This window comes from Thamnophis sirtalis, unplaced genomic scaffold (genome assembly GCF_051295495.1).
Source record: "Thamnophis sirtalis isolate CommonGarterSnake01/CBP01778 unplaced genomic scaffold, rThaSir2_p1.2 scaffold_3, whole genome shotgun sequence".
Lineage (NCBI taxonomy): Eukaryota > Metazoa > Chordata > Lepidosauria > Squamata > Natricidae > Thamnophis > Thamnophis sirtalis.
In genome coordinates, this window is record NW_028261383.1 from 111,680,888 (window position 1) to 112,834,320 (window position 1,153,433).

The window sequence follows — 1,153,433 nt, forward strand, 5'->3', positions numbered from 1 at the left end:
CCTTGCCCAGAGATATAGATGAAGACAGCTACAAGGTGCTGCCTCACCTTCAGCTGTGCGATAAGAACTGCAGCCACATTCCATTCCAGATCAGCTTGTCCTCCTACCAGGGACACTAGGTTGCTCCATATAGCTCCTGGGAGACCTAGCAAGGATCTTGCCTCAATCCTTCAAGTGATAGCAACACCTAGTTAAGAACCCAAGAAGGCAACATAGATAGAAGGAATGTGGTACTCTGGTGCTAGCTACCCTTTATCAGAATCCAGTTTCTATCCTCAGTGATAAATGGCACCTGGGGAGTTTGTCTGCTATAATTTTTTTCTGTTCAATAGACCTTCCTCAAAACTCTGATTCAAATGTCCTTGTACCTATTATATGCCTATTATATTCCCAGTATGCCATTGCTATCCTGACTTGGGATCATAGAGAGGTGTTGTAAAGATAAAATTCCTAAATCAAAATCTAATTTCCCATTTGTTAATACATCTCTATTCTGCCTCTCAGCTTATGAAAGTATTTTCTAGCTAGGCTCTTCTGCATAGCCCTTGCAATCTAGTAAAGTTAAGGCTTTTCAAAGTTGTTCCTAGCAAGTTATTTTACAAGCTTTTCAAAATAACATGGTTTTCTTTAATTTTTTTTCTAGTGAAACTTGTGTTTCACATCATATATAATCAGAAACTATATATACAAATCAAGAACAGTGGCTGCCGGTTCTCCTTTTCCCATCTTCGGTGTTGATACTGTGAGAAATAACCATGTCCTCCCCCAATTCAAAACCACTCTATGTCTCATACATAAAGTTGGTCCTGCCTTTATGAAAACTTCAAGTAATATTTGAAGACAAATTGTCAAAATGAATTTGGCAGTTCCAGACCAGGAAAACCCCAATGCGCATGTCTGTCTTCAGCCAATGCTATTAGATGACTCTAAATGTTCTCTATGGTCCAACATCCCATTTACTTTTTACTGAGTCACACTGACCTTTTGATCTGTGGCTGAATCGTGGACTAGCAATTTTTTTAAGACAAGAAAAGCAGGATACCACATCCTGCTTTTATGAGTAACCTTGTTTTAGCCCACCCAAAACTTCACTTACAAGTCCAGTTGAAAACAGATGCTGGATTTTGAGCATATATGAAATATAGAATGTTTGGTGTTTCATTCCCTAAACTATGGGTGACAAACTTTCAGTGTCACGTTGCCGTCACATGGTTTATCATGACATTTTTCCCCTTCGTGGAGCTGGAGTGGGTGTTGCCTGCACGTGACGCCGCTGTGATGTGAGTTTGACATCCCTGCACTAAGCCCTAATTTCTAGCTTAATGTCCTCTTAACCCAACAAGTGTGATTTGACAAATCATAGTTAAAATAAACTTTGGTTTAGTGTGATGTGTGGATCTAGCCACAGTGTTACTCAAGGCTATCAATCTGATGATACTAAAGAAAAGGATAGACAAAGTGTGTTTACAAATTCACAGTATCCTACCCAACTTTTGGAAGAAGGAACATCAAAGATCCTTCAGATTTTCACACAACAGAATTCAGAGATAATCATGGCTGAAAGGACAGCTACTCTTCAGCATAGTTTGTGCTGCATAGTAAGCCAGAAGTGTAAAGCCAGAAGCATCTACCCAGAGCTTTTGAACATTGTTACTAAATTGTTAATCTTTCATATGATCAGAGGGAAAACTTGACTATACACTAAATAGCCATATTTATTTATTTAAAATTAAATGGAATCAAAATTAGATTTTATTCTGACTGCATCTGCTGTTTTTTGGAGTACAGCACACTCCACTCAAATCAGGAGCAGTCCTAAACTCGGGAAAACTTTGGCATAGCCATGTATTGACCTATAATGGCTAAATTCACATTATGCTACATGCACACACACACACACACACACACACACAGACAAAATGTCTGATAATTTACATGTGAATCACTCAAAGACAGTTAAGCAAGTGATGCAAATATGATACATTTTAAATGGGAAACTAAATTCCTATTTTGTATAGCTCTATTGCTCTTCTTTACCGATGCAGGAGTAAAAATGCACCCTTGAAAGTCGCTTAAGAAAAAAATGTTTGTACATAGCAAAGATGACGTTGATGATCTAAACTTGTTTAGATCTGTCACTAGATTCCCACTATATAAAATTTAATGCTTTTATTAAGCTGCCTCACACTTCTTGTGTCATGTCAGATGCAGTCCCTGAAGTAAAAGGCATCAGGAAGCAAATAGTGTGGCAAAGAAAATGTACAAGGAACATATTCTGGAGCACAGAAAGCAATCTTAATGAGCTCAAATTGTGGATTGTAATTGGCTTCTTTAGCAATTGAGTTAGATTTGCATTGTCTGTCTTGGAGCTCATGGTGAAGTATATAACATTCCCTCCACCTATTTTTCTGTACAACCACAACCCTATGAAAGAGGTTGGGCTGAAAGAGAACAACTTGCCCCAGATCACCAGTGATATCCACAGGATGACTTAAATCTGGATTACCCCAGTGCTACTCGAACCATTGCACTAGGGTGACTCTAAATCTAAAGTTTCCCCCAACTATTATTAGTGAAATAGAGGTCTGAACCATACAGCATATGAATTCATATAGTTTGGTTGACTATGCCTTAGCATGTTGCTTGAGTCCAGCCTATTGTGATTATTCAGATCATGCCTTAACAATTCCTGAAACAAGTCAGAAAAGATTTTGTTCCCCCACCCATTAACCCACCAAACAGTTTGCTTGGTTTCCTTTGTATATGTTGTGTGAAATCAACTACAAGTATGTGTCTAGCCCAGTATGTGAACCCAGTCAGTTTTTTGTTTTTCAACAAGGCATGACTCTCCCTTCCTCCCCCCCCCCCTTTCTCTCGTAAGTACTCCTTAGGAGAGAGCACCAAAATAGAGACAGAGCCTCAACAAAGATGTTTACAAAACTGACACCCAGCAAGAAAAACCTTTTCTTAGATCCTTCACCATATTAGCAAAACAACACTAATGGTAACATAAGAACTTTTTCTGAACAGATTTTCTGGAAGAGGTGCCTTGCTTAGCCAGGGGGTAGGAAAGGGCCTGGTTTAGGATTCTTAGGAGCCAGAATAGCCTCGGGTGTTAGTTCCTCACTCGAGCTCCAGGACTAGGGATAAAACCAGCTGATTACAGGACTGTTTTAGGCCTTGCCTTAGCGTTTTATTTCTGAAGGAAACTCGAGATTAGATACATCCGATCATTTTTGTTTGTGGAAACCCTTTATGCTCTGAATGAGCAAGAGACGACTTCTGAAAGGGAGGGGAGCGTGGCCTGCTCTTTTCCCCGCCAGCACAAACTCCGCGATATTTACGGAGCAATCGCTGGGGCTGACCACGCTGAGATGACCGGCAAGAGACAGCATTACGGGAAAACTAACAAAAGCCGACAATCCACAACCACGACCCATCGACAGTGTGTCATTCCCCCCCCCCCCCGCAGGACAAATGCCTGTGTGAACCAAGCGTTTGTGTTGCCCCCACGGGCTAAGCGCGCTCCACCCAGCCAGGCTCGCTGAAAGTTCGTGGCTTTGCGGTGTCTTGGGACATTCCCAGCCCCAAAAACATCGCCCCCTTCCTTGTTTGGCTGGAAATTGACATAGTCCAGGGGCCTTTGCCTGGCAACGTGGGCGGGGGTTCCCGGAATGGAGCCCGACCGGCAGAAACGTCACCAGGCAGAAACTGCCCAAATATGGGCATCTTCCCCTGCGTCAGCACGAGTCCCCCCCCCCCACTCCCGCTCGGCTCCCAAGGCTCCACCCACTGGAGCTGAAGTCAGAACTTGCGAGATCAAGGAAGTGGAGCTTAGGCGTGTGGGAGGCCAAGCCCTTGGGGCCCTTAGGCGCGCCCCCCCCTCTCTTTCCCGTCCCTGACTCCAACGGGCTATCTAAGCACCGGAGCTTTTTAGCGTGAAAGCTGACAGCTTGACATCAAAAGGAAAAACTTGGAGGGGAAAGGAAAGCGATTCCGAAAACATCGGGAAAATGACGCGCGGGAAGAAGGCGGGGGGATCATCAGAGAAGACGACATCATGCGGGGAGGGTGAGGAAAGGAAAAGAGAGCAAGAGGAAACGCGGTGAATTCCATCGAGCACATGACGGCCGGTCTAATTAGGTTTATACTAACAGGCCCATTAGGAAGAACAAACATCCACCGGAAGGGTTAACGAGCAGGTACTGCCATCGGGCGTTCCAGAAATTAAATCTTCCCCATGTATCTACGTTATCCCGTGATTAAGTAGGTCGTGTCCATGCCTGTACAGAAATCCAAAAATACTTTAAAAACAAAACAGGTAAACATGAAAGAGGCACAGAGATAAAGTAGTTCGAACGTCTTTACTTAAATAATTCATAAAAAGTCAAAACACAGACAAATACAATCATTGGGTGGGGGTGAACTTGAGGACTCAAAAGTATTAAAAACGCTAGTAAACAAACCCGCTTCCCCTTGGCCCTTTTGTCCACGCAATGGCCTCTTGTGGGGGGAAGAGAGAGGCTGAGATTCCATCACTTCCCTGACAAACTCTGTCCTGGTCCCTTTTCTTTTCAGTTATAAATTAAATTAAGTCCATGTCTTTTTCTACTGGCACGAAGGAGACCAAAAGGCCAGTTTTCTGGACTCCGTCTCGAGTACCTCCAGTCCCACTGCACCATCCAGCGATGCAGCCGTACGAGAGCGAGAGAGAAACGCGTTTCTTTTAAATACACACACATACGAAAATCACGCTCACGGACAGCTATAAAAAAATCTTGTACACACTCAGCACAGATCGAAGTTCTGGATCCACCAGACTGAGTCACAGACGTAACTAGGAAACACAGACTTGGGAACGTGAGACGCCTAACGTCAGTCCGGCTCCGTGTAAACTTTTGCGTGACAAGTCCACTTCTCTTTCTCCCGGCGGGAAAAACGTCTTTTGAGATGACGGCGATCGGCCACGGTCCCTCACCGCCTCAGAAAGATTGCTGCATCTTGGTTGTCAAGAGGAGCTGGCAGCCGTTGTTCACGTGGTTCATGACTTTCTGCTTCAGCTGCGCTACCTGGTCTCGGAGCGCGCTGGCCGTGTTAGAGAGTCCCGCGTTCTCGTTCTTTAGGCTCTTCACCTTGTCCTCCAGCCGAGCGATGCGCTCCAGCTTCCTCTTCCTGCATTTTGTGGCGGCCAGGCGGTTGCGAAGCCGTTTCCTCTCCACCTTGATGCGCTCCTGGTCTTCCATGTTAATGGGAGACACGGGCGGGCTTTGCACATCCGGCACCGTCTGGGGCTCCTCTTTGAAACCCCGCGCGGGGTGGGGCAAAGCGAGGCTGTGAGGCTGCGGCATGTAGCTCAGGTTGGCACTGGGGAAGTTTGAGGTGGTACTCAGGGCGCCGGTAGGGTTATAGCTGGTCAAGTTGGTGTAGATAGGAGGAGGCTCCTGAGGGAGGGAGGCACCGTAGCCGCTGCTGGCCGATGAAGCTGCTACCGCGGCCCCGATCGAGACGTTAGGGGGTGGCATGTGGTTCATCTTATGGAGATCGTCCAGCGCCTTGACGAAACCGTCGGCGAAGCCTTCCTGCTCTTCGGTGGCTCCCCGCGGATAGTAGTACTGTCCCGACGGCGTGGGAGTGGTGGTGATCACGCCGTTGCTGTTCTGAACGATGAGGCGCTCCAACTCCGGCGCAGCGAGCTTAAGCGAAGAGCTCGCCGCTTCAGCCGACTGTTGCTGAAGTGAGCTCGGGAAGTAGCCGGCGGAGCTGTCTGCTTGGCCGCGGAGGTGATGGGGAAGCTGGGACTTCAGGCCGCGGAACGGCTCGGCCGACAGGTTCAAAGCCATGCCCGACTTCAGCGCCTTGTAGTCCTGACTGTAGCCGGAGAAAAAGGAGTCAGGGTAGAAAAGCTGCTCCATCTTCGTGCACATCAGCCGCGCGCTGGGAAGAGGGGGTGGATACCCGGGCTAGGACCGTCCGAGATGGCTCGGGGCTCACAGCAAAGGCCTCCTTCTCTATCTGCCTGCCTGGGGCGTGGATCGAGGTCTTCTCCCAACGCGAGGAGAGCGCGCTTCCGCCTCCCTCCCAAGCTTCACTTCCAGATTTCAGAGCGAGACAAGACACAAGAAGGGGGGGGAAGAAAAGCTTGTCTTTCCGGCGGCTTCTCCAACCTCCCCGCCCTGACTAAGCTCCGCTAAGCGAGGATGATTCACGCTTGTCCCCTACAGAAGGCAAAGCTCACAGGACGAGCGTGCCGGCTTCGAGCCCTCCCCGAGAAGCAAAAGGAGCAGGTACCGTACCGGCCAAGGGAGAGAGCGAGCGAGAGTCTCCGAGCGCACTGCTGCCAATTGTGAATTATCTGGGCTGCAGCGTGCGTTTCCCGGCGCCTTTTATTCTGGCGGTGCCCGCGGTGCTGGCGGAAGGGCGCCCTGATTGGCTGCAGAGCGAAGCGCCTCCGCCCACCGGAGCCGCATGCGAAAGGGGAACTGAGCTCATTGCTCGGCAGCTCGTGCTCCAGTAAACAGCCCGCGGGGCGGCGGCGGGGGTTGGAAGGCAGCGCGTCAGAGTAACGGGATGGGCGGGAGAGCGAGGAAACCGGGAGCGAAAGCAGAGAGAAAAAGGGTGCAGCCGCGGCGGCCGTGTGAGCAAAGGCACGCACGAAGCAGAGGCGCGGGAGAGGTGGGCATGACGTCCTTTGCGCTGGGGAACCAGCCTCTCTGCAATTTAGCGCCGCTTATTGCCAAGCAAGCGCCAACCGAGAGGCAATAGGGGCGGAGGGTGGCTTTCTTTTCTTTTTTTGAATACAGTTCCCCAGAGAGCGCCGTGGTCGTGCATTGGCAGCCGGTTAGGTATTAAGTTTGGTTTTAAGCATCTCTATCTATAGGTTTAAGTTGGCTGTGGGTGATCTTTGGCATATCACGCCTTCAACCTAGCCAACCTTATGGATCTATGTATAAAGAGAAAAGTAGAATGACGCTCAAAAGGCAAGGCAGCCTTTCTTGGAAGGAAAGTGACAGGTCGGTACTGGTGGGTTGTCTTTTTTTTTTTAATGTATTCAAAGGCAGATTGATTTCATTCCTTAAGCACCAGAAACCCGATCTGATTTTTTCAGGATTGCAAGAGTTTCCAAGGTTAGTAAATATCAGGGAAGCATTTCTTTGTCAGAGCTGCCTGTGAAGATAACGTGGTTCCTCAATTTTAGAAATGCCTTCTGAGTAAATATTTTGTCATGAAGATACAGGCTTAAATGACAGTTATACCCAACCTCTGATGCTAAAAGTCCTCTTCTCTATGAAAATTTAACTGGACACAAACAGTTCAGTCAGCATACAGAGAAATAAATGTGTACTCCAAGATGTATTCAAACAGGGATGTACAAATGTCATAAAAATATGTAGAAATAATCCTATGTCAGATACACACATTGAAATCAGAAACCACAGACAAATACCACTTGAAGGCATAGCTCAGACATAAGTTACACCCTGCCATATTCAAAATAAACACAGATGAACAACTTAAAGAGAGATCTGCATACCACATTCAGATTCCAGAGAAGGGAAAGAAGAAAACATGCCTAAGATCATAATGTACACACAAAAGCTTTATTTGTTACACGTCCTAAAGTGGTCATTGAGATGAAAATGGCTAGGAATAGATATTAGTACAGTTATCTTAACTGCTTGCAATAGCAGGGAATAAGAATTAAGGTGGTAAGCTAAAACCTCCACCCATACATTTAAGAATTTAGAGGGATACACATACAAGAATCTTTAAAATGCAGACCTGTATCAGTTCTGATCCAATCTAGTTGCTTATAGCCAAATGTACAAAATAGAAAGCCAGAACTGAATCCTGATATCTAAATACTCAGAGAGTGGTCTGTTTCTTCTAATCACAACTATGTACAGGTAGTCCAGTTTGTTTAGTGACTGTTCAAAGTTATAAGCACAGAAAAAAGTGACTTATGACCATTTTTCATACTCACAACTGTTGCAGCATCCCCATGGTAATGTGATCAAAATTTAGACATCTGGCAACTGTAAAATGGGCCAAAATTCACTTAACAACTGTCTCACTGTAACAGAAATTTTGGGCTCAATTATGATCATAAATCAAGGTCTGTCTGTATTACATATATTATCTCTCCTAGCCTTTAACATGCTTACTTTATATATATATATAGACATGTCTGTGTAAGTATGCATGTACTGTACATACACACATAGCCACGTAAAAAGTATTTTGGGGAACCCCATATTAAATATTTCTCCATTAATATAATAACAAATTTGTCTCCAAGGCATCATATATTACATTTAATCTATCTGATGTCTGAAAAGGAAAAATGAGCTTAATAATTATAAATAACATTTGTCCTCAATAACTTTATAACCATGAAACAAGTACATTAACACTGAAAGATAGTCATGGAAAGAGTATTCAGAGAGTTAAGTTTAGAGACATGTGAATAAAACAGGTATATGCAGTGGTGGGATTCAAATAATTTAATAACTGGTTCTTTGCCCTAATGATTTTTTCCCAGAACCAGTTCACCAAACTGCTCAGAAGGTTAACAACGAAGGTTAACAACCACAATCCCACCACTGGGTATATAGAATAAATATAGATATACATGGCAGTCATAATTTCATAGCATTTCCCAAGATAATAACATAGGCACTTTGAAACAAACTTTTCTTATGCTCTGTCCAAGTGACTGCACTCCACCCTAATGGAGTCAAACCTTTAAAAGGACCCCTATTATTGATACTGTTGGTAGAAAGCAACTACTTTGGTGTCTGACCCCAAAACTGATCTTTGTAACAAAAAATGCATTCTCGTGCCCTGCCTTTCTTCTTGTAAGAAAGAAACAATCTAAAAAAAGGTTCTTGTACAGAGTATGATTAAAATATACTTGAACAGAGTAAATTGGATTCAACATCGTCAGATACAAAGACGACAGATGTGGACAAGTGTCCTTGTCTATATGGATACATGGTCCAATAGCAAAAAACAAACGAAAGCTACAGTACAGCATTATGGTTTTTTTTAAACAGTGCTATGAATAGAAAGACAATGACAGATTCAGACAAAATATTAAAGTGCAGAAACAACACATTGATAATAAAGTATTTATTGTCAAGGTTACCTGTGAAATCTGGATCATGTGATAAGTAGAACAAGGAGAAACTGACAACTTTGAATTATGGTTGTGGAGAAAATTGTTGAGAACAACAGTGGACCATAAAGGAGTCATCCAAAATTAGATGAAGATTGCTCACTGGAAGCACTAATAATGAACGTAATGCTTAAATATTTTGGATACATAATGAAGGCAACAGACATTGGAGAAGACCCTGATGCTTGGAAAAATAAAGGCAATAAAAAGAGGCCTCAGAAAGACAGGGAGCTGAGCATTATCACCAATTCACAAATATAAGCTTCACAGAGTCAATCAATCAATCCTTCCAAAATTATGTCTAATTACAAAAAATTAGGGAGGAAAATGAGTGGCTAATAATAATAATTAAAAAAGCAGGGTCAGAGCTAATTATTAGTTGATCAAGAAATTAGAGCTCTATCTCGCCAGAAAATTAGAAAAAGCATGCAGAAAGGATAATCCACTTATGTACTATTTAAAAAGGAAACCACCTCTACATTGTTATCAAGAAAACTCCAGGGGGTATCTATGTAGTCTCCAGGAATTGACTTTAACTCAAGCAAATTTTGACTTGATGTATTTAAAATTCGTGGTGATTGGGATCAAGCATCCTTAAATGAGCTTCATCCCTGCCCATGATATAAAAGTATTAATAATTATTATTCAGTGGTGAATAAAAAGCTCTTTAAATATATATATCAAAACTTTGTCTGGCAAAATTAGAATATATTTAGTGTAGGACAAACATGTGACTAAAGCACTGGCACTTTTTGACTCCCATTGAGTTTAAATCCCCCAAACACAAAAACAAAGAAGCCTAAAGTTAATGTCAGGCATACCAATTTATTTTGGGCCAAAGAACTAATGTATTAACAAACAGGAGAGAGCGAGAAAGGGAAAGGACAGGAAGAGAAAAGATGGATCCACCTACCTGGACTCTGGTTACACCCATTTCTTCCATAGAGCTTTCAACAGATTACACCCATAAGAATGAAGCTCTATGCAGAAAAATGATACTGTGCCATGGCCTAAAAGCAATTTGCTTATGTTGAATAACTCTATTCCTGTCCACAGGAATTCTTTTTGAAGTGACAGTTGAAATATATGCAGGATTATTGAAAAGCTAGAACATACTGTGAAATGTGTAGAACTAAATAGCATGGGGGCAGAATTGAAAGAAAGGGGAAGCGATCTCACAGATCCTATTGCAAAAACACATAAATCATAAGTGATGAAAGGAGGTGTTCCAGATAGACAAACACTGTAGGCTCTATCAGGCTAGAACAAGAGTCAGCCTTAGATTTTGTTCTCGTCCCTAGCACCAGAGCAGGAAGTGCCAGCCTCTGGCGTTGCCATTTAATCGTTACCTTTGTTTGCCTGCTTAACCCAGGCATCAGGCAAGAGGGTGAAGGTTAAGGTGCGGCAGGGTGTGGCAGGGAACACTATCTTCTAAGGCAAGCATCTAAAAGGTACCCAACCTTGCACAATCGGGAGGGGGAGGAAGAGAGAGGGAGGGGTGGGAGGGAGGGAGAGAGAGAAAATATACAAAATAACTATTGCACTGAAGCAACTTAGCAATAAGAGCTGATATATCCAAATGAGTTCTGTAAAGCAGTTCACATTTCTTTCTTTTGCAAAGAAATTGTTATATACTGATTAGCCTTTCAGTATTTGCCATAATTTAGATCATTTATCTAGTTCTGTAGAATTGCGTCTATAATATTTCATGTAGAATACCATGGTGAAGTTTTCAAGCAACCCAAAAATGTGCTGACCAGAGTTACCTTTGGTGAGATGGGCAACTATATAAATTTGATCAGTAAATAAATACAAATGTTAAGTTTGATGAAGCAATTTTTTTAATTATTTGAAATATATAAGAAAAAGCAAGCAGGAATATCAGTTTGTGGATTTTGATTAAACATTATACATATTTACAGAGATCATTTTATTGCTATTCATTCATTCATTCATTCATTCAATCAATTCATTCATTCATTCAATTTCTATAGCCACCAATCCCAATCAATGACACAGAGCAACTTACAATTAAAAAATATACAGGTAGTTTTCAATTTACAGCAACAATTGAGCCCAAATTTTTTGTTGCTAAGTGAGAGTTATTGAGTTTTGCCCCATTTTCGACCTTTCTTGTCACTGTTGTTTAGTGAATCATTGCAGTTGTCAAATTAGTAACATGGTCGTTAAGTAAATCTGCCTTTCCCACTGACTGTGCTTGTCAGAAGGACACCAGATGGTATCACATGACCCAGGAAGTGCAGCTGTCATAAATATGGGTCAGTTGCCAAGCATATGAATTTTGATCATGTGACCATAGAGATGCTGCAATATTCGAACAACAGTTATTACTCTCTTTTTTCAGTGCTGTTGTAACTTCGAATCAACACTAAATGAAGTTGTAAATCAAGGATATCTGTATTACACTTAAAATATTCTAAAACAATAAAAGTACATTGTTTTAGTTGCTATTTATCATTTAAAGCACAAAGCAAAAAATTAGTACAATTTTAGAACAGTGAAGGAAGCAAAATCTTGGATTATGACATATCTATTTTAATTTGGGATATGGATAAGGAAGAAGGCAGAAATCAAAAGTTAAAGTATACAGTTTATTGGTATTACATTTTCTAATGAGTTCATCCACACATTAACTATGCCTATGTGTTTTGTTTGACTTAGTTTGTTTTGTGAACTCAGCCATTTGTGATATGTAAGGTATGATTTGTTTATTTACTACATTTCTATACTAGCATGCTTTAGGCCATTTATGACTTAGTGTACTAGATGAATTCCAATGACTATTTTATTCCATAAACAATGGATTAGCATGTTGTATGAGCCAGCCACTTTTTATATACTACATGGACTGGGAATTTCTTATTCCGTCAGTTAAGGCTGGAATAAAAATAATAAACCAGTAAAAACAGTAGTAAAAACAGAATATAATTATGAGAAAGAAGCTCAGATAGAGGTAGAATTACTAGTCCAATCACATTTTAAGTCAAGAATACAGTCCTATCTATCGAAATATTTAAAAACGCAGAGATAACCAGAATAGTGGAAGATAAGAATTCAGAAAAGCTGGAACCAAAGAAAAACTATATCTTGACTATAGAGCAATAAAAACTTCCTTATGCAATAGGATTAGCTAGTCCACTATGGAGGCCCCTGCCTTGACTCTGCTAGGCCTTGAAGTAGCTTTTATATCCTGAACACTAGCTTCACATATTGTACTCAGCCATGATTTTCCAGTTTAATGAACAAATCAAAATTAATGTGCAAAAAAGAAATAGCTTGCTGTATTGTGAGCCAGACATTAGTATTTGAATGCTCTTCTCTCTAGATCCTAACCTTGGTCCTTGATGCTTCCAGTCCAGACATGAATCTCCTAAGGACCTTTTGAGGTATAAAAGGCAATGGCTGGACCAGGAAAAGTGGTACAATTTTGTCAGCTGCTTTCTTGGTGTTTTTACAATTGAGATATTGAGGAAAGGATGTCAATAAATTATTGACAATTATGATACATCTATGTATATTATGTATTATTGGGTTGTGTTTGCACTGCATAATCATAAACTTTTCTTAGCAAACTCGTGTGTAGCTACATTTTTATTCTACAATGTACAAATCTGGTATTTTAGATTTATTGTGTTATTCAAACCCAAACTATCAGTATCGTGGATTATCTTAACTGTTAATATATCTGGGTTAAAATCCAGAATGGCAATGGTTCTGGATTTGATAGATAACAATGAGCCAGAAACCTAAACTGAAAAAGTATGCATTAGTTGGAGATATTACATGTTTCATACCTTGAAGATTTGCCGCAGTTTTACTTTTCATATATCCAAGTACCACATGAATGTGTTAGAATTGTCTGACTGTGTAATCAATATAGGCAGAAAGCAGCACTATTAAAATGAATAATTGTAGGTGGCTACGAAACAGCTTAGATCTGAGGATATATATTTTGTGGTAGCTTTCCAGGCAACACTGATTGTTGCACTGGCTATGTTTCAGGTTTTCAAGAGCAGAATTCTCAGAAATAATCTCTCTCCCCCCCCGCCACACTCTTTTTCTTTTTCTTTTGTTCTTCACTAGAATTGCAGTGCATGTGTTTGGCCAATAAAAAGTACCAACATTTGGTTTTCTTTATAGGTTTTCTTTTAAAAATCATAATACCCTAATAAAAGCTACTGGCAATCTGTCTGTCTGTCTGATCTTTTAGTGGAGCTGGATAGTATAGTATATGCAAAATAGTAACTGAAGGATTTTCTAGTCAGCTTTTTTGTGCTAATCTCGCCTATTGCTAAAATATTCTTCAATAAGATTTCTATCTAATGTAGTATAGGATATTCACTTCAGTATATGCTAGATGACACTTCAGTCTTATAAACGATGCAAGTGTAATGCAATTAACTGTTTGTTTCAACAAAACTAAGTTCCCACCAGATGAAATGATTTTCACAAACCTCTACTTGATTTTGCTATAATTTATTGAACAATCAAGATAGAGACTGCACAGAAACTTTAAGATGCCTTACTGTTTTGGCTTAAAGAGTGGGTATGATAATTAAATAAATCAATGGAACTACCTATGTGATTATATGGGAATAATAACTATCTGATTGCAAATCCTAGCTCTTGAACTAAGAGTTAAAGGGAGAATTAGGTCACAGATTATTTATCCCTTTTCAGAAACCTGGTCCTGAATTAAGTACATTTACTTCAGTATGGATACCTTATTTGAACTCCAGATTATTTGATTTTTGCCTTGAATGAAATATTGTAATTGTGTGCAATTTGCTAAGAGGCCAGCCCCAATGGCTGAATTTGCATGGGCCACAATGTGTCCTGTGTGAATCCAATCTATGAAAATAGCTCAGTGCAAAACTAGAAATCTGTGTTGAGCAATGTGTTAAGCACATTCATGCATGTTGCATGAATATCAGCACAGTATTCAGATGAAGGTCCCATTAGGTAGCTGCACACAGGACCAGAGCCTTCAGTAGCTTTTTGCATATATATTTAAGGCACGCAAGACTTCTCTGAAAATAAGCATGAAAAGAAAAGGTTTAAAGCAGTTTTTGTTCTATCCTCTGATAAGGGGATGAGACTGTCTAAATTTGGGAGGAGTTTGCTGTCAGGGCTCTGAAGTTCTATTCCTGGGCCTCTTACTGATTCAGCATGTAAAGCTGAATGACTCACTTCCCCACTGTGGCCTCAGGTTCCCCATCTGTGGAAAGCCCTTTGGGATCACTGGATAGGAAGCACTAAATATAATACCCATCTCCACCCCCACTGAATTTTCCCAAAGAGGAAGGGGAAATGGCAGGCTAGGGGCAGCTGTCCTATCTCAAAAGGCAATGGTATAGGAAGGCAATAGGTGGCAAAAGCACACATCATTTTCAGTTTGCAGGATACACCGCTCTGAAATATCACAGTTATTTCCCTTCTAACATTTGGCTTCTAAGGTTTAACAGGTGATACATTTTATATATTTCCTTTGTTACTTATGACATGGCATTTTTATTTAGCATTCTGCTTGTTCGCTTCATGTCCTGCATTTATTTTCTCAGATCTTCTGCAAGGATTCTTTAATATCTGTTATATGACAATGCTTGTCTTTTAAAAGACATACTCCCTAGGAATATGAAGTTTTTGACTCTAAATACAGATAATCCTCGGTGTATGAGCAAATTGAGCCCAAAATTTCTGTTGTTAAATGAGACATTTGTTAAGTGAGTTTTGCCCTAGTTTACGACTTTTCTTGCCACAGTTGTTAAGTGAATCACTGCAGTTGATAAGTTAGGAGCCTGGTTGTTAAGGGAATCTAGCTTCCCCATTGACTTTGCTTGTCAAAAGGTCACAAAGGTTGATCACAGTTCCCTGGGCGACAGCAAAGGTCATAAATATGAACCAGTTGCCAAGCATCTGAATTTTGGTCACATGAACATGGAGATGCTGCACAGGTTGTAACTATGAAAACGGTCATAACATTTTTCAGTGCTGTTGTAAGTCAAAGACTACTGCTGGCCAAATGGCAGCAATACTCTCTACCTGTATGGGTTTATATGTTTGTATGCTGCCTTTTTATTCAGGAGCTCACGGCAGTGCATACGGTTTTCCTTCCTTTTCTCTACAGCCTTCACCCTATAAATAGATAGGGCTGAGAGGGTACGATTGGTCAAAGTCAGTAAGCTTCAGTGGCCTTTCTAATGCAAATCCGTCACCTTAACCACTACACCACACTGGTTTTCTCATATATATTTGATTTTATTGTGACAATAAAACAATAACTAAGCTATTAATAAAGTGACACTCAAAAAAGCAACAGGGGAAAAAAAACCATTGCTTCTGCTATTTACAGATCCTCCCTCCCTCCCTCCCTCCATATAATATATATAAGATTTTTACTTATTTTTATTTATTTATCAGCACAAATAAACACACACACACACACAAAAACACACACACAAAAACACACACACACACACACACACACACACACACACACACACACACACATATATATATATATATATATATATATATATATATATATATATAATAACTGAGTCAGGAACTGTAGGACTTGGCGTAAGACAAGATAACTGGTGAAGATACAACAGAACAAATGTATCTGTTGCTGAAAACCGGTTGGCAGAACATTAAAATATACAAATTATGATAATGAATGGGCTTGTTAGTTTTAGAACTTTACACAATCTCCATAAGTTATGGGACGAAATTCCCCTATGTTGTCAAGGGCAAATAAATATAGGTAGCTATAGTCAAATCTCTCTCTTTTTCTTTCTTTCTTTCTTTCTCTCTCTCTCTCTCTCTCTCTCTCTCTCTCTCTCTCTCTCTCTCTCTCTCTCTCTCTCTCTCTCTCTCTCACACACACACACACACACACACACACACACACACACACACACAAACACACACACATTTCGTTTACTTGGATCCACAATCATTCTGCATTTGTTACTGTGATAAGATCACAACATATAGCAAAAAACAACATGCAATCTCAGCTTCCTAGCATAGCCTATAAACCCTACACTGGAAAGCCATTATTCAGTTAATAGACTATTTCCCGAAAATCTATAATGGGGTTTTCCCTTCCCCTCTCAGAATGAGTGGCTATATAGGATAAGACAACCATTTCACCAAATATAGTTTCAGTTCTTAGAATTTGCCCCTCTCCTTCTTGTGCTGTTATTTGTTTTTCATGTGTATATCTATTGTACAGGTAGTCCTAGACTTAAAACCATTTGTTTAGTGATCATTCAAAGTTACCACAGTGCTGAAAAAGTGACTTATGACCAGGGTTCACATTTACAACCGTCGCAGCACCCAACAGTCACATGATTTGGACGTGTGGCAACCAGCTTGCACTTACAACATTTGCAGCGTCCCACAGTCATGTGACTGCTATTTGTGACCTTCCCCGCCAGCTTCCAACAAGCAAAGTCAATGGGGAAATTGATAGAGAAGATCAAAAGTTGTGGTCAGATGATACCTCAAGGCTGCACAAATGATGAATTTTCCTGTCCCAATTGTGATTGTAAGTTGAGGACTACCTGCAAGTGCCCATTTATATAATGACATGTTAATATACAGTTAAATCCAGTTAGTGAATCATTAAATATTTCAATTATTTTTAAAATTAAGTACAGTAATGGAAGTCAACCCACTTTAGAAAAGTCTGAACATGACCATTGGCAAACAGTTGCAAAGCAGCAGAGAGCAAAAAACTGGTTTCTGAAAGAGACGCACAGGTGCTTTTATCTAAAATGTGGCAAGCATACATAGAATTCCAGCTTGGAATTAAGAAATTATAAACATCGATTGTGACACAGCAAGGAAGTGTGATCTTGTATACGAGAGAGAACTGGCACAAATGAACTCAGTATGTGGTTTCCATTGCCAATCTCAACTGTTTTTCTATTAGTGAATGGTGTTGCCCTTACATTTATGAACGTGCCAATCATTATACTCAAAGGTTACTATTTTTTTCCTATGGCTTATTGCCATTCCCTTTCAGCAAACCACCAAGCTGTGGGGAAAACCTCTAGCTGCAGCAGGAATGGGGTGGATCTCACTTTAGGATTCTTCCCGTCTTGCTCCATGCCTGTTTGTCTGGGCCTTTCCACACACCCATTTTGGGTAGTTCTCAAAGAAAAATAATGTGGAATTTTAAAAAGGGGGCAGACACCAAGGGAAAATAGCCCAACAAAGAAGCAGGATGTACCATAATTGTGCAACTAGCTAAGTTTTTAGAGCAGAAGTGAAACTGACCAAATTCAGGGCAACCCTTCTCCTGGAGAGAATAAATGGAATTGACAGATTTTTTAAAAATGGCAAAAACACAACAAAAGGCAACTTCAGTATCAATTCTTGGAGGCTTTGGGGGTGGGGAAGTTTGGAGACAACAATGAAGAAAAGAGGAGTTGCTGTATCTTAAAACCAAAACAGGTTTTAGAATAGTATTAAAGTGAAATAGAAAAAAATCCTACCCTCTTCTTCTCCAAACAAGATAACTGGAAGCCTGGAGAAAAGTAAGACTAAAAAATAATTGAAGCAGATAAATAATAGAATGGGGAAAAATTAGAAAACAAGATGACCAATGGGGGGCAAAGGGTAGAGAATAGTAGCTACATCAGATATTGGACAAATACCATGTGTGAATATATATCCTAACACTTTTAAACCACCTCCCATCATATCCTCAACAGGGTAACTGAAATTCTCTCCAAAATAATGGGTGTAAGGTACTGCAGATTTTACATACCTTCAAGGTACAGTAAGATAGTATGCAGTTAAAGGGAAATTGATACATTAAGACTAGGGCACTTAATGATGACTTAAGGCTGTTTCACCCATAGTCTTGAGATGAAAGGTCTTTCCACACTTGAAACAAACCATGCCATAAACATACTCTGGCAGCATGGGTTTTTTTCCTACTGTGGCCCCATAATCCTACTAACACTAACCCTAAGGCAGCATTTTGCCCTTAATGCTGACATTGCTCAAGCGCAGTTTCATAATGTATAAATCTGTTAGGCTTTTTCATCCCTTAGTTCGAAGGAAACGTAAGTGACTGAAAACAGAGGCAATGGAAGCAGGAAAGGGTTTGGCAATGGAAGCCAATATCTTTTCTATCAACTTAGAAACAGGTGAGTAACATTTTCAATTGAACTATTTCAAGAAGGGAAACACTTAAAGATAATATTATAGAATCAAGTGGAAGATTGGTATTGCTAGGGCATGACTGTGTTAGTAAACTGGAAACAGGGATGGGTAGATAGGCATTCAATTCTGGATAAATAAATTACAAGGGGTTCAACTGTGCTAATGCAAATCTGGCTGGCTGGCTGGTTGTTTGACTGGCTGACTAGGTAGCTAACTAGCTAATATAGCTAACTAATTTATAGAGCCACCCATCTCACAAACAAATAATTCTGGGCAGTGTACAGCAGAATTAAAACAATAAATATCTAAAATCATTAGCAAATATTAAAAGCATTTAATAGAACTATAGTAACAATGAAATAAGTATAATAGAGGGAGAGAATTTAGAGCCAATAGCCCTGAATTTTCAAAATCAAATGTGCTACATGAAGATCTCAGTGGAACAGTCTCAAATAAGCAAATTGGGCCACTACTAATGTTACAGATGATCATAAAAACATGGTAGGACTCTTTCCATTTGGGACAGGTAATAGAAGACCAGGTAGAAAAGCACAACCTAAATTAGAAAAAAAAACTCCGCAGGCCAATATTGATAGAGAATATGACAATCAGTCCTCTATTTTAGGCTCTCAAGCCATTAGAAAGCATGAGGGATGTACAGGTAAAATTCCAAATGGCTGTCTAGAGCTCTAATGGGGAATGGCAAAGCTTGAACTGAGGCTGAGTAAGAGGCAAAAATGCTGAGATTAGAATATTTCAGAGGCAAAGAAAATAGGAAGCTCTCCCAAAGTCAAACTGAGACTTACTATCCCCTTTCCTCCTTAGAGCTTCATCTTGGTTCCAGTGAGTTGCTGCATAAACTGTAAGATAGAATCCATAGTTAAATTGCAGTCTTAGTTAACAGAATTTAATCTCATCACTTTTTTTCCTGCACATTTATACTTGATGTACTTTTTCTAAAAAATTGTCCAGAAGTGATATTTGTGGGTTTTTAAAAGTATTTCTAAATTTCTACAATTTATTTTCACTAGGAAAATGCTCCATAATAATAACATTGTATACTGTATATTATTCTTAAAGCAGTCTAAAAGATGGGACAATTGCAGTTTTACAGCTCCAGCTGTTTGTTTTCTTCCTGCTATAAAGATGGCAATGGAGCAATCTGCAAAGGCCAATATTGTTCCATATTTGAGCACGTGGCTCCAGGATCATAATCTTCTCCCTACAAGCAGAGGAGGAAGCCTGGTTTAACCTTTTTATTGCTGTCTTGGAAAGGAAAAGTCAGTATGGTGATCACATATTAAACCTGAGCAATATAATGCAGCTCTGACATCTTAGATATCAACCATGACTAGTTGCTTACAAGTATGCATAAAACTATCATAGTGGAGTAGAGATGAAGTAGGTAAACCCGAACACACAGAGAAGCGTAGCAAGAAGCAGAGAAATATTAGAAAGCTGAAAAGAATGAAGCCTTCCCCAATCAGGGGGAAGTTGTGTCAGAAACTGTCATTCTAACTCATTTAGAAAGTAACAAGTGGGAGAAATACAGGCAGTCTTTGACTTATGACTGTAAAAAAGCCTGCCTGTTATAGTTGTAAGTTGTGAGGGTTGTGAGAACAGAGGATCACAGGGCCAAGCCTCACTTTATGTCCTTTTTTGCAGCAATTAAGTGAATGTCACAGCTATAGAATGAATTTTATGTTTTTGCCAAAACTCAGCAGTACATAGCAATAGCGCTTAGACTTATATACCACTTCCCAGCCCTCTCTAAGCAGTTTACAGAGTCAGTATATTACCCCCAATAATCTGGGTCCTCATTTTACCGACCATCAGAAGGATGGAAGGCTTCCTTGAGCCGGAAGGTTGGAAGTCAACCTTGACGTGGTGAGAATTGAACTCCTGGAGTGAACAGTGAGTTAGCCCTGCAGTGCTGCATTCTACCCACTGCGCCACCACAGCTCATGCTATTTTTTGGCAAAAATGTCATAAATTGCAGTTATGTGACAGTAGAATGACTGTAAATGTGAACTGATTGCCAAGTGCCCAAAATGTGGTCACGTGATTGTGAGAAATAAGTACCTTTTGGCTCGTCTGTCATAATTTCAAACAGTTGGTAAGTGTCTTGTTGTAAGTTGAGGACTACCTGTATATATGTGTGGTATATAAATGTTAGTGGAAAATACTATGTATTCTCACATGTGAATTTGGAGTTGGTCCAATGTATTCAGCTTCTTAAGCTGAATTTAAATATTACACTCATTTTACCAACTGCAAGGACCCCACCCTAGGCAAACCAATTAGCAATTTGGTTAAAAGCCAAGCTACATTAAAAAGGGGGGAGTGATGACCTCCCAATAATCAGTGATCCACAAACCAAACTGATTTTAAGCCATACAACATAGTGATAAGCATGAAATAACCTAAAAAAAAATAGTGTAGGTCAAACAGTTGTCAAGGGCAGAGGGAAGAAAATATCGATTCATAGAAAAATCACTCTAGATTCACACATTATTTTAAATTATAATATGGTTAGTTAGTTTTTGGTTTAGGTGTGTTTTCAGTGGTGGGATCCCAAAATTTTTACTACAAGTTCTGTGGCGTAGCTTGGTGGGTGTGGCATGGCTTTGTGGGCATGGCAGGGGAAGGGTACTGTAAAATCTCAATTCCCTCCCCACTCCAGGGGAAGGTTACTGCAAAATCCCCATTTCCTCACAATCAGCTGGGAATGAGGAGGCATAGAATAGATGGGGGCGGGACAGTCAGAGGTGGTATTTATCAGTTCTCCGAATTACTCAAATGTTCCGCTACCGGTTCTTCAAAACTGGTTAGGACCTGCTGAATACCACCTGTGTTGTGAACACAACTACAGTAGTCTCTAAAGGACCATTATGGTTTAGTGCAGATACCATATGAAGAACTTTTACTTTCCCCTGCTCCTTGAGATCATAACTGCTGAAATTCTATAGCAAAGCTGTCAATAGCTGGCTGCTTTAGTTAGGTGTTTTGTTTTTTAAGGTTTCTGAGAAGTTGTAACACTGAGAATTACTACAGTGTGTCATCCAGAAGCCTCCCATTCCTTTTCCTAGCTTTAAAGATGGGAAACTTTTAGACACTCCTAATTATATCACTAATCAAATGGCTTTGTCCCCCCCCCCCCCCCAGGATCTACCATCTTTATTTTGGAGCAATGCTTGAGAGGGCTATATGGAATTCCAAGAACATGAACTTATAAATTCTGGATTCTATGATTTTTAATGATTTTTCTTTGTTTCTTCACATATACCATCTCCTTTATAATTTAAAATGAAAATAACCTCCAACAGAGAGGGCCCTAAGTTGGGGAACCAAGAATTTTAAAATCCACGCCTTAATATGATGTGTGAACCAGGTCAGTTATTTAAACATATGAGGTTATTTTGTTTTGTTCTTACACATTAAAAGAAGGTTGAACTTCAGAAATTCATTTCCAAGCAGCATTATGTAGAGTAGGGGGAGGCAAATTGCTATTGGATTGAAGACCCAAGACCTCCGCTTGTGATATCTGCTGGCAAATCAAACATCATCCCTCTTGGACAGTGTCCCTCAGGGTTGTTGATTAGGGCCAAACAGAACAAGTCATCAGACTTCATTCCCTGGGAGGCTCCTCAGTCTGCAAAGTGCTGAGAGAAGCCACTGGGTATGTCAAACATCTCTGTGGAGGAGGATCCATCTCACCAGAACTCCATCTCAGCCTCACTCTACACAGGCACGTTCCACCCTGGAGAAACCTGCCCCTGCAGGAGCATCTGGGCCAGGGACACCTCCCTGCCAGCCAGGGCTGGGCAGGGTATGGCGCCAGGTTGGCGTCGTCTCCAGACTTTGCTACATTCTGAGGGCTGGCACCCAGACTGGCCATACCAGTGCATCTCAAGGACAGAAACGGCAGTAAAGCTTGAGTCAGCATTTAAAATCCTTTAAATGGCCACACCTGGAGCTTTCCTAAGGCACAAGGATTGGCTAATTACAAAATATCCCTCCAGCCTGAACTGGATTTCAAACAGTGCCGTCTACCCAGTCCTTTCTACTGTTCCCTTCAGCCTTGACTTACAGAGTTTCTTATGCTCTTCTTGCCAGGAGATTCTCCATTGCAATTTGCTATGCCCTCTGAAGGCCCCGTGAACAAGGCTAGTACAGTAGCACCCAGTGAATAACAAAATGTTTCATGTGTCTGTTTAGAAGAAAGTTTCACTGAATTACTTTCAGTTAATTGAATATGGGACTCCAGTTTTAGATAATGAAGTGCTGGAGATATGCCTGGAATTTATTCTCTTTGTGCATATTCTGTCAGAGCATAGAATGAAAAAAGTTGCTGCAATGCAACTGTTTGAATTATTATCAAATCCTCCAAAATAATACTGGATTCCTGCTTCCTGTAACATTTTCAATATGGAATCTAGTTCAACAATGTTGTATATAGATATGTCTCTAAATTCTAACTACAACTGCTTATAATTAGCTTTCTTCATTATGCCTCTCAGTCTCAATAGGGATCATTGAAACATACGTTCTTGAAAATGTCATAGAAGCTCAAGAACTTTATAACTTCTAAGGATCAATCCAAACATCAAGACAAAAAGGAGCTGTAAACCACTGATGACAAGTAATCATTATAATTGATTTCAATAGTCCTCTGACAGAAGTCTACACATGAATGTTATGCAAGGCAGCGAGGCCAGTGAGGTCAGTGAGGTTTGCACAATGCACCCACTGACTGTGATCTAACTCTTAAGACTACATAGATAAGACTTTTGTCAAGATGATCTGTCCCCGGATTGACTATATACAAAATAAATACGGGACCAAGAAATTCCAGTTAGCCTATCCTTAAGATCAGAAATGATTTAAACTGTTTAAAGTTAGTTCAGTAAGAAGAAGCTAAGGTCAATGCAGAATGTCATTAATTTCTTTATTTCTTTTTTCTCAATAGATTTTAGACTGTGTTAGTTAAAAATCCATACTGTGTACGGGTTCTGGGAAGTCAGGGGGGGGGAGGGAAGGAGGGGCATACAAAAAAAATTGTACTTCAATGTTTTAATGATTGACGAATGATGAAATATTTGTGTTTTTTAAAAGAAATAAAACCTTTAGAATGACCAAAAAAAAATTAACTAAAAATAATAATAATAAAAAAACACATGAAAAAAAAAAGATGATCTGTCCCCAATCCACACCTTCAGGTCTTCTAACAATGCGCCCATCACTCTTGTAACCAAGTCCATCCACCTGCGTGTCCTCTTCTCTTTTCTTTCACTTTTTTCAGCATGAACTTCATGTAATGTGTCCAAAATGCAATAGCTTGAGCCGGGTCATTTGTGCTTAAAGTAAGAACACTGAACTGATTTATTTCATGATCTGTTGTTTTCTTGTCTATTGTATTCTCAAGTGTCCTCTTCAAGCAAAGTCTGAAAGCATCGTAATCCATCTTGCGTCTTCAAAGTTCAACTTTCATTTCCAAAGAGTGTCACTGGGAAAAACATTGCCTGCACAATTCTAATCTTTGTAGGTACCCATCATGGCATCTAAGTGTCTTTTCTAGGACCTTTATTGCTGACTTTGAAGTGGTGCTATGTTTCTTGACTTCTGTTTTCCTTTACTCTTGATAGTTGATTGTAGTATCTACCATTTCAGTGTCAATTAAAACTGATTGCTGTAATTCTTGTCATTAGTTTGGTCTTCCTTTTATTTGATCAGTCCCATTTTTAAAAATATGTTCCTTGATTTTCATTACTAGAGCTTGTAAATTGGTCACATTTGATTAATATAATCAGGTTTTATTCAATTAGCCCAGTTTAATGAGCCTCTATAAGCTACTGAACTATAAACTAACTAGACAGGCTGGGGTCCCACAATATGCTACACTAAAATGTGGCTTTATGAACATAGTGTTTGGTTTGCGAACATAGCCATTAATGAATTTAGTCCAGCTACTGAAAATAAAATAAACACAGTTCCTATTGTTGGTTTTTTTTGAACCCCCAGTATATCTTCCAAAGACTCTTCTGCATAACACAGGTATTTTAATATTAAAATTGTTATAATAGTTGAGTAAATACTAGTTATTTTATACTGCAGCTGACATTAGAACACCATTTGTCGGTTGTGACCAGGGGGGCTTTTGCCCAGGTTCGCCTGGTGTACCAGTTGCGGCCCTATCTGGACCGGGAGGCACTTCGAATGGTCACTCACACCCTCGTCACCTCAAGGCTCGATTACTGCAACATGCTCTACATGGGGCTGCACTTGAAGAGTGTTCGGAGACTACAGTTGGTCCAGAATGCAGCCGCGCGAGCGATATCGGGTGTACCTCATTACACCCATGTTACACCTATCCTCCGCGAGCTGCACTGGCTTCCTATTGGTCTCCGGACGCACTACAAGGTGCTGGCTATTACCTTTAAAGCCCTACATGGCCTTGGACCTGGATATCTGAGAGACCGCCTCCTGCTACATACCTCCCAACGGCCGCTAAGAACTCATAGACTGGGCCTCCTCCGGGTGCCGTCGACCGGACAATGCCGGCTGGCGGCCCCTCGGGGGAGAGCCTTCTCTGTAGTTGCTCCGGCCCTGTAGAACGATCTACAAGCAGAGATCCGGACCGTTCCCACTCTCGCGGCCTTCCAAAAAGCCACCTGGCTGTTCCGGCAGGCCTGGGGCTGTTGATCCATGAATGAGGTCCAGCCCCCAGTTAAGTCGAGTGTATGGTGTGTTCTTTTTAAATTGTTCCTGTCTTTCCCCTATTTTTTATTTTGTTTTATCTTGTATTTGTAAGCCGCCGGGAGTCCTACGGGATTGGGCGGCATATAAGATTATTATATTACGAAATTACAAATTACCTCCCTCACCATAGTAGAGTTTGTTTGGAATTTAATGTAAAATGTTAATACAGCTATTTCAGCTTAATATTGTGTTCAATCAGGACATTGTGAAAAGTTCAAGATACCATTTCTTAGTATCCTCAGTATCAGTCTACTTATATTAACTATCCACACTATTTAACAGATGCTAAATGGATGTCATCAAATGTAAATATGTAAATATAATTTTCAGAAATATGTGCCTTATAGTGCAATGAATATAGTTCAATAATTTGAAAACCAGTATCCAGAAATGGTATACAAGTAAATTCAACTTAAAAGTAAATAATTAATTAAGAAGGGTAGAGTTTTGCATGCATTTACAGAATATAATCAATTGTGAGACAAGGAACACAGCTACAAGTAGATTCATGTCACACAAACAATTCCAGGTGTAAATTTTATTTTCTTCCTCTTCCTTTTTTCTTCCCTTACTTAACCACACCCATGACTTTCAAGAACTTTAGGGTCCACCAACTTTTAATGTATATGTATGTATGTACGTACGTACGTATGGTTAAAGTGCTGGGTTTTATACATATGTACTTGCAAAAACCAAATTAACAGCAGGGAGAAAATGAATATCAAAAGCACAGAATGACTGAACTGTCCATTCCCAATCAAATTGCATCCTCCCCCTTACCTTGTATCACATAACTCCAATGGAAGACATTCATCCAAGCCATTTTGGATTTAGCAAATTCTATGCAACATTACTTGTTCTTATATTTAACATACTGCACGTTTTGAGTTTTTCTTCAAATCATGCACTTCAGTAGTATAGCAGTGGAGCCCATTATGTTAGAAATGCTACTATTTTTTTTCCAAACAATGTGGCTAAGAATAAGACATAGAAGACAGCTGTAAGTAACTATGAGAGATGGCTGTTACCTTTGGCAAAACAGTGAAATCATAATTCCTGAGAGAAGATCCTGAAGAGGAAAAATTAGGAATGGAAGAAGTTGATGTTTGATGTGGAGTAGGACTGCTATATTTCTGAATAACATAAATTTCTGTTTTCTGCTAGAAAGATACAAGAAGGCCTGCAATGTCCCCCTTTCATCCTCAAAAAAGCACTGTCATCCTCAGCTATCTTCCAACCTGGTATTCTCCTAATACTTTGAACTTTAACTTAGAGGATTCCCAATCATACCACTTAACAATTTTGCGAGGAACAACATATCTGGGGTAGTTACGCTGGAAAAAAGACATTCAGGAAATAACATGTAAGCAAATTATGAAAATTAAATAGGAATAAAGGGTACATTTTAGTCAGAATAGGACCCTGGAAAGGTACAAGAAAAATGGTTAAGATGTGACAAATTAGAGTGGAAGACTGAGAGGTCAAGAAGACTTAAGGAAACCTAGAAGGATTTAGTCAAATCAGTTCTGCAGAGAAGCTTTTCACTATACATACAAAAATTAAAGCAAACAACCAGAAGTAATAGATTCCTTCAGTAAATTCCTTGTCTTTCTATGAAAATCCAATACCAATATTATTCTATGGTTTGAAGTGTGAGACAGTAATTCTTACTCATTCACCGCAAGAAAAAGTAGTAGAACTAGTCTCATTGATCAAGTTTACCCTAGAATCCTGCCACATTCATAATCCTATTTCTGGGCTGCAGAAATCCAGAGGACCACTAGACAGCAGCAAAAACTATTCAGAAAGTACTAGTTCTTTGCTCCATCTAGTGGTCTTCCAGATGTATGCGATTCAAGATATAGTGATGGTTGGGGTAACCAAACCAAACCAAACCAGTAATTTCTATTGAATTTTTCAACTGACACAATACACAAGCACAAGTAACAATACAATAATAGTTAAAATCAAAATAAATTTCTTTCCTAATAATTATTAAGTTGTCAGACAAATTTAATAAACAAAGTAGATACACTAGTTTAGGCATGGCACTGCTATTGATTCACTACCATTTCTAAGGACAAAACCGGTCACGCCTCTCAAACTTAAACATGTAATGCAAGCACCATACATGAAAAAAAAAATCTAGGGAGTGGCAGGGATTTTCCCAAGGAATCAAGGATGAAGCAAGGATAGAATTCTAACTTCCAATCTTCTAGTTCCTGTTTCTAGGAGGGGGAGAAGAAAAGAAGGGATAAGAGATTTTAGAATGTCTAATAAAACAACATCATAAATAATTCTGAATTTTTGTCTTCCTATGTAGAAGACCAGAGGGAATATGCAACAATACTAAGCCACCATTCTCTTGTTCTGTGCCTGCAAATATATACTGTCTAAAAAAGAATGAGTTGGTACTCAGGAAGTGGTTAAGAGTGAGAGGAAATGTTTCGTGTGAGAGGCAGAGGGCTATTTCCTCAGCACTGCCAACCTCCTCCTATGTTACATGAGAACAAAACAGGAGTTCTGCTAAATCAGGCCACCAGTCCCAACACTGGCTAACTAGATGTCCTTCAGAATTACACAATACTGTAGCTTCTATCCATTGTCATTCTTCATCCATTCGCATCAGAGGTGGTTTCCTACCAGTTTGGCCCGGTTCGGCCGAATAGATAGTAACTCGGCCGGCCATGCCCCTGAACCGGTTCTATCGGCGGCACCATAGGCGGCGCCATATTGGTTTTTTAACCAATATATTTTTTAACCTACAAGCATGCGCGCGCCCGAAGTGTGTCCCTGAGCGAACTGGCACTAGAAGCCAGAACACACCCGATTTGTATGTAATATGTGTTACTTATTATTTAAGAGGTAGTATATACATTCATCAAATCAAACAGCCAATGCCCTTGGCATTAAATAGCAGAGCTTTTAAATGTTCTTAAATTTAAATATTTAAATAAAATATTTTTATTTTAAAGTTCTCCCACTCTGCAACATTTGGTCTTTAAGAAATGGCTGTCAACCATTTGAGAATAACAGATGTGATCAAAGCCCATTCTCCTTTTTAACATGCAACGTATGCATTTTATTCAAGGAAAAAGGGACAGGCTTTCAATTGCTCAGGTTGCATCTGTCATGTTGACATCATTGATAGCCCGTGGATACCTTTCATAGACTGCAGTAAGCCATATTTGTTTTAGCTATGGGTTGATTATACCATCACTGGATGAATTCACGCAATATGCCGATCCATAAACAATTATTAACAACCACAATACAAGTGATTATCTAGCCCAATCTATCTCAGGGAAAACCAGGAGGGAATGCGATGGATGCTGCCTGAACTCCTGAATGAAAGACAAGATACAAATCAAATAATAAAGGCAGCAACAAACAAATATTAGGACAATGTGTCTAACCACAGAATTTGAGGCTTAATCAACAGATGGTCATTTTTTAAAAAGTGGCTTTGTCTGATGCATTGTTTTCCAGTTTGGCCGAGTATCCTATAGAATATCTTTTTTAAAAGAAACACCACAATACTAGATCTAAGCCTATTTCTCCCCATCTCCCTCAAATCCAACTAAGTTATATCCAGGAACTAATCTGAGATCTAGAACGGGCTGGGACTGTCTAGGGTATTGTAAATTCCTTTTCCCATTTTGTACTACTGACAAGCCCTCAGATCTTTAACAGGGTAACCTAACAATATTGTTACTGGTCACATAAGTAAATTATATATTTTCTTGTTCAATTATTGTTATTTTGCAGTCTGGTCAAAAATAAGGATTGTAGTTTATGCATCTTTATCAGTTTGATAAATCCCTTGTTTCAAAGCAAGGATCATCCAGATTTCCACATCTGCTGTTTGTGAGATGTAGGCAGTAGCATTAAAAAAAAAAAGGGGGGGGGGTGTTTGCTATTCTATGGAGGTTTTGTTCATATGGCCCGAACTGCTAGTTGGAGGCAACATAATTCTCTAATTAATACCTAGTAGGTTTTGGGTGTCATGTATGCCACTGAATAGTATATTATTTGAGTAAACCAAAATATGTTCATAAGCATGTGTGTAAATACAGCTATGTCCGCAGTTGCCCATCTTATCAAGCCTACCATTGCCAACCATCCTGGGTGGCACGAGGCAAGGTCAACTGGGAAGAGACTGTGGCTCCAGGGCCTAGCCTGCTCAACGCTACGGAATGAGGTTCCGGGGCCCGCAGGCATCGACCGGCCCAGCGAGTTTAACCTCATTCCCTCAGTCCTGCTCACATCCTGGAGGGGAGGGAAGGGCGAGGAGCACGCAGGGCGAATGAACTTGCTGTCCTTTTTGCGGGGGCAGGAGTTCCGAGCGAGCAGCTCCCAGCGGGCCGGTCGAGGAATAGGAGGCACTCCTGAAGCTCCAGTCAGCAGCCAGGAAGTGCTGAGTCAGCGGCGGGGCGGAAGGGGCAGGAACCGCGGACAGGCCCGTTTGAAAGTTTGGCGATCCCCTAGTCGAGCCCTCCCCCCCCTTCCCAACCCCAAAATCTTTTCCATTCCAAGTAACTGCCGCGGGACATACATACTGCTCTTAGTTCCAGAGTTCCCCACCCCACCCGAAAGGCGGCCTTAAAAGGCTAGGGAGGCAGCCCAAACGGAGAGGGCTCCAAGGCAACTCTTCTCCTCCTCCTTCCCCGACTCCCTTCAAGTATCTGCATTGCTCCTGGCTAGCTTTCGGCTGAGTCACGCGCAGTCTCTATAGCCCCCCTCCCCCAGTCGATCGATTTACACGCAAACCCCGCCACCCAACGACCCCGGCTGTCTAGCCATGGTGGAAAGGCTGTGGGATCCATTAAACGCCTCTTGCCGCTCCCAGTTGAGGTGGCGCAATCGTTTGAAACGGGATGGAGCAGCTTTGTTTTATCATTTATCTACCGCCGGCTACGACGCGTCTCTTCAAAAGCAGCGTTTAACCCCCTGGAACCTGTTTCCTAATCTTTTGTGCGTGTGCAAGAGTGCTTTTACACCCATGGCCTTGGGTTAAATGTGTGCGGCAGAAATCTATAATTTCCATGGAAGAAATTTAGGGGATGTCTGTGTGCCTGCTCTATTCATTCCTATACATCAATCTGTATGCCTGAACTGTAAATTTAATAATGAAGGCAAAGGACCTTGAAGCCAGTTTAACTCATAAAAAGAGAGGACGCATCAAGGAAACAATATATTTGGTGGAGTAGCAGAGCAGTTACTTTCTGATCGCTACACAAATGTGCATACAAAAGGAAACATGGAGAGAAAGGTACTATAGTTGTCAGGTACAGGAAATCTAGAGGCAAGATAGAGTTCAAAAGCACCACTAGTTTATTCCATTTAAAATATGCACAAGAATCTGATCTACTAACAGTCAATGTAAATTGGTGCCAAATAACAATCTGTGGACTTCAAGGAGGACTGGTGTCTTACAAGGTGTATGAGCTGCACCAATGAGGCATTTGACCCAGTCCTCAGACTCATCCTGGTCATCTACAATAGTATTCCAAAACCACACAGTTTTTCTTTACTCTCAAACTGAAATATTTAAATTGACTAAATGCACTTGTGGCAGCCAATAGAGGATAGGTTGAATCTTATTCTGATTGGCCATCTTTTCAATCAATTTATTTTAAAATATTCATATAAATGCTACCATTCTTAAATTTTAACAGTTCACATTCAGAAATCCTAAATCTAAATCCTGTTTCAATAAAGTGTTAAATAGAAAACCCTATGAATGGAATCTATGGTACATTATAACATATACCACATATGTTGTAATTTTTCCTTTTCTTTTATTGCAAAAGTAATCCCCGTGTCTTAAGTTTTATCACCTCAGGCAGTGATTCTGGAGTACTATTTGTGACAGCTCTAGGATTTAGTCTTTATTAAAATGTGGCCTGACCTGCAATGGGGAGACAGCGAGCTGGCAAACATGCCGTATTACAGCAAACCTCTTTACAGCCCATGGAAATCGCCATGAATGTAACGGCTGATCAATGACAATCAAAAGCACAACTATTCATGATTTTGAGGTAGAAAGGTTCAAAAGTCTCCAAATACACCCTTGTCAGTGACTGTTCAAAGTTATGACTGATCTGAAAAAGGGGTCTTAGGAGCCAGATTTAAGTTCTGGTGCTTGGCAATATGGCTGCATTTATTGCTGTTTGCAGCATTCCAGAATCACATGACTGCATTTTGCAGTGGTTTTGTTGTGTGAAAATGCACCCATAGAAAACCACTGGCTGGTTTTACAACTGCCCTGTTCGCTTCACGACCACCACAAAAAATGTAAAACTGTCACAATATACAACCTTAATGTGCAAGCTCTATTATGGACATATGTCAAGGGCTACTGTAAGTATAACATAGTTAAGAAAATAGAAAAACAATGCCTGCAAAACCCAACCTTTACTACTTATGTGATACAGCCCCACCAACTATGTGACCCTTTTCCCAATTATTAAAGGCAGCCTTTGGCTGCCAAAAGATTGCCCCCACTTAGTTATTGAAGGCAACTAATTCATTTAGATTAGCTGGCCTAAATGACTGACAAAAGAATTCCAAAAGAAGCCTAGAACATCTGAATTTTATGTCAGTTCCATAGTTAACATTATTTCAGTCTTGCCTGCTCTGGACATCAAATCCCAATTTCAGTAAGCAACCAGCTGTATTCCTAGTCCCAAATCATAATTAGTTGTGAAAACCTTTTTTAATTTAACCTGAATACACACGGTTCCATATGTGTACAGATGTTAGTGTATTCATATAGCATAGAAAATAGAAAATATATTAAAGCTGAATGAATATTTTAGCTTGATATTTGCTATATAGATAATCTTTGATTTAACATCCATTTGTTTAATGATCTCTTGAGTTTACAATGGCAATGAAAAAAAGGGACTTATGACCCATCCTTACACTCACAATCATCACAGCATCAAAATTTGGGCACTTGGCAACTAGTATGTCATGTGAACACCATTTGCAACTTTTCGAGCCAGCTTCAGACAAAGTCAATGGGAGAAGCTGGATTTGCTTAGCAACCATCTGATTCACTTAACAACTGCAGTGATTGACTTAACTATGGCAAAAAAACATTGTAAAATTGGGCTTGCTTAACAAGAGCCTTGTTTAGCAATGGAAATTATGGTCCAATTTGTGATGATTTAAGGATTACCTGTAGATACATAGAATATAAAAAACTGGTTTGGGGAAAGCTTTTTTATAGGTACACTATAATAATATTGTACACAGTATGGACTTTTATCAACTTGTACAAAATAAAGCCCCATCATTTCAAACAGGAGCATAATGAAAACCAGTAAGAAATAAAGACATCTATTAGCTTGTGAGTTAAGTGACTGTATTACAATACAATAGCAGAGTTGGAAGGGACCTTGGAGGTCTTCTAATCCAACCCCCTGCCTAGGCAGGATACCTATACGGTTCCAGACAAATGGCTATCCAACATTTTCTAAAAGACTTCCAGTGATGGGGCATTCACAACCTCTGGAGGGAAGCTGTTCTACTGATTAATTGTTCTAACTGTCAGGAAATTTCTCCTCATTCTAAGTTGCTTCTCTCCTTGATTAGTTTCCACCCATTGCTTCTTGTTCTACCCTCATGTGCCTTGGAGAATAGTTTGACTCCCTCTTCTTTATGGCAACCCCTGAGATATTGGAACACTGCTATCATGTCTTCCCTAGTCCTTCTTTTCATTAAACTAGACATACCAGTTCCTGCAACCGTTCTTCATATGTTTTAGTCTCCAGTCCCCTAATCATCTTTGTTGCTCCTCTCTGCACTCTTTCTAGAGTCTCCACATCTTTTCTACATCATGGCAACCAAAACTGAATGCAGTATTCCTTTTGTCTGTTTTAGTGTTTTTTTAAATCAATCACGGCTTCCATTGTGCCTGTATTTATATAATATACTAACCCCAAAACTTGAGCATGGAATGTTTCTTTACAACACTGTATTTCTCTGCTGTTTTTCAAACAAGTTTTAAAAAATGACCGGATCATCCATTCTTTGAACAAATATTCACCATTTCCTGCTCAGATTATTAACAGAATATCTAAAACTATGGTTTAAATTCATTGGGCATTTACATATGCATAACATGAACATTCTTTAACCAAGTTATTGACTTGTGCAAACAGAACTGTGATCATCTGTAAATCACTTATAGCTTAGCATATATTGTGAAATCAGCCACTTGCAATTTATTCAATACAATTAAGCTAACTATGGTTTAGCAAGATGTATGAAAGATGAAACCAAGTCTAAGACTCACAATGATCTTTAAGGAGAAAAACAGAGGCCAGGGGTAACTAAGAACGGAAAATAAAGTATTTGAAAGCAATTCTGTTTGAACTCAAATTCGATACTAAAAAGCAGAGTGTTTACTATGCTGTCTGCTACAAAACACTGAATTAAATAATTGTTCCTTGTGCAAAGAGCTGAACACAGTTCTGTTTGGTACAGGCAGCTGTTAATATAAGAAACACCTGCATGAAAATGCAGCTGTCTTTGGGATGGAGAACATTGTGCTCTTTAATTGCCACCCAACAGCCCTTTGGGGCAATTTAGGAATGGAAATTAAGGAGGTGGCTGAAATTATTCAAACTGAATAGTTGCAAATGGCTGCATGTCAGTGTTGTCAAAAGCAGACATCTCCTACTGCAGCCCAGCAAGGTATACCCACATTAGTGGGCTAGTGTAGATAGTGATATAGTGATGGTGATGATGATGATGATAAGAAGGAAAAGGAGAAGGGGGGATAGGAGAAGATACAAGAAGTTGTTTCTCTTGAGCCTGCTCTTACTCAGCATTACCTCCAAAATCACAGCACTTCCTGGCACTGGAATGGCAGGATGGAGGAGGCTCTGATGCTAAAAAGAGTACCCCTACAGCACCTTACACTTTCCTTAGGTCTGTCACTTCCACATTTTCCCCTGATCTGACCTTGCTTAACTTGCAAAATCTACATGGCTTCAAGCCTGAGGCTACACAGCTGCAAAGGGTGGAGGAAGGGCCCTGGCAGGGAAGGACATGCTGAGCCAGATAGGGCGTATAAGGCTGGATCAACTCAGTGGGAATTTCTCCCCTCCTCCCATCCACAATCCATCTGGAAAATCTGCATTCATGCTCAGTAATACTTTTGCATCTTACATGTGCCTACATGAGTGTGTGTGACATGAATAAGAAAAACAATATTTGTATCTAAGAACATTGGCTTAGGTTTTCCGATATGGTACAATGTAGTGGTTACCATGAATATGCTAATATGCAATAAATTAATACGGAAAAAATGTTGAGAATTCAGCTAATTTTGTCAGCCTAATCATTTTCTCCAAAATTTGGTCCTGATTTACCATTTGAAACCCCCTGGCTTACACAAATGAATGCTTAACTGTTTTACCTCAAGGGAATATATCTGTACAAATGCGGTACACAGCAAAATACATACCTGTACTTCACATCACACACTCTCTGATCCACTTTTGTAATCTGGTCACAGTCATTATTAAGAGAAGAAAAAGAAAGAAAAGAAAGAGTCCCTGCCACAATATGTTTTGTACCCTCCTCTCCTCGAACAGGTTTTCATCCCATTCTATTTTAACCTCCCCCCCCCCCACACACAATCCTTTCTTTTTTATCACAACTGTCACATCTATTACATCTATCCCATATTACATGCTAGGTACAAGGTCACAAACTAAACCAATATTAGTTCAGGAGCACTTTTACATAAAATTGTGTATCATTTTTTGATATAGTATATTCTAGAAGTTTGGAAGATACAGGCTAAATGTTCGTTGAGCAATTGGCACCTAATTTATACTATGCCTGATAAGTGAGAATATGGGATGTGTGAAGTTTTCACCACTTTGAGAGCACATGTACTATAGGGTTCCAATAACAAATTTGGTTTCACTGCTGCAAATGGTTTATCTTTGACCTAGTCTCCTCCTCTGCTTTCCCCCCATCCCAATTTCCCTGATCTATACAGTGAAGACATACTGCTGGGCTCCTCATAGGTAGGAGGGTGTCTCTATCCTGTATTAATCACTATAATTTGCCCACAGCACTGGAAGGATGTGCTGCCTCCCCAAAGATTGACACATCCTGTACAGATGCCCAGGGAAGGGTTAATTTAATTTGGGCGGCACTCCAAAGCCTGGGAGCTGCTCCCCACACCCCATCCCTGCGTCAGCTCTACTCCACTCCTTTTCCCAGCAGCTGCACAAGACCAAGCCCAGAAAAGGGAGGGAAGCTGGGGGTGTTCTCAGATATCAAGCCCCACACTGGCATCAAGCCTGCCTCCTGCAGAGAAATGATTTGTAAGGCAGAAGGGATCTGGCTGGATCTAAGGAGCTATCCAGACCAGCAGAGAATCCTAGGCTACATTTATTAGACTGGAAATCAGGCGAGATTATGGCGTGTGTGTATGTGTTATTAACAGAAGAACATTAGTCCAGTATTTATGTAGGGTGGGTGGATGTTGTACTGCTTTGGTCTGACATGTGAGCTAGAGGACTGCTGAACCCAATGCCCTGCAAGTAGGAAAGCCTCAGGTCCCATGCCCCAACAGTCAGTTCTGCCTACTCTTTTTCCATCCCCAGCTAGGATGTGCTTTCCCTTCTCTAACAGGAAGTTCATTGTTGAGGCCTTGGAATCTGCCAGACGATACAGGAAGCAGCTGCTACCATGGTAATGACGTGGGACAGAAGCAAACCTTGCGCCATAATGGGTGTGGGGATATGTCCCAATTCACAGTCTTCTTGCTGTCATGGGAACTGGGATATGTGCTACCAGGCTGTTTTCCTTGATCTCCTCCCATTGCAAGTCTTGACTGCTTCCCTTTGTACTCCACACAGCAGAGGGTGAAGTAAACAAGGTCACCAAGTTCACCACTTGCCTTTACCCATAGTTAAGGTGCATATACCTCGGGCTGCACGACAGCCACAGGCATACATGCACACAAACCACTTCCCAAAAGACACAAGGCATAGAATATGTATGACATAGTGCCCTACAATAAATAAAATAAATATATAATACAAATAATACAATACAATAGCAGAGTTGGAAGGGACCTTGGAGGTCTTCTAGTCCAACCCCCTGCCTAGGCAGGATACCTATACCGTTCCAGACAAATGGCTATCCAACATCTTAAAGACTTTCAGGGTTGGGGCATTCACAACTTCTGGAGGCAAGCTGTTCCACTGATTAATTGTTCTAACTGTCAGTTCTAAGTTGCTTCTCTCCTTTTATTAGTTTCCATCCATTGCTTCTTGTTCTACCCTCAGGTGGTCTTGGATAATAGTTTGACTCCCTGTTCTTTGTGGCAACCCCTGAGTTATTGGAACACTGCTATCATGTCTCCCCTAGTCCTTCTTTTCATTAAACTAGACATACCTAGTTCCTGCAACAGTTGCTCATATGTTTTAGCCTCCAGTCCCCTAATCATCTTTGTTGCTCTTCTCTGCACTCTTTCTAGAGTCTCCACATCTTTCTTACATCGTGGCGACCAAAACTAAATGCAGTATTCCAAGTGTGGCCTTACCAATATAAAATAAGTTCCTCATAGGAAAAACAGACAGCCAAAAGATTTCCATTCAAGCATATAGCATAGAGTTGCAGTAATTTAAGCACTAACAGTAGCCTGGGTATGTATGAGTATATATATGCTAACCAGAGAGAACTCAGCTACCAGTTGTCACATTGCAGGAGGATTAGTGTTGAAGTAATATACAATATATTAGACTTCGGCCTTTCTCATCATTTCTGCCGGTGAGATTATGGAAGTTGTAGGCCAAAACCATCTGGATAGCATCATCCTGGGGAAGATTAGTTTTTACCATACCCACATTCTGTAACAAGTATGCATTTATCACCACATTGCCTGTACAAATAGCACAAACTTATAGACCTTGATTTTTAAAAATGTATCTGTGTTTATGAAAAACTTCTGGCACTACACACGTATACTCCATGACAAATTTCCCTACTATAAAGATAATTGTATTTACTTTTGGGTATATGTGTGTGTGTGAAGAGGGAGGGAGAGGGAGCTTGCATTACTGTGTTGCATTTCCCTCCTTACTGTTATCTGGACTTGTCTTGTGGTGGCTGCGGTCTTGAAAGGAGGGGGTTGCCTCGCCCAGTGTATGAGTCACAGAGAGCAGACTTCCCTTCCCAGCAGGGCCAAGGGCTCAGCCACTTGCCTGCCGGGAAAAGCTCACTCTACTTGCTAGGGTCAAAGCCATGGCTGCTCTGAAGTGGCCACTGGCAAGGGTGGGAAAGAAATCTCTAGAGAAAACAGCTGTTGGCTTAGAAGGGACCATGTGCAAATCAATCTTCCAGTTCACACATCATATTTTCTACAGTCTGAGAGCATAATAGGCTTTCTTTCCCTATATCTATATTCACCAGTAAGCTTCTCCAGCTGATGAGGGCTAAATATCAGAATTTTTGGCTCATTTTTGAACAACTATCGTCCAGTCTCCAACCTCCCATTCGTGGGGAAGGTTATTGAGAAGGTGGTGGCCTTTCAACTCCGACGGACCTTGGATGAAACAGATTATCTGGATCCCTTTCAGTCGGGTTTCAGGCCTGGCTACAGCACCGAAACTGCTTTGGTGGCGCTGACCGATGATCTCTGGCGGGCCAGGGATAGAGGTCATTCCTCTATCCTAGTGCTTCTTGACCTCCCTTCGATACCATCGACCATGGTATCCTTCTGCGACGGTTACGAGAGGTGGGAGTGGGAGGCACCGTCCTACGGTGGTTCTCCTCCTACCTCTCGGACAGGTCGCAGTCGGTGTTGGTTGGGGGACAGAGATCGACCCCTAGGCCCCTCAAATATGGGGTGCCGCAGGGTTCGGTCCTGTCCCCCCTCCTGTTTAATATCTACATGAAGCCGCTGGGTGAGATCATACGCCGGCATGGGATTAAATATCATCAATATGCGGAAGATACACAATTGTATCTGTCCGCCCCATGCCAACTCAGTGAAACAGTTGAAGTGATGTGCCAGTGCCTGGAGGCTGTCAGGGTCTGGATGGGAGCGAACAAGCTTGCACTCAATCCAGACAAGACCGAGTGCCTATTGATGCTGCCTCCCAAGGATGGACCGAGTGGCTATTCCACAGCCTGGGGGGGTGAAATTATCCACCCCTCGGAGAGGGCTCGCAATCTGGGTGTCCTCCTGGACCCACAGCTGACGTTAGAACACCATTTGTCGGCTGTGACCAGGGGGGGCTTTGCCCAGGTTCATCTGGTGCACCAGTTGCGACCCTATCTGGACTGGGAGGCACTTCGAATGGTCACTCACGCCCTCGTCACCTCAAGACTGGATTACTGTAACACGCTCTACATGGGGCTGCCCTTGAAGAGTGTCCGAAGACTACAGCTGGTCCAGAATGCAGCTGCGCGAGCGATAATGGGTGTACCGAGGTACACCCATGTTACACCTATCCTCTCGAGCTGCACTGGCTTCCTATTGGTCTCCGGACCCGCTTCAAGGTGCTAGTCGTTACTTTTAAAGCCCTACATGGTATTGGACCTGGCTGCCTGAGAGACCGCCTCCTGCCATTTACCTCCCAACGACCAATAAGATCACACAGGTTGGGCCTCCTCCGGGTGCCGTCGACTGGACAGTGTCGGTTGGCGGCTCCCCGAGGGAGGGCCTTCTCTGTAGCTGCACTGGCCTTGTGGAACGAGCTACCTGCTGAGATCCGGACCCTCACCACTCTGCCGGCCTTCAGTAAAGCAACCAAGACCTGGCTGTTCCGGCAGGCCTGGGGCTGTTGATTATTCCAGCCCCATTTGATGAAATGGATGTTGTGTCGATTTTAATTCTGTAATTTTTAAATGTTTTAAATGCTTTTATTTGTTGTGAGCCGCCCAGAGTCCCTAGGGAGTGGGCGGCATACAAATTCCATTAAAGTTAAAGTTAAAGTCAGAGAAAATAGCAAATTAGTTAACCATCATTGTCATCCATCCCACAAACATGGTCCTGGAAATCATCCTAGATCAGGGGTGTGAAACTGGCAGCCGGCAGGCGGGATGCATCACACACAGGCCATCTCCACTCCAGCTCCGCAAAGGCAAAAAACATTGTGATACACCATGTGACATGATCAAGTTTGACTCCTGTGTCCTAGATGTATGCCTAGATCATACATGATTGGTTGAAGGGATCTTAACTGTTCAAGGGAAAGACCCTCTTCAGGATGTGTGTCATTCTTAACCTACCCCAGAGATATCAAATGGATCAGACATGCAAAATGCCTATTAAAGGAGTATTTCTGTAATTATCTGTCCTGATCTTTTGGGGCAGCCCCATAGAGCCTGCCTGTCCCTTATTGACAGTTGGGAAATTCCAATAAAGGACAGAAGCAGAAGTCTATATTCATTCAATTGGCTACATCAAAGCAGGCCCCCCAAAGGGATTCAATAATGTGGCTCCCATTTCGGCTTTACATCAAATCTATCTTTTTATTGTTCATGTCCATCCTTCTTAACTGCTACATGTTCTCCTGCCCATAAATATAATTTGGAGTTGTGTGATCTTCTGGACACCAGCACCTGCCTGGTTCCTCCCTAGCCCAAGCTGTAATTACCAGTTATTAAAGGTCATTAACAAACTAGGAGTTAATGACTAGGTAGAAACAATTTGGCCACAGCATTTGGGGTGTTGGCTTCTTTACCTGCCTGTTTACATCTTTGACAAATAGTAGAATACCATCAAAAAGCACAGGCGGATGGCCAGTGCTTCCACTAAGGTGGATGCAAGCAGAGCAGACCCTAGTTTCCTTAGATTCTAGTACAATTATGTAGACCATCGGGAACAGTAGATATTTAATATGAATGAGCACTCATTTTAACTTCCTCATGTAATATATACAAATGTGGAATCATGTTTTTCCTAATCTTATAACCCCAGAATCACCTCTCATCTCCCATGTATTAATTAAATGTTTGACAGAAGCTGGGGAGCAAACCAGAGAATTCTGACCCAATGCCAACTTACTGTTTGCCTAATCACTAAAATTCCCAGGTGGTTCTTCCTGGAATTAATTGTGTCCTGCTTCAGACCTGGGTGTTATCTCCATACTGTTTGATTGGGTAGTACACTTCATTTTAGACACTGCAGGTAATATATTGTATAACTAAATATGCCCAGTCCCTAATTCCTAGTGTTACTGTCACCCCATTCTATATTTTTACCCCAAAATAGAGAAAATCAGCAACAAAATTCTCTTTTCTTGACCTCTCCTTCCCATTCCTAAATATTTTTCCCTTGCCTCCTCTGTTTGCTTTTCTGTGAAATCATCTGTTTTTAACTGTGGGCGGCTTCTCCAACCAGGACGTGCCTAGAGCAGAACAGCTGCCCAACAACCGCACGCCAGAGACAGGGTGTGTACGTGCAACAAGAGGCTGGATATATGTGGTAAAGAGTTTGTGATAGGATACATTGTGCAGAGAATAAATGGGAGTGTGTAGGGATATACAGGATCATGTGAGAGAGGATGATGAAGAGTCCAAATGAGATATTTGTTGGATTGAATCGTGTTGTATGATTTGCTTATATTGTACAGATTTGTGGAGAGCAGAAGCATAGTTCAAGCAAGTGATGTAGAAAGCATTTTAACTGGACAACATATGTGGAAAAGTATGTAAGAATACACTTTTCCATATATGATGTCCAATTAAAATACATTCACACTCTGTAGTAGTATAATATAAAACCCAGCATACTGGAAACTATTACAAAGCATAAATGTTTACATAGTCTAAAAAGAAGTTTTAGATGAAAAGTATAGGCACAATTTTGAGCCTATGTGTGTTTGAGGAGGGAACAATAATACAGTAGTATTTCATGCCAATAAATTCCCATTCACCCTATTGCTTGCAATAAGAATCACTTATAAGAATCCAGTATGGAGTATTTACTGAAATTATTTTTTCTATGCCACAAATCATCTACATTAAGTAACAAGCAACAAGTACGTTGCTTGCGTAGACTTACGAAAATCAAGTACTCTGAAAGAATATCCAATGCTGAAATCCGCCGAAGATGTGATATCAATGAAAATGTATCTGCCATTATAGAACTTAGACGCTGGCGCTGGCTAGGCCATACATTGAGAATGCCAGAAAATCGAATCCCAAAAATTTCCCTGCTTGCAGAGCCTGGTCCGACCTGGAAACGGCCAAAAGGAGGTGTTCGTCTAACCACTCTGCGTCACTTCAAACGGAAAGCCGAAGATATAGTCATGTGCCCATTCAATCTTAGCCGAAAATCATATAATAGCGACTGGCTGCACCACCTGACAACCCTAGCCCAGGACCGAAAACAGTGGCGCCAAATTTCCATGGAAGTCGCCTATACCCACAATGGGTGAAGAGGCGTCAAGTACAAGTACAAGTACAAGTAAGTAACAAATGGGATCATAACACAATCTTTATAGAATAAAATCATTCTAGTATTGTTTGCAAGGCTGAATATATTGCCTTGCAACAGAAATGCCATTCAGTTTCGCTCCTCTGTGTGAAGGAAAAGACTGCCAGAAAACCCATTTAAACACTCTATCTCTACCTTGTTTCAAGGCAGATTTCCTTATCAACAAAAAGTCCTAAAGGTGACAGAGGAAGTCATAATAGTAATATATTCCACATGGTTAGACAAAAGAAATTAGATTACCACCTTTAAAAGATGCCATATTAGAAAGACCAGCTTTTAAAGGCTGATTCTTAAAAACTATATTGGTCAGATAACAATCCTACTGAGAATTAAGGTTATCATCAAATCAAGAAAGAGAAGTCAAAAATTGAATGAAGGACTGCTATGAAAAGATATGTATCTGATAATTATGGTACTTTTCTTGATTATTAAGTGTGCTTCACATACACATTATATGTCACAGATGGAAGGCTAAAAGAACACTAACTAGTAAGTTACTGCCTAATGTTAACAGCTGAAGTGGAAAGTCAATCAGGAGTCCTCTATGCTGTATTCCTAGGTTGCCTTCCAGATGAATTGGTATTGCAATTCCCAGAATTCTCAGCCAACCTAGCCAAAGACAATTCATTACACTATCCAGGAATTATGGGATTTCTAATCCTAACATATCAGGTGGGTAATCAGATTAATCACAGCTGATCTGGAATACCTGATTTATTAGAAATATTAAAAATATCATCAGTATAATAAATAACTGCTCAGCATAATATGCAAAACAGAGGTGGAATAATAGGGGTAACAGTGATGGCAGTGACAGAAAATGACCCCCTAATCAGTAAAAGCACAACAAGAACATACTTTTTTATGTACACATCATTTGGAACAAATTTGAAAAACTAATATATGGGTTAATGCTAGACAGTCCTAGGAAGGGAAGCTGGGAGCAGACAGTGTCTGAGTTGCTCCTGAGTCACAGAGGCCAATAACACGTTTCCACCTAAGGTAGCCAAAATAACCCAGCTGGGAACTTTCCCACATGGAGTTTGTTTTCCATCTCAGTGGTTAAAAGAAGCAGAGGACATGAGAAAATAAAACACATTGCTCTCTGGTGGGATATATATTTGCCAAAAGCTGCTAAGTCGTTAGTGTTGCAGAACAGAGAGTAGGTTGGGCTTAAAGGCAAAAAATCTAGATTTTAATCACTACTCTGAAACCAGAGGTGGTATTCAGCAGGTTCTGACCAGTTCTGAAGAACTGGTAGTGGAAAATTTGAGGAGTTTGGAGAACCGGTAAATACCACCTCTGACTGGCCCCGCCCCCATCTATTCTCTGCCTCCCAAGTCCCAGCTAATCAGGAGGGAATGGGGATTTTGCAATAACCTTCCCCTGCCACACCCACTAAGCCACACCCACCAAGTCAGGACATGTCCACAAAACCACACCACAGAACCGGTAGTAAAATTTTTTGAATCCCCCCACTGTCTGAAACATGATGGGCCATTATGGAAAAGTTACTACCATGAGCTACACCTATGTAACAGTGTCTTTGAGACTAAACATATTTTTGCATACTTTGAAATCTTTCTCTAACTATTTTGGGACCACAACCCTCAGAATTCCCAGAGATACCAGAAACATCTGGTTGAAATCTTAGGAATCATAAATGGAAAGATTCTACATATGTGTCATATATGGGCTTCTCTGGTCTAAGAATGTTCTTTTAAAAGTACCAAATTTAACAGTAACCTAATAAGATTAAAGTTGATAATCTGGCATGCTTGTTATTACTTGAATTATAAGATTTTTGGGTGTCTAGACATGTAAGTTCTACTGTACATGACTTTTGAGAGCCAGTTTGGAGTAATGGTTAAGGTACTGGCCTAGAAACCAGGAGATTCCCAATTGATGCCTCCCTTAGGCATGAAAGCTGGTTGGGTGAGGTTGAGCCAGTCATTCTCTCTCAACCCAACCCACCTTACACGATTGTTTTTGTGGGGGAAAATAGAAGCAAGGAGTATTAGATGCTGTATGTTCACCACATCAAATTATACATAAAAAGATGGGATGAAAATATAATAATGATGTCAACAAAGATCTAGTTATGTTCAATAAGATATTTTGCTAAGTAAATATCTACCACTGCAGCCCTAAATATTCCACTTCTGTGGATTGGAGCTAAAAAGTAGGAGAAAGAATTTCTATAACAGAGTGACATCGTTGGAAAAGTGTGGCTTTGGAAAGCTAAAACAAACATGACTAAAAATCACAGGACTGGGTGGAGGCTAAGGAACGGAGTGAAATGAAGGTAGAAGTTCACATATTGCGCTAAGCCATAGTTTAGTTATTTCATATTTGGTTGGGTTCATATGATTTACAAAAAGATGGTTTACAAGCAGCAATGACTGTGGTCACATGTCATCCTTAAGGCCTTTTGTTCTTAGTTGCTGCCCTGACTTCCCACTACTACACTAATGTGTAACAATTCCAAGTTGATTATAGTTGTTGAGGCTGTCTTTAATGGTTTCACTAAGAGATAAAATATTAAGATATCAGTGTAGTTACTTACTTAAGGTTCTTTCTAGTGAAGGGAGGGGGGTTTGAAATAAATGTACCGTGTGAGCTAGAGATAAAATTGCTATACTCAGTACCTGATTGTGCACTTAAGTAGAAATTCAGCTAAGCCAATAGCAATAGCAATAGCAGTAGACTTATATACCGCTTCATAGGCCTTTCAGGCCTCTCTAAGCGGTTTACAGAGAGTCAGCATATTGCCCCCAACAATCTGGGTCCTCATTTTACCCACCTCGGGAAGGATGGAAGGCTGAGTCAACCCTGAGCCGGTGAGATTTGAACCGCTGACCTGCTGATCTAGCAGTAGCCTGCAGTGCTGCATTTAACCACTGCGCCACCTTGGCTCTAACAAATCACATCATAGCATAGTAACTGGACTTCATTTTTTCCCTTTCGCTTCTCATCCAAGAAGCTTCTTCAGTTCCCCCAAAACACTTTTGGAACAACCATGACGGCTGAGAATCCCCATAGACAACGTAACATGGCATACTCCATTAAGTCTGCAAGAAAATGTGACTGGCCACTTTTTGGTGTTAATTTTCTCTCTTCCAAGTTGTTAATAGTTGGAGTTCAGCAAGTATTTAGACTGAAGAATAAGCAGACTTTCTATTTATTTGCCTGTATCAAATGAAACGCTAGCCGGGACACTGAAGTCATTTCTTAGAGCAGAGGTCTTCAAACTTGGCAACTTTAAGACTTGTGGACTTCAACTCCCAGAATTCTCCAGCTGGCTGGAGAATTCTGGGAGTTGAAGTCCACAAGTCTTAAAGTTGCCAAGTTCGCTTATGTCAAAATCAAATTCGCTCTCATAGTAACCCCAAAACGAGGCATGCTGCTACCCCCTAGTGGGAACTCTCCTGCATGAATCTATCCAACTCCCGCGTCTCCTTTCCAGAGACTTCATTCTGGCGTTTTAACGTATCCCGTGGCGAACCGGTTTATTGCTAAGGCGTTACTGGTGCAGAGCCCCTGGGGGAATCTGTTGAGGGTTTTGATGAGAAGGCTAGACGGCCAAGACATTGAAATCCACAACAACCTTTACCAATGGTTTTCCGTACTACGGGAGCAACACGCGTGAGATAAAATATGCCTCTGGCCATGTATAGAGCCCACCCTTACTACATGTATAGAGCGCATCCCTTACTACGGTACCGCAGACCTGCTTCTCCCATAGGAGGTCTCGCGCGCCCCCGCCCCCACCTCTTACGGTTAGAAAGGAGAGCGAGCCAAACCCCGCCTCCGAGCGCCTTCCTTCTTCGCCGAATGGAATAATAATTTCCTAGAGCGTCTCCAGAGGCGTTTATTTTTTTTCCCCCTCTTCAGTCCCCCCCCCGCGCCTTAATTGCACGCCGGTGACGTCAGGACGGGGCGCGAGGGCCGCTCTAGGAGGCGTGGCGCTTGGAAGACTACTGCTGCTCCTGCGAGCGGCGGAGCCATGGGCGAGATGGGCCTCGGCGAGCGATGCGGGGCGCTTCTCACTTGGGTAAGCCGCCGATGGGACGCGGGAGGAGGTGGGCTCCCAAGGCAGGGCGCTGCTTTCTCCGCATTCCTCGCGCCGCCTCCCGCAGCGCTCGCTCGCGCGACGTTTCCCTCCAAGCCGCCCGCCGCCTTTGCAAGCGGTGTCAACAGGTGTCGTTTTCCTGGGTCTGACTCTGCTCCACACTCGGCGTTTTGCCCCTGGAACCGCCCCGGGAGAGAGAAGGTGGCGGGGGGCCGTTCCTAGCCGTTCCATTCGGAAGGCACCTGCTGCTTTGCACTCTTGCACCTGCTGGCAGTTTCCTGCAATTCCTGGCCTGCTTCGTTCATAAATACGGAGAGGGAAATAATCCGTGTCGGGTGGGGCGGGCTTCCTAAACCGACCTGTTTTGGAGATGGCGAAACGAGCCTGCGTGAGGAGGGAGCAATGCTTGGCTTGGGCGTGCAGGTGCTTGCTTAGACCTCCTGCCGCAGAAGTCTCAACCTTCCTCTTGATTTCTCAACCCCAAACGCCTCTTGGAGGTCTCTCGATGCCCCTAGGCTTCATGTAAGCATCGGTCCCGCTTTTTTTTTTTTTTCTTTTGTAACCTCTGCTTGGCTCACCCTGCTCTGTGGTTAGTTGGCTTTTCACTTTGCCTGCCTTATAAACTCTGAAGTTTTTTGGCCTTTTCGGGATTCTTAATTCTTCCTTTCACATACTATATACATACATATATCCCATCTGCTTTTCTGTGAGGACGATTGATAGTAACAGTCTGTTCAAAGCCAACAGCATATGTGGGGCTAAACTGTGTGTAGCTCTGTATAACACAAGAGACATCTACTTAAACCTGCTTCATTATTCAAGGCCAGATCTAGTGGAATTGAAATCCTGGTGAGACACACCTGTGTATTTTTCTGAACTATATTCTACGGCTTCGACATTGCTTTCTTTTCAGGATGTATTTTTTTTAAACTGGCCTGTAGCATTCCTTAGTTAGAGTCTAGAAAAGATTGGCCAGATACTGCCACCTACTGAGACTTGCATAATAAAGACTTAAATAACATGTCATGGGGTCAGGTTACCAGGTGAATCCATGTTCTGTTAAAGAGCTGATATCTGAGATTACTGGAAGAAGGTCTTGTTGGCTGAACTGTGACCTGCAGACTGTCACCTGGTACTAACAGGCTTCAGGAACAGGCTTGGTTTGTAATGATGCCCAGGCGAGGCCAGCACGTGATGCATCCAGCCCATAGGCTGCTAGTTTGACACCCCTGTTCTAAACGATCACTTAAATTTTATAATTTGTTATATTGTTTCTGATTGCCATGTTATATAATTTAATGATTTGTTTTTGTACACTCGTTCAAATTTTTTTTTGTTATAGTAAGCAGAACTGGTTCAATTTTTTATTTTTATTTTTGGTTATAGTAAGCAGAACATGTTAATGAACTGTTGTAGAACTGCCATCTATCAAGAGAACAGACTTTAAGAGACTGTGAGGGAAGATTTTGTTTTTGATTCTTTAATGCTGTGGATTAGGCAAACAAAAGTTATAATGAAATGATGAATATTTTTAGAGTAATTTTTTTTCTTTTTAATCTTTTCAATATAAAAAAGTTTTCTTTTAACATAAAAAATAATGGTTTTATATTAATCTAAAAATTATAATCATTGTCAATTAATGATTTGTATTTATCACATTTATACATTGTTGCAATCTCAAAGTTTTCTCAGCAGTTCACAGGAATCAAAATAATTAAAATTTAAACATCCACAATTGGATTAAAATTAAAATAGAAAATACAGAAAAAAATGTAAGGACAAAACCCCAATGAGTACTAATCTGTTTCTTTCATGATACCCAGTGGTGAGATAAGTTATGAATCAATATATTTTAAATTAAAAGTTTATACTTTAAAAAAAACATTTTCACTTTGTATATTGTCCAAGTGCTGCTCTCTAGATATGCATCTAGTAGCAGGATTGTTCTCCATTCTTCATCTTATTCTCTATCTTTTAATACATGTCTCACTTATAGTTAATCAGTTTTTGTCACCCATTGAGGTAATTACTTCTCATTTGCTATATTTTATGGCCTCTGAATGGCCAAAAACCAGGCATGTTGTAATTGCTGGAAATGTAGCCTTTGTCAATATAGGGAATATGCACACACATTTTAGTAAGATGCTAACCTCTTAGGGATTGAGGACAAGCAAATAAATTATACTAAATGACATAATAACCCTTAAGTGTAAGGGCAGAGGAAATGCCTTTGAGGGACAGAAGGAACATGGCATTGGTCAGATAAAAGGGCCTGAGGCAGGGCCAAGAAATTAACATGAATAAACATCTTCAACAAGGTCCCTCCCTAGTTCACAAGAAAATAAAAGGAGGAAGCCATTCAGACTTGCAGCAGACTTGGTTCTATTACTACAACTTTATGATATAAATAGTACTGACCTACATGGTTTTGATTTTCTATCCTGATCTTTCTTGAAGTGTTGACATTCCTTAATTTTACTGGATATAATACGGTATAGCAAAAAAAAATTGAGCACTCTCACATGCTCATTCGAATCCCTCCAAGCAACTAATCAAGAAGCTTCTGGACTCGTCTGGTTTTAAACTGGGTCACCTCACTGCTCTTTCCATGTCCAAAGCCAGATTCCTTTGTTCTGTCTTTGGTTGCTTGTTCTGTGTACAGCACTGGATTTTTTCCCATCGGATCTTGTCAGGCCTAGTTCTGTTGTAATATTATGTACTCTTAACTCCTGTAATTGTCCAATGCGTTGTCTGTCTATTATTATTATTAATATTAATATTATTCCAAATATTATACTTGGAAGTGCTGTTGTTATGGGAGGTAATGCAACCAAAAATCCTACTATAAACATATATGCCTGGAGTTTTTAAAATATGTATTTGGGGAGGGGATTCTTTGGTATTCATGGCTACTGTTAGAAGCGCCACTGGAAACCATGGTAAAGAGAACTTTTGACCATCTTAGACTATTGTGCCAATTGTAATCTGTTCTGGTGACAGTGATTTGTGCCATTATTACCACATGTTTGGATTGCTGTAATATAATGTGTCTAGCCACCTTTGAAGGCAATCCAGAATTAAAATTGTACCAAATATATCAGCCAGGTTGTTAGGTAAACTAATGTTGCATATTTTGGTTGCTACTCTGTTTATCATTATCTTTGTGAGACCATTTAAATGTACTTCTTTAGCCTATAAAACCTTACATAGTGCAGCACCGAAGTATCTAGGAGCCGTCTTCTAAAATTCTATCTCCAGGAAAGGAGATATTGCGTAGGATCCTTAAGTGGAAAAACTATTCACTTAAATTAGAAGCCAAAGCAATTAGAGATAGATGGTAACAAAGTATATTAGAATCCATTATGGTGATCACTTGTCTTCTTGGCAGGCAGCAAATGAGAAATCCCCTTGGTGAGGTGAGGCTATTATGATTCCGAAGGTATTTCTTCTCTTCCTCCTCCACATCACACTCCTGGAAGTTCACCTGGCCATCTTATTATCTATCTTATGTAAAATGATTATTTGGTTTAGGCAGGATTTAATTGGTGATTATTATTTGTGATTTTCATCAATATGGATTTTAATAATGACATGGCACATAATTTTCTGCTTCAATTGGTTTTTCTGAGTTTATCAATTTAAAAAAAAATCAATTTTGATTTAATGGTGTTCATCTTTATAAATCACCCAGACACTTGAAAAGAATCTTGAAATGGAGTGATACATAAATGAGTACGTACATTTAAAAAATACTCATTTAAGAACTTGATATGATTTCTGGCCCTTAAGAATAATTGCACTATTTAATAAATAGTCATTTATTAAATTGGATTACTCAATCTTCTGCCCTTTGGTTCTATATAGGTAGTCCTCACTTAGCAATCCTAATTGGGATGGAATTTGCTAAGCAAAATGGACATTAGGAAAAGCATCATGATATGGCCACACAGTTTAACATTAGTCCTGGCTACAGTCATTAGGCCAAGGCCTCATGCTTCTGTCCTGCTGTGCTGCCTCTGCTTCAGCTCTCCCACCTGTATATCTACCCCTCATCTCTGCCTCTTGGAGATCCTGCATTCTGCCCCTCCTGCTCTTGACAAGGTGGACCCAGCCCGGCCCTTCACAAGGTAGCTGCTGGCCTTGCAAGACCTTCCTAACGGCAGCAGGGGCAGCAGAGGAGTCAAAAGGGCAGAGCTGGGAGGGAGAATAGGTGGGTGAAGGGAGTCGATAGGCTGGTGGACAGAATTGAAACATAAATTGAGGGTGGGGAGAGCTGGCAAAGGCCTGAATTTTGATCATGTAACCATGGGGACACTTTAATGGGCATAACTTTGAAGACTGGTCATAAATACTGCTTGTTCATTGTCATTGTAACTTCAAACAGTTGCTAAACAAATGTTCCTTAGCAAGATCTGTACTAAAATTCATCTAAGCTGCTTTCTACCTTGACTTTTGACTTCTCGCTGGTGTTCCCGTTGAGTTTCTTTATAGGAAGCTGGCAAGGGGCATTGGAAATGGGTCACATGACCACAGCTGACTATGGCAGGGCAGTGGCCTAGCAGCACTGAAGCAACCACAACTATCAAATTTCAATCCCACGGGAGTCATGGGGTCCTGGATTTTGGATGCATTCTTTACGTTAGCTCATTTGATAGTTTTGTTGCCCTAGGATGCATTATTTGCCCAGCTGAAGGTTATAAGCAATCAAACGGACATGAAAGTTTTAATAGTATACATTGTGAAATAAACTTAAAATACTATTTTATCTTAAAATCTGTATTGTTACATTTCAAGGATAAGTATGTTGTGTGCATAAAATTTCAAGATACAATTTTGCTGGCTGAGCAATTCCCAAATTGGCATTTTCAGAATGGCTGCCCAGCATAATTGCCTTGTTATCTTTTTATCTTTAATAAGCAGTACAGTAGTTGCAAACGTTGGTCATCTTGTGCAAATACCATTTCCTTTATCTTGTTATGCATCTTTTCTAAAATGCCAGCTGTTAGGCTTATCCCAGGAAAGAAAATATTACAGTTATTTGTTGCTAGATTTGGATTGAAAGCTGCATTATAAGGAAGGGCAGCTTTTTTTCCCACTGCAACAATGAGAAACAAGAGGCTGCATTTGCCAAACATATTTTTTGCAAATGTATTAAAGGCACAGAGTTCATCTTCTATACAAATCTGGCAGATCCAAAGCTGTTGGAAGCTTCCCACTTATAAGAAATAATATTTTTATATGAAACCCAGATAGTAATTAGTTGCAAAATGACTAATGCTTCTGCCACATTCAGACTGGAATGGTCACCAACATAGTGTTTACATCAAGAACCAGCCATCTTTTATATGAAAAGGTTGGAAGTGATTGCCATATTATTAATGAAAGAAAAAGCAGCTGTCTATATCCTGTTACATTATTAGCAAGATTGATTGGGAGCTCTCAATACATAGTAAACCACTAGTTTCAGCTAACAAATTTAGTTATCCTATTCCTAAACTTAAGGAGATCCCAGCAGTCTGATGTCAAAGGCTGTAAAACCTACAGGGCATTAGAGAATGCCATTTGGTCTAGTGGTTAAGGCACCAGCCTAGAATCCAGGAGATTGTGAATTCTGGTCCTTCCTTAGGTATGACAACTGCCTGGGTGCCTTGAGCCAGTCATGGTTTTTCAGCCCATGATGACATGCTTGGTGACAAACGACTTGTCAGTTTCTATGGCAGGGGTAGTCAACCTTTTTATACTTACCACCCAGTTTTGTATCTCTGTTAGTAGTAAAATTTTCTAATCGCCCACCGGTTCCACAGTAATGGTGATTTATAAAGTAGGAAAGTAACTTTACTTTATAAAATTTATAAAGCAGTTACAGCAAACCCCTACCGCCCACCATGAAAGCTGGAACGCCCACTAGTGGGCGGTAGGGACCAGGTTGACTACCACTGTTCTATGGCAAGCAATGGATCTACACTCAGTAGAACTGGAAAAAAAATCAGAACTCTGGATTTGTGGCAGGGAAGATAAAAAAATCGATGATTTAAAAAAAATAAGATTTTTAAATTTTAAATTGTTTTTTTATTTAAATTGGATTTTTTTATTTTCATCAAATTTAGTTTTATAAAATGCTTTTGGAGTAAAATTTTTATCTAAAAATAGTTTTCTATTTAAGATACATTAATAATTTAGTTTATTGTGCATGAAATGGAGCTTAGTTATGTAGCATGAGGCTATATATTCTGCAATATTGGGACTGTTGGTGAGACAACAGCGGGTCAGAGGTGCCGCTGCGGAACAGAAATGACAGTTGCTCTTTAAAAATTATGATTTAAATCAACTTGATTTAAATCAAATCCATCCTGATTTGTAGGAAAACATTGGGGGGGGGAAGGATTTCTATGAAATATACTTTTGTTGAGACATTACACCTTATAATTCCATGCATGTCTCATCAATTTAATTTTTAATATAGTGTGCAGAGATGGCTAAATTGACTGTTTTAATCAAAGAAAAGAATATAAGTACTTTTGTTGCTACATGGAGACCACTTCTGGATTTTGTGCTTGAGGTGGAAAAGAATGAGACTAGAAATGGCTAGTTTATAATATTAGGGAAAAGTTAAAAGTTGAGGTTTGTTGTTAATGCCTTATTCTACTGCAACAGAGGGAGTCGGAAGTCAACACTTTTTTTCTCTCCTTCGCCTCCTTACTTTTCTTTCCCCCTTCCCCTCCCCATGTGTCCTATTTGCTTTTGTATTTTTGTATTTTATTCTATAATCTAATAAAATGTTTTAAACGCAAAGCAGTGTTGGAGCAAAGCAGTCTTGGAGTCATCCATAATTTTTAAAAGTAGGAAGGAACCCTGAAAGCAAAATGTGTAAGAAACAGTCTAAATAAGATAAAATATTTAGAAAGTGGGGATATATAAAAATGGCATTCTGGGATGTAGGAATACTTGCATTTTCCTCATTGTATATGCTGTTGCCTTGCTGCCCATTGATCTTATGTTCTGACCCCCCTCATCCCACACCAACACACACTCCGAGCCAAAGATAAGTTACGGCATTTAATTAACAGACAGGTCCTTGGCAGCAAACCGGCACAGACAAGCTTGGGCAGCAATCCAGCACAGATAAGGCTTGGTAGCAATCCAGCCTGCCAAGCTCACAGTAATGTTCTCCGACATTCATTCCTGCATTGACTTCTGCAAGAGGGGCGTGTGCACAAGCAGTCTTTTTATAGTCTGGAGAGGAGCCTAATGACCACCAGCTGAGTGCAATTACCTCCTGTAACTGTGCAACTGTCTGGCTCACTCTTCCTTGTCTCCTCCCCACTGGTCCAAGGCTCAGATGCCTCCTGGTGGCCAACCAGCCTCTCTGTGCCCTGTTCGGAGTCAGAACCCTGTCCAGGGTCCTCCACATCCTCCAGAGCCAACTCATAGGGCCTCTCACTGTTGGAGTCTGGTGACAGCTCCAACGGCTCCTGCTGGGCCACAACAGATCTATAGGCATAGATTTTAAGATCTGTAAAGGGATTTGAGAAAATGTAAAATATTTTATATTGGTCTTAAGCAGCTCATTGGTCATAAGTGCATCTATTTCTCCGTAACAGTTTTCTCCAACAAGAATATTTTTGCTTTATGGACATCAGTTCTCATAATTCTCATCAGCAATCCTGGGCTGAGAATTCCTGTCACACTTTTTATCTCCTTATAAAATGGAAATTATAAGAAAATGATAAAATATTTTCTACAGTCACCATATCTAATAGAATCATGTTGGGTCACTTAATGATGATGTATAGTCCAAGGGAATGGTTTCTGTTTTAGAATAGACTATCCCTTTTCTAACTAAAGGAAATTGTCTTTTGTCTGTACTTAACAAGTGATTTTATTTTTTCCAGATGCAAACTTTCCATGTTCCATCACCATGTATCAAGATGGAAGATTTGACCAGTGGGGTAACAATTGCCCAGGTGCTACACAAGATGTGAGTTTCATGAAGAACCTAGTGGAAGAGGGAAGTGTCTTAAAGCGATTCTCACAAAACCAATGTTGGGGAAGTCTAATAGACAATCCTCAACTAGCCCCTCAATCTCTATTCTCTGTTCCTATGTCTTGCAAACTGCCAACCTGAAAGCACTCAATGAGAGCTCTGAATGCCAATACCAAATTACTTTATTTTGATTATTGACTAGCCTTAAGAAACATCAATAGGTAAAGGTTTCCCTGACCAATCATGTCCAACTCTAGGGGGCGGTGCTCATCTCCATTTCTTAACCAAGGGAGCCAGCATTGTCCAAAAACACTGCTATGATCATGTGGCCAACATGACTATACACTGAACTGCAGGGTGTATATAACAGAAATAAAATATGATAAAAGATAAATCAAAATGAAATAAAAAAATAAACTGAGCATGGCCAGTAAGGTATAACTTTCTTAATAAAGATAAATCACTTTAAACCTTGATATTATTAACTCATTTCAGTGGGGGGGACAGGACTCTTTGTACATATAGCTAGAAGTGGATAAACCAGATTAAGAGAATGTGTAAACAATAACAGATTTGTTACTAAATGTAGAGCAGGTCAAACTGTTCATAGTCAAATCTTATTTGTTAAACTTTGATGATTTAAGAAACAACTCTGGTTAAGTAAAAGATAATTGTGATTAAAAAGAGGCAGTATGACCTAGGTATTGAGCTAATGGAGGTGTGATAAATGATTCACTTATCTTAGAATTGATAGTAAAAAAAGCCTCTTGTATTAGAGTGTCAATGGTGTTCATTATCTGAAATCTCCCTTTGAGAACCACAATTTGCCTTTATTATAACATAAGAGTGTCATAGTTCTTTGATATATTGGTATGATTATCAGATACAAATACGGTAACAAATTATGATTTATAATCTGGTTGCTATATATCAAATTCAATATTTGTTGTCTGAGGTTTTTCCCAGCGAGACATAACCCATTATTATTTGTACATGAGAAAAGAAGTCATAATAAGACAGCTTCTGTTCCAACCCATTTTTCCACATTGAGATAAAGGAGTCAGCTAAGATACTTGAGACTGTCTTCCCAAAAATTAAACACTCTTAATACATATTTCCTTTTGCACAGTGTATAGCTGGACAGTTTACTGCTAGGTTAGATCTGATCAGACATAAAGCCAACAGCTTGGAAAACAAACGTTCCCATGGTAATGATCTTCTTTGTCATGATGGGATAATGAGGGGAATGTCCTGTTTTTTGGGTGAAAGGCAGGCAGAGCATACGTCTAAGTAACTGCTATAAAACCTGTCATCTGGATTTTCTATTGCTTCTGGGTCACTGAATACTTGTGAACTGCTGTAAAGAGTTTACTTCCTATCCCATATAAACACAAAACCTTTGCATTTTTCTTTCCCAGAGATCCATCTTGGTTCAATGAAACATGGCTCCTACGGATTAAGGATGACACTGGTGACAATTGGAGACTGAAGGTATATATTGTTATTCAGTAAATTGATGTCCCAAAAGCATTCTTGTCTCAGATATTCTTACCCAGATATTCGGTGTTTGCATTATTTCTAACTATTTATCAGTATTCGGTACATTCTGCAGTTCTTGAACATGACTAATAAAGAGGTTTAACATAAATTTAAGCATAAATATATAACAAGGAAATTATCCATTACTCAACCCTGGATTTATTTTGCTGTGGTATGCTTTTTTCTGGTAAAGCAAGTTTCAAGTCAGCATTGTTAAACCAAATACAGAGAGCTAAGTGCATATAATTTGGATTGTTAAATTCATGAAGTCCAGTGTCCTTAAATGCTCAGAGAGAAATGGGATGGGGGGAAGTAGAGAAGAAAACATTTATTTGAAGATCATTACGTGGCAATGAGGTTTCCAGAAATGAGTTGATAGTATGATTATGCAATATAGTTTCAGCCTTATAGAAAGTGGAGACAAGGAAGAAATGCACTGGGACCGGAAGAGTGGAAGGGTACTGTAGAAAGATCATCATCCACCTTCCTTTTTAAGCCAGTCTGCATTTAGAAGAAAGGAACAGTGATTAACTGTGTGTTTGAGTATCAGTTGGAAACCTCGAACTCAGAAGCAGAAATGAGAACTTCAGAAGAAAATTCAACAGCCAGCAGCTACAAATTGGGAGGTTTCAGTGTTCTAAACCAGTTATATACCGGCTTCATAAAGCATTTGAGATACTAAAGAGGAGCCTGCTCTAAAATGCACAGGATTCTTGAGTCTGATTATCCTAAAAGTGGAGTTCAAGTTGCTAGGTTGCAGTATATATTGGATACTGTCATTTACTTTTCTATACTCTCAGTACTGCCAGCTCAAGACATGCACTTTGAATCTAACAAGAAGAAATCTGTGTTTATAATTTTTTAGGAGAGCCTGCATCTACTGAATAACAAATAAGACTGCTCCCTTATCTGTGCCAATAATGATTGAGATGTTAGCAAAAAATGTCAGCTTGATTGCCTTGACTTATCACTTTAGCTTCACAAAGTTCCTAGGTGCTTTTTAAGGAGTACATGAAATGGACAGCCAAACCTTGGTCTCCAAACAAAGTCAGCTGTTTGGATTGAAAATGAAGGTGGCATTTAGCGGTGAGCCATCTTCAGCAAGCAATGGCAATTGACCTGGCTTGTATCATGCTCTCTTTCCCACTTAAACCATCACAACTCTTCTTCCTATCAAGGTAGCATTGAAGCTTGTAAAAGTAGCATGATTGCACATCTCATTACTAGGAATAATGGGTTCTAATTTTATGGCTTCTTGAAGATGAAAACAGGAATACTCAAGCAAATCTACACATATATTGTCATCTTTGCCCATTTTTCCCCAGGTGAGCAACCTGAAGAAGGTCCTGCAAAGTGTGGTTGAGTACTCCCAAGATGTGAGTATAACCTGTAGGCTGAGTTTGCTGGTAGAGTGACAATGTAATTGTTAATATTGCTGAGACATTAAATGAGCAAGCCTATGATTTCAAATGAGGACTCTCAGGTTATCTCTTTCAGTCACATTAAAGGCAATGTTAAAAAGTAGCGGTTTGTAACTTCAGTCTGCCTGGTTTTGTATCCATAGATTTTGTTATTTAGCATTACTTCAGATATGTTGAATATGATCTTTCACTTTCTATGGATGTACAGGTTTGTTTTGTTTGCTTCCAATTTCCTACTCTGTTGGACTCGGGATGGGCTTAAGGTAGTGAGACCTGGGTTCAAATCCTCCTTTAGCATGATCTAGGATCATTTGATGTAGAGCAGGGGTGTCAAACTCTTGCCCCACGGGCCAAACGCATCACACAGTGGCCATGCCCACCCCTGATTTAGCAAAGGGGGGAAAAGTCACGATACATCATGTGACCCCCTGACGTGGAGGGTTTATACAGGAATGAAAGTGGGAGGGATTGGGGGATAGATCACATATGAGTTGTCATTGCTTGCAATACTTATTGGGCAAGTGGCTTTTTAAAAAAAAAATCAATGTTCTTAAAATGTAATTTTCCAACTTCTGCATACATTGCCCTACCTTCAGTTCTGTTTGACAATAATTGTGCTTCTAGCAGGTAAACCAAGTTAAATAGATAGTGATAGCAGTAATGCTAGAATGCCCATGGGTGGCTAGGAGGTATTTTTACTTCTGTCTACATATCCCTAAGGTGCTGGGTCACCAAGTCCCAGAGCAGCTGTTGCCTGATGTAGCCTTGGTTGGAGAGCTGTCTGATCCGGCCGAGCTTGCGAAATTGCTACAGTTGGTACTAGGCTGTGCCATCAGCTGTGAGAAGAAGCAAGGTATGTGAGTGCAATTTGATAGTACAAGGGAGGGGACAATAAGGCTGCATAGACATTTATGTAGGAGAACATCTTAGCAGTGATACTTAAAATGCTGGTATGGAGAGGCTAGCAAGCAGCTGTCCAAAATATGGTGTTGCTTTCCTATTTACAGTAAATTCTTAAGTTGCTTGGAATTTCATTAGCACTAAGTTTAGAAGTTAGAGAATCTGCTGATCCCTCTCCTCTCTTCTTCTTTTAGTTTTCTTTTTCCCTTTCTTCCCCCTCTGATTCCATAGGGAGGTCTTCTGCTTCAAATTGAGGCAAACTCTTTTGGCTAATTTCTGATATTCTGCCCTACCCCCTACCCTGTCTTGCCCTGTTCTCTAATGTAATGCTGTTCAACTGCCATGGCATCATGATTCAAATAAAAGGATGGTCTGGAGAGTTGAGTAAAGAAAGGAACTAACAAATTAGATCTTATGTTGACCCCCCTAATTTAATCTATTTGTAGATTACATCCAGCAAATCATGACCTTGGAAGAATCCGTCCAGCATGTCGTTATGACAGCTATTCAGGAGGTAAATATGGTTTTGGACTGCCATCTGGCATGAAAATAATTCAGTCTGGAACTGGAAGCCTTCTTTTGACTCCCCTTTATTGTCAAACCACTATCACGCGACTTCCCAACCAGTGATTTCACTATAGTTTTAATTAAAATGAATAGTGCCCAGATGTCAGAATAGTTTTGGTCTTCTCCAGAATAACCTTACAAAATTTCTTAACTTTAATTTATGTCTGTTTAAAAATAATGTGTATATGTATGCGTAAGTAGATTCTACACTGATGCTCTTTTCTCTTGTAGCTGTTGACCAAAGATTCATCGGACACATTAAGTTCAGAGACATACGGGAACTTCGACAGTCAGGTATCCCAATGAATTATATAACTGGGCAAACTAATGCATATCACTTACTCGGGAACGGAGAGCTCTGCCTTTTTCTCCGTAATGAGCTAGAAGATGCAACACATGCATTGGACTGAGTTTCTTGAGTGTGTTTATGATCATGCAGTTCTTCCCTGATTCATTCCTCTGCCTTGATTTGCAGTCCCGAAAGTATTACTTCCTCAGTGATGACCTAGAGGAGACAGATGACATGCGCCAACATTATCATGACTTGGAGCATCAGGTGGGTTCCTTTTGGAGGCCAGGGATGTTATTAGATAAAACTTACATTTCTACTTTTGCTTTCCAGATATAATTCCAAAATGCGCATCAGGTGCTTACAGTGAGGTGCCATTGATCTTTTGTAAATTGAGTAGTTCTCAGTCTGACAGAAAATCTTGAGGGCTTGCAGGGTATGCTTATTTAGCAGACCTTGTTCATACTTGGTGCATTGTGGGAATGATTTACTGATGGCTTGGAAAAGTTTTGATTAATATATCCCTAAACATGAGTTTTGGCACCACCACCCTTGCTCTGGGGACTTGAGTGATTGGTTCTGCCTTGGAGAAAGTAAAATGCCTCTCCCCACCCCAATCCCCAGCTATGATCCTACATCTTGGGGGGGTTGAGGTGCAAATGTTTTGTTAATCGTGTGGCTTGCTAAGCTGCATGGAACCAACTGGGTGTGGCTGCAGTGTGGTGGTATATCCCTCCTCCTACCCTTCCCTCTCAGTGTTCAGCTGTTCTCTTTCTCCACTCTTCATATAGAGAGCAAATCCAGCATGGAAGCTTTGAGGCTACCCTGAGTCTGGTAACTTTTGTCAGGTGACCTGTAACCCAGGTTTGTTACTATGTAACTGAATTCATACATCACATTAAACCATAGTTTGTTTAACAAGCCGATGTGACCCATTTCATTCAAAATGCCAGTCTATAGACCATGGTAAGAGCCGTGGTAGTGCAGTGGTTAGAACACAGCCCAAATCCTGATCGGCTCAAGGTTGACTCAGCCTTCCAAGGTTGGTAAAATTAGGAACTTTCTTGTTGAGGGCATTATGATGACTCTGTAAATCACCCAGAGAGTGTTGCAAAGCACTATGGGGCAGTATATATGTCTGCTATTGCTATACAATCCAGAATGACTGGGTTTATAAAAACAAACTACGTTTTGGCCCAGCGCAGTCTGTGACCACAGCCTGTACCTTTTGCACTCCTCCAATAGCAGAAATAAATTCATCTTCTATAGAACTACACTGTAACACTTGCTGTAATTGAGAAGATATTTGGATTATGCAGTCATGGAGCATAGTAATGGGTGGTGAGGGATCTGAAAAAGGATAGGTTGATCTCTCTCCCTTAAACCCCCTCCCACTTTACTCCTCCAAGGTGCTAAAGTGCCCCTGGGGATGCAGTCCCTTTCCAGAAGGTAAGTGCCCTCCCTTTCCCCAAGCTCTTGCTTATGATAATTGAACAGCAAAGCCCCATGCCTGGTGGGCCTGCCTAACCTCCTTGCATGAGCATGTACAATGCTGACTAGTTAACAGCTGCTTGGGATTGGCTTGGGAGGCATACAGAATCTGGGGTGTGTGTGTGGCAGAGTAGATGTTTGTGACCTCATAACAATTTAGTTTTGACCACACAATTATTTCTTTAAGTTTCAAACTTGCCTCTAAAGATTCTTGACATACTTCAGTTGAGGGAAAGTAACAATTGCAGCCTCTTCAGTCGGTAGTATTTAATCTTTGTAAAAGCCAAAGATTGTTGTCACAGGTAAATGACTAGTTTCCTACGGCTTTTGTTTAAACAAAGGAAATACAACCTTTCATAAGATTTCACTAGATTTTCTGAAGGAGAAAATGCCCCTTCTTGCTTGCCTTGTACTATATTACTTACAATCTAGAACTTCTAGCGTGAATAATGGAAGTCTGCCCAGAAGGTAGTGCAAGAGGATTTGTGTTCTTTTGGGGGTAGGAGATCTTGTGCATAGCACAGTTGTCTTTTGATCCTGTTTTATTATCAGCTGTGGACTTTCCCAGTGCACACAATCCAAGAATGCAGAAGCAAGTAACTATCTATAGCTTCATGTATGGGTGTGACTAAGGAGAAGTTTGGCTTTTCCATTTTTGAGCCTGGGCAGAGAGGCTCAAAAACCCTGCCTGCCTCTTTGTTTACTAGTGCCCTTATAGGAAGAGCTTAAACCGCTCAGACTTTGAGGGTTTTAAATCCCTTTGGAGTTTAGCTGTAAACTTCGATGGCCACAGTATTAGACCTTTGAGGCCTCGTGGATCCAAGTTGGTTGACATTTGCTCTCTTCCCTGTCTTTAGATCTCCATTTTAATGGAGGAAAAAAACTTACTGGCGCTGGAGAACAAGACCCTTCGGGAGCAAAAGTGCTCTCTGGAGTCAGATGCTGCTGGACTCACTGGCAAAAAGTTGCTTTTACTTCAGTCACAGATAGAACAGCTGCAAGAGGAGAACTTCCGGTAGGGCAGGTACTTGTGGGGAGGGATGGGAAGGGGAGTTGGTACTCTCTGCTAAACTACTAGGGCCCAGGAAACTAGGTTTGTTTAACTAGGTGTCTTTGGGCCAGGCTGGAAAATGGTAGAGATGATTTTCGAGTTCGCTGCGAAGATCTGGAGAAGGAGGTGCAGGAGCTGCAACACCGTAACGAGGAGCTGACTAGCCTGGCAGAGGAAGCACAATCCCTCAAAGATGAAATGGATGTCCTTCGGTGAGTCTTTTGATACCTTGGCTATAAGACAGAAAAATGTAATTTCTGTAGATGTATTTGCGGTCTGGGAAACAAGCCATGCTCTGGGGTAGGTTGTAGATTAAACCTGCACGTACGTATTGGGGTCTACATATTTCTAGGATTTTCTGATTTTGGAGAATAAAAACAGCTTGTTAATTTAAAAGGGGTTTTGGAATTGTGTAAGAAATATATTGCAAACAAAAATCCAGATGCTTTGTGACCTATATGTGCCCACAAACTGACAATGGCACTCGAAGCTCTGGAATAGACGGTAGCAGTTTGGATTAGGTGCAACTTGAATTTTAAGGAATTGCATATGGGAATATGGAATAAGCTTCTTCTATAGAATCCAGGTTGGGCTGACATGTTAAGGTATTTCTGTCAGCATTTATTGTGGCTGTATACTTTTCTAGGCTCTCTTCTCCCATGTTTGAATTTTAACTTGGCACAAAGTACCGTATGTCATAAAATACCTGTTGCAAATCTTGTGTTCCAAATTCTAGAAGCCAAGTTCATTTTTTAAGCTAGGTTTTTAGATGACCTTGTGTAGACATTTTTGGGTTTTCCTTTAATTCTTAAAATACAGCATAGAGATATTGTTTTTTCGGAGATTGTACATAAAGTACATTTTTGTTAAATGCTAACTTTTGATCCATTCAGATTTTGATTCCTATGCCTATAAAGCATTGGTTGGGTGCCCTTTCAGCATTCAAGGCAAATTGGGAGCCAGAACATAAAAAAACATTAGGAATAATATGAATGAGACAATTGTTTGCTATTATTGTTTCAGTCTGCAGTACATACTAACCTTGTGCAACAATATCATTGCTTTACACTGATGCTTCCAATAGCCAAGAGTTACTTTTCGGGATAAAAAGCAGGCAGTTAGATGAGAACTGAAACTGATTTGGTACTAAAATATGTGAAAAGTGTTACACTGCCTTTTTTTTTTTTTTTTTTTTTTTTTTTTTTTTGCTACAGCCATTCGTCAGACAGGGTGGGACGGCTGGAGGCCATGGTAGATTCTTACAAAAAGAAACTGGAAGACTTGGGGGACCTGCGTCGGCAGGTCCGTCTGCTAGAAGAACGAAACACAGTTTATATGCAGCGCACCTGTGAGCTGGAGGAAGAGCTGCGGCGGGCCAATGCTGTGCGTGCCCAACTAGAAGCCCATAAAAGACAGGTATGGTGGAAGATGGTCCTGTTTGATCAGCTGGAAGCCTTGCATTGGTAAGGCCAGCAAGCTGCTATGGCAGGGTTGTTGAGAAGCGAAAATGGTGTGTGTGTGTGTGTGTGTGTGTGTGTGTGTTTGCAGAGAAGTCATTTGACTAGAACTAAACCAATTACTGTATCTGTAAATAACTGTATATTTGCTACTGCATTGAGGACAGAACAGTTGTCACAATTGCAGCTTTATGACCACTACAATTTTTGGCATATGAAAGCATTTAACGCAGACATACCCACGATTGGGAAGAACGGGCTGATCTCTGCAAAAAACAGAAAAGAAAGAGGGCGAAGCAGAAGAGACGCCAAGCAGATCTCCCTTCTTCTCCTATTCAGGTGCAAGAGCTCCACAGTAAACATGGAGAGGAATCCTTGAAGGCAGAGAAGTGGCAATTTGAATATAAAAATCTGAAGGAGAAGTTTGAGGCACTGGTAAAAGAAAAGGAGGTAATGCAGAATTGGTATTCAGGCTGGGTATTCCTCCCCTTGGCAGGGTGGCAGGGATAGAGAAGTCCAGAGGGAAGAGGTGCCTCGGCAGGCTGGTTCTGTTGCTTCTACTTAATGGGCTGATATTTTAAGTAGTTTTGAGGGAAGTGTGATGTTAAGAGTATTTCCACAGAGACTGATCGAAGAGCGGGAGGCCCTTCGGGAGGCTAATGAGGAACTGCGATGTGCTCAGGTGCAGCAGAAATTCCTAAACCAAGCAGGTGAGTTGGGAGTTGGTTTAGCATGTATGATTCAACTGGTAATGGTTCAGTCAGTAAATTTAGTGAAGTGTAATCTATTTACTACGTCACTCAAGTATTCAAAAAAATCATCCTATTGTATCTGCAGTGATATTTACGCTAGGAGGTGTCTTGAGAATGAGATTTCCCCATCTCATGACATTAATATTTAGGGGCATTTAGGGAAGTATGACCACGTATGCTCGATCTGGTTACTGAATTAAGCCATTTTTTTCTGGATATATACAATATTGTAGCATCAATTAAGAGCCGTGGTGGTGTAGTTGTTAGAATGCAGTACTGCAGGCTACTTCTGCTGACTGCTGGCTGCCTGCAATTTAGCACTTCGAATCTCACCAAGCTCAAGGTTGACTCAGCCTTCCATCCTTCCAAGGTCGGTAAAATGAGGAGCCAGATTGTTGGGGACAATATGCTGACTCTGTAAACCACTTAGAGTGGGCTGTAAAGCACTGTGAAGCGGTATATAAGTCTAAGTGCTATCGCTATAAAACAACCAAACAAAAGGCTGAATTCACTAAACACCAAAAACAAGCTAGCTAACCAAATTTTGCTAACATGCAAATGTGGCAATTTAGTTGTTTGCATGTTGCATTGGATGACCAATTTAGTCATCTAAACTTAAGTAAACCTTTTCCCAACTTGTATTTCCTCCTCCTTGCCCATTCTGAGAAATATTATCTCCTACATTAGAGCAGTCTTGGCATTGCTGTGCCATGTAATTGCACCTATATAGATGTAGTGTATGTTGGTCAAGTGTATATGGTTGATTTTTTACCTGGTAATTGACAATCCCCCTCCCCAATACTCCTTTTTTAAAAAAAAATAAAAATAACTAATGTTTGTTCCCTTCCTTATTGCAGATGCTATATTGGAAGACATTTCTTCTCCAATGGATAATTTAGCAGCTGAAATCATGCCAGCAGAATTAAAGTAAATACTGTTTTTTGATTATGTAAAATGTGTTTGTGTGTGTGTGAAAGAGAGACAGAATGATTATTTAGTCCATCCTGGTATCTTTTGATGGTGATGGTTTTAATAATAGTTATTAATAAGGATAAAATAAACTTTATCAAATTGGGGAGCTTTTCTTTGAAATAAGGGGAAACGCCTCCAGTTCCTAGTGAGGATTAGAGGTTTAACATTATTAATTCATTATAAATGGCTTTTTCCATCAGCCAGAGGTATATTACCGGTGCTGGAAGATTTACAATGGGATGTATGCCAGATGAATTGAATTTATTCTTCCTGGTGCAGTGAATGAGGAGCAGATGCTCTCTAGCTTGCTTACCAACCTAGTAGGTAGTCTTTGTCTAACAACCACAATTGAAACCAGCAACTTTGTTGTTAAGTGAAGTAGTCACTAAGTGAAATTCCTATTATGGTTTCTTTTACTTTACAGACCTGGCAGGTTGTAAATGCAAGTATTGGTTGTAAAATTACTTTCTCACCATGGCTGTAAAAGACCCCTAAACAAGACAGTCACAAAGTGAAGACTATGGTACCTGTTGACCCCAAGGACATCATTCATTCCTTGGTTGTCATTCATGTCCATCTGTCACAGTGTGAATTTTTGCTAATTCCTCATGCACTTAAATGCATTTTAGAAGCAGTACAGTAATCTATTTCATTTTCTGCTGTCATCAGGTCATGAGGAATTGAAAGCAGGTGAATCCTTGAAAGCAATAATCTGGAATACGAGGGTTGAACAAGGATTATACTGAAACAATTTTCCCCTCATAGGCCAGAATTCCAGATAAATCTGGTCTTCCTTCTTCAGTAATCCTGAAATTGGGTTTTTTTGTCCCCAGGGAGACCATCGTACGGCTACAGCACGAGAATAAGATGTTATGTGCTCAGGAGGTATCATACCGACAGGAACAGGCTGAATTGCAAGGACTCCTGGAAGAATCAAACCGCAGTAAAAACCAGTTAGAGGCACAGCAAAGGTATGCAGGAGAGCTGGAAAGTTTCTCATTTCCTGCAAGGAAATCTAATTTTTCTTATTTAATCCTAGACAGAGATTGAATAAATTTTCATACTTTATTATTGGAAGAGAAGTCATCATGCCATGTAGGGCAGGGGTGCGGTGTCATATGACATATTGTGATTTCCCCCCTCCGCTAAACCGGGCATGGGTGTGGCCAGCATGTGATGCATCCGGCCCACCGGCCACGAGTTTGACAGCCCTGATATAGGGGGGTTCCATTGGGTATGTTAAGCTTCTCAAATTGGCAGTTTTAACATAGTGTTTGATGTTACTTTGTCCTGGTTAGTGTTTTGAAGCTCATTGATGTTGGCCTATTAGTTGAACCTTGTAGAGCAACATTTCAGCTTTTATATTTAAATAAGGGTTGGGTGGTCTTGAGCTCAAGCATCCTGTTCCTGATGCAGTATGAAGATAATGTTAGTGAATTACCTTATACTACTTACATTTTTAAATAGCAATGGCGATTTTATCTGTTTGCATTGGAGTCAGAAAAGAAAAACAGCCTTGACTATTTGTTTCTTTCATTCACCCCACTCCCATCCATATTCCACAAACTCAAAAAGAATATGCAGCCAGGAATTACAGAGAATTATAAGGCCTTATAATTCATGATTTCAAAAGATTTCTCCTAAGCAATGGAGCAGTGTTTTTGTAATTTAAGAATATGAATGTTTATGATTACAGACTAGACTGCAGAGAAACTATAGTCCAGAGTTGCACAGGGCTGCTTTGGTAGATTTCTGCAGCTGGGAGAAGACTTGATAAGGTCTTAGTTTCAGAAACAGCCAGGGATCATGAAAGTTTGAATGATTCACTATTATATGATAGTAAATTCTTCCTGGATAAAAGTGGCTCAGACAATCTTCTGGTTGCACAAAACTGCCATTTTTAGGATTGGGAATTGGATGGAGTTCTTTTTCAAGTTTAACATTTTAATTAATTATCGGATCATTTGGGGTTCAATCATCTTCCCATGATTTGTTTGGTTTGAGCCTACTATATTGTACAAAGCGATTTATTCAATATGGTATGATTAAATGAACCATGGCTTAAGATTTCATCTGAATTTGATAAAAGTTACCTTGCCTTTGGGAATGCAATCATGGTTAGAAATAAGGCCTGGTGTATGCAAGAAGGCTTTTTTTCTGGGAAAGTGAGCACAGAACCAAAAACTTAAAATGTAAAATAGATAGTTTTGAACAATCTGCTTTTACATTACTGGGCTTTCCGATATCTTGATATCTTGATTTCTCTGTCTAGGCTGAGCCAACAACAGATCTCTGAGCTTAAGGCTCAAGTGGACGAGCTCCAGCGTACCCTCCAAGAGCAAGGAAGCAAAGCAGAAGATGTGAGTTTCTCTGAAAATGGGCTTAGAACATGCTAAGTGGGCCTGGCAGAAGGCTGTTCAAGAAAAGTTTCATAGAAGCTGATACCCCACTCCTTGCTTTAGTGCTGAATTCCTTACAAAAATAGCAGTAATGGGATTGGCATCATCCACCTACCAGCTGTGTGGAGCTTAAAAAAATGTGACCCATAATCCACCATCTAATTCTGGGTTGAATTTTGAATATAAGTTTGGGGCAATTGTATATTTCCCGTTTATCTCTGCCAGTTGCTTCAGAACAAATGGAAATCTAAATCTTAAAATTGTGGGTGTTTTCCATGTGTGTTTTTTTTAATGGATGGCATAGTGTTTTTTTTCCTCCTAATTACATACTGCCACGATAAGTGACATATACAAGGCTGACTTATAAAATTTTGAAGTTATTTAAACTATAGTTTGAAGTGGCCATGTTGGACAAAGAGTGCTATTTAGCTAGAATGATACTTGCCTGGATATTGTGTTGATATCCTTAATGTCCTATTCCCATGTCTTGTCTTGAAATCCAGCATGATTCCTTAGGCAGGTCTCTGTTTTTCGCCTGGGTCCCCACATACCCAAACCACTTTACTAATAGCCCTCTCTTTCTTCCCTCTGACTTGCTGGCTCTCCTGCTTAGGCCATTGTAAGTACTTGCATATTCCATATTTGCTCCCATAATCTGTGCTTCGTTCCTAAAATGCACTGTTGTTTTTCTTCTACCAGAGGGGTTTTGTTTTTTTGTTTTTTGTGTCTCAACAAGTGGTAGTTATTTGGAGTTCCATACCAAGCACTTACACAGTCTGCTTAGAGTTATTAATGGCTTAATGTTTGGAATGGGATTAGAAAGATATTTGGCTTGTTTGCTCCTTTGAACTCAGCCTAGTTTTACTACACAATCATGGCATTATGGAGATGAAAGGAGGCTCCAATAAGGGCTACCTTGGGCTTCCAAAAGAAAGACAAATTCTAAAAGTGCTGATCAATAAATATAAATTAGTTATTCCAGTTTACAGCCGGATAATGTAAAAAATAACAATATATTAAAACACACACACACACACACACACACACACACACCACACACAAAATATCTCTGAGGAGTAGCAACTTCCCTTACCCAGTCAGTAACTGTTTCAGATACATACAGGATTCTGTGTTGAACAATAGACAGACCATATTTGCTCAATTACATTACAAATTCTGCCTGTTGGCTTTTATACTGCTCCTTAGGGGATCTAGTATCTATGGAACTGAGTGGAACTCCTCAGCTGTGTCTTCAGTAACATAATTGAATTCAGGAGCATTCCATCCTATCTTTTCTAGTTTGGATCACAAATCTCTACTTACACCTAGTCTCATCAACATCCGAGTCAAAGTAAAACTTTCAAAGTCAGTGAATATATATTCAACAGGTTTCCAGGACTTTTAAGTGCTGAACGCTATGGAAGTACAGTACATAGATTTTAACATCTGATGCTATATATACTGAGCATAGCACTACTCCTTCTGATAGGCAACGGGGAAAATGGCAAATTGGCTTTCTCAGCATGAACACAAATCTGAGCACTCATTTCTTTTTTTTCTCTTTAGTCTTCCCTATTGAAGAAGAAACTGGAAGAGCACCTGTAAGTGATTCTATTCAGTGTTTTAAGGTGTGGTTGGAAAAGAATTCTATATAAAGCTTAAGAGACTTGCTGTAGTATATAGAAGGATTGTATTTGTCAGCCTGTTAAAGCCTCAAGCAAGACTGTTTGAGTCAGATTGGTTGTAATACATTTCTAAACCAGAGTCTTTGACTGGCTGTTATTCTCAAAACCTGTTGTGTAACAAACTTCCATTTGTTTCATCTTCTAACCAGAGAGAAATTGCATGAGGCTCATGCAGAGCTTCAGAAGAAGAAGGAATGCCTTGATGAGCTGGAACCCAAAGTAGACAGCAGCAGTAAGTGATTGACAGTTGGTACTATTGTTTTAAAGACAGAAAAGATTAGCTTAACCTTTCTTGTCTGTGGAATGAGAAAGAGGTACTCTGTAACAAGGATGAAATTCTCAACTGAGACTCTGAGGTCTCAGGGATTATGAAGAGCCTGAGATTTGGAACAAAATTTCTTTCTTCCCTACCTCACCTCAAATTTCCAAACTGGAAATTGTAGATAATCGTGTCTCTCGTTTTCCAACAGCTGCCAGGAAAATTGATGAACTTCAGCAGACATTGAAGAAAAAAGATGAAGATATGAGAGCTATGGAGGAGCGGTATAAACGCTACATGGATAAAGCCTGCACAGTAAGCAAGGTCTTTGAACTTGCACTGCTACATACAAACACACTAAACACTGTGTTTATTAAATCTCGTGGACTTGCTGGCTTCATCTCTCAAGATATACGTATTTCAGTTAAGATTTGTTGAAGTCATAAGAGGCTGTCTTTTAGTTAAACAAAGTAGTTATGAATTGTCTAATTCTTGGTTTGTTTATCTCCTGTTTCTTCTGTCATTGTCTTAGTGTGGTATCCCCAATATCCTAAGAGCAGTAACACCATTTACTCTGTAGAGGGTTTTTTGAAGACGCTTGAGAGTTTTTATCTCTTCTACCTGTGTGCATTTTTCTGAGGGGGAAATGAGATTTCTCCATTTGTCTTGTACTCATTAAAGAGTTAGGGAGAATTATATGATTGCTAGGGATAGGAAGGAAAAAGTAAGAAAATGCAGTAGGTGCTCTATTTTCAGGCTGAGCCGAGGTGGCGCAGTGGTTAAATGCAGCACTGCAGGCTACTTCAGCTGACTGCAGTTCTGCAGTTCGGCTGTTCAAATCTCACCGGCTCAGGGTTGACTCAGCCTTCCATCCTTCCGAGGTGGGTAAAATGAGGACCCGGATTGTTGTTGGGGGCAATATGTTGACTCTGTAAACCGCTTAGAGAGGGCTGAAAGCCCTATGAAGCGGTATATAAGTCTAACTGCTATTGCTATTGCTATTGCTCTGATCTTGCATGTCCATGAGGTAGAAAAAAGCTTGGGCAAGTAGTATATAACAGGATTCTAAGTAAAACAAAAACAAAAAAACCCTACTAATCATGATTTAGCACATATGTGAACCAAGCCAATAACTTTGTGAATGTGCTGTTTGGTAATGAGGGTGATTCAAATCAAGAATATTGTTTCTGAGTTTTTCTAGCTTCTAGTAGTCCATGTTCTCAGAGGCTTAGTTCTGATGGCAGAGCCTTCACTTCTTCCACAGGTCATCAAGAAGCTAGACCCCAAGCAACAGCCTCACGTAGTTCCTTTGGAGATTCAGGCTTTGAAGAACCAGCTGCAAGAAAAAGATAAGAAAATAAGCCACCTAGAGGTGAGGCCCTCTTCCTTTGTTAAGGACAGGGTAAGCAACTTTTCCTTGGCTGGGGCCCTATTTAAATACTTTGGGATGGGTGGTGTGATGGATGATATAAAATCAAAGGGACCAGGACTACTGGGATTGTTTCCTAAATTTGAGAGAAAGTTAGGGAGGAGTCTTTAATTTTTTCAAGCTACACCATACTTACTGATATGTAGTTCAGTGGTATGAAGTAGTTCACACTACTTTTTACTGATTTTTCTTCAAATTGGAAGCCGGCTATAGAACTAGTTTTCTGGAAGTGTGGTAAATGGTTGCCACAAATATCACAAAGGAAGGACTTGAGGGCTTGTGCCTTCTGGCCTTAGGTTGCCAGCCCTGATTAAGGACAATAATTGCAGTAATAATTACCCATACACCTTGTAGCCGTGCAGTATAATACTTGAGCTTTCCATACATGAAGTTGTTTTGTCCCTCCCATTTGACTCCCTCTGGGCATGTGTATAGCACACAGTGATTTCTTTGTGCCCTCTTAACTTCCCTGAAGCAGTGAGCCTGATGTGACTAATAAAACTAGCAAAGGTCTATTGCAGTTTCCTTACCAGGCTGTTAATTCTTTCAAATCTGTGTGACCTGAGTCTCTGTCTTCTTTGCAGTTCATGAAACTGCTTTTTCTGGCAAACTTCTTTTTTAATTGGCAGACTAGGAATCTGCAGTAAAACTGAAGAAATGCACTTTCCATCTCATCCATTGTTTACGGTGGTGTTAAAATGCCAGCGACAGTTATACTTTTATGTCTTAGTGTAGCAACAGAGTAGTATATATGGCTAAATAGTAAGGACCTCTTTAGAAACTAGTTGGATCAGGCCAAATAGCACTGTCTGGAATGATCAAGCCGTTCTGATGAAGACTTTTTAAAATGCAGGCAAGGATCTGATGAAAACTCTGCTAACATTCTGTTGGTAAATCAGGATTTGGTTTAGTTTTTTTTACTGTAGCTATTCGCTTTTTCAAATTTAATTGTGCTCAGGAATAAATTTAGGTTGATCAGAGTTTTTGATCGATGGGATTTTTGGAAAACATCCTGAACAGCCCACATTCCTTGAGGCAATCTCCAATCACAAATGTTGGGACTGCCTCCTCCCCCTCCCACCAACACACACACACACACACACACACACACACACACACACACACACACACACACACACACACACACACTGGTGATCAGCAGCGCATGTGGAGCATATAATCCCTTCTCAGTCTGCTTTGGTGGTTCTTTTGTTTTTTCTCTGTTTCTCATGGGCTTTCCCACCCCTCCTCCCTAACCTGCTCTTTTCAGAGGCCCACTTTGTATTATAGGCATCCTTCTGTTGCCTTGGTATAGTCTTTCCCAATCATCTTCAGCATTTTTATGGCATCGAGGGATCGTTTTTCCTCCCTTCCTGAATTGGGCTTGGTAGAATATTGTGAGAGAAAGCAACGACTGAAACTGAAGGGCCAAAGGGGTGCTTTAAAGCAGGATTTTTCAAACTATCTTCCTTTGGAACCCTAAGCTTCTGCAAAAAATTGAGGGTTCCATGAGAGACTAAGGGCAAAAAGAAAGTCATTTGGATGCAGTCAATTTTCTGTCATTTTCCTTTTGATCAGGGATTTGGGGCATTGTTTTTTAACTGATTAAAGAATAAGCTTGAAAACCCTGCTTTGAAGGGAGCCTTCTTAAAATTGAAGATCTAATGGAATTGAATCCCTCTGCAGTTGCTGAAGGAAGAGAGGTATGTCGGTGCCCTTCATCCTGTGAGTCTCACTTGGTTGTACCAGAGAGTTAAAAGAGTTTCCATCCGTTTAGGGCGCACGGTTTGGGAAAGTGTTTCATAACATTTGAAGGATTTTTTTTAAGCTTATCTATATATGTTCCCAGCTGCCCTGACATTCTTTGGTATGGAAGGGATTGTATTCTATTCTCTCTCTCTCTCATTCGATTAGTCTGATTTTGAGAAGACAAAATCTCAGCAGGAGCAAGAAGAAAAACTCATCATCACTGCCTGGTATAATATGGTGAGTTTGACCTGGGTTTGAGAAACAGCAAGAGCCTGAATGGTATCTACTAGCAGCAACAGACACAAAACAGTCACTGTATAGAAGCAGTTTATCCTAACTATAGATGGAAGCTCATGTTTTCATTGATACCCAGTTTACTATCCCAGAATTTTTAGTGATTTTCTGGCCAATCCAGAGTTTGCTCTTGATGAAAAATGTAAAAGAACAGATCCTTTTGACGCTTGGGGGTGAGGGGAGGCATACAGGACATTATTTACTTGAAAGAGAACGATACATTTAGTAAGATCAAGAGTTCTCCTAACCTCTTGACATTTCTAATAATGCAAATTCTATGGTATATTTGTAGCAGGGCGAGGGGGGGGGGAGAAAGGGAGCAAAAATGACAGTGTTTAGTTGCAAGCAACAGGCAATTCTGAGAGACAAATCTTAAAATCACAGGGAACTTCTATGATAGTCCATATTGGGGGTTTGAGTTTATGTGAAAATAAGTTTGTTTTTCTTGGTGTAAAATGAGGATCCAGATTGCTGGGGGGCAATCTGCTGACTCTGTAAACTGCTTAGAGAGAACTGCAAAGCACTGTGAAGCGGTATTTAAATCTAAGTATTATCACTATTGCTATTTAACATAGATGCCATGAGAACACCTAACATTTAATCAGCCCTTCTGCAGTGTAAGGGGTTTAGACATAGTTATATGCTGATTCAGGTCTAGCTTTCAGCAGCACTGAATATTATTAAATACCTGGGCTATTTAATGTAATTAACATTTTCTTCAATTCAAAGGGATATTAGACAATTGTTATCCAGGTGCCTGACAGTTCAAGTCAATTCTTTTCCCCTGTTACAGGGTCTAACACTGCACCAACGAGCTACAGAAAAGCGATCGTCCAATCCTCCAACAGTCCAGTCCTTCTTGGCCCAGCAAAGATTGGCCACCAATACTCGTCGGGGTCACCTGAACCGAACTCAGCCCTTGTTGCTTTGATACAGAGGAGTCGTCTTACGGATTGTGATCTGGAAAAACTGTTTAGTGCATGTGTGCTTTGAGTTTAGCCAAAAGGGAGGGTTCAGTTTGAGCTCTTACTCTGTGCAGTGGTGTTTGTTTGGGAATTCCAGCCTCCGTCCGTATTGCTGAAAGTAATTTCCTGCTGCTCAAAAGTCCTCCTTCACTGAGCTTTTGCCTCTAAAACCAGATGATTGTGGCATGGGGCAGCCAAAGATTGGCTTTTCCCCAGCAAACCTAAACTTACCTGACTGTTCTTTCACTACACACTGCTGGGAGCTGTTGTAAAACAAGTCCCCAAGACAAGTGCTCTTCACTACTACTTGGTCATCACTCCTCTTGCATTTTACACGACGCGTGGCATTTCTATAGCCTTTTAAGTGTGCCATGTTAAAAGCTTATTTCATGCTGCAGGGAGGATATTTTAATTTTCTGATAGATTGGCTCTCTTTTGTTACAATGAGAATACAAGCCCATCTTGAGAAGTGAATGTACAAGGGTGAGGTGATAGCTCTGAATGTGGACTTTTGATTAAGGCTTGAGTCCTATGACAACTAGTAACTGCTTCCCCTTCCATTGCGGCAGCACCTAAAGCTCATCAGACATAGCTTTGCTTAATGGTTACCTTCCAAGAAGGGATTAGTGCAGAAAAAACACAAGTTGAACCTCTATAAATACTACCTAGGTACAAAATTAAAGAAAAGGGAAAGCTTGCAGTCCTGCCCATGAACCATTTGAGTGAATTCCTATAACTATATTGTTTTCACAGCAATATTTAGAGTCTGGTGCTTTTTCTTAACAAAAAAATACTCTTGTTTTATTCTGTTAGTATGCCTTGTCTAATTATGGGTCACCCTTCCATCCTGGAAGTTGTAAGAAGCTGTTTCCTTTTAAAATCTGTTCTTCAAACTTTGTTTTTATTTTTTTTTAGTAAATATAGGTTTACTGCTGTAAATTATACATTTTGTAAAGCGATTTGTTCATGTAGGCAGGTCTCTGCCTCTTTATTTTTCTATTGGAAACCTGGCATGCAGTGATGCGGGAATGCGGGGGGGAGAATATGTCTGTAGAATCTTTTCATTACAAATAAAGGCTGTAATATGTTCTTTGTCATATTATTCCTCTAGTAGTGCTGACATTCCAAAGGCTAACTTCTTATATCGGTGGCATGGTGGTTACAGTGCAGTACTGCAGGTTACTTCTGCTGACTGCTGGCTGCCTGCAATTTGGTAGTTCAAATCTCACCAGGCTCAAGATTGACTCAGCCTTCCATCCTTCCAAGGTCGGTAAAATGAGGACCCAGATTGTTGGGGGCAGTATGCTGATTGTAAACAACTTAGAGAGGACTGTGAAGTGGCATATAAGTCTAAGCAGAGGTGGGTTCCTACCGGTTTGGCTGAACTGGTAGTGGGTTGGTGGCCTGGATCACTGGAACTGGCAGCGACTCACGCCTGCCATGCCCCCGAACCGGTTCTGCTATGACGCCGCCATCTTGATTTTCGATTCTGCACATATGCAGAACAATTGTAATTGCCCAAATGTAATTTTATTTCTTTTTTTTAACATTTTCTGCATGCACAGACCTATTTTTGTGCAAATGCACATGTGCGCAGAGCAAAAGTTTTGTGTGTACCGAACTGGGAGCAACCCACCCCTGAGTCTAAGTACTAGTGCTAAGTGCTATCATGCCTTAGGCATTATTTTAAAATTAAACATTTGTCTTCCTATGTAAAATAAACAAATGGTATATATTCCTTTGGTCTGCAAAGGGCATCTTTGGGGTAGGGGAATCTGAATTTTAGGATCTAAGATCATGTATTAACATCAAATACCTTCCAGGATAGGATCCTTTTTTTTCTTTTTATTGCCATTTACACAACCATTATTATTGCCACATAGTCACTAGTAATTTTTTGTTCTGAGCATAGTATTTTCAACTGAGAAGCACCCAGAAAAATCCCTTAAAGAACTTTATGAATTATTTTTAAGGCATCCAGTGTTAGGAAAACCCTTCTGTTAACATTAACGCTTAGTTAAGAGAATATTAATTCTCTTGATAAGGATAATTGCCATAAAATCAAATACAGTAGTACTGCCTACTGCAGAATATTTGACTTAAATGTTGGATAGAGCAGAGTTATCCAAACTTTCCAGCTTTGCCGCCCAGCGCCAGAGAGGGACAGTTCAGAGTGAATGATGGGCAAGCTCACACACAGCTCCATTTGCATGAGCAGTGAACATGCACACCCATTGCTTGCACAACTGAGGATGGGCACTCACCCACCACTGGTTCCAAATAGCTCAAGTGCCACTAGTGGGCCGCTACCTGGGGTTTGAGGACCCCTATGATAGAGTACTGAATATTTTGAGAGGTTTTCTGAAATTATGTAAAAATGTTTCAATATAGTAAATTATTGACGTAATAAGGAAAATGAGAATTCTTTCTGCCTTTCAAACAGAATTTAAATGAAGACGTCTGTCTGCTTTAAAGCAAACTGTCCTGAATAATTCTATCTTCTCTAGAACATTGCAGCTCTTTCAGCCATGCCATTCAAATATTTCCAGTGATATATCAAATTTGAAATGTTTTGCTTAGCAGTAGTTAATACAAAGTGGCTAGAGGTATAGTACATGGCGTAAGATTAATATAGTGCTTTCATTTCTTTCTTTTCTATCATGAAACTAACAGTCCTATATACAAGGTTCCAGTATGCTTTCCTGGTTGGTTTCGGCAAGGTTACTGAATGATATCCAGTGGTGGGTTCCTACTGGTTTAGACTGGTTCAGCTAAAGTGGTAGTGGTTTGGCGGCCTGGGCTGTTGGAACTGGCAGCAACCCAGGACTACCACGCCCCCTAACTGGCTCTCCTGGCAGGGCCATCTTGTTTTGGACTTCTTTTGGCATGTGCAGAAGCATTTTTATAGTACTGCGAATGCACACACATCGCACATTAAGCGTGCTGCACAACCACGCATAGCAAATCAGTGTGTTTTTGCTGTTGTTTGCACCAATACAAATGAAGTCCGTTTTTCCATTTTTAGGTTTGTGCTAAATTAGGCTATCCCTATTTGCGTAGATTTTCTTAAATGAAATTAATCACCACAATGCTCTATTATTAAAAGTGTTCAGGTTCAGTGTTCATATGCCATAGCTCAGGAACCCCAACTGCTGGTCCACAGACTGGCACAGGCAGGGGTGGAATTCTACTGGTTTGGGTGAACAGCTCCGACACTCAGCTGGGAGCGAACCAGTTCGCTCTAACTTTCAGCTGGGCCCACCCACCCCTGCACTCTACTCACCTATATTCCCTTTTCTGAAGCCCAACTGATAGGCACAACAGAGCAGATTGCCGCACCTCAGATGTTTTGCACCGGGGCTGTAGTAGAAGGTAAGTTGCAAACTCACTGTGCACTCTCTCAACAAGCCAGTTGTTACACCAGTTGAATCCCACCACAGGTCCACAGCCTGTTGGGAACCAGGCTGCACAAGCGGTGGACAAGCTCACACGAAACCATCCTCTCTCCCCATTGCCAATGCTTGTCTGCGGAGTCGAAAAGGTTGGGGACCGCTGCTATAGCTGATTTGGATATAAATGACATACTCTAGTATGAGGATATAGTTTCAAAATTCATGGGTTCTTAAAATCAGTTTTTATTTTATTTGCTATTAGGCATGATCAAACTGTGTATTTAATTCAACATTTATCTCTTCAAGAAACAATGCTAAATCTGTGAAAATAGAAAAAAGCACCTAAGCGTGATGAGTATTCTTATACTTGTGAATAAGGCCTCTGTTGACAATTGTATTGCCCCAGGACTATTAGAGCAGCAACTGGGCTGCACAAACAAGTGACGCCCCATTCACGGGATGCAGGCAGGATACAAAACCACATACCCATCCAGTCCGTGGAAAAACCTTTCTCCACGGAACCGAGTCCCTGGGCCACTGTACTAGAGGTTTATAATGAGACCCTTTAAAGTCTAGTTTTCCCTGCCTCCTTCAGTAAGTTTTATGTAAACCTTCTAAAGGCTAGTAGAGACCCTGCTAATTATGCAGGTTATATTACCTGATGCTAAAGTAATGAAAGTGCCTCTGGCATGAACCATGCAAACGCTACATCCCTGCCATTCTTCCTGCGTTTTCCAGAGGCCAGAATAACATTTAAAAACAACAAACTTTTGGCAGAATCAAGTTACTACTTCATTAAAGGTGCAAAGAACTACTGTAAGATTTAAAGTATTCAAAAGTCTCAATGTTTTACAAACAAACATTTAATAGAACATAAACGCACACACTTTAAATCACTTGGCTCTCTAGGGTTGCGAAAGAAAAAGGTGCTATACAATTCATGTACACCTCTTGGCTTTTTCCTTAGTTTATCTTGATGAGAAAAAAAACATTTCAACACTGCAAGCAGTACGATACTCGTATCTACGCTATGTTCGTATGTAGTCTGTTAAGTAAAAAGCAAGGTTTAAAACTAGCATGTTCTTTGGTAGGAACAGAGTATTTGCTAATGAAATTAAGAGTGCACAACATCTCTTAAAATTCCCCCGAGTCCCTGCTACAAAGGTGTTTTTTATAATGGTGTGTTAAGTTCTGCTGGTCCTCCTTTCAGAGCCTTCTTCCAATAAGTTCACCATAACAAGATGTCCCAGGGAGTAACTCAATCTCACCTGTGGATACCCAATAACTGGCTCATACCATATTTTCCTCTTCAATGGGGCTCTGCAGCCATGGGGGATAGCTGACCCCCTTGCTGGGCACGTCCTTTGGGTTGTGAGGAAAGGAAGTGTCTGAAGAGTCATGTTCTAGCAGAGGCCAGGACAAAACATTTGTATTAACTGATGTATCCACAAGGGGCTCTGGATCTTGGGGGGCAGCTGTAACATTCTCCTGGACCGAAGCACTCTGAGGAAGTTCACCCAGCTCAACAATGTGAGACTCAGGAAGAAGGCTGTGGGCTTCCTTTCCTGGGCTGCTGGTATCATGGCCAGAGTCTCCTGCCCCTTCAGGGATGAAAGGAATGCTGTTACTGCGCATCTGCTGATTGCCATGTGGGGTACATGTGCAGTCAATGGTCTGCATGTCCTGACAAAGGCAGCTGTAGGTGGTTGATGGCTCTGAAACACAGCTGTTCTTGCGCTTCAGGAGAGAGAGACGGCGCCCAAAACCGCCTGAGGTAGGAGCTGTAGACAGCAGTCGGTTAAAGAGGTGGGCAGGCACATGGTGGCTCTGTTCAAGGTCCTCGGCAATCTCCTCCAGAGGCTGGAACTGCATATCCTCTTTGGCTAGTCTGGAAAATGAGGACAAGTGGTTGAAGAAATTTGCTCCACCATTTTGCACTATCCATAGATACTTCCATTACTAGAAAGTAACAGGGCTTCCCTCAAGTGGGAAATGCACTGTTATCATGCTTGTACAATTACAGTCTCACCAATGGGGAGCTTCACACTTGGAAAAGATTGTGTGTGTGTGTATATACAAATGGCTGTGTGTGTTTGTGTTTGTGTTCCAGCATAACTCTGGAACACCTCAAGCAATTTCAAACAAACTTGGTACGCAGATGATTTACTCCCTGAAGAAAAATACTGTGGGGGTAAGATACCCCTAACACCCCTTGAGGTGTGTGTTACATCCTGTCGTGCCGTACTGCTGTACTGGCTTCTACTGTACAGTGCAGTGGAGTTGCCATGGTAACAGCTTCACAGAACTCCACAAGGGGGCTCCCTCTATTAAGGGGGGAAATCCAACATTAGAAATTACATTTGGTCCGGATATTTCGTGCCTATAAATAATTACCCAGGCAACGCTGGATTAACAGCTAGTCCCAAATAAGAAAACCCCCAAAGGTTCATTCCCTTGTGATCCCCCTTGTCCCTTTATCAGTTAATCAGTTATTATTCTTACTAATTTTTGCACGCTGCACCAAGAATAAAGAAATCCTTACCTCACATCAAAAGTGGAGCCTTGGAATGAGGGCTGCTGCAGCAGAAAAACTGTAGCTGCCGTATAGGGGGCTCGTGGGTTTGAGGCATCCCAATATCTATCCTTCTCCAGGAGAGGCAGATCCCCATACATTTCATCCACAGCCATCATGGAGACCTTCGGAAGAAAACCGAACATGAAGAATTCCTTTTGCAGGCAGACAGTACTGGTGTTTGCCTGTCTGTTTGTCAATATGTATGTAGGATATCTATGTATTGGGGTAGGGAGGGATGAGAATCTCAGCTGTATCGCAGGGGACGGGTTTACAACTATTGGATCATGGGAAAATTTATCTTCACTGGACACTGCCAATCCTTAGCAGAAGAGGAGAAGTTGGGGGTTACCTGAAAGTTCCTGTCAATCAATAAATTGGTTTCAAAGTCATCATCGTCCTCTCCAAAAGGGTTGATGAGTTGCTCAGCCACCTGCAAAGATCCACAATGAGGAAAGATTGCCCCTTTGACAGTCTCTGTTTCTAACCTTGTTCAGAGCCTCCCAATCTTCTGCCAAGTATACAAATAGATGGAGGAAGGAAGCTAAATCTCTTTTTCCTCCACCCCGAATCGGATTCCCTGGCCTAGCCCCGAGCAATTCTTTACGGCAGCTTTCCAAGCTAAGGGATTCCAGTCATTCAGTCCTAAGATTACCATTAGTCATATTGGCTCTCAATCAGAGGTGGGATGCTAACTTTTTTACTATTGGTTCGGGAGCACGCAGAAGCATCTGGGTGGGTGGGCGGAGCCTCCTGCCACTGCTACTATTGGTTTACCCGATCCTGGCCGAACCGGCAGCAACCCACCACTGCTCTCAAGACAGTAATTAATAGTGAAAGGTTGGCAGTCACAGTAGTTGGAGATAATGCAACCTTTTGTCCCAGAGGAGCTTTTTCCAAAAGGCAACTGGACTTTCTTTCTTTCTTTCCCTTTCACTTCTCATCCAAGAATTGAAGAAGCTTCTTGGATAAGAAACAAAATGTTTCCCCCCCAAAAAAACCCCAAGAAAGTCCAATTGCCTTTAGGAAAAAGCACCTTTGGGACAACTATGACCTGGATGATTGAGAATCTCCTTCAACAAGAACTCCCATTTGACACAAGATCTGCTTGAGGAAAGTGATGTAGGAAATGCTCCAGCAACCACTGCAAATTAACCAGCTCCATTCTGCCCTACCTTGAGCCATCCAAAGTAGAAGAAAAACTGAAGCAGGGTGAAAACAGGAATCCACAGGTCTAGGTCATGTCCTTCATAACCTTGGGCTGGATCGAGGAATTGCCTTCCAATTAGACAAGAAAAGAAGAAGCTGTATACAGCTATGGTAACCACCTATCAGAGCAAAGAGAAAAGGTGGAGAGCTTCTTTGCTCAGATTAAAGGGTTTTTTTTATTACAACAATTACTTAGGATGCAATTTAGAGTACAGCTTAATCCTTGCTTAATCATCTTTCATTCAGAGAATTAGAACTACTAAGAAACAGAACATATTTTCAGTCTCTTTTTAGGTCAATGTTAATAGAAAAAATTATGATGATTCTAATTTTCATATTATTTAATTCCATGATAATTTAAAAACCCTAAGATAATTTACCATTTCCTATTTAGTTACCAGTGGAAATTAGGTCTATATCTCATGTAACACTGAAAAATAGAACAGTAAAAGTTTTTTTCCCACTTGTTATTCACCAATAATGTATGCAGAAAGGCACTGATAACTAATTTAAGTATCATTAATATAGCAATAGCACTTAGAGCTCTGTAAAGTGGCATATAAATTTATTAAACATTAAACATATACCACTTTACAGAGCTCTACAACCCTCTCTAAGCGGTTTACAGAGTCAGCATATTGCCTCCAACAAGCTGGGTCCTCACTTTACCCATCTCGGAAGGATGGAAGATTGAGTCAACCTTGAGCTTGGTGTGATTTGAACTGCCAAATTTCAGGCAGCCAGCAGTCAGCAGAAGTAGCCTGCAGTACTGCACTCTAACCACTGTGCCACCATGACTCTTTAATTGCTTTTATATCACCCTGAGTACATTTTTTAAGGCAGGAATTGCAAATAAACAGTTAAAGTACGGTTATTCTAGAGTAAGCTAAATATCCTGGATTACTAGGTTATAAAGGACACATTGTAACTCTGTAGATAAGATGTTAGGTTTCTGGGTGCAATTAACCAGTAGGCAGACCAAAATTAACTGTCCTGATAAACATATCAGAGAGAGAATTCTCAGCCCTAGGGGAACCTCTGCTCTGTTGGAGTTATTATGCACCCAAATAATCTGACAGAGTATATATTATCCATAGAATTCATGGCATGCTTGTTGTTTCACATCTTAAAGTACGAGGATTTTAAAGTGTTCTAAATGTACCAACTCTGCTCTATGGCCAATTTTAGCGGTGGCTTTAGTGGCTTGCTGGTTTTAGACTTTGTACACTAACTTTCAAGGCAAAAGAATACTAAGACAGTTACATCATATAAAATAAAATAATATACTACATTACATATGCAATCATTGTTTCAATAACCCACAATTCAAAAAAGACTGAACTTAAAACGTTCAATATTTAAAATAACAGCAATATACTAATTATGCTTGAAATAATGGTAATGATTTTGGTTACCCAAGAATAAGCTATTTGAACTAATAAAATCAAAGTCAGAATTGAAAAATTGTCAAAATGATTCAAAGTGCAGGTTGTACAAAGAAGGAGAAACAGTGGATCATACACTCAGCTCATACAAGATTACACAAATTGATTATAAACACAACATAACACATTCATGAAAATGATTCATGGAGCTTCTATGAAAATTATCATGTACCAATAATGAAAAATTGGTGGGAACATAGAGTTGAAAATGTAGTAAAAATGAGCAGGTTAAAATATTGTGGGATTTCCAAATACAGAATCTCTGCTCATAACACACCAGATATAACTATCGTTGAAAAGAAGAAAAGAATATGTGGATAAATGATGAGGCAATATCAGGGGATAGTAGAATAAAGAAAAAGAATTGGAGAAGATCACAAAGAAACAAGATCTGAAAATTAAAAATTGAAACCAACTTTGATGGTCCCAGGTGGATAGCATATCTTGGACAGCACTTAGAGCAGTGTTTTTCAACCACTGTGCCGCGGCACACTAGTGTGCCGTGACATAGTGTAAGGTGTGCCGTGGGAAAAACACTTTATATATAGTCAATATAGGCACAGAGTTAATTTTTTTTAACATTTTCTAATGGTGGTGTGCCTCGTGATTTTTTTCATGAAAAAAGTGTGCCTTTGCACAAAAAAGGTTGAAAAACACTGACTTAGAGAATATGTGTGTTGACAACATTTCCATTAGTCAATTGAAAAAAAAAAACCACTGCTTGGATCCATGTGTATATTACACAATATGTTACAAGATCCTAGATTTTGGGGGAAACCTCAATGCATATGAAAGCCAACAAAGCTAAAGAACCAGTAGCTGTGATTTAACATTGATGCAAACATAAACAGATAATAATATATTAAACAATAATAATATCAGCATAGGATGTATTGTATGTGTTAAAAGGGTCCTTGCAGGTCATTCATTCATCCCTCTATTGCAACTAAGAAGTTCTCCCCCAAACATTCTCCCCATTCATTCATTCCTCTGTTCCAACCAGGATTTCCTTAATTCTCCTCTCTCAAGCTCCCCTTGAGCTTCTCTTTTACAAGTTCACTATTCCTGGCTCCAATAACTGTTGTTCATGGGACTTGCTTTCTAGACATTTTATCGTCCAGGTAACTTTCCTATGAATATGCTCCAGCTTATCCATATCCCTTTTAAAGTACAGTATCAGCTCTTAACACAGAACTCCAAATGCAGTCTAAGCAGCACAGGGTACCTGTGAACTGTTATTTCCTATGATTTGGGCATAGCAGAATGTTTTTTTAGCTGCTACATAAAAGTTACCTGGTCATGATCAAACATTGGGATACTCTTATAGCTAAATTCTTCTTTTGTGCACTGCTGTCAATTTGAGTTTCCCCCCATCTTATGTCCATGATAGAGTTTTCATTACCCTAGTTAACACAGTTGTACATCACCCTGTTGAGGTCATTTTTGTGATTTTTATTGCATAGGGTACAGATGATTTTTGTACTCTAAGATATTAGCCAATTGTTTTAGCTTGGTGTCATTTGCAAAATTTATAAGCATCCTTCCCATTCTACTCTTCAGATTATGTTTTTGAATAGAACTGAGCTGATGACAAGAGTTCTGGGGATGCCACTTAATACTTCCCTTCAGAATGATACAGAATCATTCACAAACTACTATTTGGTATAGCTGTCAGTCACTTAAACCTCAATGATGTGTACAAAATATATTTGTGTGGAACGGAATTCTATAGAGGTTCCATCTCTGTTGTTCATTAATCTGATAGTAAGCTTTGATAGTATACATTGCTGAAGAAAGTCTGATGCTGTTTTCCCAGATATAGACTACAACTCCCAGAATTCCCAATCAATGACCATATATATTGGGAATTCTTAACATCCTGGTCCCAATATATCATGAGAGCATTAGGAAAGAGGGAGTAGAAGATAAGCTTAATTATTTTTCTGCCATCTACTGATTTTCTCGTAAAAATGCAACCCCTGGCATTTATAAGAATGTTCTTTCCAACTGCTCTCTGAAACCTGGACAAATAATTTATTGCATAGGGTACAGATGTGTGATAGTCAAGAAAGCCACAAACCAGAATTGTTCGATGTAAGAGGTGATAAACCTTCCCATCACCAGTTTTCTCTTAAATCTGGTCATAATCCTTTAATCTGTCTAAACAAGAGAAAAGGGATACAAAACCAGAAAAGCCAACAATAGGATGTGCTTAAACATTCACCAGTGAAATAACATTTGTGTTCTCAGAGTCTGACGGCTTACCTGAGTGTATACTAATGGTACACTGATCCAGTCATAGTGGTAAAGCATGCTGCAGTTGCCACGAAAATGATTCAGTTCCTGGAGGGAGAATTCAATCATCACTGCTTGTGTGAGGCGTGAGAACTTTCTACAACTACATACCGCTTTCCACAATGCCTTCAGCTATATGAATAGCTTTACTCAAATCAATAAGTTAAAGTGACTTTTTCTGGATTGAGGCAGAGAAATGTGATTCTGCTGATTCTCCTGGACTTCTCAGTGACTTCTGATAAAAATTGGCCATATATAGCATCTTCCAACTTGGACATTTGGCACTTCAGTAATTGCATCACCTAGCTCTGGAAAGTAGTGTTAAGCTACTGTTCAGTTGTCTCATGATAGTTACATTATAGATGTTGGGAAATTGCAAGCTAGGCTGGAAGGAGGGGTCAAAAGAGGGCCTAGCTTTGAGTCCTTAATCAAATGCTTATTTGGATATTTATATGGATATAAATGAATTATACCCATAACACTATCACAATCCAATAAAAAAGCTGTAATAAGATTAAATCTTACAGGAGTAACTTTAACAAATCCATAATTTCTGCTGATTAGCACTTTGTTTTCAAGGTTCTTACATAATTACCTTTTTATAATCCACTCTATAGTTTTCCCAAGTACTAAAATTATATAGCCTTGGCATTTACAGTAAATAACTTTCCTAGCTTTTGGTTAATTAAAAAAAACTAATTGGAACTGGATACAAAATCGAATATTTGTCCCACGGGAACCTTTATATTTTACTTTGGGTATCACTCTTCCCATCTGAGACAAACAAATGATGGCTAGGATGAGAGGTAGTGATGATGGCTCAATGATGGATATTAATGCATCTCAAAGAAAAGGTCTCATCACCCTGTTTTGCAACACTAAATCTATAGAACCGAAGCAGACAGAGCCTGATGCTCCCTAAATGTTTTTGGCCTACAATTCCAACAATTTCTTGCTGCTGGCCATCTTGAAAGGAACTTATACGATTTTTCTAAAATGCCAGGTCTCTACTGTCATAAAAGAATTCTAAGCATTATGGATGGCTGAGAAAGTGCTTAGAAATGTTGGAACACCAGAAACTAGAAGTTTCTGGGAAGTGAAAATGACTATTAAACTAGTTTAAGTTCATAATTCGAATGCTAGGATTCCCAACCTCACCTCCATGAGCAACTTGAAAGCACAGTTGTCACGTATGCGGCCTTCTTTACGTGCCTGTGCAGCTAAGTTGGTAAACCAAATGCAGGGGACCCAGTATCGATTGTAGGAAGTGTTGAGATTTTCAAATTTCTTGCGTTCCTCACGAGTCATGAATCCTTGAAGAAGATGCAAAGAAACAGGTTATTTATATATACAATGCCACTCAAGCAATTGGTGGAATTCATTAGGAGACGCAATGGCACATTCTCATGCAGACTCCCATAGCCTAAGGCAGTGTTTCTCAACCTTGGCAACTTGAAGATGTCCGGACTTCAACTCCCAGAATTCCCCAGCCAGCATTCGCTGGCTGGGGAATTCTGGGAGTTGAAGTCCGGACATCTTCAAGTTGCCAAGGTTGAGAAACACTGGCCTAAGGTATTCAGAATGTGTTGGCCTATAATATTATTGTCTCCATTGCTCTACCGATTATGGTTAATGGCCATGTAGACCAATATATCTGGATGGGACCAGACTGGGTAAAGCTGAAAACAATGCATTACAAGAGCATTTACAGACAGCACCTTCCAAATTAAAGGATGTCCTAAAATGGTGCTTACTTTGACTTCCTACATTTTTTTTAGAATGTTCCCACGTAATCCAACAAGAAGATGGGCCTCTAGTGCTACACTTACCTGCTTCCACCACATGGTCCATGGTGGGAAAGCGCTTGAACACAGCAATGCTGACTGAGCGCAAGATCAAGACTGCTGACAGACTGCAATAGCGCATGAGTGTCCGTCGATAAAGCCGTCCCTTCTCATCTACACCATGGACGTTTCCAGAGATGGCACACATCAAGCGATCTGGCTTTGGCATGCTGGTGTACTGGCTCCACCACCGGTTTACTACCAGCGTTACATAGAAGCCTGAGTGAATCCAAGAGAGAGAAAGTTATTTATTCATTTATTAAAACTATATTCTGACTTTCTTCCCAAATTACATTACAGTATGACTTTTACAATGCAAATCTCATTGTGAGGGGGGGATTATTTTATTATAAAACCCAAAACAGGTTCTGAAAGCCAAAACTCAGCCATGCAAACATGTAAATAACTAATTATAACAAATGTGTTATAACAAAATTCTGTGAAGTGTTTTTAATTCAGTTTTTTTAGCCACTGCATTTTGTTTGTATTCCACGTTGCAACATTGAAAACAAGAGAGTTGGGGAAATTGATATGTAAAAAAAAAAATCATTGGATTTTGCCTATTATCCCTGAGGGCAGATGAGGAGTAGGGAAAGGATTGGAATGGAAATAGCAAGAGGGGGAGGTTGGGAAATCAAGCATCTCACCCAAAACAAAGGAGATAGGGATGAGATTGGCATACTTGTTGCAATAAATGACCACCTTTTCGAAAATTCGTTTCTGATCTTCTTTTAAGACAAACCTAGAAATAGAAAGAAGAAAGATTTTAAAAAAATATATATAATTTGGCAGTGGCTGGCTTCCATAGGCTTGGATTGAAAATTGGTATAATTGAAGGAACCATGCATCCACCGTAAGATGTCATGAGAGGCTGCCTTCACTCGTTTCTTAATTATCTACATTTGGCTTATTCACGTTTCAACCTCAACACAGATCAGCCAGGAAGAGAAATATAGACATATCCACCCAGTGTCTCAAACAGGAGAAAGTGAAATCTCTTTTGCTTAAATAGGCTATAACTGACACAAGTAATTTCATGAACCAGGTTAATTACACTGTTGTTGAAAAGGGGCAAGACCTTGTTTACATGTAGCCTCATCACTTATTTTATGTTACAACTAGGCCAGGAACTGAGCCAAGGTTGTACAGCAGAGTTATAATTATTTTAACAGTATACATCAGTGTTTCTCAACCTTAGCCTACCTGAAGATACGTGGACTTCAACTTCCAGAATCCCCCAGCCAGCAGAGCATCTTCAGGTAGGCCAAGGTTGAGAAACACTGGTATACATTCTCGTGCCAAAATACACTTTCCAGAATGAACAATGTCCTTGGAAATTTAGTATGGTAAAGATGGTCCTCGACTTACAACAGTTCATTTAGTGACTGTTTGAAGTTACAACAGAACTGAAAAAGGTGACTTAGGGCTGTTTTTAATACTTACAACCACTGCAGCATCCCTTATGGTCACCTGATTTACATTTGGACGCTTGACAAGTGGTTCATATTTATGACTGTTGCAGAGTTCCGGGGTCCTGTGATCCCCTTTTGTGACCTTCGGACAAGCAAACTCAATGGGGCAGCCAGATTCACTTGACACTTAACAACCAGGTTACTAACTTAAAAGGCTGCAATGATCCACTTAACAACCATGACAAGAAAAGTCGTAAAATAGGGCAAAACTCACTTAACAAATGTCTCACTTAGCAACTTAAATTTTGGACTCAATTTTAATCGTAAGGTGCGGACCACCTGTAGTAATTCTTCAAATTAGAAAAGGAATTTCATAAAACCTGAGCGTGCAGGTGGAATATTAATGACAGCCCAAAGTTCTTGGGCTGTTCTGAAAAAACAGGAGGGAAAGGATGCCAACTGATACCCTGATTTACCGATAAGTAAGGCTTAGTCCCAAATAGGAAACCGAGAAGACCAGGAACTCCTTGTACAGCAGCTTATAGATGCTCCCACGCCATAGGCTCAGCAGCTTGTAGAAGCCCCCAAAGCGGGCATTGGCCACCCGAGCTGTATATGTAACAGTCATGCTAAACAGAAAGAGGCTCCGTGCACCTGCAATTGAAGGAAACACAGAATTAGACCTTAGTTAGTACATGCATGCAAACTTCTCATGCAGATCACCTTCTCTGCTTCTCACAACAGGACTTACAGCAAAGAAGAAAATGTTAGGCCCTTTCAGAGCCTTTCCTTCCTTTTGGCCAGAGCAGCAGTCTCACCTTTCAGAAGTTATGTTGCCTTCCCCAACCTGACGCCCTCCAGATTGGTTCTTTTTGCTTCAGCACTTCCCCACAGCAAGGAGGAAACCTGTGGGAATTCCTTGCAAGTCCTACTGAAAAACTCTGAGGATCCTCTGGCGAGATGACTCCCTTGACTTTCAAGTGGGTGTGTTTGTAAAAGAGCTTTTCTTGCCTCAGCCCCTGTCAAAAGTGTTTTTCCTTGGGGGAGGGGGGAAGTGATAGTTATGAACAGGGAGTAGCATCACTGAGGAGGAGTTATTACAACATCCAAACTGCTAATTGTCATGGAAGGAAGAATGCTTTTTACAATGGGGAGACTTTTTTAAAAAGCCCTCCCTTTTACAAAACTGCTGATTTTAACTGGGTCAGAGAGTCAGGCCCTCAAGCCATTTTTCCATGGTAATTCAGCTATCAGCAATCAGATGAAATGAATAGCCCCGATTTGCATATTCCTTTCTTCTTTTATGTTCTCTACAATGGCACAGAGAAATCAGTTTCCCCCTTGCAACCAAGAGTGTTCCTAGGACAATAGCTAGCAAATCAAAAGACAAGGAAAGGATTCTATTTTTTCCCTTTTACAATAAGACTAAACATTAATAATGGCAGGAAAAAACAAGATTGCAAGAGGAAGATAACATTATCTGAACACTGAAATGATAATGTAAGAGTTGTACCAGCATTTGCAGGTTATATAATACCTGGTACATAGAACACCTTAGGCTAAGATATAGATGGCTACTTTATGATTCAGGGTTAATTCATTAAATTGCAGTTTGGATTAGCCCCTTATGTGAGCACATCCTAGAAAATGTCCTCTGGAATCACAGTTATTCCTTACAGCAGACAGACAAAAGCAGGAAAGGCTTTATGTTCATCTTAAAGATTTAAAAAATATATATTTACAAATTTATATTCAAAAAGCCGTTGATCAAATTTTGCTGTATGTAAAGTTGGAGTTAATAATGTTACTAAGATTATATGTTCAGGTTGGTATCACTTAACAAGTACAACTAGGACAGGCAACAACATATTCACATGTACATCATGGGGGAATGAAAAGGTTTTAAATAAAATTGAAGGTAGAATTGTGAAAGAAAGAAAGCAGTGCTTCCTTGCCAACTTAAATTACTCACTTCTACCAGCGTTTCACATTTAGTATGAGTTACAATAATGTAAATAAACACCTGATGATAGATGGTGGTACCTTTTGACCTACTAAAGATTCTACAAAGAACAGCAGGCAACATCAGTCCTGCTCTACCAGTTTAATGCTGGAATGGCTGCTGCTTTGAATTTAAACAATCCTCACTGAAATAGCTTAGAAGATTTCAACAGCAGAGATTACTGTTAAAAGTAAGCATGGAATATCTAATAAAGTATTATTCATTTTCTATGCATCAAATGTGGATCTGACTTTTTGTTAAAGTTTGCATGATTATTCTAAGCTTGATAGTTTTTTTTATGCCTTAGTTAAATAGCACATATCTAAGCCTTTTGGGTGAAATTGTCAACAATCTTATATTGCTGAATAACACGCCACGTTCTCCTACATATTCTTTGTGGTTTTCCCTGTATCGAATACTGCATGATGTGCTTCCCGAGGCAGAAGCACATCTTCTTATACCACCATGCATATTGCTGGCACTACACACATCATAAATCATCATACTATAAAAAAGATGTTGAGACTCTGAAAAAGAGCAGAAAAGAGCAACAAAGATGGTTGGGGGTCTGGAGGCTAAAACATAAAAAGAACAGTTGCAGGAATTGTCTAGTCTAGTGAAAAGAAGGACTAGGGATGACAAGCTAGCAGTGTTTCAATATTTCAGGGCTGACACAAAGAAGACCTATTTTCCAAAGGACCAGAAGGGAAGACAAGAAGCAATGGATGGAAACTAATCAAGGAGAGAAGCAACCTAGAACTAAGGAGGAATTGAACAGTGAGAACGATTAACCAGTGGAACAAATTGCCTTCGGAAGTTGTGGATGCTCCATCACTTGAAGTTTTTAAGAAGAGACCGGCAGCCACTTGTCTGAAACGGTATAGGGTCTCCTGCTTGAGGAAGGGCTTGGACTAGAAGGTCAGACTAGAAGACTTCCAAGTTCCCTTCCAAATCTGTCATTCTGTTATAAACCTAATTCTGGAAAAATAGCTGTGTGCCCATTTGAATATGATGTTACCCTATTTATGGTAATTTGAAATCAAATGATGCTATGAGGGATTACTTTCTGCACTGTCCTTGTGTTGGAATAGGTTGTCTTATCTATTTCATTTTAAACATTCCTTTACCTGTGGTGATTACCTCTTTACCCCATTTTCTTCCTAACCATCCTATGAAGCAGGCAAGTTAGGCTGAGAAACAGTGACTGACCCAATGGCCATCACTTCTTGAATCTGGTTCCAAATTTCTGCAGTGCTAAGCTTGGCCCTCCCACAACTGAACAGCATTCTCTCTTTACAGGTATTGTTAGCCTAGCATTTCCTATTGGCATCCTTCTTGTGTGCAAGAGAAAGGAGGGCTGCCATTCCCCAAAGAAAATTTTGGGATAATGGACAAATGTGATCAGAGTCAAATACAATCATTTTAACAAGTATTATAATCAAATCACAGTCTAATAAAGGTCCCGTGATGGAAAAGAATATGCCGTTTTCTCACAAGTAATACATAACTATTCAAAAGAATAAAAAGCAATCCTTTGCAATTTATAGACTTTATAGCAAGTAGAGAATTAACAGCAACAATAACAATTATAGATAGATAATTATATAATAAATAATATAATAATATAATTATTTATGATATAATAAATAATATATATTATATAATAATAAATAACAAACAACAGAATGGTCAATGTCTGGAACGCACTATCTGACTCTTTGGTTTCATCCCCAAATCCCCATAACTTTAACCTTAAACTGTCTACTGTTGAATGTCACCACATTCCTAAGAGGTCTGTAAGGGGTGTGCATTAGCACACCAACATGCCTACTGTCCCTGTCCTATTGTTTCCCTTATTCGTATCCATTTCCTGTATCCATAATCATGTTTATACTTATATCTGTTATCTTATACATGCTTGATAAATATAAATAAATAATAAATAAACAAACAAACAAACAAACAAAACAAAACAAAACATGCAAGGTTTCCCATAACACTCCTTTCTTGGACTGGGGTAATCTTAACAATACTTCAGCTTTTTGTTTAGAGCAGTTTGATTTGCAGGTGGTAGATCAAAGTACCACCAAAGATACCTACTAAGGAACTTTGTACCAAATACTCCTAGTCCTTCCAAGCCCAACCAAACTCCAAGGCTGTTGTAGGAGGAAAAACAGGATATAAGATTGCAGGATATGCCACTTTATGCTCCTCAAGGAAATACAGGCTACAAATCTAGAAGATGATCTTCCATCATAGTACAGCAATTCAGCTGGACTATTGAAATTTTTATTGGTAGTTCTGCATTTGGCAAAATATGTAGCATTCATCAGAATATCTTCTCTTGCAAAACTTTGAGGCACAGCTGTAGCCCTTTCCCTTTTCCCTTTTTATCTTGAGTTAAATTAGTTAGGTATTCCTTCAAGCCAATAGAACAAATCCTTGAATTCTAAGCAAGACCTCTAACTATACTTTGAAGGGGGTCTGATTTAACCTTTAACACGCACAACCTTACCTTGTCCAGATCTAGCAATCCTCTCTCAACTGGTACATTCTTTTCAGAAATTTCCCCTCCCCACTTGCTATTCCAAGAAGAATTGAAAACTCAGATGCTGTCCCCTGGGGGGACAACAATCAAACCTTCTTGGATTAAGAGTGGAAGGTAAAAAGCCTTTGAAGGAGGGCAACTTCCCAGACTATCTAAATGAGTTCTTCATTAATGAGTAAATGCTGAGCCAATTTTTCCCTCCTTAACTAAAGTCTGGCTGTCGTACAACTGACCACTGACTGAGATTCAACCCATAAACAAATACCAAAAGGCCCTGAGTGTTCTTCCTTCCTTCCTTTATTTTATTTTCTTCCTTCTTTTCCCCAGAAGCAGTTGGGGGATGGAAGAAAAAAAAAGTATGAATGAGAGAAGACTGATCTTCAAACCAAAACATTGCTGTTGGATGAGATGAGTCTTAATGTCTTGCAAATGGAGATAATGCGATAAGCATCCTGGTTAACAAGTTTGATCTGCATGCAACTATGCTAGAGCCTATACAGCACTTGCAGAAAGTTCTTTCTCAGAATCAGAAAGTCTAGATGATCCTAATGTCTGGAATCAAACAGGTCACCTTAGGCACAGGTAGGTTGTCCACATGCTGCATCAATTAATGGGAGAACTCAGCAAATAGAAAGGAGTTCATTCCTTTAAGATTTATATTGTCTAAGTGCCCACATGAAATCACCAAGATCCTCATGGTAGTTGATAGACCACAGGATATAGCATAATATTTACTGAACCTGCTATAATGTAGCTCTCCCTTGGAAAGTGGCCACAAGAGAAACACTCAACACAGGTTCTACCAATTCCTGAAAACAATTCAGGGAATAAGTACCCTCATTAGCCTATCATTGCAAATGCAGCACCAGACTCTGAAGGTGACATTAAAGGACTGCAAAAATAATTTTACAATGAGCTTGTCTATTGTCGTGCTAAATATGTATAGATTAGATTACAAATAGTCTGATTTCATTCATACTTACTGTTCAGCAATGAAATACACAGCATATAATACAGCACATTGCTTAAAGCCTACCTTATTTTTAGAATGGGTATCAATATTCAATACATTTCCTATAATATTCAAACTTTCAAGGTCTCAGCAGTCTCAAACACTGGGCTAAAGCAGTGTTTCTCTTTCTTGGCAAGCATAATGAATGACTGGAGGATACTGGGAACTGACTTCTGTCCCTCTTCAAAGTTGCCAAGGTTGAAAAACGCTGAACTACAGAAATGTAATAACTCCAAGCTAATTTACAATAAAGAAGAGACGGAATTTCCCACCAGATTTCAGCCCAAAATCCAATACTGGAATAAATATACTAAATGCCTCCAAGGAGAAGTCTTTCTAAGTTTATCACTCTGATCCTCCTCCTGATGAAGGAGGAGAAGGCAAACATTTAAACTTTACCTCCTACAATCCCAAACCACATGCAGGCCAACTAGAAACACCCGTAACTAAATTTTATTAATTATCTCAGCATGGAATAATTTTTAAAGAAGCCATAAGCTTGTAACAACATTCACAGGATTCAAATTTTTACAAAGCAAAGAAAAAGAACCAGCTCCTTGAAGGAACAGGGAACCCTAAACAAACCTTTTTAACACTAACCTGTGCAAAATGTTTTTTGCTGTCTTGCAGTTGCCTTCAACCAGGATACCTGCAGGAGCAGACTGGTTTGCAAAGCTCTCTGACAATGGTTTTCAGATCCAAGCTTGGGATGCAAGTGTTAGAGATAAGGTGCTAAAACTGGGAACAGCTCAGGCAGCCGCCCCTACAGGTTTTTAAATACTTACATATCTATCTAAGCCTTTGAAATCTGAACTGACCTTTTACAACCCACCCACAGGTAAACTCTTTGATTGCTGGGCATCTGAATCTGGATTGAGAGGGGAGAGGTAAGCAACTGAACTGAAAGGCTGCAAGAATTGTTGCAGGCACAAAAAGGTAGGTTATTTTTGAGTCAATTTTACGAGGAAGTGGGGAAGAACTTCAGAATGGCTGAAGCTTTTGGAAGAGAGAAAGACCATTCTTAGGAAACTATATAGGTATTATAGTGTGTAATGTGAAATATATTTGATGGATTTAAATCAGTGTAAAAATACAGACCTGAACAGCAAAATAATAATAATGCATTTGTAGTACAGTGTACCAAGCAGTATACAGTAAAACCAAACAAGCTATAAAGAATATCTGTTTCAGTCAAAATCTCAGTATGACACGCACAAAAATAATACACACAAACACTTCAAAGGTAAAAAGCCAAGTCCCAAGAAAACGAATTTCAGAACCTGCACTGCTATTTAAGAAGTATTGGTTGCAACTTTAAAGACAGCTACAGGATGGGTACATTTATAAACTGAAAGACCAACTCTTAAATATCCTGAACCCATCCCCAGTACATGTAATTTCTCACACACTGCTCAGAAATAAATGTTATAGTAGTCTCTGGGGAAAAAAGAGTTTAGTTGGCGGAAGGAAAAACGTGACATGACTTTGAATCCTTACCATTGAGCTTTCTAACCTCAGTATTTTAAATTGATTTTCTGCATTGATGATTTAGTTGGGAATGATCTGTATATGGGAGTTGGATCTTTATATACTATCTCAGGCTGTTCTAAAGCCAGCCAATAATAGGCTTGTGAAATAATTTATAATCCTTTTTTTTCTGCTTGAAACCTGATGGAATCATTCTCCCCTTTGGGCCTTTTCTCCTTCAGTGTTTAACAAGTCAATACCTTCAGGGTTTGGTTTGTAGAACAAAGATGAACCAAGCAAACAGCTATATTGCTGTGGAAACTATGACAGAAAAATAAAGAGGAGAGGCAAAATAATTGCTTTCTCACAAGAACATTTAAGTGCTTGCATTTACATGTACAGAAGTATAACACTCCCATCTCTTTTGCATTTTTTCGATCTTTAGAGATAGGACTTAAATATTGAGTAGGAAGATGGAAATTATCATTCCTGTGTTCTCTCAAAACATTTCTAGTTATAGAGCTGTAAGCCAGCTGTAGTGATTCTGCTATCTCCTTCATGATTGAAGTTACTATACGAATCATAAGAAATATGAATCATATTTCTTATATATGTGGCTGGCTTTTCCTGATACTATTGAATAACTGATTACAGGTTGTTGAGTTTATTTACTAGAGTCATACTAGGCTTTTCTTCCAGGAAAAACATTGATAGAAGAATCTTCCTTAATTTCATCATCACAACTTATCTATGAAATAAGCGAGGCTGAGACTCAGTGATGAATCAAAGTCAGCAAGTCAGGTTTAATAGCTGAGTAGACTTGAGCCTGGTTCTCCCAAGTCCTAGTCTTACCCTAATCACCAAAACATACTGGCTCACTTAGGTAGTCCTTTGGAGAAGCAGATTGCCATAGACATATGGTTTGTGACTCTGATAAAAGAATGCCTACACCACAAAACCAGTGTGACCTAGATTTGTTTCTTGGAGGACATGCCAATTATAGATTAAGTCTTTAAAAATATCATTAGAGTCTAGATGTGACTGTTCTCAGTATTTTATAGCAAAATAGATGGCATTTTAGTCAACCAAGAAACATTACTCATAGAATTTGCATAATACATTAGGCTGAAGTATGATGTAGTACGTCATTCAATATATTGTGCCAGCCCAACCAGTATCGCTTGTTTAATAGTTCAGTATATTGTGAGAACCAGACAATTGAGTTAATTCAAAAAGACATGTTTCCGTTAAATATAAGTTTAAAGCTATAAGACTGTTGGTTTTTAATTAGCTGAACAACTAATCCAACTACATTTTCTTGGCTTGTTACAGATTGATTTTATCATCTCCAAATTCAGGAATAAATTTTAATGTAAATTCATAAGAAACACAACAGTAGAAGTACTTTAAGTTCTATGTAAGGAGAGTAAGAAGTAAAATCATATACACAATTATATATTAAAAAAATAAAGTAAAGCTTTTCCTATCCAGTCGTGTCTGACTCTAACTAATAATTGAAATATTAATCTCTCAAACCTTAACCTTGAATCACAATTCATTCTATGTTATAAATGTGGAACTGAGTTTTCAAAGAAATAATTTCTAAACTCTGTTACTGAGGTAGAAGTTGTGTTATATATCCCAAACAAAGCATTTTTGGTCAAGTATCAATTACATGAATTGTTTTTCTAGAAATGACACAAACTCTCTTCTTATAGCTACTGTTTTGTTCTAGAAAGCTTTTTCCCCAGTGATGCCCACTAGATACATTAGACTTCAGGATTCTACTGCTTGAGAGTTAGAGAAGTCAAAAGGTCAACACATCTGAACTGATCTAAATAAACCAATGTACAGGAAAAAAAATAGCATTCTCTACCCAACAACGAGACAAAAAGGAGAAGCAAGCCCTGCTTTGCCAGCCATTCACAGTCTATGGCCTAATCCGTGCCCAACGCCCATTACAAACCTTACAGAAATTTCCAGCGATGCATCATCTGCATTCAACAGCTCCTGTGTTCAATGTGGTATGGGAAGCCTAGCTAGTTGTAAAATAAAGTGGGCAGGTACCTGCTAAAGCCCAACCCTTGCAATTGAATGGATGCAATCTCCAGATAAATACTCTTAAACTAGCATGGCAACCTCTAATTTCAAAGCCGCACACTAGGATATGAGGCACATAAGGTAGGAATATGTAATATGTTCTGTGATTATGATAATCCATCACATCATTTACTGCAAAAAAATGTTCTTTCTCATAGCAAGATAGAATTTTGACTGAAGCCACCTAATAAAGAAATTGTGGGTTGAATAAAATTTAGAAGTTGGGAAAGAAGGAGATGAGTAACATCCAATTATGTAATCCAGACAACTTATTTTTCTTATCTAGTGTATCACTGATAATATCTGGAATATAATTGATTTAGCTTGTTCAAGGGAAATTAGGCTGCACTGCTTAACATTTTACCTGGGGCATACAGGCCTTACCAGTAAAACAACAGCACTTTTCATAAGGATTGTGCCAAATTCTAAGATTGGCTTTGAATCGGAGCAATCTCTAAATGTCTGTTAGGAGGGCTGAATCAAATTATTTGATTCATTGGAACTTCAGCAAAGCTATTTTATTTTGGCATACTGTGATTTTGCAGACCTGATCAGTCCATTTTTCCATTGGCAGGAATATTTGCTTCATCCTTCCTTCCACATACTGGATTCTTTCTCCAAACACAAGTTTGCCTGTCTGCATTGCTGTTATTTTTCTATTTCTTCCCAATTGCTGCAGCGATATGCAAACATGGCCACAGTGATTAAGAAAAGCACTGGATTGCAAATTGCCAAATGTTTGAATTATTGTATCTTTCCAATTCAGGAATTTACAAATGCAACAAATAAAATCTTTGGGAGATTTTACATATGTTTTTTATACTCCACTATCTCCTCTACAGGAGGAGTATGGTATTTCAGGTGACTGGAAACAGATTGTGCAATATTTGTTCCACCCTCCTATTGGGCATATATATACTGTATGTTCTGACCTAGGCTTCCCCAAAAAGCACGAAGTAGATTTCTGGTCCCAACAAAATCCCTTTTATTAAATGAATGTGAGTTCCTCTCACTCACATTCAGCAAGGCCTGGCAAACAAAGGAATATTCATGACTGCAGACCTTATCTATCTTGGAAAGCTGCCATGTAAATATTTTCCAAGTGAGATGCTATGCAAGGAAAGACTGGGCACAGTGTCTCTGAGATTCACGGACAGATCTTCACACTCCTGAAACGAATCTAACGACCAACCGAACAAATTGTTTCCTGCAAAAACCCACTCCCCTTTTGCTCCTCTTCTATTTCCTATGGGAGGGACCAATCATCCTCCACCTGTGACTTTATTCCCAAGTCTACCTTGATTTCTGAGTTGTTGTTTTTTCTTCTGGCAGCTCTGTGCATGCGCACACTGGGAACAATCTCTACTGTTCCCCTGCCTCACTGCTGTCTAGCTCTGTAGGCACCTGATCACTGCCAGATGGCCTCGGCCCCATCTCTGCCTCCAACGCAAAGCCTTTGTCCAAGACTTTCTCAGCCTCCAGGACTGGCCCATGCTCCTCCCCAACCTCCTCACTGTCTGATTCTGGCCACTGGCGGGTCACAACAATGTGATCATGATCAGGTTGCTTGGCAGCTGGATTGTATTTATGACTGTTGCAGCATATATTGATCATTGAGTTGCCATTTGTGACCTTCCCTGCCAGCTTCCCACAAGCAAAGACAATGGGAAAGCTACAGGAGGTTGCAAATCACTCCCAAGGCTTTTTTGTACCTGCCACTCTGCAGATCGTGACATCTGTTCATGGTGCCCACCTGCTTGTCTGAGACTCTCACCTCTTCCTACATCACTGTCAGGTGAGGTCCTTGCTAAACCAGTCATGCAGTTCTGGGATTACAATGGAAACTGGGAGTGCTGGGACTGCTATTGGTAAACAATGTGGTCCTGTGACATCACATTTCAAGATGCTTTGCTCAGCGACAGTAATTCCAGTCCCAATTACTTGTAACTGAGCATTACATGTATCAATGCGTGATGGAATCAACTCTTAAACCTTATTTAATTTGTATTGAACCTGGGGGAGGCTTCACACATTGCAGCAAGTCATAATGGGCCTTATTTACTATTGGCTTAACGTGGGGTGAAAATAACCACTTTCATTATAAATCATAGTTTATACTCATCATATCAAATTATGTTACTAACAAATTATGTTAATATGTTATATATTTATATATACTACAAAAACATATATATATATATGTTTTATGCATATATGCATACCTACACCTGTAAAACTCTACAAATGTGTGTGTGTGTGTGTGTGTGTGTGTGTGTGAGCGTTCCAAATATCATGCAGAATTAAATCAGAGTCCAAGGCAGAGCTATCCTTAAAGTTCCAATTTAATAAGTCAGACATGTTGACACATCTGTGGAAAATCCCAATTCTGAAAACTTCCTGGGATTCCACCCAGTTGAAAGTTTATGATCTTATCCCCACATCCATAAATACATCACATGGTCCAATCTTCTTCAGCCTCTCCACCCAGCTGGTTCCGGTGAGGTGTAGAGGTGCGGAGACAAAAGATGACTTTGGCTTCTAGAAAGGAATGACAACAATACATTCCACAATTCTACTCCTTTCTATTCCCCCCTCCCAATTACTACACTAATGAAACAGCATAGTGAAATAATAGAAAGTGTGGCAGGCCAAAGATCCTAAAAGGAACATACCTACAGGCCTGACAGTACACACACACACACACACACACACACACATACACAGAGAGCGAGGGGGGGGGAGAAAGAGAGAGATTGTCCTGGCAATGTTTCAGCGAGGACTCACTCGCCATCTTCAGGTTGGGTTTTGAGCTTAAAGGGTGATCAGAGCTGCCGTCTTTCTGTAAATCTTGGTGGGAGTATGGAGTGCTAGCTTTGTTTCAGTAAGTGGAATGATTGGTTGTGTGGTTGTATCATGATTGGTAGATTGGTGCTGATTGGTGCTGGCCATTTATATATATATATATATATATATATATATATATATATATATATATATATATATATATATATATATATATATATATATATATATGTATGTATATATATATATGTATATATATATATATGTGTATATATATATATATATATGTATATATATATATATATATATATATATGATTTTTACAACCCCTGGTAAGCCCCAATTATGGGAGGAAGCTAACTGCTTCCATCATCTGTCAATCGGCTTGTCACAAGAGTCCATCACGACAGAAACCCAATATTTTTACTGTTGCCTTTGTTATATTTGTGTTTTTTTATTTGTGCTGATAAATAAATAAAGGGAGACTAGTATAGATCTATTTCAAGCTATTTAGCTCTCATCAGCTAGTTCAAATCCCAGTAAGGGTATGGCTAGCTGATGAGAGCTAAATAGCTTGAAATAGATCTATACTAGTCTCCCTTTATTTATTTATCAGCACAAATAAACACACACACACACACACACACACATATATATATGTATATATATATGGAGAATGGAAGTAGTGATCTTCCTCCCATATTTGGGCATACCGGGGGTTGTAACTCTAAATAGATACCTTTCACCCTGGCTTGGCTGATAAGGAGTCGAACTCTGTAGCTTAGTGGTTAACACATCTGCCTAAGATGCAATACAGCACAGATTCGATTCCCAGTAAGGGTATGGCTAGCTGATGAGAGCTAAATAGCTTGAAATAGATCTATACTAGTCTCCCTTTATTTATTTATCAGCACAAATACAACAAATGTAACAAAAAAAGGCAACAGTAAAAATATTGGGTTTCTGTCTGAATGGTCTCTTGTGATGAGCCGAAGGACAGAGAATGGAAGTAACGATCTTCCTCCCATATTTGGGCATACCGGGGATTGTAACTCTAAATAGATACCTTTCACCCTGACTTGGCTGATAAGGAGTCAAATTCTGTAGCTTAGTGGTTAACACATCTGCCTACGATGCAATACAGCACAGGTTCGATTCCCAGTAGCAACATACACACACACACACACACACACTTTGTTAGCTAGGCGTTTGGTTCTGGAGATGAAGGTCTTGGCTACAGAGTTGATCTATGCAGGATGGTGATGGGATTGTGCGTTTAAGTAGTGGTTGGTGTGTGTTTTTTTCTGGTATATGATGTGTCCTAGGGAGCCATTGGATTTTTTGAAGATTAGGACGTCCAGAAAGGGAAGTTGGTTGTTTGCTTCTATTTCCATAGTGAATTGTATTTTGGGGTGTAGGCTGTTGAGATATGTGAGAAAGTTGTCCAGTTTCTCTTGCCCATGTGGCCAAATCATGAAAGTGTCATCAACATATCTAAGCCAAAGTTTGGGTTTGGGTTCAGATTTAACTAAGGCATTAGTTTCAAAATGTTCCATGTACAAGTTTGCGCTGACAGGTGAGAGGGGTGATCCCATGGCTGCTCCTTCTATCTGTTTGTATCTTTGTCCATTATGGATGGATGGATGTGTGTACGTACACACACACACACACACACACACACACACACACACACACACCTATTATATTTTTAAATATATATCAGAGGTGGGCTCCTACCAGTTCGCACCTATTTGATAGAACCGGTTTGTCAAATCTACCGAACTGGTTAGAAGAGGTTCCATCAGTGGACCCAGAAAGCAGGCCACACCTACAGAAGAGGTTCCAAAATTTTATGAAACCCACCACTGGTCCTTGGGTATGATTATTCTACACTATCATGCTATATTTATAAAACTCAGTGCCTCTGTGAAAGGTAAGGATGACTACTGCGTTTGTGGTGCAATCAGAACATTGCGTGTGTTGAAGTTGTTTTAACGCAAACCAAAGATGCCTTTTAAAAAACAAGTTTACATCATATTCTCATGCTGTGTGTGAGGTAATTTAAGGTGGTTCTGACAAGTGTCATTGGCATCTTCATATCCGGTCACATGGGCGGCAAGCCACTCCCATCCAGTCACATGGGTGGCAAGCCACTCCCACAAAGGTGGCCACACCCACAGAGTAGGTTCGAACAATTTTTGAAACCCACCACTGTTATATATGTACACATACATACATACATACATACACACATACACACATATACATATATACATGCATACACACATATACATGCATGCATACATACACACACACACAAATACAGAGAGATACATATAAAATGCTATATATGCTGGTCAAATTTTATAAAATTCTGGCTGTGCTAGCGTAGTGGCTAGACCTTTCTTGCTCCATTGGGTGTTTTCTAGATATTTTGGACAGGTAGGAATTCTGGAGCTCATAGTCTTTTTGAATTGGGGAATGTTAGTTAGGATGAATGGATGAGAGAGGACTCAGGCTTCAGTGATAAACAACAGCTCTTTATTAAACAATTATTTACAAATCCAGCACTGGCCTGTCTGACAGCTAGCCCTTTTATAGGGAGCTGTCAGACAGCTCAGCCAATCGGCTTTGAATATTTTCCCACCGGAATGGAGGACCTTGGTGGAGCCTATTGCTCCAGTCTCAATATGTAACAGGGAAGGTTGGTTAACAACTCTAATCCATCCTTAATATTGTTTTTCATACAATGTCTGCCTTTGGCCTCTGCTTATGTAAGCTTTTATGCCCACTGTTCTGCAGCAAACATTACTTGGATTCTGTGCCAGAACTTTCTGTTTCACAATATGATGCTATAATCTGTCATTATTAGCTCCACTTGAATCCTTTTGTGATTTGTACTTTGGCTCAAAGCTAGGCAACAACATAAAATATTAACAAGGAATATTTGTTTGTAGTAATATGACTGAGCATATGTGGAAATGTCCATGGGTGTGTATGTTTCTAAGGAGTGCTGTTGTTGAATACAAAATATCCAGAACAGTAAAAAGCAAAGATAGATGATTGAATAAAAAGAACCTTTGATAAATCAACTTCTCATGCCTAGTAATTTACATTGTTTCAGAATCTTGGATAAAACTGAAAAAATTAAGATCTTATGTTAATAGAATATTTATATTTTCAGAATGTTAATTTGATATTATAATTTGACTGATTTTCTGAATGAATGTTGATTTTTTTTTCTTATGTTAAAATGGCGTTTACATGCACAAATGCAGTTCATATACCCTGGCCCTTATTGTTTTGTATGTTATACTGAAATTTGCATTCCATCCTGTATGTGGGTTCTTATCTATTATATTTTAGGTACCTGGACAGAATAATGGGAGAGAATAATGGGAGAATAATTATGTTCTTGCAACCATGCATAAAGATACACTTTCCTCATCCTTTTGCTTTAAAAGTATAAACTTAGTAAAAGTCTGCTGATAATTAAATGTCTATGGAGTTTTTCAGTCATCCAGATCATGGTTATCCCAAAGGTGCTTTTTCAAGAGGCAACTGGACTTCTTCAGAACTGAAGAAGCTTCTTGGATGAGAAGTGAGACATCTTCAAAGAGAAACCAGAAAGTCCAGTTGCCTCTTTAAAAAGCACCTATAGGATGATGACAATTAAAGGTGGCTGAAGCTCGGGAGGGAAGTGATGAGACAAGAGATCTTCAACCAGGGTTACAGACTTGAGACTCAATTTTTTTTTACTACTGGTTCTGTGGGCGTGGCTTGGTGGGCATGGCAAGGGAAGGTTACTTCAAAATCCCCATTCCCTCCCAATTAGCTGGGATTCTGGAGGCAGAGAATAGATGGGGGGGGGCAGTCAGAGGTGGTATTTACCGGTTCTCCGTATTACTCAAAATTTCCGCTACCGGTTCTCCAGAATTCCCGTTACTTGTCCCAGCTTCTGACAACCTAGCAGTTCGAAAACATGTAAAAATGCAAGCAGAAAAATAGGAACCACCTTTGGTGGGAAGGTAACAGCATTCTGAGTGCTGTTTAGTCATGGCGGCCACATGACCACGGAGACGTCTTTGGACAGCGCTGGCTCTTCGGCTTTGAAACAGAGATGAGCACCGCCGCCTAGAGTAGGGAACGACTAGCACATATGTGCAAGGGGAACCTTTACCTTTTAGAGATAATTAATGAAAGCAACAATGAATGAATAGACTTGTGTTTGTTTGCATTTGGGATTACTTGACTCCAATGGATTCAGCCACTGAATTTAGCTGACCCTGTGAGATCCCAGAGGCTCAGAACTGCTTTCACCACTCATGTTGAAATGCCCAGACATACCACTATGAGCATACATCAAACCAATATGTAAAAGGTACACTGTATATTGCTGTCGTTCCAAATCTACTTTTTGTTAAAACTATGCCTCTAATATGTTCTAGGAACATTATCAAGCATGTTTCAAGTTCTAAAGTTTTTTCAAGCTCATAATCTAGTGTGTGTTTTGTACAGTACAGGCACATTTTTGGTAGCAAAACATATATTTATAAGAAATTGACTGTAAACCTTCAGAAAGAAAGTTTCAAAGAAACAGGTAGGATTACAATGGTCATTCTTCAAGCAGTGACCCCAGATTGGTGGGAGAGGGGGATTTCAGAATTAATGCTAAATGATTCTCCAGAATGCATGAAAATCACAACTGAGATTTGTGTCTTTTGCCACTTTTCACTTTCCTTCAGATGCAAATCAGAGGTGGGTTGCAAATCCTGGCGCTACCGGTTCTCTCATGCTCATGTGTAGAAGCATCCAGGCAGTTAGGCGGAGTCTTCCCCTGCCGCCACTACTGGTTTGCCCAATCCGGCCGAACCAGGAGCAACTCATCTCTGATGCAAATCTTCTGAATCTGGACTTTAAAAACAGTATCTCTAGATAACATTAAACATTCAGTGGTGATTCTATAGGTCAACAGAGGACTTATAATTGAATGACCAAGGAAGCCCAGCACCATACAAGAGGGATTAGGTCAGAGGCCAAACTGGTAGTGGCGGCAGCGGGAGGCTCCACCCACTCACTCAGATGCCTCTGTGCATGCGCAGAAGCATTATGAGCGCGATCAAACAGGTAGTGCCAGGATTTGAAACCCACCTCTGGATTAGATACAATAACTGTTACATATTTACATACGTATGTCGCAAAGGTGCTTTTTCAAGAGGCAAGTGGACTTTCTAATTTTTCTTTGAAGCCTTTTCGCTTCTCACCCAAGAAGCTTCTTCAGCTCTCAATATATCATTTACGTATGACATATTCTAATATGTGTTCTAAACTTTTTCCATTCGGTTTAGGATGACTTCCATTTTCTCTTAGAGTGAACATTGGTAGAAGTTTGAGCTGAATTAGTTTTCCCACAACAGTGCACTTGACTTCACAGCTAAGGAAGTATCCATGCTAACATTTCCACTATCTGAGTCTAATATAATTGAGCTCATCACCAGCAGAGACCTTGAAGGTGTCTTTACTTTAAAGGCCAGAGAAACAGTTCTACCTTTTGGCAATTTTGAAGGTGCAGAAACCTACCCATATTACTCTACAAGGTTTTTCACCTGTACTATATACAGATAGTCCTAGACTTACAGCAGTTTGCTTAGTGACTGTTCGAACCTACAACGGCACTGAAAAAAGTAACTTATGACCATTTTTCACACTTATGACCGTTGCAGCAGTCCCATGTTCATGTGATATACATTCGGATGCTTGACAACCGATTCACATTTATGACGGTTGCAGTGTCCTGGGGGGGGGTGTATCATGTGATCACCTTTTGCAGCCTTCTGACAAGCAAAGTCAATGGGGGAACCAGATTCATTTAACAACCCTGTTACTAATTTAACTACTGCAGTGATTCACTTAGTAAAAGTGGCAAGAAAAAGTTGTAAAATGGGGCAAAATTTCTCAGCAACATGTTGGGCTCAATTGCGGTCGTACGTCAAGGCCTACCTGTGTTAAAAACAACGTTCCTCTCAGTAAAGCATTATTTATAGTTACGCTATTTACAGTTCGGTGGAAGCTTCCATATAATCATCACATTGCATGAGAACATTTTTGAAGAGGCAGCTGCAGGATTAGGAGGACATGTTTGGACCACAGAAGCCAAAAACTTTCTCACACAAAAACACACACACACCCCAACTTTGTTCTTATTAAACCTCTGGAGCTGCTGTAGCGTGCAGATGCAGTCATGCCGAACTGGTTTCAGATGCTTGGCTGAGCGGCTGCTAATGAGTTCAGCAGCCTCTGGTTGAGGCAGACTGTTCCAGACATCGCCTGGGCCCACTTACATAACAGCGCAGCTGCTGCTGCTGCTGCCACCACCCCAGGCACCTGTCTGAGCCGAACAACAGACAAGGCAGCCACAACACCCACAGGATGCTGTTTCATAACCTTGTGGCTTATGTGCTAGGGACAGTTTTGGGAGAAAAAGGCCTAAGCTGGCATTCTGCATAGAAGGGCAACAAGAAATGAAGTGGTAGCCGGACACTAACCGTATTTTTTGGAGTATAAGATGCATCTTTCCCCCTCTAAAAGAGCGTGGAAATATTGGTGCATCTTATACACTGAATATAACCATTTTTTGGCCTCCATAAGCCTTGCCCCTGCACCCCATGTTTGCGAAAAACGGACATTTTCACCTTACCCAAGCCCCCAGAAGCACTCTGCAGGCTTCAGCAGGGCTGAGGGAAGGCAGAAATCCTCTCGTTTTTGCAAAAAATGGTCCATTTTTGGCAAAAATGGGGGGGTTGCCTTCCCCCAGCCCTGCTGAAGCCTGCAGAGTGATCCTGGGGGCCAGGGAGGCCCAAAACTTTTTTTTTTTGTTACTTATCTCTTTGAAATCTTAATGCATCTTATGCACTGGTGCATCTTATAGTCCGAAAAATACAGTAAACTACCCGTGAAGAGAGGGAAGTTTCCCTCTTGACAGGAAGCCTGAAAAACAACCCTTAAAATCCGTTCACCAAGCAAGAATAAAATATAAGCAAAGTTGGCTTAACAAATGTAAGCAAAAAAACAAATGTAAATAAAAGCATTTATTTGCCAAGGAATCAAATTCTCATTAAACACCTTTCTCTTCCCAGTTATCTGTTTTTAAGATTCCCCTCTGTAAGTAGTGAAATTTTTCAACATTAAGGGGGGGGGGGGCTTCCTCTATATAGTTTTAAAATTTGCTAGATGCCATTTAGCAGATTTGAAGAGAATCCATCAGAATTGAATATACAGTCCAGCTTAAGCCCTCATTATGTCATTATGTGTTTGAGGTAGAACGGTGGTTTTTTTCCCCCCAGTCCAACAGCGTCCCTACAAAGAAATTATAAAGTGAAATTTTTGCACTGTTTTGAATGGGAATGTAAATGCTGTATGTAGCACAATGTCATCTTCTAGCATTTTGGGATGTGTTTACAAAATGAATTGGAATACCTGAGGCTTTTCAGCCATTTCTCTAATCAGGTCCTAAAAGCACAGCATTCAAATAAAAGAAGAGCAACATTGCACCTTCACGCAAACTCCATCTGTAAACTTCAAAAAGACTAACCCTGTTTGAGAGACGACCTGCAGTCTGAGGTTCCCAGTCAATATTCTTCACTCCCATTCAATATTTTAATTTCTCCTAAAAATCTATAAAATTGTTGGTCAAACTTTTTGGATCATTTGGAACAAGAGTGATTAATCAGGATTGTTGATTCTCATTCACAATACTGTGATGAAAATGGGACGTGTCTGTTCACCAAAAGGCTGCAGTGTTGGTGTGGTCTTTCTAGAAAGCAAATGTCAAGAAAAAGATTATCTAAAATCTCACTATAATGCAAAGAATATGGATCTAAGCCTCCGATATCATACTAAATCACATTTGCCCCTTGAACCATAACATTATGGTCATGGAAATTAAGTGGGTAATGATACTCAGAGCAATAAAGAATAAAGAAGTGACAGTAACAAAGCATATACCACAAGTGGGTTAGGAATTGGCCAAGCAAGAGGTATTCCACAGAGGAAGTTAATTTAAAAATCAAGATGTGGCACCATATGAGGCACACACAAAACAGGAATAAACTTCAGCTGCATGGATGTGATCACCGTGAATTTTTGTCTCCTCTAGAGACAACCTTGCTGGCAAACTTCAGAGTTGTCTACAGACACAGAAGTACTGAAAGATCCACTATCAGAGATCTGGTATTAGGTTCTAAGTCTTCTGCCTGCTGCTATTTCAACAGAAAAATAGACTCAACTATTAATATTGTGTGGAGAAACTATCTTGACAGGTGCTCTAAAATTCCCATAGATTCAAAACAGAAAGCAGCAACAAAACACATAAAAAAGAAGAAGTTGTATTGTTTTAGATCAATGTCCTATAGATTTTTCATTAATTACATTTGAGCTTTAAGTGGGGTATTGGACTCGACATTCCAAGACGTATTAAAGAAAATAACTAAAATGAGACTTTGGTGATAGATTTAATTATTTCTGATAGCCGTCACACTAAAAATTACAGAATTGTTCACCCTAACAAAACACAGGTTTTGTTTAAAGCATCAAACAGAAATCCACCCAGGAATAACTACTCACAACAAAAATTTTGATAAGCAAGTTACAGGCAGGGCATTCCATTTTTTTTTTTTTTGCTTAATATGTTGAAACTCAGACTAAGGATTTGAAGGGCTGTGCTTCTAAAGAATCTTACCTGCAACTAAACAAGCTGGCTGGCCTTTCATATGTTTCAGGTGTCTTCACTATAAATTACATCCTATTTTATTCTTTCTTGGTCAGAATGCACAGCATAGAAACCAATCAATAGCTATTTGATAACATTCTTAATGATTACTTAGGGATAAGCAAATCAAAGTAATTCAGTCTGAATACTCCATAATGAAAATCAACTGAATTAGCTTCACATCCTAATATTTTTTTATTGCTAAAACATTTTTAAAAATCTTATTTTCTGATATAAGTGAATTTGTACTGTTTAAATACCCTGCAATAAGAAGTCCTAGCTGCAATGACATATTTTACTACTAAGATGTATTACTTTGTTAAATAAGGAAAAATACCATGGAAGTTTATTGGTGGTGAGAGAAAATCTGTGAATCATTTAGAAATATTCATGATCTTATATACTAGGATTTACATTATGATCAGAGCTTCATCCAAAGAGATTTTTCTTAAACGATCATCATCCAAAATCTTTTAATGTTTCATATCTTTATTCATGAAGTTAGGTTCTGCAGATTACTTAACAAAATAACACACTCAATATCAAAGCATTCACAATAACCATAGTTTAAATTAGGAAAAAGTAACAACAACATTAAATAACAACCAACCACTGGCAAACACAACCTTAAAATCGATTAACAACATTAAAAATTAGATGCAATCCTCAGTGAACAAATGTTCTTTGGAGGAGCTTTTTTTTTCAGCAGCAACTGAAATGAAACCAAAGAAAGAAGAAGCAAGATCTCAAGAGCACTTTGAATTGTGCCTGAAAGTTTAGAGTTAGCCAATGCAAAGCTTGTATCAAAGATTTAACATGCTTTTGACATTTAGACGTCTCTTTCTTGGCTAGCGCTTCCCCATCAAGAGACAAAGGGGCCAACAGAGAATCTCAATGCACAAACAGCAACTCCATCTTCCTTGGGTTCACATTAAGTCTGTTTTGTCTCATCCAGACTTACAGCTTCCAATAAACAGAGCAAAGCCTCAACTGTATCTGTAGCACAACGTGGTATGTGTGTGTGTGCGCACGCGCTATAAAGCTAAATATCATCAGCATAATGAAGGTATCCTGCCCTGATGAGCTTTCCCAGCAGCTACATATAAAATATTTGAGGCAAGCAGACTGAATCCAGAAGAGTCCCCAAATGAAATGAATACCAAGTTGACCTCTTTTTCCTCCTACAGAACTGACTGGGTTGCTACCTAAAGAAGTAATGAAACTAATTAACACTGCTTCCAACCTCCAACCTTTGTAGATAGTCTAGAATACTATGTTTGATGATATACTGGGAGGTATAAAAGGACTAGGAAGGGCATGCTTCTCCAACGGAAGACCGAACAAAGATAATCCATTAGAGTAACCAGTTGTCATCTCTATCCCAGGTCTGAACTCTGATGAAAATGGGTCAAGATAATCTGCTTCTTCATGGGAACAATGTAGTTGTCTTCTGATAATTATGTCACAATAACTTTGCTCCAAAAGGGAAACAATATTATTGTTCAAAACAACTGGATTCATAGTGGGCTTCTTCATTCACAAGACCACCAGAACTTCTTTCAAGGCTGTACTACCATACTCTCTCAAAGTGTGGTGCTGATGGGTTCCCAGATTGCACTGAGCATGCCCCCATCAGCTCCGCTAAAAGTACTACGAAAGGCATGGAAGAAGCCTGTGAAGAATAGAACTCATTCAAGAGAGCACCCTATTTATATTTCACTGAGGTTCACTGATCAAAAGACATCTCTGGATGATAATATGCAGACATTACCACAATCACATCACTTTGCCCATGAAGTAATCTCTGGAAAATCTGAGTGATGTGATCAGCAAAATCCTGGGCAAAGTAGTCACCATGGGCAAGCAGATCTACATGTTATTCTTTTGCTAAATTGGAATCTCCCATTCTTATTAGAAAGCTGGAAAACATCTTGCTCATTCAATGAAAAGAATTGAAGAAACTTTGACTCCCTTGTTCCCACAGTGTTGGCCTGAATTTTGTTTGTATTTGTGCCTAGTCAGATTCATTTCATACCAGTACTCCAGGCAGTACTCAATTTTTTTTACTACCGGTTCTGTGGGCATGGCTTGGTGGGCGTGGCAGGGGAAAATCCCAGTTCTCTCCCCACTCCTGAAAAAAGGGTACTTCAAACTCTCTATTCCCTCCCCACCCCTGGGGGAATGGTATTATAAAATCTCCATTCCCACCCCACTCTGGGGCCAGAGGTGGCATTTGCCGGTTCTCTGAACTACTCAAAATTTCTGCTACCGGTTCTCCAGAACCTGCTGAATTTCACCCTTGACTCCAGGGATTTTTACTGTCACTTTCTTCAGCAGCCCCTAAGCAAAGGTGTCTTCCAAGATCAGCTAATAGAAAAAGACTGGTTGAGAGCAATTAAAGGAAACCTCTTACTACTGGTGGCCAAACAGACAAGATAAAATTGCTCAGCAGACGACTGAGAGGCTGTGCAAGCATCTGCTAAAAACATTTGGATCCATTAGTCATCAGAGTATCCGAATGGGATCTTTCGTCTTAGAGTTGGGTCACAATCAATTGGCCCAGGAAGTAATATGACTATGGAAAGGGCTAATACCCTCCACATGCCTTTCATGAAACTGCTCCAAAGGAAATAGGAAGTCTAACATGTGTATTCCTGTGTGACAAACCTGAGACTGACCTATGGTCTTTATGCAGGTCATGAATTTTTGAGCTCTCCTAGCCAATAGTGCATGTAGACTGAAACCTCCCAGCACAATAGGTGAGAAAAACCCAACACCAACTCAGACCCCAAGCCCAGCAAGGCAGGTAGAACCTTTGTTGGGCAGGATGGTTAAACCAGCAAGTTTCCTGCCTTGTCCTTATGGCCCAAGCATTCATACTCCATCATTTCAGAAGCAAAGTCCCCAGTCAAGCTGAAGTATCTTTAACGATCAATAGCATTTCCACTCCAGCCCCACTTGATCTTTACTTTGACACTTTGAAACTCTGAGAATATTTCTACCTCTGCCCATCCAAGATTTGCCAGTGGGTATCATGTCTGCCTATTTGTCCACGAAACGCTCAGAAAATGACCAAAATCTATAGCAAATGAATGTTTGTGATCAGCAATTTGAGGCCAAGGTCACTAGAGTGAAAATGAGATCATCAATGAAATGGTTTCATTTGTTCTGAAATGAACTGTATGGTGCTCCTCTCAACTCTATCTCAATCTAACACAAAGAACAACAGGTTTCCTTTGTATTCCTGTAGCTCCAGGCCCCTTCCATCATTAACTCATCATAACTTCCTCCCAATTTCCCCACCATCCAGCCAAGGTCAGCTAGCAGAGCCACTCAAGATAACTAACATCACCTTCTATTACAATCAACACCCCTCCTATATAACCTGTGAAACTTTCATAGCAATGAGCATCCTCCCTCTGTTGCTCTAAAACCAGCCCTCACTCCCAACTTTCTCACTGAAAATGGCCCTCCCACTTTGGCTGATCTCTAAAATGATTGATCACAAATAGCCCAGCAGCTGGAATCTCTTCTGGACTTCCCAACCCCACTGAGTCAGCAACATTGATGACCGCTAAACATCTCAGTTTAACCTATGACAGGATAGGAGGTTGTAACTGGCTGGCTTTATACCTCAGCTGGGTATAAAAAAGAATAGGTTGTAAAAAGAAATGGGTTGAGCTACTGCCATGTGGATATGCAGGACTGGTCAAGAGGCACCAGAAACATTTATTAGAAGCTACTAATGGTAAATGGGATGTCATAAATTATTATCTAAAGCTTCACATACCATCCCCAACAAAAGGTGAATGGTCCCAAAAAGCATGACACATGACAGGTTTGTGTATTATTTTACCAGAACCTCTTTATCTACTAACAGAGATTAGATGAAGCTCAAATCACTCATAGGCCACAATATTGCAGGGTTATGGATACTTTCAAAGGTTTCACAAACTTTTGACAGATTCAGAAACTTTCACCACTGCATTTTGCCATTAATTGGGGGAATATAGAACCCTGAAATATTAAAAAAAAAAGCACAAGTATGACAGACTAAATCTCTTCAGTGGAATTCCTGGCAAATTGCCGTCCATGGCTTCCATTGGTGAGATTCATGTAGCTATTTCAGACTGTAGAACTGAGCACTGAGTTACTCCACATCCAGCAATGTGTGTAGCATTTAACATTAGGCTTATTTGAACTTTAGATACCATGTTTAGAGGCTCAGCCTCGCTTTTTGATATACGTGTACAATGTTTAGTATCTATATTGGCAAAAATATGTAAACTGTGTTTTGGGGGGAAATGTGGGAATTTAAATCCATTAGTTCCAAAATTATCTGTATGTAGATGAAAAAATAAATGAGCTAAAAGTCTGGCTTGCCTTAGCCCAAGCCAGACTTTCAGCTCATTGGAATGAAAACTATCAACTTCCATTTGACAAGGTCTCAAGAGGTCTTTCATTCACCATCTACTTAATTCTTCTAAGTAGGAATGCTGCGGAGAGAATTTTGGAACTTCAAAGCTTTGGTTCACCCCCAAAGAAAACCTCCGAATTTTGGTCCACGAAAAAGCAATTATTTCCTCCCATCAGAAAAATGTTTATATACAACAAATTGCAGTTGACACACTTCTGGCAATGCTTTTCACAGCTGCATTAACTCTACAAAACCTTTCTGATGCAGATTTGAGCGCACACATTGCTCAAGATTCACTTTCATAATAACATAAAAAGGAGAGAGAAAAGAAAGATTTATTAAGAAGGCTTTCAAAATTACAGTAGTTTGATCTGTCTCTACCTATTAACTGAAGTTAGTAATGTTATTCTACAGATATCTTCTCCTGAAGAACTACTTATCCGTCCATTTGTTTTACCACGTTTTATATACATTTAAAGCCTGAAACTTAAAAATAAAAGAACCATCACATTTGTTTCTGCCACAGAAAATGAAGGGGATCCAGTCTTTTTCAGTGAGAAAATTCAGACTTTTGCCACACACATTTTCACATTAATTCACCCATTCTTCTTTAAAAAGCCAGAAAAGGATTCCACAACTCCTTGCTTTCAAAAGGTGAAGCCTCTTATCAAAGAAAATACCACATACTTAAAGATCTGATCTAAGTTTGTAAATTCCATCTTTTGAAAATCAGCGTACTGTGGGAGCAAACACACACGCTCCTTTGTCTACAAATGAACGAAGTCTTCAAAAGAACCTACTTTATTTTACAAAAGGAAATTTCCGTAGGATTCAGAGTTGCAAAGTACAAGTAGTCCTTGACTTATGACAATTGAGCCCAGAATGTATGTTGCTAATTCAAAGATTTGTTAAAGAGAATTTTGAGCCATTTTATGACTTTTCTTGCTGCATTTAAGTGAATCACTGCAGTTGTTAAATTAGTAACAGTTAAATGAATCTTGCTTCCCCATTGACTTTGTCAGAAAGTCGCAAAACATGACCATATGACCCTGGGACACTGCAACTGTCATAAATATGAACCAGATGTCCAGCAGCCAAATGTAAATCACGTGACCATGGGGATACTGCCACAGTCATAAGTGTGGGAAAAGATCATATCACTTATCAGTGCCATTGTAACTTTGAATGGTCACTAAATGCACTGTTGTAAGTTGAGGACTATCTATACTGGCAACTCATCATCATCATCAAGACCACATCCCTAATGTCCAGGTGAAGGGATATGCTTTTCAAAGTATTAAAATAGCTGGTTAAAGCTATGAACTAATAATATCTAGCTCTCTCTTCTTCCCCCATCTCAGTTTTACATTGTACCCAGTGAAAGATTCAAAAGTGACGTGGTAGTTTCCCTTCTAATTTTCTTAGAATTAAATTACTTCATAAATACATTAGAACACTTCTGAACTCTGGAAGGGCTCAATTATAACTAATAGCAATAAGTCCAGCTCTACCATGAACTGCTTTATTCCAATTTACACTCTCTTTCCTTTTATATTTCAGCACACAAACACATATGAACTTCATAAATAGTGCATACACTGACATTTTAATACCAAGAGTTTTCTTTGAGTGAGGGAACTGGGGACTAGAAAATGATCTGTACATATACCCAAATATTTTAAACACCTATAATTTGTTAAATTCCAAACCCCTCTATTCCCTTCCCCATTTTAAATCATTTTCCACACTTATGATTTCCAGCATCAGAAAGCCAATAAAACCACCTCATCATTAATACTTTTGTTAACATTAAGGAAACAAATAATTTAAGCTCAGTGGCTTTATACTCCCCTAAAATAAGCATCCCCTTCTCAAATAGCTTCCATGTTTTGCCTTGTTCTTCTGACACTACCCAATGAAAATCAGAGTTTTGAGTGATAAGAAGCACTGAAATTATTTCCCTTACAATTTATTTACAAACTTCCCATCAGCACTGGTGTTCCTGATGTTGTAAATGAACTGACAGCTTCTGTATCATCAACATAACACCTGACTGGCACCTCAATCAGAACATCATTAATCCCAAGAGATATGATCCAGAAAGAAACCAAGTGACAGAGAAATAAACAAAAAACTGACACACATTTAACTTAGGTAGTTGGTCCAGGAAGGGAATGGATTCAACATTGTAGTTGGCTTTGAGATGTCTCAAGGAGTTACATAATCAGTTATTAGAACAAAAGTTACATGAGTGCCAATTCTGCTTCTTCTAGCTTCACCGCAAAACTATCAGTCGTAGGATTTCAACAGATGAGAAGACAATGGAAAAGATGGGATTCCCTCAGGAAAAGAATAGGGAAGAGCAGGCATGGAAGGCTAGAGGGAGCAATTAGGGGGAGTCAGTCCATAGGGGTTCATTTTGCACTGGGTGGTTTATAGGGCTCCAGTAGAAGACTTGAAAAGGTATTGACTTTATCAGCTCCTCGCACTTCATGGGGTAAAAGTGGCAACTTTACAATATGAAAGTCTTCATAAAGGTCTTCCATCTGGATAAAAGAAAAAAAATGGAAGTCAAACAATCCTAAAAACCTAAGAATCAGGATTAAGATTTACAGAATTTTCTATTTCAATTTATCCTTTTAGGTTAGAAAGTTTTCTATGTTTATTCTTTATAACCCTTCTCATACCGTCTTAATTCAATGGTAGATTTAAATTCTAAATATAATTTGCATTTCAATACATTAAGTATGCTAAATTTGAGGTTTGCTACATTTTTTAATAGCAGATAAAAAAAAATTGCACAAGTTTTCCTGTAAAACTAAAGTTGTATCTTAGTGCAATTTCACTTATACAATTACCTCACCAGATGATCCATTGTATTATTGCTATCTGTTCACAATAATGTGAAGTCACAGCTGCTATTTATTTTGTTAGTTAGGCCTTCATACATACTGAGTTCTTCCCAATAACCTATGATATCATAATTATTACTGTAATATATATATATGTGGATCCAAACATTGTGACATTTTGGAATTGACTGATGGAAATTCTGCCAATGCACAACTTTCCTAAGTGTTGTCCAATATGTTTTGGTATCATCCACTGGGCCATACCACTGGGGCTACACCAAAGCCATTTTATGCCATAAACACTTGAAAGGAAAGTGGATTGGGACTAAAAAAGAGATAGAAAACATTCCTTGAAAGCTAGGAAGAAATTAAAGAATAAAAGGGGAAATTACAGAATCCTGATGCTAAGTTTAGAAAGACAGGCAGAAAGGTTGAGAACTTTAAAAGAAAAAACAAAAGCGAAAGCAAGGAAAATATTTTTAAAAAGGAAACAGCAGAAAAAAGAATAGAAATAGGTAAGCAGTTTGACAAACATAGGCAACTAGACCCTAACTTATTATTTAAATATGGCAAAAATCTACCATCAAAATTAATTATATACATCTTTTATATTATCTAAAATATTTATAATCATAAGGAGTTACAGAAAAGAAAAATTTGCACACCCCGCAGGCAGATAAAAACAAGACAAGAGCATGACATCCTAAAGAACAAATCCAGAAAAACAGCTGAAACATTTTCTGCCCTCGTCAGTTACTTGTGATCAGTCAAATTTTAAGTGCTAATGAGCAATGTTCAACTGGATTTTACGTACCTTCAGAAAGTCTAAACATTCACTGCGAAACAAATGCTGAGGATATTCAAAAGCACGATATTTAAGCCTTAAAGGCTGAAATAGAATTGCTAACTTCTGGCTATTCAATATTTCCTAATATAAAGCAAACTCTGCTTTATCTGTATCTGTTATACAGATCAGGCCTGTGCAACTTGTAGTGGGAAAGGGCTACATTGACATATTAAAAATCACTGCAGGCTGCACAGAGATACACTATATTGCCAAAAGTATTCGCTCACAACTGATTCTGATTATGTAGATGGGTGAACGAACACTTTTGGCAATATAGTGTACCTTGAGTTCCACAGCTCCTCAAGCAGCAGCATCACTAGAAGTGATGCTGGCCTAGAAAAACTGAGGTGCTTGGCAGTGTCTTTTGGCACAGAGACAGCAAATTTACTATCACACAAGGCTGCTTGGAAGACTATGCAGGCCTAATATGGATTAATATGTTCCCAGCTTATCAGGGAATTCACAGTGCTTCTAATCATACCTGGTCAAGATATTTAGACTGGATTTTATGCCGAGCCTCACACATCTTGCAAGGCTTGTCAGGGTCAGGGAAGACCAATTGATTGACTATGATATTGTGGGTGTCAATTTTACATTTGGCCAACTCCTGGATAAGCCGTTCTGTTTCATACAGTGATAGGAACTCCGCAATGCAAACACAGATGAAAGTGGTTTGTTCCTGTAACACAGATAAGATGTAATTAGTTCAATGATGTGAATAGAAGTGCATAGTATAGCTTTCTTGCATTCGCTCTCCCCAGAACCCATCATCAATGCATCTGCCTCTTTCTCCATTCCCTTTTCTCATATTTTAGAAAACAAGATAGAGCCAGAAATCAAATCTGAGGAACAGAAACAGAAAAAACTTCCCCTAAGCACCTTAAGTGTTACTGAACTTTTAATAGAGGAAAAACTAAATTCAGAAGGTACAGAAGAAAAATAAAATACGAATAAAAAACATTTGTCCCCATAACCTAATTGTCATCTTTTCAACATTGTTTTAGCAAAAAGTTCATTAGGAGTAGTGAGACATATTGAACAAGTAATTTATCCCTGATCAAATGGTTCAACTTTATCGTTCTTTTTGCTCTTCACAATCTTATTGTTTAAGTCATTAAACAATATTGAAAGATTTGATCTTTCAATAATCTCCTGACATTCAAGAAGAGTCTTTAAATCTTTCATCAGCTTTAGTCAACTTTATAAATCCCATAAAGAGACATTATCCAGAATTTGTCACAGCTATTCCATGTCTAGATCTTTTTTCTTGATTTATCTTCTGTATTCTCATGTTGATTATCTCAATGTTGTCTTCCACGCCTTCAAACTCTACTTTTTCTCATCATCTTCTAAAAAATTATCCACTGACATCTGTATCCTTTTTGAGACACTATTAATACTTCAATATAATTATTTAAAAAACTCTTCAAGATAAGATTATAGCTTGCTTAGCCAGTTTAACTCTTTTCTCTCTAGTCCTTTACTTCCCTCTAGTGTCCATTTGCAATCTTCAAGCCTCAGTTCCTAATATGAGTTCAGTTCCATTTCAGTCATTCTCAATTAGTATATTATTTAATTATATTATGTTTTCAAATCTTATAGCAAATTAACCAATATGTCAAATATCTTTATTCTTCCCTTCCAGATAAACACTATTAGTATAGTAAGCATGAAAGCCAAGCCACAAAATTTGTACAATGTACAATCTCAGATAATGTCTGGAAAAGACAGCTTGTGGAATAGTTGTTAGTCATTTTTGATCTATCTCTAATAATCCATTTTTTTAAAAAATCCTGCTTGAGGACTCTTGTTGGCAACATAGCAAATTGATATTTTAATTGGAATATTCTGTCTTCAAGTTTGTTCAGCTACAATTGGAAAGATCAAATAAATTACTCAAATGATACATATGAAAAACAGATTAATTACATTTACTTGTAACTGACTAATTAATGTTTCTCCCTATTAGAGGGATGGGGAGGGAGCATCTACAACTTTTTTGAAAAGCAGAGTGGGACTATAACCATATAAACTAGACTTGATGGCTAAACACAAGTACTTTTGCTCAATTTATATGCTGTACAACCCGCATGCATTCTATGCATGATTTTTAATAACTTTTATTATGTTTTTATATAGATAAAAGACAAACACAAAAATACATAGAGAAAAAATGGTGCAGAAAAAAAGTGATTTTCACCCTTCTTCACAGAATTACCACATCTATCCCTCCTCCCACAACATTACAATAATCCCCTCAAATCCAGAGGTCACTATTTCCTTTTTTCTAATTTGAGCAAAAAGTCTATAAGCTTTCCAATCTTTACATTCTATAGAAATGTGACTCCAGTCCTATATACATTAATGACACCAGTTGTAACTGATGCCTTGTAATTTTACCTACATTATTTACATGGAACTGTGCCTGAAAACTACACAAAAACTTGAAGCAATAGGAGTGTTCCTGGGAGAGCATACAAATCACATAACTCTTTGTATCACTTGTAGTTGCAGGTCTATTTTCAAATGCATTTTAGGATGCTGGCTATCACTCTTGGGTGGATTAGGACTTGGCATGCTTCCTTGCATGTCAGCTCCTGTCCCTCCTGCATGAATTCAATAACATGGTAACAACATGATATTGTTATATGATAGTAGTGGCATGTCCATGTGTGGAATTAAGAAAAGATTGGACAATCATTTGTCTAGAATGGTATAGAGCAGGGGTGTCAAACTCGCAGCCCGTGGGCCAGATGCGTCACACGCTGGCCACCCCCACCCTCAGTTTAGTGAAGGGGGAAAAAGTCACATGTCACGTGACAACAACATGACGTTGCAAGTTTGACATCCCTGGTACAGAGTCTCCTGCTTGAGCAGGGGGATTGAACTAGAGGACCTCCAAGGTCCCTCCCAACTCTGGTATTCTGCATTCTCTATTTAACTTAGTGAAACATTTGTGAATAAAAATGGTTCTAGTTTAAATAACAATTATTCTCTAAGAATCTAGATGCAGGAAGAATCATCCACCTTCCCTTACTACCACTAAAATGAATGTGTTTCTCCAGTTTCTAGGAAGAAGTGGATCTCTTTCAAATCTGCTTATGCCTAGAGATTATATCCTCATTAATCCCTCTGCTTTTGCCATATACTTACTGGATCTTTGAACTGTTCACTGACAGAACGGATGACAGGAAGTGTTTCTTCCAGTTTGGAAGCCAGCTGGTCAGCATTCATGTCTCCTAGGCCAAGCATGTTACACATCTAGTGAAAAGCAAAAAGTTGCAATGAACATCCAACAGAGGGCAAATCATAATTGTAGTATAAGACAAGTAAAAGAGAAACTAAAATAGGCTAACCAACTCAGGGCAGAATAATTAAGCACAGCAATATACTTCAATGCTACTGCTATTAAACAATATTTTCATTTCTACTCTATCTAGAAGCCATGTCACATACCAGAGCTGATAATTATACACTGCTCCCTAAGGCTATATTGGAAGAATAATACTGGAGTTCAGGCAGGAACACAGAACAGGTAGCATTCAAGTCAGATGCTAGCGTAATATTTTTAACAATAAAGTCTTATGCTTTTATGTTGCTGATAATTCTCCTCCTTTACCTGGGATATGAAGGGACTGATTTGGTTCTTTATTTGCATCAGTCGACCTAGCCCCCGCTCCACGATTGTGGGGAAATTAAGCAGCCGTAATGTGTGTCCCGTGGGTGCTGTGTCGAAAACCACCACGGAAAAATTCATTCCTTTCACCAACCTGTTCCGGCCAGAGAGAGAACACTATCAGAATATTCCAAAACAGTATTATTTCCAGATTGCTAATTTCTACTGTTGTAGCCACCAATTAAAATATACCACAAATCTCTTTCCCACCAATCAAATGCAATCCATAAATATGAATTTTGGTTTTGCATTCCATCAATGTGAAATGGAGAATCTTGGCAATTTGAGTTCTGGTCACTAGACAAACACAAGATACATACAAGAATCTTATGAGAGAATTGTACATTCACAGCAGGCCATGAGTCTGTAACATAAATGAAATCAGCATCACAAATGAGAAGTCCACATCCACATCACATTGGACTTACTGCTAGAGAAAACTGTATTACATGTTACATTACTGAATGCAGGCGAAAAAGTTTACGCTATTATATATTTAAAACTTCACTTTGGAAGCAAGTTCCAAAGTGAAGTTTTAAATACATAATAGTGTAAACGATGACCTGATACTTCCGTTCACAAATCTCACCTCATCACTTCAGCGTAACTCATTGCTTCATCGATACCAGGAAAGGCGCTCATTGCTTCTTGCATCATTTTCTTGCCCATACTTAGCATATTATCTTCCTCAAAAAATTCATCGGGAAGCTCAGCCACACCCAAGCTAGGATCAATCTCCTAATAATAAATTATGAACAGAATAATTGAACACCACCATGTAGAAGCTGCATTATTAAGCCACTCAATATGAATGCTTTGAATGAAACAACAAAATTTATGGTATGAAAATAATCTACATGTAGTCCTCAACTTTGTTAAATTTTGCCACATTTACAACTTTTCTTGCCACAGTTTTTTTAGTGACTCACTGAAACTGTTACATTAGTAACATGGTTGTTAGGTAAATCTGGTTTTCCTGTTGACTTTGCTTGTCAGAAGATCACAAAATATGATCACATAACTCAGGGACATTAAAACCATCATGAATATATATGCCTCAAGCACTCTCTGGTACAATGAAGAATTCACACTGGATTTGATGATAGTCAAACTCTGATGCAGCAAAGCAGCCCCAAACCATAACATTTCCACAATCATGCTTTACAGCTGATATCAGGTTATTCTGTTGAAATGCTATCTGTGGTTTTTGCCAAATATGTCCCTTGGTATTGTGGACAAATAACTATCTTTGTCCTCTTTGAGCACAATGTTGCAGAAGTCTCTGTCTTTGTCTACAGTGTCTGAAGTAAAATTTGCCCTAATATTCTTTCTAGCAAGCAAAGGTTTCCCCTTGGCAAACCTGTCATAAAGATCTAATCTGTGCAGCTTCTTCCTAATGATATCCACACTTTCACATATGTCGTGGCAACATCTACCTGTAGGTCATGTGAAAAAAACCTTTGGGTATTTAAGAGACTTTTTCAGCAACTTGCATTGTGCTTTCAGGCTGAATTTTTAGGCTGGCCTGGCCAGAACAAGCTGGCAATTATTTGAAATCTTTTCCACTTGCAAATTATCTTCTTGAACAGATGATTGATAGTTTAATCATTTGCAGTGGATTCTCATTTTAGGTACTGAGGTGGCAATAAATGAAGATGTACACTCATTTTTTTCCATATGATAAATTTGCCTATTTAAATTACAGAATGTACTACAAAATGTAAGCAGTACATCACACGTGTTAGATTCCCTTTATCAATATTATTGAAAGATGAAATATGTTTCAAAAGTCAAAAATTTCAATGGGGTACACTTACTGTTTCATATGACTGAATAGGAGTCATATATCAATTGTTGAGATTGGTGGTACTTATTTCTCTCTCTGAGATTTGTATATATTTCAATTTTAATATTTATTTTTAAAAATTATATTTATATTTTACTGCTTATTGTACACTGTCCAGAGTAATGTTTTGATTAATAAAATAATTGCAATAGGACAGTTTATTTTTTTAAAAGAATGCCCAAATATTTACAAAACTTTTAGGAGGAAAAGCTGATAACTGATAAGGAGACAAATTAACTGGAATAGCATTTTCTTCAAATAATTTCTGAGTATTACTGTACTACTTAAGATAAAACTAAAATAAATTTGATCCAGATGCATTAACAAATGAAAACATGTTAGTTATTTATCTCCTCAGAAGTACACTCACCATCGCAAAAAGATTATCATAACCCTTTACTTTGGTGGGAACCTTGGAAAATTTCTGGTCAAATGCATCTGAGATGTTATGAGCAGGATCAGTAGAGATGATGAGGACACTCTCACGTACCTTGGAGAGTTGTACAGCTAAGCTACAACTGGACCACAAAAGAGAAGCAAGAAGCAGTTATTAATACAAGTGCTCAAACTATAAATAGGACAAGCTCCTAAAATTCAGATCTGCTTGTACTGAAGGACTTATATACAGAACTTTTAAGACGTATCCAAACTATTTGGTAAATACAAATATAAACTAACAAATTGCAAGTGATTACTGCATTCTTTTTTAATAAAGAAAATAATCTGAAGGAAAAAAGTAACACTGTAATAGATATTATGCTTGTGAATTATTGTATTTAGGAGTAAAATAGTTGAGATTTTGAACTAGGCAATTTATAAACATAGGATTATATATTAGAAAAAATCTGAGACATTTTACTATGCTTCATATACGTTTGTATTTAAGCTTTTTTTCTGCTACAAAAGACAGCTGTTGGTGTTTCTATATAATACAGTACTATAGTTCAGAACATAAATATTAAATGATATGGTCTCAAGCGGAGTCATGCAACCAGACCTGATTTTATGACCATTTTACCCCAATCATTAAGCAAATCACATGATCATTAAATAAATCCAACTTGCCCAGTTGATTTTCTTGTCAGAAGCCAGCTGAAAGGAAGGCTAGCCCATTTGGATAGTTAAGAAACATTCCATTTTGGATTCCACAGATCGGAGGAGGAAGCATATGAGGTCAGACACTAAGGTATATTTCTGGCTTTTCCAGGAGAAAACAGGCAGTCTGGCATGATTCTTATGTACAATTGTGTCAACAATAAAGAAACCTAAGCTTCAGAGCATTTTGGTTGTTTACACCTGACAGCTAGAAAGGTCAGAAATCCTGATCATATGACAACACAACCGTCATGTGAAGCGGCTGCAAAGTGCCCAAATTATAATCACGTGACTGTGGATGTTGTGCACTGGTCATAACTTCAAGGATGGGTCATAAGTCACAGTTTCCAAGGACATCGTAATTTTGAATCAACACTAAGTCAAAGACTACCTGTTCTGTAATTGTGAAACATCTTTTTATTTATCTTTGATGACACTTTGACTTCAATAATAAATTATTATCCTATGGACACTTCTTTTATACTTTAAAAAAATCTTACATTAAGTCAAAACAGTGCTTTGGCAAATTCATTGGAAAACTGTCAGTGTTGAAAGAATGCAACTTTAGTCATTTTAGATAAGAACAGCCCTCTTAAATTCACTTCTAAACATCACATATATAGTACTACAGCTTTCTCCTATCACATCCCTATTTCAGGATAAACTGCATTTTTTTTAATGAAGAAAATAATCTGAAGGAAAAAGATCATGAGAAACCATTTGATAATTCATTATAAGCCATGCAGTACATAATTTTATTTATGTGCAGCACATAATTATAAATTATAAATTACCACCGTAAAGTTAGACTAATTAAAAAACCATGTTTAAATCTAACACTACTGGTACTGCCTTTCAATGTTTCTATCATAAATTCTGTTTTATGATTCCAAGAAAAGTTGGAACAGAAATAGTGCACAATAGCAAATCTACCACATATCTGAAAGTACTAAAAGTACAAAAACTCTGTTGATAGAGATCAACAAATGGGATGGGAAAGGGAATCAAGGAGAATGCCAGATCATAATTTCATTAATCCGGATTTTTTTTTAAAAAAAAATAGGGCATTTTCTAACTTACGGTTTGAAAATGTCAGAAAATATTTTCAACCCTCTCTATCACAAGACGCAAAACATTCAAGGCCATTGAGGAAGGAAACCCAGAGCTACAGAGACCTAAGCAAGTATAGTTTAAACCTTGATTTTAAAAAGAAATTTCAATCCCTAATTTTATTTCAGATTTCAAATGCAGCCAATGATCCTTTGGGAGGAAATGACGCCAACCCCGCGACCCGGCATACATTAGCAAGCCTCTTGTTTTCCTACCCCTTCGGTTTCTGCACAATAATTTGACATTTTCATTTACTGCAAGGTCCCTCCACTCACCGCCGTCCGGCTTCCTCTGCCTGCTAAATACGAGGCAGCAATTCCAGAAGTGGGTTGTCAGCAGCAAGGAGCGCAGAAGCCCTCCCCCCTCCCCTCATCTTGACCCTTCAACAACTCACGAAAGCCAGAAAACAGCCGCCAACATCCTCCCGGTAAAAAAGAGAAAAGCGGCGCCCGCCATCACGCTCCTCCTTGACACCGGCCGACTCACCTGCAAGTGGTTTTGCCCACGCCGCCCTTCCCGCCCACGAAAATCCACTTCAGGCTCCGTTGCTCGATAATGTTGCTCAGCGTCGGCTCCAGCGGCTCCACATCAGGCGCGTCCTCGAACTCGTCCGCTTCAGCCGACAGCCCAGACGCCACCATCGCTGCCATCTTGGAACAAAATCACGTGACAAGATGCTCGGCTACACCATTTTAATGCGGGGCTCTAACGTTAACGCGTCAACATTTAACAGGGAGAGAAAACGGCACGTCGCCCTCCCCTTGTGGCCTCCTCTTGGGCTTAAATCCTTAACGTCATCACGTCAAATCACCGCGTCACAAACAGATCTGACGCCGGAACAAACTCCCTCCACACACCCACCTCTGAATGGCTGGTATAGTCCTGTCTAAATTTTTTAACCGGATTGGTCGCTTGGGTACCTTTCCCGATTGGCCTCGGCATAGCGGAAGGAGTCTCAAATACCTGCCCCTCCTTTTCTCTGATTGGCAAAAGCGAGTTCATCTTAAGCGGCGATTTAATCTCTTGTGATTGGTCGGAAGAGCTGTCGATTCCTGGGCCATCGGAGCGCCGCAGTCCGCAATTTTTTTTCACTTCGAGACGTGCGCGTGGCCCGACCTTTTAACGACAGAGGCTTTCCCGGGATGCTTTGCGTCGGGCAGGCGTCGTAATCGTTTCCCGTCATCCTGAGGACGCGCTCAGGCTGGGCCCAGAGAAGGGCTGGAGAGATGGCCGGGGTGCCAGGCGGGGAAGGCCCGGCCTCTGAGGCGGCAGGACCGGGCGGTGTCAACGTGTTCGCCAACGACGGTTCTTTCCTCGAACTATTCAAGCGGCGCATGGAGGAAGCCTCTGCGTCGGGAGGGAAGGGTGGACGAGAAACGGCGATGGCCGGAGCCGAGAAGCGGAAAGAGACCGAACCGCGGCCAGAGCCGCCCGGGGACCAAGAGCCACCGGGAAAGAAGCGGAGCGGGAGCGCCCTCAGCTTCGTAAGGGATCTGGGCACTGACCTTTTCTCTTCTTCCCCTTGTTTCTCCCCCCCCCTTGGCCTTCCCCGAAGGACCGAGGCGCAAAACCCTTTTGTTCATTTGTTTTCTCTCAAAAGTAGGATGTCTTTAATAAACACAGGCAATAATTCTCCAGGTGCCGCCTCTCTGTTGGCTTCCTCCCACCACCCTCTAGTATTTGCATCCCTGCTCCCCTGTAAAAGAGATTACTTTTTATTAAAGCAATATGATGTTAGCAGGAGCAATGTTACATTTTCTTCTTCCTTCTGGACTCTTCCTCCCTTCCCCCTCCCCTATCTGTTTTGAAAGGCATCATATTGGACCCATCTTTCTAAGCACGTTTTGGAGTACTTGTGGCTATTTAGTACATTTCCCCCCCCACCTCACTGTATTAGTCTTCCCCCCCTCAAAAAAAATACGAGTAGAAAATGAACTGATCCACAGTTGTTTACAAGACTGTGATGCTCCATGCTCAACACCATTCATTTGTGGGCAGGTTTATATGGGTTTCATAATTGCTGGGCTTCATAATATTGGCTGGATAATTACTCTCATGCCATAACTCTTGATTTGATAAGAATCTGTGGTGACAGATGTCCCAACTTCGAGTTTTCCTTTTGTGAATGTGTAGCTGCCACACGACATGCATATAATGTAGATTTTTTTTTTAATGGAAGCAATAGAGATGGAAACACTTTGATTTGTTGGTACGTAATGCAATGTGCTTTGTTTTTAGTTGTCTTTTGGAAAACTTCATTTTAGGCTGATGCAGCCTTTATTAAGGCACAAGTAAATTAAGTGGAATGCATTAAAAGTTGTATCAAAAGGTTTTTGAAATGAAATTGCTTCCCCTTTCTCTACACATTTGTTACTAGTGAATAGTAACAAATGTTTCTTAGCACATTGTGTTTTTTTTTTGTATTCACAGTTTTAAAGTCATCAGTGTGTCTCTTCGGTCCCAAATGAAATCTTTTTGTTCTTGTTAATGTGATACAATAAGTCTGAAATATACTGAACCATTTTTATTTGCACTGGCTAGGGAAAATCCGAAGTATGACTTTATTCATCCTACATAAAGCATTAATTATAAATTTGAACATGAGGAATAAAGTCTGTTCTGCATTACAATGAAATATATTCCTGGCCATATTTATTGACCTGTAATTCTAATTGACCTGTAATTCTAATTGAGTTCAATGGAATTTACTCCTAGGTAAATTCTGTAGGCATTATAGCCTAAATATTACAAACAAAGATGTTTTATTTCCAGTCTTTAAAATGTTGGGTGGAAGTTTTTAATTATAAAGTGTTTTCCAACATGTATGTTTCCATCACCATCTATAAAACAATTTGTACTTGCAATGCATTTGGCATTGCTCCAGAAATGGATTGGGGAGGGAGTGCTGTACTATCTAAAAGTGATAATTGGAATCCCTGTTTTGTTTATTGCTAACTGAAATTGACATTTTCTATTTTAAATTGTCCTCTTCAACTGAAGATCAAAAATTATGTTTTTCAACATAAAAACTGAATCACATACATGGTATTGTAAATACCATTTTTAAATGTATGCAGAAGGCCTTTGCATTTGTATCTAAAATTATATTAGCATACACCACACTTCCCAAGACCATCAAAAAAGAAAATTATTTTGAATTAATGTTGTATTGATTCTGCTAACTTTATTGCTTTCATGATTTTGAGCAAATAAAAGTTCTTCATATAATGTATTCCAGATTGTTATATTGTAGGGAAATAAAAGTAAAAATAGAATGGTGTTCCTATTTCCCACCAGGCAGCAAACCTGAACAGAAATTGGAATACTTCCATTTCTTGTTACTTGTTAATGTCTTTTAATGTTTGGGCTTAACTGTACAGATGTATTGGTGAACACTGCTAAGGTGCCCTTTTACCCTCCTAGCACAGCGGTGTAGGTAACGCTCGGCAGCTCTGTACAGACTGACAGGTGTGATGGCGAGCTAAGATGATCTAATTGAAGGACTCCCTATACCGTTATATAGTGGGCAACATTCCCCTTGCAGCTCCCTGGCTCGTATAACGGTTGCAGTCTTCTATCCCTTCACCCAGGTGGGCAAGCGGAGAGGGGGCAGCAAGCTAGCCCTGAAGACAGGAGTGGTAGCCAAGAAACAAAAGACAGAGGAGGAGGTAAGCTGGGACACATCAGAAATAATACATTGAGATAGAAGTTTAAAACCCTAGTTTAAAATTGGCAGCTGGGTCTGTCCTTATGGGCTTGGGAAAATAGTGATTTGTTTTTTGGTCATTTGTAATAACATTTTTTATTCATTTCCTAAATCTGTTTTAAGTGAGATTTTGTGTCCATTTTTGGTGTATAAATTGAATTTAGCTCCAAAAAGATCAGAGCAGCAATGTATATCCTGTTGCTCTAGCTGCACCTTATGTAGCAGATTAGAATGAGACAGGGTAATCAGAAGTCCATGCAGTAGTATCATGGCTGACTTCTCCAGTAAAATTACAATCTCTGCTTCAATTGAATGGCTTCCCTAGATTTATATGTAGGCAGATGTTCATGAGAACTGGTACCCTAAGAATATTTTTAAGTTCAGTTGTTTAAATGTGTATTCTGTAACTGGCTCCCTTTTTTCTGTTGTAGGTTTTGACAAATAAAGGAGATGCATGGGCGAAATATATGGCTGAAGTGAAAAAATACAAAGCCCACCAGTGCAGTGATGATGATAAAACCCGGCCTTTAGTGAAATAACTTTTCTCTCCAGCCTGGACTGTCTGTGATGTACATAATTATTTAAAATATCAAAGGATTAGTGCTGCCCCACAAGACTGAATGCTGCCATGGCAGCAGGAGACTTGCCATACTTTTATATTTGAAAATTTAGAGCCTCCTTCACTGATCCATTTATTGTTTTCCCCTTCTTCTGAGAGCTAAGAACTTTGACTTAGTTGCCAGAATTTTAATTTGTAACACCCTCTCTCCAAATAGTGGAATTGGTCTGACATTTCTTTCCCAAAATCATCAGGCAACATATCTTTGCTGATAAACCTTCAGCTTTGAGCCTTTGCTTAACATTTTCTGTACCCCTGAACTTTCTACTATAGGACATGCTAAGAAGCACTCTTTATCAAATTCAGTACATCTTACTGCTGAAGATAAATTTAAAATATGGTTACAAATAGTCAGTCAGTACTGCAGACTGTAATAATTCCAGAGTTTGAAGTAATCTCTCTCTCTTCACTATGAAAGACAAATGAATCTGGATCCCTTGATATGTTTAATGTCTGACTGTTCTGTAGTTGCATTTATGCCCGTGTTGTTCTCTCCCTACTCCAATTTCACTGCATATTGCAGTGAATTATGGAGTTTTGTATTTAATTCCAGCTGCTGCTTAAGCTTTTTCCCAGCCTTTTCCTATGCATGCTCCAATCTAATACTGGGGGATATCCTGTGCCTGTTTACTAAGAAGCAAAACACTTGGTCTGTTTTTGTACCAAGTATTACATATTTGAAAAAAAAATCACTAAAATTACCTTAGGTGCTCTCTGCAGTGAATTCTAGATACTATAATTTTAACCTTTGACTGCTCCTGTGCCCCACTCCTAGGTGTTTTGAGCAGAGGTCCTTGGTTCGAAAGCAAGAACTTGGGACTATAGCCATTGTATTGATAATGGGTTTTTGCATGCATGGGACCTATGCTCTTTCATCATTTGTTTATGTATACCAAGTTTGGTTTCTTATACTTTCCATAAAATACTGTTGAAATGGAAAGCACCTGATGTGCATTTGGACACTGAAACTGGGCATGACAATTTCATATAAGGGCTTCTGGTACAATCCCAGCAATTGATTTCAAGTCAGGAAACACTAATGAGATCTTCTGTTTTCTGGTTGGCATAGAGAAGCTATTTTTTGTTGTGCTGGAATTGGGTTTCACTTCTAAATGTTATCCAGTTTGTGCTATTTTCTCTTAATAGATTGGGCTGATTTTTGAGCTGCACTATTAATGTGATATTCACAAAGATGGATTTGTATTCTAGAGAAAAACAAACAGGTTTGATGTCGCTGTTCGGGTCTATTTTTTTTCTTCAATCATCACTGTTCATCACTGGACCAGATCTATTAAATACATTTCTGCTATGAAAAGGCCATTGGTTTCCACATTCAGTATATCTTGGGCCTTTGTGTAATGCATTTGAAGAACAATGCTTTCTTTATATCAGGGTTCTTCAAGCATTTTTGCTGGAATTACTCATAAAACATCTGAGTGTTCTTTAGTGTAAATAAGAACTCTGATTACATAACAGGTTTTACATGCACAACAAGCCTATAGGAACTATATCTGAATATGGTAAGGGAGTGGTTAGATGAAACAAAAAAAATGTTTTTGCCTCTCGTAATATCATGAGAGATTGCTGTTAAAACACCAGGAAAAAGAATAAAGGTTTGGTATTTTATTTTCAGCTTCCTGTAAAGTGATGCCAATTTTCTTCTTTATTATACACTCGATCAGGCTTGCGACTATTGCTTTTGACCTCCACAGCCCAGATTAGAGTACTAATCATCCTTAATACAATAATATTTTTAACTAATAGAATTTTGTTGTGGATATTTGTTGGTATATGTTTTCCATATTTTTTTTTCTAGATGGCATTATTTAAACATGGAAAGTCATTAAAACTGTTTACTGAAGGTATAACCAGCATCCAGATTTTCCTTTGCTTATGTGGTAATGAATCTTTAAAATCTTTATCAGAAGGTTGAAAGCTAAATGAATAGTTGATCTGCACTTAAAATGATTAGAATTGTTTTCCATAAATATGCAATACAAAGTTAGAGAAAATGGATTCATTTTCTTATTGTAATAGTGCAGCCAAGAAGTTTATTTCTAAACTGTCATGGTTTGCACATGCATTGTGCTAAGCCCAAATGAGACAACTCATGTTAAAGCTTACCATATTGCATAAACATAGCTATAATTACATAATGGGAAAAAACTTCTGTCTATAAATTAGTGAAAAGTTGTATTTTGCTTTCAGTTACAATGAAAAAAACAAGATGCATGTGCCCTTTTCTGTGTTATATTTACCATGTTTTTGAAAAACAAATAGCAGTTAATGGAACAGGTAAAAACCACAGTAAGTAGAGCATGAAACAGTTCCTTTCAAAGTAGACAAGCAGTTGCTCATATTTTCCAGAGGTTCTTTGACTATTGCATATACTTTGTATTGTCTTTTACTAAATGTTGGTCACTGCTATTCATAAGTAATTTCATTTCTGCCCAAGCTATTTTCACATCACATCAGAGCTACAATTTTGGGTTATATTATTAGGTTTAATCAGTTGTATTAGCAGCATGAAATTGACCCTCTTTTGTGTGGATTTTATCTTTTTATGAGTTAAATAGAGCAATGATCTTACCAAGTGATTCTTTGGGATAGAAAAAAAAGAAGTAATTGGTACCACTTCTTCAGTGATAGTCCCTTATAGTAGGCCCTCATCTTCCTGTAAAGAAAAAAACTTTCTTTTGTAAAGAAAAAAAAGTCTTGTTTTTTCTCCCCCTTTTTCTTATTGATTTTCCAAACCAGTAAAGGTAGGGGCTTACATGCAGCATTGGAGATAGTGATCCCATGTCTTGAAAGAAGCTATGGCACTTTTAAAGTTACTTATATATTGCCTGCTTCAATGTTCTGAGTGGCTTAAGAGAATTCATAGATGAAGTGAAATGTTTGGCATAATATTGTACCCTTTAGGAAACTGCTTGGCATGAAAGATATATGCCATGTTATTTTCCTCAGTATTATGATTCACTAAATACAGATTTTGATGGCCTGCATGAAGCAATCCTAATATTTTCCCATATCTCTAAACAGCAATGAGATACTAATACACAACAGAGCATGCTGGCTAGAGCATACTAGTAATTTAAATAGTGGGCTCCATCTTTACTTCTGCCACTTTTTTCGTGGTGAACTTCAAAATGAAGATACAAGCAATACCAAGGGATGAGATACCATGGGACAAGGACTTTCAAAAAATGTACTTTAAAATGGGTCCCCAACCCCTAGTCTGCAGACCACTACCAATTCGTAGCTTATTGGCAATCAGACCATGGAAGCAGCAGTCAAATGAGTGCGAAACCATTGCCCTACCCGCCGCTGGTCCACGGAGCTGGAAAGGTTGGAGTCCTTCACTGTGTTTCATTGGGGTGGGGTGGGGATTTAATGGCTGTGTGAATGAGAAAACAGAATAAAAGGGAAGGATAAGATATTGCTGACAAGGAGCCCCTTAGTTCCGTCATCTAAAGAAATTAATTTTGCCTTAAACTGATATCTAGTCATTTTCCTATTTGTTTCTTAAATTTTTAAATGTATTGTCTTCTCATGGCCAAATCATCGTTTGACGCATTGAGATGTTGCAAATAAAAGATTATTTGTAGTATGGTTTAGAAAACATATGACTTCATTCCCAAACCCAATATGACTTTCTTGTGGCCAAATTGCAATTTCCAAGAATCCTTACAATATTGTAGGTCTGTTGGGAGTTCCCTTCAGAAGGGCCATACAAGAGTAAGATCAGTTCCTACTACTGTATAGAATCAAGCTTCATTGCAACAATGGCAACTAATTTCTAATTGTATTAAAGGTAAAAGAGAAAACTGAATCACGTCAAATTAATTCAGAGTACCACATTCTCTGGTTCTACTCACCTTCACTAGAATAGAAAAGTTTTCTACAGTCACCTTGGGCAACGTATGTACTTTAGAAGGCATTGCTGATAATCTATTTATTTTCCATTTCAATGCAATGTACATCCGGTTTTTTTAAATCTTTCAAGCACTAGACCTTTGTTATGGACAATACATAATCAGAAAAGCACTTTCACATTTCTGTACTTGCAGGGCAATAAACAATATGATTTAGGAAAGCCTTTTCACATATTGGCTTTGCTGCATCATAGTAACAGCCTGCCTTAACAGGTTCTTATGGGACAAAATCTTCTCTTATGTAAGACAAATAGTAGATTGCCTACAAATAAACATTTCTTCACTCTTCAGAATATATGGATGTTTTAACTCACAACCAGCATCTGAAAGGATCTTACCAAACTGAATTGTAAACTTTCCATAAAAATATTTCTCACTTTAAACACGCTGTATATATATATATTTAAATGTCAACACTTTTTTCATATAGTAGAAAGGCAGAAATTTCACATTGTGACAAATAATCTGCACTAAGACCATCCTTGCTCCTTCCAGTGAACTTCACCCAAATGAAGATTGAGCGAAACAAACTATTGCTTTCAAAGTCTGTTAATCCGTGTGACTTTCTCCTAGTCTGGTGAATAAGTATTAGATAGAGAACCTGCTTGCCCTACAGGGGTTTGAGAAGAGGCACCATATACTTCTTCAAAATAGATAAAACTATTTGATGGAGAAAAAAAGAGCAAGGAAATGGTATCCTTTTCTCTTAACTAAATTATATATATATATCAAAAGAAGCACTTCCAAAAGCAACAAGAACAGGTTCAGTCTCCTTCCCTAGCAAATATTACAGCTTCACGCTACCCTAGGCAGGTAGCTAACTAGCTTCTAAGGCTTGTTTTCTGCATTGTGTACTTGTATTGATATATGCATTTTCAATAGTGGCCCAAACATAAAATTCCTGGGGTTTTTTCTACATTAAATTCTTTTCCCCTGTGAACTGACCCAAGTTGGTATAGTAGCCTTAGAATTTCTCATGAATTGACCCGAGCTTGTATAATAGCCTTAGAATTTCTCTTAATTTGTAAAATCTTAAGAGATCTTCAGCATCAGCTTTAAACAGCTTTCTCTTTCATTATAAGTTAGAATTCCACTACAGTTTCCTACAACTGTACTCAGTAGTTTAACGGACTTGTAAAGGTATGAGGGTAGATAATTGGGTCAAAGAACAATCTTGATTTTCTACAAAACTAAATTGTGAGTAGAGTGGAAGAAAAGTTTTAGTTCTGCCATTCCCTGTTTCCTTCCAAACACCCCCCCTCCCCTTACACTAGATGCAACACTCAAAATATGGCACAAATCATCCTTTAGTACAGCCAGCATGGCTGCATGTGTCCGTAGGGGCTGGGACCGGTTTCTTTGGTGTACCCCAGAATTGTGCAAATAATGTCCCACATCCCAGGCCCCCAATATATCCACAGCCTGGAAGCATGAACGAGAGCAGGGCTCAAAGCCACCTCAGTTAGTCTCGTAGGAGGAGAGCAGAGCAGCATCAACTGGCTCCATGCAAGAAGGACATGTGAATGATCGCATCAGCCAGTCATCAATGCAGTTTACATGGTAGATGTGTAGACAAGGCAGGAATCGGATGGGATCTCCATATACAAAATCCAGCATACAGATTACACACCTGGAAAAGTAAAAAGAGAAACTGCTAATACAAAGGTTGCAAGATGGTTACCAGGCCAACTTGCTTCTATTTTCTGCTGCAAAATAGAAACTGCAAAATGCTAGTTGCTATATTGTTTTGCCATACACTGAGCTTTTAAAAGTATATCAGCCTCCTGCACTGAATTTATGATATTTGAAAGTTTCCCTGTGTTATTTTTTCCAAGTGGAAACTTGCAAGAATTGTGTTCTTCCATGGATAAGTCACATGTTCTAGACTCGAAAAAAATTGAACACAAAGAATGAAGATTTTTAGCATGTTATTAGGATTCCTGATCTCTAGTTTATTCTGTTAGTCAGGAGATCAGAATATCACTGGTTTAATCCACTCCCATCTCATTCTTGATATCAATGTCACAATAACCACAAATTCCTATCCAAAACAGCAATTAACTCATAATTTAAACTCTGTGTTTGGAACTCTGTGTTTGGAACTCATAATTTAAACTCTGTGTTTGCGCAATTTTAATCGGGTATGTTGAGTGTATGGGATTGAATGTGTTAGTATGAAAGACCCACTTTTAGTATTATTACTGCTGTATTCTTTTTGTGTTTTAATTATACTGTGGGGACTGTTTGTGTGAGTGTCTGAGTATGTCTGATTCGGAGGACCTGGCGGGGCATGCGGGGGTCATTGGGGTGGTTGGGGGAATTATACCCACGGGAGAGAGTCGGAGCATTGCGGTCATAACAGGGAGAGGCAGATACGGCGGGGACTTTAGGGCTGGCCATTACCGGGGAAGGAGGGTTCGCTATATCGCAGAGATCCCTCCTTCCGGCCCTATGAGTCCCACTCCAAGGTCAGATGGCGTGAGCAATCAGGACCCTGGTCTCAGGCTGCTGTCGCTAAATGCCAGGTCTGTTATTCATAAGGCTCCCCTCGTCCGGGACTTGATTGTTGACGAGGGGGCAGACCTGGCATGTATTACTGAGACATGGCTGGGCACGGAGGGAGGAGTCCCCCTCGTAGAGATGTGCCCAGACGGGTTTCAGGTGCTTCATCAGCCGAGAGCCCAGGGAAGGGGTGGCGGTGTGGCTATTGTAGTCCGGGAGTCTTTAGCTCCTCGTAGGATCCCTGCTCCGGAGCTTGCCGGGTGTGAGTCCCTACTAGTGAAGTTGGACCTCAAGGGTCAAGTGGGTTTGCTGCTAACGTACCTGCCTCCCAACTGCGTTGCAGCAGCCCTCCCCTCGCTCCTCGAGTCAGTAGCCGAGCTAGCAATTGAGTTCCCTAGGCTAATGGTTCTGGGGGACTTCAATCTGCCTTCGCTCGGTGAACACTCTGATGGAGCGCAGGAGTTCATGGCTTCCATGACAGCCATGGGCTTGACCCAGGTAATCCGAGGCCCTACCCACTCAGCGGGGCACACACTCGACCTCGTATTCCTCTCGGAGCAGTGGAGTTATGATCTTGGTCTGAGGGGAAATGAGATCATTCCCCTGTCGTGGTCAGACCACTACCTACTGAGGCTAGACTTCCGGAGGCCAAACCCCCACCGTGGGGAGGAGGAACCGACCAGGTGGTTCCGCCCCAGGCGACTGATGGACCCTGTTAGGTTCCAGACGGAGCTTGGGGTTATTCCAGATGCTCTCGCCCACAGTTCGGCGGAGACTCTTGCTGCGGCCTGGCACTCGGCAGCATCAGGGTCTCTGGACCGGATTGCGCCACTACGGCCCCTCCGGGTCAGCGGCTCGCGGAGGCCTCCTTGGTTCACCGAGGAGCTCCGCGAGATAAAGCGCCGGAGGAGACGCCTAGAGCACCTGTGGAGGTCCGATAGGTCCGTGTCGAACCGAGCACTGTTGACAGCTTGCACCAAGGAGTATATTCGGGCATTGAGAACTGCCAAAAGATCACACATTGCCTCCTTGGTAGCGTCCGCCGAGTCCCGCCCAGCCGCCCTGTTTAGGATAACCCGCTCCCTCCTAAATAGGAGGGAGACGGGGAACCCCCTGCAGGGTAAGGCTGAGGAGTATGTTCAGTTCTTGGCGGACAAAGTTGCTCGGTTTTGATCGGAACTGGACTCCACTCTTGCAGATCCAGCCGAGACACAAGGGAATGACTTGGCAGACCATCTCTGGGTTGAGTTTCAGGATGTTGCCTCCGGGGATGTGGACAAGGCTATGCGAGCTGTGAGCGCCTCCACCTGTATACTGGACCCGTGTCCCTCTTGGCTGGTTGCCAACAGCAGAGAGGTGACACGAGGCTGGATCCAGGCGGTTGTTACCGCCTCTCTTCGGGAGGGGCACCTCCCCACCGCGCTTAAGGCGGCGGTGGTGAGGCCCCTCCTGAAGAAACCGTCCTTGGATCCAGCAGTTCTTAATAACTACCGTCCAGTCTCCAACCTCCCCTTTGTGGGGAAGGTTGTTGAGAAGGTGGTGGCCTTGCAGCTTCAGCGTACCTTGGAGGAAACTAACTATCTTGACCCCTTCCAGTCTGGCTTCAGGCCCGGTTACAGCACAGAAACCGCTTTGGTCGCATTGACCGATGATCTCTGGAGAGCCAGAGATGGAGGCCATGCGTCCATCCTGGTTCTCCTTGACCTCTCAGCGGCTTTCGATACCATCGACCATGGTATCCTTCTGCGACGACTGCGGGAGGTGGGGGTGGGCGGCACTGTTCTACAGTGGTTCTCCTCCTACGTCTCGGACAGGTCGCAGTCGGTGTTGGTGGGGAGGGAGAGATCGTCCCCGAGGCCCCTAACCTATGGGGTGCCGCAGGGCTCGGTCTTGTCCCCCCTGCTATTCAACATATACATGAAACCGCTGGGCGAGATCATTCGGAGGCACGGGATTAAGTACCACCAATATGCGGACGATACACAGCTGTATCTGTCCGCCCCGTGTCAACTCAATGAAGCGGTGGACATGATGAACCGGGGCCTTGAAGCTGTTAAAGACTGGATGAGAGCTAACAAACTGGTGCTCAACCCGGAAAAGACCGAGTGGCTGTTGTGTTTTCCTCCCAAAAATTCGGCTAACGTTCCATCAATCAGGCTGGGGGGGCAAAATTTATACCCCTCAGACAGGGTCCGCAACTTGGGAGTCCTCCTGGACCCACAGCTGAGTTTTGACCATCATTTGTCAGCTGTGACCAGGGGGGCATTTGCCCAGGTTCGCCTGGTGCGCCAGTTGCGGCCCTACCTGAACCGGGAGGCCCTCACAACAGTCACTCGAGCCCTTGTGATCTCTAGGCTGGAATACTGCAATGTGCTCTACATGGGGCTGCCCTTGAGGAGCATCCGGCGACTTCAGCTAGTCCAGAACGCGGCCGCGCGAGTGATCATGGGCGCACCACGGTTCGCCCACATAACACCGATCCTCCGTGAGCTGCGATGGCTACCTGTTGATCGTCGGGTGCACTTCAAGGTCCTACTTACCACCTATAAAGCGCTCCATGGTAGTGGATCTGGCTATCTGAGAGACCGCCTTCTGCCAATTACCTCCCTGCGTCCCATCAGATCGCACAGGGTAGGCCTCCTCCGAATTCCATCCGCCAGTCAGTGCCGACTGGCGACTACGCGGAGGAGAGCCTTCTCAGTTGCAGCTCCGACGCTATGGAACAACCTCCCCATGGAGATCCGTACCCTCACCACAGTCCAGGCCTTCCGCACAGCCCTCAAGATCTGGCTATCCCGTCAGGCCTGGGGATAGGATTTACTCTCACCCCGCCCGAATGTTGAGTGAATGTTGTGTTTTATGGTTAATTTTTTACTCACGTTTTTCTTTTATGTCTTGTCTTGCACTCCCTTCCCCCATTGTTGTAAGCCGCCCTGAGTCCCCTCAGGGAAAAGGGCGGCCTATAAATGTTCAATAAATCTACAAATCTAAATCTTAACACTGTTGAGTATTTACCAGATAGATAGATAGATATCACCCAACAGATTGTGCTGTGATGCCAGAATGGACTGACTTCTTGCTGGCTATAAATGCCTGAGCAATGTACTCTACTAGCTGATGGATGATGGACTGTTTAACTTGTCTCTCCAGAATTCCTACTTTATAGGAAGCAAATTGTCTATTGATCTATATTAGTAAAGTAAGTTTGAGTTATACTTTTAGTGCTCTTCCCTGCACACAGCTACTTTGTGTTGTGTTGCTGAGTTTGGTTGTTTACTTGCAAATATTTTGCTATCCTACTAGATAACATCATCAGTGCTAGCAAGTGTAGGGTTTGCCTTATTTACCCTATATACAATAGCTTGTTCTGCTAGTATTGTTGGGGGTGTGGTTTTCTCCATGGTAATTCCTCAATTTGGATATTATTTTCTGCTTGTTTGGTGTTAATCTCTGCTTTTTTGGGTAGTGGTTGCTGGAGAGGATGTTTTCTAGTCTTTTTGTTTCCTTATCTTTTTAATGCCTCTTTTGTTTGCTGTGTAAAAGTAGTTTATCTCTATATGTCTACTGATGGCTGATTTGTCTGAATATCAAGCTTCCAGGAATTCCTTAGTGTTTTTGATCTAGAATGCTCAGTTTCTCAATTGAAGCTCTGCTTGAGTTTGGTAATATGTTGTGACATTTTCATTGTGTCTTCTGACTGCTATTTGGTGTTCATGGATGTGCTCTATTAGTCTTTTGCTTGTCTGTCCTACCTACCATTTCACCCCCCATCAACATTGGCAGGGCAAGCTACTATATATATGAAGAGGAGTAAATCCCAGTCTCACTAGCACTGATGTTACCTAGTCAGGTAATGAAATGTCTGCAAGCAAACAATCGAGATGAGAGATCATCAAGGACCCCACAGTTCTAGCCTGAGGTACATGTATTTTCTTTGTTGATATTTTAGTTTAGGGATATTTTAGTTTAATTTAGTTAGTTAAGAGTAGAAAGGTCTGGGCAGAAAAATTTGGGGTACAGTTTTTTTGTGCCTGTTGAAAGTTGGAACTGACTTTAGGCGTGAAACAGGAACCCAGTCTTAGCACATCTTGGATTAACAGAGTACATGAAGAACCCCTCTGGGTCACCTTTGTATGAATTTCAATAGTTCTGGGATTTGTGCTGTTAGGACAACCATTTTATGCCACTAGTTTAAAGCATACCAGATAAATTGACAGATTAAATTTCTTGAAGCTAAATTGTAGCCAGTCTGTGACTAGGTAATCAGCTTCAAATGCTAGCGTGTTTTCAAGAGATGCCATATGCAATCATTACTCGCCCCCTTTTGGGTAAGAACTGCATTTCCTGGGCCATAATGGAATAAACATTACCCAATTCCTTGTGTATATTCACCTTAAATATCACTCTGGATAGTTTTGGGTCAGTATCAATCAAACATACTGTAGACAGGCTTTCTGATCATGAAGCCACTAGAACCCTGAGTCTCTGCTCTATTTTCTGAAAATTGGGAGAATATTTCATTTGTCTTTTCTTCACTGTTGTGAACAGGTCACTTGAGAGAGATCTTCATCTAAACTGTAGTAAAACATGTCAGTATAGGATCCACTCTCCTTAATTCAAGCGCTGATGACTCACCCTGTTTACTAATCTCTGCTGATATGGAGCATAGATATTTGTCGACATCATTCCAGTAGTTGTACACCTTCCTCTGAAGGCCCACTATTTCTATCCACCCTACCTGATTACATAGAATTTGGTCATAACATTGTCCATATGACAACAATTTAGTGTGAAAATGCCTTCAGAAGCGTTGCTACAATCTTAATCCCAGTTTGTTAGTAGACAATACTAAACTATGATAGAACTATAATCTCTGCATTAACCTGTTTGGGAATTAGGCTCCCCACCTTATTAGGATAGCTTCTATTGGTTATTTGATCAGAAAGACAAATGGTTTATTTATGATAAGCTGCCAATGCAATGATTGGGTTACCTTGCTTGGCATTGTCTTATGCAGATAGGACTGGATGTAGGCTGGAAAGAACTACTGGAGTGATCTGGAATGGAATTGGGCCTATAGTGCTGAATCAAGAGTTGTATTATTATCCTATTAATCTTGCCAGCGTCTTGAGGGCTGCCTTCTAGAGGCTAAAGTCTCCCTTACACTTTTCAAACCTTAACAGTATTGTCCTGAGACAAGAAATATTTTCTCTCTCTCCTGCTGATTGTAATTCCCAGGGGCAGGTTGCTTTAATAATATGAATATGCTCTTGGTGAAATTCACCATGAGATCATGCTCTGTGAGGTATCAAAGCATCAATATTAGGCTGTTAATTGCTTTCACCACAGAAGGCATTCTGATAAACAATTCATTCTAAGATAAAATGAGGAACCACCATTATCATCTCTATCTGGTAAATACTCTGGATGCTAAAAGTCCAAAAAATAGTGCTTTGAACTTGAATTTGTTCTTCCTGTATGTAATTTGAGGCATTTATAGTGGGTTAGCCTGACTAGGAAGTGTAAGTAATGCTACAAGAGGTGTTTCACATATTAGGAAATTGTCGAGCATAAAATAACCAACCTTTGGGGTTGGCAACTCAGTCATTAAATGTTGTCACTAAGTGAAACCACACTTCTGCTTATGACCTTGCTTTACTGACCTGCAAAGCCTGTAAATGTGAGGATTGGTCATTATTTTTTATCATTGTGTAACCATGAATGGTCGCTAAATGAGGCAGTCACTAAGTGATAACTATCTGCATTGCCTATGCTATAGGCAGCATCTTCAGCAACCAAGAACATAACTTATTGTTGTATAGGTAATCTTCATTAAATAACCACTCATTTAGTGAGCGTTCAAAGATATGACTTTGCTGAACCAAAGGGATTTTACAACACAGCCTCATAATTGCAGCCATTGCCTTGTCCCCCTGGTCATGTGATCTCACGTCAAGCAAAGTCAATGGGAAAGTTGGCAGGAGATCACAAATGGTGTTCCCACAACCACAAGAATCTGTGATATGCTTGACAGGGGCAATTGGGATTGCTGCAACTGTTGTTAAGTCACATGAAGTCATCCTTTATGATGTCATTTAGCAATGGAGTTGCCAGTCCTTATTACTGTAGTTAATATATTCTACCTTAAAAAAAAACCTAATTTACTGTATACTCATATCTAAGAAATAAAAGCTAATGCATATATAAAAGTAGCAATTATTTTTTCCCCACTTCAAATATACCATTATAAAAATTTTCTTCATGCTCTCAGTAATACTGAGATTCTGAAATAAATGTTCTGCTGGTCCAGTGCAAAGAAGCACAGTTCAAATTTCTAGATCATTTTGACTATCCATGATGAGAATTATAACAGAGGAAGGGTGCTCTATGTCCTTTCTACAGAGAAAGTTCAGAAACATGCAGCTCATTACAGGTATTTCTCACTTACTTTATCTGCCTTCTTTAGTCATCATTGTAAAAATAGCTTTTTGAGCAATCCTTGTATTTATGACTCTCAAATGGACATGATCACCACTGGGGCACTTCCTAATCGGCATGCATTATTGACCATTACAATGTACAGCAATCATATGATCACCACTCACTTGTTTCATAACTGGCTTCTCACAAGTAGTGTTAATAGAGAATATGGAAGTAAAATTGAAGTTGCAGTTATGTGATGTCTTGCTTAACGACTGGTATGATTTCTTTAATGACCAATAAAAAGTAATGTTAAGTCTGTCATAGTCACATGATTTTACACTTAGCGACCACATGCTTACTGATGGAATTGCCATTCCCAATTGTGGTCACAAAGTGAGAACTACCTGTAATTATTTTACTTTACTTACTTTAGCACAATAACCTATAATAAAGCCCTGCTGTGTTGATGACTTTGGGAATAGATTCAAGAGTACAATTTCTTGCAAAATGCACAATTCATCATATCCTATGTTATCTAGCAAAATCCCTATATTGTGCAGTAATGTTTTTTTTAAACAAACAAATAAACAAACAAAGCAAGTAAAAGTGTAAGCTTCCCAAAGTCACTTGTGGTGAGATGGACAGCTATACAAATATTATAAATAAATAAAAACAAAGCATGCATATTCCTGTTGCATTTTGGAGGGCCATTTCTGCATACCCTCAACAACTACTAAAAACATTTTTGTATTCATTAGTAATTAATCACTATAATACTTTCAAGATTTGTTCTGACTTTACAAAATACATTTAAAACATTGTGCATGGAAACATACTCTTTGATTTTCTTTTCTGATGGCTCTGAGCCAGGATCAAATATTCCTTTAGGAAGGTGCTGAATTAGTCCAATCCTTTGAGCTATCCGGATTTGTTCCTCTTCTGTTAGCTGTGTGGCAAGACGTGCCTGGCTAGGCGTTGGGTGGTACACTGGAATTGGAGTGTGATCCTAGAAAGTCAGACAACAGTGTGGCTGAACATTTACTATTTTAATAAGTAGCTTGTTACATGAATTCATAATTATACATAATACAAGCAACAATTCCCTTTTCTCTCAGATTTCTAGAAAAATTAAAATACTCGCCCTTTTAACATGCCCTCACTGTAACAAATTAAAATAATCCAGAGAAATCTGATACTGACACATATAGCTATTTATCATTTTGACACACAGAGGGCTGAACTGTAAGATAATATTGTGGTATGGCAGATGGGCTAAAATAAGTTTTCTAATGAGTGTCCAAAGCTTTTCTACAGGATCAGACAGCTGTTACTTTCACATGTCACAGAAGCCCCCTTTTTTCTATACACACATCTGTTATGAATCATGCAGGCCATTAATTCACTACTAACGAGTGGATCCCCTACTTGTTTTCTAACTAGTCTAACACATATTTTGATTTGCAATATGTTAGCATGCAAAGATAATTTCCCAATTTATTTCAGGCATTTCTCCTGAATCATTTTATTCTGAACTAAGGAGGCAAATTAGATAACAAGCATGCACAAAATTTTCTGTATTGTACACAGAAATCCTAAATAGCACTGCTCCATTCAGAATTTCAGGAGGACTGTTTGAAGTCAACATTCAGCTTAATTTTGTAGTTTGTCCAATGATCACTAATTAAAATTTAAAGAGCAAGAGTATCAGAAATAATACACAAATAATACACTAATAATACACTAGCTGTCAACATCTGGTACATGTATTACCCTTTTCCAATTTGATGCCTACTTGACATGTTGGAACACAACTTCCACAAATACTAGCCAGCATGGCTTGAAGAATAATGGGAGACACAGCCTAATAATTATGGAAGATAATAAGCTGGAAACAACTGACACACTATGAACGCTTGGGATTATAAAATGCATTTATCCTTTTTTAAAAGTAATCTATGCTGCAGAGTTATGCAGTAATTAATTCCACAGAGCTGGCTTGGTTTTGGTCTTTTTAAACATCAGTCTTTATTCATCTCTGTCTATTCATTTCAGATGAATGTTGAAGTGTCCTTGTAAATCCTTACTCATATGTACAGTCTCTTTTCAAATATCCACTATGAACAATATAAAGGGAATTATTGCTTTATTCCATTCCCTGCTACTTACTGCACAAATTGTTCATGCCTAACTTAAAAGTGGATGGTTAGTTTTTGGCACTGAATGTTATATGACCACGGTCATAATTAAATGCACGGTTCAGTGTATTGTATGAATCCAGGCAAATGAGCAAGCTGTGACTCATCTAACCATGAATCAGCATATCCTGTAACAATAGTTCTCAACCTGTGGTCCGCAGACCCCTGGGAGGACCATGATGTCATCACAGAGGAGGTCCACGAAAGCTTCAAAAATGTTATGATTTAAATCTTGAGTTAAGTCTTGGTGGTCCGGGGACACAAAAGGTATTTAAAGGGAGTCTGTGGTGAAGAAAAGGTGGAGAATCCTGTTGTAACAAATTTCAGCCAGGTCTGTAGTAACATATAAAACTATTCTCTATTTCTCAGCCTTGTCTCTTCTTCCTTTGTAGAACAGCAACTTCACTTTGGAAAAAAAGTAGCCTGTATGTGTGACAGCTTGTGAAAACATAAAAGAAAAATATAATTGCTCTCAAATATCTTGTGCTCTCAGACACAAGTAATAGCAATCAGAGGCAGCTGAGCCAACTATTCAAAGAATGACACCAAACAATGTGTGCTAGGTAATTTATCTCTGGAAAGAGATAATGGCACATGAAATCAAAAGAATTTGTTTTCTAAGCATTCACAAGGAACAAAGTATGCATATTTAACAAAAATAGGCTGGGAGCTTAACACACGCGTCAGATCTTTATTTGCTTTAGCAAACAATCCCTGATTGATAGCATTTTTGTAGCATGAGTTAAATTCCAGTTCCCCTTTACCCAATTTCACTTGCAATTCAAACTTGATAGAGATCTTTATCAAAAGCTCTTGGGTAAATTTAGCAATAATGAGATGAGATGACTTCCTAACAGTGAGGACAATTAACAGTGGGAATGGCTTGCCTTCAGAAGTTGTAGGAGGTTCTTAAGAAAAGACTGGGCCGTTGTCTGTCTCAAATGGTATAGGGCTCCAGCTTGAGCAGTGGTTTGGACTAGAAGGCCCCCAAGGTCCCTTCCAGCTTTATTCTGACTTCCAAAGGACAGAAATAAAAAAGTAGATCCCCCAAAGGCCTGGTAGTTTTAAACTTGTTCATAAATCATCATTACTTAGAGCAGTGTTTTTCAACCTTTTTTGTGCAAAGGCACACTTTTTTCATGAAAAAAATCACGAGGCACACCACCATTAGAAAATGTTTAAAAAAATTAACTCTGTGCCTATATTGACTATATATAAGGTGTTTTTCCCACGGCACACCTTACACTATGTCACGGCACACTAGTGTGCCGCGGCACAGTGGTTGAAAAACACTGACTTAGAGGATAGGAAATGATGCAGAAGTATTCGGGGCACTAAAAACCAAAAGGGATTATGAATTCAGGGTTTGAACCTATGAAGAAGGTAAACTTAATGCTAGGGATCATTATGAAATGGGCTGAAAATAAAACTGCCAACATTGTTATACAAATCTACTTCTGGCACTCCATGAACAGTTATGGTCTGATATTTTGAGATGTACATACTAAAACTAGAAAAAATACTCGACTTACAACTACAATTGAGACCAGAATACCAGGCACAATTCATTTATGATAGTAAGTTGAGGCATCCTCATAACTTAGATCTGATTTTACAACATTTTGTGTGGTGGCTGTTAAGTGGACACAGTGACAGTAAGTGCAAACCCATTCTCCAAAATGGGTGTTTTTTATCAGAAATCTGCAAAAACTGCCAGAAACCAGGAATAATCATTGCAAATCAGTCATATGACCATGGGAAGCTGCAAGCAATTGTAATGGCAAGCCAGCTGCCAAGCACCTGAAATGTGTTTATGTGACCATGGGGTTGTGGTGGGATGCCACATTTTACAATAGCCAGAACTATCATGGATCACAAGGCACCCATCCCAGGCCCATCATCATTTCAAATGGTTGTTAACCGGTGATAAGTTAATGACTATCTAATCAGAAACTAAGTTCACGTGGAGGATATTGGGTCAGACATTCTCAACTCAACAATCAACTCACAGGATTGCGATTGTATAATAATAAATTGAAGCCTTATGTATGCTGCCTATATGAAAAGCAATGTAGCAATGAACTTAATTTTTACAAATGTGGAGGACCTCTGACATCTTCCTTGCAAAAAAAAAAAAGGGGGCTAGATCTTTAGGGAATAGAAAAAGAAGCAACTGAAGACATGACTGAAGCGAATGAAATCACAAATGGTAAACAGAAAAAGTGATTGACAGAAAACCCCCCAGAAAAAAGATTGGCTAAATTCATGGAAGACAGTTTTTATGAAAACTCAACATTACATCTGGGTCAGGGGATCATGCCTGCAAATACCATGTATAAGAGAATAATGGTAACAGAAAGGGGTGTAGCATAGCAATAGCACTTAGACTTATATACCGCTTCATAGTGCTTTTACAGCCCTCTTTAAGCAGTTTACAGAGTCAGCATATTGTCCCCAACAATCTGGGTCCTCATTTTACCCACCTCGGAAGGATGGAAGGCTGAGTCAACCTTGAGCGATGAGATTTGAACTGCCAAAATGCAGTTAGCAATCAGCTGAAGTAGCCTGCAGTACTGCATTCTAACCACTGTGCCACCTCAGCTCTTATTGAGTATCTTAATTTGAATGAAATGCAGGACCAAAATGAACCTTGACCTAATCTAGCAGGGTTACTATATTCTCATTCTTTCTCATACTCTGGACACATACATTTCTACATATAGTTTTAAATGAAAAGCTGTCCCTCCATAGATGAAAAAGATTAAATACGTTTATTCAACCAGACAGTAAGAGTTGTAAGTAAGTAGCTGTTCCTTTACTTCCCTACTTCCTTCCAAGGCAGAGTTTTTATGGTGTTTTGTATGTCTAGACTATCCCTTTCAGCCCATAATCAGCTAGCATGTTGAGTATGTTATGCTGATTATGCGTCTTTTCAGTGCAGACAATTTGATATGTTAACCTAGATTTGCCTGCAATGTACGTAAACTGTAAAGAGCTTAGTTTGTAGAGCCTCCCAGGTCTAAAAAAAACCTTCATGAACCAAACTGTTCATTTGATTTTTGGTTTTCTCCTACAGAATGTTGCTAAAGGCACATTTGTTGTCTTTCTTCCTATCTCATTTCATGATGTTACAGGAAATCCAATAATAGCTTCCTTTTGTAACTTTCTTGTGTTTTGTCTACAGAGTTCTCAGTCATCAAGGTCATAGTTGTCCCAAAGGTACTTTTTAAAAAGGCAACAACTGGACGTTGTTTTTCCTTGAAGACATTTTGCTTCTCTCCAAAGCTGAAAAAACTGAAGAAGCTTCTTGGCTGAGAAGGGAAACATTCTTCAAAGAAAATAAAGTCCAGTTCCTTTTGAAAAAGCACCTTTGGGTTTTCTGTGTTTTCTACTTCCTTTTTTCTTACCACATACAATATATTAAAAAATAAAAGAATGTTTGCACAATTTCTTTGCTTCATAGTACTAGCCTTTGTTTGGAAGCCCCCACCGCAAAAATAAATTGCATTCTCTAATAAACTACCCCAACAGCCTTCCATTTACCATGTCTTGTAATAAGTTAATGTTTTTCCATAGCTGAATGGCTGTTCCTAGTTCTTTGTTTAGAATATTGATCATGACTTAGCTTAATTCCATTAATTTATGTCTCATATTTTTTCTGATTGGGGAAAGTAATTACAGCAGTCCAAATGTAGACTTGCCTACACTCACAGCAGCCCAAGTAGTTTTCTCTTCGACCAAGGGAGCTTCCAGACTGATGGTTGGTAGCACAAAAACAGCACTGTGCAGCTGATATTTCATATTTTTCTCCTTAAAAGGTATTTGGTAATAAGAGGGGGGAAAACAGGAAGTAATGAGAAAACACAGGAAGGTTACAGTGAGCAGATGTCACTTTCTGGAGTCTAAATTTTCACAAACGAGTTAGAACAACAGCTGCAATAATAAAAGCCTCCTCTAAACCCACCCCAAGTTTAAAAACATGTTTCCAATCCATGGGCAACAATACTGTGCAACAGAGCCGGTCGCCGCTAAATGAATTCATCCTTGTAGAAATCTGCGGAAGAAGTGGGGGGGGGGCGTCAACACTGCAGCAACATCTGCCCTTATCTCCTAGGGTTCACGGTGTGGACCGAGTCAAGTTCTCCATTATGGCTCCGGCCCATGATGGAGAACTCGCGTTACTTGCCCCCGAGTCGCGACATTCCCCAATGCCACCCGAATTTCTCCCTCTCGTCTGCACGCTAGCCCCTCGCGGGCTACTCAAAGCGGACCCCAACTGGCGAGGGCATGGGAGCATCATCAGCCCCAGGGTTTCGGGGCTCCCTTCCCCACCCCACGCGGTACCTGGTAGGGGGGCGGTGGGGCAGGGAGGGGGAGCGGGTCTCCTGGCCCAAGACTCGCCCCATCGCCGGTAGAATCGTTGAGTAGCGACAGGTCATCAGCTGCCTGCGAGGACAGGCAGCCCCCCATGCCCGCCCGCTCCGGGCCGCTGCCGGGACCGGCCCGGCCAACCTCCGTCTACCAGCTCTAGAGGGAGGGGGGAGTGACGGCTGAGAAAGAGGGCCTCGCCTAGCATGACGGGACTTGTAGTTCTCGGCTCCAAGAGCCTTGCGCAATAAAGAACTCGTTCTCAGGGTGGAGAGGAGACGGGTGAGGCATAGTGCTGTTCGGTACTTCGCTTTCAGCCTCCTTTCCTTTCAAGCTGATGCTGAATAAGGGAGGCACCACCATGCAGTAAACAATCTGCTTTAAAACAATTATGTAATTTTAGGCGTAGTAGTGATAAAGCTACTAAACAGCCCCCATCCCCCTAATATTTGAGATGTTTTACAATACCAAATCAACCGTGTTATTCTGGCGATATTTTACTTACATTACAAATTTTTGCTAGAAACATTTTCATTCCTGAGGTTTAAATAATGCTTCAAATGGGTAACATTTGATATAGTGGCTAACTAAAAAAATGTAGAGCACCTTTATACATTCCACACTTCATGAAACCATCAACTCAGGTAAATGTCTTGCATGAGTTATTTTCCTGTTTTCTATAACTCTCCTCTCATCCAACAGGCAACCTTGGGATCTTGACTGAACTTTGTTTACTTGTTGTGAAAGGCTAATCTCTGTAACAGTCAATGACGGAAGAGGTTTTTGTTGATATTTTGTCAGGAGAAGCTTCTTCTACCTGTCTATTTAAATAATTACAAGATTGTAGGTTTTTACGTTAAGATTCTTTAAAAGGGAAGACTCTATCCCTCATTGTGCATTTCTTTCCTATAAATTGTGTGCTTTTGCCTTCTTGAAGAAGCGTTATGGATTTGATGTCATTTCATATATATACCACAGAGAGAGGGGGAACAGTATGCATTCTTCCTGTTTTGTTTAATATGGTTTTGATGAGCTTTGGAGAATTCTAGAGACATTTGCAGTGATTTTTGGACCAAAACTTTCTGACCCAATTTTGTTTTCTTATCTGTTCTCATTTTGTAGAGGTTTGTTCTTTGAAAATAAATATGATTTTAACTTCCATGTTCAAGTTTATTTCCTAAGAAAGCAAAACCAAATAGTCATGATCCCTAGGCAAAATTAAAATGTTAACTTCCAGGATTGCCTATGCACTTTTGCTTTATAACTTTTAAAGCTCCATATGTTAATCACTGCAAAGGCAATACACTCCTAATGTAATAGGTTGTAATCTAGGTTACATATAAATATTGTCCAAATTTTATAATTTCAGTTATTTGTTTCCTAGTCCTATAGGAAGATAGTACTTTTATCAGCATTTGTGCATTTCCTGAATTTGAGCAACAGGTTAGATTAAAATTGGGTTGCTTTGAATGTGTTGTGTGAACCCATGAAACTAAATTAATTCACCATAGTTTGATTACAGTCATTATTTATAAAGTGTTCTATCCCTGAGTCATTAACAGAATAAAATATTTAAACATGAATCACTATCTGTTCACACAGTTAAAAACTGCAGTTGCAGCAACTCAGAATACATTATTTGGTTAAAACAAGGAGTTGTAGCAATTAAAATGCTGAACAAAATAATTTCTTTGTAAAAGTTCCACTACCTGCCCAGAAAATAGTTGTTGGATACTCTCACCAAACTATTTCAAATGTGAGATCATTGTAGTCAGTACACATATAGGTGACAGATAAAAGAGATGTAAGGATAATATACTTGCAAATATAAAGTGAGAGTTCAACTTCAGATAGATAATACTGTAGGGATTCTATCAACTAAAGACATCCATTATGTCTCTCCAGACTATTCCCATATATTTTTTTTGTTCCCAATTCTTTAACCTTTTGATCAATTGCAGATGTTCCATAATATATATTAAATGCTTCTTTTCCATAGAAATGCACATGCTGTTAAATTAATACAGAATCAGAAACATGAAAACAAGCTGCTTTACTTTATAGAAGACTATCTCATTCCTTTGGTTTTCCCAATGGGACCGCAGATCTAGACTGCAATATATAATAGTATTAATAGGAAGTACTTGGGTACAATCTTCCACAGCTTTGTAACCTTTCTTATGATGAGATTCTGAAAGTCTTGTTATCATAACTTGCTATCAAGCACAGAGCATTATGTGATGAAATGGTGCCCATAGCCCGCTGAACCAAAAACTACAAAAAGTACTAACAAACAGATTAAATTCTCACAATATTCTAGATCAGAGGTCTCCAACTTTTATGGCTTGGTGGCCCGGAGAAGCTGTGGCCTGTTTGGAACTGTAGGAAGTTAGCACCCACCCCTCTCCTAGAAAAATGAAATATCTTAGGAAATATTAAGAAGGCAGAATATTATATTTCCCTAGATCAGAAATGGAGAAACATGTTTTTAAAGACAAAGTAGCTCCCTGCAGCTTCCTCCCCCTCCTCAACGAACCACTAAAGCCTGAGCTAGTCTACTTTACATAATAAAAGTAGGATCAGCCTTCCACAGAAACTCACCACATGGCATCTGGAAACCCAATCAAGCTTGGGACTCAAAACACAGCCTAGAGAGTTGCCCCTGCATGGCCCCATGAGAGTATGACAACCAATCAGAATCCATTTCTTACACAGGAACAGGAAACGGACAGATGGTGCCAGAGTATAAAAAACCCAGCAAGCCCCTTCTTGGCCCTCTTCTCTTATTCACCCAACATCTGGAAGCATGTGACCCCCCCCCTTTTCTGTTCAGGAACTCAAGCCATGTGATCCTGTTCACCATTAAACCATCTTTCCAAGCAGCCTCCATGTCTCCAATGTCTTTTTCCCCACTTGGAGCTGAATCCTGAAGGACATTTCTTCCAACAGAATCGAGCTGCATGAGTGTGAGGCTGTGAGCACATAGCTCAACTAGCACAAGCAATGGGCCAGCATACGTGTGTGCAGCTCAAATAGTGAAAATGGTGGGATGTTGAGCTGCTCTTGTGCGCATTAGCTGCACAAATGCACCAGTCTGCCACTCACACGGATTGGTTCCAAACAGGCCATGGACTGGTAGCTGGCCGCGGCCTGGGGATCCCTATTCTTGATTGTTTTTGTGAGAATTCAGATCGCTGTATTTGTCAGGCAGAATTCCTTCTGCTCCTTATATGAAGTTCTGAGAAGCATAATGTTGATGCTTGTTTGAGGGACTGAATAAGCAAAAAACTTGTTAACATAACAAAGATTTTCTTGTTGCATTGTCTTCAATATGCTATAAAACTGTTGAATTTTGTTTCCATCCAGTTAAACTGTTTGCATGACAATCCATTGTTAACCAAGCCACTATTTCATACCTTAATCAAATGGCTTCGTTTCACAATCTAAATTTTGGATTTGAAAAACCTTTTGCCTAAAATGGGCTAATTTGCAACTCAGTGGTTGTCTCTGAAGCAGACTTTTCATTCAATCCAGTTGCTTCGGTGTACCTTAAAGATAAAGTAACAAATGCACGAATATGCGTTGTACAGTACTTCAGTCTATTTTTATTGGCTACTTGTGGATTAAGGTGCTGTGCAGATGGAGGAAACTAGAATGAAGCATGGATCCGTTAATCATGGGCTAGCATTCTACGTGAAGGCAGGGGCTATCTTCCCCTGTACAAGGAAAACAGACTGCTTGCTCGTTATTTTTGGGAAGCCATTCGAAAGCAACATTCACTCCACTTCAGCGCCATTCCCCGCAAGGTAAGGTTGTGCCACGTGACCGCTAGTATCCAGACTCCAGAAGACGAGGCGTGGCTACCGCCCTTTCTTGAGCGGCTACATGATGCACTTTCTTCCTCCGACATGCGTAAGCGGTTCGGCTTCCTCTCGCGTTTGCGCCGGGACACGTGACAGGCAGAGACGGCGGCCGGCCCGGCTCACAGCCCGCGTGTAGCGTTCGCTTCTGGCTTGCCGCCCCCTTCCTTCGTTCTTTCTCTCTCTCCTTCGGAGCTGACGCCGCGGCCTCAGCCTGGGCACGCGGGGAGAGCACAGGTACCTCGCCCGGGGGTGGTAGTGATGGTCGGCGGAGGGTCAGGAGCCGCCGGTACGAGGCGGATGGCGCGAGTTTCGGCCTAGGCAGGAGGAGTTGGGTGAGGGGGAGCCTTTCAGGAGTTCGGCCAAAGCTGACCCGAAGGTGCTGCGGCCGGATGGCGCGAGGAGGGCCGGTGGCAGAGCGGAGCCTCTTGATTGTCTGAGGAGACGCCGGCCATGCTTGAGCGGGGTGGGTCGGTGGGCGCGACGCCGCCGGCTGAGCTCCTCGGCGTGGCGGCTGGCGTGGGGAGCGACCCCGAAGCTTCAGTTGCGGCTGGTGGGGGCCCTCCGGTCTCGGGAGGGACAAGTGGCTTTTCGGGGAAGGGGGCTCTGGTGCCCCGCCGTGGCGGCTGCTTACCGTGGTGCGCCTCTGTGTAGGAGGTGATGCTGCGGAACCCGGGCGGGCGGGCGGAGACAGAAAAGCCAGCGCGTTGGGGAAATGTGCGGAAATGTGCTTCAGACATGCAAGACAAAAGCCTTGGGCTGATCGAGAGAGCCCGCCGGTTCCCTTAGCCCGGTATCTGCTTTACCCCCCAACAACTGCCCCACACGCTTTCGAAAAGCCCGGAAAGGGCAAGAAAGTCCTGCTTTCTTTTTCTTAATGCGATTGTCTCTTGGGCCCTCCCTCCTCCCGGTACGTGGAGGTAATCATCTTTAACATGGAGGCCCCGTTGAATTGTGGCTGATGGTTGCCTGGAGGGATCATGGAATAAAAGGATTTCCTGGGTTCTGCCCGGCGTGGACTGAGTTTTTCAGTGGATTTAGTCCGTCCGTCCCGTCCCCCCCCCTTCAAAATAACTGTTACAGAATGGTAGAATAGCTTTATTTTTCGGTCTATGGTCTCCTTTCAAGCATTTATGCTTGATTTTATAAGAGCTTACATTAGAAGGAATGCAACCTAAATTTAAAATTATTGGCATTTTTTTGCCAGTCGACGAGTACAAATGTCTGCTGTTAGCATCTCTTGATTCTTCTATATATTTCTTCACAATTGAAGGTTCCATATACTGATTTTTTCATAGCAATGCTTGCCTTGTATTTTCTGTTCTTAGGGCTTTATAAATAGCTTATTCTTGAGTGCCTGTTTCCAATAATACCCTGGGTTTTATTGTAATTCTTTTAACCCTCTTTTGGAACAGTATAGTGCTATTCAATCCAAAAGTAATAAAAAATTTCCTGCATTAGGTCATGGTAATATTTTTTTTAAAAAAAATAGGTATTTTGGAACATATGACATAAAAAGCTTACAAAACAATAGAAGAGGGGGAGGGCTTTTAAAGGAGGAAGAGCAGGTCCCATGGATTAATTTTTATAATAAAAACATTCAATCTTGGTTGAAATGTAAAGAGAAATACAAACATATCTAGAAGTTATAGTTTTGTTTGGTCCTCTATCATAGAATATTGAGTATATTTATAAATCCCACAAATACGTATAACTAAACATCATGGAATATTTTTCCCCCCTGAGATACAAAATATCACAGCTTGGAAATAATTGGACCACTTTATGAGAGATTGCCAGCAACAAATGAGCATTTGACATGTATGAGTTCATGTGCTCAAACAGACTGAAAGATTTGAAAAATCTTGTTACATTTCATGGCAAAGGTGGTCATATAAGTATATTGGGATGAGGAATCAGTTCTACCAAGAGTTTTTAGGTGAAGATCTGAAAGTGGAGTGGGAGGAGTCAAATAAGTTGCTGAGTTTGAAGAATTTACAGCTTTTTAATCTTTAATTTACCATTTTTGAAAGATGGTAAATTAAGGCATCTGGCTTCTTGTCTTCTTCCCATATCATCCTCTGCATTAATTTCCTTTGCTGTCTTCATGTAATTTATTTTTCAATTTATTTCAGTATAAATCCTCCTTCCCTACCAGACATCTCTAACATGGAAGCAAATTGTTCTCTATACCCTCTGCCCCACCATGACTAAATGTGTGCATAAGTAGAGTTTCACTCTGGTGCCTCATATTTTTCTAGTAGCCTCTAATTGTTTTTTCTTTGAAAAACGTATTGTCTTAGATATTGTAGATAAAAGTTCCTACTAGATTTCATTTAATCTGTTTTCATAGGAAACCATAGCAATTTTATTTATAAAGTTCATTTAGGGTATTATATTGCACAAAAGTATGGTACTTTGTTGTTGAAATATGAAACCACTCCATCTGAGAAACTCTTTGGCTGATCTTCCACATATCCTACACCACAGAAATATGGAATTCAATTATTACCTTTCTTTATTAAAACAATGTATTTTAAGCCCTCATAAGCAAAATCTTGGATTTACATTTCATCCTTTCTTTTCTGAATATAAGCTAGGCTGGAATGAAGTAAAGTTTGTGTTGATTTCCTGTCTGGTTTATAAAGCAATGATATCAAATGTGTGTAGCCATATAATTTTGCATGTAGATTAATTTCCAGGTTGCATTCTTAAGGAATTTTGCTGTTAGCTTTGCTTGTATGTGTATTACTACTTTTAATTTATGTTTTAATACTTTTTCTAACTACAGATAGGCAGTTCTCCATCATGGACTGGCAGCCAGATGAACAGGGCCTCCAACAAGTTCTTCAGTTACTCAAAGATTCCCAGTCTCCAAACACAGCAACCCAGCGTATTGTGCAAGATGTATCCTTGAAATAATTAGCATTGCTACACCATTGCTTGAGATTTAAAAAGAGAACAAAATGCAGTTCTCATTTGCAATGAACTTAAAGAATAGAGGGGAAAATGATGTGTTACAGGTAATCCTTGACTTATCACCATTCGTTTAGTGACTGTTCAAAGTTACAATGGCACTGAAAAAAGTGATCTATGACCATTTTTCACACTTACAACCATTATAGCATGCCCATGATCATGTGATCAAAACTTGGCCACTTGGCAACTGGCATGTGTTTATGACAGTTCCACTATCCTGGGGTCATGTTATCAACATTTGTGACCTTCCAGGTTGGCTTCTGACAAGCAGCTGCATAATTCACTTAACTGCAGTGATTTGCTTAACAATTGTGGCAAAAAAGGTAATAAAATGGAGCAAAACTCACTTAATAACTGCCTTGGTTAGCAATGGAAATTTGGGGCTCAGTTGTGGTTTTAAGTCAAGGACTACCTGTAATTACTAATAAATAGTTTATTAACAACTTTCCCAACATACAACTTTTTCCAGATACTTGGGGCTGCAATTCCCGTATTTCTGGACCAGTGTTAATATTGATTGGATTTACAAGCTAGGTCATGGGGGGGATATCACAAACACTTAATCTAAAACAGTGCTAGCTGAAAAAAACAGTGCTAGCTGAAAGCAGTTCTTCTGGCAGTGTCTTATTCTTGTTGTAGCCTTTTGTAATGGGCTGGCTAGGGGATTATGGATCTTGCATTCCAGCATATCTGGCAAACTCCAGATGGCCAAAAGCTCCTGTCATAGGGCAATATGGAAACAAAGGGCTTTTGGAGACTTTTTGTTAGAACATATTATATTAAGAATGAATTCTTAACTAATGCTACAGAAACTGAAACAGCTCAACCAGTTCCCTGATTTCAATAACTATTTGATATTTGTTCTGACACGACTGAAATCTGAGGGTATGTCTGTCTATTAAATCTACTACAACACAATTTTTTTTAAAAAACTTATCTTTGTAGTATTGGGACACAACATCTAATTTATAATGTCTGCTTAAATTAATGGGCCATTAGAATATTGGGAAAAATAGATTTTGACTTAAATGACACAGCATATTTAGCTTCTGATTAATGTTGGAAAACTGCCTGATTTAACAGCTTAAAGGAGATTTTCCTTTTGATGCGTGACTGATAATTTGGTGCTCTATATCACTTAGAAAGCAAAGGAGGAGTTCAGGAATCAAAAACTCTAGCTTCTTTTGTTTTGTTTAATGCTGCTCTATTGGAGCTATGCTCCCCCTTCAAAATGGTAGAGCAAGGGTTAATAGACTGAGCTTTTGGAAGAGCTCCAATGAAATAATCGCAAATAAGGTAAGAAGAAGACAAGCCCATTGTAAACACATAAATTAACTTGCAAGTGATCCTATAGATAAAGATGTTCTGTGACTAATGACCAAAGGTCTGTAGTGTTCTCATTTTAAGTATACCAAAAGGATTGAAGTTGTTTGGATCTTTATAATAATTTGTAATAAGCCAATATTTATACTAGAAACTAGTGATACTCCTGAGTGAAATAACAATAATTATATTTTTACCTTTTTCCTCCCCTTAAAGCTTTTGGCAGTTTTGTTGGATGACTTAGGAACAAATAATCATTTAATTCTACACACAAGATTTATTGATATATTAAAATGCTCTCATATATTTTGTGAAAGCTAGGGTTCATAGAGCCCTTATGGTCACCCAACCGTACAATCTTTTTAAACAAAATTTAATCTACTAAATGGTTAATATTATTAACCATTTAAGTTTTCATTTTTGTATCGAGGCAGTAGTGTTTACCCCATCAGTTATAATATTTTGGTACACTGAAACAAAAAAAAATACTGTTGAATAATCCATGCATCTTGTTTTTTTTTTAATTTTAATTGAAATACTATGATCTTTAGCACTGCTCTGAATTATAGGATAATAAATATAGCATGAAAAACATGAATAGAAATTGATATAATCTAGCTCAGTACATTTACAATGGTACTGTCAAATTTCTTAAAATCTGAAAGTGTATATATCACATAAGACTAAAGGAAGTACATGAATGCTAAGTTACATTGTAGAGCCAAAATACAATCATGCTGCTAAATTTGTTGGCTGAATGGGAGATCAGACTGTGACCTTTTTCAACACAGCTTGGTTTATGAACTTTCTCCAGTTATAGCAGGATCAGATGTTAGAGTCCAAACAGTTTTGCAGTCCAAAGTATAAGAAAATTAGAGATGTATAATCTTATGGATGTATTTAAAATATGCATATATAGGCTGCATTACTTTTTTGGTGTACATAACTTCGTTGCATGGCAATCAACCAATTTTTGAATCCAGTTTTTTCAGTATCTTTATTCACATCACTTTTACTTCTGGTTTTTTAATGTTATTATATAAAAAGTGTCTGTAATTTTATGTTACACCTCATAAAATTTAGTTCTAATCCAACTGATCTCTTTAAAACAGATGAACCTACCCGTTCTCTGAGTGGCTTGATCCTGAAGAACAATGTGAAAGCTCACTACCAGAGTTTTCCCCAGCCTGTTGCTGAATTCATTAAGCAAGAGTGTCTTAATAACATAGGGGATGCTTCTTCTCTTATAAGAGCTACAATTGGTGAGTAGCGGTAAGAAGCTGAGGATGAATTACTAACTACAATTAATCTGTGCAGTGTTTTGGCTCTGAAATGAGCTCTGGAACATATTGGGATGTGAAAATAAGTGCTGTTTTAACCTGTAATTGTCAGCTAACTGCAAATTGGAACTTGTTTACTTCTCTCTGTGTATAGGAAGACTTGTAAAAAGTAGGTGACAGGGTTTATCAGACATGAATCAAGCGGACTGTGTAAACTGGATTTGTTGGTATAGACCTTTGTCATAGTATAGAGTATCTCTTTGCGGGCAAAAATATATAACGTAAACTGTAAAATTTCATTTATTTCCAATTGTGGCTCTCCAAAAACACGTAGCATAAAGGATTTGCACATTTTGTTTTCATTACCTATAAATAATAGTTATGCTTCCTAGTATGTGTCAGTGGCGTTAAGAGTCTTAGCATGTTTTCTGTTAGATTAGTTGGGGAATCAACAGCTCTTGGCTCTAGTAAACAATAGGTAACGAGCATGTTGGATCTTAAGTAGAAAATCCATTTTTATAGCAAACATTATAAAATCAAAGTTCTTATATGAGAAATTGGCTTGTGAGGTGATCTTATAGTTTGTTGTTTCTTTTGGCAGGTATTCTTATAACAACAATTGCTTCCAAAGGAGAATTGCAGATGTGGCCAGAGCTTCTGCCCCAACTCTGCAATTTACTTAATTCTGAAGATTACAACACATGTGAAGTGAGTCTGGCAACTGCATAGAATTATTTGATGGCTTGAGCCAGCAAGATGGTCTTAACTGCGGCTATAGAGTGTATAGATTTGGCATTGAAATTTTCCTAAGAAAGCTAGTGTAAGTGATGCCAGAGGCCATATTTTATTTAGTGTGTTAAGGATTTTTCAGTTATTTCTAGGTATAGTATATTAATATATTGAACTTATAATTTATTAGTCACTTCCTGTTCATTGGAATCCTATGTCTTCTCAGTAATCAGCTATTGTGAGTTTACTCTTTCTAATCAGTAAACATCAGAGTCCCTCTGTGAGGGACATGACAGTTTTAAAATGACAGACATATAGACAAAGTTTCCCCTCCCAGTCGTGTCCAACGCTAGGGGGCGGTGCTCATCTAATTCACAGCCAAAGAGCCAATGTTGCGCGAAGACATTTCCATGGTCACGTGGCCAGTATAACTATATGCTCAAAGTGCACACATCATTGTTACTTTCCCACCAAAATGGTAACTATTTATCTACTTGCATTTGCATGCTTTTAAACTGTTAGGTTAGCAGGAGCTGGGGCCAGTAACAGAAGTTCTTGAATGCCAACCTTGCTGCCCACAAGCCCAGTATCTTAATTGGTTGGTGCTTTTGCTCCTCTAATATAGATAACATAGGATAAAATAAAATATTGATGTTTTCAGGATTTATGAAGTTAATTGAATATAAAAGCCTAGCTGGTATTAGATAGTGTTCACATTTTTTTGAAGATGTAATGTCATATTTCAGAAATGTGTTCTTGCTGTACACAATGTGATGCAGGTAGTACAGGTAGTCCTTGACTTATAACCAGTTCAATAAACCTATCCTCAAAGTTATGACAGCTGCCTCACCCCCTACCCCACATCATGTAATTGCATTTTGGGAGCTTGGCAACTGACCTGCATGTACAACTGGTTGCAGCACCTTGCAGTCACATGACTGCATTTTTTTCTCTTTCTAGCAAAACCCTCACCCATTCAGAAGAATAGATTGACTTAATGACAACACAATTCACTTTATGACCATCCTAAAAAGAGTTGTAAAAGTCACATCTGCCTTGGCTTACTATCTGAATGATTTATGACTGAAATTCAGAGCTCCATTGTGGCTGTAATTTGAGGACTACCTGTACTTTTGTTGTACTGTGCAATTTTTCATCGCAAAACTTCATAGTTAAAATGGGAGGGGTGTAAAAAGAGAGAGTTGGGCAGTATCAGGTCCAACTGTTACCCTAAAAAAATTCAGGTTAAACATTTTGCATCTTGGAAATATGGGTATTCTAAGAATATATCCAAGTGCTCCCTGTTTTTACTGCTAAAAAAGTTTTTTTTAAAAAATAACAATCCAATTGGTATTCCTGCTGCAATCTTTTTAGCAATTTAGCCACTAGAATGGCACATAACCAGGTTGTTGCGTAGGAAGTCTGGCTCTGAGTAAGAGGACAGCACGTTCCTTCAAATTGGCAGCTTGTCTTTTCTCTGGCACAGACTGAATACCGCTCATGTTAGAAAAGCAATTTGAGGAGCCGAGCCAAGCTGCATTCAAATGAATTTTAGATGCTCTTTGCCTGTTTTTCATTTCCATATATTTATTACTAAATGTTACAATGCTCTATAGGGGGCATTTGGTGCCTTACAGAAGATCTGTGAAGATTCTGCTGAGCTCTTGGACAGCGATGCTCTCAACCGGCCTCTTAATGTCATGATCCCAAAATTCCTTCAGTTCTTCAAGCATTGCAGCCCCAAAATTAGGCATGTATCTGTTCTAACATCAATGAAACGTTTAGTGGAATGTGCCATTTCTGATTAAAATTAAAGTAATTAAAGCTTTTTGTAATATATTTACTGCTTTTTGATTGAATAAACTAAAATCCTATTGCTATCTAATTTCAAATATTTTTTCTGTCACAAAATTAGTAGTTGGTTTGGCAAGCAGCTCAGGTATCTAAACTAGTCTTACTGATCTTTGGAGTCTCTGATTGGGTTGATTTCCAATTCTCAGTTTTCTTAGCAATCTGGAGAGTGCTGACAGTCAAGGTACACCCATTACAATAATTAACCGCAGTACTTGTGACTAATTCAACTACAATTGTCTAAGTTCACGTGATGTTAATCCATTAACAATGGTTTTGCAAAGTAAAGTGATCAAGTCATATTAAAAAGAAAAGTCAAAACATCTCATAGTTTAGTGTAATAGGTGATTCTAGACAGAAGCTTCATAAGCTGATGAAACTAAGCCAAAATTTCTGGTTGAAATAAATGAGTAGCATAAATGGAAGCACTCCCTCCTTCATTATGGGATTTTTCTTTCTTTCTTTCTTTCTTTACAAGTAATGGAACTAAAAAGAAACCATTAACTATAGGTGTCTACACATAACAGGTGATAGAGTAAATTGTTAGTAAACAATAATAGATATGTGACCATTGAGTTTTGCATCCTGAATTGCTTGGAATACCGTTTTCAATTTAAGAAAATGTTTGTAATGGCAGTTTTTTGATTAGGGCCCTTGATTACATAAACAGAAAAGCGAAGTTGGTAGAAAGTGCTGCTTGTCATATCCAGGCTTCCATAAGCAAGATTCTTCTCTGAATGTTCCCTTCAGAGTGCCAAGTGTGAAGAAGAACATTTATTGTTATATAGTGACATATTTTAATCTTTAGAACTATCCTTGTAACATAGTTACCATTTTAATAATGTAAAAATATTTCTATCCTGTTAGGCTTTAATAGAATCAATCAAATTACTGTTTTTATCATCAGTTTTACTGTTAATTATTTTCATAGTATATTTACTATTATTAAAATAGTATATTTGATATATATTAAAATAGTGTATTAATAAAATAATTTAAAAAATAAAATATAGTTACAAACCAATCCTTAATTCTTAGGATTACATTACAAATAAGCACTATACTATAGTTTCCTTCTACTCACCTTGGTGTTTTTTTTCACGGAATGCAGTGGGCATTGACAAGCATGGTTCCTTCCTCTGAAGGTGACTGCTGGGAAACAAGCATCCATTGTTGTAAAATTATACGATCATAGTTTTGCACATCATGCTTCAAAATTGTTTAAACATATTATATTGAATAAATCAAAACCAATGTTATATACAAAGCAAAAATTAAATAAATTGCATGAGGACTTTGTGCAATAAGCAAACTCAGTTGTGTCCGGCGTCATTTGGACATAGAAATTTAATACTTAGCGAATGTTCAGATCTTAACAGAATTTCGCTACGTTTCTTAAAGTTAGATCTGTTTCTTATTTCACATTGTACAAGAGCAGCAAAATTAGGAAACCGTTTTATTTAAGACGGAATATTTTCTTTTAAAAACCTCCCAACATTCATTATGATTATACTGCTATTATTCGATGGTTTGTAAAATTAATTTGTAGAATTAAGAGTTGTACTTGAAGGAATATTAGTTTGTAAGTTTTAATTTTGAAGGCTTTTGGGGGAAAGAAAACAAAAATTGGAAGTAAATAATTTCATTTTTGAATAGAAAATACAGGTAGTCCCCAACTTGCAACATTTCATTTAGTGACTGATTGAAGTTATAACGGCATTGAAAAAAGTGCCTTATGACTTTTTCACACTTATGACTTTGCAGCATCCCAGTGTCATGATCAAAACGGTCACATAATCACTTTTTGCCAACTTCTGACAAGCAAAGTCAATGGGGAAGCCATATTCACTTAACAACTGTGTTACCTAACAACTGCAGTGATTTACTTTATAACTGACAAGGTTGTAAAATGGGGCAAAAGTCATTTAACAAATGTCTCGTTTAGCAACGGAAAAGTTGGACTCAATTTTGGCCATAAGTTGAGAACTACTTGTAGAAATAAGTAAAGATAATTAATTTGTTAAGTCTGATCTATTTTTAGAACAAATTATTGGTCGTCCAGAACTTGAGATTATACCATGTTGTTACTAAATTACTGAAGTCAATAGCAAAGGCTAAACCAAATATTTTTAAAGCTGTTGTTTTCTGTTCCTTAGGTCGCATGCTATTGCTTGTGTCAACCAGTTCATCATGGAGAGGGCCCAGGCCTTGATGGATAACATAGATACATTTATCGAGGTAAGAGGAATTATCCTAGGCAACAGTTGTTTTGAAGGTTGAGGTTTTATAGTCCACTTATATATTAGGTGTTCTATGGACTCTTTAGTATTATAATTTTAAAGTACAGTTGGGTAATTTCCAAATCCCTTTTCTCCAACTCCCAGATTCCTTCCAATTTGCAGCACTTCCTGTGTAACTTTGGTGAGCAACTATAATAAACTGATAAATTTCTGATAGACTTTACGGACTTCTAAAAATTAAAAATGCATCCTTAAAATTAAGGCAAAAGTCTCATTGAAATATCATTATAACATAACACTTTATAGATGGGAGGGGAAACCTGCAGCTCCTGACTTCCTGAGCTTTTCCAAATCCAGGTAAATTCTCTAATTAAGGATAAATCACTTCATCTTAAATAAAAAGAAGTCTGTGAACATCTTCCAGAGGTTTTCTTTCTGATTATTATAGTTTTTGGGTCAAGTATCCTGAAACTGGAAACATACCAAATGTTTCTGTATCTGAACAATGATGGGGAGAAGCTGTGGAATTATTTTTTGGAAATTTATTTACTGGCTAATGTGTAGCTGAGGAGGCCTCAAAATTTTAAGAAATGCCAATGGATTTCAGAGCAAAGTTTGTCAGTGGATCAGATTTTGTTCTGTGATTGTTATATTTGTCATCTACTATAACTATAGGGAGTATCAGGTCTTTTTTTTTGTCTAGTGCTTAATATTATTTCTTAAAGGAAGATAAGGATTTCAACATTTGCATCTTTAGCTTTCTACTTTTTAGTAATTTTACTGCAGTTAGGTACATATCTATAGTCAGAAGCAACCGTAGAAAACTGCAGTACAAAGAGAAAGGTATTTGGTTCTTAATACCAACATATTCCTTTCCCTAAATTTAGATAAATATAATATGGCCTCAACAATGTGTACTGAGGTCACTGTTTTGCTGTCTTGTGCTACCTCTGTATTTGAAAATATGCAGACAGTGTCTGAAAAACTTTTAATATTCATAGAGTGTACAACCAACTGTAAGCTTGAAACTTTTCTGTTTTCTTTCTGTATACACTTGTTTTTGCTTTACTAACTTCATTGTCACCATGTGTTCACTTGTTAGAAATACTACTTGCACTTGGCTTGAGTTGCATGTGAAATAAATGCATTTCTGTATGAATGACAAAGAACACAAATTGTAATGCTTTTCTGGATAGGAGGGAAGATTTTCTCTCTAGGCTACAACAGTTCTTGGAGATCCAAGTATTTACCCAGTTGTTGAAGTTCGCATTGGATTCATGACTTAAAATAATTTTTCCTCATTCTTGGCAGCACTTATTTGCCTTGGCAGTAGATGAAGATCCTGAGGTTCGAAAGAATGTTTGTAGAGCATTAGTAATGCTGCTAGAAGTGCGAATTGACCGACTGATCCCTCACATGCATAGTATCATCCAAGTAAGTACTCTTGCTTTGAACAGGTCCCTGTAAACCAATGATCGCAAACCTACCACATGCATGTCAGAAGTGACATGCTACAACATTTTGAGTGTCATGTAGCATTTATCGATACCTGACAACTATTCACCCTGTTGATGTTTATCAAATATAAAGTTTACGATGATTACCAACAAAACTGAATGAACAAAAATACAAAAAACGTGACCCTGCACCATCCAGTCCAACATTTTGTCTGCTTGTATAGCTCCACTGAAAGGTTCGTTCTCACTTACTTATACTACTTACGTGATAAGTCACAAGCAAATACATATCAGGTCACTACCAAATACAGGTAGTCCTCAACTTACAACCATAATTGAGCCCAAAAGTTCTACTGCTAAGTAAGCCATTTGTTAAGTGAGTATTTCCCCATTTACAACCTTTCTTGCCACAATTGTTAAGTGGACCACTACAGCTGTTAATTTAGTACACGGTTGTTAAGTGAATCTGGCTTCCCCATTGACTTTGCTTGTCGGAAGATTGCAAAAGGTGATCACATGACCCCAAAACACTCATAAATATGAGTCAGCTGCCAAGGGTCTGAATTTTGGTCACGTGACCATGGGGATGCTGCAACAGTTGTAAGTGTGAAAAACAGTCATAAGACACTTTTTAAAGTGCGGTTGTAACTTCAAACAGTTACTAAATGACATGTTGCAAGTTGCGGACTACCTGTATTCTCTATTCAAAAATGAAAATTATTTACTTCCAATCTTTGCTTTTTTTCTTCTCCAAAAGCCTTCAAAATTTAAACCCACAAACTAATATTCCTTCAAGTACAATTCTTAATTCTACAATAGGAGAAATTAATCAATTTTACAAGTCATTGAATAATAGTAATATAATCATAATGAATGTTGGAGAGTTTTTAAAAGAAAATATTTCAGAATGGTCTAAATGAGATGTCGAGTATGTGCACTGCGTTTTGCGGAAAAGACAAAGCAAAAAGCTGTTTTCTTGAATCAAAGCTTTTATGTCACGTGGTTTTGTCTGTTACAGTATATGCTTGAGAGGACTCAGGACAGTGATGAAAATGTGGCATTGGAAGCATGTGAATTCTGGCTGACATTGGCTGAGCAACCCATCTGCAAAGAGGTGTTGTCTTCACCTCTAGTACAGTGAGTAATTTAATAGCGGCAGTAGTGACGGTCTACTTTTGATCCATGAACTTTGTTTTCATGGAGTAAGTGATTGATATTTACATTGTGAAAATGTGCAGATGATTCCACTATTGTATCCTTTCTTAATAGAAGCTTTGTGCAAGAAAGGAGGCAGAATAAGACTTAGTTGCACTAAGCTAATTTTGCTTATCTCAGTTTCAACTACCTTAGGCTGACTAGTTTATATTAAAACTATATATTAAACAATATATATATATATATAGTCTTAATGTATATGTTTGTGAGCTTTCTTAAGAGAAACTAATACAATAAAATAACAGAATATAGAAATGAAAATAGTTAATATATATCCCTTTGGTTATAAGAAATATTCCGCAACTATTTTATTCCAGATGGATAGTATCTCTCACCATAAACTAAACTTTAGACTTCACCAAGCCAACTGTCACTGTACTAGTTATTAATTAGAAAGATGGGACAAGATGGTTGGCCACTCTTTTCTAAGCAAATCTATCTTCATATTTCAGCAAGTGAAATTGCATGTCTTGGCATGTCATTTAGATTGCTTCTTATAGGACTGAGCATAAGATTTTATTACTCTTTCCAGAACTGGAAAGAAGAAAAATATTTTAAAATTGCCCATCAATTGCTATTGCCCACCTATTACCAATTGCCACTGGTAGACTATTGCCCATCAATTACTATGTATACTTGTTATATTCCTATCTCACATATTAATATGAATTTATTGTAGATGTATAGAATTATAGAATTAGAAAGACAATCCCCTGTTCAGTGCCGAATACACTACAACATTTCTGATTGGCCTCTTTATGAAAGATAAATCACCACATAACGTGATGGCCTATTATCTGATTAATAGCTCTTACAGTTATAAAGTATTTCTGATTTCTGGCTTGAACCACCTTTGTAGCTTTAACCCGCTAGATCTGATCTTGCCCTAGGGCAGTGGTTCTCAACCTGTGGTCTGCAGACCCTGGGGGTCTGTGATGTCATCACTGGGGGTCCACAAAATCTTGAAGAAATGTTATTTAAATCTTGAGTTAAGCCTTGGGGATCCACAGCCATGGTCCGTGGTCAGAAAAGGTATTTAAAATGGTCCCTGGTGAAGAAATGGTTGAGAACCAGTGCCCTAGAATGTCTATCATCTTTTTTTAATCACAACCCAAGTCTGAATGGACTTTATAATTTACTATTACATACTGTAGTTGCTTGCCTAACAACAGAGGCCATGATATCTTTAGAAAAAGTTCAAATGTTTTTGAACTCTCAGATGCTATTGAAATGCAAATCATACATTTTCATTCCTGTTTGTCACAGCTGCTGTTATCTGTATTGTTCTGGGTCAAATTTTCACCTGATAAACTAATCTATCTCATTTTCTTTTAACAGATTGATTCCTATTTTGGTGAAGGGCATGAAATATTCAGAAATTGACATCATATTGTTGAAGGTATTACTTCGACCATCCAAACAATTTAGGAATACTATGCTGCTTAGTTTCTTGATACTTTTTCTTTTCTGACTTTTTATCACTATTCATAGTTCTTTACTAAGCCAAGTTAATTAAAATGGTATTATTCTGTGTTGTATAGTAGCTTCAATACTGCTTCATTGTTTTTTATGCCATTGTTACTGCTTGAACATCCATCCTGGTGTAGTGGAAAAAAGATAGTAGACATTTCTATGAAACTGAAAAAGTACATTATCAGTTGCCAAAAATGTAATACACACATACACTGTATACACATACTGATCCCTTCATATCAGTTTTGACTCCTGGGCTAATCCTTGTAGTTTTTTTGGCAAGTTTTTCCCAGAAGTGGTTTGCCATTGAAAAAGTGACACCCAGGGTCATCCAGCTGGCTTTTTATCTAAGGCAGGATTAGAACTCCTGGTCTAGCCTTGTGTTAGAACTTCTAGCCTTGTGCCTTAACTACTACACCAAACTGGTAGTCGTAGTTTATATATCAGGTAACAAAAAAGAAGTTATCAGCAATAAGTCAGATGGTATAGATTTTTGCCTCTTAAAGAAAGTTATAACATACACTATATTGCCAAAAGTATTCATTAACAACTGAGTCTGATTACGTGGATAGGTGAGCGAATACTTTTGATAATGTAGTGTATTTGTAAGTACAAGAAAAAGGCTGAGAAAATGCATTTATGGAAATGATGCATGACCTTTGACCTGACACCAGTGATGGGTTGTTATATTCGTACTGTCTGATCCATAGAAGCATTGTCTGAAGCCTCTTGAGAAACTTGTAGTTCACTTCATTCTATCAGATGTTTGTCAGCATTTTGAAGTATATCCATGGTCTTTGTTGGTTTCTTATCTGAATCTATTCTATACAGAGAGTAATTGGGTTTCAGAGAATAATTCAGGTCTTTCATTGAAGGACCAGTGGGATACTATACAGTGTTTTGCTTTCCTAGCAAGAGAGATTCCCTATCAAATGGAATTCTATAGGTTCTTTCCTTTCACTTACAGGGTGATGTGGAGGAGGATGAAGCTATCCCAGATAGTGAACAAGATATCAAACCTCGCTTTCATAAATCACGCACAGTTACTCTGCAGCACGAAGAGGAGCGGTTGCAGGATGAGGAAGATGGAGAGGATGAGGATGATGACGATGACACACTGTCTGACTGGAATCTGAGTGCGTAGAGGAATTAGTATTAAACGGTGCTCTAGGGATCGAGAGGAGTAAAATGTCAGGGATGTAGATTCTGGGATGTAGTGCACATGGGTCAAATGGAGAAGTGCTATACTACGACCATTTTTGAACTTGAGCCCTGTGTAGGGGAAACTGTTAGTGTGTTTTCTACTTTGCTGTTATATGGAATTGGATGATAATTAGATGTAGAAAACAAGTTTTACTGGAAACCAATTGTTACTCTTTTTTGTGGCTGCCTCTTTTTTAACTCTAATTTTACATCATCTTGGCAGGGACTTGAGAGAAGAGCATATACTTAATTTTCCAATATATACTGTTGAACTTATAAATGAGTTTCTAGCAGGGTTTAGCACAGAAGCTCTTTGTATTGATTGATGTGAAAAGTTTTTCTCCTTTCAGAATTTGTGTCATTTATGTCACATGGCCCATTTCTTTTGCAGGGAAGTGTTCGGCTGCTGCCCTTGATGTGTTGGCCAATGTCTTTCGAGATGAGCTCCTCCCGCATCTGCTTCCACTACTCAAGGGGCTGCTTTTCCATCCTGAGTGGGTCATCAAAGAGTCTGGAATCCTTGTCTTAGGGGCAATTGCTGAAGGTGAATCTTGAAGTTATTAACTTAAACTAGAATTTATTTCTATTGAGAGACATTAGTGATCACATTAAAAGCATGGAATTCACAATTTTAATAAGTTTACCTGAGTACGTCTAGATCATGTACTAAAAAACATGTTTTACATTTCTAGGCTGCATGCAGGGTATGGTTCCTTATCTTCCTGAGCTGATTCCTCACTTGATCCAATGTTTGTCTGACAAGAAGGCCCTGGTGCGTTCCATTGCCTGCTGGACCCTGAGCCGCTATGCACATTGGGTTGTAAGCCAACCCCCAGACATGTATCTCAAGCCTCTGATGACAGAGTTGCTCAAAAGGATTCTTGACAGTAATAAAAGAGTGCAGGAGGCTGCTTGCAGGTAATCTGCTCCTGGAATGCTTCAGTTATCTGTGAAGGACAGCATTGGAGAACTGAATTTTTTTTTCTTTATCGGCACAAATATGCTTTCTTATTTATTTACTTATTTTCTATTTCTTGTGTTTCTTTCAATTTGTAATCAAAGTGGCTAATAATTTAAATACAAATAAAACATTGATGATCCTTTAAAACCCATGGTTCCCTCTGCTTAAATATAGAAATGTCTTTGTAGAGTCCCAGCTGATTATTGTTATCTCCTAGGCTTAGTAGAAAGCTTAGAAATGCTTAAGAAAGGTATCTGGAAACCTTGAGCTTCCATCTGTAGCCTTGAATAAAACTAGGATCTGTAGCATGAATGGATTTTTGGGAAACATAAATGCTGCATACGGTATTACATATTCTAACGCCCTTTAGTTTGGCTTGAGATCACGACTTCTATTTGCCATTGTGCAAGTAAGCAGTTTGACATTGGGTTCTTGGAAGAGCGTAGCCTCATTTTGCCTACCTATTACAATCCTGAGAGAGAAACACTGGGAGAACAATAATTATTACATTGCCAGCCTGAATCCAGAATATATGGTTTCTGTGGGGTGGCCACCCATATTCTGAAGCATGTCTTTGCTTCAGAATTACTCTCCTTTTAAGGCTTTCTACTGTTACCTTGAGGCTTTCTTTGGATATGATGAAGAATTTGATGATTGAGCTCTAACACATGATGAGTCATGCATTCGTACTGTCTGATCCAGAGAAATGCCCTTACATTTCAGATCAAAAATACTAATTAGGCTAGCATAATAAAACTAATTTTTATTATCCAAACTGAAACAAGTGTTGGGTTGACTTTTCATTTCTATCTGTCTGTTTCCTGGTTATTCTTTGGGTTTGTATTCACTTCTTATTGTCTTCTCTTTTTTTAGTGCTTTTGCCACCCTTGAGGAAGAAGCTTGCACAGAATTGGTCCCATATCTCAGTTTCATTCTGGATACTTTGGTTTTTGCTTTTGGAAAATACCAGCACAAGAATTTGCTGATCCTGTATGATGCAATTGGCACTCTGGCTGATTCTGTTGGACACCACCTCAACCAGCCGGTTAGTACATTTTTTCCTATTGGCAGCAGTGTCAGCAGAAACCGCTAGCATTCAATGACTGTGATTAGTTGAACTGTCTCCCTATTTCTTCCCACTTGAATACAATGCTATTAGTGCCAGGATTTTTAAATATAGGCAAATCCAGATTTTGAATTCTTTTGGGTTTTCTACTCAATAGGATAACATTAGGGGGAAAGGGATCTGCTACTTATATCTGTTTTCTTTAAAACAAAAATCCCTAAATTAAATGTTCTTCCATAATAAAATTTGAAGGTAGTAGATATAGATAGGAATCGGACTCCAACAAAAGAGTGTAAGCCATAGTGGGGTGCCTCTTTTACAGTTCTTGGATTTCCACCAAACCTGTTTCCTTAATGCTAATGTCCCACAGATGGGATTTCTGGAAAAGAAAAGCAGATAAGTATTCAGTTCATGACTGTTGACGCTCTTGATACTAGGAGATTTCCTAGTGACTAGAAGAACTTGATGGAAAGGGTTAGCTCAATGGAAGAGCTGTTAACCTGTGTGCAGAAAATCCCACACTTGGTCTTTACATCTTCAGTGAAAGGATCTTAAGGTGTAGTTCAGGTTCTAAGGTAGAATAGACCAGGATTATGCAGTTTTTGAGGTAACAGAGATAAATATTTAGAAAAACAAATCCCCCCTTGAATCAGAGAATCTTTTGGGGGCCCTGGATAGAATGAATTTCAGAGTTCTTCCACATCAAAACAAAAACAGAAAACAAACTCCCCATAATAATTAGATTCTTTATAGTTATGTTGAGTTTAGAGCAAGAAAAGAACAATGTTATTGCCAATACTAAATATGTGGAAGTTGGAAATTATTACTGTCTGTTGCAAATCATTCAAAGTTTACTTTTAGCCCATTCTGAAAAACAGGTAGCCTTCAGATTTCAGTTGGGACTGGAATTTCCATTGTTAAGCGATGAGATTGTAATATGCGACTGCATCATTTAGGGATAGCACCCCTGCACTCTCAGTTGGCGCAGTTAACTGAAGCCCGTAGTCATTAGGTGAGGCAATTTCCTGCCACCTTTCCACAGTCAAGCACAACAGGGAAGCTAGCAGGAAGTGGCAATTCCCAGGCAGGCAGGTAAGTGGTTGCTAACAGATGAAGGAAGGACCCAGGATGTATGGAGGAGTGTTGGGGAGAGTACACAAGATTGCAGAGAGGGTTGGGGAGACAGTGCATGAGGGACACAGGATGGGGAAATTATATGAGGATGTGAGAGGATGCATAAGAGGTGAAATGTGGGTTGAGGAGGGTATGTGAAGGTGCACAAAGAGATGTGTAAGCAGTGTGGTTTGAATGGTGCAGAGGAGTGCAGGTGTTGCAACACAAGTTGGAGAGAGTGCACAATTCGGTGCCTGAATGGTGCATGTCAGGGAGGTGCTGGTTGCTGCAGATGCTGGTTGCTGCAGATGTACAAGTAATAGGTGCTGGTTGCTGCAGATGTACAAGTAATACCAGCATGGCATAAGTACAGAGGGCTGAGGAAGGGTTTGCAGGTCAGGGAAACTTATTCCAGAGATCTATGACCTTCCCTCCCAGCTTCCCGATTAACTTTATGGGGAAGCAAGCAGGGAAGGTTACAAATGATGATCACATGATTGCAATGTGTTACAACTAGTTGTAAGTGTGAACTAGTTGCCAAGTGGTGAGGTTGCAATCATGTGACCATGGCAGTGCTGGGAATAGCCAACTCCAAGAACCAGTCATAGCCATCATTCATTTCATGCCATTGCAACTTCAAAAAATAGCTGAATGACTCGTAGGTTGAGATCTACCTGTAGACTGTATTGAACATCTGGTTATCTGCCTTTATATCTAGTGCATCAGGAAACTGGTCTTCCAGACGTTACTGAACTGCAGTTCAAAACAGTTATCAATAATGATAGGTATATGTGTGGTTTACTGTTTTTAGAAACAAGCAAGGTGCTGCAGGTTCCTACTTCAGTTATACATAATGAAAGATTAATGGCAACATTCAGTTGCTTGGCTCCTTCCTGGGCAGCTGCTTAATCACTTCTCTTAATTTACTTATTATAATCAAAATCTTAAAAGTCAGATCTTATGAGTAAGAACTGAAATTTCTCCAGATCATGTTTTCTCCGTCTGCTACTTGTGCTTTTAAAAGATATCTCTATCAATGCAATTGTTAGCATTTGCAAATCTGGTAAATATTACTCAATTAATTTGAGTTCTAGCAGAAATCCTAATGCCAGAAACATACATGACAAATTAAAATTGAGACTGACTGAATCCATAATGGAGTTCTAAAGCTTCTGCACTGTGATACTTACAATGGTTACAACTGAAATGTGGTTGTAAGTTGCCTTATTTTTCCCAGGAATATATCCAAAAGTTAATGCCTCCACTGATCCAGAAATGGAATGAGCTGAAGGATGAGGATAAGGATCTTTTTCCCCTCCTAGAAGTAAGTAGCCAATCACCTACTAATTATTTGGATGGATTTTAATCAAATGTTTTGATTAATGTCCTTGTGCCTGAAAAATTGACCTATGTAGTGCTCTGTTTAAAGATAAATGTCTTACCTTTGTCTGTAGGCTCAGTTCTCTGTAGGGCTACACCTTAGTGTGTCATTTTAGTAATTGGAGAGAAAACTGATATTTATGTTCATGTTTCATCTCAAATTCCTGATCTCAGTATTTAAGTACAGAAATGTACATGCAACATGATATTTCATGCACTATCCATTCACTTCCACAGTGTTTGTCATCTGTAGCGACTGCTCTACAAAGTGGCTTCCTGCCATACTGTGAACCGGTCTATCAGCGCTGCGTAACACTTGTGCAGAAAACCTTGGCTCAAGCAATGGTATGGCAGTATTTTCTCAGCAGTACCTGAGAAATTTGTTCTAAATTCCCAAAACATGTTTCTGTTTTGTCATCATGGCTTGCTAATGGATAAGAAGTAAGGGAGCAGATTAATTCATCATAAAATAATATTTGATCCATTAGTTGCCTGAATCTTAATTTGCCAGTCTATTGTTTTAATGTGTGGGTGTATAGTTTTTCAATCCAAGAGTTATATTTGGTTTAGAGCTTGATGGTGTAGAACAATGTAGAACGATGTGAAAATTCAAATATGAGTATGTTTAGATTTAATTGAAATACACTGAATAATTATTGTATTTTTAATTTTTTATTTGCAATGTCCAAAATTACAATTCAGTGGAAATTTCTGGAGGGTTCCTGGGAGCTGCATATGATTGCAAACTGTCTATCTCCTATAGTAGCAGAATTACTCTTTTCAATCTGCTCAAGAAAACTAGAAGTCTAGTCACATTACATTTTTTTTTGCAATAAATTATTTCTTCCCCAACACAGATGTACAGTCAACACCCTGATCAGTATGAAGCACCTGATAAAGACTTCATGATAGTTGCTCTTGATCTGCTAAGTGGTTTAGCTGAAGGTCTTGGATGTCATGTTGAGCAGCTTGTGGCCCGTAGCAATATAATGACTCTACTGTTCCAGTGCATGCAAGTGAGTGAACGTTTTACATGTTTGGCTGATTAGCCCAGAAATAGTTCTTCAGGGCTCAAAAAAAAATCACAAGGCTTGAATATTTCTTAAAATTCACACATTCGGTTTATGCATCATATTAGATCTTGTACTTATATAGTTTTGTTAACTTACTGTAAACAAAATACTGTAATTAAAATAATAAATAGAACTTTTTTCCCTCATACTTCTCCTGCTTATAGGACACTATGCCAGAGGTTCGGCAAAGCTCCTTTGCACTCCTGGGAGATCTTACCAAAGCCTGTTTTATGCACGTCAAGCCATGCATAGGTAAGTACCCTTTTCCTGAAGTCTGCAAGTATTTATTATGATGGTAACAGTCTCAGTATTGATGCTTTTTAAAATCCCAGGTAAGAAAAGCAAGAAATGTACATTGGTGGGAGAGGTCAGAAGGACATTATGTTAATTGCTAACATTGACTTGTATCTGGTTTATGTTCCTATGCTCCTGATAAAAGATGATTTGTGGCATTTTCTTTGCCCATTCTAATTCATAGTTGTTGGGACATTTTGAAAAGTACTGATTCCAGATATTTTCCTTTCTATTCCATTTAAAAGAAGCTCCCGTTAGATAAAAGAAAGTTTCATTGAATGCAGGATGTTAACAACTAGTTCTTAACTAGAAAAAACATTAAAAAGAAAGTGATAACTGTCCCAGCTGGTTTTGTGTGGGCTGAGGACTCAAAAATGGCAGATACACAACTGATCTCTATTCTGGGTTTTGTGTTGCTAACACACACAAGTAGATTAACAGATTAAAGAAAGGGATGATTTGATCAGCTCAGTCATATTAGCTTTTAACAAGTACTGTAATACTGAAGGAAGGAGGGAGATATAATCAGATCAGTGGCTAAAACTTTGATAAAGATGATGCTGAAGTTATTACACATTTGAGACTTTGAACAGAAATGTTAAAGACAGTTGTTGTTTAGGCTAAAATGGAGCCTTCTATACCAACTCCATTTATTGGAGTTTTACATAAATTATATTTAAAATTTACTGCTTCCAGATGAGCGCTAGAAAATCAGTGATCCAAATATTATAAATGCTACTTCTAATGTTGTAGTTGAATATAGTAGGAGTTCAAAGATATGTATTCTGTACTAATATTTTAGAACTAAGGCTAGATTTTCTTAAAATAAAAGACAAATTAGTGGGACATCTGAATTTTGCCAGTCCAGATCCAGAGCTACCTTACTAAACTAAGATTGAAAGACCTAAAACAGTGATGAGATTGTCAATTCTTTCTGTATAGAACCTTTAATAATGGTTAGTTGCAGTCTGAGTGTTCTTTATTGTATTGATAATCAATGCTGAGTAAACGTATTTTCTCTTTAGCTGAATTCATGCCTATCTTAGGGACCAACCTGAATCCAGAATTCATTTCTGTGTGCAACAATGCTACTTGGGCAATTGGAGAAATATGCATGCAAATGGGTGAGTATAAAAAGTGCCCCCACAAATATGGGTGCATAGACTACTATAGCACTTTGGAGTTGTATTCTTTTCTGGTTTTTATATGAGAACAATGTTTCTTTGGCATTTTAGGGTGATAGGCTTCTTGTTGCTTAGGTGATGTATTTCTTCATGAAAGCTATTGAAGTTGTGCTTTTTGATGTTTAATTTTGTTACTCCCCCAATGACATTTTCACTCTCACAGTCTTGAGCCATTGATGCAACTGTTGTTAATGATGGCTGTGATATATTTTGATATTTTGATAATATAATTTGTTGAGGTGTTGTCCCAATGCATGGAGACTTTGTGAGCCTCAGTGGGAAGAAACTATTGTAAAGTAGTCCCCTTCGGGGGAAAAGGGCAGCATATAAATATAATAAAATCAAATTCAATGCCACAAAGACCAAATGGCTGTAGATGTTGGAACCATCTAGATATGGGAACCGTACATTCATGGGTGGAATTGCGTTTGTCCGTTCAAGAGTAATGAAGCTCTTCTTGGACTTAAGAAACCGAAAAGGCCTTTGCAGAGCTCCATCTGGAGTATCAGTTACATCCTTTCCTGGTTTGGGAGGGCCTGCCTGTGAAGGCCATTCAGAAATTTTTCTTCTTCGTGAGCTGTGATGATTGCCAGTGTACTCCAGGTACAATTCAAGGAGGTGGTGATGGCCTAAAAATCCCTAAATGGCATAGGGCTTGATTAATTATGAAACCATCTCTCTCCCGTGGTTTCTTCCCATTTAGTAAAAACTGACAAAATGGGCATTCTCTGGGTCCCCTTAATAAACAGTGCCAGTTGTCAGGAAGCATGCCTTTCTGTGTCTTGATGCCTGCCATCTGAAATGGTGTCCCCCCCCCCCCCCCTGAGATCTGAGTGGCTCCCACCCTATTGGCATTCTGGAAGCCCTTAAATATCAGGGTGTTCTCCCATGCTTGGGTTAGCTTGGATTGAACCCCTTGCTAGCTGTGCTTGCATGTTTTTGATGGTGCACATCCAAATTCCCCATGTTCATTTGTTTGAATTTAACATTGTGAGTCAGCCTAGAATTGGATGATGCCAAAATCAAATAAATACATAAATAATAGCATCAATTTCTACTTTATTTATAGTTGTGGCCCACGCCTCATTGTAATAGGATCTCTTTTCGTATATTTGAATAATATATGGTGTTCTTAAGACTGATACCAGCTTTTCTGATTAATGAATCAAAATCATTTTGCTTCACGCATGAAGAAGCAGCAAGATGTTAAATTGGAAGACATTCAAATATGGAATCTAGATTTCTACAGTAAGGCATGACTCAGTTCACTAATTTCTTTTTATCAGGGGCTGAAATGCAACCATATGTTCAGATGGTACTGAATAATCTTGTGGAGATCATCAACAGACCAAATACTCCTAAAACTCTTCTGGAAAACACAGGTGGGTGGGCTTTCTGATTCTTGTATTAAATGCATTTTCTGTCGTAGTGATAGCTATGATTGCTTACTAACTCAGAAATACAAATGTATTAATATTGATTAGACTTCATGGATAATCCTTTAATATGACCATCATTCAAGATTATGCTTTAACCACCAATTGAGAAGAAAATGAAGTTGATAATCTTTACAATCAAATCCAATTGGAAAAAAAAAAACTTAAAAGCAATATGTGTTGCTTGTGATTGGAGACTAGAATGCCAGTATTGAAACACAAAGAAAATATTAAAAAAATATGGCTTAGGAAACTGAAATGAAACAGGGAACCAACTTACCAATATCTCTGTTCTAATTATTTCATGGCTGTCTTCAAACAATGGAAATAATGCCTCTATAGATGGATAGTGGTATGGGGAAAAAAACTCCTGAAAATACTACTCACAGCCAGTAAAACAAACTGATGGATCATTGAACAAATCAACTCAAAAGTTCTCTCTCAACCAGACTCAAATTATCTTACTTCAGACACATTATGCGAACACCTAGCTCTCTAATGCTGAGAAAGGTGGAAGGAAGGAAGAAGAGAAGGACAACTAGCAGCAAGGGGGATGAAAATCAGTTATGGTGGTAATGGATGCACCATTGGGAGATTGAAAGCACAGGTTAGGGATAGATCATCATGAAGGGAATCTGTAAGAACTTCAAAATGACTTGATGACACATAATCATAATCAAATACAGGCTTTGTGTTTTCATGCAGGTATTTTGAAAATAGGATTGATTTAATTATAAAGGGAGCAGATAATTATCAGATGGAAATGTGTTTAAATCTTGAACTTCTATAGCTGTTTCTTCATTAAAATTCCAATAATTTAAAACAATTTGACTTGCTAAAGGTTTAATGGAATTAAAAAGCTGTATGCATTTATCAAATAGGGTTTTTTTTCAATGGCAGGTAACTAATTTGATAACATGTACTTGGGTGGAACCATCTTTATATTATGTGCTTCAGTATAGTAAAGCTAAAGTGGTATACCACCATGTACCTCCATTGATTCTGTCCACCCAATTCTTCTTACTACAAATTGATAAGACACTGCTTTGCTTTTGTAACAGATTTGTTTCTTTGTATTTTCTAGCCATCACAATTGGTCGCTTGGGCTATGTCTGTCCTCAGGAAGTAGCACCGATGTTGCAGCAGTTTATCAGACCCTGGTTAGTGTTTATGAAAAGGCATAGAACAGACTTTGGGGCTTGCTTTTCAGGGGTTAAATCAGATTGGAGACATCTCAAATTGTCAAGTATTTGATCCTCTAGAATTTCCATTCAGTTGTTTCTTTCCCTCAGTTGTGGTATTCCTGCAAAAAAGCCTTTCTGAACATTGCATACAATACTTTATACATGGAAAATATCACATAGTTAACACATTCTTTGCCATTGTAATTGCACAAGGCAGATATGCAATTCCAGTCTGATGGAATCTCTTGTCTGATGCAGCAAAACTTTTGCCATTCATCTTGCTAGCCCTCCTCTTCCGTGACTGGTACCTTGCAGTTTTTAAATGGCTAGATTATTTGGTATTATTTTTAAAATCTACAGTTGAAATATATTTAATGTCACAGGTTTTTTTTATTGGATATGTAAAGGAAAGATCCTAAAATTAGCAGTATTTAGAATTTTTTTTTTTGCTTGTGATCTCTAATGATTAGAGTTTAAATTTAATTACATTATTGTAATTGTATTGATATATGGTTACCGTATTTTTTGAACGCACCATGATTTTGAAAAAGTAAATTTAAAAAAAAACATTTTTGCACTCTGCAGACCTCCCAAATCCTCTGCATGCCTCATTTTTTGCCAAAAAAAAGGACATGCAGAGGCTTTGGGAGGCTTTTAGAGTGCTGCTGGGGCGCTGGGGGGAGCAAAAACAAGCAAAAATGGTCCATTTTCTTGTTGTTTTTGTCCTCCCCAGGAGCACTCCCAAACCCTCTGCACGACCTCTCAAACCCTCTGCATGTCCATTTTTGCAAAGGGGGTAGGATTTTGGTAGGCCAAAAATGCTGTATTTAGTGTATGAGATGCACCCAGATTTTCACCCTCTTTTTCTGGGGGGAAATGGTGCATCTTATACTCCAAAAATGTGGTATATTATTAATAGTATTGTGATGAATATTATAACAAATATGTGAATTTTGATTGTCTAAAACCCAGATACCACACTGTTCTGTGGAAATGGAAAGCAGTATAAATCAAATAAAACATGAAAAAATGATCAGAGTTTAAAGCCCTGTATAAATAAGGACGCTAAGTGAATATTTGTATGTAAATATATTAATGGAAGAATGTATACTTGGCAGAAACTGTGTAAGAAATCTGTTTTGTGACTCTAATAAATCTGATAATTGTAGCTGCCAAAAATATCAAGGTTGATCTTCCATATGGGCTCAATCTTAGTGTATAGTTTGGGAATTGTTTCTGATCTTCCCTTTCTTAATATATGGAAGATGTATTCTTGTTCATAGGTGTACATCTTTGAGGAACATTCGTGATAATGAAGAGAAGGACTCTGCTTTCCGTGGCATCTGTATGATGATTGGAGTAAACCCCGGTGGAGTTGTACAAGTAAATAAGATTTAAAGATTAAATTATTGTGCCTTGTTATATATGCTATCCCAGGCTGAATAAGAAGGTAGATCTTGCTCTATTGGTAAATCTACTGTTAAACTAATTAAGGCCATAGTAGTAATCAATTATGAAATAGATTTTTATATGAGACAATTTTTAAATTTTACATGGGTTTCCTTTGCTGGACTTCAAATACAGATGTTTTTCTAGTTTTTCTAAAAAGATTAATCCTATTGTCTTGAACTCTGCCAGCCTAATTCAGATATTTACTCGGTCCTGTGTAACTTTCCATTTGTTATGATTCTTCATTGCTCATTAATTGATGTTAGAGTTGGCTGTTCCTTTTCTATAGTATTTTCAGATGCTTATTAATATGTAGAAAACTAGTCAAAAACATCAAGTATATTACATATTGTAGTTCCACAATATCTTTCTTAGCTTAAGGTGGGCTTGCCAGGTTTCTTAGCTCCCTACTGGTTAGATTGTTGATTTCATACCCTATCCTTTTGTAGAATGATAAATTTGAGTTTGTTGTCTTGAGCTATAATCTGTAGTGAATGTTTTCTAAAGAATTCTCTTATTTTTGTAGGATTTTATTTTCTTTTGTGACGCTGTTGCTTCATGGGTGAGTCCAAAGGATGACCTGAGAGATATGTTTTATAAGGTAGGTCATCATCATAGGAAGATGTTTGCTTGGCAGTATATTTAGTACTCTTTATTTTAGAATTTGCTTTATTTTAGTAAGTTGATATTATTTGTTTACATACTCATGTTGTTTCCTAACTTATATCTCTGAATTTTCTTTCCGAGTTTTTTGGAGGCTGAAGATTTTAGTAGTTCTGGTAGTTCAATAATTCTAGTAGTTTTATGTGAAAGATAGGGTTGTACTGATAAAGGTGTGGCTGTAATGGTGTGCCTTTTTCCTCTCCACCAATGTGTGATAATGATTTTTTTTCCAGATTCTCCATGGTTTCAAAGATCAAGTTGGGGAAGATAACTGGCAGCAGTTCTCAGAGCAGTTTCCTCCACTTCTGAAAGAGAGGCTTGCTGCATTCTATGGTGTTTAGGCGAAGCAGCAAAACCATACTTGGTGAGTCCCAAGAATGTTGAGTGAGATTATATCCCCACAATTGAAAGGAGACTGGGTAACTAAAAGGGGGTGGATCTTGTCTCAAGGATGAGAAATTGAGAAAAAGGGATGAATAGTCCAGCTTTAATCTTTAATCCATCCTGATTTTGAAGATCCAGCCTTTTCGTTTTACTTTATGCATTTGGATTAGGAAATATACCAAAAAAACTTTAATGTCTGCCATAACCAGTGGTTGATTTTTATTGCTCCTGAATTGTGGCTAGTTTTCACTTCTGATTGTGGCTGTATTAATTTAATTAGTCTGCATGATGAAAGTTAGGTAACTTTGATAAAATGAGTTTTGGAAATGGGTCAGTCTTGTGAATTCGGTGTGTGTTATTGGCTACTTCTTTTTAATTCCAATACTCTTTTTCTTTCCTCAGGTTCCTGTGTGCGCTGGGAGGGATACTGGGAACTCGTCCATAACCCAGTGTTGCAGATCCCTGTTAATGGGGGGTTAGGGAGAACGGGAAGAGCATTGTGGGACATAAAATGACCGCTCCCCATCTCCTGAAATTTACAAAGTTGGGGGGGGAGGGTGGGCCTCCATAACCAATTGAAACAAAAACCAGGGTATCTCAGTGGCAGAAGGAAAGGCCTCTTTATTCAGAGGCCATCATAGATGGAATGGGGTGGGGTGGGACTCGGCCCAGCGCTGAGAAATGGAGCAAACTTAAAACTGCAACACTCTTGAGAAGGGGATCTAACTAGGGGCCATCATAAAGAACTAGCTAATAATAATAAAGAATAGGTTTAAGATGTTAAAAAGGATTTAAAAGCTACAGTGGTTTAAAGCCAGCTTATGAAGAGGGAAGGGTTAAAATGTAATCCAAGGGGGTTATACTACTGTATATTTCCAGTCACTGGGATTCAAGAGATCAGCTATTCTTCACCTTTTCAAGACTGCATGGTGACCAAGAAGTAGATTAGCAAATCTGTGAGTAGCCCATAATGACTAAGTGTAAGCATTTTCATCTAGGAACCTTAAAGCAACCCACAAAATATTTTGCCATAATAATTGCCATGGCACTATGTGCTAGAAGTGATGCTCAGTGCAAAGGCAGCCTATGACCTTGCAGGGACCTGCTAGCCATCTAGGGAGCAGTCTTTTTCATAAGAAATACTGTTGGAGAAGCATGTCTTCATTTTTTTAAGATGCCACAGTGCAATGAGTCTTTTACCCTGTTGTTCAGCTGTTACTTTGTGACACTGCTATTACATTGCTTCAGTTGCAGGAGGCAGGAAGGAACAAGGAGGGAAACTGAATTTCACCTGGGAATGACTACACAGGACAAACATAGGCAGAAAACAATGCATTTTTAAATGGCTCATGGCATACAATGTCCTGCACTCTTGATCAAAGTGGTATTTTACATGATGGTATTCACCATTCTGGCTTACAAAAGAAATAGTAAACATAACAAAGTACAGAAGAATGATTAAATAGGGAACCCTCCATGATCAGTGAAAGCTTGTAGCTTTCGCTGCATACTTAATGGAGTTGCTGTCTTAAGAAATTGTTATCAGATCCAATTACATTATTCTCTGACAATAGGGGATTACTGAATGCTTTTAACATAGTTAAAGCCATAGATTTTTAATACAAAATGAACATGTTGAAGTAGAAGCCCATTTTCCCAAAGGCAGCTAGGATGTGGGGGAAAGGGAATACTGCTTCACTTAATGAAACACACTTTTTGGAAAAATGAGGAAAGCTTGAGGAGAGGTAATACTCAAAAGGAACATTCTGCAGAATAAACAAAGACAAGATTTGTGCAAAACAGTGTTTGCCTACAGACAGCTTGGTAACAAGGAACAAGTGAGCTGAGCCACATTTCCAGCTTTCTTAGCAGATCCCAATGGAACTTCAGCAACATCAGGATTAATAGCCAGGCAACTAGGTTGAACTGTGCCTTGTGTCCTGCATTGCTTCTGAGGGTGGTAAACAAAAGTGGTGAGACTACTTAGAAGATTTATGTGACAAAAAGGACATCTCTTTCGGGTTAAAGTTATACTTTCTGACAGTAACTGATGGTGACACTCTCAGTACTGTGTATGGATTTTTAAAAGTGTATTTGTGAGATTGCCCAGTAACTTAAGCTTCACTGATACACCTATTTACATTTTTCTTTTTATCTCTGGCCTCTGTTTCATATGTTAATAATGCTTGCAGTTCTTGGAATATGACATAGAACTTGCTGGGGCATTACCATTAAGGCCTTTGTGCCAGAAAATCATTTCATTTTGGAGATGGCACATACCTAGGTGAAAGCTGCTATTCTCATTTTCGGATCTGATTGTTAGGAGGTGGGGCATGCCCTTGCATCCCCGCATCTCCTCAAAAAAGGTCAACGAAACAATAGTAAAATTGCAGATAGCAAACTTCCTGAATTCATCTTTTTAATAGCATCAAACTTGAGCAGGTCTCTGAAAGCAATCGGCTAGTTCTTTGCATTTTAATTGTTTTATTACAAGTGTTCCTCCTTGTGCTGTATTCTCCTTGTCCTGGGGGGAGGGGGAGCAGAGATTCTATTGGTTTTTAAATGCATGGGAAAGAAATATGCATATGTGGAGGTGGAATCCTGGCTTGTGCTTTGAAACCAAGTTTCCAGGAATATGAAAAGAAGGCTGTGAACTCTACCATCCAGTGAAGTTTAAGCTACTTGGCCTGACTGCCTCATGAAATGGAATTTGTCTTTTGTACAAGTGCTTCTAGTATTGCCTCCTGTTTGTTAATCCTGGATTTGTATATTTGTAAATGTGCCGTAATGTTTCCAATGGTGGAACTGCAGTGTACCTAGTGTTGAAGCAGCTGCTTGCACCTTGCTCAAATGAGATTTTTCTCATTTTTATGTATAATTTTTTGTCAACTAAAAAAAATTCCTGTGACTCCAGCTTCCTTGTTTCTGACACTTATTTTGTCTTAACTTAAATGTTTTTCATTGTATTTTCCAATGTAATGATTTGGTGTCGTTCGTCCCCCCCAGCCCTCCCAAATTCTAATGCTCAACTTTTATTAATTTTTCCCTTGAACTGTCTTGTTGAAGATAATATTTCTGTGGAGGATGAGAAACTATTTTTTAAAGTAACTTCAGTTTGTTGGTAAAAATATTTGCATTTTCAAGTTATAATACAATTTATGGTAGAATGAAACACTTTTTGGAAAGAAGCACTTGAGTAATGTGGAATTAGAACTATACACAAACTCAAGATTATTTCCTTTCTAATACAGCTGTATGTGTTAGTGAAGCTGCTGGAGCCCTTTGATAACCATTGTTTTGCAATGAGCTCAGAAGATAACGATTTATGCAAATTCTCAGGCTTTCAGAAAAGAGGAAAATTAAGAGGTCACAATAACTATCTTGTGCTGTATTCTTAAAACGAGACAGCTGTAAACTTTCCTGCCACTTGGACTTGAGGTATTAAATGTACCTAGCCTGGCTAATACAATATACACCAGAACTTTAGCCACTAGCCAATTTTCTGACAAGATTTTGTGTTTCATCATCTATATTATAGATTTGTTACTACACAAGTCAACTGTACTACACAATGTACTTACTATTTTATCTTTCTGGACAAGGTTGTCCTTTAAACTAGATGATAATCATACATGTGTAATGTTTAGTTACCAAAACACATTTCAGTTACATAATTCATTTAAACAAAAGTAAAAGGATTGTATATTTTATGCATGCATTTGCAGAACATAACAATACGAAATACCTGAACATGCACATAACTTCATACATTTGTGTTCATACATATATTCTAAAAACCTTACAAAGCAATCCTATCCTGCTGAATTCAATTGTCTTAATCCTCGTCGACAAGTTAAACAGTCGTTTTGTTAATAGAAAATGTAAAATAATGTTTTTAAAACATTGCCATAAGCCAGATAATAAAACAGCCAGATTTCTCTAACGGTATGGTTGAGGCTGCCGAAACGCAGCTGCTACCTGTGGGGCCATTGTTTAAAGAAAAAGCTGCGGCCTAGAAGTTCTTGTGCGCACGCTCCGTACTTGGAACCCAGAAAATCGGAGGCTTGTGGAAGCGCCTCTCCTAAAAGGTTGCTTTGCGTCATCAATTGCCGCCGGAAGCGGTTGCTCCTTAGAGACGAGACGCGCGAAGGCGGCGCGACCTGTCAAGACGAAGCTTTCTTAAATCGATGGTGCCGATTCTGAGGCAGGTTGCCGTGAGGATTAGGATCCTGGCTCACTGCTGAGGCCGGGAAACAAAACTCGACGTTTGGATTAATCTTTTAAGTGTGTGGAGCTCTGCACCTGCAGAACGGGGCTCTTCCTACGGCGTTAAGGCGGGCGTGACCGCTCTTCGTATGCCATGTCTGCCTGAACGGAGGAGTTGTCTTCGGCAACAAGAGCTGGATTGTTCACTTGATGCACTTTCCCGGCTAGGTACATGATAAGCGTGCGCGGAGGAAGGAAGCGAGAGGAGGAAAAGAACAAAAGAGTAGCCCTTTTTAGAATCGGCTCTGGGCTGTGTGCGCGGGGAAGAGGAAGATGAGGTTCGTTTCTAAAAATGTGTTTGGTAAAATAATGATTAAAAAATGTGAGAGAAGCAGTTGCTTTTGTGAGATTTGGACTCTGCCTCTCTATGGTATCAAAGGATAAGCTGTCTTTCCGGAACCTGTTCTAAGAACCTGTGAGCATATTTCTGGGTTGGTCATTAGGAAAAATGACAGCCATTTCAGAACACAATTTCCCCTTCCTGAACTATGCTTTGCCCATAGGATGTGCATGAATTGAACATTCCGGATGTAGCTGGCAACCAACAGTTTTATTAACAAACAAGATTATTTCTACATTTATCTTTCAGAAGTTGTCTTCTTGTTAATTATGTAGGAATTTTTTTTGGAATGTCCAATAGATAATTTCTTTTTACATCTTGCACCTTGAGCATCATTTTAAAATTGTCAGGCTTAAGTGTACCTATAATTCATGCTCTCAAAACATCCCTTTTGTTGCATAAAACTTTTGTATTATTAATTGAAATATTGTATTAATTGAAATATCAATTTCTAATAAAATAATATAACTTTGGTTTTTATCATCCCTTACCTGAATTGTTTGCTTCTTGCCTTCCTGCAGCAATGGAAACTGTCCCAAGTTCTTCTGTTGAACAGCAAGGCTCTGACAATGATTGTGACCCAGAAAGCAAAATAGATCCAGATACCCAAGCCCTAGAGTATGTGGAGCGTGTTCTTGGAACTTCAAATCAGTCCAGGCAAGCAATCCAGTGTCTGCCTCTAGAGTCTCTCTCAATAGGTGGTAAAGTCCGAACATCAGACCTCAAATCACCTCTAGAACTGAAAAAATCTTCTGTTGAAGAAACTGCTTCAGGACTATTATCTCTTCCTCTAGAGTTGATTTTAGAAATCTGTTCCTATCTGCAAGCCAGGTTTGTTTTGCATGTCCTTCCTTTAGTTTGCAGGACACTGAGGGACATTGTGCAAGATGAAGTCACTTGGAGAATTCGAGTTTTAAGAAGAATTGGCAATTGCTATCCAGTTGTAGAAGGTAGGTGGGTTTTCTTTCTACCTATTGGTGACCTATATTTTAGCTTTTCACAAGCAGCTTCTTGAATGATTAACTTGATTTTAGGGGAAGGTGGAACTGGTGTTTTAAATGTAGATGATATTGGGAGGGGGAAAAAAAGCTAAAAGGAGTTTTCCTTTTTGTCTGAAAAGTAAAAGGGTTATCACTAAAAATGAGTAGTAATTTCACTCGAGCTACTTTTCAAATGCTGTAATTTGTAAATATTGTAATACTCTGGGTAGAACAACAATAAATATTTCCTAGCCTGCTTCTCTTTCATTTTTGGAGTGTTGCAGGTCAGCTCAATAATATTGTCTCTGAACTGGTAGTACCAAGTCCTTTATTATTTAAAGATAATGTCTTTAACGTGTTAGTTCCCAAACTGAAATATTAGAATTTGTCATAAGACACTTTTGCAGTGTTGCAACTCTGGCTCCATTATGTAAAACTCCTGTGTTTTAGTATCTATCATTTTTTGGTGTTTAAATTCTGTAAACATGTTAACCTTTTATGTAAAACCACTTTATAAACATAAATAAGACACATAGCTTAATTTTTTTACACCAAACAAAGAAAATCTCTCTCTTTATATGTTTTTTTTTGGCAGGTAATGATCTTAACTGGCCAACAGCTTGCATTGAACTAGAGGAACACCTCCAACAATGGACAGAGAATGGCAAAAACACAGAGTATTTTTCCCTTACTGAAGGGCACTTTGCTTCTGTTGATTCTGTACTGCTCCTTCAGGTAAAAACCTGTTTCTCTTTGCTGATTTTAATGATGCAGCATTTTAATGTTCCAAACAGTATATCCTTCAACATTCAAAGTTTAGTTGAAAGGAACATGTTGAACAATGTTCTGCATTTTCATTTTTCTGTCAAAAAATAACTAACAAAATTCATCTGACCAAACATCTTTCCTCTGTGTTATGCTCCATTATAAGCATAAGTATCTCATAGTAAGAACTGGTTATGTATTTGTTAACATTTTATATGAAATTATTCTTTAGACCTAAATGCTGAGTACAGGATTAACTATGGCCACTTCCTTTAAAATAGCAATAGCAATAGCAGTTAGACTTATATACCGCTTCATAGGGCTTTCAGCCCTCTCTAAGCAGTTTACAGAGTAAGCATATTGCCCCCACAGTCTGGGTCCTCATTTCACCCACCTCAGAAGGATGAAAGGCTGAGTCAACCTTGAGCCGGGTGAGATTTGAACCGCTGAACTCCAGATAGCAGTCAGCTGAAGTGGCCTGCAGTACTGCACTCTAACCACTGCGCCACCTCGGCTCTCAACTCTCATTTGTTTATCACTTAATCTAAAAAGTATTCCTTCTTTGCTACTATTGTTTCCCCTTCATTCTTATTCTTGATTAATTACTGCTAAAGTACTCTATTTGTCAAACCATTCTGATATTGTCTTTATAATGGGCTTTTAGTTTTATGTTTATTTCCATTTATATAGCAGCCTATCTTACTTGTGGGACTCTGGGTGGGTTATATGTAAAAAGAACAGAAAAATGAACTTGCATGAATTAAAACTATTAAAACAATAGTTCACAAAAATAAAATAAGATAAGATAAGACCGAGTGGCTGTTGTGTTTCCCTCCCACTAATTCAGCAAGTATTCCATCTCTCAGGCTGGGGGGTCAAACACTACGCCCCTCAGACAGGGTCCGCAACTTGGGAGTCCTCCTGGACCCACAGCTGACTTTTGAACACCATTTGTCAGCTGTGACCAGGGGGGCATTTGCCCAGGTTCGCCTGGTGCACCAGTTGCGCCCCTACCTGAACCGGGAGGCTCTCACAACAGTCACTCGTGCCCTTGTGACCTCTAGGCTGGAGTACTGCAATGTGCTCTACATGGGGCTGCCCTTGAAGAGTATCCGGCGACTTCAGCTAGTCCAGAATGCGGCCGCGCGAGCGATTGTGGGTGCACCTCGCTTCACCCACATAACACCTATCCTCCGCGAACTGCACTGGCTACCTGACGATCTCCGGGTGCGCTTCAAGGTGCTACTTGTCACCCATAAAGCCCTTCATGGTAGTGGATCTGGGTACTTGAGAGACCGCCTACTGCCAATCACCTCCACTCGACCTATTAGATCCCATAGATTAGGCCTCCTCCGAGTCCCATCTGCCGGTCAATGTTGACTGGCAACCACGCGGAGGAGAGCCTTCTCAGTGGCAGCTCCGACCCTATGGAACGATCTCCCCGTGGAGATTTGCACCCTCACCACCCTCCAGACCTTCCGCACAGCCCTCAAAATCTGGCTATCCCGTCAGGCCTGGGGCTAAAGACTGTAACCCACCCGAATGGTATGAATGTTGTGTTTTTAATGACGTACTGTCCTACGTGTTAAATGTTTGTTTCCCCCCCCCCCTTTTTCGAGTTGTAAGCCGCCCTAAGTCCCCCCAGGGAAAAGGGCGGCATATAAATAAACTTCTCAAATCAAATCTCAAATCTCAAAAATGCAGGAGAATATCAGCTAATGCTCCTAAGCAATGCAGCCCTCTTGCGGGCTCCCCACATCCACTGGGGATTTGACTTCAGGGACTTCCTAAAGTCCAAGATTGGACACAACCTGACCTATGGTCAGAGCCAAGGTGGCTCAGTGGTTAAATGCAGCACTGCAGGCTACTGCTAGATCAGCAGGTCAGCGGTTCAAATCTCACCGGCTCAGGGTTGACTCAGCCTTCCATCCTTCCGAGGTGGGTAAAATGAGGACCCAGATTGTTGGGGGCAATATGCTGACTCTCTGTAAACCACTTAGAGAGGCCTGAAAGGCCTATGAAGCGGTATATAAGTCTACTGCTATTGCTATTGCTATGGTGACAATCTTCCAGAGAGTGGATGATAGCAGAAAGGGCTCTCCTCCTCTTGGGACCTGTTAGATAGAACTTCTTCATGCAAGGGACCCACAATATGTCCTTTCTGCTGGATCTGATGGAATGGGTAAAAGTAATCAGGGGAAGGCAGTCCTTCAAACAACCAAGCCACGTGCCTAATAGGGATTTGTAGGTCATTACTAGCACCTTGAATTGAACCTGGAAGCAAATTGGCAACCAATGCAGCTCAGAGAACAGAGGTGTAATGCGCATCTATCTTGGATGGACATAACTGCTGACATTTTATTTTATTTTCAAATTTAGAAACTACCCATTTCCCTCACAGAGGGACTCTGGGCAGCATACATATAAAATATTGTCATGTTTTGCACCAGCTGTAGCTTCTGAATATTTTTTAAGGGCAGGTCTATGTAGAACATGTTACAGGAATCCACTTGGGAAATGACCAGGGTTGTGAGTGATAGATATTATACATAATTTGCACTGAAGTAAAGTTGGAAGTCTGCTCACTGTCCTTGTGATACTACTCTGCAATATGAGGGACACTAACGTGTATCATAAATTAGCATTTATTTTTATTATCTTATCCAGGGTGGGGATCTGTGTATTTCTGGCTCTCGAGACCGAAATGTCATTTTGTGGGATCTAAGGCAGCTGGGCAAAGCACCAGAAAAAGTTCTAGTGAAAACGCTGGGGACAGAGCCCAATGGAACACACAAGGTAACTCTAGATTCTGAAGCAGATCAATGCATTAAACGTAAATATTAAGTAGTATTACAGAAATTTTGTATCATCAACCCCCAAATTTCCATCTGATAGTCCCATTCCATTGTTTAAACCAGAAAATAAAGTGCAGCGAGTTTCTGTGTGTGTGAGGTGTATACAGGTAGCCCTTGAGTTACTATTGTAACTGAGCCTTTGATTATAGTCATAAGTAATGATAGTGATATAGCAGGTCATCACATGACCAGAACCAGTTTTATGACCTGTTTTGCAACAGTCATTAATCAAATGCAGCCATCATAAAGTGAATACTGTGGTCATTATGCAAACCCTTTGCTTGCTATGAGGCAGTTTTGCCAGAAATCAGAAGTAAATGCTGGCTTCCTGCAAAATTGTGATTCATGATTATGTGCTTGCAGGGTGCTGCAGATGACTGTAAATATGGGCCGGTTGCTGAGAGCCCAAAATATGGTCACATTGGGGGAAGCAGACATCAGAATTTCAGAACCTGCCCATAACTATGTTCTGGGGGACCCATCATAACTTCAAACAGTTGTTAAGTGACTGGTTGTAAGGCAAGGACCATCTATATGTATATGACATCACTCATGATTTGGAACTTTTGTAATTAATGGCTGTATATCACTGTCTCCCTCTTTTGAACATTAAACCTTCCATTTTTACAAGCTTCTTTGTTGTTTACTGTAAAAAAAATTAAAATGGTCCATGCTTTTTTATGGCTAGTTACAAAGAAAAGTGTAGGTATATACATGAGTACCGTATATGCTATCCTGGCAGAAATATGGCCTGTTGCTGCCAGGAAACAGATGACATTTAGAAAATCTTTCAGTCCTCTCTAACCTCTGAGCAGGGAGTGACCATTCCTAGTGAAAAGGAAGGGAATGCTTCAGCACTTGACTATAGTGATGTATCAGTGCAATAGGTCTGTGTCCAATCTTGGACTTGAAGTCCCTGAAGTCAAATCCCCAGTGGATGTGGGGAGCCCGCAAGAGGGCTGCATTGCTTAGGAGCGTTGGCTGATATTCTCCTGCATTTTTATTTTCTTCTGCGGTGAATAGAGAAAGTCCACGCACCTGTTAAAATGCCAGGTTGTTGAGATGTAAAAAAGTCAGACCAGGATAAATCACTTCAGAATTCTTTCCACCTCTAACATATAAATTGTACAATTCAACTGAAAAACAAATTGAAATCTTTTATGTGGGGAGGGGGGGATAATAAAATTGCAATAACGTAGTTGCATAAAGATGCACACCCGTAAACTAATTCTTTGTTCAAGCACCTTCTGACAACATTCAGTCTTTTGTGGTAGGAACCTATCAGCAGGCCACATCTTGCCTTGGGAAGTTTTGCCCACTCTTCCTTGCAAAAACATTCCCAGTCTGTCAGGTTGCAAGGGCATCTCCTGTGCCTAACCCTCTTCAGATCATCCCACAGATTCGCAACTGGATTCAGGTCTGGGCTCTGACTGGCCATTCCAAAACTTTGATCTTCTTCTGGTGAACCATTATTTTGTTGATTTGGAGGTATGCTTTGGGTTATTGTCATGTTAAAAGGGGGAAATCCTCTTCATCTTTGGGATTTTAGCAGAGGTTTTCTGCCCAAATTGACTGATATTTGGAACATTTCATGATTCCTTTCACCTTGAAGAAAAGCAGTCCCAGTGCATAATGCTGCAACCACCATGCTTCACTGTGGGCAGGTTGTAACTTTTGATGATGCACAGTGTTGTTCTTGCGCCAAATCTACTTCTAGAAATCATGGCCAAAATATTCATCCTTGGTCTCATCAGACCATAATACATTTTCCCCATATGCTTTTGTCATTCTTGATGTAAGTTTTTGCAAAATGTAGCCAGGCTTGGATGCTTTCCTTTATAAGAAAAGGCTTCCATCTTGCCACTCTATCCCACAGCCCAGATACATGAAGAATGTGGGAGATTGTTATCACATGTAGTACAAAACCAGAACTTGCTAGTCATTTCTGCGGCTCCTTTAATGTTACTATAGGCCTCTTAGCAGTTTCCAACCAGTTCTTGGTTATGTCACTATCGTGCCATATTTTCTCCACTTGTTCACTCCATGGTATATCCAATGGAAATGTTTTAGTGTCCTTCTCTTGTCCTTCTCCTCACTGATAACTTCCAACTTTGATGCTTCGTAAGCTTTTTGTGAACCATGATTTCTGCTGTTGGAGGCAATAGAGTAAATATCAGAAAAATCCTACTAGAACAGCTGAACTTTATATAGGCCTGATCAGGTTCACTTTAATTAATGGCAGGTGTGTATTGAATACTATTTAATATAATTTTGAATGTGATTGGTTAATTTTGAACACAACCCGACTTATAAGATGCTGTGAACATTTATGAAGCCACATTACTTTAGGGTTGTTGTTTTTTTTGGTAATCTCACCCCCCCTCCTCCTCTTAAAAGATTTCAGTTTGTTTTTCAGTTGAATTGTACAGATACTGAAGCAATTTATCTTGGTTTGATTTTTTTTTTACACTTGAAAAACCTAGCATTTTAACAAGTACATATTTACCACTGTACATATTTACCACTGTACGTAAAAAAATTATGATACTAAATTGAAACTGAGTTTGTGTTCTACAATGATGTATATTTATTAAGCTGCTGTATCTTATTTCATACTAGCTGATAACCGGGTGTAGCCCGGATATGTATTTATCCCAATCCTGTATTACAGGGAGCCCCCTTGTGGAGTATTGCAAAGCTGTTACCATGGCAACTCCACTGGGCTGTACAGTAGAAGCCATTTTAAGGCACAACAGACTGTATCTTAACAGAACTTGAATCCATAAGGCACACAATCACTACAAAAGTACTGTGACTTGACACTATAAATATAATTCAGTCCTTTTCATTTCAGTGGCCCAGGTGTTCTGGAGTTATGCTGGAGCATACACAAACCCACAGAGCCATAGATAGATAGATAGGTAGGCAGGCAGGCAGGCAGGCAGGCAGGCAGGCAGGCAGGCAGGCAGGCAGGCAGACAGACAGACAGACAGATACAACAGGAGATTGGTTGTCTTCAGAGAATGAAAGCTCAGAGTTTGCCGTGTATAACAATATGAAGAAAAAGCAGAAGGAGATAGAAAAGAAATATTTCTGTAGTTCACCTGGAAAAGTTAATTGACCTAACTGTAAGCATTTGTTGTAATTTTGTTATTGTTATTGCAAAGATTAGCTGAAGTTGTCATGTATATTTTGTCCCTCCTCCCCCCATTTTTTCCCCCTCCCACACTGCCTAGGGATGGGTTTGGTCTCTGGCTTCACGTGATAACTGTGTATGTTCAGGCTCCTGGGACAGCACAGTGAAGTTATGGGATATAGCTGCTGATGGAAAACAGTTTGGCGAAATCAGGTACTGTTGCTGCTTATCCTCTTACACTATATTTATTTGGAAGAGTAAATGGAAGGAAAGGAAAACTAGATTCAAAGAAACAGTATTAATAATGACCAGAGAATAAAGATATTGGCTTCAGTCTTTAATCAAAGTAGGATGTTAAATCAAAGAGATTTAACATCCTACTTCCCAAAATCAAATCATGACAAAAGGCATAAAATAATACAAATATCCAGTCTTGAGTTATAATACATGTCAGATAATTTTGTCTGTTTTTTCTTTTTGTATTTCCCAAGGATTTATTTAGAAAGACAGGATTAATGTACAATTACTATTGTATCAACATAAAAGGTGGGGGCAGAAAGACTAGACAAAGTGTTGTTGTGAAGGAGCATTGGAGAGTGAATAAGGACAAAAACTGATGCAGACCTACCCAGAGCCAAAATATCAACTGAAATGTACAATAAGCCTTCTCATCTTTCATCTTGACCTTGTATACCTTATCTCTCTGATATGCATATGTAGCAGCTTGTAGTCCTTCTAGAAAGTTTAGATTTTTTTTCTCCCTATCTTTGGGTTCATCCCCTTGTATTCGGCTGTGAGATATTTCAGGAAAAAAATATTTAACTTGTATAGGTACAAGTCTACAAGGAGAATTCCAGCTCACTTACATAGTTGCTCACCCTATCTCAGGGAGGGAGGTTATTCTACATAAATGTATTGTAGGTATAAGAACAGTGCAACCTTTTTCTAGTCTTACATTTCTAGAATTTCCAAACTGATATGCTGGTTTTGGATCCAGAGAGCTGGAGGTTGCAAATTTAATGAAAACTAATATAGTGGACTATTAGAATACACTTCCAGATTTATCAGACCTTAGTGCCATGATGGTGAACCTATGGCACATGAGTTGTTAGCTTCAGCATGCATCCGTGCGCCGGCCGCTGATTTTGGGACTTCCAGAGGGTCGAGGAAAACAGTTTTCACCCTCCCCAGGCTCCAGCCTACTTCCAGCCCTCCCAGGCTCCAGAGGCTTTCCTGAAGCCTGGGGAGGATGAAAACGGCTCTCCGCAATCCCTCCGGAAGCTGGAAACTGATAATTTCCAAAATTCTGGTTGGCCCATTGGGCCCATTTTTTGCCCTCCCCAGGCTCTTGCTCTGGACACTTTCCTAATGCCTGTGGACACATGCACCGGGGGGTTGCATGCACATGCGTAGGTGGGCGGGCGCATTGCATTGTGGGCGTGGGACACACACATGCGCTATCGCGCACACACACACAATTTTGGCACACATTTACAAAAAAGTTCACCATCACTGCCTTAGTGTACTGGATGTTTCGTATAATAAACTAATTTCTGTGATGGCTTACTTCATGAAGCAGATGGTGGCGATTGCATCATCTACATTAATTTATGGTGTTTGAGTGGAGTCATTATGCAAATGCCAAAAATCACCAAAATAATATTAAAAGTTCACATTTAATGATTTCCTATCATCCATCCATCCATCCAACCAACCAACCAACCAACCAACCAACCAACCAACCAACCAACCATCCATCCATCCATCCATCCATCCATCCATCCATCCATCCATCCATCCATCCATCCATCCATCCATCCATCCATCCATCTATCTATCTAATCAGTTTTTATGAATTGCTTTTCTCAATACATTAAAATTAACATTCTCTATAATTTAGCATGTAAATAAGTCCTATAGTGACTCTTCTGATTTTCAGTGAAAGAGAATGAAGTTAGGCCCATGATAGCGAACCTATGGCACTCGTGCCACAGGTGGCACACAGAGCCATTTTTAGGGCACATGAGGCGTTGCCTTGTCAGCCTCTGAAGAGCAAAAAAAAATGGTTTGTGCATTGAGCTGTTTTTTGCTTTCTAGAGGGCAAAAATCAGGCCTTCCGGTCCAACTGGAAGTTGGAAAACGGGCCGTTTTCGGCCTCTGAGGGGCCTCTGGGGGGATGGGAAAGACCTTTTTCGGCCTCCCCAAGCTCCTAGAAAGAGTCTGGAGCCTGGGGAGGGCAAAAAATGGATCCACCATGCCATCATGTGTCAAAAGTGGGGGGAGATTGTGGGGGAGGTGTAGGGTGGGGGGGTCATGCACACATGCACAGGGGGAGGGCGCATAGAATTATGGGTATGGGCACACACGTACACAACCCCCCCCCCGCTCCTCCCATTTTTGGCACACAATGGCAAAAAGGTTAGCCATCATTGAGTTAGGCAGGCAGAATTTTGTTAGTTGATGCTGCAGCAGTGGTTTTTCTTTCTATTGCTTTTCCACCAATCAGTTGCAGTAAATGATGCTAAATAGACAGTCACTGCAAGCAGCAAAATGGGAACTAGCTAATTTATGTTGCAAATAGTGTAGTCTAGAAATAATGGAAAGCCCAAGGCTGAGCAAAGATTTACTGACTTGAATGTGTGACCGTAAAATATGCTTCTTGACACATTGCCTGATCCTTTCCTTTTGGATTCTAGAGGGAAAGCAGCTGTATTGTGCCTTTCTTATTTGCCTGACATTCTGGTCACAGGAACATATGACAAGAAAGTGTCAGTCTATGATCCACGAGGTTAGTACCAGTTGTTACTTTACATTCTTGATACATAAAACACCACTTCCTGCTTTCAAACAATTATTGTCACCACAGTTAAGGCATAGGGGATCACACGATGGCATTTCAGGTACTTGATAACTGGCTGGCATTTATGAGTGGTTGCAGCGTTCTCCAGTCGTGTGATTAAGTTTTGTTTTGTTTTGTTTTTGCCATTTTTCAGCAAAAAATGCCCATAGGTTAAGTTGGAATCAGACTTACAACTATGTGTTTCACTTAATGACTATGTGGTTAACTTGATGTTGCAGTGATGTGCTTAAGAACCATTGCAAAAACAATCATATAATTGAGTCCGGTCACATAATGACTCAACTTACAACCTCAATAACATAATCAAACTTTGGACTTGATTATGGTCGTAAGTCATAGATTACTATATGTCAGGGTCTTCTTATCTTAGTGGACCAAGAACAGCCAGAAAAGAAAGGATTATTCCATCTATCTAGACATTAGATGTCTTCTGTGCCAGATTTGTGCATATTGTGGATGCTCCCAAATAATTACTACCATGTAGAAGGTTTGCCCATTCACAAAATGTCTATGAACCACTCACAAAACACTCAGTTATCAGAAAGCAAACTATTGAGGTTATTCCTATCATTTTCACTAGCCACCAAAGATGCTTTCTACTTACAGTTTTCTTTTTCTAGAAAAGAAGGTCCATTTCTGAACATGGTTGCAGTTATCTACCATTTTTATTTTCCCTGTGGCCAATGCAAAGCCTGGAAGTACAATATTCTTGAAAATAACTCTGTTTTGCAGCATACCAATTTCTCATTTATTTATGTTTAAATCAATATAATTTTGTTTAAAAAAATAAATTAGGTGGGGGTAGGGAATTAACTGGCATCAAGAGGCATATTGGTAGCTTAGAGTACGTTGCCACCCTACAGCTACAATTAATTTCTGAAGACTGCCATCTCAAGCAGAAAGCTTGCTGCAAGAAAATTATAATTGCCCACTCTGATTGTTTGGGTATAAATTCTTGATGGGTAATACATACTAATTTTCTGTATGTAATCGAAACACCCTCCCCCCCAAAAAAATTTCATCAGGAATGGGGAGCCGGCAAGAGAATTCCTAAAGGAAGTTCTGCTTTCTCTCCTGCTTGCAGTTACCTTGATAATTAAATGGCAAACTTCAATTGAAGAAACAATTTGTATGTGATTATAGTTGAGCAAGCCACAAATTTTATAAGATTTATCTTGTGCAGGTGACTGGGCTCTTGTGATGCATCTCTTGGCCCTCTCTCACAGCTGCTTATGCCCCAGTGATGAGCCGCAGGCTTCACTCCAGTGCAGTCCTATCCCTTGCAGCTGACGAACACTTCATTATCTCTGGCAGTGAGGATCGGACGCTGGTATGTTTTGACAGGCGGACCAATAGTGTACTTCAAAGGCTTCAGGTGAGCTATTCAGCTTCAATCTCTTTTTCATGATTTCAAAACTAACCAACAGTTATAGGGGTGGGTGGGGGGAACCCAAGAAAAATCTAATCCTTCACTATTCCATACAATTGTTCATATTTTCCTTTAGATTTAAATTGAACAGATCTGAGAGAAATTAGATACATATTAGAGTACAGCAATACAGTAAGAATACAGGAAGTTAGATAAGAATAAGATAGTGTTAAGGGACAAATCTAGATTATATTAGTAAGATAATAGCTAATGCAAAGCTAATAGTACAAGGAAGTAGAAGATGAGATTAAGTAGGAGATGGAATGGATTTCCAATAAGCACCATGGTAAAGTTAGACATCCTTGCTGAAGGGGAGTAGTGTTTATGGTGATTGAATATTAGCTGCAGACAAGCAAATTCTCTCTGTAGGAAAAAAAGATCATGTGATTGTCATTCACACACACTCACATAAGTAGATTACAAGAACTGAGGCTTTATGATTGGCTTGTGAGTCAAATGGCTACAAGTTGAGTGATACCATCTAAGCTCACAGTTGTAACACAGCCTGTTATGTACAAAATGCTCTACTGAGCCTTATTTCTTAATCATGTTTGGAATTATTGTTTACTGCTTGGAAATATTAACAGAAAGTTTTTAAGGTATTCACTGAGTGAGTCTCTTTCTAATTGAGAAAATAAGTTTTAAATGTGATTTTAGGGATTTGGGAAAATACTGAGTTTTTTGAATAAGAAGCAATTGGGTGTTGATTTTAGAAAACTAAAAAACAGATATTTGGAATAAAAATTTAAAACTAATTATAAAAATCCTTTTTGCTTGAGTTCATTGGGGAAAAATGATATCATGGGATTTTGAAAATTGGACACTAGGGGGAACTAAAAGAAAATAAGTATTACAGCTAAATAAGAAGTATACTTAAATTTGAGCTGTTAACAAAAAATGGAACAAAATAATTTAACTATATTTTGAAGGACATTTTGAACAATAGACACAGAAATTGTGTCTTAATTTTAAGAATGTTTGATACCATAGATAGATTATATCTATGTCACAGAAGAAGAACAAGCTATACCGGATAAGGCTGAAATTGATTTGATTGTGGATTTAAATATAAGAAGTTACAAGGACAACATGGAACAAGATAATTCAGTGGCCATAAAAATGAAACTGGTTGATGTCTTGATATTTAAAGGGGACATACAAGTATTGAATCAGAAGAGTGAATTCGATAACATTTTCTTACTGGATGTTCAAAAGAGATATGTTAAAGGCTTGAAGGACTTTTTGAGACAGGATAAAAAAATGAAAAAATAAATCAAATTCTAGGACATTATTTGAAGGGACTCAAAAACTAAGATTGTTAAATTATGGAGAAGAAATCTATAGCTGGGTTATTTGATCAAGTTGGTATTTATTTCTGGTAATTTAATGAACTTTTGCTGATAAGAAATAAATTATGAGGATAATGAAATAAAGGGGTTAAACAATAAGAAATAGGATAGAATTAAATGTATCATATATTTTTCTAATAACAATAAGGAAGAAAATAGAGGAATTTAATATTTACCTGAGACAAAATGTATATAAGACTTTACTTTTGTATATAGGTTTTATAATAACCTACTGACCATGGGGATTGTGTTATTTCATACTTATGTCTGCTGTCATGCAGAACTGAGCCTATGGCACTGATATTTAACTTTTCCCACAGCTGGACACATACCTATTTTCCATGTCATACCAGGGTTCTCAACTATGGGCTGGAGACAATCATGGAATGCTGTATGTCTTTGAGAACAATGGAGGGCATTTCCGGCACATTCGGGTATGGTACTGATAGTAGATCATGGAGGGACAGAGAAATATGGTTCTTCTCTAATTTCCACACATAAAACAATTCTCTTTCATTTGACGTCTCACTGCTTTTTCTTTTGTCAGTATTTTGATGTAGGTCATCTCTCTCAGATCACTGGAGTCCAGTACTCATTGGGTGCCCTGTATACAACTTCTACTGACAAGACGCTCCGTGTAAGAATTGTGATGGTATCTAAGTACTTTATTAGGCATGAACAGTTAATTTGCCAATAGCAAAATCGCTTAGGCATATACCACTTTATAGTACTTTACAGAAGACTCTGAGTGGTTTACAATGTCAGCATATTGTCCCCAACAATCATTTTGTCAACCTCAGAAGGATGGAAGGCTTAGTCAACCTTGAGCTGCTCAGGATTGAATTCCTGGCAGTGGAATGCAGAATTAGCCTGCAATACTGCATTCTAACCACTGCTCCACCACGACTCATAAATTTTCAATCTATGTCTGTTTCATTATGGGTTCATCAAAAAGTAAATTCTCTTCTATTTCTGCAGTGGTTTATTTTTTAATCTGCACAAGAAGTTGCATGAATTATATTTTAAAATGTGTATTTTCTTACCGTACTTTTTGGAATATAAGATGCACCTTCCCCCAGACTTTTTTGCCTTCCTTCAGCCCCCCAGCAGGACTCTGCAGGATTCAGCAGGGCTGGGACAAGGCAAAAATCCCCGTTTTTGTGATAAACTGGCTGTTTTTCACAAAAGCTGAGGCTTATTTTCCCTCCCTCAGCCCCCAGGAACCCTCTGTAGGCTTCAGCAGGGCTGGGGCAAGGTAAAAATGCCCCCGTTTTTCACAAAAACAGAGGCTTTTTGTCTTTCCTCAGTCCTCTGCAGGCTTCAGTGGGGCTGGGGCAAGGCAAAAAAGGGAGAGTTTTTGCCTTGTCCCGGCCCTGCTGAAGCCTGCAGAGGGCTGCTGGGGGCTGAAGGAAGGCAAAACCTTTTTTTTTTCTTACTGACCACTTCGAAATTTTGGTGCATCTTATACACCTGTGCGTCTTATAGTCCGAAAAATATGGTAGTCCTTAACATGCTTTATATATTTGGTGGGTGCTCTCTTTGGACTGAAAAATCAAATCAAACCTAAAGAATAACTGAATTATTTGTGGCCTGGAAAAATAGTTCTGGTAGTATTATGACTGAGGAGAAAAATAAAACAGAACAAAAAAATAATCACATCACTGTAGCTTCGATCAGTGGAAGCAAATCAATTCTGTCCACTATCATTTTTAAATATTTGACTGAAAAATAAAGCAGGAATGAGACCCTGGTTGCCATAAACTTTTAGTTATAAACCAAAACATTGGATTATCTCACCAGCTTTAGGGTAGCTTCAGATAAAGATGATGAAATATGGTGAAGGCTATCTCATAGTTTTTCACATATTGCTTCCATATCACTATATTCAGATAAGCTCCTTCACTGCATACTGCCAGGCTTTATCAGATTCTTAGACCAATATTTTGGAGAATAGCTTATACCAGATAATTGCATTGGCACAAATGTTTTGGGACTCTAGACTTTACCTATAGTAAAGTAAAATAGGAGTATTTTTTCAATTTGTTACATCCTCTTATCATTTTTAGACTTAAACCTGTTGGATTTTTCTTTCAGATCCATGTTCCTACAGATCCACCAAAGGTCATCTGCTCACAGACCCACAGCTGTGTGCTAAATGGGGTAAGGACATCAGGATGGAGATGCTAGTAGATATTATTCCAGGAAAGCTATGAAAGGGAGGAATCCATTCATTAGCATCATCACTGTTTTGAGTCTAATGGAATTTTATTGTGGACTTATTGCAGTTAGCTCTGCTTAGCATCATTTTTATTTTTATTTTTTTCAGATCTGTGCTGAAGGAAATGTGGCAGTAGCTGCCTCAGGTGGTTTATCCTTGGAGGTTTGGAAACTCAGTATTTGATGACAAGTCACATAGTGATCCTTCCTCTCAAGTTCAGGATCATCAAGTATTGAATTATTTCTTCATAGGTCCCAGACTCCTGGTGTCTGCTGAATTGTTGTTGTTGTTGTTTAATATGTTCTTTGGGGCTGAATAATCAAATGTTGAAACCTCAGTCTTGCTTGTCCCAGTAGGGGGTAACACAGAGGCTTGTATGGAGACTATCTGATTCACACTTGAACCTTAACCTTAATCCTTTCTTGCTGGCCATCTCTCTCATTTCATCTTGTGTGACCAAAACACATTTGTGTGTACTCTTTCCATCCTCTTGACCCTTCAAGGTCTGCCCCACTCAACATCTAGGGGCAGTATCTTCTCTATGGTTTCATGGCCAAGAAGCTATTAGCTTACCAGGTAAGTAAGCACAGGTCTAAGCACTGAAAGGGTGAATTATGGGCAGAGGGGAGGGTGATGATTAGAGAGACTACCCAGCTAACCTTAGGCCTGGTAAATGTTTACATTTAATTAAAATATTCTGCCATAATGGCAAATCAAGAGTTATATTGCCTTTTCCCTCCCTTGTGGTAAGCAAAGCATGACTTTTTAAGGGATTTGGTTTAGAATTAAGAAATGGAATCCACTAAATAAGATTATATAGCAAATTTTGACTGTAAAACCATTTTCTCAATTTTGTTGTTATTAAATTATAACAAAAACAAGTTTTGAACAAGATGAACTGTTTCTTCAATGGCATATGGCAAGGTTCACATCTTGTGCTTAGCCATATAGTTTGGTTGGTTTTGTTTTAATATTATGTATGAATCATATCACAATATTTTATAAAGCATGGTTTGTAGTCTAGCATTATTGAATTAGTCTTGAGGCTTGTTCAGTAAATCATGATTAAAGTAAACCATGGGTTAGCATATTGTGAAAATCCAAAATAAAGACTGGAGTGCAACACAAAATGTCAATGTTGCATTATCATTTATGTTTTATTTATTTGTAAGTCCTTTGTCATTTTATAAGCAAGAATTTAAGGACTTTGAATGCATTTGGATATGTGTACATAAACTGGCTTTTGAATTATCCAACAAAAGCAAATTGATAAGCTAAAATCTTTCCATCTTCTTCTTGTTATCTCTGAGAATTAGAAATGTTACTAACTCTGAGCTGGATGATGTCATTCTTTTCCTTCTATGTAAAAGGGGTATTATAAATACTCCAGAATAAATAGCAGGAATACTTGGAGTAACAAATATACAAAAACAGTAACATATAATGCCATAAAAAAGCATTTTGGCTTCTTATCAGCATCTTAGACACATCAGTTTCTACCTTTTTAATCAAAACTCAAAACTTAATTTCCAGTTTGTTGATTTTTTGAAGCAGGAGTGGATATTAGAATGAATAGTCAGAAAACAATTCAAAAGGCTTAGTCCTTCAGTAATATGTATTGGATATGATATGATCTGCATTATTTATAAGGCTAAAGCTGAAGTTATTGAAAGCTTATTATTCAATAAACAGATTGAAAAGCACACTATCTGAATCTCACCTCCCACAAGAACCACCTGGACTTGATGTGGTAATAATAAACACTCCCTTCCCCTCATACGTACAATATCAGTTTGGAGTCAGGCAGCACAAAAATTGATGCAAATAATAAAAATAAGATAAAGATCAGACTTCAGTCTAGAAAGCAACCCATAGACTTCTTTAATAGTTTGTCTATGACATTTAACCAGTTCTTGATTTCTGAGTGAGGAATGGTAAATTATCACATCTCCGAGTATAAACAATGACTGCATAAAGACTGAAGGACTGGCAAGTAGGCCAATCCCAAAAAAACATCTCTGGATGAGGAGAGGACAGGAAGTCACCCACTTTTGCTCCAAACTGTAGCTCCTTGTGAGGACACTGCAAGACAGTGGTTTCCCATCAGTTTGAGAACTGGGAGACAAAGGGAATCATCATACTCTCAGTTGAAGTAAAGCCTTTTAAAGGACACTGAGTTCACTAATCTTACTTCTATTCACTTTTGGAAATCTCTGATTTAATTACCGTATATTAAGAATATTAGAGATCTTCAAAACAAGTTTGAAAAGCCACTTAGTAAATTTACCTTTGTTCTTGAACAAAAGAAAAAGTAACTGTAAGGTTAATAAATAGAAACAAATGGCAAAAGCTAAATAAGAATTTAAGAAAGATAAATGCCAAATCATTTCAAGATACTTGAAGAATGGACCTATTGTAGCTGCAATGTCAGAAATGTTTGCTTATGTGAATGTATAATTTAGAAAAGAAGAAAGGAAAGACGTAAAGAAAATGCTTTGAAAGACCTACATGATGAAGACCTGAAAAAGCGTAGGCAGATTTACTAGAAAATAAAGAAATACAAGATAGAGACCTCAGTTAATATGGAAATACAAATGATAAACCAAGATAATGTTCTGAATAACAACTTCTTGATGAATTAACAAAAGAGGCTTGTTAAAGCCTTGAAGGAACTTTAGAGATGGAAAAAAGAAAGGAAGATCAAAATCTAAAACAGCATTTCAATGAATCAAAATCGACCATTGTTAGAATTTAAAACCAATTTGTTTTACTATGGTTAAATCAAAATAATTTGATAAATGGACTGAAAAAGTTAATAATTTCTGGATTTGCAAATGGATAAGTGATGAGCTGTGGGAAGAGCGCAGTCGTGAGATTCAAAAGTTTTTACTACCAGTTCTGTGGGTGTGGCTTTGTGGGTGTGGCTTTGTGGGTGTGGCAGAGGAAGGATACTGCAAAATCCCCATTCCCTCCCCACTCTCAAAATTTCCACTACCAGTTCTTCAGAACTGGCTGAATACCACCTCTGGAAGAGAGATATGCATGCAAGGGGGAAGAAACATTACGCTTCTACTTGTGATAAAGATTAGTCACTTCTTTAACTATTTTTTAAAAAAAATTCTTTTATTACTTCTTTGTATTCTTTCTCTTTTCATTTACTCTCTCCCTTCTGAATTTGGTTTGTATTTATTTTTAAAACTGCAAAAAATTACTTTAAAAAATTAATTATTCTATCAAAAAGATTTGAGAGGGAAGGGAGTGTCTGTGAAATATATGTTAGATCCAAAGAGAATGTTAATTATTTATTTGTGACATTATATTGCTTCTTAGAATATAATCTTTAAAATAATATTTGCAGAAAACCTTGGCTATGTTCATAAGCATACAGAATTTCCCCAAATGATTGAAAAACTACAAAATGGGTAGATGGGTAGGATAGAACTGGGAATTTAGATTCTAGACAATAAACAACAAATATAATGTAAATTGGCAGATTCTAATAATTTCTTGAAAGGGATCTGGCTGAAAGTATATAAAATGTTTAATATGTTTGACATTAATAATATGTAAAACATATTAAATAAATAAAGGTTGAAATAGATTTCTAATAGCTAGCCATTTTCTGCCCTATGCTAACAATATGGCTGGGCTGAGGAATTCTGGGAGTTGAAGTCCACAGGACAAAGTTGCAAAGGTTGGACGCTCCCATTCTAAACTAAAACTACCACTATTTAAATGTTTGCTTCTACTCTGTTGTCTTCATCTCTTCAATGATGTTAGATTCTTTTGAATGCTTTTAGCATGTACATATCAAAATAACTGCCTGGAAATAGCATTTACTGGGTGTAATCAGAAGATCTATCTCCCCATAATTAACTCTACTTTTTTTGCTCTTGATTACTTCATCTTTCTGGCTTTAAATGAAGAGTCAAGTTATAGGACCCGAATAAGGTGTGATTTCCTATTCTCCACAAAATCTTAGACTGATACCAGTTTCCATGTTACAGGACTCTTGGTCAAATTGACTTCAAACCACCAATTGCTCCTCAGTGCACTTGCCATTATATTATTATTATTGTATTGTATTATTATTATATTATTGAGCCATAGTGCAACACTAGGCGGCCAAAACACCAAGATAAGCTGAATTCAAGCATTCCAGATGATACTGATTATTAGTTATATCACTGTTCTGTGCCATTTTCTTGACTGAATGCAATGATTTAACCTGATTTCTTTGCTTAATCCGACTATTTCGAGACACCAAAACAAACCGCATAGAAGTTTTGCCACCATGACTATGCAGTGGATGGAATAATTTCAAATTAATTGAATGCCTGGTGTCCCTGCCACACCTATTACTATCTTGTGTTCCAACTAATCCTTTGTGTATCATGCACTAACTCAGCAACAGAGAGTTTTGGTTTCCAAACCGGTAAAGTCAGTTTAAACAATATGGGAGAACACATGATCCCACAGGATATGATGCAATGACTAAGATGAGAAAATCTTATTTCATGCCATCCCTTTGTTCAGCTGTCTACCAGGATTCATAAGAACCAATCTGTGGCACTAACTGTAGAAATTAAGTAGAATAAGAGCAACCCAGAGATGGTTCCTTATATAACCATGAAGCTTATTTAAGCAAGTAACCTTTTTTTTTTTAAATATAGAGTTGGAAAAGATGTTCCATATAAAAAATGTCAAGAGAACAGGTTTAGAGGGCATTTAATATTTTCTACACGGTAATCTGATTTTTATGAGAGCCAGTTTGGTGTAGTGATTAAGGTATCTGTCTAGAACTCAAGAGACTATGAGTTCTAGTCCTGTCTTAGACACAAAGGCAGCTGAGTGACCTTAGGCTAGTTACTTTCATTCAAGCCTAGGAAAGAAGCAGTGTCAAACCTTCCCAAAAAAATGCAGGGATTTCTTCAGGCAGTCTCCAAGTCTTGGACATGATTGAACAGAAGAAGAAAAATCTTATTTATAAAAGAAGACAACCACAATTTTCTTTCTCTCCCAGAACCACAGTTGATTGCTGCATTTTGTACAGCATTTTATCAGGAGTAAAGGGTATAAATTTTATTTAGCATTAAGGTATCTAGATGTAGTAGTGTTGCAATGTTGATATAATGCATACTTTTGCACTTTGCAGTTTTTTTTCTATTGGCTTTCCTCAACTGGTGCCTTTCAGATTAGTCATGCTATCTGGGGATGGTAACGGTTGTAAAATCCAATGGATTTTAAAAGCATGAAATTAAAGAAGACTGGATGTTTAATACTTGAAGTCTTTTTTATTACAGCAACTGCAATAACTGAAACAGAAATACTTTACTGACCTTAAGTTGCTGGACTGATTTCTTTAAAATCAGTTTTTTTCTAATTACTTTTCGAGCAGCAGAGAGTGGCATGAATATTGAACACTTCAATAAGAACACATCTATTTCTTATAATTTCATGTTTATTTATATAGAAAAGCATTTTATTTATGCAGAAAAGCAGGAAAACCCCATTCAATTTATTTTAATGCCTTAAAATACTTAGGGAAAGAGATCTGTCTTCTCAAAGGCACATTGAATATATAATAATAGAATTAAGCAGCTGAGTAGACCGCTAAAACATACTTTTAAATCCAAGTAGCCACAGGAATAGATACCCACAATAAAAAAAATATGTTTCTACTTATTTATATATAACTGGTGCAAATCTTAAAATGTAGTAATTCTGGGAGGAGAATTTTAATTTATTTAGCACCTATATAATTCTGGCTTCAGTTGTTTGAAATCAAAGGCAGTAAATATACTCCCAAGAAAATAGTAACTTGATCTGTTCATACCATTCTCTTCCATTTCCAGGGTTCAGCCTGAATTCCACACCAACACACAGCATATAACCTTTTTAATTTTGAACTCAAATCATCCAATTTTAAAAATACTATATTTCTATCAAAGGAGATTGAGCTCCCTAGAAAAGTTCAAGTTAACATTTGAACTTTCCTGGAGCCTTCTAAAAACATTTTCTTCAATATCTGTCATTAACAATCTGTAACATTAAGGATTTTTCTATTCAGATGCAAAATTAAAGACATGCATGTAGCAGATGACTAACCAAGCAGATGTGACCAACAAGATCTGAGCATTTCTTAACCTCAGCAATCAAAATATTTTTCATGTCATTTTAAACAAGTAAAGAGCTAAGAGTAAGAAACTTATATTTTATTTTCAAGATTACTTTATTTTTTACAGTGACAATTTCAATTAATGTATCTGTCCAAGTGAAGAATCAGGACCAGTGTTTATATAGTTTAAGCATCTCAGCCATGATAACTTACAATAAAACAATGCTCACATACCATTTAAACTGTATTTACTTCCAATCCAGAAATATCCAATTTTTAAAAATAAACTGATTACTTGACTAATGTCTGTAATACATAGGCTGAATTTAAAAATACTGTCACTTAAAGCAAGGAAACATTTGAACCATGAAAGCTCAAGGGCAGCTTTCAGTCAAGCTGTCTCTACAGAAGAAGCACAGTCCAAATTATGCTCCATCCTTCCTCCTGAAAGCAAAGTACATATAACTGTACTCAGAATAGAATTGTAAGAGAAATGCACCAGAGAGATCCATCATCCTGTATCTGCAGTCTTGCTCAGTGCAGTCACAAAGGCAATGTTAGTCATGTAGGCACACCTTCCTCAGCTGTGTAAGATTCTTCTCTCCAACACTGAACAAGACCCCCTGCAGCAGTGAGTAGGCAGATTTCAACTGGATGGAAGGACAATGACTGGACAGCAGTATTGCACACAGGCAAGGCCAGAACAAGGGAGCCCTATGGGAGAGAAAAGGACAAAATGTAGCTACTTCATTCACAAAACCTACAGAGGACAGAGATTACCTACGGATATATTATTTGCACAACTATTATCACCACATAGCCTGGTACAAGGAAAATCTGACTTGCAGGACTACTTGTGACAATGTCCTCTTATTAACCAGCATGATCTTAGAGAAGAAAATTGGGCAAGGGATTAGGACAGGTAAACCACTAGCAAGGCCAGTTATTTCATAGGAATAATATTAAGAAGAAATTGTCCACATTTGATAATCTGAATTGAAAAAAATGCTACCTAACTCAAGAATAGAAATAAACAGTGTTCACCTTTTACAAATATAAGCCAGGCACAGCTTCAAACCAAATAAACTTGCATAGAAATGCTTGATTCATGAACTTTAAACATATAATACCTGGATCACTTATATCAAGTGTCATTTACCTCTTAGATTAAAAACCTTCATTGATACTGCTGTCTTTATTATATTGTAATTAGGTCCATTTAAACTACTAAGTAAGACCAAATGAAACAAACCAATAAAAACAACTATTTCAGTTCCCAATTTACATGTCTGTTTCCTACTGATCATTAGTGGGTGCTAACGAAAAAGGGTGTGGCTTTCCAACACCCGTCCAACCAAGTAGAATTTTGGTTACACCCATGATTGGCTAACTATAAAGTCAAATGATTACCTCAAAGAAAAGCCCTTGATTTTCCCAGCTAATCCTATTTACCTCAACCAGATCCCAGAAATAGACTTTTCCATCTTCTGAACAGCTCCCAATATGTGTGTCTCTTTCACTTAGACAGCAATCCATCTTGTATGTTACATTCTTGTGGCCGGTGTAGCTGGAGATACAATTGGGAGAAAAAGGAGATTATTCCTGACCATCTTGGAAGATGTTTCCCCATCAAGCCTCCTGAAGCTGCTACCAATTCTTGGGTGAATAGGAAGTTAATTAAAAAAGGACACCATTACAAAATTTGACACAAACTTATTCATAGCCACAGAAGATCTTTACTATATACATTAAAGTCTATTACATAAATACATTTTTCCTTAACTCAATAATTAGGGGAAATGTCTAAATGTGTATAAAATATTTACCGTATGTGTATTTAAAGAATTGGATCTTGGTCTTCAGCATGTGCTCATACTTCTGTACTGGAATAGAGTCAACCTTAGTCTAAGTGCTAAAGCAGGGGTGTCAAACTCGCATCATTATGGCAGTGTCATGTGATATATTGTGACTTTCCCCCTCTTCGCTAAACTGGGCATGGGGCGGGGCCAGAGCATGTCGCATCTGGCCTGTGAGTTTGACAGCCCTGTGCTAAAGGAAGTGTTACAATTAACAATGAAAAGTGTTTGCTTACTCTCCTAGTAGCTCGCCTGTATCCTTGTCCAGCAACCGCAGTGTAGAATCCAAGCTAGCAGCTAGTGTGCATTGCCCATCCTTGCTGAAACATACACAGGTAATGGGACCTATAATGAAAACATGGCAATGTTGGATGTTATTGCTTCATGCAGTGGATACAAGGGTCTATGTGCATGAAGAAGAAAGAACCTGTTCAAAAAGAAGTAAGGTATAGTGGCTTGCAGGTATTACGCCAAGTACTGCTAAGAATATATGGATATACTGTATCATGGAGAAAATCAATGAGTCAACAGTGACAATGATTATATGAATTGATAGTGCATAATCATTAAATGTGGATGCAAGCCTGAAGATACAATTGATGTCCTTGCAGACACTTTTCAGTTTGAAGCTGATAGGAGTCTACCAAACAGAAAATGAAAAAAAACTAGTTATTTATCCAGCACAAGACAACTAAAGGTACCATATCCCACAACAAAGTGATATCTTCAAAAATATAGTTCTCCCTTCAGTAGGTTATTGGATATTCCATATACGAAACTTACTTCCAATGTAGTCTGCGCAGAGTTCTCCAGCACGGAGGTCATAACGTCGGACGCGTCCATCCACAGAACTGGAAAACAACAGAGAAAATACTTTGATCCTGAAGTTGAAAACTATGCACTTCAAAAATATCTGTTCTCAAACCAAAACATATATGTCCTTGTACCCTATGACTTGTTATAAGTGAGTTTGGATTATGGAATTATGAAAATTTCCAGTACAGTTGTACACATGTTCGTTCATCTTCTCACATTTTAGCAAAAATTGATACATGGTTTTAGATTCTGTTCCAAAAGGGGGAAACGTTACTTGTTTTAAATGAAAACAGACATGGAAAAGTTGATAATACTTGGAATGTTTGGAATGTTTATTATAATTTATAGGCCGCCCTTTTCCCTGAGGGGACTCAGGGCGGCTTACAAAACACGGGAAAGGGGGTACAAAGACAAAAAACATAAAACAATACATAATATTAAAAAATAGAACACAACAATCATTCATCATTCGGGAGGGGACAAACTAAGATTTTTTATCCCCAGGCCTGACGGGATAGCCAGATCTTAAGGGCCGTGCGGAAGGCCTGGGCGGTGGTGAGGGTGCGGATCTCCACGGGGAGATTGTTCCATAGCGTCGGAGCTGCAACTGAGAAGGCTCTCCTCCGCGTAGTCGCCAGTCGGCACTGACTGGCGGATGGAATTCGGAGGAGGCCTACCCTGTGCGATCTGATGGGACGCAGGGAGGTAATTGGCAGAAGGCGGTCTCTCAAATAGCCAGATCCACTACCATGGAGCGCTTTATGAGTGGTAAGTAGGACCTTGAAGTGCACCCGGAGATCAACAGGTAGCCAGCGCAGCTCACGGAGGATCGGTGTTATGTGGGCGAACCGTGGTGCGCCCACGATCACTCGCACGGCCGCATTCTAGACTAGCTGAAGTCGCCGGATGCTCTTCAAGGGCAGCCCCATGTAGAGCACGTTGCAGTATTCCAGCCTAGAGATCTTAACATCTTCTCTAAAATAATCTATTCTGGATTTAGCAAAGCACCAAATTTGCCTTTTCCAGTTCAAACTTCATCCTATCCTCCTTTACCCTGTAAGAATTTCATAGTCTGAGACTTTCAGACTGGAGATGCCATCTTTGGCTTCATCCAAGATTTGGACTGGATCTGGTCTGCGAGAACGACAGTCCCAACAACGGACACTGGAGTCAATGGAACCTGCAGGAAAGTAAAGATCCATGCTAAATAAAGGCTAGGATGAACAATCTAAAAGCAACATAGAAGGCAAGCAAATTTTTTACCTGAAAGAATTACAGTGCCCTCCTCATTGAACTGGACACAATTCACCTTCTGTTCAGTTGAAAAAAAGGGAATATAAAAAGATTAGAACTTGCTATTGTTCTCAACTTATATTTAACTTCCCATTTTTGGGAGCTGAGCTTGAGGAGTGTGTACAAGTCTGCATTATTTTCCCATTCCCTTGCCCTTCAATACTTGAACTGTTGCAAACTTTATTAGTAGCTGGAATTCCGTACATTTATCTCCTTTATTATTTCATCAATAGCTGTGCAAAGTATTTGAAGGTAAAATGTATTAGCATGAGTGAAACATTCTTTCTCAAACTGCTGAGGCAACCATATCCACTAGGAAACTCACCATGACTGCTTAAGCATATTTTCTTGGTTGTCACTGCTATTTTGTTTTGCCAACAGACCCAGTAGAATTTTGTCTGTTGTGCTCGGAAACAATTTCAAGGAGAGATGCCTTATTCACATCTATGTTCTTTGCAACACATCCTTCAAATGTTTGTACAGCCATACTTCTATCCCTCACCACAGCTAGTCAAACTTAGTAGTTTCATAACTACTAGGCATTATACCTTTCCTTAAATACTCTCATCAGTACCACGGTACAATTTTTTATCACTCCTACTTATTGCCACCCACTATAATCCTCAGCCAGAGACCTTAGTATCAGGTGTGCATAGGTATATTTATTGGGTTTACATTTTTCCAATAAGATGCAAACACAAGCATACTGAGCAAAAATTAAAATATTCCATTTAACTACGCTCATGAAAAGAACAATAAGCTGTCATAATAATTCTCCCAACTCAGAATACTACAACAGGCTAAATACTTCTGGAGGCACATGGTAAAAACAACATCTGTGCGCCTCATAGCAAATGTGCTGCTGAACTCACAATTCCTTACTTAAAACCTCAACTTCCCCTCAAAAAATGTAAGATCACTGAATCTACTTGTGAAAAAATTTCATGTTGACACTGCCTCCTATAGACCATGCTGAGGCTTGTACTTTACAGTATTGGCTCACTGTATGGCAGCCCATATAAGTACAAACAGTTACATAACTGCTGAACAAGCAAACAATGGCATTTTAGAAAGGTTCCTCTTTTTTGTAAAGTTTCTTTGGAAGAAGAATGTTGAAATGCGGAAGCTATTGGGGCAGATATATTCTAAGAAAATTCACTATGAGACACAGAGTCTTCCTCTTCCATTTCTTATGTACAAAACCAATAATTCCTTATTTAGCAAATCAACTAGTGTCTTGCATTTTTTTTATCTGAGAATTACAATTCCGTTTTTATAATTTTGTTTTCCTTATCCATGTCTCCGGTAACATTTGACTTATTCCAGCCAATTCTGAGTTCCACCCAGCTTTTTAATCTCCATTTACAAACATTTTATATTATATTTCACATGGGCTTCTGCCAACCAGGAAAAAAAAATCAGGGATTCCAAGGCTCTCAGAAGCAGAACACATAATTGTTATCCTCTAAGGTAGAAACTCAGAAGAATTCATATTTCAAAAAGACATAAATCTTCTCATTTTCCAAGCATCTCAAAAGACAAAATACATCTTACCCCTGCATGGCCACGGAATTTGCGAATTACTTGGCCTGTGGCAACATCCCACAGTACAACTGTTTTGTCTGCTCCACATGAACAAAGTTGGCTGTTATCAAATGACCTAAGGAAAACACAGATAAAGAGGGGAATAGAAAAAGCAAGAGAAATAATTTTCCTTAGTATCTAAATAAAGAGTATTTTTTTCTTTTTAAAAGCTGTATATGCACATTTTCCATTGTAATGTGTAAGTGTAGAATATATACTGAGCTTCTCAGTTTTTTTAAATGTAAGAGTCATTTTAACAGCAAAAAAAGGTTTAAATGAATGGACAAGATTTAAAATATGAACATGAGTAGAATTTCCTGGACATTTACTATATCATTTTTTTCCTTACTTAAACTTTATAGAAACACACTTTTACATAAGAGTAATATTTACATTTTTAGTGTTATAGTAATTTTTCAGACAGTTTTGTTACGTTCATTATAGTTATGTCAATATTTTCATTTATTTTTATTTCATTATATATTCATTATTCCATATTTGTATTTTTCAAAATAATATTTTTGTAAAGTTCTTTCCCCATCATCTAATTCAGTTATTTTAAACTTTCTTAAAGTATTTCAGTATTTTCAAAATAGTTGGATTTTTTTTAAAATAAAGTGGATCCACTTCCCCTAGTTCCTACCCTGCAGCATCTAGGACTTCATAGCCATGGCCACAATATGTCTTGAGGAGAGTCCCTTTGTGTGGGTTCCAAAGCTTGAGTGATTTGTCACTGCCACAGGTGAGACAGTAATTTCCATCCACTGAGAAAAAGAAAAGTCTCATTTAATGTTAACTAGTTGAGTAAATTCAGGGAATCCCTGGAAGACTGTCAGTTTCATTTCGCTTAGAATGATGCAAATTCCACTATTCATTTTGCAATTTCAAACTTTTTGACCCAACAAGCAAGACACACCTCTCACTAGCTATCTTTTCATAATCCTTACAACTGTTTCCTTGATCCACTCACAAGTTACTAAAAGCTTACAGTTATACACTATTAATTCTACATAAATATGCTTCTGAGTTTTCTCTAGTTTTAATAACTGAAAACTGGTATTCTATTCTATTTTATGCAATCAGAAATACACTCACCATTGAATCTCACTGCTCTTATAGCTCCTTGTTTACATTCTAATGTACCAAGCAATTTTTGGGGAAGCTCGGGTTTCTTGGGTTTGGGTTCTGGAAAGGCCATCACATAGATGTAGCTTGATTGCTAAATTAAATCCACATGTATAATACTGAACCTCCACAGCAAAATCTCTAGAATCAGGAATATCCCAAGGCAGACTAATGCATTAGGCCTATGTTGCTTCTGGGTACTTGTTGCCTCCCGAATTGCATTACCTTATTGCAAAATAGAAGACACACAGAAAACATTTGTCAGTTGCAATCTCTTTGAGCAATCAATTTTGTTTCAAAAATAACATATCAAAATAGATTACTTCAGTCAATGGCTACTTACTAAACCAAGTCAAACATGTACTCTACATTTGCTCTGCTGAAGCAACATAAATATCCCCCGGTATTGAATGTAAAACATCTATTTGGGAAGCTGCTGAATAACAATATGCGAGTCTTCTTGAGGCTGTCAGCATCCTCCGATTTCACACCACTTATCTTTACAAGTCTAGCTTGCTTAAGCATACATAGGGCACTTTAAACTTTCAGAAAGGTCTGCTGAGCATGCTCTTCCTTCAAAACCTTTCAGCTTTACTTCTCTAGGCATTAAAGTAACACTTAATTGTTCTTTATGGTATCTTTCTAACATGGCAGCTGTAAAAGTAGTTCCCGACTTACAACCATAATTGAGCTCAAATTTATGTTGCTCAGTGAGACATTTGTTAAGTGAGTTTTGCCCAATTTCACAACTTTGCTTACCACAGTTCTTAAGTGAATCATTGGTTGTTAAATTAATAATCCAGTTGTTAAGTGGATCTGGATTCCCCATTGACTTTGTTTATCAGAAGGTTCAAAAGGTGTTCACATGATCTGGGGGATACTGCAACTGTCATAAACATGAACCAGTTGCCAAGCATCCAAATCTTGGTCACGTGACCATGAGGATGCTGCAATGGCCATAAATGTGAAAAATGGTCATAAGTCACTTTTTTCAGTGATATTGTAACTTAAAAAGGTAACTAAATGAACTGTTGTAAGTTGAGAATTACCTGTATTGGACTAGGGGAGGTAAGGACTGAAACCATTTTTATTAGACCAATTGAAGATTCACAAAACCACAAGTATTTTAATGCTCAAAAAGTATCAGGCAAAATGACCAAGCATTCAGGATAAGCAGGCAAGGAAAGAAACATTGGGGATGGTATTTGATTAGGGTTACAAATAACCGGACAACCACTAGTTGGCAGCAATGATCTAGCTAAATTTCCTTTTTTGTTTCCATCAAATGTCTATGGAGATTCTCAGTCATCCAGGTCATGGTTGTCCCAAAGGTGCCCCCCCCCCCCCGCCAGAGCTGAAGAAGCTTCTTGGATGAGAAGCGAAACGTCTTCAAAGAAAAACAAGAAAGTCCAGTTGAAAAAAAGCACCTTTGGGTTTCCGTCGTAGTAGACGATGCTACTAGATGGGAAAATCTCCAGGTAGTCAAATGGAGTTTTTTTATCAGGCAGATGATTGGGGGGGGGGGGAGGTAGGCTTTACCAGGGATCCTTTCAAAGGACAAATTTTGTATATGTATAAGAAGCCAGTTATTGAAAGTAAACCTCTGTCCTACCAACCCGCCTCTTCGTCTTCGAATCATGGAACTATGCATGTTGGGAAATCGTTCACATTTCTTAGTAACCTCTTGCAGATTTTACTTACGAAATAGCAAGAAGGAAGAAATGCAGGCGTCGACTCGTCCATTCACACCTCCAACCTAGTTTCATTGGTTCCACCCCCTCTCGGCATACTTTCTTCAAGCGAGAAGGGAAGGGCTACAACATTCCTCCTCCTTCTCATCCTCCTCCAGAAATTTCAGTTTCAAGGCCTTTCCAGTGTCAACATAAGCGTGGCCGGAACAAAATCGCCTAAACTCGGGGGTGTTACACTCTTAGTCACCCTCCCTGCGGCACTGAAAGGAAGCGGAAGTTGCTGCAGCCTCGAAAGGAGGTCGTTCTCGGCACAGTACTGTAGCCCGCGGCACAGTGGGATGTCTAGCAACAGTATGGCAGATCCGCGGCGTCCCAACCGCGTTCTCAGGTCAGGCTGCAGTGTGGGATGGGAGTTGGCATGGTAACGTCACGACTTGGGTCCGGAGTCGCTGTAGCACGGAAGGAGACGGAACGGACAAGTCACGCACGATGGCACGTGACTTGCCTGGGGTCACTATGGCAACATCGGAGCGAATGGAGGGGGGATCTGGCTACTGTCGTTTTAGGGACAGTTGTGGGGAGGGAATCACATAAGGGGGAAAAGAAAAGCTTACATAATGGCACGATCAGAATCTCCCTCGGTAGTTTCCTGGGTACTGTTCAAAAGTTAGTGATGCTATAATTTGCATAATGGTATTAAACACGGTACTTAATATCCACAACTCCATGCCAATGAAAGACTGGAACTTTTCCTGAAAAATGGAATGCTTTGAAGTGTAATAGTATTATTTACTTTCAAGAGCTATGATATATATACACCCTGTGGTAAATGAGCAGCTAACTTAAAACTCCCAGTTCCAGATACAAAATACACAACTATGAAATGATAACGAGAGCTAAAGGTTTTTCTTCTTCTTTGTAGCCCAGTTCCTTTAACTCTAGCCTAACTACTTTTAGCAGTTGTACTAATTGGTTATTATGTAGAAAGGCCCAAGGATACTTAATATTACAACTTCAAAGAGAGGATAAATTGATACCTGATTAAAACCTCTGAAAGCATAACATAGTTTGACACTGCTAATTTCAGACTAAAGCTTCAGTTCAGAGAAAAATGCATTGGTGTATTGAAATAAGATAGGCATGGCTCACGTCCTTTTATTTTAAGAGTGCCTTATTAAATTATGAGTAACTTTATGTTTGGTTGAGGTTTGACTATATTACTTGAATGTACAGGAGGGAAGAGGCAATATACCTTAGATAAAATTTTGGACATATTTTTTTGTGCATTATAGAATACATGTAGTGAAGTTTAATAAAACCAAAAACTAGTAATTATGGTTTGAATTTCAGGAAGTAAATTGGAAAACTGAATGAAGAAATACAATGGAGTGGTTGCTTGTGTATGAATCTCTACGTAGAATTATTGAACTGTCAAATGCATTTTTATGATTACATTTAAAAATCCATTATAAATGCATATCAAGAAGGATATGAAAGAAGTTGGGGGAGGGTCATCTAATCCTTTGCTCATCACAGAGTTTGAGATTCCCAGTGAGAATGCAGCAATTGTTATTATTACAAAAACACTCCCAATGTTCAAGTGAAATTTAGTCTCATGACTTCAACTATCAGATCTGATCCTGATAATAATTTTGGTCTTATCTGAAATTAAGATAATGTACTTAAAGAAGTCTGATAATAGTTGGATTTTTTCCCCAGTAGTTTTTCTGGGTATTATTTTTGTTTAATCTCAACATTTAACAAATAACTAAGAGTAGATGGTGGTAACTAATACAGTAATGCCAAGTGGAGCAGTAGAAACACACCCACATTTAAATCTTGTTAAACTACGTAGTCAAATTAGGCTACTAAAAATCAGATTGTAGAATCCTATATATGGTAATTTATGGATATACCAATTGAGTTTAGAAGGATTTATATCCAAGTAAGTGTACAGCAAGTTGCAATTTTTTACCTGATTTGCAATCTCTCTGCATTGAGATGTTTTATGATTAAGGAATAATTTACACTGCTGCTTTTACTCTTTACTGTTGAGCAAACTTTTGAACCACCCATGGGATGTCCAGGGCATACAACAAACTAAATAGGCCAATATAGTAAGAAGAAAGAATAGAAAAGAGCCCTATATCTTTTGCATGTTTTTTGCTTAAGGAAGCCCCTTTTGTCAAAGGAATCCAATAAAAAGAGATAATTCATCTTGATTTCTGGCCTTTAATGTTAGTTTTGCCTACATAGATAGTCTTTGGCTTATGTCATTCACTCAATGACCATTCAGAATTGCAGCAGTACTGAAAAACTACACCACAAACTTACAACCAACCCTTGAAGTTCCAGCTGTTAGCTTTGCCTACACAGATAGTACTTGGCTTACATTCATATGTTCATTAACCATTCAAAGATACAGTGGTGCTGAACCCACTGAAACTGACTTACAATCAGCCCTTGAAGTTCCAGCTGTTGCAGGATCCTATAGTTGTCTGATAATAATCTGGGAGCTTGGGTGCCCAACTCACAATTATGACATCACAGCAAGGCACATCCTGTGATTGCCATTTGCAGGCTATCATGCAAATTTTGTGTTAACAATCAATGAAAAGCTGGCAGGGAAGGTTGCAAGTCACTCCAGTAAGTCATTTTTTTCTGCCCCCCCCCCCCCCATAAGAGCTCATTATGGACTATGAGATCCCAGAGATCTCATATTCTATAGTATACCCCAGACCCCCGCCTCACTGTAAATCAAGCCTGTTGCAGCACCTTTGCTGGCCCTCCTCAGCCTCTGACCTACCCCCCTCCTAGTGCTTGCAGCGCCCCCTGTGGCACCTGTGCAATTCCTCCTTACTTGGGAGACCTACCTCTTGCCACTCCAGGGATTACAACAGAAACCAGGGCTGCCAGTATTGCCATCATTAAACAGTGCAATCTGGTGATATCATGTTTTACATCCACAACACTTAATGAAGGCAATTTTGTCCTAATTGCTGCCTTAATCTAAGTGCTACCTGTGTGAGCCTTACATATCGAACAGTTAACCAGTAATTCATAATATAGTTTTTATTATTCTATTTAATATGCTAGATTACACTTTAGCTACCAGAACTGGAGCAAGCAAGTCTATCATTAACAGAAGTGTTCACTAAGTGAAACTGCAACTATGTTTATATTCTTACTCCAGCTTTCCCCTATTTACAGACCTGTTGAGGGTCATAAATGTGAGGATTTGTAAAGTTACTTTTTCATCATGTCATAACTATGATGGTTACTAAATAAGGCAATTGCTAAATAAGAATTTCTTTTCCTCCCTTTCCATTCAATCATGTTTGATTCTCGGTGATTGCCTGGAAAAGTTCCTACAGTTTTCTTGGCAAGGATTTTCAGAAGTGGTTTACCATTGCCTCCTTCATAGGGTTAAGAAAAATGTCTAGACCAAGGTCACTCAGCTGGCTTTATAGCCGGATGCCTTAATCACTACACCAAACTGGCTTTCAAGCAAAGACTACCTGTACACAATTTTTATAGATTTAATTTACAGAGTTTAACTCATAATCCTGCTTTTCATTTTTTGTCCATATTAAAACAAGACTGTTCTCCCATTGTTCGGTCTTTATTATTTGAAGTGGTTGAAACAGAATACCCTTCATGAAAATTTAGAGTATGCTGAAGTATCACTTGGGGGAAAATACTAAATATTGATACCATTTCTTTTTCAAGCTTTTGACTTTGACCTTGTATGAAAGTTTTATTTTTTGCAGGGAAAGTAGCGTTTATGTTTTCCTCATCAGTTCAGAATTGTTGCTAGAAATATTTGTTTTGGATTTAATACAATGTAATACTTTTGCTTTTCCTTATAATGAATTTTTATTTGCAGATACAAGCCTCCAACTACAGAAAACAATCCTACTTTAGAAGATCCTACACCAGATTATATGAATTTGCTAGGGATGATTTTCAGCATGTGTGGCTTAATGTTAAAAGTAAGTATTAGAATACCCAGGTTTTGACCGAAAGACATCAAGAGCACTAACTGAACAAATCAAGTAAACTCTTTTACTGCTTACATATTATAATACAATTACTGAATTGCTATTGGATAGTATAGTTCTAGTATTTTGCAATAAAATCTGGATTATTCTTTGTAACTCCAGTTTTCTTTCTTCCCAGAGTTGAATTGGATTCATTAGACAATATTTTTCAGAAATTTTTCTGCGAACTTTCAAATGCTGACTAGTTACTATTTAACTTTCAGCAATAAATTAATAACTTAATGTTTCAATTTATATTAATTTGGAATTTATTTTTAACAGTTTTAACTAAATTTACATAGGCTATTTAAGATGTATTAGTGTAAATTATTCTAGAAGAAATCAAAACTGACTTTAAAATCTGTATAAGCATTGTGGAGCATTATAGATAATAGAATGGTTAAAATGAAATTCCTTTCATTAGAGGAATGCTTTGCTATGTATCCATGCTACAGGATATACATAAAGATATATCCTGTGCAAGGGCTCTTTTCATTAACTTCAGTTTGAGTCTCCCTAAGGGATCTGAATTGTGCCTAGAGGATAACGTGTTTTCTGTGTAAAAGTGATAATACCAATTAGCCATAGTACCATCATATATAAATGTTTTTGAAAATATGTCAATTACTTTACAACTCATTCAGATCTCAATTCTAGATTAAAATATCTTAAGAGTTTAATTATATCAGATCACTTCTTAGCATTAAGAGACACATTAATAGTAATTCAACTGTATGCTTTGAATGGATGGCCTGTATGAAATAGCAATTATGGTTATGCAATCGAGAAGCCATCATCAGGTTAATATATATAGATATTCAGTTTAATTATGAGATGAATGTTAGTCTTAGTGTCATTTATTTGATTCTCAATCATCAGCATCTTTCTTTTTACAGATGGCCAAAGCATTATTAACATATCAATAATCCATACCTGTAATATGAAATCTTTTGACTACTGCTAAAATAATCTTAAGAGAGAGGGGGAGGGAGAGAGAGAGAGAGCTTTGCATGAATTTATATTTGAGGTGACACTATACAAAGTTTAGGAAAAATCCATAAAAACCTACATTGTAATAATTGTGTATTGAAATCTGTATTGTGCTTTTCAGAAATAATAAAATCTCTATCTGAATGTATGTAAAGATTCTCAGTCATCCAGGTCATGGTTGTTCCAAAGTTCTTTGGGATCTCTTTCTGAATGTATTAATAAAATGTTTTATAAATAAAATTGATACAAAGACATTGATGTATTTTTCTACTCTTCCTTAGAAGTTCTGTGGTACTAATTCTCAGTATATATATTTTTCTTGTTAAGATTATTAAACCACACAACTTCATGTCAAATATATTTCTTTTGAAATTAGAATTTTCAGTTTATATTTCTCATTGATAATGACATTTAATTCAGTAGAACCAACTGAAAAAGTATGTTCATTAATATATGACTTTATTTTTGTCATATGTATTTTATAAGTAACTTTGTCATTATGCTTTATCAATATTTATTAATTTTTTAAACTGAAGGTTCCTGAGCTCGTAGGAAAAATGAAGTGGAATATTTATAATATTGTTAAACTTTAATAACTCTGATGTATCTGTGACCCCATGAGGTTCTCATCATATTTTTCCATGGTGTTTGCAGTTAAAATGGTGTGCTTGGATTGCTGTCTACTGCTCATTTATCAGTTTTGCCAACTCTAGGAGCTCAGAAGACACCAAACAGATGATGAGCAGTTTCATGTAAGCTGTGTTTTTACTTCTTTCAGACTTTTGCCAAGGTCTTCATTTCTGAATACATAGGTCTTGCTCTGGAAATACTTTCTCAGGAATGCTAATTACAAAGTTCTCAAAATTCCAAATATGCCTACTAGCCCCAAAAGCTTACTGATTCTTGTTTTTCTTTTGATTTGAGTAGCTTTCTCTCTGATAGTGAGTCATTTTATAATACTTATCTTCAAAGTAAAGACTGTTTTGCTTCTCATCAAAGTGTAGCATTGATGCTTTATGGTAGATTGATAATTGAAGCTGCCTTTTCTTCCTCCTTTCTGCTGATTATACTCCTTTAACAACAGTGGAATACATCACCCACCGATAAGAAAAATGGCCAAATAATGAAATCTGGAAGACTAGCTTTTATGGTAAACCTTTATTAACTTCTGTTGCCTGAGCATCTCCATTTTGCCTCTTTTCCTCTAACATGTATGTGAGGGATTCAGACAAATTTGCCTCATTGTTCATCTTTCTAAAGGATTCTTTCATTAGAATTGAGATGGATGTTATATTTATGGACTAGATGCTACTTTAAAAACTACACTATTGAAAGGAAGTAGCAAATTTTACCTGATTGTAAAAAAGGTTTCTAGAAAAATGGATCTGGAGTTCATCCATGGAGAGAAAGCAATAATAGCATATTCCTTTGCCTCACTAGACATTCAAATTCTATTGGAAAACAATAGCCTAAGATTAAAAATCACCACAAGCTCCAGATCACCTCAGTGATCTGATTTCCAGACATTTTCATGTTTACATCTACAGTGAGGAAATGCCTGAAATATCAATGCCTTTGAAAATCAGATCAATTGGGAGACTCAACTTGCTTATTGAATTTAAACTCTTTGTGAAGTCTTAACAGAGCTGCTTTTTATTTTTCCCCTGCTTAATAAGTTCTTATTTTATCCTTATTCAGTTTCCTTCAATCTTTTTTCTTCTCTTCCCTTCACAGTGCAACTACCACCTACTTGTATTTCCATTTTTCTTTTTCTTTTGCTATTTTATTGAAAAAAATGTCTGTACTCCTATTTTTGTATGAGGAAGTTTTCTGTGTATAAGTATGGTATGTTTATGAATGTGCAGATAGGAATCAATTATTATAAAGTGTGACCGGTAATTTTAATCAGTAATTACTATATTTTTGTTGTTTTCTTCTTTTATGGAATAATATGTTTCTACATAATACACAAGCTAATTCATGCACAAATGTATTGAGAGAAGTAAATCTCCAGGACTGGTTGGCAGTCTTGGGTTTACAACACTATGAAATTGGGTAGTACATGGGATTGTTTATTTACCCTATTTTTCGGAGTATAAGACAAACCTTTTTCACTCAAAAAACAGGCTGAAAATCTGGGTGCGTCTTATACATCAAATACAGTATTTTTTTGCCTCCCAAAGCCCCGCCCTTCACAAAAATGGCCGTGCATAGCCTTATGAAGGCTTTCAGAGAGCTCCTGGGGGCTGTGGAGGGCAGAAATGAGCAAAAAATGGACTGTTTTTGCCCCCCCCCAGCAGCTATAAGCCTCCATAAGACCATATGCATGCCATTTTTTTCACAAAAAAATGGGCCTTTTTTTGCCCCCACCCCACCCCCCAGGAGCACTCTGCAAGCCCCCCCAAGGCTATTCATGCCTTTTATTTGAAAAAAACCGGGCTCATTTTTGTGAAAAACAGGCCATTTTGGGGAGGTTTGCAAAGTGCAAAAACTTTTTTTTCCCCTTTCGGAATGCTCTTTAGTTAGAATTACATTGATGAGAATTACATTGATCAAGTGCTGTGCCAGCAGAAACAAGTCTGCAGGTGCTGCAGGTTGTCAGATTTCCTTCTCCAGCACATGGATAAATATACCTGGAAACATCTATCTACATACCTTCTTACCTACCTACCTACCAACTCCCTCTCTCTCTCCCTACCTACCTACAGTATTTCTCTCTCTCTCTCTCTCTCCCTCTATCTACCTACCTATCTACCTATTCTCTCTCTCTCGCCCTACCTATCTACTGTATTTCTCTCCCTTTCTCTCTCTATCCCTCTATCTACCTATCTACTCTCTCCCTACCTACCTACTGTATTTCTCTCTCTCTCCCTCCTTCCCTCCCTCCCCCCTCTATCTCTCTCCCTCTATCTACCTACCTACTTTTTTTAAAATTTGCCTCTTCAAAACCTTGGTGCATCTTATACTCTGAAAAATATGGTATGGAGTTTTCCCTCTCTTTAACTCTTTCTTTTTTGAGGAGGAAGTGGGATTGCCTTTAATTGAAGATCATTCATAAGAGTTTCGTAATATCCTTTTCAGAATATTACAATGCAACCCTATGGCTTAAATACATCTGTCTGATATCACAATTACAAAGGGCAGGTATTGCCTCATGTCACTGCAGTCATATTATTTTCATTATTGGAGCTATCAGCAGATGCCTACGTGATCATCTTCCTTTCCAATAAATATGGTGTTTATCTCAGATTTTTATATTGTGGAAGCAACTCTCTGTTACAGTTTTCAAACTCTCTGGGGTTTCAATGAATGTGGAAATGCTAGATTTTTATCCTAGATTCCCTCTTTCTCTATTTGTGTCAACAGATTAAGTAATAAACTAACATTCTCCTTTTTTAGTTTGTCTTCTTGCCCATTGACCTTCTCTTTTTAAGGCTCTTTTGTTCCTTTTAGGATTATAATGCTCTAACAAGAAAATATTTGTAGATTCATGTTATTCTTTTCTCATAAAAACTCTTATTTTCTTGATTCTAAAGTTTCAGTTCTTTTTGCCAACAAAAATCATACAGTTACTTTCAGTAACAACTAATGATTCTAAATTAAATCACTTCTTGATAATTTGGAAAGGTATTTGTTTTGTGAGCCACTACTATTAGGCAAATAGTTGAGGCTTTGGGGACAAGAAATGTTCATTTAGTTTCTCAATTGCTAATTATTGCTGAGGAAAATACTTGCAATAAATAAATTTAGACTGGTGTCAAATGCATATTCCTGAGCAAATATTTTTTTGATTACTTATTTTGGAAAGCTGGGATAACTGTAATTAATTTTGATATTACTGTGGATAAAATGTTAAGGATTCTACATTAATTCTGTCACTATTTTTTTTCAGGTTGTCTATTTCTGCTGTAGTGATGTCTTATCTTCAAAATCCTCAGCCCATGTCTCCTCCTTGGTGAAAAAAATAACCCTTTTCTTTAAAACGTATCTTCCCAAGTAGTTAGATTATCCTGTTCAGAGTAGAAGGTTTTCTTATACAAGATAAATTTAATTGCACAGGTATACCATTGCAACATATTGGAAATGTTTACTTTGCTATATCAATAAAATAATTATTGTTAAATATGCATTGGCTACTTTGCCAAAATTTCTTAACATGTTAAGAATACATCTTATTTGATTGCCAGTATAACTCTGGGCCAAGCCAATGTAAACAAAGAATTCTCAGTGTATTCTCTGGACTATTAGGAGGGTCTGCTCCATAGAAAAAAGAATCAGCATTGTCCAGGAATAAGTTTATTGTCAATAAATATATTTTAAAAATTGTTACTTGTAGCTAATTAGCATACAACAAAAATATCTTGTGAAATATAAAGCTTTTTGTACCTATAGAAGTAGGCAGCTTTTTTCATAGCTTTTAATCAAAATAGCATGTTGTAGAGGCATGTAATACTTTTTGATTTCTAGCATTATTATCTATGAAGTATATGAGACAAGGATCTCCCCAAGTACAATTTTAAAAAGATACCCTCACGTATATCAAGAATTGGATGAATCCACAGAGAATTGTATTCATTCTTTTTTGTAGGGACATTGAATCTGTGTACTACAGTTTAACAGCATTGTCCTCATTGATATGCTTTGTATAAAAGGGTTCAAATTTGTATTAGAGAACAGGCATAGAAAGGGGAGGCCACAACATTCTTAATTTCTGAAAAATTAATTAGAAGCACCTTTAGTCATGGACTCAAGAGTATCTTTATCTTTTTTTTTTACTCAAACAAGAATGAACAATTAATAAGAGTGACAGCTTTAGGCTTTTTGGTTGCTTCAAAGCAGTGTTCTTTGGCTAACTTCCAAAGACTGGATTGCATCTGGTGATTCATGAGTGCTCCCATCTCTCTTTTTCCCCTTCCCACTCCCTGCCGGCAGCTTTCCTACTTTCAGACAATGCTAAATAGCCTGAAGAAATGGTACAGCTGGGATATTGAGGAAAGAGGTACATATCAGGATGGAGAGTACATGGTCTGGCATCTAATAGGAAGGAAGCCTGGCCTGAATTTGTGGGGAACAGAGAGGACTCTCTGTTATTTATTGATGTACCCTATAAATTGATAACACATCACAAGGGACAAAATTAGATTATATTGAGCACATCTGCAAAAGATTTTCTGAGAATTTAAGTTCAGTTAGATACTGTGTGCTTTCTTCTTTCTTGAGGATTTTTATTCAGATCCATTTTAATACAGATTCATTCTGGAATGCTAACTGACTGCAGCCAGTCACCGCATTGTCACAAATGCAGATTGCCTCTGTCTCTTGGGAAATCAGCATTTCCTCCTTTCAGACTACTAAATGTGTCTCAGTAAGAAGAAAAGGAGGTAAAATCTTTAGAGCTCTATTATGCTCATTCAGTTCTCAGGGACAACTGAGCATATTTTTTCAACTTTGTGAGGCTTGTTTATGGGTGGGGTGGTGATAATTCTCACAGCATGCATTGTGTTGACAGAGCTAGGAACTGGCATTCCGTTCCAAAGAAAAGCCATGTGATGCATTGTTTTTCTTTCTGTACCGCCAGAGGCCACCTACAGTCTTGTCCTAAATTGCTCCCATGCAGTGTAATGTTTTGAATGGGCTAATGAAGGGGGGGGGAACTATGTTACGAGGCAAGATGGTTTGTAATGGCTATGTGGAGGGGTGGGGGAGGCAGGGGGAGAAGCAAAGAGAAACCATGTCCCTGCCTGAACACTCACCCATCTGTTTTCAATAAATTTATTTCCTTTCTGGACTATGGATAATCCTGGGCCTTTAAGAGAAAAGCGCCCACCCACCCCTTCTTCCCATCCCCAATCTATTTTGGCTTGCTGCTGTTTTCATTTCCGCTTTCCTGTTCCGCATCTGGTGCCAGGAAATTCCCCACTTCCGCACTTGCTGGCCAGGAGACGGGGGTGGATCGAAGGCTGCCGCGTAGTCAGTGCGGAATGCAGCCGGAGGGGGTATCAGCATCTCCTTTTAATCACTCACCACCCAGACGGCTTAATGAAGCTGAGTTGGAGTGCATTCATCCATCCTGACATAGATTTCCTCAGCTTCGTAGCTAGGTTGTGGTGCAGGTGGCCGAACAGCTAGATTTAGGCGTTTAATTGTGTTGATGCGGAAGGAGCCAGGAAAAAGCTCTTCAGCCTTTGCGCATACATATCTGTGTTTGCTTAAATAAATCTCAGCTCCTGTTCATACATCACACTGGGAGGCTAATCTGTAGCACAGCAACAAAGGCGCTGCTATGGCACATAAACATTACGCCATAGAAGCTGAGGGCTAAGTTTAAATGACATGGCAAATTGTTATCATATTCAAGAACTTAAATCAAGCTGAAGTATTGGGAATTTTAATTCTGTCTGGTAACTTTCCCTTCTATGCTTTAATCTCACATGTTTAGCTGGTAAAGAAGAATCCACATTTGCAGTGACATCGGTCGATGCTATTTTGAGGCGTGGGTTAAAATCTTGATGTTAAAACTACAGATATTGGTCTTTCTTAGAGGGGCTAAATGAGCTAGGTGGTTCTTCTGCCCAATCCTTGTTGAAAGAAAGCCTCAAGAATGGCCCTGAAATAAACTGGGGGCAGGTATTTAATATACTATATATATATTAAGTATAAGGATTTTTCTGTTTGATTTTAGGGAGAGAACTGGGTCTAATATACGTAATTCAAGGAAGCAGAGAAATTTCTGGCTTCCACTCTAGATGAATCCCTTCCCTTCCGCTTCCCTTTCCCCTTCCTCTTCCCCTCCCTCAAATAGAGCAGTGCATCCTGTTTGATAACTGCAGTCTGAACTTTAGTACAGATGGGAGTTCTTTGCCCAGCAGGATTTGCTAAACAAAGTTATGTTCTCATCTAAAGCACCAAAATTTGGAGGTGGATTACTAACCTGTCAATCAAGAAGGCCTAGTGTGACTGGTTAGCTAATTAATTATTTAATCAATTATATCTAGCCTTTCATCCAGGAACTTAATAGTCTCTCTCTTGCTTCCCCCCCTCCCCATAACTTTAACAATAATCCCAAGAGATAGGTTGGGCTGTGAGAAAGCATTTGCCCCAAGTCATCCTGTAATCTTACATGACTGATATTTTGACCCTGCCACTACTGCCTCCACATAGTATTTTCACTGATGCTATTAATATGCTACTTGATGTGAAATGCTGCTGTTGAATTTAGGAAAGTATGCCAGATAAACAGAGTACTGTTACAATAATGAAAGCCAATTTGGAGTAGTGCTTAAGGCAACACTATAAACCAGAAGATTGTGAGTTCTAATTCTGCCATAGATACAAAGCCAGCTGGGGGACTTTAGGCCAGTCCCTCTCTCTCAGCCCTAAGAAGCAATGGCAAACTTCTGAAATTTTGCCAAGAAAGCTGCAGGAATTTACTCAGTCAGTCACCATGACTCAAAAACTGATGTGAAGGCACACACATTAAAATAATACCTCTGTATTATAGTTCAAGGGGCATGGGAAAATATTTTAGGAGGGAGCAATCATTATTAAGACCTGCCATTGTTCTCTTAATTTCCCAGTTACCTAACAGTAAAAGAGTAGCCATAGGTCTATGCAACCTAGGCCCGCACAAGGAAAGAAAAGAGGCAGCTTTTGAGATCCAGGCACAAAGATCTTTTATGCATGAAGGATGGCATCTTCTTTCCTGTAAAGGTCATTAGCTGACAAAATGGAAGTTATCAGTTTTACTGATTTGCATGCACCAATACACTGATTATTAGAGCTCCTTCAGCACTTCTGAAGTCACAAAGGGAAATTAAAGCAAGCAAATCTGAGACATTGCACACCCCTACTTTCGTATATGCATAATTTCACATTCTATACAACAGACTTCTCTATATACACATAGTACATCAGCTTCTCTGCTTCATATAAATTCCATATATTTGAATTAAGTATGTTTTTGCTTTAGAAATACTGAAACAATATGTTTGGTGAGCAACTACTGTAGTTATGCTAAAGATCCACCTTGAGAAGGAATGGGGTTGAGACCACAGTTTTATTCCTTGATCCTAGTTATATATTTTGCTATTCAAGTTTTTTATCTCTTGCTTTGAATTGAAGATTTTTCGTAAGTTTCTCGGTTAAAAAAGTGTTGGTGTTTGAAATAAACCTAGAAATATGCCACACAATTAGTGGCAAATACACATAAAGATATATAGGTTAATTTATATTATTTTGAGAGGCAAAAATGGCATGGGCTTTACATTCTATGAACGTGGAGAAGAAGGTAAATTATTTTTGTGTGATTCCTTTGGATAGGAAAAACATCTGGTGACGAGGGGTATGACAAAGCCCTGCAGATTCTATTGCTTTCATAAAAGTCAGCAGCTCCTGGATAATGATAGAATAAGATAAAATATTGCTTGGCTGTTCATAGCAGGCAGATTTACTAAAGTTTCTAGAATAGGATAGAGTTTGTAAGGAAATGAACACTAAATATGCTCTGAGGGGACACCAGACAAAGACAGCTCAAGCACTGATGATCATATTTATTTATCAGTGGTTTTGACCAAGATGTTCCTTTTTCTTCAAAACCTACACTGCCTTGCAGATCTCACTAAAGTTTTCAGTAGTAATCAAGGATAAGATTTTGCCAGCCATCCTTTTGTTATTTCAACCCGACCAGCATGCCACGGGAAAATTTGCAAAGGCCACCCTGCTGAAATGAGGTATAAGGAGTTGCCAAAGTGTTCCAAAGACTCCTCCCTAAGACTGCACCCATGAGATCCAGCATGTGCAGTCAGACAGTGGGAGGAACAAAAGATGAATCTGTAGGAGGATAAATGGTCTCAGAAGTCCTGAGGCAACAGGAGCATCACCTAAGGTAGAAAAGAGAGCCCAGTCTAATCAAACTACTTTATACTATTCTTACACTCTAGAGAAATCATAGAGTTCCATGGAATCAGGAACAATATTTGGGCAAGAAGTAATTAAGAACCCTTTCACCTCACATAGTTTTAGTGCATAATTTTTTCCCATGTAACGCTTAAGTCTGACTGTGTCAGCAGGCATCACATTCTGACAAAAAGGCCCCTGTAATACTATTAATTCAAGATTGGACTACCTTCAAAAAAGGAGGCAACCTATTCATCCTTGTTTCTTTTCTTTGGCTTTCAATATTTTGTTCAACTCTTTCTACCCCAACATCTCAGCCTGCTTATAATACTTTATCCCAGCACAGTATGACAAGGGGCCCAAGGCTAGAATGCCATACATCTGTTAAAAATATGAGATATAGACAGAGCAATACCATGTTGAACTCATCTATTTTCTAAAAAGAAGATCCAGAAAGAAGAAGGTGAAATTCCTTTCTTATTTTTAAACCAAAGTAAAGTGAAATCCTTTCTGTTCCCAAAGGCTAGTTCCCTCAAGGACTGGTTCTCTCATTAATTTGAAATCAGTTTCAAAAGAGTCTGGTTCCAAATCAAATACTGAAGACTTGTAAACAAGCTTTGAGTGCAGAATATCAATCATTTCAGCCTGGATTTTTTTTTAAAGGACAATTTTCTACTTTACTTAAAGGTGGCTTAAACTGTTACAAATTGTTACTAATTGGTTGCCTCAACAATAAATATCAAAACTGCATAAATTACAAACACTGGAATTACTGCATAAGGAAGCAAGAAACATGCAGGAGTATATGAACTTTCCCTCATTCTACTGGATGCTTCATGATTTGATAACTTTGCTAGATACAAAAAAAATATTTAGAAGTCATAGAAAATATTACCATGATGTGGCAATGCTGAAGTGGTATTGCTTTGCTTTTGTTTTGCTTCAGCTTTACAACATTAGGACTTACTTGGTAAGTTTAACTCTGCATGTCTACCAGTTATTACCGTAAAGGCTGAACTAAAGCTCATGGACAACAGGTATCACCTATATTCTTAAACTACAGTCCGAAACCAAGCTCCTTCTCTACTCTCACCATCTAGTTTTTGTTGCTTTCTTTTTGGAAGGCGGGTGGGAAGATGACAACATCAGGAATCCAAGCTTCTAGCATAACCTGCTCTAGCTGTTAGCTTATGCAGCCTGTCTACCAAGCAGTTTCCCATGGGTACTAATTATTCTGAGGTGGGGCCCATAATTGCCTTGGTTGGAGCAATTTAATGAGGCTGTCTGGCTGCTCCCTGCCCATGATCATATTCAATAGAAATTCCACATGCTAAGGAGTGTTGTAATTGTAGGATCCTTGTCTTCTCCAACAGTAAGGCAGTGCACAAGCAGAATGATAAAGGCGTACCTGCTCTGCTTAAGGGAGGCTGGCTAAACAAAAGCAATTCCAATGAGCAGCATGCCTTTTATGCAACTTTCCAACTCTACTGGTGTAGGTGTCATAAGAAGTAAGGATTGAGGGATAAAGAGAGAGACATAGCCTGTGCTCAGAATAAAGGATTCTAAAGATAAGGGGAGGGGGGGAACTGCAACTTATTTAGGCTGAGATTTGTTGGTTAAAATGGATGGAAAGAAGGAAATTAATGAAGGATTTCAGCCTCCAGGCAAAGTGTGGGCGGACTACTTAGTGCTAGAACTTGTGTTCATTGCCAACTTTGTAACCAGAACACACCTCTTTCTTTACATCCATTAAAATAATCCAATAATTTTGAAACAGCTGGTACTGATATAAACCTACTGTGTGTGTGTGTGTGTGTGTGTGTGTGTGTGATTCTCTGTGTGTATGTGTGCGTGCATGCAGAGAGACCTATGCCCCAATTTGTATGTCCAGTTAATGCATATGAAAGTATTTCCTTTATGCCTGACTGAGAATTGCTGCAAACTGTTTCTTTCCTTCTATTTTGATTTTTTCTCTGAGTTACATTGACATTTTTACACTAGAGAGTGCTGGGCATTCTTTCTCTTATCGCTATTTTATAACATCTCAGGAAATTCAGTGAAAAGAGGAAAGTAAAATTTCACATCAGTTGATGTGCGCTGTTTAACCAGAATTATCTGGTCCAAGAAGCGAGTAGTTATCAGACTCCAAATATTATCCTATATAAGGTATATGTGTTTATGGGGGTTCTCCCTTCCCACATTCCATGAGAACATAGGAACTTCAGGTGCCGGATGCAGCCTGGCTGGTGGCAAGGCAGAACAAGCCATCCGCTCCAGTATCCTGTCTCCAATAGTAGCTGGTGCACAGGAAACCACCCTGATTGCATTTAGCATGCCAAACTTTCCTCACTGTGCAGCAGCCCCACATCCTCACTTAAAAGTGGGAGGGGGCAGACAGGGAGAGAGAGAAATGGAGGGGGTTCCTGTCCTGTGCCTTAAGAGGCTGGAGCCTGTGCCTTAAGAGGCTGGAGGGAATTCAGATTCCTGGCAGAGTCATACTGTGTGTGTGGGAGCTTTTAGTTCTTCTGCCTTTGTTCTGCTGGAGATATGCTTGGGGCATTTTCAAAGACCTCTCTATCTATTCACAGAGGGAGTGTCTTGGACAGGCAATGGCATGACAGAGCTTCTAGGTGCAATGCAGAATTGTCTAGGCTGTCAGGATTTCCCTCAAACATAAAGGAGCTAGGAATGCAAAAATGCCCGTATTCACAGTAATCTTAATAATAAATGCAAACTACAATTATATTGCACACTAGGAAAAAGAGAGAAATATGTTGTTTCTAAAGCTCCAGTTCTTTGCATTCTAACAAAAGCAAGACTAGACAAACATTCTACTCAGATTACGTGACAGACAGTGACATGGCAAAGGGCCCACTGCTGGGACACAGGATATTTTGGGTTTTGAGCTTGGAGGGAGCAACTTTCTGCTGAAAAAAACAACATCCCATGGTGCGGACTGGCATTTACTCTTCAAGATGCCAGACAGGGAGAGGTCTTTCCTCATATTTCTAGGGTTCATACATATGAAATAATGCTAAGTTGCATATGCATTTGGGGACCCCTATGGCTGTGCCTTAATTTTCAGAAGAACATAATCATATATGCTTTAGTCATTCTAATAAAATAATATATAAAGATTACAAGAGTGCATATTTCAATCACTTAAAAAATCCCCTCTCCACCACAAAGGAAAATTCAAGGCACTATTGGAAGATAAGCATAGAAAAATATTTATTATCTACACTCAAAACAGAAAGCTTACAACTTTTTAACAAACAACAAAAACTACATGTTAGAAAGCATGCCTGATCTTGACCGTGAGAAAGAATTTCATGCACTCTTTTCTCCTTATTCATTGAAGTTGTTAACAATGAGTCCTGGACCTGCGTGGCACGACAAAACCACGCTACGCAAAATAGCGGAGATTAAATCGCGTCACTAAAGTCGCGACGTCATCATAGCGCGTCATCACCGCGGGGACAACAGCGCGGCGACAGAAGGGCGTTCTACATACTTCGTTCTTTGCCTCCAAAGGTAGCCCTCCTCCTCCAGCTGACAGCGGCTGCAGGCACGGGGCAAAGCGGGCTGCCCAGCAGCAGCAGCCCGCGGGAAGGGTCCAGCTCAGCCGCGGGGGGCAGCAGGAAGCCCGCGGGGGGCCCGAGCAGGGCCGCCGACGCTGGCGACGGAGGAGGACGCAGCAGCGGCACCAGCTGAGGCTCTCCCGGGGCCGGCGAAGTGGGCTTGCCCGGCAGAGGCAGGCCGCCCTCTTCTTCCTCAACAACATCTCCTTGGATGGGCGGCCGCTGCCACCGGGCAAGCCCGCTTCGCCGGCCCGGGAGAGCCTCAGCCACCGCCGCTGCCGTGTCCTCCTCCGCTTCCTGCTGCCCCCCGCGGCTGAGCTGGACCCTTCCCGCGGGCTGCTGCTGCTGGGCAGCCCGCTTTGCCCCGTGCCCGCTGCCGCTGTCAGTTGGAGGAGGAGGGCTACCTTTGGAGGCAAAGAACGAAGCATGTAGAATGCCCTTCTGTCACCGCGCTGTTGTCGCGGCGGTAGGGTCGTTTTTTTCTTAGCGCTTCGGACGCCGCGGATTTGCCTCCGCACTTATGTCGGCGCGGATAAGGTCATCGCGGTTTTGTGGTGGAACCCTGGACCTGGCACGACAAGTGCTAAAAAGACTAGTGTGGTAGGTGTCTATGGAGATTCTCAGTCATCTAGGTCATGGTTGTTCCAAAGTTGCTTTTTCAAAGGGCAACTGGTCTTTGATTTTTCTTGAAGACATTTCACTTCTCATTTAAGAAGCTTCTTCAGTTTAGTTGGATGAGAAGCGAAACGTCTTCAAGGAGAAACAAAGTCCAGTTGCATTTTGAAAAAGCAACTTTGGGATTAGTGTGATAGATAATATCATGGGAATTCCGTCATTGGTATAAAAAAAAAGGCCAAGGAATCAGATGCAACATTCTTTCATTGATCCATATGTTTGTGTGATTGAAATTACTGTATGATTTTTTTTTAAAGTATTGAGACGCTAGAAAGAGAGCAGAGAAGAACAACAAAGATGATTTTGTCTGGAGGCCAAAACACATGGTGAACAGTTGCAGGAACTGGGTATGTCTAGTTTAATGAAGAGAAGGACTGGGGGCGGATGTGTGTGACATGGCAGCAGTCTTTTAATATTTCAGAGGTATTCCCAAAGAAGAGGGCAAAACAAGAGAGGTATTCTTAAAAACACCTGAGGGCAAAACAAGAAATAACAGAAAGAAAACTCAGAGATGCAACCTAGAACTAAGAAGAAAGTTCTTGACACTGAGAACAATTATTTAGTGAAATGGATTGCCTTCAGAAGTTGTGGGTGGTCCACCATTGCAGATTTTTAAGAAGAGATTGAATAGCCATTTGTCTGGAATGGTATAGGGTTTCCTACTTGAGCAGGGGGTTGAACTAGAAGACCTCTAAGATCCCTTCCAACTCTTGTTATTCTGTAAATTAGACTTTAAGTTTGAGACTTATGGTCAAGTACATCTGCTCATTCATGCAGTCATGCAGGTTACTGAGTGGTACTCAGTAGGCTTATATTTCAGCAGATCAGCATCTCATCTTGAAATACTTAGCAATTCCTTTTAAAAATATAAAACCTGAAAGAGCTCACAAAATCATATTTTTAGCATTTTGCTATATCTGAATGTCTATAAAATAGCAATAACATGTAATCTTTAAACCAGCTTTGTTTTGCTTCTCAATTCTTTTTCAATTACCTATCCTTTTGTGCTGTTCAACAGAGTGCTGTTCAACAGAAAGACTTGTGTGAATTCAGATCCTTAATTATAGGACAATGTTCTTCAAGTTGTCTTCTACAAATTTCTATGCTATTAAAGTTTAATAAGAACTATAGTCCACCAGCTGAAGGCATCTGACTGAAGAAAGTTGCTTGTTTTCCTGTCTAAAATTATCTCCTACTTGTATGAGTAGCTCAGAGTAACAATCAATATGGGAGAATGTAAAGTATTTTATAAGCATGTCTGACTAAGAGTAGCAGAAATAGTAGAGATCTATGTGTGTGATTCTGGTTTTTGATCCTAGTCATTCTTCTTAGGTTATGTTGGGCACCTTGAAGTGTGTGTGTGTGTGTGTGTGCGCGCGCGCTCATGGGAGGGAAGGAAGGAGGGAGAGGCCTGTAAACAGAAGATCAATGGTATACTTCAAATTAAATAAACAAAGGTGTGGAAATTTTGTTATCATTGCAACATCCAGGAATCTCAGGTAGCATGACCAATGGTAAAAGGATGCCAAGAGCTGGTTTCAACATCTGGAAGGCCACAGGTTTGCAGCTTGCTTTATGTATGCATTCAATGTTTAGCAGTCTTACAAAAGTAGGTCAAAGTCCATCATCTTACTAATGCCAAACCACTTCTTTGTTTTTGGACCCACAGTTAAAGCAGCCAAGCTGTGACAGAGAGTGACTTTTGGACTACTGACTCATCAATAGGCGTGTCAGTTTTTGTGGGAAGATGTAGGGTTGGTCTTAACTTGAAATCTCTCCCTCTTACTAACCCATAGAAGGAATGACACATTGTACTAAATCATCATTTTGTTAACCCCTTCTGTGATCCCGGCCAATTATGTCTTATATAAATCTGGTTTAGTAGAATATTTGAGCCCAATCATAGTTTTCTGTGTACTGGGGTTTGTGTACAGTGGGAGGAATTTGGTCATGCCGGATTTCTGAAGCAGAAATGATAGTGTTTAAGCATCCATAAAAATTTGACTTGAAATTCTTGCTTCCAGCTTCTTGCAATTTCTTAATTCTCAAAAAAAGCAAACAAAGAAACTAAGCTACTTTGTAACACTCATTTGCATTTCAAAAACCTCAAGTACCTGAGGAATTAATTCTATAGGCTAAAGACAATCACCAGATTGTTATGGAGGAAAATTACCAGGTTGTGGTCTCTCAACTGGAAGCAGCTCAGATTACAGGGAGTAAATTCCTGAGCACTGAATCACAGCAGAGTTCCTTTAGCCCTTGGGGCCCCATCATCATTAATCTCACCTCACCTGCTTGCTCAGCTATTTCATGACATAGCCACTCAAACCAGAGAATCCAGAGGAAAATGCTTTAAAATCTAAAGGGGGATTTTAGATGTTAGCATTTCTTAAATACTTAGCAGTTGATTTGTGGTTTGCAAATATAGCATGAAGCTCACTTGTAGTAGGCTACTTAATATTAACACCAGCTAAATTCACTGTGTCTAAATAGACATTCATGTTCCAAGTCTTCTCACTGAACTATCAGACTACCAAGCAATTTGCTGATAAAAACTCAGCATTCATCTGGCTGCGCCACGCAAGCTATGGCTTGTTTAGAGGTTTTCATTGAAGGAAAAGATTTTCCTGGTTGTTTGCAGTATGTTCAATGCCCATGGGAGCCAATTGGCAACTTGTGTTGGACCACTAAATCATTTCGAAAGGGTTCAGATACATGATCCAGGTACCACAGATGCTATCGAGATTACATCAAGATACTACAACTTGCAAATATTTTGTAAAGCACATCCAAGGTCTTGTCTGCCAATCCTGTCCAGCTGGCCACTGGCCCATATTTATGGAAAAGTTATTTTTGTTCATCATAAACAAGTTTACAAGCTTCAGTTCCTGGAGCTCCAAATATAATCTTCCCATGCGGTCAGTCATCTTGAAACTATGGGTAGGTACTGTTATGCAACCTGGGCTACCTGAGATTGGGAGAGGCAAAATGCAATCCCATCTGTTTTTTTTAAAGGCCTGTGCAGGAATTTTCAATTCTTGGAAACAAATGTAGGTTGATTTCTAAACTGACCTTTTTAGAAAAATTGATTCAATATGTTCTACTTTAAGCATTAAACTAACCAACTTGCACATGAGCCTGAAATACTTTTGCTTCTGAGAGATTAAAACATTTTGCTTTGGATTTGCAATTCTATTAATTTCACCTGCATTTTATTATCTTATATTTTGTGCTTTTTAATAACATGAAATCTATTGTCTATTTCATGGTGAAGCTTACAAAATGACAATTTCCCCTCCCACACCCTGCTCTATTATAACCCTGCATGGTGGTGGTTGTTTTTTTTAAGCAAAATAGTACAGAATTTTTTTTTAAAAAAATCTTTATTTTACTAATCAAAATATTAATTACCAAGAATGGTAAGAAACAAAACCTTGTGGTTTTTTGCCATCTTCAAGGCAAAAGAAAAGTGTAAGATACATACATGTAACATAAAGTACCATAACAGTGAACAATCTACAGCTAGTTTTATGAAACTAGCACTTCAGGAACACATAACATTTTATGTTCCAAACTGTACAGCTAGATTGCATACACATATATACCTCATAACACATTAACTCTGGTACAATGAGAACTGCTTCAAAATTTGTGCAAACAAAGCAGCAGTTCTTGAACAAAAGAAAACGTGGTATGGAATTCCACAGAATGACTTGATTTTTGTTTTAAGAAAAAAGACCTTACAAAACACTTCAACATAAGGATCATAGTACAGTACAGGTTTCACTGCTCCTTTTTAGGTATGAAATAATCCAAGATGGATAACAAGGAAAAACATGTTTTATGAATATCACATTATTCCTCATCACTGTCCCAAACAAGTCAACAGTGCCAGTCACCTAGGAAAACCACCAGCAAGTTTGAGATGACATCTTACAAAAAATGCCAATCTTCTTCCTCTCCCTCTGATCATGAGCTCCACCCACACATTAAAAAAAAAACACATAGCAGCCACAAACACACTCACACATATACTGCTAAGGCAACATGAACAGGAAATCCCCTGCACTCCTGGACCCAGAGTAATGCAAATGCTCATCATATGAGAGATGTGTCATACTAGTATGACTGGTCCGTTTCCCCTCTCTCCTTCCTGCTGCTCTCGCCATGGATGCTTCGGCAAGACTAATCAGGTTTAGAGAGCGTTTCTGGCACAAAGAAACAGGCCACTCGATCACCCTTAATTACTAGGTGGGGGGAAAGGGATGGCCCTGAGCAAAAGAATGCTGGGTAGTCCCCCCCCCTCCCCAATATCTAAGGAGTGGAGCTGACAAAAGCTGCTTTTCTTCAAAAGCTCTCAGCAGGGCTATTTAACCCTTGAGGGAACAAGCCCCGGCTACCTAAGAAAGCCTTTTTTCAGAAAAGAGGAGGGGGAATCCTCAACCAAGAACTGGCAATTTAAGTTAACGCAAAGCGTTTTCGAAAATAAACGCAGCATTATTCTCGAACTAGCACCAAAAGTTTAAAAAAAAAAGTGCACGCAGCAGATAGTGGTTGCTTTCCACCCAGATCAGGATTTGAAAGGCCTGACGGGTTTTTGTAAGTCTTTCCCCTTTTCTTGGAAACGACTTCATTCCCCCCACCCCCACACCCCACGTTCTCAGCCTCTTCTCTTCCAGGAGCAGCGACGTTCGCGCTGGCGTGACCAGTTCCTCTTTCGGCGCGCAGCCACCGCGTCCCAGTTCCAGGGAGCGCCCTCCGTGGCCAGCCATCGCTCGGCCTTTTGTCTCGCCTTCTTTCCGAGTCACCAGAGCGTCTCTCGCCTAAACTCGCAGGGGGAGGAGGACGGGGGGGGGTGTAAAAGGCCTCACTCGGGCTCCCCGCGCCACCATCAGCCTCCCGCCAAAGTCCCGCCACCGAGGAGACAGGCGGTACTGAGCTCCTCTGCCCAGAGAGGGGCTTCCGCAGGCTCCGCTTCTCCGCGGGGAGTAGTTTTCAGCTACGAGTCCCCGGCGGGGGCGCTTTAAAAGGCTACCACGGCCCTCACCATTATGCTCAGCACTCCGTCGCCTTGTCTGCAGTTCGCTTTAGGCTCCTCGGCGCCTTTGGCCGGCGGAGGCTGGAGGATCAAGCTAGAGAACCGGTCCTGCAGGATTCGGGCCAAGCTCGGAAAGGGCCCTTCTTGCCTCTGGGGCTGCCGCTCGCCTTCCTCCTCCGCCAACTTGGCCTTCTTGCTAGGCACCAGGCCGGCTTCGGCGGCGCCAATCTTGTCTAGGCTGCTGCTGCGGCGCTTGCGGCTCGGCTTCCTGCTGACTGGCAGAGGCCCCGAGGCGCCCCGGCTCCAAGCCGTCTGGGTCAAGGAATGCGCGGGCAAGCTGCTACCGGGCTCTTCCTGGGTCTCCATGGGTTCCGGATCCAGGCTGCCGCAGGGCTGTGGCGTGGGTGGAGGCGCCTCCTGTTGGGCTGGGGGAAAGAGGATTGCCGGAGGACCCTCCAGATGCTGCGGGCTGGGCGCCGTCCCTTGTAGGTCTAAGTCCGGCTGCCGCCCAGGAAAATTTTCCACGCTTCCTCCACCCATCTCGTCCTCTTCCTCCAGCTTGGCCGAGAGGTAGAGGTCGCGGGCGTTCCTCATCACGAGGGAGAGCTGCAGGCTGCGGTGGAGTCGGAGGCCTCCGCGCTGCATGCGCGAGTGATACATCTTCCACACCGACATCGTCATAATACGCTGCGCTTCTTTCTGCACCTCCATGTTGGCGGGCGCTCTTCGGGCTTCCCTTTGGACCCTTCTGAAGCTCGAGTCGGAAGAGAAACGCCTGGTCTTCCTTCCCCCTCCTCCAAAAGCGAAAGTGGCGCGCCTCCGGCTGTTTCTTCCCAGCAAACACCTCCCCGACAGCCCGTACAGAGACGTCCGTTCCGACTAAGCGGGGCCGCGCCCAGCGCGCTGCATTTTATACTCCTGGTGATCTCAGCGCCAGGGCCGCCTCCGCCCACTCTGCGAGCCGCATCCGGCCTTGTAACTGCGCGCCACTAGCCGCCCTTCCCGAAAGGGGGAAGGGCAGGCGGAAATGTCAGGGCGGGAGAAGAGAAAGAGCCAAATGGAGGTGTCGCCGGGAGACGAGGCTCGCGGGTGGCGGGCTTTTTCCTGCTAAGCAAAGAACTGGAAGTCGGGTTCCACGCTGAAATGGCGTGATAGGATTCAGAAAAAATGAGCAGCTGGTTGTGTAAGCTGTGTGGACAAGCAGTGGCCAGCTGTCGATTCCTTAGCTAATTGGCTTCAGAATAAATTTGTTTCCTTGGAAGTGGAGTACACTCTGCGAATTCTGAATGAGATATGGTGGGAGTGCAAGATTTACTCTTGAGAAACTACGGAGGTTGTTGAACTCTTACCGACCTCAGACATCATCAGCAAAGTTAAAGAATTTGGGAAGTTGTAGTTCACTGCCTGAAGGCCACGTGCCCCCACTCGTTGGGAAATAGTTAAATAAATAAGATTCATTCCGTGCACGTTTTAAGGCTGGGGAAGGCTTCTGCACATTGTTCTTGGGTTAGATTCAGTCATTGGCAATTGATAAGGTTGCCAAGAGGCAGAGCAGCAAATAATACTATTCAATGGAGCCAAAACACAGCCAGTTATTTTGGCATAAAAGACAACCCATGTTATGACAGTTGATCTTTGCCTTAGCATGTTGTGAAAATGCAATGGTGGCATTTTCAATGAAGCAAGGATTAGGAAGATTTGGAAACAGATGCTCTTACTGATTAAGTCAGGTTTGATTCCAACCTACTTGAAATAAGTGACATAAAACTTACAACTATTCAGAAGCTCACTGTGCAGACAGTTATCATTATGGCAACACATGAATTAAAACTATTGAGACTACCATATCTGACCTGCAAAAATCCAATTGTCCAGTAGATGTCACAGATGATACCAAAACAATTTAACTTCTTTCCATTTAGTGTTTTCCAAACAAGTTGCACCAGTATAGCTAGTTTGGTTTGTTAGTACAATTCTGGCTATATCCTTTATAATAATATATGTTGGTACCTCAACATTCTATAGGGTACAGCAAAAGGCAAATGATTGGCTTACTGAGTTTTAATTTACAGAGGTGTTACATCAAATAAAAATTTTGCACTGTGGTTTCATGTTGGTACTTGCAATCTTCATATTTTGCATACTGATTTAAGCCTCCAGGCTGTAGTCATGACAAGATGTTGAATAGGAAGGGTATTCAGTTTTTGTACTATCAGCAAAATTAAAGGAAACTAGAATTTTAAAAAATCTGTAATTTCAGGACCAAAGCAATGCAAATACTTTTTAAAAATACACTCTGGGCAAATTGTGAGAAATCTCAAGTTTGTACCCCATGTAAAACTATATATAGAAAATCAATGCAAGAAATGTTAGGTTTGCCCTTAAGATACAGTATTTTGAACTCCAAATCGTGTTCTAACTCAACCATAACAATTGTTTTGCTAATTATAAGGAAAGATTGTCACCCAAAGTTTTGAAATCCTCTTGTCATCAACCAAACCTATACAACAAACCTGACTCGGGAGTAAACTCCCTTGCAGCGTTATTCGGCCTGGCAATTCTGGCCAACGTGGGCCAGCATTCCCTCATTTCCAATGGAACCAAAGGGAGGCCAGTTCAAGCAAAGCCTTCAATGGAGCTTCGCCTCAATTTGCATATTTATATTCTCTTTCATTCATCCGCATTTGTGGCTGTCTGCTTCTTAATTGCCCTGTTTTACTACAGATGGGGAGGGTTGGGGTGTGTGTAGAGAGAATATTCCCATATTCACGTAAATGTTTTACTGGTCGGGAAAACACATTGTCTTCTAACCAGCCTCCACAATCAACACAACGGAAGGCACGCTCGTCCCTAACTCCCTATTCATTTTACAGTATTCCCAGAGCTGGGCTCCTCCCTCTATTTAGGTCACCCCTCCCTCTCGCCTCCGTGGTTACTGCATGTATTATTGGAGCCTGACGACAAGGCATGGGGAGGAGCCGAGGCTTCGTTCCCAAAGCGCTTACGTTTGTAGTAGCAGCCCTGCTTCCTGTGCCCATAAATGGGTAACGCGACGAAAGGCTCAACTGAGCTTCCGGCCCTTCACCAAGGGAGCCATCTGCCTTGTCAGCCAATCCGCTTACGTATAACGGGCTGCGGGGTAACACAATACTCTGCTTGGGTGGCGCATGTCCTCCTAAATCCTGCCACTTTCAGAGACTACATTTACAGCTCACGTCGTATACTCTCAGTTTGTAAGCAATTTATGTAACTTCCAAGTATGGATATCGTACCTTCCAAAGCAAGCCTAAGCCATTTTTTTTTCCTTTTAGTCTTCCGAATTCCTGCCTCCTTTCCAATACTGTAATTTCATCTGATCGGGTGTGGCTGTGTAAATCCTTATCACAAAACTCACATGCGGTCTAAATGTATTACTTTCCTGTTTCACGGAGGCTCAAAGTACACCAGGAAGTTATTTTACACCGAAACGTATATGGTAGTTTGCATGTAGGTCACATTTTTGTCTTGATCCAAAAAGGGGGTAAAATAAAATTCGGCTGACGTAACACCTTGTAAGCTTTTAAGTTTATTAAATTTATATCACCCCCCCGCCCCCATATCGCTATTAGAGCGACTCTGGGGGGCTTTCCTAAATGATTAAAAAAGGGCGAAAATTGGAGGAAAAAGTGATCAGACGTTCCTATACGATAGTATGTTATGGCTAGATAGACTACTAGAGTTTTCAGACGTGTAAACTGGATTTTATTGGCTACGCAGCAATGTTTATCTTGGGATCAGGGTTGCCCAAAACGGTGGGGAGAAATGAGCAAGAAAACGTTTACAAATTTTCAGCGTCTGAAAATATAAACATTCATGAACGTGAAATAAAACAAATCTGGAGCAAATTATTAGACAACCCAACACAGACTTGGGCTTAAGGAGCTTTTGGCACTTATGTACGAAATAAGTAATTTCTGGTTTTGGCCAGACCGCTTTCTCGTCTGGCAAGGATCTGCCTGTGCCTCCTTATTGCGTCATCTCCAATCTCGGCCCACGAGGTCTTTATACTCTCCTCTCCCTCTTGGGTCCCTTCCAGGGCACGAGCATTCGCCATGCCAACTATTTATTTAAATCAGTGGTTCCCAACCTTTTTTTTTTTTGGCCTAAACAACTTTAGGTTGTCCTACCTAAACAACTCTAAAATCCTGATCAACCCCCCCCCCCAACATATAATTCTTACTTTACTCAAAAAGTGAAATCTGCTCACGCAGAGGAAGCCTAAAAGGCCAGTAACTTGGTTTAAACAAGGTTCAAAATTGCCCCCATTAAAAAGCAAATTGCCTCCCTGTGGGGCTTAAGCCCCACATTGGGAGCCACTGATTTAAACGGTGGTGAAATTTAAAAATACGAAGCCCCGTATCTTCTATGCTCCTTTATCCTGCAGTTAAGATACGGTCTTGCTGTCTTTTTTCTTTAGCACGGAATGATCAATAACGAGTTCCCTCTCAAATGGTAAAAATAAAACATTACTAAAAAAAACAAAAAACGCAGTCCGCTTTGAAGCCATTTTCGGTCATTTTGCCAGGCGACTAAGGGCTATCAGAGAAACGTTTGCGAGTTGGGGTGGAAAACTTGAAAAGGCGAAGCCTTCAAACGAGAGGCGGCTAAAAGAAATTAATGTGTGCAAGCAAAGCCGCCAAGGCCAGGTCTTCCTTCTTTAGGAAATTGGGGAATGGAAAGAAAGGCAAGTAGAAACACCCCTCCCCCTCAAAAAAAAAAGACCGCACGGAAGCTAGGAAATTCCAGGGGAGATTTCTTTTTCTTTTTTTCAACCCGCCTACTAACTTCTCTTCCCTATTTTGACTCCTCCCTAGAAAAGGCGTGTCCCCTTTCCGCATTTAAAAGAAAAAAGAAAAAGAAAAAAAAACCCGAGGGAATTATAGGGTTGTGAAAGAGGGACCCGTAATAAACATGGCTGCCTTGATGGCTTCAGTTCAGTGAGCGGGAATGAAGAGGGAACATTTTCCTCCATTAGATGTCCATGTCCATGGTTTCAAAGCCCATACGCGTTTCTATTGGTCGGCTGGGCTTCTTGAAGGCGACTTGAACGGTCAAGGATGTCTCTGGAGGACCCCTTCTTCGTGGTGAAAGGGTGAGTGGCAGTCCCCGGAGGGGATACTTTGAAACAAAGAAGGGGGAGGAGAAAACCTCTTCCCTCTGGAAAGAGCCGGTTGAAACCACGCGGGGTGTGGAGAGTGTGGAAAGATCGGGGAATCCGAGAATCTAAAGGCGGAGAGAGAGAGAGAAATTTCCCCACCTCTGATGGGAAATCCCGTTCAAATAGTAAAACAACCACCGGAACGTCGTCTTCTTCGAAAGAACCTTCCCCACAGAGATCAAAGGAGCCTGCTGCGTGGCTGTGGGCTTGAAAAAGAAGCCCAACTTTCAGAAATAGCGGCCCTCGCGGGCTGTTCCCAAATGCTCCGATTTGGGATGTTAGAAGGAAGCAAAAACGTTGGTGGACGAAGTCTGAGCACCGTTTCTCTCATGCAGAAAAGCGGCCAAGATCGGTCGACTACTGAATTTCTGCACAGTACAAAATAGGCAACAAGGAGAGTTACTTTGTATAAATCAGCAATTTCGTTATTTTGTTCTTCGCGGTGTCAGATCGTAGCATTCTTTGGGTTTTAGTTATGCTAAAGAATATGCTTAGATCTGTATTTTAATGTATTAACAGTCTGAACGCACGTGGTCGGAGTAAAGCTATGAATACTCTGTTCCTTTTGTGTTGGGGATCTGCCAAAGGCTAAAATTGGCTGTGGAGTGCACAGTGCATGCTCCAGTTCTGTTTTCTCTCACACCTACATGGGAAGAGGAAGATCCCCCTGGTCGTTTTTCACCCTCCCTTCAGATCTAGATTATGACTCCCTTTATATCTCCCTTTATGTCATCCAGCTAGATCTTTTTTTCATTTATGGTCATGTTTTCTTAGGGGACAATTGGTTTCACGGAACTCCTGGCAAAGAAACAGCACCTTCTTCTAGTGCAACTGCCTTGATCTCTTACAAGTATCAGTTGATCCAAATAAATTGGATGCTGACATATACTGCTGTTTCTTTGAGGAGCTCCCGTGCCTTTTCTGCTATAAGAAGTTTGTTTATGCTGAAATGGCCTGCCTTGCTTCAGAGAGGTAGTGGTTATCTCAAAGGAACAAAATCGGTCTTGGGTGAACTGCATTAGTGATGCATTTTGCCTCCATATGACCTGTCAATCAAGTCCTCCTACCAAGAGTTCATTCGTGGCATGACAAAACCGCGCTCAACTAAAGCGCGCCCGATTAAACCGCGTCGCTGACGTCATCAACAGGGCGACAACAGCGAGCGCGGAGAAAGAAGGGCGCTTTAAATAGCGCTTTGAAAGCAAGCCGATTCAAGTTAAGGGTTAGGTTTAGGGTTAGGTTTAGGGTTAGGTTTAGATTTAGCGTTAGGTTAAGGGTTAGGGTTAGGGTTAGGGTTAGGTTAAGGGTTAGGATTAGGTTTAGCGTTAGGTTAAGGGTTAGGGTTAGGTTTAGCGTTAGGTTAAGGGTTAGGTTTAGGGTTAGGTTTAGGGTTAGGTTTAGGATTAGGTTTAGGGGGGGTAGGTTTAGGTTTAGGAGTTAATTTTAGGTTTAGCGTTTACAGCGTGCTTTTTTCTCCGCGCTGTTGTCGCGCTGTGATGACGTCAGCTACGCGGTTTCATCGAGCGCCCTTTAGTCGAATGCGGTTTTGTGGTGGAAGTTCATTTCCTCGACTTGTCGCCAGCAGTGCAAAATCAAAGGCATTGTGACTTACCCTGCCAGGTCACCTTAGGAAGGGGCTAGTGGGGGTTGTGAACTTGAAGGTGGGAAACAGCTCCTCCTTCTGGTGCCAGATGCCTTGTGTTACTTCCTCCATCCCTTACAACTTATGTCTTTCCTTTGGCTCTGCAGAGAAGTTCAGAAAGCAGTGAATGCAGCCCAAGGCCTTTATCAACGTTGGGGCCAGCTGCTCCAGGAGACCCAGATTGTGAACAAGGAGGAACTGAACTGGACTACCAATGAATTACGCAACACCTTGCGCAGCATTGAGTGGGACTTGGAGGATTTGGAAGAAACAATTTATATCCTTTTGAGGCTGAGAGTGAAATTAGGTTGGGATAACCTCCCTCAGTGATGCTATTATATCCTTTAAAAACAACAACTTCCTGCCTGCTTGTAAGACAGCCGTAGCAGCATTTTGCTTCTGCATTTCTGATGTAAATCTGTTTCCCCAACCTGGTAGAGGAACAAGCAAGAGAAATTGAACTTCTGGTGACTGAACATCAGAGTAAGACCCACGTATTGGAATCCAGCCCTGTCTAATTTTTAAACTTACAACCTCCAAGTCCTTTGCCCTTAACCCATAATCACGCATTGTGGAATCAAACCCACAAAAGTTTACCATTGCACCATCTGAGGTTGCAGCACGACGTTCTTTTGTCACAGAGATGCGGGAGTCGGTCAAGGTGAGACTTCCTGAAGCATATACCCGATTCTGCATCCGGGGAGCACAGGATGTGATGAATAAATATCTTAATTGTTGCTATTGAATAGCCACTTTGGATGTAAATTCTTAGTTTTTGATTGATTCTGAGCAAAATTTAATGTTATGGAATTCATTTTCTATCAAAGAATTATGATAGAATTATGACAAATTGAAAAGGCCACAAATTCTGGATATTATCAGGCCTCTTGGTGGCCTTATGTTTCTTTATAGATTTGGTTAAGTTCAAAAATTTGAGTGATGCGGTGGCTCAGTGGCTAAGACGCTGAGCTTGTCAATCAGAAAGGTTGGCAGTCAGTAGTTTGAATCCCTAGCGCTACATAACAGCTCCTGTTACTTGTCCCAGCTTCTGCCAACCTAGCAGTTCAAAAGCACATAACAAATGCAAGTAAAAAAATAGGGACCACCTTTGTGGGAAGGTAACAATGTTCTGTGCACCTATGGCATTTAGTTATGCCAGCCACATGACCATGGATACATCTTCGGACAGCGCTGACTCTTCGGCTTTGAAACGGAAATGAGCACCAACCCTTAGAGTCGGAACAAGTAGCAAGGGAAATCTTTATCTTTAAGGTCAAAATTAGGGAGATTATCATGTCATTGCATATGCGATGCAAGTATGTGATTTGCATCAGTTTTGTGGCATAACGGCATCTATAGCAAATATTTACTTAACAACTGTGGTGATTTGCTTAAGAACTGCTGCAAAAAGGATTGTAAAATTGGGTCAGTCATGTGACTAACTCATTTTACAACCATCATGAGTTACAAGCACGATGGGTAGGCTCCATTACAGTAATAACTTGAGGACTATCTTTGGTTAAATAGGAATCTATTTACCTGGAGCCCTATAGAAATAAAAACCACCATTCTTTCTACTAATACACTCTTAGTGGACACCATCTTTATTGCTTCTTTTCTGTTTTCTGTAGGAAATGCAGGATCACATGTCTGACCCAGCAGCCCAGTCCTTTGTGGAAAGGAACAACCGAGAGGTAGGGTCTTCTGCTCCCTCCACTTTGCTTGGAATTTCCTTTGGGATGGAAGAGTCATAATATGACAGTGGCTATTTTAGCCTCTGCCACAAAGGATTTTCTAACCCAAAGATCTCCTGGCAAGTTTTTGCTTGAATTCTCTGGTTTCTTCTTATCTCTTTCCCTGCAACATAACTTATGAATTCTTTCTCTAGAAACATGGCACCGTTTAATTAGGGCTCTGACTTACTGCATTGGTTTCCCCTATTTGGAAGCCACCGTGAAAACAATTTGTTTTTAAAAGAGATTAAAAAATCAGAAGTGAAGTATCCTACAATGGCTTTGGGTGTGTCAAGCTCGGGACCTGATGTTTTTGTCATCTGTGGTTCTGGATGAAGTTGCACTTCCCCATAAAGACCCAGTTTGTTAACTAGGCAGTCCTCCTGGACTCGTGTTTCCACTTAAAAAGAGCAGGTGGTAGGTGTGATTGGGAGCTTTTGCACAACTCGAGTTTGTTCACCAGCTGCAACCTTTCCTGGATCTTGACTCCCTGTGTTCAATTATTCAAGCTCTAATCGTCTCCCCTCTGCACTACTGCAATGCGCTCCACACAGGGCTACCCGTGACATCCATTTGGAAGCTTCAACTGGTGGAAAGTGTGGCATCGGAAGAAAACTTTGGAGCACCTAGGATGTAATACATCTCTACTCCTCAAGTTACACTGGCTACTGGTCTGCTTCCAAGCCAAGGTGTTGATTATGACCTTTAAAGCGCTTAATGGCGTAGGTCCAGGCTAGATGAATTGTCTTATCCCACTAAGATTAGCTTGTTCTACTTGGGCTGGCATGGAGGGCTTTCTGTGGATTGTATCCGTCAAAGAACTCCAGCTGTCAGAGTCCAGAAGAAGTCCAGAAGAAGAGCCCTCTCTGCTACATAACCTGCCCTTTGGAACATCCTGGCCCGTGACCCGTCAAAACCGCGCTCAACTAAGCCACGCCCAATTAAACCGCGTCGCTGACGTCATCAACAGGGCGACAACAGCCAGCCAGAAAGAAGGGCACTTTAAATAGCGCTTTGAAAGCAAGCCAATTCAACTTAAGGTAAGGGTTAGGTTTAGGGTTAGCTTAAGGGTTAGGTTTAGGGTTAGCTTAAGGGTTAGGTTTAGGGTTAGGTTAAGGGTTAGGTTTAGGTTTAGGGTTAGGTTAAGGTTTAGAGTTAGGTTTAGGGTTAGGTTAAGGGTTAGGTTTAGGATTAGGTTTAGGGGTTTAGGTTTAGGGGTTAATTTTAGGTTTAGCGTTTACAGTGTGCTTTGTCTCCGCACTGTTGTCGCCCTCTTGATGACGTCAGCTATGCGATTTCATCGAACGCGGTTTTGTGGTGGAACCTCCTGGCCAACCAGGGAAGATCGGCCCCCAACATCCTATCTTTCCTAACAGCCTAAAGAACTTAGCCGAAATGGCCAAAATCTCAGCATATCTCAAAGAACATTCAAACGAGAGATATAAACGAGACTGGAAAAAATGGATTGATTACATAAAAAGTAAATATGGGACTAAGAAACTCCAGATAGCTTATGCTTAGTATCAGTAATAATTTAAATTGTTTAAAATTTGGGTAACAGTAAGAAGCTGAGTTCAATGTAGAGATATTTTAGACTGTGATTGTTCAAAAGTTATACCACGTATGGTCTTTGGGAAGTCGGGGGGAGGGAAGGGAGGTGGGGATTTAGGGGGAGGGGGGAGGGGGAAAATACAATATGTGTTAAATTCCATGATTGTATTTGTATACTGTGGCTTTTCAATGTTAGTGCGAAAATAGAACAAACCGAATATACTGGAAGGTAATAGATACCGAAGGAAAGAGTCGAGTGAAAGAAGAAGGAGGGTGGAGAGGGTGAGAGAGAGGAGGAGGAGAAGGGAGGGAGGGAATGGAGAGGGAGTGATAGGGTTAAGGTTAGAAAGAAGGGGAGGGGAAGTAGGCGTAGAGGGGTGTGTGAGAAGGAAGAATGAAAGTTGGAGGGGGTTGAAAGAGGGTGTATGGCGGGCCAAGGTGGTATACTGGGTTTGTATTGTAGAGGGCATTTTCTATATAAGTGAGGGCCGTGTTTATTATTCAATGTTATATGCCCTGATTAAGCACAGTGAATATGTGATTGTATAGAATGAAAACATAATAAAATATATATATATAAAAAAAATAAGACCTGGATCTGCAAATCGACCTGGGAACCCAATGGGGGAGTTCTGCTCTGAAGGTGGCTGCTCGATTGATAGCAGATGCCACCTTACCTCCCCTCTCCCAACTCCCCACTCGTCCATCTTTTTAAACTAACCCTATCCATGTATTTTCTTTGCTTTCTTTTTCTTTGTTTACTGCTCTATTATTTTACTTTTTTCAAACTTCCTTTTTATTTGTTCATTTTTTTTATTGTTGTGAGCCACCTAAAGTAGCCACAAATAAAATTAAGAATAATAATAATATAGCAATTGAAAAGGAAGCCCTAATCTATGCATGGTTAATATTATGTTGATTATAATATAATTTAAGTTTTATATTGTAAGACCAGCAAAACAGTCTTGAAAGACTTTTACAGTATTTTTCGGAGTATAAGACGCACCTTTCCTCCCCCCAAAAAGAGAGTGAAAATCTGGGTGCATCTTATACACTGAATAGAGTTGTTTTGGTTTACTGAAACCCCACCCTCTTTGTAAAAATGGACGTGCAGAAAGTTTGGGAGGCTTGTAATTTGCTCCTGGGGGCTGGGGAGGGCAAAAAGTAGCAAAAAATAGGCCTCAGGAGCACTCTACAAGCGTCCCAAAGCCTCTGCATGCCCCCCCTCTATTTTTGCAAAAAAAACAAGGCATGCAGAGGGTTTTTTAAAGTTTATTTACCTCTTCAAAATCATGGTGTGTTTTATACTCTGGTGGGTCTTATAGTCCAAAAATACAGTAATAACTACATTATATAAGTGTTAAAATTTTATTACCTGTAGCTGATTTTTAATTCAGGAAATGTTCTTTTCTACAGAAGTATAACTTAGTCAGTTTGTTCTCCCACTCCATTTTAATTCATCATTGCCACTTAGATGTTGCATGGTTTTCCTTGAAACAGTTAGAATCTTGTCTTGCTCAGAGTTTTCCCTTTTCTTTTCTCCTCTTTCTGTGTGGAAGCTGGTGGATGACAGGGACCGCTGTGGGCTGTTGAGTACGGAGAAGGTGTCAGCAGCTGATTCACATATTTTGGAAGAGCAGCAGTTGCACCAGAAGGTGAGAAGATGAGCACCATCCCAATCAAGCTAATGATTTTCACAAATCAGCTCCATTTCTTCAGAGACTAAAGGGGACTTTTTTATATTTTGGGGGGTAAAAATATAGCACAGATGTGTAGAAGTATAAGCTCTAACATAAACAATGCTTGTTGGCCTTAAACATCTGTGCCATTCTGATTGATTGCATCTCTTGATATTATTTTTCTCTTCCTGTCAAACCACTAATAGGAAAGCTCCTTGAATGGAAGTAATGATAATTTGCACTCTTTTAAAAAAAATTGGAATTCTAGGTTCCAGCCCTGGGTTATGAGCATGTTCAGAATATCAATTCCCCATCAGTAGAACAGGAATAGTAATGGCCAGCTTAATAAAAGCGAAGTAAGATACTGATGCACACTTGTACTTTTGAATTTGCCCCATCAATGTAAAAAAAGAAAGTCATGTTTCAGAATTAGCTGCTTGTCTGCTTTCTTTATTTTTCTTCCAAACTGCTGTTTTAACTTATTGAACAAATAGCAAGAGCCCAGTCTTGTGATTGAATTGAGAAAGGCTTGTATATGTACCCATTTTTTTCAATAGCCCTTTGTAAAAGAAATGCAGTGGTTCAAACTGTTGAGTGAAGTACTATTGTAAACACTTAATTCCTTTCCTTTTTTTCCTGAATTTTCTTTATAAATTTTTTTGCCCAAAAGGATACAAAGATTCTTATGGTGTTGGGTGCATCACACAGTTGCATTTTTGACAGAAGATCTCTCTATTATTTGAGACTTCTGTAAATCTCTTGTTTCCTGTGCATGTTGCTGCTGTCCCCCCCCCTGCAAAAAATGCTCTGATGCCTTCTTTTCTCCATGATAGTTGATCATTGAGGAACAGGATGAACAGTTGGAGCTGGTCTCTGGCAGCATTTCTGTGCTGAAGCACATGTCGGGGCGGGTTGGAGAGGAACTTGATGAACAAACTATGTGAGTCCAGGTAGCAAAGGTGGGGTGGTGGTGGAATTGATTGGATTTGCTTGGATCTGTTTTTCATGTGATATTGTCCAGCAATGCTGGGACATTTGAAACAATTCATTCAGAACTACAGAAAGCCCCTGTCTTAGTGAGTATGATGGCAACAGACGAGCTTCATACTCTTAAACAGATCAGAGATCAGATTAATGATTGCTAATCTAGAATGAAGAATTCTTTTCAATTCAACAATAGCTGAAGGTCCAACAATATCAGTCGTGGGTTGCTAATACCGTTCCAACCGGTTCGGTTGGAACGGGGGCGGTGGCGTCCTCATGCACGCGCGCAGTTCACGCATGCGTCTTAGCGCCTGCGCGATGCTCCAGCTGCTCACGGAGAATCGTGCAGGCGCTGTATGTGCCATGCGCCTGCGTGGAAGTGCAGAAGCCTTCAAAGACCGGTAAGGAGCGCGGGTGGGCGGGTGGGCTCTTCGCCGTTCCCGGAAGTTACTTACTTCCAGGTTCGCTGACCAACCGGTTCGCGGGGACCACCGTGAACCGGTTGAAACCCACCCCTGAACAATATGCAATCCTGGCGAATCCCATAATGTAAGCAAGATTAAGGCAAAAACTGCTATCCTCTCTCTTACCATCTTTTATCAAAATGTTCAGCTGGTGTTCTTCAACTTAAAATTCTGCATCTCATCTCATACACAAAAATTAGCAGATCAACCCTGATTGATATTCATACTGACAGTTAAAAATAATTCTAGTCTCTTAATTCTATTGGAGACAAATCAATTTGGGCCACTACTTCCCTAATGTAGAATGTGTATTTTGGAGTACAGTTCCATCTCTTAGATCCCAAATTGTATTAGTAATGAGAATGAGGTGGCTGGATGGAGTCACTGAAGCAGTGGGCGTGAATTTAAATGGACTCCAGAGGATGGTAGAGGACAGGAAGCCTGGAGGAACGTTGTCCATGGGGTCATGATGGGTCGGATTTGACTTCGCAACTAACAATAAATATTTTGAAAATTCCCTGCAACAGGGCGAATTATTGTTAGCTGCTAACTTCATGCCTTGTGACCAAGTGGGAGGGGAATAAGGTTCTCAAGCTTTAAATATGGGGTTGCTGCTTTAGAAATTACTGCCATGTGATGATGCATTTGCTGACTTTCTAGAATGCTAGAAGACTTTGCTCACGAGATGGACAGCACTCAGAGCGGCATAGATGGGGTGTTCAAAAAGATGGGCAGAGTCTCCCACATGACCCGTGGTAAGAGGCGGGGCTTTATGGTTTATCTTGACCTGTCCATTTGCATGGAATAAAATTGCTCCCACCTTATTCCAATTCTCTGGGCTTCCTTTTCATTGTAGAACTGTTTAAGGAGCTGCTGAATCTTACCCCGTCTGGCATTACTAGATGCCCAGTTTTCCTACTGTTTTCCTTTAGACAATTTGTTGTATTCCACATGTTTTGAATAATTAATTCCAGTCAGTGTGAACAAAGGCCAGTGAATGTGTTACTCGCTGGACTGCAGATTGCCTAGAAGACCTTGTTTGTTTAGTTTGAGCAGATGTAGGCTTTAAAAGTTTATAGAGATACTGGCCTTCATAAATTCACAGCTGTTTAAGTACACTGACAAACATTGATTGATTGGTTTGATTTATATCCTAAGTTTTGATCAGAAACTCAAGGTAAGGCAGAGAGTCTTCTTCCAATAATTCCATGAATAGGTTGGGCTGTGACTGTTCCAAGGTCAGATCCCCTCCCTCCCTTGATTCAGCAGATGAGCCAGTGATCATAACCTGGAATGATCATTCATTTTGAGATCATATTTTTTATGACCTTAGGCTTCAAAGGAACAGCTGCAAGAAAAATGGATCATTATTTGGATTCAAGAACAGAAAAAAATAAGGGACTACAGGAGCATAATTTCATAAACTTGTTCCTCTTAGGCTAGTATTGCACCTTGATTTGTGCTGAACAGTCTCTTAATCTCAGTTCAAATCCAGAATCAGTCACGAGTAGCGTTTATTTATTTTTATTTTGTACAAATTGGAATTAAATTAATAATAGCAATTAGGGCATGCTGTAAAATACTGTATATACACAATCTTTGAGCTTGTATCCCTCTATATCTACAAAAACATATGTCCAGTAATGTCCCTGATAGTCTTGCTATCTATGATAAACTTAGTTGCAGGTTAGCTCACCTGTCCCCCACTACATATGTCAATCAAGTAACCAAATTCCTATGAATAGGATCATTTCTGGAGTTTAATGCCAGGATACTAGTGTTCTCTCTTCTCATATTGATTTCTGTTCAGTCATGTTTGATTGTCAGAGACTGGACAAATTCTTGCAGTTTTCTTGGCAAGGTGGTTTGCCTTGCCTCCTTCCTACAACTGAGAGAAAATGACAGGCTCAATGTTGATCAGTTGGCTTTACCTGCGGGTTTCTAACCTGATGCTTTAACCACTACAACCACTTCATTTTCTTTATTACGTGCCTAATAACTAAGGACCAGAAAAATTGCTAATGCATTAAAATCCTTTCTTTCAATGGGATTGTGTTCAGTACTGAATTAGGGTCAAAGAATGTGTAGGCATTTGTATACATAACCCATTAACATTTGTTTGTAAGGTTTGGCATGAATGCAGCTTCCCCTATATTATAAATTCATTCCCCAGTTTTGTGCTTAGTTCCAAACATTAGTTCCTCGTGTTCCCCTGGTGGTGGATTATAACTTTCCAGTTGAGTTGGCCTTCCTGCACTTAGACCATCTCTCTTTGTTTCTCCATCAGAAAGACGTCAGTGGTGCATCATCTGCCTATTGGTCATCACTGGTGTGGTGATACTGATCCTTCTTTTTGCTCTGTGGCCAACTGACAGATGAACATAGGGAAAATGGAAAAGATGCCACCAACCCTGTTCCTTTCATGTGGAAAGCCTGAAGCCACCATGGCTTTATGTCCTACATGGGGTGAGGGCTAGTGAAGACATAGTAGGACAATGACAAGAATGTTGGATTCTCACTGGGCTTCCCTCCCTTGTATTCACATTGTTCTCCCCTAACTATTAGGAGCTACAGGTTTGTGACAAGGGAGGACCTGCTTGTTGGTACTTATCAACTCATCAAGGTAGTCCAGACCAGGAAACCAAAATAATGAATGCTAATACTATTTTTATTGTAAGGTTACATTAATAGACTCTTGCAAGTCTGAAAGCACTTCTCCTTTCCCACCTGTTCCCTGCCTTCACTTTCCAGAGAACTAGGGAGAATTCTGAAGAAATTACACTTCTGTTTTGGGCTCAGATTTCCTTTATCAGACCATTATGTAAACTGCAGCTCTTCCTTGTGCCTCATAAAGCTCTTCTTACAGCCCATTCCTGTACTTTAGGATGGGAATTTGTATACTGCCTTTTTTTTTTTGCCATACTTGGGAAATATTGGATTTGCCTACCCGTGTTTCTTAATTGTGATCATGCTCTACCCTCTCTTTGGGTCACCAGCTTAGAAAAAATAAGCAGAAGTATTTATTTTCTGTTTTTAGTCTTAAATATCCAATTCCTTTATACCAACTCTGCATCTGTGTAACTTATCTCTGCATTGAATGTATCTGATGAAGCACAATTGACTTAAAGGGCTACCTATTTTTCAGTTGAACCAATCAAAAACGGTGGAAGAATTAGATAGGATAACAGTATGTTCTGTTTGTTGAGTTGGTGAAATACTTGGTAAAATTATAAGGGTTGAAGATGATCTAAAACTGTATTTCTATTCTATTTAAATGCTTAATGAAACCAAACACTACCTCTCGATTCCCCATCCTTCTGGTTAGCTGTTTTCTAAAAATTGGGAGATAAAACATTTGTCATTATGTAAATGTACATTACAGCATTGTGCATCAGGATGCAACTGATGGTGATGCTTCTGGGCTAGGCAAAACAAAGCTGACTTATCAATCAATGTACCTGCTCTCTTTTCAACTTAAGCCTGGTAAAACATGGTGGGCAGATCATCTCAGCATTGGCAAAGTGGATTCTGCCCTGAAAATAAAACACTGGCTATTTCCAGGGGTGTCCAAGTGACTCAGTTTTCCATAAGCAATATCTCTATGGGATATTTTGTTGTTACAGACACTTGACCATATATATGATTATAGAGCAGGCATTGGCAGACATCAGATGTAAGATCTTTATTATCTAAAAACCTGAAGTTTACCAATCTGCTTGGCGCAAAGAATGCCGAACCTTGGAATTTAGAAAGATACTTACAAGGGCTATGGTCAGGAGAAAAACTGTTTCTTGTTAGATCAAGCTTTATATGGGTGAAGGGAAAGTTTTGGTTGCTGCTATTCTGAATTCTTGTGCTGCTGAAACTATACAAATTATTGGATCTATCTTCTGCCTATCCCCTTTTAGAAAAATGTTAAAACATTTTTTTTAAATAAACATTTTATACTTGTACGTAAAGCACCTGTTTTGGACTATTTTATTGACGTGGGAAGGAATCGGCAGGATCCCTACACCTCTAAGAGAATGAATATTGAATGGCTTTGTCTCAATGGTGCAATTCAGCCGGCTCTATCTGGTTTGGGTGATCTGGCAGCGGTGGTGATGGGAGGCTCCGCCAACCCACCCGGACATCATGATGTCCATTTTTGATGCTCTGTGCATGTGTGGTAGGTTGTGCGCATGTGCGCGCTCACATTTGCGAACTGGTAGCGAAGGTAAGTGAATACCACCCCTGCTTTTTCTGATATAATCAGTTTCACCTTGTTTTCAGCTTTATCTACAGATGCAGGATACAGAAGTGGTAAGAAAATGTTGACAAAAACACAATTGACTATGGAGACCCCAATATATGTAGATCCTGATGCTTTATTGTTATATAGACCATTCTGTAAGTTCATGTTAATGTCATATGCCTTGAGTCTCCACCATTTACTGTAAGCCACCTAGAGAGGTTCAGCTATTGGGTGCTTAAATTTTTTAAATAAATAAATACATTAGTAGCTACTCTGCTAGACCTCAGCGAACAAAAGAGAGTATATTAAAGAATGTTTCCATTTAATCCCTAGCACTTGCAGAGAGAGTGGGTAACCTGTGACTCTTCAGGTGTTGCTTAAACTTAACCTGCAGTGCCCCTTAGTGTTGGCTATGCAACTGGAAGATGCAGTTGGGCAGACACTAATGGGACACATGTTGACACCACAATTCATAGCGACACAAACTTTTTGAATATTTGCTTCTCATAGTCAAATGTAGGATTTTTTTCTCACAACAGTGAGCCAAAACATGTACCATATTTTTCAGGGTATAAGATGCACTGTAGTATAAGACGCACCGACGTTTTGAAGAGGCATTTTTAAAAAAAAGTATATAGGTAGGTAGAGAGAGAGACAGGGAGATGGTAGGTAGGGAGAGTGAATAGTTAGGCAGTTAGGTAGATAAAGGGATAGAGAGAGAAATAGAGAGAAAAATACAGTAGGTGGGTAGGGAGAGAAAGAGAGAGAAGGTAGGTGGGTAGATAGGTAGAGGAATAGAGAGAGGTAGAGAAATACTGGAAGAAATACAGTAGATAGGTAGGGAGAGAGATAGTAGGTAGGTACGTAGCTAGATAGAGGGAAAGAGAAATACCGTAGGTAGGGAGAAAAAGTAGGTAGGTAGATAGAGGAGTAGACAGAGAGGTAGGTAGGTAGGAAGATGTTTCCAGGTGTATTTATCCATGTGCTGGAGAAGGAAATCACTGACAATCTGCAGCACCCGAGTTTATTTCTGCTGGCATAGCATTTGATCAATGTAATTCTCATCAACCACTCTAGCTTTCCTAAAGGAAAAAAGTGTTTGCACTCTGCAAACCTCCCAAAAACGGCCCGTTTTTCGTCAAACAAAAGGCATGAATAGCCTTTAGGGGGCTTGCAGAGTGCTCGGGGGGAGGGGGAGCAAAAAAGGCCCGTTTTTGGTCAAAAGATATGCATGCATAGCCTTTAGGAAGCTTATAGAATGCTGCTGGGAGGGGGGGGGGGCAAAAAGCAGACCGTTTTTCATTCATTTCTGCCTTCTACAGCCCCCAGGACCTCTCTGAAAACGTCCATAAGGCTAGGCAAGGCCATTTTGATGAAGGGGCAGGGCTTCAGGAGGCAAAAAATGCTGTATTGTGTGTATAAGACGCACCCAGATTTTCAGCTTCTTTTTTGAGGCAAAAAGATGCATCTTATACTCCAAAAATACGGTATATACTTGTAAATATATGACAATTTTTCAGTGTTCCTTTCCATCAACTACATGGCAGCCCTTAGTCTCACTGTGGTGGTCAGTTAGTACCAGCTACATAAACAAGGATTACAACCCAACATCTGTGTCCTGCGGTCTTTGTTGTTCATCCGGAACCTGGACACTACGTGCAAAACTGTAGATTTAGTTCCCATTTTCAGCAGAGTAAGCATACCAAAGCAATCAGAATAACCAGGAAGAACTAGTTTGATGTCTTAAAATAAATATTAAAATATCAGGCTAGAAACTAGGGAACCTTAAGTTCCGGTCCTGCCTTAGTTACAAAGCCAGATGAGTGACTTTGAACCAGCCATTCTCTTCAGTCCTAGGAAGGAGGCAAAGGCAAACCACTTCCCAAAGAAGTGGCCAGGAAAACTGCAGGGAGCAGTTCAGGCAGTTGCCAGAAGTGAGAAACTTGACTTGAAGGTCTGCATGTGCAAAATAAAACAAAATGTTAAAAAGTGATGATATTTATGTAGTTATTTACCAAGCACATCTAAATTATATTAACCAAAAAATCTTTACAATCCTCAAGGCATGTCACAACTTTTGAGCACCCCTAATGTTTGGTAATTGAAAGTTGAAAAATTTGACACGCCCTCGTTGCGTGTATACACACATATACACCATGCATCACATTTTGCAAAACTTAAGTTTGTAGGCAAGAAGTGTTCCTGAAGACATACTTCTAGAGATTTTTCTCAGGATATTGGCAGAGCAGATGGCTGGAGGGCACCTTCCCGTACCGTACCGTATCAAAGAACCTTCCAGGTAGGGGTTAGGGAAAAGCGGATGCTAAAAATTGTTTCTTCGTTCCCCATTTTACATTTCCACTGGATCACCACATCCATTTTAGCAGATGTTGAACTTTTGATATAGAATTTGAAGAATCGTTCATTAACGATTAACGTATTGTGTTAACTTTATTACGTAAGAGTTACGGTGCTCAGAAATAGGATGCTTCACGGCTTAAATTCATTATTAAATAAATCCAGTTTGTAAGTTTGGGCAAAGCTATCCCAGAACATCTCAGAGTAATAAATGAAGTTAATGAAATAGCCAGGGACACCAGTGTTACAAACTTTTTTTTTTATTAACATTTCTGAATTCCTCTTTTTTTTTTAATCTTTACAGTAGTTAATGTGCAATTCTTGATACTCTCAGGTCACAGGGATGAGGAGTCACAAAATTTTTCTTGGCACTTATAACACAGAACAAATACTGGCATCATCCGGGGGGAGAGGGGAGGGCAAAGGGGAAAGTTCAGAGGTAAAAGCGTGGGGTGCTGAGGGACCTGGGATGGGCTTATGGGTGGGAAAAGGGAGGTTTTGCCATTGTTATTTTGTATTTTAAAGGATCGATTCTCCTCTCTGAAAGGATTTTACAAGGGGCAGGGAAGGGAGAGGTACTGATATATTGGAGTAGCTGCTTGCATTAACCCAAAGCGCCTGGAAGGGGAAGAAAAGAGTCCATGCTGCATCTGCACAGAGGTTAAATAATCAGGCTTTGTTAGTGCTTTCTGTATACATTTTTGTCCTTTTAAAAAAAGATTTGTTTGCTTTAGTTAAGGAAAGAAATGACAAATCAAATGTCTATTACGGTCCTAGACCAGCATATAAATGTCAAAAGGAAAATAAAAGATGACAAAAATGGATACAACAAAAGTCAGGCCTCCCATCCCCTCCGCAATATGTTCTTTCAATTGTTTAGAGAAAGCATATCCAAGATGCAAATATGCCCACTAGAAGAAGTTTTTAAGTAGGTTGGAAAAAGACTTAACAAAGAGGAGTCCAGCTGAATATTCTGACATCCTCTGGGATTTAAATGTGGGCATCAGATTTTTTTCCCAAGAATGCCAAGTGGGTGAAGGTATTTCCCTGTTTCAGAAAGTAGGTGCTGAATGTCCTCCTGGCTACCACCTCAGCTACCACCCATGAGAACAGACAGCGAATATGAATTGCAACAAAGTGGATCTCTGCGGATTACAAACTACAGTCCCAAAGGTCTCTGCCCAGACTTCAGAATTCCTCTCCCCTGTAACTTGCCGTTTTAAAAATTGAGCTCTGGCAGCTCCGTCTTGGAAGACAGACCAGCTTACTACATCTGCAACAGCAACTCTTCTAAGGCAGTCAAGCCTCCTGATGAGGAAAGCAAGCAATGTACAACTTTTTCCCCCTTTTCTCCTAGAAGGTTCGAAAATGTCTATTATCGAGTTGCCAGGGATCACACCTGCTGACAATAAAATAAAAGTCCTTCACATGTGAAACATACATGCAAGATGCTATTCAAATTGTCTTCCAGTGTAAATAGAATTACTAGCTTATGTTCCACCAGAATTATTTCACCAGTTTATATGCACCCCCTTGGCACCTATTCAAAGGCTCTAATAGACTCTGAAGTACGTAAACAGTAAAGGAATAGTGTATGCTCTTCTTTTTCCCACTTAAAATCAGTGCTTTTCTTCTTTTAGCGTATGCTCTTCTTTTTTCACTTAAAATTGGTGCCTTTTATTTTCTTAGAATAAGTCAGGCATCCCAAGAATCACAGCAAGAAATGGTTGCCTTTCCCTCAGTAGGTGCCACTAATATTGCACAATCCCCTCCCCCCTCGCTCCCCGCATCAAAAACAAAAAACCAAAAACCCTGGTCTTCGCTCCCAAGATTGAAAAAAATACCAAAGCTTATGTGCAATCTACACTTCTCTTGCTCTCTCAATCTCTGAGCTCAAAGCAGAAGATTTCAGAGTTCTCCCAAAGTATAATGGTGAAAGTCAGTGCAAAATTTGTTGGTCAAAAGGGGTGGGATAGAAGAGATTGACTTACCGTATAATTCATTTTGTCATGACACTTCCTCAAAAGTGTCATCTTCCTAAAGCAGATTCTGCCTTAACTCTCTTTATCAGTCTCAAAGGCGGGGCCCCACACCTATTTATTTATTTCATTTACAAGGCCACCCAACTCAGTAAGGTGACTAAAGATAGAGACATAAATAGCTGCCTCCTGATTCACATCTTGAGTTCACCTTGCCCAGAACTGTCTTTTCCAATTCAAAGTGGAAAGTACCAAGGACTACAAAATGTTTAACCAGTGAGTGATACGGTGATGCACATGATACTACAAAACGTTAACAGCAGCTCTATCTTGGGTAAAAGAATAAGAAGCAAGCATTCTAGATAAAGTAAATTCAACTGAACATTAAATTCTGGATGCCTCTGAATATGTATTAGTTATAATTGCCCTGCATTGACAGATGTATGGATGCAATTTTATTTCCAATTATGGATTGCTCTGACCTTAGAGGCTCCATAAGCTTTTATGTTCTGTTGAAAAGAGGCCAATATAATTGGGGGATGGAGTGGATATAGATCTAGGTCTCCTGTTCTTATTTTTCCCCCAGAACTGGTTTCTTCCCAGAGCAAATTATTCTTAGTTTTCATAATCTAAATGTTACTTTCCGCTTGGAGCCATGACAGATCAGATAATTATGATCTACTAAACACTTTTCTTGTCCAAACCTTATTAACTCTTTCTTTTTGGCCTTTCCCAACATCATAGTTATTTTGGTGGCTGAGAAAAGAGGGAGGAAGCTACAGATAATAGAACCTCTTTCAGAAGAAGGTATCCAATGAATATGGATAAAATTGTATTCTTCCTAAATTTCTTCATTTCTTTAGTGTAAGATGAACATCTAAAAGCCCTGCCTCCTTTTCCTGCTTGTTAGTTGATTAATCTGATCAGTTGGCTCGCAGGAAACAGCTGGTTTCTTGTCACTGTTAGTAGCAAGAAATCCACTGTCTACATACAGGGTTACTGAGAAAAGCCAATTGTTGAAAGGGGATTAATCTTCCCACTGTAAAAACTGAAGACTAATAATGTTACTACTTATATCCAAGTAACTCTGCTCAAGATTACTGAGGAGGGGATGAACGCATGATACACATTTATGTTATAGGAGCTCTTAGTTGACACTCAGCTGAACAAGTAATGATAACCCAAGAAAGCTTTTCACATCTTGAGCAGTGGCTAGATAAGAGTTCAATGGAGATTAGAGAAGACCAATCTAACATACTTTTATAAGGAAAAACTCTTAATGATTAGGGAGAATAAATTCTGTTCTGAGTCACACAGTGAAATACTGTTGTCACTGCAGTATTTTTTGCTGTAAAAACCAATGTAGGGGGAAGGAATTTGGATGTTATTTCGCTTTTTTATAGTATTTTGTCCACTGAAGGCAAGATGTTGTGGTAAAGTTATATTGACTGGTTCAACTACAGGTATCCCCAACTCAGAGTGGAATTTAAAGAATAAGTCTTCCAATTTAGTTTGGAGGTCAAGATGGTAGAAAGAAGTATTAACTTCTGTGCATTTTTATGTAAAAAAAAGTCTATGCCATTTCAATCTCCTAATTCCTCTGCATTTTCAGGGAAGGGAAAAGAGAACCTACCAGAAATACTGTGCTAAGGAGAACAGTAGAAAAAAGGGACAAAGGCATAGAATTTTAAGAGTCTACTGTGCAGCTGGATTGGAGCATATAAACCAGAATTCAGGAATTGGGAGTGGTACTAGCCGAAAATGGCAAGACTGGGATTAATGCAGATTGAGGAAAAAGCTGGCATGGTTTTTGTCTGGGGAAAAGTGTTTACTACTACCGCTACCACAGCTGTTTTCTCTTAAGAGTCTGTTCATTAGAATCACATTCATGTTCATGAAAGAATAGCTCGTAAATATAATTGGTCAACCTCTATATTACATGCAACAACATGGGTGGCAGCATGGGTGAGAGATAAGACACAAGCATTAGGATGATAATAGGAACTCATGTGCATGCAACTGTTCTATATTAGTTGTTGCTATAAAAACTGTGACCTGGATATGTATCTCTATTCATACTGCAACATTCATCCTTATAATTCCATGTATGACTTAGAGAGGTGATGCAGGTGGGCATTCTCAACAATGCACATGCACTCTTGATTAGATACCTAGTTTTCTTTTTCTTGCAATCCAGCTAAATATGCAACCTTTGTTCAATGCTCCTATTCTTTCCATTGTTTAAACAAGGCCAGATTTCAAAAGTGACAGCTGATTAATTTTTCTCCTAAAACCATTTGAGAAGTCAGGCGGAGACTATTATTATAATTCTCTCACGCACACATATACCAACCATACCAATAAAATTTTGTATCGTTTACCTCCCTTTTAAACACCATCCATTACATACTTTTTAAAAACTAGAATATGATTAAAGACTATTGTAGTGTAAGAAAATAATGAGCTATACCCCTATTTGGTTTCTAGAAAATGTATATGATTTTAAAAAAGTTAACTTCTGTCTCTTCCATTTTCCAGGAAAACTACTAATCAGATGTGAAGTGAGTGGGGTTTGTTATATAATATAACTGACTATAGTACCATAGAAGCACTGTGTAAATCGTGTCCTAGGTAACAAATAAGCCTCTCCTGCATAAAATAAACTAGTAGAAAAGAGAAAAGAGGAACTGGAAGAAAGAGAAAGCAGTGAAGTGTGAATTGGAGTTAATGTTAATAATTAACTTTCGAGATCTTGGAAGAGCCATTTCTTTATAGTAAAGCAAATGCTCATAGTATCACTGGGCAGGGCATGCAGTGGGATGCCACAAAGTTTGTGCCCTTCATCATGGATTTCTAAAAATAGCAGCACCTGGATTATAATTCTGAGAAAAACAGACAAAACAAAACTACCTGCAAATTCACAAAAACTCTAATTTCTGGATTCCTTAGTGGAATTATAGGAAGGAAATCAGTAAAAGAAGGAAATCAATATAATACCTTAGGTTTCTAAGGCAGATTTACCTACATTTAAACGGGGACAATAACTTTTCTGAAAACATCTCCAATCAATTGCAGTCTCCTGGATCAGCACTCAAGTAATCAGGTCCTCTGCACTTGGCCTGGCTGCTGTTTCAGCTCAAAATCTTACAATGATATCCTTGCAATTCGAACATGACTTTATACCTCTTTAGATTCTGTACTTGTCTTTCGCTTTGCCTTTTAGAAAATGCCCTGGACTTACCAAAGTCAGTAATGAACAAGATTGCCTATTCTAACCAAAGAAAACCAGCAACATGCCTTGAAGTACAAAGCAGCTATTTTCTGAGCAAAGTAGGACATGCACATGGAAGTATATTAAAAGGGGGAGGGGGTGGAATCCACCCACATGACTTCTCAGGCAAGACTGGTACATTCACATTCACACAGTTGGTGGGCGAATGTTCCATCAAGGTATGCAAAAAAGGTCTCATTGTGTGCTCAGTCAGCAGTACTATTCACACTTATTCCCAGCTAAGTGGGCTCGGTGTGGCATTCTTAGTGTTCTATCTAGAGAGTAGGAATATATATATCAACACAGTGAAGTTCACCTAGACCTGTATCAACTCATAAAATGATTTAGAAATGTGCTCCCCCACAGTTACAAATATAAATGTACCAAGGGATTCTCTGGAACTAGATAGTGGCATGAAAATTGTCTCCCCTTGTCAACCAGGACCTGAATGTGTATCTCTGTGTGTATCTCTGAAACAAGATCTGGGCTGATTTTGAGCTCTTTCTAGATAAAGAACATACATACATATGTACAAATTATGTATGCAAACTAAATGTACATCCCCTTAGCTAAGACTGGTTGAATCTAAAATTTGCAACCCCCGCTGAAATACAACCAGTGTAGTTAGGTGCTTTAATTGTTTTTTTTAAAAAAGTTTTACACCAGACTTGCTTTTCTTTATAAACAGACAATAACTGAGACTCAGCTATAACTATTGAGCTTTCTTTGGAAAAGGAAAAAAATTTCCAGGCGAGTTTTGGTTCAGTTGATAGATAAATTCATGTAAGAGACATTATTGACACCGATTAATGCTTTCATGTGATACTAGTGAAACTGTCATCCCATCTTATTTGGAAGAATTCTAAACTGTGGGAATGATTTTTAAAATGCTCCAGATTTTGTAATCTTTTTTGGAGAAAGATGTAACATTATTCATGCCCTGAATTTGTCTTCATGGAGAGACAAATCCTTCAAGATTTCCAGTTTTAAGTTCCTTTATTAAATAATTTCTCTCCCTTCCCCCCTACGCCTTTCCCAGTTGTGGAGAATGGTCTTGTGTTCAAAGGATGGCTTAGAAAAGTGTCAGGCAACAACCATCATGAACGCACAAAGGATTGTTTGGAACACCTGTCTTACTGGGAAAAATAGAAGCCCAACTGCTATCAAGCATAACTACTTCAGTATCCCAGGATTTCCAAAGAAGAGAGGAACTCTTTCAGTATGACTGACTCCCTTAATCCTGTCAACAGAAATACAAAAAGGCAGGAGAGAAGGTTTCCTAAAATTCCTGGTTTGCCCACTTACTTATTTATTTTCCATTTCAAGATGGAATCCAACCAGCAGTCCTTTTTTCTGGGTCAAACATCACTTGGGAGCCATATTAATATAAAATTGGCCTTTAGTGGGGAAAAAACAAAAGGTAAGGTTTCATATTGTAATTAAGTACTTTTTTGGAGATTTTCAACCATTCAGTAAAGGTTCTTTCCAACTATCTGGAGGTTTGAAATATCCACACAGGCTGGTGTGAACATGTAGCACTGGTTGGATTAAGGAAGTGATGCTTTCTTCCTTGGCTTTGTCTCGTCCATCAAAAACTGTTTTGTAAACTTCATGTTTGCCTTTGGCAAACTACCTGAAGTGGGAGAAAGAGTTGAATAAGAATTTCTTATTCTGCTCTCTAATCCACAAACATGGAGGGGAGGGGAATGATTTCCAGTTATGGCAGCAGTAAGACAGGTAAATATACCTGTTAACTATTAGCTCCTAGAGAAAGATCCCTATGTAGACTGCATGGATATATGTCCGATATTGCAAACTGCCTGAAAACTGAGAAACCTGCAAACACATTTTGTGTTAAAAGAAACCACTTCAGGGAAGAAGCTGGCATAGAAGAAATGAAGACTATGTTAAAGGATAGTAATAATCTCAGCTCTAAGTTCAGTGTTTTCTGTACTGGCTCTGAGCCAATAAAAAGGCAACAAGTATAGTGTCCTACATGATACATTAATTCAGGAGGTTAGAGTGGTCTGAATGACAGGACAGATCGGTGTGTGTCACAGCCGGAGAAAGTGCATAGGTTCAGAGGCGTGAAAGCAGACATTAGTGTGTATGCATGCAAGTATATTTAAGTTGTGACGATACCAAGAATGAAAGGAAAGGAACTGTCTCCTTGCCTAAAACCTAAGTGTACCTAAGCAAGAGTGGAAGGGGAGGGGCAGAACTGGAACTGAGAGGAGCAAAGGTGACAGCCCAAGAATGTTAGGATCAGTCCCTTTCCTGCTCATGTTTCCCATTCTCTAGAAAGGAAAGACTTAGTAATGGTCAGTCCAAGTTACAGCCCTAAACTGGCGGCAACAAACATAGGATGGAGGAAACATGTAGTGTTCTGGACATTACTTCCTTTAGTGTGTTTGCAAGTGGATTTGGTTGTTTTTCCTCCCACTAAAATATTTTTTTTTTATCAAAACAGTCATAAAAGAAGGGGCTGGGAGAGGAGAAATGCCAGTCGGAACTGCCAGTGCAGTAGCAACAGCAGCAGCAGGGTTCAAACTACTTGTAGTGCCTGAGGAAGAAAGGTCAAAATTTAAGCATCTTTGTTTCAAAAAAGGAGATAGCACAATGCTTTCTTTCCCCTCTGCCAAAACAAAAAAACAAAACAAAAAAACAAACCAACAATAATAAAAAGAAAATGAGAAAATGTGGAAAACGATTCTACAAAAAAAAAAAAAAAAAATCAAATTAGGAAATTAAAAACCATCGCCTGGAAAAAGAGGTGGGCACACTTCACTGGAGGCCCTCGGCTGAGGTGCCTGCATCCCCATCATGGCTGCTGGTCTCAAAGTTGTGCTCCACACCCATGATGTCTGGCTCCATTTTGCCACTGTCATTGATGAAGGTTGTGTAGGCGTCGCCTTCAGCCATCAGTAGTTTCAGTTTAGGCATCCAGCTCTTACGGACAACACGTCGTGCATTTGTGCACATATCAGCAGCAATTGCATTCATCTCGCTCTCCTTGAAGTTTGGGGCAAAGTTCTGGCAATAAACTGAAGGAAGAAAACAAAGGCCACCTTAATCACGGTTACTATAGCAGCAATTGGGAATGTTCCTGTGACTCTTAGCCTCTGTTTCTAGCCCCAAGACCTACTCACGCTTGCAAAGACTCAGGGCCAAGTTTAAAACTTCAGCAGGAACTGGGAGAAAGGACCGATTTCAAACTTTTAAATCTGGCACTACATTTATCTGTGTGGTATATAAACATTATAGATTTTGATAACTCAAAGAGATTACATGCTAGCTAGATTTCCTAGGTATCCCCTTTCTTTCAAGTGGGAAGTACTACTTTGCTCCTATATTTTATTCACTCTCCCATATAAATATTTTGAAAAGACACTCACACTTCACAGCATGCAGCACTCGGCTGTCAAGAGGTTTCCGGCTGGGGTCATTGGTGGAGGAACGGATTCCAGTGCCACAACTGTTGGCAAGGGTGTTCCTAGCAATGGTAAGAAGGCAGTTAAAATGTTACGAAACACTGTGTCTTACTGGTGCTCTTCCTCTAAAGCAGTGATTCTCAACCTTCCCAATGCCGCAACCCTTTAATACAGTTCCTCATGTTGTGGTGACCCCCAACCATAAAATTGGTGTCTCGGTTCCTAAGACCATCCGAAATATGTGTTTTCCGATGGTCTTAGGCAACCCCTGTGAAAGGGTCGTTCAACCCCCAAAGGGGTCCCGACCCACAGGTTGAGAACCACTGCTCTAAAGGCTAATTCTGTCCACTTGAATACTATTCAGATGAGCCACGGTGGCATAGAGGTTAGAATGCAGTACTGTAGGCTACTTTGCTGCTTGCCGGCTGCCTGCAGTTTGCCAGTTCAAATCTCACCAGGCTCAAGGTTGACTCAGCTTTCCATCCTTCCGAGATGGGTAAAATGAGGACCCAGATTGTTGGGGACAATATGCTGACTCTGTAAACTGCTTAGAGAAGGCTGTAAAGCACTGTAATGTGGTATATAAGTCTAAGTGCTATTGCTATCTGTCTTTAGCTGAGTCTCAGTTCCTGTCTTGTTCCTTGAGCCTAGGACTACATCGCCAGAGCAGAAAAGAACACTGGGATGAGAAGGAGTAAACATACAAGAAGAGACACCCACACCCCCATACTTATTTCTCCATAGCACAGATCATCATTTACTCACCGGTCAAAAAAGGATGCTAGTAGCCGCCTGAGAAGCACTTTGTGCCGTGTCCCAGCACTAACATGGCAATTCATCAACTGTGCCCGAGTGATGTACACATTAGTACCTGAACAGAAACAAAGCCTGTTGTGTACATTCAAACTGTATACAGGCCAATATAGAATCTTATCAAGCACCATGTTGTCAAAAGCTTTAGGTACTAGACAAAAGATAACACGGTTAAGGTAAGATTCATCCAATTTCTTTCTGCTTCCGATATTGTGATGCCACCCACTGGTTTGGCAAACAGACCACTTCATTTGATAGCTTTGATCCAACCATGTCAGTTACACAAATGACTTCTGAAATACAGCACATGATCTGTTTTGGAGTCATCTCTGTGGCTAGGAATTTTAGTGGCTTATGGATATTCAGAGGGCAAAGTCAAACCCAAGCAAGAGTTTTGAAATTCTAAACATAGAATTGCTTGCAAAAATTAATTGAGAGTGGTAGTGTCCTGGGGTATTGATGGGCCTTGTGGATTACAGATACTAGTTATTGAGAGAAGAAGAAGAAAGAAAATAATTATCCGCAAATAAGTATTCTACATTACTATAGGATTAATTTTTGGACTGATCTGGTGGATTATAAAAATTATAAGATTGTGATACTGGTGTGAAATTGAAAGAGAAAAAAGTGTTCTTTCCTTGGTTTAAAATAGGGGGTTAGAAGTTGGTTGGGGGCTAGGAGATTATTGTGGTGTATTTTACTAAATTAAGGTCCCAATTAACCTAGTTAATAGACATAAGTAGATACAAGCAGAAATGGCAAGAAATCCAAATTTAAGCAATTTAGGAAAGAAAACAACATCTGCACCATCATCTGCAGCATCAAGTCCATCAAGTCCAAGGTCAATAGAGAGCATGTTACAAGCAGAGAAATCAAATTCATTTCAAAAAGATGTGATGATGATGTTCCAATTTTTACAGAAGGCGATAACAAAGAATCATAATGAGGTGAAGAGTGAGTTGGGAGAAGTGAAAGAAATGATACATGATATGAATGAAAAAATAGATGATAGAAAAAATGGAAGATATGAACCAAAGGCTTACACAGTAAAATAAAGAGTTGGAGGAAAATGTGATTTCATTGCAAATGGAAAAGGCCGCTTACTTTCTGAGATTCCAAAACACAGAAGAGGAAAAAGGAGAAGTCATGTTTAACTGATGCCATTGAGGATGAAATATTGACATGCTTTGGACAAGCTATCCTCACAACTAATTGGACTCCAAATCCAATATTCACATGTACAGTTACACCCATTTCAGTGGAAAAAGACATGCATAATTTTAACTTACCGTATTTTTTGGCGTATAAGACACTCTGGAGTATAAAACACACATTCTTTTTTGAAGAAAAAAAATCTGCCTCTGCCTACCAGCATCCAATGGTATTCATCTGGTTAGCATCCTTGCAGCAAACATCAAACAGCCTGGTCAGCTTCAGCACATTATCGCAGCCAGATTCAACATGAACAGCTGATTGGTAGTTGGATTGGCCTCCCAGAATACCACCAATCAGCTGTTCCAGGGTGCGGGAATTGCTATAGCCCATTGGTGCCTCCGCACATCACATTTTTGGCCTCCGTGCATCATATTTTTGGCTTCCGCATGCTGTGTTTTAGACCCGTTCCAGGCTGCTGGAATCGCCATAGCAGATCGCCGCTGACTGCAACCTCTGCATATCAAATTTTCAGCCTCTGCATGTCACGTTTCCGAACGCCCCATTTGGCCCCAAACGCAATGCGCGGAGACCAAAAACGGGGCATGTGGAGGCCAAAAACGCAACGTGCAGAGGTGGCGATCGGCAGCAATGTGCTGTGGTGATCTCTGCAGCCTGGAACAAGTCTAAAATGGAGCATGCAGAGGGTGAAAACGCAATGTGCGGAGGCCAAAAATGGCCAATTTGTGGGGGCCGGTGCTTCAGCAACATTCACTATATAAGATGCACAGACATTTCCATCCAATTTTTTGGGGGGAGGGGAGTGCTTCTTATACTCCGAAAAATATGGTATTCATTTTTCTTGGTTCTCTTTTCCATGGCTCAGTATTCTGACATGTACAAAGTGCCATAACAGGTAATGTTAATACAGGTAGTCTTCAACTTACAACAGTTCATTTAGTGACCATTTAAAGTTACAATGTCACTGAAAAAATGACTTATGACTGTTTTCAGTTACAAACTGTCCAGCATCTCCATGATCATGTGATAAAATTCAGATACTTGGCAATTGCTTCATATTTATGACTGTTGCTGTGTCCCAAGATCATGTGATCTCCTTTTGCGACCTTCTGACAAGCAAAGTCAATGAGAAAGACGGATTCACTTAACAACCAGGTTACTAACTTAGTAACTGCAGTGATTCACTTTAACAACTCAGGCAATAAATTGTAAAATGGGGCAAAACTCACTTAACAAATATCTCACTTAACAACATAAAATTTGAGCTCAATTGTGGTCGCAGGTCAAGGACTACGGGCACTTGTTCCTTTCTTTAATTTGGGGGATTAAAGGCATTTTTAAATAATGCTAGCTCAAATTTTGACTCTATTGTAACATAATTATCAGGACTCCTTTTCGTTTAGACAAAAAAACAATCCCCCAAAGTATAGAGTGAATTATATGTGAGAGGTAAGAAAGGTTTTTCCTATGTACTGAAACCAGTTTCAACTCTAAGGAGTCCTACCTATCACAAGTTCCAGTTTCTCAGCCGGGTCACCCTCGTCATATAGCTTCGGATGGCATCGGTTTCCAATCTGGTTGATGAGCTCTGCAGGCAGTGAAGCTAGGTCCTGCCGCACTCGTATCCGGTTGCGAGACTCTGACTGCACCTGATCTGGCAGTGCTTCTACTTTTTCTGCTGAAAAAGGAGGGGGGGGGAGAAAGGGACAGGAGGAAAATTAGAGAAAGCGGTGAGCAGATATGAAATGAAGGTACCAAGGCTATTCTTCTCTTTGAAATGTTTAAACTCTGCAACTACATTTGCAACTCGCTCTTGCAGAGTATTCTTAAGCAAGTCATTCAAAGAGCTAAGAAATTACTGCATCCTTTAAAAAAATGGAATCACCACTACTCCTTCCTCTTCCAGGAACAGGATGTCTTTTAAGAGCTTATGTTTCAATCCCCTTTCCATAAAATAATGTAGTCTGGCTGTATTCTCTCATTAAAACAAGGAAGGCAAATATGTGCAATGCTGGCAGGTGGAGAAAATTCACTACCATTGGATTTGTTTATTCATCTTAAGCAGAGATTGCTATTCATCCTCCTTGTCCATATTTATAGGGCAAATACTGAAAATATTTCACAACCTCTTCAGTACCAGGGAATGCATGCTGAAGACCCGGAAGCAATCAGGGAGGCTGAAAGTTGCAGCTTTTCTATGGTGATTAGATCATCAGTGGATATTTTATTCTTTATTTTTTAAAAACAAGCCATAACACTATTTTTTCAGCAAAGATATGATACAATGCAATAATTTAAAGCTACCTACAAAAACAAATTAATGAAAAATAAAGGATATATGGTGCAGCAGCTGTGAAGCAAAAACAACTTGACAAAGACTGAAAAAAAGAAAGTCCTCAGTTGCCTCTTACAAAGATCACGTGGAGTGCTTAAAGCACCTCTGATAAGACGCAACCCCAAAATATTAAAATAGAAAAGACTTACTGGTTGTACAGAACAAACTGGCCCAATCTCAGTAAGGTTCCTTCAGTTAACACCCGAAATTGGGCTATTGGATTATTGAACCTTTTAGTTAAAAAAGAGAATGGCTTGGATTTGGGTTGAAAAAAAACAAGCAAGTTGTGGATGGCCCAAATATATATATATATATATATATATATATATAGTCAGGCCTGCAGCCAGTTCCTTCTGGGATCTTTCACCTGTCACACTAATATTCTATTCTACTATGCTTTTTCATTAGTAGGGAATTGGGAGGGGGAATAGTAAGGAGTAGAATGTGATGTCAAAATAAAATTCCTTTTTAAAATTCCTAGAATCCAAGGTCATCCTTTGTCTCTACACCTCTGCACCTGACTGGAACTGGATGGGTGGAACTGCCAACATGGCAGTGGAAGATTGGACCATGTGATGGACTTGTGGGTATGGGGGCAAGATCATGAACTCTCAACTGGGTGGGGAAAACCCAGGAAGCTCAGATTCGGGTTTTCCCAGATGTGCCAACATGACTCTCTTAATAAATTGGAACTTTGAGCAATACTTTGCCTTGGACTCTGATTTAATTTTGGATGTTATTTGGAACCCTGACATATATTATAGAAAAACACTAGCTCAGGCCTGTCAATAAGTGACAAGAATATTCTGTATACACTATTTCCGGTATTTCTGAATTTTCTTTGAGGGTAGCACTGCTAGTTCTGTTTATAAGTCCCCAAGGCAGAAATGACAACTCTTAACTTTGCGAAGCTTAAACGTGTTGTTATGATTTCACTTTCCAATATACATTTTTATTACTTGTATTTCAGAAGATCTCCCAATCCCTGAGCAGAGAAAGCATGAAAATGTCCAGAAGAAACAAGTTCCCATCATCACTATCGAAGCATTCTGGTTTGATATTCAATATTGCAGTTGCCCCTACCCGTTACTTGATGTGTTCAGATGGAGGCTGACAGCCCTTGGTTATGGATACTGGCTTCCTGCATTAAGCAGGGAGTTCACCTTGATGACTTACCTTGTGCTCTCCTATTTTAATTCTATGAACAGGAGAACAAAAGTCACCTGTAAAAAAAAAATTATCTACCGTGTTTTCCCGAAAACAAGACAGGATCTTATTTTCTTTTGACTCCTGAAATAAGCACAGCCTTATTTTCAGGGAGGTCTTGTTATTTTTGAGGTGCAGGAGGCGGTGAATGTGGTCACCCCATGGCTGCTTCTGTGTTGCAATATTTTCAGGGAGGGCTTATTTTAGCACATACGCTCAAAAGTCTGATTGGGCTTATTATCCGGAGAGGTCTTATTTTTGGGGAAACAGGGTAACAAAATGTAGCCCATGTAACTTGGTCTGCAAGTTGGCATCAGAGTATGGACTCAAAGCCTTGGTTAGTCTGTTACTTTCAAATATACTACCACTTCACAATTATTATTCATACCATATCTCTAGGCTGACATTATTAATAATATTTGGAGATTTAGTTCTAATTATTCCTAGTTTAAAATCCTTCTCAGGTCTGCTTCACACTTCTTTCACTTCTCTCTCTCTCTCTGTCACATACATAAAAACAAACCCACAGACCAACACATACAAAATGTATCGGAACACATTCATTTGTTTCATATTGGTCAATTGCAATATGCACAAACATCCCTCACATCAGGAATTAGAAACAGCTGTGCCCGCCCTCCTTTTGTCCTACTGTGTCCTATTCTTGGAAATCGCCTGGACAAGTCCTTGCAGTTTCCTTGGCAAACTTTTTCAGAAGTGGTTTGCCATTCCTTTCTTCCTAGGGCTAAGAGAAAGTGACTGGCCCAAAATCCACCCAGCTGGTTTTGAGCCTAAGGCAGGATTAGAACTCATATTCTCCCAATTTCTAGCCTGGCACCTTAAACACTACACCAAATTAGCTCTCAAGGTGGTTAGCTAGTGAACGTTTCTGCTGCCCATATGAATCAGAGCATAGCCATGCCTCACTTTTTAAACAATAGAAGTAAACATATGCAACATGTATCAGCTTTGGCAATAAATGTAAAGTTAAGTAGACAATATGCAAAGCTGAGATTCAAAGATTCTGTTGTCATCCAACTTTACTATCCAGCCTACAAGATCTCCCTTGCATCTCATCTCTGTGAATATTCTGATCAAAACAGGAGTAGAGTGCAATACACTCCCTTGCCTTTGTTTAAAGAAAACAGTGACAGCCCTTTTTAACAGTCCACATGGGATACTTACCCGTCTGCCCTACATTCATCATGCTGTACATTGTGTACATGTTGCAGATTTGTCGGTACTGCTCATCGGAGCCTTCCTCGGGTGCATCTTCCTCTTCATCTTCTTCATTATGATAGGAACTGGGGCTGTCACTGGTGTAAGCACTGGAGGTGCCAGGGCTTGTCTGGTCTGAGGTACTGGGGCCGCTGACCACGCCTGCCCCTCCACCTCCCCCCGTTAGTGCTGCCTGCTGTTGTTGCTGCTGCTGAACCTGTTGCTGTTGTTGCTGCTGGACCTGTTGTTGTTGTTGTTGCACTTGCTGCTGAACCTGCCGGTTTCCCCCGCTCAACTCCTGCTGGGAGGAGATCTTGGCCATTTTGCGGCTGCCATTACTGCCGCCACTATTCCCTTCCTTCTGGTTGTTTTCCCAGAGCCGCTTAACCACAAATGTGCATTGGACAGAGTCTGAGTCCTGTTGCTCTGTCTTTACACGAGAGACCAGGGGTAAGGGCGTATTGCCGGAAGGCCAGGTGGATGTCTGTGCCACAGGGCTCTGTGGCTCAGAAGAAGGTGCCTCCTCGGTGTGCAGGCCTTGCGAGTCACAGCTGGGTGAGCTGACCTTCAGGAAGAACTCAGTCCCCTTTTCCATAATCTCCTGGATCTGCAGGAACCCTGCTGTGTACATGAGCAGAAACTGATCACCCACATTCATGCTTAGGCGACCAGTGTAGCAGAAACTAAGGATCTGCTGAAAGGATTGAGGTTGCACCGCAGCAGGAAGCTCCACCACAGTGCTCTTGCTGTTGTTGAAAAGGTCCCGGAAGTAGCAGCTGCTTGCAGCCAGCACAGCTCGGTGTGCCTTGAAAGCATGGCCTTTCACCACCACTGAGACATCACAATACAGCCCCTGTAACCGCTGCTCGTTCAGGCATTCCAAGATGCTATTACCAAAGTTGGGGATCTCCATCTGGAGAAATTGAGCCATCCTCCTCTTCTTCTCCTCCTCACCCAGATGGGTACGCTGGAAAAAAAGAATAAGGAGCCAGAGAAGTTAAATGTTGAATGGACATGGAAAAAGAGCAAAGGAGGGAGACTGGGCCAAAGAGAGAGAGATCAGCCAGAAGTGGGCAATGTTTTGGCAGCCTCGGGCTACCCTTTGTAAAAAAAAAAAAAGCTGAGGACTACAGTGGACAAGGCCTTGAAGTGGTGAGGTCATGCAAACAGAAGAAGTAGGGTTTGATAGAGCATTTTTAAAAGGTGCTTTTAAATGTTTAAATCAATCTGACAGCTTATACCTCTTTCTTTGGTTTTCTGTTCTTCTTTCTTTCCATCTCCACAATTTGATACTTAGCTGCCAAATTTTGATAGTGTGATCTCCAGGGCCTCTGTAGACCACAAAAAAAGGGGTTCATAGGGCATATGAACCCTAGGACCACACCTTCCATTAGGGAGGTAGCAGAAATGAAGTAGTCCATGCAATCAACCATTTTATATGCCCACTCTGGAAATGGAAGTGTCAGCTTAAGGTCTTAGTTCTTCCTCCAGTTTTCAATCATCAAAAGCACTAATTCATTCATTTAAAGACTTTGAGTATCATATAAACCCAAACCTTTGTCAAAATGTAATTAGGCTTTGCTTTAACTAAACTTGTACCCAAGGTTGGCATCCATTTACTTACCTTGTTCATATCCATAGCAGAGTTAATTTGAGATTAGCCTGTATTCCTAGCCATCAGCAAAGAGATGGGAAGTCTAGAGCAACTGTAAAATGAAGCTGTTATATCTGTATCATAGCTCCTCCACCTGGCCTTCTGAATAAGCATGGCTGGATGGTGATGAAACGGGGAAGAGAAGAGAAATGGGGGAAGACCACGACACATTTTCCCTTCTTACTGTAAGAAGCAAACAAACCAGAAGGTGATAGGATGTCAGCCAGCACAAAATGAGCCAAGATGCTCTGAAAAGATGGCTGCAAACTATATAGTTAAGGCAACTATCCATTGGTCATCTGGGGCCAAAGCACTAAGTAAACCATTTGGCCTAATGAGTGCCAGACTGAGTGAGGAACATTGAACAAAGATGGCCAAAATAATTTCACCTCCAATTATACACAGACACATACACACACAATCTCCTTTATAAACTATTTAAATTGTAGCTTTCTCCCCCTTTTAGGACCCTGTAATCCCCTGCTTCAGAGTGGGGTCGAGGTGACTGACTGGTGCTGAGCGTTTACTGGCTGGGTGCCCTTCCTGATGCCTAAGTGGAATTCACAGCAGATATTTTCTCTTTGTGGCCTGAGAAACAAACATCTGTTACTGCCTAGGATTGAACTCTCAACCTTCCGAGTAGGCGAGCGTCTTCACCTCTATGACACCATGCTGCTCTGCTTTATTAGTAGCTTTTATTTTGACCTTAGGGAATTATTTAACAAATATTATAAATAAATTAATGCATAAATAATAAAAGAACTACACTGGATTTATCTGAAAGCATAAAATTTAAAATGGTTCCAATATCTGCCATACTGTGGGCAAATTTTAGACTTCCATGGCAATTAAAGCAACTAGAAATAAATAGTATTTGTAATCCATTCTTATTATATGATTTCCCTCTTTTTATTGTATTCTGGCCATTTAAACAGAGAGCAGCATATGAAACTTAACAGCTCAAGTTCCTTCTTTTGATATTAATGAACACTGCAGGAGTTATGGAAAATGGAAAGATTTAAGTGTAGCTTCTTATTAATCTTGGTTAAAAACAATCCAATGTGACAGCACTAGGATTTTGCTGAAATAAATATGGTAGCGTTGCCACTGTAAAATAGCCACGCATAATAAACAGGTTGTAATCCAGCAGCAATGGTGATCTGCAAACCCAGTGAAGCTTTCTACCTATTACCTCCAGAAAGGAACAGGCTCTTATGAGCATATCGATCTTCCCTGATAATAGCTCAGGAAATTCTAAATCATGGCACTGTCTTTTTAGGGCAAACAATATGTGTGTCAGAGATAAGATACACCATGAATGTAAATGAAAGCTTGGGCTAAAACAGACAAAATGGTTTATTCCCACACACCACTTGCAACTGGAGGGCAGATTAATGCTGGGTGGAATATTAAATATCAAAAAAATTAATGGTGGTTGTTCTTGTCCATTATTCTTTTACTAGAGAGACACTATGACCCAAAGGTTTCCTGCTGCAAATCACACAGAAGAGAGAAATTATTCTGTAAGGAATGACAATGCAGCTGAGGACACAGAATAGGTACACAATGGGCTGTTGCTTTTAAAAATTCCCAATTCTACAAAAGGCTTGGGTGTGAAACAGTGCTTTACAGTTATTTGGAGATGGTTGGAGCAGAACAATACAACAAGATAATCCTCCCTACAGAGTGTTTATTCAGAACGTTGGCACTGGAAGTGACTAAGATTTCTGCTCCATGTTCAGATAGCATCAGGTAAATGCCTCCCTCCTTCCCCCAAAGCTTTAAAACCGCTAGCAATTTTTGGAGGAAGATATAAAGAGGGAGAAAATAAAAACCGTTTATACAGCTTCTTACAAAGCAGTATTGAAAGATCCTCAATATGAATTTGTAATGGAATAGACTTTCAGCTCTTTTCAATGGAACATTTATCAGAATGAGACAAAACATTCACACATTTTGAATGCTGAGCATTCCATTTTTTAAAAATTCAATTTTAATTTAGTGTAGTAAAAGTTTCTGAGATGACAATTTGCTGAGAATTTCAGCATCTTTTTAAGAAAATGCAGGACACCCACCAGAAGCATAAGCATATTCTGCAAATAGAAGATCCTGACAACCATTTGGTAAACTTCTGGTCTTTATCCTTTTTTTTTTTAACCTAATCAAGCACAGATACAAATATCTAATAATAAACAAAGATGTGTATAAAGGCTGAGGACTACATATGAGATGAAAGGCAAGACTGCCATTCCGAAAGTATCTTTGTGCTGTTTCTAAGATAGGAGAAAAATCTCAGTGGGAAGGAGAGAAATTGAGGGTGATTTGCAGCATTAAGTCAATCTTTACTTGGGCACCATAATTGGAAGTGTGTCACTGTCTTAGAAGCCTTCCACTGTGAAAAGGCAACCGTGAATCCTGATTATTATTACATTACAAACGATCCTTATTTACACCTATGTTAATCATGACAGCATTTGTTGAAGTACTAATAATATTAGTGTATTGTTAACCTGATTTTTATATAGAGTTTTAAAAATTATTTTATCTTGAATGTTTGATTTTCAATTACCAAACAGCATGAACATGTTCTTCTTTTAATACTATCATTAAAGAGAATATCCACAAAAGGACACAGAAACTATGGAGTACTTTCGTTAAGGAATCTCTTTACAGCTTGAACACTGAATACTTCAATCAAAGCTGACAAACTAGACTGTTTATTCTTAACTAGACACAATGAATTGGGTGACCAAAATTCACATCTTGGTCAGAGATCTGACACTGTGCCATTTTTTACCACTTTCCATTGCACAAGTTCTAAGGAAAAATGTTTAAGGAGCCCAATGGAAAAAAGTATAGGCACACAGCAATTTTGTTACCTGAGTATTATATACTAGTTTATTTAATGGGCTATAGACTTATATGAAAAGACAGTATAGCCTGTCCGACAAAATTTTCTTGCTAAAGATGACTGTTCTGCTGAGACAAATATAATTACAACGGAAACAGCTGGGTGATAGAACCAAACCATTAAATAAAACAAAGATTCTGGGGTTTTTTTCGAGGGTGGAGGGTGGCAGAGATCCCTTCCAACCTGAGACATTGTTTTCTCATCATTGTAAAATGAAGCCAAGTAGTTAAGTGTTTCATCTTTCCTGCATCTGTTTTTATTAAGTTTAAACAGCATTTTCACTATGGAGGACAATTAGTGCCAAGTCAAAATAATATGCACACGGAAGGTGGCAAAACAGATTATATGTTATAAATTATTTTCTTGATCCTTGTTCCCTAATCCTGATCTTGTAAATCCACTGCTCTCTCAGAGTCCAACTAAATCAGTAAATATTTTGCTGTCTAAGAAGCTATACAGATAAAGTCTTTGGCTTAAAAACAATGCCTCAAGTTTCTACCCTAGACTGCTTGAAGTCTGAAGAAAAATAACTCTGTTTCTCCATGAATCATATGCACAGCCATGTAAATAATTACATATATGGGAATACATGGAGTAAACAGCCATGAATTGCATAACATTAGATTTGAGATATTATTTAAAATTATGGGTATTGAAAACACTTCAAATGCAAAATGTCCCATTTTGAATTCCAACACTTTCAACTGAAAGAAGCTATTATTCTGAATTGAATACAATCACATTAGGCTTAAAATGGGGTGCTTTGAATTCAATTCACAATTCAAAAAACTTTGGGTGCCACTATTTTCCAAATGACATACAGGTAAGAAAAACAGGTTTTTCAACTAAAGTATGACAAGAGCTTTTGCTGCCATTATCAAAGATGCATTTTTTTTAAAAAAAAAATCTAGAGTACTTTCTTTGGGGATCACCCCCAAATTACAGAATTTTCTAAGGGAAGCAGTAGTTTCTTTTTCCATTTTTTTCATCCATTTCAGAAGAAACTATTTTAGAGAAGAAAGATATCAAGAGGGCAAAGAATAACTCTTTGCCAACAGTTGACTAGGTGGTTTAGTGGCTACGACACTGAGCTTGTCGATCAGAAAGGTTGGCAGGTTCGACGGTTCGAATACCTAGTACAGGTCTCCTGCGTGAGCAAGGGGTTTGATTAGATGATCTCCAAGATCCCTTCCAACACTGTTAGTTAAATTAAAAAACTACGAGCTGAAAGATTGCCCAAAAGATCTTTTTCAAAAAGAACTGGACTTTCTTTGTTTTTTCTTGAAGAAAGGTTAAATGGCATCAAATATCACTTCTCTAGAAGACAGGACCACAGTATTGTATACAGTATTATTTCAGATGTAGTCCTGTCACTATTCTGCAGAGGTCATCTACTTGTCTTCACCTCAAAATATTACTAATTCTAAAATTATTTAAAGTTTAGCAATAATGTAATTTAATTGAGTGTGGCTTAAAACAGTTGGGCAAACACAGACATATGATTTGTATCCTATAATTTAGCATTACATATTTATGCAGCCACTGCATCTTATTCAAGAAATGAATAACATGATTCAGACAAATTGTAACAGTGCACCGTGTAAGGTCAGTCAGTAAAAGATAAAGGATTTAAGGAGGATTTAAATTATTTGGCATTAGGGTTATGTAGTACTTGCATATAATTTTCAAAAAGTATTTGATATTACCAGAAACAAATATAGGACCTCATGCAGCACCTTAGGGCAGCTGGGTCTTTTCCTAGAATCATTGAAATACTTTTGGTGATCAAATCCAAATCACTGCACAGCTATATATTGTTATGGTATGTAGAATTTTAATCTACAAAACACTGGGACTTTATTCAAGGTAGCAGGAATAATGACATGTTCTACATATCAGTCAATTTTGGCACAAAACCTTCACGCCTCTGCTAAAATGCTGAAGATGGAAAGGAATTTCAGCTTTCAACACGGCAACAACCCAAAGCATACTTCCAAATGAACAAAAGAATGGCTTCACCAGAAGATCTAAGTTTTGGAATGACCCCAAAACAAAATTCATAGTCTGGGCCTGAATCCAATTGAAAAATATGTGGGGTGACCTGAAGAGAGCTGTGGGCAGGAGATGCAATCTGACAGATTTGGGAGTGCTTTTGCAAGGAACAGTGGACAAAGATTGCCAAGGCAAGATGTGCCCAGCTGGCAGGCTCCTACTCCAAAAGACCCCAGAAGATCTTTAAGTCTTGCTCTTCTTAGGCAGAATGATTGAATGATTGCCTATATTTTTTAAAACAAGGATTATAGACTGCATTAGTTAACTAAAGTTATTGTTTGTAAGACACCCAGAGTTGCCTCTGGATGAAATGGGTGGCATACAAATCCAATAAATAATAAATAAAGTAATAAATCAAAACCATGAATCATGCCATCTTAGTAATGTGACCTGTTTTTGCTTGGGATGTTGTGGGAACAAACAGGTAGGGCTTCTTACTTATTGTTTACATGTTATATGAACATTGTACAATATTATTTTACTAATATGGGAACCTGCCATTCTTGTGCACGATTTATTATAAGACATAAATGCACCCACTGTGGCTTATTCAACAAACCATGATTAAATCAATCCATGGATTAACAATATTAAATCCAGTCAGCATGATAAATATTCCGAATAATAATAATAATACTAGGACAAGTGCATATTTCATTGCTTCCATTTCAACTGAAGGGTGAGAATTCTTCTATTAGTGCTTGATCAACAGCTGTCAAGTAGTCCCAATTACAAATAATCCAGAATAGCCTATCAATATAAGAAAACTATTTCCTCCCTTCCTTTGTTCTACTGTCACTCAGAAAGCCTCTGCTCTTTTGTACCTTTCATGCCAGTCACCTGGCTCAGACATTTGATACTACCCATTTTTCAGAAAGAAAGTTATAACAAAACCAGGGAACCAAGGACAATTTATGTATTTGAGCAAAGCCAATCCAAAATACAGTAGAATAGATCATCCCAAAACAAAATGATTCTCTATGTTTCTTCTTATTCCAATATACGACCAGTCTAGCAGACTTATGATATTACGCTGGTTTGCAAGAACATTGCCACCAAACTTTGCAGGTTATTTCATTAGCCAAAAATGATAATGAAAAAATTCATAATGAAAGTTAAAATTTGCCTCATAAGAAAAGCTGAGGCACAAGATAATACAACAGAAATAACTAAGAATAGGGAGCAGCCTGGAAATTGTATGTATTTATTTGATTCATACACCAGCTTTCTACTCTGGAGGTATTTAAAACAGCTTACAAAATTTAAGAGCATGCAAAGAAAAAATTACTAGATTATGTCCTTGCATAATCTATATGCCAAAATGTTGGATTGGTCTTTTCTGAATTTACACAAAGCAGCTATTTTCTGGATATACAGTATTATGTTTCCATGTTTCCTTCCTTTCTTCTTCCCTCCCAGTTTTGTTAATGTGAGTCCACTTTCTTCCCTGTTCTTATCTGAACAGCCTGCTGAGAGGTTAACTGATATTTAGCAAGTGATCAAGATCAAGTCAGTTTTGTTGCACAATGTGCCCAACATGAAACATCTTAGCTGTTGGTACATTGGTTCAACATACAAATCCTGTTTAGGATAGAGTATTCACCTTGTCTCGTTTCACTAGTGACAAACTGAAAAATTAGAGAAATATATGTATATAATACTCCTAATTATAAGAAATTGGGTTTAAAAAATGGCAGACCTGAATTGATTTCAGAGAGTGAAGGAAATTTTTTATCAATTTAAAATTCCATCTTGTATTTATATCAACATGCTGCATATACCAACTGTGGTTTTAGGGCAACAGTATGTTGGCTTGCAAAATAGTCTTTAGATTAGAGACCCTATCTTGCACTGAATCATATGAGTATGCCAGGATAAAATTAGACTTTCGATGTGTTTTGGGCACAATGGACGAAAACTGACTGCTGTTGTCTTTGTTAGAAAATGTTGCATGTGGCATGAGATGACTAAGGCTGGTAATCGAACATACATTTTCTACACTACCAAAGAAGATTATGTGGAAGATTTAACTAGTCAGTATGTTGGAAGACAATATGGATAGAACCATCTACTAATGATTCCAACTATGGAAGATTGGTACATGCAATTTAAGAGCAAATGATTAACAACAAGATTTAACAAAAGGAATGGAAGGGGGTGGAAAGAGATCCAGTTTGGTCTAGTGGTTAAGGTATTAAGGCTAGAAACCAAGAGGCTGTGAGGTCTGATTCCATGTTAGACATGAAAGCTGGCTGGGTATCTTGAGGCCAGTCATTCTCTTTCAGACCATAATGTCAGGCTCTTTCTGTCTCAGGCAATAAGCTGGTCAATGAGTATCTGTTGCAAGCAAGGGATCAATACATGACTGATTCTCCTCCCCCTCCTGCCAAAGAGGAGCAGACCCTGAACTTGCAGGAAAATACTATGTGAAAAAAATGGAATGAAAAAATGTGATGTGTATGCAATTAAGACAAAGGGAAAGGAAATGTATCAAAAATATGATTGATTTGGATGCTTATGTTGAAAGATTGAAATAATTACTGAATGATAAAAGGATAGAGAGATTCTGAATGTAAGAGACAATACTTTTAGTGCAATTTGAAAACAACGGGCATAGAAGTACTAACAGTGAAAGTAAAATAACAGAAGAAAGACAAAGTACAAGTCTTGGAAGAAAAATGTTACACTATAGACAGAATGAATGAAATCAAACGTAAGAAAAGACATGGAAGCTGATTAGAAAAGGGCAAAATGAATGTCTGCATGTTACAAAGTGTACATGGAGCTACACTAATGGGAAATATGAAAAAAAAGATGTCTGGTAGAATAAAATTAAGGATATGGATGAGGAAAATACTTATAAAGAATAACTGCTACTCAAAACAAAGAAACTGTTTAATGGCTATACAGCAAAAAGGGCAGCTTTAAATATGTAACTGAGAGCCAGTCTGATATAGTGGTTAAGACACCAGACAAGAAATCTGAAGACCGCGAGTTCAAATCCAGTCTTAAACATGAAGTTATCTGAATGACTTTGAGCCAATCATTCCCTCTCAGCTCTAAGAAGCAAGCAATGGCAATCACTTCTGAAATCTTGCCAAGAAAATTGTAGGGACCTGTCCAGGTAGTCTCCAAGAGTTAACACTAACTTGAAGGCTTCCCTTCCCTCCCACAAAAAAGAAGTAATTAAATAAAGGAACAGTTGAGGTTAAAAGAGGCAAAGAAATAAAAATGATTTTGATAGAAATAAGAGTTCTGGAATTGGGTGACAAGGGCTAAATAAGGAGTGTCCAACACAGTGAATTCAATTAAAAGCAATGAAATAAATTTGCATGAAATGGAAGTAAGAGAATGTTGGAAAGAGTATTTCAGAGGTCTGCATAGAAATTGCAGTGATATTATAGCCATAAGAAATTGAAATGAATGCTATAAATATTAGTATTTGAGAAAAAAATGATGAAAGGAAATCATAAAATACTGAGAAAACACTAAATAATAAAGCTGTAGTACAAATGGTGTCACTGGAGAAATGTAAAAAAAATTGATTTGCTAAGGGGGTGGCTGTGCAACACACTTAACATATATTTGGAAGATGGTATTAAAGAATGCCATTATTGTTCCCTTGTACATATGGAAAGATAAGAGTATATGCAAAAACTATATAATTTTGGCAGAATTCTGATGGAAAGGATGTGAGAGATGACAATGAGCAATATTTGGAAAGTGTGGTATGGCATTCTGGGTCATTGAGAAATGCATGAATGTGAAATGTGATGTATGACTGATTTATAGAAATCATATAAAACCAATATGAAACATTTGCACAAATATAAGACTAGTTACTGAATGTAGAAATAGTGGTATATGATAGAAGCAAAAAAGCATGAAAATAAAGAGAATGCTTTGGGAAAGGTTCAACATTAAGTACAGAGCAAGACAAAAATATGTTTGGCTAATTTATGTATTTATGGATAAATATATGTAATGACATATGAGGTATTTTGGATGGGAACACAAATATGAACATGTGTTATTTTTTATGGAGGTCATACAACATTGTTGGCCGGGAACTAAAAGATTTGTGGTAAATGTTAGATAGTTTGCAACGAAGAATACAGATCTTAAAATTAATGTTTCAAATACAAAATAGTTATCTAAGTATTTCTTAGTCACTTTGCAACATTACAAAACTTACTGTGGCTGTTGGTCTCATAGATTCTAACAATCAAAGAGCAGAATATCAGGTGACACAATTTCTCTATTCTTTATGCATCCATAAATTAGGACCATCAAGGATTATAGTTACAACCAGCCTTTCAGAGAAATGCTATCTAATTTACTATGAATAAAAAGCCTGATTAGCCTGCAACCATATACCTAAATGGTTTGAGTAACAAGTTTGGCCAGTTGGGTCTCAGAAAAGGACTCTGAACTTTGTCATTTTCAGGCAGAGCAATTCTTTCAATAATTAAAGCTAATAATAAGCCTGAACTGGGAATGTAAAATCAAAAATCACAATCCCATGGAGAACTGTACTCAAACTTAAAAGTGAATGCGATCCCCATTTCCTATTTATGCTTAGCTCCGAATATAGAAAGACTATTATCTCTTACAAATGTTGTAAGAAAATATTAGGGACTATCTTCTCAACCATGTTCTTGCCTGTATGTTTTGCATGGAAAACTTGGTCTCTGAAAGTTGGCATTCATTTCTTGTCTAATCTAACGAGAATATAATGTAATTCAGTGGAGTTTACTTCTGAGTAAACAAAGAACTAACCAGAGCTAACTTTAATCACAAGGAGAACATTACATGTTGATTACATTTTTGTTTGGAAAAAAATATCTTCAGTCCTATATTGTCAAAGGTTCTTCAGATTCTTTCAACATATATAGTTGAGGATTATACATTTCCTGAAATCTGAATTTCCTCTCTTATGCAATCAGCCTCAATAGTGTAAAGTTGGAAATTTGTTGTGCTGTGATTCTATGGCAACAACAACCTTAGCAAAACCCAAAAGGAAGAGAAAATGACTATTTCTTCCAAGATTCAGAAGCTATTAAAGTATGTAGTTCATTTCCTTGTAACCAACATTAAGCAGAGAATAGATGGTCCAGGAAAAGGAGAGGGTTGGTGGTTAATTTTGTAATATGAGAGCTCCAGCCTTCATCCTTATAACACTGTCTCCACCCAAGACTGGGAAACTAATTTAGCCATTAATAAAGCCGAGCTTCCTGTTTCAAGTTTTGTAAGTACAACTCAGGTCTATCCCAGCAGAAAAATGATATCTCCCTTTTGTATGAAGACAATACAATGACCCACTGTTTCACAAACTAAAACATTTTCTGCTTCTATTTTTTCCTTGCAGTCTGTAGGAATTAATTAGTGGGCCTTTGTTATTTCCTTTTATATTTGGATGAAGAGAGGAATCAACAAATCAGTTGGACAAAAACAGAATCAGAAAAAGATAATCAACCAGCAGACCTTGAGGCTCCAAATTTATTAATTTGGAGCACTTATATTGCAACTACTAGCAGATTTCAGATATTCTTCTGAATTTCCTGATAATAAAGGAAATGCCTGTTACATTCACCAGACATTAATCTTATATAAGGCATTTTTTTTCTAAAATACCACTATTGCTTTTCTTTTCTTTTTTTCTTTTGAGCTCAATAGTACATGGAAAAGGTAGAGAGGGAGCAAGGCATTTATAAGCCTCTTCCAGCCCTCAGAAATTTTAATTATTACCAACCATTTTCTCACCTTATTCATACAGCAGAGACAATCCTGTCCAATGATTCACCTTGAATTCTTACTGACACAATAAGAACTGATTGAACTGAGAACTAATATGCAGTCTCTTGTCTCTGTGAAATATAAAAATACATAGTAACTAATGCTAAAAAGTCTATCAAATACACTACTTCTCCAGCATTGTGGTTTTTTTGCTGTTTATGAAGGAAATCTTCCTCCTGTCTCCCACTCATTCATCCACACAGAATTCTATTAATTTATTTTCTTGAAAACTTTTTGTCTGATGACCAGAGAAATAAAAACACTGTTTTTTCACATGCAATTTTGACATTCCTCCTGTCTCAAAATATGTATCGCAGAACTATCAGAATACAAATCTACTACACAAAGCAATCTCAGTTAATGTATTAATAGGGAACTATTTCCTGTTCCCTTTTGCAGTTTCCAGTAATTTTAGAATGAGAAGCACTTTTAGCAAAATATCTAAACATTTATCCTAGTAATCTTAGTCAATATGTTGATATTTCTGTCATTTATAAAACTGCCTGAGTCTTCTTTTAACTTATTTATACAGTGTTGGTCATCCCTTTCTTAGCGTCAAGCAAAATCAACTGCAAAATGTACTGTGTGAAAAAAGGTGTTAATTTGAATCAGTAAAGCATTATTTCTAATGTAAGATTAAAGAGTACCCTCACCCATTTTCATGATGACTATACAATACTTATATATTTAATTAAGTTTTAATTATTCCTTCTAAGTTACAATTGTTATCAATAATTTTGCTTCCTTCTTATATGACCTGATCTTCCCAAAACAAAGAATAACTTTCTTCAGAGCCAGATTTAACATTCTTCCTTCAGCACTCCTCCAGGGCAGGTATAAGAGAACATCTATTGCAGAACGGGTTTGTATATGTGGTAAAGGAGAAGTGGAAGATAATTCACATGTTCTATTACACTGTGAACTATACAGAGCTTGTAAGTCTGCCCATATTCTCCCCTTATTAGACAGATTGCCAGGGAGGGCAGACAGTTTTTATCTAGGCTTTCTCCTCTAGGACACTAACCCGGTTACCACGTATGCAGTGGCAAAGTTCTGTGCGGCTGCAATGTCCATAAGAAAAAAATTGGTTACAGAAGTATAGTTGTCATCTGGTACAAATTATCTGGATATATCTCAAACAATGTTTGGACCATTGTATTTACTCCTATACTTAACAGCGTTGCACCCAGGTAAACCAGGGAGTGACCTGAACAATCTGAGAACATGTATGTTATTTTCTACTTTTAACGTCAATTCTTTTTAATTATATCTTAATGTCAGTACTTTTTAACATATTGTAAAAACTAATGTGTATTGCTGGTCTTTGACAGTAATAAAAATTTACTTACTTACTTACAATTGTTATCAATAATTTTGCTTCCTTCTTATATGAAAGACCCAACCCCACTTCTTTCAGTTCTATGATATTGAGTTTACAGTGTTGAATACTATAGTCAGCTACAATATGCTTCAGTAAATGTTTTCATTATACACATTTCCACACCCACATTCTCTGACAATTAATGTTAAAAACAGTAAGCTAAGACTTAAGTATCAGACCATTTAAATATCAGTACAGATGCTAGTTGAAGTTGAAAAGTAAAAGTTTATTGACTTGGTGAATGAAATTAGATACTAACCAAACTTTCATTGACTTCTTCTAAAGAAAATATGTAAATTCCCACAATTTAGGAAATTAATTAATGAATAATGGCAGATAATGTGGTGACTGAGATTTGCCATAATCTGGATTAATCATGAATAAATGAAATTGATAACTTGGAAGGAATTATGTATGAGAAAGATAAGTCTATACTGGAGGGAGGCTAGAAACTATTGTTTTAAAGCTGCAATCATAAATGGAGTGTGAAAATAAATAGTGTGATAGAGGTAGCAACTTTCTAAGCTACAGGGTGCAAAATGCTTCCCCATGCCTGAATGGCTCCTGTATTTCCAAAGTTGCTAAAAGTGTTTCCAGGTTTATAATAACTCAATAAGAATTCTGCAGTTCTTCAATATTTTAATTTTGAAGTAGATGCTTCCACAGGAAAAGTTTTAGAGATATGCAACTTAGGGGAGCGAAAAGGAGCACAAGAACTGAAAATTCTTAAGAAATCTCTTTCTCACTACATAGCTTACATTTTTAAAATTAAATCACTATTCCATACTAATTCTGCATTCTTTGAACTTTTCCTACCTTCTCATTGTACCACATATTACAATAAGTAAGTTTTATGTGGTTCAGTTTTACCAAAGGAGAAATGGAATAATGATTAGGCTTCCACACTTTTATTTATTTATTTTGGATGGTGAACTACTTAAGTGTTTCTAGGTTTATCATTCCAAATATTAACTTTCCTGAATAAACAATGTAAAGGATTCAAATATACAAAGTATATTCTTCTAACATTGCAGAAAATGACTTGGCCTTTCAAACTCCACAAAGCGACTTTCTACAGAAATACTAGTATTTGAGTACATGGGATCAGCACTGCAATCCTGACATGCTTGCTTCCAAATCCCACATCTTAATAGGATTTATTATTCATGCATTCTATTATCCGATCATTTTCAACAGAACTAGGTTTGGGTTCTGGCGTCACAATATAATGAGCACTGCTGGCTCTAATATGTAACTACAAGTGCCTGATAAGAAACTTTTTGGAGCAGACTTTGATATCTATCCAAGCACTGATTCATTTTCCAATATCCCTCCAATTTATGTAGCACATTTAGTGTAATCTAAGTACAGACTATTTTTTAGAGACACAATGAGAAAATTGAAGAATTTTGACAGAATAATTTTCTCACTGCAAAATCCAAATTGCCACGTTATTTTCATAGACTTTCCTTTCATTCAAAAAGTAATCCTAGGATTACTTACAAGGCAGAATTGTACGGTATGGCAATAAAGTTGGTAGATAGAGCAAACTGGAGTTAAAGCAAGGAAAGGACATGAACATGATGACAGCATCGCAGGAAATCATTGTTTAATGCTATTTGGGACACTTACTGTTCCATCTCCACAAGCTTCAACTTAAATGGTATTGTCTGTCCATTCCACCATTCGTGGAACTATATAAACCAAATAACCCTCATCCCATCTCCAGCCAAAAAATAACCCTTGGAGGAAGTAATCTTTCTCCAAATGCGGTTTTTAATCTCCCATAATCACCATTGCAAAGTGTTGTGAGAAACTGCAAAGGGAGGCTTCAACTTCAGACCGGCTTGTTTAAAAAGAGTAAATCTTATGAATCCCAGTTTGAGGGGTTTTTTTGGGGGGGGGGGAGAAACAACAACGCCAACGAGGAGTGCCACCGCTCCGGTCTTTTCGGGTCGGCATCAAACTTAGCTTCACCCCCAACTTTCCAGCCCTTCGATGAAAACTTCCCAAGTCTTCCTTTCTCTTGCGCCTCTCCCCCTTTTTCACTAATGAGGATTTTAAACACCGAAAGCTCCCCGCTGAAAGGAGGCAAGGGGGGGGGGGCTTCACGCTGGGAAGAGGGGTAAGGAGGCAAACCTCCCCCCGTTTATTTCGGCGCCCCTTCCTAAGACGGAGCCGAAGCATCCCCGTCCCCCCGCCCCCCCTCAAGCCCTCGAATCTCTCCCCTCCCCCCCGCCGGTTTCCAGGCCAACCTGCCGGCCGGGCCTTCCTGGAGAAAAGCCAAGCGGGCTCCACCGAAAGTTTTCCTTTCGCTCGGCTCCCTTCGCACCCCTTCAGCCGGCGGCTGCGAAGGGTACGAGCAGGAAGGAGGACAAAGCCCTCCTAGGGAAAGCCGGGGGATTTCGGACGGGCCTACTTGGGAGGGGAAGCCCAGTTCAGGCCGGCGGAGAGAACCGCGGGAGGAGGGGGAATTTAGCTTCCACCGCGTTACGGGGCTCCGCGTGAGGCCGGGAACGAAACGCGCCCCTTCTTTTAGAAGAGGTGGGAGGTGGGAGGAGGTCGAGGCTAACCAGGCGGCCTAGAGCCCCGGCAAGCAACGGCGGCGGCGCAGAACTCCGGCCGGCCGGCCGGCCTGCTCCCCGCGCCCGCATCCCATCTCCTCCTCGGCGTGGCGGGGAAGAAGGAAGGGGCTGCTCCTGGCCCTTCTCAAGGGAGGGCAGAGAAAAGAGGGCGAAGGAGGGAGCGAGCAAGCAAGCGGTGGCCTCTTCCCAAGCGGGAAAATGGGCGCCGGGAGCAGCTGTTACGGCCGGGATAGGGCTCCCTCGGCCTCCGGCAGAGGACCGGCCAGTTCGGGGGACTGTTTCGGAGGGAGGGAAAAAAGTTTAAAGACCCGGAATAATGGGGGAGGGTCCCTGCGTTTGGAGGAGGGGGACCAGACCGGGAGGGCTCCGCGCTGCGAGCGGCGGGGAGTTAGGGGACCTTTCGGAAGGGGGGAGGGGGGGCGCCCGGAGGCCTCACCTGTGCAAAAGTAGGGCGGGGGGGGGAGGAGGGAAGATCTGGCTCAACGGAGGGGCTCTGCTCCCCTCGCCCTCCGAGCAGCACTAGCAGCAGCCATTCATTGTCAGCCTAGGCAAGCTCAGCGGAGAGCAGCGCACTCGATCGAGCCGGGGGAGCGCAGCGCGCCGCCAAGCCGAGCCTCCAGCGCTCTCTGCTCCCGAAGGCCTGGCTAGTGGAGCTCCGAACCGGCTGCTGACTCGCTCGTTTTCCCTTCTCCGGCCGTCGGGCACCTACTGTTCTCTCGAACCCTAAGGGACTGTTTGCTTTTGAACTCGCCAGCCCGCCTAGGCCGATGTCCTTATATCAGACTTGGAAACAAGTTTCCATGCCGGAGGGTGGGGAGATAGGAGAGGGGGGGGGGAAGTCTCATCTGGACGATCTGCGACTATGGAATATCGGAACATTTAAGTTAATGCAAATGACGTCTTAAGTTTTCCCTAATTTGTTCCTATATCTATTAGATTGACAGTGTTGAATCCTTCCTCCCCAATAAAAGAACAAAAGGTTTTCCACTCCTCCAGAACTAATTCTCCACTAGACGGTACAGTAGCCTGACGATACAGAAGTTTCTATAAATCCAAGGCTAAATCAGAGTTTCTCTTGAATAAAATTAAACAGCTGTCCTTTACAAATCCATAACCTGGTACTTAAGTTTACCGAAGTCAGAGGTGGGAAGTGATGACAGCTTGGGCTTTTTTTAAATATTAGAATTGGGCAATAAATATTCAGAGTGCTTAGCAACCTCAAAACTTGGATGTACTGTGTTGAACTCCAGGCCCGGGTATCTACCAATGCCAAATTTAGTTAGAAATTATAGTAGGTTAATATGCAGAATCTATTTGATCAGAAATAGTTTTTTCTGATTTCAGGGGAGCATATTACCAAGCAAGAAAATAAAGCACAACCCTGATGTGGCCCTCAATGAAGTCGAGTTTGACACCCCTGCATTAGACTATTCTAGACAAGTGTTTGTAGAATGAGGGAAGAAATATTAATCATTATTTCTTTAGCTGAAGTTGCAATTTAGTGTTCCCGCTAATAATGAAAAAGTTAGGCACATATCTAAATTGTTAATTTTTTTGCGTTCTGATGCTCTACAGGTGTTGTAATATAGTTCCTTGTGTAGGTGTGTGTCCCCCATGGCCCAGTTCATACCAGGGCTTGCAGAGTCACGCTGAACCACACAGGAGAAAACAAACTCCTAAAACGCCATAACATCCTGATAGTGCATAACATAACATTCTGAGATGTGCCCTACCATTGACGTCCAGGATTTGACCATATATAGACTGAGCAGTAGATTAGAAATTGTACTTTTACAGGCTGTTTTTACTCACATGCTATTGCTCCTCCTGCCTTTGTCCTATCTCAATAAAAGGGGCTCTCAGACCCCAATCTGGGTCGCTCCATCCCGAGAAAGGTTGTGTCTTGTCTTTTCTCAACATTGGCCTCATGGGCGAACTACGGGAACGTTACATACAGGTCAATTTACAACCATTTGTTTAGTGACTGAAGTTACAATGGCACTGAAAAATGACTTCTTTTTCACATTTACAGCAGTGGTCATGTGATCAAAATTCAGGCGCTTGGCAACTAGCATGTACTTATGAACATTGCAGACTCCTGGGGTCATATGACCTGACAACCAAAGTCAATGGGGATGCCAGATTTATTTAGCAACCATGTTATTAACATCAACTGCAATGATTCACTTAACAATTGTAGCAAGAAAGGTAAAAAATAGGGCAAAATTCACTTAACAACTGTCTTGCCTAGGAATACAAATTTTGGGCTCAGCTGTGGTCGTAAAATGAGGACTATTTGTAACCTGGCTGTAATTTTGCTTCAGTAATAAAAACCTATAAAACATATATAAGGGTCTGAATGAGAAAAATAGCTAATAAAATGTTTCACAGTTTTAGATGTATGTAAAAAGGGCCTTTCGCAGATTGTGACTGCAGTTTGTTCTGTTCTGAAAATTAAAGATTGGTGGTTATCAGTTTCAAATTTGCATTTTGCAATTCCTCTAATCTCAACCATATTTGAAATGAAATTGAGAATCCCATTTGAAAATGAGATTTCATGAGATTAGACTCATCTATTGTGACACCCTCCTGTCTTGCCTTAAGTAAAGGTGGATTTGGGGGTTAAAAATTTATCTTTGCTAATGTTAGAGCATTGTGAATGTTGATTAAGTTACGTATATTAGGAGTAACAATATCATTTAGGTTCAAAAAGAAGCAAACCTTCTGAAATATTTGGGTTTTCCAAGCTATATATTTAAAATGATGTACACAACACTTTATTTTTCAATTTCAATTTTTAAATTTTAGCTCTTCTAGGCTTGTAGCCAAAAAATGGAGAAGGGCAATTATAACTTTATGAGCCATCTGTTAACAGGTGGATTCACATATTGCACTAACCCCAAACTAAAAAAAGTATGTTTAGTATATTAAAAACTGAATGATGTCACTAAAGTTGCCAAAACAGAATGTTTCTTTCTCTGATTCTGATTTTAAAAGGCAGCTTAAACTTCAGACCTTTCTTAAGATGCAGCATTATTATTATTAACATTATCTTCTGTTAACCAATTACCAACTAAAAAAATGCCTTGACCTTAGCTTGAAATCCAAAATGTGGTCATTACATTCTTCATGCCTGGAGCACTTTAGAAAATGGAGACAATAAACATACAATAAATGAATGAGTGCAACATAATTGTTTAGGTTCCTATATGTTTAATAAAAGTGGAATTCTATGAGGTAACTTTTTTCACCCCTTTGAAAAATTCCATGCAACCATAATCTTTTTTAGAGATGCAGGAAATTCTGTTGCTTTTCAGCTTAATTTAACCCATTTAATATATATTTGCACACTTTGAAACCATTTAAAATTAATAATAAATGACTTGATTATCCACAGGTATTTAAATGGCATTTATTTTGCTGTAAGACCAGAATTCTTAGTGGTCCAGTAAGTGAATACATGCTTATTTGAAATACTGCTCACCATAAGGCAGTAATACTTTTAGATCTTTTCCTAAAGGCAGTTACTTAATTTATTCACCATTATGTTAAATCACAATGTGCTCTGTCTGGTTTTGGCTTAATATATGTGTACCAAGAACTGTCTGTAGTGACCTAGACATGACTCTGAGAAAATGTAGATACAGACACAATTTGGCCTTGCTAAATTGCTATCTTTTACCAAGGCTGGTGAAAGTTGAGGGACATGGATTATCAATTTCTGTATTAAATACTACACTATTATTGCTGGTGATTTGTGCACCACTGTATTCATATAAGAAAAGATCTATTACATTAATTTTTTTCAACGTGAGGCTAAAAGACTAAAATTAAAAGGAAGATTGCAGTTATAAAAAATGCAGGCTTTATAAAATGTTTCTTGTTAAAAATGTTACTTTATAAAAGTGGATACTTCTCCTTTTTAGTTTCATGATAAGACACATACCCCCCTAAGCAGGGGTGGGTTCCTGCCAGTTCTAACCTCTTCTGTAGAAGAGGTTCCACAAATCTACAGTGCCATTTAGAACCGGTTCCAGCTCCCTCCCCCTGCCTGTCCGCACATCATCAAGATGAAGAGTGAGAGGAGGAATTCTGGGAGTTGAAGTCCACAAGTCTTAAAGCTGTCAAGTTTGAACACCCCTGGGTTTTTTTTTTCTAAAGGATTAGGGGTGCAAGGGTCTTGTAACTTGACAGCTTTAAAACTTGCATGCTTCAAATGCAGAGTTTCTGAGCCAACTTTTGGGTTGCTAAGCGATAATGTTGTTAAGTGAGTTCCAGTCACGACTGCCAAGCCACTCCCACTTGGTCACATGGCCAGCAAGCCACTCCCACAAAGCAGGCCACACCTACAGAAGAAGTTCTAAAAAAAATTGAAACCCACCACTGCCCCTAAGCCTGTTTGCACCTGTTAAGCAGATATTCTTTATGAGCTTAAATGGCCAAATAACTTCTATTGATAGGCCAGAGAGAAGTTCTTCCTTTATAAGAGTATGAAGAATAATTCTGTAGTATAATCAGCGTACTGTTTTTAGTATGCTGGTATTTTAGCTGATAGACATTTTGTGATACCTTTAAGAAATACATGATGTTATTTATCAAAAAGGTATCAAGCTTGAAATTAAGATTTTAAATTTTGTTAGGCTTTTGAATCATGCTTTTAAGTCTGCTGGGACAAATTTGTTTTTGACAATGTTTTTCACATTGGATTTATGTTTCACTTCTCAAATGATATAGTTGTGCAGAACCAAAACATAATTTCACTAGGTCCATTTCAAAATATTAATGTGCTTTGATCCTTTTAAAAGTGATGAGAATAGTTTTTCTATTTTGAAAAACTAAGAGATTTCAAAGTAACACTCTTAATGATGAAAAGAATCCCAAACTTTCTAAATTTTCAAAAACATCCTTGTTAATTTCTCTGTATCCTCTCTTCTAGTAATGAAGCATATTTCTATAACATATGCAATGGAGCATACATGGAATAACAAATAGAATCATGTCCATATTAATGCATACAGCTTTTATTCTGATGTTGAAACGAATACATGAATATCTGGGGGTGGGAAGAATGGAATGTGGCTAAATATTGTATCTCTGCTCTTTTACAATACATGTAAATAGTCTGTGCAAATATATTGCATAAAAAGTTACATTAATTACCATACATACAGGTATATTCTCAAATACCTTTTAGGCAAAGTTCCCATTCATGGAATCTTTTTATGCACATTTCATGAGGATCAGAAGTCTAAACCATTCACCTATACTTTTGAGCCACTGTTTTCTATCAGAACATTGGCTTTCATTGCCTGAAGGACATTCCATGAATTTTGTTGTGCTTTTCTTGTTCACATGCCTCCCACCTCAGCTGTGTATACGATATGGCTGCAGGGTGTAAGAAATTCTCATTTTGTAATTGCTGAGAAAGATGTTTGTATGGTCTACATGCATTTTGGAAATCTGCAATTTTAAAGTAGTTAGGTCAGAGTTATGAAAGCTCATTTATGTTTACTGTGTTTGCAAGATAGTCTTGTTTATGGTTTAGTGAACATAGTTTATGTAACCATTGTTCTGAGGTTATACCATGCACTGAGCTATCAACTAACCACACTGGGTTGCACAACATGCTAAACTATAATATTGTTGAGAAGTTTATGGTTCAGAATGTTATGTAAATACAGCCTATTACAATGTTATCTTTTCTGTGTTCAAGAGAAAAAGCTATCTTGAATATTGATTGTTTTCTAGGAATAGAGAAATCAGCTGAGTTTGTACAACACATTAAGCCATAAATCATGACATAAAAAAAAACATTTAGCCTCATACAATATGCTAACAAAATGGCAAGAGTTATTTTGGCTGAGTGTGATTCATAAGATTTATTCTGGCAAGAGCCGAGGTGGCGCAGTGGTTAGGGTGCAGTACTGCAGGCCACTTCAGCTGACTGTTATCTGCAGTTTGGAGGTTCAAATCTCACCGGCTCAAGGTTGACTCAGCCTTCCATCCTTCCGAGGTGGGTGAAATGAGGACCCAGACTGTGGGGGCGATATGCTGACTCTGTAAACTGCTTAGAGAGGGCTGAAAGCCCTATGAAGCGATATATAAGTCTAACTGCTATTGCTATAATCCAACCACTAAATCACAAAAATGGTCCATCTAGCTCTGTGATGACGAACCTATGGCATGTGTGCCAGAGGCGGCATGCAGTGCCCTTTCTCTGGGCACATGATCCGTTGCCCCAGTTCAGCTGCGCTGCGCATGCACACGGGCCTCCCATCAGCCAGCTGGTCTTTGGATTTCTGCCACGCATGCATGGAGTAGAGGCTGCATGCAGGGGGCCCACATATGCATGCGGGGAGCATGTGTGTGGGGGAGCATATGCATGCGGGGGGGCGCATGTGGGGGGCCATGCGCACATTGCATTTTGGGGGTTCAGGAGCTTTGGGCACTTGGTCCGTAAAAGGTTAACCATCACTGATATAGCTGAATGTTACCTGTGTTCACATGACATATTTACCTATATTCATGTTTTAATCATGTTCTATTCAGTTTTATGGATTTGTAAAACATGTTGAACCACAGACAAATCATAACTTCATCAAATGTTTTATGATGAAAAGTAGTTGTCCAGTTTATGGCACACACACAGTAGTGGCTGAGTTCTGAGGAGGAAACTTGTCTCCCCCCCCCACCGCAAAGCATGTTCAGTTACTAATATAGTATTGACTCCTACAAATTTCATGTTAGTCAGATATAATAAGTGACTGAAAACATATTGTTAGTTTGAAACATGCATTCAATACTTATATAGAACAGTAGAACACAATGTAAATCAGTATAGACAGGAAAAAAGAACGGCATGGTGCCCTAGTGGTGAAGAAGCTTGCTGTCAGCTTGGAAGGTTGAGAGTTCAGTTCTAGGTAACAGCAGATGTTTCTCTGCTAGGATGCAAAGAAAAAATATCTGCTGCAAACTCAGTACGTATCAAGAAGGGCATCTGGGCAGTAAATGCTCAGGTCCATCCAGGTGACCCAACTCTATGCTGAATAGGGACTAGAGTCGTAAAAAGGGAGTAAAGATAGGAAAAACATTTTCATAAACATCTTCAAATATGAATTACACACAATTATTATATTGTAAATTTTACAGAGATATAATATCTGCTTATATTTTCCCTCTAATATGTAAATTTCCAGGAAGGCAATTTTGATGTGAGCCATCTTTGAGAAGATTCTAAATCTTGTGCATTTGGGCACCCAAATTCTGTGTTGCCTCAATGCAAATAACTGGTCACAGAAATAATCACCTCTGTATTATTCATCAGTTTAGGTTTAATACATTATAGCTATCTCATTTGAGGTGAAAGATAGATATATAATTAACACACCATTATAGTATACTACACTTCTATATGTTATTTTATCTTTGTTGTGGTATTATGCTACAGCGTTAGCTCATCTATCTGATTTTTCAAATTTTGTTGGTCATTGATCAAACAAGCGTTTAGATTTTGCAATATACATATACACTATATTGCCAAAAGTATTCCAAATAATCAGAATCAGTTGTGAGCGAATACTTTTGGCAATATAGTGTATTTTCTTGGGCTCATTTGACTTAATGATTGATCCAGTACCCAAATTGAAATGAGAAGAACAACATTTGGCAATCATAGAGATATTTTCCAGATAATCAGAATTATTGGAAAATATATAGATCAGAAAGCTGTTAGGTCTTATTGCTTTTTATATAACTTGCTGCAAGAGTTTCACAGAGATGATACGCTGAATTATTTCAAACTGAGTGCATGTATATTCAGAGGTTGCATTTACTTAAGAAAATGTGATGCCGAAAGGAAAAGGGCTTGTTTTTGAATCGACATGTACAGGAAATTCCAATAAATAAATTTTATTCTCTGCAATGAAGAATCGTGCATAACTTCAATGTACTTGAATATTAATCATAATCATACCGCTGTTTATCGCCATTTGCCGCAACTGTTTCTAGGCATAAAGCAGTTAACTGCAATGGGCTCGTAGACCCGATTCAAAGCGACGTTTTGAAACAATTTGGAGAACACTGGACTTTTCTTACCTGCTTCGTTAGCAAAAAGTGACACTTTTTTGACTCTCTAGGCGACCCGTTCATTACCCCGGTTCTATTGGCTAGCAGAAGATCAGCTGATCTTTTCCCAGTCACTTTCAACATGGCGTCGGGGGTTTAAGCTGGAACGTGGACATTCGTTCTGGTTGGTTGTGCTACCCATAGGGGAGCCCATATCGTGGGACTTTCTTTAATTCCACCCCCGATTCCTTGGGATATATTTTATAATTCAACTCCGATTCCTTTGCCTGGCGCTTGGCCTGATCCAGATAATAGCAAAGACAGAAACGTTCGAGGTCGGTGTTACCTCCCTTCGAGAACCCCGGTTTCAGTCCTCCAGCTGCCTCACCTCCACGTATATTTGCAGTTGCATGCGAAGATTTGTGGAGGAATATAATGTTAGTCTACAGGTTATTGAAACTTACAGATTGCCTGTAAAGTAAGTGTAAAATTAATAGAGCTAAAAGCATTTCAATTCTCTTATTTGTATGCTATTCCGGTTACAATTAAGAAGATTCTTGGTATCAAGATAAACTTTCTCAAAAGGTAGCAGTTAAATGCCCAGGCCCACATCTCTGACATGTGGTGGTGGTGGTGTGCCTCCAGTAATTTTCGATTGGTCATTGCTGCTTCTAATACCAAATACTGATAGTATTTATCTAAATTGTAATTAAGCAATAGTATTGCAAAACTAAGTTTAAGATTATTTATCTGCAAAAGAAGAGGTACAAACAAAACATGCTCTTATTTTGTATGAAACTCATAAAGTTCAATGAGAAAGTTTGCCACTGTACACTCATTTTCTCACCCCTCACCTCCCACCCCCTCAATCTGTATATCAGGCCATAGAATTAAATTCAAGAGGCAAATTAATGATGTTATGAACACAAAATCCCTTGGAGATCACAACTCCATGCGTGCACCCCAACACATGTGCGGGTGACCCCCCTGCATGAGCCCCACCCTGTGCATGCGCACATAACCTCACACACACACCCCGCACATGCGTGCATCTCCCACATGCAGTCCACTGCGCATGTGTGGCAGAGACCCGAAAACCAGCTGACGTCAGGAGGCCCTAACGCATGTGCGGTGGAACTGAGATGGGATGATGGCTTACATGTCTGCAGAGAGGCCATCATGGGTCTAGATTAAAATTATGGTTTGGTGTGTCATGCAAACCTAGAAAATTCATTTGATTAAACTGTTAAATCACACTTCACTGGAATAGGTGCTACTAGGTGAATATAATATGAGATACTCTGTCTTTGGGAGCTGTATCTAAATACAGAGCAGGAGTGCTGAATTATAAATGTTTGGAAATTCAGAGTATATGCAGTAAAATTATATTTCTTTTCTTTTTAGAGAATACTTTAAAGAAACTGATGACAAATAAATGTGTCTGAGGATTTGGTTGAGGCTTACCTTGCTTTCATATAGGAATGAAGCAACTTTAACTGCAATTTCAGTGAGAAATCAATCTTTCAACAAAAGCATGGAGGGTAATCAGAATCAAGACATGGCAACAGATAGCTGTAATCTAGAGCAAAATATGGCTCAATCACCTACAGTGAGTACAAGTGGTGACAATGAGTCAACAGACAATGGTGAGAAAATAATCACAGAAGGAAAAGCAAAAGTGATTTTTCCAAATGCCAATGAAGTGTTCTATAACCCTGTCCAAGAATTCAACAGAGACCTTACGTAAGTAGAGAATAGGGTGGCTTCACAAACTATTGGATGAATGAATGAAGTTGGAATGAAGTAATAATGGAAGAGTATTCCTTTGTTTTTTGGGGGAAGGGAAGAGGATAGTTGGAGTAGCAAGTTGGAATTAATTTGGAATTGGATTTATACTGAAAATATTATCTGTACCTGAGAAAAAAAGGATATTCTCCTATGATTAGCTTCAGAAGGTATATTTCTTTGAGTTCTATCTTCCTTGTCTTAAGATCTTTTTCATCAGCAAAGGGGTTCTGTCTACCTTTCACTTTCTAAAAACTCTTGGGAGGAACTGCTACCTATTGCCACAGGCATCCTCAAGGGGACTACCTGTGTATTAGAGCATATCTACAACTTTTCCCTACTTAAAGATCTGATTTAGGAATCCTTAATGTTCACTTTTCTTTTTCTTTGTATTTTTTTTAAAGGAGTGCTCCAATTGCTATCAAATAGTAAAATGTGTTTGCTTAGATATTGTCATAATGCATAGGTTTAGCAAGTTGCAATTACAATTTTGTTTTTCACTTTTCAATGCAATTTTTATTAATATGACAGTCTGTAATCGTAATGTAAAAGGAACCATATGGGAAAATGTTCGTTTAGTAAGGGTTAGGGTTAGGATTCTGAATTTCTGAAATGATAGTTTAGGACGCTGAACTTTATAATGATCTTTTGTAAAAGTCATGCATTCTTGAAAGGACTGTATGCATGTACAATAGAAAGATAATTCTTTGTATATTGTGGCACATTAAACTTTGTAATATGTGCTGTTTTTTTCACTTTTAGGTGTGCAGTTATTACTGAATTTGCTCGTCTGCAGCTTGCATCCAAAGGAATTAGGCGTGAGTGGCAATGCTTTCATCACTATTCCATCTAAGGTCCATCAGGTGAAAACGGAGATATATAAGAAGCAAAATGTAGATACCCACTTTTATTGTTTTGTAGTAATTCAGGTGGTGGGATTTATTTTCCTGCCTGCAAAGAAAGAATGTGTACACACTTAATAAACGTAATTAGGACTTAACAAAGCAGTATTTTGATTTCCTTCCTCAGGTTATTAGAAAAGGGGCTTTTTTAGTGTCTGTGAAGTGAAATAAGCAGACCCACTTTTAATTTTCAGGAACTGTCCCTAGAATAATAATATAGAATGTTTTAATCTTCTGTAATTTGTTATTGTTGATTTTTAGCTCTTTTATAGTTTAAAAAAGAACAACTGCAATTTACTTATATAATTGAAATTATTAGTAGATTTTTGACAGTGTAATTCTCCATACACCAGTAAGCATGTTCAGGTTTTCAGTAGTGGCAAAATTAAACAAGAGGGGCATGGCAGTTATATTTATAGTACAGTGATGGCGAACCTATGGCACACGTGCCAAAGAGGCACGTGGAGCCATTTGTCAGTACACGCGAGGCATTGCCCTGTCACATGCGCACGCTGACCAGCTGAGTTCATCCTTTTTTAAAGCCACTTTTTGCCCTTCCCAGGCTCCAGAGGCTTTATAGGAGCCTGGGGAGGGCGAAAAGAACCTCCCCCCTCCCCCTGAGGCCCTCCGGAGGCTTCATGAGCTTCTGTGAAGCCTCCAGACCGCAAAAATCCGGCCCTATGGGAAAACTGGAAGTTCGGGAATGGACTTCCAGTTTGCTCAGAGGGTCATTTTGACTGCTCCGGAGGCTTCAGAGAAGCCTCCTGAAGGTCCCTGAAGCCTCCAGAGGGCATCGGGGGGCGGCGGGGGAGGCCTGTTTTCGCCCTTCCCAGGCTCCTATCAAACCTCTGGAGCCTGGGGAGGGCGAAAAAAGCATGCAAAAAATGGGGGGTTGCGCCTGGTAGTGCGTATATGCGCACTGGGGGGTATCGCGCATTGCATTATGGGTGCGGTATGCCTGCACACGACCCCCCTGCGCTCCCCCCACTTATGGCACGTAAACCAAAAAAGATTCGCCATCGCTGATATAGTAGGTTACTCTGATCAGGAGAAAACACCATTTCAAGGATTTGATAATTATATAAAAAGATTTAAGGACTAAACATTTGTTCAGACAAGATACCAAGGGTGTATTCATCTCAAAAATTTTCATTCATCTTTTTTCTCCAGTTGCAGTTCCTGGGGAGGAAAATACCTCTAAAGTGATTGTTGATCTTTCTGAAATGGGAAAAGATAACTTGGAACAACTGAATTATAGAGACACTACAGATGAGGAGACTACTACAGTTGCAGAAGTGGAAGAAGTATGCCAGGTATTGTATCTATGTTTTCACATTTGGGTTTTGAGGGTGAATTGATTGAACTGCTCCATTGACCATTACCAGCCTGTTGTTGTCCAGATATATTTGACCTAAAGTTTCTATCATTGGCACAGTAGTTAGAATGCAGTATTGCAGGCAAACTATGCCCATTGTCAGGAGTTTGATCCTGGCCAGTTTATGATTGACTTAGCCTTCCATCCTTTCAAAGTTGGTGAAATGAGGCCCCAGATTGTGGGAGGCAATATGCTGACATTGTAAACTGCTGAAAGAGTGCTGTAAAGGACTGTGGAGTAGTATATAAGTGCTATTGCTATCATTCACAGCTATCATAATCTTTGTCTGTTCTTGGTGTGAGATTGCTTGCTTGCTCATTCATTCATTCATTCATTCATTCATTCATTCATTCATTCATTATTTATACTTCTATCTTCCCACAATTCAGAGTCTCTCAACAGAATACATGAAATATAAAACCAAATAAACTATCACTGCAATAATAAAACAACCCAACCCACATTTTTGACCCTTAGCAACTATTTAAACTAGTCTCTGCAGTTTTCTTGGCAAGTTTTTTTGAAGTGGTTTTCGCAGTACCAAAGGAGTATTGAAGTTGTTTGCATAGCTTGCCTGCAGCTCTCAGTTCCAACAGCCAATTTTGATGTGTAGATGAGCAGATAGCTTACTCTCTGCAATCCTCTCCTCTCCAATCTCTATTGCAAGGAGACTAAAAAAGAAAAAAAAATAACAGGTCAAGCACAGAAGAATGCATATTGATGGTAAATGGCAATTACATGACTAAGGAGTGTTGAAAAGGTTGTAAATTGGCTATACATTTTTAAAATTTATATAAAAAATATATTTTCAGCGTAATCGTAACTTTGAAAATTTTATGAAGTAGTCAGTAAACTAGGACTACCTGTATTACATAGTAAAGATATGATCTATCTTTTCTCTGTAAGAGCTTACGAAGGCATACAGTTTCCCCTTAAATGGAACACAAGAAGGATATAACAAAATGAAAGACATTTATAAAAAATGTTTCCAAAATCTCTCACAAAGACATTAGCACTTCTGATGAGATTTCATATGAAAACATTACATTCTAACATGATTTAGTTTACTCATGATTATATGACCATTTAATTTGGCTTGAAAAAACAATTAGAAGATTTTGCAGTTGTCATTTAGTTGAACCTCCCTACACAGTGCTGACTATCAAGCTTTAATTTCAAGCTCTATGTTTTATTATATTTGTATCCTATAATTCAATATTACCCTAATGAATATGTGCATTTTAAAATATAAAAATAAAAACAGTACAGTTAACAATCGGGATAATTCATATTGCCTGAGCTAACAATTAAAAACATGATGTAAATAATGGGTTTTTGGCCGTTTTCCTGAATCCTACAAGAGTGTCTTACCGCTTCTCCCTGAGAGTTGCTTTGATAGCCTGGGAACCATACAAGAAGAGGCCTTTCCTTCATGGCTGTACTGGGATCTTCAGAGCAGCTATTTGAGGCAGTGACCTATCTCTGTCTACTGAGTAATATAATATAAGTCTGGTCTGTATCAGAGGCCTTCTTCACTATCATGGCATATTGTTGCAGCATATGTTATATAAACATGAATGAAATAACCTATTCTTTACAACTTCTGGGATTTGACTGAATACCCTTTGTGGGGCTTTAAACATTCTTTTGAAGTAAAGAATTTAGGACTTTGGATTAGTTGCTCATTTCAGCAGAGGTTGAAGCATTCAGAGGGTCCGCTTTAAGATATGATGCAAACTTCTGTATTGTTTTGAGCATGCAAAGTGCTCCAACACCACAAAACACTTAGGAAAGACACATTCTGAGCATGTCTATTTGACATTCTTGAAACTGCCAGGGCCACTTTGGAAGTTGAAGCAGGGGTGATCCCCATAGTTTCAAGTCAAATGTTGAACTTTTTAAAGTTAGTTCCAAAATTTATTTCAGTTTTTCTTTAACATTTTTTCCCCTGCCTTTTTACAGGAGGGACTCCAAATCCTGGAAGCTCTGGCTGCTTCTGGACTGCGTTCCATCCGGTTTGCAAAGGAAGTGCCTGGCATTCACAGTGTGGTAGCTAATGATAATTCCTCTAAGGCTGTTGAGTTTATCACCCAAAACATTAAGCTCAATGGCGTGGAACACTTGGTGACTCCAAGCTTGTCAGATGCTCGGTTAGTAAACTTCTATACAAGAGAGGGATTTCTTTCTTTTTTTAATTCGCTTGACCATTTAACATTCTGAAACATAGCTCATAAACTCTTCCTCTGCAAGGAAAATAGAAGTTTTGTTTTTAATAATAACAATGGGAGTTAAAGAAAGACAAACAACTTAAATTTCACTTAGCCACTTTGTAATATTTGGCTGACATTTTTTAAAATATAGAATAGTATTATTCAGTGAGTCTTGGGGAATGATAATAATACAGGGTGGGTAAAAATTGGTGATTTTTTAAATCAGATTTTTTTAAATTTAAATCAATTTTTTATTTAAATTGTTTTTTATTTTTATCAAATTTATTTTAATAAAATGTCTTTGTAGTAAAAATCTATCTAAATCTAGTTTCCTATTTAAGATACATTAATAATTTAGTTTATTCAGCATGAAATGGAACTTAGTTATATAGCATGTTCTGCAATATTAAGACTGTTGATGAGTCAACGGCGGGTCAGAGAAAGAGCCAGGGAGCGGGGCAGAGATGACAATTGCTCTTTAAAAAATATGATTTAAATCGACTTGATTTAAATCAAGCCGTTTTACTAGTGATTTGAAATGGGCTGCAGTGCCCATTTGAAGCAGAACCGCTCATCTTTCTCTCTGGTGCAAAGCCAGCTCGCCCTCCTGTGGCACACCTTGGAAAGCGCACAAGCATCTCCTATAACAGGGCTGGTACCTTGGCAAGCCAACTACTATTATTCTATATAGTACACTATTGCAATAGGATTGTGGTCTCCTGGCTACTGCAACGATATGATATGGTAATAATGATAGGTATATGCTACTCTTAAAATCAGGAAGATTGTATGACTTGATGCAGAATTGCCACTTGTGTAATCTGGGAAGACAGCTGAATCACTGGTGATATACAGGTCCTGTACTTCAACTGCATTTCTAATTATCCCATTCTTTAGTTCAGTCATCAGGGCACAATGTCTATGTATCAGTTAAAAAATAAGAATACACAAAGGACTTAATTTTCCAGATTTTCCACCTCTTTCTGATCTTGTGCCAGTGCACTACAGCTGAAAACAGCCTTCCCTTATTGAGCAAATTATCCCTCTACTCCCCTCTTCTTCTATGGAATTAAGCATCTCTGACTTGCATTAGATATGTATTTGTTGACCTAACCTTTTAGTGATGTGGAATCATATGATGGGCATGCCACGTAGTGAAAACAATCTCTATATGAACAGCCAGCCAGCTAAGGAAAATAGCGGACCCTCCATTTTAGGTACAGTTTTCTGTGTATGCCAAATGCTTAAGCATAGAGAAGGATTAACTGAGCTTCCTTTTCAACAAAAGTCCACATCTATGGTTTCTTAGAATTTCCTGCTTTCTCCTTTCTAGCTATCAGAGGTACCACACCTAATCACTGTCTGCCAACCTCTCTCTCTCTCTCTCTCTCTTTTGGGCAGGATGCTGCTATATCGCAAAAAGGCAGCTAAAGAATTCTTTGATGTTATTGACCTGGATCCGTACGGCAGCCCTTCCGGTTTCTTGGATGCCGTGGTGCAGTGCGTGAGGGATGGAGGTTGGTGGCTTCTTTCAGCTCTAGGCATTGTTATTAATAATCAAAAAGGGGCTGCTCAGGATACTGGCTCCCCCCCCCCCCCGAGAATTTTCTCCACTTTTTTTAAACTGCAAATTGAAATAAGAACATGGATTTCACATTGTAACATTTTTTTTCTAAAATGGGGTATTTCTGTAGCCATATCCTGCTCAGTAAGAAATAGTGATGTTTCAAAGGTTATAAACTATTCCAAGAATGATTGAGACACATGTTTATTTATTTATTTTTTATCCCATCTTTTTTACTTTATAAATAACTCAAGGCAGCAAGCATACACAATACTACTCCTTCCTCCTATTTCCACACAACCACCACCATATGAGGGGAGTTGGGCTGAAAGTGACTACTCTACTGTCACCAAGGGAGCTTTCGTGGCCAAGGCAGGACTAGAACTCAATCTCCTGGGACTAGCCTAGTGCTTTAACCACTAGGTCCGTGATGGCAAACCTATGGCATGTGTGCCAGAGGTGGCACACAGAGCTTTCTATGTGAGCATGCATGCCATTGCCAGGTGCTCTGCTGGTTTCCGGTGCGCACATGCGCACTGGACAGCTGGTCTTTGTGGGTGCCAGAGCGCTGGAAAACGGGCCATTTGGGGAGCATTTCTAGGCTGTTTTTGGGCTGGTTTTTTGCCTGAAAAAATGCCCTCCAAATGGCCCCAAAACCAGCCTGAAACAGCCCAGAAAATGGCTTGAAAGCGTTCTGAAAAAAGGCACACAAAATGGGCTAAAAACAGGCCTGCGCACACTGGCCAGCTGCTCTTCAGATTTCCGGTGCTCTGGTGTGTGGCGTGCACACATGCACCTGCGTTCCGGTTTGGGCACTCGGTGCCGAAAAGGTTCGACATCACTGCATTAGACCAAACAAGCTCTCAGAGTGAACATTACATAGTGAAAAGAAAAATAACCCCATAGTCTCAAGTCTGGAATTGGGCTCGAGGCTTTTCCTAATGGCAAATAATGCTGCTGTCAGATATGTCCCTCTTAATGTAAGAGCCTGTAAGGCAAACTGGCTAATTCTATTTGTGTTCCCTTTTTATGCCTGATACTGTAGGAAGAGTAGCCCCTTTTTAGAGAGAAGGAAGTAGAATTGCACTGGCTCAGCCGTGGGCAGGTCTAGAGTGAAGCCTTCAGCACACACTCATTGATTCTTCCTGTCCGTTCCTCCTTAGCGCCTTGGGTATGTTTGGGAGAAGTGTTGGTTTGCATTTTTTTCTACAATTTGCCTCCCAACAGGTCTGCTGTGTGTTACATGCACTGACATGGCTGTATTGGCTGGGAAATTGGGTGAAACATGTTACAGCAAATACGGAGGGGTGTCAATCGGCACCACCTGCTGTCATGAGATGGTGAGTAGGAGGGAGTGCCAGGCAATGAGATGCTTACCTTCTATTGCCATCTTTTTTCTCCTTGTTATTCTGCTTCAAAGGAAATTAACATTTCCCAAATTAGCAAGGACAGCTAGTAGTAACTTGTAAGTTCTTATAAGTACCGCAGTACTGGGGTGGAGGAAAAATGGAATGGGAACACCACGTGCTGTGAAAGATATACAAAGGTCTTAGGTACCTTCTGTAAAGTTAGCCATATTGTGCCACATTGTGCCAGCACCCAAAGGAACCCCTGCTGCCCTGTCCTTTTCCTTTCAGGCCCTACGAATTATCCTGCACAGCCTGGATCTTCGTGCCAACTGCTACCAGCGCTATATTGTTCCCCTGTTGTCTGTCAGTGTGGACTTTTACATCCGTGTGTTTGTTCGAGTCTTCAGTGGACCATCCAAGGTCAAAGCTTCTGCTAGGTGAGAACCTGCTCAAGATGGCATTTTGCTTTTCCTGCTGTGTTTTCCCTGCAGAGGAAAAGAATTTTGCTTGCTTTCTAACTGTTCCCCATTTGTTGCATTCAGAAGGAGGAAGTCCGATATAGCCGGCGTGACTCAAGACCGACACCTGGACATTTCCTTCTTTGTTTGCCCTTTCTCTGGTCTCTCTAGCAACTCTTCTTTTCTTTCTCTTGGCAGCAAACAGGCCTTGGTTTATAACTGTGTGGGCTGTGGATCATTTCATATCCAGAGACTTGGCAAGATGGTCAGCGATGGGAAAAAGTAAGAGTTCTTTTTTATAGTTTGGATAGCCTAGTGGCAGTTTCCTTCATTCTGCGACCTAAATCACTTTTGGAGTATACAGGTTTTTTTTCCTGCTAGATATTTTCTCCTGCACTGATCATAGTGAAACACTAATTTCCCTTTTTAATAAGTATTGCTTTTTAAATTGAAACTGCTAGTTTCTCCTCACTTTTCTTTTCCCTTTGAATTTTAAAATAAAATAAAAAAAATTATCTCCACACATCTTATCAGAAACTCATGAGCTGGGAAATTAAAAAATATGAAAACGTACACAGAAAGAGATATCTGTTTATTGGAAGCTCAAAAACTATTAAGTACTTTATTTGTCCAAGAGGAAGAAGATCTCATATTTAATCCTACAAAGAGAGGGAGGGAGGGAGAGAGAGAGAGAGAGAGAGAATTACATAAACAAACATTCTCACTGGAAAATATGGCTTCGCATTTCCTGCCTCTCAGCATTAGAAATTGCCTTCTCTTTTCTCCAGTCGAACATTGCTGCTGAGGATTCAGAGGTTTAACTCTGAGCAGATGTTGTCTGTCTATCTCTGATGCTTGATCTATATTCTGCTAGAGAAGAGATACCTATGGGGCCATTGGCCTTGGACTTTTAGACAACCTGTGCTTGTAACATAAAGAAATCTTTGATAAACAGGGGGGAAGCAAACCCATCTGTTATTTTGATCTGGTTTCTCTTCTGCATAACCCCACAGTTTCAACTATAAGGCTGCTTGTGGCCCCCCTGTAGGTCCATCCTGTGAACATTGCCATCAGCACCACCAGGTGAGCCGGGACAATATGTAGCCTCATGACTTGCCTTACATCGGGGTGTCAAACTCACTGCCCATGGGCCGGATGCATCATGCACTGGCCACGCCCACCCCATTTAGCGAAGGGGACAAAAGTCGCAATAAATCACGTGACGCCAATGTGGCAATGCAAGTTTGATACCCCTGCCTTACATGCCCTTGGAGAAGTGATTTTTCCCAAGCCTGATATTTCTTCCTCCTTCTCCTCTTCCTCCTCCTCCTCCTTCAGCTGGCTGGCCCCATGTGGGCAGCACCGCTTCATGATTTGGGTTTTGTCCAGCGAGTTTTGTCAGCAGTTGAGAGTAACCCAGGGCGCTTTCAGACAAATCAACGGCTACAGGGCATCCTGAGCATGGTGATGGAGGTGAGTATTGATGGCTGTTGGCAGAGTGAATAGGGTGATTCTCTTTTCAGATCAAACCCTCCCCCCCCCCCGAATGTGTCAGCAAGTAGTAAAGTACTGGAGAGCTAGCCAGCTGATCATCATGTTTTGCAGGCAGCATTGCTCCGTTCAGCCTTAAGACAGCCTTTTCCATTGCAAGGCACTAATGTTCAAGCCATTCAAGTCTGGGTCCTTGCAAGGCTATTGACATCTTTTTTTATGAGACAATTGTAATAGTGAATAAGCTTTTCTAAAAGGAAACCTCTTATAGCAGGCTTAAAAAGTGCCTTAGGAATGGATCATTTCTTGAAAGCAGAAGATGACTAAAACATGGTTGCAGTAATAGATAGGCTGTCAAGATTCCAAAGTTGCTGAAGCTCCAAAATGGCTTCGGTCAGGTCTGCTTCAGGGTTGACATATGACTCTTCTCTAATCTAACTAGAATAACTTCCCTGTATAATCGGAATCTCCTTTCCTCTGTATGTAGGAACTACCTGATGTCCCTCTCTATTATACCCTTGATAAACTCAGTAAAACGATCCACTCTAACAGTCCTTCACTACTACAGTTCAGGTAAGATGAACTTACTAGTTTGCACCAAGATCTTGTATTTAACTTTAAAAAGGAATATCCCAAGATAGGTTGTGAATATGGTGATAGACAGGATTTCCTTGCAATTGCTAGCAAAGTCAAAGTTTGAATGCCATTGTGATATTGAGGAGATAATGAGTTTTTTTTTCTGGTAGTCCTACCAATAGTGATGCATTCATCAGGAGCTTGCTAAGAGACTGGGTTTTTTTGTAAGTTATCTGGTCTTGTGAATCTCTGAATCTTTTCAAACATAAGCAGAATAGTCATCACATGCAGATGGCTCAGGCCCTATTGCCTGAGAAACATGCTGTTTAAAAGATTCCTTCTCCAAGACTTTGGTTGACTCAAGGATAAATTTTGATTTGGCTGATTTGAATTATGAGCCCTGGTGATGCAGTGGTTAGAATGCAGGCTACTTCTGCTGACTGCCAACTGCCAGGAGTTCGATCCTGACCAGCTCAAGGTTGATTCTGCCTTCCAACATTCCAAGGTCGGTAAAATAAGGACCCAGATTGTTAGGGGCAGTATGCTGACTTTGTAAACCTCTTAGAGAGGGCTGTAAAAGCACTATGAAGTGATATATAAGTCTGTTGTGGCCCAGCAGGAGCCGTTGGAGCTGCCACCAGATTCCGACAGCAAGGGGCCCTATGAGTCAGCTCTGGAGGATGTGGAGGACCCTGGACAGGGTTCCGACTCCGAGCAGGGCGCAGAGAGGCTGGTTGGCCACCAGGAGGCGCCTGAGTCTTGGACCAGTGGGGAGGAGACAAGGGAGAGTGAACCTGAGGTCAGCAGTGAGTTGTTCCTGGATGCCTGGCTCCGAAGAGCTAGTAGGCGTGAGGAATAGTTGCGCAAGTACAGGAGGTAATTGCACTCAGCTGGTGGTCATTAGGCTCCTCTCCAGACTATAAAAAGACTGCTTGTGCACACGCCCCTCTTGCAGAAGTCAATGCAAGAACGAATGTCGGAGAACATTTTTGTGAGCTTGGCAGGCTGGATTGCTGCCAAGCCTTATCTGTGCTGGATTGCTGCCCAAGCTTGTCTGTGCCGGTTTGCTGTCAAGGACCTGTCTGTCTGTTAATTAAATGCTGTAACTTACCTTTGGTTCGGAATGTGTGTTGGTGTGGGACGAGGGGGGTCAGAACATAAGTCTAAGTGTTATTGCTATTGCTATTGCAAACACAGCTGCTCAGGGTCTGCAGAGTGATATGTCATGTGATTTTAAGGCTATCCAAAAAACACATTTCATAGGAAAGTAGAGAAGAAGTTGTAAAAAAAAAAGCTACAGCATTTAAATATACAGTATAGAAAAAATAGATTTGACCAAATTGGAGTCTCATGTTTAGATGCTTGTACCAATTTTCCTACTGACTCAAACAGAATGTTGATCTGTCCCAATGGATGTTGGGGGCTCTGCTAATCTTTTTCCATAGGGAAGTTAGGGCATGTTTTAATATAAGCCTTCTCTGGATTCTTTTTCAGATCAGCTCTCCTTCACGCTGGCTACCAAGTGTCGCTTTCTCATGCCTGTAAGAATGCTATCAAAACAGATGCACCATCATCTGTGCTTTGGGACATTATGCGCTGCTGGGTGAGCAATGGCCTTAACTTTCATGTAAGGGAGATTTCTTTTTGGCTTTTGACACTATATAACAACTATGGAGGCCTCTTTAAGGCTATTCCAGGCATCAAGATTCTCACAGAGGTAATTTCTGGTTTCTCCTCTTCCCTAGTTTTTAGGCAAAGCCAATTGGCTTAAACTTTCTTTCTTTCTGCAAATTTTAATAAAGGTTCAGTGTGAGGAAGCCCTAAAAGATTTGAAAAAAACACAACAACAACCCGAGACATCCATTCTACAGTTGGTTGCCTTTGCTCTTGGTCTAAACTCTTCCTCTAGGTCAGGGCTATAAATTCCCGGCCTGTGGGCTGGATTCGTCACACGCTGGCCACGCCCATGCACTTTTAGCAAAGGGGGAAAAAGTGACATGTCACGTGACCCCGCGGTGGTGATGCGAGTTTGACACCCCCGTTCTAGTCTCTTTTTTTAGATTAAACGGCTGTTCCTTCTCTTCCTTCTGCCCATGCCCACTTGCAGGAGCGGCTCAACCCTGTGAAACGAGAGCGTCTTTCAGAGCACAGCCCGGCTGCTCACATCCTTTCCATGGAACCCAAGTAGGTGATGGTCACATGGTAGAAACACAGTTCTTGAGGTGCAGGGCATTAAAAACCTGGATGTTTTGAAGGCAGAAATCTAAAGTTTCTGAAGGCAAAAAGGAAGCAAACAAAAAAGAGCCTCTCTTTGAAGGAGATGGCTGATTAAAAAGTTTGCTAAATAAAAATAAAATAATAAAATAAAAAAAAATAACATTAAAAAGACACATACATACATACAGGGAGGATGGCAGTAGAGGGAGGAGAATCTCCAAGAGTGTTATTTTGAAGCGGTTTCTTTGCAGAGAAAAATGTAAGATACTGAATGCTCTTACCAGTGGCAGAACCTACTAAAAAGGTTCCTATGGGTTAGAATTCAATCACACATTCTAATCTGCCCCTTATTCTGACTTTCTATAAATTGTATACAGGTTGCAGGCATCCTTTACTGTCCGAGCAGATGCTAATCCTAAATCACGAAAACAGAAACTCCGGCGGTTCCAGATGAATCCAGAGCCCTTCTGGGGGCCCAAAGCAAGAGCAAAAGCCGGGTAAAGGGATTTAAAAGGACTCATGGGGTGCTGGGAGGAAATCAGAACATCCAGATATAAAACTCTGGGATTACATCTAGGATATTTGAAGAGGAAGAAAAAGAGTTCTGTGTCTTCATTGTAAAACTGATGCCGGATATATTGTTTGGGCTGCGAATTGTAGTCTTGTTAATAGAACTTTTGTCTCGGAAGATTGGGTGGCAAAGGACAGGGCATAGCTAGTATCTTCCTCTGCATCTTGACTCCCTTCTCAGAAAATAAAAAAGCTTATGCACATCCCATAGCTGCAGCTCAGGCCCTTGGCTGATGGTACCATTACCTCTCCTTGTTGGGTGCAACCTAATCATAGCAGGAATTGTAGGCGGGTCGAGTCCTCTTGGGTGCAGAAGCAGGTGGATGCCTTGCCACTCACCGCTCAATTTTTTTATAGGGTTTGCTGCAGTTTTCCATTATGAGCCTTTTTGGTGCCTCATTAAAACCAAAGGGCAGCTGCCTTGGTTCATGCCTAATTATTTTTCTGGGTTAGGGGTGGGATTTCCTCTTGTCTGCAGGAAAAGAGAAAGTTACATCAGAACAAGAGGAAAGTGTGTGCAGAAGGGAATGACGATTCTCACCTAAAAAACTTTCCATGCAAAAGGTTCCGACAGGTAAGTGGCCCGAATTACTCTGTGTGGTAAGAAACTAATTAAAGACCCATGAAAGGAAATGGGCAGCATTTTTTTGAATTCAGTTTATTGTGAAAGCACAGGTCCAGGAAGAAATGCAATTGGCATGTGATAGAAAAGGATTGTGACACAAAAATCTCATTGAAGACCTATTTTTGATTTCTATATGTAAAAATACTGAAGATAACATAGTGAAGATAGCATAGTCTATTTCCGAGAGCTGCTGAGTGCTTTATCTAGGCAGGTGTTTTGGTTTTTTTTTAATCAATCAGCCACTTATGTAAAAAATATAGGCTGGGTTAAGTGCAAGAATATAAAATGTCTTCAATAAGTTGTTTCCAATGAATGCCATTTTCCTTCCCAGGGTGACTGTACCTTAGGGGACAAATGCTGCTACTCTCACGAGACACAGAAAGAGTGAAGCACCATAACAGTAGTGTGACATGAGTCCTGAATGCCTGGTGGGATTTTTATTTTTGCATTTATAGGCAATCTTTATATTTTAATGACTGTCAAAATGTGCATGCAAATTAAATACAATTCTCTTTTGATGATGTTTGGATTTGTGATTGTTTAATACTGATTAGAGTGTCCTTTTGATTCATTAGCATTTTCGTAGGGCACGGATTAACAATATCTAAGAACCAGTTCAGCTTCAAGTAGAACAGCAGAGAACAAATTTACACATGGTCGTCTTTCTACTTAAAAAAACCCCACTTCTATCTGCACCAGCCTGCATGCAGAAAACCCCAGGGCTTAGGCATATTTATGTGAAACTAATCTTGGCAGGCAAGATTAGTAATACTAGTTAAGATTGAGCAATGATACCCTTGGTGTAAGGCAGCTTCCTGTGATTGGCAAAAATATACTTCAGGCTATATGGTTTTCTTTCATCACACATATAGTTCTGGCCAAAATGTGAGGGTAGGAGTCTCACAATCGCCCCTCTCCCCCGTTTATATGACCCTATTCACTGCTCTTTTCAAACTGACAATACGTCTCCCAATAAAGCTACAACGAAGTAGCAAGTTAAATGTCCTTGGTGCTCTCTGAATTTGGTTATCTTCTTACAGACATTTCATTAGCCCAAACCAGGTAACACCATCTGACTAGCACTGTTTATGTTACCAAGTTTAGGTAACAAATGTCTGCAAGAAAACAACCGAGCTCAGAGCACCAAGACACTTCATTTCAACCCTGAGCTACAATTATTATTTATAAGTAACAAATTTCCTAGATAAAAGTGCTTTCAAAATATCTACATATGCATTTTTCTGAAAATTGGTGCAAGCAGTTTAATGCAAGTCTCAGCTTAATACTGAGATGTCACTGATGTGAACCAAAGTTGAATAAGACATTATAAAACAAACCTGTTAGTGATTTATCAAAGATAGGCTTATTTTCCAGACTATACAACTTATTTCATAGTAAAACATATTGTCCATGCTAATGGAACCTGATGAGCTCTGCAAGATCTTGAGTTTGTTGGCTTATTTATTATCCCGCCTGTATTATTTTTATAAATAATGCAAGGCAACAAACATCTAATATTCCTTCTTCCTATATATCCATAACAACAACCCTGTGAGGAAGGTGGACAGTGGGACTGACTGACCCAAAATCACTTAGCTTTCATTCATGCCCAAGCTGAAGCTAGGACTCACAGTCACCTGGCTTCTAGTTTGGTGCCTTAATTGCTTTCCAACTTTTAACAGGAAGAAATACAGAAGCAATATGCAAAATAGTTATATGTATTTAAGAGATTTATTAGAAAGATGATAGTACTTAAGGCAGTCCAAATATTGTAGCACTTTCAAAACCCTCTGTAAGGACGGTCAATTCTTGTTTCTTATGGATGTGCTTTGAGGACATGAAGGCTGGACCGGTGTGGTCTTTTAACAGTGATCTCGTTTTTCATTTGTAAAAAAAAAATCAGGACAATTTCTGAAGATAGTCCTACTACCCATACCATCTGGCATCAAAAGCAGCTGAAGGGCATCCTCTGTTCGCAGAACAAGACAATGCCTGCTTAGAGAGGAACCACTTCCTCTCTCTTGTGCAGGTTCCTGGGGGAAGGGGAGGGGGGAAGGCTCCAGTGTCCTGCTGTTCCTTGAGACAATACTTCTCGGACCAAAAGGCAGGCTAAATTCTTCCTTACATCTCTTGCCTTGGCCTGCCTTAGTACCTGATCTGTACCAGGAAGGTTCGGATCTGCATGGGAAATAATTCAATGTGTGCTGGGTCTAGGCCAGTCCCTGATCGTCGTTCCGCTGCCATCCCTATGGATAGGAGGAGGATGAGAAACAGTGATAGAATATCATTGTGACATTTAGAAGGAACAAGAGAGGCAACAGTTATTGAGAGACAATGGGATTTACAGTATTCCAAGAGCTGTAATTGTGGGAATTAGCTGATAGTTAATGGCCAACTCTTTCCCAGTCATACAAAATGCAGGCTTTGTGGGTAGGCTAGGGAGGCCACTTGGGCTCTGGAAAAGCTGCCAGACATAAATTTTGAAGCAAGGTAGCCTATGTAAGACTAATTGCAGGTTATAGAAAGATATCTTAGAGCAGGTCCCTTGGAGTAGCTTTCAGTGCAATTCAATTATGCTTATTACATTATGACAAAAAATGAATGAAAGTACCAGTTTCCTTGATGCAATAGAGCAGGATATATATCAAACTGGCAGCCTCTGGGCCGTTGCGTCACGTCACGAAACGTCACAAGACGGCAACATGACGTGGTGAGTTTGACACCCCTACAATAGAGACTACTGTAGGGACAGATCTGCAATTCCGCTTCAACCCTCACCTTGAGTTGATTGCCAGGTGAGTCTGCTCACATTCTCCCGCTTCTGGTTTGCCGACAAGTTCACCTCTTGCACAGAGACGATGTTGAAGGAAGAGAACAAATTCTGACCAAGTGGAAAAAACAGACTAAGAATCTAGATTGGGATGTTGGTTCCAGTTGACACTCAATGCTAGACTCATTCTGATCAGGTTCTCTTCATCCTCCTGACACACCCAACTAAATCCTGTTTTTCAGTTCTGCTCTTCAACTAGCATAATCTCAAACTTCTCTCCTGTATATATCCTGCGTGCCCCATAAATCTAATAAAAAAGTGAGATACTAGCAAGGAAAACTGGGCGATGGAAACCACAAGCAATTGTGACTATTATTTGCAGGATGGAGATACTAATGCTTCCCTACCTGATAGGTTTGGTGAAATTCAGTTAAAAAGCTAAGTACAGGATACTGAAGTTTAAGAAATTACCCACTTTGATGGTAGTTTAGTCCAGCTAAATGATAGAGAACAGTTCATGGCTTTACTGATTTGATTCTCTCTAATAAGAAACCTACCAGCAAGTTAATGGCAACAGGCAAGGAACCATTGACTGCCTCCCCATATTCAAACTGGTGCTCTAGACGGATGAGAACAGCATCAGGCTCCCACTGGGCCAATGTCAGCAAGTGTACATTCAAAGGAAGGGCATGCCGGAGAGCAGAGAACTGAGGATTGAGAGAGAAAGTATTGGACTAACAAACCTATTGTCTGATTACTATCCCTGAAAAGCCACAATGTTGGATAATGTAACTGACCTATAAAATATAAACATTCAACACAAAAGGAATGCCATTGGATACTAAACAACCTGCAAATTATGAAAAGCAAGAGAGGATAATCGGTTTAAAAAGTTAAACTTACATTTAAAAACTAATGGAGCTTTGGAATTTGGAAGGATGCAGGGAGCACCTGTCCAAAATTCTTTAAAACAGCCATGTATTTGCCTTAGATTGTGCAACCATACATGGCAGCTGCCGCATAAGCCCTGGAAAAGGTGCCACTACTTTTAAACCATTGCAGAAAAGTGCTAAGCTCAAATGTCCTCCTTGGAATGCTTTGCACTCCAAACCTCGCAAAATTAAAATAATCTTAGAAATACCATCCGTCATTTGTTTCAAAAATATTTTGACTACTAATAAAGACGACTTGGGGATATTTGAATACTGCTTGTCTTTTTTCTTTCCCTCACCTCTTTGACAATGTCATGACTATCTGGTGTCAGCACCACCTGTGGCGCCATGTACTCTTGCTGGGCCCACAGACGGTGCTTCTCGGCTGATGATTCCACTGTGTCTAAGAATACAAGGTGACGACCTCGCACCACTAGTCCATTGTGATATTCACCAAATTCCAGTAATGGCTCTTGTACACCCCGGTTGTCATCATGTAGCAGCCTTCGGTGTACCTGAAAGCAACACACACACACGAAAGTGGAAAGCAGAAGAATGACAAGACAAGTACTAGAATTCAATTTGTTAATGCCTTAAAATGCCTGGTGCTGTGGGAGGGATACAGTATGTCTTTTGAAGATGCCGAAGAACAAGTAATTCCTAAAACGTAAGTAACTGACTACATCGACTCTTTTAACCACTAGTCTTGCTACAATTTCACATACAGGTTTTTCTTCTGGTTGAAGACTTCTCACTACTTTGGCTGCTGATTTCCTTTACCTCGATTTCCTAGTCTTATGTTCTTTAATGTATTGTAGGGGTATCAAATTTGATATCATTGAGGGCCACATCAGGGTTGTGTTTGACCTTGTTTGGGGGGGGGGGGGGCTCGATGTTACTCATGTCAGGGGTGCCTGTGGTGGCCCAAGTGCTCTGCCAGTGAAAATGACACCCGAGCTCCGTTTTTGGCAGCAATGGCTTCCTGCAACCAAACAGACCTCGGGAGGGCCTTACGTGGCCCTCCTGAGCTCCGTTTTCGCTGACAGAGACACTGGGCCTGTCCTTTGCTGTTTCTAGGGTGGCCCTGTGGGCCAGATCTAAGCACCACATGGGATGGCCTTGAATTTGACACCCCTGATCTATTGAAATGGATTCTTCTGCTTTTGGGACTAACATTTTAGATGAGGTGCTCAGCTCAAGTATCAAGGAGAGAAGTTGGCTCCCACAGTTGTAACTGGAAGCAATTACAGAAAGTACTTGTTCTCTCTGTTGTTCTACCAACTTACTATGCTTACCATAAGTTCAAGAGAGCCGTCAGCAAGGCTACTGCCACCCTGTGAGCGATCTGTCAGCACTGTTAGCTGGGTCTTTTGGTCCTGAAACGGGGGGAAAAGGCAAAAAGGTTGCATGGTTCCATGCATGGACAAACCCCACTCTACAGAGATGCTGCAGAATTACAGGTGATCCCATCACTGAAGGATTCAACTTACATAAGACAAAAACCTACCCATATTATTCCATTATTATGCTTGTGTGGTCAGATAGTCCTATAGGGAGACCAAGAACAAGCAACGCTGCCAGGAACCATGGGATATTATTACCTTGATGTAGATACGAGTATTCACAGGGTAGTAGTTGCCTGCCACTGGCTCCGTCTGGCTCAGATTCCATGTGGCCCTGTAATCACGCCTTCTCGGGGAATGAAAGAGAGCAAATTAACTTCCCGATTTCCTTCATCTGGCTGAACTTTGCAAAAATCAAGGTGCACCCCCCTCCCCAGCTTTTATGAATGGAAGTGAGAGACAGTGAGGAAGATCACAGCAAAATGAACAAAAAGGGGGCTTAATGAGGCCATGATTGGTATTTTAGCTCCTACAAATTATCTTTGCAATTTTAGTTTGGCTTGTTGGATACATTCAGCCATTGTTATGAGCCTTGCCCGGCCTAGGTGCTCTCCCCACCCATGGATTTCAACTTGTATAGGGTCATTGCTGAGAATTGGGAGAGTTGAAGTCCAGAGACCCAAAGGGTATCCAGAATGGAAAGCTACATTGCTCATACAGGATTGGACAGTAAATAAAGAAACAGTGATTTATAATATTTTGCTTAGGGTTACTGAATATGTTGTGGCCAAGCATTTCAAAACCAGAAATGTCTAGGTAACAGTTTACACAATAAGTCACTGTATAGCTCTGGCTGCAGGTCAAAGAACTGATGAATCTTCCAGTTCCTAACCCCATACCTTCTCTCCAGGATCTCACGCCCATTGGAGTCTGTGTAAAAATGGCCTCCAGTCTGCAGATTTGTCTCAAAGTGGCTGATTATCTCCTTGCCATACCTATCCCTAGGGCAAAGCATGGAAGCCAGAATCTTGTGGTAAAGGTCAACAAAGCTCTCCACCCTCCCAACCATGTTCTGATGCTTACTGTATAGGAATGGGTCCCACTGTCCATTCCAGTTCAACATATGGCTGCCCAGCATAGAGGCGCACCACTTGGGAACACCAATTAGAGAAGTTCTGATACAGCTCTTGCACCACTTGAGTCTGCCAAAGAGAGACATAAGACTGCTATGATTCCCACTTGGCTTCAAAAGTATGGCTTCCCTTTTGGCAGTAGAAAGGCCCAAATGAGTTGAGAGCAGCTTCACACACAAAGAAATACTAGGCTTATTAAAGAGTGCTTACGGTTCCTTTAAACTCAAAGGCTTCAAATCATACAACAGATGCCACCTTCTGGCAATGAGAGGAGCTTTAAGAAAATATTTTAATAAGAAATCAGATTACTACTGTTAGACGCCTCAGCTCCTGAAAAATGAAAATTCTCCTTTCCGACTAATTAAAAAACAAAAGCTGGTTTTATATTAAGCTTTGGTGAACTCAATTCCTCCAGCAGAGGTGGCATTTGTTGGAAATGATAAAAGCATCAAAGGCCAAAAGCTCCCTCTGTGAGGGAGATGAGCAGTTCTTAAATATGAAAAAGAAATAAAAAATAAAAGCAATTCCCACAAGACTCCACTCATAAAAATGGACCCAGGCACAGCAAAAATTTAACCTCTCTTTTTTAAAACCCATAATATCGGGGCTAGCAACCCTTTGCCTGCCAAAAAGTACATTCTTTCAAGTGAAAACTGTTGAGAGCCCCACTCTGTCAAGAGGGGCAAATGAGACATCGGCCATTTTCCTTCTGGCATCCCCTTTTTCTCTTCTTAACATCTTGAGGTAGGACCGCACTGAGCGCTGATCAGATTAGACTGCAGATGGTGCAAAAATCAACAAAAGGCTCTCTAATGTAAATAAGCATACATCTGTGTTCAAATCCCTCCAAATTACAGTATTGCAGTATTGGCAAATTATAGTATTGCCCTGCCTATAAAATGTTTCTGCCATCCCTTCAGTCTACGACAAATATTACTTTAGATTCTCAAACAAGGTAGCTTTTGCAGGAGCAACGGTACGGCAATCCTTGCAAAGCTTTAGCATGAAGAAGCCAAGTTTTGCTTACAGAATTATGATGCCTACCGGTTTATGTTGTGTTATTTAGCTTATTAGGAACTCAGGTTAGCAAATTGATTTAGCTGCCTATCTCCTAGAATCTGGCTTATGGAATCTGGCTTTATGGAATATGGTTTGAAAATACAAATAATCCATTGGAGGCTATATGTTGAGAGTTATAAGTCTTTTATGACTGCCATCCCTGCTCTTCAGGGATGGGGAATCGAATTTATCTGGAGAAGTTGTTCTAGTAATTGTGCTCTTTCCACTAAGCAAGTAACTAGGTAACTTTGTTTTTTTTATGTTGCTCCATTGCAACTGGCTTTGAGTGGCAAGCACTAAAAAATGCAATAATGGTACAACCCATTGAGGGCAAGTCTGAATTTATCACTCCCCAACCAATCCATAAATCTTTATTACAGTCACAGACCAGCTCCAATATTCTATCAGAGCTACATTTCTATAGTTCTACAGAAACTCAGTAGAGGCAGCTACTTCACAGCAGTGGTTGATGGTAGCTCCTATGATAAATACCAACCACAGAATCAATGCAGGTCAAAACTCTTGGGGATGGGATCCTCAGCAGGACTTAACCTCCTGGATCACTGGGCACACAGATCAATTTGAAGCAGATGACTCTGAATGTTTCCTACCTTTATTTGATATACACCAACTTTCTGGGCAATGGGGAAAGCCTTGGAGGTGTCAGGACGGAAGATATAGGCTCCAGACGCCTGTGAATATGCTGCATCTCCAACACTGGCATTATACCTGGAGAAGTCAGCCAAGAGAAGGACATGAAGACCAAGAACTCATTAACTAATCCCAGCAGAGGATAAGGAATGCCAAGCCATCCTAAAAATGCATCTACCACTAGCCACCATAGGAAGCAAAGCAGACATTCACTTGTCCAAGCACAAAGTAATCCGACCCACCAGAGGAAGCTTTGGAAAAGCGGTAAGGAGATGTTCTTGTCCAAATTTCGTATCTCCTTCATCAGTCCTGTGTTGGGGTCAAATAGAACTTGCAGATGCTGGAGCAGAAACATACCAAAAATACTATATCAGAGGCACCATCAAGAACAGCTGTTTGGATTTTTAGTCTGAATGGCAACAAATGAGGATCCAGGAAGTTCATTTTCAAAAACTTTTTTTTTTGCCACTTTCTTATCTCTAGAATAGGAACATTTTGAGCATCTCTTTTTATTCACTATCTAATATTTGACAAGATAATTTTTGGTATCTCTCTTGATTTTACTTTAAGAACTGTTTCAGCCTCACTTCCCTAGTGCAGGAAAAACACACTAACCAAATGAAAAAGGGAAGATCAGCCTGTACCTCATTCTCAATCAACGGTGTAAAATGGGCTCCAGCCTGCTGAGGACGCAGTCTTTTCAGCAGCCTGGGACGTGCTGAATCCCTGCCAGACAACCGGGAAATAGAATAGGTTCTGTAGCCTAATGGTGGGAGAGATGCCTGGAATACCAGTTCATTGATGGCATTGCCTCGGTTATGCCGCACGGCACGGGTGAAACTTGATACAGGGATAATCTGGCAAGGAAAAAGTAATATTGGGTTTTTTATAAGATAAATTGATAAGAAATTGATTATCAACAATTCAGGGTTAACCCAGAATAAACCCTCCCACTCACCCCAACCTTGTTCAGAGCAGAATAATTTGGCATGCATTTCCTTTCACTCCCTGGAGCAACAGGAGCCTGGATCTCTCAAGGATATTACAGGACTTTCTCCAAGGCTTTAATTTACACAAAGATAGATTAACACTTTAACCAGCAGAGAAGAGTATGCAGGCAAGACTTTGTCTAACCCATAAAAATTAATATTCTCAATTGATCAGTTGGTTTTGTAGGCGCTTCTAACACAAATATAGCACTCTGCGCAATTGCAATATCAGCGCATTGTCCCCAATAATCTGACTCCTCATTTTACTGACCTTGGAAGGATGAAAGACTGAATCAACCTTGAGGCGATCAGAATCGAATTCCTGCCAGTGGGCAGAGTTTGCCTGTAATACTGCATTCTAACCACTGCGCCACCAGGGCTTGTTGATAAACATTTTAACAAATCAGGGCTAGTTGTGTAACCATTTTAACAGATAAATGACTAAGACACTAAAGACACTGTGATGATGAGCAAGCCGTTGGCTCATAAATACTTTCTTGTGGAGCCTTAAAGAGTTCCACTAATTGACCTTTGTTAGTGGCTTCCATGCAACACCTGGGGATTAGGAGGATGGCCCACTGTTCACAGTAATGCCTAAAGCTCTCCAAACCAACACTTCTTACCTCATTCAAAATATTCTGACCGTCAGGAGCTACAACCGAATAATGGCTTCCGTTTACAGGCAGTCGGACATTCCAATCCACAGAACGGGCCAGAGGATTATAGATGATCACTCTGAACTGCAAAGATAGTGAAGAAATATGTTGAGCAAAGGAAGACATAACAGCAGATGCTAAGAAGCCTGGTTATTTATTTATTATTTATTTATTTAACAGAACATATATATCATTATATAACTTATATACCATCCCAATTTATCAACTCCATGCTCTCTAGAACCCAAGCAGAGTCCTTAAGGCTGAGGAGTGACCTGGGAGGCTCCAGATTTCAAGTCTTGCACAAAATGAAAGATGAGAAAATGGATGGTCCCTTACAGCTGGGGTAGCTTCAGTTAGTGGGCAGGCACTGATGTTGAGGTAGGTGCAATAGATGAAGTTTTCTGTGCTGCCAAGAAGATTGGCAAGGGCATTATTCATCACAATCTGCCAAGTCAGGGGAAAAAAAAACAGAAGTTAAGTTCTCTACTCCTGCCAGAAAGTTGTGAGTGTATAAGAAGCACCACTGGGGCAGAATCAGTGAAGGTCTTATGCAAAGTCTTGGATTCAAAGCCACTTCAAGAGTAAAGCAAACATTGACAAGAAGAAAACTAAAAGTGGCTTTCGCATTTCCCTCTAAGTCATCATGGGCAAAGTTAGGCAACAAAAACCAAGTAAATGTCCACTGCCAAAAATAGCTCTGATATCTCAGAAATATGCCCCCTTTGGAATCAATTGCATATAGGAAGATCCCATGGCAAGATTACAGGATAGACGAACATGAAGAAAAGAGGAAGACTCCTTTAAGCAACATTCGGTGGCTATCACAATAAAGGGAATGCAGTCTGGCTATGTATATATGCCCCAAATCAGTCAAAGGATCTCAGCCCTTGCTGTTACGACATGTGAAAATCAAGAAACATTTTTACAGCCGGAGAAAGTGCTTTTACTTCTTTTTGTATCATGTTGTCCAAGAGCTGCAGTGATGCTTGTGCCCATACATACGTGGTGGGAGAGAAATAGGGGGGGGGGGGGATGTTGCTGGTTCATGCACAAACCTGGCAGGTATCCCAACCAATAGACAACTGTTTGGCATAGTCATTGGTCACATGCTGCTTTGCTGTGCCACTCACTGCATCATGATGCTGAGCGACTGCCATAGCTTGGCCTATAAGAAAAAGACCACAGGTATCACATAGTAAAACAATGGGGTCCCTAGAGGCTATAGACATGGTGGCTCAGTGGCTAAGACGCTGAGCATGTCGATTAGAAAGGTTGGCAGTTCGAATCCTTAGCTCCGCATAACAGAGTGAACTCCTGTTACTTGTCCCAGCTTCTGCCAACCTAGTACGTGAAAAATGCAAGTAGAAAAATAGGAACTACCTTTGGTGAGAAGGTAACAGCACTCTGTGCACTTTTGGCATTAAGTCATGCCGACCACATGACCATGGAGATGTCTTCGGTCAGAGCTGGCTCTTCAGCTTTGAAATGGAGATGGGCACCGCCCCCTAGAGTTGGGAATGACTAGCACATACAGTATGTGCAAGGGGAACCTTTACCTTTACCTTTAGAGACTATGGTGCTGTCTGAATGGCCATTGTTTTTATTCTTGGCTTCTACCTCTAACCAAGGTGCCATTGGCCAGAACATCTCTTCCTAATTGATCTGATGGTTCTCATGGCAACTGCCACCATAGTCACTCTCTTAATAAAATCTCAAGGTGAAAGCCCCAGTCAACTCTCAAGGAGCACACATACGTACGCAGCACAGAACTATTAGCGTTGCCGTAAGGCCCGAAATTTGCTTTTGTGCCAACTAGCACTTCCAACTGGTTGCAGATCTGCAAACAAAACAAAACAAAACAAAACCACTGAATCAGAGAACCACAAAACACCAGGATACATTTTATTTAGAAAACATGAAGGCTACCAACTTGAAGGAAGTTGTTACTGAGGCGTTCATAGCGTTTAAAAGCGGGTCGGCTGGTGAAGTAGCCTGTCCAGAACTGATGGGGACCATCGGCATATGGGAAGAAGTCATCATATTTTATAGACCTGTTCAAAATAAGATCAGTTAACCAAAATCCATTTTTGGATGTGGAATGTCAACCTTCTCCTAGTTTCAAAATGATGTACAATGACAATAAAGGCCATACTATACTAAACAAGCAGCAATATCACCTGAGTGAAATCCATCTTCACTGATGTTTTTTTTTATCTTGATACTTAAGTCAAAAAAAAGTTTGAAAGACATAATGTGTTTCTTAGTATTATTTTTCCCTTTTGTGATATGGAAATTAATAATTATTAGGATGACATTGGATGGGTAAATAAAATTATATGGATGTAGAAACTGATTTTACTCTCTTTCAAGTGTACACTGTGGAACTAGAAGGATTTTTTAAAAACCAAGCCAAAGATATGCAGATTAACCCAGATCTAGAGTAAAGGTAGGCAACTTTTACCTTTCAAATATTTTAAGATTTCAATTATTATTCCCCAAATCCAAAAGCATTGCCATTAGCAGAAGCTACTTTGGTAAACTGTGATCCTAAATCAAAGGGAGATTATGCTACCTGTCCTTAATCTAACTTCTAGATCTGTAGGGAAGATTCAATCTGTGACAAAGGATTTCCACTTCTTGATTATTTCATGATAGTTGCAGGAAAATGAGTCTTTCTTCAACCCCCACTCCCTTGTAAATGCCTGAAGTAGGGACAAACCAAGAGTTTGCCTTCAAGGGGACTACTAAACTTTCCTGCTGTTTTGTCAGAAGTGCTATGATTTCACAGTTCCAACATGGCCAAGGCAAAGAGGAAGCATAATAGATCAGGAGATGGATAGATCAAGCATGACAGTTCACAAGAAACAAAGGAGGTTGAATGAAACTAAGCAGAAATGCCTCTCAGATGCTAAGGCTGCCTGCTGGGCCCATCAAACATCTGCTTTTACCACTTAGCAATCCCAGGTTCTTTTGCTAACATTGAGAGGATAGCTTAAAGGAAGGATCCAAATTAAGCACCTGCTCAGGCAAGAGAGTGGCAAAGACAGCACCTCTGAAAACAATCCTACTGCAATGAACAGCTCTGAATACTAGCCAGCCTACTAGCCAGCCTGTCTCAGTCCTCTCACCATGTCATGTTGGCTTTGTTCAGCTCCCAAAGATAGCAGCTTGGAGTTGAGTAGAATACATTGACATGGCTGCCCTTCAGTTGCTGGAAGATCATATTCCAAGGAAAGAAACATGTTTATTTGCATTTCCTCTTGGCAAATTTATCAAACCCCCCCCTTCAAAAATTCCAGGCATCTTTTTGTATGCCTCTCTGTGAACTACATCAACCAGAGACAGAAACTAGTGTAGTTCCAACTTGTGCTTCACAATCCCTCAGAAGGCCTGACTCTCCTGTATTCCTTCCCATCTAAATTAGTGGAGGCCTCAAACTCTGAGGCCTCGTGTTGGGTAAAGTATCTCTTTCCAAAAAGATAGGCCGATATCCCACCCCAGGGTACCTGTGCATTAACATGATAGATCAACTTGTCCATGTTCTTGTACCACAGCAGGGCGTTCTCATACTGGAAATCAGATCCCATTGTCATGACAATATGGTTTGTGCGATAGTGTTTGGCCTGAAGAGAACATTGAAAAGTAGTAAGCAGGTCTATTTGTCACATAGCCGCTCCCCTCCTATCCCCAGGAATATTGTTAGTAACATATGCAACAAGCAGAGGGATGCTCAAACGCCTCTAGTGCCTAAGAATCTAGGGGGAAAATTCATTATTGCAGATGAAATGAGGAGGAAACAAGGAACGGCAGATAGCTTAAGGTTTCCTAGTGAGCTTATAGTAGTCATTTGATCTAGTGGAAATACTTTGATTCAGCATTCAGTACTTTGCTATAATATATGGCCACTTCTCAATTAATAACATCTTTAGAAATGATCAAGAGTTCACATGTAGCTTAGTTTTACTCCCAAATATGGATATCTTCCCTGATATCACCCCTTGTTTTTACCTGGACAGCTGCAGTTCCCAGAAAATAGGCCACTATATTTTCCACATTGTTCTCATCACTGTCATCGTCCACGATAGGATTGTCAGAGCAGATCTGATCCCAGCAGAGAGACATAGGGGGGTTATAACCATTTGGCAGGATACCTATCAAGAGACAGGAGAAATGAGAGGGGAAAGTTACATTCCAGGAATCAATTTCCATGCCCCAATTGTTAAAAACACAATAACGAGGCAGCAAAGGACCAATATTCTATACCAACTTGATTTCCTTCAGATGAGTGAGACTGTACTGCTATAAGCCCGTGACCCGTCAAAACCGCGGTCGACAAAACCGCGCTCGACGAAAGCTCGTACCTGACGTCATCAGCAGCGCGACGAAAAAAATTAAAAAATAAATAAAATGAAAATTAAAATAAAATTAAAGCAAGCCGATTCACATAAAGGTAAGGGTTAGGTTTAGGGTTAGGGTTAGGTTAAGGGTTAGGGTTAGGTTACGTTAAGCGTTAGGGTTAGGTTTAGCGTTAGGTTAAGGGTTACCGTTAGGTTTAGGGTTAGGTTAAGGGTTAGGTTTAGGGTTAGGTTTGGGGGGGTTAGGGTAAGGTTTTCGCTTTAATTTTAAATTTACCGCTCACAGCGCAATGTTTTTGTCGTGCTGTGATGACGTCACGTACACGCTTTTGTCGAGCGTGCAATTGTCTACCGCGGTTTTGTGGTGGAACCCTATAAGCCTAGGCCAGCATGACCCACAATCAGTGGTTACAGCTGATGCAGTCCCATGCTTTTGATGAACTCCTCTTCCATCTACCAACAGTTGGAAAAGAAATCAGATCCTATGGGAAAATTTCAACACAGCACATCTGGAATGCTTCAGATTGGTGAATACAGCTATCATGTGCGGGATGTGAAAAAGTAAGTACATCTCCATTTTTTTCAACATAGTTCAACATAAATATATTTGAACTTCATTTCACCAAGACTGATATATAAAGGGAATGTAAAATAACGAATATGTACTACAATATTTATGCGTTGTAGTCCATTTTGTAATAAACATAATTTCGAATGTGGAAAAAATAAGTACGCCCATACTCCAAATTTCTAAACTTAGAACCATATCCATCAGATGAGGTGCAAATGATCAGAGCATTGTTAGAGAGGATCTGGGAGGAACCTGCTTTATTTAAACCTCAGATATTTAGACTGATTTGCTCTTTGCTGTTGAAGTGCATGATCCAACTAGATTTTGAGCAAAACACCACTCAGAGGCCTTTGGAAAAAAGATTAGAGATGCCTATAAGGGATTTTAAAAGATCACCAACCAATTGAACATCTACCATTCCGTTATCCAGAAGATCATCAAGAAGTGAAGACTGCCTACAATTGTCCACTTGCTGAGGTCCTAGTTCTTCAGATGGTTTAGCGCAAGAGCAGAATGAAAGGCACAGATAGAAGTTAAGAACCCCAGAAGTTTATCACATGACCAACAGACCAGAACCTCTGGTCAAACAAGATAAAAGTTTTGGCCATATAATCAGAAGATATATTTGGTAAAAAAACCAAAGACAGCAGTTCAGCATGGGGCATATACTTATATGTCTTACTTTTTCACATGTCTATATGCATTTCTTCCATATAGATGATCTGCCCTTCAAAAACTGATGCAACCCAGGCAATAATACAGACGTAGGAGTCATGCTAACCTATGCTCAGGTCCATTAGGACATATATAAAATTGACACTGTCAATTCACATACAGTTCTGTTACTTGGGCCACTGAAATTAATGTATGTGCCCTGGTAGGCAACCAAGTCCTCGGCCAAAATTTAAGGCCAATTCCCAAATGCCCATCAATTGTTGCCTTGTGAGCAAAAATATCTGCAGAGCACCAGGTTGTTGATGGTATTAGTCATCATTTGCTGTTTCTTAATTGAATGGGCAGCTAATTACATTGGCAAGATTGCAAGTTAAGTCTTCTACATTTCCAGATCTCTTCCAGGTCAACCGTGCTCACCAGTGAAGAGATCAGCCGCAGGTGGATCCAAGTTTCTGCTTGCACGCCACAACTGCTCCATTTCACGCAGTGACTCCCGGTGGGATTTATCCTGGTAATCAATACGGCCCAAGAAGAAACCATCATAGCCCATCTGAGGAAAATGGCAAGTGAGGGAATATAAATAACCTGAACTTGGAGAAGGGGATATTAAATGAACTGGGAGATCCCAACACATAGGATAATTGATAATTTACAGAGGTCTTACATATCCACACACTTGGAATGAAAGGGGAGTGGATAAGAGTTAAAAATTCTGGCAACTGTAGAAGTTTGCAAGACCTGAGCAAAGAGAGAAGCCTGTTCCCGACTGTGCCCAAAAGGATCAATGTGCCAGGCTACGCGGGGTCTGGCACATTCTCCAAACGTCTCTTTCAGGAACTGGAGCCCGAGACTCATCTGATCAATGACAGCACTGTAATGCACTGATGCCTCATCGTTCATGCACCAACCACCGTTCACGAACTCCAGGCGGCCTATCAAGGAGTGAGAAACACAGAAAGAAAAACAGAAATGATCAAAATATGGCAGAACTAGAAACCTACACTGCAAAGCAGCAGAAACTTTCAGCTTGTCATTGTATCGGTATAATCCCCAGGGGTGGGGTGGGGATCCTCTGCTGTTCCCTTGAGTTCCCTGCTTCTGCCCAAGACATCCTTCTCGTGATATATGGGCCCATGTCACAGGTGACTCAGGGAAGTGAACAATTGATCGAACAAGTGCTGAGTCCCTCTTGCTCACCTTCTGCAACCAGCTGCCGCACAGCCTGGCGCATGGCTTCTGTTTGCAGCCCCCACCAGCGAGCAAAGAATACCACTTCCACATAGATGAACCGCTTGCTGGGGTCAGCCAGCAGTTGAGGAATGACAGAGTCAAGGATGTACTGCACCCCGGCATGTTGGATGTCATTGCGTACTGCAAGGCAAGAAGCAGAGGAAGGCTGGGTCTTCACTTGTCATAATCACAGGTCTACAGTATTTACCATTTCTGAAAGAAAGCCTGGCTTCATTGCACCTGAACCCACCATCAGCCACAAAGCCACCTTCCTGGCCTTGTGCTCCTTTGCCGTCCCAATCAACGCAATAACTGGCCTTGCTGGCTGGCAATGAGAATTTCATGAAAATACAAAGACATGACCTTCAGAAAAGCTGCTAAATATTCCCACCTGGGACTTTGTACATTACCACTACCTGTGACTAAAGGACAATATGTGTCATTGGAAACTTTCTGTTTCCATGACTCTGTTCTTGCCTTGGAAGGCAGAGTGAAAAGCTCACCCACACAGGATGCTGCAGTCTGGAGGAGCCAAGGCCTCAGTGATTTTGCTGAAAGATAATGCGTGTCAAGGAAAGGGAAATTGGGAAATAGAGCTGGGCAGGAGACTGCAGCAGAGAGCCAGCGGCCCTGGCTGCCCTTATAGCTAAAAGCAGAAGGCTCTCCTGGTTAAAAAATGCCCCTCAATCATGAATTCTCCACATAGTCTTGGAGATGCTCCTGATTTTTGAACCTTGGTCTCCCGATGTCTATTGAGAAAAGAGTGCTGTAAAAGATTAAATAGAAAACAGTATATAAAACAGTGAGAGTTTCTATCTGCTAGGAATTACTTTTATTTTTTAAGGCAGCTGATAAAACAAGACAGGTTTTGCTTCTTTCATACCAGTATTTTCTTCAAACACAGAATTAAGACATCTCATAATGTCTACTACCTTTTACAGCAGCTCACGAATAGGAGCTGAAGACCAAAATATCTGAAGATCTTCAGTTCCTTTAGGATCATTTGCTTACTTTAAACAGGGAAGGCAATTTGAAGATGCAATTTTTACTGGATTTGATCAGCAGTTACAACTTCAGCACCAAATTCCAAGGCACAGCAGGAAAGGCTGGCACTAATTTAAACCACAAAACCTTCTTTTCCTTTCCAGGGCTTTGCTGGATCTTGCTACAAGGCTCCTCCTGCTAGTTCATATGGCAGCTTCAACTCACCTCCAAAGAAGTACTGGTCCACTGTCTTCAGCCAACCCACATCGTCATGCGTGTGAGGGATAAGGTGAACATTGAGCATGTCAGGTTTCGTCACTGGGCAGGACTAATAAGAGGAAGGGAAAAACAAGAAACATTTGATCTGAAAGGAGGATGTGAAACCCTGCAAGACCGTGGCCCTCCCCAAGGAAGCAGTCATAAAAACTAAATAGTAAAGATGCATTTGAGTTGAGCTCAATTCCTGGTCACTGCATCCATAAGGTTCCTGTGGCAAAAGGAAAGAAGTAATTGATCACTGCCATATTTTATGATGCTCTTTGGACTTCCCAACCTAGGCAACAGTTCTAGTATTCCCAAGGGAGGGGGAGGCCCACCCAAGAATGAATCAGGACCTTTGGAGGTCCAGTCGGTTGCCTGGAGTTGAAGTATTTTCAGTATACTGCTGAAGTTCAGTCTGTATAGCGGTAGAATAAAATCATCACTTGCTGGAAGAACCACTACCAAATTTAGGGCTGAGGGAAATATTACAGTTTGCTAAGTATGTTTGACCACCTACCAATAGCAGGCTAAATATTCCAATAAAATATAAAAGGCTGGCTCACAATTGCTGGGACCAGGGCACTTTGCTGGGTGTTTCTAAGCCTAATTCAAAATATTTCCAGACAAGGAAAAACAAGAACTAATGTTATCATCTATTGTTTCAGCACAAGACTTTCATAATAATTAACAATACAGTAGTTACAAAGTAGATAGAGGATGCAGTGGGAAAAAACTGATAACATTTTCAAAATCATTAAATAACTCAGCAAACCTGAAACATTGTGTCTTCAAATTTTTTTTAAAGTACTGTACAGTACTCCTGAATGTACCCTGTTTCCCTGAAAACCTCCCTGCATAATAAGCCCAATCAGGCTTTTGAGTGCATGCGCTAAAATAAGCCCTCCCCTGAAAATAAACCCTCCCCCTAAAATTTTGCAACACTGCAGCATCCATGAGGTGACCACGCTCGCTGCGTCCTGCACCACAAAAATAATAAGACCTCCCCGAAGATAAGGCCAAGTGCTTTTTTCGGGGTTCAAAAGAAAATAAAACCTTGTCTTATTTTCGGGAAAACACACTTGAATGCAAAGTTTGGAGAGCAGGAGAGATTTTAGGAGAATCTAGACCTGACACATCCAAATCCCAACTTCCACCTGCCCCAGATAGCAAATGGGGTTTGGGGGAAGAAGTTGCTTGGGGATAGAGGCAGGGGTGGGTTTCAACCGGTTCGCGGCGGTCCCTGCGATCCGGTTGGTCGCCAAACCCGGAAGTAAGTAACTTCCGGGAACGGCGAAGGCCCCCGCCCGCGCGCCCGCTCCTTACCCGGTTTTGCCGAATTCTGCGCTTCCACGCATGCGCAGGACGCATACAGCGCCTGCGCGATCCTCCAGGAGCAGCTGGAGCATCGCACAGACGCTAGTACGCACGCACGCGCCGCGCCCGTGCGCGAGGACGCCGCCGGCCTCGTTCCAACCGAACCGGTTGGAACGGGGCGAGAAACCCACCCCTGGATAGAGGGTACATATGGGAACAAAAAATACAAATATCCTAAAGAGCAAAATGCTTCATACCCATTAACACCCCCTCCCCCAGCTCGAAGAAGATGTAGGATAATAAAAGCAGAAGCTACTTTCTAAGTGGCTACAGAAACAAGATCCGAGTTCTCATTCTGCTATTATAATTTCAAACTTCTCCAGGTGGACTTGCCCAGCAGGCTTTATTAACCTATAAACAGGATTGGACACTTTGTGGTTTACTGTATAGCAACCCAGCCCCTCTAAACTATGGAATTTGTTTCTGACTTAAGTTATGCTCTTATTGTCCTAAATGGGAAATCATTTACTATTATTTTGGCTATTGTATTATGGCAAACTGTGGTGAGATTGGAAGATGAGACAAAGGAGAGTTGGTAGAGAAAGAAATTGGGATTTGGACAGAAAGAGTTGGGGTGGGGAGAGGAGATTCAACTGGACAGGCAGAAGACAGAGGAGAAAGCAGACGAAACCTGTAGAAGTTATACCTCATCAGGGGAGTTGCTTCCTGGAGAGACTGCAAGTTGAGGGTTATGTGCCCTATGCAGGATGTCAATTGTTAAATCTTTCTCCATCCAGCTGTCTGCAGTAAAGATTTACTGAGGAGGGGTGGAGATGAGATGGCAACAGCAGGTGACAGAATAGATATTAGGATTCTCTGGTTAAAAGGAGAAAGATGAGGCAGGTAACGGGAAGAAAAAAAAACAGAAATAAGCAGGCACCGAAAACAAAAAGGAATAAAGAGAAAGAAAGAAGCAGGGTTGAAGAAATGGAAATTTATAAATGGTACCAACCATAGAAGACACAAAGTGAGTTTCCCAGAGGAAGACTGCTTTCATTCCGACTTTGTCCTGGAGGTATTTGTAAAGCTCTAGAGGAATGGAAGAGTTCCTGGAAAAGAGGTGAGAAAGAAGGAAGACTGGTCCTCCTCTGTGAGGGAAAGGCAGAGAGTAGAGAAGTGGTGGCAGAAAAGAGTTTGCAGCCAGGTGCTGGAAATTAAGAGGAAACAAGGACACAGTAAACTAGATGTGGGCACATTGAAAGGATGATATGTTGATTGGAAGAAGTCAATCAAAAGTTGTACAAGTGTTGGTATGAAGTTGGAAGAGTGAAGTGTGACTAAACATGTGGTATATTGCTGACACATCTAGGCTGGCTGGGAGAGGAGAGCTAAGGGGAACTTACATAGAGGAAAGGATAATTATAGGCAGGAGGAAGTGTGGTGGGAGAGAAGGCATAAAGCATTCAAAAGGAAAGGAGATTGAAATGTATTGCCAATTTTTACTTAAGACCATTCAGTCCTAACTGATGTATAGGGCATCTGGACTGCTGGTGGCATTAGGCTTAAGCTGATCCTTCTGAATCTGAACCTGATTTTTACACCTGTGCTTCCCCCTACCTTGTACAACCAGATGAGGGATGGGGCTTAAGCAGGGCTTATTTTTGGGTGGGGCTTATTTTAGGCACAGGCGTGAAATTGGACTAGGGTAGGTTGTATTTTCAGGACACACGGTAACATACTAGAGATCATCAGACGGGAAAGTCTAGTTTATGACATCCTGTGCAGATGGTAGCAAAAGACTCAGGATGTGTCAAGGGCAGGAACATTAAAAATAGACAATCAGATGCAGGTGAACTCTAAGCCAGAATGCAGTAAATGAGCCAGGTGACCTTCAATAAAGCAGTTTCTCAGAACCTGGAGATTAGAAGGATTTGTTGCCTAGAATGAAATTGCCAGATCTACAGATTAAGAGAAGCATATGGAAACAGAAAAACAAAGCAGCAAAGTACTGGCCAGTTTTATTGAAAAGCTGACTGCCTCTCCTTTTCTAAGGGATATCATCAGGGGTGATATTCAGCAGGTTCTGACAGGTTCTGGAGAACCGGTAGCAGAATTTTTGAGTAGTTCAGAGAACCAGCAAATACCACCTCTGGTTCTCCCCAGAGTGGGGTGGGAATGGAGATTTTGCAGTATCCTTCCCCTGCCATGCCCACCAAGCCACGCCCACAGAACCAGTAGTAAAAAAATAATAATTTCACCACTGGATTATCATTCTTTGGTCCACTGAAATTTGCAACTCCTTCCACAAGTCACTGTGGTATAGCTATAGGGCAGTGTTTTTCAACCACTGTGCCGTGGCACACTAGTGTGCCGCGGCACAGTGTGAGGTGTGCCGTGGGAAAAACACTCGCCCCCCTCCCCCAAAAAATCATTTTTAAAATGCACTTTCTGAACTCGGCCTCTGTTGTCTTGGGAGCCTTCGGGGCGAATTCGCTTAATCTCCTGCTGCCATCGTCCCTTTCACCCGAACCAGAGCTAGGGCAAGCCCCGTGGCCGTTGCACACGTGCACGATCCTATTTTCTCCAGGGGACGACGAGCCCGAGGAAGAGGGAGCCGCGCAAGGGTGGGGCTTGTCATTGCAGGCTCTGGGCTGACCCTGCCTGAGAGCAGCTGCAGCTGCAAGCCAAGAGAAATTGAGAGAGAGGGAATGTGCACGTTGCGCTCTCCAGAAGGGCTAGGGACTGACAGCCGCGGCGAAAGCAGCCCCCGCCGGCCGGCCCTTGCTTTTCTCTGCTGGGTAGTGAAGGCGGCGGAGGAGGAGGAAGCAGCCCGGCGTCGCTGCTCGCCTTTCCCGCTCTGTGCGTGGGAGAATGTGTGTGTGTGTGTGTGTGAGAGAGAGAGAGAGAGAGAGGTAATTCATAAAATCCCTTCCCCCTCCAGCCATTCTTCCCCTTTCCTACAACTGACATTGGTTTTTTAAAAAAAAAAATTGTGGCGGAGGCTATTGCAAGTAGATTCGGTGTGTGTGTGTCAGGGTGGAAGGAAAATTGAAGTAAGATTATAAGCACAGTTGTAGTTTTAGTAGTTTTATTTAGAGGCAAATAAACGTGGCTTGCCTCGTCTTTTGGGGCGGGAGGAGGGCTCTGCCATAATTCCACATTAGCCAACAGTTTTTCCATGCTAGAGCTAGAAGTGTTGTGTAAGCCCAATCTATATGAGAACCAATATTAACATTTTCTAATGGTGGTGTGCCTCGTGATTTTTTTCATGAAAAAAGTGTGCCTTTGCACAAAAAAGGTTGAAAAACACTGCTATAGGGATCCTTAATCATCTAGACAATTTACATAATAAGGAAAGAATAAAGAGGTTAGCAGATTTCATCAGAAAAATTCTGGAAATAGAATTGGGAGACAATATCACGTTGCCACTTCTTTTTAGTCATGGCTGCCTGCATGCATATCCCCTCCCCCCAATCTCATTATTTACTGCCACAAAATATGACAATAGCTTCCAACCTATATGGCACTGAAACGCAAACTTGTGGTGAAACTATGGGCTTTCCCTGTTTGCACCTATCTATAGACATGTGCCAAAGATTTTTTTTAATGCCACATCTCCATAATCTTGCTTTCTCTTCATCTCCTTTAGGAAACCTTGTCTCCCTTAGCTGAATGTGTAAAATCATTATCTTGGAGGGATGTTAGGTAACTATAGTCATTTGAATAAAGGAAAAAAAGGTGGAATAGGGATCGGCAATGAGATAGCCAATTTCAGGCCAGTATAGTTTTTATGTGACGTCAAGGCTGGATGGAGAGCACTTCAGTTCTTTTTTGAGGAAAAGCTCTATATTCAAGAAAGGCACTGAATATTCAGAGATACCTTGCTGGAACGTTCAAGCTTTATTGAGGTAGGCTTTGTTGGGGACAGTTCCAAAAGGACAATTTGACAGCCAATCTGAACCACGCACTTCTGTCTACTTGAGAAAGAAAACAAACTTTTGATATTCTCAATGAATTGTTATGCAAAAGGAAAGAACCCTAATGTTTTGAGCCATGGTAGCGCAATGGTTAGAGTGCAGTACTGCAGGCTACTTCTGCTGATCACTGTGCTTATGAGTCATTCTGGCCCTATGGAGTTACCCGTATATCTTGCTTAAGCTTTAAGCTGACCTTTGACAAGACAAACACAGACTTCAACAAAAACAAGACAAACACAGACTTCAACAAAAACAAGACAAACACAGACTTCAACGGATAATTAGAACTGCAGAAAAAACAATTGCTATCAAACTGCCTTCCATTGAGGACCTGTATACTGCATGAATAAAAAAAAGGGCTGTGAAAATATCTATAGACCCCTCACATCCTGGACATAAATTGTTTCAACTTCTGCCCTCAAAATAACACTATAGGGCGCTGCACACCAGAACAACTAGACACAAGGACAGTTTTTCCCCAAATGCCATCACTCTGCTTAACAACCAATTCCCACAGCACTGTCAAATAATTTACTAAGACTATATTACTATTCTTCCTCTCTTCCTTACTAGTATCTATCTCTTCCAACTTATTACTATAACCATATTGCTTGTATCTTTCAATTTATTTTGTTTTTATTTGTTTCCTAATACGATTTGATAGCTTATTAGTAACTTTGACTATCACTGTTGTATTTTTTTATTCTTGATGAATGTATTTTATTCTCCTTATGTACACTGAGAGCATATACATCAAAGACAAATTCCTTGTGTGTCCAATCATACTTGGCCAATAAAGAATTCAATACAATGCAATTCTATTATTCTATTCTTTGTCACTGTTTGGGGTTTCTACTGCTTGACTTCTTGTTGCCAAATCTTGTAATTTCCTATTACATGTTATTACATGTTTCTTCATCTCCCACACGTTGCACTGATGCATTCTTTCAAATTGTTATTCCTTCCTAATATGGGGGTGTATTATAAAGCTCTAATATGCAGGTCCTTAACTTTGAATTAATTCTTCTGTTGTGTCCTGCGGAACATTACCGACTATTTCTCCCATCTTTTTATTCTAAATTATACCGAACCTTATCTATGCAGCTACCCACTATCCCACCCATTATTTATCAGCTCAGACTTTTGACAACAGACTTTTAACCGATTTCCCCTCAGTTTCCACTGAATCTTTACCTGATAGCCGCATCTGACCGCAGATCCCCCCAGCACCGCTCCCCCAAGGAAAAACACCAAAGCTACGTGAAACCCCATCGTCCCGACTCCTTTCCAACAGCTCATCCTGATTGCGATGATCATATGACCAGAGCTCACGTGACATGCGGCTCAGTGCTTCCTATATGTCTCGCGGGTGGGGTGTGTGGCTAAAACTGAAACCAAAAGAAACCGCTTGGGGCGGGACTCCTTTGCCAGTTAGAATTTGCGTGCCATACGGGACTCGCCTGCCGGTTTTAATTGGCTGACGGACGCTAGGGGCGTCCGCTATTGTAACAGACAGCGCCGCTAGCCTATAAGCGTCAAGAAGGTGGAATGGGCGGATAGAAATTATCCTTTTTATGTAGGGAGGCGGGGAGATTCAAAAGGGGTCTCTGTCGTCGGCTCTGCGGGGCTTGTGAGGAGCTGGGAGGGCCGTACCTCAGCGCTCAAGTGGTTCCTTGAGCGGAATTGGCGGCCTTGGCCTTCGGAGCTCCGCTTTCAGATTCTCCTTTTCGGGCCCACCATTCCGGGACCTAGGAGCCGGTCTTGGCTGGGCCTACCTTGCTATGAAAATTCTTCCCCTCACACGCACACATATGCCTTGCGCCCTTCTCTGTCCCCCGGGCACTCGCCAATTCGTTTTTAATAACCAGAAGGCCTGAGAGGGAGAAGGCTCTTCGTGGCTTTTTTCCCAGCCAGCCAGTCAGTTGAAGAAGCTCGGCTGCTATTTTGCTTCCCCCCTCCCCCATTCTTAGGGCAGGGGTCTCCAACCTTGGCCTCTTCAAGACTTGCGGACTTCAACTCCCAGAATTCCTCAGCCAGCAAACCTTTGCCAGTTAGAATTTGCGTGCCGTATGGGATTACGGCAAAGCTGGCTGAGGAATTCTGGGAGTTGGAAGTTCACAAGTTTTCAAGTGGTCAAGGTTGGAGACCTCTGCTTTAGGGCTCTTGTTTTGCTTACCGACCTCTTCGCGACTGGATGGAAGGGCCTCTTCAGGCTCTAGCTCTTGCCTTTGAGAGGCCTGCTTGTTCCTGTGAAAGAGGTCCCGGCCACCGGTTAGTTATTCACTGCGTTTTAGGATTCCCACCCAACAATGGGAGAATTCAGAAAGTTGTGGTTCAACTGAACATGAGCTTCAGCTTCTGGGCAGGCACAGACTTCTCATAAATTTGAGAGAAAATCCGCTAAACCTGAATTTGATTGCATTTATGAGAGAAAAACGTATTTGTTGTGCAAGATGTGAGCTTAGAACTTGGCTCAGAGGAACTCAGAAGTGAACATCGTTTGCTGTCCCGATGATCAGGCCAGAATCGTCATGTGATAGACTTATGTCTGGCTAATGTCATTGGTTTCTTTGCCAAAATTAAGAAATCAATTAATACCCCAAACTGCCTTCATCCATGAGACCAGTGCCACATGATGAGAGTCTGCTAGTACCAAAGCCATCACAGAAATGGAGCCTAAACAAAAACAGATGAAAAAGTTGCAATGTACCAGCAGGCAGTGACAATGACACAGATTTTGAACTGTGTATGTCTGATGAACCTCATAACAATCAGAATTAAATTACCTGTTCATGGACTTAGGTTTGTCAAAAATCAAAAGCATAATTACTGTGTTCAAGATTGCAAGGATGGTGTTTCCTATTGCCAGACTTTTCATACATTGAGAGAAAATGCTTGAAACCTGATTGATTGCATTTATGTGGAAGAAAATTGCATTCTGAATTTACAGAAAGATGGCTAGCAGAGGATATTGCCTTAAGAGTGGGAGAATATTGATATTAGATCTGCTGCATGAGGCAGAAAAGTATTGGTTTTGCGATGAATATAAAGAAATAGCATTGAACTTCTAAAAGATGAATCGTGTGGTCAATGTTATGGCTGCCCTTTGACTTGCCATCACAGGAAATGGGGAATGTTTGGGGACATTTGAAAACTACTTTTGTAATAGCTTTTTTATTAACTGGCTTTTCATATCAATAATCAAAATTAAAAGTATCTTCTAGAAGTTCAATAATTTATTTACAAAGTATAATATATTCTTTGCATTGGCAGAATCTTAAAGGAAAAAAAACTTCAATGAAACATTTTTCTTTGAGCAGAGCACTAGACTGATGGCTATAACTTTAAACAAATGTTTTCCTGTTTTGCACAATTTTGGGGGGCTGTGCTTAGAGACTGTTTTACTGATAAACACTTTAAAGATGTCTTGGCAGGTGGCAATGTCAGGTTCTGGGGAAATCAGGAGATTCAGGCAGTTCAAATGAGTATAAAGATTTATTGCAAGCTTAAGCTCTAGAAGAATCTGACCAAGTAATGGTCAAAGAAAACTGAGCGGGAGATAAAGGCATTCATGGTGGGCTGGACTTGGATCTCTTGCTGGTGCGCACTTGTAGGGCGTGTCAAATTTTTCAGCTTTCAATTTCCAAACATTAGGGGTGCTCAAAGGTTATGACATGCCTTAGGGATTGTAAAGATATTTTGGTTACTTTAATATAATTTGGATGTGTCTGGTAAGTAATTACATAAATATAACATTTTAACATTTTGTTTATTTCAGGGACTCGTGACTTATGATGTATTTGACCCCTCCCTCAGGCTCAGCTTGGTCATCTCCTACATCAGCAGAGTAATCCTACTTACTATCTGGATAGGAGATTTCTAGATAATTACATAACTAGGCTAGAAATTTAAATTCCAGGACTAGAAATTTAAAGAAACCTAAAAAAGTATAATGACAAAGTATTGTTTTCAAGAAAATTATATGAAAAGTCCACAAAATCCAAAGGAGTTCAGCTTTACTTGACCAGAGATTAACTGGTTATGATTTCTGCTCTCGGAGAACCCATTTCACAGGTCCTTGTTTAGAATATTCCCTCTATCTGAGTACAGCATTTAGTGCTGTAAATGAAACAGTTATTTCTGTCATGTTCCATATTGATGGATATACTTTCGTTACTCTCATTTTATAGTAACTAATTTGTATAATTAATTCAGAGCAATTTAGGTCAGTAACCTACATAATTTAAAGAATAGCAGGACATGTTTTTATATATCTAATCCACTTAATATCTAATTACATTTACATCATGAAACTACAAGTGACACCGGATACACTTTACTACAGGTATTTACAACCAGCTAGTTTTTGTTGTTCCTCATTTTTCACTATATAAAGTACATGAAAATAAGCTGCAATTCTATAGCTTATTGGATGAAAATCAAGATAGAATAATAGTTGAGAAGCAAACAAAAAAGTTTATCTTTCTAAATGTTAATGTTATGAAAATGAAAACATACAGGTTTCTTACTAAATTTACCCAAATGCATGGATCTAAAATTTAATACAATTCCTTGCCCCCCAACCTCCTCCATCTGATAGAAAAAAATTCTTTTTTTCCTATTCCCAGTTAATCTAAGATGACTCAAAGGAAATTATCTGGGGGAAATTCTTCCTTATTAACAATACTTCCTCATTAAGAGTATCTTATTAACACCTTAATAAATTGATAGGATACAAACAGTAATCCATAACTTAAAAACATTAAAATCATGCTCCTAAGTGGGCATTTATGTCTAGGAAAAAAAACCCAATAATGCAAGACTTGTGGACTACAGTCCCAGAATTCCCCAGCTAGCTTGGGAGTTGAAGTCCACAAGTCTTAAAAATGGCCAAGGTTGGAGACCCCTGTTTTACAGTACTCAAATACATGATCAAGGTTGTCTGCTAAGGTCATTGGGCTTAGGTGGACATAAGATTATGGTGATTTGCATCTGCACTAATTCCAAGACATTTTTCATATTTTCAATATATGATTTATTTAAAAAATAATTGTATAGCATTTAAGAGGTATCCATTTGGAAGTTGGTTTTTTTATAGAAGAGTCTGATAACTCATGCCCGTGCCTTATCTTCTGGAGACAACAGGTGTGTACTTTCCAGCCAAGTTCGCTTACTCATTTTTGATTTGTAGCACTGACCTTGATGCGGAGTTATGATATAATACAGCTTTCTTTACATCAGTTTTGACATCCGTTTTGATAGTGAGGTGGTTGTTAATGATATTATTTTCAATTGAGCAATTTTGGAATATTGACAAATGCATTAATAATTTTGGAAATGGATTTGCTCTTGTTTCAACATGTGTACAGATTGCAACTCATGTTTAGACAGATATTCCAGAATCGGTAAGCATTACAGTGATTTACAAGATAGGAATGTGCTGAAGAATTATGTGGTTGCCATAACAGCATCTTAATTGTATGTGACCTGAAAGTCTTAAAAGATAGTTCAGAACTCTATAGCTATCGTACCAAGTTACTGGTTCTATTTTTCTTCCATGTGCCATGTAAAACCATTCCTGTTTTTTATTTAACAGTGATATAGATAGTAATGCATACACTGCATTTATTTTCAACTCAGTGTAGTTGGGACTCCTGAGATACATCCCTCTTGTTAGATTACAAAAGTATTGCATAAAAAGGTTTTTTTTTAAAATTTAAAATACTGACATGCTAGAGGCTAGATTGTCTTTTAGTCTTGTTGGGAGTTGATCTTTAGTTGTAATTCTGACCACAATGATAACATCCCTTAATTCCAATGCTTGCTGTATTGGTAATTTTGTAGTTCCACTTGATGTTCCCTAGTTTACATCAACTGTTGTTTCAACGCCATTAACATTTCTTGTCATTGAGGTGCGATTCTTGTAAAAGTATTTAAGACTAGCAATACACTGTGCCATACTGTGACAATTGCCTCATAATCAGGAACTGCAGTATATATGTAAATAAGTGCAATGCTTATATGTGAACCATACTGGTTTGAAGTAGGTATGTGGGGATGTGTATTCAAAAGGAAAAATGAGTGGGAATGCATGTGAATGCTTATGTCACATCTTATGGAACATTTTAAAGAAAAAAATTTTTCCCTAGGTTCCTACACAAGCACATTAATCATTTCTCCTTCAAGATCATTGTGCAATCCTACAAATAAACATACCACAAAATCATGATAGGCCTTGATTTGCATATATACATGTGTACACATATTCACACTATAGTAAATATCCATTGGCCACCACATACCATGTAAAATAAAACTGTTGACATACGATAAATGGGATTGTATTAGATTTTGATTTTTTGTAGACTAATGTTGATCAATCCTAATGTAAAAATATTGGTTTGATACAACAATTAGAGCCATGTGAGTACTCTCTGATTATATGTTTAGTAGTGAATTTCATTCATCTATCCTTGCCTATATACCTAGTCATTCTCTGAACCTTCAAACAATAATCTGGATGCTGATACTGATTCTAAAGGCTTCAGGGAGGGAATAAAAATATACAGTGAAATCTCGATTTACTGAACCAAGGTGAGGCCCATGCAGGAGACTTCACATGCAGCAAACCAAATTTCCTTAGTGATTTAGGTAATTTGCTTGATATCATCGTGCAAGTGGCATTATATTTGTAATATAACTTAATTAGATTATCTGTTGGACCAGTCAGTATATATTTCCATTTGTTAAAAAATATTTTGTCCATTTTTATGTACTTTAAAGAACATTGCAATAAAAAGTCATGCAAACGATATAAAATGACACAAATTACATCATTTCTTATTTAATGGGCATTCATAAATGAGGGCACCCCTCAGCTAAAACGAGGTTTCACTGTATTTAGGAGTCTGCCAGAGTTTGGCAGGATAAAGTTGATACCCAAACTTGTTGTGGGTAAGTGTTAATATATAGACAAATGAGGGAATTGTTATATATAGATATTTTAAAAAGAGTATCTAATTCAAGGATTTTCATTGACCAACTTCTGCTTAACAACTTGATCATACTTTTTCATCTTAGAAAGCAGCAAAAGAACAATGATTATCAATCATGCATTCCAATACATATCCTTTCATACAGCAGTAGATCATCATAAGAAGGGGTGAGAGGAGGAATGAGAATCAAGTATGGGGAAATTAACAATAAAGCACATTTCAATCAAAAATTCATTTTTAATATTTTTGTTTTTTTTTAAAGGATTTTAGAGATTTTTTTCATTTGTCTTTTTACTTTGTTTCATGCAATATTTCACAGTCCCAATCCCACAGGTTTTTTTCAACTTTTTTTTCCAAACAAGTAGGAAAAAAGAAATAAAGAAGCTGAGGAATTATTATTTTGATGTCATTTCTTTGTCAAGCAGGACCAAAATATCAGAAGAAAATGCTTAATTTTTATCAATTATTTTTGTCCTTTTTTGTTTTTTTGTTGTATTTCTTTTTTTATTATCTCTGCAGGCAGTAATATTAGGGTTTGGTATAACCAGCAAGCACTCCTCTCTCTCTCTCACTCTGTGTGTGTGTGATATATGTGTGTGTTGGGGATGTGTATTTGTGTGCATATCACCCTCTTAAAATATCAGGTCACAAACTTTTTTTTAAAACATTAAGTTAATCAGGTAAATTGAGATGATAAAACTCATCAATAGAAGCCCAGGGTTGTCTTTTTGTTTACTTTTGCATCTTTTTAAAAGGTTTCTTTTTGTTTCTTAAACATTTCCAGAATGTCTTTGCTGACAGACTCTTCCTGCCTCTCCATCTGCCTCAGGGAAAAGCAGCTTCTGGTTTTGCTTCGCAGAGGCAGAGTTAGGTGAAGCCCGGGGCTTTCGGGCGGCCCCAATCTCCCCCCACACCTGAGTGCGTTTTCTTTTGTAAATTTTGAGTGACGCCCCTCCCTCCCACCCTCAAATCACTCACCACACACAACTTGATCTGTAAAAGATAAGCATGCTCTGATCTCCCAGACCCCTCGCTTCCCTAGCCTCCCCCCCAATCCCCAGACCCTTGCTCCCTCCCGACCCCAGATTCCCCCAACAAAAGATAAAAAGTTTCCCTCCCTCCCCCCCCCCCCTCCACAATTGCAGGGTTCTCCTCCGGGATACCTTCCGCAATCGGCTTGGCAGTTCGTTTTGCTTTTCCGTCTTCCTCTCGCCTTCCCCCCCAACCTGGGGAAATCTCCCTTCGGGGTATGTGTGTGGAGTGCGTGTGTGGCGCGTGCGCGCACGTGTAAGGTGAAGCCATTTGTAGGTTAGCAGCAGTCGTCCTCGTCAGTTTCGCTGTAAGGTTCGTGCAGTCCTTTGCGTGACCCTGTCCCGCGCGACTTGGCTGGTCCGTGTGAATGATAGTATCCATTGGGGAGCCGTCGCCCGTGTCTATAAGGGGAGAGAGAGGACGAGCCGCCGCCACCGCCGCCCACCCGGGAAGTTCTGGGCGAACGTCCTGAGCTGCTCCCCTGCGGCGGCGGCTGCTGCTGCTGCTGCATGGCCTCGTAAGGAAAGACTTCCTCGCCGGAGGGGCTGCCGTAGTCCCGACTCCGGTGGTAACCGCTGCCGTGGCGAGGCCCCGGCGGGGGCTCAGAAACTTGTGGCGCCGACCACCGGCTGCTGGCATGGCGGTAGCCGCGAGGCGAATCATTTCGCGGCGGGACAGTGTGTCGCTCTATAGCCGGAGACCTGCTGCGCCGCTCGGAGACGTGGTGCTCGGCAGGCAGCGAGGGATAGCGCCGAGGGGCTGGGCTGGCTATTCGGCTGGGGTGCACCGACGGTGGTTGCTGCTGGCCCCCTGTGTTGATGGCCTTACGGACCACGGGGGAGTAGGAGATATGTGGCCGGGGTGTAGAAGGGGTCTGTGGGAGCTGGCGGCGTCCTCGCCTCGGAGTGCTGGTGCCAGACGTTGAGAGGACTGGACTCCCACTTACGGAACTACTGCCCTACACGAAAATTGAAACAAAGGAAATCAAAAAGAAAAAATATACAAGGAAAATCAACCAAGAAGAGACAGGAGGAAAAGGGGGCCGGATTGAAAATGGGTCGGGGTGAGGTTTGGGTGACACAGAGACAAGGGAGGGAGGGGGGAGGGAGGCAAGGAATAAAAATAAATGAATGGGAAAGTAATTAAAGCAACAGCCACATCAGGGTGGATTAGAGGGTAGGAAGGCAAGGGAAACACAAAGGACAATAATAATTATTTATAATTAAAAAAAATTCAAAGGAAACCAAAAGCAAAAAAGAGAAATGGAATTTTTGTAAGTTCCAAGGATTTAAAAGTAGTAAAAAACTTTTAATTTTATCTGTGTTCTTCCAAAAGAATGAAAGAAAGAAGGCATGGGGGAAGCAATTTATTAAATACAAAAGAAACAAAATATTTGTAGGAGAAAGGCGAGGTAGGATGTATTTGCAAAGCATGTTAGCAAAAACTGAATAGCAGGGAAAAAACTTAAAAGAGAAAAGATTTGAAGTTGGAAAAGGAGGTGATAAATTGGGAAAAATAGGGACAGGATTTGGGAAATGATAGGAAGTGGGGGAGAGGATTTAACAGGAAAGATGAGGGAAATCTGGAATCATTAGTAACAGCCAAACTCTTGAAAGAGACTCTGGAGTGTTGATGTACCTGAAATACCTTTGATCATCAATCTTCTGCTCATGTTGCTTACATGCTAATGATAAGATCATGCATTATTTTCACTTCATACACACTACTTCAATCCTTCATAAAGCCCCACCACAGATTTTCTAAAAGGCAATGAAGTCCATGAGGGAAAAACAGTTCTGTTATATAGCTAGTCTTTGCTAAATAACTAGAGTAGTACTGTAATAGCAAAAGTATGGCTGTCCAGGGAGCAAAGCTCTGGGTAATGTGGATCATGGCTAGCTGTCAAAACACTTGTGATGCATTAGGGACCACCATCAAGAGCCATCACACTCACTTTTCTGACTCATCAAGAGTGTGTGTGAAGTAAATTAATAGTCTATTCATGGTAAAGCCTTTGAGTAAGCCATGTTCTCATTGATATAATAGAGCCCTGAGGTCAGAGCCAACTAACAATCCATCTTCAGCAGCAATTCCCAGTTAACTACATTTTGGTGTACAGAGTTTCCTCCAAATAAGATAAATTTCTATCCCGCTCTTCACAGTATCCCTGAAAATAAGGTATGTTGCAAGAAACATCAATTCCCAGAAATGTTTAAGACAGAGATTATTAGACTTATGGATCTCAACTTTATCAATACATATGTAGCAATTATTTGACTGGAGTTTTCAAAGTAAGGGCTTGTGTATGCTTTCATGATTTGTGTGCTACACTTGCAGCCACTCTAATTCCCCATCCTTTATGCTTCAATAACTCTTGATGTCACAGAGACATTTAAGACATTTACTTGAGATTTTCTCCTGCTATATGAATGTTAATATAAATGAACCCAAAAATTAAATATGCACTCTAAGCAAGATACATTTTACAATTATAAACAATAATCTACAATTAGCTGACACTTTTGACATATTTCATGTCAAACAATCTTTCACCAACAAATTCCAAGTCTTTGAACTAAATAAGTAGGCCTTACAACAGGCGCTCACAGCACCTGCCATGGTTTTAGAAGTACAGACTAATAGGATACTTGATCCCAATAATTTGTTGGCATGGCAGATGCCCTGCTACAATGTGGAAAATCTCAGTTATCCTTTTCATTGTATCCATAGAAATGATAGTATGAGAAGATCAATTTCTGCAAGAATCTTTAATATCCTGTGATAAGACACTGGAAGACACGGAAAAGCCAAGCTGTGCTAAACCATCCTGTACAGCTTGGGCCATCATCAGCAGGCAAGCCCTGGGCCATCATGCCAAATAAACCAAATATTATTTTGTGTTTTATACTAGATAAATAAATATTTATAATGCTAGGAGCCTCCTGAAGAGAAAATAGTGTTGCCTATATGTGAATCTATACATGACTTCTTTATGCATAAAAATAGATGCATATGATATCAAAATTTTTTACTTTGGGCCCAATGTATGAGGAAATATACTTTTCTAGAGACAACATAATTCATCCTAGTCTAAAGCCCATACTTTCATTACAATCTAGCCAAGCACAAGAGGCCTTTTGTACTTATATTATCATTAAATAATATCTGCTCTCTGTTTTGACAAACAAAGATTCCCTGGATCAAGTAATTGTGTATTCCAAGGATCACATATTTTAGATTAAAAATTGCTGCTGATCCTGATCTTTCACAGAATTCTGGCAGTGAGTTGCCCAAATGCCACTTACTCATCAAACATATAAACTATAAAAATACCTGCCAAGACAATAGGAGCTTAGTAGCTAGAATTTCTATTACTACTAGTATTCTATCTTTGTTTCTAATATATGCACATAAGAAAGCTCGGATAAGTTATTTTTCTCCTACAGCCAACACTTGGTGAGTTTGTTGAGCTGAAGAAAATGACTAGTCCTTACTTACCCAGTGAGCTTCATGGCTGAACGTGGTGTAGAATTTGAACCACCACACTCCAATCTTTTAACTATTAATCACACTGGCCTATATTTACTGCCATATTTTAGATATTTTTGGGATATACACCTACAGAATTTTGAAAAAGGATGTTCACAGGTATAAAAAGACAAATCACTATAGTTCCCTTACATGACAGTATTTTTAAAAATGCCTCAGTTATGTGTATATAATGTATGTGAGCCCTGATGATTGCTCATGTACCATCAGGCTTGTGTTGACTCTTAGCAATCAGACAAAATAGAATTTTTCTAGGTGGATCTGCCCTCAGCTTTGTCCTTTAGGTTTTCCAATTGTGAATTGGTTGCCATTGCACTTCAGTCCATCCACCTCGTTTGTCAGTCATTATAGACTTTTCCAGAGAGCTAGATCTTCGTGTCATGTGTGCATATTGTGATAATTTGAACCTGCTCATTGGTACCTCAAGTGAGAACTTTAGGAAGATTTGCACAATGGTACTTTTATTTATTTGCTTGGGTATCCATGATATTCTCAGGACTTTCTTCCAATACCACATTATTATCCTGCTTTGTTAAAAGTCCAATTCTCACTTCCATAGAGCATCACAGGGAAAACTCATTGCCTCTGTGATTATAATCTGTGTAGGTACAGACACATCCCTATACTGCATAGCTTTTCCAAGGCCTTCATTGTTACTCTACAAGTGCTAGTCTGCAGCATATTCACGTTGATAATTGACCCTAAAATATAGAAGCTACACTTCAGTATCTTCTCTCTCAATTCCAAGACTGGTTACTGTGTCTGTTGTTCTTAGTATGGTCTACTTCAGATTTAACTTTAGCCTTATTTTTTCCATTGTTCTCCTTGACTTTCATTACTAGAGCTTGAAGATAATTTGTATTTTTAGCTATAGTGTAGTGTCATGAACACAGCGGAGATTATTATAGTTTATAGTTTATAGTTTATTGGAATTTGTAGGCCGCCCTTTTCCCTGAGGGGACTCAGGGCGGCTCACATAAACTAGGAGGGGGGGGGATACAGACAACAAAATAGAGACAAATACTAAAATGGTAAGCAACATACATTCATCATTCGGGAGGGGTCACTATCCTTATCCCCAGGCCTGGCGGGCGAGCCAGTTCTTCAGGGCTGTGCGGAAGGCTTGGACGGTGGAGAGGGTGCGGATCTCTACAGGGAGCTCGTTCCAAAGGGCCGGGGCTACTGCTGAGAAGGCCCTCCTCCTTGTAGTTGCCAGCCGACACTGGCTGGCCGATGGAATACGGAGGAGGCCTAACCTATGAGATCTTATTGGTCGCAGGGATGTAATTGGCAGAAGGCGGTCTCTCAAGTATCCAGATCCACTGCCATGAAGGGCTTTATGGGTGATTAATAGCACCTTGAAGCGCATCCGGAGATCGACAGGTAGCCAGCGCAGCTCGCGGAGGATAGGTGTTATGCGGGTGAATCGCGGAGCACCCGCAATCACTCGCGCGGCTGCGTTCTGCACTAGCTGAAGTCGCCGGATGCTCTTCAAGGGCAGCCCCATGTAGAGCACATTGCAGTATTCCAGCCTAGAGATCACTAGGGCCCGAGTGACTGTTGTGAGAGCCTCCCGATTCAGGAAGGGTCGCAACTGGCGCACCAGGCGAACCTGGGCGAATGCCCCCCTGGTCACAGCCGTTAGGTGGTGGTCAAATGACAGCTGCGGATCCAGGAGGACTCCCAAGTTGCGAACCCTCTCTGAGGGGTATAGAATTTGACCCCCCAGCCTGAGTGATGGTATATTAGTCAAATCTTTGGGAGGAAAACACAACAGCCACTCGGTCTTTTCCGGGTTGAGCACAAGCTTGTTAACCCTCATCCAGTCCATAACGGCCTCAAGACCCCGGCTCACCACATCCACCGCTTCATTGAGTTGGCACGGGGCGGACAGATACAATTGAGTATCGTCCGCATATTGATGGTATCTGATCCCGTGCCTGCGGATGATCTCTCCCAGCGGTTTCATGTAGATGTTGAATAGTAGGGGGGATAAGACCGACCCCTGAGGCACCCCATAATTTAGGGGCCTAGGGGACGATCTCTGCCCCCCCACTAACACCGACTGCGACCTGTCCGAGAGGTAGGAGGAGAACCACCGTAACACGGTGCCTCCCACTCCCACCTCCCGCAGTCGTCGCAGAAGGATACCATGGTCGACGGTATCGAAAGCCGCTGAGAGGTCAAGGAGGACCAGGATGGAGGGATGTCCTTCATCTCTGGCTCTCCAAAGATCATCCATCAATGCGACCAAAGCGGTTTCTGTGCTGTAGCCGGGTCTGAAGCCTGACTGGAAGGGGTCTAGGTAGTTTGCTTCCTCCAAGGACCGTTGGAGCTGAAAGGCCACCACCTTCTCGACAACCTTTCCCAGAAAGGGAAGGTTGGAGACAGGGCGATAACTATTAAGGACAGCCGGATCCAAGGATGGTTTCTTCAGGAGGGGTCTCACCACCGCCGCTTTCAGTGCGGCGGGGAAGTTCCCCTCCCGAAGGGAGGCGGTCACAACCGCCTGGATCCAGCCTCGTGTCACCTCACTGCAGTCCCTGACCAGCCATGAGGGACACGGATCCAAAGCACAGGTGGAGGTACTTACAGCTCTCATGGCCTTGTCCACATCCCCGGGGGTAACATCCTGAAACTCAACCCAGAGCTGTTCTACTTGGTCCCCCAGTGTCTCGGCTGGAACTGCGGGAATGGAGTCCAAGTCCGACCGAAACCGAGCAATTTTGTCCGCTAGAAATTGGGCATATTCTTCGGCTCTGCCCTGCAAGGGTTCCCCCGCCTCCCTTTTGTTCAGTAGGGAGCGGGTTACCCTAAACAGGGCGGCCGGACGGGACTCAGCGGATGCAACCAGGGTGGCTATGTGTGATCTTTTTGCTGCCCTGAGTGCCCTGGTGTATTCCCTGGTGCAGGTGGTTACCATTGCTCGGTTCGATTCGGACTTATCGGACCTCCAACGGTGCTCTAGGCATCTCCTCCGGCGCTTCATCTCCCGGAGCTCCTCGGTAAACCAAGGAGGTCTCCGGGATCCGCTGTCTCGGAGGGGCCGCAGTGGCGCAATCCGGTCGAGGGCCTCCGACGCTGCCGAGTGCCACGCAGCAGTCAGAGTCTCCGCCGGACTGTGGGCGAGAGTGTCAGGAATAACCCCAAGCTCTGTCTGGAACCTTAGCGGCTCCATAAGACGCCTGGGGCGGAACCACCTGGTCGGTTCCTCCTCCCTACAGTGGGGGTTTGGCCTCCGGAAGTCGAGCCTCAGTAGGCAGTGGTCTGACCACGACAGGGGTATGATGTCACTCCCCCTCAGACCAAGATCACAAATCCACTGCTCCGAGAGAAATACGAGGTCAAGCATGTGTCCCGCTGAATGGGTTGGGCCTCGAATTACTTGGGTCAAGCCCATGGCTGTCATGGAAGCCATGAACTCCTGCGCCCCGTCAGAGCTTTCACCGAGCGACGGCAAATTGAAGTCCCCCAGGACCATCAGCCTAGGGAACTCAATTGCCAGCTCGGCTACCGACTCGAGGAGCGAGGGGAGGGCTGCTGCAACGCTGTTGGGAGGCAGGTACGTTAGCAGCAGACCCACTTGACCCTTGAGGTCCAACTTTAACAGCAAAGACTCACACCCGACAATCTCCGGAGCAGGGACCCTACGAGGAACTAACGACTCCCGGATAACGGCGGCCACACCTCCACCCCTTCCCTGGGCTCTAGGCTGATGCAGCACCTGAAATCCTTCTGGGCACAGTTCTACAAGGGGGACTCCTCCCTCTGGGCCCAGCCAGGTCTCAGTAATACATGCCAGGTCTGCCCTCTCGTCTAAAATTAAGTCCCGGACGAGAGGAGCTTTATGGACAACAGACCTGGCATTTAGCGACAACAGCCTGAGACCAGGGTCCTGACTACTCACGCCATCTGGTCTTGGAGTGGGACTCCTAGGGCCGGAAGGAGGGATCTCTGCAATGTAGCGAACCCTCCTTCCCCGGTAATGGCCTGCCCTAAAGTCCCCGCCGTATCTGCCCCTCCCTGTTACGACCGCAATACCCCGACCCTCTCCTGTGTCGCTGGTCCCCTCAACCACCCCCATCGCCCCCGCCACTCCCGGCAGGCCCTCCGAATCATACATACTCAAACACTCTCCCAAACAATTCCCACGTAAGTTAAAAAACATAAAAATACAACAATAATGGCAATAAAAGTGGGATCATTCATTCAATTACATACATACCACTAACATATCCCATACAAAGTAAGAAAAGAAGAGATAGAGAAAAGAAAGAAAAAGTGGATTGCGCAGTTGATTAGGGTGCGAGTCCAGGCAGAGCCAATTGGCTCTCGATAATAATTAGCGTCCAGTTCTGGTCCAGAGAGGGTATACAGGGGCGTAACTCACGTCCCCCTTTTTTACAGGTCTGAATAGGTCCAAAAAGTCCAAAAAGTCCGGAACAATTGGGGAAAACAGGGGGTCTTCTTCCACAAGCGATGCCCCAGATATAGTCCCAGAGATGGTAACAGGTGGTCGTGTTAATAATGTTTAAAGCCAGATGGAACTGAGCTAGCGGGGCTGAAAATCCAAAGTCTGTGACCAAAGGTGGGCAAGGGTTAAAATGCCACAGTAGGGGGGCGTCAGATGGTAGATGGAAGACGCAGGGAAAGGCCTCACCGCAACCAGGGAGGGCAAAGAGTAAAATGCGTCCAGAGGGCCACTTGACCGAGCAGGGGCAAGGGAGGGAGGAGGCGATGCTGGAAGGAAAGTGAGGCTGGATAGTAAGGGCAGCTGTCCGGAGGGGCCGATGCAACATCAAAAGAGAAAATCGCCCATCCAATCTGCTCAGACCCCACATTAGTTCAATTCGTCCTCTCTCCCTCCAGAGCAATAATGGTCTTACAAAGCCCCAGTGAGGCAGCTCAATAGGCACGATGAAATCGCCTAGATCGCCGAAAAACGCTGCCGTTGTAGCAAACGTGGCGCCGCCCCCCCCACCGAGTAATGCAAGCAGCTCACGGCTTTCAGACCACCAAAGTTGTGCAGTCCGGGGTCGCCCAGAAGCAGCGACCCCCGCAAAGGTCTGGGCTGGTTCAGCTGGTTCAGTTTGAGCTGGTTCTCTCTCCCTTTCAGGCCCGATGAAATCGGTTAGGGCGCTGGGAGACGCCGACATAACGCCGCCGCCCCCCACCGCCGAATAACGCAGGCCGCTCCCAGCAGACAAAACAGCAGGTAAAACAGACCTCCGAAGTTGTGCAGTCCGGGGTCGCCCAGAGATTTCCCTAGATTTATTGATGATCCTTCTTTCAACTTAAAAGCACGCTCACCTTCCAATTAAGCTTCCCTCTGTATATATTCCACATATAAATTGGATAAATAAGGGAGAGCAAACAATCTTTCTTTGTCTCCTTTGTTGACCAAGAGCCAACTTGTTCTGCTATGATCTATCCTTGCTGTGGCCTCCTAACCTATATATAAGTTTCAAATGGGGTCAATGTGATATTTTAGGATTTCCATTTTTCTGAGCTTGTTCCATAGCTTGACATGACTGACCCAATCCAAGGTCCTTTTATAATCAATGAAGCTTTTTGGGGGGGCTTTCTCAATTATCCAGCATACATCAGCAATAATGCCTCATGTTTCTTGGCCTTTCCTAAAGCTAGATTGAATATCAGGCATCACCCTTTCCATGCAGGGCTGTAATCTGCATTATATGATCCTAGATATTAGTTTGCTAATGTGACATTAAGTGTATAGTGTTCAGTGGTGGGTTGCAGGCGGTATGACTCGGTATAGGCATACCAGTGCCTGTCCGGAGCACTGGGTACCGTTCCGGTATGGTGCTCCGGAGGGCCCACCCGCCTGCCCGAACTCCTTACCTGTATTGGAGGTCTTCGGCGCTTCTCTGCACAGAGCGCATGGCACCTGCGCGATGCTCCGCCGAGCAGCTGGAACATCACGGAGGCGTCGCAAAGACGCATGCGCACGCTGCGTGCATTCATGTGGATGCCGGGCCCAGTTGCACCGTACCGCTTAGAACAGGATCTGGAACCCACCACTGATAGTGTTGTAATTTGCACAGTCTCCTTTTTTTACTGTTATGCAGACTGACCCATTTGGCCACTAGATTGTTCCCTAGATTTGTTGGCATACTTGGTTATAACCTTTACTGATGCTTCTTCTCTTGCTTATCATATTTTTGTAGGCATTTCCTCAATTCCTGTAGTCGTTTGGCTTGATAAAGGCTAGAATGCTGATCTAACTTCATGTCTAATACTAGAGATTCTTGTAAATAAGGAATATTTTCTAAGGTATCATAGATGTTAACACTTTGGCTGTACAGTATTTCAGTATACCATACTCCTTCATCTTTGTTTTATCTTCTTTAAATCAGTTTCTCCTTGTCCATTGACATTATTTAGCATATCAGTTTGAGGTTGGAATTTCTTCTGAGTTTCAGAGATCTCTTGGAAGATCTTTCTTTTCCCATGGCTCCTTCCATCTTTAGCATCTTTACAGTTGCTGTTGCAATACTGCTTGTTGTCTCTTTTAACAATTTTCTGAATTTTTTTGTTAAGTTTCTTCAGAATATTGCCTTTATTGTCTTTGGCTTCTGATCTCTTCATAGTAATTTCCAGTTTGCTCTGACATCCACTTTGCTTTTTTTCTGTTTCTTGAATCTTTGCAGTCTCTTTTCAGATTCATCCTTAATAGTTTCTTTAAATTCATTCCTAATTGACGAGATTCAGCATTTCAGAGAGTATTCATGGTGATGCCTTAAGAAATTGTGCATATATGCACAATATCACAGTGTGGAAGATGGTTGGCTTCTACCACTTTACCTTAACTTGGAACTTATTTATTTGGCAGATTTATATAACCAACCATGTAAAACTCACCAGCTTTCTCTTCTTTTGCATCAGTGGTTGGAGCATCCCCTTGAATAACTGCCATATTAAAATGTTGACCACAAAGACTAATTGTTATTATTTGATCAATACTTGGTATGGCTAAGGATTGTTCTTGCTATACCCTTCCTAACGATGAAAGCAATGCCATTTCTTCTTTGTCTTAAATATCCGGAAATTATAAGCAGAGATCTTTTAAATTAAATTTTCCAAATTTATTCCATCCCATCTCAATACTCTGATGGCTTCGATGTCAAATGTTAATTCATTTCACCTTTCATTTTGTTGAACTTTCTCATATTCATGCTCCTTACATTTCCTGTTCTCATTGTAATTCTTTCTTTGCAGCTTCAGATATTGTTTTCTTGCCTGGCAACATCAACAACTAAATATTCTGAAGGCTTTAATTTAGACATGTCACAAACACTGTTAGCACTGTGAAAGATCTTCAGTTCTTCCTCACTCCTGCTGAGTGCCATCTGACCTAAGGGGCTAATAATGTGGCATATATTGTCAGTCATTTTATTCTTTCTATCCATGTGATTTTCTTGGTATAATAGAGGAATGATTTATCATTGTCCTATGCAATATGAAATAATGCATTTGCTGATAAGTGATTTAGTGCAATTTAGTTTTGATATTTTAGCAATTTTCTTTCTCTATCATATTCTATATCGCTTCTGCCCAACATTGATGCCCACTAGCTTTAGCTGGCAGCTGGGATGATCTTCACACCTTGCGTGATCCTGTTAGAATTATATCCTCTTGGCATAAACTCCTGGCTTTCTTTAGTTATCCCTCACAGGAATCTTCCAGGAATGAAGCAGCCCAGCAGGGCTTTGTCAATAAAGTTCATCTAATTAAAAATTAACATGTTAACAGCTCAGATTATAAATTCCACCATATAGGAAAAAGTGAACATTCCTTGACTCAACTTGAGACAAAAAAAAAACTTGAGGCAAATAAACTTAAATTCAGATATGCCTTGGAAGCTTGGCAAAAGGCAGCTTGACTCTAGCATATGGTCACAGCTTCTGTGTAGTACAAGCAGGTGTGGTGGTCTGATTAAGGTGTTAACTTAGAATTGGAGAGGTCAATATCACAAGATACGTCTGTCGTTCAGCCCTGCACCCCAGATACTCTGCGTGTGTGAAAAAATGGAATAAGTCCACTAATTGTTGATAGCATGAGCCTGAGCATGGGGAAGTAGAATTTCCTGAAACACCACAAATCATGGAGAATTAGGTTGTATGGACTGTAGCAAGAAAAAAAAGCTTCTTAAAATTTACCATTAAAATGAGATTCTGAAGGTCACAGATACCCAATATAGCATATTTAAAAATTGCTTAAGGGACAAAATTGCCAGTTTTCTAGCACCGCTGACAGGGTGTTTAGAACCTCAGTTTCCAGCATAGGTACCAATTCTGTTTGGCCAGGAACCTGCAGCTGCTCTTGAATTGTGCGTGGTTCTTTCCCCATAGTCCATCATCACTAAGTCCTAATAAGGTATTAAGTGAACTGCCTTATGCTCCATCATGGGATCAGTTTCATCTTTTGAAGACAAATGTTGTAGATAAGATACTTTAAATGTTTCATCCAACAATAAAACCTCTCAATCTCTTCTATGATTCAATTTAGTTGAAAAGAATTGAATGAATCCCAAGTTTGTGTAAACATTCAACTTTATCCAGTATCTATAGGTGAATGTCATTAGGAGTTTTGGAGTAAGGTATCTTCAATATACTAATGTAATCAACTTCTATAGCTCAATCTTGTCTTAGTCAAGAAAGATTGGGTACATGTTTAAGCAGCACTGGATAATATAGTGGCTGTTAGGTAAGAGCCAACAAGATAAATGACAACAAAATGAAGCCACTGTGAATATAATATTCCCTTATATAGGAATTAGAAGTGTTGTAGCAATAGCAATAGCACTTAGACTTATATACCGCTTTACAGTGCTTTATAGCCCCCTCTAAGCAGTTTACAGAGTAAGCATATTGCCCCCAACAATTTTGCTTCTCATTTTACCCATCTCGGAAGGATGAAAGGCTGAGTCAACCTTGAACCTGGTGAGATTTGAACTGCCAAATTGCAGGCAGCTGGCAGTCAGCAGAAGTAGCCTGCAGTACTGCATTCTAACCATTGCGCCACCGAGGCTCATTGTAAGTTCTTAACAAGGTTATACTTCTTTCTAAAGAAGAATACACATAATATGCAAGTGCTCCTAGAGCCATAAATGATTTATGTAACAAGGAATGCCTTTTCTACTTTCAGTAGATTCATCAGATACAACCATTCCTTTACTTTCAATGAGCCTTTGGGAAAGGGAGGGGTTTTTTGGAACCTGAATTTTTTTCCAACCAATAAAGGATCAATGTAGGGGAAACTAGTTATTTATATTCATCTCTCTCACAGACAACTCCCACCCAGTGTCTACTTCTGTCAAATTAATGTATGGAGCATCATGGGATCTTTTATGAGTCAGCACTATAAATTCTAGAAAGAAAAATGTCTGATATAATATTATTACTCAGCCATATACTGTCTTTCCTTAAGACGTTCAAGGCAGCATACATACTTTTTCCTTCTCCAATATTAAATTAAAACAACAACCAAGTAAGGCTCAGAGATAGTCCTTAGTTTAAGTTATTCCCCACGCCCCAACCTCTGTAGACTATTTCAAAGCTTGTAGTGTCTATGAACCATAACCTCAGCAGAAGGTAGCAAAGTTCTAGTGGCCAATAACTCCTACTCCTGCTACTACGTATAACAGCTTCTTATAAAAATAAAATAATATTTGGTTTTGTTCCACTCTATTATTTTACTAGATATCTTCTCTGATTGTTTCATAGGAGGAATAATAGAGTTCAGTGTCACCAGCATACTTATGTCACCCCACTTCAAATGCTATTTACATCTCCTGCCATGAAGCCAATCACAATCTGGCTGATTTAATCAGCCAGGGGGAGTATGAGTTGAACAGACAAGTGGCAGTTCTTTTTTTCACATTCTTTTCCACATTCTTTGAGATCTACAAGTTGAAAACAGTGCATATGAACCTGATATATATTAGCGTGAGTACCTCCCTATGAACTGTTGCAGAATTGAAGTGAACTAAGTTGACTTTGAAAAAAAACAATGAAAATTGCTCACAGCGTGTCTCCTTAAATCTGAAAGTTGCAATACTGGCTAAGGATAGTTATAATTTGTTATATAATTGTTGATGTGAATTCTAGAAATATTTATATTTTAAAGGTAGCCCAAACTGATTTTCTCAATCAATGGAGTCAATCATAGTGTATTTATTTATTTGGTAAGATTAGGCAAGGGAATCTCACTGATTCTATCTGTTCTGTCGAGGGCCAATCATGTTTTTTGTTGTTTCAAAAATAAAACTGATTCTGAGCAAAAATTAAATATGTAGACCCACAATTTGAATAATTCTCAAGCCATCTCATAAATGTAACAAATGCCTAAGTGTTTACCCTTGGAGATACAGGCCATTTGGATAGATATTTGGCAGTTGGGATATCACAAGCTCTATCATACAAATTAAATAGGAGGACAAATTAATTGAGTATTTTTAGTTTAAGAAAAGCAAAAACAGAAAACAAAGATGAATACTATATCTGAAGGATATAAATCTGTAGGCTGAAGAAGCACAAAGATGATCCAAGTTCATATCTATCCAGAATTATAAGCTATGAAGATAGAGAAATGGAAATCTGGTGCTGGTTAAGAAGAAAGACAAAATAATGGTCTTGCTCTCATTTTATGTACAGAAATTCAGTAAACCTACAGATTGTTTTATTTTAAAACTGGCAATGGAATTGGGATCTGCAAGTGAGCCTAAGGAGTGCAGGCAGTCAGGCAGTGTATCTCACAGAGATCTTATATGCCAATACCTTGTTATCTATTTCTATCTAGATGGAAATAGGGACCTTGTAGGTCATATAGTCCAGTCCCCCCCCCCAATCAAGAGACCCTACATCCATTATTCCTTGTCTGGCCTTCAGGAGCTTTGGAAAATAGATTGCCTCCCTCCTCTCTGTGGCAGCCCCTCAAATACTGAAACACTGCTATCATGTCTCCCTTGGTCCTTCTTTTCACTAAACTAGCCATACCAAGTACTTGCAACAGTTCATCCTATTTTATTTATTTATTTATTTATTTATTTATTTATTTATTTATTTATTTATTTATTTATTTATTTATTTATTTATTTATTTATTTATTTATTTATTTATTTATTTATTTATTTATTTATTAAAACTTGTATGCCACCCACTCTCGGAAGACTCAGGGTGGTTTTAGCCTACAGTCCCCTAATCATCTTGGTTGCTCTTCTCTGCACTCTTTCTAGAGTCTCAACATCTTTTTTATAGTGTGGTGACCAAAACTGGATGCAGTATTCTGTGTGCGGTCTTACTAAGGCTTTATAGAGTGGTATTAGTACCTCACTTGATCTTGATTGTATCTCTCTGTTAATGCAATTTAGGATTGCATTGGCTTTTTTGGCTGCTGCTGCACACTATTGGCTCATATTTAATTGGTTGTCCACTAACTCCCAGATCCCTCTCATAGTTATTGCTATTAAGCCTGGTTTCACCCAGTCTATATGTGTACTTTTGGTTTTTCTTGTCTAAGTGTAAGACTTTACTTTTCTCCACATTGAATTTCATTTTGTTAGATAGGACCCAGTGTTAGATAGGACCCACCTCTGCTTCTACCATTGAGAAAATAACATGAATTTATCTTACGGTAAAACTGGCCTATTTCCATATCCTGCAAACATACTCTGATGCTGTAGAGGAGAAATGGCAGAGATAGTTATAATTGCAAAAAGTAGCTGTGGTCTTTCAGAAACAACTGATTGGCTGAAAATTAAATATGTAATCCTGCAAGACAATTTTCATACTGAACCAAGGTTGTAAAACAATGCAGACTAATCATCATTGGCATGTTTACACAAGTAGATAGATAACTGGAGTTTGACACTCTTGAAGGAAATAGACATTTTTTAATACTAAAGGACTAACTTGTTTTAGTTCTTAGAAGCGCAATATGGAATGGAAAGCCATACCAACCTGCCTATGAGGCACATGTTCTCGGCCTTCACTGGGTGAACGGGACCATCGTCGATCTCTGGATCGAGGCCGGCTATATTCATGCCTCTCTTGTGAATATCGCTCCTTGTCAGAAGATGTGTGATGGTGGTGATGGTGGTGGTGATGGTGGTGGTGCTTCCGATCCTTAGGCCTGCCTCGCTCTTGATCCCTTTCCTTGGGAGGTAGGTCAGCTGACTGTGTAGTCAGACTGAGGTCTGTACCCAGACCTGCCAGTGAGAAAAACAAAACAATTTAAAATCCAATGCATTTGTTTTAAATGAATGATATGGAGGATATTACGATCACCTGTTAATGCTCTGCATAACAGACCAGCAAAAAAAGGGAGGAAAGTATGACGAAATGCTAAAACACTGAAGGCACATTTTACTTGACTACTTGGATAGTCAAAGGTGATCATTATATACTTTGGTGTCCAAGATTTAAGACTCCAAAGTATATATTACATTCTACAGAATAAATTGCTTTTCTGGGCTATCTTCACCCAAGTGAGCATTTAGATCAAACAAAACTGAATAAGGAGAATAATTTAATACATTGGTGTAATGTCTGAACTTGGACCTCCATGCAGCCAAATTAAGATTGCTTTTCAGTGAACTCCCTACTCAGATGCTTAGCTGATGAAATATTTGAAAGATGCTTGTAAGCTATATGAATATTCACTGGCTAACTTCATACGGTAGACTAATACTAAATTGGGATTAACAAATCATATCTCTGTTTGCATAATATTTATTTATTTTATTGGAGTACCTGACTCCCAGGAACGCTGGCTAGTTTACACTTCTAACAACAGGAAACAGAAAAAGAGAGGAAAAAGTATGTCCTATGCTATGTCCAAACAAATGAGACATATCGTAGTTCAGCATGATGGCCTGATTCACACATTGTCAAATAATGGCTTCTAACAAAATGCTGAACTCCAACTTCCTTTCTCTCAATTTTAACCATTTTAGTGGTTTAACAGTCTTATGTGACCCGGGCTCTAAGTTAGTGTTTGGGGAAGACTAATTTCCCCTCCCAGAACAAGGAATACGGGTAGTGTTGTTTGTTCAACAACGGTGTGGGTCTGGAAATCTGGAACGATGATGGCCTCAGAAAAGCTGCTTTATGGCCCGTAAGACACTTCTGACCATTGCAAAACATTGCAATACCACTTCTGCAGTCACATGATTGTGATTTGGTGCATAGCAACCTGTTCACCAGTTGCCAAGTGCCCTGCATTAATGTGATTGTCATTTACAAACTTCTCTGCCAGAAAGTCAATGGAGAAGATAGCTGGAGAAGTTGCAAACTGTGGCTGCCTGTCAAGAGGGACTCCATCCGATCTCTGGGGTTGTCTGAAAGAGCTATTTGCTGAAGGGAGTTGAATTCCTTTGGTGGGATGCAGAAATGAACATGCAATCTTTTAGATTTCAGCTCCCTTCAAACACCCTGTCAAAGGAGTTCCCTTCTGTGCACAGAGGATAGCTAAGCTCCTTCAGCAGAGTGCAAAAACAAAGCTAAACTCCTGTGCCCCATCAAAGCAGTTATTTGTGCATGGGGAGGAACTGAAATCCTTTGGCAGGCATCTCTTTTGGCCAGCCCGAGATGAGAGGGAGTTGAAAGCAGACAGTGGAGAAGCAATGTAGTGAAGTAAGGAGTGCAGAGTGTCTCAGATGGGCGGGTGAGTGGCTGCGATGCCTTACACAGGCTGTGTACTTAGTGCCTCTTCATTTAAAGGCTGAAACTTCTGTTGATTTTGGTAGGGAGGATTTTCAGCTCCTGAGCAGAACCTCCTAAGGTCTCCCACAACCTCAAAACACACCACTCTCCTTACCTGAGACTTCATTTGCTTAACAACCAGAACTGGAAATACTGGAATTATAGTCATTAAGCAAATCAGTCACATGGACATCTCATTTAACTGTAGTTTTACTCCATGACTGAGATTCCCATCTCAATTGTGGTTTTAAGTCGAGGATTATCTGTGAAGACTCTTGAGGAATCATTTCTGTCATTGAACTTTCAGACGTCTTAGATGGAGTTACTTAACAAGAGAAGGGAAGCCAGTATATTCAAAACAAATAATTATTTTCAAGCATTTTTTTCCTTTCCAAAATTATCAGTAAACCCTGTCTGTTCCTCATAGGCTTTCTTAGAAAATAAAAACTGGGGGAGGCTGGCACCCAGTGTTTTCTTTGAAATTATGTCCACCTGAGATGAAATGAGAAATAACTTCCTGGAACACCACAGGCTTCCCATTCCCTTCCCCAGAATAAGCTTCCATTTGCCTTGAATTGTTTTTACCTGTGTCCACATCAGTGTATCGACTCAGTGAACGTTCTGATGTACGGTGGGTCCGCTCCCGTCGGCGGTGATGTCTCTGGCCGTCCTCTGGAATTACTCTTTCTAGAGAGTAATCATCCAAGCGTGTACCTTTGGAGCGTGAGTGGCCTAACATGGAGGCAGAGCGTTTCATGGGACTTGTATCGGGAATGGTCTGGAGAGAGATAGAAACCCAGTATAACAACATTAGGGGAGCCTTACAAGAAAGCAAAAGCCAATAGGTTTTGTAAAGTGTGGGATAAAATTACAGAAACAGGCTACTATTCAGCTAAATGTACTCCAGCCAGAGAAATAGAATTATATCCCATCAGACTGGTTATCCAGTGCATCTTTCTATTCTCTAACACTTACAAAACTATAGGATATATAAACTGTTGATACATATACCAGTCTCTCCTGTCATTGTTCTATGCCTAAATTATGGATTAGGACATCTTGTTACATCCAACTGAGAATCCCTCCTTTTCCAATGAACTCAGGAATACATTACAAATGTAGCTAAGAAGAACATAACTGCCATAATGCATTCCTCTCTTGAATGAGCTAGAAAAGAAGGCACATTTTATATGAGCAGCAACTCAGCAGAAGTTTTTTTGGTTATGAATGCTCTTAACTGGAGATGAAAGCATAAATTACTTTCTCTGGCCAATGTCATGAAAAAACTTTGGCCAAAGGAAATATATATGAAGAGATTGCCTATTGCAAAAGAAAGAAAAAAATATTCACATCCTTAAATTAAACAAATTAAATAGTATTCCATACACTCTATAACTAGTTCAAGCATCCACAGATAGAAATGTTGGGGGAAGAGTAGCAATGAAATGAACTTTGTACCAATGCAACTGAAGCTCTGTGTCTTTTGTACATGTGTTGTCTGCGTTGTGATGCTGCAATGTTTCATCACTGATGAAACCATCAGATTCTCTGATGCTTCTGGCCATAGACTGCCCTTCTTTTGCTTTCTGCATGTTTTTTCTTTGCCTCTATAATTTCTTTGTGTCATATATCACATCATCTATTATTTCATGAATCTGGGTAGAACCTTAAGCACAGTGAGGAAAATTAGATTTAAACAATCTTAACTAATCTTCCTGAAGTCTCTTTTTAGATAAGTATACTTATATTCTGGATGCCAATATATTCAGATATTGTGCTACTAACTGCTGCTTAAGAAGTTACTTAAAGCTAGTAAATCTGTCACATGGTTTGTTGAATTCTAGCTATTGTTACTTTGTTCCAGGATTTGTAAACAATTTATTTCAAATGTCATAGCACTTTAAGATTGGAACCAGCATCAATCAGGTAGATGTTTTTTCTTCCCTCTTCCCTATTTCTAACTGCTGACTTTCAATTTGTTTCAGAAATATGAAAACAGAAAGTCTAGTTTTTAGGCTATTTTCCCTGCTCCACCTAACCATTAAAGAAATGTTCTGCCAACATTTCTTTTTCTGCCTTGATGTTGACTTCACCTCCTCCTCCATCCCTGAATGAGACTGGCTTAAGTCATCCTTAATTGTATCCATGTAACTGGTTCCATTCTCTGATGGTTTCTGTTAGTTTACTTTACCTCCACATTTTTTCTTGAATTATGGGCACATTTTTAAACAATACACTATGTTTGATTACTCACCATTTTAACGTCAACGGGGCCTACATAGAACTCAGAGGCATTTTTTGAAATAAAGATTATACTGGAGACCGATGCTTCTCAGCTTGTAAATTTCTTAAGTAATTTTTTTCCATTAAAAGTATAAGGAAAAAAATAGATAGAGCTGGAAGTTTGGCAAGTTTTAAGCCGGGAGAACGTTCCCAGAAACATATGTCAAAGGATGATCTTGTAACCCAAAAACATTAAATGCAAGACAATAATTTAATAGAAACATGGAAAATTGTATGCTGCACAGGGGAAACATCCAGTCACATACACATAGCCACCTTGTCTCTTATTTATATTTACTGCTCTTCATGACACATATATCAATTTCAAAAACTGTCAGATTTGGCTAGGCCTGACCCTTTGATACATTTACTCTCAAAGAAGCAGTTCATTATGCTCTAGAACTGCTCAGCGAGAAACACACTCAAAAAGTTTACGCAAAAGTAAGCCTTAGCAAAGGAAAGGAGAGAGCCAGACCTTGTAATCACTGTAGGATTTATGATCTTTTTCTATTCATGAAAGGCTTTTGCCATTGCTGCAGCTTTGGAGAATGGGAGAAAAATGATTTTGCAAATTCCTTTTTTTAAAATTCCACATTTCCCAGCCTTCTGGGGAAGATTTAGGAGGAAGGCACAAGGAAAATGCCATCCTTCTTTCCAGACACAGAAACCTCTACAAGATGATGAAAGAGCCTTTTCTAAATAAAGTATGTACAAGATCTGCAGCATATTATGATATTTTAAATTATCATAATGGGAAAAGCATTGAATTCCACTAACGTGACTCAGCTTTAACTTTAAATTACATTTAGAAATTACAAAACTTTATAGATAAAATGCAACACGCATTATTCATTGGTAGGTTAATAAAGATAAAAGCAATATAGTAAGTATATACTGTATTTCTCATCTACACTGAGTTGATATTATAAACCTAAAATTGACCAAATAATATTTGCATATAGTAATACATAGCATTGTTTATGTAAAGTTTTACAATATACAAATAAGGTTAGGCAATTTGAAGGTTGAATAATCTAATATGGTCACATTGTCACAAAATAGCTGCAGTTTGGAAGCTTACTTGTTAATGAGAAGATTGACAAGATATATATGATAACTCCTAAACCTTTATTTAGCCAACGACAAAATGACAAGATTGGCTCTCATCATCTTTCTAATCGTCCCTCTCCCACCCATCCCTGTTATCACTTCAATTTATCTTTTCCCCCCATTTCTGAGCAAGAGGCATACTTTCAAGTCAAGGACCGTCTTGCATTGTTCATGTTTAAGAAAAAAAATATACATCTAACAATGCCTAGGACAGTGTTTCTCAACCTTGGCAACTTAAAGATGTCCGGACTTCAACTCCCAGAATTCCCCAGCCAGCGAATGCTGGCTGGGGAATTCTGGGAGTTGAAGTCCAGACATCTTCAAATTGCCAAGGTTGAGAAACACTGGCCTAGGAAGTCCTTGTGGTACATAAGGCTGATGGTGGCAGCTGATGTTTCTTGAATGATGGGCACATTTTAAAATAACACACTGTGTTTGATTACTCACCATTTTAATGTCAATGGGGCCTACATAGAACTGTTGGATTAACCACTCCAACCCCTCAATTTTGTGGGATATATTCAAATAATCCTGTGAGGTAAAGAACCGGTGACTGCTGAAGAAAATAATCTTAGCCACATTGCCTTCCCTATATTATGAATTTATATACAGTTGTTTCAATGTTTTGTTTCTCTAAATGTGTCCATTGTGTTTCAAGCAGGAAGTACATTTAGATTTTACTATCTAGTTAAAATTAAGACTTGCAAGTCTCAGCCTAATATGGTTCCACCACAAAACCGCGGACGACAAAATTGCGCTCAACGAAAGCGCGTACGTGACATCATCACAGCGCGACGAAAACATCGCGCTGTGATCGATAAATGTAAAAATAAAGTGAAAACCTTACCCTAACCCCCCCAAACCTAACCCTAAACCTAAACCTAAACCTTAACCTAACCCTAAATCTAACCCTAAACCTAACCCTTAACCTAACGCTAAACCTAATGCTAACCCTTAACCTAATGCTAAACGTAACCCTAATACTCTAAACCTAAACCTAAACCTAACCCTAACCCTAACCCTAACCCTTACCTTTATGTGAATCGGCTTGCTTTAATTTTATTTTTATTTCAATTTGTAATTTTTTTCGTCGCGCTGTGATGACGTCAAATGCGCGCTTTCGTCGAGCGCGCTTTTGTGGACCGCGGTTTTGACGGGTCACGGCCTAATATAATATTTTCCTTAAAAATCAGTTTGTTTGAGATTGCAGAATGTAGAAAAGGAATGAAATAGAAAACTAAAAGTTGAATCTTGGAAGTCTTGAATTTAAAAAAAAGTTTAATGTAATTTGTTTGTTGGGAGACATCTTGAGTCATTGAGAGTTGGGCAGCATACAAGTTTAAAAAAAATATTGTGGTATCATTCATGGATATTACCTCAAGCATGGAGGTAAATCTGTAGAATCAGAATAACATTTAGTGATACTTTTAAGTTGCTTCAATACTTTCTGCTCCTAGAAAAGGAGTTGAAAATTTTCTCCTTACTCATAATTGATTTGTTTGAATTATTAACCATGGTTTTGACTATTTTTATTATTTACATGTAATTAGGGTGCAGCTGTTTGCGGTCCCAAACCGTATTTTTATCATTACCTATCCTGACCGTTCTGTGGACAGAAATATTGATGCCAATTGCAATATCATCATCCTTATTCCCGTTGCCTTACCTGCATATCTTTTGTATTATCTGCTATATTATGAATACAGCTGAACCAGAACCAACGTATTATAATAAGATTTTCTATACTGTCTTAAACAGTGTGACATGTAGCTTAACCACATTCCTTCTAGAGAGGAATGTCAGATACAAAACAGGCCAGATTCCTTTCCCCAGTTCCTTCCTACATATATGCTCTGGACCCTGAGACTTTATTCGAGTAGTGGCTTAGAGATTGAGGGCTACAATAGAGGGGCAAGCTATAGTGGACCTACTTTCCTCTGCAGAAGTCACACATAAGAAAGGAAGAAAACAATCAGGCTCCCCTGTCTTCTGCAAGGCTATTATGAAAGGACTGATTCTGAATAAGAGCCAGAGAGGAATTGGGAATGGGTGAATGAGGGGAGCTCCTACTGGATGGTGAGAATGGCAGGAGAGGGTGGCTGTGAGTATGTGAGATAGGGTGAATGAGGGTGAGTAAGAGTTCTGTGTGAATGTGTTGTAGTGTATGTGAGTTTATGACAGTGTGTAGGAAGATGGTGGCTGGTGAAGGCACTGAGAACTGGTGAAGCTATAGTGTCTCCAGGTGCCCAGCTACCCCTCCTGGGGATGGTTGCTGAGGACAATGGGAGGTTCCCAGTCTCTGATTTTGGGGGCTTTGGTTTGGGGGATGGTGCTGTCATTGGGGGGGAATGGAGGTGCTTTTTTGGTAGCAATGGAGCTTGCAAATGTATGATGGGAGACAGGGAGCGAGCTACCTTTGGGGAACATGGAATTGTTGCCATATATCAGTTTTCTGTTCAAGTTTCTTGGTCTCTACCAGTGGTGGGATTCAGCCAGTTCGCACCTATGTGGGAGAACCGGTTGGTAACTTTCTAAGCAGTTCAGAACCGGTTGTTGGAAGAAATCTCATTTTGGTTTTTTTTCCACTTTACAGGGCTAATCCTATAAGGAAGGCAGGAAGGAAACATTCTGGTGTTGTTTCTAGCCTAATCTTTATTGTCCTGCTTACAGAAACTGCCTCTCTGCTTAATCCTTATTACATTGTAACAGCTAAGGTGAAGCGCCCATCAACGTGAATGATGTTGAGTTGGCCATGCCCATCCAGTAACATGACCACCAAGCCCCACCTACCCTGCTGGTCATTAGGGCAGATAACCGGTTGTTAAATTATTTGAATCCCACCACTGGTCTCTACCCAGTACCCTGTTAGCAGACCTTCAGTAGCCCTGGCCTCTAATGCCAGTTTAGTCTGCAATAAGGCATCCCTCCTCCGTGATTTAAATGTTGATAATAGTGCCACTCTAGTATGCACCACTGAAATCTAGCTGGCTCTGGAAAGGGGTGGTCCTTTTGGAAATATTCCAAGCAGGAGTTGGGTGTTGCATCAGCTGAGACTCTGAGGCAGGAGAGTGACGTTGTACCACAGATCATTGGATGTAAGATCTTATTCCTTAAATTGGGCTCTGGGGATCAGATGGGATTGTTGCTGTTGTGCCAGCCTCCCTGCTGCATAATTAATTTCCTTTCTGGAGCTCGATTCCATTCTGGATTGCACCATGATGGCCATGGGCCAATCTCAGGTAATTCAGAGCCCATCATGGGACAATGGTTATGCTCCATATCTGATGTTTCTGTTGGAGCAGTGGCTGTGTGATCTGAAACTGGGGGAGTTCTTGTTCTCTCCTCATGCTTAGCCATGGGTTTTTCTAGTGCCATTACACACTATAGGAAGATGGATCCATTAAATCATCTTCTAGACTATGTTGTGCAAACATGGTGAGCAATCTGGGGCTCCTCCTAGACTCACAACTCCATTCCTGAGCAGGTGGCAGTCACGTCAGGAGGGCCTTTGCATAGCTTTGTGTTGTGTGCCTGTTGCACCATTTCCTGGATTGGAAGGATCTTCCTCACAGTTATTTATGGTCTAGTTATCTTCATATTGGACAATTATAACATACTTTACATAGGGCTACTTTTGAGGGAGTTTCCATGAGTTTCAACTGGTGCAGAATGCAGCAGTGCAGATAATTATGTGTGCTCTGCAAATTGCACTGGCTGCCAATCTGCTTCAAGGTCCTATTTAAGGTGCTGGTTTGAACCTTTAAAATCATTGACGGCATGTAACCAGGTTGTCTGCAGGACTGTCTCCCTCCAATTACATCAGCCCATTCTTAAAAACCTCTAGTTAAGGAGCACTCACAATTTCTGGAGCAAGCCATTCACTGATTAATACTTCTCAAATATACAAGGCTGGCTTTACTATGCCTGTTGCTATATTTCTGTTGTTTTAAGTTTTCAGCATAGTCTTGCTAAATTTTTAGGGAAAGAGAATATTCTATTCACAAGTAATCAACAATGTGTCTTAATCTCACAATGTATTTCTTATAGTGTATTTCAACTTTCATCATTATGTTTGTGCAGAACAAAGATCAACTGGACAAGCAATCATCATCCTGGAAAAACTAACAGTACTTCCCTATATGATATAGTGGAAGATTTTGTTTAGATCTATTTGTCCTTGAAATACCAGAAAAATCAATTTCCTGATTCCTTACACTGTTTTGAACAAGTAATACCAGGCTTGGAAATAGAATCTTGAACTTCTAGGAGCAGGTCTTCCTGAAAACCCAAAATCCCAGCCTTCTTACTATTCAGCTATTTCTGATCCACAGAGGAAAAGAAAAAGAAAGAGAAATTACTCACTTGTAACTGTTGTACTTTCTGATGTCTTTCCCCTTTTCCCACCTAGAGGGACAGATGCATATGCAACCAGAAGCCTCTTCCCAACAGAAAACTGTTGTGGTTGTCTCCTAAACACGGGACTGGTGTGCATGGTGACCCACAATTGTAAATAATCAAACAAAGATTGCAGAGTTGCTAAAACGTCCTTTGTAAACTTAGAATCAGGTTTTTGGGGGGATACTTTTCTGAGACCGATGGAAAGACATGACAATGAATGTCTGGGGAAAGGGCTGAGAATGGATTGAGATTATCTCAAAGAACATCAGCTACAAGTGAACAAGCTTTTCTTTTTCAAGATGTCCTGTCCATTCCTAATGGGATGCAGGAAATGAGAACAGCAATTTCTCTTCCAAAATGGCAATTTCATGGGTAAACTTAATGAAAAAGACAGCATATGAGAGAATTTTGCAACTATATTAAAAATGTAATACAGAATGGTAGGATAAGTTAATAAAGTAAAGGCAGAAGATAGAGATTATTGCATTATCAATAACTAATCTGTTCTATATTGCATTTCAGTCTTTCAGTGGCACATCCTAAAATAAAAATATTGACTTCTTTACAACAAAGGACTAAGATTTCTATAGCTGAGAAGGGATTGTCATCTCCAGAGGTTTTTGTTGCATTGCTTGTTTGTTTGGGAAATTGTTCTAGGGTAATAGATTTATAATTCTTTCATAAATGTTAGTAAGCATGTAATACAAAGTCATAACTACTTCTTTTTCACAGCTGAACTTTGCAACCCAACATTTAATTTCATTCTGTTTTATGTTAGGACCGCTAAAATATTAACTATAATTTTCTGTGCAGAATTAATTTAACACCCATATCGGTAAATCTAAATTATTTTTTCCTGAGATATTCAACATTGTGTCAGAAAAAACTGTTAACTAGTATAAGTTCACACTTCTTTTTAAACTTACATGCCAGTCTTTTTAATATTCATGTTATCATATATCTTCAACATGAGATTATCACTCTAAAGCTATACTTTTATAATGGATTATTCTTTTTTGCAGTTACTTATAGTATAGTTTATGATTCTTGAATTAGAATAGGTATACTATCCATCCTAAACTTACCTGAAGAAAATGTTCAAATAACATAAGTCTTGTGTCTGTTAGAGTGACATTTGGTACTTATATGTTAGGAATTCTGAAGCATTTTCTTTGTATTTAAGTCATAGTAATAAGGAAGTTAATTAGTTGAAAGAACTCCCATCTATAGATTCACTGCACAGAATTATTTTGGGGGCTGATGTTTAGTGGCCATGTCATATCTATTATGCTATCAATTCACCAAGTGAAGGCAATGTAAGCCGAGTCTTAACTGCAGAGTTTACAACTACAATAGAGGGATCAAAACCTCAAGGCTGCATCTTCATTTTCTTTGGCAGTTCGGTCTTCCATGTCCTAAACTTATTATAGAAACCAAGGAAAACTTTCATTATATCTAAATGCTCTCACTTCTGCCTCTAGAGCAGGGCTGTCAAACTCACGACTCGTGGGGCGGATGCATCATGCGCTGGCCACACTCACACCCAGTCTAGCAAAGGGGGAAAAAGTCCCAATACGTCACGTGACAATGCATGTTTGACACCCCTGCTCTAGAGTTATTGCGGTGAAGGAAAAAACCAGTAGATGGAGTACAGTAAAGGGTTGTGAAAGCCTGGCTAAATGTACTTCTGATCCTCAACTACAAATGCACAACTAATCATCTTGCATAAGAAAGAAAGGCAAATGTTCTAGGATTCAGGATTTATTGTAAACATGTGATAAGAGAGAATGGTTTTTGTTTCAGGTATTAAGTTTTTCATCTCCAAATTAAAATATAGAAAATGGTAAGAACTGATGGGGGCATCTAATGGACAAAAATAAACAAACGATCTCATGCCATCTTAAAATTGAAGATATATATATATAGTAAAATCATATGGATATCCACTGAAAAAGAATTTCCAATGGAATTAATGGCGTAATTTTTGAAAAGTGAATTTAGCACTCTGTATCACTGTCCAGATTTGTGATTGTGATACTACTGACAACTGTGTTTAAGATTGTATGGTGAAGTGGATTTTGGACTACAAAATCTTTTAAGATGCCACAGATTGGTCACTAGTGAAGTTATTCATAAGGGGAGGAAAATCTGGCTGGTGCAATTACTGGTTTCTTCATGCCTTCTAAGGTAGAATGTTGAAGGAGGAATAGAACCTTGGTTAGAATACCTGAAGTTTTGTGGGATGAAATGGAGCTATGCAAATTAGGCTCAATAAACAAAATAAAAAACTGATCTAGCTTAGAAGCTGCCTTTCCCAACAGCAACTTTCCATTAAACTATGGTAGTCACAGAAAAATCATTTGCCATTAAGCTAGGGGGTTTAGAGAACTATTTAGTGACTACTGAAACTAGCACCACAGAGGCAGGAATTGAATAATGAGCATGGTTAAAAGCAGAGATAATGGAAGAGGGAAGAAACAGAGAAAAAAAGAGTAATTGATGAGAAAGCCTAATGTAGACATAAGGACAACAGAATCATGGACTGGAGAGAAAGATGTGCCCGTATAGCACAATGTAGCAATGAGGAAAGTCACCATGTGGGCTTCAGGTTGAAAGAGTAGAAAGGAAATGTGTGTGTAAGACTAGATGGACACATAAAATTGGCAGCTTGCTACTTTGAGGAGCCCAGGGGGAGGGAACTGGAGGCAGCGAGCGCATAGAACCAGGAGTCCAGGCTGCAGTACATACACTGAGATTATTCCCTCGCGGTCGCGCCTTCCTCCTCTGTCGCAGCCATACAAGACGGTGCACACAGAAACGGGAAAGAAAGAGAGAGAAGGAAATAAATATAAAAGCATAGGGAGGTATAGGACCAAGGGGAAGGGAGGAGAAACTAGAATATAGTACTGTAAAGGGGTGGAGGGGGGGAGTGTAAGGAAAGAATAGTCAAGTTAATGTCATATTTATGCATAAAACCAGTCTAGCCCAGTGCCAAAAAGCTCATCTCCTCCTTTGATTACTTCAACCAAACTGACAAAGTTAGACAACACCACAAAGGGACAGGCAGTCTCAGAGGGTTGAGTTGAGTAATGCTGAGCTGAGCAGAGCAGCAGAAATAACAGCAAGGCCCCATATCTTCCCCCAAACATGCCACAACAAGCCCCAGCCATTGGAACCGTCAGCCACTGTTTAAAGCTGCAACATTATGCACAAACCAAACACGGACAAATACTCCAATAACCCATCATTTTTGAATTTTCCCATTTCTTCTATTTCAGGGTTTCCAGTCCAACCCAAGAGAAGCAGATTCTTACTTCAGAAACTACAGAAAATCTGTAAGTAGGCTTGATCAGTGGGGAAAAAAAGAACATTTATAAAACCAGAAACAGAAAGATGTTGAAAAATTAAAGACAGAAAAATCCATTGCTTATATAATGTTTGTTTGGATTTGAAATATCATTTATATCCTGTCAAAATATTGATAGATTGATGAAAGAGCTACTGTTTGGTGGAAGGAACGAATAAGTTAAAATATGAATGATTATACTGCCTGGTTTATCTAGTAGGCAAGGTTGGCAGAGTCTACTTCCAGGGGTGTTTTTTGGGTGATCCAATTCTTGAATTGTCTCTAACCAACAGAAAGGCTTTTTTATTTGTTAGAACTGTATAAATAACCATTTTCTTTTGAAAGGTTATATAAAGTAGCACCTGCATAACTCCCCCTCTAAAAAGGAGAAATAAAGATACGTATACATTTGCATGAATACATGGATAAGTGTATAGATGCAGATGTGAATACTATTAGGTATAGCATAATTTGAAAAAAAAAGACTTGTCATGGTAGACTGTGACCAAGTGATCTAGTGATTCCTGAACATGCTGTTTTGATCAAAACAGTCTTTCACTGTACAAGCATGAGGATGGTGATATAAAATAGGAAGTTAAGAAAGAGACTTCTTCCATAGGGTCACAAACTGAGAAAATGGCAAATATATGCTTTTATTTTCTTCATTGGTAACTGCATTTTAATTAAATCACCCCTATTTTTTCTGTCGCTATTATTTGACCAGTAGTAGTACTTTCACAAATATCCCCACTAAGTGCTTTATTTGAATATCTAGAGTGGTAAAATAGAAGATTTCAGGGAGATGAATTAAACCTCCCTGAGCTGAAAACTGTTATACTGAATGTAGGAAGGCTTGAAGCTCATTTTAAACTTTATGGTGACTACAGCTGTCTGTCTGTCTGTCTGTCTGTCTGCTTGCCTGCCTGCCTGCCTGCCTGCCTGCCTGCCTATCTATCTATCGTTCATCTACACTGCCCATATCATCTGTATGGCTCTGGGCAATTCTTAAAAGAAATATCTCTGTTGTAAAACTTCCTAATATAGTTTTAATTATTTCAAAGTCCTAAAAAAAGTGAAGTGATGAAGAACATATGTAAGAGCTTGAGTTTTCCGGTCTCTACTATTTTTCCGAGATAGAAATAGTAAAAAAAATATTTGGAAAGTATCTCCTTGTCTTTGGATTGTGTTTCAGAGGGGACTGAAGTAAGTCCAACTGCAAACTGTATACAACGTGTTTAGTATCTTCTGTGGACCATTTCAAAAGCTACTCTATTTGGAACAGAAAGATAATGTAGAACTATTCATGCCTTTCTCTGAGGAGAATTTGTAAATGCAGTCACTAAAATTACTCCCTGGGGTAAAGGATAAAGTAAATGATTTAAATAAGATAATAGAATATTCATTTGATTAGCATCAGCCCTTTCAAGATAGTTTTTGTATGGGCATTGTTTACAAAGTATCAATTCAGCAGAACTACGTGATGAGTCAACCCTCAATTATATGTTGGATAAGTATTTACCAGCAGTAACTATTTAAGTATTCCTTTAATTCTTACTAAAAAAACCACACCCAAAGAACAATAGCAACAACAAAAATTCTATAGCAATGTCCAGGACTTGTTTCAGCCACAGAAAAAATAGGGCTGTCATGGAGTTCTTATGGTTTCTTGAAGCCACGACGTAAGAGTAAAGGCAACACCACCAAATGATCAAGAATTCTAATGAGCAAGGAAAATTCTAATTGGGCAAGGAAAAAAGGAACATGCATGTGTAATTAAGGAAACAGAATTACCAAACTTGAGAAGATCAAATATAGGCAGTGTGGTGGTGTGGTAGTTATCACAGAGTATTACATTTGCTTAGAAATACTATGACCTGTCTGAGAGATGTCTTGGCTGAGCCTTACTTTGAGCTGTCACTGAGAAACATTTAACATTCACCTTCTGTCCCCTTAATGCTCTCTGTCTTGAAGATTTGGTGATTTGAAGCAAAACTCATTGAAAAGGGCAAAGGAGAATCAATACCACTTGCTGCCTCCCCTACAAACAGGACCCATTGTTTTGCACCGTAGTTCCTATGATTAGGCTGTGTAGAACGCAACACTTTCCTCTAGAAGCTGGTTAGATTACTGTTGGATCAGACTACATTGCAGGCGCTATTAATCCAGTACTAGTACTGAATCAAAGTGTTAAGATTTTCTCCTATATTTTCTTAATATGCAGTATTACGGTATTATTGATGAGGTACCCTCTGCTGAGAATACTGAAAATCAAATGCTATTCTAAATTAAAATGCAGTTTGTCCAAGATAGCTTTCTTTTGTCAAGAGATCAACATGGTGGGAACCTTTACCAGTCTAGTACAAATCAAAGGCAACTTCTGGAGTGGGTAAACAAGGAAACAAGTGCATGTCATTGTGACACAAACTCCCTTCCTTTAGAATCGGTGTTGTGATGTCACAAGCACATATGTAAGGAGAGGAGCTTGCACAGCAACATCGTGACACTCATTTTGTCATGTTGAAGATTGCTGAATTCTATCAACACTTTGATACATATCAAATGGATTTGGCAGTGATTCCTATTCATCCAGTATCAATGACTACTATATGATGACTAGAGATTGCATGAACTGTAGTCCAGATTCCAACGTATCTTATCAAGTTGGGAAAGACTGTTAATATGATCATTATGTCTGCACTATAAGGGCAATGCCACGGTTTTGTAGTTAGGTTGCCATAGCTGAGGTTTTCACCAAATTATGACTCTTTGAGATACTTGCAAATTAAGATGTAGTCCCTCCTGCAGGAAGCAAGAAGTATAGTTGTGCAAGAAATGTTGCAGATGGTACACTTACTTTGAGCAATTTCTTCAAATAACAGTATGCCCAAGCTCTCACTTGCACACATATACACAGAAACATAAAGATGCTTAGCCTATTGGTATAACAGTAAATGCTTCTACATAGCAGAGCATGCTAAGAGCGACTGCTGCTTGGCACATGCTTAGCAAAAGAGCCCCCACACTCAAGCTCATTGTTTCACCCTCCCCACCCTGATGCTGAGATTGCATCAGAACCTATAAAGTTTGCTAATGTAACACATGCTGCATGCCAGATCAGGAAGAGAACATTGTTAGCTGGACAATAGTTGCTGAAAGTCAGAGCCTTTACTCTGATAGAAGCTGTGCTGTGACAGGCCATATCCAGGTAGCTTCTCAAACTTGATAGCTTTTTGACAGCTTTAGCTTCTTCCTCCACTCACCATTAAAGATGCAGAGAGAGGGGACATGACTAGCATAACAAAACAACCCTCTACAAACCAATAGAATAAAATAAATTTCTAGTTTGCTAACAGTACCATTAGAGTAGAATTTGTGCATCCAATCAAGGATGCCAAAGGCTACAAAAATGATTATTATTGAGGCATTAAATCTGGGTGAAACCATCATAGGACAGCAGCGGAGCAGGTATATGAGCCAAGGGAAATATAATTTGCAGTCTCCAGGTATTGTAGGATGCTCCATTGGACATTACATAAAAGTAAAAGAAGGCAGCCCACAAGGGTGCTTGTGAGAGAATTGGAGAAATGAGTACTGTGAATGCTGTCTTGGCTCCTGAATGGAAGGCAGGAGATAAGTCTAATAAATAAATAAATAAATAATTATCTAAAGTCCTTTATTCTTCTTACGACAGAAATTTGGCATTCTTTTCACCTTGGATCACACTCATTATCTCTTTAAGTAAGATTTGTTTATTTATTTTGTTAAGTTTTTTAAAAAAATATTTCTTAAGAAACACAGCTCGTCCCCATCTTTTACTGTTTTAATTCTTGCTTACAATATGAGCTTAGTTTGTTACTAGAAAACTTACATATGTGGTTTGGAGTGAATGCTACCAATTATTGGGCACTAGTTATTGATGCAAATTGAAAGCAATGTGTACCAATTTCTCAATGGTTGCAGACTGTTAATGCATCCTAGCGTTAGTTGAACAGTAGCTTTGGAATGTAGGCAGGGCAAGGTGTCTGCAGATCTATACCTCTCATCATGCCCTTCTGTTTGCCAAGACTGAGAATGCACATTCATTTCTGTCTCTGCTGGATCTTCTAGGTTGCTTGGTCCTTTTACATTGATCACCAGCTTAAGAATAGAAGGCTGTAAAAGAATCCAACAACTTCCCTGCTTAAGGTGAAGTCTTGGTATATTGGGAGAGGAATACTGTAGAGTTTCAGGCAGTGGTAGCAAGGAATGCTGACTTTGTGATATTAATAGGAGTTATATTAGTTCTCCCATCATCTGTGAATAAATACATCAGGATAGAGTTAACTTCAGATACAAGTAAAGCACACTTGCAATAATATCTTTTAGAGGAGTTTATATTTATGCATCAATATCACACATCTCCTAGCTTAGGAGAAATAAGCATCTTCCATGCATTTAATGAGATCAAAATGAGAGGTAGAGTCCAAGAGGTACAGTCAAGAGGAAGAAGCATTGATATATGGACATCTTCAGCCACAGATGGGAAAAAAACAACCTATACCTGCCCCTCAACCTTGTCAGCATGCTGCCCATGACTAAGTGGGATGGGAGAGTCCTAAAAGATAATAGATGCTGTGATGTGCAATGGGCAGCGTATTTCATGTATCCCTTTCTAAATGGATAAATGTATTATTATAAAAAATCTGAAGAAATATCTTTTAATTTTCATTTATGTTACGACATCATCTCTTTTTCAAGTGTAATTTAAATGAAATATCACATTGAAAAGTAACCCTGCTCTTTCTGGGTATTAGTTACAAATGATCATGATTGACTTTTGGGAAACAGTTGTTTGGCCCATAGCTAGAAATGTGTCTTCATTTCATTTCTGATGTAAGAGCAAAGCATTCACAGCATGATGATAATTCCTGGAAAGATTGTGTGCAGTCCTTATCTGAAGAACAGGACTGGAGGGTTGGGAAACATTCTTTCATTTTGCATCAGTATAGGCCCTAGCATCACTGTCTCCTTAAATGAATCAATACTTGTCAAAGACAATGTCAATCTTAGAAACAAGAGGATGCTTAGACGAGGAAGTTATAATAATTCTCAAGCTCAAACAGGGCACAAATTTAAAAAAGAAAACCCTCACCTGGTTTTCAGCAGGCAATCGTGGCATGGAGGCAGCTCTTCCGTGACCCTCCATGGGTAAATACTGATCACTATCTGAGTAGCCATCTTTTGCCATCTCCCGCATCTCTACAGACTAAATTGGACAAGGAGGATATTAGGATCAGAAGTCATAAGAAACAAATAGAAGAAATGCTATTCTTTTCAACAGCTGGGAAATTGGAAGAAACAGAAATAATAAACTGCAAAGTAAAGATTAGTTTATTAAAGAGATACTGCAAAATTTAAAAATTACTTAATATTTTAAGTGCTTTTTCCAGCAGAGCAGATTTCATTATTCTCTAGCTCTTCAAAGGTTTTCTACCCATGGTGAGAAGGAATGAATATTTGTTTCCAATACATGCATCTCTATGTCCCAAGGAACTTTAAAGACAAAAAGAAAACACTGAGATATTCTTAGAGCTCCCAAAATACAGCACCATCTTATAGATACAAGAAAACTTATCTCCAAAGTTCTTCAGCAAAGGAACATATATAATCAATACAGGTACTCTTGCTATCTTCTATTGATATGATGACATCTGGAAAAGCCCCAGGGGTGGGTTTCAACCGGTTCGCGGCGGTCCCCGCGAACCGGTTGGTCAGCGAACCCGGAAGTAAGTAACTTCCGGGAACGGCGAAGGGCCCACCCGCCCGCCCACGTTGCTTACCTGGTTTTGATGAGTTCTGCGCTTCCACGCATGCGGAGGATGCATACAGCGCCTGCGCGATCCTCGAGGAGCAGCTGGAGCATCGCACAGACGCTAGTACGCATGCGTGCGCTGCGCGCGTGCACGAGGATGACGCCGGCCCCGTTCCAACCGAACCGGTTGGAACGGGGCGAGAAACCCACCGCTGAAAAGCCCTTAGACTAGATGGGATAATCATAGACTGGTATAAAAAAAATTAAGCAGGTTCTATACATCTGGGGATATTTTAGTTTTATTCCTCTCAAAAATAAACTTCTGCCAGTTTTATATATATTAAGCTTACATCACTGAAATTATGAAGTCAGTTATGGGTCCTACCAACATACTTCATTTGATATCTATGTCAAAAGTTGTTGCTAAGATTTTGCAGCTACATTTGTGAGATTTCAGTACTTATTACCTGCATATATGGTATATATGACCTATTTGATTTAATAGTTTTGTATGCAGATAAGATTCATCTACATATGCTGCTAGCTTCGTTGGATGTGAAAAAGCTTTTCATGTGGGTTTAATCAAACTTATGTCTAAGTTTAGATTTCCTATATAATTTATTTCTTTTATTATAATTAATTATCTTAATCTATCCACTCATATTAACTGGCATGTGGTTATTTTAGTAGTGATTAAATTGCACCAGTGAATTTGTTAGAAATGTTCTAATAAAGGAGAATATCTGTAGCTGAGGGTTGAAATGAGGGGTCCTTGCTGCTCTCTGAGCTTTGTTGTTTTTAGGACTAGAACTGAGGATGTTACCTAGTTTAGCTAATGAAACGCCTGCAAGAAAACAACGTATACTTATTGTATTGTGCTATTAAAGTTTTATAAAGTAGTTAGAATGGTGATACAATAAACTGTGGTTATTATATCACTCAATATTGTGTCACTCAAATAAATACCTAATCCATATTGGCTTAATCGATTTCTATCTTTTGGTCCTATGATCTGATGGCATATAGAACTTCTCACTGTAAACAATTTTTTTCTGAAAAATTCTGCTATACAGCTGGCATGACAGGCAGGGACAAGAAAAAGAAAACGTAGAGATAGATAACTGCCAGGTCAAACATCCTGCTGGCATACAAACCACCTGGGAATTGGTCCGGCTATTGGGTATTTCCTCTAACCGCCCTCGCTCTGGGCTCCAGGTTCCTGTCTTCTGGAACATCTCCTGTGCTCTTTGCGTGACCCATGACTCACTTTCCTTCATTCCTCCGTCCTGTATACTCCTGGAAATAGATAGAAAAAGTCATATTCCAGCCATACATCTTTCAAACTGTAATGAATCTATGTGCACAATCATAATCTGTTTATCTGTCCATCCCCCAAGCATTTATAACTCTGTGTTGATATATCTGTGTTGATATTCCAGCAATATAAGTGGCTCAGTGGTGGGTTCCGGATCCTGTTGCAACTAGTCTGGTGCAATGGGGCCTGGCTTCCACCACATGAACGTGCGCAGCGTGCACACACATGTGCATTCTTACCTCTTGTGATGCCTCCGCAAGCCTCTGCGATGCTCCAGCTGCTTGGCGGAGCATCATGCAGGCGCTGTGTGCTCTGTGTGCGTGTGCAGAAGCGCTAAAGAGCTCAAATACAGGTAAGGAACTCGGGCGGGTGGGTAGGCCCTCTGGAGAACCATACCGGAATAGTACCCAGTGCTCCGGGCAGGCACCGGTACAGGGCATATCGCCTGCAACCCACCACTGAAGTGGCTCTATTTATACTGCTAGTCTAGAAGATGAAGAGTGGCCATTGTGTTCTCCAGTGTATTGTACTATCATATCATCTTCACAAAAATTGCTGAAAGACTGGGGAAAGGCATAGCAAGTCTTCCTTGGAATGGGAAACTGTCTGTCTTTATTGAGTACAAAAGTGCATCTCATGAGCTTCTTGATGTTAATAGTAATGTCATTGTGGTGATAACATTGTGTCAGTTACCATGCCATATGTGGCTTTTGAAGGCTAAGTAATATTGCAAAATGAAAATGTATATCTCAGTTACAAAAGAGCTTCCAGTCTCTGGCCTACAGTGATTGATAATGTCTCTACAGAATTTCATATTGTCATCTGTCAAGTCCTTTTTGTAGATGTCATTGATGGAATGTTTTGTCCTCAAAGTAGGCCACAGGTTTACTGACTATGATCCTGTTTCCAATGACAGAGAATTAACCATTCATTGACTTTCTAATGCACTAGTAGTAGCAATGGTTCAGTAAATGTCTCGTCTGAAGTACTTGTTTCTGTATGGATGGAACTGTCCTATATAAACGAGAACTCACATTCCACCTCCTTGATCCAATTGAGAGGAAGGAAGGGCATTTTGTCCTTGACCACCTTCTTGGGTTGGAGAAGGTGGTTCCATGCGCTGGAACATAAGTGGTGTCCGATTCTAAAGGGAACAGGATGATACAAATATTAAAAAGACCTTGGAGATATTTTCTAATCTAGACATCATCAGATTACCTTTATTTCCTTCAGTAAATTTCCGATCACTTGAAAAACTTTTAGAACAAATGATTTACTGTTTGCCTTCCAACTTTGAGAATATGAAAATAATAGTTCTAAGCAGATATTATTCATAAATTGCAAAAAGGAAATCACAATTATTATTATGTCATAACTTCAAACAGTCACTAGAAAGAAGAACTTTAAATTATTTTTATATTGTGCATCTCTGTTGGTGGAGTTTCTTGGCTCTCTAAAACATTTAATTATAGGTGGATATAAAATTATATGGATTTGTGCGCGCGCACACACACACACACACACACACACACACACACACTCATGCATATACACAAGTGTTGGAATTTCCTAGCCAGGCTGTAGCACTTTGTGAAATGTATTTTAGTCCACTGTGAATCTGTCCAAGATTTGTTGTACTCCAGAAATGCTCAATTACTTGCATTTAATGGGTTGAATTTGTAACCTAACATATGTAACAAGAATTAATTAGGAGTAATCACTGAATAAAAACATCACCTTTTTAAAATCTTAAGTTTTTTTTAAACTACACATGATTTGCTGTAAATAGAAAGCATAAAAAAACCATTCAGCAACATTTTCAGATTTGGGAACGGTGGCATATTTATTTTTACATTTACATTTTTCACATACCTGCTCCTCCCGTATGGCCTGCAGCTTCTTAGCCTTACTCTGGCGATAATACTCCATGATCATCATGGCTGCATAGATTTTTCCCACTGTCAAGTCAGTAGCTGCAAAATAGAAACAAAACAAAACAAAACAAAAAACATCACCCTCCAGATTAGTGCTACAAATTGGCAATTCTCCAGTCTTTAGACTCAAAATATTTGACCAGTGGCATTTTCTCAACTAGTTCTATGTAGGGATATTGCACTAGTTGTCCCAATGACTACTTGGAAGGGAAAGGAAAGTCCAGTTATTTAGACTTCAAATATAAATCATCACATAATGAGGTGCAGTACAATATAGCCTTGAATAATAAATCTAATAGGAATATTTTATGAAACAGTAAACTGCAGGGATTTATTCCTGCAAGTCACGAAGATGAAGTGGGGGAGGATGAGAAGGAAGAAGACTTTATATTCTGATCTGTTATAATTTTATGCTTTGCAACAACATACAAAGTCCTGTTTTTCTTCCAGAGTAATGTTTCTACCCTCAAAATGATACTATAGGGCAGTGGTCTCAACCTTCCCAATGCCACGACCCTTTAATACAGTTCCTCATGTTGTGGTGACCCCCAACCATAAAACTGATGTCTCGGTTCCTAAGACCATCGAAAATATGTGTTTTCTGGTGGCCTTAAGTGATCCCTGTGAAAGGGTCGTTCGACCGCCAAAGGGGTCCTGACCCACAGGTTGAGAACCACTGCTATAGGGCACTGCACACCAGACCAACTAGACATGATGACAGTTTTCCACGAATGCCATCACTCTGCTAAACAACTAATCCCATAACACTGTTATTTACTAAGACTCTATTACTGTTATTCTTCTCATCCTTCCTATTACCTATCTCCTTCCATTTATAACTATAACCATGTTGCTTGTATCTCTATGATTTATATTGTTTTGTTTATTTCCTAGTATGATTTGATTGTTTATTTAGTAACCTATGACTATCACTAAGTGTTGTATCTTATGATTCTTGATGAATGTATTTTTTTCTTTTATGTACACTGAGAGCATATGCACCAAATTCCTTGTGTATCCAACCACACTTAGCAAATAAAGAATTCTATTCTATTCTATTCTATTCTATTCTATTCTATTCTATTCTATTCTATTCTAAATCTGCAAGAAGCAAATCAGTGACTAAGCACCCAGAAAATTCCTGCATTTTAGAGTAGTTTTCTGTTCTACCCCTCTCATATTACAATCTAATCAGGGGTGAAATGTAGTCTAAGTGATGACATTTCAGAAGGTTTTATATTCAATATTGTTAATCATCCTAAGGGAAGTGGAAAAGGTATGTCAATCTAAGTTGATGAGTAGTACAGGCTTGTCAAACCGACGCCCCCGGGCCACGCGTCATGCACAGGCCACGCCCACCCCAGCTCCACAAAGGCAAAAAATATTGTGATACGTCATGAAACATCACATGACGTGGTCAGGTTTGACACCCGTGACTTAGGATATAGGATTTCTCCATAAATACATAGGAAAATTGCGTGAGCTATTGAAATACCTAGTGAATATTTCAATCAGAAGATAGTGATCTGTGCCATCCAGAATAGGAAAATTAGACGCACACCCCACCCCCTTTCTAGGATTGCACATATCTGGCGTAGAATGAAAAGGAGAAAACAGTGCCTTAGAACAATACACTAGATTGAAAGAGGTTAGGGAAATCTTATTGGATTTTGGAAAAAGGAAATAAATATTTGTGTAGTTATCAGTTATAACCACAAAGCTGAAATAAGTTACAATGAATTTCAAGAAAAGGAATCCAAAAGCTGATACTGGTAGTTAAAAATAGTTTTTAACACAATATTATTTTTAATGCTAAAATGGGTTTTAAATAGAGCGAGGATAAAAATGTAGATATGAAACTATACCTATGTTCTCTCAGGAAAGATTATAATAATTAAAGTAAAGTACTGAAGTAGAAATTTGTTTTTAAATATTTCTTTCATAAGCTTTCTGAAAAGTTATTTTTTGCTCAAAATAATTTTCTCATGTTTTTATTTATAATGGTAGGATTATAAAGTAGTATTTGCACACTGAGAAAATAACAGAAAGGTAGAAATAGGTAGCGTTGTCATAGATAAGGCTGAATCTGAAAGTAATGATTAAAAAGTTCTTACATTTATGAGGGGTGACCAGAAGATCTAGAGTTTTCTGGGATAGGTTGGGCCAGATTGCCATCATCTCTTTTCTCAATTCAGCATCCATCTGCTGTTTGTCAGCTCCGCCTAGAAGATTTAAACCAGGAATGAGAAGAAAAAACAAATGGCTAGACATCCCAACTCTACCTCTTCCCATTGAAATGTTAAACATTTACTTTTTAGCAGTGTCAACATTATCAGTAATTTTGCTTTTAAAAATGCTATTACAGTTTATATTCAAATTTGATAAAAGTATTCTTTAAAAATGTTTAGTTATTTAACAATAACAATTCAAATTAGAGGTGAAAAATAGCATTTCTGTTTGTCTCTGATCTGTAAATATTTCTATAATCATCTGGCAAGTCAAGAGAGGTGGATTCTAGCACCATTTTCTGTCTCATGTTTCTAATTTTCTAAATAAAGAGAGAAATGTATTGAGGTGTATGAATGCACTGTGTCAAAAGAAGAAAAAAACTGAAGCAGATTCCTACAACAAAGTCTCAACAGAACTATAAACTAGGAATTATTAATTAATCAATGCATTAATAATGCACATGTGAAAGTATTTTTTTTTAATCCTGATGCTCTCTTGCCTTCCTGAAGCTGTCAACACTGCAGAGTACTTATTCTGCATCATTTCCCCTATTTGTATAAGGCATTGCCACAAGCAGCATTTGTATTCAACATTACCTCATTATTAGTATTAGTATCTGAAAATGTGCTTTATTTAGTCTCATTTTCCACAGTACTTTCATTTGCTCGCAAAATAGCTGGATCTATGGAAATGGCACTTGCCTTTGGCAATCTTGATGTCAAGGGCAGTCCTGATCAATGCCATAAGAGTAGAATTGAAATGGACCGTGTTGTCGTCTGCCACAGGTAAATCCATTCGTAGTAATCTCTGGAGAAATTCAAGCAGAAATGTGTGAATCTAGGACCGCTTTCACTTTCCAGTTTGTCATGCACAGGGGAATATAAGAGCCTTGAGGAGAACTCCGAGCTCAGAGACTTTTTCCTGTGTTGTCTCTATTATTCAGATTATCCATACTAATGAACTGCTGTTCTACTTCATTTTTCTTTCAACCAACATTTTCTATGCACAGATGCTATGGATTTTCCATCAGCAGTGTGGAAATTTGGTTACAAATAATTGTACATAATAATTACATAAAAGTCCAATTGACTACAAAGTATGCGGCTGGAAAGTTTATTGCATAACAATCTTGGAATCTATTCTCACATTAATGTAGCTAGGATTGTCAGACTATAAAATCTTTGAAAGAAAACAATGCTTACTTTTGTCTAAAATGTATTTTGTTGTTTTTAGCAGTTGAAATTGTTTTTAGACTCCTGTTTCAACCCTTAGATTCTGCCGCTCTATAGATTACAATACGCAGAGCTCTGCTTCTAGACTTTCTCCACAATTGCTGATAAAATTCAGGAATACTTTTCAGGGTCCTCATTAGAATTCACATGGTGCTTTACTACCATTCCCAAATGAATTCCATCTTCTAACTCCCACAGAGTTCTCCCCTCAGAGCTCAGGTTGTGTCTGTATTTTAAAGTAAAAATTGTAAAGTAACACAAAATCCCATCTTTTTCAAGATAGCAGCAGACAGCAGCAGTAAAGGGATGGGTTCAAGGAGAATGCATTCAACCATTGACCAAGAGCAAATTTTGTCAAATGTGCAAGATTAGAAGCATGCAAAAGGAGCATGCAGCATGCAGCATGCATCACAGCACTGCACAGTGTAAAGGCATCCACAGAATACATATTGAGACTCATTCATAGCTCTGATATAGATTGATCTATAGGGAGAGATCCGGACTGTGGGTTCTTGGTGCAAAAAATGGGTGCATCCTTAACACAAAAAAGAAAGAAATGAAACTGGAAGATCATAGGCCATGTGCCATTCCTCTGAGCCAAGGCTATGGGCTGGAGATCACACAAGATGCTCAGGGTGGGGCTCGATTAGCTAGTGCATTAGCTGAGATAGGCTGCGGACTAATGGATATGGGGGTTAGACAGTAACGGGTTTGGGAGTTTGTTAAGTAAATGTCACTGAACAGAGGTGCACAGGATGATAGGTAAGATCAAAACAGGGAAGAAAGAAAGCAAGAGAGAAAGTGGGAGGCACACATACAAGTGATGATGACACATTCAGCAGAAGATCCCTCAGGAACCTCATGTCCAGAAAACCTCTAGATCTTGAAGACTAGCCTGCACTGGAGGCCTACTGAAAAAAAGCTTACCCACGGTTTGTGCTTCTGCATTCAGCATTCCCTCTTTGGTAATTTGTTAAGAATGCTGCCTGTTCCCTTACATTCTTTTGTATTTTTCAACTGTTCATCAACAGGCTACAAGCTGGTATGTAAACTCCAGTTCTGTCATATAATTCAATCCAATTTGTCAGAGATAATCCTTTGCTTCTGGCCACATACAAAGTCTTGTGTGGAGGCGAATGGTGAGTCACTTTCTAGATAGGATGAGGTAATATTGTTCCCACCCCATCATTTAGACCATTCCTTTGTATTGCATTTTGAAAATTAATCCACTGAGGATTGTGGGATGGCACTTCAGATATTTTGGCAGTTCATCTAGAATAGTTGTAGAAATTATAATTTTATTGTGCAGCCAAAATCAAATAACTACACAAATAGGAGGATTCAGCTATTATTACTCATTAGTTGCAGTCTCCAAGATTAACAAGACTTACTCCTGCAACTGCTGTATAATATGTCCCCATAATAGTAATGCTTTAATTTGAGGACCAGCAGTACTTTCCTGGATCGCATGTAAGCTTTCACTCAAACCTTATCACATTAAAGCATTCCCATTCTACCATAAAAACTGCACGGATAAAGTCTTGGTGTAGCATTAAGTTGTAAATTGTTTTTTCTTGCTTCTGTTCCAATTAAACAATTTTTTTCCAACTTCGTTCTTGCCCTTTTTGTTCAATCAAAGAAACATCCCAAAGATGTTTTTATACTGGCCAAAGTAATCTCAAGACCTATTAAAGCATAACCTCCTTCACCAGATTGGGTGTACTTGTACTTTACATAATTTCACTCATAGTTTTCATCCTTACTGAATTTGAATTTTCTTGTGACTTATTATTTTTGTAGTACAGAATGCCCAAGGACAATAGCTTATATTTTCATGCATTGGAGAAAGATGGTTTAAGCAAGTTAAGGGAGATGAAAGCGTCACATTGAGTTAGCCAGAGTGTGCAGACTATTGAATATGAGAATGTCAGGTTATGTGTAGACTTCAGTTCTGTAGGGGACTGAGCCTTTAAGATTGTTATTTGATACAGAAGGAAGTTTGTATACTAAGGAATAATCGTAGCAGAAAAGAATGGGGAATGATGGATGGTACAGGCAGCAATTCTTCCATTAGGTCAGATAAGGCAATCAGAAACTCTCATTCCTTCCCCCATAGTCATGGATTTGTAGAATCGTTCCCTCTCTTAGTAGTTTTCTGGACAGCCAGTGGCATATATAAGTTGACCTAGGGATGCATAATGATAACTAATTATAAGGGGATGAAAGTATAAACAGAAGGATTAATCAACTGGGGGGGGGGGATTATTGTAGGGTGTTACACCTAGGAAATCTTTTTTACTCAGATAGTACAAGTAGGAAAGATCCACTGCATCTTGATATTGAAGCCTTGACCCAAAGCTTATTTATCTTAAGTTTCACATATCATGTTAATCTAGTATTCCCCAAATAAATTAGTTTACACTAAGTAACAAAACCTATGGATTGAAACCAATGGCTCTACTTGCCAGGAATATATAGGCTGTTCTGTGGTCTTCTTTAGTCTCCTTGTACAAAGACGTCAGTCTTGTTTACTGATCTATTTATGCAATTCTAGTCTTGTAAGTCCAACTTTATTTGAAAACTACTTTAATGCTTCAAGCTCTATAAAAAGTTAAGTTTGTATTCAGTCTGGGCTTTGAGAACACAACTCTTTTACAGATGGAGGAACAAGCTGCAGTGTGATTTGAGTTCGTATCCTCTTCTGAACCTTTACAATTTGGGTTTAGAGCTCATTATTTGATAACAGAACATAAACGTAGCATTTTGAAAACATGGCTGTATGTGCCTCCTCTTTGAAGCACTGCTCAGTTGAAAGAGCAGGTTTTCTGTAGCAGCTTTTATCTTCAAAAGCAACTGAATTTTCCATTTTTGATCGGTATCTTCTTAAGATGAATAGCTATTACTGTGATAGAAAATAATATCTTCTTCAGTGTCTTTTTCTGTTCATAATGTGCATTGCTTTGAGTATCCATACAGAGAAATGTAACAAGCAGTTACATGGAAGTGGGTTGGTTTCCAATGCAGTAGTAGTTTACAACAAAGGTGCTTCCTTACATTGCTAGCTTTTTAGCACCATCAATGTTTCATCTTCTCAGTTATTTAATCTTCCTATGTCAGTCTCTATAGTATGTTAAGAATTTTATCATTCATACAGTAGTCTTTAAAGTGTCTGTTTTTAACAAATATTTTAGCTCGTTTGTGTATTGCTGTATTTTGTATAAATTGATGATTTTACTATGCATCACCCACAGAACTTTTAAACAGAGATAAGTAAATAAGAATTAAAAAAAATATAAACAAAAGTTATTTCTCTATAGAAACACTATAGCTTAATATTAAAATAAACCCTTGCACATGGAAGATTTTGACTTCAGTCATGTCCCTTTAGAACCTGACAAACGGTTCATAGTTGGAAAACAATTTGGATATGAGTGAATAAAGTAACATTTCTTGGCTTAAGGCAATTTTATATACTCATTTGGCAGTTCACATGATTGTTACCGTTAATTTCAGTGAAGTTGGAGCACTTCTTACAGTTCTACAATCCACAAGCAAATAAAGGCATGTAGTTTGATCCTCTTCTTTTGCTCAAGCCTCATATTGCTGTTTCCTCTTTTCTATCTTAAATTTATTCACAAAAGCTATCCTTAGGTATTGATTGTATGAAAACTTTTAATTAATATTCATCCTTTCCCCTTGTATTATATTTAAATGGTAGGAGTCCTTCAATATAGAAGGTTCCTAGTATTATCAGTCAAAAGGCATCAAAGACCTATTCCATCTTTGCCTCCTTAAGAATTTTCTCTGGAGAAAATGACAGAAGAAATGGTGAGAAAGGACTAAGCATTATGAATGGAAGATGTAGACAGTATGCATTATAAAAAGTGATTATTTTCAAAGCAAGTGATGGAGTACTTAAGTTTCCAAATGTGCATGAATAATTAGCATTTGGTGTTATGATCACCAAAATACTTGTTGCTTAAGTTGTAACGTATCCTTGTCTTAGTAAGGTCATGGTCATTGCAAGATAAATGGGAATGTTTACTTTAAATGCTTATTCTCTGAGTCCAATAGAGCACGGGTGTCAAACTTGCGCCGTCATGTTGCCACCATATCACGTACCGTGATGTTTTTCTCCTTTGTGGAGCTGAGGTGGGCGTGGCCTGCACATGACGCATCTGGCTTGTGGGCCGCCAGTTTTGACACCCCTGCAATAGAGGATATTTTCTACCTCAGGATGTTTTATCTCCTGGAGCTAGTAGGCAGGGTCCACAATTAAACTTGTCTTTCCAGAGCGTGAGAAGCCATATTGCCTCCCAGATTGTCTTAGAGAAATAAGACTAGTTCTTCACAGTGTAACTAACATAACAGGAAAAAAAAATCTATACTTTAAGTACATTTATTTCAATTTCATAAAAAAAAAGGCAATCTACTACATTACAATCCAATGTTGCAATAGTAGTGGATTCCTGTATTGGGCAGTGGCCTGAATTAGATGTTCTCCAGGACTCTTACAATCCTTATATTTCATGACCCAAAGGGTCAGACAGAAGGAAATCCCCAGTGAGTACTGCCTACCAACCCCCCTATATGTTGAAAGAGAAACATTAATAGGATTATGCTTATCAGTTTTCTGAATTAGAGATATTTGAATGTCCTCCAGAGGTTTCAAAGAATAAATAATTTATGGTCAGAATTCTCATTTTCTTCTAAACCCCATCGAAGGCATTATCAACCTTGGGATGTATCAGAGCATTTATGGAAGGAATTCTGACTTTAGCAAATAATCAACTCAACATGACATGTCTTTTCAAAGCTCTGAGGCACATATATCTATTTTGTACTGGTTAGAAAATTTATATGCAGAGGCCCATGTATAACCTACATCTTTCTCATAAAAAAATTGTCATGGAAAGTTACAGTCATGGTTACATATTAATTCTCCTGAGCAAGTAAGCTATTACATTCCCTGGCATTTTTCTTTCTACTATACATTGTGAAGTCAATACAAATGAATGAATTTATTAACTTGTTCCTTGTTTATCTAGTATAGAAGGCTAAAGTAATTTCCAATTTTTGAAACTCTAAATTTCTGCAAAACTAAGACAGGTGCATACATTTAATTTAGGCCATGCAATGCATACTCCTTAGAATATAATCACATCAGAAAGAATAACTAGAGGACCTTTTATTGCAACCAAGAAATTAATATTAGAACAAGTGTAGAATTTGTGTAAAAATAAATTAGAATTATCTGATTTTGAAACTTATGAGCTGATAACTATCAAGAAATTTATTTTAAGAGACAGCAGCGTAAACAATCATAAAGCCATGGGCTTAAAGGGAACTTTGTAAATTCTTTCACTCTGTAAATATTCAATGAACTTCTATGAGAGAAATCTACAGAATATTTATTAATTGGACCATCCTTTAAAATGCTACGCAGCTGTAATTGAATGTTATTGAAAAAACCTCACAACTGAGCTTTGACAAAAAGTCCTGGCTATAAAGCAAGATATGTTAGCATTTTGGTAAAGCTGAAGCTAATCATGAGAATGGAAGAGGGGCAGCTACCATTGTCTTTGTTAGTATGTGAAAGTAAGCACCATTGCAATCCAATGTCACAAACCAACTTCCCAAATGAAGTAGTTGAACCATGCTTACTGTTATGACTATGCACAATTTCTTAATGCTGATTTTTAAAAAAGTTGGGATCATATAGAAGAGGCACAATCTCAGACTAAGCAAAATGAGAATAAGCATTCTTTTTTACATAGAAGATGTGGTATTGGTTCTATTATCTCTTTTGCAAATGAGTAAGCTACTTTTGGGTGAGAGGGTACAGGTAGCACGCTAGGCACTTGAGAGGGATTAATGTCAAGCTGCATAACATAGACTTTTGTGATGAAAAGATGTGATACATTCCACTAGTCCAATATGATCTGCCAAACTAGTTGGTAAAAACAGTCTGTCTACAAGCTGCATAGTATAGTTTGGAACTGACGTCTGCAAATCACTTGCGTTGGAATGGTTAATACCTCTGTATTTCCAAGAAACACTTTTGAAAATATTTTGCCACAGTATGGAATTCAGAGTAAAACTTGTAATTGCATTTTGAGAAGGAGATCTGATCCCATCCTTGGTAATACAAGTTCGAGAGATGCCGAAGAGCTAAAGCATGGAGTATTTTTCTCATATACTTAAATTAGCTCAAATACGATTGATTTTGAGGACAAAGTTCTCTACATGGGATTCCGCCTTTGAAGTCCTGAGGATCTCACAAGCCTCCCTAAGGAAATAGCACTTGTCACAGATTTTGATGTAGTTCACATTAGGCCACAAAATGTTGCTCTGTTGCTTTGGCAGTTCTTCTGTCTCAATACGTACTGAAAAACTCCCCAAAGGGGGAAAAATATAGTTGCCCACAGAAGCATGGAAGTTGGTAATTCTGAAGTCCAAAGTTGCTGTGAAGTAAAAACTGTGACCAAAACCATCATAGTTATGGCTTTTCTTACTGGTAGGAGATACCTTTATGATGAAATACGATGATGTGTATTTGAAAAGTGCATTTCTTCTCCTGAACCCTGTAGATTTTCTCCAGTCTTTTAAAAGTTGGAAGAATGGATGAGAATTTAGGAAATAAAGTTCCTTAGCATCATATAGTATTGTAATATTAATATAGCTGAAGGTACTGGAAGAGTCATTTTGAATAACAAAACACTGGATTAAGAGACTTAAAATGTCTAGTTCTAAAGTTTGCTCTGCACAAAGGCTATAGGTAAAATGGGAGTGGGCGTGATTGCAGCACCTATCATCATTGGATCTGATGAGGTGGTAGAAGGGTATACTGATAATGTAAATTCAATTGTATGTGTTCAATTCAAGACTGCTGAAGGAGCAGGAGGTGCCAATGGAATATTTCAGGATATAGTACTGAGGTTTAAATGGTTGCAAGCTAATAACTGTTCTGGAGATATCGTGGCAATAAATCTCTATCCCAAGAACCTCAATCCTGTATTCAGATACCAGCAAAGTTTTGATACGGCAGAAGTAGGAAACAGGTATCAATATAGAAACAAAGTAATCAAATAATTCTTGCCTATCCAATGAGCCCAGTGAAAATGAATTCTGTTATCATTGGGGGGAGGGGATTTCCATTTTTGGAAGGATTATAGTCATCTAACCTTTCTCCGGTTTGTAGAATCTTGGATTTTACCTTCTCAGAATAACAGCCTACTATCAGAGGTAACATAGCATCCAACATCAAAGTTGGCACTAGTAAAATCAGTTTTGGGATTGAAAAAAAAAAAAATCAAAGTTGACACTTTGATTGTCATTATTATAGAATTGTGTGAAATGGATGGTAACAGTGCCATCAATGAAACTAGGTTTTGCAAAGGTTGAGCCCAATTTCGTACTGCTCCTTTTCTGAAGGGATAGTTGCCTGAAGAGTTTGCTCTGTTATTCACAGTAAAAAAAAATGCAGCCACAGAAAATAATAATAATAAAAAAGAAATCTTCAGCTAGGGCATTTTTCAGAACATCTTTTTGTATAGGTGCTAACTCATACATGTGGCTCACAAATACCATGAAGTCTACTTACAGGTATCTTCAGTGCTCTTTTCTGATGAGTACATGAAGACAGATCTTTGACAACTTGACAGGAAATATAAAATCCTGTTGGTTGCTAGATGTTTGGATGAATTTAAAAGCTTCCAATCATGATGTGTTTTTTTGCTGAGATAGTTATTTAAGGCACAAGATGACTTTATTATTTCATTCTTTTGGCAGATTATAAAATTCAAATCTAGAGAGATGTACTATGGCTCTGTTCTGAAATGAATAAATGAATAAGAAGTGGCCTTAATATAATTCTTGTGTTCATGGGACTCTTTAATTGTAAGGAAGGAATAAATCTATTTTCTTGAAGTTCTATGATCCAACAGATCAGTCACAACTTGTAACTAGTGCATTGGCCAAGTCCAGAAGGCAATCATAGGTTTTCTATCAGCAGATTGGCGGTTCTTGAGAATTTGGAAGATACATGGTTAGAATGAGACTCGGTATGAATTCTTAGATATTTGGTTCCATTAATGTAATTAGTAGGCAATATTTTTGCAGCAGGAAAAACTTTTATTTTTGAAAAAGGGGGTTGATCCCCAAGGTCCACAAAGAGCATGAGTAAAATGTGAAATTGCTAGAGTAGATAAAGCTGAAATTTTCAACATTATTATTTTTTCATTTGAGAGGGAAATTCTATGTGGACTCAATCTCAAATCAATGATTGGTTAGATTAGCTAGAGGGACTGTATTGCTTAATTTTCACAGCACAATCTTAGGAGTTTTTCAAAAATTGTAAAATGGAGATATGGATATTTGTGGATTAATGAATTATTCAGCTTTGATTTATCTTAGTTCTTTGGAAGGTTTAAACATAATTAGATAAAATGAAATGGTTGGTTAGCTTTGGACCTATGTTCATTTCCTCCTGGCTAGTGAAAAAGCTTTCTTTTCATCCTTGTCACCTTTATGGTATTCTAAGATTCTGGAAGAAGAAAAAGGAACCAATTAAATCAATCTAAGAGCACCGATTCTTATCTTAGTTTCTTAACTATTGCATGTGTTTTCTTGCAGCAAAATATAGGTCAAATCTCTGAAATGGATAGTATCCATAGTTGAGTAATCTGAAAGGGCTCATGTGGATGAAAATTTCTGTAAGCCATTCTTCGCTGGTCTGGGATGAAACCAAAGATGTCATCTTTTATGTTGTTTTTATATTGGCAGAAACTCCAAATGCTACTATAGTGTTTTTATGTACATCTCAATCTTTTCTCATAGGGGAGATTAGGACTATATCTCACAATAGGAAATGAATGCTGCAACAGAGGTATCAATAATAGGAAATTTGAGCAGTTCTGAAACTTGAGTGGGAAATGCTTAGCGTTTATTCACTAATTCAAAGTCTGTTTCTGGTGGCATGGGCCAATCTACTTTTCCAAGGTAGTTTGAAGACAATAACTACATACATGGTAAAAAAGAAAATGGCTTAGGGGAAGCAAATATTCAGGTTCACTGAACATAAGAGAATTATAGAACACTAATGTATTAGCTAATAAGTTGTGAAAAGTTCAGCTTGGAATAAACAGGTCCCTGTAGAGGGAGGCTAAAGCTTTCCTGAAAGGACAGCTTACAATTTCAAAATAGAATCCAGACATTTCCAAGAAGCTTCAAGATAGCAAGGAGGAAATACTAATGGATACCTTTTCATCGCCTTTGAAATTTCCTCACTTTTAAAGAGTATTTCTTTAAACTTTGAGAATAAATTATCAGCCTTAGGTGGGAAAGAGATGAAGGAAAGGTGAAACAATGTTCTGATAATTCTGAGTCCCAATGTGATAAATAGGATGTCTCCTTATGGGGACAGATTCTTTTGATAGTCCAAAAGCACTCATTTGTACCAACCAACCAAATATCATTGAGCCTATGTTTAGAAGCAGCTTGGTGATGTTAAAGAGTGATTTCCACCTCTTAAACCCCCAAACTCCCCTTCAAAATAGGTCTAAAAGTTATCTCTAGTGGGAAGAGGGAGGCGTCATGATAAATCCAAATGAATTGTTGGAGGCCATAACTGGCCCAAAGATTTCCACTCTTGAATTAGGAAGAATCTAGATCTGTCCCTTAGCTCTAATGTCTTGGGTTTCTTCCCTGGATAACTGAGCTGGAGCAAATGGGAGATTTATTACTCACCCCCACCTCAGACATCCACCCAGAAGGTCTTGGAGCCAAAATGGAAAGCTGCCCTGAGGGATGGAATGTTGGCCTTCTTCCAAGCTGTTGCCCTCAGAAGCCTCCATTCGTTGAGTTCGAAGAAATGGGCTCGGTGACTGTGTCCCCGCCCTGCCCTGTAGAAAAGTGGAGGGCAACGGGATGGAACTCAGCACTTAGGAATGGAAGAGATTGCATCTTGTGGGTCTTTGGTGGTTATGGAACCTAATGGCTGGTACAAGTGCTGTGGTCTCTAATGATACTGAGAAATGCCAGGAATACATAGATATACCTTCTGGTTCCTGGTTCCCTGTTTCTAGGCTGGTGGTAGAATAGCAAGAGTGCAGAAAATATACCACCCAATCCCATTGCCTTTTCATTTACCCCACCTTTTAGCTAGGCAAGTAGTTATAGGAGGTGGAAAGGGGAAAGGAGATGCTGGGTAGGTATAAAGAAAAATAAAAAACAACATTTTCTAAATATTATATATACTGAATGGACTATTAAAGAATTCTGTCAGAACAATCACTCTACTCTCTAGGCATGACCACAGGTAGAGGCAAATTTACTTGTGAACCCTATTAGCTCCAGGAAGTTGTGCCATCCTGAGGTGGATGATGCCCTCTATACAGTGGTGGGATTCAAATAATTTAATAATCGGTTCTCTGCCCTAATGATTTCTTCCAACAACCAGTTCACCAAACTGTTCAGAAAGTTAACAACTGGTTCTCCCAAAGTGGTGCAAACTGGCTGAATCCCACCACTGCCTCTATAGGACACACGGGAAGAGTAATAATCTTTTATTTCTTAACTCAAACCAATCATAGGAAAATGAATCTACCAAGAGGCGGAAAGATGTGGCATGTTTACTTCAATAGCAAGAGGCAGTTAAAGGTAGTTTTACATTTCTATTATGGCTTCCACGTAGTAATTCATAAATGTAGAAACCATATGGGAGATATGCAATTGCATCTGAAGGACTGTATAACTATTAGCAACCAAATCGCCCTAGCATAATTGGACAGAATAATTTTTCCTGCATGACTCCTTCCTTGATAAAACAACTAGACAACCAACAATTTTGCCCCCCACCTACCCTCAACTCTCAGATTATGTCAGAAACTTTCAAGTGTAGGGATTGACACAATAATTCACTTTTTATTACTACTTGAATGAGAATCCTTGGATACATAGACCAACATTAAAAACTGCTACAGTTCATCTGAAGAACCTCATTCACAGATTTTGACTCTACTTAAGTATCATTTTGAAGCATTTCATAATTTAGTGAATTATGTTAGTGTTCTTGCTTGAATTCATGTGATCTCCTGTGTCATTCCATCATACAGTGGCATATTTGATACATAATTTTCATAGTCTCGGATTGCATTGCACCTCAATCAACTCATTGTAACTCTGGCTAAGAAAGGTAGAAAAAAGCCCTTTCCATTCAAGTGAGAGTGAACATTTCAATAGCTAGGCCATGAATCAGTAACAGAAATCCAATGGATGAGGTGAAGGAAAGATCTTTCTCTCTGTCTCATTCACACACATGGAAAATGTCACAAGAACTCTGGTTGCTGAATTGGGAATTGGGAGAGAAAAAAAGACACACTTTGGATCAGTTACTGAATTGTGCACAGGATTAGGGTTAGACTATGGAAATACTGAGGGACAGAAGGAAAAAATTCTGACAGAACTGTATTGACAGAGGAAGAGGCATGAAAGCAGAGAAAGGGGGGCAGAAAAAGGAGTATTTGCTTCTTGTTAACAGTGAGCACCTTCTCATAAGGTTATGTTTTTGTAGACAGAAAATTTCTCAGGTCAAGCAAATTAATACCTGAAATTCATCTGACATGGTGCCAATTTCCTTGTTAATCCTCAATTATACATCGATGAACTAACAAGGAGAATGCTTGGGAGGTTCTCCAGATGGGTGGACATAAGTTTCCAGGATTCTAAAGGTGATGCTAGTTGCAGAATTTTTGCAGATTGTCCAAACATCTGGAGATTGCCAAGTTTGGGGAAGTTGCTCTAAGTGAGGGTTTGAAGGGATATTGTTGTACATAATTTTTCAAAATTTTATTGCCCTTTTGTCCCTAGTGTTCTTTCTTACATTATTGTTTATCTCTTCAATTGTACAGCCAGCTTGTGCCATCTGGATACTTGAAGTGATTTTTGCCTAACTTATTGTTCTACAGTGTGGTGTAGTTTAAAGTAGAGAAAAATTACCCATATAAGTCTTTTTTACTATGGAACTTGACGATAAAAACATGCAAACTGGCTTGGATTCTAACTGCATATTGATTAAAGACACTTCAATGTTAAATGTTCAGAATAGGCATTTATTAAACATGCCAGGGTCAAACTGGATGGTGTTCTTCATATTTTTAACTGAGGGATATATTTCTGTATGTATTGCTGGGGAGGAGCATAATAGCAACTTTTCTTCTAATGCAAATGGCAAGAGTAGGAGATTAATCCTGGCTGGAATTATGCCACATATATACCCTGATTTTGAAATGACATAGCCTGATAGTACTTCTTTCATCTAATCATATCCTGCAATTGAGACAGATTATTTATTTTTAGCTACTCTAGTTTTACAGTAGAATTTTTCCTTTTCTCCTGACACCATTATTTTATTGGGGCTATGAACCAGCATTCTTTTAACAAGCCTGTAATCCCTTGCTTAAGGGTGGAGTCAGGGTGACCAAATGAAGCTGAGTGTTTACTGGTCGGATGCCCTTCTTGACATCTATGTAGGGTTCGCAGCAGATGTCTTCTCTTTGCACCATGGTAGAGAAACATCTGCTGCTATCAAGGATTGAACTCTCAACCTTCTGAGTGGGAGGTGGGTATCTTCACCTCTAGGCCACTGCACTGCTTGGGCCATGAACTGGCATAATCCTCCCTTCTGGGTAATTCTGCCACAGGCTGCAGAAAAATCTGGTTCATTCAACTGAGCTATCCACTATGTTTCTGGTTATTTTCTTGCTTGGAGAACTGCATCAGACAAAACAGAAGCTGAGCAGCAGGGAAGTGAGGGGTACTGCATTGAGAAATAGAAAAAAATAGCAATAGCAATAGGATTTAGATTTATATACCGCTTCATAGTGCTTTACAGCTCTAAACTGTTTACAGAATTAGCATATTGTCCCCAACAATCTGAGTCTTCATTTTACCAACCTTGGAAGGATGGAAGGCTGAGTCAACCTTAAGAAATATATATTTCTCCTGCCGCTTCAGAATACAACCTTCCTGAAAGCTATTCATATGAAATGTATTAATATTTACTTATCAGGGGTTTGTTTACAGGAGAATCTGGAAGAGGCAGCTTATTACTTTACAAATCACTGGTTAAAGGGACCAGCTTTGTCAGAGACCAGTCAGATAAAATCTGGCTTCTCCCTCTGTCTGCTTCTTCTGCAATTGCAGCTCTGGAAGATAAAGAACTGACTATCCATTTCGGTCAATTTGCCTGAAAAACAGATGAAAGGAGCTACAATGTCTACACAAGACATGTCACCCTTTTTTTTGTTTTACATTGAAACGACAGTTTAGCAGTCTGTCAGAAATGTGCTAAACTCAAAGTTAAGACAGCTGACAGACAAGAGTGGCAGTTGCAAAACAACATGGGAAGCTCTCCTACTACACCGAGGACACACTCTGCTAGAGAGAAGTTCCCTGAAGATGGGCTCCACCACAACTCCGAAAGCTCAGACGACAAAACCTCTGGTCCTGGTGACCGACCCAAATTGGATCCTGCAATTTTATCCTGGGACATGTATATTTACCTTCATTTATGAGGAACTACTCCCCACTGTCAGCTGTTATCTCAGCTATTTTTAACTGCAAAGAGTACTAAACCCATTGCCATATTTATCAATCTTTCCCTGGACCCATGTCTAGCAGTAAATTTGTTTAATTTAAAAATAGCCTTCCCAGCACCTGATCTGTTAGCTGTTTCCTGACAAGCTTTTTTCTACTCCTATTTGTTCCAGATTTTCAGTCTAGGCTAAGGAAAGGTTTGGAACAGTCTGTCCTTTCTCCATCTTCAGTAAGCAGCTGATTTCAGACAGAGGGTTGCCCAGGCACTGCACTAAAGTAGTAAAGCCACATTTTGGCAAAAAACTAAAATAGTGGCTAGCTAATTATCAAAATTCTTCCCCTTCCCCTAGTTCATCGGGGATAGTTGTTTTTCCAGCCAGCAAGTTGTTTTCCTTAAATGTGTCTCTTGTCATTCCTCCAGTAAGGAAAGAGCCACTCACCAATTTTTTTTACTGAAGCAGAATAAGGCTTGGCAGTAAATGTAGGAAATTAATGTCTGCATACTTTTCTGCTTAGTTTAAGAGCTGTGGCATTTCACATTACCACCAGCCATGAGGAAATAAACAATTAAAATGTGTAGTTTTATCACCTGACAGGAAACAATCAATAAGGAGAATCACCTTCTTGCTCCTTTATTTGCATTTTCTTGCTGTTTTCAAACATAGTGAAGATTAAAAATCATGAAAACCCATGATGTATATGCGGCTATGCTAGGTGCCTTGGAGAGGCAATTGAATTTTTTACTCCTAATTGGAATATGCATCCATACTTACTAAATTCTAATGTGTTTGTATGGGTGGCGTGGCAGCTGGTTGGGAAACAAATCTATTCTGATATTGATCCAAACTAGTTTCAGATCTGCAATAGAATTTGTCCAGAGGACTTTCCTGAAGTTTCTCTGAACTTTAAGAAAGTAAATCCAGACTCAGTTTCTGGATCCAGTTCAAATTTTTCAGTCTTAATGTAAGAAAAATATATTATCAGTGTACTGTAGAGCATAGTGTACCAAGCACCTAATTTTGCTTTTGTCATACTAATGTGGCCGTCTCTGCCACCGTATAATTAATGTACTGTACTGGAAATGGGTTGTAACTAATGCTGTGGCGTTTATTTAGACAGAAATAAAATCTAAATATTGTTGCATATATATTCTGCATCCAGAGAAGATGGGAATTACAGAAGCATAATTTTATATGGGGGAACCTGATGTAGAGTAAAGTTTTATTTATAGGTTACAAATGGTTAGTTTTCATATGGATATGTTCTATGAAGATATGTCACCGGATGAATATTTACCTTCAAAATTTCTTATTTGGACATCAAAGATATTTTAGGTTATTTGGAGTGCTCTAAGGGAATGATAAACAATTTCTGCTAGATGGCACTTCAATGAATTATTTGAGTAGGAGCATGCACCTCAGATTTGTTTCTTTTAAACCCACCCCTTATTTATTGGCCATAATGGAGTCTCTGAAACATGAAACACTAACAGAACCGAATGTACACGCTGTCATTGTTCAAGAAACTGGAATGAGGAAGGGGAAGAAATTACAAAAAATATAGGCTTGTTTCTGCTCAATCAAAATAATTAAAAATGAAGCTGACTTGAAATATTTATTTTTTCGTTTTAAAAAAATAATATACACACAGACACATATATATATTCTACCTTATAAGCAACACGGGCAGGGCATTTCTTCCCTAACCCCAGGGGTGGAGACATATGTCTCAGCATCTCATACATGTCCATGAAAGTCATCCGGCCCCTGGGAGCAAAAAATAAAAAAATAGCCAATAATAACCAATAATAATTTTGAAAAAGGAAAATGAATGGAAAAATAGAGAGAAAGAATTGCAAAAAAAAAAAAAAAAAATTAAAAATCAATTAGAAAAGAGAAAAAAAGATAAAAATGAAAAGATTACTGTGCTGCTGGTCAGCAAGGAGTATAAATATGCTTGATCTTCATGGATGATTTTTAGTAGAAAAATTGTTTGTAATCAAATTGTGGTCCACCAAATATTGGACGACACGTTCGAAGTTTGTGTCCTTGTCACAAGAGTTCAGATTTCACTTAAGCATGTGTCATCATCTGCCTTGCTCACTATGAGGTTAATGCAGATCACAATCCTTATGTTCTTAGCAGATCAAAAAGTACAGAGAGTCAGATTTTCTTAGAAAAAGAGAAGGAGAAAGAGAGAGAGATAAGAAAGCCCCTTTTTGCCAATATAGGAGAAGGGAAAACTACAGGAAGAAAAGGTGTTGGAGGAAAAAAAGGCTGGAAAGAATTGGGGAGAGAGGGGGGGGGAGGGAGAAATGGTAGAGTGTTGATGGAGTCTCTGTCCTCCCCAGATGGAAGTATTAGTATGCAGAAAGTGGCAGTGGTGGGTACAGAGAGACTCATAAAACCTTCCAGGCCTAGCTCCAGCTAACAGCAAGCAAAGATGGTTCAAGGTAATTGATATGCTCCATGCGTTACTGGTCTGGGTGGCAGCATCATTTCACGCATTCTGTTGGCTAATTACATTACTAAATTACTTTTGAAAGTGCAATATGTAGATAGATATGTGTACGGATATATATATATGCACAGGCATATATATATAAAAGATATATATTAAAAAAAACCATAAGCAACATTCATTCCGTTGATGCTAGCAGGTTTTAGTGTAAGTCAAACCTTGCAAGCAACCCTATGAGGGCATTTCTTGCCTAAGCCCAGGGGGGGAGATATTACACGTAATAAACTGTACATATCCTTATAATGAATTCGGCCACTGCAAGAAGAATACACGGGGGTTAGTGCAGACGCTACAGGGCAAAATAAACACATACACTGTTATGTACACACAGAACATAGCAGAACTAATGGCTAGAGACCTTCACTTCAGTCAAGTAATACCATTTCCCTCTGTTTATACGAAGAAGCTGAACTTTCCCATTGGCTGCAGTAGGAAGAAAGGGGCTTCTTAGAGCCATAGCACATCAGTTTTTTTTACTGATGCCTTCCCATCAACTTTGTGAGAAGGGAAGGGAGCCAATATATAAATTATAATAGGAATGGGCAATCTGTGGCCCTCCAGATGTTGGCCAGTAACTTCCATAATCCTTTACTATGGCCATGCAAGCTAGGGCTTATGGAGTCTGGACTTCAAGAACAGCTGGAGGGTGACATGTTAGCCCTCTTTGGTTTACATTCATATATTAAGTAGCTGAGAAGTAATAGAAGTCTTAGACAATAAGAGGTAATGTAGGTGAAATTTATATCATATCAGAACTTATCTGATTCTTGGGTACCAATTCACTTATCTTTTATGGAACATAGCTGTCTTTTCAGAATTCAAAATGAACATGTTAAAATCAATCACTATCGCCAAGGGCTTTTATTTCAATATTTTATTTTATTTTCACTGGTTTTATTAATAACTATAGGGTGACTTAACTCAGATGGGGGAGAACTAGATTTTCAGATAATAAATAATATATAGATAATGCTAGGTGGGTCTTCTGTTAGCTGCCAATTATTACAACTTTATTAACCACGCCTACTTATAGCAACCTGGTGGCTAGCTCCTCTCCAGCAAACTATAGACAAATTTACAAGAACAATTGCACAATAGAAGGGAAGGCCAGGCCCTGTCAGAAAAACATACATACGCATATACACAAAGTCATTTTTATAGATTGAAATAATAAGAGTGTGTCATTTCTTGCTAACAGAGCTACTAAGCATCCTTCCTTGACTGATCAACAGTATGTAGTATCTTTGAGTTTTCAGCCGGATGCAAAACTAGTAGCTCAACAATTTTATTTGGTTTACATGTTATAAAATGGGCAGAAAAATTAAACATAGCCACCAACAGGGATTTAATTCAGGCTAAGTCTTTGGCTCAAATGTTGCTAGCATGGTACCCAGGTACCCTATGGAAAGACTATTAAGCCCACAATTCAAATTAAAGGAATGGCATGGGTATGTCCCTGGCCACAAAGGGACATATATCATGTTTTTTTGAACATTATGGGTTAAAGTGAAGGTGTGTGTGTGTGGACTTGACAGAATCCAGCTGCAAAAACCTAAAATTAAAAAAGGAAACGTTAAACAGTGATTAACTCCCACATCTGTTTCTTTCAGTCAGTTATTTATAGTAAGACCCAGAGAAATTAGCCAACAGGAATGGAAATGGGAATGGCAGAAGGGCAGGGCTACAGCTCCATGGTGACTGGAACTCTGCTAGAATGTGTGACTCATAATGGAGCGCATGCAAACAGAGGCAGTAGCTCCACTTCTGTCTCAGTTAATATCTTTCTCTCAAAACACAGTAATTAATGCTGGTAACCTATCAAGACCTATCCTAGTTCAACTCTGCTACAATGAGCCCCGATAAAATTCTAGCCTTCCTTGTGAGCAGAATTCTGTTCTTCTTTTCACCACCTTGCTCAGTTGGTCTGCCTTCCATTTTGGAATGAGAGTCCAAAAGTTTCTACCAGCCAAAAGCCCCTCCTGTGTAAAGGTTATAAAATAATCTTAACTGGACTGGCTTTCGCTTCTTTACTATTTTCAACTATAGCTCTCACTTTTCTAATGGAATTGAGATATTGGGTTCCTGCCTTTCTGTTCACATTGAACCTCTCCCTCCCCCTGCTTTGCTTCTCCTTGTTGAGGAGTCTATCCCAAATCATGAATCAATCAAACCCACTTCCTTAAACACTTGCTTCAGATGGACTTTGGGTCTGGGTTTCATACTGGAAGCGGTAAGATAGATGTGTCCTTACCAGGCAGCAGGGTCATACTCAGCCCACACACGAACATACTCATCCAGATGGTGGGGCCCCAAAATGGAGGAGTCGCGGGTCAGATATTCAAAATTATCCATGATGACAGCCACGAAAAGGTTCAACATCTGCAACATCAAAATTGTAGTGAAAAATAACCAGAAATTCCAGGGGAAAAAGATGCTTCACATTAAGGCATGGCAAGAACTTAAAAACCTGCTCAATGATCTAACGAGAAGAGACAATATAGTATTAAACAAAATGTTTTACACCCTTTCTTACACACAAGGCTACACATTTTTAGATAGACAGGTATAAACAATCTTAGATGAAAGCAAGAAAAAAAATTCTCAGTAAGGACAAAGGTGGATATGGATTGCTGGTAGAATTTTAGGCCAATCACAGGTAAAGCAAATAGAATACGCTTTCTTGGAAGATAACACAATGTGGAATCCAGTACAGAATCACTGCACACTTAAGTACGTTACCAAAAATAAGTTCTTAATTTGTACAAAGATAGTGGGTTAGACAAGTGGTCTCCAACCTTGGCAACTTTAAGACCCGTGGACTTCAACTCTGGGAGTTGAAGTCCACAGGTCTTAAAGTTGCCAAGGTTGGAGACCACTGGGTTAGACCATGTTGCTCCAGATGCTCACAAAGCCTCTCCTATTAGTTCCTGGAATAAAATAAGGAGACAGAAGGAACTAATACCAAAGGCATCTTCCAAATTGGGCTTAACAACCATAAAGAGAAACTAGGCAGTTGCCTGAGGTGTAAAAATTTTCTGGACACTTGTCTCAATTATGTAAATGTTTTAGAAATAGAGGCATTGCTTCAGATGCAAGTGGGCAGTCCAAAATTAATATGGCCTCCAGATTATTGGGCTATCATTAATCGTTAACCAGTGGAGATAATGGCAGCTGGGAAAGTGTCACTAAAATTAACACCTTTTCAGGTATAACTCATTAGTTTCCCTTTGCATTTAAAAGCTGAGGAAGTGATTAAATGGTAGACATCAGAAATGAAAAAAAAGAAAGAAAAGAAACATGTGACTAGTACGGTATCTTAAACATGTTTACTTTTCTGGTACTTATTTTCTCTCTGCAGTTTTTAAAAATTTGAGCGCTATTGTTGAATTGACACCACAATTATTCCTCTTAACATCAAGAATGGAAAGCCACAACTCAATAAACAATATGTTTGTCATGCTAGTTTTCCATACTGGTTTTCCATATTTTATCATAGAGAACATGCATTTTTTCACTTCTCATGTTTGCAACAGCAAAAACATTCCACTTTCTTTGAGATCATATAATGTGGGGAGAAGAGGAAAATATGTTCCTTCGTACACTCTGAATTTTTACAATACTACTTGGAACTATTCCTTCCAAGTAGTATGATATTTAAAATGTTTTTGAAAACATCTGTTTGCTTTGCAGTAACCAACATATAGAACAGACATTCCCAAACTGTGGGCCATAGCCCACTAGTGAGCGATGAAGGGTTTGCAACTGAAATAGCCGGCAAGCACATGCATACACACATTCTCATCTGCATGAGCAGCGGGCGAGCAAGTGCATGCGCACGCTGCTGATGGAAATGGAGCTGTGCGCATTTGCCCCCGCCCTTCCCCCTGGTCACAAGGCCGGAAATGTTGGGGAACTCTGATATAGAAGATTTACCTTTCCCTCCCTTATTTCTTTTAATTGTATATTGATAATAATTTGAAATATGTGACTTTTAAAAACTATTATGAAACATAATGTTGGATAAAGACTCCTACAACTGTTTGTTAAATCATTTTTGAAATGCTATCTTAGAAGGATAGTGCACTGACATTTTAACCTGTAATATTCATAGTCACATATACCCCAAATACATGCCGTATCTACCTATTTAGTACTCTGTGTATCCTTTACTCACCAGGAAAGAACACAGGAAAATGAAGGAAACAAAATAGAAGTATGCAAACTCATTGCCACACTGATATCCTTTGAGATCTGCTTTTTCATCACAGAGTTTTCCACTTAGACAAGAGAGCATGATCTCATGCCAAGCCTCACCTGTGGCACTTCTGGGAAAGGGAGATGAAATAAGAACAGATAGTGAGCACTGGAAACTCAGCATTGAGGGAGCAGTCATATCACCATCTGAGGACAAGCGTGATACTAGTAATCAGAAGTCAGAAACTTGTGGGCTCAGACAGTATTAAATGATTGCTAGAACAGAATATAAACTATGTTAATTACAAAATTAACATTGAGGGATGAATTGTGATAATAAAGTAATTGTTTTTTCTTTTACAGAACTAAGTCAGTTACTTTTTTGTAGAACTAAGAAATGATTTCCATTACATTGTCTTTTGAGCTACCAGTACAGTGTACAATTAATTTAGGTAAGCTTTATGTAGCAGAATAAATTAATTTTTGCATTAAATGTAGGCTTGATAAGCCTACGAACTTATGAGGGCTCTTGGTATCATAGCACTTTAACATGGTTTCCCTAGTGAAGAATTATTGCGGAGCCTCACCTAAAAAGAAGCATCAAAGCTTGAAAGAATGTGCGAAAATTATTGTGCTCAGTGATGGCAGGCAAGTCATCCTCAGATATATCCTCATCATGTTTAATGCTAATATTGCCAAAAACCTGAAGAAACAAAGATATACACAGATTAAAAAACTTCCAATTATCAAATGCAATTGAACACTTTGGGAAAAGTAGGCACCATTGTCTTACAGAAAAATTAGTGATTGAATACTGATAAAAGCCCGGAGTGCTCCTTCAGCAAGAGTTTGCAATGAGCTATGGAAAATCAGCAACCAAGTTATTGCTCCAAGGGAAACACTTTATGGATCTTTGCCAGCTGCAATAGAGCCAGAATGGCTTCTTTTGCCATTGATTAAAAGTAGTAGTGGAGGAATACCTGTTTGAACTCCAGGTGTTTCTTGGGATGAGTTCACTGAGTCAAAGGAAAGGATAAAAACAGATTTCTCAAGTAGAAAGAATGAGGGTAATCCTACTTTTTGAACTTTCCCTATGTAGGAAACTCTGGCAGATGTTTCCTACAGAGGTTCTCTTTCAGTCCTTCCCAGAGGTGGATTGCTCCCAGTTCAGCCGAACCAGTAGTGGCGGTGGTGGGAGGTTCCACCTACCCCAGGACACTTCTGTACATGCGCAGAAGCATTATGCACATAAGCATGTGTGTGAGCACGAGCGAACCAATAGTAAACTGCTTAGCAATCCACTACTGGTCCTTCACATCCTTCCTCCCTAATAGAAAAGGATTGGAGCGGGTTCTAAATCCAGAGCCACGCTAGTCCAAGGATAGTCCAATGAAACCCTGAAATCATATGATTAGGCTAAAAGTTTTAGGTTAAATGTGGAATCAAGCTATTTCATACCACTATTTAAACATTGATTTAAAATGTGAAAGATACTACATTAAGCATCTTCAGACTGTACTAGAATATATGGAGCAAGCACTAACGTTGCAAAGGAGATGATTGTAGCAATAATGTTATTGATTAATAATGTCACAAAATTATGGGTTTGTCAAAAATGGATTATGCCAGACAAACCTTACTGCATTCTTTCACAAAGTGACTAAATGAGTGGACCAGCAAAATGCTTGGACGTTATATATTTTCATATAGTATACTTTCTTTAGTAAGTCATTTGACAAAGTAGACCACTACCTACTTCTTGGTAAGAGAGACAAATGTGGGATAGACAACACCACCACTATATGGATTCATAACTGGTTGACAAACTACACTCAACATGGAACCACATCTCCATGGAGGGAAGCATGCAGTGGGATATTCCAAGGCTCTGTCTTAGGCCCAGATGACATCAAGCTTTGGGGAATAGCCAACACTTCAGAAACACTTAAGATCCAGAAAGATCTTGACAGACTTAAACATTGGGCCCTAACCATCAAAATGCAATTCAGTAGTGAGAAAAATAAAGTCTTACACTTAGGCAAGAAAAACCCAATGTATAGTACAGGATAGACAGTATGTAGTTCAAAAGCAGTAATTGTGAGAGGGCTCCAGGAGACCTAATGGATAACCACTTCCCAAAAAGCAAATGTAGTCCTAGGCTGCATTAACAGAAGGATAGTATCAAGGTCAGATGAAGGGTTAGCACCGCTTTATACAGTTTTGGTAAGACCATACTTGGAATACTGCATTCAGTTTTGGTCACCATGAAACAAAAAGATATTGGGACTCTAGAAAAAGTGTAAAGTAGAGCAATAAAGATGAACAGAGGGCTGGAGGCTAAATCATATGATTAACGGTTGCAGGAACTCGGTATGTTTAGTCTAATCAAGAGAATGACTAGGGGTGATGTGATAGCAGCCTTCCGGTATTTGAGGGGCTGTTACAGAGAAATAGGGGTCAATCATTTTCCAAAGCACCTGAGGGCAGAACAAGAAGTAAGTGATGGAAACTTATTAAGGAGAGATTCAACTTATAATTAAAGATAAATTTCTGGACAGTGAGAATAATTAACCAGTTGACTAAAAGACTGCCAAAGTCCCTTCCAAGTCTGTTATTCTGTATTCTTCAGGGTTTTCCACACTTGCCCAAGGCAGCACAGCCTCCCATTGGGTGAGGTCTCTCAAATTCTAAAGGCCTAAAATAAAACCAATAGGACTACCAATCCCAAACCATCACACTGCTCCTATAGCAAGCATAACAATACTCCACATGAGATAGTTGCTTACCTGCATTCCTATAATGGCGTAGATAAAAAACAGCATTGCAATCAGCAAACACACATATGGAAGGGCCTAGTAGAATGAAATAAAAGCATATTTTTTCTAAATTTTTTTTTTTAAACAATCACACTGGTTTTACTGGGAATATAGCACTTTGCTTCTTACAAACGTTAGTTGTTCTCAAAGGCTCACTGCTGTTTGTTGTTCAATGTGGTAATAATTACCGGTAACTATATTATTCTTTTTACTAATTCTTGTTGCATACTACTATGACTACAAAAATTATGCTATGACTGCTTTTATGTACAAACACGAACTCTTAGAAAAATATTCATGAGATACAATCCCACTGGCACCATAATGAAAATCATGTTTCAAAGTTACAGTTAATAGCTAGAGATTGAATAGAAATGAAAGCGGCAGAGCTATAAAGATGCTAGGTCTGATTCCTTAGCTTTTACATCTTTGTATTTTTATTCTCTGTACCAAACACTTTAAATTAGCAATTCAGTACCTTTGATCATTACCTTAAAAGATTGGACAAAGGTCCAGAGCAGAATGCGGATGGTATAGCCTTGTCGGAGCAACTTAATGAGACGGGCAGCTCGAAACAGCCTAAGAAAACTCAGGTTGATGAAGTTGTTCTGGGGAGATGAAGGAAAAATACACAAGCAAGATCAGAATGGCGTGCAGAAACTAAAGATCCAGGAACTGGTTAAGAAAACAAATTCAAACCAACACTGCACTGGTTAGTAAAATTAATAAGGGTAATTAAATAGCAAAGAAAGGAAGAGAGTAATCCATAGGTTAGTTATTAACATTGTGATTGATTCTGATTGGGTATTTTTATTGTTTTAAATCTTATTTTACCAGATTTTTTTAGCAACTAAAGATCCTCGGACTGAAGTGAAATATAAAGGAAAGGAATAGAAAAGAGGCTCATCTCCAAACCCCAAATAATCTAACTGGAAAATCAGTGATAGTTCATCAATACAAGTATGCATCTTACGAAATTATCTAAGACCAAATGCTGTGATTTCTATTTTTTTTTAAATACAAGTAGGTAGAGTTTTTGGCAAAGTAGAAAAAAGAATATACAGCTCTGGGTTTACCAGGATGCATTTTTACATGTTTTACTTGACCCAAAACCACTGAAAGCTGTAAATATTCAAAGAATATGAAAGTTAAGTTCAAGAAGCTATGTTTTAGATCCACTAGAGATGGTTAAATATTTGAATCATATCTTTACTTGATGCATCATGGACCCTTGCTGGCTTACAAATAAATCATATAGGAAGTAATTTTGCTGCATTAGATACAAAGAAATATATAATTTAGCTTCAGTGATTATGATCATGGTTGAAAATCCTGCTGATTCTAGTAGATCAAAAGACTTCTATGATGTTGCCTCATCATGTGATATTGTTGTATGTACCTCTGGGTTTCTATGAAATATACATCCCAAGACTAAATGTAACTTTATAATAGGTGCTTCAGAGCCCATTATTACACAAACAAACTTCCAATAAAACTGTACACACACAAAAAGACTCAAACACTACATATGTGATGTGGATGTTCAATATATATCTGACTTCGACTTCAAACAAAAAGAGTTGCCATGCAAGTTACATGGTAGACATTCTAAGACATCTAGTATTTCAGCTGAAAATTTCTATGTAGGCAAGCTTTACTACTTCTCAAGAATCTACTTCATGTGGCCTTCATGTGGAAGAAATGAGAGGTAGGCAGAGTAAGTGCCATACATGTTTATTGAGGAAAATGGAGGTTCACTCTGCTCATGAATCTTAAGACATTCCAGGTTATATGATAGCTACAGTCACTATTCAATAAGAACATTACAATGGACAGGGCATACTCATTCCTTCTAACACTCCCACTGCTAGTTTCACTCTCTCTTACACACAATATTTTTCCTTATCTCCAAGTTAGTACTGCCAAAATCTGATTTTATATATTTGAACCTACGGTAGGATGTCAGTTTAAGGGGAGAATACTACATTTAAAACAACAGAGCTGATGACTTAACACTTTCTCTTTATTATGTGGAGACATGAGAAAAGTGGGACCATGGGCTATAATTTAAAAAAATTACTTTTAGAAAGCAGCTGAATGCAAACAGCAACAGACAAACTGAATCATAAATCACATCTGAATATTACTATATTAAATTATTTCTTCACTGTAGGAATAATTTTAATAATTTTAGTTACACTTGCATTAAATATTAGAAAATTAATTAAATCAATGCTTAATTTAAAATAAAGTGCCGTGTAACTTGCATGGCACTTAAGCAAATTTGCTTGAATTCCTTAGAATATCTCCCTCTTTTAGTGAAATCCACTTGGAAGCCCATACTGTATCTTCTCCCCTAAGATAGATTCAGAAGCTTAAATAACACTTCATCTGATTCCGAACGGTGGAGTTTGCATTTCTTGGACTTTGACACATTACGTGCAGCAAGAATATCTCAAATTACAATTACTAACCCTTGCAAAGTATGCATGTTTGTGTTAGATTTATAAACTGTTTCACTCCAGAGGGCCTCAGCAAGACACAAATTGATGAATGAGGAAGAGATTAGGTTTTGTCTTGCTACACATTTTGCTTCTAAATGCTGCATTAAGGCATGGTTATTATGATCTTTCTCAGATATTAGAGTTAACATATCATGTAAGTACAATATTTAAAGCCACCCAGAGGCTTTGATTAGAGCAGCAAGTAAATCTGGTAAAGAAAGAGTCAAACAATTTGTACATAGACTTTGTTTTGGACAGGTGTCCATTTGGCATACAGCAGACTTGTTAACATCCCTATCTTATGCAGGGAATAATGCACACTCTCCAAATCAGGTTTATCTAAATACTTAGATAAGTATCTAAGAGATCGGCTTCTTTGAAATTTTTATAGTGTAGGCTTTTAATTGGTCACTATCCACTTCATCATAAGTGTGAAAGGCAATTCTAAAAGGCAAGCACATGCACACAGAAGGAACACATATAGATTAGGGATCTTCCTGTCATCAACCGGAGGAAATGCTGTTCGATGTCTGAAAAAGCAAAGATGACCTACATGATAATACAATTGCACAGATATGAAAGGAAACAAAGGCAACAAAAATACTCCCCCAATTGGTCATTGTGCTGACAGTGAAGTCTCCCCTTTGAGAACCTCTAGATTATAAAAGATAGTGGGAAGGTACCTTGGCTCCTTAACAAGAGGAAAGTTGAGAACTCCTCAGGAGCTGGAATTAGTCAAGAATTTATCAACGGTTCAAAGGAAATGTTGCAAACATAATTTTGCAGCACTTTCTTTGGAGCCTAAGCTGAGCTAACAGTTAAGTGGTTCAAATTACCCAATCACCACAGTTCTACCAAAAAGTCTTACCTGTTTTGATCAGCTAGGATAAATAAAAATAATTGTTCTTGTGGTTGACCTATGTATAGTACAAACCAGAGGGGGAACATTTCTGGGAGATCTTTCAAAAGATCAGAAAGACAGAACACAGCACACCTCTGAGTTAGCTGACTGGGACAAGATTTGGCAATACTCTTTAGTTCCAGACATACAATACATAAACTTTATATGACCGTACTATAAACTATTTTCTCTTTAGCCATATGGCTAGTAGTCACAATGTTTTATTCAATAGCCTTTATGTAATGGCTTTAGGCATGGCTCAGATACTCCAGTTGGTTTGTCATCAGTATGTGGATGATAGCTAGCTATTTTTGATAGTTATATTGTCAACTGGAATCTATGTCTGACTTTGAAAAATGCAAGGCAAGGTGTCCTTTAAGTTATGGGAATGGTGTGAGGAAATGACAGATTAAAACTGCCATGAGCACAGAAAGGAATTGTACTTTTACATCCACAGGTGTGATATCCTAATATTCAACAGATTCTAATTTAACCATTCCATGTGAAGTATCTGCCAATTTTAAGTCAGGGATTCTTATAATGAGGGTCAATGCTCCGACACCCAGTTTTCCTCCTGCATGGTTGAGCAGTGGTAGAGGATTTTGATGCTTTCCACACATATTATTAATTGGAATGCTTCTTTCAATGTTTAATACAACTTATTATAATGTGTGTTTTATGAGCTACTTTTGAAAATACCTTGGAAACTATGTCCGGCACAGAATATTGCAGCCAGATTGTTGTTCAGAACTTTGGTACAAACTGTCCTTTCATTGCTCTTTATTCACTTCAGAATCTCTGTTTCTGATCATAGGTCAGGGGCCTGGCAACAATAGAAGGGTCTCTCAGGCATCTAACCTGAGATTTCATGAAAAACTATCAGCTTGTATGCAAATTAATTTATTAGAATATTTTCCTCTAATGTAGGAGATATACCTACAGAACCTTCTAATCATGTAACAAAATAACCAGCTGTGATTAATATGCATGCTGCTCACTATTGGTCTGGATAGTATTCCATATTTCAGCTCAGTCAGAAATGCCTTGGCTGGCTTTAAACCAAGAGAATATATGAGCTTGCCTATGGTGAAAATATCAGTTTTAAACATACTATTGCCATTTCAATTGCTGTCAATACAAGGTACTCCTTAACAGAGGTGAATATGTTGTGGAACTTTCTTTGTAGGGAACCATTTGGCTCTCATTTTGATACTTTAAAATATGCTGCTTTGAAAGCCTTTTTGGCCAGAAATGAACAATAAATAAATATTATTTCAGGTATTATTTCAGGTTACATTCACTATTATAACTTTAGGCTGAATAGTGTGCAATGTAATAAAGTAAATTTATTTGAATTTTACTTTGTAAAAATCAGCTAAATTTCTAGAAAGGTCAGAGTGTCATCAAAATCTGAAGACAATTGATGTTCGGCTTTTCATTAGCTTTCAATATAAGATAATAATGCTTTAATTAATTCTAAGAAGTATTATTGTATACAAATCACATTCTGTTGTAAAGATTTATTTTATTCTGGTACTAACTCTAAGAGAAAATGGATTTTACAAAATGTTATTAAAAGTGTTTAGAGAAATACATTTTATAAGGTTATTAAATCCTTGGGAATTTGATTTGGCTGATAACTTTTTCAAGACCAACAATTTCTGCAATTTCTTACAGCATTCTGAATTCATAGATTAACTAAAGCAGTACTTTCATCTGTAATCTCTTCCTTCTTTTGCAAAGTGTGTTTAAATAACCCTTTCAATGCTAAAGAAATGAATCATATCAAGCTGCAAAATCTAGATTACACTTTAAATTTTTTTAAAAATAATATTGTTCCTATTAGTATAGCTGTTTCCTTACCCCTGCTAATCTGGGCACATTCATTATTTATAGAATAACGAACAAAATAAAACCCTATAAATGCTCAGGTATGTGTATGCCTTCACACACACACACACAGTTTAATGAAACAGAGGTAGTCAACCACATACACAAAGTTTTCAATTTTCCTAATCCTGAGCCTCATCTTTGTTGTGCTCTATATTTTGTAAAAGCTATTCAGAACCCAATTCCTCAGTTTCTCTGCAGACAATATGAATATAATGCTGATTACTAGCCCATGTTGGAAGTTGCATTTTAATGCATTTTAATCCTTGAATAGCAAGGTCAGTTTCATCATCCTAAAACCGTGACTACTTTGGGGCTTTGTTGCACTGTATCAACTTTCTCCAACCTGGTACCCCTCCAGTGTGTAGGAATTCACATCCCCCTCCATATGATAGAATATGTCCTGGATTTGGTGAATATAATAATGTACTGTCTCAGAATTTATAATCAACCCCTCCTTGCCCAATTCTTGTAACCATGCAGAAAAAGATCTGTTATTGATTTTTCCAGCATCTTTTTCTTCACTACAAGACTATTAAGAGAAGCTGTCTGATTGTGAAACAGCATGGGGAAGAAATTGTGAAGGAGAAGTTCTATCTTGATTGAAATAATAACACAGCCTAGCTCAGGAAAAGAAAGGATATGAATATATTTTTCCTTTTGTTTTTTCCATGGGGTGAACAGGGAAAGGTCTGGAGATTGAATAGGAAAATGAGAAAACTTCTTACTCCTACTGTTGATTTCAAAGAAAAAGTTATAGGAAGATATGGATATCTGTACCTCTACACCTTGGATTAATGGAATGACCCAACCACATCTAATATAGGCATCTAATAAAGCAATACCAAAACAGTCCTATTAATGAAGGTTGCGTTAATCAGCTTCATCTATTGAGTATTATGGATTCCTAGGAAATTTAACTTCTAGCGCTACACTAATAGTTCTGGTCTGGTCTGTTAGGATGTCCTACTTGACAGACTTAAATCCTAATTGCTCCTGAATATGTATATATCTCTTTTGGAAAGTGCAAGTTAATCCTAACCCTAATCTGCTCTTTGATTTCAACTGATGGCAAATTGCATACTAAAAAAGACTTAACAATGGATAATAATCACATTAAGGACTCAGATTAAGATTGGTATAAGCACCTTTCTAGAGGGACATTGGCATCTTTATTCCAACGTAAACTGTCTCGTTTGAGCTCTTCTGATTTGCTGCCAAAATAAATGCCTTTAATAAAATGAGTACTCCTAAAGTTCACAAATATTAGGGTCAACCTATATATTAACCCTTTAATGAAGAACTAAAAATGTAGAATTGATTGTTGACATCTTAAATTTGTTTGTGGAGGAGGGGAAAAACTATTAACGGAGGAATAAATAAGTCTCACAAGACTATCCTTGTACTATTCCTATTTTGATTTTTATGATTTCTCTCCTGTTAAGAGTTTAAGATGGTGGATTTCTTGTGTGTCAATTTTTATTCCCCACTCCTTGCAGAATGCCTCCCTCCCCCAGAATGTCATGCTCACCAGTTTTGAACTTACCCCAAACTCTGTCACTAAGATGTCTGTGATGCTACCCAGAACTGTGACAAAATCAAAGATATTCCAGGCATCACGGAAATAATTCTATAAAGAAAGAACAAAACAAAGGACGAAAAGGAACAGCCACACAGCAGCAAACAGGTGACAACATTTAGTCACGACGGAAGCAACAATAACAAGAACAGAGAAATTTCCACTCTAGCTACCTTATCCCCTAATACACTCTGGGTTATCTTTTTAGTATACTCCAATTCTTACTATTCAAATTACAAAGGAACTTCCATTACCAAGGATTCTTTGTTTACATCATCCTTTTTTTCTGAAATAGTGGCAGTAGAGCATGTGTCATGTACCGAGGTTACATGCCCAGAAACCTATGGTATCTACCTATAGTATTGGTCATAAATATGACTGCAACATATGAAAGTAGGGGAAAGCTTACAAAATATGCTGGGTAAGCACCTGAAGCAACCCAGTGAAGCCAAGATACCTATCCTGCAAGCAACCAGCAACTATGTACAACTTTCCTTAATTCCACTACATTTATCTGTAGGACAGTCACATGAACGTCTATAAAATAAATACAACACACATGAGCTTAATAATATGATTTTTGCACCTGGGCAGCATTCCATTAAAGAAAAAAAAAGCTAAAGGTTTCTAAAGTCTGACTAAGTAATGGCAAAGCTGTTGATAAGTATAATTTAGCTCATTAGAAAAGCAAATAGAAAGATGTTAGGATGAGTAAGATCTTAAACCAAGTAATTTTACTGGGGAGAATAACCTCAACAGAAATATAAAACATAGCAGTGAGGAGTTGGAAGGTTATTTTCTAACCATCAAAAATGTAGTACTGTTGTCATTGCTTAATATACTATTTATTTTGAAGCTCTGTTGCCTGAAGAGCTGGCAATCAAGAAGGTAAAGAGTGGGGAAAGACTAAAGATTCAGAATTATCACACATTGATCCTTATGCAGCAAGGAATACTTTGTGAACTGACAGCCTAAGCGTGTATTTTTATTTGTTTAAAGGTAGGTTGGTCTTGTGGAGTCTTATTTCCCTTACGTGATTCTCACAATATCGATTGTAACAAATTATTGTTCCTATAAAATTATGGTGGTTTTTATTTTCCTTTTATATGTCCACAGACACAAATGACATTTTTGGTTCAAGATTTGTCTGGGTATATATATATATATTTTCCAATTGAGAGCCAAGATCTTTTACCATGGACTCAACATTGAAACTATTTTTCTCAAGTGGAAGGCTCAAAACTTTCATCAAGAATAAGCTAACAAACAACTAATATCTGCACATAATGTTTTCAGTTTTCAGGTGACTATTATTTCTGAGGAGTTGTCCAGAAATCAATTAGTAATAACTATTTTTGAGATATGGAGCTACTTCTGTCAAATAAATCTTATATTACAGCTGATAATTTTAAATACCCATATTTTTCAGAGTATAAGATGCACCAGAGTATAAGACGTGCCAAGATTTTGAAGAGGCAAATTAATTTTTTTTAAAAAAGTATTTGCACTCTGCAGACTTCCCAAAAACGCCAGTTTTTCGTGAAAACGGGCCCTATTTTTTTTTAAAAAAGGGCATGAATAGCCTTTAGGAGTCTTGTAGAGTGCTCTGGGGGGGGCATAAATGAGCAAAAAACGGTCCATTTTTTGCTCATTTCTGCCCTCCCCATCCCCCAGGAGCACTCTGGAAGCCTCCTAAAGGCTGTGCATGGCCATTTTGGTGAAGGAGACGGGGTTTGGGGAGGCAAAAAATGCTCTATTCAGTCTATCTAACACACCCAGATTTTCAGCCTCTCTTTTGAGGGAAAAAGGTGCATCTTATACTCCGAAAAATACAGTATATATTTATTTTAAATTAAAAATGTTAATTGTAATTAAAAGTTTAAAAGCTAGAATATTAACTTGGATATATGAAATATATATGATTACTTCTACTGCAAGGGAAGTCAATCACTAGTCTGTTTTTCTATACTCCTAGTAAATTACAGACTATTCTAATGACCTTCAAGGGCCAATTTCTGGCATTCTTGTAGCATTATATAGAAGACAATAACTGAGAATCCTAAAAACCTATAATGGGGTAGATGTTTTAAATAGTTACTTTAAAAAAAAAAGTGTAATGTATTTTTCCCTATTTCTTATGGTAGCAGTATGGTTCTTATATTTTACAGTGGAATTTGTAAATTCTAGCAAGAGTGATACTTACCAGCACTCCAAAGGCAATGATTTTCAGAATACATTCCAAGGAGAACAGGGCAGTGAAGACAATGTTGAACATCCTTAATAAATTATCGTAAAGATTTGTTGCATTGTAGAACTACCAAAGAGGAGGTATGAGGGAGAGACAAGAGAGAAAGAATGTACAATCATGAATTAAACTAGCGTGATCTGAACAATGATCTAACACAGTGTTTTTCAACCCTTTTTGTGCAAAGGCACACTTTTTTCATGAAAAAAATCACGAGGCACACCACCATTAGAAAATGTTAAATTTTTTTAACTCTGTGCCTATATTGATTATATAGCGGGTGTTTTTCCCATGGCACACCTTACACTATGTCACGGCACACTAGTGTGCCGCGGCACAGTGGTTGAAAAACACTGATCTAACAGTCTAGGACCAAAGTAAGATTTATACTATTAAGGCTCAGGTTAGACATAGTTCAGGAATTAGTCAGCAGAGCCAGTCAGCAAAATTAAGGAGAGATCAATCGGGTAAGATTAACAGGAGCTCAAATAATTATATAGGGGGGTGTGTGTGCGCGTGCATCTTTGTGCATGTGTATAAAGTATGTATGATATATGGACAAGTCAAGATACATGTGATATATATTCAGTGTAGGTAGTACCAAGTCATAGCAATTTCTACTTACTTTCATCATTAAGACAATGGTGTTTAGGGCAATCATGGCCATAATGGTGTATTCAAAAGGAGGGGAAACCACAAACTGCCACATACGGTACTGAAAGCTCTGCTTGTTTTGAGGCATGTGTCGGGTTAGTGGCTTGGCGCTGATAGCAAAATCAATGCAGGCTCGCTATGAAAAAAAGGAAGAAACAACAATCAGGGATCTACAGCATTCGCCTCCTTCAAGCAAAAAAAAAAAGCAAAAAAAAAAGCTAAGGAAAGTCCCAGGGTGTATGTTACACAGAAAGCTTTTGTTGCAGCTGCAAGTACATTGCCTAATTGTATTGCCAAATTATGTTAATGATTTAGTTTGTATTTCCCCCAGTGCCTGCCCTCATATTGTTGTCTTAAATGAATCATTTTTGAGCATGGCCTTTGGCATATCTTCACATGTGCCAGCCATTCTAGGCAAAAAAGGATGTACACATCCCTATTTTAAATATGGGGAGGGGGGAGCTTAAATGATTTCTATCCTAGATAAATGTAACTCTAAATCAATTCTATTAAAGTCTGTGTGGCAAAAAAAAAAAAAAAAACCCTGCTTACCTTCTTGCTCCTCACTCTTAACGAAAAAATGCTTTTCATCAGAATGGATAGAAATATGTACAAGTAATGTAAGACCTTTCCTCATGACTATATAAATGTGCTTTCCTTTAGGTTCTCAGATGACACACAGCTTTTGCTACCATACTTTTTGCTCCCTTCATTGTTAAGCCTGGTTCTGCCTCAGCAGTGAAATAGCACCTGGTGGTTTTCCCCACAGATTTAATGTAGAACAAATTAAGAAGAGAGATTAGTGAATATCTTGGCAGTAGGAGAAACAGTGACAACACTTCCTCATTAAAGATGGAGGCAAATTTCAGAAGATAGCTAGGCCATATGCCCAAAACTTATCTTAACTAGCTGGTCTGCAGACAATGGAGCATACCTGCTTTACTAGATAGAGACACCACTATCCCTTGCACACGTACCATGTGCGTCATCTTGAATCCTCCCCTGAGCCTTTGAGGGGGTGACAGTTCTGTCTAATACACAAATGATGCTCTCCTGCATTACTGAGTAGTACCCTCCCTTGCATGTTAAGTTTATGGTCCAATCCATGTGATGTAGTGCCGCCCTGTAAAATATTTAATCCACAGGCAATATTGGAAACTTTATAGACAAAGCTCACCATCCTTTCGCTGCTTCTCCTGCCATTCTTGCAAGTCCTGTCAGGACTAGCAATATATATAGTGTGTATGAATGTATGTACATACATACATACGTACATACGTACATACAGTGGGACCTTAGGTCACAAACAGTTCTCACCATGACCAAATCGGGCTGACCAAAAAAATCCTCTAAATGTTTCACTCTGTTCATGAACACGTCGTTGGGTGGCAATCAAACACACCCGCAGTGATTTCCCCTTCCGCGCCTTTTGTGTGTGTGTGTGTGTGTGTGTGTGTGTGTGTGTGTGTGTGCGCGTGTGTGTGCATGAGCAGTCAGCCTTGTTTCTGGTCACAACCAAATCAGGTTCCGACCGAAGTCCTGGAACGGATTATGGTCGTGACCGGAGGTCCCACTGTACATACATACATACAGAATACACACACACACACACACACACACACACACACACACACACACACACACGGGTGGCACTATAGACATTAATCCCATAGATCACTTCTGGGACCAGAAAACTGGCACCTACAGAATTGCTTCCCCCTTAAAGCCTTTTGACCCAGATCTCTGTTTAAAAGTAGCTTTATCCACTTCTCCTACTAGCTGGAGAAAAAAAGTGCCAGTCCAAGGATGGGGAAAATCATAGGAAGGAGACGGGGGGAAGTGACAGGCAAAATGGTGGAAGGACTTAAATTGTTCCCTCTTCATCTGTTACCTATTTTTCAGAGCAGATGTTAAATATTGCGGTCTTGAGTACATCAGGTAGATTTAAAATAGCATTCCTCTCTTTTTCTAGCCTGAAAAGTGGGTATGGTGCTATTTATAAAAAACAATTCACTCCTGCAGTCTGAGCCAAAATGCCCATGGAGGGCAATGCAACATGATCAGAGGGGATGCACAAGCCAACAGCAGCCTAAAATGCCCAATGGGAACTGGACAGATCTCAATATCCCTAGTATCATGAAGGAATAATTTATCATTTAGGAAGATTTGTGTCTGAAGAGAAAAAAAATCTCTAACCACCTGAATATATTTCAGCAGCCTCTCTGTTAGGCTAGAAATGACAAGATATATCATGAAGATATGATGGTTAACAATGGTTGTGCCACAGGCAGTGGAACCTTGAACAGCTCTATATTACACCTGGGGACAATGCACCATTATGTCTGTGGAGATGCTCAGTTATCCAGGTCATGGTTGTCTCAAAGGTGCTTTTTCAAAAGGCAACTAGACTTTCTTAATTCTTTTCTTTAAAAATGTTCGAACTGAAGAAGCTATTTATTCATTCATTCATTCATTCATTCATTCATTCATTCATTCATTTATTTAGTGGATTTATAGGCCGCCCAATCCCGAAGGACTCCGGGCGGCTTACAAAACGAAAAGAAGAATAATTAATTAAAAAAAGGAGAACAATTAAAAAAAAAACATCACCCATGCACCCAATCTGATTGGGGCTGGACCTCAGAAATGAGGTCAACAGCCCCAGGCCTGCCGGAATAGCCAGGTTTTAACAGCTTTTCGGAAGGCCATGAGAGTGGGCAAGGTCCGGATCTCTGGGGGTAGTTCAGTCCAAAGGGTTGGAGCAGCCACAGAGAAGGCCTCCTCTGGAGAGCTGCCAGCCGGCACTGTCTGGCTGACGGCATCTGAAGGAGGCCCACTCTGTGGGATCTCACCGGCCGTTGGGAGGTATGTGGCAGTAGGCGGTCTCGCAGGTACCCTGGTCCTGAGCCATGTAGGGCTTTAAAGGTAATAACCAGCACCTTGAATTGCGTCCGGAGACCAATAGGAAGCCAGTGCAGTTCGCGGAGGATAGGTGTAACGTGGGTGTATCTTGGTACACCCAATATCACTCGTGCGACTGCGTTCTGGACTAGTTGCAGTCTCCGAACGCTTTTTAGGGGCAGCCCCATGTAGAGCGCATTATAGTACTCCAGTCTTGAGGTGACAAGGGCGTGAGTGACCGTTTGAAGTGCCTCACGATCCAAATAGGGCCGCAACTGATGCACCAGGTGAACCTGGGCAAAGGCACCCCTGGTCACAGCCGACAGATGGTGTTCCAATGTCAGCTGTGGATCCAGGAGGACTCCCAAGTTGCGAGCCCTCTCTGAGGGGTGTAAATTCTCACCCCCCAGGATTAAGGATGGACTATCTGAACTGTCCTTCGGGGGCAGCATCCACAGCCACTCAGTCTTGTCAGGATTGAGTGCAAGTTTGTTCACTCCCATCCAGATCCTGACAGCTTCCAGGCATCGGCACATCACGTCCGCCGCTACACTGAGCTGGCACGGGGTGGAGAGATACAACTGCGTAACATCTGCATATTGATGGTATTTAACCCCGTGCTGTCAAATGAGCTCACCCAGCGGCTTCATGTAGATGTTAAATAGGAGGGGGGACAAGACCGAACCCTGCAGCACACCACATTTAAGGGGCCTAGGGGTCGACCTTTGCCCCCCGACCAACACCAACTGCGACCTGTCAGAGAGGTAAGAAGAGAACCACCGTAAAACGGTGCCTCCCACTCCCACCTCTTCCAGCCGTCGCAGAAGGATACCACGGTCGATGGTATCGAAGGCCGCTGAGAGGTCAAGGAGCACTAGGATAGAGGAGTGTCCCCTATCCCTGGCCCGCCAGAGATCATCAGTCAGTGCGACCAAAGCGGTTTCAGTGCTGTACCGAGGCCTGAAACCAGACTGAAAGGAATCTAGGTAATCTGCTTCATTCAAGGTTCGTCGGAGTTGAAGTGCTACCACCTTCTCGACAACCTTCCCCAAAAAAGGAAGGTTGGAGACAGGACGGTAGTTCTTAAGAATAGCTGGGTCCAGAGAAGGCTTCTTAAGGAGGGGTCTTACCACCGCTTCCTTCAAAGGTTGCGGGAAAGATCCCTCCTGTAAAGACGTGTTCGTAATCATCTGGAGCCAGCCTCATGTTACCTCCCTGCTGGTCGGGTCCAGTGAACAGGTGGAGGCACTCATCGCTCCCATTGCCTTGTCCACTTCCTCAGAAGTGACAAGCTCGAACTCATTCCAGGAAATCTGATCAAGACTCTCCCTCGGCATCTCCGCTGGTACTGCCCAAGTGGAGTCCAGGTCTGCCCGAATCTGAGGGATTTTTTCTGACAGAAACTGAACAAACTCCTCAGCCCTTCTCTGTAGGGGTCCCCCCGCATCCTCACCTTTCAAGAGGGAGCGGGTTACCCTAAACAGGGCAGCTGGGCGAGATTCTGTGGACGCAATAAGAGCGGAAAAATGTGCACATTTTGCCGCCCATATTGCCACTAAATAAGTCCTAATAAAGGTCAGATTCGGAGTTACTGGCTCTCCAGCGTCGCTCTAGGTGTCTCTTTTGATGCTTCATCTCCCGGAGTTCCTCGGTGAACCAAGGTGCCCTCCTGGATCCACTGCCGCGGAAATGCCGCAAAGGCGCAATCCGATCCAGTGCCTCAGCCGCCGCAGCATTCCAAACAGCGACCAAGGACTCTGTCGGATTGTGGACAAGGGAGTCAGGTATCTCTCCAAGCTCCTTCTGAAATCCCAACAGGTCCATCAGGGGCCTGGGGCGGAACCACTTAATCGGCTCCACCTCCCTGCAATGGGGGAGAGGCATCCCAAAGTCAAGCTCAGCAAGGAGTGATCTGACCATGACAAGGGCGAAATCTCTATTCCCCTTAATTCAAGATCACGTCTCCACTGCCCCGAGAGAAATACAAGGTCTTGGATGAGAAGCAAAATATTTTCCAGGAAAAACACCCAGAAATTCTAGTTGTCTTTTGAAACTTCATCTTAAGGGCATTTATTTGCATTATTTTTTAAAGACATGAATACCACAATGGAGAGTAAGCAAGAATAAATGGCAATTAGTTCTTAGTTCTGGTATCATCTTAGCTGTAACTCATTACATAGTTGGGGCTTTGGCCATGGTAATATATATTATAGGTTGTAAAGGAGACAGTAATTAGAAAGCCTGAATAAAAATAAATTTCAGAAAATCAGTTTGTAATAAACATTATCAAGAAGATAAAGTCTGATATTTTAGACATCGGTCCAAAAGTCCAGAGCCTTGTCCAAAAATCAAACCTGTTTTTCAGTCCACAGAATAGAAGCATAGGAAACTTTGTGTAATGGGATGCAGGTCAATAAGTGGAAGAGTTGTTTCCAGCAATGAAAGAGGCCTGAGGGATGCTCATTTATAGCAAGGGTTACTGTCCTTGACTAGTAGAGCTGGTTGAGCTAACTAGCATCAAATAAAGTACCTTGTCCTGGCCCAAAGTCATTGTCTCCATTTGCATCTAACTATGGCACAAATATGCCCTGGCACAATCCTTTGTTCTGTTCTCCCCCTCCCCTCCTTCCCCCATTTTGTTTTTCATCCATGAATGCATCACATTTAAGTTGTCCTTAGCTATACTGTTATTAAAACAGTATTTTCCCTCTTGAACTGGCAGCATCCGAAGACAGTATCAGGCTTTTCTTTTCAAACACTGTTAAACTAGGATGGCACAGGCAGAAAATTAATAAGGCAGATCTATAATAAGTAGGGCTATTGCATAAAGTAATGTAGACATAAGGAAACAACTCATGAAATTGCTTTGTGTCAAATGAAAGTCCCATTTACAGTAAAATCAAAGTTCAAATTCTTGTGCCTCTTTTCTCTGAGGCTTGAAGATTCTGTGTTGTGAGCAGAAACATGGCTTCCTTTAATTTCTGTTGTTATAGAAATTGACAGGTTTTGAATTATTTGCCTCTCATCTATCCAGAACTAGTTTTTATGCTACTTTACCTTTCAGCTTCTCCTTTCCCCACCCCATTCCTGGAAGAGCTTGGTGCTTCTCCCTTCCTTTTCTCTAGCATGAGTGACCCAGGAAGGACACAGGGCTTTTCTACTGCTTCATGGACTGGTTGCTGAAGCTGAATAATTCCTCTCCACCCCCACCCCCCACCTCAATTCAGAAAGTTAGGGGATAAGGAATTTGTCTCGTCTTTCTGAGGAAACTTGAAGGAGACAATAGGCAGAGAGAAAAATCCAACATTGTAACCTCCTGTTTAGGTACTTTTCTGTGTTCAGAAATCACCCACCCCCTAAGAAGGAGATGTCCAAAATATGCTGACAACCAACAAGTGATGGAGAAGTAATTCCAGTGTCATGTATCTTAACTCCAGTAAAATGTTCCAGTCCAGAACTTGTTGTTCCAGAGATAAGAAATGGAAAAGTGTCAATCCCATCCTGCGGATCAGAGGTGGGTAGGACAGAAATGGCTTTTACAGATTTGTCTATTATTCAGAAATCTGCTGGTGGATGTAGATGCAGTTCAGGTTCTCTCTTGGCAAAAATCCCTTCCCTGTTCCTCAAATCTGCTCCCTCCTCCTCAGAATTCAAGTTGATAGGTGTTGTAACCAGATTGCAAGGGCAGAGAAAATTGAATTTACACGCAATTTCCAGTAGCAATGTGTAATGGTGGTCAGCAGTTTGCAGTAGGAAGCCCTGGCAAAATATAGTGGCGTTTCAAGGAGCTGGTATACTACCTGAAGTTCTTGTAGAAAGTACATGACCCCAGGCTGGGAGAAAGTGAGCTATATGAGGAAAGAGAACTGCACAGAATCCTTGAAACAAAGAAATGTAAACAGAAGAACAAACCAAGTTGTTCCATATGAACACAGCAACAGGCAAGAGTGTAGATAAATTGTTTTGCTGGTAGCTGATAGCTTACATAGCAATGATGGCATTGCTCTAAAGTGCCATTTGTCCTCTGTCTCTCATAAGTGCATTGTAGGTGATGCATTGAAGAAAAAATAAGTTTAAAATCTAATATTGGAAAAGAGCATCCGGAAATAGCCTGTGAATAGAACACTTCTGTTAAAAATGAGATGACTAGGAACGCTTCAATGTCAGAATATGCAATAGAGAATCAGTCTCTGAAGACTTGCCAGATGGAAGGAACCATCTTGGAAAACATTGATGGCATGTTCATGCCCTATAGGTGGTTAATCAGTTGTAATAATCTATGTAAACTGTGACTTGAGGCTCCTTTGGAAAGGGGAGGCAATTCAACAGGACAGCTAGTTTGTAGATAAAGTCCAGGCATGGCAACAGCTGAGACAAGAAGATCCATAGGCATCCACTTGGACAAGAAAAATACTGGAGCAGAAAGTGTGTGGCGTTAAGTAGTCCCAAAATGCTCTAATGACTAAATTGCAAGGAACAAGGAAATGTATAATTAGCCACTGTGATGCAATTCTACCCATTCCCATGAAAAGGAAAGGTGAAGTGGAGGTCTCTCTGAAGATCATGTGCCCAAGCCCATAGATATGGGACCTGTCATTCTGATGTGTAAATTTGTCTGATGAAATGAAGAGCAGGTCATTAGCTCTCAGAGGCTTAGACTGAGGCTACTATTGGAAGTGGGAACACAAAATGTTCAGACTGGAGAACAGAACCGCGAGATTGGGGTGGGTAGGTGACATGTGGAATAAACTATTCAGGCGTGTGTGAAAAAGTATCAGCCTGTGGTATGAAAATTAAATTGGGAGAATTGTGCCCACCTGAGTGTGTGAAAAGACTGTAGATGCTCCAAGATCTTGTGGTCTGTTTGGACTTCAGTGGGGTGTGAAGCTTCTTACAAGAGGTGTGCCAGTGTTGAAAAGCATCTCTGATCACTAAGAATTTCTTGTTCAAAACATCACAGTTCCTTTCTGGCTTCAGTAGCTGTCTAGAATAAAAGGTGCAAGGCAAAAGTCTTTGTTCAAAATCCTCAGATGTCTGCCCTTAAATCAAAATCAGAAGCATCTGTTTGAACAACAAAGGCACATGATGGTAGAGGATAGGACAGGGAAGCAAAAGTCTGTTTGAATGAGGAACAAGCATGTTGAGCATCTAGATTCCACTTGAAAGTATGCATGATGCTTGAAAATCCCATTCTAAGCAAGATGGGTGAAAGCTTTTATATATGCTTCAAAATCATGGATCAATTGGTAATAAAATTTAAGAATCTTCCAAATTGTTGCATCCCCTTGACATTGTGGGTGGGTGCACATACTCAAAGAGAGAACTGAATTCATTTTGATGAGATCCATTGTGATTCCCCCAGCAAAGTTGTGGTACCGTCGATAATCCGAGAGACACAGATCAATTTCTCTATTTTAGGACATACATTGTGTAGGTGGAACTGGCAAGGACTATGGACCTTTTTAGTGTGAGTAGTTGATCTTCAGAATAAATTAACAGGTCATCAAATAAACTTCAATACAGCAGTCCAGTGTCTCATGAAAAATGTGGGATTTATAAACTTATTGATGGACATAAACTGAACTATATGTCTGTCTGAATTTTTCATATTGCATGGGAAAACAAGCTAAATATAGGTACTTCACCTGCATATAAATTAAACTACATTCCCTTCTGAGAGCTAAACTGACAAAATGCAGTTTTTAAAAGTTCAGAAATGAGAGAGTTATTGATGCTTAATGATGATAGAATTCACAACTAATCATGACATTCAAACAATTGTTTTTTCTTTTTAATGGAATGATGACTGAGAATGCCAAGGGATAAATAAATCCCAACCTTCAACTTGACATCAAGGTTTCCATTTCTTTAATGACATGGGCAAGCAGATAATTTCTGTAGCTGCTTCCTTTTTGGAAGAGGCTCAGTATTAGGTTTGGGATTTTGAAGAGTCAAAGGCAGTATTTTCTTGCTCTCAAGAATATGTAGGTTATAGATTTGAAGCAGGTGTATCCCCAATGCTACCAAGGTAGGTATAGAATAAGCTTAAATGAAAAGAATTTCAAAAGTTTTAAAAAATGATGGTCCTGAGTGCAGGCATTTGCCATCAATGATTTCCATCTTCATTAATGGATCTACTGCCTAAATAGCTAGGTATATTTGTATTCAATTGCAGTCTACAAAACTGCCCTAGCTTTAAAATCTACCAGGCTCTGAAGGTTTATGACAGAGTCAATTTTTTGTGTGAGGCGAAGGAGATACTATGAGTATTATACATCCTATTCCAACTTTCCTCTCTCAAGCTCCTAGAATTTGGTTAGTTGATTCCTCATAAGCCAAGCTTAGAACATTTAGGGTATTTGCTTGCAAAATGTTTCCCATTTCTGTCAAAATGCACCCAAATCCTACAACATAAATGAACTTTCTGCGTACATTAATATTACTTTTTTGCAGCCAACAATGGAGCTGTGATGGCTCCCAAATGCATGCATTTAACATTTGAAGATTAGAGAGGGGGGTATTTGAAAGAAAGGAAAGGAAGAGTAATTTCATCACTTCTTCCTGCCCATATTCTGCTGCTCTTTCACAAGTCTGACATTTGTAACAACACAACATTGGATTAACACTTCCAAGGTGCTTGGAGTGCTTTCTCCAATAAGTTTATTCTATAATTCATCAGGCAGGCGCTCTTTAAATTGGTTGATCAAAGGTAGCTGATTCAAGCCATGTCCAGAACAAAAATATTGAAAGTTAGCCACATATGTGCACACTTGATCTTCACTTTGTCAGCATCACATCTCATCATTGTCTGTAGCCTATCTCGTGGAATCCTCAAAGGCAGCTCTCAGCATGGTCATTAAATTTGTATAATTGTCTGGATCAGAAATGTTATGTTTCAGGGCGTGGGGTGCCCATTATTCTGTTTCTCTGATCAAAAGACCAATTATGAGTCAGGATGATATGTGTCTCCTGTTCTCAAGAAATAGTATAATTTTAATTGAATGATAAAGATCATAAGTATCTTGAGATTCTATTGTCAAGCAAAAGATTGGGGGACTGTAGCAGCATGGCTGTAAAAGATACTATTGCAATCAGTGGTACTTGATCAGACCCATGTGTTATTCTAATCTAGTCAGTTCATTGTCTAGTTCTAATGGTTCGTCTGGGTCATCATGTAATTCTAATACTTTGCCACTCAGGTCTGAAACATGAGAAAGGTGCAGGAAACTTAGTCACTGCTTAATGATATTGGAAGAATTTTGGCCAACTCAAAGTGATTGTTTTCTTCTATAAGAAAGGGATTTAAGGGAATGCCGCAATTGCTGTTAGGCTTCTATAATCAAATACTAGAATTGGAATCAATGTAGGCAGACATTTAACCATACATATTCCTGATAATTCTATTGTAAATTATAAATACAATGATTGTTATATATCAAATGCAAGCACTATTTACTGTGAAATCTTATGCGTCTCCTTTGAGATAAAATGAGCTTGAGGCTTTTATTTTTGGGACATTTCACTCGTCCCATGTTATGGTAAGAGACTGTTCTGATTTTAGGCTTCTTTTGACCTTGCCAAAAGAAGCTCCTTCTCACAGCCAATAGTAAAAACTGTTATTACATTTCATCAACAAAAATGTTGGAGGCAAAGTCATAAGACCAGTTGTGGGGGAGATCAGAACATTTGTTGATTCAGACTGTTGACTATGCTCTCTTCCCTCTCATCTCTAGCCAGACTAAACTCCTGCTGTCTGTAAAGAGCTGACATAGCAATGCTATTATTCCCTCATCCCCCATCAGAATAATGCATCAACACTAGACTGCTCAGCTTTCAAGTCTTTTACTTGTCATTTTAGTAAAATCTGAAATAACACAACTATGGAATGACAGGTCTACCCTCATTCCGCAACTGATATAAAGGAATATAGAAGTTGGAATATGTTGTCTATTTAGAAAAGATGGGGGAGAGAAATCCCCATTAAAACTATTTTTAATGATTCAGCTCCTTCATCTAATCTAATTTTTAAAATTTTTATTCAACTAAATTTACAATAGAACATGGTATAGAAAGAAAGGCACAGGAAAAAGCCTAGATTTGATGGACAAAGTCCTACAACCAGGAATACCACATTCCTATTACACTACAGTGACTAGTGGATGTTTTTCCTTTTGGTTGAGAGGGAAGAAGCAAAAATAAGGGAATTTATGTCTTTGCTAATCAAGTGTTACATAGACATATTAGAACAGCATCATTTAGCAGTGAATCACGAAGGAGACAATGGAGGCAGAAAATTTTATGCTGGTAGTGTTTTCTGCTGACTCAGAGAAGGATGGGTAGCATTAATTCAGCAGTGGGGAAAGGCTGTGGCCCTCAGATTAGTTTCCAAAGCTCTTTATGACTTCAAACTTTGCAAGACTGATTTATTATTATTCTGCTAGCCTATGGGAAAAGAGGAAAAGCGGGAAATGGTAGGAGAAAGACAAATGAGAGAAAAAGGGGACCAGGCTTGTCCAATAACAGATTAACATAAGAGAATATACCCCTTAATAGGAAAAAAAAATCAATATTTTTAAATTTAAAAGTAATTTCCCCCATAGGCAGATATTGGAGGGAGTGGGGGGAGAGGGAGGGAGGGAGGGAGAGCAGTCCTGTCTGCTAGTACCTTTGAGAGAATGTGGCTTGTAATAGAAAAAAGATCCTACTCTTTGAATTTTAAGCCATTTTCCCATGGGCAGCTAATTAATGGAAGTTATGACTATTTGTAGAGAAATGAAACAAAGAGGATTATTAGTGTGCCATAGAATAAGGACCAGACTCTTTTTCTCTTTCATAAGGAAGAACAGCCTAATGCAAGAAGCGTAGCAGCAATAATCTCAATTCTATACTACCTAAAATGCCAATAGTAGATGATACTAATATACCTACAAGAAGTTGATAGACAATATATATTGATCAAAATAGTATTATTTAGGTCAGCTTTTCTCCACAATTAGCAATATTTGCTGGAAATAATGTGAATTGTATTTCTGTATAGCTAGAAGGTAACCGGTACCTATTGCTGTCTTATAAAATGTTGTAATCTTCTCTATAAATAAACCTTGTTCCCTGCTTTTGTTATTATTTAATATATTCTACAGATCTATAGCATATTAATTTTTGTCCTTATGTATTCTAAATATTTTAATTTTCCAGACTATCATGATGAGAACATGATGCAGCTTCTTGTTAGTTTTCTATGAGAATCTGCCTTTGCAGTATTTCTGGTATAAAACTTCCTTTGCTACCAGTCACAGACTCAGTAAAATCAGATTTTCAGTTCCTCCTTACACCTTGCAAAATATTTTTGTACCAAGCTGAAGTCTTTGAACTGTTAAAGATTTGAGAGAGAAAGAGAGAAGTGAATGTTTATTTTTTAAATAACATTCTCACTGTCAAAACAACATTTTCTCACTGGATTTTCCAATGTATGCCATACCTCATTCTTCTCCAGACTGTATTCCTCCATCATCTTGTCCCCTTGCTCTTGGAAAGTGATGATGATTAAGGCCACAAAAATGTTGACGAAAAAAAATGGGAAGACCACAAAATAAACCACATAGAAGATGGACATCTCCATGCGATAACCTGGGCTGGGCCCCTGATTCTCATATGTAGCATCCACTGAGTGCTTAAGAACACTGTAAAAAAAAAGTATTAGTTTTTGTTTTTTATAAATTGTTTCTATTTTATGTTAGTGTATTATTACTTTGGTATTTCATTACATCTGTTTTAAACTGCTTAGAGTCTAGTTAGATTGAGATGGTACTGTATATAAGCAAATAAAGAAAATTCTAAATTCTAATTCTAGTATTATATTTCCAATATATAATATTATATAATAATATAATACTATTCAGGCTTATATCAGATTGTATAATACAGTGCACATTAATATAACAGTCATCTTTTTCTTGCAACTAATAAATAAACCATTTGATATCTTTAAAAGTGCTGCTTGGGGTGTAGAAGTATCAGTGGTGGGTTCCTACCAGTTTGGCCAAACTAGTACTGGTATGGCAGCCTGGGTTGCTGGAACTGGCAGCGACCCAGGCCTGCCAAGCCCCTGAACTGGTTTCCCGGCCGCCATCTTGTTTTTTAGTTCTGTGCATGTGCAGAACAATTTTAATTGAACTGTGCATGCATGCCCAATGCGCATCCAGTGCATGCGCATGAGCGAATCAGTCGTAAAGCTGGACAGAACCCATCTCTGAGAAGGATGCTATTACTAACATGGAGTCTTTCCAACACAATATTCTTCAGATTTCTTGAACTTTATTTCCTACAATTCTCAGCAAACATGCTAAAATTAGACAACTGGTGAGTAGCCTTAAAACTCCAGTCAACTTCATAGTAAAATATGCCAGAACTGAATAATTATTGGTTACAAAATGGAAATAGTATTTCTGGATCAGTTGTACTTGTGATTTTTTTTCTTCAGTATCCCAAAATCAATATTTAAGGCCCAGCGTAATAATTAAAGTACTGATAATAATGAGAACTGAAATTTAAATTAACACCTTCCCATGGTAGGCATAAAAAAGCTTAAGAAAATTTCTTATGCCAGTTCTTCCATTTTGAGGCGCTAGAAGCTCTGAATTCCCAGCTTATATTGTTAATTTTATAAGAAATCCACTTTTCCTCATAACCTCTTTCATAATAACAATCTCAGATTTGTTTGACCAGAATGATACATTATAAAACAAAATACATCAATTTCCCTATATATTGCAAAATGTTGTTTTATAAATTTAGGAATTTAATCCAATGCCGGAGTATGTGTCTTTTTGCTGCTTGTTATCTGTTCTATGTATTTTGTTTTTTCATGTTGGTAGGTCAAGTTTTGAATGTTCTGTGCCATTGTAAATGAACAATCTATCCAACTGAGGTGGTATTTTCATATGATAAGAGTAAACATATTAGACAAGCCTTAAAAAAAGTAGCATAATGACCTCATCTGCATAATTTATGTAATTCAGATCAAGGATTATCTTAGTCCAACACTCTTATTTAATGATAGCCCATTAGATGCTGAAGATCCATGTCATTTTAAAACATCCTTATTTTCATCAATAACTTACTCTGGCCAACCTTCTCCTGTAGACACAGTAAAAAGGGTAAGCAGTGCCCATAGTACATTGTCATAATGGAAATCATATTTCCTCCACTCTCGTCTCTCAGCCTTCACTTCATTGTTCTTCTCGTAGACTAAATATTCTCCTCTAAGGAAGATCAACAAAAATGTACAGAGACAAGTTTACACAATGGAGTTTAACAGTCTAATAAGAATCTTCTAAGATTCAATTCAATTCAATTTATTACATTTATATGCCGCCCTTTCCCCCCGAAGGGGACTCAGGGCGGCTCACAACTCAAACCAGGGACGGGGAATACAGACAAAAATTTAAAAAACAAAGCGTAACAATACATAATTTAAAAACACACAACAGTCATACCATTCGAGACGGGGGCAACAGCTCTTTAGCCCCAGGCCTGTTGGAACAGCCAGGTTTTAAGGGCTTTGCGGAAGGCCTGGAGGGTGGTGAGGGTCCGAATCTCCACAGGGAGTTCGTTCCAGAGGGTCGGAGCAGCCACAGAGAAGGCTCTCCTCCGAGTGGTCGCCAGTCGACACTGGCCGGCGGATGGAATTCGGAGGAGGCCTAATCTGTGGGATCTAATCGGTCTAGTGGAGGTAATTGGCAGCAGGCGGTCTCTCAAGTACCCAGGTCCAATACCATGAAGGGCTTTATAAGTGACGACTAGCACCTTGAAGCGTATCCGGAGACCAATAGGCAGCCAGTGCAGCTCGCGGAGGATAGGTGTTACGTGGGTGAACCGAGGTACACCCACGATCGCTAACGCGGCTGCATTCTGGACAAGCTGAAGTCTCCGAATACTCTTCAAGGGCTGCCCCATGTAGAGCACGTTGCAGTAGTCCATGTACATTAAATGGTCTCTTTGACAACATTAACATTCAAAGGAGATTGTGAAAAGAGGTGTTTATTATTTATTCAGGTCTCAAGATTGACTGAAAGATTAATCAAGCAAATGTCACTACTGTATAGCTACTAATCTGATGTTTGTCTCCCCAGATAAAAGGTAATTATGGGAAGATCAATTAATATACATAGTTACTTTATTTAAACTTTGAAACTATATTATTTAACTGGGAATGAAGCTGAATACATTCATTAGGATAATTTTCAATACAATAATTTTGCATTATTTTCAGTTGCTCCATATATTTCCCCCCAATAAAGTTGCCAGGTTGCAAACCAATTCTTAGCAATTTGAAGAATCTAAAGCCTCTGGTTTTTACAGTGCTGAAAATGTAGACTGGATTGTTTTAAAATGTTTTTCTCATACAAAATTCTGAAAAAATAACTAAACACGTCTGCAATATCTTTGCCTAATTTAGATTTTTGAGTAGTAGTAGGTTTTCAGTACAGCAATAAATTGATTCCCTCCCAGATAAGTGTATGAGGACTTTATGGTTGCCATGGCAACAATAGGTTTGTTATTCCTCTATAAAGATGGTGCAATTAAAATGACTAGCAGTGATGGATTCCTTAGGGGATTTGGGTATGCCTTGTCTGTGGTCAGATCAAAATGTTTTGAACAGCAAAGGGCTGATTTATGCCCTTGCTTTAAAAAAATACCCAAATAGCTCTTCCCTAAACAGAGCTTGTTTGGCTCGCTGATATACTCAGGTTTAGAGAACAGAAACAGATGGAATGGCACCTTGAACACAAATGGGGCAAAAACTCAGGTCAAAATTAATCAACACAAGTGAGAATGCCTCAGATATTATTCTCTGGTAGTGATGATGACGAAGAAACAATCGCTATCTCAGTTATGTCTTTGAAGCGCTAGAATCTAGAGGAATGATTCAACTTCAATGCTTTGAGTTATTGTCTAATTACATCCATAAATTAAGGGATCCTTCTAGTCCATAGTTACCTATTTCCTCAGATGTTTTAAGACAAATTGTATTGATTCAATTCAATAAATGAACCTATTGAGAACATATTTATTGATAGTTTAGTAGCAAAAGGACCAGGAATATTGATTGGGAAACAAAAGAAACTAAACTATCTAAATTGTAGTAAATGATTTAAATTATCCATGTCTGTAAATATTGCAGAGACTGTAGGAATGTCAAGGCAAATTATCCTTTACATAACATAGCCACTAGAGGGATGTTAAACCTGGGAGTAAGATGAGTTGTGTACTCTGATTTAAAAATGAATATAGTTGTGTGTTTTCCTTCCCTTTAAATACAGTTCATTACCGATTAATGAATCTATCACAGAATTAAGAAATTCTAGTATTTCATCTATGCTTTCTATAGCCTCTCTTGGGGAGGGGATTGACACTTGACCTCTTTTAAATATATTCCATCTCCTGAATTATCTCCTTTTACTAGCATTTGCTGTTCTGTACAGAAATGCAATTTTATCACTACACACTTGTAGTAAATTATGATGACTTCAAGAGAATAGAAATTTATAAACTGCAAGTATTTCCATTTATTCACTTTTTTATGGTTATGTACTTTTACTACAAAAACATTGGCTAGTTCAATTTACAATATAGTTCACTGCTACCAAGTTCTTGTAGTAATGTTTTCCCGTGAACCTTTAAAACCATGAAAATCATACATTTAAAATCACAACACAATAACCACTAGATCAGAAGTAATCATTAAAGAAAAAAAGGCCAGAACACCAACTCCTCATATTGTCTTAACTTGTATCCAGCAACTTAAAATGGACAGCATAATAGAGATAAACGTAAGAATGGAAGACTTTTTAAAGTATCTTGTACTTTATTGAATTAGATTATAATTTCAGGAAATTATTTGTTTTGTTGATATAGAAAACTGATGCAATGTATTTTGATACAGGCAAGCTATAAAACCTATATTATTAATTTGGGGGGACGACCCTAATCAGGACATTACTCAATAACTCAATGCGATGGACATATCTAATACATCTTCCTACTACTTTCCCCACAACAAACCTGACAGGTGAGCTGGGCTGAGAGACAGTGAATGGCCCCAAGTTACCCAGCAGCTATTCATGCCTAAGGCGGAACTGGAACTCACCATACCTTGATTTCTAGCTGTTCTTTATTTTGTTTTAATGAGCAGCTAGCAATTCAGAGACACATCTGCAAGATGAGCAACTATATAAATTAATTAAATAAATATCAGAAAATTATGCATTGGGAGCCAGTGGCTTGCCCTGAATGCAATGGCAATGTGATACAGGGAATTATGAAGGTTATATAACTTTATGAGTCACACAGCTTCTTATAAGTTACAGGCCTGGCCACACAGGGGAAAAGAATTGAATAAAAAAACTGAATGGGAGGAGGCTATGTACCTGCAGTCCTTTTCAAACTCCTTGGATTCATCAGTGCAGTAGAAGAACCTGCCCTTAAAGAGCTGGACAGCAACCACAGCGAAGATGAACATGAAGAGCATGTATACAATGAGAATATTGAGGACATTTTTGAGTGAGTTCACCACACAGTCAAAGACAGCCTGTGGAAAACAGATACACTGGTAAGATTTGACTAGGTTATGTTTATCTGTATCTTAATTTTCTATCAAACTATCGCTCCTGCTTAAGAAATATGTTTGTGTGTGAGAGAAATACCATCATAGAAACAATCAAAATAAAATTTAGGCAACATGGATCCCTAAAATACCACTACTGAAAAGTAAATGAAAACAGCTTAAAATAGGCAACAGCAAATTTTCTTAACATAAAAATTTCAAACTTATTAAAGATTTAAAATGTATTTAAAAGCCATACTAACACAGTGAAAATGTCCACTGAATTCCATAATATATTCTGCAATCCTGCTGTCACCACCAATAAGATTATCCATTTAAACTCACTTAACAAAAGGGACAGTGCACAGTTTCTGATACCTGTCACAAGAGTCTGGAAAATTAATGTTGAAACTGTTCTTCAAGTAAATTGGTCCTAAGGAGGGCAACTTTTTTTAAAAAAAAATCTTCACTGCTACCCAAATATCTTGCATAGATTTAGAGTTCCTTGACCAGAGTAGTAATTTGTCTTTCCAAAACAGAAATTATTTTTCAGCTGTATCCAGTTTACTAGTCACTGGATTTGTTGCAGCCAAACCAATAGTCTAACACCATGATAATGTTTAAAAAAAATAACTTCAGTGGGCAGGTAAACACATCTATGGATGTGGAGGAAATATTTCTTTAAAAAAAAATGTAGAATGAGAAAGATATGAAAACAAGAATATATTGTCTATACCAATTAATTTACAGTTAGGAAAATATAATATTCATACAATGGTAATTCATAAAAAAAACATTTCCTAAACTAGAGATCATTAGCTGCATGGAGATTAAAGTCAGCAGATTTCCATCCATCGCAGGCACCCAGGATGACAAGCTATGATAATACTTGTTCCAGGGTACCATAATGCAAAACTCGCCCTTTTGTATTTGTATTGCAATGTCAGATGGAAGTACATAATTCTTATGGTTTCTCTGTGATATTTGTTTTGTTATTCCCCTGCCTATGTTCACAAGGTGAAAAAAAAATTGTGGATAGAAGCTTATGTTATACAGTAATAAATGCTCTTAGTCCTTTAAATGCTGCAAAATACTTTAATGATTCTTTAGCTGTATGATGAACTAAAACAAGTAAATTTATCCTACTGTGGAGATTGGGGAATTGTTTAATTTTCGATTATCCAAAACACAAGAATTATTCGAAGAAAATTAAGTGCTATTATACTATCTCCTCTTTAGATGATAGTATGCATCAAATAAGTATGTGAAAGCTAATAAAGGAACCTAAGTTAATGCATTTTCATGAAATAGTGTGAAGCTTAAGCCTTCTTGCTTTATCTTTTTTTCAACTTACTATAGAATGTGTGTGTGTGTGTGTGTGTGTGTGTGTAATATACATACACAAACAATATAAAGATTCCAGGGTGAGTTTTTTGTTTGCTTGTTTTTTACACTTCTATCCCAAACATACCTTGAGCTTTGGCAACCGCTTGATAGTTTTGAGGGGTCTGAGGACACGAAGGACACGTAAGGATTTAATGGTGTTGATGTCTTTTCCTTTACTGCCTCTGTAGAAAGATGTTGGATGGGGACAAAAAGCAGGAAAAAATGAAGTTGGATCTCTACAATAATCCTGACAGTGTGTTTCCAAATACAGAGATACAATCTATTTTATAACCAAGATGCTAGTAACATTGTATGAACGCTACCCCTTTTGGCCATCCACACACTTTTCAACAATTGTTTCTTAAATAAAATGTTCCCCTAAAAATTGTTTACCAGTTATATCACGTCTGTTTCAGACATCAATTCATTCCCTCCGTTCTTCTAGTATGCTTTTGATTTCATCTATTTCTTTATCTATTAGAGTGCTCTTTCAATATCTCTCCATCAACCTTTTTTACAATCACTCCTTTAAGAACTGCTTTAACCTGCTTTAATCTAAGGATTTAGTACCCCTGTGGGAATTAGAGCAAGTGTACAAATACTTCAATGGAATGCATCCTTCATAATAGAAAAAAAATAGTTGTGTCTAATTGTGAGTTCTCATAGAAAATTTTGACTTTGAATCCAGCTCCTGCAGACTTCATTGATATACAGTATCTGTGTAATTTCCTCAGTAACTGCTGGAAGAAATTTGTCACTGCCTTCTTTCATTCTTCCAGGATGATTCCTCCTGATTTTTCAGCCTGCCATAGAATTTCCTGATAGTTGTCCAGCCAAGGGCAAAGCAGGGCTGAACCCAGAGTAAATCAGTCAGGTACTAATGCTATAACCTAGTAAAGATTTTGCTTTATAGCTCCTTTGATTTTTTTTTAAGTTGTCTAACAGGAGATCCACATCCTACTGGATATAATTGCACCAGGATATAAAAAGTAATGTGCCTCTATTTTGGGTATTCATTAATAGTAGCTGATAAACAGGCTCAAAAAATTCCATTTCTACCAAACTCCCAAGTCTTCCCAAGATTCACAAATTTTGCAGCTGTGATGATGTGCAGCCTATCTTTCTATGTTGCATTGCATTACCTTCTGTGCTGATAGGTTCACTTCACAGACTCACCATGATTTGAAATATATGCATAAACACACACAGCCTCATTTTTACGCCACTTTTTTTTTTTAAAAAAAACCCTGTTATTTTCATTTGGTTGTACATCTGAGCGTATTGACACATCAAAACAAAAATGATTCTTTTTTCAGTTTATTGTGCGTTTTCCGACATTAAGCATAAAGAATAAGAAGAGCTTGCACTCTGGCAATGCTTGAAAATATTTGGTAATATTTCTGCAGAGAAATCTATACCTCATTGTAACGGAATATTCTGCTACTTGGAGGGATATATTCTAGGATTTAAGAGTCCAGTTTTGCAGATAACGTACACACTTACACATTACGATGAAAACAGCAGTATAAATCTTATTTTCAGATGTATTACACAAAGAGAAAAAGCAACTATATGCTTAAAGCTTCATTTTCTTCCCCTCTATCATGTCAACATGTTCAAAGAGGGGAAATGTGGCAGAAATTATTGTTTTCTGGGTCAAAATTTAGTTGCATGCGAAAATGAATATATATCTAACCTATTTTGCTGCATGACCAGAAAAGCCTTTGCATTGGAGAGAATTCATAGCTCATTCTGCAGTGGTCTGGTTTTTAGATGACTGCAGTATTTGCTTTTTTTAAAATAAATGATTCTTTAAGGCCCATTTAGGAAAAGTATTTGGGTCAGTGGAGAGGGTGTGCTAGCGGTAAGCTATTGTGCAAACGTACCGAGTCTCCAATTATCTTTGTGGTTTCTAGTTTTAGTCTCAAACAAAACTAAACAAATTTCCCAGTCAATAATACACTTATGATGTATAAAGTGCTTGCCTAGGGGGTTAACTGTCCCTCCTGATGTCTGTGACTGAATTACCAGAGGCTTATGAAAACAGGCCCACTTGGGGCATTGGCTCTCTGGGTTGCTTCAATATGCATTTTTTCACAGCCACACAGGAAACTAAAGGCCAAAAAGGTGGACAGTGCGAACTGTCCCACTTGCCTTCCTCATGGAAGTGCCAACTCAATCATGTCCCCATATATTTTGAATTGATGGGCAGAGGAAAATGAAATTCTCCCAATTTCCTCAGCAGCAGTTGTGGGGATTGTACCCATGGTTATTGGTGAACAAGTCATACCAGGTGACGTGCTATAGGCTGACAAATATGAGCAACACCTGACTGGGACTGGGTTGATTGTGTTGTGCAAATGGCCCTTGCAGAACCTTCTCTCCCGGGCTGAGCTTTATGAGGAAATTCCAGGAAGCTCATCTGAGCACAGCTTGCAGGCCAATAAGTTTCACACATAAAATACATGGACCCAATTAATAAAAGACCAAAAGGACAATGTATTTAGATGCAGTCAAATTGCCTTGATTCCATCCAGTGGTCAATTTTACTCCAAGGTTGGAGAAACTAGTCTCCTTTTCTTTAATAGCCGATAAACTCAATAAATTAACTACATCTTCCAAATAAAGCTTCTGAAAAGCTAGCAAAAATTGGCTGAGGAATGATAGAATAAATTTATCAATTACTCATTACTATTGGAAAAACACATACAAAAAATATGAACCAATAATAGTTTTATGGAGATACTTGGCTCATTTTCATTCATTTTAGACATGAGTCCTGAGAGGCATCAGGCTAATTAGTTGCTTCCTCACTCAAATACCACTTTAGACCCCAGCTTTCAACAAATTGTACTTGAATTGCTTTGGATGGCCATGTTATTTTTTGTATTTCCCTATGAACAGGGCTGACATATAAAGCCTTTATAGAACTTTTTTGAATGTTCCTAAAATCCCTAAGTTCTGACTCTTGTAGGCATAATGGCTTTGGTAAGTATCACAACATTTCAAAGCCATCTCAACATTGATGCTTAAAGATGTGGGACATTTATTTAAAGGACACTGACATTCCTTCTGATGTCCAATAGGTTGGCAAGTATTCAAGAATCTGGTTTCTATATGTAATGGAGCAGCTTTTAAAACCTCATAGAATAAAGATACATTTAAAGCCAGCAACTCAGTTTTTCTAGTACTGGATTGACTTGAGAAATAAAAAATAACTACATTATAAATATAGATTAAGAAAATCTATATGGCCAGAGACACTGGTTGAGGGGGGTGGCTATAGAAATCAGATTAATAAATAAAATATCCAAGTATCATAACCAGACAGATAGCTATTATGACTGTAATTATTTCTCTGACCCTTTATCTAACTTACATTGTTGAATAGTGATGATGATGACAATGATGAAGATTTTACATTAATGTCAACCCAGAAAAGCAGTCTGGTAATACAAAGTATCTGGTTCTCAAAAAAAAAAACCTATTTTTAGGATGGAAATATGTTTTTGACATTTGATTAAACACATATTTAACCATACTGTAAGATATTGTGATGCCTAGCAATAACATATTCCAGTCTGTTCCTTTTAGCAGCCTTGCAACATAATCTTCTCTTCAACATTGTTCTTCTCCTGCATAAATATTTAGTAGCTATTAAAAATAAGTGTTCAGAACAGAGAATGAAATATTTGATCGCAGAACAAAGGACTACCTCTGCCACAATTCCTAGCAATCGGAATTTTTTGACCAGACCCAACAATGTTCCAGTCACAATTGCTCGTGCTGAGGAGGTACTCTGGAATGTTTTTTTTCAGTGGCCCAACAAGGCAAAAACCGACTACTGTATACCTAGTTCAAGGTCACTACAACAAAAGTGATTCCTAGAAAGTGTAACCTGACAGGAAGGCACACAAATCCTAACTCATGTGAGATGGAACAGAATCAATGAAATGTCTGATGTTTGGAGAGAGATAAAAAGAGCTCCAATTTGTTTTGCTTTCCAATCGTATTAGTTACATACAGTGATGCATAACCAGATTCACATAAATAAATAGCATGTATACCAGAGAGTGTTTGGGAGAGAAAGTGATAGAGGCAGACAGACAGAAAGACTTTACCGTGAGCTGCTCCTGTTGTGAAGTGGCAGTGAAAGGAAGAGACAAAGAAAGTGAGTAACAATCAGAAAGAGAACACAGAACATAAAATCTAATGATACCATACTATGTAATGCCTTTTACAGACAGGACATTAATTTGCTCTTCAGCTACTGCCTTGAAGAAGATGGAAGGAGTTTACTTCAGTAAATTATCTACACATGTATAGGTTAGTAAGATGAGTCTTCTACTATTGAGACAACTCTCCACTTGCATAGCGCCCAGCATCACTGATGTTTTTCATGTCCTACATCAAGGACAAACCTATTTATCTCTAAAATTTCTGATTAAAAATAAAATGGTGGCAAAAGGCAGCAACCATATATATACTGTTTAACCCTTAGCTAATATTTACATTGATTTTTATTTGAAATATTACCTTAAATCCTTTTCTTGAAAATTTTCACTAAATGGAGGGCAATTTCATAATTCCTTCATCACTAACCAGAAAATAAATCTTGATTGAGGAATGGTGTTCAATGGAAAGACTCTAAACTCCTAAGCATACTTAACAGAATAACCTTTACCAACTTGATATATTCCAAATGTATTGGATTATTATACAAGTCCCAGAAAGACTTTCCCATTTGCATTTAATTGTGTTACAAATATGTTGTGCCAACATTGTTCTCTGCCATGTTCCCATGCACGGGGATTTCAGATATGGAGTTCTTAGTAGCACAAGTATTAAAGTAGTGTTCCCCCTCCCCCAATTCCAATACTGTTTAAAGGGAGAATCAAGGTATATAAAAGCTTTCTTACTCATTACCTTGTAGGGAATTGAGATGGCATGAAATGGGTCACCAGGCAATAGAAGCAAAGTTGGATTTAATGATGGGAACAATAAGTTTCATACTGGCATAGCTTTTGGCTAATTTAATGATAGGCAGAAAAAGCATCAATTAGCAAACGAGCCCTACATTCTAGAGGCAGCATGGCTGATTCAAGATTGTGAGAATTATACATGCACTGGGAAGGCAATAGGCTGGGGAAAGGTATACTTGAGATTGTCAAAACATAGTAAGTCTTATTTCCAACAGAAATGATAGAATCATAGGGATTTTGGAGGTCTTCAAGTTTTACAAATGGTTGTCCAGTCTGTTTTTAAAAACCTCCAGTGATGAAGCACAATCCCAGGAGACAAATGATTTCATTCTCATTGTTAATTTTTTTTCTCTTGCTTCTGGATTTGCTCTCTCTTTAGCAAGCTTCTACCCATTATTTCTTGCCCTGTTACCCAGTGTTTTAGAGAATAAGTTAATCTCCTCTTTATTGTGATAGCCCTTCAAATACTGGTAGATAGCTATTGTGTCCCTCCTAATTCTTCTCTTTGATAGGTTAAACATACCTAGCTCCCTCAAGCATTTGTCATACAATTTAGCCTCCAAGCCCTTTATTGTCTTTGGTGTTCTTCATTTCACATTTTCCAGAATCTCAACTTGTTTTTATATTTTGGTAATCAGAACTGAATGCAATATTCTAAGTGTGGTCTCACCAGCGGGGAGCAGTCAACAGAGGGATAGCATTACAACAACAAGAAATGGTAGTGCTTCTTGTTGTCTTGATGCTATTCCTCTGTTGATACAGTCTAGTACAGCATTGGCTTATTTGGCAGCTGAAGCACACAGCTGATTCATACTTAAGTGGGGTCCACTAGGACACCTTCATCCCTCTCACAATTACTACTGTGAGATAAATATGGAATTATAAATATAAACAATAAACAATGAATATAAACAATAAATATGGTGATATGCTTCGTGTTTTGTGTAGAATTATAGCTCAAGTACTTTTGTGAAATACAAGTTTTTCATGGAGCTTTAACTTTCTCTATCAAAATAATGTTTTCCCCCAAAACAGATTGTGATAGCATCATAGTTACAGGGTGAGGTTTTAAACTTTTAGTAGCACAACTGAGGTTTATTGAGATTCTTAGCTCAAACCTGGAAAATAGCCATGAATAGTGCCTTATATTCCAGAATAACACCATTGAGGGATGGACAATAATATGAAGTACGACACAGTACAAAACACAATAGTATATAGAATCATATAGAGTCAGGGTAGCAACACAGCAGATAATAGTATAGATGCTCTTTCAGTTAACTGAAATGGACTGATTGACTAAAAAAAGAGCTATTTCTCACAATTGATAAACTCTGATGAAGTTGGTGAGAGTTAAGACAGAAAAATAACCATATCCACAATGATCAAGGGAGCATGAAGGAAAAGATGTTAAAAAAAGGTAAGATAAGGAAAGGTAATTTATTCTTTCAAATTTAACCATATTTGACCAGTCTTCAAAGTTTGCAGATCTTAGAAGATAACATGAGAATAAGATCTATTTCCATTTATATGTTGTTGAGCCTCACATTACTGATCAACCAATTCCATTTCTGTCATCTCCAACTGTACACACTGTGCAGCTGATTCACTTCTGCTGCTTTTGAAATTGAAACATTGCAGATTACCAAAAGAAATACAAATTTCTTGCAGACTGGATTCATAGCTCACCTTCTTTTATCCAGAAAATATTAGGCGTCAAGTTTTACTATGCTAAGAGCAAAATGTTTCAAAATAATAATCATAGTGCTTATGATTCAAAAGAAATCATGAATCTATTCCACCTTATTAATTTCATAATAAGAAAAGATAGAAGAAGCAGTGGAAAAACATGGAGGAATAAAAATACCAGTTGCCAGTTTTACTCACTCCATGAATGACAAAGTGATTATAGAATAACAACTTACTTGGAAGTACCTTAAATTCAGAAGAAGGAATATTTATGGGAGTTTATTAGAACCAACTGAATTCTCACCACACATAACATTAAATAGGTAACTGCAAGAGCATTCATCCCCTTACAAACTTACTGGAGCTTGCTCATTACACAAACTTTGGACAGCATCTGACTCACAATTCTTCCTCTTAGGGCTGTTCTACAGCTGAGCCAACAGATATGCTAATTGGAGAATGTTCTGTTCCAAGTGCCTTCTGCTGCATCTCTTTTAATTCATCATGAAGCAATCAGAACCTAAAATTTGTCATAGGGACTACACATCTAGGGAAGCCTTGCTTAGAAGATGTGATCAACGTCAGCATTTCAGAAAATCACAACTTTTTCCATCTTACCATTTATTGCCATTCCATTTTTAGACAATTCTCTGCACCTTTTTGAATTGAAATTCCATTTCTACTGTATTATAAATTAACCACCACTCAATGTTATTCTTTCTTAAAAACAATAGGCTTATTTTGGATTAATCTATAGAAACTCTGAAATAGTATAGGTCAAGCTGTCTGTTAAATGGGTGTCAATTGTTTCTTATGAAAATAGAACAGCAAAAGGAGTTCCATTCAAAAGCCTTAGTTCGTTTCTCCCAGGTGACTTTGGTGCTTCTATTTATATTTGGATCAGGTTTACAAGTAGCACAGCTTGCTTTTTTGTCTAGTTAGTTACCCTTTGAATACCTTTGGCAAGTGTGGGTAAAACAGTTGTCTTCCTTGCCCTGGCAATGCCATTGGCTTAGTAGGATAAAAAATTTAGCTATATTTTACCATATTTCAGTTTGGTGTAAAATTTTAACCCATCTACTATGATTTAGCAATAATGTTAGCTTGAATCATATTGAAATAATGTACCCAAGTATGTTTGACTTTCTAAAGTTAGTGCTACTATGAGGTAAATGGAATGCCCTCTAGTGCCCACACTGAATAGCAGCCCTAGATATCTTCTAGTGCCAGGGTACTTATAAAAACTTCATGGAGGAAAAACAATATCTTCTGATCAAATCCATCACCTTCCTTCACCAGCTCTGATAGATTGTGATAGCACATTGGACAACAGTGAAGAGATCCCACACACTAAAAACTGCATTACACTAGCTCCAATTACAGCCATCAGTGAGACATATTTTATCATTTATCCAAATCTCCCTAGTAGGAGATTTTGCTCCTACTAGGGAGAGATGTCATGTGAGTGTATAAGAGTACAAGACTGGCTGCCTCATTGTAGGAGAAGTCTATGTGGGCTGCATGCCTGACAACATGCATGTCCACAAAACAAGGATGCTAGAGAATGGCTGGATTGCTTACTTCCAAGCCACAAGTACATGCTATGAAAGAGTATGTAATCAGATCTGTCTTAATATCAGACCATAGATCATTCCTTAAGCTTCACAGAGAACATCAACAAGAAGTCAGAATTCAGGTTCTTATAAGTAGTAGCCAAACATATCTACTGAGCAAAATCTTCTCAGCATCTGCTAGACAATACTAGATAATGCCTCTTGTAGCACAAATGCAACAAACTACTCTGCCAAAGGAAACAGCCTAGGCAAAGTAGGTGATCTTGCAAATATGTCATTTGATCTCCCCCCCTCTCTCCCACACACTCACAAACACCACACATACCCCACACGTATGACATTTACTCAAATATGAAAGTGCTTGAAAATGAACTAGAACAATCAGGTAAAAAAGTAAGACAAATATTTCAGTCAAAATACTGACTATATCAATCCAGTCAATTTTTGGACTTCTGGTTCATATTTTACTGTTATGATATGCTGTTAAAAAGGAAAATAAATAGGAATAAACAGATATGTATGTATTTTATCTTCTAAGGTACTGTAAAAACTTGGAGAACAATTAATCAATACTAAAAAAAGGAAAATCAAACCCTGGGTAAAAAATCTTTCTTTCTAAATACTGCAATGAAGAAAGTGATACATATAGCCCTTTACCTGATGAGATAATCTTATTCCAACCTTACTGCATTTCCCTCCTATTTTCTTGCCTTTTCTATCTTTCATGGTCATTAAAGTGCAAACTCTAAACTACTCAACAATTGTATGTTTAAAATGACATTTATCTCTAAAGATCTACTTTCTGATTTTACAATTTGGTTCAGATGCATTAACACCTTAATCTCCTGGATTACTATCAACAGTGAAATGTTTTTATTATTATAGATCTATAGTATTGAATAATACTACAATTCATGATAGTTCCTTCAAATAATTTTATATTTTATGCTGGAAGGATAATATGTTAGAGGAGACAGTAAAGCATATGATGCATGTTTTCCACCATTGTTCTCTTTTAGTTTACCATCTAGCATAATTTGTTGTTATATAATGCTGGTTAAAGTATTATGATGTAAATATAGCTTATTCTAAATCATACACCAACATTTTGGAATTGATCAATACTGTGTGTAAAAAGCAATGAATTCATTGGACATGGAGCTTAGGAAAACAGTTACAGTTTTAGATTGATGACATATGTTCTCGGTCTGCTTATGAATTGGTTTTTTAATGATGCAATAGAAAGACTGATCAATAAATTTTAACATGGCCATGTAATATTTTATTTCAAAATTGAAATAGAATATGTGTAATTTTTTTAGTATCTTTAAAAAATATTGGGTTTTTCTTTTAAATATTTAAAGCTATTTTCTTTTTTAAAAAATACCATGTACTTTGATAATAATGAGTAAAAAACTGTTAGACCAGCTTTCCCCAACTTGGTATTTTTAAAGTCAGTACAGTTTGTAGGCCTTCCTGGCCAACACATGTTCAGGGCATGAGACTGGGGACAATTGTGTGAGATAATTCTTTCAATTTCTATTTTAAATTGGTCCAAGTTTCTCAAAATTACTTCTATAGAGGAAAGAAAATGGTGCTAATTTGTCCTCTAGAATTAGTCACTAAGGGAGCAATTACAGATTCAGTTAATGTCAAAGATATACCTTCAGAACCAGCAGTATAATTTATATGCAGCATTTTCCATCTCTAGTGTTCATATTTGCCATAGTGCCCTTGCATATTTTTCTCTTTGGCTCCCATTGTTTGGCAAAATAAATAAGGAACTAGGGCCAGGTTATATAGCTTCTAATGAACTTGTGGTAATGCAGAGAAAATAATAGGCTTGCTGAAACTGTTACCTGTTTAATTTTTTAATTTCTGTCATGGTATTCTGTAAACTATTTTTTCTTATTACCAGAAGATTCTTGGTTATAATCCATGATATCTCTATTTATTGGAAAACTTTATAGACTAAATCTTCTATACCTAAAGTATAATGCCCAGTTTTAAGACAAACCCTGTAATCTGATGAAATAAGTTAAATATCAAATGAAAACTTCCTAGCTGCTTTCATGGAACCTAGAATAACCTGAATTTTGTAATAAACTTTAACTATTGTATTTACTGAAAAGGCGCAATAGCTCAGGGCGATGGCTCAGTTGACAGCCTGTGTTCAGGACCAGAATACTGCACAATAGGGTGAGCTCCTGTTCCTGCCCCATCTCCTGCCTAACTAGTACTTTGAAAGCACTCAAATGTGAGTAGACAAATAGGACCTATGTCAGTGGTAAGGTAACAGCATTTTGTGTGCCTTTGGCATATAGTCATGCTGGCCACATCACCACCAAAAATGTTTTTGGCTAACACTGCCTCCCACAGTCAAGAAAAAGAGATGAGCACCACTCCCTTGAATCGGACATGACTGGACAAGGAAACCTTTATTTACCTTTATTGTATTTACTAGCTAGTAGTTAAGGTTAATGAGATTGATGGTGCTGACTGGATTTTCCCCCCCAAATTCACTGATATACCAAGAGCAGACTACATTGATAATCATCATTTTCTTGATGATTATTACAATGAAGACAATTACAATCATTGTTGTTATTAGTTGATGATGGACTGTGATAAATCATGAGAAAACAAATACATCCTAAATGTAACATTCAGAAATACATGTTGATTCTGTATTTGATAAACAATTTCCACTGATCTGAAAAGAAAGTAGCAGAACTCTTTCTATAAATAGACCGACTCTTAGTTTTCACTCTGGATATCTATCTTGTGAATTTTTGGCACTGTAATCACAGAAAGCAGTATCACAACATATTTACTGAACAGAATATAGGAACTTATTGTGACAGCTAGGTTGCCTCAAACATTTGCAGAGTCAACTATTTTGCTAACAGTCCATCAGGAAAAAGTTCCACATGCAAGGACTATCCCAAGCCAAATGGGAAGGGGATTCAAAGCTGAGTATTCATGCTCTATATAGCTTAAGCTGGTATTGGAAGAGGGAACGTGATGAGGAAAAACAAGTCATATAAATGTTGAAAATTATAAACAATCCATCATGCATCAAACTTCAACAAGAAACTCTTCTAGTTGAAGGAGAAGCAGCTATGCATGTTAAGAAAATCAGAAGAAGAAAGCAAGCACTATAACCCTAGAGAGCTAAGAAACTTACGTGAAGGCAAATGCCACCAATGCTCCACTGACCACAATGAAATCCAGGATGTTCCACAGATCCCGAAAATAAGCGCCCCGATGAAGTATCAGTCCTAAGTCAATCATCTGCAAAAACCAAACAAAGTAAACGAATGCAGGCTTCTAAATCAGTACAAATGAGTTTGATTAACTGCAGCCCTGAAATGTTCATTCTGAACATTAATCCAACAGGACCCACTTTGCAAAAGAGGAGGTGAAGGGCCAAAAATGAACTTTTTCGCAAGAAAATAAATACTAAGGATAAATTACAATACGTATGCACAGGACAAATAATAACAATATCTAGTTCAGAGATCAAAGGTCGACTTAAAGGCTTTTGTAATACATGAATTGGTATACTTGAGAATTGGTATGCTAGAATATGAGTTTAATTACTAATGTTGTTTTCCTGGATACTTACTGTTCACAGGCATAATATTCCCTCCCATGTATTTTATGAAGTTGGTGCTTCAAAATGGCATTTGAAGAGAAATGAATCTGTCTAGGATTTATGATTACTTCTCTTAACTTCTGTCACCTAGGAGCTATTACCCCACATTACGATCAGAATCAATATCGTGCTATGAAAATATTCTTGAAGAGCTGTGCTCATTTTTGTGCTGCTAAATGTATCACTATAATAATATGGAAAATAGCCTTTAAATCCAGACGTATTTCAAAGACTATTATAAAAAAAAATACTGGTACATTACTTCATGATATATTGACTCTCCCCTTTTTATTATAATGGAAATGTTCTGTCACATGATAATAATTTAACATGCACTGGAAAAAAAAAAAGTTTACTAACCTTAACAACCATTTCAAAGGTGAAGACACCTGTGAAGACATAATCAAAGTAACGAAGAACCTATAGGAAGGAGAAAAAATAATAAAAATATACAGTTCAAGACTTGCTAACTCCTTTGAAATAAATGAGCCTAACTGATCTTGCAATCAAACCAGTGTGAAGTGAGCAAGTCTTGAGGAGACATTCAAAAGTTTCAGGCAGCAAAGGAAAGACCCCCCCACACACATAATCAGAATCTCTGAATCAACAAATCAGTTTAGCTGTACTTTGGTCAGGAAGAATTCGTTTCTTTGTACAATATGAACTAATCTCTGCAATCATGGTGAAAAATATGAAGATGGTGAATGGGGAAAAGGGGTTTTAAAATAAGAACTTTCCAACATGGCTTCTAGCTCCAAATACATGTAAACAGTACATTCACACCTTTGAGGGGCACTCAGCAGCGATCCTCAGCTTTCCCTTCTTGAATTGGCTAGTGTATCCTTCAGCTGGAGGGAATACTAACAATATTTTTTTTTGTAAAGTCAATTGTATTTGGGGAGCAGTAAAGCCCCGCCTCAGAATCAGTGCAGAGGAATTAGGTGTGAATGTGGCAAAGGGTAACAGTGCTAGGCTATCTGGCAGAAGGGGAGAAACTGCATGAGGTGAGAACTAGTCTACTCTCGCAGCTCCAGAGGAAACACTGCAAATTGTTTTCACGACATTCTCCTAGGAATAGGAGTCAAGCTGATAGTTGTTAGTCTCATGTGAGCTCACAATATTATGGAGACATAGGGAGGAGGAGTGAGTGACCTGAGATAACTGCCATTTCCACATGTGGAAAAGTTCTTAGGTTTAATCAGAGTTTAGATCGAGAATGTTGGGAGGGATCATCTTTAAAGAAAAAAAGAATAATTCTCTATTGATAAAAATAAACAAACTAGTAAATAATAGTAAAATAATAATAAAAATTAAGAAAAGAACCTTTCCTTATAAATTGGTGATACCCACATTGTAAGAAATAACATTGCTTTTCCTGTAAGAAACCAGACAAATGAACTGAATTTTTATTAGTCACATGGGGCAACATATTACATTGAAAATAAATGTCCTTTGTTTTATTGAAGAGCAGCATGTGTATATGTATGTGCGTGCATGTGTACATATGCACATATGTGTACACACACACACACACACACACACACACACCTCTTTCTACAGTTGTCCTACATTATTATAGCGATTTGAATTAATTTTTCAATTAACGTGAATTGAAGTTATGTTGTAAGGAAAAGTGCTAATCCTATCATACATACTAAAAAAAAGTGAAAGCAGCACATTATTGATATATGTCTTCAAAGCCTGTGCTTTTCCTTATGAAAGTATTAAAATTTATACTATATTTTGATTTGACAGTTGTTTTTCCTTACATTAGTGCTGAATTTTACACTGTATGTTGATTTAATATTTCAGGAGACATGGTGGCGCTGTAGTTAGAATGCAGTATTGCAAGCTAACTCTTTTCACAACCAGGACATCCATACTGTCTGGTTCAAAGCTGACTCAGCCTTCCATCCTTCCGAGATCATTAAAATGAGGACTCAGAATATTGAGGGGCAATATGTTGACATTGTAAACTGCTCAGAGAGTGCTATAAAGGACATAACATCTATTGCTATCCCTTGATTTTTGAAGTTCCTAGGAAAAAGATTAATCTGGGGGGGGGGGGAAGCAAGGTGATCTGTACATGTGAAACTGATTTTAAATAAATCAACATTTATTGAGAAGGTTTGCAAAACAACAGCATAAAGCGTATCAAATAAAGCATATAAAAAACATTTCAATATCAAATAAGGGCATGATAATCTTTAAGCTGAAGTTAAAACTAACACAAACAGGCTGCTCCCACAACAAACAGCATCTTTAATTTTGCAAAACTGAAAGTTAATCTGCTTTTTAGTATAACTAAAATCTCTTGCAGTCATTTTTAAGTTCACTCTGAGTCTTGAACTGAGGCTTGATACTATTTCTTAAGGTTACAAGAATGTTTATGCAACACTGATAATTGATTACATACCCACACACCTGCAAAGAGTGAAAGGAGAGACTTGAAAAAGAGAGGCAACTAGAGGCAGGAATATTTCTTTCCCCCTATGGAAGGGAGCAGCAATTATCAGCAGCAATTGGGACATTTTAAGGATGAGAAGGAAACAGGAATTGTATGACATTGGCAGGAAAAGGTCTGCAAGGATTTAAAAATCTCGCTGGAACCAGTTCCAAAGGAGACGCATCAGGCTGAGCTACAGATAAGCAAACAGCTCAGCCAATCAAAATACAAACATTCAAAATTGACACTGAATGTAAGATTATAATACTTATTGTCCAATATTTTTAAAAACATGTTTTCAAAATTAAATTATTTTACGTTATTTAAAACATCAACAGTACAAATTGATTGATTGATTGATTGATTGAGAGTTTATTTATATGCCGCCCTTTTCCCTGGGGGGACTCAGGGAATTTGTTTAGGGTAATGTTTTCATTTAACCAATGGCTAAGTACCATATTATACTGAATACATAGCGAGTATGTTAGACTATTATTTAAATTCCAAGCTTAAGGACTATTAAGCAAGAAAGCTTGGGCATAGAGTTATCCATTTGGTAGCAGTGGCAAAAAGGGCTGGGTTAGTTGCTTTGTTTACTTGTTCTCTCTGTCAAAATCGCAGCCACTTTTCTGCTTTGGATGTGCAATTACACTATACCATTGCCCTTTTCTGTCACCCAGAACCTTCTAATCTAGAGAGGGCTTAACTTTCCTAGGAGATGAATAACCTCTATTGTGTAATAATGTCACTGCTGCTTAGACTCCATCTGGTTACCCTTGTTTTTAGTTGGCGTATGGTGCCTGGGTGTTTGAGTTGCTTTTTCCACATGCCAACATAAAGATTTCTTATTGCTGCCTAATGCAGAAAGTCTGCTTCCTACCCATCCCCCTACTGAGATGCTGTGCTAATTATTTCATTACTATTTCCTTAGGGATAGCTCATAAGACCTGTTCAGAAGTTCTTGAAAAAGAAAGTGCAGTGTAAGATGCTCAGAAGCCAGCCTCTGATTTATTGCTTTCTCTCCCTTTCTATCCATTGTCTCCTCTTTAGTCTATTTAAATAGAAGCATGACTTTTGAGCAAGAGAAATAAGAAAAGAATTCAAGCTTTTACAGAATACAGTCTAACAAGTATAGATTTAAACAATTTCAGCCTAATTTGCATTCAAGGAATACTCTCAAAAATCTAAGATATACATTGGGCATTTAAATATATCCCTGTCTGAAGTAAGTTTTAGTAAATACATAAGAAAGAACCAAAAGGACCTATTGTAAAAAGAAACAATGTTAAATTCAAAAGGACTTGAGAAAATTGTATTTTAACACTGATATAAATTACACTGGCAAGTTATTCTATCAATTTTATTTTGCTAGAAATTTGCACAGATGTAGATAGAAAAGAACATGTGATATGATTTTCAGTTGTAGCTGTAATTAACACATTTGAACCCTACCTCTGAGTGATCAAGAATTATCTTGCACAGTGAAGTTATTACAAAGCCAAAATAATAATCTCGGATCTGTGATCTATGTAGAAGATACCAGAATCCAAGTCAATTGGTCACAGGCATTTGATCTTAATAAGCTCCTATGTGTGATCATGATTCTTATCTACAAGGAGCAATTGCTTGGTTGCATATTATGTGATAAACATGACTTCACAAAACGAAGTATTGCTCTATCATGCAGAAATGAAGTTGATTCCCCCCTCCCCAAAGGAATAAACTAAGAAATTAAAAGCCCTCTCTCTCAACCCAACATCTTGTTTGCTTCTTTGGTAAAACTCCTATGCAGGAAGATGTCTTACTGGGATACTGTCCAACTTCACTCTGGGTCAGTATCAGCAAACACAAATTTGAAATAAACGGCCGATGGTCCATCAGTATTGAGGAAAGACTAAACAAATACATTTAATGGCTTAAGAATATTTAGTTTGGGTGGAGATTGCTGAAAATATTTAAAAATATACTTTGTTCCCTCTCATGTGCTGCACATTTTAGGACTACTAATACTCTATTAGTTTTAGTATTCCATGATTCATTTTCATGGCTCAAAAATAGGAGAACAGGAGCTGCAATTTATGTATGCTGCACCAAAAGAGATAAAGGAGGACTTACATTGTTACGAGGAGCACTCGGCTGTACAGGATCTTCAGCAGCCAATGCAATGCTGCTCATGGCAATCACCATCAGAATGCAGATCTCAAAGTAGCGCAGATTGACAATGTAATGACAGAGGCGCCGAAAACTAGCACAAATAGGCAAAGATGCATTAGGGAGCATCATGCATGAAGCAGATATGTAGTTTTCTCTCACTGTGTCAGATAAAAAGACTGGGGCCATCAACACCACACACTAAATTTGGAAATCAATCAGGGTAGCGTATAAATGTTTGTTAATTACTGTCTAAACCACTAAACTAAACCACTGTATGCTTTTAAAACCGATTTTAGATTATTCACATAAACTGAGTCTCATTCTCAATCCAAGCTAACAACCTTGAACCCAACTCGCATTCTGACAACCTAATCTATATCAGAATTATTTTTAAAAAATCAAATCAACACATAGCCTGTTGAATCAAGTATTCCACATAGACAATTTTAATCAAATGGCATCAGGGTTGAACCACCCACTTCTCTGAGATTCATCAATTCTGAGATAACTTGCCTGTTGGTGAACCATAACTACAGTGACAATATGTTCTTTTATTATAAAAGACAATATTTTATTTCAGAAAGTTGTCTTTCACATTTATTTCATTTTTAATTTCCTTGGTTTTGTTCTTGACTTTTATTTTGTAAAGCAAAGTTTTAAACATAATTACTTTTTTTTATCCTTATGAAGGGGAAAACCTCTTTCAGGTTTTCCCCTTTTCAGATCTGCCCTTTATTTTTTCCCAGAAAATATAACCATAACCAAAATTAAGTCACAATAAAGCAGTTTTTTTCCTTTCTCCACTAGCCCTCTTGGAAACAGCGGTGGGTGGGTATTGAAGGGCAAATCCTCATCCCACCCTGGCTCTGGCTAAATAAAACCAAATCACAAATTTTGGAGTCAATAACTCAACCCTGCTAAGGCAGGTGATAGAACGCAACCAGTTAATTTCAGGATCAAAACAAAAAATAAACTTGATTAACTATACCCAAATAAAATAAGTTTATATTCATACAGTTTAAATTCTAACTATAACACAATATATTTCTACCTTGTCTGAGGTGACTCCCTTATCCAGGATCTCTGTCAACACTCAAAACAAAAGAACTCCAAACTCTTCACCTGGAGCCTTGATAGAACCCCTTTCTTTTCTTTCATTGGCCCTCAGGGGTCAGGCAATTACCTCTAGGCACTCTCTGGGCATAAGGCGGGCTCATGATTTAAATGCCCAGCTGTTCAGCACTGCAACAATGCTATCAGTTTTCTAGATACCTGTTCTTGATTTAGAAAATCCATTTGCTATCAATTCAGTGTAGTAACTTACGGATTAGTGGTTGAGAGGATGAACATAGAACTGTATGGTGGCATAGGCTTGGGCCCATCTTCACCTCCCTCATCATCATCTTCCTCTTTTTTCTCTTCCTCTTTCTTTGGCAGAGGCTCTGGATTGGCATTCTTATTGACTGGTAACAAAACCAAATAGAACATGCAAAGTACAACACAGAGTTGTGGATATGCAACTAAAAAACAATGTAGTGATCACCCTATATACTGGAATATCCATTCAAATATGTAATTGAGAAACATAAAGGGGTACTGCCTCCTATCATTCAGTCAAAAATACAAAGACATCTTTACTAGTACCCTAAGTTATAGTATTATTAATAGATATTCACTGTGCTTTTAATACACTTCCTCTTTTATACCCACACTGAATTGTTCCCATACGGTCTCTTAATTTACAGGATCAAATGCATATGAGTCTCTGCCTGATGTCCATGTCACCTGGTTTTAAGTCTACTGATCAAGTACACTTAGTGCTCACCTTGCATTATAGCATTATTGATTGGAGGTGGGAAGGCAGGTGGAATCTCCACTGCTGTGTATTCTGATTTCTTGGCAGTTTTGGGTGGATTGTTTTGGGTTGTGGGATTAGTGACAATAAGGCTGTTCTCTGGATTTTTAGGAGCTCCAGGACTGGCTGGATTGGCAGGGTTACTGGGGGTTTGGCGACTGGTAGAATTCTGAGAGTTGAGAAATGGTTGGTCCAAAGGAATAGGTTGATTTTGGGATGTGCAGTGTGGTGTGGAATTTGAGTGGTTTCCTCCTTTGATAGGATCATTCTGAGAATGACTGATGAGATGTTGGTTTGAGGTTTCATTGGTTGCCAATTTATTATTCTTCATGTTGTCAATATCCTCAGATACTGGAGGTTCTAAACGTCCCATATCTTGCTGAATTGGCCTTGTGGTAGATAGGTTTGGTCCTGGTGGATGACCAGATCCTTGGTTTTCTCTGTAGCATATTAAGAAAAAAGTAAAAAGTTAGCAACATATTATTTCTTAAATGTCATAGAATAGAACCAATTTCATTGTATTTAAGTACAATGACAATAAAGATTATACTTATATTTAAATACAACTAATATGGTAACATAGAATATTTTAAACCATCAGGTTGCTATTAGTCTCACCATACTCCAAATCAATACCTGGAAGAAGCATTACACAAACACTTTCTATTGCTAAACCTACATTTTAGGACCCAGATTGTTGGGGACAATTTGCAAATAATGCTTCTACATTGTAAACCACCCAGAGAGTGCTGTAAAGCACTATGGCATGGTAATAAGCTTAAATGTCTTTGCTATTTTCTTCATCCATGGTCCATTTTCCAATCCCTCTTAAACACTTTGAACAGGCATATATCCATAAAATGAACTCATATTAGCAAAAGGTGACTCCCACCTTTATAGATTCATGGGAATCCTGCATGCATGTATGAAATACTGGCTGTACAATAATTCAACTGTATGTAAACTAAAGGGCAATTGTTGGAATAGTACCATGCATGCATTTGTGTGTAAATTATACATACTCTTATTGCAAAATCAGATGTTTTGACTCAGGGGTTCTCAATCGCCAGGCTGCAGCCCAGTAATGGGCTGTGGCCTGTTGGAAACTGACCCATGCAAGTGGTTTCTGTGCATGCAAAACCATCCCCTCTACCCCCTTGCCAATGATGCTACTGGTCCACGGACTCGGAAAGGTCGAGGACCACTGTTTTAACCAGTAATCCATTTATCACCAAAGAAGCTTTATCTCTTTGAGATTCTGATCAGTTCTCATGTAGGAAATTTGACCAACTAATCTCATTCAAATAAAAACTTCTCCCTAAATCTCAAAATAATTATTTAACCTTTTATAAGAACTTGAGTTGGTATTCTAAAGTAATTGTAAGGAAATTATTTGGCATGATTGCAGAAGCCCCCAAATGAGGGCATCACCCTCCTGTTCTTACTCACTTCCTGCGTCGGTGTCGGCGTTCCTTGCCATCGACTTCATAAGTGGACTGTCCAGCATGCCGGTGCCGTCGGCGCCTTTCTCCATCAGGATGTTCCCCACCCATGTCAGTTCGTACAGGTCTGCTCCCCTCACGATGCCGAGGGCGACGTTCAACTCTGCCACTCTGTTCACCATTTCCATCATCTGGTGTTCGGCGGTGTGTTCTATGCCGCCGGTGCTCCCGTTCACCATCTACCGTACGAGGTGATCCACTCTGACTTTCTTTGCTACCTTGGCGCCAGCGATGGGGATCTATATTTTTGATGCGCTCTGAGGCACAGTCACCATGATAACCCTGCTCTGGAATGACACTACGCTCCTGGCTGGGATAATCAATATCATGACATCTACTTTCTTGATTAAAGTCAATTTCCTTGCTATTGCTCCTTGGGTGTCGAGGCTCCAAGCTTCCTGAGTCGGGACGCTCATACAGGTGGGGTTCTCGTGAATGTGCATGGTAACGGGGTGGTTTTCGTAGGAATTCCACAGACCGTTGTTGCCCAAAGTGGGGATTCAAGGGTGGCTCATTGGGACGTGTCTTATTGGTGTTGTTATTCCGATTTTCTTGAGGATCTACCACCAGTGGTCTGTCTAAGTGAGTTTTCATGTCTGGACGCATTTGCCGGGCATATGCAACTTTCCAATGATCCTCAGGATCCATCTCATTGTATAGGGCTTCTCTACTTGCCAGCAAATTCTGCTTCCGCATTTCAGTTGTCCGCTGTTCCCAAACAGATTTGTTGCCTTTTTGATTCTTTTGCTGCTCTTTCCTATGGGGAAAAAAGGATAGATTTTTAAAAATGTTCTCTGTGCAATAACAGCTCTGCCTAAACCCAGTATTTCCTACCTTAAGTCACTTTGGAGGTGTGGACTTTATTCCTAGAATTGTACAATTAGCATCGCTATGGTTAAGGAGTGAGAGGTTAAATCAGTACAATTGAAGGGCTTTCAGTATCAGATTCTCAAGGAGGTCTAATATTCTTGTTGGGGTACTACACTATACTGTGTCATCTGTACCCAATCAATATTTTTCCCCAGAACATCTAGTTTATACCTTCTTAGAAACAATGTAAGCCAGAAGAAAATGGAATATGTAACCATCTGTGAATTAGGCTTTTATGACCAAATATATTTCAGCAATTGTACCCTTTTTTGGTCTGCTGCTGAGTTTTTGTAAACTTGATAAAGTAGTGGGAAAAAGTGGGCAGATGAAAGCAATTTATGCAAAAATGGTAAGAATTTTCTAAATAAATGATTTTTACTTTGAGACACAATTTGTTTTGCTTTTTCCTGCACACATTTAAACTCTAAAACGACATAAATGCAATTCTTGGTCCCAAAAGGTTGCACATCCATAAATACCAATGTTGGTGATTGTAATTTCAATTAAAGTTGGTAACAGTGTCAATGAGATGTTTAGATTGGACTTGGCATTTTTTTCATTTTTACTGATACTAAGCTGATCATCAAAGTCTGATGTTCCAGAAGATAAGTGACACAACTTTTCAGCTGGATGTTTTATTGACATGACTTGAAGCAACATGCAAGGGCAGAGAAAATACTTGGTTTATGAATTGCTCCTGACCTGCCAGGAAAACTGCTCATGAATCCAGATACGTACAACCATGTTCAATATTATACTAATTTGAGTTGCAATAGAGAATCTTTCTGTCTAGGTTTAAGAAACTAATAAATAGTCATGTGTCTTGATTCTTACTTTGTACTGCCTGCCGTTATGGGATGATAAATAGAAATAATTTGGGCTTCAGCATACTTTCCTGCCTCAATTCTCCCTATGTACCCCACACTTCTACATATATTATGAAAGACCAAGATTAGGAATGATATTCCTCTATAATCTGTCCCCCCTTTTTAACAGAACCTCAAGTACATATATTGTCTCGCGAGACCATTCACTAAGATCCAGAAATGAGCATTAATCTGCCTTCCTTTGCAGAAAACGTAAAGTAACATTGGACAGAGCACTTACATTGCTATTGACATGTTGGTTGCAGAAAGAGGACTCACTTCTGCTACCTCCTTCGCCTTCTGGAGGGCAAGTTTCTGGTTAGCTGCTTCTTCTTCTTCTTGTTCATCCTGCGAAGGCCATATATTAGAGAGAATCTGCTAGTGTCCTTATCCTTCCTACTGAAGCCAAGAGCCATTCTTCTGTTTCATGGTGTATCTATTGCTTTGAATATGTGGCTACATGCTATTCAGAAAATAATGTATTTCTTAATAATGAGCCCTCTTAATAATGTACTTTTACAATTCAATGAAGTAACTGCATTTCTTCTATGATCACCAGTATATGCTATAGAAATAGTAGGACAGATGCAAAATGAGAACAAATCGAAGTATTTATAAAAGAGAGAGACAGAAGCACAAAACCTTTCTGGCATTAACAAATATAAAGTGTAAATGTAAAGTTTGAATTTGTCTTCATGTCTTGCTTACTGCAGCACAAAAATGGCTTGCTTATTATTTTTCAGGAATATCTCCTCATGACATCACCTGTATTTCACTGCTAGCCTGCTGTGGAGGCAGCCAGATATTGTTTGCTGTTGAAGAGGGTTCCCTCCCCCCCCCACTTCTTCTCCAGTAATTGCCGCTTTGAAACTGTCCCACATTAAATTTGTAAGAACAGCACAGCTTCCCAGCCTCGTGGCTGAGGCACAGTAAAGCTTACATTGTGTTGACCTATTTTTGGGCTAAAAGAATGGAAGGAACTCATGTGTAGCTTTAGATATTTTTTTTCAGAGCAGCATATTCAGACAAGAGCTAAACCTTCACTACTGTGAAGCTAAACAGAAAGTGAGAACTTAGAACTTCATAAAACACAATCACCTAGCACAAAGATTTGATAATTTGTGTCATATAATTTATGCCAGAGTTTAGCAATAAAAAATCCCACGTGCCAGGTCATCTTTCACTAAGTAATCTTTAAATTAAAATTATATTTTAAAAAATAGCAGAAACCCATGAGATTATTAAGACCTGGAAGGTTTAAGCAATTTTTCATCACTGAATGAGAGTATGCCGAAATTTTGCATAAAATTCCACAAGGTTTTAGCATTCTTACATGAGACTTTGTAAGACCTTGTGGGTCTTGAGTGATAACAAGGGTGGGGAGGTACCATCATTTGCTCTGAAAAAAATAGCAATCTTTGGACAGCAGCAATTAATATTGGATTGTAAAATCCATGTCCCTCTTGAAGAGTGTGGATGTCAATCCAGCAGCCCTACAATTCCATGCATATAGCAATACACATGTGGTTCATGGAGAACAATCAGACAGAGATTAAATATGATTGGACGTAAATGTGTATGCACTACTGGGTGTCATCATCCAACATGACAATGCTAGCTTTGAATGGAAAGCCACTGATTTATAGCTGGGTTCAATGGATGGATTAATAATTCTTTCTTCCACTTCAATAATCATATTTAGTAAATAAGCATTCCACAATCTCCTGTCCATTGCTAGAGAAGTAGTCTTACCTTGGTGAGCTCTTGTGCATTGGCCAAATTATCCACCGCAATAGCCAAGAACACATTGAGCAAAGTGTCTAAATGTTGAGAGTTAAGGTAATAGTAGAACTGTTCATGATCTAATTTTAGTTTATTTTAGAAAATAAATTCAACACCTTCAATTTGCTTGTAGGCCTCCCCCCCAAGGATTGCCCAGAGTTCATTGAATTTAATTACTCAAAATGAATTGTTATTTAACTGTCAGATTCCCCACCTCACCCCCAAAGCTCTCCAAGAGTGCGCTGAATGACTTAGAAATCAGGTTTTAGTAACAGTGCTTGACTGCTTGTGATGGCCTTTCTTTGTCACAAATTAAATGAAATGAATAACTAGCTGAACTCCTATCTTGGAATCTTGAGCATTGATGATATGTTTAAAAAGAAGTTGCATTCCCTTAGTTGCACTACTTAAAAAGGAGCAGAATTCTCTCATTGATTTGAAGAAAGAATATTTCTCTAGCTGTGCAACACATCATCAAGATGGAAGAATCACCTATCGTATTTTTTGAAGTATAAGATGCCCTGGAGTATAAGACGCACCAAGATTTTGAAGAGACAAATTTTAAAAAAAGTTTTTGCACTCTGTAGACCTCCCCAAAATGACCCATTTTTCACGAAAACGGGCCCGTTTCCCCCCCCCCAAAAAAGGGCATGAATAACCTTTAGGAGGTTTGTAGAGTGCTCCTGGAGGGGGGCAAAAAATGAGCAAAACACAGCCCGTTTTTTGCAGAAATGGGCGCATTTTTGTCAAAAAAGGAGCATGAATAGCCTTTAGGAGGCTTATAGAGTGTTCCTGGGGGCTGGGGCAAAATTGAGCAAAAACATTTTTCGCTCATTTCTGCCCTCCTGAGCCTCCAGGAGCACTCAGAAAGCCTCCTAAAGACTATGCACAGCCATTTTGGTGAAGGGGGGTGTGTGTTCAGGAGGCAAAACAATGCTGCATTCAGTGTATAAGACGCACCCAGATTTTCAGCTTCTTTTTTGAGAGAAAAAGGTGCGTCTTATATTGTGAAAAATACGGTACTTTGTACTGTAGCAATCACTGGTAAGTGCTTTCCATGCCTAATTCACAACATAATCTCTAAAATAAGATAATATATTTCTTGTAAAAGGATACAGTTACCAAACAAGGTCAGGACTATGAAATAGATTGAAAACATCATTCCTTTATCAACACCGCCCTGAGATTGGATACCATGATACATCACTTCATTCCAGTCTTCACCAGTCAGAATCTGAAAAATTCAATTAATTATGCCAACCCCAAACAAATTTTATAGCATTTATAAAATTGCAAAGTGGAATGAATATTAATCAATTGGGGAATTCAATAGACAGCATGATTATTACATGTGAAGAAGGCCATAATTTAAATGTAATATTGTATTTGGCAATACTAGACAAATTCCACCCTATCTCTATTCTTCCATTTCAGAGGAAGGGTTAAGATGAAGCTATAAGGTTCTAGTAACTGGATTTTCTGAACCTTTGCTATAACTCAGGCATCAAGCAAAAGCATAAGTAGGTAGTTCCAGTCAAGGATGATGGGAGAAAATACCTCAAACTCCTGAATATTTAGTTTTCTCACATTTCTCACCCATCTTATTTAACAGTTATGTGAAACTTCTGGAAAATGCCATCTGCTGATATTGATAAGATATCATCAGTATTCTGATATACCTGAACTGAATAGGAAGATGCTGTACTGTAGCCATCCTGCCTTAGATTCTGGAACTTGCAAGAGACTGGTTAGGTTGAAAGAGGTTCAAGTTGCAAATCTGCAAAACACAGTGGCTAATTCTTCACAAATAATTTGGCTTCTTATAGAAGCTCCAGCTTTGGCTCTGGCTCTTGAAGGAGCGAGTCCATGATCCAGAGATTTTCATGGACGCCTGGCTCCTATTGGAACAACGTAGAGATCATGGCAAGGAAAACATTTGCCCAGCCTTGATTAGTGCACCAGGTTTTTGGAGCCTTGTGCTCAGCTACAGAAACTATGCCCTCATCACCATATACCTGGCTATCAGTGGTGAACCTCTTCTGTAGGTGTGGCCTGCTTTGTGGGATTGGCTTGCCACCATGTGACCAGGTGGGAGTGGCTTGCCACCATGTGACCAGGTGGGAGTGCCTTGCCAGCCCTGTGCCTGGGTGGGTGTGGCCAACTTGTAAAATGTGGTAAACTCACTTAACAACGCTCTTGCTTAGCAACCAAAATGTTGGCTCAGAAACTCTGGCATTTGAAGCACACAAGTTTTAAAGCTGTCAAGTTACAAGACCCTTGCACCCCTAACCCTTTAGAAAAAAAACCCCAGAGGTGTTCAAACTTGACAGCTTTAATACTTGTGGACTTCAACTCCCAGAATTCCTCCTCCAGTCATGTTGGCTCATGAACTCTGGCATTGAAGTGTGCAAGTCTTAAAGCTGTCAAGTTACAAGACCCTTGTACCCCTAACCCTTTAGAAAAAAACCCAGAGGTGTTCATACTTGACAGCTTTAAGATTTGTGGACTTCAACTCCCAGAATTCCTCCTCTCACTCTTCATCTTGATGATGTGCTGATGGGCGGGGGGGAGGTAGCTGGAACCGGTTCTAAACGGCACTGTAGGTTTGTGGAACCTCTTCTATAGAAGAGGTTAGAACTGGCAGGAACCCACCCCTGTTGCTATTGCAAAGCACTCTACTTTGGGTTGCCTTTGAAGAATTCTTTGGTCAGTTCAAACAGACTAGCTGATGAGAGGGAAACTAACCTCTCCTTTGGTTGCTACGCTACTTCCGCATACAACTCAAAGTGTTATCACCAATACATCCTATGCAGTACAGGTTCTGATTATCTGTGGGATTACTTGCTCCAAGTAGCATCTGTGTATTCTCCCAGGCCTTGGAATCAGGTGGCTGGGAACCCCCTGTTTGTAGTGTTTTTATTTTGGTGAGCTGCCCAGAGTTGGTTGGAAATCACACTGCATCTAACTGAATAACTAATATTAACAAATGATAATACATGTCCTGCATGTTTGAGCTGTGAATATATGCTGCTTATTTTAAGTCCCTGGGAGATTTGCCTTCTCTGTGGCTGCCTCAACTTTGATTCTAATGTAAAAAAATTGTGGTGGTTATTGACATAGTTAGCAGCTAATCCCCCCCCCCCCTTTTATTCTTTTATGATTTGTAATGCTATGCTTTATATAATACAGTATGTGCAAAGTCCTATGATTGGGATAGCATAAAGATCCTAGAAATCAGGCTGCATACGGCCCATGCAGGCCATACCTACCCTGGCTCCACAAAGGCAAAAAACATCCTGATACTTCATGATACAGCTTATGATCATGATGTGATCGGATTTAACACCCCTGCTATAAATCATATTTATTTTAGCCCAGCCACTATATTTTTGAATGTTATTACCAAAATGCATTTCAATTTCCTTTATTATAATGCCAATTCTTTATTTATGTTGCAATATTTAGAACATTTCCCAATCCTAAACAAGCTCTGAGCAGGAATCAGGGCTTGATGTCATTTTTGTCTCCTTTTTTATCTACGGTATAGAACACTCTCTTCCACAGTCTTAAGGAAATTAAACCAATCCAGCCATAAAGTATACAGCTCAAGAGATACTGTACAAACTAAAATGAATATAATAAAGAACACTTTATAATAATTTATTAAATGTATATGCCATCTGCTTCCCAGCAACTCTGAACGGTTTACAAATTGTTAAAAAATATTTAAAACAAGAAAACAACACAAAACAAAAAAGAGCAAAGAGGTTGGTAGAGATAACCCAGATAAGAACAAAGGGAAAAAAAGGAAAAAGGCATTTCAATCACACCAGCCAAAGTCCTAGGTGAAGAGCCAAGTCTTCAAGACATTTTGAAACACTAGTAGGATAGGAGCCATTTGAATCTCAGAGGTGACCTCATTCCAGAAGGGGCTGGGGGCGGGGAAGGGAATGCTGCTACAGAGAAGGCGCACTTCTATAATCCAGAGACATAGTATAGCTTAACTGAAGGAATCCAGAGCATGCCAAACCATGCAGGGACGAATGGGTTGGGCAGATTATAGGAATCAGAAGTCAAAAACCAAGAAAGACACATTGAGTTCTCTAATTGTCTCTTTATTGTTCCTCACTTATAGAAAGAAATCTTGCCAAATGAAAGCAGGCTACTTGCACTATGAAATATGTACTCTGAGAACTATTAGGGAGGGGCCCTCTAAGCTTCCCTGTTTTTTTGCTCCTCTGGAATACACACTCACCCTTCCGGGGAATCTGGGCTACATTCCAAAACAATATGGAAGGCAGACAGTCCCTTATGTGCAGTAACTAAGCCCCATGTAGGGCTTTATCAAGTAGCACCCAACACCCCGAATTGCACCTGGAAGCAAACTAGAAACCAGTGCAACTCACAAAGCAGTGAGTATGAGCATACAGAGGCATGCCCATCATTGCCCATGATTCTCCCTGGAAGTTAAGATGGCAAATGCAATGGCTAAAGAACAATGTTTGTGTCATAATAAAGGTCAAGTTTAAAACAGTTTTTCTGACATACAGTAAATGTGTGTGATATATTACCCTAAGCGTACTGTCCACTGTTTTCCATATCTATCTATCAAAGCACGAGAGGTAATTAGAACAGGCAGGAGTGACAACACATACCATTTTTTTCAGAACTATTAGCCCAGTTCTATGGGGTTAGTTTAGTTACAGTATGCAACTACAATGCAAAAGATAAAAAGCAAGGTATAATAATAAAACACTGCACCAGCAGCAGCTGCTGATCTCCTCCCCCAAGCAGCAGTCACTCCAAAATCTAGCTGCCAGTTTTGTGAGTAATGTTTCTGCTTCTCCATATCTTTAGCTCATTTAAATCAGAGGAGAATCTGTGGAAACTACAGGGAAAGGAAAGGAAAAAACCACTATCTGAACTTCTGTGGAGTAGATTTGCCTCATGTGTAAGATTTGTATCAAAAAACAAAACAAAACACCAACAAGTCAGAGAAACAGCTTTCCCATTCCCCTTCTTACCTGAAATACTGTCATTATTGCTGCTGGAAAAGTGTCAAAATTGGTTGGTGGGGTTCCATCATCAAAATTGAACCTGTACAGTATAAGTATAATCTTTACTGTCACTGTACTTAAATACAATGAAATTGGTTGGGGGATTAATGTGATAAAAACAAATTATAATCACATATATTACATTATTTTTATTCTTCTGTTCTTAGACCACTCTATATCTGATACCTTGAGTGGTATCCATCCGCCAGTGCAAATAGATATATGGAGATGGGGTGTAGGAAAGCCCAGGTTATCGTAAGATAGAATTAGGAACTTTCTCAAGCAACTGATTTGGGATATTATAACACGGTACAAGTTAGACAAAGAATGTATTGTGCTTTTACTACTAGGGAGGAGGAAAAATGCTTGTGGCATTTTTCTGCTTTGGATATCATGTTTTTTTTTGTTTAAGAGGATGCCACTACAGTTAAATTTATTCCACATTCTATGCATTCATCTGTATTACTGCATGTCTGTAGGGAAAGGTGAGAAAAAAAGGAAAGTGATTATATCCAATTAAAATATCATTATAAACATGGATAGTAAGTATAGGTTTAAGCATTGGGGTGGGGGCAGAAAAATTGAGATAAACAAGCATTTGTTGTTTTTGCATGCAATGTCTGTAGCATAAAAGGTCTTGAGCAAAATAATTTTAGGAAGCAGGCTAAGATCCTAGCTATCTCATGTTTGTAAAAATACCACTTTCCTCTACATTAGAAAATCTTTTGCTCACACTTAGGTACTTCCAGGGTGTAAAGATACTTAATCATAGATTATTGGGATATTAAAAAGCCTTATGTGTTGGTGGTCCCATCTCTCCCTTTATGGACTCAGCTCCAATCTTTATTAAATTAGTTCCTAAGAAATATGATACAGAAAATTGTGTTTGGAATAGTACTTGGAAAGCAGAGTATGTAATCAAATTTTTTGGTTTAGACTTCATGGGAAGCAGTCAACAATTCACCACAAACCAGGACAAATGGAAGAGAAAAGGCCAAGGCGACGTCCATTAGCAGAGTTACTTTTTTTCCCACCTGATAAACTTATGGAAATGATGGCAAAAATATGATGTGACATTTGAACCTGGCTCAGATATTCACACAAAAGATACATCAGGGAAGGTCCCCACCTCCCCACAATTTCCCATTACTCACTGGCCCCCAAAGAGTTGCATTCCCAAAAGGGCAAAAACGACTATGAAGAGGAAAAGGAGGAAAAGAAGGCTGATGATGGACTTCATGGAGTTCAGCAGAGATACAACTAGGTTTCGTAGGGAAGCCCAGTACCTGCAAAAAAAATTCCACATATGAACTATGTATGTTAATCAGAGTCACACCCCAAAAATTGGAAATCTCTTTCAGGCCTATAATTTAAGTGGATGCAAACAATACTGATAATCCACTGAATAATAAAATATTTTCTTGGTATCATGTATATAAACTGATATTTGTATATTTCTAAATGCATTTTATCAATTCACTTCCTAAGTTTTTAAAAAGAAAGTTACATTTCTTTTCTAATAAATCATCAGCACAACTTGTTTTAAATGTTGCCGAACTATATATTTACTATAGCTTTATTTCTTTCTATTAGCTCCGAGATATTTGTAGTATAAGGTTTTCTCTTATTATTACATCTTCACAACATCCTGCTGAAAACTGAAACATTGTCTTAAGATCTGTCTCAGTGGCACCTTGACAGGAAGATGCATATTGATTCAAGAGCATTTATGCAGATTTATTCCTGGGTTTCCCTCTTCTCGTCTAGTCTAACAATTGATCCACTAAATAAAGTCTTTTCTCTGCAAAACATGCTAATTGAATATTAATTCTCAAATTATTTTTATTTGATAAAACTGTTATTAACTTTAGCCTATGTTGTCATCCTTGCTTTAACTCTATAGTTAACAAACACACTCACAGACTAACCCATTTTATTATTGACTTAAAGCCCACTTACTTTGTGACTTTGAAAATACGCAGTAACCTGAGAGCTCGTAAGACGCTTATCCCAAAGGAGGTGCCAGGCTTTATTGCAGCCCAAATGACCTCGAAGATGCTCCCAATGATAACCTGCCAAAAATCAAGGCAAGTCAACAAGTTTTGGAACTTGCATTATGTAACTATACAAGATATGCAGAGGTATAATTAGACATAAGCTTGAAAACAAAAACAGCAAGAGATCATAATTCAGTAAGAGACCACAAGCTGAGACCATTCCTTAGGAACTCTAATTGAGTTATACGGTACCGCAGGTCACAGTTGTTAGTATTGGGTTAGATGGCCAAGCAGACTGATGTAAAATAAGACAACTTCTTATGTTTTGAAAAAACATTTGAAAGCTAAAGGAACCATGCTATGGTTTCCTAATATATAGTTATACCATAGAAAACGATGATTTGTTTACATTGACTTTCTGTCCTTGTTTTCGTCAAAAGCATTCCTTAGCCTTAATTAAGCTTTTAGAGAGGATTTGTATTCATATTCTTTTGAACTATATGGTTATGAAATGGAAATTGATGGCTGGAGAATTCAAATGGCTTTTCTGCAACATCTAATGATTAAGAGGCTAGTTTTATGCTTTCTTATTGTTAAGATAAATTATCTAAGGCCTCAGTTCTCTGTGGATTGAAGAGGTGGTATTATATGCAACCTATGAATGAGCTGCTTACAGATATAGATTTATGGATGATTAAACCAAAATATAGTAATTTGTATTGAAACTATTGCATAAAATAATCTGTACTTAGAAACATAGATAAGAGGCCCATATTTATCCTTTCTGTCTATCCATCTATCCATCCACACAAGATGGATACAAAAATTAAAATTGTATCATTACAAAAGTATGATGCATTATTATAAAATGTTAAATGTTAAGTAAATATTATTTACTCCCCCCCGCCTTTATTTCACTTGTCATGTTTTATATATATGTTTTGTTTAATAAAATAAAAGCACCTCCCCCGTTAGTCTTTCTTGACCTTGGACAGGTCATTCTGGAGTGTGTGGGCAACATGTATTCCCTTTTTAAGGAGGAACTTGGGAGACTGGGTACTTGGGAGACCGCCTCCTGCCGATTACCTCCTCGAGACCGATTAGATCTCATAGATTAGGCCTCCTCCGAGTGCCATCTGCCAGCCAGTGCCGGCTGGCTACTACGCGGAGGAGGGCCTTTTCAGTGGCAGCCCCGACCCTCTGGAACGATCTCCCCGTGGAGATTCGTACCCTCACCACCCTTCAGACCTTCTGCGCAGCCCTCAAGAACTGGCTATCCTGCCAGGCCTGGGGGTAAAGATCTGATCTGCCCCCACCCGAATGTTGGATGAATGTTGCTTACTTTTTAATTACGTGTTATGTTATATGTTACTGTCTGTATCCCCCTCCCTATAAGTTGTTAGCCGCCCTGAGTCCCCTCAGGGAAAAGGGCGGCCTATAAATAAAAACAAACAAAACAAAACAAAACAAAAAAAACTACCCAACTTTCCTGACTGTATTGGAGTATTAACACATCCTAAAACCAATGAAGCAACAAAGAAAACTTAACTATGCCCACTTATTGCTTGTCGCAACAGGCAGAATCCCTAAGGGAATTTACTACCTATCCAAGGATACCCTTTGCGATCCACAAGCAGGATGGAGGAACAGAAATGCATGGTAAGGAAATGTTTGTTTTTGCTTCTTGTTCACAGTGAAACCACAAGAAAATTATTTTAGTTGCTTAAGAATGAAATGATAGAAACAAAGAGATGAAATGCCTCTTCAAAAGCAGCAGGAAAGTCCTCTCCTAAGCCATTTTAGAGGTTCCTGGAATTCAACAGTCCTTAATCTGAAAAATTCCATCTCATTTTGGTGACAGAGACTTGATTACACTTTCTCAACTGTTGAGAATGCTGTTCTAATGGTTTCACTGTGGGAACAAGAAGCTTTTTCATTGTCAAAAGCTATACCAATGGAAGCTTCTTTATTCCATAGCACTCCCCCTCCTTTCTACTGGAAAACTGCTGGGGGACCACAGTACTTTTATATGGGTTCTGAAACTTTATGCAGGAAATCTCTTTGTTTTTTATCTTCTTTTTTATTTTCAAGTATAGGATCAATTTCTTCCTTTCTTTATTGATAGCTAAAGGAAGCATACATTAAATCTGGCCATTCCTACTGTTTTGATGGTGGATATAGGGGCTGTTATCTATGCGTCCAACATAACTTCCAAGCAGGGGCAACTGTGGCACTGATGAACAAAACTTCATGTCCAAGCTCCATTTCTCTACAAGGAATAGGGATTTGATTGTACAATGCCCCCGTTATCTCCTCCCTCTCCGGTTAGGAAATCCTTAGCTTCCAGTTAAAATAGCACATGAATAGGAGCAAGTTAAGCCCCAGTTTATAATGAGCTTGACACTCAGCAGACAAGTCAAGGTTGTTTGGATGTTCTGAAGTAATTGCTTTTGGAGAGGGAATAGATCAAATGTAATGGAGACAACAACTCTGCATCCTGAGAAGTATTATAAGACTTTGGTAAGGAATTTGATCCTGGGAATGATTATTAGGGCTAGGGTCAACTTCTGACAACCTGATGGAAATCATGAATTTCTGTAGTCGGCAAGGTTTAAATAACGAATATAAAGTTTCTACCCTGAAATGTATTATAGCAATGTTCCTGTTGACCTACCCATATTTTTTGGAGTATAAGACGCACCAAGGTTTTGAAGAGACAAATAAAAAAAGAGAAGTTTTTGCATTCTGCAGATCTCCCCGAAACGGCCTGGGGTGTTTTTTTTGGGGGGGTGGGGTCATAAAAGGGCATGAATAGCCTTTAGGAGGCTTGTAGAGTGCTCCTGAGGGGGTGGGGGGTGGGGCCAAAACCAAGCAAAAAATGGCCCATTTTTCACCAAAACAGGCCCATTTTTTGTCAAAAAAAAGGGGGGGCATGAATAGCCTTTAGGAGGCTTATAGAATGCTCCTGGGGGCTGGGGGGGGGGCAAAATTGAGCAAACAATGGTCCGTTTTTCGCTCATTTCTGCCCCACCCCCATCCCCAGGAGCATTCTGAAAGCCTCCTAAAGGCTATGCATGGCCATTTTGGTGAAGGGGCAGGGTTTCGGGAGGCAAAAATGCTGTATTCAGTTTATAAGACACCCCCAAATTTTCAGCCTCTTTTTTGAGGGAAATAAGTGGGTCTTATACTCTAAAAAATACAGTATTTCACCCGTTCTTTGGAATAGTAAGAAAAAATCCAAGAGAATCCAATACCTGCTAATCTCAAAACTCTTAACACATAAATACTGCAAATATTTGGGACAGTATTAGGAAGTAGCATTGGATTTTCTTTCTTCAGAATTACATTGAGAAAAGTTCAAAACTTAACTTAGAGTGCTGCAATTATAACATTAGAAGTCAGTACTGCATATACTTTTGAAACGTGTTTTTTTGCTCTATTTGCTTTCAAAGGCTTGCATTTTCAAAAAGAAACAAACCTGGCTACCATGTAATACATATCCAATATGTTGCCATACCATAATTGCATGATACAAACTCCTGTCAGACTAAGAAACATAAGATACATCAGTGAGTGAATTATAAATATATTTCTATAGTACAAGTAGCAGATTGATTGGGGAGAAAATTACAAAGCACGTGTTTTTGCTTATGCGGTCTAACAGGAGTTTATTTCCTGGTCTTTTGTTATATAGTAAGTTAGGTTTGGACCTTCCGCGGAAATGAAATTTATACTCTAAAATTATTCACATTGCAGTGCTAGCTAATTATAGAGCTAGTGTATCGTCACTGTAAGCAGGCAGAATATACACCAAATTATCTACCAGAATAGTTGCAGTCTGATAGTTGTACATGCAATAGCAAAAATGCTAATGTTCTGAAAAAACTTACAGCACAATCAAAGCAGTTGAAAGATGAATGAAAGTAAGGCCGCGTTCCAAGCCCATACATTTTTATAAACATTTCGGACATAAAGAGCCCTAAGAAAATGAATTCTGCATAGTCTGAAACAAACAGAGGAGGAAGAGGAGGGAAAAGTCAGTTATACTTTTCTATCCACAAAACTATCTCTTCTTTCTACCTATCAAAAAATCCTTATTTCTGACTACATAGCAATTTCAATCTTCCTACATTAGAACAGATTCTTCTTAGCCTTCTCTAACTTAAACATGTCAATATATCATATTACCTTTGTAGATTCAAGAAAGTAAACTACAAGACAACGTCTCCCAGAGAACAAAGATGGTTAACTGATACCGTGAAAAATCTCTCAGATTATTGTTTTACTACATCATAGTAATTTTGGATTTCTTTTCTGTATTTATATTTTTTAAAAATATTTGCTGATATGCCCTTTTAATACTGTTTTGTATTACTTTTCACAATCAGCTGGAAGCAGAATTAAAACTGAAGCTCTCTCTAAGGTAGTCAATTAGTCCAAGATCCATTTGTAATACTAATAAGTTTCAATATGTCAAAACCTTCTCTTGCCATTCCAATCCGTTTTATTTCTCCTTAATAAAAGTAGCTAAACTATTACGGATGAATTGCATCTTAATAATTTTTATTTAATAATTAGGTTCTTTGCCTTTTTTTCAAAAAAAGATGTAATTCTTCAAGAAAGTCATTATTAAAATCCTTTTCTCTTTAGAATATAGGGATCTTTTCAGCCTCTCTAAATACACAGATATACAAGGAGGAGTTTTAATTAAAAGCATCAACTAATATAATTATATGGAAGAAATGTTTAACTGCAATACCAGCCAATCCACCTAGCAGTATTGCAGTCATATTATACTGGCATTTTAGAAATGAGGTCTGAAAATTAATTTAGAAAACAGCATGAAATTCCAAGTTTTTGTGTGTGAGAGAGACAATGTTTTCCAGTATAGGATTCCCTAAGCAGAGTTTCCAACCTCAATTGGAACCAGAGTAAATTCTCTTCAGTAGCTTCAAAATGATCTATTAGAAGTCTATATCATTGTTACATTTCTTGGATTGTTTTAATACTGTGGTTTCCTGCAACAAATTTTTGGAATTGTAATTTGATGCAACCACTACCAGTAACTCTTAGAAAAGGCAACAACGTCAAAGAATTCCATATTATACGTTATTTTTTCTCCCTGTTTAGATGGCACAGTACATGAATTAAAATTCCTAAATTCACTTCCTGTAATCTACCCTATATATTCAGTTTAAGTTCACTTATTCCCAGTAAATTTAATTCTGACTACTTTTAAATGTAAATCTCAAGTAATCATAGAATGTAATAAGGGGAAGAGTTCATTTTTGCTGTCTTACCAAATGAAAATGCTATCCTGATTTCTATTAAGCAAAAATGACAAAGCCTAAATTATTGCAAGCCACCACCGGCTAATAAATCCGTTCCATAAAGAAGGACATGGCTCTGCTACTTACAGAGGAAGTCAGATAGCCAATCTGGCTGGTTGTAATGTACTATAGCAACACACAAAGTGTTGAGAGCTACCAGACTGAGGACTGTCCAGTAAAAGGCCTGAGTTTTGACAATACGACGGATATAGAAACGCAACCTCCGCTCTTTTTTGTGAAAGAAAGTAGCATTTTCCAGCGTGACACTTTTGATGCTGGCTCGAGCAAAAGGTGAACCTGTCAGGAAGAAATAAAAGTTAGCAGCATAAGAGAAACCACTTATTTGAAACAATCTGCCTATGGGGTGAAAATTAATGAACTTGTTTATTTGGTATGATTGAGGTAGATAATTTTGAACCTGCTTTTTCTTCTGTGATTTTTAAGCAAATACTAGCAAATCTCTCTGAAGATATCTTCTCTGTAATACACCATGGATAAGAAGGAAGATGATAGAAAGATAGCAATAGCACTGAGCAATAGCATTTACTTATATACCGCTTCACAATGCTTTACAACCCTCTATAAGCGGTTCAAGAGTCAGCCTATTGCTCCCAACATTCTGTGTTCTCATTTTACCGACCTCGGAAGGATGGAAGGCTGAGTCAGCCTTGACCTGGCCAGGATTGAACTCCTAGAAAGAGCAGCGAGTTAGCCTTACAGTACTGCGTTCTAACCACTGTGCCGCCTATCACCAGATAGGTAATTGTTCACTGCTAAGGGTCCTAGCAATTACCATTCTGGACTAGCAAATTCTAGTATGCTTGTTGTAGGATGGGTCTGAGGGGCTGATATTACATTTTGCCATTATTTGGTCTATCCCTGTCTGTTCATCTTCGGAGCAAGAATAAGAGTGAATGCAACAGCTGGTCCCTTCATAAAAAGTAGTACTGAAACTGCAACATTTGAATATATATGCCCACAAAAACAGCATAGTTTGCTAACACTGATTTCAAATGATGACATTTCAGGAGATAAGCTTTAGCCATAGTTGAACAGCAATGTATGATGGCAATATATTAACACGTCACAAAATATATAATTAAACATAAATGGATGCTCAAATGCATCTTAGGATAAAATGTGGGTCCAAAATTTGATCAGGTTTTCCAGATTTGAAAAGATTAAAGACCATAAGTGGTCCTTGTATTACCACCACAATTGAGCCCAAAATTTCGGTTGTTAGGCGAAACAGCTGTTAAGTGACTTTTGCTCCATTCTACAATTTTTCTTGCCCTAGTCGCTAAACAAATCACTGCAGTTATTAAGCTAGTATAAAATACAGTTGTTAAGTGACTCTGGCTTCCCCATTAGTTTTACTTGTCAGAAGGTCACAAAAAAGACCCTGGAACACTGCAAACATCATAAATATGAACCAATTGCTAAGCATCTGAATTTTGGTCATATGGCTATAGGGATGCTGCAATGGCTATGTGAAAAATGTCGTAAGTCACTTTTTTCAGTATCATTGTAACTCTGAATGGTCACAAACGAATAGCTATAAGTCAAGGACTCCCTGACTTTTTGACCAACCTACCTACTGAAGAGATGTCTGCCAGTGGGTCATCAGCTTCCTCTGGGTTCAGCAAGTCTGTTTTGCTTTTCTTGATGGTGGCCCTCCGAAGAGCTCCAACAATAGGAACATGACAAGAAAAACAGACATTATCCTCAAGGTCCTTTATCAGATTCGCTAGAACTTTTTTTAATCATTTACCATATTGCTACCGTCCCCAATTTACATTCCAGACCACAATTCCAGAAGACCTTTGGAATGTAATTGCTGTAGTTATTAAATACCAGGCATACATGATGATAATGAGGTTGCTGTTGCTATTGATATATGAATTCTGTTTCAATTTTATATACTTAAAGTATTATTGCGTATTACATTGACTTTCTCTTTGGTCCTGCGTTGATAGCTTCTAAAGTACTTATCATTGAACTGGTCCATTCCAGCCTTTCTTCATTAATTCATAAATAATCATCATCATGTAATTTACATTCTCCTGAGCTGGGAGGAAATGGAAGTAAAACATCTATTTGTTCTTCATCTTACAGGAGCTAGCCTAAGATCATTTTTTTGTATTGCACTTTTATTATTATTATTTAAAATAAATAACTCAAGGCAGCAAATATACCTAATATTCCTTCCGTCTCCTATTTCCCCAACAACCCTGTGACATGCAGGGCTGAGAGAGAGAGTGACTGGCCCAAATGACCCAGCTGACGTTAATGCATAAGGCAGGACAAGAACTCACATTTTCTACCTTGGAACCTTAACCACTAGACCAAACTGGCTTTCATTGCAAAATAGTTCAGATGAAGTTATTCTTTGAAACCTTCAAGATCTTTGACAATAGGAAAAACAGCTTTGAGAGGGAGTGGCTTAAAGATAAGGCAAATGTTTTTTCTTTGCACACCTTTTTTCAAATTCTAAACTGCCCTCTTCTTAAACAAAGGTAGTTTTTCCCTCCTTCACATTCCAGATGGGCCTCTGTGTGGACAAACAAGCATCTAGAGGCCTGTGAGATGAAAAGGATTTGTAAATGCTTTGAAATGCAAAAATGGTACGGGCAGGTAAACTGTGCCTTCATCAAACTGCATTTTTATAAACAAAATTGCTGCTCTGCTGGCTTGTATGAAAACTGGGAATTTGTCCCAGGTTGCTTTCTTGCTGCATACTTAATGCTATTCACCTACTTTGAGCTAGCAGGAAACTATACTGACAAAATATACTGACCTATCCATGTTAGCAATCCCTGGCCAGCCACAGGGTTATTATCCTGGCCTTCCCATCCACTTCCCACTAAATGATAAAAATAATCTACCAATCGCTTTCAATGTGGACTAAGACTAGACAGTTCATTTCTCAGAATTCAGCTGGGTTTTGCACAAGCCTTTTGCATGGATGCGTTGAAAGGAACTTGATATCAGCTAATATCTGCAGATAATTGGACCCCTTTTGGACAAGTATTTAGCCTTCTTCTTGAAGAATACTACAACTATCTTCAAAAGGAGCACAAACAATAGCTGTCAGGCAGGGGAAGATTTGTACCATGAGGCAGCAAGCTCGTTCTTTCTGCTTTGGCCTATTGCCTCACTGGCACTGCTGGTGTTCAGGGTTGGCAATAGTGGGAAGATATTGGTTCAGAAGGATGAGACTGTACCATGACCAAATCAAAATGCCTCTAGAATGTGTGTGCAGAGACCAGGGGGGAGAGACATGCTTAGCCCAGTCTAGAATGGCCCATAAGTACTTACTTCAAACCTTAGTGATCAAATGACATGCCACCAATAGAATAGTCAATAAATCATATCACTTGGTATCTATGGAAAAATCTATGACATGAAAAAGTTCCCAGATATGTTGGTGTCACAGTTAGATGCAAGCAAGGAAAGGACTTATGGACAGTGAGAACCAGTTTCCAGTGAGTAAGTGCTAGCACTGATTATTGGCTAATAGAACAAGTATGACCCTGAACTTCTATGAACACACTTATTCCAGCAAGGGCTACAATTAATCTTTGGGATGCAGGTTGTCTTTCTATCCTTCTTGGAAGAGCCTTGGTTTTGTATAACTAGTAACTATTACAGTTAATCACCATGAAATACCTATTGATTAAAAAGAATATGCCTTATTAGAGAAGTGAAGTGTTCAGAACTTCGGTAAGCAAAGGTGATTAAGACCAGGTACCAGCATTTTTACGTTATCTATCTGCAGTTTCTTAAAGGAGCTGTGCTGTTCTTGAGTTTGCACAGTAGCAGCAAGGTTTCAGGAAATTACTTGTGTTTCAGTTAAAGAGGAGTTAAAAAGGGGGCAGCTGTATAGCTTCACATTCTTACATTGCTTTGCTGGCCCTGTGATGCAACTTCATCAAATGAGCATTTTTGTGAACTTATGCGTGAGTCAAGAATAGCTCTTTTAGGTACCGTGAACAGGTTTTATTTATTTATTTATTTATTTATTTATTTATTTATTTATTTATTTATTTATTTATTTACTTTCTTTTCTTTCTTTCTTTCTTTCTTTCTTTCTTTCTTTCTTTCTTTCTTTCTTTCTTTCTTTCTTACTTACTTACTTACTTACTTATTTAATTTATTTATTTAGTGCCCATCTCGTTTCGAAGTGACTCTGGGCAGCTTACAGCACTATTTCTAATACAATTAAATGGAAATATCAAAGTAAAAGAAGCAACTCTGGACGGCTTGTGGCACTATTTCTAATAAAATTAAATGGAAATATCAAAGTAAAATCATAGTTACAAGATGGGGGAAAAGGGAGCTGGAAAGGAAAACGTGGATTGACTGTTCATTAATCAACCACCCTAATGTGAAACTCCCCTATTGGGGCCCCAAGTCATCTGGCGGAGCCAAGTCATAAGGCTCTTATGGAAGATCAGAAGGGTGGGAGCTGATCTCACCTCAGGGGTTGAGGTATAATGAGAATGCAATTGTTTCAGATTTATTACTGACTGTATACTGTATTGGGACCTATAGTTATAAAACGACACAATCATAAAGCATGATATCATGTGACATCACTAATTCATGACAGCAGTTGCAGTAGTTCTATCTGCCATTGTGAACCAAACCTTACATGGTCATTAGGCACAACATTCACGTGGGCAACGTTTGTAACCCTCCACCAGTTTCTTTTGTTTGCTCTTCACTGGTAGTGAAGGTCACAAATGGTGATCGCATGACTGCATGACACCCCAACCATCATAACTGCGAACTGACTGCCAGGTGCCTGAATCATGACCATGCCTCCAAGAACTGGCCATAATTGCTCTCATTCAGCACTTTCATAACTTCGACTAACAAATGGTCATTAAATGAGGAGCACTTCAACCTCTGTTTCTTACACAATTTTTGTTAAATTAGGTTGACATACAGATAAAGTTGTGACTTTACTATCTCAGAAATCTTTCACAGAACATTTTGTGGAATATGATGGCTTACCATCGAAGGGATGACGAGGCTCTCCTTCTATGTCATCTTCAGCCAGGATGACTTCTTCTAAATGAAATGACTGAAATTAGGCTAAGAAGGCAAAGGTAATTTGCCAACTGTAGAAAGATGCCAAATTCCCACCCCCACCCCCAAAATGAGGAGGTTAGCTATAGATGACATACTTTAGCAAATAGTTTCCTGAAAACAACCATTTGAAAGAGAAGATGAAGTAGCCTTAGCTAGGTAAGAGCCTGATGAAAAGAAACACAACTTATTGATCCCATTTTATGGGTATTTTTGTGTATTCATGGCTATGTTCCAGAAAAAATTATGTTAGAAAATGACTTTGGTTCAGACAATTTCATTATGACATTTTAATATCAATCATGAAAATATGGAGATATAGGATGGAGAGACAAACACAAAATGGTAAAATTATTTATCACTTGCTTGCTTGTGTTTAATTTTATCCCCTTGGGATTAATAATAGCTTGCCAATGTATTTAGTTCAGCAATATTTATGATTAAATTAGCCATATAAAGGTAAATATTTTAAAAATAAAGGAAAAGTCTAGATTTGCTTTGTGATAATCAAAGTTGTGTAGGTAACACAGGAAAATTAAAAAATATTCTCAGTGAGATATTCTTATGCTAAAATATTTGTACTGCTTATCCTTGTAAGATGAGCGCAATGTTTTGCAAATTAAAAACGAAGCAATTTTTTCAGAACAAAAAATATCCCAAACAACTGTTCGGTTGTTAAACAACTTTAATTAAATTGAATCCCAATAGCAAAATCATAATATGTTAGTTAAAGTCTGAACATTATAAAAGTAATGTGCAATATGTACCACTTCCCCATCGAGAACAGCTGCCTACCCTTTTGTAAGGTTCCGGAAGACCATTAAAACCTGGATGTTCAGGGACACCTTTAAGGAAGGGAGATAGACTGAATATTCTCCTCAATTAGTAGTATATGTTTGTGTGAGTGTCTGTGTTTAACAAAGTCTGGAAATTGAGTCATGGCAACTGACTTCTCTCTTGTGGGTTCAAAATGTTTTGTTACTTATCCAAGTAGCTTATTCAGCCTGGTTAAGGGGACCCCATGTACTTATGTCCTCCAGAGAAGTTTCAATTCTTACTGGATAGGCAAGTGGTCTTAAAGTGGTCTTAATCTTCCTATTAAGGTTCATGCATCTTCACAGGTTCACAAGGGAGGCCACACTTAATGACTCACCTTGAGTAAAGGGTTTAGGAGCTGGAACATTTACATCTCATTGACTGTCTGCCTACTTACCTAACCAGCTTATCCAGATTATTAAGAAATGAAATCTCCCAGGAGTCTGAGCAATTTTAACCAAATTGCTCAGACTGAAGAAGCTACTGTATTTGGATAAGCAGTGAAACATTTTGAATCAATTAGAAAAGAGGTGCAGTTGCCATGATTTAACTTCCAGACAACTCTACCTGGATGACTGAGAATCTTCATCAAGATATTGTGTTTAACAAACTTACTGTAATGGAAAATACTTGTCATCCAGAATAAGACCGACTGGAGCCACATATAAGCCTAAATAAATAAATCAGTGTGTTCTGTTATTGTATTAACTTATTTCCGTGCACTATCTTAGAGGCCTATTTTGTGAATGATAGTAGTATGTTAAAACATTAAAATATATAATAACACCAGAGTTTTACTATAAGAAAAACTTTATCCCTGGAAATAAAGAAATATATCTACTCTGTCCAAGTGACTAGTAACAATAATTGGTGTGAAACACTTTTTGATAAACATTCTATTCCAGTTCAGAATCCAGCTAAATACAAAACAAAAAAATACAAGAAGAACCAATTGGACAGCCATTTGCCCAGAATGGCAGAGGATTTCCTGCTTGACCAAGGGATTGGAGTAGAAAACCTCCAAGGTCCCTTTCGACTCTGTTATTCTGTATTATATTGTCTATTGTCTACTGTTGACCTCACCCCATTCCTAAGAGGTCTGTAAGGGGCATGTATAAGCGCACTAGCGTGCCTACCGTCCCTGTCCTACTGTCTCCATTTATTCGTACCCATTTACTGTGTTCATATTTCTGTTTATATTTATACCTGTTATTTTTTACATGTTTGACAAACTAAAATAAATAAATAAAAATAAAAATATTATTCAGGAAAGTCACCAATATTGAATATCAACCTATGAATTCCCTCCCTCACCATACAAGTGGGTAGCCAGCAAGCTTCTACTTAAAACCTCTACAAAATTAACTTGAAATGTTAAGCTCTTGTCAATTTGAATCTTAATTCTAGGTTTATAGCTCACACAGTAGTGTTTTTTTAATAAGAAATATCTTTTGTGATTAGGAAAAATATGTTACTCATCTCCAATTGCTGACAGTCCAAGCAAAATATCCTATCATCAGGAGGAAATGAGTTAAAAACCAACCCAAAATAATAGAGATAATGCTGCAGGAGTGAATTTCCTTCTAAAAGGTTCAGTTTACCATTATTACTTAGTCCACCCCCTGCCATCTCAACTGAAGTATCATGAGACACTAAAGTGGGTTAGTCTAAATTAAGCCTTGGTTTCAGAATAGTTACAACTTTATTTCAGGCTGAAGGCAGACTGCATCTAACTATAAAATGGCTATCTGTACTTGTAAGAATAAAGCTAGAAAAGAGCGGCCAAATGATCAAGAAACTGAAGAGGTTTTCTCTAATTAAATGTTACAATGTCTGAAGTTGTTAGCTTAGGGGGAAATGATGAAAAAAAACCAGGGAAACATAAAAGGGGAAGAAAAAAATGATATATAGAACACAGGTTATGAATAGAAATGTTTTTCCCCTTTTTCAGAGTACTAGAACTTGGGGTCATCCAAGGAAGCCATGTGACTGAAAATAGAGAAAACTGATTCCTGTTTGGGGGAACGTAAAAGGCGTTATTGTCCTAAGTCATCATTCACTGTGGGAATAAAATGCTGGACCAGATAAGCCTAGCATATCTCTTATTATTATTTTAGCTGATATTTTACTACAGATTTATTTAATTTATAATCTGTTTAATAAAATCTCAAGCCCTACTGGTATCTTTTATATGTACTGTAGTAAACTCGTCTCAAATCTATGAGTCCAGCTTTCCCTACATATGGCATATAGAATTTTACATTGATCTCTGCTGCGATTTATTTTAACTTGGCTGAATTTCTGAATCTGATTTCCAATCCAGAACATCCTCAGTTTGATACTGTTTACAAATCTGATGACTATTTTTCATTCTATGAAAAAGTACGAATGTTTTGAACCAAACCAAGTCTAGAACAGAACCCTGCTACACTTTTGTACTGAATGTACAATCAACAAAAGAAAGGTACAGAAGACACAAAACCTAGAGGGTAAATGGTCTTTTGCTTCATAGTCTTTAATTCCAACGTTTAATGGATAGGCTTAGGATTTGTCAGTTTTTTGTTTTATTTTAGATTTACTTTGCATCTGCTTTAGTGGATTTTAGTTAAAAGGCAGTATAAAAGTTTGGCTACAATACACTAATATTTTATAAACTTTAAATTCAGTTTATTAAAAATAATAAAGAATAAAAGACCCATAGGACTTGCCTGCTTTGGAGATCCACTCCATATAGCCATTGAGCTCCCGTTCAATTTGCTGTTGTCTTCTCAGCTTCAGAAATGCACGCCGATTTTCTACTCGCTCCCTTTCTTTGGCAAACTCCCTGTAGTCAGAGATAGAATAGCAATGCTGAATGGTCTCTGTTACAGCACTTAATTTGCAGGAAGGCATCACAGAAGAAATACAAAGGCAGAAATAACCCAGGATTTGGGGGTGTACAATTGCCAGTAAACTGCATTTTCTTTACAGGACTGAAAAAAGCTACCATAAGCAATAATACATTTCCTCTATGGCAGATGTACTAGATACTTACCCAGAAAGCACCCCTAGCACAAGGTTGAGCATAAAAAAGGATCCAATGATGATGAGAGGGATGAAGTATAGCCAGTTCCAAGCACTCCCTGAGGCATCATTGCTCTGGAGGAAAAAAGAGGATGAAGTCATTGGATACTGAAGTCATGGAGTAGATTTTTCATCAAAGTCATTAACTCATTCAGGGTATATTTTAAAGGATAGGAACAGTCTATGGGCTGATGTGATATCAAATCAGACTATCGTCACAAGCACAAACAGATTACAAACATACAAACTTAATAACTTGTCAACCTCCCATCAATTAGCCAGTTAGTTTCCCAACTAGCCATATTCAGTTACAAAACTACAACAGTGCAACACTGTCTAGATCAGTGTTTTTCAACCTTTTTTGTGCAAAGGCACACTTTTTTCATGAAAAAAATCACGAGGCACACCACCATTAGAAAATGTTAAAAATTTTTAACTCTGTGCCTATATTGACTATATATAAAGTAATTTTCCCACGGCACACCTTACACTATGTCACGGCACACTAGTGTGCCACGGCACAGTGGTTGAAAAACACTGGTCTAGATACATTTTAGTTTTCTAGTTGTCTCACACTCTTCCATTCTAGTTCTCTTCCACAGTTCTTCCATGAGTTCTTTGCTCACTGATACCAACCTAATAGCCCCTTCCTCTCCTACAGAAATATTTAAAATAAATTAACCCCTAATCTCAGGTTCTCTTATCAGCCGTCTGACAAAAGCACTTGACTGGGTATCAGTATGGATACCCACCAGGAAGCTATAACAAAGATATTGGAGTGAACATTTTGAAAGGAATATTGGGAAGATGGTCAAATTAAGCAGGTACTATTTACTATCTAATGAATCAGAAGATGGAAGATGGAACACAAACCACTTCGTACCATTCCTAGTTTAGAACATGAACATAAGGTACAAGATAGCAGGGAATGACAGCACAGTGAAATAATTTGAGAGAATTGATTAATTTACTATTATAGAATTTTGGAATTCATAGCCCGTAAACTCACAATAGACTATTTCTCTTATAAACTGATCAGAGTTTGCATATACAGGTAGCCCTCGATTTATGATAATTGAACCCAGAATTTCTGTTGCTAGGCGAGGAAGTTGTTAACTGAATTTTGACCCATTTTATGATCTTTCTTGCCACTTTCTTGTTAGGTGAGTCACCATAGTTATTAACTTAGTAATACAGTTATTAAGTGAATCTGGCTTCCCTATTGATTTTACTTGTCAGGAGGTTGCAAAATGGGATTGCGTGATGCTGGGACACTGCGTCTGTTATAAATGAAAGTCAGTTGCCAAGCATCTAAATTTTGATCACGTGACCATGGGGAAAACAGGCATAAGTCAAAAAGAGCCGAGGTGGCGCAGTGGTTAGGGTGCAGTACTGCAGGCCACTTCAGCTGACTGTTATCTGCAGTTCAGCGGTTCTAATCTCACCGGCTCAAGGTTGACTCAACCTTCCATCCTTCCGAGGTGGGTGAAATGAGAACCCAGACTGTGGGGGCGATATGCTGACTCTAAACCGCTTAGAGAGGGCTGAAAGCCCTATGAAGTGGTATATAAGTCTAACTGCTATTGCTATTGCTATAAGTCACTTTTTTCAGTGCTGTTGTAACTTTGAACAGTTACTTAATGAACTATTGTAAGTTGAGGACTACACCAGTATTCAGATTCTATTTGCTCTTCTATCTGTAGCCCTAACATATAAGACTCACATAGATGCCACAGTTTGGTATTTCTCAGCTGCCTTGAGCCTCTGAATGAATGACGAGATGGTTTAAGGTTTAAGGTTTAAGGTTTATTGGGATTTATATGCCGCCCTTTTCCCTGTGGGGACTCAGGGCGGCTTACAACCACAGGGGAGGGGGGGTGCAAGGTCAAAACAAAACAATATGTGAACAAAAGAAAAAATAATAAAACACAACTTTCATTCAGCAATCAAACACTCGGGCGGGTAATTGGAAACCTATCCCCAGGCCTGCTGGGAGAGCCAGATCTTGAGGGCTGCGCGGAAGGTCTGGATAGTGGTGAGGGTACGGATCTCCATGGGGAGCTCGTTCCACAGGGTCGGGGCAGCAACAGAAAAGGCCCTCCTCCGTGTGGTCGCCAGTCGGCAGTGACTGGCAGATGGAATTCGGAGGAGGCCCAGTCTGTGCGATCTGATTGGTCGATTTAGGGAGGTAATCGGCAGAAGGTGGTCTCTCAAGTACCCAGATCCACTACCATGGAGTGCTTTAAAGGTGGTCATCAATATCCTGAAGCGCACCCGGAGACCAACAGGTAGCCAGTGCAGCTCGCGGAGGACAGATGTAACATGGGCGAACCGCGGTGCGCCCACTATCACTCGCGCGGCTGCATTTTGGACTAGCTGTAGTCGCCAGATGCACTTCAAGGGCAACCCCATGTAGAGCCCATTGCAGTATTCCAGTCTAGAGATCACAAGGGCTCGAGTGACTGTTGTGAGAGCCCCCCGGTCTAGGTAGGGCCGCAACTGGCGGACCAGGCGAACCTGGGCAAATGCCCCCCTGGTCACAGCTGACAGCTGGTGATCAAAAGTCAGCTGTGGATCCAGGAGGACTCCTAAGTTGCGGACCCTATCTGAGGGGTATAAAATTTGACCCCCCAGCCTAAGCGTTGGTGTATTAGCCAAATTATTGGGGGGGAAGCACAACAGCCACTCGGTCTTATCCGGGTTGAGTACCAGTTTGTTAGCACTCATCCAGTTCTTAACGGCCTCCAGACCCTGGTTCATCACGTCCACCGCTTCATTGAGTTGGCACGGGGCGGACAGATACAATTGCGTATCGTCCGCATATTGGTGGTATTTTATCCCGTGCCTCCGAATGATCTCACCCAGCGGTTTCATGTAGATGTTAAATAGTAGGGGGGATAGGACCGAACCCTGAGGTACCCCACATGTTAGGGGCCTCAGGGACGATCTCTGCCCCCCGACCAACACCGACTGCGACCTGTCCGAGAGGTAGGAGGAGAACCACCGCAGAACTGTGCCTCCCACTCCCACCTCCCGCAGTCGTCGCAGAAGGATACCATGGTCGATGGTATCGAAAGCCGCTGAGAGGTCAAGGAGAACCAGGATGGACGCATAGCCTCCATCTCTGGCCCTCCAGAGATCATCGGTCAATGCGACCAAAGCGGTTTCTGTGCTGTAACCAGGTCTGAAGCCGGACTGGAAGGGGTCAAGATAGCTAGCTTCCTCCAAGGCCCGTTGGAGCTGAAAGGCCACCACCTTCTCAACAACCTTCCCGATAAAGGGAAGGTTGGAGACAGGACGAAAGTTGTTTAGGATGGCTGGATCTAACGATGGCTTCTTCAGGAGGGGTCTCACCACCGCCGTTTTAAGTACGGCGGGGAAGTGCCCCTCCCGAAGGGAGGCGGTGACAACCGCCTGGATCCAGCCATGTGTCACCTCCCTGCTGTTAGCCACCAGCCAGGAGGGACACGGGTCCAGAATACAAGTGGAGGCACTTACAGCTCGAATGGCCTTGTCCACATCCCCAGAGGCAACTTCCTGGAACTCAACCCAGAGCTGATGTGGCAAATAATCCTCCTGTGTCTCAGCTGGGTCTACTGCGGTGGAGTCCAAGTCCGATCGAAACCGAGCTACTTTGTCCGCCAAGAATTGAGCATAATCCTCAGCCCTACCCTGCAAGGGGTCTCCCGCATCCCTCCTATTGAGGAGGGAGCGGGTTATCCTAAACAGGGCGGCTGGGCGCGACTCGGCGGACGCAACCAAGGCAGAAATATGTGATCTTTTTGCAGTTCTTAATGCTCGGACATAGTCCTTGGTGCAGGTAGTTAAGAGTGCTCGGTTTGCCTCGGACCTATCGGACCTCCACTGGTGCTCTAGGCGTCTCCTCCGGCGTTTCTTCTCCCGGAGTTCCTCGGTAAACCAGGGAACTCTCCGGGATCCACTGACCCGGAGGGGCCGTAGTGGCGCAATCCGGTCGAGAGACTCCGACGCCGCCGAGTACCAGGCGGCAGCCAGAGTCTCCGCCGAACTGTGGGCGAGAGTATCAGGAATAACCCCAAGCTCCGTCTGGAACCTCAAAGGGTCCATAAGTCGCCTGGGGCGGAACCACCTGGTCGGTTCCTCCTCCCCACGGTGGGGGTTTGGCCTCCGGAAGTCAAGCCTCAGTAGGCAATGGTCTGACCACGACAGGGGTATGATCTCATTACCCCTCAGACCAAGATCACACATCCACTGCTCCGAGAGAAATACGAGGTCGAGCATGTGACCCGCTGCATGGGTTGGGCCCCGGATTACTTGGGTCAAGCCCATGGCTGTCATGGAAGCCATGAACTCCTGCGCCCCGTCAGAGCGTTCACCGAGCGATGGCAAGTTGAAATCCCCCAGAACTATAAGCCTGGGGAACTCAACCGCCAGCTCGGCTACTGACTCGAGGAGCGAGGGGAGGGATGCTGCAACGCAGTTGGGAGGCAGGTACGTTAGCAGCAAACCCACTTGACCCTTGAGGTCCAACTTTATCAGCAGAGACTCACACCCGACAAGCTCCGGAGCAGGGACCCTACGAGGTAACAGAGACTCCCGGATTACGATGGCCACACCGCCACCCCTTCCCTGGGCTCTCGGCTGATGAAGCACCTGAAATCCCTCTGGGCACATCTCTACAAGGGGGACTCCTCCTTCTGTGCCCAGCCAGGTTTCAGTAATACATGCCAGGTCTGCCCTCTCGTCAACAATTAAGTCCCGGACGAGGGGAGCTTTGTGAACAACAGACCTGGCATTTAGCGACAACAGCCTGAGACCAGGGTCCTGACTACTCGCGCCATCTGGTCTTGGAGTGGGACTCCCAGGGCCGGAAGGAGGGATCTCTGTAATGTAGCGAACCCTCCTTCCCCGGTAATGGCCAGCCCTAAGGTCCCCGCCGTATCTGCCTCTCCCTGTCACGACCGCTATGCTCCGACCCACTCCCATGTCCATGGTCCCCCCAACCACCCCGGTACCTCCCGCCTTCCCCAGCAGGTCCTCCGAGTCAAACATTCTCATTTATCCACACTAACAGTTCCCACGTAGAAATTTAAAACATATAAAATACAGAGGTAACAATTACTAAAAGTGGGCCATTCATTCAATTCCAGTCAACTCCCATACACTCAACATTCTGTTTAAAATTGCGCAGTTATAATATATAGAGATAAAAATCTAATCCATAAATAAACCAAGTCATTTAAAAACCTAGCGGTTTCATGAATACAACACACCAAGCTAAGTTAATGTTAACATTGGGGAGAGTTTGGGATTTTTTTTGGGTGTGGGGGACAAGAGTTGACTGGATATGGCATGCAAACCCTGACCATTTACTTAATATATTTCAAAGTATGAGGTAAACCCAGAAACTGGGTTAATTCATCAACCAGGTTAAGAATGTTGTATGAGTGCAGCCATGTCATTTCAGATAAGAACACTGAAGTTTGCCGTATCCCATAATTCCTAAAGTAAGTTAAAAAAACTGGGCACTATTTTTACTCTGCCTGTTATCATTTAAACTTATCATGTTTTCTCAGCAGCCATTTCTATTATGAAAGAAATTAAATTCAAGCTATTCAAGCAATCAGACACTGTTTCCCCAAAATTGGAATGCTTTTTATTTCTCATGTCTAAACCTCACATCACCCAATTTTATTTCCCTGATGTCTTCTAGAAGTGTGATTCCTGTTGTGTGGACAATTAATCCAAAGATGCAAGAGATCAAACCAGATTCTGATCTTGTACTCTCTTCCACCCCCATTCTCTGCCCCTTGAACAGAAAGCAACCACCTCCTACCTATCACCATTCCATCCAAGATGCTGGAGCCTTTATGTTGCACTTGATTGTTGCCCAAAGATTGTGGGAATTGATCATAAGACAATCAGTTGGGGAAATATGGTTTCATGGACTCCCCACTTATTGCTATTTCCCATGGGTGTTCTTACTAACTTTGGGGGAGAATTTTGGAAAAGGCAGGAAAGCATCATCCTGGTTGTCAAGAACCACTTGTTGTTTCCAGCTTGCAATGTTAGTCTGGTTTCAGATTGTCTTTTGTGAAAAAATGGGGGCGCAGACAAAGTGGGATGAAGAGGACTCCTTCTCACTCCCATTCAGTTTTTTCTTATTTGGGATAGGCAAAGAATGAGTCCTTCAGTACAAAAGATGCGCCCAATTTTCAGCAGAAGCTCTTGGCCAGCTCAAGAGTTTCAAACTTCTTCCAGCTCAAATTCCCAGGAGAAGAGTCCATGAAACTGGTGACATGAAGAAACCATTCCATGAGCTATGGTGGCACAGTGGTTAGAATGCAGTACTGCAGGCTAACCCACTGCTCACTCCAGCAGTTCGATTTCCACTGGCTCAAGGTTGACTCAGCCATCCATCCTTCTGAGGTCAGTAAAATGAGAAGCCAGATTGTTGTGGGAAATATGTTGACTCTGTAAACCACTTAGAGAGGCTGTATGAAGCAGTATATAAGTCTAAGTGCTCTTGCTCTTGCTGTCCCAGATAGCAGGCAGAACTTCAAGCTCTGCCCTCATCCTCACAGTTGCACTTCCAAAGCAAGAGTGTTTGAATCACTTGATCAGTTTGATCCTTAAGAATACTTCCTTTAGAAATGGTTTACAAAGCTACCTTTCTGAGAAATTTGGACTTAAAGCCCTGGGTCCTGACAGACACAGAACAAGGTTCCTGACAAAATCAGTTGTCTTTTATTAGCTTTTTACTAACTCAGGATCACATCAGATCACAAGTTCCTGAAGGTTAGGGGGCAAAGTGGAGATGGGAAGTGCTTTGTTCTATGAAGCAATGACAGGATCACAGCGTGGTTCTAAAGATGCTCTATTAACTAACTCTGGTAACAGAACAACTGACAGGAGGTGCTTGACAGCTATTTATATGGAGGCTGTCAGGCGAGCAATCAATCAAAAGGCTGTGATTCTCCTGCCTGAAAATAGGTGTGCCGCAGCCAATGGGAACAGTTCTGGAAGTCTTAAACTTGCACTGGTCGTAAGTTCGAGGACTTGATACTCCTTCCCCCTGGAGCGCGCATGCATAGTCTGCTAAATAGGTGGGGTGACGGCGCACCCGCCCAGACCTCTTCAGTTCCTGAGTGGTTGTCGCAGGAGGAGGAGTGTCACCATTAACCGGCGGCTGAATCAACTCTGGTGAATCAACATCAACTGGAAACTCTGACCCCGAGGCCAAAGCTGCCTGTCCAGGTAAGTTCTCCCCCGAGATCATCTTGGGTGTTGGTGTCGGCATGTCTGGAACTGGGGAAGCGGTAGGCGGCGTCAGGAATTACTTCGGCATCAGTTCTGGTCAGAAAACTCTGGCCTTCGTCTGGCAGGTGGTGGTGCAAATGGTTTGCATGGCGCCGCCATAGTCATCTGTCATCAAGCTGGATCCTATAAGAACAGGGTCCGGTTATTTGAGTCACTCGCCCCAGCATCCCCTTAGGGTTTCTTGTAAAGCTCTGAACAAATACCCGGTCCCCAATCTGGAAAGACCTAACTAGGCCGGTCCCACTCTGGGGGTCCACTGGCACATATGAAGGATGTAATCTGTCCAATGTGGTGCACAACCAGCGGCCCATGAGGATCTCTGCCGGGCTTTTCCCCATGGCCTGGCATGGGGTGGTATGCTGCGCTAAAAGGTAGGAAGCTAATTTAGATTGCAGATTTCCTTTGTCTAAATGGCCTATAGCCTCTTTCACTGAATGGACAGCCTGCTTGGCAAGGCCGTTCCCTGCAGGATGATAGGGAGCCACCATGCATGCCTGATGCCCAGGGTGGCAAGAAAAGTTTGGAACATGGCAGAAGCGAATTGAGGCCCATTATCGGATACTACCATATCCAGTAGATGATGTGTGAAAACAAAGTTGAGGGAACCTGAATAGTGGCGTCGGCAGTGGTAGAGATCATAGGGAACACTTCAATCCGTTTAGGTAGGGCATCTACAACTACAACCAAGGTGTGTCCCGCTATAGGACCCGCAAAATCCATATGGATTCACGACCAAGGGCTCCTGGGTAAATCCCAATCTCTTGCAGGGGCTGTTGGAGGGGCTGGATGGGACTGTTGGCACGGTCGGCACCGCTGTACCCAAGCACCTATGTCCCCATCCATGTTATAAGCCAATAATAGGAATTGGGTTGCCCCGATAGTCCTTAAGACGGCAAGGGCAGGTGGACAATTGATTTTGATTGATGGAACGTAAGATTTTGCGGTGCGTGTCCCAGGAAACGATGGACTTGGCTGATCCTCTGTCCAATTCAATTCGACAGTGCTGCCCTTCAATAGTCACGTTGAGGTGAATTTTAGACCTGTTATGGTGGCTGGTCGTGGCCAAGCTGATAGATCAGTCACTGAAAACAGTCTCCGTCAGAAATGGCGAGGCAGTCTTTGTGAGGCTTGTAGGTGCCATCACGGTGGCGGCCACTGGTTTTATCGTTGGCGGGAGCCTGGAATGGCAGAGGTGTGTGGCACACTTGGGCTAAATGTCCTTTTTTGCTGCAGCACCGACAGACCACGGACTTAAATTTGTTTTCCTCCGCAGCTCAGGCAACCTTTCCCTGGGGCGGTAGAATAGCTGCCTTGGTTGTTAGCCATTCTGAGGTGACTGATTTTGTCACTCCCCTCAGAGTCCTGGTAGTCTTCCCCCATCTTGATGATGAACAGAGGAAGGGGCCGAAAAGAGGCGGTATTTTGTTGGTACTTTTGAAGCACTGATGTGGTGTTCTCTGTCATCTCAGTAGCCCGAGCCTCATCTACAGTTCAAGTTGAGGGAAAGTTCTGACCGGGCTAACAGCCTCTCATATCATGGACTCCATAGATGAACTGCTCCAACAACGCCTCTTCTAGGTCAGGGAATTTGCAATTTGCAATTCACCGCAGAGATGCGACATATTGGTTAATAGTCTAGTCCTCCCTCGGCGTGCATTGGTGGAAGGAATGCCTGCAGGCAAAACGGGATGGTGCGGGGGTGTAGTGCCCTTTAAGCTTTGCCAACAATATGTCCCACTGTATGGCATGAACAGGGGTTGGTGCTACCAGAACTCGAGCCGTAACGAACATCCCATTTCTTTCTTTGGCACCAATTGCTGGTCCCCCTACCCCTTTACATTCTTTAGAGTCTATGGTTTCTAAAGAAGCAGAGGCTGGAAGTGGGAATTGTCTCACTTGCTATGATCGCTTTTTATTTTACATACTGTACATAAAAGATACTATCATTAGGGGTATCATAGTCTAAGAATGGAAAAGATTTGTACCAGAATGACCATTCCTAATCCAGATAAATCAATAATTTGCTTTACTATATAACAGCTTACCGTATTTAGCAAAAAACCAAAAATAGGCAAAGGGGATTGGTTGCCAAGCCCATCAGTCTACAGTATTTCTTTAGATCACTGGAAATTATATTTTATGACAACTTATATGATAACTTTGCCGTAATAAAAAGGGAACAACTAGTGAAGACACATGAAACAACATCTTGAAAGGAATAACCTTGACAAGGAAAGAAGAAAAGAACAACATGCTATCCTTCCTGGAAATTCTCATCAGCAAAGGAAACAATGGGAAAAGTCTATTGAAAAATAACTTACACAAACCAAGTACATTACTAAAATAACAACCCAACTCTCACAAGTGGAGCTGTGCAAAATTCAATTACTCAGATTAGCACCAAATGTACTGCAGTAACTTAGAACACCAGAAACAGGAAATAGACCACCCATCCAAGATCTTCCAGAAAAATGAATATCTGTGCAACTTTATCATAAAGTGTCTGACCACAATTCACTATAAGCAAATTGGCACAAGTTATGAAAAGGGTAACACTATATCAAAATACATTTTAAAAAAAATCTCAGAAATAACCAACAGACTATTACAACCAAATGCTAATATTGTAGACTCAACCAACTAAAGCTCTCCAAAACATCTGAAAGAAACAAAAACACCATAGTCCAAGAAGAAAAACCAAGAGTCATTTAAAACATACAGTGTAAGGACTATAACACCACAATGTAGGACAGACAGGCAGATGACTAGCAGAATGCATCTATGAACACTAACTAGCAGTGAGACGACACAATGAAAACTTAATTTCACAACACATGGACAGATGGACAGACTCAATCCGTTTCAACTGAGGAACTGTTAGCATTTTAGATGAAGCCAAATCCAAAATTGTTAGGAAATATCTGGAAACTTCACATTCAGATTAATCAGCCATCAATAGACATATAGAGATAAACCATATTTATAACCATTCAAGAGACCTAAGAAGGAAACAAAAAGACCAGAACTCTTCAGCAGCCAACATCCAGATAAAAGGGGTTTAACATGATAAAGTAATTAAGCAGAAAACAACACTGTAGTCAAGGAACTACCAAGGAGAAAAACCATACCATCACCAAACTGGTAAGGCAAACACATAAAAACAGAAAGAAAAATGCATACTCACACGTATTGATGTTATCTAGGTGGGTAATGAAATATCTGTAAGCAAACAATCACTCTCAGAGAGCAGAGACTCTCAGAGACTCCACATGTCAACAACCTTTGTGAAACAATTGTTCAGCATTCACAGACATATTCAAAAAATCGGTTTATAAGTCCCACTGGAAATTACCTATCCAAACCCTGGCATATTCAACCAGATAGTGGGGTACTGTAATCCAATCAAAGTGATCAAAAGCTTTTTTCTCTGATACCAATCTTCCTGCCGAGTCTTTTCTCTGAGGAGGGCCAAAGTTTGTTTGTTTGTTTGTTTATTATTCATTCATTCATTCATTCATTCATTCATTCATTCATTCATTCATTCATTCAATTTGTATGGTTGCCCACCTCAACAAGTGACTGGATGGTAAATCATAGATTAAAATCAAAATTCCATCTTAATACAAAAGTCAAAATGCACACAGCAGCCAAAGAGAATGTTGCTTGGCTTTAGATGGTGATAAGGAGGGATATGCATGGAATATTATATTCAGGTATTAATACATATAGTATTTTATTTTGTGAACCTGTGTGTGAGAGGTGTTTTAATTTTTATACTGAAGCTAAAGGAAAACCTGTGCCCATCTGATCTGATGAGATGTGAGAGATTGTGCCTTTTGAATGTCTTCTAATTCTTTTGTACCTCTACTTGATGGATTGTTCCTTCTAAATGCCTCTTTTACTGGAAAGCTGGTATTACCACAAGCAACTCTTTTAATGAAAATGTCATTGTTTCTTTCAGCTGGGAGAAGCAATCTGGAATGGAACACACATGGCATGATATCTTTATCTCCTTCTTTCCATGACTGAAGGAGAATGATGCCTCATGCAATATCTGAGGCATCTGTTTGCACTTTGAAGGGATGGGGTGGATTTGGATGTCTAAGAAGCAGCTGGAAAACTGATTTTCGGTTCCTAAATTGCAGGTTGCTCTTAGGTAGACCATTCTAACATATCTTTTTTTTTTTTAGGAGTTATGGCAGACATCTTGAGCATTCTGCAAAATTAGGAAAGAACTTTCCACAAAAAATTGCAATGACCTGAATATCCTTCATATTTCTAGATGTCTGTCATGATTGTGCAGATTGAATTTATATAGGATTATTTGTATTCCTTCTGTAAGAGTTTCTATAGCCCAAATAATCCAATTGAGGGGAATCAAACACACATTTTTACTTTTTTATCAAATAGTTTTGTGCACAGCGCCCAAGATATCTTTAAGATGAGTCTCCTGCAAAGATGAGTCTTTCAGTATGTCATCCAAATATATATTTTACATATTTATTCAAAATATCAAAAGATATTTCAATAATCTGGAGAAGACCATGTCATAATTAACCAATTATGCCAAATTTAACCAATTCAACGAAAACACATCACTGTGTCTACAACCTTACCATATCTAGTATTAAAGGTAATTAAGTATTCAGGACCCTTTTTCATTTCAATTAATTCTATTGCCTCTCAAGTCCAATTTTTTGAAAATGTATGCCATTTGAAGGCGGTCCAGTACATGTGAAAAGCCAGGGGGTAATGATTCTTAACGGTTACACTGTTCAGGAGTGTATAGACATATGCATAAATATCCCTGTAAGGATGAAAAATGTGGATAGAGATGCTGGAGGCAAATATAACTTTCTTCAGATTCAGAAACTCCTCTAAGTAGTAGTATTCTTAACTGTGAGCTGAATTCAAGTTGATGTAGTCCTGATTTTAAATTGATAGTACAATCACACATTTGAGAAGGTAATGCAGGTGCTCCTTCCACCCCCAAGACATCAGCAAACTGCATACTTTTCTGGCAAAAAGGGGGTTCATAGAGCTAAACAGAAGAGGTGGAAGGACGAGAGTGGGAAGCTTGAGGTGGAAAAGAACAGTGAACATCTGGATTGTGTGCTGTACCTAATCATTTCCCAGCACAGTGGGGACATATAAGGAATCTATAATATAGAGTGCCAAGACTTTTGTATGATCATTTATTGCCATTTGTCCTGTGCACTGCAAAACAGAACCAATTTGAAATGTTTGCCTGTTAATTGTTTCCACAAGCATAGATTTCTAATAACTAAGTGGCCAAGTGTTGCACTGCAGTCTCAACTAAGAAAGTCCAGAAGAGATGGAGGTTGTATTTCAGAACTTAAGGCTGACCAGAGAGTAACAAGGATAACAAAGTTTGGCTGTTGCTGACAATCTAAGTTCTTCTTAATTGTTTGAGGACCCACTTGCCAAGCACTTGGGAGAAGAGCAGGGAAGGTTCCTGAAGATGAATCTTTGGAATGATTGAGATCTCTGCTATGTGATCAGCAGTTCTACTGATCTGGCATTTAGCTGTTAACCAGAAGTCTATACTTTAACAATGCAAATCTTGGCTAGATGCCCTGGGGCTTCATAACAGAAAGAAAGCAAGGTCTCTCCTTCTGTGTTTCTCTGTTGAGATCAGATATCTTATTACTGTTCTTATTTGTAGTTCTCCACTGCAGACATCTTAGGAGGTCACAGAGAGAGGGGAGGGCGAAGACAGGATGTAAGATATCCACACCTTACTATTTATTCTATGTGTCAACTCATCATCCATCTATTAGCATGCAGTGTTGGAGCAGTTATTCCAAATTGTCTCATTAACTCTTCTCTCAGTTCATCAGCAAAACTGGTCTTAAAATTGGTCAGGGCAAAATCATTCCTTCCTATGTTTCCATCAAATAATTGGAATTTTGCTACATACTCATGAATCTCCCTGGTTGCTTTGTTTTAGTTTGTGAATTACTCAGTTTGCCATTGCTCTCCTAGCTGAATCTTCAAATGCAGCTCTAAATCTTTGCATGAAGTTCTGGTAATTGTATAGTAATGGATCATTGCCTTCGATTTGGCTGTTGCTTCTTTCAGCAAGCTTAGAACAAATGTCACCTTGGAGTGATCTGTAGGAAATTCTGGTGACCCTCATAAACAATTCAAACTGAGTCATAAACGTCATAAATTGGTGTTGGGGTTGTCCAAACCTCTCTGACAAACTTCCATGGTAGTGATATTGAAGAAAAATTGACTAGGCTGCAGACTCCTGCTGAGGCAAGCTTTGTCTCAACTGCTGTGTTAATTGTGCAATGGCATTGTCCAAGGTTTGTTATTTGTATATCCACTTCCTGCTGATGTCATAACTATGTTTGAACAAGTTGTTCTATGGCATGATGGCTAACCTGCCAAAACTGGAGCGTGCACGTGTGCCTGAACACCGGAACCTGGAAGAGAGCAGCTGCTCTTCCGGGTTCCGTCATGTGCATGCGCGCCAGACAGCTGGTCTTCACTCGAAGACCAGGTAGCCAGTACACATGTGCGCACCAGAACCCAGAAGAGTAGCTGCCTGCAGTCATGTGTGCAACGGAACCCGGTAGAGCAGCTAGCAATGGCGAGTGTGCCCATAGAGAGGGTTCTGTATGCCACCTATGGCTCGTGTGCCATAGGTTCGCCATCACGGTTCTATGGCAATGAGTGACCTACAGATCTGAGGACATCTCCATGATCAAAGGGAAGATTCAAAGCATCTCTGATCAGGCAGCAGTGAAGCTTTCAAGATTGGTGTTGGGGCTTCAAGGTGTGCTAGGTCAGGAAATAAGTTCTACAACAATGCTATAGTTGCAGGGTGTAATAACAGAATATTGATAGCTTGACAGATTCTATTCCCCATATCTTGTACAAAGAAAATAAAGGTGGGATATTCTTAAGTTTCTCTCTTTCAGAGCTAATTGGTGTTTATAGCTGTTGAATAACTTCAAGGCCATCTCCAGTGTCCTTTACAGCAATGGGCAAATAATGATGCAGGCAGTTTTAAATTATCTTTCCTATTGTCAAGCTTCTACAAGCCTCATGTTCCCACAAAGAAGAAGAAAAAAGGTTTACAAACAAATATTGCAATATTTCCATGGGTTTCACAAATAATTGGAAATGCCTTCAAGACTCATTGTCTTCTAGCATAATCAGGATCTATTGTAGGAAGCTAGATTATACCAGATGTTTTGACATTGTAAAGATACAGTGAATGGGGGGATGTCCAGACACTGAAAGGGATAAAAGAAAATTAGAACAGTTAATAGAATCCAGAAAAAAGCTTGTATGTTCAAGATTATAATTTAGAAATTGGTTAGCTTTCTTTTTCCATTTGATTTGGAATTTGCATTTGGCTAGTTTGTGATCTGTTCTACCGTCAGCTCCTGGCCATGTCTTTGATGCTATAATTGAGCTCATCCAGTTTCTTTTAGAAATTATATGGTCAATTTGATATTTAATGATGTTCCTCTATATAAGCATTAGTTTGTTTGTTTGAAGACTGTGTTAGCCATGAAAAAATCATTGGAGTGGCAGAAATTGATAAGCTGATCTCTTACTTCATTTTGTTCTCCTAAGCCATGCAATCGAACTACATTTTCCAATGTTTCAACTTTGGCATTCCATTTTCCAATCACAAGTTGCAAATCTTTTTATCAAAGATTCTTTTATTACATTTTCATTTTCCTTTATACAATCACTCAAATACTGTGCAGTTAAAAAAAAAAGAAACAATAAACAACTCATAACACTTCTATCCTACATACACCCTTCCTTCTACCCCTCCAACTTTCATTTCCCCCTTCCAACAATCCCCTCTTCTACTTCCCTTCCCCCTCAGCCATTCCTTTCTCCCCTTCCCACCATCTCACCCTCCTTACATTCCCTTCTCACTCCCTCTTAATTCCCCCCTCTTCTTTCCCTCTACACCTCGCTTCGGTGTATTTCTAGTATTCATTGGTCTATTTGTTTTATACTAAAACAAAAGAAAAATAAAAGGAAAAGAAGGACGAAAAGAAAAAAAAGGAAAAAAAAGCAACAGTATCCAAGTGCATTCATTGTTCTGAAAATTGAGTCTATATTTCCACCCTCCCCCACCCCCACCCCCTGAACCCCCCTACCTGACCCCCTTCCGACTTCCCAGGTCCCATTCCCGGCATCGTTCTTTATCAAGCAAAGTCTGGAGTATATTGAAACCAAATAGATTAGAAGTTACAAAATAAAAAAAAATAAAAAAAAATAAAGAACAAAAAAGAAAAGAATAATAAAAAGAAAAAAAAGGGGGGGAAACCCCCCCCCCAAGAAAGAGAAGTCAATATACTCTCTAACATTAACCTCAACTTCTCATTATTTTTAAAATCTTAAACAATATCTTTACCTGCTTCCGCATATAAATTCTATACCTCCCATCCTGCCTTTACCCATGTCCGCATATATATTTTATCCTCATCCATTGCTCCTCTCATATTTACTCCACCCTCGTGTAGACTCTCCAGATAATCTTTCTTAACCTTGTATTAAAATAACAATTTATACAAAAATCAGCTTACATTCTGGATCAAGATAATCTAATTGAACTTTCACTACCCTTCCATCTACCCCACGCCACCCGACTCCATTCATCCCAAACCACAATCCAAAAAAACTACGATCTCCGCTCTCCTCGCCCCAAAGAATAGTTTAAATTAAGATTCAAACAAGTCTTATATAAGTCCCATACATATTTGTCCAAATTCAGCACCGCTTCTTTCAGTCTCAATATCTCTTCATCGGTATACAGCTTTGTCATTTTATACCAGACAGGAGTCCTGAAATTTTATTCAAATTAAAAATTTAAGAAGTATTTTAAAGGCATAGCTGGATCTTTATTCTTTACTCTTCTGCCCTTCCGGAAGGGGAAAGCAACACCCTCCGCCTTGTAGCCACATGTCCCGCTACTTATCTTCTCCTTCTCCTTGTCTTTCACCAAGTCCGGGTGAGTCAGGAAGTCCCGCCTTCAGAGTTTTGTTGTAAAAATCTCGGGCTTCGCAAACAGAATTGAGACGATATTTTGGGTTCTCAAATGTGACTGTGATACCAGATGCCACTTCCCATTTATATTGTATCTGAGAATCTCTGAGTTTTTCAGTTAAGAAAGTGTAGTCTCTCCTTGCTCTTAATATTTGAGATGGTATTTCTTTAAAAACAATCAAGTCCTGTCCATCGATTCGCAGCCTGTTATTGTAGAACTTCTGTATTATCGCATTTCTGGATTCTCTTGTGGTGAAATATATAATTATGTCCCTTGGAAGCTGTCGTTGTTTTGCTACACACGAGTTCTGGCGATAAATTTTTTGAATCTGCCAATCAAAGTTAAATCCCGGACTTCCCACCGAACGTCTGAAAGCCTCAAAAAAGGTCTGTTTCAAGTTCTCCTGTTCCTTTTCACGCAATCCTCTGACTCTTATTGCAAACGCAGTCTTGTTGTAATTTATCATAACGAGTTGTTTTTGAGCATTTTCAACTTCCTGTTGTAACGTTTGAATTTTAGATGTCAAATTAGAATTAGTTTTTTCCAAAAGTTCCAATTTGTCCTCCATTTCAGAAACATAATCTGTCATAACAGTCATAACTCTGATCGTATCTTCCCTTGTTTGAGCAATCTTGGCATCCAGTTTATCATATAAGTCCGATGAAAGTTGTTTAATTTCCTGTCTGAACTCTTTAAGGGTTTCAAAAAGAAATTCTTGCGTTAAGAGATCTCCAGTAGAGGGCGTGGGAGGCAAGGGCAGCGATTTTGTAACAATTTCTTGAGATGTATTATTAAGGAAACGCTTAGACTGCTTCAATTTGGGAGCCATTATAAAAAACGCACAAACAAACAAAGTCTCTGCTCCCCTCGGTTTTAAATGGGATACTATTTATAGACTTTTAACAGTTAATAAGGAGAAGTCTTCAGGAGAATAGAGCTGATTGAGTGTGTCATATATCAAACGCAGAAGCTATAAAATCGGCATCTTGTAACGCAGCTGGATAAGAAAGCCTTTTACAAAATTGAAGCTGGTATTTTGAATAGTAATAAGAAAAAAATTTACAACTTCAAGTTAATATTTGGTTTTAAAGCCATTTCAAAATTTATCTGCCTGCAGTTAATAAAACTCTATTGCCTGAATATGCAGCTTTAAATAAAGAGGCTTTTATTTTGAAGTTTAAGGCTTGGCAGAACTTTCAGTGAGTAAACATTGTAACAAGACCGTTCAGCAGATTCATCACCATTTAACTTCCAGATAAGCAAAGTTAATGAAGGAGTAGAAATGAAACTAATTAAAAAGCTTCTGCTGGCCTATTGTGAAACCAAAACATATGATAAGCAATCTCTTTTGTTTTGAATTCTTGTGAATTCTTGTGAGGATTAACAAAAAGTGTTCATTATTACCGGAGAAACCAGCCTGCTCGGCGCCATTTTAAAAGCCTCTAAGTAAATAATTTTTCGGAGGAGAAAAAGAAAAGAAGCTAAAATGTTGATAAACAATTATTGTCCACGGAAATGGATTCAGCTCGTGATAAGATTAAATCAAACAAAACTTGGAACTGAGTGGGGGAGACCTACTTTGTCCTGCACAAGGCAGTTTGAAATTCCCAGCACGGACAGCCGTTCTGCCTTGGGCTAGCCCCCCTTTCCCTGCAAGCACAAAAGCTGCAAAAATCGAAGAGCATTTGCCAGCAAAACAATTTCTTCTTTCCTTCTTGCCTGAAGGATAAGAAAACCTGATAAGACGTCAGATGGAAGATCCTCTAAACAGGTACGTAGCCAGGAATTCGGAGGCAGCTGATTTTTTTGCTGCCACCACCAGCAGGCTCCTCCCAGGAAGTCGTCCACAAGTTGCAAATCTTGCTTGCATGTTCTGTCAATTTCAATCTGATCACGAAACTCACCAACCGCCTTTTCTTTTGCATCAGTGATTGGAGCATAAACTTGAATGATCATCATATCTTTAATAGTATGTCTGTGAAGTCTAATCAATATTATTTGGTCACTGATTGCATTATAGCCAAGTACTTTTCTTGCCATGCCCTTCCTAATTATAAAAGCAACATTGTTTATTTTTCATTTTTCATCTTTAGTAATAAATGGTGTGATCTTCTAACTGAAAATGTTCACTCTCAATCCATCTCAATTCACTGATGCCTAAAATGTTTATTTGTAGTCATTTCATTTTATTTTTCACTGTGCTGAGCTTTCCTGTAATTATGCTTCTTATGTTTCCTGTTTCTACTGTAATTCTATCTTTGCAGCTTTGGGTTTTCTTTTCCTGGGTAGCAACTTCAGCAAGTAAATGTCCTGAAGGCTTTAATCTAGCCATGTCATAAACATTAACCATGGAAACTAGTGATATATTTATTATATTTGTGCTTGTATATGACTTAGTAAGCAATAAAACTTAATAGGCGCTGTACAAAAAATAACTCATAGGCTTGCTTTCATTCATACTCTGATCCATAAAGACATAGGAAAAAATCCACTTTTCCTACAATCAACTTTAGCAAGCATCAACTAAACAGTTGAAAACAGATTTCTGTTTCCTTACTTCACATTTACTAATATCAAAAACGGGTACATAGATGCCAGCCTTACTCTCCAACAGCTATGGTCATCCATATGCTCCTTCCCAATCAAATATATACACCATATAGTAAAAAAAAGAATCAGAAAAAGAACAAACTAAAAAACATAATCCTGCAAACATTTCAGAATCAGAAATAGGAAAAATCTAGTCCTTTTCTTCTAACATCTCAGCATCTAATGACATTAGGCTTTTAAAAAAAAATGTATATCACTTTTATTTCTAACAGGATGCAAAGGTATTATTGAATTATGAGCAATACCTCAGTGCTGTTAATCAGTGTTCTAAGTAAACTCAGTTCTTATTCGATTCTTTAGCTGCTATTAAATCTACAGATGAGATTCAGAATGATCTGAAATTTAGCCAGGGGAAATTTTGCAGGACACAATTTTAAAACATGAGGCAGTTCCAACGAATTGAGATCATGGCAAATGTGCCAAATGTTACATATTTTTTACCTAGTCACTTTAATAAGAAAAATAAAATTTCCATGGAGCTAATAGTTCTTTCAAACAAAGAGCTGTTATGAGATAGGAAGAAACGAGGGGCAGTGTGTACCAATGGATCTAATATTGTAGACCTTGATATTTCAACTTTTATCCCAATAAAATGATGTATACTGTATACAATTTCCACTATATTGATATTTGCTATCAAACTGAATTCAGGTCATTCGGAGCAAAGGACTACGCTTTTTCTGAATTTATTCCTCCAGATGGGAATAATCATAGATCTTTAAAATGTAACATGTATATAGTGTATAGAGTTTAAATACACACACACACACACACACAATATAATCACAGTTCTGAGGGCAGGTGAAGGGAACGATTCAGAATAAGCAACCCTCTAAGTGTTAAAAATGAGAATGTGATACACCAGTCAGTAAGAACATCTTCTTTGTAGCATAGGAATCTCTTGAAGAGAAATGCTTTTATCTAATGCTGGGTAAGTACAGATGTGCAAAATTTTCCACGTACAAACAGTTCTGTTCATGGAGCAGCTGGTTTAGGATGGTGTTTTCTTGAATCAAGCATGTATTCGGCATAATTTGGTCTGCATATGAGAGGTAACTGGGATTTTGTTACAGATATGAAATAGCTGAAGATGAACTATCATTATTCCAGGCAGAAGGGATTCAGGTGGTTAGGGATACAAAAGAACCAAAGTACAGGAATTTCTTAATGAAGACACATCTGGATATAATTATCTGATGTTTCATGGGAGGCAGGAAAGGAGGGAGAGAAGTGAAAATGAAGGGAGGTTTGGAGGGTGGGTGGATTAGCTATGCTAGGAGCAATGTGTTATGACGCAGATGGTCACAGCAAGGCAGGCCTCTAAAGAGTTCTTTATTTCTCTTAATAAATGTTTCAGGCAAAGGCCCTCCAACAACTGGCAAGGCTCCACCCCTACCTACCCTGCAGGCAGCCCCTCTCAAACTCCCAAACTCAGCCCTAGTAGTACAAGCCAAGCCCACAGAGTAGAAGCACGCTCACAGGGCTAAGTCCAGGTTTCCAAGTCCAATCCACCAAGCGAAGCCCAGGCACAATACAAAGGCAGTCCTCGGGACAAGAAACAGGACACAGAAAAGAAGCTGTTCCAAAGCCCCAATAAAGCAGAGGCCAAATACAGGCCACAAGAGAAGGACTAGGTCTAAGCCAAAATGCAAAGAGCAATCTTCCAAGCAAGGCAAGGGAAACGGCAAATAGGCATGAGTCAAAGGTGGGGAAGTGTAAGCCAAAGCAAACAATTGTTTCCTGGCAAAGACTAACTCCTCATGACTTCTCCTTAAGTTACACTCCACAGTTACTTCCCTTAAGTTAGTAAGGATGAGGTGACCTTCTCCCCAGTAGACTTCTCTGGGCTTGCCTATGTTCCACTTTCCTGGTCCTTCGACCGAGTGGAGTAGACAGTGTTTCTTATCAGAGGAGATTAGCTTTCTATCAGCACCACTGCCGGTCAGCAGCCGATCCTCCCCTGTGTCTGTGCAGGCGGGCAACTCTACGTCTGGTCAACGACCTCCCCAATACCTGAGGGTCCTGGGACAGCATTGTCCTCAGTCCTTGGCATGGCTTCCCCTTCGGACAGTCCCAGTTCTAACAACTCCTCCTCTGAACCAGTCTCTGAGTTGGCCATGACACAATGTTCTTTACTGCTAAGAGCAACATGGAAAGGAACAAGATCTTTGTAAGTGAAGTTCTTCCACAGGAGCCATGAAAACGGCCAGCCCTCGAATTCCAATTCCCAATCTTGCCTTATTTGCTCTGCCCATGAAACTACTACTATAGAATTACCCCCGACTCAGGATACTAGCTACCCTAATTGGCCGTAGGAGGTTTGCTCTCCATCTTCCTCCTCAGTCACCAACTTGCTCAACCCAAGTGTTGCTCCTTTTAAATTACCCAGAGAAATCATCTCGAGAGAACCAGCAAATTAACAACCACATCCTGCTAATGATCTCTCCATTCTCTTTTTAAACATAGCTGTTAGGCCCCAAACAAGCAAACCCAGATTTTCTTGGATTCCTCTCCAGATCTGATTTATATATGTATATGTATATGTATATGTATATGTATATGTATATGTGTATATATATATATGTGTATATATATATATATATATATATATATATATATATATATATATATATATATATATATATATATGTGTATGTATGTATGTATGTATGTATGTATGTATGTATGTATGTATATATATATATGTATATGTCTATGTCTATGTCTATGTCTATATCTATATCTATATCTATATCTATATCTATATCTATCTATCTATCTATCTATCTATCTATCTATCTATCTATCTATCTATCTATCTATCTATCTATCTATCTATCTATATTTGAAGAAACATGGATGTTGAGGAATTCTCAATCCCCAAGTATTTTCCTCTACTAGCTTCTGCACAGAGGTGGCAAACCAAAGGAGGTGGGGGCTTGGCGTGTTTATAGTTTCCAACTTAAGTGTTCAAAATGTAAAACAATCACCTCTGTTTGAGAATGTATATCAGCTTTGTTAGTCTTTGACAATTTTTTTTTAATGTGTATTAATTTATACTTTCCTACTCAACAGTTCCTCTTACAGATAATCCAAACCCAAACCAAGTTGATACCTTCCTTAATCTTAGCCTGAATGATGTCAGTGATTTCCTGGTGCATATATTCTTATAGGTGGCATTTCAATTCAAGAGCCGGTTGTAATGATGGACAGGCTTCAATACCTGTCTTCCTGAAGAAGTAACTGAGTCACCATTTATGTCTAGATCCTTCAAAGATACAAAACATAACCTAACTGGCTTTTGGCTGCCGCATCTCATATATGGGCTTAACCTACAAATATTAAATAGATTACCTGGGTGATTTTGTTCATTCACAAGTCATCCAACAAAGTTTATATATAATTTTTAGAAATCTGATTCCTTGCCTTAATCATTTTGCCATAGTCCTCAAGACTGAAAGTGACTATTTCTCCTAGCTGCAAATTAGGCAAGATCTAATTAGGAATCCACATAAGATCCATTTAAAATGCCTGGCCAGAGGTGGTTCTTACAGATGGAATGGCCCCATTGAAGATAAGATAGCCCGTTAGTTTTACTCAGAGGAAGGAACAGCATACTTCTCAACCCTCTAAAATTTAGGGGCATACGCAGACCCAACCATATCACAAAATAGCAGAATACTTGATATATATTCTGATCTCATAGTTCAGCTGCAACCTTTAGTAACAAAGGTGAAAGCCAATCCGATCAGAAGGGAATGGAACTCTAAGAATTGGTTTGATAAATCTTGCATCACTGCCAAAGCAGCATTAGTGGAATCCTCACTGTCAAAGCTGCATTACTCAAGGCCAACTTATCAGATTGCTCCCAAATTTTAAAAGAGCAGAAAATACAACATAAGACCCTACTTGGAAAAATACTTATGATCATAAGAAAGAACAGTCATAGCTAATCAAAACCACCAAGTTCAAAAAACCCTTCCTATTTTGGCATACTATAACAAACTGTTCACTTAACCACATAAAAAAAATTCAATTGTAGTATCCCCTCAAGTATCTGGGTACACCACTTCTAAGTACTTTATTATGATCTGCATACTAACACCTATGTGAGATTATTCTCACTACTGCTGTGGTCCCCAGTCACATGCAACTCCTTAGTCAACAGTCTCATTAACCATTTTAAGAGTGGTAAAGTCCCCAAGTGTGACTGTATCCACTTGAGGTAATTAAATCCAATTCAAATTGGTATGCCTTTGTACTGGCCTCTTAATTTTCGTACCTTAACCACACAACTAATATTCCAAAGCACTGGGAGGGGGCAGTCATAACTGTTCTCTTATACAAAAAGGCTGATAAGAATGATCTGGCTAATTATAGGTCAATTAATCTATTGAACATCGTTAGCAAATCATATGCCAGATAGTTACTTATTAAACTCTAAACCTGGGTAATAAAGGACGGAATAACTGACCCAGAGCAAACAGGTTTTCAATTGGGACTATAGACCATTGTCTAGCACTTCAAAATTTAGGAGACAAATGCACAAACCACTCTGACTTTAATCTATATGTACCCTTTATAGATTTCATAGCAGTTTATGATAATTATCTCAAAGATAAGACTTTGGAACATTCTGAGCAGATCCTCTATAGACAGAAAATTCTCACTCCTAATTTATAAACAATATAATAAAATTGGCCTTAGAGTAGGATGTAATCGGAGAGGGGACCTTTCCAACTTTATGTCAAGAGAATGAAAGTAGGATGTTTTCTAACACCACTGCTTTTTAATATACACATCAACTCTCTGATTAAAACCTTCAGAGAGTTGATATCAATGGACCTAAACTAGCCGATAGACACATCCTAATTTTATTTTATGATGAAGATGCAGTTCTTTTCTCCTTGACTTTTGTAAGCATAAAGCAGGCACTGAGAACCCTGGCATCCTACTATATGAGGAACAATTAATAATCATTGATCACATTTTAGTTTTTTTCTATCAAAAGACAAAAGCATAAGTAGACAATTGATTCCCATAATTACAAAAGGTCAAATTGGGACCAGATTGATAAATTTTATGCTGATTGCTTTTTAAGGGATGCTAACCCCACACTCAGCTATCAGATAACCAAATATCTTCACTGAGTTATACAACTCTGCAAACCATTGATCAGATATGTCATTTTATTGTCTTATTTTTTTCTTTTTCCCAATAATAAATTGTTGTGTCAAACTATTTCTCTTTTTACTGCAAAAGCTATTCAAACACTGCAATAAAGTTTTTTTTTGTCCTAAAATGGGTTTATTCATGGGAGTCATTCATTCTCCATCCAGATTTAGTTAGCCTTCCCTTGTCCCCATTCCCTGGTTCTTAAAACTTATATATAATATTGATTAGCTTGTTTTGCTGTATTCTGAAAGATTTCCCCATTAATGCCAGAATTCTCAGACAATTCAAATTATTTAGACTTTATTTAGAATTGGCTGCTGTATAGGTGCTTGTTGGTATTATATAACAAAATGTGCCCATGACCCTATGCTCTGCAGTCTATGCTTTGCAGTAGAAAATATTTTATGTTCAGAATTCAAGTGACTTTATTTTCTAATAAGAGCCCTATTTTATCAACTATACTGATGTTCATATATTCTTACAACTTTGCTCATAAGCATGTATGTTTATATTATCTAAAAGATCTGGAGAAAGCCTGTTTGGAATAACAGCAAGTAATGCTACGTTTAGAGTTAGTAAGGAACTTGAGGAAAAGAGATACATGTATGTCAATTTACTATATAGTTCACAGATGTAGAATAAGATTCTTTCACATCATGACTTGCAAGATATTAAAAATGCCTTCTCTCTATATCAAAACATGATAATTCTTCACCAATTTACCATAAGTCAATGTATCCATTATTTTCTCCAGAACTTCTCACTTTCTGAATTATAGCACCATTATGCAGCTTCTTTTACTAACCCTTAATATAGAGCAGTGGTAGTCAACCTGGTCCCTACCGCCCACTAGTGGGCGTTCCAGCTTTCATGGTGGGCGGTAGGGGTTTGCTTGTAACTCTGCTTCATAAATTTTATAAAGTAAAGTTACTTCCCTACTTTATAAATCACCATTACTGTGGAACCGGTGGGCGGTTAGAAAATTTTACTACTAACAGAGATACAAAAGTGGGCGGTAGGTATAAAAAGGTTGACTACCCCTGATATAGAGTATAACTTTCCAGTTCATGGCAAAAAAACTTTAGATAAAGCATAGTGCTAAACTCACATAATAGAGGAGGTTAGTCCACCCTTCCATGGTGATACACTGGAAGACAGTCAGCACAGCGAAGAGGATGTTATCAAACTGTGTGATCCCGTAGTTGGGTCCTTGCCAGTATTCTTTACACTCAGTCCCATTAGGGCAGAGGCGTGACGGTGATTCCTTCCCACATGGAGCTTCTTGCATGATTTCATCTGGGGAGGGAAGAAAAAGAGGGCCTCTAGTAGACTAGGGCAAGCAGATAAGCAACTGCAGGAGGCAGAAAAAATGGTGGTATCACTTGCCTTGTAACAGCACCGGCTGTTCTTCAAGAAGTCCCTTCCTCCAAAATTATGGCTCAGGGTACTCATACAGACACATTTTCCCCTCCATGCAGTGCTTTTTCAGATGCTGTACAGCCATATAGAAAAGCAGAAACCAGCATGGTTTGGATTTTAATTCTTTGCTCCTCCAAGGAAAGCACAGGGACTGCCCAGATGTGTTTTTCCAATGATACAGGCTACTTGCCTCCACAACTTAACACTGTTTCCCCCCTCAAGTCCGATGCTTCCTGACTTCTGATGGGCTACCCACCTTTGTTTTGCAGGCTGATGTAGTTAAGAAGCTTACTTGACTTGAAAAAAAAAAATCCTCTGTATTTAGGTAGTGGAGAGAAAGCAAGAGTGTTTTGTGAAACTTGCCTATAGGTGATCTGCAAATCTATTCTGCTTGGCACACTGGTAGTTATTAAGAACATAGGAAGCTGCCTTATATCAAACTCTGTACTATCTATTCTGATGGGCAGCAATTCTACAGATCAGGAAAAAATTGTGTCACAAGTTCCTTCCTTAGTATTTAATTTTGCCTTTTTTAATGCGATGGTAGTACAATATATATGTATCCTCAATTACAACTTAGTTGTTAATGTATATCAATCAATTTTTTTCAGTCCACAGTATATTCAAAGTTCATTAGGACTGTACAATACACACTTTGTGGTTTGATTCCAAAAAGTTACTTGAGAGTCTACAGAGGTTTAGATGAAGAACTCAAAGGATTTGTTGTGACACTATGCAGATCTAAGGTTCATTACTGTTAATAACAAAAATTGATTAAATATATACAGAATGCAAAGAGAAGTAACATAGAAATTGTCAAGAAATATTTAGTCCCAAAGGTGCTTTTTCAAAAGACAACTGGACTGTTGAGAACAAGCAAAGTCCAGTTGCTTTTTGAAAAAGCACCTTTGGGACAACCATGATCAGAGTGACTGAAAATCTCCAGACAAGAGATACTTAGATTCAATTTATAAAAGAAAGTATAGATTTATGGATTTGAATTGTATGCAGGGAGGAGCTCCCCTCTTTATTTGTTGCTGTGGCAACATGTAGATTAGGGTGCTTCTCCATAATATGGAGTGAATAATGTACCAAGTGTAAATAGACTATGGAAGCAAAGTTCAAGCTTCTCTTAGTTGCTCTAACCAACAAAACAATAGTAGGGATCAGTCTTTCTTAAAATGAGTTCACATGAAGAAAGTTTGAGATGCCCTGTTGTATGTTTCATTCATAATGCGATTTTTTCCTCTCTTAGCATGTTTTATGAATCCATCAGTTTTCTGGGATTAGTTTATACAGAAACAGAACTATGTTTTTCTAAAGCTAACTCTTTAGGGAATATTGTGTATAAATATACAAAGTGATTAACCACCCGGCCTATCTTTTGACTTACATTCCTCTTATGTAGCTTACATTTCAGAGTAAATATAACTGGTATATATTTCAACAAATATATTATTTGTTTTAACCATGATATGTTAAACAATCCATCATGGATGGATCCATCATATAGGCAAAAATCATGGTTTATAGTTGGCATCAAAAATTGTACTAAGCCAAAACCAAACAATTTGCATTATATCTTAGTACAACTTTATATTAACAGTTCATTTACATTTTAACAAAGATAACATTTGTCAATAGTTACCTTTTTCCATTTTTTAAAAAAAAATCAGCTCTACTAACTTTTTTGAATTGGGTAGCTGGTAGGAGAATAGAATGCTTTTTACGTACCTGTATGAATATCCTTGCAGGCGGTGTGAAATTTCCCCAAATAAAATTCTAACCCTATGATTGCAAAAATAAGGATTGCAAAAAATAGGAGGAGGCCAATTTGTAGCAGAGGTATCATGGCCTTCATTATGGATTTAAGGACAACTTGTAAACCTGCAACAAAAGACAAGAGCATCATCAGAGAATAGATTTAAAGCACACCCAGCAGCTAACGTTATTGGAGTTTTAACAGGATATAGAGAGAATTACACACTGCTCTCTACTTTGTTTATATTCTTTATCTTTCTTAACATGGCATGTGAGGCCTATAAACCTTAAAGCAGAAGAAAAAGGAAAGCTTTTCCATGTATAACCTGGAGTTATTGTCTCAATTCTTTTATTGATGAATGGTCAAGACTAATAATTTAAGATTTTAACAAAAGACCATAACAAGTAAGTAGCAGGCAGAAGTGTCAAAGCTTCCTATATTTCTAAATGTATTAGGACCTATTAAAGTCCATTTTGATAAGTATTTTATACTGGGATAATTTCTATCCATGCCCTTATTTCTAAGAGGCCACATTTCTAAGAGGTCACATCCATGCTTAGCCCCCTTATTTCCAAGAGGTCAGGGCTCCAAAGGCTAAGTAAAGTCAAGTATAGTGGACAGGAGTCCCCCAGCAAGTTCCAGGGCTGTTGGATAAACTGTGAAATAAAATAAAAAGACATTCTGGAAGAAAGGACTATCCATATTGTTGCCAAGTAAAACTCAAAACAAGGGTGTTTTTACCTTTATCAAGGAAATAGATTGGAGAATCAACACATTTTAGACACTTCTCTAACTATAGATAAATATAAATATATATGATTCAATGGCTTGAAAAGAAATGGAAATGAGTACTGCAGAATAATACTGCAGGGATTCCTTCACCTTTTTTACCTTTATAATTATATATTAATATATATAAAGTTTGGAGATATTACATACTTATATATACATAATGAACACTTTCGTCTGTATTCTGTTTTTTTCATATGGAGGAAAATGAGTATAGTGATAATACACTATTTTGTGCCTTCTAATCCTACTGTGTTTAATTGGGCTTGCTCTCAAAAAGAGGATTATTGCCTGAGACTCATAAAGACAGCACAGATACTTTGATTAGATAATGGATTCCATGCAAAGAGTTAACAAAGTAAAATATGGGCTTTCCAGTGGATGGTAAAAGAAGTAAGTAATCAAAAAGTTAAAAGACAAAATATAAGCTGTCTAAGTACTAATCTACATGAAATGGTAAACTGATTGTGTCAGAGCATGGTAATCCAAGATAGTTGCTGTTTAGTTGAAAGATATTAATTAAAAGCTACTCACTTGGGATTCCTGACACTAACTTTAGCGGCCGGAGTACACGAACTGCCCGCAAAGTTCGCAAGTCAAATTCAGTACCAACTGTTGACAAGATGCTGTAACATTTAAAAAAAGAGAAAAATGTTGATGCTGGAAATGTGAGCTATTTCCACAAACCAGACCAGGAAGAAATGTGGATTTTCCTATGATGATATCCATTATTTGCTTAGAAAGGATCCATGACGATCCAAAGTATGTTGAGATTTTCACATTCCCCATCGTTCTTCAAATTACTGATTTTGCTGTGGAAATCATTAATTTGTTAAGACTACTGTTCCTTGATTCTGTAATCTCAATGAAAAAGGATATTAACTTCTTCACTCCAGGACAGTATACATTTTCAAAATTTTACTTCCAATAAAATGGACTGTCTTATTCCAAATTTCTAGGGCATTGTTTCTCAAAACCGGAGTGGATACTGGAATGCTTGCCTTGGTTGCTTCCAGATGGACTTCTTCTAGGATGGCACTTACAAAAAAACCCTTAGTGGATGATCAAAGTTCTTGGTTTACAACATATAGGAAGAAGTAATTCCTTCTGATAAGCAAGACTCAAGGCATGGAGGAATTTATATTCTAGTCTTAGTATCCTGAAATTGTAAAGTCAGTGCCACTTTGCTGGAGAAATCTATTAGAAAATATAAGGCAGAAGCCAGGTCACCATGTTCTGTATCTCTGCAATTTCTGAGTTTTCTTCAGAGATGACTCTAGAAAAGAGTCTATTACCATGGTCTACTTGGAAAGTAACCAACAGATGGATAATGGTGGCCCAGTCAAATCTGTGGATAGGAATTTATTTATCATCATCATCATCATCACCACCACCACCATCAATTCTTGCAATAACACCAGCAGAACTGCAAAAAACAGAAGATATTTGGATATTGGATATTTAAGAAAATATTTGGTTGATACCTAGGGTGCTGGCAGCAACTGTATCAACCATCAGCGCCAGTCAGTGATATTTGTGACACATTTTTAAATGTTCAGTTGACTGAGTTTCATGTTTAATGAATAAAAGTTATAACAATTCCAATAAATAATTTTAATATCAATAATTGTTTCAGTATGGAGCTCTTGAACATAATGGCATTTACTATATTTAGTAAAACATAGCTTCACTGGGCCAATTAAAAAAAAACTTAGTGACCCTAAACTCAATTGTATTATACTAGACCAAACAAAAATAGTTCAATATTAAGTTTCCTCCCTGTCTAGGAAAATTCTCTTTTGTAAAAAGTAAGTGCCTATTCAAATATTGGCCACACTGAAAAGAATGCACAATTACTGGCAGTCCTGAGCATGCTTGGGGCTGGGAGCTGCAAGTTTGTTAGGCAAACAGCCAATGTATTCTCTGTTATGTGCCTGCTAACTCTCCTGTAGTCCCTTCCTCTCCAATCTCTCTCACGCACAATGGGGAATACACTGACTATTTGCCTAGCACACTTGAAGCTCCCATGCTGGTATTCACTGTGTATTTCCCATTGTGTGCCAACTTACTCTCTTGTAATCTCATCCTCTCCAATAATTATAAATGCAAACATTAATTCTCTTCTTGCTAATTATCCCAGAACCAGGGCAAACATTTCAAATCATAAGCACAGTTACAGTTTTGTGATTTCCCAGTTAGTGACTGAGATGCTGGTCCCAATTGTGACTGCTAAATGAGGACTATCTGCACATCTGTAGATTGCATTTTTTCACTATTTTTTAAAAGAGCAAACTGAAGCCAAGACATGTGTCCACAATGTTCTTCATTTAATCTTTTAACCCGTTTGAACATCTGGCCTCTCTTTTTCGATATAAGGTTCTAATCAGTGTTGGATGAAACTAGGTCCTTTTTTCCCCAGCCTATGAATTTATCCTATGAAATTAAGAATACTGTACAATGGTTTGCACATCCCCCTCAAAAAAATTAATCTGGGAAAGTAAAATATTCTTCTCTGACACCTGAAGTTTCATAAATGTTCCAAATAGTAACCTCCAAAGACATCAATATTATACCTGAAAGGTATAACCACTCACAAACTTTATTGATTTTAGCATCTAAGATTCATATTTATTAGTAAAAGCTAGCATATAATTTACAATATATAATCTACTTTATAATTTTGTCTGTATAGGATCTAAATTTCAGTATTCAGTAATCATTCATGCTAAACACAATAAGAGAAAGAAGAAGCTGGGTTTTCCATGCCTCTTAAATAAAAAGGGATCAGTAACACACAGTGATCACTTTGCTTTTAGGGAAGAATAAATTATTCTAATCCATGTTTTTAAATCCTACAGAAAAGAAAATGTTGAAACAATAAAAATAAATACTATAGTGTCAATACATTTTTCAAATATTTCTCCACAGAAAAACTGAATTCACCTTAACATTTTATACTGATAACATTTACTAATAATCTCAAATTCTCATATAATACTAATAAGTCTGCTTGATCAAATCTACCAAATTATATTTTGGACTTGGTCAGCAAGAGTGCAACATAATATTTTAACATCTGTATCAGTGGTGGATTCAAATTTTTTTACTACCAGTTCTGTGGGTATAGCTTGGTGGGTGCAGTGTGGCTTGGTGGCAATAGCTTGGTGGGCGTGGCAGGGGAAAGTTACTGCAAAATCCCCATTCCCTCCCAATCAGCTGGGACTCAAGAGGCAGAGAATAGATGTGGGTGGGGGCCAGTCAGAGGTGGTATTTACCAGTTCTCCGAGTGACTCAAAATTTCCACTACTGGTTCTCCAGAACTGGTCAGAACCTGCTGAATACCATCTCTGATCTGTATTAATTTATGATACAATCAATATAATTAATTCAATAAAATATTATTTCATGGCAATTGGACTTTTCCATTCTTTTAGAAAGAATTTACCTACTCACTAGAGACATGGTGCTCAAAGTTCAACATTGGTTATATGAAATAGTGAAACGTTATGCTGACTCTTTTTGATAGAAGCCATTTCATGTAATTATTATATTCTAGAAGACATTGTTTTTTTGTAGAAGCTTCTTTTTAAAATTATATACCATCAATTTGGAAAATAAGAGGAGGATTTCAGAAATGGGTATAGTAAAAAGACCTCCATAACCCCAGCATTAGACATTCGGCATCCCTTTAAAAACATATTTTTTTCTCTATTTGAACAATTTTATCATGAGACATCTCAATTGAAAGGTAATCAGAATTGTATCCTGCATTTCAGAGATGGGTGGCCAATATTTTTACTATTGGTTCGGGTGCATTCCCACGCTTCGACGTGACACTGCGCATGCACCGAAGCATCTGGGTGAGTGGGCGGAGCCTCCCACGGCCACTACTATCGCTTCAGCTGAACCAGGAGCAACCCCCAACTGCTGTATTTATTAAGCTGTATTTATTAATTTATATAGTAAATTCATTTTTCTTATTATTTAAAATAAAATGACCATATAATATGACATTTAAGTCTAGTCTTTATTAAACTAAAAGAAAAATTGTTTTCTTTCCTCTTGCAGCATCTTCACTGTATTTCAGATCTCAAAATGTCAGAGTGGGATGCCTTCTCTCATTAAAAATTTATTCCTTCATTGGTTATTTTGCTCCACCTATGGCCTACATTATTTAATGTTGTTTTTTTAACATTTTCTGAACCCATGACATATTCTGTTTTTCACACCATGCAGGTTTTTCTTTTACTAACCTTATTATTGTAAACTAATATTTACTAAATATTTTAGTTATACCAACCACCTTTACTCTCAATAGAAGCAATAGATTAACAAACCATTTTTGGAACTATTGGAGTACTCTAACCCATAAAAACTATTACTGTAGAACATCTTTAACTGTACACAACTTGTCCTCTTCAGAATCTTCTCTGATGCTGTGTTACTCCATCTCTAATGTCAGCATAGCATATGATCTGAAGACCAACCTACTTGCTGCTCTTTCTCCTCCTATGACAGCATTTCTGGGAATCTAAACTAATCTCTACTTTCATTTCTTATTAACAATACAAGTACAAACAGATTTGTTTGGCATCTGCATGGATAAATAATAGGTGAAGAGCCAGCAAAATGCTATGGTAGAGAGCAGTCTCATAACAGATAGCAAATATTACAACACTAGCGAAAGGTATACATATTAGAATAATCACATGCATATTTGCTCATTGTGTGAAGGCACAGCTATCTTTTTAAAAACGTAATTTCACTGTTGTTGTTTTTTTGTTAAACAATCTCACCTATTTTATCTCTTCCTCTTAAAATGGTTGCATATTAGAGGATAATGTTTAGGTTGAAATGAGGTCCTTAATTCTGAAAATAGAAAATATTGTTGATTGTTCCTAGGGTAATTAAAAGCTGACTCAGAAGGGCTCAACAAACAACTTCAGTTAAGGAATATTTATTCACTCTAGTCATGTGAATCACTAGAACTAACAGTCTTCTCCAACAAACAGGAAGTGTGAGAGATGGTGCTCGTGAGAAGGAGCTGGAGTGATGGACTCTAGTGAAGAAGCCATTTCCCAGATAGGAGGGAGAACATTCCAGAAAGAGGAGGGAGACAAGAGGCAACACAGCCTGGCGCTGGATAGAAGACAGAAGAAGAGGGTAAGAATAGCTACTCCCTAGAATCTCCGAGGGTATATCCATTGGAAGTAATAAGACTTTAGTCTAGCAAGATTCTGTCTGCTACCGTGATTCCTCAAAAATAAGAGAGAGTCTTATTTTCTTTTAACCCCAGAAATAAGCACTTGGCCTTATTATTTTTGAGGTGCAGGAGGTGGCGAGTGTGGGTGTTCACCTCATGGATGTTGCTGTGTTGCAATAAGGGCTTATTTTCAGGGGAGGGTTTATTTTAGTGCATGCTCTCAAAAGCCCAATTGGGCTTATTAACTGGGGAGGTCTTACTTTCGGGGAAACAGGGTACGTGTAAGAAAACAAAGGACTGAATTTGGGATGAACTGTATTCCACATCATTCTTGAGCCTAATAGGAAGGCAGAACATTCTCTATTTATGAAATAGATAAATGTTTCTATAATAAAATAGCACTTATGCTGAAATATCTATCACATTCTTTTATCATAAATGGAATGGAATTGGGTGGGAATTAGTTGCTAGTCCTAATCTGAAATGAATTCTTAGATTACACAATTTTGACCTTTCCCACTTTTCTGCCATAATGGGTAATGTAAAACGTCCAATCTAACTTAGTATAAGATCCATGATTTACATGGGTATTTTGGGGCTCATATATCAGGGATTTAAAAGCTGTACAATACATCTCAAAGTTGTTGCATATGACACAATACGTTTTTTTTATCTTCCTATGTTTATCTGTAGAGCAATATTCACCCTACAACAATATGTGGATGATACCCAGTCCAGGGTGCAGTGGGTGATGTGTGAACATTCTTTTGTAGTGCCTGGAGGCTGTGGAGACCTAAATGGGGAACAACAGACTTCAGCTGGATCCTGGTAAGAAGGAATGGCTATGGATAGGGGGGCCCTCTGCATTTGGGAATTTATCATCTTTGGCCTTGGAAGAGGTTGAGCTACTCCAGACAGACTCAATGTGTAATCAGTCGGTCCTCCTGGCCTCTCCTCCAAAAGTGGTAGCTGTGTCTAGTAGGACCTTTGGTCAACTTTATGTCATGTGCCAGTTACACACCTTCCTGGATAGGGAGGTCTTTCGCTCAATCATTCATACTCTAGTCATCTTTTGTTTGGACTATTGTAGTGCACTCTACACAGGGCTACATTTAAAAAGTATCTGGAAGTTTCAGTTGGTACTGAATGCAGCCATGAGAGCAATCTTGAGTGCCTAATTTCATAACCTTTTAAAAAAGTGATTCCATATAATTCTATATGCCAGTATTTAAAAACCAGATCAAAAATGTTGTTGATGAAAGGGCTATTATTTATAGTTTGGCAGATTGAAATTATGCAGTTCTCCTAATTATCTGAGATTTCTCCACTAATGACTTACAGAATCTTTCCAGATCATTCAATCCTTATGGTGTCAAAATAACACAAATAATGATAGATTTTCATAACTGCAGTAAGTACTGAAAGATGTTTTAAGCACACTTTAAGTTCCTAGTGGGAAAGTGGCTGAAACAATAACACATATTGTTCTCTCTCTCTCCCTGATTATTCATAAAATGTGTCTTTTCATGCAATATATAAGAACTATAAAGAATCATTGTTACTGACTTAGATGATTTTAAATGAATTAGGCAAATTAATAGAAGATATAACTGACTGTGAAGGAAACTTTTATGTGCCAAATGCTTCTTTGAATGCTAGGTGAAAAAGAGCTGGAGGAGATTTCTGCCTCAAGCCCTACTTGTGGCTTAAACATGGGCTTATGCAATACAATAGCAGAGTTGGAAGGGACCTTGAAGATCTTCTAGTCCAACCCATGCCTAGACAGGAAACCCTATACTGTTTCAGACAAATGGCTATCCAACATCTTCTTAAAGACTTCCAATGTTGGGGCATTCACAACTTCTGGAGGCAAGCTGTTCCACTGATTAATTGTTCTAACTATCAGGAACTTTTTCCTCAGTTCTAAGTTAGTTCTCTCCTTGATTAGTTTCCACCCATTGCTTCTTGTTCTACCCTCAGGTGCCTTGGAGAATAGTTTGACTCCCTCTTCTTTGTGGCAACCCCTGAGATATTGGAACACTGCTATCATGTCACTCCTAGTCCTTCTTTCTATTAAACTAGACATACCCAGTTCCTGCAACCGTTCTTCATTTGTTTTAGCCTCCAGTACCCGAATCATCTTTGTTGCTCTTCTCTGCACTCTTTCTAGAGTCTCCACATCTTTTTTACATCGTGGCGATCAAAACTGAATGCAGTATAAAAATTGGCCTTAACAAGGCATTATAAAGTGGCATTAACACTTCATGTGATCTTGATTCTATCTCTCTGTTTATGTAGCCTAGAACTGTGTGGGCTTTTTTGGCAGCTGCTGCACACTGCTGGCTCATATTTAAATGGTTGTCCACTAGGATTCCAAGATCCCTCTCACAGTTACTACTATTGAGCAAGGTACCACCTATACTGTACCTGTGCATTTCGTTTTTCTTGCCTAAATGTAGAACCTTACTCTTTTCACCATTGAATTTCATTTTATTAGATAGTGCCCAATGTTCAAGTTTGTCAAGATCCTTCTGTATTTTAAGCCTATCTTCTGGAGTATTGGCTATTCCTGCCAGCTTGGTGTCATCTGCAAATTTGATGAGTTCCCCATTTATTCCCTCATCCAAATCATTGATGAAGATGGGAACCACATCAACTCTTTTCCAGTCCTCTGGTAGTTCCCTGTGCTCCAGGATCTATGAAAGATATAGTTCAGTGGTTCTGAGATCTCGTCTGCCAGTTCCTTCAGAACCCTGGGGTATAATACATCCGGTCCTGGTGATTTGAACTTGTCTAGGGTAGACAGGTGTTCACTTACCATTTTCTTCCCTATTTCAACTTGTGTTCCTAATCTGATTTTTGTGGTGCTGTTTTTGATAGGTTGGACTGTTTTTTCCCTTTGTGTAAAGACAGATGCAAAAAATGAGTCCAAGACTCTAGTTTGACTTTGTTCTACTACTTGGGTTTGCATAATGTTGAATTCCAATATTGCATGGTCACTTGCCCCTAGGGTTCCTGTGGCTTCAACACCTTCTATCATTTCCTCTCTGTTAGTGAGAATTAAGTCCAATATGGCTGATCCACTTGTTCCCTTCTCTACTTTTTGGGGAAACAAAGTTGTCTGCAAGGTTTGTTAGGAATCTGTTGGATCTTCCACTTGGTGCAGAGTTTGTTTCCCAGTTGATGTCAGGGTAGTTAAAATCCCCCATTACTATTGTGGTGTGCTTCCTACATACCTTAGTTAGCTGACTAGCAAAAAGTTCAGCTACTTCCTCTGCTTGGTTGGGTGGCCTGTAGTATAGACCTATGGCAATGTCATCCCCCCCCCTTAATATTGACCCAAATGCATTCAAGATAGTTCTCATTGTTGTGCTCTATTTCTGTAGAGATGTAGTTATTTCTTATATATAGTGCAACTCCACCTCCTCTTTTATTTGGTCTATTTCTTTTAAATAATTTAAATCCTTCTAGCTGTATGTTCCATTTGTGGATTTCATACCACCAGGTTTCTGAAATGGCAACAATATCTTATCTGCCCTCATTTACTTGAATTTCTCATTCACCCAGTTTATTCCTCATACTCTGTGCATTGGTGTTTTTAATTGACCCTGTGTTTACTGTCTACATAACCTGTGTTATGCCTGACTGTCCCTATTTTCTTGCCACTCGTATGATTCATGCACATGGTATGGTCTCACTATTAAATGCTTGGTTTTGCTTGACAGCAGGAGTGATAATCTTACTCGCACAAACATCTATGTTACATGCACTGATAACTCTATGAGTTTTAGATTGCTGGGGACAGAAATGTTCTGTATCAATTAATTCTCTGTCCCCGTTGTTCAGTTTAAATGTTTATCCAGAAAATCTTTGAATTTAATGCCAAGTAACTCAGTCTCTTTCTTGGATGGGTGCAAACCATCTCTTTTGTACAGTTTTTCATTGGATCAGCTGCAGACATCATGATTAATAAAACCAAAGCTTTCCCTTTTACACCACTCCTTAATCGACGCATTAAACTCTGCTAAACGTTGGCTCTTCCCTTTTTGTTCCTTATATACTGGTAAAACCTCTGAAAACATAAGCCTACAACCTATACTACTAAGTTCATACCCCAAACTCTGGAAATCATTCTGCACAGAAAGTACATTTTTTTGGGACAGATCATTTGTGCCAAGATGTATAATAGCATCAACGTCACAATCCTTACTTGCATTCTTGACTATCTTAAGAATACGCCTCTTGTCTCTGCTGGCAGTAGCACCTGGCAGACACCTGACCTCTTTTAAAACCTCCATATCCTTTCCTAAATGTACATCCCTTATGATTGAATCACCAACTAGAAGGTGACTTCTCTTTTTGGATACCTTGCTCTTCTTGGGCGACTGATGTGCAATACCTGGTTCCCCATTTCGCCTTTCCGAAGTAAGTTCTTCATTTTGGACCATGATCCCCTGCTTATTTGAGTCATCATTATCACAACTATCTTGACCTGTCTCCTTAGTGTCCCCATTAAGGTCAGCAAGGGCACTATATCTGTTATGCTGGGTCACAGCAAAAGCTTTGTGTTTATGGTTCACAGCTCTCACCCTGCCAGATCCCATGGTTGTCCAGACTGCTCTTCTCCTGCGGGATCTTTGGGGTAGAGGGGGATGATAGCGTGGCATCTCCATAGAGTGGAATGGCCAAATTGGACACCTAATTTCTGCTTGGAGAGCACACATTAGAGATTCTGGATAGGTAATCTGTCTATGTAGACTAGTAATTTGTTTACAAAGGGGATAGTATCCAAATTGGAAAAGAGTACTGTGAAAGACGGGTGCAAAACAGCTACTACATTGAACTAAGCCAGTCATTTTGAAATAAAATAAAATCACAATCTCAAGCGCACTAACCTAGAATGTATTATTACTATTTTGATTTATAGCTTTTTCAAAGATATATTAATTTTCATTGTAGGAATCAGAAGATTAGATGAACTTTGGCTCTAAGCTTCCTTTATGTACTCAGGTTATCAGTATTTTGGGAATGCATGCTATTTGTGCATTACTGCATATTTCCTTCAATTTTTATGTTTTCTGAACGGCAATTTCCTGTCTTTCTGTTTCTTCTTATTTTTTCTATGGCAACATTTAAAACTCCAGAGTAATAATGCTGCAATCATTCCTCAAACTTTGTATGGACTGAATTGCCAGGTTCTTGCCTGTAATTCCAGCATACAAAATGAGTACCATAGAGTACTTGGGGGAAAAAAAGACATTTAATAGTCAGCTATTTGGCATGGATCTGGAGGAAAAGGGGGAAACTGATTTTGTACTTCAATTCTTTTATCCCTTTCCAATCAGTGAACAGCAGTCTTTTTTAAAAATAGGATGTAATTATTGCATAGGGGAAGAGAATTGCAATATAACACCCAATCAGTGACAGATCAATATATAAGAAAAATGTTTATTGTGCTTCCAAGTATAAGTATTCTATATGCTTGAAGAAGTGGGGCTGGATGCAGTCTCTATTGCCACTCTGGATACATTATTTTTCCACTAGTTTGACTCACTGATTATGTAGCATCAAGTTATTTTTGTCTGCTAGCGACCACAAAGCTAGATTTTTTTTTCTTGATAATCTGTCCCTAACCTGGTTTTTCAGGTCTTCCAACATTGCCCCTTTGCCAATGTAACAGTCCATCTACCTTGCTGCTGGTCATTTTCTTTTCCTCTTTCCTTCCACCTTTCCCTGGATTAGAGTCTTTTCCAGAGAGTTAAATATTTGTATGATGTGCCCAAAATAAGATAATTTGAGTCTGGTCCTTTGAGCCTCAAGTGAGAACTCTGGATTGATTTGCTAAATGATACATCAAGTTGCTTTCTTGGCCATTCATGTTATTCTGAAGCATCTTCTCTAACACCGAAGTTCAAACTCTTCCTAGCTTGCTTCTTAAGTCCAACTTGTGCTTACATAGAATGTCACAGATAATATAGCGGTTTGCACCATTTTGATCTTGGGTTGTCACAGTATTTGAATCTTTCCCAAGGACCATAGCTGCTTTACCAAGTGCTCATCTGTGGCATATTTCTTGACTGCATGTGGATGGTTGATCTTAAAAGACAGAAATTATCCACCACTTTGATATCTTGACTGCTAGTTGTTTTACCCAGTGTGATTAGTTTGGTTTTCTTTATATTTAAGTTTAGTCCTATTTTTACTTTTCTCCTTCATTTTTATTACTAGAGTTTGCAAATTCTTTGCATTTTCATCTGCCAGGGTAATGTTATCAGCACAGAGCAGGTTATTGACGTTTCTTCCTCCAATTTTAAAACCACATTAATCCTCTTGCAATCCAGGTTTCCCCCATATATATTCAGGATGTAATTCAAACAAATAAGGGGAGAATAGATAGTCTTGTCACACTCCTTTGCCAATCTGGAGCCAGCTTCTTTCACCATGTTCTGTCTGTTCTATGGCTTTCTGACCTGTATATATATATATTTCTGAGCTTATTCCACAGCTTAATGTGATCAACCCAATCAAAGGCCTTTCTATGGTCAATGACGCACACTGTGATTTCTTTAGTTATTCTTTGGCTTTGTCAATAATCCAGTGTGTATCAACAATAATTTGTTCCTCAGACTTTCCTATAGCCAGCTTGAATGTCTGGAACATCATTTTCCACACAGAGCTCTAATCTGCATTGGATGATTGGAAACACTGTTTCATTAGTATGTGAAATTAAAGATATTGTATGATAGATTGTACATTCTGTTGTACAGTCTCCTGATTTTGGAATTATAATGTAGACTGACATTTTCCAATCTGTTGGCCACTGTGCCATTCTCCAGATTTGCTGGCATAGCTTGGTTAAAACCTTTACTGCTGATTCTACTTCTTTTGCTTGCCATGTTTCAAATAGATATTGATAGTTCCTATAGCTTTCCAACTTGGTAATAACTACAGTACTGATTGATCTTCTAAAACTAGAGGTTTTTGTAAGTATGGAATATTTGCTAAGGTACCTTGGATGTTGACCTTTGTACTGCACAATATTCTCACCCCTTTTCTCTCATCTAATAAGGCCAATGAATTTATCCAAGAACAATAGTCCCTAACTTAACATTTCTCCCATATTTTGATTACAACTCCTGTTGTTATGAACACACATCTGAAAGGTACTTATTGAAGATGGAAGAATGTGTACAAGGTGTCAAGGAACAGGTGGACAGATTAAGGAATGGGTAAAAGAAAGGTAGTTGCATTCTTAGTGCAGCTTTTTTGTTGCTGATATTGATGTTGCTGTATTGTGATAAATGTGGCATTTCATGGAAACTAAACTAAACCAAAACAACCAATCTTTGATTTGAAAAGTTTCTCAACTAGGCATTGTCAAAGACATAGAAAGAAAAAAGAGAAAAGAAATGGAGATGAGATATAAATACGAGCAGCTGCAGTGACAAACACTGAGTATTTTGATACTTAATATAAATTTCTGTTTTTGGATTCAACAGGTGATGGGAGGCCAACACATTCCATACTGTCCTGAAAAGTTGTAGGAACACATGAAGGAAATACTATGTCTCAAAATATGAACGTTCCAAGTTTTTGAATCTGTTCTATCCAAATATTTTGAGTGGTATATTGGTACATTTGAATGGACAAAGCAGCTGTAAGTACTTCTTTCTTCTTTAATATTATAAAGTTAGTATCAGTAGCTCCTTCTGAAGTGAGAGGATTGCGAAAACTGGGAGTCAAAATCCCAAACTGAGAGAGAAAACCTCAATTGATAAGTACCAGATACTCCATTCATTCATTGTTGCCTTACGCCACAATTTCATGTTTTTCAGCAACATAACTTAACAGCTACTTTGCACAGAATTCTGTTACAACTGCTTAATCTAAGCAGTAAATATTGCATATATACAGAAATATATACACATACCCATTCTGGGATGCACTGCACCCCAAGCTACTCCTATTTTTCTGGCACATTGATAAATAATTCTAGCCCTGGTAGTATAAATGCAAATTAAACAGCAGTTTATTTGCTACTCAAGTCACCTATCTCATTCTAGTTAAAGGTTAAGCTGGTCCTGTTCCCAAGAAATGGTTACATTTGTCAATGGTAATCTAAAATATTCCCAAGAAAACTGCTGGGACTAGGCTCTTGTCAGAAAGCAGAGTCAGGAGAAAACCCATTTACTATGCATAGAGAGATATAAAAGATTATATAGTAGTGCCTATCTGTATTATTCTGCATACAAACTTTGCCCACTGAGAAAAAAGTTAGGCTAGTAATATGATATATATATATATATATATATATATATATATATATATATATATATATATATATATATATATATATATATATATATATATATATATATATATATATATATATATATATATATATATATGAGATTCATAAATCAAGGTGTCATTCTCTGCAGTCCTGACTTTTTATTTATTTTTAATGACACATTTATCAACAACATGGAAGCTATAGATACTTTTAAATATTATCATCAAGAGTATATTTATAGTAAGAATGGTGTTAAACAGCCTGGCCTGAAAAAAACGTGGGTGTGATAACTGTCACCTTCCTTTTAACAAGAAGCAAAAAGGTGGCAAGCATAATTCCTTTAATGGATATCCATACCAAAGCAGCACTGGCTTACTGTATATTGAAGCAGAGTAGCAGACTAAACATATACACAAAGTCACATACAGAAATATATGACACATACCCATTCTGGGGTGCACTGCACCCCAAGCTAGTCCTATTTTTCTGGCACATTGACAGATAATTCAAGCCCTGGTAGTACAAATGCAAATTAAATAACAGTTTATTTGCTACTCAAAGCACTTATTTCATTCTAGTTAAAGGTTAGGCTGATCCTGTTCCCAAGAAATTGTTGTATTTCTCAATAGTAATCATAGCTTTTCATCCCAAAGACTTTATACACACACAAAGCAAACACAAAGTGATAATATATTTAATGTTATTGCATATTGCAAGTACTGTTACTGATAAAACTGCATTGGAGATACATCATCGTCAAAATAAAACATTCTTAGCATAATAAGCAGAAAAGATCATCAGATCTTTTTCAGGAGAATAGTCGTAAATATACAGAATAATCCTAAGTCCTAAATACACTTACCTGGAATTAATGTATCACTGAAACTAATAGGAACAGAACATGGATATGAGAGTCTCACGCCCGATTGCAAGCCTGGTGAAAGGTAAAAATTCCTTGCTCTCACAATTCTCCTAGAGCTACATATATAAAATCTGGGGCATTTGAAATAGAGGATCATATTTGCAAAGGAAAGATACAACATGTAAGTCTGAGGTGATTTTCCTACCTCCAGCACTTGATTATTTAGCATTTAGGTCAACCCTGATCTTTGATCATCAATATGAGCTTGTTGCTTAAGAACTGGTTCTTTATAAATCAGTGGTGGGTTTCAAATTTTTTTAGAACCTCTTCTGTAGGTGTGGCCTGCTTTGTGGGAGTGGTTTGCTGGCCATGTGACTGGGTGGGAATGGCTTGCCAGCCATGTGACTGGGTGGGCATGGCCAACTTGTAAAATGTGGTGAAACTCACTTAACAACACTCTTGCTTAGCAACCAAAATGTTGGCTCAGAAACTCTGGCATTTGAAGCACTTGAGTCTTAAAGCTGTCAAGTTACAAGACTCTTGCACCCCTAACCCTTTAGAAAAAAAAACCCAGGGGTGTTAAAACTTGACAGCTTTAAGACTTGTGGACTTCAACTCCCAGAATTTCTCCTCCAGTCATGTTGGCTCAGGAACTCCGGCATTGAAATGTGCAAGTCTTAAAGCTGTCAAGTTACAAGACCCTTGCACCCCTAACCCTTTAGAAAAAAGCACTAGGGCTGTTCAAACTTGACAGCTTTAAGACTTGTGGACTTCAACTCCCAGAATTCCTCCTCTCATTCTTCATCTTGATAATGTGCAGATGGGCAGGGGGAGGGAGCTGGAACCGGTTCTAAATGGCACTGTAGATTTGTGGAACCTCTTCTATAGAAGAAGTTAGAACTTGCAGGAACCCCCCCCCCCCCGTTATAAATGCAACAGAAAAAAAACTACTGTTATCTTGTTGCTCAAGTTTTGATATTTTTAAAAATGGGAGTAAGTGTATGTGTATGTTGTGGGGGGGGGGGAGAGGTCCTTTAAGTCCTTCCAGTCTTAAAACAAAACTGATGCAGATGATCACAACCCCTCTCAAACTCTCTTGGTCATCTGATCCATTCCATCATACAAGCTCTCAGTTTTGCCAGCCATTGTAGAAAATAATTTAAGCAAATCAAGATTATCATTTTTTGTTCCTTCCTCTTAAAAGGTGAATAGAAGGACACTTCGATCCTCACAATGGAAGAATGGCTGCAAAAATTGATGGAGTTAGCAGAGATGACTAAACTGACTGTTTTGATAAAAGAAAAAATATATATAAGTACTTTTGTTTCTACTTGGAAACCGCTTCTGGACTTTGTGCTTGAGGTGGAAAAAAATAAAACTTTGATTTTGGGTTTTATTGATTAGATAGATTTGTTGATATAGAAATGGCTAGTTTATACTACTATATAAAAGTTGATGGCTAGTTTATACTACTATATAAAAGTTGATGTTGGATATTACTATCTTATTATACTACTCCAAAGGGAATTAGAAGTCAGTGCCTTTTCTTTCTTTTTCCCTTCTTTTCTGCACTCTTCCCTTCCTCTTTCCCTACAATATTTTTCTTATTTGTTTTTGTATTTTATTTTTGTGTTCATGCCCAGTCTATATGAAATGAAATAAAAACAAGGAAATGAGCTTTTGGAATTTTTTCCAAACCCTTAATTGTAATGTTACCCTGAGTAAAATACAATAGAATAGAACAGAACAGAACAGAATTCTTTATTAGTCAAGTCTGATTGGACACACCAGGTATTTGTCTTTGGTGCATATGCTCGCAGTGTACATAAAAGGGAAAAAAGGAAAAAGAAAAAAATATATTCTTCAAGAATCTTAAGATACAACACTTAGTGATAGTCATAAGTTACTAATAAGCAATCACATCATACTAGGAAACAAACAGAACAATATAAATCGTAAAAATAGAAGCAACATGGTTATAGTCATAAGTGGGAGGAGATAGTTAATAGGAAGGCTGAGAAGAATAATAGTAATACAGTCTTAGTAAATAGTTTTGACAGTGTTGTGAGAATTAGTTGTTTAGCAGAGTGATGGCATGTCCTTGTGTCTAGTTGTTCTGGTGTGCAGTGCCTATAGAGTTGTTTTGAGGGTAGAGGTTGAAACAATTTATGTCCAAGATGTGAGGGGTCAGCCCTGTTTTTACAGGTACTCAATGGAAGGCAGGTTGGTAGCAATTGTTTTTTCTGCAGTTCTAATTATCTGTCTGTGTCTGTCTTGTTTGGTTGCAGAGCCAAACCGGACAATTATAGAGGTGCCGATGAGAGACTCAATAATTCCTCTGTAGAACTGAATCAGCAGCTCCTTGGGCAGTTTGAGCTTCCTTAGTGGCGCAGAAAGAATATTCTTTGTTGTGTTTTTTTTATGACAATTTTGATGTTAGGTGTCCATTTAAAGTCTGGAAATATGATAGAACCTGGAAACTTGAAGGTCTCTGCTGTTCATACTGTGTTGTCTAGTATTATAAGAGGTAGTAACATAGGAGGGTTTCTCCTAAAATCTACCACCATTTCTATGTTTTTGAGTGTGTTTAGTTCAAGATTGTTCCACAAGGCTAGTTGTTCAGCCTCCCATCTGTATGCAGATTCGTTGTTGTCTCGAATGAGACCAATCACTGTTGTATCATCTGTAAACTTTAATACTTTAACAGAGGGATCTTTTGAGATGGAGTCATTGTGTACAAAGAGAAGTGGAGACAGCACACAGCCCTGGGGGCCCCCCTGTGCTAATTGTACAGGTATCTGATGTGATTTTGCCCAGCTTCACCTCTTACTTCCTGTCTGTTAGGAAGCTTATGATTCATTTACAAGTGTGGTCAGGTACAGCTAGTTGATCTAGTTTAATTAGAATATCTGGAATGATGGTATTGAATGCTGAGCTGAAGTCTATAAGGACCACCCTTGCATAGGTCTTTGGAGATTTAAGATGTTGTAGGATGTAGTGCACAGTCATATTAACAGCATCATCTGTCAATCTATTTGCTTAGTAGGCAAATTGCAAGGGGTCTAACAGCAGATCCGTGATGGTTTTCTGGTGGGCCAGCACTAACCTTTCAAAGGTTTTGATAACTACAGATGTTAGAGGGACCGGTCTGAAGTCATTCATTTCCTTGATGGAGGGTTTCTTTGGCATTGGGATGATAGTAGAGCATTTGAAGCAAGAAGGAACATAGTACATCTCTAGTGATTCATTAAAGATGCGGGTGAAGGTGGGGGCCAGTTGGTCAGCACAGGCTTTTAAGCAAGAAGGAGTTATCTTGTCTGGGCCTGGTGCTTTTCCTGCCTTTTGCCTGTGAAATAGATCTTGCACCTTGTTTTCTGTAATCACCAGAGGTACAATGGGATGGGGTTAATTGTAGGTGGCTTGGCTGTTGTTGGTGTGTCTGAGACGGGGATTGTGGAGATAGGTGGCAGTAGTTTTCTCTCAAACCTACAGTAAAACACATTCAGGTCATCTGCCAGTTGTTGATTTCTTTCAGCATGGGAAGGAGGTTTGATTTAACTGGTTTTCCACATGTTTGCTGGTTCATTTGTTGAGAACTGACTCCTTAGCTTTCCAGAGTAGCTACTTTTTGCTGCTCTGATTTCCCTTGTTAATACGTTTCTGGCCTGATTGTACAGCATTCTATTGCCTTTTCTGTAGGCTTTGTCTTTCGTACGACATAGCTGCTTAGGATTAGCTGTGAACCAATGTTTATTGTTACTGTATATTCACAGGTTTCTGGTTGACACACATCAGGGGTGGGTTCTGGCAGCTACTACTGCCGGTTTGCTCATGGGCGCTTCGTGCAGGCGTGCTTGATGCGCACTGTGTGTGCATGCACAGTACAATAAAAAATGTTCTGCGCATGTGCAGAAGCCAAAAATAAGCCAGGAGAACTGGTTCGGGGGCATGGCAGGCCTGGGCCACTGTTGGTTCCAGTACCCAGACCGCTAGACCAGTACGGTTCAGCCGAACCAGTCCGAACCGGTAGGAACCCACTACTGGCACACGTAGGTCTTCATAAAAATTGACATATGATGTTACAGTATCTCCAGAGGTATCTTCAAAAACATTCCAATCAGTGCAGTCTATGCAAGCCTGTAGCTTTAGCTTTGCCTCCTCAGTCCAAGTCCTCACTGATTTAATTGTTGGTTTCATGGTTTTAAGTCTTTGTCTGTAAACAGGTACAAGGTGAATCAAGCAATGATCAGAGCATCCCACAGCTGCTTGTGGTAAACACGGATAACCATTTTTTAATGTTGTGCCAGAAAAAAAGGTGGGTTTAAGAATGGATGTATAGTAGAGGAGTGGGTTCCTGCCAGTTCTAACCTCTTCTATAGAAGAGGTTCCACAAATCTACAGTGCCGTTTAGAAACAGTTCCAGCTCTCTCCCCCTGCCCGACTGCACATTATCAAGATGAAGAGCGAGAGGAGGAATTCTGGGAGTTGACATCCACAAATCTTAAAGCTGTCAAGTTTGACCACCCCTGTTTTTTTTTTTTTTTGTAAAGGGTTAGGGGTGTAAGAGTCTTGTAACTTGATAGCTTTAAGACTTGTGTGCTTCAAATGCCAGTTTCTGAGCCAACATTTTGGTTGCTAAGCAAGAGCGTTGTTAAGTGAGTTTCACCACATTTTACAAGTTGGCCACGCCCACCATCACATGGCTGGCAAACCACTCCTACCCAGTCACATGGCTGGCAAGCCACTCCCACAAAGCAGGCCACACCTACAGAAGAGGTTCTAAAAAATTTTGAAACCCACCACTGGTATAGTATTTTTACCCACTCTTCTGCTACCACCCATTACCCAGAGATGCACTAGGAGAATGTTTTTCCAAGTATTTTATCTGCAGGTCCTGGCCAAACCAGGTTTTTCAGTTGGCTTTTTGTGGTTTTTTTGCTAGCTTCTCCTATCACACCAAATTTAGTCACATTATTCAGAGAAATGACCTGCTGAAATTATATAGTTTCTTCTAACATTCTGTTAAGTTGGAAAAAATAAAATCAATCTCTCTCCCTCCCTCCCTCCCCCCTTCTACACACACAAACACACACACACACACACACACACAAAAGTATATATATTATAATTAATTTGAGCATGATTTATTGAGGGATTCTCAAACTTTGTGATGTGACAAAGATAATGATAGAATCTTGAAACTTAAAATAAAATAAAAAATAAAATAAAAATAAAACAATGGAAATAAGTCAATCAAATTTAAAATATTTTATAAGGGAAGATAGACTTGCTTAGTTTTATATAATCCCTGAAAGCTGGCTTTATTTTTGAGAAAGTTACTGTAATTTCTCAATTTATCTTTAATTTAAATCAATATTTCCTCTTTATAGCATCAAGTATAGAAAACTGTCCTCCATACAAATAGGATGTTGAAAATAGAATTTGAAGGCTTGTAGCTTTATTTAATTTTTTTCATTTATTTTATCCAAAATTCAGAGGGAAATTTGATTGGGAATTTTATTTTTGAATGTTTAAAAGGAAAAAAAATCAATGAATTACTCTTCCTTGTGAGTATGCAACTATCATTTTAACATCTAATGTGTTCCTTAACTTGTCAAATTTTCCTATTTCCATATCTCAGTAATAGTTCTGAATAAGTAATTTTAGAGAAGAAAGGTGATATAAAATATCTTCAAATCTTCATTAATGTTATTCCCTTCAAATTGTTCTGCAGTAGAAGTATGTCTAAATTTGCATTTTCCACTTTACGATTCCACATTCATGTTTCCTAATAAAGTATGTTAATTGGTTGCTGAACTGAAGATTATTACCATCTTGAAGTGAATTATTAAGAAAGTTTCGTTTAGCACTTCACTTAAAACTGTATTTGGAATTATAGTCAATAAATGTGCACAATACTAAAGTATGCCTTTCCCGAGTTACATATTTAATATCTGATTTCTCTGTTTGAAAATATGTGTCAAACATTTTCCAGAGATAGCCATATTGAATCACAATAAACATAGTTTTTTTTTCAACTTCCATCTCTTCAAAAGCTCTGGCAAACCTTTCTAACTTTACAGGCATACTTTCTATATGGAAATACACAATATTTAAAAACTGTAGAACCATCTTAACTGCTGGGCTTAAATCTTTGGAAGCAAGAGCTTGTCTATGAATCATACAGTATATCTAAACAGCAACATATGAATTTAATAGAAATTTGAAATTTTCTATGCTTCATCAGTGTAGATCTCCACACTAGTTGATTACTCAAAGAGATTTGCATTCATAAAACTGTCAATAATATTGAAATACTCCTCAGTTTTATTTCTCTGCAATTTATTTAGAGAGAAAGAAACACTATCTCATCAATGAATTTAATACATTTTATTACATAATAATCTTTAGGTCTATCCACTGTCACGTTTATTGGAAAATGGTATTTTTCATAGCTATTCTGCTAGTTGATCAATTAAATTAACTGCTGTATCTGTGATTTGGTAGGAAATAGTGTTATTGGAGAAAAGGATACTTGAAAGTTGTTGGCACTAGATTTGCCAACATATTGCACAGTACCAATATTAATAGCTGCTGAAAGAATCATTTTTCCAGCCCCATGAATCTTTTTACATTGCACAATTTTGTGTTCAACTTAATAACTGGGAAGTGATTTTAAAGGGACAGTCCATATTTCCTTAGATGCATATTTTGTTTTAATATTTTCTTCAACTAAAATATACTAAACTGTTAGCCATGCCTATTTCTTTTATTTCTAAATATTTTTTGACTTTATCTCTCAATGAGCAAAAATCAAAATATTTGTACTGATAAATAACACACTGGCAATATTCTCCTAGCAACATAAGCATTTGTGAAGCAAGAAGATTTTTCTTTCTTCCATTCAATCGTGTCCGATTCTCAAGGACTGCTTGGACTAGTCCCTGCAGCTTTTTTGGCAGTTTTCCGGAAGTGGTTTGCCATCATCTCCTTCTTGGGTCTGAGAGAAAGTAACTGGCTCATGGTTATCTAACTGGATTTGTGCTAAGTAGGATTAGAATTGATAGTCTCTTGATTTCTAGCGTGTTGCTTTAACCAACTATATGAAATGTATACCTTTTATTATATTTCATTGATTTTAGTAATATCAGCATTACTACCGTAATAAATTGAGGGTCTTCAGTTTTTCACTTACACTAACACTGCTTTAAATTCACATATATGAAACTTCACTTCCATAGACATTCCAAAGCAAATGCCTGCAGACACCACACTGAAGTCACTGTCAGCAGGAAACTGCTCTCCACTCATAGTGTTGCTGTCATTTTCAAGGTAGCTGAGCCCATGGGTTTACTTATCTCTCAAATTCCATGCAGGCTTTGCTGCTTGCTTTCCTGGACAAGTCCAGACAAAGCAGTTTTGACAATATTACAACTCCGTGTACAGAAAAAGCCAGAGTCCTATGAGAACTCATTTCTTGTCGAGGCAGAGTGGGGAGTGGGTTCTGACAGTGATTCACCTTTCGGTTTACAACCCATGTTTTATGCCTAAAGCTGGTGCCTTGCCAAAATTTACTTGAGCTTTGTGAAAAGTAGCTAAGGATTGATTTATCTGGTGTGTGAATTCTGACAACAGTGGTGTCTAGTGTGTTACCCCCCCCCCCAAGACACATTGACTCTCCTCAGATTGCTCATCAGCCCTGACTACACAATCCATGCCTCATTGGTTCACAATTTCAGAGAGATTTCCTTATGTAAACAAAGAAACAGAATGAACAAGGGAAAAAAAGCAGAGGAAGTTGGACCAACTTCCAACCACCAGCCGGCTTCCCCACTGACTTTCCTTGTGGGAAGCTGGCAGGGAGCGTTGGAAATGACATCATATAACTGTGTCTGACTATTGCAGCCCATTAGGTCATCATTTCAAAGACATTTCCTTTCCTAAATAGAGTTTGTGTGAAAATCAGGGGCCTTCATTTTTTAATTACTCTTTTTCATTAAAAAAAAGCATGCTTAACATTAGCATTTTTGTACTTTTGAATTTTTTCAATGAAAAAATGTATTCAACCTATCTAAACTAAGTAATTCAGTTTTAAACTTACTATAGTATTGTAGTTTTGGTTAACTAGTGCATATCTAAAATATTTCACATTCAGCACATTTTATTTTCTCTTCTACTGCACATACAGAGATGCAAAGTGGTAAGAGTATATGAAATGAATTCATCAAGGCCCCTCAATTCAGAATATTTCATCAAGCAAAACTTTAAATATATTATTGAAGTGCAGGAACCGGTAGTAAAACCCACCACTGCCTTCAACCTTTCATCATTGAAAGGCAGAACCACTTAATAGGAAGAAGGACTGACTTTCTCTTTGGTGCATATCCTTTCCCCCACGCACTTTTTTTTCTTGTTTTTTCTTGGAAATTAGGTTTTTTGAGTTTAGCAAGGGAATTCCTCATTAAGTTTCCAATGTTTGCAGACTTTTTGTATGTGTGTGTGTTTCAGGACTGGAGCAAGATGAGTTCAATACTTTTGTATTTGGGTATGAATATCCACAGAGCCTTCCTAGACTTAAGCTGGAGGAAAATGTTCTTGGTAGAAGGTGTAAGAATCTCTCAGTTAAAAGAAAAAGATCAACAAATTAGGACAGTATTGGCAAACCGTTTTGGCACCGAGTGCCGAAATGGGAGAGCGCGTAAGGGGGAGCACTGGAAACTGCAAGAGCAGCTCTCCAGAGCACAAGCGCTGGAAACCAGAAGCTCAGCTTCCTGGTGGGCACATGGGTACCAGGGAACTGCTCGTTCACTTTCTGGTGCTCTCCCGTGTGCAAAGCCCAGCTGGCTGCCATGTATGTGCATGCTATTTATTTATTATTAAAATTTATATGCCGCCCAATCCCGAAGGACTCCGGGCAGCTTACAAAAAGAAGGAAAAAAAGAAAGAAAAAGAAAAAAAAAGACAGTTTAAAATCATAAAACCACATGCATTCATTCTAATTGGGGCTGGACCTCAACAATGAGGTCAACAGCCCCAGGCCTGCCGGAACAGCCAGGTTTTAACAGCTTTCCTGAAGGCCATGAGAGTGGGTATGGTCCGGATCTCTGGGGGTAGCTGATTCCAAAGAGTCGGAGCAGCCACAGAGAAGGCTCTCCTCCGGGGGCCCACCAGCCGACACTGTCTGACTGACGGCATCTGAAGGAGGCCCAATCTGTGGGATCTTACAGGCCGCTGGGAGGTATGTGGCAGTAGGTGGTCTCAAAGGTAGGCTGGCCCTAAGCCATGTAGGGCTTTAAAGGTAATAACCAACACTTTGAATTGCGTCCGGAGACCAATTGGTAGCCAGTGTAGCTCGCGGAGGATAGGTGTAACGTGGGTGTACCTCGGTATACCCAATATCGCTCGCGCGGCCGCATTCTGGACTAGCTGCAGTCTCCAAACGCTTTTCAGGGGTAGCCATGTAGAGCGCATTGCAATAATCCAGGCTTGAGATGACAAGGGCGTGAGTGACCATTTGAAGTGCCTCCCGATCCAAATAGGGCTGCAATTGGTGCACCAGGCAAACCTGAGCAAAGGCCCCCCCTGGTCACAGCCGACATGCTAGAACCCAGAAGGCCAACAGGCAACGGCTGGTATGTCCGGAGAGATGGCTCTGTGTGCCACTTCCGGCACACGTGCCACAGGTTTGCCATCACAGAACTAGGATGTCAAGGATGGTCAGCCAGAGGTAGGTTTCAAATAACTTATGATGCTATTTTCTCATCTTAGGAATAAAACATTTCCAAAAATGCAGGAAAAAAGAATAGATGACAATTTTGTGATATTTAATGGACATTATCTCCATTAAATCATGACAGTAAGAAAAAAGTTAATAGCAAAATCTCACCTTAATGTACTCATTACATTAAGATTCACAGACTGTCCCAAGGGAAGCACAGCGTGTGAGAATATACAGCAGAATTTCAAATGCATGTTAAGGATATTGGCCAAAACATGTGGGCCATTTCCAGTTTCCAAAATTCTGTAACCTAACTCCTTGCTCATTGCAATAAACCTGTCCAATCTGAATCTTCAACATTTTGCATTCTTGATTGTGGTATCTCTGAAGTGTTTTACAAACCTGGAAACCCATTATTCCCTTATAAGAGAGACTGCTTAGTTTCATGCTCTTGTCTTAGACATCGACTGGTTCCTTGGAGCACCTCTGAAACCAGAACAGTCAACAAAACTTTATCTCAACACCAGCAATAGGTGAGTGTGTAGATTAACAGCTTGAATAATGTTGTTACTCAAATGGCATAGCAAATGGGTCAAATGCTACAACTAGCTGTGTCTGCCAGGTTGCACCTTCTGCTGTTCCTGTTCCTCTGCCCATGTCACTTCCTTTCTAGTATCATTATCAGGCAAATGCAATGAAGTTCAAGATAAGTTCATGTCATTCATCATTCAATATGACCTGTACATTGATGGGAGATCATCTGAATTCCCTACAGATAATACTCATGTGGCCTTCTTTTCTTGGACTCCTGCCAACTGAACTTGCCAAATGGGCAATTTCTCTCATAGATAACAATGATCCCACAATTGTTATAAAGAGATTTAGAGCTGCCTTTGATAACTCTGCCAGAAGAGCTACTGTTAATCAGAAGATTCACAGACTGTACCAAGGTAAGCACAAAGTGTGAAAAAATATAGCAGAATTTCAAATGTATGTTGGGTATATTGGCCAGAACAATTTAATTTTAACAGATTAATTTTGGGAAGGTCTATCTAATGAATGGAAAGAGTGAACTAATTTGTCAGGATCTGTCAGACAATCTGAAGGAGCTGTTTCAATATTGCATGATTGTAGATGAAAAGCTAGAAGAGTTGACATACATTAGGAATGGAGAGGAAAAGAAAAGTACACGTATGTTTACTTTTCCCCTGTGCCTTCAAATGTTTTGGCAGAGAAACTATACAATTTATCAGAACCTCATGTCAATTACAAAATCAGAACCCGCATGTCAGAACAAGGCAGATGTGCTATCAATTTATGTCTTTATTGTGGTATCTCTTCTCATTTTGCACTTGCCTGCCTTGCTAAACTTTCTCACCCTGACTCAACTGTGAAATGCTGTCCTTATAACATTAAAGGACATGTTGCCAGTAAGTGTCAACTCAGAGAATTTGGGAAATGAAACATGTCACTATTTCAGGAGCTCATATGGGGAATATCCAGCAACCAAAAGAGCTCAGATATCTGACATAAAAAGCAGTACTTTATCTTCCCAGTCTATCTAAGTTGACTTATTCCTCAAGCATCTAAATGTATACATTTTATTTCTGCTTTGGCAGTTTTAGGTTCTCCTTGGTTTACACTTTCCATATGCAATGTTGCAAGTATATATTTTACAGTACTTGTAAAATGAGAACTCATTCAAAAGTGGTACCATCAATGATTAGATCTCATAGAAGCTTTGACCTGGCCACATTATCATCTGTAGATCTACTTGTGCAAATTCTCCATCTTTCCCCAGCAATTAGAAAAGTACTTTTTAACTTAATTTGCACCAAAACGTATCCAAAATTGCAATAGCTTTGCAGTTTTCTTGGCACGAATGCAAAAGTATTTTGCCACTGGCTTCCTGTTTGCTTCTGACATTTTTATCCTTAGTGGATTGGCTTTTCTCACACTTGCAGAACCATTCGTACCCTTACCTCTGTTGTAGATTTCTTTTAAATTTATCAATCCATTTTGACTCTACAAGGAATTTATACGCCTAGCTATGACATCTCAGAGTTTTACTGGGAATATTGAACTATTCTACCAAATTAAAATAATAATTTTCTGACACATCATTGCATAATTCAGGATTATTAACCCATAATCTATTCTTGAATTTTTCGTTATTTCCTAGTCCTTCTTTTTATTTCATTAACATACGTACTGGATTTACATGCTATCTTATCACATAGGCAGGCTCATGTCAGCTTACAAGATCCAGAATTACAATGACAGTAATAATAGTAATACCAGCATCCACAATAACAAACATCCATAAAGACAATTAAATGACCAATGACCATAGCAACAAGTCCATAATTACTGTAAGCAATAAAATGTACATTGTAACAATAAATAATATACACCATGATGGCAAAATAGTATAAAGAATAATCGATAACCCTAGTTATCCTTCCCCTTTCTTATCTTGTTCTTTCAACTGAGTATTATTCAACCCCATATTTCTTGGCCCAACAGCAATAACTGTGAGAGGGATCTTGAAGTCCAAGTGGACAGTCACTTAAATGTGAGCCTTGAGTGTGTGTTTCAGCCATCAAAAAAGTCAATGCAGTCCTAGGCTGCATTAACAGAGGGATACTCAAGATCATCTGAAGTGTTAGAACTGCTTTATAAGGTCTTCGTAAGACCACATTTGCAATACTGCATCCAGTTTTGGTCACCACAATATCAAAAAATGTTGAGACTCTGGAAAGAGTGCAGAGAAGAGCAACAAAGAGATTATGTGGCTGGGGGCTAAAATATATGAACAACAGTTGCAGGAATTGAGTATGTCTTGTCTATTGAAAATGGACTGGACGTAACATGATAGCAGTACTCCGATATTTGAGTACACAAAGAAGAGGGAGTCAACCTATTTTCCAAAGCACAAGAAGGCAAGACAAGAAGCAATGGATGGAAACTAATCAAGGAGAGAAGCAACCTAGAACCTAGGGAGAAATTTCCTGACAGTGAAAATAATAGACCAGTGGAACACCTTGCCTTCGTCACCGGAGGCTTTTAAAAAGAGGCTGGACAGCCATTTGTCTGAAATAGCACAGGGTCTATTTGAGCAAGGGGTTAGACTAAAAGACCTCCAAGGTCCCTTCCAACTCTATTATTGGATTGTTGTTGTTGTTGTTGTTGTTGCAGCTATTTTCTAAACCAATCCTACATTTGAAACAATATCAAGCCAAAATTTGACCATCACATCTTTATTTCAGATTCTTCTGGCTATAAGACCACATAATGATTTGGATTTAAAGTTAAAAATGTACTTGAAATAAGTGGAGATACAAACATAGCATTAGGACTGGAACAATTGTTTCCTGAGACACCTATACAGCTTTTATTGAGTGTTATAATTTTAAGAAAAAAAGTATTTTCACTAGGCCAAATAGAAAAGAGACTTGAAGTATTCTGACATAACACACTTGAATGAATAACGCTCAATAAACCAGATTTCTCGGAATAATATATGGTGAACTCAAAGGGAAAATATTTATCCTCATATATCTCGGAACAATTTCCCAGAGAGTATGCAATTGAAAGCCATAGATTGAGATCACTGGACTATTTAACGCAGTACTGTCAACACTCATCAACCAGATCCCTCTTATGTTCAGGTAGTTTTTTTCAATCTTCTCTAAAAGTCTCAGAGATTAAACTCAGAACCTTTTCAATGCAGTGTGTTCAACCACTGAATCATTAGATTTTGGAATAGTACAATTTCTGCATTAAATTCAGGTCATGCCAAGTTTATTGAAAGCAAAGGATGGACACAGAGGTAGAACTTTTAAAAGTGTTTTGCATCAATTCTTATTCATTTATATCAAATAGCTCCTCAGGCTACCACTTTACATAATATGTATTTCAACACTTTTTATGTGATGGCCAATGTGGCCCGAAGCCTACTGTTGATATCTGCTTTTTGGAATTAGAATCCCGGAACAAATAGCAGAAGTATAAACTGACCTACAGTTTATACACATTCCTCCCACAAAGGGGCATAATTGGGTTGCAAGTATTGCTCAGAAAAAACAGTAGCTGCAGTGCAGTTGATGAAGCCATATATAACTTAATATTTTACAGAAACTCCTGACATGAAGAGGCCAAGCTGTATAAAAATGCATTTAAAATCTCCAAGTTGCAAATTTCATTATTTATATCCTGCTCATCTTTCTCCCTATGAGAATCCTAGCAGGGTGCAAGAACAACTAAATTTAATCCAAGAATTCACTTTATCTTTTAAGGGGAGTGGGGGGGGGGCAGGGGACTAAAGGCAGCATCACACCAGAAGCTTCCAGGGGTTGTGGAGATCCACCGAACACGATCTGCAACCCCCCCCCCCACTGCAAACAGCAGAGATGAAACAATAATCCCATAGATAAAAGGGGAGCTGAAGGATCTTCTACATCTGAAGCAATTACAAGATGGGGAGACTTTTGTTCAAGGTTACCATTCTGTGTACTATAGGAACACTGACCATCCAAAATACTGTGGGTATCCTCTTATATTTAGCTGATAAGAATCTTTTGAAAACAAAACAAAAATGAGTTGGAAGTATAAATCAGAATCTAGATGGAAAAGATTAGCTTAAAGATTATGTTGCTTGCATGGAGCTGTTCTGATATCGAACAATATTTATTTCTGTACAGTCTAAACAGGCCTTCTCTTTTTATTTTATTTTCATCATTTCATCTCCATCTTGTTTTGTTCTTCCCTTACTTGTATAATTATCCCTTCTCTTGGTCCCACATCTCCATATTTATTACTAGAAAGAGGGAATAATTCTATTAAATTTAATAAACAAACAAATAAAAATTATGTGTGCATGTTTATGCCTATATGTAAAAATGGCTTATGTTATGATGTGTATATGATAGAATGCGGGATCATTTTATTTTATAAATACATATCTTATTTTAGCAGACATTAAATTCTTGTATTTTTTGTCCAGCCATTTCTCTTATTTTCAAAACATGGTTCCTAGGAGATACATTGTATATTCACACATATTCTAACACAGAGATACATTATTGGAGAGGCAAATTATTTAGGAATGGTTTCAATTAGAACTACTAAATCAAAAGATGAGAAAATGGGCATTGCATGGGATTGTGTTTTGTGTGCATCTATTTATTATTTCTATGGGGAGGTGTTATGTTCTTGAATTTAGGATCAGCTCTTTCAGATAAATATGCCATTCCTTGCTTTTACTTACTTACTTAATCATATTTGTTTTTTCTATTTCTAGCCATCCATCTCCCTCAGATTAGATTCACTGTGCTATGCCAGAACTCACTTTAGTCATTATTTTGTGACTAAATTGGCTGCAAAGCCAAATATTTTTTTAATCCACTGTGACATAGGATAGGTTCCATGAAGCTTGCGTGGTGAGGGAAAAAATAGTTTATCATGTCCTATTTCTTTTTATGATTAACTAGTATAACCTCTGAGTTTCCATTTGCACAATCCAGCAAGGATTGCAGAAGTAGTTTCCAAAAATCACACCAGTGGTGGGTTTCAAAAATTTTTAGAACCTCTTCTGTAGGTGTGGCCTGCTTTGTGGGAGTGGCTTGCCGGCCATGTGACTGTGTGGGAGTGGCTTGCCAGCCATGTGACTGGATGGGTGTGGCCAACTTGTAAAATGTGGTGAAACTCACTTAACAACGCTCTTGCTTAGCAACCAAAATGTTGGCTCAGAAACTCTGGCATTTGAAGCATGCAAGTCTTAAAGCTGTCAAGTTACAAGACCCTTGCACTCCTAACCCTTTAGGGAAAAAAAAGTCCCAGGAGTGTTCAAACTTGACAGCTTTAAGACTTGTGGACTTCAACTCCCAGAATTCCTCCTCTCGCTCTTCATCTTGATGATGTATGGACGGGTGCGGGGTGGGAGGAAGCTGGAACCGGTTCTAAACGGCACTGTAGATTTGTGGAACCTCTTCTATAGAAGAGGTTAGAACTGGCAGGAACCCACCCCTGCATCACACTAATCCATTGATTAAAGCTACAAACTGGAGAAATGAGGCTCTGTTGGAGTAGTCAAAAAAGAAATTAATGTTATTGAGGATTCTCAGACCTATCAAGTAGGCTGCATTATGAAAAGTTTAGAATTCATTTCCCAGAAATGAACAATACAAATGTAAATTGTCTTGGCTGAAAAATAAGGAATATGCAGTAGCAACTGTTAAAAATATTGTTAAATCTTGCCAGAGAAGCTGATAAACCCTGGATCTGAGAAAGATAAATAGAACCAAATACCTTGAGGCTTATATGCACTGTTAAGTTGGCTACAGATCAGTGCCAGCTCAGGGGACTGCAATGCATATATGATTTGCTGAGTGTGGTGTGCTGTGCCTGCACTGTTTCATGTATCCATTCAAAGATGTCTAGGTGAATTCCTACAGCAATTAGTGTAGGCATGCTATAGTCCATAATTACATTGCTACAGACAAACCTTTACAAAAGGAGAATATTTTCATGCTTCTTTTTTTTCCTACTCCAGGAAAGGTATTTGCATTATAATTACATGAATCAAGCAACTTTTCACCCAGTTGAAAACAAGAGAGGCTTCCCCCCCCCTTCCTTTTTCAGGAGGAACTGAAATAATGCCCAAATTCAGCCCAAACAATAATTACTGGGAACAATTACAAGAAGCAGACATTATGGCATATTGTGCAACAGCAATTCAGTTTTAAAAACCCTTGCTCTTAATTCCCATAATTGCACATATGTAATGCAAATACCCTCTGTGAAGTGACAAATAAATACAAAGAAGGGAAATACATAGCCATAGGTAGTGGCAGACAAATCTGGAGGAAAAGGCTGAAGCTGCTGAGCATAAGATAAAATAACAACTCCCACTTTCCTTTCTCAGAAATCAATGACTCAGACAGTGGGGGCTAGAGTTGAGTTGAATCATCTCCAATTTTGATGGAGCCAAGCAATTAAAAAAAAAACCTCTGGCCTTGTAAATATTTCCATCTCTTTTAATTGTATGTGCTATTTTTCTTCACTATCTTTGTTTTCATACCTATACCATATTTATTTTCTTAAATGAACCATTGTATTTTTCTTTGAGTGCTTATAATATTGTCATATCATTCTGATATTGCTGACAGCAAGGCACCACTACAGCCAATAAGACTAATCAGCAAAGGATGTCTGGATCAGTAAAGGCAAATAAGGCCAAAATGGCACTGAGAAAAGCAATATTAGAGCCCTGAGACTATGTCTACAGTGAGTAATCAAAAAAGGATGAAAGAGAAGGGACCTTTCAGCACTCATGGATAATAGAGACAGCATGACTTAAATAGTTGGAATCAATTCGGGAGGTGACTGGAAACATATGCATCTGATTCTGTAAATGTGTCTGCACATTTGACAAATATTGCAGTCATTTTTCTCAAGTTACACACTTCTGGTGGTTGTCTTGTCCCTATAAATACTCAAGGGTCTCTGTTGAGTATACCACTGTTGAGCTCAGTCCTTTCACCCTAAGTGATTCAACTCTAAGTCACTTCCCCATCAGTTGAAGTGTGAGAAACATCCCTGCCTGCTGATGAATTTGCTTACACCAGAGGGGCTCTTCCCATTTACAGGGTCTCCATAGCAACTGGCCATTTTCCATTCACTGTCTCCACAGTTGCTTTCTTATGCTCATTCATGTTGGTTGCTTTAGCAACAGAACTCATCTCTTTGATATAATCTGCCAGCTGCCTGTCTGTGTACCCACCATTCCCATTTACAATACGTGTATATATTGTATGGGTGTACCTGAGGGAGGGTACATGTGAGCAACAGTTTGAGGAAATGGAACAAATATTTCGTTTTATATCCCAAGAAAGGAGGGCAACAATATATTTTACTAACAGGAATTCATTCAGATTTTTAAATATGTATAATGACTAATATAATTACGTATGCAACTAAGGACATTTCCTATGACACTTAGTGTAATAAGCTACTTTGAATATAAAGGCCAGATCATTGTTTGGCTGCTGACTCTGATTTTTGCCTCCCTTCCTTACTACTACATATTTGAACATTTCCTTCACTTTCTGATTCAAATTATGGTTGCTCATATGCCCAAATTAAACAAACAGTAGTTGGCACTATTTTTTCTATCTCCAGACAACACTGATGATAATGGATTTTCCTACGGTAGAATCAAGGTACCTACTACATTGGTACCTCTTTCTCACTTGCCTTGGAGGCAGGTATTAGAACTTATTCGATGTTGCTTCTTGTGGAAGGGGTAATTCAATCCCCAGTTATGGCTCTGTCTTGATCTGGAGAGGGAGTAAGCACTGGCTTCATCAAAGACTCCCTCAATCTAGAAAACTTCCTTCTGCTCCACTATCACCACCACTGCCTCTTCTTCCTCCTTTTGGTGTTTTCCTTCCCTAAAAATCAGAACCCGAAATATGTTGTAGCTTCCAAGTACTGACTACAGCTGAATGGCACAGCTATTGGAGGACCCATCAACATTTCTCAGGGAACTGGATGGCCTGAGAATGAGAGTGAATAAAAGCTGCTGGTGGAGGGAACCAAAGATGGGTTCCTACCTATTTGGTCCGGTTCGCGAGAATTGGTAGTAAAAGTCTGGCGTACCTTTCCGAACCGGTAGTAATGGCAGCCTGGTTTGCTCAGTCGCCACTGCCGTTGCTGGCATATTTTTTGGCTGGAAAAGGAGGCAGGGAGAAATAGTCCTGTTGCCAAGGTACACAACAGGGGGGAAAAGAAATTCTAACTTCAGCCTCCTGGTGCGGCGTGAGGCTTTGGGTGAAGGTGGGAAGGAGGTTGAGCAGCAGGTTGAATGAGGGGTGGGTAATGACATTTTTCCCTTCTCCCAGCCTCCAGAAGCACTCTGCAGGCTTCAGCAGGATTGGGGGAAGGGAAAAAAGCCCCCATTTTTGCAAAAACAGGGGTGTTTCCCCCTTCTCTCAGCCATGCTGAAGCCTGCAGAATGTTCCTGAGGGCTGGGGAGGACGAAAACTCTATTTTCTTACTGGGTAGTTTGCAGGTGCTCCCTTAGCCCCACCCCCCGTCAAAACTTTTTCCCACCATTTTGGTGGGCATGGCTTGGTGAGTGATGTCAAATTGGCGACACCCACTCAATCACCTAACCGGTAGTAAAAAAAATTGAAACCCACCTCTGGTGGGAACCTTATTCTTTGCCAAGAGAACAGTGGTCTGCAATTTGCTCAACTGGCTTTGCCAGTAAATAACCCCTCAACATTTCATACTCCAGACAACCGGGGGATCTTAATGGTCTGGAAGACAGGCTTTTCTTTCCATATCCACTTGCTGTGATTTTGTAGTATAGCCTTTATTGTCATTGTACAAAATAAGTACAACAAAATTGGTTTTTGATCCTATGGTCCAGACATCTATTCCAAATCATTCTACCAGATTATAGAAATCTCACACAAGCTATGAGCAAGCTACCACCACCTATTCCCTTCATGGCAAATACCAACCTGGATAACATCAGTTTTGAACCATCATGAAGGAACAGAATGTGGACCCTTGTTCCAGGTTTCTTCAAGGCTAGCAAACTGTTTGGAGAGAACCTAGATGGCTTCAAATTCAAAATGAAGACAAAGATTGTCTCTAAGGCTTCAAAATAAAAAGGGCAAGAGTAGCAGGCTACTCCATCCATTTTTCCCCTGTTGCACCCAAAGCAGTTCTCTGGACTATAGACACAGATTTTGAGGGAATGAGCAAGAACCCTAAAACAATCCAGGGGTAACATCTTCCCCCAGTAGCAAGAGGTGTGGTACCAACACCAATTACTCTCATAGCCTCTCTCATAGCCTGTCTCTCTATAGACAAGAGGCTAACAATATTGATTCATTTAGGAATTCAGATAATATCAGACACATGAATCCAAAGCCAATCTTCCATATACTCCATAGAATTCACTTTGGCAAGATGACTTTGATCCATCCCAGATCATACAAGCTAGCAATAAATCAAAAAGGCCATAAACCACTTTCTGAGTGTGAATGAAGCTGAACAGGTTGCATAATGCAAAAGTGTATATAGATCATATTCCATGTTGCTCATTATTACATAAAAAAACCCAAACCATTTTTTTAAACTGAAACAAATGAATTACCATATGAAATATTTAAAAATCTGCCTGAAAACTCTGAGATCGATCATGAAGTGGTTCCAGAAAAAAGGTACCCTGGCCTCAATGGGCTTAACAGGACATCGATCTATGCATCTCAATCTACCCATCCCATAGGAAATTCCTGAGACTAAAAACCAGGGTTCCCGATGTTGGGTTCTACCATTTGGTTGTCTTTTATCTTATTCTTATTTTTTTTTAATAACATAATATTTTTTATTTCCATTTCATTCTATACAATCACATGTTTACTGTGGATAACCGGAGCATATAACATTGAGTAATAAACACAGCCCTCACTTATATAGAAAATGCCCCCTAAAATACAAACCCAATATATCACCTTGACCCACCATACACCCTCTTTCAACCCCCTCCAACTTTCATTCTTCCTTCTCACATACCCCTCTACACCTACTTCCCCTCCCCCCCTATCTAACCCTAACCCTATCACTCCCTCTCTTAATCCATTCCCTCCCTTCCTTCTCCTCCTCCTCTCTCTCCCCCTCTCCACCCTCCTTCTTCTTTCACTCAGCTCCTCCCTTCGGTATACTTCTATTACCTTCCAATATATTCGGTTTGTTCTGTTTTAACACTAACATTAAAAACCACAGTATACAAGTGCAGTCATTTGGTTGTCAACTTCCATAATACAAGTCAAAATAGGCAAGAAAATGGTAAGACAATATCTGTCCTCCACTGCTTCGCCAGGGGATTGGACAAAAGACCTCCAAGGTCCCTTGCAACACTTTATTCTGTACAGGCAGTCCTCAATTTAAAATCACAACTGAGCCCCAAATTTCTGTTTCTAAGCAAGACAGTTGTTAAGTGAGTTTTACCCCATTTTACCACCTTTCTTGCCACAGTTGTTAAGTGAATCACTGCAGCTATGAAGTTAATAACACAGCTGTTAAGCGAATCTAGCTTCCCCATTGACTTTGCTTATCAGAAGGTCGCAAACGTGATCCCATGACCCCGGGACTCTGAAACCATCATAAGTACGAGGCAGTTACCAAGTCCGAATTTTGATCACGTGACTGTTGGGATGGTGCAACAGCCAAAAGTATGAAAAAGAGTAATAAATCACTTTTTCCAGTGTTGTTGTAACTTCAAGCAATCACTAAATGAATGGTTGTCAAGGACTACCTGTATTCTGTATTTCGAGGGCAACTCAGATCACAGGGAATATACGAATACGCCTATCTAGGCAACCTACGTACAATATTTGATCTGCATTGACTGAACCAGAAAAAAGAACATCCAAAGCACAATGCAGACCCTTAGGGACCTGGATGTAGAGGGCACAGAGAACGACCTTGAAGGATAGTGGGAAAGCAGCAAATAAGCATGCTTAAGCCTATTTTAAGAAGCAAACTTAAGAAAATATCTCAAACAGGGCCCTGCCTAATAATATGAGAGAGGAGGGGAACATATTTAGTCTTGCAGGATTCTGTAACTATAGCTGTTCTACTAAAATTAGTTTCAGACCCCTATTAGATTTGTTTCTTACTCTGGTCTACCTGTATCCAGATCAACAAAGAGAAGAACGCATTCAGCCACCATGGTGTCTATGACACAATAGGCACTATTTTAAATGCTAAAATGGCCTGCTCTCTCTGTCAAAGGAGAGAAAGGAGATTATCTAGCAGCTATTAATTCTCTGAACCAGCTGTCCAGAATTCCTATCTGAAATGGGACATGCGGTCTTCTCACCAGGTCCAATACTCCACCTCAAGGGAAGTAGGTAAAGGTTATACACTGCCAAGATTGAGTAGCCTAGGAATCTAGACAAAGAAGAAAATCCAACTCCACATGCATTTCCTGACATAACATAGCAATAAATCAAGGTAACTAATAAAAATGTATATCAATATCTTGGCAAAATATGTCTAGAAAATCAAAAACGCAGGAGAAAGGGGGGTTCAGATGCTGAAATCTGGATCCTGAAAAGGAATGAGGTGAAATACCCATAGCTCTTGATCTTGAAGAGAGTTGTGCTTGAACCTGCTGCTTCCCATGCAGACCCCCAGAAAATATTGGGACTGGGGCACACCTTGACAGCATCAATTGTCCAGAGTTGAGATTTACAGCATGATAATGATACTTGACCCCAAACCAGGAGCGGACCTCACCTGGAAGTTTGCTGGGAAGCAGCCAGCTTGGCGGGGAGGAGGGCTCAAGTGCAAAGTTAATCTGGAGTCACTGTGTAACTACAAAAGAGCTAGAACCCCCATCCCAAGTTCCTTGGAGCCTTTTTCTTTGGTCCCAAGAGAAAGCTGCCAGTCTGGGGAGATTCCTGTAGAAAATAATAAAGTACTTAGCTCGAACCCTTCATGGGTAAGTCTCTGTTACATAGTCAAGGTGACTGTGTGAGCACTGAGGCACCCTACATGTCATTCAATTACAGCAGTGATGAGTGTACAATTAGAAGACCCAAAGGACCATGTTAGAAATAAATCTTCCTGGAGAAAATCCATCTATCTGGCCAGTGTTAATGCCAATCTGACAACACATAATCAATTAATCAGTTACACGCAGAATATTGCTTTGGGAAAACTAAAATTGGCCAGTAAAATTCTTAAGTAAACCCAAAGCTAAAGGGAAAAAAGTGTACGAGAAGGATGAGAAAACAGGATACAGATAGTCCTCGACTTACAACCACAATTGAGCCCAAAATTTCTGTTGTTAAGTGAGATATTTGTTAAACGAGTTTTGCTCCATTTTACATTTCTTGTTACAATTGTTAAGTAAATCATGTGGTTGTAAAGTTAAAAACCCAGTTGTTAAGTGAGTCTGGCTTCCCCATTGACTTTGCTTGTCAAAAGGTTGCAAAAGGTGACCTTGGGAGTCTGCAACCATCATACAGTAAATATGAACCAGGTGCCAAACATCTGAATTTTGATCACATGATTATGAGGATGTTGCAAAGGTCATAACTGTGAAAAACGGTCACAAGTCACTTTTTTCAGTGATGTTGTAACTTTGAACAGTCACTAAGTGAACTTTTTAAAGTTGATGATTACCTGTTCTATGGACCCAGTTGGTAGCAAGTATCAGACCCAATTCTTTCCCAAATTAAGGGCATCTTGTTACCCGTGTTTCCCCCAAAATAAGTCCTGGTCTTATTTTTATTTTGGGTGCCAAAATAAGGGCTTATTTTTAGGCGTGTATTATTTTTCCCCATGTATGGGAGGCCTACTTATGCTTGCTCACAGTCGGGCAGGAGGCCACATGGTGTGCCAGCGCCACCGCAAGGCAGGGGAAAATGGAGCTGCCCCACATGCCCTGCACCGGATACCTCAAGTCCCCACAGCCAGGCTACCCACACCACAACACCTGCCTCGCCTCATGGCCATGGCACCAGCAGCCCCAACCAGTAGGACTCCGCATGGCCATCAGCCCACTTCTTCTGCTTGTGGCCACAACAGAGCAGGAGGATGAACAAGGTAACAGTGCTGCAACCACGAGGCAAGGTGGGTGGAGTTGCCCCACATACCAGCTTACCTCAGGGCCACCACAACCAGGCCATCCATGCCTCAACACTTGCCTTGCTTCACAACTACGGCACTAGCACACCACTCGGCCTCCAGCATCATTGCGGCCATCAGTAAGCAGAAGAAGTAGGCATGTGGGCTCCTGCTGCTGGTTGCTAGTGCTACTGCTGTGAGGCAGATGTTGGGGCATGGATGGCCTTGCTGCAGGGGTCCTAAAGTGAACCAGTATGGGGCATGAGGGACAGCTCTACCACCATCCCACCTTGTGGCTGCGCACTGCAAGCAACCAGATGGAATGGGTGGGTCGCCAGTTATGCAGGCTCTTAAGTAGGACTTGTTTTGGGGGTAAGGCTTATATTAGGCACACATGTAAAAAACATGCTAGGGCTTATTTTTGGGTTAGGTCTTATTTTCAGGGAAACAGGATATATCATTATATTTTTATGCTTAACTGGCAAGCAATTTACCCATCTCCTTGCCTTTTTTTTCTCCAAAGTACTTTCTTGTGATTTTCAGATTTATTTATTATAGATCCTATTTTTAAAATCAGGGTTCCCCTTTCTTTGGAGCAAAAACAGAACAGTATTATATTCAATAAAAACTTAGAAATATTAGCTGCATCTAAGATCTTAATTTATTATCAGTTTTATGCTTTTTAAAATAAACACTAAAATATGTTTGGAGTCTGTAAACCTAAGTGTTTTTTAACTAAACAGTTAAAGAATATTGCTGAGTTATTTGTATTTTAATTATTTGTAACAACTTTGAAATCAACAAATATGGGACATTCTAATTAAAAAAGTATCTAAAAGATGGTATCTCTTCCAGGACTTGGAAGAGGGACCATCTTTACTTATGCTTTGTCTACAGCTGAATGTTCTGTCCTTATGGGCAGCCAAAATATTTTTTTATGAATTGAGGTGTTTTTTTTTCATCTTTAAATTTTCCAGAACCATCAAGGAGTGATGGCTTTGAAAATGAATGAATGAGGTCTTAAATAACAGCAAATCTGTATTTTATTGTGAGATTAACTCAACAAAAGATTTTTCGTATTTACCAGACATCCAGATAAGAGGATTGTTGACTTCAGGATGCTAATAAAGTGCCACTAACACATACAATATGGACAATTGTATCCTTTTGTTCAATGTTCATAAATGTATTGATATATTTTTAGAATAAGAGTAATATAAATATAAGAAACAAGATCTTAAATTATGTACAACTAGCCCTCACTTAATAAGTTATTGTTTAGTGACATTTAAAGTTACAACAGATTTCTTCATAACTTCATTTCTTCTTATGACCCAGTTCCAAAGTTCTGACAGCCATACCATTACCACTAGACACGTGACTGAATTTTGGGCACTTGGAAACCAACTTGCATTTGTGGCCATTTGCAGTATCCCACAATTATGTGACCCCATTTGTTGTTGTTGGTTTCTGGTGTTTACTTCCAGTTTCTAGTAAATCACCACCACCCCGAATACAATGGGTTCACTTAGTGGCCTAACAACTATTGCAAAAAGATCATAAAATTGGACACAGACACATAATGACCCATTTAATGACTGCCACAATTGATGAGCATAATTATCAGCTTAATTATGGTTGTAAGTAGAGGTCAACCTGTACTGAAATCTTCAAATTTCTCCTTATACAAAGAAGTTATTGGGTATGGTGTATAGCAGAAAGATAAAGGGGGCTTTTTAGAAGGAAAGATAAGGGGCCCCTGAATTTTTCAGTCAGTCTTAGACTGATTATATGCACTCATTCTCTGCTCAAGAATTGCCTCTGTATTAATGTAAACAATGATGAATGTTATTCCATGTGATCAAAGTTTAATGCTATGATTAAAAGCTAAATTGGTATTTTTGCTTTCTCTTCTTTTTTCTTTCCTGAAGCAATAGAAATAAAAAAGCAGAGCCAGTTTTGTCTAGTAATTAAAGCACCAGGCTAAAAGCTAGGATACTGTGAATTCTAGTCCTGATCTAGGCGGGATAAAAAAATAACAAAAAAGAAAAAGAGCAAGTATTAGACCCAAATGCTCAAACATAATAAATATTTCATTTGTTTACCTCCCTGATTATTCAAAACATTTAACATTCCTAGGAATGGAAAACTCATTTTTAAGTATCAATAAAGGAATAAATATTTGTAGTTTAGGGTTGAAATGAGGGTTTCTTGCATTGATGGTGTTACCTAGTTAGGGTTATGAAACATCTGCAAGAAAATAGGCAAGCTCAGAGAGCACCAAGAACCCCACATTTTTAAGTTACTTATCACCAGTGGCTGCACATATGAATTGTGCTTCCTCACTGCTTGCATTTTGTAGGCTGAACACTATTTTAGAGAATAGTTACATACAAGTGAGAATAAGGGCAACTATGAATTTGGTTTTTACTAACATCTTCCTGAATGGGATGAGCTATCAGATCTAATTCACGTATTTTCTTCTTTTTTAACTTTCAGTAGTTCTAAGTTAATTTGTTTGGATCAGGTTTTGACAATGGAATTTTTATGAGATTCTGTTTCTATTGATTATTGCTGTACTATTTTGAAAGAGTGTTTTATATTAGCATTGTTATATTATTACTTTGTAATATTTCTTTTTGTTTTGTTTGGAGATTTTTCTTACATTCTTTCAAAAGTATGCTTTTTTAATATATTTTATTCCACCAGTTCATCCACCCCTAGCATGTGGTCATTTCTTGTTTGAAGCTAATTCCATTTAATTTCCATTACCCGTTTGTTGGTAGTACTAATTCTCTGTAGCTTAATAATTGATAGTTATTATAATAGAGCTACAAGCAGATATAAGGTCTCTGTCATCCAGTTTATTCAACTACGAAATTAATTTATTTTATTGTTTTACAAAGCAGGAATGCTTCCTAAGAATATCAATAATGCCTTTTTTCTTTGACATTTTACCTCTTCCTGTGACAAATCCTAAAATAATAATTTACTCATACAGGAGCCAAAAAATTCCTTTCAACTACAAAGATACAGAAATCCTCTGCGGCCTTTAGGGCAACATTTCTTATCAAGCACTTTTGATATTGCTTTATGTCTTCTATTCGTTGAGGTAGAATAGATTCAGATAGCTTGTGAAGTAGAACCCTGATGTACTGGCTTAAATTCTGAAACTTGATCCGTGTGTAGGGCTGTCATCTAAATATATTATAAAGGTTGTTAAAATCACCGAGTTTAATGTTTAAGAATTTATAATATTCTACTTCAATATTCTATGAATAGCCTGAACAGCAGATAGGTAAACATCTAAGGCATGACCTTCAGACTCATATTTAATCCAGGTTTTTCCTCTACTGTTTTAATCTCTGCGTCTTTTTGTTTTTGCTCCTTGCTCTACTTTTTCTAATCAGTGGTTGCTAGAATACAATACAAAAGTGTCGTAACATTTATACTTGGCAAGTGATTCAATGGTGGGTCATGGACTATTGGTTGAAAATCTACAATATGAAGCAGAGTAGACAGAACTGCACCTAAAGGAGTTACATTCAACCTTCAGACTTCTTGGAAGAATTGTTTTTCCTTTCCTACACAATATTAATACTGATTTCCGCCGCCCCCCTGGAAATAACAAACAAATGGGGACAAGAAATAAGTGGGGAAAGAGAAAAGAAAGTTAAGGGACCTGGCCGTACTACAGCTGTTGGTAGATTTCTCTACATGGCAATGCTTTCCTCAGTAAAAATATTCCCAATTTTATTCTGAGGTACCAGTATGTCATCAAAAAGAGAGCATCAAAGACAGAGGCAAAAAAAAATCTTAAAAGACTGATACTAAAGCAACCACTCCATACTCATATTAGTTCAATAGAAGAGAAGCTATCTTAATCAGTTTGAAATAGAAATAAAATCTAAGATTAAAAAGAACTAAAAAATATGTTGGAAACTTGTGTAATTATCTTGGTTGTCTGCAGTCACAGGTTGGAAGGGACCTTGGAAGCCTTCTCTTCTTTAGGCTAAAAATTCCCTGCTTCTTTAGCTGTTCTTCATAGGATTTAGTCTTCACACCTTTCACCATCTTTGTTGTCCTTCACTACACCCTTTCAACATCCCTGCTGTATTGTGACAACCAAACCCGAACAAAGGATTGCAAATGCAGTATAGAACTATTTTATCCGTTCTCCCTTATAATTCTGACCTCGAATGACAGAACGCTGCAGGCTTTAGAACAGTGAATAAAATAAACAGTTGTTTATTTTTAATTGGTATCTTCAGCTTCATATTTTCTGAGTTCAGGGACATGGTTTCTCTTAAAAGGTTAATTTATAAATTGCACCGAGGGCATGAAATATTGACGCATGTCTCACCAGCTTTGACCTAATCTGTAAGGAAGATCTTCACAGAAGAACAGACTCCCACAGAAGTAGTTGATGCCTTACGGTTATTTAATAAAGACTATAAGATCTCTGGATTTAGATGATTGCTATGATCCAGTAAGTGTTTAACTGTACAGAGGGCAGGCTGGTTTAAAGAATGCAGCAATGAATGGGAATACAGTTGGAATTGTTACTAAAAGGTTCTAGATTTTTTTGCATTTCTTTTAAATATTGAGTTTCAGATTCTTACCCTGAATCAAATCCATTTTCCAGATCTATGAGCATTTATGCCGCAATAACGCTGTGCCACAAACAAGAAGGGAGAGTTTCTTTATACTAATATAGTTAAATCAAATTGGAGTAAAAGAAGTATATAATTTACATATATTGGAATCTGTGAGAGTAACTGCTGGGTTATATAAAAATTGAACTAAAATAATTAATTTTGAGAGAGGAACGGAAGACTTAATTTTTTTACATTAAATTTACTATTTTGACATGCTAGTGATAACTAGAGAAGAATAAATTGTTTTTTCCCCCAAGAACCAGTTATTACAATTTGTCTTCAAACCCGAGGTCTGCTAGTGTGCTTGTCCAGCTACTTCCCAGAATAAAAGGAAACCTCTTTCTCTTTTCACTATTCAGGCTGTGTAGAAAGGCTGCCTGGCATTCCGGACACGTATAGAAACTAGAAAGCTCCTTTAAGTAATAATGCAGGGAAGACTCCCTAATCAAGAAAAAATATGGCCTGGCATACTAAGAAGCTGCATCCTGTGAGGAATGCAGCAGGCAGTGGCATTTTAAGTAGATGGCAACGGTGGCGATCAAGTAATATTGAAACACTTGATCATCCTAACTTGCATTTGAACTGGCTTAGTTCAAGAAATCTTGAACTAAACAGATAGAGCATGTCTAAAGTCTAAAAGACACATAGCTCATTTCTAGAACATTGCAATAGGGCGGTAATATATTTGCATTAACACATCCTAATAACCATGAAGTTTATTTAAGGAAAATATTCAGAGGACTGCTGCATTTTTTATCCTTAAAGGCACACATGGAATAACTTTTCAGCAAAACAAAACACAAAACATGAAGATTTAGGGCTCAGATTACATTTGAATACCTCTGCAGTGTTCAGATGTAATCTTAAATCATCTTGTTAAGGCATTGTGGTAAATTGCTTAACACTATAGTCTTCTGTTTCGTGATGCTAATCATGAAGGAGTTTATGGTTTCTATATGTATTTATTTATTGGTCTCTTTTATTCTTTAGTATATATAAATAAATCAAAAGATAAATACTTTCATATAAATGAAGTTACCAGAAAACTGCTATCAACTGTATAATCACTAATACAAACATTCTCCCTTCAAGGTCCGATTCTAATCTTTAATGGAAAAAGACTAAAATATTATATTCATTTTACCTCTGTTGTACAAAGTGCCATATTGCCATAACTTCCTTTATGGAAATCTACCATTTCAGTATGCAATTTTCAAGAGCATATACTGTAAAGAGCATATACTGCACCTTCCTAAACCATCATGGTCCAAGATACAACAACATTCCAAATATTATTCAAAATGAAATTCTAGAATTCAAGAACATGTCTTAAAAAGAATATACAAATTAACATGTAGGAAAAATGAGTAAATAGATTTCACAAGATTTGCTTAACAAGATTTCCTTAAGGACATCAATCTGAGGAGGAAAAAAATATTTTGAAACTCTTGCTTCTGAAAGCTTTCTGGTATACTGTAAATTACAAATCTGCAAACACTATGAAGAAGAAAGAAAAAACATCTGGAGAAAGAATAAACTCAGAGCAGAAAGAGAATTCCACATAGTAGAAAACTTGCCTTGAGTATGTCTTCCAAAAATTAGAACTTATGACATTATTACGTACCTTTGTTATACTAGCATTTGTGTTAAATGGCATTATTAATTTTATTTTTTTTAATCTCAAATATTTAGGGACTTAGTTGATGATGTATAATTTTCTCAAAACTAAATATTCTATCAGTTTCCTAATTGAAATGACATTTGGACTTGATTTCCCTTGATCAAAGTTAGTGTTACTTTTGTTTCAGAAGAAAGAAAACATTTCTATTTTTTCTTCTAATATAACGCAACCTAACTAGGAATATATTTTTTTAAGTTAGACTATCCCTGCAGTCAAACCACTAATTATATATAGCAAGCTACTAGGCAGGAATGTTCAGAGAAAATAGTAAAAAAAAAAAAAAAGTCACAAGAGGATGGTCATCTTCATCATGACAGCTTCTTGACTTTTTTGACCATACCCTGAGATACCCCCCCCACCCCCCCCACCAGATGAAACTCTAGAAGTAAAATACATTACTACTGTAACAAAACATGATGGAAATGAATAGGCAGCAGCAGCAAAGCACAGTCATTCTAAATTGCAAGTTGTTTAATATGTATGCTCATCTCTGCAGAATATGTGTTCATCTCAAGAATGCTCAGTAAACGAAGGTCTTTGCTCAGAGAAAGGACTTTTTGTTCTCAAGAAATTGCTAGCAGGCTGTGAAGCACCATAACACAAGTCCTGCTGCAAACTAGCAAAGTGAGAAGACGTTGCACTACAGACATAATGTACCTGTTACACATATAGATTCAGAATGCCATGTTCATGCACCATTCTCAAAGTTATACTATTAAAAACAGCACAATGCGCAAACATTTCATATATAAAAATTGGCACGTGAAAAAGGCAAGGCAACACCAGCTTGGTATGTTTTAAGGGAAAGTTCTATTACAAACAGAATACAAATAGCCAAAAAAGGAATACATAGACTATTTATACTACATAAATACCAGTTATAGGAGGTACTTAACTGGTTATTATTGGTTGGCTATATGCATCTCCCATTTCCAGAACATATTCTGTAACTATTTTTAACAGGTCTACAAATGTGTGATATACAAGCAGCGACACATAGTAAGGCACACTGAGACTAAATTGTAATTTACTGAGTTAAGTAATGATTTTATATAAATCATATATTCAATTTTTGTGTGGTGATGCTAGTAGTAAATAATAACTTGGCCAAAACAGCTGAGTCAGCATTCAGCATACTGAAACCATGTTAACTGGTTGTAATCAGCATAGATACATTAAAAATTCTATGATTTATATATTACATAAATTTAAATCAGAAGATTAAGGCGAAGTAATCTCTGTTTTTCAGACTAGATATTCCTCTTCTGCTGCAACAAAGCCAATGATTTTCAGATCTTCTTCCTGGTCTAGTCATTGGTCAGTGACTATTAATGAGAACTAGCATGCAAATATTAAGAACAGATAGCAATTAAGAAATCAGCTACTCACCCTGTGAGAACCACCACAAAATCCATCACATTCCACCCATTCCTTAGGTAGGATCCCTTGTGGAAAGCAAATCCTAAGGCAATAATTTTAATTCCAGCCTCAAAACAAAATATTCCAATGAAGTATGGTTCAGTGTCATCCTAGAAAAGATTATGTAAAAAATATTAGTGACTACATTTTACTCCATATTTGCTTCAAAGACCAATTCCCACCCCATATTATTTTCATTAAGCCCAAAACAGAGGTGTGTTTTTGTGTGTGTTTGTGTGTGTGTGTGTGTGTATGTGTGTGTGTGTGTGTGTGTGTGTATGTGAGAGTTATAGCTTGATTTCTCCCTCTCCCCTACCACCTGTGGACATCCTTGCTATTGTTTACTGTAACTGGGACTGAAGAGTCCAAAATATCTAAAGGACACTAGAGAATTAATTTTGGGGCCCAACTGGTAATATGACTGGCATACAATTACCAAGGAAACCATAGTGAGAATGGCTTACCAGGATCTTACTTTCTGTTTACACCTAGCTGGGCATGAAAATATTCTAAACATTTTTATCCTACTTTGCAAACATGGGTAGGCCGGTCTTTCAAATCCGTTTAAAATCAATCAATTACATTAACATAGGCTTCTATTGAAAATTATGTTTATAAAAGATTGGCACCATTTACCATAGTGGGGATTAAAAGACCATTGGGAGAAAAATAATCATATCACATGATCATATATGTATTTCTTCACTCACTACAAGTAGTCCTCGACTTATGACCACAATTAAGACTGGAATCTTAGTCCTAAAGCAAAGCAGTTGTTAAGTGAGAAGCTCACACGACTGCTTTGCTGAACAATCACAATCTCTCCATTCACAGTATCCCAAGGGATTGGGGAAGACCCTGGGAGGGTTCTCTTTGGAGCTAAAATCCAAGCAAGATTTTTCAGACATTGAGTGGAGAGACACTTGTGTGTAGCCTGCACCATGCCTCCCCCCCCCCCATGCACCCCAGGCATTCAGTGTTCCTTTTCTTACTATGCTGCCTCTCTGCTCAGGAGTTGAAACTCTCCTAGCTGAAATCCAGTTCTGATCTTCAGTTCCTGTGCAAAGAGACACACAAATGCAGCCTACTCGGGGCCTCCCCCACCTGCTTGAATTACCCCATACTCCTTACCTTGCTTGGATTTTAGTTTCCTCTCATCTCTAGGGACTGGCTGAAAGAGTTGCCTGCTGAAGGATCTTAGCTTCCCTCCTCCATGCACAGAAAGAGTACTCCTTCGGCAGGATGCGGAAATGAAACTGGAATCTTCACAATTTGGGCTCCATTAATGCACCCCATGGAAGAAGCTCACTGGCCTCCATGCACAAGGGCAAACTCCTTCTGTACAGTGCAGGAATGAAGCTGAAATTTTCAGGATTTTGTCTATTTCTGCATCCTTAGAAGGCATTCAGTTCCTCTCAGCAAACAGCTCTTCCAGGCAAGCCCCAGAGAGAGAGGGAGTTCCTTAGGCAGGTTGTAGCACTTGCAACCTCCCCTGCCAGTTTCCACACTGACATTCTGTGGAAGTTGGCAAATAAGATTGCAAATAATAATCATATGATTGGTGGCAGGGCATTTGGCAACCAATCATAAGTGTGAACAGGTTGCCAAATACTCAGATCGCAATCACGTGATTCTAGGAGGTGGTGCTGCAAGATTTTGCAATGCGGAAAGGCCATAAAGCACACTGAGGCCAACATGTTTTCAGGCAGTTGTAAACAAAGGGCCATAAATTGATGCTTGTCAATAGATTAGTACAATGAAAGTGGACCAAAATCTCCTCGAAACTTTTGCTTGAAAATTGGTACATTTTCACTTCATGGACAATTCTTATGTAGACTTCATTAGGCAGTACTATACTTTGACATTGGAAAGCAAGCAACTACTGCATTTCGGTTTGGCTCTATTCCTAACTATATACCAGAAATTTTTAGTTGGCAACTCTGGTTCCACATGATGGATGATGTTCATGAAGAAAGATAATTTCATCAAAAGATAGGGCAATTTTACTGAACCTGATGAAAAGGGGGAAGACCTTGACATAGGGCCAGAGCTGATGAAAAGAGGCTGCAGTGTACACAGCTGTGTTCAGACCCAGAAAACTAGGGCACTCCTAAGCAGAGATGCCAACTGAAGAAGGCTACGCAGCTGAATAAGAGCACAAAAATGAAGAGACTAAGGCTTCTTGTCTCCACTGCTATGCTCTGAGTGATCCAAGCCTGTCTTGGGTTGATGGGGCTTTCAAATGGCAGGTCCAATCATAGACTGAACCAGCTCCGTTGATTGGGGCCAACAGGGCCTTTCTTGTACACAGCATATTACTCCTGGCTGGGTGACTTTGCACCTAACATTTATATGTTCTGTTCTGTTCCTTCCCCTTCTATTTTATTCCCGCCACAATCATACAACTCTTGGTGGTATGTAAAAGATAACAACACACACTAAATACAAAACGTGCATTCAAGAGTAAAAGTAAAAATAATGAAATACCAAATAGGGGCATAGCATTTCTATTGCATTATCTAATTATTTAATAAAATTATTGGAAAGCATTCCATATGAGCTGCTTCTGAAGATCAAAAGAGGTGGACCAAGCCTTCTTTCCTAGATAACTTTTTCTAAATATGAAGCTCATGACAGAAAAACACTTCCTTTAGGGCTCCACATCCTCCCCACTTTCCTGTAAAACTACTGGGAAATTGAACTACTCCAAAAAACAACAACACTAGACTGCCACAATGTATTGGCCCAGAGATTACTGAGGCAAATGCATGATCATTATGGGGGCCATGAACCCCCAACTTCTTCCAAACCCAAATCCTGATTTATGAAGGTGGAAATCATCTAACTCAAACAAGTAAAAAAGAGCCAATACCAAGATTAGATCTAGGAATTTAGAATGGATTACTGCAGACAAAGAGTAGCCAATTTACCAAGGATCCCTAGCTCATCTCTATAGCATACCTGGCAATGTCAGGAATAGAAAATCCTGGATCTAGAGAAAAATATCTAAAGAACACTGCATCTCCCTTTTCCCAACCTTAGCAATAAACTTAATATAAGTTCCTCAAACATTCTGGACACATCTTTAATCTTAAATTCAATTCCTCCATGTATTCCATTTTGAATATGTAATTGTATCATTTATTTTGTAGGAATCCATCCATAATGTCACGTTAAAGCTGTAAATGGGGATCTCAAATCACATGTTGTAGAGCTTCAAACTACTGAAAATGACCCTCCAGAGAGCCAGAAAATTTTGCTTTCTACAGTAGAGTTTAAGAAGATAAGAATTATACTCACCAATCGTTCTGACATTGGTGTCTTGTCTCCATCAGGTAGATGTTGCTCCAGAGCAAGGACAATGCAGTTTGCTATGATAGTTGCTAAAATCATGTATTCAAAAGGAGTAAGGCAGGGTTAAGGAAAGACTGATAGACAAGTGGATTTTTAGGCATGATCAAAAAAGGAGTATTCTCAGTATCACCCACTTCTTATGCCAATATATTATATTATGAATTCCATACCTATCAATGGATTCTAAAAATGTAGCTTAGCATTTAGCATTTAGCTTAGAGGTTTAATATCAAAAAGACCCATTTTAAAATCAAATTTCTGACTTTCTGAATGTGTCTGGATATGTATTTCATTGTGCTATCATCATAATTCATTTAGAGACTTTTATTAGGGCACCTGATCATATCATTTCCCACTTTTGATCCTCATATGTTTTCCCATGCTTGATTTTTTTCCCCTTACACATAAAATCCGTTAAGAATAATATAGAAGAATTGCATATTGATTTTTTATCTGTAGCACTGTGTGGGAAGCATGGTCATATCATATTTTCCTCTTGATTTACTGACATGGAAAAGTATTGTATAAGAACAGCCTAATGGACATTAAGCTTGGTGAACTAAAGTCACTACATCCAACTACGAAGAAATACTACTACCTGTTCCAACACACAAATTCTGAGAAAGCTGCACTTAGCTTCCTGCAGAAATTGCTATGGAATAATTACAGCTTAAGGTCATTGCACATTATTATATAGCAACAAACTGAAAATTGCCCTGAATCTTTTAATGTGCTGTAGCTAATACTGTGCGATACCTGATCTCTTCCTTACAGTCACATTTTATATTATTTTTATGTACAGCTAAAAAAGCACCAGGTGAAACAACCCTTTAAAACTTATTAGATCTTGCTTTTCTGGAGATCATTGCCCTTTACCCAAGCATTAACAGGTAATGATAGCAGAAGAGGGGGAGGAAAGGAGGGATGGAGGGAGAGAACTAGCATAATTATCTACTCCAAATTATAATTTGGCTTGAAGTCAATTTATAGAGAATATGAAGATATAGAAATAATCTATACTCTATTTGAATATCCTAGATATCACTGTAGGAATAACAGTAATGTCTTCTCATGCCTTCTTCTTTATGTAGATACCAATGCATATTTTAAAAAGTAGACTTCTCATATTAGAAATTCTTTATTAACAGTAATCGAGAGAAAGCTTAAGGGACTAGCAAATGATTTGTCTTCACAATTGCAGTACTAAATGTTGAAGCTGATCTAGATTATTTGTATTTATCCTCAATCTCTTTTGACAGCATTTAGATGATCAGAAGAATCTGTCTCACTATTACTGTTTTAGAGAGAATAAATATCATAGCAGGTAGCCCAGTACTCCCAATAAGGTTAGAAAAGGGATTCGTAAACTCCTATTCCTGCTATGATTTCATTTCCTATGTATATGGGTATATGTATGTTCTTATATATGTTCATACACAGGGGTGATACTTACTTATCTTCCCTACCGGTTCGCAAATGTGAGCGTGTGTGTATGCTCCACCTTCCGCGCATGCATTTTGCCTTAAAAAGGGCCTAAATGGGATGCCCTAGAGCCACCCGCCATTTCCACTACTGTTCGGGTTAACCGGTCAGAACTGGTAGAATACCACCTCTGTTCATACCTAAGAAATGGCTTCTTGATCATTCATATATATACAGTGTGTATGTGTGTATGAAATCATTTCTTTATATATTCTTTTTTTATATTTTTAAGAGAATTAAATTTTTTTTAATTAATTCCAAAATCTGATTTCAAATCCATCAGGATCTTAGTCTAACTTTTCAAAATCAAAGTTCTGATTACATTTTTTCTGTTTTTTTAATTAAAAAATATGCTTAAACTTGTATTTAAAACGTCTTTCTCCAAGAATTGAAGGGAACTCATTTGGTATGTTCAGACTGGTTGGTCCAAAGGTTCCTAAAAGCTAAAAAGTAGCTAAGAAGCAATTTCAAAAAGTGATTAGAAAAAAAAAGTGTGTGAACTTAGTGGTCTTTCAAATGTGCTGAATGCAGTTTGGGAAAGACGGCTATTCCCTCATCTCCCAGAGCTCTAACTATGCAGAGACTGGCAATCTCTTTGTGAGGAGCAATGGTCTGGAGTAGGGCTGTCAAACTCCCAGCACATGGGCCAGATGCGTCACGTGCTGGCCCCGCCCACACCCGGCTTAGCAAAGGGGGGGGAGGTCCCGATATGTCATGTGACAATGCCATGATGATGTGAGTTTGACACCCCTGGTCTAGAGTATTTGTGGCGATCTTAAGTCTTCTCCTTGCCTGGAGAGAACTTATTGAGGAGCATATCTATTCACTAGCTCTTTATAACATTGCAGTCATCAGTTCTGCTTGTTGTTGAACTGTTTTCCATCTGCCATTTCTTCCCCTGAAGTCCCTATTGTGAGTTCATCCCCTTTCCATGTTTCACAGATACGGAAACAGGAGCTTGAATTTTTGTGGAACTAGATGTAATGAAACTGGCATATTTGTATGTGTGTGAGAACAGAAAACATGTTTTAAAAAACTCATTTAATTATTTAAAACATAGTATAAGAGTAATTCAATCATTTTTAGCACATACCCGGCAACTGTATGAGCTGGAAAATGTGTGTCCACTAAGTGTATTGGAAATATGCTTCTCCTATTTATTCCCTGTGGTTCTAACTAAGAGATACTGGTATTATACCTGTTAAATACATTATGGAAGTGAAGGTCAGTATAACCTTTGTATAGCTATGCAACCACTCTAAAAGCAGTTTCCTGTGATGAATTCTGTTCTGCAGCTTTTTTCTCCTGAGTGATTAATTTATTTAACAGACAGCTGCAGACAGCACTATTTCCCTACCACATGTGGCATTAAATATTTAATATAGCCATTTTTATCTCATCTTTAAGATACAAATCCTTCCAATGTGGGTCATAATAAGACCTGAAACAACAGCAGAATAAAATTTAAAACATGAACCAAGATATTAAGATATGGTAGAATCAAGATCAAGAGAAAATGTTCGTAAGTATTATGGAAGAGTATGATTGGGCAAATATTGGTCGTGCTCCTGGTGAATAAACGTCATAGCTACCATTAATGTTATTCTACTTTTTAGAAAGTACTAAGTAAACAGTAATGCAGCATTTAAGCTTTTTGTACTACAACTGATGTGGAGGCACAGCACTTACATCAGTTAAACTATTTTTTTTAAAGACTTAGGAGTGGAAATGGTGTTAACTGCATCTCACCAAACTATTAGGTATTACATGACATCCTGTATGTCACTTCTGTGATAGCGAAAATTTGCTACTTCTGTGGGATTCTAAGTAGAGGATATACTTAATTTTTTAAAGTCCTGATCAGATGCCACCTTGAAATGTATTTCAATAGTGTTGCTTACAGATTTAGAACTAGATCAGCTACTTATTGGACTATAATCTTAATATAAATACATCTGAATGTACACCATCTTTTTTAAATATAAATTCTGGGATGGAAAGAAAGGGCAGAAAAGCTGCATTATTTGCATGTAATTGTTAAATGGATCTAAGCAGGTGGCAGCATTGGTCAGCCTTGTCTGGACTGAGAAGCTAAGTCATATTGGGATGGTTTAGATAGGAATCTTCCAGTCTCTCAGAGATGTAGACTAAATGGGAGATTGAAAATATGCCAGACAAGAAAAATACCAACAATTTATTAACCCCAATAAAACTGCATGGCTAATCTAGGAAATACAATTATGACAGAACCAAAGGAGATTCAAGGCACACTATTTCTTTTATAAAAAAAGTTGATAATATACTAGTTCAGCCTGTCCCTGCCTCCCCCATATTGGATGGTTCACTCAAAGAACATGTGCTCAGAACAGGGAACCTATGAGAAATGAGCAACAAATAAAAATCCAATAGTTTAAATTTTCTTTACGAGTTTCATATTTATGATTGGAGAATCATGCACCTGTTGTTTTTGCTTACCACTTAACTTTTTACAGCACTGGTTTAACTGAAATTAGGAGGGGTCACATTTGCTGACTGCTGAGTTTTTTCAAAACCTCAGCTGACCTTTTTATTCTCTGTTTGTTTTCAATACTACATTTGACTTATAGACAGAGTGCTTGGAGCCTATCCTAGGGCTATTTGTTTTGCCAGGGTTTTCTTTCAGAGGAGAAATATTATCTAGAGTGTACATTTATTGTGTCCCAATATATGATTTATGACTGTGGCGTTTGCTATCTAAGTGTGTTGCTAGGACCTGTTGTGTGGGAAACAACAAAAGTATCTGAGCGGTATAATATCACTTGTCAAATTTGAATAATGATTTTTCTGTGAGGATTACCTTGTCATTGCAGCTACTGAGCTGAGATTCTTGTCAGTGTTTCTACATAGGGCAGGGAGGCTACACAAAGTCTGACATTTCATGCATTAAGCAGTTGCCTTTTTTCTTTGTTAAGGTCACACGCTTTGTCCATTCAACATGTTGCTCAACATTACAATGTTTAATTATTATCATAGTATTTAATGTCTGACTGGGAGCCAAGATAATCAGTCCTTAGTATTTTCTTGTCACAGCTGGTACACTTGTAGTTGAAGTATGCAGAAATTATAGGATTTTAGGGGTTGCTAGAAAGTTCTGAACCCCCTCCAAAGAGGCCTTGTGTTCTTAGCTTAGCTGTAGCCTGATATAGTAAGAACTTGACTTCATGCTGTGCCAGCATAATAACAGGAAGGGCAGCTGCTGCATTAGTACTACCTAAGGACAACCAGCTCAGGGGAGCACCAATTAGAGAGAAAAAAGGAGCAATTGTCTCTCTTTTGTTTCAGACCAAACACTGATCAAGCAAACACGCACTTTTCTATTATTTTCAAATATAAGAATCACAGAAGTTTTCAAAATACAGTAATATGTTTCCTGTAATTGAATATATCAAAGAGCAGCCTGGGGAGCTTGCTGGATATCATGGCCTACAAAAAGAAATCCTCCCTTTCCTTCTTTTACAATTAAAGTGTCAGCTCTGGGCATATGAGAAGTGAGTTATTTGAGCATCCAGAGTGGTACTTTTTTAAAGGAATATGAATAAATAAGGTTTAGAAATGCTAAAATAAATGGCAGAGGTGTTTATAAAGCATTGATCCTAACAGTCTACAGGAAGAGATGAAAATGGCCTAGATTTCAAAGGAATCAAAGTTTAAATTATTGAAGAAAATTGAAAAATACCACAAGTGTATCATTGTTATTTGTTCCCAGAAACTGCATTATACCCTTCAACTACTTTCCCCTAGAACTAGAGTTAATTTCTCTCTTCCCAGGTCAAACTTCTCCAGGAGGCTAATCCTGCATCTGAACATAAGACAGCATTTTTCAAGGAACCTCAGGGTTTGCTGTCACATGTAGGTCAGGGAGCTGTCAGATAGGTCAAGGACTGGCATTCAAAGCAATTTGAATCCCATTACAGTACTCGCTTTTCGTTTAAAATCTGCCTAGCTCCTAACCAAAAAAAAAACCCGCGTTGGAGCTTTGAATCACATCATCTGCCCTAGAGACTCTCTTCTTCCTCTGTTAAGCTCCCGCGCTCCCTGCTTTTTCAATTCTTGCCTGTTTCTGGAGGCAACCGCCGCCACTTAACGATGGCGAGGAAGGGGTGAAAATTGCTCTTAGCTAGCAGCAGGCCGCCCGCCAGCTCGCTCTCGAAAGTGGAGCAGCGGAGGCAGGCGCTGAAACGTGCCGCTGGGACCAGCCCAGTTCTTGGGGGTTGGGCTGGAGGAGCGGAGACTGCAATGCGCGTCGCCTGACTCCCAACAGTACAGCACCGTCAGCGCTGAGCCACGGAGCTTCGCTGCAGGCCCTTCCTGCCCATTGATTGGCTTACGCGGAAAGAGCCTGAATCAGCGGATCTGGCGGCGGGGAGACGGAGAGCAACTGGGGACGCGGGGGAAATGGACGCCAGAGTCAGGTCCCTCAGCGGGAAGGCGGAATGGACGAGGAGGAGGACTCGGGTTCAAACGCACTTGGCCCCTCACACTCTCCCTCCCAGCCTTCCAGGTGGTCCCGAGGGGAGGGAAACTATCTTGTGCTCGTGGAAAGTCATAAAAAGAGGCGGGCGGGGAATTGGGTGTGTGTGTGTGAATCTGAAATGAAAGGAGTAAGGGAAGAGGGCATTCATTCCTGAAACCTTTTATATCCAGTTATAGCAGCGGTTTGAGCTTTCATGGAGTAACATGATCCGCATCCTTGATAGAATACCACCCCTTTTCTTACTTTTGAGTCTTTTCTTATTCCCTTGCTGTCCACAGAGGCTTTCACACAGAAGTCTAGTCTTGAAAACTGGTCTCTACAGTTCATTCCACAAAGAAATGGCCAGCAGATTAAAAAAAACTCTGCTTTATCATCTGCCCTCCCACTCTTGTCAAGGCTGGTAAGAAACCCAAGAATGTTTTTTAGTTTTCAAACTTCAAAACCTGAAGCTCTAGAAGGTAATGCCCCTTTGTTCACTCACAGTTTGTGACTAATCACCTTCATGTAAGAAAATAATATAAATATACTTAAGCACGGATTAATCTTAACAAAAAAACACATTAGCTGGATTGAAATGCAATGCAGAGAAATTACTGGAAAGTTTTAATGCAGCCATATGTGTTCTGATATGGATATAATGCAGTTGTACATCTCAGGGAATGGGAACTAACCATACATTCATCTTGAGATGTGTAATATTGCCATAGCAGACAGAAAGGCCTGGTATCCAAATGATTGGGGGTAGATTTATGAGTGCACATAAAGAGGAATTGGGAGAGGAGTGGATATGTCCATTTAGCACATCTGTTCCCAAAACCTCTAGATTCAGACCACATCAGTCTTCTGACCACAATGCAATCCATTAAGGCAACAGCACGGTTGACCCAGAAAATGTCATTTATGTGATCGCTTAAGTGATGCTGTTGCAAGATTATTTGTGCAGCTCTCTTGATTTTAGCAGTTTTCCATATTTCAGATTTTGCATAATAGCCCTCTGGGGAAGGGAGGAAATCTAGAGATTGTATTAAGTTTATTGTTTAGTGATCTTGTATTCTCCAAATTAGGAGATAAACAACTGATCTTTTTTGCTGGCACATCTGTTCAATAAAGACAATTTCTGTATTATCCACCTAAAGAACAAGGAATCCTAATAAAAGGAGCTGTAAAGCCAAGCAAAAACATAACAGGTGGAAAAGTTTAGAAACGCTTGTATAGCAAAATCAGTTATTAGGTACCTAACCTATTTTCAACACATTGGCAGAAACTTCAACAAGTCACTCCCATTTGCTTAGCCTGCTTAGCTTGTGATAAAGCTTGGATTTCAAAATTGGGTTTGTAGTTATGTTTGTAGGCCGATCTAAAGGATTACCCTTTACTCACAGCTGCAGGGAGAGTACCAGAGAGAGAAGCTAGACTGACCTTAAGTTAATATTACAAACCGTGTTGATTGGTAAAAGAAACTATCACACCACAACAAACCACATTAATAATAGTTAAGATTTTTAAATGTGCAAGCAGATCTCCATTACATTCATAATCTGCAAGTTGTAACAAAATTAATGGTAAATTTATTGATTTCACCTACCATTTCTGGCAAGCTACTTTTGTTTATATAACCCATTTAGTGAACACATGTTTTGCCTTTTCATATTCATCTTCACTTAACTATCTAAGGCAGGATGTTGTTATTTCTATTTTACAAGGGCAGTGTAATCAATCTAAAGTAAGTCATATTAAACTGAACCAAGATTTCCCAAAATTTAAAAAACAAACCATAACACTATTTAGCAGGGTAGAATGGCCCAAAACATGATCTTGCAAAGTAAAAAAATGCTCAGTTGAAATTTCCCTTTAGCTATGAATTAACTATATAGCCTTAAGGAAGCGACTGAATCTGTGTTTTTCCTTGACAATATGTGAAAAAGAATCCCTTTCATAAAGTTGAAAGAAGTACTAAAACAGTGTGAAAAACCCAGAATATTCTCATATAATAGCACCGTAGGCCAGGTATTTTCCTAGATATGTATTCATTATGGTGGATGTATGAGTTATAACTTTTTATTCAAATTAATTGCCTTTATTGCTATTTCTTCTTTTTTCCTTTCTTATGTGCTAGTGCTTCTGAATTAGAAAAGAAACAAATCTTAAATTCTAGCATGGGTCCTATTAATAATTCACTGGAGGTGGGAAGCTTCAAATGTTAATGGCAATTGTTGTATAAGAAATAACTCATGTTAGTACCATGAATGGATTGTACATTAATCTTATGGATTAAGTCTCTGGTAATGATCGCAGGTTAAGATTAGTGGAGTTAGATGGACAAATGTTTAGATTATTGCCACAGCAGAAGTGATCTGACTGATAGCTGAATATAATGTCCATTTTAAAAAAAAATTAGAAATGGAACAATAGGTAAGGGATAATGTTTTTAAATGATATTGGGAAAGAGAGTTTAACCTTTTCCCTGTCGATTTCAAAAATCAATCAAAAATGATTAAAACACATATTACTGATAAAACATGTAAACAATTGCATGATATTTATATGCCTTGTTGACAGGATCAATAGCAGTGCCAAAAGTGATTTTTCATTAGAAAAAAAAGAGAATAATGCAAGAATCAGTATCTTGTCCTAGTACCATAGACTCTGATCTGAATTTCCTGTTCCTATGATTGCTAATATTTTAAAAAAGATTTATCTCTGTATCTTGATTTTTAGAAATGGGCATACATCATGAAGAAGGGCAGAATTTCAGTAGTATGACCCAATTCGTGTTTCAAGAGCTGAATTGGGATTCTGTTAATCCAGGCAAAAATGAGAAAGAGGCATGTCTGCTAATCCCAGCTATACCATATTAAACTAGATTTATGTATGAGAATTAGTATTTCTAGAAGTTCTTCCGGATACTAAAACTCTTAGAAATCATCATCTCACCCATTCTTTAATTATTTAAATAAGAATATAATTGGAATAAAATAAATTCATATCATTTGTGTGACAGTGAATTCATCAGGTAGAAAGTGACAAACACTGAATAGCCCTTGAGCAGCAAAACATAGCAAAAAACTCCTTTGTCACATCAGAAAAAACAGATCAGATTCCAAGAGACTCAACCCAGCACAGAGCAAAATTCAAATGTTCCTCAATTTCATAAGTTATTTCCAACAATTTTTTGAATATCCAACGAAAAAAAACCCAAGAAAAATAATTAACACAGAAATTCCAACCAGGACTGCATGATTATGTTAGACAATGTAATCTTGTTAGTAACATTTTACCTTGATCATACAGTATATAGTAAGGGAAGTATCATTTAAACTGGTTTGGAACTTAAATTCTACTAAATGTCATGCTTAAATACCATTATTTTGGTAAAAATAGGGTTAAACCCCTTAAGAGCAAGTTGAACAAAACAATTTCCAAAAATATGCTGAAAATGCAGAAACAAATGCCAATTCAACAGTATTCAGAACACTGGGAGGAAGAGATCGAAGTTAGCAAACTGCATTGTACTGATCCTAATACAAGTTTATTTCATCCATTCTTAACTGTAGATTTACCTGAGAAGTCCTTTCTATATGATAGGCAACACTTGCGTAGTACCCTGGCCTGTTCTTCTGACTGAAATTTGACCCTTTTTCTATTCCATCCATTGCTCTACCACTTGGCTATTTAATTTTGGGGGCATTTAACAGTATGACTGTTTTTGCTGATACAGCTATTCCAGATTCTTAAATCCCAATTAACCCTTATCTCTGGCAAGGTACATAGGAAGCGTCACTTGTCTGTAAGTTTTATCATTTAAAAATTTCCAATATTTTATGTCTCTAGCAAAGAGAAGCTTTTACTTTTGCAAACTGTATTGATTTAATCCTAGAGGCAACTGGCAGTAGTCCCAGGAGCTTAATCAATATAGCAGAATTCTACAGCATCTTGCAGCAAACAGCTTTCTCCCTCCCTTCTGAAATGCTTCTTAGTCTAAGAATATGTCTTTAAAAGACTGGATAACAGAGTCATACTGTTACATGAGCAAATGGCCCCTGAAACCCAATTGGCACAAACAAATGACACAAGAAAGATGCCAAAAATATGACAAATCCTTAGAGATGTGTTTTATCAGTTGCTGTTAATCATGATAACTCAAATGGTGATTAATGACAACTGATAAAACCCATTTCCATGGATATATCTGAAGGTTCTTCTACCTTTAGAGGAACTATGCCTGAAACTGGAAAAGAAACCAGCAACAGGAAAGACTTGTTTAATGCCCATTTGACTAGTCAGTAGTAAAAATGAAACAAACTACATGATGGAACTTTGGATTCACCAAGCAAATTGCAATGTTCACATTGTAGAAGTATTTTAACTGGTGTGGAATCTGGACACAGAGGAATAAGTAAGTGGCCAGAAATAAAAACCACATACATTCTCTTTAAAAAGATTAAACCAGCCCTTTCTCTTCTGGAGAAAACAACAGGAGTATCTATATTTCTGCTTAATTAATTGTATACATATATTTCTAGTCCAGACAGATTGGACTGCAAATAGCTGGAAATTATGTCTGTTGTAGACCAACACTTCTGGATGGAACCAGATTGGGTGGAACTGCAAACTAAACATAAACACATTTATGAAGAATATTAGTGATTATTGAGCAACAATTTTAGAGAAAGTACTATTCTATTCAGGCTACCTTTAAAACCAAATTTTGCTGGAAGGGAAAATGTAGACAATGGTATGTTCCATCAACATGGTTTTGTAACAGATTTTCTCTTTATAGTGTACAATAGTATTATTGTTGCTGCTGAGAGACCAATGATTCAAATTTATTTTGCTTTGGAGCACTGCTAAACTAAACATATGGCTAAACCCATGAGTTCCAAATGATGACACACAACACAAGCCTCTTTCCCGGAGGAAATCTTGACAGATCCCTGAGTTCTCCAGTGCCGGCTGTCTCCTTTCCACTCTCTCAATGAAGAAAGCAGAGTGGAGAAATGTCCATTGCTAGCTCTGATTTTCTCTCTCCCCTCTTGATATAAATTCTGCTGAAATGGAACTTCTAGCCTCATGACAGCAATATGGCAAGGATTCAATTTCCTGTCGAGGCATTTCTTTCAGAGTTGTTCTAAGAGCTATAGCAGCTCACATCTTTTATGCCATTTCTTTCAGTGCTTCTTACATATTTCACACCTCATTCTACCTGAAAAAACGTCAGACTTTTCAAAATATACAAAGCAAAAATCTGGTCAGTATATACAGCTAACCATGCTAAGTACTGTTAATTATAGGCCAGCCTTGATTTTAGTGGCAACCCACATTCAAAGAATCATCACCGTGGCATGTTTTTAATTAATCTATATTTTATGCCTTCCTGTCCTACTTTTGAATCATTTTAGCTTATAATAAAATGTTTCAAGCAATGAAGTAATGGAATGAATTAAATGTATTAAAAGCAGCAGTGGACTAAATTATCAGGCATAATCATAAAATCAAGAAAAGCTTAGGTAGCAACATAGTAAAGAATTAGAGTTTCTTCAATACTATATAAAAAAAAAGATTCAGGGCTCTTGTTCACTTATATATAGTCCCTCCCTTCACTTTTCAGGATGGAAAAAAGACCCAAGTCCTGGCAAGAGAAGAAGAATGCTTAATGGGTTATTAGATTGTTCGTAAACTGAACACAATGTCTGCAAAGTAACTAGGTCTTGCCATAGGTTTCTTGCCTCATAAGTAAGGAGTAAGGAGAAAGCACTCTTCATGGCTTCCCTAAACACTCCCTCTATACATCTTAACCTTCCAATGAAATTCAGCACCACTTACATTGGAGCCAGTATTAATGGTAGAGAGAAATAGATGTCTATTGGATGGAAACAAACATATACAAACCCATAAAATTCGGCACATGCACTATCCCTTAGCAATTGGAGCAGTATGTCTATGGAGATTGTCAATCATCCAGGTCATGCTTGTCCCAAAGGTGTTTTTCAAAAGGCAACTGGAATTGCTTGGATTTTTCCTTGAAAATGTTTTGCTTCTCATCCAAGAAGCTTCTTCAGTTCTGAAGAACTGAACAATTGCAGCAATAATTTAGATTTGATGGGATGAAAGTTCCTTAAATTTGAGTTATCAACATGCCTCTAAGGAAGCTAATGCGATTCTATAAAATGCTTAATTAGGATCTAAAAACATCAAAGAAACCATACGGAAATTGAAAGAATGTCAGGAAAAAGACCAATAACTTATAATTGCAGAGTTGGTATTAGGAAACGCAAAGCTCAGAACAAACTGAGATTAGCAAAGGAAGCTAAAATTAACAAAAAAAGGCTTCTTTAAATAGGTTTGAAGTAATATGTTCAAAATAAATAAAAGTAAAAGAACATAATTATTATGCTAGTTGCTCAATGGAGAGAGCAAAAGACTAACAAGTAATAAGGAAAAAGTATATTCAATGTTTACTTAGGTTCAATCTGCTCCATCAAAAAAGATTTTGTCTCAAAAGGTACCGTAATTGTGAAGAGTAGTGTATGATTAGTTTTGGACAAGAAACATGATCAGGAAATATTTCTTTAGATCAATTGAATTTAAATTTTCATGACCAGATTAATTACATCTTAGGGCACTGAAAAAAACAATTGATGCTCTGACGAAACCTTTATTTATCATCTTTGAGAAATCCTGGGAAATGGCAGTTGATTGTAGGAAAGCAGATGTTCCTTTTTTTTTTAAAGGGGAGAGGGAGTAATCCAAGATTCTAGAGCATGATGGCGGAAATATCACGCACACACGCTCACTGGGCCACACTCTGGAAAGGCTGAACCTCTGGGTTCTAGCGTGCATGTGCGCCTGGCAATCAGCTGCCTGGCGCACAGGTGAAGGCTGGTTTTTGACACTGCTGCCCCTGCAAAGAGATAGCGCTCCAGAAAAGCTGAACGTCTGGATTCTGGCGCGCATGCATACCCGACAATCAGCTAGTTGGCACGCATGTGCACAACGGTTTTTGGCATTGCTGCATGTGCGAAGGACAGATGAGGATCATGCATGTATGCATGCTACAAACCTAGAAGACAAATAGGCAAGGTCACGCATGCCAGGTGACATGGCTTCTCGTGCCACTTTGAACACGCATGACATAAGTTCGCCATTATGGTGCTTGAGTCATTGTTATCTGGAAGATCCTAAAGCACATCATGGTTAGGCTACAAAGTATGGAACTTGAAAACAATCTGATAATTACCCAAAAATTGGCATGGATTTAACAGGAACAGATTTCCCCAAACACAATATCTCATTTTCATATTTTATATTTATGACTTATGTAAGGAGATGTAATCAAATTTGCTTAACAATGATACAAAATCAGGTCATTGTAGATGACACAAAGTTGGGTTGAATAAAATTCAAAATAATTTTGACAAGATAAAATGGATGAAGATAATGAAGTAAAATATAACAGGGAAAATGAATACGTTTTTTATTTACAGAATTAAATCCTAATACACAGATATAGAAAAAAATGGCTTAGTAATAACACTAATGAAAAGTATATTGGAATAGTAATTGATTGCAAAACAACATGAGCCAGGAAACTAATGTCATGGTAAATAAGGCAAATATAATTTCATACTGGATCAATAATATAATTTTCAAATCCCAGGAAGTAATCATATTTTCACTACATGATACAAGTATTTTATCCAGTTTAAGCAACGTATTATCAAGGATGCAGAAGCATTTTAATTTTTAATTAAATAAAGAGAAATGTAGGTCAACAATTTAATTAGAAATCTACAAACATAGATTGGAAGAGCTGGATGTTTAGTCTTCAGAACAGACTATGATATAAGGAGCATAAGAGGGCATATGATAGCACAAATAGCACCTCATTGTTTTTGCTCCAGAATACAGATTTTGATTGAATGCAAGGGGGGGGGGGCGATGACCCTGACAGTGAAAACAGTTCAGCAGTGGAACCACTTATTCAAAATGATAATAATCTTTATTCAATAGATGTAATGACCAGTGGTGCTTTAATTTTGACTTCTGCACTGAGCGTATAATTGGGCTTAAGGACTCCTTCCAAATTTGATTCGAAACTTTATTTTATGAATAGGCAAGATTGAAATTGTTGGAGCACCAGATGCTTTTTCTGAGTTTCTGATCCTAACCTTCACAGGAATATATTCATATACATAAAAATCAGAGTAATCTGAAACTCATTTGTTCGTTCACTCTAACCTTTCCTTTTCTGAGCTTTCATTACCTTCTAAGGGAAAGCAGCATGTGCACTATATACCACATAAGCAAGCAGAGCTGAACATGGCAGATGCACTATTCTAACCAAAGCATTGCAGCAATTGGAACAGCTTGAGGCAGAAGATTGATTCAGCAACAATTGCAGCAACACAGCTCTAAAAGTACAGAACTTATCAGAAAGAAGCACTTGGTATCCAGAAGATCCCCTTTCAGTCATTGACTCCTTTCTGAAATTCAGATTGGAGTTCATTCTAAACCTTCCTTACCTGGTTTTGTACTTTTTACCCCTCCGTTGTTGCTTACATTGCTGTTGCTCCTTTCCCCCTTCTCCCCATTGAAGATTGTCTCTCAAATTCTTCTACACTCCAACCTGAAACAACTCAGGTTGCAAAGTAAAACCCAAATCCTAGATTCTAAAGCAGCTTACCATCTTCCTCACAGTTTATATACCTTTTATTTAAGGTATTTATTCCCAGATGGAGGAAGAAACAATACAGTGGTCCAAACTCCCATCTATTTTGTTCTCATTTTCAGTCTAGGAAGTCTTTAGCCTAGGTTGGGAATGACTGATATTGCTTCACTGATTTTTGCCTTATGGTAAGGTCCAGTTGGGTCTAACTCTAGGGGGTGGTGCTCATCTCCATTTCTTAGCCAAGGAAGCCAACATTGTTCAAAGTCATTTCCATGGTCAAATGGTGGGCATAACTACATGCAAAGCCACATGGAATGCTGTTACCTTCCCACTGAAATGGTACCAATTTATCTACTTGCATTTGGATACTTTCAAACTGCTTGGTGGGCAGGAAATTGGGCAGGTAATGGGAGCTCACCCTGTTGTGTGGTGCTCGGGTTTCAAACCTGGGCTGTCACCTTTTCAGCTGAAAAACCCACTGTCTTAACCATTGAGCTGTCATGTCCTGCTTTACCATATAATAACTTTATTTAAGGGTGGTTCATTGAGCATATTGGCCTGTTGTGTTAATACAGCTACTATGATTTGTAAACCATGACTGATAGTAAAGTGTATTACTATCCAGTCAATTGTGTTTTATTCAATAAACTACATAAACCAAAGTAATACATGTAAAATACATTATCTAGCAACTGTATTTCCTTGATGCTTTTGATCTATTTTTCTACATAGCTCTGGTTATGGGTATAAAATTCAAATATTAAGTCTAACTTTCGCTTCCCCTCTCCCACTTTATCTTTGTGTGTTTTGGCTTTTGGAAATGAAGATTACAGGAATCACTCTGCACTTTTGCTAAAATTAAGCCTTTTGCCCTGTCTTGGTTAATAGTCATAAGAAAGAGAAAGCAATTTGTATCCTGCTTGCAAATTATATCCAAGTGGTTTTAAGACTCATAGTTCATGTTGTTATAATGATTCATATTATGTAAAAAGCTCTTGCCAGTGAGGTGCTGGCATTTTTATTTATAGCATATCAGACTAAAAGCTCTACTGAATTGGGAGAATCAAGAATCATTGATTGGTCACCATGATTCAAATGGAGTTATAGTAACTTATGCAACAATGCTGTTCAAACCAGTAATTAATGCAAGGTATATTCACAAGTGATGAATAAGAATATTTACTCTCTGAATATTGGGACTAAGGAGTAGGCTTTGAAAAAAATGTTTTAAATTCAAATGTACATTTTAATATCACCCTGAAATGTAAAGCTACGATGCAAAAGAATGAAATCTCTGAGTTAAACATTGTGTTTCCAAAACAGCCAAAGGTTCCTGTCTGTGGTAAAAAAGCCATTGCCTAATCCACAAAAATATAAGCCAGAAATCGAAGGCATGACTTTTCATCCAGAAGAAAATGGAACCCATACTCCCTAAAAGCCTACTATTCCATTCATTATTCTCTTCTAAATATCTAGCAAATCTTATAAGCATATAATAAAGACATATACCAGTTAGGAGTAATGTTGATTATTCTTCCATAAAAATCAAATAGGCCCCATAAGGTGTGCTTAGTCCCAAAACAAAATGGAAGACTGGAGCAAAAAACCACTACTATAGTATACCTTATATATGCTGAGTTTTATTACAATCCACAAACTGTAGAAGCAACAAAGAAGTAAGCTTATGAAGATGAAGGGCTGCCTGGGGTGAAAGAAGAAGAAAGGGCTCACTTTCCCAGAGTAGGATAAAAAAAGAAAATTAAATCATGAGAGAAAGTATGTAGGAGAAAGTGGAACTGACTGAAGGAACTAAGGCTGTTCATTCTTGCATTCAAAAGAGAAGACAAAGAGGATATATAATACTATTTTCAAATACATTCAGTAATTTAATATGCTAGACTTTCAGGAGACATGGAAGCAGATTAGAAGAAAACATATTCTAATTGAATATTAGAACAAAACTTCATAACAGAATGAGAACAGCTAAGAATATTAATCAGAGAAGTAGTGGACTGTCTTTTAGCAGATGTGTGCAAGTGGGGACTAGAAAATTACTGTCAAGTATCATTTGAATTTCTAGCAGGCAGTTCAGTTCAATGGCTTATGTGGTTTCTTCCAACTTTACAAGATAGGAACTAAACAAGGAAGAGGGGAAAAAATCAAAGAACAGCAAAGAGGAAATCATGAGAAGGAGAAGTGCTTAGCTGAGGATGCAGCTCCTGCTGTTCACACATGCCACCTACAAATCTCTCCTCCTCTCATTAATTTTACTATCACATGAACTGCAGCCTAGATTTCTCCATGATGAAATATTCAGCTCAGAGGAGTCCAGCTGAGTTTAAAGCTCTAGTTTACAGCATGACCCTGGGAGACCTATACAATCTCTACTGCTGGGATTTACCAGATGATGTGCACCTCTACTGTGCTGTGACAAGAAACCCACAGTGCCACTAAAAGGTGGGGGTCTGGGGGTGGGGGAAATGCAGAGAGCCTTACTTTCCTCAATATTCAAAATGGTTGGAAGTTTAGGTTAGGAGAATGCAAGTAAGGCTCATATTAATATCCTTAAGTATTATTCAGGTGGAGATACATTGCAATAGGACCAATAATTAGCAGACAGGGGACTGATGGATCCTGGAGTTTGAAGCAGCACAATAAGGAAAGAAGAGTCAAGAAATATAAGCAGATTATTTTCCAGAAAAGGTTCATACTACACCAAGAACAAAGAAACTGGTTGATGAAAAAATACTCCACTGTAGCAAGTTCAGAGGGAGTTGATTTCATTTTGTAATGAAATCCTTACTCATATAATTCAGAGATGCAAGAAATTATTCTGTATCTCCTTGTTGTCTGCTTTCCATAGGAAAACAGTTAAAATAGTGAGGAAAAGTATAATAATTTTAGAAGAAATAATGGTTTTTGTTATTTTCTGTGCACAGCAGCCATTTTTGGAATGAGATAGTACTTAATAAAAAGAAATGCTTCATAGACCTTGGCTTTGTGAAAAAAACACTGGTTTGGGACCAAATCATTGCACCCAAACCCAAGAATGAGTCATTAATTATTAATAAAATGGTGTCTTTCCAGCATTTGTATTTGTCATCAAGTGTAAGGGGACACTGGATAAACACTCATGAATGACTGGATGATTCTCAAAAACCTATTTTATAGGTGGAAAACTGAAGCAATGGCATCTGGAAGGAATTGGATTTTTTCTAATCATAAAGTGTCTTAAGGCAAAAGATTAGGAGAAAGAACAACTACTGTAAAATTGTACCATTCACAGCTCACACAAATCTGTAACAAAGGACAGAAAACATAATATGCAGTTCAGTAGTGGGATTCAAATTTTTTTACTACCGGTTCTGTGGGCGTGGCTTGGTGGGCCAGAGGAAGGATACTGTAAAATCTCCATTCCCTCCCCACTCCAGGGGGAAATTACTGCAAAATCCTCATTTCCTCCCGATCAGATGGGACTATGGAGGCAGAGAATAGATGTGGGTGGGGCCAGTCAGAGGTGGTAATTACCGGTTCTCCGAACTACTCAAAACTTCCGCTAATGGTTCTCCAGAAGTGGTCAGAACCTGCTGAATACCACCTCTGATGCAGTTGTCTTATTTGCGTCCTAGACCCACTAAAAAACAACAAAAGCCTTGTCGGAATACATTTGATCTTAACATTTTGACCCAGTTTATACAGTATGCTTAACTGGAGAGACTGTCAGTGCTGGGAGTTTAGGGTATTTAATTTAATAAATTAATTTTCACCCCAAATAAAGATAAATAAACTTTCCTGTATGAGCTGTGTCCTTAAAATAAGATAAAAGCAATGCTGTATTGCTAAATGTTTAAGAACCAGTTCTGCATTGCCACTGTCATACCAAGCCTTTAGATATGGAACAGCTGATTGGTATGCTAGGCATTGAGACTCACCTGTGGTGTCAACCAGCTCAGAAAATTTAACATCTGGCTCTTTTGAGTCAGTATGAGCTGCCTCTAGCACATCACTGGACAAGGAGGGTTAACTCTGTCTTCTCTTTTCATGGCAAAGACAAAGTTCTAGTGCAGCTCAGCAAAAATGTGGCATCTCTAGGAATTTCACAGGTTTATATTCACACCTCCAAGCCTCCCCTAGAAAGTATACAATCAGAAGAAATGGATAATCTTCTCCCAATTCCATCCACAGTGGCCCTGATCCAAATTAGGGTGTTTCCTTTCCTTTTTTATGTTAGAAGCTTCAGCAACATTCAATAGCAGCTAGGAAACAGTCTGAACAGAAATTTATATAGGTGCCAAAAGTGCATAAGTGGAAATGCAGATGGTCCTTAATATAGCAGTTTTCCAGAAAACATATAGGGATTCTTGCACATGAAAAAGTTTTCTTTGCATCATTCAGTTCAAGAAAAAAGTATCAAAGAGGTATTGAAAGCTTCATTAATGTTATGATATAATTAAGCTTCAGCAGGAAAGAAAGAATATAGATGCATACGGATGGAATGTTTAATTATTATTAAGAATATATCCATTTTAGGATTGATACAGATATCATACATGTTTATTCAATATCTGCTTGTTTGGACACAAGACAAAAAAAGAAATTGAATTCCAAAGTGACATGCTTGTAAGGAACACAACTGAAGCCCAATATCCTCTTCTAAAATAGTATATTGCCATCTCTTCTACTTGTGACATGTTAACTAGACAAAAATGCAGAGCAAACAAAGATGATTGCAAATTATTTCCTGTCTCCTTCATATCAGTGTTTGAACGGCTTTGAGAATTACGGATTGTACATTTATGATGCAGCTCACATAGGAAATGGGAACATTAAATGGGTGTAGCATTAAAATTACAATACCACAAAATATTGTATTAAAATTTCTCCGCCCTGAGTCTTCCGGAAATAGGGCATCATACAAGCCAAATAAATAAATAAATAAATCTAATCTAGTACTGCAACACCCATCTCCAGATTTGAACGGCATAGAACAAAAATGCATGCAGTGAATACAAAACAGGGATTCTATTATTTCTTATCTAGTCTTTGTTTTTATTAATCTCAGAAAGACTGATAGAGAAGGAGTAATACCCATACAAAAGTCAAATTAGACATAAAAAAGGTATTTCTGGCACCTTGCTCAAAGTCTGCTGAGAGAGCAAAAACAAGGGTTGAGCATCTAGGATGTAACATTTGATTCCAGGTGATGTTATATGCTGGTGACCTTTGTTGACAACATCATTGAGAAAAAAAATATGCTTGTAGCTTTAGAGTCTGATAATTCTATCCTTCACTGGGCTTGGTGAAAAAAGAGTAGCAGTTCACCATTTAACTTTTCTAAACAAGTAGCATTGACTAGGCACAACCGTTACAATACTATCAGAAGCCATTCTGTGTCCTGCATGTTATTCTGATCTGATACTGATATGCAGAGGATCAAAACCAGATTCTATACATATTTTAAGTGTATTCATACAGAGAAATTCTGAATCACATTAACATAATTTAAATACTGTGGGGGAATGTCAGTGCTGCTGAGTACACTTGGAATTTTAAGAACATCTCACATAATTATCAGGAGAGGTGCAATTCCCTTTTAACAAAACCAGCTTATTTTTACTCTTTTCTGGGCACTGGGCACATATCCAAGCAAAGCACTGGGTTACAGCTACCCACTTTTATTTCATAGAATGGATATGGAATCAGAAATAAAAAATGCTATGAACCAACCTTCCTTCCTTCCTTCCTTCCTTCCTTCCTTCCTTCCTTCCTTCCTTCCTTCCTTCCTTCCTTCCTTCCTTCCTTTTCTTCCCTTTACATATTTAAACAATTAATTAGAAAATTTGGCAGTGGCTATAAGCACCACTTTGTGAAATACTGATCTACACAGTTTCCTGGAACAATCCCCCATACCTTTATTATTAATTTAATCTACACATTATTATTTTTCTTTTCCTCTCTGGACCAATGTAATGAAATCTAAGAATACTTTTCTTACCTGTAACCATGATTCTCCAAGTAGTTATATGTGAAGACATATAAATCATTTCATATACTGGTACAATATGTTTTTTGATTATTCTACCTTAATTATTTTTGATATGCAATACCCTTTCCCTCTGCTCAGAACAGTATCTCTTGAATTATCTTCATTTTTTGAGCTAATGCAGGAAGTCTCTGTACACAGAGAGGGGAGGAAGGATGGGTTACTGAATGAATAGTTGCTCACTTTAAGAACCAAGTTTCAGTACAGGTAAACAATCATTGTGCATCACACAAATGGTTGACTAGCAGGCAGGAAACCAGTGAAGCATGCAAAATAGTCCTGCTTGTCTGCAAGCTATCTATGCTCTTAATCTGATGGGTTTGGAATGGCAAATGAAAGTTGATGGCTGTGACTAGGTGGCAAAGAAATCATACAAACAACTTCGGTAGAAAAAAAAACTCCACAGCGCTGGTTGAAGGAGAACAAGTCTATTGTAGAATAGGATAAAATAGGATATGGTTTTTGCTGCATAATAACATGTACTAGAATGATACTGAATACTACATTAAGAATTACAGAATAAGGAAAAAAGAATTCTATACAGACAAAAAAGTGCTTTATAGATATCAACGGATAACAGTAAGTTGTCTGTTGATATTCAACAGTAAGTTAATCAAAGAGATGGTTTCTCTATGAACTTCAAGGAAAACATACAGTATCTGTAGACTACTCTGAAAGTTGTAGGAACTGGGTATGTCTAGTCTAACAAAGAAAAGACTACAGTGACATAATGTCTTCCAATGTTTATGGGGCTGTCACAGAGAAAAGAGGTCAACTTATTTTCCAAAGCACTAGAAGGCAGGACAAGAAGCAAAGGATAGAAACTTATCAAGGAGAGAAGCAACCTAGAAATAAGAAGAAATTTCCAGTAAGAACAATTAATCAAAGGAAAGACTCCCCTGCAGAAGTCATGGATCCTCCATCACTGGAGGCTTTCAAGGAGAGATTGAGACACTATTCAGAATGGTATAGGACCCTGATGATGAACCGATGGCACGCGTGCCAGAGGTGGCGCACAGAGCCCTTTCTGTGGGCACATGTGCCGTCACCAGCTGCTCTTCTGGTTTAAAAAACAGTCTTTTTCAGGCCATTTTTTGTCTGTTTTCAGGCCAAAAAACAGCCTGAAAATGGCCCAGAAAAAACAACAACCTAAAAACAGTCCAAAACAGCCTGAAAATGGACTGAAAAATGCCTTGAAAACATCCCCAAAATGACCTGAAAACGGCCCGAAAAACAGCCAAAAAACAGGCATGCGCGCACTGGCCAGCTGGTCTTTGTGTTTTTGCCACATTTTTGGTGCATGCATGTGTGTTCTGTTTTGGGCACTCAGTGCCAAAAAGGTTTGCCATCACTGGTATTGGGTCTCGTGCTTGAGCAGGGGGTTGGACTAGAAGACCTCCAAGGTCCCTTCAAACTGTTATTCTGTTAGACAGTAAGAAAGTTTCAGTGCAAAGGAAAGTAGTGGAAAGAAAGTAGAATAATATCTTGCTTAACATGAAATGAAACATACCTTTACATAGTAAATAAATGTCTTTACAAAGACTTTGTCCTTAAGAAACTTTAAAATGATGAATCTCACTGTAAAGCTACAGATGTACCTGTTCTTCTGATTGAAGGAAAGCTAACTTCAGCAAGAAAACATGCAGCAGGACAATAGCCAGAGGCTCAAATGGTTGCTTACTTAGAGTGAAGGCTACTATGGAGAGACTTCAGTGAAAAATGTTGTGGGTTGAACAGAGCTGTTTTGTGAAAGTAGAAAGCAATTGTAAGATTGTAACAATATGAGAAAACTGAAACCAAATTTGTGGCAGATGCTATGGAATTACCAGTTTAGTATTTTAACTGGCCATTTTCAAACATTGTCAGTCACTTGCAGAATGAATAGAACCTGACAACCCGTGACCCATTGGGTCATTGTTTCAGAGGTATTTCCTTCCCTAAACAGAGAAACAGGAGGACCAAGGGCAAAAAAGCACTAGGAGTGAGAGCAACTTCTGATTTCCTGCCAGTTTGACTGCAGTTGACCACAGTTGATGGTGGAACCAGTCTTACATGGCCTCCAAAGAGCTAGGGTAGGACTCGTCTACCAGTTTTGGAAAGTTGGCCATATCTATCTAGCCTTTTGAAGGCTGGGAAGGGGGGGAAATTGATCTAAATTTCCCAGCCACAGCATGGTTAAGTGGCCTGCTTGTTCATTTCTGACAGACATGCTATATTTAAGGAGACTTTTTTTTCCTCTCGAAGAAATAGCTAATAATGTCCGCTGCACACTGGCAGGTTGCCATTCTAAAGGATGAATCCTTGAGAGAATATATTTTCCTGCCTACTGCATCGAAGCAATGACTTTCATGGTCCATGTGAAGCATAGGCATATTTCACAGGCAATCCATCCTGGGCTACTTCCATAATAAAGAATCTGGTTGCAGTTGGCAAGTAACAATTTAATAGCCTTTCCCATGGATCTGATAAAGGCATTCAGTAATCTAAGGCTTCTTCCAGGACCCATTAACTAATATCAGCAATGGTGAAAGTATTAGAATGGAATCAAGTACCAATGGACTCAATATTAGTATGAAGTATCTGCATCACCCTTCTGGGACTGCCTGTCAGACCTCACATCCTGTAAAGTTACTTTTCTTCATCATTATAGGAACGTTAAGACCTCAGTGGAAAAATGTAACCAGGGAAGACATGGGTTTTCACTTCTGATCTCACTTAAGACAACTAAATGTCTTGGAGCAAAAAAGTTTTGTTCTTAAAACACCAACATATACTGTACATTGGCTTTACTGCCTTACAGTCTTCCTGCTAGTTTTCATGTGGCCTCCCAGAACCCCAAACAATACTTTACCCTAGTTTTAATGATAAGGGAAGCTGGGAGTCTACTTTAATTTTCAGAAGAAACTTTCCTACAGGAGAAAGAAAAATGCTGGGTTGGCATTAGAAGTGAGGTCATTATAATACTAAATTCTGGACGGGAGACCTGGAAGCTAAACTAAGATAATGGAGGGAATAAATAGTAATTTAAGTTGAACCTAAGCAATGATGGGTGATAAATATCTAAGTTTTAATAAAGAACATTGTGGGTTGTCAAACCTGAGCAGGACTTCATGAAATCTTGTTTTGATGGAGAGGGACCCAAAGTGTAAGAAATAGAGAACATCAACAAAGATGATTAGGGAACTGGAGACTAAAACATATGAAAAATGGCTGCAGGAACTGGGTTATGTCTAGTTTAATGAAAAGAAGGACTAGGGGTGACATAATAGCAGTGTTCCAATATCTCAGGGATTGCCACAAAGAAGAGGGAGTCAACTATTCTCCAAGGCACCCGAGGGTAGAACAAGAAGTAATGAGTGGAAACTAATCAAGGAGAGAAGCAACTTAGAACTGAGGAGAAATTTCCTGACAGTTAGAACAATTAATCAGTGGAACAGCTTGCCTCCAGAAATTGTGAATGCCCCAATACTGGAAGTCTTTAAGAAGATGTTGGATAGCGATTTGTCTGATATGGTATAGGGTTTCCTACCTAGGCAGGGGGTTGGATTAGAAGACGTCCAAGTCCCTTCCAACTCTGTTGTTCTATTCTATTCTAAGTCAAATCAGGGCAAAATCTAGATATGTATGCTGAAGTATAAGATACCTAGGGACCTGTTTCCCCATGCAGATGGTCCTGGTCTGGGCGAAATGATGATGAAAGATTAAATGTTTTATTACTCAGAGAAATACCAACTGCTAGCCCAACTCAGAGGGAAAACTGCCTTAAGTATCTATAAGTCCTTCCTTAATTCTAGATTGGAAAAGTTGGTAGAATTATCAGGGAATTGCACAGCGGGTGTCCAAATGGAGTTAGAGATGCTGACACAAACTTGTACTTTTATATAAATAAATATATATTTACATCTATATATACAATAAACAAAATAGTCAGGCATATCATGAGGTATCATGAGGTACATCACAGAGCACAGAGGGCACAGAAGAAAAAGACAGGGAAAACTCTCTGTCCACACCCAGAGCAACCAATCACAGTACAGATTGCCTCACGCAGAAGTCAGCACTCTCCAACCAATCAACTATAACTGTGTGTTCTGGCTCATTGTACATCCCCACTGTTCCAGCTACTAAATTTAAATAAACAAGATTGTAGAAATAGAATCAAATATATATTAAACTAATATTATAGACTATGTGCATTTGAAGGTATAAATCACTAATACTGCAAAGTATTAAGTAGAGAAAAATGTTCAGTTATTCTAAGTTTTATAATCTCGAGCAATTGCTTTTAGCAGAAAAAAGAGTACGAGCAGAGAGAAATAATAGACTGCAGTGTTCTGCTTGTAAAATATATCTGCAATCTTGGGTAAAAAATTGAACCTAAATGCTATTTGCTTAGTAAAAGTAAATAATTCTGAGTGTTTGCATCAAATTTCTGTCAAATCCTGAGAACCTACAAGAAGCCCCTAGTGATGAATTTAAAAACAATTCTTCCCTAAGTGAAGGATGAATGTACAAGTGGAATGTTCTGGTGCACTTTTCCCATTCTCAAGGAAATGGACAGAAAACATAAGGAGAATTTCTTGGAATATCATCTATTCCAAGCCCATGCAAACAAATCTTACTGCCATTTCTTCAAGGAATCTCTTCAAGTCAGGAATGTCTTTTCCTTCCCCCAAAGTTTCAGGAGTTGACTTTAGAAGGGAGAAGGATAAAATCCTTTAGTTTCATAATTTTGGCTAGAATATTCAACTTTCAGGAAATGACATTACCTGTTCTGTTCTGTGAGCTAGGGTTGTTTTTCCTTGAAAAAGCACTTTTGAACAAGTACTTTTGGGACAAGGTAAAATACGTTTTTATAGTAATCCGTAACCTGAAATAGAATAATAATTTCCACAACAAAATCAGAAGCATCCATTTACGCATTAAAAAGCAAGTTGTGTGTGGATGACACCACAGTGAACCTAAAAGATAATTTCTGATCTTGCAAGGCTTTCTGTGTCATTGAATCCTCCTAAATCATCCAAGGAATCCTTTTTTGTGAGCAGTCTCAGGACTCTCGATGGAGGGGGCTCGATGGATGAAGGTATGTTTGTGTTTGGGGACCTGCAAGGGGTGTGGGGAGGGGGCACAGTGTTTATTTGTTAACGGCAAAGTGTTTGGGGCGGGAGTGTCCGGGTGGAAGGTTGGCTGTGAGGAGGGAAAGCAGCAGCGGGTAAGGAGTGGGCGAAGTGCCTGAAAAAGGCAGTAAAGAAGCCACAGTAGCCACGCTGCCAGCTGAGCCTTTGAAGCCTCTCCGCGAGAATGGTGGTTCTTGGCCATTTTTAACTCGTTTCTCCTGCAGCTCCTTGGCCAACATTCTCTGGTACTTTTGACAAAAACTCATCTGATTATTCAGTAATACGTGTACAAAAATATGCTTAGGACAATATTATCTCCCAGGAAACAAAGAAAGGTGCTTATTTGATCAAATTAATACTTAAATTAAAAGAATAAAGTGGCAATTCTATAGGCAACATTGAGAAATAATATTGTGAAACTATGCTGAGGTCATCTCCTATACCATATATCTGCTTTGAAGGTAATCTTTTCTTTTCGTTACTTTTTAATAAAATGTCACCATATAACATTTGATTCAGAATGCTAAGGATGTTTTTGAAGAACTGAAATGGCTATCAATACAAATGAAAAGAACATCATATCTTTATAGAATCTATTGAAATATAAATAGCTTATTCCTTTATTGGTTCCTCAATCAGTGTTTACATATGGAAATCTTTCATGTGTTCTCACATGGAAGCATCCATGTTCATCCTTATTAGGTTTTAAAATTATTATTAATCTTGAAACTGTAAAATGACACTTAATGCAAATATGTGCACTTCTTCTGAGGGAGTAATAATTTACCCTATGATTCATACTGACAATCTGAAATCTTATTCTGATAATACATTATGAACAAATTTCACTTCATTTGTAGACTCACTTCACATGTTATTACGGGAGTGATTTCCATGTTATCTGGCCTCATACTACATATATGTCATCTGTAAAGAACTATGCAGCTCATCTGATATAGAGAAAGACAATGGTTGAGAATTAATAGCATAAAACTGGGTTATGTGCCACTGCAGATATCAGGAAGAATAAAAAAAGAATTCAGGATGGTGCTCATATGCTTACTTCCTCATTACCATTTTAACACTTTAGTTTACACTTTCCTTTTAATGGAAGAGTTAATAAGAGGGCAGCTTCTTCTTTTAAAAATAGAATCCTCAGACCTAGAAATAGAGAAAACTGCATTTTAACCCATTTTAAAACTTAACCTATTTTAAAATTCTAAGGAGCCTGTTTCTTCTTTGATTCTAACACTGTCATTGCCCAGAGTTTGTTATTTTTTTCTTTTAGAGCAGATAATCATCAGTTCTCATTATTTCACCATGCACCCCCATAAATTACTGTTTATTTTTGTCTACCATACCTTAATCAAAATGACCAAAACCCATCATAGCACATATAGTATCACTCATTTAGTAAATTGTCCATGAGCAGTCAGTGCAGTGGAGATCAAAATAATGGTACAGCTTTCTCAGGTATTCCCATGTAATGATTGGCATGATATTATTAAAATGCATGTATAATCAGACCTTGGGATGGGGAGTTGCAGATGGGGGAAATGATCAATAAAATGGCTGTAGATTTAGTCATACATTTTGTGTGTGTGAAAAGCATGCAAAGATCTGCTTTGTAAATCGAGTATATAATAAGAGCACTCATTCATGAATAACTTCCACAGAAGTGCAAATAGCTTTTATTTTTGAACAAGGGTTTGTCATACTGAAGATGTTGCTTTCAAAAATATGGCAAAATTCAGGATGTAGGATTGAAATGCCATTAATATAAAATTGTAAAATGACATGCTAACAAAAATGTGAGGAGCCTGGGACTTCCAGGAAAGAAATGGCAAAATGAAGATGGCTCCACTAAAAGCAGACCCACAATCACAATTGGAAAGAAAACCTGGTGAGTAGTCAAGATTTTCATAATTCCTTTCTGGTCAAGATGACTTGAGATTTCCCACAAGTGCTCCAGATAATTGCTTTTCACAAGAAAACACCAATTTAGAGCTCTTGGAGAAGAAAGAAAAGCTATGTTGTTCAAACCACTGTTTTGCATTTAAGAACACTGGGTTGGATGCTTTCTTTTGCAATCAGTTGCAGAACTTGCATGGTAACTTTTTTTCAGCTGTTAGGAACCTTTGGATGGACAAGACTGAAAACACCAGGTGTGTTTCCTTCAATCTTTAGTGAAAGAAAGAAGTTATAAATACAAGCTTAAGGATAAAAAAAATAAACAGCAAAAGGTTGATTAGAACTTTGACTTTGGAAAGTTAAAAACAGACTACTGTGAGAGACCAGATTGATTTGGAATAAGATTTTGGAATTAATTAAATAATCCATCCTACAGACAATTTTTTTTTGTTTTAAATTCTCTTAAATAAAAAAAACATGATAAAATGATATTTTGAAGACATTATGTGAAGGGACTAAAGATCAAGATTGTGAAAAGAAGGAAAGGAATTTAAAATTGCTTTATTTGATCAAGGTTAAAATAGATATGTTGTTTCGTGATCTTTTGCTGATCAGGAATGAAACAATGAGACTTTAATGATTTGTTCATAAAGAGATGGGATAAGGGAAGAAGAAATCATTTGTTATATTTTAAGAGAAGGTAATAGATTATTAAAAATTGTTATACAGTTATACTAGTGATGAAGGGGGAAGTCATTTTATACGTTTTTCTCCTTTACTATATTCTTATTTTTTATTTTTTATTTTTTTCTACATTTTTATTTTTATTCTTTTCTTTTTAATTTTTTAAAAAAAGTTTTTAACCTTTGTAATTGTAATTTTTAATAAAATTACTATAAAAATGAAATGTGAGGAGTCTGTAGAAGCTTTTTTTCTTTAACCTGACTGCAAGAATCAGTTAATCAGCTGGGAAGACCGTCAAAGTATATAACAGGAACAATCAATGATATGGTACAGAAAAAAAAGTTACATATAGTAGTTAGCAAAATTAACAGTGACACTATGTGTTTGCTAATTAAAAGCTTTTTACATTCTCCAATCTCATACAAAACATTCTGCAAACATACCTTTATCTATTTTTCTTATTGATTCAAACAGAAGAAATCTCAACATCATCACTAAGGCATTGTTTTGAACTATACCTTAAAATTTAACAGAAATGAGAGTGCAGTTACTTATTACAAATGTTAGCAGGATATAGTATTTTTCCTCATTTCTCACCCACCCCCAATCATCAGAACTTTTGAACCCATGATAACAAATTTGAAATTTGTAATGGAAAATAGGGAAATATTTTAAAATGGGATAGAAACTAAAAGATATGACTAGGAATTCCAAACAATAATTTAAATGTACTGACCATAGCATAAGTTTATATTTTAAGAAGCTGTGATCATATTCATGTCATTTCTGTGACAAACAAGACACAGTAAAATAATGATACATTAGGTGAATGGATACTTAATGTGGATACATTATTAGAAAACCTAGAATTTTCTAATTTATCCCCATCTAATTTAAACCCATTTATCATATAAAACTTACACACAGGACAGGAAACCACAGTTTGGAACAAAGTCACCAAGTCAGCAAAGAAGTGAGGTAAGACTGTATACTCTCCTCTTATTCATTCAGACTATATGATGAATATATATTTACAATCTAGATGGAAAGAAGATCAGCATAGTTTTAAGACTGGAGGAAGAAATATCAATAACCTGCACTGTCTTGATGGCACTACTCTGATCGGTAAAATGCAAATGAACTGCAAGCTCTAGTAAGGAAAGTCAAAGAAATGACTTGTGAAAATCAATGGCACTAAGATTAAATATAGACCAATCTAATGAGAGCAGGCACAGTTGACAATGAAGATCCCAAACTGGTGGATAGCTTCTGCCTTTAGCATCAACCATCAACCAGCAGTCAAGTAACATGCCATAGGATACAAATTAAGGAAAAGATATTCAGATGCCAAGATGGGTTAACAAAGATCATTGCATAGGCAATGGTTTTCCTTACGACATTCTCTGAGAAGGGAAGCTGGATTTGTGAAGAAGCAAGATGGAAAGAGTATTGATGTTTTTGAATATTTGTATTGGGAAAATTCATGAGGATATCATGAATAGCCTAGAAAGCAAACATGTCTGTCACAGAACCAACCAATCCACTTTTCTCACTAAAAGCATAAAGTAACTCTGGGTGTCTTACAATGCAATAAAATATAAGAACAATTATAAATATAAAAATGATTTAAAAGTTATAACTATTTTTTTAGTTAAATTAAAATAAATTAAAGACAGAATTCAAGTGGAATGGGTGTTTTCTATGTCATTGTACCAACTCTCTCTAATCTAGATCATCTCCCTTAGGCTCCAAGCCAATCAGCAGAGCTAGGTTTACAGCCCTTCTGGAAGATCAGAAGGGTGGGAGAAGATCTCATCTCTGAGAGCAAGATGTTCCAAAGGACATGGCAGAAAAGTTTTTCCTCCTAGATGCTGCCAACCAAAATTCCTTGGCCTAAAAATCCCCTGCTGCCAGAATGAGTGGGGCAGGTCAATTCCATTGGGGCAAGACAATGCCTCATATATCCTGGACCCACGTCATAAAGACTTTTAAAGGGGATAACCAGAGGTAGGTTGCTCCCAGTTTGACCTGGATCCCAGCAGCAGTGGGAGGCATCACTCATCTGCCTGGATGCTTCCGTGCATGTGCAGAAGCGTCACAAGAACAAAAGAATGCAAGAGCAAATCGATAATAAAAAATTTGGAAATCCAACACTGGGATAACTAGTAATTTGGAGCTAGAAGCAGATTCATATCTAGTGCAGCTCATGTAATAATAGTACTGGTATTACATGTGCCATGTATTGTCCACACGTCTTGAACAAATTATAGCTTTCTAATACTCTTCAAGAGTAGTGCCATGTAGTTCCATTGGATAAAGATGAAGGAAAGAATAGAACGATTCGTAATAAGGTGAATTGTATTAATTCGAGGGATAATGGCATACCATTAGAAGATTTAGTGAGGTTGGGGACAGATCATCTTGGAGAAGGTCTATTTATGTAGTTGCTAAAAGCTGACAATGATTTGCATAATCTGCATAATCAAACCAATCTACAGTATTTTTAAATGATAAATTCATTTATCAAAGGAAACTTAAACAGATTCAGATTGGAAATCTGAGCTAACTAACGATAACTGAATGATTAATTGAAGGCATTTAATTTTTTAGGTTTAATTTTTTAGACATGCATAGTCTGCTTTTATTTTCCTGGGTATGAACATGTACTTTTATAGGCTTTTAGGATTATTTCTATCTTGGAAAATTATTGAAAGCATTTGTAAATTATATAGAATATTTTTCCAGAATGAATTCTCTGTACTTTTTCTAAGTATTTTTACTTCAAGTTTTATTTTTAATATATGAAATCCAGGGGTGGGTTCTGGCAGGTACTACTGTCTGTTTGCTCATGGCCGTTGCATGCGCATGCACAGCTCAATAAAAATTGTGCAGAAGCCAAAAACCAGATGGGGGCGCCTATGGTGCTGCTGGGAAAACTGCTTCGGGGCCGTGGCTGGAACCGGCAGCAACCCAGGCCACCAAACCACTACCGGTTCGGCTGAACCAGTCTGAACTGGTGGAAACCCACCACTGATGAAATCCCACCCGTTAAGTATCACTTGGCCTATAATACTTGTTTGTTACTATCCAAAATAGCTCCCTGTAAGGAAATCTATCATTAAAGACACCATGAGATTAAGTTCTGATGAATGGCACACTACTAGCTCAATTCCAATGCTGAAATCTGTAGGTCCTTTAATAAAAAGCAGAAAAAAATAGTACAGGCGTGCAAGAGCAGGTTTGTGTGATTTCATACACAAAAGCATGCACTAATGGGAATCATGAGTGCCAGAAAAAAATAAAGATGTCTACTTGCTCAAATTCTCATTTGACTTGCTTGAGTTATTTTTTAGACTGTTAACCATTTTATGCTGACTCTATACAATATATTGTTTTTAGATTAGTGCTCATGAAAAGGTGATGTGTTCCATGGCCTCAGGAAAAAAAAATATAGATTATGGTCCCAGTGTGAATCTAAAATATACCTCAAACTTATTTTACATTTCCTTTCAATTTCAAAATAAAATCACATCATTTTTAGTGGACTTATACTTCCTTCTAACTGGTTTAAAGCTCCAGATTCAATTTATCCTCCATAATTTATAGATATTTCACTTACTACTAACAGAATACAGAATTAGAAGTGACTTTGGACATTTTCTAGTCCAACCTCCTGCTCAAGCAGAAAACTCTAAAACAGTGATGGTGAACCTTTTAGACACTGAGTGCCGAAACTGTGTGCGCACATGCCTGAACTGAAAGGCATGTGCTGGACATGCGCACATGCGCAGCAGAGATCCGAAGACCAGTTGGCCGCCGGCGGCGGGGCATCGCAACACTGGCAGCACTGCAAGAGATAAGATATTTTTCTTTCGTGAGCTTCTGTTTTGTCGTTTGCAGGGAAACAGAATCTCACAAAAGAAACGCCATGGAGATCTGCCAGCAGAGAGGGCTCTGTGTGCCACCACTGGCAGGCGTGCCATAGGTTCGCCATCACAGTCTTACACCATTTCAGACAAATGGTCATCCAGCCAATTTCCTCGAAAGCCTCCAGTAACGGAGCACACACAACTTCTGGAGGCAAGTCATTCCACTGATTAATTGTTCCAACTCATCCTACTGTATAGCAATTCTGTACTTTTCTGCAGTTAAAAGATGCAAACTGCTGTATATGCTTACTCTCAGATTCTGATCTATAGTCAGTGAAACTTTTAATTATGCAGAGTGCAGCATGTTGAGGAGGCCTAGTCAAGGACTATTTAGCACTCATTACAAGTGACAGATCATGCCTGGAAACCTCTGAGTCAAAGCTAATAGGAAGGACAGTTACTGCTTGGTTTGCAAAAAGAACTAGATTGAGTCACAGAAAGGGTCAACTTTCCAAAATGAGATCAGGCACATCACTAAATATTCTAGATTATTTTGAGTCCCCACTTGCTGTTTCTTTTTTTTTAAAGGTATATACAATAAAATATGACTGAAATAAAAAAAAAGACTCATATGATGAAAATTAAGAATGAAATTTTAGATGAAAACAAAAAGAGCTTTAAAAATGAAGATAACTGTGGGCAAATCCTGTATCAGGTAAGAAAATATAGCCATATAAACAGGAAAAAACAACAACAATTGCATTCTATGTGTTATATGGATACATAAACAACTATGTACATCAAACAAGGCAAGGTCAATTATTATTAGCTGAAGCCAAAGGGGAAAATGCCAGTTTCCTAAACAATAATGAGGTAGACAGAGCCATGTTCACCTTCACTGCTATGAAACTGGCAAAATTCTAACCAGAACCTATACTATACTTTGTAACAAGGACAAATTCTAAAAAACATTTATCGACTTTTTGTTCATTCATAGATAATCATCAGAGGAGCCGAAACATTGAACAGTATTGATTTTATGCACTTGGCCTGGGCTCTAGTACAGAAAGCAAACCAACATTTTCAAACACCATTTAGCAACCTCATGCCATAATACACACTTTTACAACCATGGCCTAGAAACAACTCATATACACACTGATTAAACAGATAACAGTTCATCTGTGGACATTTGTCTATAAAATTATACAGCACATATTATACCCATTGCATTAGGGTATTTAACGTCTATTAGTACACTAGAAGCAAATTTTAACTATGCTGTATAAACCAAATTCTTAGAAACATTTCTTCATCATACCAATATTAAATACTGCTTTACATTTGTTAAATATGAGATTACATTTATTGGAAAGCTATTCATAAAAGTTCTTTGGAATCAAAGAGGATTTTTACTTGAGCCCAGTAAATTTTGAACAGAGAAAAAAATGTTTAGAGTCTGAGTATAAGAGCAATAAATAAGGGCATGGGATTAAATATGGGGCTTCTACTCATGACATTAAAGGGAGTATGAATAAATTTCATTTGTTTTACTAGTAAGTGTTAAGTTTATAAAAGAGGCAGGCATACATTTAGCTTCTACTGTGGTCAGCAACTTATGACTCTAAGAACATATGTCTCTCTTGACCTAATTGCATATATTTGGTGATCTAATTTCAAATGCACTTTGGAAGCAATAAATTCAGAATGCTTACACCTTTCTTTCCATTCAAGAATCATAGAATTGGAATGGACCACAGAAGAAATTCAATCCCATCTACTGCTCAGTGCAGCATCTATGACAAGTCAGCATCCAGAACTAGTGAAGGAGAATTTACTACATAATGAAGGAGCCTATTCTGATATTCAGGTAGCTTCTGTATTGAAGCTCACAGCTCATACAATCAGGAAGTTTTTAGCCTTGAGCTCCTTGTTGTTCTAACCCATTGGTTCTGGTCTTGTGGTTTGGGGCAATGTAGAGAAGTATATTCTCTCTTTAAAGACTGGTTCCCTTTGGTCATATTTTTTTATAGGATAAACTTACCCAGATACTTTAAACATTCCTGCTAGAGTTTGATTTCCGGACTCTTCACCATCTTGGTAGTCCACCTCTGAACTTGCTCCAATTTGTAATTCTCCTTTTTGGACTGTGGTGACCTGAACTGAACAATGGTACTCCAAACAGATGGATCAATTACTACCTCAGCAACTTTGGGGACAAGAGGAAAAAACAAGAGAAAGGAGTGTGGAAAGATTCAATTTTGGTTTGGGGCTACCCACCACTTGTTCCAGTTTTGCCTGCTTCAATATTGTCATGTGGTCTGAACAGATTCTTTTGAGGAAATGCACCTCTTGAAAGAAAAAGTTACAAGGGAAGTTGTTTTGGAGTTGGGTAAGACTTACATGCATCTCTTCTTTTTTAGAAACTAAGAAAGAACAACAAGATATAGTTATACCCACCTTCTTACAGCTTCTTCCTCTAAAATATCCAAACTGCACCCCACTTCTACCCTTAAAGTAGTATAAATCACACATTGCTACTAGTTGCCAAGTTTATGAAGGGTCTTAGAAAAACTCCCCAGGAGTCAAAAAAAATTCCATGGTTTTTTGGCTTCAGAAAACAGCAAGAGCATTCATTTTGTACAGCATAAAACATAGTTAATGGAGATGTAATATCTTCATAGGCTTTTGTAAAGAGGCAATCGTTAAACACAAACATCATGTAAAACAAAATGTGGCTTATCTGGTTTGGTCTAAGCTCACTGTGAGTATCTAATAATTGTTATTCAACAAGCCTTGGTTAAGAAACATGTTATGACAAAAACCTAGCATTGTGGTTTGTAAACTATTGCTGATGACTTGGCCTAGCAGATGGATCCAGCTAATGTTTTATTCAATGAGCTACAATTAAGAAAACCATGATTTATCACAATGTGTGAACTACCGTAATCCAGTATGTGGTTTGTAAAAAGGATGGGAGCAACCAGAAGTCATAGATTTAACTCATTTTCTATCTGGTAATAATGGCAAAAGAACTAAAATTCTTATCACTCTTTTTCTCCTTTATGAGTGGAATATCCTAACTTAAAATATGTGGCACAAAAAAGACTTTTGTCCCATTTGCTACTCTTACTTCACTTGCATCTGCTGATGCAATACTGTATTTTCCCCCCTAAATTTGGAGAATTTCTGTAATGGAATACTAACCAATGTGCCTAAGCCGTTATCAGAATGACAGATATTCATATTATCAAACCAATCAGAGTCTGCTGGATGAGGATGAAGAAAGCTATGAATTGAGTTATCTGGATGACATAAAACTGTAGAATGCTAAACCCACCTAACATAAAACATGCAAAAATTCAGGATAGAATGTTGGTTCATATAGTGCAAAAAATCACATATAGAGTACTGACAAGGCAGAACACAGAATAAACAAGCTTGGCAGGTTACAGACAACTATTTTTGCACTTCTAATCTGTCTTCCCATCTCCTCCATTAACAACTTTTACTCCCTGTTGGAATATAAAATTCAAAAGCTACATATGAGTCCATGTCTCTGTGATTAGTAATTAGATGAAGATCATCAGTTAGGAGCTGGGGACATAAGGGAGAATTCAATACTTGCTTCAGTCATGGTTATTAAACGCCTACAGTTTTTTATCCTCCTCCTACCATCCTTAAACTAGAAAAGGACGTATTTTCCAAACCTGGTTTCAATCTATTTCTTTTAACTGCACATAATTTCCCCAAGTTTACATCCATACTAAATTTCAAACATAACACTTAGTCCATATGATTTGTTTTATTTTGGTTCAGTACAAACCCAGTCACTGTGATTGATTGATTTATTAAATTATAGTTAAACGAACATTGGTTTACTGTGTTGTGTGACTTTTGGGAGGAAGAGAAAGAACAATATTTTTCAACACAAGGAGTCATGCAGTACTTGGGCAGGTTCAACATTCCTCAGATATTATTTCCATATTACTTACTATCTTATTGCTTCCTATAGAAATGAATATGTTTTTAATGTCCGAGGCTACATTTACATCTATTGGTCTGACTCCTCAAATATATGTAAGGTATACTTTATTTAAATTGTTCTAAGAATATATTGAAAATCATTCAGATATAAAACAGCAAACCTATATTTCACACTTTATTTGCATAGCCTTCTTCTAACTCTTTTCTAGCCATTTTGGAGTACTATTGCAACTAGTTTTACTGGATAATTACTCTGAGAAGGGAACTGGGACAAGTTAAATGGCCAATTTACTCAATCTCAAAGGCCAAGTGACATTGCTACAAATAGTCAGTCATATAGGTTATGTCTTTTTTTACCCTTTGATTAGAAATGGAGAGAAGCCTACATTTCTGGTGGATTGTATCTGGCATTCATGTTTGACCTCTCTGTTAAAGATAATGAAATGTGGTGAAGGTATGTAAGAAAATAACACTGAAATATTGGCGTAACACTGGAAAAGAGGACGGTCAGGAGAATGCTGGGAATTGAAGCATTTTATACATTTAAACTCTGTGAAATCCATCTGCCCACCAAGATTTAACATGGCCACTGACTCTAGCATTTTATTGTATGAGCAGCATTATAAATCTTTGAGTCATTTATTATTGTTGAACTATTGCAGAAATTTCATTTTTGGCATCTATAGGTGAAATAGAAAAAAAATACCTTGAAATCTTATTATTTACAGTCAGTATTAACACTACTTTGCTAAACTGACTATCTAGCATTATGACAGTTTCTTATATTCCTATTATTATTGTTGTTGTTGTTGTTGTTGTTGTTATTATTATTATAATACAATTGTATCACAGTGTCCAGTTGTTTCGCCAGATTTGGCACTGGTTACTAGTCGGGCTCCACCCAAGGGCCTAGGACGTCGTAACGTATTTTCGTAATATGCGTGCAGATCCAAGCAGTGCGGCTTTTTGCATTTGACTGATGGTGATGTTGTCAATTTTTAATTGTTTTAAATGTAATTCCAGTGCTTTTGGAATAGCACCCAGTGTGCCAATTACCACTGGAATTACCACTGCTGGTTTGTGCCATAGTCGTTGAATTTCAATTTTTAAGTCCTGGTATTTTGCGATTTTTTCATGTTCCTTCTCGGCGATCCTGCTATCACCTGGTATTGCGATGTCTATGATTGTAACCTTATTTTTCTCAACCAGTGTAATAATAATAATATTATTATTATTATTATTATTATTATTATTATTATTATTATTATTGCATGGTTAATCTTCGGTGAGATTCACAGCCTTTGGGGCTGGTTGGTAGCTCAACAGCTCGAGTCCTAACCAAGAACCTAGGAACTGTTAAGGTAACATTGAAGGATATAAACTGTTCCAAGTAAGGTGGTTTTTTGTAGAATCAGAATGTTCAAGTCTGATAAATTTAAAATTTCCAAATAGCAAGGTAGCCCTTTGGGTATTGCTCCAAGGGCTCCAATTACAATTGGGACAACAAACAATTTCTTTTTCCACAGTCGCTCAACTTCAATTTGCAAGTCCCGGTACTTTGTGATTTTTTCTTGCTGTTTATCTTCAATTCGTGCATCTCCAGGTATTGCAATGTCAATGAACCATACTTTTTTCTTTTCAACTATTGTTATATCAGGTGTGTTGTGGGCCAAGTGCCTGTCAGTCTGGATTCTGAAGTCCCACAAGATCTTGACTTTCTCATTTTCTAAAACCTTCTGAACCTGATGGTCCCAGTGGTTTTTGCTGTACTCAAATCCAAACTTTTGGCACAATTTCCAGCGAATGATCTTAGCAACGCGGTCATGGCGTTGTAGGTAGTCAGTTTGTGAAATTTTGCTGCACCCACTGATCAAGTGGTCGACTGTCTCGTCTTTCTCATTACAGAGGCGACATTTGCTGTTGGTGGTAACGTTGAATTTTTGCCTTCATGCAGTTTGTGGCTAAGGCTTGTTCTTGAGCTGCCAAAATAAAGCCTTCTGTTTCTTTTTTCAGTGCTCCTGATCTTAACCAGTTCCAAGTTACTTTTGGTCAGCTTTGCCTTCAATACTTTTCAAGTATTGGCTATGCATAGCTTTGTTTTTCCAATTTTCAGCTCACTTCTCAATTACCTCCTTCTTATATTCAGCTTTTGACTTAGGTGTCTTTAAAGGCCTCCTTTATTTACTTCCTTAATCATTGGTTCTTCACTTTTCTGGATGTAATCATTCAAGCTGGGTTGTTGTTGTTGTTATTATTAGTCATTAATCTTTGGTGAGATTCACAGCCTTTGGGGCTGGTTGGTACCTCAACCGCTCGAGTCCTAACCAAGGGCCTAGGAACTGTTAAGGTAATGTCAGAGGATATAAGCTGTTCCAAGTAGGGTGGTTTGTTTATTATTATTATTGTTGTTGTTGTTGTTGTTATTATTATTATTATTATTATTATTATTATTATTTACTTTATTCATTAAACATGAAACTCAGCCAACTGAACATTCAAAAATGCATTACAAATACCAGTGACTGGTGCTAATGGTTGATACGGTTTGCTGCCAGCGTCCTAAGTTGTTGTTGTTATTATTGTTATTGTTGTTGTTGTTGTTATTATTATTATTATTATTTCCATTTTAAATTTAGAAAGAAAAATCTAATTATATAACTTGTGACTGAACTGAGATTACAACTTGTGTAAATCCCAGCACTCCATTCACAGGATCAACCTGATTGTGATTACTTCCCATCTCTCAAATTTTATTGCCTCATCTTACCAAAACATAAAAATAATTTTGTACATCCATGAGAAACAATACACACAAATAACTTGAATCTTCAAAAGATTATTAGGTTTTATGAATAATTACAATGAATGAAATTTAATAGATTTTCCATCCATCTGCATATATTTCTATCTCAATCAGCATTTGTAGCATCTATTTTATTAACTTTAAAGACATGTTCAATAATATCTTTTTTTCTGAGGTGATGAGCTAACTCAACCATGTGCATTTTTAAAAAAATATATACAAAAGCTTTTATACTATTAACAAATAAAATCTGATTATTATTATACTTTTATGTATTTACACCATTAATTTTAGAGATGTGTTCTAGTGTCACCTTTCTGTAAACAAAATATACTCTTTCCTCAAACTGACAACAAAACTGCACATAATCCTTTCATTAAAATTACAAAATAAGCTGTAGCAAACACAAAAATATTTTTTTCCACAGACATGCAACATTGCTATATCATTATATGGTATCTTCCTAAAATTAGTGCCTTACATTTCAATCGGCACTGAAAAATACTGTTAATATTGCATCAGAGAATAAAAACAATATTTTACACCTAAGCATTAATAGACATGAAGGGTTTTTTCATCAGAATAAACTAGGTTTGAAGTACATGCAAACCTGGAGAATATCCACAAAAATAGCATAATTTATATATTACAAACGCACATTGTTCTTTGTCAACATACAAAATAGTTATAGGAATTAAAGAAAATAAAGTATTTACATACCGACTTGGAGTGATGAATCTGGCTTTTTCTTCCATATCAGAGGAAACAAATAGTCTGAAAACACCCCCTCCCGCAATTAGCAATGCTCATCAATCTCTCCCCACCTACAAAAATATTAATTATCTTCTTGTATCTCAAGTGCTCAGTCTCCTGCTCCTGGATTACATGCATATTAATAACATGGGACACTTCTTGGCAGCCCTGCAGAACAGTTGGGGGAGGGTGGAACCCATTTAGCTACTCATTTCTCACCACGTGTCTCTTCTAAAGATTGTTAGACTAATTCCTGATCCATACTATTTGACAATTTTCTGTGCAATAAACTAGAAATAGTGCTGAGGAGTCCTACTCCCCATAGCATAACATATATTTGGCAACCATACTAACTACTGATTGCCCATGAAGGTCTTAGGCCTACAAAGTCCTTTTATCCTAAGAAGGGGAAACTGGGGCAGCCTCTAAAACTCCAAACTATGGATAAGAAATAAAAGATAATGCTACCTGTCCGGTCTCCCCCACCCCCACTGCACCATCTCCACCCTTTGCACGATAAAGAAAGAACTATTTTGCAGTAGTAGTTTTTAACAGGTTTCAGAGGTAAAGCAGGGAGAGAAGGAAATAAAGTATCCAATGCTTGGGTTAGTGAGAAGCTCAGAATCTCTTCATAGGGAGAGATTCCAGGAGAAACAGATAGATAAACCAAAGTACACATTAAAGAGTGATATTGCGAGGAGAAAGACATGTGGACAAAAGAAAAAAGCATCTCCCAATAAAGCCTTACACCTCCTGGGAACAGAAAAGGGATGCATTCAGCAACAGAGCTGACAGTATCAGTTAAATAAATCTGGTTGAAAGGAGAGAGAAAAAAGAGCCTTGGCAGAAACAGGTTGATGAGGGAGGAAATGAACCCAGAAGTGATACCGATGTGAGAAATGGATGATATGGACATGCAGGGGTTGAACAGGAATGCTTGGGGTGGAGGATGTGCTAGTGGGACTTCATGCAGAGGCAAGATCAAGCATGCAGGACAGTCTTAGCTATTGCCCTTTCTCAAGTGTAAGTAATTACTGCGGCCTAAGTATTGGTACTGAACAGTTTCTCCCCCTCCCCCATAGAAAGGATATGGCCATTCGGTGATCTTTTTGGCGTATTTCCTCACCACGTTGTCTTCGCTGAAGAGGAAGAGGGAGCGGTTGAGAGTCAGACAGTTCTGCCGAACAGGAATGGGGTTGTAGAGTGCCATGGTACGGGCTCGCTGGGCCATCGACTGTTTATATATCCTCTGGGCCCCTGGGGGACCACCTTGCCGAACGCCCCCAGCACCCCGGCCACCTCCGCCGCCTGCTGTTCCAGCACCAGCTGCCCCTGAACCTCCTGCCCCATAGCGGGCTGGCACCTCATCTCCAAACCGAGCCATCCTGCAAAGAGCAAAGGGCCGGGGGTTATGCTGCTGAGGATGTTGCTGGAGAGAAGAAGCTCATCGCATCCCATCGGCTGCCGTCGATGCTGCTGGGGAGCTTGCAGCAGAGGGAGGGGGCACTCAGGCAGGAGCACAGCCAAGGAAAGCAGCAGAGGTCCTGGACATGGTCACTCGCACCTCCCTATGTAGGATGGAAATGGTGTACAAATTCTCTCCACCTCTACCTAAATGACTGCAACTGGGGAGGGGGGGGACACACCCCAAGAAAAAGAAAAAAATAACTCCAAATAGTAGATTGCAGTTAACAGGGAAAAATGCAGCAAACTGCTCCTAAAACAAATTGCAATGAAAAAGATTCAATGCACCATCAATTAAAAATATTTCCATTAAAAAAAGACATTGCTTTTGGGAGGTGAAAAGAGGGGGGGGGGGATGACAAATTAAATTAGTGACAACAGTACCTCTATCCTACCAAGGAAGGAAAAATACAATTAAAGAAAATGAATGCACCAATTCCTCACTCCTACTTCTATATTCAAAGCCCGAAGGGAAATAAATTGAAATAAAAATAAAAAGACACCATCAAAATTAGCCTCACATAGACTCAGTACTTCAGTTCAATTTAATGAGAAAAATGCAGGCTTCCTTTATACTGAGCAGATTGGCAAATATCTGTGCTCACAAAAAAGGCAAAAAAAGATATAAAATATTTCTGTCAGATTTACGATATCACTGTACTTGCCTTTCCATCTCACAAAACAATGCACTGTAAAAAAACAATAATTGTTCAAAAAAAGAAAGGCAAAAATAACTTACAAATATGCACACCAAAACAAAAATCAAAACAAAACAAAAATCCCAAAACCAAAATAAAAGCACCCCCCCACCCCAAGGTTTGTTTTCACTTTAGCTCCATCCTGCTATCTTCAGCACTGTCCAAGATCTGAAGGTGAAAAGGGTTTGGGCTCCCTTTAAGCTGCTGAAGCTGTAGGATATTCCTCCCCCCTTGCTATCCAGCGGTCTCTGCTTTCTCTTTTCTTCACCCGGTGTGACTGCGTGTATAATTTTCTCTGTGTGTCAGTTTTGCTTCATCTTGGAGCTGAATGCAGCAAAGAAATCCTGTAAAATCCAAAAAATGAAAGAGACAAGAGAAGTAGTTTCCATCCACCATCTACTCATAAGGATTCCCTGGTTGCTGCAATGTCTAGTATTTTTTTTTCTGCCTGTATTCTTCTTCTCCTTCTTCCTCTTCCTCCTCCTCCTCTTCCTCCTCCTCCTCCTCCTCCTCGATAAGCTAAAATAAGACTGGTGCTACGGAGGCAGGCAGGCAAGCAGGCAGGCAGGCAGAGAAATGAAAAAAAAAAGGAAAGGTCTGATTCACTGGCAGGTTCAGCTCTAATGTGCAGCAGTGGATCGATTTAATGCAAGCACAGAGCATCCCAAAGCCTCAGCCAGGCTTGGCACATGATGGCCTGGAACCAATAGCAGGGGCTATAGCCAAACCAAACCCATCTCAATTTATACAAGGAGAGAAACACACACACACACACACACACACACACACACACACACACACACACACATGAACAGCCTGCATACAAATGATATTTCTCGACAATCTATACCATAGCATATTAGATTGATGTCAGCTCAATTTTTCTATTGGAATGTAGATACCTGAATACTGCATGTACCCCTTTCCCCAAAGATAGGCTTGTTTTATATTTTAAAAGGTCAAAATGGGATTGTCTTGATTTATACCAGATTTGTGTAGTTATTGTTTATGCACGTTTGTAAGGCAAATAAAGTTAGCAAGAGGAGAGAGAGGAGAATGCTACAATTGTAGTGTTCCAGGACAATATTGGAGACTATACAAGCTGTGATCTGTTGGGTCATCATTTCAGAAATATTTGCCTACTTAAACTGAGAAGAGAATGACCACAGGCAGGCAAAACAGCGGTGGGAATAGGAGACACCTCTGACTTCCTGCTAGCTTCCCCACTGATATTTCTTGGAGGAACTTGGCAGGGAACACTGCAAATGACAACCACATGACTGCAGCTACACTGAAGCAGCCACAACTTTGCCAAATTACAATCCCACAGGAGTAATGGTCCTGGAATTTTGATGCATTCTTTAAGTAAACCCATTTGAGGTAAGTTGATTAAAAAATTGTTGCCCTATGATGCATCATTTTGCTCGATTGAAGGTTACAAACAGATGAACATTGAGAGTTTTAGTCGTGTGTGTGTGTGTATTCATACACACATACACACAATATGCTAATAGAGCGACAATCTGCAAGCTAGTATAATTTTTAGGAGTCTAAATATCCTTACAAAAGTGAATGTACACCAAAAAAAGATGGGCACCTCCTAAGGCGAAAGCATGGGAATATATATTGATTATACGTGCAACAGATTTCATAAACTGTAGTGGACAAAAAGTGAGATGCCCAAGCAAATAACCGACATGACCACCACCATCAGCAGCAGTATCAGCAGCATCTAAGTGTTTTCCCCACAGATGCAGAGTCCACTTTTCAGGTCAACAAGAGCTATTTTGCATAATCAAATGCAACATCCAGGTCCAGCTGGGCATTTTTCATGTCCACATTTATTGTATCTTGCCATCTTTGCTTCGGCCTTCCACACGGGTGCTTGCCATCTAAATTAAATTGGAAGTGATGTAGATAACGGTGTAGGGTGCTGCTCATAGAACACATCTATACCACTGTAGGCATTTCTGCCCAATTTTCTTTGATAGTGGCACAGTGTCCATTTGCTTCTGAACTGTGTTATTGCTGATATAGTCAAGGAGAGAAACACCTAATGACCAATGAGGCATGCGCATCTGCATGGTGTGTAAAGTGTGCTCAATACTTTTGATGACTGGCCAGCACTCAGCACTATATAGAGCTGCTGGGCACACCATTGTTTTACACATCTTCGATTTTAGATGGACGCACCAGTCATCTCCCACTGTAACCATACTTGGTTCACTCTTGCATGCACTTCGTCTTTCATGCTGACATTACTTTCTAGACAGAGATGTGGCAATCAATTTATTAAAATTGGTGTTCCATCATCTTTTATACCAAAATAAAAATACAAATTAATTCTACCTGCTAGATTCTGAGTCCGGTTCTCTGTGTGTATAAATCATCATCATCATCATCACTATTGTGGACTCCATGTTTGATTATACCCGAAATGATCTTACTAAATTACATTACACGGGTAGCAAATGAATAAATTCAGCAAATCTGAATTCATAAACACGTTGCCTTAAATATCAGGGTATCATCTATATGTCATCACAAGTTTTCCTTCACAGATATGTGATATTAAGAAAAAAGCCTATGGAGTTGAACCACAGCACTCATATAACTCAATACTTGGCCTTAGTTTTCACAGGGAATAATTTAATGGTGTTTATTCAATAGATAGTTCCATTATTACCTTTAACATGTAGCTATTTTTTAAGCAGTCTGCTCAATGCCTGCTTTCACCACTCTCTTACTAATTTATTACATCAATATGTTTCATCATATGATTTGGTCTTCTATAGCACATTTTTCTGGTAGCTACAACAGCACAATCCTGTTATAGCATGGCAAAGACATCACCCAGAATTTTTATATCAGTAGTCCCATAAGAAAAAGATTTTAATTAAAATATCATCAAGGAAGGTTTTTGTAGAAATGCTGAGCATCCTTATTACTGTATACAGTGATGGGGCCACCAGATTTTCTGACTGCATAAAGCTGAGCAAAGCGAGATCTACAGTGTTAAAGTGCTGTCTGCCATGTGTTGTGGACTGTGACAGAATCAAAGGTACTAGGTATCACAATTGTAATTATGTCTCAAACCACACCCCCTCTCACTGTCCCCTCTCCCTCTTTCTTCCTTCTCCATCTCCATTTATCATATTGAGGAAGCAACAAAATAGACAAGGTGTCTTGACAAGAAAAACCAAGTAAAGAGGAAGGAAAGATGGAAGGAAGGGAGAGAGGAAGGGATTCCAGTATACCAAACTAGCCAAAGAAACCTTATGGGCAGTGAGTATACGATAAGGATTCTGAGCTTCTTTTTACAACCCATCTTTATAGGGTTGTAGAATTTATAGGGTAAGTAGAATTCACACTGCAAAATCCCTGATCATAGATAAAAATATGATCAAAAGATCAATGCCAGTTAATTTCTAGAGCAATGCCTTTGAAACTATTGAAGAACCCAAAACCAGAATGGCATATCTCAGAGAGGGTGATAGCCAACCAGATTTTTTTTTAATCAGGTCCATATTTCATCCACTACCAAATTTTGGAAAGACCAGCCCTTATAAACATACCTGGCTTCTATCATCAATTTCTCCAGGCCACAATCACCTTACAAACTTTATTGCTGGCAAAGCAAAATGTTAGTTGTTAACACCATGCTTATTTACAAGAATGTTCTGGGCAATAACGTTATTCCTTATACCAGGGCTGTCAAATTCGTGGTCTGCGGGCCAAATGTGTCACGTGCAGGCCACGCCCACACCTGGTTTAGTGAAGGGGGAAAAGTCATGATGTCTCACGTGACACTGTCATGACGATGTGAGTTTGACACCCCTTGCCTTATACCGTAGATGAAATTGTAACATTTTACAAAAGGGTAGATTATCTTGGGAAAGTAGAATAGTAATATATTCCATTTTTCTTTTATACCCTAGCTCAGTGATGGCAAACCTTCTTTGGTTCACGTGCCAAAAGTGGGGGGAGCGCAGAGGGGTCATGCACAGGCGTGCCACACCCATAATGCTTCATGCACGACTCCAGTGCACATGTGAGCATGACTAGCGCTCCTCCTCATTTTTGGCATGCTTTTTTCGCTCTCCCCAGGCTCCAGAGGCTTTATAAAAGCCTGGGGAAGGCAAAAAGAGCCTTCCCCCCACTGGAGGCTCTCTGGAGGCTTCAGGAGCTTTCCTGAAGCCCCCAGAGTGTGAAAAACCAGCCCTATGGGCAAACTGGAAGTTCGGGAACGGAAGTCCAGTTTGCTCGTAGAGCCGGTTTTAGCCCTCCGGAGCCTTCAGGGGCCTTCAAGAGGCTTCCCTGAAGGCTCCAGAGGGCAAAAAACAACCCTATGAGCAAACCAGAAGTCACTTCCTAGTTGCTTGAAGGACTGGAGGGCGTTTGCTCAGTGTCGTTCCCAAACTTCCGGTTTGCCCATAGGCTGGTTTTTCACGCTCCAGAGGTTTCAGGGAAGCTCCTGAAGCCTCCGGAGGGCAAAAAATGGCCTCAAAAGAAGGTCAGCTGGCCAGCACGCACATGCACGCTAGCCAGCTGACAGGGCAAGCCTCACGTGCCCTGACTAATGGCTCTGCGTGCCACCTGTGGCACACATGCCATAGGTTCGGCATCACAGCCCAAGCTTCTTTTGGGATGTACTCCAGAAGACTAAAAGTTTACTTCATTCTCAATCATACTGTTGCAATTCTCAGTTGTACCTTTTCTATAAACTTCACACTATCTCACACTATAGCCATAGCTTTTCCACAAGTCCAATTAAAACAATACCATATTCTGCTTTCACAACTAACTTACACTGTATTAAGATGCCTTCTTATTTCAATAATCCATGTAGCACTGATCAGTATTACCAGAATTACCAGAGTTATGGCCTTCATTGCCATCCCCCACCTACTGCTTTATCACACTACAACAAAGCTAATTGTCTCCCATGCATAAATCAGCTCGAAATGAAATGGCCTAAAGAAACCTTTTTCCATATTTCAACCTCTTCATTTTTGGCAGTGGTGATGAATTAATATTCTCTGTTTGGATCATATTTACTAGATTCCTTGATGGGTGAATTCCTATTTTTAATAGGAGGAGAAAAAAGAAAAGAAGGGAAGGAAGGGAGAAAAAAAGAGGGGGAGTAGAAAGAAACTCCATTTTTTTCTCTATTTAATCAGTGAACTTGTTAAAATTTAAAGTTTTTCATCTTCTATGGTTAACTTGTACAAAATGGCCATGGAGGAGAGCAATTAGTAGCCAGAAGAGATGGGCTGTTCCTGCCACAGGGCAGTGTAACTAATTGAAGTAGAACTGTTTTTCACTACTATGAAACTCCAACAGGTGAACCAGGCAATATTGTTTAAGAGGCACAAGACAGAAAATACTACTTTTGATAAAGAGCAGAAAAACATAAATGGAAGTTGACTTCCTGATAGAATCTGTGCGGGGTAGAGGAGGCCAATATGTACTTGTGTCTTTAATGTAGTTAATGTCCATACATTCCAGATGGCTTTTGGTTACCTATATAGAGTTAGAGTTAGATACTGTAGCAGAACACCAGGCTGAGCCCGAGAGTGAGATCAAATGCATCATCAGTTTGGAGTACTTATGCCTCCATAAGAAACATACGTCCAGCCACCACCACCCCGCCGTGATGGCTGTTGACTCCTACCTGGAGCCAATTCCCCTGGACCATTAGTAGTTCAGATTCTTGCATATACTGTGGGTAGCATGAAAAAAATTGTAGTACTTTTGAACTCTGTCCTGGTTCCTGATTTCTTGCATCTGACAGATACCCTAGTTTGAGTTTGATAATTTTAAAATGCTGGGTAGAATGCCATAGAGAAGCTAAGTGGAGAGTGAGGTTTCTAGTTTTCCCAGCAGCATCTAAGTACAGTAGTCTAAAATCTTCTTGCAGTCAGAGGAGTCTGAGAAATTGAAATAGAGAGCTATTTGCTTCAGGGGATCTATTTCTATAGAAACAAGTAAATATGAATACCCAATAAATTGTGCTAGGTTTTTGATTACTGTTTTCAGATTTGTACTAAATGTCATTTTTTAAATCACTTTGAATGAACAAGGTATGGAATTGGGTATTTAATTTCAACCTTCATTCAGAATTAAATCTACGTCCGTGAAAATACTGTATAATATGCTTTCATACTTTTTGGGAATTACAAGGTTTTGAACTTTCTTTTGATGATCTATAATATTTGGGCAGAAAATTCTTCATTTGTAGCAGATTAGTACCATATTGTAATCTGAACAGCATATTGTATTTTCTTCTGAAATTTTTTCTATTTAACTGATTTTCGAGTTACCATATTACCATAATCTGGGCATCTCTATAATTGCCTTTTTCATACAGAATGTCTACATGTTAATACTTAGAATTACAGTGTGGTTATTTTTAATAATAAGGTTGTAAAAGGTTATGCAGATCAAAAGGCTCTTGGGAGAAAAGATTTAGGACCTCTAGACTTTTATCCTGTGAATCTCACCATCTGTTGCTACTGCTGTATAGTCTCAAAATGCATTCCACTGACAAACAGAAAACTCAAATGTATTGTAAATTGTTTTACCTATTATGTTACCCTTTCACTTTTGCTTCATCTGACACTTTTAATAAACATAACAGAATAACAGAGTTGGAAGGGACCTTAGAGGTCTTCTAGTTTAACCCCTGCCTAGGCAGGAAGGCCTACACCACTTCAGACAAATGGTTATCCAATATCTTCTTAAAAACTTCCAGTGGAGGCAAATTGTTCCACTGATTAATTGTTCTGTCAGGAAATTTCTCCTTAGTTCTTAGTTGCTTTTCTTCTTTATTAGTTTCCACCCATTGCTTCTTGTCCTACCTTCAGGTCCTTTGGAGAATAGTTTGATTCTCTCTTCTTTGTGGCAGTCCCTGAGATACTGGAACACTGCTATCATATTTCCCCTAGTCCTTCTTTCTATTAAACTAGACATACCCAGTTCCTGCAACCGTTCTTCATATGTTTTAGTCTCCAGTCCCATAATTATCTTTGTTGCTCTTCTCTGCACTCTTTCTAGAGTCTCCACATCTTTTTTTACATCGTGGCAACCAAAACTGAATGCAGTATTCCAAGTATGTCCTTACCAAAGCATTATAAAGTGGTATTAACACTTCACGTGATCTTGATTCTATCCCTCTCTTTATGCAGCCTATAACTGTGTTGACAACTGCTGCACACTGCTGGTTCATATTTAAATGGTTGTCCACTAGGACTCCAAGATCTCTCTCAGAGTTACTACTATTGAGCAAGGTACCACATGTACCATGCCTGTGCATTTTGTTTTTCTTACCTAAATGTAGAACCTTACTTTTTAAATTCTTACTTTAAAAATACATAATTTATCACTTGTTGAGATTAAAAATATGTGAAAAATCTGGCTAAAATCTGGCTGAGGGTCTTCCTTTCCTTTATCTTTGGCTTAATTAATGTAAGGAAAAACTGAGTAAGACCAGCAAATATAAGTTTACATAAAGACAACACAACTTCAAAAAAACAAAAACAAAACACCAGCATTTCACCTTCCCACTTTGATAAGCTAGAATGCTATGATTACATTGCATTGAGAATGACATTATATAGAATTTCTTTTTTTTTTAAACAGGGAAGAAACAAAAGATGACATTTTTTAAAAAAATACCCAAGGCAATTAAAGGCAATGGACTTTCTGATTTTTTCTTTAAGATGTTCACTTCTCATCCATGAAGCTTCTTCAGTTTGAAGAAGAAGAAAAAACAACTTTGGGATAACCATTACCTGGGTGACTGAGAACCTCCATAGATGTTGTCATAAAAATTTCCCTGTATAAAAAAAAAGGGAAACCACAAGCAACTACAGGCAATAAATATTACTTTAAGATCAGAGGTTTATTGTTTCATGAACAATTTTGAACATGAATAGCAAACATAGCATTATTTAGATTAGCAACTTATTACAATAAGCTTCCACTAGCATAGCTGAATCCAGCAAGGATTAGCTACGGCCAGTGGTGGGTTTCAAAATTTTTTGGAACCTCTTCTGTAGGTGTGGCCTGCTTTGTGGCTGTGGCTTGCCAGCCATGTAACTGGGTGGGAGTGGCTTGTCGGCCATGTAACCGGGCGGGAGTGGCTTGCCGACCATATGACTGGGTGGGAGTGGCTTTGCAGTCATGTGACCGGATGGCAGTGGCTTGGCAATCATGTGACCGGTGGGAGTGGCCAAGCCAATGTCACTGAATTCTTTGCCCCAATGGATGATCTACAAAAAGATATAAAAAAGGAAATTTATTATTTTGTGTATTTACTACTTAAATAAGATTAGAATAAGTATACAAAACAATAAAAAGGCTACTTACAGAAGGAAGATGACTGTCCTTGCCAGTCTTCAATATCACTGATTCCAATGAATGGCCTGCACAAAGAAGAGACACAGAAATGAACTCTTTCATTGCATGCACTGCATTAGGATGAAACCAGCATACAAAATAATAGAAAAGGAAGATTACTGTCCTTTTGTGTGTTGAAGTCACCCACTGACCACCTTGCTCCAATGAATGGCCTGCACAAAGAGATACAGAAAGCAAAACTTTAATTGCTTGCACTACTATATTAAGGATGAAACAAGCACACAAAGCAATAAAACAGCTACTTTACATAGGAAAGATGACTGTCCTAGCCGTCATACTCTGTTGCCTCTTCATCCTGTTAAATAATATGAACTGCATAAGAAATAAAACAATATTGTGGTTGTAAGCTGAGGACCACACTACAGGTAATAGAAGGGACCTCTGTTTTCACCCAACAATGTACAGTCTTTTCAGGAAGGATGTCCCCCAACAAACAGGAAAGATAAATTTTCATCTAAGAAGTTAGATCAAGAATGAATGTCATAGGTAGATTCACAGAGCAATACAGATTTCTTTTTCTGAAATTTATTCCTCAGTTCAAAAAACAGAAATATATGAATTAGGTTCAGTACTTAGGACAGACCAAGTAGCTATTGAAGAGTTAGTGGTGTCATAGTTAGAAGCAATGGTAAAGCAAGATATGGATTTAAAACCAGTAATATTTGGTTGGGTATTTCAAAGGGAATACAATACATATTTAATTTTACACATGTTAACAGCTGCTGGAATTGTTTTGCACAACAGTGGAAAAACAAAGATATGAAAATGAATAAATATTAGAATGTGCGGGAATGAATAAATTGACAATTAAAATCAAGAAGGCTTTGAATACTTTTTCACGTGAGATTTGTTTTATCAATTGCTAACTAACAGAAATAGAAATTAGAAATCTAAAAGTATGAAAGAAAACACCAATTATGTAAGGAAAGGTCCTAAAATGTATAAGAAAATATTATTAGTACTTGATCATTATTAATGTGTAGATAACTGCAGGACATTGCACACCTACACACACAAACTATGACAGTGCCAGAAAAACACCAAAAAATAACAATTTCCCCCCAAAAGACTGCAGACGAAACCAGTTTTTTTCCCTAACCCTAAGGACAGGTAAGACAAAGCCATTGGAATAAAAACCATCAAGGCATTGTGGGAAATTATAAAGGACAGTGCCAGGAAGCTCACAGAACCAGCAACCACCTCACAATTACCTAAACAACCAGGTATCATACAGAAACACACAAAATCTGGCAAAGCTACCTTGCACCAACCTGGCCTGCCCATAGAAAAGCAGCCACTTTGAGATACATAAACCATGCACCAACCTGCACACCTAAAAGCAACATATTGCATCACAAATAAAACATTTGCAAAAAGGAATAACATTTTTTGTAATAAACATATTCTATAAACAATAAATAAATAAAATTTCCGTAAAATATTTTTAAAAAAGATATTCTATAAATAATTAAAAAATCCTTAAAAACCATTTAAAAATATTCCATACACAATAATTTAAAATAAAACCAGTTAAAAGTATTCCACACACAATAATTTAAAATAAACCATTTTAAAAAATTCTATACTCAATACTTTTAAATAAAATGATTTTTTTAAAAATTATACACAATAAATAAAATATTCTTTAAAAAACATTAAAAGCATTAAAGAAAAAAAAAACGGGTCACTTACCAGCAGGCAGAATAAGCAGCTCTCCAATGCGATGGATGCAGCAGGGAGCAGGCAGGTGACGAGGAAGCAGGTAAGCTGGACTGAAGGGACAAGGGACAACTGGGTAAGATAGGCCCACCACCTGAAGGCCTTCCCTCACAAAAGCCGCGAGCTGGCGTATGCTAGCCTCCCCCCCCCCCACACTTAGTTGCTTACCTGAGGGAAGCAGCAAGCTGCTGGAAGGCAAAGTGAAGCAAAGTGAGGACCTGGTCAGCAAGCACGATGTGACAGCTGCTCGAGATTTTGGCCTTTGGCGCCATGCTTTTAAACAGGTGTTAGAGGCCGACGGGTCGACTCCAGCCTGCTCACTGATTGGCTGGACTCCAGTGAGCGACGGGCTGGCCTAGTTTAGAGTTGACGGGCGGGGGAGTGAGCGAGCTGCGACAGAACGGGTGAGGTGAGCGAGTGACAGGGCCGGGGCAGGCATTCCGGAACTTACTTCCGGGTCCATGGGTGGAACCTCTTCTAACCAGTATGGTAGATTTGATGAACCTCTTCTACCGAACCGGTTAGAACCAGCAGGAACCCACCTCTGCCCTGAACTCTTCCAAAAACATTCTTTTTATACTTTTCTGCACATTTCACAACTTACTTCCTTGTTCTGTTTTACTGACTGTCACTGATTGTCACTCTCTGCAAACACCGGTGTACATTTGAAGTTCTCAGATACTTGTTACTTTCAGTTCCTCATTTCCCACCATCTCATTCTTCCTGCTCTAAATATATCCATATCAAGTAAAACTTTGCAGAAAATGCAGACCAAAATCAGTTTCCAATGAATATTTTCTCCCCTCACAATGTCCAAAGAAAAGAGTTACCTTAGAAGCAAGCAATGAATGTCACATTTGGAGAATATACAGTGAGATCTGAAAGAGATGTGCTGTAAAAAAAAATCAAGCCTGCATACATATTGAAGTACCCATTATGCTCCTGTCTTTTGGACAGGCATCATATAAAACATGTATAAAGAATAGTAAACAGTAAATAATAAATGATAGAAAATAAAAATAAATCTAGTTTGTACTATTATATCTCTCTATATTTTTCAATTCATAGAAACCTATCTGTGCTCTACTACATCCATAATGATTCATATATTGTATTTTGCTTCTTTAAATTCTCACATCTCTCTTTTTTCAAGATCTCATTAATCCCATCCAATCACAAATTTCTCAGTTTTCCCATTTCTCCAAAGCCATTAACTCTCCCCCAATTTATTTTGCAATTTAAATGTAGTTCATCCTCTCTCTATAAACTTGTATTCCACTGATATTTGGTCAGCAACAGTTCATTCTTAACCATGCTATTCTTATTTGGTGGCAGGTTTAGCATGGCTAAAATGAACAAGTCAGCACTACCTTTTTAGAATAGGTTGTGGCATATTGATTTATTTCCAGGCTAAGTTTTGTTGGCAAATTTAAAATGGTCGAAGCAGTGAATGTTGGGTGAAACTGAGACAGGACTCATCAAAGTGTTCAAATACACCACTTGGGGAAGAGGAATACTGATGGGCCCCAGCAGGATAAGAACATGTATCTGGATTCTAAGGATTCCAAGGCCATAGTGAAAAAGGATGGAAGATCAGAAAAAATATACATTTTTGCCTACCAGAGAATTTGGTCATTTATTGCCTCTTCAGCTTGAGAATGGATAGAACAATACAAATTAATTATATGAACTGTTTTTAGATATAGAGGTGTAAATAGGAGTAGGACCTATGTATGTAATGAACATGCATATTTTAGGCACAGAGAAATTGTGCAAAGAATCCCTTATTTGGAGTGCTCTGGGGAACATACAGTACATAAGTCAATCAGTTCCTGAAGTCATGCTTATGCATTCCTAGTGCAGTCAGACATGTTCTTGATTCATATATGCATGCTATCCATCACAATGTCAGCTATCCCACAATCCACTACTTTTGACATGAACTTTCTTACATGGTGTTGCAAGGCTGAGGGAAAACCTTCTCTCCTAGAGAACTTTTTATCTTTGCTTATGGATAACCACTTGTAGTTCCTGCTGTCCACCACTTATGCATTGGGGGATTATTTCAATAATGTCATCTCTTGGTTGTATAGTATAAAGGCAGCCCATCCTTGATGTTGTAAGAGATAAAACAATCTCACAGGAGAGAAACAAAATAAACTTTATTTTAAATTAAAATAAAATATAGAAGCTTCTTTTAAATGTTGAATACTAAAATACAAATATTAAGTACTGATAAAGATAAGATACCGAACTGTTAAAATCATAACATCTGAATTGTAAGTTGCTCAGAGCTATTGACTGAGATGGGCAGCTGTTGAAATTAAATAAGGAAGCAAGACCTGGTAAATGCATTAAAAAGGCACTGGCTTAATACAAATAAATAGATCAATGTAGAAGATTTAGATCACAAAGAGAAAAAACAAAATAGTCTTTATTGTCATTGTACAAAATAAATACAACAAAATTGGTTTATATGTTATAAATGTTATAAACCATAAAAAGATTCTAATGAAAAATAAATCTTTATAGCCTAAATGTGGACTGAGAGTGAAATTTAACAACTCAATTTCTTGCACAGGGAGATAACAAAAAAAGGTCTTAGCATAACAGAGAAAATAGAGGTTGGAACCAATGGTGGGATACAACCGGTACGCTCCAGTAGCAATAGCAATAGCAGTTAGACTTATATACCGCTTCATAGGGCTTTCAGCCCTCTCTAAGCGGTTTACAGAGTCAGCATATCGCCCCCACAGTCTGGGTCCTCATTTCACCCACCTCGGAAGGATGGAAGGCTGAGTCAACCTTGAGCCGGTGAGATTTGAACAGCCGAACTGCAGAACTGCAGTCAGCTGAAGTAGCCTGCAGTGCTGCATTTAACCACTGCGCCACCTCGGCATACTGATGCCTGCTGGGAGCACAAGGTAATGTTCCAGTATGGTGCTCTGGAAGGCCCGCCCACCCACACACCTTACCTGTATTTGAGCTGTTCGGGCTTTTCCACGCATGCGCACGGAGTGTATGGTGCCTGCGCAACGCTCCACTGAGCAGCTGGAGCATCACAGAGGCGTCGCGGAGCATTGTGGGTGGTAAGTACACATGCGTGCGCTGCACATGTTCATGTGGTGGACACCTGGCCCCGTTGCACCTTACCAGTTGCAATGGGATCCGGAACCCACCAATGGTTGGAAATTGTAAATTCCTGGAAATTTGCATTTATCACTTTTTACTGTACAGAAATACATTTTCCAATGCAAATACCACTCTACTTCAATTTCTTGTATTTGTCCAACTTCAGTAAGATTCAAGTCTAGTTGTTCCTACATGTCTTGCCATCAAACCTCTCTTTAGTATAATCTTAATTAGATACCTCCACTAAAAATCATCGAAATGAATACAAGTGAAAAATGGAAACAATAGAATAAAACTTTGGGAATGGAGGATTTATTGTAACAATGTACAACAAAAAGGTTCTTCACACCTCCCATGGACTCTGCCTACACCTCCCCAAAGGGAAATCCTGTCAGGGAAACCCTGTTCTATGGTAATCAGAACCTGCTGAAAAAGATGGAAATCTCATTCTTCACCTAGCCTTGGGCTTCTACCCTGTCTTTTAAGAAGATTAAAGCTTTTATCCAGCAAAGGGAGAATTTGGGGTAGCTGACATTGTGTATGTGACAGGAATCGTATTCACTCATACAGGAATATATTGTGGGTCTGTAATCTACAGTCTACAGTCTGGCATTTAGACTATAGTTAGAACAGAAGGGCTGACCAATCATATAGAAAATATGTTTATGATCTCAAACATTTCTGGAGAAAGATTTAACATTAAAAATGGGAGGGAGAGGGGGAGAAAGGAAGGAAGGAAGACACACCATCTTTTTCCAGATGATATGTGTGCATGTGACATTCATTCATTCATTAAAATGGTGAAAAGTAGGAACAGGTCTTTTATTCAAAATGAGTAAAATAGTGGTGATACATTTTAGCATTTGCCTTCATAATTTTTCTAAAGGAAAATTGATAATATGTGCAATAGGGCTTATTTGAAACAATATTGTCTGGGCAGATACCCATATCCACACATTTCAGATGAAACTGATAATGTTACCTAGTTTGGGTAATGAAATATCTGCAAGAAAACAAGCAAGCTCTCAGAGCATCATTCATTTCAATCTGAGTGGTAAATATTCTGCTTTATCAGAGACTGACTCCTCCCAAACTGTATCTGAGGTACAACCTCATTCTTAAAGTTTAAAAAAATCAGGTCTGGGACAAATTTTCTGCCAATAAAATGGTATTAAATGCTCCATATACACCACACTGCCTTACATCATTAACTTAAAGCACTTTGTACTGGGCAAAGAGCTGGATGAACAATTTGATCTGACAAGTACCTACCTACATAGAAGCATCCATGGCTCTTAAGAAGAAAAAAAAACATTTGTGTTTAAAACACATATAATTCTGTTTAATTATTTTAATATCATATAAAATCCAAAATAAGTTGGCCAGCTGCAGCTCAAAAAACTAGCACTCTGTACACAAGGAGTAATGGTTTGTTTTGTTTAAGTCCCTAACCTATTTTCCATTCTTTCTTTTCATTCCCACTAGCCTTGACGTCAGCAGGTTCTTTGTTTGCGTGTAATGCTTTTGTCCCATGCTAGCAGATCTGAGGCTGTCTAAATATAGTCCTTAGGCACCAGGGTCTTAAGAAATCATCTCAAGTGCAACTAAAAGGCTCTGGAATGGAAGAAAGAAGCAGCACTATCGGTCGTTTTTTACATAGTTGCCCATGGGCCTTTCCTAGCAATGGACATGGGGTGATAACAAGGTTACAAAGGAATTCCTGTTACTAAATATCATTAGATATAGCAAAACATGAATCTACCATAGTTGTTTATAAGAGAAACTGGTTTGTGCTATCCCCAGCAGCCAAAAGGGGAGGAACAATGGCACATTTTTTCTCTATCCAGGCAATATTATAACATAGCAAACAAGCACAAAAGGTAGATTAACTTCTGATCGCTCTCAATCAATGTGAGGCAACATTTTTGACTCTCTTATAGTGAGATCATATATCATCTTCCATATCAGAACTGTTGCATACTCCAAATGTTTGTTTCCATTTGAAAGATATCCACACATGGTGCAGAAATGATAGCATGCCACAGTTTTTTTGCAAAGTTAAAATATTCTACCAAGTACTCATAGGGAAACCAACCCTTATCTGGAGACTGTCTAATCTGGATTGGGATGAATGGGTTCAGGTTCAATTCTGACAAGACTGAGTGACTTGGGTTCCCTGGATAAGGATATTTTTCCTCTTTGGTCTTAGATGATAGAAGATGTATATAGAAGGGCATTTGTAACGTAAGTCTATCTAGTTGCACCCATTCTTAGATTGGGGGGGGGGTGTCTTCTGATAGTCATTCCTACCACCTATCACCTATGCAGAATGGACTATTGTAATACACTGTATATGGAGTTGCCCTAGAAGACTACTTGGAATCTATACCTGGTTCAGAATGCAAAGGCACTGGTGGATATGCTATGATATAGCCATGTGACACTTCTACTCTGCAAGCTGCATTAGTTGCCAGTAAACTTCTGGACATAATTCAAGGTGGCTGCTTATTTACAATAATTTCTGTCAGACCAATACATTTAGATAGAGTAGACACACTCTAGATCTCTTCAATTAAACAATGTCTTATATCAGGACCTAAGAAAGTGTGTTCATCCTCTGGAAAATTATTCCCCTGGAAATCCATATGGTTCTTACCCTACAGTTGTTCCAAAGTCCTTGAACATCTGGCTTTGTTCCTAGGCCTGGGATTATAATGACGGTAAAGTCCTATTATTTCCTCCCCCCCCCTCGGCCCAAGTGTGTTGGGTTTATTTTCTCTGGACATCCTTATTTTTCCTTTATCTTTTATTGTTTCTTACTTTTCAAATGCATGCTAGCCAAAGTCATCTGGAAGTTGAATCTATAAGTTAAATTAAATAAACATATTTAACATATTTTTCATTAAGTGAATTGCACCTGATTTTACAACCTGTTTGCCATGGTCATTAAGCAAATCATACTGTAATTATGCGAATCCAGCTTCCCCCATTGACTTTGCTTGTCAGAAGTATGAAACAGTGCTCCATGATGTCATGCTGGCCACATGACCATGGAAATGTCTTTGGACAGCACTGCTTAATGATCTTGAGAAAGATGAGCACATACACACACCCATAATAGGCAAACAGAGGAATAAAATCCTCAGGGACTACTTTACCTTTACTTTTACTCATTTTTTTAAATTAGTCTACATTAACTTGCCAGCTAAACATATGGTTTAGGTTTCTCCTTATCAGTGACATGCGGTGGAGTTTATGGCTGGTGAGGCACTGACACAGGGGTTTCAAATTTTTTTAGACTTGTGGACTTCAACTCCCAGAATTCCACAGCCAGGCATGCTCAGTTCCGATTTAAAGCGACAGCATTTGCTTTTCTCCTTTGCAAAAGTTTCCTTCATTCTTTTTCTTCTCCCTCTCCCTCCTCCCTCCCTCCCTCCCCCCTCTCTCAAACAGACACACACACACACACAGAGAGAAGTTGGATTGGACTATCTCCTTCCCTCTCTCACTCACTCTCTCTCAAACAAACACAAACACAGAAGTTGGATTGGAGCCAATCCAGCCTTTGATTGCAGGCGCAGCCATGTTGCCTTTTCAAACTTGTAATCAGTGAAGTTGGGCTTATATAGTTTTATTCAGCTCTGTGTGTGTGTGTGTGTGTGTGTGTGTGTGTGTGTGTTTGAAAAGGCAACGTGGCTCTGCATGCAATCAAACTACACTTGGGGAGGGATCTACACTTGAGGATGAAGTTTGAATTCCTCCCCCTCCCTCCGACCCACATGTACCTTTTCCAGCTGTTTCAGAGAGGATTTCAACTCTGCTCTTGCCTGCCATCATGAAAAGGAAAAAAAATGTAAAAGGAAAAAGGCAAGAGCTGAGGTCAGGCTGAGCTAGTTGCTGCCAGAGTCACCATGGATGTCTCTGCTTAGTGCTTAACTATTTTAAAAAGCCTCTAAAAAAGTGCCCTCTACAGGAGGAGGCAGGAGAACGACGTGCCTCATCTACGTCAGGAATTTTTTGGCTTTTAACCCTTACTTAACTCTGCTCGAGTGATCATAAAACGCCAGACTAGATGAGGCACGTTATTCTCCTGCCTCCTCCTAATGACTAGGGAGTGGTAGGAGCCAGAGGGATTTTTAAAAATACACTTATATAACTATCATGGTTTTTTAACCTACCATATTTTGTACAAACAAAAGACTTAGACTTTTGTCTAAGTCCCACATTTCATTATACTTATTGATATAAAGTCTATGTCTATAGGCAATCCACTCACAAATAGCAAGAGTAATCAGATTTTCAATCCATCAGGTAAATGGGGACATGTTTATGTTTCCAATACTGCAATATCAGTCTTTTAGCTATAACAAGGGCAGAAACCAATTTACATTGTTCCATTATCAAATTCCACATATTACATATGTAGTTCAAGAGAATATTAGCTTTTTTCAGTCATATTTATATAGTCCAGTACTTCCCCTCAATAGCAATAGCGCTTAGATTTATATACTGCTTCATAGTCCTTTACAGCCCTTTCTAGGTGGTTTACTGAATCAGCATATTTCCCTCAACAATCTGGATCCTCATCTCCAGTAAAATGCTGCCATAGTCAATCCTTTTCTGTGCAGATATAATGGAGATTAATAAATTGTAAATATTATTTTGTTGTTTAAGTCATAATTTGAGGTCCATTGACACTCTTGCTAGAGAAGTTAAAACACTCTCCCATTGTCGAAGCAATGTAGGACCTCTAATTCTTTATTTTACACACCTCTTAAAAACTGCATATCAGGTATGCTATTAATAACAAATATCTATAAAAATGAATAGTAGGATTTTCAGTTTTAAATGGTTTAGCCAATTATTTTATTATCTCAGGTGTCTCAGAAGCTGAAGATGCTACTTGTCCAAACTATGTTGTTAACAAATATTGCAGATGTATATATTGCCAATGAATTATATGTAATAGATTTCTGTATGTTTATCTCTTACAGCTTATGCCAAAAATTTATCTTCATCTATCAATTGGTCCAATGTCAATATCCTTACTGTAATTCATTTTTTTATATCACTATCTTCTTCCAATTTTTAATATTTGGTTTGCTAAATAAATTCATTTTTAATCATAAGTTTTCTTCATAAATTCCTTTCTTATTTGGACAAAAAAAAAACAGATCCAGGAAATTACAGACCATCAGCCTGACCTCAATATCTGGGAAGATTTTGGGAAATAAAACAAAAAATATGCAAACAAATCTGTGAATACTTACAAGCAAACAAAGTTATAACCAGTAGCCAACATAGGTTCATCAAAAAATAGAGCATGCCAAACAAATCTAAAGTCATTCTTCGATGAAGTGATTAAATTAATGGATCTGCACTTAGATTTCAATAAGATTTTTTTCAAAGCAATTATTCATCAGTTGGCATTCTCATTCATTATTTGATTTTTAATGGTAATTTTTGTGGATTTATAAATTTAATTGTCTTGATTTAAAGTTGCAATAGTAGTAAAATCCCCTTCCAGATTAGGGAAGGAAGGAAGGACATGGTTGGAGATTTGTATGGGCTTTTTAAATAAATTTTTATTTATTTCCAAAGTTAAAGTACATAAAAAAGGGGAAAAAATATATAAAACAAAAACAGAAAGAAGAAAAGTGTATAGACAAAATATGAAAAATATACATACAATGCCCCCCCTTTAAATGCTGAAAAATACATTTCAGAAATAATAATCCCACCCTCTCCTTTCAAAACAGACCCGCAATTTATAAACCTTTACATCTACATTTGCAAAATTGTTATATAACATTAAAAAAATCACAAATATAGAGAGCTATTATCAATTTGACCTGCCTTCTATCTACTTATAAAAAAACAGTTAACACATAATCCCAAAAACAAATCTTAATTTCAAAGCCCTTCGTTAATAATCTATTTTAGTATTTGACTTGCAAAAAGTCCACAAGTGGCTTCTACTCTCTCATAAACCCACTGCAACCGTGGTTTCTGATCTGCCCAGGATGAAATACCACTGACTGATTCTTGACAATAAAAACAAATCCTTCCAGTTTATCATCTTTACTTTTCTTTAAAATTAAAAGTGGAATCTTTCCAAACAACTGCTTCTCATTCCCAATAAATATAGGTCTCCAATGAGAACAGCTCCATAGAACTTGTTGTTCAGAAACCTTTTCTGTAGATTATAACACAATGTCTCTTGACAGCTCTCTAGTAGTTGAGCATGATGGCTCTATTCCGCAGGACTCCATCAACTTTCCTTAAAAGGTTCAGTTTGTTAATGCCCCCTTTAGCCTCCTCTAGCAAGTTTTCAAACAAAACTTCTCTTTCAAACAATTTATTTTAATACTAGTTTGCTCGTGCACACACACAACGCTTCTGCGCATGCCTCTGTGCATGCCTCCTGCCACCGCCAGTACCAGTTCGCCCGATCTGGGGCGAACCAGCAGAAACCCACCTCTGCTTTCAAATCTGTTAACAGAGAATTTATTTCCAGTCCATCCAATTGCATAGCTGATTTAACTACTGCTGACTATATCTGGATGTTTTCTTTAGGATGATTTGAAATTTTGACAAATTCACCAAATTCACCTCTAATCTCATTTTTCATTTAAAGTGTGTAAATTGGTAAACATTGTTTTCAAAGTTTCCAAAGCTTTAATACATTAAAGCAATCTGAATTTCATATTTGGTATCTCTTTGGGGGGGCATTGTAGAACATATGTAATCTATAATATTCAAATAATTTAATTTATTGTTAAGGTAAAGGTAAAGTTTCCCCTCGCATATATGCTCATCTCTGTTTCAAAGCCAAAGAGCCAGCACTGTCCAAAGACGTCTCCGTGGTCATGTGGTCAGCATGACTAAAAGCTGAAGGTGCACAGAACACTATTACCTTCCCACCAAAGGTGGCTCCTATTTTTCTACTTGCATTTTTACATGCTTTCAAACTGCTAGGTTGGCAGAAACTGGGACAAGTACCATGTTTCCCCGAAAATAAGACAGGGTCTTCTTTTCTTTTGACCCCTGAAATAAGCACTTGGCTTTCTTTTCGGGAAGATCTTATTATTTTTGAGGTGCAAGAGGCAATGAGTGTGGTCACCTCATGGCTGCTACTGTGTTGCAATATTTTCAGGGAGGGCTTATTTTCGGGGAAAAGGGTAACAGGAGCTCATTCCATTACGCGGCACTAGGGACTCAAACTGTTGAACTGCCAACCTTTCTGATTGACAAGCTCAGTTCTTAGCCACTGAGCCATGGCATCTCTTCAATTTATTGTTACTTTGTCTTTAATATAATCTAAATACCTCATATAACCAAACTTTCGCAGCAGAGTGTAGATAGTGCTTTTTGAGGGACAAAGAGAGTAGATTTCTGTAACAATGTAACCATAGAAGAAGTTGAAATGAAAATTAGAAAGGTTCCTGACTTAAAAACAGCAACCACCAAAGATATTTTCAAAAATAAAAATAAAGGACTATTCTTACAAAAAAAATTAATAAATTATAAAATCCTTAGAGTAAAAATTTAGTATAAATCAGATTGAATCGCTATTATTGCAAAGAAAAAAAGCCCTCATACCATTGACTTCCTTGCGGCGAAAGAGAAAGCATTTTAATACTCCGAAATAAGATGATAAAAGTTTACATTTCTAATTAAGCAAAAGTATCAGCACTCAACCGAGCTATTAACAATTAAGGTTCAAAAACAGAGGTATGTCTAAAAATACAAGCAGTGGCAGGAAAAGATGGGGATCTAATCCTCCAGAATTGCAATCCTCTTCCCAGGCAATATACCAGTGGTGGGTTTCCAAATTTTTTACTACCGCTCGCACAACACTTTTGCGCATGCGCAGAAGCGTCCAGGCAAGTGGGCAGAGCCGCCTGCTGCTGCTATTACCAGTTTGCACGAACCGGGAGCAACCCACCTCTGAAGTACACAGTTGTACGAGGTTAATCATGGGTCATTCCCTGATCAAATCTTGGGAGCATGCTGTAAAAGAACTGCTTTGGCAGCAGAGTCAGCTGTTTGTTGGCAAAGAGGGGAAAAAAATCACCCTACTGTTCAGCCTGCTGTTTTCTGAGGTGGGTCCAGGTATGTTTTATGCATTCTCTCTCAACTCATCCTTTCTTATCCAGACTGTAATGCATTTTTGTGGCATCCCAAAAACAGAGATTTAGGGATAGACTTCTCCCCTGCTACCAGCAATGACTAGAACAAGTCTCAAAGGAGAATAACCACTGAAGAACTATGCCATCATTCCCAACTCCTTCAACCAGTCCAGAAAAACACCATGATCAATTGTATCATAAGCCACTGAGAAATGAAGCAGTGCCAGAACCAATACACCGACCTATCCTAAGCCTATCAAAGATTATGCACAGTGGCATAGCTGTGATCAGCAGCGTATTTGTGCTGTATCCCAGCCTGAGGCCTGGCTGAAATGAGTCTAAATAATCTACCTCCTTTAAAACATTTTGGATTTGCAAGGCTATCACTTTCTCAAGATTAGACATTGTATAAAAATTGCCCAATACCTACACTTTATGTTCCATGAATATATTCACCAATTCTACTCCATAAAATCAGAATACTTTAATTCAGCTATATTATTTATCTTTTTATTCTTTTTTTATTCTTTTTTATTATTCAGATATATTACTACATACATACATACATACATACATACATACATACATACATACATACATACATATCAGAGGTGGGTTCCGACTAGTTTGGACTGGTTTGGCCAAGTAGATAGTAACTCGGCCACCCATGCACCTGAACCATTTCTATTGGCAGCGTGGTAGGCGGTCCCATTTTGTTTGCTTCTGCACATGTGCTGAAGTAATTTTTTTACTAATGCGCATGCACCCACAGCCTGCATCAAGCACGTGCCCGAAGTGCATCCCTGAGTGAACTAGCAGTAAAAGAAGCCGGAACCCACCCCTGATACATACATACATATTTCCTCCCACCCATTATTTTATACATTTTAATATGTACCCCTCTTGTATTCCAAGTTGCCATAGTTTGGCACATGAATATTTACTAACATGGCTTTGGTCAAATAGGCCTCACATAATGCTTTTTAAAAATAAGTTAAGACTAGGTTAATAATTTTAGTTATAGCCATGTTACAAGTAGCATTCACAGCTAACAATAATAATGCAAAACCAGCCATTTGGGGACATTTTGGCCAATATATTACAAATACAAATAACCAAAGCCACGTTTTACCACAAGGTTACTCATAAAGTTGTGTTCAAGGTAGGATTTCTAATCTACAGAGTCCAAATAGGCCAACTACTGTTGTCAACAACCCATCACTTAGGAGATATATGCTTAGGAGATATATGTTGACAAATATCTAGAAAAAAATCTGCAGGGTTTTAACTGGTTGGAGTTTTCCAAAATTCTGTTTCACACACTCCCCCACAAAGAACTAAATTCAATGTGTCTAGAAAAGTATCTTGGACAAGCTTACTTTGGCCGCTATAATCAAGACTTGGAATTTAGAAATTAGGGAAGGGGCATTGCATAATCATGGAGTACTATATATCTTTTGTATACAGAAATTCTTTTACAGTTGGAAAAGCTCCTCCTAGAATTTAGAGAACCATTCACACTCAGGATAATTAACAATTAGGTGGACCAATATATCTGATTTGGCATAATATACTTTCCTGTAACCATATGGCACTTTAAACCTACAATTTGGATAAAACTTCTTTAGCTAGTCATTTAACTTTAAACAGGACTTGCAGCGTACGCAGTTTTCAGTATAGGTTTCAGAATTGTTTTGTCAGATATGCATAAATGACTCTAGCAATGTTTTAAATAGATCCATTCCAGGCAGAGTGCCCAATAGTTTTATCCTAGTGCCTGGAAGCTATGGTGGTGAAGATGGGGAAGATTACACTTCAGTCAAGCCTACCAAAACTAAGTGGCTATGGATTTTGGGGCCTCCAGTCCTAGAACCTGAAGAATTTCCAGCCTTTACTTTGGCTACATGGCATTGACTCACGTGTGTAATCAAGGGTCCTTTAAGACCAGGATTGGGCAATTAATTTTCCCAAGGAGCCACTGGGACTGGGCCAAACCAGTAGGCTGAACTTACTTCTGCTCTATTGTGTGCATAGTGTACATAATTATTTAGCTTTGATTTCTAATTCCGATTGACCTCAGGTGGGCTGGAGAGGACAGCCAAAGGGCTGGATGTGGCCAGGGGTAGTAATATACTCAGGTCTGTCCTAGATTCACTTGTGGCGAGAAGTGGAAGCTGTTTTTGCACAACTTCTGTTCTAATTGCATTCCTTCCTGGACTGATAGACCTTGCTCATGATCATTCCCAATACGATTGCTATCTCTAAATGAGGCTGCTCTTGAAGACTAGAAGCTACAATTGGTCAAGAATGCAGCATTCCTTATGCTAGACTTTTGGATTATGCACATTTGGGAATATTTTCATAGTTGCCAAGGAAGTGTTTTTAAAGGGAGGCACTCTCAATTTGATAGTATTGCCCAAGGAGCCCTTCAGTATCAAATAGGACTAATGCTTGTAGTGTCATTATATTTATTAGTGAGCCTGCTTTAAATGGGAATTTTCTTCTAAATAAGTATATCAGCCTTCTTCCAGATTTTAAACCAAATATAACCTGACAGATTCCATGCCTACAATTAATGTTATTTTATGCTCTGACCCAGTTGCAAAAATTAACATGCAAGTGTTTCTCTATAGCCATTTATTCTATTAATAGTTGTGCTTGAAATATATGACCAGAGAAATAATTCATAAATTTGCAATACATATTTTAAAATACCTGATGTGGGCCACTAATGGAAATAAGTTGCTTACCTCTATATATCATTTTATTTATTAGAAACATTTTACCATAATTTTTGCATTCAATATTGCATATACTGTAGGTAATTTAAAAACAACATATTTCTTTTAAGGGAACTTTTCAGATTTCATCCTGCAATCAGCACTGCAGTCAACTTATTTGTACATGTTTGTTCAACGTCATAAAAGGGGAATATTCATTGAAGCTAATGATTGCTTGCTCCTTTTTTGCTAATCCCATTAAAACTTCTTTTTGAGTAGGAGTACATTTCATAATCACTGTAATTTTAAATGTTACTTCTTCAATATACATTTTATGGTTATGTACTTGTTAAGAAACACTAAAAGTGCTTCAAACATATTAACCTTAACCCAAACCATTAAAAATTGTGTTTCCCATATGGATGCAAGGTGTTGCTTTACTAATGAATATATAGTATAGTATATATTATATATGCCTAAGATGTAATACAGCACAGGTTCAAATCCCAGTAAGGATATGGCTAGCTGATGAGAGCTAAATAGCTTGAAATAGGCTCCCTTTATTTATTTATCAGCACAAATACATACATACATACATACATACATACATACATACATACATACATACATACATATATATATATATATTATTTGTGCTGATAAATAAATAAAGGGAGACTAGTATAGATCAATTTCAAGAAATATGTTGTTTTTAAGTTACCTACAGTATATGCAATATATATATATATATATATATATATATATATATATATATATATATATATATATATATATATATATATATATATATATATACATACACACACATACAAACACACACACACACACACACACACACACACACACACACCATTGTATGGTATGGTATGGCATGGCATGGCATAGCATAGCATAGCGTAGCATGAGATATAGTATGTAGTATATAGTGTACCTATATAAACTATAATCAGTCCAATAATGTATTAATAAGAGTAATCAGGGTAGCAAAGAGAAACTATTCTGAAAAGCTGAGAAATTATTTTTCAGCTAATAAATCTGCAACTGTGTGGAGAAGCCTAAGGAACATCATTGGCTACAGAAGACCTCCCTCCCTTACTGAAGAGAATCATCAATTGGCAGATGACCAGAATGTGTTCTACTATAAGTTTGAGAGTTCACTGTCATCTACCGCTACCTTCCCCACCTCAAATGCACCAACAGCAGCCCAAACTCCTACATCTATCTCCAGCCCTCTGAGAGGTCTCTTTCATAGACAAAAGATTGGAAAAGCACCAGGCTCAAATGGAGTGACTCACTGCTTGAAAACCTGTGCTAAATAACTGGCCCCCATCTTCACCCACATATTTAATAAATCACTGTAGATATGTTATGTGCCTTCTTGCTTCAAACGCTCTACCATTATCCTGGTTGCTAACAAACCCTCATCAGTGAGATAAATGACCACAGACCAGTTGCTCTGACAACTATAGTTATCAAAGGGGGCATTGGTCTTACCAGATACGTCTCTTCTCATAAGGTGGAGATAGCATCCAGGAATGGGCTGACCTCATCGGCTTGCTGATTGGACTGGGTCTGTCAGAACTGTTAGGACACTCCCCTTTTCTAGGGCTTCCCAGCTTTTGATGAAGACAAAGAGACAGACCCGACGTGTCTTGCTGTGTAGTTCTTCTCTCCCAGATCAATGACCAGACAGTCTGTAGGGCAGGGCTGGATGCTATCTCCACTTTCTGAGAAGAGGCATATCAGGTAAGACCAACGCCCCTTCTCCATCTTGGTGGAAATAGCATCCAGGAATGCGACATACCAAAGCTGGCTTGTCCTCACAGGTGGGCCGCTGTCTGGTCTGAAGACTCCTGCCCAGTGTGAACACTCTGCAATTCGGGCAAATGCTACCTCGGCTGCGGCAAAGTTGTCCAGCTTAGAGTTTTTGATAAAGGGGGAAGGAGAGGACAATGTGCCCACAGGACAGACCTCTTCTAAGGATGCCTGTGTAGCCCATGCCACAGTCATGGCCGTGCTTCTGGTGGAATGTGCTGTGATGCCACCAGATAACGGCAAAGCTTGTAGCTCATAAGCTTTGGCAATACATGCCTGAAGCCAGCATCCTATTGTAGAAGACATCACTTTCCTGCCTAAATACGCAGGCTGAAATGACAGAAAGAGACTCTGATTTCCTAAAGGATGATGTCATCTTTATATATATATTGAGAGCCCTTCTGATGTCCAAGGTGTGCCACCTCTTCTCCAGAGTGTGAGAAGGGGCCAGGCAGTAGTTTGGCAGGATCAGTTTCTGGCCCTGTGGAACCAGGTGAAACACCTTGGGAATGAAGGAGGGATCTAGACGTAACACTACCCTGTCAGGGTGGAAAATACAGAGGTCCTCCCTCACAGAGAGGTTCTGCAGTTCTGAAATCCTTCTGACTGATGTGATTGCCACTAGGAATGCCACCTTAAGGGTAAAGAAATGTAAGGTGGCAGTCTGCAATGACTCAAAGGGGAATCAGATGAGTGAGTTTAAAATGTTGGACAGGTCCCAGATAGGGTACCTGTGCACCACCGGTGGTCTCAGGAAAGATGCTTCCTTTAGGAAGCGGCATACTATGGGAAGCTGTGTCAGGGACTATAGCTTCCCACATCTTGATCATGTTTGGTAGCCCCTTTGGGCTACTGTCACCTCTGTGGGAGAAAGATCCGTTCTGTCACACCATGCACAAAAGGTCTGCCAGGTGGTTGCCTTGCACAGAGGGCAGTGTCCCTATGTCAGGACGAAGGCAAGCTGCAGTGGGAGTAAAGGTGCTTCCGGAATAGCCCTGGTCCTCTCACTGTTCAGCTTAGAAGATACTGCATGGTTATGCAGATCAGTTATTGGGTCCCAAAGTCCTGCATTGTTGCTAGATAGAGCAGTGGGGAAAATCCTACTCTCTAGGTCTATCTCTGGTGATAGCTGAATTGCATCTAGTGGGATTGGCTGGCTTGGCTCTCCTCGTACCTCTGACAGAAGTGGCTGCCTGAGCTCAGCTCTAGTGCAGATTCTCTCCAGAGCTCTCTGCCTCCTACTTTCATCTTTTTGGGCCACTTTGGAGCTCTTGTGGGGCTGTCCAGCCCTTTTATTTGGAGCTGCGCTTTGAGAGGGAGCTGGTGGGTCGTGTCTTTTCAGGCACCATAGAGGACGTTAGGGCAGCCAGTTGTGTCTCAGCCTACCTCTCTACGCTTTCTGCCCCTACCACTCCAGCCACAGTTTCTGCCATGCTGCTGGTGCCCTCAGGGTCCATTCCTAGCTGGGTGGCTCTATTAGTGACAGTAAACCAACGGGTGCACAGTTTTCTGACCTGCACGCTGACCGCAGCTTGTGAGGCAGTGGCGACGTGTGCCATGGAACTGATAGCCCCACCACAGCTGTCAATCTGCAGGCTCAGGCAGCCAAAGCTTCCCACAAGTTTTCACTTTTAAAGTCGGCAACGGAAGTGCTACCTCGGGATAGTGGTGCAGAGCCATGTTCGCGACCGCTATCCTCTCTGATCCTTGGAACTTCAAAAGAGTGTAAAAGCTCTTAAAATGGCTGCTGCTATTTCAAATGAATGTTGAGCAAGATACTGATTGACGGGGAAATCCAATAACCCGGCTGCAGCTTGTAGGGAGCCCAGGGAAGTCTCAATGTTTCTACTGTGACTAGCTATAGGCTGAGATGGAGCGAAAGCTCCTGCCGCAGTGAAGCTTTCTGTGGTCTTAAAGGAGCTGTCAAGCTGAGCACGAAGCTCTGCAGGCTAGCAATGGCCGTTGTTGTCAAATCTAAACTGAGGGATGTCCCTCAGGGCTTTAGCCAAAGCTTTGCCACCGAGGGAAAACTAGTGACTACCTGGGAGAGGGAGTCAGTTGGTAGTACTCACAGAGGTGATTAATAGTCCAATTTCTTGCTATATACATATATCTACTATATCTCCGTTATTCCAGGAATATAATTTGGAGAAGGTTTGACACATCTGTCCATGCTGAGGGACTGAGTTGAAAGCTGGGAAACCCTAGCAGCAAAAGGGTGTCCTAACAGTTCTGACAGACTCTGTCCAATCAGCAAGCAGGTGAGGTCAACCCATTCCTGGATGCTATCTCCATCAAGATGGAGAACCTTTGAGAGGTTAGTGCTGGCCCACCTGAAAACCATCATGGATCTACTCTAAGACTCCTTGGATATCAAGGATATAATCAGATGATGATGCTGTCAACATGGCACTGCACTACGTCTTACAACCTCTTGAATCCCTGGCGACCTATGAATGGGTTCATTTGTACCATGTTTCCCCAAAAATAAGACAGGGTCTTATTTTCTTTTGACCTCAGAAAAAGGCATTTGGCCTTATTTTTGGGGAGGTCTTATTGTTTTTGAGGTGATTTGATTGATTTGATTGATTTGATTTGATTTGATTTGATTTATATGCCGCCCTTTTCCCCAAAGGGGACTCAGGGCGGCTCACAATTCAAATCAGGGAATGGGGGTACAGACAGAAAATAAAAAAGACAAAACATAGCAATACATAATTTAAAAAACACACAACAGTCATACCATTTGAGACGGGGGGCAACAGCTCTTTAGCCCCAGGCCTGTCGGAACAGCCAGGTTTTAAGGGCTTTGCGGAAGGCCTGGAGGGTGGTGAGGGTTCGAATCTCCACGGGGAGCTCGTTCTAGAGGGTCGGAGCAGCCACAGAGAAGGCTCTCCTCCGGGTAGTCGCCAGTCGGCATTGGCCGGCGGATGGAATTCGGAGGAGGCCTAATCTGTGGGATCTAATCGGTCTATTGGAGGTAATTGGCAGCAGGCGGTCTCTCAAGTACCCAGGTCCAATACCATGAAGGGCTTTATAAGGTGCAGGAGGCGGCGAGTGTGGTGACCTCATGGCTGCTGCTGTGTTGCAATGTTTTTGGGGAGGGCTTACTTTTGGGGAGGGCTTATTTTAGCACATGCGCTCAAAAGCCCAATTGGGCTTATTTTCCAGGAGGCCTTATTTTCAGGGAAACAGGATAGACTTCTGCTTGGCATTCAATATCAACATTCCAAAAATTCTTCACTCCACACTGATTCAGCTAGTTGTGCTTGTACATATTTGTAGGTAGATTATTAGCTTTCTGACAGATAGGAAACAGGTAAGCTAGAAAAAAAATGTATTTAATACCAGGCTATTAGCGCAGTTGCCCCTCAGGAGTGTGATTTATCTCCATTGCTCTTCTCTCTAATAATGACTGCAATAACTGCATCTCTAGGGATTCCTCTGTTAAAGTACTGATGTTGGAACAAGCATTGGTCTCATTCGAGATGGTGATTAGTCTGCATATAGACCAGAGGATGAACAATAGAATCTTTCTATTCTACCACCTCTTACTATATTGCACAGTATCATCAGTAGAATCCATCAAGTGTTTGTGCTCAAATCTCCAGGATTTGAAATGGACACCTAACATTAGAACTATTATTTAAAAAGCACAACAAAGAATCTTCTTCCTGCTTCAACTCAGGAAGTTCAGACAGCCCCATGAGCTGTTGATACAGTTTTATAGGGGAATTATTGAATCTGTCATTGTACTTCTATAACTATCTTTTACAGCAGCCGAACAGGACAGGTACAGACTCCAGCTGATAGTTAGAACTGCAGAAAGAACAATTACAACCAGGCTGCCTTCCACAGAAAGCTGTAGATGGTGCAGGTCAGGAGGAGGGCTGAAAAAATATCTATAGACACTTCACATGCTGAACATAAACTGTTTCAACTCCTCCCCTCGGGATACCGCTATAAGACATTGCATGACAAAACAACTAGACACAGGGGCAGTTTCTTCCCTCGGGCTGTCACTCTGCTGAACATCTAATTCTCATAGTACCAATGTCTATGTACATTTACCCATGTTGTTTGACTATAGATTATTACCTTGTTTTCTATCCCCTCTTATTGTATTATTATTGTGATTATGATGATGATGATGATGATTACTCTGTTGCTTTGCATGTACACTGAGAGCTTCTCTACTGGAGACAAATTCTTTGTGTGCTTAATCACAGCCAAAAAATGTATTCTGCTCTACTCTACTCTATTGTAGTCCTGGGTTATTGCTGTAGGTAACAGATAACAACTCTGTCACAACTCTAAACATATTTTCTAGAAGTGAAATGCTAGGAAGATTGTCCCATTGCCATGATAAATTATAATCAAATATACAAATGGTATTGATGTTATGATATGTTAATGGGAATGGGAAGAATCATTCCAAGACAAGACACACAAGGATCTTCTATCTATCTTATTCAAAGAATGTCCTTCATCTAATGGCCATGAATTATTCATGACATCTCTATGCAATCTTCCCATCTCAGTGTGGAACATTTGGGGTTTTGGTAACTTGGTCAGCTGGAGGCCATTGATCACTATATTCTTTGCATGCCAATAAAGAAACTTGGTTGCAGGTTTCAGACTTTTAGTTCTTTAAAGATGGGTATATAATTTTACCACAACATGATGCATAATCAAGAAAAATAATGATTGCTAACAGGAGGCTGTATGCAGTCAAAATATTCAGACAAAGGTCAATTCTCTTTAAAGGAACATAAAACCAGCATATAATGATATGCAAAATGGAAATAGATTGTTTAAATATTGTTCTAGATGCTTTGGGACAAAATACAATTTCTATAGTTCAGAAAATAGCAATCCATTTAGAAAGGAGCAGATAAAATTCTAAGAAAGAAAGTTGTTTAAATAGTTTAGATTCTCCCTAGAAGGAGTTGACCAAGAACAAGGGCATTTTTTTGGAAAAAAAATATTCCTGAAAACTGTAAAAATGTCATCAAGCAGAGAGATAATATAAAAATAATTCTAACATATAGGACTCATACTGATAATATTGATCATGAAACTACTGTATTTGCATGAAAGCTAGATAGAAATCTATACAAGAAAGATTTTGCTTACCATAGGAAAATAGGGGAGAGCCCCAGATATATGCAAACAACCTTCCTTGTGGTCAGTTTGAAAACAGATTCCAAAGATATCAAAATCATTCATTGTCTTCCAACTGCTTGATGCTAGATGGTTCTTCTCCATTGTCTCCCCTAACCTTACAAATGAAGTCCCCATTCTTCTTTCATCTCATTCTTGAATACCTATATGCTAAGCAAACAATATACTAAAGAGAATGGGAATTCATCATTAGTCAAGATTTCTCCTTTTTCTCAAGTATTTACCCAGCATGAGAGTAGCAACCGAAGCTACTGTTACATTTCAATCCTATATAAATAATTGGAAGTCTCTCATTCTATTTAGTGAAATTTACTTTCACATAACCTGGTGGTACTTGATTTTGACTTACAGGGATTCAGTTTTTTTTTAATTAACATAATGATTTAGAGATTGGATTATATGGATGCATTTGATTTATAATTGGCACAAGATCTGAGACCAGAAAAAGTGATGTTTGTAACTTGGGGAAAGGGCCAATCTCCCAAAGCACTACCTAGAGCTTTCTAAAATTATTTGTGGCCTGCTATATCCAGTTTATGCATTTTCAATTGCTCATCCAAATTTGAATCTTTAGCTGTATCTCCTGAATTTGCAAATGCTTGTTTCAAAAGTAAAAGAATGAGGGACAAAACCAAAAACAGAAAGCAGGAAGTATTACTAAGTACATAAAAATGAATCTCTCTTTTAGCCATATGCTTCAATTACATTTTTTTTCTTGTCTAAGTTCATTAAAATTGGCAGTTTGGCAGACCTTGACAAGTCAACAATGAAACAGACTTATTGTAGACATAAGATTAAAACAGCACTAATTGTAGAGTATTCTTACAAGTAGGCTGGCTCTATATATCTATTATACGCAAGACATATGTAGAACAAAATAATAGAGTTGGAAGGGACCTTGGAGGTCTTCTAGTCCAACCCCTGCTCAAGCAGAAAACCCTATAACTTCTTTCTGAATATAATTTCTATATACCAAAGATATCAGGATGCATGTACATATGTATGTATGTATCTACTATCAAAACAAAATGGATTTGCAGTTTGCCATAAAAATAATCAGTAGTACCATCATAATAAGAGATGCACAACCAGCAATAAGTTTTAAAATAAGAATAGTAAAATAATTCCAACATTAAATATCTGAATTTGTGCTAGCATCTAGAATTCTTAGAGGTGATTTTATTATACATATTATAATATGTATGTATGTATATTGAAAAGTACTTTTTTCAACTTCATTTATGAAACATAGATTTGCTGACTAACAAACCTCTTTCTAATAATTTTTCACCTTTAGATGATTTTCCTGATCTTCCTGCTAAAAGGGGTGGATGCTAAAATTGTTATTTGATCACAAAGTCTAAGAAATACCATAGAAGGGAAGAAGTATTTCTGAAAATGCCAGAGCTGCTTAAAATAAGCTCTTTAAATAGTAACTGTTAAAAAATCTTATTTGCCTAAAACCAGTTTCTGAAGTATACTTTATTGTTGTATTGTTAACTGCTACTGGCTGGAATGTCAGGAGAATATAGATTGGTCATCTAATCAATCAATCAATCCAATCAAGATCCTTTGTTGATTTTTTTTTACAAGAATGAAAGTGGAGTAATTACTGACATTGGGGATGTGAAAAATAATAATTATGTAAGCATGGAATGGGCAGATGTCTCCAATTCTCAAGGCCAAAAAATAAATAGCCAAAAGTCCATTGACTCAAAAGGATATGAAGCAAAGATTTAGATTTAAATTCTGGGGCTGATACACACTCACACTTATACACAAAATCCACTGCATGTTGAAGGCCTTTTCATTGAAAAAGTATAGACTGTAAGCCCCCATACTGTGGGATTGATGTTTTCAATTTCCCCATCTAGGGTTGTAAAAGACCAACTGGTTCCATGTCACCCAGCCAGCTTCTGTTCATAAAGGAGGATTAGAATGTAGATCTCTCCACTTCTAATCTTTCTTTCTTGATGTTAATGTTCTTTAAGAGCAGATCAAAATTTCTGTATATACTGTATGTGTGTATGTATATGCACGTACACACGCACACATTCAAGCATCTTACCTAGTAATGTCAATTCTCGGTTCCTACTTTAATTCTTCAGGAAATGGTGATTTTACTCACTTCAAAGGATTTGCACTAAATAAGGCACTTGCAAACGCCGGATGTCACATTTAAAAACAATATTTTGAATCACTGTACTGCAAACAGAACATTGTGCTTCTCAAAATAAAATTCTCTCTAAGGTTCTAATGAACCTAATGAGCCTGATTTGCTTAGTTGGAATTGTTCAAGAAAAGAACACTTTTCTTGTAGTTGTCTACAACTAAGTATGCCTTTTGCCTTCTTCCTAATCTGAGTTGGCCCTTACCCAGGTAGAATTTCTATCCATTATGGAATGTTAGGGTTTCTTCCAAGAAAACTGGGAACAATATTTTTTATATAATTTCCCAAAATGTTAAAAAGATAAGCAAAGGGTTAATCAAGCTGAACTTAAGAAGTTTCATGAGATTCTAATTTTATTTATTTATGTATGTCCCACCTTTATTATTTTATAAATAATTCAAGGAAGCAAACATACCTAGTATTCCTTCCTCCTCCTATTTTCCCAATAACAGCCCTGTCAGATATTGAGCTGAGAAAGAATTATTGGCCCAAAGTTACCCAATGCCAATGCAAGTAGTACTCAAATTAGAATCACAACTGAGCTCAAAATTGCTAAGTGAGACAGTTGTTAAGTGAGTTTAGTCCCATTTTATGACCTTTCTTGCCATATTTGTGAAGTGAACTGTTGTAGTTGCTAATAAATTTTTATTTCTTATAATAATGTGTTTAATTTGTTTGCTATTTCACTTAATGTGCCAATAACTATAGGGAAAATATAAGATATTTTCTATAACCTAAGCATTTCAATTGTTAGATCACTATATTTTGTATTGTGTTCTTATTCTTTTTTCTCAGTGAAGCAGGGTTTGATTTTTTGCAGAATATCACTTCAGGAACATCTCTCCTAAGGGTCCAACAGCAGCCGATCAGGATACTGGACTTTACTTGCACTGGTACTTTTCCATTTTTGAAATATCCTGGTAAAATGGTTCACCATCCTTGCAGTGAATGTGCCTGTGTTGTCAGGGGAAAGATCCATGTCAGAGTCCATGAAATCATTGTTTTATAGCATCGTACAACTTCAGATCAGTCATTATTCCATGATAGTTTCTTGCTTTATAATTTTCAAAAGGATTTGCAGATGTTTTTGAATGATTGCCATGCAGCTTTTTCAATTCCACTTAACGCCACATCAAATTTCAACAAGAATAAAAGAATCTTTTATCGTTTCTTTTTCTGAGAACCTGCAAAAATACTTTCTTTAATCTTTGCATCATTAATCCTGAGAAATTTATGTCTCAACTACATGAATCCAGTTTCTGTTTTATCCATCACTTTATTGAAGCTTTTATAAGTTCAAGTTTGATTTGCAGAGGAAGGAGGAGGAACATTTCAGGGTCTATAAGGGAACTGATTACCACAATTGTTTTTCCTGGAACAACTGAGGTATGTTTGGCTAATTTTTCTGAACATAATGGCTTCTCCTGTACCTACTGTTCCACTCACACAGAAAACAACCGTACTTTGTATATTTGAGCTGCAGGCCAAGCCGAAGTGCAATAACCTTCAGTTCTCTGCACATTTTCATTTATATTTTTCATACTGAATGTTTTCTAAAAGTAATTTTATGTTCTCATATGATTCTTTCATGTTAGCAACATGGGCTAATGGTATAGATGTAATTTATTTCCATTATGAAAAAGGAAAGCTTTCAAATTGTTTTTCAAGAGCCAGTGACCAAGCACCACTCATTTATAAATGGCTAAGATTCTCCAGAACAGAAAAACAGATAAAGTAGAAGAATGTGGGTTGGACAGCATCACCACCAGATAGATTCGTAACTGGCTGACCAACCGCACTCAACGTGTAGTCTTCAACGGAACTGCATCTTCATGGAGGGAAGTATGCAATGGAGTACCCCAAGGCTCTGTTTTGGGCCCAGTACTCTTCAACATCTTCATCAATGATTTGGATGAGGGAATAAATGGGGAACTCATAAAATTTGCAGATGACACCAAGCTGGCAGGAATAGCCAACACTCCAGAAGATAGGCTTAAAATACAGAAGGATCTTGACAAACTTGAACATTGGGCATTATCCAATAAAATGAAATTCAATGGTGAAAAGAGTAAGGTTCTACATTTAGGCAAGAAAAACGAAATGCACAGGTACAGTATAGCTGGTACCTTCCTCAATAGTAGTAACTGTGGGGGGGAGCTTGGAGTCCTAGTGGACAACCATTTAAATATGAGCCAGCAGTGTGCAGCAGCTGCCAAAAAAGCCAACACAATTCTAGCCTGCATAAATAGAGGGATAGAATCAAGATCACGTGAAGTGTTAATACCACTTAATAATGCCTTGGTGAGGCCACACTTGGAATACTGCATTCAGTTTTGGTCGCCACGATGTAAAAAAGATGTGGAGACTCTAGAAAGAGTGCAGAGAAGAGCAACAAAGATGATTAGGGGACTGGAGACTAAAACATATGAAGAACGGTTGCAGGAACTGGGTATGTCTAGTTTAATGAAAAGACGGACTAGGGGAGACATGATAGCAGTGTTCTAATATCTCAGGGGTTGCCACAAAGAAGAGGGAGTCAAACTATTCTCCAAGGCACCTGAGGGTAGAACAAGAAGCAATGGGAAACTAATCAAGGAGAGCAGCAACTTAGAACTGAGGAGAGATTTTCTGACAGTTAGAACAATTAATCAGTGGAACAGTTTGCCTCCAGAAGTTGTGAATGCCCCAACACTGGGAAGTCTTTAAAAAAATGTTGGATAGCCATTTGTCTGGAACAGTGCCTAGGCAGGGGGTTAGACTAGAAGACCTCCAAGGTGCCTTCCAACTCTGCTATTGTATTTGTATTTATAAAGTACATCTTTATAAAGTACAGCTCATCTTCTTGGAAGAAGAAACTGATTAAATTCATCGTCATTGTGCTGGTTAGGCAGAAACACTAACAATCTGATGAATAGTCATTTGGCTTTTTCCAAACCACAGAAATGGCAAACGAAAACGAATACAATATAAACCCTTTAATCATCCTGTTAAAAGTCACAGTGTGACAAATGTCAATGTCACATACTAAATGTGAGTGGTCCAATTCTTATTTTAGTTATTCACTTTGCAACCAAAATAAATTCCATAGAATTTCTTGACAGATGAAGTGAGGTTTCATTCTTGAAACATAGATATTAACTGACCAAATACATAAAAGAGCATGTCAGGATGGTTTAAGTTCTGTAACATGAAAACAGAATGTAGATAAGCACAACAATGTTAAAACCAACCTAATACTTAACCTGGGAACATATAGAATATCCATTTAAACAATTTACAATCTTCTCTGGCACCAGACAACCAAAAACCACTCGCCAGGTAGAGTCTGGGCTCATGTCTATAGACAGGTCCAAATAGGACTAGACCTGCACATTATACTGTTGTGTGCTAGCTGCCATGGTTTCTACTCTTGGCTTGTAGTTATTTATGCTTTCCTTTTTCTTCTGTTCAATCATGTCCAATTCTTGGAGAGTGCTTGGAAAAGTCCATGCAGTTTCCTCTTCCAGGTTTTTTTTCCCAGACGTGGTTGGCCATTGCTTCCTTCCGAGGGCAGAGAGAAAGTGACTGGCCCAAGGTCACCCAGCTGGCTCCAAGAAGGGGCAAAAGCTCATGGTTTCCTGATTTTTATCCTGGTGCCTTAGCCATACTGGCTCTCTTATTTATTTATTATTTATGCTAGAGAACAATAATAACTATTCATTTTGTTTAATGATCATTACATATATACAAGTATACCAGTGTTATTGCTATACTAGTGTTATTGTTATACCTGGTATATTGTGTTCTTAAACTACTTGACCCAATTACTATTCTCCAAAGCACTGACGGCAGGACAAGAAGCAATGGGTGGAAACTAATCAAGGAAAGAACCTAGTACTAAAGAGAAATTTCCTGACAGTTAAAACAATTAATCAGTGAATCAGCTTGCCTCCAGAAGCTGTGAGCATTCTAACACAGGAGGTTTTAAAGAAGAGATTGGACAATTATTTGTCTGAAATGGTACAGGGTTTCCTGCTTGAGCAAGGGGTTGGACTATGTAATGGTTTACCTCTCCTTTCAACCATTCATTTTATTTATTCATACATGCATTCATCCTATTTATGATTGCCCGTCTCACTAAACGTGACAGTGATATACAAAACAATTTGAAAAAGTAATACCCTATTATGATTAAGAGGCAAGGAGAGAGTAAGAGATATCAACAACAATGGAACCAGCTCAGCAACTCACCACTCCCTTGGGCCCGATGACGTAAGCAGGTTTTGAGGGACTTATAGAGAGATAATGGGAATGGAACCAACCTCATCTTAGTAGTCATTTTTGCTTCTGCTACTTTCAGGATGTTTTCTTTGCAAACTTCAACCAGCATTATCTCTTTGCTTGACTGGATGCAATCATTTAATCCATGTTTTTTTTTTCTTTTTCAACTATCTGAGCTGAAACCACAGGGATTCCAGGAATGCTACTCAGTGTGCATTATTGAGGCCTGGCGAGGTCCCAGGGTGTATGTGTTTCTCTCTCAGAAACATGCATAGCTGTGTTTTTAGTGTAACAGCAGCTGAGATTCTGGGGTTGAAGTGGGGTTTGATCATTGTCACTGAGACTCCATGACAGACTCTATGACAGCACTACTACAAAGCACACCTGACCTAACTAAATTGATCAAGATTCAAATACTCAGAATCATGGATCTTATCAACTTGTGCCTAACCATATATTTTTAGTTTGACATACAAATATATCAACAAATCAAAGGAATTCCTATGGGGTCACCACTTTCAGGACTAAGAGCAGAGACCATAATGCAATGCCTAGAATCTGTAGCACTTCCCTGCATACAAGTCAAAGTATTCCATCTTCAAAGGAATGCAATTTACTAGGGAAGAAGAAAACAACTTGCTAACCTTCATGGATATCCTCATCAGCAGAGGCAGTGATGGCAAATTAGAAACATAAGTCCATTGTAAAATTATCCACACCAACTACGGTAAGTTCTCCACTACAAAGTAGCAATCCAACCTCCATAAGGGAAGCTATGTAAGAACTCTATTTAGATGAGCACAAGCATACTGCAGCAACCCTGAACATCAGAAAAAGGAAAGAGATCATTTGTACATTTTCCAACAAAATGGATATCCACAGAACTTCATCAAAAAGTTCCTGACCATTCAACCCAATATAGCATAACCAGCACAAGCTGTGAAAAGATAACACTGTCATAGGTCAAAAACATCACAGAAACCATCAACAGATTATTACAACCACATGGCGTCACCATAACACACAAGTCCAACTAAAGCCCTTCAGAACATCCTAAGTAAACCCAAAAACCCAGCAGCCCCAGAAGAAGAAAAAAAACAGGGGTCATCTACAACATATAGCGTAACAACTGCAACAACCCCTATATAGAACAAAAAAGCAGATGATTAGCAGAGTGCATCCATGAACATCAGCTAGTAACAGAAGACATGATGAAAACACCTTAATTTCACAATTTACGGACAGATTTAACCGTACTTTCAACTAGGAAACTTAGACCAAGCCAAGTCCAAAACCTTGGTTTGGATCATGTCTATGCATGTGAATCATGTGCATCTTTTATTGCATGTGCATCTTTTGTTGCAGCAGCTCCAGGAAATGAAGCTGCACAAGAGTGCCACTCGAGGAAGACAAACAGTGGGTCTGATCAAGCCCAGCTAAAAAATTATAATAAGGATTACCTTGTGACAATAGCAGCAAAATGCATCTATTTTTCCATTCTTATTGCATTTATAAAAAGCCACCATCCACATTTAGGCTGACTCAATACCTCATAGGTAGGACAGGCCTAAGGATATCTTTCTAGACAGCTAGATAGGATTCAACTAAAATTAGACTCTGACTGTGCGGGTCCCATGGAGTTTCTTGCTTGTTTTGGAAATGTTTCCGCCTGTTAATCCGGAGGAAATGGACAGGATCTTTGGATACAAGATCTGGTTTTTTTTTGTTTTAGATTCATGTTCTACCTGGCCTCCTAGAAAATAAACTATGGTTAGAGCCAGGCAATAGTAAACACTTCTCTTAGGGAAGGGATGCTTCCACCTTCTTTGAAAATGGTGGTGGTTCATCCTGTCCTGCAGAGGATCACTGGATTGAGCAAATTTGGACAATTTTCTTATGGTCTCCAACCTTCCCTTCTTGGGAAAAGATATTGAGTGGTATACTTGCAGCTCCAAAATTCCATTTAGGAAGTAAATTAACTATATCACTTTTAGTTGCGTATCAGGCCATGTTACAGTACTAGGACAATATTGATTTACATTGTGGATGACTTCTGGTGAGCACAGCACAGGAGTAGTGCATCCCACTTGGTCCACTTTGATTTCTAAATGGCTTTTGATTATGATATCCTTCTGGACCAGTTTACAGTGTTAGAGTAGTGGTTTTTATCCTTCCTTTGGTTTCAGTATTATTGGCAGAAAGGGAGAGGTTCAGCACTAGGCCCCTTGCATTGCCGGGTGCCTTACAGAATGACTTTTCTCACTCTTATTTAACTTCCACGGGAAGCTGCTGGGCAAACTCACTTGTTGGCAAAGGATTAAGTGTCATGTGTACACTGCTGTAGTGATACTCAGCTGTACATTTCTGCCCTGGCCTATGATGCTGTCATGGTGCTTTCCCAATGCCTGGAGGTCTATCATATAAACACTTATCCCCAAGCCAAAAACTCAAAATCAAAATCAATCTAAGAACACAAGACCTGCTCTTTAAAAGTTGCTATCATGAACTGATGTTTTGCTGTTCTCTGCCCTTTTAACATATGGATATGAATGGAGACTGAACCTTTATGCTCATAAGCAAAAAAAGGTATTCTTAATAGCAATCACCTCTTCCCTCAACAACTTTGTGCCTGATTCTATATGCAGTACTAATTATGTGATTTTTCTTATTTTGGTTTACTGTGATATGTGACCCTAGCTCTATATAAGCACATTGTGTGAACCTAGCAAGGTGATAGATGTTAAAATAAAAAAAATGTGTTTTTTTCCCCCTCAAGCAGTATTTGAGGTCAATTTGTGCTCAGCCCCAGAAACCTTTTTTGAAATGATGCACAGATGGTATTTAATGTTTAGATAGCTCCAGATGTTGCCTGCCCTCTTTTCTGAATGTTGGAAAGAATATGAGGAAGTCTGTATGTGTAAACAATTTATGATATATTTTAATAAATACCACCTTAAATTGATAATTTTTCAATTTACCCTGAAGTAACTACTTTATTATGTATAGCCAAACTTCCAGATTTTTCAGCTTATATGTTTTTTATATGTATGAAGGCTGTTGCAGATATATTGTACATAGTTGGAGTAGATGCACTTAAAGTACCCTTCTTACAAAGTCATGAGTTACCTACCATTCTCAGTAGGACTTTGAACAGTAGGATCAAAGTCTCTCTTTATTGAAATATACAATCCTTCCCCTTTTCTGTCAGTTTCATGCTAATGAGAATACATTGTATAAAGAACATGGAAATCTACCACTTGGGGTTGCTCTTAAAATTTATTAGCATCAAATAATATTTGTCTTATGGTATACTGTAAAGTGTTTCTTTGCTGTGGAAGAATAATCAGTCTTAAGATACAATTCTACATATTTACCTAGGAAAAGGACCTACTAAATATGGTATGATTTAATTCTAAATAAGCATGTAAGGCAGCAAAAGAATATTGCATCCTTCAATATATGTATATACATAAATTGTGCGCGAGTGTGTGTGTGTGTGTGTGTGTACATTCACACATATGAATGAATTTCAGGGATCTCTAGCTAAATATAACTGTCTGTCAGTTACATACAAGTAGCCTCAACCTATGACCACAATTGAGCCCAAAATTTCCGTTGCTAAGCAAAACAGTTAATTTTGCTCCATTTTACAATCTTTCTTGCCACAGTTGTTAAGGAAATCACTTCAGTTGTTAAGTTATTAACATGGTTGACTTTGCCTGTCAGAAGGTCACAAAATATTATCATCTGACGCCAGGACACTGCAAATGTCATAAATATGAGTCACTGCCAAGTGTCTGAATTTTGATCAAGTAACCATGGGGATCCTGCAATGGTTGTAAGTGTGAAAAACAGTCATAACTCACTTTTTAGTGACACTGTAACTTCAAAGGGACACTAATAAATAAAAATGTAATGCCCGTGAAATTATGCAAGAGTATTTTCATGTTATTTTCTTTTCTAGTTGCAAGCTAAAAAGGAGTTGTGATTCTGTAATACAAAATAGATTGTAATAAGAGTATTAATAATTATAATGTTAAATCATACTCTTGTTAAACAATATCTATAGAATTAGAACTAGATCCAAAAAAATGTTATCTTCAATGCAGTTCCTCAAAGCCATTAGTTCTAATTCATTCTGCCAAACAGATGAGGATCCTAACTGCTCTGATGCATCCTGTTAATCTTATTTGTTTAGTTCCTGGCATCTTAGCTTCTAGACACATAGAGTATTTCATTATGAGCAATTCAACCCTTGTCCTGCTCACCTGCAGAAATGAGTCTAATTTCTGGGAAGACTAAATGTTCATTCACACCCACTAAGGCAAAGCTTTCATTGAAATTACTTTGGAATGCTCATTCAGGTGTCTTTTGGTTTCTATACTTGTCCCTCCTTGAGCCAAAAAAAGAAGCAAAATTGCTAGTTGCCGGTGTAATCTTTGAACAGCATTTGTCCTTTCCAGCAAGAAGTGAATTTCAGAAACAAGAATTACGTGGAATATATTTGACCCAAGTTATACCAAAATTTTATTAATGGGAAGTCACTTTTTGCTTTGTTCTGATCAAAATATGCTTATTCATTATGAATTGTTTGTGAAAACAACACAATGAGAAGAAACCATTTTATGTATTTCAGACATGGAACTCAGTTTGGAAGGTCTGTGTACTCACCACTGTGGCTTCTTTTTTTAACTAAACAATCCTAGGGATCCAATGTCTATAAATACAATTCAGACCAGTGGATCATAAAGAGATCAGGTGTGACTATCAGACACCAAAGAAAAGGTTTTCAAAATACTAAAGAAGAGATGTGTATAAAGGTTCTCAATCATCCAAGTCATGGTTCTCTCAAAGGTGTTTTTCAAAAAGCAACTGAACTTCCTTGTTTTTTTCTTTGAAAACATTTTGATTCTCATTCAAGACGAAGAGGAGGAGGAGGAGGAGAAGAACGGGAAGAAGAAGAAGAGGAAGAAGAAGAAGAATTAATTTAAACATATTGCTTGTTTAGCAATCTATAATAAAATCCTTAGTTTAGTGCAATCTTTAAACAGATCATTGCCTACATCTGCTTTTGGATATACACATTTATTCCTTTTTCATAGTAAAATTACATCTTCATGGTGTTTAAAATGGTCAAGCAATCCATTAATGCTTGACTAATACAACTATTTGTCCTACCTTTTAAAATAAAATGCGGTAGTTTTTAGATTTGTTATGGTTCATTTTTCCCAAAAGGTAAAATTAGAAGCTTCAGTGGGGAAGATAACTGAGATGTTTCAGTGTTACTTGTGGGATTCTCATTAGTGCTAAAGACTCTTGCGTCCTAAAACTCAATAAATAATTACAGAGTCAGCAGAAATCATACAAGTTTGTTCACTTTTTCTGAAATAAAGAACTCTTTCTGTCAGAATAGAAGAATCTGTGGGTCAGCTATGATGAGATTGAATGATTAAACTGTTTCATACCCATGTTTATTGTACATTTCTGTAGGGAGAAATCTGAATATTTATTATTATAATGTCAAGACTCCACAGTAACTCTGGGTGGCTCATAATTAAAAAATTAAAGGCCACTTCACAATGATTATAACCATCCTTTACCAATTCAAGCTGAAAACTGTACATTGATTTTGTTTGGTCTTAGTGATGTCATATGACCAAAATCTGACTATGTGGTACCATAACATTATTGCATTCTCTACATTATTTCTGAATGGCTGGTGGAGAACAAAGACTGGCTCAAAAATAAAATTAAAAATTGTTTTATTTCTATTGCCCAGTGTAGCTTACAACAATAGAATCTGGCAAGTTGGCAATCAGCAGTTCCTAAGTTAGAGAGAACCGTTTCATCATCAACATACTATAGCTAACTCTGAAGACAGTCAAGAGTGGTCAATTATGTATTAAGCTAGAAAGCAGGAGGAAAAAGCCGAGTGTTTAAACCAAGACCTACGTACAGACCTATGTATTTGAACTGGAGATGACAAATCATCTGCTGCGTATAATGCTTTATTTTTATCTATAGCAATATAGCAATAGCAGTAGACTTATATACCGCTTCATAGGCCTTTCAGGCCTCTCTAAGCGGTTTACAGAGAGTCAGCATATTGCCCACAACAACAATCTGGGTCCTCATTTTACCCACCTCGGAAGGATGGAAGGCTGAGTCAACCCTGAGCCGGTGAGATTTGAACCGCTGACCTGCTGATCTAGCAGTAGCCTGCAGTGCTGCATTTAACCACTGCGCCACCTTGGCTCTTAAACACGGTGCTGCTAATCTAGATGAGATATATCTGAGAATCTGTTCAATTTGCTGCCATGTTCTGATGAGAAGCTTGGCATACCTCCTTAGGATGTAACAACTGGTCTCCCTTCCTATTCAACCTTCACTATTTATGGAAAGTAGAATAAATTATAAATTTAACCTAGTAAGCTTCAGAGTCACGTATGTGACCTGGCGGTTATATAAATCAAACAAACAAACAAAATGTTTACTGCTTCACCATTAAAAAAGAAAGCCTGATTTCATGAATTTATGCTAATAAATTATTAGCATGCAACATGATAGTGGTTTTCAATGATCTGTAGGCCTGTCATATGGAAACTGCAACAGCACAGATTTCAACTAAGTGTAAAAAGAACTGATCAGCAAAGGACATTTCTAAGGTTATAATTTGTTGCCAGAGATACTGCATTTAATTAAGAATGGACAGTCTAGTTTGACTAGTTTATATGCATGGCTATTTCACTCTCTCTGATGATAATAGTTCTCACATTGTATTAAGCCATACTTTTAATTATGGTTAAAACTTATTGACTTAGTAGAATTTGCTGAATTTGTTCAAATTTTTCACATACTACTGTCTGTAAACTATACTTTAAGTCACAAACTATGATTAGGGGATAATGCTGGGCTTCACAGAACAGCAAAAAACTTGTTTTATTATGTTATTCAAATCTAGCCTAAGAAATTATGTACGAACCATTAGAGCCACTTACATGAATGTGCAATCAGAGCTGGGTTGTTAATTTTTTTACTACCAGTTTGGACGTGTTTGCGACGCTTCTGCACATGCACAGAAACATCCGGGTGGGTAGGCGGAGCCTCCCACCACCGCTACTACCAGTTCGCCTGATCCAGGCCGAACCGGCAGCAACCCACCTCTGAGTGCAATGCAGATGAAAGTTGTGAAAACTCATGATATTAACATGCTACTTGACTGGATACTATAACTTTTGTAATTATTCCATTTCTAAGAACTTCCAACAACTAAATTCTATTTGAACCAGGATATAGTAGTGAGAAAATGTCAATATCGTAAGTGACAGAAGCATTCAAATGTGTTATTACACAGAATTTTAAGCAAAAATCGGTAACAACAGAGTAATGATATGCTGCCTTTTTCAAGTTTATCTTTTCACCTTCCTAGTGTAGCCCACAGACCTCAGACTTCTTGGTAGATTCTTACCTACGGTAAATATGAATGGGGTTCAATCATGCTTAGTATTGTTGTTGTTGCTGGGAGACGGAGGGAGATCTGTCAAATTGGTTTAGTACTACCACCTACTGCAGGAATTCAAACTCAAGGCCCGCTGGCCGGATTCAGCTTGCGGCCTGGAAATAGCAAAGGATCAGCCCACAGTGCCTCCGCTAGCCTAGGTCAATAATTTATAATTCTAGTCTTCCTATGGAGTCAGTTTCTTGATATGGTCTCTCTCTCTCTCTCCCTCCCTCCCTCCCTCCCACCCTCCCTCCCTCTCTCTCTCTCAAAAGATGATCAAGTAGATCAAATAAGTAATAAAAAAAAAAATCATAGAAATGTATGCCTCTCTATTTTTTTAAGTGTATAAAACCATGTGCCTGGAGGTGTAGTTGTGTGTCACACCCACCATGGCCACACCCAGCCCCCCGGCCCTCTGAGGTCAAACACAACCCTGATGCAGCCCTCAATAAAATTGAGTTTGATACCCCTGCTTTAGAGTAATGTTTTTGAAATATTGATTTTTTTAAAGATAATTCTTTCCAGATTTACTAACTTGAAAAGACCAATCTATAGACCTACTGCAGAACATACTGGCCCTTATACTAACACACAACATTCCCAGAAAGAATTGAGCAAAATTATTGCTAATACTGTCCTATTTTATCTGAATGTGAAAATGAAAATGTCCTTCTTACTGTATGTTGCTGTAGCTGCAGATTGCAGGACACTATCAGTAAAAAAATAGAAAGTGGATTTCAAAGAAGCTTATTTCTTTCTATTAAATGATGGGCTTGAAACATCACATTAAGTGTTTGTGAGGTTTATTCACTTTTAGTTTAATCGGTTATGGCTTAGCATGTTAATCACTGTGGCTCAGTTTGGTCACATTGTTCAGTAACCTCACAACAAAAATGGAAAGTTACAGACAATATCTGGGAGGAAAGGCTAGTAAATTGTCGCACAAACTCAGGGATTTAAAATATTTCCATTCATGCCTTTGATGTAGCATTGTTTTATATTGCGTCTGCCTGCCTGCCTGCCTGCCTGCCTGCCTGCCTGCCTGCCTGCCTACCTACCTACCTACCTACCTACCTATCTCATATCGTCTATCACCATCATCACCTTCTTCATCATCAGTATTCTTCACTATATGAAGACTGTAAACTCTTTAGTCTATAAAAAAACCATTCAACTTTAACTATAGGAGTTTGAAACATCAAGTTCATATACCCTTAACTAAAAACAACTTAAAGGATTGTCCAGTGGGCTATGTTGCTGACATCAGCAATTTAAAATTCCAAAGTATTATTTTGCTACTTTCCTTGGGCTACAAAGGGATCTAAGCTGCTGAATGCATGCAACAAACACAGCTTTTTAAATTCTGCACTTAGATATTCAGAAGGGCTGAGGCTGGAAAGTATGACTTTTAAAATAGAAAAACATAGAATAAAGTAGTACTAACTGGCAATTATATATCTGAAAAGATAAATAAATTCTTCTTATAGTTTCATACAATGCTGACTTAGTCTGCACCAGGCTTTCTTTCATTGAGTGTTGTCGTCAGCCATTCGGTTATGTCTGACCCTCAGCCAGTCTATGGATCAGCACTCTCTGTGCCCTTCTGTCTCCCACTGCATCCATCAGATCCACCATGGTTATTTCAGTGTCATCGTTGATAGTGTCTAGCTAGTGAGTGCTAGGGCAATCCTTTCTCCATTTTCTGCTGATCATTCACAGCATAATTGACTTTTCAAGTGAGTGAGCTCTCATGACATGACGGAAGCAGGACAACCTCTGTTTGGCTTCAAGTGATATTTTAGGTGAGGTTTGGTCTAGGACAGGCCTGTCAAACTGACGGCCCACAGGCCAGATGCATTCCAGGCCATGCCTACCCCAGCTCCCCAGAGGCAAAAAACATCGGAATTTGTCAAGATATGTCACGTGACACGAATGACTTTGACACCGGTCTAGGACTTCTTTGTTATTTTTGCAGTCCATGTGATGTGCAATAGTCACTCCTAGCATCACAGTTCAAAGGCATCCTCTCTTCTCAATCTGTCTTTTTCTGAGTCCATGTTTATAGGCCCTTAGAATCCAATAAGTGCAGCTAGTTCAATATTATTTCATAACTTATCTTCCAATAAAGTAGTTGTGGTCTATTCCATAAATTATGGTTAAATAAAGCATGGCTTAGCATACATGATCACTGTTTATACTTTGAAAGTGCAACTATTATTGGCATGTATTGTTGCATCAAATGTCTGCACATGACTATCCATGCAGTAAATAATTCTAGATCAGTTATGACCAATTCTGTAGAAAATGTTGTGGCTACACATCATCTCCTTCTGGAATTTGCATCTGGCATTTGGTTAAAATATCTTTTAGAAAAACTGTCATATAATGTAATGGCAATAATAGGTAGAATTTCAATTTTGCAGCAGATACCCAAATTTGAATCAGTGCACAAAGAACTCAAGCAAACTGGGTCACCACTCAGTGGCTGGGCCCGTACATTACATTAAGTCAAAATGTAGCAAAATGTTTTTACATTTACAAAATGTAAAAAACAAAATTTATTTAGTTTGCAATGTGTGAGAAAAGCCATTCCCACATTATCATTAACACAAACATAATCATATAAACATATGTTTGGACCCAGATCCCCCCATCTTCTACAGACATACATTGCAGGCTTTACAACAGCTCTTAAATTTCAGTTCTCCAGACACCAAATCCCTCATTTAGTATTTGCCTTGACTACTGAAAACTCTCAGACATCACTTCTCTTGCTGTAAATAAGAACACAGTAAAGTCTTAAACAATAGTTAATTGTCCATTGGAATACAAAAAAAAATTGCACACATGCGTATATAGTCACACTCACCCACTAACGCACACAAATGCATACTATGCACACAACCAGATTTAAAAGTCCTAACTTTTTCCTCTTGTCTCTCAGAGTTGCTGGATAGCCAGTCTCTTAATAGCTTTCGGGGGCATCTGAAAAATGTTTTATGTAACAGTTTTCTCCAACCTGGAAACTATTGGCTTTTTCTTCATTAGCCTCAACAATTACATACTGGAGAACAGAAAGACAAATATGATGTATCTGTCAAGCTATTTAGGAATATTACTGGGAATTTTAACCAGAAGATGTCAATTGTGCAATAAAAAAACCTTAAAGTGTTTTCTTTTGCCCCATTTTAAGCAGCAATACTCATGCTTTTTTCATTCATGAATTCTTAAGTATTGAGTCTAAGTTCTACTGTGAAAGGTAAACCTTGTTTAACATTAAAAAGATCCAAGGAGTTCAGAGATCAGCTGTAGATTTTGTGTTTTGTGTTCAATCCAAGTTTCTCCAGATAGAAAAGGTCAAGTAGTGTGTGTTTAAAAAGACAATACATTTCAAATGATCATTTGGGAATCATAGACCTAGGGAATTACAGGCCTGGTTTATAGTACACAGACTTTAGAAATAATTAAATTTCTTTTGAACGATAATGATAATGTGTCATGTACTTGAAATTATCACATTATGGTTCAAAGGGAAGCCCAATTCTGGCACATTGCCTAGGCAATAGGAGTTGCCTCAGGCCACAAGTTTAGCAAACTTCAGTACTACAATTAATTTATGAAATCCTAGCTCTTAGATAAAGGATCTTCAGAACTGATAAGATTTTAAGTAAAAAATGACTCACTGAAAAACTGTCAGCTGAACAAGGGTATTCTCTCTTCTCTCTATGCCTTAATTTTTTATTAGCTATACTGTTTAGGTTAATTAAGAATTACCATAAAAAAGTATGAGCTTTACATTTTTGTTTCATAAAAGTTGCTTAACTGTGTTCTCTTTTTTTTTTACCCCAAGATCAACAGAAGTATTTTGTTTTGTCTTCCTTGAAAATTTAACAATCCTAAACCTTAACCACAGTGTAGAAAAGGCACTAGACATATATTTTGTAAAGAAAAAGAAATTTTATTTTGAAAATGATCCTTGTGGGCACCCCGTGCAGGCGATAAATGTGTTTCACAAACATTTTTGCTAATTTCTTTGCAGACGGCAATTCTGAGCAAGCGATAAAATGCGCCTGCTTGGAAAACAAATCAATAACTGTCCAGTTTACCCTATTCCCGCTGCTGTCTGGGAGCTCGACGATGAAGTCCTTTGTGATCTCTTCCCATGGTCATCTAGGGCTGGCCACTCGGTGTAGTAGTCCAGGGGGCTTTGTTGTTGTGCAAGTAGCACAGCTTTTTACGTAATCTTCCACCTCTAATTTAATTTTAGATATTATTGGAACCTGACAATTGTCTTGATATCAGTTATCCCAGATCAGTTATATTTCCAGTAAATTAACAATTTTTTCAACCTAATAAAATCCATCACATAATTAATGAGGATACACTTAAACAGAAACATAATTTAACTAACATAAAAAGAAGAAAATAGCAAAACACAAAATAAAGGTGTATTCTGGGGTAAAATAACCATTCAAACGACCTATTTTAACATTTTAAAGGGACGCAGTGGCTCAGTGGCAAAGATGCTGAGCTGGTCAATCAGAAAAGTCCGCAGTTCAGCGGTTCGAATCCCTAGTGTTGCATAATGAAGTGAGCTCCTGTTACTTGTCCCAGCTCCTGCCAACCTAGCAGTTTGAAAGCATGTAAAAATGCAAGTAGAAAACTTAGGAACAGCTTTGGTGGGAAGGTAATAGCGTTCTGTGCCTTCAGCGCTTAGTCGGTGCCACATGACCACGGAGACATCTTTGGACAACGCTGGCTCTTCGGTTTTGAAACGGAGATGAGCACTGTCCCCTAGAGTCGGGAACAACTAGCACATATGTGCGAGGGGAACCTGGTTTGGTTGGTTGGTTGGTTGGTTGAACCTTTACCTATTTTAATATTTATTCCTAGGCTAATTTATTACGATGATGATTTTATCCATTCAATTGTGTCTGACTCTTGGTGATTCTATGGGAAAACTCTCCACAGCTTCTGACCTTGCAATGCTTCTTTCTGTTTTTCTATGATCTGGTTGGTATCAGGTTTGATGATGCCAATTCATTAACGTAAGCCATAATCCGGATTGTTTGGTTTTCAGGCAGTGTCTTGTATAGATCTAGTGATTGTGGTTGTGAACTGTGATTTTTTTTTCTTAGTAAAGTCTTCCCCAATCAGGGCGTACCCCAAGTAAAGGAATCCAGGCTTCCAGCATTCTCAGCAAGGGCCATGTTGGGCTGGAAAATAATGGACGTCATAGCACACATAGGTGAAGAATACTCAAGATATGGAAGATTGGGTACTATTGGGTACATTAACCGCCATAGTTGTTGTCATGACAACTTCAATCCCAGTTGCACCACAAAATTCTGCCTTCACCTGCTGACTACTTCCTTCTCCCAGGGTCATCAGAATAGATTTTTCATCTTCTTGAGGCTTATCCACATGCTTTTCTGAACCGAAGCACCTGTTCTCTCCTGAACATACTTATGGAGATATCCTCCGTACAAATTATCAACTCCATTTTCATTACATCCCACTGGAAATAAACATTATCACAAAATATTGCAAAGATGAAACATCATTAATGTTTTATAATCCATTTATATATAAAAAGAGGGTGATGAATGAGGCAGTGTATAATAAATTGACTTATATCTGCCTTGAAAACTATGTAATTCTCTCTGTATTATAAGATTTTGTTTCTTTGTATTATAGAGAACAATTATCATGTTTATATTGAGATGAAATTGTAAAAAGAAAAGTTCTTAATACCATACTCAACAAACTAAAAAACAACCTATTAGGCTTCTTTCAGGAAAGCCAAAACTTGTACACTATAATATTTTAATGGCTTTCTGTATAAACTGAAAAATTCCGTTTTATAAATCAGTTTGTGGAGAGGATATGAGTGCCATCCAGTGGATTTACAAGAAATTGTCCTAAAACAAGATGAAAGTGAAAAAGAAAATAGAAAAATTCTAAGCAGGACTTTCATAATCTAGAGTCTAGATGTTTTGAATCTATCACCGATCAACATGAAATTTATTCAGACTGGCTGAGAATCCTGGGTGTTGTAGTCCAATGCATCTGGAAAGCATTGGACTTGGGGATGGTCTAATCATGTTTACTTTATTTATCAAAGTTATATGGTTGTCCATATTATACAAACCAATTCTGGTTTGAGTAAAGAAACAACCAAGTTCAGAGAGCACCAAGGACCCCTTAGCTTGGATTAGAACCTGGACATGAGCTTGGTAGCAAGCGGAAGAGGAGCAACTATGAGAAAACAGTCCTTAATCCCAACAAGTGTAAGCATTTTGGAGGAAGGCAAAGTATGTATGCTACTTTATGAACTTTGAGACTTTTGTTTTAAGGACTGAGCATTAAACACTTTACACTGCTACATCAATTTGCAAAATGTAGAAGGATAAAATGAACCTGAAACAGCTGTACATTTGTCTTCTAGGCTATAGTGTGTCCAGTTCTTGGAAAACAGAGTGGAGATTTAAAGCTGGATATCATCAACATATTGGTGATACCTCACTCCACGCTATTCACCCAGTGGCCTCATGTAGATGTTAAACAGGAAGAGGATAATGGACCAAGAAGAGGCTGTGTCCTGGACCTCTCCCTTCTATCAACACAAATTGAGACTAACCCTAGAGGAAGCAGGAGAACCAACACACTATCAAGCTGCCCAATCCCAGCTCCAGAGCTGCTCCAGAAGGATACTATGAAGAGCAACAAAGATTATTAGGGGACTGGAGACTAAAACATATGAAGAATGGTTGCAGGAACTGGGTATGTCTAGTTTAATAGAAAGAAGGACTAGGAGAGACATGCTAGCAGTGTTCCAATATCTCAGGGGTTGCCACAAAGAAGAGGGAGTCAACTATTCTCCAAGGCACCCGAGGGTAGAACAAGAAGCAATGGGTGGAAACTAATCAAGGAGAGAAGCAACTTAGAACTGAGGAGAAATTTCCTAACAGTTAGAACAATTAATCAGTGGAACAGCTTGCCTCCAGAAATTGTGAATGACCCAACACTGGAAGTCTTTAAAAAGATGTTGGATAGCCATTTGTCTGAAATGGTATAGGGTTTCCTGTCTAGGCAGGGAGTTGGACTAGAAGACTTCCAAGATCCCTTCCAACTCTGCTATTGTATTGTATTGTAAGTACGGAAAGTCACTGAGAGGTTAAAAAGAGCAAGGCTGAACATGCCACCCTTATTGTGCTCCCACCAGAGATCATCCAAGATGTGACAATGCCATCTCTGTCCCATATTCCAGCCTGAATGTTAACTTCCATTATTCCTGATTACAAGATTTGTTCTGATCAGACATAATAGGATGTATAGCTCAACGTTTCAGAGGGTGCTGCAGAGGGAACACAGTCCAAAAATATTGCCTGTTAATATCATAAGAACATTAAGAGCTATAGACCCTTTAGACTTCCTTTTTAGGAAAAAAAAACGTAGAATCATAGTTGCTTCTGATTTTGATAATCCTTCTGAGCTTTGACTAGGAGAAACAAGCTTCTGTTGGACTTCCAGTTGGCAATTCTTGACAGGCAAACAAAATGGGTCTAGAATTGCCATTATAAACTGGATCTGAATCATTAGCCTAGTCCTGTCCCCTCATATCACATCAACACTCTTACCAAACTCAAATAAAAATCTGATCAGAAAAGGACATTAAAAAAAAAATTAGTGAACCTAGAAGATATTTCCAGATGAAAACCAATGGATATGTCAATTCCTTCTTGGGAATGTCTTGGGCTTTAGTGTAATCAATTTCACTAAGAATAAAATTGCAGTTTTATAAAACTACTGAATCTAGTAAGTAACACAATGTAACATGCACATACATATTATCTTGCCATTTTACTTTTTGCTTAATTATCAACTGACATTTTACAATATGTTTCTTTGATATTTAAGTGGCATTATGTACTAAACATTTTAGACTATATAAATTTCTCATAACAAATTCATAAATTGTTTGTTACCAAAGGCAAAGTTACGTGATCTCAGGGTTCAGCAATGGTGTATGGAGATAGTCCCCTTCCTCCTAGATTATATCTCATTCTAACATTTTAATTGATGAATGTCCCTACTGATTTGCATTTGTCTTTTTGGAACATTTGTAGAAAAAGAAATTGGATACGCCACGTTCTCCCAGGCATAACATGCTCCGACACTGGTTTATTAAATACATTACATAAGCATACCTCATTTCTATCTGCACACATTAAAAAAGTGCTAAGGCAACTGTTGATCTGCAATTTCAAAACCACCATTAATTTTAGATTTGTGCGAGACAAAGCGTAGGGAATCTCCACAGAGAGGCACTGCAGAGAAAAAAGCATTCTCTTCACTAAATTTTCATTCATGATCTCTGTGAATTCCCTTTCACATATGGAAGTCACTTCCGTGCAGTAGCTGCAAAATGCCAACAACATCACGATTGTTTTCATAGCAGCTTTCTGCAGGGCCAGCTGAATCTGTTAATGCAAAAAGGGGGGGAAACAGTCTTCTTCCCAATGTATGAGGAGTGCCCTTTTTTCAATCCTAAATCTGCCTATCCTCAACAAAGCAGTTGAGCCCTCAATAAAAGCAACAGCCTTTGCTACAGATATCACTGTTTCCAAGGCAACAAGCTGCAATTTCTTAGAGGCAGCAAAAAAGGAAATGACTTGGAAAGAAAATGAGGAAGAGTGGGGGTGTTGGGAAGTACCAGCATCAATATTAACTTGGGGCTTTTAGCTGACATGGGGAGATTGCTGTACAATTGATTCCTAAGATCTAAACTGCAAGAGTGGGTTCCTAGCCCTCTACTTTAGATATTGATCAATAGCAAATCAGTCAGAGAAATCTCCCTCTTTTAGAAAAAGTCAGTTACACTTTTCCAGACACTAATCATTCATGCACACTTTTCTGCAAAAATGCAAGTATGTATTCATATGTATGTGATTTATATCCTCCTTTCTATACAGAACATACTCCAGTTGCCTTACTTCCTGCACAGCCCTTATTTGTTTCTTAACCTCTGGTTATAGTTAACTACATCTGATGGTAAGGTGGTAAAAGAATTCAGAAAGGAGCAATTTTCAGCAAAACTCTGGAAAATAGCCTGAATGTTATGTTTAGCTCCTTAAGGCTCTATAGATAGTAAGAAATTGGGGATCTTTTTAAAATATTCAGGCTTTAGAGAACAGTAAGCTTTCATAACATTGGCAAGCACTGATCTGTCTCAACTTTGAGACTGCAGCAAGATTATGGGGGTTGGGGTGGGGAAGCAAAGACACTACTTTAATACTCCAGACAGATATCTGTGTGTGTGTGTGTGTGTGTGTGTGTGTGCGCGTGTGTGTGTGTGTGTGTGTGTGTGTACCTGCGTGCGTGTGCACACGCTCTATATATTTACCAATAGTTTTCCTAAAGTCTCATCCTTTTAAAGGATCTTAGACCTAACAACTGTTTATCCTCCTGAGATGAACTACTATCAGATGCAAAGTAGAGGTGGTGTCATTAAAAGTGTATGTCTTTCCAGGGGACATTCTGGCACCAACAGTGGGAAATTTAACTTTTATTACTTCAAATGGTGGGTCAGGATTCAGAATTGTATTAAATTAACCAAAATACTGTGTCCCTGTGCTTTCACTGCTCTCCTAATATCTCACTCTAAGAAAAGTCAGTTTAGGGGAAATTTCTAATATAGGTCTTTAATAACTCCCTTGGAGAATCACCTAGGCTTCCTACCACTTTCCAGTTACCTGGGCACCAGAAATTTATATGTGACTATTTTTGTATGTTGTCCTCACAGACATGGGATGATGCAATGATCTCAAGGTTAGAGGGTTTTTTTCCCCAGGGGTGTGTGTTAAAAATCAGGCTTAGTATCACATAATTATAGAGAAACATATTAATTTTAATTTTACTTTATTGTCATTGCATCTCGTACAATGAAATTAAATACCATCTTCATATAAAGACCTGCCTTATAGCTGTAACTATATAAAAGGGCAGAAGCATTAAATAATGATGAAGGAGATTGTTGAACATTTCTAGAATTATTTTTGTATGACATAGAGCAGTGATACTTCATGTATCAAGGAAGAGGAAACTGTAGTTGGAGAGTAAACAGGACGCAAAGCAGCAATATGCTGACTGGTGGAAAGGACTGAAGTTTTTGGAGAACAGACCATAGGTCAGCAAGGGCAACTTGACAAAAGGTGCTGGGATCCAAGAAAGCCAGAAAATACTTATTTCTCCCTCTTTTGTTCTCTTCCCTTAGAATAGAAGCAAGTCCAGAAGTGAAAGCACAGAAAGAAGCTGTACATATGAGAGAGGAGTGAAAAACTAAAAATCCCCACTTGAAATTGTTGGTAAAGAACTGTATTTAATTATATAATTTATTAAGCTAAGGTAAGGTGACCAGACGTCCCGCATTTGGCGGGACAGGCACGCTTTCTCATAATTTTTCCCGCGTCCCGGGCAATTCCCAAAAGATCCCGCTTAATTTTGGCGCCTTCTTCGATCGCTCGCTCCCCCGCCTATCCGCTGCCGCTCGCATGGGCGGGGTAGCGTAGCGAGTGAGCGGGCGGATGGCGGTGGGATCGCCGCCCGGGAGCCGCCAGAAGCCTTCCTGCCCACCACCGGCTGCACTGCAGCTGACTCGCCCCGGGCAGGCTGGGAGGCTTTGGGCGTCCGGGTGGGAAGAGCCGCGAGTGGATGGTGGTGGGATCGCCGCCCGGGAGCCGCCAGAAGCCGCTCCCGGCCGCAGACCCCTGCCCTGCCGTATCCAGCGTGTCTTCAACAGCAAGCGGGTTACCTGCCCAACTCGCTGCCACTGCCCCTCCCTGGCTGGGTCATCCCAAACGTGCACGACTCGGAGCTCCCCGCGCCTAGCTGCATGGCACACACGCGCGGGCATTCACACGTGCGGTGCGGGGGAGCTCCGCTTGGGATGATCCGGCTATGCCCTCCATAGCCGGGTCATCCCCAGCGGAGCCCGCCTAGCTGCGTTGTGCACACGTGTGGGCATTCAAGGAATCCGGCCGGGTCTAGGCGGGGGGAGCTCCGCTTGGGATGCCAGGTCATGCTGATGAAAACGCGCTGGACGCGGCAGGGCAGGGGCCTGCGGCCAGGAGCAGAGCCAGCCACTGCTGCAGGGATCGGGTGCCGCAGCAGCAGTAGTTCCCAGTCCCCTTAACGTAGCAACCCAGCATTGCTCGTAATCTTGAGGCTCCACGCGAACGGGCCGAACGCGGAGGAAAGGAAGGCACGTCGGGCATCCAGATCGCAGCGAGGAGAAGGAGGAGGAAGGTATTTATTATACTTGTATTTATTATACTGTGGATTTGGTCTGCATCAACCTGCCACCTCCCCTCACCAGGCAAATCGTGGTAAAAACTCTGGGTAAGAGTTTTATTTTTTGGCCCTAAAAATATTGTCACTGAGGATGACAGAAATTTTTTCATCATTGCTATTGGCCTCAAGTAGCAAATAATTAAACATGGTTTTTAGTGTACTTAGTTAGCCATCTGCTTTTTAACATTACATGGTACCATTTTCACACTTAGCGACTGTTGCAGCATCCTCATGGTCACGCGATCAAAATTTTGATGTTTGGCAACAGATTCATATTTATGATGGTTTCAGTGTCCTGGGGTCATGTAATTGCTTTTTGTGACCTTTTGACAAAGTCAAATGGGGAAACCAGATTCACTTATGTTACTAACTTATCAGCTGCAGTTATTCACTTAAGAACTGTGGCAAGAAAGGTGGTATAATGGGCTTAGTGACCAAAGTTACAATGGCATTGAAAAAAGTGACTGATGACCATTTTTCACACTTAGCGACCATTTTCACACTTAGCGACCGTTGCAGCATTCTCATGGTCACGTGATCAAAATTTTGATGTTTGCCAACAGTTACAATTTATATTTGTAAATTGTAGTTATGTTGAAATAAGAAAAATATTACAATACTATTTTTGCATTGTATGAAAATTTTTGTTGCTCTGTATAAATTTTTTAATCAAGCCCCCCACCCCCCGGTCAAAGGTGTCCCTCTTTACCAATCCTAAAATCTGGTCACCTTAAGCTAAGGCCAAGGTGTATATTAAATATCACTATAAATAAAGAAATATGTTTCTGTCCGTTCCCTCCCCCACAAATAGGAGTTTCTCTATAGTTTAATGCATTGTTCTACATGTATTTATCAGATGGGTTTATTGTATTTTTATGTTTGGTAAGTAAACATAAAATAAGATAAAAAGGTTAAAAAAAAAACTAAAATATTATATATTAAATAAACAGTTGACCTGTAAAACAAACTTATAGCTGTGACCTTTCTAAATATTCAGGCTCCTTGGGAGAATAGCAGTCTGTGCTGAACTGGTATGCAAGAACAACCTAAAACAGAATAAATTTGTAATCTTGATTACATTTGTTAGAATAAAATGTGGACCAACATTGTCCTGCAAAATGCCCTATACACAAATCACTTACTTCCAATCCGAAAATTATGTTCAAGTGTATATTAAATGTTTTTTGTATTTCTGTTCAGTTTTTCTAATCCAAAGAGATAAACTTATTTCTTTCTTTGAAGAACATATTACATCAATTGTCTGTCTTTTGCCACATTCTTTTGTGTGTATCTCTCTTACGTTCTTATGGTTTTCTCTAATCTGTGAATGAACACAGATGGAAAGCCTCATTCTTGGGGCCTATTATAAACTGATTTATTTTGGCAATTGGTACAGCAGAATTTCCTATTACCTTGTTAATTATTGAAATGCTTCTTCAGAAACCCCGAGAACCATGAACTATTTAAACTTGAGTTATAAGTAAGAGAATAAATATGTATTTGAACTAGTAGAAATAGATTTGATGTATTGCAGGAAAACATACACAATTTCAGTGACACTTATTCCTGCTTTCTTGTGGGTCAACACAGTGGAAATGAATAGAACTGAAAGTATATGACGGCACTTTTTGCTAGCAGCTCGTGAGAGTACAGAAACTATATAATATAGTGAAGTTGCAGCTTGATTTTTTCCCTTTAAAACTATAAGATGATTTTCCTCAACATAGCACCATGTAATACCCACAACACACAGAAGACAGAGCAGTTTGTTCATTTTTCAGGATAAGGTCAGTTAGACAAAAAAGAACTCTCCAATTACTGTTGCGCATCTATTTCAGTTGACAGAAGTTTCTTGTTTCTTTATAATTGCTGTCAAAGATCAAAACTATATAAACACAACATTGCAAAGACTATGAGACACAGTGAAAATATTAACAGTAAACAGTCCTCTCAATACAGATTCTTTGGGCAATATATTAAAAGACAGTTAGAGATTTCATCACCTGTAGTGTTGATAGGGAATCATACTACAGTGCTTGTAATTCAACTAAAGAAAGATGAAACGGTGGAGGGATATAAAGGATGTCAAGACAATTAAACTGAATGGGAGGTTATAACTTTGGAGAGAGAAATAAAATGCCTGAAGAAGAGTGGTCAGTGGGGCACTTGCATTTACTTCTGCATACCCCTTTTTTTGCCGACTCATAGATTCCCCACCCAACTGATTCAATTTCATTCAAAGGTTTCATTAGTTTTTTAAAGAACAGCTTGCCTTTTTTATAAAAATGCCTAAGTCCATATAGACGCCATAGACCTTTCTTGAAAATAAATATGATTAGTGACTGCTTAAAAAAAAACAAAAAAAACCCCTCACTTTGTAAAGAGCATCTTCAGAGGCAGAGAGGTTGATGCAGAATAATCTTTTCATTTTCCTTTCCAATCCAGAATAATTGGATATTTGATTATTGCCCATGTGGAACATGGCAGCCCATTTATAGAAGCAGTTTTATGCTCTCAAAATTTCAAATATGCCCCCCAGTCACATACATGTTTGTTTAACCTCGAGCTGTAAATTGTTTAGGGACAGAGGGAAGGAGATAATAAAATTCCTGCTGTATGGCTTTGACCTATAATGGAAAAGCCCAGTGACAGATGGAAATGAAATAATGAAATATATCCATACTCACTCCCACTCCTTCCGCTTTGCCTGTGGTGTGTTTTGGATTTTGTGGGCCTGATGGGCCATGATGACATCACGTTGATCCACAATGCCGCCACGTCGCTTGTATGAAAGAGGTTCCTGACCCATATAGTGGTACCAGCCACTAAAGAAAGGATACTCAGGACTTGTAGGTCCACGTCCATCATGTACTGCTTCATAGTAACTGGGAGGGGACAGCAGGGATGAACGGATCACAGAACGCCTCGCCATCCATGGAACTTGAACAGAAACCACAAAATCCTGCCTGGCTGGTTGCCTTTATCTGTAAAGATAAAACACAACGGGAAATGATAAAGTAAATTACACTGATCTATCTGTATATCGTGGCACAAAATTATGTTGCCTGTTTAGAATAGTTCACCCAGAACAATCCCTTCAAGACTTCAGCTGCTTTAAAGCTAAGGTACAATATTACTCAGGCTCCACTTTTAGGGCAATTTGAGTACATCCTAAAGGTTGTCTTGGCTAAACATGGGAGTGGGTTGCCATTATCTTTTTACAGGATGCTTTTTCAATTTCCCCATTGATCTTTCTTCCAAGTATGCACCACACTGAACCCTTCCAAAACTGCTTTAAAATGTCCATAATTTTTTAAGAGCCAAAATGACCCGCTTCTACATATGTCAGTAAATAATATAAGGCAGTTTTTATGTCACAGTAAATAATAATATTGTTTTTACTAAGCAGAACATTGTTTGCATCTCTAAATAGCATTATCTTGGCTTTTAGTAAGTTAATTTTTGAATAGAAGGTCAAATAACTCTTAGGCCCTGGACAGGGTGTATAGATGGGAAAGAAGAGAGAAATGAGGACAGAAGAAAAGGACTAAGGATAATCTCACTTTTGTTATCGGAGCTGATGGCATGGTGTTTTCATTCTTCTCCTACTTTATTCATATCCCCGGAAATATTTTGTACAGTAGCTAAAATTAAATACAATATAGCAATAGCATTTAGACATATATGCTTCATAGTGCTTGAATTCTTTAAGATATTATGTACCATAGCTGCATAAACCCAACATTGGACCCTAAACTTAAAGTTTAAGCGCATTTACACATCTTTGCTGGGTACAGTGCCTGCAACACAACTCTCTGAATAGATATTGCCACCAGAGGATCCCTATCAATAAGTAATAAAATACTGGTAGCAGAAGAAAAGAGAAGAAAATCAACTTTTAAGAAGAAAAATCAACTTAGTTTAGAATGATGGTCATCCCTAGTTAGTTCTAAATCACACATATTTTTCATTACATGAAAAATATTGGATTATTTAAGGATACAGATTTATTTTTTTAGGAAACCTCTACAAAAAATTTTGATTTTGAAAGTTTGGAGCTGCTTATTTTAATATTATACTTTATACATTTGAAAAAAATACCATTACCAGAAAATAGTAGGACATAGTGTCAGAACATTCTATTTATAAATCTCATGAATTTCACTTTCCTATTTCTTTCTTTACTCTCCCATTCTGCCTGAATCCCATCCTGAAACATTATTTAAAGAGAAGTGGAACCTGTAACTCAGCAAAGTAAACATCTCATCTAAATGGCAGCACCTAGCTGGCTCATTAAACATTAGCCACAACTAGATCCGGCTTGTATTTTTATAGAAGATCTCCATGAAACCAAGATTGGAAAGCACAATGGCAAATAATGTTTGTTACTAAAAAAAAATTATCTACATGGATGTGCCCATGAAATTACCAAGGATTCCCCCCCCCTCCCGGAATTCATTAATCTGGAAACTATAATATCTTATTTATAGCCAAGTTAAAGTACTATTCACCAGTTCTTGAACCAGGAGAAAACTATGCCTGTATAACATTTGCTACTCCTAGGGCAAATCTTTAACCTGTCACATGCTTGATGTCAACAAATGGTGTGATCTCTATTTACAGTGTGCAGGATATATCAAGGATCGGATTGACGGGTTCTTCTGGCTTTGTTTCTCTCCTGTCCCTCATATATCCTTAACTGGAGAAAAACATCCTCTTCCTTTTCTTTAGCATGGGATGGGCCTGAGCAGGAGGTGAGTTCTGACAGATGGCAAGATCAGAGGATTTAGCCATCTGTCAAAATTTGTTCTAGTGTTTCAAGTGAATATGCTGAAAGGGAGCTTTGTTATCACCTGAGAGGTAGACTGTATTTGGACAGGAATTTAGCACTATTCAAAAAAAAAAAACCAAACCCCCCCCCCCCACTATTCTGGAGCAATGTGAAACATGCATTCAAAAGTAGCTAACAAATATGAGTCTCAATCTCTCTATGTAGAACCGCCATTGCTACCATCAGTTAGCTGCCATTCAGATTGATTATGGCATCCAAACATGGATGGGGAGAAATTTTAATTTAAAGAACTTAACTCCCCCATTGCCTTAAGCAGAATGTCCTTAGAAAACTGAACAGGAGAGAAGGGGAATGCAGGCTTTAAGCAGCCAATAAGTAATCAACCAGACTGATCACAAATGCACACCTAGAGGTTATATATCTTTAATAGCAACTGAATGGTTGATGATGTGCATCAGAGTGTTCACATGGTAAAATTGCCATGGCTGCTTTATGATGAAACTATGGGAGGTTGAAGCATTATGTTTGCGCATGTAAGTGTTCCTGACAACAAGGATCAGACCAAGGCAGATTTGTGAAGTTTTATAACAAAAAGAAAATACAAGCGTATAAATACATTGTAGGAATAGGCAAAGTCTAGCAATTAGCTAACAACATATCAGGATAAGTGTCAAAGAGCATATGCTCTGCATGTGCCTCGAAAGGAAACCAGAAGGAAGTAATCTGAGAATAGAAATCTCTGACACCATGTTTTTCAAACTTTGGCAACTTTAAGATAGGTGGGCTTCAACTGCCAGAATTCCATATCTTCTGAATCTGTGATATGTAATCAATGGGTCTTGAGTTACTAAAGAATTAGGTAATACTGGATTTACAATATATTGTTGTGGTCCGCCAGCGGCCTGCGGAGCTGGCAACAGAGTCAATCAGACAGTGAGGAGGTTGGGGAGGAACATGGCCCAGTTCTGGAGTCTGGGGAAGGCTCGAATGAGGGCTCTGTGTCGGAGGCAAAGAGGGGGACAAGGCCATTTGGTAGTTATATGCTGCCTCTGGAGTCTGACAGCAGAAGAATAGTGGGAGCCTGTTCCCAGTGTGCGCATGCGCAGAGCTGTCAGAAGGCAAGAACAATTAAGAAACAGGGTTGACTCGGGAATAAGGCTTGGAGATGATTGGCCCCTCCCATAAGACATAAAAGAAGGTAATCTGAAGGTCAAAATTCACATTCTACAGAAATATATCCCGAACTCACAGTCCTATAACTGTTATTACTGCCTTAAACAATACTACTACTATACTAAACTATTCTACTACTACTAAACATTTATAAATTGATTCCAAATTATATGTCAAAGCAATCCAGTATCCATATTATTATTATTTATTATTTATTATTATTACAGCTGTTAAGGTTGTCGAGTACATTGACTATTTGGTGTTCATTCAAGTAGGCAGTTTCATATACCATTATTCACCTTTCTTTGATAATACAAGTAGTCCTTGTTTAGCAACCATAATTGGGATCAGCAACTCAATCATTAAGCAAAGTAGTGGCTAAGTGAAACATAATGATTTTAGTATTTTCCTTAAGCCAAGAGTAGAACCCATGAGGGAAACTTTATTTCAGACTGAGATTTCAGACTGCCAGAAAAAAGAAAAAATAAGCCATCCACAAAAGAGAAGGCAAAGAAGAATGCTAGGATAAGTTTTGAGGAACAGTAGAAAAATTGCATTGTCTGAATTCTTGGGCGAAAGTGGAACATTTATCTGGTTAGTATGGCAGCATTGCATCATGAAATAATTCTAAGTTTTAATGTGCCACTCTGTGAGTAATGATTCCTGACAGCCCAATACAGCAGGCTGTTGGAAGAAGAAATACAGTGTAGCTGCATTAAACAACAGAGCCCAAGTTGAATAGTTTCAAAAGCAAAAGCAAGATTTCAGAAAAGATTGAGAAAACACAGATATTGGATACAATCCAATATTTCATTTTCTATAGCTACTGTTGAAAACTATCCAGTCTACATTAGTCACTGTAGGATCTCCAGCTGCCAGCCAGTTCCTTCATTACAAATAGTCCTCGAGATATGAACATGATGAAGCCTGCCCATTATGGTTGCATATCGCAGCAATTGTTACATGAAACATAACAATCCTCCCATCCTTGCTCTCTCCAATGAAATGTAAAACAAACAGCCAGGTCGTTAAGTGGAGTGTGGGGGTGCATCCAGGTGGGGGAGGACTTTGAGGGTCTAATACAGGCCCAGGCCTGGCTGTCTGCCCTGGCCCTCCCAAGTCCTCCCCTACCCCTGAGACCCCATGCTCCACTTTCCATGTCTTGGAATGTCTTTCGAACAGGCCTTTTCCCACTCCTATGAGCTCCTCCTGGGCCTTAGGCCTGATTTCCACCCCACCATGCCAAACATGTTCTGGCTAGGAGAAAGCCGGGTGGACAGACTGAGGCAAGCCAGGTCTTTCAAATGCTTTAATGCTTAACAGGTTGCCAAACGCAGCAATTCACAACAAGCGCGTCTCAGGTAACTGGCAACAGCTGAGCCCTGTTTGACAGCTCTTTATATATACCGGCTTTCAAACAGGTAGCCAATCAGGAGCGAGAACAACGCCCCCTAGGCAGACGGACTGGAGGGAGAACTACTGCACATAGCAAAACATCCTTCTCTTCATTTACCTTTTGAAGAGCTTAGAGGCCCTCCAGAGGACTTGAATGGCTTCATTCTTTGTGCAGCCTCATGATACAGTTCCCCAAACCACCACCATTTTGTCTCACCCACAAAATGGCAGCCACATTTGGGTCACCACCTCATGGCCTGGCGACAAACTGCTTCATTTTGCTGCCTCAACATGTTACAGAAGCTGGTGTGTACCAAGACCCGTGGGTAGCCAAAGGACTGAGGCAGAGACAGGAATAAAAGGCTAACAAGTTTATTCCCTTAAGTACAGGCTAACAGTTTCAGAACCGGCTTAGAAAGAAATGCGCGCTGCTCGTTTGGACAGCTCCCTATTTATACAGGAGCTGTCAAACGATCAGCCAATCAGCTGTCAAGCGCTTTCCCGCTCAAACCTCTAGTCAGCGCACGCTCAGAACACAACACTCCTCCCCCCTTACATTCGCGCAGGCGTAGTCCTGTAAGTAAGCTGGACGCCGCCTGATGCGGCCTGATGCCCTAGGCCCTTCTGCTTCGCTTGGAGGTTCTGGCTGTTCGACCGAGGACTCTGCATCGGAGGACGGCGATCGCCTGGGCCGCCGGAGAACACAGGATGGTGCTGGCCCACCAAGTAAGTTGCCGCTTCGGTTTGGGACTGTGGCTGCTTGTTCCCTGCTGGCCTCTTCGTTTCCGTGCCCGGCGTCGGTCGTCGTGTCCGTCGGTGTTGGCAGGTCGGTTGACAGCTGCTGACTGATGGGAGATTGGTGCCTGCTCCGCAACTGGTCGCAGTGGCGTTTCCAGACTCTGCCGTTGAGGAGCCTGACCCTGTAGGAGCAGGGCCCGGTTTGGTCAATTATTATGCCCGGCAGCCACAAGGGATGTCCTACATAATTCCGGGCATACACTGCCTCCCCCTGGACGAAGGAACGGGACCCTCCCCGGGAATCCAAAGGGGTGGGCACGGAATAATTAGGGTGCAAACGGTCTAAAGTTGTCCTCAACCGTCGTCCCATGAGGAGCTCGGCTGGGCTAGTGTTTGTCTCTGGCGATGGAGTAGTATGTTGGGCCAGCAAGAAAGCGTCAATACGTTCCTGCCAGGGAAGGTGGTCTAGTTTGGAAAGAGCCTCTTTGACGGAGCGAACAGCGCGCTCCGCCAAGCCATTGCTAGCAGGATGGAAAGGGGAGGTGAGGGCATGTCGGATGCCCTGTGAAGCAAGGAAAGCTTCAAACTTGGTGGCTGTCAGTTGCGGTCCATTGTCGGACACCAACACATCGGGCAGGCTGTGGGTGGCAAACAAGCGGCGCAGGGTCGCGATTAGCGCGTCTGCAGTGGTGGAGGACATGTGGACGACCTCGACCCATTTCGAGAAGGCATCCACAGCGACAAAGAGCATGCGGCCGTGAATAGGGCCTGCAAAATCAACGTGAATGCGGGACCATGGGGTGGAAGGGGTTTCCCACGTTCGCGGCTCAGCTTTCGGTGGCAGCGCCTGGGCACCCTGGCATTGCGGGCAGTCGGCGACATGGGTGGCGATGTCATGGTCGAGCTTAGGCCACCAGACATAGCTCCTACCTAAGGCTTTCATTCTGACAATTCCCGGGTGAGCGTGATGTAGCTGTCGCAGGACGGTAGTCCTCAGTGAGGCAGGCACGACAACCCTATGGCCCCACAGCAAACAGCCGCGCTGAATGGAGAGCTCCGCCAGGCGTGACTTAAAGGGCAGGTACGCGATGTCAATGGGGTCTTTTGGCCACCCTCGCTTAACCCAGTCTAGTACCCGGGAAATTACCTGATCCCTTGCGGACTCCCGGACGATGTCGGCGGCAGAGCGGAAGGTTGAGGTCGTCTATTAGGAAGACAGGTGCAGCAGCAGCAGGGTCTTCCAAGGCTTCTGGCAGGGGGCAACGGCTGAGGGCGTCGGCGTGGGCGATCTGCTTCCCCGGCCTGTGTTTCAGCTGATATTCGTAGGCAGCAAGGAAGACAAACCAGCGGGTCATGCGTGGGGAGAGAACCTGCGGGGCAGGGCGATCTCCGGCCAGCAACGCGAGCAGGGGCTTGTGATCGGTGACAATTTGGAATGGCCGGCCGTACAAGTAATGGTGGAACCGGCGCACCCCGGCCACAATGGCAAGGGCCTCCTTATCAATTTGGGCACAGTTACGTTCAGCGGCAGAGAGCGTGCGGGAAAAATAGGCAACTGGCACCTCTGCTCCGCTGGGTAACTGGTGGCAAAGGACGGCGCCCACCCCATAGGGTGAAGCGTCACAAGCGAGCACAAGGGGCAAGTGTTCGCTGTACTGCACTAGCACATCGTTGGAAATTAGTAGGTGTTTGACCGCTAAGAACGCGGAGGCCTCCCGGCGGCCCCACACCCAAGGGGTGCCCGAGTCGAGGAGGCGATGTAGTGGCTCAGCGACTGTCGCCTTGTGGGGAAGGAAGACAGCGTAAAAATTAAGTAGGCCTAAAAAGGCCTGTAATTCAGCTCTATTCTTTGGAGCAGGGGCCTCAACGATGGCTTTGGTTTTGGCAGCCGTGGGGTGGATGCCACTGCCATCGATAAGGAACCCTAAGAATTCTATCTGGGATACCGCAACTTGGCATTTATCTCTCTTAACCTTCAGGCCCACTGTTTTGAATTTTTGGAGAACCATGCGCAACCGGGCCATGAGTTCATCCATGGAGGTGGCTGACACAAGGACGTCGTCAAAGTAGGGGACGACGCCTTGGAGTCCTTGGAGAAGCCGCTCCATTAAGCTCTGGAACAGTCCTGGGGCAATGCTGACCCCAAACTGCAGTCTGCGGCAACGGAATGCACCCCGGTGCGTGACAATAGTCTGTGCTTCAGCTGCTTCATCGTCCACGACCAGCTGTTGATAGGCTTGGGCGAGGTCGAGCTTCGCGAACACAGTCCCCTCGCCCAAGGTGTGCAGCAAATGTTGAACCACCGGTACTGGGTATGCGTGGGAAGGCAAGGCACGGTTGATTGAGCAGCGGTAGTCAGCGCAAATTCTCACGCTGCCATCTGGCTTGATGGGTAACACAATGGGTGTTTCCCATCTGGCATGGTCCACTGGCTCCAAAACGCCCTGAGCCACTAGTTTGTCCAATTCAGCGTCTACTTTTGGTTTGAGGGCGATGGGCACCCGGCGAGGCTTCATCCGTACCGGCTGTACGGACGGGTCGAGGTTAAAGGAAACCGGCGTGCCCGTGTACTTGCCTAATTTGCCATCAAAAACTTCGGGGAACTCGTTGACCAGGCAGTCGAGTGCATTTGAGCTGAGGTGGTGAATTCCGCTGATCTGTAGACCCAGGGACTGGAACCAGTCGAGGCCGAGAAGGCTGGGCAGCCGTCCATCGACTACGATGAGGGGTAGGCGGCCGTCAAACCCCTTGAACTGCACTCTGACCTTGCGGGTGCCAATTATTGGAATCAGGTTGCCCTGATAGTCTCTCAACGTGAGATGGCAATCGTTCAGCTGGCGTTTAGAAAGCTGCGGCACAATGCGTTTGATGGTGCTCCACGACACTATAGATGTTGCGGAACCGGTGTCGAGCTCCATCTCGCAGGGCTTCCCTTCAACCATGACCGTCAGTTGAATTTTCCTTTGCAGTTGGTTGCACGAGAGTCCACGGTGAGAGTTACGGAGAATGGAATGGCAGTCCACTCTTGCTTTCTTAGGGCCCTCTGTTCTGGGTCTATATGGCCGTGACCGCTCGGTCTGTGACTCGGAAGAGGACATGGGCTGTGCTGCTCGGCATACTCGAGCGATGTGACCCTTTCTGCCACAGCGCTGGCAGAGGGCTTGCCTGAATCTGCATTCAGCTCTTTCGTGGCTACCTCCGCAACCACTACATGCAGATTTAGGTTTGCCCTTCTGCCGTTGCCAGCTCTTCCTGTTCGCCTCATCAAGGCGGTTGATGTCCTCGTTATAGGTTTCAGCATCGGAATCTTCGCTTTCCGAGTCTGGCTGACTGGTCACTGTGTTAAAGGCATTGGCAGGCTGCGCGGCATTGGTGGCCCGGGCCTTCGCGATGGTGGCTAGGGAAGCAGCAGCTATTTCAGATGCCCGCACTTCGTCGAAGGCTTTCTGGAACGACAAATCTGATTTCGTTAGTAGCCTCTTCTGTAGCTTGAGGTCGCGGAGGCCACACACCAGGCGGTCGAGAAGAGCTTCATCCAAGTCCCGGAACTCGCAGTGCAGGGCGGCGGATCGTAGGGCAGCAACGTAGGCACTCACGGACTCCCCCTCAGCTTGGCTGCGCTGATGGAATGCGTGCCGGCTGGCTATTTTGGACGGGGACGGAGCATAATGGCTCGTCAGCTTTGCCATTAGCTCAGGCCACGGGACGGCCTTTATAGGTTCAGGAGCTGTCAGAGACCTGGCTGTGTGGAAAACGTCTGAGCCACACACGGACAAGAAAAACGCACATTTCCTCTCATCGGTCAGCTCGGTAAGGTCGTGTGCGACCAGGAAGCATTCAAATCGAGCCGTGTACGACTCCCAGGTCTCAGCTCCATAGTTGAATGGCGCGAAATTCAACGTGGCCATTCCTGTCAGAACCAACGACGTTTCGTCGCGGTAGAATTAAGCGCGGTTCTAGTGACTCAGCGAGTGACTTCAGCTGTAAGTGACTTCAGCTTCTCGTACCTCAGTTTGGCGATCCCACCCTCGTCGCCAGTGGTGTGTACCAAGACCCGTGGGTAGCCAAAGGACTGAGGCAGAGACAGGAATAAAAGGCTAACAAGTTTATTCCCTTAAGTACAGGCTAACAGTTTCAGAACCGGCTTAGAAAGAAACGCGCGCTGCTCGTTTGGACAGCTCCCTATTTATACAGGAGCTGTCAAACGATCAGCCAATCAGCTGTCGAGCGCTTTCCCGCTCAAACCTCTAGTCAGCGCACGCTCAGAACACAACAGAAGCCCCTCTCAGACAGCAAAACGAAGCACCTTGTCTGGTGGTTGACATTTTGCTCCCGCCTGTTTGTGGATGGAGGCAAAATGGCAGCCACATTCAAGTCACTGCCTCACAGCCCAGAGACAAACTTGATTTTGCTGCCTTAACAAGCTCTGCGTGATGCTGCAGAAGCTTTCTGTAGTATTCAAAACATCCTGCAGCACTGTGCAGACCTATCTAAGAATCTAAAAAGGTTAAATCATGGCAACTGGACCTTTTAATCTTTTAAAATACTTTTGGCCTGGATGATAGAGTCTTCATTTACAAGACCTCTCTAAGACAGAAATATGAAGCAATTTCTCAGATGGCTGCCATTTTGTTCCAATCACAAACAGGGGGGGGGGGACAAAATGGTTGCCACATTTGGATCACTGCCATGCGGCCTGGGGATACTTTGCCTGCCCTTCTTCCACAACATGAGGTGGCTAAAGCTTCGCAAGGTAAGTGTGGAGCATAATGGGCTTGTGGGGAGGAGATCCAAGCACTGCAGGATTCCAGCAGAATGGGATAGGAGGGAGGAGAGGTGGGATGGCACTGCAGAGACTTTTTGGTGGGTTATACGAGCAAACGATGGCAGACCCTCTGCAATCGCCATAATTTTGAAATTATGGGTCATATATAGCTTTTTTGGAGGGGGGGTATCTGTGATAATCTCAAACATTTGTTAAATGACTTGTCATACATCAAAGAGTACCTGCACTTAGCTTTGCATACAGCAAATCTTCTCTGGTTTCAACATAAATGTCTTGAAGTCTCCCCCTTTTGCCAATACTTCATATACTTTTCTTTCTCCTATGACCACTATGACCTCTGGGAAGCAAGGTTTTCAATCCGCAAAGCGAAGTCCAAAAGTAGAGAAGAATTCATGGGTTGCTATCCCTCTTCTCAAAATGCACTCCAGAATTCACTCAAATGCAGAAATCCATGACAGAAAGCACCAAAGTATGGCTGACTTATCACATGCTGGTTCATCACCGGCAATTTCCTGATAATGTAATAAAACCTTATTTAAACATAAGAATTCAGGGCTTATTTTTGTGACCATACAAGCCCTAAAGTTGTTAGTTACATGAACATTCCAGAGTTTGTACTAAAAGCAGTGAATTTTCATCAATTGAAGTTATCCCTATAGAGATTTATTGTCTACAGTGAAATTATCTGAATTTTATCAATTAAGGAGAAATTCAGTCTACTGGTAGATAGTAAGACTACCAAGTCTGTATTTCCTATCATTTTCACTATCAGAAGAAAATGCCTTTTAGAATCAGTTGTTAAGAAACATGCAGGGGAAATTATCCTGTTTTGGGAAAGCTGTGGACAGCTTTGCTGGCTTTTCAAAGGACCAGAATATTCAACTTTGCCTTGAACCACTATGTCTCTTATGTTGAATCCCCGCAGTTAAGACCACTGGGAGATGGACGGCTACTGACGGACTCTGATTGGTCGAGAGACAGTAAGCTCCAGCGGGAGAAAGCGCGGTTGTTGATTGGTTGCCCGTTTGACAGCTATCATATAAATAGCTGTCAAATGGGCTCTGCGTTGTTCGGTTCTAGTAGAAGTTGTTGGAAAAAGTTTTATTTATTTATTTATTTATTTATTTATTTATTTATTTATTTATTTATTTATTTATTTATTTATTTATTTAAAAATTTTATATGCCGCCCAATCCCAAAGGACTCCGGGCGGCTTACAAAAAAAATATAAAAAATGTAACAACAATACAATTTAAAACAACAGTCATCCCTCATGAATTCATTCTAGTCGGGGCTGGACCTCAACAGTGAGGTCAACAGCCCCAGGCCTGCCGGAACAGCCAAGTTTTTACGGCTTTCCTGAAGGCCATCAGAGTGGGTATGGTCCGGATTTCCAGGGAGGAGCTGGTTCCAAAGAGTCGGAGCAGCCACCGAGAAGGCTCTCCTCCGAGGGCCCGCCAGCTGACATTGTTTGGCCGACAGCACCCGAAGGAGGCCCAATCTATGGGATCTTACTGGTCACTGGGAGGTATGTGTCAGCAGGCGGTCTCGAAGGTATTCTGGCCCTAAGCCATGTAGGGCTTTAAAGGTGATAACCAACACCTTGAATTGAGTCTGGAGACCAATAGGTAGCCAGTGCAGCTCACGGAGGATAGGTGTAACGTGGGTGTACCTCGGCACACCCACTATCACCCATGCGGCCGCATTCTGAACTAACTGCAGTCTATGAACGCTTTTCAAGGGTAGCCCCATGTAGAGCGCGTTACAATAATCCAGCCTCGAGGTGACAAGGGCATGAGTGACCGTTAGAAGCGCATCCCGATCCAAATAGGGCCGCAATTGGTACACCAGACGAACTTGGGCAAAAGCCCCCCTGGTCACAGCCGACAGATGATGTTCCAATTTCAGCTGCGAATCCAGGAGGACTCCCAAATTGCGAGCCCTCTCTGAGGGGCGTAAATTTTCTCCCCCCAGGGTTAAAAGTTGAGTTGTATTGCACTCATCGCCTCAGTTATTTTGTGTATTAGAAACTGCTACAATACACTACATCTTATATTTTAATTTCATTTAAATTAATTCACCTTTACCTTTTAGAATTAATGTTAAACTGCTTTGGAAATACATGTTTTGAATTAAATCAACATATTTAACTCTTATGAACAATAATTTAACTTAAGCTAGTTAAATAAAAACTTAATCATCCTGATGTTAACAAACTTCAATTCCCAAAAGCTCTAGCTAGCTTGGGATGCTGAAAGTTGTACTGTAGTTTGATAGCATTTAAATGGCACTGCTTACTTATCTTTGGAAAAGATAATACTATTTCCTTTAACAAAATAATCAGCTAAATTTAACAATATTTTACTGATGTGTTTTAAAGAAATGTTATGAATAAAAATGAATTCATATATGTATTGTTAATGTCCCTAGAAAGCTTTTTACCAAATATTAGAAGCACATTAACAAAATGGTTTGAAGAAGTATACAAAATGTTCCTTATTGCTGAGTGAACTGATTTACTTAGGTGAAATAAACAATAAGTTTATCAAATGTTTGTTTGAAAAGAAATGCTTAAATAATCTCACTTTCACAAATGGACTTTTATTTGAATTATAATTCTTGTCTTCATTCTTTAGTTTGAATTCCAGACATTGCTGGTTTGAAATTAAATGTTCTTATACTATTGTTACTATGAATTCAACTTTAAATTGTTTTAGGATTTTATTTGTGAACTATCTTGAAATGGCATTTTATTCTCAAGGAGTATAAAAAGGGTAAATTCAATTTACCTGATAAAATTTGTATTTTCATATCTGTCTTATTTATGTGATTAACATGTTTCTCTCTTCCATATCTTATCATTCATCTATTCAAAATGAAACCCTGACTATAAGGAAAGGCCTTAGTCCACTCTTTGCTCCCCAGAATCAGATTAATCTTGATCTTCTCTATTTGATTTGCAAACATGTTTATATTTAAAGGAAAGATGAAAAAGTCATGAACAGCAACAGCAAAGAAATAACTGGAGGGAGGGGCAGGAAATAGATTTGAGATCATGAAAATAGAGTAACTATGAATAACACCTAAGCAAACACTGCTATCTGGAGTTCCAGCTGTAGCATAAGGTAAAAGTACTTGGCACATGCTGAAACAAACCCTCAACAGTTTGTATGCCGTTTGTGTGTCTGTGTGTGTGTGTGTGTGTGTGTGTGTGTGTGTGTGTTTATGAAATACATTACTAGGAGGGAGCAAAACAGCATTGGAGAGAAGAAAGGAAAGGAATAGCTTTTGAAAAAGGATTGTGCAGAAGACTGAAAGAATTAGATACAGCAATACAGAAAAGCTTGGTGTTGAAAATGAAATATTTTTGTTATTATTACTTTGCACAGAGCAATTAAGATGCATCTTTATAATATTGATAATACATAACACTGGATAAAACATTCTGGGTTACATAGAATTTGCCCAAAATTTATGTGACTGGTATTCCTAAAGCATAAAAAGGCAAAAATGTCCACAGAGCTTTTTTTATTAGCTCCTAACTTATTATAGCTCAAAAGCATATTTTGAGTACTATTTATAATTTATGTATTTATATAAATTGCCATTGCTATACATAGTATGCTCTAAACTATGAAGACATATAAACTCAATATGAGCTTCATTTCTTTTACCAGAAAATAAACTTTAAAAAAATAATTTACATTAATTTTCTTTGAACTACAGAGGAACATAAATTCAAACAAAATACAATTCAATACAAGTTTTAAAAAATATAAAAAATCTAAATAAAGCAAAGATGAAAAAAGGAAATAGATGAAGTTTTCTTCTATTATAGTACAGATATGATTACATCTGTATTAAAATTATTACAACTCAAATTTAAAACAACAAATTGAACCTTGTTTTGGAACCAGTAATAAAGAAATATGGTTCAGATTAGAACTTTGTCATTTTTTAAGGATATTTGTTACATTTTTCCTACCTATTTGTTGTATTTAAATTGTCTCTTTATACTATTACGCCTTGTGTGCTCATAATCATTTCTGAAACAGCTGCAGGAGGTTTTACTTTCTGTTGTTTATGCTATTTCACTACAACTTACTCTACATGGGGCTGTCCTTAAAGACTCTTCAGAACCTTCAGTTGGTCCAGGATGCAGCAACTTTAGACATTAAGCTTAACACTTAAGTTTGCTTGTATAATACAAATGCAGAAGTGGCATTGACTGCCACTTAGGTTTCAAGCACAACATAATATGCTGTTTATTAGAAGGAATATGGGGAATAATGATTTGTTCCTCACAAGATACTAATTTCATTTTTGTTCTAGCTCACAGTTCAGACCACGTGGTTATTAATGAACGCAATCAATTCACTTGTTTTGTTGTGGCATCCTCATAAACCAATAGCTCCGAATGTTAGAAGCGAAAGTGAATGCCTATGCAGCAATCATGGCATCTTAGAGATTCACTTTGAGCATTAAGAAAACCAAACTCTTGATAGCTCATTAAAAGAAAAATATATATTATTGTACAGTCAAATCACCAAGAGTCAACAGAGAGCTAGAAAGTCAATTGCAGCATTGCTCAGCAGCCATTAAAGAATAGTGCCTTCTTTGGTGTTAGCTGTGTAGAGTGACAGCCTAAAAATAAAAATGAATGTTCTAAGGGCATGACCAGAACTGAAGTTGACAGGTAATGCAGAAGGCCAATGGCAATGCTTTCAACAAATATTTCTATCATATGTGCAATTGGCCACAACAAAGAAGACACATAGAGAAAATAGCATTCTTCCTAGCTGGATGCCCTGAATAATAAGCTACATTAGTAGATGAAGAAGACATCTTTAAAGTCTTGTTTCAGAACTTTAAAACCTTGTTGGAGATATTTGAGGCCTATTGTGTACTGCAAAAAATGTAACTTCTGATGGATTTCTCTTCAAATACTATCTATAAAAAGATATTAACAGTGACAATTGAAGAATTTATAGCAGATCTGTTAAGATTTTATCTTGAACTTTAGTATGTTGACTGAAACTTTGATCAGTAATTAAATTGTTTTAGGGTCTTCCAATAAACTCACCACAGCAAAGACCAAGGAATTGGTGAGTAGATCAGTTCCTTGGCACCTGTGTGGATAAGAAGAGAACAGGAGATTGTCCATTTGTGCTCTGGACAATTGCTCCTCAGGAGAAGACTACTGTTTTTCACAAGTTTGAATGCCAGGAGATGACAGGATTAGTTATCATAAAAGACCTGGCTTTTCTCCAAAGTGTTGGAAGAAGATTAAATGATTACATATTAAAATTGTTTTGGCAACAGATTTCTGTTGTTTTTATTGCATTAATTGGTTGAGTTTTATAACTTATAATTATTTCATATGCCTTTTAATTTTTGATTGGGAGCCACCCAATTTGGTTGGAAAATGGGTGGCTGTATAAATGTTTTAAATAAATAAAAGAAATCTTGCTCGCAACCATGATGGAGGATTTTAAAGGATATTAAATTCAATAGCAGTAGATTTATATACCGCTTCATAGGCCTTTCAGGCCTCTCTAAGCGGTTTACAGAGAGTCAGCATATTGCCCCCAACAATCTGGGTCCTCATTTTACCCACCTCGGAAGGATGGAAGGCTGAGTCAACCCTGAGCCGGTGAGATTTGAACCGCTGACCTGCTGATCTAGCAGTAGCCTGCAGTGCTGCATTTAACCACTGCGCCACCTTGGCTCTTAAATTCACAAACTTCACTTTCTAATCTCTTTCAGAAATTGCTTGTTAATTACTTCTAAGCTGTGAGAGACTTTCGCAATGACAAAACTGAAAATGTCAGAGTTTGCCTTCAATCCTGGATTTTAATCCTAAACTTAAGAATTTAAAGAATCTGATTTAAACAGCAAAAAGCTACATGGGGTTTTGATCTTAGAAAGTTATAAATGGACTAAAGGTCCATATAAAATTGGAATGAAACTTCCAATACAATTTTGGAATTAATTATAAACTACAAACAGCCTATATTTCACCCCTGGTTGTTCCATGAGCTCTACAGGATCTCATTTGGCTTCCAAGTGCAATTCAGGGTACTATTTATCATCTATAAAACCAAACATGACATGGGACCAAGTCATTTGTAGAAATATCTGTCTCTGTTTCTGCCAATCCCATTAGATCCAGCAGTGGGAGCATGCTCTGGATTCTGTCTATTAAATAGTCCTTGCCACAACACTGCCCTCTAGAATACAATACTTCCTGAGGTTCATAGAACTCTGCACTTCTGAGGTTTCAGAAGTCTTTGAAGAAGGCTGTTCCCTTGAGCAGGAGGTTGGAATATTAAGTGAGCACATCACAATGAGTTTGCTTTTCTTATTCTTGGAATTAAGTTTTTCCTTGACTGTCGTTACTTTTCTTACTAATAGATTTGGTCTAATTTATCCGATATGTGTCAACTAGAGTCACAACTGTGAAATGAGAAGTTATGCAAGTTGATGCAATAAATAAAATATTAGTAAAATGCATTTCTAGGCATTTAATAGAGTCTAAATTACTAAGTATAAATCACTTGCTAATGAACAATTAGAAATCCTATTATGATGATACAAAAATCAGATGACTACTAACTGGCATAAAGAGTGGTTTTCTCTACTTCTTTACTGCCATCTATAGTATTGGTTACCCAGATCTTTGAGTCCAGATCTGATCACTCTGTTCCTATTTTCTAACATAAAATGAAGAGTTTAATCAAAGCACAAATAACAATATACCATATTTTTTGGACTATAAGACTCACTGGACCATAAGATGCACCTAAATTTACAGGAGGAAAAAAAAAGAAAAAATAGTTTTTGGCCTCCCTGGTTGCCAGAAGCACTCTGCAGTGCTCCACACACTCCATTTTTGCCAAAAACAGGCCTGTTTTTGCCAAAAATGGGCCCGTTTTTGGCATGCAGAGTTCTTCTGGGGTCCTGGGAGGATTAAAATGCGATACACCAAGGTCTTGGGAACCCAAAAATGGGCCTGTTTTTGGCAAAAATGGGGTGTGCGGAGCACTGCAGAGTGCTTCTAAGGTCCAAGGAGGGCAAAAACATGATGCACAGAGAGTTCAGGAGGCCAAAAACGCTTGTATGTGGTCTATAAGAAGCATCTAAATTTCTACCCACTTTTTGGGGGGAGGGGGAGTTACATCTTATAAAATACAGTAGTTGAGTGTTGTATGTATGTGTAAGACCAGCTTGTCAAGGGCTCTTTAACAGAAACAGATTGTTACAGCATAGGCCTCTAAAGAAAAAGTTATTCAGTGTTTGAGAATACATGGCTATAAATAATATTCTGGCAGTGGCAGCAACAATACACAACAATCTTCAAGGGTTATTCTCCCACGCTTACTCCTATTATGTGGCATATTATGTATTATATGCCTATAGCTTAACATTCTATTTTATATACAATTTCATTTTTCAAACAACTGAAACTTCAAGTAGCTACTTTAGACACATTAATGACATACTGTTTGTGACATTAAGTAAACCATGGTTGAAGAAGTAAAAAACCATTGTTGCTCTAAACTGCAAATAGATCCAATCACAGAAATAGTAGCTCATTCTTCCTCCTCTACAGAGGCCAAATATTTCAATTTTTCCAACAGTTGGCACTTCTGAGCCTTAAATGACTATATATAAAGTAAAAGATGGCCTACTGACTTAGACACATTTTTCCCCAAATCAAATTTCTGTTCAGGAAAAGTAAATGTGTGATCCACATGTACATGTGAAAAACAAAGAAACCAAGAACAGCAGAGATGATGTTGCAGAAGTAAATTCACTGGTGGTCAAACCTATTTCTTATCAAGAAATTTCTTATTATTTTCCAAACCAGTAGTTATTTAATGACAATTTAATCATTAGTCTGACCCTGGATTATCAGATCATAGCTAAAATAAGCCCACATTCAAAATGTTATAAGTACCAGCTATAATTAAAGAATTAATGTTAACATAATTTGATTCATGATTTAGATACCATATTAAAAGCAACCACAATAATTATGGTTTAGTATGCCATATAGAAGAGATCTAGCATAAAAACAACAGAGAGATAGTAACCTGTTTACAACATTTAATCACTGTATGACAACCAATTGATCAGATTAGATTAATATCAGAATACTGTGAACTGCTTTGGATATAAAGATTTATCAAAGAATGCTTAAAGGAAAAGAAGCAGGTCATCATGTTTATAAATTGTTTCAGTAATATTCCCCAAGGAATACATGTACAAAAGAAATCTAAACTATATCCCATAACTTCATAGAAAATAAAGCAAAATATTGCTAAGATTATCATTCCGTTACAAGTGACTGTCTAGAAAAACAGTGTTAAGTTTCCTCTCCTTCCTAGACTTTGTATTTCTAAAGTAACCTCAGAACCTTTTTCCCCCCTGCAAGAGTACAGAAGCTACTCTTTCAGCAGTAGACTAAGCCTAGAGTATGGGCTCATGGGCCAGATCATAATTATTAATTATACCTGTGGGGGGAGTAGTTGTCACTACATAATCTGAAGGTTTGCCCAATTAGCATTCTTCTCCTGCATTCCATTCCATTAAAAGAAAATGCTGACATCTTCCCTGTTGGCTCTCTCAGCAGATGTGCCATAAAGAACTCCCCTGGGCTTTTCCAACAACCTCATGTTTTGCTTCACAATCCAATTCTCCACAGAAAAGTATCCTTGTGTGCATGTCCAGTCATATTTTGATATAAGTACATAAAATGTATCTATTGTTTCTCAAGAGACAGAAGAGTCAGATGTATAATCTGGCAGAATGTACAAATCAAAGAGAACTAAAACAGGTATTTGGGCTGCATTCTTGGGTAGTGAGATTGGTGGCATAGAAATTCAATAAAAACAAGACAAGTCTTATAAAGAGGGGAAAATTTCCGGATAGTCTTCTTCTCTATCAGACCATCCCTAGCTTTTTTCCAAATGTTTCCTCAAAGTTTGGCTTTCACAGCATCCTGAAATATTCCTAAAGTATAATTTTATACTAAAATAATTTTTCAGATATGTAGAATATGTATAATATTTTATAAAGAAAAAGAAAATACTCTGGCAGTGTTAAAGGACAGAATTTATCCTGTGAGCAATACAGCATTTTCCCCAAACTTAGTGCCTCTCAGATATGTTGAAACCCCTATACCCAGCTGGAAGGTAGGAAAAGAGAAAGGATGCTCTTCTTCCCACCCCACATAATGTTGATGAGATTGGGAGTCATCCTTTCCTACCATCATTAGTACAATAATCTGATTGGGATACCTTAGATTTCTATTTTTCACATGAACAAAATACTCAATGTGTAAATAATCTTTATATTAGTCTTGTATATTAGGCTAGAAACTATATCCCATATTGTTGTAGACTAGAGTAGGATGCTATGAAGAAATGGAATCTATGGCTTGTCTTGTCCGTTGCCAACTATGGAGTTTATAACTGATGCAATATTGGAAGTAGGGACTTTATAAGTTCATTTTTATGAAGCATGACTCTATGAGTATTTAGAAATGTCCTGCTGAAATTATACATTGTCTCTATAAAATGTTCCTGGAACTGCAATCTTACTTAAAATGATTTCTCCTTATAGCAAACTTTATTAGCTGTTTGGGGATGATCTTGAAAAGCTAAGCAGAACTGGGCTTGGTTAATAGCTAAATAGAGATCATTAGCTCAATACAACTAAATACACATTTTTCTGCTAAGGCATGATGTGGCTTGTTTAATTTAGCATATTGTGTGGACCAAATCATTGTAATTGTAAGCCAGGTTTATGGTTTAATGTCAGACTCAGTCAATTGTGTTTTATTTAATATCATGGTTAGGGTTAGGGTCTAAATTTTTCCAAAGAGGCAACTTACAAATATATGCTCTTCAAATCTCAGAATTCTCAATAATGACCAGGCTGAGGTGTGTGTGTGTGTGTGTGTATCTGAAAGTTGCATAACATTAATTTTAATCCCTAGCCAATATTATTTCCAATGCCAAAAATAAACCATCCACCAATTCTCTACCATTGCTTCCATTTGCTAGAGTTGGCCTTTATCAAGAGCACAATCATGGAAATCGGAAAGTAAGGAAGGGAAGACCTCTTCAGAGATAATGAATAAAACTGAAAGGTAAAAAGCAAGCACTGGGAAGATAAAAGCATCAAACATCTTGCCATAGTGCCATTCTTATATTTCTTGCTCTAATGTCACAATTATACTGGTCTATGTAAAATTGCCTGCTACTCTTGCCATTATAGACTAGCCAATCTCCCAATATCAAAGGCCAAGAGATATAAGCTGGAGACTCTGAGCTGGCAGTTTCCTGACTTTCTGGCTACACAGAAACAAAACACCCAAGGGATAGTTGGAAATGACATATACTGTGCCTGCCGAAGGCATCTATTTCTTGGAGCAGACAGAGTAATAGAAATACCAAATTATTTTTATCTGCAGACCATGATTTCCTAAAAGCAGAACAACAAATATGTCAGGCAGAGAGGTAGGCAAAATAAAAGGCAATGGAGAGATCCGACTTATTTTCTAACTTTGAGGGAAGAGATGGTAGATTTGGGATTCATCCCAGCAGCCTTGTACCCCCATCTGCTTCACTGCTTGTCACTAAACATACAAGGTATATATACAGAGATAGTGGGAGAACCAACAAGGCAGGTTTGGACAGCAATTCAAAGAACAGAAAGCAATGTTGGAGGTCGTCCCATGTTTTTGAGTCTCCGTTCCAACATGATTCAGGAAGACAGTCCTTCCCAGGGTTAAGTGACATGATTCCCCTAGGGGACAGGAATTACTGCTTGAAATATTTGCCAAAATAGATTCAAGGGAGAGCAGCTAAACTAAAAATAAATATTAGAATGCAATGAAAGTATTGAGACTTCATTTAGATCTCCATCTAATCAAAACATAGAAGGTAGTTAAAATCATCTCCTTACTCTTCATGCCCATTGTTTGACCATAGGGAAGCCTCTAGCACAGCATTCTTCTCTCAGGCATTCCCCCCAACACACACACACACACACACACACACACACACACACACACACACACACACACACACAGAGAGACACCAGACATTGCCCCCTCCCCTGCACCGAGGTGCTATGTTCCTTGTTAGGTTGCTGGGGGGAGTAAACCTCACCCAGGTAACATTTCCTTCCTAGAAGCATGGAGTTACAGAGCATTCTTCTTCCCAAGTCCCAACCTAGCCACTTCCATTCTGTTAAGGTGCCAGGGGTGCCTCACACTCACCTGTATTTCTTCAGATACTCGTGTTGACCAGCAAGTGAAGAGTTAACGCTGCCAGCTTTGGCTGGCCTCGTTCCCTGCAAGGTGTCCTGCCAAGAAATCGGGAAGCATACTTAATCCGTTACACCAGGAGGAGGAGGAGGAGGAGGCAATAGGATGGAAAAAGGTTGCGCGGCGAGACTTCGCCTAAAGCCGACCCGGGGCACGGCGGTACCCTGGATGCCCGTGTGACACGGAATCAGCCTAGAGAGGGAAGAGGGAAGAGCAGTTCTCAGGGAGACTCCGACGTGAGAAGGAAAGGAAATGGGAAGGCGAGGGCCAACCTGTGCCCATCCACGTTTGGGGGTGCAATCACCCAAGCCGTCCCTTGCGATTCTGGCTCCCACCTGCCAACCAGCCGGCGCCAACTCCACGCCCCGCCGCTCGCTCTTTGCCGGGGCAGGCAGAAAAAGCTCGGAGGGGGCAGCCGCTCAGAGAACGACACAGACCCTCCGCCAGCCCGTCCGTCTTCCCTCCTTTTTGGTTGCGCCGCCAATTCCTCCTCCCCCTTCGCACGTGGTCATTCACGCTTTCTTCCTCCGGATTCCTGACAGGAGGAGCCCGCCCGCAATTATTTATACCGTCAACAAATCCCCCCGAAGAGTAATCTTCACCTGCCGCAGCTGGCGGGCCCCAGGCAGGGCTGGATCCATTGGGCGAGAAAAGGGCGATGGATGAGCGGAGTTCTCCTCAACATCCGCGGGAGGGCGGAGGAAATGGTTCTCTTTATTTCTCCCCAAATGCCGCGGAAAAGGGTAAGAGACACAAATGACCATGTGCCACGGCGGCGGCGGTTGCAGTGGAAGTGTACCGCTGCACCCTATAGGCGCCCCCCCCCCGCGCGCTTTGTCGCCTTCTCCTTTGGAAAAAGGGAACGAGGCTCGTCCAAAAGGAGGATGTGCTACGTGTGCCGTTTGTGTTTTGCTTGTGGCATCAACCTGTGAGGGTGGTTGGAAACAGCTGGACTTGTTGCATGCGGTGGAGCTGACTGCCAGGGATGATTCTCGGGGGCACCGTTGCAGGGAGCTGCGGTGTTTAGGCATAAACCCAGACGCAGCTCCTGGTAAGCAGGTCCCGCTGAAATTAAAAGAGGTTTCCTCTGGAACACGCAACCAACCCATGTGCACAGTTTGTTTCTGTGGGGGTTGGGAGAAGGGGAAAGGTTATTTTGGAGTGAATCACAAACAAGTGGAAAACTCTGGTCATGGGTACAATCGTGGACCGTTACCCTAGAACATTTTTTCCCAGTAATATTTGCAATCAAGACTAGCACCAAAGTAAGGCCAAATGAAAAGATTTAAAATATCTGGAGAGGGAGAAAGGCTTGTGCAAAAATTCATCCATAATAATATCTGTTATGTAATGCAATATAGAAGTCCTTTTTGAGGGTTGGATTTTTCCACTTTCAGCTTCAGAATGGCAGAGTTAAAACTGGCAAAAGGAATTGGCATTCTCCCCAAATCTGCAATATAGATTGGTTATAATTGTAATCAGATCTTGATTATCCTTTCATCAATCGAGGACTGTGAACAGATATGAATAGATAGAATGATTAGATTTGTTGTAAAACTAATTCCAGTATTAGTTTTTATACATTAAGGTGTTAGTTAAATTCATTAGAGTAGCTCTCCTTGTAGAGCTTCAGAGAGAGCTATGTAATCTGAAAGTCCTCTGGATGCTATGGTATGTTCTGAGCCCAATATGTTTTGCTCAGTAAAAGAATACATGGGAAATGATAAGTATTAAAAATGTTTTATTTTTTTATTTCAATAATGTATACATATAAGAAACAGCATTTTTTCTTGGTGGATATTTCCTGAAATAATTGCATTCTTTACCTCTTTTGTTATTTTAGTATGTATTTTTATTGCTTCTCAAACTCATTTTTTTGTGATATTCAATAACAGGCAGTCAGCTACGTTGTAGGTGGGTGAAATCACAATTAGATTTTCAAAAGTGACTTTACCTTTTAAGCAGTTAGGTAATACTGTCAATTTTGGGATTTATGCCTTTTCCATGCAAGGCTACCCAAACAGACTTTCCTTGACTTAATGCCCTTCAGATAATGCCCTTCAAGTCCCAAATTTTCCATTTTGGTAATCCACCATACCTAGAAAGATGCTATCCTAAGATAATATCCCTACAAACTTCTTTTATATACTTAATCAACTCCAAATCCGTCTTTAGGGAGAAAATGGCGTGTTGTTGAAAAGGTAAAGGTTCCCCTCACACATATGTGCTAGTCGTTCCCGACTCTAGGGGATGGTGCTCATTTCCATTTCAAAGGTGAAGAGCCAGCGCTGTTCAAAGATGTCTCTGTGGTCATGTGAGCGGCATGACTAAATGCCAAAGACACACAGAATGCTGTTACCTTCCCACCAAAGGTGGTTCCTATTTTTCTAGTTGCATTTTTACATGATTTCAAACTGCTAGATTGGCAGAAGCTGGGACAAGTAATGGGAGCTCACTCCGTTACATGGCGCTAGGGATTCAAACTGCTGAACTGCCAACCTTTCTGATTGACAAGATCAGCATTTTAGCCACTGAGCCACTGCGTCCCTGATGTGTTGTTACCAAAGTCCTACTTGTGTCAATTTGGAGCACTCCTGGATAATTGAACCAAATCTATTGAAAAATTGTGGATTTTCTGTAGCACAATTATTCAATTTTTCCATATATTTGTTATTCAATTGTTCCAAATAAAATATGGGTATTAGACTTCTGTTTGGTTGAAATGCCTATAACATCACTGTCCTATTCCCAAAGCAACAAATATTTCAGCCCCACCATCATATCCAACTGTGACCCTTGAAAGTGCAGAAGTACTTTTTAAAAAGTCCCTGTCTACAAAAAGATCACACTCCCTACAGAAAACTCTTGAAATAGAATCCAGAGAGGGGAAAAAAGAAAAAAGAAAAATAGTGAAACCTTCTACTTTATTGACACATTATTTTGGAACAAATTTCATAGCAAATAAATTATAATTTGGAATTTTCCTATCTTTGCATAGACTCCTTTTTCTGGTGTTAATATTTCCACACATAAAGGCTAATATCCTTCTCATAGAATATTTCACTGTGATTCTACATGCTGCTATCAACTTAGACATCTGTCGAAAGACATTTTTATGCTATCCGATCACAAACCTTGGCCATCATGGGATTTTTAGCAGTTTTCACTGCAGGGGAATTGACCTGTTTTTGCTATCACCCACACAGGTTAGATTAAGTATGAAATACTGGGTTGAAAAAGCAGGCCTTGTGCAGCTAGATTGCTTCTGAGCTACAGGTAGCCAACCAGAGTACATATATCTACGGTCCTATTCAGGTTTTCATCAGGTTTCAGTCTTTTTTACAACATAGCCTGGCAATCTTACAGTCTCAAATTGCAAGTTGATTTTATCCATTTTCAAAATATTTCTAAGTTGTTCCTCTTCATAATAATTTATTATTGGATATTCGGTATTAAGGTTTTGTTCCACTGAAGTTCATTGGAATGAAAAATACCCTAGGACAAAATGGAGCCCATCTCTAATGATTATCAGCATATTTTGGAGATCTTACTTGACCTATAAATTTACCTTTAGTAATACATAACTAAGAAATTATTGTGTAAGGTGAAAGTGCATTGGTGGTTGAAATCTTATTCCTAATATGCTGAGGTCCACCTAATTTCTCCCCTGAAATATTTTCCTCATTACTTTCCTGAGATAAGTCTTCATATCAGTTTTAAGTAATTACAGTACTTTAATTTTCTGGACTTTTCACTTTTTAAGAAAGGTGCGTTTACTGTAGAGGTAAAGAGGAAAACACTTTTGGCAGATTGTCCCATTCTAATCAATAGTATTAATATTGCAATCAAACTATTGGGAGTTTAGGATGCAGAGAGAGTGAATGGAAACAAAACAGAAATATAAAGCAAAACATAAGATATCCATAACTGAACCATTGATCTTAGATTGATAATGCAGTGAGTTGCCCTAATTCAAATATCTAGACTCAACATCTTTAAAATAAATTACAATAAATCAGAATCACTAGAACTGTTCCCCAAAATTATAAAGTAATTTAATTAAAAGCGGTTTTAGTGCTGTGTTATCCCATTCCTCATTTCAGAGGTTTGGGGATGCAATTCATATAAGGGTTAAATTCCTTTTGGAAGAAGGTCATTGGAAGGTCATTGATATGCTGAAATATTTCATCTTATTAAAAATATATGAGCAATTGCTACCTTGAATGCACTGATTGTTACGGTTCTGACACCCTAGGAAAACCATGCCATTAGCAATCACACCCCACAAAAAAATTGAATTCCCCCCCCCACTTCTGAATATGGTGCTTTACTTAGTTTTGTGATCTATGGAACCATCTCGCCTGCAATGGACTTCCAGGGAAGAAATTGTGAACTGAATGATGATGGAGTGAAAAGCTGGGGAATAGATCAGCTCTTCGTAATCCCTTTCTGGACAAGGAAAGGACTAAGATTGCCCACAAGTGCTCCAAAGAAGTGCTTCTCACAAGAAGACCACAAGACAGAAATCTCTGGCGCATTTAGAACTCTGAGAGACTCTGGAATAACCATCTTACTTGAACCATGATTGGTGCCTTAAAAGGATACTGGGTTTGCATACATCTTTTTTCCAATCATTTTTGGAATAATTTATTGTTAACTTCTTTTCAGCTATTAGGAACCTGTGAAGACATTATGTAAGTTTTCTTCAATTCTTAGCAAAAGGAATTTTAAGTTCTGGAATGGACTTCTGGATTGCTCATAGGGCTGTTTTTTGCCCTCCAGGGGCTTCAGGGAAGCCTCCTGAAGCCTCCAAAAGGCCTCTGGGGAGGGTGGGATGGCATTTTCGCCCTCCCCAGGCTCCTAGAAAGCCTCTGGAGCCTGGGGAGGGCAAAAAATGGATCCATCACACACCAAAAGTGGGGGGAGGGCAGGGGTAGCGTGTGCATGCGCATCATTTTCTGAACCTTCTGTTTCTCTTTGTCTTTTAGCTTGCTTTAAATTTTTATAATTGTGATTGCAATTTTTAATAAAATTACAATTAAAAATCTCTAATCTACTTATATCAGTCAATCTTTATTATAGTCACAGAACAGAATAAAAGTTAAACATTGGCACAAAAGAAATCGGTACAGAGTAGAACTGGACAGGACACAGTAATGTATTACAACTGATGGTGAAATCAATAGTTTACCTATATGAATGGGACAGCTTGAGCCTAGTGGCCAGAAAAATTAAATATTATACAATAACAGATGGTCATATTTGCTGTCTGACATAAGATTGCTTGAGAAAGATATTTCCTTTCTTCTTAGCTGTAAAGTCTCAAAAACCTAGCAATAACTGTCTCATTTAAAAACTTTCATTTATTCTGTATCCCCTTTCCAGATACATAGACAAATATACACATTAGAAAGTGAGATCAAGGAACATTCTTGGCATAATATACAGCTAGCCCTTGACTCATGACCATAATTGAGTCCAAAATTTCTGTTGCTAAGTTGTTACATGAATTTTACCTATTTTATCACCTTTCCTGCCACAGATTTTAAGTGAATTATTGCAGTGGTTAAATTAGTAACATGGTCACTAATTAGGCTTTTCCATTTACTTGGTTTGTCAGAAAGTTGCAAAAGGTGATTACATGACTCCAGGGCACTTCATAAATATGAAACAGTTGCCAGGTGTCTGAATTTTGATCACGTGACCATAGGGTTGTTACAATATATGTTGCAAGCCAGTCGTGTTTCCACATATAGGCACTTTTCTTACCTAACGTTTTTCAAATTATTTTAGTTAATATATAATATATAACAATATAAGACTGAGGTGACACAGTAGTTAAGAGTGCAGTACTGCAGGCTACTTCAGCTGACTGCTAAGTGCAGTTTGGCAGTTCAGATCTCACCATCTCAAGGTTGACTCAGCCTTCGATCCCTCCAAGGTGAGTAAAATGGGGACCCAGATTGTTGGGGGAAATATTCTTACTCTGTAAACCGCTTAGAGAAGACAGTAAAAGCACTATGAAGCGGTATATAAGTCTAATTGCTATTTCTATTGCTAATGATCAATGGCAAGCTGACGTACTGGTGCAGCAAAGCACCAGTTTCTAGTTTCAGCTTTATAAGAATGCCGTAGGACAGGGGTCCCCAATCCCTGGGCCATGGCCCACTATTGAGCCTTCAGCCATTCAGAACCAGGCTGTGGAAGTACCAGGCAAGTGCACACCCACGTGCTCCATTTGTGCAAGGGGTGGGTGCCCACACCCACCGCTCATGCAAATTGCACTTACCTGCCATTCACATAAAACCATCCCCTCTCTCCCACACTACCAATCTGCAAAGCCAGAAAGGTTGGGGAAATTTGCCATAGGGCTCAAAAGTAGAAGTATTTTGTGATCAGACCACATGTGACATAGTCTTAAAAAACAAATTATTTCCACCAGCTTAAAAACATTGATTATTGCTACAGTACAGGGAACACAAACTCTGGCCTACTTATTCAAAAATGTGTCCTTATTAATCTCAAGTAAACTTGCAGCCTAAATGCACCATAGAAACAGAGAGGGAGGGAATTTTTTGTGCAGTTGTTTAGAACATGAGAAACTTAGAGATTAACAGCATTTTATGATATGGTCACAAAATAAATCCAGTTTCCTTTAAGGATGCTAAAATCATTTTAAGGAAGGTTGAAACAGTATTTATCTCTAACAATATTTCCTGTGATTGCAGTTAGTACCTAATTCATAGAACCATAGAGTTGGAAGGGACCTTGGGTGTCTTCTAGTCCAATGCCATGCCCCAGGCAAGGAGTCCATCCAGGACAATTGGTTGTTTAATCCTTTCTTGAAAACTTCCAGCGATGAAACACCCACAACTCTAGAAGGCAAGTTGTTCTTCAAATATCCATTATAAAAACTCTGGCCAGTTAATAGTAAATATTGAGGATTAGTCATAAGTAAGATCAGAAATCCCCAAACATTTGGCAACTCTGTACATTTTGAGAATCATCTGATACCTTCATTCATCTCAAGCACTGAAAATTTCCATAAAATCCCAAGTATTATATATATATAGTTTACATAAGACTTGGAGTGTCTGACATTTTGTATTTTTAGTACTGTAGTCTATCAAAATATAAAGTACAAATAAAAATGAAAATAATGGGAAAATAAGTGAGGAAAAGGGGAAGAAGAGAAAGTGTGGGATAAAAGGGGAAAATAAAAAGGAAAGTATTGACTTCTGATTCTTTTTGGCAGAGTAGAATAAGATAATAACATATAACCTCAACTTTTTATTTTTATATAATAATAAATATTAGACGTTTCTATAACAAACCTACCTAATCAGCAAAACCCAAAATCACATTTCATTTTTTCCATCGCAAGCACAAAATCCAAAAGTGGTTTCCAAGTAGAAACAAAATTAATTGTATTTTCTTTAATCAGAGCAGGGAATTTCACCATCTGTGCTAACTCTATCAACTTTTGGAGCCATTTGTCTATTGTGGAATTCAAGGTATTCTTCACTTTTATGCATAAAATATTCTAGCTGTTGTCAACATATATAACATTCCATTTTTTTCCAAATTCTTTATTTCATTAGGCCTAAAAGAAAAGCATCTGGTTTTACCTTTAAATTCACTTTAAGAATGTTCTGTATTAAAATGTGAATTCTACTCCAATATTTCAATGCTTTGTTACCATTAATGATAAAAAGTTCCTTCTTTACATTTGCATTTCCAACATTCATTTGAAGTACCGTTATACAATTTTTGATCACAGACCTTGAGTGTCATATATTAGGCTGTCTCACACTCCCAGAGGAAAAAGAAATTGAAGGTAAACTCGGGTATTGCAGAGATGTAATTTTCAGCATGACAGCCACTCATTTATAACAATGGATACTGCATGAATGTGACACAGAAAAAAAAAGTAGACTACAAAATAATCAATTTGGTTAATTCAATCAACACATCAATTGCTAACCACTGACATCAGAAATACAAATATGCAATAGGTAGAGTGCCTTTAGGGACTTAGCATAGTATCTACACAGGAATCAGCAGTAATAATCTTGCTAATATCCATAACAGGTGTGATTGTTTGCTTCTGACAATAACTTTTCCCATGCCTATTCACATTGCATTGAATAAATGTTAATTACTTAATGGTTCAGGTGGTTGAAACTGGACCACAGACAATTCTTAAATATTATTTATACATCTGTTTGATAGCCTTTATTAGGTGTTTTTCAAATATCCAGAAGGTCAAAACAAATCTAAAAAATTTTCAGAGGAATTTGTTTAAAAAACAAATTTAAAACCAGCAGAAAAACAATGAAAACACATTTTATGAAACAAATATTAAAACTTAGATAATACAATATGAACTATATTACTTGATATTACTTGATATCATCATCTCAGACTCAGCACTAAAAAAATTTAAGTAGAGAATAAAAATGTATTTGTAACTTTAACTTATAAATGGAGTCTAAGTTATATTTGACAGCAGTTGTCATGATTTTTCTTGCAAAGTTTGTATTCTAACTATCACTCCATGTGCTTCATCGTCCTCAGCTCACATGTATACCATGGTGCTGCTCGGGCTCTATGAACAGGAAGAGGCCACTTAGGAACAATTGTTAATTACAAGAGTGAGTCAAGTTATTCTCCAAAGCACCTGATGGTAGGGCAAGAAGCAATAGGTGGAAACTAATCAAGGAAAGAAGCAATTTAGCACTAAGGAGAAATTTCCTGACAGAACAATTAACAGTGGAACAACTTGCTCCAGAAGTGGTAAATGCTCCAACACTGGAAGTTTTTAAGATGTTGGAGAACCATTTGTCTGAAGTGGTGTAGGGTTTCCTGCCTAAGCAAGGGGTTGGACTAGAAGACCTCCAAGGTCCCTTCCAACTCTGTTATTCTATATTCTACCTAGGATAACTCAGTCCCACCCAACAATGAGGATATTGACAGGAGCAGCAACCAAATTTTCCAAGAGTCCTCTGGAATCTAGAAGAATCTATTGGTGCTCAAAGGTGGACATTCATAATATATTTTCCACTTCACTGGAGGGAAAACTTCTGACAGTATAAATTTCACCAAGAAATGTTCTGAACATGACAGAGAGGTAACTGTTGGTTCAGATTAGCTTTCTCCTGATTGCAGGGATTGGCTAAGGGGACTGAGATAAGATTCTTATATGATGAGATTTCCAACCTGCAAGGCCAAAGACCCAATATATCTCAGAGGGACATGCTTAGAAAAAGGTGAACTACAGAATTTTAAGAGAACTACCTGAAGAAGAGACTTCATTGATGAAATTTAACACAATGGTATGCTACAAGTTTGTCATATGCATATGTACATCTACCTGCTTCTTATGATTTTCTAGAGCTACAAACACCAGGAAAGAAAGGAAAATTTGTAATGGAATTTCAAATGAACCAAAAGAAATGCTAAAATGATGAATTGACTATTGGTTTCTATTTTTGCCATTCTTCTGGTGAAATAGAAACTGAAATATTTCCCATAACCAATGTAATTTTGCCAGTATATGAAAAAATTGCAACTATATTTTTTTGCTGCCATAATCAATTTCTATGAGAGATCTGGAAATATCCCAAGACTTCTTCTTGGCAGAAACTACTTGAACATTTTCTTGCCCAAATTTACCATCATGGTGTGTGGTTGTTCTAGTTATGTGTCCTCCTTCCTGCTTACTTTTGCATCTATAACAGTATCCAGTTACTATAGAGTCAAAACAGCTATTAACATCTTGTCCCACACCTTCTTGCAAGTCAGCCTCTTATGGTACTTCTTAAATCATGATCTCCAATCTTAGTAGAATATGTACTAGAGCCCCTTTTGGTATGTGAGATCTCACTATGACAGAATCAACCCTTTGTTTCTTAGTTAGATTTATATCCCATCTTTCCACAAGAAATTCAAAGGGACATGCATATCACTCTCCTTCAAGAACTTGAACCAATCCTAGTTCTTAACTTTAATCACTACCCTTTACAGGTAATCCTTGACTTAAAACAATTCATTTAGTGAATGTTTGAAGTTACAATGGCATTGAAAAATTTGAGTTATGACCATTTTTCACAGTTACAACCTTTGCAGCATCCCCATGATCATGTAATCACAGAGCCAAGGTGGCACAGTGGTTAAATGCAGCACTGCAGGCTACTGCTAGATCAGCAGGTCAGCGGTTCAAATCTCACTGGCTCAGGGTTGACTCAGCCTTCCATCCTTCCGAGGTGGGTAAAATGAGGACCCGGATTGTTGGGGGCAATATGCTGACTCTCTGTAAACCGCTTAGAGAGGCCTGAAAGGCCTATGAAGCGGTATATAAGTCTACTGCTATTGCTATTGCTATAATCAAAATTCAGATGCTCGGCAACTGGTTCATATTTATGATGGTTGCAATGTCCTGGAGTCATGTGATCACCATTTGCAACCTTCTGACAAGCAAAGTCAATGGGGAACCCAGATTCACTTCACAACCATCTTACTAACTTAACAAATGCAATGCTGCACTTAACAACTGTGGCAAGAAAAGTCATAAAATGGGGCAAACTCACTTAACAAATGTTCCACATACCAACAGAAATTTTGGGCTCAATTGTGGCTGTAACTCAAGAACGGCCTGTACTACAATGGCACTGTAATACTGCTACTCAATGTTCACAGTATTAATGGTGGTTAAAACCTGTGAACAAAGAAGGTGGAGTGCTGGACAAATGCTATGCTGGCATGGAATTTGGGGGGTTCTAGTTCAAAAATTCTGATAGGCATAAAGCGGGGAAAGCTGGATTTAGGTAGTAGCTAATTTTTGTTTTAAAATGTAAGCAGCTAGATGGCAGCATGACTGCATTTCCTGGTGGTTATGCAACTTCATTGCCCTCAGGTTATTTCATTATTACTTCTCTCTAGACTTCATACATCAGCCAGTTTTCTATTGAGAGAAAGCAAGAGTCAGTTAAGCAAGCATGCGAGACAGACCAGCAATCAAGAAAAACACGATGAGCAAATGAAAATGATTGAGAGTTCAATACAGCAAAAGCTTAATACAGTAATGAATGAGAAATGCAAGTAAGTGGGAGAAAGATTAGATAGATAGATAGATAGATAGATAGATAGATAGATAGATAGATAGATAGATAGATAGATAGATAGATAGATAGATAGATAGATAGGTAGATGTTGTTTGGTTGTGAAATCGTGTCTGACCCATCGCAACCCCATGGACAATGTTCCTCCAGACCTTCCTGTCCTCTAACATCCTCTGGAGTCCATTTAAGCTCACACCTACTGCTTCGATGACTCCATCAAGCCACCTCATTCTCTGTCATCCCGTTCTTCTTTTGCCCTCAATCTTTCCCAGCATTAGGCTCTTCTCCAGTGAATCCTTCCTTCTCATTAGGTGGCTAAAGTATTTGAGTTTCATCTTCAGGATCTGGCCTTTTAAAGAGCAGTCAGGGTTGATCTCCTCTAGGACTGACCAGTTTGATCGCCTTGCAGTCCAAGGGACTTTCAGGAATCTTCTCCAGCACCATAGTTCAAAGACCTCAATTCTTTGGTGCTCAGTCTTTCTTATGGTCCAACATTCGCAGCCATACATTGCAACTGGGAAAACCATAGCCTTGACTATACGAACTTTTGTTGGCAGGGTGATGTCTCTGCTTTTTAGCATGTTGTTTAGATTTGCCATAGCTTTCCTCCCCAGGAGCAAGCATCCTTTAATTTCTTGGCTGCAGTCCCCATCTGCAGTGATCTTGGAGCCCAGAAAGATAAAACCTGTCTCTACCTCCATTTCTTCCCCATCTATCTGCCAGGAATTGAGAGGGCCAGATGTCATGATCTTGGTTTTCTTAATGTTGAGTTTCAAGCCAACTTTTGCGCACTGATAGATAGATAGATAGATAGATAGATAGATAGATAGATAGATAGATAGATAGGATAGATATATAGATAGATAGACAGACAGACAGACAGACAGACAGACAGAGACAGACAGACAGACAGACAGACAGAACGAACATATAGAATGAAATAGACGTGAGCAAGATAACAAAGATAAGCAAGTGAGAGTGAATATTGGAAGGGAAAGAGTGAAAAAGCAAGTGACTGAGATAGTCTGCCAGTTATCCTTGGGATCAGTGGTTGCTTCTTGGTAAAATAGAAGAGATTTGTTGAGAAGAATTTGTTCCATAGTTGGAGTAATGAAAACCACACTTTTTGTTTGGAGTAAAATCTTATTTTATTAAATGTACAGTGTTGGAGGCAAGCAACAACTCAACCTACCTAGTTGAAAATGAAAGCTTCACGTGCATACATAGTCAGGTTGCAAATTCATGATATATGAAGGAAAGTTTTACAAAGGTTGAGTGTTGTACAAAGGCTGATATAATTCATTTTACTTGCTTATCACTAATTCTTACTTCTATCCATTGTCTAATTAGCTTATCCCACACCCTTGTTTGTTCCCAGCTCAAGCAACTGCAACTGAACTTGCTCAGGCTAAATATAACCATTCTTCCTTCATGTTTTTTACTATGCTTTACAGGTATGCCTCCACTTACCACAACCATGGGCCTAGCCACCTATGAAAATCCACCTCTTATTCCATTTATCCCAAAATAGGGAGAACAATGGGGGAATATTGTCAACCTGGCAGAAAATTTACCACTCACCAGGATGTCACACAAGACCCTCATTACCAAGGGTACAGTAGGGATTGACTATTAAGACAGAGCAAATTATGTTGGCATTGATCTGTGCAGTTCAGAGGCTAGAAGGAATTATATTAAACCGCACAACTTGATGTGCCCAGAGACTGGTGCAGCTTTTAGCTCTAGTAGGTTACAAGATATTTAAACATATCAAATTATTGTTCATGATACCTGATTTATCTAGAGTTCGGTAATAGATAATGGAGCTATTACCAAGTTGGTTTCTTGGAGTGCTTCCTGGAGATACCTGTTTTTTAATTAAGGATATTAATCTAGAGAACCTCTTTAGAGTAGGAAAGTTATAAAAGTGCATTCCAGGGATATGGTTGTGGAACCAACCAGAATGGTTTTGATTAACTAATATGCATGTTCTTATGTGGTGAATCCCTATATTCTGATCCAGATCAGGAGAGAACTTAGAACAAACTTAGAATAAATCCATCCTGTGCCTGGAAGTGCCAACTTTTATATTTTGTTCAATATATGTTCAAAGATTAAATACTTCTATATGCTATGCTATGGTTACAGTGCTTATTTAGGTTATATGGAATATAAATGCAATTAACTAAAATCTTCATGTTCCATAAAACTGGAATGGAACTTTGGGGAGCATAATTATATTGTTCTATGACAGAGCTGTTAAACACTCTAGTTTTATAGCACAGTCTCTCCCAATACTGCTTATTTCCAAATAAATAGAACACTTTTACTTATGAGATAGCTCTATTGAACTAAGATTTAGTTCTAAGTAAATATACGTTCATTGATTTGGCATGAACCTTTGTTACATAAAGATAATACTCCTTAAATCAACTCACAGATTAGTTGATTGTCCTTTTTTGTCAAATGTGAAGTAAAAATTAAAAGATACATTTAAAAATACTACCAAAGAATATCAAAGAATGAACCACTCTATTAAACTATTGAGAAATAAATAGTTTAAGAATATGCATAGAAAAGCATAAGGAGAGCAAACCCTGACTATGCAAAAAATCAAGTGACTTGCATATTTCCCATGCAAAATTATGAAAACATTCATACAGTGGGGATTTTGAAAGTAAATGTTTTTTCCCCTCAAAACCAACAGCAATGTATCTTACTGCTCAGATGCTGTCTATGCAGAGAGAAAAAAACATAATAGCATGTTTAAACTAAAATAATTACTCCCTTTCAATATTATTATTGTTTTGTTTTGCATTGTTTTCTACAGACCTCCTAAAAAAAGAATAGACTAATAATTACAGGCATTTGAGAGTAGAGTAGAGCAGAGAGTAACAAGTTTAGTATGTACAATCTCCTTTTGGGGGGGGTTGCCTTTACATCAACCTTCCCCCAAAGTCTGTCGTTTCTTGAATTCCCCAGTCTGTAAGACCACTGCAGAGAATTTTGGAAGCTAAAGTCTACAGATCTTCAAGAGGCCCAAGTTGCAGTATCGCTGCTTCTTTTTCTGTCTTGAGAATATATTTAAACACATGCCTCCAAAAAATTGCATCTTGCATTCCCCACTCCACTTTCCACTACCACCTTGCAATTTAGCCTGAGAAGCAGCTTAATGAGTGCTTGTGCAAGTGAGGTGGAAGAAGAGGGATATGCAGATGGTAGGGGAATGCTAGGGCAGTTCTCAAGAATAGAACATGTGTGTGACTCTAGAGGCTAAAACTTCTATAATTAAGGAAGTGGGGGACACCTGCACTTCTTAAAATCTTCAGTATTTCACACACAACTAAAACTCAAGCTTGAAGTACAAGCTGATGAGTGGCTTTTGGGGCAGCGTGACCATTTCAAGATCTAAAAGTGTTCTCCTAGTTTTTATACAAGGAATCATAATTTCTGAGTATTAACTATGAGTGTTTTGTTTGGGGAATATTCCTGAAACTAATGTGTTCATTGCCTTGACTATTGTCATGTGACATTCATGAATAATTAGGATTGTAGCTGCACCATTTTAAAAACACTGGGTATAGGCTCTCAGTCAGAGTGCCCCATTACTATAGGCCACTGGAGAGCAGGAATTGACAATGTCTCTATGGACCAAAGCACCTACTATATTAATACATGAATTTAACATGTCTAATTTTTGTTATTTATGAAGGAACTAGAGCAGTGGGTCTCAACCTTCCTAATGCCGTGACCCTTTAATACAGTTCCTCATGTTGTGGTGACCCCCAACCATAAAATTATTTTATGTTTTCCATATTCTTTTGAAAATATGTGTTTTCCGATGGTCTTGGGCCACCCCTGTGAAAGGGTTGTTCGACCTCCAAAGGGGTCCCGACCCACAGGTTGAGAACCACTGAACTAGAGGAAAGTATACCTGTTGCTCTGCCTTAAGTTTTATATGGATAATTATGCGAACTATGAGAAAAGTGGATCAGCTGCAGAGAAGGAAATATTTCATCATACAATTTATTATCTATACATTTTGATATGGGCCAATATGGAATTGTGCTTCACAATATAAATGATAACAATATGCTAACTTCTAATGTTTGATTACTAAGCATCTTCAGTACATAACTGATTATATAAATCCTGTATCAGGAGCACACAACTAAAAGAATTGTTTCAGCAGATCAATTCCTTTTTGCAAATCCACCTATTGTGATCAGAACACACAGCAGATGCCCATGTCCCATTGGGATGCATGAGCCCACAGTCCTTGTTCGCATCCTTGCTTGGCTGTCCTCGATCCCAAAAACTAGAAAGAACAGAGTATTTAATATTAACATGTAATCATCTATATTTTTATGAATTTGCTATATTATTCATGCATTCTACCTTGAGATTATGACCCAGGGTTTTCCATCTTCATCTTAAAATAATTATTAGCATGGTATTAATGACACATGGAATAGAATATAAGTGGTATCTTCTATATGGATGAGTTTGCTAATCGTGTGGCCAGAGTCCCTCTTTCTGCTCTGCAGTTCTGGGGAGGAGAGGGGATATCCAGCAACTAAGAAGTATTGCCACTTTTAGCAATAGCAGTTAGACTTATATACCGCTTCATAGGGCTTTCAGCCCTCTCTAAGCGGTTTACAGAGTCAGCATATTACCCCCACAGTCTGGGTCCTCATTTTACCCACCTCGGAAGGATGGAAGGCTGAGTCAACCTTGAGCCGGTGAGATTAGAACCACCGAACTGCAGTTAGCAGTCAGCTGAAGTGGCCTGCAGTACTGCACTCTAACCACTGCGCCACCTCGGCTCACTTATCTCTGAAGAGTCAAGGTGACAGAAGAGAGGTATAGACAGGCACCTGGAATTTACAAATTTTGGCCTGGTTTCTAAAATCAAGCAAAAATGGTCAATACCATGAGAAATTGGGTGAATGTGATGTACACAAACTTCATCTAACTGACAGATAGGGTTTATTTTACTGGGGGGGGATGGATTTTATCAAATATGGGAAATGATGAGGGCATCCTAGACCAAGTCAATAAATACATAGAAATAAAGACACATTATAAAGCTAAAAAGGAAAAAAAGGAGTGCAAACATATCCACTCCAGCAACCAACATCCACAAAAGCATGGATTAACACTGACAAACAGGCAGAAAACAATACCCTAATCAACCACACCCCCACCAACACTGATACACACACACAAACACACACACACAGACACGGAACAAATCTCATTAGCACTGGGTGATGTTACCTAGTTAGTTAATGAAATCTCTGCAAGCAAATAATCAAACTCAGAGAGCACTAATGGGTTCACCGTGTTTGATCGGCAGTCATTTAGCAGTTTCCTTTTACTCTAGGATTTTTCAAACACACTAGAGATGATGATGCTCATTTGAACCCAGAGATATGAATGAGAAACTCATTCAAAGGAAACAGATATTTTGGTAGTCCCATTCCATTCCAGGCAGTCTCAATCTTTCACCTTGACTTGTTGTTTTGACTTCACTGTTTCCTGGTGGAACACATCTTCTCTGGGTCAAGAAGGCTATACCAAATAGCTACTCTGTTTCCCAGAAAATAAAACCTCCCTGTATAATAAGCCCAATCGGGCTTTTGAGCACATGCGCTAAAAACAACACTAAGCCCTCCCCTGAAAATAAGGCCTCCCCAAAAATATTTAAACACATGCGCAGCTGGTCCACACCATTTCCCCTGGTTGCTTGCTGCACAAAAAACACAAGGTGAGGAGGCGAGGCCGTAAGGGAGGGGGGTAACATGCCCCACGCACCCCACACGCCCTTACCTAATGGCTGCTCCTGCAAGTCTGGCCACCGTGCCCATTCTGCCATGTTAACGGCCACCGCAAAAAGAGTGGCACGCGGAGCAGCGCAACACAGCAGCAGCCATGACATGACCATGCTCGCTGCCTCCTGCACCTCAAAAATAATATGATCTCTCCAAAAATAGGGCCAAGCACTTATTTCAGAAAAACACGATATGTCATCTTGTTGGTACCTGCGGGCATTTCAATATCTTTAATTAATTATTTTCCTATTGTTTTGAATATTTCTAAAGGCACACTTATTATAATTCTGGGCACTTTTCACCAACCAGGACTCATTCTGAGCGTTAGCATTCACAAACTATCTCTGCAGTTCCACATCACTTATATTCTCCCTTCCATCCCCTTTATAAATCCTTTTTTTTAAAAACTGTGTAGCCCCAAGTTTCCTGCGGTCCTACATTTTTTCCTCATAGGGATTGTGTGCAAATATATTTTTAAGTTTTCTTTTTTTAGAAGCTCCCACATATTTTGAGCTCCTTTCCCCCCATAAATTTCCAATTCTGTGGAATCTTACTATTTTTTTTCCTGAGCTTATTAAAATTTGTTTTCTGAAACATGGGGCTTAAAAAAGAAAACAAAGAAAAACATCCAAAATATACTCACCTTGTTTCGACCACCATACCACTTTCTTTCCACTTCCACGGTCCTTCTAAATCACTCATACCCAACCAATAGTCAACTTCATTGAGGTTATTTTTCAAAAAACCCTGAAATAAAAACAATCAGCTTGACATAAATACTTGGGAAAATTCTGGAATTTGTGAGCATCTAAATGAACAAGGTGATTACTATAAGCCAACATACATTTGTCAAAAACAGATTATGCCAGAGGAACCTTATATCCCTCTTTGATAAAGTGACTAAATATGTGGACAGAGTAAGGCATTTGACAAAGCAGAACACAAGATTATTTCTTGATAAGCAATAGCAGTAGACTTATATACCGCTTCATAGGCCTTTCAGGCCTCTCTAAGCGGTTTACAGAGAGTCAGCATATTGCCCCCAACAATCTGGGTCCTCATTTTACCCACCTCGGAAGGATGGAAGGCTGAGTCAACCCTGAGCCGGTGAGATTTGAACCGCTGACCTGCTGATCTAGCAGTAGCCTGCAGTGCTGCATTTAACCACTGCGCCACCTTGGAAGAATGGAAAGGTGGAAGAATATGGGATAGACAGCCCCCCCCCCCGATGTATTTACAATTGGCTGACCAACCACATCCAGCATTCCTTAATGGAATTACATCAACATGAAAGGAAGGATACAGTGGGGTACATCAAGTTTCTGTTTTGGGCTCAATGCTCTTTAACATCTTCATAAATGATCTGGACAGGGGGATAGAAGGAACCTCATCAGATTTGCAAATGCCACCAAGCTGGGGGGAATTGCTAACACTTTGGAAGACAGACTCAAGATTCAGAAGGATCTTGACAGACTTGAGCATCCAACAAGACACAGTTCAGTGGTGAGAAAAGTAAGTTCTGCACTTAGGCAGAAAAAACACCTGCCAAAAAGCCAATCCAATCCTGGGCTGCATCAACAGAGGGATAATACGTATCAAGATCACCAGAAGTGATAATGCTGCTTTATACTGCAAGGGGGGGTTGCAGTATAGGGGATTGACTCCAAAGCACCAAAGGGCAGACAAGAAGTAATGGATGGAAGCTTTTTAAAGAGAAGTAAGGGGACATTTTCTAACAGTGAGAACAATTAATGAATGGAATAGGTTGCCTCCTGAGTTCTGGATGCTCTAGAATTTTCAATGGAGTTTTCAAAACAGACTGGACAACCATTTGATTGTGATGGTATAATCAGGGAGTTGCACCAGAAGAGTTCTGAAGTCCTTTCCAGCCCTATGATTCATTGTTTTATGTTCTATTATTATACTGACCAAATAACAACAAAAAATTCCTAAGATTACTAAAATAAAAGAGACCTTGAAACAGAACAAAGCCAGCAACAGAATAATACTAATGTAAAACTGGTAGCAGTAATATGAAGAACTTTAAAGGGGAGGGGGAAGGTTTTTCAGTTTCTATTAAAATGACTACAAATAGGTGCCAAACATGACTCTTTGGATATCACCTTTGTGAAAGCCTACTAAGAATTCACTCAGAGCTTAAATGGATGCTTCTCAAAATAAATAGCAAGTATAGGTGTTCTTATTAAAGATATGTGGGAGATAACAAACAAAACAACCTCAGAACATGTAACTTTTCAATAGTTAACATCAGTACTTGAACCAGGTCAGGAAATGGACTAGATAGCAATACATATGGCAAAAATCAATGCTATCATATTAATCACATTTAACAATCTTGCTAAAACTAGACTTATTGAAGTATCTGGGTTGTTTTCCAATGAGCCACTTTAAAGTAATCTGTAAGAGTGTTTAATAGAATTCAATATAATGCCTAATTCTTCCAAACAATGAAAATTAAAAATGGTTCCATAGTGTATACTCAAAAATATCTTCCCACTTTCATTGACCTTTTACAAACAGTAATAAGGTCAATGAAAGTGGGAAGATATTTTTGAGTATACACTATGGAACCATTTTTAAACAATTGAAACAACCTCAGAACATTTAATGTTTTAAGAGAGACTGAAAAGACATTTCTGGCTGAAGAGAAAATCAAGATTTTTAAAGAAAAGTAATTCCAGCTTTTTATTTTAAAAAAAAATTAAATATTTCTGTTATGGCCTTCAAATTAATACCAGTAGTACTATTCAGAAGTATCTATAACTGTATAAATGGGCTGCTGGAACAAACCATACATGGATGAGAAAAGAGAACCTGGAATTGATGGAATGCTACTAAAGTAGCAGACCTAATGAGAGAGGATATATGAAATATAGCAGAGAAGGACAACAGGATGTGCAGCCAACAGCTGAAGCTGGAACATCACTACAACCCTCTCTATTACAGAATCACAGAAGCTGGAGAAATACCAGGGCCTTAAGAAGGAACTAGAGAGGATGTGGTAGTTAGTTGTAGTTTATTCAATTTGTATGCCGCCCTATTCCCAAGGGACTCAGGGCGGCTAACAACCAAGGGGGAAAGGGGATACAAATAGGACAAAAGACAGACATATTAAAAACAACAACAGTCGCAACATTTCAAGTGGGGCTGGAAATTCATCAGCCCCAGGCCTGCCGGAACAACCAGGTCTTAGTGGCTTTGCGGAAAGCCTGGAGGGTGGTGAGGGTCCGGATCTCCAGGGGGAGATTGTTCCAGAGGGCCGGAGCAGCCACAGAGAAGGCCCTCCCCCGGGGAGTTGCTAGTTGGCACTGGCTGGCAGATGGAATTCGGAGGAGGCCTAATCTATGGGATCTGATCGGTCTTAGGGAGGTAATGGGCAGGAGGCGGTGGAAAGTAAAAACCGATGTGGCCCCAATGTAATAGGAATGCTTGGGGCTGTGACTTCTAAATTCGGAGAATGGCTCCAGAACCCAGGAACATCAGAGCTCCCCATCCAGAAAAGTTCACTGTTAGGAACTGCTAAAAATTTTTTTTAATCTGATTTCTTACTAGAATCAGCTATACAGGAGTACTTACCTGTTCTTCATCAGATGAAATGCTAACCAGATATGCCTTATTATTAATACAATTCAACAAGGCATTAATCCAGTTTGTCTTTTCAGCTGAAAAGTAATAACAGTATTTGCTTTGATGCTTCCAACCGAAGGGGCATGAAGAAAGCATTGTGGAGTTTCCTTGACTGCAAACAGATTCTACAAGCAAATATGATAGAAGCCTCTGTTAGTCTGCAATAGTGTTTAGAAATTGCTGAGATCACATAGGGGTATGACATTTAACAGTTTAAGTGGGCAGAGCACATACAGTCCTGTGCAAAAGTCTTAGGCTACTACCCATTTTGTCTTTTTAGGAAAGTTGTAATGACCATCCATGATTATTTTTCGGTCTTGAATATCACATCTTTAACATCCCACTTATTGGTTGATTTCCCTTTGAGAGTGGCCTTGCTGATGCAAAAGTCTGCTTTTATGTCTGTCAAATTCTGTGATCTTTGATATTTTGACTGGAATGATGTAGTTGAAAGTGGGTCTTATTAGCAAGCTTCCAATGAATTACACTTGTACATCATGTGTCTGTCCTGTATGTAATGCTCAAGCATGTGTTGCACAAACCTGGTATAATAGAACTTTTTACACAGCAGTCATTTTGGCATGAAATACTGTAGTAGGGCACATACTGGTGTTAGAAATAACAGTACTTCGGGTTTAATTACATTTAAGTTAATGGGAGTCAGGTGAGTGCTGTTCTTCAAATGTAAGGGGGTCACACTAAATCAGTGTTTCTCAACCTTGTCAACTTGAAGATGTCTGGACTTCAACTCCCAGAATTCCCCAGCCAGCGAATTCTGGGAGTTGAAGTCCAGACATCTTCAAGTTGACAAGGTTGAGAAACACTGCACTAAATACTTGCCACTGTAGTCTATGGAAGCTGTTTTTTCCTGCTTTTTCCTGTTTTTGAATACTGAATACAAATTTCCTGCATTTTCTGGTTGTTTTTTTAATAAGGAGGCTGAGACACATACATCTTTTTACAGCTTTGAAATACATCATGCACAGCATCATGTGGAAGCTTCAGCTGCCTGAAAGAACCCCCCACCCACAAAGGACCTACAAATAATGTATGAAAAGAGTAGTGCTATCCTACTCTGTTCTCCATATTCCTAAAAGCCTTCTAGGCATCTTCACTTTCTCTAAGTGTAAATTGAAATTAATGCTTACCTAATAGATTTCAGATGTTCAGAATAGAACCTGGGCAGGATGGTTCTTTCCCAATACAATGTTAAACAGCAACAGAAACTGTGGCTGAATATATATTTGTCATATGCATTTTCCTTGCCTTCCTGACTATTTCTGATATTCACATTTTCCAACCAGGATGATCCTCTTCCCATTTAGAAGAATCCAGATCTAAAACATTTTTAGAGGTGTCTTACCTAAAATGTTACCCTAAAATTGATCTTTGGTCTCCTTTACAAGGTAATTAAAGATGTAAATATTAAAAAGGCACAGTGAGCTACCTTTCATGGACTTCTTTGAGTAGTTTGTTTTGGTTCTATAGTTCCTCTAAAATTGCTAAGTCTGATAAAGGAAGTTGAGACAAAATATGGAATAATATCAATTATATTTTGTAGGCAACCTTTTATTATGATGGCCATCCAAATTTATGGTCCAAACACCGATGCAATAGAGGAAGTTGATTAGTTTTCTGGTCAAATTCAATTTGAAATTGACAAGGTGTATTGCTTATGAGTTGCACTGGAATGCCAAATTTGGAAATACTAAGATGAAAAATATAATTGAATTGTGTGGTCTGAGAAACAAATGAAGGAGAAGAGCCACTTATCCATGTTTGCCAATCCAATGCTTTCTTCAATGCTAGCACAGTTTTATTATCAACTGAAATGATGCCGATATACATGGATATCACCAGATGGAAAACTCAAAACTCAAATTGACTATATTATTAATAAAAGAAAGTAGAAGAGCTTAATTACAACAACAAATATATACAGTCCTGGGAACAGATCGTGAACTGCTCTTGAGCAAGTTCCAATTCAAATTAAAGCAAAAGAACAAAGTCAATCAATTTCCCCTATATGATATGTAGCATATTCCCACCATTTTCTAAGCGATCATCAGGAATCACTCATTAATAAGGTCCTTAACTTAATATGAAAGCAGAGTAAGTATGGAACGAAGTCAAAGATGTTGTTAAAGATGCACATGAAAGGTCACAAAACAAAACAAACTGAATGTCAGAACAAACAATAAAATTTGCCAAGAAGAAAAGAGAAGCCAAAAGAGAAGTCACTTGAGAGACCACCTCCTGCCAATTACCTCCCTATGACCTATTAGATCACACAGATTAGGCCTCCTCCGAGTTCCATCCGCCAGTCAGTGCCGACTGGCAACTACGTGGAGGAGAGCCTTTTCAGTAGTAGCTCCGACCCTTTGGAACAATCTCCCCATGGAGATTCGCACCCTCACCACCGTCCAGACCTTCCGCACAGCCCTCAAGGCCTGGCTATCCCGTCAGGCCTGGGGATAAAGATTCTAATCCGTCCCCACCCGAATGATGAATGAATGTTGTGTTCTATTTTTACTTATGTATTTTCTCATGTCTTGTCTTGTATTCCCCTCCCCACAAATTGTAAGCCGCCCAGAGTCCCCTCAGGGAAAAGGGCGGCCTATAAATAATAAACAAATCTAAATCTAAATCTAAACCCCAAAAACTGCAAAGATCTCAGGAGTGATCTATAAAGTCACCAAAGGTGTAGAAAGACATGGAGAAACAAGCAAACTTGTCCCCCCAAAATCTACAAATTCAGGAGGAGGTTGTGATTTCAAATTGGTATGTTAAAAGAATATCATTGGACACAGAGTAACTAATTTAAAGATCAAACAAAGAAGGGAGGATTATACTGCATAGTAGGTTATGCTGTAAGTATCCAAGATATTTTAGTTTAGAAGACATTTCCTACTTTAAAAAAAAATTCTAGGACTAGAACAGAAAGGTAGATCAGTAATTAACAATAGCAGTTAGACTTATATACCGCTTCATAGGGCTTCCAGCCCTCTCTAAGCGGTTTATAAAGTCATCATATCGCCCCCACAGTCTGGGTCCTCATTTCACCCACCTCGGAAGGATGAAAGGCTGAGTCAACCTTGAGCCGGTGAGATTAGAACCGTTGAACTGCAGATAACAGTCAGCTCAAGTGGCCTGCAGTACTGCACCCTAACCACTGCGCCACCTCGGTTTTTATGCTGGATTATGCACACAAACAGCAACCACGGCAGAAAGAAGTTGAATATACTTATAGACCAAGAGTGATTATGGCCCTTAGCAGTTTGGGGCCTGCAGTAGATGAGATCCATTAGCAATTTCATATTAAAAGTGCCATTTAGTTGGTTTTTTGTGCCATTCGCAAGATAGTTAAAGACATACAGTATAAATATTTAAAGGCAAAGTGCTTACTATTTGCAATCTTCTCTGAGTAGTTGGGACTTAGATTTAAGATTCTCTGAGATTCTGTTAGATTCTGTATCTTCTCTGAAATTTCTGAGTCTGGAGAAGAAAATGAGGCAAAATGTGGCATTTTTGTTTTTTACTGCAATCCAAACTAATCTTTGTTTAGAAATTGTACAGCATTAAAATTATTATTATAGATGTTAAGCTAAACCATGCAATCCTATGAAAAACCACAGTTCCTTTTGAAACCTGCAGACAGGTGCCATATTCATAGCCTTACATGCACCAAAACACCATTTTGGATCTGAAACTAAAGCACCTCCCAATTTTATTTAATACTAACAATATAAAACTTATTATAAATATAACAGATTTGTTTAATAACATAAAAATTAGGTAATTTCAGTACTTTAACTCTTAAAATCTTTGTTGTTCAGAATTCCTTTTAAATCCCTTTCAGCGGCTCATTAAATTTTTAACATCAGATAATTCATTCTATGAACATTTACATTTCATAAACTTTACTTTTCCTATATTGTATTGATAGATATATTATAACCTTTGGTTGTAATGTTGTATTGTTCAATTTTTGAGACCTATCTAATTCCTCATGACCCATTAACCAGAACTGTCTGTGAGTAATTGAGTTCTTGTAAGCTCATGTTTATGTCATCTGTAATAATTTTCAACCACCTTGTCTTCTGTTAGTTTATTTTCCTATGGCATTCAATTTTTCTAAGCCTCGAGCTCTACTTCAATTACTTAGGCTGTGCACGTCCAAATTAGGCTGTAGAATTTCCAATGAGCACTCTGATTTTACTTCATCTAATATTAAATGATTTGTTCTTTTTGTGTTACAAAGTGTTGTCAGCAATTTTCTCCATCGCCACAATTCAAAGGCAGTTACTTTTCTTTGTTCAGCTTTCAGAACCATAAATTCACCTGGAAAATCAAGGCCTTGAGAATCTGAATCTTATTTGTCTAATTCTCTCCTGCAAACCAATGAACCATTTTGAAAATCTACATTTTCAATCAAGTATTTTAAAAACAACTGAGAGAGTTAAAGCTGGGGAATGAGCAGGTTAGTCAATAATCAGTCACTAGTAGCAGTTTCAAGGAACAAACCTGGTTAAGAGACCACCTGGCTCTTTTTATTTTATATCTCTTCCTATTGAGGAGATCCAAAGGTCAGTGCACAGAGAAATGAAAACATAAATTTATGGTAGCTCACTGTTCAAGGAATTCTTCACTGTTATAAGTTCTCATTTTTCATCCTTGGAATTCCTAACAATACTATTGATACTGGGAATCACTTACATTGCTTCAGGACCAAGAAAAAGAAAATAACCCATGTTGCAAAACTGATTGCTACTAGGAGATAAAGAATGAGTATGTGAAGCTTTCTAGAGTTATTCTCTTTTGCAGGTTTACAGATAGAAGGATCTGTGGAAGAGAAGATTAATAGCAAGGTTTACTTTACACCAATTGATTTTGCGGAGCACAAACATGCAAATTTATATAGACAAGCTTGTGCTGGTCACAAAAAATGAGACATGTTTCTTGAACTAAATAAAAGGTTGACTTTCCTAAGTAGAAGCAAAATATTTTTTAAAATGTTTTACATTTGAAACTGACTCATAAAGGGATAAAGACAAAATAGGCATTGCTTTAAAAACCTATTTCAACCATGTGTTGGTGACGGGCTCTGTTTCTTTCTATAGCTTCTGAGAATGCAATTCACTATCTTTCATCCTAATCATCTACACAATCTTGTTATTATGAGAAGAAAATGAGGACAATTTCCACAATGCACCACTTTAAGCTCTTAGGCAAATAATGGAAGATACATGCACTAATACAAATAAATAAATTTAATTACTGTAATTAATCCAACTACAAACATTCCTCCTTTTTAATAGCCCATGATTTCAAAATTAAGTAAATTCTACTTTGACCCCAAACAGACTACAAAAGAAACCTATAAGGTTTTCCAGAAAGTCATAAAACTTGAGACTTAGGTAGAGCAGCACAAAGCTATAGAAGCTAGAGTAGTAATTGTCTGGTTTTTATATAGGAGCTAGTTAAAAGAGAGAGAGAGAGAGAGAGATTCTTGGGATTTTTAATAATCATGAAAATTCTGGAAGATGGTAACATGGATTAGAATTCTTCTTCTGAAAAATTGTATTTGTTACAAGCCTCAGTACTCCTCCAAATTACCTTTCTCTTCAAATCATAAGTCTTATTCAGGCCTAAAAAGAATTGGTATGATGTCTAAACCATTCTGGAAACTTTACAATCTCTAATGTCACCTCTAAAGCTTACTAAATAAAACCCTCCTTTCTTTATATTACTAGGGCTGCACTAAATGATACAATACCTTCTTTCTTTTCCAGTTCTTTTAGTGGTAAAGATATTGTTACAGCCCTACCATCATCATAATCATCATCATCATCATCCAAATGTTTGGGTGAACCTAAACAGAAAAAAGAGTTGATTAACTCTTAATCTTTCTAAGTACAATACAGAGCAATCCACAGCCAATCCACTATGGTTTCATTGATCGTAAGTGCATTAGAAAAGCTTAATCACCTTTAATTCAGTTTCTTGTTATTTTAATTAGCAGGTTCTATTGAAATTTGCAGTCTAATTTTATTTAGTTGAAAAGACGTATTAATGGTAGATACTTGTTTCATTGCTTTGTGTTATTTTCATCTCATTGGCGATACTGCTACTTTGGGAATACAAACTGATGTCGCCTCAATGATGTCACCTCAATGTTGTCTCCTCCTTGACCACCTAGAATCTTTCTATGTTTTCCGATTTTCAACTTTCCCATCCATTTCTCCCCACAATTATACTGTATGCAGTTTTCTGGCTCAGTCTTCTATCTTCTACAAAATTTCATTCTTGTTCTAAAATGCTTACATTATCTTTAAGTTATGATCCATGAATATAAATGCTACAGTAAATATCTGTAATTGAAGATATAAATCAGATAGTTGCGCAAACACTAACATAGTAGAGTATGTAACCAGAGAAACCAGAGTAGTTGGATGAAGCTTTATCATTGAATTTTCGATTTGGAGAAGAAAAGAATACAATTAGCTAGGCATGCTACAATATTTCCATATTCAATGCAAAGTAAATTTACGACCCTTCCACTGCTGTATTGGGGGTGGGGGGGGAGTATCACATGTAGCCATTTTAGATTACTGTGGAAGAAGACTGGTAGATGGGGGTGGAATGTAATTTGGATTTCCAGGAGAGAGGGAGCATTCCAGAGGACCAAGGTACAGTGAAGATTAGATAGTTTGTTTGAGAGAAAGAGGTTCAAGACAGCTCCTCCCTAGAACTTCCCAAAGTATATTTTCGTGAGCAAGCACTGTATTTTTCGGAGTATAAGATGCACCAAGGTTTTGAAGAGGCAAATTGAAAAAAAAAGTTTTTGCACTTTGCAAATCTCCCCAAAACAGCCCATTTTTCACGAAAACAGGTCCATTTTTGTCAAAAAAAATTGCATGCATAGCCTTTAGGAGGCTTATAGAGTACTCGTTGGGGTTGGGTGGGGCACAAATGAGCAAAAAAATGGCCCATTTTTCACTCATTTCTGCCTTTCCCAGCCCCCAGGAGCTCTCTGAAAGCCTTCTACAGGCTCTGCACAGCCATTTTGGTGAAGGGAGCGGGGTTTTGGGAGGCAAAAATTCAGTATATAAGATGCACCCAGATTTTCACCCTCTTTTTTGAGGGGAAAAAGGTGTGTCTTATAACCTGAAAAATACGGTAGTTGCTTTAGTTTGGCAAGGTTTCTATCTGTAGGTGAGGAATAATAAAGGAAACTGCTTATAAGTAACTCTGAGTGTCTCTCTTGGGTTTTGGGGTCTGTCAACACATTGAGATTTGATCAGCAGTAATCCTCACAAGTTTCTGGCACAGTAATTAACCAGGCCCGGTTTATACATCTGCTAAGATATCAATTAGGACTCAGCAAATATTGAGATAGTGCTATATATAGCCACTGTTCCAAGTTCTTCCTCAGTGTGAGATCTAATACTTCTGCCGTCTATTCTTTATCCTTTTTGAATGATAGAAAAAAAATTAAAAATATCCTGCAAAACTAGAGCTGTTTTTTTGCTGAGGTTCTTGCCCTCCTAATAACCATTGCATAAAGATATCCTGCTGTTGGGATGGGATAAGGCCATATTCTCATGGCCTTATCCCATCCCACTTCAAAGGTAGTTTTAATTTGTATGTATCCTGGCATTCCAAAATAGTGTTTCAGCTCTTCTCTTGATACATTTTGCTGTCCAAATTATCTACTAGCTTTCATTAAGCCTCTGGTACATACAACCTTCCAGGGCCCTTCTATGTTGTGAGGAGCCTGGTTCTTTCAAACCTTGTTCACCAGGTTCCCAATCTTATGGGTCAATTCATGAAGCCAGAGACCTGCTAAATAAAGAACTGGATCTCTCAATCTTATCTTGCCCTCTTGCCCAGTCTTGGCAGTCTTAGATACCAGTACTGAACAAGGAAGCAAATCAAGCAGAGGGGAATTACTTGCCAGACTCATGGAACAGAGACCTGGAACCTAAAGAATTTGCTCATCTCCTACTTCCCTTGCACACCTTGTCTGGCTGACAGCTGATTACCTGGCTGGACAAAGTTGATGGAAACTTCTCGCTAGGCTGAAAGGAGGGGTCAGTCTGGCACTAAGCTTGGATTCATTGCACAGTAAGTGACATGAGCTTGATCTCCTGCAAGATCTGTGGTGGGATTCAAATAATTCAACAACGGGTTCTCTGCTTTAATGATTTCTTCCAACAACCAGTTCACCAAACTGCTCAGAAAGTTAACAACTGGTTCTCCCAAAGTGGTGCAAACTGGCTGAATCCCACCATTGTGCAAGATCCATGATCTGGTCTTTCCCAGGGGAATGCAAGCAGTCTGGTGACAAAGGTAGAAAACAATAAAGTTGTTTATCTTAGCTATTTGCAAGGGGTTGCTCACGTCTGAGAAATAAGCTTTTAAATACAGATTTAACTGCTCAGATCAAAAGTGCCTAAATAGCAGAAAGGCAGGGGGATAGTGTAATCAAGCAGAAGGAATTCCAGTAGGGTATAGGACAACTTACCACCACCAACACACAACAGCCAACTAGCTGCAGCCAGTTCACCAAAGAACAATTCACCATGGCCAACTCATCACAGGACAACTCACTACAGGACAAGAGTTACACTAAGACTGAAAAATAGTGGAATAGAATCATTAAAGAAAGGATGCCAAAGGAGGGGCAAAATGAAGTGTGAATAACACAAATTAAAATAATGTTTAACAATTTTAAATAATTCCATTCAATTGTTGAATTGTCCTATAGCGAGTTGTCTTGTGGCGATTTGTTTGAGGCAAGTTGTCTCATCCCAATTTCAGTAGGCTAAACAGTAGTTATTTTCCAGACTACTTTTAATTTTGGGTTTAAGAGTCTTTCAAAACAGCTCCAAACCTATCTTTAAAAATTGCTAAAAAAAACAACTGACAGTGGGGAGATGTAGCAACTTGAACATTGTTCAAGGTGTGTGACAGTCAAAGTTGCTGCTGAAATGAGGAAATGAATTGCTGATATTGGTGGCATGGCAATTAGAAGGGACTACATTAAACTTAAATCACTCCCTCCCAGTTACCCTCATAGTCAATTAGAATTAAGATGGATTTTCATGGCTTTGATATTTGAAATTGAAAGAAAGTCTTAATCTAATTTTTGAAAATGTATTTTTTCCTTCATATATAATGCTTAAATGATTCCTAAAGTTTGTAAAATATGATTGAAAGTGTGTTTGAAAATATCTATATTAAGAGAAAGTTAAAGAAAAAGATGTATTTTCTTAAATAAAAATCTAGAGCTTTAAAAAGGATGTATACAACAAGAAGAAAAATTATTCTATGAGGGTAACTGGGAGGGAGTGATTTAAATTTAATGAGTTAATTGGACTTAGTTGGAATTTTATTGGTCTGAAAGTGAACTTTAAAGTATGCATGCTAAGAGAAAGTTTTTAAAAAGATGTATTAGAATGTTTTACTTTTAGAAATGTTTTTAAAGAAAAGATTAATGTTTTAAAATGAATGAAAAAATATTTTCCCTTTAAGAATCTGAATACAGTTAATGTTGTTACTATAAATGGTAATAGTTTATAAAGATTATTAAGTGCAAATTGATCTGTTCAAAGAGGAGAATGTATTTATGATTTTAATTGGATATCACTTCTGGATTTTGTTCCTGTGATGAAAAAAAAATGAATTTTGACTTTGGTTTTGCCAATTACGGTATATAGATTTGATGTTACAGAAATGACTACTTATACTACTGTGTAAAAGTAAAAAGTTGAAGTTGAGTTTGTATTGTACTGAAAAGAGTTGGAAGTCAATGCCTTTTTCTTTCTTTCCTGGTCCTCATGTTTTCTTTCACTCTTTTTTCTTCCCTTAATTTCCTTTTTTTTGTATTTTATAGATTGATAAAGCAATAAAAGTTATAGACAATTTGAAGGGACTGTATTTTCCTGCAACCAGCTGCCAAAGTCATGGTAGCTTGGATGGAGAGTGGATTAAAATTGATCTGTTAATCAGAAGGAAGAGGAAACAAAGTTGAACTAATTAGCATATTCTCCAAAAAAAGAGAAGTCAAAATAATGATATTAACTCAATAGATTTTAGACTGTGTTTGTTAAAAATCTATACCGTGTACGGGTTCTGGGAAGTCGGGGGGGGGAGGAGGAGGGGGGAGGGGGGGAGGAAGGGAGGGATATATATTAGGCTAGACACGATGTGTTAGATCTCAATGCAATGTGACTTCACATGTATACTGTTTTTCTCTAATTTTTCTTTAAAAATAGGATAACCCAAATACATTAACATATAGTGGAAATACACCGAGGGGAGGAGGAGTAGGAAAGAAGAAAGTTGGGTAGAGAGGGATGGGAGAGAGGGTGGGGGGGAGATGAAAAGGAAGGGGGGAGTGGATCTGGAGAGAGGAATGGGAGAGGGTGAGGGGAAGTAGGGTAGAGGGGGAGGATGGAGGGAAGATAGAAAGTTGGAGGGTGGTGGAAGAAAGAGGTGTATGGAGAATGGAAGAGGTATATTGGGCTTTTATTTTCTGGAGCATTGTCGACAAGAGGAATTAATGCAATTATTGTTTAATACTGTATGGTGTATACATGTGAGTATATGAAAATGAAAATAAAATATACTAAATAATCATATTAACTCACCTTTTGGGGGAACAGGAAATGATGCCAGTGTTCCAGCAGACATATAAATCCCTATTGACACAAAGAAAAAAAATTCTATTTAATATTTCTTATTCTCTGGTGTATGTGCCATGACACCACAGTATAATCAGCATATAGGTATGTCTGTGTGGCTATGCATGATTTTTAAAAAAAATATTGAATAGAGAGTAAAATGCTCTGAGGAAAATGAGAGCTATGCCCGAAGTTCAACAGCAGGGATGGGTGCCTGTACTGGTTGGTACCGGTTCGCTTTACTTGCTCATTCCCACCGCGCATTGCTCGCGCATTTGCAGTAGACTGTAAATTGTTCTGTGCATGCACAGAGACATGCTGGCAATGGCAGAAGAGACCAGGGAACCAGTTCGGGGGTGTGGCCAGACTGGGTTGCTGCCAGTTCTGCAACCCAGGCCAAATCACCACTACTAGTTGAGCCAAACCAGCCAAACCAGGCCAAACTGGGAGCAACCCACCTCTGCTGGACAGGTATCAACAGAAGAGCCAGACAAAGAGCGCCTTTCCCATACACAATATGGTGAGACATAATTTACAGAAACCCATATTTGTTTGGTCATCACCTGGATCAACATGGACCACAGTTAAGTGTTGGAGTTTCTGAACAACTGGTGACAAATAGGCTACCGGTCTCAGGAATGCTGGCTAAGCAATCAGGCCTAGCAGCTGCAGGACTACTGGAAAAAAATGTTTACCCGTTGCAAGTATACAAAGATTGAAAACAAAGAAATAATGATCTGTTGTTAGAAATCAGTGTCAATGAGAAGAGGGTATCTTGAGAAGAATATACCAGTTCTGGAAAGAATAAGATCCAGAATTAAAAGGAAGGATTTAGAAAGAATGGAACAGAGGCTAGTAGATCAATGATGATTATAATATGAAATAAAGGATTCAAAGAACCAAAATTGCAGAGAACAGCAAAGATCTACCCAGGGCAAAGAAATTAAAGCCTTGTTAGAAGTAGTTCAGGGTCTAGAGGCAAACTGGGTTCTTGGTGGAACACAATTTTCTACTTTCATTCCCAAATATGACATTTCTCAGAAATAACAAAGTCATCTTCTAACAAAAAAACAAGAGGAACTGAAACAAAGAATAACTGGGCATCTCAAACAATAGAAAAATAACAGAATAAGATTGCTTGCATTGGTGCTTGCGCCAAAGAAACAGCTATTACAAGTACTAATAATACCAATACTGTTATATCAGATAAAAGCACCAGCTCACTGCATGTAACAAATCAACCAATCTAAAGCACAGTTGCAGTTATAACTCAATACCTTGGACTGATTTTGAACGTAAAATCAACAAAGGGGGGGGGCAACAGTGCACTACCAGAATGGGAGATCAGATTAGAAAACAAGATAAGCATGCTAAGATTAGAAGCAAGCAAGCTTGAACAAATGAAAGGAAGTTGAAGAACTTGAAGGTCAAAGAATGCTTAATCAAGAAATATCAGCTGAAAACCAGGAAGATCAAGGAAGCACTGACAATAATAAAGCAGCGAACAATAACTAATAACTAAAATAATAGCTAATAATAACTGGAAATTGAATAATGTAACCAAGGAGATTGGCAGATATGAAACCTGAACTGCACACAGTAGTCAGAATCTCTAGCTTCAGTCAGATCAGTAATGTTTCTACCAGTCCATCAATTGAGAGATTCCAATGAATTAGTCAGCACCAAACAAAGAAGAAACAGTGTAGTTCTGCATGTAGCTGCCAGACAGCCCAAAAAAATACAATAAGAATGCAGAGAGAATAAAAAAAGAAGCTGAAATGAAAGAACTTGTAATAACAACAGAAATGATAAAGAAAAGTGCAAGGAAGATGAAGTATTTGTCAACCTCAAGTAAACCACATGGTTTTTTAAATACCTGACTGTCGTCCACCCACTCACTGCCAAGCAATTTAGCAGCATACTGCAAGAAGGTGAAATTGAAGATTGGTCTGATAATGAAAGATCCAGCAAAAGGTCAATTAACTTCCTTTTTAATCATTTTCAAACTGCTAACTGATGTTGTACCTGATGCAGTCCAACAGCATCTACCGGTAATTGAAAAAAAGTTATTTGTACCTGAACAGAAAAGAAACTGCCCAAACAACAAAAGAACAAAACATCACTTCCTAATTGACAAAATGATTTTGGAAAACTGCAAGAGAAGGATGACCAGCTTGAATGTGGCTTGGATTGATTACAAGAAGGCATTCAAGCTTTCTGCCACATGATTGGATGATCAAGTATTTAGAAATACCAAGTATCAGTAGAAACATCTGATCTGCTTTACTTTGGACAAGGACTTACAGTCCTGTCTCTTCTTTGTGCCCATCTATTTGTAAATAAGTCCTTGTTTATTTCACATATTTCCCCATCACAATTCAGCAAGACTCTTCATGGCTAGCATAGAATAGGTCATACAGTTAAAACATCCACAATGCAATCTAAAAATCAGAGTCATAAATAAGAGACAAAAACAATAAATAACGTAAGCAAAATCTCACTAATACCAGAAAAATAGAAAATAAAAAAGGTAAATGTGTTAGACCCCAGTATTTTCTCTTTGCAAATCTTAGCAAGTGATGACCTTGGGACATCTGACCATTTGTAAACTTGGAGGAGGGGGTATTTAACCCCTTTGCAATATAACTTTTGAGTCAATGCAGTCCTTGTTCTCTTAAAAGTTCTACTCCTGTAAGATACACCGGTGTAGTTACATCTAAGGATATATCCAAATATATTCATAGGGATCTGTCACAAACTGTGGTCTTGTTTCAATTACATATTTACATAATTTTTTGGCTGGTGTTCATCTTACATGAAGGGAGGAACTACGAATGTTAGTCATAAAAGCAAGAGCTAGAAACTTGATCACTTACCTTATTGAGTGAAAAAATAATAATTTCTTTGGAGAAAGACAAAGATAAACTACTTCATCAGATAAGAAACAAAAGCGCAATTTGGAAATTTCACAAATATTTTGCTTAGTTCTGCAATATGCCTGGCATTCCCCTTATTCAGCTCAACGTTGCTTCCAATGGTAAACCAAGTTCTTCCTCTTTGCAAATGATCATTAATGAGCTTTTAACACTGAGCGTCCTTGGGGTTAAGGGAAGAAAGAGTGAAGTAAAGCAGTCATGAGGCAGGCTGCCTTTTTTATGCCCATGGAGTGCTACTTCTTGTGTAACATTGTAGTTTCCCAAGCAACCGAGCAAATTCTTAGGAAAAATATGTCAGTGTTGTAACTGCTACTGAGATTACGGTGCCCCTACCTGGTAGTGGGAAACATGAGAAAGAAGTCTTGCTGGTTGGGGACTTGGTATCTGTGACTGAAACAATATCAATATCCTTCAGATAGGACACAGTTCTCTGAGGGAAATTGAAACATGCTTTTGAGACACATATAACTAACCATTCTCAGTATTAGGTCTAGTGACGTGCCACACCCATGCAACACTAACGCAACTATCTTCTCAGGAAAGAAAAGTCATCTCGAATAAAAGCACATCAGAGCAAAAAGAGAAGAGAAGAGAAGAATTAGATACGTATTTGCTTCCTGAAACCAGAATGGATATTTCCTCTGTTAGAAAAGGCACTGAGCAACTTTTTTGTGGAACTTGAAGGATAGAAAATGATAAACAAATATATAGGTTGGGTTCATATACAAGGGTTGGTTTGGTGTAGTGATAAAGATGCTGCCTAGAAATTGGAGATTGTGAGTTTTAGTTCTGCCTTCAGTTTGAAAGGCAGTTTGAAATTGACTTTGGGTCAATTGCTGTCCGTCCAACCCACCTCCGAGGAATGCACCAGAGATGGTATTCAGCAAGTTCTGACAAATTTTGAGTAGTTCGGAGAACCGGCAAATAGGCTGGCCCCACCCCCATGCCTCCTAGCCTCCCAGCTGATCTTCTTTTGTTGTTCTGAACAGGAGAAAGCAGGTTAGTGGGATGGGGAGGAAATGGGGATTTTGCAGTATCCTTCCCCTGCCATGCCAACAAAGCCATGCCCACAGAACCAGTAGTAAAAAAAAAGTTGAACCCCACCACTGGAATGCATTACTCCTTGCTTTCCCTTCCAGTCCTATCAGGTCCTACCTGTTGTCTGTGATGCTATATTTGGCAGTGGAGGTACCGGCCTTTTTCCAAGTTGACTGTTTCTATCCATTCCTCCTGGCTGTGTGAATTTTGGAAACCTGTTTCGAAATCTTCTAGTTGCATTAAGTATTCTACTACTGTATCTTAGTGCTTACAGCTTCTCTAAGGTTGAGTAATCCTTACTTTGTTATTTCGTTTCAGCAAAGCTATTTTGAGTACCACTATGCAAATACTGTCAGATGTTTGAATATTTGGTAGTGTTAACAAGATGCTTCTTATTAACTTTGCAATTTTGCTATTTTACAAAAGTTAACCTGCAGTAATACCGCAAAATATGGAAATATGGTAAATCAGAGTTTACAAACCACAATAGCTAGTTTATGCAGCATGCTAATTCAAAGACAAAGAAACGATATTTTAACTTAGCATGATATATGAACCATAATTTTGACATTAATCTAGACAGATCAATTGTAGCTTTTGAATAATGAAACTGGATTATTAAATTGCATACATTGACTGCAGCATAATGTTTATACAATCATATCAGTCAACAGAAAAGAGCAAGGACTGCTTCCATCAAGCGTATCACAGAACTAGTGTGGAGAACGATGAGGCACAGTCAGATACACATCCTTAATTTGGCTATAAAATTTGCAGGGAGGCCAAGAACAAGTTCCTATCTTATTGTCCAACCCATTTTAGAGCATAAAATAGGAATCAGGCAGGAAGCCTGAATTCTTAAACATAGGATATAAATGTGATAAATATATGTGTGCGTTAATAAATAGATTCCCGCTCTCAAATTCCTGCCAGAAAACACACATCAATCATTAACTATTAAAGCCACTCCACCAAAGTTCTAAGCCAAAAATGCTTCCCTATTATCCTTCCTTCTAAGTATTGTTCAACAAGAATGTATAATGGGACATTGTAACAAGTATCTCTAATTCTTTGCCCTTGTTACATCTGCTGAGTCTTATTTCAGGTGACTTGGTCCCTCCTTGAAGTTCATCTGAACAGTTGCTGTGAGGAATATACTGCACATTTGGCAGACAAAGCCCACATTTGCTCTACATTGGACTCCAGCCTTAAAACAGAATCTGTGGAGGTGGTGGGGGCTATGTCCAATAAGGTGACCTGAGAAGAGTTTGAGCCATGGAACAAGCTCTTCTCAGCTGCTAGTTCGGCCACTCGTGTATTAAATCCATGCCCTTCCTGGCTTATTAAAGTTGTGCAGGAAGGGACACAGGATTTGATCTCGATGTAGTTAATTCCTACTTGAACGATAGTGTGGTCCCACCAGTTCTTAAAGAGGTGGTGGTGCACCCCTTCCTCAAAGGACAATTGCTCAAGCTAACTGGATAGTTTTTGCCCAGTTTCTAATCTTCCCTTCTTAGGGAAGTTTGCCGAGAAAGTGTGGCAGCTGCAAAGAATCCTGGATGAAGTTGATTATCTAGACCCCTTTCAGTTGGGGTTCAAGCCAGGGTCTGGGACTAAAACAACATTTGATCATATTATGGATGATGTCTGATGGGAGCAGAATGGAGATACTGGTTTTTCTTGCCTCTCGGTGGCATAGGCTAGCTCCAGGAATTGGGATGAGTGGCATTGTGTTGTGGCTAAGAGAGCCTTTAAGCATCTTTCAGTAATGTGGCAGTTGCACCCATTCCTAGATTAGGAAGTCTTGCTCACCATCACTCATGCCCTTTTAACCTCTCACTTGGATTATTGCAAATAATCATGGGGCTGTCCTTGAAGAGCGTTCAAAAACTTTAACTGGTACAAAGTGATGCTGCATGGATAATAAATGGCGACAGCTACATGGCACATGTAACACTGCTACTCTGTGAGCTACACGGGCTGCCACTGTGTTTCCAGATGCAACTCAAGGTGCTAGTTGTCATCTTTAAAGCCCTACATGGCTTGGGACCAGGTTGCCTGAGGAAGCATCTTTTTCCAAGAGTTTCTACCCATCCAACTCATTCCAACAGATAGTGCAAGCTGCAGATCCCATCAGCCAAAGAGGGTCAACTGGTGGGGTATAAAAGATGGGCTTTCTCTTCAGTAGCCTTGACCTTACGGAATAATCTCTCCTTAGAGATTAGAATGGTCTCAACCCTGTTGGCCTTTCACAAGGCTTTAAAAACTTGACCCTGTATCGGAATGGGTTAAGGATAATGTGGCTTTACTATTAGAGGATTAATAATCACAACTGTGGTTTGTACTTATTTATTTTGTGGGTACTTTTATTGTTTTAAGGTTTTTTAAATTGCTTTATAATTTAGAATTATAAGATGCCCAGAGATAGGTTGCTATAGCAATTGAATAAATAAATAGGTGGGAAGATGGGTCACTATAGAAATTGAATAAATAAATAAAAGAGTAGGTTGAATTGTTATTATTATTAAGACTTCTGTTAAGTACAAGTTTCATCTATCACAAACTGGATTTATATTGGCTAATATAGTTAACGTAACATTTATATTTTAATAAAAATTAAATATGATTGCCAAACATTGTATTTGGTCAAATGTTTAATGCTTCCTTCTTGAGATAAAGTCTGCCATTCATTCATTCATTCATTCATTCATTCATTCATTCATTCATTCATTAATGATTTTTCACCAACATGAATTCTCTGTTTTGATTTATTGGTTTATACCCTTGTACATATTTTCTGAGTTAAAAAAAAAATCCGAGGAGAGAATTGCCTGTGAAACTTGTTTGAGCATAATTGAGAACAAGCACAGTTTCGGCAGCTAATTGTCAAGATATTTGATTTGCAACTATTGTGGATAAATATTGACTAAAAATTGTTTTTCTTGAATGAAGCTGCTACTTAACTGCAGCAGAGGCTGAGGTGGGAAGCAGAGAAAAGAGACATGCAATCTTTAGGAATAAGAGTTTTCTGTGGTTTTACCTCCAATGGCTTATTTTTCTCCACCTGTTACTGCATCAGGATGAAAGCAACACTGCTCACATATATGTGGAGGAAGGAAGTCTTAGCGCCCTACCACCCCTGGATAACAAAATCATAATAACATAAAAACATATTCCAACTTTTCATGTTAAGTAACAAATATCGGTCATGTGCAAGCAATGCATTCAATTCCCTTGGGACACCGTAGCAAGCATGATCACAGATGCAGTTTAAATAAAGCTCCAGCAAGTAACAGTTGCTCCCTTACTTTGAAGGAAGGAAGACCTGTTTGCATGCAGTTGTTTCTCTATGACTCAGTGTGAACCCCACTGTGTGAAGAGAAAAACAAAAGATGCAATCAATATTCAAGATTGAGAGGGCACAAAAGCTAGGGAAGGAGAGAGGGGGAGGAGGATGAAGAGGATGAAGGCCTTCGCTACTGCATTTTTTAAAAGGGTTATATGAACATGATTCTGGAGGCTTCCAGGATAATATAATAGCAGTTCTTTCAAGCTTGCAAAGGGCTACTGCGGACAGGAGCATGGCTAGCATTTCTTTTCACAGATCCAGTATTGGTTTCCAGAGCAGGCGACATCATTCCATTTCCCAGTGATGCGCAGGGTAGCACAGTCCTCATTTGATCCAGCGTTATTGGGTTCACCATTCCCCCAAAAGCTAATGGTGGGAGCAAAAAAGGTTATTGGTCAGAAACCAATCAGCATATGTCATTGTGTAAACTACATTCGGAATTGTGTGCAGAGTCCTGATTGCTCCAAATCAACCATGATATGTAGGGCAATCAACCCAAGAGTCTCCAGATGGGCTGCAACTACAATATAATCAGAGTCCTCAAAGTTCTCAAAAAGGCAAAGAGAGAAGTTAACAAAGAGGAACTGCTTTTATTTCCAGGCACACACATTTATTACTTTGTATAATATATCTAACTTAGGCTCCAGTAACTTTGAGGAGGAAATGAAAATAAAAAAGAAAAGAGGATAAAAAGCAAAATATGCTTCCGTCTGCAAAAAAAAACAAAAAAACCCCTTGATGTCAGTTTCTCAAAAAAAAAAAATCATGCTGACATCAAAACAATTTTTTTCGCAAGAATTTATCATTGTTGAATATGTTTTTCTCCATAAAGTGAAAAATATGCTTACAAATGAGTTTCATGTCAACCCCTTGGGTAGTATTCAATCTCTTCGCCTTTTTGTAAACATTAGTCCTTAAATTTTGAATTATAATAATATATTTTTAACAGGATATACCTAACACAATAGCACAAAAACCAATATATGTCTTGGTTTAAATATGCACGGCAGTCCCTTTTTAATTTCTCTCTCCCCTTTTGGCCTTCAGAGGGCTTAGAAGGCTCAGAAAAGATCTACTATATACTAAAATGTTTATGAAAGCATGGTGGAATAGGAGAGGTTTTTTCGAAAGGATGTGTGTGCCTTCAAGTCCATTTTGACTTCTGGTGATTGCCTGGACAAATCTATGTACTTTTCTTGGCAAGATTTTCAGAAGTACTGTAGTTTACCTTCCTCCTGGAGCTGAGAGACAGAGAGCGTCACTTTGCTCAAAGTAACTCTATATGGCAGAGTGAGTGCCAGTAAGCAAAACAACTGGAGATCAGGTACTTATGGGAACAATCCGGGCAGGATGGGTACCCACAAACATTTACCATGGGATGCCTCCACAACATGCAGGGAGATAAGGAAAAAAAGAAGGTACAAGACAGTGGTGGGTTGCCAATTTTGTTACTACTGGTTTGGGTGTGCTCCCATGTGTGCTTATGATGCACAGAAGCGTCTGAGCAGATGGACAGAGCTTCCCACCACCGCTACTACTGGTTTGGCTGATATGGGACGAACCGGGAGCAACCCACCTATGGTACAAGACCAGTGGTGGGATTCAGCCAGTTCGCACCTATTCGGGAGAACCGGTTGGTAACTTTCTAAGTAGTTCGGAGAACCGATTGTTGGAAGAAATCTCCTTTTGTTTTTTCCCACTTTACAGGGCTAATCCTGTAAGGAAGGCAGGAAGGAAACATTCTAGTGTTGTTTCTAGCCTAATCTTTATTGACCTGCTTACAGAAACTGCTTCTCCGGTTAACCCTTATTATATAGTAACAGCTAAGGCGAAGCACTCATCGACCTGAGTGACCTTGAGTTGGCCAAGTCCACCCAGTCACATGACCACCGAGCCCCACCTACCCAGATGGTCATTAGGGCAGAGAACCGGTTGTTAAATTATTTGAATCCCACCACTGTACAAGACCAACTATATGGCATACCCTGCCATACATTTTGGACACTCCTGGTGTAAGGTATAAGGAACCGTATCATTTGTTGCTGCAGAATGCACCAATGGACAGTTGCGCTATTTTATGGAAGTATAGATACTTCTAGTCTGGAATCTACAAATCTCAGTTTCCAAGATATATTCTCTTCAGATTATCTATGCAAAACACTTTACCACTAAGTGGATTAGAATTAAATTTACTTACGACAAAGATAAAGTTGTATTATCCACCCAGATCCACTGGTTTTCCTTGTGAGCATCACTCAAGCCTATCCAAAACACCTGCTCATGGCCCATATGTTTTACCAAAAAGTTCTACCAGAAGGGGAAGAGAAAAAGGTTATGGCATTGTTTATAAAAAAAAGTAGGACTATGTTCATCATGTACTAGAAGCTTTGATTTATACACATAATCAGGGCATATAGAAAATAAATGTGAATCATTACATTTAGCACCTGTAAAATTTGTAACATTTGTAGCAGCACCTAGTTAGGAATTCCTTTGCCTATGCTCTGGTCTATCAGTGAGACCATTTAGATAGGCAATAAAAGCATGTCTATTCCACATATGTAATGCAAGGTTTTAACTCAGTTCCTTCTGATCTTAAGTTTTAGCAGTTTTGCTACTTTATAGATTTTACTTGGTTTTGCTCTTTGAGGTCCAGAATGGGGAACTGTGACTGTAGGTCACAGGATTGCTCCAGCATACTGCTTACAGCCTCAAAATATGTGAGTACCCCTGCTAGAGCTTCACCAGGCTATTTTTGTGTTTTGGGGAAGGAGGGAAAATAAAGGTAGAAAAAGTGCGTTTTAAGGTCTGCAAAACTTAAAGCACTAATTTTACCCATTAATATTTTTTCCCATTCCCCAAAGCACATCCCAAAAAGCCAAACATTTCAGCTCCACCCACTCTGGTAATAGCATAACATCATTAATCATACCCCTTGTGGTTCTCAGGCTGGGTGGACAAACCATAGTGGATTCGCCCAAGCAAAAAATAAAAAATTCTCACTTCTCTTTTATAGGGTTGCTTATGAGAACTGAAAAACTACATTTAAAAGGTTTAATAAATCAATCATGAAAAATATCACGTAAGCTGAATTGAATTTGAAATGAAAGCTACTTTCAGTATTTAAATAAGAACTGGGCATCTTTGATCAGGTTAACAGCTAGAGTTCTGTAGATATGAATTATATTGTTCAAATATCGCCTTTGGGAACTCAGAACCCCCTCCAATATCTCCCCTTGTTTTGATAAAATCAAAATCAATATGTACCTGTTCTAGCCCACTGTTCAAAATAACCAGGTGAGAATCTTCATTTTCACAAGACTGCTGAGCTATCTTCCAGGGGTTCTTTGCGAAAGAAAACAAGTAGCAGCTGTTTTGATAGGGCAGCCAGTGAGCTGGACAGGTTGTACAGTGTACCTCTGAAATAATCCAAAATTGGGTAGAGGGAGGAGAGCAGAATCAGAGAAAACAGGAGTGCTTTGTAGGACTTCATATCCATCTCAATATGTTAGGTTATGGCTCCAATTGACCCTGGCTAACCTGGAACTATAGGATGGACACAGTGGTGGGTTGCCAATTTTTTTACTACTGGTTCAGGCGATGGAGAGCGAAGGAGACTCCGCTCATCCAGATGGGTGACTGGAGTCTCCTGCCGCTGCTACAACTGGCTTGCCAGATCCGGGCTGAACCGGGAGCAACCTATCTCTGAATGGAGAGCAGAAGAGTTTTTAATCTTAAAGATGGGAAGGCACCATGTTAAAGTATATTTGGTGAAATTTTATTCACTGTATTCTCAGAAAGGAATTCTTTGGATTCATCCATATCTTAACATTTGTTATTGCGAAGATAAACGACAAACTGGAAAACTGGAACATGTGGAAATATTTTTATATGGGGCTTCTCTAGGTCAAGTTTGAAAGTTTCCTTATGCTGCTTGAGTATTTAATTAATTTCATCTGTCCTCTGTTGAAATGACATGTATAAAACTTACAGAAGATGCTAACTTATTATTTCACGGCTACAATGTGTGTTACTACATCTGTGTCTATACAGGTAGTCCTTGATTTATGACCACAATTGACCCCAAAATTTCAGTTGTTAAGCAAGGCAGTTGTTAAGTGAATTTTATCCCTATTTTATGACCTTTCTTGCCACATTTGTTAAATGAATTACTGTAATTGTTAAATTAGTAACCTAGTTGTTAAGTGAGTCTAGCTCCTCCATTGATTTTACTTGTCAGAAAGGTGCAAAAAATGACCCCGGGACACTGCAACCATCATAAATATGAGTTAGTTGCCAAGCATCTGAATGTTGATCACATGATCATGGGGATTCTGCAATTTTGAGTGGTCACTAAACAAATTGTTGCAAATCAAGGACTACTTGTAATACAAAGCAATCCATACATAGCAACTCCTACACTTTGCTATAGATTTGCAATAAAGCGATGTTATATAATCTTTATTACCTAAAATGGAAGAAGAACTTAATGAATAAATTCATAAAACGACTCATGAGAGTTCACTAGAATTAGTATTGAGCAATTTACAAAAAGACACGTCATTCCTTCTTGGCTTGCCCTTTACTTTTTTCAGCACTATTAGGAGATAGGCATCTTTAACTATTCTCTTTTCGCCATCAAAAACATCTCAATTTTGAAAGTGTAGAAATGTGAAAGTAATGGATAAAAACACTGAATTTCACTATTGTATCGGCAGATGATTGAAAGAATGTGGAGGTTGTATTACTACTTATAAGGTTGAAGTCATCAGTTGTTAGCACAAAGCATCTGCTTGGGATGATTTTGTAATTGGGATGTAATTGGGATATTTTTATAGATACTAGATCCATGATTTTAACCACCATTCACAAGTTACTCTAAATTTGCCCCTGCTTTGCCTGGTCAAAGCTATTGTGGGCTTGTCCAAGCAAAACAGGTATGAGTTGTGACAACCCTTTAATTTTTTCTAGACAAGTCTGATCAGATTATTATTACCCTGCTTTGTTGCACAGTCAGTCAAATGTTTAGACTGGAAAACAGTGATATTTTCATATCTGTGATATGGAAGGGAGAGAAAGAATGATATGTGCTTTGGAGCTCTGTGGCCATAGGTGTCACAAGGAACAAACAGAAGTCAAACACCCAGCAGGAAAAGCCAAAATCCTGCTAAAGAAGAGGCCATGGAAAAAGAGGCAGCATCTGGGAAAATAAGGTGACACTTGGATGAGGCTTCCTTAGATGAGCTTTTCACGCAATCCAGCAGTGGTACGTACTGGTATGGGTGTACCGGTGCCTGCGGGGAGCACCAGGTACCGTTCCAGTACGGTGCTCCAGAGGGTCCACCCGCCCGCCCCCTGTCTTTACCTGTATTTGACCCAACTGAGCCATTTGCGCATGTGTAGGGAGCATACGGTGCCTGCACGACACTCCGCTGAGCAGCTGGAGAGTCACGAGCGATAGGTATGCACACATGCACAGCGTGCGTGCACGTGGTGGATGCCCAGCCCCATCACAGCGTACTGGTTGCATCGGGATCCGGAACCCACCACTGCAATGCCGTGACCCGACAAAAGCGCGAATGTCATAAGCGCGCCGACAACACCGCGTCGCTAAAACCGCGATGTCAAAAGCGCGCCGACAGAAGCGCGATTTAATTTAAGGTAAGGTTTAGGGTTAGGTTTAGGGTTAGGTTTAGGGTTAGGTTTAGGGTTAGGTTTAGGGTTAGGTTTAGGGTTAGGTTTAGGGTTAGGTTTAGGGTTAGGTTTAGGGTTAGGTTTAGGGTTAGGTTTAGGGTTAGGTTTAGGGTTAGGTTTAGGGTTACGTTACAGCGCGCTTCTGTCGGCGCGCTTTTTTCGGCACGCTTTAGGGCTCATTTGTCGCTCATTCGTCGTGCGGTTTTGTCACCGCACTTTAGTCACCGCGGTTTAGTCAGGCGCGCTTTTGTTGTGCGCGCATTTGTGGTGGAACCCTGCAATGCAGCTCTCACCATCATCTCTGAGAGAGTCACAGAAAAATGTAGCCTGGGATTTCTACTTAGTTCTCAACACTACAAAGTCTTCTTTCCATTAATCTGATTAATTTCTTTTAAACAAAATCAGCCAATAGCCATCACTATATCCATATCCTATATTAATAAAATGTGAAACGGTAAAATTAAAGGGCTGATAAGGAGCAACACTAGTACTAGAACATATATTTCTTCTTTTTTTTTCAAACTGGGAGAAAAGAAGAGTGGGATAGAAGTGCAATACAATCATAGTTGTAGTTGAAGAGAGCCACAAAGATTACCTTGCAGAAACTGCTATGAACATTAGCAAAAACATTTTTAAGCCCAGGAAATGAAGAAAACATAAAAAATATCTCAAATTTAACTCCTGGGGTTTAAGAGGGAGGGACGAAAAAGCCCAGCCAAGCTTTCAAGATATTAACTCACTCACTGGTTTTAGTTTAACAACTAAAAGGAAGAGCCCTTTGGGAAGTCTCTTCTCTCCTTATCTGATTTAGTCTCTGTGGATTAAAAATGTTTTTGAACAGCTATTGACAGCTAGCTGTGGGATTGCATTGCGATTTGGAGAGAGCCATTTACCTGTGAGCAGAAAAGACTACACTGGCTAGTGAAGAAATAATAATAATAACAACAATAATAACAGAGGGAAATCCTTCTCCTTATTTTATTTTTATTTTTTGTGGATTTAAAACACTTTGAAAGAAAAAAAAGGGGAGGAGTGAGAGTTACAGCCGCAGTGTGACCTTGGATTCTCTTCCACAGATGTAGATAGTTGCAGTCAAAATAATATTGCAAAGGCTGTGGGAGCTGCCTTTGCAATATTGTTTTGACTGCAACTATCCTATCTACAGCTGTGGAAGAGAAAAACGTGGACTGGACTGGATTAATTTTAAAATTGAGTAACAGAATTTGGAAGACCCTAACTTTGCCACTAAATGTGGTATAACCCCAAAATTTGAAAATCTGTTAAAATAATTAAACTTGCAAAATGGAGATGTGGATGTATGATGAATTATTTGTGATGTTGAAAAGCACACGTGAAACATTAAGTGGTAAAGTAAAGCTAGGAACTGAAAGGGGATATACAGAAGAACAAATAGGAGAAGAGGGGGTAAAAATAGGAGAAGATAAGGTGGAAAAAAGACGAATTGAAAATAAAATGCAGATATAAGATTTCACTGGGATTTACAGTCACAAAGGTGCAGTGCAGTACCCGTAAAGGTGCTGTACATAAAGTGGGAGATCGCCCAAAAAAGAAACCACAAAATAGTAAGGAAAGGAGGGGAACAGGAAAAACCCTGGGGGAAATTACTAGAATAATAAAAGTAAATATGCTGAAGAAAAGATACAATTACCACAAAAATAGGGGAAAGAAAAAGAAGAAATTAGGGGAAAGGGGGGAAGAAAGAAAAAAATTAAAACTGGGATTTTAGGGATCCCAAGAGAAAATGGTTAAAAGAGAAAGAAAGGGAAAAAGAGTTATATTAGTAGACTAAAGAGAATAGTAGTAAGATTGTTATTGTTATGTAATTAATTAAGAAATAAAGAAATGATTGTATATAGTTAGTGGTAGAAAAAAATTGCAAGAAATGCTCTCTATGCTTAAATTGAATTAGAGGATGTATGATATTTATAGCAAAATATACCAATGGAGAAAATAAGAAATGAACATTTGGTGTAACGTTGAAGGGGCAAGTGAAGATATTGTTTACGTATTAAGAAAAAATAACTATAAAGTTGAAAAATAATGGAAGAGAATAATTTGGCTGAAAGCGAAAACAAAACTATGATGTAAAAAAGACTGTGTAATTGAGAGGAAGTAAAAGAAAAGACCCAGACAACTCTTTGTTCCTATAATATGTATAATTTGTATTAAAAAATAAAAAACCTTGAACGGGGGGAAAAAAGATATTCACTCATTCATTCATTCAAATTTCTATAGTCGCCCTTCTCAGTCAATGACTCTGGGCACCTTGCATTTCAAAGATTATTTTGCTATAGTCTATCAATAGAGCAGAGTTCCAGTTATTCTTGTAGAACCTGTTTCCTGTCTTGGTTTTCCTTAAAGGGCTGACAGCAGCCCGCAAACCCATTCTGTGGCTATAAACCACTCACCCGTGAAGTTACGTACTGCGTCCAGGATCTGCATCACATCTTCTGCAATTCTAGCATTGTCTCTTTTGAGCTCTTCCAGTGTTTCTAACACAGGACTCAAATGGCAGTTCTTTGCCAAATCAGCTATGAGAAGCAGAGAAGACCCCCAGATGTAGCAAATAAATGTGACAGTGACACCCTAGAAAATGCTTCCTCCACATATTCCTATGTTTTTCTGGTTTGCACCTTTGTTAAAAAGAACAATTTGTTGGAACAGATTAAATGTCCAGAGACTCTAGCCCAATATTCTGTTTTCACACTGGTTAGCCAGATGCATATAGGGAACATGGCATGAGGATAACACACTCTTCATATTATAGTATATGTTGCAAGGCTTGATGTAGCATATCTAGCACTATACCACAATACTGTTTTGATTACTAGTTCAGAGTCTGTACATAAGCATATACACCAACACAGAAACACACACACACACACACACAATCTACAGTTGATCTTATTTAATGTATCTGTTATAAGCTTTATTATTTTTATGTAATTCCAGGAATTTCCACCCATTTCCTGGAATCACATAAAAATAATATCCAATATAATAATATCACATAAAATAAAGACAGCTCACAAAATGCTAAAGACAAATAATGGATGATAAAACTGATGAGTAAACTAAGAAAAAAAGTTCCTTGTAATATGTATTTAGGATCCTGTTCAAAGTGCTTGAAAGAATAATGGCTATTCATATACTTCTGGTCTGAATTCACGATGTTAGTGATACTTTTGAAGTCTAAATGGTTTTGTACCTAATAAATTAGTTGGCTGAATAGCTATAGTGTTTGTTAATGGCTCTATCTCAGTTTGTAAGGAAGAATTGAATGCCATGTCACAGGACTCTCTCCAGGCTCCTGGACATTTTTATATTGCAACAATATGGTTGAAATAGTTGAGGGATCATTTGCTCATTCATTCATTCATTCATTCATTCATTCATTCATTCATTCGATAGTTGCCCATCTTATTAATTGTGATTCTGAATGGTATATATAAGATTTAAACCATCAGAAACAACAACAAAAAACAAAAAATGGCAATAATAGAGTAATAACATATTAATGCCCAAGGACAATCTTACAGATCTCTTAGGAGGTATCTGATTTTGATTAAAAGTCTGCATACATATGGCAGAGATGTCAGCATGCGAATCCCTTTAAGTAAATGCTCAAGAATAGCATGCAAATACAATGCATAATATGAGAGTGTATCTAAGAGGTCATTTACCTCAATCCCCAGCCCCATAAGAATGATACCACTTACCTTTGAAAGTGCTTACATTTCCACACACTTGTCTGATATCGTTAGCAATTTCTGTTTTGAATTCATCCAATTTCCCAGAGTCTGAAATTCAGTTTTGTCATTACAAGTAAGAAGTAAAAGATGCCACTCTAATCAACAATGAATTTTATTATAACAGTTCAGAACATCCTTTCAAATAGCTAAGCCTGCCACTCTGTTTAAGCTTCAAGGGTTGCTTGTACATTTTAGTACAAAATTTCATGTCCTGAACTATCTTGTAAAGTGCATTAAAAAAACTAAAGCCAAACATTCTGGGAAATAAGATTAAATGAGATTTAGAAAATACTGCTAAAACAAAGCTGAGGAAGCCAATGAAATATTAGAAACCCTATTTAAAATATTACAATCTTAACACATAACTTGAAGTTTGAAAGCAAGTATGGAAAATGCAGCAATGGCCAAGTGGGTGGAAAAGACTGGTTTTTATTCCAGAATCAAAAAAACTGTAATACAAAAGATTGCTAACAATATCTTACTTAATGAAAAAAATTGAATCTAAGCTCATGACTTTGTCTACTAATAAACAATGGTAAACAGTGATGTTTTCATGCTTGTCACAACCAAATGCCACTTGTTGTGTCCAACAACTCTACATTTTGTTATTTGTTTCCACATTACAGACTGTAAGGCAGGGCTTTCTGAGAAAGGCTAATGATTCCTTCCTACATCCTTTCAGGAATGAAGCAAGATTTGAATGAGGAACCTCCCAATTAGTAGCTCAGCATTTAGCAAGATCTTCACTGATACATATGGCGTTATTCACTAACACTGGGGCTGTAGCAAATGTGATTTGTTACTGTAATATTAACCACCCACAATGTCTGGGTGGCTCTAGAAAATGCTACAAGTCATAAATGGGGGGATGGCTTGGGTCACTCCAGTACATAAGAACTTGTTTTTTTTGTCTACTTCCCCTTCATTTTCATGCAACTGCAAACTAAATTCACATAATTAGAGGAACCGTAGAAATGCTGTTCAGCTCAGACTATGATTCAGAAAAGGACTTGCTCCCCTGACTGAGATCTATATGGAGTATCCACATCTACCGTAACTTTATATATTCCAAATTATATGGGAATCAATAAAAAGGGGGCAACATATAGCAATAGCACTTAGGCTTATATACCGCTTCACAGTGCTTTACAGCCCTCTCTAAGCGGTTTACAGAGTGAGCGTATTTCCTGAAACAAGCTGAGTCCTCATTTTACTAACCTCAGAAGGATGGAAGGCTGAGTCAACTTTGAACCTCCAGAGATTCAATCTGCCAAACTGCTGGCAGCTGGTGATCAGCAGATGTAGTCTGCAGTACTGCAGTCTAACCACTGCGCCACTGCAGCTCATATATAATTGTGGATTGCTAATCCCTGCAGATAAAAGGTCTCCATCTTGTAAACCTTTCAATCTTCATGCTTGCTGTTTTCTGGTGTTTTTTTCAAAATGCAGTTAACTTTATTTATATATGTATTTTGAAATGTAATACAGTACTACAGGATTCTTCACAACAAAAAAGGGAAAGGGAATTGGGTCAAACAATTTGTTCAAGTGGTATAAGAGAATGACTTACTGTTACATAATAATGATAATTCTCTGTTCTGTTTGTTGATATCTTTGGAGGCTTCTGAATCTAGACAGAAGGAAAATCTATTAGTTTGAATATTGAGCGTTTTCTCTGCTTTGCACACTTCTAGCAAGGGTACTCAAATGTAGCCATAAAAATGGCCTTAAAATGAAATGAATGAGCCATCACTGATTACTCCACATTCTTCAACAATTTCTTCCAAAAGGAAGATTTGTTTCTCAATTTTGAGAGGGAGCTTTCAAATGAACAAATAACAAAATAAACAAATATGACTGAACGTTTTTAATGACAAAAAAGGTTTTTTTCAGCCTTCTACCTTAGAGATCTTTCATAATAGAGATCACAGCTGATGGGTTTTTTGAAACACCTGTCTTTGGAAATGTGCATTCAGCATCATAGACAATTTTGGGAAATAAAGAAAACTGTTTATTTAAAACAATTGGGACAAGATTGTGCAAGAAACTCGTGTTTTGGCTTCACTTTGTAATTCAGATCAGTAAGGATTTGGTATACTGAGTAAACAAACTCATATGTAATTTTGATGCAATTACAGGACTGTCTAACTATTGGAGTGCAAATCACACAGAACCAGATTTACAAGTCGTGTATTTTTTCCATTAGTAGTCAGAATGAGAAAGCCATGATCTTTACTTTATGTATCAAGCTATGCAGTCTTGTGTCTGTTTACACACTCTCAGAGACAGTTTCTTTTCTGGCAATAGCTTCTAGGGTCTGTATTGAGCTTTACAGTATGCTCTGATAGCTGTCTGAATTAAAAATATTTATCAGTTTCATACTACTGGCTGGAAAAGCAAGGAATTTCTGTTCTAGATCCAGGAGATTAACAGTCTTGTCTGAATCTTGGTCATCCATTCATTTATGAATAGCTAGATGAATAAATGAAATATTTAATCCTTCATGTACAGCAAATCTCAAGCTCTTGTATATTTGATTGATTACATAATATCATAAATAAAAATGACATAAAGACTAATTAATTGGAACAAAACTGCAAACATATATCAGTCAACTTTTTTTTATGTATCAACAGAAGAAACGTTGGCATTAAGAACAAAGCAACTGCTAATTCTATTATTTAATTTCTTGTTAACAAAAGTTACCAAATTGTTTTAAAGATGGCCAAAATTAAAATAGCATCAAAATAATTAAAATATACGGTATAGGGGTATGTGATACAAAATAAATCATGACAAGTTATTCTTGGTCTCTTTTGCTTTCCAATTAAATAATGAGAGCAATTAGTGACTCTCATAAGCATTTTGTATGAAGGCAAAAATAAGGATAGCTCAGTCTTTTATCTTAACATACACACAGCAACATATTTTAACATAAACTAATTATGCAATTAAAGGCCAAAATTAAAATAGCATCAAAATAATTAAAATATACAGTAAAGGAGTATGTGATACAAAATAAATCGTGAGAAGTTATTCTTGGTCTCTTTTGCTCTCCAATTAAATAATAAGAACAATTAGTTACTCTCATAAGCATTTTGTATGAAGGCAAAGATAAGGGATAGCTCAGTCTTTTATCTTAACATACATACACCAACATATTTTAACATAAACTAATTATGTAATTACTATTATGTGAATATAACTCCCTATCCACAATCAGTATCAATTTCCAGAAGGAATAACTGTGTTAAATGGTTGCAGCAAAAATAACATTTTGTGACATCTTGAATACTTACTAAAGCCAGAGACATAAATGTTTCAATAAGGGAGAATATCAGTAGCTCAGAATTGAAATGAGGGGTTCTTGGTGCTGTCTGAGCTTGGTTGTTTCTTACAGGTAAAACTAGGTAAAATCATCACCAAGCTCAGAGAGCACCTCACATAAATATTTATTGACATAATATGTGGTAGTTTTTAAGATGCTCACATTGTCTTGAGATACACTTTACACATTTAAATAGAAGTTTCTCACATCAATATCCTATTTTCTGTTGTTGCTATCTCTAATCCCAGGATATGCCAAATTGATAATATCTTCCCATGGAAAATTGCTTCTTTCTTATCAAACTTACCATTTCTGAGGCTCTGGAAGGAAAGAGCTAGGAGTAGCACAAAGGCAATGCCCATCGTGACCCATAATAGAATATGCTTCCTATTCCTGAACCAAACAGTATGATCTAAGAAATAATCAATTCGAAAAAGATGAGAATTAGTAATAGACAAAGTTGATCAAAAGGAGAAATAGGGAAAAGGCAGCCATGGCTATCAAAAATTTAATCTGTTCTAATCTAAAGATTTGAGTGTTTATTCAGATAAAACTATTTGGTTTGTTCAAAAGTTGACCATGAGTTACACTTAACTTTAGTATCTATTAACTATGTAGACTTTATACAATGTTATTTCTCTTGGATTGAAAACTCAATCTAAATAGCCATCAAATTAGAAACTTTCCAAACAAATATATATATATATTTCCCTTCCCCAAACGTGCAGCAGTTTCTTAAAACATATAGATCTTAGCATTTAATGACCATACACACAAAGATAAAAAAAACAAATTTCTATGATTCTAAGAAACAAAAAATTAAATAATACTTCTCAAATCAAATGAACAAAGATAGGTCTGATTATGGGAATTGTTTAATTTTTTTCTTCCTCAGTTGGCTCAGAATCAATTATCAAAATACTGTACTTCCTATAACACCAGCCTAAATGGCCTTCATCTTTTTTTACTAATTATGTTAGAATTAATTGCAATAGAGGCTAAACAAAAAATAATTAATCTCTTCCAAAGATATTTTCTTCCCCTTCATACCTCTTCTTCTAGGTGTCTGAAGTTCTTCCTCCATTATTAATCTTCTTGTCCCGAATGAGTGACAAGAAATTTCCTCTTTTTTGTTTCTGCAAGAAATTGCTCTAATATGTTGCATTGTTGCATAAACCTCTTCTAGAAGTGTTTCTAAGAAAGCAGTGCTCATCATCTAAGCATATTTACCATGCCCTGCTTTGTAAGGCAAAGTGTCAAAGTTGGTCATTTCACAGGACAGTAGCCTACAGTAGCCATTTTAGGCAGCTGATTTTGGGTGCAATGAAAGGGCAAATAAATATGACTTATTTCTTTTCATAAAAATGGAGGTTAATTTTGAAGGATGAGTAATGAAAGACTTCTTTGGAAAAACACCTGGAACTTTCTGAAGTAAAAGATATTTGTTTGTTTGTTTATTGAGGGAGGTCTGCTACATGTGAAAAAACTATTATGAAACAGACAAAATAGAGAGGGCAGAGAGGCATCACATTAAAAATAAAGGTACATATTGTCAAATTGTGGCCTAGAGCTACAAAAGTTAGACCATGAGAAAAGCTGAAAATTGATGCTTTTCAATTATGTTGGATAATATGTTTGAAAACATCTTGAACTGCAAGAACAAATTAATTTAGTACCAGATGAAATAAAATCCAATTGCTTGCTGGAAGCACATGGTTAAAACTTCACTGGAAAGGACCTTGATGCTTGGAAAAATTTAAGGCAATTAAAAAAGAAGTCACCAAGGCATAAGGTGATTCATTATTCTCACTGTTGATACAAGTATGTGCTTACAAGCATTCATGAAGCAATTATTTAAAAGACTGTAACCTAGAGAGGACTAAATTTTTAGGTAGAAAAAAGATTAACAAACCTGGCAAACAGCAAACCTGTTAGAACTTTCACAAAATTCTAACAGTGAAAATACTGAAGAAGACTTTTGAAGAATGGAATCAAAAAATATTACCCACAGTAACAACTATATCAGTAATGGCATCTCTTTCTATAGATAGACTATGTCCAAAAGATGTTATTGACGTAATAATGTAGAACAATTTTTCACTGACAAGATAGAGATGACATTGAAAGTGGATTTATAACTACAGTAGAATCTCTTGTCATGAATGCTTCTGATGACCAAATCAGGTTCCAACCAAAAAAATCACAGTATTTTTTTTCATGGCCGATTTTTTTATAAGTGCCAAATTTTCAAAATTAGGTTCAGGTCACAACCAAATTGGTTTGCGACCAAAGTTATGGAACTAATTATGGTTGTGACCAGAAGTTCTACTGTAACAGGTCAAGGGAATAGTTTGAAAAAAGGTTGCTTTACTGGACCTAGAAAAGAAATTGATTAAGGTTTTACGATTAAAAAAAAATGTAACTGACTAACCAGTGTGTGATCTGGATAATTTGTCCTACTGTTGTTAAACTTGTTAAACTCATGAAGAATTCTATGTGATGGGATAAAGAAGAAGAGATGAAGACAAATCATATCTTACAGTAATATTTGAATGAACTGAAGTTTAAGATTGTTAGAAACAAAAGGGAGGCATATAACATTGATCTTTTAAATCAAGATTAAACAAGATATTTAGTTACCTCTAGCAACCCTTACAGACTTTCTTCTGACATTAGGACTGAAAAGGTGATGTTTTATGGGTTTGTTTATTGATACAGATGGGTTATGGGATGAAGAGATAAATGTTTGTAACCTTAGAGGGGAATAAAGAATAACTGAATTTGTTTATACTTGTGATGAAGATTGGAAATGATCTCTAGATGTATTTATTTTCTATGTCATTATATTCCTACTCTCTTTTTCTTCTCCCTTTCTCTCTCTCCCTTTCTCTTTCTCCTTGCATGTTTTACCTCTTTCTATTCTCTTTTCCTTAAGCTTAGTTTGCGTTTGATTTTGTTATTACAATCAAAATTCTTATATATGTATGTATGTCCTGAAGAATTCTGAGTAATGAATGATTGGAATATCTGCATTAAGAAATTATTTTTACTGGGAAAAATTTGACTTTAAAATAATCAATAAATATACCTATATTAATGTTTCCCTTGGAAGTAGCCTTAGGCTGCATGGAATATTTTAATATCTGTTTTTAATTTTTATATGTTCCCCCTTCCTGCCTTTACCTGTAAGCCGCCCTGAGTCTCTCGAGAGTGGGCGGCATACAAATCCTAATAAACAGAAACAGAAACAGAAACAGAATATTCCTTTTCATATTAAAATATAAAAGAGTCACCACCCATTCTGGGAAATGTAATTGGTAAAGGATGCTTTTAGTGAAAAATTAAAGAGACACTTTAAAGTGTTTAAATTTAAATACATTTAATCCTTCATGGCCAATGAACTAATTATAAATAAGATTCAATGAGTAGGAAATATTCTACTGGAAAAGTTCAGAGTGTTGGTTTCAAGCACGATGTGTTACTAGCCTTGATCAACCTATTGCCCATTTCTCTCTTAAATTCTCTGTGTTTGACATTAGATTTTGTTTAGACTGTGATTCCATTGAACATATAGAATTTTATTTTCATGTGGGCAGGAGTATGAAGCTAGAGTCATATTACTACTACAGATCATGTTTACTTGCCCCTCCTATCTGTCCAAACCAAGGCATTCCACTAGAAAAGAGAATAACAAAGGCTGCAACTGTTTCCAGGGGGAAATCTTGTTTTCTTTCCAGGGGTGGGTTCCTATCTGTGTTGGTACCGGTTCACTGTGCACACGTGTCAGACACACGCTGCACACGTGTGCACAGTTCACTGTAAATTGTTCTGCGCATGCGCAAAGATCATGAAAAACTAATAGAAAACATGCTGGAACTGGCAGCAGAGATCAGGGAACCGGTTCAGGGGCTGTCGGTTCTGCGACCCAGGCCAAATTACACTATCGGTTCACCTGAACCGGTGCGAATCGGTAGAAATCCACCTCCGCTTCTTTCTCATCAGAATTTCTTGATGCAATGAATGCAAAAAAAAAAAAAAAAAATTAAGCAACAATAAAACAAACATTCCAGAGGACAACAAATGGGTACAGATTCAATTTCATAACAGCAACCTTTGTTTTCTGCAGAAGACAGAAGAAGCATAGCTAAAGGATTAAGGAACTCTGTATTAAGGTCAATATTCCTCCTTCCCAAGCCTTTTCTGCTACTTGTATTCATCTGCTTGCTTAGCTATACCACTTCTTCTTTAGTATCACTGTATAGTGCGGAAGAGGTGATTGGAATCATCCTCATTATTATATTTCCCCAGAGAGGAAAATATATTTTCTGTCTCAAGTACAAAAGTAACTTGGGTCAGTCAGCAAAATTTCTTGGATTGGTTCTCACCAGCTAGAGGTTTCTGTGCTTATTACACAAGAAAGATTCTGCAGAATCATTGAAATGGTATATTAATAGATACACCAAAGGTGTATGAAAAAGGGATAGAAATCCTTATAGCTATGAAAGAGAGAACAGAAAACAATTGTTTAATAACTTTTGGCTCATTTGGTTTAGTAAAGGAGTATCATCTCATTGAAATGTTTCAACAGACTATGATTTGACATTTGATAACTCTTGAAATAAAATTAGAATAGTGGGGTTTGGATTCCTTGCTCTGAGCAAGGTAAAGGTAAAGGTAACACATATGTGCTAGTCATTCCCGACTGTAGGGGGCGGTGCTCATCTCCGTTTCAAAGCCAAAGAGCCAGCACTGTCCGAAGATGTCTCCGTGGTCATGTGGCCAGCATGACAAAATGGCAAAGGTGCATGGAATGCTGTTACCTTCCCATCAAAGGTGGCCCCTATTTTTCTACTTGCATTTTTGCATGCTTTCAAACTTCTAGGTTGGCAGAATCTGGGACAAGTAATGGAAGCTCACTCCATTATGTGGCACCAGGGATTAGAACTGCTGAATTGCCAACTTTTCTGATTGACAAGATCAGGGTCTTAGCCACTGAGCCACCACAAATCTTGCTCTGAGCAAAGCAAACAGTAAAAGAAGAGACTTTCTTCCTGTTTTCCCTAAGCTGGTGCCAGCCAGAGGTATCAGTATTAAGTCCCGTAATTTCTAGCCAACTTGCAAGTTGACACTGAATGAAATTTGAGGAAACTTTTCTAATCGTCAGAATGCTCTGCTTTGTGAGCTTTTTTTCTGAAGTATGTTTTTAATCACTAATAGTTGATTTCAAATTTTAATTAGATGCTATAATTACTATTTTCATGAAGCAGAAGGAGAGGAACAATGATATATTTTGGATATTTTTAACTGATACAGCCTCTTTTGCAGAATACAATTTGGTGCAGTAACAAGACCACCTAAGAGATTAAGTCTCTTTCCCATTCACATCTTTATTGTCCTGTATGTATATTTGTTATTCTTCATTCTTATTTATAATTATAAATTATGCTGGCATAATTCCAATGATGAAATGGATCTACAGCACTAATGTATCTTAATGCTCATCTTAGGATATATTGCAAAGTCATTTTCAGAATCTTGAGCCACTCCCACCAACACAAATTTCAAAATAGTGTCATATTTGGAGTCTATTCCTGGAATGACTATTTTCACAGATGAAAAAATAAGTTTATAAATAAGAGTAAATAAAATACAAACTATGCCCAAGGCTATGGCTTACTCCCAAGAATACTATAGCCTGGTTTTAAAGAAGATAGATATACCAGTATTGAGTTTTTAATGTCAGTTGTGAATGTAACATCCATAGTTACTGCTGTGCAGAAAGAGATGGCAAAACCCATCTGCCGTGCAACTTCATAGTATGCAGAATACACTACAATAGCGATTGAGCAATACACACTGCTCAAAACTTACAGGAAACGGAAACTTAAAGGGGAGACATCCCAAACATGCTTTTTCAAGGACAACTGGACTTTCTTGTTTTTCTTTGAAGACATTTCACTTCTCATCCAAGAAGCTTATTCAGCCCTGGCTGGTTTTAGTGGGGAATGGAAGGGTGTATATTCCTTGCAGACAGCTTGGTCATTTGCATTCTTTCAGAGAACTGTTGAGGCCACTTGGAGGTTTATCGGTGTCCTCGGGGTCAGCTGAGTGGTGCAAATGGGTCTGACTCTGGAGGCTTCTTGGAACTGCTGAAAGGATGGTGCTATAGACTGGAGATAGATGATGTTGTAATCAACCCCCCTTTGTTGAGAGAGATTTGTTCAATTTTGATATAGATGGCCTCTTTGATCCCTCTTTCAAACCAGTGGTTCTGTCAATCCAAACCAGCAGTCCATCTGTGTTTAAAAAACAAAGGCCATTCTTTCGAAGATAGCAAAGTTTACATTTTAGACAGAGAGGACCACCTCTCTCCCAACAGAGGGGGAGGGATAGGATATCATCTATATCCAGCCTACAACACAAATCTTTCAGCAGTTCCAAAAAGGTTCCATACTCATTTTTACTACTCAGGTGATCCTGAGGATAAAGATAAACCTCTAAGTTTACAAACCGAAGCCAAAAGATGCAAATGACCAGCTGTCTGCAAGGAATATACACCCTTCCATTCCCCACTAACCAGCCAGAGTTGAAGAAGCTTCTTGGATGAGAAGAGAAATGTCTTCAAAGAAAAACAAGAAAGTCCAGTTGCCTCTTGAAAAACAACTTTAGGACAACCATGACCTGGAGAATCTTTATAGACATTAAAGGGGAAACAGAGGTTGTGAGTCAAAATATCTATGCAAATCTGTTGATAACAACTTTTATATGCTAAGCAAACCATTTAGCATTTGTACTGTTTTAGCACTAATGATAAAGAGGAAGTCTACAAGTTATTAAAATACAAAAGGACCAGCAAGATTTTTTGTTATTTTATTTTAAAGCTAGCTGTTGTGCTGGCATATATGTGTACTTCAGTGCTTGAACTTTGCATATATAATTTTAACTTTATTTGTATAGATATATTCTTATACCAAGAATGTATAAAGATTGATGTCAGTCCCACTAAGCAGACTTGACCAGGAAATCAATTGCATAAGAAGCTAAAACTACTTTTCTTGGGATTGGCTATAATAACAGAATTTTGAAAGATGAAACATGCTGTATCTCCTCCTCCTTCCTATAGTTCAGCAAATTTGGAAAATGTCTGCCTTAGCCACTTCCAAATGTTACCTTGTTGCTCTACCAGTTTTTTAAAATATTTTGCCTGGATAATGTTTCTTGCATATTTCTATGAAGATTGTATTTCTTATTTTCGACAGTATGTATATCTCTATCTATAAACTAATAAATGATGGAATTGTGTTGATTGGGATTAGTGAATATCTTGTAAAAAAAATCAACATTACACATGAATGTACAAATCTGCTACAATGAAATTGATGAAGACATCAAAGAATGCCATGGCAAACTGTAAAATGAACTAGATGCCACATCAAGAAGAAAAAGTTATTTGGAAAAACAGAAATTGAAGCAAAGATGGAAACTAGAATGATAGCAAGATTTGGATTGGATAAACATAGTCATGAAGAAGAAAAGCAAACTATTTGTTCATTGGCTACATTTCTTCAATATAAACTACAGATTCAGTACATAGGCATCATCTGATAACAGAATCAAGCAAACTACACAAACTCTTATTGTTTGAGTTCTGACTTTCCTATAAGTGGTTTATATGTTGGCAGCTATATGCTGGAATTGGATGTTGACTTATTCCTTATTATATGGTCTGTCGTGATAATATGTCTGGATACTCACTGGGGTAGAGAAGCTGTTTTATTGAAATCAATGGGAAGAAAACTCTTACAGCTTGGCTCTGAATTAAAGGAGTATAAATGATGTCATAAGTATGTTCTATTCTCTGTGTCCCTGTTTCAGCTCCATTGTGGGCACACATAAGGTAGACATTCCCCTCGCGCATACATGCTACTCATTCCCGATTCTAGGGGGCGGTGCTCATCTCCATTTCAAAGCTGAAGAGCCAGGGCTGTCCAAAGACGTCTCCATGGTCATGTGGATGGCATGACTAAATGTTGAAGGCACATGGAACACTGTTATCGTCCCACCAAAGGTGATTCCTATTTTTTTACTTGCATTTTTACATGATTTTGAACTGCTAGGTTGGCAGAAGCTGGGACAAGTAATGGGAGCTCACTCCGTTACACAGCGCTAGGGATTCGAATCGCCAAACTGCTGACCTTTCTGATTGACAAGCCCAGCATCTTAGCTACTGAGCCACCGCATCCCCAGGCACACATAGTGAGTCCCTAAAAAGAAGATGAGATGTGAATGGATAATTGAATGAAAGAAAAGGATTTTGCATGACTCTCAGCCATGTCTCAAATATGGAACAGCACTTTTACTTAGAAATCATAGCTGAGACAGGATACGCAACACTGACTTGAAATATTTCCCAGGGTCATTCAAGTATAGTTGTGCTGAAATCAGAATATGGATTCAAGGCTTTGCAATGCTTCAACAATGGATGGGTAATGCTAAGAAGTTTCTAGTGGAGATTCTGCCAAAGTCATTGTTGCCTAACAGGGGAATGTAGTAAATGTCTTTGAAAGTTTATAGGGCTTTTATAGAAAGGAAATAACAAAACTTATGGGTAGATTGCTCTATCTGATATTGAAACAGTTAAATTATTGCTTATAAAAGTAATGATAGTACATGCAAAGAAGGTAATAAAAAGGTTCTCCTTTATGCACTGTAAATATGAAAGCAAAAAGAGTTAAACTGATTTGGGAAAAGGGTTGTAGTCCCTAGTATCTGTAAACAGCTTGCTAAAATTATTAGTATTTCTCTGATTTGAGACAGAGTAAGAATTTGCTTAAAGCCTCACAATGAATCCATGCCAAAGATAGGAGTCAAGCAAGAATCTTCAAGTCCAACTTGGTTCTAATTGGTTTGGCAGAGATTAGATACCAGAAGAGCTGAACTACATTTCTCTGAGCTACAGCTATTAGGAAGTGTGGTGCACCATCTACAGGGTACTGATAGCTAACTACATTTGAGTGACTTGATTCTGATAAAATTCTTTGATGGTATCATATTAGTTTATTTTAATTTCCCACAAGTCTCTTGTATACAGACATTACTAAGGGTAGCAATTGAGAAGATGCTCAATTGTTGTCTCTCCTAACAGCTGTCATTTCACAGCTGCCCATTGTTAAGTGCAAGAATGTGATTGGGCAGCTCAATTCCGTAGTACTTCATGAATGCCTCCATAGGAAACAAATATTGTGACTCAACGGTGTTGAATCAGAAAAGCCATTGCTTGAATAGTATCCAAAGTAGATATTTATGTTCTGCCAAATGGCTTTTTCTTCTACCTAGTAAAGATGCATTAATTTCTATGTCTATGTTTAAATTTGGTTCTCTTCCAGAAGTAAAAGAAGACTAGCTTCCAACTTTCAAAAGCAAGTTGTACTTGGTGAAGAACCTTCAATCGATAGCTGACTGTTGTGGCCCAGCAGGATCCAGTTGAGCTGCTGATGGACTCAGATAGCGAGGAACCATATGAGTTTGCCATGGAAGATATGGAGGACCCTGGGTAGGGTTCAGACTCAGAGCAGGAACCAGAGAGACTGGTAGGCCAGCAGGAGGCGCCTGAGGCATGGAGCAATGGGGAAGATGAGAGAGAGTTTGTCTCTGATGCTAGAGTGCATCAAGCTGAGAAACGGAAGCAGCAACTCCATAGGCAGTCTCATAGATGATAATTACGCACAGGTGGTTGTACCTGGGCCCCTCCCAAGAGGGTTTATAAGGAAGGGCGTTGGGAGGGGACATTTGTAGGAAAAAAATGTTCGAACTACTCTTGAAGAAATCTGATTTCTAGTCGTGTCTTGTGGAATTATCTGCATTGCTTTCTTGGAGCTTCTGGGTTGCTGCCAACCAATTATCTTGAATGTGAGTTTGCCTGGGCCTTCAGCCAAAGGACTGGTTATCGCATTCATTAAATAGTGACAAACAGTGAAGCCTGTGTTCTGGTTTATTCACAGGCCGTGGTGGTGGTCAGAACAGTTTGTTTCCTGCCCTAAAACAAAAGCTGTAAATATAATCACCATGGAGCAGCTACATGCCGAAAACGCCCAACTTGCACAGCAGTTGGCCTTGCTGGCTGGCCAGATAGCTCAGCTTCAAGAGCATGCTACCCCCCCCCCACCCCCACCTCGGAGGAAATGTCCTGTTGCTGTGCTGGATAAGTTTGACGGCAACCAAACCAGTTTCCCGCTTTCTTGGGACAATGCCAGCTCTTTATCAGTCTGAGAGTGGAGGACTTTCCCACTAACCGGGCTAAAGTGGGGTTTATCATCAGCTTACTCTCAGACTCTGAAGCTTGTTGGGCTATTCCTTTGTTGACCCAGGCTAGCCCTTTGCTGGACGATTTCAGGGGGTTTTGTGATCACTTCAGACTCATGTATGAGGACCCCATTAAGGAGAAAACAGCCACAAGATGTCTCAAGACACTGCAGCAGGGCTGGGGCTCCTTGCAGTACTATGTCAGTGAATTCCGGCTTCTTAGCCAAGATTCAGCCTGGAATGAGGCAGCCCTCATGGACACTTTTCGGGCCTGCACTTCCCTGTGGTTCTGGGCTTTGCCTGGCTGTGAGCGCATGACCCCCAAATTTATTGGTCCCAGAACCTGGTCATGTTCCCGTCCCTGCAATGTGTCCACCACGCCCGTCACATCTGTGCAGGCCAAGTGCTACGTTCACCCAGGGTGTCCTTGCCACCGGACTTAGCGGAGTTCGCAGACGTCTTCAGTGAACAGAAGGCAGACCAATTGCCACCACACTGGCCTTATGACTGCCCCATTGACTTGGTACTGGACGCAAAATTCCCTATGGGTCACCTCTACTGTATAGAGGTGATGATTCCAATCACCTCTATACAGTATCACTGTATAGTGCGGAAGAGGTGATTGGAATCATCCTCATTATTATATTTCCCCAGAGAGGAAAATATATTTTCTGTATCAAGTACAAAAGTAACTTGGGTCAGTCAGCAAAATTTCTTGGATTGGTTCTCACCAGCTAGAGGTTTCTGTGCTTATTACACAAGAAAGATTCTGCAGAATCATTGAAATGGTATATTAATAGATACACCAAAGGTGTATGAAAAAGGGATAGAAATCCTTATAGCTATGAAAGAGAGAACAGAAAACAATTGTTTAATAACTTTTGGCTCATTTGGTTTAGTAAAGGAGTATCATCTCATTGGAATGTTTCAATATTCTATGATTTGACATTTCATAACTCTTGAAATAAAATTAGAATAGTGGTGTTTGGATTCCATATCATGCTCTGAGCAAGGTAAAGGTAAAGGTAACACATATGTGCTAGTCATTCCCGACTGTAGGGGGCGGTGCTCATCTCCGTTTCAAAGCCAAAGAGCCAGCACTGTCCGAAGATGTCTCCGTGGTCATGTGGCCAGCATGACAAAATGGCAAAGGTGCATGGAACGCTGTTACCTTCCCATCAAAGGTGGCCCCTATTTTTCTACTTGCATTTTTGCATGCTTTCAAACTTCTAGGTTGGCAGAATCTGGGACAAGTAATGGAAGCTCACTCCATTATGTGGCACCAGGGATTAGAACTGCTGAATTGCCAACTTTTCTGATTGACAAGATCAGGGTCTTAGCCACTGAGCCACCACAAATCTTGCTCTGAGCAAAGCAAACAGTAAAAGAAGAGACTTTCTTCCTGTTTTCCCTAAGCTGGTGCCAGCCAGAGGTATCAGTATTAAGTCCCGTAATTTCTAGCCAACTTGCAAGTTGACACTGAATGAAATTTGAGGAAACTTTTCTAATCGTCAGAATGCTCTGCTTTGTGAGCTTTTTTTCTGAAGTATGTTTTTAATCACTAATAGTTGATTTCAAATTTTAATTAGATGCTATAATTACTATTTTCATGAAGCAGAAGGAGAGGAACAATGATATATTTTGGATATTTTTAACTGATACAGCCTCTTTTGCAGAATACAATTTGGTGCAGTAACAAGACCACCTAAGAGATTAAGTCTCTTTCCCATTCACATCTTTATTGTCCTGTATGTATATTTGTTATTCTTCATTCTTATTTATAATTATAAATTATGCTGGCATAATTCCAATGATGAAATTGATCTACAGCACTAATGTATCTTAATGCTCATCTTAGGATATATTGCAAAGTCATTTTCAGAATCTTGAGCCACTCCCACCAACACAAATTTCAAAATAGTGTCATATTTGGAGTCTATTCCTGGAATGACTATTTTCACAGATGAAAAAATAAGTTTATAAATAAGAGTAAATAAAATACAAACTATGCCCAAGGCTATGGCTTACTCCCAAAAATACTATAGCCTGGTTTTAAAGAAGATAGATATACCAGTATTGAGTTGTTAATGTAAGTTGTGAATGTAACATCCATAGTTACTGCTGTGCAGAAAGAGATGGCAAAACCCATCTGCCGTGCAACTTCATAGTATGCAGAATACACTACAATAGCGATTGAGCAATACACACTGCTCAAAACTTACAGGAAATGGAAACTTAAAGGGGAGACATCCCAAACATGCTTTTTCAAGGACAACTGGACTTTCTTGTTTTTCTTTGAAGACATTTCACTTCTCATCCAAGAAGCTTATTCAGCCCTGGCTGGTTTTAGTGGGGAATGGAAGGGTGTATATTCCTTGCAGATAGCTTGGTCAATTGCATTCTTTCAGAGAGCTGTTGAGGCCACTTGGAGGTTTATCTGTGTCCTCGGGGTCAGCTGAGTGGTGCAAATGGGTCTGACTCTGGAGCAGGGACGTGCAGTCACTAGAGGCAAGGGAGGCGGAGCCTCACCAGTCTCCTCAGGAAAAAGAAATAAATTTAAATATTTTTTTAAAATAATTAAAGCCAAGATAGTTGTTACCAGATTCCAGGTCACAGTGGCTTGGTATCTGCTTAGCAGGAGGCGAGAGAACTTGGGGCCTCCTTTCCATAAGGAATTTTTCGCCTTCGAAAAGTTAAGAAAGAGTTAAAAGGCAAAAAAGTTCAGATGCAAAAGAGGCACTAATTCTCCCGCCTCCTGATCTGGAAGCAGCGAATCATGTCTTCTTGAGCATGCTTACGTTGGGCGGGTTATTTCGGAGGGCGTGCTTCAGAGGAGAGAGGAGTGGGGGAGAAGGAGGAGGTTCGCTCTTTGCTGCAGACCTGGGCGCTTGGCGGCTCCCGTGATGCAAAGTGCCCTGCCGCCCGCCCACCTGCCCGCCTGCTGCCCCGGCCTGCTTCTCCAGGCTCCGCCGCTGGAAGTCCCGGATCGCCTCTGGGGGAAGGCTGGGTGAGAAGTGGAGCGAAGCTTCTCCGTGCACTACACAGAGGCTCTCACAGGAGCGTGTGCCAGCGGCCGGCGGCCCGGAGCGGCCCCGGCTGCGAGACAAGCGGCAGCGGCTGCTTTAAGTACTGCCTTGTCTCGCAGCCGGGGCCGCTCCGGGCCGGCGGCCGCTGGCACGCGCTCCTGTGAGAGCCTCTGTGTAGTGCCGGGAGGCCGCGGAGAAGCTTCGCTCCGCTTCTCACCCAGCCTTCCCCCAGAGGCGATCCGGGACTTCCAGCGGCGGAGCTTGGAGAAGCAGCGGCTGCAGGCCGGGGCAGCGGGTGGGCGGCGGCATCGGGGGGCAGGGCACTTTGCATCGCGGGAGCCACCAAGTGCCTTCTGCTGCAGACCCGGGCGCTTGGCTGCTCCCGCGATGCAAATTCCCCCCCCCTGCCGAGGCTGACCGCTGCCCTGCTTCGCTGCTTCGCTGCTTCGCAAAAGGATGCCCAGCTGAGCCTCACCAGGTATAAACCTCACCGCACGTCACTGCTCTGGAGGCTTCTTGGAACTGCTGAAAGGATGGTGCTATAGACTGGAGATAGATGATGTCGTAACCCCCCCCCCCTTTGTTGAGAGAGATTTGTTCAATTTTGATATAGATAGCCTCTTTGATCCCTCTTTCAAACCAGCGGTTCTGTCAATCCAAACCAGCAGTCCATCTGTGTTTAAAAAACACAGGCCATTCTTTTGAAGATAGCAAAGTTTACATTTTAGACAGAGAGGACCACCTCTCTCCCAACAGAGGGGGAGGGATAGGATATCATCTATATCCAGTCTACAACACATATCTTTCAGCAGTTCCAAAAAGGTTCCATACCCATTTTCACTACTCAGGTGATCCTGAGGATAAAGATAAACCTCTAAGTTTACAAACCGAAGCCAAAATATGCAAATGACCAGCTGTCTGCAAGGAATATACACCCTTCCATTCCCCACTAACCAGCCAGAGCTGAAGAAGCTTCTTGGATGAGAAGAGAAATGTCTTCAAAGAAAAACAAGAAAGTCCAGTTGCCTCTTGAAAAACAACTTTGGGACAACCATGACCTGGAGAATCTTTATAGACATTAAAGGGGAAACAGGTTGTGAGTCAAAATATCTATGCAAATCTGTTGATAACAACTTTTATATGCTAAGCAAACCATTTAGCATTTGTACTGTTTTAGCACTAATGATAAAGAGGAAGTCTACAAGTTATTAAAATACAAAAGGACCAGCAAGATTTTTTGTTATTTTATTTTAAAGCTAGCTGTTGTGCTGGCATATATGTGTACTTCAGTGCTTGAACTTTGCATATATAATTTTAACTTTATTTGTATAGATATATTCTTATACCAAGAATGTATAAAGATTGATGTCAGTCCCACTAAGCAGACTTGACCAGGAAATCAATTGCATAAGAAGCTAAAACTACTTTTCTTGGGATTGGCTATAATAACAGAATTTTGAAAGATGAAACATGCTGTATCTCCTCCTCCTTCCTATAGTTCAGCAAATTTGGAAAATGTCTGCCTTAGCCACTTCCAAATGTTACCTTGTTGCTCTACCAGTTTTTAAAAATATTTTGCCTGGATAATGTTTCTTGCATATTTCTATGAAGATTGTATTTCTTATTTTCGACAGTATGTATATCTCTATCTATAAACTAATAAATGATGGAATTGTGTTGATTGGGATTAGTGAATATCTTGTAAAAAAATCAACATTACACATCAATGTACAAATCTGCTACAATGAAATTGATGAAGACATCAAAGAATGCCATGGCAAACTGTAAAATGAACTAGATGCCACATCAAGAAGAAAAAGTTATTTGGAAAAACAGAAATTGAAGCAAAGATGGAAACTAGAATGATAGCAAGATTTGGATTGGATAAACATAGTCATGAAGAAGAAAAGCAAACTATTTGTTCATTGGCTACATTTCTTCAATATAAACTACAGATTCAGTACATAGGCATCATCTGATAACAGAATCAAGCAAACTACACAAACTCTTATTGTTTGAGTTCTGACTTTCCTATAAGCGGTTTATATGTTGGCAGCTATATGCTGGAATTGGATGTTGACTTATTCCTTATTATATGGTCTGTCGTGATAATATGTCTGGATACTCACTGGGGTAGAGAAGCTGTTTTATTGAAATCAATGGGAAGAAAACTCTTACAGCTTGGCTCTGAATTAAAGGAGTATAAATGATGTCATAAGTATGTTCTATTCTCTGTGTCCCTGTTTCAGCTCCATTGTGGGCACACATAAGGTAGACATTCCCCTCGCGCATACATGCTACTCATTCCCGATTCTAGGGGGCGGTGCTCATCTCCATTTCAAAGCTGAAGAGCCAGGGCTGTCCAAAGACGTCTCCATGGTCATGTGGATGGCATGACTAAATGTTGAAGGCACACGGAACACTGTTATCGTCCCACCAAAGGTGATTCCTATTTTTTTACTTGCATTTTTACATGCTTTTGAACTGCTAGGTTGGCAGAAGCTGGGACAAGTAATGGGAGCTCACTCCGTTACACAGCGCTAGGGATTCGAATCGCCAAACTGCTGACCTTTCTGATTGACAAGCCCAGCATCTTAGCTACTGAGCCACCGCATCCCCAGGCACACATAGTGAGTCCCTAAAAAGAAGATGAGATGTGAATGGATAATTGAATGAAAGAAAAGGATTTTGCATGACTCTCAGCCATGTCTCAAATATGGAACAGCACTTTTACTTAGAAATCATAGCTGAGACAGGATACGCAACACTGACTTGAAATATTTCCCAGGGTCATTCAAGTATAGTTGTGCTGAAATCAGAATACGGATTCAAGGCTTTGCAATGCTTCAACAATGGATGGGTAATGCTAAGAAGTTTCTAGTGGAGATTCTGCCAAAGTCATTGTTGCCTAACAGGGGAATGTAGTAAATGTCTTTGAAAGTTTATAGGGCTTTTATAGAAAGGAAATAACAAAACTTATGGGTAGATTGCTCTATCTGATATTGAAACAGTTAAATTATTGCTTATAAAAGTAATGATAGTACATGCAAAGAAGGTAATAAAAAAGGTTCTCCTTTATGCACTGTAAATATGAAAGCAAAAAGAGTTAAACTGATTTGGGAAAAGGGTTGTAGTCCCTAGTATCTGTAAACAGCTTGCTAAAATTATTAGTATTTCTCTGATTTGAGACAGAGTAAGAATTTGCTTAAAGCCTCACAATGAATCCATGCCAAAGATAGGAGTCAAGCAAGAATCTTCAAGTCCAACTTGGTTCTAATTGGTTTGGCAGAGATTAGATACCAGAAGAGCTGAACTACATTTCTCTGAGCTACAGCTATTAGGAAGTGTGGTGCACCATCTACAGGGTACTGATAGCTAACTACATTTGAGTGACTTGATTCTGATAAAATTCTTTGATGGTATCATATTAGTTTATTTTAATTTCCCACAAGTCTCTTGTATACAGACATTACTAAGGGTAGCAATTGAGAAGATGCTCAATTGTTGTCTCTCCTAACAGCTGTCATTTCACAGCTGCCCATTGTTAAGTGCAAGAATGTGATTGGGCAGCTCTATTCCATAGTACTTCATGAATGCCTCCATAGGAAACAAATATTGTGACTTAACGGCGTTGAATCAGAAAAGCCATTGCTTGAATAGTATCCAAAGTAGATATTTATGTTCTGCCAAATGGCTTTTTCTTCTACCTAGTAAAGATGCATTAATTTCTATATCTATGTTTAAATTTGGTTCTCTTCCAGAAGTAAAAAAAGACTAGCTTCCAACAGTGGGCACAAGGGAGCTCTTTCAAAAGCAAGTTGTACTTGGTGAAGAACCTTCAATCGATAGCTGACTGTTGTGGTCCAGCAGGATCCAGTTGAGCTGCTGATGGACTCGGATAGCGAGCAACCATATGAGTTCGCCATGGAAGATGTGGAGGACCCTGGGTAGGGTTCAGACTCAGAGCAGGCACCAGAGAGACTGGTAGGCCAGCAGGAGGCGCCTGAGGCATGGAGCAGTGGGGAAGATCAGAGAGAGTTTGTCTCTGATGCTAGAGTACATCAAGCTGAGAAACGGAAGCAGCAACTCCATAGGCAGTCTCATAGATGATAATTACGTACAGGTGGTTGTACCTGGGCCCCTCCCAAGAGGGTTTATAAGGAAGGGCGTTGGGAGGGGACATTTGCAGGAAAAAACTGTTCGAACTACTCTTGAAGAAATCTGATTTCTAGTCGTGTCTTGTGGAATTATCTGCATTGCTTTCTTGGAGCTTCTAGGTTGCTGCCAACCAATTATCTTGAATGTGAGTTTGCCTGGGCCTTCAGCCAAAGGACTGGTTATCGCATTCATTAAATAGTGGCAAACAGTGAAGCCTGTGTTCTGGTTTATTCACAGGCCATGGTGGTGGTGGTGGTCAGAACAGTTTGTTTCCTGCCCTAAAACAAAAGCTGTAAATATCATCACCATGGAGCAGCTACATGCCGAAAACGCCCAACTTGCACAGCAGTTGGCCTTGCTGGCTGGCCAGATAGCTCAGCTTCAAGAGCATGCTACCCCCCCCCCACCTCAGAGGAAATGTCCTGTTGCTGTGCCGGATAAGTTTGACGGCAACCAAACCAGTTTCCCGCTTTCTTGGGACAATGCCAGCTCTTTATCAGTCTGAGAGTGGAGGACTTTCCCACTAACCGGGCTAAAGTGGGGTTTATCATCAGCTTACTCTCAGGTTCTGAAGCTTGTTGGGCTATTCCTTTGTTGACCCAGGCTAGCCCTTTGCTGGACGATTTCAGGGGGTTTTGTGATCACCTCAGACTCATGTATGAGGACCCCATTAAGGAGAAAACAGCCACAAGACGTCTCAAGACACTGCAGCAGGGCTGGGGCTCCTTGCAGTACTATGTCAGTGAATTCCGGCTTCTTAGCCAAGATTCAGCCTGGAATGAGGCAGCCCTCATGGACACTTTTTGGGCCTGCACTTCCCCGTGGTTCTTGGCTTCGCCTGGCTGTGAGCGCACGACCCCCAAATTTATTGGTCCCAGAACCTAGTCATGTTCCCATCCCTGCAATGTGTCCACCATGCCCGTCACATCTGTGCAGGCCAGGTGCTACGTTCACCCAGGGTGTCCTTGCCACCGGACTTAGCGGAGTTCGCAGACGTCTTCAGTGAACAGAAGGCAGACCAATTGCCACCACACTGGCCTTATGACTGCCCCATTGACTTGGTACCGGACGCAAAATTCCCTATGGGTCTCCTCTACTCCATGTCCGAGCCGGAGTTGGCCACATTGTGGGACTTTCTGGACAAGAACCTCGCCCGGGGTTTTATCCGGCCCTCGTCTTCGCCACTGTCTGCCTCGGTCTTGTTTGTCAAGAAGAAGACCGGGGATCTGAGACTCTGCTGTGATTACCGTCACTTGAATGCGATCATGGTGTGCAACTGTTACCCTCTGCCTCTGATTCCTGAGTTGCTGGAGCGGCTTCGGAAGGAAACGGTGTTCACAAAACTGGACTTGCGTGGCACCTATAATCTGGTCCGAATCCGGCCAGGGGACAAATGGAAGACGGCCTTCGGCACTCAGTACAGACATTTTGAGTACACAGTCATGCCATTTGGATTGACCAATGCCCCGGCCGTCTTCCAGCATTTTATGAATGATATCTTCCGGGACCTTTTGGACCAGTTTGTCATCATCTACCTGGGTGACATTTTGATTTACTCGGCTTCTCAGGAGGATCATCGGCAGCACCTACGTCTGGTCCTGCAACGACTTCGGGAGCATCGTCTGTAAGCGAAGCTGGAGAAGTGTCAGTTCTAGCAGACTACCATCGAGTTCCTGGGGCACCATATCTCCCCTGAAGGAATTGTGATGGAGCCAGGCAAGGTAGAGTCTTTGCGCAGTTGGCACCTTCCTCGGCGAGTGAAGGATGTCCAACGACTCCTCAGGTTTGCCAACTATTACTGGACCTTCATCCCCAGCTTCATTTCCCTGACCACACCCCTCAGTTGGCTCCTGCAGAAGAAAGTACCATTTTGCTGGGGGCCTACGGAGCAACACGCGTTCGAGGCCCTGAGGCACGCCTTCATGAAGGAGCCGATCTTGAAACACCCTGATCCCCATCGTTCACTTGTGGTGGAGGCAGATGCGTCAGATATCGCGGTGGGCGCGGTGTTACTGCAGGCTCACGCCCCTGGTGGCACCCTTTTCCCTTGCGCTTTCTTTTTGCGGAAACTCAATCCTTTCGAGTGCAATTACACCATCTGGGAGAAGGTGTTGCTGACCATTAAGGTGGCATTTGAGGCCTGGAGGCCTCACCTGGAGGGGGCCAGGCATCGTCGAGGTCCGGACAGACCATAGGAATCTAGAGTTCCTGAAAACAGCGCACAAGTTGAACCAGTGCCAGATCTGGTGGTCCCTGTTCTTTGCCCAGTTCAACTTCAGAGTAACCTACATCCCGAGTGCGTGCAACCAAAGGGCAGATGCCCTATCCCGGAAACCTGAATACTCTTCCACTGCAGACCCGCTTCCACCCCGGACACTTTTGCCTGTCGAATCCTTTGCTGCAGAGTTCATGAGCCTGTGGATTTACGGCCTCAGATACAGGACGTGCAGCGGCACGATGAGTGGGTGGAGCAACGGAAGGCAGAGGTAGGGCTGGCCTCCCTGTGGACTTTCTATGATGACCTCTTGAGTTACCAGGACAGGCTCTATGTGCCCCTGGGCCCCCTCCAGGGCCTTATTCTCTCCCAGTTCCATGACAATCCAGCGGCGGGACATTTTGGCCTTTTCAAGACTTTGAACCTGATCTCCCGTACCTTCTGGTGGCCCCGCTTACGACACGACATACAGACGTATGTCTCCTCTTGTGTACAGTGTTGGGAGGCCAAGTCAGCAACAGGAGCTCCTCCAGGCCTGCTTCAGCCATTGCTGACCCTGGACAGATCCTGGGGACCTGTGTCCATGGACTTTCTGACAGAATTACCTCTGTCTTCAGGGTTTACCACGGTCCTCGTGGTGGTGGACATGCTTACGAAAATGGCACATTACATTCCGTGTCGGAGATTGCCGACAGCCCACGCCACTGCCCGCATGTTCATCCAGCATGTCTTCCGGCTGCACCGCCCACCTGATCGCGTTGTGTCGGACCATGGGACGCAATTCATGGCCCAGTTCTGGAAAGGGCTGATGGAGGCTCTGGGCGTCCAGGTTTGTTTGTCCTTGACGCACCATCCTGAAACTGACGGGGAATGGAGAAGGTGATAGGGATCTTGGAGCAGTACCTGCACTGCTTCGTGAATCAGCAGCAAAACAACTGGGCAGACTACCTGGCCGTGGCGGAGTTTACATTTAACAACTCGCAACACACCTCACGTGGATGACGCCCCTCCTGGCTAACGTTGGGTATCATCCTCACTTCTTTCCTCTTACTCCAGTCGACTCCCCGGTCCCCACAGTGCAGGACTTCCTCTCAGAGCTCCAGGCGGCACACCAGATGGTGCACTGCTATCTGACTCAAGCCAAAGAGGACTACAAGAGGGTGGGGGATAGGCCTCGGCATGCGGTGCCGGAGTAAGCTGTGAGAGATTGCATTTGGCTGTCCACGCGGCACCTTCTGTCCCACCCTCCAGCTAAGAAGTTGGACCACTGGTACCTTGGGCCATTCCTGGCGGAGGCCGTTATCAACCCAGTGGCCTATCACCTCACCCTGCCACGTTCGATGCGAGTGCACCCAGTGTTCCATTGCTCACTCCTGGTCCCTGAGTGGTCGGCTTGTCCTCTCCGCCCACTGTCTTTACCCCAGCCATCACTGCATGAGGTGGAGAAGCAGTTGACACATGAAATGGCCCAGATCCAGGACTCGAGATGGCTAAAGGGATGATGCCAGTACTTGGTGGACTGGAAGGACGAGGGGCCGGACGGGGGGACTTGGGCCAATGCGACGGATGTGCACGCCCCCGTTTTAGTGCGAGCCTACCATGTACAATATCCCTCAAGGCCGCACCCCAAGCATGAGACCCAGGGGAAGGGCCCTGCGGTGAGGGATAGTGTTGTGGCCCAGCAGGATCCGGTTGAGCTGCTGATGGACTCGGATAGCGAGCAACCATATGAGTCTGCCATGGAAGATGTGGAGGACCCTGGACAGGGTTCAGACTCAGAGCAGGCACCAGAGAGACTGGTAGGCCATCAGGAGGCGCCTGAGGCATGGAGCAGTGGGGAAGATCAGAGAGAGTTTGTCTCTGATGCTACAGTGGCGTCGAGCTGAGAAACGGAAGCAGCAACTCTGTAGGCAGTCTCATAGACGATAATTACACATAGGTGGTTGTGCCTGGGCCCCTCCCAAGAGGGTTTATAAGGAAGGGCATTGGGAGGGGACATTTGCAGGAAAAAACTGTTCGAATTACTCTTGAAGAAATCTGTATTCTAGTCGTGTCTTGTGGAATTATCTGCGTTGCTTTCTTGGAGCTTCTGGGTTGCTGCCAACCAATTATCTTGAATGTGAGTTTGCCTGGGCCTTCAGCCAAAGGACTGGTTATCGCATTCATTAAACAGTGGCAAGCAGCCAAGCCTGTGTTCTGGTTTATTCACAGGCCGGGGGGGGGGGGTCAGAACAGCTGACTAACAGGCCATCTTCTTTTGCAGACATAATCGCTAGCATCTTCAGATAAGATGATCAGTTGATGGAGAAAATTATTCCATCTGAGATCCTAGATTGCAAGTGCCCATTGCAGAAAACAATATTAGCCATGGGAACAAAAAACTTTACTGTGGCAGCTTCTTATGTTCCATAACTTTGATTGGAACTATAACCATTTTGCTGGTATGGAATGTATCAGAAGTAGGCATAACTACTCCTGATTATCTTTTGTCACTGGTGCAATCTCATATGCATGTTCTTTGTTTTAGATCTGTGCTTTATATTCACATTTCTTGAAAATCCCTTAGGCTTTTCTCTGAATCCCCACTGACTTATTTTCAGCCTTTCTTAAAATGTGATAGCAATATGAGAGGTGGGTTCCTACCATGTCACACCAGTTCGGTGGAACTGGTAGTGAAAATGGTGACTGGGTCATCGAACCGGTAGGGATGGCATGCTCGCCACACCCCCAAACCAGTTCCCCGGTCGCCATGATATCTTTTTTTCATCTTAATAGCTCTTATAGGCAACTGCGCATGCATGCAGAGCGCACACCAGGGGTACGAGCAAAGCAAGCGCATGCACGCAAAATTGCATGCGCACCAAACTGGCAGTAATACCGGAAGAAACCCACCCCTGAGCCATATGTGAATATATTACTTAATTTAACAATATTTTGCAGGACTTAAAAAATACATTCATACCTCTCCCTTTTGGAATCCTAATGACACCTTTTCTGTTATTCCTGTATGTGGAGAAAAGGCATCCTATTTTGTCATACAGACACAAATACTTTTGCTTGGAGCCTTTGCTAGACTTTTAAAGTGTTTAAAAAGTGAGGTTTGATAAACCTGGTGTTGATAGAGGCTCTGCTGCAATTGGGAGCTTAATGACTTTCCTTGTCTCCTAGGTCTCCTTGCAAGGAGCAGATATATGGAGCAGAAGCAGCTGATCTCTCAAACTGTGCAAGTTCACCACCAGTTCATCAGTTTTGGCTGAAGTACATTTCTCCTTCAAAGATGTGTCATTTCACCATTCCTTACCTGGAAGTCAATATTTTAGTACTGAGAATTCCTCTCTCTCTCTGAGATGCATAGTTCAAAAATATGTAAAAAAAGTAAATAAATACTAACATTTGGCTCCAACTTTCATCATGGCAATGTTTTCATCCCTACACATCTATACTCACAACCTTGCAGAAATGCTTGATAACATCAACATTTACATTAGTGCCTTATGTAACCCAATTAATTATCCTGCTAAAAGCTGTTCTGATAAAATCTGTTCAGGTAACTGACAATGTCTCAGTTCTGAAGCATGTAACTTTCTTGCATTTAGCAAAACAAACAGAGTGTAGCCAGATAGTTTGGAATGAGCTGTTCTACAATTTTCCCAACCTGGTGATCTCCAGATGGGTTGAGTATCACTCCACCATCCTCAACCAACATAGCTGCTGGTTGCACGGCCTGGGGAGAATGAAGTCGTAGTCCAGTTGAGCTGGAAAGCAGAAAACTGGAGAACCTGTTTTGGATTGCTACTCTGGTAATCTGGCTGGGCATATATTTGTAAATAAACCAGATTGTGGCACCCAAGTGTGTGTCAACACACTGTATATACCAGCTTACCCAAAAAAGTGAGTATGTTGGAGATAAAGCTGCTGTAGTTGAGCCTGTGCAGTGGCATATTGGGCAAAGTGTGCTAAAAACAGATATACAATCTTTATCAGGAAATGTTGCATGCAACACAAGACAGATTGGTAACTAAATTTACACAGTTTTTAGATTAAAAAATATAAGAAAATCTCAACTGATTCATGCTCAGAGCCTTACAGATCCCTTGCATCCTGGACATAAATTGTTTCAACTCCTACCCTCAAAACGATGCTATAGAGCATTGCACACCAAGAAAACTAGACACAGGAACAGTTTTCCCCAACCACCATCACTCTGCTAAGCAAATAATTCCCTCACCACTGTCGAACTATTCACTAAGGCTGCCTTACTAGTACTATTAGTCTTCTCATTCTTCCTATCACCCATCTCCTTCCACTTATGACTGTAGGACTGTAATGTTGTTGCTTGTATCATTACAATTTATATTGATATTGTTTCCTAATTGCTTATTTGTACTCTATGACAATCATTAAGTGATAGTCACTTAACCTTATGATTCTTGATCAATGTATCTTGTCTTTTTATATACACTGAGAGTAAATGCACCAAAGGCAATTTCCTTGTGTGTCCAATGACACTTGGCCAATAAAGAATTCCATTCTTACAAATGTAAAGAATTCTATTCTTACAAATGTAATTAAAAGAAATAAAACATAATCAAACAAAAACCATCAAATCAAACTTTTGAGAGATGTATTTTTATTAAGAAGCTGAGATATTTTTTAATATACCAAATAAATAAAATATTTCAAAAACGCTCAAGAAGAAAAAGTGTTCGTTTGGTGTCTGAACTAGTCATTGACTTTTGGAGCTAAAATACATAAGTGTGGCAATTGAGAAGAGTCTTGTGGAAATTTATAGAAAATGGTATTTTAGTATCTTGAACTAGGCACAGAAGTCTGATCCCAGAAGAGAGAAAAATCTGCAGTCTCCTTGCTAGAGACACCAAAGCATTGGGCTTTTTAAAAGCAATTGCGCCTAGTCCATCGACAACCTGGGGGCAGCAGTGGGCCGCAGCTCTGCCAACCTCTTTCCAAAGAGGCTTAGAGCAGCGTTAGAGAACATCCTTCGCCCGTGCAGAAGGTCCTCGTTTCCGTCCCAGCATCATATACAATGCATATATTATACTGGTCAGAGAAGTGTGTGTGTTGGGGGGGGGGGAACTACGCTGGAATTACCCCATCTATTCTACAAAAACCGGAAGGACCGTTAAAGGGCAGCAGATACAGAAAGCAGCTCCTTGCCGTCACTAAAATATCGTTTACGTTTGTGCAGATGTATTACTACAATATATCGCAGGGCTATTATTTATTATTCCACTAGAATATTAATGTATTCTAGTGCATTGCTATAGGAAGGCATTTGCTCCCCCTTCCTTCTTAAGGGTTAATAATCGGTGTATTTCGATATTAATGGAAATGTTTGTTTTTTTTAAATCTCCTGCAAGGAGCGCCCGCACATGAGACTCGACGCAGAGAGAAGGGCGGGGTAATTCTGCAATTTTAGACGTTGGTTTCCTGAAGAAGCGCCCGTTATTAAATCTCATTGGCTGGTCGCTTGTCATTCCCGTAAATTCTTGCAGACGCTGGTAAATCTCCCAGCTGAACTCTCGGGAAACGGGAGTATTTTCCTGCCATCCCACGTCTCGTCCCGGGAATGCTCTCTCCTTTATATTTCGAAATCTGTATCATCCGACTTTTCAAAGATCCCCCTCTTTCTCCCTCAACCCCCCTTTATTTTTTTCCTCAAGGCCGATAGGTTCTGGCTTTATATCCTCTTTCAGTCGCTCCACGTTCCCGCGCCCGTTATTATTTCTGAGCTCAGGGGGGCTAATAACTTTCCCCCGCCCCATTTGCCTTACAAAACCAAGATAGGTGGGAAAAATTGTCTATTGCTGCTTCCCGAGGCCCTATTGGTGGAAGTCGTAAGAGGTGGGGTTAATATTCCCGCCCCTTTTCAGGTTTTCCTTCCTTAATCGCCGCGCCTGGAGCCGCGGGTGGCTTCATGTCCCTTCGCTTTGCTCTGTGAACAGCGGCATCTAAAGGGGCGGGACCAGGATCCGGTGCCTTGGCGAAAGCTGAATCCTTATTGGAGAATGTGGCCAGGTAGGAGGGAACCGAGAGCCCGGGGCCCGGATCCTAATTGGCCAGCCAGAGCAAAGGATGTGGAGCAGAGGGCGGAGTTCGCTGCCCATCAATCGGGGAGTGAATTGGGATTGCCGCGGGAGGCGGCGGCGGCGGTTCCGGTGGTTGGTCGTTTTTTCCGCCGCTGTCCGCAGCAGCTCCGGCTTCTCCATGGCCGCTGCGGTCGCTGGCGCGGTTCTCCCTGCCGGGCCGGCAGTGGGGAAGGCGGTGGCCATGGAGGCCAGGCTCGGAGGCTTAGGACCCCCGCCTCCTTGCGGGGAAGTAGCCGAAATGGCAACGCCGGCCGCGCAGGTAGGAAGGCGAGGACGCCCGGCTTCCCCCTCCCCTTTTTTCCTCTCCCCCCCCCCCCGCGACTTCTGCTGGCTGCAGAGGAATCCCTTTGCTGCAAAGGGGGCGAAAGGCTTCCCTTCTTCCGCCGCCGCTTGCTCTCCATCCCTTCCCTCCCCGTGGAGAAGCCGCTTCTCCTTCTGCCCCTTCACTCTTGTCCTCCGTTCATGCCCGAGGCTAAGGCCTCCGTTTGTCTCCGAGATGCTGGGGCGGGGGGTACTCGGCCTGCCCGGATTGAGACCTCCCGGTTTTGTCTGTAGGCTTCCACGCCTTGCTTGGGAGGTTTCCTTGGGGAAGGGAGAAAGGCCAGGCTTTTCTCCCAGTATATTCATTTTCTTACTCCGAAGGAGGACAAGCAAGCCGCGTTCTACTGAACCCAGTCATTCCCCTGGTCCTCGAAAGGGGGGCATCAGCCTAAAAGGAGGGGTTTCTCATTTCCTGCCCTCTGCCAACTCGGGAATGAGAGCCTTTTTTCCGCTAGTTAGGTCAGTAATTATGATAATCATCAAGCACTTTGGATGTAAAGGGTGTTGCTCCTCCACTGTGTTCAGTTACTTCGTTGCATATATCGTGAAAGCTCTTTTCTAAATGAACATTGGGGCTAAGAAAACGTTGGAGGGTGGCTAAAGTGGGCCCTGTTGATCTGAGGTTTCAGCCTGTTTGCTGGAAAATAAGGTTATCTTAGTAGGTTACCTCTAATATTGGAAAGAATAGGTCCTTCAATACCACTTGTTAGGAAGCATAAGCAAAAATTATGCTCATATCCTGCTTGGGATATACCATTGGTCTCTAAATAACCTTTGTTTGAATCTAACATGAAAGGGTTTTTTTAACAATCCTCCATGAATAACCCGTATGGATCAACACAGGTTCAATTGCATTTAGAATCCCTTTAAAAAAAAAAAATTAAAATGTTAGCACTCCTCCTGTCACTGATATACTTTGGACAAGAATGCAATTGGCATTTACAATTCCTTTATATTTAATATTTCTATTTTAGTTCCTTTTGTTTTCCTTTGAAATGAGTCTTCTCTCCTGTCCAAGAATAGTTAAACCTATCTTCTTTATTATTAAGATTTTCTTGAAAACTTAGGAAATGTTATTGGGTTAATGTGGGTAATGTTTAGACTTTCTATTAAATTCAGTCTCAAAGATTTTGCAAACACTAATTTTAGATTGGTGTTCAGTACATTTTTTCATGGTCTAATTGGCTGTTCAACACCCAAAGTAGATGCTTACATTTTCTAATTGTTAATATTCAGATTGTTTTTACTTTTGTAAACATTTCTGACATTTGTTCTCTTGATACAACTTTTGCACATGTTACCAACTGCTTTTGTTGAAATATTACCACACATATTTGGCTTTAGTGTTAATGTCAATAATTTGTGCAAAATGATCAATACAGAGAAGTTTATTTGCTATAATTATTTCTTTTCAAAGGAGAAATCATAGTTTGAAAAACTATGATTGAACCCTTTTACAGGACGGTTAGAAATTGGTTCAGGAATTGGCAGTATGTTATTGAACTTGGTTGTTGAAAGGATTGGCCTGTTTAAATATTTGAAAGGGATTTGTAGTAGGCTAAGATGTTTAAAAAAAAACACACACAAAAAAAAAAACCAGAGATGAAGGCTCAACGTTTCTATTGGTTTGACATAAGACTTCACAAAACGTCTGTAATATGTCAAACTGTAGCCACATTTCATTGTTGAGTATGCCTTTGATTCTGGAGAGCTTCATTTGGGAATAATAATAGCACAAGAGGACCAAATTTAAACATAAAACAATTCTACTTTATATTTTACTGCTGTTAGTTCTTGCTATATAGCTAATTTACAGTTAAGCATTTGTCCAAACACAGAAGTACTAAGTCTGGCCATTTTTAACCATGGTATGTTGTGATGTCCTCTGCATTTTGTAATGGTTGAAAGCAGTATTTATAAATCATGCCGTTTCATGTTTTACTAAGTGAAGATGATTGGTAATATATCTTAATAAGTTAATTTATTTAAAAAGTTCAACTTCAGTTGAAATAAATGGTGTTGTACATGCAAGGTCTAATATATGAATATTCATTTAAATAGAGATACTTGTGAAAATGAAACCTATTACATTGTATCTAAATACTAGCAATTGATTTTGGAAATGTTAAATTGTAATATCTTCTATTCAGTCTTGGTATAAACATTCAAGCAGTCTGCCTGGCTGAAAATAGGATGGTTACAGCATCATTTGGTTGTGGCTTACATTGTTATTGCACTAGTTCATTCCTCAGATAGCCTTTATCCACAACCAGATCTATTGAATATTTGTAGCTTTAGATGGAAAATCATAAACAAGTTGTAAACTGAACTTGAAAAGAAAAGAGCAAACCACTCTTACATTAAAAACATAAGCATGCCGAGAGAGTTACAGAAGTTGAGTGTAAACTGAAGGTTACTTAAACCTTGAACAGAAATTGAACCCTATATACCATCAAGGACCAGTGGAAATCTTTCTAATATTACTAGACATTTGATTTTAGCTAGTTAAAGCTCAATGTTTTAGCTTAAACAAAGGAGAATTGTTTCCAAGCAATGTCTGTCAAAAGAAAGAAGAATTAATCTATTCATGGGTATTGACTTTTGTTCAGTGGCATACACTGAAAAAACAACTATTGGAAAGAATTGTAATTCTGGTTGCTGGACATGGTTAACTAATTGTAAAAATCTTTGTCAGATGGCTACCAATATAGTGGATGATTATTGAAAATAATCCTAGATCAGGATGTCTTCTTCAGCTCTATTTTATTTAGAAATCCTTAGCTTGATTTTTTTTTAAATGGTAGAATTGTCTTATATCTGAGCTAGTTATGATGTAAACCAGAGTTTCTTAATCCTTCTATGTTCACAATCCTGAGAATCTAATGAAATTTGTGGGGACACACATCTTCAGGAAAATATAAATAAATTTATATGCACAATTTATGTTAAACTGTAAATAAATGGAATTTCCTTGCATTCGTAACATCAAGTGCCTATAAGTTAAATATATTAATTGGGCATTTAAAAAATCAAAGAGCTTTCAAAAAATTTACAGTTTAACTTTGACATTCACATTGACTTGATTGAGTAACAAATGTTCTTAATGGCCAGGTACTTTTCTTTAACTTTTATCAACAGGTAAGAGCTTGAGACATCATAACATGGCAGTGATAATTATATATCTAGTAAAGGGGTATCAAACTTGCATCGACACAGCGTTTGTCACATGACATATCGGGACTTTCCCCCCTTTGCTAAACCGGGTGTGGGCGTGGCCAGCACATGACACATCCGGACCAGAGGCAGGAGTTCGATAGCTCTGATCTAGTATATTCTATATTTTGGAGTAAAACAATGCATTAATAATTTAATTAGATATAAATACAAAATTTCCCCAAATATGTTTTTCAAAGTAATAGGAAAGACATTGAATAAATAATGAATTGTTGTTTTTTTTCTTGCTGTTGTTTTGTGTCCGGTTCATAACCTCTCTGAGGATCATTCGTGGTTTCCCAATAGTCCATGTACCAAATTTAAGAACTGCTGGTGTAAAAAAACATTGCTTTCTAGCCTCTGCTAACACTAATGAATTGTAACAGAGGCTAGAAAGATAAGAGTGAATGATTACTTGGAATCTGTCTTCAGATATACTTAAATTTTAATGATTAACCTGTTTATTACGGAGTTTTAGAATCATGGCTCAAGTTGAACTGAAAATGGCATCAAAGATCTTTTATGAAGTATAATTTGTCTCTGGTAAACAAGCATTTTACAGGAAAAAATCAAATAACACAATATAAAATGTGAGGTTTTATTTCCAGAATTGGTCATATGCTTCCTATATTGTCGTTCATGTTTTCTGCTACTTGTATGAAGTCTCATTAATTTAAAAACATAAGCTAAATAGAAATTGGTTCCAATTCATCTCTATAATATTATTAGAACTTTATCCCACCTTTTTATATATAGCCCAACATAACGAACATACTAAATACTCCTGCATCTTGTTTCCCTATAGAAACAACATTTTGAGGTAGGTTGGGCTGAGAGAGAGTGACTGGTCCAAAGTCACCCAGCTGACTTCATGGGCTTTATGAATTAAGAAGAAAATGCTTGCTTTTCAATAATTTTTAGATAAATGTTTTATATGGTGATCCACCATAGTCACAATTGTTATATGACTATAGTTAAATAGTATTAATATTTGAATTGGAGTGCCTTCTCTTATAAAATAACTAATATTATAGCTTTGGGATATGATTATGCAGTCTATTGCAACAAAATTAATATTATTTAATACTATTATTTAAATTATACTTAATTGGAACATAAATCAAATTCCCACATATTCTAATTGCTTAATAATGGCAAAAGAAAAACCAAACCCACAGGCTCAAAACCCACATTCAGAATCCACTGTGTAATATTGTAGACCTTGTTTATGATTCTCAAGTGCGTCACTGAAGTCTGTTGAAGATAGGGTTATAAGAGGATGAGATCTTATGCATATGAAATTTGTCTTTCCCAATCTTGGCACCTTCATGCTATTTCTTTTTCATCCTGCATTTTTTCATGGACTTGCTCTTAATTGAGCAGTACAGTTGAGCAAACTATTGGATCTTGGATTTGCTTTATAAATTTTACTTTCTGGATTTCACACAAATACCGTGACAAACAGCAAACAGTTTTGTTGTGTCATCATTAGATCAGAAAGGCCTGACTAATGTTAATGAAATTTTTCTCTATTAGTCAGACTTCTTGTCTGGCCACAAATGATTTCACTGCTTGGGAGCCAGCAAGCCCATTCTGATTTCTCCTGGATGCTCCAAGAAAACGTAGATGTATATTAAAGATTGAAATATAATAAAAGGGGGAATGCAGTAGAAGCCTGATAAGGATATTTTTCCTTATTTCTCTAATGAAAGGCAATCAAACTCTGCTCTAGGATTAATAATACACAAAAATTAAGTATACAAATGCTTCTAAGAGCACCCGCCCTCACATACTTTACTTTTTACTTCCCTGATGTTATAAAAAAGAGCCTCTCTACCTAGGAGACAGTTTCAAAGAATATAAACATTCACTCACTAAAGCACGTATAGAGAGATAATATATACATTTCTTGGTTTTAACACAAGGAGACCCTTGAACAGAATGTTCCAAAATGGAGCTCTTATAGTCAGGCTTTTATATATTGGAACAATGGTAAGGTTTTTTGGCATTTGATCTGTCAGCCGATCATTTATTTTTCAAGTGCAGGGTTTGTTTTGGAGGGGATCAACCAAATATTCATTCATTGGTTGCAACAGGATAGTTGCCCAAGACTGATGTCATAGGCTGAATGAAAGTGACTGGCCCAAAGTCACCCTGCCAGCTTTCATGCTGAAGGCATGACTTGAACTCAATCTCCTGGTTTCTAGCCTTAATTACTAGACTAAACTAGCTCTCTAGATTATAAATTATATTAAATTAAAACGTACATATTACCAACATTAAAATGGAGATTCAGTTAAATAAATTCAATCAAGTATATAGAAGATGAAAAGAATGCTTAAAGGTACAAGAGTAAGCTTTGAAATGGAAAATGAGAATGGAGTTGGAAAATTGATAATCATGAAGTTAAATCTAAACATGGAAGCATACTTTTGTAGCACCTCTAACATTATTTGTGACCTAATATCCAAGTTTCAGAGACAGACTTCTCACCTTAAATCTAAGATATTTAACACAAAAGGTTTCTACATGGGTATTTTGTAAGAAAGAGGTGTTGTGAGAAAATTTGGGGGTCCTTGTACACATGCCATTGGCTCTACAAATCAAGAAAAACATGGACATGTCTCATAGGACCCTATCAAATTTACCTTGCATAATTACAGAGGGTAAGACATTCAAACAGATTAAAGAAAAGTCACTTTGGTGCCTTGAGAACAAATCACTAAAAATAGGATGGGATGAAAATTTTAGTTGAATTTCTGATTGCACAACAAGAGTTCTGCTAATGTAATTGTTTATCAATATCCTGCGGACATGTTTTATAAAGTCTGATTTTTGTATATGTAACAGATGTCATAAGAAATTAAAAAGGCTGCAACCTTTGATTTTGATTCCAGGAAAATTGTATGCCTGAAGTGATGTTGATCAAATAGAGCTAAGGGGGCTAGACCTTATGGACAATATATCACCTTAAGTCAATCAGGCAATCTGCTTTAGAGCCGAGGTGGCGCAGTGGTTAAATGCAGCACTGCAGGCTACTTCAACTGACTGCAGTTCTGCAGTTCGGCTGTTCAAATCTCACCGGCTCAGGGTTGACTCAGCCTTCCATCCTTCCGAGGTGGGTAAAATGAGGACCCAGATTGTTGTTGGGGGCAATATGCTGACTCTGTAAACCGCTTAGAGAGGGCTGAAAGCCCTATGAAGCGGTATATAAGTCTAACTGCTATTGCTATTGCTATTGCTTTGTAAGATTGTAACTTCTAGAGAAGAAAAAACTTTATAATCTTTCAGTCATTTATTTTCAGAGATTTTTGTGTCAAATATCCTTGGGTATTTCAACCGACTTTAAGAAAACTGTTTTTGTGTAGTTTTCATATCTGAAAATAAAACCTTTGATTTAGGACTGAAATGTCTAGCTTTTTCCAAAGTCTGTCATTTGGGATACACTCAAAGACAAATTCAAGATCAATAAAAGCAGCATGAAGAGCCCCATAAAGGTTGCCACAGTATTTTTCTGCCAGCTGTTGAAATTCAGGCATTGGTCAGTTTTAGACTTGCCAGTTCTAGCACTAGCCTATCTGGGTTTTTCTTAGACCTCCCCCCCTACCAATTGCAAAACAAAAAATTATTGAATATAATTTGTGGTTACATGCAGCAGATTAATGGAATGATCATTGCTAAGTCTTCACAGAAACCGTTCTTATACATGGGAACTGGGAATTGTAATTGTGGGTCTTTTGAAATGATAGCAGGGAATCAATGGCAAAAGAAAAGGGCTGCTGAAATTTGTGCCCATCAGTGAATATTAATTTTGAAAAGTTCTACAGGGATAACATCCCATCCCATAGCTTTGTCTAATTAATCTGTGTTTCTAATTCAGGGGTGTCAAACTCAGATCAGGTGATTAGATATGACCCTTGGGGCCACCCTGGAAACAGTGAAGGACCAGCTCGCAGTGCCTCTGCCAGCAAAAACAGAGCTTATGAGAGCTGCGGGCCGCCCTCCCAAGCTCTGTTTTCACTGGCAGAGGTTGCAGGAGGCTGTCGCAGGCAAAAATGGAGCTTGGGACCTGTTTTCACTGGCGAAGTGCTCAGACCACCACAGGCACCCCCAGTACAAGTAATGTTGAGCTGGCCACACCCACCCTGGGGCCCCCTGGTCAAACACAACTCTGATGCAGCCCTCAATGAAATCGAGTTTGACACCTCTGCTACAATTTCTTAAAATTCTATCATTATAATGCAGGCCAAATGCTGATTAAGGAGTACAAGGTTCTAGGGTGAGACGTACTTCTGAAACTAAAAGGGTTTGAAACTGCAATTGCCAATTCACTGGAGGAAAATGATAGATTTAACCAAGGAGCTTTGTTTTTTGTCTTTTTGCTACAGTCTGCCAACAATTAACTGCATTTATCAGTTGTCTCTGTCCTTCATTTACATGATCTGTACCCTATGCCTTTGCCCCTAAACATTCTTTATAGTAAAAACAGAACAAAATAAGACAGGACAGTGGAATTAGGTTGTTCTGACATACCTTATAAAAGTGTAAGTACTGCAGAAATGCAGATTAATGAGATCCTATAAACTCTATACAGCAGCTTAGCAGCCAATAAAAATTTGACTCTATATTTTAAAATTATTTGAAATTTTTCCTCAAGCATTTGCCTTGTACCACAATTAACTGAGTTTAGTAATGCAAAATTTCACTATATATCGATTCATTGTATAAATTACAAAGGAAAAGATCATAACGAACAATCTAAACTAATAAACATCGAAAATAACAAGCCAATAAACAATTCTCTAGTCTAGTTTCACATATATCTTCTATGTTTTCAGTTTTCCTCCAGACCATAGTAATTTTACCTACGGTATATCTCTGTACTGGCAAGACCATATCTCAAGTTGTTAATATTCAGAAATCTGTGCTCAATAGCAATATGAATCACAGGACAACAATTCTCTGTTTGGGATCCACAATATATATTTTTTCAAAGGAGTTTTAATGACTGCCTGTCTCAAAACACCTAGCATCATGATACAGGAGATTTACATTTAATCAGTTTTTTGTTTGACCTCAACATTGTTTATCTGTTCTTGTACGCCCCCCCCCCCATTATGCAATAATATCAATTGTATGAGAAAACACTTGGCTACTGTATTTCTTTGACAGCTTTTAGAATAAATGTGTTGTTGAAATTATAATTTATAAAAATCAAGAGATAATAGAAGGTTCAGGGGTACAAAATTAGAGAGAGATTACTGTTAATGATTTAAGCAGGATTCAAATAGATGTTTTAATTCAATTCAATTCATTAGATTTATAGGCCGCCCTTTTAAGTATAAACTAATTAATGTTTATTAAAATAATGCTTCTCTAAACATCAGAACACAAGTCTTGAGAGCCAGTGTGGTGTAATGGTTCAGGTATTAAGCTATGACTGGGAGACCAGCACCATGAGACCTTTAGACCATAAAGATTCACTATGAATTTTGGGTAACCTGCTGCACAGGATAGTTATCAAAAATTATTGGAGGTGCGAGAATTATTTATACCAACTTGGAGGAAAGGCAGAATATTAATCAATATTCAAAAATACTACTGTAAGGGTTTACTTTTTTCGCATATCCTCTCAATCAAATGTTTGTTTAAATTTGTTTTAAAAAATAGAAAAATAAAAGGTAGGTCTTCTTTTGTCTTATACCGTATTGGAACAATTGATAGTTGTTCCAAATAACTAGATTTATGGGCTAAGTACCTATGGGACTAAGAACTTACTGGAGTTATGAAGTAGATGTTTCCTGCATTTATGTGTCACAAAACATAACACACCAGCTAGCTGGCCACGTTAGTTCTTCAAGTCCCCTTGCTTCTTTCTTTGTACTTATTTGGTGGAGCAGTATGCTTGCAGGTACAAAACAGTGGCTCAATATCAGCATGGTGATACTAGACTAAAGTAGAATAATTTTGCATGAAACATAACAAAATCCACCAAATGACCAAGCAGTTCAACAAAACAAATAAGGTAAACACCAAGTAAAATTATTTACAAGGCTGGAATAAATCAAATCAAAAAGTCTGAAAGTGTATTCACTTATTTATTTAGCATATGTATATAGCTGTCTACCCAGAAAAGTCTGGTTGATGAACAGAAAAAGAAGAATCAAATGGTAGAAATCTATGAAAAAGAAACTGAGTCAAACCCCCCCCCCCAAAAAAAAGGATCACATCCATATCAAATGTACGGTAACTACAGCCATGGCAGTACTCCATTAACATTCTGACCATAAGGCCTAGGGAGAAAAATGTCAGATCTTCACAGCCCTTTGGAAGACCCACAGGGTTGAGATTATCTGTATCTCATTAGGAGGCTGGTCATGAAGAAGGCATCCTGACAGAGAAGGCATGCTTCCTGAGGTCCACCAGGTGACACTGCTTCCCCAGGGGGATCTGGTGAATCTGTCGGGCACGCATTTGTCGGTGAACCAATATCTAGTCTACCCTATCTGATAGGATGAGCAGAAACCATCTGGGAGAAATGGTTCCACAAATTAGTGCTTGGCAGATTTCTTGACAAGCTTTCTGCATCAAAACTACTCAGTGTAAGTTTTTTCCAGTCTGATTAAAGTCAGGAGAGAATGAAACAGAGCTGTGAAAGAGAAATGTAATCTACATTTATGATGAGGTACTTTAGCTGTCTTAGTTCCAAGCAGCAGCAGCACTTCTAAACTACTCCAGTAGTTTTTGCATAATTTTCAAATTAATTATATTGATCTACGGTAGTATCGGTGGGATTCAATTTTTTTACTACCGGTTCTGTGGGTGGGGCTTGGTGGGAGTGGCAGGGGAAAGATACTCTACAATTTTCATTCCCACCCCACTCCAGGGGAAGAATACTGCAAAATCCCCATTTCCTCCTGATCAGCTGGGACTCAGGAGGCAGAGAATAGATCGGGACAGGGCCAGTCAGAGGTGGTATTTATCGGTTCTCCGAACTACTTAAAATTTCTGCTATGGGTTCTCCAGAACTGGTCTGAACCTGCTAAATACCACTTCTGGGTTGTATGGATTATATTGACTTAGTTACTCTCTAAGAGAAACCAGTTTTTACTTGTGTTATTTTTTTTTTAGTTTAATGCTACAAGCAGAAAGTGACTATGTGGATGTTTTTTTGAAGAAGGTTTAGAATATTCATAATATTAATTCTGTAAACTACAATGAGTTGTCCTGAAGGATAAAATTTGTGACTTACATTCAAATTATAGTGGCTTGTCTTTGGAAAAGCAATTCACATTCTCTGAGTATTTTACAATTTTTGCAGTCAAATGTTCCTAAGGATTATTGGGGAAATCCAAATGATTAGCTGAAAAGAAATGCTTCTTCACAAAATAAATATAAAAAGAAATAACCCTTGGTTATTTGTTACACAGTTTCTTTCTTATTTGGTCTGTAGTAGCAATTTAGTCTTGAACTAGAACAATTATGTTCCAATCTTGTGAACAGCTTATTTTGGCATCAATTATAAAGAATGGAGAAAACTATTGCTGTTTTAAGTACTATGTTGTCTTTTACAGGTGATTCCTTAACTTTCCTGATCACTGTCTCCAAATACTTTCTAAATGAACATTCCTGTTACTCTCAAATTGCTGGAGATGGCAAGTCCAGCCATCAGCCCTGACTCTTCTTCCCATGAAGCACTTTCTTCTGTCAACTCTATGCCTGCATGTTCCCCTACTTCTGATTCTGAGAACCTGAGCCCAGATGAGTTGGAGCTGTTAGCCAAGTTGGAAGAACAAAACAGGTAGGACATTCTGAAGATCCAGTACCTCTCTGATACTGACTGAAAGCCAGAGGATATAAATAGTTTAATGTTTAAACATTTGTCAAATGTTCCAGTTAAGTAAGGCCACACTTGGAATACTGCATTCATTTTTTGTCTCCACAATGTAAAAAAGATGCTGAGACTCTAGAAAGTGTGCAGAGAACAGCAACAAAGATGATTAGGGGACTCGAGGCTAAAACATATGAAGAATGTTTGCAGGAACTGGGTATGTCTAGTTTAATGAAAAGAACAACTAGGGGAGACATGATAGCAGTGTTCCAATATCTCAGGGGCTGCCACAAAGAAGAGGGAGTCAAACTATTCTCCAAAGCACCTGAGGGCAGAACAAGAAGCAATGGGTGGAAACTAATCAAGGAGAGAAGCAACTTAGAACTAAGGAGAAATTTCCTGACAGTCAGAACAATTAATCAGTGGAACAACTTGCCTCCAGAAGTTGTGAAAGCTCCAACACTGGAAGTTTTTAAGAAGATGTTGGATAATCATTTGTCTGAAGTGGTGTAGGATGGATTGGACTAGAAGACCCCTAGGACTTCTCCAGCCAGAGTTCACCTCTAAGCAAATTTGAGTAACTTGATCTGTCAGATGTCTAGAATAATCCTCAAGTGATCTTACAAGGGCCTCCTCCTTACCAATAAGGGAACTAGTTATCTAAAAGTGCTGCTGCACAGCTCTCTACAGATTCAATAAGAGCAAAGAAGTAAAAATTTCCCACTTTTAATAGTATAAGGTAAACCATGTTCTCATCTACTTGGTTTGGATCACACTTAATTTTCTTCTAGTGGTGCTCGAAGTATATCTTGTGTCCTTTCAGCCCCTGGGGTACTTGTGAAAACCAAGGTCCAGAATCACAAGGTCTGCCCAGATGTGATCCAATTTAAGTTTGTAGTTGCTTATTCACTTTAGGCTACATCTAAGGCCATGCAACCAAGCTTCAACAAAACCATGAAGTTCCCTCTAGAATGTTTTCATGTTAATTAGTTGCCTGGAACAGATCAAGTCAAATCAGGCCCTCCTTTTGCACAATGGTAAATAGCTGCAGAGAATCCCCAAGGCTGAAGGAGAGTTGTAGATAGTAAGGAAGATGACCTTGATGAAGGTATGCAGAAATCATTAGCTAGGCAAAATGGGCTGAAACATTTTAAGTTCAGAGCAACAAGATAGTATTTGGAAGTGGCTAAGGCAGACATTTTCCTAATTTAGGGGACATCACATTCAGACTTGGACAATGTTCCCTCTAATTTTTTTTCGGTGTGAGCAGAAAAGTATAGTGTTTGAGCGGCATATTTTCATGCCTGAGCACCTGAATTTTTTTCACAGATGTCACCTAAGACAACAACAAAATCAGTATTATTTGAAACTCAAAGTTATGTTTATTCAAGGTACCCGCTTAATTAAAAGTGTTATATAATATTAGTATCACTTAACAACGCTCCTGCTTAGCAACCAAAATGTTGGCTCAGAAAGTCTGGCATTTGAAGCACGCAAGTCTTAAAGCTGTTGTTACAAGACCCTTGCACCCCTAACCCTTTAGGGGAAAAAAATCCCCAGGGGTCTTCAAACGTGACAGCTTTAAGACTTGTGGACTTCAACTCCCAGAATTCCTCCCTGAGGGGAATTATATATTTGGACTGTTTCATAGTTACATTAGAGAACTACATTGTTAGAACTTAGCACAAAAGATACCTTTTATCTGAAAATCCAAATAGAGTAAACCTGCTATTATCCCACAGCATTAATTTCATTTGTCCCAAGCTGTTTTACGAGTCTGTATTAAAATAGATAGAAATATTTTCACTAAATTTTATAGATCTATATTTCAGGAACCTATCAGAAGTTAGGGCAAGATAAGAGTGGAAGAATGAATTTTGTTGCAGGTCATGGGGATTTTTTTCAGCATCTTAAAAGTGGAGTGCATGTGCATTGAACTAGCAATACCCATTTAATAACAAAAGGAAATGGCTGAATTAAATTTGGTAAAGTTGCAAGCAAGCTGTAAAAAGCTTGTGGTTTTTAAAATCATAGAATCAGAAGGGATACTGGAGGTCTTCTAGTCCAGCCCCTTGTCCAAGGCAGGAGTCTATATCATCTGAGACAAATGGCCGTCCAGTCTTTTGAAAACCTGTAGCAAATGAATTAAGATTCCATTGATTTTAATTTTTCTTACTGTCAGATTTCTCCTTATTTCCAGCTTGAGTCTCCTTCTGACAAGTTTCCATTGCTTCTTGTCCTGTCCTCAGGTGCTATTGCTGCCACCTCCTCCTCCTCCAACAGCACCAACACATTTGCTGCCCAGCGCTGCGGCTGAGGTGAAACCGCCAAAACTCCCGCTGGCGCCCCCTCAGCGTTGGGTGGAAATCCGGCAGTGCTGTTGGAGGAGGAGGAGGTGAACCAGCCTGCCACCGCCAGCCCCGCCACTCTTCCCGCCCCCTTCCCAGCCCCACAGTCCAGCGGTCGCAGCAGAAGCAGCCCCGGGTCTCCGCTGCCGCTCCCTGCATTTTCTGGACGGGGGAAGGAAGGAATCCCTCTTTGAAGAGCCGTGCTCTTCAAAACAAGTCTGGGGAGGTCCTTTGCAGGTGGCCAGTTGTAGCCACCTGTAAAGGACTTCCCCACGTTTGCTTTACAGAAATCTCTGCGCGGCAGTTAGAAACTGCTGTGCGGGGGTTTCTTTCTATGTGCGCGGCCGCGCAGCCGCGCACCTTAGAGGGAACAGTGGACTTGGAAGGTTCTATTATTATAGCCAGTCTCAATAATAGTTCTAGCCTTCCCAGGGAGTTGTTTTCTTAGTCTGGGCTAATTAGTGGGGCTGACAGGAGTGATCTATCCATGATCCTGATAACATCATATCACAATAGCAGATCACATAACCACTGCTATGGAACAAAAACTGGACTTCGTTTGTATGCTGCCAGAGATTTAATAGCTGTGCCTCAATAGCTGTGCCTATCTCTGGAATCATAGTTGGTGCTATACCTGCAACCTAGAATGACATATTTTGGAGAGGGAACTCACCCACCCACTGACGTTCAGCTAAGTTTTGGTAACATATATCAGGTCAGCCCTCCCATTTATAACCAGCAGTTTCATTTCGTGATTAACTTTAATCATATTAAACAATCTCTGTAGAGAATGAACACTCTTATTAATGATTAAAAGTCATTTTATAGTCTCCTTGAGCTTTCTATCGTGTTCAGCTTCAATTCCTCCAGACTATCAAAAGATAGCCAGAGGTGCAATTTGGTAATATTTTAGTTAGGATTGACTACTTCTCATTCACAAAATCAAATGATACTTGTTCCAAAGAAATTAAATGTTTTTCCTTGTATTAATTATTGTATTTCCCATGAGATAGATGTTAAAGCATAAATGTTAAATCAGACATGGAAGGAGTGGGGATGGATGAATGACTACCTATTTATTAATATTTTATTTTATATATTATATTAGTGTTGCTCAAGCTCCATCCAAACTAAACAGTAAAATAATAAAAAATATCCAAAAATAAATACATACCACAGCCAAGATAGTTAATCAACTAACAATAAAGCAAAAAAGTGGGACTCTTAATTTTCTTGTTTTGTCACAGAATACTGTTTCCATTCATCTTAGACTAGTAAAGCCAGAATGCAGTCTAAAGATAGAAATGTTTTTCTATAGCTTTGATTTTAAATATATATTAAAATTCTTTTATAACTAAGAAGTATGCCATGTTCTGTCATATTCTTTATCCTGCTCCTCAAAGAGAATAATTTGCATAAATTACAAATTTATGCATGTATCCTTCCATTCCTCTTCAGAGATGGAAGAGTTTCTGATGAATATTCAACATTACAAGAGAATTTTCAACACGTTGATTGGCAATCCTAATCTCTACAAGTGTCATAATGCCTCTTAGTTGAAATGTTTGAAGAAGCTTGTTTACGTGGAAGTTTCATTATGCTCTAGAGCATTTGTTGCATTCTAACCTAGTTATGTAACTGGTAAAGTGACAACTAATATTTATTTTACATTTTTCAAGGCTTTTGGAAGCTGATTCAAAGTCATTACGCTCTATGAATGGCTCACGAAGGAATAGTGGGTCATCTTTGGTATCCAGTTCTTCTGCATCATCCAATCTGAGCCATCTTGAAGAAGATACCTGGATCTTATGGGGAAGGATTGTCAATGAATGGGAAGAATGGCGGAAAAGAAAAGAGAAGTTACTCAAGGTGAGGAAAGAAATTGCCTTTCTAGTGATAGACATATTTTATAAGACTTGTAAGTCATAGACATGTTTATATTTGTTATATGTGATATACTTGCATCTTATCCAATCATTCCTTTTTTTATTCTGTATTTCTGAATTATATTTATGGACTTGGACAAACAAAATTCTTTATATGTAAGAATAAACTATTACATGAATACTAGCTCTTTGCAACAAATGCATGTAAAATGGTGATGCAAGAACTTTGTAAAGTTGAGGGTAGGAACTAGAGGAAAAAGAAATTGTTTTCTAAAACCCAGCTGGCTAAGGTATTGAATGTTTATTTTATGGATTCAGATATTCCAGAAGAACCTCAGGATAAGTATGAAGACCTTAATTTAGAGACTCTTCATTAAGATAACTTCTTGATGTGTTGTAATTTTGGATGCAGTGACAGCATTGTACCCAGGATTCTTCTTAGTTTATGATAGGGGTTTTAAATTGACCATATCCCTTTATAGAAATATGGAAAATACATGAAGTGTGAACCAGCTTTGTGTGATATCACTTAGAGTATCTTTTAGTCTTTTTTTTTCTCCATTGCTTAGGAACTCATAAGGAAAGGAATCCCTCACCATTTCCGAGCAATTGTTTGGCAGCTTTTGTGCAGTGCCACAGACATGCCAGTGAAGAATCAATATTCAGAGTTGCTGAAAATGTCTTCTCCTTGTGAAAAGTTAATCAGAAGAGACATTGCTAGAACATACCCTGAACATGAGTTCTTCAAGGGACAAGACAGTCTGGGCCAGGAGGTTCTCTTCAATGTTATGAAGGCAAGTTTAAGACAATACCTTTTTTTGTCAGAATTACTGTGTTTCCTTAACAGTGTCTTATTTTCTTTTGACCCCCTGAAATAAGCACTGGCCTTATTTTCGGGGAGGTCTAATTAGTTTTGAGGTGCAGGAGGTAGCGAGTGTGGTCACCTAATGGCTGCTGCTGTGTTGCAATATTTGGGGGGGAGGGCTTATTTTAGCGCATGTGCTCAAAAGCCCAATTGGACTTATTATCCGGGGAGGTATTATTTTCCAGGAAACAGGATACGTACACTTTATATGGAATAGAGGTCTATTTTGTGAAATTAACATCACATCTCAACTTAAAATCAAACAGGTGATTGCTTTAAACATCCTTGATTGATGTTTATAATGTATTTCTAGATCGATAATTATCCTTGCAGATCATACTAAAACTGCTTTGCATGTTAGTTGTATTGGAATTTAATTGGAAAAATAGTCTTATTCTAATAAATTATTTTTCCTTGTAAGATTGTATATCCAGCGAGGATCAGATGCAGAGATTGATTTAGAAAATGAATTGTTGTATAATAGCTACAAATGAGGCAGATTCGTCTATTTGATATTTCTTTTGCAGCCTCTAACATATTATAAAGTTAGTCTTTTCAAAAGTAGGGCCCTCCATGAGTGCTGGAATTTAAATTCCCAGAACCCTCTTTCAGTGTGTCCTTGGCTTCTTTTTAAACTAATAAGTCTGATGAAAATTACTGAAGGCCTATCACTCTCCCATTTCATTTTGGTTTTATATATATTCACAATTACATAATTAGTGAGTTGATTAGTTTCTATAGATGAAATAGCTCACTCTTCTCTGATTTTTCATAAGAGCTCTGCGAGGTAGTCTGGACTAAGAGAGTGCAGGTGGCCCAAAATCACCCATTGGCCTTCTGTGGTGGGAGACACATACACACAAACTGTCCTATTTGTTTTAGTAAAACTCTCTGTATGGTCTCTGTTTCCTTTTTAACAATTCCCTTTCTCCCATGTGATTCTTGAATTTTCATAACAATATTTCATTTACACCTCAGTGTATAACTAATTCTATGTGGTTCAACAACATTCACACTGTATAATTGGTGTTAGGTACCATGGAGGATTAAGTCACCTCCCCTTTGATTACAGTTATTTAGAACATCCAGAGTTTTCCTTCTTTGTTGTGACTAATATAGGCATATATCCAATCTATCTATCAATATTTACAGTCTCCTGTATTGCCAGGTATTTTTTCTTTTGCTCTTCTCTTTATCATTGCCTCTCATGAGCAATAGTACTATTGTAGGGTTTTTGTGCTAAATCAATATTGATAGTCTTGGAAATACTTTTTACGTAATAAATATATACTTGGAAGAGAGGAGTCTTTATTTTTTAAATGATATACAATAGTACTAAAAGGTTTTTTAAAAAACAAAAGACAATATAAACTAAACTCAGAAAGGAAAAGAAAGCATAGAAAGTACAAGAAAAGAGGGGGAAAGAAGAAGAAAAGAGGAAAAGAAATGACTTCTGATATTCATCACAATACAGATTTTGTAATTCTTCATCCCCTATAAAACTACATGCAAATTTCTCATCTTCCTAGAAACCATCCCTTATACATATGAAAATCCACAAATTGTTAACATTCCAGTCCTGGTGTCAGCAAAATTCCATAAAGGGTTCCCAGAATTTTATAAGAATCCTAATGGCTCAGTGATTAGAATGAAGTATTGCAGGCAAACTTTGCAATTCTATCCTGATGAGGTTCAAGGTTGACTCAGCCTTCTGTCCTTCCAAGGTCCGTAAAATGAGGGCCTAGATTATTGGGATCAATATGCTGACATTATAAACCACCAGAGAGTGCTATAAAGCACTGTGGGGGTGGTAAATAACTGTAAATGTTATTGCTATTATAGAAATGTGTCTGTAATTAGAGCAGTGGAACATGTACAAGAAAATTAAGATATCACATTCTGTATTTATCATCATTACTGTTAGTTCCATTTAAAAAGTGGTTTTCTGAATTATAGTGGAAGACTGGCACTTAGACAAATTGGCCATCAACAGGAATATAGACATAAACAGCATCTACATACCATTCAAAAGACACAATCGAACAGCCAAAAAGGAAATAAAAAGATCAAAACACCTGCTTAGCAGCAATAACACCCAGATGAGCAGAGATTAACTCCAAGATTAAGATTAGACCAACAATCAAGAAACAAACAAACAGTAACACAATCAAGGAACTGTCAGAACAAGCTAACAGTAAGCAGCCCAATCAAGGAACCATCAAGATCACTCCACCAACACTGACAGGGCAGGCCTCTAGTATATAAAATGAGAGCAAACTCTATTCCCTTCTAGGACTGATGATATTATCTAGTCTGAAAATGAAATGTCTGCAAGAAAACAACCAAGCTCAGAGAGCACCAAACATGCCACAGTTCAACCCTGAACCACAGATATTCTCTTCTTTTGGATATATCTTAGATTTCAAGAATGAAATGGGAAACATCCTGAGACTCAATAACAAAGGGCACGATAAAGACATAAGAAAAATAAATTCAAGTTGAGAAACTAATTGCTGTTAAACCCTATAAAATCAAAACATTTTAAAACTTTTTCATCTTTTATTACAATTTTGACAATGTAGTCTTGTTCCTTATACATCCTATTCATGTGGTCACAGAAGGCAAGACTGATTCAAATGCACAGAAACAGCTACTTTGTATTGCATAATTTCTCAGAGTGTCTCAGATTCAAAGATCACATACATTCTTAAATTCCCCAAGAATTGCCTGAAATGCATCCCTTGGTTAATATATGTGGCACTTTTTTCAATTAAACCTGCTACTTAATTCCACAATATTTTGCATTTGTTATTATCTTTGTTTTCTAAAATATTGATCTTAATTCCTCCCTACCATATCGCCACTCATCTGTCTTCATATTATATCAAATTTCCAAGATAATCAAGTTCCAGATTCATTACTTTCCCATAGTTAATATCTGAAAAGTTGTCATGGTGAGAAAAATTATATGGCTAAGTTTATACATCTTATAAAAAGAACTGTGATTCATGAAGCCTTGTTCAATAATACATTGACTAAACTTCATGACATCAAAAAAATCTATGGATATTTTAAAATATGTTTCTGTACATCTTGTTTTATTCAGGTAAATTAATGGCTAAATTGTGAGCTGTAAAATTTTTCTGCCTTAAAATTCTTATCTTTCAGGCTTATTCTCTAGTAGACCGTGAGGTTGGGTACTGCCAAGGTAGTGCATTCATCGTGGGACTGCTACTCATGCAGGTTTGTGCTACTTAACATTAGAAATCTCAAGGAGCAGGTGGCAGTCATGGTGAGGAGGCTCCTTGTGTCACTGCAAATTGTGCCCCAGTTATGCCAATTCCTGGACCAATGTGTCCTCTTCACCCATGCTCTCATCATCTCCAGTTTGTGCTACTGTAATGTGCTCTATATGGAGCTGCCCTTGAAGAGTCTATGGAAACTCTGATTGGTTCAAAATGCAGCGACCTGTATATGTTGGCACAAGTCAAGACTTACACATTTGTCACATCTTTCATGGGAACTACATTGGTTACTTATTTTCCTCTGGGTACAATTCATGGTGCTGGTTGTCACCTTTAACGAGGGCGAGGTTATTGGTAGGACTGCTTCCTCAGCTACATCTATCCAGCCCATCAACAACTATATTGGGGTTCCCAACTATTGGGAAAGTTATATCTAGTGAGACAGGGGAAAGGGCCTTCTCTATGATGTCCCTCTCCCATTTCCCTCAATATAAGATTGGCTGTTACTTTAATTTTTCTGGAAATTAGTTCTGTTTGTCAGCCTGAGCCCCCCCAGGTCAATACAGTCAAGGTGGCTATGTGATTGTGTGATTGATACTGCTGGGGATGGAGAGGGATTTATGGGTTGTAAAATTTTAATGTTGTAAGCCACCCAGAGTCGCCTTAGATGAGTTGGGGAGGTAGGAAGGAAGACTTTAGGAATGTTTAGATCAGTTTATTATGTCATAAAATGTTACAGGTCTGTAGTCTGTAATTTATTTTTATGCATTTTTAAATTAATCTCACATTTCTTTCAGAAACTCGGAGCAGAATACCTAATCACACGCTCCTCTAATTAGTCCCCAAAACAACTACCTTGCAAAGGCTGCAGAGTAACTGGCCCAATATCACCTGCTCAGTTTCCGTGGCTAAAAGTGGATGATTTGGGTTCTCATCTAGTTTTTCAAACTATAATATTAGCATGAATTTATTATTTAAAAATAGGGACCAAGCTTAATTCTTGTTTTATATAGAAATAATTTTTTGTCAGTATAAACTTACTTAAAAGCTTTTAATTATTTAAAAAGTTTGCTTAGAAGCAGGTCCCTAAGTACTCTGTTTTTCAGGGAATTTAAATAGTCAATCTCTATAGATCATATTCTGCTTACATTGCACATTTAATATATGCTATTTTAATAAACTGTTGAGGCCAAGCTGGTTCAATTTTATATGTGTGTTTCACACTTATTTTTACTGGCTTGAAATGAAATAGGGAAGCAGCTTATTCTAACCTTTAGGAGAAGTTGCTTGGTTTGTTCTGCAGCCTTGTTTTGAAAGGAAGGCTTTAGACCAGTGGTTCCCAAACCTTTTCAGTCCACCGCCCCCTTGGTGCTACAGACTGATCTTCAGTGCCCCCCACCAAGTGATGGAATTCAAATTCTTTACTACCGGTTCTGTGGACATGGCTTGGTGGGCGTGGCTGGGGGTCATGTGACTGGGTGGTTTGCACGACAGAAGGAAGATAGTAACAGTAAAATTCAACACTGTAACAATTAATTGCACATTTATTCAAAATCCAATTTAAAAACCTTTTTAGTTAATGTTAATTCAACAAAATTGCTGAACATGATCCAGTCATTTATCAAGAACCTTAGTAACTAGTAATGTAGTAAACTCAGTAAAATTTAGTAACTACTTCACTATTCCATAAATTCTGTGTAATACAGTACATGCCTGATCATTCACACACAGACTGCTGCCTTTTGTTTTTTTCAAAATAACAGGGTGTGGTAGGGGTAGAGAAGGAAGAAGACTTTGTTCTGTGGTATCTGCCATTTCAGAAATGCTCATTAGACTGCCCCACGTGATCAGTCTTTCCGTATTCCTCAATATATTGGTGCCCAGCAGCTGGTCAAAACCCTAGTAGTACTTATGGAGCTTTAGATGATACTATGGCAAAATACAAGCCTTGCAGCTCATGTATATTCACACAACATAAGAGTGATGCCATTATCCAGGCTTATCTGTGACAAAGGTCTCACTGTGTATAAATATCAAGATAGGAAGGGCACTTTATTAAAAAAAAACTGCAGTTTTGACTCCATTTGGTTATAAAACATCTTGTTTGGCATACTGGGAACATTTCGACAGCATTTTCTTCCAATATGGGACGTTGTTCTATCATAATTTTGTTTTGCTTTGCTTTGCTTTGCTTTTTCCTGTATGTGACAATATCCAACTTTAGACAGTAATTAGACCACTTTTTAATTTACTTTTTTAAAAACAGTATATGTTGGAAATGCTTATCCCTTTTCCACAATCTCTCTTATATTTCAGCCTTCAATGAGATTACATTGCAACTCAGTTTGAGAAACCACCCTAAGTGTCCTTCCTCTTCCTCTGCCACCTCCCTTGCCTCTTAGCGCCCCTTCTGCCGCTCCCCTTGCCTCTTAGCAACCCCCTAAGTCATCCCACCGCTCCCCGGAGTGCGGTACCGCCCACTTTGGGAATCACTGCTTTAGACCTTTCCTCAAAGTGAAATGCCATTTTGAAGATTACAGATAGTTAGTTTGTGGTAGGTGGCACCTATTTTTTTAGCAGGCCATACTAGAAAAAGTATAACATAGAATTAATTGTAATATAATTGCCAGCATTTATTTTGAAATTAGTGGATTAATGGAAATTAGTGGTTTAGGAGCTGGACTTTCAGTGCATCTTATCAATAAATTGGGAACTACAAAAACTTCCCTGATAAAGGCAGTGGGAAGACATTTTACTATTGTTGCCAAGAAACTGTGTGCTTATGTATTCATGTAGTCATCAAGCAAGAGCGGTTAGATGCTCAAAACTAAGGAAAAAAAGCCAAGTGCCCTTGTAGAAAATTATTCTGCTATGTTTTGGGTGTGTATCTTTTTCAAGGACAGCGTGAAAAAAAAGACATAAAACCACAATATATGGTGTAAACATTGCAGTGTTGTATATGCAATAAATAGGTCAAATCAGTCGCTTGATTTTAATACAATGGTTTAAAAGCATTGCATTGATTGCAATGAGTTATTATTACATTATTATATAACCTGAATGTAGCATTAATAAAAATATTACAAAAACAGTCACATATATTGCTTCCTTAATCTCCATCCTATTTAAGATGTTGTGTTCCTTAAGTTCCAATGTATATTTATGCTTATTATTTTAAAAACCATTCATATTAAATAATCAAATTGCTTTAAAAAAAGTTTTCTTGGGTTATTATATATTGGAGCTGAACAATGGAAGCAACCGTTTTGTTAGTCCCCAACCTTTGTGACTTGGCAGTCCAGTTTGGAGGGGGAAAGGGGAACTGGGCCATGCAAGTGCACAAACAGCCCTTGCACGAGTGGTGGGCCAGCATGCACATGCGCAGCTCAACTTGTACAAGCAGCGGGCCAGCATGCTTTGTGCAAGTGCCTGCCAGCTAGCCATATGCGCTCCATCCAGCCATTCAGGCCTAATTCCAAATAGGCCAAGGCCGGTAGTAGGCCACACAGCCCAGGGGTTGGGAACCACTGTTTCAAAGGACATAGCACAGACCCAGTTAAAGAACCCTTATGTGAAAAACATCTGTTTTATTATTAATTATTTTTTTGAGAATTTGAGTTATCAAAGTTGTTTCCTTGTGTTTTATTTGGTCTTTTATTTACTTCCCTTTTTAAAAATGGAATTCATAATTAGTAAGACAAAATCTAGGCTTTGAGTGCTGCATACTGAACAGAATGTTTTTGTCCTTCATTAAGTTTGACAGAGACTCATGCACATGCACTGTCTGCTTCTAGATGCCGGAAGAGGAGGCCTTCTGTGTATTTGTACGGCTGATGCAAGAGTATAGACTACGGGAATTATTCAAACCCACTATGGCCGAGTTAGGACTTTGTATCTATCAGTTTGAATACATGCTGCAGGTAAAGAAATTTCCAAATACTGGATTTTAAATATGCACTACTTTATTTTAGATGAATTCCTAAAACCCATCAGAAGTCTGAAGTACCAGAGCTTACTAGCTTAGCAAATAATTAGGAATGTTTGCTGCTGTTTCTGTTACTTTAATTTTGAGGATTCTGCTGAGTAATCTCTTAATGTCTGTGTAGTAATTAATGTTAACTGGAGTTTCTCATAATTTAAGACTTAAGTTTTATGTTTCTGTCAGGAACAACTACCTGAGCTGAATATCCACTTCCGCTCCCAAAGCTTTCTCACCTCTATGTATGCATCATCTTGGTTTCTTACACTCTTCCTCACTACTTTTCCTCTACCTGTGGCCACACGAGTATTTGACATCTTCATGTATGAGGTAAAATCTGCAATTAAAAATACAGAAGGGGAAGAAATTGAGTGGTCTGCATAACTGATTTGATAGTTAAAATTTTCACAGTAAAAATAGGATATGAGGGCAACAGCTTTCTTCTCTTGCTGTACGCTGGCAATAAAACTCTATTTTTACTTCTAGGGGGGGGCAGACAATCATAGGTAGTAGTCATTGCTATTCATATTGTCCATGGATCCATCTATTTCCAAAATTTATATTTGAATAAATAGTTCAGGTTGATTTGTCACAGAATGTTCTAGCAATATTGTGAGTTCTAGTTGTGCCTTATGTATGAAACCAGCTTGGTGAGATATAAATAAATAAATATTTGCTTCTGTAAATTTATTTTAGAATTCTTGTTATAACTTGTTAAAGAAGAAATGGGACATTTTAAATGGTGTATAGTTAAGTGGATAGTTGAATGTGGGGGGGGGGGCTAAAACATTACATTCCCTTCACATAGGAAGGACTGTTTGACTTTTATTGTAAACCAAAGGAAATTCAATTACAGGTGGAGTCTATCTAAATTCTGTAACGTCTTTTAGGGATTGGAAATAATTTTCCGTGTAGGAATGGCTCTTCTGCAATTCAACCAAGCTGAACTCATGCAACTGGACATGGAAGGGATGTCGCAGGTCAGTTCTATCATGCATTGTGGGACTAGAAGAAAGATTGTTCAGTATTGATACAACAAACTTTCAGATGTCCGCAATTCCATATTTAGGCGTGTACGAATGAAGAGATTTACAGGATTGAGGATAGTTTGAGATAAAAAAACCGATTCCAATAATATACTAAATGTAAGCCTTTTAGAATCATGGTTCCAAAGCGTAAAAACTCAATTCAGTTTTCAGAGAAGAAAAACTTAAAAGACCCAAGACCTGCCTGTTTTCTGAACTGTTGTTCAATGTTGTTGCATGTGATGAGGCAGAATTAGCTGTTTTAATCTCTGGCTACAAAGAGCTAGAAAGTAGTTTCAGAACTACAGCCTGAGACATCCAGAATGACCAGAGCAAGAGAGATGAAGAAGCAATGACTCATCTGCCCTCTGCCTGTTTGTTTTGTCCTTCCTTCTATTTAGAAAAAGTCTCTTATGTCTTTTCCATCTTTTTGTGGCAGTATATCAATATGCCAAATATTGAGAACATCCATTAACTGCCTAAAAGCCTGTAATCTTTGATTTAGGGGTACAGTTAGGACTGGAATTTCTGTCATAAGTTGTGGTGATCATAAAATGAGTCACTATGCAATCAAACCTGATTTCCCAATTGATATTTTTTTGTCAGAAACCAGCTAGGAAGGTCGCAAATCACAATAATTTGATAGCAGGATGATGTAACTGGTTGTAAATGTGAGCCACGGCCAAATGCCCAAATTCCAATCACATGACCATGGAGGTGGTGTGATGATTGTAAGTATGAGGACAGGTTGTAAATCAGTTTTTTTTCCTGAGGCCATCATAACTTTGAACATTCATTAAATGAACAATTACAAGTCAAGGATTATCTATTCTACCATGTTTCCCTGAAAATAAAACAGGATCTTATTTTCTTTATCGGGAGGAGGCTTGTTGTTTTTGGGATTGCAGGAGGTAGCGATCGTGGGCTCCGGTGGCTTGACAACCTCGGGATACTGCTGGGTCGGTGAATGGCGCTCTGCCTGGCTTGAGGGGGGAGGGTTGTCCAATGGGCTTATTTTTGCGGGAGGGCTATATTTTTGCTCACCCCAAAAATCTGGCATGGCCTTATTTTACGGACATGTCATATTTTCAGGGAAACATGGTAGATACCAGGCAGCGATTCCTGAGAATCATATGAATTTAGATCCACTGAGTTGAAGATAGGGAGAGAGCTACGAGTTCTCTCCTTTTGATGGTTTCAACATTAGTTATCAAATATAGTGTTTCTCCATTGCCTTTCGTATGCTGACATGAGAGCTTAGCCCATGCACTGTGCCAAGCCATAATTCAATTTGTGTGGCTTTAACCTAGTCTTTTTTCAAAATTCAGTCACATCTTTCACCAATCAGTTAAAACAAGCCATGGCTTAGAATGAAGTATGTTTATAATCTCCCTGTAGTAGTACTCTTGCTACAACAACAAAAACGTATCTTGGCTACATTAGGAGTCCATGGGAGCGGAATGTGGTCAAGGTATCTTTCAAAGATCCATACACTCCATCTGCTAAGAGCAGCTTCACAGGATTCCTGGCTCCTGACTACTTTTTGCTGCCCAGCGATGATCTACTGGTTAGTGAAGAGCATGAGACTCTCTAATACTCAGTGGGCAGATCCAAGCCTCTGGTGAACGAAATCAAGTATGGGAAGGAATATTCCAACAAAATACATGTATTTGTTTTTCAGACACACACTGCATCCTCTCATTTATATCCCACTGTAATCATATATAAGTTCTTGGTAACTCATAATAATAATTAAAAGAACAGTAACAAATCACAATGAATATATAAAAAGCCCAATAGCTCAAATAAACAAGCCTACATTTCACAAAACATCTGGTGTCACCCCTTAAATGCACTTCTCATGGGAGGCCATCCAGAAACATTGTTCAACTAGAGAACATGTCTCTTCCCCACCCACCCACCAACCTCGCCATAACCTCCCCAAAATGGTGGGATGACAAACTGCCTCTCCTAATGTGATCAAAGGGTTTAGGAGGATTCCAGTGGGATTACACATATTCCATATGTGTATGTAAAAAAATAGATGTAAGAGTGATTGTATAGTGAATATGCTGTCATTCTGATAATATAAACAGATATTGTGTCTACATCCTTTAAAATAGTTCTAAAGAATTGCCAGAATATTTGAAATACATGTAAGTATTTCCTTTTCTTGAAATGAAACCAGAGATGTGTTTCTCCAGCTATTAAAAAAAAACAGCTCACTACTTGGGTGGAAAGTATTTGAGAGTAAGGTGAGAGGTTACTTAGTGGCAAGTATTATGGGCTGGCTTTTGCATATGTACCGTATTTTTCAGAATATAAGATGCACCTTAGTTTATGGGGAGGAAAATAGGGGGGGATTCTGCCTACCAGGTATTCATCTGACTACCATCCTTAGTCTGGTCAGCTTCAGCACATAAGTTTGCTTGTTGGGGATAAAAACAGTTTTTAAAGCATAGCTGATCATTGGAGATAGAACAATGAGAAAAGCAGGCAAAGCATGGAAGATCGCTTCACTCATTAGGACTGAAAAAAGCTTCGAAAAAGCTACATTTGGAGTATAAGACGCACCCAAATTTTCAGCCTCTTTTGGGGGGGGGGAGAAGTGTGTCTTATACTCTGAAAAATATGGTATTTCCCTATTCACCTAAGCCGCCAATCTTTTTGGGACCAGGGACCAGCTTCATAAAAGACAATTTTTCCACAACCCTTGCGGGTGGGAGGGGAGAGTGTGCAATCTAGCTCCCTCAGGTGTTCAATTTACAGCAGGATTTGCTATAAACTGATTCTCCTATGAGAATCTAATTCCTAATTATCTGAGGGTGGAGCTGAATGGTGATGCTAGTGCTGGGGCTGCAAATACAGATGAAGCTTTGCTTGCTTGCCTGCTGCTCACCTCCAGCAGTGCAGCCTGGTTCCTAACAGACCATGAACCAGTAACAATCTGTCCCCAGGAATTGGGGATCCCTGAGCTAGATGACTGGTAACTTACAAAGTTGAACAAGTACATTTCAAAACTCCAGGCCCATAACTGCAAAACATTTCCATTTGTGATATTGCCACGTGGGTTTGTTTCAGTGATGGGTTTCCATATTTTAATTACCAGTTCATTCATGTGCGCTCAACACTTCTGCACATGCGCAGAAGCATCCGGACGGGTGGGGGGAGCCTCCCGCTGCTACCACTACTGGTTTGATCCGGGCCTAGCCGGCAGAAACCCACCTCTGGTTTGTTTGTGCTTAACAGGTGAATACTTTGAGCTAAATCTAGTCTGTATGTATCAGATTGAATATGGGAAAGCTTTTCTTCAAAAATATCGAATTACTTCAAACAAGTATAATACTTCTAAGATACCTTCCTTCCCTTCCTACAATATTGTATATTTATTTTTTAATTATACAACTCAATAAACTGGCTGTGAAAAAAAATGTTTTATTCATTGCAACATAGAATTAGAGAATGAAGAAAAAACTGAAATCTAATTAAGCTATTTCTCCCTAATTTATGAAATTGGAATATTGAAAATTTCTACATTGTATGAAGAATTATTTAGGCAAAGAAAAGATTTATGTTTTATATTGCTTTAATATAAATAATTTATTTATATAAATAAATTATAATTTGTATGATTAAAAACACTGCTTTCTATCAGGGTCTGACTGCATAAGCTAATGCACACCATATATTAGCCAAGACGTGTTCTATCCAGGTATTAGCAATATACTAGATGTTTTCCTTGAAGCTGGGAGTTATCCTATAGGCATGATTTAAGATTGTAATTGGTAAAAAGCTTTGTTCTGAAATGTCTTGTTCACTGTGCGTGTTTGCTCATGTAAGCATCCGGATTTAGAGTATTTTAATGAGCTATAATAAATGTGGTCAGTAATACCTCTATACCTATTCTATTCTAAAAACTGTCCTATCATAGTGTTAGACTTTAATTTTAATTCACATTCATTAAATATTTGAATTCAGTGCATTCAATTTTAGTTTAATGCAAATGGGCCATGTTGGGAAGAATATTTTCACAAGAAGCATTCCAGAGATTAACCATCCCTCTGTTGTCCAATGTAATCAACTGAGAAAGATCCTGTAATCCTGGATTTACAACCACAATTGAGCCCAAAATTTATTTTGCCAAGCAAAGCAGTTGCTTCATTTTATGACCTTTCTTGCCACAATTATTAAGCAATTATTAGTGAATCATGTAATTATTAAGTGAATTTGGCTTCCCTCACTGACTTTGCTTGTAGGAAGTTGGCTGGGAAAGTTACAAATGATGATTACATGACCCCAGAACAGTGCAACTGTCATAAGTACATGTCAGTTGCTAAGATTCCAAATTTTGTTCACCGACTGCAGCAGTTGTAAGTGTGAAAATGGGTCATAAGAGATGTTGTAACTTCTTTATTAAATGAATGGGTTGTAAGTTGAGGATTACCTGTCCAATAAAAATGTCAGAAATTACATTTGATGATAAGACCGTACGATCTCGATGCATATTCATTTGAGAATTGTCTACTTCAGTATTTTCAGAAGGTGATTCCTCATCAGTTTGATAGCTGTCCTGATAAGCTGATCTTAAAGGCCTATCAAGTCAAATACAACCCTAAGAAAATGAAACGGTATGTTTTCAATTTTTATTCCTCACACGTAGCTTAAATATTAAAGAATACAGGATTTAGACAAAACCCATGTGGTTGACCAGTACACAATGCTCATGTTCCAGGTCAATATATACAAGAGAACATAGTTATCCTTTCTATCTTGACGCGTTTCCCTGAACAAAAACTGAACATCAAATGTGTTAGGAAAAAATATGCTGAATCTGTAGTTTTTGTGATGACTTTCTAAATAAAAGTGATAATCTTAAAATGGAGGTTATTAGAAAATGGGCATTTTTCTACTCATTACCATACTTTTTCTGTCACCATATTATGTTTGATGCAGAATGAACCCTATTCTCTTGTTTTCTAGACTGGAGAAAGAGTATACTGCAATCAAAAACCGGGAAATGGAAGAACAGATTGAAATCAAGGTAAGACCCCTCTTATCTATGTCTTGAGATACTGTAATCAAAATGAAGGGTTGGTGTAATGTGTAATACTCAGTGTTATCAGAAAAATAATCTTTCTTAAATAATTCTCAGGTCACATTATTTCCTCTTCATATCATCCTGGACATCTTGATTAGTAGCTTTGTTATTTATAGTGGGCATGTATTTTAAACATTCAACTTATTTCTGTTGGGGTAATATGTGTGAAATTAAAGAATTCCCTTTTTTGAACTTTAGATCCATCAATCTGGATGTGCCGTGACTTTTCCTCTTCTAGTTATTTATGACGCTTGGCTTTAGTTCAGGAGTCAAGATTTCAGCATAACATTTTGATATGCTGGTTTTCACTTGACAAAAGCTCATGCTCACACACAGAGCACATGCTGATTCTAATCTTGCTTGCAGAGGCTCCGTACTGAGAATCGCCTTCTGAAACAGCGAATTGAAACCCTGGAGAAGGTGAGAAGTGTACCCAGCCGCATGAGAATCCACTTCCTCCGCTTCCAGACTAGCTTGGCCACCAAAAATGAGGCCTTACACAGCTCTCTGTCTCAATTGACTGTAGACAATACACAGAATGCCAGCCATTAGTCTTTGTGCATCCTCTCAGGGACTACCCTGCACATGTATTTCTGGAATCATTCTTAATGTAAGCACCCAAGAGAGTATTTCTCACCCTATCACTACTGGAAATAATTAAAAAGTGATGATCTGCCAGGATTCCTTAAGATTAAAAAAAAAAACAACCCTAATATGTAAAGTTGTTAGATGTAGTTTCTCTGCCAATCTAAAAAACTTTGATCAAAATGGTGAAATGGACCCAAAGTAATTTATTTCTCTTGTGGTTGATAATGACTGTTTTTCAGCCGTCTTGTGCTATATTCTTACACTGATCTTGTTTTTGTTTAAATATTAAACACTTTCATGAAAAATGTAAAAACTCCTTGGAAGTCTTTTATTGTAGCATAAATACTTTTAATAGTTAATTTGAGGACATCTTGGTTAATTGCCCAACAAAGACATAACCACCTAAATGTGTCCTTGTTACTGAGGCTTCTTTGAATTTCTGGACAAAGGAAGTGTGACTTCTGAAATGCAATGAGATCCTTGTCCATTGGTGAAGTAGGCAAATTATGAATCCTGATAGTTCTTGCAGTGTTGAGGAAAAATTAATATGTGAAGCTGCTTCTGAGAGTTATCTGTCATTCCTTATGCACATGAACATGCTTTTGATCTGCATGATGGAAATGACATGATGGAAATTTAAGACAATTCTGGAAGTTCCTTTTCTTGGGGTCTTTTGGGCTCTTTATCTTTTTTTTCCTCTGTGCTTGTGTGACCCTGCTGTTGTATCTTTTTTTCTTTTCTTCATCTTTCCTTCCTTGGATCTCCCTCTTCTGGGTCTGTAGGAGAGTGCTGCCTTGGCAGATAGATTGATCCAGGTACAGTAAAATATTTTTTTTTAATTTCCAACTCTCCTTTTAGTTTTTCCATTTCATTTCACTTGAAAAATAGTGTCTGCAACATTTAATGTTATTGGTAACTTGCATTTAATAAAATTCAGACTAACAATTCTATTTGGGTTGTTTAATTTTCTGCAATATTATGCAACTGTTTTTTATACAAAACAGCTAATTTTGAAATGTTGACTTACACATCACTGTATATTTTAGCATAAGGCTAATTAATTATGCTGCTTATATACCAGCCAATATTTTTGGCTCAGGGCAGTTTAAATATTTTATACTGGCAAATTATGGCAAACCTATTTGGTGAAATATTTGTTTTAGTATTAAATGTTATAGACAGTTCAAATCTCTGAATTGTCCTGCTCCCTGAATTATAATTGGGGATTACAGATACATACATATGCAGGAAGAAAACTGCCACTGGGTACTTTTCCCTGTGAAAATCACTATAGAAAGAGGGGGGGGGATCATTCTTAGGTTTGCCTCTAAACAAGTCTAATTTCTTATACTGGCGCTTCCACATTTTTACATCGGTTCTACCACTAGAAACTCATTGTACATCATCAGTATGAATGTCATCCTTTTAATTCAGCATGGACCAGCAAGGAAAACCAAGGCACTATTAAAACTGTGTAGTTATATCATGGGAATTATTGGAAGATGTCAAAGTGTCCCAGTGGGGCTGAAAACTCTAATCTTCAATGTTTGTTTTATATTCTAAGCATGAATTTTCTTTTAAAACACTGCAAATAACTATAAACATTTCTTAAATTTTATGCGGGAGATTGCACCCTTTATGGAAGATTGCAAAAAGTAAGACTGATACATAATAATCCTTCCTTCTCCTATTTTCCCTCACAACAACCCTTTGAGATTAGTTGGGCTGAGAGAGCGATTGGCTCAAAATCACCCAAATGACTTTTATGCTTAAAACAGGACTAGAACTCATAGCCTCCTGATTTCTAGGCCTGCAGTTTAATCACTACACCAAATTGATATTTATGCTTAAAAAGTAGTTTTTTATGGAAAAAATATATTGTGGGAATGACCTTGGCAATTTACTAAAAGACCTGTGACTTTCTGGTGCCATCCAATGCTTGCAACCACCACTTTTCTTAAAAAGGTACTGCAACAATAACAAGTAGGAAGATGAAGGCATAGTCCTTCCCATCAGTCTCAATTGCCTGGAAGTTCTGCCGCAATCTGAGATTACATTAGAATGGGGAAAAGGAATTTGCCACTGGGAATTTCATGTGATACTTATATACACTGATTACATGGCTCCTGTGTGTAGGATAGATCATGGTGAACAATAACATTAACTTGGCTTTCAGCTTGGCTTTCAAGCAACCTAATTTGTGTTCTGTGTTGCTTCAGATTCTGTAAGCAGAGAAGTAGTGCATGAATTCTGTTGAAAGCTCCTGCTTATTATTAAAATGAAGAAGTGTGAAGCTTATTTTTTGTCCCAAATATAGGAAGCATCCTTACAGAATGTAATATTGCAGCCATGGTCTGGCAGCTGATGAAAGTTAAAATAGCATAACAACCAAATGAACATAATGTTTAAGGTCATCCATAAAAAAACTTTGAATTGAGCATTTGTTGTTTGAAAAAGCTAAAATATCCCAAAGAATGAATTTGCATAAGGTTGTTATGTAGGCAGATGCTACATTCACAGTGTGTTTCATAGTGCTTTTTTGGAGACTGGATGCATGAATATATTGCATAGATCTAATATTTACATTCTCTCTTACACAAATATGAAGCAAGCATAGATTTTAAACTTTGAATATAGAAGCACCAGGGGAATTAGACATTTTATTTATCAATCAAGGCATATAAACATGAGGATTATCAAAGATTATCTTATCAGAATCTACAAATATGGCTGAATTTACTAATAAAGTATTGGTATTTAGTAGCCTTTTCTCAAATCTCTCTGAGCACTTAATCCTGTTTAGGCATGTGATAAGTAAATTGCTGCATTTTAAGTAGGTCTTTCATTACAGTAATTATTGTTTTTCACCTAACAATCATGATTAAATTACCTTTTTGTTTGCCTTTTCCTATGTTCTCTGACAATTCAAAAAGGAATGTACTGAGTAGCTTAAGTCTGAAACATTGAATAATGGGATCAAAATATCCATTTGCAGACATCTTATTGCAATTACCTGTCTGTAAGAAGAACATTTTATCTCTAGTTCCTCTTCTCATGCAATCCTGTGTGCAAGTAAATAAAGAGTGTCTGAAGTGTATAAGTGTCTGAAAAACACCACAGTGTTCCCTTGAGAAATGAGCATAAAAACAGTTCTAAAAGGGGGAGAAATTGCCATGCCACTGTGGTCAGACCTTGCTGTTTCCAATTATTTGTGTATATACAATGCTAAGAGGATGCTAAGTGGGCAGATATTTTGAAAGAGAAAAACTATTCCCCTCATTTCACATCCTGTGGTGAGGTTTACTAAATCAAAATCTTTCTGTATTGGATGAGATATGTCATAGCAAGCAACTTTTATGAAGCTGGAGGCCGTTCTTTGAATTTATTGTGGGTAGCAAAGGGGTGGGGTGGAGGGGTGTAAAATTGCCAGAGAAGTAGGCAAAGCTTTTACTGGTCTGACTGTCTGAGAACACTTTGTGAGAAGGGTTTTAAGTATGCTAAGCCCTTGAGTATTTCATTTATCTGTAATGCTGGTTAATTTAGATATGTGTATTGTATGAATCCAGTTAGCTATGACTTATTCAATACCTCAGGGTTAAATTCGTTGCATGAATACAGCCATAGTAAAAATAAGGTTGTGAATAAAAGAAGGCTTATTAACTGAACGGTAAAATTACACAGTTTGGGAACACTTACTCTTGTGTTTAGAGTTGGTTGATAATTTAATTACTGTCGAAAGATAGCAGCTGACTTACAATTGCAAGACAAAACCTAGGCATTTTCAGATTGTATGTATTTCGGTGAACAGAAGTTGATATAATTTTATAAAGTTAAAAATGATATTTTCTGCAAATCTGTATGCATAATATTTAAATATGCTTATTTACAGATTCAGATATTTGAGGTGTAAAATTGTGGACCCTTTCAATTCATTCAGTACTAGTTACTTTTTTAACATTTACATAGCTTTATTGGTTTTCAAAAAAAATTACAAAGATAAAAAATAAACAAAAAAGATTTTTTAAAAACCAAAGGCTTGAAGAAGAATAAAGAAAAGTGCACAAAAGGCAGGAAAAAGAAAATAGAAAAAGAATGACTTCTGACTTTTTTTGGTATAAAATATAAATAAAAAATACATCAAACTAAGATTAGCATTTGACTGCTTTATTTCTATAATTCCATATAAGATCCCAAAATAAACTTTTCATTTCTTTTACTTTCTTGCAGAAAGCCTAAAAATGGTTTCAAAGAAAAAATAAAATTTGTCGAAGTCTTTTCTTTTTGTCAAGGCTGTCATTTCTGCTAATTCTACTAGCTTTACCATTCTTCCATTATAGGTATTTGCTTTAACATTAAAGTTTTTAGGATTATGGCTTTGTTAGGCTTGCATTTAACAAATTGAACAAATATTCTAACCCTTCTAACATCTCAGATTATTATAATTGTTCTGTGTTCTTCACCAATCCTTTGACTCCTCTAAACAGCTTTTGAAAATGAAAATAATTCTTACAAAGCAGGAAAAGGATATTTTTAAAATCTGTGAATTCTTCCAACTAGGAATTTCAATACAATTCAAAGTTTCATGAAACTGCTGATGATAGTAGGAATATCTAGAAGAAAAAAATGTCTGTTAGAATTGTCCAAACACTGGTACAATATGTGAAGCAGAACTCACAGTTTATTCAAAATGGTCTACTAAAAAATTTAACTGACACTGGAGTAGTTATCCACAGGTGTGCAATATATGTTATGTATACTGCAGTGGTCTGTATAGGCAAGATGCAGCTTGAAATCTTTTCTCTGACATAATCCCCAAATACTAAAATATACAAAATAAGATATTGATAAGTCAGAAAACATTTTGGAACAAAGTAGTTTGGACTAATGAAATCAAAACTGAACTGTATGGCTATTTGGAGATAAAAGGGTAAAGCATTGGGGGGGGGGGAATACTTTAGCAACTATTAACAGGAAATATCCTTTCAGATTTTGTGGAAGACAGTTGCACAGGCAATAAATATTGTGCAAATGGAAGGAAGAAAGGATTCAACATTATCTAGCACTGAATGTCCCGTAGTCAATAAAGAAACTGCAGCTGAAAAAAGCTTGTTGTCTTGCAGAAATATCCAATCTGAAACATAAACCCCAAATCCATGATAAAATACTCAAAAGAAAAGTAAAGGTCATCTCTTTCATCATCGTAAAACTGAATATTACTGAAAATCTGCAGGAGATCTCACACTTGCAAAAAAAAATATCGCTAAATCAGAAATGAGAGAGTTCTGAAAGGAAGAGAGGAAAGTTTTTTGAAATCAAGATTAGGAAAACTGTTAACAAGATAGAGGAAACTTTTGGAAGCTGTCATTTCTGCCAGAGGGGACACTGAAATGATGCCCAAACTTCTGCACCTGCTATAATGTAGTTACTGTTTCTGTAATCTGTAAAAAAAACAAACCTCACATTAATTATGTATTCAAGTTTGTTAAACATTACTGTGTTAATATAGCTGAATCAATTTTTGCTTATTTGAGGATTCATTGAAACATGCATGCCATAGCCTTTTGCAAGTTCTCCAAATTTGACTTAAGTCCCAACACATCAGATACTACTCCATTTTTTTTCTCTTTTAATTCAGCAAGCAAACACAAGCATCTAGTTTCAATCTGAGGCACTATTTCTTTCTCCTCCCTCTCCTGTTACCTTTACTGATTAGCCAATGAGAAATGGTTGTAGAGTCATAAAGCACAGTAAAATTAGTAGAGACTTATTAATAAATGAATAAATTGTTTCTAAACCAAGAACTTCTTTATCAATTAGTAGTTTCCTGTTCCTGGCAAGCTTCATCTTGTTATGTGTGTAGTTAGAGGGTTATCTCTCTATTGAATACTACGGTACTATTTCCGTATTCCTACTTCCCACTAGGGGGTGCAGTGGCTCAGTGGTTAAAGACGTCAAGCTTGTCCACTGGAAAGCTAACAGCCTGGGTTCAAGACTTGAGCGCTGCGTGATGGGGTGAGCTCCCATCATTTGCCTCAGCTCCTGCCCACTTAGCAGTTTGAAAGCCTGCAAATGCAAGTAGATAAATAAATATCACTTTGGTGGGAAGCATTCTGTGCACATAGGCATATAGGCATGATGGCCACCTGATCATGGAAATGTCTTTGGACAACGCTGGCTCTCTCGGTTAAGAAACTGAGATGAGCACCATCCCCTAGAGAGGGACGTGATTGGACAAGAGAAAACTTTACCTACTCCTAATTACAGGGAAATTATGCTACGTGACATTGTTTCCTTCAGTTTAAAATTTACATTCTGAATTCTGTTAGGGTATGACTCCCCTTCCACATCTTCCTCAGTTTCCCACCATTTTTAGAATTATCCCACAAAGATTCCTCCTGTTCTTCAGATTACACCCTGTTCCACCTCTAAGAATCTTAGCCCAACCTGTCTTTGAATTAACAGCCCTTCTGTAGCCAATACTGTATAGATCCATCTTGTTTCTGCCAAACCTTACAGCTCCATCTCCTTTCCCTTCTTTCCAGTGTTCCTTTTGTTTTTAAGGCTTTACCTTTCTCTTCCCTCTGCTACCCTAGCAGAAACATACACACACACATTACTGACTACAAAGAATAACAGTTGCACGTGGATGCATATGTAACAAGATGTTATAGAACCACAGGCAATTGCAGACTGCCATAATTCAACTTGATCAAGATAAATTTTGCATGCCACTTAATTATTTAAGGGGATTAAGGGACAGGAGGCTAAAACATACAATGAACTGTTGCAATACTCAGCATGGCAAGTCTAGTGAAGAAAAGGACCAGGGGAGACATGATAGCAATGTTCCAATACTTGAAGGGCTTCCACAGAGAGGAGGGGGTCAAACTATTTTCCAAAGCACCTGAAAGCCAGACAAGGAATAATGGATGGAAACTGAGCAAGGAGAGATTCAACCTAGATATAAGAAAAAAAATTCTGACAGTGAGAACAATCAATCAATGGAACAGAAGTTGCCCGGATGTTGTGGGAGCTTCATCACTGGAGGTTTTCAAGAAGAGACTGGACTGCCATTTGTCAGAAATTATATAGTGTCTTCTGTTTGGGCAGGGTTTGAACTAGAATACCTACAAGGTCCCTTCCAACTCTGTTAATGGTGATTAAGAGAGATCTAAAGAATCTGTTATTAAATCTGTATAGTTTGAGATCAAAACTGATTAAAAATGAATCTAGCATGATGCAGTTCAGTAAATTTATGCAGTGTACAGAATATTCCTACCCAGCTGTGGAGCAGATGTCCTTTTTAAATAAAACTCTTTGTTACTTCAAATGTGATGAATTAACCCTATTCCACAGAAAAATCCATTCCTCCATTCCTCAGATGGGAAATGGTACAGTTGTAACAAAAAGAGACCTCCGTCCACAACATTCCACTGAGTGTTCTTTGGAGGAATAATCATTTTAAATTCCCAATTCTCTTTTTAGCATTGTTTCTATGCTTAATGTCTATAGTAACAAAATTATTTTCATTTCTTGATGCCTTGTTCAATCTTCTATTATAAAATTAAAGGTATTAAGAGGTATCAGCTAGAAGGAAGATAAACTCCTGGTTTTAGTTCAGCTAAAGATCAATGAGGATCTTCTTAACATACTAGAATTGATTCTTAGCTGGGCAGTTATTTTGAGGAGCCACAACCAAGCCACTTTGATGCTGAATAAATGATATAGATGATGGAAGGATAATGGGGTGTGAAAATAGGTCTTGCTAACAATTCATGCAAATGCCTACACAAACTTTTTTTTTAGTTTTGCAATGGAAATCTTCTGGAATGTTTGATTCTGGAGTGGAGCTTTTTGGTTGAAGGCTAGTTCTGAAAAAGGAGGAGGAATCACTGCACATGGCAACTGCTGTGAGTTAATGCACAGTAAATTGTTGGTTTTAATGTGATGAAAGAATGCCATCCCCTCATTGAAGTTTGTTGCAGTTAGGCCATATGCCCAGGACCAAGCCTGAATTAAGCCTGTTGCCTTTTAAGGCTAATGTCCCAGATCAGTATCACCAACTGGTGGTAAGTGGACCACTGGTGGTCCGCGACAAAATTTGGGTGGTCCGCAGAAAAATTATTTGCATTTTTTATATTGCACTAAATCAGGGGTCATCAAAGTATGCCCCCTGGACCATATAAGTGCAATTAACATTTGCTGCACAGAGTCTCTGCAACATTGCTGCAGAGTTTCCCACTTTGGGGTCTTTTTGTGTTGGTCGAAGGGGGGGAAGAAATTTTGACGAGGTCTGCTTCAGCCTTCTGGTGTGGGGCTTTGGGCAAAGGCTGGAGGAAAGTGCTGCTAGTGGCAAAGAGCTGGAGGGCCTCGTTCCAATGGGACTGCATCATGGCCTGGAACTGGCTGACCAACTCAGCCTGCTGAGCCTCCAAGGGTTGGTACCTGGCATTGCACTCCCGCAGGTCTTCCCTCTGCTTGGAAAGCCGTTCATACTCCTCAGTAAGGTGCTTCTGCTGAGCTGCCTCCTTGGTCAGATCCAATTTGAACTGAGCCAGCTGTTTGCCAACTCTTTCTCATGGTGGCTGCTTAGCTCCAGCAACTGCTTCCTGTTGGGGCCCTAAGGAGCCTGGGCGGGCAGGCAAGAAGTGGCTGGGAGGGGAGGGGGGAGGAGAGGCTGGTGACATGCCCCTTGATGTGAGCGACATTGAGTTGGCCATGCCCACCCAGCCAGTCATTAGGCAGATCATATTAGTGGTCCGCGGGATTTAAAATTATGAATTTAATTATCCCTGAAGTCAGAAAGGTTGGTGACCCCTGTCCCAGATGATAGTAGTGCAGAGAGAGTTAATCACCAATCAATATGTAAGAAATTTTGCACTTTCTGCTGTAAATGAAGAATATGTGTTGTTAGTATATCTCAAAAATGGCATTGGAAACAGGGCTACAAACTTTTAAAATATCCAAATAATGTATTATTTCAGTCATGTTTTGATGATTAAAAATATACCAAGCCATATTCAAAATCCATGCATGATATCCACCGTTGTTTCTCCTGAATGTGAAGTGGCAGGTCTCATGTATTTAGGTTTTACAAAGTATTTGGTAATGCTTGTACAAAATGCCTTCCAATGTTGAAATGACGGCACTGTGGCAAATCACCATTGTTTACTAAAATTGATCTACTTTAAACTTTTCCTTTAAATGTGGTGTAGAAGTGAACTAGGATCATTACAAGTTATATTACCAAGTCACTGGGTGCCTTGGGTGAATTAAGTTAGGCTGAAATATTCTCAAGTATTATGGCTATAAGCCTAAATTTTTGTTTTCAGTGCATTGGAAAAATAACAGTGTAATATATTTAAAGATCTACATATGAAAATTTAATATCCAGTACATTTGAATAAGGAATAAGATATGCTTCTAGGAGACCCAGATCTTTCATGCATTCACTACAGTATTTTTTTTTCAAAAATAACCTCCTTTTTATTCATCAATCCCTCAAGTGGCACAATTTAACTATCTCTTTAGACATTTCACTTAGCAAAGTCCTTAACAATTTTGCCATGTTACTCTGAAATGTTTGTGATGTGTGAAGAAAATATAGCACCTTTTTCCCTTTGATTTCATTTCTTTGAAAGGCAGAGATTAGAGAGCTTGTTACCATCACTTCCAACTATAAATAAAGCCTAGGATGTGTTAACATCTCTATAAATCTATTGCATGGGGGGAGGGGTTCTTGCAGAAATAAATCTGCACATGAAGATCGAGTTACTAGGAGCAGATTATTAGTCTTAAAGCTGAGTATTGCTTTAACACAGCTTTCCTCAGTCTGAATGCCCTCCAGATCAGTCATAAATCCCAGAATTATTCTGCCAGCAACTTGACGGGATGGCTCCCCTATTATTACAATAACCAACCCAAACATGATTGGTTATCTGCTGTACTACTGAATCTATTTGGCTTTTTGCAAATTACTTTTGTAATCCAGACAACAGGTCTGAGAATAAGTTCTATTTACAAGGCTCTTTGTAAAAAAGAATATCTTGAATAATATTTTCATACTTAACTTAAAAGAGAGAAGTGCTGAATGGTAGCCTCTGATATCTTTCACAATTAGCCATGCTTGCTGGAGCAACAGGAACAACAAAAGGGCAACAGGTTTCCTGTCCTTTAGAAAATATATGACTTTATTTGAAGAACACTAGTATCTACATGAATTTGTAAGAATTGAAGCATGCTAGTATGAATTACTATTTAAACTGATACAAGTTACTTAATACTTCAAATTAATGTGGGAGACTCTTCAGATCTTGATTATTTGTCCTTGTTTTGTTCTTTGATCCTTGTCATGCAAACGAACTCTGTTTCTCCAAAGCTAGAGCAAGGTTTTTCAAGCTAGGTTCCTTGACCACTAGGGTCCAATGGAAACTCAATGTTTTGTGAGAGCAAGGAAAAAATGTCAACTGACTTTAATGCATGAATAAACTAATAATTACAAATGCATGCTTTGGCTCATTGCCAGTTTTCTAATCTCTAAAACTTTGTCTCTTGATCAAGGGAATCTTGAGATTTATTTTAACTAACAGATTTTATGGCTGAAAAATAACCTGTGGTAGAATCTTAAATTTCAAGAATCTGTAGCATATTAAATTCTTGTTGAGCTTGTGGGCTGGGAGTTGTACTTATTGGGAATTTGCAAATTTGGGGATGCTAGGGATGGTGCAGAAATCAAGCCAAAGATAGATGATACGGGCTTCCAGTTATCATAGAAGAGAATGGCTCAGGCAGGAGAGCAGTCCCAATGCCCTCTATATAATCTTCTCACCCTTCACTTTTCACAGTGAAGCTTCTTCAGCAGATTGAAAAGCTAGTCTCCCTTTTTAAGGCATTGTTTTGCCTTAACAGTGATGGCTTAGGATACTTTCAAATGAATAGTATTGATCATGTTGAGCTCAGGCCACTTTCAGATTGCTCAGAACAGCTTTGGGAAAAATTTTCTTCAAGCCCAAGCAGGGTGTTTTGAATTCAGATATTTTGAATTTGAAACCCTTTGAGCACATATCAGCAATAATCACTCTTACCTGCTTTATGATATGGTTCTGATTTTGAACATAACTCATTGCTCATTCCAAAAAGTCTTTGAGTCAAACGTCAAGATGTAAAACTATTTCAAGATGTATGAGCAGTGGAAATGTCTTCTTGCATTATACTAGAGCAATATTGCATTATACTTCTTGCAATATACTAGAGCTAATGTTCAGAATACCGAACATTAGTAAGCGAAAGTTTTATTTTAAATCTAATTGTATTTATCTTACTATTATCAAACATATGCTTCCTTTGTTTTGCTGTTCATAAAGAAATCCCATATGGATGTCACTTTCTTGAAAGAAAAAAACAGCTTTGAGTCTTCCCTTCTTTAGGGCCAAGTTACCCGTGCACAGGAGGCTGAAGAGAATTACATTATCAAGCGGGAGCTGGCAGTTGTGAAGCAACAATACTGCTCTGCCACAGAGAATTTGCAGAAGGCACGAAGCACCATTCAGCAACTTCAGGACCAACAAGTAACTATATAAGAGTGGAAGATACAAGAGTGAAAGGGGATGTATGATGTATGACGAAAGGGGATACATAGAGGTGAAATTACATGCAAGTGCCCAGTTGGTTAAACCACAAGGTTTTAAAACTCATGTGACTTGTTTTGTGGGGGACGCCTGGAACGGACAAGTCTAGAGATTATCATTCCCATGGCAATTTGTTAGAACAGGCTTTACAAAGCTATATATGTTATTGGGATGATTCTGACAGTTTTTTTTCCTCTTGAGATCAATCATGCCAGTGCAGGGCTTTCTTTTGCTCTTTTCTCAGTATTAGATTTAGGGAAGATTGTATCTACTCCTAGTCTTGCTTGAATATCTACCCTACTTTAGCCTTTTCCTTAACCTGGTGCATCTGAACGTGTTGAAAATAAACTCCTAACCCCAGCTTTTATGCCCATTAGTGATCTTGACTGCTAATGTGACTTATTGTATGGAACATCCCGAGAGCACCAAATTGAGGAAGTCGCTTCTAGAAAAAGAATTATGCCTGGCTATTCCTAAGAATGATAACCTATGATTGAAGGCCAAATTTGAGAGTTCTATGCATAAGTCTCCTGAAATGGAAAAAGGGAACAACTGAACTGTAATTCACAAGGAGGCCATGGCTTTTATAGAGCAGAGTAATTTTATCCTCTTTTTCTATAGACTATAATTTAGTTTGCAGTCAAAGTCATCCCTCCTGCACTGCTTTTTTCTTTCAAAAAGATAAAGGCAGGGATATAGTTTGTTTAGAAGCTTTCAGAAAAAGCCTTAAGCATCTCTTTCCTTTGCTCTCCTTATTGGCAACCCTTTAAAATAACCCATTCAGAATATTTATGTTACCTACCTTCCAACTTATGTGTTTCTGGCTTCTAGTTGTAGAAATTAGAGTTAATTGATTACAATTAAAACTATAGGAACGTTAAGAGACAGCACGCATTCATTCATGGTTTCCGTTGATTTACTAACATTTCTTTTACTCTGTAGGGAAATCCCCGCTACTCTGAGGAATTTGTGAGCCACCTGGAAACAGAACTGGAGCAATCCCGCTTGAGGGAATCTGAGACTCTGAGTGCCCTTAAAGAGATGCAGGATAAAGTTCTGGACATGGAAAAGGTATCTTTTCTTTCAAAGACTGATACAGAAGCACACAAGTCTTAGAAAGTAACCACGGCAGGATCCCAGATAGCAGTATTTGAAGTTTTAAGAATAGATGCTTTGATAGAGTCTTCTCTGCATCATGAATTTTGATGAAGGTTGCAACAAAATCTCAGATTTATTCGTTCCAACAAGTGAAAGTTCCAGCACTGCTTTTTCCTTCCTCACTGTTATATTAGGACAGGGCTGTCAAACACATGGCATCACGCACTGGCCACGCCTGGTTTAGCCAAGGGGGGGGAAAGTCCCGATATGTCACATGACAATGCGAGTTTGACACCCCTATATTAAGAGTATCCCCTTTTATTCTTTGTCCTTTGGTAGAATGCCTAGAAACATTTTCAACCATTCAATGCTACTGGATAGTAGCATCTTGGGGCGAAAGCAGCAACACTGCTGGGAGTAAATATGAGGGAAGGAGGGGCAGATTTTCTTGAGGTGCCAAGAGCTGCATAGGGAGACCTAACAGGCCAAAGGTGCTTCTTCTGTCTGTGCTGTGGCATACCTAAATATAAATGTATATAGTGTTAATACTAAATCATCTCCTTTGCAGAAAAACAGCTTGCTTCCAGATGAAAACAATGTGGCCCGTCTGCAGGAAGAACTGAAGGCTATGAAGTTGCGGGAGTCCGAGGCAATGAAATCCTTCAGAGAGCTGCAATATCAAGTGAAGGAACTCAATGACAATTGGCAGGTATGCTATAGTTGAAGAATGCTACACCTGACCACACCTCATTTGTTAGGCCTAAATCTAAATTTAATCTAAATCTTTGTATAGAAGGCTACAAGGACTGATCCTGCAAGTCCTTGGATCTTTAGCAGTTAATAAGAAGTACTTTTGGGGTTGCAAATGTTTATATAACCACTGGATGGCAATAAGTGACTAGAAATTCTTGTATCTCCTTGCTACCATCTACTGGTCATCGGGATTTTGTAGCCTAGATTTGGGAGCTCCAGGAGCTTAATAAAATCTGATTTGATGCATAAATCACTTTAAGGAACAAGATCCTAAATGTTTGATAAAGCAGCAATGTGTTTATCATTACAGGCGAGAGAACCTGATATAGCACATAATCTTTTATCTAGATTGTCACTAATTTCTTCATATAGAATTGAAAAAAAGTCTCTCTGAGATCTTGGAAGTAAATGGCTTGTCACTGTACATGGTGGATCAACAGATATTAAGCATGTGTTGAGGAAACTGGTACCTTGGAACCCCTGGATCCCATATTCCTGTGCCTAGATTTGCAGATAATTGTTTGACTCCCCTTTACTTTAGGCCCATCTGAGCCGGACCGGTGGGCGGTGGAAGGACTCTCCACGAAAGAACACAATAAATGATCTCCAAGATGAACTGATGAGTCTCCGTCTGCGTGAGACACAGGCTCAGGGCGAGGTCCGGGAGTTGCGTCAAAGAGTGGTAGAGCTTGAAACCCAGGTGAGCGTGTGACAGTTGTGTAAGGGCATTTCTAAGATCTTTATAAGATCGTTCTATCTGTAATTTCTTTCTTTCCTAACTATATCATAGTTATAGCAATCCTTCCAGTTTTATATTGAATGTGAAAGTGCAAAGTTTTTCACGCATAAGGAATTACCTATGTGTGTCTATATAAGTGTGCACGCATATCGGGCAACAAATTCAATAATGTAGTTATTTATTTGAGCTTGATCACGCCTTTATTGCTTTATAAGTAACTCAAGGCAGCAAACATAAAAAAATATTCCCTTCTCCTTCTATTTTCTCAAGACCAGTAACCCTCGGGGGATTGGGCTGAGAGAGAGTAACTGGCCCAGCCAGCTTTCATGGCTAAGGTGGAACTAAAACTCACACTTTCCTAGTTTCTAAGCCAGCACTTTTAACCATTACCCCAAACTGGCTCAATAAGTGTCAGAGTATTAACGGCCCCTAATTCTCCTTTTCTAGGATCAGATTCACAGCAATCTCCTCAATCGGATGGAACAGGAGTGTTCTGGGCTGCACGAAAAGGTGCAGTATCTCACCGCCCAAAACAAAGGGTTGCATACACAGTTGAGTGAGACCAAGCGCAAGCATGCTGAATCTGAATGCAAGGTGAGTTTGCCCATTCAATGGTACCAAGGGACGTGACTTTCCCACAGAAAATGAGTCAAGCTTGCTCGGTTCCTTCTCAAAGGTACGGAGCTTCAAAATTGTAAAACTAAGCTTGTTTTTAGCTTTGGGATGTTGGAATTACCCGGCACCAGTGTACCACGGTGTGGAAACCTTCTTACTGTCAAAATGACCCAACTCCTGACTTTCAGATAATTTAGTGACCCAGCGTGGGTTTAAATGGCATCTATAGCTGCCACAAGAAATTCTAGGAAGTCAGCCTTTTTTTTTTTTTTGTTCTGTGTGTCATGCAGGTTTCAATCTGATGGTCTTCTGCCACTGGTTTGTATTCTCTGTTACAGAGCAAAGAAGAAGTTATGGCTGTCCGTCTGAGAGAAGCTGATAGCATGGCTGCTGTTGCAGAGATGCGGCAGAGGGTTGCTGAACTGGAAATCCAGGTTCGGGAAGAGTAACCAGCGGGTGTCCTTTTCAGCCACAAGTGAAACAAGGGCCAACAGCGATTTCCATCTGAAAAGAAAAAGCAGATGGTCTTGCACTAAGCTAGGGAATGACCCCCTGAACTAACCTCTCTGTGTAACTATTGAAAGGTCTAATAATATAGCAATAGCAGTAGACTTATATACCGCTTCATAGGCCTTTCAGACCTCTCTAAGCGGTTTACAGAGAGTCAGCATATTGCCCCCAACAATCTGGGTCCTCATTTTACCCACCTCGGAAGGATGGAAGGCTGAGTCAACCCTGAGCCGGTGAGATTTGAACCGCTGACCTGCTGATCTAGCAGTAGCCTGCAGTGCTGCATTTAACCACTGCGCCACCTTGGCTCTTAATAATAATAATAATAAGTTTAGAGGTATCAGATACCTGAAGAGTTATCACACAATGGTTGGGTTTTTTTTGCTAGAGTTCTTCAAACTCATTGGCTGGAAAGTAATCTCCCACATTGCCCTAGTGCATGGGTGTCAAACTTGTGGCGTCACATTGTTGTCATGTGATGTTTCACAACGTATTTTCCCTTTGTGGAACTGGGGTGGCCGTGGCCTATGTGTGACTCTTCCGGCCTGTGGGCCGTCAGTTTGATATCCGCTGCTCTAGTGGATCCTGCACTGGGAAGCAGGAAAAACAGCACTAGATGGTCTCTAAAATCCCTTCAGCAATGGTTTAGTTATTTATGCAGGTTGTGAAATAATATATGGGCTGGGCTAAAGTCTGAAGCACTTGTGTCCTCTCCTCCAAGCAATTATCATTTTTATCCCTCTCTTTTCACATGCAGAGAGAAGAAGGAATGATCCAAGGTGAACTCAACAATTCTGATGCCTCGCAATACATCCGTGAACTCAAGGAGCAGATTGATGAACTCAAGGCAGAGGTAAGCCCAACCTAGTGGGAGAAAGCAGACAAAACCATGGAGGAGTTTCAGACCCCTTATCATCAGGGGTGAAATGCTCTGAAGTCTGCTACCTGTTCGCTTTGCTACTGGTTCGTTTTCCGTGCGCATGAGCAACACAGGCTCTACTGCGCAGTGCTGAAAAAAGGATTAAGAAGCCTTTTCTGAGTCTGCAAAGGTAAGTAGAACAGCAAGAGGGGAAAGCAGGATTTCCTGCTTTCTAGCAAATATAAATCACGCAGCACAGCTGATTGTCACACAATGCTGAACCGGTAGTTTCGGCGATCAGCTGTGCGACAATCAGCTGGTGGCGGCACAGATCAGTTTTCTATTGAAAAAGAAACCCCATAAACCCCTTCTTTCACTTGTGGCTGAAAATGTCATGTTAGAAGACACAAAGTTCCAAGGCCCCATATCATGCCATTTCAACATCTGTTCTGATTTAAGAATGTATCTCTTTAGGTTTGTAAAATAACCTAGAGAGAAATGAAGTAGGTTGCTACTGTTACCCTTTTATGCTTGTAGTGCCTTGCCAGTCCAAGGAAAAAGAGAATATCACACTTCTAGTAAGTCTTAAGCCAGAGCATCACTTCTGTTATTTCCTAGCAGGAATTTTTCTTTTGTCCATTGTAGATTATTGTTTTCTAAATCCAAGCTATTCCAGGCCTTAAGTGGGTTACATAGTGCTGAATGCCAAGCCATCGTGGCTGCCACAGTGTCTTCTCTTTCTCTCTCTTGCAGATTCGGCTATCGAAAGGACAGAAGCCTTTTGAGGACTCTATGGGTTTTGATGGTATACATATTGTGAGTCATCTGGCAGTGGACGATGACTCGCTGCATTCTTCAGATGAGGAATTGCTGACCAGCCCTATGGTAGTGGGTGCCCTGCAGGATGTTTTGTATCCACTGTCTCCTCACAACGCACACTTTCTGCATGGGGCTGAAAGCTCTGGTAAGGAGAGCGATGGCACCACAGATAGCGATCCAGATGACCCTACCTCTGCTACGGAGGCCAATGGTGAGATCATCTTTGCAGAGGCCTTGGGCAAATGAGGAGTGATGCTGCCATCCCAACTCAGTCAGTTGATCCACCGGCCATGTTGTACTGAGAAGTCAGGGATCAGATGTAACTGAGTCTTCGGCCCAGGGAGTGTCCCGGCTCAGATGCGGCATGGAGTGCCCCACACGAACAGAACGGATTGTTATCAGCACTGCCTTTTTTTTCAGCTTTGCCACTGGGAGTTAAAATCCAAATCCAGGTATTGGCCTCATCCACGTCCTGCTTTCCACACATTTTTTTTCCTTCTCTACACAAAGATTTGCACAGATGAGGACTGTGAAGGGGCAGCAGAAGCAATCAATCCACTGATTCCCTAAAATGCAGCCTAGCTGTGTTCCATCTCTGTCTCCTTGCTGTGCTTGGAGAAGGGAAAGGGGTTGGTCTTCCCTTTATTTATATTTGTCTCCTAGCATGCTACTCTGCATCCAGAGGAGAAAATGGAGTGCCTGCATACTTGTTTGTAATTTTCGGACAAGGAGAAAAATGAGCTTCTGAAGAGGTGATTTGTTCTAGTGAGGGAGATAATATTTTTGTTCCTGTTTATTATTTATTTTTAGAGTGCAATTACTAATCCAGCTCTTTGAAAAGTTCGATGATTTTGAGGGCTTTTATATGGAGGAGCCAAAACTACTTCTGTACGTAATCATACAATATTTTCTATTTAATTATGTAAAGGGATATGCTTTACTAACTCCACTTTTATATCATATTTTCAAACTCTGTTTTTTGCAGCATTCTGGCTCAGTGCCTAATTGGCTCAGATAGAAAAACAGTCCATCAATGCACGTGCACATGTGTGCATACACACACACTTATATATATATATATTTGCGGGGGAGAAGATGTGTTAGTAAGCTGCTACTTGATTCATGAAATCAGTATTAATTGCTAAACTATCAGGCAGCTGAGAATTCAACAAAGTTACTGTGTGGGAAGAGTCGAATACTGTGGAATGTCTAGATAGCTGATTCTGCCAAGATAACAAAAATGAAGGCCCTTGAAGGCTCAAATTTGAATTACATATCAAGTAAATATGAGTTTCCTAATGCTATGTTTGCTTCCAAACATTGTTAGAGTAGGAATAGCAAGGAAGAACCAGCAGGAAAGTTATGTTTAACCCTTGTGCGTTTACTGATGATTCTGATTCTGATGATGCAAATGCTCCTTGGTTCCATTAAGCATTGGAGCATTGGGTTGTATGAAATGTAGTTCTGCTCCAAGGAGCAATTCCTTGCAGAAACAAGCCTTCTCTTGGAGGGTGTGTGTGTGTGTGTGTGTGTGTTTGTGGGGGAGGTTGGGGGCAAGGCAAGGCAGGGTAGAGAAAAGAGCATGTTTTCTTAACAGAATTAGCTTCTAAGAACGAAAGGATTGCTGGTCGCCCACTTAATGACAGTTGGCAAAGAAAGAACCCATAATTTATGCGGGGATTCTGATGAAGAAGGCTTTGAATAAAACTGTAAAGTGATGTGTACTTCTTCAGTTGGAAATACTACAGTCATTGCAATGCTATTTGTAATTCAGTTCATACTCAGTTTGCTGCAAAAAGGTTTGTTTTTCACAAAAGGGAATGGGGCGGGGTGGGGCATCAGTAGTTTAAAAACATCAGTGAAGTATTACTTAGGAGCACTGCATGTTTTTTGAGGCTACAAATAATGCTGCAGTTGGGACCACTTCTTCACTTTTGAAGTATAGAACTAAAGACGGTAGTTTAATTTTGTCCCCTTTCTTTAACAGAGTCCATGTTTAAGAGTATTAATGCTACTGTGCCACAGCATGATTTTGGGGTATTGGTGTAGCGTCCAGACATCACTGCAAGTAAGATTCCAGGCTCTACCTCTACCTCCCCTCCCCCCCCAAAAAAGTTAGGGCAATGCAGAAAATGCCTTTGAAAGATATGCAGCACTGTTTCTTCCCAATTAAATTAAGAAGTTGTGCAGGTTTTGAAATACTTAGCATTGCAAGGTATCTGAATAAAGGTATTACTGCCACTGATGATGTTGCAGCTGAAAGTAAAGATCACCTGACACTAGAAGATGGAAAGGGTTTCACAGAAGGTCTATGAAAGAGGATGGGCAAGTGCAGAATGTGGAAGATGTGAGGCTTTGACCCTGCCAAGAAGGTAGGCTAGGCCAGTGTTTCCCAACCTTGGCAACTTGAAGATGTCCGGACTTTAACTCCCAGAATTCCCCAGCCAGCGAATGCTGGCTGGGGAATTCTGGGAGTTGAAGTCCGGACATCTTCAAGTTGCCAAGGTTGGGAAACACTGGGCTAGGCGATGTTGTTAAGCAAGATCTCTGGTTGTGGATGGCCATCGACTAACAGGTTTGTGGAATTGGGGAATGAAATATTCCGCCTCTCAGGGAAGGGGGCCATTTCTTGCTACGGATGTGTTTTCTTCATCCTCGGCTCAGTTTTCTTTCCTTTCTCATCTGTAGTGAACCAATCTGCCACTTAAGTTTACCTAAACTTGTAAAGCTTGCAACTTTATTAATAACCGACCATGTTCTGTATCAGACACATAGGCCTCTCTTTTTGGAAGAATTCTCCATGACCCCTTCCTTGGCATGGGTTTGGAAGGGATTGGTAAGGGAGAAGCTGCTGGCATTTTCCAAGGGCTTTTTTAGCTCCAAATCAATGAAGGCAAACCAGCATTTGTGAAACGGGAAACAAACCTGCAACTGCCTACCCACTTATCATGTGGCTGGCCCTGAACTAGTGAACAGAAATAAACACACACACATATACACACACATGTACAGATAAGTATTTATATAGTATGCCTAGTGAAAGGCACCAGTTTGGCATAATCTTGCGTATTTTATATGTACAATTTACACACACACCGATACATTCACACTACGCTGTAATACTAAAATTTTGTAATTTATCCTTTCATTGTTCAGTCTCACATAGAGATAATTGGAATAATACATGGTCCGGATGAGTTCAGTTTTCATTGTTGTTTTGATCTGCTTGCATCGGTCTGAAGCTCCCCTTCCCTCTGCTAGCAGTGGGGCACATGTTTGCAATGTTGGATGGCTTGTGAAACTGTTTGCCAGTTGTGCTTAATACCTAGCAGTTGTGGATATTTGTTTTGTGTAGTGCTATCTGAATGCTTACTGCCTCCAAAATTACAAGTTAGGAAGACCTTTAACTGATGTTATTATTTTTTTAAATATGAAGTAAATCCATTGACTTTAGTGTTTTGCAATTGCACTGGAGTAAACAAAAGGAGATGGTTCAAACCATATCCAATTTTGTTTTCAATCTTGAAATAACAAATTTTCAAAATTGTTATTGTTAAATTTAGACTTGATTAATTTGGCTGATTTGTCCTTTAAACTTCATTATGGCACAACCTTGATTAAAGTAAAGACTGCTGACCTATTCTATACAAATTATTCACAGTACTGCAGCTTTTTTCCAGGGTTTAGATCACAGCTGTGGAGCCTTATAATACAGTTGATTAAATGATGCCACAAATGCCAACTTCCCACTATTTACTGCTTTTACTGTATAAAAGCTTGAAGAAAATGATAACTTTCTTTTTCTTCCATGCTGGTAAATACCAGGAACCACAGGATATATTAGGATTATTAGGACTAATTTCTCAGAGACCATGCAACATCAGAGGATAGGAGTTGAATCTTCCTTTTGCATAGGAAGATTATACTATACCAGGAAATAGCATGCTATCCTTTGGGAGCTCTGGATAATAAACATAAAACCATGTGATAAATATTATTATATCAAATAACTTGCAATGAAACCTGTAGAAAATTAATAAAATAAGTATTAGGAGCAAGAGATGGGAGATCTAATTTCATCACAGCAAAGTGCAGGAAACTCACTTGTTCAAGTTGAATAATGTGTTGTTTTTGGTTGAGTTTGGTGAGACACCAAATATCATGAATAAACCACAGTGTAGTGAATTACATTAAGTCATGAAAAACCGCCTCGATTTTAAAAGAGTGAGCTTGATTTACCAAGTGAACTATGTGTCTAGTTCTTCATAAAGAATCCATTTATATCAAGCTATCCACAACCCTCAGCCCACCACATTCCTCTGCTGGCTATGAATTGTAAAATCTCCAAGGAATTTTATTTTTTTCTTTTTCAAAGTACAGGCCTATTAAAAACCATCAATCCATAGAATACATAGCAAGCCCATGAGAAGAAAAGTGTACCCAGCCAATATTGGTAACCAAGAATCAAACACATCTGTATTTTCCAGCAAAAGTATCTGCCTAATTGGAGGAAGGGAGGGCTACTGTATTTGTAGGAACTATTTTGAACATAGTTGTGAGTTTCCAAGCCAAGCTATTTGTGAGTCGGTCATTTGCTTCTTTTAAAACTTTCTATTTCCCTTAACAAGAAGTATTACAAACAAAATTTAAAGGATGAAGCCAGTTTTTAATGCATTGGTTCTTGTGTGATTTTTCTCCCTTGCATTTCCTTTTGTGGCTATTTTTTGGGCCTTTATTATTTTTTTCCAGTGAAGGTGCCAAACCAACTCAGTCCTTTGGCCAACGAGGCAGCCATATATACCGGTAGATATATATTTATATAAAATAAATAAATTTTCAGCAGAACTTCAGCGAGGGAAGAAGCGAAACACCACTTTGAGGTGCAGTTTTGTTTCTGTCATGAGTTTCCACAGGTATCTCTTCTCTTACCATATCTTCCATGGCCTACCCCGAAATATTTGAACACAATATCATGAGGAATCTTGTGATAAGCCTCACATTCATTAGCTGAGAAAGAGGACCTATCTATAAAGTAGTTTAACACACCTAGTATCTTAAAGCAGACTGTTACACTGCCCCAGCAGATTATTTTGGACAGGTGAGGCTGAAGATGGTGCTTGTGGTAGCTACCAGCATACTTCAATTTGCACTTTCGTGGCGGTTTTCTTTATATTTCCTTCTACACAGAAGGAATACAACATGGTGCTTTGTTAGGACTGGGATTGGGATTATAACTTCTGTTCTCCCCCCAGGATTGACTCTAGAATTTGAGTTACAGGCATTCCTCGACTTACAACCACAATTGAGCCAAAAATGTATGTTGTTAAGTGAAACATTTATTAAGTCAGGTTTGCCCCATTTTATGACCTTTCTTGCCACAATTGTTAAGTGAATCATTGCAGTTGTTTAGTTAGTAACTCAGTTGTTCAGTGAATCTGGCTTCCCCATTGACTTTGATTGTTGGAAGGTCACAAAAGGGGATCATATGACCCCAGGACACTGCAACCGTCATAACTATGAACCAAGTGGCCAGGCATTGTGTCACTAAATGAACTGTTGTAAGTCGAGAACTACCTGTACTCGCTTGAATGCATCCTGTTTGGGTGCCATTTGCCCCATCCTGTTTAAGCAGGATGCATTGAACTTACCTAGCTTGTAACTTTCCTAACTTTGGACGACATATTGTAAATTACACTAAAGAGGTACCTTTCTTCCCCACTCTTATCCTGGGCTGCAATGCAACCTAAAAGAACAATGTGTTTTAGGGAACTGGGTGGAATTAAAATGAGAGAAAGGGGAAACTGGTCTGTATTTCCAAGGTCCTAGTTTATTTAGCCTTTGATCATAGAAACCACATCATTTTAAGAGTAGTGGAGCCAAATTGAGGGCATGGTGCTTTCTACCAAGAAAAGGTACATTTCCTATCCTGGACTAAATTCTGTGAATCTACTCTGGTTATTTGAGTCGTGTACTGGTTAGCATCTGTGAAATTGCCAGCACACACGGTTAAAAATAATGTTTTGTTTTTTTAATGGGCAAAAGTAAGAGTGTGAATGCTCTTGTTCTGTACTGTTGATAATTAATTTTATGTAACAGGTCAAAATCTCACTATGAATACCTGTAAAATGTTTTGTTAGTCTTTACCTCAAATTGTTAAACACTACTGTTAAAAGATATAAGAATTTTTTTTTTCACTACATTCATTTTTTTTTAATTTTCTTAAGAAAATATAATGAGGAAAACCATCTAATCCCTGTGGGATTTGTTTCCCCCAAAATGGTTTATTATTCTGTTGGGATACATTGTCCTCCTCTCTGTATTTCTCCTCACATGCAAACACACTTTTATATTGTGAAGAGAGAATTTTTAAACGGTACCAAAATTAAGCTTGATCAGAATGACTTTGCAACAGATTTCAATAAAGCAAGAGCTTTGGGTTATTAAAATGTACTGTATGTTCAGGCAACATAATGATAGAAAGGAAGGAATAATAATAACCTAAGATGATAGCCCAGATTAAGAATTTTATTTAATCGGGAGATCATGTTTTAGATTGGGAATAATCTGGCACCAAATGCATTTTGATTATGCAAATTGCTTAAGCAGATTTGATATTGATGTGGTGAGGAAAAAGACAGCTTCTCTCTTTGGCTATGATATTATTGCCTAGAGAATCCTGAGGAACCATTGTTTTGAAGGACATGTTCTGCCATGTGTATGTAAAAATACTCTTGCTATGTGTGTGGTAGTTTCTGAAATGCACAAAATTCGAATGGGATCAGCTTGCCTGCTGCTATAAATGAAATTGGCCACATTGCATTGAAGTTAGCAATGCAAATTCATATCTTTGTTGTGTTTCTTGTTCTCATGTTTTAAAGTGGAAGAGCTAGTGAAGCCAATGACATGCTCTATCTTACTGGGGCTATCCCATGCACAGTGCTCTTCCCTGCCCACATTTTATCTTCATATACTGACTTTCTCCTATCCTGTACAGCTAGACCACTGAACGCTAGCAAGCTGCTGAATGTCCAGAAGCAGCCTGCCCGTAACAGTGTGTGCTTGCTTTCCAGTTAGAATGTATTGTTCTCTCATATTCCTCCCACCAAACAGTTCCAAAAATCATGTGTTTAGTGTAAGTACGTACCAGTGTCCCTTCTCTGCTACTCAGAATATAACTTCCATTTTTCCAGCCCATTCCCATTTTAAAACAAATATTGTTGTACAAAGTACCTGTACTAAAAAAATAATAATAAACTATTTACACGGTCTTTAACTTTGTGTCTCAGCCCTTTTTGGACTACAGTACTCATCATTGGGAAAAAGTACTGGCTGTACCTAGGGGGTGTCAACATCTGCATTACAATTGTTCCAAAATTGGGAAGTTTTTAGCTTTTTCAAGAAAATATTGTGGGTTGTAATCACAACTGGAAGGCCTATCTTACCATTCTTACTACTCATAAACGTCCCACACCAAATCCCAAGTTCTGCTAGGCAAACTAGGATAGGCCAGAAAAGAAATATGTGGTCCTTTATTCAGAATACCTGACAGCTTCTGGAAAACTTAATTGCTGTGACATGAATGTTGAGAACCTGCCAGCATTAGCTCCCATCAAGCAGGGATGCTCTACAATGCCATGTTATTGTTTGTGTATACATTGAAGAATGAGCCCACTTTATCTTGTCTCCCAAGATTTGGCCAATAATGAAGGTTAAATTAGAAGCTGTTAACAAACAACGTTTGGGCCAGTCATTCTCTCTCATCCCAACACACCTCCCAGGGCTATCGTGGGAAAATTAGCAGTTGGAATGTGTGTTGGATATGTTCACCACCTTGAGTTGTATGTAAAAATATTAAAGGTGCAATTTAAATAATGTATTCATAAATAATCACATAAACAAACAAATACAACAGATATTTCCAATTGTATATTCCCCTTTTTGGTGACCCAAGTGAGGGTGTGGTAGCCGTTTTGCGATGCTTGGAGGCTGTGGAGTCCTAGTTGGGGGACAACAGGCTTCAACTGAATCCTGGCAAAACCGAATGGGTTTGGGTTCCGGACTGGGCTCCAGGATCTTGGACTTTGTCATCTTTGACTCTTGATGGGGTGGCACTTCCTCAGAAAGACCCAGTTCGCAAATTTGAGGTTCTCCTGGACTCATGACTTCTATTTAAGGAACAGGTGGCAGTCAAGGCTAGGAGAGCCTTTGCAAAACTTCATTTTGTGCGCCAGTTGCAGCCTTTCCTGGACCAGGATTCCCTGCACTCAATTGTTCAACCCCATGTCATCTCATGATTGGACTATTGTAAGATATGTTGCAACTATATGGGGCTACCCTTGAAGAACATTTGGATGCTGCAGCTGGTCCAGAGTGCAACATAGTAGTTTTGGGGCCCCAAAAAATGGCCCCTGTAACACCACAGCTCTGCCAGTTGCATTGGTTACCAGAGCCGTGGTGGCGCAGTAGTTAGAATGCAGCATTGCAGGCTAATTTTGATGACTGCCAACTGCCAGCATTTCAGCAGTTTGATTCTCACCAGGCTCAAGGTTGACTCAGCTTTCCGTCCTTCTGAGGTTGGTAAAATGAGGACCCAGAGTGTTGGGGGCATTATGTTGACTCTGTAAACCATTTAAAGAAGACTGTAAAGCATTGTGAAGCGGTATGTAAGCTTAAGTGCTATTGCTAGTCTGCTTCTGAGTGCAATTCAAAGTGTTGGTAATCACCTTTAAAACTCTTCATGCCATGGGTCCAGGTTACTTGAGGGACAATCTCACCCCACTGGGATTGGCCCAGTGCTGGCAGAGGAGGCATGCTGCTGGTCCTGTCAGTCTTACTATTCTGTCTGTCAGGGTCCAGGAGGATGCCCTTCTCAGTTGTTGCTCCTTGTCCCTCAATGTGAGGCAGGCCTCGACCTATATTTTCGTAAGGACCTAAAGATATGGCTGTGCCAGTCGGCTTAAGGGCCCAGTGGGGAACAGCACAATGGAGGTGGCTGATTGAGTAATAACAGATTCCAGTGCCCCCCACCCTTCTCATGTGTCTTTGGTTTTCATGTTTGATTTTAACTTTTTATTTTAACCGAAATGTAACTATAAACTGTCCAGAATTACCTTATGGTAAGATGGGCAGCCAATACATTTTTAAATAAATAAATATTAATCAACTTACCCTTCATTTAGGGGCCAAAGTTACAATGACACTGAAAAAAAGAGACAACTGGTCCTCACACTTATAACTTGCACAGCATCGCCATGGTCATGTGCTCAAAATTTGAGCATTTGGCAACCAGCATATATTGTGCAATGGTTGAAATATCCTGGGGTCACATGATTGCCATTTTCATCCTTCCCAGCCAACTTCCAACAAGCAAAGTCAATGGGGGAAACCAACTTGCTTAAAAAACATGCCCTTCACTTAACAACTAAAATGATTTGCTTAACAATTGTGGCAAAAAAATAGCAAAACTCACGAACCACCCCTTTGCTTGGCAATGGAAATTCTGGTTCCAGATGAGGTGGCAAGTCAACAGCTGCCTCTGTTAATTACTTGACCACTAAATAAGAGTTTGCAAACAAAGCATGTGTTATGTTATCAAATGAGTGGCATTTGCAAATAATAGCATAAAGTGGGAAGACTACTGTTGCTGCTAAAGAGTCACAGTGCTTTTTTTGCTAGTCTGCAGAAGCAGACTGCTGGATTTAATAGGAAACTGTATCATTTGCGTTGTCACTAACAAAATTCCCTTGTTATGACAAAAGTAATCTCAACATTTTCTAACTTTGAACTTTTTGCTACTTCTTCTTTAAAAACATTTGGAGCTGATTTAGTTTATATTTTATAATATAGTTAAGATATATTATAAATTTGTAATATAAATATAATATAATATGGATATTTTATAATATACTTTAATAAAGAAATGGTGTAAGATTCTGGGCTATGATTGTGGGGAGGCAGTAGTTTAACATACTGTAGAAATTCAGCCTTTTTTAGTACACTTGATTAATGGATCAATACATTAAGATATAAAATAGTTTATTTGCTGGATACGGCATGTCATGTAAATATATCAGTTACAAAGTATTAGCACTATTGGACAGGAAAACACAGCCAGATAACACTCAGTAGGAATTATTAAACGTTCCCTGATCTATCTTTTCTCCCAGTGTGTTTAATTGACAATTTCCCCACCTATAACAGCATCAGCACATCTAGCACAGTAGAGGAATGTAGATATTTCAGCACAGACTCAAACAGGACAGTTCCCTTTGTTGATGGCCCAATAAGAGAGAAGAGGCACACTTCAACGAAGAGGCACGGCTATCTAGTCTTCCACCTTGTACCATAATGAAAAACCTTCCTGCTGCTCATTTACTTACTGAAGCTAGACCATCAAGCACCAATTCAAGGATAGTAAAAAGATATTGAAGCTTCCACTTGTAATAAAGGGAGAAGGCTAGTAGGTTTATAGATGCTTGGAAATTCATCTCAGAATCTGTTAAGAGATTTAAAAAAAAGTGGATAGAAAAATGGTTTTTGCACTTCTAACCACCCTGTTACAATTCTCATGTTCTTCTCTGCAGTTGTTTTTTTTTTTTTTTTTGCATGTCCTTTAACCCAGTATTACAAAAGCAACAATTTTATACAATTCACTGGGATCAATTTTACAACTGCTATGTAGCTCCTTTCTGTCTCTTTCCATACAGGTAGTCCTCGAGTTACGACCACAATTGAGCCCCAAGTTTGCTAAGTGAAACATTTAAGTTTTACCTAGCAAACATGTTAAGTGAGTTGGCCCCATTTTACGACTTTTCTTCCCACATTTGTTAAGTGAATCATTGCATTTGTTAAGTTAGTAACACAGCTGTTAAGTGAATCTGGATCCCCCACTGACTTTGCTTGTCAGAAGGTCGCAAAAGGGGATCACATGACCCCGGGACATTGCAACCGTCATAAGTATGAACCAGTTGCCAAGCATCTGAATTTTGATCACGTGACCATGGGGAAATGCTGCAAGGGTCATAAGTGTGAAAAATGATCATAAGTCACTTTTTCCAGTACCGTAACTTTGAACAGTCACTAAATGAACTGTTATAAGTTGAGGACTACCTGTAATTGGTGAAGTGGCTGGCTTGCAGGTTAACATACTAATCAACCTTACTTTCCACTGTTTCTTTAGCCATAATCTCTCACAGACTGTGGTAGGACTGCATTTTGCAACAGGTGGAAATAGTGCTTGTAGTGCAAGCTGCTCTATATTCACCAGCTATATTCACTGTGAAACGTGTTTGAATATTAATAGCTTGGGTTGGTAGTTAGACTGTTGGTTTGAGCTCTGAGCATGGCAATTTGGTTGCAAACATTTCTTGCGCACTGACAATGTCTCCTTGAATGGTGACGAAACGTTTGCAACCAAATTGCCAAGCTCGGAGCTCAAAACAACAACCTGTGTTCACTATTTTTGAGATATACTACTATAAAGCAGTCACAAAACCAACATACAATATGTCTTAGCGGTTTCAGTTCTGTTCAGATTAAAGGGATTGTACCTACCGTTAGTCCAGGTTTGGTCGTGCACAGGGCTGTCCATTTTAGTTCAGTGGCACAGGAAATTGACCCTAGTATGCCATACAGTTTGGAAATGCTAGATCAGTGGTTCTCAACCTTCCCAATGCCACGACCCTTTATTATAATTCCTCATGTTGTGGTGACCCCCAATCATAAAATTGATGTCTTGGTTTCTAAGACCATTTAAAATATGTGTTTTCCGGTGGTCTTAGGCGACCCCTGTGAAAGGGTCGTTTAACCCCCAAAGGGGTCCCGACTCACAGGTTGAGAACCACTGTGCTAGATTGTTATGGCACTCACCCAATTTTTTTTAAATAAAAGTTTCAGGCAATGAAAAGTAGATGACCAGTCACTTGTGAGTTACTTCATTGTCAGTCTAACACTTGCTCAAGAGTTCTTCATTCTCAACCAAATCCATGGAATGAGTAATAGTTCATTGAAAATGAAAGACAGTCCCACATATGTATCATCTGACAGTAGTTTTGGCCTTCATTGTTTTTGTCACTATTGGAATCCCAGTCATATTTTCCCACAAACATTCACAAATTCAGCTACCTGTGTTTCAGGAGAGGCTTCTAGGGCACGAAATTATCTGCAGGACTGTTAACATTCACAGCTGAGGAAATATCCTGAGTGCTGGAAACAGCTGTTTCTTCAGGAGCTGGTAGGTGAAATGCAATAAAATATAAACGTGTCATTCTTTTTCTTTCTCCAGCAACCCTTTCTGCTTGCTTACTTTCAATGTAGGATTATTGCCTCTTCCACAAATGGGCAAACTCGCCTTCTACTATTTGTTCTGGGTTTATTTATGAGCATCTATGTGTAACTCTGGCTTCTTACATATGAGGTCAAACAAAACTAGCTGAAATGTGCAACAGTCCTGATTTGGCTCAGAGCAGGAGCATTTGCACCAAGTAATTTACTGAAATATTTGAAGAGCACTTGGGTAGAGAAAGCTGCATTTTGGGGTGTTCAAGCCAAACTAGGGATTCCTGTGGAAGAGTGAACAAGAGCATATTTTGTATTAGGGGAGAGAAGCTAGGGATCTGTGCATCCTTACTGCATTATAACTCCCATAATACTTTGGGGAAAACACTCCAGGGAAATATAAAGCCAATAAAATTGACTAGGTTGGCTTCCTTCACATGCAGAGCTCAATTATTTTTTGAAACTAGGAATCAAGTACCAATAAATACAATTACCAAGGCTGACTACCTTACCTTTCTCATTTGCAAGCTGGGCCTTCTTCCTGGCAGCCATCTTACCTAAGAATTCAAGGACAGTGATAACATATGAAACTCTTAATTTTTAGAACTAATTTTATTTCCTAGGGGGAAAAAAGCCCAGGATATACAGTATCTGCTAAAGATTTTGAAGAAAGAAAAGGGACATGGATTTCACTATCCCATAGATTTAATTCTTCTGTCTGAACTCTACTTTGTGTCAGTTTAGTTGTCTTTTCTTCATGGTGAGAACTGAGTTTGAAAATTACACTTATGCACAGAAAGCATTGTGACATATGGTCTGCTTATTCTAAAGTAACATTCTGTAGTACATTTCTTATAGGAGTAAAAATGAAATGTGGCAGAACCACAAGGCTGAGTAATTTTAACTGTAGACCCTCACCTAAATGCCATGTTCCCTTTCCATCATCTGTCCATTAATAAAACAGTAATTATTTGTTCTCCATTTTAACACCTTAATTCATTACTCTTACTATACCTAAGCCTAAGTACATAATTTGGTTTCTTTCCCCACCACTTTCTGTGTTGAATCTCAGGCCTTCTTAAAGAATCATGAACAATAATCGTACAGCCAATATAAGAAAGACAAAGTGATGGGAAATTTAATTGGATCAGATATTTCTAGAAGGGTTGGAGAAGTGGGGGGAGTTCAAACCCATGATAATGGAAATCCACCTAAATTATCACATGTATATCCCACATTTATTTTATACAGTTCAAAGCAGCGTACATAATCCTCCCACCTTCTATTTTCCCTAAAGCAGTCCTATGAGGTAGTTTGGGCTGAGAGAGTGACTGGCCCAAAGTCACCCCGCTGGCTTTTATGCCTAAGGAAGGACTAGTATTCACAGCAACCTGGTTTCTAGATCAACGCCTTCAGCACTGCACAAATTTGGTTATTACTATATTGTCCCAAAAGAGGTCAGTAGAGCATAGGTATCAAGCATGGTTAAGGAGACTTTTCAGGGAAAAAAGGCTCCTGTTTGAAAATACCATATTTTTTGGACTATAAGACGCACCGGTGTATAAGACGCACCAAGATTTCAAAGAGGTAAATAAGAAAAAAAAAGTTTTTGTCCTCCCCAGTCTTTAGGAGCACTCTGTAGGCTTCAGCAGGGCTGGGGGAAGGCAAAAGCACCCCTGTTTTTGCGAAAAATGGGTGAAAAACAGGACAATTTTTTGCAAAAATGGAGACTTTTTTGCCTTCTCCCAGCCCTGCTGAAGACTGCAGAGTGCTACTGAGAGCTGAGGGAAGGCAAAAATGCCTTAGTTTTTGCGAAAAATGGCCCGTTTTTTGCAAAAATGGGATGCGAGGGCAGGGCTTCAAGAGGCCAGAAATGTCTGTATTTGGTGTATAAAATGCACCAACATTTCCACGCTCTTGGGGGGGAGGGAGGTGCGTCTTATACTCTGAAAAATACGGTAGATGTTTGTCAAAACAAGGATTACCAAAATGGACACAAATTTATCAGGGTGGGTGAGTGGGAGTGGGAGGAAGAGAAGGAGGAGGATCATGCAAGAAAGTAACAGTTTCTAAAAATGATTTTTCAAAAGCTTATTGCTAATAACATCAAGACTTCAGTGCATTAAAAGAAGGATGTTGAACAGCAATTTGTGATTGAAGTTATATTTTTCAGGAAGGCAAGTAGTTCTCACAGGAGATAACAATGAGCCTTGGTGGCAAAGTGAATGCAGGCTAATTGGTCCCACAGTCAGGAGGAATTCTATCTTGACATGCGCAAGATCTTCCATCCTTCCATGGATGGTAAAAGAGGACCCAGATTGTTGGGGGCAATAGGCTGACATTATAACCTGCCTGGAGAGTGCTATAAAGGACTATGGGGTGATATATAAACTTCCCATGCTCTGTCTAACAACTTTCATAGTCGTTGGCCAAAATAGGGAGATATGACTGTAATGGGCAGGCTCCATTACAGTCATAAGTCAAGGACTATTTGCATATAGCTACCCATCTCACAAACGTGACTTTGGGCGGCATAAACCACCACAACAGCTAAAAACTCCCTAGCAATCTAAAATCAGTTACAACTGAAATAAATAGATAAAATCCTAGAAAGTGAGAGAACAAACCACACTCAATCTCATTCAACCACCCAGGATCCTCAAGGCTGGTGAAAAAAAGGGGATGGAGTTTAAGGGACTTCTGGAAGTCTATCAGAGATGGAGACGATATTCCAGGGGATGTGGGCCACAGCAGAAAAGGCACAGTGCCTTGGCCCTGCCAAATGGAGCTGTTTTGGAGATGGCACCCACCGCATATCCCTCCTGCCCTTACAATGGTGCCTTTTGCTCCAGCTGAAGCTTCCAGAATACTCTTCAAGAGTAACCCCAGGAAGAGCTCATTTCAGTAATCCAAATGGAAGGTGACAAAGGCATAAGTGACAGTGAGTAAGGCCTCCCAATCCAGGAACAGGTGCAATCGACACATCACACAAAGCTTTACAAAGAGTCTCTTGGCCACAGTGCAACCTACTATTTGAGGAAGACACAATCAACACAGCCCCAAATCTAGGCACAATGGACAGTGCAACTTTCCCTAGAACAAAAGATAAAAGGTCACTGGAACTTGGAGATCCTACAACCCCAAAAACATTTGATCTTACATGATTGAGTCAAAGCCTGTTTTTCCCCATCCAGATCCCAGAGCACCAAGACAGGAACCCCCATGGCATCCCTCGGGCAGCCATTGCATCACACATGACATGACACTCTGCAGTATCACTCCATGGCATCACTCAGCCCAGGTATACATAGCTGCATATCGTCAGCACACTAATGTCGCTTCAGTCCAACCAACAGATGACTATGGCTTCATACACAGTAGCTGTTAAACAGGAAATGAGAGAGGACTGAATCCCATGGCAAAGCCAGCTGGGTGGCCTTGGGTCATTCACTCTCCCTCAGCTCTAGGAGAAGGTAAGGGCAAACCACTTCTGAAAGGCATGGGAAAACTGCTGGGACCAGTAGTTTATAATCCAGTGATTATTGCATGAACTCCATCACAGCTTTCCTGTTCTATCCTGAAAACTGGTCAAAGTCATTTTCTGCTGCTTTGAGACAAAAATGTTGCAAAATTTGTGTAATAGTAGTGGGACAAGAAATATTACAATCTTACAATCATTCATTTAGTGATTGAAGTTACAGCAGCACTGAAAAAAGTGGCTTATGACCATTTTTCACACAACCATTGCAGCATCCCCCTGTCATGAGATCAAAATTTGGATCCTTGGCAGCGGATTCATATTTATGTCAGTGGCAGTGTCCCGAGATAATTCTTTGTGACTTTCTGACAAACAAAGTCATTGGGGAAGCCAGACTGATTTAACAACCATGTTACTAGGTTAACTGCAGTGATTCTGTGGCAAGAAAAGTCGCAAAATGGGGCAAAACTCAACTGTCTTGCTTAGCAACATAAATTCTGGGCTCAATTGTGGTCATACATCAAGAACTATCTGTAACATCTAAGCTACCTCTGTAAACTGGCCAATTGACTGCTTGTCAGTTACAATTTAATTTTTATCTTGAATGTCTTGGAGTGGTTTTAGGTTGCTATGCATGGGAATAGTTATAGATGAAGCATTCTTTAATCCTTTAATGACATTACTGCAATTGTCTGTATTGTTTTATTGTTTAGTATTGATAAGCATTTAATCTGTCTGGTTTCTGGTTATAATAAAGTATCTTTTTCTACATTACAGTAAAACTGTTATAGGATTATAATGGATTTCTACTTAGTTTTAGATAAATAGTTTAACAATATTTTACCATTTTTATACTGAACGATACTTAATTTATTCAGTTCTTTCTGATCCAATGGATCAGGTGCTTTCAAAAAGCATTTGAAAATATGTCTCATTAGAGCTTCTTGAGGAATTTGTCTAGATTGATATTGAGGATACACCAGGAGACAAATGTTGGAGCCTCATAATCAGGGTTATAAATTTATTGCAATTCCAGGACACCTTTCCTAGTCTGTCATGTCAGTTCTAAAGAGCTTGAAACATTAATTCATATCAGAGGTGGGTTCCTACCGGTTTGAACCAGTAGTAACTTGGCGGCCTGGGTCGCTGGAACTGGCATGCGCAGAAGCAATTTTTTAGTACTGTACAGGGCGGGGCATAACCTTTTCCTAGGGGGGTCACAGCAACACTTGTAATAACAACACAAATAATTCATACACCATTCGAAAGCCCATCAAAAACTGAGTTTATTGACACGATTTAATAGTCAGTATGACCACCATTAGCCCTTCGAACAGCATTCAAACGAGGTGCCTCTCGAAAGGCAATGCATTTTATTCTGTCAATGATCCTTTGTTCTTCCGAATCGAATTTTCCAGCCATTCTTAAAGCAAATTTAACATTTAATAGCTCATTCAATTCAGTTTTTTATGGGCTTTAAAATGAGGTGTCGCGGAAGTTGTAAACTGCTGTCGATCTTGCTGTGACCCCCTAGGAAAAGGTTATGCCCCACCCTAGAATTGCAAAATAATGACTGTTTAAAGATTTGTTGTGTTCTTATCCACCTCGTTTGAATGCTGTTCGAAGGGCTAATGGTGGTCATACTGACTATTAAATCGTGTCAATAAACTCAGTTTTTGATGGGCTTTCGAATGGTGTATGAATTATTTGTGTTGTTATTACAAGTGTTGCTGTGACCCCCTAGGAAAAGGTTATGCCCCGCCCTGTATGCACGTGTGCTGTGCAACCACGAGCGAACTGGCAATAGCAGCTGCTGGAACCCACCTCTGATTCATATGCAGTAGCCATAAAAATATGAAATCTATGTTGGGATTCATTTATTTGTTTCTATAAAGCTAGAATACAATTACATTTAGACCACTGTCTAAAGTTCTGATAAATACATCACCCAAAAAGTTTCAAGAGCTGGAGCTATTTCTACAGAGAAAATGTTTATCTTTTGGCTTTTCAACAGTAGTAATAGTAAAGAGATAATAGAGTTGTATAAAATTATATGGAGAAACTAGGCAATGGGTCTCCTATATTTATAATACTATTCTGCTCATAAAAGTTATTGTCTGGAAGTTCCCATCAAAGGGGTACAGATGCAATAGTGCTCATTTAAACTTAACCCTTAATGGGTCTTCATTGTCCTCTGGTTGACCATTCTGGGAAAAACCAGGTTGAACTAAATGGCCCTTCATCTGGTCTACTGTGATACTTTTTTTCGCAGACATTAGCAGCAGCCAGAAGGAACATGGAATAATGTTATAGCAATAGCATTGAAAACTGTCCTTCTACATACGCGTCTGAGAATGAATGAACCAGAGGCCACCAGTGAGGGAGATGCCAATGATGAATGCTGAAAAGGCTATGCCAATGACAGCTGGAAACTCCAGAACTGGGGGAGGAGTAACTGCAGAAAAGTTGGAAATACATGGAATTGAGAAGTCTTGTTCCCTTTGCCCAATAAAACCAGTTGCAACATATGAAACAAGTCCCAAAAATTAAAGATTGCAAGAGAGAGAAAAAAAAACCTAAAATCAAGGTTCCATTCATTTTAGTTCATTTATTGAAACAAAGAGGAAGATTGTTCTAACTCTTGCAAAAGAATCTTCTTATTTCAAACTCATTATATCAAAATTGGGCAGATTTCAGAGTTGTGGGAGGTATGTTATTTTGGGAAACCTGGCAAATAGCACATACTTTGAATGTAAAGAATTATAAGCCAGTTATTATTTTCCAGTTTAATAATTAAGGGTATACAAGACCTATTTGTATATGTTCTGGAGAACTTTGGAATATCTGGTTCTTCCCCTGATGCTATTCCAGATATTTTAGAATGGCAACAAACTAGGCTATGCGTGCAATTCAACTAGTGAAACAGCTACATTTATTAATAGGCTATTTACAAATTAAATAGATGTCTTGTTGTTTGTAACTGCCAGAAATGCTGTTTATAGTGAATTTATATTTCAAAATTCTCTTTATTTTACCGTTGCCCCTGTTATTTTTGCAATTTTGCTTTTTCTTAAATATTATGAGCCCTGGTGGCACAGTGGTTAGAATGCAGTATTGCAGGCTAACTATGCCCACGGCCAGGAGTTCGACCCTGACCGGCTTAAGGTTGACTCAGCCCTCCATCCTTCTGAGGTTAGTAAAAGGAGGACCCAGATTGGTGGGAGCAATTTGCTGACTCTGAAAATAGCTCAGAGCGTGCTGTAAAGCACTATGGAGCAGTATAAATCTATTGCTATTGTATTTCCTTCACTGCTTATCTCTTAAGTTCTTCCTTTCATTTTCTCCCTCATTAATGGATCTTATTTTGTTTATATTTATTTCCTTCTTCCTTGTGTGGAGAGTTATTTTAACTTTCAGATAGCTAGACAGATTTTAAACAATTCCCTTCCTCCTCCCTGCCCTGGGTAACTCCTTGTAACATTGAAGAGTTGACTTATAGATAACATTGTAGAGATGAAGAGTTGCCAGCTGTTTTATCTTCTGTTATTCTCTGCTCTCTTCTTTCCTTCTCTCTGGGATCTTAAGCTCATAACTCACCCTCCCTCTCACTGCCTCTGTCCCCTGGAATCCCAATCATCAAATGTCTTTGAAGTGTCCTTTGAACTCCACTGTTTTCTGTCACCTAGATGTATCATAACTTCTCCTGTGATGGACAGTACTTCCATGTTCTTGTCAGTCTTTGCCTTTCACCTCTCCCCCAAACAACAGCTAAATTTCTAATAACAACTTCTTTTAGACTCCCCGTCTCTGCTTATGTGTGTGATTCATGCAACTCGGGTCAACATGACAAGAACAAATTTGATAACCTTGGACATTCTGTCACAGGAGATGCCCAGAGTGTGATCAGGAGGAGATTCAGTACATTCTGTTCCTGAATCGGCATGTTTCGCACATCCCTAATGAGAAGTAACTGGAATCATATTGTTAAACAAGTGGAAGCTTTCCTCTCTTTTTCTGGCACTTCTAGGGGAATAGAGCCAAATGTACACCTTGAAGAACTAGAAAAACATTGTAGAAGGAGTCATCGATCTGGCCATATTTGAGCCTTTCCATGATACTGATGTGCCACCATTCCTCCTCTCCTTGCTTCTTTTGTTATATTCACAAGACATCTGCCTTCACTTTGTGCCCAACCCATACCTCGGGCTGCTTAAAGTCATCCTTAGATGTTGTGACGCTAAAGCAGTGTTTTGCCCTGTGAGCAGCAAAAACACCATGACAACCGTGGGTACAATCATGTGTTTGGTTGTCCATCTTATTGGTAGACCTATCAGGTGAGCCACAGGAGGGAAGGGTCAATCCGCTGTCTTTTCTTTATTAATTCTTAATCCTCAACTCAGAGACCTGAATCTGCCTGAGTTGTACTTGCTCAGCAGTGATGGGGAGTTGCAAGATGAAATGTACGAGAGAGGTTTTTCCCTTTCTCTACTGCTTCACAGCACAGCGCCTAACAGTGCATGGTACAATAGCAAAACAAACAACAGCTATAGGTCTGTTATAAGTCTAACACACTGAGTTGTGTTAGAATCAGCTTGCACAACTGACGTTCTACATCTGCCTGTAGTTTGCTTGATCTAGGCCTGAAGACTGACTAGGAGAAACAGCAGATAAACAGCCCCCTCGTCCCAATCACCTTGCTTGGGCAGCTGATCTCCACTCTGGGAGAGGCAGCAAATGAAAAGAAAAGCAAGCTCCAGCACATAGTTAAACCTGCAGTGCAGCCATTTGTCAAAATAATTGCCAGTTGCGATTGGCAAATGCTTTTCCTGTCAGCTGGTGACACTGAGAAAGTGTGAGAAGGGTGGCCTTCTTTGTCCCGGGGCTTATCTGCTGGTTCACGGATGGGAGTAGAGCACTTGAACTGAGCTACGGGAAAAGCCCCGGGTCTTCTTCTAGGAGAGGAGATGGAATTCAGATTCAGAACTGGCTCTATTCTCCATATCCCAGGATACATGCTTAAAGAAGACATCAGCACATACTCACTCGGAACTTGCTGTGCCTTCTGCAACTTCCTGACATCCTTTGCTTTTCCTTGCTGGTTAGAATTATCTATGGTAAAGGAGGGAGAGACTGACAAAAACATAAATCTTGTATACGGCTTCCATAAAACAAGTGCATATTTTTGAGTTTCATTGGCCCACCCAAACACTGCTATATGTTGCCTATAACTAGATGAGAGGAGATGCACAAAAAAGTGTCATATATCTCTGGATTTTCATTCATATCCTGGAAAGGGGCTGTGCGGACTGTCTTTCCCAAATGCAGGCACTGAAATCTCTCTGGTGTGAGGGATGCCATTTTCCTGAGCCAATAACCAAGCACCTACCTGGCATCAGACTAGGAGAAGCTGGTCTGTGTGGAGCTTCCATGGTCACCATGATGGGCTTTGTGATGGTACGCTGGAAGTCCCTGCTGGCTGGCTCTTCTCTCCTGCAGCCTTTGTTCTCAAACTGGCACTGAAACAAAAATCTGTCTCAAAGACTATCTCTTTGCAAGGGGGAAAAAGTCTGGACCAAATACTACTATCTTTTCCAATAAGATCACGCATCTAATTTTTAAAATAAGTTGCATTAAGCAATTCTGTGCAGAAACTCATTTGAGATAAATTAAGAAGCTTCCCTTTTGCCTTGCCCCCGGGTTCTTAAGCACTACTTTTGTACGCTTTGGACAAAACGTATGCCATAGCTCAGTGATCAAGCACCTGATTTGCATACAAAAACACCAAGACGGGTGGAAGAAACGTGGGTGTCTGATACCTTCCCTATCCAAATGGCCAACCCAAAGCTTGGCGAGTAGTAAGACATCTTATGTCAGGACAGCATCAGAGACAGAAAGTGAATATTTGCACAGAGCTCCTGGACAACTGTTAAAAGCTCATTTCCCTGCTCTCAAAGGCTATAGAGACCTTGGGGATTGAACCGCTAGTTTTGCTGGAGTCATGAGGTCCCCTGCTGCAGAGTGTCAGGTGGCAATGTAAGAAATGAATGGAGTGATTGGAGCGAGGCTGGAGCACAAAACTTAGCCGTTGGCGTTGGTGGTATCTTGGGCGTGATGCCTGGTCCTGAACTGTCTGTTGAGGTGCTAACAGGTTGACCTGGGAATCAGCTGCACAGCCGTGCTGGATAAGCAGGTACGAAGATATCACTGAAGAATCCGAAGAGGCAGAGATGAAGCATTGTTGGATGGTGAAGCCAAGACAGAAGTGAAATGTGACCAAAGATGCCTGAAGGACAAAACAAAAACCCAAAGACCCACCATAGAATTAGCAAACCCAAATACTTGATCTTGAAAGGATGGAGTAAGGAACAAAGAAAGCATCATGAGGCTCTACCTGAAGGGGCTGTAGCCCAAATATATACAATCATATCAGTGGTGGGATTCAAATAATTTAACAACCGGTTCTCTGCCCTAAGGACCATCTGGGTAGGTGGGGCTCGGTGGTCATGTGACTGGGTGGGAGTGGCCAACTCAAGGTCACTCAGGTCGATGGGTGCTTCGCCTTAGCTGTTACAATGTAATAAGGGTTAACCGGAGAGGCAGTTTCTGTAAGCAGGTCAATAAAGATTAGGCTAGAAACAACACCAGAATGTTTCCTTCCTGCCTTCCTTACAGGATTAGCCCTGTAAAGTGGAAAAAAACCAAAAGGAGATTTCTTCCAACAATCGGTTCTCTGAACTACTTAGAAAGTTACCAACCGGTTCTCCCGAATAGGTGCGAACTGGCTGAATCCCACCACTGAATCATATGGATTTTTCTTGATGGTTATCATAAATATGGCTGTAGTTGCTTTTTTAAAAAAACTCTCCCAAAAATGCTGACTGGCCAACTAACAGTTTATACTATTTCCTTGTAAAAACTGGGCAATCCCAACAACCATATTTGGCAAAATGAAGGCCCTTTTTACTGAAGGCTTCCCAATAAAGGAAAACTCACTTTTTCTTCCATAATTGCTACCAAAAAAAGAAAAAGAATATTCACTCAAGTGACCAATCCTTGGAGTTGCCTAGAAATAGCCTCTAATTAACAGAGTCTTTGAGATCTTCTTTCCCCAAGTTTTGGGGAAAAGAGCAAAAGGCTCCAAAGCCGACACCCTCCAGATATGTAAGATTTTGAAACCCATCATCTCAAGTAGTATCTAAATTGGTACTTTAAAAGAAATCATCAGACTCTGCCCTAGTTAAGATGAGAGATGGTGGGACTCCGGGCCAAAACCCCTGAAATAAAACCACTTGGAAATGTGAAGTGACCTTGCACTATTTAAGGGACAAGAAATTAAATTTTTTGCACAAGAAGTCAATTTTTTTTCAAACGGAATATTAGTATTACTTCCACAAAGACCCGGCTGTTGGCAGCGACGATACAAAATCCTGGTTGGTTGACAAAAACCTCAGAACTGGACACTTCTAGGCTGAGCTGGACCTGGTGGAAAGGACGGTCGTTTTTGTCTCCTGAAGAAAATGCCTGGGTTGAAGAGGAAGAAAAGACAAGGGAAACTTTAGGAGACAAAGAGGTTTATATTTGGCACGAGAGTTTAATTGTAAGGATCACAGACCAACTGCATAATTTTTGCCCATATAAAGCCTGAATCTAAGCATGCCTTATGAGCTTTTCTTCTAAATCTCAGATAAGTAGTACACTGGATAACCAGTCCGTTTGCTACCTGTTTGTGCCATTGGCATACCAAGAATTAGTTACCCTAATAGCTCATCTGAGAAGGCCAATGAAGCCTGAAAGGGAAATGAAATGATGCTGTAACTTTTTCCAAAGCAAGTTCCGCAGTGGACAACTAGTTCTGTCTGTCAGTCTCTCTGTCTTCCTTTCTTCCTTCTTTCCTTCCTTCCTTCCTTGGATTTGATTTTTAAAAATCTGCCAGTTTCCCATCTAACCCAAGTAACAGGAAGAACAGCAAAGCATCCACCATTAGATACAAGAGAGACGAAGATGCCTATTGATGGAGTCCGTGGAGGAGGGTCATACAAAAAGTCTTTCAATGAAAGCAACATGTTCCTAAGGGCCTCCTATGACAAGGAAACTGATTGGCACTTGTTTTCCTGGCCCAGAGGGATAAAGCATCGGGTGGACAGCAATCAGGCACTGTGGTAACTGCCATTGAGACAAAACACTTGGCCAGTATTGTTGTCAAAGCTAAAGAACAAATTGAAATAGTTACAGCAATTTCTCATCATTTCCAGCTGGATTCAGCAGTGGAGGTAAGTAACATGGAAGAGCCCTAGAACTGATTGTATCTGATGCTGTGGAATTCACTGGTGGAATTCAGCCTCCAAATGATAGAATTACGGGGTGGAGTAGGTGTCTCCATTTAAAACAGTGGCCCCAAACCTTATGGCCACTAGGGACCAGTTCTGGGGAGAAAGGTTTTTTCCACAGCCCAGAAGGGACGTGGTTTCGCATGCTGCCTGCATCCTGCAGAGGGGGCTCTTCTCATTTGTGCGACCCAGTTTCTGGCATGCTGTGGCCCGGGGCCGGTCCATGGATTGGGGACCCCTGATTTAAAATCGATTTAATAAATAAAAGACTCTCGGGTGACAAACCTATACAATACAATACAATACAATATAATACAATACAATAGCAAAGTTAGAAGGGACCTTGGAGGTCTTCTAATCCAACCCCCTGCCTAGGCAGGAAACCCTATACCATTTCAGACAAATGGCTATCCAACATCTTCTTAAAGACTTCCAGTGTTGGGGCATTCACAACTTCTGGAGGCAAGCTGTTCCACTGATTAATTATTCTAACTGTCAGGAAATTTTTCCTCAGTTCTAAGTTGCTTCTCTCCTTGATTAGTTTCCACCCATTGCTTCTTGTTCTACCCTCAGGTGCCTTGGAAAATAGTTTGACTCCCTCTTCTTTGTGGCAACCCCTGAGATATTGGAACACTGCTATCATGTCTCCCCTAGTCCTTCTTTTCATTAAACTAGACATACCCAGTTCCTGCAACCGTTCTTCATATGTTTTAGTCTCCAGTCCCCTAATCATCTTTGTTGCTCTTCTCTGCACTCTTTCTAGAGTCTCCACATCTTTTCTACATCGTGGTGACCAAAACTGAATGCAGTATTCCAAGTGTGGCCTTACCAAGGCATTATAAAGTGGTATTAACACTTCATGTGATCTTGATTCTACCCCTCTGTTTATGCAGCCTAGAACTGTGTTGGCTTTTTTGGCAGCTGCTGCACACTGCTAGCTCATATTTAAATGGTTGTCCACTAGGACTCCAAGATCCCTTTCACTGTTACTACTGTTGAGCAAGGTACCCCCTATACTGTATTTGTGCATTTCGTTTTTGTTGCCTAAATGTAGAACCTTACTCTTTTCACCATTGAATTTCATTTTATTAGATAGTGCCCAATGTTCAAGTTTGTCAAGATCCTTTTGTATCTTTAGCCTGTCTTCTGGAGTGTTGGCTATTCCTGCCAGCTTGGTGTCATCTGCAAGTTTGATGAGTTCTCCATTTATTCGCTCATCCAAATCATTGATGAAGATGTTGAAGAGTACTGGGCCCAAACAGAGCCTTGGGGTATTCCACTGCATACTTCCCTCCATGAAGATGCAGTTGGTCAGCCAGTTACAAATCCATCTGGTGGTAATGCATATACTTAACTGCTATTGTCAAGCAAGGCAAGGAGTATTGCTGGAACAGAAAATCACCAAGCATGCAAGCTAAGGCTTAAAAGATTTCATGTGAAGTGTCCTTTAGCAACCAGACCAGAAATGTACTGAGGTGGATGCTAAGATTACTTTTGGCTTGTTGTTCAGTGACTTTGTTTCAGCAAAGAGCTGACACTTTCTCTGTAAAGTAGCTGTTTACTCATTCTACTCAGCTATTCCTACCAGGATGACCAGTTGCATCACTCTTTGAAGTAGCTTCCTATGTTCATGCAATCTCTTACAAATTGTGTTCTCGGTGGCACCTGAAGGTCTGCCCATCCACCCTTCCACATGAAATCATATTCTAGGACAGGGGTCTCCAACCTTGGCAACTTTAAGCATGGTGGTCTTTTCTTTGCTGGCTGGGAAATTTTGGGAGTTGAAGTCTGCCAGGCTTAAAGTTGCCAAGGTTGGAGACTGAGGTAGGCTTCTGCTGGATCAGGCAAACCGGTAGTGGCGGCGGCGGGAGGCTCTGCCCACCCACCCGGACTCTTCTGTGCATGCGCAGAAGCAGCGTGCACGAGCGAACCGGTAGTAAAATAAATTGAAACTCACCACTGGTTGGAGACCCCTGTTCTAGGAGACCTATTCTCTCTCCAAGTCTGGAACCATCTCAGCTAGTTTACTTACTTTCTTTATATCCTCCTTTTCCTGCATGGGTTTTTGGATCCCATAGCATAAATCAGATTCAACTTTCTCTGTTTCAGCAGCAGGCAAAGTAGAGAGCACAGAACTGTCCTCTTCCTTCTTCTTCTTTTCCCACCCTACGGTGACAGCCTCTGGAAAGTGCTGTCTCTCAACAGCAACTTTGGAGGGAGGAAAGAACAGGGGGCCAAGGAGTTCATGACTCTCTGGAGGAGCAGTTATGGCCTCTGCAAAGAGAGAGAGAGAGAGAAACAAATGTGAGATACAGACAGCAGCTTCTTGTTAGTAAGTGAACTCTTTCATGTATTACTGAAGTCATAGAGCCATGATGGAGAAACTATGGCACTATGGAAGTGGCAGGTAGAGCCACTTCTCCGGGCACTCAAGCTGTCACCTGTTGCTCTTCTGAGTTCCGGTACACCATCCAGCTGGCCTTCATGTGCGCAGGAGTGCTGGAAACTGGAAGAGCAGCCGTCCAGTGCGCATGCAAGCACACCAGCCACCAGGTCTACCTGTTTCCAGCATGCATGCACACATGAAGACCAGCTGGCCAATGTACATGCGCATGCAGGAAACCAGAAGATTATATTCCTGGCCCGTGCATGCGCACCGGGTGGCTGCTCTTCCGGTTTATGGCCCACACATGCACACCCGCCAGCTGGTCTTTGCATGTGCATGCGCGCTGGAGACTGCTCTTCCAGTTTTCGGCACGCAGTTGCGTGCACTCCTGTTTCGGCACTTGATTCTCTCCTCTATAGATTCAGTATGCTCAGTGGAACAAAGAGGTGGAATGATCTCTATATAGTGAAATCAGGCAGTCATTAAGTTGTGAGTGTCATGAAATATTTTATACATTCAGCAAAAAATGTAGAGGTACATTCAGGGGTGAGCTGTCTATACATAGTGCCAGGACAATTAAATTAATATAATGTGTCATGTTACCCTCACTGCACCCTCACTGCAGTATGTAATTTATCTGCAAACTCTTTTATCTGGCATGCTAGCAGCGCCCTCTAGAGAGTCATGGCTCCAATACCATTAACCTGAAGAGTAACTAACCCCTCCCCCCTTTCTTTTTTAATCTAAACTAAGTACAGCACTAATGGGTTTACTAGACAATCTACATTAGAAAATTAATTTTAATCACAATTGTTCCAAACAGCAATCTCTTTCCACCAAAGGGATGTCTGGCTTTAAATCCCCCAAAATATAATTAGCTTTTCAGTGGATCTTCCAGCAAAGATTTCTGCACATGTTATGAAAAGAAAACCACAAGCCACTAGTTAAGTTAGTTGAATGGGCTTTTAAAAAATTTTATGCAAATCTGAGTTGTAACAATTGTTTCCCATACTTTTTATCTCTTTCTACTTTTCCCAAAGAAACTCTTTTATAAAGCATGGATATTCCTCTGCAAAAAAATTAAAAAAAATAATTTCTTACTAGTTCAAACATCTATTTGATTAGATGTTAAGCCTGTCCCACGTCCTCTTAAATATTTCACAAATTTGTAATTCACATTGGTGGCCCTTTGAATATTGGAAAAGTAAATATAAAACTGCAAAGTTAGGCATTTGTAGAGATTGGCTGAGAACAACCATCCTTGCATTGAAGCTCTCTGAGTTTCAGGTCAGCCTAGGATGCGTCAGAAGGTTCATCCATATATATATATATATATATATATATATATATATATATATATATATATATATATATATATATATATATATATATATATATATATATATATATATATATATATATATATATATATATATATATATATATATATATTTCAAATTGTTAGAATTATTGTTTTATGTAATAATTTAATAGATGAATATCAAATAAAACCTGAGCCACGTGGTGACAATTTTTGACCCCTTTGCAATCTGTGATACATATTGCAAAACAGGTTTTCTTAGGCCCATGATGGCGAACCTATGGCACGCATGCTGGAAGTGGCATACAGAGCCATCTCTTTGAGCACACAAGCTGTCGCCTGTTCCAGGTTCTGATGCGCCAGCCAGTAGGTCTTCACATGCCCGACAGCACTGGAAACCGGAAGATCAGCTGTGGGGTGCACATTCATGCGCCAGGCAACTGCTCTTCCAGTTTAGCATTCCGGCCATGTGGTCTTCCAGTTTCTGGTATACTCACCATATAGTGTGGCCTATCAGAAGAGGTTTGGTTATAGCAAAAAGTCTGAATAGACAATTAGTCATAGTCAATAATTTAAAAATATTTATGATGGGAAGATAAGACACTTCAAAAATCCCCAAAATTGTAAAATTTGGCAGGGGGGAAGTGCTTTCAAGTCAGTCTTGACTCCTGATTACTAAAGTAGCAGTTAATAGCAGTTAGACTTATATACCGCTTCATAGGGCTTTCAGCCCTCTCTAAGCGGTTTACAGAGTCAGCATATCGCCGCCACAGTCTGGGTCCTCATTTCACCCACCTCGGAAGGATGGAAGGCTGAGTCAACCTTGACCCGGTATGATTTGAACCGCTGAACTGCAGATCAGCTGTAGTGGCCTTCAGTACTGCACCCTAACCACTGCGCCACCTTGGCTCTTAAAGTACATGGAAGATCTCCCTCCAGGGACATGCAGTCCCTAGAGGCAGGGGAGGCGGGGCCTCACCAGTCTCCTCAGGAAAAGGAAAGAATTTTAAAGATTTTTTTTAAAAAAATTAAAGCCAAGGCAGTTGCTACCAGATTCCAAGTCACAGTGGCTTGGAATCTGCTTAGTGTTAACTATAGGAGGAGGCGAGAGAACTCGGTGCCTCCTTTGCATAAGGAATTTTTCGCCTTTTAAGAGTTAACCAAGGGTTAAAAAGCGAAGAATTCCGTACGCGAATGAGGCACGTGATTCTCCCGCCTCCTCCTGCAGAGGGCACTTTGTTTAGAGGCTTTATTAAAACGTTTAAGCAGAGTCATCCACTGCCTGGCCCTGGCTAGACCAAATCTTGCATTTTTGACACAGCTGGAAGGTATGTGGGTCAGAGGGAGGGGGCAGGGGGAGGAATTCAATTTATTTGTAATGTAAGTAATTGTAATTTGTTTTTATTATGTGTGGTGTGTGTGTGTGTGTGTGTGTGTGTGTTTTTACCCGCCTCTGCTGGTGCGTGGGCTGGGACATTTATTTTTATTTTTTATTTTTCATTTTTTATATATTTTTTTATTTTTTAAAGCCATGCCGGCTCGGCCGTCATTCAGCAAAACATGTCCTGGTTTGTGGCCGGGTGGCAAACATGCCGCCAGGCCACAAATCAGGACACATTTCACTGAATGGCGTCCGAGCCGGATTACATCCCGGAGCACCCAAGCCCCAGGGAAGGACCCCATCCTCGTGGGAATGGTTTCCGCCGGACCTGTGGCTTGCCAAGCGCTGGAAGGCTCACGTACTGCAGAGGGTGGCAGAGATAAGGGCGGGTGACAAGAAGGGGTGGGTGCGGTGGAGCAGAGTAGAAAGCGCCAACAAAAGGCATCTCCGGAGTCTGAGACTTCCCGCCCTTCCACCTGTGGAGCCGCTCCAGCCATATCGCAGGGAAATGGGCGGCTGTCCCTGCGGGTGGCAGCTGCTGCTCCCGGCTCTGCTGCTCCTCAGCGGCACCCAGGGTCAGCTCTGAGGTTAGCGCTCCATTCTGACGAGGGTATGGGGAATCCCGAAGGGTTGAATCCCGGGCCTCTGCCCAACCGCCGTGTCCAGAGTGGCGCCAGTCGAGCCCTTTGCCCTGGTCACCTAATCCGTGAGGATGGGTCCGCGTCTTAAGGACTGCAGTCCGGGAATTCCTCTCCTCAATCCCCCAACCCGCGCCCTTAAGTCAGAGACCCGCATGCCTGGTTCGTCCGGACGCGCAAGGCGAGGGTGCGGGGAAACGGAGCTAAAGGGGAGGGAGGTCAGCACGCCCAGGTCAGCGGGGCGCGATGCTCCGGCGGCGGAGGAGAAACACCTTCAATTTCTTCGTGTGGTTTTTCCCCCCCAGCTGAGTCGGGGAAGGTGGAAAAGTTCCCGGAGTCCTTGCTCCGCTGGTAGCACATGTAGGGTTGCAATTGTGGATTTCCACACGCCTTTCTCCGTAGAAAGTCAGACACTGACTTTCAGTGGCCCAAGTCTTTCGGAAAGTCCTGCGGCGGGGACAGAGGAGGCAGGGGGGGCAAGGCGGCAGAGCGCGGCAGCAGCAAGAAGCAACATCCCTGCCACTGTGTCCGACAGGCATCTCGCGTTTATGTCCACCATAAACAGGCGGGGACGTTGCTTCTCACCGCTGCTGCACTCTTGCCTCACCAACGGTAACCCTCACCGCACGTCACTGTCTTTCTCTATCTCTTTCTGGTCATCTTGGTGCTGTAAGATAGAGTTGCACCAGTCTTTTTGCAGAAAGAATTAAAAACAGAATGCAGAAGCTATTGCAAGATGAATTTCCAGAATAGAAGTCTAACAATGCCCCTGTCCCTCATGACCACTGCTGATATGTTTCCAAACTATTTGGTGAATGAGGGGCCCTTCGTGCTCTCTGACCTTGCTTGTTTTCTTGCAGAAGTTTCATTACCCAAATAAAGGTAACATCAACAGTGCTAGTAAGGAGTGCAATTTGCTGTGCCGCACTCCTTAGTAGCACTGATGGTGTTACCTAGTTTGGACAATGAAACGTCCGCAAGAAAACAGGCAAGCTCAGAGAGCACCAAGGACCCCTCATTATAATCCTGGGCTTCAAATATTCCCCTTTATTGGTCTTTGAGTACTTTTTCCACCTCAGCCCTTTCAAGAACTACCTACCATTCAGTCCAGCAATCAGAAGAAACCTGTTCACCCGCTCAGCTTCGGTGTAAGAGGTGAATGCCGGCAGCTTCTGCTCTGCTGCATATTGTAAAGGATCTCTAGCATTAGCCAGCTCAGGAGATGTCTGCTGAATCACAGTGAGAGGCTGCTTCTTTTCTGGGTTGCTGATGGTGACTTTGTGTGAAGCCTGGAATGCAAACAGGCCAGATGGATACATTGAGAACACTGAAGAGCAACAGCCAACTCAAAGGGGAGGCGGGCCTGGGAAATCAAACAGAACACTAGTGCTTAGAAAGGCTCCTAGATAGAAAAGCATCTTCTCCCTTTCACCAATAAGGAATAACGTGGAGTGACATCCAGCCAAAGAAATAATGCTTGATGTCAGGGAGAATAATGGTACAGACCAGCATACAGAAAAAGATGGGTGAGACTGCCTAATTCTGCAAATATTTGTATTTCCATTTGCAGATGAGGAGACAGGTACCGTATCTACCAATAGCATTTTTTTGCTGAGAAGAGAGCACCAAGAAACCCAAAGTGTGCCATACGAGATCCTGCCCGTACCAGTACATGCAGCTGTCCAGTGAAACAGTGGACACGAACTATCCATTGGGCAGCTCCTTCACTCTTCAGGATCAAGAGGAGGCCCTGGAGTGGAGATCTTCCAACCGCATGAAGCTCCACAGTCAGATGGGCCAGGCTGGGCCTAGAAGAGAGCAGACTGCCACCTCCACCTTTAGTATCAGCCCATTAAGATAAAAATTATGGAATCAGGTCTGTGCTTTCACAAATTGCTAGGATTCCTTGAATATCACACACACACACACACACACACACACACACACACCATTTTCACAACATCCAAAGTGAATTACATTTGCAAGCCACTTCCCAATATTTGTGCTTTTTATTTCATTTTTAGATACTTTGAGATAAGCCATTTTGATGCAGTTTATCATAGGCCTGTTTATTCCGCATCCTTTTCCATTCCCCATCCAACTCCAAAGAACAACGTCAGCTTTCCATAAGAGTCCAGCCTCTTCTAAATATAAATGGCTTTGCTGTGTTATTTCCAGCCACCCATCAATGTTAGACTCTCTGGGCAAGGTGCGAGTGTGTACCTGGGGGCAACCCCTTTGGAAAGGACAATGTGAACTTCAAGATCTTGAGGAGGGTCAGGATTCTGGCAGATTCTTAGGGGCTGCAGCTGGCGCTCAGAGGCAAAGTGCTTGGGCGTTAGGAAGTTCCTACGCAATTTGCAAGTTGCCTGGGCAGTCCCACCTATTGAGGGGTGAAGCAAGAAGATAATTAAGAATGCGTATAACCATTGAGATAGGGTCTTGCTAAGGAAAAAACATTTGGCTGTTTTCACTGATTTAATATCAAAGACCCTTTCAGTCAACTCTTTTAGTTGGCAATGGGTTTTCACTTGACATTGTTGAATTCACAAGGTCCCTGTCTTTATTTCACTGACATTCAATCTTGTATAGGCCTGATAGGATCCACCTAAATACAAACCAAATTCTAACCCGTATATTTTTAGCATAATTATTCATTTAATAATAATTTAATTTAATAATAGATTATTCTTTTAACACAATTATGGATTCATACTTGTATTTGATTCAGGTTAGAAGCCTGATTTTCCTCCTTCCTGAAGCCCTTCTTTTTAGCTCTAAACTCAAAGGCTCCTTTCTACCTCCCCCTCTGTACGCGCACAACATACTCACACCCGTTTCACTGCTACTCTTATTACACTGCTAAACCCCACAATTTCTACCACCTGCATTAAGGCCTTTCAGAATGCATCCCATCCACCCACAGAAAGAGCAGGTAATTCTGAAGCCAGCTCAGCTTCCGTGTGGCCCATACCAGACCCCAGGCGTGTGTAGATTGTATTAACTCCACGATACTCAGCCAATGAAGTGACCCCTCCATGTTTCCTACGTGCCCACTTAAGCAGGCCTTTTGCAGTATTTGGAAAGTTGGTCTCTGCAGATACCACCAACTGAGAGGCTGAGAGGCTGGAGCCCAGAGAGACCTGGAGACAAGGGAAAGATAAGGCGAAAGATTTTTGGTCTTAAATTACTTTGATTCCATCAAGCATATCTCAGATTTACTTTAATCTGGGAGAGAGTGACAAGAACTACACCTCAGCCATAGACTTACAGGCCCACTCAAACCTAGAGTATCTGAACAGGCAACGAAGGGTACAGACAATTGGAAAGGACAAAAGGGGGACACACTCTTCAATGTTTTTGAAGAGCCGGGGCCTTGAGGCCGTCATGGACTGGATGAGGGTTAACAAGCTTGTGCTCAACCCAGAAAAGACCGAGTGGCTGTTGTGTTTTCCTCCCAAAGATTTGACTAATATTCCAACACTCAGGCTGGGGGGTCAAATTTTATACCCCTCAGAGAGGGTTCGCAACTTGGGAGTCCTCCTGGATCCACAGCTGTCATTCGACCACCACTTAACGGCTGTGACCAGGGGGGCATTCGCCCAGGTTCGCCTGGTGCGCCAGTTGCGACCCTACCTGAATCGGGAGGCTCTCACAACAGTCACTCGGGCCCTTGTGACCTCTAGGCTGGAATACTGCAATGTGCTCTACATGGGGCTGCCCTTGAGGAGCATCCGGCGACTTCAGCTAGTGCAGAACGCAGCCGCGCGAGTGATTGCGGGTGCACCTCGATTCACCCGCATTACACCTATCCTCCGCGAGCTGCGCTGGCTACCTGTCGATCTCCGGATGCGCTTCAAGGTGCTATTAATCACCCATAAAGCCCTACATGGCAGTGGATCTGGATACTTGAGAGACCGCCTTCTGCCAATTACTTCCCTGCGACCTATAAGATCCCATAGACTAGGCCTCCTCCGCATTCCATCGGCCAGCCAGTGTCGGCTGGCAACTACAAGGAGGAGGGCCTTCTCAGCAGTAGCCCCGACCCTTTGGAACGAGCTCCCCGTGGAGATTCGTACCCTCTCCACCGTCCAAGCCTTCCGCACAGCCTTGAAGAACTGGCTCGCCCGTCAGGCCTGGGGATAAGGATAGTTACCCCGCCCGAATGATGAATGTATGTTGTCTATTATTTTACTATATGTTGTCATCTTAATGTTTGTATTCCCCCTTCCCGGTTTTGTGTGAGCCGCCCTGAGTCCCCTCAGGGAAAAGGGCGGCCTACAAATGCTAATAAACCTAAACCTAAACCTAAACCTAATGTTTTTGACATTTGTGACAAATTTTACAGTGAAAAATCACAAAAGAAAAAGAAAAAAATGTACCCAGGTCTACAAGCATATGAAATTATTTTTTCCAGCATCAGAAAGAATTCTGATTTTTCAGCTGCAGGAATGTGTTAAAGCTGGTTGGGAGGGTCAAGAAGTATCTTGTAAATCAGGCACGTCCAGCCTGTAGCCAACAGGCCCCTTGTGGCCCTGAACAGCTAGTGATGTGACCCCCCCCAGATCATAATAACAAATATAAAATAAATAAATAAAAGAAGTTGGTTATGTATATACGCATTAACTATTTTATATGCAGTCCAAGACAATTCCTCTTCACTTAATGTGGCTCAGGCAAACCAAAAGGGTGGACATCCTTGTTGTAGAAATTCAAAAAGCTGGACTATATTTGAATTTAAAGCTATGTCTGCCTGCCAAATGGAAGATAGCAGGACAGGTCCTCCTGTTGCCACATGTCTGAAAGTCTTATTGAAACCTCACTAACTCAATTCTCCCATATACTGTATATGGTAAAACAATAAAAAAAAATTGTACTTTCTGTGAAGAATGATTTCCAGAGCTTGGGGTATGAACTTAGTAGTGTAGGTTATCGGCTTATCTTTTCAAAGATTTTACCAGTAAATAAGGAACAAAAAGGGAAGGGCCAGCGTTTAGCAGAGTTTAATGTGTGGATTAAGGAGTGGTGTAAAAAGAAAGGCTTTGGTTTTATTAGTCATGATGTCTGCAGCTGGTCCAATGAAAAACTGTACAAAAGAGATGGTTTGCACCCATCCAAGAAATGGACTGAGTTACTTGGCATTAAATTCACAGATTTTCTGGATAAACATTTAAACTGAACAGTGGTGACAGAGAATTAATTGATACAGAACATTTCGGTCCCCAGCAATCTAAAACTCATAGGGTTATCAGTGCATGTAACATAGATGTTTGTGTGGGTAAGATTATCACGCCTGCTGTCAAGCAAAACCAAGCATTTAATAGTGAGACCACACCATGTGCATGAATCATACAAGTGGCAAGAAAATAGGGGCAGTCCGGCATAACACAGGTTATGTAGACAGTAAACACAGGGTCAATTAAAATTGACTCAAATGTCTATACACCAATGCACAGAGTATGAGGAATAAACAGGGTGAATTAGAAATTCAAGTAAATGAGGGCGGATACGATATTGTTGCCATTACAGAAACTTGGTGAGATGAAACCCACAAATGGAACATATAGCTAGAAGGATTTAAATTATTTAAAAGAAATAGACCAAATAAAAGAGGAGGTGGAGTTGCAGTATATATAAGAAATAACTACATCTCTACAGAAATAGAGCACAACAATGATGAGAACTATCTTAAATGCATTTGGGTCAATATTAAAAGTTTGGGGGGAAATGACATTGCCATAGGTCTATACTACAGGCCACCCAACCAAGCAGAGGAAGTAGATGAACTTTTTGCTAGTCAGCTAATTAAGGTATGTAGGAAGCACACCACAATAGTAATGGGGGATTTTAACTTCTCTGACATCAACTGGGAAACAAACTCTGCACCAAGTGGAAGATCCAACAGGTTCCTAATGAACCTAGCAGACAACTTTGTTTTCCAAAAAGTAGAGAAGGGAACAAGGGGGTCGGCCATATTAGATTTAATTCTCACTAACAGAGAGGAAATGATAGAAGGTGTTGAAGCCACAGGAACCCTGGGAGCAAGTGACCATGCAATATTGGAATTCAACATTATGCAAGCCCAAGTAGTAGAACAAAGTCAAACTAGAGTCTTGGATTTTAAGAGAGCTAATTTCAATAAACCTAGAGAGAGCTTGGGAAGAATTGCATGGATGAGAATCCTCAAGGGGAAAACAACTCAAGAAGCTTGGGAAATTTTGAAAAATGAGATTACAAAAGCTCAGTCTAGCACAATACCAATGAAGAAGAAAAATAACAGCTCCCAAAAGAAACTAGCATGACTGCATAAAGAATTCTGACAAATTGAAAGACAAAAAAGTTAAGTATAAAAAGTGGAAAGAGGGGGACATAACTAATGCAGAATATCAGCAAATACCCAAGCCTGCAAAGATGAAGTGAGGAAAGCTAAGGCTCACAATGAAGAAAGGCTTGCCACAAAAGTAAAAAATAACAAAAAAAAGCTTCTTCCAACATGTTAAAACAAGAAAAAGGTTAAGGAAACAATTGGTCCATTGCTGGCAGAAAGTGGCAAGAAGGTGACAAGCAACAGGGAGCAAGCAGAACTATGTAACTCATTTTTTGTATCTGTCTTTACACAAAGGGATAAAACAGTCCAACCTATCAAAAACAGCACCACAAAAATCAGTTTAGGAACACAAATTGAAATAGGGAAGTAAGTAAGTAAGACGTTTATTACGGTCAAAGACCAGCAATATACATTTGTCTTTACACTATATTAAAAATACTAACATTAAAATATAATTAAAAGTATTTACATTAAAAGTGGATAATAACATTATGGTCCAAAGATTGTTAAAGGTATGTCCAGATAATTGGTACAAGATGGTACTATACTGTAGCCAATTTTACTTACTTACTTACTTACTTACTTACTTACTTACTTACTACCTAAAAAAAAAAAAGAAATAGGGAAGAAAATGGTAAGTGAGCACCTGTCTACCCTAGACGAGTTCAAATCATAAGGACCGGACAGATTACACCCTAGGTTTCTGAAGAAACTGTCAGATGAGATCTCAGAACCACTGAACTATATCTTTCAGAGATCCTGGAGCACTGGGGAACTGCCAGAGGACTGGAAAAGAGCTGATGTGGTTCCCATCTTCAAAAAAGAAAAAAAAATAGATCCAGGAAACTATAGACCTATCAGCCTGACCTCAATACCAGGAAAGATTCTGGAAAAGATAATCAAGCAATGAATTAGCGAGCACCTAGAAGTAAACAAAGTAATAGCCAAAAGTCAACATGGGTTTGTCAAAAACAGATCATGCCAGACAAATCTTATTGCATTCTTTGACAAAGTGACAAAATTAGTGGACCAGAGGAATGCTGTCGATATAGTTTACTTGAACTTTAATAAGGCATTTGATTAAGGTAGACCATAACCTACTACTAGATAAAGTAGAAGAATGTGGGTTGGACAGCATCATCACCAGATGGATTTGTAACTGGCTGACCAACCGCACCAATGTGTAGTCCTCAATGGAACTGCATCTCCATGGAGGGAAGTATGCAATGGAGTACCCCAAGGTTCTGTTTTGGGCCCAGTACTCTTCAACATCTTCATCAATGATTTGAATGAGGGAATAAATGGGAAACTCATAAAATTTGCAGATGACACCAAGCTGGCAGGAATAGCCAACACTCCAGAAGATAGGCTTAAGAAGTAGAAGGATCTTGACAAACTTGAACATTGAACACCATCTAATAAAATGAAATTCAATGGTGAAAAGAGTAAGGTTCTACATTTAGGCAAGAAAAACGAAATGCACAGGTACAGTATAGGTGGTACCTTGCTCAATAGTAGTAAGAGTGAGAGGGATCTTGGAGTCCTAGTGGACAACCATTTAAATACGAGCCAGCACTGTGCAGCAGCTGCCAAAAAAGCCAACACAGTTCTAGGCTACATAAACAGAGGGATAGACTCAAGATCACTGAAGTGTTAATACCACTTTATAATGCCTTGGTGAGGCCACACTTGGAATACTGCATTCAGTTTTGGTCGCCACGATGTAGAAAAGATGTGGAGACTCTATAAAGACTGCAGAGAAGAGCAACAAAGATGATTAGGGGACTGGAAACTAAAACATATGAAGAACGGTTGCAGGAACTAGGTATGTCTAGTTTAATGAAAAGAAGGACTAGGGGAGACATGATAGCAGTGTTCCAATATCTCAGGGGTTGCCACAAAGAAGAGGGAGTCAAACTATTCTCCAAGGCACCTGAGAGTAGAACAAGAATCAATGGGTAGAAACTAATCAAGGAGAGAAGCAACTTGGAACTGAGGAGAAATTTCCTGACAGTTAGAACAATTAATCAGTGGAACAGCTTGCCTCCAGAAGTTGTGAATGCCCCAACACTGGAAGTCTTTAAGAAGATGTTGGATAGCGATTTGTCTGAAACGGTATAGGGTTTCCTGCCTAGGCAGAGGGTTGGATTAGAAGACCTCCAATGTCCCTTCCAACTCTGCTATTGTATTGTATTGTAATAATAAGTTATTATACTAGATGATCCTGACCTCAAACAAATATAGATGATCGTGACATGATTTAAAGCACTATTAAAAACTGATTTTCTTCCAATCTATCCTTTATGCTAAGATTTTGTTCATCATCTTTATTTGCTCAGAGAAAAATCACCTCCCCTTCAAAGGTTCCAAATGTAATATCCCCCACCTTTGTCCTGTAGAATGTTTGGTCCAAATTCTGTTCTCACCTGGAAGGTCCAATTTTTCCCAGGAGAAGATGACAACATCCATTGCACTGGCTGCTGGGAATGCAATACAAAGATGGGGGCCCCGCTCAGAAGGTTCGGAGCCAACATAAGAGTTACCTGAAACAGGGTCAAACAGATAAAATCTCTTCGGCACAGATTGTCAGTTTAGATTATGTTCTGTGTATATCGTTATAAAATGGTACTTAGAATACCTTCATCTGTTAAACTTAAATTTATCTTCAATTTTGGCGAAATGAAGCAAAATCTACAAGAGATGGCCTAGAATTCTTGAGGATATCTGAAGTATGACAAGTGTGATTAAAATTACATTAATAGCTTGCCTTATGGAACAGTATCTGGCCAGAAGCCCGTGCCCTGGTAGATGTTTGTAAGCCTCTAAAGACCTGGCTTTTCCTCCAGATACTTGGCCCTGGCAGTTAGGCGAGTTTTGTGGTGATGTTCTTTTCTTTTGGCAGTTACTGTTTAACCAGGACATAATTAGTTGATACTGTTATGATTGTTTTAATCTTGGTATGCTGCCCAGAATCACAGCTGTGAAAGGGGAGGGGCATATAAATTATTTAACCAAACAAGCAAACAAATTTCAAAGCTGATCTATATTTGATGAGGTCTTCCTTTTTTTTATTTCTTCATATCATTTTAAGCAAATAATGTATAAGCTACAAAATCATTTTTACTATTAGGATTGCCCTTCAAAAGTTTTACTGCATAAATTACCACATGATGAGAGAAGAAGAATTCATTTTCCAGACTTGCAGGACTGTAATTGAGCATTTATTGAGCTTTCTATTTTAAGTTGGAATTCAGTGAGCAATAGCAACAGCACCTAGACTTATATACTGCTTTACAGCTCTCTCTCAGCAGTTTACAGAGTCAGCATATTGCCTCCAACAATCTGGGTCCTCATTTTACCGACCTCGGAAGGATGGAAGGCTGAGTCAACCTTGAGCCAGTGAGATTTGAACTGCTTCTCCTCTGTGGAGAGGAGGGGAGGATGTTCTGAGGGCAGGGGCAGAGAAGGGCCTCTTCCTGGACCCACCAATTGAAATTCTTTAACTGAGGGATGCACAGCATAACTTCCCTGCATGCCCAGATTAGCCGCCCAGAGTCCCTAGGGAGTGGGAGGCATACAAATCTTATTAAAGTTGCAAAGTTGCAAAGGACAGGCTGATGTGATGGGGATAAGACAATTCCTCAGATCACCTGCCCCCTAACATGTAGGGCTTATCCAGGGGAGAAATTCAGCAGGTTCTGACAGGTTCTGGAGAACAGGTAGTGGAAATTTTGAATAGTTCAGAGAACCACCAAATACCACCTCTGACTGGCCCCAGAGTGGGTGGGAATGGGGATTTTGCAGTATTCTTTTTCCAGGAGTGGGGAGGGAATGGGGATTTTGCAGTATCCTTCCCCTGCCATGCCCACCAAGCCCACAGAACCATAGTACAAAAAATTGAATTTTACCACTGGGCTTATCTGAGTTCTTATCAGATTCCATGACAGAAGATTTTGTGGGAATCACACTTCTCTCAATCCAAGCCAGTTTCAAGGAGGGGGCTGTGTCAGAAGCAGCCAGACCACGCAGAGCATTATCCAGTGTTGCCCCCTCAACCCAATTGCTCTGTACCTGAGCGTTGGCAGACCCTCCCTTGCGCAGGCTGATGATGTGCACTTCTTGACCCGTGGAGGAGAGTCCCCGGCTGGTACATCCTTTGCCTCTTCGCAAGACCTCCCGAAAGCCCAGGATAGGATAGGAGGTGGTGGCAGACTCAGGCAGACAAGTGAGATGGTGCCAGGCAACTGCAGAGCAAAACAGAGATTGTGCCTCTGGTGCCAAAGCTGCCTTCACTCTGTTTCTCCTCATTCCCAAATACAGAATCTATGCCAAAACAGTCAGAAGTTTGAAGTTGGGATTTGTTTACTTCTTTATGACATCTATTCCATGCTCCCATGTGAAGAATCTGAAACATCTGACCATGAATGAGGACAGAGGGCAAGAAAAGCAAGGAGTGGAGCAAATGCTGGGGAGAAAGGGTCATCGGGGGCAGGGTTCACACAGGGTCTCTCAATTGTTCAAGTGCTGCTGCTGATCTCTGAGGATTCGGCTACTGGATCATGCAAAAACACCTGGATTATCTCCCCCACCCTCTTCAGGGGATGCTGTTAATTATATCCAGCTCCAGACATTCAGTTAAATTGTTTGGCTCTGCAACCAAACAAGACAGACACAGACTTCAATGGATAATTAGAACTGCAGGAAAAACAATTGCTACCAATCTGCCTTCCATTGAGGATCTGTATACTACACAAGTCAAAAAGAGGGCTGAAAAAGAGACCCCTCAAATCCTGGACATGAATTGTTTCAACTTCTACCCTCAAAATGACCCTACAGGCACTGCACACCGGAAGAACTAGATGCAAGCTCAGTTTTTCCCCGAATGCCATCACTCTGCTAAACAACTTATCCCCACAACACTGCCAAATTATCTACTAAGACTGCATTGCTATTATTCTTTTCTTTCTTCCTAGTACCTATCTCTTTCCACTTATGACTAACCGTTACTTGTATCTTTAAATTTTATATTGCTTTGTTTCCTAGTATAATTTGATTGCTTATTAGTAACCTATGACTATCACTAAGTGTTGTATCTTATGATTCTTGATGAATGTATTCTATTTTCTTTTTCTTTTATGTACACTGAGAGCATATGCACCAAAGACAAATTCCTTGTGTGTTCTATACTATTCTATACCCAGACCAGATATATGCTGAAGGGCTTCAAGCAAATTGGTGTCCCTTTTTTCCTAGATTCTCTTTCCTAATGGATCCTGGGCGTGCTCTGCCCTCATCAGGTATATTTGTGGTGGGAATGCCTCTCAAAAAGCTCCCCTATTTTGCCTTCTGCGATTATGTATGATTATGTTTTGTATGCTTTTTTTGGAGAGAAAGAAAATTTGAACAAAATATTCTGGATTTTTTTTTCCTACTGTTAACAATTTGGAAGCAGACTTAATCATTTAACTTGGTACATCTCAATTAATTGGCTCTATTGCATTTAACTTGGTACATCTCAATTGATTGGCTCTATTGCTTTTCCCAGCCAAATGGAAAGAACACATGTCATTCATCATTGCACTATCAATAGAGCAGTAACTAAGGTTTGAAATTGCTAGAGTGATGTCTGGATGACGCTGGGTGTGCAGCACTTCAGAGTGGAAAGGGAAATATTTTGGAACAAGTATTGCATTGCACTCCTTTGTGCCTCCTTAAAGAAGCTGTGTCTTTTCCTGGTCTTGAGTATATAATCATGTGACACTTTCAGCACATTTGTTTAGACTTTGACAGCCAACATCTGTTGGGCTTCAGGACTTAATGACTGCGGTCTAGACAGATATCCTGATGTTTCCCCAGCAACTGTGGCTGGCATCATTAGAAGGGCCTTGAAACCCAACACTGGGCAAGCTTTCAGCAGGTTTATACCATTTATACAATATGTTTTCAATATTTATACAGTTCTTGGAAATGTGAGGAAAAGAGCCATTGAGATCACAGCCTCCTCCATCAGTTCTCTCTCTCTCTCTCTCTCTCTCTCTCTCTCTCTCTCTCTCTCTCTCTCTCTCTCTCTCTCTCTCTCTCTCTCTCTCTCTCTCGTTCAAATATGTCTTTAATCTGCTCCATCCACATCTATGCTTTTCAATCTTTTGCTTATAAAAAGCAAAAGAAAGGAACTCCCTTCACAAAACACCATAATGCCTTACTTCTGCAAACGTTCTGCCAGCCCATTGCATTTGGGCAAAGTAGATATAATCTGGGTCCCCTCACTCAAGCATTACCATTTTATGGAACTTCTCTGTTGCTTGCCCAGCCCACTGCAATAGCATCCACCACCCCAAGATATATATGGCACTCACTTTCCTGGGCTTCGGGAAGACTCTTAAGACCAGACCTTATTAGGGTGTCAGTGAAATCTCTGAGCTTTTAAAAACTATTCTGGCTTTATTATTATTATTCTTTAATTTTTATCTGTTTCAATTATATATTTTGATGTGATCCACCCAGTGTCTTTTGAAATGAGCAGCTATAATACATCTTACTCTCCTTCTCCGTTATTCCACCAGAAGACTCACTATGACTAATTCCAGATTCAAATCTGGTGTAACACAAATTGTCCAGTTCCCTTTTGCAAAGGGACACCAGCTTTTGATGGCTATTCTGCTAATGAGAGTGGTGGAGAAGACAAGTTACAATGTGAGGGCTGGCTGGCAGGAGGAGTGGAGACTTTACCTTCTAGCCCCCTTATTGTCACAATGCCCCATCAGGGATTAGAAAGGCGAATAAATGGTCAGAAAGAAGCAGAGAATATTGTGGTTGAGTGGGAGGGAGTTTTCCGGTAAAGCAGGAATCAGAGCATGCCAGATTTAAAAGGGACCTTGAAGATAATCCACAGCTGCAGATGCTGACAGATGGCCAGCCACCCGGCCTCTCTTGAAATATCTCTCCTGCTCCTCTACTCCACCTACGCAAGTTAGATGCAATCTCTAGGTTAATAGAGACTCTGCTCCCCAGAAAAGCAAAATAACAGATTTCTGGGAGACAGCTTAAGCATGGCTTAAGAGCAAAGTATAAGATCCATTCTTCACTTTCCTCAGCTTGTCCCAGGTTGATATTGTAAAAAGGGCCGCACTTGCTGACTTCACAATTTTGCCCTGCCTCATTGCCTGGAGGAAAGCACATTAAAGAAGCTGCCTGGGGAAGCCCATGACATCTAGGAGCCCACCTTCTCTTCAACAATTACCCTTGAAGTCTTAAATTGTGTTCCCCTGCTGGAGTCAGTGGTAATTAATGGCAATATTGTAGGACATCCTCCAGCAGGAAATGTCATCGAAGGCTCTTCAGCTGCATTACTTCCCAGACTCTTAGAATCAGCATCCAAAGCCCACTCAGACTTGTTGAAAACTTGTGTTAATGTTAGAAAAACAGAAAATTATTAAACCAGCACAATGCGGTCATTTATAACGTACTGTAGGAAGTTATCACCCAGCCCTCTCCCAGAAAAATGAAATATCCTAGGAAATATTGAAAAGGCAGAATATTTCTCTGGATGTGAAAAGAAAGAAACATGTTTTAAAAGACAGTATAGCTGTCTGTAGCTTCCTGCCCATCCCCACTTTGTCAATGGGCCATTAAGAAGGCCAAGCTAGTCCACTTTACATAATAAAGACTTCTCCACTTCAGCTCCAGGGGGGATGGGATAATATTGGCCTGAACTGATCACATGGCATCTGAGAACTCAACCAAACCTGGATTCAAAACACAGCCTAGAGAGTTGCCCCTGCATGGGCCCATCTGAGTCTGACAACCAATCAGAATACATTTCTTACACAGGAACAGGAAACAGAAAGGTGGGACTGAACAGGTTATAAAAAGCCTAGCAAGCCCCTCCCTCAGCCCTTCTCTTCTTCTCCACCAACATTGAAGCATGTGATCACCTTTTCTGTTCAGGGCTCAAGCCATGTGGTCCTGTCCACAATAAACCCTCTTTCCAAGCAGCCTCCATGTCTCCAGTGTCTTTTTCCTCACTTGGAGCCGAACCCAGAATGACATTTCTTTCATCAGTACTATTTCATATTTTGGGGGAAACCAAGTGGAAAAGAGGCCTTCTGTACATATTTATTTTTAAAATGGATATGCCACCCTTCAGAACAAAGTTTCTAGCACAGCTTTCAAATGCTGAAATCATGAGTTAGAACAGCATTCAAAATACCTAACATAAAATCAGTAAAACAGCAGAAAGGTAATAATGATGCTGCAATTTAAATTAAATTACTAAATTTAATAAAATAAACATTAAGATATTAAGAGACCAACAAAATGTCCTTTTTTAATACTGGAAAAGGACATTCCTATCACTGAGCAAAGAATTGGATTTAAGGAAGGGTCCCTAGACCTTTCCCTCTTTAAATCGACAGTCCGTGCTTGACTAATCTGAGAACCTGACAAGGAGAAGTACCTTAAGATGCAGAGGCTTTCCACTGGCATTACTTTAAAAAACAAAGTGAAAATTACCAGCCTGGCATATATTTTCAGAAATCTATTATAGTAAAGTTTGAAGAACAAGTCAAAGGATTGGAACAATGAGTGGCCACAGTTGAGGAGAAAACACCATTCCTTTAAAAGGAACCTAAATAGTAGAAAGGGGGGAAGCATTGGGCTGGCAGGGGTGGGCTGCTACAGGTTCACCTGGGTTTGAGAAAACCTGTAGCTAACATTATGGCCGGTTCAGAGAACCTCCAAATCCTATCCCTCCCACCTATCCTCCCAGGAGTCTCCATACAGCCTGTTTTGGACGCGAGGTAAGTGCAGGGCCCATGTGGAGCTCAGGGAGGGGAAATAACAGGCCTCCTGGAAGTTATGGAGGGCCGGAAACAGGCCCATTTCTGACCTCCGAAAGGCCTCCGGAGTCTGGGAGAAGCAGTTTTTGCCCTCCCAGAGGCCTCAGGAAAGCCTCCGGAGCCTGGGGAAGGAGAAAATGCCACACACACACACCCATGGTGCAGGAGGCCAATTAGGCCATGCCCACCATGGCTACGTCCAGACAGAGAAGCAGTTGCTGAAATTTTTGAAGCCCACCCCTGGCTGATTGCTCAAAGTATCCATACCTCCCAAGAAATCTATAAGAGTGAACTCGGGGATATTGTAGAGAGCATCTAGGTTAAAATAAGTGGAGGAATTAATGTGCACAGTGCTACTATTGGAGCCCACTTTCACCTGCCCAGATAAAAAGGAAAGATGGTCGTTGCTTTTTAAAAGCAAACTCCAAATCTATCAAAGAGCCATGACGTATCGTAATAAAAGACTTCAATCACCCTAACAAAATCGGTGTTGGTCGGGGGGCAGAGATCGTCCCTGAGGCCCCTAACATACGGGGTGCCACAGGGTTCGGTCTTATCCCCCCTACTATTTAACATATACATGAAACCGCTGGGCGAGATCATTCGGAGGCACGGGATAAAATACCACCAATACGCGGATGATACGCAACTGTATCTGTCCGCCCCGTGCCAACTCAATGAAGCGGTGGACGTGATGAACCAGGGTCTTGAGGCCGTTAAGAACTGGATGAGCGCTAACAAACTGGTACTCAACCCGGACAAGACTGAGTGGCTGTTGTGTTTCCCTCCCAACAATTTGGCCAATGTTCCAACACTCAGGCTGGGGGGTCAAATTTTATACCCCTCAGATAGGGTCCATAACCTAGGAGTCCTCCTGGATCCACAGCTGACTTTTGACCATCAGTTGTCAGCTGTGACCAGGGGGGCATTTGCTCAGGTTCGCCTGGTCCGTCAGTTGCGGCCCTACCTGAACCGGGAGGCTCTCGCAACAGTCACTCGAGCCCTTGTGATCTCTAGGCTGGAATACTGCAATGGGCTCTACATGGGGTTGCCCTTGAAGTGCATCCGGCAACTGCAGTTAGTTCAGAATGCAGCCGCGCGAGTGATAGTGGGCGCACCGCGGTTCGCCCACATTACACCCATCCTCTGCGAGCTGCACTGGCTACCTGTCGATCTCCGGGTGCGCTTCAGGGTACTGATGACCACCTTTAAAGCACTCCATGGTAGTGGATCTGGGTACTTGAGAGACCGCCTTCTGCCGATTACCTCCCTCCGACCGATAAGATCGCACAGACTGGGCCTCCTCCGAATCCCATCTGCCAGTCAATGTCGACTGGCGACTACACGGAGGAGAGCCTTTTCTGTTGCAGCTCCGACCCTGTGGAACGACCTCCCCGTCGAGATCCGTACCCTCACCACCATCCAGATCTTCCGCACAGCCCTTAAGACCTGGCTCTCCCATCAGGCCTGGGGATAGGTTCCCAATTTACCCGCCCGAGTGTTGACTGTTGAATGCAAGTTGTGTTTTATTATTTTATTCTGTTCACATATTGTTTGTCTTTTGGTATTGCACCCCCTTCCCTGCGATTGTAAGCCGCCCTGAGTCCCCTCAGGGAAAAGGGCGGCCTATAAATCCTAATAAAATGTCTAAAAAAAAAAAAATTGTAGGAGACAAAAATCTGTCAATTATTTTCAGGAAGTCCTTAACATTTGTCCCTGATGTTTCTCTATCAAGAAGAGGAACCAGAAGAACCACTATTTTAATCATCTCTATTGATTAAGTTCAAATTAATGTGGTGGAACTTCTTGTTAATTTAAACTTAATCAGTAGAGAAGATGTAACTGAGGAAATGGAAGTAAGAGGAACTTTAAGAACAATACTAACAAGATATTGAATTCTTGATGTCAGAATTCTATTTTATTTGTTAGATTTATATACTAATTAAAGGTGGATGTTAGTGAAACACAGTTGCAAAGCATTCCAAAGAGAACCATGTTTCTGTACAGAAAAATCTTAAGGAAAAAGTCAAAACAGCAGTGATGATAGCAATAAAAAGAAGGTAGAAAATGTCACTATTAAAAAAATGCAGTCAAGTACTTATCAATGCATTTGTGTCGCTACACAAGTAGCCAGGAAGGGTGAAAACAGTGACAAAAATCCTTAACTGAGTTGAGATTGGCAGAGGATTCTACGAACAATAAGGCTCCTTTAAATTCATTTGAAATAAAACATTCAATGGGAAAACCACCAATTACCAATTGCAAAATGACAAGATATTAATAACCAAGAAAAGGCAGAAATGTGCACTTTTATTTTAATTTTTTTCCCCACAAGAGGGTGTGGCATTGCTGAATTGTGAAGTTTGAAAATGCTACAAACACACTCAGGGAATAATGGCATACTTTGAATGCAGTTCCATTACAAGACTAGATAAATTAAATCTTAGGGTACTGAAAGAATTTGGTGACAATCTAGACACATTTTTTGTATTGTTTTTGAGAAATCTTGTAGCATTGATGAAGAGCCGAATGATTGGAGAAGATAAAATAGTGTTCCTCTGAAAAGAAAATAATTAACCTGACATGGGGTCCCAAACATAATAATGATCAGAAATCAGCATGAATCTGACAAAAAGTCTTAACAAACTATCTCACTTTTAAAAAAATCACTTTTATAATTCTTGTTTAGTTTTTTTTAATCAGGTAGTTTTCTTAATAGATTGTAAGAATCATGGAGTTACAATATATCATGATTTCAGCAAAGCTAGCTCAAAAATAATATCCCAAATCCTCATCAATGATTCTTTGTCAAATTGGAGAGGTTCTAAATAAGTTCTGGGCCTCACATCTTCCATATTTTATCAACACTTTGGTAGAGAAAATGTCAATTCAATTTTCAGATCATGCAAAATTGGATGGAGTAGACAACAGTTCAGAAGACAAAAATAATGAATATATAAATAAAAATTCAAAATTATCTTGATAGGTTAAAGAAATTGACTGAAAGTAATGGAATTAAATTTAGCAGGGACAAAGGCAAGTTCTTCATTTATTAAACAGACATTGAATGCACAAGCATAGGATGCGACATATCTGATTTGGTATATAGTGCTTGTAAAGAGGGATGAGCCGTTGATTGCAAAATGAATTTGAGTCAATGGCTTCCAAAAACAGAAGCGTACTTTTAGGTTGCAACTGTGTGAAAAGTACACTTCCCAAATCATGGGAGTAACAACTCCCATCAGTCTTCATTGATCAGATCTCATCTTTAGTATTGTGTTAGGTTCTGAGCATAAGAATGATTTAGAACAATTAATATAAGTTCAGAATAAAGCCATGCCGATGGTCACTGAATTGGAAATGAAGTCCCATAAAGAATGCTTGAAAGCTCCGAGAATGTTTGGCTTTAAGAAGAGGAGACTAAAAGAGCATTTGGAAATCATCTTCAGGGACAGAAGAATAAAACCCAGAGATAATCTGGAATGCTCCAGTGGGCAGAACATGAAGTAATTAATATAAGTTCCAAGTAGATGGATACTTAACAATGAAAGCAGTTCAAAAGTGGAACCCTTTACCCAAAGAGATGGTGGCTCTGTCCAGTTGGTGTGTTTAAGCAGAAACCAGGCAGCCATTCATTGGGGATAATTTCTGCCTTTAATGCTTGATGTCCCAATATCTCTTTCAACCCTATATAAACAGTTGGAAGGGAATACTTGGGAAAAAGAACTCTCTCAGCTATTTTGAACATGAATCTTGAATAAGTGTTTTGCAGCATAACCACAGCCTCCCAATTTCAGTTCGCACTGTTATTAGCTTAAATTGTAACAGGTGAAAATTTGAGAATAACTCCATATATACGGTACCTTGTTGAAGAAATTATGGCAAACAAATATGCAATATTTTGATTATGCATGCACCTACAAATACTTCAGTGTTCTGTACTTAAGAGTTTGAAAGGTTTTATGCCTCCTGCATGCCTAGCTGCTACTACATGGTCCATTTAGTTTTTAATAACTGTGGTCAGAAATGGTTTGAGCTCACAAACTGCTCAGGGATTCAAGTGAGACAAAAATCACATGATAGACATGATTGGGAAAAGAAAAATTGCATTGAATTAAATACTTTGGCCAGGTGTGATCAGACACATAACAAATGTGTCCCTTGTGCAGAAGCTCTCATTGTACATGCAAAGTAACAGAATAATGATAATCATCATCATAATACTGATAAGAGATGAGAGTAAAGAGGGTAATAAGAAGGATAAATAATACTACGGCCATACTACATTGGTAAATACATGGGATATTACACTCCCCACCTCTACTCCCCTTTTGGATAGAGTGCATCAGCTCTAACAAATCACTCATTGTGGATTAAAAGTTGGGACAGTTGGATTTTAGCAACCTCATTTTTACCTGTTCCAGAGCAAATCCAAAGGACAAACAATAAGTACCATCTCCATCGACAACTGGCTGGTTGGTAACTGCCACACATCATTTGCACTTGTAGATTTTTACTAGTCACAACCTATGTAGAAAAACAAGATCAAAGAAAGCATGAGGGCCAAAGGAAAATATGTTTCATAACCTCCAAGCTTTTCAAAATTCCTAATTTCACGGTCGGCTTTGAAGCCAGGACACCAAGCACTTACCTTTCTACTTCTCTTCCCACTACCTGAGATACAATGTATAAATAACTAGAAACACACACCGTCAAAAGCTCTTCATTTACTCCATACAATCCTCTTACCAGCCTGTTGCATGCAGGATATCCATAAACCAAGTTCATCTTTTTATTGTGTGCATCCAGCATATTTATTGATCTCTGAACCTTAAGTCCTGGCCAAGGCCTTGGCTAGTTCAAATACCAGGATTAACTTGCAGACGTCCCCCACCACTGGCCTTGATCTTCCTGTGTAGCCATATCAACACGCCTCTGTTCTACGTCTCCATGGAGGAGAAGGTTATATTACCACCACCACCACCACCTGGAGAAAAAGTCTCCTCTGCCTTTAGTTTCATGGATGCATGCAAAAGCTCTACCACTAATAAGGAGCCAAGGCCAGGCATTATGGGAGAAAAGAGTCCCAGGTTAAATATCCTCTACCTGGCTCCCAACAACCTGCTATTTCTTAGATAGGTCTATGGCTTGAGTTCAGAATACACTACCCCAAATTGTCCTTAAAACTTCAGTCTAAACAGTCTCAAATGGAAGTCACTTACAGGTACTCCTCGACTCACAACAGTTCATTTTGTGACCTTTAAAAGTTACAACAGCACTGAAAAAAAGCGACAGGACCATTTTTCACACTTATGACCATTGCAACATCCTCATGTCACGTGATCAAAATTCAGATGCTTGGCAACTGACTCGTGACAGTTGCAGTGTCCCTGGGATATGTGATCACTTTTTGCAACTTTCCGATGAGCAAACTCAATGGGGAAGCCAGATTTACTCAACAACCGCGTTACTAACTTACCAGCTGCAGTGATTCACTTAACAACTGTGGCAAGAAAGGTTGTAAAATGGGGCAGAATTCACTGAACTATCTGACCTACCAACATAAATTTTGGGCTCCATTGTAGTCGTAAGTCGAGGACTACCTGTAGTTCCTAACCTTAAGCGTACTCCCTAGATGCTGTAGCCACACCAAACCTGAATGTACTGAGTGTCTTACTAAAGACAAAATAGATTCTAGGCTCACTTATTTTTTTAGGGCTTTATATAAGAAATGTGTGTTTGGATTACACTTCTCCATACAACATCCCACAAATCATTGACTCTTTGAGGAGCAAAAGCTGGCTCCTTTCAACAGCTCACTGGTCCATTTAATCTTTAGTATCCCCTCCAGCTGATTTCCCAGGGGCCCATCTTGAGCAGGTGCTTTGCTCACAATGCGAGGGGACATTTCACATGCCCCAAATGTGCCCCCCACCTTTTCTCCCACCTTTGGTCAAAATCTTCTTCCTTTTGACACTATCTCCTCCAAACTCCTTCACTTACCACTCCCGCCTTTCAAAGCTGCTTTGGGAGCAAAGCAGAAGACGGGCTGCTGCGCTTTGGAATAAACTTGCCTCAAGATTGCACGCTTGGGGATTCCAGGAGAAAAGGGAGGTTCTACACTCTCCAGATGGCAAAGCAAGTAAGACCCTGGAGAGACCCCCCACCCTCCCCCCCAAAAAACCCTCTTACCTTCCTCAGCAGAGCAGCCTCAGGGTCCTTGGAGCCAGGTGATGTTTAGGAAAGCTGAAGAAGGGCAATTGCCACCTGAACTGAAGAGGAGGAAAGACGTGGGAGGGTGCCACCTGCTTCAGGAGATGCAGAAATCATGGATACGTCCTTGCCTCTTCTCCCCAGGGCGGCATGATTTAACAATAATGAAAATTATGTGGTCAATGTAAAGTTAAAAATAACTGTAGGGCTCTGGGAGGGTCAAATTACAACTGAGGAGGGGAGGGTGCATGGAGAGGGTGGCAGCTGTTCATTTGTAAAGGAATTCAGCGGTGGAGGAAAGGTGCTCCCGAGACAAGGAGTGGGCACTGCCAACCGAAGCATCCAGATTCCCGTTTCCCTCTCTCCCACTTTGTCCCTCTTTGCACTGGCTCCTCCACAGAAGGGCATGAGCAGCATCTGAGAGATACTAACTCAGCAAGCTTCCCCTGATGATGCCTCACAAAATAAGGAGCATAAAAGCTAAGCTCCAAGTGGGCATTACTAAAGAGATAGCTGGATTTAACGCAGGCATGCAAAGGAAGAAACTTCCTGAGCATCATTCACAAGTTTCTTGATCCCCCCTGAAGTGATGCACTCTGGGTCAGTCTCACATGTTGCCTCCCCCCCCCACACACACACTTATAAGATTGGGCTTGGAAGGAGACGTTGCAGGTAATCAAGTTGCTTCAACCTGCGAGATGGGAGGCAAATAAATTTGATAAAAATAATTAATAATAATAATTGATCTGGCTTCAGAAGATCACTAGTTGGAGTCAAAGAGCATCAAGGAATTTTTGAGAAGCAGCAAAGAGACGAGGCTCTGAGTGTGTTTGTGGGTGGGTTTGGGGGGGTGTCAGACAGAAACTAAGTAAATAATCTGGCGTTTTCCACTATATTATATATTTTTGAAGCCTCAGGGGCAGAATCCAAGGTCACTCGAAAGATCAATCTGCAAGGCAATTGATCCATGACCACACAGCAAGGTGCAACTCACAGCACCTGCAAGCAAGGGTGGGGAATACAATATTGCTGCACTACAATTTCTATTATACCTAGTCATTGGCCAGACTGGGAACGTCCAATGAGAAAGGGAGTCTTACAACATCAGGACAGTAGCACAAATTCTCTAGTCCTGTGATGGCGAACCTATGGCATGCATGCTGGAAGTGGCACGCAGAACCATCTCTCCAGGCACGCCAGCCCGTTGCTCTTCTGGGTTCCAGTGTGCACATGCGTGCTGGTCAGCTTGTCTTCACGGACGCGGGGGTGCTGGAAACTGGAAGAGCAGGTCCCTGGTGTACATGCGCGCACCTGGAAGCTGAGCTTCCAGTTTCTGGTTCGTGCATGTGCGCTAGCCAGCTTGTCTTTGTGCATGCATGTGTTCCAGAAACCGGAAGACCAGGTTACCAGTGTGCATGCACAAACTGGAAGCTCAGCTTTCGGTTTCCAGTGCTCCCCTGTGCACGCTTGCTCCCATTTCGGCACTCAGTGCCAAAGGTTTCGCCAATGCTGCTCTATTCCTATCATTGGTTATATCATAGAATGGTGTATATTTAAGAAACCTGCACATGTAGATTTAATGGTTACATTGTTAGGCTCCACAACACTGGCTAAGGAAATGGGAATATTACTCAGCTGTATCCCCACTATATATAGTCCATTTGCAGCTCAGTTTCTGGCCATCCCATATTTAAACACAGCACCAATGTGCTTTTCCTCCTTCACCTGTGTTTCTAGTTTTGTTTCCACTGGACTTTAATAATATTCAACTTTCTCTCCAGGAAAATATTCCAGGTGATTGTTCTCTGAATGCAGAATCTTCAAAGTCGTGAAAGAATTTGGAAATGGGGAAGAAGCACCATAACTATATGTATGCATTTCCAGTATTTCTATTACTTGTCTCTCCTATCTTTCATAAATTTTTACGAACTGAACTTATATCAAACGCATTTTATTATTGAATGGAGTAGACTACAAATATTCTTGGAGAATGTTACTAGGTAGGCCAAGGTTTCTCCTGCTGTAATAAACTATCCTTGAACATTTTATTTAGTACAATAAAAGTCACAGCACATTTTATTTTGCAGCATGCAGTGATTAGCCATTTACTCCCTCTAGCTAATCCTTTCTGGAAAACACTCTGCCCCAAATTCAGTTTTTGATTTGGACACTGATGGGGTACTTCAATGACCTCGAAATGTTTTAGCCAATGAGCAGATTTTGCCATTTCTCCCCTCCCTTATCATCACAAAATGAATGTGAAATGTACTTAGGTCTTTTCCAGTTCCCTAATCCCGTAATGGCGAACCTATGGCACACAGCACCCTCTCTGTGGGCACATGAGCCATTGTCCCAGTTCAGCTCCGCTGCGCTTGCACACTCCTACCAGCCAGCTGATCTTTGGGTCCCTACCACATATGCACGGAGTGCAGGGGGCATGTGGGGTGCATGTATCACTGCAATTGGGGGGGGGTCTGGGAACGCGCACATTCACACTCAAACACGCGCATTTTGGGCACTCGGTCTGGAAAAACCATCACTGCCCTAACCTCTCATTTGTATGGAAGAAATACAAATGTCATGTTATATGGTTGGGTTATAACAATGATTAATTCATGGTTATTCCTGCACCACTTAAGCTTTGGTTTGCCCCCTCCTCAAGAAGCCGTTGCTGGAGCCCACATTGGACAATTTGCTTCCCGTATCTAATCTCCTTTTCTTAAGAAAGGTCATGGCAAAAGTAGTTACGCAGCAGCTTCAGCAGATCCTAGGTGAAGAGGATTATTTGAACCCATTTCAGTTAGGATTCAGGCCTGGGAAAGGGACAGAAACAGCATTGGGTGATCCCCAGCAGGAGCAAAGCAGGGATAATACATCAGTCTTTTGTCTCGACCTTTCGACAGCCTTCGATGGCATCACCAATGGCATCCTTCTGGTCTAGCTCTGTGGGTTGGAAGCGGGCATTGTTTTAATTGTAAGCCGCAGAGTACACCACCGAGAGTCACATTCAGTGAGATGGGTGGCCATATAAATTTGTTGAATAAACACTTGAGTTTTAAAGAACCTCTAATGAAAAGGAAGATGATGACACAGCTCAAGCACTCTCAAAAGTATTGCAAGTTCAACTCCTGCTTTTACAGGATTGTTGTTCTTAGCAAAAGTTCTTTGCCATTTTCTTTTTCAGACATTTTCCATGGGGTTCCAGAACTGGAAGGGGGCATACAACCCCCAGCTCTGTACAACTCCAATTACATCAGCCAAGAAAGATTTCTAATTTGTGCTTGTACATATTCAGTAAAAGGAAGCCCACTATCTGTCTGAATGAGTGGTTTTTCTGTCAAACCATTTATTTGAACATTAAATTAAAATCTGCCTTTCTATAATTTCCCACTGTGTCTGATGTCCCTGGTATTTTATAGTGGTCTTCCACCTTAGTACTAATGTAGTCTGATCTTCACTTTCTGAATGCAGAGAAGACTACCCAGGGTCTATTATCTGCTAAAGCATCAAGTACCTTAATGGGCACTAAAGAAGACTGGCATTATAATATACACGGAAGGCATATGGATTAGGGAACATCATCCATACTGTACCTAAATCTGGCCACAAATTAAATGGTAATGGGCATTAAAGGGCAGTGTTGCAAAGTAAATCTCAAAATTGATCATCTTTGTGCAGGATAAAATGCTAAGAATAAGGCACAGATACTGCAGACTTACAAGCTGTCCAATAATTATTGGACAGCTTTTTAGGTAATCCCCTTCAAGGGCACTCCTGCCTTGCAGCTGCCAGCCCAAGTGGAAAAACTCTGTGATCTTGATACCTGATCATCTGTTGCCAGGACAAAAGCCATCTTCCTGGTGTTGCTTGACGATGATGTGGGCGACTTGGATACTGAACACAGGAACACTGTTTAGGTTGCCTGAAAACATGCATTATGGAATACAGACCGTATGTAGGAACTTTGGACTTGTTTTGCACTCCAACACATGGAAGATCTAATACTGCTTGCATCTCTTGTGTTTTAAGGGAAGTATAGAGACTGCCCCACTGTGTTCCTATTAAAACTAAAAGCTAAATATGAAGCATTAATGAAGTATCCAAGTTCCAAGCAGCTCCATTCGAAAAGATGTTGAGAGATCTTCTGTAGTTGCTTCATGAATGACACTTAAGAGACACACTCAAAAGTAATACAGAAAACAGGGTCAGAAGCCAGTTTCTTGTGATCAAAGCTCATGGCACATCATGGAGGCAGGTATCCCCACCTCAAGAGATACGTGGGATGCAATCTTTGCCAGGCTTTCTCCACGACAGGCTGCATTCTGTGGAACATCCTCCCACAGATGGTCCCTAACTATTGACATTTTGAAAACTAGTTACAGCAATGCAATTTTAGCAGATATTTAAGCCATGAGATTTTTTTATTAATTATTTAGGACCACTTTGTTCTATCCAGAGTCCTTGCTGAATAGTGTAAATACCATTAATGTGTAAATGAATAGTTGTTTTTTTTTCAATCCCAAGAACATGATGTTCTATTGCTTGCAGTACACTATCTTAATCCAGTATCTTCTAGATGTTATTACTATAAATCTCGTTTCCCAGGCACTATGGCAAATTATTAGGTTGACCAGGAATTAAGAGTCAGGGGTTGAAGTCCACTTCATGTGGTGAGCCTCAGATTCAAGTGGCTGACAGAAATATGATTTGGGGAATAACATCTTTGGAAACAAGAGATGAAACTTGTAAAATGAACACAGACTTTTAGGGAAAGAACATTTTATTTTGTTTTTAAGCTTCTATGAGGGTTTGTACAAACAGTAAAAAAAAGCTTTTCAAAAGTAATGAAGAATGTTCTTTACACTATTGTTGATGTATTTTTAAATCCCAAAGTTCCACTCAAATGGACCAGACTGACCTCACTACCTGGAGGCAGACAATACTTCAGGCAAATTTGTTTGGACTACTGTATAGATAGAACAAGGATGATGACTACTGTGTAAGAAAATTCTTGTTCTAAGACTTTGCACATGCCAAGTAATAAGACAATGGGATTCAGGACAGTGAGCCCAACCTGAGAAATGTCTAACAAACAAATAAGATGGAATAGGTGATCAGAACTGCCATACATAGCTTTACTGAACCTACAGGATGGTTCACTTATAACAGAGGGACACAAAATGGTGTTTTATCTGAAACTCCTCTTCAACAATCTTTTAAAATCTAAGACACAATTATTACTTAAATGAAAAACCAGTTTTCTGATATTTTTTTCAGTCTGTAGGAAAACCCATAAGCTCAACTAACCACACCAGCTGTTCAGTGGGCCCAAGGTCATGTGTGTGTTATCCAAGTCTTAGAAGAGCAAACCATAATTCAAGACTTCCTGTTTTTGCAGGTGAATTGTAATGTTCACTCTAAGAAGACTACATGCTTATTGCCCTGTGGAAATACTCTACATTTGATTGCTGCAGCCATCAGCCTTTTCAGGGCAAGCACCAATGTGGGATTTTTGTGCAATACTACAACAGGTAGCAATGTTTTTGAATGGCCCAAACCACATGAATTATTATGCAAGCACACAGATTTTGTAGAATTTATTTATCTCATGAGATTTTAACAGTTTGCAATTGAAACAAAAATTCAAAATCAATGGGTACCATTTAGGGAAGTTGTTGTCAATCCCACCATATTATAAAAACATCAAATTGTACAGTTGGCACTTGAGTTTTCATGTTTGTAATAATGCCCCTAGAAATATAGATTGCTAATGGGAAATTTCTTCAGCAAAGTCAAGAAGGCATATATGCAAAATTCCATGAAACATTAGATGGGAGTGAAGACTGCTGGCATATTCAAGTGGCGTGGTTGGGATAAGTCATAGATTCATGTGATTTAAGGAAATTATTGTTGACTTTTGGAAATGGTTTTCAGCCTTCATCACAGCCCAAATAAATAACTCTAGTACTTTCGTACAAGCACTGTTACCTTACTTTAAAAAAATGGTTTGTTCAACACCAATATGGAACTAGAATCAAACCATTAAAAAAGAAAATAAAAATAAAACATGAATGGAAAAATATATACTGTGGTGTTTGGTTTTGTTTTTAAAAAAAGCCCAAGAAGGATCGGTGGAAAAGGTGCTTCTTCAAAGTGATTTTAAAGTTTTGAGAGGAAATAGTTTCTCCAAACTTCTCTGAAGAATAACACAGAATCTACAACTAAGTATGTATTGTCAGAAATAATAATGGAAAACATCATTCCTAAAATAAAGACATGGGGAAATACTCTGCATCTCTGCCCCAATAAGTTTAGCTTCCATAACATTTTAAAGAATGTTTACCCTATAATATTTTAATGATTATTCTTTCATCTTTCTTAATCACCTTACCTTACCCATTAGCTTACAGTTATCACACATGTCTTTCTCTCTCCCACAAAACTATACAGATTTCTGTTTTTCTTTGTAATTTTTTTGAGCTAGGCTTTTGGGAGATCATCTGTACTAGGAATATATATATATATATTCTTAAAAGCTTTGTTGGTAACAATACACTGTATTTATTCTATTCTAGAAGTCTAAAAGCAAGTAGGCAAATATATTCAACATCAGCTTAAATTATGGGTGCAAAACAACATCCCCTGATTCAATATAGTTTGGTAATTCTACATAATTATGAGCATCCAATTTCCAATCTCCCAATACTGCCTATAAATAATTTCATCCATCTGTCAGCCAATCTTTTTAAAAGGTTTTCTACTTCCCTATCCTTTTGCTGAGGATCTGCTTTCTTTTGGATCCCTTCAACAGAGAGAAGATGGGACAGTGAACCCTAGGGGTTTCAAAGTTACATGATTCCAGAACCTGTCATGTCCGAGTACAGTTCAAATACTACAAGTCTGTTGAAAAAAGGATCAGTGCTGGGATTTATCAGAGCAAAATTCTAAAAACTGCAGTATATGTCCCATATTTCCACTTTGACAGTTAATTATTTAGTGAATGCTATCAATAAAAAATACATTTTCTGTACGAAGTGAAAGAAAGGGAAGTTTTAAAAAATAAATTAAAACAACACACAGTTCCCTGTGGGCAATAAATAAATGTGTACAAATGTAGCCTTAATTATTGGAAGTAACAACATAGCAAACGGTTGAACAAACAAAGCCAAACTGAAATCTTTTGACCTTCCTAAGAGTATAACATTGAGCAGGTGCCTTCAGTGGTGAAGTGTCCTCCAATACTTTTGTCATGTAGGTTCCAGCAGAAAAGGCCAGCAAAGAAGAAACACATACTCTCTGGGGAAATGTCCATTGACCATAATTTTTGTGCTGGCTGCACACTCAAGTTGCTCTGCTCTCAACACGTTCTATGAAACTTTGGATAAATCATGCCCTTTTAATGAAACGGTGGTAAAATGAAGACTTAGTTGCTACCAAAAACAAAAACGAACAAAATCAAACAGAAGGTGTTCAGACAATCCTGAATCAAGACAGGTGACCAAATTTACAAGGAATCCAAGTTAAAAATTGCTTGCTGTATAGGATAGATTACTTCTATTTACTTTAACATGCAAATTTATAATATATGATATATAGAGAATATAGTGAACTGCTAATGCCTAGAATATAACCATCTATCCAGCTAATCTCTGCCTTAACTTTGGCATGATTTTTTTTTTTACAGTTTTGTTTTAAAATCCCCATTTGAATTGCATGCATCACACGCTGCACACAGGTGCCCCTCCCAACCCCAATGTCCCCACACACTTTAAGAGCAGATGTCAGGCAGGCGATTGTAAACATTGAGCCACCCAGATTAAAAATAACATTAACAAAGATTTGTTCTAAATCAATACATTAAAAAAATAATTCTAAAAATGCAATAAAACTGCATTTTTCTCTTTTTCTTCTTCGTGTTTAAAATCATCCCATATTTTGAACAATTGAAAAAAGCCTTTAACACTTCCTAAACCTACTACTGCCCCAAGTCCTTCCCACCAAAGAATCTATATTTTAACTGCTTTGAGATGGAAGAAAGGATCCTTCCATGCTTGAAAGGTAGACAAACTCCTTGTAAGAGACTATTCTTGCTTTCTCTTGAAACCAAAAGGAGGAAGAAATATGCTTTACTAGAGGCCAACATTTTTAGGATAATCCGTGATATCTTGAAATTTCAAATCCAAAAGGGAACAGACCAATAAACCCATCCTAATTTCTTATGAGGAATAAAAAACAGCACCTTTCTTGTACAAAGATTTCTAATAAACTCCTTAAAACTTATTACAGTAAAAACTATCTTGAATTCTTGATAATATGCCTTTAAGAACTGAATCAATTCATTTCCCCACAATTCTCTATACTTCTTCCTTATATCTGAAAAAGGATATAGTTTGAATTTAAGAAAACTATTTTCTTGTGTAAAAACTTTAATCCTAATTGATGTTGCCTTTCATAACAGAAGAATTATTCTGTTCTAGAATTGTACAAAACAGCAACACCATCTTTCATCTATTATCCACTTACAAATACTTCAGTCCCATCTTGGGAAGGGAGTCTAATTCCCTAAAGGCTCTGCAATGACCAATTTTTTTTGCTGTGGAAAAGGAAGGATGACAAAATCATGAGATTGACTATACCCTTTTCTTTCCCTGCTTCCGTTCACATAATAAAAGAATCTCACTAGATACATTTTTAATCATTTTGGCTAATTATGACTTTCTAGAAGCAGTTGTTCTAGGCCTTGGAAGACTTGTGGCACTCAGTAGGAGTTGGAAACTGCGACCCTCTGAACTACAAATTCTACAGATCCCCTCTGGTCAAAGAGATGAAAACAGATGTAGCCCCAAAACATCTGGAAAGCTTCAGAGCGTTCATGTGGATTTTAAAGCCAAAGGATAGAGACTACAAACTCCCAGTAGAAAAGGTAAGCTGAACATAGTCAATGCTCTTAAAACTACTGATTGTTTTAAGCATTTTGCAAAAAAAAAAATATGGATCTTTTTTCTTAGCAATTCTATTCTATTAGCAATCACAAAAAGTGATGTAAGAAACAATCATCAGTAACTTAAATACTGTTACTTTAAAAAATGCAAATGACAGTATTTTTGGCAGGGAGGGAATAGAAGGCACTTATTCATAGGAATCTATAGGCCCCCATTTGTCCCAAGAAGCAGCAAATAAATACTATAAAATTCTTAAAAGAATTTGAAAGAAACATAAAAGTTTTTTTTTACAAAACCTAGTTCAAGAGCACAAACTCCGATTCATGATTAGACCTACTTTTGATCAAGAAGATGATCCAGTTATTTAACAACATCATTGCCCCGTAATTCATTCTTTGAGTAAGATTTCCAGGAGACTGGTTCAGCTTTAACCAATTCATGCTGGGAACTGCTTTTAAAACAGTTACAAATATCTGGAGTTTTAAAAACTTTGAAAGATTCTCTGTGGTCAGAATGCAGATTCACTGTTAGCTTCAGGGTGAAGATCCCCCGGAGGGGTGAAAATGCCAGCTGTCATATTATATATCACTTGTGCTCTACCAACTACTATGATTACTTTGCTTAAGTATAAATAATCTAGCAAGATGGAAAACAAGCAACAAAGCCAGAATGAGGTTACATGAAGTTGTTAGGACAAGGCTATTCAACTGCTTATATGACAATACTTCTGTTAACCATCCAGAGCCTTTCTGCTTAACTTTCTATATATTCCTTTATTCCAGCACACAGTTCTGTACATTCTTCTTTTTTTCTATGTAGCCAGTGCCACTGTCCACTTGCAATGCTGTTCTTCAACCTAGAATTGGAAACCCACTTTTCACTCCTATATATCTCTATGCTCTGAACCTTCTCCAACATTCTTAATCCAGTGTATCATATGCCCAAGCTTTAGTAGCTTTCCAATCTGCCATTTATTTTTCAAGATCAATTCCTCTAGTAAATGAGCAAAAATGCTGCACAACAGTAGCAGAAAAATCAGTGCTTGTCACTAAGATAAAAACTAAGTTTGATCTAATACACATGACATGAGAATTCTACTGCAACTGTCCTGATGCAGTTTCATTAATCAATTATCATGATTTTTACACTATACCTTTTAGCCAATAGACCTGGTGGAAACAGATGTCTAAGGGCTGTTTGTGTTCTGCACCTGTTTTATTCTTGCTTTTAAGCATTTCAGGCTTTGCTTGATTCTCAAATTTTGCCATAAAAATTACAAACTTTTATCATTACTTTCCAAAGTGGTTTTAGAAAACACACTTTATTCTTCTCCAACCTTCTTTATTAAGTTTATATGCCACCCTATCTTTTAATTCTTGGCAATTCACAATTAAAAATACAGTAAAATGACATTTTTCTAATATTCTGACAAATGTTCGTGTTTATATTTGTATCTTCATAGAATTAATAAATTTGAATCTGAAGACCTAAATGATTCCCAAGTGAAGCTTATTTATGTTTCCCACATTAACTGGGCCTCAAAGAAAATGGATGTTAATATTTGGTTGATAGTCATATAGAACATACCATGCATATTACTTAAACATGGAAAACCAAAATTAACTGTGACCAACAAATCTTGAAAACCAAAGACATATTTTATAAAATCAAGAATAAATACTGGGTCTAAATGTCCTCACTTATTTCACTGGTAGGCCAATTTAATTTATCTTAGCTTTCTATCCCTATTAGGTTTGATCTAGAGGGATTTTTTAAAAAAAGAATGATGTTTTTCTAATCAGGAGCCAATATTTGTTTCTGGATCTCCTGACTGATTTAACAGGATATATTTTGCCAAAATTATTATGACCCAATTTGGACATAGGATACATTTCCAAATTGGTTCAAGGTATCTTTCATAGAATGTTTTTGAATTGAAAGAGATTTTCAGAAGTTACCTTAGTGAGTAAAATAAAAAATTCACCACTGAAATGAATCTAAATAAACTTGTTAAAGGAATTCATCTTGAAAGCTAAGCATCTTTAAGTATCCCTAATGAGCTATTCCTCGTTTCTTTTCACACATCCTTCTTCTGGTTTCACCTACTGCATTTCTATAAAACCTTCTAATAAACATTCCTTATTGCCAACTTGTTTCTTAAGCCATAAATTCTCTTTCAGCTCACTGCCTTATTCTTGCTAGCTCTTCACCTCTCCCTTCCTTCCTTCACTTCCTATCTTCTCTCATATGTTTCCATATAACACATCCAAAACAGTATTCTTCCTTGCATAAATCCTATGCCTTGTAAGGTGTGTAAGTCAAATTGACTTTTTTCAATTTCTGAAAAATACCTTAATAGTCATAATTAAAGCTGGTGGAATATTAGTGTGCTATACAATGCAGTAACCATAAGCCAGTCATCTGAACAGAGGATCTACATCTTGTACAAACAATTCTCTTTCCTGAATGAAGACAAATATATGTGTCCCAGAGGCTCCGGCACTAGTCCAAAAGCTCTGAAGACAAAACCTCTGGTCCCGATGACTGATCCAAATTGGATCCTGCAATTCTGTTTTCCCTCCTACTTCTTTGACACTTTGCAAATGGTCAGGATTTATTTTGAAAAGCACTGCATTTGTATAACATATGCATATATTTTCCAGCAAGCTTTGTATGTTCATTTTCATTGAGAAAACCTCAGCAAGGCCCATCTGATTTCATTTCAACCTGTCTCTAACAACCAAGACCTCCACACGCCAAATTTGAACATATGGCTCTACTAAAGCTTCTTCTTCCTCCACTGGTTCTGCCCCTGGCTCCTTCAGTCCTTCCAATGCAATGGCTTCTTTCACAAAATGGTCAGGATGTAATGAATGTGGAACATATTATCTCAGGGTGATACCAGGCTGGATGTATCTGGAATAGCAATAATTAGCAATGCACTTTCTTTCCAGCACTACACAACTAAAGCCTGCTAATGAGGATAAAACTGTGTGGGGCCTTTTCTGGCCTCTCCTTTGCCACAATATCCAAGCTTTTGCTAGTAGGAGAAAGCAGGAAGAAGTCATCTTCTGGACAACATTTAGAGGTTCAAGTTGCATATCAGCCCCAGAACCTTGGAAAAGATACAAATTGGAACTGCCTGAAAATAACTTCCTGACTCACTTTCAAAACACTCGGGCCAACTTTTCATTTCCAAAGTTTCCGATGGCTCCGACTGCCTGCTAATTACAAAACAACATTAGTGACTGAGACACCTTGGTTCCTCTGGCATGCCTCCATCCACTTGTTAGTGTTGGCCCGTTTAAAAGGTGCCTTTGGATTTTAAACTACTGGAATCCTGTCTCTCCTTTCTTTTATCCTGTGGAAAGCGTTACAAAAGAAGCTCAATTGTGAAATAAAAGGGAATGGTACTTCCTCCATTTACTGCACCTCCTTGTTTAGGACCACATTTATGCTTGCAGATTGAGCATCCATACAGATGCTGCTGTTCAAAGTCTGTGATCTCACGGAGCAAACTGAGTTGCTCCTCAACTCAGTTGCTACTAGTTGAGACGCTAAACCAATCCGTCCCCAACAGATCAGAGGCAATAAATTAGTGGCTGTCAAATTTTGTGGGGTTTTTTTTTTTTTTGAAGAATCTCTTATGTTAGAGATAATTTGGGATGACTCTATTTTTAATGGCTTTATTGATGCCAGGATTATCTTTAAGTTCTGCTTTTCCTTTTCTTAAATACTGGAAGAAAATGAAGAAGCATTTATCCTAGCACCAAACATGCACTTTGGTAATAAAACACCAATGACAAAACTTTGTTCACACTCAAAAGAGGAACCCTGAGATCAAAAAGAACCAAAGAGGGAGAATTTTTTTTTACTTTAACTGAGTAACTCTTGGGCAAGAATCTAGCACACATTTCCTTTCCAGGGAAGAAACCCCACCCGCAAGCCCTAAGAACAAACAAAACCAAGACGACTGCAACTGCTAAGCTCAGCATTTAAAGCAGCAGCCAATTACTCTATCCCAGCCCCCATTTTTCTTTAGCAAATACAAATCCAAAAACACAGAGGAAAAAAAAAATCAAACAAATAAAGGACATGTAATAACGCAGAGACTGGTGAACCGGGGCAGCAGGCAGCCCACAGCACCAGAAGTCCAAACTTAATAAATAACTTGTAAAAAAAATATCTTTTCTATTTTCCTTTTTGTGTTTTGTGTCTGTTCACAGTGCGTGAGCAAGCGTCACTGTTGCATATCCTCAAGTCTCTGGTCAGAGTAGAGAGAGACTAGCAGGGAGCAACGCTGTCACTGGTGGCAACCCCGATGGCGGATGCTCAAATCCCAGAAACATACAAGCACAGGCTGAAGAAGTACTTTCTCATCCAAAGCGTTGTACATCTGGGCTGTCTGGTGCGGTGCCTGGAATGCCAAAGGCCCTGAAACTTAACCACATTCCAGGAAGACCAGACCTAGGACCCATCTCTTCCTGGCAATACTGAAGAAGACAAAATGGTCACGGGTGACTGAGCAGGTGAAGCAAATAATGCATGCCACTGGAGAGTTGTTCTAGTGAAGGCTGGTGCTTGTTGTGGTGCTCCCTCTTTTAAGATCTGGCAGCCAAGGACCCCTTCTCTGATACAGCAGCCACACTACATGGCTACCTGGTGAAGAAGGGCAGGTGATGCTGGCTGAGGATGCTGCTCGTGCGGGGTGACTCTGTCTTAGCCATGACATCTTTGAACCAGGATGCCACATCCACTTCCAGTGTCTCGTAACGCTTGATGAAGTTGTGTTCCTGTAAACAAGGAAACAGAATGTAGTTTTTTCCCCTTCTGTTCCTAAAAGCCTGGGAGAGCAACTCTAAATGGGACTTTGAAGGGGCAGGGAACCACCTTGGTACCATGTCCAAGAATTTTACAAGATACATCAACAAATTGCAGCTTCCTGCAATAACACCAGCAGAACTGCAAAAAACTGCACTATTCGGAACATCGTATATTTTAAGAAGGTACTTGGTTGATACCTAGAATGCTGGTAGCAAACCATATCAACCATTAGCACCAGTCACTGGTATTTGTGATGCATTTTTGAATGTTCAGTTGACTGAGTTTCATGTTTAATTAATAAAGTATAATAATAATAACAATGATACACACCCACACACACACAATTCTGCAACAAGTTCAAATTGTTTTAAGATTAAAGTTGACCGAGTGCCCACCCACCCCAGCTATTATATAACCATTCATATTCACACAAAGTGTTGTATACTCACAAGTAGCTTGTTGTACTTTGGTCTCTTTCTGTGATCTTTAGTAAGGCTAGAAGAATAAAAACACACATTCAAACCACATTTTCCAACTGAATTTTGCTTAACAATAGTTAAAGAGCACCAATATTTCTTATTTATATAAGTTATTCCCCTCTAAATTTGCTACTTAAGATAATTAAATCCATCATTATCCTGGCACAACTGAAGCCCAATTTCCACATCTACCCTCTAGTAGTTGTTTTCAGCTCAATGAAGGAGTCCCTTCTTATTCTGCAATTAGCCAAGACCCTGGCCGAGGGGAAAAAAGAGCAGGAGCCATGAACAGGTTGAGAAGAGAGAGCAGAAACTTGCGGAAAGGCCCAAAATTTGTGCAAAATGAGCTGGAAGGCTGAGATGAGATTTAATTTTATGGAACAATGATAAAGATGCTTGAGTTCACCTTTTCACAAAAGCACATCACCAGACTGACCAAATAAAACCGTGTCAGTGATTTATTGATTTATTATATATAATTAAGTTTGCCATATTCCAAACAATTCTTGGTGATGTACAACAAGCAAGAAACAATAAAAATTAACATAGATGTCCAGAAGAGAAAAACATGCATAATGACAAAAAAGAATCTACAGGGGCTCAAACACCACCCAACCACATGGCCTGGGAGCAGAGCCAGGTCTTCAAGGACTTTTAGAATATCACCAGGATGCGAATCATTCAGATCTCTGTGGGGTTACTATTCCAAAGGACAGTGCTATGACAGAGAATGTAAACTTCCTGGGTCCTGATAGGGCTGGAGTGGGCCCATTTTCTACATATTATTAATTCTAATCGTTGCCTCCAGAAATTATTGACTACTCACAGTAAGTTGTTTAAGTTTTTGAGACAATCTACTCACCAGTCTTTTACAAAGGACTGGAAATCCACGGAAAATCCCGTGTTATTTGGGAGAAGAGGAGGATCTTCCTGCAAAACCTTGGTGAGGACCTCAAAATCTGTTTTGCAGTTCTTGTAGGGAAACTGCCCTGTAGCTAACTCAACCTGAATTGGAATGTGATGTGAAAAGAAATGCCAAGTATTAAAAGTTAAAACAAGTTAGCAAAAATATCACCCTCTCTTGCAGTTTCATTTAATAGGATCAGTTTTAGTACACTATGTCATAAGGTATTTTAAAAAAAAAATCATTTGCTGTTTCACTGGGATATCGTATATCGTCTTCACATGACGACTAAGGCCTCTCCTCTATCCAACTGGCTGAAATCCCACAATATCACTGAATCTCATAATACTATCACAACCATCCTAAGTCACAAAAGTGTTATGTAATGTTAGTCTTAAGTTCAGCTTTCTTCTAAGATACTTTTAACTTCGCTTTTGCATTCTTTATTTTAGAAAGAGAAAATAAAGCACTCTAAAAACTGCTACCATCTACTAAATAATAATAACTGCGCACGTCAAAAAATTATTTAAGCATGTTGAGAATCTAGCAAGGCTTAATTAAAGAGCTTTGGCATCTAAATGGGCTACAGAGAAGATCTTTGAGGAATGTGGGCAGCCTGCAAGCTATCGATTGCCCATTTGCCATATCAAAAAACAGTCAAGAGTGTTCAACTTACCAGGGAAATGCCCAGGCTCCACACATCTGCACGGATATCATAATCGGGTTTTGAGGGATCAGGAGGATCTATTCTTTCAGGCTAAGAACAATAAAAAAGCCATTAAAACAACTGATTGCATATTTCTCACCTGCACTTAGGAAATAACCCTCAATTATAGAAACAAAATAAACACTGAAACTACAATTGCATAATAGTACAGTACATTTTCAAAATCTTAGGCCATATTCTAATGGCAACTCTATATAGATATCCTGTGAATCACACACCAGATGTGTGATTCTGATTCCAAAGGGACATCCTCAGGCAGAGATATACTGATATAATCTAAACGGGCCTGGCCCAGAATACTGTTGGAAAAAAAAGCCCATTAAGAATTGATATGGCAAACAAATTGGGCACATTGTATTAAGATTACAAAATTACAGCAAGATCTCTGAAGATATTTCCTAAACACTTCTCTAATTCTTACCGCCATATATGCTGCACAACCAGCACTCCGGGTTTTGGCTTTTGAATCTACCAGCCTCCCACTGATCCCAAAGTCACACAACTTGATTTGCCCCCTGTCATCCAACAAAATATTGGAAGGCTTCACATCTCTATGAATGACACCATGCTTCTCTTTCAAATAATAGAGGGCTTTCACAATCTAGGGAGAAGAAAAAGAATCAAAAATCAGTGCCGAAGAAATGACTCACTGTAAGAAAAGTAATGTTTGCATTTGTTTAGGATTAGCAAAACTCAATATCTATGAAGATATTTGCTATTTGGAAAGCAAAGGTTAGTCACTCACTTGGAAGATTATGTCATTATGTAGAATACAGTGTTTCCCTTTCATAACTTAATACACTGAAATTTATTATAGCATAATCTTTTATCCAGATACATCACAAAACAAATGTCAAAGTTATTATTAAAAAGAGGTGTGATACATATGTGAAACTGTACCTTTAGTATTTCTCCTTGGTAGGAGAGATGAACAATCTCCGTACACTGATTTTATTCAGTTTTATTCTGATTAAATAATCTCATTCAAATTGACAACTGTAGCCTGAACATTGAAGCTGACTTAATTGTCGTAAACCAGTTTTTTCCCCCTCAATGTTAGGTTGACTTTTTAAGTTGTCAACTTCCATATTGCCACTCATTAATTGGCACTTCCTCTAAGCTGCTCATAGAGCCTTCATGGGGTGCGTGGGTGTCCCCGGACATGCACACATGCGCCAAGGAATATTTTAAATTCCAAAGGAAAATGTATCAGGATCATTAGGAGGCACAAAACAGTTTTAACAATATTAAAATCTAGAGACCTGTAAATATTTTTCCCCAAATCCCTGCACTTATGTTTACAAGCAGCATACATTTTAATTTTTTTACCAGAGGTTATCGACACTCACCGCCACAGTCATCTTTCCCAAGATCCTCTCAGGGATGGGTCCTTGAATGCGTTTCTTCAGCTTCTCTGCACATGTGCCCATTAGCTCCATGGCTATAAAAACATCCGTCTAGGGACAAAAAAGGGGAGAAATGAAGGGAGATATTGATCAAGTTAATCATATTGCATTTTTAAAATGGGGTAGACGGAAGCACTGGGTTCACTTACATTTGTGATGAAAGTCCCAAAGCACTGAACAATATAGGGACAGTCATGACTCTTCAGCACCACATCCAGATCCATTAGGATACGTTTGTTCTCTTCTTTGTTACCAGAACGACGCATTTGCTAAGGAGAGGAAAAAAGGATGGGGCACACCTGAGCATGGAGGGTAGATAAAACTTTTTTTTTTAAAAAAAAAGATGTGCTGTAAATGCCATCCCTCATGGTGAGCGCTTCTGTTATTTATCCAATGATCATCACCATTTTCTATCTAAAAACGATGTTTATTGTAAATCTCTTCAACCTATCTCTCCTTTCTCAAAAATAAACAAATCATACAAGCTATATTCAAAGTGAGTAAATTCCTGCCATTTCAATCCTGACCTCTTATTCTTTTAAGAGTTTTGTGTTCCAAGAGTTTTGAGTTTCCAAACTCAAGTGTATCTACCTCACCTTCACAGCTATAATGTGTCCTGTCTTCTTGAAGCGCATTTTCCACACTTGTCCACACGTCCCACTACCAATCTCACCAAGGTTTTCTAGGTCATGGATTTCAGCTTGATATCTCTGTGAGAAATGAGGACATATAACTTAGACACAAGCAAGTATTAATATAGGGAAGATTGAAAAAGAAAAGACTGTTTTATGGCAACTTTTAGTGCAGTCAACTGTTATGTTGTCCAGGCACAAAGTATTTTAATCTACTGTATCTCTTATCTCTTCCTATAAAATATCCTTTATAAAGCCACATTAACTTGCCGATCCAAAGTGGAAATTCACAGCAAAACTTTGAAATGCCTGTCTGAAAGCTAAATATTAACTTGATAAATATAACTTGCATGAAAACAAAAAGAATAAGATGGGCAGCCACAAATCCTATATCCAAGAATGCAGGTTGTGTCACATAAGATCAGACTATGAAGTTCCTTATCACGATTTTCCAACCCCAAATGTGATCAGCTTTAATCAGTTACTGGGCTGGAATACTTTGTCTAGAGCAGGGTAGATGAATTCAACCTACCTGACCTCCAATGGTCAAATAACCGGTTTGCTTCATGATCTCCTGCAGTTTTTGATCAATCTCTATGCTAGGAAGGGAAAGAAAGAAAAGCTAAAGAGCTTATGGCAGCTTGTATCCTTGACATGGGACTTATCAACACACACTCTCTGCAGGAACAAATACTACAAAGAAGACTATACAAAGTCCTAATATGAAGCTCCCATGCTCAGCAACAGTATCTGAATAATTATGTAAAGAAGGAAAATTCTATAAAAAATCAGAAGTAGTTTTGCATTCAACCCTCTTGACAAAATCAGCCAGTTCTACAACAAGCACTCTAAATCATTCCCAGCTGTAAAGAAGAATGCAGATGGTCATGAATGTTTACTTAATAAGCAGCAGGCCCAGTTAATAAACTGACACACCCTTTCAGGGACAGATGCTTTTAAACATCTTGGGGCCTAATGCAAATATTACACCAAATACAATAAGCTGCATTTCAATGCATAGGAAAAATACTACATTTACTGAAAACATCTTAAGATGAATTTGAAAGATCTGCTTTTTACTTTCTGTCAAACGTAAGTCCTTACAGTACACATTGCCCACTATGATGGCATTCTGACTATGGCAAAAAATTACGTTTTGTAATGACTTGTTTGGTTCTAATCTCATTTATGAGTGGTGAATATGTAAGACACAGGGAGTCAGCAATGGCTGCAGCAACATATAAAATAAATTACTTTCAACCCTAGGAAGAGGACAACAAAAAATATTACCAAAGAAACATGGATTTGTCCACATACAATAGTTACCAGGAGTCAAGAGTGACTCAGGGGCAATCAAATCAAATCATCAGCAATGAAGCAATAAGCAACAATGCTGAAATATATAATGAATGGTCAGCCCCCACTCCAATATGCTGTTACTGAACATCATAATAGCACATGATTGCAAATTCTTCTGGTATGGTATAGTTAGACCATCTGCATACTGCCATACTTGTTACATACATTTCCATTTCATTAGACATTAAAGCAATATAAAAGCTGTGCTGTTTCAAAAATAAAAAAAATCTTTATATATATATAAATAAACCTGTGCTATAAACAGCTTCCCCACCCCCACCCCTTCTTAGTAAATTGCCCTCCTCTAGTTTGAATATAAGCCTAGAAACTGTGTGGCAAAAGTTCTTAAAAACATGGAAAAAATTAAGTGAGTGTTCTACTACCATTTGGCTACTTTACTCCAACTGTGCTTACCTCTCCATGCTCCTGTGCATGAGGAATGGCGGCTGAGGAGAAAGGCCCAGGATATTTCGAGGACGTGATGGATGTGTGTGATGTTGGGGTGAGTTTTCCAAAGAGGGGGAACGGCTGCTACCATCGTTGGCTAAGGGAAGCTGCAATGCTGAGAAAGAAGAAGAAAGTTAGACAAAGAGTTAGTAGCTCACTAGGAATTCCTAGGCTGGATCATTTTGCCATGTTAAGATGCAATGGGTGTGAATTCCTAGAAGTGTATTATTATCTTGACTTCTCACTTATCAGGTTAACATTGTCATTTCTAAATATCAAATGCTATTGCTCCTTCTGCCCAGTAAAACCCGTGTGTGCAAGCTGGAGGTTTCAACTACATCATCGTGAAAAGGGCTCTATCTTAGTCAAGATTTTCTTCTATGCTGCTGCACAAATCAGGCAGACCAAATATTAATTGCAAATAATTGTAAACAATGAATGCATTCCTGTTATATTATCTGCTTCTAGATTTTGTTTTTCCTTTGAAGCAAAGGGATGATTGTTCAAAATTTAATTCTAAAAACTTCTGCTTAAGTCTCTGCATATTGGGATTTTGTAGTGGTTTGAGGGAGGGGCATTTTTTTTCCATACTGTATGCTGTACCAGGTCTCACTAGTTTAATAATAACAATAGCCTCGTTGGCGCAGTGGTTAGAGTGCAGTACTGCAGGCTATGTCAGCTGCAGTTCGGAAGTTCAAATCTCAGTGGCTCAAGGTTGACTCAGTCTTTCATCCTTCCAAGGTGGGTAAAATGTGGACCCAGATTGTTGGGGGCAATAGGCAGACCCTGTAAACTGCTGAGAGAGCTGTAAAGCACTGTAAAGCGTATATAAGTCTAAGTGCTATTGCTTTTAGATATGGTAAGGGTAGATATTGTAAGGATTTAATGATATGTTTTTAGACACACACACGCACACACAGTATTCGTTTATGTCTATAAAGCTGTCCATTCAATATTCTGGGAGGAGAGAAAAAAACAACAACCAATATATATGTAACCAGCAGCCATGGTCATCTGAACCATTCACATAACCATTCAACAGACGCTGTCCCAAATTCTGACTCCATGTGCAGTGGCATAATCTGGTCTTCAAATCTGTATAAAAAGCAACCAGGTTTGGGACTAATCTAATCCCCAGGAAATGTACAAAGAGTGAGTACAATGACAGAAAAAGGCCTCTTCTGAATTCCACCTAATGACATTCTTTAATAATGTCTTGCTGGATCTGATGGGCTGGACAGACACAATCAGGGAGAGAAAATCCCTTGAATTACTCAAACTAATCACACTCAGGGCTTTATAAGTAATTACCATCACCCAAAATGAACTCAGAAGCACACTCGTAACTAATGCGTTGAGTAGAGATGAAATAAGCATCAATCAAGAAGCTGACATAATGAGCTCACATGACCTGCCTTGAGGAAAGATGGACAAACAAATGTAACTAGACCAGGGGTATCAAACTGGTGGCCTGTGGGCCAGCTACATCACACGCAGGCCACAGCTATCCCAGCTTCATGAAAGGAAAAAAACATTACGAAACATCACGTGACAGCAATGTGCAGTCGCGAGTTTGACACCCATGGCCTAGACCAGTGGTTCTCAACCTTCCTAATGCCATGACCCTTTAATATAGTTCCTCATGTTGTGGTGACCCCCAACCATAATTTTTTTTGTTGCTACTCTATAACTATACTTTTGCTACTGTTATGAATTGTAATGTAAATATCTGATATGCAGGATGTATTTTTATTGCTATAAATTGAACATAATTAAAGCATAGTGATTAATCACAAAAACAATATGTAATTATATATTATGAAATATTTATTTCTAATTACAAATAAATGAAATTTTGTCTTGAAGCATGGTGTAGCATAGGTAACAGTCTTAATATAACAACAGTAAACTACATTGCTACATTTTGCGACAGTATGCATAAAAAGCCAACGTTCAGTGCAAAGGTTGAGATTGCCTTTTTCTCACCAGGTCAGAAATTCTCGGGGCAGCCTTTGCAAGAGCACAACAAAGATCATCTTCCACAACAAGTCTACTTCTATATTTAGACTTGATAACCAACAAGCTGGAAAACCCTGTTTCACAAAGATATGTTGTTGGAAATGGAAGGAGGTGGCGTAACACAATCTCAGAAAGAACAGGATATGACTGCAAACACTTGATCCAGAATTTTGTAACTGGCATTGTAGAGAAATCAGAAATCAGTTCTCGCTGCATCACTGTTAATAAGGTTAATTAACTCCTCTTGTGCTGTCTCAGGAATATCTTCAACCTTGACTGTGAATGGGCTTCTGGCAAGTGCAAATGGGGTGTTAGGTAGATTTGGAAAGTACAATGAAATTTTGTCCGCAAGGATGTGCAAGTGTTCTTTCACAGAAATTATCATCCTAATCCTTTTGTCTGATTCAATGTCATGTTCCTCAAAGAAAGCAGATAGGGCAGGCAACATGTAAATTTTTATTTTCATCCCATTTTTTTTTTTTTTGGCCAAAACTGAAGTTTCATTTGGAATGATTGAATCTTTTCAGACAAATCGAGGCATGTTCATTTGGTCCTTGCAGTGATAAATTTAACTCATCCAAGATGGCAAAGATGTCAACCAAGTAAGCTATTTTCTGCAGTTCACTTTCATCACTGAAAAGTGCTTCGAACTGCGGTCTTGCTTTTGATCAAAAAACATTTTGAGTTTATCACGAAGCTCGACAACCATCTCACTTCAGTGTGAGATAGCAGAGCATTTTTGGCGCATCCAACTCGTTGCACAGCTGCGAAAACAGTTGACTGTTTAAACTGCTCGCCTTTACAAAATTGACACAACTTATGACATTTTTCATTACTTCTTGTAACTCTTGTGGCAGCGTCTTCGTTGCTAATATTTGTCAATGAATCATACAGTGAGTTCCGATGACTTTTGGTGACTCATTCAATACCAAACGTTGAAATCCAAATCGACATCCTAGCATAGCTGGAGCACCATCTATGCAAACACCACAAACCTTTTCCCCAAGAGATCTTATGCTCTTTTAGAAATGAACCAACTGTGTCAGACACATCACGTGCAGTAGTTGTTGTTTCAAGAGGTTTGCAAAAAAGGAACTCATCTTTAAAGTCGCCATCATTAATATACCTCACGTAAACCAGTAACTGTGAACAGTTTGCAACGTCTGTAGATTCATCAAGCTGGATACTAAATATTAGAAGTGGAGCAGATTTAATTTCCTGGATTACCTGATCAAGAATATCAGCAGACATGTAATCTATTCTTCTGTGGACAGTGTCGTTAGATAAGGAAATTGCACTCAATTTCGTAACAAATTTGTCTCCGATCATAACTCAAACAATGTCTTTGGCCACTGGCAACAGCAAATCCTCAGCAATGGTGTGAGGTTTCATAGCTCTGGTGATTCTTTGTGCCACCAAATATGAAGCTTCAACAGCTGCTACATTTTGTTTATGGTGCTTGCCACCAGTGTCAAGTCTGGCTTTCTTGAGTCCATCAGCTTTGCTTCTAAAATAGTTGGTATCCTTGCTGGCAAAGCTCGGATGCTTGCTATCAAAATGGCATTTTCATTTGTTCGGCTTCATAGATTCGGCTGATAGAACTTCACAACAAATAACACATTGCGGTTTCTCAATTGTATTTATTGAGGTAAAACCATACTGTAAAAAATCCTCACTACATTTTCTTTTCCTAACGTTTTTCTCTACACACGATCCACTGTCATGGGATGGTTTGCTAATGAAAATAATATATAACAATAGCTTTAATAATACAAAGATGATACATGGCATAGTTCAGTCAATACAGTTGATTAAAGTTTCCTATGATTTACCATTCTCTGTGTTGTTGTTTTTTACATACCTGTTGCTATCACAAGGGGGCAGTATTCACATCAATCATAACTGAATATAAAAAGACCAAATATAAAAAGACTGACCCTCAACTTTGCCAGTCAGTCGTCCCCCGTTACTTAAGGCACGACTCCCTCTGGGAAGTTTAAGAGCAGGCTTCTGGCTCTAAGTGGAAAGAGTGCCTTTCTTTTTAAAAGAAAAAAAGGAAAGAAAAAATGAAACAGCCGCCAATTTTTCCTTTCTCTTTCTCTCTTTCCCTCTCTCTGTCTCTCCCTCCCTCCCTCCTCCATCTCTCTCACTCTGTGTGTGTGTGTCTGTCTGTCTGTCTGTCTCTCACTCACTCACTCACTCACTCACTCTGGTATAGAGTGGTGTTAGTACCTCCCTTCATCTTGATTGTATCCCTCTGTTAATGCAGTTTAGTATTGCATTGGCTTTTTTGGCTGCCACTGCACATTGCTGGTTTGACCCAGTCTATATTTTTACTTTTGTTTTTTCTTGCCTAAATGTTAAGACTTTACTTCTACTCCCCTCTTCTGTGGGGCAGCCCCTCAGATATTGGAAGACTGCTATCATATCACCCTTAAGTCCTTCTTTTCATTCAACCAGACATACCCAGTTCATGCAACTGTTCTTCATATGTTTGAGCGTCCAGTCCCCTAATCCTCTTGGTTACTCTTCTTTGCAATTTTTCTAGACTAGAATCTCCACATCTATTTTATAGAGGCAGCTCCTAAATTTTGGGTCTGAAAAGAATCACATCCTGGAGGCTGGACAACCTCGGCTGCTATACAATCATACACACACATACACAGAGACACACAGTGGCTTTATTCCCACAGCCTCCTTAACTAAGTTGCCTGCAGCTGCATTCACAAACTTGCTTACCCTGCCTGGATGGATCTTCAACCTGGTTTGAGGGTGTTTGCAGGAGTGCTCTTAACCTTGGTGGTGGTGGTAAGCTTAACCTTAATTTATTGGGCAAACATCATGCATTGTTTATTTTTAATTTTTTTTAAAAAAGTTTTTTTTCTCTTTCAGGTTTATTCACAAATATACACTCTTATAATTACCATTAATTATATCATTATCATTAATCATTTATCATTATTTCCTTACAAATATATAGAATACAATTTGGGTCATTTTCTTGCCACTCCATTTTATTTTGCAACAACCTTGCTCCTTCTATCTTCTCTGCCTTCTTCTTTCCTTCTCTCCTTCCTCCCTTCTTCTTCCCCTCTTTCCTCTCCTCCTCCTTCTTACCCTCTCCTACTCTTACTTCCCCTCCTTTGCTTCCACTGCTTTACCCTTTCTTTTCCCTCCTCCTCCTTCCTCCCTTCTTCTTCCCCTTTCCTCCTCTCCTCCTCTCTTCTCCTCCCTCTTTCCCTCTCTCCTACTCATTTTTTATAAGAATTTTTTTATTTTTGAATAAACAGAGAAAAACAAAACACAAAAAACACCACAAAACCATCTTCCATTACAAATTGTAGAAGGTGTGTCAAATTGGTTACAAAAAACTTTCGTGCATCCCTTCCACAGTCATCACCTATAATTCATATCAAGTTATATATTTGAAATCAAATATATTTATATATATATTACTATCATCATACTTCATTTGACTATAATTGTTTTAACATCCTTTTATATAAAATATTCCAAAATTTAAAGAAAAACCACATAATGGCATTCCATTAACTGTTTCCATTATCATCCGGTAACATTACATCTTTATGACATGTTCTAAATTAAAAAATGGTTATATTTTATAACAAAGTTTCTAGACCTCCTTTCTTAATCATTGTTTACAATTTATATCCAATTTCCTTTTATCAAACCAGTACATATATACACATTATTTTTAACTAAAATTGACTTTTTTATTATAAGCTTTCATACATAACAGAATTTCTAAATTTCCTAGTAGTACTCACTACTAGTAGTCACCATTTGCAATTTATATCCAATTTCCTCTTATCAAGCCAATACATATGTATACATTGTTATCATTATCAATTACGTATCTAACTATATCCATTATCACTTAATTTTTTACATAATGCTCTAAATTTAACAAATTTGACTAATTTTTATTATAAGCTTTCATATATCAAGCTGTGTCTTTCCAGTAATAATGCAATCTTATGTCTTTTGCCATTTGTGGGAATAGTCTTCTGGATGTTTCCTTAATAAGATTTGTATGGACTTCTCTTGGCAACTTGTTGCTTGTCGCATCTTATATAATCTTGAAACCCTCCATTTGCTTCCTTAATCAGCTTATCTTTGGTTATCAATAGTGCTTCTGACAAAATTTCTTTCTTAGATCCATCACTTCTTCTCTTTTTTCTTACCTTGAAATCTGGGGTAGAGCTCCTGTCCATCTATCTCCCCTTTCTGTATTCCACTCTTTCAATTTCCAACCACGCTCAGTTCACTGTTGGTATCAACAATTATCTTGTCTCTTTGTTCATTTTTCCCTTCAGTTTTTAGGACTCTAGCCTCCACTTTTTCCATTTGATGAACATCTTCTATTTTTCCATCATTTTTTAGTGTTTTACAATCTATGTTTTCCAATCGCTTCTCAATTTCCTCTGTTACTTCTAATAATTTTTGAATTTTAATCATAATCTTTTGCAATGTTAAGGTTTCTTTTTGATGTTGTGCCATTCTTCCAACTGGTAAACACTGCCACTCTAGCATTCAAAAACTTTTTATTAGATGTGACACAAGTTCATTTATAATCTTACAAAACAAGGCTTTGTTTTCACATCTCTCCAGCTGCCAATGAAGCTCCCAAAGTGCACCTGTATAAACAACCCATGCTCTTCTCCTTATCACTCTCTATAAACAAGCTGAAGAACCTTGAAGTGCAAAGTCAAAATGATCAAAGCGGGGGAAAAAAGGGCAATGTTTCCAGGACTCAAGCCTCCAGCCTCCAAGTGGCAGTGTTACTTCCTTTCCCTCTGATATTACAACCCTCTTTGTATTCCTTTTATATCTTCTTTATATTCCAGGCTTAAAAGAAACAAATTCTTAAGTGAAGCAAAATAGAAAAAAACCCCACCCAAACCAGTATTATAAAAATAAAGAGAAGGATTTTAATCCATATGTAAAAAAAGAAGAAGAAAAACTAAACCATTCACTTTAAAAAAATAGGAAATATTTGCAAAAATTCCATCCATAAAAGAAAATTAAAAAAGGATAACACACTATCCAATGTAGCTTAATTTCGCCGCTTATTTTCTTCTGTTTCCAAATTTAATTTAGCTTTAATTTTTTGGGGGGCAGTCTCTTTTATAACAATAAGATTTCCTCACCAAATGGACACACTTTCTCTTTCCGCTTTCCTCCCATTCCGGAGCTGTCCCAACTTCAGCAGCTTCTGTCGCCAGCAAGAAGAGATTCTCTTGGTTCAATCAGGGACTTTGCGATGTCCCTGAGATTAGCAAGACATACTCTTCTCTGTCACCATCTCTTCGGAACGGTTTAGGTCCAAAAGGACCGTCCAGCGGAGCTCCAAGATCGCACATCGTGTCATTGCAATGTCACCTCCTGTCCCCCCCTCTCCCCTACTCTTAATTTCCCTTCCTTACTTCCTCTGCTTTTACCCTTTCTTCCTTTCCCTCCTCCTTCTTCCTCCCTCCTTCTTCCCCTCTCTTTCCTCCCCTTCTCCTCTATTTTCCTCCTTCTTACCCTCTCTCCTACTCTTGATTCCCCTCCTTTACTCCCTCTGCTTTACCCTTTATTCCTTTCCCTCCTCATCTTTCCTCCTTTCCATTGTTGCCCTTGCTTATTTACTTTCTCTGATGGGTTCTCAGGGTGGCATTTCAGGAAACCCAACTTTATATTTTCATACATATCATTTTCTCTGTTACATTTTATTTCTAATAATAATTCTATTTGTATCATTTTTCAAATTGTTTACTTGCATTGCATTTTTTTTTTTGCTCTTTTCCTTAGTGCATGGTTTATGGTACTTTTAGCAAACAGGTTTTCATTGCGTGAATGGGACCAATTCGGGCTCCTGAGCTTGGCTCTTGATGACAGGTCTAGTTGTGGATTTAGATATAGTTAAAAGTACCTGGCAGCGGCGTGGAAAACATAGCCGCACGCATTCCCCGCACAATTACAGCCCAGAGCAGGACCTAAGCCCCTTCCACCCTCGCAGGAACACTTTTCCTCCATTATGAAGTCTCCGAGGCTAATTGTACGCTAATTGTGCGCGCACACTTATGTTTTTTACGGTGTGGAGCTGTGGTGACACTCTGCGCGGCCACTCCAGAGCCCATCCGCGGGGATTTCAAGGAATGCGAGGTGGAGTCTAAACTTTTGAGTGCATAAGTGTTTCAAAAAGCTAATAAATTAGGACAAAATAACTGAGGAATTACCATTCAATTTCAATTAACTCCAGAAAGAAATCTTCCCTGGCTAAAATAGCTAAAACATTTAGAGCAGGACTGACAAACTCCCGGACCACAGGCTGGATGCACCATGCCCTGGCCACACCCAGGCTCAGGTTAGCAAAGGGGGAAAGTCCTGATACATCACGTGATGCCACTGTGACGATGTATGACTTTAGAGAAAGTTCCTTATATCTGGAAAACAAATAAATACATCTACGTTCAATATTACCACCAGTTTGATATAGAAATTAAGACGTCGTAGAAACCAAGAGACTGTGAGTTCTAGTCCTGACTTAGGCACAAAGCCAGTTGGGAGGCCAGTCACTTCCTCTCAGCCGTAGGAAGAAAGCAATCTTGTCAAAAAAAAACTGCAGGAACTTGTCCATTGGCTCAATATGCAATATACAAAAACTCTTAACAGACCTAAATGTATCTCTATCAATGAAGAAGAGGAATTAATTCAACCTGAAATTTAAAAAGTCTATATAAAGGAAATAAACGAATGGAACAGAATGCTACTAAGATTCAAGAGACAATTTTTATTTTAACATCAGAAAAATAAAAATGAAAAGATAAATGCCAAAGGATAAGCATATTAAAATCTTGCTCTTGGCGTGCCCCTTTCTGACCTTCTTAGTTAGCTAGCTTTTTATTTGCCATCTGCTTATTACTTAAATTTCCACTTTCTTCATGTGAACATTCAAACTCCTATTCATATTCAATGAAAATGATACTGCCAATGTAGTGTTAGTCCAGTGGTGGGTTTCAAATCCCGTTCCAACCGGTACGGTTGGAATGGGCCCGGCGGCGTCCTCATAGACGCGTGCAGCGCATGCGCATTCACCTTATCTCAGCAATGCTCCAGCTGCTCTGCGGAGCATCACACAGGCGCTGTATGCGCCATGCACATGTGCGGAAGCCCAGAAGCCTTAAAACACAGGTAAGGCGCTTGGGCCCTCCAGAGCACCGTACCAGAACGGTATCCAGTGCTCCGGGCTAGCTCCGGTACGCTTGTACCAGGGCGTACCACCTGCAACCAACCACTGTGATAGTCCAATATGACTTTAAAATGTGAGCACATTGGAAGTTCCAGTCACCACACCTCAAAAAGAACAGAGTTGAGAAAAAATTAGGAAAGAGAAGACCCCATTCAGGACATTGTAGAGACATTGATTTTTTTTTTAGCTCTAAAGAAAGATAAGTATCTATAGCCATGATGGTAAACCTATGGCAGGCGTGCCAGAGGTGGCACGCAGAACCCACTCTGTGAGCATGTGCGCTATTGCCAGGTGCTCTTCTGGTTTCTGGCACATGCATGCATGCTGGTCAGCTGGTCTTCGCGCATGCTGGAGCACCAGAAACTGGAAAACCAGGTGGCAAGCACCCACCAGCCACCTGGTCTTCAGGTTCCCGGTGCACATGAAGGCCAGCAGGCCGGTGAGCATGCGCACACCAGAACCAAAAGATCAGGTGTGTGGCAGCACTTGCACACCAGCCAGCTGGTCTTCAGGTTTCTGGTGTTTCAGGCACGCACAGATGCGCACATGCACGGGTTCCAGTTTGGTCACTCGGTGCCGACATTGTTCGCCATCACTGACCTATAGCCTTTATATTACTGAACTATAAACCACAGCACATAAAATTTTACAACAGTCACTCGAGCCCTTGTGATCTCTAGGCTGGAATACTGCAATGGGCTCTACATGGGGTTGCCCTTGAAGTACATCCGGCGACTACAGCTAGTCCAGATTGCAGCCGCGCGAGTGATAGTGGGCGCACCGCGGTTCGCCCACGTTACACCCGTCCTCTGCGAGCTGCACTGGCTACCTGTTGGTCTCCGGGTGCGCTTCAGGGTACTGATGACCACCTTTAAAGCACTCCATGGTAGTGGATCTGGGTACTTGAGAGACCGCCTTCTGCCGATCACCTCCCTACGACCAATTAGATCGCACAGACTGGGCCTCCTCCGAATCCCATCTGCCAGTCAATGCCGACTGGCGACCACACGGAGGAGAGCCTTTTCTGTTGCAGCTCCGACCCTGTGGAACGATCTCCCCGTTGAGATCCGTACCCTCACCACCATCCAGACCTTCCGCGCAGCCCTCAAGATCTGGCTCTCCCAGCAGGCCTGGGGATAGGTTTCCAATTCACCCGCCCGAGTGTTTGATTGCTGAACGAAAGTTGTGTTTTTACTATTTTTCTTTGTTCACATTTTGTTTTGTTTTTTTGACACTGCACCCCCCTCCCTTGTGGTTGTAAGCCGCCCTGAGTCCCCTCAGGGAAAAGGGCGGCCTATAAATCCCAATAAACTCAAACTCAAACTCAAACTCAAACTTTACAGAGATTATTTTTGTTTTCTTTTTTGTAATCTATGTCTTGTGGGGTTTATTGAAAGAAATTGAAAGAAATTGAAAAATCCTGTTGAAAACTTATAAAAAGAATGTGGTGGAGACAATATTACCCATCCTGCCCACTCAAGAAGATCAATGCTTTGGAAAGTCATCTCTTCCTTGATTCCCTTTCACATATTTTCAATAACATAAGGAACTGGCAACTTAGCTGGTACCTATAATTAAGAAGCAACAATTTCCTTCTTAAGCAATTATTTGTTGTCCATGAATGTCTAACATGGGGGTAAAACCAATTAGATGGTGTTAACTACACTAAAAATGAAATTATAGTAGAAATGTAACTGACCTTCACTACTTCTATCTTTTTAACATAAAAAATGGTTCATAGAACCAAGATCAGACCTTGAAATGGAAAAGAATATAAGTAACAATTTATAATTTAGCCTCTCCATTCAAAAGACAATTAAATGTTGCTATAAGTTCAAGATATATGTAACAAAGTGTGGGTTTTTTTCAGTTAAAGTGTGTTTTCTTACATGCCTTATTTTTGAAACATTACTTTTTGGTTCACATAGCACAATGAGTCACAATCTTAGCCCAGCATATAATGTGAATCCAGTTCATAAAGTTATTATTCAATGCACAATATCAATCCAGAAAACTATGTTGAATAAACCTGAGATAATCATGACTAAGCCTTTCTAGCAAATACAATCCATATGAGGAAGTTTCAACTGAATTATCTTGACTGAAACCCTCTGGGACGCAACAGAAGGTTTGCCTCTTGTCCTGTTCATCAGATAGCACGATCATAGTAAAAGCAAAAGGCTGTTAAGCATAATGTACAGATCACGGGGAGGAAAATATAATTAGACCCTCACTGAAGATATTCTGAATGTTAATTCATAAAATCTAGAAATTTTTAATGTCTGTGGAAAAGGGCATTGGTACTTACCTGATACGCCTCTTCTCATAGTGGGGGAAGGAGTATCCAGAATGGGTTGACTTTGTCCTCTCATGATTGGATGAGTCAGATAAGCTCTTTGGGAAACGCCCCCTGGCCAGCAGGACTACCCATTATTTTGACGAAGAGCTCCATCTGACTCGTTGCACCATTCACTGCAGACTCTTAATTCAATTCTTAGCTTTTATCATCTTCAACATCAATATTTATATAACCTCATAAAACAATGAACATAAAACTTAGTCGTACAAACATAGTCAGGGAGGGACTGGATACTCCTCCCCCCACTATGAGAAGAGGCATATCAGGTAAGTACCAACGCCCTTTCTCCATAGTGAGGGGGGAGGAGTATCCAGAATGGGACGTACCAAAGCCTGCACGTCCCTAGGGAAGGAGACCCCACAGGCCCCATGTCCCCCGCTCATGCCAATTGAGGCGTGGGCCCCGCCCTGTGAACCGCCTGCAACGCCCTGCGTCCAAAGAGGCTTCTGCTGGGGCAAAAGAGTCCAGTTTATAGTTCCTAGCAAAGGGAGAGGGGGAAGCCCACGTGGCTGCCCTGCAGATTCCGGCCAGGGCTGTCTGCGTGGCCCAGGCCCTGGACGTGGCTGCGCTCCGCGTGAAGTGAGCTGTGATATGATTGGTGTCTGTAAGGCCTGCGATTGGTAAGCAGTGGCAACGCAGGTTCGCAACCACCTACCTATTGTGGTGGAAGTCACCCTGTTACCCAGGCCCCTATTTGGAAGGAGACAAACAGAGCTTCGGATTTCCTGTCTGGCCTGGTTCTCCTGAGGTAATCCTCAGAGCCCGCCTTACCCCCAGAGTGAGCCACTTCTTTCCCAACGGGTGGGAAGTGTCTGGACAGAAGTTGGGCAAATCAGTTCCTGGGTTTGATGGAAGCAGGAGCCCACCTTGGGGATGAAGGACGTAACCCCACTCTGTCTTGGTGGGAGAAGCAGAGATCCTCCCCGGTGTAGAGCTTGCAGTTCGTATATCTGCCTGGCGGAGGAGATGGCCACCAGAAAGGCCACCGTGAGAATCAGGAACTTAAGGGAAGCTGTTCGTAAAGGCTCAGATGGAGCGCCTATTGGAGCGTCCCCTACCCTGTGTTAGTCCCAGGAATGATACCTGAACGCTGTGTGCGGTTTGGGGTTGGAAACCACCTTGAGGAATTGCCTGACCATAGGATGGTGAGTCAAGCTCTGGTTCCTGCCATGCAGGAGAACTGGCGAGATGGCTGAAACCTGTCTCCTAATTGTGTTAGAAGCTAACCCTCTGTCCCGGCCTGCCTGGAAGAGATCCAGAATCTGAGGCACTGAGGCCTGGCTAGGATTGTGCCCCAGGGGATTACACCATGAGGCAGAGGCCCGCCACATGGAGCCATAGATACGCTCTGTGGAGGGTGTGCGGGCAGTCTGGATAGTCTGCATCACCCTGGGGGGAAAGGGTCTTTCCCCAGGATGCTCCGTTCCCAGAGCTAAGCGGTCAGCTGGAGCCATTGACGGTCTGGGTGCTCCAGCGACCCCTGGTTAAGGGATATCCCCTCCTGGGGGATTCTCCATGGCCTCTCCGCTGAAAGCGACTGGAGATCTGCAACCACAGTCTCCGGGGCCAGTGGGGCGCCAACAGAACCCCTTCCGCCCCCTCCCGAAGGGTTTCCCATATGACCCTGGGGATCAGGGGTAAGGGCGGAAGGCATACCAACAACCCCTGGTCCAGGGGCTTCGCAGATCGTCCACCCCTTCTGCCCCCCCCATGTCTGGTACCTGGAGAAGACCCTCAGGAGCTGAGCGTTGATGGGCGTGGCAAATAAGTCGATCTCCGGGTGTCCGAAGCACTCTGCCAGCTCCTTGAAGATTGCTGGCTGCAGCTTCCGCTCCAAATTGTCCCCTTGGTCCGGTTGAGCCAGTCGGCTCTGATGTACCCCACCCCTGCTATATGTTCTGCCCTCAGCGAATGTTGTCTAAATTCATAGGCTATCTGGGGTGCTTCTGCGATCTCTCATAGTCGGGCATCCCATTCTGAGTTTGTGGTGGGTTCTGGCATGGGGACCAGCCTGTCTGACCCTTTTTCCCCCCGGCCATAAGGGTGCTATGATTCTATGGCTAGGATTAGCGCAGAGATATTCTGAATGTAAACGCAGACGGAGTTTAATGGGCGGCCACCAGAGTGTGTGTAAAGATGAAGTGAGGGAAGCTAAGGCTCACAATAAAGGCCTGCCACAAAGGTAAAATAATAATAATAACAACAAGAACCACAACAACAATAACAATAATAAAATAAAATACAAAAGGGGGCATCTTCCCGCCTGATAAAACCAAGAAAGATTAAGGAAACGATTGGTCCCTTGCTGGGAGAAAGTGGCCCGAAGGTGACAAGCAGCAGGGGTAAAGCCGAACTATTTAACTCGTGCTTGGCATCTGTCTTTACCCGAAGGGATAAACAATCCAACCTATCAAGAACAGCACCCCAAATTCAGATTAGGAGCCCAAGATGAGATAGGGAAGAAATGGTAGCCTGTCTATCTTAGGCAAGGTCCAATTCCCAGGACCGGGTGGGTTACACCCCAGGGATCTGAAGGAGCTGGCGGACGAGATCTCCAAACAACTGAAACTATATCTATCAGAGATCCTGGAGTACCGGAGAACCACTATAGAATTGCTGGTGTGATTCCCCCCCTTCAGAAAGGGAGAAAAACCAGCTCGAGAGCCCAAAGCCAACATGGGTTTGTCAAAAACAGATCACACCAGACTAGCCATATTGCCTTCTTAGATACGGTGACAACCCTAGTGGGCCATAGGAATGCCATTGATATAGTTAACTTGGACTTCAGCAAGTCCTGATAAGGTAGACCATAACCTACTACTAGATAAAGTAGAAGAATGTGGGTTAGACATAGTCACACCAGGTGGCTTGGTAACTGGTTGACCAACCGCACACACCTGTACTGCCTCTTCATGGAGGGAAGAGTGCAGTGAGTCCCCCAAGGCTCAGTGTTGAGCCCAGTACTCTTCAACATCTTCATCAGTGATTTGAATGAGGGTGTTAGGTGTGTAAGCTAACATTTGGGTTAGCAAAATATATGCCATGATAGTAGTACTGTTTCTTTAAGAACTGCTGTTATCTCAAGCGGTCATAAGGAGCCAGAATGACTGTTAGCTCTCTGTTTGTTAAATGCTGATCGGTGGGGGGGGGGGGTGTCATCAGGTTAGCAGATGACCCCAAGCTGGCAGGAATAGCCAACACTTCAGAATACAGGCTAAAAATACAGAAGGATCTTGATACCCTTGAACATTGGGCACTACCTAGGAAAATGGGATTCAATGAAGTAAAGTTCTACCTTTAGGCAACGAAGGTGAAGTGCACAGGTACAGAATACCTTGCTCCACAGTAGTAACTGTGAAGGGGATCTTGGAGTCCTAGTGGACCACCCTTTAATATGAGCCAGCAGTGTGCAATAGCTGCCAAAAAACCTAACACAGTTTTTGGCTGCATAAACAGAAGAATAGAATCAAGCTCCCATGAAGGGTTCATCCCACTTTATAAGGCCTTGGAAAGGCCACAATTGGAATTCTGCATTGTTTGGTCACCATGATGTAGAAAGGATGTGGAGGCTCTAGGGACAGTGCAGAGAAGAGCAACAGAGGGGATCAGAGGACTGGAGGCTAAAGCCTATGAAGAACAGTTGCAGGAATTGGGTAGGTCTAGTTTACTGAAAGGAAGGACTAGGGGAGACGTGAGAGCAGTGTTCCAATATCTCAGGGGTTGCCATAGGGAAGAGGCTGCCTGATTATCCTCCAAGGCACCTGAGTGCAGAACTAGAAGCAATGGGTGGAAACTAATCAAGGAGAGAAGCAACTTAGAACTGAGGAGAAATTTCCTGACAGTTAGAACAATTAATCAGTGGAACAACCTGCCTCCAGAAGTTGTGAATGCCCCAACAGTGGAAGTTTTTAAGCAGCTGTTGGATGGTAATAGCAATAGCAGTTAGATTTATATACTGCTTCATAGGGCTTTCAGCCCTCTCTAAGTGGTTTACAGAGTCAGCATAATCAACTATAGTAATGATAGCCATTTGTCTGAAATGGTGTAGGAATTTCTGCTTAGGCAGGGGGTTGGGCTAGAAGACCTGCAAGGTCCCTTCCCCCTCTGCTATTGTATTGCATAGTATTGTATTGCATTGCATTTGCTCTTTGCCTAGTCACCCCCACCCTTGGAAAGCCTTGGGGGAGGGGGGTAATCTCTAACCTGATTGGAGGTTCTTCTGTCTCTCCCTGGGGGCTGCAGCCTCTAGCAGGCGGGCTGAATACTCTTCCCCCCCCCTCTGTGTTTTCCAGGCTGCCGCGGCTGCCGGCTTGGGCCACGTGGGGCCCCTCCCCCCTTCTTTCCAAATGGTTTTGCAAGGCAATTGCCATAGCCCCGCCCTCAAAACTTAGCCGCAAAAAAACAGCTTTTGCTAAGGGGCCGGCCTCCTTCTCAGGGACTTCCTGCCCCTCCCCCCTCCTTCTCCTACTCAAAGGAGAATGCTCTTAAGGGGGAAGCAAGACTTAGCCCCCCCAAAAAAACGCAGTTCTTGCTGGAAGCCTTTTTCTGATGGCCTTCTCGCCCCCAAGTCTCTTTCTCCTACTTAAAGGAGAGTGTCCTTAAGGGGGGAGCCTTCTCCTGTTACTATGCAGTTAGAAAGGGACAGAACGGGCTTTTAGGCAGGATTTCTGAAACACCGAAGCCGAAGGGGATCCTCCCCTGGGAGGGGAGGAGTTCTCAGGTTGGGGGGGAGGGTTCTTCGTGCAGTCTTGTGGCAGCTGCCTCTGTGATTCATCTAGGAGGTAGGCTTGGGGGGGGATCCACCGCCTGCCTCTAACCTCCTTAAAAAGCCTCCTTTTGGCCCTTTGCTGCGTCCCCCGCCCTTGGCTAATGCCTCTGCGATGGTTTCTCACCTTTCAAGGGCTCCACAAGCCTCCGGTTGTGGCTGGAGGGCTGAGAGTTGAGGCTTCTGCCTGCCTCCTCTGAGCTGCTGGGGGCCGCCATCTTGGACCACGTGGTTTCAAGATGGCCCCCGGCTCCAAATTCAAATGGCTCCTCTTTGCTGGAGCACATGGAAATGGCTTTTGCCTTTGCAGGCTTGCCATGCGGCTGCAGCTCACCTCCCCCTGTCTCCCGCAGCTCTTTCTAAGCCTTTCTGGCTCTCACCTTGTCCACTGGTGATAGCTGCCAGCACAGGTTTTCTAGGGTATTTTAACAACCCTCGTGGCTCAACCCCTGAGGGGAGCAGAGGAGCGCTTCTGCTCCTGATTAGCCTCTGCATCAAGGGCTGCCTCTAGGAAGCATATATGCCCTCTCTTCCTGCCTGCCCGGCAAGGGTCCTCCCTGAGTGACTCCATCTCACTCAGTGGCCAGGGCAGCGTGCCGCCCCAGGGGGCTTGTGGCAATCCAGTCCTTGCAGGAGGAGGCTGTGTGCGATGAAGGGAGGCAGGATTCGCCGGGTCCAAGTTTATTTTCCTTAATCCTTTGTAAATTACTGGAGGTCCAGAATGGTGCATCCTTTCCTGAGGATGAGTCAGAATAATGGATAGTCCTGCTGGCCAGGGGGCGTTTCCCAAAGAGCTTATCTGACTCATCCAATCATGAGAGGACAAAGTCAACCCATTCTGGATACTCCTCCCCCCTCACTATGAGAAGAGGCGTATCAGGTAAGTACCAACGCCCTTTTCCACAGACATTAAAAATTTCTAGATTTTATGAATTAACATTCAGAATATCTTCAGTGAGGGTCTAATTATATTTTCCTCCCCGTGATCTGTACATTATGCTTAACAGCCTTTTGCTTTTACTATGATCGTGCTATCTGATGAACAGGACAAGAGGCAAACCTTCTGTTGCGTCCCAGAGGGTTTCAGTCAAGATAATTCAGTTGAAACTTCCTCATAATCAAACAAATCTAACTGGTATTTTCCATGTCGTTCTATTATTATTCACTTCCCTTTGCATTCAGGTAAACATTATAAAGGTCCGAAAACTACAAACCCTTTCTTATACCACACTACACTCACAGTCTCAATCCAAGAAGCATGCTGTTCAAAGTTTGATCATGCAAACAGATCTGTCAAAACAAAATCCACGGCAAAGGAGAAAAACATGCTGAAGAAAAGGTCATTCATTCACTGCAGTATATTTCAAGAAAAGATTACCAATGGTGAGGGAGGATAGAACACAACATAAACAAACAAACACATGCAAAAAGAGAAGGGAAGTTACATTGATGGGCATAAGCAGATATAATACGGAGAGTGGAAGCACAGCAAAGCAAGCATCCAAGCAAGCACTGGGGACTCAGATACAGGGCATGCATCAAAAACATTTTAATTGGCATAGCTAGTCACAATTGACCCAATTCGAATGGCCTTTTTAGACCTGCCCTACTTTGAATTATCATGGTCAGATCACATACAACGACAGCAGATGTACTGCCCATTTCACATTTTTCACAAATCAGTTAAGATTATTGTCATCATAGTTGACTTTCTGTAAACAAAGGGGCTACTGAGATTTTAAATAAGTGTTAGCTCAAAAAATGACAGTGCCAAAACTAGCCAGGAAAGGAAAATTAAATCCATGCCATTCCCAGATGACAGATTAAAAGCCAGTTTTTCTGTCTGATGAAACATCTATATCACAAAAATAATCACATTGTTAGAATAAAATGTCTTTCAAAAGTAGAAGCAGGTAATAAAATAAGAAACCTGTGAGGTTCAACTTCTTGCAAATGTAATTCTTTATATATCTATCCAAAGGTAATCCTGATAAATTCAGGAAGATATACATTTAAGTAAGTATGCTTAGGATTGCAACAATACAAGTCACAGAAATCCAAGGCCATTGATTACTGTTTGCCAAAAGAATTTAAGTCTCAACATGCCTATTCCATTCATGTCATTTGCCCTAATTTGCCATTCTTTGTGCGACTATTGAGAGGCAACAAACAGAAATTGCTCACCCCTGTGCTGAGTAGATTTGTTTTTAAAAAACACATAAAAATAATTTGCTATATTTGAAAGGGTAAATTTCAACATTAGAAATTAAGACATACCATTAGGATAATGGGACATAGCTACTTTAAGTTAACTTAATATAAAAATATGACAAAATATAAAGGTTTTGAGTCATATGGAAACAGATCACTCCAAAGCCATTGTGGGGAATTTTGGTGGTGATCAGCGCACTCCCCGTGGCTCACACTTTTCAGCAGGAAATAGCAAACCGCCTCACGAAGTATTCCCCAACCAGTATAGGTAGGGACTATGAAGCCGCAGGGCTAAGCCCGGTAGTTCAGTCGTTCCGGCAGACTGGGGGGACCAGAGCACTCACCTGTGGCTAAAATCTCGAGGAGCCCTCAAGGAATTGGAGCCTAGCTCCCTTGAAAGCCATGCAGAAGACAAGTTCCTTGCTGTTCGCGAGCCCACTGAGAGTGACCAATGGAAGAATCCAAGACTGGAAGAACTTCTGGCCCGTTAAGAACCAGAGGCAAAGTTTTTCATCTCTTTAGGGCAGTGTTTTTCAACCTTGGCAACTTGAAGATGTCTGGACTTCAACTCCCAGAATTCCCCAGCCAGCGAATGCTGGCTGGGGAATTCTGGGAGTTGAAGTCCAGACATCTTCAAGTTGCCAAGGTTGAAAAACACTGCTTTAGGGCAAGACTGAGTTGAAAAACTGGACCTCGGACAAGCAGAGGAGTCATGGCTAAAACTTTTCAACACAGTCTTGGGCAGAAAGGTAGAAATCAACGGATACTTGGATTCTTCAGTTGGCACTCTGGACAACAGGTATTTCTGAAATACCATATAAGGTCACATTAAAGGTATCCTGAGTGACATGTATGCACCCAAAAGGGGGAGGGGAATCAATATTAACGTTGAGACTAGTTAACAAAATAAATTTGAGTGAGAAATCTATGGGTTTTCAATGTTTTGCAATACAGTAACATAGTTCCTATATCATTTTTACCATATCATCATCTTCATCACCATCATCATCATTATTAAAACTATTATTCATCACTCATGGGATAAATGCTCTTGAAGTTTTTTAATATTTCTGAAGATGATGCTTTAAGACATTGTCTTAAAGTTAGGGGCTCACTTAAAATTATACTTATGCCTGAGACTGATCGCCATCAAATTACCTAAATGAATTTGCAATGACCAACTACCACTGGCATATTTGGCATCCATGGTACTTCTGAACATTTAGAATTAAATAAAAATAAGCTCCACAAACTGTGCCTATTGCTACATTTAGAGACAAAGATTTTCACCTGGTCTTTCCTGGTACTTAAGATTTGTTTGGTGGTTGGTTGGTTTATAAAATTTATTGGCCATCCATCTTACCTTAAGGTAACTCTGGGCAGCTTACAATCATAGTGTTTCATTGCAGAACCAAGCTCTGACTACAAAATTAAATGCTCTAAAAAAAGCATATCTGATGAAGAGAAAAGACTAATCACTTACATAAGAGAATATAAATTGATAACTTTTCAAAATGAGGAAGGCTGCGGAATTATCTGCCTTCCTAGAGTTTGTAGGCATTCCTATGTAGAAATAATTATTCTTATCATAAGTTGAAAAAGGGCGTTGGTACTTACCTGATACGCCTCTTCTCATAGTGGGGGGAGGAGTATCCAGGATGGGTTTGACCTTATCCTCTCGTGATTGGTTTGAGTCAGATAAGCTCTTTGGGCTCCGCCCCCTGGAGGTGAGCCTGCCCAGTTTTATGACGAAAAGCTCTCTCTGACTCGTTGCATCATTCACTCCAGGCTCTTGATTCAGGTGTTTTTTTTTTTTTTTTTTTTTTTTTTTTTTTGTCTTCAACATCAATAATTAAATAACAATATAACAATGAACATAACACTTAGTTGTACAAACCTAGTCAGGGAGGGACTGGATACTCCTCCCCCCACTATGAGAAGAGGCGTATCAGGTAAGTACCAACGCCCTTTCTCCATAGTGAGGGGGGAGGAGTATCCAGGATGGGACGTACCAAAGCCTGCACGTCCCTAGGGAGGGAGATCCCTGAGACCATATGTCCCCCACTCAGGCCTGTTGAGGCATGGGTCCAGCCCTGTGAACCGCCTGCAACACCCTGCGGCCGAACGAGGCCTCTGCCGAGGCAAAGGAGTCTAACTTATAGTTCCTAACAAAGGGAGAGGGGGAAGCCCACGTGGCTGCCCTGCAGATTTCGGCCAGGGATGCTTGTGTGGCCCAGGCCGTGGATGTGGCTGCACTCCGTGTGGAGTGGGCTGTGATATGATTTGGTGTCCGTAACCCCTGCGATTGGTAAGCAGTGGCAATGCAGGTTCGCAGCCACCTGCCGATAGTGGTGGAAGTTACCTTATTACCCAGGGATCCTGGTTGGAAGGAGACAAACAGGGCTTCGGATTTCCTGTTTGGCCTGGTTCTCCTGAGGAAAATCCTCAGAGCCCTCCTAACGTCCAGAGTGTGCCACTTCCTCTCCAATGGGTGAGAAGGATCTGGACTGAAGTTGGGCAAAATCAGTTCCCGGGCTCGATGGAAGCAGGAGCACACCTTGGGAATGAAGGATGGATCCAGCCGTAACACCGCCCTATCTTGGTGGAAGACACAGAGATCCTCCCTGGTGGACAGCGCCTGCAGTTCGGATATCCGCCTGGCGGAAGTGATGGCCACCAGGAAAGCCACCTTCAGGGTCAGGAACTTAAGGGAAACTGCTTGTAATGGCTCAAATGGGGCACCCGTTAGAGCGTCCAATACCCTGTGTAAATCCCAGGAAGGGTACCTGTGTACCGTAGGTGGTCTGAGGTTGGAGGCCCCCTTAAGGAATTGCCTGACCATGGGATGGTGTGTCAGGCACTGATTTCTGCCACACGGGAGAACTGATGAGATGGCTGAGACCTGTCTCCTAATTGTGTTAGGAGCTACCCCTCTATCCAGGCCCGCCTGGAGGAAGTCCAGAGCCTGAGGCACCGTAGCCTGGATGGGGTTGGACCCCCGGGAGTTGCACCAAGAGTCAAAGGCCCGTCACGTGGAGCCATAGATGCGCTCTGTGGAGGGCCTGCGGGCGGCCTGGATAGTCCTTATCACCCTGGGGGGGAAGAGGTCTTTCCTCAGGATGCTCCGCTCCACCGCCAAGCGGTCAACTGGCTGCAGCTTCCGCTCCAAGTTGTCCCCTTGGTCCGGTTGAGCCAGCCGGCTCTGATGAACCCACCCCTGCTGTATGTTCTGCCCTCAGCGAATGTTGTCTAAATTCATAGGCTATCTGAGGTGCTTCTGCGATCTCTCATAGTCGGGCATCCCATTCTGAGTTTGTGGTGGGTTCTGGCATGGGGACCAGCCTGTCTGACCCTTTTTCTCCCCCCCCCCCAGCCATAAGGGTGCTATGATTCTATGGCTAGGATTAGCGCAGAGATATTCAGAATGTAAACACAGACGGAGTTTAATGGGTGGCCACTAGAGTGTAAAGATGGAGTGAGGGGAGCTAAGGCTCACAATAAAGGCCTGCCACAAAGGTAAATTAATAATAATAACAACAAGAACCACAACCACAATAATAATAATGAAATAGAATAAAATACAAAAGGGGGCATCTTCCCGCCTGATAAAACCAAAAAAGATTAAGGAAACGATTGGTCCCTTGCTGGGAGAAGGGGCCCGAAGGTGACAAGCAGCAGGGGTAAGCCGAACTATTTAACTCGTGCTTGGCATCTGTCTTTACCCGAAGGGATAAACAATCCAACCTATCAAAAACAGCATCCCAAATTCAGATTAGGAACCCAAGATGAGATAGGGAAGAATGGCAGCCTGTCTATCTTAGGCAAGGTCCAATTCCCAGGACCGGGTGGGTTACACCCAGGGGTCTGAAGGAGCTGGCGGACAAATTCTCCAAACAACTGAAACTATATCTATCAGAGATCCTGGAGTGCTGGAGAACCACTATAGAATTGCTGATGTGATTTCCCCCCCCCTTCAGAAAGGAAGAAAAAACCGTCTCGAGAGCCCAAGGCCCACATGGGTTTGTCAAAAACACATCATACCAGACTGGCCATATTAGATTACGGTGGCAACCCTAGTGGACCATAGGAATGCCATTGATATAGTTAACTTGGACTTCAGCAAGTCCTGATAAGGTAGACCATAACCTACTATTAGGTAAGTAGAAGAATGTGGGTTAGACCTAGTCACCCCAGGTGCCTTGGTAACTGGTGTACCCACCTGTACTCCTCAGTGGAACTGCCTCTTCATGGAGGGAAGAGTGCAGGGAGTCTCCCAAGGTCCAGTGTTGAGCCCAGTACTCTTCAACATCTTCATCAGTGATTTGAATGAGGGTGTTAGGTGTGTAAGCTAACATTTGGGATAGCAAAATATATGCCATGATAGTAGTACTGTTCCTTTAAGAACTGCTGTTATCTCAAGCGGTCATAAGAAGGAGCCGGAATGACTGTTAGCTCTTTGTTTGTTAACGGCTGATGAGGGGGGGGGGGGGTCATCAGGTTAGCAGATGAACCCCCGGCTGGCCGGAATAGCCAACACTTCAGAATACAGGCTAAAGCTACAGAAGGATCTTGGTACCCTTGAACATTGGGCACTACCTAGGAAAATGGGATTCAAGGAAGTAATGTTCTACCTTTAGGCAATGAAGGTGAAGTGCACAGGTACAGGATACCTTGCTCCACAGTAGTAACTGTGAAAGGGATCTTGGGAGTCCTAGTGGACAACCCCTTTAATGTGGGTCAGCAGTGTGCAACCGCTGCCAGGAGAGCAACACAGTTTTTGGCTTCATAAACAGAGGACTAGAATCAATCTCCCGTGAAGTGTTAATCCCACTTTTTAAGGTCTTGGGAGGCCACACTTGGAATTCTGCACTCAGTTTGGTCCCCATGATGTAGAAGAGATGTGGAGACTCTTAAGGAGAGTGCAGAGAAGGCAACAGGGGATCAGGGTACTGGAGACTAAAGCCTATGAAGAACGGTTGCAGGAACTGGGTAGGTCTAGTCTACTGGAAGGAAGGACTAGGGGAGACGTGATAGCAGTGTTCCAATATCTCTGGGGTTGCCACAGAGAGGAGGCTGCCTGACTATCCTCTAAGGCACTTGAGTGCAGAACAAGAAGCAATGGGTGGAAACTAAACAAGGAGAGAAGCAACCTAGAGCTGAGGAGAAATTTCATGACAGTTAGAACAATTAATCAGTGGAACAGCCTGCCTCCAGACATTGTGAGAGCCCCAACAGTTTTTAAGAGGCTGTTGGGTGGCAATGACAATAGCAATAGCAGTTAGATTTATATACCGCTTCATAGGGCTTTCAGCCCTCTCTAGGTGGTTTACAGAGTCAGCCTAATCAACCATAGGAAGCCATTTGTCTGAGATGGTATAGGATATCCTGCCTGGGCAGGGGATTGAGCTAGAAAGCCTGCAGGTTCCTTCCCATTCTGCTATTGTATTGCATAGTATTGTATTGTATTGCATTAGCCGTTTGCCTAGTCACCCCCACCCTTGGAAGGTCTTCAGTAACCTGATTGGGGGCTCCATTGGGAGCTGCACTTTAGCAGCTGGGCTGAATATTCTCCCCCCCCCCCCTGCGTTTTTCCAGGCTGCAGCGGGCTGCCGGCTTGGGATTAACAAAACAAAACACAGTTTTTGCTACTGGGGCCAGTAAGCCTCTCGCCTCTCCCGTTCTGTCTCCTAATTAAGGGAGAGTTTTCTTAAGGGGGAATCAAGAAATAGCCATGACAAACAGAGCTTGCTGGATGCCGGTCAGCCTCTCGCCCCCCCCCCTCTGTCTCCTAATTAAAGGAGAGTTTCCTTAAGGGGGAATCAAGAAATAGCCATGACAAACAGAGCTTGCTGGATGCCGGTCAGCCTCTCGCCCCCCCCCCTCTGTCTCCTAATTAAAGGAGAGTTTTCTTAAGGGGGAATCAAGAAATAGCCATGACAAACAGAGCTTGCTGGATGCCGGTCAGCCTCTCGCCCCCCCCCCCTCTGTCTCCTAATTAAAGGGGAGTTTTCTTAAGGGGGAATCAAGAAATAGCCGTGACAAACCCAGCTTGCTAGGGATGTCGATCAGCCTCCTAATTAAAGGAGAATGTTCTTATGGAGGAAGCCTTCTCCTGTTACTTGGCAGCCAGAAAGGTAGGGGGGGGGGTTGGTTCTTCCGGCTTGGGGGGGGGGGGGGGTTGATCCACCACCTGCCTCTTTAACTCCTTTTTGCCCTTTGCTGCCTCCCTCGCTCTTGGCTAATGCCTCTGCGATCGGCTCTCACCTTTGTAGGTCTCCTCAAGTGGTGGTTGTTGTCCTGCCGGCCTCCTGAGCTGCTGGGGGCCGCCATCTTGGCCACGTGGCTTCAAGATGGCCCCCGGCTCCAAATTCAAAAGGCTCCTCTTTGCTGGAGCACATGGGAATGGCTTTTGCCTTTTCAAGCTTGCCATGCGGTTGCCGCTCATCTCCCGCAGCTGTTTTAGAGCCTTTCCGGCTCTCACCTTGTCCACTGGTGATAGCTGCCAGCACAGGTTTTCCTTTTTTTAAAAAAAAAACCTCGTGGCTGAGGGGAGCGGAGGAGCGCTTCTGCTCCTGAGAAGCCTCTCATCAAGGGCTGCCTCTAGGAGGCATGTGTGCCCGGTTCTCCTGCTTGCCCGGCAACGGTCCTCACAGAGTGACTCCACCTCACTCAATGGCCAGGGCAGCGTGCCGCCCCAGAGGGCTTGTGGCAATCCGGTCGTTGCAGGAGGAGGCTGCGATGAAGGGAGGCAGGGTTCGCCGGGTCCAAGTTTATTTTCTTTAATCCTTTGAAAATTACTGGAGGTCTGGAGAGGTGCAACCTTTCCCTTGATTGGGGTGAGTCAAATCTCCAGCTCTTACAAGCCTCAGCTGTTGGGGCTGCCTGCTAGAGGCTTTTGCCCGTCCTCCTGGTTAGGGCTACCTGCTAGAGGCTTTTGCCCTTCCTTCTGCTGCCTGGCCAAGCTCCTCACTGAGAGTCTTCGGATGTCCTCAGTGTCCAGGGCAGCCTGCCGCCCCAGGGGGCTAGTGGCAGACCCAATCCTGCAGGAGGAGTGAAGCAGGGAGGCAAAACTCGACGGGTCCAAATGAATTTTCCTTTAGATCCTAGTAAATTCCTGGAGCTCTCGAATGAGCAACATCTCACGATCGTTTTGAGTCAGAAAACTGGGCAGGCTCACCTCCAGGGGGCGGAGCCCAAAGAGCTTATCTGACTCAAACCAATCACGAGAGGATAAGGTCAAACCCATCCTGGATACTCCTCCCCCCTCACTATGGAGAAATTCCTCTTCCTCTTGCCAGTTTGTTGCATAGTTCATTATCCTACCATCAATATTTATTTAAAATAAATATAAGGCTTCAGGAAATATTAAGCATAGGGTTAATTTTATTCTCACCTCTAGCCAAAATTGTGATCTGTTACTTCCCTCAACATTTGCATTTCAAGGACACTGTGATGGGAGAATTTTTATAAGGACCAGCTGTTATCCTTTGTAGGAACAGTGAACTATAAATGTAGTGATAAAAATGAAGAAATTCTGAAAATCAGGACAATATAAATTAATTATTGTTGTATACTTTCCATTTCCTTGTTGGTTTCTGCAAAGATAAAACATTTTATTGTTCACTGAGTATTACAGGGAAAATAGGTTACTAGTAGAAAACAAGAAAAGCCGGGCCCTTCCATGAAAAATATGCTCTGAAGTGTATAATGTTGAATTCCTCAAGCAAATTGGTCAATAACTCATGACTGCACTGAATTTGCTCCTGTGACCCAGGGCATGCTTTCAGGTGGCACACTTTCTAATGCCATTTTATTATTGAAAATCTTGATAAAACTTGACAAATTTTAAGACATCACTATACAAAAAACCAGAAATGGAAAACATCCAGTATCTTAGAAGGATGTTGAACTTGGAATTTACTCTGCAATTACTTTTGTATGGATTTATATGAGCTGAATTAGATAAATATTATAATATATTTTTCAAATATAATTTTGGAAACAGCTTATGACTCTGTTATAGATTATTTAAAATTATAGAATTAGTCAGTGTCATGATCTAAATGTCTCTCTAAGCAAAAATCAAATAGCATCTGAATAAAGGTGCAATATGAAAAGTAGCCCCGTATTTGAATGATAATGAAACTGTTAACAGCCAAAATTACAAAACAAAACAACTTTATAAACGTTTGTACCTCTACTACATCTTGTTTCTTCACTTTTATCCCCAAATTCCTAAAACACCGTACTTTTCCTGCTGTCTTCCCTAAATGCGAATTCTGTCTGTTCTTCTAAAAGATGGGAACAAACTACTTACTGCAGATAACAAAAATGTGTACAGGTAGTCCTTGACTTACAACCATTTATTTAACAACTGTTCAAATTTACAAAACACTGAAAAAAGTTATTTATGACTAATCCTTACACTTACAACTGTCACAACATCCCATAGTCACATGATCAAAGTTTGGGTACTTGCCAACCAGTAAGTGCTTAAAACAACTGCAGTGTCATGGGGTCACATGATTGTCATTTTTTTTACCTTCCCAGGGATTTCCAACAAGCAAAGTCAATGGGGGAAGCCAGATTTGCTTAACCACCACATAATTCACTTAGCAACCATGCCAATTCACTTAACCACCACGGCAAAAATCTCCTAAAATCAGAACAAGTCACTTAAATGAACACATCACTTAGCAACAGAAGTTCTGTCTCAACTGTGGCCACAAGTCTAGGACTAGACTACACATACGATCTTTCTGAAGAACATTACAGAGGTCTAACAAACCTTCTATTTATGCCTCTTTACATTTCTAAAAAGCAATTTTGCTAAGCAAAAGTAGCCTTCCTTCCTTTACGCTAATACCACAGTTTTCCTGCCCTATTCTTTTTTGGAATGCATGTATCGAATGCAATTAACAATCAGCAATTGCTATTTGATAAAATAAATGAAAGTAGTCACAGATAAAAAGATGTATGACTATTAATATTTTAATATATCATTTTGTAGTTCAAAGAACAATAACTCTATATCAAAATGTTATATTTGTCTGCAGATAACTAAAATCCATACAGGTAATCCTTAACTTACATCCATTCATTTAACAACTGTTTGAAGTTACAACAGCACTGAAAAAATGACTTATAATCAGTCCTCACATTTATGATCATCACAGCATCTCCATGGTCACTTGATCCTAATACAGGTGTGGCTGGTAACCAGGTTGCATTTACAGCAGTTGCAATGTCCCGTAATCAGGTGATCACCGGCTTCCAACAAGCAAAGTCACTGGAGAAGCCAGTAGAGAAGGTCACAAACTGTTGCAACTGTAGGTGGTATCTCAATTAACAAGCATGATGATTTGCTTAACAACCATGGCAAAAAAAGATCGTAAAATTTGATGCAGTCACATGATACTTCACTTACCAACCACACTGTTTTAACAATGAACTTACCAATTCGAATTATGGTCATAAGTTAAGAACTATCTTTATTCCATTACTAATTTACAGCATTGGCAATACCATCAGAATATTGGCGGTACCACCAGAACAGCTTGGACGAAGATCTTATTTTAGACTTTTAAGAACCAGTATTTTAAAAAAATGACTACTGAAAAAAATGTCTGACATCAACTGATGTGTATCAGCAATAGAGAAAATGCACATTTTTAATCCACAAAAAATTGCTATTCATCATTGAACTTATTGATTCCTTTGGTATTCAGGTAACAATATTCTGCATAAATAAACTTAAAACCTTCTTTGAATGAAACTCAGCTCTTGGTGAGACTACACATTTCTCACAATATAGTTTTCTCGACAATAAAGTGCAGCAGCCTACTACCATTTCTCAATTATCTTCCATCTGAGTGCTAACTAGGTGTAATCCTGTTTAACTTTTCATAGTTGGCCAAATTTGCCCCAAATGAATTTCTATAAAAGTAGGCATAGAATAATATAATAAAAGGATCCAAAGAAATGTTTTCTTGTACCTGTTTCATTACAATGTATTTATCCAAAGCAGAAGTAATCCAATCAAGCCTCAAAAACCTAATATCTTTATAAATAGGAAATACAGTTTGCTCCATTCAATCCTCTATTAGGAAAGGCTAATTTTTAGAACTATGCTATTTCAAGTATGATTTCCTATATATGATAGTCCAGGTTCAAATGTAAAGATAATGATTAGCAATATACTTGAGATAAAATGAATGTGATTCTGCCAGTTCCACCTAGTGGTATAAGCAAGATTTCCTTCCCTACCAATATGCTTGCAAATTAATTCACTGACAAGATACTCTTTGCCTTTACTTTGGGGTGGTGGTGGTGTAGAACAGGCCATTACATTTTCAACATTTTTCTGCAATAACAAGTTGTTGTATTTTTTAATGAAGTCTCTCCACCCACCCATATTTAGGAAAAATTGGAAATCAAGTATTTCAATAAATAAAATAATAAATGATTAAAATAAAAGGAGTTCAAAACCTGAAACTAACAATGAATTTGGGTTTTACCTGACCTGGGGTGAAGCTTCAAGTTAGAAGAACCTACCTTGCTATAAGCTGCTCAACTAGTACAATTAGGCTTAGGCAGAACTTAATCGCCTGAGTACATCTATTTTAGATAACCACAATGTTTCTAAGCCAATCAAGTGCACATGTAAACTTATATATGTAGAGAGGGGGTCAAAGGGTCAAAAGTGTTTGGTTCATGAACATACATTCATATCACATTTCTACGGCTTTAAAAATACAATTCAACAAAACCATCCTTTATGGACATGAACTTGTACAGGTAGGAAGAATTTGGATTCAACTAATTGTTGGAGATGGGGTGATTAAAAGATGCATTTCACACTCACATATATATTAATGGCTTTGAAATAAAAAGGATGATAAAAGAAATGAGCATGACATTTTTTTTTGTAATGAAACAAAGTTGAAATTACGAAGTTTGAAGGCCACTCATTCTCTTTCAATGGTGTAGAGAACTCTAGAACTTCTCTTTTTACATTTGGGAAAGAATTTTACAACCAGGAATCCTGTTTGGAAACTAATCTGAACAAAGAAATTTGAACTATGCAAACTAATTTATATGTTTATTATTCCATTTTTTCCTACTGTTACATAATATTATTTAAATGTTAAAAATTTAATTGTACACCATGACATCAATATGTAAGGCTAGCTTTGTATTGTGTTTAAGAAATATTACCTTTTTTCTCTTATTCTGCATTAATACTTTTTAAAAAATATACTCCTACAGAAAAATAGTTAATATATTATCTATTTTACAATTCAAAGAGTTTTAAAAATTTGCTGGATTATATCTGCAAAGAGCAGCTGGCAAAGCAAAAAAGAAAAGGCATAGGTAAGAGCTTCTGAAAAGAAAGATTGAGACGGCCTGGATGATAATCTGTTTAAACACATTCCCAGCCTGATGGGCTTCCAAGCATTAGTAAGCAAGCTTCCCCAAGACAAAACATGCTAGTCTTTCTGTATTTTCAGCACTGCAAGACTGCTACATTTCAGGTAGGAAAAACTACAGTAATTAAGTCACAATTCATAGCTACAGTAACTCAAGGGAGACAATGAAGAAGTTCTTTTACATACACCAAAGAGAATATTTGGCAAGACTAGTTGAATCAAGATGAATAGCTGAACATTTACAATGTAATTTCCCAAAGTATGTCCTTTAGACATAAGAGAATGCAGGAACAAGTAAACTCAGGACTTTCAATAAAAGGTACCACAACTGTAACATTGTTAAAAGTACAGTGCCAATCTGAAAACAAAACAAATAAGGGTAGTTCTTTGGTAGAACAGGGGTGTCAAATTTGCAGCATCACAATGTCGTCAAGTGACATATTGCGTCTTTCCCTTCGCTAAACTGGAGGTGGGCATGAACAGTGTGACACATGTGGCCCACAGGCCACGAGTTTGGCACCCCTGGTGTAGAACATTCTACCAACATACAAAACCACAGAAAGCCTATGAATAAAAACTGGAATTTAATTTCTGCTTCAGGACAACTACTAATTTCTGCTGTAGTTATGTAAGTACGGCATGAAATCTTCAGTTTCATTAACTCTTTTAAAAAGTTCTTTGCCAATAAAATAGTTTCATCTTTTGAAATTCTGAAATATTGTTTGTGCAGGTAGCATTACATGCATGCCTGATTTCTAGAGGTGTTGTTTTTGTTAAGCGAGGATCATTTCCACTTAAAACCTCCCATCCCAACTTCTATCTTTATCCAGATGTATTAGACTGCAAATTTCATAATTCTTAACCTGACACTTGAATTCAGAACCACCTGGAAAGCATTGGACTGGGGAAGGCAAGTCCAAAGAGTGTTCTCAAAATTCTTGGGTCTCTCAGAGCAAAATGTTGGGGATCAAGGAATATTTGGACAGGAATCAATCTGGGAAACTAGTTGTAGTTGTTGCCACAGGTTGTGAGAAAGACAGTCCTTCAAAGATAATGCAAATGGCAATACCAAAAGCACAACTCATTCATATATTGCTATAGATGCTGCCTACCGTTCAGCTCAGATTTCTTCAACTTGTCCTAGAAATCTTAAAGCAATTTATATTCTGCCAAGTTCCAAGGTTGGCGTACTCTGCTCCGATTTTAAATCTTGGCTAGAGTTGTGGTTAATTAAAAATACAATCTTGATTTTCTGCCCTTAAGCAAACTCAGCAGCAATGGCAGTTTGCTACTATGTTCTCCCTTTGAGACAATTGCACTTACACTAGAAAAGTCTTACTTAGTTTTCCTATAGGTAGTGGCTTTTTCTACCCCAAATATTAACATACACTGTATCTGTATTTCTGCTGTTTTCCATCAGAGACATTTGGCAAGGATTAAGAAAGAAGGTTGGTAAGACATGATCCAAAATGCACATAATTTAAATATTACCTGTTTTCATAAATTGCTTTGACATAATCAGTAAAGGAAGGTGCTAAGCAACTAAATGCAGCTGTGGACAATCAAACACGTTTTCATGCATGGCTTGATGCATCACTTTGTCTAGCCAGTCAGGATGATGTTAGGGCTAGATAAAAGGTAGTAAAGGAAAAATACCACAGTGGGAAAGAAGCAGGATCAGACACACATTTGGAACGGAAGCAGAAAAGTGGCAATTCTATGCAGTTGAAAGAAGCATTAGATAAATGATGCAAGAAATCCAAGCTGCGATGATAAAAAGTTCTGGTACCTGCACGTTGGGATGGAGCGGGAGCAGGGCTTAGAGTGATCACAATAACTGGATTGGGAAAAGGAAGAAAAAAACACGATAAATCACAACAGAAACAGTCAAATCATCAAAATGAAAATAATTCATGTTCAAATCAATTTCAGGACAAGGAATTCAAGAAATTCAGGTAGGGAGAAATCAACAAAGGGGACAGAAAGATGAAAATGAGATGTATCAAACAAGTGAAGAATCTGCCCTACAATTTAATCAAACACGTGCAGGATCAATTTCTTCATGGTATTTATGAGTACTGTTCCATTAAGCTCTGTGGATTTCGGCTCCCTACGCAGTAACATTCCTTTAATGGTCTTATTTCCTTCCCAGGCAGAACCTATTTATTAGAACTTCATCAACAACATGTTCTACCACTTCACTAGGATATGAAAAAAATACTTATCCCCTTCTGGATTTTTGCACCTCTTTTCTTCAAAATATTACCTGGGCTTCTTATGGTCCTACTGCTATGTAAAGGAGGATGGAGTGAGCTACAAATAACACTAACATTTTGTTTTTGTTTCATAAATTTCACAAATCATGAATCAAACAATGAAAAAGTAATCACTTCCTTGGATTCAATTAAATGCTTCCTGTAATTAGTGATAAGCCTCTCACATTGCTGGTTCAAAAGTTTCTTTAATCATTCTCTTATAGATCTGTATATTCGAAATCATTCGGGTTTATTTTTGAGGAAACATGATTTCAGGGTGATCAGCCCGGATGGGAGCCCCCGCCCCCCAGCGCCCCCACAAGAGCTGGCAAGTGCACAGGGACTTCTGGTATCAGCAGCAGCAGCAGCCTGCCAGTTCCTTAGTCGGCGCAAAAATTGGAAGGCGTAGAGCAGAAGGCAAGCACTCCTGGTGCACAATGTGGGCTCCAGGCAAACTAAGAGACACGAAGATGAGCCTCCTGCAGCTGCCTGTCACTCCATCCCACCACCGCTCAGCTTTCCCATGGCCTATGTGTCCAGATCGCCTGCCTCCCTCCCATGCCTTTGCCTGCTACCAGTATCACTGTGCAAAATGATCCTCCCATGGCTGGCCGCTGCTCCGGCCCACTGCCACTTGGCTTTCCCAAGGCCTGAGTGGCTAGATGGCCTGCCTCCCACCCGCATCTCTGTATCTGCCTGCTGCCAGTGTTGCTGCTTGAAGATGAGCCTCCCATGGCTGCCTGATGCTCCAGCCCACTGCCATTTAGCTTTCCCACAGCGCATCTGGATCACCTGCCTCCCCCCAACCTGTCTCGGTCTGCAGCTGCTATCACCATGCAAAGACGAGCCTCCCCAGCCAGCCACTGCTCCTGTCCACCACCTCTTGGCTTTCCTGCTGCCCGTGCAGTGCGTTCCAATTGCCTGCTTCCCCCCCCCACACCTCTGCCTGCTGCTTGCACAGGTACTCAACTCACCTGTGCTGCGCGGGCTGTGGCTGCTGTCAGACAGCGTTGGCCCACATGCACTGGCTGCCTCCTATGCTGGACACATCCAATTTACTTTTGCCGGAGGGCTTATATTAGGCACGTGCATATAAAACAGGCTGGTGCTTATTTTGGGGGTAGGTAATACCCTGTTTCACCAAAAATAAGACCATCCCAGATAATAAGCCCAATCGGGCTTTGGGGCGCATGCACACAAATAAGCCCTCCCCCGAAAATAAGCCCTCCCCGAAAATATTGCAACACAGCAGCAGCCATGAGGTGACCACACTCGCCGGCTCCTGCACCTCCTCAAAAATAAGAATAATAATGAGCCTCCCCAAAAATAATGTCAAGCACTTATTTCGGGGGTCAAAAGAAAATAAGACCGTCTTATTTTCGGGGAAACAGTTTTTTTCAGGAAAACACAATACAAGCAATTTATTACCAGGTTTTAAAAGGAGTAGCAGTATCATCCACATTTACAAATACAGTGCGTGACTGACAACAAATAATAAACAAAATTCGGAATGCAACATTCTCTACTGAAAACTAAAGAATATGGAAAATCATCAAGTAAATAATGGCTTCATTTTGCTTTTGCAGATCTAAACAAACAAGTCTGACAGAACTAAAACCAGAAGAAAGAAAATTCCCAACGAATCCAGTTTATTCTACATACTGAGAACCATTACTCCAAAGAAATTTCAAACTAGGATGTTCATATTTCTGTAACTATCTGTAGTTATTAGGGAAATGAATTACTTCAGACTGAAATTGAAAATGTGCTTCAAAGCATGTGAAGTAGATGCCATACGATACCATAAAATGATGTGGCAGAAATGCATACACAGTTAGTATCCTCAATATAAAACACCTCATAAATATTATTTGTCAATAAAGTCTGTTCTCACTTCAAAAGATAATGGAGTAGGGCTAAGGAAACCCAGGTTCCTGACCAATTTTAATAGTAAAAATTCCTTGGGTGACTTTCAGCCAATCATTCTCTCATAAATAATTCCTTCACAGGTTTGTGGGGGTAAAACGAAATAAAATCCCTGTGTAAGTAAATGCAACCCTATGGAAATAATTCAAACTATAAATCTAATAAACAAACTTATAATTAAGATACTTCTTGTCTTATTTTATTTGAGAAAACCTAGGTGCACCTATTATTGCTTATATTCTACAAGGATTCTTCCTTCTCTAGGTTTTCAGTGAATTAACTAAGGCTGGACAATCCACATGTAATCTTCCGCACCTAGAGGCTGGGCCACTAGAATTTTGTTCAGAAACTTGACTTTTCTATGTTATTTTTCGAAATATCTGAGCTGCTGGCCTTAAATAAATAACCTAAATTTTGTCCTTGAATCTCAGTAGCTCCATTTTCAATCATTTTGGAAATATGAACTTTGGACTTTAAAAGTAGAAATGTGAGTTGTTCCCAGATATTTCCTGCTCCTATACCCGTCCTTAAGCTGCCCAACCTAAGCAAAAAGTTTGTCCCATCCTTTTTTGTACACAATGCATTCAGAAAGTATTCAAACCCCTTTACTTTTGTCCATTTTGTTATGCTACAGCCTGATTCTACAGTTATTGAAATTCATTTTTTTCTCATTAATCTATACTCAGTATCCCATAATGACTGAGTGAAAACAGAATTTTAGAAATGTCTGTAAATTTATTAGAGAGAAAAAAAAAACTGAAATATCACATTGGCATAAATATTCAGATCCTTCACTCAGTACTCTGTTGAAGTACTGTTGACAGCAATTACAGCCTCAAGACTTTTTTGGGTATGACACAAAAATTTGCACACCTAGATTGGGAGATTTTCTGCCAGTCGTCCTTGCAAATCCTCTCAAGCTCAGCCAGGTCGGATGGCAACTGTCAATGGACAGCCATTTTCAGATCACTCCAGAGATGTTCAGTAAGGTTCAAGTCAGGGCTCTGGTTGGGCCACTCTAGGACATTCACAGAGTTGTCTCTAATCCACTCCTGTGTTATCTTGGCTGTGTGCTTAGGATCGTTGTCATGTTGGAAAATGAACATTTGGCTCACTCTGAGGTCCTGAGTGTTGTGGAACAGGTTTTCATTGAGGATATCCCTGTACTTTGTTCTATTCAGCTTTTTCTCAACTCTGACCAATATCCCAGTCCCTGCTGCTGAAATACACTCCTATAGCATGATGCTACCACCATCATGCTTCACTGTTGGGATGGTATTGGGTAGGTGATGAATGGTGCCTGGTTTCCTCCAGACATGATGTTTAGAATTGAGGCCAAAAAGTTCAATCTTAGTTCATCATAGCAGAGAAATCTTGTTCCTCACTGTCTGAGAATCCTTCACGTGTTTTTTTGCAAACACCAAGCAGACTTTCATGTGTTTTGCACTGAGGAGAGAGGCTACAGTCCAGCCACTCTGCCATAAAGCCCAGATCAGTGGAAGGCTGCAGTGGTGGCTGTCCTTCTGGAACTCTGTCCCATCTCCACACAGGAGCGCTGGAGCTCAGTCAAAATAACCACTGGGTTCTTGGTCACCTCTCTTACTAAGGCCCTTCTCTCAATTGCTCAGTTTGACTGGGCGACCAGCTCTTGGAAGAGTCTTGGTTGTGCCAAACTTTATCCATTTGATAATTATGGATGCCATTGTGCTCTTAGGAACTTCAATGCAGCCAAAATTTTATTGTAGCTTTCTCCACAGCTGTGCCTTGCAATAATCCTATCTCTTGAGTTTTGCAGGCAGTTCCTTTGACCTCATGGCTTTCTCTCTGCTAAAATATGCATTGTCAGCTGTGAGGCTTTCTATAGAGAGATGTGTGCCTTTCCAAATCATGCCCAATCAATTTACCACATATTGACTCCAATCAAGGTATAGAAACATGTGAGCAATGATCAAGAGAAATGGGAGGCACCAAACTAAATTTCATGTGTTGTTGCAAAGATCTGAATACTTACGTATACCAATGTGATATATCTGTTTATTTGTTTTTAATAAATGTATAAACATTTCTAAAATTATGTTTTCATTATTGGGTATTGAGTGTAGATTAATGAGGAACAAAATTAAATTCAACAAGTATAGAATCAGGCTGTAGCATAACAAAACTGACAAAAACGAAGGGGGTCTGAATACTTTTTGAATGCACTGTAATTGCCATCATTCCAATAATAACCCACAGAGCCCCTGCTGATCAGGAGAATGATTTTGCAGCTCCATCCCAGGGAAACATGTTAAATATTAGTGCAGCAATGGGCAAAGAAGAAGATCACCTAATCTTTTAGCCTGGTAGGAGACCAAGCTATTCATAATACCATTAGCTATGTTACATTATATTACAATACAATTATAATAAAACTCACAGTAGAAGAGGAGCCATAATTTGTTTCTCTGTTCCAATTTTGGAAGTATTATTAGGGCATTGTTGAAGACACCTATCAACACAAGCTATCACAAATGATAACCATACAAGATTCTAGAATGTTAGAAGCAAACCTAAACAGGAATAAACTAAGCATTCGGTCAATCTGTAACTAAAACTGATATCCAAAAGCAAAATTCCTATTCCAAGATTCCTATGGGATTTTCTTAGGTATGTGGGATAGCCATGGATATATATTTCATGTAACTGCCATTCATATGGCAGTCATATATATAGATAGATTTTATTTGCACAACAAACTGTATGAACATAGTATCCTTCCACACAAGATTGGTCCAACCATCATCTTTCTCATAGGATCCTCAATTAGTATGGCTAATGAAGAAAAATCTGTGATTTTAGTTTACCTACTGAATCAGTTTCACCACTTCTGCTCTCAGGATACTCAATTCCATCTCATTTCTCTGTATACTCAATTCTCCTGTTCTCTCTGAACAGGTTTTAGGTGGATTTACCTCAAATGAGCCTCAAAACTGAACATGGCACTGTGTAATTTGCCATTGTTAAGCCATTTTGGCCCACTTCAAACATATTAGGGATTTGTAACCAATCTTATAAGATCTGAAGCTTTTCAAATCAGAAACAGAACATGATGGACATGTTTAAATGCAACATGAGAAAAAGTAGAAAAGCAATTTAGAGTTTATAGGCCTTTCTGTAGGCATCTGGGCTGGCTGGCCAAATGCAAATACTGTAGAGCAGTCATGTAATTGTGTATAATTCTTCTAATATTCTGAGTCAGTTCTATCATTAGCAGGTGTGTGGATACTATATTTAACAGCATTGCCCACAAAGAATTAGGCAAGGAAAGGACAATATGTCAAAAAGAAATGGAGAATGTCCAGCCATTGGAAATGAATAAAAATACAGATAAATCTGAATGTATATGAAACAACCTTTCAGTTTTAACTTAAATGAACAAGCCCTGAATATCATACTTAATCTGATTACTGTCTGGATTCAATCAAAATGTTTATCCTACTTAATAAACTCATCTATTTTCTGTGATGCAACGAATCACCATTTCAACTCAGAACCAAACCAACATGAAATTTTGAGGAAAACAATATCCAAGGTTTGTGAGTACGCAGTATAAGAGCTAAGGCTTTAACTGACTTGTTACTTGTAAGCAAGTAATACAAAACATCCTATATTTAGCCTGGAACTTGGATATCACTCTTTTCAGACATACACAGGCACCAATCTTGCAGAGACACTCTAAATATTTTTAAGCACACAATTGAGCTTTGAAAGCATTCTCAGTCCAGTGCTTTCATTCCTCTACATTAAAAGACCGTTCAGCCTTAGTGTGATTCTTTCAAAGTCCTTTTTAAATAATAATCATCATCACCATCCATCACCACCACCACCACCATCATCATCATCCATTCATCTGCACATCTCTAGGTTCTCCCTTTGCCCCAACTGATGTTTTACAGATTGTGAACGCAGCCTGTATCCGTGTGTTCGCCAACTATAGACAACCAATTAGACAACCATGTTGTTGTTAGTTGCGAAGTCATGTCCAACCCATCACAACCACATGGACCACGTTCCTCCATGCCTTCCTGTCCTCTACCATCCTCTGGAGTCAATTTAAGCTCAGGCCTACTGCTTCAGTGACTCCATGCAGCCATCTCATTCTTTGTCATCCCCTCCTTCTTTTGCCCTCAATCTTTCCCAGCATTAGGCTCTTCTCCAGTGAGATAACCATAAACCACCCCAATGTGTCCCATTTAGCTCGTGTATTGCAAATACGGCTTTGCAACACCCACTAAACAACTTGGTGGATGTGTCCATGCTGATACCCCCTTCAGCCAGTCCTTTACCTTTACCTCGTATTTAGGGTTAACTGTGAACAACTCTGACATTGGGCTTCAAGGACCCCCCTAATCCAGGACATGCCCACCTTAGGGGCTTCCACTCACCCTACGCATCTCTTCCTACCAAACTCCTCCTTCCCCTTCCACTCTTTTCCCTTATTTTCCTTCCCAACTCGAGGCGCAGTTCCTGGGCTTCCCTTTTCCCAGCTTCCTTCCTTCCTTCCTTCCTTCCAGGCTCAGGGAAACAGGCCTTGGGGCTTCAGCTCTTTCCCTTCTGTCCCGTCCCTCCCGCACCCTCTTGGCGGCATCTCCCTTCCCCACCCCACCCCCCGCAACCCGTTCAGTTTCCAAGCTGGGCCTGCCATAGCCAAGCAGGGCCCCTCTTCCCCTCCCTTACTAGGCCGAGCCCGGGCCGGACTGATCTCCAGGTTGAGGTCGATGCGCCGGCGGGCTTCCCGGTTCTCCTGTTTCAGCTTGGCCTCCAAGCGGGACAGCTTCTGCTCCAACGAGGACGCTGCCATCTTCCCCCCCCCTCCCCCGGAGCCGCCGCCGCGCAGCCAGAATGCACAAACACCGCAACGCGCAGCCGCGGTGCGAACCAACCAGGCCACCGTAACTCCAACCTCCTCCTCCTCCTCCTCCTTCCTCCTCCGGCCCCGGTTTGCCCTGCGCTTGTTTTGCCTCGCAGGAAGGACTCGCGCGCATGCGCAAGGCTGAAACCGGCTTCCCTTTCCCTGTGCCTGTCCCGGCACCCACGGGGAGTCTTGACAGCGTCTGGCGGGTGGCGCCCCTTGCTGATCTCGGTGAACTTTTGCCAAGCGATCCTGCCGAGAGCTTGATCGAACCGCCCATCTGTCTTCGGGTTTCTTATCGCGGCCATCCGAGGCTTCAAAGCTGCGTTTTCATATTCGACTAAGCCAAATTGTGGCTCGCTTATCCACTTGTATGTTGTGGCTCACGTAGCAAGTTCATCTAGTTAACGGGGTTTCCTGTAATTATGGGGCTTGTTGTGGATGAGTGAACCATGGTTTAACACAGATGTCCAGGGACGTCTTAAAGTTAATGTGACAAGGAAAGGTTATTAAACCAATAGAGAATGATTATAAATATATTTAAATTAAATTCAAAAGAAAAACCAAAATGCATCATTTGTTTGTCATATATCGCTCTTAACACCTTAAGATCCTGTATTGCCTATTTAAAGATTTTTCTCGTTGGATTAGCAATTTTTCCCAAGATAATCATCTCCCAGTTGATCCCTTTAGTGCTAAAAAATAAGTCAGAATGGTCACTATTTCTGAGCGTATAGGCAGGATGTAAAGGAAGGGATAAATCAAAGAGTTTAGTGTAACTATGCATCCATCATTCCAAACAGGAATTGAACTGATTTATGTACTCTTAATCTGCCAATGAAAACCATCCATGAGTTGCATTATAGAGCTGTAAAAGACCATTAGATATGTAATGATCCCTGACCATAGTTGGCTTGGTTGCTGCTTTCGGTGAAGTCTTCTTCAATCAGGAGACTGGAAAAGACCATAACAATACAAGAACTGGAAAAGGACATGTTTACAGTAATGCAGACTAAAGAAATATTGCTTAATTGTGAGCAGTATTTAGATTCAGCACCTGCCAGCTATTGGGAGGTAGCTGGCTGGGGGACTGAGGAGTGCCTTCAACTCAGTATTTACTGTGGGGGACTGCAATTAGCTCATCAGAAGGTATTCAGGAGAGGGTGCAAAGTAGGGCCAAAACCATAAGCTGCCCATGGGCTTTCCTATTCCTGGCATATGGCTTCTGATTTCAAATGGCTTCAACTATGATCTTTATAATATAATATACTGATGATGTCACCTAGTCCTGACAATGATACATCTGAAAGTAAATAACAAACTCAAAGAACACAAAGGATCTCTCCTTTCAAACCTGAACTACAGATATTCTCCTTTATATAACTTTGCAATAATTAAACAGAACTGCCAGAACTGAAGAAGCTTCTTGGATGAGAAGCAAAACCTCATCAAGGAAAAATAAAGAAAGCCCAATTGCCTCTTGAAAAAGCACCTTTGGGACAATTAAACAGAGAATATACATACTGGTCTCAGACCAGACAGGGAGCCATATTTCTGTTTCTAAAACTAACAGGAAAGAGCTGCTGGAATGGTGGCAGAAGGAGAGCAGATGCCCAGAGTGTGACTCCATTGGACAGAGCTTTGCCCAGATTTTGACTGCATTGGAAGGAAAGCACCACAAAGGGGGTCAGGTTTGAGGGCAATGACCTGGGGCTAAGGTAGGAGTGAGGGGTACGTGGAGTGCCACATCTTTCAACAGGGCTCCTCCATTGAGCCAGTGACTGCACTACTCCCAGCTACTCTGCACATAAGAGCCACAACCCCATGCCCAGCTCCAACATTCATGTCAGCCTCAACCAGCACTGTCCCTAGAACCTAAGTAGCCAAAGAGAAATGACAAAAAAGTTGCAGCTTTGCAGGAACTTTTTTTAATTGAATAAATGTAGGTAAAATGGCACACCATGATCCATTTTTCCCCTCCCATTTTTGACTGACAAGATACTTTTCTATCAATGCACAAAAATACTTCAGGGTTGTGGGCCTCAAAGTGCTCTGAGATTGCTGCTTCCTTGTGTTCTGCTCAAATACATCCAGGGAAGGTGAAGGAAAAGGAGAATCCATCTCCTCTGGGTGATGAGGTTTGAGCTATTACTATTAGCAACTGGCAGCCTTCCCCCTCCTCCGTGTCCTGCTCAGTTTCCACTAAACTTTTTGTAGCTAGCGTCATCTTAGCTTCTGCAGCTATCCTCCATTCTTTTTGTCTTTTGAGTAGGGTGAATCTCATTTTATATAATAGCATTGCATCGGTTTTGAGTGTTTTCCCCCTGCCATGACATCCCATTGAATATTCATCTACAGTATTAAAATCAATCCTTTTACAGTCCAAGATGTATCTTGACTAAACTCGTTTTTGGTTACCCTTAACATTAAGAATTCTCGCAATTATGTGATTATCTTTCTTGCTACTTTTACTTCCTCAACAAAGCTTTTTTATTACTTAGGATCAGGCCAAGGATAGCTGATCCTCTGCCCCCTCTCCCCCAATGGAGAATATTGTGAGCAACACAAATTTCCTACTTTTGGTATATATTGATTCTCTCTCAAAAAACGTTGGGGTGAAACAAACACATACGTAGAAACACATAGTTTCTAACGAACCTTTATTAGTGTCTTTTCAGCAGGCGATATGTAGCTCTTCTCAGCAAGGAACAGACAATGAAGCAAGAATTACATAGACTTCTGTAAAGTGTGTTTAATGTTAGGACTGAAGGTAAATTGGAGAATCTTGGAAATAGCAGCAAATTCCCAGTCTTCTTACATTAGTTGGTTAAGATTTATGTGTCTTTGAACCATCAATTTCTTCTTCCTAGGCCTTTTGCAGCCTGGGCTTAGCTGTTGTTTATTACCAAATTCTTTCTTATCTCTTGATGCTTTATATCCAATGTTGCTTCCATGACTTTCCCACTTCCCATAATCTCTCATAATAATCATGTTAGTAATTAAAAATAAAACCAGATCCTATGGTAAGAGTTATTCATTTAAATTCCTCTGATATATATTTATCACTTGTTCTTCATTTTACTGACAAATCTCGAATGCTTAAAAGGAAAGGGGGGAAAATGCTTTTCCAATGTTGGTTTTTTAGTCAGAGAAATTGACCCTTTTGTTGTAGTCCATCCAGTTTCTGTAACAGTATTGGTTGCAATGAAATGTGCTCTAGATTTAGCCTGAATTTTGTTCAGTGTGTTTCTCTTCACTTATTGCCTATGGAAGACCAGGATTGGCATTCCTCTACTTCCTCCTCTTCCATTTCCTGTTTTCAATTTATAGAGGATGCTCCTTTTTATGTTTGTAAAATAAGAAGCATTGATATCTTTTTTTTTTTAAGCTGAGGGACTTGGCCATAAGTTAACCACTGTCAGACTAGGTCTTTTATTTTATACTCGAAGCCCACTATAGTCAATGTATGACCTGGTGATTTATCTACTTACCAATTCCTAAACTTATTTTTTCTTGGGATAAATGTTTCCTTCTAGGTATATTATCATATGACTTGCTTCCAAAATAACTTTCTCTTCTTGTAAGGCATAACGTTTAGCAAGGAGTAAAATAGAATGCTTATTCACTTACATACAAGAATATCTGTTTTATTTTGATGATAGGGGAGGATACTGGGAACCAGCCTTATCTTTTGTTCCCAATTTACCACTGGAGACTGCATCCAGCATGTCATTCTTGTGCATGGCTGACAAGAAATTAGCAAGCCGCCATGAATAGAGTTGATTACACTGGTCAGCCATGTGTAGCAAAAAAGCAAAATCATTCTGTCCATCTGGGATATCAAAGACACGACAGTCTTCATGTGCTTGCTTAAAAGAATATTTCTGCAGTGGTTGCCACAAAAGCCATAGGAATGAATAAACCCCCACAATTCCATACAGGAATACTAAAAAAATATAAGTAGCTATCAATTTCTGCAGAATGAAAGCCAGGCTATGGGTACAGATGAATGAAGAGTAGCCAATGACGTTTTGTACGTCGGCCAGGCAAAGATGCTTGAAGGAAATGGATCCTACACAGTTGAAAGTATAACCTAGCACAGTTAGAACCTTTGCAGTTTTGAAGATGGTTTGTCCCAAATAGATTCTATAAATCATCCTGCCACCTTCAGTGTGTGCCCTGAATCTACGGATCTTCTCAAAAAGGGCCTGGCCAAGTTCCCGATCTTTTGAATCTAGGATGGGAGAAGGGGAAGGAGACTTGAATTGTCCTAGATACCCCATCTTAACATTATTTGTGCGCGTAGCTAGGAAGTTCTGGCAACCTATTTCAGAGAGAGCCTTGATGGTCCAAGGTGACTCAAAACATTTTATCAGAATGGACAAAAAGTGTTCAATCTTTGATGAAGTCTTAGGATATCGGAACCAGAAGTTGTTGCTTGCCATTAAGAACAGTGAATTGACAAGTGCAAAGTAAGGGAAATACTTCAAAAACCAGGGCAGAACTTTCTGATAACAGATATAGCTGATGTATAGATACTGTTGGTAGTCCAGCTTGATTGAGCGATGACTGTTTGCCACAGGAAGCTCTTCACTGATGATTTGATCCACATCTCGAAGCTTGGATACAACTGCTGAAGTCTCATTTAGCTTATTATTCAGAGGAAGGCAAGTCATTTTATCAACAGAGATTAATAGAGTCCCTGAGAGAAGAGAAATCATCAGCATTGCTAGTACCAAATAGTCCATCAGAACATCCCACCAAGGCTTTAAAGACTGGAACTGGGCAAGGCTGTCATTGAAGAAAGTGACTTCTAACAGGGTAAACATCACTAGAAAAAACAATTAATAGGAATATGAGTAATTTGTTTGGCTTTTGCACTAAGACGGGTGCCGAACCTGTGGGTCAGATGCGTCATGCGCAGGCCATGCCCACCCCCAGCTCCATGAAGAGGGAAAACGTTGCAAAACATCACATGACAGCAACTTGACACCACAAGTTTGACACCCGTGCACTAAAACAAGCGAAGATTTTAGAGCATTTGTTGTCCTAACTTCAGTTTATGTGCGTGTCTGGGTCTGTCTATATGTCTGTCTCTGTCTGTCCGTCCATCCATCTATCTCTTTGGAAGTAAGTCTCACTGACTGGGTTTACACATTGTGCCCACTAAGGTATTTTGACTTTTGCTAATTATATTGTGCAGAAGTGGTTTATTTACTGAAAAATGGTTGAAATGCAAATTAGGCTACAACAAAATTGAATTGAAATACATTTTCCCATCTACTGTAGAGAGAAGTGTAGGTAATCCTCCACTCACGACTACAATTGGGATCATAATTTTAGTCATAAGTTGTGATAATTGTAAATTGAGGCACTCACATGCTCAGACTTAATTTTATGGCAGCCATGAAGCGAATCAGGTGATCATAACTCTGAATCATAAATCACTGAACAAATCACATGGCCGTAAGGGCAAACCCATTCTCTTAAATGAATGGGTTTTTTTTGCTGGAAACCAGCAAAAAACATTTCAAATCAATCACAGGACTGCAAGACACTGCGACCAGTCATAAATGTGAACTGGTTGCCAAGCACCCGAAATACTGTCATGTCACCGTGGGGAAGGTGAACAGCATGAGATTTTGCAACAACCAGAAGTGCTTTATGGGCTCTAAAGCATCCTTTCCAAGGCTATTGTAACTCTGAATGGCTGTTAAATGGCTAATTGTAAATCGACAACTATCTGCAGTATAATATTCAACCTATATTATCAGAGAAGCAAAAGATCAAATATATTTCAAATGATTATCTTTTACTGAATGTAAAATCTTAATAAATAAATACAATAAAAATGCTATTGGTGGTCTCCTGAGTGGATGACCCTGTGTGCTGTTTTTCCCAAGTAAGCCTTGGGGGGGGGAACCCTTGCAGTATTAATTCAAGTGAGGTTTCTTACAGTTTAAGTCATTTTATTACAATTACGTTTTATAAACTGCCTTAAGACCAATGGCAGCTGCTAGTCTATTAAGTTTTTAGACAAAGTATGTCATTCACTAGCTGAGTTGGTCTTTTGTTTTAGAGTGTTATACAGCCTGATTGATGTGATTGTAAACTTTAATTTATAGTTCAGTGTGCCATGTGGCAAAACAAATACCTCCCATCTGTTTGCTCACATTAACCACTACAGACCACAAGCCCCATGAATCTGCCTTCTCTCCCTTATTCTTTCGCTTCCTCTGTCCAGCATCAGCTTCTCACCTGCAGGAAGCCGGTCCTTTCTGCAGACAATCTTCTCTTCCTTTTTTCCTATCCAGGAGGATACCCGTTCCCAAATCTTCTCTCCTTTATCCTGTGATTGCCTATGATTTCTCAGGGCAACCCTCCACAGCACAAGAGGTTTTATTTCATCTCCATGGCAGCTGAATGCGGGGAGGAAAGGACTGGAAGGGGAGGGGGGTGTAAGAACAAAGCTAGTGTGACCTAGCCAGAAGGACTCATTTGCTTTCAGCATGATTGCCCTCTCTTGAAATGCAAACAGCAGAACACGAAGGAGAAAAAGAAAATTTAAAAACTGCAAAAATCACTAAACATGTTAAATCACAGATTAAGAGAATTAATTTTTTTAAAAAAATACGTATTCTTCCAGCAACGCCAAATAAGGCCAGCTGACGCCTACACACAGTTTAATATGATGTCCCACTATTGAAATTACAGAGGCCAAACTCTCACACCAGGAGATGGAAACTATCTGACGTCTTTAATCCAAACTTTTAAACTTCACCATGCCAAAGAAAACTTGTTTTTAACAATGCAGATTAAAGTGGAACACAGCAGATAAGGACAATTGCCAAAGGGGGGGTGGGGGGTGGACTAAAGTTGAATACAGGTAGTCCTCAACTTACAGCCACAATTGAGCCCAAACTTTATGTTGTTAAATGAGAAATTTGTTAACTGAGCTTTGTCCCATTTTGCAATTTTTTTTTGCTGCATTTGTTAAGCAAATTGCTGCGGTTGTTAAATTACTAGCACAGTTGTTAAGTGAATCTGGTTTCCCCACTGACTTCAGAAAGTTGCAGAAGGGGATCACGTGACTCCGGGACCCTGCAACCATCATAAATGTCAGTCAACTGTCAAGCATCCAAATATCAATCACGTGACCATGGGGGGGGAGGGATGCGAATCATAAGTGTGAAAAATGGTCATGTCACTTTTTCAGTGTTGTTGTAACTTCGAACATTAAACGAACATTTGTAAGTCGAAGACTCCCTGTATGGCAGTGAAAGGGATGATAGGTGTGCATGTCAGTGGTGGCACTCAGCAGGTTCTGACCAGTTCTGGAGAACCGGTAGCAGAAATTTTGGGTAGTTCGGTGAACTGGTAAATACTCTCATTGGCCGTCCCCATCTATTCTCTGCCTCCCGAGTCCCAGCTGATCAGGAGGAAATGGGGATTTTGCAATAACTTTCCCCTGCCACACCCACCAAGCCATGCGCACAGAACCAGTAGTAAAAAAAATTTAATCCCACCACTGGTGTGCATGCGTGTGTGAAGAACTCTATGGTGTCCCATTCCCTCGATGCTTTAAATTTCCTATTCAGAAATTTAAGGAAGCATTGGTGGCTCTTCCATATTTTAATTCTCATGACAATCTTGGGTAGAAACATACTGGAATTGCGCTTAGGTTTGAAGAAAGCGTCCACAAAGTGTTCTTGGTTGCTGGTCTCTATACTCTAGCCATTTGCCCTGGAAGTTTCAGGTTTCCCATCTAAATATTATCTAAGGGGCCTTAGAGTCTGCTTAGAGTCAGAGAGCTCCAAGGGCAGCTCACTGTTGCCATCTGCAGAGGCAATAATGAGCTTGATCTGGGAGATCTGGAGAGATTTTCAGTCATCCAAGTCATGGTTGGCCCAAAGGTGCTTTTTCAGGAGGCAACTGGACTTTGTTTTTTCTTTTGAAGACATTTCACTTCTCATCCACGAAGCTTCTTCAGCTCTGACAGGATAGTGGGGAACCATCTGGTAGACTACTAAAAATACCTAGAAATTGCCCAAGGAGCTTTAAATGGGAAGAGTGTCTCTTCTGTTTAATATATATTTTTATATATTGGGTAATCTGTCTGGAAAAACTAGATGGCTATCCATAAAAAAGTGCAATACCCACAACCATCTTGGTTTGCTTGCACATTCTCTACTCTTTGGAGTTGTGCAGCACAGAAGGCTGTCTATAAAGCATTTGTCTCTTAGCCAGTTTTAAAGTGATGTGTGATTAGAGCCCTGTGCTTTTGTTTAGAAATGTGCCCCACTAATTAGGAAAAACCATCACTCAAAAGATAAAGTGGAATAATAGAAATCATTAGAGGGAATAAAGATTTGGGGAACTATTTCATCACCTTGTCTCTTGGTGCATGTTTTATGGCTAGTTCTGGCATCTGTTTTGCAAACAGACAACACCTTCCCAAGGAGGCCGTTTTATGACAAAGCCTATGACATGCTCTTAAAAAACCATGGGCATCCACAGCTCAAATATTTTACTCCCAGGCTTGTAGCTAAGTGGGATGTATAGGGACTAGCTCCCAACTTTTTCTGCTGGCCTTAATTTCACTTTGTCCTAAAAAATTTGAGATAAATGTACTTTACATTTTTAGGCTTTCTGAAGGCTTACCACATACCTACCATAATCTAAATTATTTAACACTAGGACTCAGTAACATTTTGGCTTCAAAGCCAAAAAAAATGTTGGGGAGGAGAGCACAAAAAGTTACACACACAGGTAGTCTTTGTTTATAAACTTCCATTTAGCAATTATGCAATTTCTCCAAAACAGATGCGTCCACTCCTAACATTGTGTGGCTGTAGATGATACCTATATCATAATTCCAGGAAAACAGGTTGGGTTTGAATTAGGGTTGTCTTGCTAGTACTCCTGATGTCCACTAGATGACAGCAAAGAGGCTCTCCCCTCTCAATTTAGGTTCATTTGAAAATGAGTGGCTAGAATTTCCATCTAGGCTACCATCACAATCATAACTCCATCTTATTCTGCCACCAGCACTCAAATGAACAGCATGCTTAAATGTAGTGTAATGAATTTATTTCAGATATTTTGGACTCTGTTTTAATATTCTTAAGAGGAGGGAAATTTTGTTCATGTAAATGTGCACATTTTCCTTGTTTTGTAATAGAGTAAAACAGCCTAAAAGTCTCTGTTCATTCTGCTAAGTGAGGCCTTCAATTTCTGTTCCAATGTGCTGATGTGCTGATTGACAGCTATCTTAAAAGATAAAGATTTCTTACAATAAAGCTCAATTTCTGATGACTTCAGGGACACATGTATGGATCTTTCTTGGCAACAATACAGAAATTGCATGCTATTCACTTTTTGGAATTTTTTTCAACTTTTCTAGCCCTAACAATCCATATTACCACATCTGTCTATTCTTTCAGACCTGCAACCATGTTAAGTGAAAGCCTCATTTATTGATTTGCTTAGCATACATTTAAGGTTGCAGTTTTACTCTATGCAATACAAGAACAAATCACTTCAAAAAAACAGCTCTATGCACCTGGCACATAGCAATAGATGAGGTTGCTTGTCATTGGAAAGCTATGAAAAAAATTCCAGAAAGGTTGACTTCTCATACAAAGGCAGTCTGTTTCTTGACTGGGTTTTCAAGATATAACATGCTGCGTTCCTTTCCTAAAGATAGCTCACAACAAATTGGTAACATGCAGAATTAAAGCTTCATCTGTGCATATTTTCCAGTGAGGTCTAACTAATTAGTTATCTGCCTTACCTTTAAAAAAAACATGGTTAGGATATTGTGAACCTTCACATTTTATCTTAGATAAAGGAAGGAAATTAGGTTTTTCCCCCCTGGCGTTCCTTAATTAACATCAACCACTAGGTGGCAACAAGATGTAACAGACTGTTTCTAAATGGCTCTTGACTCTATTTTATTGACAAAAATATAACTCTTGACACTGGTTGTAATTGCAAACAGCATACATACATACATACATACATACATACATACATACATACATACATACATGCATACATACATACATACTGTATATACATACATACATACATACATACTGTATATACATACATATTGTACATACATACATACTGTATATACATACATGCATGCATGCATGCATGCATGCATACATACATACATACATACATACATACATATAATGTTGGTACTTAGGGCTGGTGTCAAATCTAAAAATACAAGAAAAACATTAGGCTTAGAGTCCCTCATGAATTAGACCTTTATACCAAATCGCTTCTATCACCAGCTATTCATTCTTTCAACTGGAGGTGAACCTGATACACCATGTATAGAATGCTAGTGGTTTACCATTAAATAAATTGCCATATCAATCAACTAACCAGTTAAATTACTGGTAAATGTTGACCATTCATACTAAATGAAGATAAATAATAATGATTGGGTCTTCACAGATCTTTTACAGTTACTTTTGAAATCTCTTTATACATGTTTCTCATTTGCACTGTTGTCTTTAACTGTTTAAGCACTGTTTTAGCATATTATTACAAAATAATGAAAATCCCATTGGAGATGAGTGGCACTGATATCCACAATCTAGAAAAACGAGATTGTTTCTTATCTAAGAATCTTTTGAAGCCTTCCCAGTTATAACCTAATATTCCCACCAAAGCATTTGCTTGATGCTACCTCAATGGAATGCCATTTGCTCTAATTAGAAGCAAGGCACTTGTCAGAGGTACAAACAGGACAGGAACCTAAGGCAGAAATCTAATGCTTTCTTCAAATAAATCAACAGAAAAACCCTCAATTGTAGATTCCTGAAAACCCTGCATTTCAAGAAGTGATAGTTTATATCAACGTAAGTTTTCTGTCTGCATGGGACATATTACTACTTCATGTTCTCTTACTGATTTATTACTTACTAATTACTAAGAGAGCCTGTTTTTAATCTCATGACTGCAGCAGTTTGTTCAAGACTCTTTTTTGAAGGTCTTTGTCAAAAGTCTTTAAGAGTGCATGACAACAATTATGATTTCCATTCTATAGACAGAAGATAGTAGCATTGAAAGTTCAGTCATCCTTTAAGACTCCTCCAATGGGTATTCATCTAAGGGTATACAGTCACATTAATAAGATGTAAGATTTACATCACCTATATTTCTCATCCAATAGACTTAGGAAGAAATTTAGGAGAATCACCCCAATATTTCCCAGCACTTGCTATGCATGGAAGTTACTTCCAGTCTGTCAAGTACATGGACAACCTCCATGAGAGAAACTGCACTGCAGAGATGCGCCCATTTGCAGAATGCTGGATAGGATTTAGGCTAACTGACATAGAAAAATTAGAAGTTACATTACATGATGAATTCTTATTGATCAAAGCAAATGCTTTGTGGTTTGGCTCTTCAACAATTCAGAACACAATTCTTAATCTAACAAAGAACAGAATAAAGAGAGCTAAGTCATCTTGATAATTATGCAAGATTCCTAGTCCCTAACTAATTCTCACCTATTGCAATAAATAGGCATAGCATCACCCAAAATCACTTTTGATAAAATTAGGCAATGTCTCCCAAACATGGCAACAAATAGCTGCAGCTTAAGAGTAGACAAATGAATCCACTTGAAGAGTAGCTAGCAAAGTGTCAGAGCAGTTCAAAAATATGTACATAAATAGACACAAAAAATTAAATACAATGATTCTTTGGTCTGATACAGTCCTTTTTCTTATAAATTATTTGTTCTACTTAACTGTTCTGAAAATTGGTGTTTTTCAGAAAAACAAAAATGAAACAAAAATGAAATGTCACTTTCTACTTCTTTTTGCTGGGTCTTCCCATTCCCACCCCTCTTTGTAGGGTTGATGCTGTCAGCTCCTTCCTGATTTCATCCTGAGATACAGATTTGCTAAACTAAGACTTATCACATCCATTCCATGGTGACATGGAAAAAAGGTTGGGACTTACTGGGAGAGCATCTGGGATGAATAGAGCCAGACTCTTACGTATTCTGGTTCTATGCCTACACAGTTGGCACTTGAGAAATTACACTGTCCTTGCTACTGTTCACATCCATCATTCGTCCTCCATTTTTACCCTTATTTCTAAAGGCAATGTCTCATAAAGATTGCTCTCCACCACCAGACCACTACGCTTGAGGAATTTGCACTGACCAATCTCCAAGGGTAGGGCTTCAAGCTGGTTCCCTTTCAGCTCTATCCTGGACAGCAAAGGAAGCCAGCTTATGCGCTCTGAGATGCGCCGGAGTTTGTTGTGTTCTGCTTTGAGAATTTTGAGTTTCTTGCAGAAGTAAATTTCATTAGGCAATGTCTCTAAGTAATTGTGCGAAACAGAGAAATATTGAAGGCTTTGTAGAACTCCCATCCCAGAAGGGATGATCTGAATGTTATTATAGGAAAGATCCAAATAATGTAGCCTGGTGCACATGAAGAGTTGGGAAGGGAGAGTTTCGATGTGATTATGGCTGAGGTCAAGTTGCTCCAAGGTCTTGAGTTTGCGGATATGTTCAGGGATAGTGACAATCTGGTTGTGCCAAAGTTTGAGACATATCAACTTTCGGCAATGCTGGAAACTAATGACTTCCTCTATGGAAATCAACCTATTATTCTTCAAATCCAACTCTTGCAAGTTCACAAGGCTAAAGATAGCATGGGGGATCCGTTCCAGGTTACAGTTTATCAGTTTTAGCTCCTGCACCGAGAAGAGCTTCTTGAGATAGTTAAGGGCTACCAACTTAGTCCCATCATTATGTATCCTGAGTTTTTGCAGGTGAGTGGCCAGATCAGCCACACTGGGTGGCAGTTTTGAGATGTTGCTGTGCAGTGTCAAAACCTTTAGGTTCTTTAGCTCACGTAAGCTTTCTAGAGTTCCTGTCCGGCCCATCTCATGGTTGAAAAATCCTGAGATGTACAACTCTTCCAAAGCTCTCAAGTTATAGATCCACACAGGTATATCTTTTATGTCATCAAAATTGACCATCATCACCTTCAGCTGTTCACGGAAGAACTTAAGGGAGGTAAAGGACAGCTTAGCAGGACAGTTGATCAGCACTAGCTCTTGGAGATTGATCAGTTGAGTTACTGAGACCGGGAAAGTGACGTCTTGGAGCAATTCCAGTTTTAGAGCTTCCAATTCAATCATCTCAAAAGTAGTGTCAGGCAACCCAGGCAGCATGAAGAGATGGAGTTCTAGGCGCCCACTAGGGTTTGTCTGCAGTTTCTGCTGCAACTTATCATGTGTCCACTCATGATTGAGGTTGAGCTGTTTAAGTTTGAACTCACTGTCCTCAGAGAGGAATATAGCAAAGCGCTTGGAGTAAAGGGAGTCATACTGGTCTATGAGATGGAGCATGAAAGCAAAATCATTTTTAACATCAGGGATGTCCTTGATGCCAGTATCCTCACGGGCAACGCGAAATGAGTACTCTTTAAGTGGCCGGTGAAAGAGCCAATAAAGTGTATAGAGGCAGGTCAGACCATACACTCCAAGGAAACAGAGGTAGCACATAGCCAGCTTAAAAAAGAGACAGGCTTTGGTATGATTGCAACAGAAATGGTCATAACCTGTCATGTCCTCCATTTTAACACTACAGGGCACTACGAACTTAATATTGTGAACAAGGACCGCATTGTAGACAATAATAACTAGAAATTTGCAAACTTTGAGAATAGTTTGGCGGATGTACATTGTGTAAAGGATGTCTCCTTTTTCGACATGGAGTCGGAATTTTTTCACCTTTTCAAACAAAGCCTTGGCTTCCTCACCTTCCTTTTTGCCCAACATGCTACTGGAAGGGGACTCTGCAACTTTCTTTCCTGAAACAGAGCCTCCTGTAGGAGAAAGTTCAATCAGTTCACTGGGAACATTACTTTTCCTGATCCGATTCACCTTTCCTGAGCTTGTATTCTCCTCTTCAGAAACCTCTGAGATGGTTCGAGTAGTCCAAGGCGAGTCAAAACATTTGCTCATAATGGAGATAAAATGTTCAATCTTTGAACTGGTACCAGGAAATTTGAACCAGAAAGAGGTACACACCATGAACATCAGTGTATGGATAACAACAAGATAAGGAAAGTACTTAGCATACCAATGAAGGGCTGTCTCATAGCACATCTGATTGATGTAGCTGTATTGTTGGAGGTCTAAGTTGTTCCGTAATCCACTCATTTCCTGGCGGACAGAAGACTTGATTGGTTCAGAGTTATTGATTGTCTTCTTGGTGAAATCTTCACAAGTTAAATCAGTAATAGCTGTACCACTGGGAACATGATTTGGAAGGCAGATAATCTTGTCATGTATCACCTGCCACAACATATAAGTGAGGAAAAGAAACAGGATATATTAGAGTCCATATGATACAACAGTTTACATCACATAATAATGATCTGGTAGATTCCCAGAGGAGTTGATTGGAGTTGACCATTTCAAGGTCCAAGCACTACAATTTCCTTTTAATATATTTTTTAAAAAATCCTACAATGAGAAAAATAGCGCAACAGTGAATAAGCTAGTCTAGATCTTTAGTGATGGGCATTTCTCCAAATGTTATTTGCTCTGAAATACTGTCACAGTAATTATTCTATCCTTCTGGACATGTAGCCGAAACAGGCCTAAAATGTATTATCAGATTTTTTTATTTTTTTAATCTCCTGGGATGGGATGAATCCTGCAGTAATCTGGGACTGGAACTCCCTGTGCAGCAAATGAGCATCCATAGCTCTTTGGCCCGCATGTGTGACTTTATGCCAGTAGTGTTTTAATAACCAATTGTGATTTGATGAATTCTAGAAATATTTTACTAGGTCCCTTAATCCTTTAAGGGGGGCATCTTTCCAATGGACTTTTTTAGTAGAATGCAAGTGTCAGCCTCTGCTTTGCTGCTGCTTCGGCTGCCATTGAAACGGGGAGGAGGGGGCATGGTATTTGGGAGGGGAATCATGATGTGCTGGAGGAAGATTCTAGACGCTGACCTGACCATCTTACTGCGCATGTGGAGGAAGGGAGTTTCCTGCCAAAGTTAACTGTCCAGCATTCCATCCTGGTGATGTCTTTTGAAGTTATCTCCCACCTGGCAGTTGGGTGCATTATAATTGAACTATGGACTGGGGTGCCAAGGGGAGGGGATTGAATTATACATGATATTATTCGCTTTTGCGTCTAATTAACAAGATTCAGCTTAGCTTTGCTACTGTTCGTTTATAATTAGTAAAAGTACACTTGATTTCAAACAAATGGAGTTGAGTGGTTTCTTTCCTGATTACTAAATGAAGTCGCAGCTGACAGCAAGTTGAGTAGATTATATACGATAGAGGGATACAAAAGTCCCTTCATTGTGTCTGTTGCATCACCCAGTATATGCTGTTTTTCTATATGCCTTTTTACTATACCAGCTCTCACCTTTTCTATAGTGCTGAATTAGTTCAGTCAGGGGTGAAATCCAGAGAACTGGTAGTGGAAATTTTGAGTAGTTCAGAGAAATGGCAAATGCCACCCCTGGCTGGCCCCAGAGTGGGGTGGGAATGGAGGTTTCGCAGTATCCTTCCCCTGGAGTGGGGTGGGAATGGAGATTTTGCAGTATCCTTCCCCTGCCACGCCCACCAAGCCACACCACGCCCACCAAGCCACACCCACACAACTGGTAGTAAAAAAAATGAATTTTACCACTGAGTTCAGTGTATCCAACTTAACACCATCTCTGATTTTCATACAGGTGACACATCTGTCAGTAAGGTATTGACTGATTGTGTGCCATTTAGTTGGTGTTATCTCTTAACCATATTGCTAGACCAGCTCCACAATGCACCCAAATGCCACTGTAACTGAGCCCATTCCTGTTACTGCCAGTGGTCTTTTTTCTCTTTTCTTTCACCTTCCTCACCATTATTGTATAGACTTCTCAAAGAGAATTAAGTCTTTCCATAATGTGTCCAAAACCATAATTTCAGCCTGGCTTTTTTACATTTTGACTGAGAACTTTGCATTCATTTGTTCTTTAAACTACTTGTTTGTTTTGATCAAGATCACGAGGGGAAGGGAGAGGAGTTAGATATGTTTGACTCATTTGTTATATGTAAATAATTCATGAGAGTGTGTATGCGTATGCATGTAGGCTTCTAATCCTGTTGCAATATAAGAAGTCACTAGGGAAGAAAAGATTGCCCAACATGTTTCTACATGATTTCTAATCTCCCTAGGCTGAAAATTGTTTTACCCTTTCTCAGGATCAAAACATAAACCCATCCCAGTATATGTAATCAACTTCCAAAGCCCTTTCTGTCATGAGTATTCCGTTCTGCAATTTCAGTCAGCGACTCCATGATCTTGTTCTGCAATTGTATAGTCTACTTCCATACTCACTCACTTGCAGAGTGCAGCCGAAAACGCCTATCATCAGCATGACTATGGTGATGTACTCAGCTAACACATCCCACCAAGGCTTGAGAACTTTGAAAGCAGGTTGCTGGTCTGTGAAATGCTTGAATTCAGCCACCGGAATCATACTGCCTGCCATAAAAAAAAAGACAAGAAGGTAGAATAGTCTCCGTTTCAGGAATGCTAAATTGAATCTGAAGTTTAATTCAAGGCTCGATGCAGGAGCTATAATCATCTCTTCTTGTACACCTGAGGCATGTCTGGAACATAAAAATTATCTGTGGATTTAAGGCTGTTACTCAAGCATACACAAAAAGGAAGGTGCTCTAAATCTTTTTCCTATCTACTGTTAATCTGGATATAAAAACAAGCCAATGAAAGATCTCTCATTTGACACTTAGCCATTATTCGCACAAGCATTTATTCCTATTAAAAGTCCTAATAAAGTTTCAATGCACATGATCCTCACATCTCGGAATGAGCAGTGCAGCCTTCGTCAATCTGCTATCTTAGGCCATTCTGACTAAAGTTCAGCACTTTTGGAAGCCTTGTTTGGAGATCGTGGCGGAATACGATGCAAAGCTTCAAAAGAGCAGGAAAGCCCTAGCTTTCAACTACCATTAGAGCACAGTTCCTTATAGATATTTGCCAGTTTTAACATATTTTATATTTTAAAATATTTCAATGTATTTTATATAACATATTTTAATATATTTTAATGTTTTGAAATGCTTCATATTTTAACTTTTTTTTAATACGTTGAATGATCAAATAGAGGAAACCAAATATTACTTATTTCGATTCCTAATTCTGAAGTTAACACTAAATGAAAAAACTCCTTGAGTGATGCTACAGCTAATCACATCTAGATTTGGTTAATACCTTGGTGAGCAGGGGTGGGTTCTGGCAGTGACTACTGCCGGTTCACTTGTGGCTGTGCCATGCACGTGTGCGCAGTACAATAAAAATTGTGCTGCGCATGCACAGAAGCAAAAAATAAGATGGCGTGCCTACTGCGCCACCCGGAGAACCAATTCAGGGCATGGCAGGCCTGGGTTGCTGCTGGTTCCAGCCACTCAGGCTGCCAAACTACTACCGGTTCAGCCGAACCTGTTGGTGAGCTGCTTTGGGACCTTGTATACATAGCCTTGAGTTCCATAGTGGGGAAAAAGGCAGGATATACAGTAAATAAAATCATTTTTAAAAATTCAGCATTCCCTGTCAACCCTGAAAATCTCAGAATGGTAATTAGGTTTCAGAAAATTCTCAATGCCAGGCAATGATCAAATGTTTTGTGGGGTTTGAGGATATCTTTGTACATCCAGGATCACATTTCGGGGTGGAATTGTCAGCTGAGCCAGGGAAATAGGTACCTATAAAGGAGGAGAACTTTGTGGCTTAGTGGTTAACACAACTGCTTAATATGTAATACAGCACAGGTTCAAATCCCAGTAAGGATATGGCTAGCTGATGAGAGCTAAATAGCTTGAAATAGATCTATACTAGTCTCCCTTTATTTATTTATCAGCTCAAATACAACACAAAGGTAACAAAGGTAACAGTAAAAATATTGGCTTTCTGTCTGGATGGTCTCTTGTGATGAGCCGATAGACAGAGAAAGGATACAGTATGCCTCCTCCCTGTTTGGGCATACCAGGGGTTGTGACACTAAATACACACACACACACACATGTATATGTATATGTATATCAATGATCGCTATAGCTACTTTTGACACTGCCTCAGCTGATCCAAGGTTTACTACAGCTAAATGTGTACATTCCAACCTTCTTTACTTGGTAACAAAAGGACTAGTCACTTATCCAACTATAATAGTAGACATAGTCATCAGCTGAAAATTTAGCCCTTGGATAAATTATTGCAGAAATGATTTTATTTCTTATAACCCTATGCCAGGTTCTGTCATCGTCTTTCTCATTAGCTTAAGATGGAAAAGCAGTAAGACCAAGTCAGGTCTTATATGGATATCTGGACAACAGTCCAAAAGAATTATACATGTAACCTTTCAGCTACATTCTTGCCTGTAGGGTATCTTCTGTCAATATAGAATGGGGTGTTTTTTTCAGATTCTGGTTGCTATAGTAACTATGTTCCCATTACACCGGCCTGGTCAGTGATGTCCCAAATAATATGTATGCAACAGGTTATTCAGGAATATGAGACTTAATATCATCATAAGGTCATGCTCGTGTGCATTAGTTGACACCCAAAATGCTGAAGTACTGAGACAATTCCCACACAGATGTGTGTCCGGATCAAATAGAAAAGCACATTGCAGTGTGTAAGAGAGAAGAGTGATACTGATATAAACTCAAACGCTGTGGCTTCATCCTATGGACTATTTTTTTTAATGACAAATTGGGGCTTAGTCTAATCAAAAGTGATGGAGAAACACACAAAAATAGATTGATTGTGATAGATACTTTAAAATCCCTTCAGCCTTTTCTCTTATTATATAGGTTTTTCCATTAGCCTCTTCTGTTTTTCAAGAATAATAGAATTTGCTTCGTCGGTTAGTTACTAGCTACAGTAAGTGAGGGTTACCTAAAGGTACTGCCCACTACAGAGAGTATAGATTACTTGTGTTAGTCTCCTGGAAAATTTCCTTTCCTATTGTGTTGAAATAGCACCTTTCCATTTCAGAAGACTTTCAGAAAACTTAGCTATCAACCTTTCTCCTCTGGATCTCCTAATACATAGGGGGAAAGAAATTTAAAATATTAACGCTATCAGAATCTTCTTACTGGAGCAACCTAAGAGAGAAGCAACTTAGAACTGAGGAGAAATTTCGTGACAGTTAGAACAATTAATCAGTGGAACAACCTGCCTCCAGAAGTTGTGAATGCTCCAACACTGGAAGGTTTTAAGAAGAGATTGGACAGCCATTTGTCTGAAATGTATCGGGTTCCCTGCCTAAACAGGGGGTTGGACTAGAACCCTAGAAGATCTCTAACTGTTATTCTATTCTATTCCTATGCTATTCTATTCAATTCTATCGCAAGGGGGCAAATAAATTCGTAAATGAATATAAAGATTTTTCTATTCTAATTTGCTTTGCTTTCTCTTAAAGATATGGAAATCAAGAATCCTATCTACCATCTCATACTTCTGAATGACATCCACTTAGTTCCCAGAGAGGCCTTATTTCCTTTTCACTTTTTTTAATGTAACCTCTTTGACATAAAAGCACATCTGACTTTTGGAGGTAGCAAGAAGATAAATGAAAATATAGGCAAACAAAATGACATCTTTCGGTTTCTTCTTCACTAAAACACATTGTTTTTATTCTTTTGAACAGTGGGTGGATTATTGTTATAGAAACACTTAATAGCATTTGCTACACTGTAATTTTCCAAGAGAACTTCAATTACTGTACAGTATTTTATTTATTTAGGAAATTTATATGGACGCTTACATGCTCATAGTGAATCTAGATCAGTGGTTCTCAACCTGTGGGTCGGGACCCCTTTGGGGGTCGAACGACCCTTTCACAGGGGTCACCTAAGACCATTGGAAAACACATATTTTCAAAAAAATATGATAACATGAAATAATTTTATGGTTGGGGGTCACCACAACAAGGGGAACTGTATTAAAGGGTCGCGGCATTAGTAAGGTTGAGACCCACTGATCTAGATGGATTACAACACTTTTGGACTGATTAGAATATAATAAATATTTTAATTCCAAGCGAAGATGAAATAATAAGAAAGGTTATGGACCAGGGGTAGGTTTCTCGCCCCGTTTCAACCGGTTCGGTTGGAACGGGGCCGGCGGCGTCCTCGTGCACGCGTGCGATGCACGCATGCGTACTAGCGTCTGCGCGATGCTCCAGCTGCTCCTGGACGATCGCGCAGGCGCTGTATGCGTCCTGCGCATGCGTGGAAGCGCAGAACTCTTCAAAACCGGGTAAGGACCGCGGGCAGGCGGGCGCACCCTTCGCCGTTCCCGGAAGTTACTTACTTCTGGGTTCAGCAACCAACCGCAGGGACCGCCGCGAACCGGTTGAAACCCACCCCTGTTATGGACTGTGCTGAAATGGACAAATTAACAAAAGAAATCCAGGGAAAAGAAGAAACAGAATGCTACCAGATAAGGGATAAATGGTATAGGTGGATGGAGGAAAGAAACAAGGATTGATGAAGGAAGACAACAAAGCCCAAAAATAATAGTTAAGGAGAATTAACACATATATATGTATCCAAGTGGTTTAAGCTTACTAGAGGTAATCAGCCAATATAGCAGACAGAGGAATAAGATAAGACGGTTAAGAATGGTGAAATGCAAATGAAATATAATAGAAGGGGAAACAATATAAGGTAAGCTATATCAATTGGCAATTGCTATTAGAAAGAACAGGAAGCTCCTGTTCTTATCGTATCGTGTAAATGTGGTGTATGTCTAAGTTTTGTGTGTGTATATTTTACATGTTTATAAATAAATTTTAATTTTTTTAAAAAAATATATAGAATGTGTTAAAAAATAAATCATTAGCTACCACAAAATTTTCTCCCAAGCAAGTTTTGCCCATCAAATCCAAAAGTGTATTTTGAGATTCAGAAGAATTTAATGAGGTTTGGGGGGGAGGGGAGATCTCTTGCTCCACTTGGCTTTTGAAACCACAATCCATAAATGATTTATAAAGCAGCTTTATAAAAATGCTTTATAAATCTAAAGTATTGTGGCCTCCAGTTTCTCCTTTCTGTAGAGAGGTTCCTGTTGATATCTGAAAGTCAAGTTTATTTCAAACAGAACTGGACTTCTGGTGCATACAAGTGCTGATAATCTAGGTTGAATAAGCAAGCTCAGTTTCTTATTTGTGAAAGGTGGGGGGAGAGTGGAAAGCCCTGCCCTCTTTCCCTAAATCTCCATTTTTGCCAGAATGGATGGGTCTCCAAAAGTACAAAGATTCCACCACAATTCAGGTAACACCTTAATAAGAGACCAGATCATGCAAATTCCTATTGGAAGAAATGTCCATTCAGTTCCAAGTGGGGAGAAAGGCACTGGAAACATGGAGGCTGTTTGGAAAGGTGGTTTTAATGGTGGACAGGACCAAATGGTTTGAGATCCTCGGGGGAAAAGGAGGGATCACATGCCTTGAGGATCTTGAAGAAGGAAAAAGGAAAGAGATGCTGAGAGAGCCTGAGTTTTATACCCTCTCTTGGGCCCGCCTTGGAGCTTCCTGTTCCTGTGTAAGAAACGTATTCTGATTGGTGGTCAGACTCCCAGGGGGCCAGGAACTATAGGCTGGCTGTCTCCCAGTCTTGCTGGATGATGTAATCTTCCCAGGTGCCAAGTAATGCAATGGGCAATTCCTACTATGGCTCTGCCTGAAGGAGGTAGATCTTTGTTATGTAGAATAGACTGGCTTAATGGCCCATTGACAAAGGTGGGGGGATGAGTTTCTGCCTCCCTTTTAGGGGAAATATTCTTCCCTTTTAATATTTCCTAAAATATCTCATTTTTCTAGGAGAGGGGTGGGTTCCAACTTCCTACAGTCCCATAGATTCTCTGGTAGAAAGTATATTATGAAGCCGGAACCTAAAAACATTTTGCACTTTATTCAGCATCCTCCTGGTATGTAGAAAAAGCTTTTGCAACGATGGTCCCTGGAGAAATATTACAATCAGAGAATTGTTCCTGTAGGAAAACAATGTGTTTAAAAATAAAACTCCCTAAAAAATCATTGTTTCTAAAGTGTAACATCCTGTAGCACATGGCTAATTATGTTCCATGAGGATAGGTTCTACAATTTTATCTTACATTTAAGAATGCATCATTACCATACCTAACTAGAGACTATACTACAACCTGCTAAAGACATTTTACAGCAATCTGCAGGCATGGTGAGGTGAAGGTAACTACACAAAACCAGTAACCACAAAATTTGGTTTTGCACAGTGACCCTGGACTTAGACCAAAGAGCCAAGGTGGCGCAGTGGTTAAATGCAGCACTGCAGGCTACTGCTAGATCAGCAGGTCAGCGGTTCAAATCTCACCGGCTCAGGGTTGACTCAGCCTTCCATCCTTCCGAGGTGGGTAAAATGAGGACCCAGATTGTTGGGGGCAATATGCTGACTCTCTGTAAACCGCTTAGAGAGGCCTGAAAGGCCTATGAAGCGGTATATAAGTCTACTGCTATTGCTATATTGCTATAGACGTGGGCCATGAATTATTGATGCCAAACAAGGTGTTAAAATCAAACAAAAATTGGGAAGATTGTCAATATTGTGCGAATAGGTTTGAAAATGGCAAATAGGGTTCATAAAGACAAATGCAACTGCAGTTCAGTGTAAAATGATGGATAAATATATTTTTTTAAAAAGCCCAAACGCTATCTGTGTATTAATGGGATTTCAGTGGGCAAATGACTAACCAGGCATGGGACTTTATAAGCACAAAGATAATTAAGGGTGCAGGTTCAATAAAAAGTCTATTCCATATTTGAAGTCATCAGAAAGAACAATTGAACAATGTATTTTTATAACCCGTTGCAAGACTGTACTTGGAATATTTGTATAATTCTGCTCACACCTTAAAAAAGGATATTAAAGAGCTACAGAGAATGCAGAAAAGAGCTACCAACATGGTTCGAAGGCTGGAACAGCATCCTTCCAAACAACACTATAGCAGTTCGGCTCCTTACAAAGGGCAGATATACCCGGTAGTGGAGAAAATAAACCTAACAAACAAAATGGACAGTGCACCCTTTTTTTGTCTGTCTTTTAGATGGAGTCAGGGTCAAACTAAGTTCCTTTCTTTGTCTGGCCCTAATCCTATCAAAACCAGATTGGCCCAAGGGCAGCCTTTATAAGGAAATTGCAACAGAGAAAAAGGCTAGTCTTCCATCCTCAATCAGTCTGATTACATCAACATTCCACCTCCTTTAAACAATGGGCTTTCTCAGCTCAGGTTGCCACCCCTGAAAGGCCCATTCTGCCTAAATAATGGAAGTAATCCCAAGTAAACTGACAAGGACCTGCCTAATTTAGCCAAACTGGCCAGCAAATCAGATCCCTAGATATTCTGCTTTGTAATCTTCAACTTCTATTTAAAAAAACAAACAAACTGCTATTTTGCATTACAATTCGGGGTCAATAAAAGGAAATTTCTTCACGGGGCTTAAGAAATCTGTGGAATTTGCTGCTAACAGGTGTGGTCAGAGCAGCCAACTTGGGTGGTTTTCAAAAGGACTTGACAGGTTTATGAAGAATCAAGCTAACAATAACTTCTAGTTTTTACCACCCCCTGAATCACAGGCAGCAGGTCTTAGATACAGGCTGCTGGGATACACCAAAAGAAGAGCTCTATTACCCTTCAGTTAAGACTTGTGACTTTCCTCTATGCGTCTAGATGCCCATGGTGGGTAAGTGTCCCTATGCTGGTCAATCCTATTCTATTGAGTTTACTCAGGCTGGAAATCACATTTCCTAAAACATTGTTTCTCAATATTGGCAACTTTTAAGTTGTGTGGCCTTCAAGTCTCAGAATACCTCAGTCAGCATGGTGGCTGGGGAATTTGCAAATTGAAATCCACCCATTTTAAACTTATCACCTTGAGAGACACTGACCTACGATAATTTCCAGATAAGTGGTAGCTGTTGTAACCCCAGCATAGCTAAATACATTCCCTTTTCTCCCGACTGGAGAATTTCAGGGTTTGTAATAGTTCTGAAACTTCCTGGATGGACAGAGAGTAGCAGAAGTACATGTTGGCCAGGGAATTCTGGCAGATGAAGTCCATACAACTGAAAAGGCACCATCATTGAAAAACAGTGGCTTAGGGTACACCGATTCCAGCCTGCTTAAACTGAAGAGAGAACATATTACTGGGAGAGCAACTCAGCCAGCTGGCTTACAAGTAATTGAAAGCAGCATGCATTCTCAAGTTCCATTTAATTGGATTCTCTACCTTCCTCCCTCCTCCCTCCCCCCAACTTAATTGAACAGGGTCCCTTGGCCTGGGCTGCTTTTTGGAACCATTTATCTACTAAAGTTCACTAGGCCTATTTTATCCATAGCCAGGGTCAGCAGCACAACTCCTTATACCAGTGTTTCCCAACCTTGGCAACTTGAAGATGTCTGGACTTCAACTCCCAAAATTCCCCAGCCAGCATTCGCTGGCTGGGGAATTCTGGGAGTTAAAGTCCGGACATCTTCAAATTGCCAAGGTTGGGAAACACTGCCTTATACCACCTTTCCAAGCACGAGCATGCTGAGTCCTCCCAGCCAGTGGTGTATTAACCATTAAGCAGACTAAGGACGTGCTTAGGGCACCAGGCCCAGGGAGGCACCACAAAGTTGAGAAAGAAAAAACAAAACCAATGAAGATTTGTACAGTATGTACAAAGGAGGGGGGGGCACCAAGATTTGTCAGTGCTCAGCGCACCAGTGAGCTTTAATCCGCCATTGCTCCCATCAGAACTCAGGAACTTTGGACCCCAAAAGGGCTTTTCATACTGTGGGGAGACTGGAGGCTGTTGTTGGCCTCACTTGCCCTCACCGGGGTGGGGCCACTACCTCGAACCCCGAGGTGCCCGAAACGGATCAGGAGCGGCTCCTGCCTTTGCTTTACGGAAAGTAGAGGCCTTCAGCAGTTTTGTCCCCCGAAACTGAAGGCGCCAGAAGTCTCTCGCCTTCCACCCCAGCCCTCCTCCGACAAGACAGACGTGGTCGCCTGTGGGGAGAGGTGGTCTCTGACCAAGGGGATTCGAGGACACTTCAGGAGTCTCCAGGGCTGAAATAAACCCATTCCGCTTTGGAAGGGGCGGGGATGCCTTTCTGCTTCGTACGCTTTTCCCACCACGGCCGGATGTTTTGGGGAACGAACTGGCAAAGAAGCGGGGAGCCACTTGGCGCGGGACGACTTTGGTCCAACTTAGCCAACTTTCCTGGGTCGATCCTCCCCTTTGCCGCCTCCCTCACTCGGACGAGGGAATCGGACGCGCCGGGTTACGCTTTTTTCTAACCGCCTTTACTCCTTCCCGTGCCCCTTTTTCCCATATTCGTGCCGTCCCTTATCTTCTCTCTCTCCCCCCCTCCATCAGGCCCCTCGACGCCAACCTTCCTTCTCCGAGTCGCTGCTGCCCTTCGGCCGTTCGAGGTTAGCACTTGCATCGCTCCCAGCCGGCGCGGCCACAGACGTGAGAGCGGTGTAAGAGGGCGCCCTGCTGGGGGGATTATGGCACGCGGGATCCCAGCCACTTGCCTGAGGTCGGTGGTCTCTGGTCCTGGTAGGACGGGGAATCCTGATCCGGCTCTCCCGCTGTGGCCACCTGCTCTGGGCAGCCGTTCCTCCCTTTAGCTGCTTTCCCCGGCTGCAGAGTCGCCCTGTGCAAGCCGCCGCCGCCGCCTCCTCTACGCCCGCCTCCAGTGGGGCGCCTCTTCCTCCCCAGGCGCTTGGCGATCCCGCCTCTCTCCCCATTGCTCTAAAGTGACTTTAGGGAGGGAGGCGACCTACTGTAGGGCGCTGCCGCCGAGGAGCAACTGGGAGGAAGCCGCCCGACAACCCACGCAAGTAACGAGGAACTACCTGAGACGGGCTGCCAGCCGGGAACCACCCTAGGGAAGGGCCTCTCCAGGCCACGCCAGGCTGGAACTCTTTTCCGCGGCACTTGGTGGCAAAGGAGCTGCTGAAGGAGGAGGGTGGAGTCCTTTGCCTTGTGCACCAAGCGCAAGGGCCAGTAAATCCGAACATGAGGGAGAAGCCTTCCATCTCTTTTACTGTCTAAGCCAGTGGTTCCCAACCTCTTTTTGGCCATCACCTAAGCATCTCTAAAATCCTGATTCTCCCCCCCCCTCCACACACACACATATAATTCTTACTTTACTCAAAAAGTGAACTCTACTCACTGGTCTAAGCAGAAGCAGCATCCCCACCCCTGGGAGCAGGCTGGAGCAGAGCCCTGTTTGCGTATTGTGGCCCCAGATCCTAAGGAGTCTGGTAACATCATCTTTTCCAACTAACAAATTAAGGTAGTTGAACCTGTCTTAACAGTCAGTCATAGCTGGTGAAAAAAGGTATATACACCTTTATATAAATGTGATAGTCATCAGAAACAAGGCTGCCACACTCCTTCGGATTTTTTTGGGTGCTAATGATGCAAAGGTGTCAAAACATCGTATGCTGCTTAAAACCTCAGAGGCATCCTAAGAAGGTGGGGTGAGTTAGCTGGAAGCTCTGCAGTTGGTTCTTGGGCATTGTTCTCGGGACGGCTTTGTGGTTGGTAAAAAATAACCTGAAAGCTGTAAACCCAAGCACACACACTATGCTTATCCAGATGTAATAACACTGTGAAGTAAATATGCAGAATTCCTCTGCTCACACAAGCATGTAAGGTGCTCTAACTGGGTGACTAGTTCTGGGTTATGTAAAGGGCAAGTTTACAATTGCCACAAAAAGTATTATGTCTGGAATTATTTTAAACTTGCACTTCTTGACATTTGGTCTTTGGGAAATGATTGGACATATTGTATAGAGGTGATCCATGACTTGACGCTTAGATACCAGACAATAAACTTCCCCTGGATTCTTCTCTGATTATTGGAACTACTGGTAGATTTATAATTATTTAACAGTGTCTTTATATGAGCTGAATCCAATAAAATAGAGGAGGTTCATAGAATCTTATGTAGCTCTCAAAACTCCCTTTCAGCTGGGAAGCAAAAGAAAACAGTAGCTTTAATTTATCATTGCTAAAAAGAAAAGGAAACTAGCTCATACTTAGTCATGCTTGCATTTCTAATTAGCTCCTTCTCTTTGCACTCTCAACCTCCTCCCAGTCTTAAATGCAGCCTTGGTCTCCTGCGTTGGCAGTAGAAAATTAAATAGGTGCATACTTAGCTTTACCAGCTACAATCACTAACTTATGTAACCTGCAATAATGATTTTTTTTAAAAAAACAACAGAACTTATTGGACTTTTTCTAACATGTTTCATTTCATGTAGTCCTTAATGTGAAATATTAACATGGGTGCTGTTGAGAAATAAACTTGCTTAAATTGGAAGTTAAGCCCATTGACCCAAAGGCTTTCAATTCCAAATATATATGATTGGACTCACATTACTCAGAGGTGATAAAGCCCAGTTAGCTGAAATATTCATGGCAGGGAAATCCCCGTATAGTCCTTGTCATTTTAGGATAGTCCCAAATTTAAGCATCCTATGAATGATGGATAAAATATTCGTAGTAATGTTTATACTGTGCATGTGTCACCTCAAGGTGAGCTGAGCAGCAAAAAGTTAATAAATAATTATATGTGTTTGCATATGTTCTACCTTCACTAAGCTTTCACAAGTTCTAATATGGATCTGTTACAGGAATAAAGACTGACTGTGCCGAATGGGGCACTTCTGGAAGTTTACATATTAAGTCTGTTATAAATGCAACAAGCTGGTAGATGAACAAATATATGATCTCTCCTTCATGCACAGATACATTTTACATCAAAATAAAAAACAAAAAGAATAACTCAAAAGAATAAATTAAAAGAAAACAAAAAAAAAAACAAAGGGCAAACTCGATGGACCATTAGGTCTTTTTCTGCTGTCAGTTTTCTATGTTTCTATAAGAAAAAAAAATCCCAAATGCAAAGTTGTCACCACTTGTATAACTGCCAACCAGAATGTTACAAAAGCATGCGGGCTTTCAGGTGATATCTTTATGCATAATGAGTGTGACACAAAGACCTTTTTTTAAGTTAGGAGATTTTGCTATGGAGAACACCTTTGCCATGCAAATGTGGACATTATCCAGCAAAAGTGTTGCTGTGCATTCTGGTGCCAGGCTAAGACAAGCTTTGCTTATCTCAGTGATTCAGGTGTAACCAAACAGGCATTGCTGGCATGCAACTAAGGGGGGGGGGAGATCAAGGGCACTTTCTGTTAGAGAGTGGTACATTTTTCAGCACATAGAACAGATAGCCATCACCGGTGCCACGTCTGTAAGCCTTGTCAAGATTGTTTACCTTTTAAAGCCAACCTCCTGAAATCTTTCTAGAGCAGGGATATTAAACTTGATTTCATTGAGGGCCATACAAGGGTTGTGTTTAACCTTGGGGGGCTGGGGTGGGTGTGGCTAGGGTAAGCCTGGCCACCTCAATGTCACTCGTGGCAGCGGTGCCTGTGGCAGCCTGAGCGCTCTGCCAGTGAAAACGGCCTCCAAGCTTCGTTTCCAGCTGCGACAGTCTCCTGCAACCCTCTGCCACCGGGCGGAGGCACCACAGGCTGGTCCCTTGCTATTTCCAGGGTGGCCCCACAGGGCAGATCTAAGCACCCTGTGGGCCGGATCCAGCCCCTGGGCCTTGACACCCCTGTTCTAGAGTTTTGATTTCCAGCTGGAGGACTTACAGACATTTCTGTTTCAAGACAAATCCCATTTCCCCCATGGCCAGCCGTGGTGTAGGCTCACAGTCTTTCAGTGTCACTGTACAAAGACACTAAGCAGCATTAATCAGAACTGAGGCTCCTTTGGGAGGCTGCTTGTGACTCTGGCTACCCAGATACCATTTAGTGCTGCTGAAAAGCAGCTGCCACTGGGATGAGGTATTGAGCAACCTCCTTGCAGACCTGGGGCAAAAGCAAGTTAAAATAACCCCCTCTCTACAGCCATTATACAAAATGTTTGTTGCATGCTTGCATAGGCGAATCCTGGGCTAAACTCTGCACTGGGTGACTGAAGGCAAGTGACCTATAAAAAGCCCTTATTATGTTCTCAAGAAAACCGATCATTAGTTCTCTGAACGGCCTCAAAGCCTTTCATTGACTTGGTGAAATTCAACCGACCCAGACTTGCTTCTCTAAACAAACATGCTCAGGTTGTCCATGGTGTTTTTTGCAGTTTTCCGGTCGAAACAGACCATTTCTTCTTGTCAGCAATATGCGTGTGGGCCTGGGACCAGGGCTTGGTGACGTTGCCAATTCCCCCCCCCCCAGGACTGAAACAGTACAGCTGTGTGTTGTGGCCCATGACACAGAATCTGGAAGCAACCAAGGAATGAAAATAAGCTGACCTGATATCCAAACTCTAGATGGCTGATAAATGTAAAAATTTGCTACTGGTTCCTTGTTTCTTTTATAACCTTTGTGTGGCTTAAGTATTACTTTACCTGGCGTTTCATGATGACAATTTTCCCACAGTGGAGCTGAAATACACAACCTGATACTCCATGTTTACTCAAATTCAAGTCCCGATTATGTCCCTGCACATTTACTCAGAAGTTGGTCTCAGACGCGGTGGCTCAGTGGCGAAGATGCTGAGCTTGTCAGTCAGAGAGGTCGGCAGTTCGGTGGTTAGAATCCCTAGCACCACATAACAGAATGAGCTCCCCGTTATTTGTTCCAGCTTCTGCCAACGTAGCAGTTCGAAAGCACGTAAAAATGCAAGTAGAAAAATAAGAACCACCTTTGGTGGGAAGGTAACAGTGTTCTATGCACCGTCGGCGCTTAATCATGCCGGCGACATGACCACAGAGACTTGTCTTTGGACAGCACTGGCTTTGAAATGGAGATGAAGACCGCCCCCTAGAGTCAGGAACGACTAGTACATATGTGCAAGGGGAACCTTTACCTTTAGGTCTCATTAGTTTTAAGTGGAGTTTACTCCTGTGTAAATGTTCATAGGTTTGCAGCCTGAGCTCACTGTTTGTTTATTATTCACTCAATCAACAGCAGATGAAGGAAACCAGATTTAAGGTTTAAGAATGCAGTTCTGTGCAAGTATAAGATGCCCCTGTGTTTCTATATGGACGATGAGAAGGCCCTCTCCCCACCCTGAATATTGACAAATTGGTTGCATGTATAGCTAAGCTTTTCTTCTCCAAAGTGCCTCTCAAACATTCTTCCTGGTTCATAGTAGCAACTTCCTCATGTAGGAAGTTAGCACCTACCCCTCTCCTAGGAAAATGAGATATTTTAGGAAATATTAAAAAGGAAGAATATTTCCCCTAAAAAGAGAAGTAGAAACTCAGAGAGGCAGAAACTCAGCCCCCACCCCACCTTTGTTAGGTTCACAGACAAAAGGGCGAATGACAAAAGCGCGCCTGACTAAAACACGGTGACAAAACCGCGAGTTCTAAAGCGCTCCGACGAATGAGCGCTGAACCGCGGCGATAGAAGCGCGCTGTAAACCTCAACCTAACCCTAAACCTAACCCTAAACTTAACCCTAAACCTAACCCTTACCTTAACTTAAATCGACGCGCTGTTGTAAATCGCCCTTCTGTCACCGCATTGTTGTTGCCACGCTGTTAGCGCGTTGATGATGTCGCGGTTTTAGCAACGCACTTTTGTCAGCGCGCTTTTGTCGTGCGCGCTTTTGTCAGGTCATGCTTTTGTTAATGGGTCATTAAGGCCTGGGCCAGTTTATTCTACATAACAAAGGTCTATCCCCTTCAGGCAGAGCCATTTGATTGCCCTTCGTTGTACCACCCACCAAGTTTCAACCAAACTTAGCACACAGACAACCTACAGAGCCAGCTATGACCTCTGACAGCAACCAATCAGGATACTCTTCCTGTGCCCCAGGAAGTTGAAAGCCCAGAGAGGGCATAAAACCCAGGGACTCTCAGCATCTCTGCCCTCTTTTCTTCAGGATCTTCAAGGCATGTGACTCCTTTTTCCCCCAGGACCTCAAAACATGTGGTCCTGTCCACTATTTAAAAAAAAAAAAAAACATCTTTGCAAACAGCCACCATGTTTCCAGTGTCTTTTCCCCCCACTTGGAACTGAACCCAGAAGGACCTTTCTTCCAGCATTCAGAAATACTTATAATCGGTGGTTTCAGTGATGCTTCTTCGTTTAGAAAGTAAGTTTTTGAATTGGAGCCTTTTCCTTAATTTCAAGTGAAACTGGCATTCCTTCAACAGAAAGTGCAACAGGTAGAAAACAGCGGTATTCCTCAGATCAGCCCTTCTAAGAGGCCTGGGGCAGAATGTTAATTTGAGACATGCCCAAATTCCTTCATACTTCTGTTGCCATTTTTGAAATGAATTGAAGTCAGTGGTCCTGCAAACAGAAGTCCTAAAGATTGCAAATGCAAAGATTGCAAATGCAAAGATTGCAAATGCAGAATACTGAAATAACTCCTGAGAGGCTATGTTTTAGCTGCCCTGAATGAAAAGTATTGATCCATCTAGCCACATTGAATAAGGAGCAATGCAGTGGTGGGTTTCAAAAATTGTTCGAACCTACTCTGTGGGTGTGGCCTCCTTTGTGGGAGTGGCTTGCCGCCCATGTGACCAGATGGGAATGGCTTGCCGCCCATGTGACCGGACATGAAGATGCCGACGACACTTGTCAGAACCACCTTAAATTACCTCACACACAGCACTGGCATGCATAAGAATATGATGTAAACTTGTTTTTTAAAAGGCATCTTTGGTTTGCGTCAAAACAACTTCAACACATGCAATGTTCTGATTGCACCACAAACACAGTAGTCATCCTTACCTTTCACAGAGGCACTGAGTTTTATAAATATGAGCATGATAGTGTAGAATAATCATATCCAAGGACCAGTGGTGGGTTTCAAAAATTTTTGGAACCTCTTCTGTAGGTGTGGCCTGCTTTCCGGGTCCACTGGTGGAACCTCTCCTAACCAGTTCGGTAGATTTGACGAACCGGTTCTACCGAATAGGTGCGAACTGGTAGGAACCCACCTCTGGAGCAATGGTGGCACCTCCACATATCGATTCTAGGGCAATTGTCCCCATCACTGCCCCAACCTATTCCAGGGTAAAATCTGAGTGCAGCTGACAACATCCTCCCCATACAGGACAAGATTAAAGGGCAGCCTTGGAGTCCCCCTTTCTGACCAGGATTAAGCAGAGTTGTCACAAAGGTGCTTTTTCAAAAGGCAACTGGATTTTCTTGTTGTTTTGACTTGAAGACGTTTCACTTCTCATCCAAGAAGCTCCTTCGGTTCTGTGTATGACTGAGAATCTCCACGGACATTTAAAGCAGAGAAAAGTAACTTCAGCTTGCAAGTTATATCTGGACCATCAGGTTTTGTATCTGCTCCTCTTCTACTGGGGTTCATTTCCTCCACCATTCTGAAAGAAAAGATGAAAGAGAGGAAAACCCCCAAAGAAATGCTTTTTGGAGGATCTTGAAGAAGCAACAGCAACATTTGCCTTCTTCCCACTTTCCCTAAGAGGTGAGGGGTGGATGCAGCCAGCAGCTCCTGGGAGATTCAATCAAGGATTTCCTGGAATCATTACTTTCTCGTGTGTTATTCCTCCGAAAGGAAGGGAGGGTGTTGAAAGTGTTCCAAGTGCTGGAGAGCAACTTCCTAAAGAAGTGTTGACATCAGGGAAGAATCTTCATGGAAGGGGTTTCCCACCTCCTGCTACTACCCATCCCCTCCAGCCAAGTGCTTTTCCCCACCTCTGTTTTTGGTTGTCATGTTTCATCCTTCTGATGCTTATTCCTCCTTTTCTGATTGCCCTCCTCCCCGCTTGCGATGGCCTAAAGCCAAGGCTTTTTTACTTTATACTTTCACATCATTCAGTGCAATGTGAGTGTCATGGAAACCAATGAGAGAAGGTATAAGTGACGCAGCATCGTAATTAGTCACATAACTAATGAAGATGTAATCGCAACCAACCTTGTTGCCATACTCCCAAGACAATATGGATGAAAATGGAGAGGGGCATCAAGCAGGCACATAGTTACCCAGATGTGATGTTTTGGAGTACATTCGTGAACCAGAAGAACAAAAACTTGCCAAGATGTCGTATATCACCAGTAATTATTCTGTTAGAGCTGGTAGAAGAGCAAAGTAATCTGCTAGGCTTATGTACCTAATTATGCGTGGATTTGCACTGTGGGCCCTAATTACTACATCTTATTTTCTTGAAAATAATAAGGTAATAACAGATAGCAAAACAGAAAGAGCATTGGAAAAAAGTTACATGAATATGAAATAGCAAAGCGAGAAGAAAAAGAAGAAGGCACACAGAAGGCCAAACAGAGAAGCAGGGGGGAGACGTTGTCAGTGTTCTTCTAAAGATTAGAGAAAAGCAATTACAATTTTTTTAGGAGACTGAAGACCCAATCTGTAGTCCCCTAAGGGTGATACTGGACACTTTGGGAGTCACTCACCTCTCACTATCCCTTGTTCTCACTCTACAGATAAGCCGTAGCGAAACAGTGGTAAAGCACTTTCCATACATGCAAAAGATTTTGGTGAAGAAAGACCACACCCCTGTCTTAACCTCTGAAAAGTTGTGGTTGTCAGTAATATTAAGCTAAATATAGGCTAATATTCTGGACAAAAGAAGGGGACAACAGAGAATGAGGTGGCTGGATGGAGTCACTGAAGCAGTAGGCCTGAGCTTAAATGACTCCAGGAAGGCCTGGAGGAACGTTGTCCATGGGGTTGTGATAGGTCGGACATGACTTCGCAACTAACAACAAATTCTCGGTAAAAACTAGGACTGTTATATACTAAAGTCTCTTCCTTGGACCTTGTGGGCAAAGGAAAGTCCATCTGTTGGGCGACTAGTAGAATTCCTTGGACAATTAGTTGTTCTCTGTGAGAACATACTGCTGGGCCAGATGGGCCAGAGGTCTGATCTAGCAGAACCTGTGGTGGGTTCCGGCTGGTATGCCCTGGTACGGGTGTACCGGTGGCCGCTGGGAGCAGCAGCCACCGTACTGGAACGGTGTTTTTGGAGGCCCACCTGCCTGCCCATGTCCCTTACCTGTATTTAAGCCAACCGGGTGATTTGCACACACATACACACACAGTGTGCATCGCCTGCGTGATGCTCCACCGAGCAGCTGGAGCATTGCAGGGCAGTGGGTGTGCATGCATGTGCAATGCGTGTGCCTGTGGTGGACGCCCAGCCCATGAAAACCAGCTGGGGGGCCTTGGGCCAGTCGTTCTTTCTCAGCCCAACTCAAGGATTTTTTATTATGGGGGAAATAAGAGGAAGATGTATTGGATATGTTTGGCACCTTGGCTGGTTTGTAAATATAATAAAGGAGGGATACAAATCAGTAGTGGTATTCAATTTTTTTTTACTACCGGTTCCGTGGGCGTGATTTTGTGGGTGTGACTTAGTTTGGTTGCATGGTTTGGTTGGCGTGGCAGGGGAGGGATACTGTAAAATCTCCATTCCCATCCCACTCCAGGGGAAGGTTGCTGCAAAATCCCCATTCCCTCCCAGGAGGCAGAGAATAGAAGGGGGCCGGGCCAGTCCGAGGTGGTATTTGCCGGTTCTCTGAACTACTCAAAATTTCCGATACCGGTTCTCCAGAACTGGTCAGAACCTGCTGAATATTACCTCTGATACAAATAAATAAAACTTGTAAGTTTCTCTGTAATATCTTTGATCTTAAAAAGCTTCCCTTTCCTCCTTTCTTTTTATATTTCACTAGAATATTGTAGACATTATTGACTAAGATATTTATCATTGTCTCTTTTTGCTTAATGGAAGAAGTTTGCATTCATATAATGTTCTTACATAATACATACTCTTGTTACTTAAAGCCTTCCATCCTCCATCTTTTCCTAGTTATTATGATAGTTTGTTCTGAAAGCAACCTACATAATTTCTTCTTTGAAATATGAGGATGTTTCTTTACATTATATTGTGACACATGTACTACAAATGATATCTATAATGGAGCCCATTTAGCTGCAAGATAAAAGAGGATGATTTTTTTTACCTTTTAAATATCTAATTTTCTTGGTCTGGGATTTTGAAAGAGGAAATTGAATGGAAACTTCAGACAGATTTGTTTAGTTAAGATCAGAAGAGGAAAAGAAAAAAATGATTTGTTTTTTTCATTATATATTTCTAAAACTCTCGCTGTCAATACCTTTTAACTAGGCAACATACAGCAACAATTTTTGAACTAAGGTACTACAATTGGGCTAACACAGAATGTGGGCAAAATCTGGGACACCTTAGGAAATGAAATTTGGGGAACTTTTGGCCACATCACCTATTGGTTGTGCTGGGCTGCTGCTTCAGTCACATGATCTTCAATTTCTATGTTGTGTGACAGTTTCCCAGGCAGTCTTGCAATCCCTTGCTCCCTCCCCCAACCAGCAGCAGTCACTTACCTATCTGCTGGGAAGGGAAAGAAAGGGAAGGGAAGGAAAGGAAATACAATTGGGCTAACTTACAGAATGTGGCCAAAATCTGGATCACAACTACTTAAGAAATTAAATTTGGGGAATTTTTGGCCATCTCACCTATTGGTTGTGCTAGGCTACTGCTGCAGTCATATGATCTTCATTTTCAATGTTGTGTGACAGTTTCCCAGGCAGTCTTACAATCCCTTGCTCCCTCCCCCAACCACCAGCAGCTGCTTACCTGTCTCCTGGGAAGGGAAGGGAAGAGAAAGGAAAGGAAAGTTCCAATACACCCTGCCAGATTATCACAAGGAAACTCAATGGGGAAACTGGCAGGAGGTTTATCCTGCTCCCACTGTTTTTTTTTTGGTCTTGGTCATTCTGTTTCTTTGTTTAGATAGAAAAATATTTCTGAAACGATGATTCAATGGGGCATGAGCTGACTAGTATTTACTATTTTTGTATTTGTTTTTGTTGGAAATGGGGTGAGGAGGTTTATACTGCACTTTTGGCATTTCCATTCTGGGAATCTTATGTTTTTCTAGTTGCTTTACTTTCTCCTCTTTTATTTTTATTGGTTTCCTTTTTTTTTCTGGTTATTTTTTTTTTAATATATTTTTTCAAGTTTGCTCTAAAAATACTTTCTACAACTCCTTCTTTCTTTTTATTCTATTTGGGAATTTTAATTGTATGGGTGGGTGTGTTCATGTCTAATGTGGCCTCAGTCGTATAAACATTACTTTTTTACTTCAGTCTTGACTCAGTTTTATATTATGTCATTTTTAGTGGTTTCCTGGACTGCTAAAAGCCATAGGTGTCTTTCCAAGAGTAAACACATTTTTAGTAAACTAAGTCATTTAAAACCCAAAGCTGCATTTTTACAAGAAATGGGGCAAAACTCACTTAACAAATGTCTCAGTTAATTGTGATTGCAAATCGAGAACTATCTGTAAAGCGTACCACAATCTATGTGGAATACACGTTGGTCCAGAAGGATGCCTGAGTTAAAGGAGATTTACTCGTCAAGTAAATATACAGGATGCTTGATTTTAAAAATCCCATTATTTCAGGCAATTTCGCCTTCTGTTACAGCAGTGTTTTTCAACCACTGTGCCACGGCACACTAGTGTGCCGTGACATAGTGTAAGGTGTGCCGTGGGAAAAACACTTTATATATAGTCAATATAGGCACAGAGTTAATTTTTTTTAACATTTTCTAATGGTGGTGTGCCTCGTGATTTTTTTCATGAAAAAAGTGTGCCTTTGCACAAAAAAGGTTGAAAAACACTGTGTTACAGAATGGAGATGGCAAACACTGTCTTCTAACCTCCAGGTAATCCCACAGGGAGAAAAACTGTACCTGTAGTACCATTAACCAGACACTGAGCTTATCGATCAGAAAGGTTGGCAGTTCAGCGGTTCGAATCCCTAGTGCCGCATAACGGAGTGAGCTCCCGTTACTTTCCTGGCTTCTGCCAACCTAGCAGTTCGAAAGCATGTAAAAATGCAAGTAGAAAAATAGGAATCACCTTTGGTGGGAAGGTAACAGCGTTCCATGCTCCTTCGGTGTTTAGTCATGTCGGCCATATGACCATGGAGACGCCTTCAGACAACGCTGGCTCTTCAGCTTTGAAACGGAGATGAGCACTGCCCCCTAGAGTCGGGAATGATTAGCACATAAGTGCGAGGTGAACCTTTACCTTTACCTTTGGTACCAGTAATAACCTGAGGCTGGAAAAGACCCAGAGAAGGGATTTACACCCAAGGTCTTCAATAAGGAGAGGAGGTTGTAATGGGCCAAGGAACGGAAAGGAAGTTAGTAGTCTTGAAACTGGACAATGTAGAAGAGGAAAAACAGATAGAAGGCAAACACTGAATTAGGCGATCTCGGATTGCCAAAAGATGCAGGATACAGAATGATTCAAGACCACCGAAGCAGAATTCCTATGTCAGAGAGAGAAGGAATCAGCAGAGAATCTGTCTACCTAGCACTGATACCCAGAGAGATGCAAGAACCCAAAGGCATGGGGGGGGGGGAGAGATCAATGTGTCATAAATGTAATAGATGATTTAAGTTTAAATCATCCTTGACTGGTTTTCTGGAGAATTTAATAATATCCATATTTTTAGCAATAGCTTAGTATAGGCACACTGCCATATTGGCAGAAGCAAGCAGGGAGATAGTTAACCTTGAAGTAGTAGAGCAATTAAGCCATTAAGTAATTCACTGCATTCCATTCTCCTTGGAAAGCAGATGCCAAAAGGGGGAGAGGGAACTGAAATCTGGTATGGTTTGACTAAATCCACTTGCATTCAATTATGTGACCAACAGAATCGTAGAGAAACCAATGTCTTCCTATCCCTGATATGCTACACATAAGGATTCACAAGAAAGACCCCATGTGCTGCGAAGCTCTGATCAATCCGGAGAATCTATATAACACTTACCATCAAATGTAATTCTGCATTCAAATTGTATTTCAAACTCTGCAGCGCGCACATTTGTCAGAGAATTCATTGGCGAAGTCTATTGAATTGATTTGATTTTGAGTAGATATGCCTAGTAGCTTTCCCAAGTTGGTTGTCTCGTGTGTTAAATTAAAACTCCTGCAACATCTAACAGACCAGTTAATATTTATTTATTCATTCATTTATTTATAAATACAGAAATAATAGCTTCTAAGTAGAAGTTAATCCCATAAATATTTTCACTAAAGGCCTATACTATGCTCTAGAATCTTCTCCTAGTAGTACTTTTAAACTTCAAATGTCATCTTTCTTTTAACTTTTTTTTGTGCTTCTATTTTGCCTTCAGTTGCATTTTTATTGCTAAATAAAAATAGCCACAAGGTGGAGACAAGGAGACGCGATCCAGTTAAGTGCTCCCCCCTCCTGTGTGTCTCTGTGTGTGTGTGTTTGTGTGTGTGTGTGTGTGTGTTTTCCCCCTTAGGAAAGTTCTTTTCCCCAGGCTAAAAAAAATATTCTTCGCTTTTTCTGATCCTATGTAGCATGCAGAGAAGTAAATCCTCTTCCTCACCAAAGGCTGCATAGATAGCACAGAATTAAGTGGATGCAAATCACAGTGGCTGATTACAGTGCCCCATATATTTTTTTACAGAAGAGCAATGTCTCTTGCAAGTCCCTGATGGAGAGACTGACAGATCTCCAAATCTGAGCACATAAAAAACTAGTAACAATTGAAAATCAGATGGATTGAGATCCAAGATCTCGATAAGAGAAAAGTGTTGGGAGCCAACACTATTAAAAAATGTTTGCCACACTGTTATTAATAGGCAGCGTGTTTATCAGTCTCGCTTTCGCAGGTATAGGGAGCTGGTGATCTGGCTCTGCCGTTGGGCCACTTAATCCCAAGGGGTTTATAATGGGAGCCTTAGCCTAAATTTTCCATATGCTCCATTTTTATCCTGTTTGTAGGAAATCTCCACACACACAAACCCTTTGTTTACAATAGTTATTGAAACCCAAGCTGGGGGGAGGGAAAAATAGAAATTGGCAAAGGGCCATGTTTACAAGCTCTGTTAAGAATGTCGCTAAGGGAGCAATCCTATTCCTATTTATCTGAAGCAAGCCCCCTGACTTCAGCGGATCTTCTTTTAGAACAGCCACCCGTATGATTGCCATTTTTCTGGATTGTTGCCTATGACTGATCCGCAGCTCGAAACCTCACCCAGTTCCTGGTCCTTAAACTGTTTCGGTAGCCGGAATGAGAGCTCAGATGAAAGGGAAAAAAATAGTGCCATCCCATTTCATAGAGTTTCTAGCTCTGGCTGTGTAATAGCTTTCGCCCTGTTGTCCCATTCCGTGGCAGCCTCCTGTTGCGGTACACAAACCACCAGTCCAAGATCTGCACCTAGGAATGCACAACCCGCCTCTCAGATGTTTATGCTGATTTCCATCTGTTGCACTCCCCCAAAGCGAACATCCACGGGTTTTGCTATGGTTTCCCGAGTGACAATCCAACACTCTGAGCGACAACACACCACCTTTCCACTCTTCAGAATTCTGGGGGTGCACATGTATGGTACGTGCACCTGGACCCTTCCACAGTGTGTGTCTGTGTGTCTGTGTGTGTGTGAAGGAACTGCAGGGCAAATGCAGAGAGAGCTGCTTGCACACAGGATTCTTTGTCCTACAAGGAGGTTTGCCAAAAGGAAACTGCCTGAAGGTTCCACAAGCATGCCCGGAATCTACAGAGCACACAGGCTGATGGATGCATGGATAGGTAAGCAGCAAGAAGGAAGGTTAGGGTGGCCTCCGTGTGTGTGTGTGTGTGTGTGTGTGTCTGTGTCTGTGTGTGTATCTATCTATCTATCTATCTATCTATCTATCTATCTATCTATCTATCTATCTATCTATCATCTATCTATCTATCTATCTATCTATCTATCTATCTATCTTCATTTTTTCAGACAGGATCACACCATTCCACAGAATGCAGATCCAGGTTAGATATAGGTGTCTGTTCTCCAGGTGAGAAGCATACAGCCTAGCTGTAGCAATCGTGGCATGGGGTGGAGGGACTTGTGGGTCAGGGGTGTTTCCCTGAGAGCTTCTATTTGCACACAGGATATACATTGGCAGAGGGATGCGGTCGCTCAGTGGGCTTGTTGATCAGAAAGGTTGGCAGTTCGAATCCATAGCGCTGCATAATGGAGTGAGCTCCCAGTATTTGTCCCAGCTTCTGCCAACCTAGCAGTTTGAAAGCACGTAAAAAATGCAAGTAGAAAAACAGGGAAGGTATTGGTGGGAAGGTAACAGCGTTTCGTGCACCTTTGGAGTTTAGTTATGCCGGCCACATGACCACGGAGAAGTCTTCGGACAGTGCTTTGGCTTAGAAACAGAGATGAGCACCGCCCCCTAGAGTTGGGAACGACTAGCACATATGTGGGAGGGGAACCTTTATACATTGGCAAGACAATTCTAGCTTTATCTGCTCTCAGCAGTTCCAAATCATTCTCCCCATTTCCCAGTCTCTCCCTGCTCCACCCCCTACAACATTTTTTGACTTGCTCACTTTTTAGAGATAGATCACCCAACATTTCCTTGTTCCTTAAAGTTCAGCATACCATAGCAACAGCCAACAACTTACTGGAAACAGTAAACAGAACAATTGGTAAGGCCAGTGTTTTCTCAACCTTTGCAACTTTAAGATGTGTGAATGTCAAGTTGCGAAGCATACGTTCTTTGAGTTTGGGTGGTCATGGTAGAGTAAGGTTTTAAAGAAGTTAAGGAACTGTACTCAAGTAAATCACAAGATGTATTTGTAGTATAATGTTCTGGGCATATCCAGGAAGTTCTATGCTCGGGGATGGACTATTTCATCATAACTGAGTGGTGTGTGCCCAATTCCAAGGCAAATATTATGATGTATAAGAAAGAAAACTGACATATGGAGTGATCTGTGGAGGCCCAATGTCTCTGGGATGGCAATGAGAAAGTAGGAAACGGCAGATCATAACTTGAATTATTCTGTCAACTCTATGTCTCTCTGATGAGTTTTAATAAATGTAAAGTTTTAGACATGGACACCTTCCTTTTTACCCTCACACTCACTAAACTCAAAGTGTAGGCTAATATATAGAACTGAGAGCAATATAATTACAATAGTAATAGCAGTAGCACTTAGATTTATGTACCACTTTACAGTGCTTTACAGCCCTCTCTAAGCGGTTTACAGAGTCAGCATATTGACCCCAACAATCTGGATCCTCATTTTACCCACCTCAGAAGGCTAGAAGGCTGAGTCAGCCTTCAGCCTGGTGAGATTCAATCTGCCAAATTGCAGGCAGATGACAGTCAGCAGAAATAGCCTGCAGTACTGCACTCTAACCACTGCGCCACTGTGACAATTTTATTAGCAGAAGGCTCTTTATCTCTTGGAGACATATTATAAAATAAAGAAGTTTAAAAAATAGACCTCTTTTATCCCAAAAATGTAGGAAGAAGGCATATCTTTGATAAAAGAAGGTCCAGTCTTCAAAGCCATGTTCAAAGGCTGGGAGATTTGAGAAAAGCAGAAACAAACCAGAATATCCTGGGGTGAAATCAAAGTTGTTGGGAAAGGAAGGGTATTTGAGAGGATAAATTGGAGGCCAAAAAATAGCACTTGTGAAAGCTCAGGAAGGCCTCCCTGGATATCTGGCTGCCTAGGCATGTGCTCCATAGAATTGCTTTGGACGAAGAACTTTGAGTGGATGTGGAGTAATTCCATGAAATCAGAATAGCCAGAAAGAAATATCTGAAAACAGAAAATGATATAAGCCTTAGAACTGTAGACAAAAAAAGGAAGGTATACATTTATTTTAGCTTGAAATGCCTTTTGCAGTGAGAGACGGGGGAGGGGGGGAAAGAGAGAGATTATGAAACAGAATCTCTTCAGAATTTAGAAACCATTTTGGTCCCATAGACCAGTGTTTTTCAACCACTGTGCCGCGGCACACTAGTGTGCCGTGACATAGTGTAAGGTGTGCCGTGGGAAAAACACCTGCCTATAGTCAATATAGGCACAGAGTTAATTTTTTTAAACATTTTCTAATGGTGGTGTGCCTCGTGATTTTTTTCATGAAAAAAGTGTGCCTTTGCACAAAAAAGGTTGAAAAACACTGCCATAGACATGGTACACGCCCAGAGTCTATCCCAGGGGTCAGCAACCTTAAACTCTCAAAGAGCCATTTTGACCCATTTCCCACAGAAAAGAAAACACAGGGAGCCACAAAACCCTTCCGGTGCCTGACTATTTCTGGAGTGGCCACAAAACTAGCATATGTAGTTGAATTAAATGTTCTGTTTTCGTCTGAAACTTTTATTTTCTTGGATTTATCCATGGTTGGCCTACCGAGAGTTGAAAAGCTCAGTAAATCGCATGCCGGCAGGTGTTACACATTGGCGGTTGTGACATATATGTTGAGTGACAGGGAGCCGCAACAGAGGGATGAAAGAGCTACCTGTGGCTCCGGAACTGTGGGTTGCTGACCCCTGGTCTATCCACTCTCAGTACCCAGGCATGGCAGCTGGGAGGAGCTGTCCAAACTAGTTGGTGCTGGATTCCTGATGGGCTCTTCTTATCTTCTCAGGTGCATGTTATAATAGCCTCTTGTTTTCCTTGGGAAGCTATAAAGCAGCATGAGCCAAGATGAAAGAGTCTAGCTTCATGTTATTTTGTTTGCAGTGCTGTGCAAGCAACTTGCAAGTGTTGTGAGATGTTGATTTGGCATGTTTCAGAAGACTAGGCAACAGCTGCTGAGCTGAGCATAGATTATAAGAAGGAAGATTATAAGAGAAGGACACAATACGCATAAGTCACCAAACACTGGTTGCAAGGTGACAAAAATATGCTCCTTAGTGCAAGTAAACTAATACATTTCCTTATTCATCAAGTGTTAAGTAATTCTAAATCCATGTTTAAAACCTGTCCCAAAGCTTCAGTAAAAAGTGACAGGTTGGACTCACTTCACAGAATCATAGAATGGGAAGGAGCCATCAAGCAAGTCCCTTGCTAAAAGCAAGGAACTAAATTAAAACCACTCAATGGCTGTGCAGCTTTTACTTGTGGTGATGGGAGGGGGAAGACTTCTTTTACTTCTCTGGCTAATTGCCTCCCCTGTTAAACTGCTCTTAAATTAGGAAGCTTTTTCTAACATCCAGTTGGATTCTCTCTTCCTGCAACTTAACTTAAGGCCGTTATTCCATGTCTTATGTTATGGAATGATGAATCAGAGATCCTGACCTTATTTGTGACACTATTTCAGCTATTAAAAGAATGCTCTCATATGCAGCCTCCATCTAACATTTGGTTAACATAGAAGCTGGCACAGTCATGATTATTGGAAGCCAGATACTCATCTTTGGTTGAGAAAAGTCTAAACCTGGCTCACAAAAGAACAAAATTAAGATCCACTCGACCCAGGCCTCTGCTGGACTCAGTTGAGGTCCCGAGGGCAGGCACTTTTGTCATTCTAATTCTAGTCTGCCCTTTGCAAAGATATTAATGGATACCCATTTCTGGGTATGTGGAAAAATAGGTCAACATGCGGGGATGCATGGGGAAAATTGTATTTTGAGAGGATCGAAGCTAGGAATAACCCCCAGGACTGTGCCAATTGTTCACCCAGGCAACTACTCTGTTTAGCCAATAAAATCTAAGTTTGTTATCTTGAAGTTTTTTAAACATTTGCAGATAATGGAATGTGCTGTGTTTTATTTTCTTCTGAGAAATTGTTGTAGCAAAATCATTCTACATTTTATGGAAGTGGCAAAGGTTGTTTTTAAATTAGTTTATGATTTTATTTCCTTAGTTTAGAGATTTATTATCTTACAATCCAAAGTTATGCAATATAAGAGCTATATATATATATATATACACACACACTCCAATATAACGAAGAACAAAGCCATCCTGCTTGTGGTTAAAACAGCAAAGAACATATTTCATAATTCCAAAGGTGGGCCTATTGAAAGGCCCTTCATCCCTCAGCATGAGATGTATCTGCATGAAACAGGACCGCAAAGATTGCCATATGGCTTCATAAAAAATGAAAGTTAATAAATTGAACCACAGTATGCAGGTAACCCTAGGAATTGTTTTTCTCCCTCCGAGGAGTTGAGAGCAGAATAGATGCCAGTCTTCTCTGCTTCATAATTGTGTTTAGCCCTCATTCTTTCTGGTGCTGTCTATGTGCATTTAAAATTAAATCAGATTCATTGGTATAAATTCAGCCTGATCTGACACTTATGCATTCTCCCAAAACTGCACAGAACATCTCCCAGGCACCATTCCATTCAGATTATCCATAGGCATTTCAGGCATCTGATGTTCCCGATTCCTAGAGCCTTTGAATCTACCTGAGAATCAGATCAGAGATTTGCTCTGCGAAAGGCAGCGTTGGCCTCCTTCCGTTTATTTTTTCTTCTTCCATGATGTTTTCCTTCTGCCCAATTTGTTTTTTTGCAGGTCAGGAATGTTTGTGGCTACTCCTCACACTGGATTGCCTATGCGGCGTGATGTGCCCCATGGGAGCAAGAACCTTAATTCAACAGTTTGCATAAAAAGTGCTTCTCTGCTAGCGGAACAGCTTGGCCCGCGCGAGACTAAATGCACATCGCCTCGGAATGCACTGGCTTTCTAATTTTATGAATGACTCTATTCATGCGGCCCCTCCTACCTTTCCCAAGTCCCACCCCTGGAATGTTTGGAAGTGCGCCACCGTTGCTATTGGCTGACAGGAGGTTCCTATTGGCCCTCAGCCCGGTAGGTGGGAGGGCCTGGGGAAAATATAAATACAGAAAGAACGGAATTGCACTGTAGGTACTGAAAGTAGCATAAAAGGGGGTGTGCCAGGGTCCAGAGACTTTATAGAGGCAAGGGGCTGGGAGACAATTTTGCATCAGCTCTCAATTCTGGCTCATCCCGATCCTTCATCCTTCAGGAGTTCGCTTCCCTGGTGCTTTTGCTTCTCTCCTTCAGCAATAGTCACCCTCCTCCTGGCCGCCTTTTCTCATCGAACAGGAATGAGAGCGGCTGCCCTGACTCTCGTGGCTTTCCTGCTGGGTTTCTCTCCGGTGAGTAATCAGCTAGACTAGCCCTTTCCCCTCTACTTCGATAACTGAATTGGGGGTGCCACGTTATTGTCAATATGATAGTAAACAATGACTAGCTGTCAAACAGCGGAAATCATAATGGGTTTGGATCAAATAGCAATAACACTTGTATACCGCTTCACAGTGCTTTACACTCCCATCTAAGCGGTTTACAACAATCTGGGTCCTCATTTTACCCACCTCGGAAGGGTGGAAATTCTCATTAAATGCCCAGTAGCAGCTTCTAGCTTGCTTAGCCCCTAACGCCCACCTTCCCGGCCGGGAAATTTGCCTGACTCGGATCATACCAGGTGACGGGTTGGGTGTACTTCCATTCGTGTTCCGGCTTCATCTGGCCACCGAATTCGGCTTGACAGAGTAACAGAACGACCGAATTGGAAGGGACTTTGGAGGTCGTCTAGTCCAACCCCAAGCTCAGGCAGGAAGCTCCACTACACCATTTGACGTCCGAGCGCTTGCTGAGGGTGTTCCGCAACGCCCCAGGAGGGGATCCGGCCAAACGTCACCGCTTGCTTAAATCCGGCAGCTCCACGCCGGGCGAGATCGGGAATAGCAGCAGCCCGTCGAGGGTGCGCAGCGCTTTTGTTTTCCGCCTCCGCCGAGTTCCAGAGGTGCGGGTCGCATGGCCTCCGCTTGTCACTATGGCCGGATGCTTTCATTTGTCTCCAGAACGACATCCCCGCGAGGTCGACGGGATGGAGACCTCGGCGCGGTTGGTGGAGGGGGCTGGGGAGGGCGAGGGGAGAATGCCGGGATTGCGCGGCACGCAGCGCCCTCTAGGAAACGGTTTCGGTGTCGCCTTTAAGAGGGGTGGGTGGATAGGTGGGTGGAAGCAATGAGTGGGAAGGCGAAAGTCTTCGCTCCTGAAGAGCCAAAGGTACGAAGGGGCTTCGTGGTTTCCTTCCCAGCTTGGAGGCTGCTGGGAGTCGTTTAGTTGAATGTTTTCCTCCCGCGGCTGCCGAAAGAAGTCGCCTTTCCCGGCCGCTCTCGCTCTTTTGCAGGTCGCGGGCCGCTGCCCTTTCCCATGCCGCTGCGCGCCGCGTCCCCTTCGCTGCCGTCCGGGTGTCAGCTCGGTTGTCGACGACTGTGGCTGCTGCCAAGTATGCGCCCGCCAGCTCAACGAGGACTGCGATAAGCTGTCGCCCTGCGATCCTCATAAAGGCCTGGAGTGCAATTTTGGGGCCGACCCCTTTGCGAACAGGGGCATCTGTTGGGGTAAGAGGGGCACGATAGCCTTAGCTCAGCATATGACCTGGAGCTGGAGGAGGCGTTGCTAATTGGGTGCTTCTAGATGAGGTGGGTGGCAGCTTCCTCCATTCCCAGCGATCATAGACGGTGCCATGCTGGAAGAGGGGTCAGCAGATTAACAGAGTTGGAAGGGACCTTGCAGGACATCTAGTCCATCCCCCTGCCCAAGCAGGAGACCCTACATCTGCCTCTACCTAAGATCGAACTCACAACCTCCCCATTGAGAGCTCCACCTCTAGGTCAGAGCAGCCCAGAAGTGGCCCTCTGAATGGCAGAAGGTTGGAGTTCCAAGATGGAGTTGTATGTCTAAAAATCTACTGCTGGGAGAGAAGTATCAGTGGATTATTTTTAGCAAACTTTTAAAAAGTCATATAAAACAATTGTGTAAGCTTTTATACTGGGATTTCTGCATGTTTGTCCTATTAGAATACCCTGTGTTAATAATTAATAATTTGCAGTGAAGTTTTAAATGGTTCTGGCTCATAATAGACAGTGTCCACCCCAATGAAGTTTCTAGGAGATTAATGCTTGACTGAAAAATGCTTGAGATAGTGAACAACAGATTAGTTACCCTGAGTTTCACAAGAAGCAGCATTTTATTTGGGTAGCAGGGAATGGACCCAAATCCATCTGTTTTAGAAAGCTGCTTTCATTCATTGCTTTGTGGCTGATTTGATAGGCCACAATCTTTGCAAACCAAAGGTCACAATATGCTGGATGACTGGTGGCAGGCTTATAGCACCACTGCTCATCAATGTTTGTAGACAGATTTGGCTGAATGGACCAATGGTTTAACAGAAGGCAAGTCTGTCTGTTCAGGCTATTTGGCATATAAATGGGAGCTGCCCAGTGATATGTTAGGTGAATTATTGGAAATAGGGAGATCATTCAGAGGTAATGAAGATAACTTGTGTAAGTGCGATGGAATGTACACCTGGAGGAGCAATTGGGGGGGGGGGTTGGCAACAAAGAGCTTTCCCAGAAAGAGGCCCAGATTAAGAGACTGCACAGTCGTGAGCTGGATGCGGAAAGGGGAAAGTGGTTCAGGATAATCACACCCTAGAATCTCTCAGGATACATCTATTAGCTTAGAAAGTTACAGCTTTAGTTTGGCAAGAGCCTGTCCATTAGGTGCAAGCAAATAAAGCATTGGACTTGATTGGATATCAGTGTCTTGTCTCTGGGTTTCGACCTTACAGTAAGTTTCCAAAGTACTGTGTCTTATCCCAGCTTCCTCTAGATTGCTGGCAAATAAGATCACTCTGTAGTACCTTGTAACTTCTGTACTCAATAGTAGAGTAGTATAGAAAGAGATCGGGGCAGTGATATAAATCCAGAGATTTGAGAAAAGAGACATTTATGCCGAAGTGAAAGTAGAAAGAATGCACATAGAAAGCCAGATTGCATAACCGAAGGAGGTTTGCTTCTTAGTAAGCAGAGCAGCTGAAACTTTTTATTTCCATAGGTAAGACTTCCAGGATGTACATACATGAGCAGACTTGCTTTAAAAACTGACGTCCAGATGATCTAGCCCAGGGATGTCAAACTCGATTTCATTGAGGGCTGCATCAGAGTTTGACCTCGGGGCGGCAGGAGGCTGGGGCGGCATGGCCGAGGTGGGTGTGGCCATCTCGATGTCACTCATCAAGACTCCGTTTTTGGCTGAGACAACCTTCCCAGGTTCCGTTTTCAGGCATGATGGCCTCCTGCAGTCCTCTGCCAGTGAAAACGGAAGTCAGAGAGGTTCCGTTCAGCCTGCTTGGGCTTCGTTTTAGCTGGCAGAGGGCTGCAGGAGGCCATCGTGGCCGGAATGGAGCCCAGGAGGGCCACATACGGCCCTCCCAAGGTCCATTTTCATTGGCAGAGCCACTTTGGATTGGTCCTTTGCTGTTTCTAGGGTGGGCCCTTGGGCCAGATCTAAGCACCCCATAGGCCAGATCCAGCCCGAGGGCCTTGAGTTTGACACCCCTGATCTAGCCAAAACTTCACACACCCAGTGGAAAAATATACAGAAAATAAAAGAAAACCTTATAAGCATATATAGAACAAATAAAAAGAGAACAACTTGTTGCAGAGCATGGAGGTGAAGACCCCGTCCTTTTATGCTAGAATTCTTCTCAGCAGACCCTCCAGCAGAAGGCTTCCAGCCCTCTCCCAAGCCACTGCAACCTGATCCGAGGTTGTGTGTGCTTTTCACATCCTGTTTTTACATGTCTATTTAAAGCTCAGAACACTCGTCTCTTGTTGACATGGCCCGTAAAAACCCAGTTCTGCAGATAAATATTTTCCTCTGACTTCTAATGGTGATAGCCAGGGACTTGCTGTGTTTTTCACTTCTGCATAATCTAACTCTGAGGTTTCAGGTACCACTCCCAGCTTCAACTGAAGTTGTATGTTAGCACAGACTAGTGGGATGTGACCTTGAAGTCTTCTCAGTACCTCTTGGTTATTTTTCTGGTCTGTTTGTGTGAACAGTGTTCCCTGGTGACTATGAAGGTGGAATCTTAATTAGATGTAGGTTGGGAAATCTTTGTGCTGAAGTTCAGGATGATTAAAGACTTCTTTCCGCAGCTATTTCAAAGGATTGTATGTATGTTTTTTTGAAAACAGATTAATAAGAAACTACCTAGTTTGGGGGAGAGGATCATTAGTGATAGCTTGCTCCAACACAGTACCTTGGTAGTCCATGCAATTTGTAACTTCTAACAGGATCCTCTCTTATAAATGTGTACGTTATATATGATTACACCTTTAAACACACAACTACTAAAGTGGAGCGTCTTTTTTCTTCCCTTCCCCAGCAAAGCAAGAAGGTCGGACCTGCGAATACAACGGCCGTATCTACCAAAACGGAGAGAACTTCCAGCCTAGTTGCAAACATCAATGCACTTGCATTGATGGAGCCGTGGGTTGCCAGCCTCTTTGCCCACTGGAACTGCCTCTGATTTCACTAGGCTGTCCCAGTCCTCGGCTCCTTAAAGTACCTGGTCAATGCTGCAAGAAATTTGTGTGCAGCAAAGGACCCAAGAAGTACAAAGGTGTCACCTTTGACCACAACTCAAATGGAGAGGCCAGTAGCAATGAAATCATCTATGTGGGCAAAGGCGGACACTGGAAGAACCTCCCAGGTGAGTGGGCAGAAGACAGAAACTCAGCAAACTTGAGTTACTGAAGCCCCAGGGTTAGTGGGTATGTTCAGTTAGAGGCTTTAAGAACTGCCCTTATTCAACTGAAATAAATATTTATCTTGGTAAAGTTGGGAAGAAATCATAGGGAAAGAGGATTTTGCTACTTATAATTGCTTCAAAGGTCTAGATAGGGGTAACTATAAGATCACAGAGTTGTATTGGTCAGTATTCTTCTTCTGAGGAACAGCTTCTGTGGGGCACCTAACCAGGATATCCACTAGTCATCATCTTTTTTAAGGCTGCAATGTCATAGACCCGTGATGGCGAACCTAAGGCACATGTGCCGGAAGTAGGAGCGCCGGAAGTAGAAGCACCAGAAATCGGAAGAGCAGGTGGTGCGCATGCATGCAGGAAACTAGAAGCTCAGCTTCCTGGCGTGCGCATGTGCACCGGGAAACTGTTCGTCCAGTTTCTGGTGCTCCTGCATGTGTGTGCACCAGTGGTGGGTTTCAACATTTTTTAGAACCTCTTCTGTAGGTGTGGCCTGCTTTGTGGGAGTGGCTTGCTGGCCATGTGACCTGGTGGGAGTGGCCAACTTGTAAAATGTGGTGAGACTCACTTAACAATGCTCTTGCTTAGCAACCAAAATGTTGGCTCAGAAACTGGTATTTGAAGCACACAAGTCTTAAAGCTGTCAAGTTACAAGACCCTTGCACCCCTAACCCTTTAGGGAAAAAAACCCCCAGGGGTGTTCAAACTTGACAGCTTTAAGACTTGTGGACTTCAACTCCCAGAATTCCTCCTCTCGCTCTTCATCTTGATGATGTGCGGACAGGCAGGGGGAGGGAGCTGGAACTGGTTCTAAACGGCACTGTAGATTTGTGGAACCTCTTCTGTAGAAGAGGTTAGAACTGGCAGGAACCCACCCCTGGTGTGCGTCCATTTCAGCACTTGGTGCCAAAAAGGTTTACCAACACTGCCATAGGCTCTCTGCATGGGGCTACTGCTTCAGGACAAACTTATTGTTCTTAAAGTAGTTCGTAGCGATACTTTCTTTTACGATTATATAATGGAAATAATACTTCATAGGCCTACAGTAGGTCTTATTCGAATTGGGTTTACAGGGACAGTACATGAAAAACTGCAGCAATGTAATCTTAAATGTGACTGGGTGTGAAGTCAATGGCCAAGGCAGCCTCCTAAATTTGTTGTCTGTTAAAATTTTCTGGTTGAGGTTGAGTCTTGCAATCCCTCTGCTTTTACCGCCTATGTGCAATCTGTGCACTCTCAAATGTTTGTGCTTTGAGAGGGTAGCATAGAATAGAATTCTTTATTGGCCAAGTGTGATTGAATGGACGCACAAGGAATTTGTGTAAAAGCTCTCAGTGTAGATACAAACAACAAGATGTGCATAGGATATAATGAGCTGACCTTGAAATAGTTTTGTTTCAACAACAAGAGATTAAAAAGCTAACCCTGCGTTGGGAGGTGATCCTAAGTAGGATGGGGACACCAAACAAAAATAGGGGTAAGAATGGCAGTAGCCTGTTTCCCTTTTGGGTTCTAAATCTGATGCTTCTCAGGGTCATGAAATGTGATACTTTTATTTGCATTTTGCTTTGGTTTCCAGCTGCTATTTGTATTGAACATGACTGTGGTGAGGGTGGAGTCAGAAAGCACTGCATCCATATGGACATAGCAATAGCAATAGCAATAGTTAGGCTTATATACCGCTTCATAGAGCTTTCAGCCCTCTCTAAGCGGTTTACAGAGTCAGCATATTGCCCCCAACAACAATCTGGGTCCTCATTTTACCCACCTCGGAAGGATGGAAGGCTGAGTCAACCTTGAGCCTGGTGGGATTTGAACAGCCAAACTGCTGAACTGCAGTCAGCTGAAGTAGCCTGCAGTGCTGCATTTAACCACTGCGCCACCTCGACACCACCTGATGTCCAGAATGTTACCTTTCTCAAGATCTCAGGGAATTGCAAGATAATTCTGGGGGTTCATTCTCACATCCTGCTTGCTGCAGCACAAAGATGTCTGATTGTTTGAGGCATATCCTAACAGCATTACTTCCTTCTCATCTCCAGCCCACAACTGAGGCAACCCATTCTTAGTTGGAAGAATTGTTTCCTTTCCCAGTGCAAACCTTCTTATGTAATATTGTATTTGCATTTGTTAATTTGTCAAACATGTACAAGATAGCAGATATAAATATAAACATGGATATATATGAAAAAAACGAATACAAATAGACCGGGATAGTAGGACAGGAACATTAGGCACGCTGGTGCGCTTATGCACGCCCCCTTTACAGACCTCTTAGGAATGGGGTAAGGTCCATGGTAGACAGTTTAAGGTTGAAGCTGTGGGGGTTTGAGGATGTAACAACAGAGTCAGGTAGAGCATTCCAGGCATTGATTACTCTGTTGCTGAAGTCGTATTTTCTGCCATTGAGTTTGGGGCGGTTCTTGGAGTGGGTTGGTCAGGGACATTGCCTGCTCAATTCCAATTGGCTCAGCAGGTCAGCCATAGGAACACCTCTCCCCATTAATTGTCGGGCACTTTACATGAGTATTTTGGTTTTGGCTGCAACCTGGTCTTTTTATCTTTACAATATTGGATTCCCAGGACACCTATAGATCTTCAACCAGGAATCTTGCTATTTGGTATGAGTGTACAGTGTGTGTGTGTGTGTTTTGAGAAGATTGTAAATAAATATAGAAAATATATATAAAAAGCGTAAGAGGCACATAGACCCTCAGGGAATGGGAGGGAGAAAAGATATTTTACTTGATCAAAAATGATTTGCAGAGGAAATAGTCTTTAGAGGGGGGAAATTTAAAAAAAATCTAGAGGCAAATGTTGTAAAGGCACAATAGCATTGAGTTCTTTCTGGTTCAGGCATTTCTGCACTTCCAATGAGCTCCTCTGATCTTTTAGACAGACTTTTTGGGTGGGAAGACACAAATTCTTTGATGTAGGCTAGAATGTATTTTTAATTAGTGCTCTATAATGGTTTCATAGATACTGCCATCTAGTGGTTATTTGGATCATCGCAGGCTTTATAGAAGATTGTGTATTTCCTGGGAGTTTGATGTTTGTCAGAACCATGTAGTAAATGATAAAAATTAGATGTTGATTTACCAGTGCACTCTGCACATGTTCAGAAGAGTGATAGGTGGCTGATTCTCCTTCTGGAAAAACTAGCAAGAAATCCAGCAGTCACTATCCTGAAACTACTTTGGGTTGAAAGTTGCACGAGGGAGCCTCATTCCCCGTTCATGTTGCTGAGTCATGGTGAAGATACTGTAGTTGGTGGGAGTAACACAATTTACCTCAATATAACTTCTTCCCAGCAGAAGGACAGCAGGAAAAAAAAACATGGCTGTAAGAGTCAGCCCCGACTCTTGTTTAATTTTCCATGCAAAATAGAAATAAGAAATGTCCCCAGACATTCTTTTTTTTTAATTAAAGTTTTTTTTATTTTTTATTTTCAAAACAAACACAACACATAAAATCTTCCTTTTTTACATACTTTAGAAAGTGTATCAGTTGGTTACAAAAAACGTTTGTGCATCTCTTCTACAGTCATCAAGCATAATTTATATTAACTCAAGTTTTTGAACTTAGATATTTATAATACCTCCATTTTCATTTGACTACAATTGTTTAAACATCCTTCATCATAAAATATACCGAGATTTAATACGTAACCACATACTGGCATTACATTTACTATTTTTAAAATCCTCCAATGACACTAAATCCTTATGTCCTATTCTAGCTAAACACCCATAATATTTAACAACAAAGTTTTCTATCCTTCTTTCCAAATCGCTGTTTACAATTCACATCTCATTTCCTTATATTGTACCCATACATATATATAGGTTGTCATCATTATCCCTCCTTTATTTGACTATATCCTGCATCATATCACTTTCCCCCTAGTAATCAAGACTTGAGTAAATCTAACTTAATTCTTTTTATTATTATTATTATTATTATTATTATTATTATTATTATTATTATTATTATACAATTGTATCACAGCGGCCAGTTGTTTCGCCGGATTTGGCATTGGTTACTAGTCGGGCCCCACCCAGGGGCCTAGGACGTCGTAACGTATTTTCGTAATATGCGTGCAGATCCAAGCAGTGCGGCTTTTTGCATTTGACTGATGGTGATTTTGTCAATTTTTAACTGTTTTAAATGTAATTCCAGTGCTTTTGGAATAGCACCCAGTGTGCCAATTACCACTGGAATTACCACTGCTGGTTTGTGCCATAGTCGTTGAATTTCGATTTTTAAGTCCTGGTATCTTGCGATTTTTTCATGTTCCTTCTCGGCGACCCTGCTATCACCTGGTATTGCGATGTCTATGATTGTGACCTTATTTTTCTCAACCAGTGTGATGTCTGGTGTATTATGCGTCAGTATTTTGTCGGTTTGTATACGGAAATCCCACAAGATCTTGACCATCTGATTTTCGGTGACTTTTTCAGGCTGATGTTCCCACCAGTTTGTTGCTGTTTTAATATTATAATTTTTGCACAAATTCCAATGGATCATTTGTGCTACTGAATTGTGCCGCAATTTATAATCAGTCTGCGCGATTTTTTTACAGCAGCTGAGTATGTGATCAACAGTTTCATCAGCTTCTTTGCAAAGTCTGCATTTGGCATCATCAGAGGATTTTTCAATTTTGGCCTTAATGGCATTTGTGCGGATAGCTTGTTCTTGCGCAGCCAGGATTAGTGACTCTGTTTCTTTCTTTAATGTACCTGTTTTTAACCATAACCAAGTTTGTTCACTGTCCACTTTATCTTTTATTTTTTCCAGAAATTGACCATGCAGTGCTTTGTTCTGCCAACTCTCCATTCTTGATTTTATCACATCTTTTCTGTATTCTTGTTTTGTCTGTTGGGCCTTCAGTAGATTTTTGTTCTTTACTTTGATTAATAGATGCTCTTGTGTGTCTTTTAAATAATCAGCCAGTGCATGTTTTTCTTCTTCAACTGTTTGCTTCACTTGTAATAATCCTCTGCCACCTGATTTTCGGGGCAGATATAGTCTATCAGTATCACCACGTGGATGTAAACTGTAGTGCATTGTCATTAGTTTCCTGGTTTTTCGGTCCAAAAGGTCCAAATCAGCTTGTGTCCAGTTAACTATGCCAGCTGTGTATCTTATAACTGGTATTGCCCAGGTATTTATGGCCTTGATTGTATTTCCACCATTCAATTTAGATTTCAAAATTTTCCTAACTCTGTTGGTGTACTCTCGCCTGACAATAGTTTTTACTTCTCCATGCTTGATGTTATCCAACTGCAGAATGCCTAAGTATTTGTAGGCTTCATTTTCTTTGCATTTAATTAGTTGGCCATTGGGCATTTCAATTCCCTCACATGCAGTGATTTTGCCCCTTTTTATGGATACAGTGGCGCATTTTTCCATGCCAAACTGCATTGAAATATCGGTGCTGAATACTCGGACTGTATTTGTCAATGATTGGATTTCTATTTCTGACTTTCCATAGAGTTTCAAATCATCCATATATAGTAAATGCGAAATTTTTTCAGCTTTTTTGGCTGTTTGGTAGCCTAATTTCATTTTTTTTAAGATTACTGATAGTGGGATCATTGCGATGATGAAGAGAAGAGGTGAAAGTGAATCACCCTGGAAAATTCCTCGCTTGATATTAACCATTCCGTAGATCTCATTCCCTACTGCCAACTCAGTTCTCCATTGTTTCATCGCCTTTTCAGTAAAGGATGTAATATTTTTGCTAATGCCAGTTGTTTCTAAGCATTTTATGATCCAACTATGTGGCAGTGAGTCAAATGCCTTTTTGTAATCAATCCAGACCATATTCAAGTTCGTTTTTCTGTTCTTACAATTTTCTAATATCATTTTATCAATTAGAAGCTGATCTTTTGTGCCCCTGCTCCTTCTTTTGTTGCCTTTTTGCTCTACTGGCAAGATGTTGTTTGTTTCCAAATAATCCATCATGTTATCTGCAATAATGCCTGTGAGTAATTTGAAGGTTGTTGGTAAGCATGTTATTGGTCTATAGTTTTCAGGTGTTGTTCCTTTAGTTGGATCTTTCTGAATCAAGTATGTTTTTCCAGTTGTCAACCATTCATCAATTTGGCCCTTTTGTAAAATTTCATTCAGTTGCCTGGCCAATATTGCATGTAAACTGGTCAGATATTTGAGCCAGAAACCATGTAATTGGTCCTTTCCAGGTGATGTCCAATTCTTTACCTTTTTAACTCGATTTTTGATCATCTCAGTTGTTATTTCTAATACTTGCATTTGTTTGTTGCCAATGCTTTTCTCAAAGTCATGTATCCACTTTGCTTCCTTGTTGTAGTCCTTTGCATTTTCCCACAATTCTTTCCAGAATTCAACTGTGGCCTGCTTTTCTGGTTTTTCACTTTTGGTGTCACCATTCACATTAAGACTTTGATAAAAACGCCGTTGGTCTGATCGAAATTGCTGATTTTGTTTATATTGGATGATTCGTGCCTCATATCTTTCAATTTTTCTAGCTGTTGCTGTTATCTGCTGTTTTACAATCTCTACAGCTTCATTGATGTTTCTTGTATCCAATCTATATCTTCTGATTAGCCGATCTATGATTTTGTTGTTTTTAAGCCGTTGCTCATGCATGTTCTTTAAGTTACTAGCATCTGCCCTTAATTTTTTGATTTTTTGTTCTAGACGGATTTTCCACTTTGGCTTTGATGCTTTTTCTGTTGTGTGACTAGGTACTTTAATTTTAATGCCTAGTTCATTAGTGACTATTACAGCTGTGCTGTACATTAACTGGTTTGTTTCCAAGATGGATCCCGGTTCAATTGTTGAAAACACTGCATTAACCATTTTCATGATAGGGGCCAAAATTTTCTTAGGCACAGTTTTTAGTGATGGTAAACGTTGCCTTTGCTCATTAAGCAGAAAATGCTCCATGATCTTATCCTTCAATTCTTTTTGTTTTTGAGTTAGTTCATCAGTTGGTTCAGTGATAACTGGTTCTAGTGGTGGTGATGTTATTTCCTCCCTGAGAGCTTCTTCTGGGAGTTCTACTATAGTGTCTTTAGTTGTGTCTTGAATCTCAGTTATTTCCGCTTGTGATATTGTTTTTTGGGTTTTGCAATTTGCCTGAATTTCCTCATGTTCAACTTCACTAAACACTTTATTCCGTATAATAAATCGCCTTTGATCTGCTAGTCGTTGTTCACTAACATTTGAATCTGGATATTGTTGTTTCCATAATTCATACATCCGCTTTAAATATCCTCTTTTTTCTGGCTCTGAGTTGTAGTAACAGGCCATTATGGCACGGTTTTCATCTGCACTATATTTTTGTCGTTTTGTTGGCTGGCCCACTTGTAGCCCACTTGTCGACGGATGTCCAGGGACCCCAACATCCGCCGCGGCCCTTGTTAACCCGCGCGACGACCGATGCGGTATGGAATTCTTATTCGTTTTTTTCACCATATTGTATGGGTTGGCGGGGGTTTTTTTTTACGGGACCAGATGCCAACCTGATCCCAACCTTCCTCCTTTCTCATCCGGGCTTGGGACCGGCAACGGCGGAGTTTTATTATTATTATTATTATTATTATTATTATTATTATTATTATTAACCTTTATATATAATCCAAAAGAGTTTCTAATCTTCCTTTCATGGGTACCACCCAGACATTCTTAACATTACAAGAGTATGGAAGAGGAAGGCAGATATGAGGTGAGTCCCACTGACCTGAGACATTGCTCAGTCACCAAAATTTTAAACACAGAAAAGTTGGTACCCGAACCCCAGAACTCAATTTTGCTTTCTTCTTCAGTTTTCTATGCTATAACCATCTGATGCATGGTTTGCTTTGACCTCTTCATGAAATACCCAGTGGAGTAGCAGAACTGCCACAGAGGCTCTTCTTGGCAGAAGAAGAACTTTGCTGGACAAATCTGAGTATCTAAATGATTAATTCCTCAGTTTCCAAAAGTGCCCAGCCCTGAGCTACTCACTAGCAGTGCACTAATAGCTGCTCACTACTGGTCCATCAACAGCATCTTGTTGTCTCCAGTCATTCCAGTTTCTGGGATGTTGTTTTGCTCAAGTCTCCCTTGGGATCCCTATGATGGTGAAGTAATTTTCTATCTCTCTCCTCAGCATGGAGACCATTCTTCCAGGATCAGGAGACCAAGCAAGAGCGCAAATGCTTGGCCCAGACCACACCCTGGTCGCCGTGCTCTAAGAGTTGTGGTTTTGGCATCTCTACCCGCATCAACAGCAACAATCCCCAATGCAAGCTGATCAAAGAAACCCGATTGTGTCAGGTCAGGCCCTGTGAGCAGCCTGATTTTTCAAAGCTAAAGGTGAGATGGTGGAACCAAAAGAAAAGGTGGGCTAGTGTTGGGTTATAGCAGCCTTCCCTATTGATCCTAGCCAGGGGTGGGTTTCTCGTGAACCGGTTGGAACGGGGCCGGCGGCGTCCTTGTGCACGCACGCGGTGCATGCATGCGTACTAGCGTCTGTGCGATGCTCCAGCTGCTCCTGGAGGATCGCGCAGGCGCTGTATGCGTCCTGCGCATGCGTGGAAGCGCAGAACTCGTCAAAACCGGGTAAGGAGCGCGGGCGGGCGGGCGGGCGGGCGGGTGGGCCCTTCGCCGTTCCCGGAAGTTACTTACATCCGGGTTCGCCAACCAACCGGTTCGCAGGGACCGCCGCGAACCAGTTGAAACCCACCCCTGATCCTAGCCATAGATCGTGCTGCGTGCAGTTGACAAGAGTTGCAGTCCAAATGGGGAAGAGACCTTACAATTATAACCCAGTTTCTGGAAATCAGAATGGGAATGTATATGTTAATTTAAAAAAAATATGCGTTTCATGCAGGCAGGTATTGAAGAGTTCTGGGTAAGGAATGGGGTGTCTCATAATAGAAGTCAGCATTCCCTAACTAACGCTGATCTGTGGTTCTCACTTCAGGCACCCTAATTAAATGTTCTGTACTTTGATTTTCTCCAGGCATATTTGGGACAATATCTCCAGAGTTTTACTGGCCATGTTTGCAGGGAGTTTTGGATGGGTTGCCACAGTGCACTACTAATTCATAGCAGTCTGGACCCAAGAGAGGACTAGATGGGTAGCATTAAATGCTTTCTCCACCCCCCCCCCTTTTTTTTAATAGAAAGGCAAGAAATGTCTGAGGACACACAAAGTGCAAGAGCCGGTGAGATTCAGTCATGCCGGTTGCAAGAGCCCACGTCGTTACCAGCCAAGTTTCTGTGGGGCCTGCCTGGATGGCCGCTGCTGTGTACCCCTGCGCACTCGTACACTAAATGTACCCTTCCGTTGTCCTGATGGGAGCACTTTCACCAAGAAGGTCATGATGATCCATACTTGCCAGTGTGGGGCAGCTCACTGCCCGCTGCTGAGTGAAGCTGCCATGGGCCCCCGGTATCAGCTGAATGGGGACATTCACAAATTCCTGGAATGACGGGGCATGCCGACCTCTCTGCTGATGGCTCTGACGGAGTTCCCAAATGACTTTGGATCGTGATCCAGGCCCCCTGCTTGATCTATGAAGCTAAGACATGCTGTAGTTGCTCTGCTTCCCTGAATGCAAATCCGGAAGACAAGACGGCATTTGGAATTGGCCTAACCCTTTGGTATTTGGAAAATGCATTGGGCTATGTTGGGAGTATGGCTATCCAATGACTGGGAATGGATCGTGTGGCACTGATTTCAGTCTCTCTATTCAGTCCAGCCAGGCTCAGGCTGGGACTGAGTCTCTCATGCTACTATGGTAGTAGAAGATCAAAGACTTCTGATTTTATTTTTTATTTTGGATTTCCTGGCCCTCATGCTGGAAAGGTTGAGGAAGCACAGCATTATGCACTATCGGTAGCTGGGGATGGGGTGGGGGCTGTGGTTAGGTTGCTAAATCCCAAATTGGGCAGTTTTGACAGATTCAAGATCCCAGAATTCGGGGAAAAGAGTACATTTTAAGTTAGATAAGAATCAACTATGGTGGAATAAGTTGTCTCTCAAAAGGACCACAATTCTGATGAGTTTGAGATCTAGCAATAAAACCTTAAAGCAACTTAATGGATAAGAAATTAAAAGGAGATGGGAAACAAAACTCAGATAACACAGCATGTATTCCCTGCCCTGCCCCCGCCCTTCCAGCCTCCTGTGACTTTTCTGACCCACTGGCCAGAAAGAGATGCGGTTGGGTCTTTCTCTCCCTTATCTCACTATTGTTTTCTTCTGCTCCTTGGTTTGCTTCCTCCTTGTCCTTTAGCTTGAAACCGGCTTGCTAGTTTGCCCATCTTTACATCCAAAGGCTGCCTTCCTGACTGCCCACAGTGCCCCCTAATGGCAAGATGTTTCCAGGAAGGAGCCACACGCAATGACTCAGCAGGAAGGGAAATCCGTATAAAGACACTGCTCATCCATGGTCTACCTTCTTCAGTCTTCTCTAGTTTGCACTCTGTTAGGCTACCAGGCTGTTGTTGCCAGTCTAGATTTTAAGCTTCATGAATCTCAAAGAGAGGACAAACGAAATTACTTTATGGGCACGTTTTAAAATGAGTTGAAGTAGGGTTGAAAGAGGATTGTTCCATATGTGCAGCCACTTTACTCTCTGCTTTTGAAAGTTTGTACAAAGATGATAGTTGCGCAAAGAATTATGTGTTGGGCTGCCCTTTACAAAAGCACTTTTTAAAAAACAAACATCCTATTCCCATTCTGTTCCTGGTGAACAGCAAAAGGAAGGCTGAAAGAAAACAAATCAGGGCACAGTATTAGAAGGGACTTGAGATATTTTGGGACAGTTAGGAAAACCTATATTTATACGTGCAGCAAAGTACTCTGCTCTGAAGATTATTTTATGGATTTTTTTTATTTTGTTTGTTTTGCATAAAGAAAAGCTTCAACAATAGATTGGAGTGATGGCTATTATAGCTTCATAATGAAGCCTTCTGTGCATTACCTTCTGTATGCAAGGCTTTTATTCCTATTTTATCTTAAGAGTTGCTACAGTGATAGTTCAGTGTTTCTCATTTTAGTCTCTTGTTTTATGACCCTTCCTGCTTGATAGAAGGCTTTGTAGCAGGAAAAAAAACAACAGGATAATTCCCTTTCAAAATGATATTCAAAATGGGCTTGATGTAATGCTTCCAAAACAATCTTAGGCCAGAGATAGACAATGGAATGGATGCATCTTATGGATTTTGATTTCGCTTGATCACTTGTAGGTATATGATGCCCACTAAATGTATTCCATCATAATTACGAGTCAAAATGAATAGCACAAGAGATTGTGGAGCCACCAATGGTCCTCCAGGATGGGCTGTAAGGTATACACATGAACATATACGCACAGCTCAAATCTAGTGAGATTACAAAACCTTGTGAAAGGGTGTTATTGCTGACAACCACCTGAGACTTTGACATTCTTTATTTTGGCCTTTTATTTTAAGATTAAAACTAATTTTTATTTAGTTTAGGGATCCCATGGACTATGTGTGTTGGGAGCAGGAGTCACATGCCATGGTGAGCGCAGGCATCACATGGCTGATCTGTGGCTTATGTGTCAGTCCTCAAAAAAACAACAACCCACCTTTCGTTGTAGGGCTTCAAATTAAGGAAAAAATGAGAGTCACTTGGAAGGCACCAGCATGTTTTTGATTCTTGGAACCATCAATTCTGATGATCTGCAACTCTCTCAAAATGACTTTAGAGATGGTTATAGTACAAGTAGCTGACTATTCTTGGGCTTGTTAGGAATGAGCATTGCTATGCTACTTGCATTGGAATTGTACTTTGGATTCCTCCCCACCCCAAACTCTGTAAGGGAACAGGCAGGACCTGCCTTATTTGGAATGCTTCTGCTATTTTAAAATATATTTTATTCAAAGCTATGCTGATCCTTTGTTTCAATGAATATGGCTATAATTCTGTACATTGTCATGTCCACGAATGAAGGCAAATTTAAGTGTCCCAGGATAATGTTGTAGGATCCAATCTGAGTCGGTCACTGGGACCAGAGTTTTAGTCTTTCAAGCTTTTAAACTCCTGCTGGAGCCCATCCATTGTCAAGTCCCTCCCCCTGCCCTTTTGGTGGAAGATATACAACCCCTTAAAGAAGAACATTGAGAGAAGTAAAATACTTCTGAATATCTGGAGCAGAGCAAGGAATTCCTGATTCCTTCCAGATAAACTCCTCACACCCCTTGTTTTACAGAAAGCATCAACAGGTATTGAATAATTAACTGAGCAATCCCTCAGCATTTGGGAGCACAGCAGCAGAAGGCAGAAGCATAATTGTTGAAACAATGCCCTTTTGGAAAAACAAACAAACCTGCTGATGAGTATTGCCAAGTAAAGCATCCTCATGAGTTGGAATATTCAAAGGCAACTTTGCATAGTATTCAGCCAAACCCTGTGCGGAGTTTTGGAAGTCAGATTTAAATGTGTTTGCATCAGGGATGCAGGTTCAACAATATTTTTTTTTTAGTTCAGCCCTCAGTTTGTAGGATTCATTTTGCTGCATTTCTGTAGGTAGGCTGTGCTTTGTACTTAGCAGAATGCAGACATGCACATATACACATGTGCTAGTAAATTAGACCCACAAACCCTATTTCTAAGAAAACATAGTTACTGGTATGTCCTAACACAGTTAGCCTGAGATTAGAAGGATCAATAATAATGGAGCACACCCCCACCCAACACTATTAATACCAGCTGTATATAGTCCCTACTGTGTTACAATTACCAAAGTTCTTTAATATTTTCTCAATTGTGGAAAAATAATTGAAAAATACTAGGCTGGAAAAGATGTCATCTGGCAAATTTTGTTGACTCAAGATCCTGTCAATTCCAGTCAACATAATAAAAACATAGGAATGAGTTGAGGTTATACCTGACATCTTTTTTTAAAAAAATCACAGGATTATTTTCTGATAAAATCTACAGAGATCAATGTTTCTTTTGTCCCTCATTGTTCATTTAGTATAATGATTAAACTGTTGGATAAAGATAGAGGTTGGGTGAATAATATTATCTTCACCTCAAAGAGATGTTGTGAAGATAATTTCAGAGCAATCCTACTTACTAAATGCAACATAGAAACCGACATGTATAAATAGATAATGTTTACATGGGTAAATCATTTATGAATTTTAAATTTTAAATTTTCCTTTACTTCTTGGATTAGGAAGAGATAGGGAAAGATGGCATAAATGATTATATTATATAATATATATATAATTTTTACTAAAGGCTTTTTAAAACAATAAAAACAACTCAAATTTTGAGAAAAAAAATGAAGAAAAATAATGTGAAAATGTACAAAGAAAGAAAGAGAGAGAGAAGACAAAGGAAAGTTATAAAGAAGATGTTTCTGATTTTCTTAACAGCCATTGCAAATACCTTTATACCTTTTCTCTATAGAGAAAGTATAGAGAGAATTCTGATTACAGCAAAATTTGCTTCTTTCTATAGTCTACCTTTTCCAATCATCAAATCCATAAATCACTACTTCATTTTTTCTTGTTTCAACAAAAAGCCAATAAGTGGTTTCCAGTCACAAATAAATATACTTATTGTCCCTTCCCTAGTCAGGCAACTAAATTTCTTGATCTCATAAGTTTGTCATCCTCGTTAGCCATTCCTGTATTGTGAATATTTCAGTCTTTCCATTTTTGTGCATATAATAATCTTCTAGCAGTGATTGTATGTAAAAGCAACCTTTTAAAAAAACTCTAATTATCTGCCCATTAGTCCCAACATGAAAAGTTCTGGTTTCAATTGAACAGCAGATCTCCAAGGATTTTCAGTCTATGATCCCAAACACTGTCCTTTGCTGAGTTCTTTATCTAAGCTATATTTATGATATTGCGTGTTGATCTCCATGATCATTCAGGAAATACAACTTTTATTTATTCACTCTAGGACTGAGATCTGGTTAAGAGTGCTAATAGAACTTGTGAAAACTATTTTTTTGCTATCAAAACTATCTCAAGAATCATAAAGAGGGAATAAAACAAATGAAAGGCAAAGTTTTCTCTGTGTTTTAGTAGGCGGTTTCACCTATCATAACATAGAGGCCCCAACTTTCTATGTCCTGACTTCGCATGCAGACCATTTCTTCCCATAACCGCCCTCCCTTCTCCAATTACAACAGGAATTATAGCATAAAACACATATGTTATATTATAGTAATTATAGTATTATATACCCTGTTATACAAATCCTGGGGCTTCACTTCCTGGGATATTGCTCCCTGTCCTGTCCTTGTACAGGCAATATCTCAACGATTCTCTTCTTCCAATAGGCGGCAAGAGTTGACAGATTTTTAGGTGAGGTTGAAGGACAGTCAGATATTATAATGTTATATTGATATAATGTATATCATGCTTTGGACCTTCTTCCAAATAGTGAGATAATTTTAAGAAGCAATTTTGAAAGATATTTTCATTAACTCTTGATTTTGCCATTTCAACAAAAATAAATATTTTTATATTTTATTATTTATATATTACATATAAATATTATTAAATATTGATATTATATATCAATATATATATTATTTATAAAATAAGATCAGGATATTTTCTAAGATAAATAAGCAATTGGCCACGCCCGGTTTAGTGAAGGGGAAAAAAATCCCGATACATCACATGACACTGCCATGATGTGAGTTTGACATCCCTGGTTTAGCATGTCTTCCTTTCTGCTAACTTTAAAGAAAGAGAATCATCTTAGTTTCTGGGTTACTAAGATGCGTAATTTCACTCATATTCTGTCAATAGTTAACATGTTTTCTGTTATCTTCTGGTTTCATATCTGCCTCTATTTCTGCTCATTCATATATTTCCCTTCTCTCTTATGTAAATGTTTGCAGTGGGGAAAAAACACCACATTAAAAATATCTGTGAAAAATGAAACATAAGCAATATAAGTAAAAATAATCTTGGAACATTTTAGAACAGTTGAATTTGGCACTGTTGATATAATTAGCCTTGTGTGTAATTCTTGAGAAATAGTATTAAATCTGATAAAATTGAAGTTTTGCTGTCAGGATTCCAAATAGCATCCAAAAGTAAATCAGAGTCCAAGGCAACATATTGTTCAAAGTTCCAATTTATTAAGAGAGCCATGTTCGCACATCTGGGAAAACCCAAACCTGAAAGCTTCCCGGTTTTCCCCACGCAGTTGAAAGTTCAAGATCTTGCCCCCACATCCACAAGTCCATCCCATAGTCCAATCTCCCACTGCCACTCCCATTTCCACTCCCATTGCCGTGCTGGCAGTTCCACCCAATCAATTCCGGTCAGATGCAGCGGTGCAGAGACAAAGGATGACCTTGGCTTTCTAGAAAGAATTTTGTTGTGACTACATAATATGTGACTCCTTGCAATCCCCCCTCCCATTTTCCCACAACAGAAAAGGCCTAGCAGAATAATAGAAAGTGTGTCAGGCCAAAGACCCAAAAGAAAAGATGGCTGCAGGACATCTGCTTTGAAAGCCCACCCACCTGAAATCAGTGAAATGCCCTGGAAAGCTCACAGAGAACATGCATTTTCAGAAGTGAAAAATTCTCTCTCTATATATGAGTAAGTAAATGTAGACTTGCCATTTCAGAATTAGAATAGCAGGTTATTTACCAGTTTACCTTTGCCTTTAAAAAGGTAACAACAGGTAGCAGTTCTTAACCAAATTTGATTAGTTCAGAACAGCAGGGATGAGAGGCTACCATGAATTTCAGTCAGAGACTAGACTTGGAAGCTGAAAATAAAATACTTGGAAGAAGGTACTGGTGAACATTTCTGTCTCCTGTTGCCAAGAACATTATATGGTCATTCATGTTCACAGAGTCACCAAGATTCGAGTTTCAGTCTGTTGGAAGAAAAGTCCTTCTGGGTTCAGTTCCAAGTGGGGAAAAAGACACTGGAAACATGGAGGCTACTTGGAAAGATGGTTTAATGATGGACAGAATCACATGGCTTGAGCTTCTAAACAGAAAAGCAAGAGATGCTGAGAGTGCCCTGATTTTATGCCCTCTCTGGGTCCCACCCCAGAGCTTCCCCTTCCTGTGGAAGAAATGTATTCTGATTGGTTGTCAGACTCCCAGGGGGCAGGGGGGGTGTCTTAGCTAACTTTGTAGGCTATCCTGAGACCCAAGCTTGTTTGCCTTGCTGGCTGATGTAATTTTCCCAGGTGCCTTATGATGAGTTTCTGTTTGCTAGATGGGTCTGCCTGAAAGGATAGATCTTTGTTATGTAGAATAGACTGGCTCAGGCCTTAATGGCCCATTGACAAAGGTGGGGAAGGGAGAGCTGAGTTTCTGCCTCCATTTTAGAGGAAATATTCTGCCCTTTTAATATTTCCTAAGATATTTCATTTTCTAATAGAGGGGTGGGTTTTAACTTCCTACAAGTCAAAGGCAACGTTTTAGTAACAACAACAGACAAAATTTCTAGCTGATTAAAATGGTTAATTTTAAGTCATTACATTTGCTTCATCATGGGTTTCTATCTTGTACTAATTCCAAAAAAAATACAGGAAGAGGGAAATGGAAGACAACACAACTCTCTTTCCAAATGACAGTAGCTTAGTCTGTACAGGAAGCTATTGACTTATGAAAATAATCAAGTACAGCTGTTCTTCCCAGATTCTTTCCTAGAACTCTCAAAGACTAAAAGCTGTTGAAAGCTAAAGCTGCCTTTCAGCTGGAGGGAATACTTTGGGTTTTACCAATTAAATGTAGGCAATCTTTCATACTCATCACTGTTGGAAGACTTAAAAGACCAGGTTAGAGACAAATCCTCTGGGAGACTATCTATTGTGGTTGCTAAGAGTCAACAACGACTTGATGGCAAATAACCAATCAAATGGTAACCACGCAAGTTAGGACTTATGCATACAACAACAGGATTGTAGTAAATACCCATAAAGGTATTTTATGGGCTTTAATAAAGCCCTTTTAATAAAGAATTACTTTCGGTGGAATGTCTTTGGGGGTGGGAGTTGTTTTGGGCACCTCACTTTTCTCATGAGGGAATTTTAAATGAGAGAAATAACTTAGATAAATATATACTAAGAAAAAAGAGCAATGGTTACGGCGTGACGGCGCCCGCAATATCCCGAGGGCCTGGATACAGATTCACCTAGGATCCCGCCCGGCCTATCAAATGAGCTCTTTGGCCGAGCCTCAACTCCCCCTCCGGAAAAGTAGAGCCTCCTCACGCAGCTCTGCCCCTGTTGAACCCCTGAGGCCGGTTTATTCTTGGGACTTGCGAAACAGGGGCACCCCCTCCCTCCTCGCCTCCGGTCCTTTGCAAGGAATCCTTTTCACACTCCTAGCCACAGACCGCCGCGAACGTCCCCCGGGGTGCGTGAACCCGACCTATATTTCCTACACGAGTTAGGTTAAGGGGTCTTCAGAGGTCGCCTCATAGAACGGCGACAGCAAAAGGGTTAATTCACTCCCTCGCTTCTTCTCCCCTTCCCTTCCCCCCCCCCTCCGGCTGAATTGATCTATTAACCAGCTGCCACATTAGTTGGGGTGGGGTGGGGGTGGGGCAAGGGGTACAATAGCTGCCTCTTGCAGCCGGAGACAATCGATCAGCTCAGCCCCGGCCTCTTCGCGGGAGTGACATCATCCCTTCCAAATACCAACCGGCAACTGCCATTGGCTGGCCAGGTAACTGAGCTGGGCATTTCTGCTCCCCCCCCTCCCCGCCCTCACGCCCATTGCCTACTTTGCGGCGGTGGCGCTGTTGCTCGTCCTCTACACACGCCCTGTACGAGCGGCCGCCGGCACCAGCAAGCGGCACCGACCGGCCTCTTATTCTAGAGTTTGCGCTCGGTCTGCGCTGCACGGACGGTTAGCGCTGCTCCCCGGCGCAAGGCGAGCGAGGTAAAGAGCCGTCTACACATGCACTGGGGCTGGGGGACGATGCCGAAGCACTGCGGGGCTGGCGAGGCGGTTCCCGGGGCCGAAGGAACTGCAAGCACGAGTGGGGGGGGGGAACGGAGGGACGCTGGGTGACTCCTTCTGTCTCCCCCTTGCTTGGTGGTTTCGGGGAGTCGCTTGTGGGAAGCGAGGGGAACGGGCGGGTGGCGTGGCGGAGGGAATTAGGCGGCGGCGGCGGCCGCGCGTCTAGAGGCGACTCGCCTGCAGGTGCAGCGAGAGCCCGAGCCGCGCCTTGTTTGGGTGGGTGGGGTGGGCTGTTGGCTTTGTTAAACCGGGCAGTTTTTGCACGGCTTCTTTGCCTTCCGGCCGAAAGGAAAGTCAGGAAAAGGAGCCGGAGTCTCTTCTGGCCACGAACCCCGCTTCCCTTTGTGGCTACCCCGGTGGGTGGGTGGGTGGGTGGGGTGGGAAGAATCGCGTTTTAACCCCGTCAGTTTCCATCCCGCCTTGGTTGCTGCCCTGCTGAACTTAAAAAGGAGGCTTGTCTCTGTTTGCCATCTGCGTTTGTGGCTGGTTTGTTGGATGGATCCGGGGTAGTTTTTAGGAAACGGGATTCAGACGATAAGTGCTGAAAGGGGAATGGAGGTCGGTGGGAAGACTCTTGGCGGAGAAATAAAAGCAGCCGGACCGCCGGAACAGTCCCCATCTCTTGAAGTGTCTCCATTGAGAGTCTGGGAGGGGGGGGTTAGAGGCGCGGTCGCCGGTCCCTTTTCTTTGTTAAGGGAGGGGTCTACGCGGTGGTAATGGGCGGCAGCCTCGCCCCTATGCTGCTTTGTTGAAAAGAATAGTTATTTTTTGTTCCTCTCCTTTTGAGTAAATCTCATACATATATATGTATATTCCCACAGTTAAAAAAACACAAGCTGAGCGAAATTGTTATTTGCTCATTCACCAACAGCCAATTGATTTTTTTTTTAAATCTTCACATGGGCTCTTGCAGCTTCCATGAAACAAAGGGGTTGTGCTCTTCTGGGAGAGAAATATATAAAGGCTCTTCTAGTCTTACAATTGCCATTAAAGCTGGGGAAATGTGAACATTTTGTATTAAAAATAAAGATAAAGAGCCCCTGTTCTTCTGCGATGGAGTAAGGGCAGCTAAGCTGTGGTAGTAATAATAATGGCATGCTGAGTAGAATTGAAGCAAAATGAGGCGCCTTGATGAATTAGCAGTTTTTAAAATGAAGTGAGCTGTTCTAAAACAATTTTTTTTGATGGTTAAGAGAAATGGATGCTTTTTTGGGATAGATGTTTAACCTCCCATTTTCCAGCTGGCACTTCTAGAGGGCACTGGGTTGGGGAAAGCTGCCCTAACTTTTGTTGCCAAAGAAACCGAATGATTTAAAAAAAAGCGTTGATGAGGTCAAGAAGATGGGCAAATGGAAAAGAGACGCAGTGTTCAAACAATTGATTTTAGATAGTGGTAGAAAAGAGAAAATGGTTTCCAAGTGCAGCTGCTGGCAACAGATGATGTGAAAGGTTATAAAACTTAGTTCAACACAGATATTGCAATTGATTGTGACTTAAGTGTGAGGAAATGATGCAGAGAAAGAGATCCACTAAATGCACTCTGGCTCTGTTTCGCATCTGCTCCACTTCCACCCTCCCCCTAAAAAAAAAGACAAGAGCTAATGCTTGGGAGTTGTTTCCACTGCAAGAACCAAACAAATGGATGAGATGATTCAGCTGACTCTTTAGTAGAGGCAACTGAAGACGAGCAAATGCCCTTGTTCCATCATGGCGTTGAGTAGCTGTGTTCTCCCAAGTGGGCTTTTGGACCCAGTTTGCAAAGCCAATTAACACAGAGACTAGAGATTAAATGACTTTATTTGTGCAAATAAAATGTGGCAGGAAAAAAATGTTCCAAACCACGTACACTCTAAGCCAGTGTTTCTCAACCTTGGCAACTTGAAGATGTCTGGACTTCAACTCCCAGAATTCCCCAGCCAGCATTCGCTGGCTGGGGAATTCTGGGAGTTGAAGTCCAGACATCTTCAAGTTGCCAAGGTTGAGAAACACTGCTCTAAGTCTTGGATAAGCTTAGGATGGATTCTTGCAAGGAAACAAAATTAAAACATTTTTTTTCCTGTACAGCTTTGTTCACAGACACCCATGCCTGTGTGGCCTCTCATCTGGATTACTGCAATGTGCTCTCCATGGGGCTGACCTTGAAGAGCATGTGCAAGCTCCCAGGTGGCGCAGAATGCAGTTGCATGGGTAGCGAATGGTGTCAGATATTCAACATATGTAACACACCCCTGCTACTTGGGCCACATTGGCTGCCAGTCTGCTTCCAGGTGCAATTCAAGGTTTTGGGATAGATAACTGGGAGCTAACAAACAGTACTTTATTTGCACACTTTATTTGCACAAATAAAATCATTTATTTTAAAGCCCTTCATGGCTTGGGAATGGGTTACCTAAAGATCCATCTTCTCCCAGTGATTGGTTTCTGTCCAGCTCAGTCTGTTATGGGTCCCGGGAGATTTGTCTTCTCTACTGCAGCCCCATTCTCCCCTTTGAGATTAGGATAAGACTGTCTGTCCATGCTGGCCTTGAAGCCTTGGCTGTATGCCAAGCCTGGGGCCTCCAGTGGAGTTGTTTTTAATTTTTTTTGTGGTGTACGCTGCCCAGAGTCACTTGTTGAGACTACATCTATGGAGATTCTCAATCATCCAGGTCATGGTTGTCCCAAAGCTGCTTTTTTCCAAGAGGCAACTGGACTTCCTTTGTTTTCCTCCTTGAAGACATTTTGCTTCTCATCCAACAAGCTTCTTCAATTCTGAAGTTGTTGAGGCTATAAAAATAGGATGGATATAGAAATCATACCTATCCTTCCATTCCCCTCCAGCACCATCATCACTACTGATGAGGTTTCTTGGATGAGAAACAAAACATTTTGTTGTTGTTCCTCAAGAGGAGGAAAAAAGTCCAGTTGCTTTTTGAAAAAGCATCTTTGAGACACAACCATGACCTTGGGTGTCTTGAGACTCTCCACAGACTATAAAAACAAAATAAAATGCTATAAATTAGGTCTTTGACCACAGTGATGTTTGTTTTACTGCCCCTCTGTTCTCAGCATAACTGTTAATAGGAACCTACAATTAACTTGTTCTCAGCTTATCTCTTTCTTACTGAAATTGTCTGTCAGCTCCCCGTTATCTTGTTCAGTAATGGGCAGAACAATCATGAGTGTCTTTTCCTCCTCCAACTCCAGCTGCACATGGAACCATAACAGCTGCCTCCCTTTTTATTCTCATGCATTCTATTATCTCTGTTATCCTTCACAACTCTAAGCTACAAGGGCCTCTCCTGCAAAAAGGTCATGGTTGAAGGGGATAGCTAAGTAAACTATTTCAACAGCTGGGCAGAGGAGGGAATAAAATACATTCTTAATCAAGCAAGGGGGAAGGGATGGGATTTTGTGATCCTGGTTTACTATGTGTATAAAAAGCTTTATTATGTGAATTAAAATTGCATTTCCCTGTGATGTTCTCTAACCTCTGCATGTACATCCTGTACACCGAGGAGGCTCTCCTGTGAATTTTCTTAAATTTCTACCTTCTAACTACATAACCGGTTTCCTTCAGCCACTGGTACACTGGTACATTCGCCAGATGCCTTTTCACACAGCAGCTTTCTTCAGCCTCGGCACATCCTTTCTCTAGAAGTAGCCAGGTTGGCTGGAAACAGTGAAAGGTGCATTCCAAACACATCTAACTACACAACATGAACATCAGGAAGTCTTCTTGTGTGGTGTACTAACAGTTGCTATTAGTGATCTCAAAATGCTTGGGTACGCAGGCTGACAAGACCATGAGGCTGATCACTCAGATAAGAATTGGGGAAAATAAAGAAAAACAGGGGTGATGTAGTTCTCCTTTGGGTAGTCCTTGATGTATAAGTTTTGTCCTTGGGTTACCAGGTTGACTTTGGGTACTTGCTTTGGCATGGCAATTACTAGATCACATATTAGTAGCTAGCAACCCTTTGTATTCTTTTTTGAAAAAGATTTTACTAGGATGATGGGCCAAAGGAGCCCAGAGATATTCTGGTAAAACCAGACAACTTTATTCAACACAATTTCCCATGAACTAGGAGAGAAGGTGACAATATGGGTTGGACCATGTTATGGTTTAATGGATACTAGAGCTGTTGAACACTTACACATCAAAGGAAGTACTGAGTGGCATACCAAAGGGCTCTGTTTTAGGCACCTTGCTATTGAATATATTCATAATTTAATGACTGTTTTAAAATGGTATTATCTTTGCAGATGATATTAGCGGGTTGCAAAGTCTTTGGAGGACAATTTCAAGACTGAATGGGATCTAGTACAATGGAACATTGGGCGAAATCCAAAAAATAAATTTCAGTAGAAACACATTTATTTAAATTTATTGGCTGCGCAACTCTAGTGGAGTCTGGGCAACATACAAAATTTAAAAATCATAAACGGTGAGAAATGTTAAATCAAAAGGCAGCCCAGGATAAAATATTCACAAAGTAAAACCCACAAAACAAAAGAGGAGCCATTAACAATGAGAACTGTCAACCCCAGGCCTGGGACCAGAGCCAGGATTTTAAGGCTTTCCAGACTCCCAGGAGAGAGAGAAAACCATCCTTATCTCTTGGGAGGGAGGGCAGGAGAATGCTGTTCCAGTGGATGTGGGCTGTAACAGAGAAGGCCCACTTCGTAAGTCTCACAAGATAACCATATTTAATGGAGGAGACCTGAGTGCACCTGCTCTGCTTCATTGCATTGGGCAGGCCGAAACTTGGAGATAAGTGGTCTCTCAAATATCCAGGCTCCATGCCATACAATGCGAATGAAAAGTGTTACACTTAGGTACTGTGTTTCCCTGAAAATAAGACAGAGTCTTATTTTCTTTTGACCCCTGAAATAAGTGCTTGGCCTTCTTATTATTTTTGAGGTGCAGGAGGCAGCAAGCGTGATCACCTCATGGGTGCTGCTGTGTTGCAATATTTTTGGGGAGGGCTTATTTTCAGGGGAGAGTTTATTTTAGCGCATGTGGTCAAAAGCCCGATTGGGCTTATTATCCGGGGAGGTCTTATTTTCAGGGAAACAGGGTGGGGAAATTGGAGTATAGTGAAGGATGACAGAGTACATAGAAATATATATCTGAATGCCAGTCACATAGAATATGGAACAGGTAAAGTTGGTTCAGAAGACATGGCACAAGAGAATGGTTTAAATTATATGGGAATAGATTTTGGTCAAGAAAAATTTCCTAAGCTGCTAAACAAGGGAAGGGCTGGATAACCTCCTGTTGGGGATATTGTCGTTGTTAATTCATGCATTGGATGAGAGACTGCATGGGATAAGGGTGGTCTCTTCCAAACCTGACCTTCCGTGTTGGATAACTGCTGCCTTGCTTATTATATCCTCAAACCAAATTAGATTAGAGACTAATAAGGAAATTTGTCCTGCTAAACCGTCACTTGGAGTGATTTGTGTTGAAAGGAAAGATAGGATATACGGTAAATGTGATGTATTATTGTAAGTTTTGCAGGGATGCCTCTGTCTCTCTATGAGTAGTAGTAGTTCCAAGCAGTGTATATGCATGTGCTGTTAGTGCCTTGGACTCCTTTCTGCATTCAATGTAGCCTGAATCTAATAGTTGCTGATTCTGATTCTTGTTGTAATTAGTTGATGTTTCTGCCTTATTTCATAGATAGCAATTCACAAATTGGCAGAGATACTAGGGCCATAAGTAAGATCAACACTAATCTAAGGAACCTGTGTTGTGTGCCAGTTATTAAATTTGTATGCCTCTCACAGATAAATATGCATCGATGCTTTCTGGGGTAACAATTAGAGAGAAGAAAAGCTCCCATTTCCCATTCAGAATCTCCTTTATCACTCACATTGTAGATTCTGGAAGGGCAAAGCCTCCTTATTCAGAAAGCTAATTGCTTCTGCCTCCCTCCCGCTGCCCCATACACACACACTGGTGTTTGTATATATCGTAGGACTGCTGGGTCAATTTCTTTTGCCATATTCTTTTTATAGGCAGTAATACTTAGAGGAGAGCATCCCCCGTGGAGATTCGTACCCTCACCACCGTCCAGGCCTTCCGCACAGCCTTGAAGAACTGGCTAGCCCGTCAGGCCTGGGGATGAAGATAGTTGCCCCTCCCGAATGATGAATGCATGTTGGTTACTGTTTTTATTATATGTGTCTTTGTTATTGTCTGCATTTCCCCTTCCCTGATTTTATGTGAGCCGCCCTGAGTCCCCTCAGGGAAAAGGGCGGCCTACAAATCTCAATAAAATCAAATCAAATTAAAAAAAAAAGAGCAGAAGTGTGAATATGCTTTAGATGAAAATGAATCAACAGTGTGTATATAGGAATCTAATTTCACTCTTTTAAACTGTACCTTGATCTGGGTCCATCTGGTTTTCTTTGGAATGCAGCTCCTGGCAGTGTGCGGTTTGAATGAGGTGGTTTACCTTGGCCACAGCAAGCTGAAAGTTGCTTTGCTCTTGACGTGGGCTCCCTAAAAGGTGAGTTTTGTGACACCCTAGCTATTATTATTGTACGTCCTTTCAGACATGAATATTGTTCGCAAAGCCTTTGACAATAAAGTAAGGGTAGTAGTATCAGTGAACAGATGACGGCGTATTTGGATTTCCTTGTGTGTTTTGTCAGTACAGAATTCAATCCCATTTGCATCCAGTGTCATCTTCCACAATTGGTAAGGAGGATAGTCTCTGTCTCTGTCTCTGTCTCTCTCTCCTCTCTCTGTCTCTGTCTCTCTGTCTCTGTCTCTCTGTCTCTCTCTCTCTCTCTCTTTCTTTCTTTCTTTCTTTCTTTCTTTCTTTCTTTCTTTCTTTCTTTCTTTCTTTCTTTCTTTCTTTCTTTCTTTATATAATGAGTCATCTTGGGGGTCCAGCAGTAGGTATGGTTTGTGTCACCTTGGTAGTGCTCCTCTCTTTCAGGACCAAAGTGAAAACTACAACCTGCCAAGCCATTCAGACACATCCCACCCGCCTGGAGCCTGTGAATGTGAAGATGGATGACGGTGGCAGAGCTGCTAGCGGAACCTCAGTTTCGCAGACCAGTGGGGTGGCAACTGCTTGTCCCCCTGCTGCCAAGCAAAAGGGCAGCAAGCCCCCCCAGCCACCAAACAGGGTTCCCAGCAAGAAGCCGCCAGCAGCCCCTGTAGCTGCTCTTCCTTCGGTTCCTAGTGGAGCTTCCAGAACACTTGGAAATGGACCTGCTCGGAAGGCCAACATGCAGCAGCCAAAGCAGCCGGCATCCAAGACTAGTAGTAACGTTGACAACTTGTCTGCTAGAGCGACAATGAAAAAGACAACAGGGGACAAGGCAAGTGGACTGAAGACTTCGGAAAAGACAGCTGCGGAGAAGGAAGTGCAGCCGAAACCCCCAAAGGTGACCACACAGCCCACAGGTATGCTTTGCCTGTTTTTCAGCATGGAGTAATTAATCCTGGACTTGGTTCATTCCTGCATCTTTTGAGGATGGCTTTAGTCCTGTTTTTCAAAGTGTACTAAATGTTCCAAAGTTAATGATTTTTTTTAATTCAGAAAAAAAGCATTGAGAGCCATCTAGTATTAACTGTTGGGAAGAATGCAAGAACTGTGTGGATCTCTTTTCCTAGATCACTAGATACTTTTAAAACTTGTAACCAGGCAAGCAGTATTCCCGGCATTAAACTGTGGTAGACTAAATTCTGAGGATGCTGCATCTTCCTATTTTCTCTGATGTTTCTCTAAAAGCCACGTGATACTGTTTAACCCTGTGAAAAAGGAAGCCTCCCTTGTCCTACATTCATTAGATAACCCTTGCATGCGTTCATTGCAATTTGTCAGTTGTTAAAGCTGTTGCCTTTTTTTTCCTTCTTCCATCAGCATCAAAAGCACTTCCAACAAAGCCCAGCAGAGCTGAACAGACTAAAACTTCCAGGTATCGGCTTTGGGTATCAGTTTCAGATGCACCAGTCAAAGAGTTGGGACTTTAAATGTTCGGTATGGTTGGGCTAATTTGCGGAGTACACTTTGAAGTTTAAAGCAGTGTCTTGGTTGAGGGAATAGTTGTGAAATTATGGTGGGAGCAATTGTTTGTACATCAATATAATGTATTCCTTCAGACAGGTCAGGTTGCATATATGAAAGCATACGCACGTGTCCTATTAAATCAGTCCTTGTAGCATATGAGTGTCGTGTCTGTATCTTGTTAGAAGCCTGGATTTTTGCAGGGCTACTCTGGCACTCTGCCCATTGCACTACTGTCTCTCTTGACATCAAAGCAATGTGATATGACCCCAATTAAAAGCATTAGAAAGAAAGAAGGGAATATCGCAAACAGTGCACAAGCTTATTTAGATCAGTAATGTAGTAAGAGTAAATCATATTAGTAGCCGAATGGAGGGCTGCCAGCTTATTGACGTTAAAGCCAAGGGACACCTCTATAACAAGGCAAACCACTTAATTGTCTAGTATACAAGTGTACATACTATTGCATATTATCATTGATGCAGTTGTAAATCTAATGAGGGGCTCTAACTATCCACAATCAGTGGATAAAAGTATTGAATAAGCTGTTCAAGTGCAAGGGCTTCCGTTTGGTGGGATCCACTGTCCTGAGCCCAGATAGCTGGACTGTTGTGTTCCTGGCCTGGAGTGCTGCTGATCTAGGCTAAGTCTAATGTTACCTTCATGACTTAGTGGTGGACCAACAGGCACAGGGGTAGGATACGACCGGTACGCCCTAGTACCACCTTCCTTACCTGTATTTGAGCCAATCGGGGCTTCTGCGCACACACACAGAGCATACAGTACCTGCGTGATGCTCCGTCGAGCAGCTGGAGCATCGCGGAGCCGTCACAGGTAGTAAGTACGCATGTGCATGCTGCACGTGTGCATGTGGTGGACGCCTGGTCCCGCTGCACCGTACTTGTTGCACCGGGATCCGGAACCCACCAATGAACAGGCATATCTGGTTAATAACTCCAATTGGTTAGGCAAAGGCAGCAATGCCACCCTATCTTAAATCTGCCTTGGTGGATTTTGGGCCCATGGTTGGAAAGAAAAGCTGGTGTTGATGTCTTGAGACCTTATACATAAACTGAGTTCATATTCCTCAGATAGTGGGGTGTGAATGCCTATGATTTAGATTGGATTGGTTGCTGATGTACCAGCTACTGTGCTGCCACCAAAATCCTGTGCTGGGCTCCTGGATTTGTTCTTAGGCTTATGATGGAGAGTTCTTTCACCCATCAGTGCTGAAGGACTTCAGCTTCTGTGACCAGGAGGCCATGGCAATCATGAAGTTATCCTAGGAAATTCTAGGCCCTACACATGCAGAAGGATAGATACGGTAGCCCTTGTTTGACCTCAAAACAGACATCCATATGTAGAGGGAATTTCTATTATCCCTTAGCCATGATTAGATCACATCCTGGACCAAATGAAATTGACAGTCACCCTTTTGGATTATATTGTGGTCTTGCCATGTTAGTTGAGACTCCTTTTGGCCTGTGACAATAAAGTGGATAGGATGCTTTCCAGGGCATAGCCTCTGCCTCTTGGGGGCTGGTTCCTTGTCCTACCTGCATCTGTGACTGGGGAAGAGGTGCTTATGTGAATCTAGGAGGTGGTCAACATTATTAGGGGAGTGGGGCTGCCAGTAGTTTGAAAGAGGGGTGAGAAAGAAGGGCTGGGGTCAGGAGGCAGTGTGTCAGGCAGGAAGACCAGGATTACAGCAGGACCACATGTGAAGTTCCAATTAAACTGATTTATTGCTCCTGCCTATGCACAGGAATCTACTAAACTAAAAATTAGCATGATTTTGGCCCTAGAGTAGATAAAAATTAATGGGATTCAAGGGAAGTTGGATTTAGTTTGTGGCTACCTAGAATCTCTAGAGCAGTGGGTCTCAACCTTCCTAATGCCGCGACCCTTTAATACAGTTCCTCATGTTGTGGTGACCCCCAACCATAAGATTATTTTATGCTTTCCGTATTTTTTGAAAGTATGTGTTTTCCAATGGTCTTAAGCAACCCCTGTGAAAGGGCTGTTCGACCCCCAAAGGGGTCCTGACCCACAGGTTGAGAACCACTGATCTAGACTGATTTATCTTTTGATTCTGCTCCCATATTCTGCCACTCCTTCTCTTACACAATGCTTCTCAGCCCCAGCCTATTGAAATGGCATCCTGCTTAGAATTCGATTAGCTCTCTCTATAACAGCCTTCTGCAAACAGGTTAAAACAGAGCTTTTTCATATAATGTTTGAGGATCCAACACCATTGATAGTTACTTTTGTTTATATTTGTTTTTCTATTATGTTATTTTTTACTTTGAAAGATTTAATCATATATATGTATATCTGTATGAGATCTTAATTGGATTGAAGTGAGATATAAATGAAATAAATGGCGAAACACTAACTTAGTGGTACAGTATTTAGCCTCATAGTCTCTAACGCATTACAGTCATTCTGATAAAGAAGGAATATGTAATTTTGTCACATTTGGATTCCTTAGAGAAGCCCACCAGATTAGCTGATTCAGCCTTCCTGCAACTTGGTGTCTTTCAATGTTTTGACTATAGCTTAGAATTCTCAATCAGTATGCAAAACTGGAGTGGTAATTAACACTTCTAAAGGGCATCAGGTTAAGAAAGTCTGGATTAAACTACACCCTGAACTGTATTTGGGATTGTGTTAGTTGTGTAGAAGTGAGGTGGTTTTCTGAAAGAGAAATCTCAGTCCAGCCTTAAATGCCAGTCTCGGAGAATGTAGTTGGAAACAAAGGTTTGGACAGAGATCAAACATTCTGAAATTCTAATTGCTCCAAATTAAAGATAATTGAATATGCACTCCGATTATATTGCTGCAACCTCACATTTTTTAGCCTCAGCAAAAATTGAGAGGAGATGGGTGAACAGTAAAGCGATAAGAGTAGGTTAGAATATATGCCAGATGCAGGGAATCTGAAATGACTCCAGTTCAGATACTGAAAATAATTGGAGGAAATGGCTCCATTGCTATTTTGTGTTTGTTTTTTCTTCCTTGCCCCAGTTTATTTGAATACTGGGAGATGCCATCCGATGCAAGAAGTAGGTGGGCAGCTAGAAGGAGTATATTTCAAGCTGTTAACCAACATGGAAACACCCCATCTGGTTCTTAATCTAATGTCTGAGATAATTGAAGGTTTTTAAAAAAAAACTGTAGTCCTTTTCTTTTTACTGCAAGCGATAAAAGCTGGTACTTTCAGGATAAACTTGGCTCATAGACTCTGAACTGGCAAAAGCTTCAAGTGCATTTGTATTGAGGCACCAGATTGCTGAGACAATTGTGCCTTCTATGTTTTCTAAGGGTTTGGACAAGGTTTTCTGCTGTGCATAATTGTTTGCTGTCTGTTTCAGGACTTGGTTGCCAGGAACAAAGAATTCAACTGCATCCTCTTTAAACAGAACTGCCACTAATGATAAGAATGTGGGCAAACATAAGCCGACACCACCACCTGCTGGTCAGGCCACATCAGCGCAGCAGCAGAAAAACCCACTGGCAACACAGAGAGGTATGTAGCCTGTGGTCCCAACACAAATGCCCCATCTGCCTTACCAAAACCTGAACTTTGCACTGTCTAAATGGGAAAGGTCTTATTTCATAGAAATATTAGATACTACATATAACTGGGAGTGATCAGGCTAAAGGCAGGTCATTATATAAATGTTCTTTCAATATTTTTACAGTGATGTTTGTTTTCAAAACATACAATTCAAGGATCATAACTCTCTAAGATCAATCAGAATTATCTACGTTGCAAATGGAGTATCAGGGAGGCAAAGGGTAGCTTCACTAAGAACACCTAGTAAGCAGTGGTGGGATTCAAATTTTTTACTACCAGTTCTGTGGGTGTGGCTTGGTTGGAGTGGCATGGCTTGGTGGGCATGGCAGGGAAAGGAGACTGCAAAATCCCCATTTCCTCCCGATCAACTGGGATTCGGGAGGCAGAGAATAGATGGGGCCAGGGGCAGTCAGAGGTGATATTTACCGGTTCTCCAAACTACTCAAAACCTCCGTTACTGATTCTCCAGAACCGGTCAGAACCTGCTAAGTACCACCTCTGCTAGTAAGTTCTTGGCAGCGTTTTTCCACCCCTTAGATAATTAGAACTATGTTCCCATTTCATCATTTTCCTCTAATGCTTTCCAATGTTTTTTACTTCAGCTTCCATAATTTCCAGTCATAGTGGCTTTTTTGAGGGGGGCACGTAGCAGCTTTTGTTGGTGTGACTTCCAAAGAGATTGTGCTGAATTCTAACTGCCATAACAATTGGCTAACAAAACCACAAGTGATGTGGAATAGTTAATATTCCACATCTGGAGAAGTTAGGGAGGTCACACTCAGCATTAAATACTTTAAAAAGTGCAGCTTATTCCAAAACAGACTTGGGGCCTGCCAAGTACAAGGAGCGAAAAATGACATCCATCGGTGAGCCCATTGAGAAAGGGACAATGACCACTGAAGCATGGCCACTATGGAAGGTCATGTTCAGTTGCAAGGGAATATGAACCTTGAAGCAGAAGGGCAGCTGTAGTTAGAAACAAGCCTTAGGCTACTGGAGGGCTTTCAGGCATTCTGCATAGATTACGCGTAAAGCTTTTCGAGTCCAAACAAATATGTAAAATGTCTTTTCTTACTCCAGATGCCTCTAGAGCTGCCACAGTTTTAAAGGCCAAGGTTTCAAGCTCCAAATCCTCTGGGAAGATGACACCTACCGTAAAGCATCCCAAACACTCGGCCTCCAAATCACAATCTGAGCAAAATCTCGGAGAGAGAAACGTGGCTGCACCTACGAAAAGCAGGCTTGCAACAAAGAAGATTTCAGACCCCGGTAAGCCCCAAATTCCAGCCAAGGCAACTGGTGGGAGTCTCCATCCAACCACTCTTCCAAGAGCTGTTGCTTCTTCTCCCAAACCTCTGTCTCCTTCAGGCAAGAAGCTTCTGAAGAAAGATACTCCTTCCAGTCGTGAGCAAGTATCCCCGCAAAAGAAGCCTCAAGAGACCATTGCCAAGGAAGGGAATGGCAAGAAAACCACCAAGGAAGCGGAAAGTGCTTCGAACAAGGATACAAAGTTTCTAGAAAAGTTGGAATCCGCAGCAGCAGAAGAAACTGTTGACCAGCCACTCTCCCAGGAGACTGCAAACTGTTGCATAACAGTAGTGGGAATGGAACAGATGGAAGCAGGAGACTCAGAAGAAGGCAGAGCTGAACAGACAAACATAAATGCTTCAGAAGGGCTGCCTCCAACACCCCTTGAAGCACCTCTGGTTTGCCCTGGACCACAAGTTATCGGTATATCCTCTGTTAGTGAGATGCCTCACTTGTCCACTGCTGATGTCCTGGAGGTATGTTGTGGTAGTAGTGATGAAACACATAATTTAGAGCCAGAACTGCCTTGTGAAATATTTCCTCCCATTCAGTTGGAGCTCTCTCACCAAACTTTTCCAGCAGAAACCTTATGGCATGAAGAAGGAGGCATGGGCTCTGAGCATCTCAGAAAACAAGCATCTCATTTCGATGCTCCAGTGGCTATTGAGCAGCCCCATTTCTTGCACAGCCCTGACACATCTTCTCTTGATGTACATGATATTTCAACAACATCCTTTCCAGCTGAGGATTCCCAGATTTTAATACACGAGTCCATTCCTATGCTTGAGCGATCTCCTTCTTCTGAATCCTTGACCTTAGAGTCTGAGTTGCTTGAAGAGACTCAAACTATAAAGCTAGTAGTTCTGGCAGAGCCACAGGAGGAGTCCAGTCTCTCAGCAGAGCACTCTCTCTCAGTTAGCCAGTTTGACCCTACCTTAAAAACTGTAACAGAATCTCTAGCAGCCGGTCACAATGACAGCACTGAATTGGTGGAAATGATGAACAGGGTATTGAATTTGGGTGAGAACTCAGAGGAAGAACTGCAGAAGGAAGTGGCATCTCTAGAGGTAGGAAATGCAAGGCTGAAGAGCCCCCTAGATCTTGCAACTAAAGATAGTGAGTTTGCACAGAAAATAGCCCCTTCTCAGCAGATGGATGATGTGCATTGTGTCCCCACTCATGCTGAAAATGAAGAGCTAATGGAAGTTCTCCAAGTAGCAGATCATTTAATAATGGGAGCAGCTAATCAGTACCAAACCCGTCTCCCTGTGTTTGTGGCAGCAACCTCAATTCCCACACAGTTGCCTGGAGAGCCCTTTGCAGGCTATGATGATCAGTCTAGCAGCTTAGATGAATATCCCACCATTGGAGAGCTTGAGGACGATGCAGTCATTCCAGAAGAATGCATGAGTAACATGAAGCAAGAAGAGGCCGCCCAATACGAAACTCCAGACTTCTTGTTTCATCCTTCAGGGGAGCTCTCACCAAATAGTGGTACTGCTCAGCTGTCAATGCACAAACCTCAGAGCTTGCCTTTGAAGAGCTTGGAGTTGTTACAAGAATACCCAACTGAGTTGACTGAAATGCCAGAGTTGCTCTTAAGTAGCACAGGGCTGAAAGCTCTCTCCCCGGAGAAGGGGGGCTCATCTTCCAAATCCAGCACCTTAAGTGGGCCTGATCTGGCAGGTAAGAGCAGCAGTGAAACTAGCACACCTGAAGAGCTGCGGGAGTATGACAGTAGCTCTGGAGTGGAGTCCAAGTCAGATGAGAAACTGGAACAAACTTGTCATCAGCTCCTGAGTCCCTTGGAGGACCTTCCTGGTGAGCTTGATCTGGGCATCCACATGGAAAAGGGAGATGATGAGGCAGAGACCCTGCCAGCAGATGAAGTCCTTGGAGACCCACCTACTGAACCCACTGTGTCCTCAGAGGAGGAAGCGGAACTGGACGCAGATCTTCTGAAGGAAGCAGGCTTTCCCAAAACAGTATGCCTCTTGACGTCACCTCTCCCAACCAAGTCCCATTTGCCCCATTCGGTAGATGAGTCAGATGAACCAGGTTCTGGTGATGCTGGCACAGAAACCCCAGCCTCGACCAACTCTGCAGCTTCCTGTGATGTTTTCGGTGCCTTCCATCTCCATTCAACTGACAGCTGTGGCAAAAGTCCTGGGCTCTCTTCCCTGGACAGCGAAGAGCATTCCACTGAGGGCGCCAAGGAGACCTGCGGCAAGATCCCCATGGATTGGGAGCAACACTTGCACCTCACCCCAACGCCCTTGAAGACTGGAGGGCACGAAGAAGAGTCGTCACAGCCTTTCCCTGCCGCTCATAGTCTGGCTGCAGGTAATGTATAGAAATCCTGCCCTGTCTGTGTTGGATGGGCCAACCTGTGGTATGTTAATGTGCAATAGTATCCTGTAGGGAAGGGAGATGACTTCCTTCCTCCTTGTGTATCTGTTCCATCTATGTCTCTAGCCAAATGGGCATTTTCTTGTTTTTGTGTGTCTTAAAATCTTTTCTCTCAACTTCTTACAGACTTCTTTTGGAAAAGTTGTGTATATTTTAGTGCTTTTCTTAGTGGTGGTGGGAATGGTGGGAATAAACTTCTTCTTAGCCTTTCAATATGTAAAATAAAGCATCACTTTGTCTATCTGATGTGGCCTGTATTGTTTTTCCAGGGAATCTGTCTTCTCTACCTACCTGTCCATACCACTTGCAGTTTTTAACTTGGAAAGAAGGGTGCCAAATAAAATAGCTGTAATGATTCGTCTCTGAAGTCCCACCAAGATGTTGTGGGTATAAGAAAGAAAATAACAAATAGCATCTAGAATGCAAACAGAAATTACGGGGTTTGCTATATATGAACTGGAAAAATACATGAGTGGCATGTGGGAGAAGCAAACTTTATTTAGAATATATGAATAAGTATCAGGAAAGTTTGATCCATCGGAATAGCCTGAGGTCCTCGTCCTGCTCAGCAGCCATGAGCTCCTGGGGGATGACTTCTTTAATTATCCTTTGATAAAGGTTCTTTTTTGCAATTTCTTCATGCCATTGGATTTTGCATCTTTTGGTGCATTAGGCTCTGAGAACATTTAGAGCAGAGATCTCCAACCTTAGCAACTATAAGCCTGGAGGGCTTCAACTTCCAGAATTCAACTCTCAGCAAAGCTGGCGGGGGAATTCTGGGAGTTGAAGTCCTCCAGGATTAAAGTTGCCAAGGTTGGAGACCTCTGATTTAGAGAGCAGAGCAGGGACTAAGCAACATAATACTGTTAAGAGTTCCACAAAATGCTTGGGCTGTTAGATGTTTTATGGGGCTCACAATTAATTTGATTCAAGTTGTCCGGCAGTCTGAACCTACCTTTCCTCTGGAATCATGCACATTTCTGTTTTTAGTAGACAAATATCCTAACCTTGGGTGGATTCATTAACATACTAAGCCAAAACCAAACATGCCATATTGAAGTTTAGGAGAACACGAACCCAGCCATAAAAAGTACATTTATTGTCTATACCCTAGAAATCAGGGCTAAATTTAATAGATTTTTGATTGAATGTTAAGAAAAAAAATTCCCACAACAAAAAGAGCTGAACATAAGAAGCAAATCATTGAAACTATCATGTTTCTATCACAGGAAGTCTAGACAACCATTTGTTAAGAATACCCTGTTTTCCTGGAATGAACAAAAGGTTGATTAGCTTAAAAGTCCCTTGCTAATTAACCAAGGCAGATTTCCTTTAATGAAATCTCAGTCATTAAATGTAGTAAACAATCACAATTATTCTACAGGAGATAAATTGCATCTAGATCTTTTCAGGCCATAGATGTACTGGAATAGCAGGAAGGCCATTGAGGAAAACTCACATTGTAATTTCCTGTCATAGCATGTTTGTGGATGCAAAAATGATTCAGCTTTGATATCTACTTTAGTATTCATAATAAGATAAATAATTTCAGACTAATTGGTTTGCTAATAGAAGCTGAGAAACAAATTAAATCCTCAAGTCCTTCAACTTCTCTTTGCTTCATTATTGCTGGTTGGTAGAACCTGGAACCAAGCAGTCTATAGATAAATTAGATCCTGGTAAAATGAAGTTTTAATCAGTCCTGAGAACCTTTGCATCTCTCTGATTCTGACAAAGTTTGAGATGATTGTTGTGAACAGTTCCTAGGGGGGAAAGCGATTCAGGAAGTAAAGGGTTGCTGATTTTATATATACCGTATTTTTTTGGACTGTAAGACACACCAGAGTATAAGACGCACCTAGATTTTGGAGAGGAAAACAAGAAAAAAATAGTTTTTGGCCTTCACGCGTCTGGTTTTTGCCCTCCTCAGCCCCCAGTAGCACTCTGCAGGGTCCCAAACCCTCTGTCCTGTTTTTGCCAAAAATTGGCCTGCTTTCAGCCTCCCAACCCCCCCATGCATCATGTTTGTGCCCCCCCAGCCCCCAGGAGCACTCTGCAGGCCTCCCAAAGCCTTCACGCATCCTGTTTTCACTGAAAATGGGCCCATTTTTGGTGAAAACACAGGACATGCAGGGCGGGGGAGTTGGGAAGCTAAAAACAGGGCCGCATTCGGTCTATAAGACGCACAGACATTTCCACCCACTTTTTTAGGGGGGAAAAGTGTGTCTTAATAGTTTGAAAAATATGGTATATATATATATATATATATATATATATATATATATATATATATATATATATAGGTCTTCCAAAAAGTTAGTCCTAGCAGTTCCCATTCATAGCCAGTGGAGCCAACTAGCAGTACGCAAGCATGCAAAAATTGTACTGGAGACATGCCCCAATACAATCTCTGAACCCATTTTAAAATGAATTAGTTGGGAACACAACATTTATCAGCCGAGCATTGGCACTATAACTGCAATGGAATGTATTTCTTGCAAATCTGAGAAGCATCTCCTTTTTTCCCCCCTTTAAAATCTAGTCTCTTTCCACTTTCCCTTTTCTTTTTTGTTCTTGTCTGTCACTTCCTTTGTGTCTGTTGTGACCGCTACCAATCCTGAGGGCCATCCTTTCCAACCCAAGCTCCTTGCCCTATTTGTAGGTGACAATGGGGCTGGCTTGCCCTTCCCCTGGGATCCATGTCCACCAGAGATCCTCTCCACTATCTATGAAGTAGAAAGTGGTGCTGAAACACCTGGCCCAGATGAAGAGGATGGGAGCCGTTGCTTGCGTGCCACCTCCCGAGAACAGGCTCTTCAGCTAGGAAACATCCAGGCTACAGTCGTACAGCAGCTAATCAGCCGAGCCCTGCTCTTCCCAACAGAAGCACCTCCTGGGGCTGTCAGTGGGAAGGGGGCCATGAACAGCGAAGCAGAGATTGGCAAATGGACAGAACTGATCTCCCCTTTGGAAGAATCTCGAGCCAGCATCACTTCTGTGACAAGCTTCTCCCCAGAGGACATGTCATCCCCCCATGGGGATTGGACTGTGGTAGAGGTAGAAACCTTCCACTGATTATTTCCCCCCTCCCCCTCGCAAGTTATATATCTATAAGGCATTTTTTTTTGTAGGCGAACCACTACTTTTCATCCAAGTGTATCTATTAAATGTCCAGGAAGGGTCAAGTATTAGCTGACTGCAGATACTGCTCTCCCCTTCGTCTTCAGCAGCTAATGGTAGGAGTAGTTAAACACTTGTGAATCATAATTATTTTTGCCCCTGGCAGTTTTAGGCCTTAGATTGTTTTTGGTTCAGCAGAATGACCAACTTTTCATGTTTGGGACTTCCAGGGCATACATTTATTTCCAGAGGGTAAGGCCCACCTTTTTTAGTCATAATAGCAATAGCAATAGCAGTAGACTTATATACCGCTTCATAGGCCTTTCAGGCCTCTCTAAGCGGTTTACAGAGAGTCAGCATATTGCCCCCAACAATCTGGGTCCTCATTTTACCCACCTCGGAAGGATGGAAGGCTGAGTCAACCCTGAGCCGGTGAGATTTGAACCGCTGACCTGCTGATCTAGCAGTAGCCTGCAGTGCTGCATTTAACCACTGCGCCACCTTGGCTCTTAACATGTGATTGTGCCAATTATTGATATCACCATCTGTCAAACATGATAAAAATAAAGCTCCCTCCCCCATATACTTTGATAAGTGCCAGGCTGCTAATATTTGATTTTTTTTTTGTCATAGCAAACTTTCAAAATCAAATTTCCTGGCAAAGGTGTTTTACCTTGAGAGGTTTTTTTAAAGAAAGGAGCGTCACACAATACACTTAGGATGAGACCCAACAGATGAATTTGTATATTATCAAACAGCCTGGATTTGCACAATCTGTTTGGTACAAGGACATGGATTAATTCAAAAAGTAGCTTAAATGGGTTGTGTGAATGTAGCCAGCATGGAAGAGAAATTTACAAATGAGGACATCTTAAGTGTTTTTGAATGATTGGTGTATCTACTATTTAGAATGTGATCACTCTTGTCTACTTCTATGAAGTGGACAACTCCTCAACATATGCAATTTATACAGGGGCTGGAAGATTCTTTGGATTCAAAGGGAGATGCACTTTAGCATCCTAAACAAGACTAGGTAAGAAAAGGCTGCTAAAGAATCGGTTTTGGAATTTTTTTTCAGATACAATTTTCAGACCACTTGAACTTCTTATCTGAAATGGAAAAGTTTAGAAAATGTAGGGACCAAGTTTCATTTTGATGCAAGAGATTCTTATACTTGCTCTAGCCCAAGCTCCATGTTAGGTAGCTGTAGGTAACTCCATTTTTTTTTGTCTTTGTGACAGGGGGTATGCTTGGCTAAGTAGAGCTGTGTGTGTGTCATTGTGAGGGGCTTGATCGGAGCCAATGCAGTGGTGGGATGAGGAATGTCTGGCACAACTCTTGTTGTGAATTACAATTCCAAGCAGCCTCTTGTCAATTTGTTTAACTGTTCAACATTAAGACATTTTTCAGTAGCACCTAGAGAGTCATAGATTGGCAGTGAAACCATGCTAATTTTGCTCTGGCATTTGTTAGTAAGAGTAGTATGAAACTGCACAGCAGCTACAGGATGATGTCCAGCAGCATGAATAGATAAACAGACTCCAATCACACAACAGCAATTGCTTAATGGTTCCCTTTCGCCCTGCCATATTTTTTTGTTGGTACCACATTTGAGAGTCGACATTAAACTGCCTAAATTCAGAGCAGAGATCTCTAAGTTAGTCTGCCCTTCTAACCCACTACCAGATAAACAATGTGAAAAAGCTTTTTCTAATTGCCATATTAAAAAGAGGTACTGTACTCATGAAGCTAATCTGTTGCAATACTGCTGCTCTCCTAAAAAACTGAATGTGAAATGTGTTTTTAAAAATGTTCATCTCAGTAACTCTGCCATCTTCCTATACCTGCCTTCCCAGTAGTTCCACTAATTAACATTGATATGGAGCCTTATTGTCTGTAACAAAGTATTAATGTGTGCAACTTTTTTTTGTAACGTAGAAAAGTGTGAAAAATTATAGTAGATTTTTGAAATAAAAATAAATTTGAGGTTATTCTAGTGTCCCTCTTTGAAAATTCTTTGGTTTTTAGTCAGAATGCAGTGCAAAAATTGGGTACATTTTTAATGGCTCAGGTCCTCTTGAGTTTACCTAAAACAAAGAATTACTTGACTAATTCTTGAGAAGCCACTCTGTAGATTAAAGTTCTTCTGCCGAACCAGAGCCTTGTTAAAAGATACAGGCCAGGTCTGCTTTTGTGTAGATAACAAATGACTAAACTGCCATGGCTGTAACTGTGCTTTAAATTTATTAAAATTCTAGGTAGGCTCGAAGAAGTTCACAATCTGAATTTTCAATACTACAGGTGAAACTCGAAAAATTAGAATATCGTGCAAAAGTTCATTTATTCCAGTAATGCAACTTAAAAGATGAAACTAATATATGAGATAGACTCATTAAGTGCAAAGCAAGATAGTTCAAGCTGTGATTTGTCATAATTGTGATGATTATGACTTACAGCTCATAAAAACCCCAAATTCACAATCTCAGAAAATTAGAATATTGTGAAAAGGTGCAATGTTCTAGGCTCAAAGTGTCCCACTCTAATCAGCTAATTAAGCCATAACACCTGCAAAGGGTTCCTGAGCCTTTAAATCAGTGGTTCTCAACCTGTGGGTCAGGACTCCTTTGGGGGTCGAACGATCCTTTCACAGGGATCGCCTAAGACCATCAGAAAACACATTTTCAAAAAAATGCGGAAAACATAATTTTATGGTTGGGGGTCACATGTCACGGCATTGGAACGTTGAGACCCACTGCTTTAAATGGTCTCTCAGTCTGGTTCAGTAGGAATCACAATCATGGGAAAGACTGCTGACCTAACAGTTGTGCAGAAAACCATCGACACCCTCCATAAGGAGGGAAAGCCTCAAAAGGTAATTGCAAAAGAAGTTGGATGTTCCCAAAGTGCTGTATCAAAGCACATTAATAGAAAGTTATGTGGAAGGGAAAAATGTGGAAGAAAAAGGTGCACAAGCAGCAGGGATGACCGCAGCCTGGAGAGGATTGTCAGGAAAAGGCCATTCAAGTGTGTTGGGGACTTTCACAAGGAGTGGACTGAGGCTGGGGTCAGTGCATCAAGAGCCACCACACACAGACGGATCCTGGACATGGGCTTCAAGTGTCGTATTCTTCTTGTAAAGCCGCTCCTGAACAACAAACGACGTCAGAAGCGTCTTATTTGGGCTAAAGAAAAACAGACCTGGTCTGTTGCTCAGTGGTCCAAAATCCTCTTTTCTGATGAGAGCAACTTTTGCATCTCATTTGAAACCAAGAACCCAGAGTATGGAGGAAGAATGGAGAGGCACACAGTGCAAGAGGCTTGAAGTCCAGTGTGAAGTTTCCAGTTTGTGTTTTGGGGAGCCATGTCATTTGCTGGTGTTGGTCCATTGTGCTTCATTAAGTCCAGGGTCAATGCAGCCGTCTACCAGGAGATTTTGGAGCACTTCATGCTTCCTTCTGCAGACGAGCTTTATGGGGATGCTGACTTCATTTTCCAGCAAGACGTGGCACCTTCCCACACTGCCAAAAGCACCAAAACCTGGTTCATTGACCGTGGGATTACTGTGCTTGATTGGCCAGCAAACTCACCTGATCTGAACCCTCTAGATAATCTATGGGGCATTGCCAAGAGAAAGATGAGAGACATGAGACCGAACAATGCAGAAGAGCTAAAGGCCGCTATTGAAGCATCCTGGTCTTCCATAACACCTCAGCAGTGCCACAGGCTGATAGCTTCCATGCCACGCCGCATTGAGGCAGTAATTGCTGCAAAAGGAGCCCAAACCAAGTACTGAGTACATATGCATGCTTATACTTTTCAGAGGTCCGATATTGTTCTATGTACAACCCTTGTTTTATGGATTGCATGTAATGTTCTAATTTTCTGAGATTGTGGATTTGGGGTTTTCATGAGCTGTATGCCATAATGATGACAATTATGACAAATCACGGCTTGAACTATCTTGCTTTGCATGTAATGAGTTTATCTCATGTATTAGTTTCATCTTTTAAGTTGCATTACTGAAATAAATGAACTTTTGCACGATATTCTAATTTTTTGAGTTTCACCTGTAGGTACTCATGATTGCATAGACATGTGGCATTAAGTCTTCTTCCATGGCGGAAATCTCTCTCTAGCCCTTTTCACTTAAGCTGCTGTACAATTGTAACAAATGTCACTTGTAGAGCAAAAGTAGCTGAGGTAGTTCTAATTCTTTAACTGGGATTAGTCAAAAAAAATCAGAGTTAAAAGATTATACCAATCACACTAAATTTGATACAGCATCTCAACCTCAGCCTGCTGATAGAAAATGAGAATCTTGAACTGCAGGAGGAAGGGACAGTAGCGGTAGTCCTTGACTTGCAACCTTTTGAAGTTACAGCAGATATAAACCAGTTCCAAAGTTCCAGTGCCCTGCCACGTGACCGCATTTTGGAACCTGGCAACTGATCCATCTTTACAGATGTTTGCAGTGCCCCATGTTCACTACAGATGGCTACAATTTCCTTTTTTGCCATAAAAGGGGGCTTTATTTCTGGGTTTTGGCAAAAATGTCCAGTTGGTGAACAATAAGTTTGCTTCACCACCACCACAAAAAAAGATGGGGTTGATGTCATGGGTGAATTGCTTTACAATCATTACAACTTATGACTCTTAATGGGCAGACTCCATTATGGTTGTTAAATATAGTACTATCTGTATCAAAATATTCCGATCTTTGCTATCCACTTTCCTGTACTAAACTATATCATGGTAAACCTTTGCCTGGGGCCTAGAAGAGTTTTCAGCCTTCCATACGTATAAATCATAAAATGGGCGATATTCACATGTAGCTTGCAAAACCTAAGTATTTTTGCATGTTCTGCTACTAAGTTTGTGCTCGGTTTCCAAAATGTCTCTTTAAAGCATGTAATGTGCTATGCATGCTTACTACGTAGCCTTTTAGTCATTGGTATTCTCAGGGAAAAGCTCCCCATAACAAAATAGGAAGTTGTATCATGTTTTCTTAGTGGCGCAGTGGTTAAATGCAGCACTGCAGGCTACTGCTAGATCAGCAGGTCAGCGGTTCAAATCTCACCGGCTCAGGGTTGACTCAGCCTTCCATCCTTCCGAGGTGGGTAAAATGAGGACCCAGATTGTTGGGGGCGATATGCTGACTCTCTGTAAACCGCTTAGAGAGGCCTGAAAGGCCTATGAAGCGGTATATAAGTCCACTGCTATTATTCCTTGCCTTTTTTTCTTCTAATTCACTAAAATCAAGATTAAGCACTGTTAATTGTGAACTGTTCAAACACTTGAAGGCAATTTCTCAAGATGGCTGCAAACACAACCCTACACCTGAAGCTGATTTCCTATGGAAGCTTAACAGGCATGTGAGATGAGTTGAAAGCTCGGAGGACTAGTCTGAGAAATGAATTATATGTTTGAAATGGAGTTTACCTTTGGAGCACAGCGAAGGTATTTATTGGAAATCTTTGCAAGAGATGGTATCAGCCCTATGATTGTCCACATTGAAAAATATTGAAAAAGAACATTAAAGAGTTCTGCTGGATTATATTGTAGCTATGCCCAAATCAGCATCCTATTTGTGCAGGCAAATGCTCCAAGACAAACTCCCATCTCGCCCTCAACATCCATGTTCTGCTTCCAAGTTGGAAATTCTTTTCAAGTTATCATGGGGCTAATAGCAAGGGAGAGTCCTAGTCTCTCTAAAGGTGGCACATTTTAGGAAAGGAAATTCAACCAATTCATTGTAGCACATGATAAAATAGTTCTGAACAGCACACTCTGTCCATCATTACAATTAGATGCCCCTGAGTAATTTCGGAGGGAAATGTCCATTTTTCCCATCCCAGAGAGAATTAACAATGCTTGTGCTTCTCCAGTTCAATAAAAAATTGCAATGCTTCCACCTCAAGTTGGATACTTAACTGTTTTTGTAATAAGGCATAGCATGGTGCAGGGACATCTCATAGAACCCCTAAGTCAATTACTATTTACCCAAAATATTCTTGCTGAAATAAAAAGTAAATACAATATAGTAATTGGGATAACTTCTAGTTCTGCATTTATACACAATGACACCAGCATCTGATTTTCTGTAAAGGTTCCCATCGCACATATGTGCTAGTCATTCCTGACTCTAGGGGGCGGTGCTCATCTCCGTTTCAAAGCCGAAGAGCCCGTGCTGTCTGAAGACGTCTCCATGGTCATGTGGCCGTCATGACTGAATGCCAAAGGTGCACAAAACACTGCTACCTTCCCACCAAAGTGGTCCCTATTTTTCTACTTGCACTTTTTAAATGCTTTTGAACTGCTAGGTTGGCAGAAGCTGGGACAAGTAAAGGGAGCTCACTCTGTTATGCAGTTCTAGGGATTTGAACCGCCAAACTGCTGACCTTTCTGATTGACAAGATCAGCGTTTTAGGTGGGACCAAAGGTGCACACTTAACAGGAACACCCAGATGAACTAGAGAGAGAAATATTTAAGACTAGACCCATGCCCACCTATATGGGAATAAATTCTACTAAACCTGAGATTATCGGGGGAGGGGGGAATGCAACAAGTAGATGGTCCTAAGGCAATTCCAGCCCTTGTTGTTTGCACATGGAATATCTTATTCAGAACTTGATCTTAAGCACAGGTGCAGTTTGTTAGCTTCATGTTCCTAAAGAGCCACCATGCACTTTTGTGTAGGAAAGTATGCTTGGATAGCATTGTGGCTTCACTATGAGTAGTCACATTCGACTAAGGTAGCCAAGATTGGTTCCACCACAAAACAGCGGTCGACTAAAGCGCGCTCGACGAAGCCGCGTACCTGACGTCATCACAGTGCAACGAAAAAAGCACGCTGTGAGCGCTAAAGCTAAAATTAACCCCTAAACCTAAACCTAACCCCCCGAAACCTAACCCTAACCCTTAACCTAACCCTAAACCTAACGCTTAACCTAACCCTAAACCTAACCCTAACCCTTAACCTAACCCTAATCCTAACCCTTACCTTAACGTGAATCGGCTTGCTTTCAAAGCGCTTTTTAAAGCGCCCTTTTTTCTCCACGGTCGCTGTTGTCGCGCTTCTGATGACATCAGCGACGCGCTTTAATCGGGCGCACTTTAGTGGACCGCGGTTTGGTCGTGCCACGGCCAAGATTCACATATCAAAGATGACCACCACCACACAACCACCACTCTCCAAATACCTCTTTGAGCATTACCCTGAAATGAAAATAATTTAGATGCAATTGTGCTGACCTGAGACTTAGCCAATGCAGAGAAGCAACCTTCATAGGTTTTTGAGCAGGTAAATTGCATTTATAATTTTCTGCTAGTGTTTACTATGCCATCAAAGCTGCTATAATAAAGATTTGCATATATCATAAAGTAGCTTCCTCTGGGGAAAAGTGGATGAAATGAGTGAAAATGTCAACACATGCCCAATTCACAAATCAGTAACAGATCTTTGGTCAACACTATCATATTTTGAAGATTTTTTTACATTATGATTTGGGCACATGATGAAACGAAAGTAATTTATCATGTACACACATATATTTTAAAAATTAAATTTTCATCAGTGTATGATGATTGTATTACATACTAGTCTTGTCTGAGAAAAATTCTTGTATCAACACAAAGCTGCTATCAGCTTTTTAATGTTTCATTGCAAAGATATGCCTTAAGCTGCTACTTAAAACATTTAAGATACACCAGTACAATACTCACTTCAATTTGGAGATGTATGTATGTATATATGTGTGTGTGTGTATGTATGTATGTGTATGTGTATATGTATATGTATGTATGTATGTATGTATGTATGTATGTATGTATGTATATATATATAAATTTAGTGTCACAACCCCTGGTATGCCCCAATTATGGGAGGAAGCTAACTGCTTCCATTATCTGTCTATCGGCTCGTCACAAGAGTCCATCACGACAGAAACCCAATATTTTTACTGTTGCCTTTGTTACATTTGTTGTATTTGTGCTGATAAATAAATAAAGGGAGACTAATATAGATCTATTTCAAGCTATTTAGCTCTCATTGGGGCATACCAGGGGTTGTGACACTAAATATATACCTACCTCCCTGGCTTCAGCTGATAAGGAGGAGCACCTATGGCTCAATGGTTAAGACATCTGCCTAAGATGCAATACAGCACAGGTTCGAATCCCAGTAAGGGTATGGCTAGCTGATGAGAGCTAAATAGCTTGAAATAGATCTATACTAGTCTCCCTTTATTTATTTATCAGCACAAATACAACATATATGTGTGTATATATATGTATATACACACACACACACATTGACTGAAACGAGTAATAGTGAACCAAGAGCTCCATATCTATTACCAAAAGGAATGAGCAAGATCAAAAGCCACTCCAGCTGTTGCTGGATCAGCCACAAGTGTTCTACACTGTATTGTGTATTATTTCTTGCACACAGCAAGTTTCTAATAGACAAAATACAAGGGGTTAAGACTGGTTAGAACTTAAAAATTTTGGTTTTTTTATTCCCAGCTCTGGACAAAAATAGGGCCTAGTGCAATAGAGAGGAATGTGTCGCCAGTATGTAAGCCCCTGAGGCACTTCTGTGCTAAAACACCAAGAACCTGTGTTATCAAAGTTCAAAGTATAAGTTTCTAGCCATCATGGGTCAAAGGAAAATGTTGAGAACATAAAATCCAATGTGCTCATATCTGCATTCTTCCTTTTAAACAAATTGAAGTTTCCTTCTCTCTTCGCAGTTACCATATTTTTCGGAGTATAAGACACACCTTTTTCCCTCAAAAAAAGAGGCTGAAAATATGGGTGCGTCTTATACACTGAATGCAGTGTTTTTTGCCTCCCGAAACCCCGCCCCTTCACCAAAATGGCCGTGCAGAGCCTCTAGGAAACTTTTAGAGAGCCCATTTTTGCTCAATTTTACTCTGCTCCCCAGCCCCCAGGAACACTCTATAAGCTTCCTAAAGGCTATCCATGCCTCGTTTTTTTTACCAAAAAAGGGCCATTTTTTACTCATTTTTGCCCACCCCCCAGGAACACTCTGCAAGCCCCCTAAAGGCTATTCATGTCTTTTTTGGGAGGGGGGAAATGGGCCAATTTTTGAGAAAAATGGGCTGTTTTGGGAAGGTTTGCAGAGTGCAAAAACTTTTTTAATTTACCTCTTCAAAACCTTGGTGCGTCTTATACTCCCAAAAATACGGTATATAGTTTTCTGCACAGCTAAACAGAGTAGATAGAAATTTTTGTCACTTTCAGTAAGATCCCCTTTACATTCCTAATTTATACCAGTTGAAGTGATCTGTCATGATTCTCCAATGAGTAGTTTTGGAAATGATGTTCTGTATACAGTCTAAGATTCTATTCTAAAGAGTTGTCCGCATCCTCCATAAAGTTCCCATTGTTTTTAATGCAAAACCGAAACTGACTTCCAATTGTGAAACAGATGTTTCCTAGCCAACATTAAGTACAATGTGCCTTCAAAACCACTGAGAATCTGAAAAGTTGTATAACGTGCCCACCATAATGCCTCCATCACCTGATTTTTTTCAAGTTTACCAAGAATAATTCTTAATATTGTACGGTGTCCTCTTGGCATTGCAATCTTTTAGCATTTAGCCTGCTTAAACAGGAAGAAGCCAATCCTAAGGACAGGAAAACCATCACCTGGGTTTTTGATAGAAAAAAAAATGGTTCTGACCAATTCCATTCCCTATTGTTTTCTATGTCCCCAAAGCATTAATATTGGTGGTATGGTCCAATATAGTCCTTATATAAGAACACTCACTGCTAATGAAAATACATACACACGCACGCACATAGTTATAACTCTCTGCCCACTGGAAAGAGCCCGTCTATAAATCCTACATTTATTTTAGACTTTTTTGGTGATAATGTAAAGGTTACCGCGCGTTTATCCCACGGATTACAATACTGAAAATTAAGGTGGAACTCTTAAAGTCTATTTCCATCTATGGACTAGACAGAAGATCATCTACTCCCACTTGCTTTCTTCTTTCCAAAACTTGATTACCAGATGACACTTCTCTCTAGAGCAGAACCCAAAATCTGGAGCCCTCTTGCACACTTTTGCCCTTTAAACATACAGTCATTTCAGCTGTTCCATTACCCTTTGTAGAGGGCTAAGGTATCTGGGAATACTAAATCATTTTTTTTCCAGTTTAAATAGTTATATTTTAAAAAACAGGGAAGAAAAAAATAATAATAATAATAAAAAGCAATCGACTTTGGGCAACAATCATGAAAATTGGAAGAAAAGGCTACCTGAACAGAAAAGAGAATAAAAAGCTATTTGATTAAAACCTCCTGGCACTTCCAGCAAGCTATTTTTTTCTTGCCAATCACCAAAAGAAAGGAGGAGCAATCAGGGCTATCAAATGCTACTGTTGGGGAAAGGGAAAGGAGAAGCCATTTGGGTGCTGAAGCATAAATTATTTCAGCTCAGATGAAGATTGGGAAGAGGAGGAAAATCATATTGCCTCATCTTTCCCCCAAACTGACAATGCACTATGGTGAGTGAAAAGCTTGGGATCGGGTCAGATAGACAAGATGAGAGAAGGAAGTGAGCTTTTAGCCCTCTGAACCCAGTCTTTTGGGTCACCAGATAACCAGGATAGGGATGCCACAAAAGCTGGGTCATCATTTCTGCCTCCCTCCTCTCACCAGATATGGTCCAAGCCCTTGCCCTTCCCCACAATGTTGTCTTGTTTTCAGAGGCAAAGGAAGGCTGAAATGGCTGAGACAGTAGCGTTGACAGAGTCCCTGTTCTCTCCCTCCCCCTCACTGGCTTGGCCCGTTCTCCTCAGCCCATGAAGGAGTCGCCCTCGTCTTCTTCGAAGTGGCACTGCTGGAGGACCTTGATGTGATACTCATAGATCTTGAGGGCCGGTCCCAGGCGAATAGAGAGGCCAGTAAGCACATCAGTGCGCTGCATTAGCAGCAGAGATTTCCCATCAATCTCCTGGGGAGGAATACACAAAAAAATAACACCATGAGACAAGTGCACCAGCAGCACACTAGGAAGAGGTTTCTTCCTTTCTATAAAGCAGGAAAAGAGTTCCAAGTCTAGTTGATTAAAACAACACTGAGGCATCCATCCACGCATGCATACACACACCCAGGCACTGCCATATATACGTTACCTCTCACCAGTCTGTGAGCTGAAAAGAGCCATTACAGAACCACCACTGCCTTATTTGGAAAGGACTCTATAAGACATCTAGTCCATTACTCTGCTTAGCACAGGGATCTACTAAAGAACATGTGTTCTAGAAATAGACACGGCTGCAACTAGTCTCTCAATAATACAGGTATTCTTATTAGATTTTTATATTACTTTTATTAATCCTTCTTTAGTGACCACAACTGGGACCAGTACTTCTTTCGTTAAACAAAGCAGTTGCTAAGCAAAACTATGACTCTGCTTATGATCTTACCATTTCAAACTTCCTTTGCTTTACAGATCTGCAAATATTGTCAATGAAATCTTAGTTACTTTTATCTCTGTCATAACTGCAAATGGCTGCTAAGTGAAAATTATACCTGTATTTACAGGTATTTACATTTTATTTACTTACTAATTTCAAACACATTTATAATAAAACTAAAAACAACCAATCCAATTGAATTGGCTTGGCCAATCCACCATTAGGCAAAGTAAGGCAGGTGACTGGGGCCCAATAGACTCCCTAGCTGCTTGTTGGTGCTTGTCATTCTATTCCTACCCTCTTAAAGTAACCAGGCACCACAGATGTGCCGGCAGATTTTGCCAGTGGGGAAGTAAAATTCAATAATCAGTTGGCTTGTCAAAATGGAATTCAGATGTACATCTATGATTCCTAGGCATCAAAATGGTTTAATTGCCCAAACACCTAAATTTGAGATGGAAATAAGATCTAAAAGATTTCAAATCTAAGCTTTCAGAAAGCCCAAAAGTTTTTATTTATGCAATAAAATTTAAATGTATGCAATAAGCCTTTATTGAAAAGTAAAATTTGCACTTTTGAAGAAGCCAACAAAGAGCATAGGCCATAGTGAAGAATTATGGAGCATGGCTGCGGGTGACTGAAATCGTCAGGAGGCAAAAGAAGAATGGGGGAGATCTTTCTGAAAACATGTTTTAGTGAGAGGTACCAAAATCTTGTCACAGCCTGAGCTCAAGAAAACTAGTCATGAAAAGGAGGACCACAAATGTCAAATGACATCCAGTGAGGGGCTGCTTTCTCATCTCAGTTTTACCAAGTTTTAAAGGGAGTTTTTTTTAATGAAACGTAGAACATATATTGTTACCGAAATAAACCAGTGATCACGCAGTATATAATTACTTTTAAGCAGATTGTTCTCTTGAACTACCAAGAGACTGGAATGGCATTGAGAATCACAAGGGTAAGAAAGCACTACATGAAAGAAAGCCATATAACAACTGATATAGCTTTACCCAGATTTTTAAAGCAATTGCCCCAGTCAAATGGGACCTAAAATAAAGACAGAGTTCCAGCACATCCTCCATCAAAATAAGAGACCAAGACTTTTAGGACCTATTTCACAAGCACTTTATAGCTGAAATATAATCCTCCAATCCCTTTTCTGGGGATCCCCAGGTTCTCACCTGCTCCTGAAAGGCCGAAGCTTGCTCAGCAAACCCAGCTTCTGTGAAATAATCCACAACGTCACTGACAGTCCATTCCACAGGGTCAGAAGGCTTCTCTTTCACTGAACTGGAGGAGGGGGAGAGAAAGGGAAATTGAGATCAGAGGCATTGCACAGCTTCTTCTCCAATCGAGGGATTCCTCATCAGCACCAGATCAGGGATATTGTTCATGCGTACTTATGCATGTACACTCAAACTGCACCGAAAGAATTCATCACAAGTGAATTGTATAGCATCTTTCTGTGGAAGTTTAAATCTGCCTTAAAGCATCTACTGCAGGCATAGAAAAATGCACCAACTTAATACATATTTTCAATCACACTGTCAGGAGAGATTACAACTTAAAACTTAAAAAAATTAAGAAAATTAAATACCACACATCAGAAAATTGTAAGAATATCACAAAACTGACAACTAAATATAATGGCCTTAAAAACATTGGGAATATAAAAAGTTATTGGCCTGAAGCTGAAAGGAGGTGTTATTTCTCTCAGGTCAATGCTCTACAACTGGGAATGACAACTTTTCATTTTACATTACTGCTACCTAAAGGAGGCAATAAGAAGTTAAGTATATATGAGGCGGAGTGGCCAAATACTCTGGTTCTTAGCTCTAATGATATCTAAAAGGTAATGCATAAAATAGCCGGCACTGTACAGGCATATTACAATAGTTAACATCCAGCCATGCTTGGTAAGTTTGCAGCTGGGGTTTGCATTAAATGCTGTTTCCAAACAGCAAGCAAAGCCAATCCAATATAGAGGTCATCAAAACCAATAGGCCAGGGCACAGAGAACTGAAGCCAGGATAGTCATGAGTCTCCTCCAACAACTGGAAGCAACCACCACACCAAGAGTTCTAGCATGGTATGTGGCACTTTAAGGATAACAAACAAAACAACCCCAATGTGGATATTTCAACCCCACAGCTCTTATTTTGCAATCTAAAAGGAAGAGGCGGCTCACTTCCTCTAGCAACCATTACGGAGACAGTAGCCAAAGAATACTTATAGCCCTTCTCCTCTTCAGGCTATCTTTTTCTTCTACAACAGTTTCCTTTCCCAAGGCAGGACATATTAGATCCTTGGTGTTGTTGCCATTAGAACCAGTCAATGTGTGTTGGCAGTATGGCAGGGACCATCATAAAAGCAACAGAGCAAGTGAGATATGACCAAGCTCCCTGAGATATCTTCAACCTACATTAATTGCTGAAAACACTGCTCTAGACTCCAAAGACAAGTGATAGTAGCAGAAGATGGGTTCAAATGTATCTACTTTTTCTTCATCATAATAAACCAGGTATAATTGAAGAACAGGTTGTGATCTCTGCACAAAACTTACACACAACTGAATGGTCTCCCATCTGCCTGGATGCCAGGTCTCCCAGGAGATGAGGGCACAGAGGGATCAGCCCCTGCAACAGCTGGTGACACTGGAGAAAAAGCAGAGAAACAAACAGGGATATGTCTTTTTTCTGTATCAGTATAACTGGAACTGGACAGTACTGTGCTTGGGGTTCTTTAAAAGCAATGAAAAATATTGTTATCAAAAGAACATTTTAATTTTCAAGATAGTCAATACCACTAACCAGATTCTTGCCTTTCACTTGCCCCAGCTCTAGTTCCAACCTACTGAGACTCCATATTTATTGTATACACATATACATTGACATACAACGCAAGCATGCAATGCATTAAATTATCATTCAATCCATGTATTAGCACTTAAATGACCAGATCTTTTGCCTTACTATCTACTACGTTTCCCAGAAAAGCCAAGTTAAGCCAACTGATTCCCCGTCTTCTGCTACTTCTCCCTGCCTAACCCGTACCTGCTCTGTCTGGTTGCTGATAGGCACTGCCATCTTTCTTGCTGCCTCCCAGATGGTGACAGGCACTTTCTCCAGGCCAAGAGGCCTTTGTGTGACATTGCTCATTTCCTTCATGCTGAGAATGCTCCAATCCTTTGTTCAAAGAGGCTTCCTCTAGGGAGGGCAGGTCTCTGGGGGTGGCACTGCTGAGTGGGACCTCTTTCCCACCATGCTTGCTGTCCTTACAGTCACCATTCACCTGGCCTGTCCCAGGTCTGCTGTAATTGCTGGCCTCAAAATCTTGTGCCACTTCTGAGCCTTCAGACATAGTGGAGACTTCATCCTCTTCTTCGTCTTCGTCCTCGTCTTCTTCACCTTTGATCTCCTCCCCTGTCTTCTATTAATATCACAGAGAATAAATAAAGAACAACAGACACATTTTAATTTGGCATTCTTATGACTTATTGGGATTTCATCTATTGTGAAGGCACGTAGTCACACATGGGAGCAAGCACAACTACTTTTGAGACATGTCATTGCACTGTTAGTTACTTTGGATAAGACATCTCATGTCCCAAACCTAGGCAGTTTCTGAGCCATTTTTTTTCCCTTTCCCTTATTTGTAATACACTCAGATATCTCTGAGGGCAGTTGATGCAATCAGACTAAGTGGTGCTGGGATGGGAAACTTCTTAAATGTCTCCACTGCTCTAGCAATGCGCTTAAAAGCTCCTTGAAGCAGGAACAGGAAACTTTTTATCCAGGGAGAATTTTGTGCTACTAAACCACTGCCTCCTCCATCTTCCACCCGCAGCTTCTATGAAAATCTGTGATCATTCTCATCAATTAAAGATTGCAAAAATAATGAAAGAATAAAAAGGGGGGCAGGATTCCCCCCCCCTCACTGCTAATCCCTCCTGGGTAATTTCAAGGCTGCTAACTGAACTGGGTATCATTTCTGAGGCGATTACTTCCCGACCCACACTGCATGATATTTTCCTCCCCCTACTCAAGCATTCATTCACCACTGCTCCCACCACCTCTTGACTTTATTGGAGGTTACCAAATTCTTTAGGTCAAACACAAACTGACTCTTTGTTCTGTGTTTAGATGGAGCCTGGTACGACTGGAGTGGGGGTAGAAGGGGGCGCTGTTCTGGGCCCAATGCACACCGATGGCAGATAAACTAACCTTATGGAAGGACCACACACACACACACAAACAGAGGTGAGCTAAGAAAGCACCCTCCTATGTTGGGAAAGCGTCGCCCGTCCCCCCTCCCCCCTCCAGAGAGTCGACCTTGAAGTTCTCTGGGCGCCAAAAACCAGCCAGAGTCCGCCTTCCTAGCCTTGCCAAAATACTTCGGAAACATACGAGGGAATATTGCCCCGTTTAAAACCACGCACCAATCCTAGCGCCCCCTCCAGTGCGACACGATTTGATTGGGTGCTGCCCTCAACTCTTCCTTCCAGACACACGCACACCTGCACGAGAGCCCACTGACAACATCTGGGGGTTGGGCGCCGCCCGCCCGCCCCCAAACTGGCGGCTCTCTGGCGCCCACTGGCGCCCCTCCCCTCCCCCCCCCAGCATTCGGGCACCCCTCCCTGCGCGCGCACTCCAATCGGTCCGTTTCCTTCCTGGGGAGCCTCACCTGTTCTCAGCCGGTGCGTCCCCTTCGCCCCACGCCAGACACTGCCGCCACCGCCACCCTCTGTTGCCAACCCATCCCCCCAGAGCGCGCCCGGCGTCTCCTCACCTTGTTCCTGTATGGTCTGGCGTTGGGGGCCCGGGCCTGCGCGCCTCTCTCCGCCCTGGGCAAAGCGACGCTGTTGCTGCTGCTGCCGCCGCCACCGCCGCCGCCACCCAAGCGGGTTCTTTCCAGCCTCTCCTCCTGAAGCAGCCCCTGTGCTCGGCCTCGAGTCACTCGGCCGCCCCCCGGCGCGGCGCCGTCCCCGCCCAAGTAGCGCACAATCTCTCGCAGACTAACGGGGGAGGATTCCTCCTGGGCTGCGGGCGGCGGCGGTCGCTCCCGTCCGGTCCGACGAGGCGGAGGCGGCGGCGGCGGTGGAGGCGGCGGCGCGACTGGCTCCGCGCGAGGCGCAGCACGCTGGGAGGACCGGGGCGTCGCGGTGGCGGCGGGAGCGCTGGGCGGGGAAGTGCGGGCCGGTCGCTGCGGGGCCGCCGGACTGGCGGCGGGCGCTCCACCTCGCCGGGGAGGCTGGACCCGCGCAGCGTTGCGGTACGAGATGCTTCCCTTGTAGCTGACTCGGAGCACGGCGCGTTGCTGGATGAGCTTTTCCAGCTCGGCGCGGGTGCGCTCCGGCTCCGGGCCGTGCCGCCGGCGCACCATGCGGCAGATGCGCTCCAGGTCCGGGCGCGCCTTGCGCGAGCGCAGCGAGTCGATGGTGTCTAAGATCCACTCTTGGTAGCGGGGCGCCTCTTGGCCCGGGGGCGGCGGCGGGGGGCCGGCCATGGTGTTGCCGCCTCCCCCGGGGCTTTGCTGCCCCCGTGCGCCGCTCCGCCTTGGCCTCAGCCCTTGTCCGCGCGGCGCGAACTGGACCCTCCACCCGGCAGGCGCTGCTGCTTGCTGGAAGCGGCGGCGCGCGGGCTGGTCCGGGCAGCGCGAGCTCCTCCCTCCCCTTCCCCCAGCCGCACGCGCCGCCGCCTCCAACACCGCCCGAGCGGGACCCGCAGCCGCTTAAGGAGGCGCTGTTGCCTCCCGTAGTCTCCCTACACTTGGCGACTTAAGGTGGAGCAGGAGAATTCTCGGGCTTCCTTAGCGGCCGCACGGAGGGAAAAGGCGCTCGCAGGCCGCCTCCGTCAAAAGTCAATCCCAATCCTACGGGAGAGATCCAAGTCTGTTCTATTTATAGCAGCAGGAGTTTGCACCGCGTCCTCCAGCGGGCAAGTAGAAGGGAAGTTTTCCTCCTAGCCGTTATTCTGCAGTGCTTTGCTTTCTCGTCCCACGCCCTTCTTCATTAGTCCAAATAACAAATCACAAATCTAGCCCCCGCCTCCTCCACAGCCAACCGATTCGGCAGCCCTGATGTCGTCTTACTGTCATAGTTACTTCCTATTCCACGGAAGTTTCTCTTCTGTGATGCCCAAGAGTCCACCGCTGGATGTAATGAGATTGAGTTTGGAGTAAATGCCGTAGACAAAGACTGGACTTAAGAGGTCGGAACACTTGGGGCGGGGAACTGCCTATCCTTTACAGAAAGATCTGCTGCCTTAAGTTTGCATTTTCCTCTCTGGTGAACGTGGCCTTCATTTTCTAGATCTGAAGCATATTTTCTATCTTGCATTCGGATTACTTTTCCTTAGGACCAAGGCCTAGATGCCTGGTATGAAGGGAACAAATAAAAGCAGTGATTTTTTTCTGATTACAAATACGATCAATAAAAGAAAGGTTTCTGTAAAAACATGGATTTTACTATGGTGCTGAATTTCATATCCTGCTACTAGCTTCTAGCTTGAAAAAATATGTGCTCCCCCATTATTGATTTAACCATGGCTTAATGAATTAAGAGTTACTGAAGTATAAACTAACCATACTAGTTGGGAACCCTACAGTAAATTAAGATAAAATATGGTTGACAGATTCAGTAGTGTGGGCACAGTCAAAGAGTAGAGGTTTAGTGTATCACAGAAGTGAAACTATATTATATAAAGACTTTATAGCTGCTGCATTTGTCAGATATACATCTGTTCTACCTATCATCACAACATCTTCAAATAAGAAACCTATACATAATTGGTGACAGAAACAAAATTAAGATATTGAGAGATTTGAATTAATATTTTCATATTAGCCACAGAAAGTTGAACACGCAGTCATTTGGCATATCAGATTGGATACACAAGAACAATTGAGACTTTCATGTATTAACTCTGTATTCAGTCTATATTTCTTTGTAGCTAGCAATCCCCCCCCCCAGGTTAGTCAGAGGTAGAATTGCTGTTTCTTCTCATCAAATTATATAGTATCTAACACTGATCAAGTTATGTTAGCACTTGGGGGGGGGGAAGGGAAATTCACAAGTATCAGTTGTTCAAACTTCACATGATATAGGTGGCTCATCTTTTAGTATATCCAGAATTGCTCGTAAACTGAATATAAAGACTTAGGGTCATTATTTAGATTCTGGGTTGGGCTAAAGCGCCGGCACTGAACTAGTGTTTGCTGGCAACTTTTTAACATGACCAAGCTTTAGCAAACAGGTGAAAACTGCAAAAATTGGAATTCGGACGGAATTGCAGATCCAAAACTCCACCAGCCTACAGTAAATTAAAGCAATGCCATACAGGTAGTCTTTGTTTAGGAACTGTCTCATTTAGCAACCATTCATTTCAGTAATAATGAAAAAGTAGCTTTGTTGAAGAGTATAGAGTCATGGTTTTGATTAGCAAAAGCTTTGCTTAACAACCAAGTTGCCAGTCTGAATTGTGGTTGCTAAAGGACTACCTATAATGAAACATTTTATATTTATTTTCTGAATGTGTCTCATTTTACTACCAATAGATTATGACTAGCAGAAAATAATAAGATAATTTAAATAATTTGATTTCATGCCGGAAATAAGTTGACATTTTGTGATACTTAGGAATATAGAAGGTTCCTTTGCTACATGATTATCACCAAATATATCCACTGCGGGATGAATGGCTTCTTCAGTGAAAGTTATAGACCCACACTGAGCTTGTCCAGTGCAGGATGATTTTTTATTATTATTATTTCCCAAGCTAGGGCTGTGAAACAATGATTAACTCAATGTTATCTTGCAATCTTTCTTACCTGAGAGAGAAGAAGAACCTGGATTTCTTCACTACTAGATTATTTTGGGTTAAGTTAAAAAGCAGATCCAAAGTTTGCTTTTTGAAATATGGATTCCGTGGTACACTAAAGTTTCCACAATAATTTTAATATATACTACTAGAAGTTGAATTATATTAGACAGTCAGGTCAGGATTTAGCAGTTATGAGGGCTGTGAACAACAGTAGTTATATCCACTTATGCACAGGAAAAGGAAATAGGTTCATATTCAAAAGCTGTTTCAGTGGCAGGAAGTGGTCAAGAGTGCACTGCCTTTCAGTATTTTTTTTCTTTTCAAAGATGGGGATAAATACATTTTTATGTTTAAATTATCAAAATATCAACTGAATTTGACATTAACAGCAATTGTTCTGAAAGGGTGTTGTAGGAATTTTTTGCTATTCTAATACCACCATTTCTAATTTTAAATTTTTCTTTAAATCTCAGATACATACCTAAATATTTGTTAGCAGTAAAAGTTTTCCAAATACAAACAATTTCACATTCTTCTAATATAATGTTCAAATTTGTTTAAATATAAATAAAAAAGTTCAACTCAAAGTCTTGTTCACAACACACACACAACCCCTATTATAAAATTTTTGACAATTGTGATATTGTAATTTGGACATACATTTCTTAGAAGCTGTCCCTCTTAGCTCATGTTACAAAATAGGAAAAGAAACAAAACACTCAAGTTCTCAAAAAGGCCTGAAATCTAGATATAATCTATGAGATCATCAGTAGCTTGGAAAAGCTGCTGGAATGCTGGGTAGTTTCTTGGTTTACAATGCCGGCATCACTGCCTTTCTTTGTAATTTTTTCATCGTTATTAAGAACAATCCATCTTTTTCTTTTTGTGCAATCATTGGACTAAGGCGTCATTCTCTAGTCTATGCTATACTGTAGCCCAGCTCTGACAGGGTCTAAACAGCAACAGAATTAAGTGTAAGAAATACTTCAATTTCCAGACATAGGATGGTGCTCTTGAATGTGGCATCAACAAAATGTGTTGGGATGTAGCTTCCAAATTAGCACAGTCAGTTTCCAAAATCTGTAAGTCACTAGGCTCAGAAAAGTTGGCATGTGTCAACTTCTATTACATTATTTTTGTGTCTTTTTAAAATAATAGAGTTTTAGAAGCAAAGCAGGATTTGTTTTCCAGAGTTTGGGGAAACCAATTTTCTAGTTTAATTTTTTTTAAAAAAATGAAGGAACTGTGAAGAACCTATTATTTTCTCTGGTAACTCTTCTATATAAACAGCCAGCTTGTTGCATTTACTGGCTGAGGTACACTGAAAGAAGTAGTGCACTCAGCTTTTCAGTACACCTCATTCTGTCCTATTGAAAAGTCCCCTCTAAACCAATATGGTAAAATTGGATTTACAGGTTGTAATGATGTATATACACGTTACAAAATTAAATTATTTAGTATATACTTTTTAGCCCTCAATATGTTATGATTTTTTTGTAATTTTATTATTGAGATAACTTAAGCAATGATAATGCCTTCTTTTATGGAAAGAAGAGCTCTTCAAATATAATCAGAACCTTAAATGCAGATGTTCAAAGACCTTGTAATAGAGTTGTATTTCCAATAATGGTTGTGGATTTTCTTATAAACAGTTTTTGCTACTAACCCAAAGGAACTCAATTATTTTTGTTTTGAAAAGTGATTTCCATTTTGTCTGCCTAATCTCAAAAGAGTTTGAGTGGTCTTATTTAGTGTTTGAATACATTGCACAACAGCATCTTAAGATGGTGCCCGCCAGATGCATTGGGCCACCACTCTCAAGATATTATAGGAATAGTAGTCCAACATATTTAGAGGGTATTGAGTTGGGGAAAGCTATCATAGAACATTATGTAACTAGATACATGCCTTTATTTGCTCTGTATAAGTTTTTTAAAAAATACAAACAGTGGAAGAGCTTTCCATGCACATTAACATGACAGTGTGTATGAAATTCTAATATAGAAACTCAAGAATCTGACAATTCTGGGTTGCTCACATAAATTTTAGATAATTGACATGTTGATTTCACAGTCATTTGATAAATTGCCCCTTCCATTATCAATACTCTCTAGATATAATTTAAAAGCTTCAAAATATAACGTATATTTGATTAGAAAACAAATGCATTTGTTTTTCAAAAAGCTAATACTTTTCATTGAGTGACAACTTCAAATTAAAACACAGAGCATTCAATTCACATATCTTCAGTTATATGTCAGTTTTAAAGCTTTATACAAAGGGTAGGCTGTATCAATAGTTAACGAAAACTGCATTGTGAATTCCTAAAAGTTCCATACCTTTTTTATTTCATGTTATCTTTTAGCACCGGCCATCATTACTCAAACTCCTTACTGCTGTTTCCCATCTTATACTAAATTTTAGGAATTAAACTTTATTTTTTTAAACAAAACTTTATTGGTAATAGTTTCAAATATGTTTACAACAAAGCACACTGTTAAAGAGGAAGTAGGGTTTGTTTTTTCTCAGTGAAACAAGTTTTGTTGGATTACACAGAAGTGGTTTTTGTTTCTTCCAAGACTGGGAGCAGATGACTTTTAAGTCTACTCCTCCCCAACTTCACAAAAATGGGACTAAGGAGCTTCTTGGTGGGAAGGGATGATGAGAAGTTGGGGTGGAGGTAAATAAAGCTTGTCTGATCCTAATAGCACTTCTGTGCAGAATACATCTATCAATCCAAAGATACTTGCTCTGCTCTCCAGCCATGGAAGGAGAACAGAAGAAACTTAAACTGTGAATTTAGAAAGAGTGTATTTGGAGTCGGGTAGGTGAAGACAGAATACAAGGAGGCATTGCATTGGAAAGTTGAAGGGGAGTATCAGAAAAATTTAGGACAAAACAACAAGCTGCCTTCCCTCCACATTGTTGGAGTCCAACTCCGACTGCTTCCGTCTTTTCAGAGAAAAGACTAAACAGATGCCACTTTGTATTTCCAATCTCAACAACAGACCAAAACTGGTCACTCCCTTGTCTGCATGGCACAAGTGAATGGGTTTTGTCTATTTTGTTTGTAAATCTCACCATCTTTATTATCAGGGTTAGGTTTGCCATCCTTCTCTTGTTATCTCAGCATAAAACCAGAGCAGGTGTATAGATATCTTAAGGACTGGAGTAATGGAGAGTCCACACCCACAGGTCCATGTATCACCAACATTGAGGTTTGGGCTGGAATAGGAAAAATCATATCCAGCCAATGTGTCTTGCCAACATCTTTCACTACACATCTACTTTTCCCCATTTTAATTGCTACTAAAGGGGACAAACTCTTCAGACAGTGACAAATAGCTAGATTCTCATCTTTCACAAATCCTGCTTGTTTCTCATCCATTCAAATATTCCAGCAGTTACCTTATGCAATAGAACTGATCTTGAGATACATTTTGGAGGGGGTGAGGGTAGCTGAGAAGCAAAAAGAATGGGTTTTGGAAATACACATTCAAATAGTGTTTCTTCCCATAGTATTCCTGCTCCAGCTGCAGCCAGTCATTGTCCCCCTTCTACAAGTGTGAATATTATTGCCTCTTTCTTTCCCAAAACTAGGGACAAAGATATGAAATCAAGTGTAGAAAGAAAGAAAAGAAACCACATATTCTTCATGCTAAAATCCAGCTGTTTTTACAGAATTAAAATTCCTGCTGAATTTCATTTAACTGGGCTGGAAACAGAGCATATAAAAGCATTGCCCCCACCTAGACTGTTAAAACCTTTTTTTAAAGCCAGTCAACTATGTCTTTAAACTTTTTCTTTAAAGTTAATAAAATGAGCCTTGGAAAGGGATAGGGGAGGAAAGGGCTATTGATAAAAGGATAGGGGTTGTCTCACAATGGGAGGCGAGACAATTGGGTAGGAACCCATTTAATGCTGGTCTAAACACCAAAGTGCCGTTGTGGATGTGTTTACTTTCTGCCTTCCCCCCAATTCCCTTCCCCCTTCCCCCCCTTTTTTTGCAAAGCCCCATGAACCAAATCATTAGAGATGGTGATGAATTACAAAGTATTCCCTTTCCCTTAAAAATAAAAAGCCACCAAAAAACCAGGGACTGTCCAATTAGGGTTTGTGTTATCGATTGGAGTCAATGTGAGCAGGAAGGGAATTTGTTTTAAAAACTGCCTGAGAGTGGCTGGGAGCCACCTTATAGCTTGCAGTGGATGGTGGATGGATGACATTCAGACTACTGTCTTTTCCACAGCTTCAAATGAATTCCCCTTTTCTCTCTTCTGCCCAAACAGATCCAGGTGAACCCCAACACTCTCCCACCTCCCAAAATTAACAAATAGGCAAGGAACTCTGGCCCTTGAGGCTGATCAAATCCAGCCCTTTCTTTTCCTGGGCACACAAAGCAAAGGGGGCTGGCCCTAAAATTCTGTAAACTCCTTGGCGCATTTTTCAGTGATAGACAACCGGATCTCCTCTTCCTCATAGTCATCAAAGTTACTTGTGTCGCCAGGTCCTTTGCACTTTGGTATAAAAGGAGCTTCCACCTGTGGAGGAGATAGCACTGTTAAGTTATAATATGGGGACACTCATCATGTGTTTATAATCAATTGATCAATTATAACATGAGGCATGAAATAAGGCTACCAGTTTGGTTATTAATCTAAATAATTTGCTCATTTTCACCCTCTTTAAACAGGCACATAAAGGACATAGTGGTCCTGATGAGAGAAAGTGCATCACCAAGTCAATTCGGTTGGCATGGTGAGTGTCAGATCCTCAACAACAGGTCTTAACAACTTTTACACTCAGATGAATCCAATGAATACTGGATTAAATGTATAGATCCAACAAAAATGCTTACCTGTTTATCTATAAAGTGGGGCTAAAGAGGCCCTGCTTCTCTATATAGAAGAGAATAAAACACACAGCTGCTTAAAGCTATTTCCGCTTAGGCTAGCTCACTTCTAATATTAACACAGGACTGGGAAAATTTACTTAACGTAGCTCCTGCACACACACACTCACGTAAGGATATGATTTAATGGCTTTCTTAATCAGGTAAAGCGGTAAGAATTCTCCACAAACAAGTGCATCATTATTTTGTTTCAGCTCAATCAGAGCTCTACCTACTTCCTTCCATGTCTGCTACTTAGCCATTTCTTCCAAAATAGAGGTTTATCAGCTGAGTCTCCCATTTCTTGTTTTTAATTTAGGAAAAGTCAAATTAAAAATTATTCAGAATTACTTGGTGTATATGCTTTGTTTTAACTAACCACAATATGCTGATTAAGATATTGTGATGGTAAACCGTAGGTTTGGGTTAATTTAATGTAAAAAAAATCAATAAAGCAAAATAGGCTACTATGTCTTGCTTAGAAAGCTCTGATCTAACACAATGTATAAAACCAAGTCATTGTTTATAAATCAACCCAGTAGAAAACAGAATAAGAGTTGGAAGGTACCTTGGAGGTCTTCTAGTCCAACCCCCTGCTTAGGCAGGAAACCCTACACCACTTCAGACAATATCTTTTTAAAAACTTCCAGTGTTGGAGCATTCCCAACTTCTGGAGGCAAATTATTCCATTGATTGTTCTGTCAGGAAATTTCTCCTTAGTTCTAAATTGCTTTTCTCCTTGATTAGTTTCCACCCATTGCTTCTTGTCTTGCCCTCAGATGCTTTGAAGAATAGTTTGACTCCCTCTTCTTTGTGACAGCCCCTGAGATATTGGAACACTGCTATCATGTCACCCTTAGTCCTTTTTATTAAACTAGACATACCCAGTTCCTGCAGCCATTCTTCATATGTTTTAGCCTCCAGTCCCTTAATAATTTTTGTTGCTCTTCTCTGCACTCTTTCTAGAGTCTCCACATCTTTTTTACATCGTGGCAACCAAAACTGGATGCAGAATTCCAAGTGTGGCCTTACCAAGGCATTATAAAGTGGTATTAATACTTCACATGATCTTGATTCTATACCTCTGTATCTAAAATAGTTCACCTTGTTTCATGATCTTGTTGTGTCTTATACCACATTTAGAACCTTCCAGCTCCATTTTACATCACTAGAATAACCAGTGATAATTGTTTGGTAAACAATTTTCAAAAGGGGAATCATTGTCACTGCTTCCATTATTCTCCTTTCCTTCAAACAATTCATTTCACATAAATAACCATACAACATAGAGCAGTGATGGCGAATCTTTTGGGCTTGGCATATCAAAAATTTGGAATATGGCCTAACTTGACTCTGCTGGCATATCATGTCCCCCCCAAATAAAAGGGAAACAATTCTCTATTTCTTTATCTATTTCTATCCTGCTTTTATGATTTTTACAAATAACTCAAGTTTGTGAACATATCCAACACACCTTCCTCCTCCTATTTTCCCCACAGCCACAACCTTGTGAGGTGTGTTAGACTAAGAGTGTGTGACTGGCCCAGCTGGATTTGGTGGATAAGGTCGGACTAAAAGTCATGGTCCCCAGCTTCTAGCTTGGTGCCTTAGCCACTAGACCAAACTGGCTCCCATTTAGGTCATCCTGAACTGTGGCATTCAGGGACAGCACTGAGGCGGTTTCTAAATAGAGGCCTGGGCTTCGACTTCAGTCCCATGGTCTCTGTTGCCACTCAAAAAGGCCATCTCATGCCATTCTCCAATGAAAGCGAGCCTTGGGAAATAGCACAATTGTCCCCGCAGCCCAGTGCTTCCCAGGATCTGCCATATCCTACTAGGCAGTGTTCTCTTTTGACAGGCTTTGGAGCCTACTTGAAGCTGCTCTGGGTTCACGAAGCGTTCACTCTGAAGTAACTTCAGAGAATGCTCTTCTGCATTTCAGTGGTCTCCAAAAAACATACGAAAGCATGCCCTGTCCTCAGGCAATTTTTGGAGGTTCCGGAAGCAACACAAGAGCAGAGCCCTCTTATGTGACTTCCAGAAGACGTGGAGGCCACACCGAAGCACAATCCATTCTTGCACAACCTCACAGCCTCCAGAAATCACACAAAAACATGTCCCATTTTTACATGAGTTTTGGAGGCTATGAAGGCCATGCAAGAGCATGGTCCTCTCACATAACATTTGCAGCCCCTGAAAAACACAGAATAGGGTATGCTTCCAAGAATACCATAGTTATCAAGTGAATTCTGGTGTTTCACTCAAAATGTTGTGGTCTGTCACCCTTGACATGTGTGCCATAGGTTCGCCAACACATAACAATAAATAATTTAGCTGCATGCTTAAAATTTTCTGTCAAATTGACGAAGGGCAAGTCTCATAGTAGCTAGTTGATATAACATGATATAGCACTAACTTTGCGCAACTAACTGACCTAGTCCAAATCATGCACAATTAATATAATTTACTGCAAATACAAATTCAGAAAAAGCTGATTCACATCTGTATTTCCTAAACAAAAGGATGATGATTTTGTTGTATTACCATATCCATGGTAGTAATGAAAATTATATTATGAGGATTATAATACAAGCTGTATTATGAGTCCTACTCCAAATCCTACAAATATGTTCATTTTAAAATCGCAGCAACTTATTTGCATTAAGTCTCTAAACTCCTAAACATAGAAGATAAAAAGAGTCAGAAGTTTGGTCCCCACTCTCTCAGCATTGGAATCATGCCACTGACTTCCTTCTTTTGGCCCTTTAGTGATTGACAAGTGGTCAGAAATTGTGCAGGCCCTGCTGCCAAAAGACTGCCTTCTATGTCCTAAGTGGCAATTTGTGGAGGAAACTAAACTCAGATATGAAGATGAACAATCATTAATTGTTTAGCCTGTTCCTTGGTTGTTTTCCCCCTCCTGCTCTTGTGCCTGGTATCTCTAAAGACTGATCAGAGGCTTTATCAAAGCATACAAGCAAGCCAAGAAACCACAAACAACCCATTTGAACATCACAATTTAGACAACTCAGAAAGCCATAACTGTAAATAAGTAAAAATAAAGTTTAACGTTTGCTGGTCTAGAACAAGATTCCCTTTTTGTGAAGTACTATGGAAGCACTTGTGCTGTTGCTAACTTGGTGCTTTAGGAAGCTGCTCAATGAATCCCCTTTTGTATATGAGCAAATGGCAGTCTTAAGCCTAGTAGGCAATTGACATTAATGTACTCTTTATTTTTAAAAAGCCTGTTGGCTGCAGTTGTTTACCTTCCGTTGGTAGATGGCAATCCAATCGGTGGTTGCAAACCACTTGTGATTCTTGATGTCGTTGACTCCATTTTTGAGGTTGCCAAAGCGTTTGGTGAGGTCTACCTGTAGCAGGTTACGCAACAGGTCCTTCAGATCTGAGCTGAAGTGGGATGGGAAGCGGACCTGGATGCAAAAAACCCAATATTTTTTTCTGTCTCCAGAAAGAAATCTCAAAACTATAGGAATAGGATAGGCAGTAGGATGTCTCATATACTATAGCAATCTATTCCCAAATTTGTGCCCTCCAGGAATATTTGGAATGACTAGGCTGGTGGAGAGCATTCTATTAACACACTTTTGAAATTAGAACATTTACCACATAACTACAGCTCCACGTCATTTTTCCAGTACATCTTGTATTTGAATTCCCAAGATCTTATTTTTACAAGAATGTCTGCCTCTCGGGAACTTGAAGATGGGAAAAGTACAGATGGTATAATAAGAATTATTGACAGAAGAGAAGCATGAGGATTAAAAAAAAAACCCTAACAAAAATATTCCCGAATAAAACTTATAGATTGCCAAACTACTTTTCAGAGTAGAATTTAGCATTTAACTTTCCCTCAGGGTACGCAGAGGGCAAATTGTGTGGCTTGCATTATTCCTGATTCTCAACTGACTGATAATAATAGTCTAACATTATACTACTGAAAAAAATAATTTATTTGCCTGAAACTATACAAGGTCTGTTAAGTAGTAATATTCAAAACAAAAGAAAATAAATATTTTGAATTCAGGGTTTTAAAATGTAAATGTGTGTTTTTAGCATTTAGATCTTAGATTCCAGAAAAGTAAAACAAGATAAAGCAAAAGTAGATCCTTTAGATTTGAGTTTGGCACATCTTTTCACTTTTTCAAGTGGACAGAACCTAATGGAGAAAGAGTTGCACCAAGGCTAGAAAGCAACTGTCTTAAGCCAAATCTAATGTATACAAGTCATTAAATTAAGTATTTGCCTAATGCATATAGCTGGAATATTTTTAAGAAATACTTGCAGAAATTGGTTACTTGGTTCATTTAACTTAATTTGCCCCTGCAATAAACTAAGGTGTCAAACATAAGTATCTGAGCAGAATAAAAAGGTTTTTTTTCCAATTGAGAGAATAACTTAACCAAAAATTCAACTGACAGGTTGTGGCAAGAAATGAGAGGAGAATGTTGACAAACAAGCTATTGAAAGATAAGAATGCTTTACATCATATGCACCACCTACTGCACATCTGCAGTTTCTCCAAAATATTTTTTTTAATTGGGACTATAAAATGCAATTCAGAGGAGATGACAGATAGGAGATTCTAACATAAATAAGAAACTCTTTCACTAATTAAATTGAGCTGTTTCAGTTCAAAAGTACAGCACAAAGTTCTGATATATTTTATATTAACCCAACAAGTTAAAAATAATATCACATGTCTAGCCACAATGTTAATGTTGTTATTGGGAAAAACAATTGAAACTATTGCTAAAATTTAGGACACTGCTTTGCTGAATGACATTGTAGGAACTTGTTAAACCTGCATGAATTTCAAATCAAAAGCAAATCAAGACAATGGTCTATACTAAATGAAGCAATAAAATATTATCCTTGATTGTTTATTAATAAAGGTAAGTTTCCTTATAGTAAGATTTGTATGGAAAGGTTGAAACAGTTTAACTTTTTGCATATATTCTGCCTCATACAGCAGGTGGTATCAGAGGATTTTTTTTAGAACAATGTGCATAAGCAGGACCTCTTGAAACTTTTTCAGGAAAGTAGTAAAGGAGAGAGAAGACAAAAAAGAGGCAGATGAATGAAAAATTAGCTTATGAATTTTGTTGGGAGTATAGATTTTTGCCTGGATTTGGAGTTTCTTTTCTATTTATTCCTTCTCAAATGAGATCCTGAAAACTCACACCTTCATGGTTACAGTACAGTAAGACTACCCTTTTTTTATTCTCTTAAACATTATGCAGAAAAAGAGGAGCCATGAAAATTTCCATAGATTTTGTTACTACAGTGAAAACTCTGAGTAATGGCAAAAAGGTAAGTTCAAAATGTTGTCAAAAGAATAATTTAAAGGTGCCCACTTGCAATCTACAGAACTACAATTACTCTAGCATTTACTTGGCAGAGTAAAGTTATATCCAAGTTTTAGTGAGTATTACAGGTAGTCCTTGAGTTATGAGTGTAATGGCGCCAGGCCATTCCATTCGTAACCCGAGGATTTGTGGGAGTGAATCTTGTACCTTGAACAGGATCATTCCCTCATTTCGCCCACACATTTGCTAATCAAATGTGACGCTCATTAAGTGCACATGAGGTATTTCAGGGTGGGGAAGGCCATTGGGGGCCTAGTGATGGAACAGGCTACCTACCTAAGACCACCCAAGGCTTCCCCGACCCACTGAAATACCTCATGCTCCCCACAATTGCTTTCCCCTGTACCCAACCTGTCGTGCCGGATCACTTACTGTGCAAAGATCTAGCAAGCAGTCTCATTTCCAGCCTCTCAGCCATGTGCGCCCTTCTGATGCTCCATTCGGGCCTCCAGAGTTCTCCCCCAGGATGTTGCAGGCCGAAACGGAGCATTGGAAGGGTAAATCTTCCCCTCCAGAGCTCCATTTCAGCCTGCAATGTGCCAGGGGAGGCCTGCGAAGGCCTGAGTGGAGCATCGAAGGGACAGATTCGTCCTTCTGGAGCCCTAATTTGACTTGCAATATGCCAGGGGAGGCCTGCGGAGGCCCGAATGGAGCTTTATTTTGGCCTGCAATGTGCTGGGGGAGTCCTGTGGAGGTCCAAATGGAGTGTCAGAGAGACGGATCCACCCTTCCAGAGCTCCATTTAGGTCTGCAATGTGCTGGGGGAGGTCTGCGGAGCCCAAACAGAGTGTCACAGTGGCAAATCTGCCCCTCCGAACCTACATTCTGCCTGGCAATGTGTAGAATGAATGTGATTGTTCACAAGGGCAATCATAAGGGCAAGAACAACTGCCGTGGTGCTGCAAGATTCATATTTGGAGATTTATTCATAGACGCTAGGGGTTGCTTATTGCATAACTTTGAACGATCACTAAGTGAACGCTCATAACCCGAGGTTAGATTAGGTTTAGGTTTATTTGATTTATATGCCACCCTTCTCCCAAGGACTCAGGTTGGCGTACAACATAAAAGAAAACACATATTACAAAAATTAAAAGGGACATTAAATAAAGTATCCAAAAAAAAAACCCAATTGATATTTACAATAAAAATTTAAAAATCAAATTAAAATTAAATTAAATTAAAATTAACAACCAAATTAATCCTATATTTTATTCTATTCAGGCCAGGCCGGCTTGCTGGAAAAGCCAACTTTTTAGGGCACGTCGGAAGGACCGGAGGTCGGGAAGCTCCGGGGGCAGCTCATTCCAGAGGGAGAATTACCTGTATACATGTTTTTTAAAATTATTTAATGTGTACTCAAGGTAAAGTCTGAATTTGTATTCTATAAAAAAAAGATCAATAATGTACAGCAGGCAGGTGTAATATCTTGCATGCAGCAAATAAGGCATCTGCTGAAATATTACCTTCCCAGAGACAATTTTCTCATAAATCTGAATGGGCTGGTCTGCAAAGAATGGAGGATAGCCAGCTGCCATCTCGTAGATGAGGACACCAAGAGCCCACCAATCCACTGCTTTGTTATAACCCTGCAACAGAAATAAAAACTCAGATCACAACTAGAAGAAGTGGAATATCCCCCAATTTGACCAGACATAGAACCACAACATACTGTCCATGGAGAATGCAGATCACTCACCTTACTCAAAATGATTTCAGGAGCCAAATATTCTGGAGTCCCGCAAAGGGTCCATGTTCGGCCTTTCACTCGTTTGGCAAAGCCAAAATCTGTGACCTGAAGGTCAATTTTTAAAATGAGAATTGTCAACAATAAAGGTGATGGAAATGCATGTTAAACACAAATCCAACCTAGGTAAAGGGAATATTTAAGGCCAGAATAGCTAGATTAAGAAGATTTGTTTTGCAAAGATCTCTTAAAAACAATACCAAGATTTGCAGTATTTTCCAAGATAAGAAAAATGCTGTACAGTATTATTCAGAGTACATTTAATTAGACGGACTGTTGTTGGACTGATATATTTCTACTAATCAAATACAAATAATTGGAGGACATGTATCTGTTTTTTGCCAGCAATTCTATAACATTCATACAAAATTGCTTATGTATAGTAATATTCATTTACTTATACAGTAGTTCCTGCTTACTGACTATTGAGAGACTGCTTGGTGTGACGACAATTGTGAAAAAATAACTTTACAGTCCATTTAAACTTTTATAGTTGTCTCTGTCAGCTGGAAAGACCAGGACCACATGTGAAGTTCCAATTAAACTGATTTATTACTACTCATGCCTAGGTATAGTAATCTACTCAATTAACTAGCACTATTTAGGTGCTAGATAAGGGTAGGCAGAATTCAAGAGAAGTTGGACTTAGTCCATTGTGGCTACATAGATTCTAGGCTGATTCCTCTTTTGACTCTGCCCCCAGGTTCTGCGCAGGAATTCACTGACTTTCCCTACTGGTTCGCAAATATGAGAACTCGCTATACTCGCCCTCGCCCTGTCCATGCATGCGCTCAGCCTTCTGTACATGCACTTTAGCTTGAAAACATGCATAGATAAATAGGACGGCATAGAGCCAGGGTGGGTGGACAGGCCCACCTGTGATTTCCACTACCGGTTTGGGACAACTGGTTCGAACTGGCTGAATACCTTCTGTGGATCTGCCACTACTTTTCCTTCCCACAATCACATGATCACCATTACAATCACTGCATGTCCTGTGCCTGACTTATGATGTTTTTTTTCTCTTTCCCCCTTGCTTGTTTGGAGAGAAAGGGTTTTGAAGAAAGGAAGCGATTCTGCTCTGTGACGTGGTGGTAGGAGAAAAAGAGCAAGTGATTTTTGTAGTAATATGTCCTTAGCCTGATCCTTCCCTGTTTCTAGTGTGGTCACATTGCTGTTGATGTGTAGAAGAGCAAACAGTTTACTTTCTTGCAATCTTGCTATCAAACAACAGGAAAAGATTAGGCAAAGGAGACATTGCCTACAGAAATCACTTGCTTTTTTTCCTCCCCATCCCCTTCATCAAACAAGGAGGTTGGAGAGAAGGAGAAAATTAAAGAGAGTACTCTAGCCTGCCCACAGTTGCCAGTCCCAGGCTGTGGCATGACTGCATTCCTTTCAATGCATACAAGACAATAAGCAGGCACTTGAGCATCCCAAAGGACAGGGGATGGTTTGGAGGCAAACCAAACCAAAAAATGTAAAACTTTTGGGTATAAGTCCTGTCTCTTTCCAGCAAGAAAGGACTCTTTCAGGCACACGATTTCCCACTTAGAAACCCCTTCACTTAGCAATAAGGTTACTTATCCCAATTGGAGTTATTTATTTATTTTTAAAGAAAATTTATTGGTTGCCCAATACCCTGAGTTACCTCAGGGTACCTCGGGATGGCTTACAATCATAAAAAAAATAAAACTCTATAAATATAAAAGCATAAGTAAAATACATATAAAATAAAGCACATAGAGCAGCCCAATTAAAAGATGGGGAGGGTGGCAGCAGGATGGGGGCAAGGTGGGATCTGTGTTTAATTGATCAACCCCTTCCACTGTGATGTTATTAAGCAAGCACACTACCTAAAACCCCAAATAGTCAGATGCAGGAGCTTAGTTCACATATGCGGAGACAGTTTATTTTATTATTTATTTATTTTAATTTTAAAAATTTATACTGCCGCCTGCTCGCACATGGCTAGTCATGTTCAGTCATAGCCCATTAATATAATCTAGTGGTCAGATTTGCACATAATGTTCACTGTGCCAGACTACTGACATGGATAGCGATTCTTAAGAGTGCTGAATATGAGTATGAAATTGCTAGAAATAGTGCTACCTCAATATATCCCTGCTGGTCAATGAGGAGATTTTCAGGCTTCAAGTCTCGGTAGATAAGATCTAATGAGTGCAGGTACTCAAAAGTCAACACAATCTGAGCGGCATAGAACCGGGCATGAGGTTCACTGTAAAAAACAACAACAGGAAAACAGAGAAAAACATTTTTACTACCGATTTCCAAACAATGTCAATTAGGCTTTCATTTTACACTGTTCACTGGGCACTAGCAAGGAGCCAGATGTTTCTTTCTCCTTTTTCAACTTTTCAACTTAACTTTTCTATCAACTGTCTTACAAGAGCAATTCTAGACTAAACCTGTACTGAAGCTTTTTTCTTACTCTGATTTTGCCAATGTTGTGCCCAAATCAATCAATAGTCATTTGATGAAAAGTGTTAAGCTCCAGTGACCCTACCAGGCTTGGCTATCTAGCCATAAAACAGTTTCCATCCTATCTTTTGACTTTATCTCAAAATGCATAACTCTGTATCAGAGATTAACAGGACAGGGTATGGAAAAAAATGTATGGATTTTCCCTAGATATACTGTACTTAAGTAGAAAATGAAAGAAACTGGAAAAATGATTATTGGGTTTGCTCCTTCCTTTAAAACCTGGGAATCAAATATAAGAACTACAATACCAGTTCCTCTATTCCCACTAACATAATCGCATCCTTGCAGTGATGAGGGAACACACCTACCTGAACCTGCCAATCCGTCGTAGGTGGGAGAACATCTCACCACCTGGGACGTATTCCATCACCATGTACAGATTTGAATTATCCTGTAATTGAATGCAGAAATAAACTAAGAGTAATAATAACAAGCAGCACTTTGTTCTCCCCTTCACCTCTGATGATTCCAGGTACACAACTAATCATTACAAAAAGACAACTGCCTTTCTAAAGTAATGCAGTAATGTGCAGAAAGAGGAAGGAAGGAAGATTTTCTTGTAAACAGAATTAGTTATCTTGCAAACTGGTGCAAGAAATTAATCCAAGTATCTTGCTTTATAATTGCAAAGGAATCCCCACTCCATTATTTTTACAATGCCTATGGATCTGAGCTGGCTACAGAGAAGATTTTACTGCTTAGAATTCAATATCAATGTTTTACCTCTTTTGTCATGGCTAATTTACCAGAGATATGACAAACAATTCAATCTTACAAATGTTCCAATTCATGAACTAGATCGATCCAATTTTACCAGAAACACTCCATGTTAGTTTACAGAATACTCCAACCTTCATTTTGCTGTTGGAATAGCAAATTGTTCCAAAAGTGGAACATTTTGCATTGTTTACTTTTCTCCAATCTTTATACTAATTTAATTTTACTTTACTTATTTCCATCTATTCCTTTTATACACAAAGGGAATTGATGTGCATAAGTGCATTGTTCCTTCCCCACCAGCAATGTCTATACTTTAAAACCTGAAATACACACACACACACAACCACAAAAAACATTTCTTTGTTTATTTTATTTATATAGCCATACAATTCAACAACTGGGCAACTTACAAACAACTTAAAAACAATAATAAAAATGCATGGGGGAAACAGAAAAAAATTGCCAGAGGACACCAATCAATATACTACAGGGCCTTAAGAGATGGATTCATTCAACACTGGTCCATCATGTACAGTTTTTCCATAACCTTTATAAAAGCCAATAGGTCTATCCAATTTTGGGAGTTGGGGTGGGAAGGGGGAGACATGCTGTTCCATAGGGCAGGTACCATATCAGATAAAGCATTCTTCCTGGATTTCATTACCGTATATACTCGAGTATAGGCCGACCCGAATATAAGCCGAGGCACCTAATTTTACCACAAAAAACTGGAAAAGTTATTGACTCGAGTATAAGCCTAGGGTGGGAAATGCAGCAGCTACCGGTAATGATGTCCCGTGCAGCCGCGGGAGCGATGTCCTGCCTCCTATGACACACGGCACAGTGATTCCTATCATTGGATCACTGTACCAGAGGAGGTGGGACATCGCTATGTGGCTGCTTGCCATAACAAGGAGGAGGTGGGACATCGTTGCAGAGCGGCAGGAGGGGGAGGAAGGGGAATCGTAAGACAGCCCTGCATTACATTAGAACGTGAGGAGGGGGGATGGTGCGGTGCGCGCTGCGCGGCAAACTGACACAGAGGGAGGGGAAACTCACAGGGGCGCCGGGCCATTCACGAGCGTCACCCAGCGGCATGGCCCCGCCCCTTTTTCTCCTCCATTTCGGGCAAATTTTTCACTGACTCGAGTATAAGCCGAGGCGGCTTTTTTCAGCCCAAAAAGTGGGCTGAAAAACTCGGCTTATACTTGAGTATATACGGTAGTTGCCATTGCTTGATGGAAGGCATCCAGAGCATGTCAATTTTGTTGGATCTGGTGGGTTGAACATAACTAATAACAGATAGGTAGTCCACAAATATCTTGTGCCATGAAGAGCTTTCAGAGTAATATAACCAGTACTTTGAATTGTCCCAGAAGCCTCTGGAGCCCAATGTAGCTTGCATATGGTAGTGTAATATGGATACATTGGGACATGTCCAGTCTGTAATTACTCGCTATCCAAAATATGAACCAGTTGCAGCTTCCAAATTCAGTTCAAGAACAGCCCCATGTAGAGTATATTACAGTACTCCAAGCCATGAGGGACTAAAGTTATATTATGCCTCAGTTGTGCTGATTCCTGGATTGGGAGGTATCCCAATCCAGGAATTAGCACATCTGAGTCATAAAATAAAATTCACAAAGATTCTCCTGTCCACAGATTCCACTTGCTCTTCCAGGAGAAAATGAGAGTTCTTAAACTGCACATCACTTCTGCCTGGGGGAATTCTACGCCACCCATAATGAAAGATGGAAAATCTGCATAAAACGGCTAGCCACTGAATATAATTGGAGTTAAACCAAAGCCTGTTTCTTCCTATCCAGACCACTGTAACTTCTCATACTGAGTCAAACCTTGATAGCATCACTTGTTGACCAGAGGTAGAGATGAATAACCGAGTATGATCAGCATACGGATATGGTGATCTTATTCCATGCCAGCAGATGATTTTGGCCAGTAAATTAATGTAGATGTTAAATAGGAGCAAGACTCCACAGAACAGGAGACTAGGGCACTAGAATCAATCTTGGGGAAAGAAGGAAGATCACAGTAACTTAAGTCTGTCTAAAAGGATATCATGACAGATGGTATCCAAAGCTTCTAAGAGATTAAGGAAGGTCAGAATGACTGCACTATCCCCATCCCTCCAGAAGTTATTTACAAGTTTGATCAATGCCATCTCTGTATTAAACTCAGACTTGAAACAGGACCTGAATCTGTATTATCCAAAATTCTCTGAAGTTGCAGCCTAACTATCTTCTCTACAACCTTGCCTAAAAAGGGAAAATTGGAAACAAGATGAAAGTATCACTGGGCCCAATGATTGATTCTTGAGAAGGCGGCAGGCAACTGCCTCTTTAATGGCACATGAACCACCATCTACTTCATCCCATGGATGCAAACCAGCAGCTGGATAACAACACATCACCTTCAAGCAGCCATGGCCACCTAGGAATGACACAGATGTTAATACATAGGTGGCCAAGCTTACAGTCCCGAGGATTCTGTCCACTTTCTTGGGACCAACGGGCTCAATCTCTTCCCAAATCACACAGTCAGATCATGGCATAGTCAACTCCATAAGAACTGTACTACTAGAATTCAACTTAGAGCAAGCAACTTCACCCATTGGATGCTTAGAATACTCTTCACAGCAGCCCTGCTCTTCATCCTTATTCATTTATATCACATATGTGCTCTTCATCCTTATTCATTTATATCACATATGTGCACAAATGTAAATTCTGGCTTGACAGCAGATTGTATTTAAAAGCAGACATTACCCCCAAACCCAGCAAATTTTCTTATACAGAAATTGGGTCTGAGCTTCATGCAACTAACAAAAAACAAAAAGACTCTAGAGGTTGCAGATAAATGAAGGTCAGCCAAGTCTGTGGCAGCTGTGAAAAATGCAAATTTTCTACTAGGAATCATTAGAAATGAGACTGAAAATAAAATTATCAACTATTGGGATATTGCTAGGAGTCAAGCAGCATATAAATTTAATAAAAATAGTAATATTATACTTTACAATTACAACTGCTATGTTTAAAAAAGTGATATAAGAGTTGGAATAAATACAAATGAGGATAACAAAATGATCAGAGAATTTAAATATCTTCCCTTCAAAGGCTAGAATCAATTGAAAAGAAAACAACTATATTAGACTACATAAAATCAGGCATGGCATGGACAAAGCAGACAGGCTTTCTTTTCCTCATATTCTCAAAACGCTAGAGCCAGAAGTAATCTAACAAAGCTGACTTAGTGACTAGAACAGACAAACGAAACACTTTTTTTGATCAATTGAACGGTAGAATTAAATATTATAAGACATGATCATGGCCACCAGGAACACAAATAAATAAATAGACCACAAATCTAGTATGGGCTATCAAATACTAGTTGTAGGAGAACATTGGAGGAAGAGGGATATGTCACTCTCAATTGTCTATGTCACACCAGCGATATCTGGAGGTCATTATGAAAAAGGAGAATGTGGGACTAGAATAGATCTTGACTTGATAACTACAGGTAGTCCTCAACTTACAACTGTTCCTTCAGTGACCATTTGAAATTTCAATGGCACTTAGAAAAGTGACTTATGACCATTTTTCACACTTATGAAGCATCCCCATGGTCACATGATCAAAATTTAGATGTTTGGCAACTGCCTTTTGTTTATAACAGTTGTGGAATCCCTAGGTCATGTTTGCAACATTCTGACAAGCAAAGTCAATGGGGAAGCCAGATTCACTTAATAAACATACTACTAACTTAAAAACTGAAGTGATTCACTCAACAACCATGGCGAGAAAGTTTGTAAAATAGGGCAAAATTCACTTATCTTGCTTAGGGATGGAAATTTTGGTCAATTGTGGTTGTAAGTTGAAGACTACCTATATTCTATGTCCTTAATGCTATTGCAACCTTAAGAAGTAACATAAAAACCCATTGATTACCACCTCTATTTCAGTTCTACACATTATTCTCACTCGCAATGGAACAAATTAGATATGCGCAGATATGTTTTAACATAAGATTTCAGTCCTAAATATTGCTGTTAGGAAGTCACTGCCATAAATTTAAAAGTGACTAATTACTAAATAAACAATTGTTTAGAATTAACTTTCAATCCTTATCTCTAGAGTCAACAGATGTTATACAATATACAAGGTTTGCACATCATGTGTCTCACCAAGGAGATTTGTGCAGCTTGGAGGGTGCTTTTAACAAAGTAATAAATACACTATTACCCACTGCCCCAAAATATGCACTCCCAAGCATCTCTAAGCTTTCTCACCGCCTCCAGCACTTTGTTAGCTATGGAAAATACAGATTGGCAGGATGATAATTCCTTTAGAGTTTAATTTATCAATTTACCCTTTCCACTCTACAAGTTGTACAGTTCTGATACTGCATAAACTACGTACAACGTTTCAGGCAGATTGAGTCATTAACACTGGTATTTTATTGTCAAGGACTGCAATGCTTGGGGAAATACCTAGCACAGATCTCAACTGGGCATGTTTTCAGACAAGTATTAAGCTCATAATCTTAGGTCAAGGTTGGGCAGAAGGTAGATCAGCATGTTCTGGTAAGCCTTTTGGTAATTTCCAATAAAGATGACTTGTCGCTCCTAGATGTTTAACAACAGTAACAACTCTCCTTCAATCATAAATTAAACTATTAGAATAAAACAAAGTTTGGACACAGGAAGTTATTAACCCAGAGAGGATTTTTGAGTGGAAAGGCCATTCGCTTGTTATTCCAGTGCTCAGAACACATTCTTGGACTCATAAGTCTTTCATGTTAGATCTATTCTTTTGCATCTGGTGGACCTCAAGGTTTTTTTAGCAAAACCCAGACACAATATCAACACAGCTTAGCTTGTATTATGTTATAAACATGGAAAATACCAGAAGGATTTTAAAATTCATTTTGCACTTTATAGCAAAGATAGGTTGAGCTTAATGGCTTTTTATAATCTGGTCTGACAGGTGGGTTAACTAACAGAAACCCTTAGAGCAGGTCTGTCAAACTGGCAGCCCGGATGCATCACGCAGAGGCCACACCCACCGCAGCTCTGCAAAGGTAGAAAACATCACGATACATCACGTGACGTGATCAAGTTTGACACCAGCATTTGGAATGATCAAGTCTTTAAAGCATATGATCTCGTGTTACATATACTAAACCTATGTGCTCACTATGGCAGTTTCATATTGATCATTTCAAAGTATTTTTTTCTAGGCTCCCCCTATGAAATTGTCACTAAGACATTTTAAACACATTCAGAATGTTACATATTCATTTCAGAGGCAGATCTATTTCCAGGACTGGCACTTCAACACTGAGAGCTATTCATTCCCTTCTAATACATGCAGAAAATGTATGATGAGAAAGTTTAGCTAAGTGTTTGTATGTGTTTTAATTGCAAAGGACACTATATGAAGATACTCTCTGTTCATTTGCTCATTATCTCTAGAAAGGAAAATTCTTCTTTGGAGCCAAAATTTCCGACCACTTTGGAGCAACAGAAGTTCAGAGAATTAGGAATCCAGCAGGTGAGAGAGAAAGACTTTTCCTTGACATTACCTACCTTGAAAGAATACTCTAGCCTGACAAGGAATGGAAAGTTCACAGCCTGAAGAATGCGTTTTTCATTGAGGGTGTGCTCAATCTGCTTCAGTTTAACAACCTACAATACAGAAAGGAGATCAAGTCAGATACAACTTCCTCTTTAAACTTTATTTGCAAACCAAAGATCATCAACATGTCCAGACTTACTTTCTGCTTATCAAGGATTTTCATGGCAAAATAATTTCCAGAGTCCTTGTGCTTCACAAGCATCACCCTCCCGAAAGAGCCTGTACCCAGGGTCTTGAGCCGGTCGAAATGATCCAAACTGGATGTGTTCTGCAAAAGGAGAAAGAAAATGGGGGAAATGGCTTCATATAACAGGCTATAGCTATTACATTTGGAGAGACAAAGCTTCAAGTTGTGGGATGATTAGCTTTTGTCTGATTAACAGCCCTCTTCCTTTGCTATATTATAGGTAATTTCAAAAACCTCCATTTCTATGTTTGGGCCAAGCGTTCAACTATTAATTTCGTCTATTATCAATATCTTATGTAGGATTTGAAAGAGTTAGGATTCCACCACTAGAGGGCACAAGATATAAATCCTTTCAGTAGGCTAGTAGCACATACAGTAAAAGCAAACTTAATCCACCAAGAGTAGATTAATATATATTTTATCTCTAGCCAACACCACCTATCAAATAGTAAAATAACACCACCAAAGCCTGAAGTTTGTAGTCTAACAGCGTAATAAATCCCCAATGAGCTAGTTAGGCAACCAGGCATAAAGCAGATAGTGGAACACAGAGAGAAAAAAATACTGCCTATCTTAGACACTAAGGTTGAGAACTACATTTTGCTACTTAGAACATGGTCTGCGGGCGACTGAATATTTTTGAACAGTTTGTATCATTTGTCCACTCCTGGTACATACAACCATCCGGATAAACACTGCTGATCTTTAGTGACAGATAGCTTCCACAAACTAAATTTATGGAAAGTAATGTCCTTCAAAGAGAAAAAAGGTGTTATATATTTCAAGATTATTAACATATAAAACACTAAATAAACTTTAAATCACAAGAGCAGGAAACTGAACCATGGGTAAATTTCTAATTATATAGTAGTGAGATTGAACATTTAACACTGATTCAAAGCTGGTTTTCCTGCTTTTGAACTTTATGTTTTCAGTTTATACCCCATGGTCTGCTCTCTCATGCTTCAGCTATAATCAATATTCAGATCATTTCCTGCATTGGTTAATTACTGAAATAAAGTTTTTCAATTCATTTCCATAAAAATAGCAAATCTGAAACAAATTGAAACCTAAACTCCCCCCCCCCCCCGAATCTCTAATTCTAATTCATATTATCATCAAAATATTTGCATCTGGGGTAAGTACTAGTGACAGAGGACAGGTTTCTGACGAGCACTTTCAAAGACGAGCTCTTTGAAAACAACAATGGCTAGAGTTAAAGAGTCAAAGCAAAAAGTTTTCATACCTCTACAATTTTAATTTTGTAAAAAACTATTTGCCACCTTTCAGATTTTCTGAAAATGTCCGTTGGCTTACCTGAATGGTCGTTCTCTAGGCGCTGCGGGAGTGTCCAAGCATGAGTTAACTTCAGTTTGCTGCCCAAGGACTGAGTTCAAATCTTTGTGTAGCCACGGCTCCTGTTCCCCACAGAAGCTCAGTTTTAAAAACGAAGGTATCCGATCCAAAGGTTGCTGTATAGAAAAGTCCGTGTCTTATGGTGTAAGGTCCTATACTGATCCAAGAAAAAACCCCAGGGCGGGGTTGGACACTCCCGCAGCGCCTAGAGAACGACCATTCAGGTAAGCCAACGGTCATTCTCCTAGGCGCTCCTTGGAGTGTCCAAACATGAGACATACCCAAGCTATGTGGTCCTAGGTTGGGAAGAAGGAACGTCCTGGTTAACAGGGGCCGCAAGGACCGCTGTAAGACCCTCCTTCCAAATGAAGCCTCAGCCGAGGCAAAGTCTGTAGTTTCGAATGAATGGAGACGCCGAGGACCAAGTGGCCGCCTGACAGATCTCCTCAATGAGTGCTTGGGTGGCCCAGGTGGCCGTCATCATGGCACTCCTCGTGGAGTGTGCTGTTGTACAAGGAGGAACAGGCCTGGCTTGTTGTTTGTAGGCCAACTTTATGCATGCGCGCAGCCAGTGACCTATGGTGGAAGATGACACCTTCCTGCCCATTGAAGTAGGTTGGAATGAAACAAAGAACGATTCCGACTTGTGAAAGGAGGCTGTCCTCTTTTTGTATACCCGCACAACGCAGCGCACATCTAGCTTGTGCCAGACCCGCTCCCTGGGATAGCAATAGCAATAGCAGTTAGACTTATATACCGCTTCATAGGGCTTTCAGCCCTCTCTAAGTGGTTTACAGAGTCAACATATTGCCCCCAACAACAATCCGGGTCCTCATTTTACCCACCTCGGAAGGATGGAAGGCTGAGTCAACCCTGAGCCGGTGAGATTTGAACAGCCGAACTGCAGAACTGCAGTCAGCTGAAGTAGCCTGCAGTGCTGCATTTAACCACTGCACCACCTCGGATGGCTAGGGTGCGGGCAAAAGTCGGGGAATATCACCTCCTGCGTTCTGTGGAATAAGCTGTTAATTTTTGATAAAAAGGCTGGGTCCAATCACAGAATGACCCTGTCCGAATGTATGATTCAAAGGTCCTCCCTAACAGCTCTGACATTCTGCGCGCCGAAGTAATGGCTATGAGGAAGGCAGTTTTGAGCGACAAATGTCGTAGACTAGCTGAGCGAATAGGTTCGATTGGCGGTGATGTTAGGGTCTGCAAGACTATAGAAAAGTCCCAAGTCAGGTAACAGTGCACCGTCGGGGGCGTAAGTTGGTAGCCCCCTTCAGGAAGCTGCGAACCCTTGGGTGTTTGCTGAGCAGTTGAGAATCGTCTCTGGACAAGATGGTGGCCAGGGCTGCAATCTGTCTCCAAAGTGTGTTGGGAGCAAGACCCTTGTCTAAGCTGTCCTGTAGAAAATCCAGGATTTGTGGAATTGTCGCAGCCGTGGCGATGATTTGATGGGAGTGACACCAAGAAGAGAAATTGGTCCATGTTCTGTCATAGATCGGCACAGTGGAAGGTCTCCTGGATGCCTGGATAGCATGGATGACTCTGTCAGAGAAGTTGTTCTGCCTCAGGAGCTCCCCCTCAAATGCCACACAGGCAATTGAAGCCATCAAGGGTCCGGGTGAGCAATGGCCCCATAGTAGAGGGAAATCTGCTCCTGAGGAATGCGCCAATGCTCAGTCACTGACAGACTGACAAGGTCGGCGAACCAGGACCTCCGTCGCCAGTGCAGAGCTACGAGCAGTACCTTGGCCCCCTCCAGTAGGATCTTCCTGATCACCTGGGGTATCAGTGGGAGGGGCGGAAATGCGTATAGCAGTCCCGGGGCCAGCGGCACCGAAGAGCATCCATCCCTTCCGTGTCGGGGCAGTGGAACCTTGAAATAAACCGGGGGAGCTGAGCATTCTCGGGACTGGCAGAACTGGGAGACTGAACCTCTACGTCAGCTGGTGGAACAGAGATGGATGAAGCTGCCACTCCGAGTTGCTGATGGTCGTTCTGCTCAGCCAGTCCGCCGTCACCTTGTTCTCCCCGGAGATGTGGTCCACCCTCAAGGACTCGAGGTGGCGTTCTGCCCAACACCCCAACGCTTCTGCCTCTGACATCAGGGCCATCAATCGAGTGTCACCCTGATTATTGATGTAAGCCTTGGTGGCGTTGTTGTCCGTCAGAATGAGGACATGACGGCCCTCGATGAATCGACGGAAGTGGCGCAGGGCAAGTCTGGCGGCTCTGAGGTCCAGCCAGTTTATGTTGTGGGCGAGCTCCGACTGCGACCACCTGGTCTGTGTCACATGAGTCTGTAGGTGAGTGCCCCAGCCGTGTAAGCTGGCGTCTGTTGTTATGACCAGGCGCTCTGGTTCCTTGAAGAGGGATCCCCTCGCTAGTGCTGGGGATTGCCACCACCCGAACGACCAAACCACTCTTGGGGGAACGGTGACCATCCTCTTGGAGTTGCTGGCCTTGCGTCGCTGTATGGGGAGAAGGAACCACTGAAGTTTCCGTGCGTGCAGCTGCGCCCATGGAACAACAGTGATACACGAGATCAGCTTCCCCAGCAGCCGAGACAGAGTCACTAGAGGTGCTGACCTGGATTTCCTGACCTGACGTACTAGGGATGTGATGCTGTCCCTTCGCTCCTGCGTGAGGAAGATCCTGGAGTTGATCACAGTGCCCAGGTGTTGAATCCTGGAGGTAGGTTCCAAATGGCTCTTCTCCAGATTGACTGAGAACCAGTGTTGCTGTAGTGTGTGGACGGTGACATCGAGATCCTCCCACACCCTGCCTGGACGCAGACATTAACAGGATGTCTTCCAGGTAGCAGATGATCCTCACCGGACGAGTCCTGAGGTGTGCAGTGACAGCAGCCAGGAGCTTGGTGAAAGTTCTGGGGGCCGATGACAGGCCGAAGGGGAGAGCCTTGTATTGATAATGTTGGTTTGCAAACTGGAACCTCAGGAACTTGCGATGCGCTGGATGAATGGGAACATGCAGGTATGCTTCCTTCAGGTCGACTGAAGTCAGGAAGTCGCCCTGCCTGATGCAACCCAAGATGGTCTGGAGGGACTGCATCTTGAAGCGCTTGTACGCTATGTGGATGTTGAGTTTCTTGAGGTCCAGAATGGCTCTCACCCCTCTCGAAGCTTTGGGAACCAGAAAGAGGATTGAGTAGAATCCCCTGCCTTCCTGACCCTGGGGCACCTGCTCTATGGCTGCTATGTCCAGTAGATGCTGGATCTCTGCCTGCATCATTTGTCGCTTGTGGGGTGACTTTGGGATGGGGCAACGAATGAAGGACCGAGGAGGAAGGGATAGGAAGTCTAAGGTGAGACTGTGATGAATGGTGTTCAATAGCCAAGCGTCTGTCGTTGTCTCCTCCCACTGGTCGGCATAAAGCTGTAGCCGACCAGTGATGGTCACTTGGATCTGCAAAAGGAGCGGTTGGAGAATCCCCCTCAAAAGGACCTGCAGTTCCCCTGCTGCCTGGGTCCGTCCCTGAAGGATGCCCTATCATGGGTGCGGTCCTGTAATTGGGAATAGGACCTGCCAAAGCTCCCCGAGGTGGAAGGGGAATCATTGTTCCGAAAGGACTGCCTACAAAAATAGGGCCGACCTTTGCAGTCCGGTTTCTTGGTGACCGCTGGTAAAATCTTCCATTTGTCCTTGGACTCAATCAGGACAGAGTCCAAGGCCTCCCCAAATAGCTTGCCACCCTTGAAGGGTGCCGAGGCCAACTTCCACTTAGCCTTCATGTCTGCTTGCCAGTGGCATAGCTACAGCAAGCAGCGGGTGGTCACATTTGAAGCCATATCCCTTGATGAAAATTTGTTGCGTTAAGTGAAGCATCGGCCGAGTACTCGACTGCTGCAATGATCTTGTTCACGTCTTGGCGTGACCTAGTATCCCCAGCAGGGAGGTTGGCTAACAGCTTGCAAAGCCAAAATAGTGCTGCCCTGCTGAAGTAGGAAGAGGAGGCCTTCATGGCCCATGCAGTGGCCATGTGAGTTTTATGACAGGCCTTCTCCACCTTTTTGTCTTCCGCTTTCAGACCTTCCAGTAGGTCAGCTGGAAGGGCCGAGTTGGAGGTCAGTGCCACTATGGGATCATCCACTTGCGGAAGCTTCAAGACCTCCTCCATGATCGCTGAGGAAGGAGGAGGGGAGGCCCCGGAGGGTTGAGGGCGAACTCTAGTGTTCTGCCCTCTGGCATTGGCTTTGCTCAAGAGGGGCAAGGATAAAACCAGTTGTTGGATGCCACTAGCAATCCCCTGTGATATTGCTCGTTGAATCACCACCTACATTGCTTGGGATAACTCAGGAGCCTCCCCAGCATTAGGGCCAGTGGGAGGAGCCTCTTCCCCATTAGAGAACAGGCCTCTTCCATGTCTACCTCCTCCAGAGGGGAAATTAGAGACCTGGGGGAAGCCCTGGAAGGGTTAGGAGAGAATCCAAAATCCCCATTGTCTGCCAGAGATGGGGAGCCCTCCCGTGGAGTCTCCACCAAGGGAATGTCTGTAGAAACTGGTGGTGGAGGTGGTTCCCTGGCTTGCACAGTTTGTGCCTGGGCACTAACTGCCTTTTGAAACTGTTTCTTTAGGGCCTTCTGTCTCCTTTCAGCCAACCTTTCTGCAGCTTTAGAGACTTTCTTGGCTTGGGGCTGTTTCCCTTTTGCAGAGCAGCCTGCACTATCCCCCTTAGCAGCAGGGTTGGGCCTGCCGCGTTTGTTAGCAGGAGGTTCAGTTTAATCCCTGGCTTCAGAGATGTTCTTGCCGGCCATGGTACACTTCTTTCTCAGTCAGAGCTATAGATGTGAAAATCCCAGTAATGAAATAGTTCTGGAAGTATGCCCCTTTAATTCAGTCCAAGTTCTGAGAAAAACAGGGCCTTGCCGGGATCAGTAACAGTCAGCAATATTTTGGCGCCAAAATGGAAGTCCCAAGGCACTGCAGATCTGCGCAGTGGTAAAGCAAGGAAGGGCCCGAGGAAGCCAAACTCCTTGCAGCCGCTTTCAATAGTCTTCCTGGGGAGGGGCAGACCTGCCTGGAGACCCAGAGCGAGATCCCAAATTAAGAAGCCCTCCAGGCGGCGATCTGCTGTGGAAACCAGGTTGCAGCAAAGCAAACGGCTTGAAAATAATGTGCGCTGCTTTTTTTCTGTCCAAAATGACCACTGCAAGCTACGGAGCGCACCGGGGAGCTGCCGGAAGTTCGGAGAGCTCAGTAGAGCCTCCATTCTAAATTTTAAGCGCCGGCAGCGAACTCAGAGGGGTCCCTACCTGCCTATCTGCCCTCAGAGCTCGCCAGCAGCCGCTGACGAGCCTCCCTGTTGTGCCTCAACCGCAGTGGTCATGGAAATCAGCTGCGTTCCAAGCACCTGTTCTACGCTTTAATTAGCCGTGAATCTTTATCCAGTGAATTTTTAAAGAATCCTAACACTATATGATAAACACAAAAATAAGAAAAAAGGCTACACTAACTACTTGGAGAGTCCAATTTGCTGTTCAAGGACTGGAACTCTCCAACTGCATCCTTTTAGGGCGACTAAGTTTTTAAAACTGAGCGTCTGTGGGGAACAGGAGGCGTGGCTACACAAAGATTTGAACTCAGTCCTTGGGCAGCATGCTGAAGTTAACCCATGTTTGGACACTCCAAGCAGCGCCTAGGAGAACATGCTAAGTACCAGTATGAAAAAATAATCAATGTCCTACATTCAATAACTGTGTAACAATATCTTTAATTTCCATAACTGCATTCAAATGTTTCTTGTAATTGGTCATTAAGGGTATCCCATTCCTGGGCTTATTTCTTCATAGCAAATTGCTTCTATTCAACAACATTAGAGGATTTTCTAGCATAAAATGTTTATTTTAATGTTGTCACAACAGTTCGATGAGATTTAGGGTATTTTTTTTGACCATTCTAAAACTGAATTTGTTCTCCTTCAATCCATTAACTTGCATACTTGCTTTGCAAGTATGTAGGATTACAGTCTTCCTGATCCATTTGTATTTCATTTTTCAGACAGAGGGCTTCTATTCTCATGTGGAATTTTCAAATAGAAACCGAATCCTTCCTTCCTTCCTGGTGGCAATTTGTCCTAGTCCTGGAACAACAGCATATTGCAAACCACTCTACCACTCTAGGTCTGACAGTTGGCATGCGAGTTATGAGATAATTATGAATGCAATGCATAGTAACCACCATACTTACTAGCACTTAAATAGCCCAAAAAGTCTCACTTTTGACTCATTTGTGCGTAGAACATTCCTCCATTAAGTGTGGATAGTTATTCAAATGATTTTTGGGGCAAAACTAAAGCAATAACTGATGTTCTTCTTAGTGATCAATGGCTTCTGCTATGTCACATTCCCATTTGTACTTAGTGCTTTTCTGCTGGTGAAACCATGAACTCTAATTTTAGACAAGTGAGAGAAGCTTCTAAACCCCTTAATGTTCTTCTAGGCATTTTTATGACCTTGCTGACTTTATTTTGCACTCAACTCTTGGTAAGATTTAGCTATTATCTCAAATCTAGTCTTCAAGACTATGATTCCTTCTGTGAATTTGTGAAACTTCAGAGTTTGAAAATGGTTTTGTAACTTCTTCCAAACTGGTTGGATAAATAAATAACTACATTTTACAGAGAATTTTCGATTTTGAATTTGTGAGCATATTATTATGCATTTCTAAAATCTGTGTAGTGAAAACTTCATAGGGTGATGGGAGTCAAGGTTTGTCAGATTTATATTGGACAGAGCTGCCCCCAAATAGCCTCAATTATTTAATGTAGTACTCAGTCCCATATAGGCATTTATTTATTTAGGAAATGTATACTATCACCCATCTCTTATACACAATTCTGGACAGCTAACAATTAAAGCAGAATAAAAACAGTGGGAATAAATAATAACCAAAATAGCATAAAACAGCAGCCAAGAACTCTCAGACTAACCAGACAACAGGCTCACTCCTAAACACTCAGCATAACCACAAAACAGGCTTACCTATATTTATCAGGGCCCCAGGGTTAATAACAAAACTGTGTTTTTAGTGACTTGTGAAAGGCCAGGAGGATTATTTCTGAGTGGGTGATATTCCAAGGAATGAATCCCAAAGCATTTCTTCTGGGTCCCAACAGATGGCATTTTCTCATGGATGGAACCCAGAATATGCCTCTCTTGCTAAATCTAACAGGATCCATAGGCCCCAGTGGAGAGAGATGTGCCGGTAAGTAGCCTGGCCCCAAGCCAGGAAGGGTTTTTTAAAATAGGTAACCACCAGCAACTTGAAATACATACTGGTATGCTTTCAGCTGAACTAACTGATGGGGGTAGGATGGTTATATTTTCATGTTGACAATATTACATGTTGGATGATTCTGTTATGAAATAAATGAAACAATTTCCAAACTTTGGTGGGTTTTGTTTCTTTGTGTATCCGTTGGACCCATATGAAGCTCTCATAAAGATAATGCAAAGATTCAAAATATCTGAAAGAACATGAGTAACTCTTCATCAAACTGCACATCTCCATCATGGCACTGGTTTTTAGGTGTGCCAGCATTTTACAAGACAACATTAGAATTCTTGACAAACTTGTTTAAATGCAGTTTCAGTCCAATTTATGGTTCCCTTTACACACCCGTTGTCATTTTAAAGAATGACAATGGGTCATTCCTTAAAGACCCATTTAAAGAAAATTTTTCATTTCATTATTCCTAAGAAAAAAGAAGAATTGGCTATGAGAAATGCAAGGGTATCATCATACCTGTGACGGATTCTCCCATTTCTTAAGGAATTCTTCTTTGGCTTTTACAAGAAACTCCTTCACTGTAAGAAAGCAGAGCGGAAGAAACAATGATGAAAAGGAAGAAAGATGCTTGGAGACCTCAATGGTTGAATAATATAAATTGAGGAGGCTTCAATGGGAAGCAAGAGTCCCTTTTTAACAAGTCTCTCTCTCACTCCTTTGAGTGGCATATTGATGAATACTAGATTCATTTATTAGACCAGAAGGAGCCTCTTTTAACAAGTCTGACTTGTAAGGAGTCATTGTTTCCAGGACTGTAGAAAATAGCATACACACTTCTCTCCAGGACACAGCTATTATACTCTGGATCAGAAATGATCGATTGATCAATGGCTGGCTGAACACATGATAAAGACTTACCTATTAAATCCATACTACTCTAAGAGCCCCAAATCCAATCCAAATAATTAAAAAAGCTACTGTATCAGCTGTTTTAGATTATAATTGCTCATCTATAGCCTATCAGCATAATAATTAATGGGCTGAATTATATGTGTTGCAAAAATATGGATGACCATTAGATGGCAGGAAAAAGCTACAGAAAACATTAACTCTTTGGATTTTTGCAGCTCCAATGTAATGTCCTAATATTGGAGAAGTATCAGCATTTCTTTACTAGAAACTTCCCCGAGATGTCACCAAGATGATAAATAAACCAAAGTACAGGTAGTCCTTGACTTACAATCACAATTGAGCCCGTTTTTGTTGCTACACAAGACATTTGTTAAATGTGAGTTTTGCCCCATTTTATGACCTTTCTTGCCACAGTTGTTAAGTGAATCATGAAGTTAATAAATTAGTAACCTGATTGTTAAGTGAATTGGGCTTCCCCCTTGACTTTGCTTATCAGAAGGTTGCAAAAGGTGATCATATGACCCCGGGATACTGCAACTGTTACAAACAAAAGTCATTTGCCAAGCAGCTGAATTTTTATCACATAACCATGGGGATTAGTGCAATGGTCATAAGTGTGAAAAATGATCATGTCACTTTTTCAGTGCCTTGTAACTTTGAACGGTCACTAAACTAACTGTTGTAGCTCAAGGACTATCTGTACATTAAAACACCATTTAAAACTACAAATGAACTTTTAAAAAAATTAGGATTGCCTTACTTGGGTTTTCAAAATGCTGAGATAACAAAGACCAATCTTATCTCTTCTTACATGCCACATACAGTTTCAGGAATCCCAGCCATTTAATTGAGAGCAAGCAACTATTACAATATGACCAAGTGAGGTACAGACACTTTGAGCTCTCATTCAGGTTTTAGAAAACAAATGAATAAACAGAATTAAAGATGCAGTGGTGTACCCACTAGCTATTAAGACTAAAAAGCTTTTTTTCTCAGATGGCAATTGCCAAATTCAAAAACTTGGAATTTGGTACAACTGCTTTTATGACTGAAGTTCCGTGCATACCTTCCTTCTTTAAGATTTTCATGACAGATCCTAAAATTTATTTATTTTTTGAATTTGCAGTTATGGGGCATTTTCCAGAAATGAAATTCTCAGAAAAATCTGGGCATGCACAGATTCTTCTGGAACACATTCAATACTTCCAAACTTTTGAGAAAAAATGGAGGTATTTGCAACTAAGATACTCCTTTTAAGCATTCTGCAGTTACCACAAATTTATGGAAAACAGCAACTGCAGCGATGTTTATATGTTTAAAGCAATAATTAGATATTGTATAATGTGTGTATGGAAATACACATTTTCTCTCTCTCCCTGGTAGTTGCACACCACAAACCAGATTATATGCAAGTTTTCTGGGCTAAGCACAGCACATACGAAAAAGATAACATGTCTCACATATGTTCCTTGGTACCAAGTAGTGTATACTTTCTCCAAGTCCTCCCCGTTCAAAGTCATCCTGCACTCACAGCCCCGTTCAAAGAGCAGGTAGCCAAAAAAGCTTTGCACATCTCCATCTGGTGTGCCAGATGCACTTCTTCCTATATCAGGAGGTCCTTCAGCCAGAAGAATGCCCTGGTAACCTCATAGCTTGAATATCACATGTTTCTCATGGGGCTCTTCTCAAAGACCATTCAGAAGCCTCAATTAAACCAGATGCAAAAGAATGGGCAGTGGTGGGCATGTTTTGGGATGAACACATTAAAGCTTTACTTTGTCATCTGTGTTACTTCCGGGTCTGATTCAAGCTGCTGGTTATTATCTACAAAGCCCTTACACAGCATGGGGCCGATTATTCGAGAGACTGCCTGTCTCCCAAGGTTTCTGGCTGGCTGCTATTCTGTTACATCGCCTATCTTCTGGAATAAGATCCCTCCTAAGATCCGTAAATATTTATTATCCTAGTAATGCTTCAGTTGAAAAAGCCTTTCTATCAAAATATAAGACCACACAATTAGGACTTATTGTGTAGTGGGCTTCAGTAGGTAAGAACCAGATCAGCATAGCTTCAACAGCATTTATTGGCTCAAAACTGCCTGTAATTTATACTCTGAGCCCACAGGGTCTTAACCAATCATAATGCTTGAAAAACCCTCCCAAATATGAATGTTCAAAGTTTCCTTCCAAAACAGTTGGAGCTAACAGTGAGGGTCATCTAAAGGTTAGTTTCACTTTAGCAAAGCTTAACACAACTATAGCAGTGGTGGGGTTGTCAATTTTTTTTACTACTGGTTTGGGTGTGCATGTGCAGAAGCGTCTGGGCGGGAGGAGAGAGCCTCCCACTGCCACTACTACTGGTTCGCCTGATCCGGGAGCATCCCACCTTAAACTATATACATTCAATACATAACAGGACACATTGACATGGATTAATTTTGAGAAAGCCTATTCATAAAGAAAGATGAATTCACAATAAAACAGAATCCTGAAAGAATCAGGAGAGACAAAAGGAAGATTTTTTTATACCGCACATACTTAAACTTTGGAATCTGCTACCATAAACTTGACTGGCTGCAAAAATGATTTGGACCAATGAATAGAAGTCATGGGAATCAATGTCTATTAGCCTTGATAGCAATGTGACTGCTTCTGAAGGCCATCTGTTGGAAGACTAATGAGCTTCCTTATGCAGCTGGTTGGCTACTGAGTTCAGAAAGCTGGACTAGTTGAGCCAGAGATCTCATCTAGCAAGCTATTGGTTATGCACTTATATTTCTAAGGTAATATCTACAGTTGGGTGAATTCCAGAGCTAGACAGGCTTTCCAAAACCCATTTGAGGGTATGACGGAGAGGAGAGATCTTTCTTCCTAAATAGTAGGAATCCAAAAATTCCAGTGCCTTTTCTCTGTTGTAATTATACCACAGTAAAATAAACATAATTAATGATGTTACTTTCATGTGCAAATCTGGAAGAGAAATAGAGCCCACAACTTAATTACTTAAATTATTTAAAACTACTAAACAATTTGGGATGGTTATAAGACAAATAATCATACCCTCATTCTGTCCATTATGTAAGCTTTATATTGTTCTCAATTATAAAAATTTGGATTTTGCCATGAAATAGCTCAAAGTTTATGGAGATCTGCCAACATGAAGAATAGGCTTTAGAAAGCAAAGGGTATAGCTCTAGGCTGAGTCTGTACAGCTTAAGCGATCAGGCAACTAACTCCTCATGCCAAAGTCTCCATCTGAGAGACGGCATCTTGCCAATGTTACAATTAGGAAATGGAAGACAAATTTTACAAGACAAAACTAAGTAGTACTGCTTGAATAGTAAGGAGTGTGTGCCTATTTACGCTCACACTGCTGTATTAGGGAAGTCTCCAAACCGTAGTTATTCTAAATATCTTAACTTAAAAGTTGAATCCTCAGGGGCCCACTATTAGGGAAAAAGATATTACAGTTTACTTAAAATGGGCTGGAGGAGTTAAAAAGCCCTTCCCAATTCTACACTGGATACAGAAACATGGCCTGGAAGTACATTCCCAGAACCCTGACTCTCAGAGGTTTATGCTGCCACTATTATTTCTAGAAAAAAAGGCTTTTCATTCTTTCCTATATCACAGGACTGCACTTTCTTCCAGGAGAAAAAAATAAACAAATCCTAAAATATGTGGTTTTGCAAGAATTACACTAAGCCACCTGGCTGCCTTAAATGCTGCTGAGCACCATCAGCGATGTTTTCACACCAGTCCTCCCAATTCCTTCACAATGCAGCAGAGAAGTTTTCCTGAGACACGCAGACATGTAGCTGCAGTTCACAGCCTGTCTGACCTAGTTTTATCTTTACTTATAGAGAGACACTAGCCTACACTTTCTTGCAGCCTTTTCCCCACTTCTCACAGCAATTTCTTGTGTTACAGAGAAAAATCAAGCATTTTGTTCTCTTGTGTATGCTCTCTCCATGTTATGCTGAGGCTCCATATGACCCATCCAGAGTAGCAGTTCCCTTCTCTACCTCAGATCATTCACTTCTTTTATAACCAGAGGGATCTGAGTTTATGGCAAAATATCACAAGCCTTAAGGCAAGACTCATCACTGGGTCTAATTTGTCCCCCACCTTAGGCAGGCAGTCATGCTGGCACATGAAACAACTTCCAACTAATGTAATATATTCCCTTATTATCTTAGCAGGGGAAGAATCGAACCATTGTGAATCATAAGATCCAGCGGCATATAAATTTATCACTGGGAAGCCTTAGCAGCCACTGTATTCTTTAAGCAGAACAGTTAGGCAGAATGGGAAAGTTGGGATGAAAGACAAACTCCTCATATTTGAGTTCTGTCCATGACAAAGTTCATGGTACTTGCTTGTAACAGCTTCCAGGTTAAGAGAAAATTATAAGTTCATAAACATCATTGTATACAAATGTGTCTCCATAATAAAAATACATTAATAAAGATGAAATGCTTAAGTGTCAGATATTCCTTTTTCCTCCCTTATATATGAATCTGAATTCTTAAAATTCAGATGGCCGACCAGGACAAAATAAAGTTGTCCCAGAAATTTGATGTGAGTGACCGACCCCCCGCTGTTCATTTGTAATTTATCTTTTATTTTATTTTGGAACACAATCTAATCTTAAGACATTGATAACCCTCTTAAACTGGTTCCTGAAAAATCCCTTTTCTTAGTTTTTACATTTCATTGAATCAAAGACCACCTAGAGAGGTTGGCTTTGCAGAACTGTCTACTCCTAACCCGCATAACACAAAGAAAAGAAAAGCAATGATCACAACTAAGGTTAATAATAAGCAAGCTTCACACATTGTGAATGCATTAGTTATTTGTTAACTAATCTGGGTAAGTATGTTATATTAACCATGTTAAGATTTATTTCCTATGGTATAATAAACTATTTAATAACAGGGGGCTTCCTACATAATCCATATTTTATGCAATGTTCTCCCCTAACTTTCATCACAATCATGGTGTGGCAGACACAGTTCAACTTGGACCAAGAATATTTACTCCTATGCACAACCTTTTTCTCAGCCTAAGGGAGAGGACAGTTGTTAAAACTACAGCCTTATCCTAACTTCTGAGTTTTAGATGACAAAATCTGTTCATTTCGCATATACTGCCTTAACTCTGGGCAGGATAAGCATGTTCAATAGCAAGCACTTATTTATACCCTTATATAACTTATAAGGGTATAAATAAGTGCTTATACTGTACCAGAGAAAATGGGAATCTTCTCACAAATGAAATATGTATTGCATTTAAATGTGTAATGTACATTATTATTCTATGAGACTACAATACATTCTTACTCAGGCACAAATATGTTAAGGATTACCTCTGCAACATTAAACATCCAAGGGCCACAGCTGATTGTCGAGTAAAGCGCTGCGAGGTTCAAATAATAATGGACAAGGCCAGAACAAAAATTATATTTTATTGTGACTCACAACTGTACACTCTGATCTAGACCAGTATGGTTTTTCCAACAATGGCAAACAGAAGATGAAAGATTCAATAACTATTCCATACTGTTTGTCCACAGCATCTGGTAGGCAGAGATATAATCTGTTTGTTTACAATTCGTATGATTTACAGCTATTAATAGTTTTACCTGCAATTCATGATACTGTTTTAAAGCCTTTGGGAAACAGCTAGCCAAATTTCCTGCAGTGAATCTCTTGCGTTCACTATCCATCGCATAAAATAGTAATTAACTAAAATTTGTCCTGAATTTTTTTGCTGTCATGTTACTCTTTCGCCTTAAGTGACAATGTTCTGAAACGCGAATGCTTACTCTCTCTTCACAGCATTAATAAATGTTCTTTAAGACTTTCTTTAAAGGCAATTCCTACCAAAATGCATAGTATATATTCTATATTTTCTATTATCTATGCATTTCTTTAGTGTCGCCTATACATTCTTCTACAATATATATTCTGAAATTAGTCTTGAAATTGCATGGTATTCTGAGAGTAGGCAGACTACCAATGTTTAATGTTAGCTTCATTTGCAATCCTTTTCTTAATTTGTCTACTGTCTGGATTGTTCTGTTCAGCAGCACAATGAGCTGACTCAAAGGTCCTACCTCTCTGTAATTTAGATCCCATAAGTTTATGTACAGAGATAGGGTTTTTTTGTCCTATCAGGGAATACTATGCATTTGTTCACTTTGAATCTCACTTAACACTAAGCAGCATGTGTGAATTATCCAACTTGAAGACTGCTTTGCAGAAACATTCCAACAGGCTCTCCTCAACTTATGACTGGTTGCTTAGCGACTGTTCCACATTATGAGAGACTCCCAAAAGGTACTTAGGACCTGGATTAAAAGTTCGTAATTCTGCCCCCCACCCTCCAAATTATGTCATTACATTTTGGGTGCTCAGCTATCAGCCCACACAAACCATTATTTACAGCATCCTGCTGCCATGTGACCGTGATTTATGACACACCCCCCCCCACAGAAAGCAGCATTTACCACCAGTTTCTGGCAAAAAATGCTCAGCGTGGCAATGGATTTGCTTGCAACCACTGCAAAAAATGTCATAAAATTGAAGACATGAGTGCCTTGCCTTATGATCTTTATGACATCTGATCAAAATTCCAAGCTCCATTTCAGCAGAAAGTGGAACTGTACTCTTTTGTAACCTTTTCCCTAGATGTTTTAGAACCCCACTAGTCCATGCTACAATACAATAATATTCATCTTTTTTTCCTTAATCTAACGAATTCAACCCTAACCCCTTTTATTTCCCTAATTAATATCCTAAGGTTTTATAATGTTTATTTTTGACACATCTGTTTTAAACAATTTGTTTACTGAGTGATTATTACCTTGTGTGTATCTTATAAAGTATCTTATAAATATTTTCTGAGCAGTGGAACACAGGCCCCACTTACTATCACAAAAATCAGAGAGCCCTGGTCCATCTAACACAGCACTATAGCTAACTAGTGCAAAACTGCAATTCTTTATATTAGTCTTTCTTGGTCTATCTGGAGATTCATAGGATAAAAGAGACATCCTACGTGCAAAGAATGGGATCTACCACTCAGTTTTCCCTATAGACAGCCATAGTCTTCTCTTCTACAAGGGAGAGGGAGAGGGAGAGGGAGGGGGAGGGAGAGGGGGAGGGAGGGAGGGAGGGAGGGAGAGAGGGGGAGAGAGAGAGAGAGAGAGAGAGAGAGAGAAAGAGAGAGAGAGAGAGAGAGAGAGAGAGAGAGAGAGAGAGAGAGAGAGAGAGAGAGAGAGAGAGAGAAGCAGACAGAAACCCTAGAGAACACAGTTGTCATTGGCAAACAAATGTAACTCATCTGTTAGATATTGTTTCAAGAGAGCCCACATTCCTTACAAATTGTTACTTGATTAAAATTTCTAAAATTCTTAGTTAACATGTCAAAATCTCCATAAATCTAGAGGGGTCCATCTGCAAGAAGGCCAGTGGTGACATCGTATAAAAATCACACAAGTCCTTATAAAACAAATTTTGCATTGTATTTCTAGCTGTAACAGATAAAAGTGCTGTGGCTTTCTAACCTATCCCAAATAATCCTCCACTCTATTAAAGACAGGGTGATTGGGACTGTTTCCATCTTGGAGTGCAAGGTTTTGGATTCCTACAGGGATTGTTTAATCATTGTCAGTAACCCCATTGCTTTATGTGTGTGTATCTATTAGTTTCACATGGTCTACTAATTCTAGGTGGGACTCCTTTCTTTCTTCCGCAAGGGAGGAGAAAACAATGATTTGAATTTTGGAGGAGGTTAATAATGGCTTATCTCATATTGAATATGCAAAGTCCAGTTGATGGACTTCAACCCATATTTAAAATATAGAAGCCTCTGGATAGTAGAAAGCAACAAAGGATAACTCAATAGGTTTTATATGCTTAATAAATATATATCATTAAAACTAGATATAGTTTAAAAATTAACTACAGAACACCACCAATACATTTTAACTATAGAAGTCAAATATGCATACAAGATGCAAATGCACTGGTGCTCTTACAGGCAGAGGAATACTTTCAGGGCCCCTACCAGAGACTGAGACTGAGACAATATACCCGTGGAAATAACATTTATTTGACCACTAGAGGGCTCTTGTGCTTTTTCAGCTAACTGTTGTTATCACTATCCAGGGATGGGTGGGCCCTGAATAGATCTGCCAGCCATTTCAGTTCTAACACGGACCACACATTTTCAACCACTGCCTGAATTGCAAGCATTGCAAAGGAATACCAGTACAACAAATGTTTCAGGAAGAGATTCAGCAAGGAAAAGAGCAGAAACATATAAGGTATGTCTCATTTCAACAGAGTTGTAAATAAGACTTTCCATAACACAATGTTCCCTTGCCCCAGTGAAGTTGGTGGCGCTCCATAAATAAAGGAAACAAACCTATCTCTGTTGGTTTGGCGAGACTCAACAAACCCACCATCTGGATTAAACTGATCCTGTTTAATCTCAGCAGAGCCTAATATAATGATTTACCCTAAATAAGCCCCGGAGATAGTAATAATAATCCTTCAAAGCTACTGCAATATACTTCATGTATCTAAACACAATAACTAGTCCATATATGGATAGACAATGCAATCTAAATAAAAATACCAAGCAATAAAGCAGAATAATCACCTTTACTGCATTCATGACCACACAATCCTCTGAGTGCATGTTATTCCCCATGTGTATATATAATATCTCACTGCACAGAAACTGTGATAATTAGATATATAATTTCATCCCTTCTTCCATTTCCTTCAGCAAATAAACAAAAACAAAGCAGAAGCTTTTCATCAAGAGAGAGTGTATCTTGTTCAGCATGCAGGGCTACGCCAAGAAAGCTGCTGAAGCTGTTAAATCGCCAATAATTCACATGTAAGCTGAATGTGACTTTCATGAACCTGATCGATCAAAAGCATAATTCACAGACTTACTTCATTTTCCTGCACCTCAGTTTGGAAGAAGGTCTTTGAGGAGTGAGAAGCAACCTATCATACATTCATCCATTTATGAAATCAACTGTCCATCTCGTTATAAGGAGACTCTGGGCAGCTTACAACATTAAAAATATACATGTGTATGTCCGTGTGTATCCGTGTACACACACACTACACCTATAAAAACCACATTAAAACTGCAATAAAATACAAGTTATAACTAAAGATGGTGTGGAAGGGACCAGTATACGGGGGGCGGACGCGGACTGGGAACTGCTATTACGTCAGTCGACTACCTCCAGTGTGATATTCTCCCAATGGGGCCTCAAGCCAACTGGCAGAGCCCGGTCTTTAGGTTCATGTGGAAAGTCAGGAGGGCGGGAGCTAATCTCTCCTCAGGGAGCACCATGTTCCAAAGGGCAAGGGCCATGACAGAGAAGGATCTTCCCCTGGATCCCACCAGTTGGAATTTCTTGATGGACCTGTAGCATTCTTCCTCCACCAGCATCGGTGGGGCGACATTGTCCGATAGGGGTGAGACGGTTCGTCAAGTAACCTGGACCTATATCATGCAAGACTTTATAGGTAATAACCAATACTTTAAATTGCACCTGGAAGCAGGCCAGCAGCCAGTGAAGCTATTGGAACAGTAGTCTAACATGGGCCACTTTAGGACCCCCAAAGATTGCCCACAGTGCTGCACCAGTTGACGCTCTCAAATGCTCTTCAGCGGTAGCCCCATGTAGACTGCATTGCAGTAGTCTGACCATGCACTATTAATAAAAGTCTTCGTGTTCTTTAGAAAAAATAATTTTGTAACAGAGAAGCAGCTCATCTTAAAGCAGCTCAAAGGAAAGCAGTTCGTCTTATTCCGTGCAAGCCCATCTCCTGACTATTATGGTATTTAAGTTCATGCTCCAGTTTGAATCTAGTCAACACAAAACTAAACTAGAGTACCAATTATCTGCAATGAACCCCCAGAACAGATGCAACGGTAGAATAGAAGTTGGGGGAAAAAAGAATGTTGTTTTTATTTATACTGGTCTGTTGCCTATTTTTGAGATGGGAATGTTCTTTATCCAATGCTGATTTATAAATTTAACTACATTTATTAAACACTTTGCTCATTCCATTTCAAAAATAGGATTCATTCCCAAGGAGGTTTCTTACTGTGTGACTACTTCTAAATTTCTGGCAGTTTTTCTTCCTTAGGTTTTTCTGGTGACCATCTGTTTCCTTTCAGTCTAGTTTAGAAACTATTTAGATAAAAATCCAGAAGGAAATATTGTAATAAATACACAATCTAAATTATATTTTCTATCATTGAAGTATGCCACAGGCTAGTGCATGCTAATCACCTGGCAAAGGTGCAATTTGTACAATCCCTAAGAAAAAAAAACTGCTTTGCAAAAATACTGAAGTCAATTCTAGTAATTCAGCATTGACATTACTCTTGATGTAGCGTTACTCTGGAACAGAAATAAGAACTTAACATCACTTCTCTACTGTTGGCACCTGGAGGGTTAAAACAAGATATTATTCAGCACTGGGGAACATTTCCTCCAACGAGATTTCCAAAACAACACCTATAGAAAGTCAACATTTTGGCTAACAAGTCTCTTGAGGGGCAAATAATGGCAATGGTGTATAACTATTGTTTGATCTCAGAGGGGTGTTTTAGCAGCTAAAGAGCTTCAGCTCAAAGCAAGAAAAAGTCAGCCTTAGCATTTGAAAATATTCTTAGGATTTCTTTTTCTTCCATTCAACTGTGTCTGATGCCGAGACTGCCTAGACAACATCCCTCATTTCAGGTGTTTGCAGTTCCAATCAAATTATGTTAAAAACCATTTCTATTTGCAGATTTCACCTTTGAAGTTGTGGATATTTTTAAAAAGTAGCATACAGGTGTAGAACTTAATTTTTTCAATATCACTGATATCTTACTATTCCTATCAAGGAACTAAAAGTACCATACCTGATACAGAAAAAAATCTACTATACAGGTAGTTTTGACTAAATATACAGCTTCTGTCATAGGTAAGGGTGTAGAGGTAGTCCTCAACCTTTGACTACAATTGAGCCCAAAATTTCTGTTGCTAGATGAGACAGTTGTTAAGTGAATTTTGCCACATTTTATGACCTTTCATAAAGGCCATAGTTGTTAAGTGAATCACTGCAGTGATTAAGTTAGTAACACGATTGTTAAGTGAATCTGGCTTCCCCATTGACTTTGCTTGTCAGAAGGTTGCCAAAGGTGATCACATAACTCCAGGACACTGCAACTTTCATAAACGTGAGTCAGTTGCCAAGGGGTGAATTTTGATCACATGTCCATGGAGATGCTTAATGGTTATAAGTTTTAAAAACGGTCATAAGTCACTTTTATCAATGCTGTTGTAACTTCAAACGGTCATTAAATGAACTGTTGTAAGTTGAGGACTACTTGTATTTGAGTATGTCAGTCCTTATCCAATGCTCTATCTAACTAGTGCTAAATAAAACACATACTGGTTTTATTTTTTAAATGAGACTGGCACTAGAAGTCTACATAATGGAAGCTGGAATTGTTTAACATGAATTTGATCTTAGTGATTAGATTTTTGAACACAGGCCCAAGGGGTTAGGAGATAGTAGCTGAATATACATAGATTACTTCACAGAACTGTTATTATGTTCCAAGGCCAGAAGATGCAACTTTCAGATAAACATAAGCAGATATTATTAGCAACATAAAAAAAACTTTCCTAAAAACCAGGACAGAGATATTAATCAGTGAAGGCCAAAATAGATGCAGTGCTAAATACAAATTAAGAAGATAGACAATATTAATAATAGACAGAGACAGGAATGATTTTTAACCCTTCTCATTCCACTATTATCCCAAATAAGGTCTTTGCCCACTACTATTACCTTTGGGAAGCGGGAGAAAATGTACTCTATGCGCCTGAAATAAGTGACAAATATATTAGAATTTTAAAAAGCAGAATCTGCTTCACTACAAAAAGAACTCCTTTTAAATGCAAAAACCCAATGTATTAATTATTATTGACACTATCTTCTTTAGGAAATAAAGGTGATAAAATCAAGGATAAGTCCTACAAAGGCGAAAATTTAAATAAGACAACTATGTATGACAATGTACCTGCTGCAGGCAAGGAGTATAGATCCCTTTGTTTCCAACAATCTCCTGTTCCAGATTCAGCATTATAAATGGGATTATAAGAATGCATGCTGTTTTAGTGATCCCTGCTTTTCAGCATATTCTGCAAGAAGAGGAACTGATGGGTGGGGGTGGGGGGAGACGGGGGAGGAAGGAGAAGTAGAAGGGAGACTTTCATCCCATCTGGAAACCCATTATTCCTTACCATTAATTTGATAGGCTTCAATCCCAGGATCCCATCAGGTGACCCTGCTGTTTTTGAAGTCACCACCATATAGTTCATGGTGGGTTTTGGGAAGGGCTGACCTGATGGCTCACAAAGGACTTTGCTCTTGGAGGCAAAAGCAAACAGGGCCCTTCCCTGCAACATAGTTATTCTACAAGCCAAACGGAGAATCTTGTCAGCTCAGAGCTAAGTACAGCAAAGGAGATCTGTTGTGCCTTCTTTTTCCCCCCCTTTGACTGCACCAGTATGAACCTCCATGTAAGAAAAGGGAGGAATCCACCATCATGGTTGTAAAACCACTTTACAAAGGCCAGCTGGTTCCTTGAACTCGGTAGTTTCTTCCTGGAAGATACATCATGTTTCCTATTCCTATGGCTTCAGCTTGGAAAGCCGAGATATAACTTGGCATCATGGTCTCAATTTAAACTTTAGACAGATCCACTCTTGTACAATTATCTATTTCATCAATGTAAAGCTGTACATCAATATCACTCTTTCACGCCAAGTTCTGAAAACAACTCTTCTGCAAGTGGGGCACAGTTATATTGGTTATAAAAGAAGAATGGCTGCCATTAGCATATCTGCAGAGGTGGTGAGAAAGGGAATTGCATGATGACAATTCAAAGGGGAGCGTTTTGTTGCCAGTCACAGGCAGTTCATTCACTGGCCTATCACAATAGTTGTCGTAGATCCTCCCACACTTCCTTCAGATTCACCAAGCCAAGAGTAGCTGGCATTGTTAGTTTGCTTGTTTTCAAGTAATGTAATACACATCCCTTTGTATTCCCCAGAAACAGAGCAACAATAACAAAAGCACAAAGAGAAAGACAAGCTTCATGCTGGTACTGGTACTGTCCACCCCTCTTATACATGAAAATAGCAAGAAATCTGGTCTGTAAAAGCGCCTTAAATCTCTCCCCCCCCCCCCCCACATAGAAATTGTTCTGGTCTTGTCTGATCTTGTCTCTTTGGTTTTTGAATATTTTGGCTAAGGTTTTTGTTTTTATATATCAAGTGAATTATAACTGGCCATTGTTCAAAATTAAAATAGAAGAACCTTCCCTAGAAGCAACACTATCAAAGACAGCTAACTTTAAACCTCATTTTGGGAAAAGAAAAAGAATAGCACAGACTTAATATTAATGTCTATAGGATCAATTCCTAATTCATATGAAAATGCCAAGGAATAGATACAGCAACTTGTTTAAACCTTCTTCAACAAAGGCCAACAAGATAACAACACATGACAGATATGTCTTGACAGACAGATACAATTGCCAATTTACTATAAATTTCAATGCTTGTTAAATTTACAGTCTAAGCTGGTAAAGCAAGACCTTATCATGTGGTAGAAATACAATGTAAATACAGCTAAGTTATGGAAATGAGAAAAGCTTTAATTAGCTTCAATACATCCTTGTTTAGGAATTACAATTGAGACCACAAACTCAGCTGTTCAGTGAAGTGGTTGCTAAGTGAAACTGTGACCATGCTTACCTCATTTCAGCTTTCCTTTGCTTTACAGACCTGTGAAGATCATAAATGCAAGGATTGATTGCAAAGTCACTTTTTCATTACTGGAGTTAACTGTGAATAGCTTATTAAGTAAGGATTACCCGTACTATTTTGGAATAATACTGTCTTGGAATAATACAAAAGCATGAACTTACACCAACCAGGAAAATCTGTATTAAGCTATGATTTGAGAAATGAAATATTTTAGACTTTTCTGAAGTTAAAATTGGACTCATTTCTGAATATTACATGATGAACTATAATTAGTGGTTCTAACTGTTTGACCTGGTAGTTCAGATAAGCAGAGGATGCACAAACAGCAACCAAGCTCTTATTCTGAGAAAAGTGTTTAGAATATTAGCTGACAAGACTCTGCTAGAATGGCAACCAATATTTGTTTATCAGTAGTACATAGTTAGTAGGGATGACACGATCAGGGACCAAGCTCAGAAGGCATATATGCAAGTAAGTGAGTAAATTCCATCAGTGATTAAGATGGACAACTCACACAGCCATAAAAGTTGACAAGGCCACAATAAAGAAGGAGTATTTACCATATGTGATGGTTTTGGGGAAAAAAAGACTCAAAAGTACTAGAAATATACCAAAGCCTCCAGAAAATAGAATTAGAATTAAAACCACAAATATTTTTATTAGGTAGAATCGCCAGAGGACATAAAGAGAAAGTATCACCATTTATTAAGATATCCGCTGAAGTGACAAGAATCAATCTGGCCCAATGAATGATTGTTGACAATATAACATTGGGAAGCTAAAGTTGGAAAATATGCAGAAATGACTGTATATCTTCACAGAATGCGTTCCAAATTTAAGTTTAAGATTTAAGAACAGATTTAAGAAGAGTTAAAAACTTCAATTTAAGAACAGTTCTCACATGTACATCAAACTACACAGCAAGGCAAACCAAGGCCTTTAAAAAGCTTTATTATTTAGAATATAAAATAGTTTTTGAAGAAAAAGAGAAAATGTTAAAAATAATTAAATACAAATAAACAGTAACTGCAAATATTGAACGCATAGTATAAAATATTTAAGCATCAAGCAAGCAAGCTAGGTGTAGCTGAAGCAAGGTAAAAGTGATGAAATATTGGTTAGTGAGTTCTAAGGAAGAGGGAAAGGAAGGAAGTACTAATTGATACAACTATCAATTATTTGACAAGTGTTAATTCTTTCTTTGGTACTTTAGCAACCAAAGTTGAGCAAGGTCAATTTTCATCCTCTCAGTTCATTACCCTTCATAGACAGTAAAGCATCTTTGTTGTCTTTTGATACCAATATCAACACCCAGGCCCAGCATCAGCTGCTACTTTTTTGTTAGAGGTCAGTATCTTCAGGAGGGTCTTCTTCCATCTACCCACTTATAAATGACAATACCAGCTTTCCAATATAGTTGTATGCTTTGTCTAACTCTCAACAAATGTGATACAAAATTGTCAATCTATGCTGATCAAAGCATAGTACCTTAGTATATAGGTAGACAGTCCTTGATTTATGACCATTTGTTTGCTTTACGAGAGCCTTGAAAAAAAGTTATTTATGGCCTATCCTTATGACCATCACAGCCCTTCATGTAGTTCCATGTTTGGCACTTGACATCTAGCTCACAGTTACAACCAGCTACAGTATTTTGCTGTCACATAAATTTGATACATGATCTTTGCCGATTTCTGGCAAAAAAATGCCTATTGGAAAGGCTGGAATTGCATCTGCTACGATTTGCTTAATGACTAACGTAAAAGTTGTAACAAAATCGGGTGATTTGATTTGCAATTATGATGATTTCTGATGGAAATCCCAGTTCTAATTGTGGTCATACATCAAAGACTACCCATATTTCTTGAAAAAAAACAGGGTATATATGAAGGCCAATGTTCAAAATCAGCCCCGACCTCTTACAACTGTATGGGCACATATATAACCACCCCCTTTATATATTATTTCAGTATTTTATACATTTTCATCATGATTCTAAAGTACAGATAGTCCTTGCTTAACCACCACTCATTCAGCAATGGCACTGAACAATGGGTGCTAATAATTGGTCTTTGGAGTTCCAGCCATAGTAGCATTCCCACAGTCATGTGATTGTGATCCAGGTGCTTATTCCCAGTTCATGATTATGACATTGCACTGTCAAGCAGTTGCTATTTGTCAACTTATTTGCCAGCTTCCAATAACCAACCAATGGAGAATCTGGCAGGAGGCTGCAAGTGGTGACCATGTGATACCATCACTTAAAGATCTGCAGTAATTTGTTTAATGATGGCAACTGGGAGTGTCGGAATTGCCATCTTGCTTAATAACTACATTGCTTAGCAATGGTAATTCCAGTACCAATTACGGTCTTTGACACATCAGGTTGAAGCCAGCTGTTGGCCACCATTTGAGAGTTAGTGTTGAAGTGTGTTGGCTCATAATCATAGAGGGGAAGGAGACACATTTGGACTCTACTTCAGGCAGCAAAATATCTTGGATTTGCATTATAGTTTTCTTGTTGGCCAAGTAGTCTTTCCTTATGCCAACTGAATACAGATGTTCTGGACAGCTGTGTGTTGTTATGGTGAAAATTCTTTGTTCCAGGGTCTGACAGTCACTATTTTTTTACAACACAAAATGCCTGTTTGCATTCCTGTTTGGTAACCCAAATCAGTTTGATGTTTTTTCAATTTTGTTTTAAAGATTCTATTTTCTGTCCTGATCATTTTGAGGAGAAATGTCAGGTTTTATTTTTATCATGTTTTCTGCTCTCATTTTTTTCCACACACTAAAATTTGATTATCTAGTTTTTATAATTTTTAACAAAAACCATTTGCTTTTATGCTCTTCTTCCTACTTTAGTCATCATAGTTCATGATGCTAACAGTTCATAACTATTTCCCCTTAACTTTATATAGTTTTTACAATCTCAAACATTCCCTTTCTATTAGTCAGATTACGATTTAAAAATAGCATACTCCAATTATTTCCTTAACTTTTTGAAGAATACATTTGTTCAGAACAAATAAGAGCCGTATTTATGCTCCGTCAAAGAGAATTTCCAACAGATAAATCATTTCTGATGGTAGATAATTTATCTGAAACGGTATAGGGTTTCCTGCCTAAGCAGGGGTTGCACTAGAAGACCTCTAAGGTCCTTTTCAACTGTTATTCTATTTTATTCCATTCAGCCCTAATGTTGTGTGTTCTTAATATTCGTTTATAAGACTATTTTATTCCCAATGGAAGAGATGTTAAATGGCTGGACACTTTATATTTTACAGTGACAGTAGGAAGAATTTATTTCCTAGTGACCATTCCTAGTTTCTTGAACAGAATGAAGGCCAGCCAGATTACCCTAACACACTACAATTTCCACAATTCATTCTGGCCCATCTAATATGACTGAATGACTGGATGTTTTTCAGAGCATAAGAACATTATGATCTGATTCCTATAATACTATTTATGTCTCTTATAATCTGAGTTAAATCCCTACTTCCTACTGAACATTGCAGAAATAGAACGTTGGTCCTTACCTGAACGTTTCTTTTCTGTAGTAGAGGCGGGAAGGGTTACAACATGGTTTGTTACAGCCTGATTGGTCCAGAGACTGAGGGATTTTTCTTAAGTATCCTCCTTTCCCTCTCGTCTCCCAGTTTCACGAGGTCAAATGGAAAAGCTGACAGCATTATGTAAGGAAAATAACCACATATAGCAAGAAAACACCGATCACCCCAACCCCATTTGATCAAACCAAGGGTGGGAAAGTAGCCCCTCCCGCCTCTACTACAGAAATGTTCAGGTAAGGACCAACATTCTTTTTCCTGTAGTTTTGGTGGGAGGGGCTACAACAGGGACATACCCAAGCTAAGTCCCAGGGTGGGTCATTGACTCCGGGGGAGGGGGGGCGCCACCTTTTAGAGTACCCGACGGCCAAAGGCCGTGTCCGCCGAAGCGAAACGATCAAGGCGATAGTGTTGAATAAAAGGGGAGGGAGAGGCCCAGGTGGCCATCCTACAAATATCCTCCAGTGGGGCTCTGGTAGCCCAGGCGGCCATGGTAGCCGCGCTCCTGGTGGAGTGGGTGGTGATGCCCTGCGGCGGAACCTGGTGGACTGTCTGATAGGTCTCCATGATGGCCTGCCACACCCACCTGCCTATGGTGGCAGAAGACACCTAGCCCCTAGCGACCTAGGTTGGAAAGACAGGAAGAGGGCCTCCGACTGCCTGATAGGAGATGTACGCCTGAGATAAATGCATAGGGCACGGCGGACAACTAGGCAGTGCCAGCGGACTTCCCTCTCATGGGAAGGAGAGGGGCAAAAGTTGGGAAGGATGACCTCCTGCGACCTATGGAATAGGGAGTTGACCTTTGGCAGGAACATCGAATCTAGTCTCAGGACAACCCTGTGTTGGTGGAATTGGCACAAATCCTCCTTGGACAACAAAGTGCCCAACTTGGAAATGTGTCTAGCTGAAGTGACAGCAACAAGGAAAATCACCTTCAGGGTCAGGAACCTAAGGTGCACGGTCCTCAAAGGCTCAAAGGGGGCACCTGCAAGGGACCCAGCGGGGTTCCCATGTGGGGAACCTGTGTATCGGGGGAGGGCACAGGTTTGTCGCACCCTTGAAGAAACGTTTCATCAATGGTGACTGGATTAATGACCAATGACCCTCTCCTGCTAAGACCGAAGATAGGGCAGCCGTCTGTGCTCGTTAGGTGTTATGGGAGAGGCCGTAGCCTAGACCATGCTGTAGGAATTTGAGGACCTGGGCGACCGAGGCAGAAGCCGGGGGTATTTGAAACCTCTCACACCAGGACACAAACGTCGACCACGCTCTGAGGGATTAGCCTCGCAGTCTGAGAGACTCCTGCACCCAGCTTATTTGCAGACCTCCTGTTCTGAGGGCCGTGCTGCGCCGGCTGGCGAATCCGATCGGCGCGCCCTCTGATGACTAAGCGAACCGCGGCAGGTCTTTGAAGCCGCGGTGAGGCTGAAATCCGAACAGAATCGGCTAGCTTTTAAAAAAATGATCGCTAGAGGCTGTGTTTGAGCCACCGTGTTGAATTTAGCGAAAATGGCCTCCGCTGCGCTCAGAAGGAGCAGGCAGCTCTCAGGTTGCCGCGGAGCTCGGAGGCAGAGCCCCCTGGTCACTTTTGTGAGACTAGAATGTCTCTCTGATGGCAAGTTGTTTAAAATATCCAATAATCGAATCTTTATCACAGTTAATATAATACTTCACTGGAGCCACAGTGCTTGGACCAAAGACTGAGGGAAACTGGGAGCCGAGAGAGAAAGGAGGATACTTAAGAAAAATCCCTCAGTCTCTGGACCAATCAGGCTGTAACAAACCCTGTTGTAGCCCCTTCCGCCGAAACCACAGGAAAACCACTTAATTTTACTTCAGTGCTTATGCAATTATCCAGTGTTGTCTTTAAATATATTTTTAAACAGAAATCTCAAATTATCAAAATATTTCATTCATCTTGTAATTTATCTTTGTTTCAGTAAATTCCATTTCTAGTATTGTTGCCAAGGAACAGTTGCAGCTTGGAAGGAATAATATTATCTAGTCTCCATTTCAGTGTTCCTCTCAATCAAGGACACTAACATGTTTATAGAATTTGAGAATCATATAGTTGGAAAGGGCTTAAGAAGTCACCACGTCTAACCCCTTGCACACTGCAGGATTCACTACACCATGCCTCACAAATGACTAGCCAGCCTGTGTTTGAAATGTCAAATGAAGACAAAGAAACCACAGTATGCAATAACCTAGTCCACAATATCTAGGATTCAATTCTGAATAGGAGCTATTATTACCATATGACTTCTCAGACTGTACTTTTTTTAACAGCTTTAGTGATACATTTGATAGTAGTGAAAGTAATCCAGCAGTGATGAACTTCTATAATTTCTCCAGGACTTTATATCTGAGCTCAAAATACAATCTCTAAAAGTTAAACTGTTTTCTTCAACCCAGATTTACTCACACCATCTTATTACTTCTTCCACAGTAGCGAGTATGTGTTGAGCTGCGGTAAAAATATTGCTGTTGCTTCTTATCATAGTACTGTAGTTGGTCGTGAAGACAGGATGCAAACAATATATTTAAATATAGCTTGCATTATTTGCAATCTGAAATCTTAATTTTTTTAAAAAAAGAGATGTCACCCCATTGACCAATTTGTTTGTATATAGCATTCAGATTGCCACCCATCAGGTTTTGTGGCCCTGGGGAGCAAGGACTCATTTCAAGTGTCCATTGTTCTTATGGTGGAATATTCTCGTACAAGAATATTCTGCTCAAAGTTATTCTGTTGGAAAATTCTGAATGCGGGTGTTCTGTTTTGTTTCAAATGTAGAACAAAATTATTATTTCCTGCATTTTCTATCAAATACTATTTTCAATGTAAAAATAAGCAGCAACAAGCAAAGAAACGAGTATGGGGCTTTATAGATGCAGAAAAGCACATGCTGGATTTGTTATTTGGTTCACATGGAGCTAGTGATTAGAAAATTTAATGTCTCTACTATCATTGATAGATCACTCTCTGGTGAGTTTGAGATTAGTGGTGAGTATAAGATTCTGCAAAAATGGCTAAAATACTCCAGCTCCAAACAGATATGTTCAAATGGCTTCCCACTTTGTCAGAGATAACTACTGTCGTTCCAGCTAATCTATGGAATACAAAATTAACCCAAAGGTTAATTCAGAAAGTTTCCTAACAAAAAGCTTAACATTTGTCTTGAAACTCTAATTTTCAAACATTCTGCAACTCCAAAAGCTTTGACCATAATGCTTAAATTTCTTTGTCCGTTACAGTGGTTTTCAATACCACCTATCATCATTCTTAGAATAATATACTTGTGGATTACTAGATAATTCTTTTGGATATTGTTTTACTGTTATTTCAATTATTTCTGCTAAGCTTTGTTCAGAGGATAATATTAGGGGGCTACTGTTCAATACAAGGCCACTGATCTACAGTGACTTGTATTTATGAAACTATTCAGAAAGGTATTCTATTGCGAGTATCCTCAGAATGATACTCAGCTCTGCTGCTCTTTAACATTTAATTTCAAAGATGTATTCTGAAATTCAGTAATAGATTAGTCACCTAAAACTCTGAATAAGATTAAATGAAAAGAGGTAGTTAGGAAACTAGACCCAGGGGTACAGAGTTTATAGCCAAGTTTATGCAATGCTCCCTGAAAAAAACAATTCAGTGGTCTGAGTGCTCCATGATCTTCAGCTGCCAGTGAAAACTACAGAACTCATACTTCCTCAGAAGATGCATCTAGACTTTGAGCATTTAAAAAATCTGTAACATGTCTTTCCTATGCTTTTAAATATTAATTTAACTTACAATAGTATTTTTAAAATGTTTCTATTGTTCCCTAATTTTCTCTGCTGATCAAGAGCTTATCTCAGCAGAAAGGAAGGTATATTTCAAATAAATAAATGAACATTTACTGTAAATAGAAGTTTAACATTATTTTGACAGAATTCAGCTCATGAAGCAGGAATGTTAGAATTTTTCATGCTTGGTGCAAATCTAATACATTATGTAAGAGGCTAATTAAATCCAGTATTTATAAACTTCAGCTGATTCCATACCCAGTGACAAGTTCTCTAAAGATGTTTTGTTTGTAATAAAAGTATGTCATAACTGTCTTCCAGTTTGTTTCCAAGTGCAAAGGCCATATAAAGAGAGGAAAATGCATAGTGTGAAGCAATGCCATGTAACACAGATGCAAACTGCAACAACTTCAGATGTGTTGTGCTAAAACAATTGCAGAAAATTTGCCAGGAGTAGTTAATACTTGAATAGTGACATAATTTTTTCAATATGTTTGGAAGTTCATCTATAAGCAGAGAAGATTGCATACAACTGCCAACTTGCCTAGGGCCAGTTTTGGTCAGCAGGTTCAACCCAAGAACAGACCTGATTCTGAAATAAATATCTAGGAATCCCAGAATTTCATCATATGACCAATAAGACAGTTCTTGTCACTATTGGGGAGAAAGAACAGTAGTCTACCTTTAGAAAGAAGTTAGATATCACATCCTCTTCAGACAAACTATTGCTTAAAATTGTAGACTTACTGTGTTTCCCCGAAAATAAGACAGAGTCTTATTTTCTTTTGACCCCCGAAATAAGCGTTTGGCCTTATTTTCGGGGAGGTCTTATTATTTTTGAGGTGCAGGTGGTGACGAGTGTGGTCACCTTAAGGCTGCTGCTGTGTTGCAATATTTTCAGGGAGGGCCTATTTTGGGGGGAGGGCTTATTTTAGTGCATGCGCTCAAAAGCCCAATTGGGCTTATTATCCGTGGAGGTCTTATTTTCAGGGAAACAGGATAGCTGTATTATTTCCCTGACTGCCTCTTTTTAAAAGTCACTTTTTGATTTATATAATCATAGTTTACATTGGAACTAACAAACAGTGTCATAAAAGGATCACCTAAACCAGTATGTCAAGTTTATCACAATAAAGTAATTCATAGAAGCCCAACAGCCACTCTAAAGATTAATTTTATGACCCTGTGAATCCAATAGAACACAGAAAGTAAAACCTGAGAATAACTGCTTTTTTGCAGCTGAATTATTATGGCACTATTTTCTTTCAGAACCAGTGAAGCAATAAATGAATTAAACCCACAATAGGCTTAATGAGAGTGTGTGTGTGTGTGTGTGTGTGTGTGTGTGTGTGTGTGTGTGTATGTATGTATGTATGTATAATTTAAAACATCAGAAAAAATAGAAAAAGCAAAAAATTCACCTAGCCCCATCAATAATATGACTGCAATTTCTTCTGGTTCTTAACCACCAATGTTACTGTGCATAAACAAATGTAATATGTTAAGACTAGAGAAGTCAGAAAAGCTTGGAATTCTTCAAACTAGAATCTTTGTTGTATTGATTGGTTATTTTAATTTCAAATATTTTTGCTATCTATGAAACTACTATACCCTCAATTTCTAAACCTCAGCCATGATACAGCAGCTTGATAAAAAACAAAGGACAGGGCAATTTTCTCAAAGGGATAGTACATTGTGACCCTAATAGATTTAAGAATAGAATTAGTATCCATGTCCTCAACACAGCAGTCTCAATTAGAATCAGAAACTGATTTGGTTCAGAATCAGCTAACAAGCAGAGTAAAATATCATTTTTATCACGGTTTTAATGAGAGAACTTCCCTAAGCTAAGCTCAACTCTTGGTGATTAAATGAACTTGTCAATACTGTTTCTTGGTACCAGACGGGAAAGGTTCACTATCATTTTTAATGGGTTTTTTGGGGGAAGACTAATTAAAGTATTAACCAAATCAAATTCTGTTCATCCTTTCAAATATCTTAAGTTGATTAGATACTGTTAAATGCTGTGACCCCTAGCTTACTTCTAGCTACAAAAGACCCTTGAATACTATAGCCACTTGGGTTAGAACTTAAGTATCTTCAATATTTGGTACTACGAACATAGCATAGTATAAGATGATTGGAAAAGATGTGGCAGAAATGGGGGAAGAGACTGAGCTAGTTACCCATTAAAAAGTTAAGAATGAAAATCCAAAGTTTTCTCGGTTGAAACATTTCAATATAGAGTACATACTTACAGATGTGAAAGTGTGGTTAAACAACATATAGAATAAAGAAACCGTAGATTTTATCCATTTTTTCCTCCAAGGCTTTTTATTTTATTTCTAAAATATGGAAAAACTAAATTTTTGGAAAAAAAATCTCCAATGCAATATTTATTTTTAGAATAAGACAAGGTTTTCATATACTACGACACTATCCTCACCCAAAATAATTTTTATTCAATTGTAACATGATGCATGCTACCATTATCGCAAAAGGAAGGAAGAAGCTTTCAGGATCTGATTTTGATCTAATGCTGATTTTTACCAGAAGCTGGTAGATCTGCTGGATGAACAGGTGAAATAAGGAGTCCTCAAAGAAAGATTTTGAAATGGCTTAAAATAAATTCAGTTAGTAAATCCAATTACTAAAACAGCAAAGTAAACTTACATCAGTAAAGAGAAATATAAAAATGAATGGAATAGATTTACCCCACCCATCCAAGTTGGGGAAGGTTAAGCAATTTCAAATATGCAAAATGATATGGAGTTTGTCTGGGTGTCTACAAAGTATTTCATGAACCTATACTAAAGTGGTCAAGTTGATTTTATTAAGCAACAGATGGTATTATAGAAGTTAAATGAATTAAAAACCTTTTAAAATAAACATTAGATTTAATTCTACATTTGTCAAATGATTTAAAAAGTCTGAGGGGTATCTATGATTTTGCTTGTTTAACGTTACCTCTTAATTCCTTAAAAACAAGGAATCATGTTTTAACTTCCATGCGTGCAGGTTTCAACAACATAAAAATACCTGCTCACATTTTTCCTCACTTAACAGATTTCCAATAGAATAGAATTCTCTATGGCCAAGTGTGATTAGACACACAAAGATTTTGTCTCTATATTACTGCATTACCCTGCAAATTACATGGGATTTCCCCCCCCCCCTTCTCATCTGAAGAGATCTGGTAATTATAAAATGGCTGAAGAGAAGAGGCGGGGAGGGCTTTACAATGGCTACATTTCCCCCCCAGATATTTTTTTAGCTCTCTCTTTGCTCTCCTATTTCCAAGCAAATGCATTTTTATTTAGACTAGACTTTATCAACATTTGTCTTTTTATTGCTCTATCTGTTTTATCCTCTGATTTTCTTTTTACTAATTTTCATATATTTTTCTATTGTAATTTTATATACTTGTCATTTTCATTTCATTGCTAGTTATCTTAAGTTTGTATACAGAATACAAAATGGGAATAAAAGGTATGAAAGTACATCAAAAACATTTCGGAACCAGTAGAACATAGTTTCCAAAATCTGCAAGTGCCATCGCACACCGTTCAGAGGCTACTACATGAGGAAAAATTATGCATTGTAAAGATTACTTGGAGGTTGGCAATACTTCCAATATAATTTACTGGATTCCCTGCATTGATTGCCTGTGACTATGTAGGACAGGCGCGGAGGAAGCTAACTACCAGGCTGCAAGAACACAAATGAGCAATCAGATGAGGAGACCTGAACTCACTGAACAAAGACTTATATTCAATGCTGCAGCTACTAAGATTGTTGGACAAGCAGATACAAAAACAGCCAGGGAAGAAACAGTCAACAGGAGTGCTGAATTATCATGTTTATCAAATACCGAGGAGGCAAGGGCTTGGAAGAAGGAGGAAACAGCCAATGACTTAATAGCCAGTCATCACCCCCCTCCCCAATTAACAACTAAAAAGCCACACACAACCAGGCATCATATAAATACAACACAGAGTAGCCCAAAGCACATACTGTACTAGAGAGATGTTCCTTGAGGATGGGCTCCAGCATGAATTTGAAAGCTTGGAAGACTAAACCTCTGGTACCAGTGACCGAACAAGATTGGATCCTGCAACATTATCCTAGGATACGTATATTTGCCTTCATTTGTAATAAAAATATATATTTGGGGAGTGTAAAAAAACCATACTGCACCAAAACACTGATGTACAATAAGCCTTTGCAAAGGCAAAGATAGACTGGTCATCCAATTAGTAACAAAGGGGCTAATCAAACCTATGGTTCAATGAGAAAAGGTTCTAGGAAATAAAGGACTTAGAAAAGATTTGAATTGCTTACCCATGTCTCCTAATGCTGCCAATCATGAATTTCAATTCTCAGAACTCCTATTCAACTATTCTTCACCCATCTAGAAGTTGCCAAGATTGGGAAACAATACTAGCTTAAACATTGGAACATAAATTATATTACACGTTAATGAGGAAACAGATCATACTTCACCATGATAACTTTTCATAAGTGTTGTTAGTTGTTTCGTGCAACTTTTTCATAATTTTAAACTTCAATTTTAAACTTCAGTTTTGAAGGAAGTCTATCTAAAAATCCTTAATAACCAAGATAATATCAGCTTGGATATCATGCATTTCACATCTGCATTGTATAACTCACATAAAGAGGCTCTGCTGAGACTTAAGGTGATGTGGAGAAACAAAAAAATGGCCCAGCTAATGCTAGTTTGCAATGACCAATGAAAGAAGTCATTTTTATTTGGTATCAGAAATTCAGCTACTCTTTAAATGTATGTTCTGACCCTATAGAAGAGATGCTTACAACTCTCATATAATCTTCTTAAAAGATTGTGGAATATACAGTTCTCATTTAACATCCATTTGTTCAGTGATAGCGCCAAACAAGGGGATACTTACAATACTTTCTTATAGTTGTGGCCAGCACTTTCTCCTGTGGTCACATGATTGCTATTTATAACATTCAGTGCTGGCTTCCAGTAGGTAAAGTCAATGGGGAAGCTGGCAGGAGGTTGCAAATGGTAATCATGTGCCCGCAGGAAGCTGTGACCATGTGGTATTCATCTAACAATGGCAACTGGATGGCCAGAACTGCCACTATAAGTCAGTGCCATCACATCATGTCATGCCTTATGACTTTGTCTCTTAGCAACATAGTTCTCGGTTCCAATTACTGTACAGGGCTACCTGTACAATCTTATTCTCTTTTCCATAGTAACTGACTATTAGGTAGATGACAAATTGTTTATTGTTGTTTAGCCTTTAACTGTCTTAAATCACAAGAAAATATTACTTGAGGCATTGTCTCCCACAATTATATCTACCCATCTCATTACATCTGGCAGGAAAGGCATATTCTGCTTCTCATTTATTAGGCCAGAGGTCCCCAGTCCATGGACTGGTACCGGGCCGGGCATGCCAGAAACTGGGTTACAAAAATAAGCGAAGCCCATCCACAGGATACAGGCAGGATGCAAAACTACGCCCCCTCCGGTTCCTGGAAAAACCTCCACCGAACCACTCCCTGGTGCACAAAAGTTTGGGGGCTGCTGTTTTTCTATGGGGCCCAGGAAGAAAAAAAAAATTCTGTCATGATACCCACCTTTGGAACATCAACCCAATGGAAGTTTGGATTGGACCCAACCTTGCTGGCTTTTTGTTACGTCTTAAAGACATGATTACATTAAAAGTATAGCACACCCTGCACTAGTTAAATTGAGTGTTGGCCGTTTTGTTTTCTACCCAGGCTGTCAATTATGTGCATATTGTTTTGATTGATATATGCCTTTATGGTGTTTTAACTGTTGTTTACATATCCAGGAATGCATAAGAGATGGGCAGCCATACAAATTAATCAAATAATAAATACATTTGAAGCTAGATTTCTAGAATGCAAGATGTGCCAACAAATAAAGAAAACTTTTTTCAAGCTCACTGATTGAATGGACATCTGAAAAACCAACATAAAATTTCCACAAGGCTTATTAGAACTAATCAGATATAGTATCACATTTTTCTCAAGAGAGTTTAATAGACTCAGTTGAGGGAACATACAGTGAATTTAAGAACAAAGGGGAAAACAAAGTATCATACTTCTAAACTGCCTAATAGTTAAACATCAATGAAATTGTACAACAATTTGTCAAGATGTAGCCATATAAATGAGCAACGAAGATAAAAATTATCTCAGAAGGCACACAGAAATCACTTTTTAAATTCATATCCCTAGATTCAATATCTTATTCCTGGATCTTTTGTCACATATGACCTCCTCCCATTCTGAACCTGCTATTCATGTACAACAGGCTCAAATGCAGGAAGGGGGAGATACCAACATCAAAAGATTAAAGGATCAAGACATCTGGCATCAGATGTTCTACAAGCTTTATTTTAAACTAGGTGACAATAAAAAAAACCTTATTATGACTATTTTGTTTAAACATATTTGAGCATCAAAGTTTGCATTCACTCCTTCCTACTTAAATGAGTCAATGAATAAAGCATAGGCATTGGAACGCCTTCTACCTACTACTATCCCATCATCTGATATAGGCTACTCTAGGAATCAAGACTGAGCCAATGAAACAAATGAAGTACAATTTCAAACAAAATTAAATAAAAATTGTAACTTAAGTCACGGATGACAAGGGAAACAATAAGAACACTATCAAAACTATGTCTCTATGGTGTTTTATCTGCCTTGAACCGAAATTGCTATATCAAAAAATCAGAATACTCAGATTGAAACACAATGAAGAGCTTACATGGCAGGTGAGGCCAAAGATTACCGTATTTTTCGAAATATAAGATGCACCTTTCTCCCCCTAAAAGAGGGTGAAATTTTGGGGACGTCTTATACACTAAATGTAGCCCCACCCTTTGGCTTCTGCCTCCCAGCAATTTATCTCCTTGTAGCAAACGGGAAATGGGACTTGCGGAGGCTGCAATAGGCTATAGCAATCCCTGCAGCCTGAAACAGCTGATGATCGGGAGAGCGCTTAAACCGAAAGTGAAACTTGCTGTTTGCTCCAGGTGACAAATTGCTGGGAGGCAGAAGCAGATTTTTTTTTTCTTGTGCTAATCAGGCTGTTTGCTGTAAGAAGATGTCAATAACTATAAATGCCTATAGAATGTTCAAATTATTAGACTTATTTTTTAAAAGACTGCTTTAGTATTGCTCTAGACAGCTTAACAAAATGAAAACGCTTTTTAAAATAAATGCTTGATCTGAAGAGGCTCAATGATACTGCATCTTCTTTTAAATAGCAGAGAGTAACTATACTTCCAGGAAGCACATCAATTTTAACAGCATCTATACAAGTATAGTCTGAAATGTAACACCACAAACAGTGTATATTGTCTGCACTGTTTGCTGTTTGTGGCAAGGAGGCAAATTGCTGGGAGGCAGAAGCAGATTTTTTCCTTGTTTTCCTCCCCAAAAGCTACGTGTGTCTTATACTTCAGAGCATCTTATACTCTGAAAAATATGGTAGTTATCAAGGTGGGAATTAATGCTTGAGATATTAGAGTAAAAATAATTTGCTACTTTTTGCTACTTAAAAATGGTTTGTTTGCCAAGCAGAAACAAGCATTATTCTCAGATACATATTAACACAAGCCAGAGGCCATTATAGAATAGCTAAATCGTTGACTGGGAGCAAGTGGAAGTAGAAGTACAAAAATCAAATATACTTTTTCACCCATATGCCCATTCTCCAAAGCATTCATATGTCAGAGAACAGTTATGTTAGAAAACAGTATATGAAACGGAGTTCCATCTTTGTTTTCTTGTCATAGCAATGCATAAGCAGTTTATCACCTCTGCATGAAAACATGTATTTGGGGGCCTGTCTTCCATTTTCTATGTGGCAAGTTATATATTTATCTGAATCGCATTTTCATATTCCATGCAGATTACACATAGAATATTGAATCAATAACAGTTAGTAACTGGATGGCCAAATTTGAGCAAATAAATTCTGTGAATTTTAGAATAAAATGCTACACAACAATAAGCTCTAGTGTTATTAAATAACCTACCTACCCTTAACAACTGGGTAATTTGATATAGAGAATGAGGTGGTTCTGTATTTAAAAGCCAGAATGGCCTCCACAGTAGTGGTATCCATTTTTATGGGCTAGGCTGGGAGAGATCAGAGGCCTGTTTTAATGTTCTGCTCCACACTCAGGCATTAATATCTCCACGTGTCATTATTAAAGAGCAGCAACACCTCTAAAGCTTCATTTGAGTAGCAGAGCTGTTGGAAACTCTGCATCAATTCCCACTCCCTTGGAAATCATGCTCAGTTTGTCAACTCACTTTGCTTATTCCAGGCAGTAGTATGCTCTGATTCAAAGACAGCCTCTCCAGAGCTTGGTGCTCCTGCATCATTCCATGGCCCCCAGTAAAAGATCCGCCCTGCAAGATTCTCCAGTTTCTGTAGCGCTGACATTTTACTCCCGTTGTTCTTGTTGGAGTCTTGACTATTTATTTCAGCTCCATAGCTCATGTTTCTCTTAATTTTAGCAGTAATTCTTTTGTCATTCCCAGTCTGCTCTCAGAGCAAACACAATCAGGCAGCTCAGTCAGGATTTAGGAGAGCGCTCTCTTTGATCATTGCTATTTACCCACTGGTAGAGGCAAGCAGGGTGTTTTTCCTGTCCCAAAATGTGAAGTGAAGGCTAAAGGAAGCAACTGGAGAGCAGACACACTTCCAGCAAAGCTCTTTACATTCCCCCTCAGCTGACTGATACAGACATTTGGCTTGAACTGATTGCTCTCAACTTCTAACCAGGACAGAATTTCCAAAAAAACCCACCTCCCTGGACAAAAGAACTCATGTCAGTTCAGCAACAGCTACATAGCTCTCCAGGGCAATCATCCATAAACATGCCAGATTTTCCCAACCCCCCACTATACCCACAAAGGCTCCACGATAGTCCATTCCATATTGGAAGCTTGATCAGTTATACAGCTGGTTAGAGGGAAAGCGGCAGACAGATTTGATTAATACAGAAAGAGGGAGGTCTGCCAGATCGAGGGTAGCAAAGGCCATGCAATAAGGCTTAAAATAGCTCAGAGATTCTTTGTATCTCATTTGCTCTCAGAGTTGAAGGCAGGGCAAATAAGGATCTCATCAGGTAGGGAAGTCCTATTTAAAAAATATATATATACATTAATTCTTTAACAGGAACTAGTTTCACAGAGGTATTTAAATAATAATAGCAACCCCAAATAAAGAACTGGTTTAGTAGATGGGACAAAACCTGGTGCAGCCCATAAAATACAAGTTCAAATTAAGAGACTGCCCAAGGTCATATTTCTTTGGGCGCGCTACATTCTAGAGATGGAAATTTCTTTCTCTAAATGCTAAATTTAAATGTAAACAGCTTAACTGCAGTAGTGCTAACCACAACTTTTGGAATATCTAAGCAATTCCAAAGAACTTACAAGGAATTAAATAGAAGCATGACTCTCTAATGTATGTATGTATCTCTAATCCAGAATATGCCAAACTACTAATCAAATATACGCCACTATCCTACTTTTGAAATCAATCTGCTGCTTTGATCATATCCCCAAGCTTTAAAAATCATGCTTAAATAAAGTCATCCATAAAAGAGAAAAATGGGTGGGAGAGGGAGAGAAAAAAGAAAAGGTATAAGGCAGGTGTCCCTTTCTAAAAAAACTGCTTACCAATAAGATTCAGATTAAAGATGATAATTAAATATGACAGTAGAAATCTGAAGACCAAACTGATTAAAGGGCCAGGAAGAAGTCATTACTTTAGCCCTCTGAAGTTACGTAAGATATAACTGACCAGCCGACCAAACAAATATATCCACAGAAAAAGTTGGGTCCAAAACTGGAAACTGAATTCAGAGTCACCTTCCCATGTATTTTGAGGACTGCTGGGTTTAGAATCCATATTATCACCTCCAGATTACAGAGAGTTAACACAGTTGATCCAGATTCAGGCTGCAAGATCAGTTCTTCCAATATTGGACAGCCCCATCATCTCCAACCCAGAATTAGTTTGTCATTAAAAAAACTGCATGGCAAGGCTGCACTTCTTGACAAGGATATCATGCAGAATGGCAGAGTAGTTTTGCTCTACTACTGTTTCAGAAAAAAAAACCCAAAGGAACAGCCTTGAAGCAAGAAGTGGCTGGGCATGATGCCAACTTTGTTCAAAGAATTTAAAGGAACAGACACCCAATTTCAGATCTTTACAAACAGACTTAGTTTACAACTGCAAGAGGAAATTTTATACAGTACATCCCAATCATTTTACTATAGGGAATAGGCAAACTGCAGAACACAAGTCTCCCCAGCAATATCTACACAGCCATAGGCCAAATTACAGATCATACTAACAAATTCTGACAGGAGATAGACAGTTGCAAAATTTTGTTTATGGACTAGTGATTAGAGTAACCAAGTAAGATGATCAAAGAACATGACATGGCTAGAAAATACTTTAAAGTTATATGTGCTAGCAAGAAATCTTTGTGGCTTGTTTCAACATTGACAGAGATATAAAAATTTCAAAATATTAATATCAATTAGATTATATGATAATAAAGTATGTTGATAAAATTATTATAGATAACTGCAAAACAAATTTAAGATACATGCAGTCAAGTATGTAAAATAAGGAAACAACCAATTCCTTTCTTAGAATTTGATGTACATGCAGGAAGATGTATGTGTATTTATTCACCTGTGGATAAACTACAGAAGATACATATTTCTTAGCTGAAAGAATTAGAAATCTTAATTGGTTGCATTGAAACAAATGGATTCTCACTTCCAAAAAAAGGGTTAAAATTGTACAGGTGATGTTTCATTAGTTTTTTTTAAAAAAATCTGTATATTCTTGGAGGTAAACCTTTGGTGGATTCAGCACAAAAGCTCAAAGTATTTTTCTAATGATCATGCTGGAATGAATATATTGAGCTAGAACAGCAGAAAGCAAAGGTTGTATAAGTCAAGAAGTGGGACACAAGTAGGACAAACAGAATAATAATCCTTGAAAAGCTTTGCTTTCTCAGCAAGTCTCTGATTTCCCATGCTTCTAGAGGATTATTTTATCACTCCAGCAATGGACATGCAAATTAGCAGGAATTTACCTAGAGAAAGGTTACTTAAACTGGAATAACTATAATCAGTTTGGGAGGAAATAAAAAATATCCCTTTCCTATACTGTTACCAAGTATTGGTAAATGCAATCTCTAAACTTAGGCTCTCCCACAAAACTCCTATGAGGAAGAGGATTATGCCAAATATTTTTTAATTTAGTAAAACTGTTGAAGAACACCACTAATTACTAATTAAGAACATAGTGTTACTTTCATATATTCTGATGAGATAAATATGGATATTATAAAATATAAAGTTTAAATAACTAATTGTACAAATTAGTTAACTACTTAAAATTATGCCCTAATGCCTTGATGGTGAACTTATGGCACATATGGGCACACGAGCTGCTGCCCCAGGTCAGCTCCACTGTGTATCCATGCGCCCCTCCCGCTGATCAACTGATTTTTGGGCCTCTGCCACGCAGGGCACATGCGGGAGATGTGTGTGCATATACCGTGTGTGTGTGTCACAGGTGCCTGTGCAGGGGACAGAGGAGAGTGTGTATGTGTGTGTGTGGGGTTGCAGCGCCTCCCATGCCCCGTTTTTTGTCCCAGGAGGCTTCAGGGAGGCCTGCTAGGCCCCAAACGGGTCGCATGATTGTTGCACACGCATGCACAGGAGCACTGGTGGGAGCAGGGGCATGCACACATTGCATAATGGATATGGGCAAACATGCTATCGCGCACAGGTGTTGTCATGTGTGCGCACTTTTGGCATGCCACACAACGACAAAAAGGTCATCACTGCCCTAATGTATACAAAATTCATCTTCAACTGTACAGCAGGACTTTTTCTACAGATGGTACAGAAATTATAGTTGGAATTCTGCAAGAGAGTAAAAATATCCATTAAATGAATCTTAATGAATCTCAATACTGATTTTAAGAACAAAATACCTGCTACTGCTACTAAACAGAAATTTCGAAATTTCATAGGAATTAATTCAGTTGGTAAAATGTTATCAGAAAAGAGTCAGTTCTACATCAACTAAATTACAGGACTTTAACCCTATAGAACCATTTACCTTATCTGTTGCTTTCTAGATTTCCAAGTTTAAACACCCATAATTTCTCAATCTCTACAATCATGCATGGTAGGAAGCTGTGGAAATTTATGACTGTAAAATTTATGTGCTGTAAAAACTCTTCATATACCATAAAGATGAGATTAACCTATCTAGAAACATGGCATCCCAATGCACAATTACTATATTTCAAAATAAAAAAGTCATCTTCAACATTTTTCTCATTGATGTAAATCTTCTAATTCAACTAATAATCAATGCAACATTTTAATTATGTAAACTGGGTAAGACAGTTCCTCCAAATTTTGTTTTTTCTTTAAAACAAAACAACGATCTAGCAGAAAATGGCAAAAACAATTCTAAGAATTAATATGGTTAGAGATTTGGAGCCTCTATGTACCGTAGAAGTTACAAGTGTAACATTGAAAAACATTATCAGAAAATAAATTAATAAGATGGGCCAGACATTATAAATCACCATCATTAGGAGAAACAGAATAAATCATAAACATTAAATAAAAATCAAATAAAACACTAGCATTAAATTACATTAAAAACGGCAGGGAAAGACATGTATTTACAAAGCCTTGCTGAGAGAAGACCTAACCAATATTTTCCTTTCATTTATTTAAGCATAATAGTAATTAGTATGACATAAATTGATACAACAACTACAAAGAATTATCTCATTGAAACTTTGCTGTTGGCTTCATCAGTGAAATGTGATGAAATATGCAAACAGGATACATTTGAAAGACCATCCATCTTCCATATGAGTAATCATGTGTACCATTAACTGCAGAGGTGGCAAAATCAGCCACTTGTTTTTATATTTCATGCATGACAAAACTAAGTTTAAGAAAATATTTTTTTTCAAAAAAAATAAGAAACTATCTTTTGAATTTGTTTCCTGTGTAAGATTGAGATTGTCTTGGCAACGTTTCAGCGAGGTTTTGGTAAAAACCCAGCCTGAAGATGGCGAGTTAGACCTCGCTGAAACTAGCAAATTAATTAACAAGTAATACAGTATTGCTTTAAATCAGGGATTTGGTGAAAACACATGGAACTCCAATTCTAAACCAAGGCTTTAAACATTTTTTAAGAATATCTAAAACAGATAACAAAGTTAAGAAGGAATACTTATCCTGAAACTTTTTAGAAATACTTATCCAAAGCATACATTTGCAATATCAAGTGATGCAGTGATTCAATATAAAAGGAACCTGATCTGAAAATTTGGAGGTCGGGGTGCTTTGTCTTCAATTGTTTAAATCTTGATTTTTTTAATGTCACTAGTGTACTGGTATTAAGGGTAAACTAGCTTCAAATGATAATGAGAAGCATATTCAATACTAGTCAGAACACCACAAACCAACACTGTTTATGGCACCTGGTTTACTGATATGCATTCCATTAAGGATGTGTTGTTCTGTAAGAAGTAGCATACTGTAGTTTATCTGCTTTTCTATGAATATTTGGAATCATTATTATAAGTTAGAACATACTGCACCTAACCATTATTGTTGCTTACCTGCAAACCCAAGTAATAAATTTTGCATAGTTAATTCAGATTTGCAAATACATCAACAAACAGCTGTAGCAAGGTATATAGTTTCCTGGAATAGGTCTGCAAAGTGTTTAGAACTTGTCAGAATCTAAACAAACTATTTACAGCATAAGGCAGAACAGCTCACAATAATTAAAATACATTTACACTTAATATATTACAATAATTTGCAACATAAGAAATCAGAAAATGTATGTTTTGCTTTTGTGGTATGTTTCTGTATGTTGTATCTTTTCTCCTTATGATTCTGAAGTATAGGAAGCAGCAGGAAACTATTATTTTTGCTGACTGATGAGGGAGGGTACAATTTCAAGCTGGACTAATCCAATTAGTCATCCCACAGTCAATGCCCACATAGCTCTGTCAAGTTTACATATTAAACAAAACCATTATTTGTTCTTAAAAGTAAAATTCAGTGTGCCAGGCTGCAATGCTAACCAATAGCTTACTTCCTGAATTTTCTGTTCCTTGTTTGCACTTCACCTTTTTTTTTTCTAAGAATATACTTGTAAGGTTACATGTTGGCCCTCACAGTCATGTCAATTTATTTACTTTTCTCAGCATGAATATTTTCTAATTTATTAGCAAATTTGACATCTTTGGTATGAACACTGCCACTAACTGTAAAAGTCTGAAGTCACTCAGTATTTCAATGCTTCTACTGTGCCAATGACTGATGCTGAAAAATATGTTATTTATATACTGGCAGAGGGAATAATCATGAATTTTCTCTCTATCTCCAATAACTATGTTAAGATTAAGCAAAAATAAATATATGCTTGTCTCAATAAAAGATGGAAGAAAAGAGGGTGAAGAGAGTTTAGGACTGGAAAAACAATCTTCAATAGAATAGCATGTTTGGAAATAATATATAATACCTCCCTCTAGTGGCTGGACCATACAGAACAAGACCAAAGTATAGTACAGTTTGTAACTACAGAAAGAGCAACATATCATCCTACAAACTTTTAAATACACCAAATGTTTTTCATCAAAGATGTTGGATCAAGACTTGGGGGGAACACAGTTTGTATTTAATAGTGTTCTGGATTAATAAGTTTAATTATAGTTACTAATTAATTACCAGTTTTTAATATAGGTTATAGTATGCAATATAGTGTTATATACAGATCAGATAATGTAGTGAAAGGATTATTTCACTCTTTCCATCTATTTAAGTGGACCCAGAGACTGTTGGAAATTATGTGAAAATCAATATGAAGATTACATTTATATTTATTTCCTTGTTAAGATTTGCTCAAGGTTCCGTATGTAGTACTTATTTCTACAACAATCCCATGAAGCTGGGTTCTCAGTCTCTATACATTGAGAGGGAATAACTAGCCGAAAACCACTCAGTGAATTTCTATGACTAAGGATGGATTTAAATCTAGGTCTCCCCAGTTGTAGCCTAATGCATTGACCATTTACACCATATTGCCTCCCCAATCTTCTATTTCAGTGCTGCCCAACATTTTTGGCACTATGGAAGAACATTTTTCCATGGACTGGGGGGGGGAGGGGGAGAGGATTTTTGGCTTCACTTGCTTGCCTGCCATTCACCTCCAGCTGTGTGACCCGGTCCCTAACAGGTCATAAACTGATTCCAATCCATGCTCCAGGGGTTGTATTCTATATGAATACAGAAGTACATAAATTCTTCAACTGTTTAACATTCTGCAATACTTCCTCATATATTTGTATTTATTCTAGCATTATATTGACAATTACAAGGTAACATAAATATACTAAACAGTTTAAAAATCCACGTCTGTTATGCCTCATATAATAAATGTTCCTAAATTAATTTATGACCTTAAGTTAAACAAGGTATTTTCTGTGGACCTTGGTGCCGGAAATCTTGCCTGTGTAGTATGTGTTGCATAATATATATATCCATATATACACTAAAAATAATCTGCACTATACTGTATCAGTATAGAGAAAAAAAGTCAAGAGTTGTATAAGGCAGCTTCAACTCTTCTGGAAATCATATATATCTTTTCATTTATTTCATCTGCTTTCTAAGTATGCTGGGTAGCTGAGGGGGGAGTGGGAGAGAGCTGTTTGTTTTGAACTCACATGAAAATATATTGAACAGAGATGATCCACAATAAAGGAAGCACTTCCCAAAAACTCACTGAAAGATAAAACATTTGTTTTAGGAAAGTAGCACCTTTTTTCCTCTTTGAATTGTTATTATCTTAATGCCATTGCTTCTTTAATTATGTAATTTCTGTTTCAGTTTGCTAATACTGTAATTACAAACTACTCCTTTTTCCAGAGAAATTGGATTTAATATCACATATTTCTGAATAAAACCAAAATTTCACAGTCTATTCCTTGACTGCAATATTTTTGCAATCACAATTGAACTGCTCCTGCATTCCATGTTCAAATCTGAACATCATTAATTCCTGGTTTGTAGAAAGGAAATTCCCTCATTAAAATTCAAATGTATGTGTGCGTACACAAACACACTTACTTAGGTACATCACAAATAAAAATATTTAGATTTTAACAATATATTTCAGAAAGATTACTATTAAAATTATTTAATCCAGAGAATGGTAGATGCAGAGAAAGTAGATCACTTCTATGGATAGATATCTGATATCTTGCAGCAGCTCTGAAAATTTATAATCTCAAGGTGTTTAACTACTTGAACAAAATATCTTCCCCTTCAGATTTCTGAAATAAAAAAGTGCAGATGACACAGATAACCAAATTGGTTTTTCACATGGAAGGATAATTCAGCATTCCAGGTTGACCTCTAGACTCATACTACTTTAATATTAAGTCTTTTACACTAATTTTAGCTAGTGAATTTCAGGGTTACTAAAAAACAAAGGCGATCCACATGAAAATGAAGTCTGGGCCTAATGAAGTCTCCAGATCCATTAGCATTTGCCTCCCAATCATCTGTACTGATACACTAAAAAAGTAGGATTAAGATTTTGAATTCCTATGTTTGCTGTGCTCCGCTTTCAGGAAGAATACCCAGAGAACAATTCACTGCTGTTAAGTTTTAGCTCCTTAAGAGGTTGTTGCAAAACAGTTAACATCCCATATCTTCATTAAAGAACATAAAGCTGAATTAGCATAATTTCCAACCTAGCACAAGAGCGAGTCCATAGAGGCCAACGGGATAGGAAAGAATAAGAGGACAAGAGATAGTAAGCTGAACTGAGTGGCACTGTATAAATCAAGAGGCCTACCTTTTTTAAAAAACAAAAACCACCAGGCTGTAGAAACCAGAAGGCAGCCAGTTCCCCAAAACCATTCTTCACCTTCCTAAATTCCTTTGCTGGGCCCAGATTAGATCCACCTCATGGTAATGTGGAAATTTCCAATCAAACCTCCCTCCCAGGACATTATGATCACAATTAGCCATTACTAGATAATGCTAAGATACACTTCCTTTGGCCTCCTCACAAACCTCAGGCCTACCCTCACATGACCAGGCAACCTGTTACTCCTCCTCACCTCCAGCATCCATCTTGCCAGCCTGGAATGTGGCTTCTCTGCACTTGGCTACGGCTCCCCAGAAGGGTCAATCCACGCTAACTGCTTGCTGGGACTGTTAAGAAGCAACTTCAGGAGCAAGAAGGGAAGCACACACACTCACACCCACACTCACACAGGGAGGGAGGAAAAAAGAGAGGGAGGGAGGGAGGGAGAGAAAAAAGAGAGGGAGGGAGGGACCGTTTCCTCCTGAGACCATATTTGTTCGCTTTATCACATACCTCTAAGAAATCTAAGCTAAAAAACACAGACTTCTAGCTCTCTCTCATCTCTGTAGATTTAGAAAGGTGTGACCCAAATGGGCAACTCATCATACATGCCTACATTTACAGATTTTTTCCGTTTGGATGAGAAAACGGGATGGATTTCTTCATAATTAGTGGCACCTGTAATTGCCTAGCATTTACACAATGGTATTTAATTTGGCCAGCTAAAGCTAGGGTTTCCAACCCCTGGTCCGTGGACTGGCACTGGGTCACAGCATGCCAGAAACCGGGCCGTGCAAACAAGCTAAGTCTCATCTGCAGGATGCAAGCAGCATGCGAAATCACGCCCCCTCTGGTCCGCGGAAAAACTTCTCTTCAGAACCAGTCCCTGGTGCCCAAAAGGTTGGGAGCCACTGACATAAAAGACCGATTATAGCAATGTTTTTCAGTAGTGCCAGGCATTTCAACTGCCAAGAGAACAAATGCGCTGACTTAGGGAAACCTGATTCAAATTTTCATGAAGATATATAAGCTAGATATAAGTCACATAATTATTGTAAAGATTCATGGCAGCTATAGTGGAAGGACCATGCACTAGGTCTTTAGTGCTTGAAGAAAAGGAGAAAGAGATGGCTTCAGTTAGCTTTGATAAGCATTAGTTACCCAAATCAACTCTCAAATGTATTTGGATTCATTGCCAGTTTTTACCTCAGCCCAAATGTTTTTCACCTCTGATTTCAAAACCATAAACTTGTCTCATGGTTTTTGAAAATGTATTACCTTCAGCATGTGAACTCACACTTCTGAGTTTGCTTAAAGAAGTCATGTTAATGGTTTCATTGTTTATTGTGAAGTTGCGACTTCTTTGGGACAAAATTTGGAAGTTCTCTAATGAACTCTCAAGTTATTTGTTTAGAATCTTCATTCTTACATGTTTGAATTGGCATTGGAATACCCAAAGGTTGCATTCTCTTTATTCTTAGTATTCTGATTTTGCATTTTGTCAATATATACATTCCTTTTAAAGCCAAACAAACCATAAGACACCTGAATATTGTCTCAATGATGCTGCTAACAGCAGCATTCATTTTCATCTTGAATACAATGATCCCATTATAAAGCTGATATTTCATGCTTTAATCAGCATGTTAGCTGAATTTGATAAATAAAACAAATTCATTCACGCCCTCATCACCTCAAGACTCGACTACTGTAATGCGCTCTACATGGGGCTGCCCCTGAAAAGTGTTCGGACACTACAACTGGTCCAGAACGTAGCCGCGCGAGTGATACTGGGTGTACCAAGATACACCCACGTTACACCTATCCTCTGTGAGCTGCACTGGCTTCCTATTGGTCTCCAAACGCAATTCAAGGTGCTGGTCATTACCTTTAAAGCCCTACATGGATTAGGACCTCGATACCTGCGAGACCGCCTGCTGCCGCATACCTCCCAACGGCTGATAAGATCGCACAGGGTGGGCCTTCTTCAGGTACATTAGCCAGGCAATGTCGGAGGGCCTTCTCTGTAGCCGCTCTGACCCTATGGAACGAACTTCCCCCTGAGATCCGGACCCTTCCCACTCTCATGGTCTTCCGAAAGGCTATTAAAACCTGGCTATTCCGGCAGGCCTGGGGGTTGACCTCATGACTGAGGTCCGGTCCCGACCAGAGTGGGTGCATGATGTAGTTTTAATCTATTCTCTCTGTTCTTTTTTAATCTCTTTATATTTTTTAAGATTTGTTTTCTGTAAGCCGCCCGGAGTCCTCCGGGATTGGGAGGCCTATAAATCTATTAAATCAAATCAAATCAAATCAAATCAAATCACCAGCTGTGTTTTTTGTATTTGACACTTTTTCCACAAAGTGGCATATACTTTATTGTCCACCATTTTATTTGTGCAATCATCATGTGAAATGAGTATTGAGATTACAAACTGTCCTAACATGGGAGGTGAACTCCACAGCTCTGAAGTCCTATTGTAACACTAATAATACTGGCTCTGGTTTCCTCATATTTTAAGGAAATATTCCTTATCCCACATAAAAGACCATAAGTGGCTAACAGAAGACTATTTCTGTGTTTTCTTCTGGCAAAACTTTCCACAAATATACAACTATTTAATCATCCTTTTATAAATGAAGGTAGCATTTGATCTAATCCACATGTGATCAGAACATTTCCCTCTCCTTTTAATACAGGGCCATTTTAATCCTGCATGTCTAGAAGTTTGAAAAAGATGGGCACTCAATACATTTCATTGAGATATTTCCTATCATAATTTAATAATTATGGTGAAAGGAATTAAGGCCCTATCTGAGTCTATGCAAAGCAACATTTGTCACACAGAGAGACACTCTGCAAGTAGCAGCCTGCTCTTGAGCTGCCTGTTTTGGAAAAGAAGGAAAAAGTGATGCTAAACCTATTGGTGAAAAGACTAAATTGTATTCATAAATGTTTGATTCCAAAATGTTAGTTACCAGGAAATACATAAAATTAATCTCAGTATTGTCTTAATTCTATACCACGGTTAATGAAATTATGCTGTATATCTCTCTGTTCAAAAAAATGTGTGGTTTCTATTTTAGTGTTACATTTATTTGAAATAAAGTTTAACACTTTCAAATTTACTTTTAATAGCATATTGAAATTGCTGAGAATATTGCAATGATTTAATATTAAATGAGCATCTTCCCTATTCAGGTTTTTCTTCTTTTTGGGTAATTATAGGAGTAGTATCTTGAATTTTCTATTATATACAATGTCTTAAAATTTTACATTTTAGCAATATTTGGAGAGCAAGAACTTTTCACAATTAAGCACTTCACAATAGGAATGTGAAAATGTTGATGTAAGCTACTTTGACAACATCTACATACCTTTGGAAAGTGAAATCTAAGTATTATTTGAGAAGAGGAACATGGAACTTCTAGTAAAAGCACCCAGCTTAGTCAACTAGTAATAAGACAGGAGGGAGAATCGAAAAGAGAATTTTCTCTTTATACTACAAAAGGTCTGGCAGCAAGGAGAAAAATATGAATATGGTTTCAATCTTTTCCTATCAATTTGCACCTAGCATAACCAGTAATAGACTGAAAAGAGGCCTCTGAAAAAGAGAAATGAGCACTATTTTATTTTCACAGAATCATCCTGGAGGATGATGTAGAATGAAACATTGGGCTTTCCTAAAACTTTCAAATATTTTCCTTACCAAGAATTTGAACCTGGATCTCCACTGTGTCACAGGTAAATAGTATCATAGCTAGTTAGTATCAAATAAAAAGCTGGGTTGATGAAAAACAGAAGGCAGTATTTGCTCTGTCCTGCAATCTTCTTTCTGGTACATATGAACCTATTCAGGAAACAGTTAAAAATATGTGGCATATTTGCAGCATAGCACAAAATAACATTGTGAGGAAAAACAGAAAGAGAATGTTAGAAAGAGATGCACTTACTTTCTTTAAGATATTGGTGCCTCTACTGCCCAGGCTCACTATGCTACGAGAGCACTAAGATCCATCAAATAGACTGAACATAAAGACTAATAACCCAAGAATATAAAGACTAGCAACCCATCCTTTAAATTTAAAATCAAATTTTTACCCTGCAGGTTGTAAAGTCATGTTTAAAATCTGATCTCAGAAGTTTAAAGTCTGCTGAAGCTATAAAAAGTATAAGCATATAGTAAATTTTACTGCACTACCAACAGACTTATGAAAACTACATAAAATGAATGGCAATTAAATTTGCATAATTTGTAAGCACTGTGAAATATGATTACATGCAACAAATATAGATTATCTTTCAGTAATACTGGGTATGGGAAGAATTTACAATATGCATAAATCAATCACAAACAATTCTTTCAAGCTGCATTTATTATTTACTTAGGGCATATGTGATTATTAAGATAATCACATATGCCCTAAAGTTTAAATGGTGCCAAACCTTAAGGAATCCTTCCCTAAGGAATATTTGATTGCAACACTCTTGGTCTTCAGATGGCAAATTAAAAGCTCTCTTGGGTACATCACTAATGGTTAGATCAGTGGTCCCCAACCTTTTTATCGCCGCGGACCAGTCAGCCTTTGATAATTTTACCATGGCCCGCTGAGCGCGTGCAGGGGTGGGGGGGCGTTGTTCGCGACGACACATTGATTGTTTATATATCAGATTGTTTTGATTAAACAACTTTTATTTTATTGTATTTAAACATGCCTTACAAAATAAAATACAATTACATAAATATAAAGTGCAAGGCTACGCTACTAGCGCTGTCTACGCTAGCCCTACGTAGCTGCGCAGGCGCTCTTAAGTTTTTTTCAGGAATCGGCCAGCGCTGAAGCGCTGAAAAGGAATGAGAAGGGCGGCGCTGGACACAGGGGGGCGGTGGGCCGCTGGTGACGTCAGAGTGCCACCAGCGGTCCAGTAACACCCCTTGTGCCAGTTAGCCCTAATTTGCATACAGAAAGAAACTATGGCCCCCGGCCGCTGCAGCGATCATGGCCTTCGGCCGCTGCGTGGCCCGGTGCCAGGTACTCCACGGCCCGGCACCGGTCCGCGGACCGGGGGTTGGGGATCACTGGGTTAGATGATATAACTGCTAGGAAATGTGAATGTGAACTATAGTTTAATATTTATTACCTGTTCATTTAATTCAATAATATTGATATTTATTTTTAACACAATGTAGTAGGATTTAACTTCCTAAATCTATTCTACATTGAACTGCAACTCCCATGAGTCCTTGAGCGCATAACCAAAATTCATGCCAACTGGGAACAATCACAGTTGACTTCTAGTGAATTTGACAGATAACAGTGACTTGACATGCTAGCAATTTCATTTAAAAAGCTACTATCAACTCAATCATAAAATGCACATTTTTCTGACCAATATATTTTGTTGAAGAGATTCTCTGTGGTTGCTGTTTTACATTAGCAGGGAAAACTGCAGACATCTGGATGTTCCATTTAATTATAATAGTACTGAAACAATTTAAGCCCTGAAAAGCTTCAGGCACATCATCTATATTTAGCTGTTTAAAAGGCAAAAGATTATCAGTACAGATCCTCCCTGGATCAGATAGCACATCTGTAAGGAAGTTCTATGCAACAACGAAGAGTCTAATTCTTTTTTCTTTACTCAAATTTACTGAGAGCAGAATTGGATGTACTGAGTCAATGAAGGAGCCTACTTTGTACTGCTGCAAATTAAATCTAAATCCAGACTGATCAAGTATATAAGTATTTTCCTGCCTAGCTAATTCTTCCTACTTTGATTTTTAATTTTATACAAATAATGCTAAATTTTACATGCAATTAATAAACTATATTTTGTTTAGTTATACCTTGCCTTTTTTACTGCCCACATATCAGTTTGAAAGCATGCAAATGTGAATAAATAGCTACCACTTTGGTGGGAAGGTAACAGCATCAGGGAACTTCGGCTTATACTCATACTGGCCACATGACCATGGAAATGTCTTTGGATGAAGTTAGCTCTTTTGGCTAAGAAACAAGAGATGAGAACTGTCCCCTAGAATCAGACACAATTGGACAGGAGAAAACTTTACCTTTATCTTGCCTTTATTTTTCCAAATAACTCAAGGCAGTTAAAGTACCTATTGCTACTTCATCCTATTTTCCCCATTTGTACAACTAGCTATAAAAAACATACTCTTCTAATCCAAATTTTTTTCATCTGATCCACTGAATAGAGTTCTATAGCATAGCAACATATAGAACAGTGAGAGCAACCTAACTATATAAAGTTCCCAAGTGTGATTTGCTGTTTCTGGAGTCCAGTTTAATCACACTTAATGATTATAGTGCGGTTGCTTGCAATTTAAAACAGCAAACATGCAAAACAATATATGCTCTAAGCTACAGCTAACATATTAATATAATAACCTCTTTAAACTATCCCTGAATAAGTCCAAGAAAATAAACAAAGGTGGTTTTACATGTGCATGACATGTCTTCTGCCTTGTATATAATCATTTCCCCTATATTGGGCATTAACAATATTGCTTGGCATGTAATGTAGCTCCGAGCAAGCCAAAAGTTGTCGAATTATCATGCAGAAGTTTTGAAGCACTCATATTTTGCAAACTTCGTGTAATAACTTCCAAAGGAGGTTATGTTAAAAATGTACAGATTTGAATGCATAGATTAGGAAATGGTTATTACAATATGAAAACTAGAGGACATGTATTTTGTGTATACATAAACACACACACACACATATTCACACATACATACTAAATTAAAATACAATTAATCTAACAGGCATATAGGATTCAGTTACAATAACCCAAATATATTTTAAATTAAAATCATTTCCCTAATTAAAAAATTCTGCAACTGAGCACTGCAGTCACAATGGAAAAAATGTGATATGCTTTTTTCTTAAATACACAAAATAGTCGATCTATCCATATTCTATAATTCTACACATAAAATACTTTGTAAATCATTTTCGTATTAAAACATTTGAATCTAACATATTCAAATTCAGAACTGAGATATATATACTTTGCAAATTTAACTATAACTAAACATATCATTAAACTGTACAATTTATTTCTAATAGATTTGTTATTTTGCTCTGGCAACTTTGCTTGAGGTTAATAAGGGAAATATGAATCAGGATATTGATGTTTAGAAACTTTTAAAAAGAATTGAACTTGGTTTATGTCAGCTGAGTAGGGTAAAAACAAAATATTGTGCACATTCTGATTCCATAGTAATAAATAGGACAATTTTCTTAAAACAAGGATAGCACATGATATACTGGATTTGTGACCTATTATGTAGCTGCTCCTTGAACAAGGTTTGCTTCAGTCTCCGCACCATTAGGTAAATTGAGTAAGTTAGAAAGTTTATTCCTAGACAAAGCCAGATATCTGAACCCCACCCATAATTCTGGGAAGAATTCTGAGATGATATACTCAAGCAAACACTCAGTCAACACCTGTTTAGAAGTAGCAAGCAATAGGCAGGGCTAGCACTGCACTGCATAAAGAGATGTTCTTTAGTACTAGTTTATAAGCTCATTCACAAAGGTTCTGATCATCTTCTAATGTGAGGAGTGATGGGCTCTTCTATCATACATTCAAATTCATAGTTCCGATCAGTGGTGGTTGCAGACGGTACACCCTGGTATGGGCGTACCGGAGCCTGCCCGGAGCGCCAGATACCATTCCGGTACTCCGGAGGGCCCACCCGCCCGCACTCCTTACCGGTCTTCTAAGTCTTTGACGCTTCTGCGCATGAGGCGTACAGCGCCTGCGTGATGCCTTGCTGAGCAGCTGGAGCATCGCACAGGCTCGCAGATGTGGTACGATGCATGTGTGCGCTGCGAGCATATGCTGTGCAAGTCCATGTGGACGGCGGGCCCGTTCCAACCGTACTGGTTGGAACGGGGTCCGGAACCCACCACTGGTTCCGACTGATCTTCTAGAGCAGAGATCGGGAACCATGGCCCTTTTACGACTTGTGGACTTCAGCTCCCAGAATTCCTGAGCCAGCTGGCTCAGGAATTCTGGGAGTTGAAGTCCACAAGTCATAAAGGAGTCATCATTCCCCACCTCTGTTCTAGAGCAGAGTTCCCCAATCTTTCTGGATTTGCAGACCAGTGAGGAGGGAAAGGGATGGTTCCACATGAGTGGCTAACAAGTGTGCTTGTGTGCACAGCCCCATTTGCCCACTGCTTCCACAACCTGGTTCCAAATGGCTCATGGCCCAGTAATGGGCTACAGCCTGGGGGTTGGGGACCTTTGTTGAAGAGTACATAGACTTATGCAAAATTGCTTATTCTTTCTCTTGTTCTTTCCAGATACTTTAAATCAGGAATGTCCAACCTACAGCCATGAGCTGTATGCAGTCCAGGACAGTTGGCATTACAGTCCCACAAGATGATATAAAAAATGAAGTTTGTTATTTATATAAACTATATATTTCATATGCAACCAAATCCTCTTCACTCAATGCAGAGCAGGTAAGCTAAAAGGTTAAGACAATGCTTTAAATTAAACCTACTTTTAAGGATATCAATTTAGTAATTGTACAGAGAAGTGCCAGCTGTATTTATATTAAAGACATTTTATTATTAATCTAGTATGCTTCCAGATGAACAGTTCTTGGTGCTAACAGTCAAAAGGTATTCATCTGTTCATGCAGCATAGCAAGACACACTATGATGTATTAGGTTTGGGTTCAATGTGTTGTGTGAAGCAGCCAAGGTGATTTGTAAACTATACCTCATTATTTAAAATACTGTGAGAACATTAGCAGTGAGAATGCAAACAACTGTGGCTTATTCATATAATACAACTATGATTTAGCTGTTCTATCTTTCCTCCTTAAATGACATTTTCCAGTCAGAAAGGAGACAGGAAAACTGACAGAAAAAAAAATAAGATGAAAAGTTTAAAAAAAATGATTTTTAAACCTCTGTAAAATTCCATGATTGAAGAGATAATTATGCAATATAGGTTTCACCTGGAACATCCTGATAAAAATAAAAAGGCAAATTTGCATGCATGAAGAGCACGCATACCACTAGTTTCTTAAAATACAGATAAAAGAAGTCGATCAAAAGGAAAAGGGGGACAGAACAATTTTTTAAAAAAAGTCTTTGAGGTCTGGTCATCATCCAGTGAATATACATACTCTTGGCTAAAAGATTCTGTCTTCTGCTTCCAGTATAAAACTATGCCGAACTCTCTGCCTTCCATCTAGATATGCTACAAACATTGCTTGTTGTTGTTAATACTTCCATCTGAGGGCTATTTTCCTGCCTGCCTGCTCAATTTGCAAGTCCAGTTCTGCATCTTCCTTTAGGGGTGGGAGGAATACTTCCGTCTTTCTTTCCTGAATTAAGTAGCCTTCATTTGCGTTTTAACAGAGCCAGCTGTCTACAAACAGGAACCTCTCATACCTGCCTAGAAGCAACAGCAAAAAGTGTTAGCAAGAAGTATGCAGTGTATAATCCTGATCAGAAAAACTGAGCTAAGCAACGTGAATAAAACATTACACACAAATGTTTCTATACACATTTCACTTAGGGCAAGATAATTAACAAAGGATAGCAAAAAAAAAAAAAAAAAAAGCCGTTAAGAGTTTTAGGACCAAAGGAAACGGGCATCAGATTTCGGGAACGCATGATAAATAAATAAATAAATCGCATAGACTGGCTGTCCTTTCCAACAGAGCCAGACAAAGCATCCCGGGGAAGAGAAGGGTTTGCTTTGCGCCTAGAAGCTCAAGAGCGGCTCCATGTGGGAAAGCTGTTCTAGCTGAATCCCAAAGGAACTGAAAGGACCGGGAAGCCTAAAAACACAGAAGCCGGGCCGGGTAATTCCGGGAGGCCACGAATTAGATGCGAAGGAAGCGGCCAAATACCCTTGGAAGGGCTTCGGCAAAGGCCCTAAAGGGGTTCCGGTGGCAACTTGGGCTCTTCCCTCCTCGTCTGTTCTCCCGCAGCTGCCAGCCTGGGAGACCCCACCGTCACTCCCTACTTATCCGCACCCCCATAGTCTTCTCCGAGCCCGATTTCCCCAGAGAGAGAGGTCCGCTGTATCGGGAGCCCGCATCCTGCTTAGCAGATACTGCCGGACACGGACTAGTCCCCGACAGCCCTGGGGCCCGGCTTCCCCGGTGGCTCCTACCTCGCCCCAAACCGGCTTGCAGTAATCGCTATTCCACCCCCCCCCCCCCCAACATACACACACTCACCACTCTCAATCTCGCCGCCTTTCTTGGCCGTGGCCGCGTTGCCCATGGCCAGGCGGGGCCGGGCTTGGGCTGGGCCCACGGGGAGGGGGCGTTCTCCCCGCACAGACGGTCCAGGCTGCAGGAGGCTCCGGCTGGGCCCAGCCAGGCCCAATCCCCCCCTCCCCGGCAGACCCGGTGTTGCCTCCGCCCCCTCTCCCTCCTGGCAGCGGCAGCTGCGCAGGCACCGCCCCCACCTCGCATGCTATTGGCTACCTCACCTTCGCTCACTGGTCTCGTCGGCATGGCCCGAGCTGTTATTGGCCCTCAGATCGTGACCGGTTCCTCATATACGGTCGCCTCCTTCCTGCGCAAACGTGCCGGGTTGAAGCGCTTGCGTTTCTACGATTGGCTAAGTGACGGTGTAGAGAGCCGCCCATTCCCTGGAGAGCCGCTCGTTGGCTGGGCCGGGGAGAGATGAGGATCTCAGCTGAGCGCTCAGGCTCTCTAGATTCTCCGTGTTCCAAAGTATAAAGGGTGGAGCTCGAAGGGGTGGGGTGGGGGGGTTGGAATGTATTTTAGGAAGGCGCAGGAAGGGGGCGGAGCGTCCGCGCTCTAGATTCGGGACGCGTTCGGAAAGGAATATTGAGCAGAAATAAATGCAGAGATCCATTGTACTGCAGGGAAAAAGGGATTCACAGGGTGGTTTTTTTTGTTTGTTTGCTGCAAGCTCTTCTCGTGTCCTCAGTTGACCAGTGCAGTATGGTCATTTTTCAAATGGTCAAAGCGATCGGCGTCCGGAGTAAATTGATGTTCGGTTGAGCCATGTGCTTTAAACTCGCCTTGTACCTATTAACGGCTAGCACGCTTACTTCGTGCAGTTAAAGAGGACAGAGAAGAGATTTTCGGAACAATATTTGAAAGCCTATATCACATGTCCATCTAGGCTTGTTTACTCATCCAATCTTGTGCTTATCTACAAAACCGGTCGGTAGTCGGTCTCCTTCGCCATAGCGGAAGAACTATGTAGATCATGGGAGAGAAGGAGTTAAAGTAAATTCAGACATTTCTGCAGGATTACAGCATGTAAAAAAAAAATCTTGGTAAAGTGGGAGAACAGGATTCAGTGTTTATGTAAGGTGGCTTTCTTATGTATGTAATGCAATACGTAGATTTTGCAGCACACTTCTGGTTTTTGTTAGCATCTTATTTACCAGATGTAAAGATTATGGAGAGTTCTGGATTTCACATTTCTACTGATCTGTGCTTGATTGTTGTGAATTCTTTAACAGACAACTTGTATCATTGTCATTATAAAAACAAATGAATTGGTCAAAAATCTGTCTTGTGACAACTTAAACACTAATATATTTCATATTTATAATTGGATTTTTCTCATTGGCATCAAACTCCTCCAGTGTAGCTAAATGCAGACAGACTTGAGTAATAAACGGAAGTATTTATTTAAACAATACATAAAGTATAAAACTTCCAGATGTAATTTAGGTGGCTTTAAAAAGGAATTCGTTTAATGGAGAGAACGGTTGAAAGGCTGAGGCCTTCATAACCACCTAATTTCACACAGTACTTCCCATTTATCAGTAGAATACAGGTAGTCCTTGACTTAGGATCACAATTGAGCCCAAACTTAACAAATGAGACATTTGTTAAATGAATTTTGCCCCATTTTACGACCTTTCTCAAGTGTTGAAGTGAATCATGAAGTTAAGTTAGTGACATACCTTAATTGTTAAGTGAATCAGGCTTCCCCACTGACTGCTTGTCAGAAGATTACAAAAAGCGATCACATGACCCTGGGACATTAACTGTCTTAAATAATAACCAGCTGCCAAGCATCTGAATTCTGATCACATGACCTCAGGGACACTACAATGATTGTAAGTGAAAATCAGTCATAAGTCATTTTTATCAAAGCCAGTCTAACTTTGGTCACAAAATGAACTGTTGTAAGTCAAGGACTATCCGTAGGACTGTTACTTCTTGTTGACTCATTAGCTGTGGTGAAAATTAGCACAAGATCTTGTGGTCTTGTGAGGACCCATAAAAAGCTAATATTTCAACCAAAATTATAAATTTATGAAGTATTGTGCAAAACATATAAGGATCAGACAATATAATTTTGATTCTCTGGTGGTCCCAGGAGAAGCAGAAAGATGCCATAGACAGCTATAAACATTCCCTGGAAGTTAGTTGAAGCTAAAGATATGCAAGTGATTATAGAGCAAGAATAATGTATACATTTTATGGAAAATGCTTCCAAGTTCAAATATTTTTGTTGCATTCAGCTTGGTTTGTGTTATATCATGATTGATTTCTCCTCAGGTGTCATGTTTATTTCTGGAATGTTCTACAGAAGGTGGCCTTGTTTTTATTTGCCTCCTGCTTCTCTAAGAGAATGTCAGAAAGCAGCAGGACAAATCTATATTCACATGAAAAACTTGTGTTGCAATAATGCACGTATTTACTTAGGAGGGCCAGGGAGATTAGTTCAGTAGAACATACTGTATATGAAATCTGGTAAAACAGCTGCTTGAAGTTTATCACATTAGGTTCTTAGAATAGCTATGTAATATAATTCTTTTTTCCGTCAAAAATCTTACTTTGCTGCAAAGCTTTCTTGAGCAGCTTGTTTCCTTTATATATTATATTTCAGCATGTAAACTATTGTACAGTTACCTCTGCTTTTATTATTTACCTTACTTTGAATTTTAGGTTTTGATCTGTTTGGAGCATAGACCTGACTTTTCATAGTTTGTCTAGCATACAAATATGCTAATAAGACATTTCACTGCTGATCCTACAAAATTTTAGTTGGTAAACATACTCTTTGCTTTTATTTTTATACAGAGTTCTGACAAAGAATGGAACCTATAGGAAATGTGCAGTACCACTGATATGCCATACTATTCAGTGGGATTCAATCTTAGTTGTGGTGGTTCACAACTCAACTATAAAGGTACTAATGCTCTAGTATGTGCTATTTGATAATTCAAAGTATGTCCTAAATTTTTATGTTAATCTCTCAATATTAACAATTCAATAAAATTATTTCTAAAAATATAAGAAAAGGCAGATAAGACCAATGCTAGTTTATTCATATCCTGTGGATTGGAGTATAATGTGAATAGGAAGAATTCCCTGATGGATTTGATCTGAGAATTGGTTATTGCAATGACAGGGGAAAGAATATTGCATTTAATGCCATGCCACCCCCACTGATTAGGCTGGCTGATGATAATAAATATTAAATGGAACTCCCTGACCCACATCCCATCGCTTCCTCCCATCTGTTTCTTGTGCTCAGAAATAACCAACACTACATTACTGTGTGTAATAGTAAAAAGTATTTTGCTGCTATAGATTAGGTCTATTTATTTTTCTTTTTTTTTTAAAGGATGAATAAAAATTATTTAGATCTGTGCTTGCTGCTTAGGCCGTGTGTATCCAAAACACTTAGGGGATTTTGTCAAAGGCCTGTCATGCAGGGTCTCGGTTTCTGTGCAATAGGCCACATTTCTGCTGCTTGCCCCCAAATTCAATCCTTAGATGTATTACTAAAGCAGTAAGATGATTCAGGACTCCCAAGGAAGCATGACATGAATTGAAATGTACTTCGACTGCACAGAGCAAGGCCAACTTTAAAAGCCCCCCCCCCCCCCCAAATCACTGCATGAATGATGGGTGCAATTCAATTCCTTCCTGCTGATTTCAGAGGGAAAAATAAATTCAGGTTAACACTGCCTTCTCCTTTATTGCCACCCCAGTGGTGAAATAAAAGTATTCGGAGAGCCTGCCGCATCCAATCATAGAATGCCACCATCAATACATAAATTCATCATATGTAGAATTTAACAGGCTACAGGACATATTGACAGTATCTCTTTATATCTCACGGCAGCATTCACTAAGGGGAACACTGATATGGTTTGACTATTGTATAAACTGGAAGTTCACTGCATCATAAAAGGGAGACTTTGCAAAAAGAAAAATCTATACAATGTTTTCTCCTTTCATCCCTGTGCCTATAAATTTACTAGTTTCTAGTACCAGTATTATAGCTGCATTTAATGCAGTATTATAGCTGCATTAAAAACTCACTCTAGAATCTAGGGTTGTATGCCCACATAACTGCTCAATGAAATCAGGCACGCAAAGTGGGAAACCAGCTTCATCGCGGTTAATTGGTCTTATTTTTCCTGCTGCAACTGACTTTAATACAGAGCATTACTGGAAATGTATTGACTCAGTGCAAGAGTTTACTATATTTTCCTTATGTACCAGCAGCCAAGGACTGTTAAAGAACAGTGTAAGTTTTCCAATTCTACTCACCAGTCAATGTTCATTGTTTTGTGGCTATTTTTCACTACTAGTTTGGGACTGGAGCTGGACAGAGGAACCAAGGGTAAGGTACACTGAAAATGATATCATCTTTAACTTTCTAAGTGCAGAGATTTACCTATTCTTGTTTGCTAGTTATGAAATTTAAATAAAATACAAGTAATGGATATAAAAAGGGAAAAAAATTACAAGGATGTTCTTTTTTCCCAACCAATAGTGACTAATTAAGAAATTAGGCAGTAAATAACAGTTTATTTTAACTGGTGATTTATATTTTATAAAGCCGCTGAGATTGAGCTGATAAATAATATTAAAGTGTTAAATATAATACTGTAATATTTTATTGATTAGCCATTAAGCCACATTGGAATAGAAAACAGAAAATACAGAATAAAAGATCACATATACAAAGTAGAATACAAGGCATAACTAAAAAAGGTAGATCATATTTGTATGTCATCTCTACAATTCACTCCTATCAGGTCCACATAGGCAATTCTTAATTGTTGTGTTTTGTTCAGGTAAAGAGCTGTATTATTGGTGAAATTGTTGGATTTACCCAATATGTTAGGCAGATGGCTAGATGGATTACAAATTGTAGGTTTTGAAGGTGAGAAAGAAAGATTAGGAATTTCTATGGGGTAAAGAAATTCTGCATGTTCCTGATTTTTAGTCCCTTAATTATTCTTATCTCTTCTTATTAGAAATCCCTTACTTTACTTACATCAACTACAGAAGAAAAATATATATTACAAACTACACATATTGACTCTGACGTAAATCTTACCATCTTCAGTGGGTTTTTGGACATTTCTTAACCGTTACTCATGCTAGCTCTTAGCCTTCATTCGCTGCCTGATACTTAACTGCCCCTGAATAGGTAACATATTGTACTCCAGGGCTTCTCAAATGATCTGTGATGAAGAACCAGTTTTTAAAATAATTCCCAACATACTGTGTACTGATTCTTTTGTAAAATACAATAATATGAATTATTAGAAAAATGAAATAAAACTCCCCAATGACATATAAAATACAAACCTGTCCAAATTGCACTTCAAGAAAATAACTTTACAAAGATTTAAAGTGAAGTGATATCAAGAACTGGTAGAGCTGAATGCTATTTCATGAAGTTCAGAAGGGGGGGAAATCAGATAAAACCTCCCTTCCTATTTCCTTTTCTACTGCCCTGAAATGACCAGGCTTAGGATGTGGATGTAAATCAGCCCTTCGTCATGGCAGAGCACTATCCATATATAAGTTTCATGCGGGCAGGGTATGAGTTTAGATGATGAGTCACGCCACAGGTGGTCTTAATCATGTCATGTGCTTTTAAGAGCTCACAAGGGGAAAGCTTTGGTGATGGGAGCCTGTGGAGAAAGGGTACTTTGCACACCGCAGGAAAGCACTCCACATTTAAAAACCAGCCTCTTTGGGGAAAGGGGTTGGGAGAATATTAATCCTCTTCACTTGAAAAAGGGTGTGTTCACCTGCTCTACTAAAACCCCTACAGGTTAGCCTCACCAGGACTATGGCAAGAAGGCCTAAATACCCTCTCCAGGAACAAGGTTATCTTGACCATGATATCCACACCAGTAAACTAAGGAAGAGAGAAGGAAAATTCTGTCAGCATGAATGGCCAAAGCAGTCTTTCTTGGCTTACCTTACATACACTTCATATTAACACTGTGTACTGCTTGCGTGGTATAAGCTAAAGTATAGTGACATATATTATCATTAGTTTCTAAGAGAAGGCTTGGTACGGTCCTCTTCTATTCCTGCAATGTCAGGAGGATGAAAGGTGTGGTCTGATCAGGAATGGAAAAATGGACTATCAGGGTTTCCCAAACTGTTACCACTAGTGATTCATTTTCTCAAAATTCACCACTGATGCTGTTGAAATGCAGATAGCTAACACAATTAGTTCTTAACTTGATGATTGTTCCCAAGATTAGGCTGTTGGTTTGAGCTCCAAACTTGGCAATTTGGTTGCAAACGTTTTGTTACCATTTGAGGAGACATCCTCAGTGCATTTCAACGCACTGACGATATCTCCTCGAATGGTGACGAAATGTTTGCAACCAAATTGCCAAGCCTGGAGCTCAAACCAACAGCCTAACTACCAACCTGAACTACTAATATTCAAACACATTGTTCTCAAGATGTTATGCATCTCTCCAGAACCTGTAATTAACTATGATGCATTTACATAGGTGTCTGATACCACATCCATCATAACACATTAAAGAACAGGAGTCACAGTGCTCCTATTTCATTTCCCCAGCAATAGGATGCATAAACCACAAGTACCACTGTATTCATATACCATAGATTTAAACACACACTACATTGCTATGTTAGTTCTCTTACAAAACAGCACAGATGACTGCAGTTGTTTTTTGCTCCATTTTCTTTTGCAGACTGAAATGTAGATATTAGCCATTTTATTGTTGCACTAAAACCAGAGCTAGCTATGTTGAAATATCCAGATGAATCTTTTAATCCTCTCCATTTAGCCAGGCTTCTACATTCATATAACCTAATGCAGACATGCCAAAGATGTGGTATTAGATATCACACTGTCACCCCTGACCATTATTCAAATCACGGGATGCATGTTACATAAAATGAAACATTTTTTTTCTCTTGGTGAAATTATTAAGGAAAGAAACATTTTAAACAAGTTCTATACAAGCTGCTCACATTTGAATTTGAATTATTAACCTATACATATATAGAGGCTTAAAGTGTTGGATTTGGATGATGTAGAGCTGTGTGAAAAAGTCCTGCATGCTTTACAGTTTATGACATTGATTTTATAATGTTTTATGCTACCTGCTATGCAAATATTGTTTTATTTAAATAAATACTGGTGGTTTTTAAGTGAAAAGCATAAGCTTTTTGCAATTCAGTGCTGTTTGTATAGGGATTGTGAATTTTCTTGCATGCTTACAATGACTATGAAAACAGATTAACTGATGCATACCCAGTGGCATATGTGTTGCAATTACTAAGGCTGATGCTAGTGTTTTGTTAACATTTTATTGTTTGTGGCCCTGAAAAGGACCATTTAGGTAACCAAGCACGGTTACTAATATGAAATTGGCAAGCCCTTATTGCTTATCACCAGGCGGCATCGCTTCGGCATAGACTGTATAAACTTTTGCACGTGATCTTTGGTGACAATGTGGTGCCAGGGTGCAATAATGGATTCAATCAGCTCTTGCTTGGTCTTCGGATGCTTCTTGCTTATTTCGTAACCAGTCTTGGCCCACAAGTTCTCAATTGGGTTTGAATCCGGGCTCTGAGTTGGCCAATCGAGTCAAACACCATGCTTCTTCATCCACTGCTGGACGGACTTGGCTCGATGACAAGGAGTGTCATCATCAGTAAAAGTCCTTCCCTACAAGTTGCTGAGCTGAAGGAAGTATGGTCTTTTCCAGGACTTCAACATATTGCTTGGAATTCATAATTCTCTGCACGATTTGTATCCGACCAATACTAGAAGCAGCGATACAGCCCCAGATCATCACGTACAATGGATGCTTCATAGATAGATTCAGGCAGTATGGCCTAAATTCTTCAGCTAGAAATCTTCTGACATACTTATTGCACTGATTCCAAGTCAAGTGGAAATTGCTCTCGTCACTGAAGATGATCTTGGCCCACTGTTTGTTGGTCCACTTGGCATACCTCTTGGCCCAAGCATGTCAACGAGAGTGGTGAGCATCTGAGCAAAGGTTCACTTCGAGCCCTGCAGCCTTCGATCCCTCTGGCAAGCAGTCTGCGACACACTGTGCTTATGCACACTTTTACATCACATGTTTCACCCCAAATTCTTGTAATCTGAGGTGAGGTGAGCTTCCTGTCAGCCATCGAAATGCGTTGCAGAACCCGATCAGAGCCGTTTTGTTGACTTTCTTGGTCTTCCAGAGCGGAGCCTGTCATCAATTGAACCAGTTATTTGGTATTTTACAACCACTTTGCTCACTGTGGTGTGATGGCATTTCACTCTCGTGGCTATTTCTGTACAGGACTAACCCTCTTCATGAAGCACAATGATGCGATGCCACTGCTCAGTACTGGTGAAAGCAAAGGCCTTCATCCTTGCTCGCAGCCAGTGCTAAGTTAAATTTCTTGATGCTTTTCATGCCTATTTATAGTCAGAGAGTATGACAACATTGATTGGCTCATAGATTTAGCCTCTGCATTTTGATTGGTCAGCCAAAGCTTTCTGCCGATTGGCTACTTTCGATTCTAACATTCTCAAAAATTCAAGTTGTGTTTGTTTTAGCACATAAACTCACTCAAAACCTTAAAAAGACTTTCGTTATGTCAATAAAAATTATGCGTCTCAATCCGACTACAGAATTTTTCATCAAAGTACTAATTTTGCATGGTTTCTATGCGTGAAAAGTTGATTAAACATATAAATAGAGCTTAAAACTGAAAGCATGCAGGACTTTTTCACCCAGCTGTATTTGACCATGGAACTCATCAGCTGCCTTTGGCCCAATTGTTTTCAACCTAATACTTTCTCAGAATTGTTTTTATTGTGAGATAAATGCAACGAAGTATTTGCAATCCCAGCCTAGTTAGAAACTTTTCTGTTTCCTCCCTCACCTCAGATTCTTAACAGATAGTTTCAATTATACTTTGACCATTGAATATACCAACCAGATGGATTGTGTAATGTAAGCCATCTGGCCCTGCCAGAAAATAGAAGATTTTCCTGGCCAGGGCTGCTTCCTGAGGGTGGAAATTGTCTCATTGCTAAAATGTGGGCATTGCATATGCTGACATAATGAGAGATACTTGTTATCAGTTGGGCTGTACCAAACTCATCCTCTCAGCATGGTTTTATCTTTCCTCCATTTGCCTGATAGGGCATGTCTAGAGCAGTTGGCTTAGTACTTCGCCTACGGACAACCTGGATTTCCTACTTCCCTGACTTTTCTAATGGGCTAACACTACCTCCACGCTAAGAAGACTGTCCGTTGTATCACAGGACAGACACAGTAATACATATACAATTGTGGAAATAGATACCTATGTTGACACTAATTCAACATAGCAGTCTGATTAGGTTTGAAATATAATTTAGAATACCATTTGTAAGAAGATGATAATGGTAAAAGCTGTTGTAAAATATCTGAATCTTAGAATTAGTACAAAGTTCTAGTTATTATTACTCAGAGTTATGATTACTGAGAAATTTTTGAATCAGAATAATTTTGGTGACTTCAGCTTCAGTTTCAAATAGTGCAAGACCTCCATTTCTTGTTAAAATAAATACTTTGAAGAATATTTGAACCCACTTTTATGGATAAAGACTTAGCAATAAAATTAATTGCCAACATCCTTCTTTCTTTTTGCATTATTGGAATTTCAAGATAAATTAGGAATTTCAGCAAAACTCAGAATGATAAGAAAATAGTGGAAACACAGCACTCAGCTGATCCATAAAAGATCTCAATCTAAGTGAATGCAACAACATAGAGGTAGTCAAGGGCATTGTTCATTTTTAGAGCCCCAGTACAATGCCTTGGTACATCTACCAAGCATCCCATCTTGATCGTGATTTTTAAAAAAAAATTATAAACAAGAATTGAAAGCTAGCATATGCAAAATCCCCATCTAAAGATGACCAAAACATTTACAGTGATTACAGAGTTTTGTCTTCCGGTCTGTGGATATTTTGTGATTGATTATATTCAGAGTAGCCCATAAGATGCTCAGTATTTTAAATATGTCAAGAAATGTTGAGTTTCCTTGCGTATCTGAGCTCCATTTCTATCCTATCTTTCAAAAATCCCAAAACAGGAATATTGATAATAATGGTCCTGAAGGAATTGGTACCAATAGCAGTATCAAAGCAAGATAGCTCTGTTACAGACACCTGCAACATAAAAAGCGGGTTGCTATTGAAATACTGTAAAATACGGTGTATACAGAAAACAAAGAAACAATCAACGGTGATGTTACTTGGTGATCGGGGGCAAATAAGAACTGTCTCTAGGTACCCAAATGCTTGTAAAAGTGATTACACTGCTGCTGCTTCTTACTTAATAATTAAGTGGATGGGCTAATAAAAACCAGGTATGGGAAGTAATTGTTTTGAGAAAACACTAAAAGAAGACAAATATAAAACAGTTGTGGCGGAAGAGTAGCAGAGCACCAAAAGCAAACGTTCAGATGCCAAGAGAGAATTCATATCTGTACGGCAAAGAAATGGCAGGTAGTCCTTGATTTACGACTACAATTGAACCCAAATTTTCTGTTGCTAAGCGAAACATTTGTTAAGTGAATTTTGCCCCATTTTGTGACCTTTTGTGCCACAGTTAAGTGAATCACTCAGTTGTTAGTAACAGTTGTTAAGTGAATCTGGCTTCCCAAATGACTGCTTGTAAGAAGGTCACAAAAGGTGATCACATGACCCCCATACAAATACAAGAAGCCAAGCTTCTGAATTTTGATCATATCACTGTGGGGATTAAGTGTGAAAAATAGTCAGAGATCATCAACCAGATCATTCGCTCGGTGAACACTCTGATGGGGCGCAGGAGTTCATGGCTTCCATGACAGCCATGGGCTTGACCCAAGTAATTCGGAGCCCAACCCACTCAGCGGGTCACACGCTCGACCTCGTATTCCTCTCAGAGCAGTGGATTTATGATCTTGGTCTGAGGGGTAATGAGATCATACCCCTGTCGTGGTCAGACCACTGCCTACTGAGGCTCGACTTTCGGAGGCCAAACCCCCACTGTAGGGAGGAGGAACCGACCAGGTGGTTCTGCCCCAGGCGACTTATGGACCCCTTGAGGTTCCAGACGGAGCTTGGGATTATTCCTGATACCCTCGCCCACAGTCCGGTGGAGACTCTGGTTGCTGCTTAGAACTCGGCAGCATCGGAGTCTCTTGACTGGATTGCGCCACTACGGCCGCTCTGAGGCGGTGGATCCCGGAGGCCTCCTTGGTTTACCGAGGAGCTCCGGGAGAGGAAGCGCCGGAGGAGACGCCTAGAGCACCTATGGAGGTCCGATAAATCCGAATCGAACCGAGCATTCTTAACATCTTGCACCAAGGAGTATATCAGGGCACTTAGGACAACAAAAAGATCGTACATCGCCACCTTGATTGCGTCCGCTGAGTCGCGCCCAGCCGCCCTGTTTAGGATAACCCGCTCCCTCCTAAATAGAAGGGATACGGGGGACCCCTTGCAGGGTAGGGCTGAGGACTATGTCCAGTTCTTAGCGGACAAAGTTGCTCGGTTTCGATCGGATTTGGACTCCGACTTTGCAGATCCAGCCGAGGCACAGGAGGATAATCTGGCAGACCATCGCTGGGTTGAGTTTCAGGATGTTGCCCCTGGGGATGTGGACAAGGCCATGAGAGCTGTGAGTGCCTCCACTTGTGTACTGGACCCGTGCCCCTCCTGGCTGGTTGCCAACAGCAGAGAGGTGACACGGGGCTGGATCCAGGCGGTTGTTACCGCCTCTCTTCGGGAGGAACTCTTCCCCTCCGCACTTAAAGCGGCGGTGGTGAGACCCCTCCTGAAGAAACCATCCTTGGATCCAGCCGTTCTCAACAATTATCGTCCAGTCTCCAACCTCCCCTTTGTGGGGAAGGTTGTTGAGAAGGTGGTGGCCTCCCAGCTTCAGCGGACCTTGGAGGAAACTAGTTACCTTGACCCATTTCAGTCCGGCTTCAGGCCTGGTTACAGCACAGAAACCGCTTTGGTCGCATTGACCGATGACCTCTGGAGAGCCAGGGATGGAGGCCATGCCTCCATCCTGGTTCTCCTTGACCTCTCGGTGGCTTTCGATACCATCGACCATGGTATCCTTCTGCGACGACTGCGGGAGGTGGGGGTGGGAGGCACTGTTTTGCAGTGGTCCTCCTCCTACCTCTCGGACAGGTTGCAGTTGGTGTTAGTTGGAGGGCAGAGATCGACCCCTAGGCCCCTAACATATGGGGTGCCACAGGGTTCGGTCTTATCCCTCCTACTATTCAACATCTACATGAAACCGCTGGGCGAGATCATTCGGAGGCACGGGATAAGATACCATCAATACGCGGACGATACCCAGTTGTATCTGTCCGCCCTGTGCCAACTCAATGAAGCGGCGGATGTGATGAACCAGGGTCTTGAGGCCGTTAAGAACTGGATGAGTGCTAACAAACTGGTACTCAACCCGGACAAGACCGAGTGGCTGTTGTGTTTCCCTCCCAATAATTTGGCTAATGTTCCACCTATCAGGCTGGGGGGTCAAATTCTATACCCCTCAGATAGGGTTCGTAACTTAGGAGTCCTCCTGGATCCACAGCTGACCTTCGACCATCATTTGTCGGCTGTGACCAGGGGGGCATTTGCCCAGGTTTGCCTGCTGCACCAGTTGCGACCCTACCTGAACCGGGAGGCTCTCACAACAGTCACTCGTGCCCTTGTGACCTCAAGGCTGGAATACTGCAACGTGCTCTACATGGGGCTGCCCTTGAAGAGCATCCGGCGACTTCAGCTAGTCCAGAATGCGGCCGCGCGAGCAATTGTGGGTGCACCTCGGTTCACCCACATAACACCTATCCTCCGCGAGCTGCGCTGGCTACCTGTTGATCTCCGGGTGCGCTTCAAGGTGCTACTTACCACCTATAAAGCCCTTCATGGTAGTGGATCTGGGTACTTGAGAGACCGCCTCCTGCCAATCATCTCGCGACCAATTAGATCACACAGATTAGGCCTCCTCCGAATCCCATCTGCCAGTCAGTGTCGACTGGCGACTACGCGGAGGAGAGCCTTCTCGGTAGTAGCTCCGACCCTTTGGAACGATCTCCCCGTGGAGATCCGTACCCTCACCACCCTCCAGACCTTCCGCACAGCCCTTAAGGTCTGGCTATCCCGTCAGGCCTGGGGGTTAGATTGTAATCTGTCCCCACCCGAATGATGAATGTTGTGTTCTATTTTTAATTATGTATTGTTTTATGTCTCACTGTTTGTATTCCCCTCCCCATGAATTGTAAGCCGCCCTGAGTCCCCCCAGGGAAAAGGGCGGCCTATAAAGAAACTTAAAAAAAAAACAAAAAAAAACCAACGTGACCAATACCGTCTCCATGCTGTACCGGGCCTGAAACCTGACTGAAACCGATCCAGGTAGGCAGTGCCATTGTAATTTTGAATGGTCACTAAATGAACTGTTGTAAGTCAAGGACTACCTGTACTTTTACCTGATGCCCAGTGGCTAAAAGGCAGAACAATACAGTCATAGATGCTGGGTAAAGGTTCTGAACTGTTTCGTTTGTTCAGACTGCTGAAATCATGTAAGAATCATCTGTCACATAAAGTAGGAATCAGCAATGTGGTGTTTGCAAGCACCATAGTACAATTAACTGCTTGGATAGTATCCACAGGATCCAGTCCTTAAATTAAAAATGTGAAGAAATGGCTAAAATGGCTAAAATGTACTGTAATCTCAACTGTTATAATTTTACTATTTGCAGCTGAAATCTTGCAAAATTTGAGATGGTCTGCAGTTTTAGTTAACTTCCTTTAAAAAAAAAAAGGTTTACTGCCCTCTCTAGAGATACTTATTGGAATACAAATTAGGATTTATGTCTTTGTTGAAGAGAAATTTAAAAAGACCTGTGACAATTTCAGTGTAGTTTACATTATAAAGGAGAAGATGATCATGAGATGTCCTGAAGGCCATCTAGAAAAAATATATATTAGAACTTTGAATTGGACTCAGAAAACAATTAGAAATCATTCTAACAAGCAATTAGAAATCAATCTTACAAACACTGTCATCTTTCTCAAACCTTGAGTCTTTTTCCTCTATTAAGTTTGTAAGCTGAAGTGAGATTATTGATTATGAAGAAGTATCACAAAACCTGAAATACAATATTATGGTGAACATCCACTTATAAGACAGAGATAGCAGTAGAAGACATTTTCTTCACTTACTGGATCAACGTTTTCAAATTAGAATTTTGCTAACAGATTTTGATGAAAATAAAATCAGGTACCTAAGATATATGCAAATAATTAAAGATCACAAAACCTCTGGGAATCTGTCACCCAGATTCACCTTGTAGGGGAGATGAGAGGCATAAAAATTTAATAAAGAAATAAAATTCAATGTCGCAAAATAAATAAAAACCAAACCTGACAGTCAAAGACTAACTTCCTAAAGTATGCTTTTACATCTTTTTGGAAAAATTAATAGTAATTTTATTTAACATTGCATTACATTTAAAAAGATCAGAAAACAAAAATAGAATAAGAATACAGTATAGGAAAAGTAATAAATGATTTCCCTCTCATCACAAATATAAATTATTTTAGTAACTTAGCACTTCTCATAATGTACAACAAATTATCTCTTCTTCCCGTATCTCCTCTCTTATCTATAAACAAGTCCTGATCATCAAAAGTCCATTAATAATTACTAGAGATAACACGTATCTATTTTAAATTTGATCAAATAAATCATTATATTCCTTTTGTTTTTAATAAGTAAATTTTTGATCTTTAATCATTTCAAATAATGTCCTAGGAACATGATTTTGTTTCCTTTTTCTTTATCGCTTCTCACAAAATTCTTCAAAGATTTAACAAGTCCGTCCTTTAAATCCAATGTGGGAAAATTATTCATGTCATTCTTTTGATTTGTTATTTCTATATCCTTTTTAATTGTGTATATTCAGAGTACAGGTAGTCCTCAAATTGTGACCACAATTGAGCCCAAAATTTATGTTGCTAAGTGAAACATTTGTTAAGTGAGTTTGTCCCATTTTATGACTTTTCTTGCCACAGTTGTTAAATGAATCATTGCACTTGTTAAGTGAATAACATGGTTCTTAAGTGAATATGGGTTACCCATTGACTTTCCTTGTTAGAAGCTGATCACATGACCCCAAGACAAGGCAACCATCATAAATATGAACCACTTGCCATCTGAATTTTGATCATGTGACCATGGGGATGCTACAAGTTTGTAAGTGTGAAAAAAGGTCATAATTTACTTTTTTCAGTGCTGCAACTTTGAACGGTCACTAAATGAACTTTTGTAAGTCGACAATTACCTGTAGTGTCTTTTTCTGTATTATTCCAGTAGTCTGTCATTTTAGATAAGTTTCAGTTTTGCCCAGTATAACTTGTTTCTTCTCTGTAGTAACTTTTAAACACAACCTAGCTATAAATGACAGACACTCCTAAAATTATTTTCTAGACCATTGTATAAAAATATACTCCAATACTTTTAATATTAAAAGATTTTGTTCCATTCGTTATTAGTCAAACTTAAATATTCTTCTCCCTTAATTGTAATCTTTAGTTTCTTCTGGTTTCATCTAGTGTTCCACCTTCAAAGTCCCATCTTGTCATATATATATATATATATTTTAAAAACTTTTTAAAAAAGAAACCATTTTCCCACAGGAAGAATTATTGTAATTCCAAACTCATTTTTCAAATCAATCTAGACTTAACTACATTTGTAGCATTCCAGACTCAATGTATTAATAATCCTTTTGCAGTTTATTATTTTTTTAAAGTCCTTAAACTTGTATTTAAAAATTATTTTGCTAAAGATTGAAGAAAACTCATTTGGTACTATAAAAATATAAATTTTAAAGATTCCTAATAGAAGAAAATCACTAAACAAGCAATTTCCAAGAGTGAAAAGTAAGTACAAGTAGTCTTTATGACGACATAAATTGAAGTTGCTAAGTAAAACATGTGTTAGGTTTTGTCCTGTTTTATAACTTTTCATTCTACAGTTAAGTGAATCATTGCGTTTGTTAAGTTAGTAACACGGCTGTTAAGTAAATCTGGCCTCCCCATTGACTGGTCAGAAAGTCACAAAAGTTCTTTTCACATGACCCCAGGATACTGCAGCTGTCAGAAACATGAATCAGTTGCCAAGTGTCAAAATTTTGGTTACATTACCATGGGGATATTGCAGCAGTTGTGAAAAGTGATCCTAAGTCACTTTTTTTAGTGCCATTGTAACTTGGAAGGAATTGTTGTAAGTTGCATGCAAAACCAAGATCCCTAAAAGTACCAACTATGGTTTAAGTGAAAATGACTTTTCCTTATCTCTTAAAGCTCTAAATCCACTGGAGGTTGCTGAGCTGCGTTCTCCTCGTGAGGACCAACTTTCTGGAGCACTTCTGGGTGGTCTCAAGTCCTCTCCTTATCTGGAAAAGAATTACAAACAGCTGTTCTACTTGCCAGGTCTCCATTCCACTGTTATTGGCTCCACTTCTAGCTGAGTGTCTTTGGTTTGCCTTTCTTTCCCCAGAAATCTGTTTAGAACTCTGTTCATTTATTTGTACTAATATTTGTATGTTTGCTTACAAAAAGTATTTCTTTTTGCAGAAACAAATTTAGATTGAGATTAGTTAGAGAAGCAAGATTCTGATGCACTAGTGCAAGGGTGTCAAATTCAAGGTGCTTAGATCTGGCCCACAGGCTGCCCTGGAAACAGTGAAGGACTGGCCTGCAGTGCCTCTGGGAGTGAAAACAGAGCTCGAAAAGGCTGCACACAGTCCTCCCGAGCTCCTTTTTTGCTGGCAGAGGGGTGCAGGAGGCCGTTGCAGCTAAAAATGGAGCTCTGGAACCCGTTTTCACTGGCAGAACACTCAGGCTACCATAGGTACCCCCGACACGAGTCACATCAACCTGGCCACACTCACCCAGCCCCCCCCCCCCGAAGTCAAACACAATCCTAATGCAATTCTCAATGAAATCGAGTTTGACACCCCTGTACTAGTGAGTGGACTGTCAGTGTTCCAAGTAACAGCCCCGACAAAAGAAGACTCCGAGGCTTGAGTTTCCTCTAAGTTCCATTTTATTAGATATCATATTGGCACATCTGGAAAACCCAAATCAGAAAGTTTCCAGGTTTTCCCCACCCAAAAGAAAGTTCAAGTCCCTGCCCAACATCCACATGTCCATCACATGATTCAATCAGGCACCATCCAAAACTGCAGGTGCCTCCCAGTCACCTCAACACAGCTGCAGGGGAAGGTGGCCTCTAAGAATGTTATTTTGATTATATATCATCCACACCAGTGGTGGGTTGCAGGCAGTATGCCCCGGTACGAGCGTACCAGATCCTGCCCGGAGCACCTGGTATCATTCCGGTATGGTGCTCCGGAGGGGCCGCCCGCCCGCGCTCCTTACCTGTGCTTTAAGCTTTTAGTGCTTCCGTGCATGTGCATGGTGCGTACGGTACCTGTGCAACGCCGTGGCACGACAAAACCGCGCTCGACTAAAGCGCGCCCAATTAAACCGTGTCGCTGACGTCATCAACAGGGCGACAACAGCGAGCGCGGAGAAAGAAGGGTGCTTTAAATAGCGCTTTGAAAGCAAGCCGATTCAAGTTAAGGTAAGGGTTAGGTTTAGGGTTAGGTTAAGGGTTAGGGTTAGGTTTAGGGTTAGGTTAAGGGTTAGGGTTAGGTTAAGGGTTAGGGTTAGGTTAAGGGTTAGGATTAGGATTAGGTTTAGGGTTAAGGGTTAGGTTTAGGGTTTAGGGTTAAGGGTTAGGTTTAGGGTTAGGATTAGGTTTAGGGATTAATTTTAGGTTTAGCGTTTACAGCATGCTTTTTTCTCCGCGCTGTTGTCGCGCTGTGATGACGTCAGCTACGCGGTTTCGTTGAGCGCCCTTTAGTCGAACGTGGTTTTGTGGTGGAACCGCGCAACGCTCCACCGAGCAGCTGGAGCATTGCGGAGGCTTACGGAAGTGTCATTTGATGCTACAACGCATGTGTGTGCCATGTGCGTGTACATGTGGGTGACTCCGGGGCCGTTCCAACCGTACTGCCGAGGTGGTGCAGTGGTTAGGGTGCAGTACTGCAGGCCACTTCAGCTGACTGTTATCTGCAGTTCGGCTGTTCAAATCTCACCGGCTCAAGGTTGACTCAGCCTTCCATCCTTCCGAGGTGGGTGAAATGAGGACCCAGACTGTGGGGGCAATATGCTGACTCTGTAAACTGCTTAGAGAGGGCTGAAAGCCCTATGAAGCGGTATATAAGTCTAACTGCTATGGCTATTGCTACTGGTTGGAACGGAATCCAGAACCCATCACTGATCCACAGTCTATATAATCCTCTCTCCCATTTTCCCTCAGTAGAAAATATGGCAGGCGTGAAGGCCCAAATGTTAAAGATGGCTTCCATCCATCTTCAACAATTGGAATCTAAAGTAGTATTTTAAACATAGCAAATAGGCAAATTTGACTTTTTTTCTTTGAAATATAGAAAGCAAATTAGTTCAACTTGCAGATTCCTCATATTGCTCTGAAATAACAGAAACATTCTGAATTCTAGACCATGTAAAAAATATAACCTACCTTACAATTTGGAAGTTTTGTTTTTAGTATTATATCTGTAAATGTTAGCATTTTAGAAATTCAAAATTTATATATTTCTGAAGTTACTATATTTTGGTAGAATAAACAAGTGTCTTTATTATAGGATAAAAAGATTGGGAGGAGAAATCCTGCTGTTGCTCAAGAGAGATTTATACAATATATTGTAATGATGCCAGATAGTATCTAATAAAGAAGAAAATCTCCTGTTTTCTGCAATGCGTATGCTATTTTATCCCTTGGGGAAAAGAACCTCCAGAATGATTATATCCCAGACATTGTATGCAACATGGATGAAAAAATAATTGGCTTGTTTTTAGCACTGTGGGGCCACTCTAACATTATTGTAGCTGAATGCAAAATACCTAAATAAAAATAAGAGACTTTTCTAGAAACCCCTCAATCCTTTCCACTTCTCAATTTTCATTCCTGATGTACGATTGAATGCTCTCCCCCTCCCCTTATACTTTTGGCTGTTTCATTTGGAAACAGCATTAAAAGAAAGTAACCTTGAAGATGATTAAAAGGTTTTCATAAGAATCCTATCAAGAGATGTTCTTATCTCTCAGGGGAATAACAAATTCAGGAAAAGCCCAGAATTTATATTGTCAAGACTGAAAGCAAAACAATGCTTGTTTGTTTGCTTACATTATAAAAGCTAGAAACTATAAAAGTTGCAAGTGGCATAAATCAGATATATTTACCCCATTGTTTAATAAAAGGTAGGCTGAATAAATAAAAGTATTTCTTAAAGAAAATAAATTGCAAAAAAGGTGTTGAAGGTTGGTTCTTATTCATATATTTTAGTGAGGAATAGAAGTTAGTATTTCTGTTAGGACAGCATTCTCTTATTTTCACATAAGAACTATCAGTAAAAAAAGATTGCAATAATTTTAGATGAATATCCAGCTTCTTGGAGCCAAAGAAATTCTTCAAATAGTTTTGAGGAGGCTGAACCAGTTGTCTTTCATAGAGAAGTCCTTGCTGTTGAGATATGGAATAGCCTTTAAAATAATTATATTTTGCATTAAGAGACTATTGTTCAACATCAGGGGTGGGTTCTGGCAGTCACTACTACCAGTTCACTTGTGGCAGGCCACTGCGTGCGCATGCGCAGAGCAATAAAAATTGTTATGTGCATGAGCAAAAAACAAGATGGTGGCACCTACGGGAGAACCAGTTCAGCTGCGTGGCAGGCCTGGATCGCTGCCAGTTCTAGTGACCCAGGCCACCAAACTACAACTGGTAATCTTTCAGTAGTTGAACAGTTTAGTTTCACTTTATATATTGAGAGTAGGGCCCTTTTTGTTCATATTCTAAATAAAGAAAGATGGCTCTGTGTATATGTGTTTGTGTGTATGTTCCTCCAGCATAACTTTGGAACGCCTCGAGCAATTTCAACCAAACTTGGTACAGAGAAGATTCTGGGGGAAAAAAAATTACTGTGGGGGTAAGATACCCCTAACAACCTTCGAGGTGTGTGTTCTGTTAAGATACAGTCTGTTGTACCGTACTGCCATGCTGGCTTCTACTGTACAGCATAGTAGAGTTGCCATGGTAACGGCTTCTCAGTACTCCACAAGGAGGCTCCCTCTGGTAAGGGGAAAAATCCAACATTAGAAATTACATTTGGTACGGACATTCTCCCATCTATAAATAAATACCTAGGCAATGCCTAAAATGAAGCACAACAGAAAAATAACACATTTATAGCATGTAGCAGTGATGGCGAACCTTTCCCTTGGGTGTGAAAAGTGCATGTGCTATTGCACGGGCCCACACCCGTAATTAAATGCCCACCTACGCATGTGCCCCCCCCCCACATGCACGGATGTCTTTCTTGGAGCCTTGTGAGAATGAAAACGGCCTCCCCTGCCCCCGAGGCCCTCTGGAGGCAGGAAACAGCATGTTTCCCGACTTCTGGTGGGCCCGTTTTTTGCCTTCCCCAGACTCCAGAGGGTTTCCTGGAGCCTGGGGAGGGTGAAAACAGCCTCCTCCACTCCTCTGGAGGCCTTCTGGAAGCTAGAAATGGCCCGTTTTCCAACTTCTGGTGGACCTGGTTGGTCCATTTTTCACCCTCCTTCAGGAGGCTTTTCTGAAGTCTGGGGAGGGAGAAAACAGCTTCCCCATGCCCTCTGGAAGGCCAAATATCAGCTCTCCAGCGCGCACATGCATGCTGGAGCTGACATAGGACAATGCTCAGATATGGCTCCATGTGCCACAGATTCACCATCATGGGCATATAGTATATTTGTTCCATAGTAAATAGCCTGTGGCAGATAAAATCCTAGAATCTCTGGAGTTCAAAATAACATCAAACACTTCAAAGATGAGGCTTATTCCACACTGAAGTACATTGGGCCACATTTCTACCTTATTTTTGTCACAAAATTTTTATGATTCTGTTTTAAAAGATTTACATAGCATTAAATAAACATACTAATTCCAAGATTTTCGATCTTTTTGTCTCAATTAAAACTCAGTATTTATATACTCAAATTATGCTGATATTCTCCAACTGTGGTCACAAAAAATAAAAACACGTTATATTTAATACAAAAGTACCTCTTGAGTTTAATGGAGGTTCATGTCCCAATTGAACTAAGGAGATATCTGGTTTCAGCAACTTTTTCTAGTACCTAGAACAGAAATCTTCATAATGACATCTCAGTATTTTTAATAGATCTGTCAAATCAGGAATTTTATTCTGAGACCTCATGTCTGCTTCTTTCAAATCTTTTAAATAAACCAATTTTGTTGTATTTAAGTACCATGACAATAAAGATTATACTTATACTTATCTTTATTTTGTTGTTCATCTTACTTAAATTTCATTTTATATTGCTATTTATATTTGCTTTCAAAAATCATTATATTTTATAGTTTTATTATAAAATTCTTTTAGTGTCCTTGTATAAAACAGACTAGCTTATATCCAAAATATAATTTTGGATTATGTCTGTTCGTACTCAAATGGGTTTTGTTTTTTTGTAAAAGGCACTAACCTGGCTAACAGTACTGACTGCAGTTTGAACATAATATTCTGTTTTTAACAACTTCTGGGGATCTAAGAATCTTTGCTATAGAAAGTTAAATATCTCAAAGGGAAAACCTGTCCTCATTTAGCTAAGTTAAATCAATACCACTTGACAACTGGCTAAGTCCCACATATGGTAGGTTAGCTTTCCCCAGAATAATTGAAATATATTTCACCACTCTTGCTTTAAAGCAACAAAACCTATCAGCATCAGCTTTAATTTTACTAAATATTAACTTATCAAAGAGGAGACAGTCCATGTTTTATGCCACAAACACTATTATGTAAATTACGTAGTTTTTGCACAATTTTTTATTGAAAATCCTTTCCATAAAAGACTCCTGTGTGCAGGACAGATTTATCATATATCAAGTAAATAGTCAAATACTAGAGAATGTAATCCCTGAAAGCAAGTAAGCCAGATAAAAAACAACAAATACAAACTTGCCCTATCAAAAAGGAAACTCCAACCTAAGAGGTGCAAAGAGTTAGTGTACGGTAGTATGGTAAGTGCCTGCAAAACTGTTTGTACATTTTAGAATGGGCTTTCCTTTTTGATAGGACAAGTATCTAATAATGACAAGTGTCTGTATAAATTGTAAACAGCATTTAGAGTGCAGTAATTATAAGACCATAAATGAAGATGCATACAAAGAGACACATAAGTTCAGCACAGGCCTATTCTTGCTACTCAGAGATTGGAAGTCATTTTGAGATTACTAGTAAATTAGTTGTGGCATTCTAGAACACACTCAAAAATGTTATGACAGCTACTCTATATAACCAGCAGACTTTTCCTCTAAAACTAAACTTTTCTAATCTTTGATGCAAGGTAAATATCTTTGAAACCAAGGAGAAAATGGCTATAAAACAGGAACAACCCAGTAACAGCTATGATGTATCTGGTCATTTATTAAAAGCATGTCCTCAAGAGTCAGCTCTCTGTACTAACAAAAGAGACAGAAATTCAAATTGTTCAGAAATGAGAGTGCTTGCTGTGCCAACTTTTAGGAAATGGATGATTAGAATAATAAGTTAGTTCCCACTGTTTTGAGTCTTCAGGAATTATGGCACAAAATTTTTCTGTGTCAACTAAGTGTTCAAAAGCAGTCAGCACAAAGTGGACCTAGGTTTCACTCAAGAAATGACATGACAGAAGTACAGATCTATAATCAGGAAGACACATTTGTTATAAATCCAGATATAAAAAGAGCTCTGATATGTTTGTCTACACAGATGTAACAGTTATGACTCCCATAGCTTTACTGGCCATAAGAATCCATATCTCTTCATAGATTTTTCAAATAATTCATTTAGTTGCAATTTTCTGCATCTTTAAATTCTTCTGCCTGTTTTATATGCAGTCCATTGAATTTTCAGGTTGCAAGCCTACAGAAGGGATCAATCCTTTGATGTAGGCACAGTTGGAAGATAGGAAACCATCAGGCTCTGGCTCTACATTTTCAATATTGTCCATCTGATCTTTAGGACCATCCCAATTGATGTGGAAACGGGTGACTCGGGGGTTGGAGGCCAGAATATTCCTCTGCAACTAGAAAAGCAGCAGAAAAATAATCAGCATTATGTAGAATAATATATAAATATAAACGTGGGATACTTGGTGCTCTCTGAGCTTTGTGATTTTTTTCTTGCAGGCATTTCATTACCAAACTAGGTAATATCATGAGTGCTACTGTGCTAGCTTGATAATGAAACATCTTCACCAAGCTCAGAGAGCACTAAGGACCCACACAGAAGTACAAATATTCTCATATATTTTTAAATAGATACAAATACTAATAGAAGCCGATTATGAATAATTCTTACTACTCTACAGTATTTCATCAAAGTAATCTCTATGCAAGAGACCTGCATGTTTTGCACACTAATTCAGTTTTCTATTCTGAATGTTGAACACCATCCCAATAAGTTAATTTGCTTTAAATGTCTTTGTCAGATATATCCTTTCCTCAATTAAATTAATACATTCCTTTACTTTGTTAAGATGATCAGTAACACTTGATATTAACTTCAAGATTTAAAGATCTTTCTCTTAAGATTCAGCAAGCAAAATCATTTAATCACACACATTATTTCCTGTAGCTCAAAAAATATCAAGGTTCATTCTGTATTGTTAGGACTATGGATTTTTCTGCATCCTATTCAAGACATAGTGACTTGTCTAGGAAGCATATAACCAACTGATACTAGCTGAAATCATTGTAACCACCTCTGACCTAATTCTAGGATCCTAATTTGTAGACCGGTTTCTCTATAGCTTATATTCACTAGTACTACATAACTGCTGATTTCAAGAATTGCTGACCAGGTACAGCTGCTATTTGGAGACTGTGTGAACTTTATTTTCTTCAAAAATGTTCTGTTTTAATAAAATATATATACTATCAAACCTCTTGTGTTTGTAACCTGTAACAGGGTGAAAAAGTGCATCATACGGCAAAACTCTTTTCAACAAGGATATTTGAAATGTGCTAACTTAGAGGATACTGTCTTGTTACTTCCGAGGGAATGAAATTTGGGAAAGTTGTGGCTGCTTCAGCACTGCTACTGCAGTCATGTGATCCTCATTGCTGTGATAGTTTTCCAGCAATTTGGGCAACTTGGCTATCTGCTCGGAAGGCAGGGAAGGAGGAAGATTTCCAATGCTTACTGCCAGCTTCCCACAATGGGTAAGCTAACAAGCCGTTAGCCCACTTGTGATCATTCTGTTTCTCTTTTTAGGTAAGGAAATATCTCTGAAACTATAATATATGATCCTCATTTACAAAGTTCCCAATACTCTGTAAATGGGGAAGGCTGGGAAGCCTGCAGAGTGAACGTCAATGGGGATCATGTGCCCACAGCTGATGGCAGGAGCGTAGTAGTGGGTTTGGCCTTACAATTTCCTTTCTGGGAAGCTTGCAGGGAAAAAGCCAAAGGGAACCTTGCAGGGAAGGTTGCAAATGGCTCAGGTAAGTCTCCCCAACTCCTGCAGACTCCAACAGTCCCTTTCCTCCTGCATTTCATCATTCAACCTTGACCCATGGGGGTTGTCTGGTTCAGTATACTTGTCTATACAGACATACAAATAGCTATTACATATTTGTACAGTGGCCCTTTTATATCATAAGCAAAACAACTTATAATTTCCCACCTGATTCCTCATATTTCAAAAAAGTATATCAGCCAATTTTCCTTCACTTAATTTCTAGGGAATGAGAGCTGTAATTTAGATAAGGGGTTGTGTTAAACTGAAAAAATACAATGAGAGTGTTCTTATTAGTGTCTCACCTGGGAAAAGTCTGGCTTGAGAGGTGGGTTCTCCCTTAATTCAGGATTTATATATTCGTTATTCACATAATACCCAATGCGGATAAACTCCTGACAAAGGTAGGTGCAAGTAATAAGTATTACTGTAACTCCCACAGCATCACTTTCAGGGATTAGATCAGGATTGGGACTATTTGCCTACAGAGGAAATGGAAAACAAATCAATGACATTTGTATCTTGCTGTTCTCCAAAGAATATGAAGCATAAATGAATTCTCCATTTTATTAACAGCAAGCCATACATCACTCAAAAAAACTCCAAGAATTCCTAGGTTGAAAGATTTAAATCCATTCCTAAATAGCTCAAATATAGTATTCACAACATCTCACTGGATTTTGGCACAAAGGAAGCAAAATAGATCACTGGTATAATTTAGCACTCTCAACATTGCAGCAGTTTTCTATGGTGTTAGATAGGAATCTTTCCCAGCCCTTATTCTGAGATATCAGGAGTTGATCTCAGAACTTCTCCATACAGAACACACACTGAACTGTTTGGCTATGATTGAATGAATATGCAATTAAGGACACACTCATCTAGAACAGGTATCCCCAACCCATGCAGGTACTTTTAAAAAGCATTGCAAGTGGTTTGCCTTCTTTCTCCACTTATACTGTGTCCCAGCTTTCTTTTTCCACATAAAAAATTAGAGCTTACTTCAAACACAAACATATGTCTCCCAGCTGGAACAGGTCCTACAAGTACAGAATCAAGAATTTGATCATATTCCTCACTCTCTGCTGATCCCACATAGATGATCTTCCATTCCAAATCTGAAAAATAAAAACAACGGATATAATTGTAAGAGGATAAATGCTACAATATTAAATCACTAAGAGAAATACACTATCTTCCACCCTTGAAATGTGAAAAATATTGACACAAATCACTGAATATGTTTGGAGATGTTATACATGTATACAAGAACAAGACTGATGTTGCTCTTATTGACTTCAGTAAGGCATTTGATTCTTGGTAAGATAGAAAATGTAGGATGGACAGCATGACCACCATATGGCTTCATTACAGGTTGACCAACTATACTCAATGTGCAGTCCTCAATCAAACTACATCTACATGAAGGGAAGAATGCAGTGGGGTACCCGAGGTTCTGTCTTAGGCCCAGAACTCCATCTTCATAAATGATTTAGATGAGGAAATAGAAGGGGAACTAATCAAATTTGCAGATGAAACCAAACTGGGGAAATAGCCAACCATCTGCTCAAGCATTAGAGCCTATACCCAGGATGGCGAACCTATGGCACCCGTGTCACAGGTGGCATGCGGAGCCATTTGTCAGGGCACGCGAGGTGGTTCACTTCTGGTTCGCTCTGAAGTTCCTTTTTAGTCCTCCGGAAGCTTCAGGGAAGCCTCCTGAAGGTCCCTGAAGCCTTCGAAGGGCTTAAACCTACCCTACGAGCAAACAGGAAGTCACTTCCGGTTTGCTCGTAGGGTCATTTTTTGCCCTTCAGAGGCTTCATGGAAGCCTCCAAAGGGCATGGGGGGGGGAGGCTGTTTTCGCCATCCCCAGGTTCCTATAAAGCCTCTGGAGCCTAGGGAGGGTGAAAAAAGCATGGAAAAATGGGAGGGAGTCTCTCATGCATGCATGTGCACTGGGGGGGTCATGCGTTGCATTATGGGTGCGGCACGCCCACGCACGACCCCTGTTTCCCCCCCCCTTATGGCATGTGAGCCAAAAAAGGTTCACCATTGCTGAAATGGTTGTCCATATCTTCTTAAAAACCTCCAATTTTAGAGTATTCACAATGTCTGAAGGCAAGCCATTCCATTTATTAATTGTTTTCACTATCAGGAAATTTCTCCTTAGTTCTAGGTTGGATCTCTCTTTGATAAGTTTCCATTCACTATTTGTCATGCCATCAGGTGCTTTGCAGAATACGTCTGCTCCCTCTTTTCTCTTAGAGTCCCCCAAATATTGGAACACTGTTATCATGCCACTTCGGTCCTTCTGTTCATTTCACTAGACATATAGTTCCTGCAACCATTCTTTATATGTTTTCGTCTACATCCCCCTAATCATCTTTGTTGCCCTTCTCTGCACTCTTTCTGGAATCTCAAATCCTTTTTGCATTGTGATGACCAGAACTGAACACAGTATTCAAAGTGTGGTTTTATAAAAGCAGTATATAGCAGTACTAATAATTTATGTAATATTGATACAACAGCATTCCTATGTTGATGTAGCTCTGGACTGCATTGGCTTTTTTGGAGATTCAGCCCAGGGCTCGCTCATACTTAACTGGTTATCCACTTTGACGCGTACATTCTTATCACAGTTACTGCCGAAAATATACTTCATTGTCTTCTGTCATTATGACCATTTTATTTGGATAAAATCTTTCTTCCATTTGTATGGCAGCTCATCTCAGCTAAGTGACTCTGAATATTTACAACAGTGAAAACCATCAATAACTACAGATAGTCCTCAACCTATGACCACAATTGAGCCCAAAATTTCTGTTGCTAAGTGAGAAATTAATTGAGTCTTTTCCCCTTTCACGACTTTTCTTGCCACATCTGTTAACTGAATCACTGCAGTTGTTAAGTTAGTAACACAGTTGTTAAGTGAATCTGGTTTCCACATTGACTTGGCTTGTCAAGATTGCAAAAGATGATCACAAGATCCTGGAACACTGCAATCGTCATAATTGTGAGTCAGTTGTCAAGCATCCAAATGTAAATCATGTGCCCATGTGGATGCTGCAATGGTCATATGTCACTTTTTTCAGTGCCGTTGTAACTTCGGTTATTAAGTAAAATGTTGTGAGTCAAGGATTACCTGTAGTATGCATAAACTTCTATGACAGATTGTTGATGCAGCTATGACATTTGACTCATAGAGTGCAGGAACTCTAATTACAATAATCTATATACAGTACAGAATTTTCCCATGTTTTTAAACTCATAATGTTGGGAAAACACACCATCAGTTCTTACAATTGCATCACCAAAACCTGGTGGAATAATTGGATGTGACTCCAGAACTACAAAAATGTTTTCAAGGGCTCCATGCAGGCTGGATTATAAATTGTTCACTCACAGCTCTAGTCCTGTTTCTCTAGTTTTCATCAAAATGAATGCTCAATTACAGAAGACATATTTTTCCTCTGATTTAGATGGGTTTCTGAATGCACCTGGAATGTTTCACCTTATCAATTGGAGATAGTGTTGCGTAATATGTGGATTAAAGATCTAGGGTGTCTAGCAATATAGCTTTTCGGCAACCATGAAAATAATGGTAGGACAGATCAGATTATGAAGGGAGTGAAGCCTACCTATACTTTAATTTTAAAGTATGTTTAATATGATGGAGTAGTGGCCAGAGCAAAATGTGGAAAATAAAGAAAATATCGTACTAGATTCTAAGATTTTTCTATTTATTTTCCTCATGCTTTCAATACTACAGTTATGTCATGAGTACTGAAATGCTCCCAGGATAAAAGGATTAATTGGTAACATCACTGTTGCACAGAGGACACCTTGTTGGAGACTCCTTTCATGTCCCCGCTAAGCTGCCCACTGAAGAGGTACCCATCTATCTACTCATGGCCACCCAAACTGCTTTCAGGAGCTGCAGCAAGTGATGGGAGCTTACCCCATCCTGCAGCAACAGGGTCTCAAACGTGAGCCTACCAATTATCATACCAGTGTCCTAACCACATAAGCCATCATGATCTTTCCCTTCACGTTTGTTTACAAGTGAACTACATGGTATTAACTAATGCTGAACTACATGATATTAACTTTATAGTTATATATAAACAGAATCACATAAGAACACCAGCAGTTCAGAACAGGGAACATTATCATATTTCTCACAGACCCTTTTTTGTGGCACTTCCTAGGCTTCTTTACAAGAGTCATACATTTGATAAGTCATGCTACAAGAAAAGACTGATTCCCAATTGCTTCTTCCAAAAAGTCTCTAGTTGGATAAAGTCATGCTTTGTATTTGTATGTAAGTAAATCAGTAGTATAAATTAGAGGGTGTCTTGTATTTTTTGTGTGTGGCCAGGTTAAGAAAATAGCTTCTCCTCAAGATCATTCTAAATCATAGCACAAATGAAAATTCTATGAAATAATCAGTAGGAAGTAGAAATCAAGAGGATCAAATTTAAATTTCTCAGTACAAGATACAGAATTAGATCAATAGAAAAGAGACATCATGCCCCATATGTGTCTTTCCTGATTCTATATCCTGTAACAGATTGTAAATTTACATTTTAAGGACAGACAATCATCTTGATGTTACTAAGAAAACCACTACCACTTTGTTCCAAATACAGCAATGGATTTGTTAGCTCATTTTCTACTTGAATAGTTAAGTAAACTTGCCCCTTTAAGAATTATACATGCATCTATGACAGGAGGAATAAAAGAAAAAGTAATAATGCTAAACAACAGTGAAATTAATTCATCCCAGAGTGTAATGTGCAGATGCACTTATTTGACAATTTAAAGTTGGGAGGGGGGTGTTGCCTTGCATGAAAGGGCTAATACAACTGTCAAAAACCATAGAACAAAATAGAGCATAAAGCTTTTAATGAGCTGATAGTAAAAGCTTTTGTAAGCTCTGTAAATTAGTCCAAAAGTAAACAAAATACTATTTCTGTCTGATAAAATAACCTGAAAGCTTTCTGCAGCGATAAGCCTCAAGCAACATTCAGCTGTAATCTGAAGGAATTCATGATTATTTCAGTACACTGAAAGTCCACCTACTTTCCAAAAACACATTTTATATTCTGAAGCCAGAAAAGCCCTCGTTTGCCATAGCAGTACTGTAAGCTTTTTGTGAACATCCCCAGCATGAATGACCATTAAATGATTGCTTATTTGTACCTTATGACTATCATTAAGTGTTCTTACCTTATGATTCTTGACGAATGTATCTTGTCTTTTTATGTACACTGAGAGCATATGCACCAAAGACAAATTTCTTGTGTGTCCAACCACACTTGGCCAATAAAGAATTCTATTCTATTCTGAGTCCAGAAAAGAATTTTTGTTGTTGCAGTATGAAGAACTTGCTATTAAATCTTGGAGGCAGAAGCATTTAAAATTATTTTTGTGAAGAGATTGGGATAAAGTTATCAGGGTACAATCGCTATTCCAACCATTCCTTCCCACCAAACAGTAGGTGTATTTAGTTTCATCTAAACCCAATAACTCAAGGTAGCACGCTCCGCTTTTTGGTCCCCAAAGCCACTTTGTAAAAAGAGGCCGGGCAGCTACGGAGTGAGGGTGTAACCAGGGCCATTTAGTAATTAATTCCTTTGGCCGAACATCCTAGGACCAAATCTTCCCGCCGTTACGCATCTCTGCTCCTAGAAACGCGGCCCGTTGGAGGTAGAGACTTCGCGCGCCGCTCCTAATCCAATGCCCGCTACTCACCGTGGGGCAACGCCTCTCCGCACTCGAACTGCACCTGGAAGCGGAGCGGCTGGTCAAACGGGCTCGGGTTCTCCAGCAGTGAAACTCCTAAGACCGACACTCGCGCCATGACAGGCTGGCTGGTTTCTCCGCTCTTCTGTCCCGCCCACTTCGGGCTCCTTTCCCAAACCCGCTCCGCGCGCCACTGGCTCAACGTCCCAGTTGGTGCCGCAGCCAATCCTCGCACTTCGCGCCTGAGCTAATCCGTTTACCTCCTCCCACGGGAGCCACGCCCACCTTCCCGGCCACCAATCGCCTTTCTCTTTCTGACCCCGGCGGGAGCTCAGACTAAAACAATCCGTCTTTGGGCTCGGGTTTCCCGCTCTCGGGCCCTAGGCCCGGGCGCTGCGTCTGTTTTGAACGCTCAAAAGCTAGTAAGCTAATTGGCGCTTTCAGTTCTGTGGTAAGTGGCCAAACCGAAGAGGATGTGAGCCAGCTGACTCGAAACTTCGCCCCGCACACGGCCTTCCTTTGCTGTACTCTGGTCTAGAAGGAAGAGTCCTAGGGGAAGGGACTCAAGCATTCATACGCAGCTTTTGCGGCAAGACTTCCTACCGGCCTTGCGGAGTATGGCGGGTGTGTATTAGGGTGTGGGCAAAAGCCAGGAGAATCAGTGAAAGCGAAGGGGCAAGTACAAAAGAACACCATACACTTCGTCATATTCCCCCCTCCATAATAGATTTCTTAGTATTTATTCCCTCCCACAGAATTTAGTTTTATGGCCATGAACTAAACTAAATTTTATCCCAAAGGTGCAACTGGACTTCCTTGTTTTTCTTTCAAGACGCTTCGCTTCTCATCCAAGAAGCTTCTTCAGCTCTGATTGGAGAATGGAAGGGTTTATATTCCTTGCAGACAGTTGGTCATTTGCATTCTTTTAGAAAGTCATTGAGACCACCTGGAGTTTATTTGTGTCATCAGGGTCACCTGAGTGGTGCAAATGGGCGTGGAGCCTTCTTGGGACTGTTGAAAGGACATTGGAGATAGATGATGTCATATCCCTCACCCTATGTTGAGAGAGAGTTGTTCAATTTTGACATAGATCCTTCCATTCCCCACCATCCAGTCAGAACTGAAGAAGCTTCTTGGATGAGAAGCAAAACTTCTTCAAAGAAAAGTCCAATTGCCTCTTGTAAAAGCACCTTTGGGACAACCATGACCTGGATGACTAAGAATCTCCATAGACAAACTAAATTTTAGTTCATTGAAAACTAACCCCAGCGGCAACTAGCACCGATAATGAGTCACTTGGCTTAAAACTAGAAAGATGGGCTAATAGTGTGAAATAAGAGTGGGGATGCCAAAAAGATCAGGTGAATCAAATTTGGTTTTTAAACATAACATTGGAAGTAACAATTTGTTTTCCTATTCGCTTCTTTTGGATCAGAGCGGGCAGTTTGAGGAATAAAAAGTACAAGGGAACAGCTAAAGAGAGTAATGTTGATGTGGATACTCCTTTGCTGTTATCTTATTTGAAGATGAAATACATATTCAAAGAAGGTTAAAATGAATGCTAGAGATGGTGATGGGAAGAGCATTTATTCCTTTTGTAAGGATTTTGGGATTTAAACTCATAAACCAAGCCAATCAGACTCTAGTCCTGTTGGACACAGTGCCTTAGGGAGGAATTTCTTCATAACTGAGGAGGATGTAAATGGGATTGTGTGACTTTAGTAAACTAGAAGAAGCAATTGACCACGATACTTGGATTATTTGTGTTACACAGAGCATATTGCAGAGACTGACTTGGTGTCCAAGTTCTTAGTGACAGAGTAACTGGCTATCTAGGATACTTAGTGACAAAGCAACTGGGAAAGCTGACCTGCTGAAAGACAATCCACATTTCCATCCAGTCAGCCTTCTAAGTGAGGGGTCCTTGGTGCTCTTTGAACTTGCTTGTTTTCTTGCAGAGGCTTCATTACTCAAACTAGGTAACATCATCAGCTGATGATACCAGTGCAGTGGTAATGAAACCTCTGCAAGGAAACAAGCAAGTTTAAAGAGCACCAAGGACCCTTCATTTCAACCCTCAGCTACAAATATTCTCCTTTATTGGAGCTATCTAAGTATCTCAATAAACTATACCAAGTATTTTAGCAGACTGAACAGCCTTGTATAGAGCAACCTCTGGAGCCACATGTGGCTCTTTCATCCCTCTGCTGCGGCTCCCTGTTGTCAGTTGGCTCCACAATTGATAGGGCTTTCGGTTAGAACAGGTAGAGGAAAAGACGCCACTCTAGGAGGAGACTCTATGGTGGGGGAACTGGACTTCCGGTCGGCTCCAGAATTGAATGGTTAGGACCTTTGTGGCTCTTTGAGTGTTTAAGGTTGCCAACCCCTGGTATAGGGTTTTGTCTGAGAAGCAATCTAGTACAATTCAGGACGAACTATATTAGGCCTAGTGCTGCATTATGGAGTACATTTAGTGCTATGCTATGGAGCAGAAACATATTCTTAACATCCAAGAGATATACTGTATGTCCTTTAATTGACCTGAAAGCAGCTTTTGATTCAATTCCTAGAGACAGCCTCTGGGCACAACTGATCTCCTCGTTTACTGATAGAAAGTTTGGCTTCTGATCATGAAATATAATGAAAACATTTTAATGCAAATTAGATAGGCCCCAGTCCCCTCTCAAAAGGGAGTAAAGCAAAGCTATACGCTTTGCCCGATTTATTCAATTTTATATCTTTTCTATGATCTGAAAAAGTGAATTCCAACTTCCCAATTTGGCTAATAAAACTATTTCAGTCCTCCACTGCTATATATGGATGTTGGGGTTACTGTCTCTGCAAAAAGCCACCAAGATCTAGCTTTATATTGTAGAGAGGGAAAAAAAAGTTAATTACTCCAAAACAAAGGTAATGGGTTTAACCAAAAGCCAGGCTAGTCATACCTGCTGCAGGAAATAAATAAAATTTATATGGAATAAGCTAAGATCTTCAAATGCCTGAGAATTATTTTTTTAATCCCTTGCTTCCTCGAGAAAACACACAAATCTGTTACTGGCTAGCCCCACAAGGTTGCTAATTGATTTTAAGTTTTGTTGGCAGCAGAGGTAGTAATTATGTCTTTACCACTATACAGCATCTATAAAACTAGCATAATGAAATTCCTGCTTTATGTGTCACAAATTTGTATATTCAAAGATTTAAGATTTGCAAAATTACAATTCAAAATTTTAAGAACTATACTTCCAGCTCCTTGGTGTGCCTAACTCTTTGTTGTGCTTGTAATAGAGCCTCATGTGGCTATATGGGGCCCTTAACATTTCAGTGAAAACTCATTTTTTTCTGGAATTTTTTTGTCGCTTTAACTTTTGGATAATTAATAATCAGCTAGAAAGAAAGGAATACTATCAGATGTATAGTATTGGTTTGTTAAATCCTGTATCTGGTTTAACAGAGTGTGAAATAAATTCATCTGGAATTGAAATAATGTTTCTTGGAATCCAGTCTTGAAAATGATTGGAGTTCCACTCCACTCCACTCCTACTAGCTAACTAACGTCTTGAGTTTGCAACATTGAAAAGCTTTCTTCCAGGTAGGTTTAATACCATGCATCAATTATATCAGAAAGAAGATATAGTAACATTCCCCAAATCCTTAAATACCCTTTTTCCACACTGGATTTAAAAAAAAATGTATTTGTGATTTTTTGTTTTTACTGTTTTGTGTTTTACTTGTATATGCATATACTTCTTTTTGGATATTTTTACTTTTGGTTGATACTTTTGTGCAAGCAAAACATGCTATATTTCTAAGATGGTCCAGGAATGGAGGAAGAGAAAAGTGAAATTTTATCCCTAACCCTACCTTTTGTCCTTAAGTTATTGATGTTCCTCTATCATCATGTGACTGGGAACTGTTTAAAGATGGATCAGACTTCATTAGTCAGGATGGTCATAGGTGCTTTTCCTATTCTGTTGTTACTATACCTTCACACTAGACTCCTATGCTATCACTTCTACTGTTTCTGTTCAGGTTGCAGAACTTGAACAGTTCTGGCTTGCACTTGTTCACTGGCAGTGGGCTTTTCAGTGGTTGGCTGTTTTGACTCTTAGGTATGTTTTTGATATTTGTCATGCAGCTGACCACTTTTGGGAAGAAAGGGGGTTCTTTAGTTTGTCTGGACACTGAATTGCTAATGAATTTACTATTTCCTTATATCTGAAACTTTTTTTTTTTGCCTGTTACCATTTCTGTTTCCTGTTACTGGACATTTAGATGATATTGCAGTAAAAACTGCTGCTCTTTGTTTTTTAATTTTCTTCTTTCCACTTTTCTACTATTGAACATCAGCCTTTTTCTCTCTGATCTGCCCTGTGTCAGGAATAATTTATTCTACTTCTTTTACCTTCATGTTCTTGAACCTATACTTACGATCTGGAAACACTTGTTGGCTTACCTCTCTGATAGGATTTGGTAGGCTCCCAATGGACAGCCCATTATGGCTATTATCATCTTGCTCAATTTGTCCACTCCAATGGTCATGTAGGCAAAGAGGGACAAAGAGCGGGGTTATACTACACATTTTGTTGTGTCCCTAATTCAACTCCGTTTGCTCAGCAAGTTGGCAACAGTTGTAGATATATGCAAAATTTAATCCACATCCAGTCTTAACAGCTTTCAGTTGTATAAACCATTCCAGAATTTACAAATTTATTTCATGGACTCGTCACCTTGCAAGGAATATTACTAGTTAATGACTGTAATATGTACATTTCCAAAATGCCCTGAAGGCTTTTTTTACCTCTAAGATTAATATAACAGCACTAGCAAATTATTTACTAAAAAGGTTGTTCCAATGTATGGTAGTCATTCCATATAATTAAGAGTGACTGTGGCCCACATTTTATGGGAGAAATTTTTCAATACATATCTAAGGCTTTGAATACTAAGCAGTTCTATACCCCTTGCCATCCAGAATCAAGTGAGGAGGTAAAATGATTTAATGGATGGTTGAAAACACTTCTAGGCATATTCCATGTTGAATTGGAGGTCATTTGAGTAGATGGCCGACTAAGTGCCATTCTATATCCAGATAGTCACCATAATCAGAAATCCAATTAGACCTATTTTAAGATTTCATTTGAGAGACCTCTGCTAATAAATGGACCCATCCTGTTGCTTATACCTCCGTCCTTTGAGATGGTGGATTGTTAAGAAACTAAACTCCAGACCTTTTCCAGCCTTCTGGAAGTGCAGAGAAGCCCAGTTGGTACGATTCAATAATCATTCATTCTGAGGATTAGATCCTCCTCAACAGACACCAGGATAAGACCTGTCGAATCTAGTTGGGAAGGTCCATGTCTTGCCCTGTCGAAGTTTACCACTGAGACTGAAATAAAAGTGCAAAGGAAAGAAGCCAGGTAGTATGGTACCCAGATGACAGACAATAATGCCTCTAAAAGAGGAGCACCACAATTTTGATACCAGTAGTTCAACTCCAGAAGAAGTGACCCAGGCACTAGGGGAAAAGAAAGCCAAGAGAACCATGTGAAAAATGCAGCATTATATATAGATTTTTCTGTTCATAAACACTTAGTTATAATGTTTCTAAGTAATGCACAATTATTATCTGTACTAATCTTATATATCACAGACTATTTACTGTGTATTGCTATTTTAAATGTATTGTTCACTGCATTAATATAATATACTACCAATATTATATGTCATGGTTCCCAGACTGACTCTAAGATCTGCCCCCCCTGGGCATTGTACCTAAGATTCATCAATGCAGCCCCTTCCTTCATCAGTACTGATATCTCTTCAGGTCTTTGCTCAGCCAACACTGATACCTCTTTGGCCAATATGATGCCAAGAAATGGGAAATCACCCCAGCCTATGGAATCCTACGCCCCTTCTGAATAAATGGCAAACTGCTGATACTTCAGGCAAAATTAGTATCTCTTATTGCGACTACTAAGCAATAAAAGTTTCAGCTGTGTGGGCTTAATGGCTGAGGATTTAAACCATGCATTGAAATCCTTTCATTGCTTGAAGCAACTTTGCCATCTGGCTTTGCGCTTCATTTTTTCTTCCTCCTGACTCTTGTCTTGTTTTTGACCTTAACCTGACTAAGTCTCTGGATTTCCCCCCAATACTTTCAAGATAGCACATGTTTTTTGAATTATAAACTGTCTAATCTAGCTTTATGTCTCCTCCTTAGCCTACCAGTAAACTGCCATGCACACGCACACTGTTCATTCTACTTTCCTGACTCTGTTACTTTTTGTCTACTTCTGCTTTCCTTTACATGAGCTCCCTCATGCCTCTGCCTTACCCTCTTGCCATGCTTCTCCAGCCTTCCAACCAAGGGTTATCTTTAATTCCTATATTTTCCCACAGTGAAGTCTTATTTGCTCTTTTAAAAACCAAAGAACCTCCTTGATATTTCCCTTAAATGCTATTAGTCTGTGTCAATATTCCCATCCCCTTGGTAATGCTCCCAATTATTTTTCCCCACTTCACATATGTACTGGGTTTTCTCCCCCAGCTTACCTTTGTAGTAAACAAAATCAACCTGTTAGCACCATCCAGTGTCATGATACCTTTTGTAATTAAATCACTAAGGTCATGGCATCCAGTCCCATCATTTCCTGGCAAATAGGGAAAAAAATGGAAGCAGTGACAGATTTTATTTTCTTGGACTCCAAGATCACTGCAGCCATGAAATTAAAGCCACTTGCTCTTGGGAGGAAAGAGATGACAAACCTAGCAGCATAGTAAAAAGCAGAGATACCACCTTGCTGACAAAGGTCTATATATCAAAGTATGGTTTTCCCAGTAGTAATTTATGGCTGTGAGAGTTGAACTATAAGGAAGTCCGAATGCTGAAGAATTGATGCTTTCGAATTGTGGTGCTGGAGAAGATTCTTGAAAGTCCCTTGGGTGGCAAGGAAGCCAAATCAGTCAATCCTAAAGGAAATCAAGCCTGACTGTTCTTTCAAATCATAGATTCTGAAGCTGACGCTCAAATAGTTTGGCCACATAATAAAAAGAGGAGACTCAATGGAAAAGACCCTGATGTTGGGAAAGATTGAGGACAAAAGGAGAAGGGGATGACTGAGAATGAGATGGTTAGATAGTGCCTTTGGTGCAATGAGCATAAATTTGGGCAAACTCTGGAAGATAGTGGAGGAGAGGAGGGCCTGGCATGCTATGATCCATGGAGTCATGAAGAATTGGGCATGACATAGCAACTGAACAACAACAACGTGAAAGTCATTTAACTAGAAACGTAAGTACCTCTTCCTGATGCCTTATTTAATCCATCCTTCATAAATGTGATCAAAATTATAGCAAAGTAAACCTTTCTTATTAGTCACTCAATTTTTGGATGACACAATGCCACTAAACAGAAGGAATACTTGTTCTTTTGGGTTGCAGGCACATCTCTTGCACCTCTGGGAGCATTCTGGATTTGTGAATTTTGGCCTGAATCATTTTTACTTTCATTTGGATTGGTACTTGTATTTTGGGGAATAATAGTCTGGGGTGTGTGCATTACCAGTCTTTAGAACTGACAACTCATTGTATTGTTCTACATTCCACTTCAGATCATTTCAAAACAATTTCTAGAAGAGACCAGCCCATATTGGTTTGCCTTTAGAGTGTTATTCCCTTGGATGGAAGTACAGGAATTAGAATATGCTATTCAGAACATGCTTAAAGAATTTGAGCTGTTTGCCAATACCACCATGAATATTACTTTGTCCTACAAGATGAAATTCAGTAGCTCAAGAGGTTCTTCAGAGTAGATTAGCTTTGGACCATATCCTAGCAGCTCAAAGTAGAGTTTTTGTTTTCTTAAATCGAACATGCTGTGCCTTCCACAATCATTCAGACATCATTGAAACAAATGGATTTATTCTAGCTAATATTTCACAGTATGCATGTCCTCACTAACTTTTCATGGCTATCCCTAGCTCTACCATCTCTTAATTGGTTTGGCAACTGATAGTTGCTTCAATAACTTTTTGTTTGTGGAATTATTTTGCTCTTTTGTCTACCATGTTGTTGCTCATTGTAGACCCCCTTTCTTCCATCACTCGTGGTATCACTTTTAGAGGTTAGATTGATCTAAACATGAACCAAAACCAAAAGGATGACTCTTAAGAAAGGATTTCCTAGAAAGAAAAGGGGAATTCCAAGGGATGAAAAGAACCATACACATGGCAGCTATTATGGATAACTGCATGTTTTGTCTAACTTCTTAACAAAGATGCTATGAGGGCACTCCCTCATTCTAAGAGAAAAGATGTTCTGGGCAGGATGCAAGAAAAGGGCAGCTCAGGTTTGACAAAATGCAGCTTATATGATCAAGCAGGTTAGCATGTGTTATAAGTTACATTTTGATTGGTTACAAATCAAAATAAAGATGGTATCCCTTTCTTTATTCAGGATCTTCCTTTCATGAAGGGAATATTTTTTTCTCCCATTTTCCTGTGCTAAGAAAATAAAAGTTACCATATCTCATTTGGTCTAGTTCATTAGCTCTTAAGGTCAGACAGATTCAGTCTAGTACCTCATTCCTACTCAGGGCTAGGAACAATCCTATGATGCCTGAGGTTAAAAAAGCAGCCAAATAAATAAGGCAACAGTAACAGTCTTAAGGCTATGATGTGGGTAATCTGCTTTTTAAAAAAATCCATCCATCCTCAACTTTTCATTTTGCTTCCAGGAAAGATCACTTATTCTCTATAGAGGCTTGCATACACAGGAGCCCAGGTTCATTTTCTTGAAAAACATTTCCTACAGATTATACTTTTCCCAGCATGCATAAACTTTGGGTTTGAAGAATGCTGTATCTCCTGCTTCAGGTGGAGGCACTCACTGCTTCCACTTAAAAAGTCAGAGAATCTGGAGAGCTAAAATCATGTTGACTGTTACTTGTGTGATTTGTGCTTTCAAAAAGATGTTACAATAGTATTCAGGTTGTTCAAATTTCTATATTCCAAATTCTGAGTGGAGAGAAATTTATGTCTCATTGCATTTCAGTGAATAGCTTTACTAACAGCAGCATGGCTTAACCCAACCAGTTTCCCCACAATTGTATAACACAACAAATCCTAAATTAATTAACTAATGGATTTTGCACAGCATGCTAGACTTAAGTATAGTTGTACTTTATGTTTAAAAAGTGCATAATTGTTTTACTCTGCTTATCAGTTATCTCCTATGGAAATGTATCCAGTTTATTGATTTAGGTATATTCTAATTTGAAATATTGTTAGGACTGATTTAAAGAGAGGTCTGTAAAGAATGCATACTAAATGCATGGGCCTTGGCATATTTAATATGCCATTTATAGCATATTCAGTATTAGCATATGCTGAGAATACATTGTCCTTGGTATGTTAAAATTGCAAATATGGGAATATTTATCTTATTTTAAAGTAACAATGCAACAGTTGCTAAATTCTACATGGATTTCCATAGGGTTTACTTCAAATTTGAAATTTGTCCTAAGAAAAACAGCAGTTCTGTTTCAGAAGTCATTTTACCATGATATGGTCCGAGATTCTTTTTTTGTCATGGCAATTTATAGTTGAGTCTTTAAGATCAGTGTTTGGGTAATCCATCAGGAAACTCTCATCCCTTCTACTTTGTTGTGTTTTTGCATATGCACATGTATTGAATTGAATTGAATTTATTTAGCTTGTATGCCGCCCTACTCCCGGAAAACTCAGGGCGGCTAACAATAAGAAGGGAAGGGGGTTACAAAAATAAAAACAACAATTAAAAATTCAACAACAGTCATAACATAGGATGGGGCTGGATAATTCAACAGCCCCAGGCCTGCTGGAACAGCCAGGTCTTAGTTGCTTTGCGGAAGGCCGGAAGGATAGTAAGGGTCCGGATCTCAATGGGGAGATCGTTCCATAGGGCCGGAGCAGCTACAGAGAAGGCCCTCCCCCGGAGGGTTGCCAGCCAACATTGGCCGGCAGATGGAATCCGGAGGAGGCCTAGTCTGTGAGATCTAATAGGTCTTTGGGAGGTGACTGGCAGGAGGCGGTCTCTCAGGTAACCAGGTCCGATACCATGTAGGGCTTTAAAAGTAACGACTAGCACCTTGAAGCGTGTCCGGAGACCAATGAGAAGCCAGTGCAGCTCGCGGAGGATAGGTGTAACGTGGGTGTACCTAGCTGCACCCACAATCGCTCGCGCGGCTGCATTCTGGACAAGCTGAAGTCTTCGAACTCTCTTCAAGGGCATTCCCATGTAGAGCGCGTTACAGTAATCCAGTCTTGAGGTCACAAGGGTGTGAGTGACTATCTGAAGGGCCTCCCGGTCCAGGTAGGGTGGCAATTGGTGCACCAGGCGAACCTGGGCAAAGGCCCCCCTGGTCACAGCCAACAGATGATGTTCTAGAGTCGGCTGCGGATCCAGGAGGACCCCCAAATTGAGAAGCCTCTCTGAGGGGCATATAATTTCACCCCCCAGGCTGAGAGATGGAATAGCTGGACCATCCTTGGGAGGGAGCATCAATAGCCACTCTGTCTTGTCGGGATTGAGCGCAAGCTTGTTCATTCCCATCCAGACCCTGACAGCCTCCAGGCACTGGCACATCACTTCTACTGCTTCACTGAGTTGGCACGGGGCGGACAGATACAATTGTGTATCATCCGCATATTGATGATATTTAATCCCGTGCCAGCGTATGATCTCACCCAGCGGCTTCATGTACATGTAGTATGATAAACTAAATCCTGTTTTGCTGATCCATCTAGGAGCAGGAGAATTTATAAATGAAAGAGTGAGGGGCACATGGGGATAATATATATGTTTGTATAGACTAGATCGAGGCCTTCATGCAACCTGTTTTGTTTAGTTTTGGTTGAGTGTGAACTATAAATCCAATGATTGTAATTTGGAAAATACAGCTTCTGATTTAATACTACCTGTGAGCTTTCAGCTGATATAGATAAACAAGCCATGGATTAACATGATATACAAATCCAATCACTGTTGTAAACTAAATGACAGAAGTTCAAGGTTGATCTTCTTAAGTCCAGCAAGTATAGTATTTATGTTGACTCAGCCTTCCATCCTTCCAAGGTGGGTAAAATGAGGACCCAGATTGTTGGGGGCAATAGGCTGACTCTGTAAATCACTTAGGGAGGGATGTAAAACACTGTGAAGCAGTCTATGTCAAAGTGCTATTGCTATATATTTACATGGTGTATATACATTATGGGTGCACACTTATGTACAGGCTGAATTGTCCAGTACCAAGTTTGCTTCATTGACATTGGCTGAATTTCCTCCTACAGTCCCAGTTCTTAGTGTGACAGCATGAAACTGCTAAATTGAAGGGTTTTTACAAGTTTGAATCCAAACCTGATTCTGCTTACTCACAAATACAACTAATTGATTTCATTTAGGTTTATTTGTGGGTACTTTGAATTCCTACTTGCTACCAGCCATTCCCTGGCTCCACAGTGAGTTAACACGTATGCTAGCTCAGCTGTCAAACTTGTCAGAGGCAATATTTCTCATGAGTCTGGCTCCTATTCTCTGCCTGTCTGCAGTGTCATTCATGTCAGTTTCATGATCTCACCAGCAGAGAGCAGAAGGAGTCCTTGCCTTGCTACAGTACTTGTGGAGACAGAATATGGGCTGGGGCTCAGTTAGGGCAGGATATTGGAAAGGTTTACAGAGGGTTCCATCTGGTTTTCATACATTTGTAACATATGCCAGATGGAATATTTAGACAGACATATGTAATATAGGCAATACACGAACTAACCTTGCTTCTGTGTACCTCTGCTAATGTTTTCAGCTGCCCATTCTATATATTCATGCCCACAGGCACTAGCATGCAAATATGCTTCCCATATGCACATTTGCATCCTCCTGTGGTGTGTTCCTATTATGTTAATAGTTGAAATAATCTTGCTTATCTTCAGAGAAACCTTGAGATTCCTCTGTAGTGTTTGTGGTAGCAGATAATTGTTGTATTATTTATACAGCCCCCACCTGTACCAATTGTTGCCTGGAGAGCTTAACATAAAAATTCAACTCAATAAAATAGACTAAGGCTACATTTGAAATCTATTTTTAAGGTAATTTAAATTTAAAAAACAGTATGCGACAAGGCAAATGGTTCAAAACCTTGCAGCCTTGCGAAGCTGCTTGTGGCTAAAAGCCATCTAAAAGAGACACACTGCAGGTCTATAATATTTGTCAGTAAATGGTTAGACAGCAGATGTGCAGACCAATTAATATCTCACAACAAATAAGACGGTAACCTGTGAAGAAGCTTCTTGGACATTCATTCATGCATGCATTTTCCCACATTCCCAATATCATGCAATCGTATAATATATTCCCATCACAACATACATTAGCAGTACTCAATGCACACCTCAAACATATTTCCTAAGGGCTAAAACTGCAGTAAGGCATAGAACCTAATTCTTGGAAGCCAGCTGAAATGGATACTAAATTGTGGATCTGTTTATTGTACTAAGCCAAGGTGAGGGCATTTCACAGCCAATGGGCTGCAGGTTATCACAGCATCATTTGTGCTACCCAGAGGATCCCTAAGGTGAGAGTTTAAGAGAGCAAAATTAGCAAGTCCCAGGATTTAAAGCATCTATTAAAACAATCTCAAGCTTCAAGAAGCCTTGATATTTTCTTTTGATATTTTAAGAGGCAAAATGGGTTCCTTTTGCTTTTGTAGTCCTTAGCAAGCAATGCCCCCCCCCCAAGTTAATGCTTAGTATGGTTTATTCAGTTTTGATTTAGATCCAACTAATTGTAACTCACTGAAATATGCCCATCTAGCTTTCATATGGAGCAAAAAAAGGGCAGACAAAGAAGGGAACAAACAGCAAGAATGAAAATGAGATAGCATAAAAATATGAATGAAGTAAAAGGCCTAAACTGCCAGCATGACACACAAGCTATACCTTATTCTTATTCACAACTGTCTTAGATTTTTAGAAGAATGATGATGGCAGTCAATTTATGGTGAATTATTATATATTTTGGAAGAGAGAGGTTCCTGCCATAGCCTTTTGATTTTAAATGCAAATTTAAAATACATTCTTGCCAAAAATCTGACCCCTCAAATGTTCAACACCAATATTCTGCAAAATTAGAAGTGGTAGAATATGCATGGCATAGAAATATCTATTGTAGTATTGCTTCAGGGATTCAACTGCTCTGGAGTTATGAGAAAAATGTATTTGTTAAGTTTGGAAACAATTAGTTTCATTACCATGCTTGAATTGATTTGAAATATAGGACCTGTAAAATGAAAAATTGAAATCCACAGCCCAGTTCTTCTGTGACTGCAGCCCATTCTTGCATTGCTTGAGAAATGCACTCTTACACATACAAACAGCTTTCTCCATACCTTGAGGGCTGCTCCGATCTGTAGTATAATTAACTCTGACATAATCAGAATGTTTTTAATGTTAGTAATAGCTTGAAATAGTGTCAGTTTTAACCATTTTTCAGACATTCATGGTAGAGGGAAAAATCATTCACAAAGGGCCTGCAATGGTGCTAATTGGCAGAGCTAATATAGAGCACTATGAGGAGAATAGAAGCGCCATGCTGAGCTGGATTAATAGCCTAGGGCAAAATTCTGTTACCACAGTGTCCAACTAGGTAACTGTAAGAAGTTCATAAGCCATGACATAAGCACAGTAGTGTCTTCCAAGTTTATAGCAAACAGAATGATAACTGGCTTGTGATGCTATATAAAAGAGGAGTCCATATTTCTATTCTTGGGAGTTAGAACATATAAGATACTGTTGGTTGAATGTTTTAGAGTAATTTTACCACAAATGATGCAATAAATCTATTAGCACATAGGAATCTAAGTATATTATGTACAAGTATGATAAACATAGGTTCCTTTTCTTGTTTTTAAAGACTTCTTAGAACAATGGTAGTAAATATTAGCTAATTAGCATCATTGCAGGCTCTTCTTTAATGATTTTTCCCTCCTCCATGAATGTCTGAAAAATGGTTCAAAACTGATATGACACAGAGCTATTAAGCAATGAAACAGTTTACCCTTTGAAACCATGGTACTCCATTGTTGGAAGATTTTGACAAAAGGCTGGACAGTTATTTCTCTGGGATGGTATGAGGATTACTGCACTAAACTTGGTGTTGGATTAGAAGACTTCCAACTCTATAATTCTATAATTCTCAAAATGTACCCAATTGCGAAATATTTGGGGATTTCTGATCTAATTTATGACTAATCCTCAATATTTACTGTTAATTGGCCAGAGTCTTTACAAAGGATATTTGAAGAATAGCTTGCCTTCCAGAATTGTAGATGTTCCATCGCTGGAGGGTTGGTTTTTTTTTTTTTAAGTTTAGACAGCCATTGGTCCTGGATGGACTCCTGCCTTGGGCAAGGGATTGCACTAGATTATATCTCCAAGGTCCCTTTCAACCCTATGATTCTATGAATTAGGGAAGAATGTATAGCATCAGCAATTGCTCCAATGCCTGCATCACCTAAAATAGATCTGACTATCTTTGAAGAGAAAATAAAGGAAAAAAAATGCAAATATGGAAGAGAAGATGAATAAAAACCTGGAAAAAATCTATAATCCAGATCAGTGGAATGGTTAACCAAATCATAGAAAAAGAGAAATTGTAGAGAATAATACAGAAATAATAAATGAGAAATAAAGGAAGTTGCATCCTTATAAATGTGGCATTATTGAAATTAAGAGAGAAAGAATTTTGTTTTAAGATGAAGAGCAGTTTCAGAGGAACCTGGTGAAGATATTACAGAGTGATTTGCAGAATGCCTAACATTTTGAGAATGGGATGAAGGACATATGAATGCAGAAATAAATAAACTTACAGAATTAAAACAAGAGCAAAGAAGACAGGAGACCAGGTTCCACAATACACTTAAATAGGAAATTATTGATAAGTAACTCAGAAATAATTGTGCTAAAAGAAATACCAACTAGAATTTTGTGCAAGAGAAACAAATATACTTTTTGGCAGATAAACTTAAACAGCAGGATACAATTTTATTGGGGTAAACTGGAAGAAGTAATCCTAACTTTTAATCAAAAAAGATACCAACCAGTCCAAAAGATGAGAGATGTTTATAAAGGTTCAAAAAGGAGATTGACAAAACACAATTATATCAAAAAGAGAAAATCATACAACAAATATAACAAGCTGCATAGAGTCACTTTGGTGAGATGGGTGCCATAGAAATAAGACAAAGAAGAGTCTACAACATCAGACACTACTGGCATAGACTTCACTAGATTTATAAACATGACTTTACATGTCTAATGTGTACATATAAATGCCCCCACTAAAAAAAAGGAAGTTCTCCATTCTTTTAAAATATTAAAGCAAGATTAATTTGTCTACAAAAAGCATACGTAGGTAGGTAGCAATGTTCCCTCTAATTTTTTTTCAGTGTGAGCGGAAAAGTATAGTGTTTGAGCGGCACAGTTTCATGCCTGAGCACCTAAGAGAGCCACAGTTTGAACTGCTGTCACGTCTGCTGGACATTTGCGCAACATACCAAGCGTCAAGCGCCGATTGCTAGCGAGGTTTCAGCCTGATGAATGCCAGGCATGAAAAGTGCCACTCAAAGACTATACTTTTCCGCTCACCCTGAAAAAAAAAAGGCTCTCTGCTCAGCTTTTAGATTGTTAGACTGGCTAGAGAGAGACATGGCACCAACAGGGTCCTGGCCTGGGTCCTGGCATTTTGCAGGCAACCTGTCCTCTCACATTCCTTTGGAATGCAACCCATCACATGTGAATTAGATTTTGCCAATTATCCTATTAAAAGATAACGCTATTATTCTAAAATACGACTAACTTGATATTAAAAACTGTAAATATGTAATGCTGATAAATAATAGCAGTAATTGTTATTTAGTATGATTAAAATCAGTATTGATATATCAATATAATATCTATCGAAATTGACAATATACACTAAAATAACAATACAAATATATAATGTGGAATATAAATGTAATAAATATAATATATAAATGCAACATAAATGTAATAAAATAATTTATCATGAAACTCTCCCCCTTTAAAGTAGTAAGATCAATTAAATAGTCTAGCAAGTTTGGACAATATGCTATATGTTATGTTACTTAAGAATATATATACCTCAGAATCAGATACAACATCCACATCATTTCCAACTGAGTCAATAAAATCATATGCCATGCCAAAACTATTTTAAATAAAGATATGAAATTAATCAAGTATTGCATTTATTTTTCAAAATGAATGTACAATTTTTTTATTATTTAAGTTTTGTACCCTATATTTTCTAACTAACGTTAACTTTAAAAAGACGTTACATCAGACTACAATACAAGTAATTAAATGAAGACTAAAATAAGTGTTTTGGCATATTGAGCTTTTTATATTTCTTATATTGCTTCCTTAGTTGAGAACTTGCTCCTCAGCTTACTTACGCATTAACTGTTTGTTGCTTTTATGGTTTATTCATTCACTGCTCCATCTTCAGTTTTTTTCACTCGGGGCAGGGCTTCCTTCCTCCCTCCCTCCCTTCCTTCCTTCCTTCCCTCCCTCCCTCCCTCCCTCCCTCCCTCCACTCCTTTGGCCACCAATTTTGATCCAATTCTCTCTCTCTCTCTCTCTCTCTCTCTCACACACACACACGTTCTTTGTGTGTGGGGGTTAATTACTCCGCCTCACTGCGCAAAGTCGGCTCAGCATGTGTTCGGCCCCCACTTACGCCGAATCAAATCCGCGGCCGGCGGGACCAGGGGGTTGCATTTCAAAGCCGCCAGTCCTCTTGCTGCTTCTCCTTCACCGGCAAAGCTCCCGCTGGCGCCTCCGCCCATGGCAGTGGTGCCACTCCCTCCACGCGGAGCCCCTGAGCTGGCTCCCGCATTATCCCTCCCCCTTCCTCCTCTGCCGTGCTTTTGAGGCCGCGGGAGCTAGTAGGAAAGCGGCGGAGGTGGAGGCGGCGGCAGGGGTAACCCAGAGCCCAGCTGAGGTGGAGTCAGCTGGGCTCTGGGTTACCCCTGCCGTCGCCTCCACCTCCGCCACTTTCCTACTAGCTCCCGCGGCCTCAAAAGCACGGCAGAGGAGGAAGGGGGAGGGATAACGCGGGAGCCAGCTCAGGTGCTCCGCGTGGAGGGAGAGGCACCACTGCCATGGGCCGGGAAGCCAGCGGGAGCTTTGCTGGTGAAGGAGAAGAAGCAAGAGGACTGGCGGCTCATCAAAACAAGACTGGGGAGGTCCTTTGCGGGAGGCCAGTTCTAGCCGCCTGCAAAGGACTTCCCCACGTTTGCTTTGGTAGAAATCTCTGCGCGGCAGTTAGAAACTTCTGCGCGGGGATTTCTTTCCATGTGCGTGGCCGCGCACGCGCGCACCTTAGAGGGAACAGTGGTAGGTAGGTAGGTAGGTAGATACTTGATTTAAAAAACTGGACAAAATTTGTATCAACAGAGACTAACAAGAAAAATGATGGAATTGTTTTATATATAAACCCATAGTTACAATCAAAACTGATGAGGAACAATGATCATGCGAAATGTAAGGGTTGAAATTAATTGGAATGAAACTAAAATTATGACATTGGGAATATATGCTCCAAATGAAAATAAAGTCATGTTTTTTAAATGACTTCTGGGAAAATTGATAGAATTGTCATATGAAAATTGGTGTTTTAGGGAGATTAGAATGGAGTGATGTGCTCATAAAAAGGAATCTCTGAAAGGAATTATATCAATACAAGGTAAATTATGAAAATATTTTTTGAAATAATGGACATGTTTGGGGGGGGGGGCTAAAATGGTGATTCAAAAGAGCATACATATTTTCCTGAAAGGCACAGATCTTTCTCAAAAAATAGATGTTTTAGATTTCTAAGGAAGTTGTTATTACTAGTTATTAGTTGTTACTAATAAAGTAGAGTTGTTGCTAAAAACTTTTTCAGATCATAAATCAGTGACTTTAGTGTATAAAGGGAAAGGCGGAATTTACATATGGACGCTAACTTAAACTTTGCTACAAAAAGAATCAATAATTGCAAAAATTTGAAATATTTTTTTGAGATGAATCTAAATAAAAGCATGGATGTAAGCCCATTTGAGATGCAAGTAAAGCTTTTATGAGAAGGACAATTTATACAGCAAAATGGTAAATGAAAAGGCAAAAAGCAAAAGCAAAATGGAGATGATAATGAAAGCAGTATAATTAAAAAAGCCTCCAGGAAGGGAAAAAAATCTCTCAGCAAATTAAGTTACAATTCCAGATGAAAAGTCTCTTTGCAAGAATTTATCCATGAAGATTTATGTGGCTTTTTGGTTAATGGACAGCTAAGAAACAATATTACAAATATTCTTAATGTTTTATAATATTTGGAACATCATAATGAAAAAAATGCATTGATGCTCCCTGATGCAAAAAAAAGGATCTGATAAGTTGAACTGGGTTTTCTTGTCTAAAATTTGGAAATTATGGAATTTAGGGATTTTTTTAAAAAATGGATAACATCATTTTTTTTACAAAAACAAATTATAGGTAATGGTGAATTAACCCTGCAAAACACAATGATAAGACAAGGATGCCTACTTTTGCCATTTCTGTTCATTCTAGCACTTGGAGTTTTGAACAAAGATATCAGACAAGATGAGAGACTAGCTGAATTAGGGTTTAAAAAGTACACAATTTAAGGGAATTTTTGGATAATTTAATTTAATTTTGGAAAATTCTATATAAGGAACAGATACATTAATGGAAAAATTAATGGAATTTGATGTTTTGCTGGATTTAAAATTAATAAGGGGAAAACAAAGATGTTAACAAAAAAATGTGAGGATGGAAGATAAAAAAGAATTGATTGCAAAAATAGGTTTTTCAGATTGAGAAAAAAAGTAAAATATGTAAGTGTTATTATGACTAATGCCAGTTTTATGTTGCTTGAAAATAATTATGTTCCAGTATTTTATTTATTTATTCATTTGTATCCTGCCTTTATTATTTTTACAAATAACTTACATGATGGTGAACATATTCAACCTCCCTTCCGAAATGTGCGCATTTTGCTGCCCTTATTGCATCCGCTGAATCGCGCCCAGCCGCCTTGTTTAGAATAACCCGCTCCCTCTTGAAAGGGGGGGATGCGGATGACCCTTTACAAGGTAGAGCTGAGGAGTTTGTCCAGTTTCTAGCAGATAAAGTCGCTCGGATTCGGACAGAACTGGGCTCCAATTGCATGGTACCAGCCGAGGTACCGGGGGAAAGTCTTGAGCACATTTCATGGATCGAGTTTCAACTTGTCTCTCCTGAGATAGTGGACAAGGCCATGGGAGTGATGAGTGCCTCCACTTGTATACTGGACCCGTGCCCCTCCTGGCTGGTCTCAACCAGCAGGGAGGTGACACGTGGCTGGATCCAGTCGATAGTTAACACCTCTCTCTGGGAGGGAATTTTCCCGCTCCTCCTAAAGGATGCGGTGGTGAGACCCCTCCTGAAGAAACCTTCTCTGGACCCAGCCATTTTGAGTAACTATTGTCCAGTCTCCAACCTGCCCTTTGTAGGGAAGGTTGTTGAGAAAGTGGTGGCCTTTCAACTCTGACGGTCCTTGGATGAAACCGATTATCTGGATTCCTTTCAGTCGGGTTTCAGGCCTGGTTACAGCACGGAAACTGCTTTGGTCGTGCTGACCTATGATCTCTGGCGAGCCAGGGATAGAGGTCACCTCTCTATCCTTGTGCTCCTTGACCTCTCAGCGGCCTTCGATACCATCGACCATGGTATCCTTCTGCGACGGTTGCGGGAGGTGGGAGTGGGAGGCATCGTCCTTCGGTGGTTCTCCTCCTACCTCTCGAACGGGTCGCAGTCGGTGTTGGTTGGAGAGCAGAGGTCGACCCCAAGGCCCCTCAATTAAGGAGTGCCGCATGGTTCAGTCCTGTCCCCCCTCCTATTTAACATCTACATGAAGCCGCTGGGTAAGATCATATGCCAGCACGGGATTAAATACCATCAATATGCGGATGATACGCAGTTGTATCTGTCCGCCCAGTGCCAATTCAGTGAAGCGGTAGAAGTGATGTGCTAGTGCCTGGAGGCTGTCAGGGTCTGGATGGGTATGAAGAAGCTTGCACTCAATCCCGACAAGACCGAGTGGCTATTGATGTTCCCTCCCAAAGATTGGCCAATTAGTCCATTTCTGAGGCTGGGGGGTGAAATTATATGCCCCTCAGACAGGGTTCGCAATTTGGGAGTCCTCCTGGATCCACAGCTGACTTTAGAACACCATTTGTCGGCTGTGACCAGGGGGACCTTTGCCCAGGTTCGCCTGGTGCACCAATTGCGACCCTACCTGGACCGGGAGGCCCTTCAGATAGTCACTCACGCCCTGGGGACCTCAAGACTGGATTACTGTAAAGCGCTCTACATGGGGCTGCCCTTGAAGAATGTTTGGCTAGTTCAGAACGCAGCCGCGCGAGCGATTGTGGGTGCACCTAGGTACACCCACGTTACACCTATCCTCCACGAGCTGCACTGGCTACCCATTAGTCTCCGGACTCGCTTCAAGGTGCTAGTCGTTACTTATAAAGCCCTACATGGCATCGGACCTGGGTACCTGAGAGACCGCCTCCTGCCAATTACCTCCCAAAGACTGATCAGATCGCACAGACTAGGCCTTCTCTGGATCCCATCTGCCAGCCAATGTCGGCTGGCGACCCCCCGGGGGAGAGCCTTCTCTGTTGCAGCTCCAGCCCTCTGGAACGAGCTCCCCATGGAGATCCGGACCCTTACTACTCTCCTGGCCTTCCGCAAAGCCACTAAGTCCTGGCTGCTCTGGCAGGCCGGGGGGCTGTTGAAGTATCCAGCCCCACGGTAATTATGAATGTTGTATATTTTAAATTGTTGTTTTGTCTATTTATTCCCTTTCCCTTTTTATTGTAAGCCGCGTGGAGTCCTTCGGGAGTGGGCAGCATACAAGACCAATAAACTAACTAACTAACTCCTATTTTCCTCACAACGCTAACCCTGTGAAGTAAGTTGGACTGAGAGAGACCCAGATGGCTTTCATGGCTAAGGCGGGACTTGAATTCAGTTTTCTGCTGCCTAGCCTGTTGCCTTAACCACTAGACCAAGCTTCTCTCTCCATAAGGTATCAAATGAAGTTTAAAAATATGTATTAAGATGGGAAAAGTTGCAGTTATCATTGTTTGGAAGTGTTCCTGTGGTAAAAATCAATGTATTACCCAGAGAGAGATTTTATTTCAAACAATATCTAAATGATGCATTTTTCAATCAATGGCAAAAAGACATATCCAAATTTATGTCAGGATACGAAACCAGAGGTTAACTATAAAAAAACTTCACTTTGCAAAAGAAGAGATTGCCTGATTTTAAAATGTATTTTGCAGCCTACAGCTTGGTTTGGATGACAAAAGTGTATCTTGCTGAGGAAAAAAAAGTTAGAATTAGAAGCACATTACCTGAGATTTGGTTGACATGAGTAATGGTACGATAACTACAGCAAGATTATTTATGTCGATAGATGGAGAAATGTTGAAGTATCCACAATGGAAGAATAGATTGTAAAGAGAGAAGAACTGGCAAAGATGGCAACATTCACCTGTTTGGTCAGGGGCAAAATAAATGAGTATTTTAATAAAAGAATAGAAACAGTTGTGGACAGAGAATGATTTTAAAAAACTGATTAATGGCTTTTACTGGTGATTTCTGGATTTCTGGAGATGATAATGTCTGATGTGACAATTAAAAAAAGACTGAAGGGATTATTGTAATGTAAAGGAGGGATAATGAGTTTTAGTGCAACTTTTGTAAAGAAGGATGGAAGTTACTTCTTTAATTCCTTTTCTTTTTTGCCCTTTTTTCTTCATACTTCTGTATTTGTCTTTTAACTATGTAAATACTTTTAATACAAATTAATAAAACAGAATAGTTTATGATTTCAGGCTTCTGAATTCTATTTCCTTAAGGGATTCCCTTCCTCCCTCCAATTTTTGAATTTTGGAAAGGCTACACAAGAAATATATTTTTACTAAGTTAAATCTCTAGAGAATTTAAATCTGATTTGCATGAAGGAGTGGCACAAATTCTTACCTGCCTTTGATACATTTTGAGAACATAGTAACAGTCGATAGTTTATTAATGTCCCTTTAACCTTTATAGTTTTGTTGTTTTTAAGTGCAATGACAATAAAGATTATACATACAAAATGTATCAATATTTTTCATGAAATTTTGTACTGTTGGTTCTTTATTTAGATGATATATTGATTTATTTAGAAGATTCACTACCCACATGGAATAGATCCAAATAGTATTGAACAGCTTTGCCAGCACAGCTCATATGCTAAACTTAAGAAATGTGCTTTTAGTGTGCCTGTTTCGGATTCTTTAGAACACCGTACCTTTTCTGAGGACATTAGAATGTGTCCTACCAAAACTGACTTCATTCTGCTTTGTTCTCTTGGTCTGGCCCAGTCTCTGAATCTGTCTTGTAATCTGAAAACTCCCCCATCTCTGCTACCGGCTTTGATTGATGCAACTCTTGGTGATGAGAGGGCATATTCTAAACAAGTGAATTTGTTTACAGTAGTAAGACTTATATTTGTGGGCTCTGTTAAATTCACCCTCTTGCTTTTACTGGAAATGGGAAGACTTGCACTCGCTTTTCCCTGAATAATTAAAACTCTACCACAATAGTGTGGTTGGGAGCCAATTTGGCATATTTAAGACTGCTCAGTTCTGTTTCTGAACTTTTGGTGGCTTTTGTTTGAGCAGATGTCAAAGTCTGCTTGTTACACCTGCCAGCATGCCAAGCACTTAATGCAAAACTCCAGCAATCTATTGCACCCTTGCCTTCTCTCGCAGAGAAAACTTGGAAAGTAGCTTGGATTTTATTACTGGCCTCTCGTCTATTAGGACACTGTATCCGAGATGATTCCTTTCACATCCCATGTTGAGCTTCCTGTCTATACCAAATGACACTTGATTATTCAACAGCAGTTTTATAATTGACTGATGGTGATTGTGTCAATGCGGTTGGTGTTTAAATGGCACACCAGATGTTTTGGAATTGTACCCAAGGCACCAATTACTATTGGACCTATTTTTGTTTTCTTTTGCCACAATCATTCTACTTTTATTTGCAGGCCTTTATATTTTGTGATTTTCTCCAGTTCTTTATCTTCTCTTCTGCGGTTACCAGGTATTGCAATGTCCACTCTCCAGACTTTTGTTTGTCTTTCTTATCAACAGTTATTAAACCTGGGGTATTAGGTAGCAGGTGCATATCTGTTTGAATTCAAAAGTCCCAGAGCACTTTAGCTTCTTCATTTTCTATTACTTTCTCTATTTTATGGTCTCACCAATTCTGGCTTGCAGGCAAATGGTATTTCTTGCAAATCTTGCACCCATGCACCATTGCTGCTACTTTGTCATGCTATTGTTTGTAGTCATTCTGTGACCTTTTTGCAGCAACTAACCAAGTGGTCTACTCTTACTTCAGCTTCTTTGCAGAAGAGGCATTTGCTGTCTGTTGCTGTCTTCTCAGTTCTGGCTTTGTGTTCATGTACTCTTAAGTCTTGGTCTTGTTCAGCCAGAATTAGCCCCTCTGTCTCTTTCTTCAACTTTCCTGCTCTTAGCCATTGCCAGGTCTTATTGTCTGCTTTGCCTGCTATCATTATTATTTATTATCTAAGCTACCAGCAAGACAACTGCTTATGGATGAGTTAGCACGTAACAACTCCATCCATTTTTCTATTTACAGGACATATTTTCTGACAAGTTATGGCTATTACCTACTGTTGGATTCTGCCCTAGCCTCTCACATTCCTGAGGCTATACATTTTCTACAGGAACTTCAGGCAGTGTATCAATTCCTTAGGAAACAGCTGGATCTTGTCTTCTGCCTGCAACTTCATCTAGTATGAAAATAAACCCGATTTTCCCTGTTATATTTCTGATCCTTGAATCCATTCCATGCCACTTGTATTCTCCCATCTTCTTCTGTGGGGGCAATATGCTGACTCTGTAAACTGCTTAGAGAGGGCTGAAAGCCCTATGTAGCGGTATATAAGTC

At 39.6% G+C, this 1,153,433-nt stretch overlaps 28 protein-coding genes, 2 long non-coding RNA genes and 1 other non-coding gene across 50 annotated transcripts; 12 read left to right on the plus strand and 19 right to left on the minus strand.

Moving 5' to 3' along the window:
- Positions 1–4,345: 4,345 nt before the first annotated feature.
- Positions 4,346–6,369, minus strand: JUNB (JunB proto-oncogene, AP-1 transcription factor subunit). The gene has a single exon (XM_087709694.1). The coding sequence runs from the start codon at positions 5,922–5,924 to the stop codon at positions 4,983–4,985; it is 942 nt and encodes a 313-aa protein (XP_087565820.1). The 5' UTR covers positions 5,925–6,369; the 3' UTR covers positions 4,346–4,982.
- A 39,180-nt stretch (positions 6,370–45,549) lies between these two features.
- Positions 45,550–74,001, plus strand: HOOK2 (hook microtubule tethering protein 2). Of its 2 annotated transcripts, none has more exons than XM_087709695.1 (22): positions 45,550–45,678; positions 53,589–53,674; positions 55,099–55,171; positions 56,545–56,595; positions 57,361–57,493; positions 57,987–58,054; positions 58,339–58,401; positions 58,583–58,663; positions 60,745–60,902; positions 61,010–61,150; positions 62,153–62,354; positions 62,735–62,845; positions 63,018–63,105; positions 64,005–64,074; positions 64,953–65,090; positions 66,392–66,479; positions 68,085–68,119; positions 68,353–68,435; positions 68,674–68,777; positions 69,727–69,864; positions 71,806–71,877; positions 72,728–74,001. In XM_087709695.1, the coding sequence occupies exons 1-22, from the start codon at positions 45,631–45,633 to the stop codon at positions 72,863–72,865; spliced, it is 2,169 nt and encodes a 722-aa protein (XP_087565821.1). In that variant the 5' UTR covers positions 45,550–45,630; the 3' UTR covers positions 72,866–74,001. The 2 variants fall into 2 exon arrangements, with proteins under 2 accessions (XP_087565821.1, XP_087565822.1); XM_087709696.1 differs by having other exon boundaries at positions 45,551–45,678; positions 69,727–69,834.
- Positions 74,002–76,700: 2,699 nt separating this feature from the next.
- Positions 76,701–96,107, minus strand: BEST2 (bestrophin 2). The gene is made up of 10 exons (XM_087709697.1): positions 96,064–96,107; positions 87,545–87,722; positions 86,304–86,398; positions 85,642–85,875; positions 84,971–85,125; positions 83,783–83,860; positions 80,039–80,191; positions 79,216–79,296; positions 78,834–78,988; positions 76,701–78,179 (listed from the first exon to the last, which is right to left on the minus strand). Exons 2-10 carry the CDS (start codon positions 87,694–87,696, stop codon positions 77,582–77,584), a joined length of 1,701 nt encoding a protein of 566 aa, XP_087565823.1. The 5' UTR covers positions 87,697–87,722; positions 96,064–96,107; the 3' UTR covers positions 76,701–77,581.
- Positions 96,108–112,500: 16,393 nt separating this feature from the next.
- GET3 (guided entry of tail-anchored proteins factor 3, ATPase) lies at positions 112,501–124,451 on the minus strand. The gene is made up of 7 exons (XM_014062803.2): positions 124,096–124,451; positions 121,775–121,922; positions 120,148–120,296; positions 119,502–119,652; positions 119,036–119,143; positions 116,364–116,561; positions 112,501–114,729 (listed from the first exon to the last, which is right to left on the minus strand). The coding sequence occupies exons 1-7, from the start codon at positions 124,257–124,259 to the stop codon at positions 114,598–114,600; spliced, it is 1,050 nt and encodes a 349-aa protein (XP_013918278.1). The 5' UTR covers positions 124,260–124,451; the 3' UTR covers positions 112,501–114,597.
- A 311-nt stretch (positions 124,452–124,762) lies between these two features.
- Positions 124,763–129,802, plus strand: TRIR (telomerase RNA component interacting RNase). Its single transcript, XM_014063188.2, has 3 exons — positions 124,763–125,093; positions 127,200–127,277; positions 127,747–129,802. Exons 1-3 carry the CDS (start codon positions 124,836–124,838, stop codon positions 127,852–127,854), a joined length of 444 nt encoding a protein of 147 aa, XP_013918663.1. The 5' UTR covers positions 124,763–124,835; the 3' UTR covers positions 127,855–129,802.
- A 2,072-nt stretch (positions 129,803–131,874) lies between these two features.
- LOC106546100 (RING finger protein 11) lies at positions 131,875–147,528 on the minus strand. Of its 2 annotated transcripts, XM_014062916.2 has the most exons (4): positions 147,334–147,528; positions 146,701–146,799; positions 141,631–141,800; positions 131,875–133,499 (listed from the first exon to the last, which is right to left on the minus strand). In XM_014062916.2, exons 1-4 carry the CDS (start codon positions 147,457–147,459, stop codon positions 133,328–133,330), a joined length of 567 nt encoding a protein of 188 aa, XP_013918391.1. In that variant the 5' UTR covers positions 147,460–147,528; the 3' UTR covers positions 131,875–133,327. The 2 variants fall into 2 exon arrangements, with proteins under 2 accessions (XP_013918391.1, XP_013918549.1); XM_014063074.2 differs by lacking the exon at positions 146,701–146,799.
- Positions 147,529–151,143: 3,615 nt separating this feature from the next.
- Positions 151,144–182,067, plus strand: TNPO2 (transportin 2). Of its 3 annotated transcripts, none has more exons than XM_087709700.1 (25): positions 151,144–151,163; positions 154,009–154,124; positions 155,006–155,081; positions 156,632–156,781; positions 157,401–157,507; positions 159,145–159,278; positions 161,536–161,617; positions 162,931–163,053; positions 164,095–164,213; positions 165,630–165,690; positions 166,732–166,900; positions 167,359–167,511; positions 167,660–167,885; positions 168,802–168,973; positions 171,345–171,431; positions 171,725–171,832; positions 172,345–172,503; positions 172,725–172,812; positions 173,880–173,978; positions 175,325–175,420; positions 176,559–176,634; positions 177,942–178,041; positions 178,634–178,708; positions 179,004–179,134; positions 179,557–182,067. In XM_087709700.1, exons 2-24 carry the CDS (start codon positions 154,026–154,028, stop codon positions 179,109–179,111), a joined length of 2,667 nt encoding a protein of 888 aa, XP_087565826.1. In that variant the 5' UTR covers positions 151,144–151,163; positions 154,009–154,025; the 3' UTR covers positions 179,112–179,134; positions 179,557–182,067. The 3 variants fall into 3 exon arrangements, with proteins under 3 accessions (XP_087565826.1, XP_013918774.1, XP_087565825.1); XM_014063299.2 differs by lacking the exon at positions 151,144–151,163 and adding an exon at positions 151,328–151,454; XM_087709699.1 differs by lacking the exon at positions 151,144–151,163 and adding an exon at positions 151,665–151,683.
- Positions 168,558–168,630, plus strand: LOC148048108 (small nucleolar RNA SNORD41). Its single transcript, XR_015696186.1, has one exon. It is a non-coding gene; the product is annotated as a small nucleolar RNA SNORD41 (small nucleolar RNA).
- Positions 182,068–182,174: 107 nt separating the features above from the next.
- On the plus strand, positions 182,175–200,482 carry FBXW9 (F-box and WD repeat domain containing 9). 3 transcript variants are annotated; one of them, XM_014063559.2, is made up of 11 exons: positions 182,175–183,698; positions 184,282–184,710; positions 185,336–185,475; positions 188,173–188,301; positions 191,597–191,709; positions 194,193–194,284; positions 195,583–195,731; positions 197,455–197,568; positions 197,682–197,771; positions 199,229–199,294; positions 199,461–200,482. In XM_014063559.2, the coding sequence occupies exons 2-11, from the start codon at positions 184,284–184,286 to the stop codon at positions 199,533–199,535; spliced, it is 1,395 nt and encodes a 464-aa protein (XP_013919034.2). In that variant the 5' UTR covers positions 182,175–183,698; positions 184,282–184,283; the 3' UTR covers positions 199,536–200,482. The 3 variants fall into 3 exon arrangements, with proteins under 3 accessions (XP_013919034.2, XP_013918959.2, XP_013919111.2); XM_014063484.2 differs by having other exon boundaries at positions 182,175–183,588; XM_014063636.2 differs by lacking the exon at positions 188,173–188,301 and having other exon boundaries at positions 182,175–183,588.
- Positions 200,483–205,552: 5,070 nt separating this feature from the next.
- Positions 205,553–214,030, minus strand: WDR83 (WD repeat domain 83). Its single transcript, XM_014063751.2, has 10 exons — positions 213,846–214,030; positions 212,115–212,369; positions 211,663–211,783; positions 210,990–211,095; positions 209,406–209,454; positions 209,196–209,322; positions 208,110–208,177; positions 207,563–207,671; positions 206,923–207,037; positions 205,553–206,184 (listed from the first exon to the last, which is right to left on the minus strand). Exons 2-10 carry the CDS (start codon positions 212,215–212,217, stop codon positions 206,032–206,034), a joined length of 951 nt encoding a protein of 316 aa, XP_013919226.2. The 5' UTR covers positions 212,218–212,369; positions 213,846–214,030; the 3' UTR covers positions 205,553–206,031.
- A 12-nt stretch (positions 214,031–214,042) lies between these two features.
- WDR83OS (WD repeat domain 83 opposite strand) lies at positions 214,043–222,992 on the plus strand. The gene is made up of 4 exons (XM_014063864.2): positions 214,043–214,223; positions 217,722–217,827; positions 219,520–219,617; positions 222,758–222,992. Exons 1-4 carry the CDS (start codon positions 214,174–214,176, stop codon positions 222,822–222,824), a joined length of 321 nt encoding a protein of 106 aa, XP_013919339.1. The 5' UTR covers positions 214,043–214,173; the 3' UTR covers positions 222,825–222,992.
- Positions 222,993–235,380: 12,388 nt separating this feature from the next.
- IER2 (immediate early response 2) lies at positions 235,381–237,981 on the minus strand. Its single transcript, XM_014060191.2, has one exon. It carries the CDS (start codon positions 237,763–237,765, stop codon positions 237,040–237,042), a length of 726 nt encoding a protein of 241 aa, XP_013915666.1. The 5' UTR covers positions 237,766–237,981; the 3' UTR covers positions 235,381–237,039.
- A 4,010-nt stretch (positions 237,982–241,991) lies between these two features.
- Positions 241,992–254,263, plus strand: STX10 (syntaxin 10). The gene is made up of 8 exons (XM_087709702.1): positions 241,992–242,185; positions 244,001–244,170; positions 244,460–244,554; positions 245,525–245,587; positions 248,737–248,832; positions 249,690–249,796; positions 250,965–251,059; positions 252,592–254,263. Exons 1-8 carry the CDS (start codon positions 242,151–242,153, stop codon positions 252,681–252,683), a joined length of 753 nt encoding a protein of 250 aa, XP_087565828.1. The 5' UTR covers positions 241,992–242,150; the 3' UTR covers positions 252,684–254,263.
- Positions 254,264–262,797: 8,534 nt separating this feature from the next.
- Positions 262,798–289,277, minus strand: NACC1 (nucleus accumbens associated 1). Of its 3 annotated transcripts, none has more exons than XM_087709704.1 (6): positions 289,138–289,277; positions 272,290–273,289; positions 269,068–269,238; positions 266,343–266,448; positions 265,542–265,639; positions 262,798–265,190 (listed from the first exon to the last, which is right to left on the minus strand). In XM_087709704.1, the coding sequence occupies exons 2-6, from the start codon at positions 273,251–273,253 to the stop codon at positions 264,931–264,933; spliced, it is 1,599 nt and encodes a 532-aa protein (XP_087565830.1). In that variant the 5' UTR covers positions 273,254–273,289; positions 289,138–289,277; the 3' UTR covers positions 262,798–264,930. The 3 variants fall into 3 exon arrangements, with proteins under 3 accessions (XP_087565830.1, XP_087565829.1, XP_087565832.1); XM_087709703.1 differs by having other exon boundaries at positions 269,068–269,241; XM_087709706.1 differs by lacking the exon at positions 289,138–289,277 and adding an exon at positions 273,564–274,313 and having other exon boundaries at positions 269,068–269,241.
- Positions 289,278–296,891: 7,614 nt separating this feature from the next.
- Positions 296,892–312,408, plus strand: TRMT1 (tRNA methyltransferase 1). Its single transcript, XM_087709707.1, has 17 exons — positions 296,892–297,243; positions 298,170–298,508; positions 299,313–299,368; positions 300,623–300,765; positions 302,790–302,977; positions 304,439–304,554; positions 305,829–305,941; positions 306,239–306,387; positions 306,607–306,690; positions 307,422–307,491; positions 307,747–307,881; positions 308,387–308,472; positions 309,970–310,078; positions 310,583–310,659; positions 311,070–311,189; positions 311,716–311,836; positions 312,219–312,408. The coding sequence occupies exons 2-17, from the start codon at positions 298,201–298,203 to the stop codon at positions 312,273–312,275; spliced, it is 1,932 nt and encodes a 643-aa protein (XP_087565833.1). The 5' UTR covers positions 296,892–297,243; positions 298,170–298,200; the 3' UTR covers positions 312,276–312,408.
- A 1,191-nt stretch (positions 312,409–313,599) lies between these two features.
- MAN2B1 (mannosidase alpha class 2B member 1) lies at positions 313,600–336,139 on the minus strand. The gene is made up of 24 exons (XM_014064399.2): positions 335,985–336,139; positions 329,464–329,566; positions 328,222–328,395; positions 327,763–327,956; positions 327,442–327,574; positions 325,432–325,574; positions 324,930–325,046; positions 324,552–324,634; positions 323,354–323,474; positions 323,182–323,260; positions 322,479–322,588; positions 321,760–321,867; positions 321,388–321,504; positions 320,420–320,632; positions 320,018–320,115; positions 319,736–319,853; positions 318,016–318,134; positions 317,832–317,933; positions 317,191–317,278; positions 316,885–316,965; positions 315,889–316,104; positions 315,215–315,364; positions 314,666–314,768; positions 313,600–314,133 (listed from the first exon to the last, which is right to left on the minus strand). The coding sequence occupies exons 1-24, from the start codon at positions 336,105–336,107 to the stop codon at positions 314,033–314,035; spliced, it is 2,994 nt and encodes a 997-aa protein (XP_013919874.2). The 5' UTR covers positions 336,108–336,139; the 3' UTR covers positions 313,600–314,032.
- A 6,794-nt stretch (positions 336,140–342,933) lies between these two features.
- CACNA1A (calcium voltage-gated channel subunit alpha1 A) lies at positions 342,934–599,678 on the minus strand. The gene is made up of 47 exons (XM_087709710.1): positions 598,117–599,678; positions 557,142–557,247; positions 553,812–553,951; positions 508,889–508,980; positions 507,538–507,690; positions 505,493–505,680; positions 480,226–480,329; positions 479,900–480,015; positions 476,301–476,357; positions 472,876–472,965; positions 471,369–471,578; positions 469,842–469,954; positions 465,914–466,026; positions 465,109–465,240; positions 463,922–463,994; positions 460,014–460,131; positions 458,868–458,935; positions 457,357–457,463; positions 455,327–456,136; positions 453,848–454,317; positions 453,347–453,485; positions 451,984–452,113; positions 447,783–447,842; positions 446,952–447,058; positions 435,605–435,701; positions 433,958–434,118; positions 430,649–430,789; positions 429,007–429,208; positions 416,599–416,763; positions 415,932–416,042; positions 413,696–413,779; positions 407,346–407,462; positions 406,825–406,890; positions 404,626–404,741; positions 404,019–404,169; positions 402,096–402,223; positions 398,994–399,090; positions 383,198–383,303; positions 382,382–382,489; positions 380,206–380,306; positions 379,368–379,477; positions 378,176–378,314; positions 376,359–376,472; positions 370,630–370,665; positions 360,676–360,868; positions 358,348–358,595; positions 342,934–343,775 (listed from the first exon to the last, which is right to left on the minus strand). Exons 1-47 carry the CDS (start codon positions 598,407–598,409, stop codon positions 343,095–343,097), a joined length of 7,461 nt encoding a protein of 2,486 aa, XP_087565836.1. The 5' UTR covers positions 598,410–599,678; the 3' UTR covers positions 342,934–343,094.
- A 7,337-nt stretch (positions 599,679–607,015) lies between these two features.
- Positions 607,016–680,278, minus strand: LOC106542401 (uncharacterized). The gene is made up of 5 exons (XR_015695978.1): positions 680,172–680,278; positions 679,789–679,874; positions 658,302–658,598; positions 607,558–607,760; positions 607,016–607,460 (listed from the first exon to the last, which is right to left on the minus strand). It is a non-coding gene; the product is annotated as an uncharacterized LOC106542401 (long non-coding RNA).
- On the plus strand, positions 679,881–754,349 carry LOC148048109 (uncharacterized). The gene is made up of 2 exons (XR_015695977.1): positions 679,881–680,579; positions 754,114–754,349. It is a non-coding gene; the product is annotated as an uncharacterized LOC148048109 (long non-coding RNA).
- LOC106542406 (perlucin-like protein) lies at positions 691,980–715,366 on the minus strand. Of its 2 annotated transcripts, none has more exons than XM_087709708.1 (8): positions 715,218–715,366; positions 711,094–711,144; positions 706,215–706,310; positions 705,155–705,280; positions 703,844–703,933; positions 700,388–700,563; positions 697,434–697,537; positions 691,980–695,274 (listed from the first exon to the last, which is right to left on the minus strand). In XM_087709708.1, exons 1-8 carry the CDS (start codon positions 715,285–715,287, stop codon positions 695,142–695,144), a joined length of 846 nt encoding a protein of 281 aa, XP_087565834.1. In that variant the 5' UTR covers positions 715,288–715,366; the 3' UTR covers positions 691,980–695,141. The 2 variants fall into 2 exon arrangements, with proteins under 2 accessions (XP_087565834.1, XP_087565835.1); XM_087709709.1 differs by lacking the exon at positions 715,218–715,366 and adding an exon at positions 714,003–714,397 and having other exon boundaries at positions 691,981–695,274.
- On the minus strand, positions 717,819–732,345 carry LOC106542402 (hepatic lectin). The gene is made up of 8 exons (XM_014058116.2): positions 732,295–732,345; positions 731,552–731,656; positions 729,487–729,546; positions 727,884–727,964; positions 726,573–726,695; positions 721,717–721,868; positions 720,647–720,756; positions 717,819–718,815 (listed from the first exon to the last, which is right to left on the minus strand). The coding sequence occupies exons 1-8, from the start codon at positions 732,326–732,328 to the stop codon at positions 718,686–718,688; spliced, it is 795 nt and encodes a 264-aa protein (XP_013913591.2). The 5' UTR covers positions 732,329–732,345; the 3' UTR covers positions 717,819–718,685.
- A 2,750-nt stretch (positions 754,350–757,099) lies between the features above and the next one.
- EVI5L (ecotropic viral integration site 5 like) lies at positions 757,100–806,570 on the plus strand. 3 transcript variants are annotated; one of them, XM_014063721.2, is made up of 20 exons: positions 757,100–757,311; positions 768,161–768,387; positions 772,445–772,634; positions 773,221–773,445; positions 776,685–776,759; positions 780,556–780,681; positions 780,927–781,070; positions 781,631–781,720; positions 786,296–786,393; positions 786,746–786,806; positions 787,230–787,283; positions 788,234–788,266; positions 798,878–799,018; positions 800,021–800,149; positions 800,745–800,885; positions 801,471–801,629; positions 802,116–802,262; positions 802,622–802,717; positions 803,551–803,646; positions 804,406–806,570. In XM_014063721.2, the coding sequence occupies exons 2-20, from the start codon at positions 768,206–768,208 to the stop codon at positions 804,715–804,717; spliced, it is 2,499 nt and encodes an 832-aa protein (XP_013919196.2). In that variant the 5' UTR covers positions 757,100–757,311; positions 768,161–768,205; the 3' UTR covers positions 804,718–806,570. The 3 variants fall into 3 exon arrangements, with proteins under 3 accessions (XP_013919196.2, XP_087565838.1, XP_013919197.2); XM_087709712.1 differs by lacking the exon at positions 788,234–788,266; XM_014063722.2 differs by lacking the exons at positions 787,230–787,283; positions 788,234–788,266.
- Positions 806,571–814,489: 7,919 nt separating this feature from the next.
- On the minus strand, positions 814,490–855,723 carry LOC106546762 (transforming growth factor beta receptor type 3). The gene is made up of 17 exons (XM_087709713.1): positions 855,636–855,723; positions 853,859–853,970; positions 844,678–844,850; positions 843,033–843,149; positions 837,253–837,421; positions 836,502–836,661; positions 835,945–836,101; positions 835,378–835,567; positions 830,585–830,826; positions 827,612–827,746; positions 826,191–826,508; positions 825,612–825,741; positions 825,269–825,334; positions 822,570–822,680; positions 817,260–817,304; positions 816,595–816,700; positions 814,490–814,966 (listed from the first exon to the last, which is right to left on the minus strand). The coding sequence occupies exons 2-16, from the start codon at positions 853,938–853,940 to the stop codon at positions 816,615–816,617; spliced, it is 2,181 nt and encodes a 726-aa protein (XP_087565839.1). The 5' UTR covers positions 853,941–853,970; positions 855,636–855,723; the 3' UTR covers positions 814,490–814,966; positions 816,595–816,614.
- Positions 855,724–860,418: 4,695 nt separating this feature from the next.
- Positions 860,419–914,456, minus strand: MAP2K7 (mitogen-activated protein kinase kinase 7). 2 transcript variants are annotated; one of them, XM_014065175.2, is made up of 12 exons: positions 914,312–914,456; positions 907,204–907,251; positions 875,344–875,491; positions 874,103–874,169; positions 873,535–873,648; positions 873,088–873,207; positions 872,882–872,989; positions 871,954–872,133; positions 871,482–871,562; positions 870,764–870,906; positions 869,872–869,917; positions 860,419–869,391 (listed from the first exon to the last, which is right to left on the minus strand). In XM_014065175.2, exons 1-12 carry the CDS (start codon positions 914,433–914,435, stop codon positions 869,254–869,256), a joined length of 1,317 nt encoding a protein of 438 aa, XP_013920650.1. In that variant the 5' UTR covers positions 914,436–914,456; the 3' UTR covers positions 860,419–869,253. The 2 variants fall into 2 exon arrangements, with proteins under 2 accessions (XP_013920650.1, XP_013920651.1); XM_014065176.2 differs by lacking the exon at positions 907,204–907,251.
- A 2,672-nt stretch (positions 914,457–917,128) lies between these two features.
- Positions 917,129–920,919, minus strand: LOC106547906 (volume-regulated anion channel subunit LRRC8D). Its single transcript, XM_087709714.1, has 2 exons — positions 920,745–920,919; positions 917,129–919,317 (listed from the first exon to the last, which is right to left on the minus strand). The coding sequence occupies exon 2, from the start codon at positions 919,313–919,315 to the stop codon at positions 918,134–918,136; it is 1,182 nt and encodes a 393-aa protein (XP_087565840.1). The 5' UTR covers positions 919,316–919,317; positions 920,745–920,919; the 3' UTR covers positions 917,129–918,133.
- Positions 920,920–925,239: 4,320 nt separating this feature from the next.
- On the minus strand, positions 925,240–931,031 carry LRRC8E (leucine rich repeat containing 8 VRAC subunit E). Of its 2 annotated transcripts, none has more exons than XM_014061063.2 (2): positions 930,892–931,031; positions 925,240–928,832 (listed from the first exon to the last, which is right to left on the minus strand). In XM_014061063.2, exons 1-2 carry the CDS (start codon positions 931,027–931,029, stop codon positions 926,586–926,588), a joined length of 2,385 nt encoding a protein of 794 aa, XP_013916538.2. In that variant the 5' UTR covers positions 931,030–931,031; the 3' UTR covers positions 925,240–926,585. The 2 variants fall into 2 exon arrangements, with proteins under 2 accessions (XP_013916538.2, XP_013916539.2); XM_014061064.2 differs by having other exon boundaries at positions 930,888–930,971.
- A 28,323-nt stretch (positions 931,032–959,354) lies between these two features.
- LOC106544706 (CCN family member 1) lies at positions 959,355–977,008 on the plus strand. 2 transcript variants are annotated; one of them, XM_087709716.1, is made up of 5 exons: positions 959,355–959,589; positions 960,630–960,843; positions 963,678–964,004; positions 972,193–972,398; positions 973,211–977,008. In XM_087709716.1, the coding sequence occupies exons 1-5, from the start codon at positions 959,539–959,541 to the stop codon at positions 973,517–973,519; spliced, it is 1,107 nt and encodes a 368-aa protein (XP_087565842.1). In that variant the 5' UTR covers positions 959,355–959,538; the 3' UTR covers positions 973,520–977,008. The 2 variants fall into 2 exon arrangements, with proteins under 2 accessions (XP_087565842.1, XP_087565841.1); XM_087709715.1 differs by lacking the exon at positions 959,355–959,589 and having other exon boundaries at positions 960,474–960,843.
- Positions 977,009–981,836: 4,828 nt separating this feature from the next.
- Positions 981,837–1,000,728, plus strand: PRR36 (proline rich 36). 3 transcript variants are annotated; one of them, XM_087709717.1, is made up of 7 exons: positions 981,837–981,949; positions 988,438–988,527; positions 988,963–989,435; positions 989,896–989,950; positions 993,414–993,568; positions 994,700–997,270; positions 999,999–1,000,728. In XM_087709717.1, the coding sequence occupies exons 3-7, from the start codon at positions 989,036–989,038 to the stop codon at positions 1,000,409–1,000,411; spliced, it is 3,594 nt and encodes a 1,197-aa protein (XP_087565843.1). In that variant the 5' UTR covers positions 981,837–981,949; positions 988,438–988,527; positions 988,963–989,035; the 3' UTR covers positions 1,000,412–1,000,728. The 3 variants fall into 3 exon arrangements, with proteins under 3 accessions (XP_087565843.1, XP_087565844.1, XP_087565845.1); XM_087709718.1 differs by lacking the exon at positions 981,837–981,949 and adding an exon at positions 986,209–988,175; XM_087709719.1 differs by lacking the exon at positions 981,837–981,949 and having other exon boundaries at positions 986,210–988,527; positions 994,700–994,888; positions 994,988–997,270.
- Positions 1,000,729–1,010,280: 9,552 nt separating this feature from the next.
- SAMD1 (sterile alpha motif domain containing 1) lies at positions 1,010,281–1,017,543 on the minus strand. The gene is made up of 5 exons (XM_014061057.2): positions 1,016,702–1,017,543; positions 1,014,964–1,015,339; positions 1,014,474–1,014,564; positions 1,013,092–1,013,200; positions 1,010,281–1,011,444 (listed from the first exon to the last, which is right to left on the minus strand). The coding sequence occupies exons 1-5, from the start codon at positions 1,017,416–1,017,418 to the stop codon at positions 1,011,286–1,011,288; spliced, it is 1,452 nt and encodes a 483-aa protein (XP_013916532.1). The 5' UTR covers positions 1,017,419–1,017,543; the 3' UTR covers positions 1,010,281–1,011,285.
- A 4,078-nt stretch (positions 1,017,544–1,021,621) lies between these two features.
- Positions 1,021,622–1,099,008, minus strand: PRKACA (protein kinase cAMP-activated catalytic subunit alpha). Of its 4 annotated transcripts, none has more exons than XM_087709720.1 (10): positions 1,098,825–1,099,008; positions 1,049,952–1,050,013; positions 1,040,777–1,040,905; positions 1,040,589–1,040,687; positions 1,034,572–1,034,654; positions 1,033,871–1,033,997; positions 1,031,711–1,031,806; positions 1,031,478–1,031,600; positions 1,027,891–1,028,055; positions 1,021,622–1,024,274 (listed from the first exon to the last, which is right to left on the minus strand). In XM_087709720.1, the coding sequence occupies exons 1-10, from the start codon at positions 1,098,868–1,098,870 to the stop codon at positions 1,024,149–1,024,151; spliced, it is 1,056 nt and encodes a 351-aa protein (XP_087565846.1). In that variant the 5' UTR covers positions 1,098,871–1,099,008; the 3' UTR covers positions 1,021,622–1,024,148. The 4 variants fall into 4 exon arrangements, with proteins under 4 accessions (XP_087565846.1, XP_087565847.1, XP_087565848.1 ...); XM_087709721.1 differs by lacking the exon at positions 1,098,825–1,099,008 and adding an exon at positions 1,081,505–1,081,677; XM_087709722.1 differs by lacking the exon at positions 1,098,825–1,099,008 and adding an exon at positions 1,081,313–1,081,443.
- A 21,853-nt stretch (positions 1,099,009–1,120,861) lies between these two features.
- Positions 1,120,862–1,129,461, minus strand: ASF1B (anti-silencing function 1B histone chaperone). Its single transcript, XM_014061058.2, has 4 exons — positions 1,129,309–1,129,461; positions 1,124,554–1,124,669; positions 1,123,857–1,124,033; positions 1,120,862–1,122,117 (listed from the first exon to the last, which is right to left on the minus strand). The coding sequence occupies exons 1-4, from the start codon at positions 1,129,415–1,129,417 to the stop codon at positions 1,121,920–1,121,922; spliced, it is 600 nt and encodes a 199-aa protein (XP_013916533.1). The 5' UTR covers positions 1,129,418–1,129,461; the 3' UTR covers positions 1,120,862–1,121,919.
- Between the last annotated feature and the right edge of the window lie 23,972 nt (positions 1,129,462–1,153,433).

Excerpts from the sequence above, each read along its gene's own strand:
- JUNB (XM_087709694.1), bottom strand. The coding sequence starts at position 5,924 with ATGTGCACGAAGATGGAGCAGCTTTTCTACCCTGACTCCTTTTTCTCC.
- HOOK2 (XM_087709695.1), top strand. The coding sequence starts at position 45,631 with ATGGGCGAGATGGGCCTCGGCGAGCGATGCGGGGCGCTTCTCACTTGG. Across the intron at positions 53,675-55,098 it reads GCCCAGGTGCTACACAAGAT|AGATCCATCTTGGTTCAATG; the intron begins GTGAGTTTCATG and ends TTTCTTTCCCAG. Across the intron at positions 60,903-61,009 it reads CTGCAAGAGGAGAACTTCCG|GCTGGAAAATGGTAGAGATG; the intron begins GTAGGGCAGGTA and ends TCTTTGGGCCAG.
- BEST2 (XM_087709697.1), bottom strand. The coding sequence starts at position 87,696 with ATGACTGTTACATATACAGCTCGGGTGGCCAATGCCCGCTTTGGGGGC. Across the intron at positions 85,126-85,641 it reads GGACCATGTGGTGGAAGCAG|GATTCATGACTCGTGAGGAA; the intron begins GTAAGTGTAGCA and ends ATCTTCTTCAAG. Across the intron at positions 78,989-79,215 it reads TGATTGACAGGAACTTTCAG|GTCTCCATGATGGCTGTGGA; the intron begins GTAACCCCCAAC and ends TTTCTTCCGAAG.
- GET3 (XM_014062803.2), bottom strand. The coding sequence starts at position 124,259 with ATGGCAGCGATGGTGGCGTCTGGGCTGTCGGCTGAAGCGGACGAGTTC. Across the intron at positions 119,653-120,147 it reads AGTTACGCTGAAGTGATGAG|GTTGGTGAAAGGAATGAATT; the intron begins GTGAGATTTGTG and ends TGGCCGGAACAG. Across the intron at positions 116,562-119,035 it reads GTGAACAGTTCAAAGATCCA|GAACAAACCACTTTCATCTG; the intron begins GTAAGTATATGG and ends TCTGTGTTACAG.
- TRIR (XM_014063188.2), top strand. The coding sequence starts at position 124,836 with ATGGCCGGGGTGCCAGGCGGGGAAGGCCCGGCCTCTGAGGCGGCAGGA. Across the intron at positions 125,094-127,199 it reads GCGGGAGCGCCCTCAGCTTC|GTGGGCAAGCGGAGAGGGGG; the intron begins GTAAGGGATCTG and ends CCCTTCACCCAG. Across the intron at positions 127,278-127,746 it reads AACAAAAGACAGAGGAGGAG|GTTTTGACAAATAAAGGAGA; the intron begins GTAAGCTGGGAC and ends TTTCTGTTGTAG.
- LOC106546100 (XM_014062916.2), bottom strand. The coding sequence starts at position 147,459 with ATGGGGGGCTGCCTGTCCTCGCAGGCAGCTGATGACCTGTCGCTACTC. Across the intron at positions 146,800-147,333 it reads CCCCACCGCCCCCCTACCAG|GAGAAAAATATGAAATATCA; the intron begins GTACCGCGTGGG and ends ATACCTTTTAAG. Across the intron at positions 141,801-146,700 it reads AGAAAACTACTTGGGCTGCT|GATCACACTCCAATTCCAGT; the intron begins GTGAGTGTAGGC and ends CTGACTTTCTAG.
- TNPO2 (XM_087709699.1), top strand. Across the intron at positions 163,054-164,094 it reads ACATGCATAGTATCATCCAA|TATATGCTTGAGAGGACTCA; the intron begins GTAAGTACTCTT and ends TGTCTGTTACAG. Across the intron at positions 167,512-167,659 it reads CTTAGGGGCAATTGCTGAAG|GCTGCATGCAGGGTATGGTT; the intron begins GTGAATCTTGAA and ends TTACATTTCTAG.
- FBXW9 (XM_014063484.2), top strand. The coding sequence starts at position 183,510 with ATGCCATGTCTGCCTGAACGGAGGAGTTGTCTTCGGCAACAAGAGCTG. Across the intron at positions 185,476-188,172 it reads ATTCTGTACTGCTCCTTCAG|GGTGGGGATCTGTGTATTTC; the intron begins GTAAAAACCTGT and ends TATCTTATCCAG. Across the intron at positions 197,569-197,681 it reads GGCATTTCCGGCACATTCGG|TATTTTGATGTAGGTCATCT; the intron begins GTATGGTACTGA and ends TTCTTTTGTCAG.
- WDR83 (XM_014063751.2), bottom strand. The coding sequence starts at position 212,217 with ATGGCCTTTCCAGAACCCAAACCCAAGAAACCCGAGCTTCCCCAAAAA. Across the intron at positions 209,323-209,405 it reads GGGCACTGTAATTCTTTCAG|GTTCCATTGACTCCAGTGTC; the intron begins GTAAAAAATTTG and ends ACTTTCCTGCAG. Across the intron at positions 207,672-208,109 it reads CTGCGCAGACTACATTGGAA|GTCCCATTACCTGTGTATGT; the intron begins GTAAGTTTCGTA and ends TTTTCATTATAG.
- WDR83OS (XM_014063864.2), top strand. The coding sequence starts at position 214,174 with ATGTCTAGCAACAGTATGGCAGATCCGCGGCGTCCCAACCGCGTTCTC. Across the intron at positions 214,224-217,721 it reads CGTCCCAACCGCGTTCTCAG|ATACAAGCCTCCAACTACAG; the intron begins GTCAGGCTGCAG and ends TTTTATTTGCAG. Across the intron at positions 219,618-222,757 it reads CAGATGATGAGCAGTTTCAT|GTTGTCTATTTCTGCTGTAG; the intron begins GTAAGCTGTGTT and ends ATTTTTTTTCAG.
- IER2 (XM_014060191.2), bottom strand. The coding sequence starts at position 237,765 with ATGGAGGTGCAGAAAGAAGCGCAGCGTATTATGACGATGTCGGTGTGG.
- STX10 (XM_087709702.1), top strand. The coding sequence starts at position 242,151 with ATGTCTCTGGAGGACCCCTTCTTCGTGGTGAAAGG. Across the intron at positions 242,186-244,000 it reads CCCTTCTTCGTGGTGAAAGG|AGAAGTTCAGAAAGCAGTGA; the intron begins GTGAGTGGCAGT and ends TTGGCTCTGCAG. Across the intron at positions 249,797-250,964 it reads GAACTTGATGAACAAACTAT|AATGCTAGAAGACTTTGCTC; the intron begins GTGAGTCCAGGT and ends CTGACTTTCTAG.
- NACC1 (XM_087709706.1), bottom strand. The coding sequence starts at position 273,755 with ATGGTTGATTGCATGGACTACTTCATTTCTGCTACCTCCCTAATGGAA. Across the intron at positions 269,242-272,289 it reads GATGAATGTAGGGCAGACGG|CAGAAAAAGTAGAAGCACTG; the intron begins GTAAGTATCCCA and ends CTCCTTTTTCAG. Across the intron at positions 265,640-266,342 it reads CTAGCATCCTTTTTTGACCG|GAACACCCTTGCCAACAGTT; the intron begins GTGAGTAAATGA and ends TACCATTGCTAG.
- TRMT1 (XM_087709707.1), top strand. The coding sequence starts at position 298,201 with ATGTGTCTGAGGATTTGGTTGAGGCTTACCTTGCTTTCATATAGGAAT. Across the intron at positions 300,766-302,789 it reads AAGTGGAAGAAGTATGCCAG|GAGGGACTCCAAATCCTGGA; the intron begins GTATTGTATCTA and ends GCCTTTTTACAG. Across the intron at positions 305,942-306,238 it reads CCACCTGCTGTCATGAGATG|GCCCTACGAATTATCCTGCA; the intron begins GTGAGTAGGAGG and ends TTTTCCTTTCAG.
- MAN2B1 (XM_014064399.2), bottom strand. The coding sequence starts at position 336,107 with ATGATCATCGCAATCAGGATGAGCTGTTGGAAAGGAGTCGGGACGATG. Across the intron at positions 322,589-323,181 it reads CGCTAATAGTTCTGTGCTGC|GCCAAGCTATGGCAGTCGCT; the intron begins GTACGTATGTGT and ends TTTTTCTTATAG. Across the intron at positions 319,854-320,017 it reads CTTTTCCAAAGCTTCCTCTG|GTATAATGCCAGTGTTGGAG; the intron begins GTGGGTCGGATT and ends TGACTTCTCCAG.
- CACNA1A (XM_087709710.1), bottom strand. The coding sequence starts at position 598,409 with ATGGCTCGGTTTGGAGATGAGGTGCCAGCCCGCTATGGGGCAGGAGGT. Across the intron at positions 456,137-457,356 it reads ACCAACATGTCAATAGCAAT|GAAAGAGCAGCAAAAGAATC; the intron begins GTAAGTGCTCTG and ends TTTTCCCCATAG. Across the intron at positions 399,091-402,095 it reads GAGTATGACCCTGCTGCCTG|GGGCCGGATGACTTTCATGG; the intron begins GTAAGGACACAT and ends TTTTGCTCCCAG.
- LOC106542406 (XM_087709708.1), bottom strand. The coding sequence starts at position 715,287 with ATGGATAGAAACAGTCAACTTGGAAAAAGGCCGGTACCTCCACTGCCA. Across the intron at positions 711,145-715,217 it reads TATAGCATCACAGACAACAG|GGATTTATATGTCTGCTGGA; the intron begins GTAGGACCTGAT and ends TTGTGTCAATAG. Across the intron at positions 697,538-700,387 it reads TTTCATCTGATGAAGAACAG|GGTTTTTTGAAAAATAACCT; the intron begins GTAAGTACTCCT and ends TTTTTATTTCAG.
- LOC106542402 (XM_014058116.2), bottom strand. The coding sequence starts at position 732,328 with ATGGAGGAAGAACTTCAGACACCTAGAAGAAGAG. Across the intron at positions 731,657-732,294 it reads TCAGACACCTAGAAGAAGAG|ATCATACTGTTTGGTTCAGG; the intron begins GTATGAAGGGGA and ends ATTATTTCTTAG. Across the intron at positions 729,547-731,551 it reads CTTCCAGAGCCTCAGAAATG|ATTCAGAAGCCTCCAAAGAT; the intron begins GTAAGTTTGATA and ends CCTTCTGTCTAG.
- EVI5L (XM_014063721.2), top strand. The coding sequence starts at position 768,206 with ATGAACATTCCTGTTACTCTCAAATTGCTGGAGATGGCAAGTCCAGCC. Across the intron at positions 773,446-776,684 it reads TTCTCTTCAATGTTATGAAG|GCTTATTCTCTAGTAGACCG; the intron begins GCAAGTTTAAGA and ends CTTATCTTTCAG. Across the intron at positions 803,647-804,405 it reads TTGATGAACTCAAGGCAGAG|ATTCGGCTATCGAAAGGACA; the intron begins GTAAGCCCAACC and ends TCTCTCTTGCAG.
- LOC106546762 (XM_087709713.1), bottom strand. The coding sequence starts at position 853,940 with ATGATGTGTGGCAGTTACCAACCAGCCAGTTGTCGATGGAGATGGTAC. Across the intron at positions 835,568-835,944 it reads CTGGACAGCTGCATGTACTG|GCTTCACACAAAGTCACCAT; the intron begins GTACGGGCAGGA and ends TTTGCATTCCAG. Across the intron at positions 827,747-830,584 it reads AAAAGGAGGATATAAAGAAA|GCATTTTCTTCAGGAGACAA; the intron begins GTAAGTAAACTA and ends TCTTCAACCCAG.
- MAP2K7 (XM_014065175.2), bottom strand. The coding sequence starts at position 914,435 with ATGGCAGCGTCCTCGTTGGAGCAGAAGCTGTCCCGCTTGGAGGCCAAG. Across the intron at positions 872,134-872,881 it reads TGGGAAAGATGACTGTGGCG|ATTGTGAAAGCCCTCTATTA; the intron begins GTGAGTGTCGAT and ends TCTTCTCCCTAG. Across the intron at positions 870,907-871,481 it reads GGAGCCTGGGCATTTCCCTG|GTTGAGTTAGCTACAGGGCA; the intron begins GTAAGTTGAACA and ends ATTCCAATTCAG.
- LOC106547906 (XM_087709714.1), bottom strand. The coding sequence starts at position 919,315 with ATGTTTACCCTGTTAGAAGTCACTTTCTTCAATGACAGCCTTGCCCAG.
- LRRC8E (XM_014061063.2), bottom strand. The coding sequence starts at position 931,029 with ATGATTCCGGTGGCTGAATTCAAGCATTTCACAGACCAGCAACCTGCT. Across the intron at positions 928,833-930,891 it reads TTTTCGGCTGCACTCTGCAA|GTGATACATGACAAGATTAT; the intron begins GTGAGTGAGTAT and ends ATGTTGTGGCAG.
- LOC106544706 (XM_087709715.1), top strand. The coding sequence starts at position 960,567 with ATGTTTTCCTCCCGCGGCTGCCGAAAGAAGTCGCCTTTCCCGGCCGCT. Across the intron at positions 964,005-972,192 it reads ACACTGGAAGAACCTCCCAG|CATGGAGACCATTCTTCCAG; the intron begins GTGAGTGGGCAG and ends CTCTCTCCTCAG. Across the intron at positions 972,399-973,210 it reads CTGATTTTTCAAAGCTAAAG|AAAGGCAAGAAATGTCTGAG; the intron begins GTGAGATGGTGG and ends TTTTTTTAATAG.
- PRR36 (XM_087709717.1), top strand. The coding sequence starts at position 989,036 with ATGGATGACGGTGGCAGAGCTGCTAGCGGAACCTCAGTTTCGCAGACC. Across the intron at positions 993,569-994,699 it reads CCCACTGGCAACACAGAGAG|ATGCCTCTAGAGCTGCCACA; the intron begins GTATGTAGCCTG and ends TTCTTACTCCAG. Across the intron at positions 997,271-999,998 it reads CGCTCATAGTCTGGCTGCAG|GTGACAATGGGGCTGGCTTG; the intron begins GTAATGTATAGA and ends CCCTATTTGTAG.
- SAMD1 (XM_014061057.2), bottom strand. The coding sequence starts at position 1,017,418 with ATGGCCGGCCCCCCGCCGCCGCCCCCGGGCCAAGAGGCGCCCCGCTAC. Across the intron at positions 1,015,340-1,016,701 it reads CCAGACCATACAGGAACAAG|AAGACAGGGGAGGAGATCAA; the intron begins GTGAGGAGACGC and ends TGATATTAATAG. Across the intron at positions 1,011,445-1,013,091 it reads CTTCGGCCTTTCAGGAGCAG|GAGATTGATGGGAAATCTCT; the intron begins GTGAGAACCTGG and ends ATTCCTCCCCAG.
- PRKACA (XM_014061060.2), bottom strand. The coding sequence starts at position 1,080,125 with ATGAGCTATGGAGCTGAAATAAATAGTCAAGACTCCAACAAGAACAAC. Across the intron at positions 1,034,655-1,040,588 it reads GGCTAGAGTATTCTTTCAAG|GATAATTCAAATCTGTACAT; the intron begins GTAGGTAATGTC and ends ATTCAATTACAG. Across the intron at positions 1,028,056-1,031,477 it reads AGAAAATTGTCTCTGGGAAG|GTCCGCTTCCCATCCCACTT; the intron begins GTAATATTTCAG and ends TTTTGCATCCAG.
- ASF1B (XM_014061058.2), bottom strand. The coding sequence starts at position 1,129,417 with ATGGCGCGAGTGTCGGTCTTAGGAGTTTCACTGCTGGAGAACCCGAGC. Across the intron at positions 1,124,670-1,129,308 it reads CGGAGAGGCGTTGCCCCACG|ATTTGGAATGGAAGATCATC; the intron begins GTGAGTAGCGGG and ends TTTATTTTTCAG. Across the intron at positions 1,124,034-1,124,553 it reads GACATATGTTTGTGTTTGAA|GCAAATAGTCCCAATCCTGA; the intron begins GTAAGCTCTAAT and ends TTTCCTCTGTAG.